At 40.4% G+C, this 973,920-nt stretch overlaps 5 protein-coding genes and 2 pseudogenes across 8 annotated transcripts; 2 read left to right on the top strand and 5 right to left on the bottom strand.

Annotated features, from left to right (window-relative positions):
• Positions 1 to 26,446: 26,446 nt before the first annotated feature.
• On the bottom strand, positions 26,447 to 48,941 carry rsl1d1 (ribosomal L1 domain containing 1). Its single transcript, XM_072560133.1, has 8 exons — positions 48,893 to 48,941; positions 44,118 to 44,257; positions 42,240 to 42,378; positions 41,303 to 41,451; positions 35,396 to 35,497; positions 32,328 to 32,421; positions 31,356 to 31,490; positions 26,447 to 27,873 (listed from the first exon to the last, which is right to left on the bottom strand). Exons 1-8 carry the CDS (start codon positions 48,914 to 48,916, stop codon positions 27,676 to 27,678), a joined length of 981 nt encoding a protein of 326 aa, XP_072416234.1. The 5' UTR covers positions 48,917 to 48,941; the 3' UTR covers positions 26,447 to 27,675.
• A 9,637-nt stretch (positions 48,942 to 58,578) lies between these two features.
• On the bottom strand, positions 58,579 to 109,084 carry gspt1 (G1 to S phase transition 1). The gene is made up of 14 exons (XM_072560132.1): positions 108,545 to 109,084; positions 87,530 to 87,574; positions 86,844 to 87,077; positions 86,612 to 86,645; positions 86,084 to 86,161; positions 84,474 to 84,654; positions 83,591 to 83,745; positions 77,776 to 77,916; positions 74,555 to 74,648; positions 71,035 to 71,115; positions 69,377 to 69,550; positions 64,619 to 64,708; positions 63,102 to 63,270; positions 58,579 to 61,777 (listed from the first exon to the last, which is right to left on the bottom strand). Exons 1-14 carry the CDS (start codon positions 108,738 to 108,740, stop codon positions 61,725 to 61,727), a joined length of 1,725 nt encoding a protein of 574 aa, XP_072416233.1. The 5' UTR covers positions 108,741 to 109,084; the 3' UTR covers positions 58,579 to 61,724.
• A 20,396-nt stretch (positions 109,085 to 129,480) lies between these two features.
• Positions 129,481 to 207,587, top strand: LOC140464700 (tumor necrosis factor receptor superfamily member 17). The gene is made up of 6 exons (XM_072560131.1): positions 129,481 to 129,570; positions 141,688 to 141,827; positions 145,728 to 145,840; positions 153,111 to 153,349; positions 193,943 to 194,104; positions 202,513 to 207,587. The coding sequence occupies exons 3-6, from the start codon at positions 145,809 to 145,811 to the stop codon at positions 202,791 to 202,793; spliced, it is 714 nt and encodes a 237-aa protein (XP_072416232.1). The 5' UTR covers positions 129,481 to 129,570; positions 141,688 to 141,827; positions 145,728 to 145,808; the 3' UTR covers positions 202,794 to 207,587.
• Positions 207,588 to 212,183: 4,596 nt separating this feature from the next.
• On the top strand, positions 212,184 to 703,663 carry snx29 (sorting nexin 29). Of its 4 annotated transcripts, XM_072560127.1 has the most exons (21): positions 212,188 to 212,309; positions 226,344 to 226,408; positions 230,337 to 230,389; positions 233,574 to 233,698; positions 261,127 to 261,307; positions 263,349 to 263,419; positions 271,339 to 271,587; positions 275,767 to 276,202; positions 281,449 to 281,573; positions 283,390 to 283,483; positions 284,093 to 284,175; positions 331,274 to 331,337; positions 347,042 to 347,170; positions 375,358 to 375,443; positions 446,961 to 447,067; positions 523,271 to 523,387; positions 551,269 to 551,324; positions 557,706 to 557,787; positions 638,587 to 638,727; positions 663,619 to 663,758; positions 701,058 to 703,663. In XM_072560127.1, exons 1-21 carry the CDS (start codon positions 212,291 to 212,293, stop codon positions 701,182 to 701,184), a joined length of 2,550 nt encoding a protein of 849 aa, XP_072416228.1. In that variant the 5' UTR covers positions 212,188 to 212,290; the 3' UTR covers positions 701,185 to 703,663. The 4 variants fall into 4 exon arrangements, with proteins under 4 accessions (XP_072416229.1, XP_072416228.1, XP_072416230.1 ...); XM_072560128.1 differs by lacking the exon at positions 230,337 to 230,389 and having other exon boundaries at positions 212,184 to 212,309; XM_072560129.1 differs by lacking the exons at positions 551,269 to 551,324; positions 557,706 to 557,787.
• Positions 231,132 to 231,876, bottom strand: LOC140464782 (mRNA cap guanine-N(7) methyltransferase pseudogene; annotated as a pseudogene).
• Positions 703,664 to 739,621: 35,958 nt separating the features above from the next.
• Positions 739,622 to 930,486, bottom strand: cpped1 (calcineurin-like phosphoesterase domain containing 1). The gene is made up of 4 exons (XM_072560124.1): positions 930,312 to 930,486; positions 887,025 to 887,237; positions 812,368 to 812,790; positions 739,622 to 740,258 (listed from the first exon to the last, which is right to left on the bottom strand). The coding sequence occupies exons 1-4, from the start codon at positions 930,379 to 930,381 to the stop codon at positions 740,005 to 740,007; spliced, it is 960 nt and encodes a 319-aa protein (XP_072416225.1). The 5' UTR covers positions 930,382 to 930,486; the 3' UTR covers positions 739,622 to 740,004.
• A 14,260-nt stretch (positions 930,487 to 944,746) lies between these two features.
• LOC140464746 (cytochrome c oxidase subunit 6B1 pseudogene) lies at positions 944,747 to 947,034 on the bottom strand (annotated as a pseudogene).
• Between the last annotated feature and the right edge of the window lie 26,886 nt (positions 947,035 to 973,920).

The following is a 973,920-nucleotide window of genomic DNA, read 5'->3' as shown; positions in this document are numbered from 1 at the left end:
TAATGTTTAATGACATCAGAAGTGAAGGAGTAAGGTTTCTGAAGTGATCCCTTTGAATTTATAGAGTGACAATGCACACTGAATTACAAAGAAATAACACTAGACTTAATGATGGTAATATCTTGTTACAGTAAAGCACATTTGAAAAGGCACGGAAGAACCTTATAGGCATATGCTTTGTTTCCATGTGTGTAACTGGAAAACCCAAGATAATCTGGATGTATCATGGAGCAGGCTGCCTGGCCTGCAGTATCCTAATTAATCCTTGATGTTTGATCTTCTCCTTAATGACCTGAAGCCACACAAGTCCAGTGACCATGAACATTAGACCAATGGACAGACAAATTGGTCCAAGGACATAAGGCACCTCAACCATTCGAGTGAAGTAGAGGATGGTGAGGACGACGCCAACCAATAAACCCAGAACTCCGATCACGGTGATGGTTATGGGTTTGTGATAATAAGCCCAATTATTGCATTCTCCGCCTTCTGCTACGAAGCCGGTCTCATCTCGAAGCGCTGAGCTGGTCACAGAGCCTCTTAAAGAGTAACTCCTCTGGTTTGCATGAGATGAGATCTGGTCAGAGCTGAACTGCTCTGAAGAGCTGAGAGCTACAAGCTGCATCTCACCAGTAACCTGCAAAAGTAGAAACAGATGTAATGTAATGCAATTGGGTTGCTAGTGAGTGAATGCAGATACTTACCAGTATCCATCCTTCATACTAACACAGAACACCTGAATACAAAGGCCTTTATCTATTCCAGTAGGACAGGGAGGAAAGTGAAGTTGAGACCACAGCCATGACCTTATTCTGTGATGGAGCAGGATCGAAGGCCAAAATGCTTGAAGGCTTCAACTGCTCCTAAGGTCATTATTTTTTTTTCCCTGACATCACATAACATTAAATTTAAGGATTACTTTTTAAAAGCAAAAAGACAGCAAATTCTGAGTCAGCCCAGAGTTGAGACAAGGTTTAGGCTAACACTGCTGGGGGAGTGCTGCACTGTCAAACAGAAAGATGCAACTTAAACACAGGCCCCCCCACCTCCCTTGGAAGTGAATTGAAAAAGATCCAATGGTGCTGTTCCTTCAAGAGCAGGGATTCTCCCTGGAGTCCTGGGTCACAGGTAAACCTTAATCAATATCACAACAAAAAAGCAAGTTGTTTCTTTTGCTACTGGTAATGGTAACGATTCCTGAATAGTTTGTTATTTTTGAGGAATTGCAAAGTCTAATAATCTCAAAAATAGCCCATAATCATTATTTTGTGACCAAAACAAAAAAATAGGGAGAGACAAAAGTGGCTGGTCATTTATAATTTAAATATAGTCCTGGTCAGTTTTTAATTGTTGCTACATTTATTTGTACACCGTATCTGTACACCCGTATTTAAAAAGGAGGAAGGCAAACGGCAGATAACTATAGGCTGATTAGCTCAACAAATATTGTTGGAAAGGTATTGGAATCAATTATTAAGGAAATAATAGCAGAACATTGGAAAATCATAACTGAATCAATTAGAGAGAACATCACTCCATGAAAGTGAAATCACATTTAAGTTGTTAGAGTTTCTCAAGGTAGTCTCAACCAGAGAGGATAGAGGGGAACCAGTCGATGTGTTGTATTTGGATTTCTAGAAGTTGTTCAACAAGATACCTCACAAAAGGTTAAGTCATAAGATTAAGAGCCCACTCGGAGGTAGTATATTGGCATGAATAGAGAAGTAGCTAATGGACAGGGAACAGTAAGGTGGGGTTAAGGAGTTATTTTTCAGGTTGGCAAAGTGTAACCACTAGACTGCCACAGGGATCAGCACTAGGACTGCAACTGTTTACAATATACATTAATGACTTGGAGGAAGGAAGTGAATGTACTATATTTGCAGACAACACAAAAATCAGGTGGAAAGGCAGGTTGCGAGAGAGAGATTGATAATTTAGGTGAACAATAAGTTGACAAATAGAGTACAATGGGAAAATGTGAAGTTGCTCATTTTAGAAAGAGAACAAAAGAATTGGGTATTAATTAAATGCAGAAAAATTGCAAAAAGCTGCAACATGAGGGCACTTGGTAACTTGTAAATGAAACACAGAAAGCTAACACAGAGGCAGCAGGGTAACCAGGAAGAAGTGAGGACTGCAGATGCTGGAAACCAGAATTTAGACTAAAGTGGTGCTGGAAAAGCACAGCAGGTCAGGCAGCATCCGAGGAGCAGGAAAATTGACGTTTGGACAAAAGCCCTTCATCCAGGGTAACCAGGAAGGCTAATGGATTGTTGATCCTTATTTCAATGGGGTGGAGTTTAAGAGTAGGGAAGTCTTACTTCAACTGTATAAGCGACTGGTGAGATCACATCTAGAGTATTGTGAGCAGTTTTGGTCCCTTACTTAATGCAAAGTATCATTTTGTTGGAGGCAGTTCATTGGAGCTTGGAAGAACGAGAGGTGATCTCACTGAAACATTTGGATTTTTAAGGGGCTTGATCGGGTCAGTGCCAAAAGGGTGCATCCCACCCAGGAAATTCTAGGGTCAGAGGACCAGTCTCAGAATAAAGGGCTGCTGATTTAAGACTGAAATAAGGAGGAATATATTCTCTCAGAGGGCTGTGAGTCTTTGGAACTCCTTGCCATTCGGAGCGGTGGGGCAACCTTTGTGTTGGGTTGAGATAGATTCTTGAACATTCATGGAATTAGGGATTGTGGGGAAAAATACAGAAAAGTGGACATGAGAAATGTCAGATCAGCCACGATCGTATCAAATGGCAGAGCAGGCTTGATGGGTTGAATGGCCTACTCCTGTTCCTCTTTCTTATGGTTTTATTAATCCACAAGGTTTGTCTGTCCTTACTGCTTCTGACTGCTCGCTCAGAAAACCAGTCAGTATGCTCATTGTCAATAAAACAAAGAACTGTGAATGCTAGAGATCGAAGCAAGAACAAAAATTGCTGGATAAACTCTGGAGGACTGGTAAAATCCGTGGAGAAAAAAAACAGAGTTCATATTTTGAGTCAAGTGGCTCATCTTCAGAACTGTCTTCTCCACTATCAAACCTGCCATAAACAGAGATCAAATTTTTGAAAACAAAATCTTCGGGTTGTGGACATCACTGGCAAGGCTAACATTGATGGGGAGGAACTGGTGTTGGACTGGGGTGGACAAATCACACAACATCAGATTATAGTCCAACAGGTTTAATTGGAAGTACAAGCTTTAGGAGCACTGCTCCTTCGTCAGGTAGCTGCTGAGGTAGGATCATAGGACACAAAAGATCATAGTGTCATACAACTGATGCGATATATTGAACAAACCTAGCGAACATTGGCTGCTCAATGTTAATCATCTTTCAACTGAGGTATCAATCTGTGGGTTTGGAGTTACATGTAGATCAGACCAGATCGCCTTCCCTAAAAAGGATCTCAGTGTACCACATGGGCTTTCAACTGTAGATTTGGTTAGTGGAAATTTATATTCTATCAGCTGCTGGGGTGGAATTTTAATCCCTGTCCCCAGAGCATTAGCCTGAGCCTCTGGATTACATTTTCACTACATCACCATCTCCCAGTTCCTGTTATGTGTGATCTCAGCTCACAGATGTAGAAAAATAAAGTCCATCCCACGTGTAAAATGCACACTGTAATCTGCCTGACTCTGATCCCTTGGGTTCTGAAGCAGTGTCACTGGATCCAAAATGCTGTTCTCTCCATAGATACTGCCAGACTTGCTGAGTTTCTCCAGCAGTTTCTGTTTCCTTGTATTAGTTGCAGTCCTTGGAGTCAATTTGTTAAAGTGGCACTATTCATAACACATTGGGATAAGCAGAAGGAAGGACTATTGTGGTGCAGCAGTGTTGTCCCAAGACACAGAAGCCCAAATGCAAGTTCCACCAATTACAGAGGGAGGACATAACATCTCAGGTGTCAGGATTATCAGAAAATGAAGAAGTGACGTGTACTAAACAAAGTCTGAACTTACAATAAGCACAGTTCCAAAGTTCAACAAGCGATGCCTGAACAGATAAAAGTTACATTTGGAATATAGGTTTTTTTTGCATGTATCATTATTAACGGAGCACATATTGTAATGGACTATTACCATCTTAGTTGCTTTTCCAACAACATTTTTCTGATATGGAGTCATGTTAAATTTCAGGAGTAAACTCAGTGTTGGAAGCACATTCCAGTGTCTGTCCTGCTTGGTGACCCAGGGAGCAAAATGGAGAGTATTTGGAAACAATGAAATAGGTGAATAAATATAGTCAGGTGTTTAGTAACATTTTTGGAAATAGGAACTCTACTGTAAAGTAGTTTTGATTCTGTCTCCTCTATAACTCCAGTTTAATGAGGACAATTTTGAAGCAATTAATTCTTATTCCAATGCCAAGGAATGCATATTTTTAAATATAAATATATATATATCAGATAGAAAAGGTAATTAAATCCTGCTTTCCGAACAATGTTGCACCTCAGTCACCACTTCATGTGAACGTCTCAACTATCGAATGTGTCTCAAATGTAGACTGACATATTTTAGATGAATCTTAGGAAATATTAGCTTTTGTTAGTTTGCAAACTGATTGTTCATTTCAAACTGCAGATCAGATATAAACAGTGTTGGAACCTGCATCATTATGGTTCTCTTACCAGTGTCTTTACAGACACAATATCCCAATCCAGAAATCAGCCCTTTCCTTTTGGATTCCCTGCAGTAACCAGTGAGGGGGTTATGAGAAAATTCACAATTTCTGGCCTTATCCTGCAGTCTGCATTTTGGGAAAATGTTCCAACTTTAAATTTTCCGCAACATTTCTTAAAATAAATCTCTCAGTTTTCTATTGTTCGTTTTTGAATAAAATGTGTTTCATCCTGGGTTTTTGGCAAAGAGGAGATTAAACCTGTTTACAAGGGATCAGTTGCTAAATGTCTGGCTAACACCTCTCCCTGGCTGTAAAACCTGCACCAACGACCAAATAATCAAAACACTGGAAACAAATGAAAGGAAGTGCTGGAGAAACTCAGCAGGTCTGGCAGCATCTTTGAAGAGAGAAAGTGGAGTTATAACGTTTCAAATTCTGAAGAAGAGTCATAACTGACAAAAAACACTGCAGATGCAGGAAATCAGAAACAAAATCACATCATAGTGATATCTCATCAGACTATTTCCACAGATGATGCCAGGCCTCCTGAAATTCTCCAGCAATTTCTATATTTGACTCAGAATCTAACACTGACCATTCTAATTTCTGATCATTCTCCATGTTACGGCAATTACTGTATGACAGCGAGCAACTGACTCCATGGAAGCTCCTTCTATCATTTGACCTCAATAACATGTAAGGTCTGATGTGGTGACATGCATCCTCCCTCTCTCTCACTCACACACAGTCCAGCTCCATTTCCCAAACTCTGGCTTTGAGTCCAATGACTTCAGCGTGAATGTCTTTGTTTACAATCCAAACTTCTGCTGCTGAGAGTGTGAGAGAGTGTGACCCAATGTCCAGAGGTCTCTGCAACACTGAGGCAGCAACAGCAGGAGCTGTGGGGCAGGGGCAAATGTACCATAATCACAGGCTAAACCCAGCATATTAGTTTTGGCATCAAGGTTATATAAAGTTATTATTGATTCAACATGGAAAAGAGGCTCCCTCACTTCTCCTGAGCACAGGGCTACATCCCAGTCCCTCTCTGCACTGTCCCCTTTTATTCATCCCCCTCCTTACAAACCTTGACTGAGCTTTCATTTAGAAGTGTCAGAAATACTGAATTGGTCAGGCAGCATCAGAGACAATACACAATAGACAATAGGTGCAGGAGTAGGCCATTCTGCCCTTCGAGCCAGCACCACCATTCATTATGATCATGGGTGATCATCCTCAATCAGTATCCTGTTCCTGTCTTATCCCCATTACCCTTGATTCCACTATCCTCGAGAGCTCTATCCAACTCTTTCTTGAAAGTATCCAGAGACTTGGCCTCCACTGCCCTCTGGGTCAGAGCATTCCACACACCCACCACTCTCTGGGTGAAGAAGTTTCCCCTCATCTCTGTCCTAAATGGCCTACCCCATATTTTTAAGCTGTGTCCTCTGGTTCGGCACTCACCCATCAGCGGAAACATGTTTCCTGCCTCCAGAGTGTCCAATCCTTTAATAATCTTATACATCTCAATCAGATCCCCTCTCAGTCTTCTAAACTCAAGGGTATACAAGCCCAGTCGCTCCAGTCTTTCAGCGTAAGATAGCCCCGCCAGACCAGGAATTGACCTCATGAACCTATGCTGCACTCCCTCAATAGCCAGAATGTCTTTCCTCAAATTTGGAGACCAAAACTGTGCACAATATTCCAGGTGCGGTTTCACCAGGGCCCTGTACAGCTGCAGAAGGACCTCTTTGCTTCTGTACTCAATTCCTCTTGTTATGAAGGCCAACATGCTGTTAGCTTTCTTCACTACCTGCTGTACCTGCATGCTTGCTTTCATTGACTGATGTACAAGAACACCCAGATCTCTCTGTACTTAGATAAAGGGGCAGTACAGCCTTCCTGTTCTTGCCACCAAAGTGGATAACCACACATTTATCCTCATTAAACTGCATCTGCCATGCATCCGTCCACTCACCTAGCCTGTCCAGGTCACCCTGTATTCTCCTATCCTCCTCATATTTCACCCTGCCACCCAGCTGAGAGGAGATCTGATTGAGACATATAAGATTATTAAAGGATTGGACACTCTGGAGGCAGGAAGCATGTTTCCGCTGATGGGTGAGTCCCGAACCAGAGGACAGTTTGAAAATAAGGAGTAGGCCACTTAGAACAGAGTTGAGGAGAAACTCTGGTGGGAGAGGAATAGATGTAGAGTTTCAAATTGACAATAGGAGAGGCAGAAAGATATGGAAGGATCAATGACCAGGGGTACAGCTTGAAGGGAAGGGGGAAGAAGGTTTCGAGAGACGTAAGGAAAACCTTTTCCACCCAGAGGGTGGTGGGAATCTGGAACTCAGTGCCTGTGAGTGTGGGAGAGGCAGAACCCCTCATTTAAGAAGTATTTGGATGGGCACTTGCATTGGCAAGACATACAAAGCTATAGGCCAAGTGCTGGGAATTGGGATTAGAATAGTTAAGTGCTTGGTTTTGACTATTGCAGACTGGATGAACCTCATGGCCCTTTGCTGGTTCTGTATATCTCTATGATTGTATGACGACAGATTTTTATTTATTTTGCTGCTGTCCAGCTTCACCACTTTTTAGGTCCTCCACTCTCTCCCCCCACCTCTCCCACCCCCACCCCAGAAGTCACTTTGTCCATTCCTTCCTGCATCAGAAGTTATCCCAACTGCCCCCCCCCCCCCCCAAACTAATCAGATCCTTGGTGTTATTAATATCATTCCCTGTCCCTAGATTCTCTGGTCCTATGCTCCAGCCCCTGGCTTCAGTTGACAGCTTGTTTTAGGTGCTGGGGAAAGGGGAGAGTTTATGCCAGGTATACATAATGGGAAACACACACTGAGGCACACCCATAGAGCACACAGGCAGAGTGAACAAAAGTGACAGAGATAATTGACAGTCAAAACATAGATGGGGACTGCCATAGGTGTTAAGAGCTTGGAAAGGGAGGAACTTGTTAAATGTGTTCAAGAAACCTTTCATATTCGATATGTGGAGCAAAACCTGACCTTCTCTTAGAAAATAAGGCAGGGCAAGTAACTGAGTGGCAGAGCACTTTGGGACAAGTGACCATAATTCTATTAATCTTAAAGTAGTTATGGAAAAGGATCAAAACAATCAAAAATTAAAATTCTAAATAGAAATGAGACCAATTTTGATGGAATTGGGCAGAAACTGTTAAAAGTTAATTGGGTGAGGCTATTTGCAGATAAAGGGTCAGTTGGGAAGTGGAAGGACTTTAAAAATGCAATGATGAGAGTTCAGAGACAGTATGTTCCCATTAGTATGAAGGGCAAGGCTGGTAGATGTAGGGAATGCTGGATGACCAAAGAAATTGAGATTCTAGTGAAGAAAAAGGAGCAGACATATATTAAGTTCAGACATTTGGGATCGAGTGAATTCCTAGAGGAGTATAAGGGGAGTAGGAGTATACTTAAGATGGAAGTCAGGAGCACACAAAGGAAACAAGAGATAGTTTTGGCAAATTAGATTAAGAAGAATCCAAGGAGATTCTGTAAGTTAATTAAGGGTAAAGGAGTAACTAGAGAGAAAACAGGACCCCTTAAAGATCGATGTGGTGATCTATGTGTGGAACTACAGGAAATGGGTGAGATTGAAACAAATATTTTGCCTCAGTATTTACCGTGGAGAAGGACATGGAATCTACAGAACCTGGGGAAATAAACAGATGTCTTGAAAAGTGTCCATATTACAGAAGAGGAAGTGCTGGAGGTCTTAAAATTCATAAAGGTAGTTAAATCCCCGAGACCAGATCAGCTGTTTCCTTGAACTTTGTGGGAATCTAGGGAAAGATTGCTGGGTCCCTTGCTGAGATATTTATATTATCAACAGCCACAGGTGAGCTACTGGAAGACTAAAGTTGGCGAATGTGGTGCTATAATTTAAGAAAGGCTGTAAGGAAAAGCCAGGGAACTATAGATCGGTGCGCCTTAAATCAGTGTTGGGTGAGTTGTTAGAGGGGATTCTGAATAAAGAGTTTACATTCATTTGGAAAGGCAAGGATGGATTAGGTATTGTCAACATGGCTTTGTGTGTAGGAAATTGTGTCTCACTAACTTGATTGAGCTTTTCTTGAAGAGTCGACAAAGAAGATTGAACACTATATGTTATCCATATGGACGACAGCAAAGCATTTGACAAGGTTCCTCATGGTAGACTGGTTAATAAGGTTAGATCCCATGGAATCCAGGGGAGCTAGCCAACTGGATACAAAATTGGCTTGAAGGTAGGTGACAGAGAGTGGTGTTTTTCAGACCGGAGGCTGTGACCAGTGTGTGTCACAAAGATTGGTGCTGGTCCACTGCTTTTCGCCAATTATATAAATGATTTGTATGTGAAAATAGGAGGTATGGTAGTTAAGTTTGCAGATGACACCAAACTAGGTGTAGTGGACAGTAAAGAAAGTTACCTCAGATTACAGATGGATCTTTATCAAATGGGTCGATGGGCCGAGAAGTGGAAGATGAAGTTTAATTTAGATAAATGTGAGTTGTTGCATTTTGAAAAGGCAAACCAGGGCAGGATTTATACACTTAATGGTCGGGCCCTGGGGAAGTGTTGCCGAACAAAGGGACCTAAGGGTGCATGTTCATAATTCCTTGAAAATGGAGTTGCAGATAGACAGGGTGATGAAGATGGCATTTGATATGCTTGCCTTCATCAGTCAGAACATTGAGTATAGAAATTGCATCATGTTGTGGCTGTACAGGACATTGATGAGGCTACTTTTAGAATACTACATACAATGTCATGATCATAATGAATGGTGGTGCTGGCTCGAAGGGCTGAATGGCCTACTCCTGCATCTATTGTCTATAATTCTGGTCACCGTTCTATAGAAAGGATATTGTGAAATCTAAAAGGGCGCAGGAAAGATTCACAAGGATGTTGCTGGAACTAGAGGGATTGATCTAAAGGGAGAGGCTGAATAGGCTAGGGCATTTCTAGCCTGGCGTGTCAGAGGCTGAGTGGTGACCTTAGAGAGGTTTATAAAATCATGAGGGGCATGGGTAAAATGAAAAGCCAAATTTTTTTTGTCTAGGCTGGGGGAGTCCAAAACAAGTGGGCAATAGGTTTAAGGTAAGGGGGCAAAGATTAAAAAAGGACCTGAGAAGTAACTATTTACACACAGTGGGTGGTGAGTGTATGGAACCAGCTGCCAGAGGAAATGGTGGGGGCTGGTACAATTACAAAATTTAAAAGGTATCTGGATGGGTACATGAATAGGAAGAGTTTTGAGTGAAGTGGGCCAAGTGCTGGAAAACGGGACTAGATCAGATTGGGATGTCTGATCGGTGCAGGCAAGTTGGACAGAAGAGTGTGTTTCTGTGCTGTATGACTCTAGGACTTCTTAATCAAACATGTCAGAGACAGATAGAAGGGACAGAGAGGTGGCTGCAGGTGAACTGGAGTATATAGAGCAAAACAAACAGCAGTAAGTTACAGCAGTGGAAGGGAGCTAGGGCCTATCAAACTGATGCAATTTTGTTTCAAATCTGCAGAACATTCAGTCACCGTTTTCCACTCTGATAGAAATTAAACTTCTCCACAATTTCAGACTGTGCTAAAGTTTAATATTAATAAATTAATAGGACTATAAAGCAGCAGTCAAGTCTACTCTGACATTCAATAAGATGGTGACTGACCTGATAAACCTCAACTTTCCTGCTTTTGATTCCCTTCCCGATTAAAAATCAATGTCAATTTTTTTTTACCTCAGAGGGCTGCCGAGGCTGGGTCGTTAAGTATATGCAAGGTAAAAAAAAATTCACAGATTCTCTGCCCTGAGAGAAGAAATCTCTTCTTATCTCTGTCCTCAATCTGTGACCCTTATTCTTGAGAGGATGGTCCAAGGCTCTCCCACAAAGGGAAACAATCTCTCTACGTCTCCCCTGTCAGATCCCCTCAGAATCCTGCAAGGTTCAATAATAGGCTAACTGCTAATGTTATTTTATTTCGTAATTGTCGACACGGTGTTCATTTAAGAGTTAAAATCCTACATTTGCAGCTGAGGAATTGTAAACAACTTTAGTTTAAAATGTTGGTGTTGTGTGATTTTTAACTTTATACACCCCAGTCCAACACCGGCATCTCCAAATCATGTATATTCCCAGTAATTTAGCTGCTGCATCTGGTCAGTATGTATCAGATTGTGCAGTGAACAGTCCAGGCGGAAATCTTCCCCCTAAACCCGTGGGGTTTCTTCCATTTGTAGAACGTCAAACAAATCAGGTTTCCTATTCACTGAGACGAAGCTGAAAGATGGGAAAACGCTCTCCAGCTGAAGCAAGTCTCAGGGAAACGTAACGTTTACAACAACGGAGCAGCAGTCTGCTTTAACACACACAGCTGTCGATTTAAATAAGACCAGGTCTATCAGTCCCAGTAAGAAGGAACCCGCGATGTTTAAATGCATCAGCGGGGGACCTTCAGCCGAAGTTTGGTTATAAACTCTTAAACTGGTTTTGCATTCGAGTAGAACCTACCTCAGTCTGAAGACTGGATCTTGAGAATTTTGTGTTTGCAACGCAGGTTCAACACCACCAAAAACGGAACGTCTTTTGTTTTGGAATATCCCTTTAAGTTTTTGATTGTACGATCGCCATCGATTCTGCACAGTGTCCCAGAGTAAAAGTGACCCAGGCTGCTGCCGGCTGCATTTGTTTTAAAGAGGAGGCGAGTCCACATTCAATCACTTACTGAGCAGTTTGCAACCCGAGAACTCGACGTGTGGTCGCTGCTTCAAGGCTGAGCCGGGAGGGAATCTGTTGCAGTTCAGACAAATTTAACCCCCCTGACTGATGATGATGGGTGGGGGTGGTCCACAACACCATTGGCTGGAGAGACAGAGCCTCAGGAGAAGGATCAGCCCCCGGGGGGGGGGGTGCTATCTCTGAACAAGACAATTTCACATGGACACAACTTCCCTCAAATTATGCCCAGCTGTGTTCAAACTTTCACAAGTTATTTCTCCCACCTCAAACTTTTATTGGGCTCACACTAAACCAACCAAACAAAAAACCCGAAAGAACTGCGGATGCAGGAAATCAGAAACAAAAGCAGGAATCGCCGGAGAAACTCAGCAGGTCTAGCAACATCATCTGTGGAGAGAGAGAGAAAAAAGTGTTAAGGTTTAGGAGAAGTTCAGAAGTAGGGTCGCTGTACACATCTCTCCACAGATGTTGCCAGACCTGCTGAGTTTCTCCAGTGATTCCTGTTTTTGCTCCTTCATTGGTTGTTTATGATAAGTTTGGGGTGTGACAACCAAACTTCATCAATGTTAATCCCCCGTGCACCCTGGAGATTTATTTTGACCTATATTTCCCAACAGACCTGTTCAGGGATGTTATTCCACTCCTCTGGAGCTAGTGGGACTTGAACCTGAGCCTCCCAGTCCAGGGGTAGGGTCACTACTGCACCACAAGAGGGCCCCATGCCCCATGACCTAATCAGAGCTATATGTTCCCCAAACTTTCGATTTCCCCAAACTGAGTCTGAAACCCTGCACAAGAAACTCAAGATAATTGTATTTCTATAAATGTATGGGATGTAGGTGTCTGTGGGGCCAGATTTACTTACCAGGAGAGCTGTGAGGCTGGAGTCACATAAAGACCAGACCGTAAAGGAATTCTGTGAATCAAATGGATATCTTTACCAATCCACAGGAATGCCATTAGACAAGCATCTAATCTAATTCCAGATTTTAATCTGAAATATGGAAATTGAAACCATAGAGTCATACAGCATAGAAACAAACTTTTGGTCTAACCTGTCTATGCCAATCATAATCTCAAACTAAACTAATCCCATCTGCCTGCTCCTGGTCCATATCTATCCAAACCTTTCTTGTTCATGTACTTGTCTAAGTGTCTGTTAAACAATGTAACTATGCTCACATCCATCACTTCCTCAGGGAATTCATTCCACATGCAAACCACCCTCTGTCCAGAACCAGCCTGCGGCTCTGGACTGCTAGTCCAGTCATGTTGGCAAATAATCAAGGAGGCTGATCAAGGAGGAGATAAAGGTTGACCTTTATCTCAAGGGGATTTGGAAGAGCAGACACAATGAGCCGAATGGCCTAATTCTGCTCCCATATCATATCTGATGGGGTTGGAGTATCATCAGCGTAAGAAGTCTTACTGCAACTGTACAAGGTGTTGGTGAGCCCACATCGGGAGCACTGTGAGCAGTTTGTGTTCCTCTTATTAAAGAAGAAGACACTAGGATAATCCCTGGTAGGAACGGATTGCTTTATGGGCCAAGGTTAAACAGGTTGGGACTCTACTTTGTGGAGTGTAGAAGAATGGGAGGTGATCTCATTGAAACATATCAGATTCTAAAGGGGCTTGACGGGGTCAATGCTGAGAGGATGTTTCCCCTCATGGGACAGTGTAGGGTCGGAGGGCACTGTCTCAGATTAAAGGGATGCCTATATAAGATTGAGATGAGGAGAAATCTCCTCTCTTAGTGGGTTGTGAGTCTTTGGAATACTTTGCCATAGAGAGCTGTGGGGGCAGAATCCTTGTGTATATTTAAGGCTGAGATAGATTCTTGATCAGTTGGGGAATCAAGGGTTATAGGGAGAGGCGGGAACGTGAGGAATGTTGGATCAGCCATGGTCCTATTGAATGGGGGTGCAGGCTCAAGGGGCCAAATGGTCTACTCCTGTTCCTAATTCTTATGATTGCCATCATCACCTCCAGGGCTATGAAGAGGGAAGGTATGGTCCCCTGTTAAAAATATAAGTCAATAGCATGGTCAGAGAAGTATTTTTGCAGGTTGGTTTTCGATACTTGGAGAAATCAGTGGTGAGAATCAGTTGGAGTGAGTTCACACACTAACGGAGCTGCAATTGTTTTATTACAGCAGTCACTGTAAAAATAATTTATTGTCAAAGTGGGAGACGGGCAGGTAGCTCACCATCTGGATACAGAGAACTTTATCCAGACCCATGGTGCTGACATATCCTATCCCCATTCAAATGATTTGTTATTAGTTTGATTCTGCAAACAGTCTTTTTATGAGTCAGAATAAAATCTGATGAAAGATCCTCTGTTATCTAAGTGGTGCTCCTGTACATTATAATTACATTACACATAGGATGTTACATTGCAGTTTTAAACAGGCTGATACAACAAGCTTATCAGATGTTGGTGTTATTTTGAGCTATTGTTACTTTATATGGTTACATAATTCTTGTTGCTGAACAGCATTACTGTATATACTGACCTACCTAATTACTTCACAGCTCACAGCAACTGTGCATCTACCAGGAGTAACTATTTAAATATTGCATTTCCAGCCATATTGCAATGCATCATTGATGATAGGCAGCATCAAAGACTATGTTTACTTTCCTAGTGCAGGGAACACTAGAGATGTTGTGATGACCCCACAGTGACATACATCTTTAACAATCAGCATCCGATACCATCACAACCGCCATTCACTCACCTTCATTCAGAGAGGATGCCTTTGCGACCATAAGACCATAAAATATAGGAGCAGAATGAGGTCATTCAGCGCATTGAGTCAACTCCATTTTCATTGGTGTTGCCTTGCATTGGAATGCATTATTGGATCATTAGTATCCCAAAGTCAATAAATATCAACAGAATTAACTGGAGAAATTTAGCAGGTCTGGCAGTCTAACCAAAAAAAGACCATGTGTGGAGTAAGGCTTTTACTTTTGTTTTTTTTTTCATTTATTCAATCACTCTTAGCAATAAGAGTAGAAGGGATGGAGGCTCGGGCAGCTGCATGTTCCTCTTGCAGTAGGTGGGAGGTAAGGGTCACTACTATTGTCCCTGCTGACTTTGCTTGCAAGAAATGCACCCAACTCCAGCTCCTCACAGACCGTGTTAGGGAACTAGAGCTGGAGCTGGATGAACTCCAGATCATTCGGGAAGCTGAGGGGCTGATAGAGGTGTGTTATAGGGAGGTTGTCATACCTAAGTTATAGGATAAAGATAGCTGGGTGACCATCAGGAGAGGGAAAAGGAATAGGCAGACACTACAGGGATTCCCCATGGCTGTTCCCCTCAATAATAAATATACCATTTTAAATACTGTTGGAGGGGACAACCTACCAGGAGGAAGCCATAGTGACCAGGTTTCTGGTATTGAGCCTGCCTCTGTGGCTCAGAAGGGAAGGGGAAAGAATAGGAGAGCGATAGTGACAGGAAGGAGAGCAATAGACAGGAGATTCTGTGGTTGCGAGCTAGACTCCTGGATGGTATGTTGCTTCCCGGGTGTCAGGGTGAGGGATGTCTCAGATCATGTTTACCAGATTCTTAAGGGGGACAGTGACCAGCCAGAAGTCATGGTACTCATCAGTACCAATTACATAGGTACGGAAACGGAGGAGGACCTGAAAAGAGAATACAAAGTTAGTTTGGAAGCTAGAAGGCAGGACGAGCAGAAGAGTAATCTCAGGATTGCTACCAGTGCCACGTGCTAGTGAGGCTAGGAACAGAGAGTGAGTGCAGCTGAACGCGTGGCTGCAGGGCTGATGTAGGAGAGAGGGCTTCAGAAATCTGGATCATTGGGATACCTTGTGGGGAAAGTGGGACCTGTACAATAAGGACAGGTTGCACCTGAAATGGAGGGGCACCAATATCCTGGGCAGGAGGTTTGCTAGAGCTCTTCGGGAGGGTTTAAATTAGTTGGGCAAGGAATGGCGACTGGAGCAATGTATCAATGATTGAGTAGGTAGTGAACAGCCAGATATAGCCTTCAGACAGTGAGGAGGGATAGGTACTTGATGTGATGGGCTGAAGTGTGTCTATTTCAATGCATGAAGTATCAGGAATAAGGGTGACAAACTCAGAGCGTGGATCAGTATTTGGAACAATGATGTTGTGGCCATAACGGAAACTTGGGTATCACAGGGGCAGGAATGGTTGCTGGATGTTCCAATGTTTAGATGTTTCAAAAGGAATGGGAAGGGAGATAAAAGACGTGAAGGAGTGGCATTCCTAATCAGGGATAGTATCATTGAGTGGATTTGTCTACAGAGTCAATATGGGTGGAAGTCAGAAACAGGAAAGGAGAAGTCACTTTATTGGGAGCTTTCTACACACTCCCAACAGCAATAGAGACACGGAGGAGCAGACTGGGAGGCAGATTTTGGAAAGGTGCAGAAATAAAATGGTTGTTGTCATGGGTGACTTTAACTTCCCTAATATTGATTGGAAACTCCTTAGTTCAAATAGTTTGGATGGAGCAGTTTTTGTCAGTTGCATCCAAAAAGGGTTCCTGACACAATATGTAGATAGGTCGATAGAAGGGAGGCCATATTCGATTTGGTGCTTGACAACTAACCAGGTCTGGTGTCAGATCTCTCGGTGGGAGAGCATTTTGGTGATAGTGATCACAATTCCCTGATCTTTACTATAGTCATGGAGAGGGATAGGAGCAGACAGTATGGGAAAGTATTTAACTGGGGGAGGGGTAGCCCTTAAATAACTTGTCTGAGTAACCATTATTTAAGTGTATGATATGAGACTGCAAAAAAGTTATTTTCCTCTATTTACTTGATAGCCACACACACCAATGCACTTGCTGCTGAGGCAAAGTTGGAGCAGAAATACTAAATATTTTTGCTTTTCCCCCAAAGCCTGCAGAAATGCCAATATCAACTAAGTTTCATCACCTGGGATACAAATAAAGGAGCTCTCTCAATCTAAATGGGGAGACTGTGATGCAGTGATTATATCACTGGGTTGGTCCTGAAGTAACCCAGGGCAATGCTGTGGGGACAGAGATTCAAATTAACACATTGTTTAAATTCAATTAACTAAATCTGCAATTTCAACTTAGTGATAATGAAACCACTATCCATTATAGTTGAACCCCATCAGGGAAGCAAGGATGTCTATTGTTCTTGTCTGGTCTACATGTGACTTCAGACTTACAGCAATGTGGTTGATTCTCACTTCAAAGGCAATTCAGGATGTGCAACAACTTCTGGCCTTGCACATGATGTTGTCATCATGTAAACGTAATAAATATCAGCCATGTGGGAAATGGATAATCTGTCATCGATTGCAAAACACCCTGGGGAATTTCCATTTGCAATGTTTGGCAAAATGTACATGACATTTGTTGAACTAACAGTCAGGAAATTCATTGATGTGACATTAAAATTTCTGATATCAAAATAGAGAAGTAGAAAAAGCATCTGGATGGGATTATGAATAGAGAGGGTTTAGAGGGATAAGTGTCTAGTGCTGGCAAATGGGATGAGAATAGATTAGGATATCTGGTTGGCATGGACGAGTTGGACTGAAGGGTTTGTTTCCATGCTATGACTCTGTGACTCTATGACCAGCAGATCAATGCAAAAGATAAGGCCGAAGCATTTGCATCCTTTTCAGCCAGAATTGCTGAGTGATGGTCTATCTCATCCTGAGATCCCAAGCATCACAGATGCCAGTCTTCAACCAATTCAGTTGACTCCATGTGATAGCATAGAATGGTTAAAGAGAATTGATACAGGAAATTATCCATCCTTAGAGAATGAGGCTGGGGAAGTAAGAATAGGGAACCAGTAAATGGCAGAGTTGAATAACTTCTTTGCATCAATTTTCACAGTAGAAGACACTAATAGCATTCCATCTTCACTAAATGATTAATCAACAAAAGGAAGAGAGGAAATAAATGCAATGACTGTCACAAAAGAAAAAGTGTCAGGGAAACTAACGGGACTAAAGACTGATAAATTGCCTGGAACTGATGGGATGTATCCTGGGATATTAAAGGAAGTAGCTACAGAGATAATGGATGCACTGATATTAATCTTACACCAAAAGTCCATAGATTCTGGAAGTCTAAGAGGATTGGAAAACTGACAATGCAACATCTTCAATTTAATAAAGGAAAAAGCTAAAAGAAAATCAGTTAATTATAGGCCAGTTTAGCATAATGTCTGGTACTGAAAAATGTTGATGTAATATCAGAACATTTCAAGCAGAGCAGTGATGGCTTCACAAAGGGGAAATAATACCTGACAAAATTCCTTAAAATTTTTAAAGTAGCTACCAAGCAGGATAGATAAGGATAGCAGAGGACTAATACCTTTGGGTTTTCAGAAAGTGCCACACATTAAGCATTTAAAAGCATTTAAATCTGGATGGTACTTGAACAGGAAAGATTTAGAGGGATATGGGCCAAATGCTGGCAAATGGGACTGGATAAGGATGAGAAATGGGTGGCACGGTGGCTCAGTGGTTAGCCCTGCTGCCTCAGAGCACCAGGGGACCCGGGTTCGATTCCAACCTTGCGCGATTGTCTGTGTGGACTTTGCACATTCTCCCCATGTCTGCGTGGGTTTTTTCCGGGTGCTCTGGTTTCCTCCCACAGTCTAAAGATGTGATGTTAGCTGGATTGGCCATGTTAAATTGACCATAGTGTCCAGAGATGTGTGGGTTAGGTGGATTAGTCATGGGTAAAGCAGGGTTACAGGGATGGGGTGTGGGGGGTCTGGGTGGAATACTCTTGGGTGTGTCATTGCGGACTTGATGGGTCAAATGGCCTGTTTCCACACTGTAGGGATTCTATCGTTAATTTGGTCAGCATGAATGATTTTCAGTGCTCTACAGCTCTCTGACTCTAAGAGCCCATGGTGTTCGAGACAGTAAATGAGCATGAATAGGGGATTGGTTAACAAATGGATGATAGACAGTAGGATATGGGGGGCATTTCAGGATGGCAACCTGTAACTAGTGGAGTGCGACAAGGATTAGTGCTGCAGCTTCAATTACTTACAACATACATTACTGACTTGGATGAGGAAAGTGGATGTACTATTACCAGGTTTGTGGATGACAAGGTGGGAAGCCAAGTTTTGAGGTTGACTCAAAAGAGTCTGCAGAGAAATCTTAAGCCAATGGACCAAATATTGGCAGATGAATTGCACGGAGGAATTTTGGAGTGCTTGTGCATAAATCACAAAAAGCTAGCATTGAAGTTCAGCAAGTAGTTGGGAAGGCAAATGGAGTGGAATGTTGACCTTTATTTCAAAGGGAATGGAGTATAAAAATAGGGAAGTCTTGCTAAACTAGACAATAGAATAGATAGCAATTTATTGGTCACTTATATTCTTTACAAAAAAAACAACGAAAAGTGTTTAAATCGCCACACTCCATGTTGTTGTATCCCGATAATCTTATCAGAACATAGGGGCTGCTTTCTCATTAGGGAGAGAAGCAACTAGTGCTGATTTAACCTGAGGTCCACCAGACCACAGGTGAGGGAGGAGGTTGAGAAGGAGAGTCCTTCATGGTAACCTCAAACCAGGGATGGGAATTGAACACATGCCGTCGACATCACATTGCTCTGTACACCACACTCCATATTAATAGTAGAAATCATATATATAAAAAAAATTAAGACAAAGTTCATCTTTGTTCAATTCATGGCTCATGGGTTCCCAAGGTCGAGGAAGAGACAGGAACCGCTTTCCCTCACAATGCAGAAAGCCAACATGGAAGCTGCTGAATCCTGCGTCGGGTCACCAGACTGTGGTGGTAGGAAGGAGAAAGTGAGGACTGCAGATGCTGGACATCAGAAAAGCACAACCGGTCAGGCAGCATCGGAGGAGCAGGAGAATCGATGTTTCAGGCATAAGCCCATCATCAGGCAGGTAGGAGAGTTATGGTTCCTGAGCCCATCTGTGTCTGATCACAAGTCTGTCATGTTCTTCTTTTTGTATTAAAAAATCATTTATGTTTAAAAATATCTCCTTTTAATGGCTTCGGTGGAGGGAGGATGTTTTGGGAGGCTGGTGCAGCAGCAATTGGGGTGTGGTCCATTCCTTCTGGTCACTGTGGCCACACCCTGGTGGGTCCTGCAGAGTGGGTGGTCTGCTTAGTTGGGGTGGTGGGTTCAACCCAGGATTTCAACAAGGCACTCGTCAGACCAGAACTGGAATACTGTGAAGTGTTTTGGGCCCTTTTATCCAAGGAAAGATGGACAGGCATTGGAGACAGTCCGGAAAATATTCATTTGACTGATCCTGGGTACAGAGGGACTGTTTTGTGGGGAGTGTTGAGTAGGTTGGGCTTGTACTCATTGGAGTTTAGAAGAATGAGAGGAGACTTTGTTGAAACATACAAGATTCTCAGAGGACTTCACAGGGTTGATATGAAAAAGTTGTTTACCCTTGGAGTCCAGAGGGTATACATGCAAATAAGGGGTCACCCATTAAGACAGAGATGAAGAGGAATTTATTCTCACTGAAGGTAGTGAATATGAATTTTAAAAAAATTTTTGGGTATAGAAGCAGGGTCAATAACTGTGTTTAAGGTTGAGCCACACGGAGTTTAAATCAGTATGAGAAACAAGGGATATGGGGCAAAACCAAGGAAGTGGAGTTGAGGATCATCAGATCAGCCATTGAATGGCAAAACAGACTCAATGGGCTGAAAGACTCCTACAACCTACAGCAGTTTGCAATCTTCTGGGCTCAATGTTGAATTCAACACCTTCAGATTGTGAACCCATTCCTTCCCTTTCTTTTAGCTTTACTTTTTACACTCTCTGTCAACAACCTACAGCCCCTCAACTCCAGTGGGATTGTCTGTTCTTTCCTGCCTGGCAGTTAGACCCACCATTGTTCTGCCATTTTCACATTCCGATCACTTAATCTGAACTATCAGCAACCTCCCCCCACCCCTGACTATTGCATAAACGCTGCCCCCTCTACACTTCACTTCAGCTTTAACGAAGATTCATCTAGACTTGAAACATTAGCTTGTGCTCACTCTGCCTGACCTGCTGTGATCTCCAGCATTGTTTGTTTTCAGTTATAGTCTTAATTATGTCCTGTCACACAAAAGCAAGACAAACAGAAATGATCAATTACTACCCCGTCAGTCTACTCTCAAACATCAGTAAAGTGATGGAAGGTGTCATTAACAGTGCAATCAAAAAGCACTTGCTTTGTAACGACCAACTCAAGAATGCTCAGTTTGGGTTCTTCCAGAATCATTCAATTCCTGATCTCTTTACAACGTTGGTTTAAAAATGGACAGAACAGCTGCAATCCATTGTTCCTCTCCAGGACATGAATACGTTGTCACAAAGACAGGTTGCTGGAAATGCTCAGCAGGTCTGGCAGCGCCTGTGAAGAGAAATCAATTAATGTTTCAGGTCTGGTGATCCTTCCGCTGAGCTTTTCCAGCAACTTCTGTTTTTGTTTCTGATTTACAGCATCCGTAGTTCTTTTGATTTTTATCATGAATACCTTGTGTCTTGGTGGCAAAACTATAGGATAAGAGCATGACTGTTTTGTATATAAATTGTATTTTATACTTGGTTTGTTAAAATTCAGCACTCCATTTATGATAAAGAATCGCTTCACCACACATATGGATACTAATAGACCAAGAAACCTTCCAAATTCAGTCATAGCTACTCCAACATCATTCATGTGTCAAATTTCCATTTACTTAACAATTCACATTTATTTCCACATCCATTGTTGCCTTTTCAGATTCAACTACACTGTACAGTTTGGTATCAATTGTGAATTTAACTCATTTACACTGAGCTTCAGAAATGTCCATATCAGATAGCATAATAAAAACAAACATAATCCAACATTAAGTCCATTTACAATCTGAAACCACTTTTGTTTGTTAATTGAGTCATTTTGTTGGTTATATTTAGATGACAGGTTTGATCCTCTGCAGGTAGGTGTGCTGTACTTGTTCATATGTTGTAAGTATATATAATTGCAAACAGGTTAATGTTAAAATTCAAGAGAGAAATGTTCGTCATTACCATGACAGCTTTTCAATTGCTGCATAAATCCCTTCGTGGGGTTTTGACTAAAGTTTGATTTGTTTGTCTCTCAGATGCAGGCTCAAAGCTCACTGTTGCACACAGGAAATTATTAATTGGTGACAGCTCTGCATGTTTTAATAATTGTTTATGCTATGTAAGAGATCATTAGTTATACCTCTATGTAGAACTAGCAGACTTATCTAACCTTACTTGGAATGCAGAGAAATGTGGGGCTAAATAACATTCTCGCCCTGTTCTGAACATCTGACATTAATAAAGAAAATGTCACAAAGGGTCACTTCTTCCAGTGCGTGTGCTGGACAGCAGGAACTGGAATGGAAACCAAATCAAATCAAATCAAACCCACTACAAACTCAGATCCCACTTGGCATTTTGCTTTAGTTCTACAGAGCAACCCTGTGAAGGAAATCTGAATTTCTAAAAACCAGAATCTCAATTATTTATTAAGATTGTCAGTACTAGGAAATAAATCCAGATGTTTGTACTAAATATTACAAAGTTTCCATTTCCACATGCCAGTGACGCCCACATGTTGTGAAAGAATGAAGTAACCCAGCTGCCAACTAATAGGTAGTTCCAGGGTTTTGATCCAACAATGATTGAGAAACAGACATATTTCCAAGTTAAAGTGGTGTTTGATTTGGAATGGAACTTGTAGGTGGTAAGGTTTCCATGCACCTGTTGTCTTTGCTATTCTTGGTGTGAGAATTTGCTAATTTGAAAGGAGCTTTTTGAAGGAATATTGGTGAGCTGCTATAGTGCACTTTCCACATGATATATACTGTAGACAGAGATTTAGTGGTGGAGTGACTGGATATTTTTAAGGTGGTGAACTGGGTACCATTCAAGTGAACCGGATTAGGTATTAGAGCAGGACTCATCCAGGTCTGCAGAGTATTCAATCATGCTCCTGACTTGTTAATTAGATGACTTTGGGGTGCCAGTGGAATTTTACCACAGAATACTGAGTCTCCAATTTGTTTGTGAAGGTACAATGTGTTCGTGGCTGGTCCAGTTACATCTCTGATCAAAGGTGACCCTCAGGATGTTGATGGTAGGGGAACCCCACAATTACAGTTTCAAGGGGAGACACTTTCACTGTCTCTTGTTGGAAAAGGTTATTTACTGGCACATTTGTAACATTTATGTTACCTTTCACTCAGTAGTCCAACACAGAATATTTTCCAGGTCTGCTACATGCAGGCACAAACTTTCTTCAGTTGAAGAGTGACAGGTGCAACTCAATGCTGCACAATTACCAAAGAAGATTCTCACTTCTTAACATTATGATTGAGAAACAGCATTGATGTAACAGCAGTTGGATCTAGGAAATCCTGTAATGATGCCCTGGTTCTAAGATGACTGACTTCCAAGAAGCACAACTACCTTCCTTTGGGCTTGATTCAACTCCAGCCAATCAAACTTCCTCCTCCTACCAATTGACTGCAGTATTACTAAAGCTTATTGATGCCAGACCCTATCAAATGCTGGCTCCACATCACATCTGAAATTCAGCTCTTTGCCATCATAGCTGAATACAAACTGTGTATGCATGGCTGGAAGTTTTCTTGGATCCGTTATCATTGAGAATAGAGATATTCATGGAGCCTTCTGCTGCTGTCAGCATTTAATCATCCACCACTATTCACAAATTCACCAGGACTGTAGAAATGTAATCTGATTTATCAAATGTAAGATTCCTTCGTTGTCAATAACATTCTGGTTCCATGTTTAAGATGAATGATGTAGCCCCATCTTTGTTTAGGGGTGCACTCTCCCCAATGACACTCATTGAACTAGAACTAGTTTGCCTGGCTTGAGTCTAATTGAAGTGTGAGAGGAATATCCTGCATCATTAAGTTGCAGATTATAGAATTCTGCTGCAGCCAGATGGTACATTGTATCTTAATGATGTCTAGTTTTGAGCTGCTAAGTTAGTTCCAAATTTATCCCATTCAGCACTGTGGTACTGCCAACTCAAGATGGATGTAGTTCTCAGAGTGAAGATGGGACTTTGCCTCAAAAAGGATTATGTGGTGAACACTTTAGAATTGGTGGACAGATTTTTTTCTACAGGTACAATGGCCAGGATAAAGAGATTTCCCTTATACACCTGTTGCAGATTGTCCCCACAGATACGCCCTTGAGACTCAGTCAACAATGGTGCAGTCAAAGCACTAGGTGACAATGAAATATTCCAGCCACAGTACATTGTGTCCTGGTGTTAAACATTCAGGCACAGTGATTCATGAGAGAGGGTGGCTTATAGTATTCAGCTCAAGGTCTCCTTGCTGGTGTTTCAGCTGATGCCATAAGGCTTCATGAGGTGAGGAATTCATGTTGAGAATTTCCTTCTCTAATGTATATCACAGCACCACCATCTCTGCTGGACACAGAAGAGTATCTGGGTAATTATTGGAAACGTTATGATTCTGAGAGCATGGCTATGTTAGGCCGTTCCTTCCTGAGTCTGTGGAATAGCTGTCCCAGTTTTAGTATGTCTTCAGCTATTAGTGAGAAGGCTGACCAGGCTTGATCGGCCTTTCTTCTTCAGTGGTTAGTCAATCTCCTTGGTCAAGTTATGACACCACCACAACCATAGTCCGAGGTAGGTCTTCAACCTGGACCTTCTGGCCTAGAGATAGGGACACTGCCAAAGCACCACAAAGATGAATCTAATGACTAGGTGAGTATTGGGTAGTTTGCTTTTCCAACATTTTTGATTATAGTTTGATATAACTGAGTACCTGGCTAGGCCAGTTTAAACCGGAGTTAAACATGTTGCACCTCCAGACCTGGTGAGGATTAGCATTTCTTTTCCTGATGAACAGTAATAAAGAAAACAGCTTCTACGATAATCCAGTTTTGAGGAAGGGTTGATCACTGTTAACTGATATATCTCCACAGGTTCTGCTAGACGTGCTGAGTTTTTCCAGCAATTTCTGTTTTTGTTTCTGATTTTTAGGATCTGCAGTTCTTTCAGTTTTTATCTATGACAATCCAATCACTTTATGGTCTGCATTAACGATATGTTATTTTATTTAGTTAATTGAATTTAGATTCCTCAACTGTAAACTTGTTTTAAACATACATTAGAAAGCTTAAATAATAAGTTGAGGTTTTAAATTAAACTATAATCAGCAATGTTAGGACAATACATCCTGTATCTACACCCTAGTTACTTCCAAAAATGAAAAATGACAAAACATATATCTGCAAATATAAAGCTACAATTGGATAAAAATGTTTTATTTGGTTTCTGGATGCCTGATATACTATTAAATAAACAAAGAGTTGACTACAGCTTACATTTCAAATGACAGTTCTCATGAGAAATGTTTACACAGGGTAAAGCACAAATGAGGATTAGCCAAGTTCAGCACATATATGGACACACAATTAATAGCACTGGAACAAATTCAGATGCACTGGAAACTTTCTTTAAACCCTGCAATGGATTTCCCTCAAGACACTAACACTTCATTAAAATTTAACCGTCTGCCTTGTCTTATTTGCTTCCGACACATGCATTAAAATAAATGTTTCTGCTTGGATGTTGTAATTGAAAGTTAATGGGGAATAATAGATGCAAAAATTAAAAGGGGAGAACCCTTGACAATCTTATCCTATAGTTAGTTTCCCACCAGTGTATAATTGTCTTTTCATCCATTTTGACTGCTACCTAAATGCATTCCCTGTAATGGGCATAGGTTCAAGACTCCTGAGCACCCGCCATTGTTTTGCCATCAGTAAGCCTCCCAAAGCTAATGTGCAACGCTCTTTAACAGGGGAATAAGGGAAAAGAAATAGAGGACAAATCAAGCCAATATAGAAATCAGGTAAAATACAATCTGGGAAGAGGAACAATTAATGTTTCAGTTCATAATGACTCTCATTAACTGCAACTTCACAGATACTGCCTGACCTGATTATTTTGAGCATATCGTTTTTTAATTTCACATTGCTAGCATCTGCAATATTTTTCTTTTGTGAACAGTTATCATCAGCTGTATGATCACAAGTCAATTCCCAGCAATTTAGCTGGAAACTGGTGGATAACTGAGGGAGAATATAAGACAATAAGGCAAATACCTAAACTATGACGTTAGAGATCATGATAACTGGTGACATAGTTTACAAAGAAATTAAGGTCTCAGCAACCTTTTTATTTTTACTTTACTTTTAGTTACAGTTAGTTATTCCTGTTCCTATTTATGCTCATAAAGCTGTTAAACTTGGCATCTTATTCCTCAGTTCTCATGATTGATGCACTGGTGACAATTTCCATTCTGCTGCAGATGAGACACTTTCTTTGGATTGTTACCACAGTGATCAACAAACAGGTCTCATTTAGATTATTACACAACGTCATGTATATTTAAACAAAAAGAATCAACACAATGTGTATTTGACAAACCACTTGGAATAGCAAAGAATTAATTACCAGTTTTGAAGAAAGGATCTACACCATACTCAAAGGTGAACTTTGTAACGGTTGCAGAAGGTTTATGTTTTTCTAATTGTTTTTAAATCATACACTGTATGAAAAATGCACTCAATCTCACTTGGCTTCTGCCACCAAGGCTCAAGCAGACCAGAGAATCTTTTGTTTTTGTTTAGGAGCTTTTGGTGGGGACTTCACAAATTTCTCTCCCACTGACTTCAGTGGTGTTTTTTTTTAAAAAGAGTTTCCTTCAGTGCAGTACTCTCATATAAGGGATTATTGATTTTCATTTCATGGTTTTATGTCTGAAGGCATTTCCGTCATGAACTTGGAGTTTGTAGTCCTTGGTTTCCTGTGTTCTGTTTCGCTGCTTTCTGCCTTTTTTTGTTTTTTAATTTCTGTTGTTTCTTACCAACTGGCTTCTCATTTCCATTAACTCGCTTCAGGGTGGTATGGTTTTCTCCATTTAATTTTTGCTCAGCAAAAGAGAAAAAAAAAATTAGTAAGGACATCTAATACATATAATCTTAAATAGACCAACATGTCCTCTCTGACCAGTTTTATAAGAGAACTCAATTTTCATTACCATAAATGGCAAATAGTTCACTTTAAATTAACTACACAGTTAAGTGTCTCTGTTGCACACAAAATCACATGCTCATATAAGGGAGAACAATTAAAATTCTTATAATTTTCTACTCTTCATTGTATCATCTCAGCTAAGAATTCTCTTGACTGTTTATAAGGTTGGCAGAAGCCAAGTGAGACTGAGTGCATTTTTCATACAACTGTGATTTAAAAGCAACAAGAAAAGCATAAATCTTCCGCAACCTTTACAAAGTTCAGCTCTGAGAATTATCCAGCATCTTCAACAGGATCCAACAGTACATCATATTTAAAGTTAATTAGGTAGAAACCTAAGACAACACAATAATGGCTACGATTAATTGCGTCCATATGTGAAAACACCCACAGACACAGAAATGTGCGTTTAGCAGGGGGAAAAAAAAGGTCCAAAAATGGCGTATTAAACAAACCAGAGTAAAATCTGTGTCATCCAGCACACATCAGGAACAGATGATGCCAAAAATAAAACAAATATGTGGAGAGTTACTACAACAGCAACAGTAATGAGGTGGTGTTGAAATGAAATGCATTGACTTATGCTGTGATGCATTTCAGTGTCTCAGGAAGGATGAGCTGATAGTTAAAGACAACAAAGACACCGTGTATAAAGCATAGTAGAGAAAACAGCCCCTTAAAACAGAGAAAGGAATTGCTGACATGAAAACAAATACTGCACAGCGCTCATCATGCTGCCTTGTTCCTCTTGTACCACTTTCTGGCTGGTTAGAGAGAGATTTATATTGCATTCTGTGTTTGCTAAAGATGGAGAAATAAGCACAAATTCAATCAGAATAAACAAATCAATCTCAAAGAGAAAATAGTTTGCGATCAGAGGGGATACCAGTGATTGTGGCTCGTGGAGCATTGTGGTTGCTATGGTACTGGATGACACGAATTTTACTGTACTTATTGAGGTGGTAATCCAAAATACTTAATAAAAATAATTATGACATCAGAAAACCAAACAACCTTGGAAGGAGAGGAGAGAGATATGAGCGAGGGAATCCTTCATCTGGCGAAGTTCCAGAATTGATGCATCCATGTCGCTGTAGCAGATCTCAAAAGGAGCCTTGGCTCACTTCATTGTGGGGACAGACTGGAGATAGGGGATGACTTACTGCAATTTTGCCTTCTTTGTGACCGGTTGTTCTTCAATGGGAACTAGCTGTGGTATTTCTTCCTCCGTGGAGAGTTTCTTGGCAATAGAAGGTTTTGATTTTTTTGACTTCTTCTCCACTGTCTTAACAAGAACACGTTTAACAGCAGTAGACAGAATTTTTGATTTCACAACTTTTGTCTTCTTCTGCTTCTTCTGAAAAATGTTCATAGTGAAAATAGTTTGAGATATTACTCGCTTTTCAGGCTGAAGTTGTTAGAAAGCAAAGACTAAATTTCAGAAATGAACAAGAATTACTATGTATTACAATTAAGGTAAATAGTCATAAACTGTCATATACATTATAAAATAATACTCTAATTCCCTTATAAACCCCTTTACATCACACAAACACAGAGAATGCAAAGACAGTGGGGAAGACCTGCAAAGATAGCTCAGTAATCTTTGTCGACAAATTCTGTTGAGTTGGTTCTTGCTATTCCAAATATTTCTTCCTGGCTTTTCTTTTCCAAATGCTTCCACTGGCTTGCAAACACCAGAGGGTGGCTGGATCATTTGTAAGATGTCTCTGATTTATCAATTAAAAGTTGTGGCTTATTGTGACTGCTAAAGGAAAGATTAACTGATTTTCTTCTAGTATAAAATGAGTTTTGACTGCAGAGAAGAGAGAGACCACTTCTAAGCTTGTGGAAATCAAATCCTTTCTCTGTAACTTGTTTCTGAATCCATGTTGTTCCATTACCTGACAACAGGTCACATATCAATTGGATTGCCTTTGTCATTGGTAACGAGTCACTTGTATATAATAGCATCTCCTTGAAGCTGTCTGACAGCTCCACATCCACACATGGTAACTGACACACCAACACTATTTCCAGCATTAATTTCTGGAAGTCACGTTTGCACATGAACTTCAGTGACACATGCAGAAGAAATAAAATTCAGCAGGATCATTGTTCCATAGACCAATCAACTACTCACTGCCACCCAGCTGCATCCGTATACAGAATCACATCTCTAATTTGGCTCCAACCACTTCAATTAACATTTGTTCAAACAGTTTTTATGATACTTGCAATGGGAGTCATGCAGCCATCCTTTCAAAACACTAGTTTTAAGATATTCCTTTCTCATTTCAGTTCACAATTTTGGCAAGCCCAAAAATAAAAAGACATATTCCTTAATGCCTTAAGGAAATGAAACATCATTTCAAAAAAGTGTTTCATTACAAAGCAAGCTATAGACTAACAATAAAACAAAAGACTTACCATGCCCCCTTACCCCAATACAGTCTTAGTATTTCTTAAACTTTTAACTGATTTCAATATTTGGGACAATGCACCTGCAACTACATTATATCTTTTCCAGTGAGATGAATAATCTTTATATTAAATGGTTGTAACAAGACTCCATCTGAATAGGCTGGCGTTCTAAATATTAAACTTTTCAATGAGGGCCGATGGATTTTGATCAGTGTAAATTAGCACTCTCTCTTATTCCCACGTCTGATACAGATCTCAAAGCGCTGAAGAGCCAACAATAACCTCAGAGTCTCTTTTTCCATGGTTAAGTGCGTCTTCTGATATACGCTTAGTTTCTTGGAAAAGTACCTCATTGGTGTCTCTATTCCCAATTTAGTATCCCATAACAAGACAGCACCAATGTGCCAATCACCTGCATCAATTGCCATTTGGAAAGGCCTGGAAAAGTCAGGGGCGACAGACACTGGTTCATTTATTAAGATTGCTGTCAGCTTCTCAAATGTTGCTTAGCATCTGCTGACCATACAACTTTCGATTGTTAAGGTGTACAGCTATTGTGCTGAAATTACGTACAAATTTCCAATAAAATCCACGTTCTTAAAACCTTGATTTCTCACTCAGTTTTATTATTAGGGAATTCTATTAGAATCTTAACATTCACTGACCTTGACGACACTTCTCTCCTTGATCAACAATATGTCCCAAACAAGTTACTCTTGTTGTCACAAATTTACTTTTGGCTAAATTTATTATTAAACCATCCAATGGTAATTACTAACAAATCACAATATCTTCAGATCATGGTTGCATGTGGCTTATGTATGCAGCGCAAGCCATTAGAAACATACAGTTGAAAACAATAATCCAGACATTTTACAGCAGAAGCACAACCTTGTTTGCAGCTATTCTGTTTATTTCAAGAGAGTAACTGTTATGATGGAACAAGGAGCACACCAAGTCCAATTTGCCAGGCTCTGTCTGTTCACACATATTCTAAATCCATAATCCACACACGCTGTCTAGTCAAATGGATTTCCTGAGGAGTCAGAATTGCTGTGGCAATGTACATTCTTTCAAGCATGTTGTAGTGATGGTGGAAAGTCCAACTTTCATTCCATTGTTTGACAGACCAGGAATCTTTCTTTTACCTCGTGCCACTGATACATGTTGTAAGGATTTACACAAGTTGATACTCAATGTACTTAGCACATTAGAACTGGGTGCCCAAGGAAGCATCATTCATAGAGTGGCACTGGATCTAGAGCTTCTGGATCAGAGGCAGGGACACTACCCAATGGACACTTAAAATGGAATTAGTGAAGTAATTTCAAAGTACAAAGGTAACCGGCTATTCCTCACTGGAAAGATAAGGTCTACTCAGGGAAGTGAATTTTGCCGTGGGTCCTCGTATGACTCAGCAAGCTGATTGTCAATACACAAATCTTTGCACATATAGGGGAGCATATCAAGGTAGCAAGAGATCCCAGTTTCTTTTCTCCTCTGGTGGCACCCTGCCTTATTATTAAGAACTATGACTCAATGTGTAATACAGCTTGATGAACAAATTGGCATGATTTTGAACAGTTGATAGTAAACATTTCCCAGTCATTACTCATCTACGACTGCATTATTTCAGACAAGCAATCAGATATGTGGAGGAGCTGGGTATCATCAATGCCCAGCTGCACACCAGCACCACTGTAACCTTTTTATCTAGCATCACTATTCCGTGTTGTTAAATATTAGGAAAAGTATTACAAGCTCCATACCTTTGCCTTGAATTCTCTCTACTACGCTGGATGGTGTCTCAGGCTGACCAAGACAATTTTCATTTTGACATCCTATTCAACTTCATATCCACTCTAATACTTACCACTATCACAACCCTCCTACCATTAAAGCCCAATCACACATCATCGTGACTGACACTTTCATGAAATCACAAGGGAAATGCTGCAATGACAGAAATGTCATCTTATGGACGACATATTAGACCAAGACCCCAGTTGCCCTGTCTGATAGGCATTACCTGCCATTCAAAAAGGAAAACAGGAGTTGTTTTGATGCCTTAGCTGGTATTTATTCTTCAACAAGGCATGATAACAAATTCTCTGGTCATTTCTTTCATGTTTGCTTGTGGGACTGCGCTTTGTGCAAATTAGCTAAAATTTTTCACACAACCATTACTTCAGATCTACTGCATAGGCAGTTAAACTTATGTAAAGCAAGTCTTTTCAATGTCTGGTTTGGCATCCAGCTTCTCAAGCCTCAGCCCTCTCCATGCTTTTTATATTATTGATGTTGAAGATGCTGTATCAGTGCAAATGTTTGTAAAAGCAAAGTTGTCTTTACTGCATTTCAAATGAACATATATGGTAACTGTTCTTATAAAAAATATGAATGTTGTTTACTTACTGCTTTGTGCTGTTTGTTGAGAGACTCTGGAAAACTTTGCTGAAGATCCTGAAGGTTCTGCATCCCAGATGCATAAATGGGAAGAGCAACAGAAGCTGGTGTTTTCAAGTGAAGAACTTTCACATTTTTCCATTGCTGCCACCAGAAAAGAAAACATTATTGGGACAACTTCATCAGAAATAAATTAGGCTTAACTTTACAACATTTCAGCAGATCCTACTAATGAGAAGACAAATAAAAATCAATTATCTCCCCTTAACAAACACTGTAAAAATATATTTCCCATATTTTCATGATCAGTTTAGCAAATTCACAAAGCAACAATTTGTAACCATATTTGTGACTGTGTTAAACAAAAATAATAGGATAGGAAATTATGTCAAAAACAGGAGAACTATTGCTAAATTTTATGAGTTCTCTCAAAACAAGTGATACATGGTGAAAACTCTCTCAAAATGTCATGGCACCTGGGTTTGTAGTAAAGTTCAAAACAGAGGTTTAGAGTTAACAATAGGTAAAAGTTAATCACCATTAGTTGTTTTGTCTCTTAAGATATGCTTAATTTTACATTGTCTTTGGATTTGATTATTACAGTAATAGTTTTAAAATATAAATTCCTGATGCTCAATTCCTTTTCTGTGAGGCGTTTTGGAATTTCTTTTTTCTTGGCTTTATGGATCTCATTTACTTTAGTACTTTACAGATTTCACTACTGAACTGGAAACTTTTGTTTTAAACCCAGACTTTCCGTCACTTACAACAACCTACAAAGTCTATACGAAAAGAACAAAACAAAAATTGCTAATTACTGCAAGAGAGGGGAGTTGGAGGAAGGGCAAAACAAAGAAAAGATGACAGTTGAAGTAATAAGTCAAAATCATCCTAGGTGTGGTGTACATGCAGTTCAAAGGATAGTTACATGCGTACACGTGATCATTTATATTCCCAACAAGGGTACAATTTCCTACATACCATGGGCAACTTTTGTGCAATAACACGAACAGCTGCAGTAACATTTTCCACGGCTTCCTGTGGCTTCATTCCAGTATGAGCTACAATGGTGGTGCTGGAAAAAAAAGCAGAAAACACACCAGGAAATTACACATGCATCTTTCACACAAATAATAACAAACCATGAAATCTCTTACACTTAATTTTCCCTAAAGTTACTTAATGTAACCAACTCTGCTGTCAAGACCATATGGATTTTTTTCAGTTTTGCAAAGTCACATTGAGCCAATAATGAGCAATTAGTATTTCTGAAATTACCATCTGGTAATTCAAACAATACCTACAATCTGTTTAAATTTCCAGGGCACAATGTCTGATGTTGATCAGAAATGAAAAATAATCCAAAAGTTGTCCAAGGTTCAAGGCCATCATGTCAGCATAGAACAGTGAAGTCTTCAGCCAGGTTGTAGAGAAATAGACAGGCTGGCTAGAAGCTTGGAGTAAGTAATTTAGTTAGCACTGACTGATTGAAAGCACAATACAGCATTAATGTGGCTCCACAGCTAAATTGGATGTTCAGGAATTGACTGGTAACAGACATGTTTTTAAAAATATACAGGTTACTGAGATTGCTGAACCTTATTACGACCCCACTAGTCATTAGTTTCTGCTATTGTAGTCAGCAGCACTTCACTGAATTGAAAAACAAAATTACCAGGCAACTATCAAACCAACAATCAGACAATCAATTCAGGTGAAATAAAAATACAGAACTGGATCAGATTTTGTCGTGACAATGTCAAAACTATGATTAATTGTTATTACTTCTCTGAAACTGAATGTTTAGTCCTGTTAGTACCACCAATTTGCATTTACACAGTGCCTTTAATTCAGTAAAACATTAAACACTGGAATCTGCACACGCTTAGTTAAACAGAGAAATCCAAAAGTCATCCTTAGACATTCTATGCTTAAGTCGCTCAGTTTCCAGACAATCAGGAATCAGGGATCTAATGTGAACATATCCCTCTAAACTTTTAGTCTTACTGCAAAAGTTATCCTTAATGAAGGATTTCAAAGTTTGGGAGAAGATTTGTAGCTTGGGTGCTCGTTGTTGTGGTTCTGTTCGCCGAGCTGGGAATTTGTCTTGCAAGCGTTTCGTCGCCTGTCTAGGTGACATCCTCGGTGCTTGGGAGCCTCCTGTGAAGCGCTTCTGTGCTGTTTCTTCCGGCATTTATAGTGGCCTGTCTCTGCCGCTTCCGGTTGTCAGTTCGAGCTGTCCGCTGTAGTGGCCGGTATATTGGGTCCAGGTCGATGTGTTTGTTGATAGAGTCTGTGGATGAGTGCCATGCCTCTAGGAATTCCCTGGCTGTTCTCTGTTTGACTTGCCCTATAATGGTAGTGTTGTCCCAGTCGAATTCATGTTGCTTGTCGTCTGTGTGTGTGGCTACTAAGGATAGCTGGTCGTGTCATTTTGTGGCTAGTTGGTGTTCGTGTATACGGATCGTTAACTGTCTTCCTGTTTGTCCGATGTAGTGTTTTGTGCAGTCCTTGCATGGGATTTTGTACACTACATTAGTTTTGCTCATGTTGGGTATCGGGTCCTTTGTTCTGGTGAGTTGTTGTCTGAGCGTGGCTGTTGGTTTGTGTGCTGTTATGAGTCCTAGTGGTCGCAGTAGTCTGGCTGTCAGTTCAGAAATGCTCCTGATGTATGGTAGTGTGGCTAGTCCTTTGGGTTGCGGCATGTCCTCGTTCCGTTGTCTCTCCCTTAGGCATCTGTTGATGAAATTGCGAGGGTATCCGTTTTTGGCGAATACTTTGTATAGGTGTTCCTCTTCCTCCTTTTGTAGTTCTGGTGTGCTGCAGTGTGTTGTGGCCCTTCCCCTCCCGTTAATTGAAGGATCAACGGAACACAACTTTAAGTTGAAAGGCAGAAGGTTTGAGGACAAGTTTTTTTCTCCCAGAGGATACTGGAAATTTGGAATGCACTGTTTAGGAAGGTAGCTGAAGTCAGAAACCTCACAGCCTTTAAAAAGTAGTTAAATGAGCACTTGAAATGTTATAACATTCAAGGCTATGGGCCAAGTGCTGGAAAGATGGACTAGTGTAGAGTTTGTGTTTTTTATGATGTGGATGCAATGGGCCTAAAGGCCTCTTACGTATTGCACGATTCGAAGGAAGTGAAAAAATTACACCTTGCAGCATGATCATGGACTCAATGGTCCAATGAGTACATAATTAGAGATCATTAAACTTAAAAATTAAAATTATTAATGGAGAAATCAATTTCAGTTTCTACCGTAATCCTATATATATACCTCAAACTTTATTTTATGCTTTGAAGAATTAATTGCTTTAAAATGCCTAGTTTTCATTCTGTCAGAATACTTCAACATGACTAGCTGCTTATTCTGTTTAATTACATCACTTTTGCCAGAGAACTCACTGTTCCTATTCACAAGTGTTAGATCAGGCCTTTTTTTTTTTGAGTCCTGCTTTTTTTTAAAAACCACTTAATAGTTATTCCTGAAAAAACTGATCCTGAAAATGATAAGAATACTGCTCTGTTCGCTGACATTTCAAATCAAGAGTCTAATTTTAAATTGCTGACAAATAGAGGAAACCACGTGTCAGCTAAAAGAGCAGCTGATCACTTTGTTCACAGACGTGTGTAGAACTAAACAAAGCACTGGTATCAAAGCATGGTTGTGATTAAATAAGCTGTGCTGTGCAGCAAGTACACATACTTGCATGGTCATGGCAGCACGAGCACTCAGATATGAGCAATAGAAATACCCAGCAACTGCTGTCCTCAGAAATTTGGAAGGATAGAGTCTTTAAGTAAAATTAACAAAGAAGAAAAACAAGGCCTTTTTCAAAATTAGCAACATTAGATTTGCTGAGAGCAAAACCTGGAATTTACAAGTCCACATAATTTAGACTTCTGTAGGAACTTTCATTCTTTTACTTGTTAACTCCATTTGGATATGTTTTGCAAACGAAAAGGAAGTGTTTTCAGTAGGCAAAATACAGTCAGATCTTCTCAAACTTAAAGAACACATGATGCAATGATGTGCCTCAATACTCACTAACAGCTGCCTTTCTTGTTCACGGAAAGGATTGTACCCTGGATTAATTTGTTTAAATCTTTTGCAAGATTCCTTGAAGTTAGCTTTACCGACAGAGGTGCTCTGAAAACAAAAACCAAAATAAAATGAGCTGATAATACACAAGAAAATGCTCAAAAAATTGCATGGCTACACTGCTCACAAAGACTGCATTAAAAGTTTGACAGGATTAACAGACAAGACAGCTACAGGTTTTCCAAATGAGCTCATGCAACCACTATTAATATGTTTCTGTGATTTTCTAACTTGCATATTAACTTCAGAAAGAACACCTTCTGCAATGCAAGTACCAATCACCCTTGCACACTAACTAACTGAATTTAGAATGGGAGAGTCACAAGAATTTCACCACACATTTACTTATGCGGCTGCCTACATAATCAAGATGGCAACAACCATTATATACCTGCATCTAAGGAATGGAAATTATGCATGGCTCCAAATCAACAACAAGTAACTTGATAAGAGCAAATTACTGCAGATGCTGGAATCTGAACTGAAAAACAAAAAGTGCTGGAGATCATAGCAAATCAGGCAGCATCCATGGGGAGAAAACAAGCCAACGTTTCCAGCCTAGATGACTCTGGCCCTGTGACAAAGAGTCATCTAGACTCAAAACGTTAGCTTGCTTTCTCTCCATGGATGTTGCCTGACCAGCTATCAGCTCCAGCATTTTTTGTTTTCACTCAACAACTGACTTGGAGCCAGATGAGTCTCAGTGGTAATAACATCACCTCTGGGACAGGAGACTCAACTCTCAAGATTTTAGTGAATAACGTAGATTAACATTTTAATATGTTACTGAGCACAGGTGCAAAACAAAATATAATGTCAGTTGAAAAATTATTGCTTGCCCTTGTTTTAAAGATTTCATGACACTATTCAGAAAGAAACAGATTTATCAGTTTCCTGGTCAATTTCCATCTGTCAACAAACTTCATTAAAAGGTATTTATTAATCTTGCCATATGCAGATTTGCTGCTTCATTTTACCATAACATATCAGCAACTACTACTTATAGGAATGGAGCTCCACAATGAAGGAACAGCAAAACAGTTTCAAGTAAGGATGGAGAAGATCTGAAGATGGAGGTTTGCAAATGTCTGCTGTTCTTGTTCTTCAAAATGGTAGAGGTCATGTGTTTGAACAGTGCTGCCAAAGTTTGACGAGTTGCTGCAAGATGTATTGTGCATGGTAGACACTGTTATGAGAAGGTAGTGGAGGGAGCAAATTATGACACGATTAGGCAAGATTTAGGATGCATAGAATGGGCACAATTGAAATATGGAGCTTATTCAAGGAACAGCCACTGTGTGTACTCGATAAGTGTGTACCTGTTAGGCAGGAGGTTGTCAAGCAAGGGAGCCATGCTTTACTAAAGAAGTTGAAGTTCTTGTCAAGACAAAGGAGGAGACTTATGTTAGGATGAGATGTGAAGGCTCAGTTAGGATGCTTGAGAGTTACAAATTAGCCAGTAAAGACCTAAAGAGAGAGCCAAGATCCACGAGGGGACCTTAGAAGTCATTGGCGGATAGGATCAAGGAAAACCCTAAAGCTTTCTATAGATTCAAAGTTTGTGAGAAGATTTGTAGCTCGGGTGCTCGTTGTTGTGGTTCTGATCTCCGAGCTGGGAATTTGTGTTGCAGACATTTCATCCACTGTCTAGGTGACATCCTCAGTGCTTGGGAGCCTCCTGTGAAGCGCTTCACAGGAGACTCCCAAGCACTGAGGATGTCACCTAGACAGGGGACAAAACGTCTGCAACACAAATTACCAGCTCGGAGATCAGAACCACAACAGCTTTCTATAGATGTATCAGGAATAAAAGAATGACTAGAGTAAAATTACGGCCAATCAAGGATAGTAGTGGGAAGTTGTGCATGGAGTCAGAAGAGATGGGGAAGTGCTAAATGAATATTTTTCATCAGTATTCACACTGGAAAAAGACAATGTTGTCAAGGAGAATACCGAGATACAGGCTACTAGACTAGGTGGGATTGAGGTTCACAATTGTTAGCAATTCTGGAAAGTGTGAAAATAGTTAAGTCCACTGGGCCGGATGAGATTTATCCAAGGATTCTCTGGGAAATTCTCAGGGAGGAGATTGCAGAACCTTTGGCTTTGATCTTTATGTTGTGATTGTTTATAGGAATAGTGCCAGAAGACTGGAGGATAGCAAATTTTGTCCCCTTGTTCAGGATGGAGAGTAGAGACAACCCTGGTAATTATAGATCAGCGAGCCTTACTTCTGTTGTGGGTAAAGTATTGGAAAAGGTTATAAGAGATAGGATTTATAATAATCTCGAGAGGAATAAGTTGATTAAGGATAGTCAACACTGCTTTGTGAAGGGTAGGCCGTGCCTCACAAACCTTGAGTTCTTTGAGATAGTGTCCAAACAGGTGGAGGAGGGCAAAGCGGTTGATGTGGTGTATGTGGACTTCAATAAGACATTTGATGAGGTTCCCTACGGTAGGCTATTGCGCAAAATACGGAGGCATGAGATTGAGGGTAATTTAGCAGTTTGGATCAGAAATTGGCTAGCTGAAAAAAAAGAGTGCTGGTTGATGGAAAATGCTCATCCTGGAGTTCAGTTACTAGTGATGTACTGCAAGGATCTGTTTTGGGACCACTACTGTTTGTCACTTTTATGCCCTTCTATGAGGGCATAGAAGGATGGGTTAGTAAATTTGCAGATGACACTAAAGTCAGTAGTGTTGTGGATAGTGCTGAAGGATATTGCAGGTTACAGAGGGACATAGGTAAGTTGCAGAGCTAGGCTGAGAGGTGGCAAATGGAGTTTAATGTAGAAAAGTGAGAGGTGCTTCACTTTGGAAGGAGTAACAGGAATGCAGAGATCTGGGTAAATGGTAAGATTCTTGGTAGCGTAGATGAACAGAGAGATTTCGGTGTCCACGTACATTGATCCCTGAAAGTTGCCACCCAGGTCGATAGGGTTGTTAAGAAGGCATATGGTGTGTTAGCATTTATTGGTAGAGGAATTGAGTTTCGGAGCCATGAGGTCACGCTGCAGCTGTACAAAAGCCTGGTGCAGCCACACTTGGAGTATTGCATACAGCTCTGGTCACCAAATTATAGGAAGGATGTGGAAGCTTTGAAAAGGGTTCAGAGGAGATTTACTGGGATGTTGTCTGGTATGGACGGAAGGTCTTACAAGGAAAGGCTGAGGGACACGAGGCCGTTTTCGTTAGAGAGAAGGTGGTTGAGAGGTGACTTAATGGAGACAGATAAGATAATCAGAGGGTTAGATAGGGTGGACAGTGGGAGCCTCTTTCCTCGGATGGTGATGCTAGCATGCTGGGACATAGCTTTAAATTGAAGGCAGTATCTTTACTCAGAGAGTAGAAGGGGCATGGAACAGCCGGCTGCAACAGTGGTAGACTTGCCAACTTTAAGGGCATTTAAATGGTCACTGGATAGACATATGGATGAAAATGGAATAGTATAGGTTAGATCGCCTTCAGATAGGTTTCACAGGTCAGTACAACATTGAGGGCCGAAGGGCCTGTACTGCGTTGTAACGATCTATGTTCTATTTGTATGGTCAATTCAGTTTAGTTTCTAGTTCATGGTGACTCCCTAGGATATTGATAGCGAGAGATTCAACAACAGCAGTACTGCTGAATGTCACAGGGAATTGGATAGGTTCTCTCCTATTGTGAGACGGATTTTGCCTGGCACTTATGAGGTGTCAATGTTACTTGCCATTTATTGTCTAGGTGTTGTATTCAGCCATGCACTGGTTCAGTACCTGATGAGTTGCAAATAGCACTGAACACGGAGTAATTATTAACACTCAATCCTACTTTCAGCCTCATGAAAGGAGGTCATTGATGAAGCAGTTGAAGATTGTGCCTAGATCACTACCCTGAGAAAATTCTGGAGTGATGTGTTGGGACTAGGATGACTGGCCTCCAACCACAATCACCATCCTTTTTTAGAGGAATTAGATCTTATGCTTTGGGATAACTGAACACCAGTGAACAGCATTTTTGGTATAATTTACTTAAAAAAAACCTCAGTAAAAAGTGAGAGGAAATTACTGAGGTCCTGATCCAAATTTTTAAATTGCCCCTGGCCAGTGGGGAGGTACCAGACAGCAGGTAATGTGATTCTACTTTATAAGTTAGACTCATTGCACAGATAGGCAATGAGTCTAAATCAGTGGTAGGCAAAGTACTGGGTGCACTGTGGCTCAATGGTTAGCACTGCTGCCTCACAGCACCAGGGTCCCAGGTTCGATTCCAGCCTCTGGCGACTGTCTGTGTGGAGCTTACACATTCTTCCCAGTGTCTGTGTGGGTTTCCTCTGCATGCTCTGATTTCTTCCCACAGTCCAAAGATGTGCAGGTTAGGTGAATTGGCCATGCTAAATTGCCCATAGTATTCAGGGATGTGTAGGTTAGATGCATTAGTCAGGGGAAATATTGAGTAATAGAGTCGGGGAATGGGTCTGGGTGGGTTACTCTTTGGAGGGTTGCTGTGGACCTCTTGGGCCAAATGGCCTGTTTCCACACTGTAGGGATTCTATGAAGGAGAAAAATAATCATTTAAAGAGGTACAGTTTGATCAGGGATAGTCAGCATGGGTTTGTGGAATTTTGAGGTGGTGCTCAAGCATGTGAATGAGGGTACAGCATTGACAAGGTACCACATGGGAAACTATAAAGAAAAAAGGACATGGAAGTTACATCAAAAACTGGCTTGGTGACAGGTGACAGAGAATGATGGCAGAAAGCTATTTGTGTGACTTGAGCCTGGTGTGCATTGGTGTACTACAGAAATGGGTGCTGGGTCCCCTACTGTTTGTGATTTTCATAAACGATGTAGATGAGTATGATAAGTAAGTTTCCGGTTGATACAAATATTGCCTGGGTGGTTGACAGTGAAGAGGACGGTGTTAGGTTACAGGACAATATGAAGGGATTGGTCAGTAGCAGATGGAATTTAATCCTGACAAATGTGAGGTGGTGCACTTTGGAAGAAGGAACAAGACAAGAGAGTACTCAATGAATGGCAGGGCACTAGGAAGCTAAGCAGAACAGAGGAACAGTGGGGTGCCTTTCAACAGATCCCTGAAGGTGGCTGGACAGGGTAGTTAAGTTGGGTATAAGAAAGCATAGGGATGCTGCCTCTTCCAGTTATGGCATAGATTTTAAAAACAGGGAGGCCATATCAGAATTGCCAACAACTTTGGTTAGGCTGCAGCTGGAGTAGTCTGTGCAATTTTGGTCACATTATATGAAGGATGTGATTGCATTGGAGCAGGTGCGGAGGAGATTCACCAGGATGTTGCCTGGGATGGAGCAGTTTAGCAATGAAGATAGGCTGGAGAAGTCAGGTTGTTTACTTTGGAGTAGAGATGGTTAAGGTAACCTCTTGAGGGGCGTGGAGAGAAAGCAGCTCTTTCTTTTAACTGAAGGGTCATTAACAAGAGGCATAATTTTAAGTGAAAGGCAGGAGGTTTAGAGGATATTCAAGGAAAAATATTTTTCCTTGGTTGTAGTGGGGTGGTGATTGTATCCGAGAGGATAGTTGAGGCAGGAAACCACACAACTGTTAAAAAGCACTTGGATGAGTATTTGAAATATCATAACATTCAAGGCTATGGGGCTAGTGTGGTAAAGTGGTATATTATGGGCAGTGGAAATTTGTTGGGCTGAAGCACCTCTTCTGTACTGTAAGATTATAAATTAACTTTGCAATGAAATGGTTGTTTGTTTTACAGAACATCAGTCCTGCTGGAGGAAGTATTTTGTTGAAGTATTTGGTCTTGCACTCATCAGGACAGTTCTTAAGAAATACCACAGTAAGGAAAAAAAAATTATACCAATATATTTACATGACTTACTTTTTAGAGGTGTAAAAATGTTTGCCTAAATGAGAGGGTAAAAGTCGCCTTATTCGGTCATCAGCCAAGAACAGATTGAAACTGCTCAACAAACGACGTTTTGCTTCATATGGCTTGTATTCAGTCTTCAGCGTTTTATATGGAATGACCTAACAAAGGAAACAAAATCATTATATTTTCACTGGATTACTAATCTAGCAATGGGAGATGTGACTTTACTAATATATAAATTCATCAAATCCTCAGTAAGTGAGCTTCACTGGTTGAGCCCCTTTTATTTCAACGTATTTATTTGACAACATGTGCAGTTGTATTTGAACAAATCATTTTCAAGAACCATTACCATGAAAGATTGAAATAGAAGCACATCACTTAGAAATTGAACATTTTGAATGGCTTTTAAAAATTACACAGGTCTAAAATCAAAGAAAAAAGAAGAACTGAATAAATTCAAAGTAATTTTGAAATCACAATACAACATACAGGTGTAGTGTAAGAGAGAGAGAGAAAGAACATCTTTTTGTCTTTACGTGGGTGGTTTGGGGGAAGAGAGAACAGACTGTATTCCCCACCTAGAGTTAAAATCAAAACTAAAATGGGAGTCAAAATGGGTCTGTTTATTGGTAGTGATGCACAGTCAGAATTGAAATCTTTCCCATTTTTTGGACATGGAGCTCAAAAATCTGTAATATGGAAATGCATAATCTTCATGGGGACAGGAATGCACAACAGGTAATTAAGTAGACAATTGTTTAGATTTTTCCCTGTCCATGCTCTGATAATCACAAAGATAAGGTAGAATATAGCTAATGCTATGTCACAAATTCCAATCAGCTAATACTAGTGCACAGAATATGAACAATGGACAGTGCGAAAATAAAATGCACAAAAATAGTTTTAAAAGCAAGTTTATAACTTGCCCAAACTAGAAACCTACCTGTGTTATATTCTTAATGCCATGCTTGCTGAGAAGCTTTATATAGAATCTCTTTGTTTGATCTGCAGTCACGTTTGGTTCGTCTTTGGTGAAGAGACAAACTTCGTACGATTCTGATCGAATTCCATGAGGCAGATTTCTGCAAAAATAAAATTAATCTCCCTTCAGCATCAGAGTTCAAAGTTAAAAATTAGCCACATTAACCAATAACATTGGTTTCCTCTATTATTATTATTATTATTAAAATTCTAAATAACAAGTTGTAGAGTGACACAATAGTACACTAATCAAAGTGTAAGTGAATTGCTGGTTCTTGCTGCTCAAATAATTCTCCATTGTTGAGGAGGAACTTCTTCACCCAAAGGGTTGTAAATCTGTGGAATTCCCTGCCCACTAAATAAGTGGAGACCAACTCGTTGAGTGTTTTTAAGGCAAAGACAGATAGATTTTTGAACAGCAAAGGAATTAAGTGTTACGGTGAGCAAGCAGGTAATTGGAGCTGAGTGTATGACAAGATCAGCTATGATCTTGTTGAATGGCAGAGCAGGCTCGATCAGCCAGATGGCCTACTCCTGCTCCTACTTCTTATGTTCCACCCATGCTGCTACATTTCTTCTTGCACAATACACTGAAATTTTGAAACAAGCTTCCTGAGATATTACTAAACATCCATATATAGCATACTTTTCTTGCTTTACTACATTTATGAAATTTGTCAAACTCCACTTACTTTAAAAAGTCTGTTTTGGATGTTCCTGATGAACTTAAGCATTCTTCAAAGCACAATTTTATCTCAAAGTATGGACACTGAAGTTAAGAGCAGAAAAAGGCCATTTATCTTGAGACCTCCTAATACATTCTCAACATGTGTAATTTGTGATCAGAGGTTTCAAATAGGCTCCCACTCAATTCATGAGATAGCTTGCATGCCTTGAGTGAATTGAAAAAAAATTGTGACAAGAGTCTCTAGTGTCTCCTCTCTACTTTTCTTCAGCAGGGTGAAATCCAGCAGATTTCAGTAAGTGATCTACAGCCAATTCCACTAAATTCTAACTTCACATTCCTGTGAAACTCTCCTCCTCTCAAGACGAATTAAACTGTTCTTAGTTCAAACAAAGAAAATCCCCTTTGACCACAACTATTACCATTACAGAGCAGCTGGTGGGAATACAAGAATCACTTAAGGTTGTATAAAAACAAATAAATGATCTATCTAGATAGCCTAAATCAAACCAACTATGGATTTTGTTATCATGCATGAGACCTCAAATTTAAAAAAGTAAACAAGTTCCTTGCTTAGTTAATTAAAAAATTGCAGATGCTGGAAATCTGAAACAAAAACAGAAATTGCTGAAGAAACTCAACAGGTCTGGCAGCCTTTGTGGAGACAGCAACAGAGTTAATTTTTCAAGTCCAGAGAGCCTTCTGAAGGCTCTGAAAGGGGTGGGAGGTCACTGGACTTGAAGCATTAACTGATTTCTCTCCATAGATGGTGCCTGAGCTGCTCAGTTTGTCTCTGCTTCCCCCATCCACCCCCAAGAGCTCTTCATACATATTGTTTGTCCTTCAAGATGAAGATGACATTATCTGCAGTGTGGAGTCTGGTTCCGAAGATGGCCACTGGAAGGTTTTGCTCCAAGCAGGAATGCCATACTACAAGCAAACAAGTTTTGGATGAGCAACCAGCTTGGGATTCTCTCTCCTCATATATACTTTTCATTAAAGGTAAAGGAGTAAAGGGGCAAAAGAGCAAAGTTTCACCAGCTTGAAATAAAGCATAAACTGTTCCAACATTTTTACAAAATCTTGCAGGTGGTCACAGAAACTACAAGTAACTTGGCGCATTTTTTATGTCCTGTTTTATTTCTATTGGCTTACATTTTGATTGTTTGCTCCTTATTTGGAATCTTCCATACTGTAACGTTCAGCATTATGTTCTCATTTTCATTCACGAATAGCTCTGCATCATTCCTGTTTTTCTTCACATATGCCTGCAGCGCCTTCACAGCCTTAGCCACCTGATGAAATGAGAAGGGAAATTAATACAAATATTTTGGGATAAAATTCACCAGCAAATTTTCCATGAAAGAAACATTCGAGAACTGCTGAATTTAATGCAGTGGTCTCAAAACTGCAAACATACTCTTTGGTGTTTCAAATTCAAAAAACAGATAAACAAAGCCCTGGAGCTTTTACTTTCTGATAACGTACTGTGATCACTTCCATTCTTAGCAAATCACTTTACTGTATTTTTCTTCCATCTACTCCTCTGAGGACACTAACATTTCCCAGATACAAATAGGTCACCAGACAAGGTTTTGTGCAAGTACGGACAGTGAGACTGTTGCAAGCTGGTTGGTCACCGGTAGCATCATCAGCAACTCACATTCTGCCCTGAACTGAGATGCACCATTTGATTATTATACCAAGTTTAATATTTCAAGTGTACAGCCTTCATTGAGCCCTTTTTGGAGGGTACACATTTGTAGCAGTAACTTGCCATCTCTTTACAGATGTTGACTGACCCGTGCATTTCCTTTAATTTTCGGTTTTCATCATGTACCACTTTTTATTCACATTGTAAAAGGAAGTCAGGTGACAGCGTTAATGGTATAATGATAATGTCACTCATAATCTGAGATCTGGGTGACTGCACTGGGGACATGAGCTCAACTTCTGCCAATTAATAAAGCTAAAATTAAAAGCTAGTTGATGGTGACTCTGAAATCACTACTGTTGTAAAAATCCATCTGGTTCAACAATGTCTTTCAGAGAAGGAAACCTGCAATCAATGTTCCCCACTAAGCTGTGCAGCCACTCTCAGGTCATGCATGCCAATGCATTGATCTTTTTTCTGAAAACCGCAGCAGCATACAGGCTTCAGAGGTCTGCAGAGTGGAAACTTCTTTTAAACAGTAACACTTACATGTAAACAACAGTAATGTTTAAGCACAGATACCAAACTCTCCGCAAGTATATTAAAAGGAAGAGAATAGTGAAAGTAAATGCTAGCCGTTTAGATGATGAAAAAGGCGAGGTAATCATGGAAAACTCAGAAATGGCAGAAACACTGAGCCAATGCTTTGTCTCTGTTTTCAGTGGAAGATAATTTTTTCCCAAAAACAGCCTCTATTGAATCAGTCACCACCAAACTCTCAGGCAGCACATTCCAAATCTAGGTCCTAACCACTTACTGCATAAAGGAATTTTTCTCCCTTTTGTGTCACTAAACTGATGTTCTCAATTTCTCAGCCTTCAGCTTTTTCTCGATGTCATGTGGATTGAACTGAATTAGCTGAAGACAGGCATGAGAGATGTTGGGGTCACCTGGATGAGGCAAAGACAGATTACTGTAACCACTCAGCACTACTGGCTGAAGATTATTGTAAATGTCCCAGCCTTTTGCACTTATGTGTTGGCCTCCTCAATTATTGAGGACGGAGATATTTGTGGAGTTGCCTACTCCGGCAAGTTGTTTCACTGTCGCAATACCATTTATGATTAAACATAGCAGGGGCACTTGCTTAATTTTTAATTAGTTTTTATTCTCTTATCATTTTTCTTTGGAACTTAAACTGGGAACTGTGAATTAAAGATGACTTTTAGACTGTGGGTAATGGAAGGAAAATGAACCAAACAAGCTTTTGTTTGTTCATGAGGTCAGGCCTGAAAGTTAAATGCAGGTTTGTTCCTGATCAAAAGGTCCTGCAGATGTTTCATTACTGGGGAACAGCATTAGGTGAAAACACATAGCAGTAGTTGGCTATTAAGGAGGTTAATACCTGGAAATTTAGTTCCAACAAATCTGGAAACAAACCTAATGCTCAAGCAAATGTCAGATGTTGAAAAGTACCTGGGATCTTGTGAAGAAGATGGTGAGTTTGTCAGGGAATTGTCAGAGCTTGAATTGGGACAGTGCTTTCTGTGAGAAGTCATGCGGCTGTTGATGCAACAGCCTGAAGATTTGAAAGTTCCAATAAGCAGCTCCTGGAAGCTCAGAGAATAGAAAACTAAATAATATGTATTACTGCCTTTATCTGAGTGAATTGTAAAAGTGACCCTGATCAACACCTTCACAAAATCAACTGAAAAACCATCAGCTAAGTTTTTGGGACAACGCATTGTGAAAACCAGTTCAGTAATCTGGCCAGTTTGTTATTTTACTTTATTTATTCCTTAATCAATTATCTATCTTTTGTTTGAATGGAGCTAAAAACAAATACTTTTGGGTTTATAGCATAGTTTACTCAATTAGTTTATCCTGTTGTTTAATTCAGGTCGCTCCTTATGTTTTGGTAGTGCTCTTGGCATGCCCTCCTACTCTTTATTGAACCAAGGTTGGTCTTTGGCTAAATTCTATGTTAATAGTAGGGAGGGGTATATGTCAGGCCATGAGTCTGTACAGTGTGTTAGAATACAACTCTGCTGCTGATGGTAGCCCATAGGACCTCATGACGATGAGCCTCAAGTTTGAAGTGTCTTCCATTTATGGTAGTGCCACACAACATGATGAAAAGCCTCAACAGGAAGATGGGACTTGATCTCCACAAGGTCAGAGTGCTGGTCACTCTTACTGATACATTCAAAGACTGATGCATCTGCAGTAGGCATGTAATTAAAGATGAGATCAAGTACATTTTTCCCTCTCAAACAAAAGCAGAATGTGAAGAAACTCAGAAGGTCTGGCAGCAGCTAAGGAAAGGCATGGTGATTCAGTGGTTAGCACTGCTGCCTCGCAGTGCCAGGAACCTAGGTTCAATTCCAGCCTTGGGCAACAGTCTGTCTGGAGTTTGCATATTCTCCCCCGTGTTTGTGTGGATTTCCTCCAGGTGCTCCGGTTTCCTCCAACAGTCCAAAGATGTGCAAGTTAGGTGAATTGCCAATGGGAAATTGCCCATAGTGTCCAGGGATGTGCAGTTAGGTAGGTTAACTATGGGAAATTCAGGGTTAGAGGGTGGAATGTCCTTCGGAGGGCCGATGTGGACTTAAAAGGGCCAAATTACCTGCTTCCACATGATAGGGATTCTATGGAAAAAGAGTTAACATTTCGAGTTCACTGCTCTTGATTTGTTCTTCAGAACTGTTCTGAAAAATAATCATTGGACTTGAAAAGTTAACTCTCCTTTCTCTCCACAGATGCTGCCAGACTGCTGAGTTTCTCCAGCAATTTCTGTTTTTGTCTCATTACCAGAATCCACAGGTCTTTATTTTATTTTAATGTTTTCCCTATTGTTGGTTCTGTCACTCTCTGCCATCACCCAGAGTTTGTCTCTACCCTTGTCACCCTCAGTGCTCCCTCCTTGGGGTGTTCAACATGGGGGATAACTGATTCATTGTTTGAAGGAGGGAAAAGGGCATTGCTCAGCCACTTCAGAGGGCAGGTGTGAATCAACCACATTGCAGGAGGTCTGGAGTCAAACGTAGGACAGACCAGGCAAGGATGGCAGATTTCCTTCCCTAAAGGAACCAAATGTGTTTTTAAGATCATCATTAGACTTTGAATTCCAGATTATTTTTCCAATTTAAACTCAATAATCTGGAGTATTGTGATTTAGACCCAGGTTCCCAGAACACAGTCTCGGTCTCTGAACTAATAGTCCAGTGAGAATACTTCTCCACCATCAACTCGCACTTTTGTGATGTTTTCCCACAGAATCAGAAGTTGCATCGTACCAGGTCACAGTACAACACTGTTTATTTGAAATCACAAACTTTTGGAGCACTGCTCCTTTGTCAGGTGAAGTGGCCTCTTCGTCAGGTGACGCGACTTCTGAACTTGTGCACCCCAGTCCAACACCGGAGCATCACATCATTCCAATGAAATGTCAGAGGTGTTAAGGAGACCATTTGGCCCATCAGGTCTGCACTAACTCTCCAGTGTACGATTAGGAGGAGCTGGTGTTGGACTAGGATGGACAAAGTTAAAAATCACCCAACACCAGGTTATAGTCCAACAGGTTTATTTGGAAGCACTAGCTTTCAGAGCACTGCTCTTTCATCAGGTGGTTGTGAAGCAGGACCATAAGATACAGAATTTATAGCAAAAGTTCAGTCTCATTCAGCTGAAATGATGTATCGATCAAACCTAGATGACACTGTAATCCTTTGCTATAAATTGTGTATTATGGTTCTGCTTCACAACCACCTGATGAAGGAGCAGCGTTTGAAAGGTGGTGCTTCCAAACAAACCTGTTGGATTATAACCTGGTGTTGGGTGATTTTTAACTTTCTCCTGCGTACATTCGCTTGCCTTCCCGCCGAACCCTTTCTCTCTCTAAAGCCTTCGCCTTCCCCGGAGAGCGGTGCCCAGGGCCGGACACGAACAGCAGCTGAGGCAGAAACGGCATTTTATAAAGTTCCAACCCGGTATAGACAGATGCTGCCTCAAAAGGGTTTCTCAATCTGCCCGACCGCCACGATCTCATGGCCCGTCACCGCGGCCGACCCCAGGCTGGCCCCGGGCCCGAGGGACCACGCGAGACCCCGGGCCCGAGGGACCACGCGAGACCCCGGGCCCACACAGCACAGGCCCCGAGCCCGCGGGTACACACTCGATCTCCCCCAGACCAGGACTGAGGGAACCACCAGCCACGGAGGAGACTGCAGCGCTCACACCGAGGGTGCTGGGGGGGGACGCTCACGGCGGCCGTTACCTGCTCGCCATCCAACGCCGCCATCTTGCCCACGCTCGGCGAGGCCGCTCCCGACTGCGCAGCCGCACAAATTTCAACAACAAACTTTATCAACAGCCGCTGGAGGGGACAGAGTGAGCTCGCGGGCGACACCAACTGGAGACAGGCGGTTCTGCAGCTGGAGATAGGCCTATGCAGCTTTGATTTGATTTATTTATTGCCAGATCAATTTTGTTACAAAATACAGTGAAAAGTATTGTATAGTGTCGTCATTCTCTGGCTCTGGGTGCCATCTTAAAACACAGGAAAATAAACCAAAATTTAGAATTTAAAGGCAGAAAATTTTTTTTAAAAAGTTCAACTTTACAGTCCCTCTTGGTTAACTGCTCAGAATGCGGCTGAAAATGTGTTGCTGGAAAAGCGCAGCAGGTCAGGCAGCATCCAAGGAGCAGGTGAATCAACAGTTTGGGCATGAGCCCATCTTCAGGAATGAGGAAAGTGTGCCAAAATGAGGAAACTGCTCAGAATGGGCCTGGAGTGGCCCACCACGTTTCCCCTTGCCATGTTGTTGGAACAGGAGTCTCTATTCTCAGGCACTATCTCACCTCCACCGCTGCTACTGCTGCCATCAGTCCTCAGTGGACTTCACCAATGCAGCCACCACTGCTGTCGCCGGGTCCCAGACCTGGTTGGAATGGTGCTGGAAAAGCACAGCAGGTCAGGCAGCATCGGAGGAGCAGAGAGAGAAAAAAAAAAATCGACATTTCAGGCAAAAGTTATTCATCAGGAATAAAGCAATTCATTCCTGATGAAGGGCTTTTGCCCAAAACGTCGATTTTCCTGCTCCTTGGATGCTGCCTGCCCTGCTGTGCCTTTCCAGCACCACTCTAAATCTAGACTCTGATTTCTAGTATCTACAGTCCTCACTTTTGCATGGGTCTCAGACCAGTCAAATCCAAATCCACTGCTGCCAAGAGTCTGCTGTAGACCCACTTCACTGATGCGGGGACAATTTCAAGGTTTGCAAATGATACAAAACCTGAAAGAATTTTAAACCGTGAGGTGGGCAGTGTGGAACTCTAACAGGACATTGACGAGTTGGTGGAGTGGGCTGGTAGGTAGCAGGTAATGGTCAACAAAGAGAAGTGGGTGGGGAGACACCCTCACACAGCTGAAGAAACCCCACTGCTAGATAGGCCCTCACCAGTGAAAATTGACTTCTCCACAGCTGGAGATACACCCTCATAACCAGAGGCAGATAGCTCTACAGCTGGAGAGATTCCCCACAGCTGGATTGAGACTCCCTGTGTTGTTAGGTTGAAAGTGCCAAATAGGTTCGTTAAGGTCTGATCAAAATAAATACAAGACAACACATGCAGTTTAATGTAAAGCAAATTTATTAGCTTAATCTAATTTGGATATATACATACTAATGAGTCTATTAGCTTGAAGTACTTTAGCCAGTCTCACTGCCTGTTGCCCATCAGGGACTCCTGGGTGATGACTAGCACTTAGACAGAGCTCCAAGTTTCCACTGGTCCTCAAACCTCAGGTGGAATGTGAAAGTCCCCAGCCTAAACCTCATGAACCCCAAGCCTCTGGTGAGAAAGGCCCCCAGTATTCAGACTATGCTGAACCTGAGATTACATGCTGAGTTTCCATTCTGAGTACATGCTTAGTGGTCACAAACAAATCCAGGTGTTGCTACAAAACAAATCTGTTCCCAAGCCCAAGACAAGGTCATTACCAACCAAAACAGGCTGCTTTCTACTCAGCTGGTTTTTCATGTATTTTTCTTCAATTGCTTATTGCCATGCCCAATTCACCCTTAACTAACCCTTCACAAACTGGGTTGGATATACCATTTTTTGAGCCAAATACTATAGCTCCCAAAGCAGAGACAGATACCCCCAACCAAGCTGGGCAGGTTCCCATGGAACAGTTGGTTCAGGTGGACATTCAGCACAGGAAACGATGTTCCTCAAAACTGGAGTGCTGGAGAAAATCAGCAACATTTGTATAGAGAGAACAGAGTTAACATTGAGTTCAACATGGCTCTTCTTTGGAACATCCTCTTATCTTGCTTTTATTTCACCAGTATGGTTTCAGAGATGAGGAATTTTAGCAGCATGGACAGATCGAAGGAAATGGCAATATAAACAGAAACTCAGCAGGCCTTGCAGCACCCATGGATGGAGGAACAAAGTCAACGCTTCAGTCTAATGTAACTTTGTTACTGAAAGGGGTTCATAAAGTGATGGGTTCCATTCTGCAGAAAGAGGTGGAGGAGGAGCAGGAGGAATAAATAAGAGGTAACCTAAAAGCAAAAGGCAAAGTGAGTGAAAATGGTCGTAGAGAAGAGATACAGAGGAATGATGTGTTAAAAGCAGAAGAATGGTCAACTCTAACAGAACAAAACACTGGGAAGAGGGGGAGGTATAATCAATGTTAAGAACAGATTTCAAGTTTTGAAGTTGTTGAATTTAATGTTGATTTCTGAAGGCAACAACATGAACAATTGGAAAATGATGTTGCTGTTCCTCCAGTTTGCATTGGGTTTTGCTAGGACACTGCAATATACCTGGGACAAAAATGCTATTTCAGATCTTCAGTATCAACATTACTAGAAACTTGAAATAAAAACAAAGTACTGTTGAAACTCAACAGGTCCTGAAATATCTTTAGTTGTACAGAGATAAATTTTGGACCAAATCATAGAATGTTCCGGTCTCCACAGATGCCACACAAGACAAAAAGCTTCACATGATTATTGCTCAAACAAAAGACAAGACTTTTATAATCATAACAAATGTGGGGGAATAAGATCAACCAGTATTAAACCTGTTGGTATAGTCAAGTTTATGCCTTCAAATAGTACAAATGGGGGTAGACCTTCCAAATCCTAAATGCATGCTGAACTGTGAGAAATGGAGGGGTACTGCTGGAGTGATGAGCATCAAAAATAACACCAATTCATTAAATCAACTTGACAAGATGTACCTGGCAATATATTTATAGTGTGCCTTAATGCACTCGAATGTGGCACCCAACTTGAGTGAATGTCAGCTGTAGATACCATTTTGGAACTTTAAGGGCACTCTATGTTCAAATGATTGTAACATCAGCATGTTTAAATTGTGTTAATATTATGGTTTTTAGAGGTATATTTTGTTTGGGTTTTTTTGAAGAGAGGTTTTGCACCATAAATGTTGATCTATCTCAAGCCAACAAAGTAATCAGCTTGAGGGGGCCTGGGTATTTTTCTTTTACTTGAAGTTGGAACAATAGAAGCAGCACAAATGGCTCCCACAGAACCAGGGTTTTCATTTAGCTTTCAATAGTTGTTCGGGGTTTGGACATTGTTACAGCTAAAGCTTGGGTTCTCTTTCTTCTGCCAGAATCCCATGTGAAACAACCTGTTTTACTGAATTTGCCTTTGCCAAGGGTGTATTTATGGTGTGTTACTATATTGGAACAGTTGCTGTTTAGTAGTTAGGTAATCTATTATTGTTAAGTTTTCCAATAAAGTTGTACTGATTATTCTTTCTTTTGTTTGCATTTTAACGGGGGGGAGAAAGGAGGAGAAGAGGTAAGAACAAAATGTATTTTGCTTAAAACCAAGAAGTATGACCAATCAAATTACATCTGGAACACACCCTACACTAACTTATGTATTTAAAGACAAGAGTCTAGGCTGTGTGTGTGTGTGTGTGTGTGTGTGTGTGTGTGTGTGTGTGTGTGTGTGTGTGTGTGTGTGTGGGGGGGGGGGGGGGGGGGGGGGGGCGGGCGGTTAGGCTGGTCCATAACAAAAACAAAATAGGAGAAAGTGAGGACTGCAGATGCTGGAGATTAGAGCTGAAAAGGTGTTGCTGGAAAAGCACAGCAGGTCAGGCAGCATCCAAGGAACAGGAGAATCTACGTTTCGGGCATCCTGAAGGGCTGATGCCAGAAATGTCGATTCTCCTGTTCCTTGGATGCAGTGTGACCTGCTGCGCTTTTCCAGCAACACATTTTCAGCTCCATAACAAAATATACTTTCTATATTCTACATGGACAACCCATGTTCCCATAGTATGGTTTTGCACAATAAAGGTCTGCCTTGAAAGCCTCTGAATTTCTATATTTGTTATCTAACAGCAAAATACCGTGCATCATAACTCACTGGAGGAAGTATGTGTTTTGCAGAACACAAAATACATCAGATGACTCTCAGCCCAGCTGCTGAGCCATCCACATAGATCCAATTAGCTTATCTGATAGCTTGAACACTTTTCCCCTGAAGGGACACAGATCTTTCAGAGCTTAAATAACTTAGGAGTTTGTTGGTTTGTGAATGCAGGGATATTGCTCAAAATTACTGTGGTTCCATGCAGTTTTAACAGTTTCACGGCTTTAGCATTTGGGATAAGAATTGGTTTGGTCAACATAAATGAGCAAATTCCTGCCTCAGGCAGGGTCTGCGTGGGTTTCCTCCGGGTGCTCCGGTTTCCTCCCACAGTCCAAAGATGTGCAGGTTAGGTGAACTGGCCATGCTAAATTGCCTGTGGTGTTAGGTGAAGGGGTAAATGTAGGGGAATGTCTGCGTGGGTTGCGCTTCGGCAGGTCGGTGTGGACTTGTTGGGCCGAATGACCTGTTTCCACACTAAGTAATCTAATCTAATCAAATGAAATTAACTGAAGAGTTAGTCCAAATACAGTCAAGGGAAAGGGAGGTAAAATACAGCTAGAACACACCGGATTACAGGACGGGGTGAGCTTTTCTGGGTGTTTAGTTTAATTAACAGAGGGGTTTCACCGCCATGTCGTAACACTGGCTAATTGCAAACGCGACACCCTCAGATCAAAAAGGGTGTAAAGATGAGCCCAAAAGTTATATAGGAGAAAGTGAGGACTACAGATGCTGGAAGTCAGAGTCGAGTGTAGTGCTGGAAAAGCACAGGAAGTCAGGCAGCATCTGAGGATGTTGCCTGACCCACAGTCCTTTTCCAGTGCCACACACTCAACCCAGTAATTATATGCCAGTTAGTTTAATCTCAGTGAAGGGAACATTTTAGAAACAAGAATTCAGGATAAAATAATAGTCACTTGGATAAAGGCAGGTGAATGAAGGAAAACCATGTTCAAAAAACTGCAGCGTTTACTTTGTTGAGGTCAAAGAGGATGATGAGAAATGTCCAAATGACGACATTTGATAAAGTACCACACAAACTTATGAGCAAAGTTAGAGCTCATTAAATAAAATGTACAGTAGCAACAGACATGAAATTGGATGAGGACAGTAAAGAAAGAGCAGAAGATTTCTTGGACTGATGGGAGGTTTATAATAGTTACCCAGGGTTTGGTGTTGGTACCCCAGCTGTTTCTGATACATACCTACAGGAAGTAACTTCAGAATGAGGACAATACATACATACATACAACACATAGAAGTGTTGTGAGCCATGATGGGGGTAGGGTTGGGGGGTGTGTAGAATTTCCCCAGTACATAAACAAGCTAATAAAGTGAGTGGACAATTGGCAGATGAAAGTTAATGCAGAGAATTGTGAAGTGATTCATTTTGGTAAGAATAATACAGATTAGAGTATAATGGTTGCAAGAGCAAAAGGATTTCTCTTTATAGGAAAATATGTAAAACTGAAACTTGTATATATATTTAAGACCAGAAGAAATCAACTATTTGGCCCCTTGAGCTCACACTGCCATTAATAGGACCATGGATAATCTGATGTTCCTGAATTTGCTCCATAGCACTCTATTCACCAACGGATCAAAAATCTACCTCAGCCTTAAATAGACACATGGAGTCTGTCCCACAGCTCTCTGGGGCAATAAGTTCCAAAGACACCCTACCCTTTGGAGACAAGAAATTCCTTCATATCTGTTTTAAATTAATGCCTTTGTCCTAGACTCTTCCCATGAGGGGAAACATCCACTCAGCATTTACCCTGTCAAGCTCCTTAAGAATCCAATGTTTCAATGAGATCATCTTTCATTCTTCTAAACTCCATTCTGCAGAGTCTCACCCTATTTACCCTTTGCTCACAGTACTCCTGTGGTCTCACCAGCACCTTGTACCTTATGCAGTTAAACTTCCTGATTCTCATACTCCAACCCCTTTGAAATAAGACTCAATATCCCATTAGACGTCCTGATTATCTGCTGCACCTACGTGTTAGCTTTATGTAGAAGTACCTCCAAGTCTCCTTTTGTTGCAGCTGTTTGCAGTTTTTTCTCCATTTAAATAATATTGCTCTTTCCAAAATGAACTTCATTTTCCCACATTACACCTCATTTGCCAATTTTTTGCCCACTTACTTAACCTATCAATATCTCTTGAAAACCACCTTCCCATTTATTTTTGTGGTCTACAAATTTGGCTAAAATAGATTTGCTTTTTTCCAAGTCATTAATACATATTGCAAACAATTATAGTCTCAGACTGATCCTGTGGAACCCCACTGGGCACTGGTTGCTAACCTATAAATGAACCTCAACTCCACTTGGTGTTTCCTACCCATGTCAGTATACTACCTCCAACATCATGGGCTCTCACCGAACCTTTTGTGAGGTACCTTGTCAAACAACTTTGAGAAGTCCAAATACACTACATCTACTAGTTCTCTAGTTTTCTTCAAAAGAACTCTAATAACTTAATCAGACATGATTTCCCTTTCATGAAGCCACACCAACTTTGCTTATGATTTCCAACTGTTATGCTATTACTTTCTTAATAATTAATTCCGATACTTTTCTAACAGATTTTAGGCTAATCAGCCTACAGTTACTCACTTTTTGCCTCCCTCCTCCCTTTTTTTCCATAGGGTGTCACTTTGACAGTTTTACAATCCTTTGGAACTTCTTCAGAATCCAAGAATTTTTGGAAAATTAAAACTACGCATGGACCAACTCTGTAGCTACCTCTTTTAGGATTCTAGGATGCAAGCTATCAAGGTCAAGGGACCGCTCTACCTTTAGCTCCATTCGTTTGTCTAACATTACTTCTAGTGTTGGCAATAGTGCTTAATTCCTCTCCCACAATGTAGACTTGGCTTAATGACATAGGTTTTCTGTATGGTTCAAGTTAATTATGAACATGTAAGTGTTTCTGTAGCCATGGCGATTTGTGTTGAAACAGTGCTACGTTGGTAGGACTAACAGGTTTTTATTTACCTTTGATGTTTTGACTTAGCAAGGTAAACCATTATGCTTTAAAAATCTTACAAATTTCTAAATTTTTTAAAAAACCCAATAGTTCAGAAAAGGCTTTACTACGTTTTGCTTGGTTTTGGGCATTTCTGTGAAGACCTTGAATGGAGATGGTTATATATTGTGCTTCTCGTGAAAAGAATTGTACAAGGCACCTATTCGATTGTATCTCATTTCTACCTTCTTTGTACTATTCTCATTCTTCCTCCTTTTGTCACTGAAGTTAATCACTCCAGAATTCCTAGCTCCTGACTCAGCTGTTGTACGCAGAGTGCTTTCAGGCTGGTCCACTTCAATTTCTGGTCACTGGGAACCCTCAAAATTGATAACAAGGGATTCTGACTGTAAAGGGGTTACAATTCTCTTACTGAATGTCTTTGCTTTAATGCCTAATTAGCCTTGCTGATTGCCTGGCATAAACTATTTGCCAATTCAACCAAATAATTTGGCTTCAATTTTTAAAACCAGACACCACAATGGAAGAACCTGAACACCAATGATAGTATGTATTCAGTGACCATAGAAAATACCCTAAATGTGAAATGTTTTTTCATGTCTTTGATTAAATGAGGCTCATGATAAACACTTTTCTGCACCAGCTGTTTGTAAAGAACCACTTAGGGTCTCTGCTATTGCAGCAAAAATGTTCTTTTTGAAGTTCTGGAATTTCTTTTTAAGAGTAGGATTGCCTTTCATCTCAGTCATATTGCCTGACTTTGCTGCCTCACCTCATCAGCTAAAACTTTCACTTATTTTGTTGCCCTTTCATTATTCCAATACACTTCTGGCTGGTCTCCAACATTCTTCCTTCTAAAAATTTAAAGGTCAAGCTGCTTCCCATACCCTTACTTACACTATGTTCTGTTTAGCAATCACCTCTGTGCTTGTTGACTTTGTATACAGACTCTGGTTAAGCAGCCTCTTCATTTTTCAGACATCCTTTTTGAAATCCTGCATGTCCCGACTTTTGCTTTCTTAGCCTATCATAGCCTTCTGCACTTACCGAGTTATGGCCTCTTGTGCATTTGAGTAGTTCCATCTGGTGACTATGCTTTCAACTGCATTGGTTTTAAGCACTGAAGTTTGAACCAATCCTTCCTAACACCACACACCTCAAAACCTGCCTCTGGAACTGAGTTTTGCTTAATATTGCCATATGATCCATTGTCAAAATTTGCTTTATAACACTTGTGAAGCACATTAGTACCTATAGCATAAAATTAAAAATAGGGTATTCCTACAAGCAACAACTTAGTGGTTTTGGGCAAAACAGCAACTTGGAAAATGAAAGAATAGCATGTAGTGATCACACATTTGAGCACTGTTTGTGCTCAGTTACACAAACACTTTTTTGCCAATATTGTAATGTGTCTGTCTTTTGCATGGGTGGAGTACAGAGTACTCAAAATAACCTTCAAAAATAGACTTTTTTTCAAACCTCTTCAGCAAAACATTAATTGCTTCCATTTTTACACAGCAAATCTTCAAAAATGATCAATCATACACAAACCTATTTAGGCTCTTCAGACTCTTGTAAACAGAGCATTCATTTCCCTCAATTTCTATCAAGGTGACCTTAATTTCTATTTAAAATATTCCTAACCAAAATTACCACTTGGGTCCGATAAACTAAGAAAAATAGCACAGCGCCATGCAGCACTTTTTTTTTTGTAAACCCAACCAGCCACTAATAATTCAACTAACAATGAAAAAGTTACTAGTTGACTGATCATTAGTATAAATTAGAAACATTAATATCAAGTCAGCTAAGCTCTTCATCTTGATATTGTATTGGAGGAGAAAATGCATGTCTCCAGTAGTTAGATCACATATGGATTTACCCAAAGCTGATCTAGTACAACACAACGGATGTGCAAGGTTATTTGGATTAAACCAAGCATCCTTGTTAATCCTTCTTAGCCTCAATTTCTCTTCAGTCCTGTGGGTTAAATTTTTAGATCATACAAATAAGACGAGTGCTGGCAGCTTCACGCAAGCTTTGGTGTAGTCTGCTAGTTAAACCATAGAGCGAAGTAATTGCTGTTTGATTTTCCCTTCAGCCAGGAAATTGCAAGCAATGTTTCCATTTCCATCAAGGCTGAGATCAACAAGCTCAGTAGAGAGCTGAATAAGCCATGATTTTCCTGGTCTAATAACATGGCTAGTCATTTCCTAGGTACATTTGAAGCAGAGAACAACGTATTTTATTTATTTGTCTCTTTGGTCTTACTGAATACAAATACAGTAAATTATTTCATGTAAATACCTTCAATAAAACTTTATTATAATTTAAATACTATCCCACATACAATTTCACAACACACAACTTCATCTTGGCAATCAAGATTAGCTCAGCCAATTTAGGTTTGATAAAGGCGCTTACATACGTGAAGAGCCAGCACTTAAAAAACAAATGAATGACTTTTCTATACAGTCAATTCTGGTTAAATAACCCATTTGCCACAAGACTATTCCCTAGGAATTCACAGAGATAATAATGTTCCATTGCACACAATTTATTTGTAATGAAATTGTCCATAATACAACCATCTTATGATCACTTTTACCCTTCTGTAGTTTGGTTAATGAAATGAGTCATAACATACAATGGATAAGTGCAATTTGCACTTTAAGCAAAGTACAGTGTGGACAAAGAAAATCATTTACAGCAACTTACAGCTGAAGTTCAGTTAAACAGAAAAATTCAGCAAGTTGATACAACTTTCTGTTCTCAGCTTTCAACAGATATTGAATCCCATGCATTTTAGCAAACAATATCCTGCACTGCACTTGAAAAGGTAATGTTTTAAATCACCTGGTTATTTGTATAGCCTGGTCACCGTAAGATCATAAGCACCTTTTAAGAAAGGAGCGTGTTGTAAGTACATGTATATAAAGGTAATCATTAATTTTAGGTATTTGGATGCGATGGTGCTAACCCTCCATATACTTAGCTAAAACAAACTCATTACTGCACATACCTTAAACAATGCATTGATCAATATACACTTCAATACCCAATTAGGATATAAAATTGTACTTTAAAGCAGAATTATTGCAAACACACCAAATCAGATTACCAAAGGTATTTGCCACTAATACTCTATAAATCTTTTGCAATGTATGCTTTACAAATGGATGACCTTTCATAACCTGGAGAAAGTATCCAGTATGAAACCTTTTCAGCATACCAATGTATTTTTTTAGGCAAGGATAATAATACAGCAAGCCTCTTCAGTGGAAATCTCACACCATCCTCTCTGCTCATCATAGTCAATAACGTAATTACATGAATGCATTTACATGATGAAAAGACAATACCAAATGTGTACTCGATCTCCAGTTAGAAACAATATGCCAATGGAAAGGAAATTAAATTTTATTTTGAGAGATTAAGAATGCATACAAGAAACTTGTATACTATACAATACTGTGGTCATATTTAACAGTTGTGCTGTCTTACACCAGGCTTGTGCAGTGCTAATGATACTTCATATAAAACAGACAACTTCAAGTGGGATTACCAAGACAAAGCCAACATCTGCCCATTTAAAAAGGGCATTCATACAGCAGCAATTAGCATTTTCTTTAGACGCTGACTTAACCAATTTAAAAAAAGCACTGCAAGAGCAGAAACCATGGGAAATATTGCCATTAATATACTGAAGCACCAACTTTTCCTCAAAAGCAGCAAATTCCTGGATTTTGTTTCAAAAATAAGATAAAATAATGGTACTCTCATTTCCTTGCACTATTGGAACTAAACTTAATAGAAGCAAAACAAAACTAAGGGAAAAACAGTTGGCTGCCCAGTTGACTCACTAAAATATGCGACTAGATTTTGCGGCATTGGATCAATCAATTTCACAGGCAGTACACAGGTGCACTAGTAGCAGCCCAATTTATCAATGGGATTTGCTCCAATTTCGTGTTCAGGCATATCTTTCATCGAAAGTCTGAATGTAATTGCTTGACAACAAAATAAGGCGTAATTGCAATTTTTCAGAATTGACCCATTCACCCCATTGTCTATTCTCTCATCTTTAGGGCAAGTCCCATCATTCTTTAATAGAGTCTTTTAATAACTGGAATAGTAACTTAGCGAGGGAGATTTTTATTTTTAAAAGTCCTCATCATGACTCTTTAGCAGTAACAAATTTACCATCATATTAAATAACTGCTGTCTCAAATACAAGAATTTCAAATATGTACAAGAACTATATTTTCTCATTTTGTATACCAACCACACCGGTTCTATTTCAGCTGATTTTTTAAATCTTCATTACTCATCTAAGAAATATCCATTCCCCTATAAAATAAATTTACTGAAAAATTAATAGTTTGATATGAAACTTGTAGCAAGTGTTAAAATCCCCCATCCAAAGTGACAAAATTGTGACATGTGTACCCACATATTAACTGGTCTAAGTAATGTGTCCATAAGCAAGAAAATAAAAATTCTGCCACAGATATTCCCATCTATTACATTAATTAGCATTTCACATCAAAAGAATCAAACCGAGATACCCATGTTAATAACAAAAACAAATTGCTGAAAATTCTCAGCAGATCTGGTACCATCTGTGGAGAGAAATCAGTTCTGAAGGTCACAGGACTTGAAATGTTAACTGACTTCTCTCCACATACAGTACCAGACCTACTGAGATCTTCCAGCAGTTTCAGTTTTTGTTTCTGACTTCCAGCATCTGCAGTCCTTTTGGTTTTGTTACCCATGTAAATGTACGGCTTGTTCACTGTGGAATACAACACCAAAGCTCTCAGCATTCACTCGTTTCTTTTCTTCAGAGATCTGTCCCAAACAATTCACATTTATTTAGTTGTGGTTGCGTATCTCTTTTAAAAAAAAAAGAGATTTGATTCTTTTGGAGGTGCCCCTAATGGAAGGGAAGCCGTAGCTTCAAAATTAACAAATCTGCATTGTATCTTTTTCAGTACTGAAATAATGATAGTAGTTTTCCAGCACACACAGTTACATTAAAATGTTTTTGTGCAAGTTGGAAAAAACCCACAAATACCACATCGTATGGGTACACGGTGGATATTTATAAAACACACTTAGGACTAGAAGTGAAAATTAAAAATCTAAATAATAATTCGCTGGGACACCAGTTACCAAGCACACACAAGGCTCACTTCAAATAAATCCTTCCCAAAGTAACCCAAATGTCAGAAACATTTCAAATCAATTTTATTATCTCTACAGATGCCTTTTAAACACATGTACACATGCTGATCTGTTGAATAACCTGATCTAACTGGAAAAAGCAGATGAGCGAGAATGCACATAAAAGAGAATGATGCCAGAATAAAATAAACTTTTTTGGTTTAATTTTATTTTTGCAGGCAATTCTGTCCACATCAGTTAGGTAGCTACTGCTGTATTTCTAAAGAAGCAGATTTCAGAAGAAAAGGATTTAAAATAGTAGCTTAAACAATGGCATAGCAGAGCTCTCAATATGAGAAAGCTGACGTAAAATGTGGACATGTTTACAGCATTTTGCAGTTTATGGGAAGATAAAGATATCGATGGGCAGAGAACAATGAAACCAAGAAAGGAAGGTGTGAAGTAGGCTGTTGCTGAGTCCTTTTTCATCACAGTATTGTGCAGCATTAGATAGCAGATGTTCAATCCTTTTCTGGGATCAGCTTAAGGACCTTCCCAATTGCAATAGTTTTACCTTTTGGGGAGAAAAAAGGATAAATTTATTGTTTTGGTCAAATTAACTTTCATTAGACAAAACAACTTGCAATAAACTTGCCAAAATGTCATTTAATCTCAGCTTCTCAACTGGTGTTCAGAGTAAGGTTTCACACAGTCTATTTATTATCAATCTGACCAAGTTACAGCATTCCAGTCATACTTTCTTTGTTTCCAGCCTCAATCACCAGCACCATTTGGCATCTCCAACTTTGCAGAGAATGAGAAATGAGTAATCGCTGCTTGAAACCTGTGATTCTCTCTCTATGATCCATGGTCACAGAATCACAAAAGTATTACAGTTCAGAAGTTTGTCATTAAGTTCATTATGCCTGCAATGGCATTGTTAAGACTCAGCAGCTACACCACTTCTCAACTCATTAGTAACGGACAAGAGGAGAAATTAGTGGTTGGTGAAGCCATCAACACCAATAACCTCCAAATTAAATACAAATCTGCCAACCTTAGTGACAATGACTTACACATAACTGAATCACAATGAACATTGGACATGATAGCTCAATGTCTTAGTAGAGTTGCTGCTTAGTACCAGGAACAAAGTTTCAAATGAAGCAAAACAAAAATAGTGTAAACAGCTAAATTTCATTAACAAAAAACTGTGGTGTGCGACACGGAGTGTGGATTTTTAATAACATAGTAAAGGAAGCTTCATCCATTAAAAACACCTGTCAACTCAATGAATTGTGATGGATATAATGTCGAGGTCCTCAATTCAATAAACCAATTCCTCAATTCTTGACAGGAATTTCAAAAAATGCCAAGGGAACTGTGCACACACACCTAACTACTTCAGGTAAACAATCAGATTGATTCACACCTCTGCACAAATGGAAAGTCAACTCAATTCATAACAATCAAATACACAGACAGATATCAGGTTTCCTTTAAGCTTCCTTGAGCAGAAGTAATTTTAAAATGCAAGACTTCAGGAAGAGAGAAAAATCCCATTTATGCCAATCTAAACCTGGCAAATCAATTTAGGTGATTCAAAACTTTTTTCTACAAAACATGCAGTGCACAAATCATGCAAGATTGTATACAGTATATTTCAAGGATGACTTACATTGTCCCCCCCCCCACACTTGTTCAATTTCTAAACATGAATCAAGTTTTTCTGTCACCTTTGTGGTCAAGTTACAGTAATAGCAAATATTGGAACTGATCAGAATTTATTAAGCATAAAAAAGTTGCAAAGAGAATTTGAAAATTCAACTCAAAGCATCCGTGGAACAGATCTTTTATGGGCATTAAAGCGCGGACTTGTGCAAAAATCTGTTTCTCACCTTCGTCTCTCAAGGTAAAGCGCCCCATTTGAGGGAAATCTTTGAAGGTCTCAAGGCAGATAGTTCCAGCTGTTCTTAGACGAGCAATGCAAACCTGATCCTGTTTAACAAAACGAGGCCGTGTCTTGCTCTTTTCTCCAGACTTCTTATCTACCAGGCAGATTAAGGCCTAAAAACAAAATTGTTACCCAGAATCCGTTAACTACAAGTTTACATTGAAAATTGCATGAGTACTGCCAAAAGTCAAATCAGATTATGTCATACTTTCAGACTGGAGAAGGTAAAATGCCTTATTGATTTTTTAGGCACATTATTCCAAGCATGTTGACTTAAACATTATCCTCTCTGTACAATGCAAGTCAAAATTCAAGGGCAAGCACAAGAAATATCTCAATACTTCAACCAAGCATATTATGACATCCACCTTTCTGCAACTTATACAAGAAACAACTCTCCAACGCTACCTCCTCCTCCCCTCGCTCACACCCAACAAAATCATTTAAATCACAAAGTGGAAAACTAACAGAATCCAGATGGCAAGGCAGTTATAACCATTTATTTTAAGAAGGGTACTAATAACATTGAACACCTCAGCATTTGTAGAAATCTGCAAACCTTTCCATATTAGTTTCCTTCATGTTAACAAACTGACAAAGAGACATTTTGGCCAAAATACTATTGATAGGAGCAGCAAGACAGGGTCATGCCCCAAGCTTTTGTTTGAATGCATCCCTATCTCAAATCAGCAAGTTGAAACAGCACATGACTGGCTGACGTCTGAGTTGCATGCATTCTTAAGGGTGACATTAAATAGCTTACTGAGTGTTTTAAAGGCATATGCCCAGATTAGGACTCAGCACTATCTTTCAGTATCCATCTACAAAATAAACACTTCACTTGTGATTTTCCACAATAAAATGGTAATAAGAATGTCAGATCCTCAATTTCACAAGTTTATCATCTTTGTGAATGGAAATATTCAGCTGTACTGAAGTGCTTAGTCTGACCTGATCATTAATGGGCGTAGCATCAAAAGGTACAGACAGCAAATAGGAGACAAAGAAAATCAGATACCAAACTGGAAAGAACATAAGGATTTGACATCCCTTGGTCTTTTCAGACATTCTCACAGTAAACCTCATCTATTTTCATAGACAATGCAAGTAACAAGGGTATTAAAACATCATTATGTGAAATTTGTTCGTTTGAATGGTTCTACAATCTGGCTATTAGATCGACATATCTTAACCCATGTAGTTAATATTTCATACAATTAAATAATCAGAATTGTTAAAGGTTAGTTCACTTTTAAACCAAATAATCCAAGAATTAATTTCTGTGGAAGAGAGATACCCAGAAGTTTCAGGCACTGTCCTACTTATGTCGATGACCAATATTCAGTTCATCAAATCACCAAATCAGTTTTAACTTAAACCTTTACGAAAGTCAACTATGCAGATATTTTTTAAAATAAACTCTGACAAAACAGATAATTGCTTTAACTTCTCTAGACTTACCGCAATCTGCACCTCTTCAATGCAAGTATGAATGTGCAGCACTGCATTGTAACCTGGGCAGATAATGGATTTATGTTCAATTATAACTATCTGCAATAAAAAGTGGAAAATTATTTCAACATTAATTCTCAGTTTTTCAAGAAAAATGTATGCCAACAGCTGAAAATGTAACTCCTAAGTCAATTTTCAGTAACTTACTAAAGGTAATCAAATTTTACCCAGTGAGCTAGATGTAGCAAGACTATTTTTCAAATTCATTCACAGACTGTGGGTGACATTTGAAAAGATGACATTTGCAGCCATTCCCTAGGTTGGCCTGTAACAAGCCTTTTCTGCAGCAGTCAGGGTGGAGAAGGAACAAGTTTCAGTGGATTGTAACCACAGTATACCAGTTGGAGAAGGAATAGATTATTCTTGATCAGGGACCAAGTAAAATTGTTTGACCTGGATGCTAACCATCCAAACAAAAATTTTTAAATCACATTTCTGACTTGGAGAGTGTGTGCCTTTATCATGTAAAGTTGTTCAAATAGAAACAATCCAATGCCCTCACGAATGCCTCAATTGAACCTGCATCCACCATACCTCCAAGTAGTGCATTGATACTAATACTCACTCAGGAAGTTTTTCAAACCTTGAAAAACACTATAAACCTGTGTCCCCAGATTCTCCATCACTTAATGAATAGGAACGGTTTCTGCTCATTTGTACTGTTCAGAACCCCCTTCAATTTTGAAAACTAGCAAATTTCCTCAGTGTTCTCCTCTCTAAGGAAAACAGTCCCAACTTCTTCAGTTTTTCCTCATAGCTAAAGTGTTTCACCCCAGAACCATTCTTGTAAATTTCTCCAACACATTTTTCCAATGGTGTGGCAGCAAATACTGCACAAAACACTTCAAGATCCAACTAGTGTCTAATGTGAATTTAGTATAACCTCTTGCTCTTGTACTATATGGCCTATTAATAAAGTATGGAATAATCTCAGCTTTGTTAATAGCTCTTTACCAGTCTTGCCATATTTAATTAAGTGGTTTTGCATATAGAATTGTACCTTTTCTTTATACAGTCTTTCCATGTTCTTTGTACTAAAGTACATCACTCCTCTGCATGGAACTTCATCTGCTACCTCCCTGATCACTCCTCCCAATATGTCAATATCCTTTTAAAGTTCTAGCCTGCTGTACTCAAAGTTGACAATTCTCACAAACTTTATATCATTCATAAGCTTTGAAATTGTTCCTTGCACATCAAGGTTTGGATCAGTAGCACAGAGCAGGAAAAGCAAAGATTGCAGTTCTAAGGAGAAGGAAACTCTACTCAGAACTTTATTGTGGCCTGAAAATTAGTCATGGTTTCCTATCCAACAGCCAATTTTGCATCCATGTTGCTACCGTGCTTTTATTCCCTGATTGACAACTTTCCACAAGTCTTTTGTGTGGCACTGCATACAGCATCCTTTGGCAGTCAAGTACAAATCAGCAGCCTCTCTCTCATCAACTCGAGTCACCTCTTCAAAAATTCCTGCAAGTTATTTAGAAGTGGCTTCTCCTCAACAAATCCAGTTGGAATATTTCCAATCAACCACATTTTGCCATGTGACTATTCATTTTATTCTGAGTTATTGCAGAAATCTGTGGAAACAAAGTTAAACTGACTGGTCTGTAATTGCTAGGCTGATCTTAAACTTTTTTGAACAAGGGTATAATGCTTGCAATTTTCCACAACCACCCCTAAATCAAGTGAAGACTGAAAAGTTATTGCTGGTGCCTCCAGAATTTCTATACTCAAATTTTTTTGAATATCCAAGGATGTATCTCATCCACCAATACTTAATTGACTAAATACAAAGTATTCAATAAATACCAAGCCATATGCAAATCCTCTTTTGTTCTAATCAGGCCTACTACTCCTTTCATCACCTTTTTACTACTGACAAACTAAAAGACGACTTAGGGATTTTTATGTTTGCTACAAGTTTGCTTAATCACTCGGTTCTCACGTATGCTTGGTTTTCAATTTGATTACCTGATACCTGTTCACGTGCATTTTTCTTCAGGTTAATTTCAATTGCCTTTGTCAATGAGGAAGATCTGGATCAGTTTGTTCTATCTTACCTTTTTGAAAGAATATATTTTGACTTTGCCCATATCACCCACTCTTGGAGGTATTTCATTGCTCAGCTCCTGTTTCTTCCATCAAATTTTCGATCCAGCCCCCAGTTTTGTTCTAACTGCACTCAAGTCTCAGACTGTCAATGGATTTTCTTACATCGACCAATGTAGCAAATTTTGAGAAGATCTATAGCTCAGGTTGAGGTTTTCGATGTAGGTTTGCTCGCTGAGCTGCACGATTCATTTCCAGACATTTCGTTACCCTACTAGGTAATATCTTCAGTGGGCCTCAGACGAAGCAATGCTGAAAATTCCCGCTTTCTATTTATATGTTTGGGTTGATGTCATTTCCTGTGGTGATGTTATTTCCTGTGGTGAAGTCCCTTCCTGTTCTTTTTCTCAGGGTGTGGTAGATGGGGTCTAACTCGAAGTGTTTGTTGATAGAGTTCAGGTTGGAATGTCATGCTTCTAGGAATTCTCATGCGTGCATTTGTTTGGCTTGTCCTAGGATGGATGTGTTATCCCAATCGAAGTGCTGTCCTTCCTCCTCCGTATGTAAGGATACTAGTGAGAGAGGGTCATGTCTTTTTGTGGCTAGTTGTTGTTCATGTAGCCTGGTGGCTAGTCCGCCAATTTCTCAGCAACAAACCCAAACAAGCAGACAAACCATGCCCAGAAACTCTAGCCACTCTCCTACATCAAAGACATCTCAGAAATGACTGCCAGACTACTCAGACCCCTTGGCATCATTATAGCCCACAAACCCACCACCACACTAAAACAGCAGCTAATGAACTTGAAAGACCCTATACAGACAATGAGCAAAACTAATGTCATTTACAAAATACCATGCAAGGACTGTAATAAATACCACATTGAACAAACAGGCAGAAAACTAGCCACCAGGATACATGAGTAAAGGAACAGGAAGAGACTTCACCACAGGAAATAACATTACCAAGCCAAAGAAACCCAAACATATAAATAGAAAGTAGGGATTTTCAGCATTACTTCGCCTGAGGCCCACTAAAGATGTTACCCAGTAGGGTCACGAAGCGCCTGGAAATGAACCTTACAGCTCAGCGAGCAAACCTACATCCATTGACCAATGTAATTTTCCACCGTCACCCTTAATCATTACAGTATAGTGATCACTGCCCCCACATGGGCTGCCACTTAAGATCAATTTGGTCCAACTCGTCCCACGAACCAGGGCTAAAAATTCCTTTGTAGGCCTAAATACATACTGCTGCAGGAAATTCTCCTGAACACACCAAGATCACCCTTCCTGCCCCCTTAAAAGTCAGAGCCATAGAGTTGTACAGCACAAAAACAGACCCTTTGGTCCAACTTTGCCATACCAACCAGATATCCTAAATTGATCGAGCCCTATTTGCCAGCATTTGCCCCATATATCTCTAGACCATTCCTATTCAAATAATCATCCAGATGCCTTTTAAATGTTGTAATTGTACCAGCCTCCAATTCCTCTGGCAGCTCATTCCATAAATGCAACACCCTCTGCATGAAAAAGTTGCCCTTTAGGTCCTTTTTAAATCTTTCCCCTCTCACCTTAAACCTATGCCCTCTAGTTTTGGACTCCTCTACTCATGCAAAAATACCTTGGCTATTCACCCTATGTCCCTCATGATTTTATAAACCTCTCAGGTCACCCCTCAACCTCCAACGTTCCAGGAAAAGTTAGTCCCAGCCTATTCAGCCTTTCCCTGTAGCTTAAGTACTCCAATCCCTGCAACATCCTTGTAAATCTTTTCGGCTCCCATGCTCATTAACCAGTCTATGCACAAATGATTATTAACGAGGTTGACAACTTTTGTTTCCGTACAGATTAGTTTCTCTATCCTGAGTGTCAGTGGTCTTTGGATGTAATTGTGCCTATTGCATCCCTTAAAAACAGTCAAACAGATTCTGATCTTGAAGGGATGGTGGTACTGTAGTGGTAATTACTAGACTAGTAACCAAGAGGTAAAAACAAGGACTGCAGATGCTGGAAACTAAAATGCTAATGTATGTCAGAAAACACGGGTTGTTCAGAAAAGACAGGAAAGGGGGGGCACTTTAGGGAAATGAATTGGTAAGGCTATTAGGTAACATGTCTGACTGGATAGCTCCAAAGAATTGGCAAGGAATAAATGGTCATGTCCTGTGCTGCAACATCTATTAACTCAAATGAGGTCAAAGATTTGCATTCAAGCCTGATAGTGTTACTCAATAAAAACCAATGAAGTTACTGCTCAAGATAACATGTGTAAAACAGATGATAGCGAGAACACATTCAAACTGAGGAAGCCATATACTTGGCAGAGTAACCTCTATGCACTTCAGTAATGAAAGAATAAATAGTACTGATTTTGGTGAAGCAATTAACCAAATTGTACGTTTTGCAGGGCTTGGAATTTATCCAAAATATTTGGATGTGGGAGATAGATATATTACGTAATTAATATTTTCAGGAAATTGCCACTAGATTATGAAATTGGATTTTAACTTATCAGCTGAACTGAATAGCCACTTCTTCCAACATTCAGGTCATTTTCAGAATTAACTTGACAAATTATCCACTCTGAAGGTGAGTGATAGCAAAAAATATTTGTAGTGTCTTTTAATCAAAAAAGCAGAAATTTACCTGAGCATCAAAAGTACGTCCTGAGTGGCAAAGGCTGCCATGATCACACAGGATGAATCCTGGCAGTATCTCCTCCTCTTCAATACCTTTCAGTCGTATCTTTAGATTTTCACCTGGGTCTGCAGTTTCAGTTTCTACATCATCAGACAGGAGACCCAGAACTTCAACATTGTGCTGAAAATAGAGTATTAACATTATCTTTTTTCTATTTAATATTCATGTTGTCTCCTCTGAATAACTGTTCAGATTTAATCCAAAAGTAACACTGCATACTGTATTAGTTTGAGTCAATTTACCAACTTTTCCACGAAAAATCAACTGAAAGGAAATCACAGTGACCAGCCAAATATACAAACATTAAACTATAATCATCACAAGAACTTGGCAACTAATTGTAAAAGAAATTATATTTCATGTGGGTTTCACTGGTGACTTTTGGAAAAAAAAATCACTCAAGGGATGTGGACATCACTAGCAAAGCCCACCCTTAATTGCTCAGAGGGCTAAGAGTCAACCACAATGCGGTGGTTCTGGAGTCACATGTAGACCAGACCAGGTAAGGATGACAGATTTCCTTCCCTAAAAGATATTACTAAACTAGATGAATCAACAATTAACAAATGGATTTGTGATCATTAGACCCTTAATTCCAGATTCTTTATTGAACTCAATTTCCATCATCTGCATGGCAGAATTTGAACCTGGTCCCCAGAATAGGAGTGCAGTTTCTGGTTTAATAGACTAGTTATAATACCATTAGGCCATTGCTGGCAAAACTAGTATTTATACCTATTCATAATTATATTGTAAGTGAATAACTTGCTGGCCAATTTCAGAGGGCAGTTGAGAGTCAACTAAGTTGCAGGGGGTCAGGAGTCACTTGTCGGCTAGACCAGATAAGGATGGGAAATTTCCTCCCCAAGAGGACATCGGCGAAGCCAAATATCTTTTCACATCAGTTGACTGTGTATCATGGTCACTATTACTGAGACTAGCTTTCAATATCTTATATTGTTTTATTCATTAAAATTTGAATTTCACCAGTTGCAGAGGTGAAATGAGATTCAAACCTGTGCTCCCAAAGGTTAGCACAGTCCAATGACATTACCGTTATGCTTCCACCTTTCTGCAAACTCAACATCTGGGAGGACTGACTACCTTTTCTGTTATTAAAGATATAAATATACTAAGATGCAACATTGAGTAGACCAACAAGTTTTCTCACTTAATTCTTCAGTTTGGTGTTTGATTAACCGTCACTGAGGTGCACAGAATCACAATTTACTTTTCTTTTCGATAATGAAGAAAAACAAGCTACAAACTAGAACTTGGATTAAGATTTTAAAATCTCAAATTACTGCCTATTGTCCATAACTAAACAACAAATGTACAAGGACTACAGCAAACCTAAGCAGATCACTATCTTCTCAGACAAACTAGGGCCAAAGTTTGAGAGAAACACCCAGCTTGAACAAAGATTCTCTGGCTTTAAAAAACATTTTGGTTCTCTGAAAATAATTTCCCTGCAATATGTATCATGGATATGGGAGCCCAACAGACACTTACAGCTAATATTGAATGAAATATCCAACTGCAAACTGAATTATTAAACAATTCATCATATTAAATGCATATGTAATAACTGCAAATAAACTTACTTTATTTGGCATCATGACAAGTTGGTGTCCTTTTCCAATTAATCCAGATTCTAGTTTACCAAGAACCACAGTACCCATATCCTATATAAAAAATAAAATAAATTGTTCAGCCAGTCTGAACCATTTAAAACCAGTTTATCATATTCCTGTTGCCCATGCCATCCACAACTTAAACTACCCCTCATTCAACAATCCACACTTAAAGAATTACTTTGTGATCAATCTTCTTTTGGAAAGTTGACTTTCTCCCATTTACAATTGAAACAGTTGGAATATTTCAGAAATGAAAATTGAGCTAAATAGTAAATTGTGTCTATATTTTAATGAACTTTCTACTGCAACTACAAACCTCTGAATCAAGATAGCCTGAGTTAGCTTCAATTTCTTGTAAATCACAATACTATTTCCTGGCCAAAAAAAAAATCAGATACTGCCAGGATGCAGGTCATCAGGTTTCATTGCTGAATATATAATTGCAGTGTTAGAACTCCAAGTCCACACTAAATCCCAACAATAACTGCTCATGCTTTTTATAATAGTGTGACATCGCAAGGCACTTAAAAAAAACTTTAAAAGTGTAACACGGAGCCACTCAGGAGATACTAGGTCAAATTGTCAATAGCCCGGCCAGAAGTTTGAAGCAGTTGGCCTGGTCAAGTTTGTGCAGCATTAGATTGCTTCCAGTGCAAAAAGTGAGTGATAGATGTACTCACCATTTAAAAAATTATTCATCTTAATTAACAGATTTTAATACTGGTTTGAACTGTTCTATGAATTGCAACTCTGATGATCAAGCAGGTTATTAAAGTCATTGTAATTATTACACTGAAGTGGTCAACTGAAAGCCTTCAAGGACAGAAATAGATCATCATTTCAGTGGAAGGAGGCAATGTGTGCAGTTTCATGCACAAATATTTGCAGATTATACAACTCATGGAAATTATGACATCTCAAAGAATGCTAACTTCAGCCAGGTTTCAAAAGGGTGAGATTTTCTGGAACTAACTTCAGTGAAATAAAAGCTTTTTGAAGGGAACAAACTGCTTGGAATTTAGCATGGTGCAGCTTCAAACCCAACTGATTAGTTGGGTATCTTGGCAAATAATAAAAACACACTGAAAAGGTGTGCAAAGTACTTAAATGTAATAAAGAAGTCAAGAACAAAGAAAATTACAGCACAAGAACTGGCCCTTTGGCCCTCCAAGCCTGCACCAATCCAGATCCTCTCCCTAAACCTGCCACCTATTTTCTCAGGATTTGTATCCCTCTGCTCTGTGCCCATTCATGTATGTTTAGATACAGCTTAAATGATGTTATTGTTCCTGCCCCTACCACCTCTGCTGGCAACATGTTCCAGACACCCACCAGTCTCTGCGCAGAGAACTTTGCACATATATCTGCCCGAAAAACATCCCCCCCCCACCTCCACCCCTCACTTTGAATTCGTGACCCCTCGTAATTGAGCCTCCCACTCTGGGGAAAATGCTTCTTGCTATCCACCTTGTCTACACCTCTAATGATTTTGTAAAGCTTAATCATGTCCCCCTCAACCTCCATCTTCCTAATGAAAATAGTTCTAATCTACTCAACCTCTCTTCATAGCTAACAACCTCAATACCAGGCAACATCCTGGTGAACATCCTCTGTACCCTTCCCAAAGCATCCACATCCTTTTGGTAATGTGGCGACCAGAACTGTATGCAGTGTTGCAAATGTAGCAGAGCCAAAGTCTTATACAACTGTAAGATGACCTGTCCATTCTTGTACTCAATACCGCACACGATGAAGAAAAACATGCCATATACCTTCTTGACCACTTTACTGACCTGCGTTGCCACCTTCAGGGTACAATGGACCTGAGCACCCAGATCTCTCTGTACATCAACTTCCCCCAGGGCTTTGCCATTTACTGTATATTTTGCTCTTGAATTGGATCTTCCAAAATGCATCAGCTCACATTTGCCTGGATTAAAATCCATCTGCCACTTCTCTACCCAACTCACCAATCTATATTCTCCTGCATTGTCTGACAGCCCCCTTCACTGTCTGCTACTCTGCCAATCTTAGTGTCATCTGCAAACTTGCTAATCAGGCAACCCACACCCTCCTCCAAATCATTTACGTATATCACAAACAAGTATGGTCTCAGCAAAAATCCCTGTGGACCACTGGTCAGAGGTGTCCATTTTGAGAAACTCCTGCTACAACTGTCTCCTGTTCTCTATCCATCCAGCAAGAACACCCTGGACCCCATGCAACTTTACCTTCTCCATCAGCCTACCATGGGAACCTTATCAAACACCTTACTAAAATCCACGTATATCACATTTACATCCCTTCCCTCAATCAACTTTGTCACCTCTTCAAAGAATTCTACTAGGTTTGTAAGACATGACCTTCCGTGCACAAAACCATTTTGCCAATCACTGATAAGCCCATTTTCTTCCAAATGGGAATCTCTTACCCCTCAGTATCTTCTCCAGCAGCTTCCCTACCACTGAATAAGGCTCACCAGTCTATAATTACCGGTATTATCCCTGCTACCCTTCTTAAACAAGAGGACAACATTAGCAATTCTCCAGCCCACTGGATCTCACCCATGTTCAAGGATGCTGCAAAGATAACCATTTCCTCTCTCACTTCCCTCAGTAACCTGGGGTAGATCCCATCTGGACCTGGGGACTTGTCCACCTTAATGCCTTTTACAAAGCCTTATAGAATACCCAACACTTCCTCCCTCCTTAAGCCAACTTGACAGAGTAATCAACAATATATCCCTAACCTCATTCACCATGTCCCTCTCTTCGGTGAATACCGATACAAAGTACTCATTAAGAATCTCACCCATTTTCTGACTCCACACACAACTTTCCTCCTTTGTCCTTGAATGGGCCAACCCTTTCTCTAGTTACCCTCTTGCTCCTTATATACAAATAAAAGGCTTTGGGATTTTCCTTAACCCTGTTTGCTAAGGGTATGTCATGGCCAATTTTCACCCTCAATTCCCCGTTTCAGATTGTTCTTACATTCCCGATATTCTTCCAAAGCTTTGTCTGTCTTCCGTTGGCGCGACCTTATGTTGTACATCCTTTTTACTCTTAAGCTAGTCTCTGTCACCCATGATTCCCTAATCTTGCCATTTCTATCCTTCATCCTTTACAGGAACATATCTCTTTAAAATCCTTTCATATCAAATGTGGATTTACCTTCAAACAGCTGCTCCCAATCTACATTCCACAGCTCCGACCTAATTTTGGTACAGTTGGCCTTCCCCCAATTTAGCCACTCTTCCTTTAGAACCACTCTTGTCTTTGTCCATGAATATTCTAAAACTTATGGAATTGTGATCACTATTCCCAAAGTAATCCCCTACTGAAACTTCAACCACCTGGCCAGGCTCATTTCCCAACACTAGGTCCAGTATGGCCCCTGCCTGAACGGGACTATTTAGACATTGCTCTAGAAAACACTCCTGGATGCTCCTTACAAATATAAGTCAATGACAAATACACAAGCTTACCTTATATTTATCTACAATGGGTACTCGCACAGGTCCAGTAGATGCCCTATAGAAGTGTGGTAAATTGTCCAGATAGGGAATAAATGGTAATCCACTGGAAGAAAAATCACAATAGAGCAGCAAAATTTTAAGATGGAATTCTTTGCTATAAAAGATCAAGTTCTGTTTCTAGATTTCAAAAGGAATCAGTTACCGATCAAGCAGTGACAAAATAAGCACGTCAATAAATTCTTCAGAACAAATACACTGATTACTTGACAACAATTTGTCTGTGAATATAAACAAATCAAAGCAAATTCAACTTCAGTCTTGAAAGTTTGTTTCCAAGAATTTTATTCACTTCTATATAAAAGGTGACTTCCAAAGATTTTATTGCACACTTCTACATATATACACTAAAGGTAATGAATTAGAGCTGAAAATGTGTTGCTGGAAAAGCACGGGTCAGGCAGCATCCAAGGAGCAGGAGAATAGACGCTTCAGACATGAGCCCTTCTTCAGGAATGAGGAGATTGTGTCAAGCAGGCTAAGATAAAAGGGAGAGACTTGGGGAAGGGACATTGGAAATGCGATAGGTGGAAGGAGGTTAAGGTGAGGGTGATAGGCCGGAGTGGGGGTGGGGGCGGAGAGGTAAGGAAGAAGATTATAGGTTAGGACGGTGGTGCTGAGTTCGAGGATTGGGACTGAGACAAGGTGGGGGGAGGGGAAATTAGGAAACTGGAGAAATCTAAGTTCATGCCTTGTAGTTGGAGGGTTCTTAGGCGGAAGATGGGGTACTCTTCCTCCAGCCGGCGTGTTGCTATGGTCTGGCGATGGGGGAGTCCAAGGAACTACATGTCCTTGGTGGATTGGGAAGGGGAGTTGAAGTGTTGAGCCACGGGTGGTGGGGTTGGTCGGTCCGGGTGTCCCAAAGGTGTTCTCTGAAACGTTCTGCAAGTAGGCGGCCTGTCTCCCCAATATAGAGGAGGCCACATCGGGTACAGCGGATGCAGTAAATGATGTGTGTGGAGGTGCAAATGAACTTGTGGCGAATATTGAAGGATCCCTTGGGGCCTTGGAGGGAGGTGAGGGCGCAAGTTTTGCATTTCTTGCGGTTGCAGGGGAAGATGCCGGGAGTGGAGGGGTGGGTGGGGGGTGTGGACCTGACAAGGGAGTCACAGAGGGAGTGGTCTTTTCGGAACGCTGATAGGGGAGGGGAGGGAAATATATCCCTGGTGGTGGGGTCAGTTTGGAGGTGGCAGAAATGATGACGGATGATATGATGTATATGGAGGTTGGTGGGGTGGTAGGCGAGGAGGTAGGTGAGGTAGGTGGGTAGGTAGGTAACGAATTAGAGCCTAGTTCAGTAACTGCACCTCTGAAATAAAAAAAATCCAAAAAATTGTAAAGATTTGACTATTTAAAATGACCTTTTATGTATTTAAGCAAATTTAGCACAGATTTTATATTCAAGGAATCTGGACTTCTCTGGATGGGTCAACTTCTATTGTTCATCATAAATGCCCTTGAGGTGGTGGTGGCGGCGGCGGCTCTTGTATCCCGGTAGACCACAGGCTATCAGTAAAACGTTCAGTAGAAATTTCCAGGATTTGATTAGGCGACAGTGAAAAGGAACGTTGATACATTTTCAAGTCAGAATGGTGATTGGGAACCTGCAGTTGGTGTTCCCAGATATCTGCTACTCTTGTCTTTCTAGGTTCTTGTGGGTTGGACGGTGGTAAAGGCCTTGGTGAACTTCTGCAGTGCATCTAATGCATTGTACAAACTACTACTGCTGAATCAGTAAGGAAGGAAGTGAATGTTTATGGATGTGGTGCCAATTTAGCTGGTTGTATTGCCTAGGACAATGTCAAGCTTTGTGTTGTTGTTAGAGTTGAATAACCTATGTAGTTAATGTAAGGGGTGGGGTGGGGAAGGTGCAATGGCTTAGTGGCATTAATCGCTACACTATTAATCCAGAAACTCAACTAATGTTCTGGGGACCTGGGTTCAAATCATGCCACGACAAATGGTAGAATTCTAGAATTAGAGGTCTAATGACATTCACGAGGCCATTGTCGATAAAACCTATTTGGTTCACTAATGTCCTGTATTGAAGGAAATCTACCATCCTTACCTGGTCTCACCCACACATGACTCCAGAACCACAGCTGTGTCATTGACTCAACTGCCCTCTGGGCAATTAGGGATAAATAGGGAATACTAGCCTAGAGAGAGCTATCCAATGCCGCAGTGAATCAGACCATAAATTGGGCGGCATGGTGTCTCAGTGGTTAGCATTGCTGCCTCATAGCACCAGGGACCTGGGTTTGATTCCAGCCTCGGGCAATTGTGTGGAATTTACACATTCCCCCTGTATCTGCGTGGGTTTCCTCCCACAATCCAAAGATTGCAGGTTAGGTGGATCGGCCGTGCTAAATTGCCCACAGCGTTCAGGGGTGTGCACATTAGATGAATTAGTCAGGAATAAGTGTACAGTAATAGGGATGGGGAATTAGTCTGGGTGGGTTACTCTTCAGTGGGTTGGGGTGGACTTATTAGGCCAAATGACCTGTTTCCAGACTTAAGGGATTCTATGATGATTTTAGAAATATCTCATCTTCCACCTGGGCAGCTTACAGCCCAGAGGACATTCAATTCTCAAATTTCAAATAATCTTCTGATCCATCTTCCTTTCCAACTTTGCCTTCTCCCTTCCAGCAACCAACCAGATTCATTCCTCCCATTGACCAACCAGGTCGCACTCACTACCTCACCATTCTGCCACTCCCCTCCCCACTATCCCCCCCGTCACTCACTGTATCCCCACATCCAGTCCTGAACAAGGGTTATAGCCAAAATGTTGACTTCTCTACCTCCTGATGCTGCCTGGCTTTGTGTTCTTCCAGCCTCCTCTTTGTCTACTTTGGATTCCAGCATCTGCAGCATCTTTTGCCTTTAACTTTAATAGCAGGTTAGCCAGTTTATACAAAGACATTTTTGTAGCACAATACTGTTTAATCTTACTTGGAATGCCAGCTCACAGGCAGCCCTATAGTTGTAATTAGGACTGTAATGTTTGAAAATCAATTTGACAATGTTAAATTCAAGATTTTATAAAAGAAACCTTAATAATCAAATTGCACTACACACTTTGGTAGTGCCAGCATCAGGTTATGTCTTTTATCAAATTGACTCTATATTAACCTACTTGATTGTTAACGGTTTTTGATAATACTTACGTGTACCAAGAGCAGTTCTCAGCTCGTTCTTTTAAGTTTGCACCAGTTAGTCCAGAACAAGGCATAAAGTGAATATCCTTTTTAGGATTGAAACCAACTTTCTTCAAAAATGGCACAAGTTTTTCCTTGCATTCCTCATATCTGAGAAAAATATAAAACAATCAGTACTATTAGACCTACTACAGGACAATGCCACTATGCAATGAAGCAAAATGATTTGCCCAAATTGAACTACATACATGTTTTCAGGCAAGTGTTCATTTTCACTTCTATTATGATTACATACTGACTGGGCCAAAAGCGCTCAAAATGGCTGCCTTGGTTCTATGGTAACATATCCAAGGTTATGGCAACACAATCTGCGATCTTTGAAAAAAGCTTACAACAAACATTTGATGGCAACACAAGTAATTCTAACTCAAACTGCTTAAAACAACAATGACTACATTGCAGCGCTAATCGGAAAAGATATTTTTAAAACTAAAGCTTTTTGATGTTTTCTTACCCCCCATACAAATTTATCAAGTTAAATTCAATTTTTATTGAGGGGTTCTAGGGTATGTACTGGTGGAGAGATTATATTCTGAACACTTTTATACACTGTGACAAAAATCCATGAACTAACAACCATACGAATGATTGTTTACTTTCACTAATTCAGGAGTATCACGTGTACTTTGAGGATTATCCATGCTTCTTTAACTAGTACATAAAGACTTTATAGGAGTATTCAATAGAACTGTGACTTTCATTTTTTTTAATTCTTTCATGGCATGTGGCGGTACGGTCCATGTCTAATTGCCCTCCTAAAAGTACTTAAATAGCCACACCATTTAAGAAGGGTGGTAAGGAAAAGCCAGGGAACTATAGACCAATCGATTGTGGGCAAGCTGTTGGAGGGAATCCTAAGACAGGTTTTACATGTATTTGGAAAGGTAAGGATTGATTAGGGATAATCAGCATGGCTTTGTGCATGGGAAATCATGATTCATGAATTTCATTGATTTTTTTTTGAAGTAACAAAGAGGATTGATAAGGGCAGAGCAGTAGACGTGATCTATATGGATAAAAGCAAATTACTGCAGATGCTGGAATCTGAAACCAAAAGAGAAAATGCTGTAAAACCTCAGCAGGTCTGGCAGTATCTGTAAGGAGATAAAAGAGCTGACATTTTGAGTCGAACTGACCCTTTGTCAAAGCTAAAAAAGGGGAGAATAGGGAGGTATTTATACTAGGCTGAGAGAAGCAAAGGTAGCAATCAAGAGATGATAATGACAGTGCATGCAGAGATTAGGAACTGTGAATGATCAAGGCTAAAGCCAGTGCTATGTGACAAAACATGTGGGGGATGGGTGAAACACAGGCAAAATGGAAAACAGGGGAGAAGGGTAGCAAAGGGGAAAGAGGAGAGGAAAAGGTGATGACAGAGTGGAGAGCGAGAGAAAGAGAATCAGGAAATAAAGGTACAGAACAGTAATAAAAAACAAAGATAAATAAAATAAATGAAATAAAATTATGGAGCAGAATGAAAACAGAGGGGTCAAGATGGGATAATCATCTGAAGTTGTTGAATTCAATGTTGAGACCAGCAGGCTTGTAACGTGCCTAGGTCAGATGATGAGATGCTGTTCCAGTGACGCTCAATGCAAACTGGAGGAACACTGCAGCAGGCCAAGGACAGATATGTGGGCATGGGAGCAGGATTGTGTGTTGAAGTGGCAAGCCACGGGAAGGTCCAGGACCTGATTGCGTACAGACAGAAGGTGCTCAGCAAAGCGATCACCCAGTTGGCGTTTTGTCTCTCCGATATAGAGCAATGAATGCAATAGACCAAACTGAAAGAGGTACAAGTGAAATGCTGCTTAATCTGAAATGAGTGTTTGGGGCCTTGGATGGTGAGCATGGAAGAGGTAAAGGGGCAGGTGTTGCACCTTCCACGATTGCATGGGAAGGTGCCATTTGTGATGGGAGAGGTGTTAGGTGTGATGGAGGAATGGACTAAGTTGTCCCGGAGGGAACGATCTCTGCGGAATGCAGACGGGGGAGGGAAGGGAAGATGTGTTTAGTGGTGGCATTGTGTTGGAGTTGGTGAAAATGGCGGAGGATTATTTTTTGCATGTGAAGGCTGGTGGGGTGAAAGGTGAGAACAAGAGGGGCCCTATCCTTGTTTGGGAGGGGAGGGAGGGGGTGAGGATCATGGCGTGGGAGATGGACCGCACGCTGTCGAGAGCCCTGTCAACTGTATGTGGGAAGCCACAGCTGGAGAAAGAGGAGCACATATAAGAGCACCATTTTGGAAAGAGGCATCATCGGAACAAATGTGGCAGAAGTGAAGGAGCGAGAGTAAGGGATAGAGTCCTTACAGGACATAGGGTGAGAAAAGCTGTAGTCCAGATAGCTGTGGGAGTCAGTGGGCTTGTAATAGATATTACTGGATAGACTATGGCTGGAAATTGAGACAGAAAGGTCAAGGAAAGGAAGGCAAGTGTCAGAGATGGACCAGGTGAAGGTGACAGACGGATGGAAACTGGAAGCGAAGTTTATGAATTTTTCCAGGTCAGGACGAGACTTCGCTTCCAGTTTCCATCCCTCCATCACCTTCACCTGGTCCATCTCCGACACTTGCCTTCGTTTCCTTGACCTTTCTGCGAGATACTGCAATTTGGAAAAGCAAATCAGAGCAGGACTTATAGACTTAATGATAAGGTCCTGGGGAGTGTTGCTGAACAGACACATTGGAGTGCAGGTGAATAGCTCCCTGAAAATGGAGTCACAGGTAGATAGGATAGTGAAGGGGGCGTTTGGTATGCTTTCCTTTATTGGTGAGAGTATTGAGTACAGGAGTTGGGAGGTCATGTTGCGGCTGTATAGGACATTGGTTAGGCCACTGTTGGAATATTGCGTGCAATTCTGGTCTCCTACCTGAAGGATGTTGTGAAACTTGAAAGGGCTCAGAAAGATTTACAAGAATGTTGTCATGTTTGGAGGATTTGAGCCAGAGGGAGAGGCTAAATAGGCTGGGGCTGTTTTCCCTGTAGTATCAGAGTCTGAGGGGTGACCTTATAGAGGTTTATAAAATCATGAGGGGCATGGATAGGATAAATAGACAAGGTCCTTTCCCTGGCCGGGGGAACCCAGAACTAGAGGGCATAAGATTTAGGGTGAGAAGGGAAAGATATAAAAGGGACCTAAGGGACAACTTCTTCCACATAGAGGGCGGTGTGTGTATGGAATGAGCTGCCAGAGGAAGTGGTAGAGCTTGGTACAAATACAGCATTTAAAAAGGCATCTGGACGAGTACAAGAGGAGAAAAGGTTGAGAGAGATATGGGCCAAATCCTGGTTAATGGGACTAGATTAGTTTAAGATAGCTGGTTGACCGATCATGAACTGTTTTCCATGCTGTACATCTCCACGACTTTCTATGACTTCAATCAACAAGATTAATAGGGTCCTTTAGAAAACAGCTTCAGTGGCAGTACATACCTTTCCAATCAATTTAATTTTACATAGGAATGTGATCAGCAAAATTAAGGATTCATTCACCAGATTTACAAATAAAAATCCATATCCTCTTCACTGTAAAGTTACAATGTAGCACAAAATATTTTCAACTATACAATATAGCCTCATCACATGACTTGAACCTTATACAGCAGCTTTAACAAGATGCAACATGCCAAAGCACTTCACATCAATATTACCAATCTGAATTTGGCATAGCCACAAATATATTTGGGTGGATGACCAAAACCTTGGTCAGCAGCAAAATTCTGAAGTGTCAAAAAGCAAAAGCTGGACAAAGGGGCTTGGGGTAAAACCAGCCTGCTCAATGAGTCAAAATTCACTGAGTACAAATTGAGTGATTAGAGAACAGAAGTTATGGAGAGATTCAAAAACAAGAATGAGAACTTAAAATTGAGATGTTCTTAACCTGAAGCAAATGTCAGCTAGTTATGGATGAACGGGTGTTGATGCAAGCAAGGATGATGGACATAGGTCTGGTTTCGTGATGAAGGGCCTTTGCCCGAAATGTCAATTCTCCTGCTCCTCGGATGCTGTCTGACCTGCTGCGCTTTTCCAGCACCATACTCTTGACTCTATTCTCCAGCACCTGCAGTCCTCACTTTCGCATAGGTCTGGATGACTTCAACTTCACAGACATCAGAAAATAGGAATCTGTCAATTTCTGAACTAAGCTTCGATGAGTTTCCGCAGGAAAAAGGGCTGAAACTGGGCTAAGGTCAACTAATTTCCCGAAAGATAAGAATAGATGAGTTTAGGTGATGACAGTTATATGGTCAGAAGTTCATCTCAGGACCAAATATAACACCCAAAAATGCAAATAGCCTCAGTTCACCCAGACAATTGCGAAATCCCCAAATGAGAAGTAGGAGAGGGTACCAGAAATTACATGAAACAAAATGTCAAAGATCATCCTTTGTCTACTCTGGATAAAAAGATGAGAGCAGTTTGAATCAGTCAGATTTAAACTGGTGGAGGGTTGAATTGACAACCTCAAAGGCTTGCAGGTCAAAAGAAGAAAAAAACTAATATTTCATACCCATCATGGTAATCATATTTTTTCCAATAATTTTTAAACATGGTGGTGAAGGGTTTCTTGGGGAGTAGGGAGATGGCAACATATGCAGTAAGGGTAGCTTTGGTGGACTGACTGACAAAAGACATGGGAGGCCAGAGGATAGTGAATATCAGCTAACATCTGGCCCAGGAAAACATGCTGGTGGCCAACAGTTCAGTCCTTATAGATTCTGTGGATCTCAATTATAGCATAAAGTCATAGGACATGGAACAGAAGCTACTTCAAGACAAGGAGGAAGCAGCTCATGACTTCATCATCAACACTTGGGACATTTTAAGGACATCAGAAGGGATAGCAAGACCAGAATCAAGTGCTCTGTTTTAGGCAGTGGAACTCATTTCAAGCATTCATTGCTCAATTAAAAGGTGAGGGACAGCAAATTACATCTGCGGTTAAATTCAAAAAGTTAGAAGGAAATGTAAATGTTTGCATTCCTTCACTTAGATTAGTCATTTATTACTTTCTGGCAACAAAAATCATGCTTCCAAATATCTCATTCAATTACTGAGAAACACTCAGTAATTTGTTCAATTATTTTTCCCCATAGAGAGTCAGTCATGTCATTACTCAGAACAAGAACAGTCCAGAACTGGAACATGGATTTATGAAACAAATGCACTCTACATTGTGCTGTTAAGTTAACATGCTGTCACTTGAATAGAAATGTTCTGGTGTTAAAAGGTGAAGACTGTTGAAGAAAACAATGTTACTCATATCTGGCACACAGAGCCAACAATCACTTCAAGGCTAGAAACAGCACAGTGATAAAGAATTCCATGAAGGTTTCCACTGTCCTCAAGCAAAGCCATGCCTTAGTTTCAACTAAAATGCACGCTCATTTTGATGTGTAAAACTTTTTTTTGTTCATTTGCCGTCATGTAGATTGAGTGAAATAAATTTACAACTGTTTTTTCACTATGGCAACCAATGCAGGAGGAAATGAAAACGTTGCATAAACTCATTTTATCAAGGACCATTTTATCAAGGAATGAAATAACTCTTTCATTCCATCAATGAAAGATTAAGTAGGTAACAAAACTGAATAGAACAGATCTCAAATTGTTCCTGTAGTATGATTACACCAGAAACAATTATAGAGTTTTCATTATTCAGCGTAAATCGTGTTTCGGTTTCACCAAAATAAATTAAATTCCATAATGTGAAATTTTGCTAACAAGCTTTCAAAGCATGTACAGTCTAACAGAAATCTTACCGATCTTGGCTCCAGGCTACTGTTGGATCATCCATTTTGTTGATAAGAACTATCAGATGTTTCACTCCTGCTGTTTTTGCTAACATAGCATGTTCTCGTGTCTGACCTCCCTTCTCAAAGCCTGTTTCAAATTCACCTTTCCTGGCTGATATAACCTAAACAAGAAACATGTCAGAAAGTGGGAGATCATGGGGACTTTTCTGCAGATAAAAATGGCTGCATAATTACTGCATAGAGACCATAAACAGCAGGGTACATTTGAATAACAGAAAGAAATCTCCAAAGATTGGTCTCATATTTCCCATACCACAATCGCCAAGAAAGCACATGAATTATAAGATAGAACAAAATACCAACTCAAGTCTTGAATTTACATTGAAAAATTGCTAACATAACCTGACCTGCACTTTAAAGTTTACTTCACAAGATACGTAATTTACACTAAACTGAAAACAGACTTTAGACATGTATTTGATTACCTAAACAAAACTTTTGCCACTGTTTAAACTCCTACATTTTCCCGGTGCAAAATTCTACACTGTAATAAACATGAATTAATTGCCCGTGTGTTACATTACATAGAAAATTACCATTCTTCTTTCTCAAAGGCAAATAGCATGGATGCTGAAATAAGAACTGAAAATGTTGAAGATACTCTGGTGGCCTGGCAGCATTTTAATGCTGACAACTTCGAAGACAGATAGTCAGTCTGAAACATTTGAACTGTTTCTCCTTTTAGAAATTGACAGGCCTGCTGAATATGACCAACTTTTTCTGGATTTATAACACTGAAGTCTCTTTTCTGATGATTCCACTAACAAATTAGTTCCTGAATCTGAAGATTAACCTTAGTCCCTGATAACCAGGAAGGTTGATTTCTTACCAAGACAGCGAGGTCAGCTTGAGATGCCCCACCAATCATATTCGGTACAAAACTTTTGTGACCTGGAGCATCTAAAATGGTGAAGTGCTTCTTCTGTGTTTCAAAATATGCACGGCCCACTTCTACTGTTTTACCCTTGTCTCTCTCCTCCTGGTTAGTGTCCAAAGCCCAGGAAAGATACCTAAAATTATAAAGACTCTTGTAACATGCTGCAAACAGAAAAAAATTAAGTCATTCATATTAACCTGTTGGATGATAAACATTTTTAAAATCCCATATACGTTAAAGAAGGCCATTTCAAAATAGTTCATCAATTCTAATCAGCAAGTTCTCAACAGCTAACCAAAAGCAAGCAATTAAACAAGGGATGGGGAATTACCCAAACTACAATGTGCATCTCCATCAGGTCAATAACTCAACTAAAGCCAAAAACGACTATTTACTCTTCCCAATTTCTTTTCCTTAGCTTTTCTCTCCCTGAAAGTGGCCACACAAATACTTAGGGTGGTAAAGAAGGCATGTTTGCCTTTATTGGTTGGGGAACTGAGTACAAGAGTCAGGATGTCATCTCAGTTTTAGCAACCTTTAGTTAGGCTGCACATGGGTGTATTGCATTCATTTCCAGTCACAACATTACAGAAAGGATGTTGAGGCTTTGCAGAGTGCACAGAAAAGGTTTACTAGGATGCTGCCTGGATCAGAGTATGAGCTATAAGGAAAGTCTAGAAAAACTTGGTTGTTTCTCTGGCCTAGCAGAGGCTGAGGGGAGACTTGAAAGAAATCTATAAAATTATGAATGCATAGATAGTGTTGTTGGTCAGAATATTTTTCCCAGAGTTGAAATGTCTACTACTAGAGAGCATGCATTTGAAGTGAGAGGGAGAAAGTTCAAAAGGTGTTGAGAGGGGCATTTTTCTTTTAAAAAACACATTGGTCGGAATCTGGAACGTGCTGCCAAGGGTGGCAGAGGCAGAAACGATAGAGGCGTTTAAGGGACTTTTAGATAGGCACATGAATATGCAAGAAATGGAGGGATATGGACCAAGGACTAGCAGAATGGATTAGTTTAATCTGGTATGTTCAACACAACATCATTGGCTGAAGGGCCCATACCTGTGCTGTACTGTTCTATGTTCTCTAACCTTAGTCTTCTGTCCCTTCGCTAGAGGGGGGGGGGGGGGATGTTGATTCCTCAATGCCAGCTAACTCTGCAAACTCAGCCACGTTGCCATAACTATGCAGGTCTCAATGAAATAAAACAGCCAACTTGATAAAGAAAGAGACACAGGAGAGCCTACTCAATCACACGTCCAGTACACTTCAAACAGGGATCTCAGGTGCATAACTTTAACCAATTTCCTTGCTGGTTGGAGGCACTTGAAATTATCCTGGCTTGAGCATCAAGTTGAAATCCGCTAACTTAACACATTTCACTGCTCCAATGCAAGCAGCTCCTGGTTTTTAAGACAGCCAATAGACAAACAACTATTGGGGAGTCCAGACAATTTCTAACCTTTTTATAATTATTTAAAATTAAGAAAAGGATTCCAAAACTAACAGCTTGTTTTAGAAATTCTGATGTCAATTTCCAAATACAAATGTAAGCTTACCATGTTTCTCTGTTTTTTTCCTTGGCCTCCCTCTCATACTTCTCCAGTGTTCGTTTGTCAACCATACCTGTGAGGTACCTTGAAGAAATTACCAGCAAATGATGAACAAATTACCACACGTGTATTGATTAGAATATTCTAATTTCAACTTGTGTAGAACATAAAGGCTGAGCTAAACTCTTCCCTCAAGCTATTAGAGAGTATTTGAAAAAGTATAGAGCATGTACAATATGGAGCATTACAACAGCAATATGAATTTTATCACATTTCCTTTAAAACAGTATCAAATAAAAGGGCAACAAGAATCAGAGCCTTAACACAAATTACCAACTTATACCCTGGTGTGGATCTCAACATTGCTGATACGTGTGACAGGGTCTGGGCTTAAATGAAGCACACACACAAATGACAAAGAATGGCTCAATATTGCATACTATTTAGTTACCATCAAACAAATTGGGAACTTGGATTACAAGAGTATTTTCCTCCCACTTTAGCTCTATGTTTAAGAATAGAAGGATAACTTACATTATCTGGCCACCAATAGTGGATTTTCCAGCATCTAAGGAGAAGAAAAAGTGTTACTGCACAAAGACAACGTAAACAAGTATTAGCTTTTGTAAATTATTAAATGAAGTCTCGAGTTTAACCAAAGTTCTACTACTGAAAATAAATGTGACATTTTAAGTGGGATCGACAGTTCACGAAATTGGAGTTTTAAATGAGGCATACAGCCGTACCATTTTATCTAGTAACCTACCTACATGACCAATGAATACAACATTTACATGTTCCTTCCTTGGAGCACCTGGTTCTACCACCACTGCAACCGTGGGCATAGACACATCTTCCTCCTCTTCCATTCCTACTGGAGTCACCAAAGATGGCCCACCATCGCCAGCAGGACCACCTCCTGGTTCTGCTTCACTTGGCTCTGCTTTTTGTTCCCATGACTCTTCAGATCCTGCTTCTGTATCGCCATTTTCTACCGGCGCTGTAAGATATGTAGGGTTGGACTCTCAGCAGTTGGCCATTTAACAAATCATTTAAAGTTTAATGTCTGAGCAACAACTAAATTATCAGTTGAAAATAAGCCAAGTTCAAAAGTCATTGGACTAAATGAAATCTACTCAAATTTAAAATCTAGCATGGAATCAAGATCATGCGCTGCATGAATCAATACTGAAAGTGTGTTGAATCAACTTTGTCCAGAAGAATCATATCATACTTTAAACTGAAAGTGTGTATGTCAATGCATGCCATACAGACAAATTTGAAAAGTGTTAAGTGGGAAAATATCCCAGCTTATTTAATCATTAAAACAGCTAAGTGCTGAAAATGTATCTTAAGTTCAAAATAAAGGCAAATTCTCAGTAATCAATATAATGTGCCAACATGCATCACCATTATATTCAAGATCAAAATGTCATTCAAAAAGGTCCTTACCAGCTGACTCAGAGACTTCCATGCTGGCATCTGTTGCATCTGACCCTAAAGGAGAAAACTAGAATTATTTGTCTGGAACAGTACCTAGAACCATGTTTATTTGAAGGATTTTCATTCCCTTTCCCAAGAGTCAAAAGTTACTTTATATGGGAAAGTAAATACATCTGACCGGCAACATTTTACATGGATGAGCAGAAAGGGCACTTTAAGACACAATGGTCATGAGGATGCAGCATAAAAGCCTGAATCATCGGTCTTGTACCTAGAAGCAAAGAAACCAAGGCAAAGGGATAAGGACAAACTCATACAAAGCCTTGGGACTACATTTGAAGAACTGTCTGCAGCTACAGACAACCCCTTGCAGGGCCAAAATAAAAACCATGGAAAACATACAGGAGAAAGTGAGGATGCAGATGCTACAGATCAGAGTCAAAAAGTGTGGAGCTTGAAAAGCACAGCCGGTCACACAACATCCAAGGAGGAGAGCAAAAGTTTCGATCATAATTTCTTTATCAGGAATATCCTAATGAAGATCCAATGTTTGAAAATGTCGACTCTCCTACTCCTTGGATGCTGCTTGACCGACTATGCTTTTCTACTGACGTGGAATACATACAGCCTGGATTCAGTGCAAATAACCGAAAAACTTCAATGAAGACAAAAAATATTTCTAATAAAAGAAGTCTCAAGTTTCCAAAAGGTTAAGGATCACAAAAAGGATGGTGTGACTGTATGAAATAACACTGGGAAAATGACATGAAGTTGAAAAAAGAAAATTATTTGCAATCTAATAATAAAGAGTTCATGATTTTAGAGAGATTATAGATAATGAAGTGAGCAGAACTGGATTTGGAGAAATTTGCTGAAAAGGATAGCTAATCCCACCTATAATATCAGCCAGAATGTTGAAATTGAAGCAATTACATCTTTTGAGAGAACAAGTTGCTTAATATTTGAAGTTGATGACCATGTCAGGATATGAGAACTCCCTTTGTTAACTGATCCCAAGGCAGCTGGTCAAGTACAAAACTTGATATGAATCCTTGCCTTGACTGGAACTTCATTAACAGAAAGCAGTTGCTGAATAAAGAGACCTTGGAGTACAGGCTCATAGCTCCTTGGAAGTACAGTCATAGGCAGACAGGATAGTAAAGGTGGTGTTTGGTATGCTTTCCTTTATTGGTCAGTGCATTGAGCAGAAGAGTTGAGGGGTCATGTTGCGGCTGTACAAGACATTGGTGACGCCACTTTTGGAATATTGTGTACAATATTGTATTGTTTGGAATATGGTCTTTCTGCTACAGAAAGGATGTTGTGAAACTTGAAAGGGTTCAGAAAAGATTTACAAGGATGTCACCAGAATTAGAGGATTTGAGCTATAGGGAGAGGCAGACTAGGCTGGGGCTATTTTCCCTAGAGCATCGGAGGCAAGTATGACTTTGTGGAGGTTTATAAAATCATGTGGGGCATGAATAGGGTAAATAGACAAGGTTTTTTCCCTAGGGTGGGGGGAGTCCAGAAATAGAGGGAATAAGTTTAAGGTGAGATGAAAAGACTTAAAAGGGACCTAGGGGACAATCTTTTCATGCAGAGGGTGATGTGTATGCAACGAGCTGCCAGAGAAAGTGGTGGAGGCTGGTATAATTACAATATTTAAAAAGCATCTGGATGGGTAAATGAACAGGAAGGGTTTAGAGGGATATGTGCCAAGTGCTGGCGGATGGGATTAGTTTGGGTTAGGATAGCTGGCCAGCACGAGTTGGACTTAAGTGTCTGTTTCCATGCTATACATCTCTATGACTATGACCCTAAATCAAGCAAATAGCATTGAATCAATTTGTGCTCTACAGTATTCTTACTCAAGTTGAGGTTTGAAGATTGCCAAATGAGCACAACAACTGGAAATAAAAGAAGAGGTATAAACAAAGCCATGGTTTCTACATCTGGTCCATTGTTCAAACGTTCTTCGAAACACACCGGGTGACAATAGGATTGCTTTCAGAGAGATGTTGAAAGAAATCAAGAACACACATTGCCTTAGTTGTGTGATTAATGGTGAACCAGACAAGGATTTAATTTATGGTAACTAACAGTGAAATTCTAAGAGCTTTCAGGAGAGACAATGGAAGGTACTTAGTCCCTTGGTACCACTATTTAATTCAGACAATAAAGAATATTTTTAAGTAAACAGTCACTTAAAATGTCACTTTTCTGACAAATACAATTTCTATACTGTAATCAAATACTTATAGGTTATACGCACCCCAAACAACACAGTTACCTTTATGATGTCGGCATAAGAATTAATAAGTATTCTGGATACCAGAATCATTCTGCTTCTGTGCAGGCAATGAAGTACTACAAGTAGATGAGCGTAATTACATTGTAAGGCAGCACGGTGGCGCAGTGGTTAGTACTGCTGTCTCACAGCGACAGGGTTCGATTCCAGCCTCAGATGACTGTGTGTGGAGTTTGCACATTCTCCCAGTGGGCGCATGGGTTTCCTCCGGGTGCTCCAGTTTCCTTCCATAGCCCAAAAAATATGCAGGTCAGGTGAATTGGCTATGCTAAATTGCCCATAGTATTAGGTGCTTTAGTCAGAGGGAAATGGGTCTGGGTGGGTTACTCTTTGAAGGGTCAGTATGGACATGTTGGGCCAAATGGCCTGTTTCCACACTGTAGGGGATCTAATCTGAATCATAAGGAAAAAATGACCACACAGGATTTCAAAACAGGAATTTATTATGTTTGCACCCTACAGTCAATGTAGTCTGATCATACTTTAATTGAAGACTATTTTGGTTTGACTGCATGCAAAGACTGGCAAGATAATTTTCACAAGCAGTGATTATTTCTTCTTTTGCCTATTACCTTTGATTGGTGTTAGTGCAAAGCACTGGGCTTCTGCATGGTAAAAGAAGTGAAGCACAAGATTTAGAGGTATTTGAGGGAAACTAGGAAATGTCAGAATTAAAAACACATTCTTCTTTTCCATAAAAGTTTTTGGAACTGCAAGTTTAGCACTACAAGTTCGAACTCTTATTTCAAAGCACATGTTAGACCAACACATTGGAGTGAATTCCATGAGTTATATCAAATTCATTCACCTTGACACTTCATAGTCTAAATTATTTGAAGCTGACATTTGCTAACTAAATTTAAAAAATAATGCTAAGCTTCACTTTAAAGTTAAAATCATATTAATCATCAGCCAAAGAATCCAAATGCTTAATTTTGGATTTCATTAGCAAGCTTTGAGATGATTTGGAGCTCAGGTTGAGGTTCCTGAGCTGGAAAGTCCGTTTTCAGACGTTTCATTTTCTGATTTCTTCCCCTTTGATTTTTAGATTTGACTTCCTAATGATCCAGTGTCTGTTATTTTTGTCGAGAGGAAAGACTTGGAAAATCAGTCCAGTTCTACAGACAACTCACAATACATTTAAAATTATTTGCTGAATGGTACCAAAATAAACGTTCAGGTTCAAATTTGAAACCGAACAGTAAAGCAACAACTAGTGCTCGGACACTTCAAATACCTCAGGAATGGCTTTATTTAGGAAAATTGCATGGCTTGCTGAGCAGATGGATGTGGCAGGAAAATCAATGCTCATTTAAATACTGAAGATGCAGGTGCTTGAACCAAGATCAAACATTTACAAGAAAATTACAGAAGAAACAAAAAATACGTATTATAAAGCACATCAGATCAGCCATATTTCCTTTAAGTTAATAAGGTCAGTGGGCCATTACATTCCAATGGTGGGGACAGGTTTGCTCGGGGGCAATGAATTCCATTGACTGGAACCAACTGGCAGCTATACATTAAAACTGGCAGTCTAGGATAAAGGTAAATTTTGCATTGGTTGAAAAATGCTCATAAGAGCATTTTCAGAAATGAACACGAGGCTGCTAAAATATGAAAATCAAGCAGAACATTTAAAGTTGTTGTGGTTCTGTTCGCCAAGCTGGGAATTTGTGTTGCAGATGTTTCGTCCCCTGTCTAGGTGACATCCTCAGTGCTTGGGAGCCTCCTGTGAAGCGTTTCTGTGATGTTTCCTCCGGCATTTATAGTGGTTTGAATCTGCCGCTTCCGGTTGTCAGTTCCAGTGGTCAGTGTATATTGGGTCCAGGTCGATGTGCTTATTGATTGAATCTGTGGATGAGTGCCATGCCTCTAGGAATTCCCTGGCTGTTCTCTATTTGGCTTGTCCTATAATAGTAGTGTTGTCCCAGTCGAATTCATGTTGCTTGTCATCTGTGTGTGGGGCTACTAAGGATAGCTGGTTGTGTCGTTTTGTGGCCAGTTGGTGTTCATGGATGCAGATCATTAGCTGTCTTCCTGTTTGTCCTATGTAGTGTTTTGTGTAGTCCTTGCGTGGGATTTTGTAGACTACATTACCCAGCATGAGCAAAACCAATGTAGTCTACAAAATCCCACGCAAGGACTACACAAAACACTACATAGGACAAACAGGAAGACAGCTAATGATCTGCATCCATGAACACCAACTGGCCACAAAACGACACGACCAGCTATCCTTAGTAGCCCCACAAGCAGATGACAAGCAACATGAATTCGACTGGGACAACACTACTATTCTAGGACAAGCCGAACAGAGAACAGCCAGGGAATTCATAGAGGCATGGCACTCATCCACAGATTCAATCAATAAGCACATCAACCTGGACCCAAGATACCAGCCACTGCAACGGACAGCTGAAACTGACAACCGGAAGCGGCAGATTCAAACCACTATAAATGCCGGAGGAAACATCACAGAAGCGCTTCACAGGAGGCTCCCAAGCACTGAGGATGTCACCTAGGTAGGGGACGAAACGCCTGCAACACAAATTCCCAGCTAGGCGAACAGAACCACAACAACGAGCACCTGAGCTACAAATCTTCTCACAAACTTTGAGAACATTTAAAGGTTTGAATGTCTTTCCTTGATCAGTAAAGTTTACAAAGAAATCAGGAGCATGATACATGGCTTCTTATCAGCCAATTTACCCAATAATTTTGCCACCCTTGGTGGATAATGTGATGTCTTCTTTGAGCAACTGATACAATTAAACAACCAATAGCAACAGTTGACGGAGGAGGATAGGCAGTTCGAACCATAAGACATTGGAGCAGAAATTAGGCCATTTGGCCCATTGAATGGTAGAGCAGACTCAATCATGGATGATGGGTTTCTCAACCCCATTTCCTTGTATTCTCCCCGTAATCCTTGATCTCCTTAGCAATCAAGAACTTATCTGTGTCTTAAATATACTCAGTGACCTGGCCTCCACAGCCTTCTGTGGCAATGAATTCCATAGATTCACCACTCTCTGGCTCAACCTTTCCCCTCATTCTTCCAAACTCGGTAGTCCCAGAGTCCTCAAACATTCTTCATATATATTAAGCCTTTAATTCTTGGGACCATTCTCATGAATCTCCTCTGGACCCAATCCAGGGCCAATACATCCTTCCTGTCTTATGAGGCCCAAAACTGCTCACAATACTCTAAATGTGGTCTGACCAGAGCCTTAAAACCTCAGAAGTACATCTCTTGCTTTTATTTTTTAGTCCTTTTGACTTAAATGACAGGGTGGCATTTGCCACCCTAACTACTGAATCAACCTGCAAGTTTACCGTAAGAGAATCCTGGATTAGGACTCCCAAGTCTCTTTGTAATTCAAACTTCTGAATTTTCTCCCCATTTAAAAAAATACTTATTACCTCTATTCCTCCTACCAAAGTGCATGGCCTCACACTTCCCCACGTATTTCATCTGACACTTGATTGCCCACTCTCCTAACCTGTACAAATCCTTCTGCAGCCTCCCCACCTCAATACTACCAGTCCCTTCACCTATCTTTGTATCATCTGCAAGCTTAACCAGAATGTCTTCACTTCTTTCAACCAGATCATTAATGTAGAAAATACAAAGTTGTGGTCCCAACACGGACCCTTGTGGAACATGTCACCAGCCTCCATCCTGAGAAGGACCCTTTTATCCCCATCCTCTGCTTTCTGCCAGATAGCCAATCTACTATCCATGCTAGCACCTTGCCTCTAACACCATGGGTCCTTATCTTACTCAACAGCCTCCTGTGCGACATCTTATCAAAGGCCTTCTGGAATCCCAGATAGATAATAAAAAAATCAGCTCTGTTGGTCTAACCTGTTCATTACTTCCTCAAAGAATTCTAACAGATTTGCCAGGGATGACCGCCCCTTACTGAAACCATGCTGACTTTGTCCTATTTTACCATGGACTTCTAAGTATTCAGAAATTTCATCCTATACAATGGACTCCAAAATCGTACTAACGACTGAGGTCAGGCTAATCGCCCTATAATTTCCCATCTTTTGGTTTGCTCCCACTTTAAACATAGGAGTTACATTAGCCATTTTCCAGTCCTCTGGGACCTTCCCTGACTCCAGTGATTTCTGAAAGATCACTACTAAAGTCTCCACTACCTCTTCAGCTATCTCCTTCTGAACTGAGGTTTAACCCATTTGGTCCTGGTGATTTATCAACTTTCAGACCTTTCAGTTTTTGTAGCACCTTCTCCTTGGTGATCGCCACTATACTCATCTGTCCCCTGACTCTCGAAGTTTTGAGATATTACTCGTGTCTTCCACTGTGAAGACTGACACAAAGTACCTAAGAGTCATAGGGATATGCAGCACAGAAATTGACCCTTCAGTCCAACTCATCCATGCTGACAAGATATCCTAGGCTAACCTAGTCCTATTTGCCAGCACTTGGCCCTTATCCCTCTAAATTCTTCCTATTCATATACTCATCCAGATGCCTTTTAAATGCTGTAATTTTACCAGCGTCTGCCACTTCTCCAGGCAGTTCATTGCAGTTATTCAGTTCCTCAGCCATTTCTTCATTTCCCATTACTGCTTCTCCAGCCCACTTTTGCCCTTTATACATGGAAAACTCTTACAACCCTGTCTACTAATATTAATGGCTAGCTTCTCTTATTTCTTTCATTATCCTCTGTTGTCCTTTATAGGCTTCCCAATGCTTTCCATGATCTTATATGCTTTCTCTTTGGCTTTTATCCTGTCCCTGACCGTTGCCTCACACTCCCTTTAGTATGTTTCAGTTAACAATTCTTGGCCAAACAACTCAGTTTGGTAACTCATCATTTTCTCAAGGGCAACTGGGAAGGGGCAATCAATGCCAACCCAGCAAGCAACACATCCCATGGAAAAAAAATTTAATTAGTTGTATCAAAGGCTAGCACAAAAATCAAGTGAGCACTCAAATGAAAAGCTCAAGTTGGAAACAACACTTTGAAAATAATTTCTACAAAAATCAGATGAACTTACACATAGCAGTCTCCTCGTGGCACCACACTACATAGTGTGCCACAGTGTAATGCACCTGCCCTTGTACAAAATTCGTGCCCTCCAACTTACAGTACACAAAACAATGGTCTGGGAATATACCCTTTTAAAAGAGGAATGTGACAACTGATTTTTCTGAACTATAAAAATTTTTGCATCTACTACATAAAACGGATTGCTAACACTGTTGATGGGTCTCCCCTGCCGTGACGAGTTAAATGGTGGAGTGTTCGAGAGTACACGATGTTATAATCACAGCTGAGGCTACTAATGGACAAGTCAGATGCCAGAATTAAATCTGGCCTGATACAACAGTTAGTAGAAAGTGAGGACTGCAGATGCTGGAGATCAGAGTAGAGAGTATGGTGCTGGAAAAGCACAGCAGGTCAGGTAGCATCTGAGGAGCAGGAGAATCGATGTTTCGGGAACAAACCCTTCAATAGGAATGAGTCTTGTACTTGAAACATCAATTGTCCTGATATAACAGTTGCCATGCACTAAACATAGATACAGATGGCTGCATATTAAAATTTTTAACAGAACCAAACAAAAGAAAAAGCAAACCAAGCTATTTAAAGATAGAACATGTGTTTTAAGATCTTTCAAGCCATCAAAATACCTCATGTATTCCCCAACACTACCAATTTAGACCAAGTCAAATCCAGGGGCATTATTCTTTCACACCAAATCTTTATAACTGACATAGCTGCTTCTCCCCGACTCTGGTCTATGAACTACAACTGCTTTGAACCCTCGACATAAAACTTATACTTTTTTTCAGTATTTCATTAATCTGATTTTTTAAAAAAACCAAACAAACACACTTTGTCTACAGTTTTTACAAAACTATACTTTTACACCTAAGTAACTGAGCTATCCTTTATTCGTCCCATCTACCTAAGAGAGGTACACTATTCACTTTTGGCCCCTAGACAGGGCTCCTTCAACCCAAATCTTTTAGGCTCTGTTTATTTCTTAGCTAAATTTATCCTTAATTATTCAAAATCAAAAACAAGCTAACACCCTGTCAGAATCCCACAGTATAAACAAACATTCTTTTATTAAGCACTCAAGAAGAGCTAGTCAGTTTTCTTTTAAACCTCTTCACACAAAAGTTATCTTGGTTGATTACCCAACTCAGGAGTCTGATCCCACATTGGTCCATTACCGTTTGAAGAGGCCAATATTAGTAGACAACGCTAAACATGTAATCAAAGAAGCAAACAAAACCAGTAGGATATTGAATTAAGTGTCTTCAATTTTCAAGGTGTTTTCATTAACAGTGAGAGTGCAGTACCCAAACTCTAGGTGTGGCCAATGCAGTCAAATCAGCTGCCTCATCCACTAGCCCAGTCTCCCAGCTTTGCGTTTGTCTTACTGTTATTCATATATGCCAAGTACGTATAGACCTGAGTAACCTGATCAAGTCATATTATGAAATGCAGTAGAAAATCAAAACACAGTGGATAATACTGAATCACGTGATCCTGTGAAATACAACTATAGAAACAGGGTTCTTATGCAAAATAACCAACCCAAAATATTAACACACTATCCACAGATGCTGCCCGACATAAGTTTTTGACTTTTTTCATTCTGGAAATGTAAGAGCGTTAATTAAAAAATGACACCATGAAAATACGAAGGCAATACAGGTAGTCGATCCTTTATCCAAAAGTTCCAAAGTCCAAGAAGCTCTGAAATCCGAACTTTTTCTTCTCATTAACGTGGTTGTTTGGCATGGAAACAGTTAACCCAAGTCAACACCCACTCGATGCGCATTACTCAGATGCGACGTGGTGTGTGTGTGGGGTTGGGGTGGGGTGGAGGGGGAGGTGGGCGCAGTCATGGCCCAGCACCGGCAAGCATGGATTCTCTCTCAAGGCCTGTTTTAGTTAGTAAGTCTGCTCCTCCAGTAAGACTTTTTTTTAAGAAGTCTATCTATAAACACTCTTACCTGCCTACAATCACACAAAACACCAAAAACAAATCCTCATCTTAAGTATCATTCTGGCCAGAAGGAAATCCAGAAGAAATATTCATGGGGAACATTCTTCTTTGGCTTAAAGATCAAGAACACAAGTACCCAATCTACACAAGTCAGGGTTAGGTGTAAGGGCAAGTAGAAATACTCTAAGAGATTTAAGAGTTCAATTTTATAAAAAATCAGTCCTTAATCGATACTGAGCCAAAACACATTTCAACAATATCTAACAAGTGTAACACAACAGAATGTTGAATGGAGTTTCCATACTCCCCCATCTAAATTGGAAGCTGTTTCTTGCAGAGTTTTTGGAATGAATTCACTCTGCTGCTCACAAATCATAAACCTCTCAAAGTCTGAGATTAGCTTCCTTTCCTTTTTAATACAGCCCTCAATGATCAAATGTATGTTTTGCTCTGAAGCACGCGTAATAATTCTGCAAACAAAACGACAGTTATTTTGATTCTATGAGCATGGTTCTCAACATGTCTGTTGGCCAAAAGATTGGACATATTGTATTTCTCTTGGGGAAAAAAAAATTCCTAACAAACAGGCTATTTATCTTGCTTATTTTTGTCTCAAACTACTTTTAAAAGATTTTTATACCAAAATGAATTAATTAGGGCACACAAACCAAATTATTTGCCAAAAGGGATAACATTATTGAATGTGAAGTTAATTCTGGCTGGATTTAGATTTTCCAGCTTTCAATTACATGGCAAGATTCACATCAAATTGCTATTTGCCACCCCCGGGATTAAGTGAAAAGCACCACATTCATCATGCTGATAGCAACAGAAGGTACCAGGCACAATGTGTCATATGCAGAATATGACAAATTAGAAGCAAAAATCAGTTATTTGGAGTCAAAATATATCAAATGTAATCTCTTCTGACAACTTCAACAGTCAGCAGCTGTGGATAAAGACAGCATTTCAGTAACATGCTCCTTTATATATGTCCTCTTGGCTAGCTGGTAGCACTTTGCCACAAGCTCCACTTGGATTTTAGCAGATAATGTAGTTCAATAGACACTACTGTCCATTAGAGGTACCTATTTTGTGATATTGTACATTGAGCACTGGTGTCTGCTCAAGTACACTTGAGATAGCATTGTATTACTCCCTTGCTAAAGAGATCAAGAAAACCAACACCAATTCTGTATCTGTGATAACTGAAACACAAACTATGGGCCATACAGATGGCATCCAAAGAATTCAGAAGAAATTTCTTTATCAAATGGACTGAATGTAGTCCTCACACCCAAACTGGGCAATTATTGGAACAGCACAGCTACGAGTAAAGTTGGATAGCAATGAAGACGGAGGAAAAGAAGAACACTTAGAGAGTTTATGTACACAATTGGAGAAGGCACATGCCAGTATAAACAAATCATATACTGCTCACTTCTGTTACAAATTGAATGCATTTCATAAAAAGAGCAGAGCTCCAAGTCTCCTGGTCAACAGGCATCACAATCAGAAAGATCACAACACATGGCGTCTATTTGTCCAGCTGAGTCCAAGCTGGCTCAGCACAATTATCTTCCTTACTTCGAAATCTTACTAGTCTTTTCATTTACTCAACTTATTCTACCTTGTTCCACACAACTGGAACAGCAACACTACTTGCAGTTTACCTTCAATATGAAATGTCAAGGCATTTGTTTCTTCAGTTCACATTGAAACTAATTTTTGAATGAAGACACAATTGACTGATATAAATCACAACAATTTGAGTGCATCTCCATGACATTCTTTCAAACGTCAAGACTTCAATCAGAAGTGTCTCATGCATCTGGTAACATGTTGTGATCCCCTAGAAATATTTATAGATTAAAAAGATACAAACACTGCACAGTGCAAGTATAAAATGAATTCATGTAGCTATAGCTCCAACAATATGTAGGTTAGGTGGACTGGCCAAGCTAAATTGCCCATTGTATCCAGGGACACGCAACTAGCTGGTTAGCCAGCAGAAATGCAGGGTTATGGGGATAGGGCTGGGTGGGATGCTCTTCAGAGGCTCGGGGAGGACTTTATGGACAAACGGCCTACTTCTACATTGTAGAGATTCTATGATCCTTAGGCACATCTAGCCCTGCGGACTTTTGTTCCGTACACTCAGCAGATTTGGGAGGAAAAAAAGTGACAGCTCCAGATTTGTACACTAAGTTTGCTCACTGAGCTGGAAAGTTCATTTTCAGATGCTTTGTGTTAGTGACCTGCTTTCCATTTATGTATTTAGGTTTCCTTGGGTGATGTCCTTTCCAGTGGTGATGCCATTTCCTGTTGTTCTTCTCTCAGGGGTGTGGGGGTGACAAATAGAGTGTGTTTATTGAGAGAATTCTGGTTGGAATGCCATGCTTCAGGAATTCTTGTGCATGTCTCAATTCTTGTGCTTGGTTTGCCCTAAAGATGGATATGTTGTCCCAGTCGAAGTGGTGTCCTTCCTCAACCGCATGTAAGGATGCTCATGAGTGTGGGTCATGTCATTTTGTGGCGAGTTGATGGTCCTGTATCCTGATTGCTAGTTTTCGGCCTGTTTGTCACAGTTCTTGCAAGGTATTTTGTAAATGACATTAGTTTTGCTTGTTGTCTGTATCGGGTCTTTCAAGTTCATTAGCTGCTGTTTTACTGTGTTGATGAGTTTGTGGGCTACCTTGATGCCAAGAGGTCTAAGCAGTCTGGCAGTCCTTTCTGAGTTGCCTTTGATGTAGGGGACTGGGGCTACGGTAACAAACACTACATTGGTCAAAAAGGCAGAAAGCTAGCCAACAGGATACATGAACATCTACTAGCCACAAAAAGATTGAAAACCACTAATTCAGGAAGGACATGGTGATCAGTGAAAATTATTTGGTCTAAAATATAACACAGGCTATACGGCTTTGCAAGAGCAGATGAAGTCAAATGAGGGAGGAGGCCAGCCAAATAAGTACTGGATGAGGCTGCAAACAAAGTGAAATAGCATGGAATTGACAAGTGCGTTGAACTCATGGGTGAGAAAAGAAAATTATGCTTTGATCAAGGATGTTTCCAGGGTTGGAAGATTTGAGGTATAGGGAGAGGCTAAACAGGCTGGGGCTGTTTTCCCTGGAGCATCAGAGGTTGAGGGGTGACCTTATAGAGGCTTACAAAATTATGAGGGGCATGGATAGGATAAATAGACAAAGTCTTTTCCTTGCAGTCAGGGAGCCCAAAACTACAGGGCATAGGTTTAGGATGAGAGGGAAAAGATATAAAAAGAGACCTAAGAGGCAACTTTATCACAGAGGGTGGCACGTATGGAATGAGCTGCCAGAGGAAGTGGTGGAGGCTGGTACAATTGCAACATTTAAAAGGCATTTGGATGGGTGTATGAATGTGAAAGATTTGGAGGGATATGGGTCGGGTGCTGGGACATCTGGTCGGCATGGACAGGTTGGACCGAAGGGTCTGCTTCCATGCTGTACATCTCCATGACTCCATTTCAATGATCAATGTGAGGAAATTGCAACTTACACAAGATTATGTGTGACAGTCTGGGAACAGAGGAGCAGCGATTGAGATAGAGACAGATAGCGTGTTGGAGGTTGGGATCATCAGTTTACAAATGGAAGCCAACCCCAAGTACTCAGTATTTTACATCTGAAGTTGCCTATTTAAACAATGTGCAAACCATCATGTAATTTGCATTCATAGCCACCAAGTAAAAGCTTACACATTATACTGCCTAAGCAGTGGCCTTGAATGGGGAACATAAGTTGGCATGAAGGTGCAATGGGAACAGAACTTTTACCTCCTGTCTATCCACGAGTCACCCCAACATGCTGTTCAAATTCTAAAAAGGCATACACAGAAAAAGGAAAAAAAGAAAGACAGTCGCTTTAGTGGTGATTAATATGCCAAACATGGCACTCTCTCTGGTAACTAAAATGGGTTTGTTTCAATCATCTAAGCCTGCAGTTGTTGAAAATAACCACCATATCCATACATATGGCTGGTACACTTACTGACCATCTATGTTAGGACCATTATCAGGACTGTCACTTAAATACTGGAATTATGCATCATTAAACATATTAAATTGATAATAATATCAACATTAGAGTCGGGAGTGTAGTGCTGGAAAAGCACACCAGGACAGGCAGCACCAGAGGAGCAGGAGAATCGACGTTTCAGGCATAAACCCTTCATCATATGTCTGAAACGTCGAATCCCCTGCTCCTTGGATACTGCCTGACCTGCTGCGCTTTTCCAGTACTTCATTCTAGACTCTGAACTCCAGCATCTGCAGTCCTCACTTTTCGCCTCCATAATATCAACATTAGTCATTTAAAAGCAGATATTTCTATTAAAATGTTTTCTTGTTTAGTCCATATTCATGTCAGACTATTAAAACTAGTTTAATAGTGAATGCTTAAAATTTCAATAAATATTTCTTGGTTTTGCAGCTTTAGTAACAATGGGGCTAACTAGTGATCTTGGCTGCGCATTCAAAGAAAACACAGGTGCTCCATGAAACAACTCATTGCAGATTAGAGATTAGAACTGAATACTGACCAAATCAGCAGCACCCACACCCCATGAATGAACTGTTTAAAAAAGACTCCTGGTGGTCGGGTTGAGTTCCAACTGTTTTTGGGGATTATCACGCATGAGGTCTGGAATAATTGGGACATGATATCAAAATTACTTAAATGTTGTGGATGAGTTTCTGGATACCTTAGCCAAGCACAATGTTTAGGATAATCATCTGGCAGATGATGGATTCAAGGGACATGAGCCAGAGTTTTAGTTTGGGGAATACTGTTAATGCAGACTGGTGCTACACAAACCAAGTAAGTTGGATAAGGGGACATCTGTGAGAAATGTGAATACAAAAGACTTTTGTAATGGATTGAAGAAACAATGTTCGAGCTTATGGAGATCTACTACAGGTGCCAGCAGGATATAGAAGCACTGTCATCAATTCGTATGGTAGCATGGCAACCTTTTGGGAAACAGGCGCACTTCTTTCCAAAAAGCATTGGGAAAATATTGAGTTCAGAAATATTATTAGAAGTCCCGTCTTTTGATTGGAAGTCAGAATCAGCTGTACAGGATGGAAACAGACCAGTTGGTCCAAATTGTTCATGCCAACCAGATAGCCTAAATTAATCTAGTCCAACCTGCCAGCATTTGGCCCATATCCTTCCAAACCCTTCCTATTCATGTACCCATTCAGATACCCTTTAAAAATGCTGTAATTTACCAGCCTCCACCATATCCTCTGGCTGCTCATTTCACAGATGCACCACCCTCTGCATGAAAACATTACCCTTTAGGTCTCTTTTATAGCTTTCCTTTCACCCTAAACCTCTACTTCTGGACTGTGTGGTAGTACTTCCTTCTCACTCCAGGGGCTGGAGATGCGCATATTGCACAGTGGGATGTTGGATAACTAAATTGATAGACTACAAAGACTCTTAACAAGACTCATACTCAATAGGAAGAGAACTTGTAATTAAGCTGCATGGAATATGCACGTAAAAGAACATTCCTGATACATTTTCATGTATACCATACTTGAGCAGGTGTGAATTTATGAAACTCAGCTCTTCTAGAAGGTGAATGTCTCATTAGCCTTACAAGCTAGGAGCACACAAAGGCTGAAACTGACACCGCAAGGATGTTGGAAGATGTTCATGTGTGAGTAAGAGAGAAAAAACAAACATTCTTCTGTAAATTACATTCACTGACCCAAGAGGTTAAGGGGCACAGACAGAGTGAGGACAGAGCTGGTGGAAAGATCAACTCTGTGGTCTGATTAGAGTGCACATTTGCTTGTCATGGATCGATTGTTTGTGCATTTTTCCTGAAGCCTGAGATCCGGGAATATTATGAACATATTTACATTCTGGGTATCTAAGATGATTTTAAAAAAGGCATTTTGTAGGACAATGATATTGGGCATGTTAGCTGAGCAAGATTAGACTCAGCTCTCAAGATGTACTGTTAAAAAGGAAGGTTATCTAGCCAAAGAAATTGGCCATTTGGCCTGGCTTCATAAAAGTTCCCACTTTGATGCGCATGTAGCTTAGTCAAGTGTACTCAGACCTGTCAATGAGTTTCTCATTCTCCACAAACTATTGCCATTTTATTGCTGTTTATTGACTAAGGGCATGTGGTGTTTTTGTAATTTTAATACCAATTTCTGTATAAAGACAGCTGGCTTTACAGCAATAAGAGTAGCCTGAGAGCAGTCTTACGGATAAAAGCTGGCGCCGCTACGCTCTAATGGTTTAAAACCTTAGTTCAAGCCTGGCTTATAGGTATCTATGTTACACAGTGTAACATTGATGCTACTGCTAAATAAAGGTAATAATTTAAACTAAACAGTCTGTAAGAATTTTATATTCCAGACTACCACAGAGTACAAACTCCGGGAAGAACCAAGAGAGGCTTGCAAGTAGAGTCCACCAGGGATTCCCTGAGCCGTCTCGAATAGGTGCTTAACACCTACTATAGGTCAGATACTAACATTATAGCAGAACACTTAGAAAAGTGCAAGACAGCATCAATAATCAATGCAGCTTTATAAAAAAGAAATTTTATTAAAAATTAGTAATTAAATTGGTGCGGTTTGACAAAATAACATTCTATGGATAAACAGGAACCAGTGGATGACAGTTCTCCAATTTCCAGAATACATTTGACAAGTTTCAACAAAGCTTATTGCAGAATAGCTATGTATGGGGCATCGTATTGATATGTTTAAAAGATTGGCTACTCAACAGGAAACAGTAGGCATAAATTGGCACTTTTGGTTGGGAAGATGTTACGTGCAGTGTGCCACAGGGCTAGTGCTGGATTCTCAACTTTTCTTAAAACTTCATAGAAATAATTTTTAAAAAGATTGACAGTAGAGTTGCTCAACTTGCTGAGGACGGTTCCTGAGATAGGAAAGCAAGCTGTGAAGATGCAAGGAAGGCAAGAGAATGGAGTTGAGAAATATATTAGACATCAAAAAGCGGAGCAGACTCAATGGGCTGAATGGTGTAATCTTATCGTCTTAAAGATAAAAATCGACTAAGTGAATGGGCAAAGGTCTGGCAAATCAAGCACAATGTTGAAGCATGTGAAGTTTGCCCATTCCAGCAGAAAGAATCAAAAAGCAGCATATCTTCCAAGTGATGTCGGATTGCAGAGATCTAGATGGATCAGAGTATCCTCAAGCACAAACTGCAGACTACATGAAGGTTCAGCAATTAGCTAAAAAAGCTAACAGAACATTATATATATAAGGGAACCAAATAGAAAAGCACACTTATAGTGAAATTGTACAAGGCAATGATGGGACCACATCTGGAATAGAGAGCACTGTGCTTTAGTCTACTTATTTAAGGATGGATATTGGTTGGCTCCAATGGTAGGTAGTAGTTGCCTGATCACTGGGCCAGAAGATCCTGGTTCAAGACACACCTATCCTAGAGGTGCAACACAACATCTCAAATACATAGAAGACAGCTCTCACATAAGATTTACTAGACTATTACCTCGAATGAGGGGGTTAGTTTATGAGGAAAAGGTTGAACAGGCTATGCCTGTATCTATTGGAGGTCAGAAGGGCAAGAGGTAACTTGGTTGAGCCAGTAAGATTGAGGGGACTTAACAGATGGTGGGAAAACCTAGAACTAGTGGGGGTTACTGTTTTAAAAATAAAAGAGACCATCCATTTAAGACAGAAGTGTTCTCACAGAGGGTTCAGTCTCTTTGGAGCTTTCTTGCTCACAGTGGTGAAAACAAAACATGTTTTTTTTTAAGGGCATAAGCAGACACATTGTCGCTTAGGAGGTGAAAGGTTATTAAAGGGAGGTAGGAATGTGGGATAATAAGATTAGCTATGATCTTACTGAATCTTAATTTGCCCATTCATGTCATGAATCAGACGTGCCTGAGAGAAAAAAAGGTTATTGCACAGACTATTCACTACTAACAACATTTACACAAAGATTCTGGTAATAATCTGTACTGGGGAATGAAGATCTGAACCCTTTTGGGAGGGGGGTGGGGGGGAAGAGGGGGGAGGGGATAATGCCTGAAATGTTGATTCTCCTTGGGTGCTGTCTGATCTGTTGTGCTTTTCCAGCACCACACTCAACTCTGGGTATATAAAGTCACCCTGTTCTGACATATCTTTCTAGCAAGTATCTACTCAAAATTTCTTATTTTATTTGCAACAACTGAAATTTGGAATGTAAATGCATGTTTTCCACACAAGGAATTTTTTTAAAAACACACAAGCATAAAATCATTGTCAAAGGTCAATTTCAATTTAGAAGCTGGACCTGAACAGTAGTTATGCTGCCATCTGTAGCTGATATCATGGAGGTAAATCTTTATAATATTAGAAAGTCACTCCTGGTATTGATTGCCAGAAATGAACATTCAAATTCCATTGATATTCCAGCTGTTAGACATGAAGTTAAAAGTGCTGATCCCAGATCCAGTCCACAACGAGGATCATTTTTTCTGAAATATAATTTTTCATGGTCACCATTTCTACATCCTTCATAGACTTAAAAACATTCCCATGTTTTAGCCTTCTAGATTTGTATTTTTGACAATAAAATTGTTCACCATCAATAAGGCTCCATGCTGCACACAGCATTATCTGCAACACTATCGCAGAAACAAACTTGACCTTGGCTACAAACTTTGCTTTCAACAGTCTTCACCAGCTGTCCTTCAGGAATTTTCAAAAAGTATAATCAAGCTGGTGTGCAAATACACAGCAGAAATTAATATACAAAATACTACAGAAAGAGTTGCACCTGCAGCTGGGGATGATGCATAAATATTGTCTGACAGATTCCTGTTGCAAATATTTGGATATAACAATAAAGCTGTTACTCAGGAATAAACCCTCACTTACAAATTGCTCGTCAGTGTTATGCCCTTACATTCCAAACTATCCTGAATTCAAGTTCATTTTAGCCAAAACACCAGATTCCTCACTGTTTTCTCCCTACTTCATATATAGCACTTGCGGTCAAACCTAAATTGCACTGAAACTGTTAACAGCTTGCTGTAGGACTTTCCTCACTAAATGGGTCATTCATTCCCATCCTGAAATTCTGTTAGGCTGAATCTGTCTTAAGAAAAGGGATACTTCATGTTAAAGTGCTTAAAAAATTTAAGTCTTAAAATGATCAATAATTATTTACCAATGGTTTGAAGAATAAAAGGTAATCATACCCAAATGATGGGTTACATTGCCCTGGCGTCTGCACACTCCAAGGACATCTTTGTTACTTTAAGGAGTATCAACACCAGTGATGATCAAGTATGCATGTATTCTCTTTCTCAGAGCTATATTCCCTTTAATATTAGAGCAGGAATGCGCTGGTATTTTGGGATGAAATGACTATTTCACTCAAGTTGCAATTCAGGGGCCCAGGCACAGGTTTAAATTCCACAGAAGCTGGCAGAATTTGAATTCTAAAATACTTGAAGTGAAAGTCAGTCTCATGTTGGCAAGCACAAAACAATATTCATCTTTGTAAAGCCTATTTTGTTCACTAATGTCCTTGAGGGAGGGAAATCTGCCATCCTAACTTAGGGTTGAGATCCACTGAATGTCAGATTCTAAAGTGGCCTCCAATATTGTCAGGTAAGCCACTCAGCTCAAGCACTATTAGGGAAGGGTAACAAATGTCAGCCACCTCAGTTTTTGCACTTCAAAACGATCATTTTCTTTCTTTCTTTAGATTAACACAAAGGTCCGGAAAAATGTCTGAACTTTATAGCTGGTGACCAGGAGTTGCAACTTGAACTCAGGTCAAGAAGTATTGCCAAAAGTTTACTTTACGTAGCGACCTATGGATCACACCGTTCATCATTGCCACACCACCATACCAAAATATTAACACCTTGCTTACTTATGTTGTAACCAATATAAGTTTAAAACCCCCTATAGTTGGTAAATGGGGAGGAATGGTTTGTAAAAATAAAAAACTTATTTAAAAATCAGAATAGAAATTGCAGTACATGGAAAACTGGAACTGCTACTTCAATACAAAATATACATAACGTAGTTATCAAAATCCATTTGCTTAGTTTTCTCTTAAAAGGTTGAAGGTAGTATTCCATAAGTAACTTCTCCCATAAGTTATTCCAGTGTCCAAGAGAGAGACATGGAAACACAAACTGCAATTCCAGATCTGGTTATATTCAGAGTGTGGAGGAGAAATTGAACAAGAACAAACCATAGACCAGAAAACAAATGCCTTCCAACTGTCACAGTTCACAGGGTCTACTTAAAACGAATACAAGGAGCTTTCAGCTGTACAAACAGGCAGTTATCCCTGTCATTCTCAGGACACAGCTGCATAACAACTATCTTGCAATCAAGACCTGAATCTAACTTGTAACTCCACCCTATTCAACTAGATGAAAAAGTCCAAATGTTTAGAGGAAAGTGTGTTTGTGTGTTGTATTCAACATAAAACTCGAGGCCTTAATATTTCTCTGCTATTGCACTGTAGTTTACTTTCTATAAATTAGACTGACCACTAGAAATGTCACAACTACAACACAAATACATACCGTCTCATAAATCCATGAGCATTAATTGTTGTTTGTAGGATGGATGTCTTCAAACAAAGTGCTGAAAGTAGCCAACACGACAATTACCGTACAGTACTTGTAAATGCTGGCATGCCAGCATGCAATTTAGCGACGCGATTGCGTTATATACAGTAGGCTCAGGCTCCTAACAATTTCCCCCATGCCAATTTAAGTTGAACAGTTTCGAAGGTTTCTGCAAATTAGCTACAATTGCATCTCCAAAGTTAAACCATCGATTCATAAATACCGGTGACCGATTTTTTTTGCCTGTAAACCTAACTAGGACCTTCATTGACTATAAATAAATGAAGTCATAGGCGAAAATAACTACGCGGCTCAAAGTTTTCTTGTAATTCAACACTCCCAGCATCGTCCGAAAAGCCGGAATACACGGCGCAGACATTAATGCCCGTTTAAAATGATCCTTCAGTGTTTTTTGCCTCTCGATATGCCGAAGCGGAACAGGAATTGTATGAACCACAAGATTGAGACGGAGGTCGGTTTTCACGTCCAGGCCTCAGGCCACGAGTAGTGCAGCATAGTCCTCCCCCCGCCAGTCTAACATATGGAATATTTCGCAAGGAGGAGTAAAAGTAGAGGGACATACAGACAGGCGAATGGAATATAGCTCTAAAGAAAGTTGTGAGAAACCCTATTCGCCTCCGAAAAACTTCAAGTCGACGTGGGGGGGGACAAGGCAGAGGGCTTTTATTTCCAAGTTAAGGTAGAAACCTTCCCCCCCCCCCCTCCCAACCACGCCTGTCATCCAGGCACAAAACAGGCGAACAGCTCGCCCCATTCTGGCTGCAATTTGGGCAAGAAAAAAATACACCAGAGTGAATCGTGGAGGTGGGGGAGGAAGAGGAGTATAGACACTATGAGCCCCCGTCCTGTGGAAGGCGGTCAATCCAACCCCTCCCAAGCTCCCCCAGTCCCACCTCCCATGCTTCAACGGAACAAAGGCCTCAACTCGGAGGCCTGCCGCCAGCCGGGCTCACGCCGACTCCGCAGCCTCGGCGATTTGTGCGTTTTAAATGTTAAACGATATAAAAATTGTAGGCGGGTGGGGGACTGTGTCTCATTACCTTCTAGCGTCTCCCCGGCCTCGTCTGAGCTCCTCAGGAAGGAGGGTACAAACTCCGCTGCGTGCACATTGGGGACGAACGGTTTGGCGTTCACATTGAGCCGGGAGAAGGAGGAATTCATCTGGGCCTCAACATCCGTGTCGGCCGCCAGCTCCCAGGAATCCGGGGCGTAATCCGCCACGTCTTTCGAATCCATGGCCGCGCTCAGAATGTCACCGGATTCAAAAAATAACGTCGCACCCCCTTTTTTTCCCGAAAAGGCTCTTTCCTTTTTTTTCCCCCTCTCTCTTCCCCCCCCCCTCCAGCACCACCACCACCACCACCACCACAACCGTTCCTTTTGTGGTGATGTTTCTCCCCGTCCGGTAGGTGGGTGTCCGAATGGAGGCTGAAGAGGGTGGTGTGGGAAGGGAGGAGAGCACCGAGACTCCACCGCCGGTGCTGGTGGTAGAAGAAACCGACAGCCTCCCGCGAGCTCCGACTCCTCGCGTGTGTCTCTCCCGACAGCACTGACGCGTTCCACTGCCAGGTCCACGGAGGCCTCTGCGCAGGCGCCCGCACTCACCCACCACCCCACTTCCCAATTACCCGCTGGGAGTTGTAGTCCTGCTTCCCGCCGCTACCATCGCTCCCAACAATAGGCCCCCGTAGACTACATATCCCACAATCCCTTCCGTCCCGGCTTCCCCGCCCCCCCATCCACCCTATCAAATGCCCGGATGGGTGACCCCTCTCCTCCCCGCCAGGCGCTCGAGCGGCTGCCCGTTAGCCGGAGTTTGAAGAATCAGCGCTTTCGTGTCGCTGGGCGGGGCGGGGAGGAGAGGAGGGAATACATCAGAAATAATGCAACCTAAGCCTTTAAATACCACCCTCGCCCCTCCGCATTTCCCATGCGTGTTCAGACCTTCAACTAAAACACCGAGTGGCCGTACCGTGGAAGACAAAGCTCGCACGACTGGAAATGCTCGGCCTGGTGATCCGCTGATTCAAGCCTGGAACTTCGCTGAGCTCGACAATTAATTAATGATGTCGCTTCTTTTAAAACACGCTCTGCAACCATTCGACAAAATTGCAGCGGTGTCTTATAACTACGAATATTCTGCGACACAGCCTTATGTAACTGAAACGTTCTCTTTAAAGGGACCTGAAAATGACACTCCAGGCGAATAAAATAAAGACAGAAAATGCTGGAGGAGCTCGTCGGGTTTGGCAGTCTCTATGAAAAGGAAAAACGGTTATCTTTCGAATCCAGTGACTCTTCTCCGGAACAAATACATGGACTGGTTTAAACATCCAGTGGAATCAGTTATATGAACGTCGATAGGAATTTTTGGTTTTACGCTTTCTAAAAATGAGTCTAAAATCTTGCAATTAGAACATATTGTTTGGGGTGGGAAACCACGTTGCAGCAATTGAAATGGTGAAGTCACTATCATCAAAGGATCTCAATGTTTGACAAAAAATAATACAAGGTCTCAGCAGGATAGACGAGCACCCAACAAAGACAGTTACCTTCACCACCTGTTCAGGAATAACTTCTTAAGAAATGTTTCCAAATCAAGAGATGGCTGAATATCACAGAGTTAGGATAAACGGAACATGGTTCTGGATTAGTGGTGCTGGAAGGGCACAGCAGTTCAGGCAGCATCCAAGGAGCTTCGAATTCGACGTTTCGGGCAAAAGCCCTTCATCAGGAATTCCTTTATTCCTGATGAAGGGCTTTTGCCCGAGACGTCGATTTCGAAACTACTTGGATGCTGCCTGAACTGCTGTGCTCTTCCAGCACCACTAATCCAGAATCTGGTTTCCAGCATCTGCAGTCATTGTTTTTACCTAAACAGAACATGGGTCCATTGTGGGAGAATTTGTAATGGGACACAGAGAAATGGTGGACAAGCTAAATGACTACTTTGTATTTGTTTCCATTCAGAATAATACCATAAATCTCCCAGAGATCCAAGCGGCTATGGAGAATAAGTTATTGAAAGAAAATTAGCATTAGTCAGAATATAGTACTGGAGAAATTAATGGGTTGAATGTTGAAAAGTCCCAAGGACCTCATGGTTTACCTCCCAATGTGTTGAAGGAGGTGGTTACGAAGATACTAGATACATTGATGATTATCTTGCAAGCTTTGATAGATTCTGGTATGATTCCTATGGATTGGAAGCCAGCAAATGTCACTCACAAGGGAAAGATTTAAAAGGGACCTGATGAGCAAAGTTTTCATACAGAGGGTGGTGCGTGTATGGATCGGATCTATGAATCTGGATGGAAATATGAATAGGAAGGGTTTTGAGAGATATGGGCCAAATGCTGGCAAATGGGACTTGATGCTGTACATCTGAGTCAATGATTTAGAAATGGAGCAAGAAAGAGAAAACACACAACTACAGAGCTGTCAGTCATACAATATTTATTGGGGAAATGTAGGAATCCAGCGACACCTGGATGATAATAATTCACTTGAACATAGTCAACAGGAATTTGTGAATGAGAGTTTGACAAAATTGTTGGAGTTTTTGAAGATGTTAGTCACAAAATGAATAAACATAGAAAAGTACAGCACAGAATAGGCCATTTGGCCCACAATGCTGTGCCGAGCAATAATCCTAATCTAACATAACATAACCTAACCCATGCACCCCTCAATTCACTGCTGTCCATATGCAGTCCAGCAGTTGCTTGAATGTCTCTGTTGATTCTGCTTCCACCACCACCGCTGGCAATGCATTCCATGCGTTCACAACTCTCTGGGTAAAGAAGCTACCTCTGATGTTTCCTCTATATCTTCCTCCTAACACCTTAAAACTATGACCCCTTGTAGCAATCAATCCTGTGCTGGGGAAAAATCTCTGGCTATCGACTCTATTGATGCCTCTCATTACTTTGTACACCTTGATCAGGTCACCTCTCTTCCTCCTTCTCTCCAGGGAGAAAAGTCCAAGCTTAGTCAACCTCTCTTTGTAAGACAAGCCCTCCAGTCCCAGGGAGCATCCTGGTAAACCTTCTTTGCAACCTCTCCACATCTTTCCACTAATAGGGCAACCAGAACCGGACATAATATTCCAAGTGTAGTCTCACCAGCATTTTGTAAAGTCGTAGCAAAACCTCGTGGCTCTTAAACTCGATCCCTCTGTTAATGAAAGCCAAAACACCGTTTGCTTTCTCAACAACCCTATCCACTTGGGTGGCAACTTTGAGGTATCTATGCACTTGAATACCAAGATCCCGCTGTTGCTCAACACTGCCAAGAATCCTGTCTTTAATCCTATATTCAGCATTCGATTTCGACCTTCCAAAATGCATCACTTCGCATTTATCCAGGTTGAATTCCATTTGCCATTTCTTAACCCAGCTCTGCATCCTGTCAATATCGCGCTGCAGCCTGCAGTAGCCCTTGATATATCAATGGCACCTCCAACCTTTGTGTCATCTCAAATTTACTAACCCACCTCTCAACCTCCTCATCCAAGTTATTTATAATCTTACCCCTTCTTGCCTGTCTCAGGAGAATCAATGGGTCGTAGAATACTTAGATTTTCAGAAGGCTTTTGTTAAGTTCCTCACAGCAGAGACCATGGAAGCTCAGTCTTTGATTATGTTTAAGGTAAAGATTGATAGATATCTGATTACCAGCAGTGTACAGGGTTAGGGGGATATGATAGATAAAACTACTGAAGTGTTCAAACAACCATGATCATATTGAATGATGGTGTGTGTTTGACAAGCTGATTGGCCTATTCCTGTTCCTATGTGTAAATCCTATTATATGTGTTAAGTGTTGGACATACTGTGTGTTCAATGTTCCCTTTAAGTTGTGATCCAAAGTTCCGTGCATGGTGATTGATTGTAGCACTGACATCTGGTTCTGAAGTCGCTCCTGTGCACAGACCTCAGAGGAGTCTCCATGCAACTGGAACTGAAAATCGAAAAGATTGCTGCATGAGTCTCAGACAGACACATCTGAAGGAAGTGTCATTAGATATACAAGCTTTAACTCTGCGTTTCAGAACTTGAGCAATGGCTGGAGTTCTGAATCTATTTAAAGTAGAGGTTGATAATTTTTTGTTTATCAATAGTGTCATGGGATAGTGTGGCTAAAAGATATTGAAATGTTCAATCAGCCGTATATATATTAAATGATGGAGCAGGTTCGACAGGCTGAATGGCCTACTCCTCTTCTTACAATCTCATGAAGATAACACTAGCATAGGTTGCATACAATTGGTCTTCTTAATGAACACCCCTCAAATAATTTTAAGATTAGACTTGCATATTGAACATTCCTCTAGTTGCTATCTGGAACAACATCATGCAAGCATCTATTGAGATGTCCATGTTCAATAATTGTACAATGTATCGATGATTTCAAACATAAGAAATCTTCAAAGTTCATTTGAAGTGTTATCATATATAATGGAAGAGGAGGAGGAAGTATTATGGCACAGTGCATGGCATCCATGCCTCTTAACCAAAGACGTTCCAGATTCCAGTCTCACTCCAGGACTGGAGGGCCAAGGAAGGTAAGTTTACAGTATGACCAAACAAGTTGAGTGTGAACTTGTAAATCATTCCAACATACAGTAATGGTAGGCGATAAAATCAGGAGAGTTTCTTGTTCAGCCATGGCACAGAAAGAAATTGCAACTTTTACTATTACTAGTTATTGCTTTGGGCCAAAATATGCATGCAACAGTGTTGCCATAGCAATTCAGACCTGGCTGGGGGTGGGGGCTACATTAATTGGCCTAATGGCCAATGTGGATTACATTGGTGCCAGGAGCACAGAGTTTGATTTCTGTTCTGGTTGGTGTTCAGGCCGTGTCTGCTTTCCTTGCCCTGGCACTGTGCTTTGGGTCAGTCTACCTTTGGGAAAAGACTGAAGAAGAAGCATGCAGAGGAAATTGTTTGGAATAAAAGTTAAAAAGATCCTAAGGGTTTTTATTGTTGAACTTAGAGTCATTCAGCACGGAAGCACACCCTTTGGTCGAGCGAGTTCAAGCCGAACATAACCCCAAACCAAATTAGTTAGTCTTTTCTGTTCCTGACCCATATCCCTCCAAACTTTTCCTATTCATGTATTTACCTAAGTATCTTTTAAATGTTATAACGATGCCTGCGTCCACCACTTCCTCAGGAAGTTTATACCACACGTGAACCACCCTCAGGTAAAACATTTGCTCCTCATGTCTTTTTTAAACCTCTCACTCCTCTCACTTAAAAATATGCTCCCTTGTTTTGAAATCCACCATTGTAGGGAATAGGCACCTACCATTAAACCTATTTATACCCCTCATGATTTTATAAACTTCTATATGGTTACCTCACAACCTTCTACACACCAATCAAAAAGATCCCAACCTATCCATTTCTTTATGTCCTTTAGGACCCAACAAGCTCAATCATTAATACTGCTGCTAAGCCACTTTTGCTGGTGGAAATTGAAATTCCCCACCCAGAATACATTTTGGGTCCTTGCCATCGTCAATGCTTTCTCCAAGTGTTGTTAAACAAGGAGGAGTGCCAATTCATCAGCCGAGAGAGGACAGTGGTTTCCTTGCCCATTTTTAACCTGAAGGCATGGGGTCCAGAATCAATGTTGAGGACTCCCAGGGCAACTCCCCCCTTAATGTATACCACTGTGCCATTGCCTCTGTGGGGTTCAAAATATGCTATTGATGTTTAATAAGTTTTGTAGTGCAGTAAGTGTTTGTGCAATGTGGAAACTGTGTGATTTTTATAAAGTATTTAAAATATAATTTATTGTAATTTTATATTTTTGGCTTTTGCGATAGTTGTGTTTTTTTCCTCTGTGTCTGAAGTTAATAATTCTCAATATTTCTGTAGCCATGGATATTTACTTTAAATCAGTTTTTGAGGCCAAGCGATAGAATTAATGGGTTTCATGTATGTTGGTAGGGTTTTATGACAAAACAAGATAAACAAGCTGCATCTTGAAAGATTTTTTAACATTAGTACCCATAGTTTAGAGAGAGCTGCCCTCTGAAGTCCTTTATTGAAGATGCTTATACCAGTGCTGCAGAGAAGGGAGGGATAAAATAAAATTAGATTACCTTAGATTAAAGAGTTAGTGTTAGTCTCAGACCAAAAATGTTGGGATAAAAGCTTGAGGAGGTGACAGATCTTTCGAGGTGTTATAGTCAGGGACTCTGGTATGAGTACTATCTGTGTATGTTTTTGGGTACTATATAAGATGTCCATTGGGCACTGTATTAGAAATGGACTTTGAGTGTTGCATAAAAGCCAGTGTTTTTCTTTCCAATTTAAAATTCATGTGATTACACTTTTAGTGTGCGCTTAAAAATCTTTGCTGGTATCATATCAACAGATAGAGTTAGACACCTACAAGATTGTATGAAAGTTACTTATTGATCATGTGTACAGTTTGTTATAATCTCAACTGATGATATGACTGGACATGTCAGATCCTAGAACGAAATTTGGCTTGATAGGTCATGTGTTTAATTTTCTTCAGTTAGTTTACATGATGGTAAGTCACTGAACATATTCCCATGAGACTGCTAATATTCTTTAAACAACAGAACACAAGTTTATCACTTAAAAGAGAAAATGGAAACACATGATATTGATATATAGGACTGTTTAGAAAGATCTTAACACAAATAGCAAAGCAAATTTAAAAACTGCTTCTGAGCATTAGCCATCACAGAGACTCAAGTTGTAGAAAATATGATCCTATCTCTGCTCTTTAAGTCTCTGCTTACTTCTGTTCCATAAACTGCAGAGACAATTTTACAATTCCTCCCCATATTTGTGGGTCTTTTTATTCACTCATCGGATGTGAATATTGCTGGTCAGCCAGCATTTATTGCTCGTCCCTCATTGGCCTTGAGAAGGTGGTGGTGACTTGCCTTCTTGAACCGCAGCAGTACATGTGCTGTCAGTAGACCCATAATGCCAGTGAGGAGGCAATTTCAAGATTTTGACCCAGCAACAGTGAAGGACTGGTGATATATTTCCAAGTCAGGATGGAGAGTGGCTTGGAGGGGAACTTGCAGGTTGCGGTATTTTCATGTAGGTGCTGCCCTTATCTTTCCAAATGGGAGAAGTTGTGGGTTTGGAAAGTGCAGTCTAAAGATCTTTGACGAACTTCTGCAGTGCATCTTGTAGATAGTAGACACTACTGCTACTGAGTGTTGATGATGGAAGGAGTGGATACTTGTAATGTGATGTCAATCAAACAGGTTGCTTTGTCTTGGATGGTGTCATGCTTCTTGAGAGTATGCATCCATCAAGACAATTGGGAAGTATTCCATCACACTCCTCACTTGTGCTTTGTAGATGGTGGACAGGCTTTGGGAAGTCAGGAGGTGTTACTCACAGCAGTATTCCTAGCATCTGATCTGCTCTTGTAGCCACTGCATTTATATGGTGAGTTCAGTTGAGTTTCAGGTCAATGGTAACCCCCAGGATGTTAATAGTGCGGTATTCAGTGATAGTGAAACTATTGAATGTCAAGGGGTGGTGGTTAGATTGTTTCTTATTTGTGATGGTCATTGCCTGGCATTTGTGTGGTATGAATACTACTTGCCACTTGTGAGCCCAAGCATGGATATTTTCCAGATCTTGTTGCATTTGAACATGGACTTCTTCAAACCTGAGGAGTTGGGAAAGCTGCTAGACATTGTGTACTCATCAGTGAACTTCCCCACATCTGACTTTATGATAGAGGGAGAGTCATTGATGAAGCAGCTGAAAATGATTGGACAAGGACACTTCTTTAAGCAATTACTGCAGAATGTCCTGGAGCTGAGAAAACTGACCTCCAACAATGACAACCATCTTCCTGTGTGCCATGCATGACTCCAACCAATAGAGAGTTTGCATCCTGATACCCATTGATTTCAGTTTTGCTAGCTCTCCTTGATGCCACAAATGTGGCTTTGATAGCAAGGAGCTGTCACTGTCACTCATCCCTGAAATTCAGCTCTTTTGCCCATGTTTGAACCAAGACTGTAAAGAGGTCAGGAGCTGAGTGGTCCTGGCAGAACCTAAACTGGGTGACACTGTGCAGGTTATTGCTAAACAGGTGCTGCTTATACACTGATGATGACACCTTCCATCCCTTTACTGATGATTGATAGTATACTGATGTGGCAGTAATTGAATTTGTCCTGCTTTTTATATACAGGACATAACTAGGCTATCTTTTCACACTGTTAGATAGATTTCGGTGTTGAAGTTGTACAGGCACAGCTTGGCTAGGGGAGCAGCAAGTTCTGGATCACAAGTCTTCAGTACTATTGCGGAATGTTGTCGGGGCCCCTGGCCTTTACAGTATCCAGTATTTCCAACCATTTCTTGATACCACATGGAGTGAATTGAATTGGCTGAAGACTGGCAACTGTGATGCTATGGACTGCTGAAAGAGACTGAGATGGAGCATCCACTTGGCACTTTTGGATTATTGCGATTTCTTCACCCTCATCTTTTGCATTGATGTGTGAGCTTCTTCCATCATTGAGGATGGGGATATTTGTGGAAACTCCTCCTGTAGTGAATTGTTTAATTGTCCACCATCTGACTGGATGTGACAGGACTGCAGGGCTTAAATCTAATCCATTGGTTAAGGGATCACTTATCTCTGTCTATCACTTACTGCTTATGCTGTTTGGCATCCATTAGTCCTGTTTGGTGGCTTCACCAGGTTGATATCTCATTTTTAGGTATGCCTGTTGTTGCTCCTGGCATGCCCTCCTGCACTCTGATATGAACCAGAATTGATCCCTGGGATGGCAGTGGTTGAATGTGGGATATGCTGGGCCATGAGGTTGCAGATTGTGCTGGAGTACAATTCTGCTGCTGTTGATGGCCCACAGCACGTCAGGGATACTTTTAATTGCTAGATCTGTTTGAAGTCTGTCCTATTCAGCATAGTGATAGTGCCACACAACGCAATGAAGTGTATTCTCAGTGTGAAGGTCAGACTTCATCTCCACAAGGACTTAGCAGTGGTTACTTTTAATGTTATTGTCATGTGCACGTGCATCTGCATTCGGCAGACTAGTAAGGATGAGGTCAAGTATCTTTTTCTCTCTTGTTTGGTTCCTCACCACCTGCTACAGACCCAGAATAGCTTTTGTGACCTTTTAGACTTGACCAGGGTATTAATCATTTTCAATTGAGGACATAAATTTTCTTGGTTCTCACAAATTGAAGACTTCTGCACAAGCTCTCACAGCTTGAATTCAACTAAAAGTACTTGTGCTGAGCTGAGTGGTTCCCCTGCATTCAACTCAACTCAACTGAAAAAACTTGGTTCCCCTGCCTGCAGAAACTATTCAATCTTCTGAATTGAAGTCTGGATTTTTATGAACTGAACTGAAGAAACAGAGTGATGCTTCTGCACTGAAATCAAAATTGTTGTTCTGTTTGCTGTGTTAAGCTCACTAGTATAAACATTCTATCTGTTCACATCATCGGACATCTCCCAGACACTTAACTGCTGTGTTACGATCCAGTTGATGTTCATACAGGACAATGCAGATCCCAGATCGAGCCTGGCTTGATATATCATGGTTTGATTTGTTTTTGTGTTAATCAAGTGGTCTCTCAATGAAATGTAAGGAAGCAATATTATACATTTTATTAGATTACCATTAGATTCCCTACAGTGTGGAAACAGGCCCAACATGTCCACACCGACCCTCCAAAGAGCAACCCACCCAGACCCATTCCCCTACATTTACCCCTTCACCTAACACTACGGGCAATTTAGCATGGCTAATTTACCTAATCTGCACATCTTTGGACTGTGGGAGGAAACCAGAGCACCCGGAGGAAACCCACGCAGACATGGGGAGAATGTGCAAACTCCACACATTTTGCTTTGACAGTAAAACCAGTTTATTAACAAAAGAAATAAAGATAAAATTGAATAAACTAAATCATCTACTTATAACACATATTCAAAGATTTTAACTCAGTTAAAATATAAAACCAAACGTACTTTTGTACATTGTAAATAAGCAAAACAGCTTTCGAATAGTACCTAAACATTCTTGATACCCACATTGGAGGCCCTGTGTGAAAAATCTTGGGAAGGTTTCAGTCACTTGTGACTTCAGCTTTTAGATTGGAACTGCCAATAACATCTTCCAAGAGCTATCATATACCTCAGTTTTAAGTACCCGCTTCAAAGTTTGATCTCAACACTTTTGTTCTGCTGACTAACTTTAAATATTTACTCTCAGGTAGCCTCCTCCACTATTTCTGGGGGACAGGTCTACGTAGCCATCCTATTCCAAGGACTTCATAGAATTTCTCAACTCTCAAGAAAAACTAAAACCAAAGTACCTCTAAGCATTGGATATTTCCCTTGAGCTTTAAGAGAAAAACAAGTTCCACAAGTCTCTCACAAACCTTGCTAGGTCACAAAACAATGTAAGAGAAACAAAATAAACTTCATTAGTAATGCATAAAAAACCCTTCATTCTGAAATGAGGTCTTTAAAAAAGTCTTAAAAATCAACATGGGAACAGAAATGCTTTCAAGTCGATTATTAATTTCAGACACAGAGAAATCCATCAGCTACTCTCTTAAAGCCAGAAACCTAAACTTACAATAAATGATATTAAATATGTCAATCACACAGTTTACATTACAGCACTCATGTGTCTTCTTGGAACTGAATGTTCAACTGATTTTCTGATTTGTTAAAAGAAATAAAATCGTCATAGAAGTGACCAAAATCCATCTGCCTTTTTAAAAAAAAAGTCAACATTCCAAAACCAATTGTTATACATATTACGCATATTTCACCACAAAGTCCAACGAAATAAAGTTTAGAACAGATTTTCATCCCCCTAATTTTTTTCTGCAATGATAAATATATTATTTGGATTAAACAATGTATTTTTGTAAAGACAAATTAAGATAAATTAGTTTTGCAGTGTCTCAGAGATCAGCCACATTTTGTCTTCTTTCCCTAGAAGTAATTCAGGGGCATTAATTACAAAGCAGAACTACATATATCTAAGAGTTGCTCTTTTCACTTCAGTCCTGCACTCTGCAAAATACAATCCAGAACTAACTGGAAAACTGGTTGTGCAGCAGAATGGTGCCTATTATGTTTTATTCTAGAGAGAAAATTACTCCAGATCTTTGCAGCCAGCATTCTTAGGCATCTCGTATATCTGATCATCAGAGAAATGTTATTTTTTTCTCTAACAAACAGTATTTCTTACTTATGAATTTTGTTTTGATAAAATTTTTGAACTCACAATTTGGTGAGACTGTGATATAATAGTATATATGCATTACTTTATGTATAAAAGAGTAATAAACATTGATTTTTTTCTGCAAGTTACTCATGAATTGTCTGTAGCAAAATGCCAAAAGAAACCATTTCTGGAATAATTAGAAAGTTGGAATTGAAATGTGTTTATGCTTTGATACCTGATGGATCACCTGTCAAATTGGGTACAAAAGGCCTCTCATTTGTCTTTGGGTCATCCAAAAATTGGTCATTAGTCTAAGCTAACAGCTAAAATTCAAAACAAAAACGTGATTTGACAACAAAAATACACACAAAGCGACTAAGTATTGGTGTAAAAGTGTGAAACTGCAGTAGTCATTTATTTTGTAGTATCCAATCAGCTTCAGAGGTTCCATTTTTTAAGTGAACAGAATAGCTTTTCAGTAATAGTTGAAACTTAGGATAAGTACATAATAGCATGACAAACGTTGACATCCCGAAGAGCTGATTTCATACAGTTATACACAGTTAATATCAATGGTAAAAAGCAAAACAGTATAAAGTCAGGGAAGATATTGCACAACTTGAAACATGCCTGTTGTGCAACCCCAATTTTAGTTCTTCTAGCTTTGGCAGCTGTGCCTTCAGCTGCTTAGGCTCTAAGCTCTGGATTTCCTTCATGACACTTCTCTGCCTAATGGACTGGATTAAAACACAATTTGAAAGGTGAATAGATAATATATTAATCCATTATGTGACCTAGTTGCTTCAAAAGAACAATATATATGTAGAGCATGCTTTACATATCTAGGTCTTCTTGCAGTACAGGGTATGTGGAATTATTTACAGCAGTGCTTCCAATAATCAAATAACTTGAAGTATGTTAACATTCCATTTACAAAGGGAGACTTCAGCAGTACAGCCTATTTTAAAGATGCAATTTTAAAATTAGGTGGCAGTGTTAAGCCTATTTTCTGTTAGTTACTGAAGATGGAACTGATGTGGATAAGTTGGTTTTCTACCATAATATTTAGCTCAAGTTGAATTCATTGTACTTGACATTGATCAACCAGCTGACACATTTATGTTTTATTTAATATACCATCTTTGAAACAAGTTAGCTAAATTCTACATAATGCTCCAGTGATTTCAATTCTCTGTTTATTGTACAATTTCTTGGATTCTCTATCATCACAACATCTAAAACTGATATAGAGTGTAGATGTGAAGTGACCAAATGATAAAATTCAAGCAAAACAACTTGATCTAACACCATACTTCAAATCACGGCCATAGTTCTTGCAAACTCTATTTTATTATGTGTTTTATTTCTTAGTTTGGCTGCTTTTCTTTCCATAATTGGTAGGATTTATGAATTAACTTTAAATAAATACATAGAAAATTTTAAAAGATAATGGTTGGAATCTTTCCTCAAAACCTCAATGACTTGGGCTATGGTGAGAAATTTGAGAGAATCACGTGAGAAGTTGAGTGAGGCATTTCTGAATATCAAAACCAACAATTTGCATTTTCCAACTAAGTTCCAGACATCAAGACAAGATTTTTACTAGTGAGCAGTGAGAAGCCTATTAAATCATAGAATCGTTACAGTGTGGAGGAGGCCATTTGGCCCATTGAATCCACACTGACTCTCTAAAAAGCATCCCACCCAAAGCCACCATCCTACTCCACCTCTGTTGAAATAATTCCATGAAGGTCAGTACTCTGTCACAAAATCACTTTTATTTACACATTGTGCATGACATTGACCCAGCTAGCCTAGAGCTGGCTCCTAAAGTGAGCAGAACCCCTGAGACTTCTGTTTATATCTGTCAGCCAGGACTCCCTGATTAGACCAGGTTAACAGTCCCAATCAAGGAACTCATATTCAATGAGTCCACCTGTCTTCCTTGTTCCAGTCACTATACACCTTGTAATCCTGCGTTCCCATGGCTTATTGATGTAGCCCGCACATCCCTGGATACTATGGACAATTTAGTATGGCCAATCCACCCAGCCTACAGATCTTTGGACTGTGAAAGGAAACCAGAACACCCGGAGGAAACCCACGCCAGTGAGGGGAGAATGTGCAAACTCCACACAGCCAATCACCTGAGGGTGGAATCGAACCCAGATCCCTGGGGCTGTGAGAAAGTAGTGCTAATCACTGAGCCACCATGCCACTGATGGGAATAATAATTCATTATCACCTTCATTATTACATCATCTCACCTCATTATTATGCACCCTCCTATTCTACTACCCGTCAGATATAAACTAGACCTGAAAGACAAAATGAAATATGAAATCAGCCTGCGGACCACCATTGAGGATGTCCAGCACCAATGGCTCAGGTCATGGGCAACGGATGCATGTTTTCCACATACATAAACAGTGACATCCAACACATCATCTGCACCCTCAGACACATCGCCAATCCATTGTCATTACACTTATGCACTTAAATGCTGCACTTTGGGGCACATTGGCACCTTTTAATGCAATATTGCTGGAAGAAGGCTTTCCACACAGGAATAGGCATCCAGTTCATCAAATGGACCAGTCTGCTTCTTGAGGCTCTTCACTTGCCATCTTAGTATCCACTCAGCTTGAGTCCACCTGGGTGCTGACAGCATTCTTGCCTTGCCGTCTGCACTCTGCCACTTCAGCCAAACCAACAGGCTCACAACACTTCAGTCTTGCCATACATTTGAGGGCAGATATAAAACCTTGCAGCTTATCAGCATTCAGCAGTTAAGAGGTTTGACATGTTGCTGTAAGGCACCATGCTATTGCAATCTCACTCCCTGCATCATGTTCCAGCAGCTTACATGACAAACACACTGTACATGCTTCAAGTAAATGGCCATATCTCAAAGTAGAAGTGTAGCAATCCTTAGTGAAGTCAAGGGCGACACACTTCAGTCAGGTGATCTCAGCACAGTAAACCAAAGAGAGCCTCCAGCATAAGTCCAGGGGCTTAGACATGGCAGTCAGGATCAGGATCCTCTCCTTGTAACGGGTAAGGAGCTAAATGTCGTGCACATTGCCACCTTTTATGGCTGTTTCTGCATCATTATAAGGTGTTTCCTTCTGCAATGAAACAAAGAGAGCCAGTGAGTAAGATGAAAGTGGATGTTATTTATGATGTATGTGGAGGAAATCTGGTGAGGTGTTCCAAGTCAGTGAGTAGGAGGTGCAGAGGGGCAGGAAGGGACATTGAATGGAGGGGAATGAGTGAGGTTTGTTGCTACATGTGAGGGTCAAAGTGCTAGAGAATCCTGTTGGGAAGTGGGTGTGGTAGATAGAGTGAGTTGAGGTAGAAGAGAAAAGATGATGGCACTTAACCTGGCAGAGTGAAAAACATAATCAACCTTCTTGCAGCATTATTGCACATTTCTCCAGACCATGGAGATTGCACTGACCCAGGTGGCAGTGTAAGACCAGGCTGACAGGGTCTCAGATAGTGAACTCCTCTGCTGTCTCTGATGCCCTCTGCATCACCCCATCTACCAGCACCTCCAGGTCCCTATTTGCAAATTAAGGCCCCAATTTTCTCTTGTCTGCCATATCTGGAACAAATAAAACTAACTGTGGAGGGCAGATCCATTCCTACAGTATTTGACCAGGTGCATGATTGCCTTTTAAATATGGCACCAGTGCAATAAGCCCAAGATGTCCCAGTAGTGATGAGTACTTCTGCTTACAGTGAGTGGGAGAATATGATCAGCAAGATGTTATAGAGGCTTGAAGAAAGCCAGTTTATTTTCCCTTATAATTTGGAGTCTTCCTCTTGCAAACCATTGAATGTACCAGGAGAAGGAAGATCAAGGAGCAGTGGGTACTGACAAGTCAAAGGGATCATCTCAATGAATAGAGTGGACAAAGACCAATGAACTGCCTTCCCACTCTTTCGTGTGTGTGTGTGTGTAAAATTAGTATAATGATATATCTAAAGTTCATGAGTGTTATCTGTAGATAAAACCCATTTGTTTGTTATATATAGTAATTAATTTTGAGTACAGAAGCCTGGCCACACTTTCTACCTTGGCCTAAAAGACAAGTAAACTTGGGAATTTTGTGAACTTTTACAAAATCTTTAAATTTTGTGATAACTCCAGGAATAGTGGGGCTTGATTTCTAGTATACTACCCCAGTGAGGCTTAACACCACCAGAATTTATGAAGCCTTATCCTGGAGCTTCCTGCCGGATTAAAAACTGAGCTGTTTGTTTTAAAAATGTGCAACTGATTCAACTCTATGTTGTTCAAAATTTACCACTGGATCTCAGTTAAAACACTAATTTTCAAATGTCAGTAAAAAAGAGTATGTGTATTGAGCTGATGTGGAACATGTAGCCAGATACGCTCAGTTTTGCCTCATCAGCTTTCAGCATTGGGAGTCACTCTAACTAGGTCAATTTTCAAAGGTCTTTGGCAGAACAGTATTTGGGAAATCCACATTGTATTTGAATGTGACAGCATTCTAATCTAATGTCAGGAATGCTGGCAAAATGTAAGGTAATTATTTCCCAATAATGCCTCATTGGCATTTAATTTTGTAATGTGAAGGAATAGTAAATTAAAAAAACAGATTTTCAGCTGTGAAAAACTGCATGAGATGATTTGCAGTGATACTGGTACAATTGTGGGAATAAGGTTTTGCTGTTGTGTCTATTTCATTTGTTTGCTCAGTGGCAGTAGACTGCAGGAGAAAATTATAAAAAGAATAGTTGCCTCATGACATTTTTGAAGCACGGTGATTGTTTCAAGTAATATGTCTAATGGCTGCCACAAGTTAAAATGAAATCAGATTCTTGCAGAGTTAGAGGTCATAGTGTATACACTGGCTTTCTGGCCTCCCTTTTTTCATAAAAACAAATAAACAAAAAGAAATGAGCATGCATACCATTTGCAGCTACAAGTTTGCCTAACGTACCAAATCAACAAAAAAAGGATAATTCATTGACATACCTGTGATGATTCTAGTCTGTCCAATTTCCACCAGTTTCTGCATGTGCATTTCATTCATTATCTCTGAAGCGTTCAGGTCTTTGAACGACATGAATGCAAGTTGTTGCTATCAGTTTGTCTACTATCTCATTTACGATGTGATGTTGCTTCCTTGAAGAGTGTCATTTCTGTGGTGAGTGCTGAATCTAAATAAGGCATTTCCCCTTCATGTTCAACAACTGTTCTGGGTTCATGAAATCCAGAACATGTCAAGCTGTTTCTTGTTGCATTTTCCAGATTCAACAATCTGTCTGAGCATCATTAACTTTCCTCTTGAGCAGTGCTGCTCTTGACAGCAAGTTAGCAGTGTGCATGTGTTTCCCTTGCTTGCATGTCATGTTCAGATGATATATTTGCAAACACAGCAACATTCTTTACAGATGTCTGGGAGCAGATCAAAGTATTTTGATAAAGATGGTTTGAAGTGGCTTGTAGTGGGAGTCCACTGTAATTCTGTACCTCCCAGCCAGGTATTGATTAAAATGCTTACAAGCAACAGCCATGAATTCTTTATCAATCTGAGCACAGCATCTTTCAGTTTGTGTTAATGTCCTGGGTGAAAATATAACTGGTTATCAGTGAGCTTGCATAAATGTTCGAACACTGATGACAAATTAGGTGAGAACTTTGGTTGCTTTCAAACCATCTTGCAATCATTTGACATCTCATGACCACTGCATCCCTGTTGACTTCAGGCATCTTCAACTACATCATCATCTTCATCATTTTTTTCTTATCACGCATTTGCTTCTACTGTTCAGTGATGACCGCCTATTCTGTTTTCACTTGCATATCAGCAGTCACCAGCTCTTCTAGAAATGATTCCTTGGCACTATTATCTTGCTTTCCAGTTTCAGAACCTTTTCTGCATCTGTGAGGCCTCAATTTCCTCTCTCTTGTCTTTCAGCTTGGACTTGAGGACAGCTGGAGCTCTCCTCAGCAGATACTGACCTGATCTCCTACTCTCATCTACTTTAACATGATATTCACCAGAAAGACTTTTAAGGCCTGTAAAAGCATCTTTATAATCCTCTGGGATCTGATCAGAAGGAATGACTTAATGGCTCAAATATCCTCTGGCATGTTTAAGGTTATCAGTCCAAACTTTAGACTTACTTAAGGTTAGATGAGTAGATTTTGCTTAATGTCTGCAATCCAGAGCTCCAGATCTTCATACTTCCCGTTGAGAGAATTGGGCTTTCAACTTCACTTGTCCTCCTAAGATGAGTTTCATTCCATCATCTGGCCACAACCTCACTTTCAAGCTACAGTTTTGGATCACCATCTTGAGCAACTTCACACAATTCTTCAAAAACTGACAACGTTGCATGAATCACCGGTATCTAACTGGCACTTCACATTTGCTTGATGCTCTCTTTCTGCATTAATCATTCTAATAGCCACAAACCATTTATCACCTTTAGGTCTAACAATGTCAACCTTGTACTGTATGTGGTTCAGTGATTCATTGCCTGACTTCTGTCAAGCAGCCATCTTTATAGATTTGCTTTGCTTCTTTCCAGCTGAACTCTTGTGTGCAAAGTGATTCAACGTCTGCAGTTAGAGCACTACTCTTCCTATGGTGGACATGCTTCTTTTTCTTAAGGGTGTAGCCCTATGTAATTTTTGTGTCCAGCTATCTGGCTTTGACTTTCTCCTGGTGCTTTTTAGACATTTCTTCCTTTTCTAATATATTATTAGATTCCCTATAGTGTGGAAACAGACCCTTCGGCCCAACAAGCCCACACCGACCCTCCGAAGAGTAACCCACCCAGACCCATTTCCGCCTGACTAACACACCTAACCTATGGGCAATTTATCATGGCCAATCCACCCTAACTTGCACATCTTTAGACTGTGGGAGGAAACCGGAGCACCCAGACGAAACCCATGCAGACAGGAGAATGTGCAAGCTCCACACAGACAGTTGCCCGAGGCTGGAATCGAACCTGGGACCCTAGTGCTGTGAGGCAGCAGTGCTAACCACTGAGCCACTGTGCCGCTTGTCCTTGTTCAGTCTGTAATATTTGCATATCCCACCTGTTCTGTCATTAATATTGGAAACCATTGGAAACCTCTTCATACCAAACTTCCATTTGGATATAAATTCAGTTAGATCCAGGCCTTTGAATTGAGGTCACATCTTAGTTTTGTTTTATGATTGTTACAAATAGTCCAAATATTGAGGTACTGGACTTGGAAGAAACAGCCAGAGAGAGAGAGAGAGAGATGCACCTTTTCTCTTGCTTACTCCTACTATTCCTTTTTCTAACAATTTGCTTTTACATGTTCCTTTCTAAATACTTTTGACAATTTAATGGCCAATGACCATCTAAGGAATTCCACATCACCACTAGCCCATGCCAAGAATCCACGGCTAGGCGAGGGCTGTGCTTCCTAATGAGGTATCCTGGACACATTGGAGGTATTGTCTTCACCTGGGTCTTCCTGCCCTTATATTTCCTCATTTGCCCCCACCCCGCCCCATCAAAACAATTCTTTCACCAGGGCCTGCCAGACAGCTCCCATTGGCTCCCAGAATTGCTTCCACCAAAGCCTTCTCTTCAAGACCACATGCAGTCCCAACAGTAGCCATTATTCCAAGGGGCTCTGTTGATGCAAGAGACCCTCCAGTTACTTGGTTGGCCACTAGCTCTCTGATAGGGTGGAAGTCTGGCCTCGAGCCAAGTAAAGGCCCAACAGTTTTAACTGTGTTCATTCAGGGCCAGCAGGAACACACCAAACTTTTATTATGTTATGCGGTGGGCAGTGACTCTTTCCTTTATAAGGTTCAGCCCGAAGTGAAACTCCTAGATCTTTATGCAAAGGGCTAGCATAGTACTAATTTGGCAACTAGCTTTTCACATTTTTTCCTTAACAAAACGTTTGGTAAGGATACACTTGACATTGAATAGTTTGAGAGTGGGGTGCTGGAAAAGCAGAGCAGGACAGGCAACATCCGAGGAGCAGGAGAATCGACGTTTTGGGCAAGATCCCTTCATCAGGAATGAGGCTTGTGAGCTGAGAGATTGAAGAGATAAATGGGAGGGGGGGAGTTGGGGATGGGAGGAAGTTAGCTGAGAGTGCGATAGGTAGACAGAGATGGGGGTAATGGTGATAGGTCAGAGAGGAGGGTGGAGCGGATAGGTGGGAAGGAAGATGGACAGGTAGGTCAGGTCATGAGGGCAGTGCCGAGTTGGAAGGTTAGAACTGGGATAAGGTGGGGGGAGGGGAAATGTGGAAGTGAATTCCATATGGTTGGAGGATCCCAAGGTGGAAGATGAGGTGTTCTTCCTCCAGGCGTCAGTGGTTAGGGTGTGGTGACGGAGGAGGCCCAGGACCTGCATGTACTTGGCGGAGTGGGAGGGGGAGCTGTAGTATTCGGCCACGGGGTGGTGGGGTTGGTTGGTGCTGGTGTCCCAGAGATGTTCTCTGAAGGACTCTGCAAGTAGGTGTCCTATCTCCCCAGCATAGAGGAGACCACATCAGGAGCAATGGATACAGTAAATGACGTGTGGAAGTGCAGATAAAACTCTGATGGATGTGTAAGGTTCCTTTGGGGCCTTGGATGGAAGTGAGGGGGGAGATGTGGGCGTAGGTTTTGTAATTCCTTCGGTGGAAGGGGAAGGTACTGGGAGGGGAGAGTGGGTTGATGGGGTCGTTGACCTGACAAAAGAGTTGCATAGGGAATGGTCTTTACGGAAAGCGGATGGGGAGGGGAGGGAAATATATATCTGGTGGTGGAGTCCATTTGTAGTGGCTGAAATGGCGGAGAATATATGATGTATATGGAGGTTGGTAGGGTGGAAGGTGAGGACTGGGGTGAGGGTTCTGTCCTTGTTGCAGTTGAAGGGGTGTAGTTCGAGGGCGGGGGTGTGGGAAGTGGATGAGATGTGCTGGAGGGCATCGACGACCACTTGGGAGGAGATATTGTGGTCTTTGAAGAAGGCGGCCATCTGGTGTGTTCTGTGGTGGAATTGGTCCTCCTGGGAACAAATAAGGCAGAGCTGGAGGATTTGGGCGTAAGGGATAGTGTTTTTACAGGAGACAGGTTGGCAGGAGATGTGGTGTAAACAGCTGTGGGAATCAGTGGGTTTGGAGAAGATGACCGCATTGTGTCGGTCACCATTGATGGAGATGGAGAGGTCCAGGAAGGGAAGGCAGGTGTCTGAAATAGTCCAGGTGAACTTAAGGTTGGGGTGGAATGTGTAGGTGATGTTGATGAACTATTCAACCTTCTCATAGGAGCACGAGGTGGCGCTGATACAGTCATCAGTATAGTGGAGGAAAATGTGGGGAATGGTGCCGGTGTAACTGCGGAAGATGGACTGTTCTACACAACCGACAAAGAGACAGGAATTGCTGGGGCTCATGTGGGTGCCCATGGCTACTCCTTTCGTTTGAGGGAAGTGGGAGGATTCAAAGGAGGAATCATTGAACAGTTTTATAACAGTTCTTGCAGATGAAGAAGAAATGTCACGTTCCTTTTCATGCAGACTAAGAGAAATAGCTGCACTTACCAAAGGCACAAGAGAAACATTGTACTTCAGCCTGAGTCATATCAGAAAGATATGTTTTTTTTGTGTTCATTTTCACATACCATTTAACATCTCCAGACTCCAATATATGGTAATCACAGACAGCTGCAAAATAGCAAATGCTGGAGAAATCTCAACAGGTCTGGCAGCCTCAGAAGAGAAGAACAGCATATTGGATGCAAAATGATAACCGTCTTCACAGATTCTGCCTGACCTGAATTTTCCTGTTTTATGGTAGTCATAGAGTTAATTTAAATTAAATGATTCCATTCAACTGTATGTAAGACAATGGACACAATGAAACTGGCTCTAAAGATGCAAGTTTTAATCTCAACATTTTGAGAAACTTGTGGGCCATTGTTATATTTGCATTCAAGTCCGGGCACCCTATTGGAGCCATGGGATATTGGAAGAATATTGGAAGGTTATTGGAAGAATAATTTGAATCAAAATTAAATTTGGGTTTTTTTTCTTGGGATAGATAATCAGTGATTTTAAAGAATTAGAGTCATAGAGACGTACAGCATGAAAACAGACCGTTCAGTCCACCTCATCCATGCTGACCAGATTTCCTAAATTAATCTAGTCCCATTTGCCAGCATTTGACCCACATTCTTCTAAACCCTTCCAATTCATATACCCATCTAGATGCCATTTAAATGTTATAATTGTACCAGCCTCCACCACATCCTCTGACAGTTCTTTAATTTTGCTGTTCTTAGAACAAACTCCGATGTCCAGGGATACTTGAAAACAGCCATTTGCAAAGGCAACAGTTGTGCAGGATACTACTGGGTTTCTTTCTCCGTTTGAATCACTTCCCATGTGGTCACTGCCTTTCTGTCAACCTCCTTTTTAAAGGGCCGTTGTTTTGATTGTTTCCCCTAAAGTTCCAAAACAATACAACAAATCACTTTAAATTGTTGGTGATGCAATCGCGATAAAGTCAACACACGTTTAAAGGTTCACACTTTAGAAACAGCATCCCCTAAAGGAAAGGCTGGTTAGTGTAGGGAATGACATCTCCAGGACACCCGCACCAATCAGGCCCACCGCCCTGTGGCTGAACATTTCAACTCCCCCTCCTACTCTGCCGAGGACATGCAAGTCCTGGGACTCCTCCACCGCCACTGCCTCACCACATGCCGCCTCATCTTCCGCCTTGGAACCTTTCAACCCCAGGGCATCAATGTTTCCTCACCAGTTTCCTCATTTCCCCTCCCCTCACCTTAGCCCAGTTCCAACCTTCCAGCTCAGCACCATCCTCATGATCTGTCCCACCTGTCAATCTTCCTTCCCACCTATCCACTCCACCCTCCTCTCTGACCTATCACCTTTACCCCTGCCTCCATCCTCCTATTGCACTCCCAACTACCTTCTCCCCAGCCCCATCCTCTCCCATTTATCTCTCCACCCCCGAGGCTTCCAGCCTCATTCCTGATGAAGGGCTCCTGCCCAAAACGTCAATTTCACTGCTCCTCAGGTGCTGCCTAACCTGCTGTGCTTTTCCAGCACCACTGTAATCTTGTCTCTAATCTCCAGCATCTGCAGTCCTCACTTTTGCCTAAAGAAATTGAGGGTTTGGTTAAGAAAAAGAAGGAAGCATATGCCAGGTATAGACAAGATAAATCATGTGAATCCTTAGAAGAGTTTAAAGGCAATATGAATTTACTTAAGAGAGAAATCAAGAGTGCAAAAAGAGGACATGAGATAGCTTTGGCAAATATAATTAAGGAGAATCCAAAGGGTTTTTACAAATACATTAAGGACAAAAGAGTAACTAGGAAGAGAATAGGGCCCCTCAAAGATCAGCATGTCAGCCTTTGTTTGGAATCACAGGAGATGGGGCAGATGCTAAACAAGCATTATTGCAACAGTGTTTACTTTGGAAAAGGACATGGAAGATATACAGTATAATGTAGGGAAATAGATGATGACATCTTGAAAAATGTCCAATTTACAGAAGAGGAAGTGCTGGATTTCTTGAAGTGGATAAATCACCAGGACCTGATCAGGTTTACCCTGGAACTCTGTGGGAAGCTAGGGAAGTGATTGCTGGGCCCCTTGCTGAGATATTTGTATCATCAATAGTCACAGGTAAGGTGCCGGAAGACTAGAGGCTGGCGAATGTGGTGCCACTGTTTAAGAAGGGTGGTAAAGATAAGCCAGGGAACTATAGTCCAGTGAGCCTGACATCGGTGGTGAGCTAGTTTTTGGAGGGAATCCTGAGGGACAGGATGTACATGTATTTGGAAAGGCAAGGACTGATTAGAGATAGTCAAGATAGTTTTGTGCATAGGAAATCATCTCTCACAAACTTGATTGAATTTTTTGAAGAAGTAGCAAAGAGGATTGACGAGGGCAGCTCGGTGGAAGTGAGCTAGATGGACTTCAATAAGGCATTCGACAAGGTTCCACATGGAGACTGGTTAGTAAGGTTAGATCTCATGGAATACAGGGAGGACTAGCCATTTGGATACAAAACTGGCTCAAAGGTAGAAGATAGAGGGTGGTGGTGGAGGGTCGTTTTTCAGACTGGAGGCCTGTGACCAGTGGAGTGCCACAAGGATTGGTGCTGGGTCCACTACTTTTTGTCATTTATATAAATGATTTGGATGTGAGCATAAGAGGTATAGTTAGTAAGTTTGCAGATGATACCAACATTGGAGGTGTAGTGTATTTCAGGTTACAACAGGATCTTGATCAGATGGGCCAATGGGCTGAGAAGCGGCAGATGGAGTTTAATTTAGATAAATGTGAGGTGCTGCATTTTGGGAAAGTAAATCTTGGCAGGACTTATACACTTAATGGTAAGGTCCTGGGGAGTGTTGCTGAACAAAGAGACCTTGGAGTGCAGGTTCATAGCTCCTTGAAAGTAGAGTAGTGATGAAGGTGTTTGGTATGCTTTCTTTTATTAGTCAGAGTATTGAATACAGGAGTTGGGATGTCATTTTGCAGCTGTACAGGTAATTGGTTAGGCCACTTTTGGAATATCGCGTGCAATTCTGGTCTCCTTCCTATCAGAAGGATGTTGTGAAACTTGAAAGGGTTCAAGAAAGATTTACAAAGATGTTGCCAGGGTTGGAGAATTTTGAGCTATATGGAGAGATTGAATAGGCTGGGGCTGCTTTCCCTGGACCTTCGGAGGCTGAGGGGTGACCTTGTAGAGGTTTATATAATCATGAGGGGCGTAATAAGATAAATAGACAAAGTCTCTTCCCTGGGGTGGGGGAGTCGAGAACGAGAGGGCATAGGTTTAGGGTGAGGGGAAAAATATAAAAGAGACCTAAGGGGCAACGTTTTCACACACAGGGTGGTGCGTGAATGGAACGAGCTGCCAGAGGAAGTGGTGGAGGCTAATGCAATTGCAACATTTAAAAGGCATCTGGATAGATACATGAATAGGAAGGTGTGAGAGGGATATGGGCTGTGTGCTGGCAGGTGGGACTAGATTGAGTTGGGTTATCTGGTTGGCATGGATGATTTGGACTGAAGGGTTTGTTTCCATGCTGTATATCTCTATGACTCTATGACTCTATAACAGCTTAGACAGTAACTACAGATCCTAGAATTCGAAGAAATCAGCTCCAACACTGAAAATACCTCAAAAAACGAGCAGCCCTTACAGACACAATTTTTTCCCATCCCCCATCTTGGATTACCCAGATTCCATTTTCATAGTTTAAAACAGAGGGATTTAGATGAATCTAATCTTATTTATAAAGGATTTTCAGGGATGTTAGTAAAGAGGCATGTATGAAACCTCATATAGTATTTGAGGAACATCATATGGAAGGTAACCACATGGATGTAAAAAGAAGCAATGGGGACAAATCAAACAGCAAGTCTAAGTGTGTATGTTCATGATCAGATGTTAAGGAGAGCAATGGTATTCTTGGGAACGAGCACAAGGGAACAAAAGCACAGGATTAGCATGAGAAAAACACAGGGAAGTCGAATGATGTTGAAAGATGTGTCTTCACATGCAGTTATGCAGTTATTAGAACAGAGAAGCTTTTTTACAGTTGGTATTGAGCCTGAGGCCATACAGTCCAGTTCAAAGTAAATCGTGTAAGTATTTGAAGATTAAAAACGTGAAGTATTAGCGTTGGAGTTTAAATTGAAGAGCTAGGATTAACATTATGGTCTAATTTCTATGATTGTATACTTTATGATCCAGTTTGTGTCTACAGCAGTTAGTCTAACAAAAAAATCTTTAAAAAAGACAATGAGTACACAATTATTTGGTCATGCAAATCAGTTGATGTTGTGAATACAAACCCCGAGCAATGATATTCATGGAGATACAAAGAACAACCAGGTGACCTGCATTATACTATTGTCTTGTACAAGCTATTGTAAATGGAATTTCATCTTTGCCCCAGAATAACTGGATAGTGCTGTATTATTTTCTGACAGTTTTATGCAATTATCTTCTTGGTTTTGTGCCTGAAGGAAAGTCTGATCCATAAGACCATAAGATACAAGAGCAGAATCGAGCTATTTGGCCAATCAGACCTGCTCCACCTTTCAATCATGGCTTATATGTTTCTCAAACCCCATTCTCTTGCCTTCTCCCCATAACCTTTAATCCTTTTACCAATCAAGAAATTATTGATCTCTCTCTTAAATGCACCGAATGACTTGGCCTCCATAGCCTTCTACAGCAATGAGTTCCACAGATTTTTCACCCTTTGGCTGGAGGAATTCCTCCTCATCTCGTTCTAAGGGGTCATCCTTTAGAGGATGTGTCCTCGAGTCCTTGCTTCTCCCATTCATGGAAAATTCTTCGTCGAAACACACTCTATCCAGGCCTCTTAGTACTTTGTATGTTTCAATCAGATACCCTCCTTATCCTTCTGAACTCCATTGAGTACGGACCCAGAATTTTCAATAATTTATCATTTGACAAAACTTTCATCCCTGGGATCATTTTTGTCAACCACCACATCCAGACATCCTTCCTTAGATACGGGGGGCCAAAACTGCTCACAATATTCCAAATGCCATCTGACCAGAGCCTTATACAGCCTCAGCAGTACATCCCTGCTCTTGACTTTTAGCCCTTTTGAAATGAATACTAACATTGCATTTGCCTTGCTAACTACCAATTGAATTAGCATATTAACTTTATAAAAATCTTGAACGAGGACTCAAGTCCTTTTGTGCTTCAGTTACCCAAAGCCCTTCCCCATTTAGAAAATAGTCTAGGCCCCTATTCTTCCGACCAAAGTGCATAACCGCACACTTTCCCACATTGTATTGCATCTGCCACTACTTTGCTAACTCTTTTAACATAGTCCTTCTGCAGTCACCCTGCTTTCTCAACACTACCTGCCCCTCCATCTACTTTTGTCTCATCTGCAAACTTAACAACAATGCCCTCAGTGCCTTTATCCATATCATTAATGTTTAAAGTGAATAGTTGTGGTCCCAACATGAACCCCTGCAGAACTCCATTATTCACCAGCTGCTATCTAGAAAAAGACCCCTTTATCATCACTCTCAGTTTTCTACTAGTCAGTCAATCCTCTATCCATGCAGGTACCTTGCCCCTAACACCATGGGCTCTGATCTTATTTAGCAGGCTCCTGTGTGGTACCTTGTCAAAGGCCTTCTGGAAATTCAAATCGATCACATCCACTGGCTCCCCTTTGTCTAACTTGCTCATTACCTTGTCGAAGAAATCTAATAGATTTGTTAGGCATAGCCTCCTCTTGACACAGCTGTGCTGATCCAGCACATTTTACCATGCACATCCAAGTACTCTGCAATCTCATCTTTAATAATGGACTTTATAATTTTACAAACTGTCAAGACCAGACTAACTGGCCAGTTTCCTGTCTTCTGCCTCCCTCCCTTCTTAAACAGGGGTTACATTAGCCATTTCCCAGTCCTCTGGGAACCCTCCCCAATACAGTAATTTCTGAAAGATTGCCACCAATGTCTCTACAATCTCCTCAGCTATCTCCTTCAGAACTCTGGAGTGTAGTCCATCTGGTCTGGGTGATTTATCCACCTTCAGGTCTTTCAGCTTCCCCAGCACCTTCTTGTTAGTGATGGCCACTCCACTCACCAATACCTCTGACTCTCTTGAAGTTCTGGTATGCTGCTGGTGTCTTCTACTGTGAAGACTGATGCAAAGTTTCTCCCATTCAGTTCCTCCACCATTTCTTTGTTCCCATTACTACTTCTCCTGTCTCATCTTCCAGCAGTAAAATGTCCACTCTTGCCTCTCTCTTACTTCTATATATCTGAAGAAACACTTGCAATCTTCTCTTTTATTACTAGCCAGCTTGCCCTCTTATTTCATTTCTCCCTTATCAAATCAGCCTCATTGCACATAATCAAATCCAGAATTTCCTGTTCCCTAGTGGATTCTACCAGAATCTGCTCCAAATAAAAAATCATCTTGCAGAGATTCTATGAATCCCTTTTCTTGAGATCCACGGTCAAACTGATTTTCTCAGTCTACCTGCATATTGAGGTCCCCCATAATAATTCTAATTGTGCCTTCCTTACATACCATTTCTACCACCAAATTTATTTTCTTCCCTAAATCCTGACTCCTGCTAGACAACTCCCATCGAAGTTTTATTCCCTTTATGGTTCCTCAACTATACTCACACAGATTTGGCACTTTCCGAGTCTATACTACGTCTTGCTTTCTTAATTTCATTTCTTACTGTCAAAGCAAGCTACCCCTGATTATCTGCCTGTCCTTTTGATTGACTGTGTATCCTTGGATAGTTAGTTCCCAGCCCTGATCCCTTTGCAGCCACACCTTTGTGATAACCACAACATCGCATGTGGCAATTTCAATTTATGCTACAAGCTTATTTACCTAGTTTCGTATATTGTATGCATTTAAGCACAATTCACTCAGTCCTGTGTTGTATGAACCCCTTCTCATAGTGTCCCCTTATCCGCTGTGCCTGACGTTAGATTCCTGACCCTTTCCATAATCTCTGTCCTATTACATGTTCTGGAAACTTCAATAACGTCTGCTGAGTCCTCCCTGTTTTCCTTAATTTTCCATGCAACTGAAACCACCCCACAAACATTTAGTTTAAAGTCCTATCCACAGCCCTACTTATGCAATTTGCAAGGTCTCTGATCCCAGCATGATTCAGGCGGAGCCCATCCCAGTGGAATCTCTCCCGCCTTTCCAGCCAGTAGCTCAGTGGTTAGCACTGATGCCTCACAGCGCTAGGGACCCACGTTTGATTCTAGCTTCAGGCGACTGTCTGTGTGGAGATTGCACATTCTCCCTGTGTCTGTGTGGCTTTCCTCCGGGTGTTCTGGTTTCCTCCCACAGTCCAAAGATGTGCAGGTTAGGTTGATTAGCCATGTTAAATTGTCCACAGTGTTCAAGGATGTGTAGGTTAGGTGCATTCGTCAGGGGAAATGTAGAGTAATAGGGTAGGGGAGTGGGTCATTGTGGATTTGTTGGGCCAAATATCCTGTTTTCACACTGTTGGGTTTCTATAATTCTAAGGAACTGGTGCCAATATCCCATAAATTTGAATCACTTCATCCCATACCAACCTCTGAGACACATATTTAAATATTTAATCTTGTTAATTTGCTCATGGCTCAGATAGTAATTCAGAGATTTGGTTCTGCTTTTTAATTTAGTCCCCCGCTGCTCATATTCCCTCAGCAGAACCTGTTTTGTCCTTCTAGCAAAATTATTGGTGCCGACATGAACCATGACAACTGGATCTTTCACCTCCCGTACCAAAGCCCTCTGCAGCTCAGATGAAATATCCTGAACCTAGGGACCAGACAGACACGGTGCGGCACGGTGGCACAGTGGTTAGCACTGCTGCCTCACAGCGCCAGAGACCCGGGTTCAATTCCTGCCTCAGGCGACTGACTGTGTGGAGTTTGCACGTTCTCCCCCGTGTCTGCGTGGGTTTCCTCCGGGTGCTCCGGTTTCCTCCCACAGTCCAAAGATGTGCGGGTCAGGTGAATTGGCCATGCTAAATTGCCCGTAGTGTTAGGTAAGGGGTAGATGTAGATGTAGGGGTATGGGTGGGTTACGCTTCGGCGGGGCTGTGTGGACTTGTTGGGCCGAAGGGCCTGTTTCCACACTGTAAGTAATCTAAATCTAAATCTAAACAACATGATCCTGGCCACTGAGAAGAGTGTCTATTTCATGACTTTGCTATTCACAATTACACTACATTTCTCTTTTCTCCCCTCTTGAATGGCTCTGTGTACTATGGTGCCGTGGTCAGTTTGCTCATTACCCCTACAACCCCTGCTCTCATCCAACAGGGAGCAAGAATCTTAAACCTGTTAGACGAACTCCAGGACTGAGGCTCCTTCACCACTACCTCCTGGATCCCTCTAGCTGCCTCCCTCACAGTCACCCCCTATCATCTCCAACCACTGACCAAATTTCAGATAGTTGATCTAAGGGGTGTGCCTGTCTCCTGAAACATGGTGTCCAGGTAACATTCCCCCTTCCTTAAGTGAGGCAGGGTTTGAAGCTCAGATTCCAGCTCATCAACTCTGAGCCTGAGTTCCTGAAGCAACCAACACTTGCCTCAGATGTGATCGCTATGAATGAGGTCCACCAGCTCCCACATCATGTGGTTACAACACACTGCTTGACCCTACATCTTTATTTTATTTACTTGGTTTCTAATTGGATTTTTAAAAAAAATATACTGGTCTTTTAGTTTGTAGCCTGAAAATATTTCCCTTTTTTATCTTCAATCTGAAAGTAACTGATATTAGAAAGACAAATTATTGGTTATCACCAATCAATGAACTTATGGTCTTCCTGTGAAAAGCACTCTTTTGTGTTGGACCCTGATCCTGGCCTTCAATTTACCCTTTTTAACAAAAAAAAGATTATGAGCCAAAACAAAGCAAGCAAAAAGCACCTCTTGCCCTCTACACTGATTTCCCAAGGTACCTCCAAATTCCCCAAACAATATACTCACTCTGCTGTGTCTCACTCTGGATGGGATCTCTCCTTCCTGACTATTCAAAGCTTACAGTGTAACAGCTTTCACTATGGGTGAGCAAGAAGGCAAAAACTTAGCAGGCCCAGCAACATGTGTGGAGAGAAAGCAGAGTTAACATTTTAGGTCCAGTGACTCTTCTTCAGAACACACTCTTCATTCTTTTGCCAGTTTGATTCACACTAGTTGTTTGGACATCCCAGGTTCAAAACCTGCCTCAGCAGATGGTGAAATTTGAATTCAATAAATTTTATAATCGACAGTCGAATGATGACTGAGAAAGCACTAGAGATTTTCAGAAAAACCCACCTGGCTCACGAATGTTTTTTAGGGAAGGCAACTGCCATCCTTATGTGGTCTGGCCTACATGTGACTACAGACCACAGCCATGGGGTAGACTCTCAACAGTGGTCTGGGCAATTAGGGATGGGCAATAAATGCTAGCCTAGCCAGTAACACCCTCATTGCATGAATGAATAAATAAAAGTGGACAGCTATCATCCTCCCCACAGTCCCAAAAATAGAGTCCGAATTGCTGTGGCAACAAATCCTTTCTATTTCATGGTTAACCAGGAATCTCTCCCACCCTGTGCCAGAACCGCATTTAGTCATTAAAACTATTAGAGTGCCAAATCTAGTTGGATCAATAAACCAACATTGTCCCATAGGCTACATTAACATCAGCAAGGCGGCCTTTGTGTGGAGCCACAGAAAATGGGGGAGATACTAAATGAATATTTTGCATCAGTATTTACTGTGGAAAAGGATATGGAAGATATAGACTGTAGGGAAATAGATGGTGACATCTTGCAAAATGTCCAGATTACAGAAGAGTAAGTGCTGGATGTCTTGAAACGGTTAAAAGTGGATAAATCCTCAGGACCTGGTCAGGTGTACCCGAGAACTCTGTGGGAAGCTAGAGAAGTGATTGCTGGGCCTCTTGCTGAGATATTTGTATCATCGATAGTCACAGGTGAGGTGCCAGAAGACTGGAGGTTTGCAAACGTGGTGCCACTGTTTAAGAAGGGCGGTAAAGACAAGCCAGGGAACTATAGACCGGTGAGCCTGACCTCAGCGGTGGGCAAGTTGTTGGAGGGAATCCTGAGGGACAGGATGCACATGTATTTGGAAAGGTAAGGACTGATTCGGGATAGTCAACATGGCTTTGTGCGTGGGAAATCATGTCTCACAAACTTGATTAAGTTTTTTGAAGAAGTAACAAAGAAGATTGATGAGGGCAGAGCAGTAGATGTGATCTGTATGGACTTCAGTAAGGTGTTCGACAAGGTTCCCCATGGGAAACTGATTAGCAAGGTTAGATCTCACAGAATACAGGGAGAACTAGCCATTTGGATGCAGAACTGGCTCAAAGGTAGAAGACAGAGGGTGGTGGTGGAGGGTTGTTTTTCAGACTGGAGGCCTGTGACCAGTGGAGTGCCACAAGGATCAGTGATGGGACCTCTACTTTTTGTCATTTACATAAATGATTTGGATACGAGCATAAGAGGTATAGTTAGTAAGTTTGCAGATGACAACAAAATTGTCGGTATAGTGGACAGCGAAGAGGGTTACCTCAGATTATAGCAGATCTGGACCAGATTGGTCAATGGGCTGAGAAGTGACAGATGAAGTTTAATTCAGATAATGCGAGGTGCTGCATTTTGGGAAAGCAAATCTTAGCAGGACTTATACACTTAATGGTAAGGTCCTAGACAGTGTTGCTGAACAAAACTACGTTGGAGTGCAGGTCCATAGCTCCTTGAAAGTGGAGTCGCAGGTAGATAGGATAGTGAAGAAGGCGTTTGGTATGCTTTCCTTTATTGGTCAGAGTATTGAGTACAGGAGTTGGGAGGTCATGTTGCGGCTGTACAGGACATTGGTTAGGCCACTGTTGGAATATTGCATGCAATTCTGGTCTCCTTCCTATCAGAAAGATGTTATGAAACTTGAAAGGGTTCAGTAAAGATCTACAAGGATGTTGCCAGGGTTGGAGGGTCTGAGCTACAGGGAAAGGCTGAACAGGCTGGGGCTGTTTTCCCTGGAGCGTCGAGGCTGAGGGGTGACCTTATAGAAGTTTACAAAATTATGAGGGGCATGGATAAGATAAATAGACAAAGTCTTTTCCCTGGGGTCAGGGAGTCCAGAACGAGAGGGCATAGGTTTAGGGTGAGAGGGGAAAGATATAAAAGAGACCTAAGGGGCAACTTTTTCACGCAGAGGGTAGTACGTGTATGGAATGAGCTGCCAGAGGATGTGATGGAGGCTGGTACAATTGCAACATTTAAGAGGTATTTGGATGGGTATATGAATAGGAAGGGTTTGGAGGGATATGGGCCGGGTGCTGGCAGGTGGGACTAGATTGGGTTGGGATATCTGATCGGCATGGACGGGTTGAACTGAAGGGTCTGTTTCCATGCTGTACATCTCTATGACTCTATGACATGGTAAAAATATAACCAGTGCCATGTGATACTGTCCTAATGTTGCCTGTGTGAGGAAATATTTTTTAAAGTGCTCTGCTTATTCCAGCAGCAAAGATCCACTTAGAAGCTCTCTTCCAGGTTCATCAGTGAGGATTAATGATGGGGAGGTGCTATGACACTGCTCTCTAAAAATTAGAATGACTTATAAAAAGCTGCTTCACATTGTCACAGTTTTGGAACATTGGCTTTTTAAACTTTTCTAACAGTTTTCAGAGAAAACCCATCTTTATTCCCTGGATGCAATGTTGTCCATCCAACAGGATATAATCTGGATGTACTACTGCATGATCATATCCATTTCCAAAACAATCACAGCTGTCTGCCTGTGTTCTCAGTTGTCTTCAAGTTGATCGCAGATTCATCGGAAACGTTACAAGCATCAGTTACACCTGTATTCCAGAAGCCCAGCTAATCCACCTGCCTTTAATGCTGGTTAAATATCCAAAGAAGGTTGGAAAGAGTACCTGTAGAGAAGCTTCACACACTTTTAGCCACCTGGAATCCTGCTCTTTGCATGAAAATGTTTACCTATTGTTAATCAACTCTTGTGAAAGAAAGGTTGTGAATGCTGTGGCATTGTAAGCTTTGCACGATCATGAAGGAGAGATCCCATACAGAGTGAAACATAGCAAAGTGAGTATGTAGTTTGGGGAATTTGGAGGTACCATGGGAATTCAGTGTCAAGGGGAAGAGGCACTTTTTATTTACTTTTTTTGTTGGACCTTCCTTTAGATTGAGTGAGAACTGCAGTTCACCCATTGGTCCCATAGTTATATTTTTGTGGATGATTATGATTTGGAGAAATGCATTTGCACATCATGTATTAGCTGACTTGCCACAGTCATGTGACCTATACATCTGCTATAACTTGTTTTCATTTTACTTTGCAGCAACCATTCAATACATTATTTGAAACATGGGTTCTGAAGTGTCCAGCTGACAATGTGTGGATTTCAAAGCTGTGAAACAGCCAGCTGCAAGTACAAAAGCAGCAAAGAAAAATTAAAACTGCAGTCTGCAGCTTTGCTGGGTAAGTCAGAATGGTTGTAAATTTTCCACTCCCTGCTGCTGTGGAAATGAAAATGAAAGGAGATAGGAGACTGGATTGGATTTGTTTTCCCCTAAACTCCAAGGCAAAATTATGGAATAGCCAGCAAATCAAATAAAAAAGTATGAGTAGCAACCCTGTTTCTCCTTAGGATAGTGGAGATGGCAGGTGAGGTAGTATTCAGGTACCTGGCTGCCCACTCGCTTTTGGCTGACCCGGCGGCATCCTTCTTTAAAGTTATTTCTTTTTCTTATCACTGTTATTTCTTAATTTCATGTTTTGTATCAAATTAATCGTTTCTTCTTTCTGAGGCTGAGGTGCGGCAGTTTCAGTTGGACAGCCCTGGGTCCTCAGCAGTTTCAACAGGTCCCTAGTCCTCTGTGGTTTCGGCATGCCCCCCTCCCCGATCCTTGGCAGTTTCAACAGGCCTCCAATTCTTGGCAGTTTTGACAGGTGCCTAATCCTCTGTGGTTTTGACAGGCCCCGGTCCTTTGCAGTTTTGACAGGGCCCAGTCCCCAGTGAGTTTGACAGGCTCCCAGTCCTCGACAGTTTCTACAGGCCCCCGATTCTTGACAATTGGGCAGGACTCAGTCCACGGCAATTGTGGCAGCCCTCTGTCCTTGGCAGTTGGGTAGGCCCCGGTCTTTGGAAGTTGGAGTAGGCCTCGGCCCTCAGCAGTTGGGCAGGCCCTGACCTTTGGAAGTTGTGGCAAACCCTCTCCTGCCATCAGCATTGTGTAAGCCCCGGTCTTCAGCAGTTACCAGTTCATGAAACCAAGATACCTTAGAATGAACAAAAAATGATATTTGTCTTAATGTTGTTTCAAGTTTGTAATGTATAATTTATGTAATTAAATGCCACTGTTTTTGTGGTGACTTGTACACATTTTTCTGTATTTTTACAAATACAAGTAACAATAAAAATCCATCTATCTATCTGTTATCAGTACTAGGAATGAATGTCAGCTATTTAAGAGACTACATTTCTGGCAGATGCATGTGATATTTCTCACTGACAACTGAGTGTTTAGAAACCTCTCATATAGAAATCAACAGTGTAGCTGGAAGAATAGACAAGGATCTGGTTTTGGGAAGAGGCAGAAGCTGCTGTAGGTAGTAACAAGGATAATGTAGAGAACAAGAAGAATCCTAGGAAAGCAGTATGTTTTCATTGCCATAAAACAGGACTTGGGAAAAGTAATCACCTTCCAGGCAGGCTTCTTTGTACCTGCAGCTGACAGTTGGTAAAACTTCTCTTATCAACAAATTTCCAACATATCTATTTACAGCAGGCAGTGATATTTTGTGGGCTAAAAGATCACGCAAGATTAAATTCAAATGCATCTTAGCACTAAATATTCGATCATGCCTGACACAGAATAATACTTCTGTTACAAAACAGACAATTATTGATCTTAACATGAGTAACTCCAGGAGAAAATGAGTTGTTTACATTAATGAAAGCTTTATTATTTTATTGGAATTTAATTTTGCTAATAAAGCAGCAAATATAATGGAAAATCCAAAGGTCCATGCTAGTATTCTGGGATAGTCAACAAGACTTTGTTAGAGGGAAGTCATGCCTAACAAATTTAATTGAATTTTCCAAGGAGGTGACCAGGTAGATAGTTGATGGTAGTGCAGTTGATGTGGTTTATATGGATTTCAGCAGAGCTATTGAGAAGGCCCCATGCGGGGATTGATAAACAAGGTAAAAACACATAAAATCCAGGGTAAATTGTCAAATTGGATCCAAATTGGTTTAGTGGTAGGAGGCAGAGGGCAGTGGTGGAATGCTGCTTGGACTGGAGGCTGGTGTACCACAAAAATTGGTGCTGGGTCCCTTATTATTCATGATATTTATAAATGATACAGAAGAAAATGTGGGTCAATGATAAGTAAACTTGTGGATGACGCAAAAATTGACCAGGTGGTTGACAATGAGGAAGGTCTTGGGTTATAGGAGGATATAGATGGATTGATCACAAAGGTAGATCACTCGCAGATGAAATTCAACCCTGTTAAATGTAGGCTGATGCACTTTGGAAGAACTAACAAGATAAGGGAGGATCAACAAATGGCAAGACACAAAGAAGTTCAAAGGAACAGAGGGATCTTGGAGTGCTTGACAACAGATCCCAGAAGAGAATGGGTTAATGGGTTGGTTAATACAGCATACAGAACACTTGCCTTTATTAGTTTTGGCATAGATTAAGAACAAGGACATTATGTTGTGGTGGTACAGGTTAAGCCACAGCTGGAGTACTGTATGAAGTTCTGGTCATCAGGATGTTGCCTGGGAGGGGGAAGCTTAGTGACAAACAGAGGCTAGATAAGCTTGAGTTGTTTTTTTTGGAGCAGAGAAGGCTGAGAGGGTACCTGATAAAGATGTATAAGATTATGAGGGGCTTGGACAGACAGGATAGAAAGCAGCAGTTCCCTTAGATGAAGTTTCAATAACAATGGGTATAAATTTAAGGTGAAAGTCAGGAGGTTTACAAGGAATTTAAGTGAAACAATTTTCACCCAGAGGGTGATGGAAATCTGGAATACATTGCCTGGGAGGGTAGTTGAGGCAGCTAATCTCACGTCCTTGAAAAAGTACTTAGATAAGTGTTTGAAATGTCATAACATTCAAGGTTATGACCTAAACGTGGGAAGTGGGACTAGTGTAGATTTAGAGTATCTTTTTGTCAGTGTAGACTCGATGGGCTGTAGGTCCTCTTCCGTACTGCATGATTCGATGAATATATGGTGTATTCTTTTCAGTCCCACTCAGACTCTATCAATCATTGTCTTTTCCACTAACTTAATGACTGTATTGGTGCTTTCCTGAGCACCTCTGTTCAGTGTAAGCACAACCCAGAGCATAAGATAGTAAGCTATTTTACTTTTCCATCTCAGTCTAAGTCAAATTTGTCCTGCTGCACTTGTTTAAGGAAGTTGAAAGTATAATAAGTTTCAACTAGACACTATACATTACAGGTCGTTCTCCTGTAATGCATGTTTTGTCAATGTGATTTGGCTGTGAAGTGATTGGTGAATTGGGAACAATTTTTTTTTAAAACGCGAACTCCTGTTGGCTATTACGCGATTCCATCTCTGGATACCTTAAGTCCACTCTCGGTGTTTACTTCTGTAGCCTCCTGAGGCTCTATATTCTCCCTCATCATGAAACCAACTCCCGTCCCTATAACTGCTGCAGATGAGACTACTGCTCTCACTGTAACCCTCTCCAACCCCAACAACCCTTCCTATTTGTGTCACTTCCTTCAGATCCCCTCCTCTCCAGCTTCCTGAAACCTCTTCCTGCTATTGTAAAACTTCCTATTTCTGCACCATCCTCCTATGCTTAAAACCTCCACCCCCCATCTTGGTAACCTCCTCCAGTCCTTAAAATACTCTCAAACTGTGAAAACTCTTCAAGTCCCTATAATCCTCTGTAATCTCCGTCATCACCATGAATCTTCATAATTACTGAAGCCTTAGTTTGGAATTTTTTTCTCTCATTATTTTTAAGCGATACTCACATCCTTGTCAAAGTTAAAGGAAAGAAACGTGTTTTATTCCAATTTAAATTCCATGATGTTTGTGAGATACAGGAATTGATTTCCAAATAACGAGAATGAAACCTTTATCATTAACCCTGACCTATGAAGTGGAGTTTCATGGATTCTGTTGTTCTCTAGAGACTGTCACTCAGAGGATTGTTAACCAGGAAAACTGAGTGCAGACTGGTACAAGCTATACTGTATGTAACTCAGCAAACTCAGAAAGTGTCAAATTTATTGTATTATTTAATTAAAACATATAATTTTAATTTACTTAGACTGTGCTATCATTCATGTTGGGCTAACTTTTTTTCTGTTTATTCTTTAACAGGATGAGGGCCTTGCTGGCCAGGCAGCATTCATTGCTCATCCCAAATTGCCCAGAGGGCAGTTGAGAGTCAACCACTTTGTCATGGTTCTGGAATCACATGGAGAACAGACCAGGTAATGATGGCAGTTTCCTTCCCTAACGGATATTAGTGAACCAGATAGGATATTTCCAACAATTGGCAATGGATTTATAGTCATAATTAGACTCTCAATTCCAAATATTTATTGAATTCAAATTCCTTTTGCCATGGTGGGATTTGAACCTGCGTCCCTGGAATATTACCCAGGTCTCTGGATTAACAGTCCAGTGATAATACCACGAGGCCATTGCCTCCCCTACTACTATTTTTGTTTTGATTTTTCCTGATATTTCTGGTGGTTTGCCCCAACCCTGTTTTTCCACTAGGCACCATTATTTCTATTGCACAATTTTCTATAACATGAGGTCACACAAAAACACAACTACTGCGTTGTAGCAGAACAGACTGTAATTTGGCCTCAATATTGAGTTCAACAATTTCAGATCGTAACTATTTCTTCCATTGGATGGAGGTTTGCACATTGAGCTGGAAGGTTTGTTTTCAGATGTTTTGTCCCCATACTAGGTAACATCATCAGTGACCCTCCAGTGAAGCATTGGTGATATGGCCCACTTTTTATTTATGTGTTCAGGTTTCCTTGGGTTGGTGATGTCATTTCCTGTGGTGATGTACTTTCCTGTGTCAATTCATTTCCTGTTCTTTTTCTTAGGGGGTGGTAAAAGGTAAACAAGGAAAACTAATGTCATTCAAGAAATACCTTGCAAGAACTGTAACAAACACTACATTGGACAAACAGGTAGAAAACTAGCCATCAGGATACATGAACATCAAGTATTCACAAAAAGACATGACCCACTCTCACTAGTATCTTTACATGCAGATGAGGAAGGACACCACTTCACCTGGGACAACACATCCATCCTAGGACAAGCCAAACAGAGACATGCATTGGAATTCCCAGAAGCTTGGCATTCCAACTGGAACTCTATCAACAAACACATTGGCTTGGATCCCATAAGCAAAAGTGAAGACTGCAGTTGCTAAAAACCAGAGTTTAGATCAGAATGGTGCTGGAAAAGCACAGCAGGTCAGGCTGCATCTGAAGAGCAGGAAAATCAAGGTTTCGGGAAAAAGCCCATCATCAGAAATAGAGGCAGGAAAGCTCCAGGGTGGAGAGATAAATGAGGAGGGGGGCTGGGGAGAAAGTAGCAAAGAGTACAATAGGTAAATGGGGGAGGGGGATGGAGGTGATAGGTCAGAGAGGAGGGAGGGGGAAGGTAGCAAGGAGTACAATAGGTGAATGGGGGTGGGGAATGGAAATGATAGGTCAGAGGGGAGGGTGGGGGAAGGTGGATCCCATTCACCACCCCCTAAGAAAAAGAACAGGAAATGACACTGTCACAGGAAATGACATCACAACAGGAAATGATGTCACCAAGCCAAGGAAACCTAAACACATTAATAAGCAGGCCATACCACCAGTACTTCACCTCGGACTCACTGTGATGTTACCTAATATGGTGACGAAACATCTGAACACAAACCTTCCAGCTCAGCAAGCAAACTTACAATGTGATCACTGACCTGAGCTACAAATCTTCTCAAAACTCACTAACTTCTTTCATTAATTTTGGGCAGCAGTTGTTGTTCTGTTGCTGTTATATCCAGCTCTTCTGGCTGAGAAGTGGCAGATGGAGTTTAATTTAGATGAATGTGAGGTGCTGCATTTTGGGAAAGCAAATCTTAGCAGGACTCATACAGTTAATGATAAGGTCCTAGGGGTTTGGTACGCTTTCTTTTATTGGTCAGAGTATTGTCTACTGCTGTTGGGAGGTCATGTTTTGGCTGTACATGCCATTGGTTAGGCCACTTTGGAATATTGCGTGCAATTTTGGACTCCTTCCTATCAGAAGATGTTATGATACTTGGAAGGGTTCAGAAAAGATTTGCAAGGATATTGCCAGGGTTGGAGGATTTTGAGTTATACGGAGAGGTTGAATAGGCTAGGGCTGTTTTCCCTGGAGCGTCAGAGGCTGAGGGTGACCTTATAGAGGTTTATAAAATCATGAGGGGCATGGATAGGATAAATAGACAAAGTCTCTTCCCTGGGGTGGGGGAGTCCAGGAACTGGAGAGCAAAGGTTTAGGGTGAGAGGGGAAAGATATAAAAGAGACCTAAGGGGCAACCTTTTCATACAGAGGGTGGTACGTGTATGGAATGAGCTGCCAGAGGAAGTGGTGGAGGCTAGTACGATTGCAACATTTAAAAGTCATCTGGATGGTATATGGATAAGAAGGATTTGAAGGGATATGGCCCGGGTGCTGGCAGGTGGGACTAGATTGGGTTGGGATATCTGGTTGGACCAAAGGGTCTGTTTCCATGTTGTACATTTCTATGAATCTATGACTCTATGACTCATCTTTTTTTTATTAAGTTCCGTCATTACCGCCCTCTCTTGCCTTATACAATCATCTCTATTGACATTTCCAGTCCGCAATCACCTCTGCACTTACGTAAAACCCATGGCATTTGTACCACTTTTACAGTTCCAACAAACAGTCAACGCCTGTCACATTAACTGTTCTTTTGCTGCTTAGCATTTCCAACTTTTTCTACTTCCATGTTTCTTGAAGGAAAAATCTTTCCTCTTACAAGGATAGGCCCATATGTGACTCCAAAGCCACTGCAATACTACTGTTCCAGAATTAGTCACAGCCCTAACCAAGCTGTTCCAGTACAGCTACAATACTGCCTGGCAGTGTGAAAAATGGTCCGGGTCTGTCCTGTTCACAAAGACCTGGACAAATTGAACCCAGCCAATCATCAGTGTACACTCAATCATTAGTAAAATGATGGAAAGGGTCATCAACAGAGTTGGTAGTGGAGGAAAAGATAACTCCATTTAAACAGAATTCAAGTCCACACTTCTGGTAAAAGCTTTATTTCAATCAACCACACTCCATAAAAGTCACATGCAACTGATAATGAGCTCCTGATAATTATAAAACCAATTCACACCCAATTAATATGTAATTAATACAGCTATGATCTATTCCCTCATTCAATTTGGTCTCAGGCATCCCTGCAGCTCATATTTAAAACAGTGCTGTCAAGCAGCACTTACTTGGCAATACCCTGCTCACTGACACTCAGTTTGTTGACCACCGAAGTCTCTCAATCCTGGATCTCATTCTAGCTTTGGTTCAAACATGGACAGAAGAGCTGAATTCAGGGATGAGTAAGAGTGGCTGCCCTTGACATTAAACAGCCCTAGCAAAACTCATGTCAATCGAAAACACCTCTCACTGGAGTTGATTAGCCATGAGATTCCTTTGTCCTGAGTGGCATCAAGCTTCTTAGCTATTATTAGAGCTGCACACATCCAGGCAAGAGGGGAGCATTTCATCATTCCTAATTCCTGATGAAGGACTTTTGCCCAGAATGTCAATTTTCCTGCTCCTCGGATGCTGCCTGACCTGCTGTGCTTTTCCAGCACTACACTGATCTTGATTCTGATCTCCAGCATCTGCAGTACCCACATTTGCATAAAAAGGAAGATGGTTGTGGTTGTTGGTCAATCATCTTTACGTCAGTCCATCTCTGCAGAAACTCCTCAGGATAAAGTCCTAGGCCCTACCATCATCACCAATTCATTAAAGCACTATGTTCAGCATCATTTGTGGGTCCTCAGAATCTGAAGAAAAAAGATCTCAACAATATCCAGGCTTGGGCTTACAAGTGGCAAGTAATATTTGTGCCACACAATTGCCAGGCAATAACCACCTCTAATAAGAGAGCACCTAACCATTGCTGCTTGATGCTAATTCCATTACTATCACTGAATCTTCTACAATTGATGCTGTGGGGGTTACTATTGACCAGAAACTGAACTGAACCAGCTACTTAAATACTGTGCTACAAATTCAGGTCAGAGTTTGGGAATCCTGCAGCAAATAATCCACCTCCTGGCTCCCTAAAGCCTGTGCACCATCTGCATTTTACTTGTAGATCAGGAGTATGATAAAATGCTCCCCAGTTGCCTGGATGTGTGCAGTTCTAACAACTCCCAAGAAGCTTGATGCCACCCTCTGGACAAAGCAGCCCTCTGGATCGGCACTACATCCAAAACAGGTCACAGTTTTAGACTAAGGGACGGCAGATTTAAAACAGACATGAGGAGGAATTGCTTTTCTCAAAGGCTCATGAGTCTGCAGAATTGACTGGCCCAGAATGTGGTGGACACTGAATCAACATCAGGAGGAGATAGACTGATTTTTAATTAGTACTGAGTTAAAGGGTTATGGACCATTGGCATGAAAGTAGAATTGAGGCTGAGATGAGATCAGTGTAAATCATATCAAATGGCAGAGAGGCTGAATTGTTTACTCCTGCTCCTAGTTCTTATATTCATCCACTCCCTCCACCACTACTACTCATTCTAGCAATGTAGGTAAATACAATGACTGCAGATGCTGGAAACCAGATTCTGGAGTAGAGTGGTGCTGGAAGAGCACAGCAGTTCAGGCAGCATCCAAGGACCAGTAAAATCGACGTTTCGGGCAAAAGCCCTTCATCAGGAATACAGGCAGAGTGCCTGAAGGGTGGAGAGATAAATGAGAGGAGGGTGGGGGTGGGGAGAAAGTAGCAAAGAGTACAATAGGTGAGTGGGGATGGGGATGAAGGTGATAAGTCAGGGAGGAGGGTGGGATGAAGGTGATAGGTCAGAGAGGAAGGTGGAGTGGATAGGTGGAAAAGAAGATAAGCAGGTAGGATAGGTCATGGGACGGTGCTGAGCTGGAAGTTTGGAACTGGGGTGAGGTGGGGAAAGGGGAAATGAGGAAACTGGTGAAGTCCACATTGATGCCCTGGGGTTGAAGTGTTCCGAGGTGGAAGATGAGGCGTTCTTCCTCCAGATGTCGCATAGCTCACCTTCCACCCTACTAACCTTCGCATAAGCCAAATCATCCGCCGACATTTCCGCAACCTCCAAACAGACCCCACCACCAGGGGTATATTTCCCTCCCCACCCCTTTCCACCTTCCACAAAGAGCGTTCCCTCCCTGACTACCTGGTCAGGTCCACACCCCCTAACAACCCACCCTCCCGTCCTGGCACCTTCCCCTGCCACCGTAGGAATTGCAAAACCTGCACCCACACCTCCTCCCTCACCTCCATCCAAAGCCCCAAAGGAGCCTTCCACATCCATCAAAGTTTTACCTGCACATCCACCAATATCATTTATTGTACCCGTTGCTCCCGATGCAGTCTCCTCTACATTGGGGACACTGCATGCCTCCTAGCAGAGCGCTTTAGGGAACATCTCTGGGACACCCGCACCAATCAACCACACCGCCCCGTGGCCCAACATTTCAACTCCCCCTCCCACTCAGCCGAGGACATGGAGGTCCTGAGCCTCCTTCACTGCCGCTCCCTCACCACCCGATGCCTGGAGGAAGAACGCCTATCTTCTTTTCCACCTATCCATTCCACCCTCCTCTCTGACATTCATCCCACCCCCATCCACCCATTGTACTCTTTGCTACTTCCTCCCCACCCCCACCCTCCTCTCATTTATCTCTGCACCCTTCAGGCACTCTGCCTATATTCCTGATGAAGGGCTTTTGCCCGAAACGTCGATCTTACTGCTCCTCGGATGCTGCCTGAACTGCTGTGCTTTTCCAGCACTCTACTCCAGAATCAGTCTAGCAATGTGTATTATCTATAAAATACACTGCAGAAATCCACAAATGGTCCTTCAATTGCACCATACAAACCCTTGACCATTACCATTTGGAAACACAAGCCCACTTTTGGTGTACAGTTCTGGTTGCCCTGTTATAGGAAGGATATTATTAAATTGGAGAGGGTGCAGATAAGATTTACGAGGGTGTTACCAGGACTGGAGGGGTTGAATTATAAGGAGAGGCTGAATAAGCTGGGTCTTTTTTCACTGGAGCTTATACGGTTGAGCGGTGACCTTAAAGAGGTTTATAAAATCATGAGGGGCATAGATAAGGTGAATAGCATAGGTCTTTTCCCTAGCATTGGCAGAGTTCAAAACTAGAGGGCATAATTTTAAGGTGAGAGGAGAAAGATTTAAAAGGGACCCAAAGGGTAACTTTTTCATATAGAAGATGGTTCATGTATGGAACAAATGGCCCGAGGAAATGGTAGATGCAGGTACAGTTACAACATTTAAAAGATATTTGGACAGGCACTTGAATAGGAAAGGTTTAGTGGGATATGGCCAGGCAAATGGGATTAGTTTTGTTTGGGAAACTTGGTTGGCATGGACAAGTTGGACTGAAGGGTCAGTTTCAATGTTGTATCATGTGACTCTATGGCAAATTCCTGTCACAGTCAGTCACTATCCTCATTTAGAATCGTATCACAGTTCATTCACTGTCGCTATGTCCAAATCCTGGAAATTCATCCTTGATGGCACTGTGGGTGTATTTACACAAAATGGACTGCAGCATTTCAAGAAGGCAGTTCACCACCACTTTCTCTGGGGGAATTAGGGATGGGTAATAAATGTCCAACCTGTGACGCTCACATCCTTGTCAAACTTAAAGGAAAGAAATGCGTTTTATTCCAATTTAAATTCCATGATGAACCAAACTAGTGTTCACTGTTCAGTTATGATCAAAAGAAGAAACTAACAGATGTTTGAAGAATTGTTAGTCTTCACAGAACCATCAGAATCTTTGTGTCTCGGGTGTATTCAGCAGAGGGCGCTGTCTGTTTGATACAGATTTCTGCATTCTCAGCTCCAGGGAGACCAATGGTCATTGTCTGGAGTTTGCAAACATGGTCTTCTTCATTCATTCAGGGGACGTGGGCGACACTGGCTAGAGATCAGCGTTTATTGCCTGTCCCTAATTGTCCTGGAGAAGATGACGGTGAGCTGCCTTCTTGAACTACAGTGCTGTTGGGGAGGGAGATCCGGGAAGTTTAAGGGAAAAAAAAAATGTGCAAAAGCAAATTTGGAAGGGAACCCAACATTTAATTTCTGACACCTTTTCACTATTGGATTTGAGGTAAGCACCTCTTCTAAAAAACTTGCAACAGCTAAAGAAACAAAATAAAAACCAATTTCTTGCTCAAGCTTGTTGCTGACTGTCTCTTAAATTTACAGAGATCACTCTGGGTAGAAATCCCCAGCACCTCTGCCCGATTTCAAATGATTTTATTCATACATGCAGGCATACCTCAAAGTGATGATGATTTTACATTTTATAATATATTTTAAACGGAACGAAAGTTCCCCAGGGAGCGCAAGGGGAAAATCCCTCTTGTTCTTTCGAATAGAACTGAGTGCAGTTAATCTTGGCTTGTTTCAGTGTCAGCGGTTCAGAGCCTTGTCTGGAGTGTGTTCCATCACTCGGGCTCCCTGCATGGACAGGAGAACACCGCTGCGTGTGGAAAGAACAGCCAATTCCTCTGAGCACCTGCACCATGGCTCCAACCTGCTCCAAGTCATCTTACTACGATGAGTTGATGGGTGGATGCGCACCCTGTCAGCTGCGGTGCAACAATCTGCAAACGCGACCCAGCGTGTGCCAGGATGACATCTGTCTCGGTGAGTGTGGCTGAATCAATCTGAACCATAGAGCTCTCTCTGCAATTCTTGCAATTCACTGCCTCCCATTACTGTCAGGTCCCGAGTGGGAAACAGGTCACAGACACGTCCCGAGACTTTTCAAAACTCTGGCTAAGTGGAAAGATGTGGGGGACAGGCTGCTTTTCACTGGCACTTATGGATATCGTTATGAGCACGGATTTGGAGCCAGGTGGGACCTGAACCCGAGCATTTCCAATGCGCCACAACAGCGCCCTGAAACTGCATTTATAGTTTGTAAAGGTTTATGTTTGGTTACAACTCATTGTTTGTGTTCCTTTTTCAAATTAAGGGGCACTCGTGGCTGTAGTATTTCCAGTTGGCGGTTTGATCATCTGATTGATTTAACCAGATGAATACAATATACTGCGGCTACTGGAAATCTGAAACATAGCACAGAGGTTGCTGGAGAAACTCAGCAGGTCCGGCAGCATCTGTGGAGAGAAAGAGTTAATGTTTCAAATCCGGTGTGCTGATTCTTAAGAATAGAAAACCACAAGGTGCAAATTGAATTTTAACTCTGTGGTGGATGATTAGATTTACTGACTAATTTATTTAGTTTTATAACATTACAATGCATTATCAAATTGTCATCATTCAGATACTGGGTACAGTCGGCCCCCTTCATTGCTTTTGTAGCTTTAAAATGATCCTGTACTTGTGCAATGAGGTATCTTCATTTCCTAACTCTCTGCATTAACCCGTTTCACTGAAATGCTTGTCTTCTATTCATGATTTGGAGATGCCGGTGTTGTACTGGGGTGTACAAAGTTAAAAATCACACAACACCAGGTTATAGTCCAACAGGTTTAATTGGAAGCACACTAGCTTTCGGAGCGACGCTCACAATCACCTGATGAAGGAGCTACGCTCTGAAAGCTCGTGTGCTTCCAATTAAACCTGTTGGACTATAACCTGGTGTTGTGTGATTTTTAACTTTGTCTGCTATTGATTTTCATAACCAATAGTTTGAATTGTTGGAACACTGTGTTTACATTGATTACTTCAGAAATGTCACAATAAAAATGGATATTTTAAATCATTTTTATGACACACCTCTGGAAGCAGCTGGTGTTGAACCCAGACACTACCACTGTGCCGCGAGAGCCATAGTGTTCTTGGTTCTTGACAGAGACACTAAGATAAATCATATTATCCAATAGTCTTCTGACGCAGTGATATTGTCTTTGCGTCTGGGACTTAAAAGTCTGGATTCAAATTCCACTAGGCATACCATAATCTGTTTGAACAGCTTGATTAAAATCACCCCAATAGCAGAAGTGTCGGTCTACCTGCACTGCAGGAACTGTGCTTGAACTCAGTGGCAGGTCTTTTCAAGTAAGACGACAACTGTAACTTCGGTCCTGCAATATTCACTCGGAGTATAATTGCAATTCTGGTAGCCTGTCAATTTGTTTAAATGCAAGTTGGTTCTCAGTAGATCTGATGGCTATTGGATCACTGTGGAATGTAAGACACATTTTATTGCACGGTGTAATGCAGGGAGGAATTGTAAACTCTCCAGGAATAAGAAGTCTCAGAATAAGCAGTTACCTATTTAAGACCTAGATGAGGAATTTTTCTCTCACAGGGTGGCGAATCTGAGGAATTATTTATCGCTGAGATAATATTAGGGTGAGCCATTAAATACATTCATGTCAGAGATAGATTTTAAATCAGTAAAGGAATCAAGTGCAATGGAGAAAAGGCATAAAAGGGGAGTTGAGAAAGATTGGATCAGCCATGATCACATTTTAAGAGGGGAGCAGACTCCACGTGAGACTAACAAGGGGAGGTTCTTGTCAAATTCACAAGCTGCAGTTTCTGGAGAGGGTTTCGTTCAACAGCACTCCCTCTGGAGAAGTGTAGAATTACACCTGCCAACTTCTGATTTTCCCCAATTTTCCAGGCAGTATCAGGAGGTGGAGAATGTCGACGTTTACTTTGGATTCCATCATCTGCAGTTTGTTTGTCTCTTTCCCCAGTATTCTGCACGTATGCAGATTCCAGCAGTTGCTGTCAGTTTCAGTGAACTGAGGATGGTCAAATTTGACAGTTCCATCAATGTTGGCTATTGTTCTTAGTTATTAAAACACTGGAAGTGGGGAGTGAAAAGACTTTTTGACTGAGTGGGAGGTGACATGATGAAACCTTCAGAGATATGTTTGATTTGTTGGCAATGTTATACCTCAGGAATTTGTCCATTAATCATTTTTAGTTTTGAATAACATGCTCATTTGACATGGAATTCTCTTAAATCATCCATGCACTGTCACCTAAGAATAGATACACACAACTTTTATCAGTTTTTAATGTATATCTCTAATTTTTGATTCTTCATTTACCCATTTTGAAATTTAAAGTGAACACAGATTTTTAAAAGTTATAATTCTCATCATGTGAGCAATGCAAATTAGCAAAGTCAAATCACCATTACAGCAGAAAACACAACATGTTTTATAGGTTTGAGAAAACAAGAATTGTTATTATGCTTTATCTCCTGCCTAGCTCAACTTTTTCCCAACTTAAAGCATCTGCGATTCACTTATAGAGTTGGTGGCTCAGAGGTTAGCACTGCTGCCTCACAGCACCAGGGATCTGGGCTTGATTCCAGCCTTTGGTGAGTGTTTGTGTGGAGTTTGCACATTCTCCCCGTGTCTGTGTGGGTTTCCTCTTGGTGCTCTGGTTTCCTTCCACAATCCAAAGATGTGTAGGTTAGGTGAATTGGCCATGCTAAATTGCCCATAGTTTTCAGGGATGTGTAGTTAGGTGCATTAATCAGGGTAAATGTAGAGTAATAGGGTAAGGTAATATCTCTGGGTGGGATACTCTTTGGAGGGTTGGTGTGGACCTGTTGGGCCTAAGGGCCTGTTTCCACACTGCAGGGAGTCTATGAGTCATAGGGTTACAGCATGGAAACAGACCTTTCAGTTCAAGTCATTGACCAGATAGCCTACATTAATCTTATCCTATTTGGCCCATATCCCCCTAAACCCCCTTCTAATCATGTACCCATCCAGATGCTTTTGAAATGTTGTAATTGTACCAGCCTCTACCACCTCCTCTGGCAGCTCATTCCAAGTTTATTTCCCCATTCCCACTCATTCACTGTAAGATAGCAAGAGGCCAGAGGCCTTCTAACTCACTGCTAGTTTTCCTCTTATTCTACCTTACTGTCTATTTCCCTTCATTCAAAATAGCAACAATCTGTCCATCAAGCTGCATCATGCTTTGAGTCACAGCATCACAATGATGAGGCAGAGTGGTAGCAGCGAAGAAAAGGAAGTAATTCCTGCCTTCGGGATTTCACTGCTCTCATGGGATGCCATACCCATGTGCCCAAAGATCTGTGTGTCAAGAATTGGTCTGTTCAGTAACATAAAGACCCATAGTAGAAATTTATAATCCTGAGTGAATGGCAAGCTTGAATTGAGGAAAAACAAAGATCAGTATCCATCAAAGAGGCTTTATTCACTAACAGTGTGAAAATGTAAAGAAAAATACACTTTCTATGAGTTGCCTTATCAGCCTTCTTCTCTCTCTCCCAGACCTACCTTTCTTTTGTCTTTTTCCTTTTACTTTACAAATTTTACAGAACACAACATAAACAGGACAGTCGGTATGCAAACAGTACACTCACTCATGGTAATGTTTCCATCTCATTCACTCTCTCTCCCCTTTACTATAAACATTAATGGAAGTATCAAAAGTCAAGATATTGGGTGTGTTTAAGTGTAATTTCCAGTTTTTATAATGTTGTTATTGCAATATATTGGATAATTCAGAAAGTGGATTGAAAACAAAGGAGTATCGAATAATATTAGAATCTAATGACCAGAATGTACAAACTAGTCATTAGAAATTATGACAAAAATGTGGCAATAGGAGTTTAGTGTGAATGTAATATTTTTGTTGTGAATGTAACATTTTTGTTTAAGTGCCATAGACAGAATTAAGAAAGGAAAAGTTCAGCATGGACTGGCTGAGCTGAACAATCTGCTTTTGCGGTTGGCCTTTGCTCGGTGGTAGTTTTGTCCCATTGTAGTGATTAGAGAACACAGTCCTGATGGATATGTCAGTGCAGTATTGTTGGAGTGCTGATTTGTTGAAGATGTTGTTTTGGAAGGGGAGATGATGGTGTAGAAGTATTGAAGTAACCTAGTGGGCCAGGCTAATGCTTTAGGGATATGGGTTGTAAATCTTCCAGTAAAGCTAATTTCAGTGATTGTTGTAAAAACTTATTTGTCTTTTTGTGGAAGGAAATCTGCTGTCCTTACCTAGTCTGCCCAACATATGACTCCAGACTCACACAATGTGGTTGATATTTAAATGCCCTCTGAAGTGGCCCAGCACACCACTCAGTTCCACGAGAATTATAGGTGGTTAATAAATTGACAAAACATCAACATCTCATGAAAAAAATGAAGGAAAAAAATATCAAGCTAAGACTTCCTTTTAGACTACAGCAGTTGAAAAAGGGGACTCACCATTATCTTCTCAGGGATGGGTAACAAAACATGGCCTAATCAGTGATGCCCACATCCCATGAACAATACAAAGAGACATGTTAACTGCTTACATGACAATAAAGGCTATTCTGATTCTCCTTATTTGTCAATGCACGGTGTAGGATCAATTGTGTACATTGGCTACCATGTACGAGTGACCGTACTTCAAGCAATCTTCATTGGCTTTCAACAAATTTGTGACCCAGACTCCCTGAGTTATGCAAATTATTTCCTTCTATGCTTGGAACATCCTTTTCATACACATTTTGACACATGTCTGTGATATATGCAAATTTCATGTTCTTCTGATGAGAATGAAAGCCAGATATCTTCTGTAGTTTTACTGTTAAACAACTCATGCAAACCAAAAGAAAACTTCTGCAGTAACAGAAAATATCCTTTAATTGTACTCTAATTGTACATGGGCCATAAATAGACCTGTGATCTTAATGAGACATGACAACTGTGAAATAACTCCACAGAGGATGGTATCTCATTACCCAATCATCCTTTATTTATTACATGCAAAGTCCTTGACCTTGGTCCAGCTCCCTCAGAGCCAGCTCTCAGTGTCAGGATGTCAGACAGTCCATTTTTTCCTCTTTTTTTCTTAATTTTAACAGTGGAGGGGAGGGCAGGAATTAAATCAAGATAAAATTGGAAGGGGAAATAATACACTCCACTCCCTGCAGTGCCCATCTCTCTCTGAACAGCTCAACGGTGTTGTTGGACACCGCGTGCTCCTTCTCCAGAGACACCCAGGCTCTAATATAACAGCGGAAAAGGGACGGCAATCGGTCCTAACGACCACCTCCATGGCCCACACAGTCCTTTTTGTTTCCTTTTTATGTTTTACTTTTTTTCCCCCAGCACCCATGGTGTGTGTGTGTGTGCAGGTGTGAGACACAGTGAAAGACACAAGGTGTACGAATCTTTATTCAAATTTCCACCACCAGGAAGAAAGGAAACACCCGAGTGGCCAGTGACAAGCAGTGCCCTTCACATCAAAGGGCAATGCTGTGTGATCAAACAGTGAAGGGGAGGGCAGGGATTAAATCAAAATAGAGTTGGAGGGGGAAATAATACACTCCACTCCCTGCAGCGCCCACCTCTCCCTGAACAACTCCAGGGTGTTGGTGGACACTGCGTGCTCCTTCTCCAGAGACATCTGGACTCTAACATAACCACGGAAGAGGGACAGGCAATTGGACCTAACGACCCCCTCCACGGCCCACACAGTCCTTTCTTTATCTGTCAGCCAAAGCTCCCTGATTGGACCAGGTTAACAGCCCCAATTAGGGAACTCATTCTATGAGGTTCACCTGACTCACCTTGTTACAATCAATATATCTCTCCCCCTCTAAGTCTGAGGAAATAGGCCAGTTGTTTTTACTGGAGAACCTCCTGGGATGTTTTAGCACTGGGTCAGGTTCCTCTGACTCTGCTTTTGATATGGGTGGCGTGTAACACTTGCTTGAAGCATATTGGAAGAAATTCACTTCTTCTGGCAGCAAAGGCATTAATGCGGTGACATCCACTGTGTCCATCTTAGGTTCAGAGTTCTCCTCAACACTTGACAGAGAGTTCTGGCAGGCTTTGCGCCTGGTTGGAGGAGTCGAGAATGTTTTGTTCCTGCACTGTTTGTGCATTCACAGCTTTTGTATGGTCTACGTGCTTGTTGCACCTACCCAAACCTTATACATCACTGGAATTGACCTCGCATCAGTCATGCCTCTTACTCATGCAGGGCCATTTCTGTGGTTTCTACACCAAACTTTGTTCCCTGTAGCAAACTGTCATGGAGTCATAGAGATGTACACCATGGAAACAGTCCCTTCAGTCCAACTCATCTATGCTGACCAGATATCCCAACTCATCTAGTCCCACCTGCCAGCACCCGACCCATATCCCTCCAAAGCCTTCCTATTCATATACCCATCCAGATATCCTTTAAATGTTTTAATTAACCAGCCTCCACCACTTCCTCTGGTAGCTCATTTCATACATACACTACCCTTTGCGTGATAAAGTTCCCTCTTTAGATCCCTTTTAAATCTTTCCCCACTCACCCTAAACCTATGGTCTCTAGTTCTGGACTCCCCCACCCCAGGGGGAAAATACCTTGTCTATTTACCTTATCCAAGCCTCTTATGATTTTGTAAACCTCGATAAGGTCACCCCTCAGCCTTTGACATTCCTGCTTATACAACCCCTCCTTATAGCTCAAACCTTCCAACCCTGGCAACATCCTCGTAAATCTTTTCTGAACCCTTTCAAATTTCACAACCTCCTTCTGATAGGAAGGAGACCAGAATTGCACACAATATTCCAAAGGTGGCCTAACCAATGTCCTGTACAGCCGCAACATGACCTCCCAACTCCTGTACTCAATACTCTGACCAATAAAGGAAAGCATACCAAATGCTGCCTTCACTATCTTATCGATCTGAGACTCCATTTTCAAGCAACTCTGACGTCTTTTTGTTCAGCAGCACTTCCCAGGACCTTGACATTAAGTGTATAAGTCCTGCCCTGATTTGCCTTTCCAAAGTGCAGTACTTCACATTTATCTAAATTAAACTCCATCTGCTGCTCCTCGGGCCATTGCCCCATCTGATCAAGATCCTGTTGTAATCTGAGGTAACCTTCTTCGCTGTCCACTACACCTCCAATTTTGGTGTCATCTGCAAACTTATTAACTATATCTCCTGTGTTCACATCCAAATCATTTATACAAGTGACAAAAAGCAGTGGACGCAGCACCGATCCTTGTGGCACACCACTGGTCACTGGCTTGCTTAGCAGGGTCTTGTGTCTGGCACTGTATTCTTGATGCAGTTTCATGCAGTTTCACCTTGCCCCCCCCAAGGTTGTGGCAGATCAGATTTAACCTGGTGTAGAGTCTTCTCCTTATTAGCAACTCTACTGAAGCGATCCGCATCGTTGTGCAAAGGGTGATCCTATAATCAAATAGGAACCCGGACAGTTGGTAACTAGTGAAGATGTAGGCTGTTTCTTTAAGCCTGCCTTCAAAGTTTGGTCTGGTCTTTCCACCCATGACCATTGGATGATGGATGGTACAGAGCTGTCATTATATGTCAAATTCCATTTGATATTTGCAAATTACAAATTCCTTGCTGGTAAATGATGGCCCATTTTTTGTGAGGCACGACCTGCCCTTCACAAAACCATGCTGACTATCCTTGATCACATTATTCCTTTCCAGATGTTCATAAATCCTATCCCTTACAATTCTCTCTAAGACTTTGCCCACAACAGGAGTGAGACTCACCGGCCTATTGTTACTAGGGTTATCCCTACTCCCCTTCTTGAACAAGGGAACCACATTTGCTATCTTCCAGTCTTCTGGCACTATTCCTGTAGACAACAAGGACATAAAAATCAAGGCCAATGGCTCTGCAATCTCATCCCTTGCTTCCCAGAGAATCCTAGGATAAATGCCATCAGGCCCAGGGGACTTATCTATTTTCACCCTTTCCAGAATTTCCAACACCTCTTCCCTACATACCTCAAAGCCATCCATTCTAATTAATTGTGACTCAATATTCACAACGGCAACAATGTCCTGTTCCTGAGTGAATACTGATGAAAAGTATTCATTCAGTGTCTCCCCAATCTCTTCAGCCTCCACACGCAACTTCCCACTACTATCTTTGACTGGACCTATTCCTACCCTAGTCATTCTTTTATTCCTGACATACCTATAGAAAGCCTTTGGGTTTTCCCTAATCCTACCAACTAAGGACTTTTCATGTCCCCTCCTTGCTGCTCTTAGTTCGCTCTTCAGGTCCTTCTGGGCTACCTTATAACTCTCAATCGCCCCAATTTAACCTTCACGCCTCAACTTTACATAGGCCACCCTCTTCCCTTTAACAAGGGATTCCAATTCCTTACTAAACCACGGCTCCCTCACACGACCCTTTCCTCCCTGCCTGACAGGTACATACTTATCAAGGACACTCAATAGTTGCTCCTTGAACAAGCTCCACATATCAATTGCGCCCTTCCCTTGAAGCCTACTTTTCCAAGCCACGCGTCCTAAGTCATGCCTCACAGCATCATAATTTCCCTGCCCCAGCTATAACTCTTGCCCTGCAGTGCACACTTATCCCTCTCCATCACTAGAGTAAAAGTCACCGAATTGTGGTCACTGTCCCCAAAGTGCTCACCTACCTCCAATTCTAACACCTGGCCTGGTTCGTTACCCAAAATCAAATCCAGTATGGCCTCACCTCTTGTTGGCCTGTCTACGTATTGTGTCAGGAAACCCTCCTGCACACATTGGACAAACACCGACCCATCTAACGAACTCGAGCTATAGCTTTCCCACTCAATATCTGGAAAGTTAAAGTCCCCCATAACAACCACCCTATTACTTTCACTCTTCTCCTGAATCATCCTCGCAATCCTTTCTTCTATGTTTCTAGGACTATTAGGAGGCCTGTAGAAAACTCCTAACAGGGTGACCTCACCTTTCCTATTCCTAACCTCAACCCAAACTACCTCAGATGGCGAGTCTTAATCCATCGTCCTTTCCACCGCTGTAATACTATCTTTGACAAGCACCTCCCTCTCTTTTACCCCCACCTCTGACCCTACTAAAACATTTAAACCCTGGAACCTGCAACAGCCAATCCTGTCCCTGTTCTACCCATGTATCCGTAATAGCCACAACATCAAAATCCCAGGCACCCTCCTTTGAGATTGATACCATGTTCCTAACCTCCCTACACTCCAGGTCCTGCACCCTAAAGCTACAGTCTAGGTTCCCATGCCCCTGCAGAGTTAGTTTAACCCCCCCCCCCCCCCCCCCAATAGCACTTGCAAACCTCCCCCCAAGGATACTGGTGCCCCTCAGGTTCTGGTGTAGACCAGCCTGTTTATAGAGGTCCCACCTTCCCCAGAAAGAACCCCAGTTATTCAGATACCAGAATCCCTCCCTCCTGAGTTTGATTTTTTTGATATCTTTATACTGCTGCAACAAACCTTTAACTATGTTCTTTGCTCCTGAGGCAGATAGTTTACCAACCTATCCCACTCCTCAAGGACTTATTCATTGTTTAATGTATTTTGAGGCACATCAAACTCTACAACATTGGGGTTTGATTCCTCACTCTGTTGGGCAGTAACTAACACCTGTTTCTCTCGTTTCTTCTCTCTATCCTAATAAGGTTTCAACATGTTCACATGATATACCCGATACAGTCTTTTTCTATCCGGCATCTTTACCAGATTGTTTGCCTGACTCAACTTTTTCTTAATTTGATAGGGCCATGAAACCTGTCTTTGAAAATATCTCCTACCACTGGTAACCATACTAATACATCATCCCCACAGGAAAACATCCGACTTTCAGAGTTTTTATCTGCCACCTGCTTCATTCTATGCTGTGCCTTCTTCAGGTGCTGATTAGCTAACTCACCTATCTGACTTAACCTCTCTCTCACCTCCGATACATAATCGAAGTGTGAGATCTCTGACTTCAGTCCTATCAATTTCTCTTGAATTAAATTCAAAGGGGCTCTCACTTCATGTCCAAATATTAACTCAAAGGGAGTAAACTGAGTAGATTCATTTGGGCATCTCTAATGGCAAACAATATGAATGGGATAACTTTATCCCAATCGTTCAGGCAATCATAACAGTATGCTTTTAACATGGTCTTCAGGATCTAATGCCACCTTTCCAAAGCTCCCTGAAATTCAGGACTTGACTTAAAGTGCTGTATACCTAAGCTATCCATGACTTCTTTAAACAGATTTTCAGTAAATTAGACCCTTGGTCTTATTGAATCTCTCTGGGTAGCCCATACCGCGTGAAGAAAGCTACTAACTCCTCTACCACTCTTTTTGCCTTAATACTCCGTAATGTAGACACATCCAGTATGGTTCCCTTTTTAGTTCTCGGGAGGGGACCTACACAATCAATCATAACCCGTGCGAAAGGTTCTTCGATTGCTGGAAATGGCAACAAAGGTATGGTTTTATTTCTGCCTGTGGCTTACCTACCATTTGGCATGTATGACATATACAGCAAAAGTTAACCACATCCTTATACATTCTAGGCCAATAGAAATGCTTTTGTACCTTAGCCTGAGTCTTCTGTATACCTAGGTGATCTCCTACTTTGCCATTAGTTCATGTGCTACCCGTACCACTTCCTGTCTGTATGCTATTGGCAACACAATCTGGTGCACTTCTGCCCATTTTTCCAATGCACTAAACTGCCGTGGTCTCCATTTTCGTCTTAGGCTTCTATCTTTAAGTTAATAACCCTCAGGAATATTCTCTGCCTCCTTTTCTGAGTATGCATCCACATATATATCTTTTATTGTCTTGTCTTTCTGTTGTAAGTCCTTTAACCTTTCAGGATTATCTCCTCAGTTCCTTGGTCTTCCTTTGGCTTCTCTACAACAAGGGATGTCACTCCCATCTTGGATCCTGCTAAATCATTCTCAAGAACAAACTGTATTCCTGGAACTGACACTCTGTCAATGACTCCCTCTGTTACTTCCCCAGTCTTGAGTTGGCACTCCAACCTGATCTTACATAGGGGATCACTAAATTTCTGTCCATCTATCCCACAAATTACCACTCCCTCAGGTAACAAGTCAGAATGAGTGCAAATATGTTCATCTCTTACTCTTAGAGACTGGCCAGATCCTGTATCTCTTAAAATTATAACTTCTTTCCCTTCTCCCCCTGTTCTTTCTGAATAAACTTTAGCTACAGAGGTGAATTCTTTATAGAGATCAGGCACTAACCCCATATCCAGCCCTCCTTGAGTTTTCTTGAGGATTCCTTTACTACTTTCACTAATGCCACTGTCTTAGCTTCTTTTACCACATCTTTTCCCACAGTACCTTTCTTTAGCAATCAGCACTGTAACTTTATGTTTCCCACTTTACCACAATGGAAATACCTGAGGCCTTTCACCTCCTTTCCACCCTCTTGGGCTTCTTTTTTTAACCTGTGGTAAACTATTACCAGTGTTCTCTACTCTTTGTTTTATAGTGTAGGATCTCCCCTTCTCCCAATTTCTATCCCTCACAGGATGAAATTCTTGCTGTAAGCTAAACTTTGCCTTATGCACCAATGTATACTCATCTGCCATCTCTGCTGCTCTTCTCACTTCTTGAACTTTCTGGTCATTCACATGAATTCTTACCATCTCTGAAAAGTGAGTTTTTAAACTCCTCCTGCAGAATAATCTTTCTTCAAGCCTCATAAGGCCCGCACCCATCTATCAAAATTACTATGTTAACTCTTTCAAACTCAACGTAAGTGTGACCTGGTTCCTTCTTTATGTTTCTGAACCACTGTCTATACGCTTCTGATACCGATTCATAAGCCCTCAAAGTAGCCTGTTTGACTTCTCCATAATCTCTTGATCACTCATCTGACAGCGTTGCAAATACCTCACTCACTCTGCCTACCAGCTTAGTCTGAACTAGCATTACTCACAAGTCCTCTGACCACTTTATCTGCCTAGCCAATTTTTCAAATGAAATGTGGCAGTATTTTAACACATTTGTATATGTCATTATCTTCTCTCTTCACCTCCATCCTGTTAACTTGACTTTCCTGACTAATTCGCAACTTATGAAATTCAAATTATCTGTCCCTTTCTCTTTCCTCTTTCTCTCTCTTGTCTCTCTCTCTCTTTCCATCTCTTTCTTCTCTCTCTCTCTTTGCTTAGCTAAGAACCTCCTCTCCCTTTCGCTTTCTTCTCTCTCTCTTTGTCTTTCTTCTCTCTCTTTCTCTTTCTCTCTCCCTTTTTTCCCTCTCTCTCTTTATTTATTTTCCAACTCCATTTTCCTCAATTGTAATTAAGTTTTTCTAACTCTACTGCATTTGTCTGTTTCAGTGACACCCCTAAATGCTTGACTAACTCCCTTACAATTTCAGCTTTACTTTTGTCCTTGGTTAAACCCAAATCTAACCTAGTTGCTAATTCTAAAAGTATGGTATTTTTCTCTCCCCCTAAACTTTCTTGGCAAATATTGGAATCATTGTCAACCCCAGTACCTCTTTAGCAATCTTAAGAGCCATTTCTCTCACTTTTAATTTAACCAACCGTAAATAACCGAAATTCAACAAATTGTCTCATCTACGTTTTATTTAAAGATCTAGGACACTAATCAGCAAGTGTTTATATTTACTGGGATCTTTCGTATCCGAAATCTGTTCAAATCTGTCAAAATCTCAGACTGGATCTGTCTAAACCTGCTCAAATCATGGAGCCGAGCCCCCAAACTGTTTCAACATGGCGGTAAACCCTTCTGCTATTTAAACCAAACACTCAGAAAAGTTCACCTCGCTTCATAATCTGTTGAAATATGAGTGACAGAGAACTCCCAAATTTCACTATTTAAAGAAAAAATATCAATTTATTCCTTAACTCCAAAAGTCAACATTAAGCAACAACTATGTACAGCTCTAAGCCTCCTTTCTTTTAAAGGTTTGTTATCTACCTCCAACTCTATAACAATAAACTGATCCAATAAAAGTCCCTATTGAAATTACATCAACTTAATTTTCAAAATCCGACAGCGGCTGTCATCATCTGTCTTCCTCTGCTTGTAGATCTCCTTGGGTCGTCTTCAGTCTTTTGCTGCGAAGATGTTTCATATGAGAAAGGTACCTTTGATAGAAAGTGTTTTGAATGGCAGTCTCTCTCTCTCCCTCTCTCTAAATGGCAGTTTGGCCTCTCTCTGGCTAACTCTCAAAATGCCGGCTTACTTATACCTCAAACATTGTATTGTCTCTTTGGTTCGATGTTATCAAAACAGTATAATACAAATCCCATTGGCTTTTAGTATCCTGGGGCAAAGTTTAAACTGATTGGTTAATTTTAAACTGTTGTGAATATAACAGCAAAATGTTACATGTTTTCACATTTCTAGTACACTCTGAGAATGCTAGTCAGTCATATGACAGGTGCCTGCATACACTCTCTCTTAAAGGTGCAGTACACACTTTCAACTTCATGACAGGACTCTTTTGCTGCATTGAGTCCACATACTGGCAGTAACAACAATGGCCTGCCAGTCCGGATCCTGAAGAAAATTTTAACTATTTATTTGAGACTAGGCTTTGGGATTTTGCTTTGGGCTGACCTAGACTCCCAACACCAGGATATGTCTTGACTATGCCTATGGCCATTGCCTTCACTCAATTGGTGTGCCCCAAGCTCAGTCGACCTGGCGAGGATGTTCAGTTCCATCAGAATACCCTGCAACTTATATGCTCCACTTGCCGTATTTTCTAATGATGAAGCCAGTTGTGCTGCCTGTTTGAAGTCCTTTTGGGCTTCAGCTAGTAGGTGTTTTCCATGACTACATCATTAATCCCACATTCCAAATAATCTTTCAGCATTTCATTAAAGTCACATGTCTCTGCCAGTCATCTTAACCTAGTCGAAAATCCCAAAACGAGTTCCTCTGGTTCTCGAATTGCCGATAGGATTAGAGAAGTTTTGGAGTCGTAAAATTCCTCAACTAACTCAGTCAACTCTTGAAAGGCTTTAGCTTCTGGTACCTCAGGGAAAGTTAGGCTCCTAATAACTGAAAATGTTGTGGGTCACAAACTGTCAGGAGACTTAGTTGTTGCTTTTTGTCTGCCCCAATGTCATTTATCTAGAAAAATTAACACAATTTTACCACATACAGGGGCCTGTCTTTGACAGCAGGATTGAATGAGTCAAGCTTCCCAAATAATGGCATGATGCCAGGGATGCTCACCCCAACTCAAAGATGACTGCTGTGAGCGAATTTCTTCAGGAACATGCTTTACACACATCACCACTAAAATAATTCCACAGATGCTGGTATCCCATCACCAAGTCACCTTTTATGCAGAATACTTAACACTGACCTAGCTTCCTCAGAGCCAACTCTTAGAGAGTGAACTGAACCTCTAACATTCCTGTTTATATCTGTCAACCATGGCTCCTTGATTAACCAGATTAACAGCCCAAATCAGGAAATTATTTATGGGGTCCAGAGCTTTATACAGCCTCAGCACAGCGTCCCTGCTCTTGTTTCATAGCCGTCTCAAAATTAGTGTTACATTGCATTTGCCTTCCCATTGCCAACCAAACTTTCAAGTTTACTTAAAAGAATTGTGAAGTCAGATTCTAAAGTCCAGATATCTGAAGCTTTTTCCCATATAGAACATAGTCTATTCCTTTATTTTTCCTATCAAAGTGCATAACCTCACACTTTCCCACATTATATTCCACTTCTTTTCCTCCTCTCCTAGCCTGTCCAAGTTCTTCTGCAGCTTCCCTGCTCCTCAACACAACTGTCCCTCAACCTATCTTTCTGTTACCTGCACACTTAGCAACAATGCCCTCAGTGCCTGTGTCCAGATCGTTAATGTATAACACAAATAGTTGTGGTCCCAACAGTGACCACTGTGGAACTCCACTAGTCACTGGCTGCCGTCCTGAAAATACCCCATTATCCCCAGTCTCTGCCTTCTGCCAGTCAGCCAATTCTTTATCCATGCCAGTACCTTTTCTTATTTAGCAGACTCCTATATGGCACTTTGGCAAAGACCTTCTGGAAATCTAACTAGATCACATCAACTGGTTCTCCTTTGTCTAACTTGCTTGTTACTTCCTCAAAGAATTCTAACAGATTTCTCAGTCATGACCTCCCCTTGACAAATTTGTGGTTACTCAGCACTATTTTACCCTGTACTTCCATATTCTCCACAATCTTATCCTTCATAATGGACTCTAAAATCGTATCAATGACCATGGTCATGCTAACTGGCCTACAATTTCCTGTTTTCTGCCTCCCTCCCTTCTTAAACAGCATGTTATATTTGCCAGTTCCCAGGCCTCTGGGACCTTCCCTGATTCCAGAAAGACCACCACCACTGCATCCGCAATTTCCTCAGCTGTCTCCTTCAGAACTCTGGGACAGCGTCCATGATTGCTGATCATTCCCACCTTTTCAATACCCTTTTCACCCCTTGCTTATTCAAAAATATTTTGAGACTCTGCTTTTACCACCTTTTGAAGAAAGGAATTCCAAATATTCATGTGCAGAAAATAAATTATCTTCTCTGCCTTGAATTAGCAACCCCTGACTTTTTAACAAAGTGCTCTAATTCTAAATGTTCCCTTAAGAGGAAATCCACCTCTTCACATGTACCTCAGGATTTAATAAGTGTCAATCAATCTCCTGTTTACTTTTAGACTCCAGTAGATACAAGCCTAGCCTGTCTGACCTTTCCTCATAAGTCAACCTGCCCATTCCAGGTATTAGTCTGGTGATCTTCTGGTAACCTTCTCTGAATAGCTTTCAATTACATCCTTCCTTAAAAATGGAAACCAATGCTGTTCACAGTACTCCAGGTGTGGTTACCAATGCCTTGTATAACTGAAGCGTATCCTTCATACTTTTGTATTTAAATCCCTTTGCAATAAGTAATGACATTCCTGTAGCTTTTCTAATTACTTGTTATACTTGCATCCTAACCATGCTTGGCATTGATTACATCTCACTCTCTGGTTGCCTAACTGATCTTTGGATTTTGTTCAAATAGAAGCTGATATTCAAATGCCATAGACAATTCATTACAAAATCCATTCCATCACAACATGTGCTTCTGTCTTTATCTTCATTCCACTTTGATCTTGCCCTCACCTGCCAAGAAGTGCTTTTCTAAAGAGGATTTGTCACCTCTTCTAATGTTTGCTTCTTTGTCTTCTGGAAAACTACTATGCAGTGGGAAGTATTTTGTATCAACCTGTTTGGATATTTGTGATACAGCACAGTGGGATTTGAACCCGGATTTTCTGGCCTGGAAGCAGGGACACTTATCACTGTGCCACAAGAGTCCTCTAGCTGTAGGCTGCCGTTGCTGTATCTCTCATTTAGTATCCTCCTCAACAACTGCTATTGATCCTTAAATTAGGAATGATATTGGAGATATGTTCTGTCAATCCATAATTCACAGCAGGTGTCTTGTTCGCTGCTAAACTCCTGGTAATGAAGAGATGTCAATTCCTCCTCTCTCTGAGGAGCAGTCAATACTAAATGAAAACACATGGTGAAATAACTCGACAGAGGCAGGTATCCTGTTGCCAATTCACACTTTATTTACACATGCATAATACTTGACACTGGCTCCTTAGAGCCAGCTCTGAGAGTGAACAGAACCTCTGACATTCCTGTCTATATCTGTCAGCAAGGGCTCCCTGATTGGATCCGGTTAAGAGCCCCATTCAGAGAACTCATATTTTATGAGGTCTATCTGGCTGACCTTGTTACAATCACTATACATGGGTGAGAAGAACATCATTTAGACATTGAGTGAAAGTCATAATATTTTGCTATCCACACACATTCATTTCAGTTTTAATGCTAATTTAAGGTTGAATATATTTCCTGCATGAAAACCGCATTTATTATCTGATACTTAAAAATTAAAGGTCAAAATGTTCTTCAATTTCAGAAGAAAATGAATGCCCTTCAAGTTATATCAGAATATCTTGATCACAGATGCTGATAAAGAGACTTCAGCTAAGGTCAACATCACAATGTGTAAAAGTCAGTTCTTCTTCTCTTGGTGTTTCGCAGTTTGTTTGAGGCTTTGGCTGACACTTATATTCTGATTGGATAAAAGCTTAAAATGTAACCAAAATAGAACTTGCTGGAGAAACTCAACATGTCTGGCAGCAGTGGAGAATAAGTAAAGTTAATGTTTCAAGCCCATTGCCATTTCAAGAAGTGTCACTGGACTCAAAATGTAAACTCTGTTTTCTCTCTATGGATGCTGCCAGACATGTTGAATTTCTCCAACAATTTCTGTTTTTGTTTCAGTTCTTTAGAATTAGGGAAACCTTCCCATGTTTATCAAACTGCTGTTATGCAGGAGTATGCGAAATCTGTACTTCCTGAACTCTTAGTCAAGTTATTGTGTATTGCTGAAAATGACATATTTTGTTTAAGTCTTTTGTCCTGCAGAAATCAGGACCATTCACAGGAAATACAGAAGTATAGAGAAAGTAAGGCTTGTAGTCGGATCCACAGTATGGAGCATTTGTGCTTACTGGAAGCCAGAAAGATGAATACAAAAGCCCTGCCTTTGCAGTCAGAAAGAACATGTACACCTGTTTTAGTGCAACAAAATAGGTGACAGCCATTTTCTGGTTCAGAGTCAATCAACCAAGTTTATAATTTAAACAAACATTGGCAGGTAACTGTCAGTTATCATTAACTGGTGCATTCCTCCATGGCAATGCCTTTTATGAATCAGGTTACACACTTTGCTCATACAGTAGAAATGTTGTTTTCTCTTTACATTGGTATTTCTTGTGAGTTGTCCTGATGAGCCCAAGATGAAAAGCTTCAACAAATTATGTCTTTTTTCAGCAATATGCAAGTTCTGTAAATTACTAATTTTTCTTCCTGCAATAACCTTGTGACTGGTGTGGAAAGAATGGTTTACTGACCAAAAAGTGATTGACCTTGTTCTTTTGGCTTCAGCAGGAAAACTTCTTTGACTCAAAATTATCATGAAGGGAATGATCATGTTTGGGTAGGAGGGGCATGTTCTCAATTGTAGATGTGTATTCTGATCTTGGAAGTAGTTATGGTTCATTCAAAGCTTTCAATGTCTAATGACATCCAGTTTACAATGAGAAAACTGAAATAATGCTCTGTTCATTTTGTTATTAAATAGCAGTATACACAGAAACTGCCATGGCAGCAAGAGCTGATTGATGCAAATATTGCACAACCGAAAAATGGCTCAGAAAGCAAGGCTCCAGAGAGAGTCTTTTATATTAAGTGGTTGTCCTAGATAGTTACATCAGGAGCTGTTACATTATTAACCTGTTACTTATTTCTTGCATCTCAATTTAAACTTATCTTGCAACTATCCCTTTAGATATACACCATGCATGACCATCCTGCAGTATTGCAAAAATTTAAGCTAGAGTTTAGATCTGAGATTGTTGCACTCTGTAGAATCTTTAAAGGACTTTCACACAGCAAATTCCTCTGGCCAGCTAATTGATGCTCATTAGTTTACCAGCACGCAGGACGGATTGCTGGTTAGACATGTTAGGCATAAGATCTTATGAAATAGGAACAGGAGTAGGCTATTTGGACCCTCAAGTCTGCTCCACCATTCAATAGGATCATGGACAATCTGACATTCTGCACCTTCACTTTCCTGCCTTTTCTCGCAACCCTTCATTCCCCAAGTGATCAAATATAAGTCTATCTTTCTTAGCCTTAAGTGTATACAAGAACTCTGCTCCCACAACTCTCTGTGGCAAGGAGTTCCAAAGACTCCTAATCCTCTGAGAGGAGAAATTCTTCCTCATTTCAGTCTGAAATTGATGCCCCTTTATTTTGAGATGATGCCCACTGGTCCTAGACTCTACCATGAGGGGAAACATCCTCTCAGCATTGACCCTATTAAAAATCCTGTATGTTTCAATGAAAATCTCTTCTCATTCGTCTAAACTCCAGTGAGCAGCATCCCAACCTGTTTAACCTTTGTTCGTAAGACAATCCCTCCATCCAGGGGTCATCTTAGGGAACCTTCTCTGTTCTACCTCCAATGAAACAATATCTTTCCTTAAATAAAGGGACCAAAACTGCTCTGAGTATTCCCAGTGTGCTCTCACCAGCACCTTGTAAGACTTGTACTCAAAACCACTGTTGAAATAAGGCCCAACATTCCATCAGAAGTCCAGATTTCCTGATGCAATCTGTGTTAGCTTTCTGTGTTTCATGTATAAGTGTCCCAAATCCCTTTGTATTGCAGCTTTCTGCAATTTTCCTCCATTTAAATTATATTCTCCCTTCCAAAGTGAACAACTTCACATTTTCCCACATTCTTCTCCCTTTGCCAACTTTTTGCTCATTTAATCTGTCAATATTTCTCTGTTAACTGTTTGTATTCCACTCACAATGCGTCTTTCCATGTATTTTTGTGTCATCTGCGAACTTGACTCTAGTATATTCACTTCCTTTCTCCAAGTCATTAATATTTATTGATTTATTAATTTATTTATTGTCATTTTTATTTACAAAATACAGTGAGAAGTGTTGTACAGTGCCTCCACTCTTTGGCGCCATCTTTAAAGCACAATAAAATAAACCAAACATAGAACACAAACGCAGAAAATTAAAGAAATAGTGTTTAACTTTACAGTGATAGAGTTGTTCTAGTTAAGTGCTCCACCGTGGGCCTGGTGGCCAGCCTTGAGTCCTCTGCACTGTGCCACTGCTGAAACAAGAGCTGCCACTCTTTGACATCATCTTGCCTTTACCGGTGCCCTTGCTACCATGAGTCCTCACTGGGCCTCACCAATGTAGCTGCCGTGGATGCAATGTACATTGCAATCTGTTGCGGTCCCAGTAGTGATCCGTGTGGAAGCCCACTGGTCATGTGTCACTAACCTGAAAAAGAACCCCCTATCTCCATTTGCTGTTTCCTGCGCATTAGCCAATTCTCTATGCACAGCAGTATACCACCTCCAAAAATGGGATCTTCTCTTATAAATTAGCCTTTTGTGAGATACCTTGGCAAACGGCTTCTGGAAGTCCAAGTATAACACATCAACTGAATTAGAGTGACATTTGGCCCAACAAGTCCACACCGGACTTCCAAAGAGTAACCCATCCAGACCCATTCCCCAACTAATGCACCTAACCTAGGCATCCCTGAACACTACGGGTAATTTAACCTTTGGGTTGTGGGAGGAAACCCCCACAGACATGGGGCGAATGTGCAAACTCCATGCAGCAGTTGCCCGAGGCTGAAATTGAACTCGAGTCCCTGGAGCTGTGAGGCAGCAGTGCTAACCACTGAGTCACCGTGCCACCCTATCCCCTCTGTCCACACTAGCTGAGACTTCCTTGAAAACTCCAATAAATTATTCAGACAAGATTTCTCTTTCATGAAGTCATGCTGACTTTGCTTGATTGGATTATGATTTTCAAAATGTTCTGCTGTTGCTTCTTTAATAATTGATTCCAATACTTTCCACAATAGGTCTTGGACTAATCGGACTATAGTTACCTGATTTTTGCCTTCCTTTTTGAATAGAGGTGTCACATTAGCCACAGTATATTACCCATAAACCCACAAAATCTCAAAGCTTGTTTTTGCTTGCTATCAGGACAAGATGGCACTCGTAAAATGAACTGAAACTTGGCTCATTTTCAGAAGTTTGTTCCAGATGTTCTGTCTTCTACTACAATAACATAATATTTTGATCAGGTGAGAAGTGACAGAATGGACTCCCCTCTTGCCCCACTCCTCATTTGATTGCAACAGAATGTTTTTGATATGAAGAGTACATTTTCTGATTCAGTCTGTGTTTAAATGTTCTTAAACTGCTGTGACTGTAAAAGACACAAACATACAGGTATCCTTATAATTCTTTTTAAAATTCTTTTTATAATTCTTTCTAAAAGAAAAAGAGAATAATATTTGTTGTATTTAATGCCCGATCTAAATCGAAAGAATAAAAATTCTCCATCTCTTTCACACAAGTGTTCAAGGGTTCATACATATGCAGAGTAGTAAATTGTAAAGTTTGGATGGAACTTAAATAGTCAATTATCAATAGGTTTGTTCCGCAGTTTGATGCTTTGGATGGTTTCAACACTGGACTGAAAACGGAAGAACTGCTTATTGATTTCGGGAAGAAAGGAAGAGGGCACACCCCTAATGGAGTTGAAGTGGAGACAGTCAAGAGCTTCAAGTTCCTCGGAGTGACAATAATAACAATCTGTCCTGGACCTCACACCTAGGTGTGACAGTCAGAAGGCACAATGATGTTTCTTCTTCCCCAGGAGGCTAATGAAATTTGGCATGATTTTAAAGACTCTCATCAACTTTTACAGATGTACCATAGAAACCATTCCATCTGGGTGCATAATGGCTTGGTCCTGCAACTGCTCTGTCCAGGACCATAAGAAACTACAGAAAGTTTGTACACAGCCCAGACCATCATGAAAGCCAACCTCCCAACCATGTACTCCATCTACACTTCTCACTGCTGCAGAAAAGCTGCCAACATCATCAAAAATCCCTCCCGCCCTCGTAATACTCTCTTCCAACCTCTTCCATCAGGCAGAAGATTCAGAAGCTTAAATACGTACCAACAAGTTCAAGAACAGCTTCTTCCCTATTTTTATTAGACTGCTGAATGGACCACTCTAATTTCAAATCTAATGTTGATCTTGCTTTTGTACATCTCCTGTGCAGCCGTAAACTTGTATGCCTTGCTCTATGCCCCTGTGATCTGTATGTCCTTGTACGTTATGATCTGCCTTACTGCTTAAAAAATAAAACTTTTCACTGTACTTAGACACGTGACAACAATAAATCAAATCAATCAAATCAATGAATTTTACAATAGGAGAATTTAATGAAGTTGTTGAATGATTTCTGTTTGGTTTTCTGGACTCAGCAACAACTAGGTTGGTTTTTAGACATTGCTTACAGCATATTGCTAGTCAAACAATAGCCAGACATCAATTCTTTAGGATGGATAGTGATAGAACCCATTCAGGATCTCCTCCTCTGCACATTGTGTTTTATGGTCTGGAGGAAAACTGTTATTAAATGTGGGATTATGTGGCACACAACATGATCACCTTCACCAACTGACCAATTACACAAATGCGGTCATAGCAAGTTGTTTCCAGACCCATGGCTTCGACATGATTAGGTTATGGCTGGGAGAGTTGCTTTCCAATCCACAGTTCATTGTCCAAAGTGATTATATCTAATGTTTATTTAACACCCGGTTGAATACACTGGTGCTGTCAGGATGTTTTGTGAATCGGGCCATTCACATTTCTCAAAAGTGATTATCTTTTCTAAACAGTCTGGTTTTGGAATTTGTAGACTACAGTTCTGCAAATATTCATCTATCTTAGAAACTTCTGCTTTAGATGCCTGAAATGCTATTGCTAATTTTATTTTAAAAACATGACCAATGATTTTAGCCTAATAAGTACATAGTTAATTTTGAATGCTTTATAACTGTATTTATATAATGTGAACGTTAAAATGGAAACTCACCTCAAGTCTTCTCAAGTCTTCTCTTGGGGAAAATAGAATCCAAATCAAAGATGGAGAGATTAGGAAAGATATGTAAGATCTGGCGTTTAATTTAACTTTAATTGTAAAACCAAAATCAATTTTAGTTATAGATTGGGTTGGAATAGCCAATCTAAAAGATATGTTCAGGTCTTGTTAATTACAAGACAACTCTGAATGCAATTAAGTCTTCACAGGTTTCACAGAATTTATTAAAATAATCACATTAGATGCAAAAGAGTGATACTTGGGATACCAGTTCCTGATATAGAGCCACCTGGACATTTGACTCATGTTCATTCTGGATTAGTGGTGCTGGAAGAGCACAGCAGTTCAGGCAGCATCCGAGCAGTAAAATCGACGTTTCGGGCAAAAGCCCATCATCAGGAATAAAGGCAGAGAGCCTGAAGCGTGGAGACATAAGCTAGAAGAGGGTGGGGGTGGAGAGAAAGTAACATAGAGTACAATAGGTGAGTGGGGGAGGGGATGAAGGTGATAGGTTAGGGGCGGGGTTGGAGTGGATAGGTAGAAAAGAAGATAGGCAGGTAGGACAAGTCATGGGGACAATGCTGAGCTGGAAGTTTGGAACTAGGGTGAGGTGGGGGAAGGGGAAATGAGGAAACTGTTGAAGTCCACATTGATGCCCTGGGGTTGAAGTGTTCCGAGGCGGAAGATGAGGCGTTCTTTCTCCAGGCGTCTGGTGGTGAGGGAGCGGCAGTGAAGGAGGCCCAGGACCTCCATGTCCTCGGCAGAGTTGGAGGGGGAGTTGAAATGTTGGGCCATAGGGTGGTGGGGTTGATTGATGCGGGTGTCCTGGAGATGTTCCCTAAAGTGCTCTGCTAGGATGCGTCCAGTCTCCTGTCTTCTCTTTTCTTTATTTCTGCCTAGCTGTTAAAAGTTTTTTTTAACACTTACTAGTTACTACCTCTATGAATGGTCAGTGGTTTCCCTGAAATCTGATTTTCTTACCAATGAGTGAACAACCAATGATGTTTTGAATGGCTAGGTGGTATGTAACAAATTTCTGAATGGTCTCTTAAGTGTGGTGGCTATCTTATTCACATTACTTCCAGTTATCTCCCATTGAGTTCCCTAAGAAGGCAGTCACTTCAAAAAGGTAGAGCAATCTTGCACAGTTTTTCATTTTTCCACAGAAGAGAGAGAGGTAGAAGCATTGAGAGTTACAAGACTCCTCAATTGACCATACCAGCTATCGAACCTTATCACTGTGATGAATTTGGGCAGCGGTGTTGTCTTATCAGAAATCATTGTACACTTTATTAAAGGTGAATCATAGAAGGTAACAATGTCAGTTGCACTTATAATTCCATCAAATCACAAGAACTACATACAAATTTAATTACAAGAATTAATTGCAAAATGGAGTATATGTGCATGTGTTACATATAGGTAAAACCAATGACTGCAGATGCTGGAAACCAGATTCTGGAGTGGAGTGGTGCTGGAAAAGCACAGCAGTTCATGCATGAATCCGAGTAGCAGGAGAATCGACATTTTGGGCATAAGCCCATTTTTTACAAACCCACCGTCTCCCACAGCTACCTGGATTACACATCTTCCCACCCTACCTCCTGCAAAAATGCTATCCTGTATTCCCAATTCCTCCACCTCCGCCTCCGCCATAACTGCTCCCAGGAGGACCAGTTCCACCACAGCACACACCAGATGACCTCCTTCTTTAGAGACTGCAATTTTCCTTCCCACGTGGTTAAAGATGCTCTCCAATGCATCTCATCCACATTCCCCACCTCATCCCAGTTCCAAACTTCCAGCTCAGCACCGTCCCCATGACCTGTCCTACCGGCCTATCTTCCCACTAAGGTCAGAGTGCATATTTGCCAATGATTGCAAAGTTTTCAGCAACATTCATAACTCCTCAGATACTGAAGCAGTCTATGTTCAAATGCTTCAATATCCAGGCTTGGGCTGACAAGTGGCAAGTAACATTTGTGCCACATAAATGCCAGGCAATGACTACCACCCTTGACCATCAACAGTATTACTATCCTAGAAAATATCATTGACCTGAAACTCAACTGGACTCACCACATAAACACAATGGCTGTAAGAGCAGGTCAGAGGCTAGGAATACTACAATGAATAACTCAGCTCCTGACACCCCAAAGCCTGACTATCATCTACAAGGCAAAAGTCAGAAAATGTGATAGAATACTCCCCACTTGCCTGGATGGATGCAGCTCTAACAGCACTGAAGAAGGTTGATACTATCGAGGACAGAGCAGTCCACTTGATTGGTATCACATCTACAAATATCCATACCCTAACCGTAACCCCAGAGGAGTATTCTATAAGGTCATCTCTCAACCAGTGGAGGTTTTGTTGGTCTCCAAGGAGCTAGCTTGCTCTCTTTTGTTCCAGTTTGAATCAAGCTGTGCACAAATCATTGTCTTAAGATGAAAATATCTGCTTGAGAAGCATGTACTGTCTAACTGTTATATGGTTGTTTGCTCAGTGAACAGGTGTGTACTGATGGAATAAAATTGTCCTTTGTTACTGTCGTTGATTGCATTATACCCATGAGGCCTAGATGATCAATGACTGTCCTAATTTCAGGAATGCAACATCACATTGAAATTATGCAGTCATGTCATGCTGCTGTTTCTACTTGTTGGAAAAGGTGGTGAAGATATTAGCACTGCTGAATCAAATATTTGACTTTATATTACAGCCACACACAGGAGACTGGTGGATATTGATAATGGCCTGTCTGTCCTCCTGCAGGAAGCTGGTGTCTTAAAAGATGAGTACTGCATCAGCCTTGATTCAGTGGCAGTGCTGTCCCTGTGATAAAGGTACACACGAATGTCACTGCTGGGAGCTGTGCTTGGATTTGTAGATGGGGTGAGGCAGGAGAGACTGCAGTTCTGGTGTCTTCTGTTATCCCTCCCTTGTTTGTTTATTTCCATGGAATCAAATAAGATGGAAGCACTTGTGAATAATACAGCTTTTGAGAATCAATTTTTAAACTTTAGGACTAAATTAGCATTTTTGACAGTCATGTAAACTGATAGCGATTCCTATTCCTTTAATGGTGTGCACGGAAGCTTTACATTGGTCATACAATCAGTGTGCTTTCTTTTTAAAAAGATATTTAATAGCTAATAGGTGTCACTGTTGATGTCAGCATTTATTGCCCATCCATCTTTGCCTGGGGAAGGCGGTGATGAGCTGCCTTCCGATGAAGAGTAATATCAGACTTGAAATGTTAACTCTGCTTCTCTCTCCATAGATGCTACCAGACCTGCTGAGATTCTCCAGCACTTTCTGTTTAAATATAAGAATGTAAACTGGTCAGTTGAAAAAATTGAGGAAAGTAAAAGATTCTCAACTCTTTTGTCCTTGGATGTATAATTTCAATTTATACTGGCTGGAATTTCCAGACTACTTAGCAAGATGACAATTTCTTGTGCAGCATTGGAAATATTCAACCCTATCGTAGAATACAAAATCTTGAAAACAGTATACATCTGTACGTTGTCACATACTAATTTTTGTAGGCATAAAAATCAACTGCCAAAGGTAAGACATCTCAAAGTTGGTTATCTTGCTTAAGAATAACACTTTGTTTCCTTTATGAAACCATATTTCTTTCCTTTTATGTATTTCCTCCAATACACAATGTGATATTTGATTTTTTTTTGCAACAGTCATCTTTCTGGCAGTTTGCCAATGTTGGCACCAACTGCTTAACATTTCAAATTCTAGTTTCTAAGAAATACACTTCTGTTAGTTTTCAGCAGCGAATCATTTTGGTTGATCGTGGGGGTCAATGACTCAGTATAGAAATTACATGTAATTTTTGCAAAATTTAATTCAACTGTATGGTTTGTTAACAAGTGAGAAAGCTGTGGCTTCAGTTTTTAATTATTTCACAGGATGTGGGTATTGGTGGAGAGGCATGCATTCACTGCATAGCCTCCTCAGCTGTCACCTTGACAGAAGCTGACTGGACTGGTCAGGCCAGTGCAGGGGATAATAAAGAGCAGACCATGTAGCAAGTTTGGGTCACATGTAGGTGAGAGTTGCTGCAAGTTTGGGTCACATATAGGTTAGAGTCAAAAAGTGTAGTGCTAGAAAAGCACAGGAGAGTTGACGTTTTGAGCATAAGCTCTTCATCAGGAATGAGGGGGGACCTAAGGGGGCTGAGAGATAAATGGGAGGGGGGAGGGGGGAGGGGGGTGGGGCCGGGGCGAAGGTAGCTGGGAATGTGATAGGTGGGTGAAGGTGAGGGGTGATGGTGATAGGTTGGAGTGGAGGGTGGAACAGATAGGTAGGAAAGAAGATGGAAAAGTTGGATAGTTCAAGAAGAGTTGGATCTGGGATAAGGTGGAGGGGGGGAAGGGAAATGAGGAAACCGGTGAAAGTAGGTGGCAATACAATAAGTGGATTAAGGTGGGGAGTGATGGTGATAGGCTGGAATGTAGGATAGAGTTGTAGCAAGTTTGGGTCACATGTAGGCGAGACTGAGTAGGCATAGTAGACTTCCTTCCCTAAAGTAGAGTAGGATTCTATTTTTATGTTGCTTCATATGAATGCTTTTTTTTAGTTCGACATGAATGAATTTAAATTTCCCAGATGCTTTAGAGGGCTTTGAAAAAATGTTGAATAAATTATTTAATTAATCTAGACCTCAAGGTTAGTGTCCAGTAACATTATCACTGTGGTGCTAGACATTCAATGCTTATTTAAAGAGGAAAGGCCATGGTTTTGGCAGAAAAGAATATTTTTAAAGATCAGATTTGTGAAAATATTCCTACATTCTGCATAATAATGATTTTCCTTGCCCTTCATTGAGTTGCCAAACTAAACTTCGATCAAAAGAACTGACCTTTTACTCACAGCCTCTTTCCAATGCTGGAATTAAAACACTGGGGCACAGGAGATTGGGCAAGAATCTGTTCTTTAACAGATCAAAGCACTTCAGAGTTTGAGATTGGATCCAAGTAGGAAATCAGGAGATGAGATTGTGGGCCAGTGTAATGTCCATTAATCATGAATGGAGAGATCACACATTTGATTTAAAAGCTATACTTTCTTGTTGAAAGCCTAAAATGAACTTTGCTGGATGATTCTGATCGGTAGTTACCAGAAACAACCTTGTGAATGCACTGGATCCTGTTTTCCAATTTTGTTGGCTGTCCCTCTTGTTGGACAAGACCATACTTTGCCAGGTCTCTGTGGTAGTTGATATACAAGGCCACAGCACACTATAAGATCCCCCTCACACCAAATGTCTTCCACACTACAAGAAGGGGGTGATTGCATTAGAGGATGTGCACAGGTGATATTGCCTGCAACGGTGAAGCTTAGCTACAAAGAGAGACTGAATAAGCTCAGGTTGTTTTCTTTGAAACAGAGAAGGCTGATCCAGGACCTGATTGATGTAAGATTGAGGGGCATGGACAGAGTGTATAGGAATCAGCTGTTCTCCTTGATTGAAGGATCAAGAAAGAGGGCATATAATTTTAGGATGAAGGACGGGAGATTTAGAAGAAGTTTGAGGAAGAAGGATTTCACCCAGAGGGTGGTGGGAATCTGAATTGCATTGCCTGGAAGGGGAGTAGAAGTGGGAAAGCTCACAATCTTTTAAAAATACTTGGAAGAACACTGGAAATGTCATAGCATATAAAACAATGGGACAAATGTTGGAAAATAGCCTTCATGTAGACTGGTTGAAACAGATGCAATGGGCCAAAGAGCCTCTTCTGCTGTATAACTCTATGACTCTGTGTGACTCTCTCAATATAAAATTGGGGACCTGGATAATGAGGGTACTCATGATCAACCCCAATTGTAACAGTCCTCAATCTTGCTCCGCTATCCTGTCCCAGAAACTCCAGAGTTTGACATCAATGTACCTGTCCCCTGAGAGAGACACAGTGGGCAGGAGATGATCAACTCAAAGAAAAAAATGGTGGTTGCATATTTTTCTGGAAGATGAACTCTAAAGAAGAACACTGACTCCTTTGGGTTGGTTACATCATTAAATATGAACAAATTTATCATCTCCTCAAGTCTCCATCTGGGTTAAGTGAACACCCGATGACCTTTCGGCACACCCTAATTCAGAAGCATAATGCCATGGTCAGTGTGCGTGCCTCAATCCTTAAAGTTAACAGTTGAGACCAAGAAGGAACTCTACCTCAGTTGTTGTCCAGTGTGCCAATGGGAAACAAACTGGTTCTGCTTGATGATTTCAATATTCATGTTGGGAGACTCAGAAACCTCTGGAAGGGTGTTTTGGCAAGGAAGGTACAGGGCAGGTAATGATGAAGCTAATCCTCCTCCTGACAAAATGTCTACAGCATGATCTGCTCATAACAAACCCTTTATTTTGCCAGAAAAAGACAAATACAAGGTCTCATAGTAACATCCTTGCTCTGGACATTGGCACTGGTTTGAACACATCATCACAGTAAGAAATATGAGGATGTTGGCATCAGCCACGCCATGACATGAGCTGACAACTTCTAAATCAACTGTCACCCAACCCTCTTTACCTTTCCTTCAGCTTGACCCAAAGAAAAAACTGCAGCAGAAGAAGCACTGGCACAAGAAATTCAATGTTGATGGACTTGAGGATGCTGTGAAGAAAGACCTACTCAGTCCATGCTCCACAGTGAACTTGGAGATGAGCAGTGAACAGGAACCCCAGTGCCTGGTTTACCTTTCGATCTATCATGACCAATATTTCTTAGGAGACTCTACGTTTATTTATCAAGAAACATCAAGACTAGTTGTCTCGAACAGCCAGGAGCTACTGAGTTACAAGGGCAAGATGTTCCAAAACTGGAAGCACTAGAATAAAGCGGGTCTCCAGTAACCATGCCCTAAAAATAGTGAATGAAAGGAGCACAGGAATCTAGAAACTCAGCTGTGATGTGTGGTGTTTCTTTAGTGCAGTCATGACCTAAGCACTCCGGAACTTCTGCTATGAGAGCTAAAAATGAAGTGGCACTCATCAAGAACACAGACACAGTGAATGCTCCATGGAGGGAGCACATGGAGGGATCTCCCCACTGAAAGTCTCTGAAGTGAATGCTTCCAACCACACCTGAATTGAAAATCCCCACAAGCCATTCGGCCCAACAACCCACTGAAGAACATTCCACCCAGACCCATCCCCCTAACCTATCCATGTAGCCCTGCATTTCCCATGGCTAATACACCTAGGAGCAGCATTCTGAAAACTAGTATTTCCAAATAAACCTGTTGGACTATAACCTGGTGTTGTGTGGATTTTGACTTTGTTCACCCCAGTCCAATACCGGCACATCCATATCACACCTAACCTATGAATCCCTGGACACTATTGGTAATTTAGATTAGATTAGATTCCCTACAGTATGGAAACAAGCCCTTTGGCCCAACAAGTCCACACTGACCCTCCAAAGAGTAACTCACCCAGACCCGTTCCCCTACCCTATATTTACCCCTGACTAATGCATCAATGAGCAATTTAGCATGGCCAATCCACCTAGCTCGCACATCTTTGGGCTGTGGCTGGAAACTGGAGCAGCCGGTGGAAACCCATACAAACGTGGGGAGAATGTGCAAACTCTACACAAACACTCACCCGATGGTGGAATCGAACCCAGTTCCCTGGTGCTATGAGGCAGCAGTGTTAATCACTGAGCCACTATGCCGTCCCATAACCTCAAACACGAGTTAGAAATGCCATTCGAAGCTGAGAACCAACTTTGTAGTCAAAGCAGTCAGAATCCCTGCTGAAATACTGAGGTACGGCTGGGAAATACCACTAGCACAAATACACAATTTCACCTTCCACACCTGGGAAGAGGAGAACATGCCAACAGACCTCTGACATGTCATAAATATTCAAAAAAGGAGATAACATCAATTGTGAAAACCATGGAGAGGTCTTCCACTGTATATCACAGCAAAGGTCATGACAAAATTTCCTCCCAGAATCACAGTGAGGATTCCATCCATCCAAAGTCAGTAAATATTGTCTTCACAGCAAGGTAAGTCCAAGAAAAGAGAGAAAGCAGCAGCAACCTCTATATGTTCTTTAACCTCAAAAAAGATTTTGACTCTGTCAACCTGGAGGAATTATGGACCCTCCTCCTGAAATTTGGATACCCACAGGAATTTGTCACTGTCCTCCACATGCTGCACATAAGCATCCAAACCAAATGCTCATCTGTGGTCCACCACCGACCCAATATGTGTGCCAACTGGGGTTAAGCAACACTGTCATTGCACCAGTGCTGTTCTCCATCTCCTTCATTACAATACTTTACCCCATCTCTATGAAACTTTCTGCTGAATTGGAGTTTCTCTTCCAGACGAACACAGAGCTGTTTGACCTGCGTCACCTCCAATCCAGAATCAAGATCATCCTACCCTTTGTCGTTGAGCTGCTGTACGTAAATGACTTGTGTGCACACTCAGACGTTGAGCTATAATCAACAATAACCAAACTACAATCAACACATTCATAAAGGGGTAACATCCAGAAAACAAAGGTTTTCTATCAGACTGTTCCCACCACACAACACTGCCCACTCACTGTCTACAGTGAGATCACCGGTCATTGTGGATCAATTTTTGGGAGCCTCCTTTCAACTACAGCAGAAATTTGACACTGCCATCAGTGTGCCAGTGCTAGGGAGCACAGTATTTGATAAAGAGGTCTCAAACCTCTCATGGCCTACAGGGCAGTAGCTGCCCTTCTGTACATTTCTGAGATGGGTCATTTCACATTCCAAATCCCTTCATAAATATTACCAGTGATGCCCCTGGAAAATTGTACAAATATGCTGACAGGATAGGGGCTCCAAAACAGTGTCTACTCCCAGGTTAATGTACGCAGCATCAACACACTGACTGCAGACAATCAACTGTGTTGGGCCACATTATCCATGTGCTTGACTGAAGACTGCTGAAATAGCCGTCTACTCTTAAGTAAGTAAACATTAACCAGATAAGACACTGCAACAAAAAGTCAAAAGGTTAACGGAAACTAAGAAAGGAAATGTTTCAGAATTAAATCAAAATGTCATTACAAGGTATATAACAGGCTTTCTACTCTGAACTTCATCCCATTAAACAGTTACCAGGAAAGCAGAGAAAATGTTTTTAGGATGTCTTCAAAGCTTCAGTGAAATAATTCGATAGCTCCACTCAACTATGGGGTGCTTTTGCCCTATACACTCTCAAATTGGAGAGAATATTATTAAATTGGAGAGAGTTCAATAAAAATTTACCAGTATGTTACAACATTTAAAAGATATTTGGACAGGTACATGAATATTTAGAGGGATATGGGCCAAATGCAGGCAAGTGGGACCAGTTTAGTTTGCAAAACTTGGTCAGCATACATGAGTTGAACCGAACGATCTGTTTCATGCTGTATGATTCTATGACTCTATTAGCATCCATGAAGGTGCAAACCATTTCAAGCATGTTTGATTGGCCTAGGTGAAAATGAAGTGCAAACAGTGGAAGGAGTGTGTGAAATCCTGAGTATCCCACCACCCATTACCTACTCCACCCACAGGGAGTGTGGATCTCGTATTGGAGTGTTTTGTAACCGTATGACCCCGAATTCCAGGCGAAGGAAGTCATCCCTGCTCTCAAAGGATTGCGTGTAGGATAGAGACATCAACCTCCTGGAATGTCACACCCATTCATTGTGTGGATCTCCACAAAAGACCAAGAGATGAGATGTCTCCTCCAGCCAGTTCTGAACGAAAGGGGGCTATTTAAATTGATTATGCCTGAACTGGTGCTCACAATTCCTGAGGAAGAGTTATACCCGCAATGTTGACTTCTCCATCTCCTGATGCTACCTGGCTTGCTGTGTTCTTCCAGCATCTGGAATGTTTTTGTTTCTAAGAGTTTATACAAGCAAACAATAACCTAATGGGAATAAGGTGATTGCAGTTCTGCTGATGAAATTTTTAGATGTAGATTTTATTGTCACATGCACTCAAGTGCAGAAATACAGAAGTACAGTGAAAAGTGTATAATGTAGCCCCACAAGGCACCATCCTAGGTACAAAGGTTTCTAGGTATAAAAGAAACTTAGGTACAAAGTAGTAAGAGAAACAGAGTTAATAAATTAAGCATTACCTTTACAATAAGTAGAAACATAAATAAACACTAAGTAACATTAAAGAGCTTCTTAAACTGGAAAAATAAAGGAATTAAGTTAAAAGTCTGCTTATCACACTGTCTGGGGGAACCTCAGCTGTCTGCTCTCGACGCTGCTGCCACAGATACTGGGGAACTGCCACAAGAGTGACCGGGCCAAGACACAGGCCTTGGGCTGCTAAGAGACTGGGTCATGTCACTACCACGGGCTGCTGAGAAACTGCTGTATGCCACTGAGAGACCGGGCTAAGACACCACCATGGACTGCTGAGAGACTGGGCCGTGACACCACCACGGGCCACTGAGAGACTGCTGTATGCCACTGAGAGACACTGCCATGGCACTTTGTCGGGTTCACGCTGAGGCCAGGAGTGAAGAAAATAAACACCAAGAAACACCATTATGGAATGAGCTGCCAGTGGAAGTGGTTGAGATGCGTACATTAGCAATATTTAAAAGGCATTTGGACAAATAAGTGGATCGGAAAGGTTTAGAAGGATTGGGCAAAGTGTAGGGAAATGGGGTTAGTGTGGGCAGACATTTTGGTTGGCATGGACCAGTTTGGGCTGAAGGGCTTGATACTGTGCTGTAGGACTCTATGTCTCTGTGACTCTCTAAGATAAGACATAAAGAAAAAAAGAGGATGGGAAATGAGTCCGAATAGGAGGTAGTTTTTGGAGGTTGAGACTGTTGGTCTTGGTGGTAGAATGAATGGACTGAGATTAGGCTAATGAAGTTGTACTGGGACATTGAATCCCCGTCGACATCCAACACAGACAATCGAATTATAAGAACATAAGAATAGGAGCAGGAATAGGCCCTTCGAGCCTGCTCCACCGTTCAATAAAATAATGGGTGATCATTTTGTGGCCTCAGCTCCATTTACACACCACCACCCCCCCACCTCAGCATAACCCTTAGTTCCTTTATTGTTCAAAAAATTATCTATCTTAGCTTTAAAAACATTCAATGAGGAAGCCTCAACTATTTCACTGGGCATAGAATTACACAGATTCACAACCTTCTGGGTTAAGAATTTCCTTCTCAATTCACTCCTAAATCTGCTCCCTCTAATTTTGAGTCTATGCCCTCTTGTTAAGCATCCTGTCTACTTCTATCTTATCTATTCCCTTCATAATTTTATAGGTTTCTATAAGGTCCCTCCTCATTCTTCTAAATTCCAATGAATATAACCCCTGTCTAGTCAGTCTCTATCAATAGAATCTATCAGGAGAATCAGGGTTCAGGGACAGAGTTTCTGGATCAGCCAAATAGAATAGCTTTAACCTCACCAATTACTGAGCTGCCAGACGCTGAATTATGTAAATGGGCAATGTGGATTTATTTCACCATCTGGCAGGTGTTGAAATTTTCATTCGCCATCAGAAGGAAGCCATATCATCTGCATCTAACTTATCACATTCTATAGCAAGCAAATCATTCCAATCTTATATTCTACAACTAAAATTTTAGCTCTTAGAGTAGAAAGCCTCAGTGGAGTGAAACTAGTTCAGTCTGACATTCAAATGTTGTGAGCTAGCTTTCTGCAGGTTCTTCAGATAATGGTGAAAATTGTGCTGACAAAGGAAGTTCCACCTTGCTTATAAAGTCATATAATTAAAATCTATATTTATTCAGGTAGCACCCCTTAACAGATTAAAATGTCCCAAGGTGCTTCAAAGGAGCAATTATTAAAAGAATTACACCAAGCCACATAAAGAGATATCAAGTCATAATCAGAAGCTTTTTCAAAGTTTGGTTCAATGGAGCATCTTCATGGAAATGTGCAGAGTAGAGAAGTAATGAAATATAAATCTTTTTTCTACATGTAACAGCTTCTATAAAACCAACACTTCCACTGAGTCTACATACATAAAATTTCTCCTGATTCCCGCAGTTCTGCTTCTTTTTGAAGATTGTTATAATTTCACAAGATGATACAATTTTATCTTCCCACGAAAAAGCTTTTCTGAGGTCTGTCAATCTCCCTCTCTCAGTGCATTGTGAACTTTTGATTATCAACACTGCAAAAACATTCAGACCACGAAACTGCATTGATCACTGCTGTTAAATACAGATCGGAATACGGGCAATGAATATTTGCCACAAACCACACAACCATGTCACTGGATCCTGCTCTTTCATAACCAAATCATACTTCAATAAATATGCTTTCCTAAGAAGCTTTTTGCTTCTCTACTTATTGGCCAGATACATATTTTTAACACTAGTTGTTTTCATAGTCAGAGAAACTGCAGGGTCACTGGTGTATGCACCAAGTATGCACAACTCTTTTTTAAAGTAAGTACTTTGTATACTTTAACATTACATATAAATGCTGGATCTGTCCTGTTGCAATATTACATCAAAGCACTTTAATTTTCTTTCCTCCCAAGAGATGTGGGGTATACAGTCTGGGACAGCATTTGTTGTCCATCTCTAGTCGCCATTAAGAGGATAGCGCCGAGATGTCTTCTTGAACCACTGCAGCCCATCTGGTGTAGGGACACTCCCACAGTGCTTGACCCAGAGACAGTAAAGAAATGGTGATATATTTCCAAATCGGGATGAGGCTTGGAGGGGAATTTTCAGGTGGTGGTGTTCCTGTGTGTCAGCCACCCTTGTTCTTAAGGCAGTAGAGTTCGTGGGTTTGGAGAATTCTACCCAATCAATTATCTGCAAGCTTTTGCTCTCTCGTGGTTTCTTTAATGCAAGTAGAAGTCCGTGACAATAAGACTTATGTTCAAGTGGGTTCAATATTGTTAACTTGGTACCACACTCTTAATCCTGCTAGCAAATTAACATAGAAGTAGCTGAAGTGAATTGTCTAAACCTAAAACAGTGATTTATCTATTTTATTCATAGCTTCTCCCTAACCATCTGACATTCATTTGTTTTTTTAATTTTCCAGTTATACAAGATAATGAGAGGAATGGATGGAGTCAATAGCCCCAGGCAGGATTGACTGGCACGAGGGTCATAGTTTTAAGATATTAGGAGAAAGGTATAGAGGGAATGTCAGAGGTAGGTTCTTTATGCAGAGAGTTGTGAATGCATGGAATGCGTTGCCAGCAGTGGTGGTGGAAGCAGAGTCATTAGGGACATTTAAGGAACTACTGGACATGCAAATGAATAGCAGTGAGTTGAGGTGTGTGTAGGTTAAGTTATTTTATTTTACCTCAGGATTAATCCTTGGCACAACATTGTGGACCAAATGGCCTGTTCTGTGCTGTACTTTTCAATGTTCTATGTTCTATGTATATGCAACCCTTTGGAAAAGAAAAAGGTTAATTTATCAGATTGTACTAATAAAAAAGAAATATTGTTGAAATGTATAAATGTCTTTAACAATGGTGTTAATTTTTTCTAGCAAACCAGGGTAACCCCCACTGACAAGCCCTCATTAACACATAAAACTATGATTTTCACTCTAAACTAACCCCCACCCTGAACAGAAGATAACCTCAAATCCTAAACTTTGTCCACAAATTTGGAGCTTACAAGCTAAAATTTTGTTGTGACCTTCAATTCATTCATCACTTAATATCAAAGATGTTGATGATTTAGACAAGAAAACACTTCTCACTAACCTGGAATGTACAATTAAATGATGTATGAAATGATAGCTTGTCGTATGGTTTTAGTTTCTCACAAATGAGTTAAATTCAAATTACCACCTAGAGTTGGATTAAAATGCTTTGAATGACAGCTGTGCACTTCAGTGAATTTTTAAGATAGGCCCACCTTCAGTGGTATAATTTTTATTTCCAATTCCTATTCAGAGAGATTGTAAGGGCTTTCATTAGGATTGTCAAATGAGTGCAGCGTTTGTGATTCATTGAGGGCATTACAAGCCTGTGCTGCTAAGAGAACTCAGAACTTCTGTCAGAAAATGAAAATTATTTCTATGCTGGGATGAGTTCACACGTGTCAATTCCACTGTGCAACTCAGTTTTTTCAACATTTTCTTTAGTGACTCAATTCACTTAGATTCAAGAGGCACTGTGTAAAAACACCTTGCATTTGCAAGAACCTGGAAAAATGGTTTGGCAACCAGACTGCCAGATTGAAATAGAAGGATGGTTTCTGAATGCAGTGGAACTGGTATCATGGCAAAAATCCAATCAACTCTGCAATTTAGTTATTAGATTCTTTTTTTAACCACATTGAGCAAGACATTGACTTTTGCATTCAGTACTTCTAAAAACAAATTATTAACTGAAACGAGTAACTACTTGTTCGTGGCAAATCTGAGTTACTAAATGGTTCTGTGTCATCAGTAGATTATTGTATCCTCTGGCATCCTTCAGTGCATCTTAATACACTCTTGACGAACTGCTCTTTCCTCCCCATTTTGCTGCATTCAACTGTTACACAAATGATTCCAGAATCATTACTTGATTGTTCTCCCTGAGACTACATTCCAGATGTTGCTCACTCTCTGCGTAAAAAAAAAGTCCTGATATTAATCCTAAAATTACCTTTTTTGCTCCCTTTGCTCAATACATACTGCTCAATTGAAAGTAATATTCTGGATTTATCTTTTTTCCATATATTTCTTGACTTATAGTCACAGACTCATAGAAATGTACAGCACGGAACCAGACCCTTCCATCCATGCTGACCAGATATCCCAACCTAATCTAGTCCCCTGCACTTGGCCCATATCACTGTAAAGCCCTTCCTATTCATCTACCCATCCAGATGCCTTTTAAATGCTGTAATTGTACCTGCCTCCTCCATTTCCTCTGGCAGCTCATACCGTACATTTTCAGCATGAAAAGGTTGCCCCGTAGGTCCCTTTTATATCTTTCCCCTCTCACTCTAAATCTATGCCCGCTAGTTCTGGATTCCCCAACCCCAGGGAAAAGACTTTGTCGATTTATCCTATCCATGCCCCTCATGATTTTGTAACCCTCTATAATGTCACCCCTCAACCTCTGATGCTTCAGGGAAAGTACCCTAGCCTATTCAGCATCTCCCTATTGCTCATATCCTCCAACCAACCCTGAACCCTTTCAAGTTTCACAACATCCTCCTGATAGGAAGGAGACTAGAATTGCATGCAATATTCCAAAAGTGGCTAACCAACATCCTGTACAGCTGCAACATGACCTCCCAACTCCTATAGTCAATGCTCTGACCAAAAAAGGAAAGCATACCAAATGTCTTCTTCACTATGCTATCTATGTGTGACTCTACTTTCAAGGAACTATGAACCTGCACTCCAAGGTCTATTTGTCTAAATAGAGTCAATAACCTGAGACTTTTCCCCAGGGCAGGATTGACTGGTACCAGGAGTCATAGTTTGAAGATATTACGTGGAAGGAAAAAGGAGATGTCAGAGGTGGGTTCTCTATGCAGAAGTGAATGCATGGATGCGTTGCCAGTTGTGGCGGTGGAAGCAGAGTCACTGGGGACATTTAAGCGACTACTAGACATGCACATGGATAGCAGTGAGTTGAGGGGTGCGTAGGTTAAGTTACTATATTTTACATTAGGATTAAACCTCAGCACAACATCGGGGGCCAAAGGGCCTGTTCTGTGCTGTACTTTTCTATGTTCTATGTTCTTGTTCAGCAACCCTCCCTAGGACCTTACCATTAAATGTACAAGTCGTGTATAATATTGTTATTTATTTCTTGTTTTCCTTTTCTGAGATCCCTGCCATTTGAGGTCACATTAGTTTGACTGACTCTCATGACCAAGATAGAAATCAATACATTTCTGGATGCTAAGATATCATGGATAGGAAGACAGTATGGGAAAGTGGCACTAAGCTTGATCATCAGCTATGATCGTATTGCAATGTGAAGCAGGATCAATGAGCTGAATGACCTCGTCTGTTCATAAGTTCCTCATTTCCCAAGGCTGGAAATAAGAGTATTCAAGGAGCAGTCTGACCAGTCTGTACGACTGTGTCACAAATGGGAGCAGACACATGTATTGGTCTACAGGACCTGGCCAAATCTGGACACCTTAGAATACCTTTCATGTCTTCAAAGTGTCACAGTGCACTGTACAGTTAAATAATTAGTTCTAAATTTTGTTAGTCTATTTGAGATCATACTTTGCTAGTCTAATCTTGATGAAATTCTTTGAGTATTTGTCCAGTATGTTAAAAAGTGTATAATTTCTCTTCTTCTGAAATAGTGATAAACATTCTTCTTCAATTCATCGGTTTAAATTCCTCCTAAATTTCTCTGCTTTTTTGAGAATCCTTGCTATAATGTAGCAAAAATAAATATATTTGCCATTATTCAAACAGTAACATTTTTAAAGAAGAAATCTCTTCATCTAGTAAAAGTAGAACTGTTGGTCAAAAGGAGCATTAACAATTTATTTTTGTCTATCTCTGGTATTTTCCTAACTGAATGATCTGTGTGTTGTGAATCTTGATCATTTTGGAGATGTGGTTGGAAGGAATGATTTAACCCATTCTTGTGAGGAGTTGAATAAGCTTCAGTGGACATTGTTGATCTTGTAAAACATTGAAAAATCTTGTCACAGGTTTGACAGGATTGTTGTTGGGGAGGGTGGTTTTCTCCTGGGGGGGTCGAGAGTTAGAATCATTGTTTAGTGTTTCACAATAATGAGTTGACCAGTTATGACTGAGATGAGGAAACCTTTCTTCATTCAAAGGATTATGAATCTTTGGAATGTTCTTTCTCAGAAGACTGTGGGCTCGCAATCCTATTTCTTTTGTTTTCTCTAATAAATTATATTCCTGTCAGTCAATTTGCCTTAGATGCTTATGTACTTCCAGTTCAAAGTTTGAATAGGTTCATTTGGTTCTAACATTGTCACAGTGGAGAAAATGTTAACCTTCAATGTCATCACTGTTCTCACACTGACAGCAACTTCTGGAAGCTGCACATGCTCAGTCAAGAATAGAAATCCAGAAGTTGCTGTCAGGGATACAGTGCATCTCCATTAGCATCAAATACCACATAGTTGCTCACTATACATAGTAGGTGAACAAGCCATTTCACTGATGTCACCTGAAATTTCCATTTTCTGGCTAGCTTCTGTTGCAAACAATCGGTTGAAGCTGACCAAAGACCTAACTTTATCAAAATACTTTGGAATTTTTAAATGGGTAAGTACCAACCTGCATGAAAATAGCTGGTGTGTTGCATGCATTTTAAATTGCATCTTTGCTCAACACCAGTCATCAGTTACATTGGTTTAGTGGCATTTGAACAATACTGGTAGCTGTCTGTGATGATTTGAAAGAAAGGGTTTACCCCTAGTGAGGGTTAGGGGTCTTGTGACACAGTGGTAGTGTCCCTAGCTTTGGATCAGAAGGCTTAAGTTGAAGTCCCAACCTATCCAGAAGTGTGTCATAACATCTCTGAACAGAGTCGACGAGAAAATACCTATTTTGTGGGGACTGGCTTAAGCACTAGATCTTGGCCATATCAACAGAATGTGAGAATCAGCAGAACGATTCTCTTCTATTTTGGGGAATTTGAAGTCAGGCAACTCTAATTGTTGAGCATCTCCAAGCAGTGAATGTTGTTTTAGAGACCTGATGGAAGGTGAATAACAGAATTCAATATGATTTCAGTGACAAATGTTGGAAGCTGTTGTAACAGAATATTATTTATTACAAATTATTTTCATGAGTGGAATTTAAACAACTTTCCATTTGAAGAGTTTGGTTCAATTGACTGTAATATGAAATTATTATTGCCTTATAAATGGATAATTGAGGAGCAATGGGCATCTGTATTCAACTATAACAGATATAAATCTGTTCTTTTTTCACACAGAAATTCCAGAATCTTCCACGTCTACCTGGAGCAATGAGACAGTTCGAAACTCCTGGGTTATTATTGGATTGCTTCCACTTTTAATTATAGTGTTGTTTGTCTTCGCATTTGTTCTTCGAAAATTACATCAAAGGAAATCAAGAACATTGTTTAAATCTACAGGTGATGATAAAATATTCAGATTTTTACTCATGAATCATATGAAAACTTTTTTTATATAGGTAACCAATCATCTGATTAGAAAAATATTTTAAATGCTTTTGACCTCAGAATTTAAGTTTTAAGAGCGATCAAGTTAAAATATTCAAAGTTTAGGTTAAAATATTCAAATTCAAAGGTTAGATGAAAGATTAGATCTACTTAAGCTGTTCCTTTGTTTGGAAACAAAATTTGAAATAATACGTGGTTGAAATCACCTCTTAAAAAAAGCCAAAGAACTGCTGGCGTTGGAAATCAGAAACAAAAACAAAGGTTGCTGGGAAAACTGTTCTGAAGAAAGGTCACTGGATCCGAAATGTTAATTCTGTTTTCTCTCCACAATGCTGCCAACTCTGCCAAGTTTTTCCAGCAATTTCTGTTTTTGTTTCTGAAATTACATCTTGTTGAGTAAATATGATGCGCAAGCAATGTTGCAAGAAAAGTGAAATATACGCGGAGAAAGTTTATCTTAGTTGGACAAGGTTATTGTCACCTTAAACATATTGGATATTGGTAATGTGATTTTAGAAATTGTTAAATTTTTACAGAATGTCAAACCTGAACTTTGAAACAGGTGTAGGTCATTCAGCGCATGGAGGAGTAGCCCATTCAGCCTTCCCTGCAATTCAGCTCAATCATGGCTGACCTTCTACTTCAGTGCCCCTTGCCCATGCCATCTCTATGTCCTTTTAATGTCATTTGTCTCTGGAAACATATCACTTTCTCCCTTGAACATGCTCAATGATTTTCATTCCACAGCTCTCTGAAGTAGCGAATTCCAAAGATTCACCACCCTCTGAATGAAGAAAGTCCTCCTCATCTGTCTTAAATGGTCTACCCTTCATTCTGAGATTAAGTCCCCTAGTTCTATACTCATTATGAATTATGGATTTTTCTTGTCTAATTTTGTCAAATGGTAAAAATGTAACTGCCCTCGTCAACAGACCTAATTCCCGTTCACTGATACAGAGAAGGGTCCAGTAAATTTTAAGTGATTGGGAAAAGAACTACAGCCAATATAAATAAGCATTTTTAAAATACAATAACTGGATTAGAATGCAGTGCCAGATAGCATCGTGGTGAAATAGCCACAAAGGCCAACTTCCTGTCATCAAATCAGCCTTTACTTACACGTACATAATACATGACATGGACCCAGCTAGCTGAGAGCTGGCTCCCAGACTGACCAAAGCCCCTGACACTCCTGTTTATGTCTGTCAGCCATAACTCGCTGATTGGATCAGATTAACAGCTCCAATCAGGGAACTCATATTTCACTGACGACCACCTGGCTGACCTTGTTCCAATTGCTACAGAGGATATATGTTCAATAGTAATCTTCTCAAGTAATTTGATAAATACTTGAAAGAGTAAAGAAAAACAGGGGTTTGGTGAAAGGATAGGAAAGTGACACGACTTCAAAATGGCTGCCACAGACCTAATGGGCCAAATGGCTTCCACCTATGTGATGCAATTCAGTATACTCTGCACATTTTAGTGCTGCCTCCATGCACCAGAATAATCACCCGTGTTAAGATTCAAATGTCAACCTGTACGTCCAGAATAATTAAAATATCAGTGACCTGACAGATTTATAGTGTTGCACAATTATAACATTTTTCCACATTACTGACATTGTGTGAAATTTTCTCAGGAATGTAAAAAGAGGATAAATAAAAGAGAAGCCAATGCAATAGGCTTGAATTTGCAACAAGCTATCGTGGCACTCAGTGCTCTGCCACATGCTAGTGAACATATGTTTAGAGGAAAGAAAATCAATTTAGACAATAGACAATAGACAATAGACAATAGGTGCAGGAGTAGGCCATTCAGCCCTTCGAGCCTGCACCACCATTCAATATGATCATGGCTGATCATTCCTAATCAGTATCCTCTTCCTGCCTTATCTCCATAACCCTTGATTCCACTATCTTTGAGAGCTCTATCAACTCTTTTTTAAATGAATCCAGAGACTGGGCCTCCACTGCCCTCTGGGGCAGAGCATTCCACACAGCCACCACTCTTTGGGTGAAGAAGTTCCTCCTCATCTCTGTCCTAAATGGTCTACCCCGTATTTTTAAGCTGTGTCCTCTGGTTCGGCACTCACCCATCAGCGGAAACATGTTTCCTGCTGCCAGAGTGTCCAATCCTTTAAAAATCTTATAAGACTCAATCAGATCCCCTCTCAGTCTTCTAAACTCAAGGGTATACAAGCCCAGTCGCTCCAGTCTTTCAGTGTAAGGTAATCCCGCCATTCCAGGAATTGACCTCGTGAATCTACGCTGCACTCCCTCAAGAGCCAGAATGTCTTTCCTCAAATTTGGAGACCAGAACTGCACACAGTACTCCAGGTGTGGTCTCACCAGGGCCCTGTACAGCTGCTGAAGCACCTCTTTGCTTCTATACTCAATTCCTCTTGTTATGAAGGCCAGCATGCTATTAGCCTTCTTCACTACCTGCTGTACCTGCATGTTTGCCTTCATTGACTGGTGTACAAGAACACCCAGATCTCTCTGTACTGCCCCTTTACCTAAATGAATTTCATTGAGGTAGTAATCTGCCTTCCTGTTCTTGCCACCAAAGTGGATAACCATACATTTATCCACATTAAACTGCATCTGCCATGCATCTGCCCATTCACCTAACTTGTCCAGGTCACCCTGTAATCTCCGAACATCCTCATCACATTTCACCCTGCCACCCAGCTTTGTATCATCAGCAAATTTGCTAATGTTATTGCTGATACCATCTTCTACATCATTAACATATATTGTAAAAAGCTGCGGTCCCAGCAAGGATCCCTGCGGTACCCCACTGGTCACTGCCTGCCATTCCGAAATGGAGCCGTTTATCACTACCCTTTGTTTCCTATCAGCCAACCAATTTTCAATCCAATCTAGTACTTTGCCCCCAATACCATGCGCCCTAATTTTACTCACTAACCTCCTGTGTGGGACTTTATCAAAAGCTTTCTGAAAGTCCAGGTACACTACATCTACTGGATCTCCCTCATCTATCTTCAGAGTTACATCCTCAAAAAATTGAAGAAGATTAGTCAAGCATGATTTCCCCTTTATAAATCCATGCTGACTCTGTCCTGTCCTGTTACTACTATCCAGATGTGTCGTAATTTCATCCTTTATAATAGACTCCAGCATCTTTCCCACCACTGAGGTCAGACTAACTGGTCTATAATTTCCTGCTTTCTCTCTCTCCCACCTTTCTTAAAAAGTGTTATAACATTAGCCACCCTCCAATCCTCAGGAACTGACCTCGAATCTATCGAACTCTGGAACATAATCACCAAAGCATCCACGATTTCCCAAGCCACCTCCTTCAGTACCCTGGGATGTAGACCATCAGGCCCCGGAGACTTATCAGCCTTCAGACTTAACAGTGTCTCCAACACCAAATCCTGGCAAATATAAATTCCCGTAAGTTCAGGTCCTTCAGCCACTGTTACCTCAGGGAGATTGCTTGTGTCTTCCCCAGTGAACACAGATCTGAAGTACCCATTTAATTCTTCTGCCATTTCTTTGTTCCCCGTAATATATTCCCCTGTTTCTGTCTTCAAGGGCCCAATTTTAGTCTTAACCATTTTTTTGCCTTGCACATACCTAAAAAAGCTTTTACTATCCTCCTTTATATTATTGGCCAGTTTACCTTCGTACCTCATTTTTCCTCTACTAAGAAGATTTCCTTCTTAGTAATCCTCTGTTGTTCTTTAAAAGCTTCCCAGTCCTCAGTTTTCCCACTTATCTTTGCTATGTTATACTTTTTCTCTTTTAATTTTATATGTTTCTTAACTTCCCTCGTCAGCCACGGCCGCCCATGCCTCCTCCTGGGATCTTTCTTCCTTTTAGGAATGAACTGATCCTGCAACTTCTGCATTATACAAAGAAGTATCCGCCATTGTTCCTCCATGGTCATCCCTGCTAAGGTATTGCACCATTGAACTTTGGCCAGCTCCTCCCTCGTAGCTCCATAGTTCCCTTTATTCAACAGAAGTACTGTCACTTCCGACTGTACCCTCTCCCTCTCAAATTTATATATTTTAAAAGTCCTGGGTCAGTGTGGAGCAAGTAGAATTGCAGAACATAATAACTTTGATACGAGGCATAAAATAAAATGCATAAGTGCTGCAGAAACAGCAGGTCTGGGCGCATCTGTAGAATGAGAAACAAATTTAATGTTTCAAGTCAGATATGACTATTCTTTGGAACTGAAGGGGACTGGACAATTTATGGTTTTTATGCCGTTGAAGGAGATTATTAAATTGGAGAGGGTTCAGAAAAGATTTATTTGATGTTTTTAGAACTGGAGGGGTTGAGCTATAAGAAGAGGCTGGATAGGCTGAGACTTTTTTCACTGAAGGTTGAGGGGTAACATAGTGGCAGATGTTATAACATTTAAAGGACATTTGGATAGGCGCATAAAGAGGAAGGTTTAGCAGGATATGGGCCAGGCGCAGACAAGTGGAACGAGGTTAGTTTGGGGAACTTGACATGGCACGAACCAGTTAGACTGAAAGGCTTGTCTCCATGCAGTATAATCCTGTGATTCTATGACAGAGGAGGAGGAGCAGCAAGTGAAACAGATGGTGAGTGTATTCAAGGCAAAAGACAAAGGGAGATGAATGCATGGCTGAGGATCTGGTGCATGGGAGAAGGATTCACATTTTTGGATCATTGGAATCTCTTCTGGGGTAGAAGTGATTTGTACAAGAAGGATGGATTGCACCTGAATTGGAAGGGGACTAATACACTGGCAGGGAGATTTGCTGGAGCTGCTCAGGAGAATTTAAACCAGTGAGGTGGGGGTGGCGGCTGGGAGATAGTGAGGAAGAAGTGAGTCAAACAGTCAGGGCAGGCAGGGACAAAGCAGAGAACAAGGTAGAACTAATAAATTAAACTGCATTTATTTCAATACAAGAGGCCTAACAGAGAATACAAATGAACTCAGGGCATGGTTAGGAACATGGGACTGGGATATCATAGCAATTACAGAAATGTGGCTCAGGGATGGACAGGACATTCCAGGATACAAATGCTATGTGTAGAGAATGGTGTTTTTGATAAAGGATAGCGTTACAGCTGTATTGAGGGAGGATATTCCTGGAAATACATCCAGGGAAGTTATTTGGGTGGATCTCAGAAACAGGAAAGGGAAGATCACCTGATTGGGATTGTATTTTAGACCCCCAATAGTCAGCGGGAAATTGAGAAATAAATTTGTAAGGAGAATTCAGTTATCTGCAAGAATAGGGTGGTATTGGTAGGGGATTTTAACTTTCCAAACATAGACTGGGGCTGCCATGGTGTTAAGGATTTAGATGCAGAGGAATTTGTTAAAGGTGCACAAAAAAATTTCTGATTCAATATGTCATAGAGTCATAGAGATGTACAGCATGGTAACAGACCCTGCAGTCCAACCCGTCCATGCTGACCAGGTATCCCAACCCAATCTAGTCCCACCTGCAAGCACCCGGCCCATATCCCTCCAAACCCTTCCTATTCATATACCCATCCAAATGCCTCTTAAATGTTGCAATTGTACCAGTCTCCACCACTTCCTCTGGCAGCTCATTCCATACACACACCACCCTCTGCGTGAAAAAGTTGTCCCTTAGGTCTCTTTTACATCTTTCCCCTCTCACCCTAAACCTATGCCCTCTAGTTCTAGACTCTCCATCCCCAGGGAAAAGACTTTGCCTATTTACGTTATCCATGCCCTCATAATTTTGTAAACCTCTATAAGGTCACCCCTCAACCTCCGACACTGCAGCAGCTCAAATCCTCCAACCCTGGCAAATATGGATGTACTTACTAGAGAAGGTGCAAAACTTGACCAACTCTTGGGAAATAAGGCAGGGCAGGTGACTGAGGTGTCAATGGGGGAGCACTTTCGGGCCAGCGACCATAATTCTATTAGTTTTAAAAATAGTGATGGGAAAGGATAGACAGTTGAAGTTCTAAATTTGACGAAGGCCAATTTTTACGGTATTAGGCAAGAACTTTCAAAAGCTGATTGGGGGCAGATGTTTGCAGGTAAAGGGATAGCTGGAAAATGGGAAGCCTTCAGAGATGAGATAACAAGAGTCCAGAGACAGTATCTTCCTGTTAGGGTGAAAGGAAAGGCTGGTAGGTGCAGGGAATGCTGGATGATTAGAGAAATTGAGGGTTTGGTTAAGTAAATGAAGAGAGCATATGTCAGGTAAAGACAGAATAGATCAAGTGAATCCTAAGGAGAGTATAAAGACAATAGGAGTAAACTTAAGAGGTAATTCAGGAGGGCAAAAAGGCTACATGAGATAGCTTTGGAAAATAGGGTTAAGGAGAATTCAAAGGGTTTTTACAAATACATTAAGGACAAAAGGATAACAAGGGAGCGAATAGGATCCCTCAAAGATCAGTAAGGGGGCGACCTTTGCGTGGAGACACAGGAGGTGGGGCAGATACTAAATGAGTATCTTGCATCAGTGTTTACTGTGGAGAAGGAGATGGAAGATATAGATTGGAGGGAAATAGATGGTGACATCCTGAAAAATGTCCATATTACAGAGGAGGCAGTGTTGGATGTCTTGAAATGCATAAAGGTGAATAATTCTCCAGGACCTGATCAGGTGTACCCGAGAACTCTGTGGGAAGCTAGGGAAGTGATTGCTGGGCGTCTTACTGAGATATTTGTATCATCAATAGTTACACGTGAGGTGCCGGAAGACTGGGGGTTGGCTAATGTGGTACCACTATTTAACAAAGCTGGTAATGATAAGCCAGGGAACTATAGACCATTGAGCCTGACATCAGTGGTAGGCAAGTTATTGGAGGGATCCCTGAGGGAAAGGATTTACACATATTTGGAAAAGCAAAGACTGATTATGGATAGTCAACATGGCTTTGTGCATGGAAAATCATGTCTCATGAACTTGTTTGAGTTTTTTGAAGAAGTAACAAAGAGGATTGATGAGGGCAGAGCAGTAGACATGATCTATATGGACTTCAATAAGGCGTTCGACAAGGTTCCCCATGGGAGACTGGTTAGCAAGGTTAGATCTCATGGAATACAGGGAGAACTAACCATTTGGATGCAGAACTGGCTCAAAGATGGAAGACAGAGGGTGCTGGTAGATGGTTGGTTTTCAGACTGGAGGCCTATGACCAGTGGAGTGCCACAAGGATTGGTGCTTTGTCCACTTCTTTTCATCATTTATATAAATGATTTGGATGTGAGAATAAGAGGTAGAGTTAGTAAGTTTGCAGATGACACCAAAATTGGAGGTGTAGTGGACAGTGAAGAAGGTTACCTCAGATTACAACAGGATCTTGATCGGATGGGCCAATGGGCTGAGGAGTGGCAGCTGGAATTTAATTTAGATAAATGCGTGGTGCTGCACTTTGGAAAAGTAAACCTTAGCAGGACTTAAACACTTAATGGCAAGGTCCTAGGAAGTGTTGCTGAACAAAGAGACCTTGGAGTGCAGGTTCATAGCTCCTTGAAAGTAGAATCGCAGGTAGATAGGATAGTGAAGAAGTTTTTTGCAAGGTTTGTGAAAGTTTGTAGCTCAGGTTGAGGTTTAGGGTGTAGGTTTGCTCGCTGAGCTATAGGTTTGATATCCAGACGTTTCATTACCTGGCTAGGTAACATCATCAGTGGCGACCTCCAAGTGAAGCAAAGCTGTTTTCTCCTGCTTTCTATTTATATGTTTGTCCTGGATGGGGTTCCTGGGGTTTGTGGTGATGTCATTTCCTTTTTTTTCTGAGAGGTTGATAGATGGTATCTAGATTTATGTGTTTGTTTATGGCGTTGTGGTTGGAGTGCCAGGCCTCTAGGAATTCTCTGGCATGTCTTTGCTTAGCCTGTCCCAGGCTAGATGTGTTGTCCCAGTTGAAATGGTTTTTTTCATCCGTGTGTAGGGCTACAAGGGAGAGCATCAGAGGCTGAGGGATGATCTTATAGAGGCTTATAAAATCATGAGAGGCATGGATAGGATAAACAAAGTCTTTTCACTGGGGTGGGTGAATCCAGAACCAGAGGGCATAGGTTTAGGGTGAGATGGGAAAGGTATAATAGGGACCTAAGGGGCAACTTTTTTATGCAGAGGGTGGTGCGTGTATGCAATGAGCTGCCAGAGGAAGTGATGGGAGCTGGTACAATTGCAATATTTAAAAGGCATCTGCTTGGGCATATGAATGGGAAGGGTTTAGAGGGATATGGGCCAAGTGGTGGGAAATGGGACTAGATTAATGTAGATTATTTGGTTGGCATGGATGAGTTGGACCAAAGGGTTGTTTCTATGCTGTACATCTCTACGATTATGACTCTATAACTTACATGACAAGGTCATTGCCTATTTATTTATATTCTAATTTCAGAGGTTACATACGATAGCAGTGCCATTGTTTCAGGTTCCAAGGAACACACTTTGGCTAAAGATGAACAGAGATTCTCTCCTGTGAGGAATCAACAATATGAACTGTGTGTGGAAAGTGAAGTTACCAATTGCACATCTCGAGGAAATGGAATGAAGAAGTTGGTAGCAGATACTCAGGAAAACTGTGACTGTGATGCTTCACTTCCTTTACCAGCCACTGAAGAAGGAGCAACAATTCTTGTCACAACCAAAACTGTGGAATGGTGTAGCAAAAAGGTCTGATTTTCTAAACTGCAAATAAACTGACAAGGTCCCTGTAAAATTGTTGCTGAAAGAGACCTCAGCGAATCTGAATCCACACTTTAAATAACAAGAGATAGGAAATTATGTGAAATGTAAGATGATCATTTGGTACTAATTTGTTGACAAATGTAGTTGATTTAAGCTAAAATACATATATTTGATGTTTTACAAGCTGTAATTCCTGCAATCCTTAAGTTGACACACAAAGCATATGCAATCCATTTTTCTGGTACAGCAATTCTTTTTCTAAATGAAGATATACTGTGTCTAATAGATGCTTTTGTTATGGTTCCAGCTGATAGCTATCCTAAACAATCAGATTCCAGAGAGCAACCTGGCTTAATAGACTATAGTTTAATTTTGTAGTTTGGTTACCGTGTTGATCATTTACTGAACATATTCACAAGAGGCTGCCATGTACTTTTAACAAAAGATTATCAAAGTTCATTATACACAAACGGGAAAAAAAACCTCAATTTTACACTGTACAAGAATTGTTTGAGATAGTCACATTACAAATTTAAGGAATACAGATTCAATACTTTTTTTGATTTCAATTACAACCTTACAAATACTCAAACGTCAGTGAAGGGTCACCCTGAAACTACTTTAAAATTCCTTGTTCATTTGGCATAACTGTACTATTTTTTTCTTTCCAGCAAACGTCTGCATTAAATTAGTGCTATTTCTTCAGTTAATATTTTTTCATGAGGTCGTTAAACTATTAATTTTAACACAATTCCCTTATTTCTTAACATGGATTCCTTCATCTCCCCTTCTTGAGCCTGTTTCTGGAGCTTTGTCTTACTTTCCTAAATGATTCAGGACTTTTTTCTCCTGCCTGGACTTTTCTAGAAACTGCTAACCTGCACTTCTGCTTTTACAGACTAGACTGACCTGCTTCTGTCCGAAGGAAACCTGCACACACATTATCCTCTGGATGGCTCTGTCCTTCTATAAGAACTGGTTTCTGGCTCTATCTCCCTGTTTTATAAGGCATCTTGTTCATTTTCTAAAGCACTGAAACCATTCACCTCAAGACTTTTTAAAAGCCTCATTTAAACACGTAGAAACTCATTTCTGACACCCTTAAACAACTTAAAGTAGTAATATCACTGACTAGTAATATAGAACCTCACAGTTCCAGTCCCATCACAGCTGATGTTAAAATTTGAATTTAACAAAAAAAAACTGGAATAAAAAGCTAGCCTGATGGCAACCACTTAACTACTATTAATTGTTGTTAAAATTCATCTGGTCTATTAGTGTCCTTCAGGAAAGGAAATCTGCCACCATCCTTACCTGATCTATCCTATATGTGACTTCAGACCCAGAGTAATGCAGTTGACTCTCAACTACTGTATGGGAAATTAGGGATAGACAATAAATGCTGGCCTAGACAGTGACACCCACATCCCGTGAATGAATATATTGAAAAAAAGATCTGCGGTGGGACCATTGCTGATACTATAAATATAAGTGATCTGGACTCTCAAAGTCACAATATACAATTTGGAATGATACTAAATCAGAGAACTGCAACAAAATATGGGAAAATGTCAAATGGCTTGTAGAGTCTGTGAATAATTGCAATTAATTGAAATATAACAAATGTGAGCTGGAATTGCAAGTAGGAATGCAAATGATAAAGCTTAATCAGCGGGGGAAGTTTATTGGGGTTATTACGAATACAAATTTACAAAGGATAAGGTTACAGGATTCCACAATTTTGAATGAGCAAATTAAAATTTATTTTAATAGCCCAAGTTTATATAGTAATGTACTGGGTATGTACAAATTAAAGTCAAACATTCAGAATTAATATGAAGGGGCTGTGGGTTAACAGTTGAACTCCTGTGGTTGGTTACCCCACTTTGCATATCAAATAGCAGATACGATTAAGACAGGTTACACAGATCCCTCAATGACATCCTCAGACATAGAGATACTACAAATCACCAAAATCTCATTAAAGCTTTTGAAGAGCTAGCTTTGGAGTGCCCTCAAAGCCTGTTTCATTGTGGACCATCTCAACAACTACCCTTGCTTTGGTTGCTCACCATTTTCTAAACATCCTTGGACGTTTCTTGAGACCTGACTACCCAGCGACTGCTGACACCAGCTCCTCTGCTGCCTGATTGACCAGCACACAAAGCCTTCTGCTTAAACTGCCACCAACTAACATGGAGTCACCTTCTTTAATTCTCACTGCTGTACAGTAATCCTTGAACTGTTATGATTGACCTATTAAAAACCATCACAACAAGCTCTGCCCCTGTTCCTAGGCAAGGTTGATTAGAGCAACCTTTGGAACAACTCGTGCCGATGTTATAATTTCCAGCTAATGAACTCTCCACAAGCCAGCAGCTTCAAACACACAGAACAAAAACTGATTTTGGCATAGGGCTAATTCATGGAGGAGTAGGTTACTATTTAAGGAAGGTACTGCTAAATTTATGTAAATGTTAGGCTGGATCACTTATTTACTGGTATTTTACAAAGAAAGAGTTGACCCAATCCCCTGGTCAAGGGGATGTACCGATCGTGAAAGATTGCACAGCCTGGGGTGCTTTGTCTGGAACAAAGAGGACCAAGAGTGGACTTCTCAGAGTCTTTTCACATTTTCAAATGCCTTCATTGAAATTGATTACCTGTGTGGGCATGTCCGGAACACGACCATAAATTCAAAAGTGAGTTGACAGATCAAATAAAGGTACAAGGAATCACTTTGGCAGTAAGGATGTTTATCACACTGTCATGCAGAGTGGTTGAATCAGGTAGCACTAATTTATTTATTTGGAGACTTGATGTGTACAAGGCCTGTGACCAGTGGAGTGCCACAAGGATTGGTGCTAGGTCCATTACTCTTTGTCATTTATATAAATGATTTAGATGTTAACATAGAAGGTATAGTTAGTAAGTTTGCAGATGACAGCAAAATTGGAGGTGTATTGGAGAGCGAAGAAGGTTACCTCAGATTACAATGGAATCTTGATCAATTGGGCCAATGGGCTGAGGAGTGGCAGATGGAGTTTAATTTAGATAAATGCGAGGTGCTGCATTTTGGAAAAGCAAATCCTAGCAGGACTAATATACTTAATGGTAATGTCCTGGGGAGTGTTGCTAACAAAGAGACCTTGGAGTGCAGGTTCATAGCTCCTTGAAAGTAGAGTCACAGGTAGACAGGATAGTGAAGAAGGCATTGGTATGCTTTCCTTTGTTGTTCAGAGTATTGAATATAGGAGTTGGGAGGTCTTGTTGCGGCTGTACAGGACATTGGTTAAGCCAGTTTTGGAATACTGCATGCAATTCTGGTTTCCTTCCTATCGGAAAGATGTTTTGAAACTTGAAAGGGTTCAGAAAAGACTTAAAAAGATGTTGCCAGGTTGGAGGATTTGAGCTATAGGGAGAGGTTGAATAGGCTGTGGCTGGTTTCCCTGGAGCGTTGGAGGCTGAGGGGTGATCTTATAGAAGTATATACAATCATGAGGCATGGATAGGATAAATAGACAAAAATCTTTTCCTGGGGTGAGGGTGTCCAGAAGTAGAGGGCATAGGTTCAAGGTAAGAGGGGCAAGTTACAAAAGAGACCTACGGGCCAACTTTTTCACGCAGTGGGTGGTATTTGTATGGAATGAGCTGCCAGAGGAAGTGGTGGAGGCTGGTACAATTGCAACATTTAAAAGGCATCTGGATGGGTATATGAATCGGAAGGGTTTGGAAGGATGTGGGCCAAGTGCTCGCAAATGGGACTAGATTAGGTTAGGATATTTGGTCGACATGGAAAAGTTGGACTGAAGGGTCTGTTTCCGTGCTGTCCACCTCTCTGACTCTAAGTATATTAAGGGAACTTGAGTACGGAGTTACGGTGGGAAAAGGACATTACAGGGTCAGGAGGCTGGTGTGGATTACAGACATTCAGATTGACCAGTTAGAACTGATAGCTTTCATCTGGATTATACATTTTTAAAGTTTATTTTTTACATGGAATATGGGTATCACTGGCATGGTATCACTGTTACTCATCCCTTAATATAAAGTTAAAGGCCAATCGAAATTCTGTGGAAAGAGAAAGGAAATGTTGGAGAAACTCAGCAGGGCTGACAGCATTGGTAGGGAAACAAACAGAGTCCAGTGATACTTTGTCAGAATTGCTGTGTGGTCCAGAGTGACATGTAGGCCAGACTGGGTAAAGATGGCAGTCACAAAGTCTGAGTAGTTATAGACAAATGATGCAGAAGTCTCACTTGTTTCTTGCCATTTATCTAATTAAATCCTGGATCCAAGAGACCAACATTCTAAGTTTGGTGGAGACAAGGCCAGGTATTTGGACAGCTTACTTTGTCAATCCCAGAGCAGAGCTGTGCATTGGCCTTTTTACCAGGAATATTACTTGTACAGCTTGGCAACTATCTGTTTCTCTTACTCTGGCAGATCTGTATCTCCTTCCCCATGCAACTGCTTGGGTGGAGGCCTGGAAGTGAATTTTCAATGGATAAACTGTACGAGGCTGAAAATATAACTCAGGCCAATGCAGGAATTACCACTGTTTTTTGAAGTGTTAATCTGCTGGGGATGTCATACAGATGACAAGCGAAGTGAAAATATTGACAGATTTTGCTTAATATTAAATAATTACATGGCTTCTCCAGTTTATGTCATATTGCCACATCTTCCATTCCTGATTTTGAACAAAATTAAAATCTTGTTGATCCAACACATTAGTTTAACCGTTTTCTACCTTAACATTCTCTTTGCTTATTGAAACTGTATTCCAAGATATCTATTATTTAAATATACAAAATCAAAGTTATGTATGTCTTTGTATCTGATTAATGATCTTTGAACTAAATAATATTAAAATAAAATGATGTGTCATAACACTTTGGATCTCAATTGTCTTGACCATACAATTACTCACTTGGCCTTTCTACTGTGTAAACCTACTGTGTATGATTTGTAATTAGATTATTAAAATGGAATATCTCATTCTTAGTTTAATCTTATATCTTTAGTTTCTCCTCCTTTATTTTAAGTTCATCAATGTCTCTTTCCTTTTCTCTAAGAATATACAAATTAAGAAGAGAAGGCACTTAACCCTTTAACCCTGTTCCACCATTCAATAAGATCATGGCTGATCTGCTTGTGACCTCAAATCCACGTACCTACTTATTTCGATATCCTTCCACCCTCTTGCTTATCCAGACTATATCTACCTCTGCCTTAAAATTATTTAAAGAGTTTCTTTTGAGAAAGAGACTTCCAAAAACTCTCAACTCTCTGACAGAAACTTGTTGTTCGTTCTCTTATTTTTAAACAGTGATTCCTATTCTATAATGTCCCACAAGAGGAAATATCCTCTCCATAACCTTCATGTCAAGAATCCTCAACATCAATCAAGTTAGCAATTACTTTTCTACATTCCAGCAGATTTAATCCTCACAAGACTACCACTGAGTGCCCCCCATTCCAGTCATCAATCTAATAAATCATCTGTGAACTGCTTCCAAGTATTTACATCCTTCCTTAGGTGAGGAGACCAATACTGTTTGCAGAAAAAAACAGAGATCGCCTTACAAATAACCTGTATAACCAAAGCAGAACATCTCTACTTTTAGATTCAATTTCCCTCAGATTAAACAATAAAATTCTGTTAGCTTTCCTAGTTACTTGTTTTACATGCATACTAGCCTGCATACATTGATTCATGCAGTAGGACATGCAGATCCCTCTGCAACCTCTCACTATTAAGGGAAAATAATTCTTTTATTTTCTACCATAACAGAAAATGTCACATTTTGCCATGTATACTCCATTTGCTAGATCTTTTCCCACTCATTTAACCTAATTACATCAGTTTGTAACCACATGCCTCCCCTTCACAAGTTGTCTCCCCTTACTCATTGAAACTTACAGAATATTGAGAGGTCTGGATAGGGTGGACGTGGAGATGTTTCCACTAGAATGAGAAACTTGGACCCAAGTGGACAGCCTCAGAGTGAAAAAACAACTCTTTAGAACTGAGATGAGGAGGAATTTCTTCAGCCAGAGGTTGGTTGATGCTTGGAATTCATTGCTGCAGAAGCAATTGAGGTTGGGTCATTGAGTGTATTTAAGGCAGAAATAAGTTCTTGATTATTAATGGTATTAAGGGTTACAGAGGGAAGGCAGAAGAATGGGGTTGTGAATCATATGAGTCATGATTGAATTGTGGAGAAGAGTTGATGGACCAAATGGCCTAATTCTGCTGCAATATCTTGTGGCCTACCTTTGTGTCATCAGTAGTTTTAGCAACCATGCCTTTACTCCCTCTATCAAAGTCACTTATAAAAACTATAATGTTGAGGTCCCAGCATTGATCCATGTGATGCACCATTCATTTTTCCAGTGAAAAACAACCATTCGTGCCTACTTTATCTTTCCTGTTAAATAGTTTATACGTTTTCCACAATAACTTTATTTGGCACCTTATCAAATACCTCATGGAAATCCAAGTGCAATACATGCATAAGTTCCTCTTTACTAACAGCATATTTACTTAGTGAGTTTTGAGAAGATTTGTAGCTCAGGTTGAGGTTTTGGATGTAGGTTTGCTCGCTGAACTGCAAGGTTCATTTCCAGATGTTTCGTTACTCTACTAGGTAACATCTTCAGTGGGCCTCAGGCGAAGCAATGCTGAAAATTCCTGCTTTCTATTTATATGTTTGGGTTTCATGGGTTGGTGATGTCATTTTCTGTGGTGATGTTATTTTCTGTGGTGAAGTCACTTCCAGTTCATTTTCTCAGGGGGTGGTAGATGGGGTCTAATTCGTTGTGTTTGTTGGTAGAGTTCCGGTTGGAATGCCATGCTTCTAGGAATTCTCATGCATGTCTTTGTTTGGCTTGTCCTAGGATGGAAGTGTTGTCCCTGTCGAAGTGGTGTCCTTCCTTATCCATATGTAAGGATACTAGTGAGAGAGGGTCATGTCTTTTTGTGGCTAGTTAGTGTTCATGTATCCTGGTGGCTAGTTTTCTGCCTGTTTGTCCAACAGACAATGAACAAAACTAATGTTATTTACAAATACCATGCAAGGACTGTAACAAACACTACATTGGACAAACATGCAGAAAACTAGCCACCAGGATACATGAACACCAACTAACTTCGCCTGAGGCCCATTGGAGATGTTACCTAGTAGGGTAACGAAACGTCTGGAAATAAACCTTGCAGCTCAGCGAGCAAACTCCATCCAAAAGCATATTTACTTCTTCAAAGATGCCTAGTATATTGCTTGAATATGGTTCACCTTCCACAAAACAGCATTGATTCTGTCTAATTACTTTAAATTTTGCCAAGTACTCATACAATCTATATATATCTATAATCGATTGATGTCCTCTTCTCAACATGCTTTCCTACCTATCTCTGTCAGCTGCAAATTTAGCTGTCCTCACTGAAGCCTTTGATATAAATTGTAAAATGTTGAAGCTCCAGCACAGACCTGTGCCAGTTCTCACTCACATCCTGCCAACAAATAATAAAATTCCTCTCTCTCTTAGACCTCCTAGTTTACAGGTATTACTGGATCCTTTTTGTATCCCTACAGCGATGACAGAAGCAAAACATTTACATTCATTCAAAGTAATATTAAAAAATATTTATACAACAAAAATAAACATGCAGCAAATTCAATAAATTAGATAACTATTGCGATTAAAATGCAGAATCTACTCTCAATGGTTAAAGATAACTTTTTCTAAGAATACATTATTTTGAAAAGCCCATTGTGTAAGCTTTTGTAGGAAACTGTCTTCAGGAAGTTGGGATTACTTTTCTTGGAACATCAACTAACCATATCATTGTTTTGAAATTTTCACTCCATCAGGGCAATTCATAAATATGGTAATTTACATGATTCACAGGTTTAGCATTAATTCTGTTCTTTTTTGAGTAAGACAATCAGGCATTTAATAAAATAAAGAGTTGCGGGTGTTGGACATCTGAAACAAACAATAACATAACTTATGGGAAAACCTCAGTTGATTTGGCATTATCTGTATAGAGAAATCAGAATTATGGTTTCAAGTCCAGCAACCCTTCTTCAGAACTAAAGATCTGAAGGTGGATCAGTGGACTCAAAATGTTGAGTCTGTTTTCTCTGCATAGGTGCTGGCAGACCTGCTGAATTGCCCAGTAATTTCTGTTTTGTTTCAATAATTTAATAAAAATGACACACCTAAGTTCTTATCAAACTGCTCTGAAAACACCAAATCCTGGAGATCACAGTGGGTCAGGCAGCATTCATGGAGAATGAGCAAGCTAACACTTCGAGTCTAGATGACTCTTCATCAGAGCTGAAGTGTGGATAGTTGGTGGGAGGTGGGAACGGGGCTGGTGGTAGTGGGTGTAGGGTGCTGGTGAGGATGTTAAGGTGTTGTGAAACTTGAAAGGGTTCAAAAAAGATTTGTGAGGATGTTGCCAAGTTTGGAGGGGAGATACTGAATAGGCAGGAGCAGTTTCCCTTGGAGTGTCAGAGGCTGAGGGGTGACCTTATAGAAGTTTATAAAACCATAAGGGGCATGGACAAGGTCTTTTCCTTGGAGTGGGGGAGCCCAGAACTAGAGGGCATAGGTTTTGGGTGAGAGGGGAAAGCGTTAAAAGGGACCTAAAGGGCAACCTTTTCATGCAGAGGGTGGTGCTTTTCTGGAATGAGCTGCCAGATGCTGTGGTTGAGGCTGGTACAATTATAGCGTTTAAAATGCATGTGGATGGGTACATTAATAGGAAGGATTTAGTGGAATTTGGGCCAACTGCTGGCAAATGGGACTAGATTGATTTGTGATAGCTTGTCAGCACGGACAAGTTGGAATGAAGGTTCTGTTTCCCTGCTGTACATCTCCATGACTCCAAAGAGCTATATGACCATGCTGTAGGACTCTCAGTAGATTCCATCATCTGCAGTGATTTGTCTCAACATCCTATCAATCTGCATTTCATTTTTGAACCAAACAAGAACACACAAAAGTGTAATGAGGGGGAAAAGAAACTCGAGTCTTTGTGGACTTTCCAAGTACTGCACCTTCTTCTCAACTTTAAAAATCACACAACACCAAATTATAGTCCAACAGGTTTATTTGGAAGCATTAGCTTTTGGAGTCCTGCTCCTTTATCAGGTGGCTGTGGAGTATAAGATAGTAAGACACAGAATATTAAGTCTATTTTTTTATTTTGTAAACCCCAGTATAACATTGCCACTTCCACATCATCCTTCCCAACTGTGACTTTGCGCACTTCCCTTGCTGTTGCTCCTCTGGGTCAGAGCATGCGCGGTAGCAGGTTGGCGACCCGCTTCCGAGGCGCGCAGGCGCGGCGCGGCGGCCGAGGGCACGCATGCGCGCCGGGCGGCTGCCAGGAAATGGCGGAGGTTTGGCGTCGCCGCCGCGATGTTGTTGACGTGCCACAGCCCGTCGCCTGATGCGAGCCGTTCGGGGCTGAAATGGCAGGAAACATGAGCGGTAATTATGTGCAGCTCGCCGATCGCGGGGTGCATTTTTTCGTGTGTGTGTGTGTGTTATTGCCGTGTGGGTTCAGCTCGTGGTCAGGGTGAGGGCTGTCTCCCTGGGGGGAGCCTGACAGACAGACAGACAGACAGACAGGGGGATTCCTGCCTCTCTCAGCTTTCTGTTTATTGTTATTACTAACCTCATCACTCCAAAGGCAGACCCATTTACTTCTTTTTCCTGCACCCGATCTTTCCTCTGGACCATCTCCACACCCTTCCTTCCAGTAAAACTCTTATTAAAACCAAAACTTGCTTGTGATTTTGTTTCTTGCACTCGCCTCCCAAAGCTTGAACCCTTCAGACCACTCATTTGATGTTGTGGTGGAAGCAGCCAAGTATGACGCGTGACATGACATGAAAAAGCTTTGTGAGCCCGACTGGTTAGCTAAGATCACTCACTGCATGGAAACGGAACGATTTAACCTGGCAACTCGAAATGCCAGAGTAGCCCACGCTGGTTACATAACCAGGGCAAAGCACTTCAGTGCTGTTTACTGTATCTACTTGGAAATGTCTTGCAAAGTCTGACGTTTTGACAGGCTGGAAGGAAGGCAAGTTGACGGCTTCGTTGGTTGGAAAGTTTGAAAGTACTGTACCACGAAACAGTCTACGAGTTGGATAAACACCTCTTTGCAGTTTCATGTGTTTGAGGAAAGGATTCGTTACAGCTGTATATAACTGCTTTCACGGTGACTTATTTTGCTAGTTTTCAATGGAATTTTCGCTTACCTTAGTTAAAAGCAATGCCAAATAAATCAAGGAGCTTTTTTTCCGTGAGATGTCTCGGGATATACGTTTTCTTCCTCTTGATTTATCTGTGTTGAGTAAAATAGTTGTGTGAAACTTCTGCTTTTTATAGGACCTTATTGTTTAGTGCTGCAGTACTGAGTTTGCCATAATCCATACCAGTGGTAGTAAGTATTTTGACAGTTAAGGACAATCTGAAACAAATGCAAGATGTTGAAGAACTACTGGAGAAACGGCTCTACCTGTCATTAAAGTCTTGTTTCAGAAATTGACAGGAGAACTGAACTCCACAGGTGAAGTGAAAGTGATTGCTGTTTTTGGCTTTTTAAGACTGCTTTTGACTGTGGCATCAAGGATTCTTGGCAAAAATAGAGTTGAAATCCTCTACACTGGCTGGAGTCATACTGGGCACAAAAGCATATGTTTATTGGATGTGAGTCCTCTCAGCTCCAGGCTATCATTGGAGGTGTTCCTCAGGGTAGTGTCCTAGACCTAACCAACTTCAGCTGCTTGATCAATGACTAACCTTTCATCATAAGGCTAGAAGTGTGGATGTTCACTAATGACTGCACAATATTCAGAAACTCTCACAACTCCTCAGAAACGGAAGAATCCATGGCCAAATGCAACAAGACCAGGTCCCTGTTGAATGTTGAGCTGACATAGGGCAAGGAAAATATGTGCCACATGCCAGGAGATGGTCATTTTCTACAAGAAAGAATCTAATCACTGCCCCTTGACATTCAATGCATCACTGTCACTGAATGTACACATCTTAGGGACCAGTATTGAGAAGAAACTGAATTGGACAAGCAATATAAATCCTGTGTCTACAAGAACAGGACAATCTTTATAAGGCACAAGTCAGGATTGCAGTGCAATACTCCCAACTTGCAATGCAGCTGCAAAAGCACTCAAGAAGCTTGACATCTTTCAGGACAAAGCTTGATTGGCACCATACCCACAAACATTCACTCCTTCTGCCTCTGACACTCAGTAGCACCAGTGTGTATTTCCTATCAACATTGCAGGTGTGCATACACCATGTGAACTGCATCACTTCAAAAAGATAACTTGCCATCATCTCTCGGGCAAATAGTGATCAAAATATATTCATACAGCAAACAAAGGCAACATCCCATGAGTTAATTCAAACAAAAAGCATATGGCGGGAGAAACAACTGCTCACGATATAGTCTGCTTTACAAAATGTAGACTGGATGATGGCTTTGCAGAATATCTCTTCTCAGTCTACACGCAGGATTTTGACTTTCTCATCATTTGCTATTTCCATACACCATCTTACTTGCACGTTCATTTTTCTGCCCTCGTCTCCTGCAGTGTTCTGTTGAAACTGAACTGAAACTGGAGCAACAGCACCTCATTTTCAATTTGGGCACTTGACAGGCTCCTGGATTCTTCAGAATATTCAGTGATTCAGACCTTCATTTTGATATGTAAATTGATGCTTCTCTACAACCATTACATCTCCTTTTTGCTTGATAGCATCTTTGAAGTATAATCTCCCTTACCCGTTAACTTTTCTCTGATCCTTCTTCTGATCCACTTCTCTCCACTTTTTTTAACAGCATGAACCTCATCGCATTTTTGCCATCTTCAGTTGCAACAAAGTCACAATAAACTTGGAACGTTAACTAAGTTTCTCTTTGCCTTGATGCTGCTGGATCTATTGAGTTCCCAACACTTTTATTTCAATTTCAAGAGGAAGCTACCTAACAAGATGTTCGCTTGTTCTGATATTATTTAAAAAAAAGTCTGGTGCCACATCTTCCCTTACTTAAAAAATATCATCAATCTTTGGAATTGCTAAGATTAATCATCGTAACTAGCAAACCAAGAACTCGAATAGTGTTTAAGAGATGAAATTGCGATTGTTTATCTGTTAATAAAATCTTCATGAGCTGAGCATTGCTCTCAGTTGTGTTTTGTGTGGGTGACAATTCATTCAGGATGAAACCTGTGCTTTTCTTTTACACATCACTGTAGATAACCCACTGTCATATTGAGTGTGGTTTTCTGAAAACTGGCATAGAAGTAACATAATTGAGTAGAAATTATATGATTTCTAACAAGCAAGAAGTTTGCTTATTAGTTTTTGTTGTACCTGACATCTGATAGCGTGGAAAAGCGGATGTAATTTATTTTGTTTTTCGACAGCCCCTGAATGATGCAGGAAATTAGAACATTCCATATACACTTCAACTTTAAAATTTTTATTGATGTGCTTGCTGTCATCTAATCACAATTAATATTTTAGAATTGTTATACAAATTGCTTGGGTATTTTATCTCTAATTTAGTATAATATTACAAATCCTACATTTTTCTTTTACTAGACAAAGTATGGTAACCATTCATAGCCTTTATCAGGACCAATGTTAGGCTGTTGAATCTGAGTTTTGTTACTTTTAAAAGTTAACGTTAACAAATTGATAAATTGTTAACATTAATAAAATGTGTTTGTGATCTGAAGCAAGCCAGTTTTGAATATAGAATGATGTTTGATTCATGCACCACAGAATACTGATAAGTAGTTTTATGCCTGAGATTTCCGACACGATCCTCTGCCAGGATGTATTTTGATGTTGAATGGAGGCCAAGATCTTGAGTTAGCAATTTTGGAGAAAATGAGAACTGCCTTTCAGAGGAATAAGCAAGATCGGATGCTATCCAGTTGGAACATGGTGAATGTAAATCTTCTGTTCAAGAAAGCACTTAGCTTCACATCTGTCATGGCAAAAATGCTAAAATCTTTTCAAGGAGGTTCTTGCAGAGCAGCTCAAATCTTAGTACAGTCAGGCAGAATCAACATGGATTTGTTAAAGAGAAACTATGTTTGACTAATTCGACAAAAAAACTTTAAAAATTAACCAAGTGTATATAGCCGAACCAGCTAATGATACATATTTAGATTTCCATAAGACATTAAACAAGGTGCCACATCATGGACTATTAGACAGAATAAAAACCTTTATTTGTAGAGGGTAACATATTAATATGGTGAAAGGATTGGTTAGCTAACAGGAAAGAATAAGTATAAGTGAGCCATTTTTGTGTTGGTAAGATGTAACAAGTGGAGTATCCCAGGAATCGGTGCTGGGGCCTCAACTCTTTACAATTGATATTAATGACTTGGATCTGAATGTATAATTGTGAAATTTGCTGATGATGCAAGGATAGGTAGGAGAATAAATTAAGAAGAAGACATGGTGCCTACCAAATAATAGGCTATATGAGTGAGTAAAGTATTGACAGATGGAGTATAATGTAGCATTATAGGAAAATGTTCCCTTTGTCAGGGAGTACTAAAAAAAATTACTTAAATGAAGAGAAATTGCAGATTACAGAAGTACCTGGATATTCTAATATACGAATCATAAAATGTTAGTATCCAGGTTTTGATGAACAGGAATTGAGTTGTCAGTCTAATTATTAATATTGAGAGTGACTATGAGGAAGTGTTTGTAAGTCACATTGTCAGCATTATGAGTTTAATGTTAAAATTAAAATAATTTTGCAGTGCTGTTGTATTGGCTTCTCTTTTGTTCTGGTGCTTGAGGTCCATAGCATTATACTGGAATACTATGAATGGCTTAACACGTAAAATACCAATGGAGAATAATGGTTTTATTAAATGTGTTCATTTTCGGAGATTTTCAAAGGAATTTTCATAATTTAGAATGCATCGTTTGCTGTCTCACAGTTAATTGTCAGGCTGAGGCTACATCAATAACTTGACATGTCAAGTAATATTGGTGTCAGTAAGAGTGACCACTGCACACTCCTTGTAGAGATCAAGTCCCACCTTCGCATTGTGAATAACTGCCATCATGTTGTGTGGCACACTATCACCATACTAAAGAGCGCAGACTTGAAACAGCAATTCAAGACTGGGTATCCATGAGGCGCTACAGGCCATCAGCAGGAGTAGAACTGTACTCCATCACAATCTGCAATTTCATGACTCAGCACATCTCCTCCTCAACCATTTCTATCAAGCCAGGCATCAACCCTGATTCAATGGAGAGTGCAAAAGGGCATGTCAGGTATAGTACCTGGCATATCTGAAAATGAGGTGTCAATCTGGTGAAGTTACCAAGCAGGACTATGTGCATGCCAAATGTCATAAGCAGCAAGTGATACAACAGAGGTAAGTGATCTCACAACCAATGGATCAGATTTAAGCTCTGCAGTCCTGCCACATTCATTTGTGAATGATGGTGGATAATTAAACAACTCTTTGGAGGAGGCAGCTCTACAAATATCCCAATCCTCAATGCTGGAAGAGCGCATTACATCAGTGCAAAAGATAAAGCTGAAGCTTTCACAGCAGTCTTCAGCTAAAAGTGCCAAGTAGATGATTCATCTCCGCCTCCTCCAGTAATCCCCAGCATTTCAGATACTCGTCTTCAGCCAATTTGATTCACTCCACATCATATCAAGAAGCGGTTGGAGATACTGCATACAACGAAGGCTATGGGCCCTGACAACATTCTAGCAATAGTAGTGAAGGCTGTGCTCCAGAACTTGCTGCTTTCCTAGCAAGCTCTTTCCGTATAGTTACAATACTGGCATCTACCCAACAATGTAGAAAAAATGCCCAGGCAGATTCTTGTCCATAAAAAGCAGGACTAACCCGTCCAAATACTGGTCCATCAATTTACTCTAGATTATCAGTAAAGTGATGGAAGTTGTCATTAGTGGTGCTATTGAGCAGCACCTGCTCAGCAATAATCTGCTCAGTGATGATGCCCAGATTGTGTTCCATCAGGACTACTCAGCTCCCGATCTCATTACAACCTTCCTTCAAACATGGACAAAAGAGCTGAATTCGCGAGGTGAGATGAGAGTGACAGCTCTTAACAGCAAGACTACATTCAACTGAACGTGGCATCGAGGAGCCCTAGCAAAACTAGAAATAATGGGGTAGCAGAGGACACACTCTACACTGGTAGGAGTCATACCTGGCACATAGGAAGATGGTTGTGGTTGTTGGCAGTCAGTCATCTCACTCCAGGATGTCTCTGCAGGGGTTTCTCATGGTAGTGTCCAAGGCTCAACCATCTTCAGCTGCTTCATCAATGACTTTCCCTCCATCACGAGATTGGAAGTGCAGATGTTCACTGATAATTGCACAATGCTTGGCACCGGTCACTCCTCAGATACTGAAGTGGTCCATGTTCAATGCACCAAAATCTGAACGATGTCCAGGCTTGAGCTGACAAGTAGCAAATTTCATATGTGCCACACAAATGTCAGGCTATGACCTCAATAGTAAGAGATGATCTAACCACCACTGCTTGACATTCAATGGTGGATTACCGTTGGCCAGAAACTCAACTGAACTTGTCACATAAATACAGTGTTAAGAATGTGATGCTGCAAAAGCACAGCAGGCCAGGCAGCATTTAAGGAGCAAGAGAATCAATGTTTCGGGCATAAGCCCTTTATCATTCCTGATGAAGGGCTTCTGCCTTAAACGTCGATTCTCCTGCTCCTCTGATGCTGCCTGACCTGCTGTGCTTTTGCAGCACCACACTGTCAACTCTGATCTCCAGCATCTGCAGTCCTCACTTTCTCCACCTAAAAACAGTGGCTAGAACACAGCTCAGAGGCTAGGAATGTTGTGGCGAGTAACTCACTTCCTGACTGTCCACCATCTACATGGCACAAGTCAGGAGTGTGATGGAATACGTTTCACTTGCCTGGATGGGTGAAGCTCCAACAATTTGGGGCGGCACGGTGGCTCAGTGGTTAGCACTGCTGCCTCACAGCACCAGGGTCCCAGGTTTGATTCCAGCCCTGGGCGACTGTCTGTGTGGAGTTTGTACGTTCTCCCCGTGTCTGCGTGGGTTTCCTCCAGGTGCTTCAGTTTCCTCTCTCAGTCCACAGTTGTGCAGGTCAGGTGAATTGGCCATGCTAAATTGCCCATAGTGTTAGGTGCATTAGTCAGAGGGAAATGGGTCTGGGTGGGTTACTCTTTGGAGTGTTGGTGTGAACTGGTTGAGCCGAAAGGCGTGTTTCCACACTGTAGGGAATCTAATCTAATCTAATCTAAACTCTCAAGCAGCTTGACACCTTCCAGGACAAAGCAGCCCACTTGATTGGCACCACATCTACTCCCTCCGTCAAGTTGTAGCAGCATGTACCATCTACAAGATGCACTGGAGAATTTTACCGAAGATACTTAGACAGCATCTTCCAAATACATGACCACTTCCATCTCGAAGGACAAGGGCAAAATGTACATGGGAACACCACCACCTTCAAGTTCCTCTGCAAGCCAATCACCATCCTGACTTGGAAATATATCACTGTTCCTTCACTGTTGCTGGGTTAAAATCCTGGAAATCCCTCCCTAGTAGTATGTGGGTCACCCCACAGCATTTGGACTGCAGCGGTTTGAGAAGCCAGCTCACTACCACCTTCTCAAGGGCAGCTAGGGATTGGCAGTAAATGCTGGCCCAGCTAGCAACGCCCCACATCCCACAGATGAAAGAAAGGTGGGAAATTGTGATTCAAGAATCAATGTTACATTGGGAACATAGTAGAATAATTGCTGTTTGGACATTTGAAGATAAAATAGTAAGGGTTATACATGTGTAAGTATGATTTGGAGTGAATATTGTTTATGTAGAACACAAAATAGAATATTACAGCACAGGAACAGGCCCTTCAGCCCACCATATCTGTTCAGACCATGATGCTATCCTAAACTAATCCCATCTGCCTACACATGGTCCGTAACCACCTATTCTCTGCTTTTTGTGTGTCTGTCTAAATAGTTCTTAAACTTTGCTGACGGTTCTTCTCTTAATATTATTTAGAATTTATTTAAATGTTTATGTTTTCTAATGCGATTTTATGTTCCTTTCCCCACTGAAGATGGGTTATCTATAACACACCTTTAGGCTGAACTTCAGTGGCAAAGCTGCTTATTCTGATCCTTGAGCCAAACAGCATTTATCTAGATACAGGGTTGGTGAGAATAATTAATTTTTAAGGAACGGGATGACAGCTGATGGAAGAGGCAGGTTTTGCTGTTGTTGACAAGAATCTATGGTGTAAATACCAAAAAACAGAACAGCAGTTTATGCCTTAATTTTTTTCCATGTGTTAGTTTTTAATGGCAATCGATTTTTGCCAGAACAGAACCAAAGCCTGAATCTTAACTTCACTTTCTCTCCTTGTACATATGTAAATATATTATGAATATGTTCTGTCTTCAAAAATGCTGCCAATGAACAGTTTGCTTGCTTTCATGCTTGTATCAAGTGTATTTGGAGATAAATGCTTTTCGGAATGTTGCACTAAAGTGCAAGGTTTTGCTTTTAGAGTTCCTGACTTTATGGAACTTCAGTTTCTTGATTTTATAGCAGTATATCACCCTAATAAATTGTCATTATTGGCAGCACGATGGTGTTTGGAGTGTTGAAGAAAATCTAGTGTTTTTTACACACTACCTTGTATTTTGAATGTACAGATTTGAAGTAACATATATTAAAAAGGAACAGATGACATTAATATTAAATATAATTTCAATGGCTTGGTTCAGTGTCTAGAATAGGAGTCCAACTGGTATTTGTACTTCAAGAGAACCTTCCTCCAATCCTTTAACCCTTTCAGTGCAGTCTTCAATTTGTTTCTAATTACCTCTTAAATACATCGACATTCTTCCCCTCAACTCCTTCCTATTAGAGAGATTGGCATTAATCTCTAGGTGTAAAACTTCTCTTCTGAATTTCCTGTTGAATTTAGATTAGATTACATTACAGTGTGAATACAGGCCCTTCGGCCCAACAAGTCCACACCGACCCGTCGAAGCATAACCCATCCATACCCCTACATTTACCCCCTACTCAACACTACGGGCAATTTAGCATGGCCATTTCACCTGACCTGCACATCTTTTGGACTGTGGGAGGAAACCGGAGCACCCGGAGGAATCCCACGTAGAACAAACTCCACGCAGTCAGTCGCCTGAGGTGGGAATTGAACCCGGGTCTCTGGCGCTGTGAGGCAGCAGTGCTTGAGAACACAATCTTAACAAATGCAATCAGGCTTTGTAACAATAGAAACATTTGAATTTGGAGCAGGAGTAGGCTGTTTGACCCTTTGAGTCAGCTCTGCCATTCGAAAAGATTGTGCTTACTTTGATTGTAGATTCAGCTGTATTTTTCTGTCTACCTCCTCTAACCTTTGACTCCCTTCTCACTTCAGAGTCTGTCCTACTGACCATTAAAGATATTCAATGAATTCCATGCGCTGACAACCCTCTGATGGAAAATCTTTCACCTCCACTCTGTCTTAAATAGAAGACCCTTATTTTTAAAGTGTCTTCTGCTTCTAGTCTCTCCCTTCTGTCAGCATGTGTCCTTTCAGGTCCTCTTGATTATGTTTTAAAAAGATTGCCTCTGATTCTTCTGAATTCCAAAGAATACAGACCAAATTTGTCCAAACTTTCTTCATAAGATGCCTTCTTCATCCCAGGAATCAGTCTTTAAAGCTTTCTCTCAACATCTTCTCATTTCAGTTATATCAACACCCTTTACAAAAGTAGAAAAACTTGCCCATATTTATATTCCATTCCCATCGAAATATTCTATAACCTTGTATTCATTTTTCTAATCTTTTGCTTTACCTGCATACTATTTTTTCATGATTCATTTACCAGAACACCTAGATTTATTTATGCTACAGAGCTCTGCAATCCCTCGACTTAAAGTGCTTTTCTATTTTTACCTGCCACAGTGGACAAGTTTGCATTTTCCAATGTTATGCCTCATCTGCCAATTTTTCTGGTGACTCGCCTAACCTGTCTAGATCTCTAATGTCATTTAGTTCAGTTGGCTGGTTTGTGATAGAGTGATGCCAACATTGCTGGTTCAATTCCTGCTTCGGTTGAAGTTACCGTGAAGGTACTAACTTCTTATCTTCATCCCTGGCCTGAGGCATGATGACCCTCAGATTTTATCACCACAAGTTGGATCTCTGTTATGAGAGAGCAGTTCAATGGGACAATGGCAAATTTACATATTACCCATATATTTGCAGTCTGTATGTCCTCAATGCAATTTCTTGTCTTATCTATTTTAATACCATCAACAAATTTTGAAACTGTATATTCAGTCCCTTCATCCAACCCATTATATATTGCAAATAGTTGAGGCACTAGCACTGACCGTGTGGCATCAAGTCACATCTTGTCAACCTGAAAAACACTCATTATACTTGCCCTCTCTTTCTGGTAAGCTGAACAAAGTTCTAATCATGATAAAATGTTGCCTCCTACACTATGAGCTCAGATTTTATCCAGTGACCTTTGCTGTGGCACGTTGTTAAATGTTTTCTGAAAATTCAAGGATATTACATTCACAAGTTCCCAAATATCCATGTTGCTTGTTACTTCCTCAAAGACCTCTAATAAATTAGTTAAATCTGGTTTCCCCTTTGGCAAAACCACATACAAGTTGTTGTTCTATTACGCATTGGTTGCATTTTTGTGCAACCCCATGCCGCATAAAAATAGCACTTAAAGTGTTGGCGATGCAATCACATTATAATCAGCACACATTTTAAAAGTTTGTTCTTTAGAAACAGTGCTCCTATTAGTCAATTGCATTACAGCCAATTCGTGTTGATAAAACATGCAATATAGCAGAAATGACCTGTAACCTGATTTCTGAAGATTTTCAAACTGACCTGCTGCAATTAACTGGCTTGTAATCTCCTGCTTTCTGCCTCTCTTCATTTTGAACAGAGGAGTGAGATTTGCTATTTTCCAATCTGTTGGGACTTTTCCAGAACATAAGGAATTTTGGAAAATTACAATCTATGTATCTACTGTCTTAGCAGTCATTCTTGTAAGATCCTTGGATGCAGGCCATCAGACCATTGGAGATTGTCATCTTTTAGTTTTAATAGTTTTTTCAGAACCCTTCTTCTGATAATTGCACTTTTTCCAGTTCCTTCTTTACACTTTGCTGTGTTCACAGCTCATGGTGATACTCGACCGGTCAGATCTCAGAGTGAAACCTGGCTTGATAGAACGTAGAACATTCCAGCGCAGTACAGGCCCTTCAGCCATTGATGTTGCACTGACCTGTGGAATCAATCTGAAGCCTATCTATCCTAGACTGTTCCATTTTCATTCATATGTTTATCCAGCGGCCGTTTAAATGCCCTTAAAGTTGGCGAGTCTACTACTGTTGCAGGCATTGGATTCCATGCCCCCTATAACACATTGAGTAAAGAAACTACCTCTGACATCTGTCCTGTATCTATCACTCCTCAATTTAAAGCTATGTCACCTTGTGCTAGCCATCGCCATCTGAAGAAAAAGGCTCTCACTGTCCATCTTATCTAACTTTCTGGTTGTCTTATGTCTCTGAATTAAGTCACCTCTCAACTTTCTTCTCTCTAACGAAAACAGTCTCAAGTCCCTCAGCCTTTCCTTGTAAGACCTTCTTTCCATACCGGGCAACATCCTAGAAAGGGTTACCTCAGATTACAACAAGATGTTGACCAGATGGGTCAATGGGCTGAGAAATGGCAGATGGTGTTTAATTCAGATAAACGCGAGGTGCTGCATTTTGGGAAAGCAAAGCTTAGCAGAACTTATACACTTAATGGTAAGGTCCTAGGGAGTGTTGCTGAACAAAGAGACCTTGGAGTGCAGGTTCATAGCTCCTTGAAAGTGGAGTCGCAGGTAGATAGGATAGTGAAGAAGGCATTTGGTATGCTTTCCTTTATTGGTCAGAGTATTGAGTACAGGAGTTGGGAGGTCATGTTGCGGCTGTGCAGGACACTGGTTAGGCCACTGTTGGAATATTGTGTGCAATTCTGGTCTCTCTGGTATAGGAAGGATGTTGTGAAACTTGAAAGGGTTCAGAAAAGATTTACAAGGATGTTGCCAGGGTTGGAGGATCTGAGCCACAGGGAGAGGCTGAACAGGCTGGGGCTGTTCCCCCTGGAGCATCAGAGGCTGAGGGGGTGACCTCATAGAGGTTTAGAAAATTATGAGGGGCATGGATAGGGTAAATAGGCAAAGTCTTTTCCCTGGGGTGGGGGAGTCCAGAACTAGCGGGCATTGGGTTAGGGTGAGAGGGGAAAGATATAAAAGAGACCTAAGGGACAACTTTATCACACAGAGGGTGGTACGGGTATGGAATGAGCTGCCAGAGGAAGTGGTGGAGGCTGGTACAATTGCAATATTTAAGAGGCATTTGAATGGGTATATGAATAGGAAGGGTTTGGAGGGATATGGGCCGGGTGCTTGCAGGTGGGACTAGATTGGGTTGGGATATCTGGTTGGCATGGACGAGTTGGACCGAAGGGTCTGTTTCCATGCTGTACATCTCTATGACTCTATAAATCTCCTCTGAACACTTCCCAAAACTTCCATATCCTTCCTATAATGTGGTGACCAGAAGTGTATGCAATACTCCACTTTTAGTCTTGGAGTGATGAATAACATTACTCTAATATTTACTTGTTCTATGTTACTGAACGTTTGCTGAAATATTTTGCATGTGACATGCAGAGTTTCTAAGGTATTGCTTGCTGTGAGCCAAAGAATACACCAAAAATACTGTTTAACTTTCATAACATGTAAAAAAGAAAGGTCTGTATTTATTTTGTGGTTTACTTAGCAGCAGTGAAAAAGTATGTGCTGCATCTAATATTATTTAGTGCAGTTATTATCATGCAAGCAAAAATGGCATTCATCTGATCCCTTAAAGAACAAAGGAGAACAAGGAATTAGCTTGTTTTTCAGGATGCTTTATTGTATATTTATAGACATCTTGATATATATTAATGTTCTACATTTGGGAGCGGAGGGACTGATTTAAAAAAATGTAGATGATGCAAAACTTACAAGTTGTAATCTGTATTGTACATGGGGTTAAACTTGGAAGACAGGCTTGGGAGACTAGGATCTCAAACCCAAGACCAAGGTTATGGATTACTGTGCAGCAGTGATCCTTGCAGGCTTCTGTGTTTTAGGAACTTGGACAACTTCCAGCAGGCATCTCAAACATTGGAGATGTACCAAAAGTGGTGCCTTTGCAAGATACTTCAAATCTGGTGGCAAGAATGACGGTCCAACAGCAGTGTCCACTACCAAAATAATATGCCCAGCCATGAGATGGTAATCATGCAAAACTAGATCCGCCTTTCAAATGCCTGCCAGCAGACTCAAAAGAACTGTTTTCCTCGGTCATGGCTGGAGGCTCCGCGGGAAACAGTGAAGGCGCTTCAGGAATATTTTCAAAGTGTGCCTGAAGTGATCAAGTATCCTCAATGATGCGTGGGAGATCCTGACTTGAGGTGAACCAAAATAAAGAAGCTTTGTTCAGAAAGGTACAGAGCACGCTGAGGTGCTTTGTCAGGAGCACAAGGAGATGAGATTGAGATATTGGAGAAAGTGATAAAACGTCCAGACACATCTTCTGCGCCTCTTGTGACAGAAACACAAATCATGCAGGCCATCCTCAATCCTGAAGAGCCAAGAAAAGGAGGCTTAAACTTCAAAAGGATGCAGACAGATTTGTGAAATAAACGGACAAATGGGAGATGAAATGTAATTCAGAGAAACATGAAGCTGGTTATTTTGGAAAGAAGGATAAGAAGTAATATGAAATGTAAAGTACAAATCTAAACAGAGTATAGGGGCAAAGGGGTCTGGGGTATATGTGTATAAATTTTAGATGGCAAGATTGGATGGGAAAACGGTACTGGATCCTGAACTTGATAAATATGAGCATATATTATAAAAACAAGGAAGTTTTGATAAACCTGCATAAAACACTGGTTCAACCTCCAGTGGAGTATTGTGTCCATGCACCGGACTTCTGGAAGGATGTGAAAGCAGTAGCAAAAATGTAGAAAAGATTCACAAGAATGGCTCAAAAAATGAGAAATTTCAGTTACATGCATTGATTTGGAGGAGCTGGGTCTGATTTTCTTGGGGAATTCAAGGATGTGAGGAAATTTAATTGAGGTCTTCACAACCATGAGGGTTGTGGTCAGAGTAGACTAAAACGTTGGGAAACAAAGGACACCAATTCAAAGAGATTGGCAAGTAAAGATTGGTGAAATGAAATTCTTTCTTAGGTTTGCTTCGATGCTGTAGTCATTCTATGATTCTATACACGTAATATGATTCAATGCACGTAAAATGGTTTACATCTAATTTTGAGCATTGATTTTAATTTCAGTGTCCCAACAAAATGACTGTAGGAGGCAGTCTCTGCTTGAAAGACTTCTCGATGCTGTTAAGCAGGTAAATAAATCTTGTGTATTGTTACAAAATTGTGCATTCATAAGCCAGAAATTACTTTACAGGTTAATTTGATCAACAAACCCTCAGTCAGTATCTCTAATGGAAATACCTGAGTTAATATTTCACAAGAGGAATAAAAGTAGATCAGCTCTCAGTGATGCAGACTGTCTCAAGTTCTAAAATGCTGATTCATTGAAGATTTTATTGATGGCAATATGCAAATGATATTGAGTTGAAACCTAAACCAAAATTAAATTAATTGAATTAATACAATTTATGTCTAGATTGCTAACCTGGAAATTCTTGACTAGGCTCCTTAACAAGTCTGCGAATCAATTTCAACACCACCTTTCATATATGGGAATAAAATAGTAAACTGTCAGATTATTCCATCAGTGTCATGCAGTTCATTACATTAAAGTTTCCAAATTTGCAACCATGTAGACTCTGTTAGAACGCATGTTTTTTTTAAATAAAGGTCCAGATTTCACCTTAGTTTCTCACAGGTGTCTTGATTGTTTTTGTTAAAAGAAGCTGATTTAAGAATGTTGGATGTAGGCTTTTGAATTTTAATTTTCGGTGAAGTTCTTTTAAAATCTGCTTCAAACGTAATTCAGATGAGTCCTTTTCAGTGGTGGCTTAGCTTATGATTACAATGCAACACTTAATTCTAGTATTGCAGGAAAATTCGAGTATTTTCACTTCCTCATAGAAAATTTCTTTTTGAAGTATTTTTGAAATATCACTTTAAAATAGTGGAAATAATTTTTTTAAAAAAGCCCAAGATTACTTTTGTTTTGTGAACTCTGTATTTTTCACGCAATACCACTTACCTTACAGTAACTAAAAGTGTCTCACAGTTTCCATCTTGAAGAATAGCAATTTATTGCTAAATCAACATGAATGCATATAAAAACCACTTTGATTCAGTACTATGTATACACATATAAAGATAATTTTCCAGTTAAATTGTTGGGTCACCTGCTTTTGTGAGAGCATAAATAGCATTTTTATGCATATTAACAGTGTGCTGCTCATAGAATGCTAGACTTTAAAAATTATTTTCATGTTTTTAAAAGAATTGGATTTCTGATCACATTTAAATTCTAATATGAGCCTTGATTTGATTCGTTTTGTGTGCTCAAAACTTTGAATCACTGTCATATTGTATCAAATTGATCTTTATTATGCATTACAATAGCAGAACAATTTTGACCTTTATGAGATGTGGTTCATATAATCATAGGAGGTTTTGTGACTTAGAGGGTAGCATCTCTGTCTCTGAGCTAGGAGAATGTTTAAATTGCTGGATGGTTGCTTATCAAGGGGACTCTTTTGTCCTGAATAGTGTTTATCTTGAATGTTGTTGGAGTCAAACTCCTCCAGGCAAGTGAAGCGTATACTTTCACATTGCTGATTTGTGCCTTACAGATGATGAGTGGGTTTGGAGTTGGGAGATGAGTTACTCAGTTCAGAATTTCCAGTGGCTGATCTGTGTTTGTAATTGTTGTATCTATATGGCTTATTCAGTTCAGTTTCTGTTCAGTGGTAACTACCAGACTGTTTTTAGTGGGAAATTTAGCAGTTGTAATGCCTGTGAATGTCATTGGGCTTTGGTTAGATTTTATTTTGTTGAAGATGATGGTATGGCAACAAATCTTATTTGCCACTTATCAGCCGAAGCTTGAATGTCACCCAGGTCTTCCTGCATGTTGGCACACTATCTGAAGAGTCGCAAATAGGACTGAACATTATGCAATCTTCTGTGAGCATACTTATTTTTAATCTAATGAAGGGAGGAATATCAGTGATGCAATAGTTGAAGCTGATTGGGCTTTGGGCACGACCTTGAAGAACCCCTACAGCAATGTCCTGGAACTGACATGATTGGCTTCCACAAACCACATCTGCCTTTGTGTCACGTATGATTCCAACCATTGGTGAGTTTCCCCCCGGTTCCCACTGCTTCCAATTTTGCCAGGGTTCCTTGATGCCACAATGACTCAGTGAAAGGGAAAGCTGGTCTACTGCTACCTTAATTTCAAGGGCAGTACTCCCATGTCCCCTCTTAAATTGAACTCTTCGTTCTTATTCAGACCAAAGTTTTAATGAGCTCCAGAGCCATATTCCTGATGGAATCCTAAACTGTGTATCATTGATTTGCTGTGTAATTGTTGCTTTTTTAAATGTATTCTTTCACACCAGCATTTACTGTCCATCACCAGTTGTCCTTGGAAAAGATGATGGTGAGCTGCCTTTTTGAACTGCTGCAGTCTGTTTGGTGTACGTACCCTTCTAATGCTTCATTGCCACAATGAACCAAACTGCAAATTGGAGGAACAACACCTCATCTTCCCCATGGGCAGCATACAGCTTGGAGGACTCAACGTTCAGTTCTCCAATTTCAAATATCCTCCCTTCCTAGCCCTTCCCCCTCCCTTCCACTCCTCCCAGCCACCTACTGGATTCATTCCTCCCATTGACCGATTAGGCCGTAACCTCTGTCTGTCTTTATCTATCCCCACCTCACCATCCTGCCTCCCCCACCCACTTTATCTGCAGCTTCCCTTACACCCACCTCCAGTCCTGAAGAAGGGTTACACTCGAAATGCCGACTTTTCCACCTCCTGATGCAGCCTGGCTTGCTATGTTCTTCCAGCCTCCTGCCTATCTACGCATCCTTCTTGGCAGCAGATGTCACAGTTTTGGAAGGTGCTGTCAAAGGAACCTTGATGTGTTGTTGCGCTCAGTTCATAGATGGTACGTACTGCTGCCACTGTGAATTGGGTGGAGTGAGTGAATATTCAGTGCATCAATGGAAGGCCATGCAAGAGGGCCTCTTAATTTGAGTGTTGCTGGAGCAGGTCTCATCCAGGCAAGTGGTGACCATACTGTCACATTTCTGAGGTTCAGAGTTGTCCTTTGTAGATGGTTGGTAGGTTTTGGGAAGTCATAAACTGAGATAAATTCCTTGCTTTTTACCTGCGCCTGTAAATGCGATTACAGTGACTACTGCTTTGCCCATTATGGTACTGTGCTCAATTACTGTAAACTTTGTACTTGTGCTGAATTTTATGATTGCTAATGTTGTATTTTGCATAGTTTCAGTTAGCCTTCCAGCAAATTCTTCAATTTGTGCAGGATTATTTGGAAAAGTGCTTGAATGATAAGTCATTTGAGGAGACCCTCATATTTCTGCTGAATTAACTTTGGTATTGTTCCTAAACCACCTGACCTGCTAACATTGTTTATTAGTGTGTTGCTTCAACTTCAGCACAATTTATTTCTGCCACATCAGTGCCTCACTGTTGTTTCCAGTGTGACTACAGAAAATCTCAGTTTCAAACCCTGTATTGTAATACAGTATAAGACTGCTAAGTCTTCCAGCTATTGTCACAGACAGAGACAACAGCTTGATCACACTTTTCCATTTTTGTTACTCAAAATAGAAATCAGTATTGGGAGTTTTTTTCTCTTTTCTCCTTGCTGTTGTTCTCTTGCCTCTGTTTCCATTCTTTGGTGTTGGATCTTCAAATATGCAGTCTCCAATAATGGGGAGGTTCAGATGATTGGTCACATTGATGTAGATGAAACAAGTCTGTTGCTTTTTCTAGGGGCATTAACTGGATAACTCCTGTCGCTGTGTATTCGCTGCAGTGGTAGTGTTTGATGCTTGAGTCAGTTGAAGAATATGATTTGGATGAATGCTATGGTACCAAAACAAACTTTGCAGATATTGAAACAATTGAATAATAATTAATTTGTGCTATTGAAATATAGCCTTTTTAGATTAGATTAGATTAGATTACTTAGATTAGATTACTTACAGTGTGGAAACCTTCTTAGGACTAAAAACATTTCTCTTTTCATTACATGAAACTCTTCTCTGCTTTCTCATTGGACATTCACTTCCCTTTTTCAAATATAGTGCCAAATTCGCTTTGGAGGAAGAAAAGAAATTGCATCAGATACTGACAGTCGGTAAGCGAAACACCAATTTCTTCTTGACGTGGTGGTTATTTATCACTTGGTGTGTACAATATATTGCCAACATTTTTGTCTTCATTGTAGATTTGCAGAATTTATTTCTTCCATTTATCAGTATTGAAGAAATAGATTTTCGGTTGTGAAGAATACTTTTAAATTTGTTTCTAATTTGTTATATTGACTTCAAACCACTTTTCCAGCTGAGTCTTGGCTGTAAGCCCAAAGATCATGAGTTCAAGCCACATTTCAGGAGTAGAGCATGTGATCTAGGTTTAGTTCATTACTTGTTGCAATTTTGGAGATGGTTTTTAGATAAGGAATTGGACTGAGGGCTGAACTGTCCAATCAATGGGCATACTATGGCAGTATTTGAAGAGAAGCATGGGCAACCTCCCAGCGTCCTGTGTTCATACTTCAACTCAATATCTGGTAATTAGATTAGATTAGATTACTTATAGTGTGGAAACAGGCCCTTCGGCCCAACGAGTCCACTCCGCCCCGCCGAAGTGCAACCCACCCATACCCCTACATCTACCCCTTACCTAACACTACGGGCAATTTAGCATGGCCAATTCACCTGACCTGCACATCTTTGGACTGTGGTTTGGACTGTGGGAGGAAACCGGAGCACCCGGAGGAAACCCAAGCAGACACGGGGAGAATGTGCAAACTCCACACAGTCAGTCGCCTGAGGCAGGAATAAAACCCAGATCTCTGGCGCTGTGAGGCAGCAGTGCTAACCACTGTGCCACCGTGCCACCCTAAAAGCATTTGGCGTAGTTCCAATGAAGTATCCTCCAGCACGCAAGCGTTCACAGGCATTCTTCAGCATGGTGTCTGCCTGTTGTAATGTCTCAAAAGAATAATGGTAGACAAACTGACAACTGCAGTTGTCAAAGACTATATCAGGATCGTGATATTTCTCAGTCAGTAACTCCTTGATGCAGTCGGCTCTTAAAGTCTGCAGCAAAAAGATGTTCGTTCGAATAACATCTGTTTTTCATGTCAATGTACCGCTTAGTGCATTGCTCAACAGAAATGTCAGCCATATCAACACAAACTAGCTTGAATAAATCTCCACCTTTTCCACAGCCAAGGTCCAAGACAGTGATGTTGTGCCTATTCCTCTGCTTTACATTATCAAGATACTCCCCAATAAGGACACTCTTGATCCAATTGTTGAAGTTGCTCAAGTAAAAGATACGACTCTGATTACGTGCTGCCAAGCCACATTCTTGAAGCTCGTTGTAGTGTGCGGCCACTTTACTGCAGTAACCGTCATCTATTTTCTGGACTTTCGGCCCGTCCACCCGATCCTCATCCCCATTGCCGCTGTCGTCCTCCCGCTGCAGTCTCCGTTTCTTCGCGATTCCGACGCTGCTGCTGCTGCCGCCGGGCTGGCTGCCCGACAAGGACCCACGATCCTCCTCGGCTGAGTGACTCATCCTTCCTCGGGAGAGCTGGGCAAATCAATCGCTCGCTGGCTCCCAGTCACCCCCGTGTGGAACCATGTGTGGAAGCCTTGGTACACACAATTATGTGCTAAGTTTCCCTTTGTTATGAGAGCAATGCCCCTGAAAAGCACAGTGCATAGTGCTTTGGAGTATCCTAAGATTGTGAAAGGATAATCACAATCTTATTTCAATGTTTCTTTTCTTTCCTGGTTGTATTAATTTTAGCTTTGACCTTTTTCTGTTTGAGATAATGCAGTTCATTTATTGTGGACTGATTTTTTTGCAGGTCAATGTATCTCAATTTCACATGTCCATATGAATTTAACAAATCACTCAGCATTTGAACCAGCCTGAAATAAATCCATCTTGCAATCCTCCTTGACATGGAACTTGCTAAAATACAACCCCAAATCCTGATGTTGTGGCCTTCTGTCAGCTTCTTTTCACTGGGTGATTATTAAATTTGAATATGTTTCACAATTTTGAATTTCTTAGAGGAGACCCCATCTTAAAAGTTGCACACCATAGCCCATTTAGTGCTTCTGATAAGTATGATTCTTAAAAACCAGAACAAAATAAACTATTTTGCAAAATTGTAACAAAACAAAGGTTTGATCATTGCTGTTGAATTGGGAGCTTATGTGTAAGGCTTGACCAGAAAAATCTCAACAAATTGACGTGTGTGTGTGAGCACACTTGTAGATAGAGTTAACACAGTCTATCGGATTGTCGAGACAATTTGTGTTCACTATAAAAAGGGGCATTCAAGAGTTTATTGTAACTGTTGTGTGGCTATTTTCAGGAAAATAATTTTTTTAGTTGCATTCTCAAGAAAGTACAGTGACAAACTTTATGAAATCAGTACATTTTGATTACAGTGACTGAAAAACTAAAGTGTTGGATCATGAAGGTTTCTCAGTATGTACTTACACTGAAAGTATGTTGTTGCAGATTGAATAACTTTATTACTTAGGCCTGTGTATGGAGGCTGAGGATAAGGCAAAGGAATCACTGGTTATTATGCTATGCCAGAAGCTAAGACCCAACAAACAGCATTTTCATCACAAAGTGTTATTATTTTGTAAGGCGCAAACACAAAATTTAAAGTTTTAATAAGTGAAACAATTTTTACTTGATTGAAATGTTTAAAGTGATGCAGGCTACACTACTATATTTTCAAAATTCAACTTATAGATACACTTAATGAGAAAATAATTTCCTGGCATATTTACTGAATGAACATTTCTTCAATGTAAAGCATTAAAATGTCTGTGGTGCTAAAACAGTTAAATTAATTGTAAACCTGACTGTAAATGCTGTTTCATACATCTTAGACTAAAGTCAGGATAGGTTGTTTGAAGCTCCAGAAAATAAAACAATATAAATTAACATTTTCTTTCTTTTTACGTGAATACTCCTTTTTATGATGAACACAGATTGTCCAAAGAATCCGATAAACTTATGTGTCAACTCTATCTACAAATGTGGTAACACAAACGCAAGTTATTTTGTTGAGCCTTTTCTGATCAAACCGTATCTCATCTCAACAGCACTGATAAAAGTTTTATTTTGCTACAATTCTGCAAAGTATTTGTCTTGGTTTTTAAGAATCATACTTATCAGAGTATGACACAACAGAACCACAACAATGAACACCTGAGCTACAAATCTTCTCACAAACTTTGAAATTACATTATCATATATTTCACTTGCTTTGTTAACAGGGTTATCTGCCTGTGTGCTCAGTTTGAGACTGTGTTACAACACGGTTTACGGAGAAGCAGAGGATTAGCACTTACAGCAGCTGCTATCAAACAGGCAGCAGGATTTGCCAATAAAACTGAAACAGGTAATAATCGAATGCAATCTTTCAACAGGCTTTTATTTTTAAATTAAATGTTTTCACAATTGAATTGCTGCAGTTTCTGGACTATTTAATTTTTTTAATGCTTAAATATGCTTTTATTAGAAATTTTGAACAAATATCTCCACTAATATTTGTCAAATTATTTTGTGTCTAAGTAAGAATTTGGTTTGCTAAAATTAGATTTCTTCATACAGGTACAAATATGGTAAAGTCCACATTGTTCTTGTTTACAGATTTGCAGGGAGCTAATAAGTTAGTTCTCAACAGATGGCTGTGAGCCCCATCTGGCTCTTCAAGAACTTGTTTGTGGCTCTTTGACTTTTGGGTGGGGTTTCATTTGAGACACATCTCTGAGCAGGTAGTCATGTATGTTGAACACAAGTATCCTCTGATTTGCAAGTGACATGCACCCTTTAAAGTATCAGGATACAGGAGTGGGGACAAGGATTGTCTGAAGAGATCTGCTGACAGCTTGATGAATTCTTCTAAAAGAAATTAAAGTAGTAAGTGAAGCCAACAAGCTGATTTTCATTTCACCCTGTTGCTCATAATGAATTTTGATGTTTCTGACTTAATATCACAGGTACTCTTAAAATGCTGTTGGAGCTTAAGCTTGTCCTGCGCTGGATTTAGACCTAGGTTTTGCCACATCATTAAAATAACCAGGTTTACTTGTCTTTTTGGTTATTATCTTAGTTCATAACAATGAGAGAGTGGCAATAAGAAAATGTTTCTGCTTTTGATTTGTGAACTCGTTTAGTTTTGTAAATACTTCTGTCTGATCACCCCTTACTTCACTCTGATGAATACAAGCCAATTTACTCAATTTTCCAACATACTTCAGTCCCTGTGTCTCAATCATTCGTACCTGGAGTTTTAAAGCCGAACACATGGGATTGATATCGTCTATATGGATTTCAGTAAGGTATTTGATAAGGTTCCCCACAATAGGCTATTGCACAAAATACGGAGGCATGGGATTGAGCATGATTTAGTGGTTTGGATCGAAAATTAAAGAAAGAAGATAGAGGGTAGTGGGTGATGGGAAATGTTTATCCTGGAGTTCAGTTACTAGTGGTGTACCGCAATGATCTGTTTGGGGCCACTGATATTTGTCATTTTTATGAATGACTTAGATGAGTGTGTAGAAGGATGGGTTAGTAAATTTGCAGATGACACTCAGGTTGGTGGAGTTGTGAAGTGTTGAAGGATGTTGCAGGTTAGAGGGGGACGTAGGTAAGCTACAGAGCTGGGCTGAGAGGTGGCAAATGAAGTTTAAAGCGGAAAAGTATGAGGTGATTCACTTTGGCAGAAGCAACAAGAATAAAGGGTACTTGACTAATGGAAAGATTCTTTGTAGTGTAGATGAGCAGAGAGATCTGTGTCCATTTTCATAGATCCCTGAAAGTTACCACCCGCGGTGGTAGGGTTGTTAAGATGGCATACAGTGTCTTAGCTTTTATTGGTAGAGGGATTGAGTTTCAGAGCCACGAGGTCATGTTGCAGCTGTACAAAACTCTGATGCGGTCCCACTTGGAATATTGCGTACAGTTCTGGTCACTACATTATAGGAAGGATGTGGAAGCTTTGGAAAGGGTTCAGAGGAGATTAAATAGGATGTTGCCTGGCATGGCAGGAATGTCTTATGAGGAAAGGCTGAGGGACTTAAGGCTGTTTTCTTTCGAGTGAAGAAGGTTGAGAGGTGACTTAATTGAGACATATTAGATGATCAGAGGGTTAGATAGGGTGGACAGTGACAGCCTTTTTCCTCAGATGGCTTTGGATAGCACGAGGGGACATAGCTTCAAATTGAGGAGTGATAGATGTAGGACAGATGTTGGAAGTAGTTTCTTTGCTCAGAGCCTGCAACGGTAGTAGACTTGCCAACTTTAAGGGCATTTAAATGGCATTGGATAAACATATGAATGAAAATGGAATAGTATAGGATAGATAGCCTTCAGATTGGTTTCACAGGTCGCGCAAAATCGAGGGCCGAAGGGCCTGTACTATGCTGTAATATTCTATGTTCTACATCCTTCCTTGGTTGGGGTGCATTAAGGTGAACCTGATATTTCAAGTCAAGTCTGGCAAGCATTGAAGTGCTCATACTTCCTCCCAGTTGTCTTGTAGAAGGTAGTATAATTCTTGTAATAAAGCCCAAAGTACACAATACTGATTTGATATTGTTATAGTTTTGTGCTTCTGCTTATCATGCAAACATATTACACTGTATTAGAGTCGTAGATTCATAGTGATGTACATCACGGAAACAGACCCTTGGGTCCAACTCATCCATGTCGACCAGATATCCCAAACGAATCTAGTCCCATCTGCCAGCACCCGGCCCATATCCCTCCTATTCATATACCCCTCCAGATGCCTTTTAACTGTTGCAATCGTACTAACCCCCACCATTTCTGGCACCTCAGTCCATACGTGTATCACCCTCTGTGTGAAAAAGTTGCCCCTTAGGTCCCTTTTATATCTTCCTCCTCTCACCCTAAACCTATGCCCTGTAATTCTGGAATTCCTCCACCCCCAGGGAAAAGACCTTGTCTATTTATCCTGTCCATGCCCCTCATGATTTTATAAACCTCTATAAGGTCACCCTCAGCCTCCGATGCTCCAGGGAAAACAGCCCCAGCTTATTCAACCTCTCACTATAGCTCAAATCCTCCAACCCTGGCAATATCCTTTTAAATCTGTTCTGAATCTTTTCAAGTTTCACAACATCCTTCAGATAGGAAGGAGACCAGAATTGCACGCAATATTCCAAAAGTGGCCTAACCAATGTCCTGTACAACTGCAACATGACCTCCCAACTCCGGTACTTCCATAGACCAGTCTGAGTTGGGATGGCAGATTTTCTTTCCCAAGCCGCATAAGCAAAGTAAAAACCTCTCTGGATTGCTAATGTTGCCTGCTCAAATTGGGCAATTATAAGCTTCTCTTTGGTAAAAGGAGCACAATGCACAGATGGCAAGGGAGCCCTGCTAGAAAAGAGAAGCAATCTCCAGGAGGAAGTGATATCAACATTAGGATGTAATGACTGCTGCTGTCCACTTGTTTTGTTCATTTTTGCTCAGTTCACTTCTTCTCATGCCAACATAGGGCAATCGGTTCTTAAATCTAGGTTTTAATAAAGCCTAATTTATGAGCAGGAGTAGGCCATTTGGTCCCCTGAGCCTGTTACCATTCAATAAAATCATGGCTGATCTAATTGCTCCACATTCCTGCCTATCCCTGATAACTTTTCATTCTCCTTGCTCATAAAAGATATTACATACCTCTGCCTTAAGCATATTTAAAGAATCTGCTTCTACCACCTTATGTAGAAGAGCGTTCGAAAGACTTCAGACCCTCTGGTAGAAAGAATTTCTCCTTATTTCTGTCTCAAATGGGCAACCCCTTATTTTTAAACAGTGACTTCTAGTTCTAGAAATATTCTTTCCTTTATCTAGGCTGTCAGTACGTTTCAAGATTATGGTTCAGTCAAGTCACCCCTCAGTCTTCGAGACTGCATTGATTACAAGCCCAGCTTGTCTAACCTTTCCTCTTAAAAACAATATCACAGTTCCAGATATTAGTCTTATAAACTTTCTTTGAACTGCTTCCAGTGCATTTGTTTCCTTAAATAAGGAGGCCAATACTGTTCACACTACTCCAGATGGAGTTTTATCATACCCTGTGTAACTGAAGTATAATCTTCTCATTTTGTGATGCTTGTTGTACCTGCATACTAACTGTTCACGAAATAGGACATTGACTCATTGAGATCTCTCTGCATCTCAGACGCTCTGCAGTCTCTCATGATTTCGATAATGTGCTTTTTTATTCTTCCTGCAAAAATAGTAAATTACATAGTTGCCACATGGTACTTCATTTCCTGACCTTAGCCCACATATTTAACTAATATATTCTTTTGTCGCCTTTTTATTTCCTTTTCACAAGTTACTTTCGTACCTATTTTTGTCATCAGCAAATGTAGCAACAGTATCTTCAGTCCTACATTCAAGTCATTTAAATGAATTGTGAAATGTTGAGGTCCCAGCACTGATTCCCGTGCCATACTGCTAATTACATCCTCCCATCAGAAATGGCCCATTTATGCCTAGTTTCCGTTTCTTGTTAGCTAGCCAATTTTCTATCCATGCCACAATGTTACCCCCAACATGTCAGCTTTTATCTTACTCAGTAACCTTTGAAAGGACATCTTATCAAACACCATTTGGAAATCTAAGTCCAGTCCATCCAAGGGGATTCGTAACATGTTACTTGTTCAGAAAACACAAAAATTGTTCAGTGATATCCCTTGCAGAAAAGCACACAAAAGCATGTAGACTCCCCGATAGTCTTTAATAATAACTTATAACACTTTCCATATAACAGATGATAAGCTTACAATTCACTGGTTTCCTGTTTTCTGTCTTGCTCTGTTTTTGAACAAAGCAGTGACATTAGATTGAAAATATCAGCCTTTCCTGAATCTGGGAACTGTTGGAAAATTAAAACAAACACAGCTACTATCTCCTTAGCTCGAGGGTGAAGTCCATCAGGACTGGAGAACTTGTCAACCATCGAAACATATCCGTTTTTTCCCCCAATTAATTCCCAGCCAGTTTTCTATCACGATGGGGAACGATTTTCACTAACAAGTGACTCAACTTAAAACAGCAATAGTTTGTAAATATGGTTTATAAAAAAAGTGGCACTTTTGCCAAAGATAATAGAACTTACAAGTATTACACAAGAATTTTCCTGCGTTCTCAAAACAGTTTTCTTCACTTTAAAGATTTCAGAATGAAAAGGCCTTGTGTTAGACTCTGTTCATCTTACTTAGGCTTAAAGCCCCCATTGACAACTGCTGAAGAAACTTTTTATTATTGACCTGCATAAAGATAACAGATTGATGCAAGTCCTAAAAAGGAAGGTAGTGCTTATTTTTTGGAGAAATGTGCTACATAAGCAGCACCAAAATAGTAGGGCCATTGTCTCTAGTCTGATTTTGATATTCACTTCTTTGTATATGGGAATTTTTTCAGTCTTATTTGCAATTTCAAATATGTTTTGACTGATGCACATGTTTAAGAGTCTTTAATGCACAATTGGATAAAGTGGAATTCCAGAAATTAATGAGAAATAAAGTTTACTGAAAGCTTCATTGATTCATGTGGTTTATTGCACAAGGCGCATTTTAGTTTCAGTAAAAATGAGGAGAGGTATTGATATTACCACCTCAAACCTGATCTGCTATTCAGTAACCTTGTGTATTTGCCTTTGCTCATAGCCGTAAGTGCCTTTGAATAATAATCTATCAATCTTAATTTTAAAATTAAAAAAAGATCTACCTTATGCAGGAGTCAATGCCACATTTCTATCACCTTTTGTGAAATGTCTGGCTCCAAATTATACACACTTTCTCTTAATAATAACTTGCCAATCATTGGGAATAATTTCTTTCTATCCCAGTCATAAAGTCATAGAAAACCATACAGTACAGAAGAGTCCATTTAGCCCATTGATCTGCACTGCCAAAAATATACCGCTATCTATGCTGGTCCCACTCTCATGCAGTAGGCCCATTGCCATGTACCCTCCCAGGCAGTGCATTATGGACACCCACTATCCGTTAGGTGAAAAAACTTTTCCTTAAGGCACCTGCCACCTGCCTATCACTTGAAAATTATTCCCCCCTTGTTGATGACCCTTCAATTAAGGGGAAACAACTCCTTCCACCCTGTCCCATGCCCCTCATAATCTTATGCACCTAGGCAGCTCCTCGGCTCCTCTTCATTGCTGAAATGTTCCATCCCAGGCAACATCCTGGTGAATCTCCTCTGCACCCCCTCCAGTGCAATCACATCCTTCCTGTAGTGTGAAGACCAGAACTGCACACAGTGATCCAGCTGTGGCCCAATCAAAGTCCTGTACAACTCCAAAGCAACCTCCCTGCTCTTATAATCTGTGCCAAAACTGATAAAGGCAAATGTTCCATATGCCTTTATCAGTTTTGGCACAGATTATAAGAGCAGGGAGGTCACGTTGGAGTTGTACAGGACTTTGATTGGGCCACAGCTGGATCACTGTGTGCAGTTCTGGTCTTCACACTATAGGAAGGATATGATTGCACTGGAGGGGGCTGTTAACCTGTTAACCTGTCAAGTTACCTTGGATCTGTAGACAAGTTCACCAAGATCCCTCTGTTCCTTCTGTCCTGCCATTCATTGAGTATTCTGTTATCTTGTTCTTCCTACCAAAGTACATTACCTCACACTTATTGGGGTTAAATTTCATCTGTCACTGATCTGCCCATCTGACCAATTTATTCTTCTTTCACCTAACATCTTCCTCATCACTGTCAATAACCCAGCCAGTCTTCGTCATCCACAAACTTAGTTATCATTCACCATCTCCCCTCTCCAAACCACCAGCACCACATTCTCATCTACATCATTTATGAAAAGCACAAACAGTAAGTGACCTGGGTAACCCGCTGATCCCTGTGGTGCACCACCAAATGGGGCTCCCGTAACACAACCACTTTCTACCACCACCATCTGTCTCTTGTCACAAAGCCAGTTTTGGATCCACCTTGCCAAGTTATCCTAGATGCCATGAGCTTAACCTTTATCAGTTTCCCATGAGGGACTTTGTCAGAGGCTTTGCTGAAATTCAAAAAAACTACATCAGCTGCCTATCCTCATCCATGCACTTGGGCACCACCTTGAAAAATTCTACCAAACTTGTCAGGCATGACCTACTGACTTTCCATGATCAAACTTTGCCTTTCTGATAAGATTAATTTTCTTCTTCGTGATTCTCTCCATTAATTTCTGTACCACTGATATTAATCTTACTGGTCTGTTGTTAGCTGACCTATCTTTTAACCCTCCTTGTCCTTCAGTCCTCTGGTTCCTCCCCTGTGGCTAGCGATGGTTTAAATATTTAGGTCAGGGCCTCTGTAATTTCTTTCCTTATTTCTGAGCAGCCTGGAATATATTTCATCTAGACCTGCCAATCTACTACTACCTACTGAAGAACTTCACAGTCCATCTTCTCAAATTCTGTGCTTGCATCCTCTTTCTCCTGAGTAAAGACAGATGTGAAGTTCTCATTTAACACTCCACCAGTGTTCTCCAGATTCATGCACAGTCTTTCCCTGGTTTTTCTCTCCCCCATGATATAGTTGTAGAGTTTTTTTGGGATTCTTCCTAATCTTGCCTGCCAGTGTTTTCTCATGCTCCTTTCTTGGGCTCCTACTTGCTTTCTTGAGCTCCCCCTGCACTTTCTGTACTCCGATTGGGCCTTTGTTGTTTTGCTCTCTTTGTACTTGTAATACATTTCTTTTTATTTCAATCCTGAATATTCCTAGACCTCTAGGATTGTCTGTGCTTGTTACTACTACATATCACACTGTAGGGAACATATTGGGCTTAGTTTTCCCAGTACCTTTGTGAATGGTTCTCTCTGTTCCCATTCAAGTAGCTATTCTCTGTCTGCTTTGGCCAGATCCTGACTGACTTTAATTAAAAAAAACCTGAAAGAACTGCGGATGCTGTAAATCAGAAACAACAGTAGGAATTGCTGGAAAAGCTCAGCAGGTCTGGCAGTATCTGTGGAGAGAAATCAGAGTTAATGTTTCAGGTCAAATGACCCTTGTTCCCCTCTGATTTACAAAATTGTGAGGGGTAAAAATAGAGTAGACAAGAGTAACCTGTTTCCCTTGACAGAGAATCCAAAAACCAGGGGTTATAGATTCAAGCTAATGGCAGAAGGATTAGAGGGAATGCGAGGAAAGTCTTTTTTTTACACAGAGGGTGGTGGATGTCTGGAATAAGCTAACTGAATGGTGGTTGAGGCAGAGACCTTAAGCTTATTCAAAAGTTCCCTGGATCTGCACCTTAAGTGCTGTTAACTACAGGACTGTGGATTGTGTGTGGGAAGATGAGATTAGAAAGAGCATCTGAGTGTCTTTGGGTAGGCATGGACAAGATGGGTCAAATAGCCTCCTTCTATGCTGTATAATTTTTATGGTTCTAAATGTAAAATGTATTGTGATAGCTATCACTGAAATGCTTCAGTAGTGTCACCTTTACACACCTATCTGGCTTCAGTCCCCAGATTTAGATCCAATATTGCACCATCCCTTGTCAGACTATTTACATGATTGTATAAAAAATTCTCTTGTATACATTTGAAGAAACCCGCACCCTTTAAGCCCATTATACTATTATTATCCAAATTAATATTAGGATAGTTGAAACTTCTTCTATTATTACCCTATTATGGGGTAGTTGAAGCCCTTAATATAATTATCTTATTATTTTTAGACTCCTTAGTGAATTGATTGAGATCAAGTCAGTTTAGGAGAATGTGAGGATTGCAGATGCTGGAGACCAGAGTTGAATAATATGGTGCTGGAAAAACACAGCAGGCCAGGCAGCATCCGAGGAGCAGGAGAATCATTCCTGAAGAAGGGCTTATGCCCGAAACGTCGATTCTCCTGCTCCCCGGATGCTGCCGGGCCTGCTGTGTTTTTTCAGCACCACATTTTTCAAATCAAGTCAGTTTAGCATACTTATGTCTTTCTGAAAAAAGAGAGACTTTTTTTGAAACTTTTCATCTTGCAGTGGAAGCCAAAGACTGGCAGATTGTGTCAAACACCATTAGCCTTTAGCCACTTGCAACAAGCAAGGTAGTGACCATACTCAACTGACCCACATTAGATGTGATTCTGCAAATAGAAAGACAAGCTTTAAGGCTTTGTGTCTTAAAGCATGGGGCAATTGCAATAATGTAGATGAATTAATTGTCCAAATAGATATAAATGTGTATGATGCAGCTGGGATTACAGAGATGTAGCTACAGGGTGACCAGGGATAGGAACTGAATATGAGAAAGTATTCAGTTTTTAAAAGTACAGACAAGCAGGAAAAGGAGGTGGGGTAGCATTGCTGGTTAAGAAAGGCATTAACACACTAGTAAGGATGGGTAGTGCTTTGGTGAGGTGGAATCCGTATGGATAGAGTTTAGAATCACTACAGGATAGAAAATGATAGTGAGGGTTGCATGTTGATCCCCTAACTGGTGATGTTGGGGAAGGTATTACTAGTAAATTAGAGACATAAGCAGTAGAAATATAGGTGGAATTATGGGCAACTTTAATCTGCATATAGATTGGGTAAATCAAACGCAGCAGTGAAGAAGTTTCTGCAGTTTGTATGAGATTTTCTGTACAAAAATGCTGAGGAACTAACTACAGAGCAGGTAGAGAGTATAGTATCACGGATGTCTTGCTGTACAGGTCTCAGTGAGACCACACCTGGAGTATTATGTGCAGTTTTAGGCACTTTATCTGAGGAATGTTGTTCTTGCTATGGAAAGAGTGCTTCCAATGAAGATATTCCATACTGATTCCAAGGATGGCAGCACTGAAGTATGAATACAGACTGGATCAGTTAGGATTACAGGTCGTTCTGCTGTAATGCGTGTTTTGTTAGTAGATCGACGTGGTTGTGTGATTGGAAGTGTGCTGTCTGAGGATCTTTGGTGAACTTCTGCAGTGCATCTTGTAGATTGGAATGGCGCTATTTGGTACCACCGTTTTGGTGCCGAGCATTTGGCCCCGCCGTTTTGGCGTTCATTACTTTGGCGCTGAGCTTTTTTGGCGCCAATACATATAGATAACCATCGTGTGTGAAAATTTTGGTTTGTCTCTCTTGCTTAGAATGTTTTCAGCTATTTCTGGTATGGGCTGAACAACAAAATAGAAAGAAAATTGTATTACAGCTTTCCAATGTGAAGACAGAAGGGCTTCAGTATCATCAAGGCAGTAGATAACTATTAACAATTGTTAAATGAGAAAATGATTACTAAACGAGATTTGAATCTACGGCGGGTCATTACAGTTTTGACTATCAACTCTTGCTAGTTGAGAAAATTACATCGGGTCGTTAGTCATCCTCTCTTCTCTAACCAAAGACTTTTTTATTCTGAATTGGCGCCAAAACAGCTCAGTGCCAAAGTAATGAGCGCCAAAACAGTTTAGGGCCAAATGATTGGTGGCAAAATGTACCCGACCCTTGTAGATAGTACACACTGCTGTTACTGATTGTCGGTGGTAGGTGTGGTGCCAGTCAAGTGGGCTGCTTTGTCCTGGATGGTGTCAAGCTTCTTGAGTGTCGTTAGGCTGCACTCATCCAGGTAAGTGGGTAGTGTTCCATCACCTTCCTGAATTGTATCTTGTAGATGGTGAACAGGCTTTGAGGAGTCAGGAGGTGGGTTACTCGCTGCAGTATTCCTAACTTCAGACCTGCTCTTGCAGCCACTGTGTTTATGTGGTGAGTCCAGTTCAGTTTCTGGGCAATGTTAACCCTGAGGATGTTGATAGTAGGGGAATCACTGATGGTAACATGGTTGAATGCCAAGGAGTGGTGGTTAGACTGTCTTTTATCTATCCAAGGCCCTAAAGGAGCCTTCCACATCCATCAAAGTTTCACCTGCACATCCACCAATATCATTTATTGTATCCGTTGCTCCCGATGTGGTCTCCTCTACATTGGGGAGACTGGGCGCCTCCTAGCAGAGCGCTTTAGGGAACATCTCCAAGACACCCGCACCAATCAACCAAACCGCCCCGTGGCCCAACATTTCAACTCCCCCTCCCACTCTGCCGAGGACATGGAGATCCCGGGCCTCCTTCACCGCCGCTCCCTCACCACCAGACGCCTGGAGGAAGAACGCCTCATCTTCCGCCTCGGAACACTTCAACCCCAGGGCATCAATGTGGACTTCAACAGCTTCCTCATTTCCCCTTCCCCCACCTCATCCTAGTTTCAAACTTGCAGCTCAGTTACTGTCTCCTTGACTTGTCCGACCTGCCTATCTTCTTTTCCACCTATCCACTCCACCCTCTCCTCCTTGACCTATCACCTTCATCCCCTCCCCCACTCACCCATTGTACTCTATGCTACTCTCTCCCCACCCCCACCCTCCTCTAGCTTATCTCTCCATGCTTCAGGCTCACTGCCTTTATTCCTGATGAAGGGCTTTTGCCCGAAACGTTGATTTCGCTGTTCGTTGGATGCTGCCTGAACTGCTGTGCTCTTCCAGCACCACTAATCCAGTATTTGATTTTCAGCATCTGCAGTCATTGTTTTTACCTTGTCTTTTATTGGTGATGGTCATAGCCTGGCATTTGTGTGGCATGAATATTACTTGCCACTTATCAGCCCAAGCCTTGATATTGTCCAGATCTTGTTATATTTGAACATGGACTGCTTCAATATCTGAGGAATCAGGAATGGTGCTGAACATTGTGCAGTTGTCGGCAAACATCCCCAATTCTGACCTTATGATGGAAGGAAGGTCATTGCTAAAGCAGCTGAAGGTAGTTGGGCCTTGGACACTACCTTGAGGAACTTGTGCGGAGGTGTTCTGGAGCTGAGATGACTGATCTCCAACAACCACGATCACCTTCCGTCACAGGCAATGTGAATTTGTGAATGGTTATTTGTGTTTCACAAATCTATTGAAATTCTTCAAGAATGTAACTCAGAGTTGGTAAGGTGGAGCCAGTGGATGTAGTTTACTTGGACTTTTAGAAGACCTTCAATAAGAGATTAGCATGTAAAATTAAAGCTCATGGAATTTCAGGGTAGTGTATTGACATGGATAGAGAACTAGTTGGCAGACAAAAAAAGTAGGAATAAATGGGTCATTTTTCATTTTGCAGCCCAGTGACGAGTGGGGTACTGTAGGGATCAGGGACCCCAGCTGCTTTCAATATATATGTTATTGATTTAGTTGAGAAAATAAATGTAATATCTCCAAGTTTAGAGATGATACATAGTTGGATGGGAGGATTAACTATGAGGAAGATGCCGAGATGCACCAATGTGATTTGGACAAGTTGAGTGAGTGGGAAAACGCATGGCAGATGAAATATAATGTAGGTTATCCATTTAGGTAGCAAAAACAGAAAGGTAAGTTATTATCTGAATGGCAATATGTTAGAAATAGGGAAGATGCAACAAAACCTGGGTGTCACTGTACACTATTTCTAAAAGCAAGTTTGCAAGTGCAGCAGGCGATGAAGAAGACAGTTTGTATGTTAGCTTTCCTACCAAAAGGATTTGAGTATGGAATTATGGATGTCTTGATATAATTGTACAGGTCTTAGTGAGACCACACTTGGAGTATTGTGTGCCGTTTTAGGCACTTTATCTGAGCAAAGATGTTCTGGCTATGGAAAGAGTGCTTCCAGTTAAGATCTTCCATACTGGTTCCTAGGATGGCAGGACTGAAGTATGAATACAGACTGATCAGTTAGGACTACAGGTTGTTTTGATTTAATGCGTGTTTTGTTAATGCGAATTTACTATAAAGTGATTGACGAATTGGGGACACTGTTTTTATAGCGCAAACTTTTAAAGTTTGTACTGGTTATAATGCGATTCTGGCCCTATTAGTTTAAATGGTGCTGATATTATGCAATTTTCTTAGAATGCGGGATTGCACGAGAACGGAACTACTGCATTATAGCAGAACTGGCTATATATATTCACTGGAGTATAGAAGAATGAGCGGCAATTTCATAGAAATCTATAAAATTCTAAGAACATTCCTGATGACTGGGGAGTCCAGAACCAGGAATCAGAGTCTAAGGGTAGGGAGTAGAACTGAGCTGACTTAAAGATTTCTTCACTTGGAGAGTGATGATCCAGTGGAAATCTGAACCACAGAAAACAGTTGAGCCCAAAATATTTTTCAAGAAGGCTAAGTAGGCCAAAGGGGAAGAAAGCAGGAACTGGGGACAGAGTTGGATGATCAGCCATGATCATGTTGAATGGTGGAGCAGGCTCAAAGGGCTGAAGACCTACTCCTGCTCCTATTTTCTAATTGGACAATATTTCCTGAATTATTCTCACTCTGCAAAAGATCATGCTAACCAATTTAGGATTGGTATTTGAGTCGGCAGTGTTGTACCATTGCATAAACAATGTACAGGCCCCTGTTCTTTGCAGGCAGAGAGAATAGGTAAATACAATGCAACTGTTTCCGGCCATGATCCATCAGAATTTCTATAAAATTTGGTAGTTAATGGTCAGTCATTGTTAACTGGTGCATTTTCTATGGTAATGCCTCTACCAGTGAGATACCACTTGCCAACCAATCTGTATTTTACCCTCATGCAGTATAAATATTGAAGAAGCAAATGTAATGTCTTGGTGGCAGTTGGAAATGAAGAGGTCGAGGGCAGGAAATAGGCCAGTGCGGGGTGTCCAGGTGGATGGAATGTGTTGGAGGCGAGTGAAGGGGTCCTCAAAAGGTGGGCGGGAGTCCTGATTGTAAAAATAAGCTCCGAGGCGGAGTTGGCGGAAGAAGTGTTTGATGTCACGATGTGTATTAAATTCATTGATGCGTGGACTACCTTTACATTAGTATCTTTGCAAATTGTCCAGATGAGCGCAAGAGGAAAATCTTCAAGAAAGTGCACTTGTTAAAAATTGTAATGTTCAAATTCTGTAATGCATAAGTATGCTATAACAGTACTCAAATTATGAATTGCTTCAGCTTGTAAGTAGGATCTCAGAATTGTAAGACAAAAGGAGGCCATTTGACCCGTTGTGCCTAAATGGGTTGTATTACCTCATGCCAATATTCTGCCTTTTCTCCATTTCCCTGCGAATGATTTCTATTCAAATAAACATCCAGTTCCCTATTGAATACCTCAATTGAACCTGCATCCTCCATATTTCCAGGCAATGCATTCCATACCCTAACTGTTTGGTGTGTGAAAATAAGTTTTCTCACATCATCCTTGTTTTGTTTGCACATAACTTTAAACAATCCTGTGAAATTCTTCAGTCAGCAGTTGGATAAATGTGGTTTTTCAATTAAGCATTGAGGTTGCAAGAAAGAAACAGAACTATAAGACCACAAGAACATAGGGAGTAGGAGTGGAAGTAAGGCCATTTGGCCCACCGAGTCCACTCCACCATTCAATAATGGCTAATGGGCATTTCAATGCCACTTACCCGCACTATCCTTGTATCCCTTAATTCCTTATGAGATTAAGAATTTATCAATCTCTGCCTTGAAGATATTTAACATCCTGGCCTCCACTGTGCTCCGTGGCAATGAATTCCACAGGCCCACCACTCTCTGGCTGAAGAAATGTCTCCTCATTTCCATTCTAAATTGCCCCCCTCTAATTCTAAGGCTGTCCCCACAGGTCCTAGTATCTCTGCCTTTTGGAAACAATTTCCCAGCGTCCACCCATTCTAAGCCATGAATTATCTTGTAAGTTTCTATTAGATCTCCCCTCAATCTTCTAAACTCTAATGAATCCAGCCCCAGCTGTTCAGCTGTTTGTCGTATGTTAGGCCTACCATTCCAGGGATCATCTGTGTGAATCTCTGCTGGACACGCTCCGGTGCCAGTGTATCCTTCCAGAGGTGTGGGGCCTAAAACTGGACAGTATTGTAAATGGGGCCTAACCAGAGCTTTATAAAGTCTCAGTAGCACATCACTGCTTTTACATTTCAACCTTCTTGAGATAAAGACAACATTACATTTGCTTTCTTAATCACGGACTCAACCTGTAAGTCAACCTTTAGAGAATCCTGGACTAGCACTCCGAGATCCTTTGTACTTTGGCTTTATGAATTTTCTCATCGTTTGTAAAATAGTCCATGTCTGTGTTCTTTTTTCCAAAGTGCAGGTCCTCGCCTTTGCTCACATTGAATTTCATCAGCCATTTCTTGGACCACTTTCCTAAATTGTCTTAATCTTTCTGCAGCCTCCCCACCTCCTCAGTACTACCTGCCTGTCAACCTAACTTCTTATCATTGGCAAACTTCATCCAGATCATTAATATATAAAGTGAACTGATGTAATGTTATTCATAACGTCAGAACATCTATGTTTTTCAGCCAATTAAGTTTTTTGAAGTTTGCAGTTTAGCCACTATTGGAGTGTAGTGAAATATGTAACCCAATTGAAGCTCAGCATGGTCTCACATGGAGCAGTGTAATCGTGACTTGGATGAAATGTTTTAGTCATGTGGGCAAGCCATTGTTTGACATTTCGCTCTAGTGAAAGGAAGTTACTCTTGGCATAGGTGAAGACAGTGCTCACTAATTCTTAGTTAAGCATTATGTCACAATTTCTCCATTTCGTTGTTCATATGAGCCAGCATTTCTTGGAAGTTAAGTTGTGGGTTGCTGTGGGTTGTGCATTCATGTGTGTGTATGATTACTGTTTGCATGACTACGTCAATGAAGATCTGATTCAGGTTTTATGCACAGAGGTTGGAATATGTGAGAGTGCACATGAATGTCCCTGCACTTAAAATGTGCATGTGTGTGAACACTATATATTGCATAAGTGTAAAAAAAATGAAATGAACATCATATTAATTACATCATTACGTTAACATAAATCTTTTAGATCTGAAAATGATATGTTAAATTTGCCTGTGCAAATCAATTAGACCATGCTTCCTTCTGTGCCTCACTTGTTCTTTGGCTTGAGAATGTACATTTCCAGAAAGGGCTATTTCTATTTTGGATTTCCAGCACCCTCAGTACTTTGATTTTATAAGGATTGTATATCTATTGGTGCCACAGTTGCATATATTCAACCAGTGCTGAGCACTTTGAAGAATGAGCTTGTTTGTTAGCAGTGATATTGTCTATCTTTTCATATTAATTCATGAAACTTTGGGTGGATTATTGACTTCCACAGAATCCTGTCATCCACTGTTCTGACCAGCTTCTTCTAATGGATAAAAACCTAAAGAACTGCAGAAGCTGGAAATCAGGAAAAAAAAGCAGAAATTGCTGGAAAAGTTTGGCAGGTATGGCAGCATCTGTGGAGAGAAATCAGGGTCCAGTGACCCTTCCTCTGAACTCTAGCTTTCTCAGCATCGTCAGTCTGTTTGATTCCTTGAATTACGCAGGGCCATCAGATTGAAGCTTTGTGAGTTCTTCTCCACTTCAAAATTGCACTGAAGTTTTCCAAAGTCTTTGACTTCGTACCCTCCATCGTGGACAGATTCTTGAAAGTGCTTTACGGTCTGAGAAAGATACACTTTATTTTGAAATACCCATTAAAACATTAAGTTTTGATTAAACCAGTATGTATAAAATGCTTTAATGTTATTCATCTGTCATTAATTTCTGGTGCATTGGTAGATACCTGTATCCTTGACCAGTTAGGTCCTTGCATCATTTTTCTTATTGCACATTAAGCTGAACCTTATGACAGATTTTATAATACTTTTCCATCTCATCCCTCAATAAATTTCAATATGGTCGTATTGATATGTTGTAATTTATTTGTTGTTTTCCTGTGGCTTCTTAATGATCTGTTCATAATGACAATCCAGTCTAAGTGGTCTATTTTCTTACTGGACTATTGTGTCAGAGAGTCGTACATTAAAATAATATTTTCTGTTCCATGCATCAATTAACTTTTTAATTTTAGCAAATCTCAGAAATGGGCAAAGTTAACTGAAGATCCTAACACAGCTTTGTAGTTTTTCCTTAAATATCTATCCAGATTTGTAGGGAACTCATAGAATCCCAACAGTGTGGAAACATTCAGCCCAACAAGTCCATACCGACCCTCCGAAGAGCATTCCACCCAGACCCATTTCCTTATATTTCCCCGACTAAGGCATCTAAACTAAATATCCTTGAATACTATGGGCAATTTAGCATGGCCAGTTCTCCTAATCTGCAAATCTTTGGACGGTGGAAGGACCCAGAGGAAAACCCACTCAGACACAGGGAGAATGTACAAATCCACACAGTTGCCCGAGGCTGGAATCTAATCTGGGTCTGTGATGCTATGAGGCAGCAGTATTAACCACTGAGCCACCGTGCTGCCCCATGAAAGAATCATAGAACCCCTACAGTGTGGAAACAGGCCATTTGGCCCAACAATCCACACCAATCCTCCAAAGAGTAACCCAGACCCATTCCTCTACCCTATTACACTATAATTACCCCTGACGAATGCAGGTAATCCGCACATCCTGAACACTATGGGCAATTTAGCATGACCAATTCAGCTAACCTACACATCTTTGGATTGTGAAGTGAAACTGGAGCACCTGGAGGAAACCCACGCAGACATGGGGAGAACGTGCAAACTCCACACAGACAGTTGCCTGAGGCTGGAATTGAATCTGGGTCCCTGGTGCTGTGAGGCAGCAGTGCTAACCATTGAGCCACTGTGCTGAGGAACTCTTGATGAAAAGCTCCTTTTTTGGAGGGGCTGTACAAAGTTACCATAACTATAGAATTATCATTCGACTGATTAATTGCAAGAGAAATATAACCTTAAGAAGTTTCCAGTGAAATTAAACTTACAGCACAGATCAGTTATTGTATCTCTTTTTCATATTGGTAATTTCTGAGAGTTGCTACATACACACTAATGGTATGGTATTCTAGCGAAAGCATGTTCAAAAGGGACTAATTTCCTTTACTGCTGTCCTAAGTGTTTCCTGCATTCCTTCTCTTTGGGACCAGTAGAATATATATTGAAGAGCAATTTGCATACAAAGATTTACTTTTTAATTCATTCGTGTGATTTTCGGTCAGCATTTACTGCCCATCTCTAATTGTCCGGACAGCAGTTAAGAATCAACCACATTGCTGTGGGTCTGAAATTATCAGTAAGCCAGACCAGGTAAGGACAACGGTTTACTTCCCTAAAGGACAGTGAATCAGATAGGTTGTTTTGACAATCCACAACGGTTTCATGGTCATCGGTAAGACTGTTTGTTCTAGAACAAAAAACAGTACAGCACAGGAGTAGGCCCTTCGGCCCTCCAAGGCTGCACTGACACATTTTGCCCTTCCATGTTAAAACTGTCTTCCCTGACAGGATTAGTATCTCTCTGTTCCTTTCTTATTCATTAATTTATCAAGGTGCTTCTTGAATGCTGTTATCATGCTTGCTTCCACCATCTTCTCTGGTAGCGGGTTCTGGGCACTCACCACCCTTTGTGTGAAAAATGTGCCTTGCACATCTCTTTTACACTTCCACCCCCCGTACCTTAAATCTGTCACCCTAGTAATTGACCCCTCCATCCTGGGAAAAGCTGCATACTTTCCACTCTATCTGTGCCATTTGCAATTTCATGAAGATCTATTAGATCCTCCCTCAACTACCTGCATTCCAGTGCAAATAGCTTAGTCGATCTCACTTTTCTTCATTGCTAAATTCCCTGTAACAGGTAACATCCTGGTAAACCTTTTCTGTACTGTCTCCAAAACATCCACGTCCTTCTGGTAGCAGGATGACCAGACTGTACATAAAATTCGAACTGTGGCCTAACTAAAATTCTGTAAAGCTGCAGGATGATGTTTCTATTTTTATACTCAGTTTCCCCTTCCAATGAAGGCAAACATGGCATTGGCCTTTTTTTTTTAACTACCTTACTTACCTGCACTGTCACCTTCAGTGATCTGTGGACCTCCATACTCCGATCTCTCTGCTGTTACGACACAGGGTAAACCTCTCTGCTAACTTAAACCAGCATCACAGAAGAGATTCACTCTGTGCTGTAATCTGTTAAAATTTGAGAGGTAAAGAACTATCCCAGAAGTCACTATTTAAAGTAAAAACTAACAACTTATTTGTTAAGTCTAACAGAGAATATTAAAACCAACAACTATTTACAATGACATTCTCTTAAACCTATCTTTTAACTCCCACTCTACAATATTAGTCTGATAAAAAAAATCCCGATTTAGATTTTAAAAAAATTTAGCTTTCAAAACCAGTCACCTGTCGATTCTTTTCTTTGTATCTTCCTCTGCAGATTTTCCTGTTATTGTTTTGATGTTCTGCTGTGCAAACTTTGTATAGACAGGTCCCTTTCAGAGACCTGTTCTGTTGGCAATCTGTACTTGGTGGCTTAGCAGTTCTCTGCCTAACTGTTCAAAATGTCCAGTTTTATACCCCATAAGTTGGATCATTTCATTGGTTATCAAAATACTAAATTTCAATTTGATTGGATTCTGGTATCTTGGGGCATAATTCAAACTGATTGGCCAAATTTGAATTAATGTTTTTTTTCTTTCATGGCAACCCAGATGCTGCTAGCTGTTTCTACCAAGAGTTGTATTGTTGCCTTGATCTGGACTCTCTGTGCTTGTCCTTGCTAGCTTTTCAACTCTCTTAAAGGTACAGTACCTCTACACCTTCATAACACTGCATATCAATATTCGAAAGGAATTCTGCCATTCACTGTATAATTTCCACCTGTACTTGACCTTTCAAAATGCATCACTGCACATTTGTCTGGATTAAACTCCAACTGCCATTTTTCTGCCCATGCCTCCAACTAATCAATATCCTGCAGTATCTTCTGACAATCCTCCTCATTATCCACAACTCCTCCAAATTTTGTATTATCTGCAAACTTTCTGATTAGACCAGCTATGTTTTCCTCCAAATCATTTATGTAGATCATGAATAGCAGAGGTCCTAGCATGATCCCTGTGCAATACCACTAGTTTCTTATGGACTAGACCAGATCCCCTCAAAATATTTTAAGAAGGTAGCCTCGGCCCTCACTTCTCCTTATTTTAAAAGCAGATGTGAAGTGGATATTCCTGGTGTGATGCAGCTGGTCAAACCACTCTGAGCAAAACAGCATTTATTTAAACACTGCAGTTGAAACATGAAAAAAAGAAAATGGAATTTAGAAGAGATTAACTGTTAGCAAACTCAACTGACCTGACATGGTACTTAACTAAGTAGCTGTTATAATTCCTGTACATCCCATAAACACACTCCTTGGAAAAAGGTAAATTCAAAAACGGGTTCTTAAAGGCAGGGAGCGATTTCAGAGAGAAAAGTCAGCTAGGGATCATCTGCTGAAGCATGGAACCTTTTTGCATTGTAGCAGCTTCTGTGACTGCTACAACTTAACCAAATTAGAAAAGTCCTCAACTGGAAGAACTGGCCATTCCCCTGTCATCCTTAAAGTAGATATTTCCAGACATTTCGATACGTCTGCCTTTATGACCTCACTTGAAAAAAGTCCAAGGACAAAATAACCTTGTTAAAGTGACAGTATCGTCACAAGTTACAGCCTTTCATTCTGAAAAGCATCCTTGCACCGCTACCATCTGTCTGCTTTGACTTGAGCTATTTCTGTATCCAGCTTGCCAGCTCACCTCTGATACCATGTGACTTCACGTTTTGTACCAGTCTGCCTTGAGGGACCTTGTCAAAGGCTTTACTGAAGTTCATGTGGACAATATTAACTGTGTTTCCCTCATCAATCATCTTTGTTACTTCCTTAAAAAACTTGATCAAATTAGTGAGGCATAGCCTTCCCTGCACAAAACCATGCTGCTTATCGCTAATCAGTCCATTTGCTTACAGATCTTGTCCCTGAGAATATTTTCCAATAATTTCACTACCACTGACATGATGCTCACAGGTCTGTAATTTCCTGGATTATCCCTGTGATCCTTCTTAAACAATGGGACAACATTAGCTGTTCTCAGTCTTCTGGGACCTCACCTGTAGCCAAAGAGGATACAAAGGTGTCTGTCAGTGCTCCAGCGGTGTCTGTCAATGCTCCAGCAATTTGTTTTCTTGCATTCCTCGATATTCTGGGATAGATCCCATCAGGACCCAGGGATTTATCTAAATAATTTTTAAGACACACAGCACTTCTTCTTTTTTAATAGCAACTTGGTTTAGCAATTCGACACTCCCCTTCCCTAAGATCATTCTCTGCCAATTTCTTCTCTTTGATGAATACAAAGTACTTGTTTAAGACCTCACCTACCTCTTTTGGTTCCATATATACATTCCCTCTTTTGTTCTTGAGTAGGCCAACCCTTTCCCTGGTTAGATTTTTATTGAATGCAAACTTCTTAATCTGCCATGGTGGGATTCAAACCCTACATAGAACATAGAACATAGATAAATACAGCGCAGTACAGGCCCTTCGGCCCTCGATGTTGCGCCGACTGAAGCCTACCTAACCTACACTAGCCCAAGAACCTCCATATGCTTATCCAATGCCCGCTTGAATGACCATAAAGAGGGAGAGTCCACCACTGATACTGGCAGGGCATTCCATGAACTCACAACCCGCTGAGTAAAGAATCTACCCCTAACATCTGTCCTATACCAACCTCCCCTTAATTTAAAGCTGTGTCCCCTAGTAACAGCTGACTCCATACGCGGAAAAAGGTTCTCACTGTCAACCCTATCTGAACCCCTAATCATCACGTACACCTCTATCAAATCTCCCCTAAACCTTCTTTTCTCCAATGAGAACAGCCCCAAGTGCCTCAGCCTTTCCTCATACGATCTTCATACCATGCCAGGCAACATCCTGACAAGTACCCAGAACATTATTTGAGTTTCGGGATTAATAGTCTAGAGATAATACCACTACCCTACGAGATTAGTAATGTTTAGCTTCACTAAATAAACTCTCACTATAACTTGTTTTGTGCTATTAAGTAGTTACTTACGTTATTTTAATTAGTAAAGTGCACACAAATGCCTTGTACCAGGTATAAGGAAAAATTAAAATTTCAGTTTACCGTTGACTGGAGAGTAAGAGCAAAATTAAAATTCGCCAATATGCCCAAATGCTAAATTAACAACTTTTTGGGTATGAGATTTATGTTGCAAAGGGGTGAATGGCTCATTTCTTAAAACTACATTTTAGACAGAATTACGTTTCATTTTTTTCTTCTGAAGTTCTGTGATTAGAACTCAGTATGTATTTTTTGGTAGTGTACATCTCTAATATCATTACTCTCTGCATCCTGACTGCTCTCAGTGAAATGATTCATTTTACCTAAGAACTACTTTCACTTCTGGCCAAGTAACCAGTTTCTATGGCAGTGGTTGAAGAAGGAATTTCCATTATTTCTATAGTTTATTTAACTTTATGTGAAAAGTTATGACATAAAGCCCATAATGTCACGTCAATTAAAATTTTATGAGAATTTTTTTGTATTTAAAATAACTTTCCGATGATAAGTGTGGAAAAGAAAAATCTGCAAGAATATTAAAATTTCTGGATTATACATCACATTTCTGCTTTCAATATATGCACAGTCTTATGATCCTTGTAGAGACCAGTAACACTTAAAAAAGATTTGAAATTTCATTTATGCGAAGGAATAATCAGTAAAGATTTTGTGTTTTAAACATTTACTTTAACACATAATTAAAACAAAACGCTCAAAATAAGTACAGTTTGTTTTTAGACAGTTTGTGCTTTACCTATGGAAAGTGACGTTCCTGTTGTATAGTTCTCACCCAAAACATGGTTTGATAGTCCTTTAACAAAGTTAAATAATTGCTCCCAGTTTCCAATGAGTTTCCATATGTCTGTTTTGCCCAGTAGTAGCAGAGTGACTGAGGAAAACACCTGTAGACAGTTTGCTGTGTCTCCCTTAAATCCACCATCGGCCCAAAAGCCTGTTTGGATGACTTTTCTTCCCTCTGGTACAGCTGAAAATGATTGGGCCTAGGACACCTCCCAGAGGTACTCCTGCAACACCATGCTGCTGCTGAGATAATTGGCCTTCAACAGCCACTACCATCTCCCTTTGAACACATTTTCTGGAATCTTTAAATGGCTGAAAAATGTCTCCCTCCTGTGTTTGGCTGTTGTAGCTTGTGAAGATAAGCAGCCTTTCTCTCTGATCATGTAGAATATCTGCTATGATATTATTGATGTACTGGATGTAGGTTTGCTCGCTGAGCTGACAGGTTCATTTCCAGACGTTTCATCACCCTACTAGGTAACATCTTCAGTGGGCCTTAGGTGAGGCGGTGTCCATGATTCCTGCTTTCTATTTATATGTTTGGGTTTCTTATTGATATGTCAGGAAGTATGTAACCTGTGGTCAAAAATAGCTTCTTCTGCCCTCTTTTCACATGACACATCAACCATGCAGTTAATCTAGGTACAAATGCTGATTAGCAATTTTTGATCACAATTTGTTTAGAAGTGACTGGATAGCTTGCAGTGTCATTGTTCACAACTTGCCAACAACGTCTTTCTGGGCTGCTGGATGTCACAAGTTTTAGTTGTAGTAAACTTAGAGACTGTCTCCTTGCATCATCATCGAATTAAAATAATATGAAACCTCCAATAATACCTAACAATTAAGCTATGTATGCTTTTGTCAGGTAGACTGTAGAATAGTTCATATGACTGTCTTCATTCACTCAAAATTTAAAGCCATGACCCCAAATTATTATAATCTCATAAACGTCATGATTGTTCAAAAGTTGGCTTATATTTCTGCTAGATATTTCTGTTCTATAATTGGCACATGAAAGTTGCAGTTCTTTGTGCAGTGTAGTTTTCAAATGAGCAAGAACTTCTTTTTGATTAGGTGTGCCTGGATTCTTAAAGTCTTTAAATGTTACTGATTCAAGGAGAATTACATTGCAGTGACACTATTTCCTCCTTTTTCTGCCTCCAGTTAGTTAGTGCCTCCAGTTTACAGCATAGAAATTCTTTAGTTTTTTGAGATTCTCTGAAAATATTGATTGACTATCCTGTGCTCAAAAGAATGTCCATTTACAGTGGTGGAAGTGAAGTGGACTATTTAGAGCAATTTGGGGTAGGCAATGAATGATTGCCTTGTCGGTTTTTAAGAAAGGTTTTGAGGGTGCTGCAAATTGATTCAGTTTGCATCTTTACGTATTTAGTTTTAAAGACATTGCATCATTGGCAATAAATTCTCAGCTTACATAGTACAGGTTCGAAGTAAGGAAGTTTAAACCAAAAAAAAAGGACTGAAATTAGTTAGGATGCATGTTTTGGGTTGAAATGAGGGTAAACTTTTACGCCCAATTTTATATTTATACATGCAATGAATGCAGGAATGAAAATTGGTGAGTCGCTGGGTGAGCGTTTGGTCAGCCATGAGTAACCTGCCTTTAACAAATGAAAAGAAATGGTGGTAACTACGGTATGATGTGACTGGAATCAGTGCTAGCATTTAACTCATTTCTTGAATTGGCAATTGTGCATCTGGCATATATTTGTCATTTTGGATCTGAAACTGTCAGACTGCAGGGTTTGTCTTGACATGTCAGGCAAAAAAAAAGTGGCAGTTCGCTGAAATGAAGTCTTACCTACTAAATTAGAAATGAGGAACTTGCATTCAGAGAGTGTACATCATCACGAGGGAATATTGAAAGTTTCACAACCAGTGGTGACTCTGTGGTTAGCACTGCTGCCCCACAGTGCCAGGGACCAGGGTTCAATTCCATCCTTGGTCAACTGTCTGTGTGGAGCTTGCACAGTCTCCCCAGATCTGTATGTGTTTCTTCCGGGTGTTCCAGTTTCCCCCCCGCAGTCCAAAGATGTGTGGATTAGGATGGATTGCCCATGCTAAATTGCCCATAGTGTCCAGGGATTGGCCCTCAGGAAGTGCAGGGTTAGAGGATTAGGGTGAGGGATGGGATGCTCTTTGGAGGGTTACTTTGGACTTGATGGGCCGAATGGCCTGCTTCCACACTGTAGAAATTCTATGAACAAGTAGCTGGTGTTCTGTTATTGCATTACTGAAAAAATAAAGTAAATGTTCACAAATATAAAGCAAATTTATTTAGGAGATAACCATCAATGAAAAAAAAATTAGGATAATGCAGAGTACTAATTGTTCTGTTTATTCTGAAAGCTAATATTGGTGAAGAAACAGTTAGTATCAAACCAAAGAATGATTCCAAAGGTTCTTCAGCCAGTGCTTATGTATTACTTTTCTTTATCATTACATATTGCTAGAAATAATGCAATATGACAGCACAAATTTGAGAAGAACTACCAAATGAAGCAATAAAATTGGCTAATTTCGATGAGGCTTGCATGATTATTCCACCAAATAGGCCCTCCTTTCACTCTGGAACCTCATCATGCATTGCGGATCTCACCCGTGTACTGAAACTTCCATGCATGAGAACAGGAGAAAGTGAGGACTGCAGATGCTGGAGATCAGAGCTGAAAAATGTGTTGCTGGAAAAGCGCAGCAGTCAGGCAGCATCCAAGGAGCAGGAGAATCGACGTTTCGGGCATAAGCCCTTCTTCAGGAATGAGGAAGGTGTGTCAAGCAGGCTAAGATAAAAGGCAGGGCGGAGGGACTTGGGGGAGGGGCGCTGGGAATGCAATAGGTGGAAGGAGGTTAAGGTGAGGGTGATAGGCCGGAGAGGGGGTGGGGGCGGAGAGGTCGGGAAGAAGATTGCAGGTCAAGATTGCTATTTACTGAGATTGAACATTACTGATGTTGTGAATGGAGATGTTTTTGATGTTGCTAAGAGGACTAATGTTTACTTTGAACTTGGGTTAACAGCAGAGGTGATTGGAAGCAGTCAGCCAGGTCTGGACCATGGCAAATTACCATCTGATTAGCCATTGATCATTGAAGACATGACAAGAAAAGACGTCTCTCTGGAAGTGGGTGGGAGATTTGTTTTTTTAATTTTAACTAACTCTCAACAGAAGTTTCTAGGAACAATAAACAAGTGAATAAAGTATCTCTGTTTTAAGATACCATAAACCGAACGTAGTCAGATAGTTAAGCACTATCTTTTTTGAAGTGGGTGACTAGGAATGAAGATAAGAAAAGAGAACAATATTACCTGCAGTTAATGAAAATTGTGCGAAGTATTAAAAAAAATGCTCTTACACGTATTACATTTAAAAACTGAGAGGCTGTTACTTTGAGCATTAGTGTACATTAAGAATGCCTTTACCTTCAGGCAGAGACTTTGTTACCTTGTGGTCAAGACATATTAGATTTACGCTGAATCCAAACCATTCTAAGCATCAACATTCATACTTTGAGTCTAGATTATCATTCAAATTGTCATGAGCGATCTAATTTTCTGAATATTGTGTTTGAAAGATATTAAAATTTTGAATGTAGAATGTTACACTTTGACAAATGTGCAAAAGTGCTTTGGAGTATCCTATGAGTGTAAAAAACAATGCTTGTATAAAAGCAATTTGTCTTCTTTTAACAAAAGTAAGAATTGCTGGAAAATCCCAGCCAGTCTAGTAGCATCTGTGGAAAGAAATCAGAGTTAATGTTTTGGATCCAGTGACCCTTCCTCAGAACTGTTCTGAAGAACATAGAACATAGAACATAGAACAATACAGCACAGAACAGGCCCTTCGGCCCACGATGTTGTGCCGAACTTCTATCCTAGATTAAGCACCCATCCATGTACCTATCCAAATGCCGCTTAAAGGTCGCCAATGAATCTGACTCTACCACTCCCACGGGCAGCGCATTCCATGCCCCCACCACTCTCTGGGTGAAGAACCCACCCCTGACATCTCCCCTATACCTTCCACCCTTCACCTTAAATTTATGTCCCCTTGTAACACTCTGTTGTACCCGGGGAAAAAGTTTCTGACTGTCTACTCTATCTATTCCTCTGATCATCTTATAAACCTCTATCAAGTCACCCCTCATCCTTCGCCGTTCCAACGAGAAAAGGCCGAGAACTCTCAACCTATCCTCGTACGACCTACTCTCCATTCCAGGCAACATCCTGGTAAATCTTCTCTGCACTCTCTCCAAAGCTTCCACATCTTTCCTAAAGTGAGGCGACCAGAACTGCACACAGTACTCCAAATGTGGCCTAACCAAAGTCCTGTACAGCTGCAACATCACCTCACGACTCTTGAATTCAATCCCTCTGCTAGGGTCACTGGACCCAAAACGTTAACTCTGATTTCTCTTCACTGATGCTGCTGGACTGGCTAAGATTTTTGAGCAATTTCAGTTTTTGTTTCAGATTTCCAGAATCTGTAGTTGTTTCAGTCTTTTGTCTTTTTCTTTTAATACATTTTACATTTTATCGTATAATGTTCTTGCCAACAATAGCATTGTTCTTTCTATAAAACAATAAGAATGTGAAGTAATGTACCTTACTGTATGTTTTGTGGCTTCAGATTCACTACTTGGTTGAAACAAGGAAAGTTGAGCCATATTTTCAAAGTTTGAATAGGGCAGAGAAATTGAAATCTCAAATTCCAGTGGAAAATCACATAAGCTTACATCAGGACAAAGTCTACAGAAGTCTGGGAACCTGCCTGCTCTCTCTGATGCTGCTGTAGATATAACATTCTAGGCTTTGAGGTAGTAAATGTGGTCAGTGTGCATTCAGGGCATCAGCATCCATCTTGGAACTAGTTTGTGCTGGAGGTGGCTATTATGGATCAAGACAAGGTGCATCATTTGTTCTTAGTGAAACTCTTTTAATCTTGCATGGTATACTGAAAGAAAAAAGTCAATCACCATACATCATAGTAAGCAGAAAATATTTTATGTTTTATTTATCTTAGAGTATTTTAAAAATAAACCTGCTTTTCTTTTTAGACCCTGTGTTTTGGTATTATGTGAAAGAACATCTGAATAAACATGAATTGCAACGATACTACTCTTTAAAGAATATTACTACAGATATTGGACGTGGCAGAGCCTGGCTTCGATCTGCACTCAATGAGCATTCACTTGAACGTTATATGCATATGCTTCTTGGTGATGCAAATCTTTTAAGGTAACAAATGGTTGAAAAATTGTTGCTTTTAACTTGTGTATCCTCTGAAATTTGATATCCTTTCTAGTGTCTGTTGGCTGTTATGGTATTGTCGTCCCATTTCCCCCCTCAGTCAAAGCAAAATGTTCAGCGTCACAGTGTAGTTTTACCTCCTTCATCTTTATTCCGGACCTTGGAGGGAGAGGGAACAATCGCCAGTGTGTGCAGGGACATGAATTCTCAGTCTTCTCTCTTGAATAGCAGTTTCTTAATGTATTAACTAGTCATTTTACAGGGAAGAGCATCCAGATAAGACCACATACATATTGATTGGGTGACCGTTACAATCAGTGAGTGGCAATAGTAAAGATTAAGCCATCTGCTGTTACACAATGAATGTTTTTAACCTTAATTGGTTTCAAATAATGGATACTTTTCACCTTGTTAAACTGACCTTACATACTGAATGCTTCCAATATTGCTAAATGGTTCAACATAATTTTTCATTTTTTTAACTTATTACCCTTGCCTCCTGCACCCCATTGTTAACTGCAAGTTCTTATCTGTTCTGAGTCATGCTCAACTGAACCTCTTATTTCACAAAACTCAAAACTTAATTGGTTCCCTACCTGCTCCTACCCGAAACACATTCTCAATCGGTTGTTACATTATTCTGGCAATAGTGCTGAAAAACTGTGCTCCAGAAATAGCTGCGCCCTTAGTCAAGATGTTCCAGTGCAGCTAGACCACCTGACAACTACCCACCAATGTGGAAAATTGCCCAGGTATGTCCTCTGCATAAAAAGCCAGACATATCCAAACCAGTCTGTTTATTTTGCTTCATCAACATGGATTGGAGGAGGCTGCATCTTAGGGTTGATGACTTGGCGCTCGCTCATTTCACGCTCACTTGGATGCTCACAGCATTCATGCCTTGCTTTACAATTCCAGTTACCACAATAAGACAACCAGGCAACTTGCCTTGCTGGCAGCAGTCCTCTGTCAAGGTAGCATATTGTTCTGGGAATGGTGCATGGTAAGATGAGAACAGAATTAGATGACGGTGTCCAATTGGAATGAAGGACTTATGCCCGAAACATCGATTGTCCTGCTCCTCAGGTGCTGCCTGACTTGCTGTGCTTTTCCAGCACCACACTTTTGACTCTGATCTTCAGCATCTGCGGTCCTCACTTTCTCCAAATGGGATGGGGTGGCAGTTGATCAAGGAAGTTTGGTAAAATACAGCAAGAAATTTCACAAGGCCTTGTGACGAAAAGGTTTCTAGAAAAAGTTGATGCAACTGACATTTAACTAATAAAGTACAACATTCAGTCCATTCTATCTGTGTTCCAATTTGAAGTTGCATGAGGTCTTTTAAAAGAATTTTGTGCTTGTTTGATTGTATAGATAGACTGTTTCCAGTCTTTGTAAATTGACCTTTTAAAGAAAGTCAGTTTACAAAGTGGGTTCAGCATTTGGCTTTGTGCTACCTGTCTTCAGCCATCCTCATTGCTCCTCACTTGTTGGAAAATGTAACTCCAGTTGTGCTTAGCCAGACAGACAAGTATTGAAACTTGTATTTGGGAAACTATGGATATTTGAATTAAAGTTTGTTCATAAAAATACTACCAGGGATTGTTGCAATTCTGTTAATATGTATTTTTGTTAAGTTGCTTGAAATCACTGACTCTGCTATTGAGAATTATTTTTGAAGATATGTTTTTGTCTCTTAACTATTTGTTTCCATGTCATTAATTATCTTATACATGTATAATGTGTAGCTATATCAAAGCTGTTTCTTGTAAAATGTTGCAAAGTTATTATTTTACCATCAGTAATCAGGTGTTTGAAGTGTCATGTTGGCTCTCGTGGGTGATGTGTTTTGGTTTGTTTATCAGAAGAATACCTGATTCTGATTGAACGGCTGTGGAACTTAAAAACCTATTTCATATAAGTACTGCATGGCACTGAAAGCAGATTATGATTTAAAATTCAACTTTATTGCGATGTGCTGTATCTTGTGAACATAGGAATAATTTTTTGTGAATCATGTAATTTTTAGTATCTTCTATGAAGACTGGTCCTTTATGAGAGAGGAAGAGCGTGCTAGCATGCTACCTACGATGGCAGCAGGTAAGATATGCTATCTGTACATGTTTTCTAGTGGCTGTGCCTATAATATTTTTGTGCCTATGATATTCACAGACAAAAGTAAATTTGTTTTGCAAGTTGTATACTTGGAGTTTCAACATGTTATGCAAGTATTGGGAGCTGCAGAATGGTGTATGAAGACCTTATTTTCAGTGCAGTGGGCTTTGAGTACTCCCCAGAATTCACCAGAAAAGTGTATTCACACATGCATTTGTTTCTTGATGTTCAGATTGCATGCAGGACTTCTTTTTAATTACTTGTCTTAGCAATTTTGGTAGCATGGCAGTCTGAAGGCCTATTGTGACAGATTGAGGAATACTTCATAGGTTTGAGTTTGGGCTATGAAATAATGTTGTATTTATAATGTTTAACTTGTAAAATTTAGGCTATAAAAATAATTGTTAATTTACATCCCCTGTAATTTATAAGAATAAATGTAAAACACTGATGGACCATCACATTAAAGATTTAGCTTGGTGAATTGAGGTCTATATGTTGCCTATTTTACCCTTCCTTCTGACTCTCCTTAGTGGGTATTTCTCAAGTTGTAGCCATGTTTTACTTGGTACTAGTTCAGATATCTTTCTGATTTGATTTAGATCTAACCTCTTTTACAAATCAGTGAAGAAGTTGTTGGTTACCGACAGTACCTTCCATGCTTTTGAGAGCATAACATCAATCCTTGTAACATCTCTCCAAAGTAATATCTTGTCATATCACTGCTGGAACATTGGACTCTTGTAGAATGAGCAAAACTTTTATTAAATGCTTTGTTAAAGTTGGATTTCCTAATATCGCTATGTTCTGGGATGTGTGATCACTTGACTAGTATGATTAGAGAAAGTTAAATTAACCTAATCTTATCAGCTGTATTGTTGTAATGATACAGTTGATATCAATATCTTTGTTCTAGGGTGGAAGAATAAATAAGCCAATGCTGTCATATCTATTTTGTTTACCAATGATCTCTAATGTGTTTCCATCTGAAGCCATCTAGAATCACAGGGAGCGCGAGAGAGATGGCATCAAACACTAAAGACCATGTTGAGGGCTTATGGTCAGGATTATCCAGATGATTGGGACAAGGGAGTTCCATTTGTACTTGTTGCGATTAGAGATGCACTGATTAGAGATGCACATGACCAAATTCAGTCCATTTGAGTTGATGTTTGGGCATGAAGTAGAAGGACCATTAAAATTGAATAAGGAGAAATTAACAAGTCAGAATTCAGAGACCACACATTTGGACTATGTGTCAAATTTTAGAGAACGATGAAATAGACCTTGAGAGCTGGCTAGACAGCATTTAAAAGTATCACAGCATACAGTGAAATAGGAAATGGATACGAAAACACAAATTTGCAATTTTGCAATTGTGGATAAGGTATTAGTGATACTTCCAAAACAGATAGGCCTTTAAAAGCAAGGTTTAGTCACCCTTATCAAATCGAGAGGAAATTGAGTGAGTTGAACCACTTGATAAGGACTCCAGAAAGGAAGAAATCTCAGAGTGTGTCATGTGAATATGCTAAAAGGTATTTTTATAGGGAACAAAAGCAAGAAGAGAAGGTGTTAATGATTACAGCACAAAATGAAGAACCAAGTTCAGAGGATTCTGAATTGGACATTCCTCAAATCAAATTGGACAATGAGGAAGTTGTCAAAAATTGGGATAAATTATTGAGTTACCTTCCACAAGAAAATCAAAATGACCTGAAGGAGTTACTACTATCACATGGGGAGATATGCTGAAATAAACTGGGAAGTACTAACCTAATTGTGCATGATGTTGAGATAGGAGATGTAGTTCTGATTAAGCAACATCCTTATAGGCATAACACTCTAAATTTGGCACAGGTTCAGAAGGAGATAGAGCGCATGCCCCAAGTTGGCATAGTCAAAGTGAGCTACATTGTCTGGAGCTCATCCATAGTCATGGTGCCAAAATCAGATGGTACCCAACCGTTATGTGTGGACTATCGCAAAGTTAACACTGTTACAAAGACTGATCCATATCCAATTCCACGGTTGGAGGACTGTGTCAAAAAAGTGGGACAAGTAATTATACATTTCTAATTTGGACTTGCTCAGAGGCCTTACTGGCAAGTACCTCTGTCAGAGAGAGCAAAGGCAATTTTAGCTTTCATAATGCCAAATAGACTATATCAGTTCAAAGTCATGCCATTTGGTATGAAAAATGCTCTAGCCACATTTCAGAGACTGACTAATAAGGTCATTGCCGGATTACCCAACTGTGTTGTTTACATTGATGACCTGGTGGTTTTTAGTCACTCATTGAAGGAATGTTTGCAGCATTTATTGGACTTGTTTGATTGACTTCAGAAAGCAGGCTTGGTGGTAAACCTAGCTAAAAGTGAATTTGCAAAAGCTCGAGTCACCTTCCTGGGCCTTGTTATTGGACATGAACAAATGGCCCCACAGGATGTGAAAACGAAAGTAATTGGGGAATTTCCCACACCAACAAAATAAGCATCACTACGGGTCCTGGGATTGAGTGGATTTTACTGAAAGTTTGTGCCAAACATTAGCAGCTAGACTGCTGCACTCACTGAATTGTTAAAAAAGGGCAAGAGGTTTCAGTGTACAGCCGATTGTCAAAAGGCAGTGTTAACCACTGCCCCAGTATTAGCCACACTGGATGACACAAAGCTTTTCTAGGTGGCTATCGATGCCAGTGATGTGAGTGTCGGTGCAGTGCTCCTGCAGGAAGATGACGAAGGGATGGAAAGACCCATGAGGTATTTTTCCAGGAAGTTGAATGTTCATCAACAGAAATATTCAACGTTGGAGAAAGACACTTAAGCTTGGTGTTGACATTACGACATTTCAGTGTTTATATTACCAAAAAAGTATCTGAGACAATCGTAACCCATTGGCATTTGTGGAAATATTTAAGGACAAAAATGCCTGTCTGTTTAGCTGGAACTTGTTGTTGTAGTCACTCAGTTTGACAATTGTGCCTGTGGCAGGTCGCGGAAACGTGATTGCTGATGCGTTAGCGAGGCTCGAATGAGAAACGGAGGTGTTTGGTGGCGGGTGTGCCATAGCTTGAATTTCCATATGGTTATGCCTGTTGGCATGTGTATATGATTTGGAGATGCCGGTGTTGGACTGGGTTGTACAAAGTTAAAAATCACACAACACCAGGTTATAGTCCAACAGGTTTAATCGGAAGCACGCTAGCTTTCGGAGTGACGCTCCTTCATCAGGTGATTGTGGAGGGCTCGATCGTAACACAGAATTTATAGCAAAAATTTGTAGTGTGATGTAACTCAAATTATACATTGAAAAATTGATTGTCTGTTAAGCCTTTCATCTGTTAGAATACAGTGATAGTTTCACTTCTTTCATGTGTAAATCACAAAACCCTTTTCTTAAAAGTTGCATTCTCAGGTTAGCTGTTAACAATGGCATGTGTATAGTTAGTGTAGTGTACACTTGTGTTTAGACTATGAACCAGGCTTTTGAAGGGTTTTAAAAATGAAGCCATCTTTTGATTTTGATGGTTCTTTTTTAAGGGGCGGGAGGGGTCACAAAGCTCGTCCCTTTTTTCTAAAAACTGTTCCTTTTCTCAAGGAGACTGTGTCCTTGGTTTTTCTCAGAGGGATTGTATACAGCCCCTGGCTCCAAGGTGACTAGTTTGGCACAGAGATAAGAAAGGGTATTGAGAGGCCTTTTGTTTATATGTTAACAGGTGAGACTTCAGGCTAAAGTCGTCATGTTTCAAAAGTGACCTATATAATGAAGGGGGAGTGGTCAGCTCTCTAGCTGAGCAGTTCAGTCCAGAATTAGTTAGGGGTTCAGCTGTTTGGAAACAGGCGCTCTCTCTCTCTCTTTCTCTTTCTGTCTCCTTCTGGCTTTCTACTTTCAACCTGTAAGCATTTGTTCCATTTTTACTTTTTTTTAAGGAGGTTTGCTTTTTAGGACTGTTGTGTATATTCAGAACAGCATATTTAAGTCTGGTTTGGATAGACTCAGTTCTGTAAAGGGTTCTTTATTCTGTTCTTTGTGTTCAATTGCGCAGTTTTGTGAATAAATTTCTGTCTGTTTTAAAACCTGGTAATCAACCTAGCTAACGTGTTTCACTGTCCACTTACTGAAACAAATTGCAAAGTTATGGTCTGGGTTGCCTGCTTAAGAATGTTTTGAGTGGTCAGGTCTAGTCCATAACACAATGCACTGTGACCAAACGATCTCTGTGTCCTTAGGAAGAATCAAATGAAAGTCTTTCAAAATTGTTTCTGCAACATCGTGTTCCTTTATTGATCATCTTCTCGGCTTCTCAATGAACAATTAATTCATGTTTGAGGTTGAACCAAAGCAGTTGGTTGTGCTTTGAGTCCAAGTGGTCATTGTTCCAGTAGGCAAAGTCTGGCAAAAGAATATATCCTCCTGTATTGAATTTTTAAAAATGTACACCAAAAGTTGGGCTTAGCCTACTATATTATGACTGCAGAACCAATTTGGTTGCTATTGATATGTCACAGCAAGTGAGTCAAGCTATCATTGCTGTTAATTCGACATGACACTGCTGTTTGATACTGGCATGAATGTTTGTGCCTTCTTCCCATGACATAGCTGCAGGTAGAATAAGTTCCTCTGCTATAGTGTAAGGTTTTCCACCCTATTATTGTTATTTGTGCCTGGGTTCTGCTGACAAAACCAGCATTGATTTATCATTCTTAATTATTCTTGGTTTGAGTGGCTTTCTGGGCCCTTTCACAAGGCAGTTAAGAGTCACCTGTATTGTGTGTCTGGAACCACATGTACGAACAACAGACTTCCTTCCCTGATAGACTTTATTGAACTCGATGGGTTTCTACGACATTTGTAATATGGTCTCTATTAGACAAGCATTTTAACTCCAAATTTTTATTGAATTCAAATTTTGCCATCTGTTTTAGTGAGATTCAAAACTCTCTCCAGATCATTGGCCAAGGTTGCCAGCCATGCCAACACCTTAACAACTCTAATTCACTAAGAATGCACTTTCAAAGACCTGAATATTGTCAATTGACAGCAGCACAGGGTAAAATTATTATGTTCATTTGTACAGTCAGTTCTTGATTAACGATTGTTGTGTTCTTGTGCAACCCTCTATTAGAGAAGAATTATATTTTAGAAACAGCATTTAAAGTGCCAGCGATGTAATCACATTACAGCCAATACACGTTTTATAAAATTCTCATTTTAGAAAAGTTATCCTCAATTTGTTAACTGTGTAACAGTGAATTCGTGTCAACAAACGTGTGTTATAGATGAATGACCTGTATACTTGAAATGCATAAATTCTTGTGGAATTTCAAGGCTTCATCCAAAAGAACCTATTATGATAATTGCTTAAAATAAAAATAATTAGCTAGTTTTTTTCCTATGTGCTTCCTCGTAATGTAATCATACAACAGTTGGGAGCCCTGGTTTCAGGAAAAACCACCAGTATACCTTGATTTGTGTTACAACCTGCTTTTTGTTGTGACTTTTTTTTAAGTCAAAAATTACACGCCACCGGCTTATAATCCAACAGGTTTATTTGAAACCGCAAGCTTTCAGAGTCTCGCTCCTTCCTCCAAAAGCTTGTGGCTTTAAATATAAACCTGTTGGACTATAACCCAGTGTTGTGTGATTTTTGATTTTGTCCATTCCAGTCTAACACTGACTCCTCCACATCATGACTTTTTCTTAATGACAGGTGCTTGTGCATTATTTTAAGAAGGATAAGTTTTTAAAAAGATCTTTTATGGCATGTGGGCATTTATTGTCTGTTCTTAATTATCCTTCAGAAGGTGGTTGTGAGCTGCTTTCTTCAAAGGCTTGGTGTCTTGTCTGTTTCAAGTACACCCACAGTTCAATAGGAAGAGAATTACATGATTTTGGCCAGTGACAGTGAAGGAACAATGATACAGTTCCAAGACAGGACGCTGTATGGTTTTCAGTGAAATTTGTGGATGGTGGTGAATCTATGCGAGTGCTGCCTTTGTCCTTCTGGGTTTTAGAAATTAAGGGCTTTGAAGGTTCTGTGAAGGATTCCAGTTGAATAGTTGCAGAATGCCCTGTATATGGTTCACATTGTTGCCACTGTTTGATATTGGTGGTTGGACTGTGATGAAGCAGCCTGCTTTGTCCTGGATAATGTAAAATTTCTTGCGTTCCACACTCATCTGGGCAAATCACATGTATGTCAGCCTTTGTTACAAGATGTTTTGGAACAGAAGAGTGAGGATGTCTTGTTGGAATTGTATTGGATGTTTAGTAAGGCACATTTTGAATATTGTATGTAGTTTTGATCCCCAAACCTAAGGTAGGATTTACTTTCCTCCAGTGAAGTTTCATAAGATTGTTTCTTTGGATGAAAGGTTGCCCCTATTAGGAGGGTTAGAGGGAATGGACCTGTACTGTCTGGAGTATAGGACAGATCTCATTGAAAAATGCTAAATTCTGAGAGGGTAGATGCCGAGAGGCTGTATTCCCTGTTTGAAGAGGATAGAATTGGGGTATGGTCTCAGGATAAAGGAGTGGTTATTTTGAAATAAGATGAGGGAATTTATTTTCCCTCTGAGCTTATGAATCTTTGGAATTATCCATTCCAGAGAGCTGTGAATGTTCAGCTTTTGCATATGTTCAAAGCTGAGATCAATAGCTTTTTGCACAAGGGAATTGAGATTTGGGAGGTGGTGGTAGAGGGGGTATTGTCATGAGCTAATTATCCAACATGAGTTTAAACATCACTGTGCCAGGTAGTGAAATTTGAATCAATGAAAATCTGGAAATAAAACTTGGGCTACTGGTGACCATGTAACCATTGTTGATTGTTGTAAAAACCCATCTAGTTCATTAATGCCCTTTATGAAAGGAAATCTGTCATCCTTACTGGGTCTGCCCTGCATGTGATACCAAATCCATACTGATGTGAATAACTCTTAACTGACCTCTGAAATAGCCCTAGTAATCCCATCAATTCAAGTAGCAAGTAGGAATGGGTAATAAATGTGGCCTAGCCAGCGATGCCCACATTCCAAGAATGACCATGTAAAAAAGGAATCAGTTGGGAAGGGGTATTGAATATGTAGATTAGCCATGATTTCATTAAATGGTGGATCAGGTTTGAAGATGCATATGGACAACTCCTATTTATTCTGCTCTTATTTTAATTTGTTCTTTAAATTATACATGCATTTAGCTTTTAGTTTGAAATTATCATTAACATTTAATGTGTCTATTTCCTTTTGCAAGAACTTTACGATAAGTTGTTTCCTTTTTATTTAGCTTTAGCATGTTATTTATAAAGCACATTATGCCAGAAAGTAGGAAATGTTCCAAACAATTGTACTTGGATATATGTGCTTCTGTTTTCTTGGCTCCAGCAAATGCAGAAAAAGATCCTTAGTTTTCCACCTATTGGTTGTTCAGAAATATATTTCAGTTCTCTTTTATCTTTTTGGCATTGATTTGTTACTATGTGAAAGCTGGTAACAGTGTCAAGATTCACTTCTTTGATAGTCAATAATTGAAGGTATTGCATTTTGGGGGATGTACATCAATGTGGTTGTTAGCACCTTAAATTTAATGTTATTTGCATTTCCAGGAGTTATTTGGGATTAGGGAGCATTTTTGAGCATTGACTTATAGAACAAACTATTTGTTCCCAAAGGTTGGTGATGCTAAGCACTTGCCTCTTTTCAAGAGGATGGAAATGTTGGTCGCTATGCTAACAAATATTTTATATTACTAAACATCAACTCTGATTTGTAAGTCACATCCTTAGACCTTAACGTGGAACTTATTGTGTCAATTTACACCAAAAGTATAGCTTTGTTTAAAAGGAATTAAGTGAATCCAGTCAAAAACTATTTGTCATTTTAGTCTGTTAATTTTGTTTAAAGGATTAAACTCTATCCTCTTTGCAATCAACATTGACAATGAGGATTTGAATGGACCTAACAAGCCTGTATCTGCGGTTGCAAACTTGTTAAAGGAATCAACTCAAAATGTCACATCCCTGTTAAAGGAATCCACACAGGGGGTCAGCACACTCCTGAAAGAAATCACAACGGCTTCTGCAGTGCCCAGTTTCATGCGACCTGAGCCTGAATCTGACCGACTGCCAGTTCTGTCTAAAACTGTAACACAAGGTATGCTACTTTCTGAAACACAACAAGGACACAATAGTGTCCTTAAAAATTATAATTGTAAAGTTAAAAATAATTGATCACTCTGGTGTTTGTCTCTATGATGTATAAAAATTGGTTCATGCCTTTTCTTTGTCCTTTTGATCAATTCAAGTAATGTGGATACAAATTCTGATGATGTTACATTAAGTTTAACTGATAGTACAGATTTACGTTGTTCATGATCCAGGAATATGTGGAACAGGACAGATGGATTTGTTTGCTAAGTTTTCATGAGTTTGTTACACTATCTGTGTAATTATTTCTTTAAAATCTTTCTGTTGGAAGATATACTTGATATTTGAGAGTACAGCTGTTCAGTTAGACTGCTACTGTAGATTGAGCTTTATTGTCTTCATTAAAAAGCTATCTCCAGCTGTAATCCAGTCTGTAATATCACTTTGGCTTGAGGCTATTTGGATTTGTTTACCTCTGTATATGTTTGTGTGTGCCATATTTTTGGTATTTTTGATATAACCAAGAGAGTGGCTAAGGTGAGGCCTCAGATTTGAAAAAGTGAATAGGGATATCTGATTTTAAAATGATTGCATAATATACAAAGCTGTAAAGGTGGCCCCATGTGTTGTTGATTATCTCCTCCTAGTGGAATGAAGAATAATAATATTTCTACAACTTAAGTCCTCCCAGATCATACAGCTGCTCTGTCATTAGGGATACAGAGGACTCATGATGATTTAACTGGAGGGTTATCATGTCTTAGACAAGGGGAGAGAGTGAGAAGGAGAGTCCTTCATGGTGACTTCAGCTGGAGCAGGAATTGAACCCATGCTGTTGGCATCACTCTGCATCACAAACGAGCCATTTAGCCAACTGAGCTAACCAGTCCCTTTTAGTAGCACAGTAACAGTGCTTAGGTTTCAAATATTTTGAGAGCATTTTTATAAAACAAGTTAATATTTACATGAGAATGATAACTAATTGGAATGATAGCAGAGTGCATATGTTGCTAAACTAGCAGTCCAGTAATCTGGACCACTGATCAAAAGATAAATTCAAACCTCACCATGGTTCGAATAAAAAGCTAAGATCATTAATGGTGACTGTGAAACCTCTGGATTGTTAAATGATTCATTAGTGTACTTTTATGGAAAGATGTTTGCTGTTCTTAACTGATATGGTGTAATTGTGAAACAAGATCCACAGCAATGCTGTTAATTTTAATCACAGTCTGAAATTGTCCATGAATCACTCGAGTAAAGAAAATTTGGGATGAGTAATAAATACTAGCCTTGCCAGTAATCTCCACCTCCTGGGAATAAATAAAAAAAAGTCAGTGTACTGTTGAATAATTCTTGAAAGTAAAGTAATACTCCATTCATATTATGCTGCCTGCAAGTTAAGCAGTGAAAGGTTTGCATCATCATAGCAGTTTTCATATCCTTATGATAAAAATATTTCACACTGTTGAACTAAGGACATATCTGCAGCATTTGGTGAAAAAAATTTACGAATGACTCTTCTTTGGACGACTTCAATGGCGAGTGATAAATGAAACGGCTAATAATTCTCTGCTTTTCGAGTGAACTCCTGGATCTTCACTTCCAGCTGTAAAGATTGACAGGCTGCATACATGAAGTACCTTGTCCCTCAAAAAATTCTTGTAAATCTTGTCTGCACCCTCTCTAAACCTTCACATCCATTGTACCTTCTGTCAAATTTTCTTGTCCTTAAATTGACTTCACAATATCAAACTGCCTTGATAGGATTTAATTTGACCTTCAGACTTCTAGTCCAGCAACACAAGCACTGCACCCTACTGAGCAGTTACATATAAGTTAATGTGTGCGATATACATTGCTGTTTTAATCATGTTTCTGCAAGTTGACACTAATCAGGCAGAACTTTCTCAAATAATTGAGGTTGAAGTGTTGGATGGAAGAATGCAAAAATACACATTTTTCCACATTTTCCAGACACTATAGATGGATAAGGATTTATTTTAAGGTTGATGAGAGGTACTGATGATTATGTTGAGCTTAGAGAGAAAGTAACAGATGCTTTGCTGCACCTCAATATTGTAGTTGGAAGCTGTGATGCAAGCTTGGACAATAGAAAGTGATCACTCAGTCAGGTGCTAACCACTGGAATGTGGCAAGGGGAAGAATTCTCTGTGTATGTTGCAACAAAGCTAACCCGAGCACAAAGTAAAAGGGCTGCATGGCAAATATAGGAAGGATAAAGTAGGAAAAAAAAATTTGCTAACTTACAAAAACGCTTAAGGAATGTTGAAGGTTTCAGAGAAGCAGAACTGGAAGTTAAAGGTTTTGGAATTGAAACGACAGTCACTTGTACGCCAGGCAAGTTTGTAATCTGATAGTTTAACAAAAAAGAATAATAACAGTTTGACAGCACAAATGTGGAGGTTACTTGGTTTCGTATTTCTCTGCTGACCAAAAAGGATTTATCCAGATTAATCCTGCCTTCCAGATCTTGTTTGAAAATCTATAGATTATGGCGTATCAAACGCATTTTAAAGGATGTTTTAAATGCAGTGAGGGTTTCTGCCTCTAATACTTTTTCAGGCATTTAGCACCACCTTCTGGATGGGAAAAAAAGCACTTCTGTTAATTCTGGCAGTTAGTTAAATTTTTATGCCATTTGATTATTTACCTTTCTTCCTATTAATGAAAATAGGCCCTTTCTCTCAATGTGTCTAGGCTCCTCATAGTTTTGTACAAGTTGAGTAATTCTCCTATTAGCTGCCTTTGTTCCAAAGAAAACAAACTGAGCCTATTCATTTTTGCCCCATTGCTATTATCATCTATCTCAGGCAACAGCCTCATGAAAATCCTCTGTATCCACATAATTCCTTTATTGTGAAGTACGAAGTACTCCTGCTGTGGTATAACTAGTGATTAATGCAGTTCTGGCATAACTTACTTGCTCTTATACAGGTTACTTTTATATTGTATGCTTTAGTCAGTCATGGAAAGTATTCCATTTCCCGCCTTAAACACCTTATCTGTCTGTCCTCTTATCGTCAAGGAGCTGTGATCATGCAGACCAATGCTTCACTGTTTCTTCTACGATTTATTACCCATCTCCAAATCTCATTCTAGATTGAATGCTATTTGCCACGATTCTTCTCATATGCAGACCATTGAACCAAATGTCCTAATTTTAAATAATCTGCGAACTACTTAAATATGTCTCTTATGTTACTTAAAAAAATTTGACCTACTACAGCAGTCCATAGAAAGTTTGTTTTATTTAGATGTACAGCATAGAAACAGACTCTTCAGTACAACTCGTTCATGCTGACCAGATATCCCAACCAATCTAATTCCATCTGCTAGCACCTGGCTCATATTGCTCTTAACCCTTCCTTTTCATATACCCATCCAGATGCATTTTAAATGTTGCAATTGTACCAGCCTCTAACACTTGCTCTGGCAACCCATTCCATACACACACCACCCTCTGCATGAAATGGTTGTCCCTTAAGTCTCTTTTCTCTCTTTCCCCTCTCACCCTAAACCTATGTCCTCTAGTTTTGGACTCCCCCACCCCAGGGAAAAGACCTTGTCTATTTATCCTATCCATGCCCCTCATGATTTTATAAACCTCTATAAGGTCACCCCTCAGCCTCTGATGGTCCAGGGAAAACAGCCCCAGCCTATTCAACCTCTCTCTGTAGCTCAAATTCTCCAACCCTGGCAACATGGTTGTAAATTTTTTCTGAACCCGTTCAAGTTTCACAACATCATTTCGATAGGAAGGAGACCAGAATTGCAAGCAATATTCCAAAAGTGGCCTAACCAATGTCCTGTACAGCCGCAACTGAGTACAGCCTAATTCCTGTACTCCATACTGACCATCAAAGGAAAGTATACTAAACGCCTTCTTCATTATCCTAACTTTTGTTTGGAAAATTTTATTTGAAATTATCTGGAAGAAGTGAGTACATTTCAAAGCATTTCATGTGGATATATGTGTTGCAGTAAAATATTTGCACTTTCAGAAAATTCCTTGAGGTATTTAGTGGCATAAAACGTAATCAAAATGAGTATAACAGATTAACTAAAACACAATACCTTTGATTGGTAAACTTCAGTTGTAGTATTTCTTTCTTGGCGTGGGAAAGCATCCCAATTAACTCTGGATTTTGTTGTTCTTTAATAGATGGAAAAAGTAAAAGAGAAAAGAAGAAAAAGAAAATGGTGCCAAATATCATCTCGTTTGATGGGGACAATGAGGAGGAGGAGCAAAGCTCTGCCGAACAAGTGAAAACTTCAGATTTAACCAGAGAAAGTTCTGAGGAAAATTCAGAAAGATCATCTTCAGCTGTTTCTTCAGCTATGGATTCTTCCATGACTTTAGCTTCTTTTAGTCCTGATTTGAGTAGAAAACCTGATTTTAATGGAAAACAACTCAACTGCAGTATCTTGAAAACTGTGGATGTATGCCTTAATGGTGATTCCAATCACAAGAAGCTAGATATGAAAAGTATTGATGATGACGATGACGATGATGAAGATGAAGATGTAGATAGAGAGCACATATATCAACAGATCTCTCAAAGGAAAGAGAATGAGGAGGGCAGACCTGATTCTGAACAGTGAGTATTTAAAATTATAATTCTTCTTCTGTCAGTTCTTTTTCTTTTTATTTTCTTTTTCTCAAAGCGCAATTGATGAGAATCACGTTTGGTTGCAGCTAGTATTTCTCCCATGCTATTTTGCACCGTCCTGTTGAGGCCTCCAATCATTTTCTCAACTATTAGTGAATGTAATTGATAAAACTCAATTACTTGAGAGAAAAAGATCCACGTCTTCAAAAAAAAATGAACACAAGGTGGCTTTCTTTTTAACTTATGATCAGTTTGTGAAGAACAAAATAATAGGTGGAGCTGGGTGCACTAGATCCTGGGAGACTCTAACTCCTCCCTTAAATTCCACTAAGATGTCATACTGTTCATTAGCAGGACCATAGTAGACAGCTAAACAAAGTATTCTGATTATCTTTTATCCATGTTTGTCAGCTAATACGTATGTATTTTCTTTTCATGTATTTTTGCCTCCTCAGGCACATAGAAACATAGAAGATAGGAGCAGAAGTGTGTTATTTGACCCCTCAAGTCTGCTCCATATTCAGTGTGATCACAGCTGATCATCAAGCTCAATACCCTAATCCTCCCCAAAACCCTTTAGCCACAGGAGCTATATCTACCTCCTTCTTGAAAACATAATGTTTTGGCCTTAACCACTTTCTGTAGTAGTGAATTCCACAGGTTCACCACTCTCTGAGTGAAGAAATTTCTCCTTATCTCAGTCCTAAAACCCTTTATCCTTCAACTGTAACCCCCCCCCCCCCCTGTTGACATGATCTGTTTTATTTTTCCCATTTGTTTAATTGGGCCAAATAGTGGATGAATGTGGGAATGGAACAACTAAATTTGGAATTTGAGGCGAGAGGTATTTTTATTAAGATATATGTAAATAGTTGTTTGGTTACAGGTAGATAGGATAGTGAAGAATGCGTTTGGTATGCTTTCCTTTATTGTTCAGAGTATTGAGTACAGGAGTTGGGAGGTCATGTTGTAGCTGTACAGGACATTGGTTAGGCCACTTTTGGAATATTGCGTGCAATTCTGGTCTCTTTCCTATCGGAAAGGTGTTGTCAATCTTGAAAGGGTTCAGAAAAGATTTACAAGGATGTTGCCAGAGTTGGAGGATTTGAGCTACAGGGAGAGGCTGAACAGGCTGGGGCTGTTTTTCCTGGAGCGTCAGAGGCTGAGGGGTGACCTAGTAGAGGTTTATAAAATCATGAGGGGCATGATTAGGATAAATAGACAGTCTTTTCGCTGGGTTTGAGGAGTCCAGAATGAGAGGGCATAGGTTTAGGGTGATAGGGAAAAATGCAAAAGAGACCTAAGGGGCAACTTTTTCACGCAGAGGGTGGTGTGTGTATCGAATGAGCTGCCAGAGGAAATGTTGGAGGCTGGTACAATTGCAACATTTAAAAGGCATCTGGGTGGTTATATGAAGAGGAAGGGTTGAGAGGGATATGGGATAAGTGATGGCAAATGGGACTAGATTAGGTTAAGATATTTGGTCGGCATAGACGAGTTGGACCTAAGGGTCTGTTTCTGTGCTGCACTTCTCTCTGACCCTGACTTCGCTTCTCGGCCTTTTGGCTAAGATCATGTGTAGTTCTGTATTACAGAACTTAAGAACTACTGAAATAAAGACACGCTGTATCAAACTTTTCACCTTTTACTGATCAGGTCAATTCATGAGAACAGGAATATAAAAGGGGTAAGCGAATGATTATTATGAATGAGAAAATTCTGAATTGTTGTTAAGTGGATACTGATTGATAGAGGTATTAGCATAGAGAATGCACCAATTAGTAAATTAAAGTTTTGAGGATGCAACTATTATGGGAGGTACACACATGTCTTTATGTGTCAGTTATTTGGAATTCCAGAAGGCAATCAGTGAGGTTCCACACAAGTGGCTGTTTGCAATAGTGAAAATATATGAAATTTTTTTTCGTTAGATTAGATTCCCTACAGTGCGGAAACAGGCCCTTCAGCCCAACAAGCCCGCTCTGACCCTCTGAAGAGCAACCCACACAGACTCTTCTCCCTCTGACTAATGTAACTAACACTATGGGCAACTTAGCACGACCAATTCTTTGGGGAGGTGTCAAGACAGATCGACGAAGGTCAAGCAGGGGATGTGGTGTATATGGACTTCAGCAAGGCATTTGATAAGGTTCCCCATGGTAGGCTCATTCAGAAAGTCCGGAAGTCTGGGATACAGGGAGATTTGGCTATCTGGATTCAGAATTGGCTGGCTGACAGAAGGCAGAGAGCGGTTGTAGATGGAAAGGATTCTGCCTGGAGGTCAGTGTTGAGTGGGGTCCCGCAGGGCACTGTTCTTGGGCCTCTGCTCTTTGTAGCTTTTATAGATGACTAGAATGAAGAGGTTGAGGGGTGGGTTAGTAAATTTGCAGATAACACAAAGGTTGGAGTGTCGTCGATAATATAGAGGACTACTGCAGGCTGCAGTGTGACACAGACAGGATGCAGAGCTGGGCTGAGAAATGGCAGATGGAGTTCACCTGGATAAATGCGAAGTGATGCATTTTGGAAGGTCGAACTCGAATGCTGAATTTGGATTAAAGACAGGATTTTTGGCAGTATGGAGGAACAGAGGGATGTGGGTGTGCAAGTACATAGATCCCTCAAAGTTGCCACCCAAGTGGTTAGGGTTGTTAAGAATGCACATGGTTTTTTTGGCTTTCGTTAACAGGGTGATCGAGTTTAAGAGCCACGAGGTTTTGCTGCATCTCTACAAGTTCCTGGTGAGGCCATACTTGGAATATTGTGTTCAGTTCTGGTTCCCTACTATAGGAAAGATAAAGAGGCTTTAGAGAGGGTGCAAGGAAGGTTTACCAGGATGCTGCCTGGACTGGAGGGCTTGCCTTATGAAGAAAGGTTGAATAAGCTCAGACTTTTTCTCTCTGGAGAGAAGGAGGAAGAAAGGAGACCTGATCAAGGTATACAAGACAATGAGTGGAATAGACAGAGTCAATAGCCAGAGACTTTTCCCCAGGGCAGGATTGACTGGTATGAGGTGTCATAGTTTGAAGATATTAGGAGGAAGGTATAAAGGAGACCTCAGAGGTAGGTTCTTTACGCAGAGAGTTGTGAATGCTTGGAATGCTTTGCCAGCTGTGGTGGTGGAAGCAGAGTCATTGGGGACATTTAAGTGACTGCTGGACATGCACATGGATAGCAGTGAATTGAAGGGTGCGTAGATTAAGTTATTATATTTTACATAGGATCAAACCTCGGTACAACATCATGGGCCAAAGGAACTGTTCTGTGCTGTACTTGCCTATGTTCTATGTTCAATTCACTTAACCTGCACACCTTTGGATTGGATTGTGGGAGGAAACCTGAGTACCCAGAGGAAACCCACACAGACATGGGGAGAATGTGCAAACTCCACACAGTCGCCCGAGACTGGAATCAAAGCCAACTCCCTGGTGCTGTGAGTACTAACCACTGAGCCACCGTGCCGCCAGTTGTGGGAACCTTACTGTCTTGGCTAATGAGCAGTTAGGAAGTGGGTGGCAGGAAGTTGAAATCATCAACAGGTTCAGGTGTGTGATTGATCTCCACTTGCTTTCAAGTTCCTGTGTTTTTTGGTTTTGGGCACAAAAATGTGTGCTAAGCTATACAATACAGCATACAAAAACCTTGTGTGTTAGTTGTACTGTCAGTATTTACTGTCATAATTTTAACTGTCTGAAATAGTAGTCATGAAATTTTGTTCACCTTTTTCTTGCAGAGGACATTTGAAATGTCAGATTGATGGTAATAAATTCTGCTGAAAAAGAGTTAAGGTTGTTGCAATTTGTGATATGCCATTCATAAATTATGTAGGTTTTGTTAGAATTTTAAAGTATATCAGTGTATTTTCTGATTTTTAAATAATCATTGTGAATTTTAATAGAAATATTTTTCATTACTTTATTCACTGCAGCATCATTCTGCTGCAGAATATATGGAAAGTAGATGCAATGCACGTATGGTGTGTGCAACTACATGCCAGTCTTTGGAGTTTCTATTAACTTAGCTGTTATTAGCATTGTTATTAAGTGTATCTTAATTCTTCACGTAATCTTAATTTGTGCAATTAGCCAAATCCTGTTTCTCCTTCTGAATTAAAATCTAATAAATTAGACCATAAAATGTAGAAGCAGAAATAGGCCATCCTAATTATTAATAAGGACAACAATTGGTGGAAAGTTGAGAAGATTGCCTATTTCTCTTCTCACCCAGCATTTATTATCTCTCCAGGGAACCTCACCCAATTAGTATCCCTTCTCACCACCTCGGGAGGAGAAAATCATGCCCTACTTGTCTCTGTGTACTCAGGGAAAAATCAAAAGAACAAAATTCAATTCGAAAGTAGTTATAAGCCTTAAAGGAAATGAAGTATCTTTTTATTTTAAAAAAAAGAGTACTTTCTAATCAACTAATTGAGACATGTTACAACGTACCTCTGAGACAGGTGGGATATGAACCCAGATTGTCTGACCAAGGTAAGGATACTTTGCTCTAAGATTCTCAAAGTTTCTCTTTATATGTGCTGATGTCATTTTTCAGTGAGAACGCTCTGAAAAGTTATCATCCTCAAATCAAGGGACAGTTAATGAAGGAGATTCTTTGATGACGTTAGGCTTCTTGTGAATTCCCTATCTAATTTATTAGTGACTACCTTATGTTGGTAACCCCTAGATTTGCTCTTCCCAGAAGCGGGAACACTCTTCATTGTCTATTTCACTGAAATATTCCATAATTTTGAGGAAACAGTTAAATTTTAAAGTAGACAACAGACTGTGATCATATTTGCTTAATAAGCATACTTGCACATCTAATATCAGAGTAAAATGCAAAATAAATGCTGATTATCTAAAGTGAATCCTCTGAGATGCTGAAAAGCCTATGTGAAAGAATTAAAGAGAAAAATTAATCCTGAGAAAATTATGGTTTTGTTTGGGAACAATAGAAAAAGAACAAACAATTGATAAAACAAGTCTCTTATTTTGTACAGAAATGTGGAATTTCTAAGTTTCTAGCATGCATTTAAATGGAAAATAGATACATGTGAAGAACAAGATGGTTATGATGGTAGGTTGAGATAAAAAAGGGAGGAGATGGCTTGATTTGAGCATAAGCACTGACATGGACAGGTTGGGCCGAATGGCTTCTTCCTGCAAAGTGTGTTCTATGTAACCCTATATAATATTCTATAGTGATCACATTGCCTATTTTTAATTCTACAGATCTCTTGTGCAAAATGTATCTATTTCTCAAATGTCCAGCTGGAATACTCTTCAAGTCCTGAATGACAATGACAGCTCTGACATTCTTTTTCCAGTCATGGCAGTTGGTTCCTATTCTCAGTCTGGTAGGTAATGTACGTGAAAGCTTCATGCTTGTTCCGTATTTAATCTGTAGCACCCCCTGGTGTCTCACTAAAGTATGAAGTTAAAAATCACAACACCAGGTTCTAGTCCAAAAGGTTACTAGACCTGTTGTGTTATTTTTAACTTTGTCCACCCCTGTCCAACACCAACACCTCCAAATCATCACTAAAGTATGACACACAATTCAAAGGCAAATTTCCTTTATATTGTTTGCTGTTTTGCAGAGCAGAGTTACTTGCCTCTTGAGAATTATTTTCCCATTACTTTTCTTTCAAGCTTGTTATGTTATCGATTTTGATGACTTGTCAAGTGTTGCCTTTATCGGCTAGCCTGAATTACTGCCATGCATGTAGTTTACACGTGCATACTTGGTCAGGGGAAGTTGCAGTATTCTTTTGTCCCTGTTGTACAGGGGTGATGCCTAGTAAACATGAAACACCCTCAAATATTTTCATGTGTCTTCATTTAAAAATGAAAATTGTCCTTCGAATAAAGGATATAATCCTTAGATACATTAGGAGAAAGTGAGGACTGCAGATGTGGAGATCAGAATCGAAAAGTGTGCTGCTGGAAAAGCGCAGCAGTTCAAGCAGATCTGAGGAGCAGAAGAATCAATGTTTCAAGCATAACGTCTTCATCAGGAAAGTTGAGGGGCAGTGGAGAGAAGGGGGCTGAGAGATAAATAGGAGTGTGGGAGTGAGGTAGCTGGGAAGGCGATAGGTAGATGAAGGTGGGAATAATGGTGATACGTCAGAAGGAGAGTGGAGGAAATGGGTGGGAAGGAAGATGGGCAGTTAGGGCAGTTCAAGAGGGTGGTACCGACTATGGGATGTGTTGGTGGGGGGAGGGGAGATGAGGAAACTCCTTGTGGAGGGGGGAGAAGAACTTCCTCATTTCCCCCCCCCAAAATTCACCCCAGATCCAATGCTCCAACTCGGCACCACCCTCTTGAACTGTCTTACCTACCCATCTTCCTTCCCACCCATTTCCTCCACTCTCCCCTCTGACTATAACCATCACCTCCCACTGCATCTACCTATCGCCTTCCCAGCTACCTCACCCCCACCTTCCTATCTATCTCTCAGCCCTGTTCTCTGCACCTCCCCCCAACTTTCCTGATGAAGGCCTTTTGCCTGAAAAGTTAATTCTCCTGCTCCTTGGATGCTGCTTGACCTGCTGTGCTTTTCCACCACCACACTTTTCGACTTCTTAGATATACTGTCAAGGTAGATAAATTCAGAAGGTATCAGGGAAAACCTTTTTTTGATAGGTTTTCATTTTAGACCTGTGTGTATAATTTAAAAAGTAACAATTTGTTTATTCTTCATTCCATTGGCTTTCATCGCGTTATTACATTTTCCCTCAGCTTCGTCATGAGCAAAGTGAGGAACAACAAGGAATGATTAATTAATATCTCCTTCGTTTCTGTTTATTGTGCTTGAATTAATATGTTTGCCACAATGGTGAGACAGTAGGATAAACTAATTGGTAACTGTAGTTGGTGTTTCAGAACTATAGTTGGGAATTAAATCTATATCCAAAGAAAATAAACTGGGAAAATGTACAGTTATATTTCCAGTTATAACTCCACTGGAAAATTCCAGAATCCTAAGTAATTATCAGAAGGCTAATCACAGGTAATTATCTACTTGTTTTATAACTTTGGAATAAGGGTCAGGTTGAAAGTGTCATTGCACATAACATTAAGCTTTGTTTTAAGAACAGGACCCTTTTAAAACTTTTAGGTGTGCAAATTTAGCTTATTGAGACAAATAATGTATGTTACATATGTTGCAGATGCCACTTCTGATAATCTGGTGTACTGTGATGAACATGAAAATGTTATTCTGGCTGTTGAACTTGCCCAGAAAGGATCCCAGCATCAGTATAGGTGAGGATTAAATGACATTTGTCATTGATTATATTGTTGATGTGTGCTTTGTTTTTCCAGAAATATTCTATTCATTGTATTAGCATCAAACTCCTAGTTTCTGAAGAGTATGTTGTGGTTCTGTTCGCCACACACACACACGCAGATGACAAGCAACATGAATTCGACTGGGACAACACTACTATTATAGGGCAAGCCAAACAGAGAACAGCCAGGGAATTCCTAGAGGCATGGCACTCATCCACAGATTCTATCAACAAACACATCGACCTGGACCCAATGTACCGGCCACTGCAGCGGACAGCTGGAACTGACAACCGGAAGCGGCAGAGACAAACCACTATAAATGCCGGAGGAAACATCACCGAAGCGTTTCACAGGAGGCTCCCAAGCACTGAGGATGTCACCTAGACAGGGGACGAAACGTTTGTAACACAAATTCCCAGCTCAGTGAACAGAACCACAACAACGAGCACCCGAGCTACAAATCTTTTCCCAAACTTTGAACACCTTCTGAAGAGTATTGATGCTGTCGAAATGATTAATTTATTTCAGTCATATTTTATAAAAAAAGTATTTTCCTGAGGTTTGTTTTATGTCTCTGCACAGTGCTGAAGCAGCTCCTTCACTTCAGGCTGATATTGGTAGTGGCCTTTTGCCAGCTTCTACTGTCCCAGAAACTATGACTGTTGGTGAGTGTCTTTACAAAATATTTATCATTTCTGTTTGAATTGAATTAAAAGCAATGTCTGTCAGTTTTTTTCTTTTAACCAACTAAGTACAGTGTATTTGAATTCAATAGTCATATTTTTGAGTTCTTAATCTGAACATTTTGTCTGGGGGACAGTGGAATATAATGAAGAAAATCCTAGTGAACATTTTAATTGTTATAATATACAGTTGATTGAACTTTGACCAAAGGTCTGAGAGTTGTTCAGTTTTTCAGGAGTTCCTCATGGCACAATTTCAGAGTTCTTGAAGCAAAGCAATTCATTCTGCACTTGCACACTTAGATGTCTGCCGCTTAGATTTTGCTGCTGTTGTAGTTTGTGTTGTAGGGTGACCACTGAATTGGATTTTAAAATTGTACAGTTTGTAGGACTGAATGCCATTCTGATCGGCTTATTGCATCTCCCACTTGTCTCAGTTGGTGCTACGTACCTTAAGTTGTTTTCAAAATGCATCCCCCCTGCCTAGCTTGTTAAGTTTGTCATCATCCACTTTGATTGTCAGTCCAGATACATTGTACGTTAATTAACATTGAGTTAACAATCTTACTTTCTTCATCTTCCAATTCATAACACAGTTCCTCCATTGTGATTGAGGTAATGCATGTTATTCTGTTAAAAATTATTCTTAAAGAACATAGAACTCTACAGCACAGGAGTGGGCCCTTTGGCCCATGATGTTGTGTCGAACATTTTGCCAAATTAAACTAATCCCTTCTGTCTGCCCTTGGTCCATTTCCATCCATTTTTTCTGTGTTCATATGCTTATCTAAAATCCCCTACTGTATCTGCCTGCACTGCTACCCCGGCAGTGTGTTCCACACTCCTACCACTCTTGCCCCTCAAATCTCCTTTGAACTTTACCCTCATGTTAAATGCATGCCTCTTAGTTTTAGACACTTCACTCTGGGGAAAAGATTCTAACCGTCAACCCTATCTATGTATCTCATAATTTTATCGACTTCTGTCAAGTTCTCCCTCAGCCTCTGCTGCTCCAGAGTAAACAGTCTGAGATTTCTAGCCCCTCCTTATAGTTCATACCTCCACTTAGGGCTGATATTGTTAATGGCCTTTTGCCAACTTCCTCTGTCTCAGAAGCCATGACTGTTGGTGAGTCATACACAAGATTTATTATTTTCATCCAGGCAGCATCCTGGTAAACCACTTCTGCACCCTCTCCAAACCCTCCAAATCTTTCCTGTAATGTGTATTTTAAGTAAATTTATAGTGCAGGAGAATTGAGATCATAACTGTGTCTTAGACTATTTAGTATGTAAGTTGATACTGTGCTGATCTTAGACTTGCTCTTTGTGTTTGCAAATGGTTTTATGAATTGAGCAAGAGTCTTTTGCTGAATAAAAGCAATGGTGAGCAGTATACTTTTGGCAGGTGGTCTGTAATGTCATTTAATTCAGCATTTGATAATGGATAATATGTAGCAGAGTTCGCTGGATGTATTGACACTCCTCCCTTTACCATCGAGTTATTGGGAAGGTTTAATGCTGAGAAAAGATTCACTTCACATGTTGTGGATATATTCATGATCAAGTTTAGATAGAATCCCAACAGTGTGGAAGCAGACAATTCAGCCCATCAAGTCCAGGAAAGGCTAAACAGTCTGGGGCTGTTTTCCCTGGAGCATTGGAGGCTGAGGAGTGACCTTATAGAGGTTTACAAAATTATGAGGGGCATGGATAGGATAAATAGGCAAAGTCTTTTCCCTGGGGTCAGGGAATCCAGACTTAGAGGGCTTAGGTGTGGGGTGAGAGGGGAAAGATATAAAAGAGACCTAAGGGGCAACTTTTTCACGCAGAGGGTGGTATGGATATGGAATGAGCTGCCAGAGGAAGTGTTGGAGGGCTGGTACAATTGCAACATTTAAGAGGCATTTGGATGTGTATATGAATAGGAAGGGTTTGGAGGGATGTGGGCCGGATGCTGGCAAGTGGGATTAGATTGGATTGGGATATCTGGTCGGTAAGGACAGGTTGGACCGAAGGGTCTGTTTCCATGCTATACATCTCTATGACTCTATGACTTCAAAAAGCAACCCACCCAGACCTAAACCCTTACCCCATCCCTGTAACCCTGCATTTTCTGTGGCTAAACCACCTAGCTTTCAAATCCCTGGACATCATGGGCAATTTCTCATGGCCAATCCACCTATGCCACACACGTTTGGACTGTCGGAGGAAACTGGAGAACCTGGAGGATGCCCACGCAGACGCAGGAATAATGTGCAAACTCTACACGGTCAGTGTGAGGTTGGAATTGAACCTGGACCCTTGTCGCTGTGAGGCAACAATGCTAAATACTGAGCCATCGTGTGAGCATTGTTGCTGTGTCATCCAGAAAACAAATGAGATTACAAATGTAGATTGAGGGCTATCCCACCCAATCTATAAAATGACAGAAACATAGAACATAGAAAAGTACAGCACAGAACAGGCCCTTAGGCCCACAAAGTTGTGCCGAGACTTAATCCTAATGTAAAATATAGTAACTTAACCTACGCACCCCTCAACTCACTGCTATCCATGTGCACGTCCAGCAGTCGCTTAAATGACCCCAATGACTCTGCTTCCACCACCTCAGCTGGCAGTGCATTCCAGGCATTCACAACTCTCTGTGTAAAGAGCCTACTCTGATGTCTCCTTTATACCTTCCTCCTAATATCTTCAAACTCTGACTCCTCGTACCAGTCAATCCTGCCCTGGGGAAAAGTCTCTGGCTATTGACTCTGTCTATTCCACTCATTGTCTTGTATACCTCGATCAGGTCTCCTCTCTTCCTCCTTCTCTCCAAAAGGAAACGTCTGAGCTTATTCAACCTTTCTTCATAAGACAAGCCTTCCAGTCCAGGGAGCATCCTGGTAAACCTTCTTTGCACCCTCTCCAAAGCCTCTGTATATTTCCTATAGTAGGGTGACCAGAACTGGACACAATATTCCAAGTGTGGTCTCACTAGGGACTTGTAGAGCTGTAGCAAAACCTCGCGGCTCTTAAACTCGATCGCCCTGTTAATGAAAGCCAAAAAAACCATGTGCATCCTAACCACTTGGGTGGCAACTTTGAGGGATCAATGTACTTGCACACCCACATCTCTCTGTTCCTCCATACTGCCAAGAATCCTGTCTTTAATCCAAATTCAGCATTCGAGTTCGACCTTCCAAAATGCATCACTTCGCATTTATCCAGGTGAACTCCATCTGCCATTTCTCAGCCCAGCTCTGCATCCTGTCTGTGTCACGCTGCAGCCTGCAGTAGTCCTCTATATTATCGACGACACCTCCAACCTTTGTGTTATCTGCAAATTTACTAACCTACCCCTCAACCTCTTCATTCTAGTCATCTATAAAAGCTACAAAGAGCAGAGGCCCAAGAACAGTGCCCTGTGGGACCCCTCTCAACACTGACCTCCAGGCAGAATCCTTTCCATCTACAACCACTCTCTGCCTTCTGTCAGCCAGCCAATTCTGAATCCAGATAGCCAAATCTCCCTGTATCCCATACTTCCTGACTTTATGGGGAATCTTATCAAATGCCTTGCTGAAGTCCATATACACCACATCCCCTGCTTGACCTTCGTTGATCTGTCTTGACACCTCCTCAAAGAACTGGTCATGCTAAATTGCCCATAGTGTTAGGTACATTAGTCAGAGGGAGAGGACTCTGTGTGGGTTGCTCTTCGGAGGGTCGGAGTGGACTTGTTGGGCTGAAGGGCCTGTTTCCGCACTGTAGGGAATCTAATCTAACCAAAAAACAATTCCACATACTTTCACTATTGCAAACAGCCACTTGTGTGGAACCTCACTGATTGCCGTCTGGAAATCCAAATAACTGACACATAAAGACATGTGTGTACCTCCCATAATAGTTGCACCCTCGAAACTTTAATTTACTAATTGGTGCATTCTCTATGCTAACACCTCTATCAATCAGTATCCACTTAACAACAATTCAGAATTTTCTCATACATAATAATTATTCGCTTACCCCTTTTATATGTGTTCTCATGAATTGACCTGATCAGTAAAAGGTGAAAAGTTTGATACAGCGTGTCTTTATTTCAGTAGTTCTCAAGTTCTGTAATACAGAGTCAGGGTCAGAGAGATGTAAAGTGTGGAAACAGACCCTTCGGTCCAACTTGTCCATGCTGACCAAATATCCTAACCTAATCTAGTCCCATTTGCCATCACTTATCCCATATCCCTCTCAACCCTTCCTCTTCATATAACCACGCAGATGCCTTTTAAATGTTGCAATTGTACCAGCCTCCAACATTTCCTCTGGCAGCTCATTCTATGCACACACCACCCTCTGTGTGAAAAGGTTGCCCCCTTCGGTCTCTTTTGCATCTTTCCCCTCTCACCATAAACCTATGCCCTCTCGTTCTGAACTCCCCAAACCCAGCGAAAAGACTGTCTATTTATCCTAATCATGCCCCTCATGATTTTATAAACCTCTACTAGGTCATCCCTCAACCTCTGACGCTCCAGGAAAAACAGCCCCAGCCTGTTCAGCCTCTCCCTGTAGCTCAAATCCTCCAACTCTGGCAACATCCTTGTAAATCTTTTCTGAACCCTTTCAAGATTGACAGCATCTTTCTGATAGAAGGGAGATCAGAATTGCACACAATATTCCAACAGTGGCCTAACCAATGTCCTGTACAGCTACAACATGACCTCCCAACTCCTGTACTCAATCCTCTGAACAATGAAGGAAAGCATACCAAACGCATTCTTCACTATCCTATCTACCTGTAACCAAACAACTATTTGCATATATCTTAATAAAAATACCTCTCGCCTCAAATTCCAAATTTAGTTGTTCCATTCTTACATTCATCCACTATTTGGCCCAATTATGTTTTTTGAGGATGTGGATCTTTTTCTCTCAAGTAATTGAGTTTTATCAATTACATTCACTAGTAGTTGAGAAAATGATTGGAGGCCTCAACAGGACGGTGCAAAATAGCATGGGAGAAATACTAGCTGCAACCAAATGTGATTCTCATCAATTGCGCTTTGAGAAAAAGAAAATAAACGTGCTATATTTAGCTTTGGAAAGAACTGACAAAAGAAAAATTATAATTTTAAACACTCACTGTTCAGAATCAGGTCTGCCCTCCTCATTCTCTTTCCTTTGAGAGATCTGTTGATATATGTGTTCTCTATCTACATCTTCATCTTCATCATCGTCATCGTCATCATTAATACTTTTCATATTTAGCTTCTTGTGATTGGAATCACCATTAAGGCATACATACACAGTTTTCAAGATACTGCAGTTGAGTTGTTTTCCATTAAAATCAGGTTTTCTACTCAAATCAGGACTAAAAGAAGCTAAAGTCATGGAAGAATCCATGGCTGAAGAAACAGCTGAAGATGATCTTTCTGAATTTTCCTCAGAACTTTCTCTGGTTAAATCTGAAGTTTTCACTTGTTCGGCAGAGCTTTGCTCCTCCTCCTCCTCATTGTCCCCATCAAATGAGATGATATTTGGCACCATTTTCTTTTTCTTCTTTGCTCTTTTACTGCCAAGAATCCTATCTTTAATACAAATTCAGCATTCGATTTCGACCTTCCAAAATGCATCACTTCACACTTATCCAGGTTGAACTCCATCTGCCATTTCTCAGCCCAGCTCTGCATCCTGTCTATGTCACGCTGCAGCCTGCGGTAGCCCTCTATTCTATTGACAACACCTCCAACCTTTGTGTCATCTGCAAATTTACTAACCCATTGCTCAGCCTCCTCATCCAAGTCATTTATAAATACTAAAAAAGAGCAGAGGCCCAAGAACAGAGCCCTGCGGCACCCCACTCAACACTGTCCTCCAGGCAGAATCCTTTCCATCCACAACCATTCTCTGCCTTCTGTTAGCTAACCAATTCTGAATCCAGATAGCCAAATCTCCCTGTATCCCATATTTTCTGACTTTACGAATGAACGTTTGAAGTGAGAGAAATATTTGAAAAGAACATACTTTGTAGTTCTGCAGTTAGTACATTAGAGTTCAATTGCTTGTTGGCATGAATAGTCCTAATGTTTGATGCAGGCTGGTGCCAGTGGCATCTCTGTTGGTGATGTCCCTGCTACTGCACCTACCAGATGAGAATTGTCTGCTTTGGAGTTAAGGGCAGCAAACACTTGCTTAAATTTTATATGAATTATGATGTTTGCAATTTAGCTTGGCTCGTTCATTGCACTTTCCCCTGTAAAAATGCAGGAAGAAAGAAGAAAGCTTAGCAACTGCAATACCATTACAATCCTAATAGTAAAAGCTGCAGTGATGACTTAAAGTCCAGGTTTCAGGTCTGCAGCCAGTTGAAAGCACTAATATTATCTCTCAATTTTCTAACCTGTTAACAGATGAGGATAGTGTTTGTTTGAAGGTAAATAATATTCGCTAGATTGCCCACATTGTGTGCTGACACTCATTACTGAGGACAAAAACTGGATATCTCACAGTCGTATGCCATACTCTTAAATATCGATGTTGCACTTCTGTGCTTTGTGCTGTGTGTTTCTTGGTTGTGCAGATTTCATCTTCAATATGTATTTCTTTAATCTCTTAAATATTATTAAAAGTAATGTTCCAGACACATCAGAGACATTTTAAAACAGAAAATGAGAGCAGATAACCAAAAGCTATAACAAAGAAGCAAGTCTTAAGGAGCTACTTCAAGGAGGAAAAGGATGACGGGTTAATGAGGGGAATTCCAGACTCTAGTGGCTAGGCAGCTGAACGGAGGGATTTTATTTGTAGCAGCTCAAATGGCCTGAATTAAAGGAGGATAGATATCCTGGAGCATTGTAGGAATTTAGAGTGGTGGAGCCAAGCTACAGATGGATTTGATGAGTGGGAGAACACTCAATATGAAGTTAAATCTGACATTGAGGTTGCAAACATTTTGACTCGACTTGAGACACTTGCCATGTAGGACAATAGAATTGGTGATGAGAGAGCAGAATTTATAGTGGAGACTGAAAGCAATGGCTTTGGTCCTCCTAATATTTATCTAGATGAAATTTCTGCTTACCTGATACTGGATGTTGAAAAATTGTCTGGCAATTTGAAGGCAGTGGAAGAATTGAGAGAAGCGGTGAAAAAAATCAGCTTGTTATAGATCAGACCAAACCTCCTCCTTAAGAAGAATGCCTAGACCCTAAATCTTTGTAATTTTAAAGGTAACTATAAGGCATTGCATTCCAAAGGCAATTTGATTGATCAAACTACTCGAAATCAAGCAAAACACACTTTATAATTATACTTCAGTTAAAATACAGAATGAAAATAAAAGAATTGGCTTAACTGTAACTCTATCGAAATCCTTAACAAAATAATACATATATTAACTATTACTAATTAATTGTTCCAATACAGTAACATTCTATAAAAACACACTTGGCAAAGGCAAATTTTGTAAAATAGATTGTCTCACATACAATTCTAACCATGGTGTGGAAGTGCCATTGTTGGATTGAGGTGGATAAAGTCAGAAGTCACACAACACCAGGCTATAATCCAACAGCTTTGAAATCACAGGCTTTTGGAGGACAGCCCCTTTGTCAGGTACAGCATCAGGAAGAGCATCCCAGCTTTTAGCTGTGACAGAGAGAGGAATGAGATCTTCCAAATCCAGCTTCCAAACCCCAGCAATGGCTGAAAGCTAAAACTAAAAATGCTGATTCTGTGGGAGCTTGACCCAACCCGTTCAAGCTGTTTCTATTGTTCCAACTTTAAAAAAACCCAACACCTCTGAGATTATTTATTGTCTTTGAGCACGTTACCTCTGTAAAACCAAGGCTAAAAAACACCTCTTTAGCCAGAGTATTGTCAAAAGCTGCAAAAGTCTATGTTGTGGCAACTGAGATTGTGTTTTTGGATGCTGTCTCTGATGGGCAACATGAATTTAAATAATATGAATGTAGAATATTGCAGTATAGAAGGCAGCCATTCGGCTCTTCTATTTTTGTACTGGCTCCTGAAAGAGCTACCCAGCTAGTCCCATTCTCCAGCCCCATCTCCATAGTCCTCTAAATTAATCATTTTTAGATGTATATATGGCTCTCTTTTTGAAACTTCCCATGAAATCAGCACGCACCACTCTCTCAGGCGGCGTATTCCAAATCCTAACAACTCTGACTAATGCACGTTCTCCTTATCATATTCCTACTTCTCCTGCTGACAGTCTTGAATTGTGACCTGTAGTTACTGACATAGCAACGAGTGGATATCCTTTTTTACCTTTTCAAAATTGTTCAAGATCAATCTTCTCTGCTCCAAGAAGAATAAGCCCAACTTCTCTAATCTTACCTTGTATTTAAAAACCCTTATTTCTGGTAGCATTCAGTAAATCTCTTTTGCACTCTCTCCAGGTCTCTAACATCTTTCCTTAAATAAGGTGCCTAGACTGAACACAAGATTCCAGTGTAGACTGACAAATGATTTATAGAGGTGGCGCATCACTTCCTTGCTTTAGTTCTCTCTGTCTCAATTTATAAACCCAAGGAACACGCAAGTCTTCTGAACAACTGTTTCACCTTGCTTAGCCACCTTTAGAGAATTATGTACTTGAACCCCAAGGTCCTTCTGCTCCAGTATCCTCTCAATGTTGTGTAATTGAGCCTGTATTGTCTCTCCATGTTTCTTGTACAAAAATGCATTACCTCACATTTCTCTGCATTGAAATTCATCTGCCAGGTGTCAACCCATTTTGGCCAACTTGTCAAGGTACTTCTGAGTCAGTCAGCGTCATCCTCATAATTCACTCTTCTCCCTCGCTTAATACCTGCAAATTTAGAGATTTTGCCCTCAACACCCATCTACAAATCTTTAAAAAAATCAGAAAAAGCAGTGGTCCCAACACCAATTCCTCATCCTCTGCCTGTGACACCTTGTTGAAGAATTGAATCAAATTTGTCAGACATGCCATCCCTTTGACAAAGCCATGTTGACTGTCAAGTATCAACTTATTTTTCTTTTGGTGTATAATTACCTTATCCTGTTTCATGGCCTCCATCAGTTTTCCTACTGTTGACATCAAGCTGACAGTTCTGTAGTTTCCTGCATTAACCTTTGCCCCTTTCTTAAGTAGTAGCATCAGATTTGCAAACTTCCATTTCCCTGAGTTCAGGAGAGGCCTGGAAAACTTCTGTCAAATACAAAATGCCTCTCTCTCAGCAATCTAGGATGCATCCCATCTGGGCCTCATGACTTCTTTGCCTGGAGTGCTGCCTGCCCTTTTTGCATTTCTTCTTTACCTAATTCTGTCCTGCTCAGTTGCTCAACATCAACATTTTCTCCAGGCAGTTGTCACTATTTTCTAATTTGTTAAAGACAGAAGCAAACTACTCATTTAATACCTCTGCCATACCCCTTACTTCAAAGAGCAGCTTATTCTGCAAATTCCTCATGGGCCCCACTCTATCCTTAATTAATCTTTTACTACTATTATATTTGAGAAACATTTTGCTTTCTGTTTTAGTGCAGCCTGCCATTTTTTCCTAATGCTTCTTGTTAACCTTAGTCTCTCTGTTGCACTTGAGATACTCTTGTTGATTTCAATTACTATTTTAGTATGCATCATATGCCTCCTTTTGCTTCCTTATTTTCTCATCAATATCCTGAGTCATTTGGATACCTTGTATTTATTTCACACGGTATTGTAACTAGCTTGAACCCTATTGATCACTCTTTTGAAATTCTTCCGTCAGATCATTCTGTCAACAGGTTTGTCTTCAGCTGTCATCAAATCATTTCAAAAGTGTGGAATATCAATTCAATTAACGGAGAGGAAGTGCCACAAGTGCCATTTCTGATCCATTGCGGGATCCTCACAATGTTCCCATAACAAAGTGACTCAGAATGCACTTGAACATTTTGTGTTGGATGCTTAGGACAATGAATTTTGATAGGCTTTAAAATGCTTTCATTTAAGTTTCTTTATACAATTAACATCGACTGCCTGACTGAAAAATCTTATTTACTTAATGTAGGAAAAGATTTGCTAACCCATGATAGGCCCAGAAAAGCAAAATTGGCCAAACTGTACTAGAACACTCAGAATTCCCAAACAACTCACAAGCTGAATCAGACAGCATGCAGACAAGGGAATACACTTTAAGCTCCCATGGACATGACAGGGCACCACAGATATCTCAAAGCCCTCAGGACAGTTTCACAACCCAGCAATACGAAAGCCACACAAAGAGCAGGACAGACAGATGGCACCAGCAAGGACATGCTCCAGGAACAGGACAATGGAAGCACCTCACCACTTCAGAAGAGACTTTAACACCTACCTGAGAAGAGGAATGGAACCATGATACTGTCAGGATGTCGCATTGTGTGAAGGAACAGGACATTCATCCGATACTTGTTTTCCAATTAGCATCCTTGTAACTAAATCACTCCATTTCCAGATACATTGTCGTTTCCCATTTCTTAATCAATGTCATTGTGCAGCATTACTATAAAAATGGTCTCATCCTCAGCTCTGAGAGGAGAAATTCTGACCTACCTGTACAGACTGTCAGTTCTGTGTCAGCCTAGTCAATTTCTCTTCCCGTGATTTCGCTTGCAATAAACTGTTTTGTCAATTTCACTTCGAACGGTGTTTTGTGATCTCTAACCTATTGGGCAAATTTCTCCGACACTTAATCTGCATAAACCATTTTAAGATGACTTTTCAGCTTTGAAAACCTGGTCAGCTATGAACTGCCTGTTGAAACTGTTGTTTTCAACTATTCTCAACTTTCGATGGTCCTGGTCCAACTTTCTGATGTCACATAAGATCTACTTGCTAAATAACTTAATAATTCATTAGCTCCCCAAGCAGTTTGCTTGTCATTTAAACTTAGATTTAGATTACTTACAGTATGGAAACAGGCCCTTCGGCCCAACAAGTCCACACCCGACCCTCCGAAGAGCAACCCATCCAGACCCATTCTCCCACGCCTAACACTACAGGCAATTTAGCATGGCTAATTCACCTAACCTGCACATCTTTGGACTGTGGGAGGAAACTGGAGCACCCGGAGGAAACCTACGCAGACGCAGGGGGAATGTGCAAACTCCACGCGGACAGTTCTGAGGTCGGTATTGAACCCGGGTCTCTGGCTTTGTGAGGCAGCAGTGCTAACCACTGTGCCACCCACAAAACTTCTCGAAGCAAGTCTCGACCTAAGTAATTTCCTTGACACTGACCTATTCAGACAACGTGGACAATGTAGCGTATAAATCTGCACCATGTTTGGATTGTGGGAGGAAACTGGAGCAAACTCACGCAGACATGGAGGAAGACAGTCCAAGCTCCACACAGACAGAGGCTGGAATCAAACCCAGGTCCCTGGCGTCGTAAGGCAGAGGTGCTAACCACTGACCCACCGTGCAGCCTAACCGGAGCACCCAGAGGAAACCCACACACACACATGGAGAATGTGCAAACTCCACGCAGACAATCACCTGAGGCTGGAATCGAACCCAGGACACTGGCGCTGCGAGGCAGCAGTGCAACCACTGTTTCTTGGAAATTATATTTCAACACTGGTTAAAAAATGACTTCCTGATCTCCTTTTTAAAAACAAATCCCCTTAACAGAACAAAAACCAAAAACATATTTACTTATACTTTTGAATCCAAATTCACAAATGATGAGAATAAATTATGAGCCTTTATCACACAAGACATTTTGATCATTACATTGAAGCTTCTGTTGGAAACACACGATACACTTGTTACAAAATCAGAAGATATGAAGAGCAGATGGCAGAGCACTTTGTATTAAATTTTGAACAAAACTGTTTCAAATGGTAGATTGAAAGCTATGTTGGAAAAGTGGCTGAACTTGATGTCAAATGTGAAACCTCCGTACAGGAGCTATTTTCCACCAGAGCTAATTTAAGGATCAAACGACAATCCATAATTTGTGAGGGGTTGGTCAAAGTTAATGGAGATGAGAATTTGGCTACTGCTTTGTGTCTCTTTCTTGAGTTTGGGGAGAAAGAATTACCATGAAAATTTGGACAAAAGGAATGATTGTCAGACTTCCTAAACAGAGGGATGGATTTGATTGTGACATCTGCTGTGGTATAACATTACTGTTGTCTGTGGCAAATGTTTCTGCACAATTAGCCTCAATAAAATTAGAACAGCTATTGATAACTGACTCTGAGAGGTGCGAGCTGGTTTTTGTTATTTTAATCTTTAGTCTTTTTTTATTCTTTGCTTTGCTGAAAAAGGTATTCATAGAACATAGAACAATACAGCGCAGAACAGGCCCTGCGGCCCTCGATATTGCGCCGACCTGTTAACTGTTCTCAGCTCGTCTTCCTACACTATCCCAAAATCATCCATGTGCTTATTTAAGGATAGTTTAAATCTCCCTAATGTGGCTGAGTTGACTACATTAGCAGGTAGGGCATTCCACTCCCTTACCACTCTCTGCGTAAAGAACCTGCCTCTGACATCTGTCTTAAATCTATCACCCCTCAATTTGTAGTTATGCCCCCTCGAACAAGCTGACATCTTCATCCTAGGAAAAAGTCTTTCACTGTCTACCCTATCTAATCCTCTGATCATCTTGTATGTCTCTATCAAATCCTCTCTTAGACTTCTTCTTTCCAATGAGAACAGACCCGAGTCTCTCAGCCTTTACTCATATGACCTTCCCTCCAGGCAACATCCTGGTAAAGTTCCTCTGCACCTTTTCCAATGCTTCCACATCCTTCCCGAAATATGGGGACCAGAACTGTACACAATATTCCAAGTGTGGCCGCACCAGCGTTTTGTATAGTTGCAGCATGATATTGTGGTTCCGGAACTCAATCCCTCGACGAATGAAACCTAACAAACCGTATGCCGCCTTAACAGCACTATCAATCTGGGTGGCAACTTTCAGGGATCTATGTACATGGACCCCAAGATCCTTCTGCACATCCACACAATCAAGAATCATTCCATTGACCCAGTACTCTGCCTACCTGTTATTCTTCCCAAAGAGCATCACCTCACATTTAGTTACATTGAACTCCATTTGCCACCTCTCAGCCCAATTCTGCAGTTTATCCAAGTCGCCCTGCAACCTGTAACATTCTACCAAACTGTCTACTACTCCATCGACTTTAGTGCATCTGCAAATTTACTAATCCATACACCTATGCCTGCGTCTAAGTCATTTTAAAAATGACAAACAGCAGTGGTCCCAAAACAGATCCTTGTGGCACACCATTGTTAACCGGACTCCAGGCTGAATATTTTCCATCAAGCACCACTCGCTGCCTTCTTTCAGAAAGCCAGTTTCTAATCCAAACTACTCAATCACCCTCAATCCCATGCCTCTGCACTTTCTCCAACAGCCTACCATGTGAAACCTTATCGAAGGCTTTACTGAAGTCCATGTATACCATGTCAACTGCCCTACCCTCATTTAAATGCTTGATCACCTTCTCAAAAAACTCAAATGAGGTTTGTGAGACACGACGTGCCCTTGACAAAACCATGTTGACTATCTGAAGTTAAATTGTTGCTTGCTAGATGATTCTAAATCTTACCTCTTATAATCCTTTCCAAAGCCTTTCCTACAACAGAAGTAAGGCTCACTGGTCTGTAATTACCTGGGTCATCTCTACTGCCCTTCTTGAACAAGGGCACAACATTTGCAATCCTCCAGTCCTCTGGTACTAAATCGGTAGATAATGACAACTCAAATATCAAAGCCAAGGGCTCTGCTATCTCCTCCCTAGCTTCCCAGAAAATCCTCGGATAAATCCCATTCGACCCAGGGGACCTCTCTACCTTCACTCCTTCTAGAATTGTTAACACCTATTCATAACTAACCTCAATCCTTTCTAGTCTAATATTTTGTATCTCATTTTTCTCCTCTACAATGTTCTCCTTTTCCTGAGTGAAAACCAATCAGAAATGTTTGATTAGCACCTCTCTGATTTTCACAGGGTCCACACTCTACTTCCCACTTCTGTCTTTGACTGGCCCCATTCCTACCCTAATCATCCTTTTATTCCTCACATACCTATAGAAAGCTTTAGGGTCTCCTTTATTCTATTTGCTAAAGACTGCTCGTGTTCTCTCTTTGCTCTTCTTAACTCTCTCTTTAAATCCTTCCTGGCTGATCTGGAACGCTTCGTCGCCTCATCTGAACCATCTTGTCTCATCAACACATAAGCCTCCTTCTTCTTCTTAACAAGAGATGCAATTTCTGTAGTAAACCACGGTTCCCTTACCTTATCACTTCCTCCCTGCCTGACAGGGACCGAATTTAATTGACTTTCAGAAGGTGGGCAATAGTATTTGCAAAGATTTGCTCTGGTCAATTTTCAAAATACATTGGTTATTTAGGAAAATTATTAGCATAATTGGGATTGTACATGAAGAAGTACAATGTATGTTGAGAATTAGCTATGAGTTAACTTTTGGTTCAATATAACAGTTGGTGGCAGATGTTGCACAGTGTTCTCTATATTTTTTAGGACTGTGATTAGTCTTGCAATGAGACAATCTCATCAAATCAGGCATTGCGTAGACCTTGGAGAAACTGGGGATCTGAACTTTGTCTGAACATTGGTCTCATGAATTATTAAAAATAGAAGCCATGCAAACGAAAGATAAACAATCTTGCCAATACAGCCAATAGAATTATATGTCAACAGTGGAAAATTCTGACAAGCAAATGCACATAGAAGTTGATTATTTGATAATAGCATATTTTAACTTCGTCAGATAGTCTTGTGTTAGACAATGGAGCAAAATGTATATCAGATGTCAATACTTGCATTGGTCCAGCTTCTACTGCTTCTCTAAATACAGAAATCAGCTATGATTGGAAAATGATTCAAATATAGAGGCCCAGCATTAAAGCTTGCATGATGAAAATGCATTTTTCCAATAATCTAAATAAAAATTGACATGGGCTGGAATCTTCCCAGGGCCTGACCGCCATAGGTGATGGCAAGAGAATTGCAAGAGAAGTCAAGCAAGGCCTTTATTGAAGTTGAGACCATTTTTCAACTAAGTTCTGCATGTCAAGACAGAGATCTTGTGAGTCAGCTGCGAGAGGCCTATTAGCAGGAATTTTATCATTAATTATAATTCTGATTATTTTCTCATCTGACCTCATTCCATTATGATAATATCTGCCAGGCAGAAACTAGACACCGAGAACTAGCCACAAGGATCGGTGCTGGGTGCATTACTTTTCATCATTTATATATATGGTTTGGATATGAATATAGGAGGTATAGTTACTAAGTTTGCAGATGACACTAAGATTGGAGATGTAGTGGACAGCAAAGAAGGTTTCCTCAGATTACAACAGGATCTTGATCAGATGGGCCAGTGGGCTGAAGAATGGCAAATGGAGTTTAATTTCAATAAATGTGAGGTGCTGTATTTTGGGAAAGCAAATCTTACAGGAGTTATACACTTAATGGTAATGTCCTGGGGAGTGTTGCTGAACAAAGAGACCTTGGAGAGCAGGTTCATAGCTCCCTGAAAGTGGAGTCGAAAGTATGCTTTCCTTTATTGGTCAGAGTATTGAGTACAGGAATTGGGAGGTCATGTTGTGACTGTACAGGATATTGGTTAAGCCAGTTTTGGAATGTTGTGTGCAATTCTGGGTCTCCTTCCCATCGGAAGGATGTTGTGAAACTTGAAAGGGTTCGGAAAAGATTTATAAGGATGTTGCCAGGGTTGGAGGATTTGTGCTAGAGGGAGAGGTTGAATAGGCTGGGACTTGTTTAGCGTCGGAGGCTGAGAGATGACCTTATAGAGGTTTATAAAATCATGAGGGCCATGGAAAGGATAAATGGACAAAGTCTTTTCACTGGGGTGGGGGAGTCCAGAACTAGAGGGCATAGGTTTAGGATGAGAGGGGAAAGATAAAGTTGCACCTAAGGTGCAACATTTTCACACAGATGGTGGTACGTGTATGGAATGACCTGCCAGAAGTGGTGGAGGCTGGTATAATTGCAACATTTAAAAGGTATCTGGATGGGTATATGAATAGGGAGTGTTTAAAGGGATATGGGCCAGGTGCTGGCAAATGGGACTAGATTGGTTTGGAATATCTAGTCGGCATGGACCAGTTAGACCGAAAGGTCTGTTTCCATGCTTTATATCTCTGTGACTCTATGATTCTAATTCCTGATATGAGCAAGTACCTAGCAACTCCAGCTCATCATTTGCTTCCTTTGAATCTCCGATTTGGACACATGGCACCAACATCTCAACACACCCTCTGTGGGCAGTGAGCCTACTTCCACGGATGTTGCTATGTGATGTGGAACAGCATTATTGTACCCTCATTGTCCATCACCAATCCGCTTATACTATGCTTTTGCACTTGAATATTTCACTTTTTCCCAACTCTCATCTTCGCAGTGCTGCAGTAAGGGCAGTGTGTGTGCTTGGATAGGCAAGCGGTTCATGCATTGGACCAGGCTTCATTGTGCTCACTCACCTTCAGCTGATTTTGCCCACAGCATTTTGCCTTGCCTTGCCTAGCCACCTTGCACTTTGTCCACTGAGCCAGAGTCAATAGGCTCACAATACTTCTGTTGTGCCTCCCCTGTTAGGGTGACACAAAGCCTGTCAATAGTGATCAGTCAGTGGTTGGACATGTTGCTGTGTTGTAGTGCGCTGCATTGATCTCACAGCTGTGCACTGTGTCAGTGGCCTATGTATCTAACATCCTGCATGTGCCTCAGTCAAATGGTCATGTCTTAATGTGGAAAGGGAATAGTCCTCTGTCAAATCAAGGGAGACACTCTTTGGTCAGAAGACCCTAGCACAGTAAATCAAGTATAGTTTCCAATGTCAGTCCAGCAGCATGGGCACTGTCTGCTGCTTGAGGTGGTCAGGGTCAAGATATTCTTATAGGAGATTAGGAAGCTGAATGTTTTTCACCTCATGTGGATCTTTCTGCCAAGAGTGGGATATTTTCTCCTGGAATGAGAGAAAAGGAGAAATTAAGTTAGATGAAAATGGTACAGCTGACAGTGCTGGTGAAGGTGTGTGAAAGGTGGTGAGGTGTTCAGAGTAAGTGAGCAGTAGGTGCAGTCGGTGTGCAAGGTTACTAATGTGGGGGATTGAGGTAGGTGAGAATGAGCGAGGGAAGATTTAGATGTAATAGCAAGTGATAGAGAGCAAACCTTGGTGTAATGTGTGTGTGGTAGCAGAGAGAAGATGGTGGCACTTATCTTGGTGGAACTTAGAGAAGCCATTAACTTTCTTCCTATTTTGCTGGGCATGCTCCAAACAGCTGAGACCACACTGACCTGAATCAGGCTGATACAATCTGGTGTCATTGGCTTCCATACTGACATTGGGGAGAAAAGGACAGTCCTCCTTTTTCCCATCCTACACATCAGGACCTCCAGGTCCTTGTCTGCAAAGTAGATGCCAAATTCTCCTTATTTGCAATGTTTGAGCCAAATGTCATGAAGAATGCAGGACAGCTCTGAACTGACAGTGCTTGATTGGATGCACAGTGACCTAAAGATTCTGCAGCCAGAGTTCCTGGATATCCCGCCACTGAGTTATTCCAGGTCCGGTGATTGGAGAATTGGGCTTGTGTTGAACGGGAGGGGTATTCTTAGGGTGTGGTACCAGTTAATGAGGCAAGTTTGCAGTCTGCCTGGTGGAGAGAAACTTGGAGAAAATGACATTTGACACTTTTAAAAAACCATGGTAGGATTCAGCCCATGGAATTTGGAACTCTGAGGCCATATGCCACTCTCAAGACTTGTTTTTTTGGCGTTGGCAACTAGTTCATAAATTGTGCAGCTGCTTTGTTTGTCATTTTCTGTCCATTGATATTGAGAGTGAAAATTCTATCAATTGCGAGTGATGCCTTGTCAGTTGTATGCGGGGTCTCCAGATTTCGCAAGACAGTTTCAATTTTAAACATTGAGTTTTGCTTTAAAGCATCAGGCATGGGCCCAAATAGTGATTCAGAAAATAAGCTTTTCAGATAGGAAGAACATGTGGATACAGGTTTGAAAAAGAATCTGAAAGTTGGAGCTAGACTTATAGCTAGATGTGATCATATAATTAGAAAGTAATTGTTTTGTAACCGCTCATTTTATAAGACCATAAGACCATAAGACATAGGAGTGGAAGTAAGGCCATTCGGCCCATTGAGTCCACTCCGCCATTCAATCATGGCTGATGGGCATTTCAACTCCACTTACCAGCATTCTCCCCGTAGCCCTTAAATTCCTCTAGACAACAAGAATCTATCAATCTCTGCCTTGAAGACATTTAGCGTCCCGGCTTCCACTGCACTCTGCGGCAACGAATTCCACAGGCCCACCACACTCTGGCTGAAGAAATGTCTCCACATTTCTGTTCTGAATTGACCCCCTCTAATTTTAAGGCTGTGTCCACGGGTCCTAGTCTCCTCACCTAACGGAAACAATTTCCTAGCATCTACCCTTTCCAAGCCATGTATTATCTTGTACGTCTCTATTAAGTCTCCCCTTAATCTTCTAAATTCCAATGAATACAATCCCAGGATCCTCAGCCGTTCCTCATATGTTAGACCAACCATTCCAGGGATCATCCGTGTGAATCTCCGCTGGACTCGTTCCAGTGCCAGTATGTCCTTCCTGAGGTGTGGGGACCAAAACTGGACACAGTACTCCAAAAGGGGCCTAACCAGAGCTTTATAAAGTCAAAAGGTACAAATAAATAATTTTTGTCCTGATTTTTGACAAGCAGGAAATTCATATTTTCATTTCTGATGATTGCATATCTATCATCTAGTTAACTACATATTAATGAAAACAAAACATACAAGAAATGTGTGATATGTATATAACACATATTATTATCATTTTGGGAGTTTGAAATTTTATCGGAGAGGGTGACTAATTTTGAGTTTTATTTCTGTGAAGTTTTTTTTAAAAAGAGGTCTGAAAGTTATTTGGAAATATGTTTAATCAACTTATTCAGACACAGTATAAAACATATGTGAGCTAGATGGGACTTCAACTTCTCTTCCAAAGGGTTCACTGTGTCACAAGAACCCTAAAATAGCGAAAGATGGCTTTGATCCTTGACTTTTGGGTTATGGGATGAGCATACTTCCATTGTACCATTCAGCTGGTAAAAGTCTGTTGTTCAATTGACTGAGCTGTTTGGGCAAGAAAGTTATTTGGAACATTAAATTAAGTACATAATTTTCAAGATAAAACCTGCTACCGATTAGTGCTTACCAGAATACTTGTGGCATTCATTGATGGAATGTCCATACTGTTGAGTTTCCAAGAGAGTTAATGTATTGGGGCACTAGTTTTCACTTTTGATTTCAGTTCAGAAGAATCCGGATTCAGTTCAGGAGAAGAGTTTCCTCCTAGCAGAAGAATCTAAGTTTTACTTGAAAGTAACCATTCTAGTAGAAGATTTTTAGTTTGAAGTCTCCAAGCTGTGAGAGTTTGTATGGATATTTTCTAGTTGTCAGATCAGAAAGGAGATTCACAGTAGCAAAACTAGAAAGTAGTCATAAATCTCTCAGCTGTCCAATAAAAGGAGCTGGAAAGAATAATTTCTGAGAAAGAAAAAGAGTTGAGACAGGAGTGCTATTTCTCTGCGATACTGTATCTGTGATGGATAATGCGAGGAAACAGGTTGAAACATTGTTTTAAAATCACAAAATGCTGAAGATCTCAGTTGGTCAGGCAGCAGCCATGGATAGAAAGCAAGCTAATGTTTCGAGTCTAGATGACTCTCCATCAGAACTGATAGGAAGTGTGGAGGGAGGCAGCATTTATGCAATAGTGTTACAGAGAGGGAGGCAAGGTTGGAATGCTGGGGGAGAAAGGATGTTGATAGTTCAGATTAAGTGATCGGAATGTGAGGATGGCAGAACAATGGTGCGTCTAACTGCAAGATTGGAGAGAACAGACCAGTCCCACTGCAGTAAGAGGAGGGGAGAGAGGATATTGTGACAGAATGTAACAAGCAAAGCTCAAAGAAAGGGAAGGAATGGGTTCTCAATCTGAAAGTGTTGAACTCAGTATAGTGGAAACTCGATTATCCGAATGTGATGGAAGGGCACTATTTTGTTCGGATTATCGATTATTCGGAAAATCGATCAAATGCCTTTCCTCTGGGGCTCGGAGTTGTAAAGTCTGCTGCCTATTCAGGCGACTGCAGCAGCCCACAGTGCGTGAGACCCCGCCCACAAGACTGCCCCCTCTCGTTTCCCCGTCCAACCCTGCCCCCCCAACCCCGTCCAAATCCACCCCCACACCTCAACCTCGCCCCCAACCCTGCCCAACACTGTCCCCAACTCTGTCTAACACCGTCCCCCACCCCCAACCCCATCCAACCCCGCTCCCCACACCCCCGACCCTGTCCAACCTGCCCTCCAACCCCGTCCAACCCTGCTCCCCACCCAACACTGCCCCCCAACCCCGTTCAACCCCATCCAAAACCAGCCCCCGCACCCCAACCCCGCTCCACCTCCCCCAACCCCGTCCAAACCCACCCAAACCCATCCAACACTGACGTCCAACCACGCTCCCCACCCCCCAATCTCGTCCAAACCCACCCCCGCCCTTAACCCTGTCCAACCCCGCCCCTCAACTCCATCCAACCCTGCCCCCCAAATCCGCCCCCTGCCATCCAACTCCGGCACCCAGGACAAAGCGTCCGAGCTCCCGCCCCCAACACAGCACTCTCCCACTGCCACCTGTCCACCCCTCAGATCCTCTCTGGGTCATCCAGACTGCACACCAACAAGTCTGTTGGTGCTGCCGCTGCCTTTGTGGGGTGAGTCTCCAAATAGCACGCACGCACGCACGCACACAATCTTTAACTGCAAATTTCCATGTTTGCCCTGTACAGGACAATGTTGGAGAGATTATTCCTGGGAAGGTGGGGGGTGGGGTTAGGGTACACTCCTCTGTAGAATAAAGTGTGGGGAAAGAGAGAGGACAGAAAGTCAGTCATTTGGAGACAGTGCCTGTTTAATCACTGTAAACAAAAGACGTGATCTCTGCTGGAAACACGTCTTTGATGTAATGTTTCTATCGGCACCTTGAGATCTCCTTTGGATAATCTGATTTTCGGATAATTGGTATTCGGATAATCGAGTTTCCTCTGTATTGAGTCCTAATGGTTGTAAAGTGCCTAGCCTGAAGATGAGATGTTTGTCCTCCAGTTTTCTGCTGTGATTTGCTGGAGCATTGCAGCATTCTGAGGACAGACAACTGGGCCTTTTGTTTTGCTGTTTATGTTAAAATCTTTCTAAGCTATCCTCTGCAATATTTTGTTTTTCTTTTCTTTGTGCAATAAACTTGTCTTATTGTGCTGAATCTGTATCTGTTCAGTATCTGGGATTTGACTAGAACAGTGTTAACATCAGCTGGAATGATAACAAATGTACTTTTGACTATTTTGAGAGAAAATGGAACAGCAACGAAAAGCCCTCTTGTGTTCAAATGGTTGATTTGCAACACTTAGATTTTCTTTCACAAATGACAGATGATGTGATGTACCTTATGAACAAAGTTAGAACTGCTTTGCAGTTCAGTAGGTACATTGTGCTATGAGTTTTTCTGATTTGACAGCTGAATAACAGGATGTTTTCCAATATGAACAGGTAGATGAGTAACTAATGCTTTCTCAGAAGCTTTGTGACTCAGCAGGCAGGTGGTGTACTTTCACAGAGTGAATCATGCAGTTTTATTTACCAGGTGGGCTGCTGTGCATAATGATCAAACTGGCGCTGAGTGAAAATTATTGTTGGTGAATTCAACTGTTGCCTGGTGATGAAATCCTAAATCATATGATGTGAAAGAAGCTTTTAGCTTGTATGCAGCTTTTGCAAAAGGACTGCAGTCTGGGAAATGTGAAGTGGCAATTTAAAAAATACTTTTGTAGGGGACTGTCCAATTACATATGTAATAAGCTGCAGATCTATTGATAAGGCTTATGTTTTCTGTGAATGGTGCAACTAAGTCAATCTATTTTATATTTGTGAAAGGACTCATCTCTAAGAATAACGTAAACCTTGATTTGAAGAATATTCTTAGCGACAATATGATTGGTTATCAAACAGCTGAGTCCTCCTGCATTTTCCTTTAAAAGATTGACTTTTGTTTTAGAAGTAATATTCTTGTGCAGAAAATATTGCTAACTACTAATGAATTTATTTGCTTTTTTAATGACAGCCTGTTTAGAAATTCTTTAGCCTGGGATTTCTAAGTTTTACTCTTTATCCTAATGCTCAAGTCAATTCATAGTGAAGTGATTATGGCTATTTATCAAACCTCATTTGCAAGCACATCTTCTTCAAATTGCCCAATCAACTAGCCAGAATTGCTGGTCATTTTGTTCAGTATTTACACATTAAAACAGAAAGAAAAATGATAAACCATTATAACTGATAATAATGCAGCCACTGTCGATTCTCATCAACTTCTGGTGAAATAGGTGAAAACGTCATTATTTCTGCAGTCTAGCTGTCAGCATACATGAATGTGAGAAGTGTTGGTTGAGGTACCTAAATTGATTCAGAGAGCTGATTTAATTAAAAAAAAATTTTTTTAAGAAGTGCTGAAGCTGAATAAAAGCTCAATGATCACAATATCTTTTCTGTTTCATTGGCTAACGTTGATTTCCTGTCTATTAATTATTTTCCATGTGAGAGTCATAGAGTCAAACAGCACAGAAACAGACCATTCGGTCCAACCATGCCAGACATAATCACAAACTAAACTAGTCCTACCTGTCTACTCCTGGCCCATATCCCTTCAAACCTTTCCTATTCATGTACTTATCCAAATTTCTTTTAAACATTGAATTTGTACCTACATCCACCACTTCCTCAGGAAGTTCATTCCACTCATGAATCACGCTTTGTGTAAAAAAATTGCCCCATATGTCTTTTTGAAATGTCTCTCCTCTCACCTTAAAAATGCACCATAGTCTTGAAATTCCCCATCCCAGGGAAAGACAACTACCATTAATTCTATCCATACTCCTCATTATTTTATAAACTTCTATCAGGTTGCCTCTCAACCTGCTATGCTCTAGTGTGGTATTCATTTATCACATGAAGAAAAACCTATCTGCCCAACTTCAGCTTTTTCTCTAGTTGCATATGCTAAAGAAAAATTCTGCCTATCAAGGTTTAGAAAGTAAAATATTTTGACTTGTAGTCAGCATGATATTTTATTCTGTACTCCTCAAGTAATATGTTGTTTATTATTCACTCATGGCATGTGGACGAAATTGACTTGCGTTTATTGACTGTCCCTAATTGCCATTGAGGAAATTTTGTTGTGATGTCTTCTTGAACCACTACAATCCTTGGGTGTAGGGACTCCCACAAGGTTGATGGGAAGGGTGTTCCAGGACTTTGACCTAGCGAGACTGAAGGAATGGTGATATATCTTCAAATCTGGACAGAAATTTGTGTGACTGGGACAGAAATTTGCAGAAGTAGTGCTCCAATGCATCTGCTGCCTTTGTCCTTGGATGGTAGAGGTTGCTAGTTTGGAAGGTGTTGTTGAAGGAAACATAGTGATTTACTGCAGTGTATCTTCTGAATGGTGTACATTGGTGCCACTGTGCTTCAGTGGTGAAGGAAGTAAATGCTGAAGGTGGTGGATGGATTTCCAATCAAGCAGGCTGCTTTATCCTGAATGGTGTTAAGCTTCTTCAATAATGACCTTGATACTCAGCACTATTCGTGACAACTCAAATATTGAAGCAGTCCATGTCCATATGCAGCAAGTCCCAGACAATATCTAGATTTAGGCTGACAAGTAATCACACCATAGAACTGAACATCTCCACTTATAATCTTATGATGGACGGAAGTTGAAGGAGCTAAAGATGGCTGAGCCTAGGATATTGAGAAATTCATACAACTTAGTTTTGGGCTAAGTTGACTCACCTCCAACAATCACAACTTTTATATTAAGAATGACTTTATCTGATTCCCAGTTGAGTTCGGTTTTGCTCAGGCTCCTTGATACCTCACTTGATCGAATGCTGTCTTGATGTCTAGGACAATTGCTGGCATGACACCTTTGGAGTTAAGCACTTTTGTCGATGTTTGGACCAAGACTCAATGTTCCTGGCAGAATCCAAACAGTGTCAGCAAGCATGTTATTCCTTTGATAATGCTATCAAGCAGTGCTTGCAATGACACTTCTCATCACTTTGCTGATGTCTGAGAACAGCTTGATAGAATGGTAATTGACTGCTTGAATTTGTCCTGTGTTTTATAGATAGGATATACCTGGCAATTTGCCACAACGTTAGATAGGTGCTTGTGTTGTACTTGTGTTGGAACAGTTTAGTTCAGGGTGCAGCTACTTCCAAAGCGCAAGTCTTCAACACAACTATCAGAATATTACCATGGCTTATATCCTTATCAGTACCTAGTGTCTTCAGCTGTTTTTTGATATCATGTGGAGTGGATTATAATTGGTAACATATTTTGAAACAGATTTGAATATGTTGAAGTTAAAATAAAAGTCTGTTCCCATAAAAAGAATGCAGATAGTTAAAATGTAGGTATAGCACATAATTTAGAAAGGGAATGGTATGTTAGCCTTTATTACAAGGGGATTGGAACATAGGAAAAGAGGCTTTGTTAAAATTTTAGCGAGACCACCTATTGATATGTAAGTTTAGTCTCCACATTTATGAAAAGATGTACTTGCATTAGAGGTGGTATAGTAAAACTACACTGAATGAGTCCGTACGATTAAAGGACTGGCATACGATGAGCAAATTGGGTCTTTTTACTTGGAGTTTAGAAGAATATGAGGTGATCTCAATGAAATGTACGTAACCATAAAGGGGCTTGATAAGGTAGACACTGAGATATTGTTTCTGCGGTCAGGGAGTGTAAAACACGGGCGCAGTCTCAAGACAAGCAGCCAGTCAATTAGGACTAAGATGAGTGAGAACAGTTTTAAATTCTTTACTCCAGAATGTTATCAGTACTCCATCTTGAAACATAGAAACTGAGAAGACAGGAGCAGGAGTAAGCCTTTTGTCCTTGAGCCTGTTTGGCCATTCAGTATGATGTCTGATCATCCAATTAGGTACCCTGTTCCTGTGTTCTCCTCATGTCTTTTGATCCCTTTAGTCTAAACATATCCAACTCCTCTTGAAAGTATTCAGTATTTAGGCTTTAACAGCTTTCGTTGGCAGTAAATTCTACAGGCTTGGTGTCACAGTGGTTAGCACTGCTGCCTCACAGCGCCAGAGACCAGGGTTCAAATCCTGCCTCAGGTCACTGACTGTGTGGAGTTTGCACATTCTCCCTGTGTCTGCGTGGGTTTCCTCCAGGTGCTCCGGTTTCCTCCCACAGTACAAAAATGTGCAGGTTAGGTGAATTAGGTAAAAATTGCCCGTAGTGTTAGGTGAAGGGGTAAATGTAGGGGAATGGGTCTGGGTGAGTTGCGCTTCGTCGGGTCGGTGTGGACTTGTTGGGCTGAAGGGCCTGTTTCCACACTGTAAGTAATCTAATCTAAACTCTCTGGGTGAAGAAATTGCTCCTCATTTCTGTCCCAAATGGCCTACCCTGTATCCTTACACTGTGACCCTTCATTCTGTACTCTCCAGGAATCGGGAACATCCTTCCTGCCTTTACCCTTCTAGTCCTGCGAGAATTTTATATGTTTCTATGAAGTCCCCCGGTCTTCTAAATTTCAGGAAATATTATTCTCACTAGTCCAGTCTTTATTCATACATTGCTTCTGTCATTCCAGGAATTAACCTGGTAAACATTCGTTGCACTCCCTCCATAGAAAGAACATCCATCCTCAGCTGAGGAGACCAGCACTGCACACAGTATTCCTGGGTGTAGTGTCACCAAGCCCAATTGAAGCAAGACATTCCTGCTCCTGTACTCAAATCTTCATGTTATGCTGTATTTGCCTGTTTACTTCCTGTGACTCGTGTACAGGGGCACGCACCCAGATCTCATTGTACACCCCCCCCCCACTTTCCCAGTCTATCACCATTCAGATAATAATCTGTCTTCCTATTTTTGTTACCAAAGTAGATGACCTCACACTTATCCACATTATACTTCACCTGTCATACATTTATGTATTCACTCAGTATGTCCAAATCACCTATTTCTGCATAGTCCTCACAGATTATCCGACCAGCCAGCCTTGAATACATTGAAGGTTGGTATAGATGGATTTTTAGTGTCTCAGCATCAAAGGATATGAGGTATGGACAGGAGAGTGAACTCAAGACCATGAGCATCCTGAATGATGGAATAGGCACAGTGGACCAATGGATCTACTCCTGCTTTTATTTCTGTGTTGAAATAAATTTGTCAAGTGAAATAATAAATGTACCCAATAGGCTTAGTTTTAACAACTTTTATCTGTCTTCACTGAACAGAATAACACTACTGACAGGCTTTTGATCATGTTGGACAATGATACACACTATCCGTATTTAATTACTCCAACCAGTTCAGACTTTCCCTGAAAACATCTATTGTCATGGCACAAAATACAAGTGAAAGAGTCTGTCTTTTATGAAAAGTCAGAAGTTACACAAGAACAGGTTATAGTCCAACAAGTTTATTTGAAGTCACAAGCTTTCAGAGTGCTGCTCCTTCGTCAGGTGAAATATAAAAAGCACAGTAATCTAATGGCATCTATTTGTGTTTGGAATTCCAAAGCACATGGTTGTAAAACTGAAACTGATAGGATTAGACTTAAAGGTGCCACCATGAATGGTTTCATTTGACTCCATACAAGAAAGCTCATCTGGGCTAGAGATGACCTAATTTGGAAAATTGATAGCATGTCTGATATTTCAGAGTAGTTTTGATTTGTCTATGAATGATTGGTAATTACTAAAATTTTGTTGCTGTCATTCAGAAAATTATCTGAACAACTTGGTTTATATTTTAATGTTGTAGTGTTCCCAAGTATTCATTGTTGCTGATTTTTGTCAGAACACAGCAGCAAAGAGTTGGTGATTTTCAGTGACATCAAAGAAAGCTGCCCACAAAGATTTAGCAAGATCCAGACTATAGTTTTCCACATCCTTAAAAGTACTTTTCATGAAATGAAAGATTTACTGTCAAGGCCAGTAGGTTTTTAATTCCAGATACATTGATTGAACTAGGGTTCCACCAAATACTATGGTGGAATTTGAATTCCTGTTTCCGAGCATTAGCTTGGGGTCTTTGGAACACTGTCCCAGTAACATTATCAGTATACTGCCTGAGTTTAATCTGGTGCCATTCATAGGGAATTCATCATATTCAGAATTAGGGAAGATACCAAGCAAGGTGAGCAGCCAGACTGATTGAAGACTTTTCGCAGCATACAAAGAAGTGCGAAGTATGGAATACAATTCACTTTTCAGTGATTTTACAGAAATCAAGCGAAGGATTAGGTTGTATATATGTAATCAAGGTTAAACCTATAATAATCATAAAAGCATTAATGATGTTTAATTCCAGTAATCCTGGCATCTTTATTGTGCAGTGGAGTTAACTGAATGATATTCCACACTTAGTTTTTCAGGACCAGATAGGGTGTTCAGTCATATTTCTTTAACACCTGCTCAAAAACTCAATCAAAGCTCATTCATCAAGGCTTCATTTTTTTCCATGATTTTTGCATTATGAATATTATGTAAACTGACGATATGTTAAATCACTGATTCTGGATTGATTGTATCTATGAAAATGCAGCAGTTTACTCTCTGGAGGAGCATAGTTCCACATTGCCCATATGCAGAAGATATTGTAAAGTATGGATCATAGTACTGGTGAGCACGGACAGTCCCTCCACCTTGACATTCGCACATTCCAGACTGTTACCTTCTACGTATTTCAGTTTGGCAAATTATTCCAATTAAAGATAATCTGCTATACTAATAAATGAAAGAGTGGCAAATGATGATTAAACTGGATAATTACATAGATACTGTGCTGATTGCATTAATAATGCCAAAGTTTATCCTATTTTTAATTTCTGTGGGGATGCGGGAGACAAAGAATTAGTTTAATATTCTCTTATATTGTAAGGAATCTTGTGCATTACAGTGAAACATTTCTTATGGTTATCAGGATCCAATGTAGCTTATTTTGTTTAAAACAATAAATGTTGCCTCCCCTCTAATTGGCTTCTTGTGTCCATAGCTGCTTTTGCCTAACTACATAAGAGACCCAGTGTGCAGAATTGAAATATACTGATGCAACATGGGTGTCCTGAGGTATGTTGTTGGGAAGTACTGTATAGGAAGTTTTGTGCGAAGTAATGACTCCATGATGCTGACATTGATGCAGAGTTTGGGAGAATACTCCATATCACTGAAATCTATATCCTTGCAATACTGTTAAAGAAATAAAGACATTATAAAGGAAACAAAAAGAAGCGTTACATCAACTAAACTCTGCTTCTGTGCTTTGGAAAAATACTGGATTTCAAATGTCCAGGTATAATTGACTAATTAATTTATACTTGTCACTGCAGTACTTGAAAATTTTAACTGAGAGTTTATTCGACATCCAGATTAAATTAGAGTTGTCAGTTTATTGCAGCAATATTAGCTTGTGGAATATCCATGTTCAGCTAACTGTACAGAAATTGCTGTCAAATTGTCTGGGCAAGGTGGCAATCTTAAAATGAAATTCTAGTTAACAGCCAGTATGTGCTGAAGATTGTAATCAAAGAAAAATCCAGTAGGAGGTGCAATTGTATTTTGTTTGTATTTGTAGCAGTGCAACCAAGTTTATGCCAGATTTTTGTAGCTTTCATTAAAACTGAGATCAGATACCTTGTGCCTTCATGTTATATCATTATGACCACATTACAGTTACGTAAATGATAAAAGAATATATGTTACAGGACATATTTGTGTGTGATCAGGTGTCAGTTTACATTTTGGTGTGAATTCAAGATTTTATTCCCTTTTATACCTTTAAGTCATTTTGATTTAATGAGCCTCATAGTATGGCTGCATCATTCTCTACAGCTGGTATAAACATTAACACCTGGTGCTTGTCTTTTTTTAAACACTTAATTCTTAATTGAATTTAAGGATAGTTAGAAGAAAGGTGAAGAACTGACTGTTGATTGAAGTTAGAATTCAGGCCAGTAAAATGGGAGTCATACTACTCCTACACCTAACGTCATAGATGAAACCAGTCATCACTTGCTGAATTGTTGAAATCACTCATGTTTTTATTCATTGTTTTGAGTTTTATCATTTGTATCAAAAATACACAACCTGAACACAAGTAGTTTCCAGGCCTGTAGACACTGTGCTCATTCTGACTGCTACAATATCCACTAGAATAATCCAAGGTGGCTGGGCCATTCCAGACATCCATGGGAAACTTAGTCTGGAATATCAATAATTTGAAATGTGGCTTGATTGGGTACATAGTTAAGAATTTAATATCCATGATATCTCTGCAGAATTGTCTTTTAAGTATATCTGCGGAGGGAGGTGATGGCTTGGAGATATTATCGCTGGACTGTTAATCCAGAGACCCAGCTAATGTTCTGAGAATTTATGTTTGAATCCCATCACGGCAGATGTTGGAATTTGAATTCAATGGAAATCTGGAAATAAGAGTCTTATAATGACCAAGAAACCATTGCTGATTGTCAGAAAAAAAAATCTAAGTGGTTCATTAATGTCCTTTAGGGAAACTTCTATCCTTACCTGGTCTGGCCTTCATGTAACTGCAGACCTACAACAATGTGGTTAACTGCCATCTGGGCAATTAGTGATGGCCAACAAATACTGGCGTAGTCAGCGATGCCCTCATCTCATGAATAAACAAAAACAAAACTGGTCACATCTACCCTGTAGAAGGTCTCTTGTTTTTCTTTCCTTTTCTCTCTCTCTTCATTTTTATCTTCATATTATTCAGATTTTATATTTTTATTTGCTTCCCTTCTCTAGTGCTCATTGGTTGCAAGTGGTACTTCAGCGAAAGTTAGTTGGACCACTTCTGAAACAACATCTGCATCTGGTTCTGTTAACCAGCCAATTCAAAATGCAGAAGAGCATCTTCGAAGCACTCCAAATCTGATTTAATTTTTCTTTTGTCTCACCCATGGCGAAGCATTTAGTAATAATTAAACACCTCCCTGTGACTGCTTGCCTGAGACTGGTAGCTCACTATCCAGGGAATCTGGCGAGCAACTGTGTTTCATCTCAGTCAATTATGCATTTTGTTGGATAAACCGATTTACATGGAGTACCAGTTTCTGTGGTTTTTAAGTTCTGCATTTTGAGTAGACTATTTATATGATTTTCTTAACTCAGAGAAAATAAATACTTTGTGAAATATGGAATTTGGAACAATTTCTTTACCAAGAGAAAATAAAATGTGGAACTGGCACTACAAGGAGAATAGTTCAGGTCAATAGCAAAATGATTGAATTGAATAAATAAGTGAGGAAGTAGGAAATTGAAGGTTGTTTTGATAGAATTGAATGAGTGAGAATGGGAGGGTGCTATAGTGCAACGTCCACACCAGCATGGATGGTTGGACTGAATGGTCAGTTTCTGTGGTAAATATTCTGTGTAATGTAGTTATACGAAATCCTGCTTGTGGTATTGAAGGAAGCAATTTTGTGTTCATGAGTCTCTAGCATTCAAATTCCATTATACGCACAATAAAGATTAACTGTGTCAAACTCATAACTTGGTTGAGTAAAGGGGCACTGTTTACTTAATTTTGAAAAACTTTGTGGATATTTTCTTTTACATTTATTTTGCTATCTGCTCTTATTTGACTGAGAATTGAGAGATGACAAATCATTTGGAGTAGTATGTTCAAAATATGTCTAGCTTTATGTTAGAAAACTGCATTATTCCAGATTAATTTGATACATAATTTTGACAGATTTAACATAGAGACAGTTCAACAGTGGAGCAAGCACATTCATCATCCATGTTCTTGATCATTTCAGTTCATTTCAGATTTAACATGCTGAAGGGGAGTTGATTGAGGATGATACTAAATTGGGTGTAATGTTGTGCAGCAGCACATTTCTACCCACAGTGCAAATGAGAAATTAAATGCAAGGTTCTTGTGAAAATTATGAAAAATATGTCATATTACTTATTTTAAAAAGCAAATAATGACTAGTGAGAGATGGCCACCTGATGGCCGCATGAGCTGCAGAGCTCTTCTAGGATTGGAGAAGCATTGAAAACATTTAAAAGTATGTTGCCAAAATTAAATGAATGCAACTTTTGAAGTGATTGATCAGATTGGGAGTGTTACCTCTGGCAGACAAAGAGGAAACCTGTTTGAGATTTTCAAAGTTATGAATGGTTCAGTATGATGAAGAAACTGTTTTCACTTTTCAGTCCAAAACATGAAGGAATAAATGTAAGATAGCCATTAAATGTAAGATAAATAACTTAAGTATTTCCTTACACTGAACACAGTGAGAAAAGGGAACAATTAAAGCACATTGCTTGGTGCATTTATGAGATAGCTAAATGCATGCATAAGGTTCAAGGGAATAGAGGGATATCAGGACAAGTAGGGAGAGATTGCTAGATTGGAGGAGGAGTTGCGTGCTTCATAAACATGGGCGTAGGCCACACAAGTTGGACCATCTGTTACTATACTTTAGTTCTATCTATGATTCTTTGAATGCTGTATTCAACTTGTGTGTAACTGCATTGTCTTTTTGCTGTTCCTTCATGAGATGAGAGAATTACTGATAAGGCCAACATTTGTTGCCCACCCCTAACTTTGCTTAAGAAGATGCTGGTGCGCTGCAGTCTACCTTGTTTATGTACATCTACAATGCTGTTGGGAAGGGAGTTCCAGGATTTAATCCAGTGACCTATAAGAGACACCGAACAAAAAATGATCCAATTGAGCATATTCCTTCCATATCAATAGTGAACTGCCATCCTTTTGAATAATGTTTGTATTTATGTGTGAGAACTAGGATCTTTTTTCTGCTCTGCTAAATAAAACTATTGAAAATGGGGATCTTTAAGCTAGGTATGACTGTCCTGAAAAGTGAAAAGCGCTCTTTTATTTGAGGAAATGCAGTTACTTATTTAATCTCCCCAGTTTGTACTTTATGTTAATGTTGTACAAAGTATTTTCCAAAAGTAGAGGTCACCATCTTTCACTTTCAACCAGCATGTCAGATATCTAAATTGTAAATACTTTAAATTTCATTGTTTTCAGATGCTTTTCTGACAAACAAATATAGGATTTACATAATCAGTGCATTTATTTAGTAATTATTTAACTTCAAGCTTTGGTAATGGTAAGATAGTCAGTTCGTTCCAGATTATGATTCAGAACATTCAGAGACCTTTTCAGTTGACTGCCACAAACATGAATTGTCATGTTTTTTCTCTCCAGTTGTTGCCTCTGCGTTGACACTAGCATTTTTGCAGTTACACTTTATTTAAGAAGGTGTGAGGGAAGGAAAAGACAAATGTTGAGGATAGTTTCCACTGTCCCAAAATTCTCATGTTGTAGAGAATGTCCCATAGAACATAGAACAATATAGTGCAGTACAGGCCATTCAGCCCTTGACGTTGTGTCTACCTGTGAAACCGATCTGAAGCCCATCTAATCTACACTATTCCACCAGATGAATTTATTTTGATAGATGTCAAGGCGTCCAGTATTCACTTGAAGAACTTTGTGATTTCTTCAAGGTGTTGGAATATCACTGTTCATAAATCCCTCTTTTTGTAGCACGGGAAGGGAAAATGGAAAGCATTGAAGTTCTGGAATGGAACTTAAGGGAGCAAGAGTTTGAGAATTTTTGAGCCAGGAATTTTGATCCATTTCAATTCTCATAACTAATGTCAGGAACTGTGCTCACATATTTGACAGCTATTTTAATGTGAAGGGCAAGAAGCCATTCTGAGATAAAAGTTTGCTTGAGGTTTGTTATATTTTATTCAATTCCTTCCAGTTGTGACTTAAAGTTGAATTACACCAGCTGCTTGTATTTTCAGTACATTATCCATTACTGCTTGTATCTTACATGACCCGGTGTAAGCTAGAACTGATGTGCACAGGGTGCATGACTATGCCATCACGAAAGGTGATTTCATTCTTGTGTGATTTATGATACACAATGAAAATCAAAACTTCTGTTCCTGAATGCATCATCAAACCTATGCCAATGGTTAACTGAATCCTAAGCTTTTTTGAAGATTTATACAATGTTATGTCCACAGTCCTTTTTTGTAGCAGTTGTCAAGTTTGGTATGGATAAAGTTAAAAATCACACAACGCCAGGTATGGATACCTTTCGTTCTTCCTGTCGTATCTTTTAGTACTCAATAACATGTCCTTGATCCTAGAATTATCCCAGTAATTAGGAAGTCAGCAAATAAACAACTACTATTCAAGAAGTAAGGGAGCGATCAAACTGGGAAAATGCTAGAATCTACTTTTAAGGAAGTCTTTTTGCGAATTCACTTAGGAAATTATAGTAAAGGTAAAGTTTTCATAGCTGCAGAGGTCATAAGTGTAGATCTACCTGTAAATGGGCACTGGTAGGCATGCAATACAGGGAACTAGTCTTTTCAACTGGATAGCAGGTTGTGTTATTCTGATGGTACGTTGTTATGGGTTAGAGAACAGTGCTTTGTCCCTGCATTTGTACTTGGAGAGTATTTAGTATGGCTCTGGGGGTTAAAAAATATTTTTCCTGACATAACCAGCTACTGATGTTAATAAATGTTCAAGAAATGCATTCCAGTATCTTGTGCAAGTAATTAAAGGTTCAAATAAGAACTTCACTAGAATTTTCTCCCTCTTGATCTATTGATCTGAATGATTTGGAGGTGCCGATGTTGGACTGGGGTGGACAGAATTAAAAATTACACAACCCCAGGTTAATAGTCCAACAGGTTTATTTGGAAGCACTAGCTCCTTCATCAGGTGGTTGTCATTGATATGAAGTTATATGTACTTTTACCTAGCATAACTAAGTCTTGTATGCTGAAATTTCTTTTGTATTGGGCCCATGCAATCTTATACCCCGACATATTCTTCAATATCAATCCATTAATTTTTCTATCTAATATGCTGAATAAACCTAAGAGTGTAGATCAACACTGTGTCACTGCTAAGTGTATGTACAAACCTGGTGATCGGGCATTTGCTGTATTTCACGTTTGGCTAAAGGAATATATTCAGTGAGTTTTGAATTGAAACAGTGCATAATATGTTTGGTTTTCTGAGAACTTGTGTACAGTTGGTACTGTCTGAATCACTGGTCAATATTCAGACCTGCATTTGGCTTGGCGTCAGGTGAAAGCAGATTTTGAGGCTTGTCTTGATGCATTTATATTGAAAATGACTTTAATATTATTAAATAATGGCTACATACTTAAATAATGGGGGACAGTGAAACTTATATAAACATAAAATGACCAGAAGCCAGTAGCACTTTGCATTCCAAACTAGCCACAAAGCCAACTGAACTCATTGTCATTGGACAGGAAGCAGAGAGCCTTATATACTTTAGTTGACCATTAAACCTGTTACTTTTTTAAAAAAAACAATGAAGACAACACAGAAGTTTCTTATTCTCAATGCGTTGTCATTATAGGTGATGCCTTTCTTTGATCTCTGAATTGATGTAAGCAATAATTGTTCCACTCAAGCTGTGGTAAAGCTACGCCAAAAAAAACCCTTGAGTTTCCAATTGTTATTCAGGGGGTGTATTATTCCTTATTAAGAAATGATTCACATTAACGCTTTTCATTGGCTTAAGATGAGGGTCATCAGGTGTCACCAAACCTGTGCAACTAGAGTCATGATAGACTAAACAAATACCCATCTCCTATTCCCTAGGCCCAGGAACTAATATTTAATTGTGTTAACTTTTGACACATCCTTTCAGATGAAAGTGCTATACAAGTGTCAGGGGTGAATATAGGGTAGGGAAATGGGTCTGGGCGGGTTACTCTTCAGAAGGTCGGTGTGCACTTGTTGGGCTGAAGGGCCTGTTTCCATACTCGAGGGAATCTAATCTAAATATAATCTTATCTATCATGTCAAGTATTGTCAAGCCATTTTTCTGACATTCCCAGGAATACTAAAGCAATCAAGAACAGTTGTTTCTTGAAAAATATCAGGATGTCCTTTTTAAATTATTGGTATTTTGTTCCACAGTTGAAGGATTAAGACAATTAATAATGTAAAACCTATTCATAATACAAACCTTTTTGGTTAAAGGTAGGAATCGTACCCAATTCAAACTGTTAACTTACTGGTTAATGTTTAAATCCAATGTGACCCTTCAACAGACCTATTCTAATAAATGGTCCTTGGACTTGAAATGTTAACTTTGTTTCTCTGCTGACTTTCTCCAGCACTTCCTGTTTTTATTTCATTTCCAGCATCTGTAGTTCTTTGTTCTGTTAAATTATACATTGTATAAATACACATCGCACCTTAAGGCAAGTAAGGCCAGTTCCTCATAAGCAAGCTACCTTGTTAATTATCTCAATAACAGAAATTAAAATTAAAGTGTTCAAACCAGTAGCTAACGCAAGATCATAAAATATTATTTCAAAGTATGCTAAGCAGTGTATAAGTGCTGCTAAGATTTGCTTTCCCAAAATGCAGTACCTCGCATTTATCTGGATTAAACTCCATCTGCCACTTCTCAGCCCATTGGCCCATCTGGTCCAGATCCTGTTGTAATCTGAGGTAACCCTCTTCGCTGTCCCCTACACCTCCAATTTTGGTGTAATCTATAAACTTACTAACTGTACTGTACAGGGAACACAGGAAATTAGCATGTAGGTATAGCAAGCAATCAGCAAGGAGCATTGCAAACAAAGGGATTGAAGTCCAAGTTTAAAGAAGTCCTTCTACAATTGTACAAGGCTGTAGTGAGATTACTAGGAGAAAGTGAGGACTGTAGATGCTGGAGATCAGAGCTGAAAAATGTGTTGCTGGAAAAGCGCAGCAGGTCAGGCAGCATCAAAGGAGCAGGAGAATCTACGTTTCGGGCATAAGCCCTTCTTCAGTGAGATTACACCTGGCAAGCTTTGTGCAGTTTAGTCTCCATATTTATAGAAAGATTCATTTGCATTCTAAGTGTCTGGAAATCAGGTTCTTCTTTTTGTCAGTAATTATGAAAAGAACCATTGAAAGAGATCCACATAGATACAATTATATGTTACTGTCTATCATATTGCTGCGGTCAGGGTCAAACATTTAAATGGTTTGTAGGTAGGGGGTAGGTTGTCTAGTGTGATAATAATAGGTTTATTTGTTATTTTTGGCTCAGTAAAATGAAAGACTGACTCAGACAATGGTAGGGTCATTTCAGATTGGGCTTTAGATATGTTAGCACAGCTTCATATATTGCAGTATTTCAATGGGATCAAATTTCAAGGTGCCTGAATTAACAGGAGATTTTATTAATTTGATGGCCAGTCACTGAGAGAGACAAAGTAAGAGGCAGATTTCACAAAAGTGTCTTCCATTTCAGCCTGTTCTTAAAGTGACCGTGACATTGTATTCAACCCATGTGGCCCAAGGATTGTGTAACGGCCCAAGATATCTCAGCAGACAGTAGAGTCTGCTTTGTTACTAACTTTTCGATATCACTATCTTTTTGTTGGTCAGATTGGTCTTTTTGGAAATGTTAAAGTCTGTTTCCTTTATATATTGTTGTGACTCGGAGTCTCACTTTTATAGATTACTATAAATAGGCATTGAGTTTAATTTTTCTTTCTTTAAAATAATTTTAGCTTGGTGAAATTACACATCAAAGTGGGGAATTTATGTCAAGGATGTAAACTGTACTCTTAATTTGTTTATCTCATCTTTTGCCAAAAGTATATATATTTCATGAATGATGGTAAGAACATCAGAGCACAACACGGGAAATACGCTTTTATATTCAACAAACTCATTCCAGTGCTAGTGCTCCACAGGAGCCGCTTCCCACTTGTCAAGTATATCCTCCTTTCTTCGTGTGTTTAGCTACCTATTACATCAATGCTACTTACCTCAAATAATCCTCATGACAATGAGTTCCACATTCTAATCACTTTCTGGATAAAGATGTTTACTATTGCCTGTCCTATATTCCTAGTCCCTTTTTTTTGTCGTCCTCACAAATGAAAACATCTTTGTTGTCTGCACTATCAGGTCCTTTCATACTTTTGAAAAAACATCTTATCAGTCATTCCTCAGTATTTTCCTTTCCAGAGAAAGTAACCCCAGCATTTTCCATCTTCCCTGATGGTTTTTTTTTCTGTTCTGGTAACAATTCTAATAGTTACTCGTTTGGAAGAATAGTTTCTGGTGGATGGTAGAAGGCAACACAGTTTTGAGCAGCTGCTTCCTGGGTATTCTGTAAATAAAAATCCATTACAAAGGGAAAGGATGAATAGAAGAAGATGACAGTGTAGCCCTCCTTCAGTCTAATGAGATGCAGAGTCTTTCTGAAATTATAATTCATGGGGTAGCACCATGAAAATTACTGTAAACATGCAACTGAATTTATTGATCTCTGCTTTCTAATGAAAACAGCAATTTAGTAGATAGTTTCACTAATGGCATCATTGAGCTCGACTCTTGAGTTCCAGAGTATCTTCTCCATTGTAATTGATTTTCCTACTAGCAAAAATACTAGACTTTAAATAAGCTGAAGATGCAGCAGGGCACAAATACTTGAATCCATCTTAATATTGTTTAAATATGTGGCAAGTTCTGTGGCAGCCGTAATGGATTAAATATGTAATATGTAATTCTTACTCTGTCGAGTTTAACAGTCTGCCTTTTGCCAGTAGAAGGCAACTCAGCTTTACAAATTAAACACTATCAAGAAAAAATTCTGCCAAGTAGTCTGTGCTTGCAATTGTTTTCTTCTTTCTACAGATAAATAATCCACCTAAGTTTTTCTTTACTTTTCTTGATTGAACATTTTCTTCAATCTTGGCTTCAAAACTCAGTAAAATATTTGCAAGTTAACTTAGCAACGAAAAGCATTATCTTTGTAATCTGCCTGCGTACTTCATTCTTATTGTGATGTTTGATATTGAGGATTATGTCTGGGTCCTTGTTAATGAGATTAGAATATATCATTTTTAACTATGCAATAATGTCTCCGCTTATCTGCCAAATCCTATTTGCAGTGGAGTGAACATAGTTCAATAAACTGCCAGTTGTCAGAGTTTCACTCCAGAAGCTTAGTTTGTTTCAGGAAACATTTAGGATATTCTTTTCACAGTACAATTACAAAATAAGGCTGTCACATTCTGGAGTGATGGCTGTTGCAATTTTGCAGAAACCTTGATTATATTGCCCATTTGGAAGAAGCTGCAAACATTTCCATCTGTCTTGTGCAACAAGAGCAGAGTGATGGAATGTAGATGTGGATAGAAATTGCATGTAGGTTGACAGTTGAAATTTACAAAAAGTGACTATTAGATAAAAAAATTAATAAGTATGCACTAAAATGAATTGCTTTGGAAAAATGATGTCAGGAAACTTGAAAACTTGTGAGTGGAATTCATTGTACGTGTTTTCTTGTACTCATTCATTTGTCATTGTCACAAATCTGTGAATTTGCTTTTGACAGTTTAAAATATTGTTCAGATAGTCACTAATTTAAATTGCTAACAGTTGCATGATGGGAATAGCAGACTATCCTTCTCCAAGTAATGAATTCATTGTGTGTGTTTATAAACCTGAAAATGGTTGAAATTCTGTTGATGAAATTGTGTTTGAGCTTCCTTGAAGTACTGTTCTGAATTTTATGTTTAGCTGTATTTTGGATATACAAAATGGATTAACTTTGTTTTCCTGGAGACCAATCTGTACATACACACAAAAGCAATCTTGGATGTAAAACTGATCACATAATTCATTGTATACATGTGTTGGAAATGGCACATGTGATTTCTATGACATGAGCTGTGATCCTGTAATAAATAAAATGTTTCCTATTCAGCAGGTTTTAACTTTTGCTAGGGCAGGAACTTGTTTGCTAATCCTTGCACAACACGCATTGTACTTCAATTCCATTTGACACTGATAGAGTTGGATGATAGATCAGAGGGAGAGAGATGGAATTTGTCAAACCAGGGAGCATTAAGGAATATTTCTCAAAAAGGAAATTTTTTTTTGACAGATTATATTGTATTACAATGGTTACAGTCAGAATTCCATCTTGTAAGATGACAGTTCACACTACATTGGTCACCTGTTTGTGTTAAACTTTACCTAATATGTGTTAGGAGTCCCAGTCTGGCAAACGCTGTCATGTTTGATGCAGGTGAATACAGTGGGCTGAGAAAGCACAGGATTCATGGACCTCTTTCTCTGGCCCCTCTTGTTGGCCAGCTGAGCTTTTTGTCTTTGCTCACCTCTTTCAATACCTTTCCAAACAGTTAGTTTCCACAGTTCTGGCAGCATCTGTGGAGAGAAAGCAGAGATAATGTTTTTAGTCCAGTCACTGCTGAGTTTTTTCAGCAATTTCTATTTTTGATTCTGATTTTAAGCATCTAAAGTTTTTTGTTTATTTTTAAAGCTCCCAATATGCTATTGTCTCAGATGTTGTGTAAATGTACAACATTTTCATATCCCATTTGCAGATGCCAAGGAGGTTGTAATGCAGTAGCTAAGTCATTGTGCCAAAATTTTTTGGTCTTACAGTTGTCATCCATCTGATGAATATGGAAATATGTACATGCTGATGGAATTAGCAGATTTCAGGTGGTGCAAGATGTTGACCTTGCCTGCCAAGAGATGTTGAATACATCCAAGATAGCTAAGCTAGAAACTGTTCAGCCTTTTCTCCTAGCTGGGATAGGTTGTGAAAATCTTACCATGACACTGAGGATGCTGGTTTGACAGATTTGCACTGTGTTGTTCTCCATCAGGTTGCTGTTGTTCCATATAGTGTCACTAAACATGAATATAACAATTACAAATTTTTCATTGCATCAACTGACAGATTGCTGATGGTTGTTCAACCTAGAAATACGAAGCTCTCAATAATCTTCAGTATCACATTGTCAGTCGTGTTTTCCAGATGCTGATGGTTAAACCAAACTCTTGAGAGTCTGTCTGTTTGCTGTTGGAAATGTTCCTCTCTATGGAATGTACTATTGTGGTATCTTCATTATCATGCAAATCTCTGCAAGGACTTGATGCACTTTGATTTGAATCTCAGGCAAGCAAGGCTGAGAACAGCTTTCTGTTAGTTCTGGTATATAGTAGACACCCTCTGCCAATGACCTGAACGAATATGATGCAGCGAAGAAAGGAAACTGGCAAGGTTGTTGGCGTCAGATCACCACTTCATGTTTGATGTCATTCAGATATCAAATAACCCTGTCGCAGCTGACCTTATCCATCATAATATCACAGAAAGAGGGTATCATGTTGAGCAGTTTCACTGGGCAGCCAATTTCTTTCAGCAGCTTAAAGAGACTGCCTTTGATCGCATACTTGAATGCTTCGATGAGATTGACAAAGGCATTATATAGAGTCGTCTTCGTTCATGGCATTTCTTTTGTAGGTACTGGACTGAGAAGATAATATGAATTGTGGATCTTCCAGTTCTCAAAACACACTGCATTTTGGGGTAGATGCATTCAGCTAGCTTTTGCAGCCTGACAAGAGGAATGGTGCTTATTAGGGAAGTGCAATCACTGCAGTCACCTTTGTTCTGCCACAGACTCTCAATCTTTGCTTTATCTAAACACTGGTGGACTGTCTCCATCACAAAATGAGACTGAGATGTTTGTGCTGGTGGTGAAGGAATGCAATGCCTATTTCCTGTGGTTAATGAGTTCAGACAGTATAGCATCATGGGGCTTTTCTAATGGCAACTGAGTTAAGCTCTTATGCACTTGGTTTGGTATCCAGCTTTGCCAAGACGTGGACTTTCTGTGGTATCTAGAGTTTTGTCAGAGACAGTGTCCCTAGACGACAACTCGCGCTAGTTTTCCATCCATTCCTCGAACTGTTCATTGAATCAATGTGGCCTCCCTATCTTTGCAGTGGAGTTGCATTCATTGCAGATGAACTGTAAAGACTTAAGGATTTTGCTGATACCAGCAGTGTCAAGCTGCTTGTAGAACTGATTGTTAACTTTGTTATTGGAGTACAGCATTGAAAAGTAGGTATTTGAGTTTGACTGGCCCTTTTTGAGTTAACAGACAGATGGAAAGAATATGTTCTAAGCCATTTATGGAGAGTGTCATGAGACTATACCTCTTAAATTTTGATGGTAGGGTTTTTAAAGCTTTCAAATGGTTGAAACTGTTGCAAGTTTGACTGAACCAAGGCAAATTGCTTAAAAATGCAAAACCACCTCAAGCTCGAAGTGCGAGAACAAGCTAATTGCTGAGAGCTTTGAGGTGGGAGGTGTGTTTGCTTAGGGGAGGGTGGGAGAGTTCCATGTGTCACTGACTCATTGTTAACATAGGCACATCCAGCCCAAAGAACTTCCACAAATACATTGGAAGAAGTATTTCATGGGAGGTTCTAAGGGCTTTTGCGAGATTACAGAAAAGTAAACTGTTTTCTGCACTTCTCTCTTGGGGAAAAAGTATTGGCCCTAACCAGCAAAAGCACACAGACAATATGAAACCGGCCAATAAAGTACCAGGGAGTTAAGAACATTTGTAGGAACTGCAATTTTTTTATTGGTAACTGCATCTAAGAAGGAAATGAACCAACCTTTGTCTCAGGTTCTATGACTAATAAACTGGAAAAATATCTTAATTTATGGATCATCAATGAATTATTTGGAGCAATTTTGTGCCAAGTTAAACATCTGTACAGCACGAAAACAGACCCTTTGGTCCAACTCGCCCATGCCGGGCAGGTATCCTAAACTAATCTACCCATTTGCCAGCCCTTGGTCCATATCCCTTTAAATCTTTTTTATTCATATACCCATCCAGATGCCTTTTAAATGCTGTAATTGTACTAGCCTCTATCAGTTCCTCTGGCAACTCATTCCATACGCGCACCACCCTTTGCGTGAAAAAATTGCCCCTTTGTGGCCCCTTTTAAATCTTTTCCCTCACCCTCAACCTATGATTTCGTTATAGATTCCCCACCCCAAATAAAATACCTTATCTGTTTACTCCATCCATGCCCTTCATGATTTTATAAATCTCTATAAGGTCACTCCTCAACCTCTGACGCTCCATGGAAAACAGCCCTAGCCGATTCAGCCTTTCCCTCTAGCTCAAAACTTCAGCCCTGGCAACATCCTTTTAAATCTTCTCTGAACCCTTTCAAGTTTCACAACATTCTTCCTATAGCAGGGGCACCAGAATTGCACACAATATTCTTAACCAATGTCCTGTACATTTGCAATATGACCTCCCAACTACTATACTCAGTGCTCTGACCAATAAAGGAAAACATACCAAATGCCTCCTTGACTGTATAAAAGCAAATTACTACAAATGCTGGAATCTGAAACCAAAAGAGAAAATGCTGGAAAATCTCAGCAGGTCTGGCAGCATCTGTAAGGAGAGAAAAGAACTGACGTTTCGAGTCTAACTGACCCTTTGTCAAAGCTTTGACAAAGGGTCAGTTAGACTTGAAACGTCGGCTCTTTTCTCCCCTTACAGATGCTGCCAGACCTGCAGAGATTTTCCAGCATTTTCTCTTTTGGCCTCCTTGACTACCCTATCTACCTGTGACTCCACTTTCAAGGAACTATGAACCGGCACTCTAAGGTCTCTTTGTTTAGCAGCATTTCCAGGACCTTAGCATTCAGTGTATAGGTCCTGCCTTGAGTTGCCATTCCAAAATGTAGCAGCTCATATATATTTATCTAAATTTTAAACTCCATTTGCCACTCCTTTGTCCATTGGCCCATTGATTAAGATCCTGTTGAACTCTGAGGTAACCTTCGCTGTCCACTACATCTCCAATTTTGGTATCACCAGCAAAGTTACTAACTATACCTCCTTTGTTCACATAAATGACAAAAGGCAGTAGACCCAGCACCGATCCTTGTGACATACCAGTGGTCACAGGCCTCCAGTCTGAAAAGCAGTCCTCCTCTACCACCCTCTGTCATCTACCTTTGAGCCAGTTCTGTATCCAAATGGCTAGTGCTCCCTGTATTCCAAGTGATCTAACCTTGCTAACCAATCTACCATGAGAAACCTTGTCGAATGCCTTACGGGAGTCCATATAAATCACGTGCACTACTCTGCTCTCATCAATCCTCTTAATTCCGATTGATCAGAAACTGAACTGAACTTGCCATATAAATACTATAGCTACAAGAGCTGTTCACAGTCTGGGAATGTTACAGTGAGTAATTCACCTGCTGACTCTCCAAAGCCTGTCCATCATCTACAGTGCTCATGCCAGGGGTGTGGTGGAACTCTCCCCACTTGTCTGCATATGTGCAGCTCAAGAAACTCATGAAACTTGACCCCATTCAGGGCAAGTAAGCCTGCTTGATTGGCACAATGTACACATACATTCACTTCCTCCGCCACCAACACAGCCGTACTACTTAAAATCTAAAGGAAAGCAAGAAACAAAACTAATAGTGCAGGAATGATTTTTAAATCAATTTTAAAAATGCAGATTCACAATAATTCCTAGGAGCTATGTCTGCCACCGAAAGTTGAAGCCCAAGTTTCCAAATCAGCCGCAAAGATGACTGGGTAATTCATCATCATTCGGTATCAGTCAAGAGGAAATGTGTCTGTTCCCCAAGACATCCTTCAATCTTATAGAAGGATGAACATTCCTTACAGTGCAATTGGAATTAGTATCAGTTGTTGTAGTTTTCTTTGGGGAAGCACTGTTCAAGCTTCCTGAGTCCTTGAATACTTATTGGGGAAAATCAATGATCGTTGGCTTGGTTCTATGCAAGTTCAACCCAAGATAATTGAAGAACAAGATGTGTCAGAAGGGCAGATGTCTCTGCCGGCTTGTTACAAACAAAAGCAGAAAATATTAGACTTTTCGATTTTGACATTACATTTGATTACCTCTACAGGACCTTGTTAATGCAGATTAATACTCTTGGAATAATGTTTTCTCATGCTGTTATTTTGTCTCGAAAGCAATACTGTGTGTCTTCTGAGATCCTTTAAATTCTGTTCAAAACTTCTGACCTAGTTAGCATTTTGAAAAGCCACAGAGGCTTTTGTTGATAAAGCAGTATGAAGTTCAAGTCCTATTCAGTATTCCTTAGAATTTTTATATTTTTCATCGTGGATCTGTGAGCATGTACATGTCACAATCCCTTTTGTGTTACTTTGTGTCTTTAATGTTGCCTTTTCTCTTGTGTTAATATAATTTCTTTCAAGCTTCAGTACTGCATAGCCCTATGAGACTGGAAATTATTCTGAAATTACATTGGATGAGATTTGAAAAAATGGGCATTAAATTGTATTCTCCAATGGGTAATAAATTGCAAATAGAAATGTCACTAATTAGAGAAGGTAGACAGGCTAAGATTTTATTCCTGATGTAAAAGAAAACAGATTTCTTTTTATAATATTTTTCTGATTAAAGTCACAGTACATCAAAAAGACACTGGTCACCACGCCGTTGTCTATGCCCATGTAAAAGGTGGTCATAATTCATAATCCCCACTGTTTCACTGCGCTGCCTTCCCCTTTCCTTCAACCACTTATTTAACCTGTTGGGCAGAATGAGTAAATGAATCACTCAACACCTGGAGTCCACTTCCAGTATCAAAGAGTTTATTATATTACATTGATGGAAAGAAAACCTCTGGGGATCCAGAAGCTTCTTCACTGAACAAAGAAATTACGTAAACCTTTAGGCGTTTGCTTTCAGTCCTTTAGCATTTACAAATCAATTGCAAACCAATCATGTTATTGATTGGCCTGACTGGATGTGTATGTAATCAGTCATGTGACTGTGTGATCAGTTGATGGACAGCTATAGACCTCGCCATGATGTTTACCAGACACCCTTATCAGCTATTATTGGGTTTTCACAATGCACCTTATTCAACCACATTCCAGTACTGCTGACTTCTGCACCTGTTATTTAATCCTTCCTGCTAACAGGCTATGGGCTTCTTCCAACTATCTAAGACTGTCTGTCTTCAGGATAATTAAATCCCTTAAAGACTCGAACATTTAAAACTCCAATTTTATATATGTAAGTCTCTGTATTACAATGTGTGATTACAATCACTTAAAAGACCTTAACTAATGTGAATCACGCTTTTCCTTTTCTATCCCATATTAAACAGCAAACTTTAATTTAGTTTGCAAAAGGGGCTTCTATAAGTTCCTCTGAAGGATGTCTCCCTGTAAGCAGTGGCTGCATCTTTGCTTCTTCTTATTAAGATCCCATTGTGTGATTTTTACGAGATGCTTTATGTTTTATCCCTAGTTGCTGTAAGTACGAAGGCCACAATCCTGTTTAAATTACTGTTTCAGCTAACCACCTTCTTTGACCATTTTTACATCAACTAAAAACTATGGAAAGCCATTTTATGTTAACTAAATACAATGGTCCATCCTAACACTTCAAAAGTTGGGGAGGGGGGGTAAGAATTAGAGTGTTAGTAATGTTTATGTCTGGGGAAAAATGTAAAGTGGCCGTTGTAAACTTTGATAATGACAGTAGTCTTCTTTTCTAAATTTATTCCTCACAGTTTTATTTCATCTTTGCCCTAACATAACCTATTCTTAAAAGCTTACATGATGTCTGCTATGGTCACCAGGTTAGGCCCGAGTAAAGAAAGGTTCCTACTATTCTCTATTGTTATTCTACTTTTACTGCCCATCCCTAATAGCCCAGAGGGCACTTATGAATCAACCACATTGCCTTGGGTCTGGAGTCACATGTAGGTCAGACTAGGTAAGGATGACAGATTTCCCTCCCTAAAGGACATTAGTGAATCAGATGGGTTTTTCTGACAAACAACAAGGGTTCATGGTTATCATTAGATTTTTAATTCCAGGATTTTAAAAAATTGAAATCACATTTGCTGTGGTGAGACTTGAACCTGGGTCCTCAGAAAGTTAGCTAAATTTCTGGATGAGCAATTGAGCGATAATACCACGAGATCATTGCTTCCCCCTTCCTCACCATTGCTTGAACAAAAGCAGTCCTAAATTTTCAAGTCTTCATATTTGTATTTGCTCATACCAAATGGCATTCTGGTGAATCTGCGCTGTACCCTCTTTGCTGCCTCAACATGATTTCTGTACTTAATAATGTGTGAAATATTTTAGCTGGAGTGTTCTAAGTATTACCGTAAAACTGAATATTCCATTTGTTATAGATCTCAAGCACTACAGATATTGCTGTTATTGCTTTGTTAATCTGAATTCTGAAATCTTACTGATCTTGTTCCATTCAAAGCTGTTTTGTTTTTAAACCATAGTTTGTAGTCTTAATGAACTCACATGAAATTCTGTTTACCTTTTGTTTTGCCAAATCCATATTCTTGTGTCATCATAGTTCCTTTTGCCCTTAAGACTATTTATGTTGTCTTCTATTTTAATGATTTCTGCAAATTTGGATAGCACTCTTTCTAACCAAGGTCTCTGTCTTTGGTGTGTGCAGAGAGCAGAAATGGCCACTGAACAAAACCATGGTGGAATACTGCTACCTGCTTCCAGTCACACACAGGATCTGCCCTTCTAATCTCTGTCGCTTACCTCTAACTGGTTTTAATGTAATTTTCTACTCTGCTCCACAATCTGTGCTTCAGTGTTCACCACTCTTCAAACCCCAGTGAGAAAACCTTTCAAAGGCTTTCGAAAGTTCATGAACTCAAATTATTCTGCATCCCCCTCCACCCAGAATAAGATGTTTTGAGCATTTGGCTTTTATTTTCCCAAGTTAGTTTTCTTTATCTTTTGAAAATGTGCATTATCTCAGCCTCTTTGCAGTCCTCCAGTGCACAATCATTCTCAGTTAGACTTCTGGAAAATAATTGGCGAAGTGAAATACCAGTGTTTCTGGCTGAATAACTTGTGACAACTGAAAAGGAGTTATTTTTGTATTGGTTGTGTTCTCAGTATACCTGTTAACATAAGGTTTGCTTCCTCAGATGAACTACGTCAAGCCATTGTAGCCATGATGAACAGAAAAGATGAATTGGAAGAGCAAAACAGGTATTGTTTGATCTTCATGCAGTGAGTTAAGAACATATTGATGGATCAAAGCGTAGCTTTTCAGTAATTTCTGACTTTTGCAAATGAACTGAAACACTAGAGTCTTTGGTAAGATATTAAAACTTATTTCTCTTTGTGTATTCATAAAATTATATTTCCTGCTTTGACTGAAATTACAGAATATTGATATTGTACTCTCTGTTTAAATTGTATTTGCTAAGGACTTGTAGATATATGTTACAAAATGTAATCATTTTGCTTAATACATTAAGCAAGAGTAGACCACATGGCCCATTGAGCTTTGCCCATTAAGTACAATCAAACTGATCATGATTTACAACTTTACTTCTTTCCTCACTCCTCTTGTCCGTTGATTTCCTGAGAAACCAAATATCTGTCTGTACCAGCCTGAAATGTACTCAACAGTAGAGTATCTACAACCCTCTGAGGTGGGATATTCCAAATTCTCAACCCTTTAAGTGAAATTATTTCTCAATTCAGTCCCAAATGATTGGCCCCATATTCTGAGGCTGCACTCTGGTTTTAGTTTCCTCAATTGTTAGAAACAATTCCTCAGAGTCTGCCCTATCGAAACACTTTAGAATCTTTAATATTCACATCTGATTCTTCCAAACTCTATAGAAAATAGACTCAATTTGCTCAGCCTATCATCATAGGACATTACCCTCATGCCAGACATCAATTTAGTGAACTTTGCTATAACATCATTAATGCAAGTATTTCCATCCCAAAGAAGTTATAAATCTGTACGCAGCTTAGTACATCACAAAATCTAGCTTTCCTTCTATTGACTCCATCTACACTTCCTGCTGCCTTGGGAAAGCAGCCAACATAATCAAAGACCTCTCCCACCTCAGTTATATTCTCTTCCATCAGACAGAAAATATAAACGTTTGAAAACATTGACCAACAGATTCAAGAACAGCTTCTTCCCCACTGATATCGGACTTATGAATGGACCTCTCATATATTAGAGTTGATCTCTCTCTGCATTTTCTCTGTAGCTGTAACACTATATTCTGTATTCTGTTCTATCACTCTAATGTATTTATGTAAGGCATGATTTGTCTGGTTAGCACACAAAACAATACTTTTCACTGTATCTTGGTACATGTGACAATAATAAATAAAATCTGGAGATCAAAACTGCCCAATGTTAAGCAGATGTGATCTCACAAAAGCCCTGTGCAATAAAGAGTACAGTTTAAACTTTGTGCTTCACTGATGAAGTTATTTTGTCATTATACAATGACATAATTTATTTTCATGATCCTTGGATTGTTGATTCTTTTGGAAGAATTTGTTTTTACATGATATATTATCAACTTTAATGTATCCATAGCTGCTGCTAAAATGCATAAATGTTTAAAGTTTGTGAAATGTTGAGTACGATTTTCCACTTGTGTCTTGGGTTCAGGAAGTAAAATTGTTTTCGCAAATGTAATGTAAACCAAGTGTAGAAGGTTGGGGTTATTGGAGATGACTACAGAGGTATGGACTATGGTGCCCAGCTCCTTTCGTCCCCCCACTATTAAGCGAGTGGGCAAATCTTGATCAATGAATTTCAACATAGTTATGTGTGAGCTTAGTCATTTCTGACTGATAAACAGATTTGTACTAAAAACTAGGAATAGTGGAAATGCACAGTGATTTAGGGGTTCGTAGACAAGTAAATTGTAGTACCCTGGTATGAAAAGGAATCAAAACAGTTCATGAAATGTTGGCATTTACAACTAGAGCACTAGACTATAAAGGGGAGGATGTTTTACAACAGCTGAACAAAGCTGTGATTAATCCATATATTAATGCACCTCAAAAACTACATTGATTTTCTGAGAAGCATTGTGCAGATTTATTACAGCGTTACCAGGAATTCCAAAGGTAGTATTATGAAGAGAGGTTACATAAAGTATGACTGTATTCCCTGGAATATAGTAGGTTAAGAGATAATTAGATTGAGGATATTATGATTTTAGAAGGAAATAAATAGAATTTATTTTTGATGGTTTATGAGTCAAGTACAAAGCTGTTGTCCATGAGTATGAAAGGTTTATTACTGATTGAGTGTGACAAGTACCACCTATTGTAATAATGAGGATCGGTGGGCAGAATAACTAAGCATTTTTAAAGAGTCAGATCTAATAGCAGGTCGTTTTAATATCTCTAATGTTGTCATAAGGGTATGGGATCCGTGTAAAAGTTGCAGAGATGCAATAAACTATATCTTGTTTACTACAATGGACTCTTCTAGTTAGGTTGGAAGGTGGCTATCCTTATCCACACCAGATCATGCAGGCCTTGGAAAAAGTATACCTAAAAGGTACTAGTGGCAGCAAGGGGACTTTTATGGACCAACCCAGACATCCCTCAAATTATATTAAGAAGGTAGCGTAGACACTTTTTGTTATTTTAAAGATAAATGCCAGGTGCTGTGTTCCAGGTGCAATTTGATTTGTCAAATTACTTGATGTTAAGCGAAACACAATTACTCAAATGCGATTGTTAAAACGTAGCAAGAGAAAAAGGAATTTGGAATAACTTAACTCTATTGAAACACTTAGCAGAATAATAGATTACTTTACTACTAAACAATGACTGTTACTGATTAAATGTTCCAACTTGGTTGCATCCCGTAAACACATCCTTGGCAAAAAATAGGTTGTCTCACATACAGTTCTTCAATCTCGGTGAAAAGAACATCAAAAGACAATTCTGAAAGAGAGTGTGTAGCAGCTGGGAGAGTTTCATGGTCTTCCAATCCTGCTGAGACCCCAGCAACAACTGCTGAAAGTTAGCTAAAAATCCTGGATCTGTGAGAACTTGACCACACCCACTCAGGCTGCTTCTATTGTTCCAACTTGAAAGTAAAAACCCCAAGGCCTCACCAATTGTTTATCTTCTCAAGACTGCTTGACACCTGTCCCCCATTCTCTCTCGAAAAGAAACCAGGACAAAACACACCTTTTTATAAAACCACAGGGACCAAAGGCATATAAAATCCAAGACCAGCCATTCTGCACAGAAGTTAGTAAACATTTGAAATTTGAAATTGTGGTGGAAGAGTGGAGTTAATTTTCAAGAAAAGCAACTCCATTATTAATGAGCAGATAGTGGGATACTTGCAATTCCCCTGGATTAGTAATCCAGAATGCGCTGAGCAACAGGGATTGAAATCCCATCACGGCAAATGGTGAAATTTAACTTATGAGAAAAGCTATCCTAATGACAGTGATGTAACTGTATTCTCCCTTTGTGAGCTCACTCTTCCAGTTTGCAGCATCTCACTCCCATTCTGCTTCTCTCTCTCTCTCTCTCTCTCTCTCTCTCTCTCTCTCTCTCTCTCTCTCTCTCTCTCTCTCTCTCTCACTCTCTCCCCTCCCCCTGCCTCCCTTGTTGTCCCTCTCCCAGTCTGTCTGTCTCGCCCCTCGGCAGGATCAAAAATTGTGCGACCCAAAATAATATTTCTTTTCGCAAGGTTTACTGGACAGAAACTGAGTTGGAACACTTGCTGGCTTTTCTTCTAAACTCATGATCTTGGAGTCAGTGAGGACAATTGAATTGCCCACTGCCATTTCAGATGAAATTATCTGACTTCGAGCAGATAAAGGTTCAAACCTGCAACTTCTGTAGTTTATGTGGACATTTGCTACATTTTGTCAACGATGTAGAGGGCATAGGTTTCGGGTGAGAGGGGCAAGATATAAAAGAGACCTAAGGGGCAACTTTTTCACACAGAGGGTGGTACGGGTTTGGAATGAGCTGCCAGAGGAAGTGGTGGAGGCTGGTACAATTGCAACATGTAAGAGGCATTTGGATGGGTATATGAATCGGAAGGGTTGGAGGGATATGGGCTGGGTGCTGGCAGGTGGGACTAGATTGGGTTGGGATATCTGGTCGGTGTGGACAGGTTGGACTGAAGGGTCTGTTTCCATGCTGTACACCTCTATGACTCTATGTGTTTACCACTGAAAATCAAAGGCATGCTACACGACGGTTGGAGGAAGAGCGCCTCATCTTCCGCCTAGGAACCCTCCAACCACAAGGGATGAACTCAGATTTCTCCACTTTCCTCATTTCCCCTCCCCCCCACCTTGTCTCAGTCAAATCCCTCAAACTCAGCACCGCCTTCCTAACCTGCAATCTTCTTCCTGACCTCTCCGCCCCCACCCCACTCCGGCCTATCACCCTCACCTTGACCTCCTTCCACCTATCGCATTTCCAACGCTCCTCCCCCAAGTTCCTCCTTCCTGCCTTTTATCTTAGCCTGCTGGACACACTTTCCTCATTCCTGAAGAAGGGCTGATGCCCGAAACGTCGATTCTCCTGTTCCTTGGATGCTGCCTGACCTGCTGCGCTTTTCCAGCAACACATTTTCAGCTCTGATCTCCAACATCTGCAGTCCTCACTTTCTCCTCGTAAATTTTTGTCTAGTCCTACTTAATGTGGAAATTACCTTTTTGACAGCTCCTGAGTGTTCAGAGCATCTGCAATATGATAAGATCATGCAATTATTTGTGTAATTTACAAATGTCAGGAAAATGGTAAATGTCTTTTCTTTGCTGGATTGTATACAACTTTTGTTATGGCTTTGGCACTGCTTCCTAGCTTGACATACATGATTCTTCTTTGTAAAATCTTATTTATTACACTTGTACTGTTTAAAAAGAACATTTGCAGCTAATTGCTATTATTCAGTTTCAATTATGTACGTTGACAGTAACTGGAAGAAGGAATCTTCGTTTATGTTGTTGCCCATTCACTGCTTTTGTGTAGAGAGTCATAGAGATGTACGACACGGAAACAGACCCTTTGGTCCAACTTGTCAAGATATCCCAATCTAATCTAATCCCACCTGCCAGCACCCGGCCCATATCCCTTCAACCCTTCCTATTCAGATGCCTTTAAATGTTGCAATTGTACCAGCCTCCACCACTTCCTCTGGCAGTTCATTCCATACCCGTACCACCCTCTGCATGAAAACGTTGCCCTTAAGGTCTCTCTTATAACTTTCCTCTCACCCTAAATCTGTGCCCTCTAGTTATGGACTCCCCTCACCCCATGAAAGAGATTTTGTCTATTTATCCCATCCATGCCCCTCATAATTTCATAAACCTCTATAAAGTCACCCCTCAGCCTGCAATGCTCCAGGGAAAATAGCCCGAGCCTGTTCAACCTCTCCCTATAGCTCAAATCCTCCAAGTCTGGTAACATTCTTGTCGATCTTTTCTGAGCCCTTTCAAGTTTCACAACATCCTTCCAATGGGAAGGAGACCAGAATTGCATGCAATATTCCAACAGTGGCCTAAACAATGTCTTGTACAACCGCAACATGACCTCCCAACTCCTGTACTCAATACTCTGACCAATAAAGGAAAGCATACCAAACGCCTTCTTCACTATCCTATCTATCTGCGACTCCACTTTCAAAGAGCTATGAACCTGTACTCCAAGGTCTCTTTGTTCAGCAACACACTCTAGGACCTTAGCATTAAGTGTATGTTCTGTAAGATTTGCTTTCCCAAAATGCAGCATCTCACATTTATTTAAATTAACTCCATCTGCCACTTTTCAGCCCATTGGCCCATCTGATCAATGTCCTGTTGTAACCTGAAGTAACCTTCTTCGCTGTCCACTGCACCTCCAATTTTGGTGCCATCTGCAAACTTACTAACTGTACCTCTTATGCTCGCATCCAAATCATTTCTATAAATGACGAAAAGTAGAGGACCCAGCACTGATCCTTGTGGCATTCCACTGGTCACAGGCCTCCAGACTGGAAAACAACCCTTCACCACCTCTGTTTTCCAACTTTGAGCCAGTTTTGTATGCAAATGGCTAGTTCTCCCTGTATTTCATGAGTTCTAACCTTGCTAACCAGTTTCCCATGGGGAACCTTGTCAAATGCCTTACTGAAGTCTATATAGATCATGCCCACCACTCTGCCCTCATCAATCATCTTTGTTACTTCAAATTTGTGATACATGATTTCCCACGCACACAGCCATGTTGACTATCCCTGATCAGTCCTTGCCTTTCTAAATACATGTACATCCTGTCCCTCAGGATTCCCTCCAACAACTTGCCCACCACTAAGCCAGGCTCACTGATCTATAGTTCCCTGACTTGTCCTTACCACCCTTCTTAAACAGTGGCACCACGTTAGCTAACCTCCAGTCTTTCGGCACCTCACCTGTGACTATCAATGATACAAATATCACAGCAAGGGGCCCAGCAATCACTTCCCAGAGTTCAAGGCTACTTCTGATCAGGTCCTGGGCTTTTAACCATGTTTGTGCGCTTCAGGATATCCAGCAATTCCTCCTCTGTAATATGGACATTTTTGAAGATGTGCCCATGTATTTCCCTACATTCTATAACTTCCATGTCCTTTTCCACAGTAAACACTGATGCAGCATATTCATTTAGTATCTCGCCCATCTCCTGCGGCTCCACACAAAAGCCACCTTGCTGATCTTTGAGGGGCCCTATTCTCGGGTCGGGTATGTTTTAGCGCCGATCATTTGGCCCTGCCGTTTTGGCTCTAAACTGTTTTGGCACTCATTACTTGGGCGCTGAGCTGTTTTGGTGCCAATTCAGAATTTTAAAAAAAAGTCTAGTTTGGTTAAAGAAGAGAGGATGACTAATGACCCAATGTAATTTTCTCAACTAGCAAGGGTTGATAGTCAAAGCTGTAATGACCCGCTGTAGATTCAAATCTCATTTTGTAATCATTTTCTCATTTAACAATTGTTAATAGTCATCTCCTGCTTTGATGATACTTAAGCCCTTTTGTCTTCACATTGGAAAGCTGTAATACAATTTTCTTTCTATTTTCTTGTAAAGCCCATACCAGAAATGGCTGAAAACATTCTAAGCAAGAAAGACAAACCAGAATTTTCACATGATGGTTATCTATATGTGTTTGATAAATGTAGCAAAATGTAGAAATTTGTTTTTATGATGGATAGGTTAAAAATAATGAATTAAAAAAGTTAGATTTATTTCTTAAAATGCAATAAAAACAAATGTCTTACGGGCTCTACAAGACTTTTTAAAAATCTGAATTGGCGCTAAAACAGTTTAGAGCCAAAACGGCGGGGCCAAATGATCAGCACCAAAAGGAAGGTGTCAAATAGTCCCATTTCACCTATTCTCTCCCTAGTTACCCTTTCGTCCTTAATGTTTTTGTAAAACTTCTTTGGATTCTCCTTAACCCGATTTTCCAAACCTATCGCATATCCCCCTTTTGCCCTCCTGATCTCCCTCTTAAATATACTCCTACTTCCTTTATACTCTTCTAAGGATTCTCTCAATCTATCCTGTCTATACCTGACATATGCTCCCTTCTCTTTCTTAACCAAATCCTCAATTTCTTGAGTCATCCAGCATTGCCTATACCTACCAGCCTTTCCTTTCATCCTAACAGGAATATACTGTCTCTGGACTTTTGTTATCTCATGTCTGAAGGCCTCCATTTTCCAGCCTTCCCTTTACCTGCGAACGTCTGCCCCCAATCAACTTTCAAAAGTTCTTGCCTACTGCTGTCAAAATTGGCCTTCCTCCAGTTTAGAACTTCAACTTTTAGATCTGGTCTGTCCTTTTCCTTCACTATTTTGAAACTAATAGAATTATGGTCACTGGCCTTAAAGTGCTCCCCCACTGACACCTCAGTCACCTGCCCTGCTGTATTTCCCAAGAGTAGGGCAAGTTTTGCACCTTCTCTAATAGGTACATCCACACATTGAATCAGAATTTTTTTTTGTGCACACTTAACAAATTCCTTTGCATCTAAATTCTTAACACTATGGCAGTCCCAGTTGATGTTTGGAAAGTTAAAATCCCCTACCATTACCACCCTATTCTTGCAGATAACTGAAATCGCCTTACAAATTTATTTCTCAATTTCCATCTGACTGTTGGGGGAGGGGGGGGAGGTGGAGCTATAATACAATCCCAATAAGGTGATCATCTCTTTCTTATTTCTCAGTTCAACCCAAATAATTTCCCTGGATGTATTTTCGGGAATATCCTCTCTGAGTACAGCTATAATGCTATCCCTTATCAAAGACGCCCCTTCCCCCACCTCTCTTGCCTCCCTTTCTGTCCTTCCTGTAGCGTTTGTATTCTAAAACATTGAGCTACCAGTCCTGTTCATCCCTGAGCCATGTTTCAGTAATTGCTATGATATCCCAGTCCCATCTTCCTAACCATGCCCTGAGTTAATCTGCCTTCCCTCTTCGGCCTCTTGCATTAAAATAAATGTAGTTTAATTTATCAGTTCTATCTTGTTCTCTGCCTTTTCCCTGCCTGCCCTGACTGTTTGACTGGCTTCTGATATCAACTGTACCCATCTCAGATTGATCTCTTTCCTCACTATCTCTCTGGATCCCACCCCCCACCTTAATAATTTAAATCCTCCTGAGCAGCTGTAGCAAATCTCCCTGCAAGTATATTAGTCAAATATATGGTTGGTCAATCTTGAAGCAAAATACATTTTATTCGTACATTATAGTTATGGAGTTATAGAATCATAGAGATGTACAGCACGGAAACAGACCCTTTGGTCCAACCTGTCCATGCCAACCATATATCCCAACCCAATCTAATCCCACCTGCCAGCACCTGGCCCTTATCCCTCCAAACCCTTCTAATTCAGGTGCAATCCGTCCTTCTTGTACAGGTCACTTCTACCCCGGAAGAGATTCCAGTGATCCAAAAATGTGAATCCTTCTCCCATGCACCAGCTCCTCAGCCAAGCATTCATCTGCTCTGTCCTCCTATTCCTACCCTCACTAGCTCGCAGCACCGGAAATACTCCAGATATTATTACTCTTGAGGATCTGCTTTTTAAATTCCTGCCTAACTCTCCATATTCTCTCTTCAGAACCTCATCCTTTTCCCTTCCTATGTCATAGGTCCCAATGTGTACAATGACTTCCTGCTTGTCCCTCTCTCCCTTGAGAACATTCTGCACCCTCGCTGAGACATCTTTGATCCTGGCACCAGGGAAGCAACACACTTTTCTGATTTTTCAAGTCTGGCCACAGGAACTTCTGTCTGTGCCTTGGATTAGTTAGTCCTCTAACACAATTATTCTCTAGTATTTGTGCTGGGAGAGAGCTTTTTCTCTGCTATGTAATTAATTTAAATTCAATGGCCTAGTGGTATTATTGCTAAACTACTAATCCAGAAACTGAGCTAACTTCTGGGGTCCCAGGAATAGTAGAATTTAAATCCAATTTTTAAAAAAATCTGGAAATAAGAATCTACTGATGCTGTGAAACCATTGCTGATTATCAGAAGAATTCATCTGGCTCACTTGTCCTTCAGGGAAGGAAATCTGCCATCCTCACCTGGTCTGGCCTACATGTGAGACCAGACTCTCAGCAGTGTAGTTGACTCGCAGTTGCCCTCTGAAATGGCCGAGTAAGCCACTCAGTTCAAGCGCAATCAGAGCAATAAATGCTGGCCAACCAGTGTGCCATGATTAAATTTTTAAAAATCAAGCCCTGCACAACTATGTATCAGAACATAAAATGTAAAAGTCAGTGTTATGGACCAGACCAAACCCCCTTAAAATATATTATGAAGACAGCCTAGACCCTAACGTTTTTCTTCTTTTGAAGGCAAGTGCCAGGGGTTTCTTTCTGGTTGCAATTCAATTGGTCAATCTTGAAGCAAAATGCATTTTATTTGTACATTATAGTTGTGGAGTCATAGAGATGTTCAGCACGGAAACAGACCCTTTGGTCCAACTCATTCATGCTGATCAGATATCCTAACCAAATCTAATTCCACCTGCCAGCACCCGGCCCATATTCCTCCAAATCCTTCCTATTCATATACCCGTCCCGATGCCTTTTAAATGTTGCAATTGCACTAACCTCCACCACTTCCTCTGGCAGCTCATTCCACACACACACCACCCTCTGCATGAAAAGGGTTGCCCCTTGGGTTTCTTTTGTTTCTTTTCCCTCTCACCCTAAACCAATGCCCTCTAGTTCTGGACTTCCCCACCCCAGGGAAAGGATCTTGTCCATTTACCCTATCCATGCCCCTCATGATTTTATAAACCTCTATCAGGTCACCCCTCAACCTCCGACTCTCCTGAGAAAACAGCCCCAGCCGATTCAAACGCTCCATATAGCTCAAATCCTCCATCCCTGGCAACATCGTTGTAATTTTTTTCTGAACCCTTTCAAGTTTCACAACATCCTTTTGATAGGAAGGAGACCAGCATTGCACACTCCAAGAGTGGCCTAATCAATGTCCTGTACAGCCGCAACATGACCTCCCAACTCCTGTACTCAGTGCTGTGACCAATAAAGGAAAGCATACCAAATGCTTTCTTTGCTATCCTGTGGAGCCATGAGCTTGCACTCCAAGGTCTCTTTGTTGAGCAACACTCCCTTGGATTACCAAGTTAAAATATAACATAAGAAAGAAGAAATTGGAATAACTTAATTCTGTTGGAAAGCATAATATAAAAATAGATTATTTAACTACTAAAGAGTAACTGTTCCAATATCGTAATATCTGATAAATGCATCCTTGACAAAAGGTGAATTCCGTAAAATAGGTTGTCTCATATGCAATTCTTGTGTGTATGTGAGAGGGAGAGAGAGCTGTGTTGCAATATCCACACCAGGCGTCAACACCCCTGCTACTGAAAAACTAAAATTATGAACCCTGGTCCTATGGGAGTTTGCTCCATCCATTCATGCTGCTTCTATTGTTCCAACCTCAATAAACCCAGGGTCTTGCAACCTGTTTACGTTCGTGGCTTTGGAGCAGGCTGCCTGGGGATCTCTGTTGCAACCTTTCTTCATTAAGGAAACACCAGGACAAAATATATTCCTCAAAGCCATAGTATTATCACATTCAGGTAAAACCCAACGGCCTATTAAAACAGATTTAAGTTTAAATTACGCAATTACACATGCAGCATATTATTTAGACTGTTATTGAAAATTGTGTCAGGCATACCGATGGAATGTAAAGTTTAGATTGAAATGCATTACAGTATTGCACAGTGCAATTTGAGACAGATTTGCAGTTAATAGGTTGAATCTAAATGAATAGTTTTTGCCGACATTGTTCCTTTAACTCTTTAAGTAATATTATTTTCATTTCTCCTATTTTTAATTACTTTGCGACATTTCATGTCCTTAGAGAAATGTGAATGTCATTTCTAATGCTTAGTACAGGGTTAAGAAATAGCTACTACCTAGAACTACAGGAATAGTTTATACTTCACAGCATCTTTTGTCACTCTAGGCTGTGATAGATCAGTGCTCGCATGCCTCACCTCCCATTTTGCATCCTTCAGAAGCTTATACTCATGCAAAACTCTTGCTTAGGTCCTAACTCTCACCAGTTCTTTTTTGCAAGTAGACTCTATGATTGCTGACCTCTTTCACATTTGCTGTCCATCCATAAATGTTATTGAAGTGAGTGGTTTAGCACATAGGTAAGAACAGCAGCACTCCTCCCCTAAAGTACGTGAGTGAACCTGATGGGTTTTATGATTATCAATGATCACCAACCTGAGAATAGTTTTATTGTTCAAATTTATTAATTGAATGTAAATTCAGCAAGCTGCTAAGGTGGGATGTGGGATTTGAATATGGGCCCCTAGATTACTAGCCGAGTGACATTATCTCTATGCTTTCACCTCCCATGATGGTTTTTGCCTTCCCCAGCTGGGTTATATAATGGGCGTTGAGAAAAAGGCTTGTGTGGTGCATTAATGCTGGCAGTGATTAGTTGGACTGAATGGCCTGTTTCAAACCTGAAAGACTCTGTGTAAACCTGTGTAATCCAATAGGAGTTCTGTTTTAGCAAGGTTTACTGGACAGGAAATGAGAATTGGAACACTGATTTTTTTTTCTCTGCTTTTACCTTGTAGTCTTTGAGCCAATGAAAGTATCTGTGTTGCCTACTGCCATTTCAGATGCGATGACCTAATGCAGTTCAGATTAGTGTTCAAACCTGGGATTTCCCTAGTCTATATTCACCATTACCATACCAGGTCAGCAATGTGTTTACCCACTGAAACTTTTAGGGCATTCTAATTTTTAGTTTGGTTTTATTTAAAGTGGAAATTAGTTTCAAATTATCCCTTTCTGCAATTATCCCTTTCTGCGTCTACCCCAACTATTTGGCTCACAGTTGGTGGTCATGCATTCACTTAGGCCCTAATTCTAGAATGCCCTTCCTGAGCTTCTTTGTCATTCTAACTCTCTTCATTGCTTTAAAATGTTTTTTAAAACCTGCTAACCTAGCATTTCATCCACTGTTCTGATTTCTCCTTCATTAGTGTTGTCAGTTTTTGTTTCAATAGCCTGCTCCTTTTCAGGACCCTAATTAAACTTGGAATAGTTTGCTATGTTTTAGGTGCTGTGAAGGTGCATTTTGTGGTTGTTTGCTGGAGTGAATTTATTATATTACTACATGTTTAGGAATGGAACTTGGCTAGCCAGCAGTTTTGTGGGAATAGTTGGAGGAGCAGAAAATACAATGTGGTGATATCAAGGGGCAGATGGGGACAAATGAGAAATGAGAATTAAGGTCAGAAGCGAGTGTACACTGAGCAAGATTTGGTTTCAGTTGGAGAAATTTAAGGTAATCCATATTATCCACTTTGCTTTGTGTCTCGGGAGCTTGGACAATAAGATCTGTGGAAGAAATATAGAGGCCTGTATAAGGTGAACCAAGATAAAATGTTAAAAGTTTTATATACAGTACAGACCTCAAGACAAAAGAGGAGCTACTTAAAATTGCAAGAGAAGAATGTCAAGAAGTGACATCCAGAAAAGAAAACGTCATTATTTTATTCAGAGCTAAAAAGCTACAGCTATCTCTTCTAGGAAGTGTAAAGTGTAGGACAGCAGAAGGATGGGCATTGATATCAGTGTCGTTGAATGACAGATGTGATAGAGTTGTCACAGATCAGCTACAGTGGATGTGTCAGAATGACCTAAGCAGTTGAGTATGTTGTCCTGTGACAGCAGATCTCCTGTATGGAGTAACTACAAACAGCAGGTTGGGAGAAGTGGTGGATTCAGCTGAGTGGGTGATCTCTATGTTGATGGTTAAAAAAAAAATCTATCACACTTGCTGGAGGTGAGGGTGAAAGTGACATTGGAAGGTATTCAGGGGTCATTCTTCTGTAGTTTATACGATTTAACATGCTCTTTTTCTCTTGGATGACCTCAGAATGTGTGCCATTTTGGTTGGAGAGAGTTTGATCATTGAGCTACATCTGGCAATGGATGGTTAGGCCAAATGTGTCATGAATGCTTAAGTTACAGACTTAGAAAGTCATGATCGGAGTATAGTAGGGGTCAATAGGTATTAAAGGCCATGATTAATATACTGAACATAGGAATTAGCAGCGGGAGTAGACAATTCAACCCTTCGAGCCTGCTCTGCCATTTAACATTAAAATGGCTAATCTTCTCCTGGTCTCAACTCCACTTTCCTGTCTGCTCCCTATAGCCCTTTATCTGGCTTTTCATCAGAACCTATTCATTTCTTTCTTGAGTTTGTAGGTTGATTCTACCTCCACTACATTCTGGCACCGTGAGTTCCAGAGATTCACTACCCTCTGGGTAGTTCTTCTATAATGCAATGGTTGTGTTCTTGTGCAACCCTGCATGATAGAAAAATTGTGCTTTAGAAACAGCGCTTAAACTGTTGGCGATATAATAGCATTACAGTCAACACACATTTTAAAACTTTGTGTTTTAGAAACAGTGTTCCCAATTCATCAATTGCATGACAGTGAATTTCCGTTAATGAACCACATGTTACAGAAGAATGACCTGCAGTATTTTCTCCTTATTTCAGTTTGAACCTACCTCCTCTCACTCAATACCTATAACCTCTTGTTTGAGACTGTCCTAGAAGGGGGAACATCTGTTCATCATTCATCTTATCAGACCCCTTTGGTATTTTAGCTACCTAACTTAGATGTTCCCTTCATTCTTCTCAACTCCAGTGAGTATAAGCCCAAGTTATTCAACCGCTGTTCGTTTGATAGCCCTTTCATCTCTGGAATCAACCTGGTGAATTTCCTCTGAACTGCTTCCAGTGCCACTACATCTTTCCTCAAGTAAGGAGACCAAAACTGGTCCCAATATTCCAGGTGTGGTCTCACCAATGCCTTATATACTTATAAGAACACTTCTTTACTTTTTAAATCCAGTCCTTTTGCAATAAATGACAGAATTCTTTTGCCTGTCTTATTACATGCTGCACCTGTTTCTACACTGTCTGCAATTCATGCACAAAGATGTCCAGATGCACTGACACATTTTGAACTGTTTCCCTTTTAAATAATAATTTACCCTTTTGCTTTGGGAAAAAGTTGAGACAAGGATGTTTTTCAGCAAATTAAGAATTTCAAAAGTACTGTGGTCAATATCTCTGTTGTCAGTAATTTGAAAATTCAACCAAAAGTGAATGAAGCGGTTGGGGAGAACCTTTTATCAGAGCTGAACACTAAAAGGAGAACCTTTTATCAGAGCTGAACACTAAAAGGAGTGATCTTGAAAGAAGGCAGGAGATGTGAGTGACGGGGACTGCAAAGAGGAAGTTGGAGAAAATCTCGCTGTTAATCAAGAGCACAGGATAAGAGAGAGCGCCAGAGATGGCGTTATTCAAGTGTAGGAAGGTTTAGAGGGGATTGGAGGGTGGTGAATGCAGACTGAAAAGGTTAGACAGTGGTGATGGAGTTATTTTGCCAAGAGTGAATAGTTCTCAGTTTACAGGCTGATAGATGGAAGATTATCCAGGGAGAAATTCAGATGGAGTTTATATTTCGCATTCTCTTAATAGATGAAAATTGTAATTCTCAGCTTTCTGGAAGAAATGCTGCAGACCTCCAGATAAATAATTTTGAGTTTAGATTAGATTAGATTACATTACAGTGTGGAAACAGGCCCTTCGGCCCAACAAGTCCACACCGACCCGCCGAAGTGCAACCCACCCATACCCCTACATTTACCCCTTACCTAACACTACAGACAATTTAGCATGGCCAATTCACCTGACCTGCACATCTTTGGACTGTGGGGGGAAACTGGAGCACCTAGAGCTGTGGAACGACATCCACTGTTTGTTGTTTGGAGCTGAGGCCTACAAGATTAACTGACTGGAGCAGAACAGTTTTGTAGATTATGTCTCCTATTTCAGAAATGATGAAGGATACCCAGGCATGAGTAACAAGGCTTGTTTCCTCCTCATTATCCTTTTCCCCATCATCATGACCCATGGAGGAAACCCACGCAGACACGGGGAGAACGTGCAAACTCCACACAGTCAGTCGCCTGAGGCGGGAATTGAACCCGGGTCTCTGGCGCTGTGAGGCAGCAGTGCTAACCACTGTGCCACCGTGCCGCCCACATCTGTTGTATTTCCTCACCGCCAAGAAAGCCTGGTGAGGGGATCATAGCAATTTAGTGTGGTTAATTCAGCCTGTGGAGAATATTTCCTTAGGGTGTGTAGAATATCTTAAATAGCACTATTATTGTAATAATATAATGTGTAAATGGCATAATGCTGAGGACCTCCAACATTTAGATAAATTGTATGGTATTTTAGAACTTCTGTAGCTTGCACTTGGAGCACTAGGTTTCTTCATTGGTCTAGTGTAACAGATGGTACACCTTTTTTTCCAGATCACTGCGAAACTTACTTGATGGTGAGATGGAACATTCTGCAGCACTCAGGCAAGAAATTGACAACCAGAAAAAAAAACTGCAAGAGCAAGATGAACGACATGCTGCCAAAGTTCAGGCATTGGCAAGGTAGGAGGGGTGAACTAGCCTGGGGACAGTACTTGTGGAAAGGGAAGATGGACTTTGGGCATCATTCTATGAAGGGTAAAGTGTCAGATGCCAAAGTTTCTTCTGAGATTGTGGTTACTTTTTCGGTTTTTGGCACACATGTGTAATCTTATTAAATGTAGAAGGTGGGAAAGAACAAGTGTTGCCTCATAGCAAATTTACTAATGAATTAAAATACTTGAGTTAAAAGAATTCGACAATCTACAAAATGTAGACAAGCCCCCTTGTGTGCTTCTGTTCATCGTATTCGTTGTTGTCATGTTCTTGAGAGAGAAAACACATGTCAACTTCACATGTGATAAACTGCACTGGTTACGCATTTACTGTTGTCATTCATAATTGAGCTAAAAACATTTGGTAACGTTCAGAAATTAAATCAAGATATTCTTGCAAACTTGGATACAGTGAGGCCTGGCCATTAATAAGCACAGGTTGTCAAGATTCAAATGAGAAAGTTTCTAGAAATTTTTGCTCCAATGTATGCATATTTTCTATTAGTTAGCTTCCCAACTTCATCTTGATTGACAAGTTTGCAGTTGGGCAGGGATGTCTTTGGAGCAGAGCACAGTAGGTTCTGACCTATGACCCTGTGGATGGTGGAGGATTGGTGGAGGTTTGGGAATGGTTTTGGTTCTCAGGGGAAGTAACTTCTCCTCCTGGCTCACAAGCAATTCTGTAAAGACCCTGAGCTCTCCCCTGACTTTATCAATATCAGATTCACAATTTCTTAGCCTAGGGTTAACATTGAATATCAGAGCTTCTATCTCCAGGTGTAAGCTTTGACTATTTTTCCTGAACTGACGACATTAGGTGATTAGTTCATCTTTAATTACATTTTTGAAATTCAAACAATATTGCATCAAGATAAAATAAATTCTACATCCCACTCCCTGCTCTTGAAATTTATAGAACACAAAACAAAACACTCAACGTGTATGATAGTGAAGTGTTTGAAATTTGGCTTTCAAGTACTTTTCAAAAAGCATAACTAAAAACTACTAGAAGCTGGGTAAAATATATTATCATTTTTTCTGGGCTTGTACTGATGCATCCTGGAAAATTAGATGTACTGCACGTCTCGAATATATAATTCAAATTTATCTTAGTGTCAGAGTTGGGAAATGATAACTTTAAATTCAGGCGTTTGGCAGAAGCTGAGGTCTTTACATAAAATCTGTAAATCAGGATATGAAAGGTACAGAAGATTGTTTAATTAAAATAGAAATTTGTTTTGATTCAGTTTGTTCTAGTTGTTAGTTTGAGTTCAGTTCAGTTTTTTCAACCATTTCAGTTTCTGAGAACAAAGTGATTTTTACAATCCATTTAGAGGCTAATAACTTAAAAAAGAAATGTGCACGTTCAGCTGAATGCTGAGTGAATGACGCAAGATTTCATCTTTGAACACATTTACTGGAACAAACAATGAGAAGGCATTATATAGGCACTATTTTTGTAGGTAACTTACACTTTAAACTATGGAACTAAGCTCCCATCATAACTCAGAAAACCTAGCCACAGGCATACATGATATGGTCCTTTAATTAAAGTTTCATTCTTCCCATACCAGGCCAAACTGACTCTTAGTTCCCAAGGGTTTCCTTCAAGTCTTTTCCTTCCTGAGTCTGGTAACTATTAGCAATGACTTTCATTCAGAATTTTTTGGTAGTTCTCTCTACAACTGAAGCTAGGCAAATCTTCTAGCCTGGTTTTAACTCCGTATGAATTTGGGCTTGTCAATCAAAGTATACGTTTCCACCCACATTACTGCACGATGGACATCAGAAATCTTTGTCTTCTAGTTGCTTTCTCTCTTCTGAACCATGACAGGCTAACTTATTACTCGCACCATTATTCTGGTAACATGAAATCACAGTGCCTTCCTCTGTATCCTGTCCATCTCAAAGTCTTTCATAGGGTCCATGTGATTTGCACTGTATCTAGGTAAAGATGCTGATTAGCAATCCTTGAGAGCCCAACTCTCTTGTCACCTTGGAACTTAATGGACAATTTAAGGCAGAAATATTTAGAACCGAACATTCTAGGTATTTTCCTGTGACTTTGGAGACTCAGAATCTGTGCACTGTTAGCATACAAGCTGCAACATTATCTTTAAGCATAAACACCTTACGCCTTCTTTCCAGGAACACAGTTTGAGTCCCTGTTAATGTCTAACAATCTAACTATGCTGGTTTGCGGTCAGGCAGAGATCACAACAGGTCATATGACCCCTGCATTTTACCTAAAGGACACAATATTATAAGATCATCTCATGTTTGTAACAGGTCATTGAAAAACCTTTCAGTAAGTATTTTGAAAATATTGTGGACACGAGCTGGCCAGATTCTGAACCTAGAATTTAATTTCATATAAACATTCCTCATTATTGGAAAGTTTTGTCACACAGTTTGTGAACACAGAAAGCCATAGTACAGACAGGACACATACTAATGAAAGATTTGACTGCACATAAAAATTCTTTTATTTAACAGTTGAACAACATGGTTTTTTTTGTCTCGATTGCAAAATAACCACAATCTGTGAATCTTTCAGCTGCTTAACTAATGCAATTAGTAGTTTTAAAATGTAGGATTTTCAAATTTGGGGGAAAGTGTTATTCTGCAGAGCTGTTAATTAGTGCTACTAATTTTGTCATGATTTCTATTAACACCAGAGGAAAGTGTCCTTAAAAAAAACATTAGTCAAAATAAAAAAAACTAGTAGATATTGCACAGTTGGTGAAACTGCTGCTGTGATCTTTGTAAAATAACAGTTTCTCAGTAATGTAATGCTGTCAACGATTGACAGGATTTTTAAATGCACAGTTATACGCACTGTTTAAATAATTTTATGCATATATGTGTGTCTATAAAATACATATCATTGAAATTTGTATTAGGGAAAGCATTGATGCAATCATCTTACAAAATGTAATTATTACCCTGATGTATCTCTCATGGAAAAAGATCTATTCCATTAGTTGCAGTTTGCGTATAAGATATGTGCTGGTGTTTTACATAGATGTATTTGTTAGCGATATGTCTGCAATGTTATCGATGATGAATAATGTGTGGTGAACCACTCAGGTTTTTTGAGAGATAGAGACTGCATGAGTCCTATGTTAATGTAATCTTGTTTAAAGAACTTTGTAAGAAGCAAAAATACTTTGTGCTGTAAAACATTTCTGTTTCTTTGTTTCTGCCTAATGTCTTTAAAACCTTGTAAACGTTTTACTTAACTACAGCCTCAAAATGGTTGTAGCTGATTTGGAAAAATTGTTTTAGTATTGACAACACCTGGGAGACTTCAGCTTTATTTCATACAGTTATTTCTGCTACTTTCACTTCCAAAGGTGCTAGCACCATTAAAGTAACGAAAACAATGAAATGTTACAAATGCCATGTTATTTGGTAAACTTTTGAAATGCATGAGATACCTAGAATCAGTTGAATTGTTTGGAAATGTAAACTAATGTTATTTTACTTATTGTAATACTTGCTGCCAATGGTTCAGGAAGTTAGTTGAGCAACTATGTCAGTCATACAAATTAAATATTTGGATCTTTTGTCTCTGTTTAGTTACTTAAGTCACAGCTGTGACTGTGGTAAGCTACACTTAGTCGTGTTCCTTACAAGTAGAAAGGCAAAAAGGCCACATTTTCCATTCCTGATAGGTAAGCAATGGTACTCTAATGGAAGTATGAGAGTGTGTGAATATCAGATGAGAATAGTCTGGATTTGACTCTGTTCCCATCTTGTGGCCAAATAGCTTGCTGGTGTATAATGTTCTGGCTTATATATAAGAAAGGGCTGGACTGAAACTGCATCATCAGCAGGGAATCAATGCTTTGGAAAATTGAAAACAAATTACTAAACTAAAACCAAAATTTTGCTAACTTTGCACAGCTGAATCTACAAAGTCAGTCATGGTGAATAATATTTTATGCAAAATTTTACAATTTACCAAGTTCACACTCTCATACTTCCATTAGAGTACCATTGGTTACCTATCAGGAATGGAAAATGTGGCCTTTTTGCCTTTCTACCTGTCAGGAACACGGCTAGGTGTAGCTTACCACAGTCACAGCTGTGACTTAAGTCAGTTTACCTTTTTCATCCATTTCTTCTTGCAAAGTTAGCAGTTGCTTGCTTCAGGTCCACCCTTCTTTGGTTACTGGCATGATCTTTTGGGTGGACATCTGCTTCATGTAGAAATATTTCATTTTCTCTGGCTATTAGTATTTTTTTCATCATCAGTTGTGTTGGAGTGCATGACTGTCTCTGTTGATATCTGTCTTTTCTTTGCTGTCATCTGTGAATGTGTAAAATTTCAAATACTGGATGTAAGTTTGCTCGCTGAGCTGGAAGGTTGATTTTCAGAAGTTTCATCATACTAGGTGATATCATCAGTGAGCCTCTGGTGAAACACTGGTGGTATGGCCTGCTTTCTATTTATATATTTTGGTTTAGGTTTCCTTGAAGGACATTGGTAATGTGATTCCCTGTGGTGATGTCAGTTCCTGTTCTTTTTCTCAGAGGGTGGTAACTGAGATCCAAGTCAATGTGTTTGTTGATAGAGTTCTGGTTAGAGTGCCATGCTTCTAGGAATTCTTGTGCATGTCTCTGTTTGGCTTGTCCAAGGATGGATGCATTGTCCCAGTTGAAGTGATTTCCTTCCTCACCTGTATGTAAAGGTACTAGTGAGAGTGGGTTATGTCTTTTTGTGGCTCGTTGATGTTCATGTATCCTGGTGGCTAGTTTTCTGCCTGTTTGACCTATTTTGTTGTCCAGTGCACCTAGTATGGTGACGAAATGTCTGAAAATGAACCTTCCAGCTCAGCGAGCAAACTTATATCCAGAACTTCAACCTGAGCAACAAATCTTCTCAAAACTCACTAATTTCAAATACTCTTGTTTAGATGCAGAAATTATAATAATGAAATTTTTATGAAACAGCTTTCAATAACTATAAGTCTACATTGATGTATTGACTGTTATTTGTCCTATATTAGAATTTTAATGTTGGATAGATCACCCATATAAATAGATTATGTCTGATAAAATCTTAACAAGATGAGTGACTATCAAATTTATTTCTCAGATTTGGTCTTGAAATTGTTAAATATGAATACCATCGTATACCATTAACATAGCATGACTGATAAAATCTGTATACACAGTGTTCAAGACTGTCATTCAAAAACTGACAAACATGACATTCTGATGAACTATTGCATTTATTTGACATTATGAAATGGTTCAGAAATGAAGATCAAATTGATTTTCTACTTCACTGTCACCTTTTCCAACATATCTGACCTCATTGTTATACTAACTGATAATTGGAGTAAGCTGTTTTTAAGGAAAATGAGAGACCTGGTTATTGTTGGTTTGTTTTAATTTTAATGTTGGGAAGGAGAGGGTGAGGCTTGCAGATGCTGGAGATCAGAGTCGAGAGTGTGTTGATGGAATGACACAGCAGGTCAGGCAATATCCAAGGAGCAGGAGAATTGATGTTTCGGGCATATGCCCATCATCAGGAATGAGGCTAGTGGGTTTGGGCTGAGAGATAAATGGGAGGGGATGGGGTTGGGGGTAAGGTAGCTGAGAAAGCGATAGGTGGATGACGGTGGGGGAGAAGGTGATAGGTCAGAGCTCAGAGTGATGGACAGGTCCAGAGGGCGGAGCCTATTTGGAGGCTTGGCACTGGGATAATGTCAGGGGTGAGGAAATGAGGAAGCTGTTGAAATCCACATTTATCCTGTGTGGTTGCAGGGTCCCAAGGTGGAATATGAGGCGTTCTTCCTCCTGTTGTCAGGTGGTAACGGTTTGGTGGTGAAGGACACCTAGGACCTGCATGTCCTTGACGGAGTGGGAGGGGGAGTTGAAGTGTTCAACCATGTGACGATGGGATTGGTGGGTGTGGGTGACCCAGAGGTGTTCTCTGAAACAGTCGTGAGGAGGGAAGGGGTTGGGGTACAAAAAGACATTTGGTATTATTTTGGACTGCCTGGCTTATCAGAATACAATGGATGGTGGAAGTTGTTTTAATGGTACTATTTAAGCTAAGATTTTTCTAAGCACCAGAAAATGTAGTCTTAGCATGCATTTGTTTCTTAGACTGTGTAGGTCATGAGACACTGTGATGGTTATGCATGCCTGCTCAATTTATCATGAGTGAGGAAGCAGAGAGTGTGCTGTCATGCTTTGAAAGGTGTAATGGTTTGCTTGATTGGATTGCTTACTTTGCTCATGTTAATTGGATGATAATATGACACACAATGAAGAATACTTAGTTTAATAGCTGACATGAATTCACTTTAAAAATGTTTCATATGATCATTAAAGAAATAAGTAGATCTAGAGAAGGTGAGAAAGTTGGAGGCAAAGCAATTTAGAGGACTTAAGGGAACAAGGAAGATCAGAGTTTTAAATCAGGTTTTAGGAGATTGAGATATGGAAAGTCTGCGGAAGGATTTGGTAATGGATGTGTGTAACTTGGTATGGGAAGCAAACGTAAGAAATAAGAGCAGGAATCAGCCATTCAGACTGTCTGTCCGTTCAGTAAAAACACAGATGATCGCTGTAATACTCAACACCTTTTTCATACCAGCTTAGCATTAACATCAACTCTTTAAATACCTTTGATGTTCTAACCTCCATAACTTTCCAAGGATTGAGAATTTCAATTATTTTCTGCCCTCTGAGAGAAGAAAATCCTTTGCATTGTACTTTTAAGTTAGTGTCCCCTTATTCTATAATTCTGTTGTCTAGTTCAACATTCTCCCACTGGTAAGAACATTTTATTCACTAGAGAAAATTTCTGCTCAACATCTATCCTGCCAACCACCACACAGAATCTTGTATGTTTCAATGAGATCAGTCCTCATTCTTGTAAACTACAATGACTAAAAGCCTAACTTGTTTAGCTGTTTTTGATATATCAATCCCTGGAATTAGTTTAGTGAATCTTTTTGAACTGCCTCTAATGCTAGTATATGATTTTTAAAAGTATGGGTACCAAAATTGTCCACTATGGTCCTCAAAACACCTTGCAGTTGTAACAAGCTTCCTGTTTTTGAACTTGAATTCCCTAACGATCAAGGCCAAAATTCCAATTACCTTCTTAATTACTTGCTGCATCTACATGCTAACTCTTGTATTTCATGCACAAGAACCTGCTGCACCTTTTTCATGTCTCCCTCCATACAAATAATCATCTGCCCTTTGTTTCTTCATAGCAAAGTGCATGATTGTACACTTTCCTACATTAAACTCCATCCTCCAGATGTTTGCTAACTCACTGAATTTAGCTATATCTCCTGACAGATTCTTTATGTCCTCAGCAGGACATGTCCTCCCACTTATTTTCCTATCATCAGCATCCTCCTCCAAATCATTAATATACACAGTCAATAATTGGGACTCTGAGACTGATGGTTGTGACACTCCACTGCAGTCGTAGTCATAGAGTCCTATAGCATGGAAACAGGCCCTTTGGCTCAAACTGATTCATGCTAACCGAAATGTCCATCAACACTCACCCCATTTCCCCGCACTTGGCCCATATCCTTCTAAATGTTTCCTATCCATGTATTGTCCAAATAAATATTGTTAATGTACCCATCTCAACTACTTCCGCTGGCAGTTCATTCCAAATGTGTACCAACTTCTATGTAAAAAAAAAGTTGCCCCTCAGGTTCCCAGTTATTCTTTCCCCTCTTAACTTAAACTGATGCCCTTCAGTCCTCGATTTCCCAACCATGGGAAAAAGGCTGAGTGCATTCACCCTATCCATGCCTCTCATGATCTTATGCACTTCTAAGAGATCCCACCTCACTTTCCTACGCTCTGAAGAAAAAAGACCTAGCTTGTTCAACCTCTCCCTGTAACCCCATCTCTTGAATCCTGGCAACCTCCTTGTAAATTGTTTCTGTACTCCTTCCAGTTTAATAATATCCTTCCTATAGCAAGGTGACCAAACCTGAACACAATACTACAATACTCCAAGCATAGCCTCGCCAATGTCCTGTACAACTGCAACATAACTTGCTGACTTCCTTATTCCATGCCCTGACTGATGAAGGCCAGTGTGTCAAAAGTCGCTGTTGCTACCCTGTCTACCTGTTTCTCCATTTTCAGAGAACATGCATCTGAACTGCAAGGTCCCTCTGTTCTACTACATTCCTTAAGGCCCTACCATGCACCACAAAACTCTTATCTTGATCTGACTTTCCAAAATGCAAGACTTCGCACTTATCTATATTAAACTCCATTTGACATTTCTTCCTCTTGATCAAGGTCCAGTTGCAATTTCTGATAAGCTTCCTCGCTGTCTCAATACCACCTATGTCATCTGCAAACTTACTAATCATGGCTTGTACATTCTCATCCAAATCTTTGATATAGATAACAAACAGCAATGGGTCTATCACTGACCCCTGAGGCACGCCATTAGTCACAGGCTTCCAGTCCTACAAGCATCCTTTTACCATTACCCTCTGTTTCCTACCATCAAGCCAATTGTGTGTCCAATTTGTCAGCACCCCCCTGGATTCCATGTGATCTAACCTTCCAGAGCAGCCATGTGGAACCTTACTAAATGATTCACATTACTGAGACTTAGTGAACCCACCTTGTTCAAATACATTCTAGGTTGCTGAAAAGAACAAACTTCGAAATAGCAGTGATATTCAATCTTTCAACCCAAATTGAATACAAAAGTAGTCCTAGAGAACAGTGGCTTGCTCATAATCTACCACCAGTTGAGAGTTGGAAACCAGGGAATTACGGATGATCAGCCTAATTTCAGTAGTCAATAAATGAGTAGAAACCATTATCGGGAGCAAATCAACTTTTATTTGGACAGACATGGGTTAATCAAGAACATGGATTTTTAAAGGAACAATGTGTCTGACTAATTTAATGGAATTCTTTGATGTGGTAATGGAGAAGATAGTGCAGTCGATTTTATATGCATGAACTTTTGGAAGGCATTCGCCAAAGTGCCACTTGAGACTAGTTAAGAAGATGAAAACCTATGTAACTAAGGGCAAATGGTGGTTTGGATACACAATTAGCATAATGCCAGGCAACAGATTAGAGATTATAGATTTGAAGTCATTTATGAAAAGGTCTGAAAAGAGAGACGAGGATGAAATATTCCACCCAGAGTTGTGAAGATATGGAAAGTTCTGAAAAGGTGGTGGAAGATAATTCTGTTAATCATTTTAAAGAGAAGTCGGAAAAGAACTTTGGAATGAGAAACTTTCAGGATTATGGATAAGAAATGAGAGCGAAATGGGCTAAATGTCATCCTCCAGTTCTGCCAGTATCATTGATTCCATTAACAATCCTAGCTAGTTCCACCTATTAGCAAGGATATGTTGTGAACAGAAGCAATTCTGAAACAATATCATTAAATTGTCAGTTGCTTTTAGAAACTATTCTTAACCCTTCAATCCCTTTCCTCTTTCTAGATAGTTTTTATTTCAATTTGTTACCTTCTTTTCATATGATCCCTCTCAATTTTTTAATAATCTTTTGTATGGTACCTTTTTAAAGACTTTCTTAAAGCTTACTTATTTAACATCTGTTGTATTTCCTCCATAAGAATTTCATTTCTAACTAAAGCACGTTGGCTCAGTGGGGGCAGCACGTTGGCTCAGTGGTTAACACTGTTGCCTCACAGTGCCAGAGACCCAGGTTCAATTCCAGCCTCGGGCGATTGACTGTGTGGAGTTTGCACATTCTCCCAGTATCTGTGTGGGTTTCCTCCGGGTGCTCCGGTTTCCTCCCACAATCCAAAAGATGTGCAGGTTAGGTGAATTGGTCACGCTAAAATTGCCCATAGAGTTAGTCAGGGGGAATGGATCTTGGTGTGTTACTCTTCGGAGGGTTGGTGTGGACTTGTTGGGCCGAAGGGCCTGTTTCCACACTGCAGGGAATCTAATCTAAAGATTAAATTGTTTTTCCTGCTCAAAGTGTTATGCTAACTGGCCCATAAAAATTCATCCTGTATCTTTATTTGAAAGTGAATGAATTCACTGGGTCTTGCCTTGTGACACACCCAACCTACAGAACCATAAGAAATAATTTCTTAACGGCTTCAGCAATTTCTCCATAATTTTTTTGTGATTGTTTTTAATGTTTTATTTTGAACCTTAGAAATTTTGCTAAAGACTAAAATTTCATTAAGAATGCATTGAAAAAGAGAAGCTTACACAGGACATTCTGTGTTGTCTGTTACTTAACTGCACTTTCTATCAGCAAAGTTTATAATTTTTACAGTATATCTTTTTATTGGTGCATTTCTTTGTGTTGCCATGCTATCCAGTCATCACAGTGATCAGAGATTTATTTTTGGATAATGCTAATCTGACTTGTGACTAGCTTTTTTCCAATAAAAATTGTTAGTAAACTGAATTATCAGGAAATGTTTCTGTTTGGCATATTACTGGCTGATCCTATTGGATATAATGTCCTTTTGCTTGCAGGATCATACTTTGAATTCAATATATGCTGAAAAGCTAAGTTTTTTCTAATCCTCTGACTAGAAGGACCCTCTGTGAAATTCATTTGGACGATGCATACAATTAGTGGCTGATGTAAATGAACAGCATTGAATATTGCAATGTTACTCAGGAGGCGTACAGAGTGAGGTGTCTATATTTCATGAAAAATCAAACTGATGCCATCAGGATTGAGATTGACACATATCAGGCTGGAGTGGAAAGATTTACTGAGCACCTAGAACATAGTAGATGTGACCTGGCAGTGCTTGGATGGAGATGCTCTGTTCTGGAATGGAAAATCCTATTTTATTCTTTAATACTGACTGCTATTTTCATTTTTTTTCATTTCGAGGACTAGGTTTTAGTGTAGGGCATCTTAAACGTTTATTCCAACAGCATAAAGCTAGCTGTCTGTTCTCTTGAAAATGCCAGTGAAGAATAATTAAGTTTTAACTACTCATTATAACAGCAGACATTATCATATGATTTTATTTACATATTACTAACAAATGGACACGCTACACTATGCATCATCTGTGTACCTGACAAACTAAGTGTTTGATAGCTAGATAAGTGGCAAAATTGAACAGCTTTCTATTGCAGCATTCTACAACAATCAATACGGTCTTTGGATTCTTCAAATGACTGTCAGAACAAAAATACAGCACAGCTGTGCTTAAATGGTTTTTGAACTGCTTGAGTTGGAAGACAGAAGTTTGATGAAATAATGTGCCCTGAATAATTATGACTGTAATAGCAGAAAAGCTGTTCTGGCCTTAGAATGAATTGACTTAGTTTCAAAGCCTAGCCTTCAATGGTTAATGTACTTTTTCCTCATAAATGTAATGCATAATGTATTTGGGTTATTGTTGCTGTTTCTCAGGAAGACCGAATCCTGACCTTCATATCATGCAGTTAACAACTGTTATCTTTCTGGACAGAAGAACACTCAAGGGCTGAAGCTTTGCACATTGTTCTGTTGCAAACCCAATTGAATTCAATTATCTTTGACCTTATTTTGTGCTGTCACTATAATTTGTATTCGTATTTTTCATATAAAGCAGATCTACAACAGGATGCCAAGAGATTAGTGAGATCACAGGCCAGTGGAATATGGAATGACAAATCAGACTAATAATCCAAATTTTTTAAAACTCGCATGTAATAGAAGGTTCTGTAAATAACATTTAGCCTGACAGGAATTGAGCAAGAGTCTAATTGCGCTGCTCAATGTTTAAACGTCAGCTGGCTGTTTGACCATTAGGCAACCTCAAAGCAGAGCAGGATGATTACCACCAGAAGCTTTCAGATATGCACTTGCAGATGGCATTACCACTTAACAATTAAGGGCAGATGCCCCTATTCAGGGATGATTAGAGTTGTAGGGTTTGTTACCACTTGGGCTGGAGTAGAATGTTCTTTCTTCCAACTCCTTGTCATCAGCAACCACTTGCTAATGGGTGTGATTGTCCACCTCAGAAAGTCCTATTATTCCATGGGTCACAGCACAACTTGGAAAAATGTTTTTATCTTTATCAAGATGCCCAGTTAAGTATCTTTACTATTATCAGGTTTTAAACATCAAATCAATCGATCAGGTTTCTTAATAACACTATTGTGTATACATTATCAAAACAAAAATTAATCAAATATTGCATCTTGACTGAATAACAGACACAGTAAGTAATAATAAGTATAAACACTGATTGCATTAAGTATTCCCAAAATATAGATGCAAAAACATGCATGCACTGTTTAGGAGGGAAAGAGTAAGAAGCTCACAATTGCTGGCTGAGAAAACAGCAGATGCTGGAATCCAAGGTAGACAAGCAGGAGGCTGGGAGAACACAGCAAGCCAGGCAGCATCAGGAGGTGGAGAAGTTGATGTTTCATGTGTAACCTTTTTCAACACTGGGGTTGGGTGTAATGGGAGCTGCAGATAAAAGGGTAGGGAGTTTGCAGGCTGGCAAGGTGGGGATAGATGAAGACAGGTAGAAGGTAGGACCTGGTTGATAGATGGGAGGGATGAATCCAATAGGTGGCTGGGAGGAAAGGAATGGAAGGGAGGGGGAGGGGCTGGGGGAAGGAAGTCAGGGATGGGTAGGGAGGTTAGTTGAAATTGGAGAACTCAATGTTGAGTCCTCCGTTTGTTGGGTGCTCAGACAGAAGACGAGGTGTCATTCCTCCAGTTTGCGGTTTGGTTCAGTGTGGCAATGGAGGAGGCCAAGGAAATTAAAATGGGCAGTGACTGGGAGGTCCGGTCAGGTCCTGTGGGCCCAGCTGAGATGCTTAATGAAATGTTCCTTTAGTTTATGTTTGGTCTCCCCGATGTAGAGAAGACCACATCGGGAGCACCAGATACAATAAACTAAGTTGGAACCTTTGTCTCACCTGGAACGACTGTTCGGGGCCCTGGATGGAGGTGAGAGAGGTAGTGTGCTGGCAGGTTTTGCACCTTTTCCGGTTGCAGGGAAAGGTAACTAGGAGTTCGGGGCGGTTGGTGGGGAGAGTGGTGCTAACCAAGGACTGTCGAATGGAATGGTCCTTGCGGAAGACAGAGAGGGGAGGGGAGGGTAAAATGTTCTTGGTGGTGAAGTCTATTAGGAGTTGACAGGAGTGTTAAATGATGCTTTGGAGACTCTGTCTTTATTGCATTGGGGGAGTTTAGAGCAGTGGAGCCAGGAATGGAGGTGTTGCAGCAGAGGGCTGTGTAGATGACGGGGTGGGGGGGGGAGAGAATGTTGTTCGAAATAAGTGGACATCTAGGATGCTTGGGAATGGAATGTCTCCTTGTTCAAGGAGAAGCAGCAGGGGCAGAGAAATTGGGAGATCGGGTTGAAGTTCTTACAGGATACTGCCCCACCACCTCCATTCCCCATTCTGCTGCCCTAAATCGCCCACCCAATGCAGTAAAGACAGAACTCCTCCACCTTGTCCTCACCTACCACCCACCAGTCTCTGCATCCAATGTGTCATCCTTAAACACTTCAGCCAACTCTAACTAGATCCCATCACCAAGAACATCTTCCCCTCCCCACCTCTCTCTGCCTTCTGCAAGGACTGTTCCCTTCACCAGTCCTTGGTTAGTGCCACTCTCCCCACCAACCCCGCTGAACCCACAGGAACCCTCCCCTGCAATCAGAAAAGAAAACCTCCTGGCACACTACTCCCTCACCCCCATCCAGGGCGCCGATCAGTTCTTCCAGAGGAGACCAAGGTTTACCTACTTCTTTTCCAACCTAGTTTATTGTATCCGGTGCTCCCGAAGTGGTTTTCTCTACATTGGGGCGACCAAATGTCAACTTAGTGAACATTTCGCCAAGCATCTCAGTGGGCCCGCAGGGGCTGATTGGACCTCCCAGTCACCGCCCATTTTAATTCCCCTTCCCACTCACTTTCTGAAGTGACCATCCTTGGCCGCCTCCATTGCCACAACAAATTAAACCGCAAATTGGAGGAATGACCCCATATCTTCCGCCTGGGCAGCCGACAGCCTGGAGGACTCAATGTTGAGTTCTCCAATTTCAAATCACCTCCCTTCCCATCCTCTGACTCTTTTCCCCAGCACCCCCTCCCATTCCTCTCAGCCACCTATTGGATTCATCCCTCCCATTGACCAACCAGGTCATACCATCTACCTGTCTTCACCTATCCCCACCTCACCATCCTGTCCCACCCACTCCCAGCCCTGAAGAAGGGTTACACCTGAAAGATCGAATTCTCAACCTCCTGATTGCTGTGTTCACCCAGCCTCCTGCTTGTCTGCGCTGAAAAAAGCAAACACTTTAGCTAATGGGTTATTCTTGAAAGCAAAAGAATAAAGTATAGAACTTTCCAGACTTTATTGCTCTGAGGTTCTGTCTCGTGTGGTCAAGTCACCTGTCAGGAAGGTATGCTGATGGCATTCAGCTCTTTCTAACCTTTCCTGATTTGGACCCCTGAATTTTCTAGTTTGTCATTCCACTTTTCTAACATTCACTGGTGGGTGAGCACACATTTTGAGGGAGATGGAACCATTATATGTTGTCCCATATGTTCACTGTCCACTGCTATCATTCACAGTAATGGTCTTAAACTGAGTAAGAGGCTGTTGTGTTTGCCCAGAGATGAGTTTCCAGTCGGGTATCTGCACCTTTGTCAAAATAACTCCAACTTCCATTTCTGTAATAGCACTCACATTTGACCATGTCACAGTTATGTGTTGTTGAAACCCATGTGTGTCCCTTGTTATCTCAAGACTGGACTACCATGCAGTAATCCAAACCAGCATCTTCCAATCAGTCACCCTGTGTAATTTTATGCTCATCCAAAACTCTGCTGACCAAACATTAGCATGTTCTAATTCCATTCACTCATTATCCCTTCTCTGGTTTCTCCTCTGAAATACTTTAGTCTTAAATCTTCATCCTTTTTTTTAACCCCTCCCTATTTGTGCAGTCTCCTCTAGCTCTACAAGCCCTGAAAATCTTTACCTGCCTCCTGCTCATTCCTATTTTAATTGCTGTACCAGTGGCATTTCAGCTGTCTTGTCCATAAACTCTGGAATTGCGTCCAGAATCTCTCCCCCTCTGTACCTCTCTCTGCTGGAAGATCCAGCTTAAAATCTATTCTTCTGATGAAATATTTTGTCATTTTTCCTGATTTTTCTTTTCCTTCTGTGGCTCAATGTCAAAAATAATTTTATTGATACCTTGTTAAGCACCTTGGGATGATTTATTGTGTTAAATGCAGTGTGTAATATAATGTTATCATTATTGCATATTGCTGTTTTTGATGGCAGTCCCATTGAAGTCACATTCTAGATTTGTGACATTTGGAGTGCTAAAATGCCCTGGAGGCTGGTATCTGAAAGCAATACGTTGAGTTCTTTATTGTAAATGGGTTGTTAAATGCATGAGGTTCCCATGGTTTCCATATCTAGGGCACTTCAAAATTCATCAAGAATCGACTTTTGCTGTTCTGTGATTTCTGTACAGCCAATGAACAACATCACACTCTTGCTTTGGTTATGGTCAATTTATGGAAACTTCCTTCTTATGAAATAAATTATTAGCAGAAATAAGAGGAAAGCAAGTTGCATTTTCTGGCTATTATTTTCTGGCCCATATCACCATGAAACTGCCAAAGATAATACAGGCTGTAGTATTCTAGCCACTCATAATGTTGCAGGAAATTATGCCTTTGATCAGTAACAGTGCCTTTCTTGCAATGCCATAATTTCCTGGGGCTTTTGTACAAACCCTGAATCACTGAAAATTTGACTGGGTTCCAACCTCTTGTTCAAAAACACTGACAGTTGTGAGTTTCCTGGGTTCTTGCTTGAGTGGGAGCAGCAACGGAGGTAAGGCGAACCAGGAAGGCTACAGCTAAGGTAAGGGAGATTTTTAAAAATTACTTACCGGAAGGAAAGTAAGTGACCGTATATATTAGCAAGACGGCTAAACCCGAGGCACTACAAGTGTAGTGTCTCCCACCCGCCCTCCTCCTTTAACCAAGTTAATAAGGTATGGCTCATTTCTAAACTTCTTTTATTGAATATAAGTTTATTGCTTGATTTTATAGCAATTAAGCTTTCTTGTTTACTATTGTGTGGGCGTTCAGATAAGTCGGGTATGGATGCTAGGGCAATTGCTTGCTCCTCCTGCAGAATGTGGCAGGTGGGAGACATGACACACGTCTCCGCTGGCTACATCTGTGGGAAGTTCACCCAACTCCAGCTCCTTGAAAACTGTGTTAGGGAATTGGAGCTGGAGCTGGATGAACTACGGATCATTCGGGAGGCTGAGGGGGTAATTGAGAGGAGTTACCAGGAGTTGGTCACTCCTGAGGCTCAGGATAAGGATAGATGGTTACAGTTAGGGGGAGGAAAGGGCACAGACAGACAGTGCAGAGATCCCCTGTGGACATTCCCCTCAGCAATAAGTATATCGTTTTGGATATTGCTGGGGGGATGACCTACCAGAGGAAAGCCATAGTGGTCAGTTGTCTGGCACTGAGCCTGACACTGTGGCCCAGAAGGGAGGGGGGCAGAATAGAAAAGCGCTAGTGATAGGAGACTCGATTGTTAGGAAAATTGACAGGAGATTTTGTGGTCAGGATCGGGATTCCCGGAAGATTTGTTGCCTCCCTGGTGTCAGGGTCCGGGACGTCTCCAATTGGGTGTATAAGGTTCTGAAAGGGGAGGGCGAACAGCCAGAAATCGTGTTACATATTGGCACCAATGATATAGCCAGGAAAAGGATCGAGGATATAAAAAGTGATTTCAGGGAGTTAGGGTGGAAGCTGCAGAGCAGGACGAACAGAGTAGTGTTCTAGGATTTACTACCGGTGCCACGAGATAGCGAGGCAAGGAACAGAGACCGGGCACAGCTTAACACGTGGCTGCGCAGCTGGTGTAGGAGGGAGGGCTTCAGATATGTAGATAATTGGGATGCCTTCTGGGAAGGTGGGACCTGTACATGAAGGACGGGTTGCACCTGAACTGGAAAGGGACCAATGTCCTGGGTGGAAGGTTTGCTCGAGTTGTTCAGGAGGGTTTAAACTAGTATGGCGGGGGGTGAGAGGGTGGGAACCTGAGCTATATACCGGTGGTGAGAGTTGATGGAGATGAGGCAATAGCAAGAGGTAGCACAGCCAGTGGGAAGGAATTTCCTGGGAAAGAACCAAGGGAGCAGTTAAAGTGTGTTTGCTTTAATGCAAGGAGTATCAGGAATAAAAGTGATGAGCTTAGAGCATGGATCAGTACCTGGTGCTATGATGTTGTGGCCATAACAGAGACGTGGGTTTCTCAGGGTCAGGAATGGTTGCTGGATATTCCAAGGTTTAGAACATTTAAAAAGAATAGGGAGGGGGGAAAAAGAGGAGGGGGTGTAGCACTGCTAATCATAGAGAGTATCACAGCTACAGAAGCAACCATTGTCGAGGAAGGTCTGCCTACTGAGTCAGTATGGGTGGAAATTAGGAACAGTAAGGGAGCAGTCACCTCATTAGGGGTTTACTACAGGCCCCCAAATAGCAGCAGGGAGATTGAAGAAATCATAGGTCGGCAGATTTTGAAAAAGTGTGAATGTAGTAGGGTAGTTGTAATGGGTGACTTAACTTTCCCAATGTTGATTGGAGCCTCCTTTGAGCAGATGGTTTGGAAGGAGCTGTTTTTGTAAGGTGTGATCAGGAGGGTTTCCTAACTCAGTACATTGACAGGCCGACAAGAGGAGAGGCCATTTTGGATTTGGTGCTCGGCAATGAGCCGGGGCAGGTGTCAGATCTTGTGGTGGGAGAGCATTTTGGTGATAGTGACCACAACTGCCTCACATTCTACATAGCTATGGAGAAGGAGAGAAGCAGGCATAATGGGAGGATATTTAATTGGGGAAAAGGAAACTATGATACTATCAGACGTGAGTTGGGAAGCATGGACTGGGAGCAATTGTTCCATGGAATATTCCTGATGAAGGGTTTTTGCCCGAAACGTCGATTTTGAAGCTACTTGGATGCTGCCTGAACTGCTGTGCCCTTCCAGCACCACTAATCCAGAACTTGTGTATAGAGTCTGAGGAGGTAGGGGAAGCCCTAAATGAGTTTTTTCCTTCTGTCTTTACTAAAGAAAAGGACCTTGTAGTGAATGAAACCATTGAGGAGCAGGTAAGCATGTTGGAACAGATAGAGATTGAGGAAGCTGATGTGTTGAAAATTTTGACAAACATTAAGATTGACAAGTTGCCAGGTCCAGACCAGATTTGTCCTCGGCTGCTTTGGGAAGCAAGAAATGTGATTGCTTCGCTGCTTGCGAAGATCTTTGCATCATCGCTCTCCACCGGAGTCGTACCTGAGGACTGGAGGGAGGCAAATGTAATTCCTCTCTTCAAGAAATGAAATCGGGAAATCCCTGGCAATTACAGATCAGTCAGTCTCATGTCTGTCGTCCGCAAGGTGTTAAAAAGGATTCTGAGGGATAGGATTTATGACCATCTGGAAGAGCATGGCTTGATTAAAGGCAGTCAGCACGGCTTTGTGAGGGGCAGGTCATGCCTCACAAATCTTATTGAGTTCTTTGAGGATGTTACTAGACAAGTTGATGAGGGTCGAGTGGTGGATGTGGTGTATCTGGACTTCAGTAAGGCATTTGATAAGGTTCCCCATGGTAGGCTCGTTCAGAAGGTCAGGAGGAATGGGATACAGGGAAATTTAGCTGTCTGAATACAGAATTGGCTGGTCGACAAAAGACAGCGAGTAGTAGTGGAAGGAAAATATTCTACCTGGAAGTCAGTGGTGAGTGGTGTCCCACAGGGCTCTGTTCTTGGGCCTCTACTCTTTGTAACTTTTATTAATGACTTTGATGAGATTGAAGGAGGGGTTAGCAAGCTTGCAGACGACACAAAGGTTGGAGGTGTCATTGACAGTATAGAGGACTGTTGTAGGCTGCAGCGTGACATTGACAGGATGCAGAGATGGGCTGAGAGGCGGCAAATGCAGTTCAACCTGGATAAATGCGAATTGATGCATTTTGGAAGGTCGAACTTGAAAGTTGAGTACAGGATTAAAGACAGGGTTCTTGGTAGTGTGTAGGAACAGCAGGATCTCGGTGTGCAGGTACATAGATCCCTTAAAATTGCCACCCAAGTGGACAGGGTTGTTAAGAAAGCATATGGTGTTTTGGCTTTCATTAACAGGGGGATTGAGTTTAAGAGCCGTGAGATCTTGTTGCAGCTCTATGAAACTTTCGTTAGACCGCACTTGGAATACTGTGTCCAGTTCTGGTTGCCCTATTATAGGAAAGATGTGGATGCTTTGGAGAGGGTTCAGAGGAGGTTTACCAGGACGCCGCCTGGAATGGAGGACTTATCTTATGAAGAGAGGTTGACTGAGCTCGGACTTTTTTCATTGGAGAAAAGGAGGAGGAGAGGGGACATAATTGAGGTATACAAGATAATGAGGGGCATAGATAGAGTCGATAGCCAGAAACCTTTTCCCAAGGTAGAAATTGTTAACACGAGGGGTCATAGTTTTAAGCTGTTTGGCGGAATGTATAGAGGGGATGTCAGAGGTGGGTTCTTTACGCAGAGAGTTGAGAGAGCATGGAATGCGTTGCCAGCAGCAGTTGTGGAAGCGAGGTCATTGGGGATATTTAAGAGACTGCTGGACATGCATATGGTCATAGAAATTTGAGGGTTCGTACATTAGCTTTAACTCACATGAGGATCAGTGGTCGGCACAACATTGTGGGCTGAAGGGCCTGTTCTGTGCTGTACGTTCTATGTTCTAAACTCTGGTGGGTTCCTATGATTGCAAATGTTACATTAGGACATAGGAAGGACTGTCAACCTATTTGGCCTCTTCTTGCCTGTTTTAATGATTAAAAGAGATCAGTGAGACCTGTAGCTGATGTTAGTGAAAGGTAAGCATGCACAGCTTGTTGTTGATATTTTAGATTTTTAATCCAAAAAATGCAGAAACTGCATATTCATTGATAATGAGACTTTTTTTTGTAAGTATAAATCTCCACAGATTAAGCATAAATGAACTACGTATGACACATTGGTTACCTCAAAGTTTGATTAAATGGCAAGGTCATCTAATATGATCAAAACAGGGATGTTGTAATGTATGGATAAATCAAAAATATGTGAGTGAAATGCTATCAGAGTGAGAAATGATTAGATTCCCTACAGTGTGGAAACAGGCCCTTCGGCCCAACAAGTCCACACTGACTCTCCGAAGAGTAACCCACCCAGACCCATTTCCCTCTGACTAATGCACCTAACACTATGGGCAATTTAACATGGCCAATTCACCTGACCTGCACATCTTTGGACTATGGGAGGAAACTGGAGCACCTGGAGGAAATCCACGCAGACATGGGGAGAATGTGCAAGCTCCACACAGACAGTCGCCCAAAGCTGGAATCGAACCTGGTGCTGTGAGGCAGCAGTGCTAACCACTGAGCCACTGTGCCGCCCCATAATGGTAACCAAATAAAAGTTTTGCACACAATAAAAGTTAAAATACTTTGAAAACAAAATCATTTTAAAAACTCATTCATGCAGTGTGGGTGTTGCTGATTATTGAAACAAGTAACAAGACCCAATAAACGGCAGAACATGAGAAACCTTAGAGAAACAGGAATTTTGGAGTGTTTGTCCACAGATCCCTGAAGCTGAAAATATGTTGCTGGAAAAGCGCAGCAGGTCAGGCAGCATCCAAGGAGCAGGAGAATCGACGTTTCGGGCATGAACCCTTCTTCAGCCCTTTCTGAAGAAGGGCTCATGCCCGAAACGTCGATTCTCCTGCTCCTTGGATGCTGCCTGACCTGCTGCGCTTTTCCAGCAACACATTTTCAGCTCTGATCTCCAGCATCTGCAGTCCTCACTTTCTCCTAGAAGATCCCTGAAGCTGGCAGGTTAGATTGATGGGGAGTCAAGGCAGCATACAGGACACTTCCCTTTATTAGTTGAAGCACATTATAGGAGCAGTAAGTTTATTTTGAAGCTATTAGGGCACAGTTGGATACTGTGTGCAGTTCTGGTCACTGCACTATAGGAAGGATGTGATTGCATTGGAGGGGTTGCAGAGGAGATTCTTCAGGATGTTGCCCTGGATGGAGAAATTATGAGCCAGGGCTGGATAAGATTGTGTTATGCAGAACGCACGCGCCACATTCCACAAATTCATGAACAGAGTTGTTACTGGGTTAACAAACTGTGCAGTCTATTTGGGTGACGTAGTGATCTTTAGTAAGTCCTGGAAAGATTACATAGTACTGTTGAACAACTTTGAGAAGCAAAACTGGTGATACCCTTAAATATAACTGTATTCGCAAAAGCAAAGGTGCTGTTCTTGGGACATAACATCGGTCGTGGAAGGTTGACCCCATGGAACACAAAGATGAAGCCCATCGGGGAATTTCCACGACTAAGCTCGAAGAAAAAGTTGCTTCTATTCTTAGGATTTAGCGGATTATATTGGAAGTTTGTTCCAAACTTTAGCAGTGCAGTGCTATTAACTGATTTGCTGAAGAAGAACACAAAGTTTTGGTGGACAGGACAATGCCAGGAGGCAGTCAACCATTTGAAACCAATATTAACGACAAAACCAGTTTTAGCTACACCACATTTTCAAAACCTTTTAAAGTTGCCATCAATGCTGGTGACCTAGGAGTTGGAACTGTATTCCTACAGGAAGATGAGGGTGGGATGAACTGCAAGTTGGTGAATTTTCAATGAAGATCAACATCCACCAGAGGAAATACTCTACAATTGAAAAAGGACTATTGAGTTTGGTATTGGCCTTAAAGCATTTTAATATGCATGTCATGACCAGTATGTCGGAGATGGTGGTGTACATGGATCACAATCTGCTTATGTTCTTAGAATGCCTCAAAGTGAAGAAATTGCAACTATTTCATTGGAGTCTTACAGACAAAACAGGGATGTTGTAATGCATGGATAAATCAAAAATGTGAGAGTGAAATCGTACATGTTGCAGGTCATAAGAATTTAATCGCAGATGCATTATCGCGGATTTACCTGATAAAGTTTAGATGAGATTTGTATTTATTTAATGTTATATGGGAAGAAGTTAAGGTGAATTTTGATTAAAGTTATCGGTAAGTCAGGATAATGTGTTTCAAGAATAGAAAAATTTAATCTTTTTCTTAAGGGGGAGGTGTTATGAAGGTGTAGAAGTGCACTGTACCTTTAAGAGAGTGAAGAACTTAGAGAGGCACACAGAGTGCTGGAGAATTTACAATGTAACGTGGTCCAGCAGCTAGAGTAGCTGGTTACCTGGATACAAAAACAAATTCAAATTCAGCAATCAGTTTAAATTATACTCCTCTTAAAAAAAAACAAACTCCAATCAAGTTTGAATTGAGTATATTGAGGATATTAAAAACCAATGACACAATCCGATGCTTTGGGGTAGAAGACCGGAAAAACTTGAACAGTTGAGGGAGAACTGCCCAGCCATCAGCATGTACATACTGTCCGAAAGCTCTCTTAAAGGTACATTATCTATCCATGACCTGTGAAACAGAAATCCCTAAAAAGAAAATTTACAGCAGAAGATACAAAGGGAAGATTTGACAGCTGTCTGGTTTTGAAATTTGTTTTATTGGTAAATCTTACTCAGGGATTGGGGGTGTGGGGTTTATCAGACCAGTATTGTAGAAGGGAAAGTAAAAGATAAGTTAGAGGAAGGAGTTCGTTATATGACTCTAATTATTCTCTGTTATACTTTAAGAAATAAAGTTGGTAATTTTTTTACTTTAAATAGTTCTTGGCCTCTTGAATTTTCACAGATTACTGCACAGGGTAAATTTTTTCTGTGTTGCTGGTTTAAAATGGGGGAGGGGGGGCCTGCTGGTTTACCCCATGTCGTAAGAATTGGGTTGTTTCCTCTGGAGCAGGGAAGGTTGAGGGGACACCTGATAAGATTGAGGGGCATGGATAGAGTGGATAGAAAGTAGCTGTTCCTCTAGTTGAAAGATCAATAACAAAGGGCTACACTTTTAGAGTGACTGGCAGGAGGTTTAGCAGGAACTTGAGAAAAAACGTTTCACCCAGAGTATGGTCAGGGTCTGGAATACACTGCTTGGCAGGGTAGTTGGAGTCAGTAATCTCACAATCTTTACAGAGTATTGTCACAAGCACTTGAACTGTCATAGCATTCAAGGCTGTGAGACAAGTGCTGGAAAGTGGGAATGATGTAGATTTAGTTTTTTTTGGTGTACAGAGTTGATGGGCTGAAGGGCCTCTTCTGTACTTTATGATTCTATGATGTTGCCTATTATGATTGCCCCTTCATGATATTATAAATCTCTCTAAGATCACCCCTCAACCTCCTATGCTGCAACGAAAATGATCGTCATCTATCCAGCCTGTTTTCGAAACTCAAACTCACCATTCCCATCAACATCCTGGTAATTCTTTTCTGAATCTCACTAATTTAATAATATCATTCCGATAGCAGGGTGACCAGGACTGGACACAGTACTCCAGAAGAGGCCTTGCCAACATCCTGTACAATCTCAACATGATGTCCCAACTCCTATACTCAAAGGTGTGAGCAATGAAGGCAAGCGTGCTAAATACCTCCTTAGCCACCCTGTCTACCTGTGATGCAAATTTCAAAGAATGATGTACTTGAACCCCTAAGTTGTACAAGACTACCCAGGGCTCTACCAATAATTGAATAAGTTCTGCCCTTGTTTATTTTACCAAAATGCAACACCTCACATTTATCCAAATTAAGCACCATCTGCCATTTCTCAGCCAGCTGATTGAATTGATCAAAATCTTTTGTAATCTGAGATAACCTTTTTCACTGTCCTCTATGCCACCAATTTTGGTGTCATCTGCAATCTTACTAACCATGTCTCCTATATTTTCATCCAAATTTTTTATATAAAGAATAAACAAAAGTGGACCCAGTACCGATCCCTATGGAATACTGCTGTTCACAGGCCTCCCGTCCGAAAAACAACCCTCTCCTGCCATCCTCTGTCTTCTAAAACCAAGCCAATTTTGTATCCAGTTGGCATGCTCACCCTGCATCCCACATGATCTAACTTTACTAGTTAGTCTACCATGCAGAACCTTGTCAAAGGCTTTATTAACATCCATGTGGACAATGTCTACCAGTCTGCCCTTAACCAAAAAGATTGATATGTCCTCAAAAAACTCAGTCAAGTCACAAGATCTACTCCCTTTTCTTTCCTTCTCTCCCTCATCACTAAGGTTTTGGAGATAAATGTGATATAGCTCGATTGATAGCAGATGTTTCCTAGTCATTCGGGTCAATGCCTCTGTGCTTCAAGGAGAGGTTCACAATGTCTTTGAAGTGATTTTTGTTTGGTCATGCCCTGGAATGTTGGCCATTTGAGAGTTGAGTACATGGGGTAATTTTCCAACATTATTATTCTGTATAAATATTAATTATTATTCTTCTGGAAATGACTGTTGAGATGTGATGTAATTGTTGTTTAAACATTCAAAGCCCTGAAATTAATGCTGAGTAAATTAGTTGTGTTTGATAAATAATTTTAACAGTGAAATCGATCATATGTCATGGGAGGCATAAACATATTTAATCTTCAAGTGACACAGTTCTGATAATTCACTCAGGACTGTGTCTTGCAGTAGTCATGCTATAGGAATATATGTGAATTTCACATCTGACTCAGTACCATGTTGTGCTCAGTCAACTTGATTTTTCCCATTTGTAATTGTTTTGGATGATTTTGCACATGGGCAAGTGTTACTTGGTGGAGAACAGCAAGTATAAGAGTGAAGGAAGTTTCACTTGTTATAAATCCTTTCATTAACTCTGGATATTTCAAAGCAATTCACAGCTGAAGAAGTGGAATCACTGTTATAACAAAAGAAAACATGCTGGCAGATGCCACAACCAGCAATCTGATAATGTCCAAGAATCCATTTGAATGTTTTTGTTTTAAGGAATAAATGTTGACCAAAACACAGGGGAAATCCCCTGTTTTCCCTCATAAACTGCCCTGGGGTCCGAAAGAGATGTAATCCTAGTATATCTTCTCATTTGCAAGACTGTATTTGTAACTGTGTAACTATCCCTGAGTACAGACACGTAATTGTAGTGACTTTGTGACAGATAGTACGTGGCTGCCTTTATTGGTGAATGTGACAAAAAGGAATGCACCTTAATGATGAGAACTTGAACGTGCCTGATATGTTCACCCTGTTTAAATTTCAAAAAATAATTATGATGCAAAGATGTGGTCGCAAGTTTATTTCCTTATTTGACAAACTGAATTTAATGTGGTAGACATATTTTTGGTGATATGTCATCCATGTTAAGGGCCCTGTATAATTTTTATTTGATTGTGTTTAGGAAACAAAGATCAGTTGAATTCAGACAAGATCACACAATGAAATTTTCATCGCTTTACTGCTCTTAAAAATGTACAAGCATTGTAGATACTTAGAATTTCAAATGAAAGCAGAAAATGCTCGAAATACTTAACATCTGTGCAAAGAGAAACACTGATGTTCTTCCTTGGTGTAGAATAATTCAAGAAGCCCAGAAATCAATAGCGGCTCTTAAGAGCCACTTAAACAGTGGCGGGACAGGGCATCACCATGCTGTGTTATCATCTCAGTTGATCGTACTACTGGACAAATCAGAACTCAGGTTGGAAACTGGCCTGATAGATCCTGTTTTTTAATTAGCAAAGTGGTTGAAACATAGTTGGGGAAGACTGCAGATCCTTTAATAACACAGCGCTCAATGCCGGCAAAACCAAGGAACTCGTTATTGACTTTTGGTGGGATGTTACTCATGCCCCCCTACACATTAACAGCACAGAGGTGGAAAGAGTGGAGAGTGTCAAGTTCCTGGGCGTGGTCATCCACAACAAGCTTTCTTGGACTCTTCATGTGGACGCGCTGGTTACAAAGCCCCAGTAACCTCTTCCTCAGGCAGCTGAGGAAATTTGGCATGATGGCAAATACCCTTGCCAACTTTTATAGGTGCGCCATTGAGAGCATTCTGTCGAGATGTATCACTACCTGGTATGGCAACTGTACCATTCAAGATCGGAGATGGTTACAGAGAGTGGTGAACTTGACCCGGACAATCACAAAGGCCAACCTCCCATCTATAGAATCCATCTACCAGACCTGCTGTCAAGGAAAGGCCGCCAGCATTCTCAAGGATCCATCCCACCCTGGCAATATTTTTCTACAACCTCTACCATCGAGGAGAAGGTACAGCAGCCTGAACACACACACCAGCCGGTTTCAAAACAGTTTCTATTCTACTGTTGTTAGAATACTGAATGAACTCACAAACTCTTAACATTTGCCTGTACCTGTATTTTTGTTTTTGCCGCTGTTTACCTATTATTTACTTATCAATGCTACTTAACTCTGTGATCTGCCTGTATTGCTCGCAAGACAAAGCTTTTCACTGTGCCTCGGTACACGTGACAATAAATTCAATTTAACTCATTTATCATACATAAGAATACACAAATGAAATCAAGCTATCATAATATAGAAAAGTATTTTTTGAAAAGTCTTAAGAGTAAGAACAAAGTAATATTTTCAAACTATTTCCCAACACCATTCATTTATGAAAATTGAAGTCCGGAGAATTTAGCCTTTTATATCAGAACTTCAGGGTTTACTTAACTGACTCACACTAGTTTCTTTCCTATGAATTGTGGAGTCTTCTTACATGAAACTACTTAAAATTTGAGTTTGAACTTTCTCAGCTTCTAAAAACCTATAGATTTCTTAAAAACTCTGCTAATCTGGAAATTACACAAACTAAACTTGTCCTGGGATAAATTATTTCTTGAATTGCTTTTAAAAGTTCCTTTCTTGGAAGGAAAATATACTTGCTCCTAACCTCAGTGAAGTCTCCTCTGGATTCTTGGACATTATCAGATTGCTGGTTATGGCATCTTATTGTATACCAACTGCCCTAAACATTTTCAGCCTCTGAATTTTCTAACCTAAAGTCAATCCTTGATTATTCTGAACTAAAACAAAGAACAAATGGCCTTTACTGACCAGTCGTAAATTACCTCAGTAGAAACAATTTTTTATGAACACCACAGGGTTCGACTGCCACTTGAATTCTGAGCACTGCTGGATAAGGTAAATTATGTTCTCAAAAGGTTCTCTGACTTTTTCTGTTTTTAAAGAAAATCCTTCACAAAAGTAACTAATATTCATTTGCCATTGTTTTTAAATCCTAGGTCCTAAAATATAATTTATATTATTCAGTTTTCAACACACCAGACCAGGTGGCTTAAAAGCTGTGGTGGACATCTCTTGGACCTGGTAGGGGGATATGATCTGTTCTTAACGTAGGCATCCACTGGCTGGAATGAGAGACTTCATTCCTCCTCTAAATTAATAACTCACCCATTGTCTGCGCCTTCCTGATGGGCACTTCACTCACTTTTTCCATGGGGCTTCAGTATTGATCCTTGGTGGAAGCTACACAACAGTATTTGTAGTGGCCGTTGCTCTTGGTGGTTCACTTATTGGGCAGCTGACAGCTCTAGAAGGTGTTGCCTCACAATAGGATTTCTATTCGTAGGTGTTCTAAATCTCCATGAAAGGGATTAAATCCCATCAGGTCTCTTGGAAATGGGTGTGGCAGAATTACTAGCCAGTGGATTGGCTCCTCACATGACCAGTAACTTCTGCCCAATGATCTTGACAGCTGAAAGCACAAAGGTAGAGCTTTTAAAAGAATAATAATACATATTTTCAGAAAAAGAGAAAGAGGAAGAATTCAAGGGTTGTGCAGCACGAGAAGATTACAAGAATGGTGCGGTGAGACCATGGAGAAATTTGAAAACAAGAATGAGAATTTTAAAGAAAATGTTTAACTAAAAGCCAACATAAGTCAGGGAGCACAGAAGTGATGGATGAAGAGGAGTTGGCATGAGCTAGTAATGAACAGTGGAATTTTGAATGATCTCAAATATATTAAAACTATTTTTGTCAAATTTGCATTCAAAATATTAGGCTTTGCAGTACATAACTGCTGAATATATTAACTTAATGAATAAAATAGTACTTTTTGTATGCTAATGTACACTTGTATTTCATTTAAGTTCACCTTAATTTGTTTTGTTTGGTGTCTGCAGAGAAAACGAAGTGTTGAAGGTGCAGTTGAAGAAATACGTAGGAGCTGTCCAAATGTTAAAGCGAGAAGGAGGCCAAGTGAACGATGGTAAGGGTTTGTAGCAGCAGCCTTTAGAGAAGTGGACCATTAATTATGACATTAAATAGCAGGTACAGTTGGCCCAGATTTAGCAGCAATGATGGTAAACTTGTCAGCATTTGTTGTCATTATCCGTCTGAACTGAGCAGAAACCCCTGGTATTGGAACATGCAGCTAAATGCAGAAATCTGAAAAATGCTGTCAGTGATTCCCTCCACCTTTTTTGTTGAAGACCCCATGGACTGCACTCAATTAGCCATGACTGGAGTGACAGGAAGTACCCCTTTCATGCCTTAACATCACTGTTAGTACTCCAAGAAAAAGATGCACCTTGTTAATAAGGTATAATTTCTAAGCCAAAACTACTCCTGAGGACCATCTTGGACCTTGAAAACTATTTTTGTATATTGTGCAATATCAAATTCTTTTGTAATAAAAGCAAAGAAATCTGGAGACACACAGCAGGTTAGACAGCATCTGTGCGGAGAAATAATTAATATTTCATTACGAGACAATTTTTTGTCAGAACTGATTCCAAATCTGATCTTGCTTTGGGATCAGATTCAAACTAATGTCGGGAAAAGTTGAAAACCATGTCACAAAGATACTTGAAATTCTAGACTTGACTCTTTGAGATCAGTAGTGAGCAGCATTGTTTTGCTGCTGGTCATCAAGTTCTGGGTAGTATATTGTTTCAGGATATGCCCTAAGAGTAAATGTTCAATTTCTGTTGTGCAAAATCTTGATCAGTAATTCAATTAACGTCTCACTGCCTCTCTCCTGTTTCCTCCTTTAAAATGCTTTTTAAAACTTACCTTTTTGACCAAACGTTTGGTCCTCAGACCTAGTGGCATGGTGTTAGATTGTTCTCTAATACTACTGTAATGTGTTTTATTAAGTTAAAAGTTTATTTTTCTACAGTTACCTCTAAAATTGAAAATTTCCTCCGTCTATTGTATGTAGGTCACCAAACACATGTATAACAAATTCAGAATATTTTCAATATAGCATAGGGAGGGAATCGTTATTCAAGATGGGCTTTTCTATCAGGATGATTAATAAAAGCCCAACAGTTCTGAAATTTGAAGTACTTTTCATGTGGTGGGCTAATCATATGGTTGAACAGCATTGTAACGTAACATTTGAAGTAAAATGTTTTGCTTTGATAAGTATTGCTTGGTATATTTATGGGCAGTAATGTAGTAAGTCTTGATTGATACAGCTAAAATGAATTTATCACATGATAAACATTTGAAATTGCACTATCAATTCACCAACTCAACCCATTTTACTCAACAGCAAGTGGCTTTAAAAATACACAAAACTATTCTTTAATTAGATTAAGGTTCTTTGACAAAGTTGAATAAAATTCATTCAAGACTTTTCAAAACATGAATAATGTCATGTGCCCAAAAGCTCCCACTTAACTTTTGAAGTCTCATTGAAGGTGTGAAAACATCTGTAATTTACAGAAACACTCAGTGGTAATCAATGTACCCAGAGGCACAGCCACTTTCATAGGTGGGCATAATCTTTTCAGTCTGGCACAGAAGAATGAGCAATGTTGATTTATGTTGTTTCTTGCATAAGTTGCAATGATTTTGGGGGAATCATGCCAAATAAGGCAGTGAAATTGAGTGGAAATGTTTGACTATGATGTAGCATTAATCACACTGGGGTAAAAATCTATTCATTTTATTTACATGCTTTTATATTTTAGATTTTGCTTCTGTACTTTTGTGCAGTAAAGATAGAAACTATCAGGATTCTTAAAAAATTACTTGCTCAGCCTCAAAAAAGGTTTGGCACAACCGTGTACCAGGAGTTTGAATGTTCCTGAATGTTAAGTAAATAGTACCAGGGAGGATTAAAACATTTATGACAAAGCACCATAAGGCTTACTGAGATCAAAGATGAGAAAGATCCAGATAGTGTTAGGAAGAAATAGTGTTGGACAGTGACAGTTAATCAGATTGTTAGACAGTTGAGAGACATCCACTGTAACTGTTGCACCAATTTTCCTGCCTTTGATACTTCAAATGCTTTAATTATTCATTCCTATTTTCAATGAATTTTAATGAAGTTACTTGTGATGCTGAGCTGGCCAAAATATTAATTAAGATTTTAATTTTCTGGTTCCTTTTCATTTTTGAAATAAGTAGTCTGTAATGGCACACATGAAATTCTTTATAAGGAAATAAACATCATTATTTCCCAGTAAGAGAATAATGTCTAATATAACACATTAATATTACACATCCTTTATGAAACAGTATTTATTGCTTCATTGGCAAAAATTATACCTCCAGAACATTCTTTAATACAACACAAGAAGGAACATTTTTCTGTAAAAGAGGACACTTCAATTCCTCACTTATTTGTAATGCTTATCCAGTTCTGAGTTTTAGTAAGAATGTAATTGTGTGAAATCATTCAGCTTCAGCTGTAATTATGATGTTATATCTAGTGTTTGATCTTTTAGAATACTCTTTTGTGAAGTTTGACCTTTAAACAGGAATCTTGAGCAATTTTTTTTCTTTCTTGTTAAGTTTGTGGCTGCAACAGATCATATTGATGAGTTAATTTCCAATATTAGAGGTTTGCATGTTTTAGTAATGTGATGTAAACTTAATTAAGTTCTGTTGCCTTAAGAGCATTGCCACTTGTGGCTTTAAACTGTTTGTTGTCTTTATTGTGTGATATCAAACTCAGCCAGCTGTCCTGTTCTCTGAAGCAATTTTGGTCGAAAGTGAAGTAATTTTAGTGGAATTACGAGTAAGATTTTTCATGTGAAAGAATGCAACGATATTGGTTCATTCATCTTAAATACTTAAATATTGATTATAAAATTATACTGTTGGTGTATTTATTTAAAGCAACATTTATTGTCATTTGTTGCAAGTGAAAGCTCAGCACATACAATACCTTAATGGTGCCTCTTCAGCATTTTGAACCTACATAAATCTTAAGCATTTAGCAAACACAGATAGCAATAATGAATCACAACTGGAAACGTTTTGCTAAGATTGTGTGATTTGAGAATGTTTTCATGCTCATGAATTCAGAAACATACAACTTGTCGAAGAATTGCTGGATGTATGTTTTATTGGATCTTGACATAATCATTGGTTGATATGGGCTTTGTGGATTATTGTCAAATGTCATTAAGTCAACACTTTTCATTTCAGGTTTGTAGGTTAGGAGTATCAGGATGATGACTTCATCAATGTAAATATTAATGTTTGAAATTCTGTGATTAATAATACATCATTTTGTTTTGCAGTAATATTGCAGAAATACTTTTTAATTGTCAGCTTATTATTTACCAGATGTTGTTAAGTGGAGTTGAATAGCAGTGTGATCACACCAATGATATCAGGTAATTTGCTGTATGGATAGGATTGTAGTTTCACCACCCCAAGACAGACTGATGCAGTGTGAAAATCAAGAATGCTCTTTCAGATGTGTGAAACATTGGCTGATGTTTGACAGCAGTATGTGGTGTGAAAGAATTTATGCTGAGACCTGGCTGAGCCCAGTCCATTGGAATGAGTGATGAATTCACATACTGTCATTTTGTACCATAGGCCATTTTAACTTAGCAGTTATGAAATGAATGCTCACCAGTTGTATAAAGGGGCTGTCAGGACTAATAGTTCTCCAGGAGACCATTTCTATGTTTTGTTTGTGGAAATTGTTAATTGAGTGGTCAGAGGGATTTTAAATCTCAACCAACAGCAAAAAAAATTAAACATTTAATGCAGTGGGAAATGGTGTACATGGTATAATGTTAGTTTCACTTCTGAGGAAGCTCTTCATTGATCACTTGGAAAAGAATAAAAGCAGCACAACAGATACTGGTAAACCTTCTTTGCATTAATGTCATATTTGGCAAAGTTTATATGTCTTGAAGATGTTTAACCATTATGTTGTTAGAGCTATACATTTGAATATAAAGTATGCTAAATTATTGTAATACTTTGTAAAATGGAAGCAGTACACTTTCAATTCCAGTGATGAAGTACATTAATACTTTATTCATATCAAATTATGCTTTTCAGTCAGGTTGGCTGTCAACTATAACTGATGGGCAGCACTGGAAAAAAATTAACAAACTAATCAAAATTTTTTTGCATAAACTCTCCCTATTTCTGCTACTTAAGAAAATGAATGTGAAATCTGCTGAATAACAATTATATTTTGGATATTTACATTGTATGTTTTGATTTTGCCGTGCCATTATGTTACTATTAAAACACAGCAATATATAAACATGTTTTTATTCCCGTTGTACCCATAGGTGACATGGTTAATAAGTTTGCAGATGGCATCAAAATAGGTGGTGTGGTTGACAGTGAAGAAGATTTTCTCAAATTAAAATGGGACCTTGCTCACATAGGCCACTGGGCCCAGTGTGGCAGATGGAGTTTAATTTAGGTAGATGTGAGGTGTTGAATTTTGGTAAAACAAACCAGGGCAGACTTACACAGTTAATGGTGGGGCCTTGAAGAGTGTTGCGAACAAAGAGACCTTGGGGTGCGGGTGTATAGTTCCTTGAAAGTGAAGTCTCAGGTAGACAGGGTGCTGAAGAAGGTGTTTGGCACACTTGCCTTAATTGGCAGAACATTGAGTATATGAGTTAGGCTATCACGTTGCAGCTGTACAAGATATTGTTGAGAAGTTTGGAGTACTGTGTACAATTCTGGTTGCCCTCCTATAGGAAGGATGTTGTTAAACATGAGAGGGTGCAGAAAAGATTTGCAAGGGTGTTGCCAGGACTGGAGGTTTTGAGTTATGAGAGAGGCTGGGACTTTTTTCCTCTTGGATCATAGGAGGCTGAGGAGTCACTTTATAGCGCTTTATAAAATCATGAGGGACACAGATAGGGTGAATAGCCAAGGCTTTTTTTTTCCTGTGGTGGGTAAGTACAAACCTAGAGGGCTTAGGTTTAAGGTGAGAGGGGAACGATTTAAAAAGGACCTAAGGTGTAGCTTTTTCACACAGAGGGTGGTGCATGTGTAGAATGAGCTGCCAGAGGAAGTGGTGGAGGCTGGTACAATTTAAAAAGCACCTGGATAGGTATATGAATAGGAAGAGTTTCGAGAAATTTGAGCTAAATGCTGGCAAATGGGACTAGGTTGGATTGGGATGTCTGATTGGTGCGGACGAGTTGGACCAGAGCATCTGTGAGCATGACTCTAGTTCCCACCGTTTCTCTGATCAAGCTTTTGATTATCTCTCCGAAGATCTCTTTTTTGGCTTAGTTCCTATTTTTCTTTCTGTTTGTGACTTTGAAGGGGCTTGGGCCATTTTTCTACACTTACATTGTATTCAGTTTAAATAACTTTTGTTTTTGATTCCAGCAGATGTTATTACTAGACAAGTCAGATTCCAATAAGAAGCCTTATTTAATAGATCATATATTTTATTTGTTTTGTTTGTAAAAAAAGTGGTCTCTTGCTAAACCATAAGCATGCAATGCTGCTGATTTTGCTTTAACAAGAAAACACAAACTTATGACAAAAGGAATGAAGGTAAAATAGTGTAATCCAAACTATCTGACTGTATTACAAATTCAAAGATTGTGAACACTCCTTTATGAATTGAAGAAAAGGTGGCTTTTACACAGTGCCCAAAACATCCCTGAAACAGTTCTCAAAACACCCCTTCTGGTATAGCAACCAAAGGAACACTTCTGTAATACACCAGTGCCATATATCTGATGCCTCAGAAGGAAGTCACTTGGGGCTTCAGTTTTTGAATTAGAACAGTGGCAAGATCTTCTTGGAGATATACACTTGAGCTTCACTGCACTTAACTTCTGAAACCAATACTAACTCTTCACTCTAACGACCTAACTCAGTGTATCCTTCTCTTAGGAGGACTGCTGTCTCCAGCCATCTCTGCCAATGTCATTCACAAGATAAAACATGAATCAAAATTAAAAGTGAAACTAAAAGATTTTGTCACTCAGCGAAAGGTATCTCCTGCTAGCTTTAAAAAAAAGGTTCCAGAGCGCACTAATAAACCTTTAGGCTCAATCATTTACCACAAGGGATGGCAAACAATATGAAATTTAAAAAGTCCATTAATGTAACAAACCATTCACTCTCTAGCCAGATCTCAAAAACCTTTTTGAAAATAAATTACCAGGGTTCCAGAAATACTTAAAAATTAATCATAAACTTCAGATGCACAAAAAGATCCACCAGTTACAAACTCAAGCCCAGAAATCCAAGTCTATAGTAACTCATGCAAAAAAATCACGTAGATAAAACCCATAGTTTCATCACATTAAAAAAAAATTCACTCATGGGATGTGGGCATCACTGGCTCGGCCAGCCTTTATTCCCCAAACCTAATTGCCGAGAGGGTAGTTAAGAGTCAACCACATTAGAGTCACGTGTAGGCCAGAAAAGGTAAGGATGGCAGGTTCCTTCCCTGAAGGACTTTAGTGAATGAGATGGGTTTTTCCGACAATCAACAAAAATGTCATGGTCATCATTCGACTCTTAATTCCAGATTTTTTATTAACGTCAAATTCTACCATTCTGCTGTGGTGTGAACATAGAACATAAAACAATACAGCACAAAACAGGCCCTTCGGCCCACGATGTTGTGCCGAACATTTGTCCTAGCTTAAGCACCTATCCATGTACCTATCCAATTGCTGCTTAAGGCCACCAATGATTCTGACTCTGCCACTCCCACAGGCAGCGCATTCCATGCCCCCACCACTCTCTGGGTAAAGAACCTACTCCTGACATCCCCCCTATACCTTCCACCCTTCACCTTAAATTTATGTCCCCTTGTAACACTTTGTTGTACCCAGGAAAAAAGTCTCTGACTGTCTGCTCTATCTATTCCCCTGATCATCTTATAAACCTCTATCAAGTTACCCCTCATCCTTCGCCGTTCCAATGAGAAAAGACCTAGCACTCCCAACCTATCCTCATACAATCTATTCTCCATTCCTGGCAACATCCTGGTAAATCTTCTCTGCACCCTCTCCAAAGCTTCCACATCTTTCCTAAAGTGAGGCGACCAGAACTACACTCCACATGTGGCCTTACCAAGGTCCTGTACAGCTGCAACATCACCTCACGACTCTTGAATTCAATCCCTCTGCTAATGAATGCTAATACACCATAGGCCTTCTTACAAGCTCTATCCACCTGAGTGGCAACTTTCAAAGAGCTATGAACATAGATCCCAAGATCCCTCTGCTCCTCCACCTTACTAAGAACCCTACTGTTAACCCTGTATTCTGCATTCTTATTTGTCCTTCCAAAATGGACAACCTCACACTCGACAGGGTTGAACTCCATCTGCCACTCCTCAGCCCAGCTCTGCATCATATCTAAGTCCCTTTGCAGCCGACAACAGCCCTCCTCACTATCCACAACTCCACCAATCTTAGTATCGTCTGCAAATTTACTGACCCACCCTTCGACTCCCTCTTCCAAGTCATTAATAAAAATTACAAACAGCAGAGGACCCAGAACTGATCCCTGCGGAACTCCACTTGTAACTGGGCTCCAGGCTGAATATTTACCATCTACCACCACTCTCTGACTTCGACCGGTTAGCCAGTTCTCTATCCAACTGGCCAAATTTCCCACTATCCAATGCCTCCTGACTTTCCGCATAAGCCTACCATGGGGCACCTTATCAAATGCCTTACTAAAATCCATGTACATTATATCCACTGCTCTACCCTCATCCACATGCTTGGTCACCTCAAAGAATTCAAATAAGACTTGTAAGGCAAGACCTACCCTTCACAAAACTGTGCTGGCTGTCCCTAATCAAGCAGTGTCTTTCCAGATACTCATAAATCTTATCCCTCAGTACCCTTTCCATTACTTTGCCTACCACGAAGTAAGACTAACTGACCTGTAATTTCCGGGGTTATCCCTATTCCCTTTTTTGAACAGGGACACAACATTCGCCACTCTCCAGTCCCCTGGTACCACCCCCGTTGACAGTGAAGACGAAAAAATCATTGCCAACGGTTCTGCAATTTCCTCTCTTGCTTCCCACATAATCCTAGGATATATCCCGTCAGGCCCGGGGGACTTTTCTATCCTCAAGTTTTTCAAAATGCCCAACGCATCTTCCTTCCTAACAAGTATCTCCTCTAGCTTACCAATCCGTTTCATACCCTCCTCTTCAACAATACGGTCCCTGCCATTTGTAAATACTGAAGAAAAGTACTCATTCAAGACTTCTCCTATCTCTTCCTACTCAATACACAGTCTCCCACTACTGTCCTTATTCGGACCTACCCTTGTTCTCATCATTCTCATGTTTCTCACATACGCATAAAAGGCCTACCTGCCAAAGGTTTTTCATGCCCTCTCTTAGCTTTCCTAATCCCTTTCTTCAGCTCCCTCCTGGCTATCCTGTATCCCTCCAACGCTGTGTCTGAACCTTGTTTCCTCAACATTATGTAAGCCTCCTTCTTCCTCTTTACTAGACATTCAACCTTCCTCGTCAACCAAGGTTCCCTCACACGACCATCTCTTTCCTGCCTGACAGGTACATACATATCAAGGACACATCGTATCTGTTCCTTGAAAAAGTTCCACATTTCAATGACATCCTTCCCTGACAGACTATGCTCCCAACTTATGCTCCTCAGATGTTGTCTTGCAGCATCGTATTTACCCTTCCCCCAATTGTAAAACCTACCCTGTTGCACGCACCTATCTCTCTCCATAACCAAGGTGAAAGTCACAGAATTGTGGTCACCATCACCAAAATGCTCACCCACTAAAAAGCCCATCACTTGTCCCAATTCGTTACCGAGTACCAAATCCAATATGGCCTCCCCTCTGGTTGGACAATCTACATACTGAGTTAGAAAAGCTTCCTGGACACACTGCACAAACACTGCCCCGTCCAAACTACTTGATCTAAAGAGCTTCCAATCAATATTTGGGAAGTTGAAATCGCCCATGACTAGTACCCTGTGGCTTCTGCACCTTTCCAAAATCTGTTTCTCCACATCTCTGCTGCTATTGGGGGGCCTATAGTAAACACCCAACAAGGTGACTGCTCCTTTCCTATTTCTGACTTCAGCCCATACTACCTCCAAAGGCAGATCCCCTTCGAACTGCCTTTCTGCAGCCATTATACCATTTCTAATTAGCAACGCCACACCCCCTCCTTTTTTACTACCCTTCCTAATCTTACTGAAACATCTGTAACCAGGAACCTCCAACAACCATTCCTGTCCCTCTTCTGTCCACGTTTTCGTGATGGCCACAACATCGTAGTCCCAAGTACCAATCCATGCCTTAAGTTCACCCACCTTATTTCTAATACTCCTTGCGTTGAAGTATACACACTTGAACCCATCTCTGTGTCTGCAAGTATTCCCTGTCAGTGCTACCTTCTCCACAGCCTCCCTACATTCTTGGACATCCTGAAAAACAGCTAACCTACTTGCTGGACTACAAGTCCGGATCCCATCCCCCTGCCAAATTAGTTTAACCCCCCCCACCCCACCCCCCCCCCCCCCCTCCCCCTCCCCGAAGAGTGCTAGCAAACCTACCTCCCAGGATATTGATGCCCTTCTGGTTCAGGTGCAACCCGTCCTGCTTGTACAGGTCCCACCTTCCCCAGAATGCAGTCCAATTGTCCAAATACCTGAAGCCCTCCCTGCTACACCATTCTTGCAGCCACGTGTTCAATTGCACTCACTCCCTATTTCTTGCCTCACTGTCACGTGGGTACCGGCAACAGCCCAGAGATGACGACTCTGTCCGTCCTAGCTTTTTGCTTCCAGCCTAACTCGCTGAGCTCCTGAATGACCTCCCCACTCCTCTTCCTACCTATGTCGTTGGTGCTAATGTGCACCACGATTTCTGGCTGCACACCCTCCCCCTTAAGGATTCTGAAGACACGGTCTGACACGTCTCGGACCCTGGCACCCGGTAGGCAATAAACCAACAGAGAGTCTTGCCCATGTCCACAGAACCGCCTGTCTGTCCCTCTAACTATAGAGTCTCCTTTAACTAGCGCTCTCCTCCTCTCCCCCTTTCCCTTCTGAGCCTTAGAGCCAGACCTCGTGCCAGAGATCCGGTCACTGCAGCTTACTCCTGCTAGGCCATCCCCCCCAACAGTATCCAAAGCGGTATACTTATTGTTGAGGGGGACGACCACAGGGGGTCCCTGCACTGCCTGCTACCTCCCCTTCCCACCTCTAACTGTTACCCAGCTACCTCTGTTTTCTGGTGTAACTATGTCCCTGTAGCTTCTATCTATCACCCTCTCAGCTCTCGAATAATTCTCAGTTCATCCAACTCCAGCTCCAGTTCCCTAACGCTGTCTGTGAGGAGCTTGAGCTGGCTGCATTTCCTGCAGATGAAGTTGGCAGGAGCATCGGTGGTCACCCCTACCTCAAACATCCTGCAGGAGGAACATTCCATTGCCTGCGCTGCCATAACTCTACACTTAGTCTCCGAAACAAGAACACTAAGTAGCTTACCTTTTTTTTTAGGTTAGAGGAGGAGGAAGTGTGGGAGACACTACACGTGTAGTGTCTCGGGTTCCTTCTCCACTCAAATAACAATTACTTACCTTCCCGACTGGCTTTGCGCTCCGACTTCACTTCCGCCCAGCTCCTGCCGCTCTCTGCTGCAAAATTGTCCAATTTGTGATTTGAACACAGGTCCTTAGAACATTACTTGGGTCTTCAGGCTAATAACCTATCAATAACACCACTGGGCCATTGTCTCCCCTAAAACGCAGTGGTTCGGAAATTCATCTGGGTTCATTTTTAGGCTTTAGGCTGACCGGAAGTTGGGTCCAGGGTCTCATAAAATACATTATCATAATTTACCAGTGCCTGTCACAATTGCTAAAATAATATCAATTGTTTGCTTAGCCAGCAATAGACTGAAGATAGAGAAGATTGCAGTGAAGATTGGGTGGCACAGTGACTCAGTGGTTAGCACTGCTACCTCACAGCGCCAAAGACCCGGGTTCAATGCCCGTCTCAGGGGACTAACTGTGTGGAGTTTGCACATTCTCCCCGTGTCTGCGTGGGTTTCCTCCGAGTGCTCCGGTTTCCTCCCACAGTCCAAAAATATGCAGGTTAGGTGAGTTGGCGATGCTAAATTGCCCGTAGTGTGGGTGGGTTGCGCTTCGGTGGGTCGGTGTGGACTTGCTGGGCCGAAGGGCCTGTTTCCACACTGTAAGTAATCTAATCTAATAGTGGAATAGAGGTAATGTTTATTATTTTCAAAAGACTTCTTTTAAGCTGCTGAAGAACTTTTATAGAGTTTTAGCATAACTTCTCTATTTTTATGTTCAGCACCTGTATGTATAAAGATAGATGTAGGATATAGGTTTACAAAAAGAGTATCCTGTTTGCTTTGCTAATTGCTTTCTCGATCTCTCTGTTCCCGTTAAAGGATTTGTACACCTGAAGCCTAAAGTCTCTCTGTACACTCTTTGAAAGTGTGCCAACACCATTAAGTCTGTGTTGCCTCTCCCTATCCCTTCTACCAATATGCATTACCTCTCACTTATCAGTATTAATTTCTCAATGTATCACTTCAGCAAGGCCAGATAGGGATGAACTATAAGTGCTGCCCAAATCTTGAGAATGAATTTTTTAAAAATCACCATCACTTGTCTGCGCCTGCTGCCAGTTTATCTGTGTCCTGTTTCAGCTGATTTGTATCGTGCTCATTGTTTGCCTAATCCCCAGATTTGGTCTCACATGCAAATATTGAAGTTTTACTTTGTTTTCCAAATTGCATGTTAGAAGCAGTAGTCCTACACTGATATGCAAAGAACTCTACTGGCTGCTATCCTCCATGTAAAAAAAAAACTGCATTTGCCATGACCTACCATTCTGAGTCCTTGAGCCAGCTGACATAGACCTTTCTATTCAGTGAGCCTCCGTGTTGTTAACCAGCGTTTTATATTTCAAATGTTTTCTTATAATCCATATAGACAGTAACCATTCTTTCTCCTCTTCAGCCTTCTCAGGCTGAACATTTACCAGAACATTTAATAGATTAGTTAAGCAAGACCTATTATAATTTAACAGTTCCATTAGTTCGGCAGAAGTCATACCAGACTCCAAACTAAATGTTTTTGTCAATCAACTAAGGGTGTCTTTCACTAGCTTTTTAAAAAAAAATTAGATTTCAGAACACACTAATAAACCTTTTTAGACTCAGTCATTTACCACGTAGGGTGGCAAACAGTATGAAATAAACAAAAACCCGTTTATGTACCAAAACCATTCACTCTATAACCAGACCTCCAATTCTTTTTGAAAAGAAATTACAACCCTATTTTTCTCTCTGAAGATGCTGTTAGACTTGCACAGTTTCTCCAGCATTTTCTGTTTTTATTACAAATCCGTGCTGGATGTCTTTAATTATTTCAAGCCCTTTCTTGTTTACTTTGTTTCTAAAACCATATATATCACTGATGTTAAATGGACTACATTTGAGAAATGTACTATTCTAATATTACCTCAAACAATATCTGGATAATTAAAATGACCAAATATTATTATTTAAATATTGCTAAAAGGGGATCATACATTGAAACCTTTTGTTGTGCTCATATCACAACTAGGATGCAATAAAAACAGATTTGAAAAAGAATCATCATTTTATACAGCATAAGAAGAGGGTGCTAGCAATGTTTAATATCACTAATCAATAGTTTTTGCATTTCTCTGTAATCTCCTGGCATAGTTACTCAGTTATCTGAGGTATTCAAAGACTCTTGTGCACATCAAGATTCAAGGCTATGGTACTACATGGAGTGTTAGCCTTTATTACCAGAGGATTTGGGGTTCAGGACTAGGGATATCTTGCTTCAATTGTCCAGGAACGTAGAGAACTTTATGCAGTTTTGGCCTCCTTGTCTCAGACACGGTATTATTGTCATAGGGGGAGCGTAACAAAAATTCACCAGACCTTTCCCAGATTGTAAGACTGTCCTGTAAATAGCGATTAAGCATACTGAGTCGATATTCTTTAGACTTCCAAAGAATGAGAGGTGACCTCTTTGAAACTTACAAAATGCTTGAAGGGATAGACAGGGTAAGATGGCAGGTAAGATGGTTCAAATTTCAAATAAGGACGTGAGGTGAAATTATTTTATTCAGGTGTTTGTGAACCTTTGAAACGCTTTCCCAGAGAGGCATTGGGAAACTAAGTCTTTTAATATGTTTAAGATAAAGATTGATAGATTTATGATTTTCAGTGGTATACTGGATTATAGGGATAGGTTAGTGTCTCCTCATTACTCTAGTTGTGCTTAATGAGTACTTTTTCTAAGCTGTGCTAATTTTGGATTGTAAAAAGCAAAATGCACTGAACAACAGCAAAATGACTGGCATATTATTGGCTACATCTGTGTCTCAAAAAATAAACATCCAGGGTCCTTTGGACGTTTAAAATATGTGTATGCTGGAATAAAGGTTGCACCACTCTCATTCTATGATAGAAATCTGCCTTTTGCTGAGGATGAGCAGTTGCAAAGCTTGGCAGTGAAGAACTTGATATCTGTGAATGAGTTTGAAAAGCCATTCACCTCCCTGTAATCAAGAAAGTTGTGGCAGTAGATGGAATTCCAGAAGTAATATGGTAAAGTGGAGGCCAGGATCATCTTGCACTTCTTCAAGGAGGAAGGGGTACCTTAAAAAAAAGGATTACTGTATTGTGAAAAAAACACGTTTCCCATGTCTATAGGTAATTTATTTTTTGGGTGTTTCAGGCGAGGAATTGGAACAGTTCCTTCTTAAAATATTGCAAGTACCTGCTGAATATATTTGTGAGAGAGTCAACGTGGCTTCTGTACTGATGGATCAACACACATGATCTTTGTATTCATGTAACTATGTGCTCAGAATGCAGTGAATAAATTCTCTGTTTTGGCTGCATTGCACTAGAGAACCCATATGCTACAACATTGATGCTGTGACTTTATTTTTCCCGGATGGAATATATCAAATTGAGGTAGTTACATAAAAAAAGAGTAAAACCTATTCGTCTAAAAAAAATCTGAAGTTGCACTTTTGCACCATCTTGCTTTACAACTTATCATGTGAAATCATTTCAAATCAGAGCAGTTGAACAGATTTCCTTGTCGGAATTTAAGAGGTAATATCTCATCCTAGTGCTATACCAGATTCTATTTCAGTTCAAGATATTATCTGTAAATTTAATGCTTTATCCAGTTATCCTTTGAGTGAGTGAATGGCATCTCGTCTGATTTACTCAGGAATAGAAAATCACTCAATATGCTTGTTTGGTACATTAATAGGGTGTTGAGATAAATTTATATGCTCACTAAAAGATTGCATACATGATTCAGATTTGATTTACCATTGGTACGTTGTCATTTTTTCTTATGTTGTATGCTTCATGTTCTTAAGATGCTTCTGTGTCTCCAAAACAGAACTGCTTGAAGTTAAAAGCTTTTTATGTTTTGATTTTTCACTTGTTCCTTCAGTATTGCTGATCATGGATTTATCACTGAATACTTAGAGAACAATCATTAAGCCTGTTTTCTTATTTTAAAGTAGAGGTCTACTTCTAGGGTGTAGGTTTGCTCACTGAGCTGTAGGTTTGATATCCAGACGTTTCATTACCTGGCTAGGTAACATCATCAGTGGCGACCTGCAAGTGAAGCGAAGCTGTTGTCTCCTGCTTTCTATTTATATCTTTCTCCTGGATGGGGTTCCTGGGGTTTGTGGTGATGTCATTTCCTGTTCGTTTTCTGAGGAGTTGATAGGTGGCATCTAGATCTATGTGTTTGTTTATGGCGTTGTGATTGGAGTGCCAGGCCTCTAGGAATTCTCCGGCATGTCTTTGCTTAGCCTGTCCCAGGATAGATGTGTTGACCCAGTCGAAATGGTGGGTTTTTTTCATCCGTGTGTAGGGCTATGAGAGAGAGAGGGTCATGTCTTTTTGTGGCTGGCTGGTGTTCGTCTATCCTGGTGGCTAACTTTCTTCCTGTTTGTCCTACGTAGTGTTTGTGGCAGTCCTTGTATGGAATTTTGTAGATAACGTTGGTTTTGTCCATGGGTTGTACTGGGTCTTTTAAGTTTGTTAGTTTTTGTTTGGGTGTGTTGGTGGGTTTGTTTGCTACTAGGATTCGGAGGGGTCTTAGTAGTCTGGCTGTCATTTCTGAAACTTCTTTGATGTATGGTAAGGTGGTTAGGGTTTCTGGCTGTGTTTGGTCTGCTTGTTCTGGTTTGTTCTTGAGGAATCTCCGCATTGTATTTTTTGAGTATCCGTTCTTCTTGAATACGTTGTATAGGTAGTTCTCCTCGGTTTTCCGAAGTTCATCTGTGCTGCAGTGTGTGGTGGCTCGTTGGAATAGTGTTCTGCTATGGCTTTGTTTGTGTGTGTTGGGATGGTTGCTGGTGTAGTTAAGTATTTGGTCAGCGTTTGTCGGTTTTCTGTATACTGGATTAGTGGTGCTGGAAGAGCACAGCAGTTCAGGCAGCATCCAACGAGCAGCGAAATCGACGTTTCGGGCAAAAGCCCTTCATCAGGAATAAAGGCAGTGAGCCTGAAGCATGGAGAGATAAGCTAGAGGAGGGTGGGGGTGGGGAGAGAGTAGCATAGAGTACAATGGGTGAGTGGGGGAGGAGATGAAGGTGATAGGTCAAGGAGGAGAGGGTGGAGTGGATAGGTGGAAAAGAAGATAGGCAGGTCGGACAAGTCAAGGAGACAGTAACTGAGCTGCAAGTTTGAAACTAGGATGAGGTGGGGAAAGGGGAAATGAGGAAGCTGTTGAAGTCCACATTGATGCCCTGGGGTTGAAGTGTTCCGAGGCAGAAAATGAGGCGTTCTTCCTCCAGGCGTCTGGTGGTGAGGGAGTGGCGGTGAAGGAGGCCCAGGACCTCCATGTCCTCGGCAGAGTGAGAGGGGGAGTTGAAATGTTGGGCCACGGGGCGGTTTGGTTGATTGGTGGGGGTGTCTCAGAGATGTTCCCTAAAGCGCTCTGCTAGGAGGCGCCCAGTCTCCCCAATGTAGAGGAGACCACATCGGGAGCAACGGATACAATAAATGATATTGGTGGATGTGCAGGTGAAACTTTGATGGATGTGGAAGGCTCCTTTAGGGCCTTGGATAGAGGTGAGGGAGGAGGTATGGGCACAGGTTTTACAGTTCCTGCGGTGGCAGGGGAAAGTGCCAGAAATGGAGGGTGGGTCGTAGGGGGGTGTGGACCTGACCAGGTAGTCACGGAGGGAACGGTCTTTGCAGAAGGCGGAAAGGGGTGGGGAGGGAAATATATCCCTGGTGGTGGGGTCTTTTTGGAGGTGGCAGAAATGTCGGTGGATGATTTGGTTTATGCGAAGATTGGTAGGGTGGAAGGTGAGCACCAGGGGCGTTCTGTCCTTGTTACGGTTGGAGGGGTGGGGTCTGAGGGCGGAGGTGCGGAATGTGGACGAGATGCGTTGGAGGGCATCTTTAACCACGTGGGAAGGGAAATTGCGGTCTCTAAAGAAGGAGGCCATCTGGTGTGTCCTATGGTGGAACTGGTCCTCCTGGGAGCAGATACGGCGGAGGCGGAGAAATTGGGAATACGGGATGGCATTTTTGCAAGAGATAGGGTGGGAAGAGGTATAATCCAGGTAGCTGTGGGAGTCAGTGGGTTTGTAAAAAATGTCAGTGTCAAGTCGGTCGTCACTAATGGAGATGGAGAGGTCCAGGAAGAGGAGCGAGGTGTCAGAGATAGTCCAGGTAAATTTAAGGTCAGGGTGGAATGTGTTGGTGAAGTTGATGAATTGCTCAACCTCCTCGCGGGAGCACAAGGTGGCACCAATGCAGTCATCAATGTAGCGGAGGAAGAGGTGGGGAGTGGTGCCGGTGTAATTACGGAAGATCAACTGTTCTACATAGCCAACAAAGAGACAGGCATAGCTGGGGCCCATACGTGTGCCCATGGCTACGCCTTTGGTCTGGAGGAAGTGGGAGGATTCAAAGGAGAAATTGTTAAGGGTGAGGACCAGTTCGGCCAAACGAATGAGAGTGTCAGTGGAAGGGTACTGTTGGGGACGTCTGGAGAGGAAAAAACGGAGGGCTTGGAGGCCCTGGTCATGGCGAATGGAGGTGTAGAGGGATTGGATATCCATGGTGAAGATAAGGCGTTGGGGGCTGGGGAAACGGAAGTCTTGGAGGAGGTGGAGGGCGTGGGTGGTGTCTCGAACGTATGTGGGGAGTTCCTGGACTAGGGGGGATAGGACAGTGTCAAGGTAGGTAGAGATGAGTTCAGTGGGGCAGGAGCATGCTGAGACAATGGGTCGGCCAGGGTGGTCAGGCTTGTGGATCTTGGGAAGGAGGTAGAACCGGGCAGTGCGGGGTTCCCGGACTATGAGGTTGGAAGCTGTGGGTGGGAGATCTCCTGAGGTGATGAGGTTCTGTATGGTCTGGGAGATGATGGTTTGGTGATGGGGGTGGGGTCATGGTCGAGGGAACAGTAGGAAGAGGTGTCCTCGAGACATGGCTTCATTGGGACAGGGCCTGGGAAATGAATATTCAAGGCTACACGTGCTATCGTAAGGACAGACTGACGGGCAGAGGGGGTGGGGTGGCCTTGTTGGTAAGGGAGGATATTCAGTCCCTTGCGCGGGGGGACCTAGAGTCAGGGGATGTAGAGTCAGTGTGGATAGAGCTTCGAAACACTAAGGGTAAAAAGACCCTCATGGGAGTCATCTACAGGCCCCCAAACAGTAGTCTGGATGTTGGAGGTAAGTTGAATCAGGAGCTGAAATTGGCTTGTCGCAAAGATGTTACTACAGTTGTTATGGGGGATTTTAACATGCAGGTAGACTGGGAGAATCAGGATGGTATCGGGCCTCAAGAAAGAGACTTTGTGGAGTGCCTCAGAGATGGATTTTTAGAGCAGCTGGTGCTGGAGCCGACCAGGGATAAGGCGATTCTGGATCTGGTATTGTGTAACGAACCAGAATTGGTCAGTGACCTCGAAGTGAAGGAGCCATTGGGAAGTAATGACCATAATACAATAAGCTTCAATCTGCAATTTGAGAGGGAGTGGGTACAATCTGAAGTGACAATATTTCAGTTGAATAAAGGGAAATATGGAGCTATGAGGGAGCAACTGGCCAAAGTTCAATGTTTCAATACCTTAACAGGGAAGACCGTGGAGGAACAATGGCGGATATTTCTGTGTATAATGCAGAAGTTGCAGGATCAGTTCATTCCTAAAAGGAAGAAAGATCCCAGGAGGAGACATGGGCGGCCGTGGCTGACGAGGGAAGTAAAGAAACATATAAGGTTAAAAGAGAAAAAGTATAACTTAGCGAAGATAAGTGGGAAAACGGAGGACTGGGAAGCTTTTAAAGAACAACAGAGGATTAGTTAGAAGGAAATACGCAGAGAAAAAATGAGGTACGAAGGTAAACTGGCCAAGAATAGAAAGGAGGATAGTAAAAGCTTTTTTAGGTATGTCCAAGGCAAAAAAATGGTTAGGACAAAAATTGGGCCCTTGAAGAAAGAAGCAGGGGAATATATTACGGGGAACAAAGAAATGGCAGAAGAATTGAATTGGTACTTCAGATCTGTGTTCACTGGGGAAGACACAAGCAAGCTCCCTGAGGTAACAGTGGCTGAAGGACCTGAACTTAAGGGAATTTCTATTTGCCAGGATTTGGTGTTGGAGAGACTGTTAGGTCTGAAGGTTGATAAGTCTCCGGGACCTGATGGCCTGCATCCTAGGGTACTGAAGGAGGTGGCTCGGGAAATCGTGGATGCGCTGGTGATTATTTTCCAGAGTTCAATAGAATCGGGGTTGGTTCCTGAGGATTGGAGGGCGGCTAATGTTGTGCCATTTTTTAAGAAGGGTGGGCGGGAGAAAGCAGGAAATTATAGACCAGTTAGTCTGACCTCAGTGGTGGGAAAGATGCTGGAGTCTATTATAAAGGATGAAATTACGACACATCTGGATAATAGTAACAGGATAGGACAGAGTCAGCATGGATTTATGAAGGGGAAATCATGCTTGACTAATCTTCTTGAATTTTTTGAGGATGTAACTCGGAAGATGGACGAGGGAGATCCAGTGGATGTAGTGTACTTGGACTTTCAGAAAGCTTTTGATAAAGTCCCACACAAGAGGTTAGTGAGTAAAATTAGGGCGCACGGGATTGGGGGCAAAGTACTAGATTGGATAGAGAATTGGTTGGCTAATAGGAAACAAAGGGTAGTGATTAACGGCTCCATTTCGGAATGGCAGGCAGTGACCAGTGGGGTACCGCAGGGATCCGTGCTGGGACCGCAGCTTTTTACAATATATGTAAATGATATAGAAGATGGTATCAGCAATAACATTAGCAAATTTGCTGATGACACAAAGCTAGGTGGTAGGGTGAAATGTGATGAGGATGTTAGGAGATTACAGGGTGACCTAGACAAGTTAGGTGAGTGGGCAGATGCATGGCAGATGCAGTTTAATGTGGATAAATGTCTGGTTATCCACTTTGGTGGCAAGAACAGGAAGGCAGATTACTACCTCAATGGTATCAAATTAGGTAAAGGGGCTGTTCAGAGAGATCTGGGTGTTCTTGTCCACCAGTCAATGAAGGCAAGCATGCAGGTACAGCAGGTCGTGAAGAAGGCTAATAGCATGCTGGCCTTCATAACAAGAGGGATTGAGTATAGAAGCAAAGAGGTGCTTCTGCAGCTGTACAGGGCCCTGGTGAGACCACACCTGGAGTACTGTGTACAGTTCTGGTCTCCAAATTTGAGGAAAGACATTCTGGCTATTGAGGGAGTGCAGCGTAGGTTCACGAGGTCAATTCCTGGAATGGCAGGATTGCCTTACACGGAAAGACTGAAGCGACTGGGCTTGTATACCCTTGAGTTTAGAAGATTGAGAGGGGATCTGATTGAAACGTATAGGATTATGAAAGGACTGGACACTCTGGCAGGAGGGAACACATTTCCGTTGATGGGGGAGTGCCGAACCAGAGGACACAACTTAAAAATACGGGGTAGACCATTTAGGACAGAGATGAGGAGAAACTACTACACCCAGAGAGCTGTGTGGAATGCTCTGCCCCAGAGGGCAGTGGAGGCCCAGTCTCTGGATTCATTTAAGAAAGAATTGGATAGAGCTCTTAAAGATAGTGGAGTCAAGGGGTATGGAGATAAGGCTGGAACAGGATACTGATTAGGAATGATCAGCCATGATCATATTGAATGGCGGTGCAGGCTCGAAGGGCAGAATGGCCTACTCCTGCATCTATTGTCTATTGTCTATTGAGTTGGCGTTTGGCTTCAGCGGTGTAGAGGTCAGTGCGCCAGACTACCACTGCGCCCCCTTTATCCGCTGGCTTGATGGTGAGGTTGGGATTGGAGCAGAGGAATTGGAGGGCTGCGCGTTGTGAGGGTGAGAGGTTGGAGTCGGGGAGGGGGGACGACAGGTTGAGGCGGTTAATGTCCCGGCGGCAGTTGGAAATGAAGAGGTCGAGGGCAGGTAATAGGCCAGTGCGGGGTGTCCAGGTGGATGCAGTGTGTTGGAGGTGGGCGAAGGGGTCCTCGGAAGGTGGGCGGGAGTCCTGATTGTGAAAGTAAGCTCGGAGGCGGAGGCGACGGAAGAATTGTTCGATGTCACGTCGTGTATTAAATTCATTGATGCGTGGACGGAGGGGGATGAAGGTGAGTCCTTTGCTGAGGACTGATCGTTCGTCCTCAGTGAGTGGGAGGTCTGGAGGGATGGTGAAAACTCGTCAGGGCCGGGAGCTGGGATCTGGTGCGGGTGTGGAGCTGGGAGTGGGTTCGGAGCCAGTACCTGGAGTGGGTGTGATGGTGGGGGGAATGGGGGTGGAGGCATGAGCTGGGGTAATGTTGCCCTCGGGGTTCTGGGGTGTGGGGATAGTGACAGTGGGGTCTGTGGGAAGTGTGTCAGCAGAATGCAGGTGAGTGGCGCTGGTGGAGGCGGAGGTGGTGGTGATCATGGCAGAAGGGGTGGCGGAAGTCACTGAGCGTGTGGCATCAGCGATGATGTGTGGGCCGGAAGTGGTTGTGGGAGTGGCCATGATGTGGGCGGAAGTGACATCATCACTCAGCGTGGGGGTGGTAGCTGCGTCAGCTGCATGGCTAATGGTGTTTCCGAGGCCAGGGGAATCTTCTGGAATGTTTGAGGAGCGCTGGTTATGGAGGTGGGTGGATAAAAGTTTGTTGTACTTACAGTTTTTGATGTTTGAGATGGAATTGAAATACTGTTTGTTGAGAGTATGAATTCTCCTGAGGATGTAGTACAGAGTGGGTCCTTTGCAATTCTGAGAGAGTGTGGCCCTCAGCTGAGGCAGGGATGACTGGAGAGAGGTTAGGTGACGGCGCATTGCTGCAAGCGTGGAGCGGAGGATCCTGAAGGAGAACTGTTGCTGGTGTTTTTGAATCTGTAGTCTGTACTGTTTGTCCTGTTCGGGTCCGAACTCTGCTGGTTTAAAGGTGGTCTGGAGTCCGTGTGGGATGAGTTGGTTACAGAGGCATGCACTGAGGAAGCAAATGTGGCTGTGGTACCAAGTTTGTTTCACAACATGGTTGAAGAGCTTCAGAGCAGAGGAAATGACCTGGGAGTTGCAGTGGGAGAGGGACTCCCTGAGATTCTTGTAGAGAGAGGAGGAAAACTTCTTCGGTTTTCTGTATACGCAGGTTTGTAGTTCTCTGTTGTCTTTCTTTCGACTGTGACGTCCAGGAATGCGAGTTTGTTGTTGGTTTCTTCCTCCTTGGTGAACCTAATGCCTGTGAGGGTGTTGTTGATGATGTTAAATGTCTCTTCTATCTTGTTTCATTTTGTGATGACAAAGGTGTCATCTACGTAGCGGACCCAGATTACCATACATCAAAAAAGTTTCAGAAATGACAGCCAGACTACTAAGACCCCTCCGAATCCTAGTAGCACACAAACCCACCAACACTCTCAAACAAAAACGAACAAACTTAAAAGACCCAGTACAACCCATGGACAAAACCAACGTCATCTACAAAATTCCATGCAAGGACTGCCACAAACACTACGTAGGACAAACAGGAAGAAAGTTAGCCACCAGGATACACGAACACTAGCCAGCCACAAAAAGACACGACTCTCTCTCCCTTGTAATCCTACACACGGATGAAAAAAACCACCATTTCGACTGGGACAACACATCTATCCTGGGACAGGCTAAGCAAAGACATGCCAGAGAATTCCTAGAGGCCTGGCACTCCAACCACAACGCCAGAAACAAACACATAGATCTAGATACCATCTATCAACCCCTCAGAAAACGAACAGGAAATGACATCACGCAAACCCCAGGAACCGCATCCAGGAGAAAGATATAAATAGAAAGCAGGAGACAACAGCTTCGCTTCACTTGCAGGTCGCCACTGATGATGTTACCTAGCCAGGTAATGAAACATCTGGATATCAAACCTACAGCTCAGCGAGCAAACCTACACCCAACCTCAACCTGAGCTCCAAACCTTCACAAACCTTGCAGGTCTACTTCTTTTTGCATCCTTTATAAATACAGTAAACCTTTTATTGTCTGGCATCTACAGGACCAGGAGTGTGCCAGTTGTTCTGGATAATCAATGTAAAAATGCACTAAATAATAGAAACATGATGCAGAGGATATGCACATTTCTGTTATATGTGATTTACAGCATAAATCACTAAATGCAATTTCACCTTAAATAAAAAATTATCAGCAGAGAGCCTTCTCACTCGCACCCTTAACTGACTGTTCAGACATTGTAGTTGATCCTGATGTTTGAGGAGAAATTGACTCTATTTCATTGGATTGAACAAAAAGTATTTTTACTTTGAGGTAAATACATTTAAAAAACTGTAATAACTGGACAGCATAATACAGTAAATGTCTAGGTATTTGAGGTATATAATTTTTGAGGTATATAAGTTTATCAAGAGTGCCAGTTCATAAGGTACCTGTTGAAATCAAGTTTGCTGTAATTGCTTTGTAGTACACACTTAAACATTGGTATGAAAAGACACAAAATCAAAGCCTTTTGCCTTGCACTTGTCAAGACTTAGATACGAAAACCCAACTTGTAAAGGGGAACACCAATTTATACAGCATATGATTGTTTGTACTAATGTTGGCATCAGGATGTAGCTGCTGATTTTAACTAACTGATTAACTTCAGTTCAGGCAGGTAGTCTCTTGTCAGGGTGCAGCCAAAGAGAATGCAGGAAGGATCGGCCTTTTCCGTACACTTTCTCAGCAAAAAGAAAATATGCAATGTATATGCAAACTCCTTTTGTTTTTACATAGGGCTCTGTGTTTATGTGCAAAGAATCACGCAGTGAGCTGATTTCTGGTATAATTTTTAACTGTCTTTATTATTTAGTAAATATTTTCCAAAAGTAGAATGTTCTGAGTTTTACAACATGGACTGATTAAGCATGTTAAGATCATTGCCTGTCCACTGTAGATAGTGAAAAAGGGGGGAGGGGGTTGGTTGTTGACATAGTCTGCCTGTACTAGAGATGTTGAAAAATGTGATGCTGGAAAAGCACAGCAGGCCAGGCAGCATCTGAGGAGCAGGAGAATCGACGTTTCGGGCATAAGCCCTTCTTCACGGTGCATTCCTGAAGAAGGGCTTATGCCCAAGACGTCGATTCTCCTGCTTCTCGGATGCTGCCTGGCCTGCTGCGTTTTTCCAGCATCACATTTTTCAACGCTGGTCTCCAGTATCTGCAGTCCTCACTTTCTCCTGTACTAGAGATGTATAGCCTACATATCAGGCATCACAACAGCACTGAAATTGCATTTACCTTACTACACATTTGTGTGGTCGGCAGAATACTCTTTTGGTTTGCCATCAGCATCCTGTCAGTGGAGAATACCATAGAGTCATAGAATCATTGGAATGCACAGCATGGAAATAGACCCATCCGCCCAACTCATGCATGCTGATCAGATATCTTAAATTAATCTAGCCCCATTCACCAGCACTTGGCCCATATCCCTCTAAACTCTTCCTATTCAAATACCCATCCAGATGCCTTTTAAATGTTGTAAATTTATAAAAGCATGAGGGTATGGATAGGGTAAATAGGCAAGATTTTTTTTCCCTGGGGTGGGGGAGTCCAGAACTACAGGGCATACATTTAAAGTGAGAGGGGAAAGATATAAAAGGGGAGACTTTTTCATGTGGATGGTGGTGTGTGTATGGAATGAGCTGCCAGAGGAATGGTGGAGGTGAGTACACTTGTAACATTTAAAAGGCATCTGGATGGCTATATGAATAGGAAGGGTTTTGAGGGATATGTGCCAAGTGCCGGCAAATGGGACTATGTTAGTTTAGGATATGTGGTCAGCATGGATGAGTTGGACCTCTGTGTGAAAATGTTGCCCCTTAGGTCCCTTCTAAATCTTTCCCCTCTCACCCTAAACCTATGCCGTCTAGTTCTGGACACTTGTTGCTACATTATATTAAGAGCACATGAGATGACTAGCTTTGCCTGTTCCCCAAATCTTTGAGATTTCTTCTCAAATATGTTTGTTTTATAAAATTTTTGAAAAACTGAAGCAAGTCATCTGATTATAAACCTTATGGTTGTTTCTAATTGAGTTCTGCTAGTTACTTCAGTGGAGTCCAAAATAATTGATTTAAAAAAAAGCATTAATGAGATCTGCTTTATAATGTTCAGGTCTTATGATCACGGGATCAGGCAGTTGGCTTACTATTTTCACCTACTAGCTGTTTGATAGCTAAAATTTCCCCTTGTATAGGACCATAACTACTGCTGTATTCTCAGCTTGGTCTTAGTTATAAGTTAAGGGTGAGGAACGCTAAGTCTGAATAAAAGTAAAAGAAGAATGATTTGGTCAAATAACTTATGGAACTTTGGGATGTTGTTCATGTATCACGAAAGAAATGAGAAACTCAACTACACTTGTGCAACAGTTGAAATGTGTTTTGAATGAGTACTCAAATGAAATTGTAAGATGGTAATCTTTGATGATGAAATGTATTGATACAAAAACTAAAGGTGCAGTGGTTTGTTATTGAAGAGAAAATACTCAAAAATCCAATAAAATTAATATTGGTGTCCTTTCATGTTGTATGTTAAGGTTGGCATCCTATTGCAGGGATATATTGGTCTTGGAGACAATTCAAAAGCGATTCACTTGGCTGGTTCTAGGATGAAGGAGTTGACTTCTCAAAATGGCTAAAGAGGTTAGAACTTCAGAAGTATTAGAATTAGAATTTCGAAGAATGAAGGGTGAATATATTGACATGATAGTTCCTGAGGGAGGTTGATGGGATAGATGTTGGAGAAGGTGACTGCATTAATGGGGAAGTAGTTACAGAGTGAGGGAATACTCATCTAAAAATAAGAATTTCTTCTCAGTGGGGGGTGAATGTCTGGAATTCTCAAACACAGACAGTTGTGGAGGTTAGATTACAGAAGGTGTTTATGGAAGAGGTTGATAGATTTTTGAAATATTGGTAAGCCTAGGGCAAATCAGCTGTGATTTTTGTGAATGACAGGTGAAGCTTGAGAGGTTGAATGGTCTATGCCGCCTCCTCCCCTTGCTTGTGTCCTTACTGTAACATAGTATATTCTTAATAAAATAATTGCTGCAAAATGCAAAGTGGTATCTTATACAGAGACTAAACAATATTTCTTATGAAATGCCTATACAATGGGTAACTGGAAGTATTTCACAAAATTTTGGATAAACTTGAAATTTTATACTTAGTAGGATTACTTTATGTATTAATTATGTTTGTTGTTATCTCGCCATGAAATTCTGACTACAGTAATAACATATAAGCTGCCATGGCTCATCAATTTTGGTTTGATTTTTACATTGATTTCAGTATGCTAAAGAATGTAGCTAGTATCATTCAAATATTCTTTAAATTGACTAGTGTTTCATTTGAAATTTCTTGGATATGACTTTGCAGAATTTTAACCTTAGACTTGCACAGTTATTGAATGGTCTTATTAAATCTATTCTCTTCGGTTGTTCCATTGATCTGACCCTGCTTTCATCATGTGGTATTGCAGGGATTGCCATTATACATTTTAATACACATCATCGAGGTTTTAACAATGATCTACAACCCGTTAACTATTGAATTTTTTACAATAATGGGATAATCTAATATCGTAAACTGATTTTCCTCAAAATGTTGTTAGGTCTATGTGATGTTCATTTGAAAATACATTTTTAGTCCTTTTATTGATTGCTCATGACTGAGGCAAATGTCTTTGATTAATCACAATCAGCCTTTTTCCTCTCGTTTGATTTCTGCTATTAGTGTTCACAACTTGAACAGCAAGTAAGAGGGAAGTCAGATTGAAGAATTTTAAAAGAATACACTTTCATAAATTGACAGGAAGCCTTTTGTTCCTTGCTGAATGGCTACACTGATGTAAAACTATTCACAAACCCATGACAAAATATTGTTAAATTAAGTTGAAAGTTAAAACTTTATAAATATAGAAATCAAACCTTTTATCTTTAGCTAACCTATCATCGATACCAGTGTTTTCTATTCACAGAATTTGGTGGTCAGCTTTTGCTCACAAGAATCAGTAGCAACTGGGATCCTTTTCTGCTGCCTTTTCCTGATCTGATTTTTCCTACTATTGTGGCAAAGAAGAATGGATCCTTTACTTTGTCTTCTACTTTCGATGTGGTTGGGAATATCAATGAAAACAGAAATCTGTCGCAGTTTGAAATGAATAGAGTGAAAAGGGAGAGAGGTCTGGTCTGAATTAATGGCATACATAGGTTAATTGAAATTAATGTGAAAAGTGGAGAAACAGATAGCTTTGTCATAGTGAGGGAAGGATACTTTAATGGTTGATCTAGTTTTGCAATGAACAACTCTCAAAGTCAACAACATACTTACCCTCCGTGTATGTGGCTGCTGTTATTTTTGGGGCAGCAAGTTGGGTGACATGTCACTGACCTGCTCTTGAGAGGTGGGCTTCTTCACTTCATACTTTAATCATGCTTCGACAGGGCACTTTGGGCTCTTGAGTTAAATTTCACAGCTGTGAGCTTTGTTTCCCAGGCTTGAAACCAGTAGCTAAACAGAGACAGGAGCAATTAGCTGCAGACATCTTGTGCTTCTTTTTAGAACTTGATTTAGCCCAATAGTGACAGGAGTTCCTTGTCCAAGTCCTCCTCCAAATCTTTTGGTAATTTACTTATTGCCATGATTGGCTTACCTACCTCCCACAGAACCTGCAATCCCAAGACTTCCTCTCTGTAACCAAATGACTGTCGGGTGGTCCCAAGCCAAGGCGGGGAAATGTGGGAGATGTGAATGCGGGTATGATGCTATAATCAGGTCAGCCATGATCTTATTGAGTGGCAGAACAGGCTTGAAGGAGTGAATGGTCTCGTCCTACTCCTTGTTCATATGTCCCAGCCCAAGTCTGCAATCCAGAGCCTTCTGTCCCAGGGTAATGAGGAAGGGTCACTGGACCCTAATCTTAACTTTGATTTCTCTCCACAGATGCTGCCAGACCTGCTGAGCTGTTGTAGCAATTTCTGTTTTTGTTTTTCCCTCTGTCCCAGGGTTGTTGGAAACTCCCTCAAATCCACCAGCAGAAGTTTTTGCACCATGGTCATTCTCTCCTTCTTGACTACCCTGTAGATTCTGTAAGATCTTTCTCTTCCTCATGATCATCAGTATTTTTCCTCAGTTCATTCACTTTCCCTTCCTGCCCTTCTGAATCCACCCTCCTGTTGAAAAGCCTCTCTGTTTGGGACTGTTTTCAGGGAACAACTCTAAATGATAGCTTGTCTGCACCCTCCCATTAAATATTGGGGAACTCAACTGATAATAAATTGCAGTAATTTGCTCACAGTTGATGTTAATATGCTATTCTATAGTTAACTGTATTCTCACTTTGCCCCTCCCCCTCAAATCATGAAGTGAAATTTGTCTTTCTTTAGAAAGCTTTAGAATTTTAATACCCTGGGATGGAAATATAACTCAGCATGATTTAAAAAATAGATTGTTTTCAGTTTTCTTTCTTTAAACTGGTATTAAATTTACCACATTTCTCCTCTTAGTTTAGACCCCAAGTATTGTTAATATTTTGTTGTTTTTTTTAGTTCCAAAGAAAGGTAATCACAAATTAATCTGACTTGTATTACCTTACAAGTTTGACTTGGTTAAATTCAAAGCCTTGGTCTGTGATCCCCTCTTCCTCTCTTTCAGATCTTCTTTTGGATTTCAAAACTGCATGTAATGCCTCTCCAGTCAGCTGGCAAACTGAAGTTTCAGATGCATAGTAGCAACACTATTGAGATTGTATTAGATTAACAAATGACCACTTTTTAACTGATATATATGGTTAACCTGCTTATGCACTGTTAATGTAGTAAATTTGGATTTTCCTTATGGTTTTGATAAGGTCCCCCACAGGGGATTTTGATTCTCAAAATTAAGGCACATGATGTAGTAGGTAATGCACTGGCATAAATTAAGCATTTGCTTACAGACAGAGAGTTAGAATAAAGGGTAGAATGTGGGGTACAACAAGGGTCAAAACTTGGGCCCCAATAGTTCAAGGTATATATCAGTTATTTGGACATGGGGACCAAGTGTAATACTTTCAAAACTAAGCTGGAATGAGAAATATGAGGAAGGTATTTTCAGGAGGATTTGGGACAGGTTTGGAGATTGGGCATGAGTGTGGCAGGTGAAATGTAATGTGAAAAATATGGGGAGAGTATTTCTTAAGTGATGAGAGTTTGGAAAGTGTCGATATGCAAAGTTACTTAAGTGCCCTTGTCAACATGAAGGTTAACATGCAGTGCATCAGGTTATTAGGAAAGCTGATGGAATGTTCGACTTTATCGCGAGTGGATTTGAGTACAAGAGTAATGAAGTCTTGCTACAATTGTATAGGAGCTTGGTTAGACCGCACATGGAGTATTGTATCAGTTTTGGTTTCCTTATCTCAGGAAAGATATTATTGTCACAAAGGGGGTGCAAAAAGCTTCACCAGATTTATTCCTGGGATGGTGAATGGTCCTGCAAACAGATAGAGAATGGGTAAACTGGGCCTGTGTTCTCTAAAGTTTCAAAGAATGAGAGATGATCTCATTGAAATTCAAAATGCTTCAAAGGATAAACAGGGTAGATGCAGGTAAGATGCTTCCCTGTGGTAGTGGAGTCTAGAACAAGTGGCACAATTTTAAAATAAAGCAGATGCCATTTAAAGTTGAGATGAGGCTAAAATTTTCTTTTTACTCAGCGGGTCATGAATGTTTGGAATTCCGTATTCCAGAGGGCTGTGGAAGCTCAGTCATGATTGTTTTAAATGGGGGAGTAGGCTCAACAGACAAAATAGCCCTACTCCTTTTCTTGTGTTCCTGTTTAAAGGACAGACCTGCGCTGAGCTATTAATATTTAAGAATTTTTTTTTGTTTAAGGAATAGTTGTTTGTGGAATAAACAATCTTCAATGTTATCTTTTCTTGTTGGGGATGGTATTGGGAGTCTCAAAAGACTTAAAATATTGACTGCTGTTTTCCACAGATGCAGCCTGGTCTTCTACATACTTACAGCTTTTCTTTTGTTCTTATGTTCCTATTTACAGTATCAATAGTGTTTTTTCTAGAGCATGTTTATGAGTACCTGAACATAAGACATGCTATTAAATTGTTTGTAATTACATTATATGATTGAAAAGAATGACCCACTAAATTAGAAAGAAATCTATTAATCAGAATGAAGGAGTGATTTCACCTGATGAAATTTTGTAAATGTATCAACAAAGAGCAATACAATTAATGGATAGGTCAGCCCTATGTGTCGAACAAGTGTTTGCTTTTAATTAGATGATCTTTTGTATATAATCAGTGACATTGACACTATAAGACGTTAAAGAATGTTTTTGAAGTGTGGTTAAACATTGTTAAAAAGGGATGAAAAGAGCATGCAATTTAAACTGTAATTTATGAATACTTTAATGCCATTTAGTTTAGAGTTTGGATTTTGAACTTGTGCTATCCAGCTTTTGGTCCTTGTGTGTGAGTGGACTTAATGATTACCTTGACAGTATTTCTGGAGCCATGGTATTATGAAACCAGTACGAGAGAGAAAGTTCCTGGAGTGCTCATGCAAATTTGTTTGCATTGAGAGAGTTTTACAAGTGGACACATCAAACATTGAAGACATTTGGCTGCTTCTAGCTAGAAGAAGCGGTTTTTTCTTTTTTGCTTAGGCGGAACACCCACAGCTTGGAATCTTTTTGGTTTCAATTCACGGATGTCCTGATTGAAGTTGGATGTGTGAACCTTGGAGCAGCAAGTTAGTTCAAAAAGTAAGAAAGAGATTGCCTCAGTGCAAGGATTTGAATGTTTCAAACCAGCAGTGTTTGGTTCGAACCCTGAACTAGTTATTTGAAGTTTAGAAATTCTAAGGTCAGTTTTTGAATACTGAAGAAAGAGAAAACTGGGAATTGAAAAAAAGGTAAGTTAAACCTGTGGAGGTGATGGTGGAGAGAATTTTCTCTGGTATTTGAGTGCTGTGAAGGTTACTTATTGGGATATTTGAAATATTGATTTTGCTGAGTTGTGTTTTGAAACTTTAAAGAGTGTTATATAGCTTAGCTTTTTCTATTATATCTCTTTTGTGTTGTAAGTATCTGCTTTATTGTTAAAACTAACTCTGCAGCACTGCATGTTTATGTTTCAGTGAAAGACCACCATGCTAAATTAAAAAAAAATGTGATCTGTTAATCCAGATTTTAGATTTTAGACTGCTCCGGTGATGACATCAACTGGGATTATCGAAATTAGGAGCTCATCTGGGATTTGTATTCATGGGATTTAAGAGGGATCTTATTTTTTTTTAAGATAGCCTTGAATATTAAGAGTTTACTAGAGTGCAAGATATAAAGTAGCTGATTAGTTGAAATATTTGACTAAAGCTTAACCTAGAGAGCTAGCAGGTAAATTGAAGGTAGAAGTGAAAGCAGGACCTCATAAAGAGGACACGGTTCAAGTGAGTATTTAGGGTTGGAAGGTAGGAAATCTAAAATTGGGTATTACAACTGGAATGCAGGAGAAAAAAGAGTGAACTTAGAAAGTGAAATGAAAAGACTTTTTAAAGGAAATTGAGGAAACAGAAAAACAGAGGGAGGTGAAATAAAAAAAAACTTAAAAGAATGTTGAACTTAAAAAACATCAATGTCACTCATGTTGCTTGCCAAAATGCTGTCTATAATGAAACAGTGCTTATGAAAGTAAGAGATTGGATACTGTTGTTTTAAATTGCAAACTTACATTGAGTTACCTCATTTGCATTTAAAAAGGATGGATGTTAGAATGTACCTATTTGTATAACTGCTATAGGTTTTAATATTAAGTTTGTGACAGTAGATACTATCTTAAATGATCAGAATGCTTCAAAATTATTAATTGGACGTAGAAGCATAATCACAGTCACCAAATCTTTCATTAAATTGAATTTAATTTAGCACCTAAACTTGAGGAATTTTGACTCAATGCCTGATTAATAATTTTAGGGGAAGAAGACTTATCTGTCACAGTGGTCACAGTTGTAGGTACAGTATAAATTAACTATAAATATCAGTGTAATTTTCCAAAAGACTTTTGTAGCTTACTGGACTTGCATGTCGTTGGTTCAGATGAACCACTGAGAAACAAATACCTCTGCTCAATCCTTGAATTGCTTAATCTCCACCATGGCAGCATCTGTAAGTGCTGCAGATATCTTCACTTCAACTTAAGAAGCAAGTTCAAATGTCAGCCATGATTCCTGCCCTTAATTGACAGACTGTAATTCTAACTTGGAAGTCTGCATGTGAGAGCATCAGGTGAGGAGGGACGTACATTTACAATGCACTTGCCATTATTCACCTTCAAAGTTGTACATAAATGGGTATATGAATAGGAAAATGGGTATAACAGATCACATTTGAGAGATATGAGCCAAGTGCTGGAAAATGGGACTAGATTAGGTTAGGATATCTGGTCGGCATGGATGAGTTGGACTGGATAGTCTTGTTTCCATGCTATGACTTTATATAGAACTGTTGCCCACTGTGAATTGATCGCTTTAGGAGCGAAGAAAGGTGGGGATAAATTATCCATTAATAAGATTTCCTAATGTAATTTAATTATTATATATTCACCATCTCCATAAAAGTTTGAAAACCACTATTCAGCTCACCACCACGTTCTCAAGGGCAACTATGAACTGACAATAAATGCCGGCCAGCCAGCAACACCATCGTCCCATGAGTGAATATAAAATTTACATATGTATACTTCAATACCAGTGTAAAGAGAAGGAGTCATTATTTTTGCTTGAAAATGTGATAAGTAACAACCCTATGTAACATGGCTCAGGGATGGACAAGACTGGCAGCTTAATGTTCCAGGATACAAATGTTATAGAAACGATAGAAAGGGGGGCAAGAGAGGAGGGGAAGTGGTATTTTTGATAAGGGATAGCATTACAGCTGTACTTAGGGAGGATATTCCTGGGAATACATCCAGGGAAGTTATTTGGGTGGATTGGAGAAATAAGTAAGGGATGATCACCTTATTGGGATTGTATTATAGAGCCCCTAATAGTCAGAGGGAAATTGAGAAACAAACTTGTCAGGAGATCTCAGTTATCTGTAAGAATAATAGGGTGACTATGGTAGGGGATTTTAATTTTCCAAACATAGACTGGGACTACCACAGTGTGAAGGGTTTAGATGGAGAGGAATTTGTTAAGTTTGTACGAAAAAATTTTCTGATTCAGTATGTGGATGTTCCTACGAGAGTAGGTGTAAAACTTGACCTACTCTTGGGAAATAAGGCAGGGCAGATGACTGAGGTGCCAGTGGGGGAGCACTTTGGGGCCAGCCACCATAACTATTAGTTTTAAAATAGTGATAGAAAAGGAGAGACCGGATCTAAAAGTTGAAGCTCTAAATTGGAGGAAGGCCAATTTTGACAGTATTAGGCAAGAACTTTCAAAAGCTGATTGGGGTAGATGTTCGCAGGTAAAGGGACAGCTGGAAAGTGGGAAACCTTCAAAAATGAGATAATGAGAGTCCAGAGACACTGTATTCCTGTTAGGGTGAAAGGAAAGGCTGGTAGATGTAGGCAATGCTGGATGATGAGAGAAATTGAGGGATTGCTTAAGAAAAAGAAGGAAGCATATGTCAGGTACAGACAGGAGAGATTAAGAGAATCCTGAGAAGAGTATAAAGGCAGTAGGGGTACACTTAAGAGAGAAATTAGGAGGGCAAAAATGGGTCATGAGTTAACTTTGGCAAATTGGGTTAAGGAGAATCCAGACTTTTTAAAAATACATTAAGGACAAAAGGGTAACTAGGGAGAGAATAGGACCCCTCAATGATCAGCAAGGTGGCTTTTGTGTGGAGCTGCAGTATTTTGCATCAGTGTTTACTGTGGAGAAGGACATTGAAAGTATAGAATGTGGGAAAATAGATGGTGACTTCTTGAAAAATGTCCATATTACAGAAGAGGAGGTGCTGGATGTCTTGAAACGCATAAACATGGATAAATCCCCAGGATCTGATCAGGTGTACCCTAGAACTTTGTGGGAAGCTAGGGAAGTGATTGCTTGGGCCTCTTGCTGAGATACTTGTATCATCGATAGTCACAGGTGAGGCGCTGGAATATTGGAGGTTGACTAACCTGGTGCCACTGTTTAAGACGGGTGGTCAGGACAAGCCAGGAAACAATAGAGCAGAGATCCTGACATTGGTGGTGGGCAAGTTGTTGGAGGGAATCCTGAGGGACAGGATGTACATGTATTTAGAAAGGCAAGGACTGATTAGGGATCGTCAGCATGGCTTTGTGCATGGGAAATTATGTCTCACAAACTTGATTGAGTTTTTTTTTAAGAAGATTGATGAGGACAAAGTGATGGACGTGATCTATATAGACTTCAGTAAGGCATTCGACAAGGTTCCCCATGGCGACTGATTAGCAAGGTTAGATCTCATGGAATACTGGGAGAACTTGCCATTTGCATACAGAACTGGCTCAAAGGTAGAAGACAGAGGGTGGTGGTGGAGGGTTGTTTTTCAGACTGGAGACCTGTGACCAATGGAGTGTAACAAGGATCAGTGCTGGGTCCTCTACTTTTTGTCATTTATTTAAATGTTTTAGATGTGAACATGGGAAGTATACTTCGTAAATTTGCAGATGACAAATGAAGGTGTAGTGGACAGCGAAGCAGGTTACCTTAGAGTGCAACGGGATCTTAATCAGATGGGCCAATGGACTGAGGAGTGGCAGATGACATTGAATTTAGATAACTGCGAGGTGCTGCATTTTGGGAAAGCAAATCTTAGCAGGACTTTTACACTTAATGGTAAACTCCTAGGCAGTGTTGCTAAACAAAGAGACCTTGGAATGCAGGTTCATAGCTCCCTGAAAGTGGAATTCACAAGTAGATAGAATAGTGCAGAAGGTGTTTGGTATGCTTTCCTTTATTGTTCAGAGTATTGATTACAGGAGTTGGGAGGTCATGTTTCGGCTGTACAGGACATTGATTAGGCCACTGTTGGAATATTGCATGCAATTCTGATCTCCCTTCTATGAGAAGGATGTTGTGAAACTTGAAAGGGCTCAAAAAAGATTTACAAGAATGTTGCCTGGGTTGGACGATTTGAGCTATAGGGAGAGGTTGAATAGGCTAAGGCTGTTTTTCCTGGAGTGTCAGAGGCTGAGGAGTGACCTTAGAAAAGTTTATAAAATGATCAGGGACATAGAGTCATAGAGATGTACAGCATGGAAACAGACCCTTCGGTCCAACCTGTCCATGCCGACCAGATATCCCAACCCAATCTAGTCCCACCTGCCAGCACCCGGCCCCTATCCCTCCAAACCCTTCCTATTCATATACCCATCCAAATGCCTTTTAAATGTTGCAATTGTACCAGCCTCCACCACTTCCTCTGGCAGCTCATTCCATGCACGTTACCACCCTCTGCGTGAAAAAGTTGCCCCTTAAGTCTCTTTCCCCTCTCACCCTAAACCAATGCCCTCTAGTTCCCTGGCATGGATAGAATAAATAGATAGTCTTTTCCCTGGGTGAGGGAGTCCAGAACTAGAGGGCATAGGTTTGGGGAGAGAGGGGAACGATATGAAAGAGACCTAAGTGGCAACTTTTTCACAGAGGGTGGTGTGTGTATGGAATGAGCTGCCAGAGCAAGTTGTGGAGGTTGGTACAATAGCAGTATTTAAAAGGCATCTGGGTGGTTATATGAATAGGAAGTATTTAGAGGAATATGGGCCAAGTGCTGGCAAATGGGACTAGGTTAGGATATTTAGTCATCTTGGACGAGTTAGACCGAAGGGTCTTTTTCCATGCTGTACTTCTCTCTGACTCTCTATGACTCTATTAAGCCCCGAGGCTCATAATAGAACTGTTCACATTGTTTATTTACCAGAAATATAAGAACACTATGCTGATGTATGAACAACTCGCCTCCAGTATCATTAATATTTCTGCTTTGATTAAAACTGCGAGATGATAACCACAGTACTAGTAGATATTTTAGTCACGGAATGAGGTTTAAGGGACAGGATGGTGAAGAAGGTATTTGATATGCTTGTCGTTATTTGTCAGTCAATTGAGTATTGGAGTTGGGAGGTCACATAGATTAGGCCACTTTTGGAGTACTGTGTTCCGTTCTGGTCTCGCTGGCATAGGAGGGATGTTGTGAAACTTGAAAACAACAAAGATGTTGCCAAGTTTGGAGGGTTTTAGCTGTCGGGACAGGCTAATAGGCTGGAGCTGTTTTCCCTGGAGCTTCGGAGGTTGAGGGGTGACATCATAAAGTTTCATGAGATCTTGAGTGGCATGGATCGGATGAATAGCCAAGGTCTTTTCCCCAGGGTAAGGGACTCCAAAACTAAAGGGCTTAGGCGAGAGAGGGGAAAAGATTTAAAAGGAACCAAAGGGGCAACTTTTTCACAGAGAGTGTGCTACATGTGTAGAATGACCTGCCAAAGGAAGTAGTGGAGGCTGGTACAATTAAAACATTTAAAAGGCAGCTGGATGAGCACATGAATACAATGGGTTTAGCAGAATATGGGCTAAATACTGGCAAATGGGACTAGGTTAATTTAGGACATCTGATTGATGAGTTGAACCAAAGGGTCTGTTTGCATGCTGTACATCTCTATGCCTCTAAGGGAAAAAAGTTGTCAAACAGGAATGGTGCACTTAGTTCAAGGGAGTTGGTGGAGGAAAGAAACATGGCAGGAATGAAAAGAGGTTATTTTCTTGTTATTAAGCAACAAAGATTAGCAAAATCCAGAACTTGGATTTTTGGCTACATTTTGAAAACAAATCTCACTGACATCAGGGTGGGGGCTTGTGAGAGTCCCTTACGTTGCCTGTGGTCAGCATAGTTTTAATCACAATGTTCTGAACAATAACTTCTCAAACAGCTTTCAAGTCTTTTATTGTATATTTATTTGTGGAGCAGTTAGTCAATCAAAGAATCTGTTCTGCTTCAGTGAAGATCAGCTGCATTGAGGAACTGCATCTGTGCACCTGTATGTTGCTGCAATGCACCATTAATAATACAGATCATTTGTCTTAGTTGTGGAGTATTGTCATGTAAACAGTACCGGATTATGGATTATAGTGATCAAATCAAGATTCTGTAAAATATAGGGTTATGACAAATTTTGATAGGAAAGAGTTTTTAAAATCTAAAATAGGTGTAGCATTGAGTAAGTACATAAACAAAGGGAAACCATTGCAGAATCACAGAAGTTTTACAACATATGAGACTACTCAGCCTGTTGGGTCTGCATCTGCTCCCAAATGAACAATGCTTCTCAGGCCATTTAGATAATCCAATTCCTTTTTGAATGAAGGTAATTTATCGATAATAGTTTACTATCCAGTAATCTTGACCTCAGAGTCATCATTTCAGGACTTGCACAGTGCACCCTTTTCATTTTAAATTAATTTTTTATAATTCCATATGAGTTGCATGGCTTGATTGGAGAATCTGTTCTATTTTCCTTAATGAAGTATGAAGTTGTGAGAAGATTTGAAGTAATCAGGAGTCTGGGCAAAATATACAAAGAGAACCTTTTCACATTGTTGGCAGGGTTAAGAACCAGAAGATACAGATTTAAGGTGATTGTCAAGAGAATGAATTCAACTTGAGCAAAGATTTGTTTGTACAGTGGGTGGTTAGGATGTGGCTTGCCCTCCATGAGTGTGTGATGGTTTTGGATTCAATTGTGTCTTTCAAAAGTAACCTGGAGATACACCTGAATAGAGGAAATTAGAAGGGTTACAGAGAATGGGCTGGGAAATGGAACTAACTCATTAATTCTTATAGGGACCTGGCTTGGATGCCACAAGATGAATTGGCTCCTTTTGTTCTGCATGTCCTATGGTTCTAAATAAGACCTCTAAGCAAATATTTCCTTTTGTATTACTAAATATGTAATGCAAATGAGAACCATTAATGATACATTTCTTTGTTGTACAATTTTGGCCATTATAATCTCTGACTGGTCTCTTACATAAAACTTGACAATAAATGGGTTCCCTTTCTTGCAACTTCAACCATTAGTCATACATCGTTGGTCTTTTGTAGTTATAAAACCCATTTACACAGCAACTACTAATTTGATTTTGTACTGAATTTGCAGCTGTTCTTCATTAAATTGTGCTTTGTAATCACTGTAGGATTCTTTTTAAACTCCACCTTTAATAATAATATAAATCACTTAGACTGTTGGATTTAATGTTGCTACGAAATGCCAATTTCAGTCAACCCCTTGTAAGCAGCCTATTCACATCCCCATTAGCCACCTCTCTGCTTATGTTGGGCAACATATTACTCAAGGGCACACTTTGATTTTTTTTTGGCTAAAGGCACATTGTAAACAGACTGTAAGAAAGATCAAACATGGTTCAGGCTGCCTGCTGATTTTTTTCCAGCACCACACTTTTCAGCCGTGGTTCAGATCAGCCCAAACGGAACCAAATTTCTGTGAACGGTATTGGTGTTTGTAAGGATTTACAAAGTAAATTATCCAATATCTTTATGAATAAGTAGCTCTTGATTTCATGTACAAGTTCTTACATCATCCTCACTTTAACAAACTGTATCAGCAGTACGAATTTATTTTCTTGTGATAGTTAGGTTAGCCTAATACACATGCACACTCATTCTTTCTTCTCCGACTACAGCACTATGGGGAAGTGCGTATGAACCCTACGCTTCAGGCTTGTTTTCTCTGTGACCGTTGCTATTTCTCTCCAATCCCCCTCTACCATCTTCTCTGCCCCCTCCCCCCATTCTTTCTTACTTTGTCTTTCTCTTTCCCTCGCTTTTTCACTTACTTTTGCACTCTCCCTGTCTCTTGCACTTATTTTTGTCATTTTGAACTTTACTACATTCAGATGGCTTTGGAAGGTGAGCTATGCATTCCTAAAATACTGGAATTAATGTTGGTAAATGTTAAGCTAGTGCTGATTACTTGAAAATGCAAATCCCATTACTTAACTTGAGTAAAGCATGTCAAAACTTCACTGCAAGTTGCATTGATTGTAGGCACAGAGAGTTCAAAGGGTACCACAATCTGAAATAATGATTGCATATAAATTATTGTTCTTTTTGCACAGTAAACAATCAAACAATTTATAAGACTGCAATTGTTTGATGCTGACTGTTCATAAGTCTGATAACAGTGGGGAAGAAGCTTTTATTGAATCATTTTGGGCATGTTTTCAAGCTTTTGTAACTTCTGCCCAATGGGAGAGGGTGGAGGACAGTATAATCAGGTTGGGAGGAGTCTTTGATAATGTTGGCTACTTTCCAGAGGCAGCGAGAAATGTAGATGGAGTCAATGGAAGGAAGGCTGGTTTTCATGCTGGACAGGCTGCGGTCACAACTCTCTGTAATTTTGTGCGGTCTTAGGCAGAGCAGTTGCTATAGTAAGCTGCAATGCATCCAGATGGGATGCTCTCTATGGTATATCTTTAAAAATTGGTAACAGTCATCGTAGACATGCTGAATTTTCTTAGCCTTCTGAGGAAATAGAGGTGTTTGCTTGCTTTCTTGATTATAGTGTCGATGTGGATGGACCAGGAAAGACTGTTGGTGATATTTACTCCTAGGAACGGGACTCTCTTGATCATCTCCACTTCACCATTGATAGAGTTGGAGGCGTGTTCTCCATTCAGCTCCCTGAATTTGATGACCAGCTCCATTGTTTTGCTGTCACTTAGCTCTCTATCTCTTTTCTGTAATGTCTTGTTGTTTGAGAGCCAACCCACAATGGTGGTGTCATCAGCAAATTTGTAAATGGAGTTAGAACTGAATTTGACTACACACTCATGAATGAATAAGGAATATAATTAGGGGCTGAGTATGCAGTCATGCGGGGCACTAATGTTGAGGATTATCATGGAGGATAATCTTCTTTCTTGCGTATTTTGCTCATCCTTTCTTTTGCTGTCCCTCTCTTGTTTCCTGTCCAATGCTACATTGTTCCCATTTGATAGATTGGGAAAGAACAGAAGGTCTGTGTATTACTACATCATGTACAGGGTAGTTTATGGCTTAGATGTTTTGATTCTTCTTTCACAGAGGATTTGAAGCAAGTTCATACTGTGCATGCTAGTACTCTGTGAAGCTTTGAAAGAAAGCTAGACTTGTAGGTGGGGATATGGGGAAGATATTCACTGTTACGACATACCATTGTGGATATGACACCGTGAAATGGGATTTGAAACCAAAGCTTTCAGGCCCAGGGTTCGGGGACTACCAATGTGCCATATGACTGGAGGGTGTATCTTCATATAGCAAGTACTTCAGTGTGTGACTCAAATTAGTTGATTAATTGATTGACTTTGTAGGTATTGTTATGAAGTTGAAGGCGTAACTGTGCCTTTAAGAGAGGGTGAAAGCTGAAAAACTGACAAGCACTTGTCATGTGACTAACTGCAGGCACGAAGTGTACTGGACAATTTGAAGATATAACATTTGAGCTATAACTCAGACACTGAATTGTTTTCACAACAATTTGAATTGAGCCAATCAGTTTAAATTATGCCCCAAGATACTAAAACCCAAATGATTTTGATTTTACTGTTTTGATAACATTGAACCAATGAGACAATCCGATATTTTGCGGTATAAGAAGCTGGCATTTTGTATGGTTAGCTAGTGAGAGAGCACCATCTGCCATTTGAAACACTGCCTGCAACCCTTCTCTTTGAAAGGTACCTTTGTCGTATGAAACGGCAGAAGACCAAAGATGACCCAGGGAAATCTACAAACAGAGGAAGTTCAACACCCAAAGATGACAGTTTTGAAAATTGTTTTATTGTAAATTTAATAGGGGCTTTATCGGATCTGTATACTGTTGTAGAGTGGGAGGGAGATAACAAAGTTATAAGAGAAAGGAGACTTAGAGTTGTAAATAGTTGTTTAATATTCTGTTTGGAATTAAAGAATAAAATTGTTAGTTTTTTTTCTTTAAATAGTGGAATTTAGGTAGTTCTCTCACTTATACTTTAACAAATTACGAGGTGAGGTGAATTTTTCTGTGTGTTTGGTTTAATTAGCAGAAGGGTTTACCCCGTGCTGTAACAATATAAGGGAGGAATAGAGGATATTCATGCAGTGGTATTGACTCTACCTCTGAGACAGGAGGCCTGGGTTCAAATCACATCTGCTCCATAACTTCCCTGGGCAGATTGATTGAAAAAAGAGATCCAGGGAGAACAGCTAAGATTGATACGTGAAAGCAGTTATAAGACATTGATTAGCTTACAGACTCTATTGACAAAAGAAATGGCTTTGGCTTCTGTCTCATAGACTACTTGGGTCAGAGCTGACAATAGGAGCAGAGGGTGATTGCTCAAAGGTGAAAATTGGAAGTCACTGTCAAGGGAACTTTGCAGTTTGAATTGTTTTTAGGAGTATGGCTGAAACTAAGTGTCAGGGAATCTGATTTCCACCTGAGGTTTTGTGAAGCTGAACTTTATGACCAATGGAAAAATAGATAAAGCTTCCACCCAATTGCAGTTGGTTTTTAAATGGACTGCCCATGCCAGGTCAGACGTTAATTTATCATTCAATTAATCTACTAAGCTTTATTATTGTGTGACTTCTTTCACACAATACATTACTAAAAGTACCTCCTATATTTATTACTGATATATATGTAGTATTGGAAGTAGTTACAGAGAAAAGGGAGATAACAATGAAGGGGTATATATTTGATGGAAACTTTTAAGATCATGATTTTGAAGACTCCTGTGGGGGGTGTGGGGGTGCGGTGGAGCGGTGGAGAGGGGGTGGAGAGAGCAGAAAGAAGTCAAGGCTGGATTATTTGGAAACTGGAGTTAACTGTGGAAATAGGAGAGGAATGCGTACCTAGACATTCTTTCGACAGTTGAATAAATGACCAAAGTCCAACCAAGTTGGATTTAAAAGCAGGACTTGGATGATATGGTTATCAGTGTACTTTCCTTTCCATCTACTACTTCTGTGCCTTAACATTATAGTGCTTTACTGTTGGATGTGCTGTCTTTGGAATGAGATGTTGAAGTGCAGACTCATCTGCCTGATGCGTTAGATGTATAAGATCACATGACATAATTTTTAAGAGGGGAGCCCTAGTCAATATTAATCCCTCAATCAATGTCACAAAAGCCAATTTTCTAGTTTAATGATCAGTTAGCTGCTTGTGGGAGCTTGCATTAATTTTATCAGCTGTGTTTAATGGAAGAACTGCATGTATTTTTTTATGTCTTTGCCTTATGTCAATTACTCTCCACCTCTCGCTTTTGCTGCTGATTTTTTTTTCACACTACAAAACAAATATATATTTTATACTAAAGTTCTGAGGAAGGGTCACCGGACCCGAAACATTAACTCTGATTTCTGTTCACAAATGCTGCCAGACCTGCTGAGCTTTTCCAGCAAATTCTGTCTTTGTTTCTGATTTACAGCAACTGCAGTTCTTTCAGGTTTTTATCAAATAACTTGACTATTCATTTGAATTGATAATACTGATGTTTGTCTCTCAAAACTGCATTGTTACGTTTTGATAGAAATACTTTCTTTTACTATTCCAAGCCAGTTTGTTCTTTAAATATTGCGGAAACAATGCAGTTTCTTGCACATGATATAAAATCCAGACAAAATAATTTACCTAATAACTGGGCCATTTTGTTTTATTTTAGGAGCAAGATTTACAGATGCTTAAAGAAATATTACTTAAAAGATAAACTTCCATTTTATCAGATGTGCCTATTTTAACATAGCAAAGATAAGTGGGAAAACGGAGGACTGGGAAGCTTTTAAAGAACTACAGAGGATTACTAAGAAGGAAATACGCAAAGAAAAAATGAGGTACGAAGGTAAACTGGCCAATAATATAAAGGAGGATAGTAAAAGTTTTTTTAGGTATGTGAAAGGCAAAAAATGGTTAAGACTAAAATTGGGCCCTTGAAGACAGAAACAGGGGAATATATTACGGGGAACAAAGAAATGGCAGAAGAATTGAATTGGTACTTCAGATCTGTGTTCACTGGGGAAGACACAAGCAAGCTCCCTGAGGTAACAGTGGCTGGAAGACCTGAACTGAAGGGAATTTATATTTGCCAGGAATTGGCATTGGAGAAACTGTTAGGTCTGAAGGTTAATAAGTCCCCGAGGGAGGTCTGCATCCCAGGGTACTAAAGGAGGTGGCTCGAGAAATTGTGGATGCGTTGGTGATTATTTTCCAGAGTTCGATAGATTCGGGATCAGTTCCTGCGGATTAGAGGGTGGCTAATGTTGTACCACTTTTTAAGAAAGGTGGGAGAGAGAAAGCAGGAAATTGTAGACCAGTTAGTCTGACCTCAGTGGTGGGAAAGATGCTGGAGTCTATTATAAAGGATGAAATTACGACACATCTGGATAGTAGTAACAGGATAGGTCAGAGTCAGCATGGATTTATGAAGGGGAAATCATGCTTGACTAATCTTCTGGAATTTTTTGAGGATGTAACTCTGAAGATGGACGAGGGAGATCCAGTGGATGTAGTGTACCTGGACTTTCAGAAAGCTTTTGATAAAGTCCCACATAGGAGGTTAGTGAGCAAAATTAGGGCGCATGGTATTGGGGACAAAGTACTAACTTGGATTGAAAGTTGGTTGGCTGATAGGAAACAAAGGGTAGTGATAAACGGCTCCATTTCGGAATGGCAGGCAGTGACCAGTGGGGTATCGCAGGGATCAATACTGGGACCGCAGCTTTTTACAATATATGTTAATGATATAGAAGATGGTATTAGTAATAACATTAGCAAATTTGCTGATGATACTAAGCTGGGTGGCAGGGTGAAATGTGATGAGGATGTTAGGAGATTACAGGGTGACCTGGACAAGTTAGGTGAGTGGTCAGATGCATGGCAGATGCAGTTTAATGTGGATAAATGTATGGTTATCCACTTTGGCGACAAGAAGAGGAAGGCAGATTACTACCTAAATGGAATCAATTTAGGTAAAGGGGCTGTACAGAGAGATCTGGGTGTTCTTGTACACCAGTCAATGAAGGTAAGCATGCAGGTACAGCAGGTAGTGAAGAAGGCTAATAGCATGCTGGCTTTCATAACAAGAGGGATTGAGTATAGAAGCAAAGAGGATCTTCTGCAGCTGTACAGGGCCCTGGTGAGACCACACCTGGAGTACTGTGCGCAGTTCTGGTCTCCAAATTTGAGGAAAGACATTCTGGCTCTTGAGGGAGTGCAGCGTAGATTCACGAGGTCAATTCCTGGAATGGCGGGATTACCTTACAATGAAAGACTGAAACGACTGGGCTTGTATACCCTTGAGTTTAGAAGACTGAGAGGGGATATGATTGAGACATATAAGATTATTAAAGATTGGACACTCTGGAGGCAGGAAACATGTTTCCGCTGATGGGTGAGTGCCGAACCAGAGGACACAGCTTAAAAATATGGGGTAGACCATTTAGGACAGAGATGAGGAGAAACTCCTTCACCCAGAGAGTGGTGGCTGTGTGGAATGCTCTGCCCCAGAGGGCAATGGAGGCCCAGTGTCTGGATTCATTTAAGAAAGAGTTGGATAGGGCTCTCAAGGATTGTGGAATCAAGGGTTATGGAGATAAGGCAGGAACAGGATACTGATTAAGGATGATCAGCCATGATCAAATTGAATGGTGGTGCAGGCTCGAAGGGCAGAATGGCCTACTCCTGCACCTATTGTCTATTTTGTTCTACATATATTGATGCATTCATTCTTAGTAGGCTGTGCTGTTTTCTGTCTGAGAGGGTTTGTTTATGTACTTGTCTCCTATGCATTGTTTACCACTGTACATAAGAAGTCTGTTTATATTATGTGCAAATACTTTTAAGTGCAGTTTTCTTTCTGAATTCAATCATAGAAGGTAACCATCACTGGCTAGGCCATCACTAATTGTTCAGAGTCAACTGTGCTGTGTGTCTGGAGGCATATATAGGTTACTTGTAGTATGGCAGTTTCCTTCCCTGAAAGTCAACCACATGGGTTTTCCCAGCCATGGTCTCATGGTCACCATTAGACTTTTCTTGCATTGAATTCAAATTCCGCCATCTGCCATGGCAGGATTTGAAGCCAAGACCCCAAAACATTACCTGAGACTCTGGGTTAATAGTCTTGTTACAGTAACATTACCCAACTGCCTCAGTGGACTATTGTGAGCTTTCTGTTTAGATAAACTGAACCGTGAGGTATCTTTAAAGAATTTATGATGAATATTTAAAATATTACATGTTATATTATGTTATATGTGTTACTAGGGAAGTTGCAGCCTAGTTGTATTAACGCTGGAATGCTAAGCCAGAGTCTCAGGCAATGATCTGGGTATCTGAGTTCAAATCCCACACTGCAGATGGTGAATTTGAATTCAATAAAAATCTGGAATTAAGAGTCAAATGATGACTATAAATCCATTGTTTTTTTGTTTGAAAACCCATCTGGTTCTCACGTGTCCTTTAGGGAAGAAAGCTGCCATCCTTACCTGGACTGGCCGACATGTGACTCCAGACCCATGGCAATGTGGTTGACTCCTAACTGCCCTCTGCGCAATTAGGGATGGGCAATAAATGCTGGCCTAGCCAATGACACCCTTATTCAGTGAATTAATTTTTTTTAAAAACTGCATTTTTAGAAAAAAATGTTGGCATCATGACTGAGGAATTGTGTGCAGCAGTACACCCAAATGGTTCAGAACATGCTTCTGAAGCAGAGTTTGTTTTTGAGCTATTTTGCTGTGTTTACGGTGAGGAATGAAGGAGTAGGAAAGGATAAAAACAACAAAAAAATGTTGAAGCAACAATATTGGAAAATGAGAAAATATTCAATCTAAACACAAATTATGTATGAAATATGTATAAACAGAAATACTATTCCACTACAATATAGTGTTTATAGATCATTAGTCTTTTCTCATGGACTGCTAAATACTATGCCTAATGTAGCAGTTCTGTAGATATCTCTTCCAAAGAATGAGCAATTGATACTTATTCTGTCTGTTTAACTATATTTTGCATTCACCTTTTGTAATCTCTGACTCAATATTAACCTTTTAAGATACTGAAATCCTTACAATTAGCACAGTTGCATATATAATGATCATTAAATGCCAAAGGAAGTATTTAATTGTGTGAAGCACTTTACAATGTTTCAATGATGGTGATGAAGGCACATTTAAATACAAGAATTTCTTTTCAGACTTTTAGATTAGATTTTATGCACTTAATTTATGACGCCTTCTCTGAATAGGCAAATTACTTGCAAGTCAAACTTGAATTCACAGGCAATAACTTCTTCATTACTCAGTAGGGACTTAATATGCCATCTGTTCTATTTTGCAACATTCAGTAGTGAGTTTTCAACAGAACCTTTTGCATGTTGTATAAAATGTTGTATTTGTAAGTCACAATTTTTCTACTTTGACTTTTGGCAGCCCTTTACCATTGATGCTGTACGCTAATATTGATTTTAATGTGTATTCTCGTATTTAAAATACCTTTAAAATTGTAACTTTGCTAAATTCTGTTGTTATGTGTCCAGAAAATGAACAGGATTAGCAGACTTACTGTCCACAAGCTGACAACTTCTATATTGATTTACTCAGGCATTTGGCAGGCGTGCATTTTAACTTGGGATCACTTCCTGCCAGCTAAAGTAATCATTGCTTCGGCAAGTTTTTTTTTGGGTAGGCAAACGCCTTAAATGTTTATCAGTTTATTTAAGCAAGTAAGTTCTTCCATACAAATGGTGGTATTTGAAATAAGTTGATGCCAGTGATGGATTTTGTGTATTACCAGCTTTTGCAGCTTCCTTTGGTTCTCAAGCTTATTTGTTACGCTTCTTATTTTAGTATTGTCTGCAAGTTTGGACACTGTTTAGAATCCGTTAATATTGTAGATGTACAAAGAAAGCAGAAATTGTTCAAAACACATACAGCAGAACAGAATCATTTGGTACAAGAGCTGTCGTGAATAGCTGCCCTTTGCTGTTACTATGTTTTCTTCTTTATATCTACTTTTCAATCTAATTTTCAATTTTGTCCCAAATTCTGAGCCTTTAATTTCTGTTAGTTTCTGTGTGGTTGCTTATCAACGCTTTTCCTGAAAGTCAATCTTCACTCCGTCATACATATTTTCCTCATGGACCATTTTGGTTGCATCCTCAAAGACACCTGCTAAGTTTGCCAATCAGGGCCTTCCTTTCATAGCCACATTGGCGGCATCTGTTTATGCTGTAATTTTAGTTTTTAAACTAAATAAAAGTTTTCTCCATCACAGACTAAAACCACAAATTCAAAAATGGTCATCAACCAATCTCTAGCATGCCAGCGCACAATCAATCTCAAAACAAATGTAACTTATAGAGCCATTGATTTTTCCCCAGGTCTATCACATAAAGAATATTACCCTCATATAGCAACATTTTGCCCGCGTTTAGATGAATGAAATTCTCTAATTCTTGACTTTTATTGTAATATTCTAGCTCTCATTTCACTTCCTGAATTTACTTTCACAGCAAAAGTATGCCTTCTGTATGTACTGAAGGAGAATACTCAATGTCCTCCCCTAATTAAAATTTTCCTTTCAGAAGTATCCGCTCACGTTTTAAAAAAAAATCTGCTTTCATTGAATAGTCTCATGAATGGTTGTACTGTACTGTTGAATGAGGCCATTCAGTGTGTTTTATGTGCACTAGTTTCCTGCAAGGGCAATTCATCTCTTGCCGTTCTGCACCTTTTCACCATTCCTCTGCCAATTTTTCGTCTTCAGATCAGGATCTAATTCTCTTGTAAGCCACAACTGAATCTACCTATATAACACACTCAGTGCATGCTAGTTCCAAACCATTCATTGTATCAACGATTTTCTGCATGGTGCCATTGCTTATTTTGCTGTTCACCCTAAGTCAGTGTCCTCTGGTTCTTGATCTTTCCACCAATGGAAACAGTTTCTTCCTTTCTCCTCAGCCCAGATCCCTCATGATTTTAATACCTCTATCAAATCTTGTTTTGACTTTCTACCTTTCAAGGTGAATAGCCCCACTTTTACTGACATGTTTCTCATTGTCACTTTCTCTTCCTTGTTAATAATATAAAGCAATCTTTTAACTTGGAATGTGTAGTCATCACTACTAATAACTTGTTATTTTTCCACTTCATTCTTTTACCATTTTCCATTGAAAATTTAGATATTTTGAAAACGTCATTGCATTAATTAATTACATGTTGTAGAATTACAGATATACTAAATACAAATACAATGAGTTCAAGCCTGTTGCATACATCTTCTCAACCTTACCGTTTTGATGGCATTGGGCACTTCTTGAAGTGGTTGAGTGTTGCCCTCTCCTTACAACTTGTATTCTGCCTGGCAGTTTGAATTGCCATTTAGCAAGTCAAGACTAGATACAAATTACTGAGCTTCTTTATTTCACAGTAAGAAACCATTAGGCTCAGATTCACTAGTTCATTTATCTTCATGTAATGCTGTTAAATAAGGAATGCATTGTATTACCCCGCAACAGTGGGTTGTTTTATTAACTTGAATCAAGTTAACTCCTCTCCCTTCTGTCTAGCATATCAGAGCAGCACCTTCTCTTTCTGTAATCTCCTGTCTTTTCAACCTTCTCAAAGCAATTTGCTGTCTGACCGTATCAGCCTTTTACATCTCTCTTTGTTTATTGAAAGCCTAAATCCAAGTGACAATTTTTGTGAAAGCTCACTACACCTTCCCATTATGAGCAGAATCTATCAGCATTACTTGGCAATGACTTCTGCTAGGTTTAAATTAAAAGAATTTTGCAGCAGCAATGATTATGAACAATCACTGGAATGTCAAATTATCATTCATTTTCTCCAGCCTGCTGCTTTGGACATGTCATCTGGAGTTTGATCTGTAGCAGGTCGCTCTGTTGGTGAAAGATAATCTGTTTAGGAAATACTAATCTGTATTTTTAACTTAAAAAGCATAATTGCAACTCAGTAATGCAAGCTGTTGATAGCACTATGTAAATATTTAACTATTCTTTTTGTTTCATGTTGTCAACCAAACCTGCAGAGTATGTTAGAATCCTGTAAAGCATTCCTATTCATCCTTTATTATTTAATGTAGAAGTCAGATTGTTTCTGCAGTATATCCATGGTGAAATGATTAAAAATTAAAGTAAATGTAATGATGTAGTTATTGTTTTTAGAAAGCTGTAGACTTCCTGATGCCAGTTTCACTATTTCAGTGAGAATGAGGTAACCATAGCATAAATTACTAATAATTCTTCATCAGGAATAAAATTTATGTCAACCAAGGAGACCTAACTAAATTATCATTGAGTGCTCTGACCAGAGCAATGAGACACAGCTGAGAAAAGGTCACAGTATTTAAATGATTAATGCAGAAATGTAATTTCACTGCTGTGATTTGATTCCTGTGCAATTTATTGACACACAGTGTATGTCAGACCAATTTCCAAGAAAAAGTTGTTGAATTTGAATTTCCTGTGATCTGATTTAAAATATTACAAAATGCTTATGAGTCATGTAATTCAAAGTGAGTTATTTTTAAATGTATCCATTTTAAAAATGTCAATGATGTTGCTACATGGGATTATGACGTCGTTGCATTCACAGAGACATGGTTCAAACGAGACACAGAATGAGTTTTTTAACAATCCTAATGATCAAGTATTCAGATTTGACAGTGAAGGGCAAGTGAAGGCAGCTTGGCAGCATTGATGGAGGATGATATTACAATTCTATATAGGACATAATAGATTAGGACTTCAATTGAAGAACCAGAGTCGAGACTTGCATTTCCTCTAATTTCTGTTCTGGGCAAACCTTCAAAGGTCTATATGGGGCAACAAATTCTGAAACTGGAACCTTGGTTTGGCTGTGTGGTTTAGAGGTTGAAGCTGTTATATTGTTAGGAGTTCATTTGTAAAATTCTAAGTTTTCATCAACATGAAAGTTAAGGGTTATGGGATATGGGCAGGAAAGTGGAAATGAGACCACAACCAGATCAGCTATGAACTTAGTTATGAATTATGGAGAAGGCAACAAGGACCAAATGGCCTACTTCTGTTCCGACAAAAAAAGGAATTGGACAAGCCTATTTGTCTCTCATCTTCGAGTCACGAGTGGATTAAAGTCCACCTGCAGAACTTCAGGACAGAACCCAAGGCTGGAATTCCAGTACAATAGTGAGGAAATGTTGCCCTGTTGAAAATGCCATCTTTTGAGATGTGAGATTAATTGAGGCATTGTCTTCTTGGGATGTTATCAATGGGATTTTGCTACATGAAGTGTTGATGTAATGAATTGCTGCGAATTGCATGAACAGCACCTTTGTTATGAAGACCTGAAATAAAGAAATAACTCATCTCAGTTCTCCCTGGATACAAGAGTAATTCTGCATTGCTAAAAGGAATGAGAAGTTAAAGATTTTTATCTTGCACTCTTCAGAACTTGGATGCAGGAAACAGACTTGGAAAAAATAGAGTCAAGAGTGTGGTGCTGGAAAACCACAGCAGGTCAGGCAGCATTTGAGGAGCAGAAAAATCGACATTTCCTTCCTGATGAAGGGCTGTTGCTCGAAATGTCAATATTCCTGCTCCTCAGATGCTGCCGACCTGCTGTGCTTTTCCAGCACCATACTCTTGACTCTAATCTCCAGCATCTGCAGTCCTCAGTTTTGCCTTGGAAAAAATAGGTACCATTTTATCCAGAATGAGAAGAGGATGCTGATTTGTTGGGCCATAATTGGCATGGAGATACTGCAAGACATGTTAACTGTCATCTTTAATTCTCAGACCAAGCAGTTAGCTATTGATTGGGTCTCACTATTGACATGGAGATGCTGCAGGTTTTTGTTGTCTCCATTAAGCCATTTTTTTTGATAAAGCTACAATGAATATACATATTTGTTTTGTCTACATGTGGCAGGGTCCTGAGTGTCTATACAGCTTCCAGCACAGGAAAAACCTATCAAATTATATTCCTGGCCAAATGGTCAATGGGACTTGCTTGATGTGAATGCTATACTCGGAGCTCACATATTACATTGCATCTTTGTGATGTAGGCAAAATGTCTTTGTTGGCTCAATGGCAGCATCCTGTTATCGAGAAAAATACTCTTGGATTTCATGTAGTTGTACCATTACTGTATTAAACTTCACCAGTTGTTCCAGGGTAATCTAATGTAGATTGGGCCCCCCTTCAGAGCCACTAGTGATGGATGTGTCATAAGTTTTCATGACATGCAATGAATAATGATTTGATTGTGGTACTCATTAACATGCAAAATAGTTTTGATATGGCCTAAATCAGCATTAAGATCACATGATGAGCAGATGGTTAGGGCGCTATTCACAAGGTTGCCAATTAGATTCAACTTGTGTGTGTGGGTCTGAAAGAATTTCAATTTGTATATTGACTGGTGGATGTAGGCCTTCAGTATATAGTAGTTAACCCATTTTCTTAACAAATACATCGAGGAAGGGGAGTTTATTTGATTACCATTGAAACGGAGCACATTTGAATGTGGAATGATGTTTATTAAACTGTATAAGAAAATGCTTTGATGTGACTGGATACAAATGTTACAAATGTGTCCTCTACATATCAGAACTTTGCAAGAAGTAGGAGGTTCATGGTCTTTCCATCACAATGTACTTCTCATGATAACCAATAGAGCTGTTAGCAAAAGCTGGGCCTACCAGGGACCCCATTAGCCATGTCATCTAATTGGGTAATTAAGGTGTTGTTAAAACTGACATCAACTGCACAAGTTGCTGACTTCATGAATTCAGTTAACACAGATGGCACATCTAGATTGTTTGATATAGTGACATTGTGCAGATGTCAATAGCTTGATTGAGTGGTATGTTGGTAAATAACTGGAATCAATGGGAATTGGAGGTGGGAACTCTCCGATGGTTGGAGTCACCTTGCACAGAGAAGGTTAGTTGTTGTTGTTGGAGATCAATCATCTCAGCTCCAGGGCACATCTGCAGGACTTCCTCAGAATAGTGTCCTCTGCTCAACCATCTTCACTTGCTTCATCAATGACCTTCCCTCCATTATGGCATCAGAGGTGGGGATGTTCATCATCAGTTGCACAATATTCAGCACTATTTGAGACTCCTCAGGTATGGAAGCAGTCCATGTTGAAACAGAACAAGATCTGGACACTATCCAGGCTTGGGTTGACAAGTGGCAAATAACATTTGTCTCACACAAATGCCAGGCATCTCCAATAATTTACAATCTGACTACTGCCCCTTGATGTTCAGTAGCATTACCATCACTGAATTCTACCATTTCAACATTGTAGGGGTTACCATTGAACAGAACTCAACTGGCCTCGGCATGTAAATAAGTGGCTGAAACAGATGCCAGAGGTTGGGAATATTGTGACGAGTAACTTTCGTTCTGACTCCCCAAAGCCTGTTCACTGTTTACAAGGCACAGATCAGGAGTGTGATGGAATACTCCCCACTTGCCTAGATGGGTACAACTCCAAAACGTTCAAGATACTTATCCAGGACAAAGCAGCCCATTTGATTGGCACCACATCCACAAACGTTCACTCCTTCCACCACTGATACTCACTAGTAGCCATTTGTATTATCTAGAGAGGAATGCAGAAATTTGCCAACAATCTTTAGCCAGTACATTGCAAATTCCCGATTACTTCTATCTAGAAGGACAAGGGCAGCAGATACATGGGAATGCCACCACCTGCAAGTTCCCCTCCAATCCACTCAGCATCTGATTGGAAATGTACCTCTATTCCTTTACTGTTGCTAGGTCAAAATCCTGGAGTTCCCTCCCTAGTGACATTATGGGTCTACCTACAGTACATGGACTGTAGTAGTTCAAGAAGACAGCTCACCACCAACTTCTAAAGGGCAATAAATGCTGGCTTATTCAACGACACCCTCATCTCATGTGCGAAAGCAAGCAAAATAACCTGGCAATTTTGAAAGAGCACATGGACGTGCTGTTACACTTAATATGTAATTCTTATGTGGTCTTAGTCAACGTGAAGCAATCTTTCATTTTGTATGTAGACAAGTAATTTTGAAATGGTTGCAATTGCGTCCACAGGCATTTGGTCAATTCATATTGCGAACAAGGTGGCGGTGGGTACTGCGGATGTTGGAGATTAGAGTCAAGATTGGAGTCGTGCTATAAAAGCACAGAATGTCGGGCAGTGTCTGAGGAGCAGGAAAATCGACGTTTCAGGCAAAAGCCCTTCATCAGGAATGAGGCCTTGTTCCTGATGAAGGGCTTTTGCCCGTAACATTGATTTTCCTGCTCCTTGGATGCTGCCTGACCTGCTATGCTTTTCCAGCACCACCCTAATCTTGACTGATATTGTGAACAGTCCGTAATGGATAGGAGGTAAAGGAGCATTGATTTTTTTTTGTGTCTTGCTTAGTCTGTGCATGAACAGACATAATGAGCCATGAGAATGAGTCCATTCATATATATATTACCAGGTAGGTCCCCTCCTTAATTTTTTTCTAGTTAGTAAACAGAATATACACTGAAAGTAGATCGTTTATAAGACACTCAGTTGCTCTTATTCAGACAGTTTGAAAGAAACAGTGATTCAGTGCAAGTATTAACCATGTAGATATGGATTGTATAATGTGTTCTATTTGGCATCACTGATTCTGATCTCTAGCTATGTTGTGCTTGTGCGATTTTCGGAGATTTCAGTACAGGTATTTGAATGATGGCAGACATGATATGGTTGAATTCTAAAACAGACCTAAATACAGACAATGAAATGTAAACTTCTCTGTGATAAACATGAACTGAAAAAAATGGTCATACACTGTGAATAAGAAATGTCATTTTAATCTACATTGTAAAACTCCTGGATCTCTGTTTTGACGTCTTTCACATATATTGGATACTTCTGCAGAAGAATTTATTGTTGCATAAAATTATTCAGACTGAAAATCACAGCAACTTGCATCTGTTTAAGTGGGGCGGCATGGTGGCTCAGTGGTTAGCGTTGCTGCCTCACAGCACTAGGGACCCAGTTTCGATTCCAGCCTCGGGCAACTGTCTGTGTGGAGTTTGCACATTCTCCCTGTCTGCGTGGGTTTCCTCCGGGTACTCCGGTTTCCTTCCACAGTCCAAAGATGTGCAGGCCAGGTGAATTGGCAAAGCTAAATTGCCCATAGTGTAGGTGCATTAGTCAGAGGGAAATGGGTCTGGGTGGGTTACTCTTCGAAGGGTCGGTGTGGACTTGTTGGACCAAAGGGCCTGTTTCCACACTGTAGGGAATTTAATCTAATCTAGTTAACTCAATCGTGAGAGCAGATAGGATATGTGTCAGAGTGTAGTGGTGGAAAGGCATAAGCCCTTCATCAAGATTCCTGATTTTCCTGCTCCTCAGATGCTGCCTGACCTGCTGTGCTTTTCTAGCACCACACTCTCGATTCTGATCTTCAGCATCTGCAGTCCTCACTTTCTCCTCCACAGGTAGGATGTGTGCCAAGGGACATCTAGAGTTGTCAAGTTGAGAGAGGTTAACTAATAAGAAGCAAAGAGTTGGGATAAATGAGTGTTATTCTTGTTGGCAATCAGTAACTAGTGGTGTGCCTCAGGGATCGGTGTTGGGGCTGCAATTATTTACAGTTTGTGTAACGATTTGGTTTTGGGGACCATGTGTAGTATGTCTAAGTTTGCAATGACATGAAGATGAATGGCAGAGCAAGTATGCAGAGGCCTGTGAAACTTTGCAGTTGAACCTAAATGCTTTAATCGAGTGGGCAAAGGTCTGGCAGATGAAGTATAATGTTAATAAATTTATTAATAAATGTGAAGTCATCCATTTTGGTAGGAATAACAGTAAAAATTACTTGAATGGTAAAAAGTTGTAGCACGCTACTGTGCAGAGAGATTTGGGTGTCCTTGTGCATGAATCACAGAAGGTTGTTCTGCAGGTACGTCAGGTAAATAGAATTTTGTCCTTCATTACTAAAGTGATTGAATTTAAAAGCAGGGAGGTTATGTTGCAGCTGTACAGGGTGCTGGTGAGGCCACAGCTCGAGTACTGCGTGCAGTTTTGGTCTCCTTACTTGAGAAAGGATGTACTGGCACTAGAGGGGGTGCAGAGAAGGTTCACTGGGTTGATTCCGGAGTTGATGGGGTTGGCTTATGAGGAGAAACTGAGTAGACTGGGATGATATTCATTGGAATTTAGAAGAATGAGGGACGAATCTCATAGAAGCATATAAAATTATAAAGAGAATAGATAAGGTAGACGTAGAGAACATGTTCTACTGGTAAGTGAAACTAGGACAAGAGGGCGTAGCCTCAAAATTAGGGGGAGCAGATTTAGGACTGAATTGAAAAGGAACTCCTTCATCCAGAGGGCTGTGAATATATGGGATTCCCTGCCCAGTGAAGTAGTTGATGCATCTCCAGTAAATGTTTTTAAAGCTAAGAAAGTTTTTTTTGAACAGTAAAGGAATTAAGGGTTATGGTGAGAGGGCGGGTAAGTGGAGCTGAGGCCATGATAAGGTCAGCCAAGATCTTATTGAATGGTGAAGCAGGCTGAAAGAGCCACATGGCCTACGCCTGTTCCTAGTTCATGTGTTCTTATGTTCTTATTAACTTACTTTTCTTTCCCTTCCCTTTTCTCACTCCACTTGTCTCTAATTGGCCTGCTGTATCTTTAACTGGTAGCTTACATTAACTCAATGTTCGCTGTTCCATTTCAGTTATGTAGCAGTAAGATATAAGGTAGTAATTATGTTTTAGATGTAGACTTTCAATCATAAAGTCTTGAGTTGATTAGTTACCATTCAGAATATTGAGACACAGTAAGTATGGTATATGGTTGCATCTATTATTCTTTGGTTAATTTTGTTTAGAAGGTTAGCTCCCAAATCGATTTGAAGTACTTGCAGCATTTCTGTTTTGTCTGAAGGTGATGTGAGTTACAGAAAGCAAAGATGTTAATTATATTATCATATGATAATTTTATTCAGCTTTGTGTGATACTGGGGAATGTATTTTACCAAATATATAGGCATCTTATTGTGAAGTGTGAATGCATTTTGAAACAAAATTGTCATTTTACAGCAGGACATTTTATATCGAGGAAAGTATGGTAGTATTCTAATTTGATGTAGATGGCACGGTGCTCTCTTATCTGACTTACCACCTTTGGCTCTTGGGACAAAACTTTAGAAGGTAATGACTGGCATAGCATTAGCTGATCCAGAACTTGAACATGTGATGTGAAGCTATAGCAGGAAGGACGATCAGGCTTCTGGCAGATGGTGCAGTTGGCTGTGTTGAAGTTTTTTAAAGGAAGCTAATGAGGGAGAAAACCTTTTCACAGAAAGCACATCAGTGGGTAGCAGAACAGAATTTCCTGGTTAGCGTTTGTTGATTTCTTAAAATAAAAACCTTTATGTAGAAATGAAGAAACTTTATTTTTCAAATTAAGATGCATAAGCGATGCCATACTTTGCTCATTATGCTTGAGCAGTCTCATCTCAAGTACAGTTTGGCTACATAGCTCATGCAAGACAAAAAATAGCTTCAGTCTGTAAGAGTGATCAAACATTTGGAACATGGCAACAGTTCCGGAGAAGTTTCATCAGTTGTTCCTCAACTCCTCATTCTGCAAAGCTACATGGGAAGTATGCAACAAAAAAAGTAGTTCATAGATGAATGTGAACTGAGCATAGCTTATTTTCAGTACGTGGACTTTCACCCTAAATAGACATATCAGTTAGATATGGCGAGAGAGGGCCGGTTGTATATGTACTATTGCTAATGGCCTCAGACCAGCTGTCTGGAGGTCCAGAGTTATATTGCTAGCAGTGCATTACCTGCAGGTCAATTGAGATGTGTCAAGGAAAGATGCAGAGGCTTTGGACAGGGTGCAAAGAGGGTTTACCAGGATGCTGCCTGGACTGGAGTCATAGAGTCATAGAGATGTACATCATGGAAACAGACCCTTCGGTCCAACCCGTCCATGCTGACCAGATATCCCAACCCAATCTAGTCCACCTGCCAGCACCCGGCCCATATCCCTCCAAACCTTTCCTATTCATATACCCATCCAAATGCCTCTTAAATGTTGCAATTGTACCAGCCTCCACCACATCCTATGGCAGCTTATTCCACACACTTACCACCCTCTGCGTGAAAAAGTTGCCCCTTAAGTCTCTTTTATATCTTTCCCTTCTCATCCTAAACCTATGCCCTCTGGTTCTGGGCTCCCCGACCCCAGGGAAAAGACTTTGTTTATTTATCCTATCCATGCCCCTCATAATTTTGTAAACCTCTATAAGGTCACCCCTCAGTCTCCGATGCTCCAGGAAAAACAGCCCCAGCCTGTTCAGCCTCTCCCTGTAGCTCAGATCCTCCAACCCTGGCAACATTCTTGTGAATCTTTTCTGAACCCTTCCAAGTTTCACAACATCTTTCCGATAGGAAGGAAACCAGAATTGCACGCAATATTCCAAAAGTGGCCTAACCAATGTCCTGTACAGCCGCAACATGACCTCCCAACCCCTGTACTCAATACTCTGACCAATAAAGGAAAGCATACCAAACGCCTTCTTCACTATCCTATCTACCTGCGACTCCACTTTCAAGGAGCTATGAACCTGCACTCCAAGGTCTCTTTGTTTAACAACACTCCCTAGGACCTTACCATTAAGTGTATAAGTCCTGGAGGGCTTGCCTTATAAAGAAAGGTTGAATAAGTTCGGACTTTTCTCTCTGGAGAGAAGGAGGAAGAGAGGAGACTTGTGTACAAAATAATGAGAGGAATAGATTGAATCAATAGCCAGAGACTTTTCCCCAGGGCAGGATTGACTGGTACGAGAAGTCATAGTTTGAAGATATTAGGAGGAAGGTATAAAGGAGATGTCAGAGGTAGGTCTTTTACACAGAGAGTCGTGAATGTATGGAATGCATTGCCAGCTGTGGTGGTGGAAGCAGAGTCATTGGGGACATTTAAGCGACTGCTGGACATGCACATGGATAGCAGTGAGTTGAGGGGTGTGTAGGTTAAGTTACTATATTTGACATTAGGATTAAATCTCAGCACAACATCGTAGGCCAAAGGGCCTGTTCTGTGCTGTACTTTTCTATATTCTAAGGGATGTAGGTACAAGGCTCTTTTTTATGTTTGAGTTTCTAATGTGAGGACTATGAGAGGGTACCTTAGCCTTCTGCTAATGTTGTTAACTTGTTTCAAAGCAAAATGAAACTGGTACGTCAATGTACTATATTATTGGAGGTGATATTGCCACTAGTTGACATGAAGTCCATTCAGAAATCATATCACCACACCCTATAGTTATTCCAGTTTAAGCTGATGCAAACCTGAAATAATCTTTTCGATTTATTTGTGCACAACATGTGGACGTTGCTAGGCCAGCATCTATTGTGTGTTGAATAGGTCTGGAGTCGCATATAGACAGCAGTTGACGATAATTGCATAGTTGTCTTTAGGTTAGCTTTTTACTGCTGATCTTTATTGAATTCCATGAACTCCAGAATGTCCAATGACATTACCACTACACACCACCTTCCCATTGCAATCATGTGAAATTGGCAACCTCAATTAAGGAAAGAATGTACCATCTGTGATATAGTCCATTTCTTATTGTTTTATTTTCAGATTCTGCTTTTTCAGGATGGTTTCGCATCTCGGTAGAGAAGTGAGAAAATTGGTAGAAAATACACGGAGTGAATAGAAGGCACTGTTAAATGCAAAGAACAATTTTAATTTAAAAAAAATCATTCACTGGATGAGGGCATTGCTGGCTAGGTCAGCATTTATTGCCCATCTCAAATTGTTATGAGGCAACCCCATTGCTGTGGGTCTGGAGTCACACCTGCCAGACCAGGTAAGGATGGAAGTTTCCTCTCCTAAAGGACATTAGTGAACCAGATGGGCTTTTCCTGACAATCAACAATAGATTCATTGTCATCATTAGACACTTAATTCCAGATTCTGAATTTAAATTCCACTGTCTGCCAAGGTGGGTCTCAGGATTAACAGTACAATGATAATATCACTAGGCCATCACCTCCCCCGAAACTGAAACATTTTGATTTCCATTATTGTTGACATTGCCTGAACCTTGTATTACCAACCTGTTCAGAAATGCTATGCCATACCTCTGGAGCAGGTGGGACTTGAACCCAGCCCTCCAGGTAGGAACACAGCTGCTGCATCACAAGGAACCCTAATTTTATACCTTGCTGCATATTGGAAGAGAAGAATATATTGTATTCATGAACTACAGGTTCAAATAAATGTCATCTTGTTAAGACTGAATTTATGACTGAATTTTATTAAAAATGTTCTCACAGCTATAATGCTTATACTATATGGTACAAAAACACTCTGCTTTTTTGAGAAGTGACATTTTGGTTTTGATAATGGTCAGGTGAATAAATAAGCTCAGATGGTTATAATTTAAAATCATTGTTTGTAATAATATCTTATTGTATACTTAAATATTCTGAATGAATGGTGACAACTCCTAATCATGGAACATTAACAGTCTTAGCATTTTTCATATATGCAGATCTTAATTTTGTTGCTTTCATGCAGAGCAGAAGCCATTTTAAAACAGTTTGCTGTCTCAATGTTTTTGAATGCCACGTTACAAAAACATGTAAATTTCATGATTTAATACTGCAGTGTTTTCAACAGTGAAACATTTGGATATTCTCATAATGTCAACTCAGGAAAATAAACAAATTACGATGGATTTTAAAATTAAAATCAGTTAACACATTTTGTGGATTGATACTCTTTATATCTCATAATGAAATCAACATTGAGCATTTTGTTCGACAGTAACTATTTCAGAGCCCCATTAAGGAGGATGTTAACTTATGTAGTGTCTTAAATACATGAATATATCAGCCAATTTATACTGTATTTTAAAAATGTTGACATCAATATTCTGACTGCTGAGTCCTAATCATTTCAGGTATTTAACATTGCATGTAAAATTCAAATTTTGAACTAACTTGTTTTGATTAATGACAGAGGCCACATGATGCATTTCAATACTACTTCAGCTTTGTTTTTAACAATGTCATCTCTTTGCCCTGGGGTCTGTCTTTATTCCTTTATCCACAGATGCTTGCAAAGTTTTATGCTACTGTGATTTGTTTAAGTAAGTTTGCCACTTGTGTAAAGTGCACAAATTAAGCAAGTTGAGAGCTAAGCGGGAGTCCTGAGCCTACATTTGCCAGAAACAAGAGCACAACCTTGCACCAAAGTTCATCACAACAGATGACTTCCTAATGCTTCAGATTCAGGCAGGAACCAGAAACTCGAGTTTCATTCATCAAAATTATCAGGACACAGAGGTATGGTTCAGAATCAAAACTCACGAGGACCTCAGCTTTTGTATCACTTGGAGTGCAGGGCAGGATTTCCCTGCTTGGCAGTGTCTTGGGGAATGTAGTCTCTGTCTCTGATACTTCCTTTCCAATGTTGTGGTGCTGTTCCATTGAACTCGTGGTCTCCACATGTCACAAATGGCTAATCTGCTAGACAGACTGCTGAGGAGGCTGCAAATTCATCATTAATTCAGGCTTGAACAGCCTAGTTGACTGCCCTCCTTTGTATGGCAGACAGCCAGTCTTGTTGCCAACCTGTCTCCATGAAAATTCCCTTTTCCCCAGCAGTGTGAAGGCATTGGAGTTCTCTCAATTCAGGTTCCCATATTTTCCAACACACTCTGCTTCCAGGTCTGTGCTGTAGGGCTGGATTAATTCCCAGCATAAGTTTAGAGTTTCCTCTTTTTTGTAAGCGTGCTGTATTGTGTCTCAAATTACTCGTGCTGCTTTAAAAAAACATCTTCTGGAAGAAATCCACCTTATTTGCACTTCAGTGAAACAACACTGTCTGCTTCAAATGCCTGATGAGCTTGTTCTGTAGGTTTAACTACTTGCTCACTGAGATAATGTCTCCCAAGGTTCGTTTAGAATTTACCTCCCTACTGTTCAGGGAGAAATGAAACAGCTTGCTACTTCTGTATAATCTAGTCACTTTTAAATCCTAAAAACTGTATTCATATTATCCCTGTCAACCTTACCTTTGCCAGTGAGAATATGAATAATTTATGTCGTTAGTTGTTATAATCCAATCCCTCCATCTCTTCAAATATTCTGGTTATTCCCTTAGTATCCCCTCAAGTGCTTCAGTATCCGTTTTTGTGTTGGAAAAAAAAATCTGTCTTTACTTGGTTTGGCCTACATGTGACTCCAGACCCACAGCAATGTGGTTGACTCTGAACTGCCCTCTGGGCAGTTAGGGATAGGCAGTAAATACTGGCCTAGCCGATGACGCCCATATCCCGTGAGTGAATAAAAAAGAGGCCTGAAATCCCATGATGTCTGCTCCAGCTTTCTAAACAAACATTGTGTGTAGTGCCATTCTTCTGCTTTCTCCCTGTAACTCTGTAGATTCCTGTTCAAGTGACCAACTAATTTTCCGTTGAATGCCTTGATTGAACCTGCCTCCACCCTACTGTCAAGCAATACATTTCAGACCCTAATCACATATGCATTATCACTTTTAATTTTGTCTCTGATAAACTTAAATTTGTAACACCTCTCTCTCCATCTATTCATGAGTGGAAACCCTATTTACTCTGTCCAGACTTCTCATGTTTTTGAATATTTAAGTTAGATCAGCCATTTCTTCTCCGAGGAGAACAATCCTAGCCTCTTCAGTCTTTATTCATAACTTTCTTCACTCCTGGAACCGTTCTCCCAATCCTCTTCTGCATTCGCTCCAATGCCTTCATAACTTACTCATAATGTTATGTTCAGAGCTGAGGCTGAACCAGAGTCTTATTTGAAATCAACATGAACTCCTTGCCTTTGTACTCTATACCCTTATTAATAAAGCCTAGGTGATTGTGCACTTCATTATTGCCTTCTAAACCTGTCCTGTCACTATAATGACATTTTGGTGGAGATGATGGTATAGTTATAATGTCACTGGACCACTAGTCAAGATGTCCAGTCTAATGTTCTGGCGACATGGGTTCAAATCCCACCATTCCAGATAGTGGAATTTAAATTCAATTAATAAATTCTGGAATTGAAAGTCTCAGTAATACGAATCATGAATCTGTTAGCAATTGTCATAAAAATCTCTGTGGTTCACTGAAGTCTTTTCGGGAAGGAAATCTGCCATCTTACTGACATGCGATGACAGGTCCATGGAAATATGGTGGATTGAATTGGCTGAGTTAGCCACTGAGTTCAGGGATTTGAGATAGACGACAACTGTTGGCCTTGCTGGTGATGCCTGTATCCTATAAAAGAAGTCAAAAGAAAATGCACAGATACACCTAGGTCCCTCTGCTCCTGCACTCCTTTTATGAGGTTATACCTTTTATTTTATATTGTCTCTCTGTATCTTTCCTACCAAAATGTGTCACCTCAGTTCTCTGTTTTGAACTTCATCTACCACTCATCTGCCCACTCCACCATTATATTTTATGCCCTTTTGAATTTTTACACTAACTTCCTCACAATTTGCAATGCTTTCAAGTTTCATATCATCCAAAAAAAAATGAAAGAGCACCTTTTGCAACATGGTCTATTCATTGGTATATGTCAGGAACAGTGAGGATCCCAACGGTCATTTGAGTGGGAGCAGCGGCCGAGGAAAAACGAACCCGGGAGACTACAGCTAAGGTAAGACAGTTTGTTTCAAAATTACTTACCTGTAGCGGGCAGCGGAAGTGAGGTTGGAGCGCATAGCTGGGCGGGAAGGTAAGTGATTAGTATTTGAGTGGGTGTGTTCTAGACCCCAGGTCCTACTTTCGTAGGGCCTCCCTCCCACCCTCCTCCTCTAACCAAACTTTAAAGTCCACAGGTTATTGACTCAGTGTTCTTGTTTTTGGAGACAGTGTACAGTCATGGCAGCACAGGCGGTGGAATGTTCCTCCTGCAGGATGTTTGAGGTAGGGGTGACCACCGATACTCCTGCCGACTTCGTGTGCAGGAAATGCAGTCAGATCCTGATCCTCACCGAACGAGTTAGGGAACTGGAACTGGAACTGGATGAGCTGAGGATTATTAGAGAGGCTGAGAGGGTGATCGATAGAAGCTACAGGGACATAGTTACGCCAGAGAACAGAGGTAGCTGGGTAACAGTTAGAGGTGGGAAGGGGAAGAAACAGGCAGTGCAGGGTTCCCCTGTAGTCGTTCCCCTAAAAAATAAGTATGCAGCTTTGGAAACTGTTGGGGGGGACAGCCTTGCAGGTGTAAGCTGCAGTGAAGGGGTCTGTGGCTCTGAGATTCAGAAGGGAAAGGGGGAGAAGAAGAGAGCGCTAGTTATAGGGGACTCTCTAGTTAGAGGGACGGACAGGCGGTTCTGTGGACATGGGCGAGACTCTCGGATGGTTTGTTGCCTCCCGGGTGCTAGGGTCCGAGACGTCTCGGACCGTGTCTTCAGAATCCTTAAGGGGGAGGGTGTGCAGCCAGAAGTCGTGGTACACATTGGCACCAACGACATAGGTAGGAAGAGGGGCGGGGAGGTCATTCAAGAGCTCAAGGAGTTAGGCTGGAAGCTAAAAGCTAGGACAGACAGAGTCGTCATCTCTGGGTTGTTGCCGGTGCCACGTGACAGAGAGGCAAAGAATAGGGAGAGAGTGCAGTTGAACACGTGGCTGCAAGGATGGTGTAGGAGGGAGGGCTTCAGATATTTGGACAATTGGACTGCATTCTGGGGAAGGTGGGACCTGTATAAACAGGACGGGTTGCACCTGAACCAGAAGGGCACCAATATCCTGGGGGGTAGGTTTGCTAGCACTCTTCGGGGGGGTTTAAACTAATTTGGCAGGGGGATGGGATCCGGACTTGTAGTCCAGCAAGTAAGCTAGCTGTGTGTCAGGATGTCCAAGACTGTAGGGAGGCTGTGGAGAAGGTAGCACTGACAGGGACTACTTACGGACACAGAGATGGGCTCAAGTGCGTATACTTCAATGCAAGGAGTATCAGAAATAAGGTGGGTGAACTTAAGGCGTGGATCGGTACCTGGGACTACGATGTTGTAGCCATCACGGAAACATGGATAGATGAGGGACAGGAATGGCTGTTGGAGGTTCCTGGTTACAGATGTTTCAGTAAGATTAGGGAGGGTGGTAAAAAAGGAGGGGGGGTGGCATTGCTAATTAGAAATGGTATAACGGCTGCAGAAAGGAAGTTTGAGGGAGATCTGCCTCTGGAGGTAGTATGGGCTGAAGTCAGAAATAGGAAAGGTGCAGTCACCTTGTTGGGTGTTTATTATAGGCCCCCCAATAGCAGCAAAGATGTGGAGAAACAGATTGGGAAACAGATTTTGGAAAGGTGCAGAAGCCACAGGGTCGTAGTCATGGGCGACTTCAACTTCCCAAATATTGATTGGAAGCTCTTTAGATCAAGTAGATTGGATGGGGCGGTGTTTGTGCAGTGTGTCCAGGAAGCTTTTCTAACGCAGTATGTAGATTGTCCAACCAGAGGGGAGGCCATATTGGATTTGGTACTCGGTAACGAACCGGGACAAGTGGTGGGCTTGTTAGTGGGTGAACATTTTGGTGATGGCGACCACAATTCTGTCACTTTCACCTTGGTTATGGAGAGGGATAGGTGCACACAACAAGGAAGTTTTTACAATTGGGGGAAGGGAAATTACGATGCTGTAAGACAGGATTTGAGGAGCATACGTTGGGAGCATAGGCTGCCAGGGAAGGATGTGGTGGAAATGTGGGACTTTTTCAAGGAGCAGATACGACGTGTCCTTGATATGTATGTACCGATCAGGCAGGAAAGAAATGGTCGTGTGAGGGAGCCTTGGTTGACGAGGGAGGTTGAATGTCTAGTAAAGAGGAAGAAGGAGGCTTACATAAGGTTGAGGAAACAAGGTTCAGACAGAGCAGTGGAGGGATACAGGATAGCCAGAAGGGACCTGAAGAATGGGATTAGGAGAGCTAAGAGAGGGCATGAAAAATCCCTGGCGGATAGGATCAAGGATAACCCCAAGGCATTCTATGCGTATGTGAGAAACCTGAGAATGACGAGAACGAGGGTAGGTCCGATCAAGGACAGTGGTGGGAGACTGTGTATTGAGTCGGAAGAGATAGGAGAGGTCTTGAACAAGTACTTCTCTTCAGTATTTACGAACGAGAGGGACTGTATTGTTGAAGAGGAGAGTGTGAAACGGACTGATAAGCTAGAAGAGATATCTGTTAGGAAGGAAGATGTGTTGGACATTTTGAACAACTTGAGGATAGACAAGTCCCCCGGGCCTGACGGGATATATCCTAGGATTATGTGGGAAGCAAGAGAGGAAATTGCAGTACCGTTGGCAATGATCTTCTCGTCTTCACTGGCAACGGGGGTGGTACCAGGGGACTGGAGAGTAGCGAATGTTGTGCCCCTGTTCAAAAAAGGGAATAGGGATAACCCCGGGAATTACAGGCCAGTTAGTCTTACTTCTGTGGTAGGCAAAGTAATGGAAAGGGTACTGAGGGATAGGATTTACGAGTATCTGGAACGGCACTGCTTGATTAGGGACAGCCAGCACGGATTTGTGAAGGGTAGGTCTTGCCTTACAAGTCTTATTGAATTCTTCGAGGAGGTGACCAAGCATGTGGATGAGGGTAGAGCAGTGGATGTAGTGTACATGGATTTTAGTAAGGCATTTGATAAGGTTCCCCATGGTAGGCTTATGCGGAAAGTCAGGAGGCATGGGATAGAGGGAAATTTGGCCAATTGGATAGAAAACTGGCTAACCGGTCGAAGTCAGAGAGTGGTGGTAGATGGTAAATATTCAGCATGGAGTCCAGTTACAAGTGGAGTTCCGCAGGGATCAGTTCTGGGCCCTCTGCTGTTTGTAATTTTTATTAATGACTTAGATGAGGGAGTCGAAGGGTGGGTCAGTAAATTTGCAGATGATACAAAGATAGGTGGAGTTGTGGACAGTGAGGAGGGCTGTTGTCGGCTGCAGAGGGACTTAGATATGATGCAGAGCTGGGCTGAGGAGTGGCAGATGGAGTTCAACCCTGCCAAGTGTGAAGTTGTCCATTTTGGAAGAACAAATAAGAATGCGGAATACAGGGTTAATGGTAGGGTTCTTGGTCAGGTGGAGGAACAGAGGGATCTTGGGGTCTATGTACATAGATCTTTGAAGGTTGCCACTCAGGTGGATAGAGTTTGTAAGAAGGCCTATGGAGTATTATCGTTCATTAGCAGAGGGATTGAATTCAAGAGTCGTGAGGTGATGTTGCAGCTGTACAGGACTTTGGTTAGGCCACATTTGGAGTACTGTGTGCAGTTCTGGTCGCCTCACTTTAGGAAAGATGTGGAAGCTTTGGAGAGGGTGCAGAGAAGATTTACCAGGATGTTGCCTGGAATGGAGAGTAGGTCATACGAGGATAGGTTGAGAGTTCTCGGCCTTTTCTCGTTGGAACGGCGAAGGATGAGGGGTGACTTGATAGAGGTTTATAAGATGATCAGAGGAATAGATAGAGTAGACAGTCAGAAACTTTTTCCCCGGGTACAACAGAGTGTTACAAGGGGACATAAATTTAAGGTGAAGGGTGGAAGGTATAGGGGAGATGTCAGGGGTGGGTTCTTCACCCAGAGAGTGGTGGGGGCATGGAATGCGCTGCCCGTGGGAGTGGTAGAGTCAGATTCATTGGCGACCTTTAAGCGGCATTTGGATAGGTACATGGATGGGTGCTTAATCTAGGATAGAAGTTCGGCACAACATCGTGGGCCGAAGGGCCTGTTCTGTGCTGTATTGTTCTATGTTCTATGTTCTATGTTCTATCCCAACACTGAATCCTTTGGGAATCTCACTCCAAACCTTATTTAATTCTTTTTATTTTTGATTTAAATGAAAACCAACTTGAGGGGCGGTCTCAAGTATTTTTAACTGGATTAGTCAGAATCTTGCAGATTTTACCTTGTGAAATCACTGACTCTCTTCACTAAAATTTCAGTTTAATTAGCTTGTGACCCAAAGTGGGAAACCTGGAGATATTGTCGCAGTCACCGAAACTAAGCATTGCTATAACTTGAGTTTGAAGTTATTCATCAGGCTTGTATTGATTTCTTTTTAATGAGTGACCACTCTTAATTGCACTATTCTTTCACTTTGTGTATTTGTAATTAGATCAACAGGAACAAGAGCAATCAGTTGACATCACAAAGCTGATTCGACATAGTATCATCAAATTTTAGTTGGTTTTAAATGGTGTAAAACGTAAGCAATGTAGTGGACATCTAGAGTTTAAAGTGAAATGGCCAATTAGCCTGTAAAATTATGCATTTTGATGCTTATTCTCATCAAATAGTTCATGTATTTCCTTGAATTGATTGTTAATGTGTTATTTGTGAGTGTTTGTTTCCTTTGGACAAGAATGAGAAATGTTTTGTTACGAATGGTTCTATCCCCTGGCATTGTGACTCTGTTCCCATATAGGTATATTTGCATGACTTGAGATCTGTACTCAAATTGCCAGATTCCGTAAGAACGTAAGATATGGGGTAGAAGTAGGCCATTCAGCCCATTGAGTATGCATTACAAGCCAGCTATCCAGCTAATTCCCATTTTACACAGTGAGATACATTTCAAACGTACTGGTGCTAAGGGGATGATACTATTTACTGCTAAAGAGCTATCATGAAGACCTGTCTTAACACAAGCATTAAAATTCATAGCCTGGAGGATAAGTAAGGGGCTAATGATTTTGCTGAGGATATCAAGTACTACTTAAGGCCACACTCAGTTTTCAGAGCTCCCTTAATAACTACAATTGACTGTCCAGTGGCACGGTGGCTCAGTGGTTAGCATTGTTGCCTCACAGCGCAAGGGACCTGGGTTCAATTCCAGCCTCGGGCAACTGTCTGTGTGGAGTTTGCACATTCTCCTTGTGTCTGTGTGCATTCCTCTGAGTGTAGGGGTTTCCTCCCACAATCCAAAGATGTGCAGGTTAGATGAATTGGCCATGTTGAAATGCCTATAGTGTTCAGGGATGTGTAGGTTAATTGGGGGTAAATGTAGGGGAATGGGTCTGAGTGGGTTACTCGTCGGAGGATCAGTGTGGACTTGTTGGGCTGAAGGACCTGTTTCCACACTATAGGGATTTTATGATATGGTACATTGGTGTGAAAATCGCTTTGGAGTTAAGGGATCAAGACTGACTGTTCACCGGTACGGAAGCTGGAGCGGCCACATATTGTTATGTGAAAAGATTCTCTCTTCTGTTCCTCTGATCATAGAGGCACAGTTGACCATCCAACGTCAGATTCTGTTGCTTTTTGTTATGTGCTGTTTGATGTGGAAGAGATGAAAGTGATTTTGAATATGGTTTGCAAATGTGGTTGTCCGTGTATGGTGCCTCATTTGGTTGAAGAGCTGCATGTTGTATTTAAGGTGTGAGTAGTGTCTGTGAAGGATGCAATATTGTGGGAAGTATAGCTAGTTGATCAATCTTTTGAAGTTGTAATGCTGGTGCGTGTGCTTATTTTTAAAATCATTCATGGGATGTGGGTGTCACTGGCTGGGCCAGCATTTATTGCCCATTCCTAGTTGCCCTTGAGAAGGTGGTGGTGAGCTGCCTTTTTGAATGCTGCAGTTCATAGCTGTAGGTTATCTTACAACACCGTTAGGAGAGCTTTCCATGATTTTGACCCAGCAACATTGAAGGAACGGAGATATATTTCCAAGTCAGAATGGTGAGTGGCTTGGAGGGAAACTTGCAGTTGGTGGTGGTGTTCCAATGTATCTGCTGTCCTTAGCCTGCTAGATGCAAATGGTTGTGAATTTGAAAGGGGCTATCTGAGGATCTTCGGTGATTTCTGCAGTGCATCATGTAGATGGTACATAGAGTCATAGAGATGTACAGCATGGAAACAGACCCTTCGGTCCAACCTGTCTATGTCGACCAGATAACCCAACCCAATCTACTCCCACCTGCCAGCACACGGCCCATATCCCTCCAAGCCCTTCATATTCATATGGCCATCCAAATGCCTCTTAAGTGTTGCAATTGTACTGGCCACCACTTCTTCTGGCAGCTCATTCCATATACGTACCATCCTCTGTGTGAAAAAGTTGACCCTTAGGTCTCTTTTATATCTTTCCCTCTCACCCTGAACCTATGCCCTCTAGTTCTGGACTCCCCGACCCCAGGGAAAAGACTTTGCCTATTTACGCTATCCATGCCCCTCATAATTTTGTAAACCTCTATAAGGTCACCCCTCAGCCTCTGAAGCTCCAGGGAAAACAGCCCCAGCCTGTTCAGCCTCTCCCTGTAGCTCAAATCCTCCAACCCTGGCAACACCCTTGTGAATCTTTTCTGAACCTTTTCAAGTTTCACAACATCTTTCTGATAGGAAGGAGACCAGAATTGCACACAATATTCCAACAGTGGCCTAACCAATGTCCTGCACAGCCGCAACATGACCTCCCAACTCCTGTACTCAATACTCTGACCAATAAAGGAAAGCATACCAAACGTCTTCTTCACTATCCTATCTACCTGCGACTCCACTTTCAAGGAGCTATGAACCTGCACTCCAAGGTCTCTTTGTTCAGCAACATTCCCTAGGACCTTACCATTAAGTGTATAAGTCCTGCTAAGATTTGTTTTCCCAAAATGCAGCACCTCTCATTTATCTGAATTAAACTCCATCTGCCACTTCTTAGCCCATTGGCCCATCTGGTCAAGATCCTGTTGTAATCTGAGGTAACCCTCTTCTCTATCGACTACACCTCCAATTTTGGTGTCATCTAAACTTACTAACTGTACCTCTTATGCTCGCATCCAAATCATTATGTAAATGACAAAAAGTAGAGGACCCAGTACCGATCCTTGTGGCACTCCACTGCTCACATACTACTGTTACTGAGCATTAATAGTGGATGGAGTGGACGCTTGTGGATGCAGTGTCAATCAAATGGGACTGCTTTGCCCTGGATAGTCTCAAGTCTGAGAGAAAACAGAGCCAGCATTTCAGGTCCAGTGACCCTTCCTTCAAACATGGTAACTTCATAATTTTAACGGAGATTGGCTGCTCTAGCTATTTGGAAACCTGGCGATATGACTGAAATATTTTTTAAAAACTGCCTGGGTGAGCTGTGTCATATGAGGTATATAGTAATAGCTTAATGAATTCATCCTTTAAAAGATTTCCCCTGCAATCTTGTTTAATTAATCCCAAATGGGAGGTGTTATTTCCTGATTACTTTGTTATTTTAGATATGAAGGAAATCAAAGAATAAGGCAGCAGGGCAGAAATTAAGATAGAAGACAGTTCACAATTTTATTGAATGGCAGAAAAGGCTCAAGGAAATGTAGGCTACCCCGTTCTCATTTCTGATCTTTATATGGGGTTAATTGTTGCGTGAATCTCAAGCGACTGCAAAGCATGGAACACACTGGAAAATGGACAGTGAATGGTTAAAATCAGAATGCATTCCTACTTAAGATTATTAATGCTACCAATATAGGTATTGATTTGTACGAACTATTTCTTCCACAAGTGAATTTGTGAAAACAAATTAAATATTTGCAATCTTAGCAATTCATTTGATTGACACCTTCAGACATGATTGAACCTTTTAATGATAAAAGGTGTTTTGAGCAAAAAAGTGGAATTTTGGGATAATTTAGCGATGAATTTATTTTGGAGATTTTATTAGTTTTATGTGCCAGTTTTCAAGATTTCAATCTTTAAGTCACATTGTGCTTGCTTCTTATGTGAATGAGTTGATATGTTAAATATTCCTTTGAAATTAATATCATAGTATAAACTCAAAGCTAATTCAATAGTTGAGAGTTATTTTACAAATTATGTAGGTATGGCCAAATGACAATACTTGAAAAATACAGAATGGAATCTCATTGAGACATCAGTGTTCTTCCTTCCAAGCTGGAAAGCTAGTGAGAGCCCCGTAATGCCTTTTTTAGGGAAGGCCGACATTATTGTTATGAATTATGATAACCTGGAATCAGCGCCACTTGGAAGCCCATGGCTATTGCTGAAATGATCAAACATCGGAATTTCAGGATTATGAGGTGATCCAGACCACAGCTAAGTCTTGGAGGATCAGCAGGAATGGCAGGTAGGATGGTTCTCAGTATGTGTTCCCCTGCCTTGCTTTTCCTGATGTCCACTTCACTTAAGCATTGAATGCTTCTGTTTCTTCTCCCATAAGGAGTAAGCTGATTTGGCTGCCATGCATGCCATATATGACAAGCCCATCTGCAACTGAATTAATTCCTGCAGGCAACAGGCTGAAGCTCTTAAAAAGGCATGAGTTGGTGGCAGAGTGAGGTGGTCGATATGGGTCTTAACACTCACAATTAAGTGAAGCTGAGAAGCGGGGGATGCTGGCACACCACTTAATTAATTTACTTAATTAAATGCCCTTCTTACTTGCAAGCTCACTAGAAAGAACAGAAAATTCTGCCAAAGTAATAAACTTTGTAGTTGGAATAATATTTAGTGTGCAATAATGCTTCAGTACCAGAAGGAATAAGTTTATTTAGTGTTGCAGGAAAAAAGACATATTTTATTGAAGCTTTTTATTTTGCATTCATTTGGACAATTTGTGAGAAATACCAAACAAAATGCTTGATATTCATCATCAGTCAACATTTAACTGCTACATTTTCTATGGGCTGTGTCTCTCTACCAATCGGAACCTATTTGCCAATTAATCAGCATGATGTTTTCCCTTTTACGGTGGTATTTCTTGTGAATTGTCCTGATGAATGCAAGACAAAAAGCTTCAACAAAATAGACTTTTTTTACAGCAATACTCAAGTTCTTTATGACCAGTTGACTGTTTATAAATTTCTTTGTGTGATATGGCATAACCAGTCGCAATTTTAAACTTTTCTCACTATTTCATCTTGTTTAGTTCTTCCAAACTTACGGAGTGGTGATTCTGACATTATGATCCCAGAACCTAAACCTGTGGTTGATAATGATGAGCTGGCTAACACCTATGAGCGAAAGCTAATAGAGGTAAGGAAACCTTGTAGTTATGTACCCTTCCACTTATTTAGGTATTTAAATGTTAAGGTAAGCTGTTTTTTAATTTTCCTTTGTTGGTTTTCCTGACAGCTCGGCAGCTGTAAATAAGGGAGTAAATGGCTAATACTTTTGATGTGCATTAATGGAGATAGGAAGTTAAGTACTACTGGATAAGATATATTTTCTGTTGAAGCTGTTTGTTTTGACTCATTGGGGCAATTCAAAAGAATGTCAGTATAGAGGAGGACAGTATCTCATACTGCATGAGAATAGCATGTTTGTTGGTTGACAAGTGGACTCTGATTGGTAAGAACATTGCCATGGAAATGTAGTGAATTAGTAACTGGGAATGGTTGTGTGAATAACCGTGGAATGAGATTCATTCTTATTGTTCACCTTTCCTTGAGTCAAATTCCATGCTTTCTCAGAATGTATTACAAAACAATAACCACTCAAAGTTCAGTGTGACTGACGCATTGCAAGGAGTTCAAAAGTAAGAAAGGACAATAATATGGGCATAAAAGCAGAGCTAGCTGAAGTGGACTCAGATATAGGTGAGCATAAAGGCCAGTTGAGAAGCAGTGACAGATGTTTAAAAGGGTGTTTCAGAGTATTCAGAAGAAGTACATTCCTACTATATGGAAATATTACAAAGGGAGGACCATCATCCATGGTTAACAAAAGAAGTTAAGGAGAACATCAAACTTAAAGAGCATATGTGAATGTATGCGCAAAGGTAAATTGCATTACAGATGACTGGTCAGATTACAGCAGACAATAGCTAAAAGATTAATCAGAATTAATATGTTAAAACCTAAAATGAAGTTAGCTAGAAATATAAAAATAGATACTATATCTATTTTTATCTAAAAAGGTAAAGTGACTGTTCATCCTTCCGAGAGTATGAATGGAGAGTCAATAGTGTGTGGTAAAGAAATAGTGGAATAAATTAATATTTTTGTTCTATCTTCACTATAGAGGATAGAAAGAATATTCATTAATACCTGCAATTGTAAAGATATAAGGAAGAAATGGCCTTAGTGAATTTCCAGTCACTTGTGAAGTTGTACTGAGCAAGCTCATGGAGTTGCAGGCTGACAAGTCTCAAATTCTAATGGACATCATCTTAGAGTCTTGAAAGCTATAGCTAATGAGCTCATAGATGCATTGGTGTTAATTTTTCAAAATTTGTCAGATTCAGGAAATGAAACCTTGATTCTTGAAGAAAACTATTCCAAAGTGCAAAGTCATTGAGGTGTTCCTAATATGAGTTACAAGAGATATGCACATCTTAGGAAGGCTGATGGGATGCTATCCTTTATTACAGAGGAATTGAACAAAAAAACGCTTGAGTTATAGAATTATAGAGCCATAGAAATGTACAGCACGGAAACAGACCCTTTGGTCCAACTTGTCCATGCCTACCAGATATCCCAATCCAATCTAGTCCCACCTGCCAGCATCCGGCCCATATCCCTCCAAACCCTTCCTATTCATATACCCATCTAGATGCCTTTTAAATGTTACAATCATACTGGCTTCCAACACTTCCTCTGGCAGCTTATTCCATACCCGTACCACCCTCTGCATGAAAAAATTGCTCCATAGGTCTCTTTTATATCTTTGCCCTCTCACCCTAAACTATGCCCTCTAGTTCTGGACTTCCGCTCACCAGGGAAGAGACTTTGTCTATGTATCCTATCCATGCCTTTCATGATTTTATAAACCACTATAAGGTCACCCCTCAGCCTCCGACGCCCCTGCCTATTCAACCTCTCCCTACAGCTCAAATCCTCAAACCCTGGCAACATCCTTGTAAATCTTTTCTGAACCCTTTCAAGTTTCACAATGTCCTTCCGCACATTGGTCGTCTTGTTTAAGGAAGGATGTAAATGCCTTGGAATCAGTTCAGAGGATAATGTTGAATGATGATGGAGTAGTTAGATTAGATGGACTTCAGATTGGTTTCACAGGTCGGCGTAACATCGAGGGCTGAAGGACCTGCAGTGCACTGTAATGTTGTATGTTCTAGAGGAGGTTCACTGGATTGATACATAGAATGGGTAGATTGTCTTAGGAAAGAGTGAAAAGACTGGTCTTGTTTTCACTGGAATTAGAAGTGCAAGGGTGACTGTGTTGAAGTGTATAACATTCTGAATGACTGACAAGATATTTGTGAATATAATGTTTACTCTTCTGAGTAATTTCAGAACTAGTGTTACAGGTAATTCTCCTATAAAGTGTGTTTATTAAACACGATTTGGCTGTAATGCGATTAGTGAATAGCGAACCTTTTTTGTAAAGTGAACTCCCATTCACTATTACGTGGTTCCATCCCTGACACTAGCTGAACAACAAAACCCAACTATGTGAAAGGTACAGTGCTGTAGTCAGTGATTGTGGTGTTAAAGTTTTAAACGTACTGTATTATTTCATTAAAGTACATGATTTAAAGATTTACTTAGACTGTGCTACCATTTGTGTTAGGCTAACTATTATTTTTGGCGGTTTGCTTCAACCTTATTTTTCCCATAGGCCCCATTATTTATATTGTGTGATTCTCTATAACATGATGTCACACAGGAACGCACTATTACATTATAGGAGAACTACCTGTAAATGCTATTCAAATTGGGGGTCTCCCTTTTAGTATAGAAATGAAGGGAATTTTTTTTCCCTTGGAGAGATGTGAGATTTTGGAACTCTGTAATGCAGTAACATTATATTAGGTAGCAGTGGAGGCTGAGTCATTGAATATTTTTATGGCGAAGGTAAGATTGATTCCCTTGACTAACAAGAATCGTTAGTTAACTGGGGAAAATGAGAATGTGGAATTTGGAACACAAACAAATCTACATGATCTTATTGTATGGAGGAGGAGATTTAAGGGACCTAATGCCCAACATCTGCTGCTGGTTTATATTTTCATATATTGGGCAAATGCACTTTTTCCTTTGCTACAATTAAGCTATGAGAAAGAGGCTTAAAAGTTAACTTAGTTTAATTAGTGAGAAAGTGAAAGCCAAATTGGTGATGAGTTCCAGCTCAGCTGTTGTTAGGTTGAGAGCTTGTTATTTCCAGTGGATTCCAAAATTGGTTGTGGATATATTGGTCTATAGTAACTAGAGTGCACCAAAAGGTAACTTCCCATTTAATACATTGAGCAATTGAACTTTTGCACATTTTTTTTGGTCTTAAAATAATTGAAAATATTACCTGTGTGATCATCCAAAGAAACGCACTTAATTTGCTGTGAGAGAGTGGGTCATGTTCTCTTGTTGCTTGTAGATTTTTTAAAAATTAAAGCTAGGTTAGATTGGAAATAAAATGTGAAGATCCATTCAAGGATTCAAATGATTTATTTCTGTGCAGCTGAGTTGCCTGGATTACAAATACAGTGTCTTGTGTGTCTGAGTATGATTTTACAAAATGTTCATATGTTAGTTTGCTTAGGGGAATTTACATGTAGTTCTGGGATAATATGAGTTTAGGCGGTGTGATTTGGCTATAACATCGCTAAAAATTAGGGAATGGTATTTGGAGAACACTTACCTCTGTTGGCAATAACAAGATTCCAGTGGGGATCAGTTTGCATGCTTCATTATGTGCACGTACTGATGTTTGTATCATTCTGCACATGCGCTGATGTCACCTGCCCACAGAGCAACTTCCTGTGTGAGGTACTGTACAGCGAGCAGCTTTCTTACATTTTTTAAAACGTTGTGGATTTAATTTACCTTTGCTTCGTTAGTAAATATGATTTCAACCTTAATTTGGCTGTGCTATATTTTGCATTAGATTTCTGAGTGATTTTTGAGTGATTTATGAATGTTCATTTTTGCTGGTCTGCCCCAACCGCACTTTTCCCATAGACCCCATTATTTCTATTAAGCGAGGTTTCAATGGGATGCAACACTTCATTATAGGAGAATTACCGATATTTGTTTTGTTTTTAACCCATTATGTGTTTGAAGCAGGATAAACAGATTGCTTCTAGCTGGTTGTGTTTTATGTTCAAGCCTGATCCTCACAGGAACAGATACAGCAAAGAAATGATTCGGTTCACTGCACTGATGCAGTAATTCAATAGTGGCCTAACCAATGTCCTGTACAACTGCAACATGACCTCCCAAACTCTGCTCACTGCACTGATCAATAAAGGCAAGCATACCAAACACCACCTTCACTATCTTATCTATCTGTGACTCCACTTTCAAGGAACTATGAACCTGCACTTCAAGGTCTCCTTGTTCAGCAACACTCCCCAGGAACTTACCATTAAGTGTATAAGTCCTGCCCTGATATGCCTTTCCAAAATGCAGCACTTCACATTTATCTAAATTAAATTCCAGCTACCACTCTTTGGCTCATTGACCCATCTGAATACCTCCAATTTTGGTTTCATCTGCAAACTTAGTCACCAGACCTCCTATGTTCACATCCAAATAATTTATGTAAATGAAGACCTGGCATCGATCCTAAATTAATCTACATCTTTTGTCAATGTAAAGTCTACAAGAGGTTTATTACAAATGGCACAATCGAAGACTAATGAGATAAAGCCAGTATTAAGGGCTACAGAGGTAGATTATATCTTTCGCAACCTTCCATCCTAGACTTTTGAAAGTCTTTTTCAAGGCTTTGTAGTGTGACTTCACCAACCTTGAAACATTGTAAATGTTACGAGAATTATCAGTTGTTCTTTTCTTTGTGTGTCCAAACAAAGAATGGTTGGTTTGAAACTCAAGCTTTAATTAAAGTCCAGGTCCCTACTTGATTTTAAAAAATCTACATTAATGATTTTGGAATTGAAAGCTTAATTTGTAAATTTGTTGATGATACCAAATTGTGTGGGTGGGAGCGGTGAGAGGAGGTTCTGGTTGTAATCTATATGGAGAAAGTATTCAGTATACCTTAAAGAAGGTAGTAACGAGTTTGCATACTACATACCAATAATTGATAAATGTATATCAGTACAGTTAAGTGTGAGGTGCTACCCTTTGCCTGGACATGGTTGAGGTATAAATTACCAATATATTTAAGACTAGGTAAGCATATGAGGGAGAAGGGTTTGGAGGATTATGCTGACAGAGTTTTGAACAAAAATTAAAAATCAGAAATTATATTTTAACCATTAACCTCATTAAAATTATTGTTTAGTGTGTTCTAATACATTCGGCAAATTCTTAGTAGACCACTTCAGCTTCTCCTCCAAGACTGGGTACAGACTAGGTATTTTCACTTAGAGCAGTAAGTAAATAAATCTCCTCAAAATTTGCATAATGGTTCCTCACTCGAAATCCTAACCATGGTAGCCCACAAACCCACCAACACACAAAAACAGCAGCTCATGAACTTAAAAGATCCCATACATCAAACAAGCAAAATGAATGTCATTTACAAAATACCTTGCAAGAACTGTAACAAACACTACATTGGACAAACAGGCAGAAAACTAGCCATCAGGAAACTTGAACATCAACTAGCCACAGAAAAAAACCACTATCACTAGTACCTTTATATACAGATGAGGAGGGACACCACTTTGATTGGAACAACACATCCATCCTAGGACAAGTCAAAGACTTTCACTGTCCACCCTATCTAATCTTCTGATCATCTTGTATGTCTCTATCAAATCCCCTCTTAGCCTTCTGCTCTCCAATGAGAACAGTCGCAAGTCTCTCAGCCTTTACTCATAAGACCTTCCTTCCAGACCAGGCAATATCCTGGTAAATCTCCTCTGCACCTTTTCCAATGCATCCACATCATTCCTGAAATGGGGCGACCAGAACTGGACACAATATTCCAAGTGTGACCGCACTAGCATTTTGTATATTTGTACATTATGGCTCTGGAACTCAATCCCTCTACCAATAAAACCTAAGACATTGTAGTCATGATTCGGAGATGCCGGTGTTGGACTGGGGTGTACAAAGTTAAAAATCACACAACACCAGGTTATAGTCCAACAGGTTTAGTTGGAAGCACACTAGCTTTCGGAGAGCCACTCCTTCATCAGGTGACGCTCCTTCATCTGCACACCTACACTACCAAAATGCAGAGGCATGGGATTGAGGGTGATTGTCACAATCACCTGATGAAGGAGCGTCGCTCCAAAAGCTAGTGTGCTTCCAATTAAACCTGTTGGACTATAACCTGGTGTTGTGTGATTTTTAATTTTGTACACCCCAGTCCAACACCGGCATCTCCAAATCATTGCTTCAATTAAACAGTGATGATTGGTTCTTTTCTGCTGACTTTCAGCTGCAATATCTGACTTTATTCAGATTGATGGATTAATCTACTTTTTGAACTGCAAATCAGATTTGTGTAATCACATTAGTGACCTCTCTGTGAACATTCTATTATAGACATGTACTAAGTGTCTCTCGTACTATTGACAACTACATTTGTAATATCGGGTACACAGCTTTGTGTCTGAGATTCTATGTCAAATAAAAAAAGAGATTTGTGTTAAATTTCCCGATTTAAAGGAATGATTGTACTCTCTTAGTGGTCAATGTATGAGATGATGGTTCTGACCAGACAGGCGTCAGTGTGCCTGAAGCATCCTTCGACGACAAGAATCCATTTCTTCATAAATGTGAAGTGTTACAATTGCTGGCTGCCAGCCATGATTTTTCTCGTAACTGACAGTATAATAAATCTGGAGAACAAAGTGCCCAAAAATACTCTTGTAGAAAAGACTACTGCATTGTTAAAACATACTGGGTCAAAAGCTTGTATAATATGGCTGAGATCCTGTGTGTGCACTTGCCAGAACTTTAGATCTGCCATTGAGACCCATAAATAGCGTCCACGTATTGTGTAAATAATTGCAGGTTGTCATTCTGTTAAATGGTGCTTTTCTCCCCTAGTCTATTCTTTGTTTTCTTGACCTAGCAATGTTCCAAATAGAAACTGATCTTTTTAAATGTAGGATTTTTTGACCAATTTTGCCACCTGATTTCCTGCCAATTTTTAAAAAACTGAACAGTATGAATTGTAAAACTTCCAAAAGTTTTTTAAAGTAATAGTAAATTTAGGCTTTAATTATTATTAGATTTATGCTATATAATTTTGCATGAGATACCAGTAGTTATAATTGTATTTTTTTGGAACTTCTAGGCTTTCTGGCCATTTCTAGAGTTTTCAAAGTGCCAGGGAATAGTTAAATTTTCACTTTCATGCTGTCTTCTTGCAAATCAGATTTCTTTTGTTCTGCATCACAACCATTCCTAGGTCAAGAATCATAGTGTTCCTACAGGGTGGAAACAGGCTACTGGGCCAGCGTGTCCAATGCTCTGAAGAACTTTGTACCCAGACCCACTCCCTTACCCTATTCCTGTAACCATGCATTTTCCATGACCAATTCACCTAGCTTGCACATCTCTGGATGCTTTGGGCAATTTAGCATGGCACCTAACGTGCACCTAACTCCCCCTAACATGCACATCTTTGAACTGTGGAAGGAAACCAGAGAACCTGGAGGAAACCCATAGGGCAAATGTGCAAACCACAGACAGTTGCCTGATGGTGAAATTGAGCTAATATGCTGTCCTGGTGTAGAGTGAGCGAAGTTGCCAGTTTGGTGCTATTTTGTACATTCTTGTCTGCACACCTGCTTGGAAGTAAATTGGGCATATGACTAGTAGTTAAGACTTCTGGCACCCCATTGGATTGAGTGGAGTTGGAGTTTGAAAAGTTACTATAGCTGTCTGTTCTACATTGATCTAGTAAAGTTCCAAATAGAAACTGGTCATTTTAAATAATGGCCATCACTAAGGAGACAGTGCTGCAGAAGCTAAAAGGGCTGAAGATGGATAAATCACCTGGACTAGATGGACTACACCCAGAGCTCCAAAGTAGATAGCTGAGGAGATTGTAGAGGCATTGGTGGTGGTGTTTCAGGAATCACTAGAGTCAGGAATGATCCCAGAGGACTGGAAAATGGCAAATGTTAAAGCCCCTTTTTAAGAAATGAGAGAGGCAGAAGACAGGAAACTATAGGCTGGTTATCCTGATCCCCGTTGTTGGTAAGATTGTATTGTCAGTTATTAAGGATGAGATTGTAGACATCTTGGAAGTGCATGGTAAAATAGGTTTTATTGTCACATGTACTCAAGTACAGGGGTACAGGTGTACAGTGAAAAATGTACAATATCGCCATTCTCAGTGTTATAAAGGTACCTGGGTACGAAGCTTTGGTACAAAAATAGAAAAATAAAGAAACAGTAAAAAAATTCAACACTACCTTGTTCTTAGCACAAAATAGAAAAATAAAGAAATTAAGTTAAAAGTTAAACATTACAGTTCTTTCTTAAGCCATGTGCCTGTAGATGCTCCATGTTGGGCTTTCCCGATAAGGGCTCACTCTCCCCTATGCTGGGCAAAGTCCTACCCAGACCCACCAGTTGCTATGCCACTGACCACCACATTGCTGCTTTACGGAGAGCAGACAGGGGAATAGTGTTGAGAAACGTCCGTGATGATTGATAGATTGGCAGAGCAAATGTGAAGGACTGAATGACCTAGTTGTGCTCCTATATCTTATGGTTTTATGTACCCCTTCAGTGAGAATGGTTTATCTGTGGAGCTCGTTGAGTGTATTTAAAACAGAATGGATAGGTTCTTGATTGGTAAGGGGATCAAGGGTTATGATGCAAATAGAGTTGATAAACCTGTCATCATGATCGAATGGCAGAGCAGACTCAATGGTCTAAATGTTGCCTGACCTGCTGTGCTTTTCCAGCACCACTCTAATCTAGACTCTGGTTTCCAGCATCTGCAGTCCTTGTTTTTACCTCAATGGTCTGATTGGCCTAATTCTGCTCCTGTGTCATAGGATCCTATTGTACCATTTTATAAATGGATTTTCTATTAGTGCAACTGATAATAAAACATCATTTGAATCTAGGAAATGTGGTAATGGACTTGACCTTTAAATAAAAATTCTGACCTGTCAACAAGCAACCTTTAGCTGTATGGCTTTTTAAAAACAACTCCCCTTTGTGAGTATTATACAATGTAAGCACTCAATATACTGTGCACCAGTTTTATGTGTTGATCAGAAGATAACATTAGTAATTATGCATTACCTTCTCAAGTAACATTGTGCCACAATTATTTATATCTTTACCTTTTTAGATTGAAAGCTGAGATTTCCACTTCTTGATGTTTGCTAATGCTGTCTAGATATTTCAAGGACATCTCACTTACCGACTTAAATATTTCCAGTGTTTGAATCACATACATTTTCACATCTTAGAAAAATGCCATTTCTGTACATCTTGGAGCCTTGAGCTGGTTAACCAGTGACAGGCTGCGTTAAGACCTTTTTTTTCCCCTTTAGTTCATTAAAATACATATTGCTTTCCTCAATCTTAAACATTTGACTTTTCCTGTAAAATTTGAATCTAAAACAATCTTTTTGCATTTTAGTTATAGGATTTTCTTCTGCATGCTTTCACCTTACACAAGGCATCTCATTTTAAACAAAATTCACAATATATTAAAAACCTTTCATACAACACAGACTTCCTGCAAGAATCACATTTACTTTCTGTCACGCTTCAGCTGTCAACTTACTATTTAACTCAAAGTGAAGCAGCAGGAAAGCAGAATTTTACAAAAAGCTACACAAATCGAAAGTGAGGAAAGTTCCTTGAAAAAGTAACAGGGCAAAGCTGCTAAGAAATTTTGGGCCACATTTGGAGTTTTGACACAGGACTGCATTTCTGTTTCTTTCTTTCACAGTCTCTCATTTACCAGCATCAACACGGTTACTCATTTTGTGTCTCTCTTTCTCTCATGCACACACAAAAAATACTGATTCTCTTAAATATACTTTTATCAGTGGATAGTCAAACTGTGTTTTTGTGTATCAGTATTTCAGTCACTTTGTACATTATTAAGAACAATTTCATTCCAAACTGAATGATGATGAATTTGATTAAATGTTGATCTGTTTTTAAAATAAATCTATTAAGTTTCTAACTTGAAGTGTGTAAGGTTGACTGGGGTACAGGATGAATTAAAGTGGAATATTGGTTGTTCACAGTTGAGTGAAAAACCAGAAAAACTGTGCGAGCTATCTTTTTCTATACATTAACTTGAGGACAATATTATCTATTTTACTATCATTAAAAGGCCAAGTAAGCTATACAGCTAAAACTAAATGTGGCAAATTCAGTCATTGCAATTCATCTATCATGTTAATGCATTATCCATTATACAAAAATGTACCTCATAATGTTACAGTTTAACCTGTCACTCATCATAAACAATATCACAGAAAACTGCAAGTGAAGACTAAAAATTGAATGCTCAAACGAGACAGTTTGAGTAACACAAACTCAGCTGTTGCTAGAAATCTATTATTTCATGACAGTAGTGCTGCTGTGATCTATTTCAGACAACACAACCTCCACAGAGAAATTAAGATCAAAATGATACTTCTTGATAATTGTCTTGTTTGTGTAGAAAGCCTTAACGATTTGGGATGGAGAAGAATTTTCCACCATGCAGTGAGATCATGGTTGATTTGTAGCCTAACTCCATACACCAATACAGGGATGACTTGGGAGTAGTTCTATAACTGTGACCTTCACATGTTGCTATTACTTCATCGCAGGCTGCACACATGAGCATTTTCACTCCCATAAGCACACATCAGTGGAATTGAAAGTGGCTTTTTTATTCCCTGTTCTTGTGTATTCTTCAAAGGAAAAACACAAAATGAGGAGAAACTACTTCACCCAGAGAGTGGTGGCTGTGTGGAATGCTCTGCCCCAGAGGGCAGTGGAGGCCCAGTCTCTGGATTCATTTAAGAAAGAATTGGATAGAGCTCTCAAAGATAGTGGAATCAAGGGTTATGGAGATAAGGCTGGAACAGGATACTGATTAGGAATGATCAGCCATGATCATATTGAATGGCGGTGCAGGCTCGAAGGGCAGAATGGCCTACTCCTGCATCTATTGTCTATTGTCTATTGTCTAAAATGTGCCTGCAGTTCGGGACATAATCCACACAGGATGATTTACTGTTGAATAGAGAGTCGTCAGCCTCACATTATCTTTGTACGTCACAAGTCATATACATTACCTGTGGGAATGATCATCACTAACTGGTGATGTGTTAATCACTATAATGATGATTCCTACTAAGCATTTTAAGTGCCATTTCCAAATCCTTGATCTTCAAGCAAGAACAAAGATCATAGTTCCACAATAGACCATTAGTCCATTGTTGTATGGAAATCTGTTTCAAAATCTCAACATAAAATTGAATTAAAGCAGTCGGTATCCCAGTGACAGAAATCATTCACTGCACAGGATGTTATTGATCACAGTGTTTGCTTCACTTATTGTTAGGAAGCCAGCCCTGTATTTGAACTCATGGATTTATTATTGATAATTTGTGGTCATGGAACAAGTAGCGAGTCAGATTTTACTGCCCTGCTAGCGAGGCTGATAATTCTTGAGGTTATTTACGCATAAATGGTACAACAGGCATAGGTAAAGGGCAGATGCATGGATGAATCCTAATATTCAAATGTTGTCTGAGTTGTACCATTGTAGCATTAACTGCTTAAAAGTGACTTCCCGCTGTCTGCTTCACAAGTGAAATGCTTTGAATATCATGTAGTTACTGTATCTGTAGGGTAAATCTGAACTATACTCATCATTGAAGTTAACTCATCATTTCAACCATAAATACTCTTTTAATAATGTGCTCATTTCCAGAACTGACAATTCACATTTCTGGCACTGAAAGTTAACTGTTAACTAGCATGGAGTCTATTTTCTTCATGTTTTGATTGTTGCTTGAGATTTTAAAAACATAAAGATGAAAATAATACTTTTTCCTTTTCCTTTTTTTCTGCCGATATTTTTCATTCTCTCTTAATCTAATAATTTTTCCTCGCTGTTTCTGCAGCACATATTTAACATTTAATTCATCCATTTTAAATCGCAGAGTCAAAATACTGCTGGTGCTGGAAATCTAAGATAAAAACTGAAAATGGTAGAATTTGTCATCAGCTTTGGTTGCTTCAGTGGAGAAAGAAGCTATTTAAATTTGGGATTAGTGAGTTTTATGAACGTTTGTAGCTCAGGTTGAGGATATAGGTTTGCTCGTTGAGCTGGAATTCAGACGTTTCGTCACCATACTAGGTAACATCTTCAGTGAGTCTCTGGACGAAGCACTGCTGATGTTTCCTGCTTTCTATTTTTATCTTTGGGTTTCTTTGGGTTAGTGACGTCATTTCTTGTGGTGATGTCATTTCCTATGGTGATGTCATTTCCTGTTCTTTTTCTCGGGGGAAGTAAATCGGGTCCATGTCAATGTATTTGTTGATAGAGTTCCGGTTGGAATGCCATGCTTCTAGGAATTCGCGTGCATGTTTGGTTTGTTCTAGGATGGATGTGTTGTCCTAGTCGAAGTGGTGTCCTTTCTTCACTGTATGTATGGATACTAGTGAGAGAGGGTCATGACATTTTGTGGCTAGTTGATGTTCATGTATCCTGGAGGCGAGTTTTCTGCCTGTTTGTCCAATGTTATTGTTCTTGCACAGTATTTTGTAAATGACATTAGTTTTGCTTGTTGTCTATATAAAGGGTTTTTTTTAAGTTCATTTGCTGCTGTTTTAGTGTGTCGGTGGGTTTGTGGGCTACCATGATGCCAAGCATGGCATGGCATTCCAACCGGAACTCTATCAACAAACATATTGACTTGGGGCCCCATTTGCCACCCCCTGAGAAAAAGAACAGGAAATGACATCACCAACCCAAAGATATAAATAGAAAGCAGGAAGCATCAGCAGTGCTTCGTCAGGAGGCTCACTGAAGATGTTATGCAGTATGGTGATGAAACATCTAAAAATGAAACTTCAAGCTCAGCGAGCAAACCTACATCCAGAAATTTGGGATTGGTGACTTAGTAAAACCTTTGTCAAGTCTTTTAGCAACCCTTTATTCAGACTGAGATGTTTGGATTAGAATTTCCTATGGCTATTCGGATCCTGATATTGAGACTATAAAGTCACAGGAACCTCGCAGTGTAGAAAGAAGCTATTCAGCTCATTAATTGCTGTCTGTTAGGTTAATCCATTATGTTTGATTTTCATACTCCATATCTGTACTTCTGAGCTTCCATTACTCTCATAGTCAGTGCCACTCACTGTACGAGAAACATTCTTCCTCACGTAATCCCCGCATCTGTTCCCTAAAAATTTAAATCTGTGCCTCCCCTTTGCCTTGTGCCATCAGCTTTTCTTTGTCTACCGTATGTACCTCTCTGGACAAAGTGAGGACTGCAGATGCTGGAGATCAAAGACGAAGAGTGTGGTGCTGGAAAAGCACAGCTGGTCAAGCAGCATCTGAGGAGCAGGAGAATTAACATTTCGAGCATAAGCTCTTCAAGAGAAATGAAGGCTGTGGCTGCTTCGGGACGTGGCTGAAGAACTTCAGGGCAGAGAAGATGACCTGGGGGTGCATTGACAGAGAGTGAGACTCACTGAGGTCCTTGTAGAGGGAGGAGGAGAACTTCTTCATGATGGACATCCTTGGAAGAGGCTTCGCAGTAAGGTTATAATCAGCGTGGAGAAAGTAAGGACTGCAGATGCTGGAGACCAGAGTCAAAGAGTGTGGTGCTAGAAAAGCATAGCTGGTCAGGCAGCATCCAAGGAGCAGGAGAATTGATGTTTTGAGCATCAGGACATCAATTGAAATCTCTCATTCCAGGAATCATTCTGGTAAATCTGTGAAATAGCCGCTCCATACCTGCCTTTGTGGTCTTCTAATTGGCAGCCTCTGTTCTTGTTGTCCATTTAAGTTTGTTGATTGAAGAAGGCTGCTCAGAAATAGGACCTGCAGCAATGTTTAAATGGCAGACCCTTTGGGAATGATGTGGGTTGCAGGAGGAAGGTTCCTCAAGTTGGCGCACCTCACAAAGGCCTTCCTCTTTTGTGATGAAAAATGAGGGGCATCAGGACAGTGTGAGAAGGCCTGCAGTTGCTCTCAGCCCCTTTGACTACTTTGACTCCCCTCATGCAGCTAATGAATTCAGCCACTTGTGGATTACTGAGATCCTTACTTGACACTCCCTCTGCAGTGTTATTGGGCTCCCTACACAGGATAGGGGTTGAGAGCAGCCATGTGACAGACCAAACTTTGAAAAAAAAGTTAGGGCTTTAATTGGCTTAATTTCTAGCCCTGTTGCTCCACTTTCCCATTGGATCTAGCCACCGATTTCTTGGACATTATGACCTTCTGGGAAAAGCTGTCTGAAGATAGGACAGCTTCAGGGAACCTGACAGATTTCACATTGTGTTATTAGCCCTCCTGACTCTGCCACAATCTCATGGGGACTTGAAAATTTATCCCATTAAATCATTTTCTCTGTACAGCAACCAGACCTGTTGAGTATTTGCAGTATTTCTGATTTTAATTCTAAATTACATCTATGCTGAGGTTCTCTGATTATTTCTCAACCCTTCAATCTGATTAGTTCTGGAGAAATCAAGTTGTGCCTGTATTGGTTCGCACTTACACTTTTCTTAATTTTGAGTTAAGGATTTCAAGGCAAATCTGACTGTTGGGAGATGCTGTGAAATTACTTGTTATTGCAATATCTGGCCTGTGTTATGTTAGGATATGTGTTGACTATCCATTACTTATTCCATTCAAATGAAAAATGACCTTCAGAAGTTGAAGTTTAAATAAATAATTGGGATGAATTGTTAAAGCATCACATGTAGAGTGGCCAACTGTCCTTGAACTACATTTGAAAGCATTTAAGCATTACAAAGGAAGATAACCTGCTGGCAATGTGAACAAAATTGCAAAATATTTGGATCAGTGGGAAGATGTTATATTTCAGTGCAGTCGGCTGGAACATTGCTCGAGATGATATTGCAGCTGCAGGTCATGTGAAATTTCACTTATACCCCATGAGCTAGCAGAACTATTATAATTGTTACAGTTTGTTGGATTTAGTAGTAGTCCATTTAATTACTTAACAAGGCAGTATTCTCTAAAATTGTACCTACTGCACTTCACAAAAACTTCATTTTAAAAGATAAAACAAAATGGTCTTGGTTATGATGCAGTTGTGCTGCTGATAAGAATACACAGTGATTGGGAGTAGAATCAGGTTGCTTTGGCTTGCTACTTTCCTGAGAAATGCTGTGATCACAGATGTGTTTGAGGAAGGACAGAGGGTGGAGGAGCGAGAAAATAGCATAAGATGTTGAGTCAGCTCTGAATAATATTCCTCATTCATTTATCTCCTGCTAAGAAATTTGCATAGCAATTCCTATCTTTTCTTTATGTCATTTATAATCTCTCTATTCCAATTCTCAGTTACTCGTCCACCGATAGATAATAGGTGCAGGAGTAGGCCATTCTGCCCTTCGAGCCAGCACCACCATTCATTATGATCATGGCTGATCATCCTGTTCCTGCCTTATCCCCATAACCCTTGATTCCACTATCTTTAAGAGCTCTATCCAACTCTTTCTTGAAAGTATCCAGAGACTTGGCCTCCACAGCCTTTTGGGGCAGAGCATTCCAGGCACCCACCACTCTCTGGGTGAAGAAGTTTCTCCTCCACTCTGTTCTAAGTGGCCTACCCCTTATTTTTAAACTGTGTCCTCTGGTTCAGGACTCACCCATCAGCGGAAACCTGCTTTCTGCCTCCAGAGTGTCCAATCCTTTAATCCTTTAATAATCTTATACAGTTCTCATTGTTCCAACATAAAGTTCATGCATTTTTCAGAATTACTTAAAACATTCCAAGCTTTTTGTTTCACTGTCATCTTTTTCAGTTGGGTTTGTGGATTTTGGGCTGACGTTTTGCAGTGCATTTAAGCTGGGTTGGAAAGACCAGGCAATATGATTAGATTAGATTCCCAACAGTGTGGAAACAGACCCTTTGGCCCAACCAGTCCACAACCCCCCTCCATAGAGTAACCCACCCAGACCCATTACTCTCCGACAAATGCACCTAACACTATGGGCAATTTAGCACGGGCAATTCACCTGACCTGCACATCTTTGGACTGTGGGAGGAAACCGGAGCACCTGGAGGAAACCCACGCAGACATGGGGAGAATATGCAAACTCCACACAGACAGTCACCTGAGGCTGGAATCGAACCTGGGACCCTGGTGCAGTGCGGCAGCAGTGCTAACCACTGACTCACCATGCCACCCATATGTCAGGGAAGGGCATTGGGAGGTAAGCTTGATGTCTTGTCGCTAACATAAGATATTGCCAAAGCCAAGAAATTTAGTGGCCTGCATGCCTACTTCATGATTTGATTGAAGACCACTTCTGACAGCAGTGTACTTTATCTATATGAGAAAGGCACAGGAATCCTGCAACATGAACCCAAACGTTGTCTCTCAGTGAGTTCCCCAGAATCGGGGTCATCCTTAATGGATGCTTCATAGCCCATTGTCGTGATTCACTGGAAAACAAACCCCGCTATTCACAGAATCATCATAAATGTAACGATTTTAAAATAAGTGCACAATATTCTCCAATTTACCTGATTTTCAGACCCAGGTTGATAGCATGGATCAGATTTCAGTACTTAGGAAGAATTAATACTTAATGCAAGTGATTAGACTCTAACTATAGATAAGCAGTATAAACTGTTGGCATATAATTGACTAATGAAAATTTAAATCCTCTTGTAAACTCTCCCTTAGACACATACAGATGTACAGGCAGGGAAAAAAACATGGATAAAGGGAAAAAAACTGGAAAGATAGTTCAGTTGTCTTTGTCTTCAAATCCCTTGAGTTGGTTCTTGTGCTGACCCGAAAGTTTCTTCCAGGCTTCCCTTTTCCAAATGCTTTCAGTGGTTTGCAAGATACACACGATGGCTGGTTCACTTGTAAAATATCTGATATATCAATTTAAAACCACAACTTAGCATCTACTGAAGGAAAGATTAACTGGTGTTCTTCAGGTTTGAAGTGTGTTTTGACTGCGGAGAACCGAGATATAGCGCTTGAGTTGGTGGAGAACAAAACCCTTCTCTGTAACTTGTTCCCAGTCCAAGCTGTTGAGTTACCTGATACCAAATACACAGTTGAGGCAAAAGGCTCAAAAGGCAAAAAGGCCCTACTCATCACTAACTGGTCACCAGTTCATAGACCAGTCAACTTCTTGTTGCCATCTAGCTGCCAATCTATGCACATATGCAGGTTTGATTTGCTTTAATCAAAGTAGTCGAGCATGAGTTTTTCAAAACTCTCACTGAGATCTCAAGACTGCTTATTTTTCCAAGTTTAGAGGGTTGGTGATACTAAAGCATCTGATCATCTCACTTGATCAGACTTTACCTGCCCTGCAGGGTGTTTTTATGTAATTATAAATCCATGATTGCAAATTAAGTCCTTGTAGAGACCAAAATGGAGTTTGCTTGTAGTCAGCAGTAAGTTCAAATCACCTTGCTAAGTTTGAATTTCCCTGGGGAGATGTACGCCATTCCTTCCCTCACTAGCAAAGAAGCAATCTTGTAGAGTCATAGAGCTGTACAGCACAGACATAGACTCTTTGGCCCAACTCACCCACGCTGACCAGATTACCAAAATAAATCTAGTCCCATTTGCCAGGATTTGGCCCATATCCCTCTGAACACTTTCTATTCATATACCCATCCAGATGCCTTTTAAATGTTGTAATTGTACTGGCCTTCACCACTTCCTCTGGCAGCTCATTCCATACATGCACAACCCTCTGTGCAAAAAGTTTATCCCTTAGGTTCCTTTTAAATCTTGCCCCTCTCACCTTAAACATATGCCCTCTAGTTTTGAACTGTGCTACCCTGGAAAAAGACTTTGTGTATTCACCCTGTCCATGTCCCTCATGATTTGATAAACTTCTATAACGTCACCCTTCAGCCTCTGACGCTCCAGGGAAAACAGCCCCAGCTTATTCAACCTCCCCCTATAGCTCAAACCCTCCAACCCTGGCAACATCCTTGTAAACGTTTTATGAACCCTTTCAAGTTTCACAACAGTGGTTAGCACTGTTGCCTCACAGCGCCAGAGACCCGGGTTCAATTCCCGCCTCAGGTGACTGACTGTGTGGAGTTTGCACGTTCTCCCCGTGTCTGCGTGGGTTTCCTCCGGGTGCTCCGGTTTCCTCCCACAGTCCAAAAATGTGCAGGTCAGGTGAATTGGCTATGCTAAATTGCCCGTAGTGTTAGGTAAGGGGTAGATGTAGATGTAGGGGTATGGGTGGGTTACGCTTCGGCGGGGCGGTGTGGACTTGTTGGGCTGAAGGGCCTGTTTCCACACTGTAAGTAATCTAATCTAAAACATCCTTTCTATAGCAGGAAGATCAGAATTGCATACAGTATTCCAAAAGTGGCCTAACTAGTGTCCTGTATAGCTACAACAGACCTCCCAACTCCATTTCTTGATGCCCTGGCCAATAAAGACAAGCATAACAAACACTTTCTTCACTATCCTGTTTGCCTGTGACTCCACTTTCAAGGAACTACAAACCTGCACTCCAAGGTCTTTTTGTTTAGCAACACTCCTCAGATCTTACCATTAAGTGTATACAGCCTGCCTTGATTTGCCTTTCCAAAATGCAGTGCTTATTTAAACTAAACTCCATTTACCACTCCGCAAACCATTAGCTGATCTGATTAAGATCCCGCAGTACACTGAGATAACCTTCTTTGCTGTTCACCTGACTTCCAATTTTGGTGTCATTGGCAAACTTAGTAACCAGGAGAAAGTGAGGACTGCAGATGCTGGAGATCAGAGCTGAAAATGTGTTGCTGGAAAAGCGCAGCAGGTCAGGCAGCATCCAAGGAACAGGAGAATCGACGTTTCGGGCATCAGCCCTTCTTCAGAAATGAGGAAAGTGTGTCCAGCAGGCCTCAGGATTCCCTCCAACAACTTGCCCACCACCAATGTCAGGCTCACTGGTCTATAGTTCCATGACTTTTGAAACAATATCTCAGATAGGGACTTAGCAATCACTTCCCTAGTTACCCACAGAGTTCGAGAGTACACCTGATCAGGTCCCAGGGTTTATCCATCTTTGTGTGTTTATGACATCCAGCAGCACAACCTCTGTTAGATGGGCATTTTTCAATACGTCGCTATTTATTTCCCCACGGCCTCTTTCTTCCTTGTCCTTCTCCACAGTAAACACTGATGCAAAATATTCGTTTAGTATCTCCTCAATCTCCTGTCGTTCCACACATAGGCAACTTTGCTGATCTTTAATGGGACTGTTCTCTCCCTAGTTACCCTTTTGTCCTTAATGTATTTGTAAAATCCTTTTGGATTCTCCTTAACCCTGTTTACCAAAGTTATCTCATGTCCCCTTTTTGCTCTCCTGATTTCGCTCATAAATATACTCCCACTGCCTTTATGCTTTTCCAGAGATTTACTCATGTTAGTCTGTATGATTTATGGTTAAATGTTTTTAAATAATAGATTATTCTGTTCAATGAATTAAATAGATACAGAAATTATGCTATACAGTAAGTGAGATGGGATGAGGAAGATTGTTCCAAAAGCATTTTGTGGCTGGAGATTTGAAGGTGAAACATGTAAAGTCTCACTATGTTTTTGATTTATGACTTATACAGGGTACCTTTCGTTATCAACTCAAATATTCTTTACTTTCAGCTCTATCTTTTTCCCAAAGCACAGTGTTTGGAAAAGGGTGTTTTCAATCAACTCAAATTGATTTCTTTTAACTCAGTGGACCTGGAAATGAAAAATATGCTGTAATGCAGTTCTTGTTAAAAAAAATTCTTGCGATGTCCCAGCAGCTTAGAACCTCAGGCTGCTGTTGTCCTGTGTTGTAGTTATCTTTTCCCAATAACAATGATGACCTTTTGTAGTTTCAAAATCCAGTGTCACTTCTGTTTTGTCAATTATGTTGTTAAAAAACAATTAATGGGAATGATTTGGCTCTATTATGATTATGCTATTATTTCCATAATTAAATATGATCGGGGGAGTGTAAAAACACAAATACATTTTTTTTTAAATTACTAGGTTTTAAATCTGTCTTTGGACTCGAATTTGCAGCCTTAGTTTTGTGATTATTGTGTTAAATTCCCTACTGTGTCCTGTCCTAAATTCCAAAGAAGCTAAATTGCACTTCTAGAAAAATCTCTATAATCAGGCCTTACTGGAATAACTCATACGATCTGGCAGCATGTGTGAAGAGTTAACATTTCATGTCTTGTGATGTTTCTTCAGAATGCTGCCAGACTGATTGAGCTTTTCCAGCAATCTCTGTTTTTGTTTCTGAGAGAGTAGCTTTTTATTTGTCATTTCTACCATATGCAACTGATACAGTAAAAACGAGACAGCGTCCCTCCGGGACCGGGGATGCTGCATGGACAGCACAAACTACACAATCATACATGGCATAAAGTGCATAAGAAGTACAAAACACACAAGTTACAGTGTAATAGAAGAATGATGGATAATACACATTTTTCTAGCAGCAATTCAAAGTGGTGCAAAGAATTTCAGATGCAAAAAAGTCCGATAATACTATGTTAAGGAGCCAGATGGCTTGGGGGAAGAAGCTTTTGCACAGTCTGGCCGAGAGAGACTGAATGCTCGGGTATCTTCTGCCAGATGGCAGAGGGGAGAAGAGTTTGAGTGAGGGGTGTATGGGGTTTTCCACAATGTACTTAGCTTTTTGGATGCAGCAAGTTGTGTAAATTTCTGTAATGGAGGGAAGAGTGATCCCGATGATCTTCTCAGCTGTTCTCACTATCCGTTGTAGGGTGTGAGACGGTGCAATTCCTGAATCAGGCAGTGATGCAGCAGCTCATGGTACTCTCAATGAACCCTCTGGAGAATGTGATGAGGATTGGGGATGGGAGGTGGGCTTTCCTCAGCCTGTACAGAAAGTAGAGATGCTGCTGGGAATTCTTGGCCATGGAGTTGGTGTTGAGGGTCCAGGTATGATTTCCAGCATCAGCAGTTCTTTTGGTTTTGTTATTACACATCTCTGGAGCAGGTGTGACTTGAACCTGGGGCTCCTGGCTCAGAGATAGTGACACCACCAGTGCTCGACAAGAGCTTCCAAATTGCTCAGGGTAGGTATTTTTAATCAACCATCGGGTTTTGTTATACACCTCTCAAGTACTTGAGCCCAGGTTTCATAGCTCATAGGTAGGGACATTTCTACTGTACCATAAAAACCCTAAAGTGTAGCTGCTTTTAATTATCCTATTCAGGCATGTTATAACACATCTCTAGAGTCGGTCGGACTTAAAGTCATAGAGATATACAGCACAGAAACAAACCCTTCGGTCCAACTAGTCCAAGATGACCAGATATCCCAACCTAATCTAGTCCCATTTGTCAGCAGTTGGCCCATTATCCCTCTAAACCCTTCCTATTCATATACCCATCCAGATGCCTTTTAAATGTTGTAGTTGTACCAGCCTCCACCACTTCCTCTGGCAACTCATTCCATAAATGCACCACCCTCTGCATGAAAAAGTTGCCCCTTAGGTCCCTTTTATATCTTTTCCCCCCTCACCCTAAACCTATGCCCTCTAGTTCTGGACTCCCACCCCAGGGAAAAGATGTTCTCTTTTTACCCTATCCATGCCCCTCATGATTTTTATAAACCTCTGTGAGGTCACCCCTCAGCCTTTGATGCTCCAGAGAAAACAGCCCCAGCCTATTCAGCCTCTCCCTATAGCTCAAATCCTCCAACCCTGGCAACATCCTTGTAAATATTTTCTGAACTCTTTCAAGTTTCACAACGTCCTTCCGATAGAAAGGAGACCAGAATTGCATGCAATATTCCAAAACTTGAATCAAAATGTTAACTGGCCTAGAAGTAGCTAGCATTACCACTGTATAACAAGGTTCTGTCCTAGCCCCAGTCATCTTGAATGACATCATCAATGAGCTTTCCTCAATAATAAGATCAGAAATGAGAATCTTCCCTGATGGTTGCATAATGTTCAATACCATTTTCAACTTCTCTGATACCGAACCAGTCGTTTCTGTATGCAGCACTACCTGATCATGATGCAAGTTGCAAGTAACATTTGTGCTACTTGAATGCCAGATGATGTCCATTTGCAACAGTAGCGAATCTAACAGTTGCCCCTTGACATTCAGTGATATGATTGATGCTAGTCAACATCCAATGACATTTGGAACATTACACCATCCAGGACAAAGCAGCCTGCTTGGTTGACATGTGTCTCTGACTTTGAAGCTTAATTCTCTTAAGCACTGACACATATTGCACTTGTTTACCATCTATAAGGTGCACTGCTGTAACTCAACAAGGATCTCTAACAGTACTTTCCAAATTCCAGAAGGATAAGAGCAGGAGATGCATGGTTACACCACCATTCCGCTCCAGGCCACACACCACCCTAACAAAAGAAAAGAATTGTGGATACTGGAAATCAGAAACAAAATAAGAATTTGCTGGAAAAGTTCAGCAGGTCAGACAAAATCTGTGCAGAGAAAGCAGAGTTAATTCTTCAGGTCCAGTGACCCTTCTTCAGAACACACCATCCTGACTTGGAGGGAAGGTATATTGCCGTTCTTCACTGTTGCTGGGTCAGAAGTCTGGAATACGCTTCCTAACACTTAAGTGGGGGTATTTGCTCCTCCAGGACTATAGCGATGAATCAGGTTAGCTCATATTTTCCAGCACAATTAGGGATTGGCCTAGCTAGTGATTGCTTACATTTTGTGAACAAATATAAAAAAGCTACTTAAGTATTCTGCACACTGTTCTAGTTTACTATGTATTTTGATTTGTTATAAAGGTACATTTTGTTCCCAAAAGATCAATTGCCTGATGAATACAAGCCATGGGGGAGATTGCTTGGGCAGCCCATTTGGAATTACTGAAGAAACAGCTATCTAAGCTGAAAACCTGGCTCTTTTGCTTTCATTCCATGGTCATAGGAAGAACTAAACTAATCCCACAGCTGTGTGCATCTTTAAGACTAAAATGGTCTTTGTTAAGGTTTCTCTCATAGTTGAATCTCCAGTGCCTATATGGAATTGATAACCATTTATCATGGTTTGGGCTTGACTGCTTGGCTGACTTTGAGTCCATTAACTGAGGCTAACATTGAATGTGTCATAAAATCCATTCAACCTTGCTCAATAACATAAAAGGATCTGATTCAGAACATCATTTATTTAAAAGTTGTATTTAATCATTTAACCTGTGTGAAATTTTAAAACTGATAACTGTCAACTGTTGTCAGTAATTGCTATGGCTGGATTACAAAAGTTGCATTCCACAAAAGCAAGGTGGAAACAATTAATTACCTCTTTGCATCCCTCTACCCCATGCAGTTTTCTCTGAGCAGCACAGTTCCTTTGTCATTTTTCAGCTGGATCATGAAACATATAAAGTCTTGGTGAACTGTGGCCATTGCCATTTCATTGCTGGGTGAAAATGCTTAATTTCTTTCTCGCACTTTCATATGTATGATGGAGAAGTAAATTAACAAAAAAGGAGAAATAGAGACAAAAAATAGGAAAGAGATGGGTGAAAAGAATATGGCAAAGAAAAGTGGTGATTTGGAAGTGCCCATGTTGGACTGGGGTGGACAAAATTAAAAAATCACACAACACCAGGTTATAGTCCAACAGATTTATTTGGAAGCATTAGCTTTTGAGGCGCTGCTTCTTCATCAGGTGATTGTGAAACAGGCCCACAAAAGACAGAACTTATAACAAAAGAGTTCATTGTCATGGAGCTGTAATGATATATTAAACAAATTTAGATGATATCTTTAAGAAAAGTGATGTACAGAGTGAAAGTGGTAAAAACTAAACAATTGAATTTGAAATTAGCCGAGTTAAAGGAAAAATTGCAGAAGTGAGAAAGAGAGACAGTTTTATTTTCACCTGCTGATTTATCATGACTGGTATCGTCACAGAGGGTGAACATTTTTCAGTGGACCTCCAACTTGCAAAGTTTAAGAACAAGTGAATCAAAAAGTTTTTCAGGTTCCCTCTCAGCAATGATGATTAGCTTTCATGAGCCTTGAGATAAGGAATTTAGACCTGAAGTTTGACAAGTGATGGTGTCTTATGTCCTTGACATACTTTCATCGGTGATGCAGTAAGCTGCAGTCAATGTTTCATTTTAAATGAAGTTATGTAGGTTCTATTAAATTTGAATCCGCGGTATAAAGTTATTTACAACTGGTATTAATGATCCTTATTCGGGCCAAGAGAATGAATGATACTGGCAAAGGTGAAAGTGTACTTTTTGGTGCGAAAGTGAAGAAGATCAGCCATGATTTTGTTGAATTTCTGGATAGGCTCATGGGGCTGTATGTCTACTCTGTGGAACCCCTACAGTGTGGAAACAGGCCACCCAGCTCAACAATTCCACACTGATCCTCCGAAGAGTATCCCGCCCAGACACAAACTCCCCACCCCATCCCTGAATTTCTTTATGGCTAACGCAACTAACCTGCACATCACTGAACACTAAGGGTAATTTAGCATGGCCAATCCACCTAACTTGCATATCTCCTACTCATCCTCCTATTTCCTATGTTCTTATATTTGGAGAAAATACAAACTTGGCATCAAATTAGTGTTCTGCTAGATCTATGGGTGCTTAGTGTTAATGCTGCCAAAAATGGAAAGCACTGCATCCCTTTTCACTAACATTGACACCACAAGATCTTAAAATTCACCACAGAGTTTGTTTCAGTTTTACACTCCTTTTGAAACTTTTGTTTCCTGAAGTCTGATACAGCAGATGTCCTTGTTGTTTACTTGGGAAGATTAACAATAGACCACCAGCTACAGTGACAGTGTGCTCTTATTGATTGAACACATTCTACTTTTGCCAGTGACAGAATGATCCCTTTTCAATAGTGTTGACGCCAATTGCTGATGGCTGTAGCAGAGATGTCCAATTTGTCTCTCAGAGTCGCTGAAACACTGCAGTGCAATTAATGATGAAACATCCTTCAGTTGAAAAAAAGCTGAAAATCAGTGTTCTGATTGTTACTGTTCTAAATTTGGAACAGGCTTGTGACTCCTATTTTTGTCATCCAAAATATAATACTGCATTTGTTTCTATTCTATCTTTACTATACCAATTTTGTTTTTTAATATTTGTTAATTATGTTAGTTCTCTTGGTTTGCAGTAATTTAATTATTTACCCCTGAGGTGTTCTTCAAGAATTTACAAAATGAATTAGTGGTACTGCAAACTTTTTCGTTTTCTGGCACCGATGGGAGCAGGAGTGTGCTGGATAATCAGATATTCTGGACAATCAAGAGGTCCACATATTTAATGTAAAAGCACACACTAAGTAAGAGAAACGTAAAACAGGGTGTATATTTCACTGATATACTTTATACACAGCATAAATCACTTAAATAATAATGTACAATTGCCTTAAATAAAACTTAACAGAGAGTCTTTTCACTCATACCCTTATATGACCATGTGGATGTCACAGAAATCGTGATAATACAGTAAGCTTCCAGCATTTGAGGTATAAAACATTTTCTGGTTAAACGAAAGTGCTGGTTTATAAGGTGCCATTTAAAACAAAGTTTGCTATATTTGCATCTAATTTTGATGGAACAAACCCTGGAACTGTTGCAACACAATAATACTTTCACATTTTGAAAACTCATCCAAATGGGTAGCATCTCATGTGATGACATCATTCATGACCTAGACAACATCCATGACCTAGACGACCAAACACAGTCCCTGACTTAGAGTGTGGCTATGACAAATTTCAGTCATACCCAGAGAGTGGTTGGAAGATGAAACTAGAAACTGTTGAAATGATGTATTTAAGGGGATCCTTAGTAGATGCGGGAGAAAAGCATAGATGGATAATTCTGAGAGGGCTGGATAGAGGCACATTTGAAGTGATAGAGACTACTTGGGTTAAATGTTTCTGTGAGCTTTACAGCTCACCAATAACTTAACACTTAAAACATGATTTAAATCTGATATTTTTGTGGAACTTAAACAAGAAGAACCAATGGGACAAGTTAAAAGTTGCCCAGCAGTGTGGAAAGGAAAGTAAACTTGTATAATGAAGATCCTTTTGTTGTTTTGAGCCTGAAATCCTATCATATGTTTTCCTATCCTTAGTTCTTCCACAAAAATAATTTAAATAATGTTGGTCCAGTAGTCCTGATCCTAACAAATTTTAAGCTTTCCAATATTTTCATAACTGGGGTCATAACACATGGAGTTGCTGAAATAAAGGTATATATTTGGGAGGTGACATCAAGGTAGAAGGATTTAGAGAGTAATAAAACACTGTGAGCAATCATATTTTTCTTATCAAATCCTACCTGATAGGACAGTAGAGACCACAATGAGATTAGCTATGATCTTATCAAAAGCTAGACCAGGCTTGAGCATTGAATGGCCTACACCTGCTCCCATTTCATGTCTTCATCTGTAACGTAGGTGGAAACTCATGCAAGGACTACTGCTGACCTCATCTAAGTGACTTACCCTTTATATCTGAACTTGCAAGAATGGTTTGCCAATAAGTATTATTAGACAGTAGATGTCGCTTCCAAACCTTGGGTCTATCTTTGTCTGTTGTGCCCAGACTTGCAGCTTGCAGGATAAGTCTTTCCGCATTGCAAGGAAGATACATTGATCGTTATATAGTGCCTTTTTCCTTAAATAACACTGATCAACACATACTGCTGTCCTTATTGAAATCAGGCACACACATGATGAAAATTGTTGAAACTGTCCTCTCCAGTTTTCATGTTATATAAAGCACTTTTCATCTAAACAGTTAAACAAATGTCATTGCCTTTTTAAAATATTCTATCAATATGCTTAATGGTATTCTTTAATTCTTTGTTTCTGAGATGGCTCATATGTTACTAATTGAAATCCATTTTCTAAATTCAGTTTTCTGGTTTAACTTTGGTTTTGTCAAATTCTAGCCATCATTGCCCTGATAAAATCTTGACGTTGGATATTGATAATTTTGTTTTGCTTTCAGAAGTAGCATTGTTACAGTCACAGTACAAACAGTTAGCTTGGTCTGTGTTTAATAAAGCTGTCAATCTCTATCTATTTGTAAGTCTATCGTTTGATTTGATAGTGTTTCAATTCATAAATGATTGTCCAGTTTTGCAAACCTGTTGCTTGAAAGCTAATCTTTCACTTCAAAAGCAATTTCTATCTTTAAATTAAACTAACAGAGGCAATTATTGACACTAGATTCAAGCTCCTTTTTAATTGGGAAAAATATTAAGTATATTTTCCTTGAAATCTCTAGGTGTGTCACCTTTTCAATTGTTAACAGCCTCTTGCTGTTAAACTCTGGCTTCATTTTCACTAATAAATTGTCATCGTGAGTGTTGCATGATCAGGTCCTATTGTAAGCCCCTTTTTCAGTATTTCATCTAGAATCTCTTTTGTTTTTTTCTGTCCTATGTCTTCCTATCTTGCACTACGCAGGAGGCAATGGCTTAGTGGTATTACCAAATGACTATTAATCCAAGTAATGTTCTGGGAACTCAGCTTTGAATTCCGCCACAGCAGATGGTGTAATTTGAATTCAATGACACTTTGGAATTAAGAGTCTAATAATGAACATGAAACCGTTGTCGATTATCAGAAAAACCCATCTCGTTCACTAATTTCCTTTAGGGAGGAAAATTGCCATCCTTACCCAGTCTGGCCTACGTGTGACTATACATCTAGAATAATGTAGCTGATGCTCAACTGCCATCTGGGCAATTAAGTATGGCAATAAATACTACCCTAACCTCAACCCAAACCCTATTGCAGATGTCCTCATCCATGAATAAATTTTAAAAAAAACCACACTCTTGGCAGAGAAGCAAGACTGTTAGACAAATGTTGAACAAAGGGTATTTTCAATGCAAAATTCTTCCTGTCCATAAGACCTAGGAACAGAAGTAGGTCATACAGTTTATTGAGTTTATGTCTGCTCTGCCATTCATTAGATTATAGCTGATCTGATAATCCTCAACACCACTTTCCTCCCTTCTCCTCAGAACTCTTGATTTCCTTATCGATTAAACTGTCTTTGTATCAGCTGGATGTTTGAAATGAACTATCAATGGGGGTTTCTGCAGTGAAGTCACTCGCAGAGAAAGAAACCTGTAGGCCGTTCCACTGGGAGCAAGGCAGAACTGTAGAAAGATGATCTTAAAATGGGAATAGTGTTATACCTCCCACCATACCATATCGCAGCTGGAAACTTGATAGATTGAAGCTGAGCAACCAGTGCAAGTACTGCAGCTTGAAGCAGATTCCTCAGGGTTAAGCAGGCAGAAATTGAGAGCTTTCATCAAACTAGGTTTCTCCCTTAGAGACAGAGCTATCACCAAAAAGGCCTCTGCCACAGACATCCCCTAAGGGGAACTGTTCATCAACCAACCAACACAGAAGTAACTGATTATGCTTTGTGTGCATGAAATTGACACACACCAGAGTAAATTAGTCTAATGCAACCTAGGTATCTACCTGGTCTCTGATGACCTATCCCTCTCTCCAGTGCTGTAAAACATTTCTCAGTCATTTGAAAGTTCAGAGAAGCGCAGCTATTAATTGATTTTCTAGTACATTGCACACTGTAACGATTTATCAGCTTTGGAGTTGCCTGTTAAGAATTGATTGAAAGATAGTCAACTATTTCAGTTGTCAACTGAGTAGAATCTGAAGCTTTACTTTTTATATTTGTTTGTAAATTCACAGTCTTCAGGATGAGCTGTGTTGTGATGGGAATGTAACTTTTTCACTTCAGCATTCAATGACATTAGCCTGAATGAAACCATGTCGAGTTTGTTCCACCAAGCCCCAGCCACACACAATGCAATAGTGAAGAAACAGGCCTTTTTACCTATGTCAATGTTTATGCTCCATATGAATCTACTCCCCCCTCACTTCACCTCACTTTGTCAACAGGGCTGTTCTTTTTACCCCCTGTATTTACCTAATCTCCCCTCAAGTGATCAAACACTTACTAATTTCGAAGATCTCTATAGGATCATCTTTCGGTCTTCCATCTTAGTGCTGATATTATACTTATAAAGTTTGTTTGTGAAGGAGATCCAAGATGGCGACAGTCTGAGTGGTTTGTTGTGCTGAGCTCTGTGCCAGACCTTCGGGCAAGGTGACCCCCTCACCAATCACCCCCAGGAGAAACAAACTACTAATATAAACTTGCTGAACATCTGGAGCTGCTAAAATTGTGGTGTGATAGCTTTAAGGCCAGAATGAAAATAAATAAAGGAAAGGGGCCTAAAGGAGTACAGCAGACAGGGCACTCCCCTACTGCATCGGGGGTGCCTGCATCCAGTGCTCAAACTCCCGGGGCAGCCCCTTTGGATTTAATGGGCAGCAGCGGTTACTCTCAGTTTGTCAAACACCGAGAGAAGGTTGAAGCAGCAGTGGAACCACTATCTGCCACACTGCAAAAAGCATGAGCAGGAAATTCAACTGTTGGACCGAAGAGGAGAGGCATTGGAGGAGAGGACCGCAGCATCGGAGACCATGGCGGAGATCTCAGGAGGGAAGACCAGGTTTGGGTCCTTCAGGAGCAAGTGGACGACCTGTAAAATAAAAATAGAAGTAAAAATGTACAGCCCGTGGGTCTTCCGGAAGGCGAGGACCTCATTGTCTTCTTGGAGAAGTTGCTTCCGAAGTTCTTGAGGCTGGAGTTGGAGTTGGGCCTGTTGAGTGTGGAGCGGGCCCACCGGATCGCAATACGCAGGTCCGGGTCAAACCCACACCCCCCGCACGGTCCTAGTGCAGCTCCTGTATTATAAAGAAAAACAGTTAGTGATTGATATAGAAAGAAGACTGGGAAGAGATTCACAGGCTTTAATGTACAAAGCCTCAAGAATAATGTTTTTTCAGGACTTCTCAGGAGCTCTAATTAAGAAGAGAAGGGCAGAGGGGGGTCCAACAATGGATGCTGGAGACCCGGCTGCAGATAGCTGGGGAAGTATATTATAATAGGGAAAATGCTGGAAAATCTCAGCAGGTCTGGCAGCATCTGTAAAGAGAGAAAAGAGCTGACGTTTCGAGTCTATCTGACCCTTTGTCAAAGCTAAAAAAAGGGAGAAATAGGGAGGTATTTATACTAGGCTGAGAGAAGGTGAGTCCTGGGTCCAGAAGCGAAGGTAGCAATCAAGAGGTGATAATGACTGCATAGAGAGATAATAGGGAGATTAGGAGCTGTGAATGATCAAGGATGAAGCCAGTGCTATGTGACAAAATATGTGGGGGATGGGTGAAGCAGAGGCAAAATGGAAAACAAGTGAGAAGGGTGGCAAAGGGGGAAGAGGAGAGGAAAGAGGTGATGAGAGAGTGGGGAGCGAGAGAAAGAGAGACAATCTGTATCTCTTATTTCTTGATTGTCTTTCTTTCTCTCGCTCCCCACTCTCTCATCACCTTTTTCCTCTCCTCTTCCCCCTTGCTACCCTTCTCCCCTGTTTTCCATTTTGCCTCTGCTTCACCCATCCTCCCCCCCCATCCCCCACATGTTTTGTCACATAGCACTGGCTTCAGCCTTGGTCATTCACAGCTCCTAATCTCCCTATTATCTCTCTATGCACTGTCATTATCACCTTTTGATTGCTACCTTTGCTTCTGGAGCCATGACTCACCTTCTCTCAGCCTAGTATAAATACCTCCCTATTTTCCCCTTTTTTTAGCTTTGACAAAGGGTCAGTTAGACTCAAAACATCAGCTCTTTTCTCTCCTTACAGATGCTGCCAGACCTGCTGAGATTTTCTAGCATTTTCTCTTTTGGTTTCAGATTCCAGCATCTGCAGTAATTTGCTTTTATTTTTATATTATAATAGGCCCTCTTTAATCAAGCTGCAGCGGGTCACGGCCCTCCGGGTGGCTCTTGACTCATTGCACGCACAGATAGCAAAGAAAAGAGCTGTCCTTTGCTAAACAAAGACTGTTTGAATTTGGAGATAAACCAGGTAGATATCTGGCATATCTGGCTAGGAGGAAAAAAGCCTCCAAATCTATTACGTCTGTTAGGAACAGTTACCTGTGAGTTGAAGAAGATCAATGTTTGATTGAGGGAATACTTCGCAGAGCTATATCGGTCGGAGAGAGGTGAACATGGTGTAGCGAGAATGCAATCCTTTTTTGAGAACCTGGACCTCCACAGTATAAACACGGAACAGGCTTTCCTGTTGAATGTGCCTGTGACGGTCCAGAAAGTGCAGGAAGCAATAAAGCTTCCTAGGGTGGCAAAGCACCGGGGTCAGATGGATTCCCAACTGAATTTTTTAAGGAAATCATAACTGTGTTGGTGGAGCCTCTTCTGGGGATGTATAGCTACTCATTTACACAGGATTGTCTGCCGCCTTCTCTTAGGGAAGCTAATATCTCCCTCCTTTTAAAGAAGGGGAAAGAGCCCAAAGAAAATGCTTCATACAGACCAATTTCACTGTTGAATGAAGATTTTAAAATTCTATCCAAGATATTGGCCCTGAGGTTGGAAAAGGTGTTGCCCCATATTATAAAAGATGATCAGTTGGGTTTTGTTAAGGGCCATAGCTCCTCCAGCAATATTAGGAGGGTATTGAATATAGTGCAGGTATATCAGCAAAAATTCATCCTGGGTTTGGTGGTCTCCCTAGACGCAGAAAAGGTGTTTGACTGGATAGAATGGCCGTATCTGTTTGGGGTCCTAGAGCGCTTTGGTCTGGGGGATCCTTTGCCAGATGTGTGGCAGCTGAAAATGTGTTGCTGGAAAAGCGCAGCAGGTCAGGCAGCACCCAAGGAACAGGAGAATCGATGTTTCGAGCATCAGCCCTTCTTCAGGAATGATGTGTGGCAGTACTGTATAATGATCCTAAGGTGGCAGTCATCACAAACAGCACTAGTCAGATAACTTTAATATTGGGAGAGGTAGTCGACAGGGGTGTTCTCTTTCACCACTGTTATTTACCTTGGCAATTGAGCTGTTAGCTGAGGGAGGGATCCTGAAATAGTGGTGCCAAGGGTGGGAATGGGGGAGCATAAGATCACCCTATATGCTGATGACGTCCTTTTGGCCTTGGCCAATCTGGAGGAGTCTGTTCCTCGATTGATTCAAATAATTAATTAATTTGGCGGTTTTTCGGGCTACAGGATCAACTTTACAAAATCGGGAGCCTTGCCAGTGGGGGGATTAGCGGAGGTGCCTGATCTGAAGGTTGGATGGTCGTCAAAAGATTTTTTTGTATTTGGAAATTTTTATTACCCCTGCCTTCCACCAGCTGTATAAAGCTAACAATATGCAACTACTGGAGAGGATAAAACAGGATTTGCAGCGGTGGGAGGGGTTACCGTTATCATGGTTGGGCCGAAGACCCATGATTAAAATGAGTGTTCTTCCTCACCTGTTGTACCTCGTGAGAGTACTCCCGTTGTTGCTACCCAGACGAGTGTTACCGAGGCTCAGTGGTTGGCTAGGGTCCTTTATTTGGTGTCACAGGTGCCCTCTAATTAAATTTACCAAATTGCAGCTCTCGCAGGGTGAGGGAGGGGTGCATCTTCCAGACTTGAAGAGATATCAAATAAGTGCTCTGTTAGCATATGTTAGTGACTGGGTATGGGGGATTTCGGAGTCGATTTGGCTTAATGTTGAAGCCTCGCAGTCGAGATGTTCGCCCGTTAATCTGTTATTTATGGGTAAAATGAAATCTGTGACCGAGCAGTGCAAGATCCAATAATTTAAAATATGGTAAAAGCCTGGAGGATAATGAGGCAAGGCGAGGGCAATTGGTTTGCGACCTCGCCATTTACCCCGTTGGTGGGAGCCCAAGGATTTAAACCTGGGGCAATGGACTCCGGCTTAAAGTTATGGGATAATAAGGGAATCTCTTGTCTGGGAGATTTATTTGAGGGGTGGTCTTGATGTCATTTAGCCACTTAAGTCAGAAATATAGATTGTCTAATAGGGACCTTTTCTGGTACTTTCAGATAAGGAATTATATACAGAGAAAGACCACGCTCCTGGCTCAGTGTTACAAGTCAGATGTGGAGAAAAGAGTGCTCCGGTGTACCGGCGCTCTTTCAGTCAGTGATTTGCATCATTTACAGAAAGGACGTGCCTTAGGGGACGTGGAAGGACTCTGTAAGATGTGGAATCGAGAGCTAGGAGAGAATATCTCATGGAGGTATGGGAAGATATATGGAGAAATGTAAGGAAAATTTCAGTATGTAACAGAGTGCAGGCCATGCAATTGAAGATCTTACACAGGGCTCATATGGCGCAGAGAGGCTAGCTAAGCTCAAGAGAGGAGCGTCATTGGGGCGGCACAGTGGCTTAGTGGTTAGTACTGCTGCCTCACAGCACCAGAGTCCCAGGTTCGGTTCCAGCCTCGGGCAGACTGTCTGTGTGGAGTTTGCATGTTTTCCCCGTGTCTGCGTGGGTTTCCTCCGATTGCGCCAGTTTCCTCCCACAGTCCAAAGATGTGCAGGTCAGGTCGATTGGCCATGCTAAATTGCCCATTGTGCTAGATGCATTAGTCAGATGGAAATGGGTCTGGGTGGGTTACCTTTCGGAGGGTTGGTGTGGATTTGTTGCTGGGCCGAAGGGCCTGTTTCCACACTGTAGGGAATCTAATCTAAAAAGAAAGTCATTAGGGTGTCCCCAGTGTAACATTAGTAGAGGCACTCTCCCACACTGCTATTGGTCATGTTGTAAGATCCAGAGATACTGGAGTCCTATAGTAAGGGAACTTAAGGACATCTTGAGGATTGAAATTAATGTGGATCTGGGGTTGCCAAATTTGCCCTCTCTCGGGGAACAGGGGAAAAGACTGTGAAACATTCTTACCCACTGTGCGAGAAAGAACATTTTAATGAATTGGAAGTCAGAAAAACCACCAGGTCTTACGGGGTGGCATAGGCTGGTGATGGAGCATCTCCCCCAAGACTACCTCGTAAATATGGTGCACCACAAAGCGGAGCAATTTTACAAGATATGGCAGCCCTTTCTAAATTATATTGACGCAGACTTATCAGCAATATTAATTAGGGCCATGGTATAGCTGTGGGAATCAGTTTAAGTGCCCGTGGGGCCCTGGGAGGGGGAGGCTGGATAAAAGAATATGGGTACAATGACTGGTGCTCCCAGAGATGGCAGCTTCAGTGGTGGTGCGATGAGTGAAATAGAATAAAGTAGTGAGATATAATTTAATTTAAGTTAATTTGAATTCAGTTTAATTTAATTTTTATTTAATATGTTTGTAGTTTAGTTTAAGTTGATACGTTTGTTCTGGTGGAATAATAGATTGTTCATTACTAATAGTATCGCGATATGATGTTGTACTGCCTCTATTTTACTGTTTTTTGTTTGTTTTGTATATAGATGTTTTGTAAAAGCTTTAAAAAGGTCTCTAATAAAAGTATATCTAAAAAAAGTTTGTTTGCTATCACCAACATTTTTTTGTCATGTTCCTTAACTCCGATCTCAAAGAAAAACATGGACTTTCTATCTCTTCCAACAACAATTATATGGTTAATTGTCAGTGTTTACCTAATTACATGAAACGTTGTGGTATTAGCTCCTGCTCATAAGCTTCATTGAGTGACTAAACATGTTTTATGAAGCAAGCAGAAAGAGGAAGGTTTTATGCCGTTCTTGTTCATTATGGGATAAGAGTGGAACCCCAACCACAGTGATAAAGGAAAACTGTCCTAATGCTTTCTGTGTTAGAAATGTCACTTGAATTTTCACAAATTTTGTTGAATTTAGCAGCTAAAAAAGTCCTTGCCAGATACTAGATTATAGAACCATTCTCCTCTTCAAAAAGCAATACATTCCAATCTACATTTGTTCAGTGACTCAGATTATTCTGACATCAGTTAGGCTAGCGTTGCTATTGCACATGATGGAACCCAGAAATTAATTAATGTAACTCAGTTATAGTAGTAGTTTTTCTCGATGCAAAATAATTAACGTCGAGTATTATGCCAGCAAAATTATGTATTATTAGACAAATATCATAGAATCTCTACAGTGTAGAAGCAGGCCATTTGACCCATTGAGTCCACACTCACCCTCTGAGAAGCATCCCACCCAGAATCCCCATTCTTGATCCCTGTAACTCTGCGTTTCCCATATACTCTCCTTTCTGTCATTGTGCTCTATTCTCTTTAAGAAAATTTGTTAACGGGTTATAATATAGAAGTGCAGAATGCTTCTAAGGGAATCATCCAGACAGTATGACTGAAGCTTCTAATGTGCAAAACTGACAACTGACTTAAATAGTAAAACTGGTTAACGTTAAAGTAGAATCATAGAGCATGGAAACAAACCCTTTGATCCAAATCATCCACTTGACCAGACATCCCAGTCTGACCTGGTCCCGTTTGCCACCATTTGGCTCATGTCCCTCTAAGCCCTTCCTATTTACATACCCATCCAGATGCCTTTTAAATGTTGTAATTGTACCAGCCTCCACCAATTCCTCTGCCACCTTGTTTCATATATGCAGTGCACTCTGTGTGACAAAGTTACCCCTCAGATCCTTTATAAATCTTTCCTCTCTCACCTTAAACCTACATCCACTAGTTCTGGAGTCCCTTACTCTCAGAAAAAGACCTTGGCTATTCAGGTAAAAACAAGGACTGCAGATGCTGGAAACCAGAGTCTAGATTAGAGTGGTGCTGGAAAAGCACAGCAGATCAGGCAGCATCCAAGGAGCAGGAAAATTGACGTTTTGGGCAAAAGCCCTTCATCTGGATTAGACGCAGAGTGGAGAGATAAATGACAGGGGGGTGGGGTTGGGGAGAAAGTAGCATGGAATACAATAAATGAATGGGGGTGGGGATGGAGGTGATAGGTCAGAGAGGAGGGTGGGGGAAGGTAGCAAAGAGTACAATGGGTGAATGGGGGTGGGGATGAAGGTGATAGGTCAGAGAGGAGGGTGGAGTGAATAGATGGAAAGGAAGATAGGCAGGTAGGACAGGTCATGAGGGCGAGTCTGTTTCAGGACATGGTTGAAGAGCTTCAAGGCAGAGGAGATGACCTAGGGGTTGCAGTGAGAGTGAGAGAGACTCCCTGAGATTCTTGTAGAGAGAGGAGGAAAACTTCTTCAAGGCAGGCATCCTTGCAAGAGGATTTGCAGAAGGGTTAAAATCAACTAGGTAAAAACCTTGGCTATTCACCCTATCCATGCCCCTCATGATTTTATAAATCTCTATAAGGTCACTCCTCAGTCTCCGATGCTCCAAGGAAAAAGTCCCGGCCCATACAGGCTCTCCCTATAACTCAAACCCTCCAATCCTGCCAACATTCTTGTAAGTCTTTTCTGTACCCTCTCAAGTTTAACAAAATCCTTCCTACAGAAGGGTGATCAGAATTGTACCTTGTATTCCAAAAGTGGTCTCACCAATGTCCTGAACGGTCACAACATGACATCCCAACTCCTATACTCCTATGTTCTGACCAATGAAGGCAAGTATACGAAATGCTGCCTTCATCACCCTAGGTAAAAGCAATTACTGCAGATGCTGGAAACCAGATTCTGGATTAGAGTGGTGCTGAAAGAGCACAGCAGTTCAGGCAGCATCCGAGGAGCAGTAAAATCGATGTTTCGGGCAAAAGCCCTTCATCAGGAATACATCAGCTGCATACAAATGAATTGAAAGACTGATGTGTCTTTGTTCAGCAACACTTTCCAGGGCCCTACCACTAATTATATAAGTCCTACCTGGGTTTGCCTTACCAAAATTCAACACCTTGTATTTGTCTAAATTAAACTCCAGCTACCTCTCGTGGGCCCATTGCCCATTTGATCAAGGTCCTGTTGTATTCTTTTTAAATGCAGACTCTGTCCAAGATGCAAGTAATTTGCAAAGAGAACGCAAACAGGTATTTGGCCCATTGAGTCCAACCTCCCCCCACTCCAAACCCACCCTCTTCCTGTAATCCTGCATCTCCCAATCCACCCAACCTGTGCATCTGCGGGCTGAGGGAGAATGCACAAACTCCACACAGACAGAGGCTTGAATCCAACCCAGGTCCCTAGCACTGTGAGCTAGCAGTGCTAAACACTGAGCCACCATGTTGCCCCACAAGGTGCTGTTGTACTTTGAGATAACCTTTTTTTATTGTCCACTAAATCTTTGATTAAGGAAGACCTGCAGACAATGAGAGCAAATGTTTAATCTAACCAGCAATACATTGGTACTTAGTCTTGATTAATTTATTCTCAGATGTTTTAGCTTCATTTCTGGTTTCTGGAGATATTAATTTTATAAAAATGTGATGATTGTGGATCCATGCTAAATACTTTAATGCATTTTTCCATTGACATGATATAAAATTTGCTTACCTTAATATTCTTTGTTAAATGACTTCCTTGTCCCATAGTTTAAACTCATCCTTTTCCCTTCATTCCTTTGTATGCCCTTGCTTTTATCTGGCGCAAAATAAACTTTGCCTCTAGTTGTTATTGTAGCTGCACAAAATCATACATATCAGACTGCCTCACAACTTTGATGTTTGTTATGTACACAGAGACATGACAGATGTTTTGACATACAGGCTGCATTATTTTCTAGGTTGTAGTACATCCATATTGCATTAAGCCTGTATGCAAACACTGGTTAATGTGGGTCCAGTTTTGAATCCATTTTGGTTCATGTCTTGGTTATTATATTAATTAGATTAGATTACTTACAGTATGGAAACAGGCCCTTCGGCCCAACAAGTCCACACTGCCCCGCCGAAGCGTAACCCACCCATACCCCTACATCTATATCTATATCTACCCCTTACCTAACACTACGGGCAATTTATCATGGCCAATTCACCTTACCTGCACATCTTTGGAGTGTGGGAGGAAACCGGAGCACCCGGAGGAAACCCACGCAGACACGGGGAGAATGTGCAAACTCCACACAGTCAGTCGCCTGAGGCGGGAATTGAACCCGGGTCTCTGGCGCTGTGAGGCAGCAGTGCTAACCACTGTGCCACCGTGCCGCCCACGGTTATTGTTTAACTGCAGAATGCCTCAAAATTGCATTACAACTGAGCTCCATATTTTGTGAACTTGTTATATTTTAGATAATCTCAAGTGCTGTGCATTTTCAATGACAGTTCAAAATGGAAAGTGTTCAGCATACATATTTGTAATCTGTTTCCTGAAAAAAATCACTTCTCTATTATAAAATAATATGGTCTGTCACTGGGCAACATTTTGACAATTGTTTAGTTATTAAAGTCATATTTTCAGATTAATGAATAGAATAAAAATAGCAATTCTTTCATCCTGAAAAATATTGTCAACAGCAGCAAATCAGTGAGGGTGCCTATTAGTGGTATGAAACACATACTTTAACATTTGGACTCAACAAGTGAATATAATGAAATATCTTTTGCAGCCATGCAAATATTTTGGATCCATATAAATAACATATTTAGCTGGAAAGTAGAATTTGGATTCTATTCCATGAAAAAGGATGATTGGACAACTCATCAGTAATTTGTCACTTATGGTCTATTAGCAGAACTGTACTCTTTAGCTTTCATTTGTTGGTAGTAGGATCACTAATGTGTTAAACACTGCAGAATGTATTAAGCAATTTAAATGAGTTCTGCAGAAAAGTACAGATTCAAATTTATGATCCTTCCCTTCTGAATTGATTAGTTAAAAGTAACATTTAAAATACAGTTTGATTTACTTTCAATATTCTCATGATTGCCTTTTTATTAAAATGGATATGGCTCTTTCTATATTCCATTCTTGTACTCTCAAACAATGCAAGATGCTGGTGTCTAGTAATCCCTGAACCAAGCACTGACCTACAGTCATGTGTTGTTAAAGACCAGAATGAGCTTCAAGTTAGCAGTGCTTTTATATTATTCATCTTTTGTAAAGTTTCAAACACAATCAAATGTTATGACAACTCTTCATCCAGCATTTTAGCATTATCACATAACTTTTGAAATAATATAAGGTCAACTCACTAATAAAAAATGTAAAACTTGCCTGAAGAATGACACTAGATCTCAGTTGGATTCAAGGTCCTAAATAGAAGCTGTTTCTCAGATGAATTGTTAAACCTAGACTTTTCAGATGGACAGATACTGTGGAAATCAATCTGAGACACTTTTTTTTGTTGGAAGAGCATGGAATTCTTGTGGTTAACATTCACCGCTCAACTAATGAAACAGATAAATTTGTCACTTCAAGTCTGGAAGCTTGCTGTGCAGGAACTGGATATTGTGCTCACAAACATGACAACAGTGATGATTTCGAGGTGCCCTCCAAATACTTATGACAACAGTGATTACACCTAAACAATAGTTAATTGGTTGTGAAAAGCTTAGGCAAGCTCTGGGAATGTTACAAGCACTAAATAAATTGAGGTTAGCTTTTCTTCCACATTTTACACATTATTGGAAGCTGTGGGCAAAACTTCAACTTTTTCTCACTGAGTGAATGAACAGTTTTCCTCTTCTTAGATTCTATCATTGTCACTTTTGATCTAGTCATTGCTTTTGTCTTCCTTCCCAAGAGTGATGAGTCTTTGTTGCCGCTCCTCTGAGAGAGAGATGGAGAAATTGCACTGTAATTTACTGCACTACCATTATTTCAGAGCAGTTTTTCTGCAGGAGAAAAATATTAGAGCTTATTGAAGCTGGACAATAAATGTTTCATTTTTCCAACTATGAAACAAAGATGAGCAGAACATCAGTCTTTCAATTCATTTGGATAAATGAAGAAGCAGAACAGTTTTCAGAAATCATTTTATTGTTGAATTTAAATATATTTATCTTTGTTATCTGTTCACATTCGCATTGGGAGAAAATAAAACCTCCTGCACACTCTACATTTTCTATCATTGTCCAGCTTTGAATAAATTGCTATCAAGCTAGAAAAGGTGTGTATCGTAATGGTAAAGTATCTGTAGGAGTGTAGTTCTGGGCTGAATTGAATAGGAAGCAAGTTTCACCACTATTATCTACACCATTGTGTGCAGTTCATTAGAAGACATTGTGAATTCTAATGTTATGTCCTGAATTTATAATTTAGAAACTGATTTAAAGGCAGGAACCCATGGTGATCAAATAGTAATTTATTTAACTTCTTGGGTGGCTTCAGATGAAATGAACAAGGTTTCTGACATTAAACAATATTGATTCACTATAACGTTATACATTTGCGTATAGAATCCCTACAGTACAGAAAGAGGCGATTCGGCACTGACCCTCCAAAGAACACCCAGGTCCCCTAATATCCCTGTAACCCTGAATTTACCATGGCTAATCCACCCAACCTGCACACCCCTGGACCATGGGAGGAAACGGGACACCCGGCAGAAACCCACACAGACATGGGGAGAATGTGAAAACTCTACACAGTCACTCAAGGTTGGAATCGAACCCAGGTCCCTGGCACTGTGAGGCAGCAGTGCTAACCAATGTGCTACATGCTGCCCAACTATTAATGCCCAACATGATGCTCGAATCCACAACCCCAAGATTAAGAGTCTTATGCTGTACCGCTTGAGCTCACCAGGCCACAAAATGATCAAATAAAAAAGCAATCATACAAAGGTGCAAAGAGATTGTTCATTTTTAATTTCCTTTTAGCTCATGATTACCAGTTATGTTTAATTTGGCTAACATTAAATTTCAATGGGAAGTGAAAGCAAACTTAAAAGGAAGATAGTTTTTTCCCTCTTTGATCCTGGGATGTGCATCTGACCACATATCTGCATGATTAGTATGAATACTTGCTTCTACCTCTGTAACATTGCTATGTACCACTCTTGCCTCAGATCGTGTGTTACTGAAACTTTCATGAATGTTGCATTAGGCTGGATTAATCCACTGCATTCCTGATCATTCTCAAAAAAAAACTTATTTAAACTTATGCCCATGCAAAACTCTGTTGTCCATATTCTTTAGCTCGCACCAAGTCCCATTCACTCATCATCACCGCATTTGCTGACCCTTGATTTTATAATTCTTATCCTTGTTTTAAAATCTCTATGTGACTTTGCGCTTCTTTATTTCTGTAATCCTCTACAGCTCCACAACTCTGAAATTTCTGCTCCACCCTTTTAATTTTAGTGACTTACTCACATTCCCAATTTTAATTTCTCTACCTTTAATGACCATGCCTTTAGCTGTCTTAGTTGTGCAATGTCTTCCTCAAAATACTCTGCTTCTCTATCCTCTTTTCCTATTTGAAAATGCTCCTTAAAACCTACGTTTTACATGCCTTGTTAATGCCTTGTGTGGCCAATGTCCCCTTTTTGATGATGCTCCTGCTTAACACTTTGAGAAATTTTACCGCATTACAGAAGCTAACTTGCTTTATCCATAGCGATCATTTAATCTGAACGATCAACATCCATTCTCCCCCTGCACTCCAACAGGCTCTCCCCATTGCATAAATGCTGCCTCCTCCTCACTTCACTTCAGGTCTGATGAAGCATGATCTCCATAGATGCTGCCTGACCTGCCCTGATCTACAGCATTTTTTAGTTTTCAATCCAAAGCGTATAAATCTTGTTCGCAAGGTTTCTGAAGGTTTGTAGCTCAGGTTGAGGTTTAGGGTGTAGGTTTGCTCGCTGAGCTGTAGGTTTGATATCCAGACGTTTCATTACCTGGTTAGGTAACATCATCAGTGACAGCCTCCAAGTGAAGCGAAGCTGTTGTCTCCTACTTTCTATTTATATCTTTCTCCTGGATGGGGTTCCTGGGGTTTGTGGTGATGTCATTTCCTGTTCATTTTCTGAGGGATTGATAGATAGTATCTAGATCTATGTGCTTGTTTCTGGCGTTGTGGTTGGAGTGCCAGGCCTCTAGGAATTCTCTGGCATGTCTTTGCTTAGCCTGTCCCAGGATAGATGTGTTGTCCCAGTCGAAATGGTGGTTTTCTTTCATCCGTGTGTAGGGCTATGAGGGAGAGAGGGTCTTGTCTTTTTGTGGCAAGCTGGGGTTCATGTATCTTGGTGGTTAACTTCCTTCCTGTTTGTCCTACGTAGTGTTTGTGGCAGTCCTTGCATGGAATTTTGTAGATGACGTTGGTTTTGTCCATGGGTTGTACTGGGTCTTTTAAGTTTGATAGTTTTTGTTTGACAGTGTTGGTGGGCTTATGTGCTACTAGGATTCCAAGGGGTCTCAGTTAGTCTGGCTGTCATTTCTGAAACTTCTTTGAAATATGGTAAGGTGGTTAGGGTTTCTGGCTGTGTTTTGTCTGCTTGTCGTGGTTTGTTCTTGAGGAAACTGCGCACTGTGTTTTTTGAGTATCCGTTCTTCTTCAATATGTCGTATAGGTGGTTCTCCTCAGTTTTCCGAAGTTCGCCTGTGCTGCAGTGTGTGGTAGCTCGTTGGAATAGTGTTCTGCTACGGCTTCGTTTGTGTGTGTTGGGATGGTTGCTGGTGTAGTTGAGTATTTGGTCAGTGTTTGTCGGTTTTCTGTATACGCAGGTTTGTAATTCTCCCTTCTTCTTTCTTTCTACTGTGACGTCCAGAAATGTGAGTTTCTAACAAAAACTAACAAACTTAAAAGACCCAGTACAACCCATGGACAAAACCAATGTCATCTATAAAATTCCATGCAACGACTGCCACAAACACTACGTAGGACAAACAGGAAGAAAGTTAACCACCAGGATACATGAACACCAGCTAGCCACAAAAAGACATGGCCCCCTCTCCCTCATAGCCCTACACACGGATGAAAAAAAACCACCATTTCGACTGGGACAACACATCTATCCTGGGACAGGCTAAGCAAAGACATGCCAGAGAATTCCTAGAGGCCTGGCACTCCAACCACAACGCCAAAAACAAGTACATAGATCTAGATACCATATATCAACCCCTCAGAAAACGAACAGGAAATGACATCACCACAAACCCCAGGAACCCCATCCAGGAGAAAGATATAAATAGAAAGCAGGAGACAACAGCTTCACTTCACTTGGACGTTGTCACTGATGATGTTACCTAACCAGGTAATGAAACGTCTCGATATCAAACCTACAGCTCAGCAAGCAAACCTACACCATAAATCTTGTTTGTTTGTATTGCCTATCCTGTCTATGCAATTACAGGAATAAAAGGTAGATGTTCCCTGGTGTTGATTTGTTGATTGAAATCAGAAATGTCTCTGATGTTCCTGTGAAAATCAAAATTATTGTATTTTGAAGTTTGATTTTTTTTCCCGAAATGCTTGTTAACTAAGGCACTGTTTACTCACGTTAAGCGCTGAGGCTAAAATTTGTTGGCATTATTGCCTTGTTAGTGTTCGCACACTGGCTGAGTGATGCAATCATCCAGTCACGAAAGCCCCAAATTACAGTATTTGCTGCCGTCCATGAACAGAGAACCATTCTTGGAAGACCACAAATTGATGAATGTGAAAGTTGATAATGATGGGATAATGTTAATGGGCATCTGGATCCTTAGAGAATAATGGAATCAATAGTCAATCTCCTTAACAATTTAAGCATCATAGAATCATAGAATCCTTATAGTGGGGAAACAGGCCAGTTGGCCCAACAAGTCTACACTGACCCTCCAAAGAGTAACCCACCCAGACCAATTCCCCTACCCTGTTATTCTACATTTACCCTAACTAATGCACCTAACCTACACATCCCTGAACACTATGGCCAATTGAGATGGCCAGTTCACCTAATCAGCGCATTTTTGGATTGTGGGAGGAAACCGGAGCACCTGGAGGAAACCCATGCAGACACGGGGTGGATTTACAAACTCTACTAAGACAGTCACCTGAGGCAGGAATCAAACCTGAATCCCTGGCTCTGTGATGGAGCAGTGCTAATCACTGAGCCACTGTGCCACCCAAATGTGAGGATAGAGAAGGAAACAGTGAAAAACTGAATTGGAAATAGTATGATATAGAGTCAATTTGGATATAGTAAGAGAAATGAAGAGAGGGATGCAAAGCAAAAGAAGAGGAAAATATAGTTAAAATTTCAAAACCTTTAGAATAATTTGTTACCTGCCAGAATACATCTCCACAATTACAGCACCTCCCTCTCTGGTCCTCCAGAGTTGAGCTTCATGTCAGAATCATTTATCATGAATTAGCTGCACTAACGTTTGGTGGCAGGTTTAATTCATATTTAGGACACAACTCCAGTAATTGCTTGATGCTTACGGTGAGACTGATGAGGTTCTATTTTTGTGGGATTAGCAATAGAGCAGTGCAAGTTGTTTAGCAATTTGCAGCAATTCTAACTCTTAACATAATACTTGCTGCAAATTGTTGCTTTGTAAGGCACCAGTGATGTGCACCATAAACTCACTGTTACTAAATTAGCAAATTCTGAGCCAGTATGGTTTGATTTAATGAAAATTCCAAATGTAAGTGAAACACAGTACTTCTCAATCTTAGACTTCATTAATCTGAAAAATGAAAACACCCGAGCATAAATTATGTGATACCATACTCTGAATCTTTGGTCAGATAGATGAAAATGGTACCGGAGACCTAAATCTGGGTATAGAGGTTTGAGGGCCAGTACCTTTAGACATCCACGATAACTGCCTTCAAGCAAATCTGGATTTCACAAGAGGAGTGTCCAAAATATGACTTGTGCATCTTTGACCCAGTAGGAGATCTAAATCAGACTTGGAATAGAATAGAATTGATGTAGTGTGGACACAGGCCATTTGGCCCAACAGGTCCATACCCACCCTCTGAAAATCATCCCACCCAGACCCATCTCCTTACCCTATTCCTGAAACCCTGCATTTCCCATGGCTAACCTACACATCTCTGCACACGATGAGACAATCTAGCACAGCCAATCCCCCTAACTTGCACTTTTTTGGACTGCGGGAGGAAACCGGAGCACCTGGCAGAAACCCACGCAGACGTGAAGAGAATGTGCAAACTCCACGCAGACAATCGCCGGAGGGTGGAATTGAACCTGGGTGCCTTGCGCTGTGCTAACCTCTGAGCCATTGTGCCACCACTTGTAAACCTGCCAAATCAAGTCGGCATTCAAAATGCAGATAAGTGTAACTGGAAGATATTTCAGCACAAACTGATACTGTGAGACAAACAGGAGGAAATGCATGTTAGTCAGCAACATTAAACTTTCTTAATATGTGATAGTGAATGTGTGCTAGTGAATGAATGGGGTACATGGGACTGTATATAGATGTGAGTAAATGGGTGTATGTGTGCAGGTTGTTTTGACCTCTACTTCCATTCACTTCCTGCTCACTATTATACTGCAGAGTTGTTCATACATCATTGTTATATATTGAGATTTTTGTTTTCAAAAGATGCTTCAAAGCTTTTCAAAGGAATAGATATTTTTTATTAATGTAATTTGATGTCCTCTTAATCCTTCAGTGTATCAGGGTGTCGTGCATTATTCCCCTCAGTTCAGTTTTGTTACATTCAACAGAAACTGTTTATGGCTTTGTTAAGTGATCTAAGCACATTGCTCACTTGATCAAAGTAATTGCTGGAAAACTTGCATTCTAAAAAGGAATTAGTTAAAAAAAATCACACAACACCAGGTTGTAGTCCAACAAGTTTATTTGTAAGTACTAGCTTTTGGAGCACGGCTATTTATCTGATGAAGGAGCAGCACTCTGAAAGCTAGTGCTTCCAAATAAATTTATTGGACTATAACCTGTTGTGTGATTTTTAACTTTGTCCACCCCACTCCAACACTGGCTCCTCGACGAAAAGGAATTAGGAATTATGCAGAGGAAAATACCATTGGGATGAAAGCTTAACTTTTGAACCAGTTTCAGATTTCAAGATCACAGATGTCTGGAACACTTGTACATCAGGCGATATTTAACAACCACATTTATTGAGAGTTCTTGTTGCATGGTGATTTACTGAGGTGACTATACATAGTATCAGAATTTAACATTGGTAATTGTCCATGTGCACTTGGTCACAGTGGGAGTATTTTTATCATGTTAATATGCAATATGTAATGTTCACAGAAATATAATGTTCTTCAAAAAAGTGCGGTAGCTGCACAGAATTCAGCGTAAAAGCAATAAGTGCTGGAATTACACAGCAGACAGCCAGAATCTGAAAGAAGCCGCTGAATGGTTGGTTTTGCAAATCATGAGAATTTCAGTTGTCTTGATAATCTGCTAACCTATCTTTTTCTTTCAGATAATGACAGCCCTTCCAACATTAAAGTTTTTGTTCCTTTCCTAGGATGTGGGCATCACTGGCCAGACCCAACCCTAATTGCCCTGGGAATGAGTAGTTAGCTAGGCATTTCAGAGGGCAGTTCAAAGTCAACACCATTGCTGTGGGTCTGGAACTATGTGGGCCAGTATAGGTAAGGGTAACAGATTTTCTTCCCAAAGGATAATAATGAACCAGATTGATTTTTAGGCTGCTTTCATGACTACCATACAACTAGCTTTTAACTCCAGGTCGTATTAACTGAATTCAAATTTCACCAACTGCTAGGTAGGCATGATGTGGAGATGCTGGTGTTGAACTTGGGTGGACAAAGTCAAAAGTCATACAGCACCAGGTTATAGATCCAACAGATTTATTTAAAATCATAAACTTTTGGAGCTCTGACTTCTGACCATCTGCTTGGTGGGATTGTTACGAAAGATTCCTGGGCAATTTCAGGCCCTAATTTGTTTGAATGTGACACTCCAAAAATGTCCCCTGAACATTAGCCTCAGCCTCTGGGTTATTAGTCCAGTGACAATATTACTGCACCACACTGTAACTATAATTGCTTTGACCTATTTGTAATTAGAATGGCAACAGACAAATTGTGTTCTCTGGCTGCATATAACAGTATTGGAAAAGCATTGAAAAAAATACACTTTTTTATCATTTATATTGATTATGTTCTTGAACAAAAGCAAATTACCTTTGTATCATTTGTCTTATTAAAACTGACTGCAATAAAAAACTCATTAGAACTTATCCAGATCACTGTCTCCTTCCAAATCAATGGAGATGTGCATTGGCCATTAAATTTCTATGATGCCCCAGGCAGTACATTAAGCAACTCTTATGGGGATAGAATTTCTAAGTGTCATTCATATCAAACACACAATAAGTACTGGATTTATTTAATGATATCAATGCCACAACTAAGTTTGCTTATTTGTACTCCCCTGATCCTAACCTCTTTGGTGTAAAGAAAATTGCAGTCTTAAACCCACTAACAAAATATTATTTTACATTAAATAAAACTACTTCAAGATAGAATGATGCATTGTAATACTTAAAAACTAGTTATGATAGATGATCAAAACATTTATAGCCCAAACTGTACAGCAGCATGGTTATTTTCTATTTGCTGTCAGACTCTGATTTTCAAAGTTGAACTTGAAAGTATAACACCTAAACTGCAGAACCTTTGTAGCAGATGGTCCAAAATCATCATCTTTTAGACTTCTGACTGATTCTCCGGGACATTTGTACAAAAGAATCCTGGGTGATTTCTACCCCTAATTTGTTTGAATGTGGGTGGGACACTCCAAAAAACATCTTAATCTTGAGTGAGGAGAGAGAAGCTGGCTCCCCTTCTGTATTCAATAAGACCCTTGCTCAAGAGTAATTTAACATAAGGCATCCCTTCTCTCATAGATACTTTCTCAGTTCCAGCGTATTTATGGAGAAGTGACACAGTGATGAGCACTGCTGCCTCACAGCACCAGGGACTCTGGTTTGATTCCACCCTAGTGACTGTCTGTGTGGCCTTTGCACATTCTCCCCGTGTCTGCGTAGGTTTCTCTGGTGGTCTGGTTTCCTCCCACAGTCCAAAGATGCGCAGTCTAGGGGGATTAACCATGGGAAATGCAAGATTACAGGGATAGGGTGGGGAGGGTCAGTATGGGCTGAACGGCCTGCTTCTACATTGTCGGGATTCTATGATTCTGTGTTTTAAAATAATCCAATCTAGCTAGGCTTTCTTGAGTTAAGAAAGAGAGAGCTTATTAATTACAAAAACACAAGTAAAAATCATGAAATGCAACAGAGACACAAATTAGAAATAAGTCAGAAAACATGGAGCAGTAAGACAAGAATATAGGCATCAGCCTTTGGCTTGGTCATGAGAAGTAGTTGGTGAAATGTCATGCCCATTTAGTTGAATGATTCAGGTAGTGCTGAGTTTGACTGTAGGTGGTCTGGAAATTCTTAGTGCTACAAGTTAGCCAAAGAGAGTTGTCTTTTTTTTTCTCAGTGTCAGTTTTGCTGACTTGTATGTGTGTGAGAGGCAAAGACATTTTGCCAATGAGTTCTTCAGCACGTATCAGCACCTTAGAACAAGAACATCAGATTAGCATACCAACCCGGATTAAATACCTGTCCTTATGTATCCCTGCAAGGGCAAAGCACAGAAGTGCATTCTTTTGCTTCACATCATGCTGATAACCAGAGATATACCTCAAAGGAGGTTATTTCTATAACCTGCAACCACCATTAATTACAGGTCAGTTTTTGCATTGCATTTGTTCTTTTCACGTATCTTTGTCTGAAGTTATTGACACTCTCTAGGTGTGACATTTGATCGTCTATCTGGCTCGCTCGCGCTCTCTCTCGCTCTCTCTATCCCCAGACAGTCACTATTATATTCTTATTTACATTCCCAGCCAATTTTGGTTTGTATGTCCTTTTTAGACAATAGACAATAGATGCAGGAGTAGGCCATTCTGCCCTTCGAGCCTGCACCGCCATTCAATATGATCATGGCTGATCATTCCTAATCAGTATCCTGTTCCAGCCTTATCTCCATACCCCTTGACTCCACTATCTTTAAGAGCTCTATCCAATTCTTTCTTAAAAGAATCCAGAGACTGGGCCTCCACTGCCCTCTGGGGCAGAGCATTCCACACAGCCACCACTCTCTGGGTGAAGTAGTTTCTCCTCATCTCTGTCCTAAATGGTCTACCCCGTATTTTTAAGTTGTGTCCTCTGGTTCGGCACTCCCCCATCAACGGAAATATGTTCCCTCCTGCCAGAGTGTCCAGTCCTTTCATAAGCCTATACGTTTCAATCAGATCCCCTCTCAGTCTTCTAAACTCAAGGGTATACAAGCCCAGTCGCTTCAGTCTTTCCGTGTAAGGCAATCCTGCCATTCCAGGAATTGACCTCGTGAACCTACGCTGCACTCCCTCAATAGCCAGAATGTCTTTCCTCAAATTTGGAGACCAGAACTGTACACAGTACTCCAGGTGTGGTCTCACCAGGGCCCTGTACAGCTGCAGAAGCACCTCTTTGCTTCTATACTCAATCCCTCTTGTTATGAAGGCCAGCATGCTATTAGCCTTCTTCACGACCTGCTGTACCTGCATGCTTGCCTTCATTGACTGGTGGACAAGAACACCCAGATCTCTCTGAACAGCCCCTTTACCTAATTTGATACAATTGAGGTAGTAATCTGCCTTCCTGTTCTTGCCACCAAAGTGGATAACTTTGTTATTCTTAAACAAAAATTCATGGCTTATTTAAAGTACAAAATAAATATGGCTATAATATGTTTTTATGACAAGAGTTTTGCAACTAACTAACCCTTGGTCTAAGACTTTGGCTCCTTGTTCAGTCCCTAAGCACTTAATTGCAGACTTTTGATAGTGTATAACACCCTACTGATTTCAGCTTTTCCTACTTTAATTGTCTCCTCTCCATCTTCACCCCTCACAGGAATCTCCAGACCTATGAGTTCTTACTTGACCAACAAGCCCATCTGACCCCCAGCAATGCCTACCTTACAGAATATGCAAATTATTCATTGTATCCCAATAATAGTATTATTTTTCTGTATTTTTGGCATGAGCAGAATATTTTTAGAACTTCTTTCATAGAGGTGGACTAGGCTAGCACTTATTGCCCATCCTTAATTGACATTGAGAATGCAGTGGCCATTTGCTTACTTGAACCACTATGGTTAACATGCTGTTCAGAAGGGAGTTCCAGGACTGTAACCTATCAAAATTTAAGAAACAGTGATATATTTTCAAGGCAGAATGGTATGTGACTTAGAGGAACATGCAGATGATGTTCCAATGTATCTGCAACTCTTGTCTTTCTAGATTAAAGAGGTCATGTGTTTGGAACTATAAACAATTATCTATTAACATCAGATTTCATGTTAGTTTGTGTGATATTCAGTTTTTGTATCTTCAGTGCATTTTATCTTACTTACGTTCAATCAGATGTTATGCTGACAACCTGTTTGAATACCTCAATGATACAAGATCTTCAGGTCACCTGCAGTATTAGAGTCATTCAGAACACATTATGAGGTTTAAAGCCATTTCCTTCTTCTGAAATTTACCCCTTTTAATCAGCGTTTAATATTTAAATAACTGTATCAGCCCAACTGTTAAAATAGGTACGAGTTGCACACCCCAGTATACTAAACATTCAGGTGCTGTTTTCTGAAAAGTACTTTTTCAAATCCAATGGGCTTGAAAAGCTATTTTTAACTTGTAAAGTGCATGCTGCATTTATATGGTTTGCAGTACAACTGGGTCAATAGCCAAACTGTTATCCTATTTCTGGTAGGAAACTTGTACTATTTCAAGATGCAAACATCATTTGGGACAAAACAAAATTAATTCCTCCTCTGTTATCTACAATACTTAGGGTGAAAATTATTGTCACTAATAATAATGGACAAAAGGTGAATGTGTTGACATGAAGGTCCTGTGCAGTTTCATTGCATGAGTAAACCATACTTTAATTGGGTTTACACCATCACTAGAATAACGGGCAGACAAAGATCAAATAAATGTATTATATATGTATTTATGACTGTTTTCAGCAGTACATAGCTCTTTTAATGAGCTCAGAATGGCCATATGCCTAATACAGCTTCTGTTCTTTCTCATTCCTCCTGTTCCTATAGTTTGGTTTATTCACTGTCTCCTCCTTTATTTATATATCTGCAGTCCTATCCTTATCCTTTCTCTTTTTTGTTCCTATCTTGCTTTTTTTCTAATCCTCTATTTCTGTCTTTTGTGTTCCTCCAACTTCATTTCATACTTCTCCCACTTTCGTTTGTACCCCTTTTGCTAGTTTCTTTGTAATTTTGTTTTGGTTTCCCAACATTTTGAGAGTCATACAGGCTCAAAAAGGCCCTTAGGCCCATCAAGTCTGCACTGGCCTAACTACACTAATCCCATTTTCCAGCACTAGGTCCATAACCTTGAATGTCATGACACCTCAAGTGGTCATCCAAGTACTTTTTAAAGGTTGTGAGGTTGCTTGTTTAAACTTCCCTCCCAAGCAGTGCATTCATGACCTCTGCCACCCTTTGGATGAAATATCTTTTCCTCAGATCCCCTCTCAACCTCTTGCCCTTCACCTTAATTTTTTTCCTCTTTCTACTTCCATTCTTTTCTTTCATATTTCTCTTTTAACTTCCTTTTTTAATTTTTATTCTATAATTTGCGTCTGGTTGGCTAACAGCTTCAGCAGGCAGCTCTTCTGCTCCTCGAGTCCTTGTTCCTGGGGCAGAGCCTGCATTTGGCCTGTCAAGTGCCTGAATGGCACATGATGGTAGCTGGTCTTCCTGAAAAGAGGCAACATGGTTTCTCACTAGCTTTAAACCAGCATTGAGACTCCTGTTACCTCTGAGATTTCATCCCCTGAATTCGAAGCACTGCAGTTTTAACAATAGAAAAGGCATAACACCAGGAACTGTGACTGAATAAGTTAAATTCTCCTTTTACCAAATCTATGCTAAGACTTTTAATACAACGTTTTGGATAAAAGCTATTCTGTATGTCTGCAGTGCAATAAAACAAGTAAGAAGTGATGGCCCGAGGTGTGATGAATCTTTTATTTTCTGTTCCAGTTGCACTTTTAGTTGCTAAGTGTTGGTAAGAGCTGAACAAAGTTGCGTATCTAGATTGAAAATCTAGATAATTGGTGAAGGTTATTGTGCAATAGTATAGTTAGTGTAAGTCTTTTGTGCACAAACTGTCTTTCTGCATGATGCTGTTTCTTCTGGCAGTATGGTTTCTGTTGCATGTCAGCTCCATGGATGTGCCCTGTTCTTGACATGAGTCATGAATACTGTCAGTGGATATTCCCTGTCGGCCAGCAGCCAGCTTGTGAGTAACAGTTTGAAATAATGGTACTGCAGAGGACTGGCTCAAGATAAATAAAATAACTGTTCCCAGAAAACCTAGCATCAACTGACTGCCAAGAGTGTGGTGCTGGAAAAACACAGCCAGTCAGGCAGCATCCACGGAGCAGGAAAATCGACATTTTGGGCAAAAGCTGGGAATGAGGCTGGGACTCTCAGGGGTGGAGAGATAAATGGGAGGAGGGTGGGGCTGGGGGGGAGGTAACTGAGAATGCAATAGGTGGATGGAGGTGGCGGTAAAGGTGATAGGTTGGAGGGGAGAGTGGAGTGGATTGGTGGGAAGGAAGATTGACAGATGGGACAGGTCATGAGGTTGGTGCGGAGCTGGAAGGTTGGAACTAGGGTCAGGGGGGGAGGGGAAATGAGGAAACTGGTGAAATCCACATCGATGCCATGGGGTTGGAGGGTCCTGAGGTGGAAGATGAAGCATTCTTCCTCCAGGTGGTCGGGTGGTAAGGAAGTGACGATGGAGGTGGCACAGGACCTGCATGTCCTTGGTAGAGTGGGAGGGAGAGTTAAAGCGTTCGGCCACAGGCAGTGGGGTTGATTGGTGCGGGTGTCCCAGAGATGTTCTTTGAAGTGCTCTACGAGTAGGCATCCTGTCTCCCCAGTGTAGCGGAGACCGCATTGGGAGCAAAAGATACAGTAAATGACATGTGTGGAAGTGCAGGTGAAACTTTGATGGATGTGGAAGGCTCCTTTGGGGCCTTGGACAGAGGTGAGGGAGGAGGTGTGGGCGCAGGTTTTGCAATTGTACGAAAAGTGATCTGAGGCAGGAAAAGGTAACTGTGCGTCTGAAATTACTAAAAACACAAAATATTCAAACAAAAATACCTGACATCAACCAAGTAGCCTGAAATGGAGAAAATACTGATAGGAGAAATGCACTGATGATCAAGCTCTGCTACTCCACCAGTTATACCATCAGTAAAAATGTGTTGATTCAGTCACCAAAATAGCCACTTGTTTCCTTTTTGTATTGAAATGAAAAAGTAAACTAGATATGCGCCATTTTAAAAAAAACAACTAATTCAAAATAATTCTTTTATTATAAATAAACTTACTCTTTAAAAAGTGGCAAACACTGGATAATACGGAATCCAAAATTGCAGCCATATACCCTTAATCCAAAACATTCACACAAAACAGACTACTGCGGAGATTGTTTTTATTTTTAAAGAAAAGTTCAAAAGAGAAAAAAACTATCCATGAGGGCCAGTAGTCTGAAAACGAGAGATGAAACATTATGACTTCTCACTGTCTATGGAGTTTCCTGTTGACAAAGTTGAAATTGCTCTCAGTCACAGACCAATGAAAAAACTTCAGTTCTTATTGCAATCGACCAAGGTCTGAGCTTTTGGATCACGGTTACAGTCCACCTTCTTGGGTTTTACAAAGTAATCTGTAATACTGGTATTTGGAAAGTTTATCAGTTCCCAAGAGCTTCTACTGAGAAAAGAAGAGAGTTTAGCTGTTTCTGGGGTGTCTTTCTTACTGACACTTTGGTCTGTGAAACAAAAAGAAAACCAGATTCAGAAAAGATTGTTTGGCAAATGTTCATATGGAGACCCCATAGTCTTTGAAAACCAAGTTTTTGCAAAAATTAAGGGGCATGAATCCCATCTCTTGTGCCTTAAACATTTCTGTAAAGTCAGTTGAATTTCAGCAAACAATAGCTGGCTTACAGCGCACATTAAATCGTGTGACTTAATTCCTCAATAAAACTACATAGTAAACCTTTTTCAATTTAGAAAATGCCCAAACCATTCCATCTCTTCCAATTTTTCATATAGTCAATCTGTGTAAACGATAGTAGTAAATTAATCAATTTAATTGTCCTGTTAAAAGATCCTTTCTACCTATTAGTGATGCAAAGTGCAAGCTGAATTTTATCATGCTGTGCACTAGATCAGGCCAGTTTCACAAATGGATCTCGTAACAAGTGTAGCACTTACTTAAAATGGTAACAAGACTTTTAAATGTTTGTACCGTGCATTCTGAATTCATACAGAAGAGTCTCATTCTGTTTGGAAGCTGGTGCAGTACTGCCATGGAATACATACCTGCCACATTGCCCTTTTTATGCCTGTTGTACAGACATGGCAAAATTGAATTTCCAGGCCCTTGTGTCTGTGTGTCTCTCTCTCAGCAGCAAGGTCGGGATCTTATATAAGTAAGTGGGTGGGGGATCTGGCAGCTTTGCTTCTGCAAACAGCAAATTTTGTGTTCAAGCTTCTCCTCCTTGTAAAGAGATTTACTGCTCCATCCTTTAGAAATTGGTGGGATTGTATGACAATGATTGATGAAGGTTGCCAGCCTTTATTCCTGGACTTGGCCTCAGCAGCAATAGATTTCAATCAAAGATCTCATCTTTATGACAAGTCAGCCAAACAGGCCTCCTTAATCTCACATCTCTGATAAACTATTAACTTCTAACATTAAGCACTCCGTATTACAGATCACAATTCATGCTATTGGGAGCATTTGCTTTCAGCAATAGGCTTCAACATGTGTACAGTTTTTGACTTAAGAAAAAGGGTGTCAGCCATCAGTACAAACCAATGTACATATTCAGTTCCCCAAAGGAAGTATCTGTTAAATACCTGTATATCTGAGTGCATTCTCACTTTCTTCTCAGCATGATATCCCAGACCTTTGAAATAATGAAAATTGTTTCATATCATACACCCCATACTTTCAATCTGAAAGTCATTTAATCTTCCTTTACACCAAGAGTTTTTCTTTTTTTGGCAGTGCAAAATATTAAAAACAAATTAATAGTTTTGTAGCTTTTTAAAATTATTAAAGCTAAATATTCTCAGGTTTTGGCAGTTAAAAATTTCAGCTATGACAAAATTTATATTAATTTGCTTTATACCTAGATGGGTAGTGTCATGTATCATTTTATTAACCATACTATTAATTTCCTCATTCATGGAACTGCTGTTGTATGCTAAAACACATATCCGTATTTGATAGTTGATAATAAGAGACATTGAAATAGACAGCCTTGTGCTTTCTTTTACATCGAGTTTAAAAATATATTATTTTCTTGTTCTTAGATCAGCAATCTGCCTAAATCTCATTTACAAATTATCAGCAATGACTAAATTCAGCCAGAGATTATGAAAATTAATAGAAAACTTATTCTGTGTATTTTTGTGCACATGATGAACTTTTTCTTAAGTACTAAATTGACCAATTGTTATCTTGTCAGAATGCTTGCAGCAAATTGAAGGATAGCAGAGCGCTTTAGGGAACATCTCCGAGACACCCGCACCAATCAACCACACCTCCCTGTGGCCCAACATTTCAACTCCCCCTCCCACTCTGCCGAGGACATGGAGGTCCTGGGCCTCCTTCACCGCCGCTCCCTCACCACCAGATGCCTGGAGGAAGAACACCTCACCTTCCGCCTCGGAACACTTCAACCCCAGGGCATCAATGTGGACTTCACCAGTTTCCTCATTTCCCCTTCCCCCATCTCACCCTAGTCCCAAACTTCCAGCTCAGCACTGTCCCCATGACTTGTCCTACCTGCCTATCTTCTTTTCCACCTATCCACTCCACCCTCCTCCCTGACCTATCACCTTCATCCCCTCCCCCACTCACCTATTGTACTCTATGCTACTTTCTCCCCACCCCTACCCTCCTCTGGCTTATCTCTCCACCCTTCAGGCTCTCCGCCTTTATCCCTGATGAAGGGCTTTTGCCCGAAATGTCAATTTTACTGCTCCTTGGATGCTGCCTGAACTGCTGTGCTCTTCCAGCACCACTAATCTAGAAGCTGGTTTCCAGCATCTGCAGTCATTGTTTCTACCTAGATCTTGAATCCAGATAGAGTCATAGAGATATACAGCATAGAAACAGACCCTTCGGTACAACCCGTCCATGCCGACCGGATATCCCAACCCAATCTAGTCCCACCTGCCAGCACCCGGCTGATATTCCTCCAAACCCTTCCTATTCATATACTCATCCAAATGCCTTTTAAATGTTGCAATTGTACCAGCCTCCACTACTTCCTTTGGCAGCTCATTCCATACATGTAGCACCCTCTGCGTGAAAAAGTTGCCCCTTATATCCCTTTTGTATCTTTCCCCTCTCACCCTAAACCTATGCCCTCTAGTTCTGGACTCCCCGACCAGGGAAAAGACTTTGTCTATTTACCCTATCCATGCCCCTCATTATTTTATAAACCTTTATAAGGTCACCCCTCAGCCTCCGATGCTCCATGGAAAATAGCCCCAGCCTGTTCAGCCTCTCTCTATAGCTCAGATCCTCCACCCCTGGCAACATCTTTTCTGAACCGTTTCAAGTTTCACAATATCTTTCCGATAGGAGGAAGACCAGAATTGCATGCAATATTCCAATAGTGGCCTAACCAACGTCCTGTACAGCCGCAACATGACGTCCCAACTCCTGTACACAATACTCTGACCAATAAAAGAAAACATACTAAATGCCATCTTCACGATCTTCTAGTGCAGAGCTACAAACACTACCTCTACATCATAGGAGCCCTTAGTTCTCAATCATTTGATTCATACATGTACGACACACCTCTAAAGCAAACAGGACCTGAATTATAGGGCGTTGACCTCGTGGGACTTATCGCTGGACTATTAATCCAGAGACCCAGATAATGTTCTGGGTGCTTAGGTTCAAATCCCACCATAGCTGATGGTGGAATTTGAATCAACAAAGTTCTGGAATTAGGAGTCTAATGATGATCATGAATCCATTGCCAATTATTAGAAAAAAAATCAAGTTCACTTGTGCCATTTAGGGAGGGAAACTGTCCCCCTCCCCCAGTCAGGCCTTCATGTGAACCCAGACCCACAACAATGTGGTTGACTCCAAACTGCCCTCTGGGCCATTAGGAATGGGAAATAAATGCTGGCCTAGCAAGTGATGCCCTCATCCCATGAATGAATTTAAAAAACAGGGCCTTCTAGCCCAGAGATGGAGAAAAACTGTGGGAGAGGATTCACAAGAGTCAACAAAGTTTAAGCAGATCTCACATACTGTGCTTTCTTACTGCAACAAAATCCTATGCGTTCTCACTAGGGAAAAGATTGCATAGGAATCTTTTCCCTAGTTTCTTATTCAGTGGCTACTCACTAGATGTGTGCAAACTGGCAACACAGTGCCGAAAATGTAGTGCTGGAAAAGCACAACAAGTCGGGAAGCATCCGAGGAGCAGGAGAATTGACATTTCGGGCATAAGCCTTTCATCAGGATCCAGTGCAACTAGATCAGACATGATCCTGTAATTACTCTGCAGTTCAGCATTATGCAATCAAAGATTGCACATTTAGGATTCACATACAAACTGATTAATAGAGGGCAACCAACAGTAGTGAATCCCTTCCTCGTCCTATGTATTACAGCATAAATCTTTGAGGTAGAAAGGAGTTAGTAGGATGGGCACAATCCAAAAAAATTCACACTTAATAACAGATAATCTCACTTTGTTATTTTACATTATTTGTCATCTTTTGAGCTACAGCATTGCCAAAAATGGTAAAAGCATTGATGAGAACATTCCATGTATTCTTTAGTGCAACCTATATCTCAATGTGAACTCTAGTTTGGAATAATAGAATCCCCAAATTGCGAAAAGAGGCTATTCAACCCATTGAGTCTGCACTGACCTTCTAAAGAGCATCCCACCCAGACCTAGGCTCCTAGTCCCACCTTATCCCTGTAACCCTGCATTTACAATGGCTAATCCATCTCTTCTGCACATCCCTGATCACTGTGGGCGATTTAGCATGACCAATCCACCTAACCTGCACATCTTTGGACAGTGGGAGGAAACCAGAGCACCCAGTGGAAACCCATGCAAATATGGGGAGAACATTCAAACTCCATACAGTTACTCAAAGCTGGAATTGAATTGAGGTCCTTGGTACTGTGAGGCAGCACTGTTAACCACTGAGCCACCGTGATGCCCCAGTATTCCGGTTATGATCATATTTTCTTTTTGTTTGCATAAGATCGCATTGTTTTGCCCGATCAAAAAATATCACAACTGTGACAATTCCTAGAAACATGTACACTGAATATAGATGCAGTTCAATGGAAATTTTAAGGTGATCTTAAAATATTTAAATTTTTAACAATGATCAACTGAACAATCCACATTTAAAGTATTGTTTTGAAATGTTTCTATAGAATTAAAAATTATTATTTGAAAATAATATGTTAAAGTTTGTACTTTCCTTGTTATTTAAATACACATATAATTGATCAGTCTGGTTCTGTAATACCATGGTGTGAGGGAGGGGGGTGAGTATCCTGTAGCATGAAATTCTTACCTAAATATATAAATGTGGATTTAATGTTACATCTCTGGCTTGAGGAGTGCATAGCTCTCTCTAATCCCACTGCTGCACTGGTCACAATATTAATCTAAATGTTTTATCCAGATGCCAAAATGAATTAATATCTAAAATAAAACAAAGAACAGCAGGTGCTGGAAGACTAAAACAAAAACAGAAATTGCTGGAGGAACTTGGAGAGAAAGCAAGAATTAACATTTTGAGTCCAGTTTCCAGTTTTGAAGAAGGGTCACTGGATTTGAAACATTAACTGTTTTCTCTCCACAGATGTTGCCAGACATGCTGAGTTCCTGCAGCAATTTTTGGATTATTATCTATTCTGTGTGTATTACGTTTAGAGTAAAATGACCATCAACCGGGTTTCTTTGATAAATAACAGTTTTCTTTGTGAAAACAGGATTTTTATGGTAAAGAGGTGAACAGTGTTTCCACCATTACCATTGCTGCTTGGTTCATTTTTTATAGGTGCTAATGTCTTGCACCTTCTTCCCAGTAAAACAATCTTTCCCCTCTTTCTTCTCCAACAACCTTTGACAACCAAACCACACGCAGGCTTCTTATGTGTTCAATTCAGAATAGGTCCATTACCCTCCATCTTACCGTAAATTAAGAGCAGTCCCAAACATCATCATCTCTTAAACTTCATATTTGTAATAGCAGCATATGTTGTAATCACTGTCTAACTCTGTGAAATTAATTCCCACAGTCCAAAACTTGCAATTCAATTTGTTTTTTTTATAGGATGTGGCCATAATTGATTAGCCAGCATTTTATTATCTTATAAACAAATGCATTTTAAAAAGTACGCACTTTATTATTATAAGACTGAAGGGAAGCTGGGATCTGATGGAAGGAGGGATAGGACACAGGTAATTGTAACCTGGGTTTTCCCCAGAACCCCTACTGCATGCCCATCAATAGTTGGTAGATTGCAAGCATCCGAGTGACTATCATTCTTGACACACGAAACCACTTTCTGCAGTGAAGGATCAGAGCAGCCCAGAAGGAAAAGAGTGCAAACATAGAAATTCAGAACGCTGTTGTGAATATTCATAACTTTCCATGTTCATGAAAAATAGGAGAATCATTTTGAACGTAAGACATACCTTTTAAGTTCACATCACAGTTTCTTAACAGCAGCGTGATCTTCTCTTGGTTGCTGGATAAATAAATGTAGGGTGATTATACCATGTTTCCACTCATATGGAAATCCAAAACCAAGGGCTTGATTCTGCTGTTTAAAAATAAATTGTACATTAAGATGTATTTGGGGGAAGCTAGTGCATGTTAATGAAATTCCGGAGAAATTTCTTTACTGAGAGATGTTGCATTGACATGGGCCAACTAAAGTGAAAAAAGCATCTAAGGAAAAGCTAGAAGATTTATGAAGGAAAAATATACAGAAGGACATACCAATAAGGCTGGATAAAATCAAATGCTGTGATAAGGGGACAGCTCATTTGAAATATATACACTACCATGGACCAGTTGGTCTCTAATATGCAGCTACATACAAAAATCCTCCACTTTTTGTTTTTCATCTCGATCATCAACGTATCACATTGTGAAAGAACATCGAAGTATTGTAAGTGAGATAGAGAAGGTCTTTGATGTGCGAACGAATCATAGTTCACAAAAGCAGCAGATGTGAACAAATTATCATCTTTTCATGACTGAAAAAAATCATCTGCAACTTGCTATCATATTCAAGGCACTGTTTATATTGTGAAAGTGTATCTCTCAGTGCACTAAGGTTTTAGCAGCCCTTTTCAATAGCTTCTCCAAAACCATTACTGATTCTGAAAGATTTCGATATACTTTTTACTTTTTTTATTTTCTCAAGTGGGAAGTAACCATGTGACAAACAGTGAAATGACTGAACATACCCCAAAGAATGATCATGCATCTGAAATGCCTGATGCCAGGTATGTACTCCACAGGCAACTTGATCTCAGAATTAATCTGAATTCCTCACAGCTAGGATTGTGTCAAAATAATGACTTGAGAACACTGAAGATGGATTCTGATTTCAATTATTTGAAATGGCAAGGTGCAAGACATTTGAAAAGTGACAACCAGAAAATGTCTGGTCAGAATCTGCTTTCATATGAGCAATTCATGAAATTTCATTTCTAAAATTACTCAACTTCACAATGACCTTTCTCCCATTTGCAGCAACTGATTATTTATTTTTCCATACAACATATGGGCTTGAAATCTGTGATATCTCAAGCACTGAAGTGTTCGCCACTTTGAGGGCTGCAAAAGTGAAGACTTGAAGTTGCTGGTGAGCCTCAGTGGGGGAGGTAGTGTGTGGTGATGACTCTCAAGTCGGTCTGTAAATATGCAGAGATTCACCAACATGGGCTAATTGCCCACAAGTTACAATGATTTGTGCAACTATTTTTGCAGCTGAATTTAGCAGGTACAGAAACTTTTTAGGAGATTCCACAGTGTAAATTAACGAACTGTTTAATTGAAAACAACTCTCCCTGGTATATCTAAATGTGTAAAGTCATTGTGAACAGTGAGATCATTTACAGTGTAAACCTCACTATTTGTCAGGCTTTTTAAAAGTTTCATATTCAATTTTTTTAAAATTGCGTCGAAAGGAGCTTCTGCAATACAACAACGTGCATGCTGTCAAACACAGACATATTACCAGATGATAGATTGGGGAGTCTGGTCATGTTCCAACTGATGACACTCTAGCTTTAAAACAAATTTAATATTCTGGATACAATCATAGAATTTTGTACGTCTGCCTCCTGAGCATTTGTATACAAATAATCATGTTACCAGCTCTCTTATTACACTCGGGGACCGAGGTAAAAACAATGACTGCAGATGCTGGAAACCAGATTCTGGATTAGTGGTGCTGGAAGAGCACAGCAGTTCAGGCAGCATCCAAGGAGCTTCGAAATCGACGTTTCGGGCAAAAGCCCTTCACCCGGGGACCGCCTGAATCAGACAGGCTGTGTTCAATGTTTAAGTCTCTCTTCCTGTCACGCTGTGTCCAACTCCTTCTGTCTGTCCTCAATCCACTGTTCCTTCACGCTGTTTCCAGGCCTCATGTCTGTTTGTTAATTTCTTTTTGTTACTTTCCTTTGTTTAGCAGGGCTTCAACCCCAGCTTCTCTTCCTTGCAATATCTATCTCAGTATCTCACTTTGGTTTCTATGCCTCCTTTTCTGCTTGAATTTTCACCAAAACAGGGAGTCTATCCATCATTATGAAAACAGAGGCAGAGACCTGCATCCAGATGTTCCACTCTTGAACACAACACCTTCTATTATCTTGTGGGTGCCAGGAAAGGGGTGGAGTTGAGAGATAAGGGCATATTTAAATTTGCATATCCATTGTTCACAGAGGCTGATCAGATGTTTGCTAGAGGGATGCACAGGCAGGACGGATGAACTTGAAAATTTGTTGGAGAATGTCTAAAGCTGCCAGAGTTCTTTGAATTGATAAGATACCCTTTGGTGAAGTATGGTACTCTTTTGGATAAGGTAATGTGATCTTTGAAAGTAGACATGAACGTGTGCAAAAGTCATTGGAACTGAGGGAGCTGTCAACATTGTCAAAATTGGCTGTTATGACATTTAAAACACCCGGCCTTTAACTGTTCATAAGTAACTCTACATAGTGTTTAACTAAAACCAATGCTTGTAATTTCACAATGACTGTTGACACAAACCTGTCAGTTATAATGATAGGACTAGTGCAGCTTGCCTGATTCACATCTTTCACAGTGGGGTGCCTGTCAGTTCACAATTTGATTGAACATTCTTTAATCCAAGATTTACAATGTAGTGAATGGGTTTTTATCAATTGAGTTTCTTTTGAAATAATGAATTTAAGAATAAAAACTTAAGAATTTCATTTAATTAGCATTGGTCCTGAGGTCTGCACATAATAGATGCTAAATAAGCTGTACTGGTATGTGTAGGGGCAAAGAGTGATGTAGAGAGAGCATTGGTTGGTAAGTTAACATGGGTGCTATAAAAGGACAAAAAGGGCATAAATTGACACAAAGGACACGAGGCATTATGGAGCATGTGTAAAGGTAGATAAGTTGATGTGATTGTAAAGGACATGGGGCATGGATTAAGAGGCACAGTTTGACATGGATGGCATGAGGTGCCACAGAGGTGGGTAGAGGGCCTTTGATTGACATAGGGACTATAAAGTGGTTTGGGACGTGTGTAGGGGGGTATAGGTCAGCATGGAGGATTTGAGTGTTTGTGGGTGGGTGGAGAGCATGAGGCAGAATGGGTTGGCATGAGTGGGGCATGGGGTGTGATGTGTGTTGGGGTAGGGGCTAACTTTTGTGTTTTTCTAATTCCTTCGACAGAATGATGGTGTGCCAATGTATACATGCCCAGCTTGGCAGCCATCACATTGTTTTCAAGGTTGCTGCCACAATTTCCAGGAACCTGGCTCCGCAGCAATGAAAATCTGAAGCTCTGCAGCACATTGTCCCTCGTCAAGCAGAACACACTATGCTCCCAATCAGGCGCTAAAATACAAGCTTCAGTCTCTCTTCCTTTTAGCCCTCTGTCTGGGTACTTTAATAAACAGTTTTTAACAATATTTGAAGTAATTAGAAGTAGTCAGAATCAGAACAAAACATTCACTTGCTTTTGAGCTGAAAATTGATGTTCAGGTTGTAATGTCATTAAGGTTTTGTGAGGAATGTGCCTTGCTGCTAAGATCCAGTTTGTTTTGTTGTTGGACCATACTGTTGCAAAAATTCTTGCTGCACTTAACAAACTACGTTCACATTTGTCAGTGCAGTCAGTGATTAATGGCAACATTTGATAGCTGACCACAAAACCTAGACAATGTGTAAAAGTACAGAATGTCACAGCACAAAAAGAAACAGTATTCAAGTTAGCAATCAGAGTCCTAATACAGATGAAATTTTCAAACCAGCTTGACAGCATGCAAATAACACTTTATGCGTGTATCAAAAGCATCCATTCCTCATCATTGTTTAAACTCATTAATATCCTTGTGAACTAGTAACAGCATCATTTTATTATCCTGTAACCAAAAATAACCAACACATTAAACTGTATCATATCTGGTGCCCTCCAATGTTTTCCAGTGACCAGCATAGCAGACTATGAGACTGAACTATTCAATGCAGCAATTTGATGAACTGAAATCTCCCAGTTGGTCATTCTGCTCTTTTCGAGAATAACTGCATTATGAACTTGAGCAAAAAAAAACACAAATTATTCTCGCTCATTTGTTAGAATGCAACAGCAGTTAAGTTTCTATTGTTTGTATTCAAGAGGTTTCTTTACGAAGAACTACTAAAAAGAAAAATGTCAAGTCTTGAGTTCTTACAGATGCAGGCAACAGTTCGCCTTTAAAATGTAGAGAACTGTGCAAACACTTGCACAATTGCAGTTTTAAATAACTCTTGACATTCCAGGTGTCAGTCATGGCTCAGCGGGGACAGTCTCAGTTCTGAGTCAGAGAGTTGTGGGTTCAAGTCCCCATGCAAACAATTGACGCTTCAGAACTAAAGGAAGACTTGCATTTATACTGTGCCTCTCATGCTTAAGACTAGTTAAAACATATTACAGTCAGTGAACTGTAATCCCTACAGTCCATTCAGTCCATTGAGTTTGCACCGACCCTCTGAAGAGCATTCCTACCCAGACCCCCACCTGCATTTACCATGGCTAATCCACCTTACCTGCACATCACAGATGAGTTAGCATAGCCAGTCCACCTAATCTGCACATTTTTGGATTGTGGGTGGAAATTGGAGCACCCAGTGGAAACCCATACAGACACTGGGAGAATATGCAAACTCCACACAGACAACCATCCAAAGTTTGAATTTAGCCCAGGTCCCTGGCAATGAGAGGCTGCAGTGCTAACCACTGAGGCATTGTGTCTTTCTGTGAGTTCGTAACTTGATTTTTTTAAGACTGTGTCTGGAGGCCAGCCAGTTCAGGGACTGGTTGGTTTCCTCATGGGCTTACTTTATACACAGTCATTGCATAATTTTGCATGGGTAAAGTGCAAGCTTTATGAGCTGGAGCCGGGGGTGTGTATTTGGATAACACTTCACTCTCTGCAACACAGTAACGTCACTCAACCCCCGTTCATGTTGTGCACCCACCTTAGAGATGTCAGAGATTATGCAAAATGTGGTGCTTTCCAAGAGGTTCTCCTGAATCCTGACTGCCACAAACACTCTGGACAAAGGAGGCTGCAGAGATCAGCACCTAGGACAGTTGAAAAGAACCTGACTCCAGTTTATAACTGGATGAATAATCTCTGCTCTGCCAGGATATGAGTCACTACCCACTCAATGTTTCATGCCCCTATGAATGAGTTATCATTGTACGGTAGAAAGTGCAGAGGACTGCCATGCGCAAGATTTGGTGCCAGGCAACTCCATCAAATGATTCGTCTGCATTCGATGTCTGTCACATCATTACAGCCATCAGTACAGTATTACTTGCCAGAACTCACACTTAAAATATAAAATGAGTTACAACACTTGGTTGCTCACATATCATCAGCTTATTGATCTTTCTTCACAAATTGGGCAATATAGACATCTGATAGCTTTTCACTAAAAGTGAGCGTGGGATAAGGAGAAAAGATTACTTTAGGATGAATATTTCACCGGTACCTCAGATGTACATATCATACATTACTTCATAGGTTTACATTAGCTGCAGATCTTTGATGATACTGAACCACTGTTCGTTCAGAATCCTTTAATGTTCAGCTTCCCCAGACCAAATTCTTCTTACTAGTAATGCACTCAGACAATTACGGCACTGGGAATTGAAATGTCTAACTTTATCTATCAATGGAGGGCTAGTGCTTATGTATGCTGAATGTTTCTCTTCTGCAGGAGAAGAACATGCACAATAAGTATGAAAGTCACCAGGCAGAGGGGAATGTTTGACACAAGGCTTTGACTGATTTTAAGGAGCAGGTACTAAGCTGGCCAGAGAGCAAGGGGTACTTGGCTTTGCCACAAAGGACATTGGATAACTCCAGCCATTTAGTGAGAGAGCCTCCAGTTGCACATCAAGCACCAATGACTAAACAAAACCTTGGATAAGGTTAGCAGCTCATGACTTTGGCACATTTTTGTTTTTTTCCTATTGTCTCTGGATCCCAATCTAAGCCAGGACAAAAGGAAGAAGAATCCTAGCCCCCCAGATTCATCCCTATTAACTCCTTGAACCAAATCTCTGAGGAAGAACAGTCATGAACCTCCAAGGATGCCACATTTAGGCATTGCTCCCACCTTCCTCAACTCAGAGGCAATCACTTTGGTGGGTAGCCTTGACTGGAGTGGGTTTGGGCTCGCATTCTAGTGAGCACAACACAGGCATGGGTTCATACCTAGAGGCTAAAGAAGCAGTCAAAGCATTGAACATCCTGAAGACTGCTGGGGAATAGGCCATTGCTTAGCCGAGTTTAGATGATGAGCCTCTGGTTATTGAGCAGATGGAGATGCATAATTAAGGAGGGGAGCATCTGGAAGAGGTGCCAAAGATCATTTGTAGATTGGAGTGAAGAGCAGAGGAGAGTACCCAGGTTGTGTGGTTCTGGCATACAAGTGTATTACATCTTTCGTGCACCAAGTGGCAGCTGGACATGGACAGTCAAGTGCAGCAGGACATGCAGTATCTGTTGGATATACACAGGAACCATTCACTCCATTCCTTCATCATTTGGGTGAGAGTGGAGTTCGAGGGATCTCAACCTGCCTCCAATTGCTTTGTCTCCTCAAGGGATGAGATTAAATGCTGACAGGAATGAGGTAGAGGTGCTGGTCTTGGACTGGGGTATACAAAGTTAAAAATCACACAGCACCAGGTTATACCTGATGAAGGAGCAAGACTCTGAAAACTTGTACTCCTAAGTAAACCTGTTGGACTATAACCTAGTGTTGTGTGATTTTTAGCTTTGAGATGAGTGAGGAGTAACAGACAAGAATCCAGGGATTGTTATCTCAGGATACTCCAGAAATGCTATGCTGCACCACCACCTCCCCTCCACCAGGGACATTAACATCTCCATTGGATCATACCAAACTGGTTGCAACTATACCTTTGCTGGAGACCCCCTGCAGGCTTGACCACTCTAGGCCATGGACCACTAAAGCATATCCAACGCAGTCAACTGAGGCAAGCCAGCAAAGGAGACCGCAGGTTACCTCAAATTAGCTGCTATTGCTGAAGTGACCTCAAGTAGAGACAACACAAACATTAAAAGTCATTTTGAAAGAGTGGAGCCACTCGATTGGTGGAATAGCAGGTAGTGAAGAGGACTGTTGGAGAATGCAGCAGAATATAGGTAGATTTGAGAGTTGGACAGAGAAATGGCAGATGGAGTTCAATCTGTACAAATGCAAAGTGCTGCATTTTGGAAGAGCCAATTCAAGAGCGAACTATATAGTAAATGGAAAAGCCCTGCGAAAATTGATGTACAGAGAGATCTGGGTGTTTGGGTCCATTGTACCCTGAAGGTGGCTACGCAGGTTGATAGAGTGGTCAAGAAGGCATACAACATGTCTTCCTTCATTGGACCGGGTATTAAATACAAGAGTTGGCAGGCCATATTACAGTTCTATAGGACTTTGGTTTGGCCACATTTGGAATAAATATTGAAGTACAGTTCTGGTCAGTGACATTACCAAAAGGGTGTAGATGCTTGGAGAGGGTGCAGAGGAGGTTCACCAGGATGTTGCCTGGTATGGAGGGCGCTAGCTATGAAGAGAGGTTGAGTAGATTAGGATTATTTTCATTAGAAAAACAGAGGTTGAGTGGGGACCTGATTGAGGTCTACAAAATCATGAGAGGTATAGACAGGGTGGATAGCAAGAAGCTTTTTCCCAGAGTGGGGGACTCAATTACTCAATTACTAGGGATCACAAGTTCAAGGTGAGAGGGAAAATGCCTAAGGGCATTTGTGTGGAAAGTTCTTTATGCAGAGGACAGTGGGAGACAATAGCGTCATTTAAGATGTGTCTAGACAGATTCATGAATGGGCGGAGAGCAGAGGGGTACAGATTCTTAGAAGACAGGCGATAAATTTAAATAGAGGATCTGGATCGGTGCAGACCTGGACGGCTGAAGGGCCTGTTCCTGTGCTGTAATTTTCTTTGTTCTTTGCACTTGCGTCAAGCCTCTCTACTACCTGACTCTTGACACAAATGTAGCACTTTGCACGACATTTCTGTGGTCTCTTTAGGTCTCGTAAGGCATTTAACTATTTGTCTTTTCCTTGTAGATGACTTTGAGGTGTGTTGCACTCTCACTGGTGTATTATGCGTGTTTGTGTAAACAAAAATGGTGGAAGGTTGTCAGGGATAGGTTGGAATGGGAAGTAATGGTGTCACGGTGGCTCAGTGGTTAGCACTGATGCTATACAGTGCCAGGGACCTGGGTTCAATTCTCGCCTTGGTCTGTGTGGTTTGCACAATCTCGCCGTGTCTGTGTGGGTTTCTGCCAGGTGCTCCGGTTTCCTCCCACAGTCCAAAATGTGCAAGTTAGATGGATTGGCCATGCCAAATTACCCATAGTATGCAGGTTAAGTGCGTTAGCTAGGGAATATGCAGGGTTGTTGGAGGGGTTGGGTCTGTTGGTGGGATGCTGTTCAGATCATCAGTGTAGACTTGTTGGCTGAATGGCCTGTTTCCACCTTATACGGATTCTGTGGATTTCTATGGAAATGCAATTGTAATTTTATTAAATGGCAGAGTAACTTGTATGCTTGTATATGGAGCATTGGAAACCGCTGTTATTCTCTCTATGGTCTTGCAGATACATAGCCTCTAGAAAGTGGGGACTTGAGCAAAATACATGGGGTTAGGGACATAGTCAGTGTTGTGTACCCTCTCTACATCACTTTAATAGATGAATGCCCATGAAAATTGAGATTTTAGTCAGAGAATTGCAACCCCATGTAATCCCACATAACTCCATACTGATGCTATGGCCAGGAAACTGAACAGGAGACTTTTCATATGAGTTGAATTCTGATTGACCAGAACTGAGCATGATGATCAGAGTGCAGCCTGACATGCCCACTGCACTATTTAAGTAACAACACCCTTGATTTGCTCTCAATTGTTTGGCTATATAGAATCACAGAATGGTTATAGCATTGGTGGAGGCCATTCAGCCTGTAAGGTCTTTGCTGGCTGAACTATAACCTGGTGTTGTGTGATTTTTAACTTTATCCACTCCAGTCCAACACTGGCACCCCCACTTCTCAGATAATGATAACGTTTAATATAACCTCATTGCTTTTGCACTCTACCCCTCTGTTGATAAGCCTGGCATTCCATTTTCTTTATTAACCATGCTCATAATCTGTCCTGCTACTCTCTATGTTTCATTTGCATATGTCCCCAGTTCTTCCTGCTCTAGAACTTCCTTTGGAACTGTACCCTTTATTTTATATCGTTGCTCTGCATACTTCTGAGCTGTATTTCCATAAGTCATAAGAGCAGAAATTAGGCCATCCTGTCCATCCATTCTGCTCTGTCGTTCAATCTTAGCTGATAAGTTTCTCAATCCCATTCTTCTGCTTTCTCCCTGTAACCTTTGATCTCCTTGACAAACAAGAGCCTATCTATATGTCTTAAATATACTGAATGACTTGGCCTCCATAACCTTCTGTGCTAATGAATTCCACAGATTCACCACTCTCTGACTGAAGAGGTTTCTCCATATCTCCATTCTAAAATGTCTTCCCTTTATTCTGAGGCTGTGCCCTTGGGTCCTAGTCTCTTCTACCAATGGAAACATCTTCCCAATGTCCACTCGGTCTAGGCCATTCAGCATTCTGTAAGTTTCAACCAAATCCTCCCTCATCCTTCTAAACTCCATCGAGTATAGTCCCAGAGTCCTCAAACTTTTCATGTATGTTGCATCTTTCATTCCTGGGATCATTCTGTGAACCTCCTCTGGACCTGTTCCAGGGCCAGTGCATCCTTCCTGAAGTGTGGGCCCAAAATTGCTCACAGTATTCTAAATGTGGTCTGATTAGAGCCTTATAAAGCCTCAGAAGTGCATTTGTGCTTTTATATTCTAGTCTTCTTGAGATGAATGCCAACATTGTATTTGTCTTCTTAACCACTGACTCAACCTGCAAGTTTACCTAAAGAGAAACCTGAGCTAGAATTCCCAAGTCCCTTTGCACTTCAGATTTCTAAATTTCTGAATCAACATGGTTGCAATAGTATTTCTGAGTTATGGAGATGTGACATTAATATGAAGCAGGTAGTATTTAATTACACTTGGAAAATGGCACATTTTTCAAACATAAACCATGTAATTAGTTGAAATGAGAGGACGGCAACAATGTTATTTTTGTTTTCTCCTCAGGAATGGTTAGGGTAATTGTTTTCCCCAACTCAATTTCCTCGATTGCCTGGAATGATATTTAAGACCCAATGGATTACAGTGGTTTATGAGCACAATAATGTCACCATGTTCTATCACAACTGTCTGCGAGTTTGAATAAACTGTTGATATATTTGGCTGCTCAGCCATTCGACTCAGACAACTGGTGACAGCAATCTAAGTATCTTCCACTATATGACTACAGAGCAGCAGACGAATTTGAAAGTAGACCACTTGTTATTTCTAACCTTGAGGCAAACTGAGTAGAAATACCATCAAAAATAATTGATCTGAACATACAGTTACAAATGTAACATTTTATAAGAATGTGGAATGGAAAGGGTTTTGGAATCATTTTTTAAACTATGCAGTTGTACATGTACGTTTTGGGACTATGTCTTTAATTTAGGCTAAAATGGAGGCATAGAGGTGGGATGGAGAATGGGTGCTCTTCTGACCTGCTTTGAACTCTGCTGACATCAGTCCATGCTGGGCTTGGTTGCTCAAAGTGTGGGGAAAGTTGTTTTACAGGGAAGAAGCATGGTCACACATGTAAACAACCTTTTGAGCAGCTGCACTGATGGTAGTTAGATTATTTGGCCATGGTTTTGCTTCCAAGGCAGACAGCGTGAGTTGGGAATATTCCCAACTTGCCACATCTGCTTCAGGAGAAACTCCTCTGAATGAGTGTCTGTGGTGCAATTGATCAGGGTGTTCGCTGTTAATCAAAAGGTTGGTGGTTTGAGACCATCCAGGGATGGAACGATTGCTGTGCTCACTCCAGCAGTTTAGAGGTGTACAAGATAATGAGAGGCAAGGATAGAGTCAATAGCCAGAGACTTTTCCCCAGGGCAGGATTGACTGGCACGAGGGGTCATAGTTTTAAGATATTAGGAGAAAGGTATAGAGGGGATGTCAGAGGAAGGTTCTTTATGCAGAGAGTTGTGAATGCATGGAATGCGTTGCCAGCAGTGGTGGTGGAAGCAGAGACATTAGGGACATGTAAGCTACTGCTGGACATTCACATTGATAGCAGGGAATTGAGAGGTGCGAAGGTTAAATTATTTTATTTTACATTAGGATTAATCCTCCGCACAACATCGTGGACCAAAGGGCCTGTTCTGTGCTGTACTTTTCTATGTTCTGTGTTCTGTGAATGGTGGGATTTCCATTCTGAGGGAGCTGTTGCAGGATAGAGTTAAGCTTCCCACCCCTGAATGCAGATTGGAGTAGGGCTCGGCGTTTGTTTTAGTTGTTTTGTTCAATTTTAGGCCCTCACTCCATATATGCCCTCACCCCACCACCCATGTCCCATGTCACTTCAATGCCCTAATGCCAACTTAATGTCAACCCACGATACTCATCTACACCTGTCTACGGCTTCTTGTAACTTGCATGACCCCTTATAGCCCCTGTGCCTACACTGGCATGCTGACATATTCATAACCTCATGTAATCTAATCCTTTAGTGACCTCTTTGAGCTGTCAGTAAACTGTGAATTTAAGATTCCCTCTTGAAATAATAAGTTGATGAGGCAACTCAATGACACAGGCAAGTTTAAAAGGACTGGAAATTTATATAGCATCATTACTTGTCAGTTTTACAGATCTTATCCATTCTTCAAGTGCATGTAGCTCTGCTTAAATAATTCATGACTTGCAAACAGTTTTAAGGTTCTTGCTACAGAAGAAATGGGGTATGTTTGAGCTCAGGACTGAACCTCACCCCTTTCCTTTACCAGCAAAGGTGGGATCTGTCAATGTGGGGTGAGTGTTCTGAATCCAGTTCCCTCTGCCATTTTTAAAAGTCCTCTGAATCTCAGTGAAAATCTAGGACTTAGATTTCAACTCACTGGAGATGTTAGGAGTGTTAATTTCTGCCATCAATTTGTCTATTTAATTTCAAGATCGAATAAAGTTGAGCTAGTTTGCCTTTCTACCTGGAGATAAGGTTCATGTGATTCACTTTGTCAAGGAAATTAGCTTTGAGAAGGGAAGAGTCCACAGGAAGCTAGTGTTGTATCAACTTACATACTTGCCTAAAAATGTCACCAAACTTTGCAGAAAGGGTCAGCCTGCAACAATCAGCGTTAATTGGCCAGTTAAGAGCTCAGTAGACAGCAATATGTTAAGGTCACCCACGGTCCTTCTCATGATAAATTTCCAGTCCTTTTAAGCTTGTCTGTGTCATTGAGATGTCTCATCAACTTCATATTTCATGAGTGAATCCTAAATTCACAGTTTGATTGACAAGTTCAAAGAGGTCATTAAAGGATTAGATTGAGGTTATGAATATGTCAGCGTGGCAATGTAGGCAGAGGGGCTGTAAGGAGACATGCAAGTTATAGGGAGCCATAGATGAGTGTGGATGGGTATCATGGGTTGATCTAATCAAGTTGCAAGTAGGTGGATCATGAAAATTCTGCCACTCTCTGCCCTGACTGAATGCTGCAGCTACTAGAAAATCTGTCACTGGAGAGGCACAAGGTTCTGCCAAGGTTTGAAAATACCATGTCTACTCCAAAATAGTCTGGAGATGTATGACCCATACTTCTCAAAGAAAATAAATTCTTTCACGGATCGGACCGAAGGGTCTGTTTCCATGCTGTACATCTCTATGACTCTAATATACAAACGTGTTCTACAGGACCTTACGGTGGGAGATTCGATCAATTAAAATTATGACAGTCAAAGTGGATTTTACTGAACAGCAGTCCCTTCATTAGCACATACACATGGGCCTCAATACTGGTCTGGACAGCATCAGCTGTGATATTGCAGGCTGTTGGCTCTGGAATTCATCTCCAATATAACTAGCAGTTTTTACAGCTGGTAAACTCAAAGATTTTGGATTCTAAAGTGAAACTGATGTGTCATTTAAAAGTAAATGAGACCCTAGAGTTTTCCTTATTCAAACACTTCTTTGCCAATTGCTTTTATGTGGTTTGTGTGCCATTGACTGCTGACATGATTTGTTGGAGGCAGTCAAGATTTAAGAGTGGCTGACTGGAAGATCTTTTTGTCGGCTCTTCTGGGTGTTGCTGGTAAATGACAATAATTGTTCTGTCCCAAAGACAATAGCATGTTGTGGTTTTTAATGAATCTATCCACCAATTCCACATGTTCAGTCTGCCGAAACCCCTTATATAGCACATTCAGAAACAATGAACTACTACAAATGCAGTGACCCACTATGTTAAATCAATTTATACTGTATATTGATTGTGACGTGATAAAACGCTTAGCCAGAATAATGGGTATATGAATAGGAAGGGTTGAAAGGGCTATGGGCCAAGTGCCGGCAAACAGGACTTGACTAATTTAGGATATCTGGTTGAGTTGGATCGAAGGATCTGTTTCCATGCTGTATATCTCTGTGACTCTAAACCTGCATTATGGTCTTTCGGTATCTGATTTTTTTCCTGAAGAGAGAGTTTTAAGATTGCACCCTCAATGTAATGCTCTCTTAATATCTCAATAGTGGAGCTCCTCTTCAAGATGTTGCAATACTTTGTGCATATTTTCTGCATCAGTTTGGTCCATGTACATTTTCAAAGTACTGGTGACATGCTATTGCAACAATAATTTGTTTTACTTTTCATTAATGAGATTAATATAATGAAATAATCATTGGCTGGGCTAGCATTTATGATCTATCCCTAACTGGAATTAAAATGTTAGCTTAATGGTGACCATGTAACCATTGTTAATTGTCATAAAAATGTATCTCTCCATTGAAGCCCTTTTAGGAAAAAAAAATATTGACCCTTATCTGCCCTTGGATAGGCAATAAATGCCCAACCAACATGTCCACATCCCATGAATATGTATGAATATAAAATCATATTGTAATATTATATTTAAATATATGCAACAAGTTTATTTTGTATCTATTGTGCAATATAGTAAATTCATAATGTTCAGTGCAAGACTGAGGCAGATTGCAAAATGCCACTTTTGCAAATCTAAGTTGGACAGTACTTTGGATATTCATATTTAACAGCACATTTGTTCCGTGCCTGAAGTTGGTGCACTATTTATCTATTAATCCTAGGGAGCACCATTAGCCTTATCATTACTTCAGTAAATTCTGACCGATTAGTATTGCACTATGTTTTCTCAGAAAATTGGGAGAGAATGAATCGTCTTTATTTAGAAGATTAGTGTTTTACTTATTGATCCAGTTATAAAGGATAGAATCTCAAAAATCCATCAAAATGAAGAGGAGCTTTCACATGGAAGAAAGTAAAGACTGGTAGATAATCGAAATTCCACTGGAAAGCACTGACCAACTATTTGGGACTGTGGCTTGGATTTTTGCAAACAAGCCTCCATTTTTTTTGTAAATTGCATATTATTCTTAAATAGTTGGAACATTTGAAAAATGATACTGAATTAGAACTGTACTTAAAATGTATTCATCATAGTTGTGATAGTTGGACAAAGTTATTGGAGGAGAGCCAGCAGAGAGATGATGGGTCAAATGTAATCATTCCTGTGATTCTGTGAGTAGCCAATAGTATCAATGTCAGTGAGAAATGTGAAATGCTTTACTGTTTAGAGGAATGAGGAGACTCTTCACATAAGGTTCTTTTAACCTTAGACTCTTAAAACAATATATTGCTTTGTCTTTGATCTGTTGTGGCTGTACAAGACATTGTTGGTGAGGCCACTTTTAGAATGCGTGTGTCATTCTACTTGCCCTTCAATAGGAGTGATGTTGTTAAATTTGAGGGGGTGCAGAAAAGATTTATAATGGTGTTTTCAGGACTGGAGAGTTTAACGTAAAGGAGAGGCTGAATAGGCTCGGGCTTTTTAACTGGATCATCAAAGCCTGAGGGGTGACTTTATAGAGGTTTATAAAATCATGAGGGGCATGGATAAGATGTGTGGTCAAGGTCTTTTTCTTAGAGTGAAAACTAGAGGGAATATAGGTTTAAGGTGGGAAGGGAAAGATTTAAAGTCTTTCCTGAGGGGTAACTTTTTCACATAGAGGGTAGTGCATGTATGGAACAAGCTGCCAGAGGAAGTGGTGGAGGTGGGTTCAGTTCCAACATTTAAAAGTCATCGGGGTGGGTATATAAATATGCAAGGTTTAGAGGAATATAGGCCAAAAGCTGGCAAATGGGACTAGGTCAGATTGGGATGTCTGAGTGGCAGGGATGAGTTGGACCAAAGGGTTTGTGTCCATGCTGTATAACTTTGTCTCTAGCAATCATGTGAATATGAGTAATATGAAGAACAGAGTCAGATATGACATCATGGTTGTGAGCAGTCTGGCTCAACATCTGACAGTTATGTGGGGGAGATATTACGTTAGTAATGAGGGAACATAGTTTGTGATGGAGATCAGTGGATTCTGTCTTTCTAGCAGTGGGTGTAAGACCTTGGCGTCAATGAACAGTAGAAGATTTAGTGGTGTAGCTGGAAACCATGCTATAAAATATTAAAACACTATTCATGTACTTTAAGGTAATATCATAGTCAAATTGATGTGAGGGCCATGATGAGGAATGTTTGTTAATACGTTACAATATGCATAACACAAGAATGCAAAATATAATGAGTTTCTAAAAGATACCCATCTGCCAATTGAGTCAGCTATTGAACTGATTGCATTGCTCAAAGTACTGGCTTTTTTGTGGAATGCATCATGAGTATCATGAAGCACTTTACTTTATGGTGAATGGCATGGATTTTAACTGAAATGATGTTCCCCTGCATCTTCACATGTACTTCATAGAATGGTTGCAACACAGAAGGAGGCTATTCAGATCATTGTTTCCATGCTAGCCCTCTGCAGGAGAAATTCAGCCAGTGTCACTTTCTTGGTAGCCCTGCACAGTTTTTTCTCAGATAATGATCCAATTCTCTGTTGAATTCTTCAATCGAACCTGCCCTGGCTCCAAGACAAACTCAGACTTTACAGACCTTAATAACTGGCTGCGTAAAATAAGCTTTTCTTGTTTCCAATTACCTTTCAACTGCGCCCTGTGATTCCCAATCCTCGTACCAAAGGGAACCGTTTCTTCCTGTACACTCTGTCGTAAAACCCTCTCAGTTTTGAATACTTCTATCAAGTCTTCTTTCAACTTACTGTTCCCCAAGGAGAACAACTTCTCCAGTTTTTAACTGAAGTACTTGGTAGACATTTCAGTCATTTTTTTTGTAGAACTTTAAATTGGCAATTGTAGTTGCTTGAAAATCCTTATTTTGGTGACTTCTTTATTAGGCACAGCGTGTTTGAAATCTAAATAATTGAGTTTGAACCCTGTGGGCTGCATTTTATTTCTAATTTTCTGCATCCTTTGTTTGTAGGTGGCAGAGATGCATGGTGAACTCATAGAATTCAATGAAAGACTACACAGATTACTGATGGCTAAGGAGGCCCTTATCTCACAGATGAGGCAGGAACTCATTGATTTACGAGGGCCGGTAAGTAGTTTTATATACTCAGTTTGGAGATGGTGGATAATTGTGAACTGTACATTTCAAGTGGATGATTATCGTATGTGAACAAAGTACATGAACGTAGCAACAGAAAAAAATGTATTTGGATAAAGTTATGAAGCTAATAAAGTAGGGACAGAATGCCAGAACATTTCAGAAGTTCTATTTGAAAACTGGTAAAAAAAAATCTATTGTTTTCTGTTAACAACATTTGGAAAGAAATAGATTAAAAATGTAACCGTTTCGAATCTTGGGAGCACTTGGAGAAGAGGTTTTTGAGGAGTGAGAATGAAGAGCTTTCCTATGGAGTGTGCAATGATTTTATAATCAAATCGAGTTTGTTGTTCTGCGAAGGCATAATTAGATAAAGGCAAGTTACAAGATATGCTTTAAAACAAACAAAATAAAATAATTTACATTCCAATGCATTCATGTAAAATTTAATTCAAGAAGCTTGGTGCTGGGTCCACTAATTTTCATAATTTATATAAATGATTTAGATGTGAGCATAAGAGGTATAGTTAGTAAGCTTGCAGGTGACACCAAAATTGGAGGTGCAGTGGACAGCGAAGAAGGTTACCTCAGAATACAACATGATCTTGATCAGATGGGCCAATGGGCTGAGAAGTGGCAGATGGAATTTAATTTAGATAAATGTGAGGTGCTGCATTTTGGAAAGGCAAATCTTAGCAGGACTTATACTTAATGGCAAGAGCCTGGGGAGTGTTGCTGAACAAAGAGACCTTGGAGTGCAGGTTCATAGCTCCTTGAAAGTGGAGTCGCAGGTAGATACGATAGTGAAAAAGGTGTTTGGTATGCTTTCCTTTGAGCATTGAGTACAGGAGTTGGGAGGTCATGTTGTAGCTTTACAGGATGTTGGTTAGGAATGATGATGGGTACAGGAATAGGAAGGGTTTAGAGGGATATGGGCTGGGTGCTGGCAGGTGGGACTAGATTGGGTTGGGATATCTGGTCAGCAAGGACGAGTTGGACTGAAGGGTAGAGGCAGGCATGGTAGATTCATTTAAGGTGCATCTGGACAGATGCGTGAGTAGGTGGGGAGCAGAGGGATACAAATGCTTAGGAATTGGGCGATAGGTTTAGACAGTGGATTTGGATCGGCTCAGGCTTGGAGGGCCAAAGGACCTGTTCTGTGCTGTAAATTTTCTTTGTTCCTTGTCTCTTTCCATACTGTACATCTCTATGACTCTGATTAAAACTATTTTCAACATAATTGAATCCATTACCAGCTACGTGGAAGTTGTATACAAATTTACAAACAAGGGACAGGGGGAGACCATCCAGTTTCATAAGTCTGCTCTATCATTTAATAAGATTGTAGCTGATTTGAGTGTAACCTCAAATACACATTCCCATGGTCTCTGGTAATCTTCACCTTCTTGCTTATCCAACTCTGCTTTAAAATTTTCAAAGGGTTTGCCTACACTGCCTTTTCAGGAATGGAGTTCCAAAGACTCTTGACATTGTCCTATAAAAGAAAATTGCTTCATGCCTGTGCTAAAAAGGCAACCCCTTGTTGTCAAAGAGTAACCTTTAGATATAGATTCTCCCATAATCATAGACATCCTCTCTCATTTACCCTTTATACATTTACCCTGTGAGGATTCCTCAGGGTCTTGTGTGTTTCATTGAGTCACTGCTTACTTCTCAAACTCCAGCAGAAACAAGCAGAGCCTGTTCAGCCCTTTCCTCCAAGAACAACTCACCCATTCCATTTATTAGTCTGGTAAGCCTTCTCTGAGTTGCCTCCGATGCATGTGTATCCATCCTTAAATAAGGTGACCAATTCTGAAAAGAATACTCTGGATCTATTCTCACCAGAATACTGTATAACTGAAGAAAAACCTCTCCACTTGTATATTTAATTCTCCTTCCAATAAATCATAAAATGCTATTAGCTTTCTTAGTTGCTTGCTGTACCTCCATACTAACCTTTTGTGTTTCAAGCACTAGGACACATGCCAAGGATGTGTCCGTGAATGGCAGGACACTGGGAAGCTCAGAGGAATTGAGGGATCTTGGGATACTGTCCACAGATCCCTGAAGGCCTTGGAAAGTTAATAGAGTAAGGAAGCTGCCTGACCTGCTGTGCTTTTCCACCACGACATTCTCAACTTCTCATAGAGGACACTTGCCTTTATAAATCATGGCGTGGACTTTCAGAGTAGGGAGGTTATGTTGGAGTAGTGCAAAACTTTGATTGTTTTTTTGGAGCAGATAAGGCTGAGATGGGGCATGATAGAGGTGTATAAAGTTATGAGGGGCATGGACAGGATGGATAGAAAGCAGCTGTTCCCTTAGTTGAAGGATCATTAATGTTTTATTTCATTTATGGGATTGGGGCACAGCTGGCTGGCTAGCATTTATTGCCATCCTTGAGAAAGTGGTGATGAGTTGCCTTCTCGAACTGTTGCAGTCCATCTGCTGTGGGTTGACTCACAATGCCATTAGAGAGGGAATTCCTGGATTTTGATCCAGTGACACTGAAGGAACAGAGACACATTTCCAAGTCAGGATGATGAGTGGTTTGGAGGTGAACTTGAAGGTGGTGGTGTTCCCATGTATCTGCTGCCCTTGTCCTTCTAGATGGAACTGGTCTTGGGTTTGGAAGGTGTTTTCTGAGGATCTTTGGTGAATTTCTGCAGTGCGTTTGTAGATAGTACACACTGTTGCTACTGATTGGTGGTGGTGGAAGGAGTGGATGCTTGTGGATGTGGTGCCAATGAGGCATGCTGCTTTTTCCTGGATGGTGTCAAGCTTTTTGAATGTTGTTGGGGCTGCACTCATCCAGGCAACTGCACTCATTTCATCACACTCCTGACTTGTACCTTGTCGATGATGGACAGGTTTTGGGGAGTCAGAGGTGAGTTATTTGCTGCAGCATTCCTAGCCTCTGACCTGCTCTTTGTAGCTATTGTGTTTATGTGGTGAGTCCAGTTGAGTTTCTGGTCAATGATAACCCCAAGGATGTTGATAGTGGGGAAATTCAGTGATGGTGACACCATTGAATATCAAGCGCAATGTTTAGATCGTTTGTTATTGGTGATGGTCATCGCCTGGCATTTGTGTGGCGCGCATGTTACTTAGCACTTGTCAGCTCAAGCCTAGATATTGTCCAGATCTTGTTGCATTTCACAGCTTCAGTATCTGAGGAGTTGATGGCTCTGGAGGTATTACAAGGGTAACATTGAATAGTCTCTTCAGTTTTCAGCAAAATTGCCCCACATGGCGCTGCTCTATCCTGCATGTTATTCACCTTACATGTATGGCAAGATGCTGATGGTGTTAAATCATATATCACTGGAGTTACATCCACCACGGCGTTAGAGTTGGAACATAATTACTCGCTTCACTGAGTTGGGGAGTCACTTTGGGAACTGACTCCTGTTTTTTATAGCTTCACAGTTACAAAAAGTTGCAATATATTTATGTTTCAGATAAACGAATGTGATAAATAATTTATTGGCAATGGTTCTGAGAAGATACTGTTGTTATATTGGTTTTCAGAGTTGCAGCAACATCATGGGATTTCAGTGAATCTGTTTGCATTATGAAGTGTCTGTCAGGTATTAAACGTTTGGAATTATGTAAAATTGCCAGTTATTTATGTTATGTTGGTGACATCTAACTGCTTCAACTTTGTTTATTGTGCGTTATGCCATCCTTTCTTCTTTGGCTAAGGTTATGACTCTATGTCTTCATCTGTGACATCGATCTATCTGATTTCATTTTAACAGTATTATAGTCTAATGTGATCTTTTTTCAAAGCCTAACAGCATGTTTTTATCGCTTGTAAATTTATTCTACTTTGGATATGGAAGGTTACCTGAATATTGGAATTAAATCAGCAAGAAGATGTGTCCCAAAGCACTGGCAAAGAAATGATTAAAGATGATTTTGTTCAGGATTTGCAAAATAAAGATTAGAAAATCTGAAAGGAGTTGTCACACTGCTAACATTTATATTTTGCAACTGATGCAAATGATGCAGAATGACAGCCATCCAATTTTGCAGTAAAACAAAATGTATGTTTTAAAAACACATAACATGATTTTATCTGTTTTGGCACTCCTGCAGTCAAGTCCTTGGGATTTCTTGAGATGTGATATCCCTCTCTTTTAAGTTTTATCACTTCAGCAGACCCTTTCTTGAACCCTGAGCCACACTGCAAATTGGTTGGAAGGAGTAGCAGAATTAATCTTTTTTTAAATTATTATTGGACAGTTGAACTATAATACTTTAAACATGTTGTAAACATGGTTGTCTGAAATTTACCTTACTTCTCTTTGTGTTCTGAACCATGACAAGCTGTTTGCCTCTGCTTCTGTGGTAAACATCAATGCAAGGCATGGTGGCTGATAACCTCCAAACCCAGTTTGCCGTAACGTACTACAGGAATCAGTGATAAGTCCCTTATTAGTTGTAATATTCATAAACAATGAAGGTGAGAATGTGAGAGCGATGATAAATAAATTTACAGATGATATAAAGATTGGTTAGATGGTTGACAGTGAAGTGGAAAGTGTTTGGCTACAGACAAATATATAGATTGGTTAGGTGGACAGATCAGTTGCAGATGAAATGTAGCCCTGATAAATGTGAGGTGATGCACTTAAGAAGAAGTACAAAACAAAGGAGTACTCAACGAATGGCAAGACTCCGGGAAGCTCAGACAAATAGAAAGATCTTAGGATGCTTGTCCAGAGACCCTTGAAAGCACAGGACAGGTTAATACGGTAGTTAAGAAGACATAAGGGACACTTACTTTTATCAGTCTTAGTATAGATTACAAGAGCAGGGAGGTTATGTTGAGGCTGTGCAGAACATTGGTTAGGCTGCAGGTGGAGTACTGAGTGCAGTACTGTTCTTCACACTATAGGAAGGATGTGATTACACTGCAGGGGGTGCAAAGTGGATTTTGTCTGGGGTGAAGCATTTTAGCTACGAAGAGTGCTCGATAAACTCTGGTTGATTTTCAGCAGTACAGACTCGTTGGATTCAAGGGCCTGTTCTGTACTGTATAATTCAATGATTACATTGCATGTGGAGTTAATATCTGGTTTTAGCAGACTATCTGAGGAAAGATTCCATGGAATTCTCTCCCTAAGGGCATTGTGGATGAACTGATAGCATGTGGACTGCAGTGTTTCTGGAAGGCAGCTCACCACTTCCACTTCAAGGATGACTAGGGCTGGACAATAAACATTGGCTAGCCAATGATGAACATGTCCCATGAATGAATTAAAAACCACACATCTGAATGCTCTCATGTATACCTTTGACCATAAGGAAGACTTGATTTGTGACCAAATGCGGAGAGCACAGGCATTTGGAGTGTTTAAAGGCAGATAACATTGACATCCTGAAGGGGAGGCTGGGTATGTTAATGAAGGAAAAAAAGAACAGAGTGATATGGAAGCAGAATGGAAGGAGACTCGTATGGCATATAGACACCAACATAAACCAGTTAAACCAAGCAGCTTGTTACTGTGTGGTAGATCCGGCATAATTAAAATGGGTATGGCAACAATAGGTAAAAACCTTAGTTGAAGTAAACTAAGCAGTACAGAAATGGAATTTATATGCAAACTACAAAAGTACAAATGTAAAACATTTCATTAAGTATTATCAATGTGTAACTGTGGATATATTTTAATCCAGAAATTGCAGAACTTTTGAGAAACAGAGTTGAGAAGATTTTTATTGTGAATTGTTCAAAAATGGTATTCCACTGTTACAGATATTTTTAACTTAAACGTATATTTAATGTTTGGACTGTTGGAAGAACAGTAGACTGTTTCAATGGATCATTCACTTTGGAAGGTCGAATTTGAATGCAGGATTAAAGACAGGACACTTGGCAGTGTGGTGGAACAGAAGGATCTTGGGGTCCATGTCCATAGATCCCTCAAAGTTGCCACCCAAGTTGATAGCGTTGTTAAGAAGGCTTATGCTGTGTTGGCTTTCATTAGCAGAGGGATTGAGTTTAAGAGTTGCGAGGTTATGCTGCTCTAACCACATTTGGAATATTGTGTTCAGTTTTGATTGCCTCATTATAGGAAAGATGTGAAAGCTTTAGAGAGGGTGCAGAGAAGATTTACCAGGATGCTGCATGGACTTTACTGTGTGTCTTATGAAGAAAGATTGAGGGAGTAGGGCGTTTCTTTTTGAGCAAAGAAGGGTGAGAGGTGACTTGATAGAGGTGTACAAGATGTTGAGAAGCAAAGACAGAGTGAATAGCCAGAGACTTTTTCCCAGGGTGGAAATGTCTATCACGAGGGGGCATAATTTTTAGGTGAAAGGCTTTGGGGAGATGTCAGATGCAGGTTCTTTACAGAGAGAGTGGTGGGTGTATGGAATGCACTGCTGGCGATGATAGTAAAGTCAGATACATTAGGGACATTTCAGCAACTCTTGGATTGGCACATGGAAGTTAGTACAATGAAGGGTATTTAGGTTAGTTTGACCTGTACAGTGCTGTACTGTTCGATGTTCTATGATATATTTGAGGAAAGTAAGACCCAGGTCAACTGTTAAGTGACGTAGTGATGAAGTTTGGGTTCAGTTAGCTCAGATGGCTGAGTAGCAGGCTTGTGATGAAGAGTGATGGCAGCAATAAAGATTTGGATGACACAGTGACCCAGTGGTTAGCACTGCTACCTTACAGTGTCAGGGACCTGGGTTTGATTCCAGCCTTGGGTGACTGTCTGTGTGGAGTTTGCACAATCTCTGCATTGGTTTCCTCGGGTGCTTCAGTTTCCCCCCACAGTCCAAAGATGTGCAGGTCAGGTGAACTGGCCATGCTAAATTGCCTGTAGTGGTCAGGGATGTGTCAGTTAGTCGGGGTAAATGTAGTGTAATAGGGTAAGGGAATGGGTCTGGGTGGGTTACATTTCAGAAGGTCGGTGTGGACTTGGGCGAAATCCCTGTTTCCACACTGTAGGGATTCTCTGAAAAGATTGAATTCCCATATTGGCTGAGGTCTCCAGGTAGGATTCAACTTCATAACTGGTCTTCTTGTGTGGGATGGTGATCCTCCAGTTAAACTGACAAGTCTATATTTAATGAAAGATTAGCCTATTGTCCTCCAGACCATGGCAACTTTCCCTTTTCAACATAATTTGCATTATCACCTTGTGTCCATGCAAACAAATGGAAAATGACTGTGAAACATTGTTTAAATTTAAGATTGTTCTGATATTGTCTTACCGGTCAATGTGAAAAGAGTTCCTTCGCTTTCTTCAGCAATATTTAGCTCCTTTAGAGTTTAGAAAAGTAGAGTCTGTGACACTTCCAATTATGAGTCATAGATCAGCTGAAAACATTCATGTCGTTCAGTAATGGTTCCCATGTCGTGGTGGTGCATTATTCACGGGCAGCTGTGGCAACATTCACCGATATTAAAGTCTGAAAGTGATTGACTCAAAGTTTCTTCCATCATGTGTCTAACCAGGAATCTCTCCTACAATCGGCACCTCACTCCTTCAGTGCATTATCTGGGCCAACATGACACCTATTGTTAAAGTTCACTTGAGAATGTAACTTTTAAAAAAAAGTTCTGGGATTTACATGTGAAAGAACTGAAACCAACATGGTCATTCTAAAAGATGAGAGACTTAACAAACAATCCAAGTCTTTTTCAATATATAATTTCAGTTGTATCAGTTGTATCACACTGTAAACTTTTGCTATAAATTCTGTGTCTTATGATCTTATACTGTACAACTACCTGCTGAAGGAGCAGTGCTCCGAAAGCTAGTGCTTCCAGATAAATCTATTGGACTATAACCTGGTGTTGTGTGATTTTTAACTTTATATAACCCAGTCCAATACCGGCACCTCCAAATCATGGCTTGCTTTATTGTTATGCTCACAATTGAGATGGTAATTTTTTGTTTTTCAAAAAGAAACCCAAAATCCCAGTCATTTACTGAAGGAATGAAGCCACGGGATTTAACACCCTAAACAAAAGAACTTTGCAATGTACACGCATCAAACCGAAGAGTCATCTAGACTCGAAATGTTAGCTTGCTCTTTCTCCAAGGATGCTGTTTGACCTGCTGTGATCCCCAGCATTCGTTGTTTTCAGTACAAATTAATCAAATATAGCTAATCCCATATAGTCTAAAACTCATAATCAACATTAGTTAATTACAAATTAAAAGGCTAATTGTGATCAATTGTAAATCTCAAATTACTCATTAAATTGCAGAAACAGCTCTGATAGAATTGGCACAGAAATCTGTCACAAGATCCTTCAGAACCCAGTTTTCTTCGGTCATTCTTCTTGAAGGAACAAACTTGATCTCCAGCCAACAAAAGTGCAAAACCAACCCTGGTTTCTTACACACTGTTTTCATCATAAATGGCAATGGTCTTTAACACTCAACTTGTGATGGTCTGATGGCATAGATTCACCAAATACTATCTTGATGTGAGAGCTGCAGCAATGTCCTAGACTCCACCATCACATCCAAAGCAGTCCCACCAGAGGTGTCGGCACAGTGGTGTGCACCAAAAATGAGTTACTCTGGGAGTCCTCAACATTGACTTCGAACCCCATGAAGTTTCATGGTATCTGATCATGGGCAAGGAAACCTCCTGCAGATTACCACCTAGTATTCTCTTCACCTGATGAATCTATATTTCCCCAAGTTGAACACAACTTGGAGGAAGCATTGATGTTGGCAAGGATGCAAAATGCTTTCTGGATAGAGGACTTCAATATCTATCACTACGAGTGGCTTGTTGGCACTACTATGACCAGTGCTCGTTGTGTGCTCAAGGCCATAGCTGCTAGATTGGGTTTGTTGCAGCTGTTGAGGGAACCAACGAGAGGGAAAAACATACTTGACCTCATCCCCGTGAATCTACCTGTTGTAGATGCACTTATCCATGATAGTGGCCATTGCACAGTAACTGTGGAGGCAAAGTCCCATCTTGAAGATGCAGCCATTGTATTCTGGGTAAATAGGACAGATATCAAACAGGTCTCCCAATTAAACTGGGCATTCATCTGGCGCTGCGAGCAGTTGATCAATTGTCTTCAACCATAGCTGTAACTTCGTGCCCTGGCATATCACCCACTCTACTACTTACATCAAGTGGGAAGAAAATAGTGGTTCAGGGAAGAGTCCAGGAGAGCATGCCAGGAACAGCAGAAGAACATAGAACATAGAAAAATACAGCGCAGTACAGTCCCTTTGGCCCTCGATGTTGCGCCGATCCAAGCCCACCTAACCTACACTAGCCCACTATCCTCCATATGCCTATCCAATGCCCGTTTAAATGCCCATAAAGAGGGAGAGTCCACCACTGCTACTGGCAGGGCATTCCATGAACTCACGACTCGCTGAGTAAAGAATCTACCCCTAACATCTGTCCTATACCTACCACCCCTTAATTTAAAGCTATGCCCCCTCATAATAGCTGACTCCATATGTGGAAAAAATGAATGAAGTGTCCAGTTGATAAAGCTACATTGCAGGGCTACTGACATATCAAGTAAATCTTTTAAGCAATTCCACAACTGAATGATCAGATCCAAGTTCTGCTCACCTGTCAAATCCAGTTCTGAATGGTGGTGGATAATTAAATAATCACTGGAAGCACTGCACGTATCCCTGTCCTCAGTGATGGGTGAGTTTGTCACAACAGTGCAAAAGGTAAGGCTGAAGTAGTTGTGTACATCTTCAACTAGAAATGAAGAGTGGATAATCCACTTTGTCTCAGCTTTTGGATCAGGGCTGTCATCTTCAGTCTGCCTGTACTGCATTGGAACAATTGTTCATTGGGTTTGGATGACTGTACTTTTTTTGTTCCAACCTGTTTCAGTCTTCTCAGAAGTTTTAGTTTCCACTCTGTTTCAGCCTCAGTTTTCACAGAAAGCCAGAGAGAGTTTCCTTTCTCAGTTTCTATTTTTGGTTCCCCTTCACAATTAGGATCTATCTCAAAAAATATGAGCATTGAAACTATGGATTCCACTACAGGGTTATGTTCACATAATTCTAGGTCCTGGGGTTGGGGGTGGAATTTTAACTGTAGGATTACTGTAAAAATCTCCTGAAAGTCCATGAGTGAGTCAAACTGCGATAAATGACAAGCATTTCTTATTCATCAATGACAAAAGAAAACTGGCCTATTAAGTTCATTTTAACTGGGTTAACATCTGTGTTAGTATATTCAGACAGGAACTGAAAATCAGCTTTAACATAGAAAATACAAATGCATAATTAATTTGACAGGCTTACAGACAAGGACTGAGTGTGCATCCCCCTGAATGATTTATGATACAAGTGTTTGTATAGTGCAGAACCCATAGTATGATTGTTTTATTACTCTATTAATGTTTGGTTTTGATGGAGTTTATTTTTTCAACCATCTTTTGATCTGTGTTTTGGTTTTTCATTGTATTTCAGTCCTCTTCTAATCATTGGTCATATTTCAGATGCGCCTTGAATGATCAATACCAAAATTAAATTACAACTAATTATTATTTGTACATGCACTGATGTACTCTTTGCATCTTGATGCAATTTGTCTGTAATAGGAAAGGGCCTATGGTTTTCTCTACTCATTTAAGTAGGCTCATATATAGAGTTATAACAACATTTTGATGTGTCCCATTTAATGCTTTGCTTTGCAAAGTGTGCACTCTTTGAACTGTAAAAATAACTCACAACACCACAAAAGCTTAAAAGGTTATTTAAATTGATGTAAAACTCTGCTGTGCATATTCAAGGTGAGGTTTGGATTTGTGCATTTGCTAATATGCACTGTGAAATCTAATTGGATCTTAAATCCTTTTCAATACCAACTCACTAGACAGTTTTGGATTATGATCAAGGTTTTTTATGCATTCAGATTAGCTTGATTTATTCTTTTTTACTCAAAGCTGTGCATCATTTTTCATATCCTATGATATGGTATACTTAATAGCTGTGATTGATGAAGAAAATTGGCTCAGAGTACAATTGTATTTTTTCCCCATAGTATATTAAGACAAATACGTATGATGGCAACAGAGTTAACTTATGAACAAATTGTTAATTTATGGGACATGTTATTTCTCAGTGCTCCTACTGCCAATAGTTTCTGTCCTAAATTTGATGGCTTGGACTTCAAAAGCATTTTGTCTCATTTTTAAAAAAATACTACTTTGCAGAACTACTCTGCTAATTCACAAGCATGACTCCGACCTTCTGATGCTAGCAATTTCAGTTTTTCATTTTTTCTGAACCTTTTTAAGTTTAACAATATGCTTCCGATAGCAGGGCGACCAGAACTGCACACAATACTCCAAAAGTAGCCTCACCAATTTCCTGTACAACCTCAGCATGGCATCCCAACTCTTATACTCAATAGATTGAAAACTGGAGGCATGTGTGCTAAATGCCTTCCTAATTACCCTATCTACCTGTGACACAACTTTCAAAGAACTATGTACCTGTACCCCCAGATCTGTCTGTTTGACAGCACTATTAACTGTATAAGTCCTGCCCTTGTTTGTTTTACCAAACTACAATACCTCATATTTATCCAAAATTAAACTCCACTTGCCACTTGTCAGCCCATTAGCCAATTGATCAAGATCTGTTGGTAATCTTAGATAATCTTCTTTACTGTCGATTATACCAAAAATTTTGGTGTCATCCGCAAACTCGTTAACCATGCCTCCTGATCATTATATAAATGACAAACAAAGGTGGACATGGCGCCAAACCCTCCAGAACATCACTGGTTACAGGCCTCCAGTCCAAAAAGCACCCCCCTACTAATACCCTCTGCCTCCTACTGTCAAGCCAATTTTGTATCCAACTGGTAAGCTCTCCCTGAATCCCATGTGAGCTAACTGTCCTAATCAGCCTACCATGTGGAACCCTGTCAAAGGCTTTACTGAAGTCCAAGTAGACAACGTCAACTGCACTGTCCTCATCAATCTGTCCTCGTCATCCTCAAAAAACTCAATCAAATTTGTGAGACATGATTTTGTTGTTCCCATGCTCAAAACCAAGCTAATTATTCCTAATCAGTCCTTGCCTCTCCAAATGCATGTAAATCCTATCTCTCAGAATCCTCTCCAAAACATTTACCCACCACTGATGTCAGATTGATAGGTCTGTAGTTTCCAGTCTTCTCCTTACAACTTTTCTTGAACAAAGACACGACATTAGCCACCCTCCAGTCCTCCCAACACCTCAACCGTAGCTGTAGATAATACAGATATTTTTGCTAGGGGTTTTGCAATTTCATTCTTAATTTACCGCAACAACCTGTAATACACTTGATCAGGTCCCGGAGATTTATCTACCTTTATGTTTTTTAAGACCTCCAGCACTTCCTCTTCTGCAACATGGGCTGTTTTCAAGACATCAATATTTATTTCCCCTAGTTTCATCGTCTCCTTGGTAAAAATTGATGCAAAACATTTGTTTAGTACCTCTCCCATCTCCTTTGATCTTTAAGGGGGCGGGCTATTCTCTCCCTAGTTGCTCTTTTGCTCTTAATGTACTTGTAGAATCTGTTTGGAATATCCTTAACCTTGTGTGCCAAGGCCATTGCATGTTTTCTTTTTGCTCTCCAGATTTACCTCTTAAGAATGCCCGTATATCCCTATACTCTTTATGCGATTTACTGGATCCATGCTGTCTATACCTAATATATGTCTCCTTATTCTTGACCAGAGCCTGAATAAAGATTAGATTCCATCCAGTGTGGAAACAGACCCTTCTGCCCAACAAGTCCACACCAACCCTCCGAAGAGTAACCCACCCTCTGACTAATGCGCCTAACACTATTGGTAGTTGAGCATGGCCAATTCACCTGGCCTACATATCTTTGGACTGTGGGAGCAAACCACAGCACCTGGAGGAAACCCATGCAGACACTGGGAAAATGTGTAAACTCCACAAAGACAGTCACTCGTGGCTGGAATCGAACCTGGGTCCCAGGCAATGTGAGGCAGCAGTGCTAACCACTGAGCCACTATGCCACCCAAAGCTCAATATCTTTACTCGTTGGATAGACATATGGATAAAAATGGAATTGTGTAGAATAGATGGGCTTCGGATTGGTTCCACAGGTCGGTGCAACATTGAGGGCTGAAGTGCCTGTACTGCGCTGGAGTGTTCTATGTTCTATACATTGTTTTCTACTCTTACAAGCCTTACCTTTCACTCTAACAGGAACATAATACCTCTGAGCTTGCCAGTCGTACAGAGGAAAGAAAGGAAAGCAGGCAAGAGAGGAGGGGGAGTGGCATTTTTGATTAAGGGAAGCACTTCTGCTGTACTTAGAGAGGATATTTTTAAGGGATCATTCAGTGAAGCTATATTAGTGGAACTCAGAAATAAGAAGGGATGATCACCATGATGGGATTGTACTATAGCCCCCCTTGATCCTCAGAGGGATATTGAGAACTGACTATATGGAGAGAGCTTAGAATACATGTAAGAATAATAGGGTTGTAATAGGAGGCAATTGTAACTTTCCAAACATTGACTGGGAGTGCCATAATTTTAAGGGCTTGGATGGTGAGGAATTTGTTAAATATATTCAAGAAAATTTGCTTTATCAAATGATAATAATGACATAATAAGGGAAAAAAGTTGAGCCTGTGTGGAGAGAATATAGGAAGTTGGGCAGGAGGCTAAAAAGCAGAACCTCAAAGGTAGTAATGTCTGGATTACTCCCTGTGTCACATGCTAGTGAGAGTAGGAATAAGGAGATAGGGCAGATTAATCAATGGCTGAGGAGATGGTGCAGCAGACAAGAATTCAGATTTTTAAATCTTGGGATCTCTGCTGGGGCAGAAAAGAGCTGTATAAAAGGGATGGGTTTCACCTGAACTGGAAGGGGACCAATATTCTGGTGAGGAGATTTACTCGTGCTATTCAGGAGCCTTTAAATTGGTAGGGGGAGGGTGTATGGGGGGAGCCTAAGTCATAATGAGAATAGAAAAACAAATGAGGATGGTTCTGAATTTAAAAAAAGAACAAGTTATTTGAAAAAGGCAAGCAAGTGCAAGACAGCGAATAAGGTAGCTCTGAAGAATTAAACTGCATTTATTTCAATGCAAAGAATCTTACAGGTAAGGCAGATGAACTCAGGGCATGTACAGGAACATGGGACAAGGACTTCATAGCTATTACACAAACATGGCAAGGGAGGGACAGGATTGGCAGCTCAGTGTTCTGGGGCTTACAGGCTATAGAAAGAGAGGCAAGAAAGGAGGGGGAGTAGCTTTGTTGATTATGAGAAAAACACTTTTACACAGTGAGTAGTTTGGGTTTGAAATGCATATCCTGGAAATGCAGATTCAATTGCAGCTTTCAAAATGGTTTTGAATGATTTTTAAATAGAAATAGCTTCCAGAGAAAAAGCAGGAGTTTGGCACTAAGTCCCAAAATGCTGAAGGTCTCCCACTCTTGTTGTAATTCTGTGATCCTGTTAGTTCTCTTGCTGCCACTACAGATGCTGCTAGACCTGGTGAGTTTCCCTAGCACTTTATTTTTACATCGATTTTCATAGCTATGCAGGATATTAACAGGATATCTATCTTAGTGGACATTTATCTGGGCATAATAGCTGTCCTCAACAGATACTCATGCACATTTTTCCCATGTATATGTCACCCTAAGCTATAGAATATCTCTAGATGAAATGGCGATGAACAGGAAGCTTCAATTCAACCTCCACCCTTTCCATTAGAAAACTAACTGGAAGATTGGCAAAAATACTCAGGCATTATTTTAAACTTTACCTCTGGTCGGGATAAAGATTTTCTGACAAATGTCCTATTGTGATTGAGATGTCTCATGTTATGCCAATGTTGGTACATGTTATGGGTTCATAAGACAATCTAATGAGAGTCAACATCAATAGAAAACTCCTGCTTTGCATGTTTTATGAATTTTAAACATTTTGAAAGATTATGCCAAATAATTCATGAAAAATATACCTGCTCCAGATTGAATATGTGATCACATTCCATTTGGTTACAATTTAGGAGGCAAGAAACTATATATCTAGTTGAGATATCTTTTGGCCTATTTAAATATTTTAGGCTAAACAATTTTCTTGCCAGCAAGTTTAGTTAATTTTCACATTTGTTGGAAAATACTCTCATGGGTTTCTTAATTTATGTATTATTTTGATAAAATATTAGTTAAATTGTTTTGTTGTTGTATGGGATTCAGATAGTTTCACAATGGACAGAAGCATGATAACATATAATACTTTGAAAGGTTATAAATTAGTACTTTATGTGCAATTATATTGCTTTTTAAGTTGGAAAAATTGCTGATGATGATCAGGCAGGCTGGTGAAAGGAACAGAGATCATAGAGTAATTCCCAAATCGTATATCATACTTTATATCACTATTTTAGTGATCTATTGTATAAGTTGTTGAAGCAGCATATTGAAATTACTATTAATTCTTTAATTCTATTTTATTTTTCTTAAATGGTTTAAAACTTGCTTTATTTTTGTATCTTATCCAGTCCACTTTTAGGCTGTACGAAAATGAAGATTGCATTTTTGTACAGATGTTAGATGTCCCAAACCTCAGTTAATATTACTGGAGTATGGACTGTTATTATCATGAACAATGTATTATGAACTGATTAGTATGTTAAGTGTCTTTACTCAGAGAGTAGGAGGGGCGTGGAATGCACTGTCTGCAACAGTAGTAAACTCGCCAACTTTAAGGTTGTTTAAATGGGCATTGGATAGACATATGGACGAGAATGGAATAGTGGCTTCAGATTGGTTTCACAGGTCAGCGCAACATTGAGGGCCGAAGGGCCTGTACTGCGCTGTAATGTTCCATGTTCTATGTAATGCTCAAATCACATATGATTAATCCTGGAAATCAGATTTCTATAGGGAGATTATGAATATTTGTGTCTTAAACCATGATATTTGATTAAAATTTATAGTACAGTTGTTCCTAATGTCATTGCAAAATGGAGTGGAAGGCCATTTGCTTTGAACTCTGAATGACAGACCTTTTATTTCCAAAGCAGTGTTGTAATTTAAAAGTGAAAATGTTGATTGTAGGCATTTCTCAATAAGTCTGTGCTTGACAGAAATGAATGATCTAATTTTTCGTGGATTTAGAATTTAGACTACAAGTCCCTAACTTCTTGGAATTAGCAGAATATTTAGGCACAATATGTAACAATGTAATAAACTATGATTATGTTAAGTTTTTACTTATCAAAGCCTGCACTTTACAAGATTAGTGTTAGAATGGCAGGTCTACAAATGATGCTGTGATAGCTTCACTAGATTTGTGTTGCGTGGCTTCTTAGTGTTTAGTTCTCTTGATCTTTAGTTTATCTCTCTCAGCATTACAGAACAGATTTGAAAATTTTATGTTACTTCTTTGAGTTACATAAAAGTGGAATGAATGCAGATTTAAATTGTCCTTCATACTGGAAAGAGGGGCTAAAATACCTGAATAACTATAACTAGATTTAACTCCAAGGAAATTCGACAAAGAAAGGAAAAATGTCAGACAACATTTAAGCAAAGAAATAAATGAAATCCACTAGTTGTCAGTATTACAGCCATGATAGTAATATGGAGAGCATATTATAGTTTGGGACGGAGAAAGAGTATTGTTAGATTTCGCATAATGTTGGGTTAAATCCTAATATAAGTGAGATAAAACACTATTGGAGTTAAAGCTTTAATTTTAAGAATAATACAAGAGTAATAATCTAATTCAAAAATGTTAGAGAGACAAGAAATAAGGAAAGCATTTGGAGGAATGTGATTATTGCCATGAAATCAGAAGTTGTTAAATAAAAGTGAATAACTGAATTGGTCAAATAGGTAGTTGCAACAAATCTTAAAGAAAGACTAAACACTATGAGGGTAGATGTGGAGGTGCCAGTGTTGGACTGCGATGGACAAAGTCAGAAATCACATGACCCCAGGTTATAGTCCAACAGGTTTATTTGAAATTACAAGCTTTGGAGTCCTGCTCCTTCAGTCAGGTGATGAAGGAGCAGTGCTTTGAAAACTTGTGATTTCAAATAAACCTGTTGGACTATAACCTTGTTGTGTGATTTCTGAATATGAGGATTGGAAAGAAGATATGAATCTCACTAAAATTATCTGCTTGGACTTATGTTTGCTAGTTACTGTAAACTGCAATTAGGAATCATAGATCACTTGTTGAATTCATTAAATGGAAGGAGACAATGTTATTCAACAAGTACAGGGTGATATTTTTAAACAGATGCCATATATTAGAAAAGTATGGCTAAGTAGTTTTGGATAGTTTTAAAAATCAACATGGATGAGATTTAAATTCTGCACAGAAAAAAATGAAGCTCAAATTTGTCCTTAATAGTAGGATAGAATAAAGCGGAGATAATTGCCAGCCTGTTTTACACTGATTGATGTTCGTTCCAGTTGAAATCAACTTTTTCAAATGATGTAGCTGTTCGGTAGGAATGTGTGAAGGCACTCATTACTTTCTATTGTTCATTGCCTCACCAAATTGAGGCAAAAACAATATTTTTACTCTTGTATTATAATTAAGGTTTAGCTCCACTTGGGCTTTACATTTCTTAATAATGAACAGATCCACATCATGTTTTATAGTTGTCTTGTCTACGTCAAGTCTTTTTTTTTTATGTATGTCTAAATGTCACTTGAATGATGCAGAAGTATAATATTGGGAAACTGCATACCTCGATAGAAAGGTCTCCATCCAGATTCATTTAATAAAATTACAAATTTTTTAACCAAATCTGGATGAGCAAAGGATTATGAACTTTAATTGGAATGTTATTAATCAGCATTTATAAAAATAAAGTTTCCAGAGTCCCAGTGGACCATTACGCTGCTTACTCATTAGAAAGGGATGACTGATGGTGAGTTTAACCTGAGGCTCACCACCCCTCAGGCAAGGGGTGAGGTTGAAAATGTAGGACATTCATGGTGACCTGAGGTGCAGGAATTAAACCAATTACTAACAAGAAACACAAACTTGAAACTTTTTGTCTTGCACTTGTCAGGCCTAGAACATAAGAATAAACTTGAGAAAGAAGCACATGTTAGACATCATTAGCAAAGGACCTTGATTAGTTAGGCCAACATTTGCATTAAGATGCAGTAGGAACACTTAGCTGTTGATCTCAGTTCTCAGACCAGGTAGGTTGTTAGATTGGTCAGGGTATTGCAATGCAGCAGAAATTGGCAGTCTGCATTACATCTTTTTCCAAGTGAAAAGAATGCATTGTATTTATGAATTTTGCTTACAAAAAATCATGTGTTTTAATATATGTAGATTCTAACCTATGTAAATACATCATAATAAGAGTGTGATTGATGATCTTAAATTTGTTTCTGTTGTAATTCTTTGCACAGTCTAGATTAGCTAATGCATGTTGTCCAAAAGCAGAATTACATCTAATGTTAGACATGGTTTTCTGAAGTTTGTAAGCATGGGCTGGTTCAGCTCAATCATCCCACTGCCTGCTGCAAATAGTCACTGGAATGTGCTGTTTGATGCAGTTCACCAATCAATAGGATGTATGGTCAACATGCTGGGCATCACACTGGCACTGCAATTTGTATATAATTAAAATTTAGCTGGAATGACCAATAACCTCTTAGTGGATTAGTGGTGCTGGAAGAGCACAGCAGTTCAGGCAGCATCCAACGAGCAGCGAAATCGACGTTTCGGGCAAAAGCCCTTCATCAGGAATAAAGGCAGTGAGCCTGAAGCGTGGAGAGATAAGCTAGAGGAGGGTGGGGGTGGGGAGAGAGTAGCATAGAGTACAATGGGTGAGTGGGGGAGGAGATGAAGGTGATAGGTCAAGGAGGAGAGGGTGGAGTGGATAGGTGGAAAAGAAGATAGGCAGGTCGGACAAGTCCGGACAAGTCAAGGAGACAGTGCTGAGCTGGAAGTTTCAAACTAGGATGAGGTGGGGAAGGGGAAATGAGGAAGCTGTTGAAGTCCATATTGATGCCCTGGGGTTGAAGTGTTCCGAGGTGGAAGATGAGGCGTTCTTCCTCCAGGCGTCTGATGGTGAGGGAGTGGCGGTGAAGGAGGCCCAGGACCTCCATGTCCTTGGCAGAGTGGGAGTGGGAGTTGAAATGTTGGGCCACGGGGCGGTTTGGTTGATTGGTGGGGGTGTCTCAGAGATGTTCCCTAAAGCGCTCTGCTAGGAGGCGCCCAGTCTCCCCAATGTAGAGGAGACTACATCGAGAGCAACGGATACAATAAATGATATTAGTGGATGTGCAGGTAAAACTTTGATGGATGTGGAAGGCTCCTTTAGGGCCTTGGATAGAGGTGAGGGAGGAGGTGTGGGCACAGGTTTTACAGTTCCTGCAGTGGCAGGGGAAGGTGCCAGGTTGGGAGGGTGGGTCGTAGGGGGGTGTGGACCTGACCAGGTAGTCACGGAGGGAACGGTCTTTGCGGAAGGCGGAAAGGGGTGGGGAGGGAAATATATCCCTGATGGTGGGGTCTTTTTGGAGGAGTTGTTTATGATATTTTAGTTTACTGGGAGAAAGTGAGGACTGCAGATGCTAGAGACCAGAGTTGAATTCACATGGACCTCCACACACATCATTTACTATATCCGCTGCACCCGATGTGGTCTCCTTACATTGGGGAGACAGGCCGCCTACTTGCGGAACGTTTCCGGGAACACCTCTGGGATACCCGCTCCAAACAACCCAACCGCCCCGTGGCTGAACACTTTAACTCCCCCTCCCACTCCGCCAAGGGCATGCAGGTCCTTGGCCTCCTCCATCGCCAGACCCTGACCTTACGACGTCTGGAGGAAGAGCGCCTCATCTTCCACCTAGGAACCCTCCAACCACACGGAATGAATGTAGATTTCTCCAGCTTCCTCATTTCCCCTCCTCCCTCCCTATCTCAGTCCCAACCCCCGGATTCAGCACCGCCCTCTTGACCTGCAATCTTCTTCCTGACCTCTCCGCCCCCACCCCCTCTCTGGCCTATTACCCTCACCTCCTTCCACCTATCGTATTCTCAGCACACCCCCCACCACCACTTTTTATCTCAGTCGGCTTGGCACACCAGCCTCGTTCCTGAAGAAGGGCTTATGCCCGAAACATTGATTCTCCTGCTCCTCGGATGCTGCCTGGCCTGCTGCGCTTTTCCTGCACCATACTTTTCAACCCATGTTTTAGACTACAGCAGTTTCAAATAATTTCTGTACACAACTAAATAAAATTCATCCTGTGCTCAAATTTGTCATTGAAATGGAGTGATCAAATGATTTCCTTCTCCTCTGTCCATGGGTTCTCCCAAAAACCTGTATTCATTGGTTAATATATACATTGGGATTCCTACAATATCACAGGGTAGAAGACCAATCTTACTGTTAATAGGGCTGTAGTCATTTGCTCACCTTATATTTAGCAGGTCAGGCAGCATTCAAGGAGTAGGAGAATTGACGTTTCGGGCATAAGCCCTTCTTCAGGAAACGTTGGGCTTATGCCTGAAACGTCGATTCTCCTGTTCCTTGGATGCTGCCTGACCTGCTGCGCTTTTCCAACAACGCATTTTTAAGCTCTGATCTCCAGCATCTGCAGTCCTTGCTTTTACCTTATATTTAGCTTGATACTGAGATGGGATGTATCAGAATTGTCCTGCATGATGAAAGCTACCCCAATGAAATCATCACACTCTGTATATTGTGCAAGTTATGAAAAGGAATATGGCCATCACTTCGATTTAAGTTCTCAGCTTAATTCAGTAACCCTGGAAGGAAAAGGTGCATCAAAATTTGAACTGTAGGTGAAGCTACCTGTATCCACTGCTACTTTGCAGTAAACTCTTGAATTGCTTTCTATACTAACTGGGTGCTGCCATCAAGCTAAAAAGATATTTTGGTGACCACACAAGTGGTCAGTGTGATATCGGTTCAGTACTGGTCTAATTAGAAGTGTGTGTGCTGTACCACCTGCTAACAACTCTAAGACGGCAGGATTGAATTTATTTTTGCTGTTCTGTTCACCTAAAGGAAAAAAATATATTTCAGTTTAAAAGTGATGAATAGAATATTTAATTTTAAGTAAAAAGTAAATGTAAAAACAGTTCAGGTGGTTTACAAGTTTGAGTATCAAGGAAGATACCTTTTATTTGAAGAGAAATAAATTAAACATATTGTTACGCAACCACATTATTGTGTGAAGTTGAGATTATTTATATTGAAACAATTTTAGTATGATTTGGTGAGTTACCAAGTAAAATACTATTTAAGGTAAGAAGCAAGCAAATGTGACTAACTTGTTGTTTTTATGTCCTGGTATGCAAATAACTTTGGAATTTACTGTGCTCCTCTAATAGGTAAGAGATGTTCTTGAGTGTGATGATTTGCAATAAAGGTGTCATGAATAATATTACGTTGTAGTATTAGTGGTTATCTGGTGTTATGCAAAGAAGATCAAGACTTTAAAAGAAATGCTGAGTTTATGTAGCTCATGTCAGTTGGGCACTCAGGAACTTGGGAGTTAGCGAAAAATCACAGGGGTTAACAAAAATGCTGAGGTAAAGGAGGAGTAAGATCTTGAACTATGGGAAATTAGAGATTATAATAAGTTTTTTTGGAAAGGTTTGAATAATCCTCAGGAGAGTTAAACATTATTTTAAGTATGAATGTGCAAAGGTGGGTATGAATTAATTGAGCAAAAAGATAATCCAGCTTCTGTTTTGAACCAGTTAGGTATCAAGCGTCTGTGATAAAGGCAGAAGAAACTGTGATTCCCTCAGGAAGAATGATTATCTAAGAATGATAGAACTCCTACAGTGTGGAAGCATGCCTTTCAGCCCATGAAGTCTACACTGACCTCCCAAGAGCATCTCATCCAGACCCACCCCCCTACCTTATCCCTGTAACTCTACCTTTACCATGGCTAATCCACCTAGTTTGCACATCCCTGGACACTATGGGCAATTTAGCATGGCCGGTTCACCTAACCTGTAAATCTTTGGACTGTGGGAGGAAGCCAGAGCACTGACAGGAAACCCACACAGACACTGGGAGAATGAATAACATATGTTCAGATTTGGAATCAGATGGAATGTGTAATTCCTGAAAAAAGGAATCATCGCAAGTGTTGCAAGTGTTTTTTACATGCTTCTGAATCAGATAGGATAATAACTCGTGGAATGTGTAGTTTTTACAAGGAATAAGTGAGCGAGGGTAGGAGATAGAGTAAAGGAAAACATAAGAATAAATTGATTTTGAACATTATGGATGTCGTCTGTTTTAGTGCATTAGTAAGAATCAGAAAGGTATAGATTATATCAGTAATTTGCTAAATTTCTCTTGGTAATGTTTGTATCCTTGTCTGAATGTTTTCTTTAAAGAGACTTAAACTTAATTTGATATACTGATCATCATTCCAAGGTATTGGGATCAGAAAGGGAGAAATAAGCCCTCCCCACACACACATATCGATACCCTTAAGCTTTGAATATGATTAAGGAGAAACCAATAAGTGCAACATAATATCGGGATTCCATTGTAATAGTGCAGTTATAGTGAGTCGACATCTGTCACAAACATATGGAGTGACTAATATTGAAACTGCATGGCACTGTAGAAGAGTCCAGAACATGTTCAGTTAAGATGGTCAGTTTAAGAAGACATTTTAGATAATCAAGGCATTAAAACATACTTCTGAGAGAAAATGATTTCATAATAATCGGAAAGTAAGGATGGAGTTGGACATATGAGAAAAGAGCTTGGGGCTCTGGAAAATGCTAAAGAGGGATTGTAAAGAATTGTTGAAAAGATATTAATTTAAGTACATCTTTGCACATACATTTAATCGAATACACACGGTGAATTAATGAAGTGCTACTAAACTATGCAAAGTATCAAATGCTAAAGCATTTTCATTCACAAAATTGGGCCCATAAGATTGTTATTTTCCAATACTTATGACATGTTCAAGCAAGTGAGAAGCTAAATTATGTCCTGTCTAATTATGGTTTTCTATAAGAAAGAATATCTAAATGGTTGAGGTCAAAAATGAAAAGGTAAAGTCATCTTTGTCCTGCTGGACCTTAAGGCTGTTCTCTCATTAGAGAGAACCGAGTGGTGGTATTTTCGCCTGAGAGTCACCGTGCCTCAGGCAAGGGGAGAGGTTGAGAAGAGTGCTTCATGGTAACCTCAGCTGGTGTGGGAATTGAACTGACACTGTTAGCAACACACTGCATTGCAAACCAGCTGTTCAGTTAACTGAGCATACCAACTCCCGACAGGTCAAAAATAAAGTCGTGTGTTTACGGTTTTATAGCTGTTTATGTGGCCCAAGCTAATATAAACTCTGATAAATAAATCTGAATATGCTTCAAGGCAAAAGATATTTTACTTAAGGATATAGCTGTTATAAGTGGTTTAGTTTTCTAACTTAAGATGTGAAACAACCTTTGTATATTAGTTTTGCATAGTTATTTAGAGTTCTATGCATTTTACTGTAACATTTGATGTTACTTTGTAATCTTAGTTTTAACACACTTTAGTACAATATTAAGGTATACCTTAAATGCTGTTTATTTCTTTTGGAGAACACAAGCCAGCATGGTCTTTTGAAAGTAATTTTAGTTAATTTGATTCAGGCATCAGCAGTTTTTATGGAATCACATAAGGTTCATTTAGTTAAAAGATAAGGATAGACCAGAAGACTGTAGGAAATAGGAACAGGAGGAGGCCGTTCAGCCCTCGAATGTGCTGTACCATTCATGACTGATCTGATATTCCACGTGTCTACTTTCTCTGTAACCCTTGATTCCTCGACTGATTGAGAATCAATTTATCTCAGCCTTAAATGTACACAAGAACACTGTCCCCACAGCTCTGAGGCAAGGAGTTCCAAAGACACTCAACCTTCTACGAGAGGAAATTCCTCTTCATTTCAGTATTAAATTGACTCCATTTTTCTGAGACTATGTCCTCTGATCCTAGACTTTCCCATGTGGAGAAACAGCCTCTCAGTATTAACCCTGCTAAGTCCTTTAAGAAATCTGTATAATACAATGAGATCACCTCTCATTCTTTTATGCTCATTTAAAAATTACACAAAGCCAGGTTATAGTCCAACCTGGTGTTGCGTGATTTTTCACTTCGTCCAACCCATCCAACATTGGGAACTCCACATAATCTTCTAAACTCCATTAAGTAGAGTCCCAACCTGTTTGGCCTTTGCTCACAAGGCAATCATTCCATAGCAGGGATCATCCTAGTGAACCTTCTATGAACTGCCTCCAATGAAATGACACCTTTCCTCAAATAATGGGACCAAATTGCTCACAATATTCCAGACGTGGTCTCAGCAGCACCGTGTGCAGTTGCAGTAAGACTCTCCCCCCCCCCACCTTATTCTCCAAACCCCCTCGAAATAAGGGACACCATTCCATGAGTCCTCCAGATTACCTGCTGCACCTGTGTGCTACCTAGCTTTATTTCACTAACAGATGCACAAATTATTCTGCTGCTACTTTATTGTTCTGGTAGAGATCTATGAAATTAATAGCTCAGAGGGACAAGCTGTCTTACAAGGGATCTGATTAACATTTCAAGAAACAAATCAGGGCCAGTAGACCTTTCAGTTTGGCTCTCTCCCAAAGCAAACATAGACTATAATTGTCATTGAACCACAAAACCTTAGAGTTTCAGTCAATATGTCCTGTTGACCATTGGCAGCAGGCAGCATACCAGTTCTGCTCAACCAGTCCATGCTTACAAGCCTCAGAGATGATGTCCAACGTTAAATGTAATTTTGCTATTTGACAGTGCTTAGAAATAAACTGGAGTGTGCTAAGAATTAGGCAAAAGTGAGGACTGCGGATGCTGGAGATTAGAGTCGAGAGTGTGGTGCTGGAAAAGCACAGCAGCATCTGAGGAGCAGGAAAATCGACGTTTTGGGCAAAAGCCCTTCATCAGGAATGTGCTAAGAATCACACCAGCAACCAATTTAAGGTCATCAGGCAGGCTCATATTGGACTTACGCAAGCCAGGAACTGTATATATTAGCCACAGGTCTAGATAAACTGCACTGTGAATAGTTCTGATTTTTAGCAAAACAGAAAAGTACTCTCTGGAAAAGCAATGCATACATTAATTACAATTTAGTTCCCATTGAAATGTGAAATATCCCAGTCAAATTCCATTGCAAAGTCTAAAATAAATTCAAAAACATAGTAGGGTTATGGGAATCAATATTTATGTTCAAAAATATGTTTTCTTAAAAAGGAAATACAAAACATAATGCTTCTTATGGTTTAATATTCTGGTAGAATCAATTTATATCAGGTGGTATGTTTTGAAGCAATTATCCACTTTTACCATTGTAGTTTTGAAGGAGTAACTATTATAAGTACAAGGAGCATCTAATTCTATTTTAAATGTTCTAACTTTAGAGGGCAGTGACTTTTATTACATCTACTGAAACCTATGTACACACCTGTTTCAGATAATGAAGCATAGAAACATTCTGTATGATAGATTTGTCTTTGTAAAAGTACTTATATTATTTCCGGTTAAATTCTTACATTTTGTGGTAAACTTAATAGTCCACTGTCAGAATTTTACCAGTAATGTTAATAATTTTGCAAGGAGAAAACTATTGGCTTAATATAAATCGAGTGAATAATTGCATGACAGAAAGAAAAGAATCAAATCTAGCTTTAACCTCATGAATTGTCAGATGTTCATCGTTTTTTTAAAAAAAAACTAACTGTAAGCTTGGTCAACAAATGTATTGGATTAGTGAAATGTCACTTAATGTGACTGTTCTGAAATCCTTTTCAGGCTGTTCATCTAATTTGAAATAACTGTGACCACCTCTCAATGAGTTTAATGAAATGCCAAACTTGTGTAACTGGGCTACAATTTAGCATATTTAAGTGTAACAGCAGCATATTTAGATAGATTTGCATTTGAGCATTTTTAGGCATATTTGAATATGTTTGATGTGCATTAGTCCATGTGTTTAATTAAGGAATACTTAATAGATAAAGTTGTTAAACAAATTTCAGCTGTTTCATATGATGCAACATGCTATAGGAACAATTTATCTTGCTGGCAGGAATTCTTCATTTTTACTGCTGGAATCTGTGCGTTCTGATGTGTATTTCTGTTTATTGTTGTTCAGAACTTGTTATTCATGTGCATCTGTTTGCTTTAATTTAGAATTCTAAATATCAGATTAAAAGTTGTTCTTGTTTCAAACTAAATGCTTGAAAGGTTCTGCAAAATCATTCATCTCAAAAGAACATATCTTGTTTCAATGAAAATAATTTTGGCCACGGACGAGATAGACTGAATAATGTCAAGAACTATAGCCAACTAGGCGTGTTTCCTCAAAACAGTGCATGCAAGCTTTAAGCAATGCTAGCATATAACGATACAACTCCGTACAGCAATCATGTTAATGAGCAGGTGAAATACAATTGATATTATATTGAATGTGTATGAATTGCACATTGAGGTTCCCTTGCCCATTTTATGAATCCTCCCTTCTTAAGTTCTCTTAAATGACCACTATTTTGTCTTGCTTGGCATAGAGTCCAAACAATCAAATCAAAAGCTGTTTGTCTCTGCCACATATCAAAATTTTCATCTACACAGATATTAAGCTATTTTCACATTATGGGCCAAATGTCCTGTTGGTCACATCTATTTATTGTTTTCATTTTTAACCTTCCTTCAAAACTGTCACCTTCAACGCTAACCACACTTGCTGTGCAAGCTATGTTCTATACCTGGCTAAGATGGTTGACTATTATACTCTACACAATATTACATTTGTATCTCGATAAACCCACAAGCCAAGGTCCTGATAATATTATGACTTTAGCAGGATCAATGGTGTGTAGTTTATTGCTTGTAAGCTTGTAAAACTTCACATTAAACAGGGCATTCCCTGCATAATAAATGAAGTGTCTTCCTCTAGGGAAAGAATGTAATCTGTATGGGACCTACTGATAGTTTAGTTCTGATAGTTTAGTTCTGATAGTTTCATTAGTTTAGTTCAGAGACTTTTATGGCGATGAGTTACTGAGTGCACCAGGCACCTATTTTTATGCTCTTCTTTTATTCACTTGATGGACGAGGGCTTCACTGGCTGGACCATCATTTATTGCATGTCCTTAGTTGTCCTTGAGTAGTTGATAGTGAGCTGCTCCCTTGACCACTGCAATCCAGGTGCTACTAAATAACATAGATGGGTCCAGAAAAAGAGCCATCCTGGACTTAAAATGTTAATTCTTTCTCCCTCTCCGCAGATGGTGGTAGACCTGCTGAGTTTCTCCAGTGTTCTCTGTTTCAGATTTCCAGTATCCGCTGTACTTGGCCTTATATAGTTGGGTCAAGGCTTGGACGCTTTTGTTTTTGCCATTTTGGTATGTCTGTGACAAATATTTTGTGCAATATAGCTCCATTTATTAATTTAAAGTGCTCTGTTAGGGATTCTGTTTCAAATTTTTCATTATCTACTCAGACAGTGATTAGAACCCAAGATTTCCTGAATGAAACTCTGATATTCTTTGACAAGCATAATTGGGGCTGCAACTAAATGTTGCTGTGAAAGCTTCCTTTAGTGTTTGGTGACAGATAAAGAATCTTCCTAGCAAAGTTCATATTTGCTATTCTGCACTTAAAATTTAGTTTCTATATATTGCCATTTGCCTTTTACACTGTTTAAAAGTTAATTACGTTCAGGACTGTTATCTATCTTCTTGCATTAGAGTGCAAACATTATAGTCTATAGATTATACCACTTTCAATTTGTGAAGTATCAAATTGCTCAAGTTGAAGATCATTTTCTTTCCTTTAATAGGTTCCTGGTGATTTAAGTCAAACCTCTGAGGATCAAAGTTTATCAGATTTTGAAATGTAAGTTGCCTTTTGCTTGACATAATTCTTACAACTCTTTCTCATTGAAATACTTGAATTTTATTTTGTCACCTCAGCCATCAATACTAGCTTTGTTTCAGGATCTATTTGAGTGTTCCTGTGGCGAAGAAAGATCGCATGTTGATAGATGGATTATCTTTTATTAACAGATAATTTCATTAAAGCATAGTATCCCTACAGTGTGGAAACAGGCCATTTGGCCCAACACATCACACTGATATTCTGAAGAGTAATCCACCTAGATCCATTCCCCTACCTATTACTCTGCGTTTCCCCTGAACAATGCACCTAAACTACACATCCTACTATGGGCAATTTACATGGCCAGTTCACCTAATCTGCATATATTTGGACTGTGGGAGGAAACCAGAGCACCTGGAGGAAATCCATGCAGACCTGGAGAGAATGTGGAAACTCTACACAGTCACCTGAGGCTGGAATTGAACCTGGGTTTCTGGTGCTGTGAGGCAGCAATGCTAACCACTGTGCCACCCCAAAGTCTCAGGTCTGTAAAACAAAATGTATCCCACTGACATTTTGGGCCTCACTGTGTCAAAGATCGGCCACTATTTAGAATGAGAAAGGTTTCAAATCAATAAACTGATCGCTCCGGATTTCTGAAGAACAGTAGTTTGCTAGGACAGCAAAGTTTTAGTCCTAAAATGAAAGTAGTGGTAGTCTGAGAAAGGAAGTTATTTTGAGGAAGAACAATAGTGTGATTTGTGATGAGTCAAATAAGTCAGGGAAACATGGAGCTGAGGCAGTCCTTACTGTGATTCAATAAGATGTGAAATTGGAACTGACAGTTTGGAGACGCAAGAAGTGGATCAAAGATTTACCTTTTGTTCTTAAAGATATCATTACAGACTTAGTTGCACCCTACTGATTTGATTGTGTTAGGTTCTGTGGACCAGAAAGACCAAAAGGTATGACATTAATGCTAACGTTTTATGTGGAGCTGGTGGTTTTGTCTCACTCCCCCTACTCTTCAACCTCAACCCCAGTCTGAAAAGTCAAGGGTAAGCATGCATGACTAAGTCTTCCTGCAGCTATACTACTTCATCAGGATCTCCACCCCATCTGTGAAGAGCTGGGCTTTTAAATGACCAGGCACTCTCTTGATCTAGAGGTGCCACTGGGAGCGATAGCCAATGCTGAAAAAGCAGCAACTCCCTAAAAAAGGATGCTGCAGAGCTGGACTTTACAGCAAGTCTGTAGTCTCCTCAGGCTAGTATAGCATTTATTGCCCAGAGGGCAGTTAAGAGTCAACCACATTGCTTTGGGTTTGGAGTCGCATATAGGCCAGACAATGTAAAGATATAAGATATACTTCCCTAAAGGACATTAGTGAACCATTTGGGTTTTTTCTGACAATTGACAATGGTTTCATGGTCATCATTAGACTCTTAATTCCAGACTCTTTATTGAATTCAGACTCCACCATCTGCCATAGTGGGGTTTGAACCTGGGTCTCCAGAATATTAGCTGCCTTTCTGAATGAATAATCTAGTGATAATACCACTAGGCCAATACCTTCCCATACTTGGCTATTTAAGAGCCTTAATTGGGCTTCACTGCCCCTCCCCAGCTGCAAGTTAAATCATTAGGTAGTGAGTAGGTGTTAGTTGCAGATTCTGGATTAGTGGTGCTGGAAGAGCACAGCAGGTCAGGCACCATCCAAGGAGCTTCAAAATCGACGTTTCGGGCAAAAGCCCTTCATCAGGAATGAACCGCTTTTGTCCGAAACATCAATTTCGAAGCTCCTTGGATGCTGCCTGAACTGCTGTGCTCTTCCAGCACCACTAATCCAGAATCTGGTTTCCAGCATCTGCAGTCATTGTTTTTACCTTGTTAGTTGCAGGTTGCCGTAACGGTGCCCAATTTTATGTCCCCTGCCAAATAGCCCCCAAGAACACCATAGGAATACATCCAATATCTTTAGTGTCTTGCTTTTATTAAGTAATATTATTAAATAATGCTAACCAAAAAAAAGGACTGCAGGTGCCTGAAATCCAAAACAAAATACCGGAATTGCTAGAGAAACTAAGCATGTCTGGCGGTATCTATGGAGAGAGAGCAGAGTTAACGTTTTGGGTCGGCTCTGAAGAAAGGTTGCTGGACCCGAAACTTTAACTCTGTTTCCTCTCCACAGATGCTGCCTGACCTACTGAGATCTCCAGAAATTCCTATTTTTGTTTATGAAATAATGCACCTGATGCAGTCAAGAGGAGGTCCAGAAATAATCACTGGGTTTCCAGAGTTTTGTTTTGCCATTTACATCCCTGCATAACCATTTTAAAGAGATTTATGGCAATCTGATAATGTAGCTACTGTTCCTTTGAATAGTGTGAATCGGTATTCTTGTTACATTACAAACTGATTTTGGATGTGCATTTATGAGAGCATTTTGTAATTTGGCAATATTGTCTGACTCAGCACACGGACACCAAACCCTCTAATATCTACCCATAAAACCATAGTTCATAAATGTACCGTTACTTAATTTGTATATGATGCAGAAAATGATGATGGTGGTGTTTTGGTGCATCTTTATTTCACAGGGGAATGAAGACCTTATTTCAAGCATGGCAGGATGGATACTGTTACTACTTATTCCTCAATAATTTTTTAAGTTAACGGTATAATCCAGATCTGGCAAATGTGCATCATATGATAATAAATAGCATTCTAAGTGATATTTTATGATCTGTATCAGTGACACTATAATTTCTTATGAGTACGACAGTGACATTGTGTTATGTAATGTGTTTAATTTTGATTTCCACATTGGTGATCAATTACTCAAGCTTAGTATTGTTTTTGCCTTCTGGATTTCAGTTATTTTAGGTAATTGCTGCCAATTTACTAGATTGTCAAATTAAATAACTCAAGGTTTCATATTTTAATTTTGAAATCTGCTGGAAATCTTTTGATCGGCTGTAGTATTTGTCACATTTTGATTGAATTCATTTTGGTGGAAGATAATCTTGGCCAACCCTCCAGTTTGTTGATCTCTATTCTCTGCATTTACTTATTGTTGTTGGTAATTTCCTATCTTTAACACTTATGCATTTTGTACTATTCATTTTGTATTTCCATTTGCACAAATAGGTGTTTCGATTTGCCACTGCTTTTATTATTTGATTGACTGCTTGTCTGAATCTTATTCCTTAATCTATTTTTCATCTTTGAGCTCAAATTCATGCGGGCTATAGCAGTTTACAGTAGACAGCAACACACCTAAGCATCAATCATAACCTTTTAGCCTACATTACTATTTCTAACTTCTTCGCGTAGCATGTTAAAAATAAAATTGAGTTTTCACTTCCTCGGCAGCAAGTATCTTGGTTTTGATAGCATTCTTTTTCTTAGCAGAAGTTAAATTCTATTATTAATATTCAAAAAACTTTTGTATCTTTGAGAAGTAATAAATTAATTCACAAATCCAGTAGCAGAATACTTTTGACTAATTAAACAGTAGTACTTAACCTGCAAATCTTTTCTCTCCCCCCCATTGGATTGTCTATAAATTAGTTTGCAACAAATGCACATTTGCCACCTTATAAAATGTTGTATTATTCTAATTTGTTATCAGTTCTTGTTACTGGCCAAACTCATTAGTCTGTCTGTAATGATCACGTGAGTGTGTGTTCCATTTGCATTCCAGCTCTCTTTGTATCTCATCTGTTATAAAGCTTTGATTTGAACCCCATTGTACTGATTCTCAGTTGCAGCTCTTTCTGATTCAGCTCAGCACTTCAAATCCTGTCAGAAGTCCATTTTGCATCTTGTATTCGCATCCTTTCATATTGAAAATCTTTATTCATGGCACTTGTCATATATCTCTTCATTTGCATTGCAATTGCTTCGGTGGCTTGTGACTCATGAAATTTCATTACAAGAGCTTGATTATATTGTGTTGAGTTACATTAGTGTGTGCAATTTTCACTAATTTTCATTTTATTGGTCCTTTGGTCCAATATATTTCCCTTACAATTTAGCGTTCTTGCAAAATCACTGCACTGCATCATTTCTCACGATACTAGACGCTAGCTCAAGTACATTGCATAATTTTTCAGCATATTGAATTGTATTCAATTCATCCAATTACATTGCTTTTCTCATTATATTTAGTTTTGTCTCCAGTTCAATTGCACCACATCATTTTCATCCTAATAGGTTACTGCAATTCAATTGGGTTGTATTCATCACATTGTATTGGATTGCATTGTAGCACTATTTATGGAGTTGCATTAACATTAATGCATTATCTCAATGTCCATATTCCAATCCACATGCAGTATATCTACTTCTCAGAATATCTAGCTGCTTCAGTGCTCATTGTTTCTTACTTATTGCATTGTTTCAAATTCTTTTAAATTTGAGGAAAAATTCCTTCAATTTTACTTTGGTGCTACTTTGATTGCTCCTCGAACCATTGATTGGAGTGGAGAGGAAAGGCAAAATATTACAAGACTGCTGGTACCTGAATTGTCACTGCAGATCTGGAGTTTGCACTTGTAATGATGACATAACTATCAGCATTTTCTACCCTGTGGAACAACAGCAACTTCTGGTCCTACATGTCTGTTAAAAGTGAACATCTAGTCAGTTGCCGTCATTGATTATCTACACCTCCATAGAAGTCTCTGCTGAATGGCAATCTTTAAATATCAGTGAACTGACAGCAGCTTGCTTCCTTTTTAGGCTGCAATACGGCTGCTATAATTCCCCCAAAATATAACTATTTAATGAGGTAAAACATGGTTTTACTGGGATGCTAAGTGCTAACTGTAGCCAAGCAATCCACCCAGCTCTGGAATAATAATTGTATACTATCAACGGTAACAGATACACGCAACATCACCACCTGCAATTTCCCTCCAGGCCACAGACCCAAATGGATTTGGAAATACATTGCCATTCTTTCCCTTACCCTGGGTCAAATTCCTGGAGTTCGCATTCTGCCACTTCTGTGTGTATACCAACCACCCCAAGGACTGCATGAATGCAGCTCACCACCACCTTTTCAAGAGTAACCATGGATGGGCAACAAGCAGTCCCTGGTGTTGAAATGGTTGGGACTGGCCTCAGTGCTGTGGAACGTTCCAAGTAGTTGGACCATTACGTACGACCTGTCCTTCGTGGAGAAATTTGCAAAGGAAAACACCTTTGACCACTAGTCTATCAGGAAGTGGTCAGTATGTAGCATCCTTGAGACCCTGTGGGGAAAAAGGATGAACCTTGTTGGGCCGTACCCTGCGCAGACTGGCAAAGTCACTTAGCAGAATGCTTAATTCCTCGAAGCAGCAATTACACATTGCCTGGAATTGAAACCATTTTGACAAAACCATAATGAGCTGTGGTTGAAAATATTACAACAATGTGTTTGAGTTTACAACTGTAAAGCTGTACAACAATTTTTATTTATATAATACTTAAGCTTTAGCTGAATTAAATGAATGTTAACTGAAGCATTATCACAGAGTTGTTTTCCATTAACAGTGGGAAGATGTCTATTATTCAGCATGACGGTTAATATCCATACTAAAGGATGTAGCTGCTTTTCAAATCCATTTCCATTCCTGCTGTGACAGAAGGACAACCCATCACATTCTCGAATTTGATTACAATGCTGACTTCATCTACCTCGGCTATCTTTCTCAGCAGGGTTAGGTTTTCTGTCAATTGCAGAAATCCTCCTTGCAATGAGTACTGTGCTGAACATATTTGGAAACAATGGATGCACTTAAGACAACCAAAAAATTGCATAGTTGGCATGTCATCAGGCAGTGTTTCTCTTCAGAAATCATGAATATGTCATGCCTGCAAGCTGCTTTAAATGAAATGTTATGAGAAACAAACAGCAATTTCTACTACAAGCGCACTTATTTTGTTTCAAATGAATGTGTGAACTATTAAAATTGTCCCACCTTTGTGAACTGTAAGATCTCCTGATGTTTGTATTCATTCATTGATTCCTTACAAATCTTTAAATTCAAGTGATGTGGATTCCTTATGCTTTAGCAGTATTAGCACTCTTTAGGCCTCTGACTTTTTTGCATTTTCACAGAATGTTTTATTGTCAACTGTGCAATGTGCAGCATTTGTATTACTTGCTGAAAATGGTAAGTTAGAAATTTTGTAAGCAGATTAGTTTGGAAATGAAGTGAGAAAAGCTTTATTGAGGCTGATCCAGCTTGCCAGCTGTCATGTTACATATCCTGGACATATTATTTAGAGGCTGTCTTCAATTGCTCTAAATGAAATTACATCCCTTGATTATTTTGTATGTAATTTTGTTTTGTAAACTTTGCACTTTCCTTTGAAATTTACTATGGATCACTTTGTTTGTGTTAGGGCTCACTGTGCATTGATAAATGTTTGGATTCCAACGGTATTTCTACGTGGACGAGCTGCTAATGCATTTCATGTTTACCAGGTATGAGTCAAAGTTTCACGCAATGAAATGTTGTATCTTTACTGTGTGTTGGTCAAACTGACAACATCTGCAAAATGCACCTGACTTTCATAATGCCATATTAACACACTGCCCGTCTTCTAATCCCACAGACCACCCACCTTAAAAAAATTGTCTGAATTAGCAGAAATAGTTGCATGCATTTTAATGGCTGTAAGATAAACAGTTTGTTTCATTCGGGTTCTGCTTCCACAGACCATATGTAATTTCCTTTGCATATGTTCTGGTGGGAAAGCTTTTTTGAAAGGACTTTCTGCAATCAGGAAAAAGATAGCAAGTATTTATTGATATTGACATCTCCTCCACCACCCTTGATTTGCTGCTGTCCACTTGCCATTCTAGCTTCAGGAATACAGGAAACAATGTGACATCTGGAGTTTGTTTATCTTTTTCTAGCTAATGCCTCCAATTTTATAGAAACAATTCTGTTTCTTTTCCATAGCTCTTAATTGTAAACACATTGGAACATTTTAAACTGTTGTGCTTTGGTGCTGAGTGAAGGTTTTGCTATTATCTATATAATTTTGCTCATAGCATTTTTTAGACCTTGACTCATGTTCACCTGCCATATCTTCAGTTTCTGGGAAGCAATTTCACCACTGTGAAGTTGTTCAGTAACTTAGAGCTCAGAGACATGAGTGACACTTTCTGGGCTTTGTCCAATATGTTGGTGCTGGAAATTATAAAATTATATAAACTTTGATACAGAAACATGCTATTCAGCCCATCTTATCATTGATGGTGCTGGCTATTGGACCTATGTGTATGAATCTAATTTCTCAATACCTTTATCAAATTATTCCTCTAACATTTATCTAATCTGTTTGCTGCTTTTCAGCATTGTTGTTCCCTGGATGTTTGTGAGTGAATTATATATTTTTGTTAAAATGTGAACTTAGCATAAATCCTCATTGATAATATTTTAATGAGCCAACAATCCTCACTGTCCGCTACAATAACTAGGACAGTAGGTGATTTCTTATCTCACTTCAGACTAGCAGAAACTGTACACATAAGACTGTTTCTTGGGTGAACAGCACTGAACTGGTCTGTTCCAAATATAATTGGCTAATATTCTCATGTGGTCTCACCTGTGGTATACAGAAAACTGAAATTTGTTGGTAACCAGTTCACGTAATTGGACTGAATGATCAATAAATGCGTATATATCTTCAGACAATTCTATCTCTGTAAACAGGTATTTCTGCTAATTTTACTTTTAGATTTGGTTTTGTTAGTTTAGTTACTTTTTTAGGAGATAGTGAGGACTGCAGATGCTGGAGAGTCAGAGTAGATAGAGTGTGGTGCTGGAAAAAGCACAGTAGGTCAGGCAGCATCTGACGAGCAGGAGAATCAACATTTCAGACAGGATCCTTCATCTGAATGAAGGTCCTGCCCAAAACCTCGATTCTCCTGCTCCTCAGATGCTGCCTGACCTGCTGCGCTTTTTCCAGCACCACACTTTATCTTGTCCAGTTCCTTTTTTAAAAGTTATATGTCTGTTAGCAGTCCTTAATCATTGGTTACTGATTCTCATCTTTCTTGAGGGGAGATGCCTTCTGTGTTCTGACAGGGTGCACACAATCCCATTGGCCATCTTTTAAAATGGATTTTTTTTGTGTGCATGTTTGCTTTTTCATAGAATAGAGATTTTGGTGTTTACAGTATTGTTGGTTGTCCACATGGATTGTCATATGTGACTTCAGATCTGACGAATATTTTACTGACGTAACTGAGTGACTGTACCATGGATTTTGATTCACAAGACTGCGGTCACGACCGAAGCTTTGACTCTCTACCTGTTCATATACTCTGCTTCTTCAGATGAGAGAATGAAAAATTCATCAAGGGACACTGATCAATATCAACAGAAAACTTTATTCCCTGAGTATCTCAGAAGTGGGATTTTAGCAAAACCTATCAATAATGGAAGTAATTGCAAAAATAGTGGTAAACTTGACATAATAGTGACACTTTTTCTCACAAAGTTTGGAAATTCTTGGGTCCATGCTTTGCAGACCACATCAATGAAGCCTTGCAGATGTGTTGATGCAATTTTCTGATCATCAATGTTAATGGACAAAAAAAACTCATGAGAAGAAAATTCAAAATCTGCTGGTAAGTTGACAGCTCAGCAAAACATGCAATGTTCTTTCATAATACGCCAATGGGCAAGCCCAACTGTAGTCTTACATGAAGGTTAACTTTGTTTAAGTTGGGTTACATCCACATTTTTTTATGAATAAAGAGGCTGCCTCATCGAGTGAATTCTTGAATTGATGCAATAGGAATATAGGAGTAGGGGTAGGCCAATCAGGCCTAGAGTTATTCTAGATCATGGCTGCTCATCCATCTCAAAGTCATTTTTCCACACTCTTCCCAAATTTCTTCCCAAATTTCTTCATGTAATTTTTATCTAGAAATCTATCAATCTCTACCTTGACTAGTCTCAAAAACGGAGCCTCCACAACCTCATGAGGCAGAGAATACCAAAGGTTCTTTATCCTCTCCTCTCAGTCCCAAATGGCCTTCTCCATTATTCTGAGGCTGTGTCCCCTGGTTCTACACTCTCTAACCAAGAGAAACATTCTTTCTACATCTGCTCTTTAATAATGTTATATCATGTTTTATTCTACTGAACTCTGAAGGATGCAGACCAACAAATAAAGTTTCCTCAACCTCCCCTCATGTGACAGTCTCACCATTCCATGAATTATTCTGGTGAACCTCTGTGACATCCCCTCTGGAAAAAACATGGTTGAATGCTTTTACTTAGTTTTTAAACTATCTCAAAGCCCTCAGTATTAAGTCTTATCAGAATCACTGATTTTACAGTTTTACCCTTCCAAATTTTCCTTTGTTGTGAATATTTGTAATGCTTGGTGTGTTGTCTACTTTCACAGTTAAATGTTATTCAGGATTCATGTGATCTTACTACCTAATTCAAGTATAGTTTAAGCACCAACTAAGCAATTGATGTGACACATGACATTGGCCAATGAGTCAAGTCCTGTGTCATCTTTGCAATATGTATTTGAAAGGTCAGCCTGCATTCACTTTGGTTCAGGATTTGAAAGGGTACTTATATCAACACTTTAGTTATGCTCAGTATTTGTTTACAATTGTTATACTCCCCTAGGATTTGCAGTCAACAGCAAAGTAAAGGTCCTTGCTGCTGACTTTGAACAAAGTCTTGTTGAGAAAACAGCAATCTCCTTGGTGAGAATCTGACCTGCACCCAACATACAGTGAATTACAGTAATCTTTAATGGAAACTTACTATCTGGAGAAGTTTTGTTGTCATTAAGCTTTCCAAGCAGCCTTAACGAATTCACTCAGCTATTCAAATCATGTGTTAAGCATTTTGCAAATAGCAAAATAAAAAAAAGTAGGCCATACAATAGGGTGACTGTAGAAGCTGAAATGTTAAAAATCTTTAATAATTGTTTTTGAAAATAACTTAGTTTAAAAAAAAGCTAACTACTTAATCTTAATGGGATCTTTAATGATAATCCAAAAATAAAATATTATTTTTCATATCCGATACATTATTTAACAGTGGTTGTCACTAAGAATGCCATTAAGAATGCTCATTAAACAATCTGTGATATTTAATGAGTTTTCCAACATAGTTGTGCAAGAAGAAAGATTAAGTTTTTGCCATATGGAGTGAGGAAGCATGGTGTCTGGAGTGCAGCCTGGAGGAGCAGTGAGTAGCAGAATCCAACTTAAGAATTCTTGCACTAATTTGTGCTAGATCCTAAAGTCATGGTCAGTTTTAGAGAGTAACTATTAACAGTTTGCCATCAAAATCCCCTCCAAACAAGCTTTGCCATTGTATTTGGATTATGATTACACTCTTTCATCATTTAGCTAAATGTATGAAACATCGAGTTTGTGATGTGCACTTTTACTTCATTTTTGATGATTTACCCTTGATTAGCAAATGATTCTGTTTTGCAGAACTTTGTGGCATAAACTGTTGACTGAGGGTAATATACTGTCATGAGTTGGAACACAATAAATCAACAAAAATACACCATGCTGTGAGAAAAATTATTTATTTGAGGTCTGTGATTTCTTATGCAAGAGTTCTTTGAATAAAGATAATTGTCCTAAACCTACCTTTTCTTTCAAACAACACAATATTTCACTACATGACTCATGTATACTCTCTATTTCTGTCTCTTCACCTCCATCCAAACTAATTTACATGGTTACGTCGCTCATAGCCACTTTCCAATGCAACAAAACTCTATGAAACACCCTCTGGACATGAATTGAACAACTGCAACACTATAACAATGATGAAACCTGGATGACAGCTTGGGTCAAAAACACCTTCCCACATAAACATGTTGTTTCTGACCTAACTTCTTAATTATCAATTTGCCCCTGGAGCATGTTGACAATCCTCAATAAAATATGGACTGTACATGACCGGAATAGCCACCTGATGTACAAAAGACACCTCAAATCTTACCTGCCTGTTAACTACAATAACCTTGACCAAACTGAGGAGCTTATAATAACATCTTGTCCGTACTCACATTTACAGGCAACATCTTGGAATTACACTTGGTCATCAGCAGAACATTGGACGTAGGGGAATTGACATTATAACTGTGATGACATCTTCTGTTCTTAAAGTCATACACAAAGAAAAAAAGTGCAACAACGTTATGAACCATTTTAAGTGTTGACTAGAACGTGCGGCAACCATATGTAAGCAGCATCTGCTGAAAGAAACTCACTTTAGTGATTGGAAAAGACAACATATTTGTTTTTTCAGAATCTAGCTTCTGAGGAAATGTGTTGTACTAAATTTGGATTCAGTGATTGCAGATTAGTGTTGGAAGTCTGTGGTCTTCAGTTAATGTCTCTGCGGTAGGGTTGCAGTCAAAGTTTCTTTTCCTTGTATATATTAACTACTGTTTGAAGGTGCAGATCTGACTTTATAAAGTGCTATGCTTAGATGATTCTGAGCAAAATTCAAAGAGCTTCGTTACTTGGACGGGGCTGCTCAAAATTAAAGTAACTTATGTGGCCGCTAATTGTTATTGTGTGAGTAATTAGTTGCTGTCTGTGTGTGGAGAGGTTCAACTTTTGGTGTATTCTGCCTTGGTTGTCTGAAAATTATCAGCATTTGTGCAAAACCTCAAGCATAACTGAATTTAAGATACAATCATATGGATTGTGCTATGTGGCACCTCTGAAATTTGTGATATTGATTTTTTTTTCCCATTATACTGTTTCTTTTGTGGAGGTGAGTTTTTACTTCAGCTAAGCATTTTTCAAAACATTAATTCTTTTGTAAGTTACCGAAGAACAGTTTCCACTTGCAGACCAAATCTCCAGTGAACTGATTCTTAGCTTTTTGGGATTTGTTTTGCTGTTTTTACTTGGGACAGCCAAAATTGAACAATTAAGATATGTTGTGATATGATATTCACTGGAGAATGTATAGTATACTCAGTTCAACTCCTGTTGTCTCAGAATATAGAAAAAAAACATTAGTGATTTAAGCTGACATGTTTTAAAAGTAAGGCTATAGAAATGAGTAAAAGACATACCAAGAAATTGTGCAGAAAAGTATTTAATCAGAGTACTGGGAGCAGTTCATGTTTGTTTGCTTGTTTTCTTCATAGCTTTTGTGGGGCCATTAGTATCTTCTTAATCTGTTTCTGGCTTTCCTCAAGATCCCCATAGTCCATGTCTCAATGTTATCTAGCGATCTGCTCTTTCTTCTGCCTCTGCTGCTTTTGCCCTCAATTTCTCTTTGAATTATTGTCAGGTGAAGGGCGTTGGGTCTTCATTTCTAATGACCGTGTTTTCTATCTCTCTTTCTCCAACTATAGTCAGGAAGATTTTTTGATTTTTGAACTTCTGCTCTCAATCTTCCTGTATATCCAGCTGATACTGAGTATTGTCCACCACACCCACATTTCAAAAGATGTTATCTTCCTGTCACCTTCTTTCTTCAGAGTCTAACTCTCACTTCATGGCAGTGCAACTGTCTACACTAGTGACTGTACAAGACATTTTTTCATCTGAATATGGACTTACAGATGCTACTTCAGTCAATAATGATGCATCTTGCTGAAGCATTCCAAAGGGGTGAGAGTATTTGGGGGTAGGTAGGATTGCAATCTATTAAATAAAACATTTAACTGTGCCCAACGCATTTCCCATTGTTTGATATAGGAAGCAGGAGCACACCAATTTGATATATAATGTTTCAATAGCAATAAACTAGAATTTTCATTATCTTTTATTTCTCCGTTATGAGCCCAGCTTATGGTACTGCTGGATAAGTAAGACCGCAGAATGAAATCAGTGTGATAGATCATATTTTTACCATATTTGTTGTGAACAAGTTGATCAGTCACTGCAACATAGTCAGATGAGGTTGCTGAGTTTCTTTAACAATAGACATTTATTTCACAAAAGATAGAAACAATCTACTTAGATATAAAGACACTTCACAAATCTTCAAACACACAGCAAAGCAAGTTTTTCAAACTATTTCCTTTTACCATCAATTCATAGAAATTCAATCCAGAAAAATTGCACTACATCTTGCAACTTGCCTTTATTGGTCAGTGGATTGAGTATAGGAGTTGGGAGATCATGTTGCAGCTGTACAGGACATTATTGAGGTCACTTTTAATTAATTTGCCAAAGCTATGTTGTTAAACTTGAAAGGGCTCAGAAAAGATTTACAAGGATGTTGCCAAGATTGGAGGGTGGCAGCTGTCGGGAGAAGCTGAACAGGATGGGGGCTATTTTCCCTGGTGTGTTGGAGGCTGAGGGGTGACCTTACCGTGGTTTATAGAATCATGAGGGAAATGGATAGCCAAGGTCTTTTTTCCCCAGGGTGGGGGAGTCCAAAGCAAGAGAGCATAGGTTTAAGGTGAGAGAAGAAAGATCTAAAAGTCACCCAAGGGACAATTTTTGCATGCAGAGGTTGGTCTGTGTATAGAATGAGCTGCCAGAGGAGGTGCTGGAGGCTGGTACAACTGCAACATTTAAAAGGCATCTGGATGGGTATGTAAGTAGGAAGGGTATAGAGGGATATGGGCCAAATGCTGGTGAAACAGACTGAATTGATATCTGGTTGGCGCAGACGAGTTGGACTGAAGATTCTGTTTACGTGCTCAATGACTCTGTTACTTCTGCAGATTCAATTTGATTGACTTCTAGCATTTTCTTCGCTGTGGATTGTGGAGATGATTTGATGAGCTTTTTCTAAAACTGCCAATGTGGACTTTTCTGCAACTCTGAGAGCGTAGCTTTCTCAGTGCTAAAAACCTTCAGATTTCTAACCAAACCTACCTGGTTTAGAAGTTGCACAAACTAAGCTTTTCTAGTGAGCTGACTGTGTTTTTCCTGAACTGTCTTATAGTCCTATAAGAAAAGAAATTGTGGTTACTTCTGATACCAGTCAATTCTCCTCTGAACTGCCCTAAAAATCTTCATGCTCTGTGTTTTCTAATCTAAAATCAATCTTTAATGATTCTGAACTGAGAACAAGCTAATGGCCTTCAATGTTTGGCCATTTGTTGTTAATCTCTAAAGTGCTATCAATTTTCCATTGTGTATCACAAAGGCCTCAGCAACATGCTTTCTGAGCAGTGTTGGATTAGTCACTATGTAGTGGAAGAACTCTTTGACTACCCTTCTCCAAAGTAACCAAAACCCACATTCCACTTTGTTGGAATCCAAACTCCAAAATTCATCCCCTCTTTCCAAATGTGAAAAAGGTACAGAATTCCAAAACAGAAAGGATGGACAAAGCTAGAGGGCATAGGTCAAAAATCACACAACACTGGGTTATAGCCCAACAGATTTGTTTGAAGACACAAGGTTTCGGAGCGCTGCTCCTTTTTCAGTGCTAGTGAGGGACGATATATTGGACACTGAATTTATAAGTAAAAGATCAAAGGGTCATTAAGATGGAGAAAGAGGTGGCAAGTTTTAGCAAAGCGGGGTAGGGCTAAAGTTTCTTATGGCAGTTGAGAAGAGCTTTGAAATGGAGGGGCTTGCAGTCATTGAGAGGGAAAAGGCTCTGGAGGATCATGGAGAATTTTTAAATTTGATGAGTTTGGATCTAGTAAACTTATGTAGATGGAGATAGTGGATGTGGAAATTAATGAAAGAGAGAAGCAGAGAAGTTTTAGATGTTTCATGATCATGGAGGAGGGAGGATGAGAGGATGTCTCAGGGAGCTGGTACAGTTGAGTCTGAAAGTCCAAATGTTTGTAAAAGGATTTCACAGCAGAGGATATTAGATAAACCCTCTACTTATATTGTATCCTGTAACAAGAACAAGAATTGAAGCGTAAGGGATCAATAGAGAAGGATGTAGATCTCATAGACAAGATTAATTTTAAAGGGTGAGGGAGAGCTGTAAGGAAATTATCCAGAGGTGTCGTTAGAATCGATAGGTAGCAGAATACGTCAGAGCTTATAGCAAGAGGAAAATAAAGGGCAGGCGGGTAACAGGGTGATTTTGATTTTAGAATTTGGAATATGAGAGGAAGAGGATGGGACTGTGAGGTAAATTAAAAAAATCATGGAAGAAAAGGCATAAGATTGCTTTTATCCTTCAGGTGATCTGAAATAGTTTGTGTCTTTGGACTGGAAATCAAAGCAATGCAGAATTGGAAATGAATGAGCCAGAATTGCCTGTTGGTGAGTCAGTCAGTTGTGTGCCGAGGATACTTGAGTTTGAAGCCCCTTGTTGATGTGAAGTTTTACCAGTGTTGGAAACACTGTGATGAGAGTTGCATTGATGGGAAAGCAATCTAGTAAAATTACTTTCGGAATGGTGTCAAGAAAAGGTGCTACTTGTAGAATGAATTAGCTCCAGCTAATTCTGTTTTACACAGCTTCATCCCTTTAAATCCTGTGCCACCATCCATGATCAAAGGTACTGTGCTATAATGAAATGCCATTAAAAGGTTAAACACATATGGTAATCCAAGACGGAGGATGGGAAAAATTTCTGGCTGTAAGAGCTGCTCCTTTTTTTTGAGGTATTTTAGGTGTTGCAGGTGATTTCCTCGAATTCCAGGAGCAGCAATTACTGTTTTGTATGCTGTTGCATTGTTTTGGAACCTTGGAAAAAAAAAGTCAAAACAACAGCAGTTTAAAAGGAAGAAGAGCAGACAAAGGAAGCACATGGTGAGAACAGTGCAGGAGAGAGAGAGAGAGAGAGAGAGAGAGAGAGCCTGCACAGTTACTGCCTTTGCTGTTTGAATTTGTGTATCGCTGGACATCAGAGTCCATCTGGGAAAATTAACAAACAGTGAAATTCACAACTAATCTTGGAGGAACTGTTGGGCGAAGTTCACAGCACAGAATCAGATAAATTAATTGTTGTTTTAAGTCTGTCCAAGAGAAAGGCTGCAGTAGTGAGTATAGTGGATTCTTTCTTGATTATATGTTTTTGGAGATAAGTCTCTTGATTAAACTTAAAATATAGGCCATAGCTATTAATTTGACCTGCGGTAGTGTTTGTAGAGGAATAAGACAGTGTTATTTTCTGGGTCTGTAGATTGTGAAGGAGCAAAAATGGCCTTTGCAGTGATATGTACTTCTTGTCAGATGTGGGAGTTTAAAGAGAGTTTCAGGGTTACTGCAGATTATATCTGCCATAAATGCTGTTGGATGCGAATCTTATCAGAACGAGTGGATTGGTTGGAGAGAGAGATAGAAGCGATGCGGAATTTGCAACAGTAACAGTATGTGATGGATGGCAGTTATAGGAAGGGGGGGAAGTCTCAGATACAGTCACATAGATGGGTTAATTCCAGGAAGGGTGAGAGAGGTCAGCACCTAGGGCAGGAGTCTTTTATGGATATACCCATTTCAAACAGATATGCTGTTTTGGAAAATGTTGGGGGGGGGGCGGGGTAATGGATTCTCTGGGGAATGTAGCACGAACAGCCAAGTTTCTGGTATTGAGACGGGCTCTAATGCATCGAGGGGTACGTCGGCTTCCAAGAGGTCAATTGTGTTAGGGGATTCTGTAGTCAGAGGTACAGACAGACATTTCTGTGGCCGGCAGAGAAAAAGCAGAATGGTGTGTTGTTTCCCTGGTGCCAGGATCAAGGATGTCTCAGAGAGGGTGCAGAATGTTCTCACGGGGGAGAGGGGCCAGCAGGAGGTCATTGTCCACATTGGAACCAACGACATTGGAAAGGAAAAGGTTGAGACTCCGAAGGGAGATTACAGAGAGTTAGGCAGAAATTTAAAAAGGAGGTCCTCAAGGGTAGTAATATCTGGATTACTCCCAGTGCTACGAGCTAGTGAGGGCAGGAATAGGAGGATAGAGCAGATGAATGCATGGCTGAGGAGCTGGTGTATTTCTTAAGTGTGTACAAGACAATTTTCTGATTCAATATGTGGATGTACCTACTAGAGAAGGTGCAAAACTTTACCTACTCTTGGGAAATAAGGCAGGGCAGGTGACTGAGGTGTCAGTGGGGGAGCACTTTGGGGCCAGCGACCATAATTCTATTAATTTTAAAATAGTGATGGAAAAGGATAGACCAGATCTAAAAGTTGAAGTTCTAAATTGGAAAAAGGCCAATTTTGACAGTATTAGGCAAGAACTTTCGAAAGCTGATTGGAGGCAGATGTTCGCAGGTAAAGAGACAGCTGGAAAATGGGAAGCCTTCAGAAATGAGATAACAAAAATCCAGAGAAAGTATATTCCTGTCAGGGTGAAAGGAAAGGCTGGTAGGTATAGGGAATGCTGGATAACTAAAGAAGTTAAGGGTTTGGTTAAGAAAAAGAAGGAAGCATATGTCAGGTATAGACAGGATAGATCAAGTGAATCCTTAGAAGAATATAAAGAAAATAGGAGTATACTTAAGAGGGAAATCAGGAGGGCAAAATGGGGACATGAGATAGCTTTGGCAAATAGAATTAAGGAGAATCCAAAGGGTTTTTACCTTTGGATATTAAGGACAAAAGGGTAACTAGGGAGAGAATAAGGCCCCTCAAAGATCAACAAGGCGGCCTTTGTGTGGAGCCACAGAAAATGAGGGAGATACTAAATGAATATTTTGCATCAGTATTTACTGTGGAAAAGGATATGGAAGACATAGACTGTAGGGAAATAGATGGTGACATCTTGCAAAATGTCCAGATTATAGAGGAGGAAGTGCTAGATGTCTTGAAACAGGTAAAGGTGGATAAATCTCCAGGACCTGATCAGGTGTACCCTAGTACTCTGTGGGAAGCTAGAGAAGTGATTGCTGGGCCTCTTGCTGAGATATTTGTATCATCGATAGTCACAGGTGAGGTGCCGGAAGACTGGAGGTTGGCAAACGTGGTGCCACTGATTATGAAGGGCGGTAAAGACAAGCCAGGGAACTATAGACCAGTGAGCCTGACCTCAGTGGTGGGCAAATTGTTGGAGGGAATCCTGAGAGACAGGATGTACATGTATTTGGAAAGGCAAGAACTGATTGGGGATAGTCAGCATGGCTTTGTGCGTGGGAAATCATGTCTTACAAACTTGATTGAGTTTTTTGAAGAAGTAACAAAGAGGATTGATGAGGGCAGAGTGGTAGATGTGATCTATATGGACGTCAGTAAGGGGTTGAACAGGCTGGGGCTGTTTTCCCTGGAGCGTCGGAGGCTAAGGGGTGACCTTATAGAGGTTTACAAAATTATGAGGGGCATGGATAGGGTAAATAGGCAAAGTCTTTTCCCTGGGATGGGGGAGTCCAGAACTAGAGGGCATAGGTTTAGGGTGAAGGGGGAAAGATATAAAAGAGACCTAAGGGGCACCTTTTTCACACAGAGGGTGGTACATGTATGTAATGAGTTGCCAGAGGAAGTGGTGGAGGCTGGTACAATTGCAACATTTAAGAGGCATTTGGATGGGTATATGTATAGGAAGGTAAAAACATTGACTGCAGATGCTGGAAACCAGATTTCGAAGCTCCTTGGATGCTGCCTGAACTGCTGTGCTCTTCCAGCACCACTAATCCAGAATATGAATAGGAACGGTTTGGAAGGATATGGGCTGGGTGCTGGCAGCTGGGACTAGATTGTGTTGGGATATCTGGTCGGCATGGACGAGTTGGACCGAAGGGTCTGTTTCCATGCTGTATGTGTCTATGACTGTCTGATACATTGCTTACTGCAGTGCCAGGTTTTGTACCAATTTCAAGAGGACACACAGACAGACTGGTAAAATGGCTTGACAGTAGCAAATGAATTTTAATAAAGTGAAGAGTGGAGTGATACATTTTGACAGACATTTCCACCACCTCCAAAAAGACCCCACCACCAGGGATATATTTCCGCAAAGACCGTTCTCTCCGTGACTACCTGGTCAGGTCCATGCCCCCCTACAACCCACCCTCCCATCCTGGCATCTTCCCCTGCCACCGCAGGAACTGCAAAACCTGCGCCCAAACCTCCTCCCTCACCTCCATCCAAGGCCCTAAAAGAGCCTTCCACATCCATCAAAGTTTTACCTGCACATCCACTAATATCATTTATTGCATCCGTTGCTCCCGATGCGGTCTCCTTTACATTGGGGAGACTGGACGCCTCCTAGCAGAGCGCTTTAGGGAACATCTCCGGGACACTTGCACCAATCAACCACACCACCCTGTTGCCCAACATTTCAACTCCCCCTTCCATTCTGCCGAGGACATGGAGGTCCTGAGCCTCCTTCACCGCCGCTCCCTCACCACCAGACGCCTGGAGGAAGAACGCCTCATCTTCGGCCTTGGAACACTTCAACCCCAGGGCATCAATGTGGACTTCAATAGTTTTCTCATTTTCCCTTCCCCCACCTCACCCTAGTTCCAAATATCCAGCTCAGCACTGTCCCCATGACTTGTCCTACCTGCCTATCTTTTTTTCCACCTATCCACTCCACCCTCCTCCCTAACCTATCACCTTCATCCCCTCCCCAACTCACCTATTGTGCTTCATGCTACTTTCTCCCCACCCCTACCTTCCTCTAGCTTATCTCTCCACGCTTCAGGCTCTCTGCCTTTATTCCTGATGAAGGACTTTTGCCCAAAACGTCGATTTTGCTGTTTCTTGGATGCTGCCTGAACTGCTGTGCTCTTCCAGCACCACTAATCCAAAGTCTGGCCCATTATGTCTGCTCCAGCTTTCCAAATTAGCGCCATTATCCAATGTGTACTCTCCAATGCATACAAATGTTTCCTATTCTGTGGAGCCCAGAACTGTGCATAATACTCCAGCTGAGGTCCAGCAAGTGCCTTGTGCAAGTTCAGTATCACTTCTTGCTATTGTATATTATGGCCTCAATTGATAAAGCCCAGGATGCTTTTTGTTTCACTAAATGCTCTTTTTGTTTTTAATGATCTGTGCACATATACACCAGATGCCTCTGTTCCCGTGCACCCTGAAGATTTGTACGCTTTATTTTATATCATCTGTGTTCTTCTTACCAAAATGTATCACAGAGCACTCCGCACTGAACTTCACCTGCCACTTATCTGCCCAGTCCATCAACTTGTTTCTGTCCTTTTGAAGTTCTGTATTGTTCTCCTCACTGTTTACAATGATTCTGAGTTTTGTGTCATCTCCAAATTGTCCCCTGTGCATCTTGGGGTCCCTAACTTTATTGATAGAATGCAAAAGAATGGAAAGCTACATTGTGCCTTTGTGAAACATTTCTTTGGCCTGAGCTGCAGTTCAGTTTTGGCAGAACGAAGGGCATCAAGACCCTGGAGAAAGTACAAAGAGATTTATTCTAATGGTATCAGAGATAAGAGTTCTTCGTTATGTGGAGAGGCTGGAGAAGCTGGATTTGTACTTGCTAAAGCTTAGAAAATTAAATTTGATGAGGTGTTCAAAATCACAAATGGTTTTGATGGATTAAATATGAAAAAACTGTTTCCTTTGGTGGTAACCTCACTGACTGATGCACTTAAGATTTAAGGTGATTGACGAAAAGATGAAAGTTGACATGAGGAACTTTATTTATGCAGTGTGCTGCTGTGACCTTGAATGCATTACCTGATAAGATTATGGAAACAAATATAATCATTTAAAAATTTGGAGAAATACTTGAAAGGAATAAAGATTCAGGATTATGGAAAAAGTGCAATGGAGTTGCATAATGCTCAGATAGCTGTAGCAAAGACAACCACAATGAGCTATTAGCCTCCTTCATTATTGTGTGGTTCTAAGAAAAATAATGAAAAGTGATAGTCATGAATCTAGTACCAGAAAAGGACTGGTGCGAGGACAAAATGTCATGAACTTAGAGTGGCATTAAAAATTGGTAGCTTCAAGCAGTTAACTTCTTTCTCCTATGAGAATTAACAGCTCTGAAGAAGAGAGGAATGAAGACAGTATAATTTCAAGAAGTGCATGAAAGGAGTTGCATTGTTGAGATGCCCCATCCTTATTGTATTCCATTTCTTGAGATCAGTCAACTTCTTCCAGATGTGCTCTGCATCTGTATTAGACAGTACATTACAAAGATACACATTCCTCTGTTACTTTCGACTTCATGTTGTATCCAGTTATTTGGAAAACTTCTCTGCCCGAGGCAATGATATGATGTCTTATCAAAATGCAGAGCCTTATGTTTTTCTTTGTGTTGATGCCCTGTTCTTTCCGTGAAGCAGAAAAAAGTTCATAAAGAGAATTTTAAAAGCAACGAACAGAGCTTTGTATTCCAGGGTAGACCAGTGAATAATACTTTTGGATTATGTAGTCCAAAACCTCTTAAACCTAAACTATCAGAGTGCTGCCAAAGCTGGCAATCCACTAGTTACAGGTTGCCATCTTGAGAAAGCCCCATTTGTCCCAACTGTGTCTTCTATGAGTTAGCTAATCCTCTGTCCATGCTAATATACTACCTCCAGCACTATTGGTTCTCATCTTATTAGGTAACCTTATGTGTAGTACCTTATCAAACACTTCTTGGAAATCCAAATATATTACATCTATTGGTCCTCTTTATCAATCCTGCTTGTTACCTCCTCAAACAAATTTATTAATATAAGTGTGTCAGTTTTGCTCTGTGGACAGCCCATATCTTGTGCACTTTTCATGCATTTCCACAAGCTGCAGTAGCCTGGAAAATCCTATGTAAGATGTCTGAGTTTAAGAAAGCAGTCAACAAAGCAACCTTGAAAAAATATATATATCTTTTCAAGAATATGAGAAATGGACAACAAATGCTGACCTAGTCACAAACACCCACATCAAAAGGTAATAACGTGCAACTCAGCCACACTGTTGTTTATGAAGCATTTTTGTTCTGTAAAAATGTTCTCACAAAACTCACTGGATAGTTTTCAGTTGGACATTTGTGGCTTATTTCAGTGAAGTCAGAGGATGACAGCCCTCTCTAACATCAGGATATTCCTCTTTTTCCCTTCCAAATATAATAACTTTATGAGCTATTTCCATCTATTAAAATAAGTAAAGTTTTGATCTACTTCCAATTAATCTGTTATGGAATATGTGAACTGGAATTACACTGTCATATGCACATAAGTGAACAGCAAATGACAAATATCTGCTGTTTAGAATTTGGGCCTGGCTTTGTTTTAAAGCATGTAAATGATAATCATAATCAAGGTTGAGTTTCAGTTATCACGAGATAGTTCTTTGTTTTCTAGTTACATTGCAAGTTGAGTTAAGTTACATTGCATATATTTGACTAGGAAAATCATTAGTCCTGTGGTGTGTAATAATTGCTCACCCTGCTGTGATTTTGACATAGGTAAGTGAGATAGTTTCTATCCAGTTTAATAATAATGCAGGAGAAATTGATATTAAATACTTGTACTTTAATTGTGATTTTATCATTAGATCATCAGTTTATTGAAACAGTGGCAATTTTGAGGCATAGTTACTGCTAACCTATTAAATGCCATGGTTAAGCTATCGCAATTGGAAGTATTTTAACAGGGGATGTGAACGTGCTAGAATGTATAGTACAATGATAACCATGAGATGCCAGACTAGTACTTTTTCAAGTTGGGCATAAGAATAAGGTTGAACTCTGGTTGTTAGCATCTGTACTGAGGTCTTGGCATTTCAGCATATAGAGTTATAGAGTTGTAAGCATAGAAGTAGAGCCTTCCATCCAACTCATCCATGCTAACCACATATCCTAAATTGCTCTAGTCCCATTTCCCAGCATTTTGCCCATATCCCTCTAAACCCTTTTTATTCATATACCCCTCCAGGTGACCTTTAAATGTTGTAATTGTACCAGCCTCCACCACTTCCTCTGGCAGCTCATTCCTCTGCGTGCAAAGGTTGGCCTTTAGGTCCCCCCTCACCCTAATCCTCTAGTTTTGGACTCCCCTACTCCGGGAAAAAGACCTTGTCTGTTTACCCGATCCATGTCCCTCGTGATTTTGTGAACCTCTATAAGATTGCCTCTCAGCTTCCAACGCTCCAAGGAAAACAACCCTAGCCAATTCAGCCTCTCCCCATAGCTCAAACCCTCAAACTCTGGCAACATGTTTGCAAATTTTTTCTGAACTCTTTTAGAGTATGTAAATGTATATATAAAATACAAAAAAAGGAACAGAGTGTTTTATTTCAGTATTTGTGGATAACACCATGTTAGAAGACAGTAAATTACACAAATAGGAACAGGTAGTAACAAAGGACAAGAAACTGATTGATCCAGTGGAAAGTTGTGGTAGGGAAGTACTGTAGGGAGGTGTGAGATTATCCACTTTGGATCCAAGAAAGTCAAATTGTAGTATTTGCTGTTCTGAAGATGGGTCAATGGACCCTAAATATTAACTCTGCTTTCCCTCCACAGATGCTGCCAAACCTGCTAAGCTTCTCCAGCAATTTCTGATTTTTCTTTTTGATTACCAGCATATGCAGTTCTTCGGAGATTTTTTTTGTTATTTTCTTAATGGTGAGAGACTAGGAACAATGGTTGTGGTATAGAATTTTTGTCCTCAGAGCTCATGCAGAGATACAAAAATAACCAAAAAAAATTGACTATTTGCTTTAGTCTCAAGGGATCTGGAAATAAAGGAGAGAATCAGTGATGTTACAGTTCTTCCAGCCTTAGCCATCCCATCTGGAAAGATGTATTAAGTTTGGAAAGGTTTTTAGGAATAAATTGTGTGTGAGGCTGCATAAACTCAACTTCTGTTCCCTTGCATTTCAAAGGCGAAGGTAATCTGTATGAGCTAATTCAAACATAGATTCAGAGCAGCTGTTTCTTCTGCTGGAGGAATCTAAATGAAAAGGTATAATCTTAACATGAAAACTTGACCTGGAATGTAGTGGAGAGGCACTTCTTCATACAAGAGAATGGAAATGGCTCATTTTGGCCCCAAAAGACTTGGATGCTGACCAATTAAAATTCTCAAAACTGACAGCAACAAATTTTTATTGATAAAAGTATGAAAAGATATTGACCAAAAGGTGGTGAAAGAAGTTGAGATGCAGATTAGCAATGATCTGATATTTGGCAGAACAGGCTTGTAAGGGCTGATTAGTCCGCTGTTGTTACTATTAATTTCCTCACACTGCTTTCTGATAAGTCATTTATTCTACACATCTGAAGGTTTTAGTATTGTTGTACCTCAAAGAAACAATATTGATAGGGGGGGTGGGCGTAGTTTCTCAAATGAGGCTTACTTCGTTACTGATTCAGAGAGCTAACATTATTTTTACATTTAGTTAATCAGTATTAGAAAGCCCATTTGGAGTTACCAGTGACTGCAGTCATGGACTCTAGCTCCTAATTGCTACTTTATTTCCATTTGGTAGGTTCCACTAATTAAAAGCTTATGGCAGAGCTGTGATTGTATGCCATAAAGAAGCCAAATGGTTATCTATTCGTAATCTAACTGGAGGTAAATGCCATGGTTATCTTATATTGAGTCTCAACTGTTAGGATATCTTACTGAGTCTGTGTTTCATCATTCAATAGAAAGTATTTATTGTTGAAATTTGCCAACGAATCTAATGCAGGATTTGCAAACTGACTGTTATCCACATTGAAATAATAAGATCAGAAATATTTAATGCATGTAACTTGAACAAACAATTATGCTAAGATGAATATTTCCACTAGGCAGTTGACTAAACTCAACCTTTTTTGTTGATAGCTATTCGTTTCATTAATTCAATAAATTATTTGTCATCATATATAATTTATGTTTTTATTGTATAAATGTACCTTTTTTGACCAAAAAAATCCAAAATCTATTTAGATAATAATGAAAAATCCTACATTGATTTGATGTGGCTTTTTTGCATCTGTTGACCATGAAAGGATGCAGTAACAATACAGTGTAAATTTAATATCTGGTCTGCTCTTAAAGGGAGAATTGCAGCAATTCAGAACAGGTAACAAGCCATTGCCATCAGTGGCTTGTTTGCAGTTTTCATAAAGTATTAAAATGCTGGTGTGATAATGTAAACTTGGACACTTTAATAACAGTTCAAGGATTGAAAGAATCAGCAATAACTCTGCAGTGATTGTAATGCGGTCAGCAAGCTGGACCTCATAAAATATGAGTTCACTCATTGGGGCTGTTAATCTGGTACAATCAGGGAGCTCTGGCTGACATAAAAAGGATGCATGTCAGAGATACTGACATTCAAGTGCATGAACTATACAAGATAGTATTATAGTTGAGCACTGTTCATGTGTAAATAAAAGGTGACTTGATGATGAGACACCAGGCCTGGTGGGGTTATTTCATACACTTTGTGAATGAACTGCTGCCTGAGATGAAAGGGACAAGGAGAAATTGTTCTAAAGGAGTTAAAAGCAACGTGCTAATTAACTATCCCCATTAACCATAAACATGTTGATTTCTGGGAGAGAGAGGAGGTAAAACTGCTCGATAAACTGCTGCCTTATGACAAATGGGAAATTAAGATTGCCTGGAGAGGGTATGTCCTGAGCTAAAAGGGTTAATTCTAGAAAAGGCTGAATGTAACAAGGAACGGGGAACCTGCCTCTGATAAGAAGGCAAGCAAAAGACTTGATTACTCCAGAAGTGTAATCAATGCTTAGAAAGGATGGATCTAAATAATCATCAATAATGTCACGTCAGAAACTTCCCAAAACAGAAAATTCTATACAAATTCAGCTTAAGGATTTTTCAGTTACAGAACTCTGGAGAACAACACAGTATAAGAAACGAACATTGGACACATCTTGAGACGAGAGTGTGGTGCTGGAAAAGCACAGCAGGTCAGGTAGCATCCAAGAAGCAGGAGAAGCCCTTCATCAGCAATGAGGCTTGTGGGCCAAGGGGACAGACAGATAAATGGAAGGGGGTTGGGGCTGGGGTGAAGGTAGCTGGGAATGTGATTGGCAGATGAAGGTGGAGGTGAAATTGATAGACCGGAGAGGAAGGTAAAGGAGAGAGAGAATAGGTGGAAAGGAAGATGGACAGGTCAAGAGGACAGTGCCGTGTTGGAGGCCTGGGACTAGGATAAGGTGGGGGGAGGGGCAGTGAGGAAACTGGTAAAATCCACATTGATCCGTGTTGCGGGGTCCCAAGGCGGAAGATGAGGCTTTCTTCTTCCAGGCCAGGCAGCATCCGAGGAGAAGGAAAATCAATGTTTCAGGCAAAAGCCTTTCACCAGGAAACAGGGACCTGCTGTGCTTTTTCATCACAACTCTAATCTTGACTCTGCACTCCAGCATCTGCAGTTTTCACTTTTGCCTTTCTTCCTTCAGGTGTCAGGTGGTTAGGGTTTGACGTTGGAGGAGGCCCAGGACCTGCATTTCCTTGGTGGAGTGGGAGGGGGAGTTAAAGTGTTCAGCCACTGGGCAGTGGGGTTGGTTGGTGCGGGTGTCCCAAAGAAGTTCTCTGAAACGATCCGCAAGTTGGCCTCCTGTCTCCTTAATGTAGAGGAGACTACGTCAGGTGCAAAGGATACAGTATATGATGTGTGTGGAAGTACTGGTAAATTTCTGTCAGATGTGAAAGGATCCTTTGGGGCTGAGGACTGAGATGAGAGAGGACTTGTGGACGCTGGTTTTGCACTTGTTGCGGTGTAAGAGACAGCAGCAGATGCTTTTGGTTGCAACCATTAATCAGGTAGGTTGTGAGGCTTAATTTGCTTACTTGATATTACAACATGATGTAAACCCTCCTACTTAATTCAAACCAGCAACACAGAGAAGATTTATCCCATGCAGTAATATGCGAACGTTCGAGAGGTCAACCACTACTCCAAAGGTCACTATTTAAAGTAAAAATTAACAACTTTATTTCTTAAAGCATAACAGAGAAAAATTAACTAACAACTATTTACAACTCCTTTCTCTAACCTATCTTTTACCTTCCCCTTCTACAATACTAGTCCGATAAATGAAATATAGCATGGGAGAGTGTGAAATTGTGCACATTGGCAAGAAGAGTAAAAAAAAACTGCGTATTGTCTAAATATTGAAAGACTGCTGAGCTCTGAACTGCAGAAATCTGGGTGTCCCTGTGAGATCCTATGGGATCTTGACTGTTGTTGTCTAATAATGTCTGAAGTGATGCCTGAAACCTAATGAAACAGGGGACCAGTTGATGGATATTAATTGGGTTAATTGGGTATGAATTGGTTGTATAAATATGGAGAAGCAGTAATCAGTGGTGTATGGGTTTTATGGAGTGTGGTTAATTGAAATAAAGCTTTTGCTAAAAATGAGGACTTGGTTTAAAACAGTCATCTTCTAGCATTTTAACATCGGAAGGGTGCAGGTAAAAATAATGTTTCATCTTCTGGGAGAATATTGAGTGAGGAGCCGCTGTTCAAACTTGTGGTTACCCATTTAAGAAAGATTTTCCCCCCCACTAAGTTGGTGAGCCTTTGGAATTCTGCTCCTGAAAAGTCAGTTGAAACGGAATTTTGAATATTTTTGAGGTAAAAGTAAATAGATTTTCGATAAGCAAGGCTTTGAAAGCTTATCCGTGGTTGACATGAATGTGAAATAATCAGATCATGCATGATCTTATTGAATGATAGAACAAGATCAAGGGGCAGAATTATGTATTTGCTTCTGATTTTTATGTTTGTATGTATGTCAGTTACATATTCAACTTCCACCATCTGATTTTAATACTAAAGGCCTTTCTGGAGCATAAATAATTTTACAATAAAGGACTGAAATGGCAGCAGTCATCACCTTACTGCAAATTGAGGGAAGTCCAGGAAACCCATTTCGAGTTAAGGTAACTCATCTACACCTGAAATTTCCCCATTTTCTAAAGACTAAAGCCAGCCAACTTCATCAGCATCAAGAAACAATGGATCTCATATGATAAGTTGCCCATATTGGACATCAAAGGGCTGTCTGCAGCTGTAAAATTGGAAGGGTAGTGAAGCAATCTCAGGAATACACCAATTGATCTTTATCAGCAGTTGCTTTGAGCAGGAAAGATATGTGAACTGGTAACAGTAAGGAGAAAATGAGGACTACAGATACTGGAGATCAGAATCAAAAGTGTGGTGCTGGAAAAGCACAGCAGGTCAGGCAGCATCCGAGAAGCAGGAGTATCGACGTTTTGGGCCAGAACCCTGCATCAGGAATGAGACTTGTGAGCTGACTGGTTGGAGAGATGAATGGGAGGGGATGGGCTGGGGGCAAGATAGCTGAGAGGTAGATGGAGGTGGGGGTAATGCTGATAGGTTGGAGAGGGGGTGGAGTGGATAGGTGGGAAGGAAGATGGAGAGGTAGGACAGGTCATGAGGGCAGTGGTGATTTGGTTGGAACTGGGATAAGGTGTGGGGAGGGGAAATGAGGGAACTGGTGAAGTCCACATTGATGCCATGTAGTTGGAGGGTCCCAAGATCTTCCACCCCACCAACCTCCGTTTACATCTCATCATCCTCTGCCATTTCTGCTGCCTACAAACAGACCCCTCTACCAGAGATATATTTCCCTCCCCACCCCTATCTGCTTTCCATAAAGACCATTCCCTCTGCGATTCCCTTGTCAGGTGCACATCCCCCACCAACCCACCCTCCCTTCCCAGCACCTTCCCCTGCCACCGCAGGAATTGCAAAGCCTGTGCCCACACCTCCTCCAAGGCCCCAGAGGAGCCTTCCACATCCATCATAGTTTTACCTGCACTTCCACACATGTCATTTACTGTATCCATTGCTCCCGATGCGGTCTCCCCTACATTGGGGAGACAGTACGCCTAATTGCAGAGCACTTCAGAGAACATCTCTGGGACACCCACACTAACCAACCCCACCGCCCCATGGCCGAACACTTTAACTCCCCCTTGCACTTCGCCAAGAACATGCAGGTCTTGGGCCTCCTCCATTGCCATATCGTAACCACCAGATGCCAGTAGGAAGAATGCCTCATCTTCTGCCTTGGGACCCTCCAATGACATGGCATCAATGTAGATTTCACCAGTTTCCTCATTTTCCCTCGCCCCACCTTACCCCAGTTCCAACCTTCCAACCCGGTACCGGCCTCATGACCTATCCTACCTGGCAACAACAAACAGACTGCAAGTCTCTATTTCACGTTTCTGTTTCAACTTCAAAGTCTATGTCCAGTGCAAAAGAAATTTGGGGTAACAACCATTCACTCAAGACCTGTAAACTTTGCAAGTTTTGCAGAATGCAATTCAGCAGATGAGAAGCTAACCTCAGGTTTAAAATCTAACACTTAAATTGGCAAATGACTTTTTTTTAGAATTGAATAATGTATCCTTCCCGACTATACCAGATAATTTCTGCCTTTTAAATTTATTACCTGTGTTTGTCCATGTGTATTGATGGCACTTTTTTCAGCATTAGTTTTGTATGCTGTTTTACACTCAAGAAAACATTGTAACCTGACTTCTTTAGTTTGATCTAATTAATTATGTAGTTATATAATTTACAAACAACAGAGGTGCCAGCCCTAATCCTTGCAGATTACACTGATAACTGACCTCCAGACAGAAAAACACCTTTCATAACTACCCTCTGTCTCCTATAACCAAGCCAATTTGGTATCCAATTTGCCAAGTTACCATGGATCCCTTGTGACTCAGTCTTCTGGGCTAGCCTACCATGAGGGACCTTGCCAAATACTTCAGTCAAGTCGATGTAGACAACATTCACTGCTTTCCTTCATCAATCATCTTTGTTACTTCCTCAAAAAAAGCAGACAAAACTCAGACAAGGATCTCCCCTGCATAAAGCCATGCTGACTATTCCTAATGAATCCATTATTTTCCAACTGTGAGTAAATCCTGTTTCTAAGAACCTTCTCCAGTAATTTCCCTACCACTGACGTAATATTCACCATCTTATAATTTCCTGGATTAACTCTGTTGACCTTGTTAAACAAAGGAACAAGTTTGGTTATTCCCTAGTCTTCTGGGACCTAGCCTGTGGCCAAAGAGGAAATAAAGATCTTTGTCAAAGTCCAAACAACCTTTTCCCTAACCTCTTTCAGTATTCTGGGATAGATGTCATCAGGCCCTGGGGCTTATCTACATTAATGTTTTTTAAGACATCCAGCACCACCTCCTCCTTAATATTGACATGCCCTGGAATATTAACATACCCTCCCAAATTTTGCCATCATCCATGACCTCCACCTTAGTGAATACTGATGTGAAGTACTCATTTAGGACCTCACCCATTTCCTCTGAGTCCATGCATAAATGTCCTTGAGTGGACCTACCCTTTTCCCAGTTATCCTCTTGCTCTAATTTATGTATATAAAATGTCTTGGGATTCTCTTTATCCTAGGACAATGATAATCTTGTGGCCCCTTCTAGACCTCTTAATTTCTTATTTAAGTTCTTTTGTGCTTCCTTTATATTCTTCAAGTGCCTTGTTTGATTTCTGGTTCCCGAACATTACTTATGTTACCTTTATATTTTTAACTAAACTTTAAAAATCTCTGACCATCTTATCTTTCATCCTAACAGAAACATGCTCAACTTGATCTCTGATCAACTGGCCTTTAAGTGAACTTGAGAATGTAACTTCTAAAAAAGTTTTGCGATTTACATATGAAAGAACTGAAACCAACATGGTCATTCTAAAAGAGACTTAACAAACAATCCAGGTCTTTTTCAATATATAATTTCAGTTGCATCACACTGTAAACTTTTGCTGTAAATTCTGTGTCTTACGATCTTATTCTCCACAACCACCTGATGAAGGAGCAGTGCTCCGAAAGCTAGTGCTTCCAAATAAACCTGTTGGACTATAACCTGGTGTTGTGTGATTTTTAACCTTGTTGAAAAATGTGTTGCTGGAAAAGCGCAGCCGGTCAGGCAGCATCCAAGGAGCAGGAGAATCGACGTTTCGGACATAAGCCCTTATGCCCGAAACGTCGATTCTCCTGCTCCTTGGATGCTGCCTGACCTGCTGCGCTTTTCCAGCAACACATTTTTCAGCTCTGATCTCCAGCATCTGCAGTCCTCACTTTCTCCTTGTTGATTTTTAACCTTACCTATATAGTCAGCATGGACACTGGACATGTCCCTGATTTGCCTCATATTGCAAGACAGGCATTCCAAGGGGTAGGGTTCTCCTGCCATTGTGAATTTTAGCAATGACAAACAATAAACTAGGAACCAGTAACACAACCTTACCTACTACTCACCGAGATCACATTTCTCATTCTTGCTCTCTATTCCTAACAAACCGCAAACCACAGGAGTAACCACTCTATGCTCTATCTCCCTACAGATGCTTTTCACTAATTTACGTTAAAATGTACACATTTTAATTCTAACTCGTAAATTTAGGTTTATTGTTATTGCATAGTTTTCAATTCAGATATATTCAGATTTTTTTTCATTTATTTTGTCTTGCTGTGACTGAAACATAAATCTAATTGCAATCTTTTTTAGTGTAGTTGCTGATGACCTCAACGCTAATTTTGTGTGATTGGATTCGATGAAGGTGCGTGAACTTCTCATGTTATAGTCAGTGATACATTCTTAGGAACATTTACTGGTTTTCATTCCAGACCATCTGCTTGTGGCAAGAACAGTACCATTTTTGCCTCAGGGAGCTGTTAGCTCAAAAAAATGAATAAGTCTAGCCGTAATCGAAGGAAATAAAGTTCGACACTTGCAATAAATTTGCTTTTATTTTTAGTTGGATCGCAGCCAATTTTCAGACAGTAGGGTGATGTAAGGAAACAAAAAGAATGAATTGTACCTAACTTTCAAGGTCTTTGCCTGAAATACAGCTTTATTAGCCACATTTGCTGCTCCTTTCTTTAATTTAAAATGTTAATACAGTTTGCAAAATAATTAATAATTGCTACAGTTTAGAAGATTAGATTAGATTACTTACAGTGTGGAAACAGGTCCTTCGGCCCAACAAGTCCACACCGACCCGCCAAAGCGCAACCCACCCAGACCCATTCCCCTACATTTACCCCTGCACCTAACACTACGGGCAATTTAGCATGGCCAATTCACCTGACCTGCACATTTTTGGACTGTGGGAGGAAACCGGAGCACCCGGAGGGCAATGTGCAAACTCCACACAGTCAGTCGCCTAAGGCGGGAATTGAACCCGGGTCTCTGGCGCTGTGAGGCAACAGTGCTAACCACTGTCCCACCGTGCCGCCCACAAATTGATGTTGCTGTGATATGAGGGAATAAATGTAATACTCGTTGAAGAAATATTGTCTTATTGTTGATGTCAGATACTTTATTTTTATCAAATTGTGTGAGCTGAACTGAATCTTACAATTGAACAGCTTCATTGGCTCTTCTAAACCCGAGACTCTAACTAGAGCTAGGGCTAAGGGAATGATTGGTAATGGGTTCCTAAACGATAAGCACTTGCTTTGAAGCTGAAGCTCCTCAGTTACTTAATGCAGTAAAAACAGGGCTAACCTTTATAGTAGAAAACTGAGCTAGTTTGTAGATTCAGTGTGTTTACAAGACTTGGTAAGGGTCAAAAATACTTGATATGAATGAAGCTGCTAAGGGAATGTAAAGGAACCTTTTTTTCACATCCAGTCTCTCTATTAACACAACTATTCATTTTATGTTCTTAAGGATAGTGGAATCAAGGGTTATGGGGATAAGGCAGGAACAGGATACTGATTGAGAATGATCAGCCATGATCATAATGAATTGTGGTGCTGGCTCGAAGGGCAGAATGGCCTACTCCTGCACCTATTCTCTGTTGTCTATTTATCTGAATATGTGCAGAAGTTTGACTTATACAAGCTGCCAAGAGAGAAATTGCTTGCTGAATGCTGACCAAGCAAAGTGCACAACTGTCAAGTAGATTTTGGGATCTATTACTGGACTAGGATCTAACAGGGTTTACTGCATTAAATTAAACACATGTTCATTTAGTCTCCAATCTTATGATGTCATATCAAGGATCTGCGACTGAGAAAGGAACTGTAAGATTGCAAAAATACACTTTTGTCTCAGCAGTTGACAGGAAATAATGAAAAAACTGAAAAAGAAAGTAAAGAACACTCAAATGCAAACTAAAGCACTGCATTCACCCAGCATTTTTATTCTTTCAGTGGAAAACCTTTAAGAACAAGTCAAATGTTAGGCATATCAACTCTCGAGGCAGCATTTCGTGAATGTTTAATCTCTACCTTTTAGGATAAAAAATGCATAGAATCACAGCATTTTTATGGTGCAGAAGAAAGCCATTCAGCCCATCATGGCTGCACTGCTCTTCAATGAGCATTTTGGCTTATGGCCAGTCAACTGTCTTACTTTAATTTCCATCTTTCCAAATGTGCAACGTTTGATCTATATTAAGAAACATTGGACCAGATTTTTGCTGAGTCAGGAAGATTCCTTGGACCTTCAAAAAATGATGGCTGGCCTGTTCCTGACAGAACCAGTGTTTGCAGTTAAGGGAAAGGGAGTGAGGTGTGATTCATGTGAGGGAAACTGTGCAGAGCCATTTTGAATCAGTGCTGAGTTCAAACAGACCCTATTTTGGCTGTTGCATCAGAAATTCTTGGGAGTAGAGATTACTGTTTTTGAAGGATGAATAATGTCTGTTTAACTGCCACAGTCTAAAGGTTTTGAAGTCCACATTTTTCGAGAATGAATAATCAACTTGATACAAATGTCAATGAGCAGCAATTACTGCTTCATGTGCTGTTGCAGTTGTTTTGGAACTTTGCAAAATAAAGTCAAAACAGCAACACTTAAAAAGGAGAAAGACAGATAAAGGCAGAAACCCACATTGCTAACTAACACACAGCAGTGAATCTCTGCAGTTACTGCCTTTGCTGCTTGAATTCATGTATCACTGGACATCGGTTTGTATCTCAGAAAACTTAACAAACAGCGAAATTCACAACTGATCTTGGAGGAACCTGTTTGGGACAGGTCACAGCACAGAAACAGATAAGAAAACAGTTTTAAGTATAGCCTTGCTGTAAATCTACAATCGTGAGTAGAATGGGTTCTCTCTTGATTTTATGTTTTTATTGGGATCTGCCTCTTGATTAAATTTGAAAAATATAAGCTATAAGTATTAAGTTAGCCAGGAGCAGTGTTTTGTAGAGCAATAATACTGTGCTGTTTTCTGGGTATGTAGATCGGAAGGAGCAAAATAGCCTTTAGTAGAGTGATATGCTCATCTTGTCAGATGTGGGAGTTTTGGGAGAGTTTAAGGGTTGCTGAGGATTATATCTGATTAAATTCCCTGCGTTCTCCCTTCAGAATCTCATTGTCATAAATGTCATTGGTTGTGAATCCTGTCATATCAAATGGATCGGTTGGAGCGACAGTTCGAGGCAATGAGGAATTTACAAGACCAAGGGGATGTGATGGATGGCGGTGATAGGAAGGGAGAAAAGCTGCAGATGCAGATATAGTTAGGTAGATGGGTTAACTCCAAGAAAAGTAGGAGAGGTAGGACAGGGGCCTTTTGTGGCTATCCCCATTTCAAACAAGTATGTTGTTTTGGAAAATGTAGGGGTGATGGACTTTCAGGGGAATTTTTTTTAGATTAGATTAGATTACTTACAGTGTGGAAACAGGCCCTTCGGCCCAACAAATCCACACCGACCCGCCGAAGCGCAACCCACCCATACCCCTACATCTACCCCTAACCTAACACTACGGACAATTTAGCATGGCCAATTCACCTGGCCTGCACATCTTTGGACTGTGGGAGGAAACCGGAGCACCCGGAGGAAACCCACGCAGACACGGGGAGAATGTGCAAACTCCACACAGTCAGTCGCCTGAGGCGGGAATTGAACCCGGGTCTCTGGCGCTGTGAGGCAGCAGTGCTAACCACTGTGCCACCGCGCCGCCCACCAATGTAGCACAAGCAGCCAAGTTTCTGATATCAAGGCTGGTTCTAATGTAATGAGGTGTACATCGGGTTTCAAGCGATCAATTGTGTTGGGGAACTCTTTAGTCAGGGGCATAGACAGACGTTTCTATGGCCAATAGCGAAAACTTAAGATGGTGTATTGCCAAAGCCAGCAGGCGGTCATTGTGCACATTGGTACCAATGGCATAGGAAGGGAAAAGGATGAGATTCTGAAGGGAGAACGCAGGGAATTTAAAAAGGAGGTCATGGAGGGTAGTAATATCCTGGATTAATGTCTGTTTAACTGCCACAGTCTGTTTAACTGCCACAGTCTAAAGGTTTTGAAGTCCACATTTTTCGAGAATGAATAATCAACTTGATACAAATGTCAATGAGCCTGGATTACTCCTGGTGCTACGAGCTAGTGAGGGCAGGAATAGGAGGGTAGAGCAGATGACTGCGTGCTGAAGAGCTGCAGTATATGAGGAGGATTCTCATTTTTGGATCATTGGAATCTCTTCTGGGGTAGAGGTGACCAGTACAAGAGGGATGGATTGCACGTGAATTGGAAGGGGACTAATATACTGGCAGGGAGATTTGCTAGAGCTGCTAGAGGGAAGATTTAAACTAGTAAGGAGGGGGAGTGGGACCCAGAGAGATAGTGAGGAAAAGAGATTAATCTGAGACTGGTAAAGTTGAGTTAATCGATCAAGGCAGGCAAGAACAAAGCAGAGAACAAGGTAGGGCTGATAAGTTAAACTGCATTTATTTCAATTCAAGAAGGTTAACAGATAATGCGGATTAACTCAGGGCATGGTTAGGAACATGGGGCTGGGATATGATAGCAATTACAGAAACATGGCTCAGGGATGGACAGGACTGGCAGCTTAATGTTCCAGGAAACAAATGCAATAGGAAGGATAGAAAGGGAGGCAAGAGAGGAGGTGGAATGGCATTTTCTGATAAGGGATAGCATTACAACTGTACTGAGGGAGGATATTCCTGGAAATATATCTAGGGAAGTTATTTGGGTGGATCTGAGAAATAAGAAAGGGATGATTACCTTATTGGGATTGTATTATAGACCCCCTAATAGTCAGAGGGAAATTGAGAACAGATTTGGAAGCAGATTTCAGTTATCTGTAAGAATAATAGGGTGGTTATGGTAGGGCATTTTTACTTTCCAAACATCGACTGGGACTGCCATAGTGTTAAGGGTTTAGATGGAGAGGAATTTGTTAAGAGTGTACAAGAAAAATTTCTGAGTCAGTATGTGGATGTACCTACTAGAGAAAGTGCAAAACGTGACCTACTCTTGGGAAATAAGGCAGGGCAGGTGACTGAATTGTCAGTGGGGGAGCACTTTGGAGCCAGTGACCATAATTCTATTAATTTTAAAATAGTCATGGAAAAGAACAGACCAGATCGAACAGTTGAAGTTCTAAATTGGAGAAAGGCTAATTTTGATGGTATTAGCCAAGGTCTTTCAAAAGCTGATTGGGTGTAGATGTTTGCAGGTAAAGGGACGGCTGGAAAATGGGAAGCCTTCAGAAATGAGCTAACAGGAGTCCAGAGAAAGTGTATTCCTGTTAGGGTGAAAGGAAAAACTGGTAGGTATAGGGAATGCTGGATGACTAGAGAAATTGAGGGTTTGGTTAAGAAAAAGAAGGAAGTATATTTCACGTATAGACAGGAGAGACAGAGTGAATCCTAAGATGAGTATCAAGGCAGTGGGAGTATACTTAAGAGGGAAATCAGGAGGGCAAAAAAGGGACATGAGATAGCTTTGGCAAATAGGATTAAGGAGAATCCAAAGGGTTTTTACAAATACTTTGAGAACAAAAGGGTAACTAGGGAGAGAATAGGCCCTCATAGATCAACAGGTAGCCTTTGTGTGGAACCGCAGGAGATGGGGGAGATAGAACATAGAACATAGAACATTACAGCGCAGTACAGGCCCTTCAGCCCTCGATGTTGTGCCGACCTGTCATACCAATCTGAAGCCCATCTAACCTACACTATTCCATGTATGTCCATATGCTTGTCTAGTGACGACTTAAATGTACATAAAGTTGGTGAATCTACTACCGTTGCAAGCAAAGCATTCCATACCCTTACTACTCTCTGAGTAAGGAAACTACCTCTGACATCTGTCCTATATCTATCACCCCTCAATTTAAAGCTATGCCCCCTTGTGCTCGCTGTCACCATTCTTGGAAAAAGGCTCTCCCTGTCCACCCTATCTAACCCTCTGATTATCTTATATGTCTCTAATACTAAACGAGTATTTTGATACTAATGATACTAAACGAGTGTTTTGCATTAGTGTTTACTGTGGAGAAGGGCATAGAAGATATAGAATGTAGAGGAAATAGATGTTGACATCTTGAAATATATCCATATTGCAGAGGAGGAACTGTTGGATGTCTTGAAACGCATGAAAGTTAATAAATCCCCAGGACCTGATCAGGTGTACCCTGGAACTCTGTGGGAAGCTAGGGAAGTATTGCTGAGCCCCTTGCTGAGATATTTATAGCATCAATAGTCACAGGTGAGGTGCCAGAAGTCTGGTGGTTGGCAAACATGGTACCATTATTTACGAAAGGTGGTAAGGACACGGCAGGGAATTATAGACCAGTGAGCCCGATGTCGGTGGTGGGCAAGTTGTTGGAAGGAATCCTGAGGGAGGATTTAGGCGTATTTGGAAAGGCAAGGACTGATCAAGCATCGTCAACATGGCTTTTTGTGAGGGAAGCTGAAAATGTGTTGCTGGAAAAGCGCAGCAGGTCAGGCAGCATCCAAGGAGCAGGAGAATTGACTTTTCGGTTATGAGCCCTTCTTCAGGAATGAGGGAAGTGTGTCCAGCAGGCTAAGATAAAAGGTGGGGAGGGGTGTTGGAAATGCGATAGGTGGAAGGAGGTTAAGGTGAGGGTGATAGGCTGGAGTGGGGGTGGGGGCAGAGAGGTCAGGAAGAAGATTGCAGGTTAGGAAGGTGGTGCTGAGTTCGAGGGTTGGGACTGAGACAAGGTGGGGGGAGGGGAAATGAGGAAACTGGAGAAATCTGAGTTCATCCCTTGTGGTTGGAGGGTTCCTAGGCGGAAGATGAGGCACTGTTCCTCCAACCGTTGTGCTGCTATGGTCTGGCGATGGAGGACATGGGCCAAGGTCCTGCATCTCCTTGGTGGAGTGGGAGGGGGAATTGAAGTGTTGAGCCATGGGGTGGTTGGATTGGTTGGTCTGGGTGTCCCAGAGGTGTTCTCTGAAACGTTCCGCCTGTCTCCCCAATATAGAGGAGGCCACATCGGGTGCAGCGGATGCAGTAAATGATGTGTGTGGAGGTGTAAGTGAATTTGTGGTGGATATGGAAGGATCCCTTGGGGCCTTGGAGGGAAGTAAGGGAGGAGGTGTGGGCGCAAGTTTTGCATTTCTTGCTGATAGGGGAGGGGAGGGAAATATATCCATGGTGGTGGGGTCCGTTTGGAGGTGGCGGAAATGACGACGGATGATACGATGTGTGTGGAGGTTGGTGGGGTGGTAGGTGAGGACCAGTGGGGTTCTGTCCTGGTGGCGATTGGAGGGGCGGGGCTCAAGGGCGGAGGAGCGGGAAGTGGAGGAGATGCAGTGGAGAGCATCGTCGATCACGTCTGGGGGGAAATTGCAGACTTTGAATAAGGAGGCCATCTGGGTTGTACGGTATTGGAACTGGTCCTCCTGGGAGCAGATGCGGTGGAGATGAAGGAATTGGGAATATGGGATGGCGTTTTTACAGGGGGCAGGGTGGGAGGAGGTGTAGTCTAGGTAGCTGTGGGAGTCGGTCGGTTTATAGTAAATGTCCGTGTTAATTCGGTCGCCCATGATAGAAATGGAGAGGTCTAGGAATGGGAAAGGGAGAAGTCTGAGACGGTCCAGGTAAATTTGAGGTCGGGGTGGAAGGTGTTGGTAAAATGGATGAACTGTTCAACCTCCTCGTGGGAGCATGAGGCAGTGCCGATACATCAGTGTAGCGGAGGAAACGGTGGGGGGTGGTGCCAGTGTAGCTGCAGAAGATGGACTGTTCCACATATCCTACAAAGAGGCAGGCATAGCTGGGGCCCATGTGGGTGCCCATGTCTACTCCTTTGGTTTGGAGGAAGTGGGAGGATTGGAAAGAGAAGTTTTTCTGAGTGAGGACCAGTTCAGTCAGTCGAAGGAGGGTGTCGGTGGAAGGGTACTGGTTGGTACGGCGGGAAAGGAAGAAGCGGAGGGATTTGAGTCCTTCGTGATGGGGGATGGAGGTGTATAGGGACTGGTGAAGATAAAGAGTTGGGGACCGGTGAAGCGAAAATCATGGAGGAGGTGGAGGGCGTGGGTGGTGTCCCGAATGTAGGTGGGGAGTTCTTGGACTAAGGGGAAACAGGACCGTGTCGAGGTACGCAGAGATGAGTTCGGTGGGGCAGGAGCAGGCTGAGACAATGAGTCAGCCGGAGCAGTCAGGTTTGTGGATTTTGGGCAGGAGGTAAAAACGGGCGATGCGGGGTTGTGGGACTATGAGGTTGGAGGCGGTGGATAGGAGATCCCCTGAGGTGATGAGGTTATGGATGGTCTGGGAGATAATGGTTTGGTGGTGGGAGGTGGGGTCATGGTCAAGGGGGCAGTAGGAGGAGGTGTCTGCGAGCTGGCGTTTAGCCTCAGCGGTGTAAAGGTCGGTGCACCAAACTACTACTGCGCCTCCCTTGTCTGCTGGTTTGATAGTGAGGTTGGGGTTGGAACGGAGGGAGTGGAGGGCTGCACGTTCTGAGGGTGAGAGGTTGGTGTGGGTGAGAGAGATGGAGAGGTTGAGGTGGTTAATGTCGCGGCGGCAGTTGGCTATGAAGAGATCAAAGGCAGGTAAGAGGCCAGCACGGGGTGTCCAGGCAGATGATGTGAGGGAAATCATGTCTGACAAACTTGATTGAGTTTTTTGAAAAAGTGACAAAGAGGATTGATGAGGGCACAGTGGTGGACGTGCTCTATATGGACTTCAGTAAGGCGTTCGACAAGGTTCCCCATGAGAGACTGGTTAACAAGGTTCAATCTCATGGGATACAGGGAGAACTAGTCATTTGGATGCAGAACTGGCTCGAAGGTAGAAGACAGAGGGTGGTGGTGGAGGGTTGTTTTTCACTGGAGGCCTGTGACCAGTGAAGTGCTTCATGGATCGGTGCTGGGTCCACTACTTTTCGTCATTTGTATAAGTGATTTGGATATGAACATAGGAGGAATAGTTACTAAGTTTGCAGATGACACCAAAATTGGAGGTGTAGTGGACAGCGAAGAAGGTTACCTCAGATAACATTGGGATCTTGATCAGATGGGCCAATGGGCTGAGGAGTGGCAGATGGAGTTTAGTTTAGATAAATGCGAGGTGCTGCATTTTGGGAAAGCAAATCTTAGCAGGATTTATACACTTTATGTCGAGGTCCTCAGGGTGTTGCTGAGCAAGGAGATCTTGGAGGTACAGGTTCATAGTTCCTTGAAAGTTGAGTCGCAGGTAGATAGGATAGTGAAGAAGGTATTTGGTATGCTTTCCTTTGTTGGTCAGAGCATTGAGTATGTTGGGAGGTCATGTTGTGGCTGTACAGAACACTGGTTAGGCCGCTTTTGGTCTCCCAGCTATAGGAAGGATGTCGTGAAACTTGAAAGGGTTTAGAAAAGATTTACAAGGATGTTGCCAGGTTTGGAGGGTTTGAGCTAAAGGGAGAAGCTGAATAGACTGGGGCTGTTTTCCCTGGAGCATCGGAGGCTGAAGGGTGACCTCATAGAGGCTTATAAAATAATGAGGGGCATGGATAGGATAAATAGAGAAAGTGTTTTCCTTGGGGTGAGGGAGTCAAGAATTTGAGGGCATAGGTTTAGGGTGAGAGGGGAAAGTTATAAAAGAGACCTAAGGGGCAACGTATTCATGCAAAGGGTGGTATGTGTACAGAATGAGCTACCAGAGGAAGTGGTGGAGGCTGGTACAATTGCAACATTTAAAAGGCATCTGTATGGTTATATGAATAGGAAAGGTTTGGAGGGATATGGGCCAAGTGCTGGCAGGTGGGACCAGATTGGGTTGGGACATCTGGTCGGCATGGACAACTTGGATCAAAAGGTCTGTGCTGTACATCTCTATGAATCTATGACTCTACGACTATTAGTTGTCATTGTCTTAAACTAGAGATGGGTCTTAGTTATCAGGCATAATGCTCTATTCTTTCCTGCATCTGGTGGAAAGCCTGGAATGAATCTAATCACGTCCCATGTTAGTTATTTTCATTTACAGGAGTGCTACTACAAGAATTAAACAGAAACTGCTAGAAACGCTGAAGAGGCTGAATTATACCTGCTTTGAGAGAAACAGACCCCTGATTTTTCATGTCTTTTTCAAAACCACTGTTATGAAGACCATGGACTTGAAACATGAACTCTGTTTCCCTCTGTCTACATGTACTGCCTGATCACCTATTTCTAGCATTTTCTACATTTATTTCGCATTCCTAGCCTTCACAGTATTTTCCTTTGGAATTTATGTTCCAATTGATTAACACAGATTAATTCATTAAAAATATCTACCTCCACAATTTTTGATCATCGTCTTGACAAAACTTTTGAAGTTAGCTTTTAATATTCCTTTACCTTAAATTGGTATTCAAAGGTGTGATAATACTGCATTTTGTTCTGGGTTTTTTTGTGAAGAGAAGTTGAGACAGAAATATGAGCAGTCTGCTTCAAGCCAATAAACAGCTTGTGAAGCCTTGGGTTTTTTAAAAATTGGAACAATAGAAGCAGCCTGAAGGGGTCGGGTCCAGCTCCCACAGATGCAGGATTTTACTTTAGTTTTCAGTAGCTGTTCGGGTTTGGAAGCTTCAATATATCTCTCCACGCTACAGCAAAACACTTGATGTCTCTCTGATGTTCTCTTGATGTTCTTTCCTCCTGGTCTGGAGAACTGCATGTGAGACTATTTAGCTAAATTTGCCTTTGCTAAGGGTGTATTTATGGGATGTTACTATATTGAACAGTCACTGTTTAGTAGTTAAATAATCTATCATTCTGTTAGGTTTTCCAATCCTTCCTCCTTTTGATTGTATTTTAACTATAGTATATAAATAAAGTGTGTTTTGCTTTAAGCCTGGTGGTTTTATGAATCAAATTGCACCAGGAATGCAGTGCCTGGCACTTGCCTTTAAAATAAGCAAAATTTAGAGTCTAGGCTATCTTCTTGACATGTTTTGAGGGGATTTGATCTGGTCTATAACAAAGGGTTGAATATAACTCTTGTGTAATATGGAGGCTGTTAATGAACCTTAAACTGGTGATTACTTGGAAATATTTAATTTCATATGTAAGCTTTTTCTCATTTAAAAAAAAAGATTCACAGGATGTGGGTGCTGCTGGCTAGGCGGGCATTTATTGCCCTTCTAGTTTTCCGAGAGAAGGTGGTGGTGAGCTGCCTCTTGAATGGCTGTAGTGCATTGTGTAGGTAGACCCACAATGCTGTAGTATGCCTTCCAAGTTACACCTATCAAAGTACAAAATTGTTTAAAATTTTGAAAAAATATTTAAGTACTGGTGAGAAATCGGAGATTTTTTAAATGAAAGCTAGTGCTTGCTTTGTTGTTCCTGGTTATGTTTTATTTTACTTCTTAGTGTATCTGGAACCTGAATCTGAGGTTTGTGACAGGGGATATAAGATCTACTAGAATCTAATAAAAAGAGACAATAAAAATACTAGAATTCTGCAAAGAAGGCAAGAGTAATCTGTAAATATATTGGCAGCTCAGTTGGCGTTTCTGAAGAGGAAAGGCATTTGATGATAATTTAGGTCTGTAGTCATCATCAGCATTGCAGGTTGAGAGATGAACAGGCATTTTAGTAATTTAAGAAAAATACAGGGGGATGGGAGAGAATTACAAGATATGTCGGCCAATGAGTAATGGTGTTAAATGATCTGCAAACTGCTTAATAGAAAACAGTTTGTCGATATGAAAGATCATCAAGGAGATCATGCAGGCATATGAAAAAAAAGCAGCAAATGTGAGTGAAAATAACGCGGTGGGCTAAAAAGACATAAAATATTCATGCACTGAAAAACTCCAAATACGTTAGACATGGCACTAAAACACAACGTTCAAGCAACACAGAATGATTGTGCCAATCATGAGAAGGGAAAAAGATCTTCGTCATGAGCTCAGAGTGCAGCCTGGACTATGCACGACTCTAGTCTAGATTAGAGTGGTGCTGGAAACGCACGGCAGATCAGGCAGCATCCAAGGAGCAGGAAAATCGACGTTTCGGGCAAATGCTCAACTGTACCCTTGCCTTCTCCTCTGATTGTACACTGGCAGATTCTCCTTCAATCTGTGAAGGAAATGAATGGTATAAGTCTAGAGTGGTTAATGCCAGAGACCTGCAAAAAACCAAAGAAAAGAGTTTCTTTTCTGAAACTGGATTTGAAGCTCTGGACAATATAGAAGAGGTCTGAATTAAAATAGTGTGCAAGGGTATTATTTTTCTAATAATTGATGAAATACCGATAACTTGATTTTCTTTAATACAAACCAAAGAGTTTTTTTTAGATTAGATTACTTACAGTGTGGAAACAGGCCCTTCGGCCCAACAAGTCCATACTGACCCACCAAAGCGCAACCCACCCAGAACCATTCCCCTACACTTACCCCTTCACCTAACACTACGGGCAATTTAGCATTGCCAATTTACCTAATCTGCACGTTTTTGGATTGTGGGAGGAAACCGGAGCACCCGGAGTTGTGCATGCTAGAGATCTGAAACAAAAACCAGAAAGTACTGGAGAAAATCAGCAGCTGTGGAGAGAGAAACTTCATTTTCTGTAGTCACCTGGGACATTCCACTTTGCAGCTTATTTTATGCATTAGGTCATGGTTTGGCTCATGTAAAACATAGGTTTGCCTATAGAAGCATCTTCTGCTTTGGACATATGGAAAAGCACTTAGACTATAATGGGCATTTTGACTTATTTTATTAGTGGATGGGATTGTTCTAATAAAGTGAAATAAAAGGAAGATACTATGGATGCTGGAAATCTGAAATAAAAACAAATTGCTGAGAAACTTAATTGTTCTGACAGAATTCGTGGAGCAAGAAACAGAATTAATGTTTCAAGTCCAATATGACTCTTTTTCTGAAGAAACATTAAGTCTGCTTCTCTTCCTGATGCTGCCAGACCTGCTGAATTTCTCAGCACTTTGTTTTTCATTTCTCTAAATGGGACCGGAACGATGCCCTGTAGCACCAGTCCACTTGACTGTTACAGCTTCTTGAACAGTATTTTTATGGCTGTATGATTGTCTAGCTTTCTTTCTCATGATGCTTTTCCTTCATATTTCATCCTTTTTTTGTGTAGTGAAGTGTCCTGTACTGGACTTTGATGTGGTATGGGGAATGCTATCTCTTCAGACGTGCCATTGTTAGATACAATGTTCAGTCCATATGTTCCGTATTGATCCTAGTGGTTAATTGGGCCTGAGTAAGGTAGTATTATGAATCTAGCTGTCAGGAGCTGCCACAAGGCTGGCTGAAGAGGATAGCTGTGGCTGCTGAACAATTTACCCCTCTGGTCTTCCTTCACCTGGTTTACTAATACAACAGGGCAGCTGTACATAAAGGATACAGAACCTTTTTTGTACTTCTTTTGCTTTCATTGTCCTCATAACCTTCTGTGAAGTTTCTCCTATCTGAAATTTATTGTTTAACTTCTGAAACTCTTGCACCCTACAAACAGACATTTATCTGCCTAGATGTGGTACTGCTCATCACTATATTAAGCATGGATGTTTCTGTCCAATATGACATTGGCAGTTGGGTGGCTTCCTGAGCAGTTGCTGTATTCTTAGAATTTCACTTTCAAAAATGGGCAACACTATCATGCTGAAAATGTGTTGCTGGAAAAGCACAGCAGGTCAGGCAGCATCCCAGGAGCAGGAGAATCGACATTTCGGGCATGAGCCCTTCTTCAGGAACACTATCATGCTGTTGTTGCAGGTTAATTGGAAGGGACTTGAAAGTGCTAGATCGCTGAGTAGTGTTATTGGTTACCAGTTTGATATGCTGATCATCAAAATGAATGACAGCATTTATCCAGGCATCAGTCTGGAAGGATCCTGTAGTATACAAGGTGAAGGCCACTGGCATTGCCATCTCTATATACAAGGCTATATGCAGGTTTACTTCTAACAGATAGCAAAGTGTTGAAGCTAGCTGAGAGGATAGCCGTATCTGCTGAGTAGATAATCCTTCTGGTCTCCCTTCACCAGGATTAGTTGATTGATACAACGTGACAGCTACTGATAAAGAAATTGAGGCTTTTTATATTTCTTAACTTTACGGACTTCACTGCTAAGTTTCTATGCCTGAGCTCAATGGATGACATAAAGGTAAGTGCAAAGTGCACTTAGCCAGTACAACTTGACATTTCTGTCAGCCTTTGCTAAATCAAATGGAAAAGTCGACACCAAGCGCAAACCAGCAAATTCCTAACTGCAAAAGAAAATTTACATTGCTTCACCTTATTAAACCCAAGGAGGGAAATGGAAAGCAATGAAGGTAAACAAAGTAAAATTGACAAGTGGAAGTCCTGTTGAAGAGAAAAGCAGAACTTCTTCAAGGTAGGCATTCCTGCAAATAAGCATTGAAATAAAAGCAAAATATTTTGAATGCTGAAAATCTGAAATAAGAACCAAATGATGGAAAAGCTCAGTAGGTCTGGCAGCATTCATGGAGAAAGTAACAGAGTTAAAATTTTCTAGTTGAGTATGATTCTTGTTTATTCTGAAGAAGAGCTATATTTGACTTGATAATTTGTTTTTATTGACATTGCTGTAGTTCATACGGGCTCTGGAAATGTGAACCAATGCAAATTTTATACTCTTTGGTGAAATCTCTGGCATTAACAAGTAGCAATCCTGCTTGCAGGAACCTGGTTAGTTCAGTTGCTTTAATGCTTAGCATCAGGTTCAAATTAACATCAACAGCACAGCTCAAACCCCATACCAGCTAAATAAAGTTAAAAAGGTAAAGTTACCATAGTGCTGTTCTTTTATGAGACAGAGATGACTGGTGGTTGTTTAACCTGATGGTCAGCACACGTTTAGTGAGAGTAGAGATTGAGAAGCTAACGTTAGCTAGTGTGGAAATTGAACCCACACTATTGGTTTCCTTCTGGATTGCAAACCACCTGCCCAGCTAACTGATTTCTGCATTCTAACTTGGCAAAGTGTTGAATATTTGATCGAGAGTGTAATATTGCAGTTACATGCATAGGTTGCTTTTAAAGGGCACAATCTTCACAAAAAGTGCTTGGCAAACCCATGTGATAAGAGTCAGAATAGTAATATGCCATATAATGTCATGCATTGTGATAACGCAATGTTTCTGTGAAATCTGTGCTCCTTTAAACAGATTTTCAATGTATGTTAAACAACTAATCCTCCATTCCTGAAGAAGGGCTCATGCCTGAAACATCGATTCTCCTGCTCCTTGGATGCTGCCTGACCTGCTGCGCTTTTCCAGCAACACATTTTCAGCTCTGATCTCCAGCATCTGCAGTCCTCACTTTCTCCTAGAAAATTTTACATGATGCTTCACCTAATCTAATGGCTTGAAGTGAAAGCTAAATTAAGCTCTTTATATATTATCCCATTATTCTCTTCCCTGTATTCCCCATGACCTCTTACCAAACATTAAAGACCTTTTATGGGATATCTTGCTGACTTGTTCTGAATCACTATATGATTCTTAATGGTACAGCCACTCACACAATTTTCATGATAGTCTCTCTATGATCTCCATCAATAGCATGAATTAGCCCCGTTTTCTAATGTTTTCTGACAAATTTATAACCAAAAACATGGAACCATGCTGTCTCTTGCCAGTGAACCCAAGGCATAAAATACTGCAACAAAGAAAGGTTGAGATACATTAATGTTTCCAGGTGGTGTATCCTTTCTACAAACGAAGTATTATGTGGTGATTCACATTAATAATGTATAACATATTAATATCACTGTATAATTTGCAACAACTATGACTTTTTATTTTGGATTGTGGACCAAATTTGGGAAATGAGTGCTTTAAATCAAGGGTAGTGGAAGGAGTTACTGTCCTTAAAAGAACAAGTCACTGGCACTCGTTTTGGGTCATGGTTACATAACTCTTGAAGAGCTAGGACTTTTTTCTTTAGAGTGTAGGAGACTGAGGGGTGTCCTTATAGAGGTGTATAAGATCATGAGAGGCATGGATATAGTGAATGCACTCAGTCTTTTTCCCAGGGTTGGGGAATCGAAGACAAGAGGGCATCACTTTAAGGTTAAAAGGGAAAAAAATAAAAGGGAACCTGAGGGGGGAACTTTTTTACATAGAGGATGGTACACATGTGGAATGAGCCAGCAGAAGTGGTTGAGGCAGGTACACTAACAAGGAATTTGGATAAATAAGAACATAAGAACATACATGGATAGGAAAGGAATAGAAGGATATGGGCCAACTGCAGGGAAATGGGGTTAGCGTGAATGGACATTTAGGTTGGCATGGACCAGTTTGGGCTGATGGGCCTGTTTATGTGCTCTAAGACTCTATGACTCCATGGCAGAAGCTTCTAGATTGCAAGAGGAAAAGTCCCCCCAACCACCCACCCACTTTTACTCACTCTCACTCACTGTCTCCAGTGAAATAACTAAGACCTGGAAAATAGCAAACTATTTTCTCTCACTGTTTGCTATTAATGGTTGCCTCAAGCCAATGACTGAAAGACTGAACAATTAGTGTGCCAGTTGCTCTGTGTCTGCAGTAAAGAATTGAAAAATACTTGTAAAGAATAAGAAGCTCAGATATCAGATGGACTTGTCAAGCAAACAGGAGGCCTCATCGAATTCTATGGACTAGTGCTATTGAACATTTTTTTCCCCAGTAGTTTTACTTCACCCATAACATCCATGTTTGTTTGTTTATCTGTATGTGCATTCAAACATTTAAGAAACGGAGTAAAGTTTCAGCTAGTATATGTTTATACTTCATGGTTTTGTTTGCCCTTGGTTAAAATTGATGCCTTTGTAATAAATAATAGTTTCTTAGATACAGAAAGCTGGTCAGTGTTTTCTATTAATCTAAGTTCATTAGATAGGAAAATTTGGGACTTTGAGTATGATTAAATCTTTAACTTTTGTGATGACCCTGGGAATAAGTGAGGCTCAAGCATCAATGGATTTTCCTAAGTGGGTCACATGTTTAAATGTTGTGTTGAAATTTCACATTATATTGCTGCTTTGCAACAACTAGCCTTTCAAAAATTAGTGTAATTAATCTTAATGCTCTTTTAACAGCATTAATTATGGCAGTACTTTGCAAAGCTATTAATCTGTGTTCAAAATAAAATTAAACTAAAAGGTCTCCAATTTTATAAATGTAGCAATCTGACAATTTCTAAGGCAATAATATGAAAAATACTATTTCTAAGGCAGTTTACTGATACCATCACAGGTTTAATTTCATAGCCTTGTGCAGAGTCACACTTTATTTTGGGAAAAATATAAGATCTCCAGCCAAGTAGTACCCAGAGCTGAAATTCTAGTACCTTCAGGCCTGGTTGTCTTTCAGGCAAGAAAATCATAATCAGACTGTCAAATTCCAAATGATTTTCTTGACATTGTCTGAAATGCAATTCCTCAAAAGCAGCATCCAGAAGAAGCTGTTCAGTCCCATGACAACCCTTCCAGCTGCCCTTACCAACAGTCATAATTCTGCCTATCTTGCCCTAAATGACCTTCCTAACAGCATCAAGATACGTGCTTTGTTTTCCACATTAAACACTGCAGCTCAACACATCGCAATGAAGCTAAAATATAACATTTTGTAGGTCAAATTAGAAGCTTCAGTGGAAATGCTACTCCTGAGAAAAGCCGATAGAGAACAATTTCCTTTTGAGCCTATTCAATATAGTGGTTTAAAGAAAATATGTTCAATTTAAATCAAAATATTGAAGCAGTGAGCCATTTTATAAATCATCATACTGCACCTAAAATACCTGTGTACACTTCCAAGAATACTGCGTAAGGTTCTCGAAATTTAAGGACAAGTTGCTTAAATTCCACTCCATGTGGGAAGATAGCCCACCACCTTATCAGACTGGATTCTTCTATCAGTGTTCACGTAGGCACCAGGAGTATTTAAAATGCTCATTCTGATGCTACAGGTAGCAAATCATAACACTAACCTGCAGCAAGGGAATGTGTAAAGTTGCTATTTAAGTGGATTGTCCACTCCATATAGTTTAATTCCTGATAGACCTTTTAGGCTGCTGGACTCCACATTCAACAACTTCAGTTTATTTCTAATAACCTTTTGTTTGTACTGTATTGCTGAAAAGAGTTTTATTTCCAATGATGGATAATTTAGTAAGTCTGTTTTTAGGAACTGAAGAATGTTGAGAATAACAAAGGAGCTGGAGAGAGCAAGAGTATTTCTTGTGCCTTCACATCGGAGCAATGTGAGAGAGGTCTGCGCCTCACCAAGGAGGCTGTCACCACCCTGTGTAATTTACTGCAGTCACACTACAGCTTCAAACAAACGGTTGTCAAAGTCACTTTAATAACTAACAAAACAGAAATTGCTGGAGAGGCTTAGCACGTCTGACAGCATCTGTAGAGAGAAATCAGAGTTATTGTTTCGGGTTGGGGTTCACTTGCTAACCTTGCACAATGGGCTTCCATCAGGCTCCGGCAGCATCTCTCAGTTTGTGATGCACCGTTTGAGAAGTCTCAAAGCACCCAGCACCTCGAGAATATCGACTTCCCTTTCCCAATAGAGAGAGCAAATCGAGATGTGAGATTAGGCTATCCTGTATTCCATTGCTCCCTAAGGTTCAAGGTGCTCCAGATTTTACCTAAATTGCCTTGTATGCTCTCACCTGCATAAGGAACACTTCCAGTGCCTAGGTTTTTCAGAAGACCCAATGAGTGTCATTTCTAGGCAACGTAATAAGTAATTCTATCCCTTTTATCAGTTTTATTCTGGCTATTGACGGAGTGCAGCGTAGGTTCACGAGGTCAATTCCTGGAATGGCGGGACTACCTTACACTGAAAGACTGGAGCGACTGGACTTGTATATCCTTGAGTTTAGAAGACTGAGAGGGGATCTGATTGAGATGTATAAGATTATTAAAGGATTGAACTTTCTGGAGGCAGGAAACATGTTTCCGCTGATGGGTGAGTGCCGGACCAGAGGACGCAGCTTAAAAATACGGGATAGACCATTTAGGACAGAGATGAGGAGAAACTTCTTCACCCAGAGAGTGGTGGCTGTGTGGAATGCTCTGTTCGAGAGAGCAGTGGAGGCCCAGTCTCTGGATTCATTTAAGAAAGAGTTGGATAGAGCTCTCAAGGATTGTGAAATCAAGGGTTTTGGAGATAAGGGCAGGAACAGGATACTGATTAAGGATGAACAGCCATGATCATATTGAATGGTGCAGGCTCGAAGGGCAGAATGGCCTACTCCTGCACCTATTGTCTATTGTCTTAACAGGGACTTAATCAGTGCATCCTTATACTGTTCAACAGAAAGACAAAATTTAAAAATAATGGTAAATGCTTGAAATTGGAATGCCTTTTATTAAACCAAGTATTGTGAGATTGGTGCTTAGCCTTGTAACCTGATGACTTAAAAACGACAGCTCCTTCTGTCTGATATCCTGTGAAATTCTGGAACATGTTCCAGCTCTGTAACACACTCAGACCCAGTTATTGCACATTTGAAGTAATTAAAGTTTAAATAAGTAACAATTAATTTGAGCCCTGAGAAACAGCTAAACAAAAAAAAAAAGAAACAAAACTAAAAACAGGCTGTTGAGTGTAAGTCAGGGTGTAAAATACAACGTTGCAACAGCAATGCTTTTGTAGAGAAGGCAGAGGTTTCTCGGGGTATTGAACAAATTCTGTACTCTTAAAGAAGAAATTGTGATATTGCTAAATACACTGCAGAATAATTGAAGATAGCAAGTACCTAACTCTTTCGCAATAACTTTTCTTTTATTTTACCTACTTACATTTGAACACATCTATATTTAGATTAGCAATGCTATCTGCATTTTTGAATCACTAATGGTGCCTTTTAAGAAACCTGTTTGAACCTTTGCTCTCAATATCTTCGTAATGTATTAATGTCCTCTTTGTGCCACATCCATTTAATTTAGTTATTTATGTAGCAACATCTGAGAAAATTCTCCACGCATCACCCCTGCCCCTCACCCTCCTCAACTGTCACCAGGTCACACAATGAGGTTATCATCATAGAATCCCAACAGTATGGAAACAGGCCATTCAGCCCAACAGGGCCACACCGACCCCCCCGCCCCCCAATGCCTGTAATCCTGCATTTCCCATGGCTAATACACCTAATCTATATATCCCTGAACACTATAGGCAATTTAGCATGGACAATGCACCTAACTTGCATATCTTTGAAGCTGTTTTAAATTTCTCAGTACTTTTGCGAAGGTTTACAATGAAGTAGCACATGCACTGATGTAGATGTTATGTTCCAGTACAAAAAGACTGCTTCCATGGTTCATTGATTGTCACTTTGGAAATCAAATGTGGTATTATCATTATATTGAAAATTTAGATAATGAATTGGTGACTGAAAAATTATTTTGAAAAATGTTTTGTAGGATGAAAGGTATATATGATTCTTATTGCCAAATGTTAACTTATCTGTTTAGCATAAACCTCTTTGCAGTCTTCTATAGAAGCACTTTCAAAAAAAAAAATCCCATTCCACAAATGAATGGTCAAAGGGAAAATATAGACTAAGTGACATTACTGAGAATGTTATCAGTTTAAAACAGATGGGAGCTCCAGCCTAAAGGGATAATGTATTTAGAAGTTGTATCACACTTTTTAACACAAATGAAATGTTTGCCAGCACCCTTTAATAAAGTAGCTAAAACGAACATGACTGTCTTGATTGAGCTGTTTTCTAGATTAATGTTTATAAATTCAAGCCAATTTTTTTTAAAAAAACACAGTAAAACAAAATGTATGAATTCTGTTAAACCATATTGACATTTCTTGGTTACATGCAATAATTTTTCCATTTCAGAAAAGATTGAATATGTTAATGGCATTTTTAAAAGCAATATGTTAAAAAAGTTTAAAATTTTCAAGCTATTATTGCATACATTTCCAGTAAATATGTCTGTTATTTTAGAAGTCATGGTGTAAAATTAAACAAATTAACCAGTACAAACCATAATTTTTCTGTTGTCCTTTCAAATTGACAATGTTCTTTCATATATTTTTCCTAGGTCTTGACTGAGTTAATAGTGTGTTAGAAAATTATTTCCCCTTCCCCCCGCCCCACGCGAATACATTTTGGATGTGATCCCAAATTCACAGCAAAGTAATGATCTTCCTATGAAATTCTAAACCGTAACTTGCAAGTTGCAGAGCTTGGTGGCAAAAGTTAGAATTATCCATTTCCTGCAGATGTTTGGGTTCTTATCTGTGTCCTGCAGCTCACACTGACCTTGTCTCAAGTGATTTAGAGTTATAGCAGCTCACTGTGGTGGCATTTTGAGGTTGAAAAGGACTTCATAGATCACGCAGACTCAGAACAGTGCACAATCTAAATTTAAGACCATCTGTAGAAGTATGTCTTTAGGAAAAATTGAAGAATGCTAAACAGGGGCTTTGCAGTTAGAAAACTCAAACAAAACGGCATGAATTCAGCATTAGACTGAACAAAGGCTGCGGAAACAAAATACAAAAATAAATAATTACATTTTCAGATGTTTGATTCCAGAGCCCGAAAAGCTCCTGCTAGTAATAGATGAAACCCTGATGGGTTTGGTGGATCTGATTGCTACAATGTTCAATATTATAAAAATCTGCAATAATCTGGAGCAGAGGAAAAACAAACTTCTCTTATCCAGCTCCCAGTTGCTAATTATGTAAGACGTTTTTTCAGATGCCTGACTTCTGTGACCTGTTCATTTATCTTAACTTCACTCTTGCTGATATTTTCCAAGCAATTATAGAAGATTTACTATTTGTTGTTTCTATCCCTATTACCATATTGACCAAAACAAACAAGGACACTTGTTTTAGGCCTTTTCTAAACCTGTTCTGCATCCAGAAGCTTAGAGGCGACAAACAGGTGGCTATGTCAATTTCTTACCCTTTTCTTTTTTATGGAGGTGCCCTTTATTGATTCAAGTGTTCTTCCATACACTTTGGTTGAGTTTGGAAGCTTGTAGATGAGGAAATACAAGAGTCAATACACAGTTTTCCAGCTGATTGAATAACTGCCAGAATGCCTCGTAAAATTCCTGTAATTCTGCTCAGCTTTCTCACTGTCACAGATGATGTTTATTATGGTTCTATCCCCTAGCTGTGGCTAACAGTTCATTATCCCTCTCAAATGGTTCTTCATATGTGCTTTTAGATAGGAGCTCTTGGGAGGTGACTTGTCTGGGAAGATACTCTCAGAACAATTGCATTGTACCCAGTTATTGATGATTAAGATAAGGATATTACAGATTTTAAGTTTCAGACAACAGTTATTAATAAATAACTTACTGGAATTTTAGGAACTCGATTTTGTGATAAGTAGCAAATGGAAGTGGTTTTGTTCGATGGGTACTTTCTTCAGAAATTAATTCTAATATGGTTTGATGAAATTGAAAGTAATTTTCAGTACAAATATTATAATTCTAAAATGCAAACTGACTACTTCCGCTACCTGATATAAAGCAAACGGAATGAGTATAGCATAATAAATGAACTGACGCAGCTGGCCTGAAGTATAATGCTGTGAAGTGGAAAAATAATGGAATTTCAGAAAAGAGTAAAAATGACCCAAAATACCGATGTATATTGCAGTGCAGAGGAAAAACCAATAACATATAATGACAAACTGAACAATCTGCAAAAGGCAATATGTATCCAACTATTCAAATGTCAAATTTCATTAACATTGACAATTAAATTATGCTGTCTTTGTTGGGAAACCACAAAGTTTTGCTTTTAACAGCATGGCATGACAAATATTTCTTTTGGGAAATGGATAATAACAATTTTTCAGAGTTGGCTTTATGATAATGTGCAGCAACACATAAATTATAAAAATGGATGAGCAGTATTTAACAAATAATAAAGATAAATCATTTTGTGTCAAATAGCTAATGGGTTTCTGTTTAATGAGGTGTACCACACATGCCAAAAACATAAGAAACAGGAAACCTGCAGATGGATTACCATTCATTGTTGCTGTTATTTTACTTTCCCCATAGCAATAAATGAGCATACAGTGTTTCAATCTTGGACAGAAATCTTAATGCATTGTATTGACAACCTATAGATTTTTAAAGTTATATTTTATTCATTCTTTGTGCTCTTTGCTGCAGCCCACTGCATTGTAACTCAAATATAATGCTTGTAAAACTAATTTTCAGTTTTAAGAAAAGCTCTTTCTTGTTCCATGCTTCATTATTTTAACCAACTTGCCTAAAACTACAGCTATATTGTATACTGTGTTTTAGTGTACAATGCCTAATTGATTTCTCTGAAAGTTCTTCCTCTGTTGACATCAGTATTTATTTTGAATGGGATAACGCTCTACTAAAATTAATGAAGAGAAGTCTCAGGTGAATACGTTAAGATTAAAATATGCTTTGGTGTAATTTCAAAGGTCATGTACCTGAGGCAAAATATATCAGAAGCAAAGAGATTTTCCATTATTTTAACAGCCTGTAACTTTCTTGTCGCAATGACCAATTGATTAAGACTGTCCTAAAACAAATTGTATGTGCAGAGTAAGAGAGAAATCTCTTACTGGGATGAAATTAGAAACCTTTGTGTTAAAATACTCAATCCCAAATATCAAGTATCATGTTTGCATAGCAGTAAAACTTACATTTTAGAGTTGGATAGAGCTCTCAAGGATAGTGGAATCAAGGGTTATGGAGATAAGGCAGGAACAGGATACTGATTAAGGATGATCAGCCATGATCATATTGAATGGTGGTGCAGGCCCAAAGAGCAGAATGGCCTACTCCTGCACCTATTGTCTATTGTCTATTTTATTTTGCATTGTTTTACCATATGAATGCTACAAGCGTGGGGACACCACTACCTGTAAGTATATCATCGTTCCTCCAATGTCACTGAGTCAAAATCCTGGAATTCCTCCCCTCAGCATTGTGAGCCTACCTATAACATATAGACTGCAACAGTTCAGGAAGACAGCTCACCACTACCTTCTCAAGGGTAACTAGGAATGGGGAAATGAATGTTCGCCTAGCCAGGTATGTCCTGTGAAATTTATACATTTTCTCTCATATCTAACATGGTATTCCACATAACAAGATTTGAATAATCTAATTGGCAGGAAAACATATTGACACAGCTATAACGTATTTTAAACATTTTATCTGACAGCCAGGTGTAAGATGGAGGGATCAAGCAATTCAATTTGAATGTAGACATCTTATATTTACTCAAGTAGATGTTTCATTTGTTAAAAATATAAGATTCTAACTTAAATGTTGTTGGCACCTGTTCAATTGTTGGAAACTACTTCTGAATGTGTGTTTGAGATTTTCAGAGATTGTCTGAAAATTCTAAGTAAGACAGAAATAAATTGTTAATAGTGATACAGAATTTGGCTAATTCTGAAAAAAACACATTTTATTGAAACTTTTCATCTTGCGCTCATCAGGATAATTTGCAAGCAACGCCACAAAGGGGAAATGATGTTTATATTGCATGGGAGGACAATGCTGATCAGTTAGCTGGTGGACTCTGATTTGTGGAGGCGTTGCCATGGATAATGCACTAGTTAATGATGACTGACAGCAGTGAAACTTTATTTAACTTTTAAATCAGATAGTTGACTCTGGTTAGAAATAAGCCAGAGAATGGCTGTCACTTATTTTGTTGAGGGAAAGCTGGTACATGTTCTTCTTGTCTGCAAAAAAATTGGGACATGTATATAAATGTATGTTGCTTACAGTACTGCTGAAGTGTGCCATACTGTGAGGCCAAAAGATGATGTTGTTATTGTCAGCTGAAATCTTTGCACCACTCAGAATTATTAAGCAAATGGCCAATCAGGGAATACTATCTAATGTTGAACATTGTGTTGTGAGTTTTGAACCATGGGTTGGTTACTATGTACGACCAGTAGCTTGCTTGTTGCAAATAGCCAGAGGGCTATGCTATTTCAGGCAGTCTGCTCGTACTTATTACATAAAGGTTGCATGCATACCTACAATGAGTTATGTGTAATATCAATGTCAGAGCCGTTGTGACTTTAATTATGTAGACTTGTTTTAAATTTAAACAAAGCTTGACAGCTAACTGTCAGTTATCATTAACTGGTACACTTTCCTTGGCCTCAGACTAATTATTTGCCAACCAATTAACGCTCTTCTCTCATACAGTATAAGTGTTGTTTTCCCATTATTTCAGTACCGATTACAAATTGTCCTAATAATTGCAAGATGTAAATCATCAACAAAATTTGTCTTTTTTTCAACAGTACTACAGAGTGGAATGGTACATTGGAATGTTAACTTACTTTACTTGCTGGAAGGTTGTTAAAAAAAATTCTATGAAACCTAATGCTTGCTACTGGTGACTTAGTCTTTACTTTTAAGAGATTTGCTACCTATAAATCAGAGTCTAGTTAACTCTGCTGTCTCAGATAAGAAAAAGTCCTGAGATGCACGATAAAACAAATAATGGAAAAATGTGTACAGAGTTCTCTGATGATCCCTATGGGTGCCACGGATTTATCCCACGTTCTGTCTAAGTGAGAAGAAAAGTAACTCTTTTGGAAAATTGAGACTTTTTACAACCCAACCCTACCCTTCCACAAAGCAATCTCAAAAAGTAGTGATCATCACTATGCTTTATATATAAATTAGAGCTTGCTTTTATGTTCTATGTTTTTCATTATGATTCCCTTAAATAACAAAAGTCTTTTCCAATGTGTTCAAGAGTCAAGAAATGTATTGATCTTTTGGAGAAAGAATCAATGGTTTCACTTTGGCTATTATTTGCTGTCATGTAGGTACAATAAGACTAGATTCAACTCCTCTAGACATAACCTGATCCCGCTGCATCTGGGAGATTCATTCTTTCCACATCAGCAAACACAAAGTAGAAGTACAGCATGTTTCTGTTTGTTACAAAATGGTTTTTATATTGATCGATCTTTGGGTAAAATGTCCTTTTTATCCTTGTTGAGTGCCAGCTCACCAGCATCAGATGTTTATGATGCATGTACACCTACAAAGCAATGATACAGACACATTTACAAAAGGTTCATATTCCAACCAGGAATTAAGAAGTGTATATTTAAGACTTCATCCTGATTTCCTCTCCAAGGCTCTGTTCTGTTAATATTTTCTATGATGTAATTTATAGCTGCAAATCTTACAGCTATTACAGTGTTGATTATGTGACACTGTTGTTGGATCGATGCTGCTTAAAGAGATGTCAGTTCAAGCAGAAAATTTTAGAGACGTCAATATAAATTATGAATTTTTGCACAACATTTCTTACAAGCCACACACTTTTCATCACAATGTCAATGATGAGGGAAACAAAAGAATGGTAGCCAAATCGGATGCAATAGGTAGGAGTGTATCCTGTCCAAGAAACAGAAGGAGTTTGCAGACGGCTATAGGTAGGTTAAATGAGTGGGCACATCTGGCAGCTGAAGAATTCTGTGTGAAAATGTAGAGGCGTTCACTTTGGCAGGAAGCATTAAAATACAGATGGCTAACAACTGCAGAATTCCAAGGCACAGAGCAAACTAAGTGTTTGGGTCCACATGTCACAAAAGTTAATATTCAGATACAGCGTGTAATTAGGAAGGCTAAAGGAGTGCTGTCCTTTGTTACAAGAGGAATTGAACATTGAAGTAAGCATTTTGCAAAATCTGCAAAAGATTGCCTGGGCTGACCCATTGTTTCAGCCTCTCCCTGACACATGGAACTTATTTATTCCTACCTTGACTTGACTTTTTTAACCACTTATCCATTCTCTTCCCACTTGACCCATGATTCTTCTGACGATTTTTTTTGTTAATCTGAAAATTTCCAGTTTGCAGGCATCAGCTGTGTCCTCTACACATCCATTTTCCATTGAAATGGTCTAAGGGTTCTTTGCTTCTTCCTTGAAAGAAAGCCTGAACTCCTTCTAACTCTTATGCTACAGCAGCTCTTTTCTCCTTAATCCAATTATTCCTATTAGTATATTTTCTTCCTTTTCCCCCTTTATGTATCTATATAGTTTCTCCTTAAATGTCTCTGTGCTGGTTACATGTTGTTCATAATTCTGCCGTGTGTTTATTTATTCACTAAAAGTTTTAAAAAGGTTATCACCTACAAATAATGATTTTTCAATTAAGTGCATCACTGTGCATCTTTTATACCAACTTTATTGCATGAGCATTGGAATAATTTCAGGTATCTGTGAGAGCTGCTTTGGTTTTCTGTTCCAACAGATTCTTAACATTCATGCAGTATAACTGAAGCAGCATGGCTTCAGATTAAAATGACCATCAGCTGAGAACCAATCTATCAGTTTGACATGTTATCCAAAGACCTATCTGCATGCACATTTAACTTTGGTGGAATGAATCACATGCTGATGTTGCTAAGCTCCAAAATGTAAAATATTTGAATAACTGTTGAATGGTAGAGAATGGCTAGTTACTCTAAATAGATAATAGATAGCATTTGTTTAAATGTAGAATTGAATGTAATCTAGCAGGTCAGGCAATAATAGAATCCCTGGGTTGTGATTAATAACAGTGCAGTACATAAATGAGAATAAAGAACTTTTGTATTCATTGGCCCCAACAAATTACAGAGCGTAGATTGCAAACTGCTTTTTATCTTTCTGTTGGCAGTGTTTTCATAGCATTCAATTTCTAGTCCTTTTTGAATACACATTTTCAATAAAAATCAGAACACTGCATACCATTTCAGTGCCTGTAATTATTGTATGATATGAAATAATCTTAAATTATAGCAGAAAATTGAAGTGGAGAAAACAAACGGTTCTGCAATGGAGCAAACAAAAGGAAACCATTATATTTCTGCTGTAATGGGATTTAAATCTTGTTGCACTGCGTGAAAGCAGTCAGTGTGAATGAGACTTCACGTTACTATCTATCCTTACTGGACAGTAGAGTGCAGCTAATGTTTATAACATTTTGTTTTATAACCCTGATGTATTTTTAATGCTAACATCTTTTGACATGAGTTCTGGAATAATTTCTAAACTTTGTATTTAAAAATGAGGACATAATTTGTCGGGCAAGGTAAATCCACTGAACTAGTAATTGACATTAATGTTCCAGGAACATGAGTTTGGTTTCCAGTGTGGCAGATGTTGAAATTTGAATTCAGTAAAAAGCTGAAATAAAGTGTGGCCTAACGGAAACCATGTAATTACTGCCGATTATTATAAAAACCTGCCTGGTTCATTCATCATTTCAGGGAAGGAAATCTGCCATCCCTATGTGGTCTGGCCTACATGTGACTCCATACCCACAGCAATGTGGTTCACTTTTAACTGTATTCTGGGCAATTATGGATGGGGAATGGATGCTGACCTCGTCAGTGCGACACACATTGTGTGAAAGAATAAAGAGAACGCAGTTGGAGCATAGAAATTGTTTTGGATGTTGAAATGAGTATGATCACTTAATTTTTGAAAGTAATAAATATATTCATAAGAAGACATAAGAATATTGGTTAACTGAGTTCAATTCTGAAGAGGAGCCATTGGACTCAAAACAAATTAATTCTCTCTCTCTCCACAAATGCTGAAGATCTGAGTTTCTTCAGCATTTTTTATTTCAGATTTCATGCATCTGCAGTATTTTGCTTTATTAAGAAAATATTGGTTCTAATAAATTTTTCTTGTTTATTTTTACTTTAACCAGAAAAAAACTTCAAATTACTTTGTATTGAATATATCGAACTATTTAAATGTATACAGCACTTTTGATGAAGCAAAACATTCCAAGGCACTTCACAAGACTGTTATTACTGAGTACTTTGACTAAGTGTTTGGTCAAAGAGAATGTTTTTGAGGTGTGGTTGGTAAGGAGCCAGAGATATTCAAAGAAGGAATGATAAATCTATGGGCTGAGGCAGCCCTGGTCAGTCGTGGAGTGATTGAAGATTAAGGATGTGCAGGAGGACAGTATTTGAAGAGTGCAAACATTTCAGAGGATTGTAAAACAGTTGGCGTTTACGTGGAGAGTCACAGGTGAAGCCATGGAGGGATTTGAAAATAAGGATGAGAATTTTGTTTTATAACCCTGATGTATTTTTAATGCTAACATCTTTTGACATGAGTTCCAAACCAGGAACAAACAGTGTTTGGCCAGCATAAGATAGAAAAATGTTTGACATTGGGGGATGAAGATGCTTCTCAGCCGAGAAGAGTAACCTAACCATCGTGGGATTTTGTGGGATCTTTTTATACAATGTCAAAGCTTTGCTATAATTATGACTAGCTTTCTTTCTCAAGTCAACAGAAAATGATGATGAATGGGGTGGCTCAGTCAAGTAACAAAGTAATTAATTTGTGCACTCCACTGACACAAATCAGAAACTGTCTAGTTCACACAGAGGGAAAGGAAGCCAACCTAATATTAATATTAATAATATTAATTATTCTTCTACCTTCTGCCATTACATTGTCTCAGAAGTGATTACATTTTAAAGAACAAATCACATCCTCTTGTAAGCAATTATTTTAATTTGTTTTCCTCTTCAAATATTTTCCATGAGATAACTGATCCTTCTGAATAACTGCATATTCACATTCACAAGAGACTATGGTCACTTTACTTTTTTACTTCGTGAATCCACCCACACAAATGCATTACCTTTCATGCTGCCAATCATGAGATTGGCCAGAATAACCACTACTTTAGGATGTGGTGGTCTGGTGGCAATTACATCAGGCTGGTAATCTAGAACAGCAGGCTAGTGTTCGGAGGAAGTAGGTTCAAATCCTATCATTGCAAATAGTGAAAGTTGAATTCAGTAAACTGAATCTGGAATAACAAGCTAACCTAATGTAAACGCATATCCACTGTCAATTGTTGTAAACCCCGCCTGGTTCGCTCTTGCCCTTTAGGGAAGGAAATCTGCCAGACATACTTGATCTGGCCTACAATAGACTCCCAACTCAAAGCAATGTGATTGACCCTGAACTGCTCTCTGGGAAGTTAGGGATGGGCAATAAATGCTAACCTAGACAGTGACACCCACATGCTGTGACTGAAAAATAAAGATAACTTTGATGTCATCAAAATTATTGAATTGTGTACTAAATTTATTTCAAAAATGGACACACTATAATATATGATTTTTATATAGAAATATTAAAAAGATATATGCCAAGGAAACCTGTAGATTAAGATAGATGTCCTGGGATTATCCATAGCAATGATCTCAGCCTGGAAGGGAAATGAAGATTGGGAAGTGGATACTTAGTTTGAAAGTGCTTTGAGCATTTCTGCCATTTGAGGTAAACTGAGAACATCTCATTACTTCCAGAAATCCCATCGTTGGCTATCCACTGCTGGATCTTCACCAGAATTATTTTTTACTTTTTCTTTTATTTACTTGTGAGGTGCATGCAATTTTGGCTGCGACAGTATTTATTGCCCATCCCTTGCTGTCCTTGAGAGCGGCTTTTTGCACCGCTGCAGTCCATGTGCTGTGGGTTGACTCACAATGCCAATAGGAAGGGAACTCCAGGATTTTAACCCAGCGATACTGAAGTAACAACGATATATTTCCAAGTTGGGGTGGTGAGTATCTCAAAGGGAAACTTGCAGGGGGTGGTGTTCCCATGAATCTGCTGCCCCTGCCCTTCTAGATAGAAGTGGTTGTGGATTTAGAAAATGTTGTCTAAGGATCTTTAGTGAATTTCTGCAGTGCATCTTCTAGGTAGTGCACACTGCTGCTACTGATCATCGGTGTGGAGAGAGTGGATCTGCACCCATCCAGGCAAGTGGGGAGTATTCCATCACACTTCTAATTTGTGCCTTGTAGATGATGGACAGGCTTTGGGGGGGTATCAGGAGGTGAGTTACTCGCAGAAGTATTCTTAGTATCTGACCTGCTCTTGCAACAGCTATGTTTGTGTGGCAAGTCTAGTTGAGTTTCTGGTCAGTGGTAACCCCCAGGATGTTTATAGTGTGCGATTCAGTGTAGTAAAATCAGTGAATGTCAATGACTTGGATTGTTTCTTATTGGAGACAGTCGTTGCTTGGCATTTGTATGATGCAAACGTTACTTGTTACTTGTTAACCCAAGCCTGGATATTGTCCAATCTTGTTGCATTTGAATATGGACTGCTTCAATGCCTGAATATTGAACGCCACAAATGGTGCTGAATATTGTTCAGTCATCCCCACTTCTGACCTTATGATGGAGGACAGGTCATTGATAAAGCAGCCAAAGACAGTTGGGCTGAGGACACTACTCTGAGGAACTCCTGCAGAGATATCCTGTAGCTGAGATGACTCACCTTCAACAACCACAGTCATCTTCCTATGTGTCAGATATGACACCAATCAGCAGAAACTTTGCCCTTTCAAACCCATTATTTCCAGTTTTGCTAGGACTCTTTGATGCTATACTCGGTCCAATGTGACCTTGATGTCAGTCTCACCTCACCTTTGGATTTCAACTCCTTTATCTGTGTTTGAACCAAGATTGTAATGAGATCAGGAGATGAGTGGCCCTGGCGGAAACCAACCTGGGTGTCACTTAGCAAGAAGCTGCTTGATAGCAGTGTTGGTGACACCTTAATAATTTCAGTGATGATTGAGAATAGACTGACGGGGCAGTAATTGGCCCAGTTGGATTTGACCTGTTGCCTGTGTACAGAACATACCTGGGCAGTTTTCCACACTGTCAGGTAGATGCCAGTGTTGTAACTGTACTGGAACAGCTTGGCTAGGGGAACGGCAAGTTCTGGAGCACAAGTCTTCAGTACTATTGCCAGAATGTTGTCAGGTCCATAGCTTTTGGAGTATCTAGTGCCTACAACCATTTATTGATATTGCATGAAGACTTAAGACTGGTAACTGTGATGCTGGGGAGCACTGGAGGAGGCTGTGATGGAACATCCCCTTCTGGCTGAAGGTTGCTACTTGTTGCCTTAAAAGATGGCAATACTTAAAGAATGTTTCCTTTTTTCCTTCCTGCTCCCCCATATTAGCAGCCAGTCCTTAACTGACCCATTTTTTGGCTGGGTTGGTGGGAACTGGAGGTCTCGTCCTTGTCTGCTGTTTCAGTGATCTCCTTTGGTGCTGGTGGTTACTCCACTCAGGGAACCAGTGAGCAAAGTTAAAATCCCACGTCTAAGTCCAAGTTGACTTTATTGACCCATGTAATGTCCTTTCACTAGCATTGTCATGGGTATTTGCTGAAAGATGGAAGATTTTGGTCCAGTTGATTTTTCATCTTTTCGTCTTCCTCATTTGTGGGGTTTGGGTGTTACTGGTTCGGCCAGCATTTGTTGCTGATCCCTAATTGACCAGGAGGTAGGTAAATGTCAACCATATTGCTGTGGATCTGGAGTCATTTGTATTCCAGATCCATTAAGGTTGACCAGAATGCACTTCTGTGATGATGGTGACAAGGAGTGATTCCTTCATGCCACATAGCAGAGCAGTATCACACTGAACGCATGCTGGTGGGTGCCTTGGCTGTGCATGAGATTAATTTATTTGATGATCGATTTCATAATATTCACATCCTCCTAACAAAACAAGTCTTTAATTATATGTGCAGAATTTGTATTTATAATTATACACAATATTCATGCTTAAAATTAATTGTGGGGATTGGGACGTGCTCCAAGGCTGAAGGTTCACCAATTGGTCCAACTCTTTTGCATTGGCCTTGGAATGGAATTTGGTAGAATGTTGGCTTAAGGATTGTATGATTCTACTCTTCCACAGAGAATTTAGCAAAATAGAGCGGGAGAAAAACAATTAAATCAAAAGATAATTAGTCTGGAAATTAGATGTTGCCCACATGCTGTTCACCATGTCTGAGTAAAATGGTAATTGAACTAATTAATTTGCATTTGCTTTTGCTTTTCTTTTCACTTGTTCAGATCTTTCTTGTGCATTTCCCAAGCTCTATTTAGGTTAAGTTTACAAAGCTAAAAGGTAGCAAAGATTTTAGAAAAGACAATATATTTATTTTATTTGTTATATCACTCTGAATTACAGACTGGTAAAAGAACATGTTTTGCTTTTATTGTTTCAGTGCTCTGGATGTAGATTTGCTCGTTGAGCTGGAAGGTTCATTTTCAGCCGTTTCATCACCATACCAAGTAACATCTTCAGTGAGCCTGTGGACGAAGCATTGTTGATAATTCCTGCTTTCTATTTATATGTTTGGGTTCTTTGGGTTAGTGATGTCATTTCCTGTGGTGATGTCATTTCCTATGGTGATGTTATTTCCTGTTCTTTTTTCTTGGAGTAGTAAGTCTGGTCCAAGTCAGTGTGTTTGTTGATAGAGTTCTGGTTGGAATGCTAGCTTCTAGGAATACTCGCGCTTGTCTCTGTTTGGCTTGTCCTAGGATGGATGTGTTGTCCCAGTTGAATTGGTGTACTTCCTCATCTGTATGTAAGGCTATTAGTGAGAGAGGGTCATGTCGTTTTGTGACTAGGTGATGTTCATGTATCTTGTTGGCTAGCTTTCTTCCTGTTTATCCAATGTAGTGTTTGTTACAGTCCTTGCATGGTATTTTGTTTTGGATTGGCTTGGACCCTATGACATCACCATAGGACATGACATCACCAACCCAAAGAAACCCAAACATAGAAATAGAAAGCAGGAATCATCAGCAATGCTTTGTCTGGAGGATCACTGAAGATGTTACCTAGTAAAGTGATGAAACGTCTGAAAATGAACTTTCCAGCTCAGTGAGCAAACCTACATCCAGAACCTCAACCTGAGCTACAAATCTTTTCAAAACTCGTTTCAGTGCTACGTGAACATTCGTTCTAAAGGAACCCTTGAATCTTTTCACTTGGGCTTCAAACCACTTTCATTCAAAGGCTATTGTCCAATACACTTTCACTGTTATTGTTAGACACCAGGCTATTGAATACATTTAAGGAGGAGGTAGACAGATTTTTAATAAGAAATGAGTCAGAGAATTACGGAGAGTTGGCAGGAAAGTGGTATTGAAGTTGAGATGACATCAACCGTAATTGCATTGAATGGTGGAGCAGGTTCGAGGTGCTGGTGCTGCTCCTGCTCCTAATTCTTATATGGTTGATCACATAATCTTCTCCACTTCCCTGCTTTTTGCCCTAACCCTTGATTGTTGTACTGATTAAAAATCTATTTCATCCATGAATGTATTTAATAATCCAGCCTTAATAGCGTTCTGCAGTAAATGATTCCACAAATTCACTACCCTCTGAGAGAGGAAATTCCGACTCATCTCTGTCTCAAACAGGTGACTCCTTAATTCTGGAATTGTGTCCTCTAGTCCACGACTTTCCCACAAGGAGACATAACCAATCCACATCTACCCTGTCAAGTCTCCTAAGAATCGGGACAATAGGATCTCCTCATTCTTACAAGCTTCAATAAGTACTGGTCCAACTTAACCAATTCTCCTCATAAGATGGTCACCTCATATCAGGAATCAATCATACGAACTTTCTCTGGGCAGCCTCCAATGCCGGTCTGCCTTTCCTTAAATAAAAGGATAAGACCTCTCTATGCTCTGTTCCATTTGAAATAAAGGCCAATATTCCTTCCTTGCTAGCATTTTATGATGTATGCATAAGGAATTTCAGGAATTCACAAGGAAGCTGTAGCATTCTATAGTCTTTCTCCATTTAAATAATATTCTACTGTATTCTTCCCTTCAAAGAGGATAACTTGGTAGGGGAAAGTCTGGTTACAATGTTAAACTATCGTTTGCATAAACCACAGAGCATAGGGAGTGTTGATGACATGCAAACTATAACTGCATACACGAAGTCTATTGAAGGAAGAATGTGTGTTTCGGTTTTTTTTGTCACTGTAGCTGGAGATACTGAAGTCCAAATGCAACAAGATCTGGACAATGTCCAGGTTGGGGCTAACAACTGGTAAGTAACATTACCAATAAGAGACCATCTAATCATCACCCCTTAGTATTTAATGGTGTTACCATCACCAAATCCCCAACTGTCAACATCCTGGGGCTTTCATTGACCAGAAACCCAACTGGACGCACCATATAAACACAGTGGCTACAAGAGCAGGTCAGAGGCTAGGAATACTGTAGCAACTAATACACCTCCTGACTCCCTAAAGCCTGTCCACCATCTACAAGGCATAGGTCAGGAATGTGATGGAATGCTCCCCACTTACTTGGATGGAGACAGTCCCAACAATACTCAAGAAGCTTGACACCATCCAGGACAAAGCATCCTCAAACATCCACTCCCTCCACCACCGACGCTCAGTAGCAGCAGTGTGTACTATCTACAAAATGCACTGCAGAAATTTACCAAAGACAGCACCTTCCAAACCACTTCCATCTAGAAGGACAAGTTCAGCGGATATATGGGAATAACACCACCTCCAATTTCCCCTCCAGGATACTCACCATCCTGACTTGGAAATATATCACTGTTCCTTCAGTGTCATTGGGTCAAAATCCTGGAATTCCCTCCCTTCGGGCATTTTGGGACAACTCACAGCAGATGGATCGCAACGGTTCAAGAAGGCAGCTCACCTCCACATTCTCAAGGGCAGCTCGGGGCGGGTAATAACTACTGGCCCAGCCAGTGCCGCCCACATCTCTTAAAATGAATAAATTAAAAAACATTTCCCTATGTGGACTTTATTAAGAAGTTCTTGATAGAACAGTTTGTCAAAACATTCCTAAGAAGGGGTTTCTTTGTGACTATCTTCTACACATATGCTGGGATTTGATATGAGCATCAAGGATCTTGTTCACTGCTTGGGGAATTTGATGCCTCCATTCCCAGTTTGACGAAAATTCTACCCTATAATCTTCTAAAAATATGAGACTGGAATGCTGACTACTCCTGGCACTACTGTGGGTGTAGCTTGAAATTATCATTAATCTCTATAAATGTTCAAGAGGCTGTCTTAACAATATGTAATGATTGCACACTTCATTTCTCAGCACCACCTCATTTCTTCATTTATGGTTATGGCTTATAACGTAAATTCTTCTAAAATGGACAAGGAGAATGGTTGCATTAGTTTTGAATTTTGATTCAGACATAATGACTTCTGTGTTATTGTCATTGCGCTCCTACACATTGTCAGAACTCACATGACACCAGGTTATTGTCCAACAGGTTTATTTGAAATCACAAGCTTTCAGAGTGCTACTTCTTGGTCAGAGGGGTCACTCTGAAAGCTTGTGATTTGAAATAAACCTGTTGGACTATAACTTGGCGTCGTGTGACTTCTGACTTTATCCACCCCAGTCCAACAACTGGCACCTCCCAATCACTTCTTCACATTGGACATTAAATAGGTTGCATTTTTGAGAGTAACGCTAAATACACATGATTGTCGAGAATATTTGTGATGCTTTAGTGGAACAATACATGGGCTTTTTTGGCTAGCAGAGCTTTGACAATAATCTTTCTTTGAAAGTTATCATTTTTACATTGCACATGGGACTTTCAATCAAATGGAACTGCTGAAATAGAAAAGAATTGCATTTGCTCATTCCATCCAGATTTATCATCATTCGTTACATATGTTTTGATGTTTATAATTTGGTATTTGTAGGGAAAAGTCAAATCACAATCTTATAGAGATTTTGCTTTCAACCTAGAACTCTGATCAATTTTTTTCTATATACTGATACACATTTTTTCCAGCGAATACAATGTCAATGGGAGGTAATTCTGATGCTTGTGTGAATTTCAGCCCAGTTGTGAGACTCAAAAAGTGCACTCCCTTCCAAATTTTGCATTGTTTTACCCTCTACATTTACCGAAACTGTATACTTCCATGCTGAGGGGACAGAAATACCTGTTTTCCTATCTGTCCTAGGGAAACAAAAACATGCCTAGACAAGTTGTCACTTACTGTTTGTCCCTGGACAAATATATTACGTTTGAGTCTCTTCAACTTCAAATCATAGAATACAAATCGAAATCAACCCATTCTTGAGGGAGTTGAACAAGATATACCACTGTCTAGTCTGCTTCAATGATTTCATGTATTTATATATCTTACATTATCTCACCTGTATATGGAAATTGTTGGATTCTTTTGAGATAATGGTATATTTTCTGGGATCTGTCATAATTAAGTGCATCTTTTCAAAATGTTGTTTCTTCAACTGACATGTGAAGCTGCTTTCGTACCTGGTATGATCTGTGGCTGTTATGGAAACATAGCTGCAGGGTGGCCAACACTATATTGGAGGATATTTGATACCTAGGAAGGATAGACAAAAGGGAAAAGCAAGTGGCATTCTGCTAATAATAAGCAATATGCTCTACACATTAGTAAGAGAGAATTTGGGATCGAAAGAACTAAATGTAAACTCTGTTTTGGTTGAGCTAAGAAAAAGCTTGAGGCAATAGGCTTTTTTAATTAATTCATGGGATGTGGGCATTACTGGCTGAGCCAGTATTTATTCTCTATCCCTCGTTCCCTTGTGAAGCTGGTAATGAGCTGTTTTCTTGAACCGCTGATGTCTATTTGTGATTTGGAGATGCCTGTAGGACTGGGGTGTACAAAGTTAAAAATCCAGGTTATAGTCCAACAGGCTTAATTGGAAGCACTAGCTTTCGGAGCGCCTCTCCTTCATCAGGTAGTGAAGGAGCAGCGCTCTGAAAAATAAGGCTTCCATTTAAACCTGTTGGACTGTAACCTGGTGCATGATTTTTAGCTGTCTATTTGATGTAGGTAGACACATAATGCCAATAGAGGGGGAGTTCCAGCAATTTAACCCAGCAACATGGAAATGGTAAAATATTTCCGAGTCAGGATGGTGAGGAGCTTGACTGGAAGTTTGGTGATGGTGGCATTCCCATGTGCCTGTTGCCCTGGTTCTACTGGATTGTTGTGATTGTTGGTTTAGGAAATGCTGCTAAAGGAGTTTTGGTGAATTTCTGCATGGCATCTTGAAGGATGTACACAGTACTGCTGCTGAGTATTAGAGGTGGATGGAGTGAATGCTTGTGGATGTGGTGCCACATTGTCTTGGGTGGTGTCAAATTTCATGAGTGTTGTTCAAGCTACACTAATCCAGTTGAGTGTAGTTTTGGGGCCATCAAACAGAAGTGATAATGTCACTATAGAATTAACCATGTGAAGAGAGAAGCATGCAGCACTCATAAGTGACCTCATTTTGTTTATAAACTGGGTAACCTAATGATGCTGAAGTTGTGGAGAATGAGTTTATAAAGTGTGCTGGAGATGATTTTTCTAAGCAGAATGTTGAGAAAATGATTACAGGACAGGCTATTTTGTTTTTAGTACAGTATTAGGTAATGACAGTTTCTAATATTCTTGTTGTAACATAACCTTAAGGGATGAGTGACCATAATATGGTAGAATTTTACATTATATCTAAAAGTGAAGCCAGGGTGTTAAATCTGTACAAAGAAAATTATGGAAGTGGAAGGAAAAATTGGCTGAGGTTGAGTGGATAATCATTAAACAGTATGACGATATGCTGGGCAATAGATAGTCGTTATTGCATTGTTTACATCAATTATACATTGCTTCAAGACACAAGATAAAGTCAGATAACAGTGACTATCAAAGGAAGTTGAAGATTGTAAAAGAAAAAGTCTCTGTGTTGCTAGAAACAGTATTAAGCCTGAGATTTGGGGGGGGTTATAAAATATAGTAAAGGGGGACCAAGAAACTGATAAAGAAAGAGAGAATACAATATGCATACAAGCTGGCAATAGCATAAAAACGAATGGTAAAAAATTTCTACACGTACTTAAAAAAGAAACATTTAGCTAAGACAAATGTTGAGTCTATTACAGGGAATGGGAAATGGGGAAATGGCAGAGAATAGTCCTTTGATTCAACTGTCACTGAGGACCATACTGGAAATCTCCCAGAATTAAAACTCCAAAGGAATAGGGAGAATGTGGAACTAAAGAAAATCAACAATGATATTGTGCTGAAGAAGTTAACAGGACTGAAGATTAATACCTCTCAGGGACCTGATATTCTGTGTCCTAGAGACTTTAAAGAGATGGCTTTGGAGATAATGGATGCATTAGTGATCATCTTCTGTAGGTTCTGGAATGCTTCCTGTAATTGAAAGTTAACAAATGTCACCCCAATATTTAAGAAGGGAGGGCAAGACTGAACTGGGAAATGCAGTCCTGTCAGTCTTTAATCAGTCATAGGGCAAATGCTAGAATCTATTATAAAGGTTATGGTAAATGGACAGTTAGATAATAATCTGGTTGGGAATAATGAATGTGAGTTTGTGAGTTGGCAATCATGTTTGATAACCCTGTGGAATTTTTGAAGAGGTTAATAACAAAATTAACAAAGGGGTGTCTGAGCATTTGGATTACTTGCATTTTCAGAAGGCTTTTGATAAAGTCCTTCTTGGAGTTTGGATAGCAAAACTAAAACACATGAAATAGGAAGTATGGCATTGGCAACAATTAACAATTGGCTAACAGGCAGAAAGTAGAGAGTAGAAATAAATGGGTCACTTTCAGTTTGGTAGGCTGTGATTAATGTGGTACTGTAAGACTCAATACTTGGGCCAGCTGTTCACAATATTGATCAATGATTTTCTTGTGAAGATCAAGTATAATGTTTCCAAGTTCACAGATGATATATAGCTAGGTAGGAACGTGCACTAGGATGAACATACAAAGTGACTTCAAGAGGATTTCAACAGATTTAGTGAGCGAGCAAGAACATGGTAGATAGAATATATTGTGGAAAAAAAGTCAGGTTTACACTTAATGGAAAAACAGGTATGTGAAGTATGTCATAACAGTTAAGGAGTTGGAAAGTGTACATGTACAAATAGGACCTGAGTATCTTAGATAAGTTTCTGAAGACTAATGTAAAGGTGCAACAAACTATTAGATAGGCTAATGGTATGTCAGCCTTTATTGCAAAAGAGTTTGGGTTCGGAGGTAGCAAAGGCAATAGCACCTTGGTTACATTGCATCTGAAATATTGTGTGCAGTTTTGGTCTACTTATATTAGGATGAATATAATTGGTAGACAGCATGCAAGGCAAGTTCACTCGACTTGTTCCTGGGATGGCTGGACTGTTCTATGCTAAGAGATTGGGTAAACTGGATGTGTATTCACTCGCATTTCAAGGAATGCAATGTGATCTTATTGAAACCTAAAAAATACTTAAAACCAAGGTGTTTTCTTGGTTGAGGAAATCTAAAAACAGTTACACAATTTCAAGATGGGGGAATCTCTTGGAATTCTCAATCAAGGATAACTTTAGAAGCTTAACCATTGAGTATTTTTAAAGTAGAGATTGCCAAATTTGTAAATTGACACAAAGGATGAAAGGGAATTGTATGGGGGAGAAATGGCATTCATGTGAGTAATCAGCCATGATCAATCGGCTGAATAGCCTGTTCCTGCTCCTATATTCCTGAGAGAGGCAAACTTTGGTGACATCTCAACATTTGGGAACTTTGAAGGATCAAGAATGATGATCCCCTATCCAGATGGAGTTTGCACATGAACCCTTCGGGGCAGCAGCAGTGGCTTATGATTTGCGATGTGGGAACTTTGGTATTTTGGTCAGAGACAACTGTGTTGGATTTTTAAGTGCATCCACTTTTGGCAAAAATTCAAAACAAGAATAAACTGTTGGCATGTATTGGCATGAAATAATGTTTGCTCTAAAGAAAAGCACACTGTGCAAAATGAAAAGTCTACAAAAAATTTAAATTTTAAATCTAAGCAGGAAGATTTTGGTGTTGTTGAGAGTTCTCACATATTAGCTGATTGATAATTGTATCTGATGTTTTTTGGAGTTTTCTTTCAGATTCTGACAGCACTATTTCAATCTCTTAAAACTTTGCTGCTGATGTTCAGAAAGTCATTTATTTAGAACTTTTGCTGTCTTCAAGAATTGACTTTAGGACAATGTGATGTTGAAAAATATTGATTTGTCTTTAATTGTTGAATTATCTTTTTATCTGTTTAGAAAAATACAAGATTTTATCATACTTTGTACTGTCTACATAATATCATGATTTTCCTCAAGTGATCCATTATTTATTTATAAAATGTGTTATTTAGTGATAACTACACCAAAACCAAAATGCAAAATTATTTTAGATCAGTTACCAGAATGGTATAACTCATCAGAAATATTTGATTCTGGGCATGCAGTAGTTTAATTGCACCATATGTTTGATGTTAGTCTAGATCCTAATCCTTCAGGAAGCATGTGGTCATTTTTAATTTGTTTTCACCTTGCAGCCCAGGGACAACGTCCTCTTGCAGCTTGGCTTTATGCATTAGAATATCCTGCAACTATAAACAGTACAGTTTATATTGCTTAGATAGGTGGAAAAATCGAATCAGTTATAAATTGTTCTAGAGCACTGTTTGATAGCTGGATTCACTTTGAAGGTCAGTTGAGGAATGTGAAAGTGTAAAACTCTTACCATGTTCTATGGTCACTAGGTGAGAGAAATAAAGCATTTGTTTTGGTTCTGAAAGCTCCTCTTTACTATCAGAGAGCAAGAAGAATTAAGTAATAGAGCACACGGATTATAAAACTTCTCTCACACTCTTCATTCCTCTCTTGCTTGCATCATCAACCACCAGGAGAGTAAGGATTTTGTTATAAGGTTTAGGATTATACAATAACTACCATTTGTCACAAATGTAAAATGTGCTAAACAACAGCTGTGCTGATGTAGATGCCAAGACCACAGACTGAGGTGTTTAATAAAAGCCTAGGTAGTGCTCATTACTTTGACCTCCTGGTAAACTTGTATGATTATTTCAAAATGAAATGATCAAGGAAAATGTGTTGATATTTATAGATGTTATTTTCCTTTTACTTGTATTCATTCACAGCCTAAAAAGATGGTATATTTGAAGGTGAATATAAAGGGAGATATGAGTGAAATTAAATTTCAGTCGGACATATTTTGATGGTATTGTGCAATCAATGACTAATTAGTCTGTTTATTTTCATTTGTTATTGGGATGTGGATGTCACAGGTAAGGCCAGCATTTTTTGTCCGCCCCTCTTTGCCCTTGAATTGAGTTGCTTAGTTTCAGAGGCAGCTAACAGTCAACTGCATTGCTGTGTGTCTGAATGTAGGTCAAACCTGGTAGGGATTTTTGAATGAAAATAAGTAGACAGAAGCATAACCAGAAGGAAGCCAATAAGTCAGCTTCCTCTTCCACTTAGATTTAAATCACTTTTGATAAAGAAAGTCTGTTGCATTCTTTCTGCTGAGAAAGAAAGTCATTCATAATAAACAAACTTTATTTTGATTCTTTAAATGTCAGTGTGAGAAATCACAGGTGTGATGACACATAGTTTTATCTAACAGCATGTGGGGTAATAATTACCATTCAAAATGGATGAGAAAGAGTTATTAAAATTTTATTGCGAAACTGTATTGAGAACCCAAACTCCCAACTTGTTTCAGAGCAATTTTGAAAAGAGAAAAAAAATCCAGATTCTTATTAGATATGAGAAATTCTCTGCACATCAGCTGTTTAAGAAAGCTGTTGACTGTTGAGAAATTAATGGATGTGTGTAGTAACTCTTCTCAACAGTTTTGGGATAAGAATTTTGAGGTAGAGCCTTGATTTTTAATGCATGCTGAGATCTTGAACTAAAAGCCTTAATGCAGAGTATTAAAAGTTAAAGAAGAAAATAGGATAGGCAGACGCAATTCAGCCCCTTGATACTGTTCCACCATTCATCAAAATCATCGCTGTTCTCAATCTTTACTCAGTCCTCAGCTCCTTATCTTCCTTCACCTAGTATCTAACAAAAATCCAGCCCTCTGGTTTAAAATGATCAATGGTCAAACATAATTATGTTATTGTAAGATATGTTCTTTTAATATTTCTATTTTGTTTAAATATTTTGGTCATTAGAATTTTCAGTTACTGAGAACAAAACTGTCTTCGAAAATTTCTTCTAAAACTTCACTCAAGTGATTCAATTGGATAATATTTTACAGTTTATTATTGGTGCTTTTCTTTACTATTTTTCAGGATTGGTTATTTTCATATATTTTGTGCAGCCACCCATTGGTAGTTTCCCAGCTGCTGATCTTGCTATGATGTTATATATTCCAAGTTCCCTTGTCTGCCTGCTGATGTTTTACTTTGAACCAACTAACAAGATGTGAAGGATTAAATGTGGCACTAAACGTTTGAAACTATTGGAGCCACACACTGGTGGAAAGCTTAAATATATATATGCACCCATGTATACAGTGAAACCAATTCCGATGTGGAATTATTTGTGATGTTTTATTACTCCACATGCAGTCAGTTAACACCTGCGAGTGATCACACCTGTGATTTCTCAAACCATGTAACGTATCATATATTATCGAGCCTTTGATTTATATGAAGTTAATATTCAGTTTTATTTATAATGTTGTGAGTGTTCTAGAGATGTTTTTAACAATTATGTTGATATTTTCATGGATCTTCTAAAGGATAAAAAAGGGCAGTGTGTTGTAGGAGTCTTTTATTCACAAAAGGGAGAGAGAGAGATACACAAAGCTAGGTAAGAGACACACAACGAGATACACGAAACCATAGGCCAGTTAGTTTAACATCAAACATTTGGAAAATGTCTATTATAAAGGCTTTAATTGCAGACCATTCAGAAATGCATAACACATTCAAGCAAGAGTCTGCATGGCTTCATTGAAGGGGAAATGGTACCCAAACAAATTTATCAGAATCAGGTAACAACAAGGTAGACAAAGGGATTTGCAAAAGGTGTTTGAAAAAGCACTGCATATAAGGCTACTTAATGAGATAACAGTCCACCGTGTTGGGATTAGTACGTTAGCATGGATAGAGAATTGACTAACTAATAAGAAGATGAAAAGTTGAGATAAAGGAAGCATTTTCAGGATGGCACTTTTTTATCCAGTGGAGTGTCACAGGGATCAATGTTGGGCTCACAATTATGTACAATATATATTAATGATTAGGATGAGGAAAGTGAATGTGTTACAACCAAGTTTAGAGATGACAACAAAAAAGGTGAAAAGCCAGTAAAGGTAACAGAAAGAATCTACAGAGGGATTATAATTTGGGAGATGGAATATAATGTGGGAAAATGTGCGGTAATGCTTTTTTGTGGGGAAAATAAAAGAACTGAATACTATCTAAATGGGGAAAGACTGCAGTAAGCTCCAGAATTGAGGGATTTGGCCATTCTTGTTGAATTACGAAACATCCAGGTTTGGCAGATAATAGCAGTGGCTCACAGCGCCAGGGACCTGGGTTTGATTGCAGCCTCGGGCAACTGTGTGGATTTTGTACACTCTCCGTGTGTGTGTGTGTGTTTTTTTCCTCTGGATGCTCTGGTTTCCTTCTACAGTCCACAGATGTGCAGGTCAAGTGAATTGGCCATGCTAAATTGCCCATAGTGTCCAGGGATGTGCAGGCTATGTGGGTTAGTCATGGGAAATGTAGGGACACAGGGATGTGGTTGGGATCTGGGTCTATACAAGACATGAATGAAGTGGAGTACTGTGAAGAGTCTTGGATCACTCATCCACAAAAAGATATACTGACATTGGAGATGGTCCAGAGGAAGTTCACTTGATTGATTCCAGGTGTGGAGGGATTTCTTATGAGGTTGAGTAGGTTGTGTTTGTACTCATTGGAGGTTAGAAGAATGAGACAAGACCTTACTGAAACATGTAAGATGCCTCGGGCCTTGGCAGGGTAGATGTGGAAAGGTTGTTTCTCCTTGGGGGGAGTGTGGAATCAGAGGGTATAATCTCTGTAAAAGTAAATGGTTTTCCTTTTAATATAAAGATGAAGTCTTTCTTCTCTCAGAAGGTAGTGGAATTCTTTACTGCAGAGGGCTGTTGATGCTGTGTTACTAAGTACATTCAGGGCCGAGGTATATTTTTAATCAGTAAGAATATCTGGAGTTATGGGGATAAGGCAGGAAAGTGAAGCTGAGGATTATCAGATCAGCCATAATCTCATTGAATGGTGAAGTGGACTTAATGAGCTGAATTACCTATTTCAGCTCCAACATCTTGTGGTATAGATCTTGGTCAGCTGGGTTATTCCTTTGGATATGGGAATTACTAGGAAGCAAACCTTGCAGGCCTGAATATGGTTGGGCTAGCTGAGTTAGTGAAACTAGGACATATACCATTCAGTTAGATTCAGGAATAAATGAAGTGAATGTGAGAGGAGAGATTTTTCAGCCAGAGGATTAATGCTCTGAGCTATTAGCTGAAGGAACTAATATTATTGTGGGATCTCAACTCTGACAGTGCTTTTCTTCTGATAGTTTGCATAATAACAGAGATAATAAGAATATATTTATCCATTTTTCACTTGCAAAGTTGTAAAACAGTTAGAAAAGCTGATTCCCCATATTAGTGCTATGCAAGAGCACTAAGCACATTAAACGATTAAGAAATAACTCCTGATTCAATGGCAGGAAAGCCATTAACCCATTCCCTCAGTTCTTGGTAGAAAGTCTGGTTTGCTTTGTTATACTGATGCTTGTAGTCTCGATTTAAGTTCTTGAAAGTGCTTGGCTCCAGTCACTGATCCTTGAAGCAGAGATGGCAGGGCAAAGCAGGAACATGCAAAGGCAGTGGGAATATGGACAGGGTGAGAAAGCTGGCCTGAGGTTACACCTAGGTGGCAATATTGAGGACAGAGCCACATCTGGAAGATACAAATTGACAGCTGGGACAATCAGAACTGAAATTATCATTTGAGGCAAATAAGCCAATTAGCCAAAAGCATATGTAACCAGAAAGTTGGAAACAGGAAGTTTAGAGGAATCACAGAGTAATAGGATAATTTAATACAGAAGATGACCTTCATCAGTCTTCACTGACAAAAAAGTACTACACTACATTAGTCCAATTAATGCTCGCAGGTGGTCTGTAGCCTTGAATGTTATGACATCTGAAGTGCTCATCCAAGTACTTTTTAAAGGTTGTGAGGTTTCCCAACTCAACTATCCGCCCAGACAGTACATTCTAGATTCCCACCACTCTGTTCTTTTTATGCCCCTTGTTATTAGCCCTTCGACTAAGGGAAACAGCTGCTTTCTATTCACCCTGTCCACGTCCCTCATCAATCAGCACCCCCCCCACCACCACCACCCCCAGCCTTCTCTGCTCTGAAGAAAACAACTCAAGCTCACCGAACCTCAGAGCTATCCCAGGCAACTTTCTCATATATCACATCTATCCTTTAAAAAGTGCAGTGACCAAAACTGCATGCTATGCTTGAGCTGTGGCCTAACCAAAGGTCCAACATACCTCTCTGTTCTTATCATCTATGCCATGACTGAGAAAGACAAGTGCCTCCTTAACAACTCTATTAGCCTTCCCTGCCACCTTCAGAGATCTGTTGAAAAGGACCCCAAGATCTTTCTGTTCCTCTGAGCTTCCTAGTATCCTGCCATTCATTGAGTACTCCCTTGTCTTATTATTTCTTCCAAAGTGCATCACTTCTCACTTTTCAGGGTTAAATTCCATCTGCCTATTTAACCAGTCCATCTATATCTTCCTATAACTCAAGACCCTTCTTCCTCACTATCATCCACCCAGCCAATCTTCATGTCATCCGTAAACTTACTTCTCCATCCTACCCCCACATTTTCTTCTTTATCATTATATATATATAAACAATAAGAGATGCAGCACTGATCCCTGTGGTACTCAAATGGACACTGTCCTCCAGTCACACAAGCAGAATTCTATCACCATCCTCTGTCCCCTACCACTAAGTAAATTTTGGATCCAACTTGCCAGGTTACCCTGGATCTCATGTGCTTTTACTTTGTTTTTCAGTCTCCCATGTGGCACCCTGTCAAAGGCTTTTCTGAAATCCATATAAACTACATCAGCTGCACTACCATCATTCATATACCTGGTCACCATCTTGAAAATGCCAATCAAATTTGCATCTCCAAGTGGAGACCAGTTCTTCCTTCAGAATTTTCTGCAATAGTTTCCTTTTCACTGAAGTGAGACTCACTAGTCTCCAATTTTACTTTACAGTGGACCCACATTAATTATTCTCCAGTCCTCTGACATCTCCCCTGTGGCCTGAAAGGATTTAGAAATGTGGATCAGAGGCCCTATACTTTCCTCCCTCATCTCTCACAGCAGTCTGTCAAACTGCTCAAGAATTTCATAGTCCTGTTTCCCAAATTTTATACTTACATTCTCCATCTCCCAAGTGAAGACAAGTATGAAGTAATCATTTAACTCTTTATCAGTGTCTTTTGGCTCCATGCCTGGATTATCCCAGTCTCTATTGGGCTGTACTCTTCCCCTGGTTTTTCTCTTTTCCTTGATATACTTATAGAATATCTTACTCATCAGTGATTTTTCACGCCCCCCCCCCCCCCCTTTGCTCTCCTAATTGTTTTCTTAAGTTCCTCCCTACACTTTCTATATTCCATGACGATCTCCTTTGATTTGCTCCTATTGTACCTTTTAAAAACCCTCTTTTCTTCATATCCAATCCTGACTATTCTGAGGCATTCAGAGTTCTTTGGATTTGTTGCTCCTATATCTCACCCTAAACAGGAAAGCATTATGGACACATAATGTTATAAGAGGCAGAAAAGTTTTATGTGAAGTTACTTACCTTAAAAGGAAGGATCTGCTTTATGCAAGTTGACTATGTCACCATAGGAGGTACTAGATTGGAGTGGTGCTGGAAAAGTACAGCAGTTCAGGCAGCATCCGAGGAGCAGGAAAATCAACGTTTCGGGCAAAAGCCCTTCATCAGGAATAGAGGCAGAGTGCCTCCAGGGTGGAGAGATAAGTGAGAGGAGGGTGGGGGTGGGGAGAAAGTAGCATAGAGTACAATAGGTAAATGGGTGTGGGAATGGAGGTGATAGATCAGAGAGGAGGGTGGGGGAAGGTAGCAAAGAGTACAATGGGTGAATGGGGGTGGGGATGAAGGTATAGGTCAGAGAGAAGGGTGGAGTGGATAGGTGGAAAGGAAGATAGGCAGGTAGGAAAAGTCATGGGAACAGTGCTGAGCTGGAAGTTTGGAACTGGGGTGAGGTGGGGGAAGGGGAAATGAGGAAACTGGTGAAGTCCACATTGATGCCCTGGGGTTGAAGTGTTCCGAGGCGGAAGATGAGGCGTTCTTCCTCCAGGCATCGGGTGGTGAGGGAGAGGTGGTGAAGGAGGCCCAGGACTTCCATGTCCTCAGCTGAGGGGGAGTTGAAATGTTGGGCCACAGGGCGGTGTGGTTGATTGGTGTCCCAGAGATGTTCCCTCAAGCGCTTTGCTAGGAGGCATCCTGTCTCCCCAATGTGGAGCAGACCGCATTGGGAGCAACGGATACAATAAATGATATTGGTGGATGTGCAGTAAAACTTTGATGGATGTGGAAGGCTCCTTTGGTCCTTTCGCACCTCTGCCCTCAGACTCCACCCCTCCAACCGTAACAAGGACAGAGCCCCCCTGGTGCTCACCTTCCACCCTACCAACCTTTGCATAAACTAAATCATCCAACGACATTTCCGCCACCTCCAAACGGACCCCACCACCAGGGATATATTTCCCTCCCCACCCCTTTGCACCTTCCGCAAAGACCATTCCCTCCATGACTACCTGGTCAGGTCCACACCCCCCCCAACAACCCACCCTCCCGTCCTGGCACCTTCCCCTACCACCGCAGGAATTGCAAAACCTGCGCCCACACCTCCTCTCTCACCTCCATCCAAGGCCCAAAGGAGCCTTCCACATCCATCAAGGTTTTACCTGCATATCCACCAATATCATTTATTGTATCCGTTGTTCCCGATGCGGTCTCCTCTACATTGGGGAGACTGGACACCTCCTAGCAGAGCGCTTTAGGGAACATCTCTGGGACACCTGCACCAATCAACCACACTGCCCTGTGGACCAACATTTCAACTCCTCCTCCCACTCTGCCGAGGACATGGAGGTCCTGGGCCTCCTTCACCACCTCTCCCTCACCACCCGACGCCTGGAGGAAGAACGCCTCATCTTCCGCCTCAGAAGCTGCTGCTTCTAGTCTCTGTGCAAACAATCTGAGTTCCTGCCACATTAGTGACAGCCCAAGAGTAACTCCTGGGTGGAAGAATGGACAGTCAAGAGCACAGTAGGACAGGAGGGTGCAATGTCCACAGTATTGTCATGGAAGAAGGTATGAAAAAAAGCATTGCACTGTGATGGACCCCTGCTAGATATTTAATCACTGCTAGCTTGACTACATGTGGAATTGGTCATCCTGAGCCCAACATGGAAGTGAAATTTAGGCACAGGCCTCTCTTCCTTTACTTTCAGCCAAGTGCACCGATAACAAATTTCTGTCCCACTTCATACTGTGCTGATAAGTTGCTACTGTGAAGACCATTTTTTTTTATTTTTCTGTATTTTTGATTGAGAACTGAAAACTGAAAAATAATTGGGTTTCAAAGGATTGTTGGAAGATTGCTGCACTTCTTAAAAGCAAGTAACCTGACAGTCAGTGTAAGTGCAGATTACACAGTTGTTGGTACAGGCAGTGGGGAAGACAAGTTACAGACCAGCTGGAGCCAAGGGCCTGTGCACAAATGGGGATTTGGCAGGTAACAAGTAGCTGACTGGTCTTACTCCACCAGCCACTTATTAATGATAGAGACCTCCCACCTGTCAACAGCTATGTGATTCGTTCTGAAGTAACTGAACAGCTTATGGATATTTAGCCAGACAAAATTGGACCTCTGGAAGATGAGAAGTTTTCTTCTAAGCAGTAAAGCATTTTTTCTTTATTCATTCCTGGGATATGGGCATCACTGGCTAAGCCAGCATTGATTATCCATTTTGAATTGTCCAATTGCATCAGGAAGTGGCGAAGTTGATGTTTTGGGTGTAACCTTTCTTGAAGTCTTGAAGAAGGGTTATACCTGAAACGTTGACTTCTCCACCTCCTAATGCTGCCAGGCTTGCTGTGTTCTTCCAGCCTCCTGCTTGCCGACCTTGGATTCTAGCATCTGCAGTTTCTTTGTCTCTAGATCAGGTAAGCCAGCAGATTTCCTTCCTCAAAGGACACTAGTGATTCAGATTTGTTTTGCTATATTTAACAAAGGTTACATAGTTGCCATTAGGCTAGATATTTTTACTAAACTTAAATTTCACTATCTGTTATAGTGAGATTTTGAACCCATGTTTCTAGAACATTAGCCTGGGGTTCTCAGTTACTAGTCTAGCGACATTATCACTACACCACCACCTTCCTGTCAAGTCTGAATATAGCCAGTGTATTTCCCCTTGGCAGTTGCTATAATAATTAATAAGTATTTCACACAAAGTGGTTTGTATGTGGATTGAACTGCCAGGGAAAGTGCTAGATGCAGGTACAGTAACAACATTTAGAAGACCTTTGGGCAAGTACATCAATAAGAAAGGTTTAAGACCATAAGACATAGGAGTGGAAGTAAGGCCATTCGGCCCATCGAGTCCACTCTGCCATTCAATCATGGCTGATGGGCATTTCAACTCCACTTACTCGCATTCTCCCCGTAGCCCTTAATTCCTTGTGACATCAAGAATTTATCAATCTCTGCCTTAAAGACATTTAGCGTCCCGGCCTCCACTGCACTCCGCGGCAATGAATTCCACAGGCCCACCACTCTCTGGCTGAAGAAATGTCTCCGCATTTCTGTTCTGAATTTACCCCTTCTAATTCTAAGGCTGTGTCCATGGGTCCTGTTTAGAGGTATATGGGCCAAATGCAGGCAAATAGGACTAGTTTAGCTTGGGAAACTTGGTCAGCATGGACAAATTGGACCGAATTATCTGTTTCCATGATGTAAGTCAGAGACTTCTATAAGTGTGAACCAATTACTTAAAGCCTTATGTAAACAAGTGAAAGTACCTGGTGAAGGAAGATTGAAAAAGAGTGTTTTCTGAACATCTCAGCAATCCTTACACTGCTGAACTGCCTTCCCAGTCTTTGCCTTTGTCCTGAACACCCATTAATTTGTGTGTGTGTGTGTGTGTGTGTGTGTGTGGAGAGAGGGAGTTTCATAAGTTGATTAGTAGATTCACATGCCTGTAGTTCATAATCGCTCATCTGCAGTTAGAATCCATTTATTTGCAATAAATAGCATTCTTATTAAGTACTAAAACCTGACACAAACCTTCCGGCAATTTGGGTGTAAATGACAGGTAACTTTAGGAATTCTGCATAACATACTTAATAAAATTTGAACTTTTGTGACAATTACAGGAATAACAGGGCTTGATTTCAAGCCCAGTGAAACATAGCACTATGTTTAACAAAACAGTTATACAAAAAACAAACATCTTCACTGGACTAAAATATTGAGCTAACCTTTGAAATCCCAACAACTTCAATTTGCTGTCTTTAGCCTTCTTTAGCCTTATGAACACAAACTGAGCTGAACAACATTTTGCCGCAAATGGCTGATGAGAAATGAAGCTGCCAGATTGGTTCAAAATTTATTTTATAGTCAAATGAAACCAGCAAGGACCAGCAGTAAGCAGCATTAAGATCAAAATGTGATATAATTATGAATGAGAGAGATCTGGAAAGTGGTTGTTATTTTGGCAATAGCTTGTTCTTGGTTTTGGAGATTGGAGCAGTAATGAAAAAGCTGTTTAACAAATTTCACAACAGTCACTCTGTGTCTGCCTTAGGATTCATTTTCAATCGTTAGAAGTTGAAGAGTTAATGAGGGTGCCTTTAACCTGCTAAAAAGCAGGTGAGAGTGGTTTGAATTCGGTGTTAAATGTTGGAAATGTGAAATGGGAACTCAAACCAGCTTGAAACCACCCACTTCCATTTGTGACAGAACCATGAAAGCACATACAGTTCTTCCTCAGAGAGCAGGTCAGTCATGAAACCTTTTAAAAGGAGCCTTTTAACAAAGCTTCTATTTTTAAACATTGTGGAGAGACTCCCTGGCTTGACAAACTTAGGCAGCTAAAGGGATGAGATTATCCATTCAATAAGTGCCTTCACAGCACTGTTTGTGGGTTACAAATGACCAATGTCACAATGTCCCCCAATTATCAGCTCCCCAATCTGGGCGATCTTTCCTGAACTACAGTATTTGAAGCTTTAAAAGCTTCAACTTTATGTTTTTAAATTTATGATGAAATCCATTACTTTTGCATGCATTAATACTGTGTAAGCCAACAATCAGTAAATTTGTAATATTCAGGAAACAGAGTTCCAAGAAGTTGCTATATCCAACTGTTCCAAAATATGACTTGCATTCAGTATTGCCTAGGAACAAGCCTTACTATGAGACCTCCAATCAGTCTCTGAAATAATTCAAGGGCCACTGAAGCATAGTTCAGAGGTTACAGTCAGTTGGAGCTGCAGGACGAAAGAGTGCCAGGAGTACTCCATGCAGAATAGTGCTGCTATATAGGCTATTGGTTCAATATAGTTGGGCTCAGGGAGAATTCTCAAGAACATCTCTGTACAGTTAGACCTCAGAGCAAGTCTTGGAAGCCAGCAGATGCAGTGACAATTGGGGCCTGGTCTTTGGAAAGTTTTGGAGCTGTGAAAGGTTCAGTTGTAGCCTACACACAGTTAATATACTAGTGAAGCAGAGAATGAGGGCTGGAAAGTCCATGTGCGTTCTTTTGTTGGATCAGCTGAATAACATAAATAAATAATCCAGAGCAGTGCTAACTTGGTGCAGCTAGGTATCTGTGAAAAGTGGGAGCTGTGCCTATGACTATGTGCTGAAGTACAATTTTCAGAGTTCTGGAGAGCATAGATCGAGGAAAGGAAGATGAATTACCAGAATGTGAGCAGACATTGAGGCAATCTGTAACAGAGTGGCTTTTGTGGGTGTTCTAAAGCTAGAAATTCATGGTTTCTCTCTTGACCAGATTGATTATTTAATATGTTATTTGGGCTGTTCAATCAAAGTTTGTCTGTCTATCTCAGGTTAGTTTCTCAGTTATGTGTATTTGTGTGTGTGTAGATTGTATTAATATTCTAACTTTGTGTAGTACACTTTATTGCTCTTTGTTCAAAACCTTGAAATCTTTTTGCTTCATTCTCACAGTGAGTACCTGGATTTCACTTACTTTTAAAAAGAAAAAGCGACTGGTGTCTAGCCAGACAATAACAATATTTGATGGCCTGGTTTGGTAAATGAACAGTTAAATGGCGTTAATTTTTTTTAGAGAATATTGAGACCAACACAAGTCAATTTTTCTTTTGTGCTAGACATATTGAATGTCTTGTTGACAGTGAAGCTCAAAGAAGTTAAAAAATCACACAACACCAGGTTACAATCCAATAGGTTTATTTGGAAGCGCTAACTTTCAGAGTGCTGTTCCTTTATCAGGTGACAACCTGGTGTTGTGTGATTTTTAACTTTGTCCACCCCAGTCCAACGCCAGCACCTCCAAGTCATGAAGCTCAAAGAAAACCCACACACTTATCTGAAATCCAGTTCTCTCCCCAACCCTCTCACTGGAACCCACATTGTACTGTACAAACTGATCAAGCTCTGCCTGCTGAGTTTTTTCTTATATTCATTCATGGGATGTGGGTGACATCCCTAATTGCCCAGAGGGCAGTTAAGAACCAACCAACTGCTGTGGGTATGGAGTCACATGTAGGCCAGACCAGGTAAGTTTTGCAGTTTCCTTTCCTAAAGGACATTTGCGAACCAGGTAGGTTTTTTTGACAATTGGCAATGGACTTTTAATTCCAGCTTTTTTTTATTGAATTCAGATTCCACCATCTGCCATGGCAGCATTTGAACCATGGTCCCAAGAACATTGTCTGGCTCTCTGGATTAACAGTCTAGTGATAATGCCATTAGACCACTGCCTCCTGATTGACAGCAAACATCACCATTCTGGACATCCCTCTATCACTCAATTCCCCAAACAATAAAGTCAAGCTTGCCAAATTGCCTTCTTTACCACCCTATCTACTTGCATGGCCACTTTCAGGGAGCTGTGGACTTGAACCCCAAGATTCCTGCAGACATCAATACTGTTCAGGGTCCTGCCATTAACTATACTTTTTCTTAACATTTGGTCTCCCAAAATGCACCTCCTCACACTTATCCTGATTAACATCCATCTGCCAGTTCTCTGCCCATGTCTGCAACTGTTCTATACCCCTCTATATCCTTTGACAACCTTCTATACTATTCATAACTCCACCAATGTTTATATCCTCTACAAATTTACTAACCCACCCATCTACATTTTCATCCAGGTCATTTATATATATATCACAAATGGGTGGCACGGTGGTTCAGTGGTTAGCACTGCCTCACAGTGCAGGGGACCCGGCTTCATTTCCTGTCTCGGGCAACTATCTGTGTGGAGTTTGCACATTCTCCCTGTGTCGGCGTGGGTTTCCTCCGGGTGCTCCAGTTTCCTCCCACAGTCCAAAGATGTGCAGATTAGGTGAATTGGCCGTGCTAAATTGCCTGTAGTGTTAGGTGCATTAGTCAGGGGTAAATGTAGGGGGGATGGGTCTGGGTGGTTTGCTGTTGACTTGCTGGGCCGAAGGGCCTGTTTCCACACTGTAGGAATTCTAATCTAATCATACAAACAGCAAAGGTCCCAGTACAGATCTCTGAATAATACCCTCTACCACTGCCCTCTGCCTTCTACAGGCAAGCCAATTCTGAATCGACGCAGCCCAGTCACTCTTAATCCCATGCATCTTAATCTTCTGGATGAGCCTACCAAGACGGACCTGCCAAAAGTCTTACTAAAATCCACGTAGACAGCATCCACTCTCAAACCTCATTGATCACCTTTTTCACCTCTTCGAAAAATTCAGTCAAGTTAGTAAGCCATGACCTGCCGTGCAAAAAGCCATGCTGACTGTTCCTAATTAGGCCATACTTTTCCAAATGTGCATAAATTCTATCCCGAAGAATTCTTTCCAACATCTGCCCAATTACTGATGTGAGACTCACCAGTCTGTAGTTTCCCAGATTGTCCCTATTTCCCTTCTCGAACAGAGGAACAACATTAGCTACACTTCAGTCCTCTGGGAGTTCTGCAGTGGCTATTGAGCATACAAAGATCCTGGTCAAGGCCCCAGCAATCTCCTCTCTTATTTCTCTCAAGAACCTTGGATAGATATGGCACGGGGCTCAGTAGTTAGCACTGCTGCCTCACAGTGCCAGGGCCCCAAGTTCGATTCCTGCCTCGGGCGACTCTCTGTGGAGTTTGCACATTCTCCCCATGTCTGCGTGGGTTTCCTCCAGGTGCTCCGGTTTCCTCCCACAATCCAAAGATGTGCAGGTTAGGTGAATTGACCATGCTAACTTGTCCATAGTGTTAGGTCCATTATTCAGGGGTAAGTGTAGGGTAATGGGTCTGGGTGGGTTACTCTTTAGAGGGTCGGTGTGGACTTGTTGGGCCGAAGGGCCTGTTTCCATACTGTAGGTAATCTAATCTAATCTAATCATACCAAGAGGCCTTGGACACTTATCTACCTTAACGCTTCTTCAAGAAACCCAATGTCACTTCTTTCTTGATCTCAAAATGCTGTAGCATATCAGCATACTGTGCACAAATTTCACTATCTTCCATATCCTTCTCTTGGGTGAATACTGATGCAAAGTACTCATTTAGGATCTGACCCACATCCTCTGCTACAAGCAGAAGTTCCCTCTTTTATCCTTGAGTGGCCCTACCTTCTCCCTAGTTATCCTCTTGCTTTTAGTGTATGTATAGAATGCCTTGGGGTTCTCTTTAATCCTGCTTGCTGAGATCATTAAATGGCTCCTTTCTTGCTCTCCTAATTCCCTCCTAGAGTTCTTTCCTCCTTTCTTTATATTCCTCGCAGGCCCTGTCCAGTTCCCATTGGTAATTCCATGAAATTGAAAAATACATAATTGAAAGATAAAACGTGTAACAATTCCTGCTTTTTATGTATTAATAACTTTCTATGTAGAGTCTAAGCCTTTAAATCTGTCTTCTGCACTGGATGTTGATTTTCGGTATCTTCTGTGAGGTAGCCTGGGCATTATGGAGATTGTAGACTGTTCTTAAGAACAACTTGGTGATGCATGCTGTGTAAATGATAAATTATCTATGATCCATTTGTGCTCCAGTTCTTTAAATGAAAATTGGAACTTCATGCATTTACAAACATCAGTTGGGTAGCACCACATTATCTCTGTGAGCATCAAGATGAGTGCCTGTATTGATTGTTTTGATTGTTTTTCTGGCAGGTTTACATCCGGATCAAAGATGATGAATGGAATGTCTACAGGAGGTACACTGAATTCAGAGCACTGCACATCAGACTACGGACCAAGTTCCCTTTGGTGAACACCTTTAATTTCCCACCTAAAAAAGCTATTGGAAACAAGGTACTTTTGTATTGTTTTGCAAAATGCACACATTTCAATAATTATAGAAACAAATGTTGCTGATCATTCATGTTTGAAATATGCACACTGATATTTTCAATGTAACTTTCCCATTGTAGGTAAAGCTTATATTTTGGACACACAGCACACTTACATTAAAGTGAAAATTATAATACCTTTTAAACAGAAATAGCATGCAAATGTTTGTAATTGCTTTGAATTTGTTTGCTGAAATGTTTTGGGATTGTATTGCCCTCTCTCTCCTGTGATTAACCAAAATTAATAGGCAATCAAGTTACATCCAAACCAACTTTCTTTTAATGGGTTGTTTTTGATCCAATATTTTGCAATCAGCCACTGGTATTGCAGAGAGAAGAGAATTATTGCTGTTTAGAAAGATAGAAGAAAACACCAGATCTTTAAAGAAATTGGTATCAATTTTATTCCAGTAATGCCACAAATGATGCTCTTTGATTTTATCATGATATTGATAAAGGAGCTATGTAGTTGAATGAGACTACTGGAATTTCTGTGGTGATGATTTGTTTGCAATATTACTTTTTATAATGCCAAGATAAAATTGATGAAAAGCTATTGGTGTAAACATTAAGCAAGTTAAATAATGACTCACTGTTGACTGAATGAAACATTAAAGTAGAGCCTGGTGTTTTGTCCTGCAACACAGCAAAGGATGATTTCTGTGGTAAGTGATACAGATGGACGGTAACAAATTGGATAATTTGTTATCACACTGTGACACCTTTGATAATCCACTTCTGAAACTGCATAAGAGCAAATAGCATTGTGCTAATTAACTCCCACAACTCTACTTTCAACATGTTTGCTTCATTATCGCAAATTGCTAAAACTTCAGATGCTGTGGAAATAGATATTCTGCATGAGTAGCAATGTGTATTTGAAAGAGCAACTCCATGGAGTGACTGAAAAAAAATATGAGCAAATGAAGGAATAAGACCAATTGGAATAGCCTTTTTGCAGAGCAATCAAAGGTCAAATAAGCTGTAAGATTTTGTGATACTAGATTGGACCCTACTTGTCTCAAACTTAAGATGCAATAGTGGGACTTTGATAGGCTGAGGAATCTTAATACAGCAATTTATAACAGTATGGTGACTCCCAGTCAAAATTCTTAACAGTGCTAGAACATCTACTGATCAGTAACCTTTGGGGGACTGTCATGGAGCTGATGGGGACCTCATTCAAGGGCTGAAGAACCAACCAGAGCATTGTTCCATCTCTCTGAGTAAAGTCCTGCAGCAACTTAATCCACACAGGCATTTTACAGGCCAACATTGGGACGACCTGGGATCAAGGACCCCAGGGATTGAAGTGACCAAACTGGGTGAGGTACCAGCCAATCAAAGGACATTCCAATTGACTAGGCACGCCACCAGGGAAGTGACGGCTGTTGCCAGTAAGACCTGAAGCCTAGTATTATCACCAGATCGTGGGCAGGAGAGGTTGGTGCAAGGGAGAGGTGACTTCATCTCAGTATCACTGCTGCCACCCCCTTCCCATTGCCAGGTGCAGCAAGCATGTACCCGAGTGCTTGTTTTAATAAGGGAATCACCTACGAGAAAGCGACATCACATGGGTTTGTTTGTTTTGATCATGAGGCCCCACACTGTGCTGGGTGCAGACCAGCAGTGGCAGGATAAGACCTTTAGGTAGGCATTAACTTCCCACTTAAGGACTTTAATTGGTGATGGGGCTGAATGGCTGTCTGTGGACCTTCGCTGTAAAGAAATAATTGTCCAAATTTGTCACCCTTCTGTCTGATTAAGTGACTTTGCAACACCAAACTCACCTGAGGGCAGGGAATGAGATTCTGTCATTAGTCTTCTGGAACTCGTACTTTTTGCCATTTATCAAGAATACTCTTAAGTAGACAATAGACAATAGACAATAGACAATAGACAATAGATGCAGGAGTAGGCCATTCTGCCCTTCGAGCCTGCACCGCCATTCAATATGATCATGGCTGATCATTCCTAATTAGTATCCTGTTCCAGCCTTATCTCCATACCCCTTGACTCCACTATCTTTAAGAGCTCTATCCAATTCTTTCTTAAAAGAATCCAGAGACTGGGCCTCCACTGCCCTCTGGGGCAGAGCATTCCACACAGCCACCACTCTCTGTGTGAAGTAGTTTCTCCTCATCTCTGTCCTAAATGGTCTACCCCGTATTTTTAAGTTGTGTCCTCTGGTTCGGCACTCCCCCATCAACGGAAATATGTTCCCTCCTGCCAGAGTGTCCAGTCCTTTCATAAGCCTATACGTTTCAATCAGATCCCCTCTCAGTCTTCTAAACTCAAGGGTATACAAGCCCAGTCGCTTCAGTCTTTCCGTGTAAGGCAATCCTGCCATTCCAGGAATTGACCTCGTGAACCTACGCTGCACTCCCTCAATAGCCAGAATGTCTTTCCTCAAATTTGGAGACCAGAACTGTACACAGTACTCCAGGTGTGGTCTCACCAGGGCCCTGTACAGCTGCAGAAGCACCTCTTTGCTTCTATACTCAATCCCTCTTGTTATGAAGGCCAGCATGCTATTAGCCTTCTTCACGACCTGCTGTACCTGCATGCTTGCCTTCATTGACTGGTGGACAAGAACACCCAGATCTCTCTGAACAGCCCCTTTACCTAATTTGATACCATTGAGGTAGTAATCTGCCTTCCTGTTCTTGCCACCAAAGTGGATAACCAGACATTTATCCACATTAAACTGCATCTACCATGCATCTGCCCACTCACCTAACTTGTCCAGGTCACCCTGTAATCCCCTAACATCCTCATCACATTTCACCCTACCACCTAGCTTTGTGTCATCAGCAAATTTGCTAATGTTATTGCTGATACCATCTTCTATATCATTTACATATATTGTAAAAAGCTGCGGTCCCAGCACGGATCCCTGCGGTACCCCACTGGTCACTGCCTGCCATTTCGAAATGGAGCCGTTAATCACTACCCTTTGTTTCCTGTTAGCCAACCAATTCTCTATCCAATCTAGTACTTTGCCCCCAATCCCGTGCGCCCTAATTTTACTCACTAACCTCTTGTGTGGGACTTTATCAAAAGCTTTCTGAAAGTCCAGGTACACTACATCCACTGGATCTCCCTCGTCCATCTTCCGAGTTACATCCTCAAAAAATTCAAGAAGATTAGTCAAGCATGATTTCCCCTTCATAAATCCATGCTGACTCTGTCCTATCCTGTTACTATTATCCAGATGTGCCGTAATTTCATCCTTTATAATAGACTCCAGCATCTTTCCCACCACTGAGGTCAGACTAACTGGTCTATAATTTCCTGCTTTCTCCCGCCCACCCTTCTTAAAAAGTGGCACAACATTAGCCGCCCTCCAATCCTCAGGAACCAACCCCGATTCTATTGAACTCTGGAAAATAATCACCAGCGCATCCACGATTTCCCGAGCCACCTCCTTCAGTACCCTGGGATGCAGGCCATCAGGTCCCGGAGACTTATCAACCTTCAGACCTAACAGTCTCTCCAACACCAAATCCTGGCAAATAGAAATTCCCTTAAGTTCAGGTCCTTCAGCCACTGTTACCTCAGGGAGATTGCTTGTGTCTTCCCCAGTGAACACAGATCTGAAGTACCCATTTAATTCCTCTGCCATTTCTTCGTTCCCAGTAATATATTCCCCTGCTTCTGTCTTCAAGGGCCCAATTTTTGTCCTAACCATTTTTTTGCCTTGGACATACCTAAAAAAGCTTTTACTATCCTCCTTTATATTCTTGGCCAGTTTACCTTCGTACCTCATTTTTTCTCTGCGTATTTCCTTCTTACTAATCCTCTGTTGTTCTTTAAAAGCTTCCCAGTCCTCCGTTTTCCCGCTTATCTTCGCTAAGTTATACTTTTTCTCTTTTAACCTTATATGTTTCTTTACTTCCCTTGTCAGCCACGGCCGCCCATGTCTCCTCCTGGGATCTTTCTTCCTTTTAGGAATGAACTGATCCTGCATCTTCTGCATTATACACAGAAATATCTGCCATTGTTCCTCCACGGTCTTCCCTGTTAAGGTATTAAACCATTGAACTTTGGCCAGTTGCTCCCTCATAGCTCCATATTTCCCTTTATTCAACTGAAATATTGTCACTTCAGATTGTACCCACTCCCTCTCAAATTGCAGATTGAAGCTTATTGTATTATGGTCACTACTTCCCAATGGCTCCTTCACTTCGAGGTCACTGACCAATTCTGGTTCGTTACACAATACCAGATCCAGAATCGCCTTATCCCTGGTCGGCTCCAGCACCAGCTGCACTAAAAATCCATCTCTGAGGCACTCCACAAAGTCTCTTTCTTGAGGCCCGATACCATCCTGATTCTCCCAGTCTACCTGCATGTTAAAATCCCCCATAACAACTGTAGTAACATCTTTGCGACAAGCCAATTTCAGCTCCTGATTCAACTTACCTCCAACATCCAGACTACTGTTTGGGGGCCTGTAGATGACTCCCATGAGGGTCTTTTTACCCTTAGTGTTTCGAAGCTCTATCCACACTGACTCTACATCCCCTGACTCTAGGTCCGCCCGCGCAAGGGACTGAATATCCTCCCTTACCAACAAGGCCACCCCACCCCCTCTGCCCGTCAGTCTATCCTTACTGTCAATACTAAGCACCAAAGTAACACTCATGTGAAGGCTTTTAACCGGCCACTGAATATAATATTGACTGCATTCCAGACAAAAATTGAGGACAGATTCTGCCAATCAGACAAGGCGCTGGAAAAGACTGTCAATACTAAGCACCAAATGAACACATTTGAAAATGATACATTTAGAATTGTTGATTTATTATTTGAATAAATCTAGATTATCCTTGTTATCATCACTAAGAATTTGCATTGGAGAAAACCTTTCTTTAAATATGTTCCTGAAAAGTAAATTCTGTTTGCGTTTACTTAAGATGCCGCATAATATCTAATACCCATTTCCATGTTAGTTAGTTTCTCTTTCAGTTTTTCCCAATGTATCCTGGTTGCCAGGATGCTGGTTGATCAGCTTCATGTCAACCATCATTTTTGGATTTGTTGGGTGGTTTTGCTTCTAGATGCTCTCCCTGTTTATCCAGGATAATACACACTGGTTCATCTGCACCAATGGCTGAGTCCTTTTGTAGTCAACAAATCCTGGAATGGGACTTGAATCTAGGGTGGTTCCTGCTTCAAGACAGGAGACTTAGTGACTTTAGATCATAGTGTATGTTACATGGCTTTTTTCAAAATAATAAGTCATTTGTAACCCAGTTATTGTACGGAACACAATATTTACTATAAAATTAGGCTTTGTATTAATTGTTCATTCAGTTCGACTTCATAACATGAGAAAGGCTCACATCTAAACTTCAGAAGCATAATATTATAATGATCCTATTCTTGTGAAACAACACACCCCCTGACCTAGTTTCTATTGTTGTAAAAGCTTCACATACATGTGTACATACTATCTGTCATGTTTCTGATTTCAGATAAATGAAAGATAGGAATTGGGATATTTAGTTTTTAAAAACTGTCCCAAATCAGAGTGTGTATGAGACACAAGGGGTGCAAACTCTTAATTAATGTCCTACATATAAAAGCCAATGTATCATCTGTGATTCAGTGGCAGCAATCTAAGTTCCTTGTCAGAAGGCTGTAACTGAGTCCACTCCATGACAACTTGAGCACAGAAATCCAAACCTTACAGCACTGAGAAAATGCTGTATTCTCTGAGGTTATTTAGCATTAAGCTGAGTCCCCATCTCTGTCTCAGGTGAATGTAAGTGATCCCAAGGAATTCCTATTAAAGAAGAGTAGGGGAGTTATTGCCCAGTGTCCTGGCCAACATTTGTCGCTCAGTCGGCATCACAGGAGAAAGATTATCTGATGATTCCCACATTGTTATATGTGAGAGGTCGCTCTGCGAAAATTAGTTGCTACATTTCCTACAATGTAACGATAACCACACAACTAAAGTACTTCAGTAGCTGTAAAGTACTTTGGGATGGCCTGTGATTGAGAAGGACACTACATAAATGCAAGTCATCATTAAACTTGAAGTCAAACCTGAAAAAAAATTAATCTTTAGTTGCATCTCCCATGTAGGAGAAAGTGAGGACTGTAGATGCTGGAGATCAGAGTCGAGGGTGTGGTGCTGGAAAAGCACAGTGGGTCAGACAGCATCCGAGGAGCAGGAGAATCGGCGTTTCGGGCACAAGCCCTTCATCAGGAATAAGGCTTGTGGGCTGGGGGCTAAGAAATAAATGGGAGGGGGTTGGGGTTGGAGGGAAGGTAGCTGAGAAAGTGATAGGAAGATGAAGGTGAGAGAGAAGGTGATAGGTTTTGGGGGGGGGGGGGGGGTAGAGCGGATAGATGGGAAAGGTGATGGACAGGTCAGGAGGGTGGTGCTGAGTTGGAGGCCTGGGACTGGGATAATGTGGGGGGAGGGGAAATGCGGAAACTGTTGACATATGGGAGAGGGAATTGAAGTGTTCAGCCACGGGTCGGTGTGGTTGGTGGGTGCGGGTGTCCCAGAGATGTTCTCTGAAATGATCTGCAAGAAGACAGCCTGTCTCTCCAATGTAGAGGAGACCACATCGGGTGCAACAGATACAGTAGATGACGTTGGTAGAGGTACAGGTAAATTTCTGTCGGATGTAGAAGGATCCTTTGGGGCCTTGGAAGGAGGTGAGGGGAATGGTGTGGGCACAGATTTTGTACTTCCTACGTTGGCAGGGAGAGGTGCCAGGATTGGGGTGTGGGCTGTTGGGCGCATGGACCTGACGAGGAAGTAGCGGAGGGAATGGTCTTTCCGGAACGCTGATAGGGGTGGGAGGGAAATATATCTCTGGTGGTGAGGTCTGTTTGGAGGTATCCAGCAAGGACATGCAGGTCCTGGGCCGCCTCCACCGCCAAACCATTACCACCCAACGCCTGGAGGAGGAACGCCTCATATTCTGCCTTAGGACCCTGCAACCACACAGGATAAATGTGGATTTCAACAGTTTCTGCATGTACCCTCCCCCCACATTATCTCAGTCCCAAGCCTCCAACTTGGCACCACCCTCCAGATCTGTCCATCACCTTTCCCATCTATCTGCTCTACCACCGCCCCCCCCCCCCAAACCTATCACCTTCTCCCTCACCTTCATCTACCTATCGCTTTCTCAGCTACCTTCCCCCCCAACCCCACCCCCCTTCCATTTATCTCTTAGCCCCCCCAGCCCACAAGCCTCATTTCTGATGAAGGGCTTATGCCCGAAAAGATGATTCTCCTGCTCCTCGGATGCTGCCTGACCTGCTGCGCTTTTCCAGCACCACACTCTCGATTCTGCATCTCTAGTGTTCTTATTGATCGAACTTTGTGGATGTGGAGGTGCAGATTCCACTTAGCAGCCAAATAATACATTCTATATTACAGTGTTATGAGGTGCTCGTTACACTGCTCCTCGGGTCAACACATAACTCGAATTGTTTCACTTGTGGGGTATATGGCCACTCATATACTTTCTCCATCTAAGACTTAATATCAAAAGATCATTAATGGATCTTCTCTAGTAAAGATAAAACTGTTGATTTATAATGCAACAAAGCTAATTTATTAAATATAAAACTGGTAAGCACATTCAGTTTGTAACATGAAAACACAAGTGTTTACCTCTGTAAATAACTCAATTCAGCTCACGCATGCAGACACATGTACTCATGTAGGTGAATGAAATGGACTTCTCTCAATAGACATTCACTTTGTGGAAAAGTAATATTTTGGTCAATAAATCTCAGTTCTTAAAAGCACAAAGGATATGATTTGAGATATTCAGATGGCTGTCAGTCTGATATTCTAGCATGCGTAGCTAGGTATCCACAAAAATAGAAGTTATCTTTGGGATCTTGGCAGATACAGCTTGCTCAGGAAATATGGTACTAAGAAGTCTTCCAGTCACTGTTCAAGAAGAAAGTCCGGTTTTAAACTGGATTCATCAGAAAGGTGCTTCAGAAACAGAAAATGTTTGAACATACGAGTAAGGTGCAGATGTTGGCCAGTAGGCCTCCAGAGCCTGACATGCCAGTGAATAAGTTGTGGTTGATCTGACTGCTCCACATTTGCACTTACCCCATTGCAACAAGAATTACTGTTAGTTCATGAGCGTAAGGAAAGGAAGAAAGATGGGTAGAATAATGGCATGAGCAGAGTGGCTTGTGGAAAAATAGATAGGGAGGCAGGATGGGTGGTTGTGGGTTAGGCCTAATAGATTTGCTTCATAGTGTTTGGAGAGTCAGATCTGAAGCAAAGAGGGGTTTGCTGAGGAGTGTGGTTCAGGAAAGTATAGGGAGCTGGTTTTGATGAGGTGGTGTCAGGTTAGGTCAGTCAGCTGTGGAGTTGGGTCAGGTATCACGTCGAATCTGAACCATAAGATATAGGGGTAGACGTAGGCCGTACAACCAATCAAGTCTGCCTGGAGCAAGTGGTATGTGTCTGTGATGAGGCTCATCTGCCCACAATATGTGTGTCAGTGTGAGGGATTGTGAACTAACTGTATGGAGTGGGACTGGATTTGAGCCAGACTTATTGTTAGCCAGGAGTCACAGCTGGTTTTTATTCCACTCCTACATATTCTGGCTGACTATTCAATTAAGTAAACAAGAACCATCCAGAGTCTTCAACTCTAACCCATAGTTGGGTAATTTTCTGGAGGGTGTGTTCCAGATGCCAGATAATTGTCCATTGCAAGTTTATAAAACTTGGGCAATTGCCTTGTCGTCATTGCAGCAAGCTTTCAGAAGGGTCTCACCACACACTGTTCAGAATACATCTGGTTGATGACTATCCAGAGACTCGGCGATGCGAGCCATAATAATATCCTCACGAGCAGTGCCACAGAGATCCATTACTATGCTGCTTTTGGTCTGTAAGTATACGTGACTAGTATACATTAGATTGAAAATCATGAAGGTCTAATATCACAAATTTGCATTGTAAAATAATTTTAATTAAAAGGGCTCATTATTGTTTCTAAATAAATCCTGTAAAGTGCTTTACGCACCATGCTCAGTCAGTGCTCAAAGGGAACATAGCATTGCTATTCCTTATTTATTCTTTCTTCCGGTACATTAACATTCCAGTGGCATATTCTTCTTCATTCTGAGCTCTAGATAATGTTAGCAATCTCCCACTTACCCCTTTGCCTTGTGTGTTTTAAGTCTGTGGTTAAGAGCAAATTAAAGGCTTTTCTCTACGAATGATCACAAGCATCAATGTGCTTCATCAATTGCTCTTAAAACAAAGCCAATTAAAGTAATTATTCCAGGTTTTCAGAAGCTAGCTGAAATATTGTATTTTCAGACATCTTTAAGTGGAATATTGAAGAGAAAAGCTGTTTCAAAATTATCATAGTTTAAGCATCTTGATTACAGGTATGTAAGAAATTAAACATCCCCTAGTTTACTATTTTACATTGGGCATTGTAATCTAAATAGTTACGGACTTGAACAGTGTAAATTTAAATTTTGTCACATCAGGTGGTGAAATTTAATTCAGTAAAGTTAGTGATTAGTGGGTGAGCCCCAGGTAAACGATCATGAAAGCTTTTGGATTGTTGTAAAGAATTAACTGTTCTCTTGTCTTCCTTAGGGAAGGAAAAACAATCTCTCCTGTTAAGCACATTGAAGATGCCTGGCATTTTTTCTGATGGGTACACAGTTATTTGGAAGTCAGTTGGCTGCTGCCTTAGCAGCAGACTTACTGGACAGGGAATCGAACAGGGGGAGCATTGCGCCCATAAATTGGCCAGCTAACTCAATGTTTATGGCCAAGAATCAGGACTAGTTTTGTCCCCTGAAGTTTTTAGAGATTGTGATTTTTCATCATGACTTCATTTGATGAAAGTAATGTGTAGTTAATGTACCAGGAACCGTGTATTTAATCTGTTTTTCACTTTGCTGAAGGAAAGGAACAAGAGAGGACAGTTGAGTCAACAAGATTTCATTGAGCAGTAACATGACATTGTAATTTTGATTTAAAGAAACACTGATGGCAAAACAATTGCAATCAAGTTGGTGCTGGAGGTTCTTAAGTAAATCTGTTCACATGCTGAACCTCAAACTCCAAATTATTTGGTCAGAGAGACAAAATACTGCACTTTTAAACATTGCCAAATTTCCTCTTGCCAAAGGCTAAGATTTGCCAGGAAAGGAATAAAAAATAAGATATTTCTAATGAAAGAGACTGGATATTGGTGTGTGATATTCCTTACTTCTGAGCTGATAGTTCTGTCCTACTGTATCATGCTCTTGCAGCGCTAATCGTAAATGGAGGATAATGTTAATCTTGAATCTCGTTTACAGGTTGGATAAACGGTAAATAAATGGGAATTATTCCTTGCTGTTATGAGCTACTAGTTGTGCAGCATGTTAAGAACGTGGCAAAATTGCTGACATCTATCATAGATGAATGGCCATGACAAACCTCCAGGTCCCTTTCTTACTTAGAATCGTTGACTGTTGTGTCCTCAGTAGCGATAAAGACAAATTAGATTTGGTTTTGGTTTTGTTCAAGCATTCCCTTTTACCCAGGAGTAAAGTTACTATGAACAAATGTGACTTCAAAAATTGATAAAACGCCAAACATTTATATCAGCAACAAAATTGATGAAACGGCATTGAGATCATTTTTTCTTAAAGCTGTCTCAGTGTATATGATAGGATAAGTTAATTTGAAAAAAGCAGCATATTCAGATAGCGGGTCTTGAAGGTATATTGGATTCTGAGAAATTGCCTTGTTCATAGCTGCAGAGGACAGAGAAGTACAATCCAGTCAAGAGGCACACTGTAAATCTTGAGTTACTAAATGGATCCATAGATAAGAAAGGTTTGAGTGAGAACTACACTACCGAAAAAAAACTCATACTGAGACTTGAAAAAGGGCAAAGACCCAGAATAAAGACCCCTTTCAAATCTGGGGGTTTCTAATGCTGTAATTAAGGCAAAAGGCGTAGTAACTTGGTGATTTATTTTACCCTCCTCTGGCTTCAGAATGCTGGCTTTTGCATTCCAGCCTCTAATTCTTCTGGGTGTTTTATGCAATCATATTTTATACAATATATATACTGTTAGCAGTACTGAATGCTCAAGTTTAGTGCTACAATTCCTAGCTGTTTTTTGATACTGTCAATTTGCCAGAAACAGTTGGAAGCAGTCACATCCATCAAGGTATGGCACAGAATTTAATCAGTGTGATAATGGTAACCCTGAAGGATAATCATGGCTATTAGCCAAGTAATGCAGTGTAATTCTTCCATTTTATGCAGGAGTTTATGGCTTGATATTCTCCACTGAATGTATAATACAGATTGATCCAAAAAAAGGAGAATGGTTTTAAAAGATTTAATTGAGTGATTGGCTTCCCTAAGGAAAAATATGTATGGGAGAAAAAAAGTAATTCTGATATCAAAATTTAGATAGCTGTGAGGCATGTAACAGGGACAAGGAATGGGGATTTGCCTGACAAGTAGCTGGATCGCAAATGATTAATAATAGAGATAGAACAGAGAAATAATTTCTGAATACAGTATATGTTTGCCAAGTCTTCTGCATTTTTTATTTATGTATGGATAAGGTATAAAATACTTATTCCACATAGAAAGACCTGTATTGTGTCAGTGCTTCAGACCTGGTGATGTATTCTTGTGCATGAGTTATGGAAATGGGTAGTTAAGTGTGTTTACACTTTGGTTACTTGTACCAAGTTTCCTGGTTTTGGCATAACTTAGCAGCTGCATGGTCAATATCCTCACTTAGAGTAAAATGGCAGGGGAGTAGAGCTTCTGAGCCAGGGGCATGTCCACTTTGTCCACTTTTCTTTTCTTTCCTTGTTTTGCTCTTTTTTTTCTCTTCTGTTTTACTTTACTTAGCTCTTCCCATGGTCCAAAGTTATGCAGGTTAGGTGAGTTGGCTACACTAAATTACCACACAATGTCTGAGGATGTGCAGGTTAGGTGTGGTAACTATGGTAAATATGAGGTTATGGGAATAGTGTGAGATACTCTTCAGAGGGTCATTGCAGACTTGATATGCAACGTAGGGATTCTATGACAATGTACCATCGCCTCCCCTATGGGACTCTAACTACACTTGATACCAAGATGGTCTTAAGCCCCAAGAAGCCCCAGCAAGATGGCAATCAATAATGGATAAGGTGAAAACAAAATAGCTACTACAGTCATTTTAAAAACAAAATGTGGGATATGAGAGTCATTGGTAAGGCCAACATTTGTTTCCCACCCCTAACTGCCCTTGAGAAGACAGTAGTGAGCAACTCCTGACAGAAGAGAAACTGGTCCAAGTTGCTGGAGGTCTCTCACTTCTATTCCAGATCCTAACTGCAGAAGTTCCTCCGGGCAGTGACAATTAACAATTCCGAACACAAATGGCTCGTACAACAAATAGAAAATGTTATACTGGCAGGCATGGAATGGGCTTCTGTTAATTTCAGTACACATTTTTGGAGCAGAATAATAAGAATTTTAATTTTATTTATTTATTGTCATGTGTATCTTGTTGTAATGTGTTGTATCGTGTCACCATTCTCTGACACCATCTCAAAACACAGAAAAATACACCAAAACATAGAATATAAAGGCAGAAAAATGAAGTGTTCACCTCTGCAGTCCTTCTTGTTAAGTGCTCCATCATGGGCCACGGGCCTGGTGGTCAGGCACACATCTGCTTCATCGCGCTGCTGCTCCCGCTGGAACAAAAGTTGCCCACCTCTGACACCATCTCGCCTCCACCAATACCCTCATCCCTATATCCTCAAGGGACCTTGCCAATGCAGACGCTTTCAATGTTGCTGGGTATCGCACCGGCCCAGACTCGACTCGCCCACCATGAGTCTGCTCCGGGCACACCTCGCTGATGCAGCCACTGCTGATGACAGCAGATCTTATAATGGGTCCAAACTCACCCCCATCAATCTGTGCGAGAAACAGGCGCCACCTGGAACGCAAACTCGCTTCCACAGCAGCAGCCATGACTCAGTGCTAGGACCGCATCTATGATGCAGAAAACACTGGGAACCCAAACTCGCCTCTGATGCCACTGCCAAGAGTCCTGCACCTACTCACACAGACATGGGAGAATGTGGATCCTCCACACAAACAGCCACCAAAGGCTGGGATTGAACCCGGGTCTCTGGCAGCTGTGCTCACTACTATGTCACCGTGCCATGACTAGTAATCCAGAGACCCAGGTAATGCTTTGGGTCCAAGTTTGCATTTCACCTTGGCAGATGGTGGAATTTGCATTTTTAAAAATCCTGAATTAAAAGTCTAATGATGATAGACTGTAGTTGATTGTTGTAAAAACCTATCTGGTTGCCCAGTATACTTTAGGGAAGGAATTTGCTGTCTTTAGCTGGTCTGGCCAACATGTAACTCCAGACCCATGCGGTTGCCTCTATAAATGCCTTCTGAAATGGCCTAAAAAGCCATTCAGTTATATCAAATTTCTCCAAAGTCAAAACAAATGACAGATCACCTATCACTGACATAGGAAGTGGAATCGATAAAGCAAACCAGCCCCCTCCTCCTTATTAACATCCAGGAGCTAGTGGAAAAATTGAGACCAGTCCAGTAATCAAACTGCAGCCTGATCTGGTCATATTTACAGAATGGGACCCTGCAGAAAATATCCCAGACAACACCATCATCATCCTTGAGTATATCCCTTCCCACAGATTGAGCAGAGATGGCAGCTTGTTCCAGAGGGAGTTGTCTTAAAGTGTCATGGCATCAGGTTATAGATGGTCAGTGACACCTCTTGCTGATTACCATGTACTTTATTGGAGTTTAGAAGAGTAAGAAGTGACTTAATTAAATGTATAAGATTTCGAGTGGTCCTGACAGATCAGCCACTAATCACAAGCTCAATAAATTATGGAGCCACTTTCACAACACAATTTGCAAACAGAAAAACGAACAAATTCTGATTTTCTAATGGACTATACTGGCATGTGAATATATCCAATTGTATTTCATGAACCACTTCTACCTGTGTTCATGAAGTGATTTAACACTCTACCTGTCTTCCCTCACGATAGTCTCAGAATCCTCCAGTAATTAGAAAGCAAATCGAAGTAACCCAGCTAACCTTGGTGGTGATTAGTGTTGCTCTCTTCTAGTCCTTTGCTCAAGTCAGCACAACTGCCGCAGCATGTTAAAATAACAAACTTGCTATTTAAAAAAACCTCGCACCCTGTACAATGAACCATACACTTAGATTGTTACTTAGGATAGCTAAACTTTTGAAGATTATTATTTAGCTTAATGTTTTTCATGTATACTTGCTGTGTTTTGATTGAAAACAAGCTTATGACATACGAACATAAGACCACATGATATTGGAGCAGACATAGGCTATTCAGCCTGTCAGGTTTGCTCTGTCTTTCGATCATGGCTGATACCTTTCTCCACCCCGTTCTTTTGTTTTCTCCCCATAACCCTTGATTCCCTTACTAATCATGAACCTATCTGTCTCTGTTTTAACTTCACTGAATGACTTGGCCTCCACAGTCCTCTGCAGTAATAAGTTCCACGCATCAACCACTCTCTGGCTGAAGAAATTCCTCCTCATCTCAGTTCTAAAGGGTTGTCCCTTCTCTCTGACATTGTGCCCTCTGGTTCTGGTTTCTCCGACTAGTGAAACATTATCTTCACGTCCACTCTATTCCAGGCTTCTCAGTGTTCTGTAGGTTTCAATCAGATTCCCACCATCCTTCTAAACACCACTGACTACAGCCCTAGAGTCATCAACTGTTCCTTATATGACATCCTTTGGATCATTCTTGTAAACCTCTTCTGGACCCCCTCCAAAGCCAGCACATCCTTCCTTAGATACAGGGATCAAACCTGTTCACAATATTCCAATGGCAATCTGACCAGAGTCTAATACAGTCTCAGCAGAACATCTCTGCTGTTGTATTCTAGCCCTCTCGAAATGAATGCTAACATTGCGTTTGCCTTCCTAACTGCCAGCTGGACCTCCATGTTAACCTTAAGGGAATTTTGATCTAGGACCGCCAAGTACTTCTGATTTCTGAAGCCTTTCCCTGTTAAGAAAATAGTCTACACCTCGATTCTTCCTACCATGGGGGAGGGGGTGGTGGTGGTAGGAAGGGGACTGAGAGATAAATAGGAGGTTGCTGGTGGGAAGGTGATAGGTGGATACAAGTAGAAGGCAACTGTGAGAAAATGCCAAAGTGATTTTTTTTATTTCAAAAATATACTTTATTCATAAAATAATTTGATGGTCTATACAGTTGGTCATGCCATACATACGTAAACATTTGCATACAGAGATCAGAATTTATCATGTGTATATACAGGTCTGTATGTTTATCAATCCTATGTCCATATATTTAGCTGAGGCGTCAGCAGAGCCCAAAAGACTGCTTGAACCCCCTGTTCTTCTTAGGCAGGCTCTTCTTAGGTGGGTCTTTCCCCACCGTGCCTTGGCGGCAGCTGCCCCAAGCTCCAGTGCGTCCCTCAACACGTACTCCTGGACCTTGGAATGTGCCAGTCTGCAACACTCAGTCAGAGAAAATGCCAAAGTGATGCCTCTCCCTCTCGGTCACCCTCTACTGGATGTTGTTCCTGCTGCTGATCATGGGGGCTGTTGCCGGATTATCCACTCTTCAGTGCAGGTAACTGCTTCCAGGCTGTAATGTATGTGCTGAAGTGATGCCTCTCTCTCTCAGTCACCCTCGCTAGTGGTAAGACATCGGTCTTGTAAACCAAAGGTTACTGGACCCACCAATCTATCACAATTACCGTCCACTTGCATCCAGCCCTCCTTCCCACCTACCTCACCCCCCCAACCCCACTGCCAACCCCCTATTTATCTCTCAGCCCCTTTGCCCCTCCACATTCCTGATGAAGGGCTTATGCCCGAACCGTGGATGCCCCTGCTCCTCGGATCCTGCCTGACCTGCTCTGCTATTTCAGCACCACGCTCTCGACCATGATTGTTTGAAGTCTGCCATTCAATAGCTTTATCATGAGGAACTTGTTAGTGACTTCTCATCATTCCCATTCCTTGAGCCAAAGGATAGATTGTACTCCAGATGTACTTCAGCAATATTGCACTAAAGCAATAATTCCTCCGTATTTTCACTCTGAATTCTAACAATGGTTTAGCGTGATGATGTAGTGATCCCAAATTTGAAGGGATGGCAGCCAATGCCAATTCATGTATGTTACTGATGAAATTGACCATTCTATTTGCCTCATCTAGATTCAGATGAGGTGTTTGTTTTTCTCAGTGCTTTGAACCTTCCTGCTGCCGTAGTGTTTTAAGATATTGCTAAGCAGTACAATACTGTACATATTACTAGTGAACAATTTCTGTTCACAAGTGTTTCATCTTAATTATTGACTGTTGTTTTGTAACCTGCTCCATAAAAGTCAGACTTACGCAAAAGAAATAGAAGCAAATTTATTGGAAGTATTCAGCAATCAAGCAGAACCTGCGGGGACACAAACAGAGTTAATGTTTCAGAACACAGGCCTCTAATCAGAGCTGCACAAGAAGATTGTTTATGAAATGCAGTTACATTATAAATTGAAGGTCCTCACTAAATCTGCATATGTGGCCTGGATGATAATACTAGAACTCTCGGTACAAAGGGACTTTGAAGCATGTAGACTATAACTATATATATGGGTGTTTTTTTTACCACAGGCAAGCTTTGGTCTATTTAATTTGAATTAAATTCTATTCCCCAATGTTTTAAATTTCTATTAATGTGTACATTTCAAAGTAAAACTGTGAGTACAAGGGTAGTATACTTTCAAAATTCTTAAGAATTCTTACACTTTAATTGGGGAATTCTCTTAGTTAAATCAGAAATTTGAATGCACGCCCAGCCAGGAATCCATGGCACACAGTTCAGTGAACTATTTTAGCCGATCAAGTGGATTATATTCTACTTCTCCACTTCCAAGATCCATCCCAAATTCAGTGTATTTCTGTTTAGAATTATTAATTTAAATTAATCACTTTAACATTATATAGAGCTGTAGCATAACACTGTTTTTTAATATTGAAATAAATGTAAACAGACATAATTAGGTGTTAACTAATTCAGAAAACTTTAAAAAAATTCAAGGTATCTTTGTTTTTACTATAAGTTTTTTTCTAATGCAACAATAGGGTAGGAGCAAATTATTGTAGATGCTGGAATCTGTCCTGGAAACAAAAAATGCTGGAGATTACTGCAGGTCAAGCAACATCCACGGAGAGAGAACAAGCTAACGTTTCGAATCTAGATGACCGTTCATCAGAGCTACGTGGAATGTGGAGGGGACAGCATTTATGAAATAGTCGGGGTAGCAGGGTAGGGTGCTGGGGGAGAAATGATGTTGATAGTTCAGATTAAGTGATCGGAATGTGAGAATGGCAGAACGATGTTGTGTCCAATGTTCAACAACCTTATGGATTTAATATTTAGTTCAACACCTTCAAATTGTGAACCCACTCCCATTCCTTCCCTTTCTTTTAGCTTTAGTTGTTACGTTCTCTGTCACCACGTCCTCCTCCTCATTGTGCCCCCGCACTCCAGTGGGACTGTCTGTTATTTCCTGTCTGGCAGTTAGACATACCATTGTTCTCCCACAAGCAAGCACTCCAAAAGCTTGTGATTTCAAATAAACCTGTTAGACCATAACCTGGTGTCGTGTGGCTTCTGACTTCATTAAGATAATCCGAGGCCTCCCAGGTCTTAGCTGGGTATTGGGTCTGTAGTGTCCTTCTAGTGCTGCATGCTTGTGGTGAAGCAAAGGTCTAACATGAAGCTTCAGAAAAAGGAATTTCAGTTCCAAATGTTGTACCTATTGTCATAGTGCTTGCCAGTAAAATTCAGATAATATGGCCATGGTAGAGAGCTTACTCTCAAACGTTGCTCTCCCTAAAATGCGTACGTTTATTTTAAGCAACCTGTTCTTTGATATTATTACTCACTTCTGGTGGAGGTGGGACTTGAACCAGCCCTCCTGGGTCAGAGGTAGGGCCCTTACTAAAACTCATATATATTTATATTGGAATTTCTGCCTATTAACTGTTGTTTCTGAAATAGCATTTCAATTCAATAACTTTCCGGTATTCGGTACAGATGTCTCTGTGTTCTAATAGTGTCTGCAAATGTGAATGCATTGTTTGTTGGTTGGAAACATGTAGAGTATCATCATTCTCAGAACATAATAATTAGAGGTGGTTATACCTAATTACAAAATATTTCTGTAGGAATTGGAGTAGCTTGTTCAAATATGACAACTGAAAGATATGTATATAAAATCAAATTGTTAATTAGTCAAAGAATATGGAGTCATGGCTAACTTGGTAGGTCTTTTACATAGTATGAATAAAGACCTCCTTGCTTATAGTTTGCCAGCTGTCAAGATGTCTTGTCTTTGTTGGTAATAATGAAAATGTTAACCTTCTAATTTGTTTTAGGAGATCTCATCTTAAGTTAGCTTAATTAACTTTTTTTTTGATGGAATGCCTAGAAGCCTCCAATAATACCTTAATGATTTTCAATTTCTAGATGGATCTATGGCATTGGTGTGATAATTAACATGTCATTTCCAAACCATTTACAATTTTAAGCTGCACTTATGATTTCTTTCATCAAAGGCACAGGATATAATACCAGAAAAGTATAATTTTTTTCTGTATATTGCAAATTAAGAAAAGATTATGATCTGAAATTTTATAAATGATGTGTAGCACGTGTAAAACATGTACTGAACTCAGCGATGCTAATTATGAATTTTGTGCTATTTTGTATTTGTGGATTTATACTTAGATGTGAAGTGAGAGAGAAACCTGCTGTGTACTCAGTCATGATGACATTATGTCTATACAACATTTATAATTTGTTCCAAAAACGTGTGGGTTATATCTGCATGTTATGTTAAATATTCACCATGAAAACATCAATTACTACAATATTTATAAGAAAAACCATTTCTCAGGCAATGGCTAATCTATGAATTGTAATTTATTTTTGGTTATATAAATATTAAAAATTGTTACATTTCATATGCAAGAGCCAGGGAACAATTGGACAAAGTGGGTTCAAATCTATTTCAGGGCAGCATGGTGGCACAGTGGTTAGCACTGCTGCCTCACAGCGCCAGAGACCTGGGTTCAATTCCCGACTCAGGCGACTGACTGTGTGGAGTTTGCACGTTCTCCCCGTGTCTGCGTGGGTTTCCTCCGGGTGCTCCGGTTTCCTCCCACAGTCCAAAGATGTGCAGGGTCAGGTGAATTGACCATGCTAAATTGCCCGTAGTGTTAGGTAAGGGGTAAATGTAGGGGTATGGTTGGGTTGCGCTTCGGCGGGGCGGTGTGGACTTGTTGGGCCGAAGGGCCTGTTTCCACACTGTAAGTAATCTAATCTAATCTAATCTAATTAATGAAATGGAAGTTTTTCTTTATATCTGTTGTTTATAAGAGCTATGTGTGAAATAATTTCAGGCAGTCACAAGCAAGTGCCTAATAGGTTTAATTCCACAGAAATGAATAGCCCTAATTTGTCACCTAAATCATCCGCGCAAATGAAATACTTCATAGTAAGACTACTTTTATAAAGCTAGGTTTAAGGTATGTTGCTGGAAGAAAGCTGAGAAAACTTCACATTTTGTTTTTCCTACACTTATGTTATGACCTTGGGCTTTTAGTTGGATATTTTTGTTATGCTCAACATCAAAGATCACTTCCATAAATAAGATGCCTCAGAAAAAAAGTGTTTGACTTTAAATGCACAAAAACCGGTGATGTAGCATTTCTGTAATTGAATGAAATGTGACAATGTGCTGAATATATCAAAAGCCCTCATGATCTGTTAGACTTTGAAAAGCAGTCTAGCAAATATTTCTTCAGACCTTAGCTTAAGATATAAATGCATAGATGGGAAACATTGACTATTGCAGTGTATCAGATGGATATGGATAACTTAATGGAATTGGAAAACAGCAGACGCAATTTATTGTATGATTCAGTATCTCACAGAGGGTGGTACGTGTATAGAATGAACTGCTAGAGGAAGTGGTGGAGGCTGGTACAATTGCAACATTTAAGAGGCATTTGGATGGGTATATGAATAGGAAGGATTTGGAGGGATATGGGCTGGGTGCTGGCAGGTGGGACTAGATTGGGTTGGGATATCTGGTCGGCATGGACGGGTTGGACCGAAGAGGACCTGCAGTACACATTCAATGGAAAGATACTGCAGGAGGTGGATGAACTGTAAGATGATGGTATAATAATGTATTATTCTTTAAGAGTTTAAAGAATGGAGGTATATCAAGCCATAATGTCCAATACTATTTAGTGTTTTGTGATGGGGCACTGTAGTTGATGGGGTTTAGTCCTCCAGTGACAAATCTGTGTCATCTCGCCAAGGGACATGCCTCCCGAAGAGGCAGTGCAATGAAAGCCTCACCCCTGAGACCTGCTGGGCAGTCAGTGCCACTGGGAGTCATGACTGTTGCCAGTAATACTCTACGAGAACTTCACCAGGGATCCTCACTAGATCCCAGGAAAACCTAGATGGCTTAAGGTTATCAGAGCTATGAGGTGGGGTTTCCAAGTTGAGGACACAAGTAGCTATTGGTGGATATCTCCCTGTCTGCTGCCAGGTTCTTGATCAGATGCTCAGTACCTTTGAAAGAACAAACCCCCATCACCCTGCCTTCAGAACGCACGAGAGATGCACATGAGTTTCGAAGAATCTCTCAGCTACTGTTAAATCCCTGTAGGGTCAGCTATATTTACCTTCAGGTGACTCAGCAATGAAGGCAATTAACCTCTATGTGCAGTTTTGGTTTCTTTATCTAAGGAAGGACGTTCTGGCTATTGAAGGAGTGCAATGAAAATTTACCAGACTGATTCCTGGGATGGCGGGACTGATGTATGAAGAGGGGCTGGATCGGTTAGGACTTTCTTCATTGGTATTTGGAAGACTTTGGTGGGGGGTGGGGAGTCCCTTAGAAACTTATAAAATTGTAACAGGGAAAATGTGGGCAAGATGTTCCCAATGACCAGGAAGTCTAGAACCATGTATCTTAGGATACATGGGTGGTTTATGTAGGACTGAGATGAGATGTTTCTTCACCCAAAGAGTGGGGAGTCTGTGGAATTCTCTGCCAAATAAAGTGGTTGAGGCCAAAACATTGAATGTTTGCAAGAAATGATATAGAGTTGCGGTGATGGACAAGGTCAAAAATCAAACAACACCAGGTTATAGACCAATGGGTTTGTTTGAAAACGTTAGCTTTCAGAGCGTTACTTCTTCATCAGGTGCTAGCAATGATGAATTGGGTGTTCAGCCATGATCACACAATGGTGGAGCAGACTTGAAGAGACAAATGGCCCACTCCAATTCCTTTTTCTATGTTTCGATATAACCAGTAAGTGGGTTCCCCCTCTCAGCCCATTCCCAGTTTCTGGATTAGTGGTGCTGGAAGAGCACAGCAGTTCAGGCAGCATCCAGGTAGCTTCGAAATCGACGTTTCGGGCAAAAGCCCTTCATCTGGAATAAAGGCAGTGAGCCTGAAACGTGGAGAGATAAGCTAGAGGAGGGTGGGGGTGGGGAGAAAGTAGCATAGAGTGGGTGAGTGGGGGAGGGGATGAAGGTGATAGGTCAAGGAAGAGAGGGTGGAGTGGATAGGTGGAAAAGGAGATAGGCAGGTAGGACAAGTCCAGACAAGTCATGGGGACAGTGCTGAGCTGGAAGCTTAGAACTAGGGTGAGGTGGGGGAAGGGGAAATGAGGAAACTGTTGAAGTCCACATTGATGCCCTGGGGTTGAAGTGTTCCGAGGTGGAAGATGAGGCGTTCTTCCTCCAGGCGCATTCCCAGTGCTGAATGTGGCTATGTTTTGCTGCCAGTGGGAATGGGTTGTATGGTCTCCTCTATTAATATCCATTTGCACCCTTCACCTTGCCCACTCTGGGAATCTGCATTCAATTTCATCCATAGTGTATGAATAAAAGTTAATACATTTATAAAAGGCAGCAGGTATAGTATTGTCAGCCCCACTAGAGAAAGCCACATAGAATGTGCAACTTGAATGATATTCGAGTGGAGAAACTTATGGCTACAAAAGGAGACTGAAACTACTTTTAGTAAAATAGTGAAGGCTAAGAGAGATTTAACAGAGGCTATTTAAAACAGTTATGGATTTGATGGTGTGTATGAGAGAAATCTTTCTGTTGGTGACAGTTGGTCGTCATTAAAAATATGGGGAGAAATTACTCAACAAAGTTAAAAATCACACAACACCAGGTTATAGTCCAATAGGTTTATTTGGAAGCACTAGCTTTCGGAACACCGTTCCTTCACCAGGTGGCATATTACTCAAAAAAAGTTATTTAAAATGAAAAGATTGTTCACAAAAAGTAATTAGAACTGAGATTGTTGCACCTTTTCGGAAGAAAATGGGTAAATAGAAGGCAATAGTCAAGGGGAAATTGTAGAGTGCAGACATGTTGAGCCAAGTGCCTTCCACCTTCTTACAAAGTAACATGGTTCTCAAGCAAGTAAGCAATAGCAACAAAACATTCCTCTATGATTGCACTAAAATTCAACATGAAATTGGACCTGGCCTAAGCATCCCTTACAAGAATTTTAAATGACGTTTTGTCAAACACATCAGTTCTCAACTGACTTATTGATGAGTTAAGTAGAAACCTGGTCAGCTGGGTTAATGATGTAAGACAAATCCTTTGAAGTTCAAACAGCAACAGAGGAAATCAAGCTTGAAAGAATAAATAAAGCTGCCAATTGTACTGACTCTGAAGATCACAGACTTCTGCAGTGTAAATAACCATTACTCCTAATCCATTTATCATCTTGCTACAAAACCCATTTGTCTTAACTGCTTATCTGAACGAAAACAAACAGACAAAAACAAAGATTAATGTAAGCAGACAAACCTTTGTGACTCCTCTAACATAATGGATGCTAAACTTGATGGTAACAGTTTTTCCCTTAAAAAAAGGTGCCTGCATTATATGCCACAAAGTCAAAAGTCACATGACACCAGGTTATAGTCCAACAGGTTTGTTTAAAATCACAAGCTTTCAGAGCACTACTCCTGTGTCACCTGAGAAAGGCCTGATGTGCAGGTGCGGTGTTGGACTGGGATGGCAAGGTAAACCTGATAAAGGAGGGGCACTCTGAAAGGTTGTGATATTAAATAGATCTGCTGGATTATAACCTGGTGTCATGTGACTTCTGACTTTGTCCACCCGCGTCTAATGCCGACATCTGTACATGATGGCTATTGTATAGCACATTTCATGCTGTCAAAGTGTTCCAACTGTCACAAAAATGGATGGCATCTATGATGCAGGCAAACATGCTAACAAGTGTTCATGCAGTCATATTCCTCAAACCCCAATGATTAAATTACCACCTAATTTGTTTTTGGTTTTAGCTGAGGGATTCATGTTGGCCAGAATGTCAGGAGAACTCCATTACTTCTCTTCCATTAATGTTTTTACAATGCTTTGATCAAGGAGCTGAGGGACACCTTTGGCAAGAACAAAAGAGTGTACACATATATGGACGTCAGCATGTGTGTGCACACACCTGCAAATGCACATGAATATGAACAGACAAACCCACACAGATACACATCCCTACACTTGGGCCGAGGGCTGGAAAATGGGAGGAGAACGGTTTGCTGGTTGTTTTTAACTGGCAAGAACAAAATGAGCTGACGGGCTTTTTTCTGTGCTGCAGATCACTATGATTTGCACTAATACACACAAGCTCATTGCATACACACACACACAAACAATCTATCAACTTTTTTTGTAATTCAAGGATGCAAACATAATCATTTTAGTATGCAATTTATTCATGTCAGATCAAAGTTGGTTACTTCACATGTTTAAATTATGACATTCATTAATTGCAAAAACAGCTATGAATTAACAGGTGTGCAGATGGTATATTACTGGAGAACACAATGTGTAAAATAGTGTTGAATATATTTGTGTAACTTCTAAAGTGGAATATTATACCAAATATTTATCGGTTCAATTTTAATCCACTCACATCTCTTTGATGTAGAATTAAAATCAGTCTTTGTCCAAATTTTTAAACAATTAGTAGAAACGTTGGAGCCTTGCACAGTAAAAATCCCATTTTTCAGGAGAGTTCAGTTTAAGCAGTTATTTTATTTCTGATATTGCACCTTTACATTTGCTACAGGGAGGCAGCATCTGCCTTTTCTCTTTGTGAATTTCTGTATTTCAATCTTAAATCAAATTATTTCTTAATTGATTTCACCAGCATTCAAAAATTACCAATAGAGCTTTTTGAGAACAAAGTATATATGGAAAAATAAATAATAAACAGAGGAAAATGTAAAAAATTATTGTCACTTTCGGTACTGTCGTGGACATGTAGTAGGTATTCCCAAGAACACTAGTTAATACAGTGGGGAAGAAAGTACACTTAATAGTTGCTGGTCTGTGCTGCTGAGATGTAGCATACTGAAAATGATCATTGGCTGTATAAGCCTAATTCTGGGCCCATTTTGTTGCTGTATTGAAATAAAGTCAGGCCTATATGCAATATTATTTATGGATTGCTGAAAAACATATTTTTTGTTGAAGATTTTCATATTCTCTTCAGGGCAATTTACAAGAAATACTGAAGTAAAGGGAAATGAACTTTATACTCTGAGAGGAGAGTGGTGATTGTTTTGCAAATGGGCTCCAAATGATAGAGATGTGATGCTCTAGTTGTGTATTTCCAAATGAGTAATATTATTTTTGTTTTCACATGTTTTTAAGGATGCAAAGTTTGTGGAGGAACGTCGAAAACAACTCCAGGAGTATCTACGGAGCATAATGAACAAAATTATACAAACACTTCCAGAGTTTGCATCCAATCCTAAAAAAGAGACCCTTATGCAGCTGCTGCCATTTTGTGTGTAAGTATGTATTTTTGTTTTAACAGAACACATACGTGTCTTATTTTCAAAATATGCAATGAATCTGTGTTTCTTTGGAATACATATTCCATTTTCACCAGTTCCCTCTATGTTTCAATTTCATTCATGGAATGGTGTGATTTTTATCCCTTTAATGTTTATTCACATGATTTGTAGCTTTCTGCCAGTTTTATGAAACCAATTAAAGGAGTTCAGCCACATTGCTAATTTGGATTTCACTGTAGTCCCAAAGGACCCTTGGGCTGCTCTGTCATTAGCGAGAGAATGGTGGTTTAACCTGACGGTCACTACATCTCAGGAGGAGGACCAGGTTGAGAAAGCAGGGGTTTCATGGTCACAATGAGCATTGAGCCCATGCTGTTGGCATAACTCTGCATCGCAAACCAGCCATCCAGCCAACTGAGCTCACCTGCTATACAAAGTACATGTCTTTTCCTATTTTTCTCACCTGCAAGGATACAAAGACTCTTCTCATTTAGATTAGATTAGATTACTTACAGTGTGGAAACAAGTCCACACCGCCCCGCCGAAGCGTAACCCACCCATACCCCTACATCTACCCCTTACCTAACACTACGGGCAATTTAGCATGGCCAATTCACCTGACCTGCACATCTTTGGACTGTGGGAGGAAACCGGAGCACCCGGAGGAAACCCACGCAGACACGGGGAGAATGTACAAACTCCACACAGTCAGTCGCCTGAGGCGGGAATTGAACCCAGGTCTCTGGCGCTGTGAGGCAGCAGTGCTAACCACTGTGCCACCGTGCCGCCCACCTATTTGGATGTCCATTTATTTGGATGTTTGTACATAAATCTCAAAAATGAAGTTTTTTTTGCCCTAGTAGTATCTGTTCCTGCGGTTGTCCCAGTTTGCTAAACGAATTGTACAAGTTATTTTAAAGTAATAAATAACATTTGAAATACTTGACAACTGTGCTAAACTGGTGATGGTAATGAATGCTTAAACATTTTCTTTAGAGAAATTCAAGGCTGAGGAGGTGACTAAAGCATAAGGTGGAAATAAATCTGCTGAAGCATTCCTTATCATCTTTAATAAATAATAACTGGGTTGAGGAATTATGTTTTAGCAATGAAGTCATGTCCACAGTCTCAACCTTTCAGGTTAAGTGCTGCACTCTTAGCCCTACTGAAGTTGCATTTCTGCTATAAAATCCAATATTTGACTGTTTCAATGGAAGCAGTTCATCCATAATTTTGTTTACATTGGCATGTCAACAAATAATAATTGTACAGGTAGCCCCCACTATCCATAAGTAGAGCGTTCCCAGGAAACCTTTTGTAAGCTGGAAATGGCATAAAGCGAAGGTGCATGATTTATATGGGAAAGAGCATTGCCGTTTTTGTAAAAGTGAAAATTCTCTTTGGATTTGCAAAAATAGGTACTAATGTGGGTTTCTTGTAAAAGCTAAATTACGTAAAGCAAATGTTCGAAAAGCAGGGGATATCTGTATGTGAATTGTCAATATTTAAAAATCTGCATGTATGCTTGGTTCATGTGTTGTATTTTACATTGCAATCATTTAAACTACCAAGCTCTTATGAAAATATTTTTCTCATTTTATTTTGTTCTTGTTACTGAAATACATTATTGGTTCACAAAACTAATTGACACTTTATATTGAGACCTAGTATTTTTTAGTAATATTGATTGATCATTCCGTAATTGTGCAGCATGATTTACTGGAGTTGAGTCCTTTGTTATTCAAATTATTTTATTTAACTTCTTTGAATGGTTTTAACTAAATTGGATGGTTATTTGGAGGGTTCGAATTTAATAGAATGCTGCTTATTGGTTTGATTTTGGCTTTGTATTGGTTGTTTAGTGTAAATCATACATATATCCTACCTTCATTGTGTAAAGATTATATTTACAATATGTCAAAAGTTCAACCAGTGCAATCATATAAACTATACTCCAGTACAGACAAGAATCTTTACCATAGTAACTTCAAAACAATTCACTGAAGTATGTAATGAGGAGCCCTGAAAAGTCTTATTATTTAAAAATTGTGCTGACTGCAGTTGAAAAAATGGGTTTGGTTTAGTGTTAGGAAGCAGTTATTAGTGAAAACCAAACTTACAGCTGTGATATTTATCATAACAAAGGCTACGGGCAAGATTTGCACTGCTAAAAAGAAATGTCTGGACTCATCAGTGTCAGGTTGGCTCAGTCCTAGTATTGTGTTTATCTTATGGTCAGAAGGTCATGGAATTGAGCCCCATTTGAGAAAGTGAATGCTTAATTCAGCAGGGAGCTGACAGATTGCTGTATTGTTGGAGTTACCTGTCTTTCGAATAAAACGTGATGTTCTGCCTGTGGGCAAGATAGATTCCATGGCAGTATTTGGAGAAGACAGGAAGAGTTCTTTTCTTGTGCTTGTCCAGCAGCCAAGATCACCAAAATAAATTAACCAGTCTTTACCTTGAGTGACTTTCCATAATAGTTGGTTGTCACATTTGACTTCATTGCAAAGCAAGTTCTTCTTTAAAAACATACTTGTGGACTTCAATGAGAATATAAAGGTATAATATATATTTGGTATCTTTCTTCTTCCTTTATTAGAGAGAGCTTTAGATTCTCGTATGATTCAGAAGTGTAAAATCACAGGACTGCACAATTTTCAGTCTTTTCAAAGGAGCCTTTTGTAATCCTCTTTGTTAGAGAAAGTGAATCCTGGTCCTTTAGTAATGCACATTGAAAGCTACTGATTACTTATGAAATTTTGTCTAACTTTCTTCAGTTCCTTCTGCAAAATAGACATTTATAACTTGCAGTGCAAATTCCATAAAATGAATGGGAGCTTAAATGTTCCCAGAGTTTGTTCCATCTCAAGGTTGTTGTGGATTCCCCATCACCATCCCCACTCTCATCCCTCCTCAATCTCATGACCTCTTGAAATTCTACTTTATTTGACATGAATTTCTTTCATCTAGCTCTCCGGTCTCTTTTCGTTCTTTCATGGCATGTGGATTATTATGATGAAATAATAATAACATAACATTCATCTTTCTGAATAAACAGAGTTCCTGCTTTTAAAAAATCAATTATGAGGATTATTTGGTCAGAATGTATTGCCCATTCCTAAATGTGTAGAGCACAACTAAGAGTCAACCCACATTTGTCCAGAGTTCCATATAGGTCAGGTGAGGCAAATGATGTACACTTTTGCTTCCAGGTTTTTGTATTAATTGAATTTAACATTACATTATTTGCCATAGTAGAACTTAAGCCCTTGTCGGAGAAAGTGAGGGCTGCAGATGCTGGAGATCAGAGCTGAAAAATGTGTTGCTGGAAAAGCGTAGCAGGTCAGGCAGCATCCAAGGAGCAGGAGAATCGACATTTCGGACATAAGCCTTTCTTCAGGAATGAAGAGGGTGTGCCAAGCAGGCTAAGTAGGGAGGAGGGACTTGGGGGAGGGGCATTGGGAATGCGATAAGTGGAAGGAGGTTAAGGTGAGGGTGATAGGCCAGAGACGGGGTGGGGGCGGAGAGGTCGGGAAGAAGATTGCAGATCAAGAAGGCGGTGCTGAGTCCGAGGGTTGGGACTGAGATAAGGTGGTGGGAGAGGAAATGAGAAAGCTGGAGAAATCTGCATTCATCCCTTGTGGTTGGAGGGTTCCTAGGCGGAAGATGAGGCGCTCTTCCTCCAGGCGTCATGTTGCCATGGCCTGGTGATGGAGGAGTCCAAGGACCTGCATGTCCTTGGCAGAGTGGGAGGGGGGGGGGTTAAAGTGTTCAGCCATGAGGCGGTTGGGTTGGTTGGTGCGGGTGTCCCAGAGGTGTTCTCTGAAATGCTCCACAAGTAGGCGGCCTGTCTCCCCAATGTAGAGGAGGCCACATCGGGTGCAGCGGTTGCAGTAAATGATGTGTGTGGAGGTGCAGGTGAATTTGTGATGGATATGGAAGGATCCCTTGGGCCCTTGGAGGGAAGTGAGGGGGGAGGTGTAGGCTCAAGTATTTGAAGAAGGAGGCCATGTGGGTTGTTCAGTATTGGAATTGGTCCTCCTGGGAGCAGATACGGTGGAGGCGAAGGAATTGGGAATATGGGATGGCGATTTACAGGGGGCAGGGTGGGAGGAGGTGTAATCTAGGTAGCTGTGGGAGTCGGTCGGGGGGTACCGCAAGAAATGCAAAACTTGCGCCCACACCTCCCCCCTCACTTCCCTCCAAGGCCCCAAGGGATCCTTCCATATCCATCACAAATTCACCTGCACCTCCACACACATCCTTGGATGCTGCCTGACCTGCTGCGCTTTTTCCAGCAACACATTTTTCAGCTTAAACCCATGTCCCCAGCTGGGGTTCTGGATAACTAGTTCAGTGACATTGTCACTATGTCACTGCCTCCCCTAATAATATCAGGTTGTTTTCTGAATACCCTTCTCAATGATATTCTGTAAGAGTGTTCCTCATTAATGATTTTATTTTGAAAGCAAGGACCCTGTTTATTCAGAAAGATTTCTGTTTATCTCAAGAGGGTTGGAATGTAAAAGCAGCAATGTGCTACTGAGACTTTATAAAGCTCTGGTTAGGCCCCATTTAGAATATTGTGTCCAATTTTGAGCCCCGCACCTCAGGAAGGACATACTGGCACCGGAGCGTCTCCAATGGAGGTTCACACAGATGATCCCTGGAATGGTAGGCCTAATATACAATGATCGGCTGAGGATCCTGGGATTGTATTCATTAGAGTTTAGAAGGTTGAGGGGAGATCTAATAGAAACTTACAAGATAATGCACGACTTAGAATGGGTGGATGCTGGGAAATTGTTTCCATCAGGCGGGCTACTAGAACTGGTGGGCACAGCCTTAGAATTATATTACTGGGAATATATTACAGGGAACAAAGAAATGACAGAAGAATTGAATTGGTACTTCAGATCTGTGTTCACTGGGGAAGACACAAGCAATCTCCCCTGAGGTAACAGTGGCTGAAGGACCTGAACTGAAGGGAATTTATATTTGCCAGGAATTGGTGTTGGAGAGACTGTTTGGTCTGAAGGTTGATAAGTCCCCGGGGCCTGAAGGTCTACATCCCAGGTTACTGAAGGAGGTGGCTCGAGAAATCGTGGATGCATTGGTGATTATTTTCCAGAGTTCGATAGATTCGGGTCAGTTCCTGCGGATTGGAGGGTGGCTAATGTTGTACCACTTTTTAAGAAAGGTGGGCGTGAGAAAGCAGGAAATTATAGACCAGTTAGTCTGACCTCAGTGGTGGGAAAGATGCTGGAGTCTATTATAAAGGATGAAATTATGACACATCTGAATAGCAGTAACAGGATAGGTCAGAGTCAGCATGGATTTATGAAGGGGAAATCATGCGTGACTAATCTTCTGGAATTTTTTGAGGATGTAACTCTGAAGATGGACAAGGGAGATCCAGTGGATGTAATGTACCAGGACTTTCAGAAAGCTTTTGATAAAGTCGCACACAGGAGGTTAGTGAGCAAAATTAGGGCGCATGGTAATGGGGGCAAAGTAATAACTTGGATTGAAAGTTGGTTGGCTGATAGGAAACAAAGAGTAGTGATAAACGGCTCCATTTCAGAATGGCAGGCAGTGACTAGTGGGGTACCGCAGGGATCAGTACTGAGACCGCAGCTTTTTACAATATGTGTTAATGATATAGAAGATGGTATTAGTAATAACATTAGCAAATTTGCTGATGATACTAAACTAGGTGGCAGGGTGAAATGTGATGAGGATGTTAGGATATTACAGGGTGACCTGGACAAGTTAGGTGAGTGGTCAAATGCATGGCAGATGCAGTTTAATGTGGATAAGTGTATCGTTATCCACTTTGGTGGCAAGAAGAGGAAGGCAGATTACTACCTAAATGGAATCAATTTAGGTAAAGGGGCAGTACAGAGAGATCTGGGTGTTCTTGTACACCAGTCAATGAAGGTAAGCATGCAGGTACAGCGGGTAGTGAAGAAGGCTAATAGCATGCTGGCCTTCATAATAAGAGGGATTGAGTATAGAAGCAAATAGGTTCTGTACAGGGCCCTGGTGAGACCACACCTGGAGTACTGTGTGCAGTTCTGGTCTCCAAATTTGAGGAAAGACATTCTGGCTAATTAGAGGGGGGCAATTTAGAACAGAAATGAGGAGACATTTCTTCATAGGTTCATGAGGTCAATTCCTGGAATGGCAGGATTACCTAACACTGAAAAACTGGGCTTGTATACCCTTGAGTTAAATGTCTTCAAGGCAGAGATTGATAAATTCTTAATCTCGCAAGGAATTAAGGGATACAGGGATAATGTGGGTAAGTGGCGTTGAAATGCCCATCAGCTATGATTGAATAGCGAAGTGGACTTGATGGGCTGAATGCCCTTACTTCCACTCTATTTCTTATGGTCTTATTTTCTTATTATTTCGACATAGTCATTATGATCCTGACACTCTGGTATGATATTTAGAAAGATGAGATAGGTTGATGGCAAATTAAATTTAATATAAATCATGATAAACTGAACTTCAGTATATTAATTTCACAGCATATAATTGATTTGTAATTTATTATAGTTTATCATTTTTCCTCCAGAATTATCTGTTTTCTGTCATAAAGAAATCTCCAGTGGATTTAGAACACATGTTATCACATGCATCATCTCATTAGAGATGTTTTAATACTCTGTACACTCTCTGGATCAATATTAATCACTAATCAATGTTAGGATTTACTATGCAATTATAATGAAATCTTTGCAAAGAATAGCAAATGCTCCAGAGATGTTGCTAGTTTAAGAATGTTGTATGTATTATTTAGGGACTGGGTTCCCTAGATTTAAAAACAAACCTATTAAGTTAAATAATTATGCTTAATTTTAAGGAAAACAGTTAGGAATCGGTTAGTTCTTTTGACTAATTGACCAGTACCTGATTCAGGATAATGGCCTCAGTGAGTGTTGGCTTCCTGTTCTGACTTAGACGAAAAACCTGCCTCCTTGACCAGGTAATGGCAAAGAACTGCTGATATTAGGCCAGTGACCTGTCTTCATGCAGAGCACATGTACCATAACATGGAAAATAAGCTATTGCATAATCGGCACAGCCAGGGCTCATACATCCTATCAGATGTGCCAGTGCTGTCAAAATACGAATATTTAACCGGTAAGAGTTGAGGAAGATCTTTGTTTGCACTGTGTTAATCAAATGTTATGACAGAGTTCATTTATAGGCCTGAGCAGGTTTGGTTTTCTTCACACACATAATAGAAAGTGGAAATAATCAAATCTTTGGATTATTTTACAACAAATTAGACCAGAGTTATGCAGGCAACTTTGATATGTATGTTAGTTGTGGCTCAGTGATTTGCAAACTTCCTTCTGAGTCAGAAGGCTGTGTGTTCCTGTCCAGTCAGAAGGCTGTGTTCCAGTCCAGTCAGGTAAATTAGGTGTTAACCTAGATTCTGCCAGGGCAGCACGGTGGAATGCAGCACTACGCTGTCAAGAGTGTTGTCTTTCGGATAAGAAATGTTTTGTCTGCCCTCTCAGGTGAACGTAAAGTAGCCAGCCCATGGCACTATTCAAATAAAAACAGTCTTGTTCTCCCTTGTGTCCTGCTCAATAATTTATCCTAAAACAGACTACTTGATCATTGACAATTTTATCATGTCAATCACAGTTGTCTACATTTTAGCTCTGGCAGCATCTGTGGAGAGAAAACAAGAGTGAATGTTTTTGAGTCCAGTTATCCTTCTTCTGAACTGAGTTTCTCCAGCACTTCCTGTTTTTGTTTGAGATATCCAGCATCCACAATTGTTTATCTTATATTCATACATGACAAGTCTACTATTTTACAGTAAATATATTTGCAACATTCTGAGGTTCCACATTCTAGGATTTACTGTGCAATTATAATGAAATCTTTGCAAAGAATAGTCAATACTACAGAGATATTGTCAGTCTAAGAACTAAAAATGTGGTATGTATTATTTAGGGACCGGATTCACTCGAGTTAAAAACAAATCCATTAAGTTAAATAATTTGGGGTAATTTTAAGGAAAGCAGTTAAGAATCAGTTAGCTCTTTTGACTAGTTGACCACTGCCTGATTCAGAATAATGCCCTCACTTTAATAATACCAGCAGTTTTCGGGGCTACTGCTTTATGGACCTGCACCTTGTCTATAAGGCTACAGCTACCAGGCACCAAAAAAGGCATCATCATTGAATTTACTGTCACATTCATTCCCCATTGAATATTTGTTTACTGCAATGAAGCAAGGTAACTTGTATTCGTACATATAATGCACATGGACTTTGCTCTCTGAATTCTGACTGCTAATTGGATGATGAACCAAACAGCTAATTGTTTCTTTTCAGTTACGAGCAACATTTAGACCATGCCATTAGCTATCTCAACGTTTTCTTTAAATTTTAAAGAAGAACTTGCCAACCATTAAAATTTGTATTTTTAGTGTAGACAGAATGTGGTCATCTCTGTTTTTGACATTTGGAATTTGTGAGGAGCTGCAGTGAGGCGATGGAGGAGGTGGTACCCTAGTGGTATTAGCACTGGATTGTTAATCCCGAGATCCAGGTAGTGCTCAGGGGATATGGAAGGATGATAAAATTTGAATTCAATCAAAATCAGCAATTAAGAGTCTTATGATGACTATGAAACCGTTGTCGGAAAAGCCTGTCTGGCTCACTAATGTCCTTTAGGAAAGAAAACTTCCAATCTTACCTGCTCTGGCCGACATGTAACTCTTGACCCACTGCAATGTGGTTGACTCTTAAACTGCCCTCTAGGATGGGCAGTAAATGCTGACCTAGCCAGCAACACCCTCATCTTGTGAATTTTGTTTTAAAAGGTACAAACCAGAGAACTGAGGTTTCAGGATGACAAACATATAAAAAAGAGACTGGGTGGGTTGAAGGTGGGAGGTGTTGCCTCTGGCGATTTAAATGCTTTTCATGACAGAATGCAGGGTTTGAACCTTAATTCTGAGTTGACTACTATACCAGGATCTCGCGTTCAGTCCAATTCAATGACCCAAATTAATGATAGAGTTGGTGCCAAATAAATAGAATTTCTAATGAGAGCCAAAATGGAAGTCCTTAACGTTCAACTGGAGGAAAGTTTGACTCATGCATTACTTGATTTTGGTCTAGAATTCTGACAGCATGGAGTGATTGTGGGATTGAGAGAAATAAAAACCCAATAGAGCTGTGTACCATCAACAGACTACCTGAGCTCCCAAGGAACAATATATAGAGAATGAGCCTTAGACTAGATCTTCTTTCTGTGCAGTTACAGCTGTGGGTATATTTTCCATTGCATGTCACAGATGTCCTAAGTCCCACACTGATTCTTCATCAATTGAGTTATTTTGCTGCTTCAGGTCAGGACAATGTGAAACACCATGTCAAATTAAATCTAAACTGTTTCAAATCTTCTTAAATCACATATGGCATTGGACATTTAAGTATTCTGACCTGACTAATGAACATTCAAATTTGTTACTGAGGTTGTATATGAGGTAGATTATGTTAACAATAATCCCATATGTGAATGGGGATTATTAAATTATCCATTTGTACTCAGAAGGAGTTATCACAGGCATGCTGCAGACATGATCAGCTGAATGACCTCCTACACTTAACAATTCTGTGGTTATGCTTTGATTCATATATAGGAAATATTTAAAGGAAAACAAAGCTAGCACAAGCAATGAGCACAGGGACAATTCAAATTTTGGATAGTGGTTAGGTCTGAAAAAGATTATAGATGAGCAACATTTTGAAATTAATGGTTTAAACAGGAGATGATTCAGTGATTGAAGTAATATTAACATGAAATGATAGAGCAATGCATAGCGACAGTAATTGAAAATGTCCAGAGGAGAATATGTGAATAGTTGAGGTGTTCCATTTAGTTGGGGTTGAGGTGGAAACATGGTCTCGCAACCAAAAAGAGCTAACAGAATTGAAGTGAATCGAACAACTTGTAAGAGTACCCAAGTAAGCTGAAAGCAAAAATGCAGACTGTTCCTCTACCATGGTGTTCCAACTGAATGCCTTTTCCCCACTGCACCATGCACTCCTCTCCCCATCTCCACTGACTAACATGCAAAGTGACCCATCAGACATCGCTGTGTCCTCTACCTTAAGGAAGGGGGGCGGATAAAGTAATGATCCAAAATTATTAAAGCTATACTTAAAACTAGATGCAGAATTCCAAAATGTTTAACAGAAAGATGACGTGCTATTCCTTCAGCTTTGTTGAGATTGACTGAAATAATATGGAAAGTCAAATAACAGAAATCCCAAGTGGAATGGTAATTGAATTTGTAAGTAAGAGAGTTCAATGTCACTGTGGCTTTGAAGCAAAAACATTCTGTGCCCTGCTGCTGACTGACCTGAGCATTTCTATCATTTCCTGTATTAGGATACAGGACGTAGGAATAAAAGTAGGCTATTTGACCCATCAAACCTGTTCTGCCATTCAACGATCATGGCTGATCTTCAACTTAAAAACTTCATTATCCCCGCGTCACTTGATATCTAGAAATCTATCAATTTGTACCTTGAATATGCTCAACAAAGATTCACCGCCCTCTGAGTTTAGACATTCTTCCTCAACCTTACATCAAAGGACAATCCTACTATCCCAAAGATCAGATTAGTTTCAGATTTCTGCAGGATCCTGTGTTTTGTTCATATCAAATATTTCATTGGGGCTTGCAGTCATGTAATGTGTTGTTTCTAGTCCAATACTGAAGGAAATCTGCACTATTAAATATTATATCAAGGCCTTAGGTACTGTTAAGTTGTGGGAAGGTGACTCCATGCAACCAATTGCCTGCATTCAGTTTTCCCACTGCTTTTACAGCATTGACAGTTTGCTCCTAGTCTCCTCTGTTTTATGTTGAGCTTCAATGGAAAACACGAGGAATAGTGATTTGTCTTTCGGCTGGACACCTTCCAACTTTCTGGATCTAAAATTGAGCACAAACCAGGTCCCTATTTATTTGGACAGCAGCTGTTGATTATCAACAAACAAAGAGAATGCTGGAGAAACCTAGCAGGGCTGGAAGCATCGGGGAGAGAGAAACAAAGTTAATATTTTGAGTCCAGACTCCTGTTCAGAACAGCTCTTCAGTTTGTTCAGAATGCTGAGCTTTTCCAGCGTTCTATTTGTTTCAAATTTACAGCATATGTAGTATTTTAGTTTAGCTGCTGATCATAATTCTGCTCTTCCCATTTACCCTCTCTCAACCAATCTTTAGTTTCTCCATTTCCCTTACCTTGTAACATGAACCCTTTTGTAATTTAATCTGCTGCCTTCTACTTTTGATTATAGACTTTGTAACCTCCCCTCAGGTCAATGACCTGAAACATTAACTCTTGCTCTCTGACCCAGATGCTGCCTGATTTGCTGAGTATTTCCAGCATTTCAGGTCTTGTACATTGAACAGCTCATCTTCCACAGTAGATAGATCAAAAATAATTTTGTGCCATGTCAGTAGAAGCATTGAACCTTTTTTGGTGCAATGAATATGGATGTGCTGTGATGATCATTGTGTTTAATGAGACTGCATTGTTTGAGCACAAAGTTAAAAATCACACAACACCAGGTTATAGTACAACAGGTTTAACTGGAAGCACTATCTTTCGGAGTACCACTCCTTCAACAGATGGCTTGAGCACAGTGCATTATGAATTTTGGTGCATTTACAGATTTTTCTCCTCCTTTTCTATATATTCGGTTGTTTTACGAAGAAATTTAAGTAATTATTAAAACTATAAGTTAGACACATTGGCAAATAACTTTAAAAGAATGTTGCAGGTGTTTAACATCTTAAAAAAACTTTTCTTGTCACATTTTCCCAAACTTGACAATATCTGTATTTTGTTCTAACTGGGGAGTTTGTACAATGGAGAGCTGAGATGCAGAGGCCCAGGTTAGGAATCAAGGAATGCTCCAGGAATAAAAATGAGCACATTACCTCTAGGAGCACATGTTGCACACAAATATTTTTGAAATAATTTTCCTATCACCTAATATTATACAGCAGCCAGGTGTGAGCCCTTCTGCTTTCCAAGCACTCTCTCACCTACTCCAGATCTTCACCAGTTGCTCCAGAATGTGGGGTGGAAGGTTGTTGAGGCTCAGTCAAAGGCTTTCACATTTCTGAATGTTGAGCTGAAGGAGCCCTGGCTGAAGAGAGCCCAGCTGTAGAATTGAGCAGCTTGGCAGCTGGTCATAGCACTCTAGACCAGCTGGCTTTCAAACACCAACTTGGCCTTGGCAGAGGAGGGAGTGGCAAGTGTCTGACCATAGAATGCTCAGAAGAGGTGGCAACATATTCCCTTTCAATTACGTAGCTGATTCAGTACTGCTATCATGTATATATCATTTAAAGGTAATATGACACATCTGACCAAGAGAGATAACAAAACACTATTAGGTACTGTGTAATGAACTGATTCTATTTATTGACAATGAGTCTGTCTTCTACTGAGGACTTTGTATGGGCATTCTTCTCCAACTGGTATCAGTAAATTAGACAAATACCAATTTTAAAAAATGGATGGCATTGAATTTACACAAGGCATTTTGGACTGAAAGAATTCCTTCACTGAAAGATGCACAGATGGTACATAGCTTTATACTGTCTGAAATTCCCTGAACCTAAAAAGTAAAATCTCATTGTTCATCCTTAGATGTGTCAAATTCAGGCAAAGCTAGTTAAAATATCACTTTGTACAATATTTAACTGCCCACAAAAACAGAAACTCAGCACATTTATCAGCACTTATTGGGAGAAAGCAGGGTTAATGTTTCCAGTGATTCTTCATCAGAACAGCCCACTATAACTGCAGTACAATGCACCAACCAGGACTTGAATTTAAGGTTTAATTGCATTTAAACATTGTGTACTAATTACCTTTAACTAGTAAAATAAATACATTTTCACTGATGCCAGTGTAATGAGAGCTTTCATTTTTATTTCTGAAAATAACAGATTGCTGAAACAGTATAGAACTTCATTCTCTGCATTTTCCTAAAGCACGGTGAACAGTTTTACTGTATGCCTTTTAAATTCTGTTACAAGAGCGTTGCTGCCCTCCATAAAGCTAATCATTAGTAATGCCATACTAAAACAATTCTGACAGAAATTGGCATATTCGCTTTCCTATCATGTCTTTTTTAAGGCACAACCTCTTGTTCCTTTTGGTCTGGCTGTTTCACTGACGCATCTGCACATCTCATCAATGCTGCTGGAAGCTTCCTGCCAGGTGGTACACAAAAGTAGCCCAGGAATTATTGTTCCCAACAGGCAAACAGAAAGTCAACTGAGTGCGTAATGAAATCTATTCCCTCAGCATTCCATTTCTTGGTGTTCTTTCCCACTGTGTCACTGCATCACCTGGCTAGCCTTTAATCTGCTGTGTGCCCTGTTGCTTGTGTGTTCATCAAAAATTCTTTTCATATCCTTTTAATAGGTGAAGCATGAAGTTGTTAATTAGTGATCTGGTTGCCCAGGGATTTTTGGCTCATGGATTATAGATGGTTCAGAGAGCAGGATACAAGAACAGAATGTTTTGGCCAACTAACCAGATTGACTGTGCGATATTTCATGTTGTTTGTTGAAACAAATTTCCAAAGTTCTTATTCAGAAAAATACATCTAAATGAAAAGATTAAATCAGTCTTACATGTAAGTTGACAGTTTACACACCAGAGGCAAAATAAGTAGATGTCTTTCTAACTATGCTGAAATTGGTAAAAAAGAGCACCTGTTTGATATTTTGGATTGTCATGAGCAACTAAAGAGAGGAGGAGTCTCCATTAATGTGGCCTCAATGTAGCTGTGGTTCAGCCCAAGTCAAGAAACAAGGCTGAAATGTTCATAAACATCTACAATCAAAACAGCCAAATGAAAAATTCCATTTGGTCCCTTCCAAATCCCCATCCATGTCTACCCATCCATGTTTCATTCAATATGGCTTTCATATAAATACTGGGTACACTGAAAGCTATTAACTATATCAGGATCTGTTCTAGTGTTTATAACTCCTAGTTCTGTATCAGAACAATGTTGAATTTACTCTCCAAGCAATTCCATTGGGATGATGGCAGTGCTATCTATTTGATAAGGTAGCACATTTTGCAGGTATGATTTACAGACTAAATAGAGGACAAATATAATCTTAAATTGCTGTCCTTTCATTTTAATCTCAATCATAAGCAAAATGATGAAAGGAGTCATCAACAGTATGACCAAGTAAAGCTAACTTATAATAAATTAAACATTTCTAAATAATTGCCTTTTTGTGCATCTTTGAAAGTATGATACAACATTTCTGATTTGGTTTGTGGGTCAGGAAGTTGAGGATCTGCTTGCAGAGGAGGGGAGCAGTGTCATAGGTCTGGAGTTTGGAGATGAGTTCTGTTGGAATTATGATGTTGAAGGTGGAGCTAAAGTCAATAAATAGGAGTCTGATGTAGGTCTCCTTGTTATCTCGATGTTCCAGAGATGAGTGTGGGGCAAGTCTTCTGTCATGGACCTGTTGTGACAGTAGGTGAATTTTGGGAGGTGTAATGATTTTGAGGTTACCTGCCTCAGTTACTTGGCAAGGCAATGTATTCCAGTCTCCACCACCCTCTGGGTCAAAAAAAAGGGTTTCCTTGAAACATCACTAAGCCTCCTGCCTTTCACTTTAAGTGTGCCCCTTGTTCCTGACCCTTTGACTTGGAGGAATAGCTGTTTTCTATCCACCCTGTCAATGCCCCTTATAATCTTATATATCTCTATCAGGTCCCCCTCAACCTTCTCTGCTCCAAATTTTGCTTTGTTGCATTTATATTTTAGATCATATACACAGTATACTCGAAATAGGAGTACAGAGCCCATTGAGTTTGCTTAACCATCCAACACAATCATGGCTCCAATTTTGCTTCAACTCCACTTCTCAACCACTGCCCATATCCCTTGAATCCATATCAAAAATCTGCCTACCCTAGTCTTAAATGTATTCAGTGATGGAACACATAAACCTTCTGGGGCAGAGAATTTCAATGATTCATAACCCTTTGAATGAATTATCTCAATCCTAATTGATAGACCCCTTGTCCTGAATCCGTGATCTTCTGTTTTACATTTCCCAGTGGAAACATTCTTTCAGTATCTACTTATCCAGCCCCTTCAGAATCCTTTATGTTTCACTGAAGTCACTTCAAATCATCTTTCACACTCGAGAAAATATAGACCCAGCTCACTCAGCCTCACACCTGAGAACGCTCTCACATCCCAGTGACTAATAAGTGAGACATCATTGTACCATCTACAAAGCCAGTAGAAATTCCCTTAAGTCTTGTGTATTTATATAAACATCACATAATATACTGATAGAATTCAGAATTTTGGGGAAGATTAAGTAAAGCCTGATGTTTTCATAAGCATTCAATTTTCTTCAACCTTGTGGGCCTCCAAAGGAGAACTTTCTGGAATTACATATTATAATATCATTAACTTTCACCCTGAGTTTTCTCTTCAACTCTTAAAATTCCTTTGTCGACCAAATATACTTTGTAAAGGTCTCACTTTTGAAACTTTTTCAGGAAAAAATAAGAAGTAATCTTGTACACAAGAAATAGTTTATCGGGGTTGAAATCCATGCCAGTTCTTGGGAACTGCTAATAATGAAACTCCAAGTTGCTGCTGACCATGGTCCTGAATTTAGCCAGGTTATCTACAGCATTTATGATGCTTTACATAAGAAAAACAATTGTGAAAAAGACTGGCTAGGCAGTTCTCACCAACCCTGCTCCAAAAATTAGATTGACATTTTCTTCCATCTTTATTGTATTTTTGACTGGGTCTCTTATATTTCTTTCTCTCATTAGCCTACGTTTTCCTGTTCCTTATCTCTCTGCATTCCTATTTCCTTTCATTTTTGACAAAGTAATTGATCCATCAAGGCTGCAAGATTACACTGAAAGTTGAAATTTGAATTAGAAAGGCAAGACTGTGAACACATTGAGCATTCATGCAGGTGTTTTACCTGAAATTCGACAGCAATTACACAAGTAAGGTTACTTTCTATATAATCAGAATTGTGAGGCAACTTCGAAAGGATTAAAAAGCCTAGCTTGTTATGCTTATGACGCTTAAACCCTCTTTTAGCAATTTTCTAAACATAGTCATAGACATGCACCTTTTAAACTTACTGTTTCAGCTGCTATTTCTTGTAGCAAAAGGAATGATATTTTACCATCAGATGGTAGACATTAGTCACAGTTATAAATTCCACATAAGTCACAGTGAATTGAAGGCAAAGGTTCTTAGAATTATAGGTGAGACTTCTTAAAAAAGAATCGTATGCACTAGCTACACAGCAGGATTTAGTCGTGTTTAAGCTGTTTATATACTTTTTTTATTAGCTATTAACCCTACTACTTCCTGGAAATTTTAAAACCTATTAAAATGTAACAACGTTTGAGTGCATGGAATTCTGATTCTTGACTTTGGCTTGTCAGTCCCCTGCTCTAAAGTATGCTACAGACTGAAAAAAAGGAATGCATGGAATTTGATGAAATAATACTTGCAGTTCATATAAATTAAAAGATTTTGACCAACGAGCTAAATAGATATGCCATGCTTTTTAAAAAAACTTTTATCACTGTGATGTAAGCAGTGAACATTCTCACCATTTGCTAGTTTAGTCTACCATTTCCTAGAAATTTCACATCACTGTGTCCAGAAGAAATATGATTTTTGGTTTCAATGCACTGAAGGAGCTTCTGTTTTGTTAAATTCTCTTCAACCTTTTAAATGCATAAATCTTCAATTTCTTATAATTTTGCAAGATTAGTTTTCATATTAGTAGAAATATTGCAAAATGCAACTGAAGAAATGACTAGACGAAAGATTGAGTTGCATTAATTTAAAAATGGGACTAAAGTATGTGGGATTTTGCTGTTGAAATGTGACTGCCCTAGTGTTAACTAAAACACCTGTTCTTTTATAGGATGCTTCTGAATATAGAGAAAGCTGACAACCGATTTAAACCGATTCCATGATTTATGTTTAAATATTAATCTTTGATTAATCGTACAACATTATTCAGCATCAAATTATTTAAAAGTATTTGAACATAGTGAGTGTAGCTCTGTAAGGGTCAAAATTCCATTTGATGGGAGTGAATTCTTGTAAAGTCATTGCTTCAATCTCTTTCATGAGTAAGATGGTATTCTCTTATACAAATTCTTCACCTGTGGCACAAAATTACTTTGCTTTTGTTTTGGAATCTCTAATGCCAATATTTTCCATCAGTAACTTGTTGCTGATCCTCCATTTTGATCCTTTCACAGAATGACCCCTGCATTTCTTGTTTTGTTTTCTCATAAACAGCACTTATGTTTATGATTTCCAATGTCCGTTGCTTCTTACCAATTGAGATCATTATCACAATGACTTTGTTTCTGAGTTCACACTTTCACTGTGTAATTAGTATTAACTGATTTGAATACTATAATAATATTCAATTTTATTTGTTCCTTATGTTTCTGAGCAGCACTCATGTGTTGTGTACACAATTAAAGCTGACACATTATTTCCCAAAATTTGACTCTCTTAAACCCACAACTGTTCAGTAAGTTTATCTAGTAAATGACTGAGACAAAATATCAAGGAGATTCCAGTGCACAATCCCTCACTGGGTTTGTGAGAGCCAGGGCTTCTCCAATGCCTTAACATTTGGGATAGGATAAACCAAAGTTTCAAGCATTGATTACTTGCTGGAAGTGACTATCTATGGAGATTTGCCTATTTGCGATTTTCCTCCTATCTATTAAAAGACTGCTGATACTTGAGACTCAGACATAATAATGGTCAGTTAGGTAAGATATGTGTGTGGTCGTGAATTGTGAAACAGTATTCCTTCAATAAATCAATAATTTCAAGAAAGAAGGAAGGAGAAAATCAGCAAGAGAAAGGAAAGAAGAATTTACATTTACATAGAGGCTTTCATAACCTTGGAATGTCCTCACAGCCAATGAGGTATGAGCTAATGGGGAAAATGTAGCAACTGATTTATGTCAAGTGAAGTTCAACAAACAACAATGAGATACTGACCAGATAATCTATATTTTGTCATGTTGGTTGAAGACTACAATATTGGTGAGGATGTCATGGAGAATTCCTCTTTTATATTTGCCATATGATCCTTTAATTATTTTAAAATTCTTTCACAGCATGTGGTTGGATATCATTGGCAAGGCCATGATTTGTTAGCTGTGCTTGATTACTCTTGAATGGATTGGCTGGCAAGGCTATTTCAGAGGACAGTTAGGTTTAGCCATATAGTTGTGGACCTATAGGCTAGGCCAGGTGAGATTGGGATGTTTTCTTCCCTAAAGGATATTAGTGCACCAGATAATGTTTTACAGCAATCAACAGTGGTTACATGGAACTAGTTTTAATTGTAATTAATTGAGGAATTTAAACCCATTATATGAATAGGTTCGTCCTGCATCCCATGCTTGTTTATGCATCCAGAGACTCAGCTGTGAATGTGCAATTGTGTCATGACATTCTCACACCTAAAGAATGCCTCAGCCATCCTCACTTTCTCCAGGTGCTAAGCCCAGCAAAGCTGTAACTTGTTATGCTTCTGCAAAATATATCACATGTGTCACCCTTCCTGCTCTCAGAATGTCTCATTGAAAAGCTGGGTCATTTTAGAAGCTACATTTTTTTAAAAAATTGTCCAGTGTTTATTTCACCAGCAGATAGATCAACGTGCACTTATTTGTTCACTTTATTGGCTATACCCTTCCCTTCCCCAAAAACTTATCCTCCACCCGAGGCATGAGGAACTTAAGTAATGTGGAGAGGCCAAGAAACCTGGAAGTAATGTCTTTTGAGCATTCTTGTTTCAGGTGAATTTAATAAAGATATTTAAAATTTTGAGGGAGTTTTGATAAGGGTCAATAGGGAGAGAATGTTTCAACCAGCACAAGAGGTCACCAATGCAAAATTGTTGGCAAAAGGGCCAAAAAGGAGATATGAGAAAAAGTTTTTTTTACATAGCAAGTTATGATCATCTGGAAACCATTGTCCGAATAGGTGATTGAAGGAGATTCAGTAACAAATTTCAAAGGGAAATTGTATTATACTTTAGAAGGAAAAAGCTCCATGGCGTGCTGTATGTTTAATTCGTTAGGTCTTTCATCAGGCAGGATGAACCCAAATAACTTTGTCAGTGTTCTGGGATTGTATGATTTTCTTGCAGTAAAGCTACTAAACAGGTCAACCTAGAGATACATGAGCCGAAGAATTCCTTCAGTCACCACACCTTCAATATGACTGGGTCAAAATCCTGGAACTCCCTTCATAACAGCACTGTGGGCAATCCTATACACCAGGGACTGGAGCAATTCAATAAGCTAACTTAACACAACCACCCCCTGGGCAATGAAGAACAGGCAAAAAATGCCAGCTGAGCTGCTAACACCCACACCCCATGAACAAGTTTAAAAAAACCTTTGAACCTCGGCTTTATGTGCCCCACATAACCGCATACTGACAGAAAAACTTGTTCATTCACCCACTAAAGTGAAAAAAAGGATAAGAAGATTGGCATCTTAATAGTATTTTTACAATAGTACTTTTGAAAAGTTTAGCACCATGCTTCACAAATGAATACTAGATGTAGAAGAACAGGGATTATGACTGAAATAATGGTAGGAGGAGGAGAAGTGTTAAGGTTTTGAAGGTAGAAAAACAGGTGCCAAGGAGGGAAGAGGTCATGAATAAGGACAAGTCTGAATAATCATGTAGGTCTTCGTCTATTACTGTTCATGTGAGAACTGCACCCCCCCCCCGCCTCTCCCCGCCGCCCCGGCCCCCTCCCCGCCGCCCCGGCACCCCCACAGTGTTCAAGAGGAGAACTGGCAAATACACAGGGGAACAGAATCCAAAAAAAAACAGATGACACAGACCAGAAAATAGGCCAGTTGCAGATCTAACTTTGGAAAAAGCTATAGAGAAATTTTTGACAGAGAACAAATATTTTTATTTCCACGCTGTGGAGAAGCTGATAGTCCTAAGATTCTTTTTGGCAATGTTTCCTTCTGTGACAACTGAGACATTTTCAATCTGAAAACCAGATCTTGAATGAGTTTTGGCTTGTGAGTAAAGACTTGTACTCCCAACTTTGTCCACAGAGGGAGCAGGAGTGGTTTAGATTTCATGAAAGGTCCAGATTGACTACCTATCTGCTTTGCTATTTTATTCATGCTGAGGAAGCAGATGAAAGGAATATAAACTTATTTTGTGTTTGGCAGAGGGAGAGAAAAATTTTTGAAAAAGAAATAAGACAGGCAGGAGTTGTTAATCTCAGTTTGGGGCTTATGTTGATTCAAAGTATTTTTAACATTTCAGAAATTCACTATAATTTCTTATGTTTAACTGATCTCATGTTTAATCCTAAAATGTTATTGGGAGTAGGTGGCCTAGTGATGTTATTGCTGACTATGGATGCTGAAATATGGGTTCAAGTCCAACAATGGTGGTTAATGGAATCTGAATTAGACATCAAAAAGCCCCTGAAGACAAGAAGTGGAAATGATAAAATAATTTGAAAGGAAAGTGTTGTGAATAATATCTTACTTTATTGTCTGCAAAGTGATTCATCAACCCACCTCAATTGATGTTATAATTAACAATAAATGTTGCTTATGCCAGCAACATCCACATCTTGTAAATGAATTTTAAAAATGATAAACCAATGTAGGAAAACTTGAAGCAAAAATGGGAGCACAGTAGCTCTGTGGTTAGCACTACTGACTTACAATGCCAGGACCTGGGTTTGATTCCAGCCTCGGGCGACTGTCTGTATGGAGTTTGCACCTTCTCCCCGTGTCTGCATGGGTTTCCGTTGGGTGCTCTGGTTTCCTCCCACAGTCCAAAGATGTGCAACTTGGGTGTTTTGCCCATGCAAAATTGTCTGTAGTATCTAGGAATGGGCAAGCTAGGTGGATTAGCCATGGTAAATGTGGGATTACCAGGATATGGTAGGAGGGTGGGATGCGCTTTGGATGGTTGGTGCAGACTCAATGAATCAAATGGCCTCTTTCCACATTGTAGGGCTTCTATGATTCTAAAAAACTGGACATAGTTATGGCCTCACGTTTCCAACTTTACACTAAACAATTCTAGCTACGCACTCTAACATATTTTCTTTTTCTATCACTTTATCATACGGGTTGCAGACCTTTAACTTATCAACTGTAACTTCCACAGGATTCCTATTCTGCAGCCTTTAACCTCAAACCCTGAAAGGTATATTTATAGTTAGATGCATTCGAGGTTCTGCATGGTAGACTGGTTTGGAAGGTTCAACAACTTGTCATTTAGGGAGAGTTAGACACTTGTATACAAAATTGGCTTGATTGTAGGAGACAGAGGATGGTGGTGAAGGGTTGTGGTTCACACTGGAGGCCTGTGACCAGTGGTATGCTGTAAGAATTAGTTCTAGGTCCACTATTGTTTGTCATTCATATCAACAATTTGGATGAGAATATAAGAGGCATGGTTGGTAGATGACACCAAAATTCATGGTATAGTCAACAGTGAAGAAGGTTATCGAAGAGTACAACGGGATTTGATCAACTGGGTCTGTGAGCCGAGGAATGGCAGATGGAGATTAATTTAGATAAATGTGAGATGTTGCATTTTGATAAGACAAACCAAGGCAGAACTTACACAATTAAAGATAGGGACCTGGGGAGTGTTGTTGAAGAGAAAAACCCAGGGGTGCAGGTACATAATTCCTTGAAAGTGGTGTCACAGGTAGGTGGGGTGGTGAAGAAGGCTTCTGGCGCACTTTCTCTCATTGGTTAGAGCATCGAGTACAGGAGTTGGGATATCATGTTACAACTATACAAGACATTGGTAAGGCCATGTTTGGAGTACTATGTACAATTCTGGTCGCCCTGCTACAGGAGGGATGCTATTAAACTGGAAAGGGGGATGTTACTGAGTCTGGAGGGTTTGAGTTATAAGGAGAGGCTGGATAGCCTGGAGTTTTTTTTTTCGCTGGAGGGTAGGAGGCTGGGGGTAACCTTATAAAGGTTTATAAAATCACAAGAGGCATTAATAAGGTGAATAACCAAGTTCTTTTCCCCAGGGTAGGGGAGTCCAAAACTATAGGTATAGATAAGAGGGGAAAGATTTAAAAGATACTTGAGGGGCAACTTTTTCACACAGAGGGTGGTCCTTTATGGAACAAGCTGCCTGAAGAAGTGGTAGAGGCATGTTGTAAAGTTACAACATTTAAACGACCTTTGGACAGGTACATAGATGGGAAAGGTTTAAAGGGATATGGACCAAATGCAGGCAAATGGGACTACTTCAGCTGAGAAAACTTAGTAGACATGGACGAGTTGGGCTGAAAGGTCTGTTTCTGTGCTCTATGACTCTAAATGCATTACTCAGGCATTCATTAAAGTTAATGAACATGTGTCATACTCTTGCAGCAAATTTTTATCAGCCCATACTATATTTTTTCTGTGTTCCTAATTCATGTCATCTGCAGCATAGAACTTTTCCTCCCGATTGAAATAATTGCTGAGCACAGTGAACACGACATCATGTTCCTTGTGAAATCCCATGCAGAGATGCTACCTTTAATTACTGCCTGTATTTATGAGGATGCAAGACATTGCAATTCAGCATAAAATCTCCTCACCATTTGCACATGTTCTATAAATCATAACATGCTTCAGAAAATTTAACCAAATAAGTGAGACAGGACCTGCGTTTCCACAAGTCATATTGGAATTCTGTAATAACTACTGCTCTTTCTAAGATCATGTAATATACCTCTGAAACTGTCTTCTAGAAGCTTCCCTAGAACTGAAATCAAACAACTGCCCTATAATTGCTAGGTTCTAAACTCTTTCCATTCTGAAATATTGGCAACACTTGGAAAATATCCCAGATTTCAAAGAGTTGATTTCTTTTTTAAGCTAATGGAAAATGTTTTACCACCTACCAGCACTGTGAGTATAACTGCCTCTCAAGCAATGCAGTGGTTCAAGAAGGCAGCTTCTCAAGGGTACTTAGGAATGGATACTAAATGCTGGCCCAGGTATTGATCCTCATATCCCATGAATGAATGATAAAAAAAAGTCTTTTAATTCACCAGTGCTAGAGATGTTTCCTATAGTGTGGAGTAAACACATTTGGAATTCAGCCACGGAATACTGTAGTAAAATGATTATGTTGTAAATGTGAGGTGAAATCCTGTATCATACAGCAATGTGACTTTATTGTTTAAGTTACATTGTACGGCTCAATGCATGGATTTCACATTATGGCTATGTGTGTATTATTGAGAATCTGAAGTTATGTTGCATCACCGAATTCTTAAGGCCTTTAATCTCTTCCTCTACTAAATATATGTCCCCTTCCTCCTTGGATTTTCTGATATTGATTTCTTCTATTGCCTATCCAAGTGGTGTGTTCTGTGGATTCTCCACTGCTGTGTAACGTAATTACATTTTTGTTGTTCTGTACTCACTTTCTCTGCCCATTTTATGTGCCTTTGTTTTAAAGTCGGTGACATTAAGCATATTATTAAACATTCGGTTTATCAGTATTGGCTAGAAGGGGAAAATTTCAGTAAGTTTCCTCAATTTAGTTTTCTCTAATATACTCCTGTCCAAAAACCAAGGTATCTTGTCATTGCTCAGATGCTCAATTCAAAATACCTGTCGTCTTGAACCACTAGAATCGCGCAGTGTAAGTGCATCCACAGTGCTGTGTTCAGAGTGTTCTAGACTCTGACCCAGTGAGGACGCAAGGTTTATGTTCCATCTCCCAGAATGCACAATCAAAGTGATCTTTGTTTTCTTTACTGTAACCATGCATCTGTGCCATTGATTTTGACCAGCTTCAAATTCCACAAGCTGTCTCTTTAAAATGAATATAAGTCTGTTATCTCTCCTTATTCACTTTGCTAGTTTCATTACATTGAACTTGTCCATGTTATAAAATTGTATGGTTCTGAAGAAAGGTCACTGGACTTGAATTGTTAACTCTATTTCTCTTGTACAGCTACTGTCAGACCTGTTGAGTTTTTCCAGCAATTCCTGTTATTGGTTCTGATCCTCCTCATTTCTTGTAATCTTACTTTTTAATTGATCCAATTTTGTTCCATTTGATTAACATGTTCCATGTTATTATCCGTAATCTTGGAGAGCTTTGTTTTTACCTGCTCTTCTAAATTGTTTCTGTACATATTACAGGCAATAATCTAGTTGCTGAGATACCATCATACCAGTTAAGAAGCACCTACAGTGTTCCTTTTGGTCCTCTGGTTCAAGATTTTTTTTCAAAAGTACTCCATTAAATTAATTAGGCAAAACTTCTCTTCCATCAGTTAATTATCTAAAGTTTTCAATTAGATCGATGCATATAATTTTGTATCTAAACACCATTCAACTTTTACATATTTTCAGTGTTCCATATAACGCTGTCCATTTTCAAAAATTGACTAAAATTCCAACATTCAATTAAATTCTAAGACAAAGTAATGGATATAAGAATCGCTTTTTAGGATTCGCTGTTTTGTTAATGAGTGCTTTATAAGTACAGTAGATTCCATAATGAGATCTGCATTCAAAAAGCCATGGCTCAATACTTTACATTTCCCTTCATAAATCCTGTTAACACCAGAATGTAGCAGAATGAGCATTTCCAATTTTTCTGATTAGGAGTCTGGCCTCCTGATTTGTGGTACTACCTATACTTGCACCCAATTCTTTTAGAGAATGCACTGCTGAATTTTGAATAATTTGTTAGAACATCTAATCAGGAAGGGCTAAAGCTATAGCTTGTGTAAATTCTATTTTAAATTGGGACATAAAATTCATTGTCAGTCTTTGAAGTACCCTTAGCCACTCTCTTTTGTATCCCATTATCAGTTCTCACCATCGAAGCTGAGTATATAAATCTTTACTTCAAATGTATCATGCTTCTTTCAAGTTTAGTGATTTTGTTTTCCTTTAATCTCTGCTCTCTTTAATTACAAGTCTACGACTCTGATGATTTCAATACATACATACACACAAACCAATTCTTAGATTTTTTTTGAGTGTTCAATTTTCTTTCTACAGTGCATATTTTTCTCATTACCTGCAGAAACATGGATTTGACAACATTGCAGTACAGGAAAGAGAAAATCTATTTCTTTGAAATGGTCAATGGTAGTGTTAGGTTCATTATACTGACATGATAAAATAATATGGTTTCCTCTCTGAAACATATTCTGTATTATTCTCAAAGTTATCACTAACTTTCCTCTTTCAAAAAGAAATTTCATTCATGTATAGACTCAGATAATTTTATCTGAGACAAAAGCTTAATGCTGAATTGTTTTCTTTGAGACAACATCACCACAACAGTTCCTAAAGTTCCACTTTCACCTTTCCAGTGCCACTAGAGATGGACAATAAATACAGATGTCAGGTTGCACTGGATGCAGCGAAAACTGGGGGCTCTGCCAATGAAGACTTGTATTTCAAAACAAGCAATTACCCCTAGCCAAGCTGTTCTCGTGCATCCACAATGCTAAAATCTAATGTGGAAAATTTCCCATGTATGTCCAAGCTACAAAAAGCAGCGTGTGCCTAACTTGGTGGATTGTCACCTTAACAGTCTGGTATTAATCATCAGCAAAGTGGTGGCATTTGTTGTCCACAGTGCCGTCAAATGGTACTTACTCAGTAACAACCTTTTCAGTTTGGATTGTCTTGAATTTCATTACAGGTTGCTGGACATGACAATTTGCTGAAAGTTAACATGGATTTGATAAGAGCAAAAAGTAGTCTTTTGAGTCTTTTGAGTTAGCAGAAGGGATGGATGGATGAATGTAATGCAATTGATGTGTTGTGCATGGTCTTCCAAAAATCATTGGATGAAGAGCCACATAATCAGCAAAATTGGAGCCAGGGAATAAATGAAGCAGCGTAGATACAAAATTGATTGAATGACAGGAAACAGAGCAGTGGGTGAACAATTGTTTTTCAGTCTGGAGGATGATTTACAGAGGAGTTGCCCAGGAGTTTGTCTTGCGCTTCCTGATATATATTAATGATCCAGACTTGTACATGCCAAGCTCAATTTGAAATTTTGCAAATGACATAAACTTGGAAACATTGTGAGCTGTGTGGAGGACAGTGTTAAATTTCAGAAGGGCATTGACAGGTTGTGGAATGGTCAGACAGGTCGCAGGTGATATTTAACACAGAGAAGTGAGACGTATTAGGTAGAATAAATAAGGAGAGGAAACATGAAGCAAAGGGTACAATTCTAAATGGGATGCAGGAATGGAGGGGATTAGGGCAATATGTATATAAACAATTGAAGATGACAGGACAGGTTGAACAAATGGTTGATAAAGTATATGGGATTTGGGGCTTTATAAATATGTGTAGTGTACAAAAGAACACAAGTTTTGATAAAGCTGTGTAAAACACTGGTTCGGCATTAACTGAAAGATTCCAATTCTGAGCACCACATTTTAGGAAGGATATGAAGGCATTAGCGAGAGTGCAGAAAGACTTCATGTACAAGGTTCCATAGATGAGGATAGATTTGAGAATTGTTCTCCTTGGAGGAGAGAAGATTAAGATTTGACAGAGGACTTCAAAATCACCAGCTGTATGCACCGCAGAAGCTGTTTCTGTTGGCACTAGGGTTGAGAACGCGAGAATATTGACTTATGATGACTATCAAAATAAGCAATTGAAACACATTGACACAGCGAGTGGCTAGAATCTGGAAGTGTGGTTAGATTTCAGTGGCGGGAGACAGATTCAGTTGAGGCTTTCAAAAGACATTTCATTAATTATCCAAAGAGAAAAAAATTCAAAGAAAAAGAAATCTGCAGGCTGCAGGGGTACTGCAGGAGGCGTTAGAGTAAGTGAATTGCTCTTGCAGAGAATCAATTTAGATGTGGTAGTGTGAATGGCCCTGAGTATTGTAAACATTAAATGATTCTTGACCCAAATATGTGCAGAAGAATTGAGATGATAGTGACTGTCCTTGACATCAAGGTAGCAATGACCAAGTGTGGCATCAAGAAGCTCTAGCAAAATCAGAAATCATGGGATACCTTCTAGTCATCCTGGATAAAGGAAGCCAAGTGGATGTTCAGCCCATTCACATCCTCCACCACCTGCAGACTGTGGAAGGAATGTATACCATCCACAATATGTATTACAGCAATTTACTAAAGCTCCTTTCACAGCATGTTTCAAACCTGTGACTTATTCTACTTGGAAGAACAAGGACATATGTGACATCTGCACATTTCCTCTAAACCATATAAGATCCTGACTTTCCACATTGCTGTTTCTTCACCATGGCTCAGACAAAATCTTGGATCTCCCTCCTGAACATCACTGAGAATGTACCTAGTTCCCATGAAGGAAAATAAAGAAAGATTGACTTGCATTCATATACAACTTTTTAAGGCCAGTCTCAAATCACTTTGCAATCAGTTCAGTATATTTTAAAGCAAAGTCGCTGACATAATGTGGGAAACTTGTAGACCACATTGTGCACAATAAGCGCTCACAAACTGCAGTGTGTGAAATAAAAAGTAGGTAATTGGTTTGTTTCTGGTGTTGATTGCAGAATGAATATTGGCAGAACATTTGGGATTATGACCCTGCTGTTCTTCCAAATAGTACCATGGGATCATTTACATCCACACAGGTGGACAGATAGAGTTGAATGTCTATCGACAATTCTGCACCTCTGAGAGTCCAGCACTCCCACAGGATAGCACTGTAGTGTCAGGGTAGATTTTTGTGCTCAGGTTCTGAAGTGGACTAATGGCTGACACATAGATTGCAACATTTCAAGAAGGAAGCTCACTACCACCTTCTCAAGGGCAATTAGGGTGGGCCGTAAATGTTAGCCTTCTCAGCAACATGTTCGTCCTGAGATTAAATAAAAGACTTGCTAACATTCATGCCATTTCTAAGAAGACTGAAGAATTTGGTAAGTTTGAGACCAACAAGTAAAGATGGACTGTTTCGACTTTGTAAAACCTGATCTCCTTCAATGAGTCAAGCTGATAATCTCAGAAATCATGAGATACTACAATGCTTCTCTCACCAGCACCATTGTTTCAGAATGTATTTTTCCTCATGTCCCATTTTTTTAATCTATCGTTTTAACAGAAACTGTCTATTCACACATCAGTAATAAAAATTGACAAGGCTGATGGTGAAGCTGAAAGCTTATAGGAAATCTCATTTTGAACACTCTCCAATTTACTGCCTAGACACTTTACAGTCATTCCTTTCCATTATTGACTTTCGGGTGGGATGTTACTCATGCCCTCCTGCACATTAACAGCACAGAGCTGGATTGAGTGGAGCTCCTGGGTGCGGTCATCCACAACAAGCTTTCTTGGACTCTTCATGTGGACACACTGATTACAAAGGCCCAACAGCGTCTCTTCTTCCTCAGGCAGCTGAGGAAATTTGGCGTGACAGCGAACACCCTTGCCAACTTTTATAGGTGTGCCATCGAAAGCATTCTGTCTGGATATATCACTACCTGGTATGGCAACTGTACCATTCATGATCAGAGGCGGTTACAGAGAGTGGTGAACACAGCCCAGAGAATCACAAAGGCCAACCTCCCATCTATAGAATCAATTACCAGGCCTGCTGTCAAGGAAAGGCCGCCAGCATTCTCAAAGATCCATCCCATCCTGGCAATGTTTTTCTACAACCTTTACCATCGGGAGAAGGTACAGAAGCCTGAACACACGCACCAGCCGGTTTCGAAACAGTTTCTACCCTACTTTTGTTAAAATACTGAATGAACTACAAACTCTTAACATTCGCCTGTATCTGTGTTTTTGTTTTTGCTGCTGTTTACCTATTATTTACTTATCTATGCTGCTTAACTCTGTGCAAGACAAAGCTTTTCACTGTGCCTCGGTACACGTGACAATCAATCCAATTAATTCAGTTAAAGAGAGTCCTGTACTTGAGGTGAAATCTATAGCATTGCCTTATTAATGTGAAAATGATTGAGTAATGATGGTAGGGATTTGGGATCTGAGCATATCAGTGGATTATAAAAATTCCTTTGGACACTGGAGTCTCTCAATTTTGAGATCAAATGCAGTTGGGTTGCTTTATTGAATATTTTGACAGTTTCTTCAAGCACACTCCATAACACTCCCTGGCTGGCCACATCGCCTTCCATTCCTTTTCTCTCCTTTCCACCTTTAACCTCCTGTGTTGAACATCATACACAGAGTAAATCACAAACATTAACTTCCACCTATACACTGTAGCCACTGGTCAGGAATTGTGATGACGTGCCATCCTTGTTTCTCCCATTAGCCTGGTAGCTTTTCCCATTCACATCCCATTTGACTTGCATTTGGTTGTACCTGATTTTCTCTATCTGTAATGTGTTTTGATTGCCTGATAATAATATCTTGTTTGGAAAGTGCTCTTATCTTCCAGTTTCTCTTTAATCTGTTTGTTTTTACAATTCTGACAAAGGACACATACCTAAATCATTTTCTTTCAAACTTCTCTTCTCTTTCCATTGCTGGCAGACTAGCTTATTCCTTCAAACATTTTCTATTTTATTTATTTAAGTCCAACCAGCTGGTGTCTGAAGCAGAGAGTTTCAGCAGGTTGCCTAGTGCCTACTCCTGTGTTCAGGGAATTGTATTGGAATGAAGGTACAGTAATATAAAATGGGGAAATTACAAAGGCATGAAATATTCTATTCAGGAGTAAAACATTTCATGATTTTAGGTAGGAGATGAGGAATGTGAGACTTTCAAAGAAAGATGGAGATCTGTCATTTATATATGGTATCTTTTATACATCCTCAGAGGAACTCAAGGCAATTAATTGGATTATTTTGAAGTGCAGTACTTGTTCTTATGGTTGGAGGAGAAAGTGAGGACTGCAGATGCTGGAGATCAGAGCTGAAAATGTGTTGCTGAAAAAGCGCAGCAGGTCAGGCAGCATCCGAGGAACAGGAGAATCGACGTTTCAGGCATGAGCCCTTCTTCAGGAATTCCTGAAGATGGGCTCATGCCCGAAACGTCGATTCTCCTGCTCCTTGGATGCTGCCTGACCTACTGCGTTTTTCCAGCAACACATTTTCAGCTTTGTTCTTATGGTTGCCAATTTGTACCATCTTAAGTTAATAAATGATCAATTAATTGTTTTTGGCAGCATTGATTGAGGGGTAAATGTTGTTTTAATAACCACAAGAACCACATGATAACTATGAATCCAATGTTGATTGTCAGGAAAACCCCATCTGGTTCACTAATGTCCTTTAGGGGAGGAAACTGCCATCCTTACATGGTCTGGCCTCCATGTGACTCCAGACCCACAGCAATGGGGTTGAGTCTTAACAATTAAGATGGGCAATAAATGCTGGCCTAGCCAGCGATGCCCTCTTCCCATGAATGAAGTAAAAAAACTGTTCATACTTCACTTAGTACATTCAGAAATGTAGGAAATTTGATTCTTGCTTAAAAACTATATAATGAATTGTTCTATTGTCTTTATAAAAGTTGCATTACCTTTTTCTCACTGAGCCAAAATAACCAAATAGCTCTGGAAAGTCCTGCAACCTTTTGCATTCTTCCTGTCATTTCATGTGACAGTTCTGTTTTAATACTCAGTGGATGAGCTATCTGTGGTTTGGAGGGAGGGACAGCCTGTCACATTGACTCTTCTGTATCCTTGCAGATGAAAACTAGGTGACTGAAACTCCAGGAATGATAGATACCACGTAAAGCCAGACACTGCTTCCTTTGAGTTTTATCTTAAAGTAGAGCCAGCAGAGTGAATTCAGTGATGGTGTTTAAAAGAACAGTGCCTCTTCTTTGAGGAGTATCACAGGCTGCACTTTTGAATCACTCAGCTCTGAAAACTATGATCAGACTTCTAGGAAAGCTCTTACTGTATTCAGTGTTCTGAGCTTCATAAAGCCAATACACTGCCAACTCCTTCATTGTCTGTTTCCACAAATTAATTGGCCCTCTCTTAACAGGACAGATTATGTTTGGGATGGGGTTGGGGGGGAGGTGGTGTATTCAGTTAAAGGCTTGGTATGAATTCTGACTCCCCCAGCTAATTATGTTTTGTTTTAAGAAGTTTTTCTTCTGGAAGTCAGCCTGGTCGACAGGCTGGGCCTCTGGGCGAGTCGCAGAGACTCACATGTAGGACCCAGCTACACCTTGTTGATGATATCAGCTTGAGGATCCAATTCCTGAGCCGATGGGAGTTTGGACACCTGATCCCAGGGAAGGCTGTCAGATTCCCGGCCCCCGTGCCATTCGGAATGTGAGGGAGAAGCACTAACTTCTCCTCACACTGGTCTGAACCTACCTTCAGCTGTCAGCTGCTCTGAGGCCTGAGAAATTCGCACCTGACCACAGTTAAAGTACAGAGCTGTTTTAATCAGAGGCTTCAGCCTTGTGAGTGGATTGGCTTCCTGTCCCTGATCCCTCCCCCATTGAGATTTTTCACATCCTAGCAATTCTCAGCCCCAGGCCACTTCTTTTCAGGATTAAAATTCAGCAAATTATCAAACATTCTTCAGCTATGGTTCTGACTTGAATAACTGATTTTTGTTTCTTTATTCATTCATGGAATGTAGGTATCACTGGCAAAGCCAGCATTTATTGCACATCCCTAATTAATGTTGAAAACTCGCCCGGGTCACTTCAGAGGGTGCTTCAGAGTCAATCACTCTTCAGTAGCTCTGGAGCCATATGTAGTCTGTGAAAGAATGGGAAATTTCCTACTGTAAAGGATGTTAGTAAACTAAGTTGGTTTTTAGCTGAAAAATGTGTTGCTGGAAAAGCGCAGCAGGTCAGGCAGCATCAAAGGAGCAGGAGAATCGATGTTTCGGGCATAAGCCCTTCTTCAGGCTTATGCCCGAAATGTTGATTCTCCTGCTCCTTGGATGCTGCCTGACCTGCTGCGCTTTTCCAGCAACACATTTTTCAGCTCTGATCTCCAGCATCTGCAGTCCTCACTTTCTCCTAGGTTGGTTTTTACAACAGTCGACAGTGGTTCCATTGTTACCATGAGACTGAGACTTGAAATGTACAGATTTTTTTATTCCTTTAAGGCAAAGATACTCAACAGAAAAAGTAAGAGAAGAGTGGCTTACAGGGGACATTAAAGATGGTGTTTAGTCAAAGGAAGGGATGTATGAAGTTGCCCAAAAAGCTGTAAGCTTGAGGATTGGGAGAGTTCAGAATTCAACAAAGTAGGATAAAGAAAGAGAAAATAGAATGTGAATGTAAAATAGGTAGAAACAACGGAAGGATTGTGAAAGGTTCTATATGTGTGTAAAAATGAAAAAGTATATCAAAGATAAATGTAGGTTACTTTGAAGCAAAAACTTATAATGGGAAAGAAAAAAATGGCAGAGAAGCTCAATTAGTACTGTGTATCCGTCTTCACAGAGAAAGACACAAGAAGTCTCTCGGAAATAATCAATATCCAAGAGTCTTGGAGAATATGGAACTGAAAGAAATTAGTACTGATATAAAAGTAGTACTGGAGAAAATAATGGAACTGAAAAATGCCACATCCCCAGAATTTATTACTTTCACCCTAGAACATGTAAAGAGTTGGCTACAGCAATTGTAGATCCGTTGGCAATCATCTTCTAAAATTCTCTTAGTCCTGTGATATTTCCTGCAGATTTGAAGATTGCAAATGTAACCCCACTGTTTAAAAAAAGATGGAGAGAAATAAGGGGGAACCACAGACCCGTTAGTCTGATGGCAGTAGTAGGGAATATACTAGAATCTGTTTTAAAGAATGTGATTCTGGATATTTAGAACATAATTGTCTGTTGAGCAGAATCAGTGTGAATGCATGAAGGGGAAATAATGTTTGACAAACTTGGTGGTGTATTTTCAGAATGTTTCAGAAGAGGTTAGTAAACAGAATTTAAGTGCATGGTTTTGGGTGAAATGTACCAGCATAGATTGAGGATTGCATGGCAGGCAGAAAGTAAAAATCAAGATTAAATGGGTCAATCTTAGGTTAGCCTACCTAGGAGTTTGGAACTGTCTATAAAAAGAGATTAAGGAGACAAACCCTTTATTCACTGGAGTTTAGAAGAATGATTGTGATCACATAGAAACTTTCACAAATCTTAAAGGGATAGAAGATGGAGAAAGAATGTCCCCTCAGCTGGGATCTATAAGACCAAAAGAAATAGGAACAACCCATTTGAGCCTGCTCTGACATTCAGTAGGATCCTCACTGAATTGAATTTAAGTTCTCTTGTTGACTCAGTCACATTTAATTTGATAGTTATTCCAGCAAAGTGCTTTGAGATCATTCGCTGCATCAAAAGTGCCATGCAAATGTGTCACAGTCTGAGGAATTTCCTGAGATTGTTCAAACAATAAAAGTATTGATGTCCTTTATTCCTCTAGTTGGTCTAAATTGGCTGTACCGTAAATTTACTTACTTTGATTTTGAAATGCGAGAAAAGATCTTTCTATCTGTACAACATACAGCTTGTCTATAAATCTGACAACACAATGGACCGCATGCAGTACAGAAACTGCTTGAAAGCAAATCCTGCTGCACAGCATTGCTAGTCATGGGCTGAAGTGATATCGAGAGAAAAATGATCATTGCAATTTAACATTTGCAATTGCAGGCATTTGGTGGCAATGTAAAATGTTCTATTCTTATATTTTCACCAATCTATTGCAGTTAGCTGCATTGAGTGGCTAGAAATGTCCTCATAATCTGATTTCAGTAGATAGTTGGTCATTCCATGCGGCCTGGATACATTACATTCAGCAACTTGATTTAGAGCTGGGAGTTTAGGTAACATACAGTTTGAAGGGCTTTTGTTTAAAATTGATGGTTACATAATTAAATCCATGTCCCAGGTGAGGGCAGGTAATACATCAAAGTCATTCATTTACTCTGCATATCAAAAACACAGATTGTATATGATTTAAAATTCATGTTTGCCTTTGTTATACTTACTGAGAAAGCATAATTGAGAAAATTATTGCAATTTATCATTGGAATAGACTGATATTAAAATTTATTCCTCTATTCTTTCTGGTCAATCTTTTTTTTTGCCTAGCAGTGACAAGTGAATCTGATTTAGACACATTATCAACTTATAAATATCACAAAACCAAATGCTATAGATAACTTTGTGATATGTTCACACTGAGCCGTGATAGATGTGACATGCAAAGGCACAAATGATGAAATACTTAAAGCTCCTCTCAACAGAAGAGAGATGGAGAAGCAGAGAGGTCTTGAAAAGGGGACACAGTGCTTATGGCCAACAACACAGCTTAACGCTCAATCACCTGGGGCTTTTAAAGAGAATGGAGAAGAAGCTGAGATTCAAGGGGCGCAGAGACCTCGCAGGGTGGTAGGCTGAAGGAGATTACCACGTTAATGTGGGCTGAGGCCACATAGTGACCTGAAATCAAGGACAAGCATTTCAAAATGGAAAGTTAGATCTGGAGCTAGTTGAAGGATGGCAGGGTAATAGGTGCACAGCCCCTTGTACGAGTAAGCATATGGGGTACAGAGTTTTGGATAAGCAGAGGGTAGTGAAGATGGGGGGAGATGGGAGGCCACCCAGGGCAGTGTCAGAATAGTCAAGTCTCAAGATAATAACAAAGACTGCTGCATGGTTTCCCAGCAGCTGGGGAGCACAGCAGTGCAACAGGCTGGTAAACTGCCAGCTCCCCAAAGGAAGTTGCTGCTTTTTAAGCCAGGAGGAGTCGAAATTCTCTTCACAGTCTTCTCATTCATAAGCCTATTTTCCCCAGTTTGAATTTTCAGGCTACAAATTCCTGAGGCTTCTTTTCCTCCCCTTGCACTGACCAAACTGTGAGTTGGCTGGTTACTGGGCAGGAAAACAGAACTGCACAACATTACATGTGTTCATGCTATTGAGATTGGCAGGATGCCCCCATTAAAAGTCTTAAAATTGATAAATCTCCTGGCCCCGATGGGATACACCCTAGAGTTCTGAGAGAGGTTGCTGAGGAAATAGCAGAGGCATTGGTTGAGATCTTTCAAGAGTCACTGGAGTCAGGAAAGGTCCCGGACGATTGGAAGATGGCTGTAGTAACCCCCTTGTTCAAGAAAGGATCAAGGCAAAAGATGGAAAATTATAGGCCAATCAGCTTAACGTCGGTTGTTGGTAAAATTCTAGAATCCATCATTAAGGATGAGGTTTCTAAATTCTTGGAAGAGCAGAGTCTGATTAGAACAAGTCAACATGGATTTAGTAAAGGGAGGTCATGCCTGACAAACCTGTTGGAATTTTTTGAAGAGGTAACAAGTAGGTTAGACCAGGGGAACCCAGTGGATGTGGTCTATCTGGACTTTCAAAAGGCCTTTGATAAGGTGCCACACGGGAGACTGCTGAGCAAGGTGAGGGCCCATGGTGTTCGAGGTGAGCTGCTGGGATGGATTGAGGATTGGCTATCTAACAGAAGGCAGAGAGTTGGGATAAAAGGTTCTTTTTCAGAATGGCAGCCGGTGACGAGCGGTGTCCCGCAGGGTTCGGTGCTGGGGCCACAGCTGTTCGCATTATATATTAATGATTTGGATGAGGGAACCGGGGGCATTCTAGCGAAGTTTGCCGATGATACAAAGTTAGGTAGACAGTTAGGTAGACAGGCAGGTAGTACTGAGGAAGTGGGGAGGCTACAGAAGGATCTAGACAGGTTGGGAGAGTGGTCCAGGAAATAGCTGATGGAATTTAACGTGAGCAAGTGCGAGGTCTTGCACTTTGGCAAAAAGAATATAGGAATGGACTACTTTCTAAATGGTGAGAAACTTAATAAAGCCAAAGCACAAAGGGATCTGGGAGTGCTAGTCGAGGATTCTCTAAAGGTAAACATGCAGGTTGAGTCTGTGATTAAGAAAGCGAATGCAATGTTGTCTCTTATCTCAAGAGGGTTGGAATATAAAAGCAGAGATGTACTACTAAGACTTTATAAAGCTCTGGTTAGGCCCCACTTGGAGTACTGTGTCCAGTTTTGGTCCCCACACCTCAGGAAGGACATACTGGCACTGGAACGTGTCCAGCGGAGATTCACACGGATGATCCCTGGAATGACAGGTCTAGCATATGAGGAACGGCTGAGGATACTGGGATTGTATTCGTTGGAGTTTAGAAGATTAAGGGGAGATCTAATAGAGACGTACAAAATAATACATGGCTTTGAAAAGGTGGATGCTAGAAAATTGTTTCTGTTAGGCGAGGAGACTAGGACCCGTGGACACAGCCTTAGAATTAGAGGGGGTCATTTCAGAACGGAAATGCGGAGACATTTCTTCAGCCAGAGAGTGGTGGGCCTGTGGAATTCATTGCCACGGAGTGCAGTGGAAGCCGGGACGCTAAATGTCTTCAAGGCCGAGATTGATAGGTTCTTGTTGTCTAGAGGAATTAAGGGCTACGGGGAGAACGCTGGCAAGTGGAGCTGAAATGCGCATCAGCCATGATTGAATGGCGGAGTGGACTCGATGGGCCGAATGGCCTTACTTCCACTCCTATGTCTTATGGTCTTATTCCCAGCCTTGTTGAGAATATTGGACATTTGTGAGCACATCTGCCTCTTCCATTGAGTTAGCACTCATTGTAATGGCATTGTGGTCAGAACATAAGTATGGTGGCAAGCTTCCTACTCTCAGTTAAAGTTCTTAAAGTTTGATAAAGCTGAGTTAAGCAGAGAAAAACAAAGTAACTTATTTCATAGGAAATATTCTGGAAAACTGGCAGGTTCTCATGCATGTTACATTGCTCATCAGTTGGAGTCATCCTACATCTGATTCAAAACAATGAAAGACTAGCTCTCCGAAGTAGGCTGACACCATTTCTCATAAACTGAATTCTACTGGGATCCACTGGCTTAAACAAGTTACATTTCAGATTTCAGAGCAACATGTAGATCACTAGAACTAGTCCGTCATGATGTACAAACGTGGTTTCAGAAAACTCTGAGTATTCTCAGTGAGTCACTTTTTTAACAGCAGTACCTGCAAAGTGTCAGTGGTCTGAATTGAAACAATTAAAAAAGCCAAGGATTTTGTTTTGTTGTTGCTACACATCCAGATGAAATTGTTGAGTCACCATGAGCTAGATTATTAAAATGTTGTTATTTTTCAACAGCCAATAATCCATTGTTTTTATCTCCACAGTGATGTACAGCCGACTGGGGAACCTGCAAGTAAGGCACGGTCAAAAGTCGCCTCTAAGTTTTCTAGATTGAGCAGGACTCACCCCAGGGAGACACGAAATCCTGAGCCTCAGAGTGGCGACCTTTGACCTGTGAACTGATGAAAGATTCCAGCATACTGTCCTTTATGTGAAACATCAGATAACCTTTCAATACACCACAGCTGGGTTAAGCCGAGGAAGATAGAGTGACAGTGTTAACGTCGTGGGAAATGATTTTGAAAGTGTCAGGTTCTCATGGGTCTTGTACATTGTTGGTAATTTGGAATGCATTATTCGCTTCATAGAAATATCAGTATAAGATAAGACTCTCTTTCACTTGCACAGTTTGAAATGTTTACAGTCTGTATTGATTATTTATTGTGGTGGCACAATTGGAGCATTTACTCGTTACATTTTTGCCTTAATTCCTAATGCCCTTTCTCAAGCATCAAAAGCATGTCAGTTTATTTGTGTTCACTTGTTGGACGTATTAATGACCACTCCTGTGTTTATATACAGCATCTAAGGGGATTAAAAATTCCTTTACCGACTTACAAAAGCACTGTTACTGCATTTCACACCGATTAGCTGGCAGATAAATATCAACCTGAAAAAGTTTTAAGCAAGATGTAATTTATTGACATAGAGAGTTGCTAAGTGCTGTTTCTTTCACCACCTTTTTAAAAACAAAAATGGATTGAGTATGAGTTTTATTTTGTTAATAGAATCTTCAATATCAACTGGAAATCCATTTATTCAGAACCCAATTTTATAATATAAAATGTGCACAGTTCCCAACTCTAAAATTCATTATAATCACCTGGTTAAAGTCTCACAATTTAATTCCCAAATTTGGTTCTTTAAACATTTCTCATCAGTCACTGTACATTTATACTGTTATACGCTATGAAATGATTGCAACTGCATTAATAAAAGTCTTGTCCACTCACACTAATTTTTCTGAGAATGTGGTAAGGTTCACAGTGATAAAATGCTTCTTATGCACAAATAATGACTAATCCAAAGATACAGATATTAACATAGCATCTTAACTTTGTTACAAGATTTTTACAAAATAATGTTGAACTGAAACTTCATTTCTCAGTAAGGAAGGGAAATCGAGATAGATTTTTCACTAATGCACAAAGCTACGACTGGTACTCTGTACTCGATGCGCCATTCCTAGTATGTGAAGACATGATTTAGGCACTACAGTTAGATACAGTTTACTATCTGCCAATGTAGAGAATGTTTCTTTTAATCTGAGACGATTAATAAACAGTATTGTTTTCCAATTGAGATGCAGCAGTCTTAAGATTAATGTAGAAACAAACAAATCCAAAATAACTTAAAAATTTAATTCTGCTAGTATCATTTTCTGAAAACAATATTATTTGTTTGGGATATTTTAGGTCCATGTTTATGCTTTCAGTTTTACATTTTTAATTAAATTATATAAAGTTCACTGTAATTCCTCCCTGAAATGAGCAAATACTAAAGTCTGAGGTGATTTTCCTCTATCAAAAATACATATCACCTACAATTACTTTCAAAGTTTACACTGTAAATGTAAGTAGTATGAATTGCAATGAAAGAAAATTATTTTCCTCTTGAATGTCATATTAGCTGTTACATTAACAGGTTAGTCCTTTTGCTTCAAAACGTTCTGACCAAACAAGACCCTGTTACAATTCACTTTGGATAACATCCTTGCCAGAAGTGGAACAAGAGACCACAATCATGTTTTGTGCCTCTATTCTTCTCTTCCATCAACTCTCAAATTCTTCAAGTTTCCCAAAACCAAACCAAGTGTAATAGCCTCTTTGTTGATACTGTAGCTGGCCTTTATCATCTCCATTCAACTCTGTTATCAGTCTTCAGCATTCTTACAACCTACTTCAGCCATAGTACTCCACTAATCCATTCAGCTGCCCAGATCCCTCTCATCTGTCTTTTTTCACCACAAGCTTTCAATCATCTTCCATCACATTTTATATTCATCATCCAACAGGTTGGTGAATATGCTTATCTGTTCACTTGTATACAGTTCTTGGTGAAAAATAAGCTTAAGTGTAGTGACAGAAAACTGGAGAGAGCTAACGCTGAGCAGTGCTGACATTTCCTATGCACTGTTTTGGTGATTAATTACCTAGGAAGAAGCTGAAGTCATCTGCTCCTGTGTTAGCATCTGTTCAGTTGTACATAAAGCAGATTAGACATGATATTAAATAGATTAATCTCTATCCTGTCAACCTGTGGGGAATGTAACATTCAAAGTTGTATTTAGCACTGCTGTTAGATTTTAATTTTTTATTAGAAATTCATTGAGAAAAGTATTTCATTACAACTGCTTCTGACTAGGCCATTTAGAAAACGCTACATGGACCAAAATGTGTGTGGGGACACAATGCAATGTAACTTTAATAATGGAAATGTATGTATACAGGACTCTCAGTTCAGAGATTAAACACGAGTTTTAGAAATTAATGAGATGTCCTGTTAAAAGTGCTTTCTCTTGCCTATGGGACCATGAAAACAAACCTAGGAATAATAATTAATAAATATGCATGATCATGATGAAATATAAGATGCTGACATTTTTGTTATATTTTCGCTAGGTTTACAATACTGGAACGGTCAGAGAATCTAATAGTTTGGCTTGTGAAATTTGATGTATAGATTTTGCCAAGTGAAAAGTTGACACTCACTCTAATATCATTAAAGGGCAAGGAAAATCTAAAGAGAGGATATTCTGTTCTAAATATTCCCTTCAGCCATGTCTTAATGAACTATAGAGTAATGAATACGTCACTTTTCACGCAATCATGCAGATACTTGATTTGCCATGTTTTCTCAACTCTTGTAACCGATTAATTTACAAGAAAGCAACCTGTGTATTTCCATATTTAAACTGTTCATTTCAATGGGAATGATTGTCACCCTGGGAACTGATCCCAAACACACAGATATAATAATAAATTCCATTGACTGAATAATGCTATGGACTGAAATGTTGCAAAGGTTTTCAGAACCAGGTTACTATCTAGATGGTTAGAGGGTCTGGCCCCTATTGATATATTTTTGTTGGATCAACTTATAATTATTTGAGCAGAAAAATTCCTCCCATACTGGAACTACATGAACAGGATCAGATCATTCCCCTTGTCTTTAAGATTATATTTTCGAATGCATAAATTCTTAAGTTATTCCATTTTGTCAGTCCTTCGGATTCTACTGATGATTTCATTTTCACAAAAACCTGTTACTACTGTTGTGCACTTTTCACTCTTTAAGATTATATTTTCGAATGCATAAATTCTTAAGTTATTCCATTTTGTCAGTCCTTCGGATTCTACTGATGATTTCATTTTCACAAAAACCTGTTACTACTGTTGTGCACTTTTCATACAATGAATGGAACTGACTGCATAACAATGACGGCATGAGTGGGTTTTATCCAAAGGTGTCTATAAATTGTAGGAGCAAATTATTGCAGATGCTGGAATCTGCACTGAAAATAACAAATGTTGGAGATATAGACTCTCAACTCAAAACATTAGCATGCTCTCCATGGATGTTATCTGACCCACTATGATCTGCAGCATTTGTTGTTTTCATGTCTATAAATTGCTTTAGTGTGGTATCCTGGGGGGGGACTGTCAGAGTTCCTATATGTAATATATATGAAATGGCAGTTTTAAGATATATCAAGTGACTCGTCACCATTTTAGCTTAAAGTACACATTTGCAATAATGTTGTCTGAAGTAGCTGTTCCTAATGCATACTTGCATCAGCAAAGCACAGGGACGACTCTAAAAAAATGGGCCTACTTTGAGTAAAGGTTATTTTTTGCAAAACAGAATTCTGTAAGCATTTAGTTAGATTTATCAAACCATTCACAGCTTCCAATTACTAATGCTAATGATTTATATCCATTGTCACAATGGGTATGGAAATAAATCAGATGTTCATGACTAATAGCACTTTCTGATCTCTGAGAGCAATCACTTTACATTCACTGATGCCACACATTTCTTGTTTATCTCTTGTAATTTGGAACACTTTCAAATTTGCATTTAACGCTTATATTTTAGTTTAATGTAATTTTTTAATGTTATCTTATCATTCAGTGCCTACATTTTCTGAATAAAACTGACCTTTTAACTTACTTGAGAAAGGATATAATAGCATTAGGAATAATTTAGAGAAGGTTCATACAACTAATCCCTGGGATGAAGGATATATCTTATAAAGAAAGAGTGCATAGGTTTTGCCTGTATCCATTGGAGTTTAGAGGAACAAGAGAGATGATCTTGTTGAAATGAAAGATCCAGAGGAAAATTGACAGGGTGGATGTTTCCCTTTATGGTTGAGACTAGAATTAAGAGATATGGTTTAAAAATAAATAGTATCTCACTCAAGAGAGAGATGAAGTGATTCTTTTGTCCCCCTCTCAGAAGATTGTACATCTGGGGAATTATTCTCCCGAGAAAGCAGTAGAGACAGGTTATTGAAGATTTTTAAGGCTGAATTCAATGGATCTTTACTTGACAGGGACTCGAGAGTAGGGAGGAAAGTGGAGTTGAGGCCATAATCAGATCAACCATGATCTTATGGAATGGTGAAGCAAACCCAAGGGGCCAAATCCTACTCTCGTTGATATGGATATGTGACAAAGCTGCTCTGAGAAAGCTGAAAATCAGACTGAAGTGGACAGCTTCATGCTCTAAGCTGGTTTTAGAGCATTTGATTGTTTTGTCAGTGATTTTAACAGAGTGTAAGATAAAGAGGTCTAGGAAGGCAAATTAAGTTGCAACAAATTTAGAGAATATTATGTGATTTTTGCTTCCTGAGTGCATCAAATATTCTTTAATGGATCATGTAGAAGCACTACTAGCTTAATGTAGTTTGTAACGTTAATTGTACTCACCTATGAATTGTTAAATTCTGCTGAGCACTTTGAGGATAATTTCACATGTATGGGAGCACAGAAGCAGGCCATTCAATTCAACCAATCCATGCTCCACTCATTCATGCTCCACTCGAGCTTCTTTGAATTATCTTCTCACAGAAACTTGCCACTTTCTCCCTCATGCTTTTCTACTTACCCCATCTCAATGGAAGTGGCTGCCAGTCTGCAACTGGTGTTTTCAGCTGAGACAGGGAGCCCCAGTTGAATGCTAGCATTGCCAAGGCAAACAGCAACTGGTAGAAAGGAATTGGTTTGGGATGGAATGTAAGGGACAAGCTCAGTAAGGATTAGGCAGTGCTTGGGCACTGAATTCCAGAGGCTGGCTGGGTATGGATGCTGTGAACATCTTGCAGTTGGTTAGTGCTTGAGTTAATGGCAGCAGGGTGCCAGATTTGCTTCATATATTCCTGCTCCTTCAAAACCCGTGAAGAAAAGATAAGAAGATTTCATGGTCTTCTAACTTGACAAGAGTGGCTACATTAAAAAACACAAGGTAAAAGAACTTATAGTTCTTAGGGCAAAGGGGTCAAAAGCTATGGGAGAAAGTGGGAACAGGGGCTGAGTTGGATGACCACATTGGATGGCAGAATAAGCTTGAAGGGCCAAATGGTCTACTTATAGTCCTTTTTAAAATGTTATTGGGATTCACATGTGGGTTGTTTGAACTTAAATCTGTGTTAATCACAAAGGCTTCTTCTAGAGTTCTGAGAATCCAAACTTACAGATTTACAAACCAGAAGTATCTAATGAAGAACCTGTAGAAAAGCACAGGAAATGAAAATGTCTTGTTTTAAATGAACCTTTACTGTCAAATTTAGAGATTTAAAATTCCTCTCCAGGAAATTATTGCAAATTATCATTCTTCATTATTGATGTTTATAATTACATTTTTCTTAAGCAGATAAAAAGGTTTTTAGTCAATTGTTTGCACTGAAATCTTGAGATTTGTCAATTTGGAGTTGGACCATTTTGTGCCACTTTGTCAAAATCAATGAATATTGCCCTTCAGCCCATCTGGTCTGTATTCCCAATGTTACACTAGATCCACACTAGTCCCACTTCCCAGCACTACAGCCATAGCCTTGAATGTTCCTGTTCAAATTTCATACTTCATTGACTGTGGTATTTAACATAGAGCAATGTAGCTTTTAGTAACTACTTAGTTGTTAAATTAATCAAATGCAGAATATATCTCTGGTGCAACTGTTAATATTTTGCAGTTGTTCTTTTTCTTAGAATTGGTTTTATTTTGAGAAATAAGCAGACGCCTGCTGTTTTTATCTGGTACAGAATTATTCTGCACCTGAGGCCAGGATGCTGAAAAGTTAACCTCACTGTACTATACCATAAGATTGAATTTAATTTGATTTATTAATTACAAATAAACTTGCTTCAGAAAACTTTGGTAGGAAGCAGTGTGTAGATTGATTCTAATTTGGTTACAGTAGCCACTGCTCTTTAGTCAATTTTCTGACTAGTCCAAAACCTGGGGGTAAAAGGGGGTGAAATCAATCTTTGACAGTAGCATGAAATTATGGGTGAGTTGGAAGCAGTTTTATACTGGTATCAAATGGTGCAAGAGTCTAAGGAAAAGATGTTTTTTGAAAGCTTGTAATGTCATCTTCCTCCATATTAAACTAATTTAAATTAAATAAGATTGTTTTTTATGAAAACATGTAAAAGAATGTGACTAGTTAGAAATTGACAGTAGGGCAGTTATGATCTGTACGAACAGGTGGGTTAACATGTCATTAATAATACTTTTTCACAGAAGTGTTCTTGAAACATTAACTTCCTTTTTTATGGATGCTGACTGATCAGCTGTGTATTTCTGGCACTTTCTGATTTGATTCCATCATTTTCTGATTTATTTTAAACTCCTATTTTAACATGCTTTCAGGAAATCTTATTTCATAGTGATGTATGGTTAAACTTCAATCAGGCCTTTTAAAATTTGATCCTTTTGTATATATTTAAACTGAATCCTTTTTCTACTAAATCAAAAACTACATAATAACTTCCAGCTAAAGATTTTAATTTTTAACTTCACAAGGAAAGCACAAGGCTGATTGAGAAATTATTCATTTGTTGTCTACGTTTTCATCTTTTTCAAAAGTTGATGAAGATGCTGCATATCGAGAAGTGCTGTTGATCACTGCGGGTACTTTGTTTTCCTTAAATTGACTACAGGAAGTATGGTATGATATGATGTGTTTCAAATTGGACAAATTAATTGTAATTTTTATTGTAATTGATTTGAGGAACTGAATGACTTTTTATTTCTCCAGATTTGGAGAGATGTCTAGTAAGTACAAAATGAATGTGTTGAGTGAGAGCACATCTAGGATTGAAATTCTTCACTTTCTTCTGTGCAATTTAAATATCTTTCAGTATAAATATTTCCTGAATCATTACGTGTATTTTAAAGAAACCTACATGTGATATTCAACAAATTATAAGAAACATGTTACTATTATCTTCAGTCCTGTGGGCATCTGCTTTGTTTTGCAGTTCTGTATATATTTGTTTGCATGATGCATACTACGCAATAAGAAGATGTAATTTCTCTAATTTGCTTTTAACAAGTCATTTTACATTCATATGATTTAATAGAAAGTAAACCATTTTCATTTGAATTGCATTTGTGTGAAGTATATATTTTCCTTTGGTTTACATTTTTTGGTGTATTGATGCTCATTATGGACAGAAGACATTTTTTTGTTTCATGATGTTGGTGCATGGGTTTCGATAAGTAACATGTCTGGAAAATACTGATCCCTCCTATGTTTTCCTGAACAGGCAAGATTATACGTAATCCCATTTTCCATAATGCACTTTTCTAGTAATGGGATAACACGAGGGTCATTCTTTCATATATTTTAACACATTTGGGTTGTTTATAAGGAGTCTGAAGTGATTATGCCAGATATACTGTGTTGTATTTAAGTACCTTAAGTCAACTGCTGATAATAGTGTTTTACAGGTGTGACCAAAGTAGCATCATCCATAGTTTAAGTAGAACTTACTGCATGTTGTGTAGCTATTTAACAAATATCAACCAACATTCAGTATGAAAGTTTGCGATTTCCTCTTCCACTTACTTAGAAAATTTTATTTATTTTAGTACAGCTTCTGGGTTTTGGTCCAGTTATTCTGAGACACACTTTGGTCTTCATCAGATTGGTGGCTAAGAATGTTGACTTGCGCGGCAAGATGTGAATGGCCTAGACAGATGTTTCCATTGATCGGAGTGACTAGGACACGTGGGCACAACCTTACAGCAAAGGGAACACCTTTCAGAATGGCAATAAAGAGAAACTTCTTCAGCCAGAGAGAGGTGAATTTATGGAATTCATTGCCACAGAAGGCTGTGGAGGCTGGGTCATTGAGTATATTTAAGACTGAGATAGATGGGTTCTTGATAATCAAGGGGATCAAGGGTTATGGGGAAAAAGTGGGAGAATGGGGTTGAGAAACTGATCAGCCATGATTGAATGGTGGAGCAGACTCAACGGACTGAATGGCTTAATTTCTGCTCCCATATCTTATGATCTAATGTGTTACAGCCTCTTCTTTTAATCCTCTAGTCGCAGGTTGTCAGGGTCCTTAGTCTTTGTCATAATGTGACACATTGGACCTGCTGTTTTTTCAGTGATCAAGTTTTGTCATGCTGCAATGGAGTCTTTATTCTGATTGGTTGAGCTGCGTGTAGAGACAGCGTGACAATGCCACCAATGCATAACATCTTGACCCATTTCACAGACCATTCAGTAATTATCCCATAAACATTAACCAACAAAGTAAAATGCACAGAACAGTTTATCTAACGAACTGCACAGAAGCAAGAGCGTACTGTATTGAGGTCACATGCCCAACAATGATAACTGTTACTTATAATTTACTAATTAAAATGCAATTAGCTATTTCTTGATTCCCAAGTAGTCTTGGAGTTTGTGGCAAATGTATTTCATAACAGCGTGATAGAGGCTGTTCACACTGTGCCTATTTTCACCATAAATTATTTTTAGAGCTCTGCACTGCGTTTTACCATCTTAAATGGAGCGTGGTCTGTGTAGCTTTTCCAGAGGGATGCCATGTGAATGATCAGGGTCACAGTTTTCATATGCAAGAAGGCTATGTAATATTTGAGAGATAAGTGTGAAGATGAAGTAGATGCTTTAACTGTTAACCTCATACAGTCACAGAGAGATTCACAGCACAGTCAAAGAGAATTTGATCAATTGTGTCTGTGCTGACCAAGAAAAAGTTGTTCAGGCTAAACTCATCTTCTGGCATTTGGACCCGTAGGTTACTAGTCTTCAAGGGTTTTAATCCAAGGATGTTTTCATGATGAGGGTTTCTGGCTGTATTTTTAGTCATGGGTGAAACTTACAAAATGACATATTGGAATCATAGAGATATACATCACGAAAACAGACCCTTCGGTCCACCCATCCTTGCTGACCAGATATCCCAACCCAATCTAGTCTCACCTGCCAGCACCCGGCCCATATCCCTCCAAACGCTTCCTATTAAATACCCATCCAAATGCCTTTTAAATGTTGCAATTGTACCAGCCTCCACCACTTCCTCTGGCAGCTGATTCCATAATCGCACCCGCACCACCCTCTGCGTGAAAAGGTGCCCCTTAGGTCTCTTTTATATTTTTCCCCTCTCAGCCTAAACCTATGCCCTCTAGTTCTGGACACCCCACCCCAGGGAAAATACTTTGTGCATTTATCCTATCCATGCCCCTCATAATTTTGTAAACCTCTATAAGGTCACCCCTCAGCCTCCGATGCTCCAGGGAAAACGGCCCCTGCCTGTTCAGCCTCTCCCTGTAGCTCATACCCTCCAACCCTAGCAACATCCTTGTAAATCTTTTCTGAACTCTTTCAAGTTTCACAACATTTTTCCAAAAGGAAGGAGACCAGAATAGCATGCAATATTCCAACTGTGGCCTACCAATGTCCTGTACAGCCGCAACATGGCCTCCCAACTCCTGTACTCAATACTTTGACCAATAAAGGAAAGCATACCAAATGCCTTCTTCACTATCCTATCTACCTGCGACTCCACTTTCAAGGAGCTATAAACCTGCACTCCAAGGTCTCTTTGTTCAGCAACACTGCCTAGGACTATACCATTAAGTGTATAAGTCATGCTAATATTTGCTTTCCCAAAATGTAGCACCTCGCATTTATCTGAATTAAACTCCATCTGCCACCTCTCAGCCCATTGGCCCATCTGATCAAGATCCCGTTGTAATCTGAGGTAACCTTCTTCAGTGTCCACTACACCTCCAATTTTGGTGTCAATTGCAAACTTACTAACTATACCTCTTATGCTCAGATCCAAATCATTTATATAAATGACGAAAAGTAATGGACCCAGCACTGATCTTCGTGGCACTCCACTGGTCACAGGCCTCCAGTCTGAAAAACAACCCTCCACCACCACCTTCTGTCTTCTACTTTTGAGCCAGTTCTATGTCCAAGCGGCTAGTTCTCTCTGTATTCCATGAGATCTAACCTAGCTAATCAGTCTCCCATGGGAACCTTGTCAAACGCCTTACTGAAGTCTATATAGATCATGTCCACCACTCTGCCCTCATCAATCCTCTTTGTTACTTCAAAAAACTCAATCAGGTTCACGAGACATGATTTCCCACACACAAAGCCATGTTGACTATTCCTAGTTAGTGCTTGCCTTTCCAAAATGTGTAAATCCTGTCCCTCAGGATTCCCTCCAACAACCTGCCCACAACCGGCGTCAGGCTCACTGGTCTATAGTTCCCTGGCTCGTCCTTACCACCCTTCTTAAACAGTGGCTCCACGTTAGCCAACCTCCAGTCTTCCAGCACCTCACCTATGACTATCAATGATACAGATATCTCAAGAAGAGGCCCAGCAATCACTTCCCTAGCTTCCCACAGAGTTCTAGGGTACACCTGATCAGGTCCTGGGGATTTATCCACTTTTATGCTTTTCAAGACACTTCCTCCTCTGTAATATGGCCATTTTCAAGATGTCACCATCTATTTCTCCACATTCCATATCTTCCATGTCCTTCTCCACAGTAAACACTGATGCAAAATACACGTTTAGTATCTCCCCAATCTCCTGCGGCTCCATACAAAGGCCGCTTTGCTGATCTTTGAGGGGCCCTATTCTCTCCCCAGTTACCCTTTTGCCCTTAATGTATTTGTAAAAACCCTTTGGATTCACCTTAACTCTATTGCCAAAGCTATCTCATGTCCCCTTTTTGCCCTCCTGATTTCCTTCTTAAGTACTGCCTACTACCTTTATACTCTTCTAAGGATGCATTTGGTCTATCTTGTCTATACCTGACATATGCTTCCTTTTTCTTAACCAAACCCTCAATTTCTCTTGTCATCCAGCATTCCTTATACCTACCAGCCTTCCCTTTCACCCTAACAGGAACATACTGTCTCTGGACTCTCGTTATCTCATTTCTGTAGGCTTCCCATTTTCCAGCCATCTCTTTATCTGCGAACATCTGTCCCCAATTAGCTTTTGAAAGTTCTTGCCTAATACCGTCAAAATTAGCCCAATTCCTATTTAGAGCTTCAACTTTTAGATCCTGTCTATCTTTTTCCATCACTATTTTAAAATTAATAGAATTATGGTCACTGGCCCCAAAGTGCTCCCCCACTGACACCTCAGCCATCTACCCTGCCTTATTTCCCAAGAGTAGGTCAAGTTTTGCACCTTCTGTAGTAGGTACATCCACATACTGAATCAGAAAATGTTCCTGCACGCACTTAACAAATTCCTCTCCATCTAATACCTTAGCATTATGGCAGTCCCAGTCTATGTTTGGAAAGTTAAAATCCCCTACCATAACTATTATTCTTACAGATAACTGAAATCTCCTTAAAAATTTGTTTCTCAATTTTCCGCTGACTATTAGGGAGTGTATAATACAATCCTACTAAGGTGATCATCCCTTTCTTATTTCTCAGTTCCACTCAAATAACTTTCCTGGATGTATTTTTGGGAATATCCTCCCTAAGCACAGCTGTAATGCTATCCCTTATCAAAAATGCCACTCCCCCGCCTCTCTTGCCTCTCTTTCTATCCTTCCTGTAGCACTTGTATCCTGGAACATTAAGCTGCCAGTCCTGCCCATCCCTGAGCCATATTTCATAATTGCTATGATATCCCAGTCTCATGTTCCTAACCGTGTCCTGAGTTCATCTGCCTTCCTCGTGTGGCCTCTTGCATTGAAATAAATGCAGTTTAAATTTTCAGTGCCACCTTGTTCTCTGCTTCGTCCCTGCCTGCCCTGACTGACTCAATTATTTTCTCAACTGTACCAGTCTCAGATTGATCTCTTTCCTCACTATCTCCCTGGGTACCAACCGCTCACCTAACTAATTTAAATCCTCCTGAGCAGCTCTAGCAAATCTCCCTGCCAGTATATTAGTACCCTTCCAATTTAAGTGCAATCCATCCTCTTGTACAGGTCCACTTCTACTCCTGAAGAAATTCCAATGATCCAAAAATGTGAATCCTTCTCCCATTCACCAACTCCTCAGCCACGCATTCATCTGCTCTATCCTCCTTTTCATACCCTCACTAGCTCATAGTACTGGGAGTAATCCAGATATTACCACCCTCAAGGATGTCCTTTTTAAATTCCTGCCTAAGTCTCTGATATCTCCCTTTAGAATCTCATCCTTTTCCCTTCCTATGTCATTGGTACCAACGTGTACAGTGACCTCCTGCTGGTCCCTCTCCCCTTTGAGAACATTCTGCACCATCGCTGAGATATAGTTGACCCTGGCACCAGGGAAGCAACACACCATTCTGATTTTTAGCTGCTGGCTACAGAAACATCTGTCTGTGGGTAGAGAGAGTCCCCTATCACAATTGATCTCTTGGAATTCGATGTACCCCTCATTATATTAAAGCCTGTCTTGATACTTGATAAGAGTTTTTTGAGGAAGTTACCAAAAAAGATTAATGATGGTACAGCAGTATACATTGTTTACTTGGACTTTAGTAAAGCCTTCGACAAGGTTCCACATTGTATACTAATTAGTAAGGTTTGGTCACATGGAATTCATGATGAGCTTGCCATTTGAGTAGATAACTGGCTTATTAGCTAGAGACAGAGATTGATGGTGGAGGGTTGTTTTTTGGACTGGAAGCCTGTGAACAGCGATGTTTCACAGGGATTGGTTTTACGTCCTCTTTTGTTTGTCATTTACATAAATAATTTGGATGAAATATAGAAGGCATGATTTGTAAGTTTGTAGACGACACTAAAATTGGTGCATTATAGACAGTGAAGAAGGTTTCCTAAAATTACAAAGGGACCTGATCAGTGGGTCAGTGGGCTGAAAAATGGCAGAAGGAGTTCAATCTGGATAATTGTAAGGTACACTTTGGTACAACAAACAGGGATAGGACTTATGCAGTTAAATAGGGCCTTGGGTAATGTTGTGGATCTTCTGGATTCAAGTACATAATTCTTTGAAGTATGTTCCACATATAGGCATGGTGGTTAAAAAGTTGTTTAGCAACCTTGCCTTCATTGCTCATTCCTTTGAGTATAGGAAGAAATGAATATTGTGTCCACTTTTAGTTGCCTAGTTATAGAAAGAATATTATTAAGCTGGAGAGGATTCAGAAGAGATTTGCCAGGATGTTGCTGGGTATAGAAGGATTGAGTTGTAAAGAAAGGCCAGATAAGCTGGGACTTTTTCACTGGAGCGTAGGAGGTTGAGAGTTGATCTTAAAGAAGATTTTCAAATCATGAGGGGTATAGACAGGGTTAATGGTAGGTGTATTTTTCCTAGGATGGGGGATTTCAAGACTAGGGGACACATTTTTGAGGTGAGAGGAGAGAGATTTAAAAAAGACATGGGGGCAATTTTTTTATGCAGAATGGAATGAATGGAATGTTCATGAAGTTCATAAATGGAATGAACTTCCTGAGGAAGTGGTGGAAGTGGGTACAATTACAATGTTTAAAAGATACTTGCATAACTCAATGAATAGAAAAGAGTTGAAGGGATATGAGCCAGGAGTAGCAGGTGGGACTAGTTTAGTTTGGGATAAATTTGGCATGGAGTGATTGGACCAAGGGTCTGTTTCCATGCTGTATGACTATGAATGTCCAATTCAAAAACCTCTGAACTTGGTTTTCACTCTGTGTTGTAACACATTCTCCTTTTGCTTTCCTTCCTTATCAAAATACTTTTTGAGCATATTCATATGATACATTCTGTGAGATGTCTTCCTATCTGGCATCCTTATTTAATACCAAAAGAGAAAATGCTGGAAATTCTCAGCAGGTCGGGCAGTATCTGTAAGGAGAGAAAGGAGCTGACGTTTCGAGTCTAGCTGACCCTTTGACAAAGGGTCAATTAGACTCGAAACATCAGCTCTATTCTCTCCTTACAGATGCTGCCAGACCTGCTGAGATTTTCCAGCATTTTCTCTTTTGGTTTCAGATTTCAGCATCCTTATTTAATAATTCAGTTCACTCAATTTCCTTTCAATTTGATAAGGTCCACTAAACCTTGCCTTTAAAGGATCACCTACCACCGCAAATACCACTAATGTGTTATGTCCACTAGCAAAACTGTGAATTTTTTATTTCTTCTCTGCTTCCTGTTTCATCACGTGTTGTGTTAGTTTTAAATGCTGCCTAGCCAACTCGCCCACTTGACTTAATCTTTTCCTAAAATTTGACACATAGTCCAAATATTGGTTTCTGAACACCAAAACCATGTCAGTAACACTGTTATAGGTGGAGTGGGTGGAAAATCTATGATCATTATTAATGGACTGAATGGAGCAGGTTTGATTGAAACATTTTGACACCATTATTCTCTGAGAAAAATTCAACTCAAAATGTAACTTCTTTCAGTGTGGCTTTATGATTAATATGTTATAAACCTTCCAAACAGCACTGCTGACATGGCTTCCTTATTCCATGACTGTGGTTGGCCAGCCACTGTGGTTGACAGGGCCCTGAACAACATCCAGCCTATCACCTGTGCTTCCACCCTTGCCCCTTCCCAACGCTCACAACAGCGTGATCAGATCCTCTCTGTCCTCACTTTTCATCCCACCAGCCTCAACATTCAAAGGATCATCATCTGCCATTCTGGACAACTACAACTCCAGCAGATGCCACCACAAAACACACCTTCCCCTCACTTTCCCATTTGCATTTTGTGGGATCATTCCCTCCAGGACATTCCATTCCATTCTTCAATAACAACCACGGTGTGCTGCAGTGCTCGAGTGAATCACAGCGCAAACTGAAGGAGCAACATCTCATCTTCAGACTAGGCACTTTACAGTCTTCTGGACTTAATATTGAGTTCAATGCCTTCAAATTGTGAGCCAACTCCCATTTCTTCCCTTGTGTTTGGTGTTACATGTTGCATTCTCTGTCACCCTATCCTCTCTCCCTTACCCCACTCTAGTGGGAATGTCTTCTCTCCATTCTGGCACGTAGACACACCATTGTTCTGCCATTCTCACACTCTCCACACTTCACGTCAGCTCTGATGACGTGTCATCAAGATTCATTTGCTCTCTCTCCACAGATGCTGCCAAACCCGCTGTGATCTCTAGCATTTTTTGTTTTCAACAAAGAAAAATCTTGCTGCTTTGTTGAGCCTTGATGGTTTACCAATTTATAATCAATAACTTACAGCAGTGTTTAACATCAATTTTAGGCAAACCCCTCATCAACTTGTATTTAGTAAAATGAGAGAACATTTTACTTTTCAGCAAATTTGTACTGCATAAAAAAATAGCTAAGGTCATTCAGACAATTCAGTACGGTACAAATGGACCAATGTAAGAAGAATTTCTCCGTGAAGTAGCAGTACACAATATACAGACTTCATTCTCCTAGTCACCTACTGTGCGGATGGAAGCCCTTGAGCATGGTTCAATTCAACTTCTAAAGTTTCCTCTATGCGTGTGTTCTCTTTTTGACTTGCAATTTTACTTTAGTTGCTTGTTAAGCATCTGAAATTAATTCAGATGCCTTCTGTTGCTAAAAGTGATGCAGCTGCAGGGTGACAACAAAAGTGGATGAAGGAGCGAAAAAACTGCACAACTAATAAAGGAACCACAGGTCTGTGCTGCTGAGATCAAACTGCATCAAGACTCTAGTCTTTTTGGCTAATGAGCTAGTCAGGAAGTAACTACTCTATAACTAATTTGATAAAGTAAAAAGTAAAGCAGGGCACTTCCTGTAGTGAGGCATCAGCAGTGACTTGGAAGCAAGAGACGACATATAGTTCAAACTGAACTATTGCCAACAATTTTATTAAGGAGTATCTGGGGTCATTAGACAGTTCACCATCGACTTGCAGGTTATTACAGTGCAAAGTGGTTTTTGGTGACTATGCTGAATGTATTTGATTGTTCTTGTTCATTTTTTAATAAGATTTTGGCTGCACAGTTTTAGAAATTGCTGCTTAATCATTTAAATGAAAAACATAATGAAGTGTAGAACCTAAAAAAAAATACCAACCGTTAATTACATTTTAATGTGCTTTCCTGCAAGCAAACAGCAGAATGTCACGCCTGTGTTCTCCACTTTGACAGCTATTAATTTCTTGTTTTAACTGTGTGAAGGGATATGCTCCAGACAGGTATTTTCTGTCAGCTCTCAAGGTTGTGTTTAAGTACAGTTCTGACCTTTTGCACAGGTAAAGCATCAATCTGTCCCTAATTTTACAAGAATGGTGATTGGATTGGCAATGCAAACATTTGCACAGCTCATTACTGTGGCTGTCTGACCTGGAGACTGGAGTCAGTCAGGAATATAAAATGTTGGTCCCCCTTGTTTTGATTTCTTTGGAAATTCACCCAAATTATTTTCAGGTTCCTAGTGATGTTAAAAACTCTGCTAGCAAGCTAATCAGGAGGCTGATCTGCACCTCATCATTGAACTCTTAGAATATAAAACATAGAACAATACAGTGCAGACCAGGACCTTCGGCCCTCGATGTTGTGCCGACCTGTGAACTAATCTAAGCCTATTTCCCCTACACTATCCCATCATCATCCATGTGCTTATCCAAGGATTGTTTAAATGGCCCTAATGTGGCTGAGTTAACTATACTGACAGGCAGGGCATTCCACGCCCTTACCACTCTCTGAGTAAAGAACCTGCCTCTGACATCTGTCTTAAATCTATCACCCCTCATTTTGCAGCTATGCCTCCTTGTACAAGCTGACGTCATCATCCAAGGAAAAAGATTCTCACTGTCTACCCTATCTAATCCTCTGATCATCTTGTATGTCTCTATCAATTTTCAGGGATCTATTTTATGGACTTCAAGATCCCTCTGCACATCCACACTACCAAGAATCTTTCCACAGACCCAATATTCTGCCTTCCTGTTATTTTTATCAAAGTGAATCTCTTCACATTTATCTGCATTGAACTCCATTTGCCACCTGTCAGCCCAGTTCTGTAGTTTATTCAAGTCTCTCTGCAACCTGCAACATTCTTCCACACTGTCCACTACTCCACCAACTTTAGTGTCATCTCCAAACTTACTGACCCATCCGCCTATGCCTGCATCCAAGTCATTTATAAAAATGACAAACAGCAGTGGTCCCAAAACAGATCCTTGTGCCACACCACTAGTAACCTGACTCCAGGCTGAATATTTTCCATTAACCACCTTCTTACAGAAAGCCAGTTCCTAATCCAAACTGCTAAATCACCCTCAATCCCATACTCTGCATTTTCTCCAACAGCCGACCATGTGGAACCTTATCAAAGGCTTTACTGAAATCTATGTACACCACATCAACTGCCCTACCTTCATCGACACACTCAATGAGGTTTATGTGACATGACCTGCCCTTGACGAAACTCTGTTGACTATCTCCAGTCAAATTGTTGCTTGCTAGATGATTAAATCCTATCTCTTATAATCCTGTCCAAAACCTTTCCTAAACAGACGTAAGGCCCGCTGGTCTATAATTACCTGGGTCATCTCTACTGCCCTTCTTGAACAAGGGCACAACATTTGCAATCCTCCAGTCCTCTGGTACTAAACCTGTAGACAATGAAGACTCAAATATCAAAGCCAAAAGCTCCAATACCTCCTCCCTAGCTTCCCAGAGAACCCTCGGATAAATCCCATCTGGCCTAGGGGATTTGTCTACTTTCACTCCTTCTAGAATTGATACCACCTCTTCCTTACTTACCTCGATCCTTTCTAGTCTAATATCCCATATCTCATTCTTCTCTGCAATATTCTTTTTCCGAGTGAGAACAGATGAGAAATATTCGTTCAGCACCTCTTCGATCTCCACAGGGTCCACTCACAACTTCCCACTTCTGTCTTTGGCCCTTTCCCTACCCTAGTCATCCTTTTATTCCTTACATACCTATAGAAAGCTTTAGGGTTCTCCTTTATTCTATTTGCAAAAGATTGCTCATGTCCTCTCTTTGCTCTTCTTAACCCTCTCTTTAAATCCTTCCTAGCTAATCTATAACTCTCCATCGCCTCATCTGAACCATCTTGTCTCAACTTCTCATAAGCCTCCTTCTTCCACTTAACAAGAGGTCCAATTTCTTTAGTAAACAATGGTTCCCTTACCTTATCACTTCTTCCCGCCTGACAGGAACATAACTATCAAGGACACGCAATATCTGTTCCTTAAACCAGCTCCACATTTCAATTGTCTCCATCTCCTATTCTATGCATCCTAAGTCTTGTCTAGTCACATTATAATTGCCTTTCCCCCATCTGTTACTCTTGCCCTGTGGCATGTACCTATCCCTTTCCATCGCTAAAGTAAATGTAACCAAATTATGGTCGCCTTCCCTGTTCTTAATGAAAGATCTAAATCCTGAAACCTGCAACAACCATTCCTGACCCTGCTCTATCCATGTCTCCAAAATGGCCACAACATCAAGGTCCCAGATACCTATTCATGTTGCAAGCTCACCTCCTTTATTTTGGATACTTCTGGCTTTGAAGTAGACACAATTCAAACCAGCTTGCTGTCTGCCATGAAATCCTGTCCATGCCCTCCCTACTCTCATCCTCTGCTTAAAATTTATTTTTCACAATTTTGTTGTGGTTGGACAAATAATCTGACACTGCTGGTTTACCCAATGTTGGGAGAATGAGAAAATGAAAAATAAGACTGCACCCTAGAAAATGCAGCCCTGTAGCCCTCCACCATCACTGAATCATGGACAATGGGGAGGTTAGGCAGGATTCCTAGTCTTTCTAGTCTCTGAATTATTCAAGTTACCCTGACGAGATGTTTTGGTAACTCAGGAACAGAGGGAGACAGGGGTTCTCATTTCTTAGTATTTCAGGCATGTTATTATATATGATATGAGCTTGTTTTCTTTCCTATAATCACGTGTTCAAGCCAAACAGCTCTTTAATTCTCACAGCAATGCATCAGCACATTGGAACTTGTGAGCAGCCACACAGATGAGAGGGAACATTGCTGTCAAATTTGTCCATCTCTTACCCAGGTCATCCTGCTTTGTCCTTCCTGGTCTGTTATGGTCTTCCCTTTTCCAATCTGAGTCCTCCTTTAATGACAAACTTGTTTATGCCTCAGTGAGTTCACATTTGCTGACATAAGCAGTACTTATAGGTGTTCCTTGGAACTTTTTTTGTCATTTGTTCAGGCAATGTGAGCATCGCTGGCTGGGCTAACATTTATCTACCAGCTATAATTCCCCTGGACAACGTGATGGTGACAGGCTTCCTTCTGAAACCACTGTGGTCCGCATGGTGTAGGGACACTAACTATGTTAGGGAGGGAGTTCCAGGATTTTAACAGTCAGCAAAGAAGGAATGGCAATATATCCTCAAGTCAGGACAGTGCAGGACTTGGATGGAAACTTGCAAGTAGTTGGGTTCTCATGCTATTTGCTGCATTTGACCTTCAAGATGACAGCAATAGTGGGTTTTTAGAAAGTGATGTTGAAGGAGTGTTGGTGCATTGTTGCAATGTTCTTTACAGATAATAGAAGTGTGTGATTGTGGTTGAAGGTGCTCTCTCTCTCTCTTTCTCTTCCCCATCCCAAGCCTCCATGTTCTCTCCTATCCATTGGACACTGAGCACGAACAGACTTAAAGAGTCTGTCTTTCACCGAAGCATAAACACACGATGTTGCAACCTGTTTGTATAATAAAATACAAGTTGATAATGAGAAAAAAAATAAAATGAAATAAACCAAGTTATTAAAATAAAGCACAATTTGGAAGATTTCAAAATACACAGTAAAATATTATGTTTTATATCTGTCAACAGCATCACCTCAAGATTAGGAAGTGTGAATGAATGTTGGCCCCTTACTTCCAAAGTGTTGGAATATAAGAGTAGGGAAGTCTAACTGCAACTGTACAAGGTGATGGTGAGACCATATGTGAGGTTCTGTGAGTAGTTTTGGTCCCCTTATTCAAGGGAAAACATTGTTTCATTGGAGGAAGTTCAGAGAAGGTCCAATACAATGATCCCCTCTACTCATTGGAGTTTAGAAAAATGAGAGATAATCTCATTGAAACATAGAGGATTCTTAAGGGAGTTGAGAGGGTAAATGCTGGGAGGATGTTTCCCCTCATTGCAGAGTCTGTAACCAGACGGCGTAGTCTCAGAGTAAAGAGACACCAATTTACAACTGAGATGAGGATGACTTTCTCCTCTCAAAGGGTTGAGAGTCTTTGGAACTTCTCAGTTGAAAAGGATGGCGCTGGAAAAGCACAGCAGGTCAGGCAGCATCCGAGGACCAGAAGAGTCAGTGTTTCAGGAATAAGCCCTTCATCAGGATTGTTTGTGGTGGTCGTGGTGGCTGTCGTGGCAGTGTGGAAAATGGCATCCCACTGGTTCCAGAGACCGAGAGATTGGTCCGGAGTGTTCGAGGAATCCAGGGTTTGAAGGTAAGTATGTGAGAATTTGATGTACTTACGTTCCTTGATGTCCGATAAGCTGGAGAGAAAAAAATGTTTGTTGAGTGTATGGATCCTTCTCAGGATGAAGAATAGCAAAGATCCTTTCCAGGTCTGAGAGAGTGTGGCCCTGAGCTGGGGCAGGGCTAACTGCAGTGAGACTGCATGGCTGCAAGCCTGGAGCGGAGAATCTGGAGAAAGAAACATTTCTGGAGACTTTGGATTTGTTGTAGGTAGTGGTTGTCCTGGTCAAGTCCAAATTGAGATGGTCTGAATGTTGTCTGGAGTCCATGGGGTAAAAGTTGGTTGCATAGGCAGGTACTGAGGGAGGAGATGTGGCTGTGGTAACAAGTCTGCTTCAGGACATGGCTGATGACCTGGGGGGTGCAGTGAGAGAGAGACTCACTGAGATCCTTGTGAAGGGAGAAGGAGAACTTCTTCAAGGTGGGCATCCTTGGAAGAGGCTTCACAGTAAGGTTATAATTAACTTGGACAGAGTGAAGATTGCACGTGCTGTCGAGTCAGAGTCGAAAAGTGTGGTGCTGGAAAAGCACAGTAGGTCAGGCAGCATCTGAACATCAGGAGAATCATTGTTACAGGTATAAACCCAAACTTCATACCGCAGCAAGCTGTGAGGGCAGAGTCCATGTGTATAAGGCTGAGATGGATTGACTCTCGATCAGTAGGTGAATTACGGGTTATGGGAAAGGACAGGAAAATGGACTTGAGCAATGTCAGATCAGCCATGATCCTGTTGAATGGTGGAGTAGTTGCGAGGGATAAACAGGCTGTTACCTGTTCTTATTTTCTATTGTTTTATAGTCCTTACAATACTCAAACACCAGCGATATTTCCCATCTCTATCGCATCTCTAGATTTGACTTAATTTGTGCTTTTATTGCTTACTTTTGACAATCTGATATCCCCCTCATACACAGTCCAAGACCCACTCGTTCAAAATCCAAACTGTAAAATAAATAATATTAAAATTAATACAAATCACACACCTTACATCAGAGTACAACAGCAACAATGATACCCCTCAAAGAGTAGGGAGCTTGGATGGAATTGTACAATCTGGAGGGCTTTCAGACAGAGGTCACATGGCCCAGGTTGCAAATGGAATGAGACTAATGCATGTTTGTACTCAGTCAGAGAGGGTTAGAATGGCAACAAGAGCAACATTGCTCCCTACTTCACTCTTTGCACTTCCTCTGTGCCAGTTGGAAATTATCTTTACTCATTATAGAGGATTCCTGGATAGGGGATTCATTGGAAACAACACCACCAATACAGCAAAGGGAATTCAGCCAACTCATCAGCAGCAGCAGAAGGCGGTCCCTCACAGATTACTCTTTTCCACTTTCAGAGTGCGTGCGTAGGTGAATTACAATTCAATTACAGTTACAATCAGCCAATTACAGGTACAACTGTTCTAGGCAGACACCCCAGGAACCTGTGTTTCAGAATAATGTTGGAATCAGAACACTATTTGGGACAAAGTGTGACATTGTTTTTTCATGATCTTAGCTCTGACATGACCAAAGTGAAAATTGTAAGTTTCTTTCGGATGTTTGACACCAATTCTATTTTTCTCCCAATTCTTTTGTCCACACAACACCACAGCATACTTACAGAGCCAAGTCTATTCATAGATTTTGGTTTTCACTGAAGAGTTTCACTTTTCTGTTTCTCCTCAGACATGTCTGTGTTATTGTTTTTAAAAGGGTACATGTATTATTTTACTAGTTCAAAACATTTGTCAATAATCTTTGCATGTTTGTTTAAGTAGTTTGCTATTGATATTAAACCAATTACTTGTTGTTGATGGAAGGAACTTGTCCCTAACATTAAATCTAAGAAATATACAAAGGCCATTAAATGTAGAAACTGTTCTGGCCTTTGCAGGAATGCAACCAGAAAAGGGAGCAGTGCCCCCCCCCCCCCCCCCCCCCCCCACCCCTGGCAACCCAGCCTCGAGCAGAACCTCTATTCCCATTTTCACAATGTGGCCATTATCTGACATTTCAGTAGATGCCAGGGTTTACTGTCAGAAAGAAGTCTATTTGAATGAGGAAGCTTGGTTATGCATTGCCACACAGTGACATGCTATGTTTTAATTTGGTTTGAGTATTAGGGAGCTCTTATTGCATCTACAGAAAAATCCAAAATACACGGCTGTTTATTTCTTCAGAGGCTAGTTTTAATGAGTAAATATTGATTAAGAGGAATTTTCACTTTGACCTTTCACTGAAGTTGAAAAGATATCTATCATAAACTGGATTAATTTCTGTTGACGGTCCATCTGTAATCTGGCTATGTAAATGAAGTACTTTCCTCCAATAGTCATTTTGAACAATATAATTCTAATGTGTTATAGTAATGAGCAATTAGAGCACACTGTAGCTCGTGATGTAGTTACACGTGCAGTTTTATAAGCACGTGGTAGCACCTTTAATATACAAAGCAATTCCCCGTGACCATTCAGGAAGATGAATAAATTAACTTCCATATTATTCTCCAGCTCCTGGATAAATCTCTGAATAATTGTATGGAAAAATAAAAGTGTAAAATTTATATAACAGAACAGCCAAAACCTATGAATAGACTCGGCCCTGGAGTATAGTGTTGTGTGAACAAAGAATTGGAAAAAATAGAATCAGCGTCAAAAATCTGAATGAGATAACTTACAATTTCCAACTGATTTGGCAAGAACATTTGATAACGACATAAGTTCTGTTTCATTTTTAGCCATCTGTGTTAGCTTCATTTTAGCTTTCCATAATATTATCTTTAGAATTTGACATTCCAAGTATGGTGGACATTATCTGTGTGTTTAAATCGTCCTCCTCACTGAATAATTTATTTTCATGTATCTTATGTATTTTCCAATTCTCCCAGGGGCTGTGAAACCTGTTGCCCAACCTCTTCATGTACTTGCCTGCTTCGTGCATGTTAATGAACTATGGTGTCCTTGGCTGAGCACAGCAGAGCCTAACCCTGGTTTTTAACTTCACAAAGAACAAGATCAAATGTTAGTCTTTTGTTTTACTCCTGCCTAACTTGAGATGTTAACATTGTAGAATTCCATTGTGTTGAGGTGAACCAGAGCATCAGAGAACACAAATTGAATGTTCAACCTCAGCAGCAGTGTTTACAACTGAGGCACTGGAGAATTTCTTCAATTCTTCTAATTATATTTTCATTTGACTGTTTTTAATTATGTCTAAGCTTGTGATCCATATATATAGATTTTAGTAGCGTTATCTTATGAATATAGAATATGTTTAAATAATAAGAGCATTAATGAGCAACTACAGAGATTTTAATTGCATTCCCTTCAGCTTCATTAATTATTAAGGGTGGTTGCTATCCTAACTGTTGTCTGAAGAACACACTTTCAAAACTGAATCCGCATACATTCATGTCCACAATGCATGACAATTTATTGTTCTGATATAAAGGTCAAAAACAGGAAAACTATAAGTGGTCACAAATCTTCATCAGGCCCAAAGACACATTTATTTGAATGACATGTACAATTAATAGACAATAGACAATAGGTGCAGGAGTAGGCCATTCTGCCCTTTGAGCCTACACCACCATTCAATATGATCATGGCTGATCATCCTTAATCAGTATCCTGTTCCTGCCTTATCTCCATAACCCTTGATTCCACAATCCTTGAGAGCTCTATCCAACTCTTTCTTAAATGAATCCAGAGACTGGGCTTCCACTGCCTTCTGGGGCAGAGCATTCCACACACCCACCACTCTCTGGGTGAAGACGTTTCTCCTCATCTCTGTCCTAAATGGTCTACCCCGGATTTTTAAGCTGTGTCCTCTGGTTCGGCACTCATCCATCAGCAGAAACATGTTTCCTGCCTCCAGAGTGTCCAATCCTTTAATAATCTTATATGTCTCAATCATATCCCCTCTCACTCTTCTAAACTCAAGGGTATACAAGCCCAGTCTTTCAGTGTAAGGTAATCCCGCCATTCCAGGAATTGACCTCGTGAACCTCCGCTGCACTCCCTCAATAGCCAGAATGTCTTTCCTCAAATTTGGAGACCAGAACTGCACACAGTACTCCAGGTGTGGTCTCACCAGGGCCCTGTACAGCTGCAGAAGAACCTCTTTGCTTCTATACTCAACCCCTCTTGTTATGAAGGCCAGCATGCTATTAGCTTTCTTCACTACCCGCTGTACCTGCATGCTTACCTTCATTGACTGGTGTACAAGAACACCCAGATCTCTTTGTACTGCCCCTTTACCTAAATTGATTCCATTTAGGTAGTAATCTGCCTTCCCGTTCTTGCCACCAAAGTGGATAACCAGACATTTATCCACATTAAACTGCATCTGCCATGCATCTGACCACTCACCTAACTTGTCCAGGTCACCCTGTAATCTCCTAACATCCTCATCACATTTCACCCTGCCACCCAGCTTAGTATCATCAGCAAATTTGCTAATGTTATTACTAATACCATCTTCTATATCATTAACAGATATTGTAAAAAGCTGCGGTCCCAGTACTGATCCCTGCGGTATCCCACTGGTCACCGCCTGCCATTCCGAAATGGAGCCGTTTATCACTACTCTTTGTTTCCTATCAGCCAACCAACTTTCAATCCAAGTTAGTACTTTGCCCCCAATACCATGCGCCCTAATTTTGCTCATGAATGTAATTCATGTGCTGAAATGGTCTGCATTTATGTAGAACATTGGCTCCTCAGTTCTGAGAGTCACACGGAATTGTAAACTAGTTAAACTTTCAGTGAAATAGAATACATCAAAATAGGGAGGGAAGGAAAGGCCAGGATCCAGTTATTATCCTTATGAAAAAATATATATCTATGTTGCAATTCGTCAGGCAAATGACAAATGAAATTTCATACCAGCAAACAGAAACAAATGTATATGAGTGAAAACTGTGGGTAAATATATACTCTATAAAAGACATAGAATTGGCAGTGAAGCCTCAGACAGTAAGTATTCAAATTTGCGGATGAAGCAAAGCATTTTGAAAACAAGTGTCGATTGGAATTTCAAAGCTAGAACAGTAGTGTAAATCAAATGTACCAAAGGTTTGGTCATTAATTAGAACTATTTCATGCACAATATACAAGCATCAACAAGGTTCATAAAGGTATCAAGAATGGTGTAGAGAGAGAAGCATAACTGATTTCATGAGTAAAAGGGTTGGTCCATAATTTGCTGTAGGATAAGACCATAAGATGTAGAAGCAAAACCTGTCAAGTTTGCTTTACCATTAATGAGATCATTGCTGATCTGATAATCCTCAACTCCACTTCCATAACCCTTGATTGATGAAACATCTGTCTATCTCAGCTTTGAATATTCTTAACAACCCAGTCTGACAGCCTTCTGTGGTGAAGAATGCCACAGAGTCACTACCCTCTGAGAAGAAATTCCTTTTCAACTCTGTCCAAAAAGAGCAACCCCTTATTCTGAGATTATGCCATCTGATCCTAGACTCTCCACAACCTTTCCACACCTACTTTGCCAAGTCCTCTAAGAATTTTGTATGTTTCAATTAGATTTTCTCTCATTCTTCTAAACTCCTTTGAGTACAAATCCATCCACTTATTCTTTCCTCATAAGATGGTCCCTTCATATCAGGATCAGCCTAATAAACCTTTTCTAAACTGGAATCCAGTGAAAACCTCCCACCTGATTTGCAAGTTCATGCTTTTCCACTTTTGTGCTTTGCATTGCTGAAAGTTTGAGCCATTAACAGGAAAGCATACACTTGGAACAAAAACAAGGTAGTGAATCAGATTGATATTAATAGTGGAGGGACTGGGTAAGGATTATAAATTGCTTTACTGTCACTAGGTTAAAATTCTGAAACTCTCTCCCTAACAGCCCCTACAACTTGAGGACTGTAGTGGTTCAAGAAGACAGCTCAGCACTAGCTTCTCGAGGGCGTTTAGGAATGGGCAATAAATGCTGGCCCAGCCAAAGACATCCATACCCATGAACAAAGTACAATAAATAATTCCAGACCTCCAATACTTGCCCACCATCTATGTGGCATAAGTGGGAAATGTAATAAAGAACAAAGAGATTTTACAGCACAAGAACAAACCTTTGGCCCTCCAAGTGTAACTAAACTAAAAAACGAACCTGCCCTTATTTGGTCTATATCTCTCTATTCATGTAACCATCCAGCTGCCTCTTAAGTGTCGCCAATGTGCCTGTTCCTGCCACTCTCTATGTGAAAAACTTCCCTCGCACATCTCTCCCTCTCACCTTGAACCTGTGTCCCCTTATAATTGAAGCTTTAACCCTGGGGAGAAGCCTGTGACTATCCACCCTATCTATGCCTCTCATAATGTTGTAGACCTCTATCAGGTCTCCGGTCAGCCACTGTCTTTCCAGCGAAAACAATCCTAACCTTTTTAACCTTTCCTCATTGCCAATGGAATACTCTGCCTGAGTGGATGAGTTCAGCTCCAACAACACTCAAGAAGCTTGACACCATCCAGGACAAAGCAGCCTGATTGATTGGCATCACATCCACAACCTTCAGCATTCACTCCATATACTTTACACTTCAGCACCTTACTGAGGATCCTTCCAATGCACAATCTCAACAAACAGCAACAATTTATATTTATTTACCAGCTACAGGAACAAGGGCAGCAGATGCATAGTTCTCCTCCAAGTCACTGACTTGGAAATATATCACTGTTCTTCACTGTCACTTAGAAGAGGAGCTGAAGAATTCTACCTAACTGCATTGTGCCTGTACCTGAACCACATGGACGTCAGTGTTCAAGCCATAGCTCAACATACCTTCCCAAAAACAAAATTCGAGATGTGCAATGTGGTACTGACATCCCATGAACAAATAAAAAAGGACAAGATTTAACTTTTTGTGGTGAATGTAATTCATTTCTTTCATTCAAGTATAGCTACACCGCACCAATAATTGAATTTCATACATAAGATAGAGAGTGAAAGGTTGCTTTTGTGGCTTCGAAGTCAGAATGGCATGACTCAAACAATAACATTTGGGTCACCTTGTTCAATCTTGGATCTGGTTTTGCTGAAATCTCTGCGCAATTTGTGTAGAAGTAATTTCAACTCCTTTGACCTTACCATTATGTTGACAGCAATTATGTGCAGGTAAGTTATAAAGAAAGATGATCTGAAATGCAATACTCTGAGATATAATGAGGGCATATTAGCAAAGTTCTATATTTAGTTTACCTTTTGAATATTTTTTATTTGTTCGCAGGTTGCAGGCATTGCTGGTTGGACCTGCATTTATTGCACATCCCTGGTTGAACTTTGACAACGTGGTAGTGAGCTGCCTTCTGAAACTGCTGAGGTCCATGGAATTTAGACAAATGCACATTGCTGTTGGGGAGGGTTTTCCAGGATTTTGACCCAGCGACAGTGAAGGAACTGTGTTGTATTTCTAAGTCAGGGTGATGTGGAGGTGCCAGTGTTGGACTGGAGTGGAAAAAGTTAAAAATCACACAACATCTGGCTATAGTTCAACAGGTTTATTTGAAAGTACAAGCTTTTGGAGCGCTGCTCTTTTGTCAGGTAGCCAGTGGGGCAGGATCATAGGACTCAAAATTTATAGTAAAAGATCAAAGTGTCATACAACTGATGTATTGAACAAACCTAGAATGGGGATGGTGAGTGGTTTGGAGTGAAACTTGCAGGTGGTGATATTCCCAGGCATCTATAGCTCTTGTTCTGGGAAGTATTAAGATAAATGCGAGGTGCTGCATTTTGGGAAAGCAAATCTTAGCAGGACTTATACACTTAGTGGTAAGGTCCTAGGCAGTGTTGCTGAACAAAGAGACCTTGGAGTGCAGGTTCATAGCTCCTTGAAAGTGAAGTCGCAGGTAGATAGGATAGTGAAGGTGGCGTTTGGTATGTTTTCCTTTATTGGTCAGAGTATTGAGTACAGGAGTTGGGAGGTCATGTGGCAGCTGTACAGGACATTGGTTAGGCTATTGTTGGAATATTGCATGCAATTCTGGTCTCCCTCCTATCTGAAAGGTGTTGTGAAACTTGAAAGGGTTCAGAAAAGATTTACAAGGATGTTGCCAGGGTTGGAGGATCTGAGCTACAGGGAGAGGCTGAACAGGCTGGGGCTGTTTTCCCTGGAGTGTCAGAGGCTGAGGGGTGACCTTATAGAGGTTTACAAAAATATGAGAGGCATGGTTAGGGTAAATAGACAAAGTCTTTTCCCTGGGGTGGGGGAGTCCAGAACTAGAGGGCATAGGTTTAGGGTGAGAGGGGAAAGATATAAAAGAGACCTACAGGGCAACGTTTTCACACAGAGGGTGGTACGTGTATAGAATGACTTGCCAGAGGAAGTGGTGGAGGCTGGTACAATTACAACATTTAAGAGACATTTGGATGGGTATATGACCAGGAAGGGTTTGGAGAGACATGGGTCGGGTGCTGGCAGGTGGGACTAGATTGGGTTGGGATAACTGGTTGGCATGGACCGAAGAGTCTGTTTCCATGCTGTACATCTCTATGACTATGACTCCATTAAAGGTCACAGGTTTGGAAGCTTTCATTTTGTCAAAGAATCAGTAAAATGAACAGTTGGATTATTTTAAAGGGATAAACACTGATACAATCCATTATCAATACTATCTGTGAAACATAGGGCACATTCTGAAACTCTTACCTGGAGTCAGGAGGTTGCAGGTTCATGTTCCACTCCAGAGAACTGAAGACAAGATCTTCGCTAACATTTTGATGTAATACTGAGGGAGTGTTACACTACCAAAAATGCCATTATTTAGGCTCCATCTGCCATCTCCAATGGCTGGGAAAAAAAATTCTATGGCATTAATTGAAGAAATCGTGAAAACTACAAATAAATGCAAATCATTTCTCTTATTGGCTTCTTTGCCACCATATATCATGTTAATTCCACGTCGGAACTCCCAATGACTATATAGTTTACTCAGTTGATACCCAGTAGGTAGATGCACTGAACCAAATTTCAGATTCAATTTACAACATAGAAAAAGGCTATTCTGACTGGTGTTTATGCTGGTGTTTTTGAGCCTCCTCCAAGCCGCTCTCTTTCCCTACAAGCATAGGAAAGGGGAGAGGAATAGATGGAAACACTTTGCAGCTTCCCCTTAAATATTTACCCAAAAAGCACTCAATCAAATGGTGAATTAGTTTAGGTTTCAGCCGATAATTCTGTATTAGGCATTTCATTCTCTATTTAAACTCGTCTCTCTCAAGCCCCTCGATTAGATTTCAGTCTAACACACTTCTAATTTATTTTGGAGCATTTTACGAGGTATTTTCTGTACAGCAGAGAATGGGCAATAAATGCAGGCCTTACCAGTGAATAGTACATTCTAAGCACAGTTCATGATCATGTGGTTTGGAATAATGGGAACTGCAAGGGTTTAATCCCTTTTCCAGCTGAGGTAGAATTTGGACCTTCCTCCTCATCCTACCCCAGCATGGAAGGCAACGGCAAGCCAACGCAGCTAAAAAAGAAATGCCAAATAAAGGGCTTGAAGAATCATCAGACAGAGCCATGGGCCTCTTTTCAAGCCAAGGGAAAATACCTGACATGACATGGCATGAGTACCAAAAAAGGTTCAATGTGAAATAATGGTCATATGAGTCATTTAGACCTGACTGGATACTTTTGAGAAATTGGTGACCATGATCTCAATAGGACACAATCACCACCAAATACTCAGCACAGGTACTTTAAGTAAAGCAGGCAGCTGAGGTTGAAATGCTTGTATTTAATAATCAGATATCAGGAGGGATGTGAATTTCTCTAAGAGTCATACAGCACAGAAACAGATGTTTTAGTCCAACCAGTCCATGCTGAACATAATCCCAAACTAAATTTGCCTGCTCCTGGCCCATATCCTTCCGAACCTTTCCTATTCATAAGTGTCTTTTAAATGTTGTAACTATGCCTGCATCCACCACTTCCTTGGAAATATGCCGCCTTGTCTTGAAATCCTAGACAAAAGACACCAACCTTTATCTATACCCTCATGATTTTTTAAACTCCTATAAAGTCACCTCTCAACCTCCTATGGTCCAGTGAATCAAGTACCAGCCTATCCAGCCTTTCTTTATAACTCAAACCTTCCATGCCCAGCAATATCCAGGTAATTCTCTTCTGAACCCTCTCTAGCTTAATAATATCCTTTCCAGAACTGGGTGACCAGAACTGGACACATGGTTCCAGAAGAGGCCTCACCAATGTTATGTACAACATCAACATGACTTCCCAACTCCTATACTGAAAGGACTGAAGGCAAGCGTGCTAAACACCTTTTTAATCGCCTGCTGTGAAATGTGCATAACATAATTAAGACTCTGGTTCATTGACAAAGAGCTACCATGAAAATGACTGGTATAAAAGCTATCTTGAATACCTGTTCCAACGGACAAAGCTGGAATGCTAGTTAGTTGGGAAATTTTAAACACCCCAACATGTGGGATGTTAAAATATTTAAAAATACTGAACCTGATGCCAACCCACCTCAGATTTTAATGAAAACGGGCAACTGATGTGCTGCCAGGAAAGTGTTTGGCAATTTATATTTGAATGCCTCGTATTTATTTACCTGTGTTAATTTAATCTTGTTTCCAGGCCATGGTAGATACAGCAGCGTAGGTAGCTGAGGTCTACTACATAAGGAGGGAAATCAAGGATGCCATTTCATATCATGAGGTTAGCAAACAACACATCCCCCTACACCATGACCAAATGCCTTTCTGATTTCTCACACACATCCCCATCACCTAAACGTGATAACATCCTAGAACCTCCTAAATATCGTTACAGAATCCCTACAGTTTGGCAGCAGGCCATTCAGCTCATCAAGTCCACACCCACACTCTGAAATGAATCCCACCCAGATCTATCTCATCCCCGTAACTCTGCACTTCCCATGACCAATCAATCTAACCTACATATCTTTGGACTATGGGAGGAAACTGGAACTCCTGGAGGAAACACACACACACACACACACACACACAGGGAGAATGTGTAAACTTCCCACAGACACCCAATGATGGAATCAAACTCAGGTCCCTGGCGCTGTGAGACAGCAGTGCGAAGCACTGAGCCATCATTGTATGTAAAGCTTTGGATCTCCCTGCGCTGTCACTTTCTCCCTAGAATTCCAGCCTTTTCTCTTCAAAGGCCTATCAGTCCAACAGCCAGTTGACTGCATCCATGACACCTTCATAAAAAGTGCAAGTCCTGTCAGAGTTTGCAGGGAACCCATTCTTTCTAGTTTCCCAAACTCCCCACCCCACTCTTCCCAACACCATCCACATATTCAGATCCAAAAATGGAGCTCTAAACAAGGTTTATATAACAGTCAAACTTAAAATCTAAATCTACTTCTATTGACAGTGAGTTTAACCAAACATGCAAGATTCAGTCTTGGGCAATTGCATTCTTTCAGCTTCACTTGAAGACTGATGGGATCATTTACAATATTACTTTTCAAACTTTATTAAACTATAGACAAAATAATCTAACATCCTATAATAATATAAAACCATGAACTGTCAATGCTGGAAATCTGAAGCAAAAATAAAAATTGCTGGAGCGGCACAGTGGCTCAGTGGTTAGCACTGCTGCCTCACAGCGCCAGAGACCCGGTTTCAATTCCCGCCTCAGGCGACTATCCGTGTGGAGTTTACACATTCTCCCAGTGTCTGCGTGGGTTTCGTCTGGGTGTTTTGGTTTCCTCCCACAGTCCAAAGCTGTGCAGGTCAGGTGAATTGGCCATGCTAAATTGCCTGTAGTGTTAGGTGCATTAGGCAGAGGGAAATGGGTCTGGGTGGGTTGCTCTTCGGAGAGTCGGTGTGGACTTGTTTGGCCGAATGGCCTGTTTCCACACAGTAAGTAATCTAATCAAAACTCAGCAGGTCTGGCAGCATCTATGGAGAGAAAGCAGAATTAATGTTTCAAGTCCAGTAACCCTTCTTTAGAACTCTACGTAACATCCTAAAATCAAAATTTCATCTTAACACATTACAATAATCTGGTTTCTCCATTTGATTGGTTTTTCCTCCATTCTGTCTGAATCAATGATCTGATGCAAGATAAGCTTGCATATGCAGTGTTGATTGTTTAGCTGTTGGTCAGTCAGTGCTGGACAATCAAGTGATTTTTAGTCATAATGAATAAGCAATAGCGAGATCACACCATGGTAATGCTAATTTAAGTCAATTTATTTTAATTCGTTTGTGGGATGTAGGCATTGCTGGCTGGGCCAGCATTTATTGCTCGTCCCTAGGTGCCCTTGGGAAGGTGGTGGTCAGCTGCCTTCTTGAACCACTACTGTCCAAATGGTGTCGGTTGGCCTACAATGCCATTAGGAAGGAATTTCCAGATTTTGAGTCACTGACAGTACACTTCCAAGTCAGGAGAGTGAGTGGCTTGGAGAGAAACTTGCAATTTATGGTGTTCTCATGGATCTGCCGTCCTTGTCCTTCGAAATGGAAGTGGCCGTGAGTTTGAAAGGTGCCATTGAAGGATCTTCAGTGAATTTCTTCAGTACATCTTGTAGATGGCACACTGCTAATACGGAGCATTGGTGACGGAGGGAGTGGGTGCTTGTGGATGTGGTGCCAATCAAGTGGGCTGCTTTGTCCTGGATGGTGTCAAGCTTCTTGAGTGTTGTTGGAGCTGCACCCATCCAGGCAAGTGGATAGTTTTGCATCACACTCCTCATTTGTGCCTTATATATAGTGGTCAGGCTTTGAGGGCTCAGTAGGTGAGTTACTTGCTACTGTGTTCCTAGACTTTGACCTGCTCTTGTATTTATATAGCAAGTCCAGTTGAGTTTCTGGTGAATGATAACTCCAGCAATGTTGATAATGGGAGATTCAGTGATGGTAACACTGCTGAATGTCAAGGAGCAACGGTTAGATTGTCTCTTATTGGAGATGGTCATTGCCTGGCATTTAGGAGAAAGTGAGGACTGCAGAGTCTGAGTCAAAAAGTGTGATTCCGGAAAAGCACAGCAGGTCAGGCAGCATCTGAGGTGCAGGAGAGTCGACATTTCGGGCATAAGCCCTTCATCAGGAATCTAGAGGGGCAAGAGGGATGATAGATAAATAGAGGCTAGGGGTGGGGCTAGGGTGGAAGGTAGGTGGGAAGGCAATAGGTGGATGCAGGTGGGGGGTAATTGTGAAAGCTAGATGGGAGGGTGGAGCAGACGGGTGGGAAGGAAGGTGGACAGGTAGTATAGGTCAAAAGAATGGTGCCAAGTTGGAGGATTGGATCTGGGATGTGGTGGGGAGAGGGGACAAATGTTACTTGTCACTTGTCAGCCCAACCCTGGATATTGGACTGTTGGAAGAGTCTATGATTATTATGACACTGTCATGACTATCTGAGGAGTCATGAATGATACTGAACATTGTGCACTCATTGACAAACATCCTCAATTCAGACCTTATAATGGAGATAAGGTGTTTGATGAAGTAGCTGAAGATGGTTGGGCCTGGGACACTACTCTGAGGAATTCCTGCAGATATGTCCTGGAGCTGAAGTGATTGATCTTCAACAACCATAGCCTTCTTTTTGTGTGGCAGGTTTGACTCCAAACAGTGGAGAGTTTGCCCTGATACCCAGTAATTTCAATTTGGCTAGGAGTCCTTGATGCCACACTCGGTCAAAAGCAGCCTTGATGTCAAGGGCTTTCACTCTCACCTCACCTCTCGAATTCAGCTCTCTTGTCCATGTTTGAACTAAGGTTGTAATGAGATCAGAATCAGAGAGGACTTGGCTGAAATCGGCATCACTAAGCAGGCCATTGCTGAGCAGGTGCTGCTTGATAGCACTGTTGATGACACCTTCCATCACTTTACTGATGATTGAGAGTAGACTGATAGAGCAGTAAATGGCTGGGTTAGATTTGTCCTGGTTTTGTATTTAAGATATACCTGAGCAGTTTTCCACATTTCTCGATAGATGCCAGTGTTGTAACTGTACTGGAACAGCTTGGCTGGGGAAGCGGCAAGTCTTCAATACTATTGCAGAATGTTGACAGGGGCCTACAGTCTTTGCAGTCTCCCGTGCCTCCAACTGTTTCTTAATATCAGGGGAGACTGATATCTGTGAAGTTGGGGGATGACTGGAGGAATCAAAGATGGATCATTCACTCAAACACTGTGAATGTTTCAGCCTTATCTTTTGTGTTGATGTGTTGGGCTCTTCCATCATTGAGGGATAGTTGTTTAATTGTCCCCCACCTTTGTCAACTGGATGTGGCAGGACTGCAGAGCTTAAATCTGTTTTGTTGGCTGTGGGATCACTTACCTCTCTGTAGCACTTGCTGCTTATGCTGTTTGGCATGCAAATAATCTTATTTAGTAGCTTCACCAGGTTTAACCCTCATTTAGGTATGCCTGGTGCTGTTCCTGATATGCACCCCCTCCCCCCCCTTCACTCTCCATTGAACCAAGGTTGATCCCTTGGCTTCATGGTAATGTTTGAGTGGGGGATATGCCAGGCCACAAGGTTGCAGATTGTACAGGAGTATAATGCTGCTGCTGTTAATGGCCAACTGCATCTCAGGGATGCCCAGTCTTGAGTTGCTAGATCTGTTCGAAGTCTGACCCATTTAGTATGGTGATAGTGTCACAAAACATGATGGAAGATATTCTCAACACGATCGATTCCACAAGGACTGTGCGGTGGTTGCTCTTACCTATCCTGCCATGGACAGATGCGTCTGTGGCCAGCAAATTGGTAGAGGTGAGGATATGTATTTTTCCCCCCTCTTGTTGGTTCCCTCATCACCTGTTGTGGACTCAGTCTAGCAGCGATGCCGTTTAGGACCTGACCAGCTTGATCAGTACTACTGCTGTTGAGCCACTCTTAGTCGTGGACATTGAAATTCTCCACCCAGAGTACGTTTTGCCCCTGTCCATCCTCAGTGCTTCCTCCAAGCGTTGTTCATCATGGAGGAGGAAAAGGGAGGGAGGTACATGGTAATCAGTAGGTGGTTTCTTTGCCCATGTTTAACCTGAAGCCATGAGACTTCATGGGGTCCACAGTCAACGTTGAAGACTCCTAAGGCAATGTCCTACTGACTGTATACCACTGTACAGCCACCTCTGCTGGGTCTGTCTTGCTGGTGGGACAGGACATATCCAGGGATAGGTGGAGTTTGGGACATAGTCATGCTCATGGAGTCATACCTTACAGGCAATGTCAGGCTTTTGCTTGACTTGTCTGTGAGACAGCTCTCACTATTGTAGCACTAGCTAGGAAGGAGGACAGGGCTGTTTCTGCTGTTGTCTTCTCTGGTGCCTAAGTCTATGCCAGGTGATCTGTTTAATTTAATTTCTTTTGAGACTTTGTAGTGATTGGTACAACTGAATTAGGCTCGGCCATTTCAGAGGGCAGTTAAGTTTCAACCACATTGCTGTGCATCTGGAATCACATGTAGGCCAGACCAGGTGAGGATAGTAGATTTGCTTCCCTTATTGACATGAGTGATCCAGATGGGATTTTGTGACAATTGACAATGTTTCATGATCATCATTCGGGTCTTAATTCCTGACTTTTTTTTAATTGAATTCAAATTCCACCATCTGCCATGGCATGATTCGAACCCAGTTCCCAGAACATTACCTGAGTTTCTGGATTAATATGCTAGCAATAATACTAATAGAACATAGAACATTACAGCGCAGTACAGGCCCTTCGGCCCTCGATGTTGCGCCGATCAAAGCCCACCTAACCTACACTAACCCACTATCCTCCATATACCTATCCAATGCCCGCTTAAATACCCATAAAGAGGGAGAGTCCACTACTGCTACTGGCAGGGCATTCCATGAACTTACGACTCGCTGAGTGAAGAACCTACCCCTAACATCAGTCCTATATCTACCCCCCCTTAATTTAAAGCTATGCCCCCTTGTAATAGCTGACTCCATACGTGGAAAAAGGTTCTCACTGTCAACCCTATCTAACCCCCTAATCATCTTGTACACCTCTATCAAGTCACCCCTAAACCTTCTTTTCTCCAATGAAAACAACCCCAAGTGCCTCAGCCTTTCCTCATAGGATCTTCCTACCATACCAGGCAACATCCTGGTAAACTTCCTCTGCACCCGTTCCAGTGCCTCCACATCCTTCCTATAGTATGGCGACCAAAACTGCACACAATATTCCAGATGCGGCCGCACCAGAGTCTTATACAACTGCAGCATGACCTCAGGACTCCGGAACTCAATTCCTCTACCAATAAAAGCCAGTACGCCATAGGCCTTCTTCACTGCACTATTTACCTGGGTGGCAACTTTCAGAGATCTGTGTACATGGACACCAAGATCCCTCTGCTCTTCCACACTACCAAGTATCCGACCATTAGCCCAGTACCCCATCTTTTTATTACTCTTACCAAAGTGAATCATCTCACACTTAGCTACATTGAACTCCATTTGCCACCTTTCTGCCCAGCTCTGCAGCTTCTCTATATCCCGCTGTAACCTGCCACATCCTTCCTCACTGTCTACAACTCCTCCGACTTTTGTATCATCTGCAAACTTGCTCACCCAACCTTCTAACCCTTCCTCCAGGTCATTTATAAAAATGACAAACAGCAATGGTCCCAAAACAGATCCTTGCGGAACACCGCTAGTGACGGCACTCCAAGATGAACCTTTGCCATCAACTACTACCCTCTGTCTTCTTCCAGCCAGCCAATTCCTAATCCAAACCTCCAACTCACCCTCAATGCCATATCTCTGTATTTTCTGCAGTAGCCTACCATGGGGGACCTTATCAAACGCCTTACTAAAATCCATATATACCACATCTACCGCTTTCCCCTCATCTACCTCCTTAGTCACCTTCTCAAAGAATTCAATAAGGTTTGTGAGGCACGACCTGCCCTTCACAAAACCATGCTGACTATCCTTGATCACATTATTCTTATCCAGATGTGCATAAATCCTATCCCTTACAATTCTCTCTAAGACTTTGCCCACAACAGAAGTGAGACTCACTGGCCTATAGTTACTAGGATTATCCCTATTCCCCTATAGTCATCATCTTCCCTTAAACATAAGTTCTTTTTGATAATACAATTAAATTGAACTGAGGACCACATCATCTTGTGATCAACCTGTTATGAAAAATTATCATTTTGCTTTCTTGTCAATTTTGTATTGTGCTTTGCAAAAATTCTGTTTTATTTAAAATAACTTTCATCAAAGCCATTTCAATTTTGAAAGTGGTGCTGATCTTAATCCTAGAAACCCATCAATTTCTAATTGGTGATTGTGAAGTTCTCTAGAATGCTTATTCTTTGACAAGAAGGAAAATTATTGATGGGGCCCAAGCTGTCTCGTTAACACAGTGACACCTAATTAACACCCTAGTCGGACACACACCTAAGTGGCTGCGTGAGGTCCTGCCTATCGGCAAGCTTCTGAAGTGATAATTAAAATTCACCATAGGTGAAATCCTGCAAACTGTGCCTTACATAGAAAAAACTGTTGCTATAATTGTTAATTATCTCAGCTATGAACATTTCAAAAACAAAATCCTTATTGCGATTTTTTGTTAATTAAGGAAAGTGCATTCGGTGTTCTTGTTTACATTGCCTTTATTATTTCATTTATTTCAACGTGTACAGATTGTGTACAGCTTGAATACAGATCATGGATTAAAGTGATGACAGCTGGTGGAACGTTGTCACAGATGGTAGCCAAAAGAATGTAATTAAAGTCTCAAGATTATGTGTGTAACTGCATTGGATATTTACCTAAGTATATGGAAAAATGTGCAGCTGATTTGGTCAAATTCACATGTATTGGTGCTTCCAGCTAAATGCAGCAGGAATAATCTTTCTGGACATTTCACTGTGTGGTTATAGAAGTGAGTTGAACAGATTCGCAAATTTACCCATTAATGCTGCTCATCTTGCGATGGTCCTTGTGTACACTGATTCAATAGCCTCTTCTGATCACTTTAATAAAAAAGACAAGGACTCTCATCATTTACTTCAAGATAGCTTGAAATCATTTCCTTGACTGTAAGGTCACTGAGTTCATCCAAACTGATATACTTGTGATGGATCTTGTCCTCTGTCACCACGACCACCCGCACACCATGCTTGTCCTCTCCCAATTGGCAACCTATAGCTGAAGTCACCACCATGTCCAGATCATTAAACTTGCCACCAGCGTTCCTATGGTAGTGGCCTGAAAAGATCGCCTTTACACCTGGAACAAATGAAAATGTTTAATCAGCATAACAACATCATTGTTGCATTTCAGACTTCTCAATTCAGTTTCCTTTGACGGTCATGCCTGTGCTAAAATTTGTGATGATGTTCAGTTTCTACACAAATAATTTAGCTTTTTGAAGCCCGAGAATGAATTTAAAATCTTTAAAATACATGTTTGTAATTCTATTTGTAGTGCTGCTATGCTCGATAGAATTTCACTGAGTGTAATCGATGTTGGAACTGTTGTGCAGATTTAAAGATTGAGAGGAACTGGTGGAAAATACTTTTCAATAGTTAATTTGGATTTAAAAAAATTTAACAGGGCATGGGTCACATTCTTTTCCATAATGGTTTTTCCTCTGATTTTAAAAACAGTGAACCAAGGCTCACTCACTGTCTGTGCTGGGACTTTTGGAAATCTCATTAAGTTGATGGAACATCCCAAATGCTACTCAGTTGTTGGGGGAGGGGAGATTCCAAATGTCTTCACCCCCAGCTCATCCCGGATCCAACCCTTCAACTCTGCACCACGTTCTTCACCTGTCTCACCTGTCCATCTTTCTTCCCACCTATCTGCTCCACCCTACCTACTGACCTGTCACAATCATCCCCCACCTACATCCATCTATCACCTTCCTAGCTACCTTTGCCCCAGCTCCACCCTCACCCTCCTAGGCATCAGGGAACTACTTTTCCTTATGCTTCTATTTATTTTAAAAAGGTACAATGCCTGAACATGTCCCTTCTGCATGTAGGGGAGAGATTTCTGTGCATGAATATACATAGCTTCCAGCCATTCTAAGTGAACCACTTTGCAAGTCTGACTGGTCATCTCAAACTCATTGCTAGAGTAATTCATAGCTTACTCAGGATAAGTCATAAATTGTGAAATCACATCCAACTTTAGGCATAATTGTTAGATCCCAGCTGATGATAATACTGGATAAGTCAGATCCCAGAGTGAAACTTGACTGACCATAAGTTTTACTTTTTGCTATTTGTTTGCTGAGGTTAACAATCACTGAACATATTCACAAGATTCTGATGTACTTCTAACAAAAGAACACCAAAGTTTATTAGACAGTATACAAAAACTAGTTGAAACAGTCTTATTTAAAATATCAGAAACAAAGATCCTATCCTTTTATCCTCAACAAAAACCTTACAGATACTCAAACCTCAGTGAAGGATCAGCCTGTCTCCACTTCAAAAGATTCTTGTTCATTTGACATGACTGTTATTTGTTTCATTTTATTAAAGTTCTGAATTCATGATTTTCTTTTACATATCTTTCTTTCTGATACCCTGAAACAAACTGCTAACACTGCTCACTTACATGTTAACATGAGATCCATGAAATCTGTCTCACAGTTTTCTGCTTCTGGAGCTTTTCTCGGACAGACTTTTTAGATACTGGGTCTTTTTCTGCAGAGTGTTTTGGAGACTATGATACTAACATCACCTCCTTACTTTTACTGAACTTGCACAGACTGTCTGATTTTCTGTCTTTCTGTGATACTGGACTCCTGTTGCTAGGCAAGAATATTTTCTTTTTTTATCCTCTTCTACCAATGAACTGTTTATCTTAGGAGTTTTAAAAACCTCAATTAAATGTAAACAATTCTCAGACAACCTGGTAACTACTCTCATTATCCAAAAATGGAATGAAATCTGTGCTTGCCTTCTTAACATAAGCAATATAGAAATACAAATCAAAATTAAAGCTTTAAATAATTTCTCCACTTTACAACCTATGTTCCCTAACAATAATAATATATTTTGAATCTTCACCACATACTGCTCTGGTTTTGCTTGCAGGGTTGTTTGAGTAGAGTCAGTAGTTTGCTTATTGCAGACAAAAGGACATGTTTTTTGATCAATCATTAGGCACTGGAATGTGCTTGGCATTAATCAGTGCTGAAATTCATAATCCATATTGTTTAGCTGTGCATTACACTGAATGACTATTTGGCTTGATAGTAGCATCATGCAAGTAGAGGATACCAATCATGTTGCCACTGCATTTTGGTAGTATGAGACAGTTATCTTCCCCTGTATAATTTGAAGTTGACTATTTACTTTTTTGATCCTTGGGCCTGTTCATGACTATATGCAAGTGAAAAATCACACAACACCAGGTTAATGTCCAACAGGTTTAATTGGAAGCACACTAGCTTTCGGAGCGATGCTCCTTCATCAGGTGATTGTGGAGGGCTCGCTGCAAAAGCTATTGTGCTTCCAATTAAACCTGTTGGACTATAACCTGGTGTTGTGTGATTTTTAAACTTTGTACACCCCAGTCCAACACCGGCATCTCCAAAATATGCAAGTGAGAAATGGTCCAACTGAGGTAGCCATTATCCTGTAGGATACTTCAGTGTGTCTATATCTTGTAGCACTGAAGCATACACCAAGTGTCTGGACCAGTGCAGGTACACAGTAGTAAAGATTCACTTAGTGGATTCTCAACTAACCTGTTGTGGAAAGGAACCACATTAAACAGTTGCATTTCAATGATGAATCTGAACACAGGATGAGTGTAGCATGATGTTTAGGGAAGTTGTTACACTAAATCGAAAATAAGGATGAGAGTTTTAAAGTATAGCTGGTGAGAGCCCATTTCGAGTACTGGGAGCAGATCTGGGCATCATACCTTAGGAAGGATATGTTGGCCTTGGAGAGAATATAACATTGATTTATAAGAATGATATGAGGACTTCAGGGTTAAGGTTTGGGGAGAAGCTAGATAAATTAGGCAAACTTTCTCTGGAATTTAGAATGTTAAGAGGTGAATCCATTGAAGTCTTCAAGATATTAATAGGAAAAGACAGTAGATAAAGCTAAACTATCTCCAATAGTTGAAGATTCTACAACTAGTAGGCATGATCTAAAAATTAGGGCTCGGCCTTTAAGTAAAGATGTTAGGAAGCATTTTTACACTTAGAGTGATAGATCTTTGGAATTCTCTTCCACAAATGGCAATTGATGCTAGGTCAGTTGGTAGTTTTATATGCGAGATAGATACATTTTTATCTAGCAAAGCTTCTAAGGGATATAGGTCAAAGGCAGGTCTATTGAGTTAGGCCGCAGATCAGTGCTCATCTCACTGAATGGCAAAACAGGCTTCAGGTACTGATGGCATATTCTTGTTTCTATAAAGGTAAAAGGTTGCTTATCAGAAGCCACTACAGGTCAGTGAACACAGGCAAGATTGAGGCGGGGGAATGGAACTTTGTACAATAAGAGCACACAGAGCAGAGCTCTGGATGGCATCATACAGAGGGTAGAATACGGCAGACCAGACAGATATGTATTAGAATGGTCAAGGCAAGAGGTAACAAAGGAACAAATTGGCATTCTATAGACTCATAGAGCTGTACAGTATGGAAACAGACCCTTTGGTCCAACTCATCCATGCCAACCAGATATTCTGTATTAATATAGTCCCATTTGCCAGCATTTGGCCCATATCCCTCTAAATCCTTCCTACTCATATACCCATCCAAATGCCTCTTAAATCTTGTAATTGTGCCAGACTCCCCCATTTCTTCTGGCAGCTCGTTCCATACACACATCATCGATGCTCTGTGTGAAAAAGTTGCCTCTTAGATCCCTGTTAAATCTTTCCTCTCTCACCTTAAACTTATTCCACCTAGTTTTGATTTCTGCTACTATTGGGAGCAGACCTTGGCTAGTCACCCTATCTATGCCTCTCATGATTTTATAAACGTCTAACAAGGTCACCCCACCCCCCCCCCCCACCTCAGCCTCCGACACTCTAGGAAAAACCTTTTAAGCCTCTCCCTGTAGCTCAAACCCTCCAACCCTGGCAATATTCTTGTAAATTGTTTGAGCCAATTCAAGTTTCATAACATCCTTCCTATAGCAGGAAGATCAGAATTGAATGCGATGTTCTAAATATCCTGTACAGCCGTACATGACCTTCCAACTCCTATACAGTGCACTGACCAATAAAGGCAAGCTTACCAAACTCCCTTCTTAACTATCCTGCCTACCTGGGATCTCTACTTTCAAGGAACTATGAACCTGCATTCTAAGGTCTCTTTGTTCAGCAACATTCTCCAGGACTTTACCATTAAATGTATAAGTCCTGCCCCGATTTGCCTTTCCAAAAAGTAGCACCTCACGTTCCAGCACCATTGAGCTGAGAAATGCATAGAATTGGGTAATATTAGAAGTGGAAATTGGCAGTATTGGTATGGATATGTGGTGGGAAATTCATCTCAAGGTTTTGATAAATTTAGTTTTGTCACGAAATCATTTCCAGGGAGAATGGAGTTGAGAAACATATCAGCAATGATCAAATGGTGGAAAAGACTTGATTTTTTTTTCCTTTATTCAAACATGGGATGAGGGTTTCAATGCTTAGGTAGCATCTATTGCCCATGCCTAATAGCCCAGGACCAGTGAAGAGTCAACCCCATTGCTGTGGGTCTGGAGTCACATCTAGGCCAGACCAGGTAAGGATGGCAGTTTCCTTCCCTAAAGGACATTAGTTAACCAGATGGCTTTTTCCAACAATTGACAATGAATTCACGGTTATTATTAGACTCCTTATTCCATTTTTTTTACTGAATTCAAATTTGGTGGAATGTTATCTGAGTTATTACCTGAGTCTCTGGATTAACAGTCCAGCAATAATACCATTAGACCATCACTTCCCTCCGTGGACTGAATGGTCTAACTCTGCTCCTATGTCTTACGGTCTTATGAACAGAATCAATCAGCAGGAGAAAGGAGAAAGAACAAAGAACAATACCTTTGGTTTAGCTGCTATTTAAGTGGACTGAGATCCTGCTCATCCAGTACTAACTGTTGAACAAACAGTCCGATTGTTTAGAGACAATGGAGAAGACAAGGAAGCTGGTGGTGAATGGAGCTAAGTGTCACCAGCTAACACTGCGTTCACATCATGTGATGTGGAAACATAGTTGAGAAAAAAATGGGACAAAGAATCTCCTCTATTACTGCTATTCAAGTGCAAGAAGAAGCTCACTTGATTTGGGAAAAACCCTTTCTGTAATTTATCCTGGGGCCAATTTCCTAACTCATTATCAACCTGGTTTATAATGTGGCAGAATAGAGTGCTCACCTTTTGCACGGCAGTTATTCTTTTCAGCAATTTACTTAGCTGCTCTGAGTTTTAAAACGTAAAATCCCCATTCACACATTTAACCTTATCGGTTACCACTGTTTTAACCGCTGCCATCTCATCCATCCTGTGGTGAAGTACTTAACTTTATTCAATTGGGAATTAGAATGTTGGCAGTTATGTTTCTGCACTGTATCCAGCCTTTCAATAAGAACAAGTGTAGAAGAATGGGGGAGTAGAGAGGGATTGTTCACCCTTTAAGTCAAAGTTTTATATTACCTTGAAAAGTTTTGACTGAGTGAATCAACATCTTCATGAAATGATACAGCGACATCAAGGAATGATACCAGAGAAAATACAGATAGATATAACAGACCAATCAGCAGTTGTTCTGAGGACATTCAGTTGACTTGTTAGTTGTGTAACATTTTTCAGAATGAAAAACAAGGAGTGAAATAACAAATAGAATTCAAAAGAGGGCAAGTTAACCACAGTGGAAAAATAATCTATCAAGCTGTCACATACAAATCATAGAACTATTAAGACATTAATGGAAAACAATGTGCCATTAGCAAAGAAAGTGAGATGGAAAATTCATGGGTGAGTGCAAAGATTGTTTGAAATTAACTTCCCTCCCACATCTGGTATTAGTCTCCTTATCAGTAATTCCAACCAAGGGAACAACAGATCATCTCCCTTAAATAAATATCCATTTTAAATATTTCACAACAAAAAACATTTTCCTAAGTTAAGTTTTTCTTTAAAGTCCAGCATTGATTATTAAACCTTGCAAATGATTTGAATTCTCCTTTTTATTCTGATGTACTGAGAAAAATAATTTGACCAAAATAGTTCAGATGGTTTTCAAAAAAAGTAGCTTATCTGTTTATTTTCAAGATCTGCCTAATGCGCATATTTATACATCCATCTTGAATGTAGTTTGCGAGGGTCGTTGAGCAAACAATTCATAATCACTTGAACTGAATAACAGAATCAAAACTTTGACAGCATTTTATTGAACAATTTGAATTTTGAAACTTTCTGCAACTCAATGTCATTCAAGTCTGTGGTAATGCCATTTGACATTTCAATTTATTCAGCTTAATGACATTTTACAGTATTTAGTCAGCTTATTCAGTCATTCCGCATGATAAGTAGCCATTCTCACAATTGTGCCAAGAAATGTAGACACACTAGTATTGATATGGCAATGATGAAAGCTATGTGCACCAATATAGTTTAGAACAAAATGACAAAGATCGAGTGAATCCTTATCAGAGTATAGAGGCAGTAGGAGTATATTTAAGAGGGAAATCAGGAGGCCAAAAAGGAGACATGAGCTAGCATTGGCAAATAGGATTAAGGAGAATCCAAAGGGATTTTACAAATACATTAAGGACAAAAGGGTAACTAGGGAGAGAATAGGGCCTCTAAAAGATCAGAAAGGCCTGTCAGAGGAAGTGGTGGAGGCCAGTAGAATTACAGCATTTAAAAGGCGTTTGGATGGGTGTATGAATAGGGGGATTTAGAGGGACGTGGGCCAAGTGCTGGCAAATGGGACTAGATTAGGTTAGGATATCTGGTCCCAGCTTATTCAGCCTCTCCATAAAGATCAAACCCTCCAACCCTGGCAACATCCTTGTAAATCTTTTCTGAACCCTTTCAGGATTCACAACGACCGTCCAATAGGAGGGAGACCAGAAATGCACACAATATTCCAAAAGTGGCCTAACCAATGTCCTGTACAGCTGCAACAAGACCTTCCAACTCCATTATTCGATGCTTTGACCAATAAAGGAAAGCATACCAAATGCCTTCTTCACTATCCTAACTACCTGAGACTCCACATTCAAGGAACTATGAACCTGCACTCCAAAGTCTCTTTGTTCACTCACACTCCCTAGGATCTTACCATTAAGTGTATAAGTCCTGCCCCGATTTGCTTTTACAGAATGCAGCACCTCACATTTATCTAAATTAAACTCAATCTGCCACTCCTCAGTCTATTGGCCCATCTGATCAAGATCTTGTTGTACTCTGAGGTAACCTTCTTCACTGTACACTACATCTCTAATTTTGGTATCATCTGCAAACTTACTAACTATATCTCTAATGTTCACATCCAAATCATTTATATAAATGATGAAAAGCAGTGGACCCAGCACCAATCCTTGTGACACACCGCTGGTCACAGGCCTCCAGTCTGAAAAGCAACCCTCCACCACCACTCTCTGTCTTCTACCTTTGAGTCACTTCTGTATCCAAATGGCTAGTTCTCCTTGTATTCCATGAGATCTAACCTTGCTAACCAGTCTCCCGTGGAGAATCTTGTCGAACGCCTTACTGAACTCCATCTAGATCACATTTACCACTCTGCCCTCACCAATCCTCTTGGCCTGTTTCCACGCTGTAGGGATTCTATGATTCTATGAACTAGTAACAATATTTTGAAGAGGGGTCTAAATAAAGGCTCTGATGATTTTAAAGAAAAATTCCTTCTCAGAGTTAATACTTTGAATTCCGAAGAAGGGTCATTGGACTTGGAACATTAATTCTACTTTCTCTCCACAAATGCTGCCAGTCCTGCTAAGTTTCCCCAACAATTTCTGCCCTAGTATTATATTTCCTGTTACATATATTATATAGCATGGCATGGCATAATTTGCATAAAATATTCCTTACGTTTCGTAGAGGTGACCTCAATTGTAATTACTGGGATTATTTTCCCTGTTAAACGAATATTTAAAACACAAACATTCTAATCTCATCTCCACAACAAGAAACTAATTAGTACTTGCACTGAGGGATGTAATCTATCGTTAAACACATCGCATTACCTCGTTAACTAATTTAATCCTTCACCAAATTAATTTTTAATGTATATCGCAAGTGAAATACATTCTGAAGGCCAATGGGATATAATTTATATCAATTGAACATTTTTGAGAGCTAATTATTGTAATGGTTTTATTACATATACATAGGTAGGTACGTTGTACTCATATTTTCCACTTAACCCACTTACAATGAATTGTATTAGGACATACTTTCCCACAAGGTTACAATGTCCTTTACTGCATGAATCTCTTCTACTTAACAATTACTTTCATAAAGTCTGGTGAACCTGGGATCATATGCATAAATTTACCATGGATGTAACCTTTCTCATTTGTATACAATTTCTTTGCTCATTCCTCCCCAAGCATCAAGCCCAAAACAGGTACCTAGGCAGTTCCTTTAAAAAAGAAATTCCATAAATTCACATCCTGATCTTTCTTTCAGAAGTTCATGACACTTAAGCCAAACATCTGATTTTGTAGGATGGGAGAATTCTCAACTCACTCATGACCAAAACAAATATAAACCCATGTTGCATTTATATGGAGAAATATGCTGAAGAGGGCTAGCTTATTTTTATATAAAATATCCTTTTACGTGCTTTCCCCACAGAAACCATAAAAAAAATCATTATGATTGTCATGCTACTTTGCTAAACAGTGTAAATATTTCATTAGTACTTATTTATTATTCAGCTACTTTGCATTAGATTCATAATTTCTTAAAACATAACCAATCTACCGTGCTATACAAAAAAATACATAATCTTCAATATCCAAAATTTTTACATGGAGCAAAGAGTAAGAATTAGTCAGCATACAGATTCTGAGCAGGAACTACCAGGAAGGACTAGTCGTCTTAACATTTCCTTTTGCTTGAGGTGTGGTGACCCTCAGTTTAAACCACCACCACTCAGCTCTCTCTAATGAGAACGAAGCCCTGTGGCCATCTGGAACTATGGTAAGTTTACTTTTCAGGGCTCTTTTGGTGCAGTGATAGGAGAAATGTGGCTCAGATTCTCAAGTCACACTTGCTCCAGAGGTGTGTAATAACATCTCTGAACAAGAGCTGCAGCTGACCCAACATTTTTAATATTCCATTTATATCATGGAGAAATTAATGGGGAGACAGGGTGGCTTCATGATATGTTGCTGCATTTTTCAATGGTACCTCTGCGCTGCACTGTCAGATAAAAAGCAAATGTTATATAATCTAACTTTTCCTTAGCTTTGAAATGTCACTGTCACTGACCATCATTCCACAGAAAGACCTTGGGTTACTGGCCCACAAAGCTTCAACCGGAGATTAAAATGTTTATTAAAACTGCTTCGTAGTCATGACTTTTAACAGCAACTGCAAAGGTTCAAACTAAAGACTTTACCTTTGTCACAATCCTGGAACAGACCTCTCAATTTCTGTTTTGACCTGGGAATGGACCAATAACTTTTATTTTTAAAAGTAGAAAATGTGAGAGATCCAGGAACTTCAGTAAGACAATAAAGCCACAAGATTGGACAGTTTTGATCAAACAAAGTTGAAACAATAATACAATTTACAATACACATACAACTGATTTCTAATTCTCAGAATTAACCTGGTAAATATGTGTAATAGATTATATGAACACCCCAAGTGTACATCAAATAGCAAATATGTTAAAGACTAACCTCTCAGATTTCTCAGCAATTTCCCCAGATGTTAATGCCACAGTGGGTCATTAAATTTCATATCAATTCACGAGGGATTACAAGTCTTCACTTCTGCTGATCCGAATTTGAAACTCCCTCTCAAGAGCCCTCTGTCACAAACTGCCTTAATGACTGTTTCCATCTTTGTTAATCACCTTTCTTTCCTGTGTGCTTATTTCAATGGACTCCAAACTTGCACTCCAGTATAGGTTGTTCTGCTAAGACGCATGTTTCATTAACACGAATTTGTTATAATGCAATTAACGAACTGGGGACACTGTTTCTAAAGCGCAAACTTTTAAAATGTGTTGGCTGCAATGTGATTACATCATCACTTTAAGCGCTGTTTCTAAAGCACGATTTTTCGACAATGCAGGATTGCGCAAGAACGCAACCATCGCATTATAAAAGAATATCCTGTACTTTTTCACAAGAATAACTCCAGCTCTTCACTAACAGTGTGCTCCATCAAGCCAATACTGCCACTGGATTTTTCTGAGCTCTAATCTTGCTCAGGTTTGTGTCATAAATATTAAATCATTGATAGCTGGCTTCCCTTGTACAAAAAAGGGATATTCATTGCAGATTTTATTCACACCTTTGTAAAGAACTGTGTTGATGTTACAGTTATACAAATCTTCTGTCAGGATCTGTCAGGTGCAAGTTCTTGTAGCAAGCAGTAGAATTTACTGATCTAGAGATTGCCAGAATATTTGAACTGTTGTTCTGAACCTGGCTGCAACTTCAAGAATTAGCACAAGCACAAATTAACTCAGGTATCCTGAAGTTGCAGTGTAAGACCATAAGACATTGGAGCATAAGTAGGCCAATCAGCCCATCAAGCCTGCTTCACCATTCAGTGAGATCATATTTGATCTCTTAATCCTTAATTTCACTTTCCCATCTTTTCTTCCTAACTCCTAATTCACTTAGTAACTAAAAATCTATGTATCTCAGCCTTGAATACACTCAAGGACCCAACCTTGACAGCCCTTTGGGGTAAAGAATATCACAGATGCACTATCTTCTGAGAGAAGAAATTCCTCTTAATCACTGACTTAAATACGTGACCCCTTATTCGGTTAGACAAAGGGTAGCCAATGGATGTGATCTATTTGAATTTCCAGAATGCCTTTGACAAGGTGCCACACAGGAGGCTGCTGAATAAGATCATAGTCCATGGTGTCAGGGGCATGGTAGTGGGATGCATAGAGGATTGACTTATTGGAAGAAGGCAGAGAGTGGGGATAAAGGGATCTTTCTCAGAATGACACTCGGTGACTAGTGGAGTTCCACAGGGGTCCGCATTCGGACAATAACTAACTATTCATTATACATTAATAATCTGGACAGAGGAATGGAGGTCATTGTTGCTAAGTTTGCAGATGACACAAAGATAGTTGGAGGCCAGGTCATCTTGGTGAGATTGGGAAGCTGCAATGGACTTGGCCAGACTAGGAGAGTGGGCAAGAATTTACAGATGGAGTACAATGTTCAAAAGTATAAGGTTATGCACTTTATAGGAAGAATAGAGGTGTAGACTATTTTATAAATGGGGAAAGGCTTTGGAAGTTTGAAGTACAAAGGAACTTAGGAGTCCTAATTCAGAATTCTCTTAATGTTAACAAGCAGGTTCAGCTAGCTTCTCATTTTGACACTTCGGCCTGCCACATTTACCAAACATACAGTCATTAAAACACACAATTCAAGAACATCTTATGAGGTTACTTATCTTTGTAAAATTTGTCGGTTCAAGCTAATAATTATCCATTTTTAGCCTTAGATACTGGATGAAAATGATGTTCATGTCAGCCGAAATTAAACTAAACGGACTCTACCAGCAGTTATGTAATCTTACCCAGGAGGCATTGCAACCACTTGCTTTTCATAGGAAATTCATGTCGAGCAGCCTTTGTATTTGTAATACAATGCCTAATCATACCACAGGAGTAAAGTGATGTCTGTTTAGCTCTGGATTATTCCTCTAACAAACATGTTCTTTTTAAAAATCCCTACGTACAATGAGTGTGGACTTAAGAGTTCCCTCAATATATCAAAAATTTAAATTAATAAATTAATAGAAAGCTGAAGGTCATTGCTTTCAGCTCAAACATAATTAGCTTTTCTTAAGCCCTGCTTTAGGGATGAAATGTAGTTGCAATTCAGTTGTAAATGGCATAGAATATTCTTGTGCCATACTTGGTTATATCAAAACAACTGAAATTAATAAAAGCAGATTATATTGTTATTAACCTTCTTCACACAAATAGCGCACATGGTTCAAGGTCATGAATATTAATATTCTTTTCAGAATGTGAAGTATTTCTCAATCTTTTATTCTAATTTGTGTCAATTGTTTCCTGTCCATCACTGGATTTATTCATACATAGAACATGCGTTATTGAACTGAGAAAGAAGATAACTAACGACTTATTTCCATTTGTCTGACACTGGCACCTAGACAAACCATTAGAGATACGCATTTGAGATTTAAATGGATTAAATATTTTGGCCTTTAGATTCCTTTTTCTGTGGAAGCATCTTTCCTTTAATATATCCCAAAGACACCAATGAGATATAGAAGGCATCATGTGGAGATTCACAGAGAGAGACTAGTACTTCTGCTCTTTGGTTAGTACAGACAAGCATAAACAGCACAAGTGCAAACAGCCTAGAACCTTCATCTCGCTGCTGAGATTCTTTCATGGTGCAGTACATCAAAACGTTTTCCCTTCCTTTATATGAAAGAGGCTTGAATCCACATATGAAGAAGTCTCATTAAATTTCAGGCATTCCAGCTTCCTCTTTCAGAATGGTTGCACCTTTTATGAATTTACATTTGCTCATTATTTGGATGCTAAAGGCTTGAACCTTAATGAGGGCCAGTCATATCACTGATTTGCTTAGAACCATGTCCTTTCTGGTACAATTGCCTCCATTTAACCTTCATAAAAATCTAATACATGGGGTAGATTTTCAGCTGTGTTATTTTAGCATGGGACATCTTCTAATCAGATAATCAGAGAGAAAACCTGAAGAGGACTTTTTTGAACCCTCCCAATTCACTCCAATTATGTCAGGGGAGGAGAAGAGGAAATGAAAAAGCAAAAAGCAGGAAAGCTAAAATAGCAAAGCTTTAGGGAAATATGGAAGTAATTCAGAAATGGTGGGGGATGGTTACAATAAATGGTTTTAAGGAGGAGAAGACAAAAATCAAAGAATGCAAGTTAAAAGGTTAATAAAAGCAAAATGAGTGAACACAAAGGAAGATTAAAGAAACACACAGAAAGTAGAAATCAAAGGTTAAAATATCCTCTGCTGAAAATAAAGAGTTAACCTATAATTTTTAAAAGTTCAGATTTTTTCACACTTAAACACAATTGTTGTCTATCAACCCAGACTCCAGTAGATTTGGTTAAAATTGCTGTAAATTCCCTTCACTTTCCTTTTTTTAATAGCAATTTTTATTTGCAAAGCAAACTTATTTTCTCATGACAGCAATAAATGGATCTCCCTCTTCTGAAAGTGCTCTGACTTACAATCACATTATTTTCCAAAAGATATCTGGAAACTGAAGGGGAGTTGTTATGAACTTCAGTCACTATTTTGACTGGTGAATGAAGCAATTTCTTTTCCAGAATTCACCACTGCATTTGGTATGCAAAAATCTATTAACGCAACCTACTCATCTCAGCTTTTAGGAAAGAATGTTATTGATGATAGCTCCCAGGCCTGTTGACGTGACAATTCTACCCGACCACCTTTCTTGTATGATGAAAGTAAAGACTTCAGTTGTCACAAAGATTTCAAAATTCCAACAGGCCTAATTATGCTGTTTATGTCCTCTGAGCTGGACTGTACCTCTTCCAATGCTCCCCAGTTCACCATGATTCAGAGAGTCAGCCAAATAAATGTCCGCAGGCAAATATACAGTCTAAATCCAGGCTAAAATGGCCACAGATTCTGGCTTTATTTGAACATGAAAGTGTAGCATTCAAGAGCTGTTACTACAGCAGCTGCTGATGGTGGGGGTTGGGGCGTTGGTTGAGGTTAGCAGTAAGAGGGCAAGGACGAGCTTGCCTCAGTGAGATGATGATCAGATAACTACACCAGATGGTATACATGAATGTGCCATGCACAAAGAGGAGTTACTGGCAAACATAGAAGCAGAAAATAGCAGCACACATTTGATGAATGAATGCCTCAGTTGTAGCCTGGCTGATATCAAAGATCACCTGTGGCTTCATGGAAGTTCAGTTACCTTCAAGGCACAACAGCATAGGTCGGACAGAAGATCATATTTGCTGGATATCATAAAATAATTGTCACAATCCCTTCATTTCCTCAAAGTTCCTCATGGAAGTCTTTATTGTACATTTGTAGTCTGCATCTTCTTTAAGGATGCTGGTAATATATTGAGCAGTGTCAGCACCTCCAACATTGCTTCACTCTTATTTGCTCCCAACTATGCTATTGTTCTTTCCCTTTCTTCAGAATAATGTTAAAAAATGGTATTCTCATTGGGAATGCTGTAGCTGGTTCCAAGATCTGCACAATGTGAATGAGGTCTGCTGAGTGTCCTCCAGGTCATCAATTTACAGCCAATCAGAACCATGCCCAATACAGTCAAGAAAAACCTGTTTCTAGCTTTAGCAGTTCACAGCTCAAATATTAAGAATCCTCAGGCTCAAATATTCTCATATATGCTTGTCACAGTTAACGCTTTTAATAGATATAGCCTTCGGATTGCAACCTATATTACCCCTTGTTCATAGCAAGACCTCTGGATTCCAAAGACCACTGTCCTTTTCCTATGATTTAAATGGATATGGGTGGACACGACACATGAATTGTATGAAGACAATCCCATTCTCAGATGTACTGATTTTGGGGCAGAAATGTCATTTACCTCAATTTCATTGGCATAAAAAATGGCTGTGCCAATTGTAAGCCTCAGAGTGTTTTGTAAATGTTTAGGTATTATAGATATACATGAATTGTTACAGTCCATGCAAGTCTTTCAACTACTGGGTTTTGTGCTAGAAGCAGCAAACAGCAAAGTTACATCAGGGATTTTGTGAAGAAGAAAAGGTTATAAGCTGTTAAATTTCAAGGTTGTCTGAACTTAAATTCTTGAGAGAAAATCTGGGCATGTACAATGTAAAAACCACAATCAGTACATCTAACAAAGTGTGGGGATTTTCCACTTTAGCTGTAAGCTGAACCAAAATGCAGCAAAGCTTTTAAACTGCTTTAACATTTCCATTTATTCTGACCAATTTCAACTGTTCTTTTGATGGTACAAAAGAATGTTGATCATATTTTAAAAGGAAGCAATGTTTTGTTTTATACTTTAAAACAAATGCACTTCACAGAGCTGTTACTAACATAGAAGGTAAATTCAGTTCTTTTTCATAAAGTTAGCTTATTTTTAAATTAGATCATTTCAAATTGATGTAACTTGCAAAACTGGACTTCTTAGATTTTGATATACAGTCATTCCTCCATATCAACGAGGGCTCTGTTCCTTAGAACCCCCATGTATGATGAAAAATCTGGTTAAAAATAGGTTAAAATGATTAAAAATTTCGCAGTTATGAGATTTGTGTACATGAATATTGATTTATGTTGTTAGTTATGTTTTGGCGCAGTAGACAAATTTGCGATTCATGATTTTACGGATACAAAGGATTTATTGTATAAATATTATGACACAGGAATAATAACTCAGACCAAATCAGACTCATTTACACTGGATTCATAACATGGCGAAATGAAAACATTTGACGACCCTCAAAATTGTCCAATTGTTCCTAACTCGACTTTAAGCATAATAGACATCAGACACAGAGTTTATTGCTTGAACAAAAATTAACAAGTTATTATAATGCTGTAACTTTAGCAAAGCAAAGCTAAACAAGAAGGTATCTAATTAATGTCCGTGACTTAAATCCAATCTTCTTTAATTTTAATCCCCATTCATACAGTATTGGCCTCCCCTTGACTGATCAGTGCAATATCCAATCAGCTGCCATTCGGAGCATAACAAATCCTGGTGCCAAAGTATCTGTAGTGCTCTTAGAACAATAATTCATCTTTCCAAGCCAGTTCCCATATGTAAACATCATTTTTTTTCGTTTGTTCCTTTTTTTGAAACAGGCTGCTGTTCAAAGTTCAATTCTCGACTTCAGCCCACAGTATTAAAACAAATATTAGAAAAATAAAGAAAAATAGAGGTGCTCTCAACACTACATTTCCTGTGAAAATAGTGCATTCATCTGTATTTTGTATGCTCCACGTATTGCAATTATGACGTTTATAAAATTGTTATTGAATCATAAAAGAGGATCTTCAGCCCAGATCTGCACCAGCAAAACTGGTTTAAATTGGAAATGCTATAGTGGGGTCACAAAAATGCTTATATGTATAGGGGTCTGCCGAGTCTCCTACATGTCTTGAATTTACAGGCAGTCAGAAACAAGCCTAGTATAGTCCCACGCTCCAGGACTTCATCCATAACCTTGAATGTTATGACATTTCAAGTGTTCATCCAAGTACTTTTTGAAGTTGTGAGGTTTCCCATCTCAATTACATCTCTTCAAAAAGTTGAATCAAATTTGTTAGGCATGACTTCTTGCTGACAAAACAATGCTGACTATCCTTGATCAAACCCTGCCTCTCTAATTCTGTCCTTTGGAATTTTCTCTAATAGCTTCCTCCCCACTGATGAGAGACTCACTAGTCTATAATTCCACGTTTTATTTAAATCATAGAATAGAATCTCTACAGCATGGAAACAGGCCATTTGGCCCAACAATTCCACACTGAACCTTCGAAAAGTAACCCCGGACCCATTTCCCTACCTTATTATCTATATTTCACCTGACTAATGCACCTAACCTACACATCCCTGAACACTGGGCAATTTAGCATGGCCAATTCACTTAACCTACACATATTTGGACTGTGGGAGGAAACCAGAGCACCCAGACGAAACCTACACCGACACAGGGAGAATATACAAACTCCACACAGACAGCCGCCCAAGGCTGGAATCGAACCCAGGTCTGTGGTGCTGTGAGGCAGCAGTGCTAACCACTGAGCTACCTTTCTTGACAAGTGGAATCACATTTAAAGTGATGTCCTCCAAACCTTTGGCATATTACCTGTGGCCAGAGATGATTTAAAAATTTGAGTCAGAGGGCTTTCCTCCCTCATTTCCTACAGCAGCCATACAACTCACCTGGACCTGGGTATTTGTCCACTGTTAAGCTAGCCAAAACTTCCAATACCTATGTCCCATATCAATCTGCTCAAAAACCTCACATTCATCTTCTTGAATTTTGTATGTACATCCTTCTCCCAAGTGAAGGTAGATGTGAAGGACTCCTTTAACAACCTACCAATGTCTTCCACTCCAAGCACATATTGTCCTCTTGGTCCGTAATGGGCTCTACTTTCCCTTGCTATACTTGCAGAATATCGTGATTCGCCCTAATCTTACCAGTGTTTTTTCATGCCTCCCTCTTTGTTGTCCTAATTGCTTTCTTACATTCCCCTCACACTTAACGTAGCCCCAGGGCTAATTTTGTACCTGTTAAAAACCTCTATTTTCCTTCTTATCCAGTCCTAAATATGCCTAGATATCTGGGACCCTCTCGGCTTGTTGCTTGAGGTAAAATGAAAGGGGTCATGTGACCTGTACTGAAGCCTGTCTGACAACAAATCTAGGTTAGTTGAACGTTGGAGTTTAAAGACTGGTGCAACGGTTTTAATAGGAAGAATGTGTAAAATGTTTACACTGACAGACAATGACAGCAGCCTATGTTATCAGAGGATAGAATGAGTCTACAAACTACCTTAAAAGTATTGAGATAGTTGAATTGCAAACCATTATGCTTTAAACTATCAAGATAGACTGATGGGGTCTCAAAGATATCTAATCATTATTTCTACAAACATTTAAGGCCTATGTGACTCATGCTGCCATTAGATGTGGGCTTTGAGATGGAAATGGTCTGGCAAGTGTAACCAGATTAATTTAGGATATCTGGTTGGCATGGACGCGTTGGACCAAAGGATCTGTTTCCATGTGGTACATCTCTATGACTAAATCTCCAAGAACTCACAAAGAAGATTAATCTGCCAGGATCAGAGAGACAGTGAGCAAATATTGGCAGCAAGACACTGTGCTTCAGGATGCAGAAATATGAGCAATAGACTGGGCTTGATTTCATAAGAAGTTAAACACATCTGGAAGGTTCACCCATGATTGAGCTAGATGGAGAATGTCTTGGGAGCAGGGTGAATTGACAAAGGCTATTTGAGTTGACCAGCGATAAGGGTTGATGAACTTAAGATTGTCAGTAAGAATGAGGAAACATTAAAAAAGTGATTTTTAAAAATAGAAAAATTAACAAGAGTGAGGAGATTTTAAAAAATGGAAAAATTAAGAAGAGTGACGAGGTTAACTTGTTCTTTTAATGGGTGAAATGAGTGACTTGTAATAGGTTATTCCAAAAACCAGGGGATTTGATTCTACACTGGATATTCAAAATAAAAGTATGTTATTGGCTTAGTAAAAGCTGGCTGTGTTATGAAGACATGTTTAACTGGTTTAGGTATTGTTACTAACATTTATTTCTCAGTAGACAATGACTCAAAGGAAAACAAGAGTGAGGAGATTCCAACTCTGTTTTGATTTAGTCTCCCGCTTGTTTTTCAACCTTTACTTTTGCTGTTGTTTTATGCCCATATGGACAATGTGTGTACTTTGTTCTTTGCTAAAGACTCAGATGGGTGATTTAGGAAAGGGAAAGGAAGAGAGCTATTCTGCTGGAGTGATAGAGTCCTCCTTCTCCTGGGCTAGGAGGCCAGGGTTCAAGCTTGCCTTCTCCAGAGTTGTGTTATGGCATGCCTGAGAAGATTGATTAAAATTATCTTTCTCTTTAATCTGATTTGGTTTGATTTGATTAATTTGTTGTCACGTGTACCGAAGTACAATGAAAAGTTTTGTTTATGAGCAGTACAGGCAGAACATAGTAAGTAAGGATGCACAGATCAAGAACACTGAGATGGAGGCATACAGGTTACATTGTACAGGGCGTGCACTAGGCAAGATCAACGTAAGCAAGATCAGCATTATTTGAGGCTACACAGTCCATTCACCTGTCTAATAATGGCTGGGAAGAAGCTGTTCCTGAACTGTGTGTGTGTGTGTACGCGCGGGATGGGTCTTTGATGATGTTGGCAGCGAGACACAAAAATGGACATTCCAGATGAAGGGCTTATGCCCGAAATGTCGACTCTCCTGCTCCTCGGATGCTGCCTGACCTGCTGTGCTTTTACAGCACTACACTTTTTGACTCTGATCTCCAGCATCTGCTGTCCTCATTTTCTCCTGGATGTGTAAATGGAGTCCTTGGATGGAAAGGTGGCTTCCGTGATGGTCTGGGCTGTGCACACCACCTTCTGTAGTTTCATATGGCCCTGGGCAGAGCTGTTGCCGTACCAGGCTGTTATCCATCCGGACTGCAAGCTTTCACATTTTTAAAATATAAGTGGGGAGATTATATTACCCCTGGTAGACAGTGTGTGTTGATTTGGAGGTGCGCACTTCAAACTGAAAAATGACTGAGAAGGTTTATTTGATGAATGGTTATCTGGGTGATATAGTAGTGGGACTTTAAAATGTGCCGAGATTGGGTGGAATCATAATTTCTGACAATCTACCTCCCTTCTGTGGCTACGTTCATGTCCAGGTGTCCTTGCAGAAAGAGCATGCGTATCCACTAGCACCCTTGAAGCCTTTAGACAGAAACTGACACCACAGGCTGGAGAGTATCATCTCATCGTCCCAAACATTTTTAATTTGGTCCCTTCCCTTGTTTATCCTACTAGTTCTTGCCTTTTAATTGTTATTATGACACTGTTCTTGGTAGGCAATACTTGAACTTTGTTATTTTTAAAATCGGTTTACTCAGTGATTTGGTGGTGGGTTTTTAAAAATATGAAAATAGGGAGTAAGGAGTTTAAAAGTGGTGTCCTTAGAGCTCTGTGGCACAGTGGTGGTGTCCCTGCCACAAAAACTAGAGTGTGGGGCAATCTCTTCATACAGAAGACTTTTAGAGTGTGGAAATCTTTGCCAGAAGGATTGGTTGAGGTAGAGGTAATTTAGCAGAAAATTGGATAAATGTTTAATGCAAAAAAAATTTATGATTATCAGATGAGAACATGGCACAGTGGGATTCATTTCAAGGTTCTCTAGCAAAACTTAACCAATTCTCTAAATGATGACTTTGCATGCTGGAAAGTTGTATAATTAGGATTGGAAAGATTTGCAACACAGTGAGTCATTTTCTTATCTCTCAGCCAGATGCTCTGCATTTGAATCCCACTTGATGGTTAATGCAACATAATGGGTTGAGTGACATCTTGCAAATCCTTCCAACACATGCCAATAGCAGATGAGATGAAATTGGAGCCTCTACCAACACTATCCATAGCACCGGGCAACAATATGAATGTAAAGGTTTATGTTATCACAATGACTTGGACTCCCTCTATGATCTGTAGCATCATCAGCAGTATGTTTAGATTGATAGTTGCCTGTTCCTTAGGCAGGCAGGAGGCTGTAAGAACACAGCAAGCCAGGCAGCATCAGGAGCTGGAGAAGTTGACCTTTTGGGTGTAACCCTTCTTCAAGACTGAGGATGGTGGAAGGGGAGCTGCAGATAAACTGGGTGGCGGGGGCAGGGTGGTGAGGACAGGTAGAGGGTGTGTTGGGAGTCAAAAAGTGTAGCACTGTAAAAGCACAGCAGGTCAGGCAGCATCGGAGGAGCAGGAGAATCAATATTTCGGGCGTAAGCCCTTCATCAGGAATGAGGCTTGTGGACCGGGGGCTTGGGGGAGGGGGATGGGGATGCAGGGAAGGTACCTAAGAAAGTGATAGGTGGATAAAAGTAAGGGAAATGGTGATGGGTCAGAGAAAAGACGGAACAGATAAATGGGAAAGGTGATGGACAGGTCAGGAGGGTGGTGCCAAGTTGGAGACTTGAGACTGGGAATGTGGGGAGAGGGGAAATGAGGAAGCTGTTGAAATCCACATTTATCCCGCAGAGTCCCAAGGTGGAATATGAGGCATTCTTCCTCCAGGCGTTGGGTGGTTAAGGTTTGATGGTGGAGGAGGCCCAGGACCTGCATGTCCTTGATGGAGTGGGAAGGAGTGTTGAAGTGTTCAGCCACCGGGTGATTGGGTTGGTGGGTGCAGGTGTCCCAGTGATATTCTCTGAAATGATATGAAGAAGACGTCCTGACTCTCCAATGTAGAGGAGACCACATCGGGTGGAACGGATACAATAGATGACATTGGTAGAGGTACAGGTAAATTTCTGTCGGATGTGGAAGGATCCTTTAGGGCCTTGGGAGGTGGTAAGGGGAGTGGTGTGGGCACAGATTTTGTACTTCCTACGTTGGCAGTGTGCGCTGTTGGGGGCGTGGACTTGACGAGGGAGTAGCGGAGGGAATAGTCTCTCCGGAACACTGATTGGGGTGTGGAAGGAAATATATGTCTGTGGTGGGGTCCGTCTAAAGGTATCCGTCAAGGACATGCAGAGCCTGTGTCTCCTCCACCACCAAACCGTTACCACCTGACACCTGGATGAAGAATGTCTCATATTCTGCCTTGGGACCTTGCAACCACACAGGATAAATGTGGATTTCAACAGTTACTTCATTTCCCCTCCCCCCCACATTATCCCAGTCCCATAGCCTCCAACTCGGCACCACCCTCCTGACCTGTCCATCACCGTTCCTATCTCCCCCCCCACAAACCTACCACCTTCTCTCTCACCTTCATCTTCCTATTGCTTTCTCAGCTACCTTCCCTCCCCAACCCCACCCCTCTCCCATTTATCTCAGCCACCCCCCAGCCCACAAGCCTCATTTCTGATGAAGGGCTTATTGATTCCCCTGCTCCTCGGATGCTGCTTGATCTGCTTGCTTTTCCAGCAACATACTCTAGACTCTGATCTCCAGCATCTGCAGTCCTCACATTCTCCTAGAATACAGGTAGAGGGTATGACCTGGTTGGTCAGTGGGAGGAATTAATCTGGATGGTGGCAGGGAGGAGTGCAAGGGAGGGGTGGGGGTGGAGAGGGGCGATGGAAAAGGAGTCAGGGAATGGGAAGGGAGGTTATTTAAAATGGCTATATGCTGCCCAGGCAGAAGATGAGGTGTTGTGCTGCCAATTTGTGGTTTGGTTCATTGTGGCAATGGAGGAGGCCACAGATGGTCATGTCAGAAAGGGAGTCAAAAGGGGAATTAAATTGAGCTGTGACTGGGAGGTCAGGCCTGCCCCAGTGGGCCCAGCTAAGATGCTCGGCGAACTGTTCCCTAAGTTTATGTTTGGTCTACCTGATGAAGAGAAGACGACATCAGGAGCATCTGATGTAGTAAACTAGGTTGGAGGAGAGGCAGGTGAACCTCTGTCTCACCTGAAATGACTGTTTGGGCCCCTGGATGGAGGGGAGGGGGTGGTGTACCAGCAGGTTTTGCAACATTTCCGGTTGCAGGGAAGGTACTTGGGGGCTCAGGAGGATTGGTGGGGAGAGTGGCGCTAACCAAAGACTATGGAAGGAAATGGTCCTTGCAGAAGGCAGAGAGGGATGGGGAAGGAAGATGTTCTTGGCGATGGAGTTGTTTAAGGATGAAGTTAGACACTACACCCTTTATCTGCAGTACCCCCTACACTCACCCCCAGTCCTGAAGAAGGGTTACACCTGAAATGTCAACTTCTCCACTTCCTGATGCTGCCTAGCTTGCTGTGTTCTTCCAGTCTCCTTCCTGTCTACTTTGGATTCCAGCATCTGCAGTTTTTTTTTGTCTCCATCCAAAGTTGTTCCTTAGGGCTGGCTTATGGTTTGGGAGAAATGCTCTGAACATAAGGGAATCATATCTGCTTCATTATAAAATTTGTTGAAGAAACAAAGGGGAAAAAGCTGAGCATAGTAGCTGACCAGATTGAGTCATCTTCATCCCAACACACTTCCTGTCTATGTCAATTCTCATAGGAATAACACACACAATGATGGAACTAGGCCTAAAACAGTCAAGATGAGTAATCACTGCCATTAAAATGTTTCAGAAATGTTATTCATCCTCCAGTCAAGAGTGAGAATGTTACAAGTTAGATTTCCCAATTAAGAGGAGTGGAGCAGCAGCTGGGTTTGTGTCTTGCCCCAGTTACTCATCTTGGATAAACCCCAATTTTCTGAACATTTTTTTGGGGCAGGTATCTAATTCTGCCCTCTTTGAGGGGTTTTTGTTATGTATTATGGACCAGACCAAACCCCTCAAAATATATTAAGAAGATAGCTGAGACCCTAACTTTGTCTTACTTTTAAGTAAGTGTAAGGTGTTGTGCTCCAATTCGATTGGTCAAATTACTTGTCTTTAAGCAAAACAACTTTATTTTTACACTAAGGTTAAAATACAAATTTTAAAAAACTAAAACGAAAAGAGTTGGCATAACTGTAACTATCAAAATGTTTAACAAATTAAAATATATATTTGCCATTAATTAACTGTTCTAATACAGTGACATCCCATAAACACATCCTTGGCAAAGACAAATTCAGTAAGAGAGTGTCTCACATGCAATCCTAGCAGCAGGAACAGCACCCAGCTTTTAGCTGTAACCGAGAGAGGAATAAGAGCTTCCACATCCAGCTTCATGAATCCAGAAACTGCAGAAAGCTACAACTAAAATTCTTGGGTCTAATGAATTTGACCACACCCATTCAAGCTGCTTGTATTATTCCAACTTTAATGAAGCACAAGGCTCACAAGCTGTTTACTTTATTGGCTTTGGGCATACCACTGGGCACCTCTGTCTCAGCCTTTCTTCATAAAAACACCCAAGACAAAGTACATCTGTTACAACCATAGTATCATCACAAGAATAAACCAATTACTAGGAGATTATTGATCAGCATGGACTAATGCTTTTTAATTCTATATTGATTAATATATTTATTGTGGAAGTCTCCTGTTATATATTTTGTTGTCCTCATTCAGCCCTCAAAGCAGCCAAGAAATGCAATTGGTTTCTTATATTTTTAGTGAATTTCTGTCCCCATGCAATAAATAAGCTAGTACTGATGGTGAAACTATAAATGCCTGATATCAAAAATACACTTTTCCAGGAGCATACTTCAAACTGAGTGAGCTATTCTATTGGATTAATCTACTTCTTAACTTTTCCATTTGCTAATTTTAAAGTAAACATTATTTGTTGTGTACAGCACAAAGGTTCATTGGTTACAGGTTAGAGAAGAGCTTGAGCTGCTTCATGGTGTCTATCCAGAGGGATTATCAGCAGATTAATGGGGATATTGCACACACTGAACATGTAATACTAACAGATATCATATACATAAGGTCACTCCTTGGGTAAAGGATGAGAAGCTTTGGTTATGGGAGTGTAGGAGAGATGTTTTACATTTAGTACATTAAAAAGATCTGAAATTTACTACCTAAAACGGTAATAAATAGCTTTCAAAAGGCAATTCAAAATATACTTGTAAAGAAAAAAAGCCTCCTTCTGTACAATGATTGTATGATTCTAGTGGAGATTTAAAACTGTTCTTTATGTGAAAATTATAAACGTAGCTGACAAATTAAACAGCTTTGCCAGAATTTGTTGCTGTTATGGATCATAATGCATTTCACACTGAATGATGAAATGAGCTGCTCAAATACAATGCGTGGGAGGTTCTAGGCCCATTTTGGAGATTGATTTACCACCTAAAACCAAAGAGATCTGAGAATGATACAGCATAGGTGGAAGCCATTCTGTTCATCATTCCTGAGCCAAACTTCTGGAAGAGATTTCCAATTAATCTCATTTGCCTGCTCCATATCAATAACTCAGCATTTGTTTTGGTGTCGTATATATCCACCTCCCTTTTGGGACATTGTAGTGAATCTATATCTACCACCATTTCAGGCAATGCATTCTTGACAATAACAACTCACTTCAGGTGACTCAGTCAGTTGTATGGGAGTGACAGGAAGATGACTAGAAGAGCAATTCAAATGTTCTTGCAGGGTAAACTGTGAGAAAGATGCGGAGATGCTTCACTGTAACTTGGACAAGTTGAGGGAGTAGGGAAATGCAGAGTAGCAGAGCAGATGAAGTATAATGTGGATAAATGTGATATTATCCACTTTGGTGGCAAAAACAGGAAAGCAGACTATTAATTTGAACGGCTATAGATTGGATAACGGAAAGTGAATGATACTTGGATGTCCTAGTAATAGACCAAAGGGCATGGAGAGAAAGCAGGAACAGGATACTGAGTTGGATGGTCAACTTTGATTATACTGAGTGTGAAGCAGGCTCAAAAGGTTGAACAGTCTATTGCTGCTCCTGTTTCCTTGATTATTTGCAGATGAACACAGGATGGTGTGTTGCCAGCCTGCTGCCAGGTCCAAGGATGTCAGAGCACAATCACAGGGGACAGAGAACAACAGCCCCTCAACATGTGGTGTCCAGAATAATGGACAGTGTGATGATTAATCAGGCGACAGCCTAAAATCAATTTCTTGCTGTTACAAAAAACTGTCACAAGTTCTGCCTCTTTAGATGGTGTGCTTGGCCTATCTGCATTTGCTTCTTGTTAATTATAGGACTCGCCATATTGGCTTCTTACTCAATTGAGAAATTTGATGCTTCAGAAACCTGACTGTAAGAACCAAATGAGTGTGTCAAACAAACAAAGGATGCTGGCGAAATTCAATAGGTCTGGTGGCATCTGTTGAGAGAGAAAGAGAGTAAACATTCTGTGTCTGTTTCTTCAGAACTGAAGAGGAGTCTGAAGAAAAGTCATACAGTATTTGAAATGTGAACTCCATTTCTCTCTCTACAGATGCTACCAGACCTGATGGTCTCTCCAGCATTCTTTGTGATTTTTTTCAGATTTTCAGCATCCACAGTATTTTCCTTTTCTATGTGTCAGTTTTGCTTGTCTGCCTATATTGTGGGTGAGTGCACAGCTGTTGCCCAGCACCTTCTTTCTCTTCACATAAGATGGAATGACTACAACTGAGCACCTGCCTCAATGGTCACTAGATACAATGTCTCCCTGGATGCCCCAACTACCTATCTAAGCAACAGCAACAGCAACAGCGTGAGATTCTAAGATTGTACAGTTGTGGACAAGCTCAAGCAGCAGCCTTTCACTAGAAGCAGGTTAGAGGGCTGGGTAGCTTGTGGTTGAAACTTTAATACAGAAGAAGTTGACAGGTTGTGGCTTACTAAACGATGTTCCCCACAGAAGGAAAGGCAAGTATATAGTAAACAGTAAAAGTAAAAGGCACAGGGAACTCCCTCCACTCCAATTTCAGTTTGAGCTGACTGAGCCTTCATCGGAAAAGACGTATTGAACACTTCCTTCAGATTATTCATATCGCTAAAGAAAGTTTCAGATAACAGAATATTTATGGTAGCACAGTGGACACAACATTCCTATATCAAATAAGTGAACACTTCCGAATCTACAGAAAATCAACTAATCCAGAACAAAGGAATTGTTTCATGCTGCGAGATCCTGTTAACCAGGTGTTCATTAATGGCAAGTAAGTTAATAAGGAAATTTAGGTTTCGGTAGGAACCAAGATTACAATTTAAAATAAGTCATTCGAGCAGGAAAATTAAATAATGTTTTGTAGATGTTGTTGATGCTTAAGAATTCAGAGAAGAATAACTTAATTTCCTACATAAAGTACAATTTGTTAACAACCTTGAAAAACTTCCTTATCATTTCTCTCTAAAATGTGCATCCTTAAAAGAGCACAAAAATTATTTATGAGGCTATAACATGGTTGAGTAAAATTCCAATCCTGCTGAATTGGACTTTTCCCCTCACTTTCATCTTCATTGCCTTAAGTGCATAAATGAAACAGAAGGCAGACACCACCAGCAAAGAGCTAGCAGTGCAGTCACAGGAAGATCTGTGGAAATTCTGCAACTGCCTTCAAATAATTGAGCAATTTAGTGGAAGAAATGTGCAGAATGGAAACCCACCATCTGCCAACTTTCACATTTTTGCAGATTGTTAAATTCTAATTGTTTAAACTCAACAGATGCCTAAAAAAAATCTAGGATTTTAAAAAACGTTTTTAAACAATAAAAAATAAACAAACTATAAATTATACTTCACCATCCCAAATATTTCAAGTAGACTATTTTACTTAAAGTGACTAACACATTCGTTTTTAATGCATTCATGGAATGTGGACGTTGCTGAGTATAAGACCATAAGATAAAGGAGCATTTATTAACATTCCTAATTCTCCATAGGAGTTGAAGTCCTAACACTATCGAAGAAACACTATCAAATAACATCTTGCACCTAATGCAAGTTCAAATCACAACATTTGGTGAAGTTAAATGATTTCCTCCATGTGGCTGCCCTGAAAAATCCCATGAGAAATATAGTTAAAATTCTTCCAGGCCAGACGCATGTCAATTGTATAGTAAGTGATATCAGTCTTTCTCTCCTACTAGCAGAATGATATACCTTCAACATCACACCTGTCTGCCAACAGTGGATAGTCCACTGGATTAGGCGGAAGAAAGATATGGAACTTCTCAACTTCCAATTTATTTTTCTGATAGATTAGCTGAATTACATTGAAAGAGGCAAAATATCTGGCCAAGATTGAAACACTGCTGGCTTCTGAATAGTCATATTTGACTTGAAATGTTAACTTTGTTTCTGTCTTTGAAAATGCTAACCGACTAGCTGAGTGTTTTCTGCACTATATTTATTACTGAAACACTGCATTTTAGTTAATGTTTAGAGAGACTGCGAAGCATTTAATTCCCTCAGACATTTCCTATGACTGTAATATATATTGAATTAAAAGTGATATTTACAATATTTAATAAAACCTACAGAGCACAGTTGAACTTCCTGAAACATGATTCAGAAGTTCAAAAGATATAGAAACAGAATTAGGCAATTTGGCCATTGAGTCTGTTCTACCATTTGATCATGGCTGATATGCTCCTCACCCCCATTTTCCTGCCTTCTCCACATAACCCTTCAACCCATTACCAATTAAAAATCTGTCTAGCTCCTCCTTAAATTTACTCTCTATCCCAGCGTCTACCACACTTTGGGATAGTGAATCCCACAGATTCACAACCCTTTGGGAGAAGTAGTTTCTCCTCAACTCTGTTATAAATTTGCTACCCCTTATTCTGACCTCTTATCCTAGAGTGTCCCACAGTAGGAAGCATCCACTCCAAATCTATTTTATCCATACCTTTTATCAGCCTGAATACTTAAATTTGATCTCCCCTCATTCTTTTAAATTCCAGATAGTATAGGCAATGACAAATCCCTCATCTCTGGGATCAATCTAGTGAACCTTCTACGAATACAAGAATCAACAGTAAGTGACTTGTACTTATGAAATATATCACTGAGGTGACCCAAATGGTTTACTGAATACGAGCCTGACACTACAATATTCAATGACAGTGGTGGAATAGCACAGCAGGTCAGGCAGGATAATTGGCATTTCAGGCACAATCCCTTCATCAGGAATGAGGCTTGTGGGCCGGGGGGAGCTGAGAAGTAATTGGGAGGGGGGTTGGGGTTAGGGGGGGGGGAAGGTCGCTGAAAATTCGATAGGTAGATGAAGGTTAGGGAGAAGACATATATTTCCCTCCCCAACCCTATCAGCATTCTGGAGAGACCATTCCCTCATCAGATCCATGCCCCCCACCAGCCCACACCCCACTCCCAGCAACTTTCCCTGCCACCGCAGGAAGTGCAAAACTTGCACCCACACCACTCCCCTCACCTCCATCCAAGGTCTGATACGATCCTTCCACATTCAACAGAAATCTACCTTACCTCCACCAATGTCATCTACTATATCCGATGCACTCTATGTGATCTCCTCAACATTGGGGAGACAGGATGCCGACTTGTGGATCATTTCAGAGAACATCTCTGGGACACCTGTAACAACCAACCAACCAACGCACCCCCGCCACTCCCCGGCTCCATGGCTGAACACTTCAACTCGCCAACTCCATCAAGGAAATGCAGGTCCTGGGCCTCCTCCGTCGCCAATCCTTTACCACCCGACGCCTCATATTCCACCTTGGGATCCTGCAACCACATGGGATCAATGTGGATTTCACCAATTTCCTTATTTCCCCTCCCCAACATTATTCCAGTCCCAAGGCTCCAACTCCGCACCGCCCTCCTGAACTGTCCATCACCTTTCTCATCTATTCACTCCACCCTCCTCTCCAACCTATCACCTTCTCCCTCACCTTCATCTATCTATCGCATTCTGAGCGACATTCCCCCCAAACCCCACCTCCCTTCCATTTATCTCTTAGCTCCCCCCGGCCCACAAGCCTCATTCCTGATGAAGGGCTTATGATTGAAATGTCAATTCTCCTGCTCCTTGGATGCTGCCTGACCTGCTGTGCTTTTCCAGCACCACACTCTCGTCTGATCTCACTTTCTCCTAATATTCAATGATAGAAAAGCCAGGCATTGCACAAGATAAAAATCCCCTGAATTGGTGACAAAATTGTCGACTTCACCTCATAAAATCCAAATCATCTTCCAGGTGTGATCAATTGCTTCCTAATCAATTATACTATATACTGACATAAATATATGTTTTGAAGTCACTGGGATTTATATGGGTGATAAGATATCACAGGAATAAGCAAACAGTTTTGGTGTTTGGCAGCTGTTTTAAAATTTGCTTTGGATGCCTTTATTCGTGGCTGTCCAGAAGTGCTAATAATTCATTAAAAATGTTAATTAGAAATGCATTATAATTGTCAACAACTAATTATTTTCCAAATTAAAATGTGTGCAGTGATTAACTGAAAATCATAGCATTTGAACTTTTAAGATTTTGCATTCCAAAATGTACAGTCTCTGCTGAAGAAATCTTTCTCAGTCATTTACAGACTGTGGGCCTTGTAGGTAAGACTGACAGCTATTGTTTATAACTGATTGCCCTGGGGAAGATGGTGGCAAGTCTTCTACTTGAACCACTGTAGTTCATATGATGCAAATACACCCATAATGCTGTTAGGTGGTGACTTACAGAATATTGACCCAACAAGAAGGGCTTTTGCCCGAAACGTCGATTTCGAAGCTACTTGGATGCTGCCTGAACTGCTGTGCTCTTCCAGCACCACTAATCCAGACTGTGATCAATGGCCAATATATCTCCTAGTCAGAGTGGTGTGATACTTGGAGGGAACTTGCAGAGATGGTGGTGCTTCCACACTCCTACCTCCTTGTTCTTCTGGTTTGTAGAGGTCACAGAATTAGAAGGTGCTATCAAAGACATCTTGCTGAATTCCTGCAGTTCCTCTGGAAGAAGTAACTGCTTTTGGCATCGTCAGTACTTGACAGAATGTATCGGGAAGGTGTCCTTGTAAAATTGAAGACAGCAGAAATCAGGAAGAAAACTCCCCAGTGGTTGGACTCATACCTTGCACAAAGAAAGATGATTATGATTGAAGGTCAATCATTTTAGCCCCAGGATGATGCTGAAGCAGAGGTGGGTCCTAGGCTCAACCATCTTCAGCTGCTTTTTCAATGACCTTCCTTCATTATAGAAGTCAAAAGTGGAGGTATCAATTGATGATTGACAACATTCCATTGTATTTGTGATTTCACAGATACTGAAGCATTAAGTGTACATAGATAGCAGGACTTGGAAAAAAATTCATGCTTAGGATGACAGGTGACAAGGAACTTTCACACTGCAAAAGTGCCAAGCAATAATTATCTCCAACAAAAGAACATCTTACCATGACCATTTTACATTAAATGACATTACCAATGCGGGATTTTCCACCATCAATATCTTGGAGGGTTACATTAACCAGAAACCTAAATGGACAAGCCACATTAAAACTGTGACTACAAGAGAGGGTAAGAGGTTGGGAAATCTGTGGTCACTCACATCATTACTCCCCAAAGCCTATCGCCACCTACAAGTGAGCAATGTGATCGAATGCTCTCCACTTAACTGGAGGAGTGCAGCTCCAATAAGAACAATCCAAAATAAACACTTGATCAGCCTCCTTTCTTCCACCTTAAACACTCATTCTCTTGACTACTGGTGCACTGCAGCAGTGGTCAACATCCTCAAGGTGCATTGCTGCAACTCACCAAGCCCGTTCACAGTCCTTTTCAAACAGTGCCTACCACCTAGAAGGACAACAGCAAAAGCAGACACATGGGAACACCACCAACTGCACGTTTCCTTCTATGGCACATTACATCCTGACCTGGAACATAACTGCCATCATTTCACTCTCACTGGATTAAAAACCCGAAACTCCTTTCTTAACAGCACTGTGGGTATGTTTAACCCCTACGACTACAGTATGTTGAGAAAGCAGATTTCACAGGCAATTTGGGATGGAATGCAGATGTTCCGATGCTCACACTTCATGAAGGAATAGCAGAAAAATGCCAGTGGATGGGGTGAGGGGTGGAAACCCCACTACTATCCAGTATTTTTCAGCCACCAGTATGTTATAGCAGTAGGATGGGCTTCTTTCCAGTTTGTCATCTATCATCTGACTTTCCTTCTGGGGAGTGGCAAGATGTCACATCCCCCACCCCTGTAAATTTCAATCTCATGCTTTCTTTAATAAGTCCTTTGGAGGATGAGAATCAGGTGTTACACATTTCTATCCAGAACTTATCCCATCATCCCTCTACACCAATCCCACACGTGTCATCATTTCAATCCATTCCTCCCAATAGCAACTCTCTTTCTTTCTCAGGCAAGATCACCTCTGGTGCTCTGGCTTCCAGATTATTTTCAGCTCTTTTGAATTCTCCTGCCCAAACCAAGTTTCAACAGTAACTTCACAAATTCCTCTGAATCCTGGTCGCTGTATGGTAGAAACACCTCATTTATATGATAGGAACAAGGCGAAGATAATCTTTCAGGGTTCTGAATAATCAGATACAATACATGGTCATAATTTATAGTAAATACAGATTTCAGCATCCATATACTGAATTTTAATAGGTGATTCATGTCTTATTTGTTGTCACAATATACAATTGATTTTTTTTAATGAGAACTATTGTCAAATAAATGATGCTATCCATCCCTGGTAATATAACAAAACAGGAAAGTTCTTTGCCACAACAGCAGGCTATGTTTCTTTCAAATCTAATTTCAGGAAGTGATCACCTCATTGCTTATTTTCCTCATACATTCTACGAATTGTAATTTTAAATGATGATGAGATGACAGATGGATTTGAATATAGCTCTAATTAAGCTGCTTATTTCTACATGTGTTTTGCTCCCAGGTTATGTTATGATATTAATCTGTATTTTTTTTAAGTATTACATTTTCTTCCTTTAATCATATAACAAGTCATAAAATAACTACTCTGGTTTAATTGGTCATTAAATTCAGATTTTCATCAAAATTGTTAAAAATTGCAGAATTGAATGGATGGAGGTCCCCAATTGTTTGTGATGAGCAGGAAAGCAGAGTTTGCTTGTCCAATTCCCATCCCCTTTTCTGGTTCAATATTAACCCCTTGGACCATTTAATCATTCCTATCTTCCACCCAGTCAATGACCTTCCAGTTTGTTCTTTCCTCCTAACCTCCTTTATTTCCGTAACTCAGTATTTACTTACAAACTGTTACATTACCAATTTCTTCCAAATCTAATGAAAAATCATTGAACTGACTTAACCCTGTGGCACAGATTTTCAGCAAGTCAGTTCGATTTTGGGCTTCCAACCAGCTCTATTCTTGATATCAATTATTTCACTGGGATGGGATAAAGAAACAGGGAGCAAGCCCATACCCTGTACTGATCTGAATTGCAGGAATAGGTGTGTCATAGTGACCTACAATTTTTATAGCGTTGGTTCAGCTTCTCCATAATGTTGGTTCATACTCCTGCATAAGAATGGTGAACCAGTCTGGAATTCGGAAAGCAATTTTTTCCATAGGAGATTTCTGAATGTTTTTTCTCTTGCCCTCAGCACTTCAACACTTGCCACTGTTATTTTATGGTTCATTTGTTCTGTCCATCATGTTTATTGGGTGAAACAGCATGAAAGGTATATGGAGGACCCAGAAGGGGCACGGAGAAGAGAGAGTGTGAGAGCCTTACATCTTCCAAAACAATTAAAACCAAGTCAGGCCTTCTAATCAGCCTACTTTGACACTTTCCCACCCCTGTGGTCACATACAATCTGCTTCAATCTCAGTGAAACCAACTCTAAACCATCCCTTGCCTTTCCAGAGTGAAGTTTTAGTGAGACAGGATCTTTAAAACTGAGGCAGATATGCTGACTTAAGCACTTTCCCAATCCAAGCTAGCTAGTTTTAAACCAAAAATTCATCCCTGTCATTTTCTCCACGGATGCTGCCAAACGTATTGAGTGCTTTCAGAATCTTCCATTATTTATGAAAGTAGTGTAGATGGCCTGAATTAATTTTCAAATTCATTTGCAGTTTAAAGTGAACAATTTACCTATGAAACATCTTCATAATTTTGCACCAATGCTAAAGCTACAATGTAAGTCCATGATTAGCTCCCAAACTCATTACGGAATCTGACTCAGATTGTAATATGTATTCCTTTGATTTGCCGCCACATGGGGTATAAACTCAAACTATTGACAAGCCTGATTTAAAAAGTGGCCAGATGGTCCAATGAAGCTCTTGATAATTTTTAAACTCACGAGACTCCATTTTTGAGACTGAAGATTCTTACCTGTCATCTAGCACTTATCAAATATTTAAATTTATAACTGTTGAAAGAAACTGTACGCACTGAAAAAAGGCCTGATCAAAGTATTCTCCCAAGGCTTGTTTTTATAGACTCCTCAAATTAGAGGCAGCTCGGACTCTATAACGACACTAAAAATATCATTATTCATAGGTTCAAGAGCACGTGAGAGTCAGTATTCATGGCAATTACTTCTTAAGTAATGACAAATTAAATTTTAAAGGGAGTACATGATTGCAACTTTAAACATTCCTATTACATCAGCTGAACCCCAAGATGAATTTTAGCAGCAAGTGCAAAATGAGGCCTTGGTAAGGAAATCAGGTGCCACAGACGAGCAAAAACATAATAGAAACCAAGGCCCCCACTGTACTAACTGCAATTATCTTCCTCCCACAACTTTAGGGGCACTTCCCCATCGTTTACTGATAGCAGCCTCCTGTTGTGTCAGTTTATTTCTAAATGGACGGTTCTGCAACATTCCCATCTGTTAGGGCAGTAAGTAGGTGTAAAATGGGCCAGACTTTGTCCTCTCTGGTTTTTCTTAAACCAGTCCCAAGGTGATCCCTCATTTTAAACTAAAATTGTAGAGTTTCAATCAGAACTTAATGAATGGAAACATGGTGCTGACTGACTGGAATACAGTGGTAACTACTTTCCTCAAGTTGAGGAGTTGGTTAGCTGAGTTGGATGGACAGCTAGTTTTGCAATGCAGAGTGATGCCAGCAGTGGAGGTTCAATTCCTGAAACAGCTGAGATTACCATGAAGAACTCTCCTTCTCAATTTCTTCCCTTACCTGAATGTGTTATGACCCTCAGATTAAACCACCACCAGTCATCCATCTCTCTCTCTCTCTCTCTCTCTCTCTCTCACTAATGAGAGAGCAGCCCTATGGTCTGTTAGGATTATGGCAACTTTACGTTTACTTGCCTCAGACTGTTTCCTAGTTCATTGTTGCTTTTGAGTCTTTAGACTGCTCGGCAGACTTAATGGAGGATAACTTAAATTGTGGTCAATAGTTTGAAGTATGCAATAACAAATTGGTCACCTGTTATACACCCTCACAGAATCATATGGTCCAGAACAGACCTTCCAGTCCATTGAATTTGTACTGCCAAAAATGTACTACTACCTACACTAGTCCCACCTTCCTGCACTAGGACCTAGCCTTGAATATTTTTCCACAAATTCCCCTCTAAAAACTCTTGCCTTTCACTTTAAAAGTATGGTCCCTTGCTATTGACCTTAAGACAGTTGAAATTAAAATAAAACATGGTATATCATCATGTACCAAAATTAAAATCACCTCAAAGAAGTAACATCGTTGGCTCAGTGGTTAGCAGCGGTGCTTTACAACGCCAGGGATATGGGTTCGATTCCAGCCTCCGGGCTATTGTGGGTTTTCACCAGTCTTGGTGAATTGGCCATGCACATGGATGGGATTGGGTGGAGGGATACTCTTTGGTGGGCGGCACGGTGGCATAGTGGTTAGCACTGCTGCCTCACAGCACCAGAGACCCGGGTTCAATTCCTGCCTCAGGCGACTGACTGTGTGGAGTTTGCACATTCTCCTGTGTCTGCGTGGGTTTCCTCCGGGTGCTCCGGTTTCCTCCCACAGTCCAAAGATGTGCAGGTTAGGTGATTTGGCCAAGCCAAATTGCCCGTAGTGTTAGGTAAGGGGTAGATGTAGGGGTATGGGTGGGTTGCGCTTCGGCGGGGCGGTGTGGACTTGTTGGGCCGAAGGGCCTGTTTCCACACTGTAAGTAATCTAATCTAATCAATCTATGACGTGTTGGTCAGTAGATGAATAGTATTCCAGGGAAATCTAAACTGAAGCTGGTTTGCTGTGTAACTGCAGTCGAAATATCAGAAAAAAGATAATGCAAGTGCAATAAATTACTTAATGTAGTCTTAAATAAAACCCGGCTGTGAATGTAAATTTGAACAATCTTAGCATTATTGGCCACTGTATTATATATAGCAGATAACAAAGTATTACAATAGTCGACAATACATCATTGAAGTAAAATAATATTTTTTTTTATATTTTATGATAGAGGAGGCAATTTGTAGGGAAATTATTACTTATTTCACATTCTCCCAAACAAAAATGTCACATGGTTTTCAATGTGCAATAATTTTGAAATTTCACTTTGAAAGGAGGCAAAACATATTGTGTTGGTGATCTACGTAATTGCCCTCCATGCACAGGGTTTCTTACTTTTCTATAAATAAGGCTCGTCTATATATAAAATATCCCTAATCATAACCATGGCAGCTTATTGTCCCCCAGCCATCAATCTGTGGCTAAATTAATTGGCATTACTGTGCAGCTGTTTTACCAAGATAATTCCCTCTTGATGTAATTTTGATAATGCAAGTACAGAAAGAACATGACCACAGGGATCATGTCTGAGTACTTAAGACTATGTTTCCAAGGAAAAGATCAACCATGATTTTTTTGATAGAATTTTCTCAACTTCCCAAAAGTTATGATCTTGGTAAAGTTGGCTACTGTAATCATACAAAGCAATTTCAATATTGGCATTAAGTCCTTGAAACTTTTACAGCAATACAATAATTTGAACGTCAGCACAAACTTCTGTATCAGTACGTCTCCCTCTAATGTAGATGGATGCTGCAGAGACATCCAAATTTATTCCAATTGCTTCAACTAATGATCACTAAATCAAAATGACATTTAATATTAATCTGAATGCTTTGAACACGAAGCATGGTGAATAGGAAATTTAATGGAATTTATTTGAATTAGGCATGTGCTATGAGTACATTTAACATGATCAGCATGGATTAGTTGGACCGAAGGGTCTGTTTCCATGCTGTATGACTCTATGACTCTAACTTCCAGCTAAAAGTAACAATGTGCATATGGTTTATATCCATAAACCAGAAACCAAAAGTTACTGGAAATGATGCTACATCTATATTTAAACATACAATCTGAGAAAAGTTTGGCTGAATTTCACATTTAATATTAATTTGAGGGTATGACAAATGGAAACCTACTGCTCACTCACTATTGAAATGTTGAAAAGGAGGTTACAGCATTGCATTTCTTAAAATATAGGAATACTCCAAAAGATAGAGACACTTTCTAATTTGTTGTTGACAAACAAGATGGGTGGATTTTTCACAGTCCCGAAACAACATGGGCTAAAAGGCAAGTTCAGACAGAAGCACCTCAACCCTTTTGACTCTCAGCCAGAGTTTAAGTGTAAAATAGGAAGACATGGCAGGCACAACATGAGGCAGCACTGACAGCAAGTAAGGAGCCTGGAGATGCACCCTAGTCCAATCTCTGAGATTGGTGGCTGTCCCTGGGAGCAAAGTGTCTTGGCAGCGACATTACCATGACAGGTGCTGGTATACTCCAAAGTGCAGCACTGAAGTGCAGAACAATATTGTAAATGGATGTGGAGATGCCAATATATCCATGGGCAGGATGGAGTGTGGTCATGGATGGAAGTGTTGGGGAGTCAGTTGGAAAATCAAGCAAGATTGGCAGAAATTAGATTCTCAACCTTAAGAGGAAACTGTCCGATTCTCCAGCCGTTTTGAAAAGTGAGACATGAGTTTTTGTAATGTATAGCAACAGCCCTATTAGCATTCTTTTGCATGCTATTATTACTTAATCTTGCCTCTTTGACGTGAAGTTTCCCACTCTCCTACCTGTCAAATATAAACTAGACAGCAACAATTCCTACATGAAAGTCTGAGAGGCTACCTGCTAACTCCAGCACGCCACTTGCTCCTCTGGGCTTCCATCTAGAACAGCAATCACCAACATTTCAGCCTACAACCATACCACACCTTGCCCATGGGCGTTGCCATTGGACACATATTGGCATCTCTACATCCATTTACAATATTGTTCTGAACTTCAGTGCTGCACTTTAGAGTATACCAGCACCTGTCATACTAATGCCACTGCCAAGATACTTTGTTCCCATGGGCAGCCACCAATCTCAGAGATTGGACCAGGGCGCATCTCCGGGCACTTCACTTGCTCTCAGTGCTGACTCATTTTGTGTCTACCTTGCTTCCCATTTTGCACTTTGACTCTCGGCCAGAGTTTAAAATGTCACAGTCCTTCTGTCTTAACTTGCCTTTTCGCGCACATACAGCCAGGCAATGTGCCTTGGTTGTCAGCAGTGATAAGCCAAAGTATGGACATATAACATAGAAATGTAAAAAATAGGTGTAGGAGTAGGCCATTCATCCCTTTGAGCCTGCACCATCATGCAATATGATCATGGCTGATCATGCAATTTCAGTGTACAGTTCCTGCTTTCTCTCCATATCCCTTGATCCCTTTAGCAGCCAGGGTCATATCTCCCTCCCTCTTGAATGAATCTAATAAACTAGCCCCAGCAGCTTTCTGTGGGAGAGAATTCCACAGGTTCACAACTCTGAGTGCAAAACGTTTTCCTCATCTAAGTTCTGAATGGCTTACACCTTATTCTTAGCATGCTACATCAATCTCACAACCACAACATGTGCCAGTAGCTTACTTAGCAAACATGTAAATATGCTTCTACCAAATGGCCACGTCTCAAAGTCTAAGCGAAATAGTCCTCAATCAGGCCCAGGCAGACAACCTGCAATCAAAGAGTCCTGGCACAGCGAATCAAGGGCAGCATCCACTATCAGTCAGGGACTTCGAAACATCCAGTCAGCTGGTCAGGGCACCCAGGAACACGGGGGAGTGATCATATCATTATGGTCTGATGAGTGGACTACTATCAGTCCTGCAGATTCAGTGCACAGTCCATGGATGCATGTTTAAGTCAGTTAGAGATCAGTCAGGGGTCCAGCCACACAATAGTTGGGCTGTCCATCTATGTAGGGGAAAGTGAGGGCTCCTGCCTGATTTCAAGCTTTTCAGATGTTGCCTGATCTGCTGTACATTTCCACCACCACTCTAATCCTGTCCATCTATGTTGGTGAGGTAACTGGGCCCCAGTCAATCCTGGAGGTCAGGTCAATGAATGTTGAAGGATTATCAGGGACTACTGCTGTGATAGGGAATGGGAAAGATAGTTCTGGGGATTGGAGGCAATGATGAAGAGGGGATGATAATTGTGAAAGAGAAAATTGTGAAAGAGAAAATCAACATATAGGATTGGAGACAATAATGCAACTGGGAGTACCAGGAAGTAAGGAACATGGGATTTTGGGGCAAGCCCCTTGCCTACCAGTTTGAATTTGTGAAGGACTATGCCAAGCATGATCTGCATTACCTTCCATAATCATGCAATTCACAAATGCCCAGTGGAAATGGAAAATGGCCATGACCACATCGGGAATGGGTGGAGTAAGTGTTATTTTTCTGTTAGAGTCTGGGGAATCTACTTGTGAGTAATGTGAGGCCCTTTGGGGAGCAATTCAATTAATCAGGTGCTTTCACAGAATAGATTTATATCACCTATATTCATAGTACATGAAATGAACACAGCATCCAACTGTGTGGGATGCAAATCCTGGTCACAAGTAATCTTAACTGTATCATGCCAGCTAGCAAATGTAATAAGAACATAGTAGTGTCACCTCAGCCTGGCATTTATGAAACATATTCCACAGCTAACAATGGAAGACATCGCTTCAGAGCTACCACATTTACATACTAAACTATAAGTATGCAAGTCTAGATTAATTCCACTCCCCTAATTTAGCAAGAATGCTTTGATTGCTAAATTTATGTTGTACAAAGATTACATATTTCAAAGTTTCTTACAAAGGCATGACATTGACCTACTTGCAAAGTTTCCATAGCACACACTGTCAGCACACAACACGACACTTAATTGTGAATGGTATAAGGAGTTAGAAGTACAGTTAGTTAAACCTGTTCTCTTTATGACATTCCTCACATACCACCTGCTCATTTCTTTTGAGAAGGAGATCACCTTGGCTGGAATCATTGTGATGTTGTTTCAATTATGAAGTTAAAAAATCACACAACACCAGGTTAAAGTCCAAAAGGTTTATTTGGAAGTACAGAGGAACCTCGATTATCCAAAGGACACGATTAATCGAATGCCAGATAACACAGTTTAGTCGAGCATCGGGACCTTGTGATCTTGCTGGATAATCAGATGTTCAGATAATCGAATGGAGAAAGATCATAAGACACAGAATTTACAGAAAAAGAGCACAGTGTTATGCATGCAACTGAAATGATATATTGAACGAACCTAGATTGCTGTTCAGTCTTTCATCTTTTAGAATGGGTTACAGGTTTTGGTTCATTAATATGTAAATACCAGGACTTCTTTCAAATCGCATTCTCGAGATAAAGGTTTTATACAAAAAGGTGGCATCTCAGCTCAGGCAATGCATTAAAGGTGTGAGGTTAGAGTCTGTCTGTATCCCAATCTTTAGTCAGACTGGTTCAACTTCCAAAGTAGGAATTTCTAAAAGGTAACATGGATTGACTACCTGCCGATTGTGTGCTTTAGGAGAGAGAATGTGTGTGTGTGTGTGTGTGTGTGTGTGAGAGAGAGAGAAAGAGTGTGCATTTGAGTGAGAGTGAGGGGGAGGGGGTGTAATTGTGCGTCTGAGAGAGGGTTTGCGTGAGTGTGTATACATGTGTATGTGTGTCAGCATGTATAGTGTAGTCGGGTCACCTGTAGTGTGACGTGAACCCAAGGTCCCTGTTGAGGCCTTCCGAATTTGGCTATCAGCCTCTACTCGGCCACTCTGCATTGTTGTGTTATCCGAAGTCTGTCTTAGAGATGGACACCCGAAGATCCAAAGCTGAATGTCCCTTACCACTGAAGTGCTCCCCGACTGGGAGGGAACATCCTTGGAGAAAGCGAGGACTGCAGATGCTGGAGATCAGAGTTGAGAGTGTGGTGCTGGAAAAGCACAGCAGGTCAGGTAGCATCCGAGGAGCAGGAGAGTCGACCTTTCAGGCAAAAGCCCTTCATCTGGGAACATCTCTGTCTGGTGATTGTTGTGCAGTGTCCTGCAAGCCATTCTAAAAGATCAAAGACTTAACAGCAATCTATTGTTTGTTCAATATATCAGTTGCATGCATGACACTGTGATCTTTTGCTATAAATTCTGTGTCTTATGATCCTGCTTCACAGCTACCTGATGAAGCAGCAACACTCCAAAAGCTAGTATTTCTAAATAAGCCTGTTGGACTATAATCTGGTCCTGTGTGTGATTCTTAACTTCAATCATGAGATGATGCTGAAGGAGGTAAAATAACTGTAATGTGATCAGAAAGCCCAGCAAAAGCGGTAACCTCCAGAAACTGCTGTACAACCTGCAGAAGAAAGTGGAGGGAGCAAAGATCCCCAAAACTGAGGGACTGGAGAATGGTATGTATCAATAGACATCACTGTCATTTATCATAACTCTCAGGAACACAGTACACGCATCTATTAAGGATGTCCTGGGTCATTAGCACAAAACTGTCATCTCCTAGAACATGAATTGTGACCATCCCATCCTGGAGGCTGTCAAGATTGCAGCTGCCCTGAATTGTTAAGTCAGTTGTTCATCTCAAGGTCTGGGAAGATTAGATTTAGCCTGCTGCAGAGTCTTCTCCCATTTAGCAACTCTGCTGGAGTTATGCTTGTAGTTGTATAAGAGGTGGTTCTATAATCAAATAGGAATCAGAACAGTTTGGTATGTAGTAAAGCAGTAGACTGTTTTTTTAAGCTTGCCTTCAAAGTTTGGACTGGTCTTTCTGCCAGACCATTGGATGATGGATGGCCTGGACCAGTCTTTATATGTCCAAAGCCATTCAGCTTTAGGAAATACTCAAATTCCCTACTGGTAAATAATGACCAAAACTTCCAGGAGTCTATGTATTGCAAAAGATGTTCACGGTTTTTCTATTGTCATCATGTCTATGCACGTCCAGCCACTTTGAGTGGGCATCCACAATACTAAGGACACTGAGCACATGAAAAGACCTGCATAGTCGATGTGTAACTGAGTCCTGGGTTTACTTGGCCATTCCCATTAATGTGGGGAGCTGCTGGTGGTAATTTTTGTCCTTCTTGGCACTCTGGGCACTGCATCACCAACAGCAGTTTGCCTGCGTCCAATCCTGACAACCAGACATAACATCTTCATTTTGGAAACCATGGATGGCCCTGGTGGAATTCAGCCAGTACCTGGCAGTGAACTTTGCTCTTGGTCTCCATTGTGATCTGGTCCCTTGGAGTCCAAAAAGGTTTCAATTGAGGCTGTGACAGCACTTTTCTTTCCCCCAACACCACCAGCTGTTTAGGTTTTGCTAGGACGAGATCTTTCTGCTTTTGGGTGTTCCTCTCCATTGGGCTACCTATGAGCTAATACAACCCTGATACCATAGTCGTTTCTTCACTTCCCTGAAAGCAATGGTTCGGCTACGCAACCATTTCTAAGGCAGAACCTTCTAAAACATTGCTGCAAAGGTGCCAGGATGGAGGCCAGGTTATGTACAAACCTTCCATAATAATTCACCAGCCCAAGGAAAGACATGGGAGCGGGTCCTTTTGATCACCCTCACTTTATCTTCCAACACTCTATCTACAAACCAGTCTTGTTGATCGTGCAGCCCAAATAGGGTGCTTGGCGTTCATGGAACACACATTTTTCCCTTCGAAGGCAGAAGCCCATCTGGGAGAAATGTTTTTGACCTAAATTTTCACTTCCTCAAAATGAGTTTTTTTTTCCCTATTCTATTTGTTTTCATCTTACTTATATCTTAGTCGATAATTATTTCATACTTTATATATAATTGCTATTACCTAGATATTCCCTGATGTTTAGTTCTCTTATCTGCTCTGATTCATTTCTCATTACTAGATCCAGGAGCATTAACGATTGGGAACTCGCTCATCAAATAAAGCACATTAGAAAAAAGTAAAAGGCAGCCTTTGTCATGTTCAGTAATATTGAATGACAAGCAATGTCAAAATCGTCACAAATTTCTCAAGACTGATTCAAATGCCCTCCCACACATTTTCTACAGCATATGACTTGAAATTCAATTACATCTGGACTACATTGCATATCCTCAACAGAATGAGACAATTAACTTTGAAGCAAAAACAAGTTTAGCCTATTCGTGATAAAAGAGCCTACGTGATATTGTGAAGATCCTATATCATGCTAAATCATGTATCTTTTATCTATCTACTTATAAATATCAGTAAAATGCTTGACAATTATTCACCTTGACTTGGCAGCACAGTAGCAAACTGGTTAGGCCTGCTGCATCACAGCACCAGATACGCAGATTTGATTCCAACCTTGGGCGACTGCGTGGAGTTTTTATCCTCTCCCAGTGTCTGCGTGGTTTCCACCAAGTGCCCCAGTTTGCTGCCAAGGGTGTGCAGGTTAGGTGGATTGACCATGATAAATTGCCCCTCAGAGTTGAGGGATGTGCAGGCTAAGTGGATTAGCCACGGCTACTCCCGGACTGAGGGGAAGGGTCTAGGTAGGATGCTCTTCTGAGTGTCAGTGCATACTCTATGGACTGAATGGCCTCCATCTGCATTGTAGGGATGCTATGAATTTGTGCTGAGAACTTCTTTAAGCACAGAATTAACCTGGTGTGTTGCTGGGCAAAGAGCAAAAGAATAACCTGGAATTTTCTCTTTATGATGCCTTAGAAAACAGTAGATAGACAGCAAAAGGGGAAAAAGTATAAAGTGATCTGCTGTTCTGGATGTAGGTTTGCTCACTGAGCAGAAAGGCTCGTTTTCAGACATTTCGTCACCATACTGGGTGACATCATCAGCAAGCCTCCGGTGAAGCACTAGTGGTATGGCCCGCTTTTTATTTGTGTCATTTCCTGTGATGATGTCATTTCCTGTTCTTTTTCTCAGGGGGTGGTAAATGGGATCCAAGTCAATGTGTTTGTTGATAGTGTTCCGGTTAGAGTGCCGTGCTTCTAGGAATTCTCGCATATGTCTCTATTTGGCTTGATGTAGGATGGATCTTTTGTCCCAGTCGTAGAGGTGTCCTTCCTCATCTGTATGTAAAGATACTAGTGAGAGTGGGTCATGTCTTTTTGTGGCTAGTTGATGTTCATGTATCCTGGTGGCTAGTTTTCTGCCTATTTGTCCAATATAGTGTTTGTTACAGTTCTGGCAAGGTATTTTGTAAATGACATTAGTTTTGCTTGTTGTCTGTATAGGGTCTTTCAAGTTCAAGTTGATTAGGGATAGTCAACATGGTTTTGTGAAGGGTAGGTTGTGCCTCACAAACCTTATTGAGTTCTTTGAATTGGTGACCAAACAGATGGATGAGGGTAAATCGGTTGATGTGGTGTATATGGATATCAGTAAGGTGTTTGATAACGTTCCCACAGTACGCTATCACACAAGATACAGAGGCAGGGGATTGAGGGTGATTTAGTAGTTTGGATCAGAAATTGGCTAGCTGAAAGAAGGTGGTGGTTGATGTGAGATGTTCATCCTGGAGTTCAGTTACTGGATCTGTTTTGGGTCCACTGCTGTTTATCATTTTCATAAATGACCTGGATGAAGGTATAGAAGGATGGGTTAGTAAATTTGCGGATGACACTAAGGTCGGTGGAGTTATGGACAGTGCTGAAGGATGTTGCAGGTTACAGGGGGATAAGTACAGAGTTGGGCTGAGAAGTGGCAAATGGAGTTTAATGTGGAAAAGTGTGAGGTGCTGAAAAATGTGTTGCTGGAAAAGCACAGCAGGTCAGGCAGCATCTAAGGAGCAGGAGAATCGACATTTCGGGCATAAGCCCTTCTTCAGGAATGAGGAAGTTGTGCCAAGCAGGCTAAGATAAAAGATAGGGAGGAGGGACTTGGGGGAGGGGCATTGGGAATGTGATAGGTGAAAGGAGGTTAAGGTAAGGGTGAGGTGATTTACTTTGGAAGGAGCAACAGGAATAAAGAGTATGGGCTAATGATAAGATTCTTGGCAGTGTAGATGAGCAGAGAGATCTCGGTGTTCATGTACATAGATCCCTGAAAGTTGACACCCAGGTTGATAGAAGGCATACAGTGGGTTAGCTTTTATTGGTAAAGGGATTGAGTTTTGGAGCCACAAGGTCATGTTGCAGCTGTACCAAAACTCTGGGGCAGCCGCATTTGGAGTACTGCATACAGTTCTGGTCACTGCATTATCGGAAGGATATGGAAGCTTTGGAAAGGGTTCAGAGACGATTTATCAAGACGCTACCTGGTATGGAGGGAAGGTCTTATGAGGAAAGTCTGAGGGACTTGAGGCTGTTTTCATTGGAGAAGAAGAGGTTGAGAGGTGACTTAATTGAGACATATAAGATAATCAAATCATAGATAATGTGCTCAGTGAGAGCCTTTGTCCTCAGATGGTGATGGCTAGCACAAGGGGACATACTTTTAAATTGAGGGGTGGTAGATAAAGGGCAGATGTCAGAGGTGGTTTCTTTACTCAGAGAGTAGTAGGGGCATGGAATTCTTGCCTGCAACAGTAGTAGACTCACCAAATTTAAGGGCATTTAAATGGTCATTGGATAAACATACGAATGAAAATGGAATAGTGTTGGACAGATAGGCTTTAGATTGGTTCCACAGATCGGTGCAACATCGACGGTTGAAGGGCCTGTACTGTACTGTAATGTTCTATCTTCCATTTTCTAAAACAGGATAACCTTGTCATTATTTTATTGCTGTTTGTGGGTCTTTGCTGTGTGCAAACTGGCTGTCACATTTGATGTCTCATAAGTGTAATAACACTTCACAAATATTTCTTCAAACTCGAAAGCACTTGAGGCCGTACTGAGGTTGTGAAAGGAACTGAATATATGAAGCTTTCCTTTCCTTCTATTATTTTGTCTTCCAGTTGCTTTTGAGCTATAGAAATATAATATAAATTACTGTATGTTCAGCATGGAAACTGAATAATCTCAAGCAACAACGAAACAAATATGAACATTGGGATGTAAATAGAGTGATCTCGTAATTTAAAAGCAATTTGAAAAATAAGCTTTGATGCAGAAGTGCAACAACTGCTGGAGAGTTATGGTAATCTATTATGTGAATCCTGGTAGAACTGAGGCAGACTCCAAGTACATGCAACAGTGCTTCCATCTGGCTTGGTTCACATCTACTGATCCAGGCAAACTGCTGAAATAGACAGAAACCTCCACTTATTATTTCAGCAGAATTGTTTCTGATGCAGTCTGCAAAACTTGAACATCAACTGAAGGGCTGTTAATTTAATGTTCAAGGTAAGGTGTCAACGCTGCTTCTTTTTACTCTTTTGTATTTTTGATTTTGGACTGAAATGGGAAAAGGACCATTTTAAAAACCTAGGATTATGGAAAGAATTATTGCACTTTTTAGAAGGAAGTTACCTGACACCCATTGTAAGTGCTATGTACAATGCTTTTGTTCAAGCAGTACTACAGATGAGCTGGAGCCAGAGGATGTGTATGAAAGAGATTTGGCCAACATTAAGTAGCTGATTGGTGTGGGGATTGGTGACCAATTGTCAATGGCAGAGGCCTTTGCATGCCAAAAACCATGTGACTGGCTCCCAGGCCAAGCAAGTGAATGCTTATGGGTGGAATGTTTGGTCAGAAGTCTTGGATCTCCAAAACAGAAAGGACTGTCTTTTGCTCTGCAGTACAAAAAACATCTCATTCCTGAAGAAAACTATTGTAACTTCCCCTCATCATTTGCCACAGCTATGGCATTTAATCAATAAGTCAAAGACTTCAAGCGTGAATCAATGATCATGTGTCTTCTGCAAGTAAGTGAAAACACCTGGAGAAGGAACAGCAACAAACCAAAAGTATTATCTTAGCAAATCCCATGGACAGGGCCTATTGAACTACCTCCCCAATTTTTCCCTCTGCCCATGTTAGAACGGCATGTTGGCTCAGTGGTTAGCACTGCTGCCTCACAATGCCAGGGACCTGCGTTCAATTCCAGCCTCGGGCAACTGTCTGTGTGGAGTTTGCACATTCTCCCTGTGGCCATACTAAATTGTCCATCGTGTTCAGGGATGTGCAGGTTAGGTGCATTAGGCAGGGGAAATGTAGGGGAATGGGTCTGGGTGGGTTATTCTTCGGAGGGTCAGTGTGGACTTTATGAGCCAAATGGCCTGTTTCAACACTGTAGGGATTCTATATCACCTATTTTTTGTTGTGTAAGGGCGTGTTATAAAGAGATTAGCATTTTAACGAGTGCAGTCATAAGTTGACAACTCATAAAATCATAGTTGCTTGTAGCTAGTATTGACTTATTTGTCATAAATAGCAATTTTTGTTAAGTACAGAACCTTGTCTGTGCTTTCTGTTCTCTGGATCTAAAAGACAGGTAAATTGGGAAATTTTGTGTACTTTTGTAAAACCGTTAACTTATGTGACAACTCCAGAAATAATGAGGCTTGATTTCCAAAGATAATTACAGAAGATAAAGATCAATCAGCTCATCTCAAGTCATTCATCCAAAGTGACTTGAAAATTGCCCCATCATTCAACTGGTCTTGAGGGAGTCCATGCATATTGCCCTCAGCCTCCTTCTCTGTCCTTGAATCTAGTCTATGTATTGGTAATCTTTTGTATGAAAAAATATTCTGATATAGATTCTAAATCTGCTCTTTACTAGTTTAAACTTAAATGGCTAGTGGAAAAGGGCAACAAATCCAAATTATTTTTCCAAATTAACATTTTTCAATGTCATTTAAAATCTTCTTTTCTAAAATATCATCGCTTGTTGGAAGCCTGTGAATCCCAAGAATCACACCCATTGCCTACCATATAGCTTACAGCAGAAGTATAATTGTCCACAATATTTGAAAAAGACTTTGGGTTTTAAATCTACAATTAGGAAGCCTAATCCCATTTCAGGTAACATGAAAGCAACTTATGATTAATAGAAGGATAGACAAGTCTACATGTGGCTTCATCAGTAGTCTTAAAAAGGAACTTAACCATGGTGAGAGTGCTCCATAGGTATTCCCAAGTTTCCCCTCTATCAACTTTTTCTCTAATTGCCTCCCACGCATCCTGAGAACATCTATCCAAGAATCATTGTCTGAAATCTACATCCATTCTTTAACCACAAGCAATTCGCCAGTCTTAATTTAAATGAGACCCAGGATTGAGTCTGTCTTGTGCCTTCAATCATTCTGGCACAGAAATCGTTCTTCATGTCCAGGTTGCATTAGTAGGATGATCTTATACAATTGCAACCCTTGAGCTTTTCCAGTCTTTTCTCATATTTAAAATCTAATACAGGTGACTAGCCTTGTGTTTCTGCTTGGTATTACCTCCAAAACTTGAATATGTGTTGTGTTTCAGTGACCAGCACTGAACCCAAAATACAGATGTAGAGATGTATGCAGTGTTTGTTCTAGGGCCGAGAGCATAAACAGTGACCAGGTTGGCGATTGGAAGTGGACGTTGCAGTCAAAGTACCACATAAATGGATGATATAAATTCAGAAATAAACTTCATCTAACTTGCAATTCTGAAAAAGTAGCTTAACATCCTGTTTATTGATTTGATGGCTGCACATATACAACATTAAGTCAAACAAACCCTGCAATCTTTTCACCTTCTACATTATACTCGTCTTGCAACATAAAAAAAACTGACTGAACGTGACCCAGTGATCTACAAAGACCTGATTAATGCAGTTTCACTATAAGGATAGTTGCAGACTATTCTGAATTCCACATATAAAAAAAAACGATACGAAGCAGGGTGTGCCGTGGCATCGGTGTTCTTTAGTATATTCTTTGCTGTCACACTTTCTGGAATATTTGATGGAACTTTCACTCAATTGAAAACAAATGGCAATCTCTTCAACCTGAGATGACTCAGGTTCAGAATTAACATAGTAAAGATGATGACTTGTGAATTGTTATTTAGTGATGACTGTATCCTTTTCACAATCCTTTTCAATGTTTCCTTACAAACATGAGGATAAGGGACAAGAGTGGACCACTTAGCTCTTTGAGACTATTCAGCTGTTTAATATGATCATGGCTGATCTGCTATTAAAGTCAGCTACACATTTCTGTATATCCCAAATAATCTTTCATTTCCTTGGTAATCAAGAATCTTTTGACTGCTGCCTTGAAAAATATTTAAAGATTCTGCACCCATTGCCTTTAAAGGAAAGGAATTCCAAAGACTCAGAACCATCTTAGAAAAAAAAATGTTTTCTCATCTCTGTCTTAAATGGGTGACCTTTTTTTTAAATGCAATGACCCCTAGTTCTAGATTCTCTCAGAAGGGGAAACATCCTTTCAACATCCACCCAGTCAAGTCCCCTAAGGAACTTTTATATTTCAATTAAGTCCCTTCTGACTCTTTCAAAATCCAGACGATACAGGCCTAGCCCGTCCAGCCTTTCCTCATAATGCAAACTCTAACTCAAGATGACTGAGATTCTGAACTAAAGTATCAGAGATTTGCGAATTGTTGTTTACTGATGACTATACCTTTTCATATTGTGAACGTGGCCTCACAAACATAAGAACAAGGGACAAGAGTAGCTCACTTGGCCCTTCGCTTGTCTGTTTATTCCAGATATTAGTAAACCCTCTCTCAACTGCTTCTAATGCATTAACATCCTCCTGTAAGTACAGTGACCAGCACTGTGCACAGTACTTTAGAAGTGATCTCACCAATATGCTGTATAACTGAGGTCAAAAGACTCACAGTACCAAGTTATAGTCCAACAGGTTTGTTTGAAATCACAAGCTTTTGGAACTCTGCCCCTTTGTCAGGTGGCATGTGAGGAAGAGGCAGTGCTCTGAAAGCTTGCAATTTCAAATAACACTAGCTTATCATCCAACAGGTTTATATGACTTTTGACCTTGTCCACCATAGTCCAACACTGGCACCTCCACATCCTGTGTAACTGAAGCATAACCCCCTATTCTTGCATTCAATTCCCTTCACAGTAAAACATAGCATTCTATTTATTGGCTTTCCTGATCATGTGCTGTATCTGCACTTCTTCAGTTCACACGCCTGGACACCCGTACCTCTCTGCATCTCAGAGCTCTGCAATCTCTCACCATGTGCATTATATGCTGTTTAAAAAAATCCTTTCTGCCAAATGGACAGTTTCACACTTTCCCACGTTGTACTCCACTTGCTAGATTTTTGCCCGCTTATTTAACCCATCTACATCCATTTGTAGGTTTCTTATGTCTTCTTCACAACTCACATTTTTATCTATTTTTGTGTCATCGGCAAATTTACCTAGATTACCTTTGCTCCCTATATCCAAATGATTTCTATAAATTGTAAACAGTTGTGGCCCAAGCACCAACTCCAGTGGCACACCATTTGTGAGATCCTGTTAGCCTGAAAATGAACCTTTTAATCCTATTTTCTGCTTCTTATTAATCAGCTAATTTTCTATCTATGCCAAATGCTACCCCCAAAAGGGTATATATAACTTCATCGAATACAGAAGCACATACTCCAGAAATGTCTGCATTGATGATGGCATGGCATACAGATGTTCAGAGCAAGCTCAGTACTTACACTTTCACGCAGGATAGAGGAAACAAGGTATAAAAACTTAGAAAAAAACTTGTGTACAAAGTTGCTCTACCATATGGCTGAGATATGGGCTATGTATTCAGACATTTTAAGCGGTTGGACAGGTTCCCTGAGATACATTTGGAACATCATAGGCATTAAATGTGAGAACAAAGTGTCTAACACTGATATACTTCAAAGTGCAGAAAATGTTTGGAATTGAAGAATTATTACAGCCTAACTCAGATACAGTGAACAGGTAGTACTTATGACAAGTTAAACTTGGTTGGCTGAAATCAAAGTTCAAGGACTTCTTGGAGGCAAACCTCAGGAAATGTTGCATGTCCACCACAGATTGAAAGAATAATGTACAAAATTGTTGGCATAGTGGACAATGGTTATCTAAGATTACAAAGAGATTTTGATCAATTGGGTCAATGGGCTGAAGAGTGGCAGATGGAGTTTAATTTGAATAAATAGGAGGTGCTGGATTTTGGTAAGACAAAAAAAAAGGGCAGGACTTAAACAGTTAATAGCAGGGTCTTGGATAGTATTGTCAAACAGAGGAGCCTAGGGGTTCAGGTACATCATGCTTTGAAAGTTGCATCACAAGTAGACAGGGTGATTAAGAAGGCATTTAGCATGCTTGCCTTCATTGCTCAGAACACTGAATATAGGATTTAGGATGTCACATCATGGTTGTGCAGAACATTCATGAGGCCACTTCTGGAGTACTGTGTACAGTTCTGGTTGCCCTCCTACAGGAAGGATATTATTAAATTGGAAACGATTCAGAAAAGATTGACAAGGATTTTGTCAGGACTGGAGGGTTCGAGTTATAAGGAGAGGCTAGATAGGCTGGGATGTTTTTCACTGGAGTGTAGGAGGTTGAAGGGTGGCCATTAGAGATTTACAAAATCATGAGGGGCATGAATAGCAAAGGTCTTTCCCCTAGGGTAGGGGAGTTCAAAACTGGAAGGCATATTTTTAAGGTGAGAGGGGCAAGATTTAAAAGGCACCAAGGGCCAACCTTTTCACCCATGGGTGGTGCATTTATGAAATGAATTGCCAGAGGAAGTGGTTGATGCAGGTACAGTTACGAGACATTTAAAATACATTTGGACAGGTACATGACTAGGAAGTTATGGATTAGTGGTGCTGGAAGAGCACAGCAGTTCAGGCAGCATCCAACGAGCAGCGAAATCGACGTTTTGGGCAAGAGCAGAGCTGCCTGAACTGCTGTGCTCTTCCAACACTACTAATCCAGAATTTGGTTTCCAGCATCTGCAGTTATTGTTTTTACCTCATGACTAGGAAAGGTACATCGAGGAGTAATGGACCAAACACAGGCAATTGGGACTAGTTTAGTTTGGGAAACTTGGTCAGCATGCTCAACTTGGAATGAAGGATCTGGTTCTATGATGATGACTATAATTGGGCAGTGATCTAAAGTGGTAATGTTTTTTTTTCAACAGCAAGAAATCCACGTAGCAAAGGGTAAAAAGGCAAGATAAACTGAGTAGTCCCCCATAATCAGACAATTGGTCCTTGCCCACACTGTCAAGAACAATGGTTCAATGAAGAAAATGCTGAAGGGTATGTTAGGAGCAGCACCAGGCATACCTAAAATGAAGTGTCAACCTGCTACATCTACAACATAGAACTAGTCATATGTCAAACAGTAGAGGCAACATTTGATAGACAGCGAAGTGATCCCACAACCAATGGATCAGACTTAAGTACTGTAGTCCTGCCACATTCAGTCATGAATGGTAGTGAACTACTGAAAAACTAACAGGAGGAGGGGGAGGCTCTATAAATATCCACAAATGATGATGGGCAGGCCCAGCACATCATTGGAAAAGACAAGGATGAAGCATTTGCAGCAATGTTCAGCCAGAAGTGCGACGTGATTCACCTTACCTCCACCTGAAGTGGGATTGTATTATTACCTCCTTGTGGGATTGTATTATTTTTCCAATAATTAATAATTTTGACTTGATTAAGCAAATTAAAGATTAAATTATTTTCTGATTAGTTATGCTTAGTTAAAAAAAAAGGATAGCCACAGGGTCCAGGGGAAAACACTGAGTTATTTCTTTCCAAAATGGCTGATGATGTCATCATTGCATCACTTACCACACTCTAAAAGTGACATTCCAATATGCATGAATACACAACATTGTTTCCCTTTATATCAAACGTTCCTGCAATGAAAACGTTTACAATCATAAATACAATAGATAGTAGGTAAGATATTGCAGAGGACTTGGACCACTGTGGCTGCCAGCACACCTCAGGCAACAGTTTATTTTCTCGTTGGCTTTTCTGGTCATTCCCTTTTCTCTAATGGCTGTTCCATTTCACATTCAAAAACAACAATTCCCTTCTCTTCTGTTTCTATTTTGTGTAATTCTTTGGTAAATTGGTTTACCACCTTATTTACAATGACAGTGGCTCTGGTTTTAGAATCCTCTATTTCACATGCATACTTCCCCAAGTCCTTTATAGACTTGATGCAACAATCAATTTGTTTCATCTTTAAACCAATTCACTAAAGAATCAGGCTTAGATGTTTCACAGCTCAGTAGAATCACTTTGCCTACTATCACCATCCACCTCTTACGTTACTTTCTGATTTCTACTGGTTTTTTTTCACCAATGATGTATTTGAGCTGAGATTTTACACACGGAAAATTACCACACCAGCACCTGAAAACAGTAGTCTCCTTAAGAATGTATTTTGAGCCAATATTAAATGTCTCAAATTGTTTATTGCCTTCCACAGCCAAGGAACATTGTCCAGTAGTGTTCATTAATGCTTTTATAAGAAAGTATGCATTCAAAAGATCGAATTTTGCCTTCTTTAATCTCCCTATTCTTTAGTTGTTTTGTGATTCCAATGTTGAGATCTTGGATAGCGACCTTAGGAATTGCTCTGTCGATGCCTATTTCACAAGTTTACTAAGCCACCAACTTGCTTTCACTTTTAAGGGATGCAGTGGTCTGTCGGTCTTCTGAATTACAATTCTCCCACATCCTCAACACCAGTTTTCTTGTGTTTTGTTTCAAGAAGGACTAGGAGCTGCCGTATTTAAAACTACAAAAGCATTTATTAAGAAGGTGTTCACTCTACGAGGCAGCAAACTCGAAAGAGCCGTTTCCTCCAAAATGGCTGATGATGTCATCTTCATATCATGTGACTGGACTCTGTCACTCACGTGACAGTCCAAAATACACAGCATTCACCAATATCGTATAACATGCTGCATTAGCTATATTGCCTGCAAATCCTGTCCACAGATGTTACCATTGGACATGTACCTGCCTCACAATGGCACATTTTCGACTCATTTACAATACAGTCCTTCACTTCAATACTGTACCACACTTTGATGCAAACTGACACCATTCATGTAATGTTGCAGCCAGGCCAATCCACTCACAGGGGTAGGCATATATCAGGAGTAGGCATGGATCAGAGCAGGGTGCATTTCTGGGCTTATCATCGTTTTCTTAAAGCTCACTTCGACATCTCTGCCTTTGCTTTTTGCATTTCACCACCTCGTTCAGAATTTACAGATTTACAGTATTTCTGTCTTGCCTTGCATCTCAGCACAAACACAAAATTAGACAACTTGTCATGTTTGACTCCAATAATCAGTCGAGGAGTGGACATGTTGCTGTATGGCACTGTGTTATATCAATGTCACACCAACAGCATGTGCCAGCAGCTTATGTTGTAAACATTCTGCATGCGCTTCAACCAAATGGCCATGTCAGTCAAGAGAAACTCTGGTCAGTGAGGACATCCCAGACCAGAGCTTAAAAATGTGTTGCTGGAAAAGCGCAGCAGGTCAGACAGCATCAAAGGAGCAGGAGAATCGACATTTCGGGCATAAGCCCTTCTTCAGATTCCTGAAGAAGGGCTTATGCCCGAAACGTTGATTCTTCTTCTCCTTTGATGATGCCTGACCTGCTGCGCTTTTCCAGCAACACAGTTTTAAGCTCTGATCCCCAGCATCTGCTGTCCTCACTTTCTCCATCCCAGACCAGAGGCTTGGACATGGTCAGTCAACTATTTGCAGGTTTCAGGGTTAGTGGTTCCACAGGATTACAGTCTAGGGAGTGAACCATGATCAGTCCTGCAAATCCAGTGCAACCAATCCAGGGATTAACAGTAAATCACTCAAGGAGCTACACAGAGATTAGTCAGGGATCTGGTTACTCATTAGTCACAGCTGTCCTTACAAATTGATTGCAGTGGGGGTGAGCTTTGATCAGTCCTGGGGGTCTGGTCACTGAATGTCAAGGCAGATTATCAGGGGCCACTGCTGTAGTGGGCAAGTCAATTTGTTGATGGGAGGCAGCATGCTAGGATATAGAATGGACAATAATTGCAACTCAAACACAAAAAGAGAATTGCTGAAAAAAAATCAGCAGGTTTGGCAGCATTGAGTCATAGAGTCCTAGAGCACGGAGACAAGACCTTCGGCCCAAACTGGTCTATGCTGACCAAACTTTCCATCCACACTAACCTCATTTCCCTGCACTTGGCCCATATCCATCTAAACCCTTCCTATCCTAGTGTTTGCCCAAATGCCTTTTAAATGTTGTTAATGTACCCACCTCAAACACTTTCGCTGGCAGCTCATTCCATATGCGTACCACACTGTGTAAAAATATTGTCCTTCAGGTTCCCTTTTATTCTTTCCCCTGTAACCTTAAAGTGATGCCCTCCAATCCTCGACTCCCCAATCCTGGGAAAAAGACTGAGTCCATTCACCTTATCCATGCCTCTCATGATCTTATACACTTTTATAAGATTGCCTCCTCAGTCTCCTATGCTCTAAAGAAAACAGTCCGAGCTTGTCCAACCTCTAGCGAGTTTTGAGAAGATTTGTAGCCCAGGTTGAGGCTCTGAGTGTAGGTTTGCTCGCTGAGCTGGAAGTTTAGTTTTCAGACGTCGCAGTAGAGTGAACAGCCAATGAGGAACTTCAAACCAGTGTCTATAGGAAAACAACAGATATGGACCAAATATTGAACTACAGAAGCAATCATCCCAACATCCACAAATGAAGCTGCATCAGAACATTATTCCAATGAGCCACCACACACTGCAACATAGAGGAAGAGCAGAGGAAAATCACCTATACAGTATATTCAAAAAGCATGGGAACAAACCCAAAAAAGCAGACAAAACACATCCAGAAACCCTAGTCACTCTCCCCTACATCAAAGACATCTCAGAAATGATTGCCAGACTACTCAGATCCCTTGGCTTCATAGTAGCCCACAAACCCACCAACACACTAAAACAGCAGCTATATAGACAACAAGCAAAACTGATGTCATTTACAAAAAAAACCTTGCAAGAACTGTAACAAATACTATATTGGACAAACAGGTAGAAAACTAGCCACCAGGATATATTAACAACAACTAGCCACAAAAAGACATGACCCACTCTCACTAGTATCCATACATACAGATGAGGAAGGACACCACTTCGACTGGGACAACACATCCATCTTAGGACAAGCCAAAGAGAAACACACATGAGAATTCCTAAAAGCATGGTATTCCAACCGGAACGCTGATCAACAAGCACATTGACTTGGATCCCATTTACCACCCCTGAAAGAAAGAACAGGAAATGACATCACCACAGGAAATGACACCACCACCCCAAGGAAACCCAAACACATAAACAGAAAGAGGACTACACCATCAGTGCTTCATCCGGAGGCTCACTCAAGATGTTACCTAGTATGGTGACAAAGTGTCTGAAAATGAGCCTTGTCAAACCTCTGCCTATAACTCAGTGTGGAGGAACAGCGGGATCTTGGTGTGCAGGTACATAGATCCCTTAAAATTGCCACCCAAGTGGACAGGGTTGTTAACAAAGCATATGGTGTTTTGGCTTTCATTAATGGGAGATTGACTTTAAGAGCCATGAGATCTTGTTGCAGCTCTATAAAACTTTGGTTAGACTGCACTTGGAATACCCTGTCCAGTTCTGGTTGCCCTATTATTGGAAAGAGAGAGTTCAGAGGAGGTTTACCAGGATGCTGCCTGGAATGGAGGGCTTATCTTATGAAGAGAGGTTGATTGAGCTCAGACTGTTTTCATTGGAAAAAAGAAAGAAGAGAAGGGACCTAATTGAGGTGCACAAGATAATGAGAGGCATAGATAGAGTTTATAGCCAGAGACTTTTTCCCAGGGCAGAAATTGTTAACAGGAGGGGTCATAGTTTTAAGCTGTTTGGCGGAAAGTATAGAGGGGATGTCAGAGGCGGGTTCTTTACACAGAGAGTTGAGAGAGCATGGAATGCATTGCTAGCAGCAGTTGTGGAAGCGAGGTCATTGGGGACATTTAAGAGACTACTGGACATGCATATGGTCACAGAAATTTGAGGGTTTGTACATTAGGATCAATGGTCGGCACAACATTGTGGGCTGAAGGGCCTGTTCTGTGCTGTACTGCTCTATGTTCTATAACTCTGACCCTTGAGTCCTGGCAACATCCTTGTAAATTTCTTCTGCACTCTTTCCAGTTTAATAACACCCTTCCTACAGCAAAAGTGGCCAAAACTACAGACAATGCTCCAAGTGCAGCCTCACCAACATCCTGTACAACTGCAACATAATTTCCCAACTTCTATATTCAATACTCTGACTGACTATGGCCAGTCTGCCAAAAGCATTCTTCACTGCCCTGTCTATCCATGACTCCATTTTCAGAAAACTGTGCACCTGGACTCCACAATCCCTCTGTTCCACTACACTACTTAAGGCCCTACCATTCATAACGAAACTCCTATCTTGATTTAACTTTTCAAAATGCAATACCTCACATTTATCTATATCAACCCCCATTTGCCATTTCTCAGCCCACTTCGCCAGCTGGTCAAGGTCCTGCTGCAATTTCTGATAACCTTCTTCACTGTCCATGATGCCACCTATGTTCGTGTCATCAGACTGACCTCTGAGGCACACAGCTTTAGTCAAAGGCCTCCAGTCTGACAAGCATCCTTCCACTATTACTCTCTGCTCCCCACCTTCAAGCCAATTGTGTACAGAGAAACCTCGATTATCAGAAGGACATGGGTGGGGAGTATTTCATTCAGTTAACTGAATTCTGGATAATCGAATGCCGGATATTTGGATAATTGAATGCCAGATAATCGAAGTTCCTTTGTATCCAATTTGCCAGCTCCCCCTGGATTCCATGTAATCTAACTTTCCAACATAGCCTATCACGTAGAACCTTATCAAAAGCCTTACTGAAATCCATGTAGACTACGTCTACCACCTTGCCCTCATTGACCTTCCTGGTCACTTCAACAAAGAACTCTAATGAATTTGTGAGAGCTGATCTCCCATGCACAAAAGCATGCTGATTACTCCTAATCAAACCCTGTCTTTCCAAATGCATGTATAGCTTACCTCTCAAAGCTTCTCAAATAACATACCTACTACAGATGTTAGGCTTATTGGTCTATAGTTCCCAAGTTTTTCTTTGCAGCCCTTCTTGAATAAGGGCACAATATTCACTACCTCCAATCTTCCAGGACCTCAACCTTGGCCAACAATTATGTAAATATATCAGCCAGGCCCCTTGCAATTTCTCCTCTAACCTCTTGCTGTGTTCTTGGATATATCTGGTCAGGACTAGGAGTTTTATCCATCTTCATACATTCTAATATGTCCAACACCTCTTCTGCTATGATATGGACTACTCCTAAGATATCACCATAAACCTCCACAAATTCCCATGTCTTCATGTCTTTCTCCACAGTAAACACAGAAGAAATATTCAGCACCATCAGTGAAGAGAAATCAGAGTTAATGTTTCACGTTCAGTGTCCCTTCTCTAGTTCTGAAGAACGGTCACCACATTCAAAACGTTAACTCTGATTTCTCTTCACAGATGCCGCCAAACCTGCTGAGCTTTTCTAGCAACTTTTGCTGTTCTTTCTAATTTACAGGATCCACAGTTCTTTTGTTTTTTTATTTAATAATTTCAACTCAACATTTGAGGGTGGCTGACGATAATACAAGCTGAAGGCTGAGAGTTCGAAGGTAATGCTGAGAGTTGATTTAAATGAATGAGTTGGGAGGGAATGTGTGGAAGCGGAGACTGATGGGGTCAACAAGGATCACAAGGAATGGGACTTACCTAGATTAACAGAGGGTTGTTTTGTCATGTGACTACTGTCTCCAATAGACCAGCAATTCATACATGATTACATAAGGTCCCCATTTTCAAGTGATTAGGTTTGATGGTTGGTCTTACTTAGAAGTTGTCACAATCGAACAGGATGTATGGTTCATTCCTGTCTCAGATAATTTTCTTTTCAAGTCACTTTAGTCTGTATTTTTATGAAATTCAATTCAGATTTCCAGCTTGTGAATTAAAAATAAATTATTTGTCATAAAACACACACATCCTGATGCACAAGGCATTTGAAATGGGTCGATTCAACAGTCCTCTGTACTGGACATTTTCTACCTCAATGGAGAATAGATATTTTCAGACTGGAGGGCTGTCCACAAGAGATCAGTCTTACAATATTGTTCTCTTTCTCAGTATGTATACTGTAGAGGGCACATTATCTAAATTTGCATTCAATACAAAAACAGATGAATGTGATGAAAAGTCATGATCTGAAACATTAATTCTGCTTCTCTCTTCACAGATGCTGCAAGGCATGTTAAGTATTCCAAGCATTTTCTTCCTTTAATTCAGATTTACAGTGTCTGCAGTATTTAGCTTTGTGCTTTTTTGTTAGGGCAATGATGGAATTAGAATTAATAATAACATCCAATAATGCATACCTTCGAAATGTTTCCACTTCAAATATATGTGGAAAAAGCAAAGGAAAAATTCTTTTGGGTTTGCTGGCAGGAGTCAAATGACTCCCTACATATGTGTTTTCAATGATCCTAAGTCGAGAGTGTGGTGCTGGAAAAGCACAGCAGGCCAGGCAGCATCCGAGGTGTAGGAAAATCGACATTATGGGCATACGACCTTCATCAGGAATGAGGCTTGTGGGCTGGCGGGCTGAGAGTTAAATGGGAGAGATTGAAGCTGAGGGAAGTGGTGGACAGAAGGTATCTGGGAATGTGATAGGTAGATGAAGGTGGGTGGGTGGGAACGTGATAGGTTGGAGGTGAGGGTAGAGCGGATAGATGGGAAGGAAGATGGACAAGTCAGGAGGGCAGTGGGACTGGGATAAGGTGAGGAGAGGGGAAATGAGAAAACCGGAGAGATCCACATTCATGTTGTATGGTTGCAGGGTCCCAAGGCAGAAGACGAGGCGTTCTTCCTCCAGGTGTCAGGTGGTTAGGGTTTGGCGATGGAGGAGGCCCAGGACCTGCATGTCCTTGATGGAGTGGGAGAAGGAGTTAAAGTGTTTGCCCACGGGGCAGTAGGGTTGGTTGGAGTCCCAGAGTTGTTCCCGGAGACGATCCCAAGTTGGCATCCTGCCCCCCCAATGTAGAGGTGGGGTGGGGAGAGGGTGGGGGGTTCAACGGCAGAGGTGCAGAAATGGAGGAGAATGCACTGGAGGGCATAGTCAACCTTGTGAAAGGGGAAATTGTGGAAGGAGGCCATCTGGAATATTCTATGGTGGAACTGGTCCTCTTGGGAGCAAATGTGGCAGAGGCGGAGAAATTGGGAATAAGGGATGCCATTTTTACAGGAGGTAGAATGGGAAGAGGTGTAGTCCAGGTCACTGTGAGAGTCGGTGGGTTTGTAGTAGATGTCCGTAGTTAGTTGGTCGCTGGAGATGGAGAGGGATAGGTCCAGGAAGGAGGTAAAAACAATGACTGCAGATGCTGAAAATCAAATACTGGATTAGTGGTGCTGGAAGAGCACAGCAGTTCAGGCAGCATCCAACGAACAGCGAAATCAACGTTTCAGGCAAAAGCCCTTCATCAGGAATAAAGGCAGTGAGCCTGAAGCATGGAGAGATAAGCGAGAGGAGGGTGGGGGTGGGGAGAGAGTAGCATAGAGTACAATGGGTGAGTGGGGGAGGAGATGAAGGTGATAGGTCAAGGAGGAGAGGGTGGAGTGGAAAGGTGGAAACGAAGATAGGCAGGTCGGACAAGTCAAGGAGACAGTAACTGAGCTGGAAGTTTGAAACTAGGATGAGGTGGGGGAAGGGGAAATGAGGAAACTGTTGAAGTCCACATTGATGCCCTGGGGTTGAAGTGTTCCGAGGCGGAAGATGAGGCGTTCTTCCTCCAGGCGTCTGGTGGTGAGGGAGCGGCGGTGAAGGAGGCCCAGGACCTCCATGTCCTCGGCAGAGTGGGAGGGGGAGTTGAAATGTTGGGCCACGGGGCGGTTTGGTTGATTGGTGCGGGTGTCTTGGAGATGTTCCCTAAAGCGCTCTGCTAGGAGGCGCCCAGTCTCCCCAATGTAGAGGAGACCACATCGGGAGCAACGGATACAATAAATGATATTGGTGGATGTGCAGGTGAAACTTTGATGGATGTGGAAGGCTCCTTTAAGGCCTTGGATAGAGGTGAGGGAGGAGGTGTGGGCACAGGTTTTACAGTTCCTGCGGTGGCAGGGGAAAGTGCCAGAATGGGAGGGTGGGTCGTAGGGGGGTGTGGACCTGACCAGGTAGTCACGGAGGGAACGGTCTTTGCGGAAGGCGGAAAGGGGTGGAGAGGGAAATATATCCCTGGTGGTGGGGTCTTTTTGGAGGTGGCGGAAATGTCGGTGGATGATTTGGTTGATGCGAAGGTATCTGCTCCCAGGAGGACCAGTTCCACCATAGGACACACCAGATGGCCTCCTTCTTTAGAGACCGCAATTTCCCTTCCCACGTGGTTAAAGATGCCCTCCAACGCATCTCGTCCACATCCCGCACCTCCGCCCTCAGACCCCACCCCTCCAACCGTAACAAGGACAGAACGCCCCTGGTGCTCACCTTCCACCCTACAAACCTTCGCATCAACCAAATCATCCACCTGCACATCCACCAATATCATTTATTGTATCCGTTGCTCCCGATGTGGTCTCCTCTACATTGGGGAGACTGGGCGCCTCCTAGCAGAGCGCTTTAGGGAACATCTCCAAGACACCCGCACCAATCAACCAAACCGCCCCGTGGCCCAACATTTCAACTCCCCCTCCCACTCTGCCGAGGACATGGAGGTCCTGGGCCTCCTTCACCGCCGCTCCCTCACCACCAGACGCCTGGAGGAAGAACGCCTCATCTTCCGCCTCGGAACACTTCAACCCCAGGGCATCAATGTGGACTTCAACAGCTTCCTCATTTCCCCTTCCCCCACCTCATCCTAGTTTCAAACTTCCAGCTCAGTAACTGTCCCCATGACTTGTCCGGACTTGTCCGACCTGCCTATCTTCTTTTCCACCTATCCACTCCACCCTCTCCTCCTTGACCTATCACCTTCATCTCCTCCCCCACTCACCCATTGTACTCTATGCTACTCTCTCCCCACCCCCACCCTCCTCTAGCTTATCTCTCCATGCTTCAGGCTCACTGCCTTTATTCCTGATGAAGGGCTTTTGCCCGAAACGTCGATTTCGCTGTTCCTTGGATGCTGCCTGAACTGCTGTGCTCTTCCAGCACCACTAATCCAGGAAGGAGGTGTCTGAGATGGTCCAGGCGAATTTGAGGTCAGGGTGGAAATTGTTGGTGAATTTGATGAACTTTTCAACCTCCTCATGGGAACTTCGATTCTCCTGCTCCTTGGATGCTGCCTGACCTGCTATGCTTTTCGAGCACCACACTCTTGACTCTGCTCTCCAGCATTTGCAGTCCTCACTTTCTCCTATTCAATGATTCTAAGAGTGGAGAGAAAAGATTATGAACTCTAAAATGAATTAAAATGGATACGCGGACACAGACTCTTGATTGCTAGTAGCTATAGTGCTAAGGCTTGAACTAGTTTCATTACTCATGTAGTAACGTTTATTTTAGGGTCACAGCATGAGCTAAATATTATGTCTGCACATGGAGACTGGACTGACCCTACACCAGCTGTCACTTCATGGATCTTGAACATCTGTATAGTACACTGTTCCCAAAGAAATACTTCTTGGATTAAAAATTGCTCCAAAAATATTCACTTTTTGGCCTTTTAGGGTGAAAATTGCAATTACTGTATTGTCTTCACTAACTACATAAATTAGGTCTGAATTGGCAATTATCCAAGTTTCAATATGACAATCTATTTATGGCACGCTGACATGTTTTCAACAAGTTATTATTAAAAACAAAAAAAATCACTAGTCATGAGATTAATGCTGGCATAATTTTCTAATCTAGTTAATAAGGTTTTATAATTGAATTTCTAATGAAGGTAACAATTAATTTATCCCTGGAAATGTAAAATCTTCATAAAGTCAGCACCATACACCATTTCCTACCACAAATGATTCTGCTCCAAACAACTTAAAAATCAGTTGCCAGCACTTCTGAAGATATGTTGGCAATTTAGTGCATGCTAAGCCACAAATGAGGTTATTAAAATCGATGTATTGCTACAATGAAAAGTGATACATGAGTGACATCTGTGCAAAATGTCAGGACAACTAGCGAATCGGGCTTGGCAATTCGATTCTCAATTGTTCTAAGCTCAGTACAGGAGATTCAGAAGGAAAGTGAAAAGCAACATGGGATTACGAAAGGAGGCTAGAAACTAACGTAAAAGTCTTCTATCAGCACTTCATGAGTGAAAGGGTGGTAAAAGGAGGACCAAATTGGGGGATTTATGCTTATAGGTAAGAGGCGTGAGAGGGTTGATGAGGGGAAGGTCGTTGATGTGGTATACACAGATTTCCTAAAGATGTTCAATACAATGCCACACAACAGACTGGTGAAGAAAATTGCAGGTTATGGAATAAATGCAACAGTAGCAACATGGATATAAAATTGACTGAGGGATAGGAAACAGAGGATAACGGTTCTGAAGAATAATGGTTAATGAGCATAATCCCTGGGATCAGTATCTTCCTCATATATAAACACACATTCAAGATCTTTGTGTGAAGAGAACATTTGCAAAACAAACCATGGTGAATTTAATACTTTGAGGACAGTGTAGAACTTCAAAATGTCAATGACACATTGGTGAAGTGGGTGGATAGGTGGTGGGTGAGGTTCAGCGCAGAGATGTATGTGTACTACATTTTGGTACAGAACATGGGAAGACAGTATAGAATAAACAGCACTATTCTAAAAGGTGTGCAGGAGCAGGGAAAATGGGTATGTTTTTGCATGAGTCATGAAAAGTGGTAGCAGAGGTAGTGAGGGCTGTTAATGAAGTATACAGTGTTCTAAGCTTCATAAATAGGGGATTAGAGTACAACAGGAGGGAGATTATGATAAACCTACACAAGACACTGATTAGACCTCAGGTGGAGAACTGTGAACAATTCTAGTTGTCACACTAAAGGAAAGATGTGAATGCATTAGAGAGTGTGCAGAAGAGGTTTATGAAAATGGTTCCAGGAATGAAACACATCAGCTATGAGGAAAGATTGGAAAAGTTGGCACTGTTTTCCTTGGAGAGGAGAAGGCTAAGAGAAGACAATAGGAGTTTTCAAAATCATGAGGAATATCTGGACAGAGTGAGTAGGGACAAACTGTTCTCGTTTGTGAATGGGCCAAGAACCAGACAGCACAGTTTTAAAGTGTTTTGCAACAGAAGCAAGTGTGAGATGAGAAAGAAAAATTATACAGCATATAGCGCTTGAAATACACTGCCTGAAGTGGTAGGTGGTAGGTTCAATTGAAACATTCAAGAAGGAATTAGATGATTATTTGAAACAAAGCTACATGCAGGATACTGGCACCAAACTAAGATGCTCAGTGACTAGAAGACAGCAAGGACTGCAGATGCTGTAAGCCAGAGTCAATAGATGTAGAGATCGAAAAGCACAGCAGGTCAGACAGCATCTGAAGAGCAGGAAAGTCAATATTTCCAGCCAAGGTCCACATCTATTGACTTAAGATGCTCAGTGAGTCCATAGAGATATGATGGGCCAATTACTTCCTCCGGCATTGTAACAATTCTGTGATTCTGTTTCTGGTTCAGATTGAGAAAAGCCAGGATGTAGATGACAGTATTGTTCTAAATCTCTTGAAGATGAGGATGGAGATTTTCAGTTTCTGACCCAGGTCTAATCCGCAACTAATCCTGACAGAATTAGCCAAGTGTTTTCCTGCTTTATATATTTTGTATGATGGTGACATGGATTAAAAAATACTATTTTACTAAACTATCAACTGCAACTGCTTAACTGTTAATTTCAAACAAACTCATTTTATTTGTGGCACAGTCTGATTGAATGGTTACAGTGACAATTTCCAAAGAGTTGGAAATCACAATGATTGATGCAACATCTACAAAACCAGCAGATTTAACATGTGGTCCATACTGGCCTTTCCTTCTGCCAGTCACTGAATCACTGCTTCGCTCCCACTCGTTGTCTCCCAACTACTAACTGACCCTCCTTTGTTTGCCACTTCTCTCCCACTGGAGTTCTCATCCGGTTGCATTCCTCCACTTACCTTCTCCCTTTTGCTACTCCTCTCTGAAGGGTGAGGATTTGGAAGAAGGAAGCGGTGAGGAAGAGGGCCAATCAGTGAGGAAAGCAACAAGTGGGAGGGGCAGTGAGCTGGCTTTAAGTAGAAAAAGTTAGCGAGTTATTAAGAATTAGAAAGTTATTAAACACATTAGAAACTGTACACACGGTATACTGTGTACAATTGTCACTGAATTTTCTCTTTTACAATTTTTTGTGTGTTTTCCATGTTAACACTCCACTTCACAAAAATAATTCATAATTTTTCTCATAAGTATTTTCTAAATTCTACTTGCAGCTTGATTAAAATTCAATATCATTGAACCAAGGTAATGACAAAGAAATATCATGTCAACCCAAGAATGTAACATTCATTATGTGTTAATTATCTTTCCATAAGAATAACATTGAACTGATAACTATCCCTACAGATTGGTTCAAATCTGTCAGCTATCTTCTTGTACAAAGAGCATCTTTGTTCATCTACTTCACAATTGTATACACAGTTTCAAATTCTTTTTCACATTGGGTGACAAAATCAACAATTCTACCAGCACTTTAAAGAACAAATTTCCAGGAATGCATAAAATTGTATTACACATGTAAGCACTTTTTAGTGACAGAATACATTCCAACTAGCGAGTATGCCATAGTATGAATGCTTTACATAATCTGCATTGAATAAAACTGGAATATATTCTTTTGTTTTCAGATCAAACAAAGGGCAAATGTTATCCATTTCAATTTTTGAACCAACAACATTTCAATTCAAATTCTGTTCCAGCAGTTAACAAAAGCTGTCAGGTGCACCTTGTCACTCGGTGGGTAGTGCATACTTTTACTCCATGCTTGAATTCATTAGGTTTTCTAACAATACACTTGCTTTTACCTGCCTTCCCTCTGAACTTCAAAAAGCATTGCAATTAATAAAATCCTGTTATAAATTACAACTAACAAGGTCAGTGTGAAAGAATGACTCCTGGCTGATGTAAAAGATTAGTCATCTTGTAACAGTAATCAAATACTAGCTCTTATAAATCCTTAGATTGTAAGTGAAATAGATTCTAGCAAAGACAACCTGATTCACAAAAATCAATGTATTGCACAGCTTGGGGAAATCTTTATTACCAGTGTGTTGTGGCCCCCACTGTTTATTTAACAGAAGGGACTGATACAATCTATAGATTGACTTTTACAGTTTGTGTTACATTGCATTGGCATCAACTTTATTAAAATTACACTAGCTTTAAAGTTATTCTCGTTTCTAACAGACACAAATACATTAAAGAATCTCCTCATAAGTAATGAGTCTTTATTCAGATTTACTGTCCCTTTCATTACATGTTAAATTAACTAGATCATCAAAAGCTTCCTGTATGTTTGTACAAACTTAGCAGCCTTTTCAGTGTATCTCTATGCATTTTAACCATTTACTATTAGTTAGTTCTTCACTACTGTCCTTTGTGGCACAGGTCAGAGACTATCTATTTTTTTTCTTTGATCGGTTTTCATGAAAAGCTGCAAAAATAAATCTCAAGTTTTATTTTTCAAATTAATATGCCAGAAGCACTGTGCTAGGTGACACGATGGCTCTACGGTTAGCACTGTTGCCTCAAAGCGCCAGGGGTCCGGGTTTGATTCCAGCCTCGGGCGACTGTCTGTGTGGAGTTTGCACATTCTCCTGTGTCTGATTGGGTTTTCTCCAGGTGCTCCGGTTTCCTTCCACAATCCAAAAGATGTACAGGTGAGGTGAATTGGCCATATTAAGTTGCCCTTAGTGTTTAGGGATGTGTAGGTTAGGTGCATTAGTCAGGGGTAAAACGTAGAGTAATGGGGAATGGGTCTGGGTGGGTTACTCCTTTAGAGGGATGGTGTGGAGTTGTTGGGCCAAATGGCCTGTTTCCACAATGTAGGGATTCTAAAAAAAAGCTGGATTCATCATTACATTATTAGCATTTGAAAATTTACTCATGGGACGCAGGTGTCTTTGGTTAGGTCAGCATTTATTGCTCTGCCCTAGCTACCCTTGAGAATATGATGGAGAGTTCTCTTCTTTAATTTTGATCTTGTAATCTAAAGATCGCAGCTTTGAACCTGTGCCTGGGCCTGAGGATAAAAATGTGATCCTTGTACTGCTGCCATTCATTTGGTCTCAGGAGATGCTGTTAGCGAGGGACTTTCAGGATTTTGATCCAGTTACACTAAAGGAACAGCATAAGTGTATCTATAGGCCTTGTCCTTCTAATTGGAAGTGTCTGTGGGTTTTGAATGTGCTGCTTAAGGAATTATAGGGAGTTTCTGCAGTGCATTTTGTAGATGACACACACTACTGCTACTGAACGATGATAGTGGAGGGAGTGAAATTTGTGTATGTGGTGCCAAACAAGTGGGCTGCTTTGACCTGAATGAGTGTTGTTGGAGCAGCACGCATCCAGGCAAATGGGAGTATTCCAACACAGTCCTGGCTTGTGCTTTGTTGACGGTGGTCAGGCTTTGTGGAGGAGGTAGTGAATTACTCACTGCAGGATTCCAAGCTTCTGACCTGCTCTTGTAGTCACAGTAGATGTATTGCTAGTCCAGTTCAGTTTCTGACTAATGGTAATCTGGGCTGCTGACAGTGAGAAATTTGGTGATGATAGTGCCATTGAATTTCAAGTAGCAATGCTTAGATTCTTTTTTGGAGATGGTCACCGCTTGACACAAATATTACTTACCAGCTGACAACTCAAACCTGGATATTATCCAGATCCGGCTATATTTGGTCCTATACTGCTTCATTATGAGCAAATATGAATTTTAAAAAATACCCCTTTACATAAAGTCCCCAAATCCAAAGTTTAAAATTTCCTCTGCTTTCCTGTTGTTTTGTAGCTTCACGCACACGTAACTTGAGTAGACAAAAGAGTAAGTCAAAAACATTGGTGAAACATGTGATAATTGATCCCAATTCTCTCACAAGTATTCAACTGCACAGTGAAAGCAGCAAACTTACTTTTGCCTTGATTCCCCACTCAGAAAATTCTAAATATTTTGCACTCTTTTTGAGTAAATGATTTTATACTGACGTTAATTGAAGTTGAGAATTTTCTCAGAGTAGTTGCTGTCATTCAATGCTAACTTCAGCAGAAGTGCTTTGGAAATCCTACTTACATGTGTAAAGCAGGAATAGCTTTAAGGAATTCTTAGCTTATATCTTTTGGCCTTAATTGGTTAGTTATATGCAATGTAACAATATGGCTTACTTTATCTACACCATTTTATTATTAAACATACTCTGAGCTTTCCCTTAATTCTCTTTTGTTAAGATCCAGTTACACTAGGCTACCCATTTTCAGCACCATACTATGTTAGAACCTAGTCTAAGGGAAGGCTGTTCTTTCCCTAACACCCAACACAGTATAACATCTTTACATCATTCAAGACTGACTGTGACCCACATTCCTTAGCAACTTGGAAATAAAACTCCAACCTATAAAAGTGACCAGGCTCCAATGATCTCTGTGAAGCTCCCCGACATTGATCACCTGCCTGATTGTATTGGACCTGCAGGACTGATCACAGTCCACTCTATGAAATAATACAGAACCCCTGATCCTGAATGCCCTAAGTGGCTGACCAACTGCGTCCAAGCATGTGGCCTGATATCAGACAATACCCCTACTTACTGCACGAGGACCTCTGATTTACAACATTCTGCCTTGACTTGACTGAGGAACAATCTGCTCAAACTTTGAGAAATGGTCATTTGGTTGAAACCCATGAAGTGTGTTTGCCATATAAGGTGATGAAACATGTTAGAGGTGTGACATTGATGTATCACTGTGCTGTACAGGAACATGTCCATCCCCTTTACTGATCATTGCTGACAACCATGACAAACCTGGTTTTGTGTCTGCCCTAAAAGGCAAGACATGATGTAATATCCCATGGATGTAGGAAATGTTTCAGTGATTTGGAGAAAATAATAATAAAATACCCTCATTCAAAAAGTGAGGGAGGCAGAAAGTAAGAAACTGCTGACCCTCTAGTTTAACATGTCATTGGGAAATTACTAGTTATTAAGAAAGTAATAATAGGATCTCTGGACCATCAAAATGCAATCCATCAGAGTTAACATAGTTTTATGAAAGGAAACCAGGTTTGACAAAATTGCTTGAGCTCTTCGAAGATGTAACAAACAATGTGGATAATCAGGATCCTATAGATATAGTATTTCTGGACTTTGAGAAAGCACTTGATAAGGTGCTGCAGTGCATAAGGTACGATCACATGGGGATAGGAGTAGTTTATTATCTTAAATAGAGGATTGGCTAACTAACAGAAAGCAGAATCAGGATAAGTGGGCCTTTTTCTGATTGGCAAGATATAACTAATGGGGTGCCACAGGTTTGAACCTCGGGTCACAGCTATTTACAATCTAAATTAATGATTTGGACATCAGAATAGAAAGGCAGCCAAATTTGCAGATGACACTAAAATAGCTAGGAAAGTAAGTTGTAGTGAAGAAATAAGAAGTTTTCAAATGGATATGGATAGATTAGTTAAATGAGCAAACCTTTGGCAGACGAAGCTTAATGTGGATGACAGTAAGGTTATCCATTTTAGTCAGAGGAATACAAAAGCAACTTATGATCTAAGTGGCGAGGAACTTCAGAGCGCTTCAATGCAGACGGATCTGGGTGCCCTCGTGCATAAATCGCAGAAAACTAGTATGTATTTACAGCAGGTAATATGGAAGGTAAATGGAATTTTGGCAAATATTACTAAAAGAGTTGAGTATAAAAGTAGGGAAGTGTTGTTGCAATCTTACAAGGTGTTAGTGAGACTGCACTTGGAGTATTGCATACAATTGTTATCCCCCTGAGGAGGTATGTAGTTGCACTGGTGGTAATTCAGAAGAGGTTCATTAGATTGATTCCAGAGATGAGAGTGATATCTTATGAAGAGAGAATGAGCAGTTTAAAGTTATATTTTCCAGAATTTAGAAGAATGAGAAGAGATATAATTGAGATATATAGGATGCTAAAGGTGATTGAAAAAGCAGATCTAGAAAGGATGATCCCTGTAAAAGGGCAATCTAGGATAAGGAGTAGCAGATATAAAACAGAGGTGAGGAGAAATTACTTCTCTCAAAAGGGTCATGTATCTGTGGAATTCACTAGCCCAAAGTGTGGTGGATTATGGGACATTGAATAAATTTAAGGAGGAGACAGATTTTTAATTAGTAATGGGTTGAAGGGTTATGGAGAGTGGGCAGGGAAGTGAAATTGAGGCTGAGATGAGATCAGCCATAACGGTCATAAATGATGGAGCAGGCTCAAGGAGCTGAATTGCCTGCTCCTACCCTTGTACTTATGTTCTATAAGTATTGTCAGCATCCATATAGGTGGAATGTGAGTGAATACGAGAACAAGCTAACAGTTCTAAGCTGCACTCTGCTCTAATCCATGAGATGGATGCCTGTCCCTGCAAGCAAGCAGTCTTGCAGCAGTGTTACAATGTAAGGTGTGAGCACATTCCAAAGTGCAGTGGGGAAGTGGAGAACAGAGTCAGAGATTCATCATGATGACACGGTGAGACTAGTGCACATCTGATGCCAACCTCTGCTACCTGTGGAGTGTGCCTTGAAGTATTGAGGACTAACCTAGATAACCTGCTAACTTAGATAAATAGTAATTGCACCCTACTGTCTGGCCTCCAATTTGGCAATGGTGATTGAGGTCCTGGAAGCTCATTAACTATCTCAAATTCAAGGACCAAACTCACTCCCCCTTATATTATTGGATATGTGTACTACTTGCTGTCATTTCCAACACTGTTCAAATTGCTGGCATTCACAGAAATTTACAGCTCAAGATCAGACATTCAGACCAAGATGTACAGGTATATGCTGCTCTTTGTTTGAACAATCCAAAAGTTACCTAACTGTCTACTCTCTTTCCATAGTCTTGCATCCTCCTCTGTTTCAAATATCTCTAGTTCTTTGTATAAGTTGAGTGATATTCAGTCTCAAACACTTCCTGCAACAAAACATTCCAAATTCCAATAACACTTTGCAGGAAGAGATTTTGCTTTATCCTTTCCTTAACTTTCATGAGAATTTCAAATAGATGATCTTTCATCAATGACTCCCCAAATGTCAGACACAGTATTTTTCCTCACTGGTTTGGCAGAAATAATCATACTATCTCTAATCCTTCCTCATAGTTACAGCATCTTATATCTGGTGTCATTCTGTCTGCCGCTGAAGTGACTTACCAAGCTATTCAGCTGTATCAAATACGGCAACTGAGGTGAGAGATAAATGCCAGACTTGACAGCAATTCCCACGTCTCAAGATTAATTCTTAAACAATGCTTTATGTTAGCATTTATGTCCTTTATATGTTGGAGTGTCCAAAGCTCCACATAGTATTTTAATTATGAACTATCCAGCACATTTTATTAATAATTTCCTTACACATATACTTCAGGACATTATTGAAAAAGCCAAATTCTAGTCATTTTTATTGTATCTAACTGCACTTGCCAGAACCCCCTGCGATGCACAATTTGCCCAAGTTCATCAGTGTTTTTCCATAAAATATGTACTCTATTCTTGCTCTTTTCTCATAAAAGCTATTGCCTCGTGTATTTGCATTAAATTGCATTTGTCACCTGTCTGCATATTCTACTAAGTGTTCTATGTTTGTTCAGCTTCTTTTTACATATTTAGGTGTTAAGTATAATCAGTTTGAAAGCAAAAGGAACTATCATCTGAAAGAAAATGGGGAGGATTGTTAGAAGGAAATGGATGATGATTTTCCAGTGGTCAAACTATTACTCTGATTTCCCCGAAGAAGATAACTGAATTTTAACATTGATTTTGCATGTTATGACATTTGAAATGAGTTTGACCAGATAATACGCCACTATTTAAATGAAAGAAAATCAAATAGCTTGCCTAAGATATTGCTTGTTACATCGCCCACTCATTAAGATATCAAAATCAAACAGGAAACTACTTCCTATAGCAAGTCAATATAAACAGAAATCAATCTCTTGGAAAAACAAAACAGTCCCTATTCAACAAATATTTTAAAGCTTGTCAAGAACAGAAAAATTGTTAAAATTTGGCTAAAAGGCTGTGAGCAGAAGTAATACAGTGCAAAAATATGATCCCACATGTTACAGATTGAAGTTATGAAATTTACCTCTTCGTTGGAGGCACTCCTTTGATTGTCAGGCAAGTACTGTTAATTTAGTGACAATAAATAGAAATTGGATTTTCTCTCTTCACCCTGCTGCACCAGGCTTGAGATATCCTTGAATCTGCCTCCAAACACTAGTGCAAGGTCTGCTGGGACTGAGCAAGGACCCATGTGTGCAGCTGGATGAAACAAAGGGCTCAAGGGGGAAATTTGAGTACTCCCCTCTCTAAGAGGCACAGTGCTCCTCTGGAACAGAATACCCAAAGAGGAAAATCTACATTCAGGTGCAATAGCTTTGGACTCTTTTCCGACTTCCTACTGACTGAATAGAATTATAGATGCTACGTGTAGGAAAATAGAAACAAATACCTCCTTTTTCAAATTTCTGCAGAAGATCCAGTCGTTTTGACTTCTCCAGGTTAAAATAGTCATTCTCTTCTTCAGCGCTTTGCAGAAATGCAGGAATGTGCTGGAACACAATCACATTTTTGATTTTTAACTGTTCAGCAGCAGCAAGTTGATTATCCAGCCAAAGATCGTGGGCTTCCTTTAGTTCAAGGCAATTGGAAGCATCTTGAAAAAACTGAGAGTTCAGCACAAGGAATAGCACTCCCCCAACCCAGAAACTGAAGTAATCATCTCCCCAGTTTTTACAATATTCGGCAATACTTTCTGGGGTTGGGGAGTTTCCTATATCATGGTTGCCACTGACAAACACCAATGGAATCTTAGGATCAATGTCCTCCAGAACATGCTTGAGATCAAATATTTGCTCCTCACACAAAGGGCTACCTGAAAATAAAAGAAAAAACTGTGATTTATGTGAGCTCAACTTTCCCTTATTTTATGCCTATAAATGAGAGAATATCTTGCAAGAATTCCTCTCTCAATGCAGTAGATTTCCCATTTTGTGTCAAAATTAATGTCTTCACATGTAATACCCATTGCATCACTTCTCCAGATGATGTGAGCTCATCCTAAATGCATAAATGGCATGTACAGAGAACAGTGCTGTGATGAATATTTCGATGAATTTTTCAACATAGTGTATAGTCTGACAGTAGACTGTATGAAGGGCTTTTGCCCGAAACGTTGATTTCGCTGCTCGTTGGATGCTGCCTGAACTGCTGTGCTCTTCCAGCACCACTAATCCAGTATTTGATTTTCAGCATCTGCAGTCATTGTTTTTACCTTGTATGGTATATTTCATATTATTGCACAAATTCAAGGGAATATTGGGTTTACTATTACCTGGGTGTCAGAACACCAATAAGGAGTGCCTCTGTGTTGCTTTATAAAATATTTTGTTTAACGTCATTTCTACTGTGTGCAGATTAATGAACTGCTCTAACATTGTTGAATTAGATGGTATACAAAAAATTTTTATAGGTTGAAAATATAATGCCATATACTTATCAAAGAGTTTTAAAATGCATATGAACCAGAATACTGCAATTAAAAAGAATAAACATGTCTAATCATGAACAATTACTTTAAAATTATTGAACTGTTTAAAAAAATTCAAGGAAGAAGCATATTTTATTCTTCCAGTACAGAATGTTGATACAATATAACAGTACAAATTAAATCTAACACAGTGATTATGATGCCTGCTTTGTCAGCAAACACAAATAAACACAAAATTTATTTGTGTTTGCTGACAAAATTGATCAATATCATTATTGGTATTCATATTGTTACAGATTTTGTTGCTTTAGCATCTTAACCAAGTTATTATTAAAAATTGCAAGCATTTCCACCCTGCAATTTCAGTTCAATAATAATATTTTTAAAGACATTTTTTAAAATCTTCACTTTCAGATCAGATACTGTTTCTTCTCACCAAATCTCCGGACCTTTCTCCCTTCAGCAGCTGCTGGCTTTTCAATTTTTGTATTGTTTCAGTTCATGTCACTCCCTTTGCTCCACCACTGGCAGCACAACTTTAAGTCTCCTGAGTCTTACTTTCTAGAGTTCTCTCCCAATGCTCTTCTTGTCTCCCACTATATTCTTCAATCACATCTTCAATCACAGGTTTTCTCACACTAGTTTCTCAATCCACTGTTTCATGCCCATTCCTGCATATATTTCTAATTCTTCTAGGCCACCATTTATACCTCACAATGAGAAGTACCTCAATATATATAGTGCTTCAGGTGATAGCTTTCCAGTCCCTAAACAACATGAGCAATGGTAAGTCAGTTGGGAAAATAAGGTGAGATCAGATAAATGAGACTTTCCGAACGAAAAGATACCTGATTTTCTACTGAAGATTTTAGCAGTGAGGTGAGAACCTCACTAGTGAGTGGCAAGGGGCCTATTTTCATCACCATCTCATTAATATCTAATCTTGCCTTATTTACATGTAGTTTGCTATTTTCCTAGGCATTGAGAGCACAAGGATGGCAATAATTCCTGACATCAATGCCTAAACAGATAACTGATGTTTAGAGCTTGTTGCTTGCTCCTACAGGTGCCCATTTGAATCACCAGTCCCCAACACCCCCAAGCACATTCCACAGGCAACAACCACCTGCAAATGCTATCTGTGAAAGGTTATGAGTGGCCACATTATCATGGCACATTTTGGACTCACTTATATACCACTCACCATTTCAGTACCACACTTTAGAGCTCACCGACAACAGCAAACTCCTTCAGACAGGGTTTTAACGTGGTGTGACACGAACAACAAGCAGCCTCTACATTCTTGTAGATGCCATTATAATGACAGTTGATCAGACAGCTGATGATGCAATCTTCCGTTTCCAATGAAGTGTCACTTGTGCCATGTAAGTGCCCTCAGAAACTTTCCTTATTCGTCCCTCTGACTATATCTGCTGTGAAGACATATTAAAGTCTGGCAACATTTCACCTGGTGCACAACATGGCTTTAAATATGGTGCTGACAGCTCAAATCCTAGGAAGTCCCCACAGCAGTGAGCACTCCCGCCGCTTGTAAAGGCAAGATCATGAAAATTACATGTGGTGCATACATAACACGGTGAGCAGTAGAGGATTGCACAATATAACTCATGAGAGCTCTCAGAAAGAACAGCCCTTCCATGAAACCTCCCTGAAATAGTCAACCTGTGGTAAAATTCTGCATTGGGAAATCTTAGGTTGTTCAGCCATAAAATGGGGTCATTGGAAGGTGACACAAGGTTCGAACAGATGAAGATATAATTTTGGATTGATTTTATGATAGGAAGACTGCAGAAGGAAGAATAGGAAGGAAGATATTTTGTAATGAAATAATGGTAACAATGCTGCGTTAAATGGTCAACGTATTCATCACCCACATGAAAGGAAATGTACATTTTGCTGCAACATAAAATTAATGATCTCAGATCAGTTGTGTATTATTTATCCAGCCTAGTTCTTCAAATTCTGGTACTGCCCACGTTCAACTCTCGCTGAAATCAAATTTCACAGAATCACAGAACTGGCTTAATGAGGGAGGTAGTAGAAAGTGAGGACTGCAGATGCTGGAGATCAGAGTCGAGACGGTGGTGCTGAAAAAGCACAGCTGGTCAGGCAGCATCACAGAAGCAGGAAAATCAACGTTTCAGGCAAGAGCCCTTCATTCCTGATGAAGGGTTTATACCCGAAACGTCGATTCTCCTGCTCCTTGGATGCTGCCTGACCTGCTGTCCATTTCAAGCACCACACTCTCGACTCTTCGTGGACTGGCATCTGAATGAGCAATCTACTTAGTGCTATTCTTTCACCCTCTCTGTGAAACATTAACTAACAGATGCCTTTTGAACCTGCCTCTACTTTAATCAGATGCTGAACAGAAAAATGCTTTCCTCACATCATTTTTGTTTCTTTTGCTAATTACTTTGAATCTGTGCCCTCTCACTCTTGATCATTTACACAAGTGCGAACAGTGCCCCTATTTTGTCTGGCCAGACCCTTCATGAATTGGAATAACTTTATAAAACTTCCTCTTAGACTTCTCCATAACTACCATATGCCTCTTCAACCAACTTCCTTTTACCTACAGAAGACCAAATTCACTCTCACTGTCCCCCGTAACAGATATTTGCTTGAAATGACAAAAAACTGGAAGATCACTATTTTCATGGTACATCAGATTCAAGGTTCTTTGATATAAATCTCTATTTCAGTACCACATACTTTTACTTTCATGTACATGTTCTATTTAGTCAATGTTCAAGGATATATGGATTAAGCTATTAATTATCAAGCGTAAGGAAGACCGTACCAGTGATTGGCAAGCCTGTGGCAGTTGGATTTCACTTAGGATAAATGTGAATTTTTGAATCAATAATGAATAGTACAGGATACTTTTATAAATAGTGAAAAGCTAGAGGTTCAAAAAAACTTGGCAGACAAATACAGACTGGGACTTGGTTACATAAATCATTCAAATGTCATGAACAAATACAGAAAATCATCCAAAAGATTAATATATCCTGCCCGTTAAATTTAGAGGACTAGAATACAAGAGGGTAAATGCCTGCTTTAACCACACAAATCCCTACCTTAGAATACATTCAGAATACAGTGTTCTGATCACTGTACCTTACAAATGATAGAGTTAGAGAGTTATTCAAATTCATGAAGGGTCTGGCCAGATAAATGGGAGTGTAGGTGTGCCAGTATGGTAATTGTTTGGAGGTGGGAGGCCAGGAACCATCCAGGAACACGTTAAACTACAGAAGGGGGGGGCAGGGGTTAAATGAAAAGCCAAAGGTATTTCTTTGAATATACGCCAGCTTCCTTAAATGTTATGCAGTGTGTAGAAAGTACACATCATCACTCTGACAGGCAGAAACATAAAGTTGGCAGCCGGTTTCATTTAGCCCTGTGCATTGCTATCACCTTTCCTTGATTGCGCTTAGCAATTACTTTTCATAATGATCATATTATGCATGCTTTAGTTAAATCCTCAAAAAGATGATGACAATATTTGTTTAGCCAAGATAAAAATATAAAACCTTTAAAGTTGTCTATTTCATTCTGAATACTCATAGTATCAGGACATTTTTCTCCAGTAAAGTAATTTTCTAGATGCTTTGGGAATTTGTATCAGGCAAAGCTGCCTCCTTCTCCTGTTCTTTCCTTCACTATAACAAGGCATTTAGCTTCCAGTCAACAATCCGTGGGGTGAGACATTTACCCATCCCATTCCCGATTACCACAAGTTGAATACATACTGTGCTGTCTATTTAACTCTATTGGCTTAAGTGAAATAAAATTACTTCATTTCTCCCATGGAACATCGCCCCCCCCCCCCCCCAAAAGAAAGTGATCGTAAAATATAATCAAATTTATTCATTTAAGACCTCCTTTTAAAAAGGGTACCAATGAGATTTTTTTTAAAATGTTTGTATTGTCTGCATGGAATAATGTAAAACATATTTTCCAGATGTTCCAATAAAACAGCTCATTTCATCCAATATGAGATATTATAGCAAAACTCAGATATGATGTCTTCTGACCACGCAGTAATGTGACTAATTGTTAAACAGAAACATGCCATGGTTCACGTGTCAGATGGTGCAAAGCCTGAATAAGTAATTCAATGACAACACAGCCTTCCAATTAAGAAAACATTGCAAGAAACTTTATTCTGCTTTGAAAGCAGAATGGTATAAAAAAAAACAAAGTTAAGGGCACTCTATCTGAATGTACGTAGCATTCACAAGGTAAGACAATCTAAAAGGAACAAAGTTACATGGGTATAATCTAATTACTATTACAGAAACATGGCTGCATAGGATGATGACTGGGAAGTGAATATTCAAGGATATTCAATGTTTAGGAGGAACAGACGAGAAGCATGAAGGAAGTAGAGTTGCATTGACAATAAAGGATGAGATGAACAAATTAGAAAGGGAGAAACCTAGATTGGAAGAATAGCATGTACAATCTGTTTGGGTAGAGCTAAAAACAAAGTAAGGGGAAAGCAGATATCAGCTTCTAAATAGTATTGTTAGTGTGGGACATGATATTAATCAGGAGATGAGAGAATCATATAGTGTGGGCAACACAGTTATCATAGGTAACTTTAATCTGAATACAGGCCGCATAATGTATCGGAGCTTGGTTAGACTGCACCTAAAATACTGTATTCTGTTTTGATCTTATTTCATGAAAGATATTATTGCAATAGAGGCAATGCAACGAAGGTTTGTTAGACTCACTCCCAGGATGGTGGGATCATCCTATAAAGACAGAGACTGTGTTGACCTGTATTCTCTAGAGTTTTAACTGAGAGACAATGTCATTGAAACTTAGAAAATAGTTAAAAGGACAGACAGGGTAGATGCAGGTAAGATGATTCCACTGGATGGGAGTCTAGAACTGGGGGGCTGCACAGTTTTTAAAAGAAGGGAGAAGTCAATTATGTCTGAGAATTTCTTTACTCAGAATTGTGAACCTTTGGAATTCTCAACTATAGAAGGCTGTGGAAGATCAGTCTTCCAGTATGTTTAAGGTCATGATTGACAGATTTCTGATTACCAGCTGTGTCCAGGGTTGTGGGGTTGGGGTGAATAAAAGGTATTAAAGTGTTCAATTCGTAATGACCAAATTGAATAGTGGGCAGTCTACTATTGTGCCTGTGTTCACAAGAGTGTAATCAGACAAAAACAGACACTAAGCCAAAGAAGAAAATACAGGGACAGGTGACCGAACACTTGGTCAAAAAAGTGGATTTGAAGCAGTATCTCAAAAGGCTGAGAAGTTTAGGCAGGGAGTTCCAGAACTTAGAGCATGGATAGCTGAAGGCTCAACCATCAATGGTGGAATGAATTAAATTGTGAAGCACAAGCATCCAGAGTTGGAGAAACATAGAGACATATGGCTGGAGATGTTTACAGAGATAGATTGGCAAGGCCAAGGAGGTACTTGAACACTAAAAATTTCTTCTAACAGTGACAAATTCCTACAAGGTGAAACTAGTTACATCAAAGTCCTAAATTCAGTTATTCATACCTATTCATAGCTTATATATTAAATTATATTGTGCACTGCTGAATGACTGAAGAAAAGTTGTGTGGTTTCTCAGTGCAACAGCACTTCACTCCAAATTATTTTCTTTTGGTTTTGCTGTTTCCAATAGTGCTACAAGACTTCTACTATATCATCTATCGCCACAGATGCAAAATGAATATTTCTCTGTCAATAACCTTAGATCAGAAAGTTTCATTATTAATCCATGGCATGTAGGCATTACTGTTAAGGTCAGCATCTATTGTCCTACTTGTCCTCGACTAGATGATAATGAACCACCATCTTGAACTTCTGCATCCCATCTGGATTAGTGCACCCACACTAGGAATACCCAAACACTTACAACTCAGGACTGTGTTTGGCTCTATGTGAATTTGTAAGTGCTCATATTCCTGTGCATCTGCTGGTATGTTCTTTCAGATGGCAGAGCCACTGTGTTGAAAGGTGCTTGCTGAAGGAGGTTTGGCAGGTTGCTATAGTGCACTTTGCAGATGGTAGACACTGCATTGGTGGTGGAAGAGCTAAATGGTTACAGTGGCTGTAATGTTGCTATAAGTTCATTTGCCCATTTTCCCTGACCAAACATGCACTAATTTTTTAAACAATAAAAGTGAACAATTTGTAATCAAGCTGTTTGGTACTGGGGTCAAACAGCTGAACATTAATAGCTGCACAATGGAAAACAGTAACATTTCTGTCAGATATTTGTGAGCACTTAATTCTTAGATTGCAACTAAATCCAGTATTGGTTAAGTGGTTGTTGCACGTGGACCATGAAAAAGACCTGCATTAAATGAACAGAATCTTCAGGAAAAAGTACTAGAGGAACTTGTTCATATTTGTTTTCAAACACATCATACCATGATTTAAATTGTTTTGGCATGATACTGCCATATCGAAAATAATACTTCACTCTTCATAGAACAAGATTTACTTAATGCCTGTAATGAAGATGGGACGGCAGTAATTAAAATACCATCCATCAGTGAGAATGTTTTCAGGTGCTTGTATTTGATTACACAATAAACCACTTCAGAAAACATAAATCAACTCATTCACATTCAAAGAATGTTGCTGAGGTATGGAATAGGTTTATTGCAATCTACAATAAAAATGCGTGTTTTCAAACTCCCACTCAAAATATTTTATCATAAAACAGTACGTATACTATGTATATGCATAATGGTGGACATTGTGTAAAAGTTAATCCCCAATGTTTAGCCAAAAATTAATACCTTTTTATGAATCCTGTAAGTTCATAAGGTATAGGAGCAAAATTAGGCCATTCGGCCATCGAGTCTACTCGCCATTCGATCGTGGCCAATATGCTCCTCCTCCCCATTTTCCTACCTTCTCCCCATAACCCTTCAACCCATTACTAATTAAAAATCTGTCCAACTCCTCATTAAATTTTCTCACTGTCCCAGCATCCACCACACTGTGGGATAGTGAATTCTACAGATTCACAACCCTTTGGGAGAAGTAGTTTGTTTTAAATTTACTACCCTTTACCTTAAGATTATGACCTCTTGTCCTAGAATGTAATAATAAAGTGTCATTTGCTTAAAGCCAAATAGTGTAACCAGTTGAACTATATCTGGAACACAGCACATTACGCTTGTCTTTGAATAATAAAAAGTTAGGGTCTTGGCTGTTTCTTTGAGATATTTAAAGGGGGGTTAGTCTGTCTATAACATAAACCTATTTGCTAGAATAGCATAACATTAGAAGTGGTTGCAGTGACAGCAGAAGCAGGCACGTGCAATAAACAAGCAAACATGTCTCAAAGTTGGAGGGTTGTCGTCTCCTCAGAAGTCAATGGAAGCACCCTTCAATCAGGGTGTCCCAGCATAGCAAGTCAAAGGCAGCCTCTAATACCAGGTCAGGGGATTAACCATGGGCAGGTGTCTAGTCAGGGTTATATTGGTAAAGGTGTCCATGCCTCAGCAGTCCAGGGAGTGGCCAATCCATACCTAGGGCTAATATGTTAGGGAGGTGTACAGGTATCAGGGAGGTGTACAGATGTACAGGGGGTGGGTGAAGAAAGGGTACTGATAATTTCAATGAGGGCCAATACAATCTGTAATGGAGGGAATATGGTAATACATGAGTGGGAAAGGCTGAGCACGATAGACAGGTGCAGGCTCATGTATACAAGTTGGGTGAGGACCTGGGGATGAGGGAAGTCTATAGGATTCTTGGGAAGGGCTTGTAGATGCTCAGGGCCTCAACAAGATGTAGAAACAAAGGGTGAAAACCACACACATCTTCCAACATGTTAGGAATTAACAGAATGGAACAGGAAAGAAAATAGCAACTACCTGAAGTCAGTGAGCTTAAGCATCTGGACCGTTCAAAAAACTCAAACTAATCCACATTTAGCCAAAAAAATTTAGGATTCAACCCATTGTTCATATGTTCAAACTGTGCCCGAAGTCCAAACCATCAGAAATCATTTCCATCATAGATGTTGATCTTTGAAAAATGATATCAAATTTGAAGTATTAACTCTGTTTCTCTCTCTACCTGCTGAGTTTCTCCAACACTTTGTTTTTATTTTCAGATTTCCTGCATCCATTTACCTCTGTGGATAAATTTCCTCTTGACGAGTGTCTGTCTGTGTGTGTGTATATGTATGTTCGAGGTATAAGCATTTATATTTCTATTGTACTGTATTAATTTTGTTCTGATAATAAACCAATATTTGTATTTATTAAGAGAACTGATTGATAGATCTCATTGTTTAAAACATAATACAAATCAGACACTTAATTGGTCATCTTGTATTTTTATTTTATGCTGTGAGCCATGGAGTAGTGAGACCAGAGCAAAACAGCTCCCTCAAGTCTCACTTGTAACAATCTGGATAAAGTCTAGTTGTGTTTTGCATTTTGTAAAGGACGCTAATTTGTCTTTAAAATGGTCAAAGAATCTTTCAAAACTGCTTCTAAAAGTTACATGACTACCCTGTGGCTTTCCTTTGGTATTGGGATTAAAGAGAAAATCACACGAGAATTTTCAAAATTATGTGAACATTCCCAAGGCTAACTAGAAACTCCTCTTCCTCTGGAGGAATGAACAGCTCTTTGTAGCTCACCACCATGTGAAAATGAGAACCACTCAAGTTAATGACAGCGACAGTTAAAAGTTAATTATTGCAACTATAAGACACTGAATGGAGTCTGTGCTTCAGCTTTGGCCAAACTGAAATCTAATAAGTATGATTTACCGGTTTTGGTAAATCACTACAAATAAGATTTTGATCTGCATAACAGGCTGTGAGTAACCATTTTGTGCAGATGAAGTCACGATGAATGCTGAGATACACCATCAGAGATGGGCTTCTCAGCCAAAGTGAGCACAAGCAGGAAGGCAGAAATCAACTGCTATTCTGCCAAAACAGTCCAGGCAATCTGCACAATCTTAACTGCTGAGCTAGTGAAGAAAGAGGAACAACAAAAAAAGAACTGGTGAAGGCTTGATGGGCCAAATAGCCTCCTCCTGTGCAGTAACAATTCTGTGATTCTGTGAAATTTCTCTCTGAAATCTTAGCGAGTCCACCTTTATTGGGAAACCTCCAATTTATTCAATTATAGAAGTCACTTCAGCTGCTGGATCTAACTAAGGTTTCAACATTATTCCTTCAGAGAAAGAAGCCAGGTCTGCAATGATTGTAGAGACAAATCTCATTTTCATTTTCATACATGACGTTCATCCTGCTTTTAATCTTTGTTTCAATGTTTTTAGCTAATAACTTCACCATTTCTACCTAAATAATTTTAACTAATAGTTATGCAATAAACTACTTTTTATCTTGTTCAAGAATTAAACTTGCTTTTTTTTAGTAAAAAATTGCTGCTCTTGAGAACTAAAAGGGAGCTAGAAATTAATACACAGCTCAAAAGCCACTGAGAAGTCTGTGGCCACAATAACCGAAACCCAAGATTTTAAAATGCATAATGCAGAAGAATGTTCGCTAATTCTAAAAAAGAACATTTTTTGTATTCTGGTCCTTTTGGGTTCTTGTGATTTCCATTCTGGGTAGTTCACTTAGTTCTAGAAAGATAGTTAATCAGTGATGAACAACAGCAATCTTACCTGTGACTTTTATTCCTCACTTTGGTAAGCTCCATGGCACTTATTTCCCAAGGCTGAGATTGTAAAACTCTATTTAGGAACTGTCGAGTGTAAATCTTCCAATTTGTTGCGCTAAACTTATGATCTGAATATTAAAAATGGATGATGTAGGTTTTAAAGAGGATTTAATTTAGAAAGCTGAACTAAATTTAGAAACTCTATCAAACTATCTGTTGAAGTTTGAACTAAAGGCACAAAGTATCCCCACATTATTTTTCAAGAAAATTAAAATAATCCATACACCATGAAGGCCAAATTTTAAGGCTCTTTTTAAAGACAAAATTGAAAAGGCGTTTGTATTCCCAAATGCACAAAAGAATTTCTGGAAAAGGGCAGCTCACTCTTGAAAACGACCATGCGCCCTCTCCACTCCTTCCCCATTGTGTATGGCAGCAAGTAATTTTTCACTTGTTTAGCACCACAGGGGAATATAAAATAAGTCTCACATCAACATCAAGCTATTCACTAGTACCAATTATATAAGTGCAATTGCGTATCTGTGTGACTTCTTCCCAGTTTCTCTGTGCAAACTACACAGGTGTCCATATTCCTATCTATCACAACACTTTCCCCCTCAGTCTTCAACAGCGTTAATAATAGCGATGCGTTGAAGCAGTTTTTGACTCAGCATCCACCCATCATCTCAGCAGTGTTCTAACTTAACTACCCCTGTAAAAGGATACATATTAGCTTTCACAAGACTTTAGCCACATTAATTATAGAGGAATAGTTTTGGCAGGAGGCAACTTTCATTTACAGATTAATTTTTGGACATTTAGTGCTCAAGTCACAATGAGCCCATTTCTTACAAAATAAAAGGTAGCAAATTAGTCATTAGTCCAGTAAACCTTTTCTGGAAAGAGTTATAATGGATTTACTTGCAATAAAATAATTTTGTTGGTGACCTCACATCATGTGATTCTGGTCAGTCCACATCATTGAAAGTGACAAACGCAAACAATTTCATATTCTGTATGAAAAACACTGCTTTTGGCAATAAATATTGGAATAGAATTCCAATTTTTCTGAATCATAGGGCAATTTGGCATTGATTAAAAGCACAAATTAAAACTATCCACTATAACTGATCGATTATATTGTTCAGAGGTTTCCGTTTAAAAGGTGTCTTTGCAAACTCAGGACATCCAAAGCTCTTCAAAGCCACTAAAGTAATTTGTGGAGCATAATCACTGTTGTAGTATTGAAAAAGGGGCTGCCAATTTGTACTTGGAAAAATCCCACAAATAGCAATGTGATCATGACCAAATAATCTCTGTTAAGGAAGTCAGTTCAGATTAAGTATTAGTAAGAACACTGGCATAAACTCATTCCTGTTTTCGCAATAGCACCCCAATGTCTTAAATATCCACATGAGAGTGAAAATGGGGCTTTAGTTTAACACCTCACTGAAGAACAGTACTGTAACCGAGCAGCACTATCTGAGTATTGCACTGAAGTGTCAGTCTAGATGCTGTCCTCTAGTCCCTGCTGTGTGGTTTGAACTCAAAGCCCGATGTGGCAGAAAGAATGCTATTACTCAGCCAAAGCTAATATAATTCATAGTATGCTTACAGAATATTTTTTTTGCTAAACCTTAGAAGTTTTATGAAGTACACTTTTAAAAACACAAACGGTGATGGTGGATCCGCTATGGATTAAGATCAATATTCAACCGGTTGGCACAAGGAAGTTATAAGACTTGCCCCTTTTTGTACATTGTGTTGCCCCATTTCTGTATTTAAATTTTGTTCCTAGTATTCAATTTGGCCTGGAGAATGGTGTTCCAAGTCAGACCATACTCACAACAATCTATGAAAAGTATTATTTGAATGTAGTCATTAAGAGGCACCTGTACCAGTTTTCAGTTTCACTTTTTGTCCAAAGTCTTTCTACAAAGACACAATACAAAAATAGATTTTCTTAACTCTCAACCCTGCCTCAGCATGTCAGATGGAGTGCCTTGTAATGTGCTCTTTCTTAATGGACCTGAACGCAAACATATGGTCTCAGCATCCTTTGGCATATGAACAACCCTGCGAGTATCCAACAAACAGTGAAAGGAAAAGTGCATCAAAAATCATAGAACTAAAAACAGAAACAACATTGCAGGCTAATAAATGTCAGCTTTTGATTCTTCTGGTATGCTATCCAAAAGCATCAGAACTGTTTTTTAGATTAGATTAGATTCCCTACAGTGCAGAAACAGGCCTTTCAACCCAACCAGTCCACACTGACCCTCCGAAGAGTAACTCACCTAGACCTATTTCTCTCTGACTAATGCACGTAGCATTATGGGCAATTTAGCATAGCCAGTTCACCTAACCTGCACATGTAGACACGAGGAGAATGTGCAAACTCCACACAGACAGTCGCCCAAGGCTGGAATCGAACCTGGGACCCTGGTGCTGTGAGGCAGCACTGCTAAGCACCGAGCCACCGTGCCGCCCCTCTACTAACTCTTCTTGCTGCTTCAAGAAAAAAAATCTGCTTGAAGATGCAAGGTTTCTATTAGCCCATGTTCAAATCAAAGGTTATACTAACATCAAGGTTCATTTTCATTAGGTGCAACAATATAGGACCTCCATCAGCTCAAAACGACCCAGAATAATGACATCAGATATGCTCACCTGGACATCAATCCCACAGCACTAAAGTTTGATGCAAATGCTTCTGTCCATTTCAAGTGGCTTAAGCTCAGGGAAATAGATGCATGCGAGAGTCTTAAAATGGGTGAAGATGAGTCAGACAAAAGCAAGCAGTTCTAAATCTGTCACTGAAAATTCACTGAAGCAGCACAGGAAGAGCAGATTAAGGTAATGTAGTAGACATAATATATTTTGATTTTCAAAAATCTTTCAGTAAAGTAGACACATGACTAAAGTCACTACACATGAAATCAGGGTACAATTACTGTTTGTAAAACAGTAATTGTGTGGGCACTTGAAGGAATTTAACTTGCAGGGCCATGGGGATAAGAGTGGAGAATTGATACTGACTGAATTGCTCCACAGTTCAGAGCTAAATGGTCTCCTATGTACAGTAATGATTTTATCAGCACATTAACAGTCAACTTGGTGTATAATTTTCAACTAAAACATATTGATCAACTGTAATTAGAACTGGTTTCTTTAAAAATCAGTGACAAACTACTATTTAAACTCTGGCATAGTTTCTGATGCATCTACTACTCAGAGTACTTAGAAATCCAATAGCAACAGTGACATTTACATATAAACCTGAAATCTAATGTAGTATTTAAAACAGGCTTTGCACAAATAATCACTCAGAAGTTTGCTTTATGGTATTGTTTTAAAATTCTTATTTTAAATATGAATACAAGACCCTTGAAGAGTACAGGCTCATCATAAGTTCTCTGAGCACTGATGGTTTTGTTTGAAATTAGCAGAACTTTTTGAATTTCTCCTTTACTACCTCATTTTTTCAATACTGAAATAATTTAGATGTCAGCTCTAGTGATCGGTGTCATTTCTACTCCTTTACACTAAAGATAAATAAGAAGTGGAAGATAACATTGCCACGAATTTCATATTTCTGCAAATCACGATTGTTTAAATATACAGTATTCTTTGTGATAATAGCTTTAAAAGAGTACTAAGATTCAAATGGACCTCCTGGAATTGACTTAAGAATATGGGAACTGAATGACTGGGTGATATTGTTGACCCAGCTAAGTGCAACTTGTATCAGATGGCTGAGGTAATTGAAAAAAAAATTGTTAAAATAGAAACTAGACTTCACAAAAGATTTTCTATACTGTCAGAAAATAAAGCTGGTGTTAAAAAGTAACAGCATTTATCAAGACATTAAATGCTTACTTAAAACTGAGACATTTGATTAATGGTGCTACAGACGTGCTGAAAATTAGTTGGACAAGAATAATAATTGGGTCCTTGAACTAGCACAAGAGTGGAGATGAGATGGATTATGGATGAGAAAATAATAAACTGTGGACGACTGTTTGACAGCCAGTTGACATTGTCATTACCTGGAAAGAATTGTTGAAAGAGACAAACATGAATGTGATTAGACAAGCGATGGAATATGTATAACATCAGTAGTTATGCAAAGAGATAGGAGAGCATGGAGTGCACTGGTCAGCAACTGATTCACAATAAGAGAAGGCAGAGAAACAGGGAGAGAAAGTGACAGCTTATTATAACATTCAAATCACAAAAAAAAGTAAACTAACTTGCTTTCTTTTGACAATGATTTGATATTATTTTAGTCAGTATTAAAGGAAAAGGAAACACTGCAAAATAGGAACACGAATAAGCAATCCCATTTATACCTTGCACTATTTTTTCATCAATTGATATCCAAAGCATTTTTTTGCCAGCGGTCGCAATCCAAATCAGATTACACATGAAAAGTCTCTCAACTATCATTTTGACTGACCACCAGGAATTCCCGTATCAGGTGAGGCATGATATCAAGTCAGGAATTTTCCAAGGGGCCCGATGATCTCTGAAGTTGGATTTCTGTTGCTTTATTTTACTTCTTGTACATCCATAAAAAAGGCTGACTGTAAGCCAACAGGTGAGCAACACTTCTTGCTTAACATAAAACCAAATAACTTTCTTCCACATGCGTCCTTCCTTAATACTTCAGTAAGTGAACTTAATAATAGTGAGGCGAGACTGGAATGAAACTTTAAAGCCATGTTCGGGAGGGGTTGGAGATTGTCACTTCTTCCTGCAGGCAGAACCTAATTTTAAGTAAATGATAAACATACCCTACGCTCTAAATGCAGCACAGAAAATGAGAAAAATAGGAATATGAGATTGTTTCAGTGCTTTGAGCATGCTCTATCATTTAATTATGGCTATTCTGATCACTGCCTCAATATCATTTTTTTGGCTACCAGCCCTTAACTCTCTACTCCCTTGTAGATCAAACATCTGCAACTCATTCTAGAATATTTCTGATGATTCAGCCACAACTATTGTCCAGGATAGAGAATTCCAAAAATCAACAATCCTCTGAGAAGAAATTCCTTTTCAGCAACATCTTAAATGGGCACACCTTGTTGCAGTTCCAAATTCAAGTTCACTTAAAAAAGTTTGTGATAAATATTTTTAGTAATTTAAAGCACAGGGGTTCATTCATCTCCTTGAGTCCATGTCAACAAGCCATGGAACAAATCCCATCACCTCAGTCTATCCCTGTAGTGCTGCTAGTTTATTTCTTTCAAATGTCTGTCCAGTTTTGTTTTTGAAGTCACTAATGATTTCTGCTTCTCCCACTTTCATGAACAGCGGGTCACAGGTTATTACCATTTGCTTTGTGTAAAACTTCCCCCTTGCATTTCCACTGCTTCTCTTGCTTAAAACATTATATCTGTGTTCACATGTCCTTGTGCCATCAGTCAATGGGAACATTTTTTCCTGGTTTATCTTATATGAGTCTGCTGTTGCCTTGTACATCTCTATCAAATCTCACATCAATTCACTTTGCTCCAAAGGGAAAAATCACCGCTTCTCTAGCCTAACCTACTGGCTTGAATCCCACACGCATGCACACACACATATAGGTCTATGGGGTGAATTTGCATTTGCAGAATTATATTTGTGGATACATTATATTTTGCTCAAAAAGTGCACAATCTGCAGGCAGTCTATCCATGTAATATTTTATAAATTCCACTTTTATAAATTCCAGTCTGACTCAAGATAAGGAAACAGACAGACTTTAACCTCACATCTTTAATGCATTGTCTGAGCTTTTTTTTATAAAACCTTAAGTTATCTCGAGAATGTGACTTCAAACAAGTTCTGGGATTACATATTAATGAATCGTAAACTGCAACCCATTCTAAAAGATGAAAGACCCAACAGAAATCTAGGTTTGTTCAATATAGAATTATTCAATATATCATTCAATATAGCATGACAGTGTAATCTTTTGCTATAAATTTTGTGTCTTATGGTCCTGCTGAAAACTAGTACTTCCAAATAAACCTGTTGGACTATAACCAGCTGTTGTGTGGTTTTTAACTTTGTTCACCCCAGTCCAATACTAGCTCCTTCACATCTTGTCTGTCATAGACATACAGCATAGAAACAGACCCGTTGATTCAAATAGTCAACATCAACCATGATCCAAAAGTAAACTACTCCCACTTGCTTGTATTTGGCCCATATCCCTCCAGGCCTTTCCTATTCATGTACTTATCCAAACTTCTTTTAAATGTTATAACTGTACCTGCATCCACCACTGCTTGCAACAGTTCATTCCACACATGAACTGCTCTCTGTGTAAAGACGTTGTCCCTCATGTCCTTTTTAAAACTTTCTCCTCTCACATTAAAAATATGCCCCTAGTTTTGAACTCCCCCAACTGAGGGAAAAGATCCTTGCTCTTCACCTTATTTATGTCCCTCATGATTTTTTTTTAGATTTTTAGATTCCCTACAGTATGGAAACAGGCCCTTTGGCCCAACCAGTCCACACCAACCCTCTGAAGAATAACCCACGCAGACACATTTCTCTCTGACTATTAGGTCTCCCCTTAGCCTCCTGCAGCCTATTATAATATTTCAAACCCTCCATTCCTGGCAAGATCCTGGTAATGAATATACTTTAATTTAATAATATCCTCCCTATTGAAGGGCGACCAGAATTGAACACAATACTCCAGAAGATGCCTCACCAATGTCCTGTACAATCTCAGCTCTTATATTCAAAGGTCTGAGCAATGAAGGCAGGTGTTCAACACTTTCTTAACCATCCTGTCTACCTGTGACGCAAATTTCAAAGAATTACAAACCTGAATCCTTAGATCTCTCTGTTCTACAATACTACCTTTGGCCCTAGCATCAATTGTACAAGTCCTGCCCTTGTTAGTTTTATCAAAATGCAATACCTTGCATTTATCCAAATCAAACTTCATCTGCCACTCCTTACCCCATTGACGCAATTGATCAAGATCTCTTTGTAATCTTAGATAACCTTCACTGTCCACTATACCACCAATTTTGGCATCATCTGCAAAATTAATAACCACACTATCTATATTCTCATCCAAACCATTTATATAAAATGTAAAGACAAAAATGGACCCAGTACCAATCTCTGTTGAACACCACTGGTCCACAGACCTCCAGTCCAAAAAGCAACCCTTCACCATGTCTGTCCATTCTGCAGACGTATTCAAATCACTGCAGTAAATTAATATCATCCCCACCAAGGCAGAAAACAGTTATTCTGAATGTTTGCTAAAGGAATTTTAAGTTGAAGCCAAGAAAAACTGAAGCAGGTTGAATCCTTTGAGGAAAATCACAGACCTGAAATGTTAACTTTGCACTACATCTTACTTTTTTTTAAGCTAAGTTAGAGTTATGACAAGATTTTTGGAGGGTTTACTGCTGCAAGACCAATTTTATCAAACTCGCTTCATTGGTTACTTACCACACTCCCATGGCATCTTATCACAAGCCATTCCCTGAACAGCTTGCCTTTCAATGAATATCCCAGAATTCACTCACATCCCTTGTGCAGGCACCATCTTTTTAAGGCCAATATGCATCTGGACAAGCACTGTCAATCCAGAGCTGCCCTACATGGTTGCTGACATTTGCCTTCAATGTGGCAAACAGTGTGAAATTGGCACCCTGCTTTAGGGGGAGGATCCTGGAGATCCTGCTGGGCGGTGTGGTGCAGATGTAGGACTTCCTCCTGCCCCAAGACGAGCAGTAAAAACCAGGGCACCAGACCATGCCAGGCTGGTCCAAGGTTGCCATCTAGGCTAAAGCAGTCAAGTGTCTGAAGAAAATAGCCAGCACTGTTAGATGGTGATGAATGTCCTTTCAAGGTAAGTCTCCCCGATACTTTACAGTCAGTATCTCTGCTACTGAACCCAGTCCCACTGAGGTTCATGCTCTCCCACTCTCACTATTGCCCACATCATCCGCATGGATTATCACCCAACCCAATCCCTGAAACCACTAACCCTGTATTCCCTTTGTGCTTTCTGCTCATTCGCTCTGTCATTTCCTCACCTGCATTAACAGTAATAGCTATGCCAACCACCTTGCCCTCCTGAAATACCTGCTTCTCTCTCATTTTCATGAGAGAATTACCTCACACAGAGCAGAAAGAGTGAAATAAGTGTTGTGCTGCCTCTCATACAGCTCCTCACCCCCCTAATGACAGTGACTGTCCTGACCAATGTCTGACTGATATCAAAGGTTGCCTTTGGCTTACTGTGCTGGGAAGCCCTGAACAAAGGCTTGACTGAGCTCTGCTGCCAACTGTGACAAGATCCTTGATGTGGAAGTGGATCAGAGAAGCAGCAAACTGAATCTGACATGTGCTCACTCTGGTTTCCTTCTCGAGTGATAATGACGATTAGCTTGCTAGTCAAGTTTGACAAGATGGGAGACTGAATATTAATGAGACGTGTTGGGCTATTACCAAGGTGTTTAACAATCAATAAGACTGTTAATTGGCACCTCTATGCTGCCTAGCAAGAAACTTGCTAAGCCATAGGGAAGGAGTAACAGATGGCGCAGGGTGCTCCTGACATTGTGATAGCTTCTAGACAGTCCGATTCTGCCATACATTGCACAATAGCCCACGTCGCTCAGACTCCTGCAACATGCTGCCCCTTGTCTCTCTCTTCACAGATGCTGACTATTTCCAGTAATTTCTATTTCCATTTCCAATTTTCAGCATCCACAGTATTTTGCCTTTGAATTAGTATGATCCATTCTGTTTAACACTATAACTTGGCAGAGAATGTTTAACAGTTTGAGGGTTAAACAAGTTCAAATGACTATGGATTCTAGAAGTGCTTTTACACTTGAAGAAGGAATTGGTCATAATTGCAGATCCAACCCTATGCTACGTTCTGATTAGAAGTGGCATGCAGAATTGCCATTTACTACAGTAAAATCTGTTCATTCTGCTCAGTAAAATTGCACTGCAGTGCACTTCTAAACCAGCAACTGTCTCACTGAACTTTTGGAATGAAATTTTTTTTTTCAAAAATAACATCGGTGTTGATGGTGGGATGATCAGTCTTACCATCACAAAACGATGACAGCTGTTACATCAAAAGTGATTATTTAGCATCAATAAGTTTTGCATGAACTCTTAATTACAGGTGTTACAAGGGACTGTGCATGAAGAGACCTTCGCTTGCTTGGTTCTTTATTGAGCTTTATTTCTTCACCATTTGACAATGTAAATTCCATAGATTTCTTGATTACTCAGATTATTTGACAACAATGATCTTTTTTGTAATGAGGGGAGGCGAAAGCTCAGAATTTTGGAACTAGTAATCCAAAGACTCAGGTATTGCTCCAGGGATTTGGCAGATAAAAATCTGGAATTACAAGTTTTATGACTTTGAAACATTAACATAAAAACCTATGTTTCAACTACTGCCCCTTAGGGAAGGAAAGTACCATTCATACGCGGTCTGGCTAACACTGAACTCTAAACCCCCAGAAATGTGGTAAAATGTGCCCTCTGAAATGGTCTAACAAGCTATTCAGTTGCTAAAAAGCCTTAAAAAAGGAATGAAACCACTTGGACCACTCAGGACACCGCACAGTCAGCCATGTTCAGTCTGCAAAGTTCACCGTACCAACATCTTGGGGCTCGTGCCAAAATTGGAAGACTCTGTCATACCATGTTCTGTATAACCTAATGCCATGGAACCTCAGGTCAAAAGTCTGACAGTCATAATTGTAGAACATAGAATGGTAGAGCACAGGAACAGCCTTTGGCTCACCATATCTCTTCTGACCATTCTGCCATTCTAAACTAATCATGGAATCATACTTCACAAGCAGTATCCCAGGCAGCACAGTAGTATATATTTGGGAGAGACTTGCTCTGGGAGTACTTAACATTGACTTTGGACTGCACGAGGTCTTGTGGCATCAAGTCAAACATGAGTAAGCAAATTCCTCCAGATCACCACTTAACATTCTCCTTATCCCATCAGCTGATGAATTAGTACTCCTCCATGTTATGCACCACTTGGAATGAAGTACTAAGGTGGTAAGGACAGAGAATGCAATGTCCACTACTGACTAAGCTACTCAAGTCCTAACAGACATAAGGAATTCAAGACTGGGTATCCATGAAGTGCTATGAATCATCAATAGCAGCAGAATTGTACTCCAACATAATCTGCAATTTCATGGCCTGGCATATTCCCCACTATACCATAACTATTAAGCCAGGGGATCAACTCTGGTTAAATGAACAGTGCAGGAGAAGTTGCCAGGAGCAGTACCAGGCCTAAAAAAAGTGAGATGTCAACCTGAAGTTATGAAACAGGACGATTTGCATGCCAAACAGCACTTGCAGCAAGTGATTGTACAACAACTGGATCAGATCTACAATTCTGCCACATCTTGTGAGTGATGGCAGACAATTAAATAACTCATTGAAGGAAGAGGCTTCACAATATCTGCATGCATTATCATAGGGAAGACAAACACATCAGTACAAAAGACAAACATTTGCAACAAACTTCAGCCAGAAATGTTGAATGGATGTGACCAATCAAAGCCTCTTCCAGAGATCCCCAACAACACAGATGCCAACTGTAAGCCAGTTTGATTCACGTCACATGATATCAAAAAGCTGTTGGAAGAACTGGATTCTGCAAAAGCTATGGGCCCTGTCAAAATTCCAGCAATAGTACTGAAGATGTGTGCTCCAAAACTGGCCATATCCCTAGCCAAGCTATTCCAGCACAGCTACAACTCTAGTATCTACCCAACAATGTGGAAAACTAGCCAGGGATATCCTGTACACAAAAGTCAGATAAATCCAACCCAATCAACAATAACCTCCCGCCCCTGTTTACATTCAATCATTATTAAAATGATGGAAGGTGTCATCAATAATACTATCCAGCAGCACCTGCTCAGGGATGCTTAGTTTGGGTTCCGCCAGGGCCACTCAGCTCCTGACCTTATTACAAACTTGGTACAAACATGGACTAAACAGCTGAACACCAGAAGTAGGTGAGAGTGACAGCCCTTGACATCAAGGCTGCATTTGATGGAATGCAGCATCAGGGAGTTCCAGCAGAAATTGGGAGAAAACTCGCTGCTGATAGGCATCATATCTGGCACAAAGGAAGATAGTTGTGGTTGCTGGAGGTCAGTTGTCTCAGTACTCAGTATTTTGGCAGGAGTAAAAACAATGACTGCAGATGCTGGAAACCAGATTCTGGATTAGTGGTGCTGGAAAAGCTTTTGCCCAAAACGTCGATTTCGAAGCTACTTGGATGCTGCCTGAACTGCTGTGCTCTTCCAGCACCACTAATCCAGAATTTTGGCAGGAGTGTCTCGTGGTGGTATCCTTAGCCCAACCTTCAGCTGCTTCATCATTGACCTTCAATCCATCATAAGGTTAGAAGTGGAGGTGTTCACTGATGATTACATTATATTCAGCAGCATTCATGACTCCTTAGGTACTGAAGCAGTCTATGTTCAAATGCAACAGACCTAGACAATATTCAGTTTTGGGCTGACAAGTGGCAAGGAACATTTACACCAAACAAGTGCCAGGTAATAACCTTCATCTAAAGAGTATCATATCATCACCCAATGACATTCAATGGCATTACTATCCCCCACTATCAATATCCTGGAGGATACCATTGACAAGAAATTGAACTAGATTTACCATCTAAATACTGTGACTACAATTACAGAAGAGAAGCTATATTGTGAGTCAGGGTTCAATAAGAAGCTAACACATATTGGAGGCTACATGAGTAAAACTTAAAGCTTAAAATATCAGGCCAAAAAATTAAAAATTTACTTGCAGCTCAGATCCACCATAGTGCCATTGCAAACAAGCACCACAGGACACAGCTATAGAAATAGAAGGAAAGGACTGCAAAGGAAACAGGAGTCTGAGGTCACAGGATTGGGCTCATTATGACGTCAGTAATTAAAGTGGTTGCATATTTGAATGATCATAGTAAGTTTTCGAGACCTTTATTCAGATTGTGGAAAAGTTGTGTGATCCTTTTTGAGACTGATAAAGGCAAGAACCATTTAGTTAAACTGTGGAAAATGGGAATCATTTAGTAAAGCAGCAACTGAAGAAGGAATAATTTATTAAAACTGCAAACAGCGGGATTCCTAAAGTGAAGATGCAAAATGGCAGGAATGCTCAATTTTACACATTAAGCATAGGAATCTTTCATATTCATCACAAAATCTGGGGAAACCGTTTAAGTATATCACTGCTGAAAGCAAACTTTTTTTTAAAACAAGGAAAATATACAGGCATTTCTTCTATAACACGATGGTTGCATTCTTGTGCAACTCCACAGTATAGAAAAATCTCACTTTAGAAATAGCGCTTGAAGTGTTGGCGATGTAATTGAGTTACTGTCAACATGTTCTGAAAGTTCACACTTTAGAAAGTGTCCCCAATTTGTCAAACATGTTACAGCAAATTCACATTAACAAAAAGTGCATTATAGCAGAATGACCCGTATAACCACATTGGGAAGGCATAGCATCAATATTGTCAGGAAGACTTAATTTCAGAGATGGGCCAAAAAGAACACAGAAATCAACATCTTGGAGAAAACAATTTCTGAGGTACGGATCTGCTAACAAATTAGATCCTAAGTCAAAAACAAAGCAGGTAGAAGCAGGAGTAGGCTATTTGGCCCCTCAAGCCTGCTCCTCCATTCAATATAATCATGGCTGATCATTCAGCTCAATACTCCAATCAAAGCTTCCCTCCACATTCTTTGATCCCTTTAGCCACAAGAGCTGTATTAACTTCCTTCTTGAAAACAAAACGTTTTGACCCCAACCTTTCTGTGGCAATGTCCTTACCACTCTCTGGGTGAAGAACTGTCTCATCTCATTCCTAAAAGGTTTATCCATTATTCTTAAACTATGACTCCTAATTCTGGACTCCCCAACCATCAGGAATAGCCTTCCTGCATTAACCTGCCTGGTCCAATTAGAATTTGAAACTATGAGATATCCCATCATTCTTCTAAACTCCAGTGAATGCAATTCTAACTGACTCCATCTCTCCTTATACATACAACTGAAAAAGTAAATACACAGAATACAGATGATGATGTTATAGCTGGTCAAAGGGTTAAAGAAGCAACAGATACTTTTGAAAATTACTAATAACCTTTTGACAATTACTTCATTCTTGCTAATAACATTCTTGAAGAAACAAGATTTAACTGAATTCAGCATCGGGGGGAACCCATGAATTATTTCATTAACAGTATCTACAGATTAGTGGAGAAATGAAATAGTGGTGACTTCAATCAGAATTCATAAGAGACAGAATTGTTGCAGAAAAATTGCTGATAGGTTTGTCAAATTTATTATGTTTCGAAGAAAATATGACTCCAGAGAAATTCAGATGGAAGGTGAAACAGAACTTCAAAATATCACAGATCAATCCCAAGAGAAGAACAACCTTGGCACGGGAACCAGCAGAGTCTAATCAATTCTTAAGGTACAGAACCACAAATGACACATGTGTGAAACCATTACACTGATTCTGGATTAGTGGTGCTGGAAGAGCACAGCAGTTCAGGCAGCATCCAAGGAGCTTCGAAATTGACGTTTCAGGCAAAAGCCCTTCATCAGGAATAAAGGCAGTGAGCCTGAAGCGTGGAGAGATAAGCTAGAGGAAGGTGGGGGTGGGGAGAAAGTAACATAGAGTACAATGTGTGAGTGGGGGAGGGGATGAAGGTGATAGGTCAAGGAGGAGAGGGTGGAGTGGATAGGTGGAAAAGGAGATAGGCAGGTAGGACAAGTCCGGACAAGTCAAGGGGACAGTTACTGAGCTGGAAGTTTAGAACTAGGGTGAGGTGGGGGAAGGGGAAATGAGGAAACTGTTGAAGTCCACATTGATGCCCTGGGGTTGAAGTGTTCCGAGGTGGAAGATGAGGCGTTCTTCCTCCAGGCGTCTGGTGGTGAGGGAGCGGCGGTGAAGGAGGCCCAGGACCTCCATGTCCTCGGCAGAGTGGGAGGGGGAGTTGAAATGTTGGGCCACGGGGCGGTTTGGTTGATTGGTGCGAGTGTCCCGGAGATGTTCCCTAAAGCGCTCTGCTAGGAGGCGCCCATTCTCCCCAATGTAGAGGAGACCGCATCGGGAGCAATGGATACAATAGCAGAATGACCTGCGCGTTGTGAGGGTGAGAGGTTGGAGTGGGGGAGGGAGGTAGACAGGTTGAGGCGGTTAATGTCCTGGCGGCAGTTGAAAATGAAGAGGTCGAGGGCAGGTAATAGGCCAGCGCGGGGTGTCCAGGTAGATGCCCTCCAACACATCTCGTCTACATCCCACACCTCCGCCCTCAGACCCCACCCCTCCAACCGTAACAAGGACAGAACGCCCCTGGTGCTCACATTCCACCCTACAAACCTTCGCATCAACCAAATCATCCGCCGACATTTCCGCCACCTCCAAACAGACCCCACCACCAGGGATATATTTCCCTCCCCACCCCTTTCCGCCTTCCACAAAGACCGTTCCCTCTGTGACTACCTGGTCAGGTCCACGCCCCCCTACAACCCACCCTCCCATCCTGGCACCTTCCCCTGCCACCGCAGAAACTGTAAAACCTGTGCCCACACCTCCTCCCTCACCTCCATCTAAGGCCCTAAAGGAGCCTTCCACATCCATCAAAGTTTTACTTGCACATCCACTAATATCATTTATTGTATCCGTTGCTCCCGATGCGGTCTCCTCTACATTGGGGAGACTGGGCGCCTCCTAGCAGAGCGCTTTAGGGAACATCTCCGGGACACCCGCACCAATCAACCACACCACCCTGTGGCCCAACACTTCAACTCCCCCTCCCACTCTGCCGAGGACATGGAGGTCCTGGGCCTCCTTCACTGCCGCGTGGTAAACTTTCGTTGCACTCCCCCAAGAGCAAGAGCACCCTTTCTCAGAAAAGGAGACCAAAACTGCACACAATATTCTAGGTGTGGTCTCATCAAGGCCCTGTATAACTGCAACAGCACATCCCTGCTCCTGAACTCAAAACTCCCGCAATGAAGGCCAACAAACCATTTGCCTTCTTTAACGCCTGCTGCACCCGCATGTCTACCTTCAGCGACTGATGCACAAGGACACCCAGGTCCCCCTGCACACTCCCCTCTCCCAGTTTACAGCCATTCAGGTAGTAGTCTGCCATCTTGTTTTTGCTTCCAAAGTGAATAACCTCACATTTATCCGAATTATACTGCATCTGCCATTGATTTGCCACTCACCCAACCTATCCAGACCATGCTGAAGGATCTCTGCATCCCCACAGCTCACCCTCCCACCCAACTTGGTATCATCTGCAAACCTTAAAATGTTACATTTTGCTCCCTCATCCAAATCATTAAGATAAATTGATGGGTGGCATGGTGGCTCAGTGGCTAGCACTGCTGCCTCACAGCGCCAGGGACCCAGGTTCAATTCCAGCCTCAGGCGACTGTCTATGTGGAGTTTGAACATTCTCCCTGTGTCTGCATAGGTTTCCACCGGGTCCTTCTGTTTCCTCGCACTGTCCAAAGAGGTGCAGGCTCGGTGAACTGGCCATTCTAAATAGTCCATAGTCTTCAGGGGTGTGTAGATTAGGTGCATTAGTCAGGGGTAAATGCAGAGTAATAGGGTAGGGGAATGGGTCTAGGAGGGTTGGTATGGACTTGTTGGGCCAAATGGCCTGTTTCCACACTGTTGGGATTCTGTGGTATATTGTGAATAGCTAAGGTCCTAGCACCAATCCCTGCGGCACCCCACTAGTTACTGCCTGCCAATTTGAAAAGGACTAAGTAATTCCTACTCTCTTTCTTCTCTACCAATTAGTTTTCTATTCATCTTAATACACTTGCCCCAATCCCATGCACTTTAATCTTGCACAATTATATGGGACTTTGTAAAATGCTTTCTGAAAGTCCAAATATACCACATCGGCTGGTTCCCCCTGGTCAAATCTACTAGTTAAATCTTCATAGAATTCCAACAGATTTGTCAAGCATGATTTCCCCTTCATAAATCCAGGTGAACCCCCCCCATCATTTAATTTCCATTTCCAACACAAATTTTGCTTTCTGTCTATCTATGGTGACATAATTTCAGCTGACTTTAAGCATAAGTCAGCATCGGAACATATCTAATTCTGTTCAATGTATTTGTTTTGAAAAATACACCGGCTAGTTGAAAAATTATCGTAGAAGCTGAATTTACTTCTGGGAATTGTATCTTGCTTTTGGTAAGAATTAAAATCATAATTCCCCAAACAATTTAGTTGCCAGCTTGCATCAGGAAATGCAAGATTATGTTTTAGAAAAAAAATCCAGTTGATAAAGGAAAATGCAATAAATTTATTTTAATTCAACAAGCTTTCCAGTGATTTATTTTCTATGCAGCTTGCAAATTACCACTGCAATTGCAATTTAAAACAAAAGGTAACTCTATAAAAAGCATATCCTTAACAGAACTAGCACACATTCCTTATAAGAGTACTTATTTTCTGCTTCACTCATTTCAATGCTACACCTCCTTCTTCCTCACAGTAGCTTTTCATTTTAAGCACATGCCAGCCTCCTGCTGGGAATCAGCTTCATTTTTCTTCCCTAGTCTGAGAGGGTAGCATGTAGTTAACAGCATATTTAGAGGCAAGGCAGGACCAGGTGCAGAACTGAAGGGGTAGGAGCAGCTACTTGGTATTTATGCGCTGCTGCATTATTCCACATCCTATTTGAGCGCTTGAAAAATCAGAGGAAGATGGTGGCACAGCTGTTCAAAAAATGTAAAAAAGACCGTAATTTACATGACAGGCAAACGGAAATGCATAGATTTTACTCAGAGTGCATGTAAATTATGTTTAGCATCACAATTATGTTTACAAATAACATTTCCTGCACTATTAATGGACCAAATTCTTCTTTTTGTAAGTGGGGCCAGCTACAGCTCATAAATGAAACTTTAGGAGGAAAGAATATTCTCGTGCAAATTATCTACGTAAACGTTTCCTGAACATCTTTTTTCATAGACACTGAAACAGATTCAAACTATAGTTATTTTTGATGAATAAGGCAAGAAAACAACTATGGAGTCAATAGGTCTGGCTTGGTTGGTAAGCACTCACCTGAAGCCAGAAGGTTGTAGGTTTAAATCCCACTCCAGAGACTTGCTTGTACAACCTAGGCTACCATTCCAGTGTTGTCTCTCAGGTGAGATGCTGTCATGAATCACTGGGGTAGCACACTGAAAATCAAGCCCACTATTCCCAGAGTTGTCACAAAAGTTAAATATGTTACAATAAGTACACATATTCCCCAATTTCTTGGATTTTTATTTCCAGATTGATGGAAAGCTCTGACCATGTTTCTGTACTTAAGAATGTCTATTTATTATAAGTAAATAGATTCTGGCAAAAGGCAGCCATCAGCCTATACATTGAATCTTTAATCCTCTCAAACTCCCCCTTACGTACACAAACAAAAACACACACACACACACACACACAATCAAACTAACAGACAAGAGAAATATAAGATATGGGTAGAGGAAAGATGGAAGGCAGATTAGAGTGGTGCTGGAAAAGCACAGCAGGTCAGGCAGCATCCAAGAAGCAGGAAAATCAATATTTCCGGCAAAAGCCCTTCATCAGGAAAGATGGCAGGCAGTTCAGTGGTTCCTATTCACAGTGGCTGAAATGATCCTTATGACTTTTATGCAGGTCAGAATATTGCTCTCAGTCATCACTCTTTGGACGTTTCCATTAGTTTGCAAGAGATATAGGTGGCTGTATCAAAAGTCTCAAACATATCAGATAGAAGTCACAGCTTACAGCAACTGCTGAAGGAAAGGTGAATTTGTTTTCTGCATGTTTCAAATGGCTTTAACTGCAGAGAACAAAGAGACAACTTCTGTGCTGGTGGAGATCAAAACTCTTTTTATCTTCACAGAATCCCTACAACATGGAAGCAGGTCGTTCTGCCATCGAGTCCACAACAACCATCTGAACAGCATCCCACCCACACCCATCCCTATTGCTGAAACATTACATTTCCCATGGCTAACCCACCTACCCTGCACAACCCTGGACACAATGGGCAATTTAGCATGGCCAACCTAACTAATCTGCACATCACCATGGGAGAATACCAGAGCACCTGGAGGAAACCTACATAGACATGGTGAAAATATGCAAACTCCACACAGACAGTCACCCAGGGGTGGAATTGAACTCAGGTCCCTGTTGCCATGAGGCAGCTGTGCTAACCAATGAACCACCTTGCTGTTTTATTCCTAGAAACAAGCTGTTCAGTTACTAGAGAACCAATCACAGTTGTTGGCAGACAGAAGTTTTTTTTATTCTTAATTGGTCACTAGTCCATAAACCAATCAATTTCTTGTTGCCATCCAGCTCCAACTGTACTCAGAACTCATCAGCTCCAATTTGTCTGCAACCATTTCAATTTACTACCTGCTCAAACAGCCATCCAATCAATACTTGCCAAAGGTGTCAGGTTGTTTGCTTTTCAAAATATGCAGCAATCCTTTATAACATTGGTTTTAAAACTGTTCTTCGCTATTTCAGTGCAAAATTTTAAAAATCACAGAAATTAAAGACACAGGCTCAATCTGTCCCCTCAAATAGGTACAAACAATTTCATGACACTACTTCAAAGAGCAGCAAGGAAGCTCTCACTGTGATCTCAGCCAATTTTTATCCCTCAATCATCATCAGTAAAACCAGATTATCTGGTCATTCCCTCATTTCAATTTGAATGTAAGACAGACAAGAACAATGATTTCAAATTTAAGGCACTGGGGATGTAAGATTCATCAAGAGACAGTGGTCATACTGAAAACTTTAATCATTGACAAATACATCTTTCTGCTTGCTTGAATTGTCAGCACTCTTATCCTTCAAATAAAATATTGTGGCTTAAAGTCCAGTTCAAGACTTGAGCACATAAACCAGGCTAACTTGTCAGGAAGAAGAAATCACATCCAGAGTGAGTATATAGTTCAGGAATTTGGAGGCAGAGGGGAAGAGGTGATTTTTGCTTGATTTTTTTTGGCTCATAGTTTGTAAGGCTTTTTTTTAAAAACACGATAAACTAGAGCCCAGGATCAGGGCCCAACACAAAAGATTGACATCACAGGTAGACCATAATTCATTGGTTGGTGATAACTTTCTATTAGAGGTTACTTTCAGATTGAAGGTAAATAGAGGAAATATTTACAGGCTACAAACTAAAAGACCAGTATGAAATTTTAAAAATCAAATTATGAATTAAGTAAACAAAAACAAAGTGGTGGGCCAGGTGATGTGTTGTAACTATGTGATGATGGACTCCATTGTGGTTCATAGTGACCACATCTGTAGCAGGTATTGGTTGCTTGTGGAACTCCAGCTCAAGTGGAGTCTGAGCTTTGAACACTGACACATCAGGGAGGGGGAGAGTTACATAGATGCATCACACCCCTTAGATTAACCATCTCAAATTCAGTAAGTGCTTTTAAAAACCAGCAAAGGATATCTAAAAAGGTAATATGGGTGGAGAAGATGAAATGAGAGTAAGCTAGCCAGTAATATGAAAGAGTGAGAGACAGGCAACAGTGAACTTTGGAGCCCTGGAAAATGAGGCTGGAAAATAGTAACAGGGAACTATAGGGTACTTTGCATCAGTTTTCACAACAAAAAATACTAGCATCATACCAGAACTTGAAAAGAGTCAGGGGGCAAAAAGTGAACATAGTGGCCATCAGTGAGCAGAAGGTGCTTGAGAAGCTGAAAGGTCTGACCCGGACCAAATGCACTGCATCCCAGAGTTATGAAGGAGACTGTAGAGGCATTGATGTGACCTCTCAAGAATCACTGGAGTCAAGGAGGATAGAGGGCTGGAAAATAGCTAATATAACACCCCTGTTTAAAAAAAGAAGGGAGGTAGGAGACTGGAAACTATAGGCCGGTTAGCCTGAACCTTGGTAATTGGTAAGACATTAGAGTCCATTAGATTGTGGAGAACTTGGAAGTGCATGGTAAAATACAGCTGAGTCAGCACGGCTTTGTCAAGGGGAGATCATGCCCAACAAACCTGTTAGAATTCTTTTGAGGAGGTAATGAACAGGTTAGACAAAGCAGAAACAGTAAGTCTGATCAATTTGGATTTCCAGAAGGTCTTTGACAGTTCCTCCGCCTCTGCCGTAACTGCTCCCAGGATGACCAGTTCGACCACAGAACACACCTGATGGCCTCCTTCTTTAGAGACCGCAATTTCCCTTTCCATGTGGTTAAAGATGCCCTCCAACGTATCTCGTCCACATCTCGCACTTCCGCCCTTAGACCCCACCCCTCCAACCATAACAAGGACAGAACGTCCCTTGTGCTCACCTTCCACCCTACCAACCTTCGCATAAACCAAATCATCTGCCGACATTTCTGCCACCTCCAAAAAGACCCCACCACCAGGGATATATTTCTCTCCCCACCCCTTTCCGCCTTTCGCGAAGACCATTCCCTCTGTGACTACCTGGTCAGGTCCACGCCCCCCCTACAACCCACCCTCCCATCCTGACACCTTCCCCTGCCACCGCAGGAACTGCAAAACCTGCGCCCACACCTCCTCCCTCACCTCCATCCCTAAAGGAGCCTTCCACATCAATAAAGGAGCCTGCACATCCACTAATATCATTTATTGCATCCGTTGCTCCCGATGCAGTCTCCTCTACATTGGGGAGACTGGACGCCTCCTAGCAGAGCGCTTTAGGGATCATCTCCGGGACACCCGCACCAATCAAGCACACTACCCTGTGGCCCAACATTTCAACTCCCTCTCCCACTCTGCTGAGGACATGGAGGTCCTGGGCCTCCTTCACCACCGCTCCCTCACCACCAGACGCCTGGAGGAAGAACACCTCATCTTCCGCCTTGGAACACTTCAACCCAGGGGTTCATTGTGGATTTCAACAGCTTCCTCATTTCCCATTCTCCCACCTCACCCTAGTTCCAAACTTCCAGCTCAGCACTGTCCCCATGACTTGTCCTACCTGCCTATCTTCTTTTCCACCTTTCCACCTATCCACTCCACCCTTCCCCCGCCCCCGACCTATCACCTTCATCCCCTCCCCCTCTCACCTATTGTACTCTATGCTACTTTCTCCCCACATCCACCCTCCTCTAGCTTATCTCTCCACGCTTCAGGCTCTCTGCCTTTATTCCTGTTGAAAGGCTTTTGCCGAAACATCGATTTTACTGCTCCTCGGATGCTGCCTGAACTGCTGTGCTCTTCCAGCACCACTAATCCAGAAATTGAGAAACATATCAGTCATGATCAAATGGCAGAGCACATTCAATGGGCCGAATGGTCTGATTCTGCTCTGATATCTTAAGGTCTTATGACACTTGACTGCCATTCTTGGGAAATGCTGCATTGTCAAGAGGTACTGCACTTCAGACAAAACACTGAACCAAAGATAAATCTGCCTTTTCTGGTGGAATTTAAACATTCTACGTTTCTAAGAAAAGAGAAGCAAGGAATTCATTCGTTGTCTTTTAGCCAACAATATTCTTCCAATCAGCACCAGGCAGAGACATGTGCCCAACTCACAGATTGGTTCAAGACTGCACCTGAAAGCTGCTTGCTTGTTTTATTGGTACTCACTTGCTTTGTGCCTACCTGAATACTCATAACGTCCCTGCCTTGGCTTGCCTATTGCTCCCTTAACCAGATTGTAGAGGCTCAAAGGACTGCTGCATTGCCTTACACTTTGTACTGACACAAAGCCAGGCAGCTTGTCATGATGGTCAGTACAGATCAGTTAAGGAAATGGATATTCCCGTTGGTGGCTGCAGGAATGAAGACAGAATTTTGTGATGAAAGAGAAGCTAGAATCATAGAATCCCTACAATGCAGATAGGAGCTATTTGGCCCATCGAGTCGCTGGTGTGTTAACACAAAATGCACAGTGGGGATGATGGGAGAGTAGCTAAACAATGAACAGTCCTTCTTTGTTGCCAGGACATGGAGATTTTTGTATTTCCACAGGAGTGGCCTCAGTCTTCACCTGAGGAAATGAATATCTGGCATCCTATCACTTGTCTTGCTCCTTTCAGTCCTGCTACGTCCGGATACAGAACTGGCTCAAAGGTAGAAGACAGAGGGTTGTGGTGGAGGGTTGTTTTTCAGACTGGAGGCCTGTGACCAGTGGAGTGCCACAAGGGTCAGTGCTGGGTCCACTACTTTTTGTCATTTATATAAATGATTTGGATGTGAGCATAACAGGTATAGTTAGTAAATTTGCAGATGATACCAAAATTGGAGGTGTAGTGGACAGCGAAGAAGGTTACCTCAGATTACAACAGGATCTTGATCAGATGGGCCAATGTGCTGAAAAGTGGCAGATGGAGTTTAATTTAGATAAATGCAAGGTGCTGCATTTTGGTAAAGCAAATCTTAGCAGGACTTATACACTTAATGGTAAGGTCCTCGGGAATTATGCTGAACAAAGAGACCTTGGAGTGCAGGTTCATAGTTCCTTGAAAGTAGAGTCGCAGGTTGATAGGATAGTGAAGAAGGCGTTTGGTATGCTTTTCTTTACAGGTCAGAGTATTGAGTACAGGAGTTGGGAGGTCATGTTGTGGCTGTACAGGACATTGGTTAGGCCACTTTTGGAATATTGCATGCAATTCTGGTCTCCCTGGTAAAGGAAGGATGTTGTGAAATTTGAATGGGTTCAGAAAATATTGACAAGGATGTTGCTAGAGTTGGAGGATTTGAGCTATAGGGAGAGGTTGAATAGACTGGGCTGCTTTTCCTGGAGTGTCAGAGGCTATGGGGTGACCTTATCGGGGTTTATAAAATCAGGAGGGGCATTGATAGGATAAATGGACAAAGTCTGTTCCCTGGGGTCGGGGAGTTCAAAACTAGAGGGCATAGGCTTAGGGTGAGAAGGGAAAGAAAGATATAAAAAAGAACTAAGGGGAAACCTTTTCATGCAGGGGGTGGTACGTGTATGGAATGAGCTGCCAGAGGAAGTGGTGGAGGCTGGTACAATTGCAACATTTAAAAGGCATCTGGATGGGTATATGAATAGGAAAGGTTTGGAGGGATCCGGGCTGGATGCTCGCAGATGAGACTAGATTGGATTGGGATATCTGTTTGGCATGGACGAGTTGGATCAAAGTGTCTGTTTCCGTGCTGTACATCTCTATGACTCTATGAGTCATTTTTCCCTCAAGAAAAAGGGAGGGATTGAATAAATAAGTTCAAAGTGGCTGGCACAGCAGAGCTTGTACTGTGAAGGGTTTGGGATGCGAATGAGTCAGGGAAATATTGCATATGATAGTGATGGCTGCACTGAATGAGCCTAAGTGGGAGATGCGTGCAGTAGTACAGACAGGGTGAATATGTGATAGCAGAGGGCATATGGTAGCATTTACCCAGGCAGAGCAGATGAGGTTTTCTGTACTTCTGGTCATTCCTCTGACATGTGGAGACCACACTGATCACGGTGCTGTTCTCCAAACAGGCTGGCCGGGTCTAGTGATACACCTCGTGTGGTAATCCTCTGGATAGATGACAGTCCTTGTCTACATTACCCTGCCCACCAAAACCTCTAAGTCTTTGGAAACAAAGCAGAATGTCAATTTCCCCAATCAGCCATGCCCAGAGAAACTGTTTGCAAATACGCAGGGCAGCCTCAGACAGCCAGCACTTGACCCTGTGCACAATGATGTTAATTATAGTGCTAGTAACAGGGGATGCCGGGGCATGCTGGGATATCCAGGCTTTTCAATTGGGATCAGTTTTTGTAGTCTAAGGAGAGCTCAGGATAGCAACAAGCGATTGATTGGATAGGCAGTGGTGAGGTCAGTGGACTAGTAACAGAAGTTTGAATCATAAACTCTGAATTTAATAAAGATCTGAAAATAAAAAAAAGTTAGCCTAATGGCAACTGCATAGCCCGTGTTGGTTGTTGTAAAATCTTATCTGGTTCATCAGTGCTCTTTAGGGAAGGAAATCTGTCATCTTTACCTGGTCTGGTCTATACGTGATTCAGGACCCATATAAATATGGTTGATTCTTAACAGCCCTCTGAGCAATTGGAGATGGGCAATAAATGCTCGCCAGCCTAGCAGGTCATGACCACAGCCAATGAATGAACAAAAAAAAACTTGATTAGTTCCTGAGCCGGTGGCTTAGGTGTGGTCTGTAGGCAGAAACATCCAGCTTGCAGAGAGAAAGTATCCATCTCTGTCTCCCTTCTGCAAGGAGAAGAGAAAAAAAAACACAAAACACTGCCTCACCTTTTTGACGTAAGTTATACTCTCTACAAATCCAAATTCAAAATGGCAAAACAAAACGGAATTCAGAGACAAAAGGGCAATTCTCAACCAGTGAATGAAAGACTGAGAATTGGTATATCCAAAATCTTGCATCATTAGCTAGAATCAGAGAATCACAAGAAAGCCAAAAGAAAACAATTCATTGACATTGTGATCCAGACTGGTGCCAGAATCGCGCTTCCCCAACTTTTTGTTTACTCATTCACAATATTTGAGTCTTGTACCCTTATGTGTCTGTTTGTATGTGTATATAAATTTTTAAGAAAGGCACAGAGTTTAATTTATAGAATTTATATATTAGCAATTCGATTAGTCTCTTTTTTTGCCATTGATTAAAAAATGGTTTGAATACAATGAATAATTATTTGCTTTTTTGGTGGTAGGGGAACCTGGTAAACTGAAATAGACAGGTAAAATTGCACAATTCAATACTTTAATCAAACGTTCACATTTGTGATGACTCCAGGAATAGCAGGGCTTGATTTTCAGTGCACTATTCAAGTGAGTCATGACAGCATTGCCCACCAAATCCCATCCACGTGAATCAGATACTGCATCTATTGACAGTGTTAGCTAACCTTCCAAACAATAAGAGAATTGCACATTAGGAAATGTATCCTAATAAAAATGTAGGTTACTATGCCAACTTACAAAAGTAGACTAGAATTTTATTTACATTCCAACAATTTTTAAAAATGGTATAAATATCATTAACAGTAACTATATCCTCAGGATTCCTGATGAAGACAATTTTGAATATGCAATTCCAATAGTAACTATTAGCTGTCTAAAGTCCTTTTTTAAAAAATCAATCATATGATTATTACAATCAGCAATAAATTAAATAATTGAAATATAGGCTGAGGAGTTCTCAACAACATTCCCCTGTATAATGGTAATTAATCTTCAAGGTTACTTCATTGTCTGTGAAGTGTTTTGTGGCTTCCTGATCATCTAGAAGTTCTGTATTTCCTTCTTTATTCTATTAATCTTATCACAAATTCTGCATTAAAAACATTACTGAAGACAGAGTCTTTGGACATTTCAGTATTTCAATCTTATTCTTTTTATCTGGTTTTCCCATTGAGGTATTTAAAAGTAGACATAAATGGAATGCTACAAACATGTTAAAATTGTACAGTAGACATTTAAATGTGGGACATGTTTAGAATTACATAGATGTTGCAATGCTTATGTCTACTCAGCTACCATTGGATCAGAATGTTGTGCATTTATAGTCCATGAATACTGTAGGCTGACTGCTGTGGAATGAAACATTATTGGAGGCTTGTGCCTCTGACAACACATAAAATGAAGGTCCTGCATTACTGTTGAAGTAAGTTTTGAAAATCACAAGGCAATATTAAAAGAAAAGGGCTTGCCTTGTACCCTAGTCAATGGTTTTTCCTTGAAATAATAACACCAAAATAAATCAGATAGACAACTAGGCATTCATCCCATTGGTCATTGTTAGTAATTGATACTACAGAATATCTGTTTACATTCACAAGTAATGTACTTTGTGAAGTGCTTGGAGGCAATTTGATGTCACTGGTAAAAGTAATGAAAGTGACGGCAAGGCAGTTGATGTTTGTTTGGACTTCAAAATATATTTCTTAAAGTAGAACATAATACACCAGCAAACAAATTTGAAACTCATGAAATTAAAGTAGCAGATAGACACAAAGCTGGATAAGGGAAATAAACACAGACTCATGGTGAGTGTTTTTCAAGACTGGAGGGATGTTTACAGTAGTTAGGAAGATTTCAAAACAACCTATAAAATACAATCTCCTTAATCCCAAAAGCCTCCTTTACATTTGTAATCCCTTCTATTTCACATCTACCATTCATTCATACAGACCAGAAAAGCCCATGGAGTCCGTACTGACATAACTACCACTGAAAGCGAATTAATCCCAATTTCCTGCACTTGTCCCATACCCTTGATTGTCGTGATATTTGAAGTACTCATCCAAATTTTATTTTGACAGGTTGTAATGTTTCTGGCAGTGCATTCCTTCAGAGGCAGTGCATTCCTTCAGAGGCAGTGCATTCCAGATTTCCATCACCCACTGAGTGAAAATGTTTTTTTTTCCCAAATTTTCTCTGAATCTCCTACCCCTTATCCAAAAACTATGTCCTCTTGTGATTGACTCCTCAACCAAGGGGAACAGTTACTCTCTATTCACCCTGTCCATACTCCTCAATCTTATACACTTGAATCATGCTCCCCCTTAGCCTTCTCTGCTCTAAAGAATACAATCTAAGCCTATACAATCTCCTCTTATTGCTCAATTTCTTCATCCCAGACAACATCCTGGTAAACCTCCTCTGTACACCCTTAAGTGCTATCACATCCTTCCTGTAGTGAGGTGACCAGAACTGCACACACTACTCCAGCTGTGGCCTCACCAATGCTCTGTACAACTTCAATATTACCTCCTTGCTCTTATTTTCTATGCCATGACTGATGAAAGCAAGTGTTCCATATGCTTTCTTAACTACCTTATTCATGTGCGCTGCCGATTTCAGGAATCTGAGAATAATTGCCCCAAGATCCCTTTGCTCCTCGAAGCTACCCAATGTCCTGCCATTCATTAAATATTCATTCGTCTTGTATCTTCCAAAGTGCATCACTTCGCATTTATCAGGGTTAAATACCATCTATCGTGCATTTGCCCATCTAACCAACCCATCTATATATTCTACCGTCACCGTTCTTCACTCTACCCACTTTGGTGTCATCTGCAAATTTGATTAACATTTCCCTCACATTTTCTTCTATCTCATTTATGTACATGACAAATAATAACAGACCCAGTGCTGATCCTTGTGGCATACCACTGGACCCTGGCCTCCAATCACCCAAACAGTCTTCTACAACTATCCTTTATGTTCTACGACTAAACCACTTCTGATCCACGTTTCCTTCAATTCCATATGCTTTAACCTTCTTGATTAGTCTCCCATGAGGGACCTTGTCAAAAGCTTTTCTAAAATCCATATATACTACATCCACTGAACTCCCCTCATCCACACGTGATCACGTTTTCAAAAACTTCTAACAAATTTGATGGCATAACCTCCCTCTGACAAAGCTATGCTGATGATCCCTAATTAACCCATGCCTTTCCAAGTAGGTACTAATTTGCTTGTTCAGAATTTTCTCCAATACTTTACCTACCACTGAATTGAGTTTCAGTGGTCTATAATTTCCTGGTCCATCTCTACCACCCATTTTAAAAAGTGGCACCACATTAGCTGTCATCCAATCCTTTGACACTTTTCCTGTGGCCAGAGATGAACTAAACATTTGTGTCAGAGATACAGTGTTAGGTTTACTTTTACTTCAATACCCAATCTTGAGTATCTGATAGCCTCTTCTTATTATGGGACGGTGATGGCCTAGTATTATTATCACTAGTCTATTAATCCAGAGACCCAAGTAATGTTCCCAGAACCCAGTTCGAATCTCACCTTGGCAGATGGTGGTTTTGAATCTAATAAATGTCTGGAATTAAGAGTCTAATGATGACCAAGAAACCACTGTCGATTGTCAGAATAAATGCATCTTGTTCACTAATGCCTTTTAGGGAAGGTAACTGCCATTCTTACCTGGTCTTGGCTTTTTTTTTATTCATTTGTGGGATGTGGACATTGCTAGCTGGCTAGCATTTATAGCCCATCACTAGTTTCCCTTGAGAAGGTGGTGATGTGCTGCCTTTTTCAACCCACAATGCCATTAGGGAGTAAATTCTACAATTCTGACCCAGCGACAGTGAAGGAATAGTGACATATTTCCAAGTCAGGATGGTGAGTGGCTTGATGGGGAATTTGAGGGTGGTGGAATTCCCATATATCTGCTATCCTTATCTTTCTAGATAGAAGTATTTGTGGGTGTGGAAGGTGCTGTCTAAGGACATTTGGTGACTTTTTGGAATGCATTTTGTAGATAGTACATACTGCTGCTACTGAGCATTGGTGGTGGAGGGAGTAGATGCTTGCGGATGTAATGCCAATCAAATGGGCTGCTTTGTCCTGGATGGTGTCAAGCTTCTTGAGTGTTGTTGGAGCTTACACGTCACTCCAGACGCATAGCAATGTAGCTTAACTGTAGGCAATTAGGGATGGACAGGAAATACTGGCCAAGCCAGCAATGTACACACCCAGTGAATGAATTTGAAAGAAAAAAGGCACCAGGAAGAGAGTATCAAATTCAAGATGTGGCACTAATGCCACAGTTAAAGTAAGATTAGATTAGATTTCCTACAGTGTGGCAACAGGTCATTTGGCCCACCAAGTCCACACCGGCCCTCCGATGAGTAACCCACTCAGACCTATTCCCCTACATTTACCCCTGATTAATGCATCGAACCCGGGTCCCTGGTGCTATGAGGCATCACTGCTAACCACTGAGCCACTGTGCTGCCCTAAGTCTTAGCAGTCTGTAATAGAAGGGAATTGTCTCTGCTGCGGGAGATCTTTGGGATTGTATTTTGTAAGGTGTTTTGAAATCTTTAAACATGCACAAATAGTTTTGTTTATTCTATTTTGTCTTAATTGCTTTTGCATAATTTACTTATGTTTTATTGTTAAATCTAAATCTGCAACACTGCAGTGAAAGATCACCTCATTAAAACCAGAAAAAACAAAATGATGTAATCAAGTCAGATTTCAGCCAAGGATCTGATTTTCCAGTAATAACATCAGCTAGGATCATAATAGTGGTGAGGTACATGACAGTTGCAATTTCATGCAGAGGAATTTCAAATGATACATTTTAGCTAGAAGAATGAGAATGAGGAAGATGAACTAGATCTTTGAAGGACAGGACATATTGAAACAATTGTTAAAAAAGTACACAAAATCCTATAAATGAATAGCACAGACAGGCAATGAGAGTCCAACAACTGAAGTATTATGTTAAATTCTGAAAATTATGTTCAGGAAGAATATGAAATCTAAGGTAGGGTGCAGAGGAGATTTATGAGAATGGCACCTGGAAGCAAGATTAAAGTTACATGGAGAGTCAAAAAAAATCTCTTTAAAGCAGAGAAGTTTAAAGGAAGATTTAATATGCACTCAAAATCTTGAACATTTTTGACAAAGTAAAAAATAAATTGGCAGAAGTGTCATAATTAGAGGACACAGATTTAAGGCAATTGTTAAAATGAAAAGAAATTTGTTGTATTTAATGATCTGGAATACACTGGCTGAAAGGGTGCAGGAATCAGATTAAATAACAATTTCCAAAATGAACCTGGCTAAACATTGAAGAGGAAATGTGCATGGCTCTGAGGGAAGGGCAGCAGAATGGAACTAATTGGATAGCTCTTTCACAGAGGGCCAAACGGGCTGAATGGCCTCCTCCTATTTTTACACTATTTTGTGATTCTCTAATCTCCTATTCATATCTTTCCTCATGACGTTTTGCTCCCAAATATATTAAGGTAATGATTTAACCAGGAGCACTTCCCCAAAGGTTACTCTGAATTCAAATTAAAAAGTGGTGCATTTGTTCTCACTGTCAGCAAAGGCCAGGTAACCATGGCAACTTTCTCAGTGTGACTGCCAGTATGCATTCTGGAACATCTGCAGCCCAAAAAAAAACAAGACCACACTAGAACAACAAGGATTTGCACCACAATGCTGTACTCAAACAATCTCAAACAAACTTTTACAGATGTCTCTAAATGTGGTGCAATGGTAGTATCCCTACTCCTAGACTGAGAGGTTCAAGTCCCATCTGCTCCAGAGGTGTGTAATAACATCTCTGAACAGGTTGGTTAGAAAAATACGTTAAATTACAAAAAAATGCAAACCTATAGCCAAATTCATATTCCAATAACTTGCATATATATCTTCTGCATCAGGATTATGATCAAAATTGTGAATTTCCTCATCAAAATGGCACAAATTCTTGTCTTAAGTAAATATAACATGAGGGAGGAATTTTGCTTGTATTTTGTTTTTACAATATAATGAATAGAAGTTACCCATCTGCATTCGATCAATGCTTTTGGCTTTATGTCTGGAAATGGACATAACTTACATTTGGTTATAGACCTGTTGTTTCACTCAACACAATAAATTATTACTTTTCATCATACGTAGGATAGGCTAAAGCTCACTAATGAGTTATGAAGTCAGTTTGCTTTCATAAGATTGGCAATATTGGATCTATCGACATTCTACACCCCAATTTTCCACTGCATTGGCTAGGTGGATATTCTGACATCATTAGTTTATGATCACACCAAAGTTCTAGTAGCGTTACAAGCGTCATCACCACTTTCTCAAGGGCATTTAGGTATACGCAATTAATACTGATCCAGCAATTCTCACATTCAGTGAATGAAAGACAATTGATTCTGAGAAGACTTGACTGGGTACATGCTGAAAAGATGTTTTCTCCTTATGGGAGAGGTTGGACATAAGATATACTGTTTAAAAATAATGGGGTCCCCCATTTAAAATCAAGATGGAGTGAATTTTTTCTTGGAGGGCCCAGAATCTATGAAATTTTCTACACGAGAGAGTGGTAGGGGTACAGTCATGGAAAATGTTTAAGTACAGTGAAGTCGCAATGAGTCAATCCATTAATCCAAAGCATGGATTATCAGCCATTCCCACCACCAGCAAAATAGGGGGAAAAAAAAGTTCTGGATGAGCCAAATTCACAGATCTGGCTCATGGTCTCATGACCATGCCAACCAACAAAAGAAACATTAGGTCACACTATAGCACAAGATCACAGGCAAGCCATCAGTCAGCACTGAGCTCCCTTTGTGAAATGCTGCAACTATGGCTAAACTGGTGAGAAAGCTAAAACCACACCATCCATTGGAGACAAGCTAAAGTTGATACACCAAGTAGAAACCTAGGGTATGAAGTCAAAAGCAGAAATTGCAAATGAGTGGGAGATTTCACCATCGAGTTTGTCAACTTTCTGAAGCACAAGATAAAAACACTGGAATGCTCTAACTAACAGATATTTTCTCCAGAAGAGAACTTTTCTCCCAAAGTATGTGGAATTCTTCACCCCAAACAATGGGGAAAGTTGGGTGAAGGATTGTTTCGATCTATCCCAATGAAGGACATTGTTTGCTAACATGATTTAAGGTAGCTCAAGCAGAGAATATCCCCACTTTCTGGAAGAGTAGCTCTAGCAAAGAAACTGTGCCACAAGGAGTTCATCTGCAGTGATGGATGGCTAAACCAATTCAAGACAAGACGCAGCATTGTCTTCCACATTGGGGGGCGGCTATAACAAGAACAAAGATGACTGACTGCAAAATTATCTTGACCACATCCTGAACAAGTATTCACCAAGGGACATTTCTGATGCAGATAAATCAGAATTGTTTTACCATCTTTTACCAGAATGGTTTTTCATGGTTAAAGTTGAAATGCGTAATGATGAAAAGCGAACCGTGGAACAGATCACTGTTCAGATTTGCGCCAACATGAATGGCAACAAAAATCTTCCTTTACTTAGGAAAGTTCAGGAAAGCACAATGCTTTGTGAGTGTCAAGAGTGTAATCTCAGACTGCATGGCTAACACAACCACCTCGAATACTTCCAGCATTTGAGGATCGGCAGGGTAGACAAAATGTACCAGGAAAAAAAGAAAAATTATCATTACAGACAACTGCCTTGTGCATTCTGTCAGTGCTGGCTTGAAGAGTATCAAGCGGGCACCCAATACAAACTTGAAAGCTTGAGCCAATGGATTGGGGTTGATGAGGAGTTTATAAAAAACCTACCAATAGCAGATGATTATTAATGTGAAAAAGATATCAATAAGAAGAGGAGTATAACCCAAAAATTCTATAGACAGTTTCATGATGATGAAAGATGACGATAGAAGTCACAGTTACTAACTGCTTTGAAGTCAAACTGGTTACAACTGTGAAAGAAGCCAAGAAAGAGGAGCAGCAGGGAGAAGCTAACCAATGTCAAGGCTCTTCTTACTCACCTGCAGGAGGCCAGCTTGGAAATTTCAGAAGAGATAACCATGGAAAAATACACCAAGGTGGATGACATTGTTCACTGCAGAACAGAATGGACAGTTGTAACAAATGTACACACTGTACATTTTTCAAACAAGGAGACTGAGGATCTGATAAATGCCCACACACCCACCTATTTCTCTAGCTGAAGTCACAAAGGCCACTGGGATGCTCTGAGATTTTTAAATGCATCGCAAAAACACAGAAAAGTTTAGCTTGAGTACATTGATGACAATGGCAGACTGTACACCCTCATCCAAAGCCAGCACAATAAGCAGACAATGATTACAGAGCTTTACCAGAGCCATCAGCCCATATTTCAATGCCTTTTCATGCACTCAATCAAGTCATTATAACTTGAACAAATAAAAAAATGACAAAAGACTTTTTCCACGTATTTACTGCGTCACCTTTTTCATTTGTTTTTATGACATAGGGAATGTTTGTAGGCAAAACAGGGCTGCTAAGCAGCCTCCTCTATTATTTCAAAGACACACTTAACAAGATATTGTGCATAAACTCTGCAATTTAACTGATTGCAATCTTACCCCATTAGCAATAAAGGGTTTTGAGATATCCAGTGGTGATGAAAAGCAAAATCCCAAGCAAGTTCTACTTTTATTTATATCAGCTAAGTTAAAACATGCATGGGTTCTAAGCATTTTGCACTGTGCCATTCATGCTGCATAATGGAAAGCAAATCTTAGCAGGATTTATACTCTTAATGCTAAGGTCCTAGGGAGTGTTGCTGAACACAGAGACCTTGGAGTGCAGGTTCATAGCTCTTTGAATGTGGAGTCGCAGGTAGATAGGATAGTGAAGAAGGCGTTTGGTATGCTTTCCTTTGTTGGTCAGAGTATTGAGTACAGGAGTTGGGAGGTCATGTTGTGGCTGTACAGGACATTGGTTAGGCCACTGTTGGAATATTGCATGCAATTCTGGTCTCCCTGGTATAGGGAGGATGTTGTGAAACTTGAATGGGTTCAAAAAATATTGACAAGGATGTTGCCAGGGTTGGAGGATTTGAGCTCTAGGGAGAGGCTGAACAGGCTGGGCTGTTTTCCCTGGAGTGTTAGAGGCTGAGGGGTGACCTTATGGAGGTTTACAAAATTATGAGGGGCATGGATAGGATAAATAGGCAAAGTCTTTTCCCTGGGGTCAGGGAGTCCAGAACTAGAGGGCATAAGTTTAGGGTGAGAGAGGAAAGATATTAAAAAAGACCTAAGGGGCAACTTTTTCACGCAGAGGGTGGTATGTGTATGGAATGAGCTGCCAGAGGAAGTGGTGGAGGCTGGTACAACTGCAACATTTAAGAGACATTTGGATGGGTATATGATTTGGAAGGGTTTAGAGGGAATTGGGCCGGGTGCTGGCAGATGGGACTAGATTGGGTTAGGATATCTAGTTGGCATGGACAGGTTGGACCGAAGGGTCTGTTTCCATGCTGTACATCTCTATTACTCTATGTACCTATTATTGGGTGTAACATGCCTCTGGTCATCTGATTATCAATTTATGTATAATTTCACGTTCTTCCGAACTCATTTTTGAGGACTAGCTGTGCTAATGGAAATGCACTGAGCCAGCAAGTGAAGAAAAATAATGGTCATTTCACAATGAAAAAAAATTATTAAAATTGCAAATGCACAAATTGCATTAAAATCTACAGGTTCATTTTTTTAACTTCAGTACTCATTCCAAGTTAATAAAGCAATATACCAAAATGATGTTGAACATTTGCCTTTGTATTATATTGTATTAAAAATTTTATGTTTGATTAGACTCCCTACAGTGTGGAAACAGGCCCTTCGGCCCAACCAGTCCACACCGACCCTCCGAGGAGTAACCCACCCATTTCCCTCTGACTAATGCACCTTACACTACGGGCAATTTAGCATGGCCAATCCACCTAACCTGCACATCTTTGGACTGTGGAAGGAAACTGGAGCATTGGAGGAAACCCATGCAGACATGGGGAGAATGTTCAAACTCCACACAGACAGTCACCCAAGGCTGGAATCAATCCTGGGACCCTGGTGCTGTGAGGCAGCAGTGCTATCCACTGAGCCACCACGCTGTCCCCATTTGCGCACACTTCCTGTCTATGCCACTTTACAACTTGTCACATTTTTGACAACTTTTTTCTAATAAATTGTGATGTTCACATTAATAAAGGGAATTGTCTGTCCAAAGCTGTTACAATTATTATGCAATCATGTTGCTGTGGGATTGGTTCTGGCTCCAGTACCAATTTGAGCTTTTCCAAATGAATTTCCTACTGTGGTATGTTTATGTCAAACATAAGCCTTGTTTTTTACTGGGTGGAAATCCAGGAAGTAGGAAGCAAGAGGAACATCAAATTCTCCCAGGCCTTAGTACTGACAAGCTGATTGATTTGAACTCCTTGGACTCATTTGCATAGACTCATCTGCTGCCCATCAAAAACCAATAAAAAGTGACTGGTTGGTAAGAGACTGGAATGTCAGATAGCACGACCAGTGAATGCCATCTTTACCAACACTATTTCAGGGGTTATACATCAAAAGCAAAAGGAATTAGGTTATTTGAAAGCTCTTTATAAAGTCTTGAGGACATAACATTTTCCAATTTCTACTTTCAAGTTCAAAAAATCATTGGGTTTAAGAGCATTTTGTGACAAAAACATAGCTCTTCTGCGCAGCACTGTATTCCTTATTTCAATCAAGTCATAACACAAGAAGTACCAAGTAAAGTTGTTACTTGTTTTACAAAGAAGTTACTGGTTTGCAATGTTTTAATATTTAGGTTTGTTTATAGACTTACTCACAACAACATTTAGAAATTGAACATATTGCTTAGAAGTCCCATCTAGTGTTTCCACCTTTAAATAAAGTAACTTTATGTAATTGAGATGGGAAGAATGAACTCTATATCTAACATTTTTTTTAAAAAACTCATTGCAACAGAAACTAGGAAGCATGGTGGGATTTTTTGGCAATAACAGGCAAAGAGAGTAATTGCACTGAGACAACCTGTGTCTGATTCAATTTAAATGTTAATAAAAGGCCACTGTCACCCCCCACCACTCCACAAATCTGTTCCAGTGATCAAAGGAGGCATTTTTGAAAAGGTATCCATTTGTGGGATGTGGGCATTGCTGGCTGGCCAGCATATATTGCCTGTCCCGAGTTGCCCTTGAGAAGGTTGTGGTGAGTTGCCTTCTTGAAGTGCACCTGCTGTGAGTTGATCTAAAATGCCATTAAGGGAAGGAATTCTAGGATTTTGACCCAGCAACAATGAAGGAATGGCGATACATTTCCAAGTCAAAGTAGTGAGTGGATTGGAGGGGAACTCGAAGGTGGTGGTGTTTTCAGATCTGCTGTTCGTGTCCTTCTAGATGGAAGTGGTCATGGATTTAGAAGGTGCTGTCTGAGGATCTTTGGTGAATTTCTGTAGTGCTTCTTTTGTAGGTAGTACACACTGCTGCTACTGAGCATTAGTAGTGGAGGGAGTGATGCTTGTGGATGTGGTGCCAATCAAGCGGGCTGCTTTGTCCCGGATGGTGTCAAGCTTCTTGAGTGTTGTTGGAGCTGCACCCATCCAGGCAAGTAGGGAATATTCCATCACACTCCTGACTTGTGCCTTGTTGATGGTGGACAGGATTTAGAGAGTCAGGAGGTGAGTCACTTGTTGCAATATTCCTAGCCTCTGACCTACTCCTGTAGCCACTGTGTTTATGTCATAAGTCCAGTGACTTTGTGGTCAATGACTCAGTTCTGATGAGGGGCTTATGCCTGAAACATCGTTTCAATTCCTAATGAAGGGCTTATGCCTGAAACGTCAATTCTCCTGCTCTTCGGATGCTACCTGACCGGCTATGCTTTTCCAGCACCACACTCTCAACTTTGTGGTCAAGGATAAATCCCAGAATGTTGATAGTGCGGGATTCAGTGATGGTAACAACATTGACTGTTAAGGGACAATGATTAGATTGTCTCTTATTGGTGATGTCCATTTGCATTTGTGTGACACAAATATTACTTGCCACTTGTCAGCCCAAACCTGGTTATTATCCAGATCTGATTGCATTTGAACATGGAGTACTTCAGTATCTGAGAAGTTGTGAATGATACTGAATATTGTGCAATCAGTGGCGAACATCCCCATTTCTGACTTTATGATGGACGGAAGGTCATTGGTGAAGCATTTGAAGATGGTTGGGCCTCAGACACTACCCTGAGGAACTCCATCAGCGATGTCCTAGAGCTGAAGCCACTGACCTCCAACAACCATCACCAACTTCCTATGAGTCAGGTATGTCTCCAATCACTGGAGAGTTTGCCACCTGATATCCAATGATTGCACTTTACTGATGATAGAAAGCAGACTGATGGGGCGAGAATTGGCCGGATTGGATTTGTCCTGCTTTTTATGTACTGGGTATACCTGGGCAACTTTCCAAATTGTCCAGTAGATGTCAGTGTTGTAACTGTACAGAACGACTCAGCTAGGAGAGCGACTAGTTCTGGAGCACAAATCTTCAGTACTATTGCTGGAAAGTTGTCAGGGCTCGTAGCCTTTGCAGTATTCAGAGTCTCCAACCGTTTCTTGATATCACAGAGTGAATCTAATTGGCTGATGGCAGGAATCTGTAATGCTGAGGACTACTGGAGGAGATTGAGATGGGCCCATTTCTTTGGGGATTCTTCAAAGAGTCCTGCCAAAAATAATGGTTGGAAAGTCAAAAGGTCACTGCTAACAAATCAGACAATTCAAATCGTCTCATGAGGTCTGCTGATCATACCGATGCAATTAGTGGCTCCAGTTCACCACATATTGGTAATCAAGATCTGAGCAGGTCTCTTCAAGAATGTGCTTCCTCCTCCTTCTACGAAAATCTATTGCATCATGTTTATTTTCAATATCATTACACTACAAGTTGCTAATTAAGTTTTTGCACCACCTTGGAGTACTTGTCAGCAACAAAAAATCTCACCACAGAGTGTAGCTGTTCCCCTGAAGTTCCAAGGTCTGCTTTCTGAAGCTAAGTACCAACAAGTATTTAATGGACCAGTTGCGAATGATGGGCAGCTGAAGGAAGATGATTAACAATCATATATTTCATCCCACTGCCCTTAATCTTGCAAGAATGAAAATTCTTATCGAAGGGTCAACCACTGGAGGTCATCATCCTGAGACTGTACTTTCATTGTTATTTTCTACATTAAACATCACTGCCAACTGAAATGCAAATATAATGCCATACTTATGCTAATTCAAATTTATTACAATGTTGATCCTCAATGATTTACATTATTCTCTGTTAAAGATCAATTGAGAAGGGCATAAATGGCGGCTGAAGTCTTAAAAGCTACCAGAAAGTATCCCAGCCTATTAAATTATAATTTGGCATCATGAAATGTTTAATCAAGTGCAAATGCTTTCTATGACAGTCAAGGAACGCAGGAACATTCACTTTAATACTCATGCTGCCCAGAATCATCTCAGGAGACCTCATTAAAACAGAATACTAAATGCAGATATGAACTAAAAGTGTGCAACTACATAAGATGGCACCTCAATGCAACTACATACATAATTGAAATTTAACTTCCAAAACAGTAACACAAATACAGTGAATCATGACTATATTACCAGACTGAGAAGAGCTTTTTATATAATTTTTAAAACTCTAAACATGAGTAATTCTCTATGTCCATTTGTTTTCTAGCTTATGAGCCACTTCTGCAGTAAATTTTATTACCTCCTATGGATTGAGAATCTGTCATTCACCCTGGATTCCTGCTGTCCACACAAGTCACAGATTTAGAGAATGCGACAAATCAATTTCCTAAACATAACCCTCTTGTGTGTATCTAAATAAATATACAGGCAAGCAGAGTGCTTAGCTCCACTTGCAATTTCTCACAAAACGAAGCAGTCCATACCTGCACTCAGCAAGATATGGAGAGCAGCCAGACTGAAAAGTGGCAAAAGGAATTTGCACCACATGACCACTAGACAATGTTCATTTCCAAAAATAAAACAGCTTAACTAGAGTTTCACCTCAATTTCAACATATCCTATGTTTTACATATGGGTGTGAAAAGCCAGCACTTCGTATTCAAGTGAAATAGGATTAATATTTCCTCTTTTTTTTGGAGGTCCGTGAATGGCATTGAAACCAGAAGTGGGAATGCTCGCTGATTGCACGGTGTTCAGAATCATTCGCAATTCCTCAGATACTAAAGCAGTCCGTGCTCAAATGCAACAAGACCTGGATGATATTCCGGCTTGGGCCAATAAGTGGCAGGTAACATTCGAGCCACACAAATGCCCGACAATGACCACACCAATAAGAGACACTCTAGCCACCGCACCTTCACATTCAATGGTATTAACATCTGTATCCCCCACTGTCAACATCCTTGGGGTTACCACTGACCAGAAACTCAACTGGACTCACCACATAAACACAGTGGCTACAAGAGCAGGTCAGAGACTAGGGATACTGCGGCGAGTAACTTACCTCCTGACACCCCAAAGTCTACCCACCATCTACAAGGCACAAGTCAAGAGTGTGATGGAATACTCTCCACTTGCCTGGATGGGTGCAGTTCCAACAACACTCAAGAAGCTTGACACCACCCTGGACAAAGCAATTCGCTTGATTGGCACCACATCTACAAACCTTCAATACTCCAGCACTGGCGCTGAGTAGCAGCAGTGTGTACTATCTACAAAAGAAGCTCTGCACAAATTCACCAAAGATTCTTAAAGAGCAACTTCCAAACCCAAGACAAGTTTCATCTAGAAGGACAAGAGTAGAAAGTACTTGGCAACACCACCACCTGCGTGTTCCTCTCCAAGTCACTCACCAACCTGACTTGAAAATATAACGCTGTCCCTTCACAGTCATTGGCTCAAAATCCTGGAATTCCCTCCATACCAGCATTGTGGGTCAACCCACAGTAAGTAGACTGTAGCGATTCAAGAAGGCAGCTCACTACCACGTTCTCAAGGGCAAATAAGGATGGGCTATCAATGCTGGCCAGCCAGCGACACCAGAGTCCCCCAAATGATTTTTTTTAAAAAGTTCATGTGTTAGCACGCTGATAGCCATATGTGAAATCTTAGAGCGGCTGTTCAGCTGCAGAGCAAGAAGAAATGTTGAGTGGGGCACAAGTTGGACAAGGACACAAAGATGCAATACAGGCCCTTTTTAAAGTCCTAGAATCTATCTTCAATTTTACATTAGCCTTGTATCAAAATTATATGTCAAATATACATAATTAGAGATCAGATTAAATGTGTGTTGGATCCAAAGTTGGCTTAGTAACAGGACACAATGGGTAATGTTCAATGGCTCCCCTTGTGAATGAAAAGCTGCTTCAAGTGGTGTTCCGCAGGGCTTGGTGTTAGGAACCGTGCAGTTTGTCTTATACATAACGATTTGAACTTGAACGTGGGGGGCACAATTGGGAAATGTGCAGACGAACCAAACATTGGCTGCGTAGCAGACATCTGTAAGCTCCAAAATGTTACAGATGGGTTGGTGGAGGGACAGGAAAGTGGCACATGGAGCTCAACTCTGTTAAGTCTGAGGAAATGCATTTAGAAGGTCAAATAGTAAAAGGGAATGCACAATAAACAGAAATATACTGACAGGAGTGGATGAAGTGAGAGTTCTTGGCATGCAAGTGCACAAGTCCCTGAAGGTAGCACTGCAGGTAGATAATGTTGTAGAGAAGGCAATATAGAATGCTCTTCTTCAGCAGACCTGTAGAAAGCAAAAGTAGGGAGTGCAGAGAAGATTTACCAGAATGTTGTGAGGTCTGGAGAATTGGAGCTACGAGGAGAGACTGGAGAAGTTGGGTAGGTTTTTTTGGAACAGAGAAGACTGAGAGGTAACATGAATGAGATATACAAAATTGTGAGGGATAGAGATAGAGTAGATAGGAGGAACCGGTTTCCTTTGCAGAGATTTAAGCTAAAAGGAAGAAGAATTAGAGGGGATGTGAGGAAAAATGTTTTTATCCAATAGGTGGTGGATGCCTGGAATTTGCTGTCTGAGTTGGTGGTAGAGGCAGAGATCCTAAACTCCTTTATAAATTATCTGGATTTAGATCTTAAGTGCTTTAAACTGCACGGACATAGGACAAGTTTAGGAAGAGGAGATTAGAAAGGGCACCCAGCAGTCTTTCACCAGCAGGGATTTCAGTTGAGATTGTTAGTAAGATAGCAGAACTGAAAAGTCATACTGGACTCTCCACAGATACCACCACACCCGAGTTCCTCCAGCATTGCATCTGTTTGTTAAAATAAATGTTTGATTGCATGGAATGTACAGCAGGAGTATATTAATACAATGAAGCAAGACATATGGTGCTCCTGTGAATTGATTTGGCTGCCCTAATCTTTATATTTGTTCAGTCACTATTTCTAATGTATGACCAATTGTGTACAAGGTGGTTTGGCTACTGGGGAGTTTCTGTTTAGTTGGTGTCTACGAACAGGCTCAAAGTATTTGATGTTTTCAAGTATCAGGCAGAAGAAGAATGTGACAGCTTTGAACTGGGCAACAGCTATACATATTTAAGCCACATCATTTTTTGGAGGATGGAGAGGCCTTCTTGCATTCCACAGTTAGTGCAGTTCTGGTTTGTGTGCTGCAGGGTACAGTGCTTGTTCAAAGCAAACTGACTGTAAAGCCAAGTACTTTCATGTGCTGGTCTCTCACATTTCTTGTGGGAGAGGGAGGATGTAGAAATTGTCCTTTTCTTTGCTGTCACTGCTAATTGGATCCTACAACTACTGTACTACTATCCATTCTTATTTCTACATTCTGCCTGCTGTGAATGCTAATTTTTTTCTCTAACTTGCCATTCTTCCTCTCCTTTCTTGTCCTTGTAATTATCTCGATCTTCTCACTCTTACACATGACTTCTTATAACAGATATAATTTTAAAGCAACATGTATTTTAGGATTGCTATCTCCTGGTACTTCACTGTATTGGATTTCAGCAAAGTCCAGACTTCTTGAGCAATTCCTATGGAGATCAGCAAGTCGAAACTTGATCATGGTCCCAGTGGATACCTTGGGTCATATGTCAGCCTTGGACAGAGTTGCTAATGATGCTAATGGAGCAATCACCCATTTGAGGGGGATGTGAGAACAATTAGGTAAATAAATACTGGCGAGGAAAAAAATGTTGTAAATTAATTGCAAATGTTATGGTTGGAGCTAGATTAGAATAGTGAAGGTGTGGTCTCAACTGTAATGAAAATTGTGTCCAGCAATCTTCTGATTTTAAAATGTTTATCCTGGTTTTCAATTCTCTCCTCAGCTTCCACCGTCCCTAGCTCTGTAATTGCTTCCAGTCTTACATTGCTCCAAGATATCTGCACTCTTCTGATTCTTGCCTCATGAGCATCTCATGAGCATCACTTCGCCATTATCAAGTTCCAGACCTCTGAAATTTCCTGCCTAAACCTCTGCCCCTCTTTCTTTCGACAGTGAAGAATTCAGAAATGGCAGTGCCATTACATGTTGAGAAATTATTAGGTTCACTCTTCTTGGAGAGAGTAATTGCCTGGTACTTCTATGACATGAATCCTACTTGCTACTTATCAGCCCATGCTTGAAAGTTGCGCAGGTCTTTTTGCATACAGGTACAAACTATGTCATTATCTAAAGAGTTATGAATGGAACTGAACAAACAGAGGGGAGATGGTAGGGTGGTTCCCCATTCTCTCACCACTTCACTGACCACAGATACATGCATTTTTAAAATTGAAGAAGTGTTTTAACCTCTTGAATACTGTGACTCAAATTAAATACAGACAAAGGAGGGTTTTCTCATTAGATTTTTAAAAAAATATTTATTTCTCAATATTTGAGCGCATTCACAGCAGTGCGAATACATGAACGCAACAGACACAAAAACAGACCAGAAGAGGTGATTTCACATTTGGTAGCATGAATGCAGCGTCAAACCTCACACCAGTGGCATGCTGGAAATCAGAAGGCATAGGCCAGGTTTCTGTACTTAACAAAAATTAATATTTATTACAAATAAATAAACTATTATATTACACTACTAGATAAAACTCTAACCCCTTTATAAAACCCATGCACTTAGAGACATAAAATGATGTGATAGCTGGAGGAAAAAAAAACTGATAATAGTTCAATAATGTGTCTCATTACGGTTTTGCTGAGATGATCCTTTTTGTTTGCCAGGGCTCGCTGATCTACAATCTCTTTTCTCCTGTTACTTTCACTTCCTTTTAGGAGGCACAGAGTAAGTGGGTCACAAATTCTAAAGCTGCTAATTTATTGGTTAGCAGCAGTGTAAACACCACTGACAACAAATATTGGTAACTTGCCTTTAAAAAGTAAAAGCAATCCCTTCTGCAATTTTTGTTTTATTTTTAAAAAAAGCTTTTTCCCATTTCGTTGCTCAATAAAATGTACAGAAAAATAAAAATATAATGGTCTTTACAACAGTTTTTTTTTAAATCATGCAAATCAACCATTTTGACTAAGAATTTTGAGTTGGAAATACAGGCCTGAACATTTCCTTTCAGTTTAGTTAAGAAAATAGAGATCAAAAGCTTCCGGTCAGGAAATCTAGTTGCTTCCTACCTGAAGCAACTAGTTTCTGGGTTTTGGCAAATCAAGAGTCAGTCATTGTAGCGACGACCTGACTTGGCTCTTCAAATTGGTAGGTAAATGGCTAGCCCCACTAGTCTGCTGATGGATCCTAGGCAGGGTCCTTTTTTTGCTTTGTGGGATCACTTCTCCGAATCACTAGGACTGACTCAAGTGTAATTAGGGATTGACAATAAATGCTGGACTAGACAGCAATGTGCATTCCCTGTGATTTTTTTTTCAAAAAATGCAATCAGCAGCAAACGTCCAAATTCCTGACATGATGGTGGAGGGGAAGGTCATTGATGAAATAACTGAAACTGATTGATCTTAAGACACTGATGAATTCCTGAATTGATGTCTGGGCTCTGATATGTTTAACACTGAACAATAACTCTCAATATCAAGATTTATGGATGTAGGTTTGCTCGCTGAGCTAGAAGGTTCATTTTCAGACATTTCGTCACCATACCAGGTAACATCTTCAATGGGCCTCTGGATGAAGCACTGGTGATGATTCCTGCTTTCTGTTTATATATTTGGTTTCTTGTAGGTATTTTGTGGGCTACCAAGGGGTCTCAGACAAACCCACAAAACCACTAACCAAATAACAGCTCATGAACTTATACAGACCCTGTACAGACAACAAGCAAAACTAATGTTATTTACAAAAAACTGTACTGCATTGGACAGACAGGCAGAAAACTAGCCACCAGGATACATTAACAAAACGACATGATCCTTTCTCACTAGCATCCTAACATACAGGAAAGGAAGGACACCATATCCATCCTAGGACAAGCCAAATAGAAACACGCACGAGAACTTCTAGAAGCATGGCATTCCAAACGGAATGCTTATCAATAAACACATTGATTTGGACCCCATTTACCACCCTGTGAGAAAAAGAACAGGAAATAACATCACCATAGGAAATGACATCACCAACCAAAAGAAACCCAAACATATAAACAGAAAGCAGGAATATAGCTATAGGGAGAGGCTGAATAAGCTGGGGTGTTTTCCCTGAAGCATTGGAGGTCTTTTCCCTGGGGTGGGGGAGTCCAGAAACAGAGGGCACAGGTTTAGGGTGAGAGGGGAAAGATATAAAAGGGACCTAAGGGGCAGTTTTTTCAAGCAGAAGGCGGTCCATGTATGGTATGAGCTGCCAGAGGAAATGGTGGAGGCAGGTATAATTGTAGCATTTAAAAGGCATCTGGAGAGTATAATGAATAAGAAGGGTTTAGAGGGATATGGGCCAAGTGCTGACAAATGGGACTAGATTAGGTTAGGCTATCTAGTTCGCAAGGATCTGTTTCTGTGCTGTACATCTATGATTCTATGACTCTAAAGCAAATCAAAGGAAGCCAACCTCCCATTCATGGACTCCATTTACACTTCCCATTGCTGCAAAAAGACTGCCAAGAAGACCCTCTGAACCCAATAATGCTCTCCTACAGCCTCTTCCGCCAGGCAGAAGATACAGAAGCTTGAACACGTACCAAAAGTTCAAGAAAACCTCTGTCCTGCTGTTATTAGACTGATGAATCGACTCTCTAACTTCAAATCATGTTGACTGTGTTAATATTAATCTTGCTTTGTGCACCTCCTGTACAGTGAAACCTGTATGCCTCACTCTGTCTAAGCACCCCATGATCTGAATGTTCTTGTTTGCTATGATCTGCTTGTACTGCTTGCAAAACAAAACTTTTCACTGTACTTAGGCACATGTGACTACAATAAATTAAGTCAAAAAATCAAATCATTCTATGGGTAAATAGTCTGAAGGCTTCATTAATCTATTAGTGACCAATATTTATTGACCTCAATTCTATTCTAACCTGTAACCAGAAATTCTTCTCAATGTCAACCCTATCAAACATTTGGAGTTCTTTCATTCTTAAGCCCAAGACAACATCTTCATCTAATACATTTCCCCTGTTTCTAGTGTCAACTTCTTAAAACCAAAATCTTGATAGAGAGAACTTTCTGAAGACGAAAACTATTTTACATAACTTGTTAAACTTTGCAGTAATTAAGCTAAATTTCCACTGCAACAAAACAGAACCCTCCAATTAAAATAAAGATGATATTGACACAAATGTAGCATGACACCAATTATTTCTAAATAGAGAATTTAAACTATCAGCTGCTTTGTTTTGGACTGCGAGACCTTCAGGACCATTGAAAATTAAAAGCTGTTGTTCCATTACTGCAAGTGACAAATTTTATAATGCTGAATAAGCAGGTAATTTTCTTACAGTCATGCCAAATAGAAAAAATACATAAACACCTCTCGCCTTGTATTTAATTGGTGTGGGGGTCATATTTTCCGCAAAGGCAGAAGCTTTTCTTAAAAAAAGTTAACAAATGCTTAATGTTTCTCAGTTTATAATGCACTTTCTATAAGATGAAGCAAATTTACAAAATAATTTGCAGATTTTTTATAGAATATATCATATTTAACATTGAAAAGGTTCAACACAAGAATGCAGATCTCAAAAAGCTGTTGTGATAGAGGGGAGTTAAAAAAAAAGACAGAAAATGCTAGAACTACCGACCAGGTCTGGCAGCATTTAGGTGAGAGAAAAAGAGTTAAGATTTCAGGTTAATGACTTGTTGAAAAGTCATCGAGTCAAAATTTTAAATGCTTTCTCTCTCCAAGTGATGCTGAATCCAATGAGTATTTTCCAACATTACACTAAACATAGAACAGTACAGCCCTTTGACACCATTATCTGTTCATATTTCAATTTCTGCCATACTTAGCATTTTGCTTTTTAAGTTCGGAGTGACTCCAGTGCAATTTATGCTGTATTTCAGAAATCAATGCAATGTGTGCTTTATCAATGCTACAAACACTACAATCCACCACTGATTTGCAGATGAATGCCCATGGGGGTGACAACAACTGAGCAAAATTGTCTTGCTCCATCCATGTTGCTAAGCAATATCAGGGCAGAAATTTCAAAATGACACTCCGATAAACTTTGCATTACATCTCTTCTGCAGTCTCGTTAGTGTGAAATGTAATTCTAGAGATGAACACCTTGCACAATCTAACAGGGTTTACAACATGTATTCTATTGGGAGTTAGATATGCTACTAGAGTAAATGATTGTTCAGCAGTAACATTGGTTCAGAAAGCAGATATTCCAGAGCCGGGGTCTTGCAGATATAGGTCACTGACCTGGCCAAGAATGTCTCTAAAGCCTTTTGAACTTCTGTAAATGGGGAAATTAAATGTGAACACAATACTGTTCATACAAAATTATGTAGCCTATCTAACAAAAATGAAATTGTGGGAACAAAATTCCACATGGGACAATCAAAGGGCAAAAAAAGGGCATCCACACCCAGAACACATTATTCAGTGTTTACATTCAAGGAAAAGGTAAACCTTGTATGCTATAAAAACTCACAGGTGAATCTTGAATGACTGTAGTTTGCAATCCAAAGTTACTATGCTTAACTATCCTAGTTAAATGCTCAATAAGCATTCACATCAGAATAATCAATAAAGCACAAGAAAAATAAAAACATTTTAAACTCCATTTCCCATCAATTTTTAGTGCTATATTTTTGTCCTGAAATTGCACTCTAAGTATAAAAATCATAGCTTAAATTAGTACCAGATGAAATATTTTTTAGAATAGTAAAGACATTTGTTTAAATTGGTGTTGAGAGCCAGCTGTTCATCCCAGATAACAATATCAATCCATAAATGTACATGATGGCAAGAACAGTGACAACTGCAGTATGCCTGACTGACAGTTACAACACTGATGAAACATATGGTTGTGCATCTTTGTGGGAAACTTTCAAATTCATTTTAATTTCTCAAGGGTAACTTAGTGCACAGGGAGTGTTCTCTACGGTGTTTCAACCTGACCCTCTTTTGACCCTTGTTTTGATGTCACATTATGTAATCTGACCATGAAAAATGCACTCTCAGATGTATTTGAAGAACAGGCTGTCCTCTGTTCAATGATTCAATTTCTTCCCAGTGACAGGAACTAACTGTGTAGAAAGAATCTTGGACAGAGTGTGCAAACATGTATTATACAATTGGAAATTTTTAAAATAACTTGGAGCATGGGTTTAAGCCTCAAATATTCACCCTTTTGCTTCATTTTTAATAGGATCTAATTTTTTGAAATTTATTACTTATCACAGGACATTGGATTCATTAGTCATATCTCATGCTTCCATTTGTCTCATTATATTTTTTTCTACGTTTGACTTTATTTCCTGAATGTATGTGGATGATTAAAAGAAGCCAGATCAACAGAAATCCCAGAGAAAGGAAAAGAATAAAAGGTTCATATCTGCAGAGTTTCAGCCACAATCCCAGGGAGCAAGAGAAACCCTGCAGAAATTCCAGACACTAGAGGGATTCCCTGTGTGCTTTTCTCCCAGAGACAGATCCTGGGGTATCTACTGATGCTTCATCCATTCCTGTTTCTCCTGGCATTTTTAAATCAGTGGTGTTTACCATTGCTTTTGATGCCTGGAGCAGGGTGAGGAGGTGGTTCCAAGTCTACCACAGTCTGAGGAAGTAATGAACTTGTCCGATTGATGTCACTCCAAACACTCACCAGCCATCCAACCAACTGAGCTAAATGGTTCTCAAACTAAATGGAAATGGGATCAAAATACTGCATATTTGATTAAATGTGGGGTTGTCAGAGTTTAGGCAACATGCACGTTTAAAACTAAGGTCATGTTCAACTAATCTTGCTTTGAAGAAATAACAAGGTAGTGCAATGGGTGTGCTTTATATGGACCTGCAAAAGGATTTTGATAAAGTACTGAGGCAAAAGTAAAATATCTCGCTACCGCTGAAGTATCACCAGACTCAAAACATTAACTCTGCTTTCTCATCACAGATGCTACTAGATCTGCTGAGCTTCACCAGCAATTTCCACTTTTATCTCTCTCCTTGCTGTTTTCATGGGCTTGAAAATTCCAAAAAAACCCCAAGAAAACTTCAAAGTAAAACTTCTAACAAGGAAAAGATAATTTGCCCATCAGATCAACTAGCGAAGTGAAGATCAATCATCCCTTTAAAGCATATCGTCATTGTTTTACAGTTTCCTTTGATTTTAGCAATCAAACACATCTCAGTGATTGGGACTTTTGATCCATAGAATTTTGTTCTTGGCCAATATTTTTTCCACCTATAACATATGTCAAACTATCTTTTGTCTTAATGGTGAATGAGTATGTGTATTGGATGTTTTTAAACAATTTTATTGAATAGCATTGTAGGTGCAATGGACCCTACTCCTGTAATTTTTTTTGTATTCTTAATGCAAAAGGTATCAAAGAATTGTTGTGGGTCTGAAGTCACATAAAGACTCAACTGGCAAGGAGAGAAAGTTTCCTTCTCAGAAAGGACAATAGTGAATTTAGATTTTTCAAAACACAGTTTGTGGCACAGATGGTTGTAATGTTGCTCTCCAAGTCAATCGCAAATCTGGATGAGCACCAGGCCCTTCCTACGTATAACATCAGCTGCAGTGTCTATCAAGCTTTAGGCAGGCGAATAACACAGCTGGCACCTGGTAGCTGACACAGAAATGGTTCATTTCAAAGGAACTGGCTACGTAGTTAACTAAAGTTTAAAAATTACAACCTGAGAAATGATGCATCTATTGCTCCCTATCAAAGCTGAAAAAGTGAAAACTGCATTTATCTTCAGTGTAGAATCATAGGTGGAATGAACAGTTTAATATTATCCAAATTCTTTTCAAAAAAAACATAGCCATATATAATACTTTATTCCAGTTCCACCCAGCCTAAATTAAAACAGATCTTTCCTCAGAGAATGGAATATCTAAGAATTAAAAAGATTTATTTTTAAGTAATGCACATATTATTTTCTGCAAAAATGACGCAGAGTAGTTCTGCGGAGGTTGCTGGGACAGAATAAGATTCTGGTTCCTTTTTAATATTTCCTCAATGAAGATGAAATGGAAGGAAATTTTCTTTTCTTCCTTTGACCATAGATAGAGTTATTCAAATCAAATTTGAAGGAAGGGAGGGGCTTTAAAATTGTTACTAATAGTTTTGGAAGTTCAAGTCCTCCTCAATGCCAAAACAAATTTTGTATTTCACTGATTCCTCCACATAAGAATCATATATTTGATGTTCAGTATGAGATAAATAATGGAAGCTCGGAAAGATGAGCTTCTCAACATCCAAAAGGAAAGTCTGATTTTCCACCCAAGGTGTTAACGGTAAGAGAGAATCTCATTAGCTAGTGGGAAGGGATCTGCTTGCATGTATTAACATCTCTTTATTACTGGAAATGCCCTCATTTATATGCAATTTGCTATTTTCCCAGACAGTGGAAGGAAATTAGATGACAAAAATTTCTGATGTGCAAGTCTGGGCTAATAGCTCCAGTTCACCATTTCCTTTTCCAGATATCCATAATAGTCAGCACTCCCAGGGAACCACCTGCAACTGCCCTACTATTGATGAAGATTATACAAAAGAAGGAACTTAAAACCTAAATTGCTATTACTAGGGAAACAACCACCATCACTGAGCAAACAGATTAGACGCAGCCATATCTCCACGGCCTGATAGCTTATAGGGTCTTAAAGGCTCGAGGGTCTTAAAAGGAAGTAGGAGTAGAGATCAAAATTCACTGGATTGGAAAGGATTATAAGAATGCTAATGTAGCACTCTTGTTCACAAAAAGAAAGACAGGAGGAAGAAAATAGGAAACTATAGGCCAGTTAGATCAACATCCATCGTTGGGGAAAAACGTCAATAATTGCAATCAGAATCAACTATTAAGTAGTAATGAGATATGTGGAAAATCAAAACTTAGTCCATCAGAGTCGGTGTGACTTTTTGAAGGGTAAATCATGCTTGACTAATTTGCTAGAGTTCTTCAAAGAGGCAGCACGGTGGCTCAGTGGTTAGCACTGATGCCTCACAGCATCAGGGACCCAGGTTCAATCCCACCCTCAGGCGAGTGCCTGTGTCTGTGTGGGTTTTCTCTCACAGTTCAAAAATATGCAGGGTAGGTGGATTGGCCATACTAAACTGCCCGTAGATTAGCAATGAGAAGAGAAGAGTTACAGGAATAGAGTAGAGGGGTGGGTCTGAACGGGAAGCTCTTTGGAGGGTCTCTGTGGACTCAACTGGCCAAATAGCCAGCATCCACACTGTAGGAATCAAATGATTCTATGTAACAAGTACAAGGGATAATGGGGATTTAGCTGTAATATGTTTAGTCTTTCAGAAGGCATTTGATAAATTGCTACACAAATGGTTAATACACAAAGTAAGATCACACAGGATTAAGGGTAATATTAGCTTAGATACAGCACTGACTAACCAACAGAAAGCACAGGGGAGGTTAAATGTGTCATTTTCAGGTTGGAAATCTGTAATTAGTTGGGTTCCACAAGGTTTGGTCCTTGGGCCCCAACTATTTACAATCTAGACTAATGATTTGGATGCAGGGCTAGAATATACTATAGACAAATTTGCAAAATGACACTAACATTGATGGGAAAGTAAGGTACAATGCAGAAATAAGGAATTTACAAATGGTTAGGTGAATGGGCCAAAATTTGAATAAAGTGAGTTATCCATTTTGCTCAAAAGAATAAAAAAGCAACTTATTATTTAAATGGAAAAAAATTTCAAAATGCTTTGAAACTGAGGAATCTAGGTGTTCTCATGCAAGAGTTCCAGAAAGCTCTCATGTAGGTACAGCAGGAAATAGGGAGGGAAAATGGAATCTTGATGTTTATTGCCAACTGAATGGAGTATAAAAGTAGGAAAGTGTTATTACAATTTTATTAGGCATTGGTGAGACTGCATCTAGACAGTTGTACAGTTCTGGTCCTGTTACTGGAGGAAAAATATAACTGCATTGCTAAGTTCAGAGAAGGTTCACTAGCTTAGTTTCAGAGACAAACAGCTCATTTTGTGAAGAGGGATTGAGCAATTTAGGCCTATACTTGTTAGAGTTTAAATAGATGAGTGGAGATTTAATTGAGCAACATAAGACGCTAAAGGGACTTGACAACAGAGGAAGAGTGGACAATCTGGAACAAGCGGTTATATTTTTAGGCTAAGGGATGGCAGACTTAAAACTGATATGAGGAAGAATTACTTCTTTCAAACGATTGTGAATTTGTGGAATTCACTACCTAAAATGTAGTGGACAAGGGGACCACTGAATAAATTTAAGGTGGAGATTGATTTTTAATTAGCAATAGGTTAAAGGGTCATGGGGAGAAGACAGGAAAGTAAAATTGAAGCAGAGATGTATTGTATTAAATAGCAGAGCAGGCACAAAGTGCTGAATTGCCTACTCCTAGTTCTTAAGCTCTTATGTACCAGACATGCACCAGCCTTATCATAGCATCATGACACATGGCTCATCTCTAACTCATTTATAATATGAATTACTTCAAAAGTGAACTTTTGAGCACACTAATATTTTTCATTGCAATTCAGCTGCCAGGCAGTTTTGCACATGGGCACAGGCACACATGCAGAGAAGAGCACATTCCGAGGTCTTCACTTGATTTCTTAGCAATTACTCTCTCTATGCCTACTTGGATGTTATCAACATTGCACAAAAAAGCAAGAGCATTCTCAACTCATTTAGAATTTACAGGCTCGTATCACTTTGATTTTACTTTGCCTTTTGCGCGATACAAAGCTAGGCAATTAGTCTCCAGAATCACACTCCCAGTGCCTTCCAACGTTGTCAGGTCCAGAACTGGATACATTACTGGACAAATCAGTGTTTCATAAAGGTCTATCATAATTTCATAGCATTTGTACTCAATACCTTTACTCAAAAGTCCGTGTTCCTGTATACATTCTTAACTTCTTAACTGCTTTCTCGATGTGTGCATTCTCACAGTTTGCATATATGTACCACCTGTGCTCACCACTCTCCCCTATCCACTATCCCCCTCACAGTTTAAAGGTTTTGTGATATTTATTAATAACTTGCAAATGTCAAGAAAACCAATCACTCTAACATTGTGTTGAACAGGAATTTGAATCTAACGGTGCGATTGGCTGATTATTGGGGTACAAACCAACAAGGAGAAAGTGAGGACTGCAGACGCTGGAGATCAGAGTTGATAGTGTGCTGCTGGAAAAGCACAGCAGGTCAGGCAGCATCCAATGAACAGGAGCATCAATATTTTGGGCATAAGTCCTTCATCAGGAATCATCAGGATGCTGCCTGACCTGCTGATCATTAGGGTGCTGTTAGTAAACATTTTCACAGTAAGCATTCTCTCAAAAGATGACTATGCTCACTATATATTGGAGAGGCAAAGAAAAATAACTAAATATTATAATTCTGTGGGTGAAGAGGAACAAGAGAAGCTCAATATTTATTGGTATAATTAAATTTGGCATGTACTGAATTTTTACATGAATCACATTGAATCATTCTCCCACACTGATGCATTCTGCTTGGTGACCTTAATCCAGGGCATACTCTTCAACCACATTACTGGATGACATCTTCATGAAACAAACAGTATTTAGTTTCTTTTTACTCATGATTTTACAAATGCAAGAAAGAGTGTGTTAATTTATCTTAATACTAGATACACAGGGTCCCATGTGCTTTCACCTTCTTTATCAGTCTCTCACATGGGGCTTTGTCAAAGGCTTTGCTGAAATCCATAGAAACTATATCAACCACACTACCCCCATCTACACACCTGGTCACCTCTCAAAATTCAACCAAATTTGTTCGGTATGACAAAGCCATGCTGCTCAAATCTTGCCTCTCTAAGTGGGGATTAAATTTCTTTTCCAGAATTGTTTCCAATGGTTTCCATTTCACTGATGTGAGACTTACTGGTCTCCAATTCCTTGTTTTATTTTCTACCACCCTTCTTGAAAAATGGAATTGCACTAGCATCCCTCCAGTCCTCTGGCATCTCCCATCTAACCAGGGAGAAAGTAAAAGTTTGGGTCTGAGCCACTATAATTTCCTCCCTTGTTTCCTGCAGCAACCTGGGATACAACTCACATAGACCTAGGGATTTGTCCACTTGTGAATGGTGGGATTCAGACTCAGGTCCCAGAATGTTACCTGGATCTTTGGATTAACAGTCCAGTGACAATACCACCAGGCCATCACCTTCCCTGCCATACCTGTGTGGTTTCAGCATTTTTTCTTGTTTTCATTTCAGATTTCTAGCATTTGTAGTTATTTTGTTTTTGTATTACTTCTTAATTATATTCTTCCAACATTTGTAACACCTGAAGTAATTCTCCAGCGAAGCCCATAGCTGACCCTGTTATTTAATTCCGTAATTGTATGTAACTATTTATTGAAAAAATGCCTAGACATCAAAATTCATTGTTTAGCAATCATCCAACCTCAACTCCTTTTACTGCTAATGCTGTCTTCTGGAACTCAATTTTCCCTTTCAAAGGTTAGCTGTGACTTAATGGATACAACCTCACCTTTGAGTCAGAAAGTCAATTTGATTGAGTGTGGTGTTAAGGAACCCTCACATGACTGCAGTTAATGAAAATCAGGAGGAAAACTCTCCATTGGGTTGAATTAAACGTAATACAAAAGGAAGGTGGTTGTAGATGCTGGAGGTCAATCATCTTAGTCTCAAGGAGTTCCTCAGGGCAGTATTCTTTGCCCAACCATCTTCTACTGCTTCATCAATGATCTTCCCTCCATTATAAAGGTCAGAGGTGGGGTTATTCACTGTTGATTGTGCATTGTTCAGCACTATTCACAACTCAAATACTGAAGTCCTCAGTGTCCAAATGCAGCAAGACTAGGACAATAGTCAGGTTTGGGCTGACAAGTGACAAGAAATATTTGTGCCACACAAGTGGCAGGAATAATCATCTTCAACAAGACAGAATCGAAACATCATACCTTCAAATTACCATCACTACCATTGCTGAAACTCCCATCAATACCCTACGGGTTACCCTTGACCATAAATTAAACTGGACCAACTATTTTGAATACTTGGCTATAAAAGCAGTTCAGAGGCTGGAAATTCTTTGGCAGGAGACTCACTTCTTGACTTCACACAGTCTAAAACCCATCTACAAGACTCAGGGCATGGGTTTGATGGAATACTCTACGCTCACCTGGATGTGCTCTCAGAGCTTGGCACCATCCAGGACAAAGCAGCCTGCTTGACATGCACAGTCACAGCAGTGCGTACCAAAATGCATTTCAACAACTCAAAAATGTTCCCGATACTATAATCCAAACCCATGACCTCTTTCACCTGTAACTACTGGAGTGCTGCAAGGTTCGGTTCTCAGACCTCAACTATTTACAAATCTATATAAATGAGCTGCAAGCAGGGACAGAGCGTAACATAACAGAGTTTCTGAATGTTACCAAAATAGGTGGGTATCCAAACTGTGAAGACGAGATAGAGAGTTTATAGATGCATATTGATAGACTAGGACTTTGAGCCAGAATCTAGAGATGAGGTTTAACTTGGCTTTAAGTGTGAAGTTGCCCATTTTAGCTGGAAAAATTAAAGTGCAAATTATTATTTAAATTGAAAGCAGATTGAAAGTGTGTCAATGCAGAGGGATTTGGGTGTCCTTGTGCATGAATCACAGAAAGTGGGTAAACAAGTGTATCATATAATAAGAAAGGCAAATGGAATCTTGGCATTTATTACAAAAGGACTAAATTATAAAATGTGTTGGTACAGTAATATAAAGCATTGGTGAGACCACACCTGGAGTATTATGCCCAGTCTTGGTCTATTTAGTTGAGGAAGAATGTGATGGCACTGGAGACAGACCAGAGGAGGTTTACCGGATTGATTCCAGGGATGAAAGGGCTGTCACACAAAGGAGCAGTTGAAAAGCTTGGGCCTGTACTTGCTGGAGTTCAGAAGCTGAGGGCGGATCTGATTGAGATATATAAAATGCTGATTTTATGTACAAGGTCTGATTAGGGGGATATTGGATAGATGTTGCCCTGTGGGACAGTCAAGAATAAGAGGTTATATATTTTGAGTGACAGGAGGTAGGTTCAAAACTGAGATGAGAAGAAATTACTTCTCTCAAAGGGTTGTATATCTGGAACTCATTCCCCCAGTGTGTAGTGTAGGACAGTGTCTACTGTCCTCTCAAGTAGAAAAGATAGATTTTGTACCACTACTTTGAAAAGGGGATTTGTCCACAATATCATTGCCAGTTCTCATTCCTCTAATCAACATTACTAATTAAAAAAAACTTCACATTGCTGTTGTGGTACCTTGCTGTGCATAATTTAGTAATTATAATACTGACTTACTCTTTAAAAGTAATCTTCTGTCACTCACTTTGGGACATTCCACAGTAGTGAAAAGCAAGTAGATTTTTTTTTCTCTCGAGGTATAGTTAGTAAGTTTGCAGATGACACCAAAATTGGAGTTGCCATAGACAGTGAAGGAGGTTACCTCAGATTACAACAAGATCTTGATCAAATGGGCCAATGGTGGAGTGGTAGATGGAGTTTAATTTAGATAAATGCGAGGTGCTGCATTTTGGGAAAGCAAATCTTAGCAGGACTTATACACTAATGATAAGGTCAGAGGGAGTGTTGCTGAACAAGAAGACCTTGGAGTACAGGTTCATAGCTCCTTGAAGGTAGAGTTGCAGGTAGATAGGATAGTGAAGTGGGCATTTGGTATGTTTTCCTTTATTGGTCAGAGTATTGAGTACAGGAGTTGGGAGGTCATATTACAGCTGTACAGGACATTGGTTAGGCCACTTTTGGAATATTGTGTGCAATTCTGATCTCCCTTCTATAGGAAGGGTGTTGTGAAACTTGGAAGGGTTCAGAAAAAAAACTTACAAGGATGTTGTCAGGGTTGGTGGATTTGATCTATAGGGAGAGGTTGAACAGGCTGGGGCTATTTTCTGGAGCGTCAGAGGCTGAGGGGTGACCCTTATTGAGGTTTATAAAATCATAAGGGGCTTGGATAGGATAAATAGACAGTCATTTCCCTGGGGTGGGGGAGTCCAGAACTAGAGGGCATAGGTTTAGGGTGATAGGGGAAAGATGTAAAAGAGATCTAAGGGGCAACATTTTCATGCAGAGGGTGGTACATGTATGGAATGAGCTGCCAGAGGAAGTGGTGGAGGCTAGTACAATTGCAACATTTACAAGGCATTTGGATGGGTATTTGAATAGGAAGGGTTTGGAGGGATATGGGCCGGGTGCTGGCAGGTGGGACTAGATTGGGTTGGGATATCTGGTTGGCATGGACGAGTTGGACTGAAGGGTTTGTTTATGTGCTGTATGACTCTATGACTCTGAGCAGTTCTTAACTCTGAAAAGCCCATGTTAACCAAAGAGTTAAATGCTGCTCCCTAGCTGGATTAAAAAAATAAATCTGCTACTTCTCTCCATGAAGGCAGGATACAAGTCTAGGCTTATTAGCCGGGGGCAGTCCCCCCCAACTATTACCGAACCACCTTTCTTGCTTTTTGCTGTTAGTTCTTTTTGCAGTTTCCACACGCTAAATATACCACCTTACAACGTTTTGATTTCTATGACTTTACAGAATCGATTATCGAGTCTCCTGATAATCTCCTCTCCTAATTCTTTCTTTCTCATCTCTAAAACCATGCTGGTATTCCCAATTATTAGTTTCTGAAATAGCTTTTCTTCCTGCTCTTATTGTTTTAAGTGATGTCCTGTACAATGGGTCAGAAAAAAGTACAAGAAGCTCAAGGACCTTTTGTCACGAACATCATGCCAAATCTTTCAACAGCCTCTGCTGCTTCCCTCCCTGTCCCTAGACCATCACTGGGTCATATGTCCTGAGGTGCTCTCCTAGCTCTGGACTCAATTCTATTTTACTTCTCGGCAAAAGTGAGGACTGCAGATGCTGGAAAGCAGAGTTTAGATCAGAGTGGTGCTGGGAAAGCACAGCAGGTCAGGCATCATCTGAGCAGCAGGAAAATCGATGTTTTGGGAAAAAGCCCTTCATCTTTTACTTCTGTCCTATCTCCAGCATGCCCTCGGCAGGGTGATCTTGTTCACTGGTCAGGCTACACTGCCATTCTTACTGAGTCAGCTCCTTAGGTACAGTCCAACTCTCCTACATATCTGCTATTAGTGCACTCCTAATCAATAAATTAGATATGTGTCCCACTATCAAGATAGCTATCATGAGATTACTAATAACATCGCATATGACTATGATAAAAGGTAAATGATCACTCTTTGCCTTTCCCAACCTGGTAAAGTGTTCTCCTTCAAAACTTCTCTACTTTAGCCCAGCTGATGGTATTGCACTCATCTGGTCTTATTATCAATCTAAACACAGGAGAATTACCTGAATTCACTCCATTTCCAAATCCTATATTGCTGTCTTTGGTGTCCCCCAAAAATCCATCCTGAGTTCTCTTATTTCCCATTTGCATACTTTTGCTTGGAGATATTATTTGAAAGCAGCATCAGGTCCTACATGGATACTGAGATCTCCCAACTTTACCCCACCTCTATCATCATTCTCAACCACTGTACTGACTCATGACTAACACATCTAGCATTGGATGTGCTGAAATTTAATTCAACCAAATATTTGGAACACATGAGACTATTTTATTTAGTCTTACTCCCAAAGTTCTTACCTTAATCATCGACTCCATTCCTTTCCATAGCACCTATTTGAGGTCAGTGGTACTTCTTTTTGCAAAGCAGTGTTTTAAAACCTAAATATGGTTCACAAGCAAAGCCAGTCTGAAAGGGTTAAATTTCTTCTTTCAGCCAACTGTAAAACCATTCCACATAGTTAATCCCAACCAAATATTCTAGTGGGTACCTACATCACCATTTGCAAATCATGCTGGAGAAACCAAATAATGGCTGTCATTACGTAAGTACAATTTCACAAAATACACTAAGAGATGTTGATGTTTTTTGGAGGTTGGACCTAGGACCAACTTTTAGGAAGGAATTTGGCATGGTACACCTGAGCTGAATGTCTCAAATATGGATAGTCATGCCCCAATAGAATAAAAAAGGGTTCTGTTCCTCATTAACTTTATCATGAGTAAACAATGTATAAATTTTAAATACCACTTTTTGCAAGGTCATTAGATGGAGAGGGAATCATCTTGAGTTACATATTGATTGCAAACTCATTCAAGAATGAGAGAGAACAGTAATCTACTGCTTCTGACCAGCATATTGTTTCTTTCTTAAACCTATCTGAAAGCTTCAGTGGAAAGCAATGCTGTGTAACTGAATTATATATTTCCTTCAGCTGCCTATTGTGTTCTGGGATAGTAATTACTTAGATGCTTATAATAACACTTAAGGCAAGGATAAGTAAATATTCAAGCTTGTTCCAGCCATAATGAAATAGAGTAGCTGCAGTAAGGACTGCTTATGCTCATCAAAAGGGGTTGAGTGTGATTGATTTGGCAAACAGGAGTTTCTAAGTTGTACAATTGATCATGCTTTCCTTTCTCACTCAAGCCTAACCAACCCACAGTCATTATTATTCATCCAGCAGCTGTGAAAGTATTTTTGTAGGGCATGTAACTGCAACAGTAACACAAATTAACAGATAAAAAATAACTATGCTCCGAGCACAAGTAATTGCCACCTGCACCATCTTTTACACACCATGTAGAATGTGACAGGATGGGTTGAGAGATAATGCTGCAATGATCTTTTCACTCTCCCTCACACACGCTCAAAACATAAAATGTTGAATGGTCGCTTGTATAACCAATCGAGGCACATGAAGAGCAGCAGAGCAATAGGATTTGTCACAGGTGGTGAGAGCACAGCTCCATTAAGTTGTGAAATGATAAAATTGTCTATTTACAATTAATTGTGGAAAGAGATACCATAATGGATCTAACAGAAAACAAAAATAATTTGAGTTATTCATATACAAAAGTAAAATGCGCACAGGTTGCTAATGCCCTCCATTTGGTGAAAAACAATTCAATACACATGAATATGGCTATCCCCAGGTATTCAAAAGATTAACATCTTCTGTCAGTTGCACCACAGTACTTCACTCACAACTACTATCAGTATAGCTAACGTACAAACTCAGACAGCTCTCTCCCGTCCAGCAGCTGTGAAAATATTTTTGTAGGGCACACAAGTGCAGCAGTAACACAGATTAACAGATAAAAAATAACAATGTCCTGAGCACAGGTAATAATAGTCACCTGCACCATCTTTTACAATTCTATGTTGAATGTGACAGCCTAGATTGGCAGATAAATGGGCTAGCTCTCTAAAGGAACAAGAGACTGGTAATTTAGTTTCTCTTCTGACAGTTGGGGTTGCAATACAGCTGGCAGCAAAATCAAATCAGGAGTAACCCTTTCCCAGTGAATCACATTGAAAGCAAAGTCAGCTCATATTGTGGGAGGTTTGGTATAAAGCCAAGTTTATTCTTCCAAACAAATAATTACTCAACAAGTTGCCAAATTGTTTTAAGGAACCACAATAGGAATTACACAGACAAATTAATAGAGACTTTAAAGTTGTTTTGATTTTACTAAAACAGAATATTTGAGGTATTATGTAAATGACCCCCAACAAATTCAGAATATAAAGTGTTAAATCCCAGTTAACTGTGACTGACTTGTGGAAGAGGTGAATAATTTTGATTTAAATAACTTTTCTCAGAGTTTGAGCTTTGTAGACAAGGTATCATATTGCCTAATATTGTTGCACTTTGTACCTTTGTGATCAGCTGTGTTATGGACAGTTGTCTCTTCATTCAAACAGTTGAACATCAGTTACTTATATCCTCACCATCACAAAGATGGCCTGCTTCCATTTCTGTATAATCATCAGCAAATCTTTATAGCATCACCCATGTTGCACTTGCCTCAAACCATCATTTACCAGCAAGTCAACCTTTAGTCACCCGAAGATTCAACTATTCTAATATGGTCCTAGCAAGGCCCCCCCATCTTCACCCTCAACCACCTTCAGATCTTTAGAACATTACTGTTGATGTCCCATCCCATATTAAATTTAAGCTTATCTATCACCATGCATTCACTAATCTATTCTGGCTTCCATTCCGCCACACCTCAAATTCAAATTTCTCATCATCATGATCAAGTTCTTTCTTCACCTATCCCAATCTCTGTAACCTTCCCCAAGCTTAAACCTCTGTGCTCCTCTGCACTGATTTCTTGCGCATTTGACTCCAACACTGGCAGCAGTGCCTTCTACCATCCAGGGCTGAAGATAGGAAATTTCCTTCCTAGCACACACTCTCTCAATTTCTTCTTTGTAGACCATCCTTGAAACCCAACTCAATTATTGTGATGATAAGAACGTAAGACATAGGAGCAGAAATTAAGCCATTCAGCCCATCGAGTCAGCTCTGCCATTACCCACTTTCTCCCTGTAACCCTCAATCCTCAAGAATCTATGTATCTCAGTGTTAAATATATTCAATGACCTGGTCTCCACAGGCTTCAGTACAAATTCCACTGATTCACCACTCTCTGCCTGAAGAAGTTTCTCCTTATCTCTGTTCTGAAAGGTCTTCCTTTTACTCTAAGGCTGTGCCCTCAGGTCCTAGTCTCTCCTACCCATGGAAACATCTTCCCAACATCTACTCTGTCCAGGCCATTAGTATGTCTCAAAAAGATCCCCCCTCATTCTTCTAAACTCCATCAAATATAGACCCAGCGTCCTCATTTGTTAAGCTTTTCATTCCTGGGACAAATCCATGAACCTTCACTGAGCATGTTCCAGGGCCAATACATCGTTCTGGAGATACAGGACGCGAAGCTGTGTGTAATATTCCAAATGTGGTCTGACCTGAGCTTTATGAAGCCTCAGAAGTACATCCCTGCTTTTATATTCAAGTCCTCTCAAAATAAATGCCATCATTGCATTTGCCTTCCTAACTACTGAGTCAACCTGTAAGTTTACCTTGAGAATATCCTGGAATAAAACTCCCAAGTCTCTTTGCACTTCCGACTTCTGCATTTTCTCCCCATTTAGAAATTAGTCCACGCCTCTATTCTTCCTACCAAAGTACATGCCCTCACACTTTCCCACATTGTACTCCATCTGCCACTTGTCTGCCCACTCTCCTAACCTGTCCAAACCCTTCTGCAGCCTCTCTGCATGCTCAGTGCCACCTGTCCCTCTATCTACTTTTGTCTCATTTGCAAACATAGCTAGAATGCCCTCAGTTCTTTCATCTAGATTGTTAATGTATAAAGTGAAAAGTTGTGGCCCCAACACGGAGCCTTGCAGAATACTTTCTGGAACACTTGTCACCATTTACCATCCTGAGAGGGACCCTTTTATCCCCACTCTCTGCTTTCTGCCAGACTGCCAAGCTTCTAGCCATGCCAGCACATGGCCTTGACAAGGTGCCGCACAGGAGTAAGATAAGGGCCCCATGTTGTCAGGGCATTCTTAAAGTCCAGATAGATAACATCCATTGGCTCTCTTTGGTCTACCCTACTTGTTACTTCCTCAAAGAAGTCCAGCAGATTTGTCAGGCATGATCTCCCTTTGATGAAACCATGCTGACTTTGCCCTATTTTATCATACACTCCCAAGTATTCAGAAATCTCATCTTTCACAATAGATTCCAGGAACTTACCCACGAACGAGGTTAGGCTGATTGGCCTGTAATTTTCCTTCTCTTGCCTTACTCCCTTTTTAAACGGGGTGTCACATTAGCAATTTTCTAGACCTCTGGGACCCTCCCTGATTCTAGCGATTCCTGAAAGATCACTACTAATGCCTCCACAATCGCTTAACCAATATCCCTTAGAACTCTGGGCGTAGTCCATCAGGTCCAGGTGATTTATCCACATTCAGGCCATTCAGTTTTTCTAGCACTCTACGATCATTCCTGCTGATTGCTTATTTGAATCAGCTATCAATTTTTTTTCTGATTACATATGCATTTCAGTTTCTATAACACAATTTGTTACTTCATTTATAAAACTGACGTAAGTTTGATGTGTTCTTCATAAGATCAAGTTCAAAATTACACATCTCCAATGAAATCTAAGTAGAAGTCAACCTATCAGTTGCTGATCTTTCCTATTACACGGGGAAAAGATTGGTGTTGAAAATACAAGCGTCATTTTAGTGGAGACAGCACAATAGAAAACGCTGTAATCTAATATTTCCTTTAGTAGGTGTGGTGAATATCTACTTTCTGATCAGTGTATTTCAACTAAACTTTAATTCCTAAGACTAAAAACTTTATTTTAACAGTACAAATGGGATAAATGCAAATAAAGCATGTTGAAATCTATATACTGAAAAGGTTAGGTCATGGTTCTTTAACAGGTTACCCATGTTTGAGTAGAAGACATGGGGTCCTAAAGATGGGCTTGTAGAGCTAAAGTGGTGGATCTACAACACTCGTAATGATGACAGTTCACGGATTGTTTTGGGAGTTGAAGCCAAAATTAGTTGAAAGCATTCAATGAACTCAGGCTGTAAAAACCATTACAACAGAAAGACGTTTGCTGAAAGAAGTTAGGTGCAGTTACAATTTTAGCTGGGATGGTACTGAAGCAAAGATGCAGCTTCAATAATGTTGCTGCTAGCAGACTCCAGGCAGTTAAGGCAGGTGAGGTCTCTGGAAACCATTGACAGTTCAGTGCTGTTGAGTGTGGGGATGAATTAAATCCACAATCAGCTTGTGCAGAGAAACACTTGAACTCAGAAATCCTAGGGACAGTGTCTGCTCAGTGAAATTAGTAGTCAATGAAAAGAACTGAATTTATGAACATGAATAGATGCTGACTGCAGTTGGGGAATCCAGTGGAAACACAATGCCAGAGAAAGAGAGTGAACTACCTGAAAGTGAGCAGTAATTGAGACACAATCCGTTACAGAGCAGCAGTTGAGAATGTTTAAAGGCTAGATTTTCATGCATGAAGAATTGAAACTCCTTGTACAGGAGACAAAGTTTTAATGAGATTTGATGACTCTCAGTGTCACTAACATCTGGGGATTTGCCAAGAAATCTGTGAAACCTGTCTTGACTGCATTTACTCTTTAACGTGCCCTTTGGAGTGTTCAAACACAACATGGCTTTTATTTACAGACTTACATAAATTTGGTGGTCATGTCAGGGATCGTAAAAACAGTCATTTGCAATGTTAAAATTAATAACAGCAGCATTTAGTCAAAAAATGTTACCTGGCATTTAAACTAGCTATTCAATCTTTTCAGGACTAAACAGTCTCTTTTGTTATCTGACTTTTATACGAAATCATACATTTAGTTCTTCCTTAACAGAAACTGATTTCCATACATGAACAAAGCCTCACCAATGATAAGGCCATAGCAGGTATGTGCAAGGAGCTTCAGTTGATTAACTTTATGTATTCTGTCTGATGACAGTCCAGCTAAAAAATATTTCCCTCTAATGGGATGCCAAGGATTAACTCGGCAGAAGAGAGAAGTAAAGAATGACCCATATTCTATCGCCCTGGTAAACTGCAGCATTAATACCCAGTATCACAGCAGCATGCTAATAGTTTCAGGTGGGGAGGGGGTTGCTTGCAGGGTGGATTTCTGCTTGCTCACCACAGCTTTGGTGCAAGAGCTGCAGAGAGCAGAAAACAATGACTTTCCATATTGTTCTGAAGGTATTCATAGCTCTTTGGTTGTAATTACGGTAGGCATTTCACTCTTTATCTAGAGGTTTGTTAAGCATTGCATTCTACAAACACAATAACAGATATTTGAAGATTTACAAACACAATAACAGATATTTGAAGATTCAATAGGGAATTTCTGTATCTCTGCACAGTGTATTTTGGAAACAGACTGGAAAACATTTAATGCATTTTTCAAAGTGGTGTAAATATACTGCTGTTGTCAGATATCATGGCATTTTCAGCAAGTTCTGTTGACAGTGATTACCTGGCATTGCATGAATAAGATCTCCACATAGTACAAAGAACTTGGGTTTCAAGGTTAACTTGTTGATAGCCTGCACTGCTTGCTCCGTGAGCTTGATTTCTTCCTGCCATTCATCACCGCTATTATCGTGATCTCCAACCTTCCACGCTTTCATAAGGCCAAATTGTGGATCAGCTCCTTGTATGAAGTAGAAAGGTCCTTTCCAATCTTTCTCTAGGGAACAGTTAAAAAAAATTGTATTCAGACTTGACACCTGCTTACAGATACAATATATATAATAAGTTGTTCCCTTCCATATGGCTACACCAGCTGCTATATTCCAACTGAAACATAGAGGGAAAGGTGTAGAGGTGAGCACAGTTCAGAAGGAAGACAGATAGAGCATAGAGATTTACAGCATGGAAACAGACTCTTCGGTCAAACCCAGATGGAGCAATTGAGAGGAAAACATAGACTACTGCCGATTATTTTGTCCAATGAATGAAGCAGTCATTTTAATGCAGCTCCCTGGTATCGCCATTTTCTCTTCATGAAGTAGCCTTCTCTTCAAAGAACTCAAAGTCTTAATTGAAAATACAAAAAAAAAGTTCATCACTGGATTGATTTCTATGCTCATCAAGGTAGAGATATCAGTGTGAGGAAATGGAATACTACATTACGTTGTTCAGGTATCAGAATGAAGCATTCCAAAAATTCACGCAGTAATAGTGTGAGGAGCTCACTGATTTTTTTTCTCTGACAAGGTTAACAAACAGCTCTGTTGCTTTAGCCCTTTTTCGTCCCTTCTTTGGCCAATTTTCCCATAAAGTACGTGGACCTGAACTTGAGGTAAGCTCTGTAATATGTAAAACAACAGGCGGATAAACAACATTTGCAATGCAAGATTGGAGGTCATTCCTCATGGAGGCCCAAGCAATGAACAATTCATAAGAGAAGTCAAGATTTTTAGACCTTGGTACTGGCCATCTTTTTTTGGTATCTGTTGAGGCTGCAAGAAAGACTTGCCACACAAGAACATCTCAACATAAGTATAAGCACAATGGGGGAAATCGGTCAGACAGAGCAGATGGTTGAGGAAAGATTGCCTTTGCCTCAGCCATCAGGTATCAAAAGGTTGAGAATGACTTTTTTTCCATTCAGTAAAGACCCAATGGAGTAGTCTAGTGATTAAGCATTCTTATATTTATTCACTGGCATCCAAATATAAGCTGTATTAATTACATCAGATGTTTCTGATCCTTCACAGTGTTCTGTATTGTTTTGTCAAATGTGGTAAAAACTGTTCACAAATCTAACCAAATGACGCCTCGCATAGTGTCAATAGAATAACACAGTAAGAAAGCTACATTTTACACCCTAAGTTCTAACACAATGCTCTATTTGTAAATTAACGGGTGTCATTTGCCGTTTAAAAAAAATAAAGCGTTTAATGGAGCAATTATCATCACTGAACTCAAAGGCATCTGTAGCAAATTTGAATTGTTATACGTCTACCAACTGCATGCATGTCTCTACAAGCTAACACCACCCTGCTATCTTCCCTCCGCATCACCCCATTCACTTCTGTCTAGTTTATGGCCTGTGCACTTGTCAAAAGTCAATGATATCCTTTCTGACGACAATCATTATACGAGTACAAGTGTGGTCAGCTTCCATTGTTAACGTCAATTTGTTCAAAGCTTCATTGTCTGCATCATATACCATAATTTAGCTCTGCTCATCATTACTCCTTGTTCATTTCCATTTGCTTCCCATCAATCAACACAATTAATTCAAAATCTTCATGCTTGTTTACAACTCCCTCCAAAATGTCCCAGTTTGTTCCTAGTTCTTTCAACATTAATCAAATATTCAGTTTTCTCACTCCATGTGACAGAGCTGTGAGACACAGAAAATTCTGTTGATAGGCCACTGACCTGAAACATTAACCTTGTTTCTCTGTCACAGGTACTGCCCAAATTGCTGAGCATATTTTGCTTTCATATCACAATTCTAGCATCTGCAGTATTCATATCCATTAATCTCTTAGATATTTCAAGTTCTCCCTACCTGGAGTTCTATGAAGAAATGAAAGATAATTGAGATTGACAGTATCAGTTCCATGGCACATGATGCAAGATGGAAAATTAATAACCAACGGTCTGACCAATAATCTGAGGGCTGAGAACAAGAGAAATGGGCTTGTGGAATCCCACTGCATAATGTACAATGATGACAAATTTTGTTTGCAAGATCTCAACATTAGCAATTGTATACACGTGAGTGTTGAGCAAAACAGTAACAGCAGGAGAGAATAGTTTGAGAAAGTATATTAGTGCAAATTAATGACCGAAACACAAAATGTAGGAGATTTGATCAGCAGGTTTATAAAAGGTCACAAAAATTTCTGGAATGGTAAATATCTGAGAAAAGCTGTAGAATACAGGGAGATAGATGATGGTCTGGTCAGATGGCCAGAACAGTGACAATTGGAGTTTAATCCTGTTAAACATGAAATAATGAATTTTGGGACAATGAATAAGGCAAGGGAGTATACAATGAGTGGTAGGGCCCTGGAAAGTACGGAGGATTAGAGGGACCTTGGTATGTATGCCCACGGATCCTTGAAGGCAACTGGGCAGGTCAATAGAGTCATTAAAAGACGTATGGGATAACTGCCTATATTAACTGAGGTACTGAAAGCATGAACAGTGAAGTTATAACAGGACTGCAGAAGATATTAGTTGGGCCACAGCTGGATACATTTCTGAGTGGCCACAAAATGTGAAATATAGGATTACACTAAGGTGGGTACAGATAAGAATCAACCAGGATGTTGTCCGGGCTGGATGATTTCAGCTATGAAGAAAGATAGGAAAACAACCCCAGCCTTCAGGCAGAGAAGGCCAAGGGAAGACCTAATTGAGGTTAACAAAATTATGATGGGTATGAATAGGATAGATAGGATGAACTATTCCTCTTAGTGGGGAGGTGAATAACCAAGAGACATAGAGTTAAGGCAAGGGGCAGCATGTTTAGAGGGGATTTACGGAAAAATGCTTTTACTCAAAAGGTAGTGCATATCTGAATGCATTGCCTTAAACAGTGGTAAAGAACCATCACAATATTTAAGTCGTTATCAAATTAATACTTGAAATGCCAAAGATAGAAGGCTATGGACCACGTACTGGGAAACACATAGATGCTTGACAACCAGTGCAGTCACAGTGGTCCAAAAGAACCACTTCCACGCTATATTATATGACTCTAGCACCGATGCTTGGTGTGCCATGAGTGGTAGCATGAATGTCAAGGGGCAAGAAGGCACAAGTGAGAACAGGACAATTGGAAAGAGGGAGCCTGGAGAGAAAAAAAAGACTCCTGCTTCCAGGGAAGACACGCTGGTGAGTCATGATAGTAAGAAACCGGCCATGTTGCCAGGTTGAGGTAATTATGGGAGCAGTAGGAGCATAAATGCAAATCCATCTCTTTCTTCTCTCACAGTAGATTTCAAAAGTGAAGAGAGTGTGTCAGGAAGTTCAAATGAAAAGATACAGAAGCCATAGGGAGTGGTTGGTATATCTCTGTTTGTGACAGAATTATTCCAAGGGTAAGTAGAGTTTGAGTTTGCCACAAATTAATAGAAGATGGCTGGTCAAGAGATGTATATTACTTAGTTTCGCAGAAGACATATTCAAGTTCAGCATTTTAAGCTTTTACAGATATATAGGTGAATGCGTTGATGAACACCTTTTAAAAAGCATGTGATGAATAAACAATAAAAATAATTTAAAATGTTAGAGAAAGAAATAAAGATGATGAAATATTCTATGAATTATGGATAAAGGTTTTTGCTGTTACTAATTTCCTGTGACATCTTAAAAAGTGTTTTTTTATTCATGCGTTTTATGATCTTGATATAAACAGTGAATCGTAGAAACCTTTCTTAATTATGGTTAGTGCACTACTGAGACCATAGAAATGTCATCGTTGAAATGACTAGAGTTTTTTTTTAAATAACTGATTATAAAATTAGATTCACATTCTGGTGTTTTTCCTGCTTAATATTATGGGTCACAGTGTTATCCATGGCTGACAACTCCCCCAAGAGTTTAAAAATCGATGGATTTGTTCATACAAATTGTACATGGTTTTTAAGTTGTCTCCTTTAATTATCCATATGCCCAATCAAAATTTTGTTCAATGCTCTTCAACTGAGCACAGCATTTTCCTTAAAACCCTTTAGTCAATTCACAATCTTAATCCTCGTTCCTTCAATGCATGTTCCTCAATCTGAAAGGCCAGCAATGTTTCTCAGAAATTAAGTTGAAGTGTAAATGCTAAATGCAACAATGTCCAGCCTTCCAATGGCAAACACTAAACCTTATATAATCCATTTCACAACGCAGTGATCCACATAATGAATTCAATAGTAAATTATTAAAAAAAACTCAAAAACCATTTCTTCAACAGCTTGCATTTATAGAGTACCTCCAGCATATAAAGAAAGTGGTCTAATTAGAGACTGAAGGGAAGAAATTCAACAAGGTGACCTATTTCTTTTTATTGTGTTGATTGCAAACATTAAGTGGTTGTTTTAGTGTCCAGTATGCTTTATTAAGTATGCATTTCAGATATAATGCTCATTAGAATGATAAAAAGGAGTTCCATGTGATTACTGAAAATTATTAACCACAATTCTTTTCCCAACAAGACACTGGTTAAGTGTTTGATAATCAATCAGAATAGTGAATTCTGAACATTTAAAGGATGGCATTACAATGGTCCAGGTGGTGGACTAACCATAGTGAGGGGAAGAACTTGGTGTTGATATACCTCCAGTATATCCAGAGAGAAAAAATATTGATGCAAACAGGATGTTGTGGTGGACTGTCAATAAAAAGCATCTAGTTGTACAGATGTTAAAAGTAAAAGGTTTAATGCAATATGGAACACTTCATGTGGGGCAAGAAGCAGCTTGCACTTAAATTTTTATGAACACTCTGTTAATCGCAGATAAACAGTGTGTGCCACTAAGGATACTTCACTTTTTTTTACAATAATTTTTCTTGAATGAAGTAAACTGATTCACATTCTTCCACATCCACATGGGAATCTGTTCCACATCCCCAAAATGTTGTTGGTGAAAAAGGTTCTGTTTTCAGTCTTTAAATGCCAGTGGTTGGATATCATTTACAGATCATTAAAAATTGCAATAGAAGTAAGCCATTCGGTTCATCGAGTCCACTCTATCATTCAATGAGATCAATTTGATAATCCTCAACTCCGCTTTTCTACCTAGTCTCTGAAACCATAGATTTCTAATCAATAAGGGAACCTATCAATCTCAGCCTTGAATATATTTAGCAATACAGCTACGACAGCTCTCGGAAATAATGAATTCTACAGACTGACTACCCTCAAAAGAAGAAATTCCTCCCCATCTGTCTCATATGGGTGACCCTTTACACGGAGATTATGCCGTCTGGTCCTAGGCTCTCCCACAAAGAGAAACAACCTTTCCACATCTATGTTGTCTACCCCTAAGAATCTTATTAGATTTTTTAGATTAGATTAGATTAGATTAGATTACTTACAGTGTGGAAACAGGCCCTTCGGCCCAACAGGTCCACACCGCCCCGCCAAAGCGCAACCCACCCATACCCCTACATTTACCCCTTACCTAACACTACGGGTAATTTAGCATGGCCAATTCACCTGACCTGCACATCTTTGGACTGTGGGAGGAAACCGGAGCACCCGGAGGAAACCCACGCAGACACGGGGAGAACATGCAAACTCCACACAGTCAGTCGCCTGAGGTGGGAATTGAACCCAGGTCTCTGGCGCTGTGAGGCAGCAGTGCTAACCACTGTGCCACCGTGCCGCCCTATATGTTTCAGTAAGGTTACTTCTCTTTCTTCTAAACTTCAATGACTACAGGCACACATTTTCTCAACCTGTACTGAGAAGAAAGTCTCTCCACAACCAGGATCAACCCATGAACCTTCTTTGAATTGCCACTAATGCCATACATCATCTTTTAGATGAGGGATCCAAAGCTATTCATAGTATTCAGTGACGGCCTGACTAGTCAGATGCTGGAGGTTAGAGGCAAGATTAGAGTGGTGCTGACCTGATCGGACTAGTGCCGTATAATTTTAGCAAGACTTTCTACTGTTATATTCCATTCCTTTAGAAATAAGGGCCAACTGTCCACTTATCTTCCATAATACCCACTGAATTTGGGTGATGGTTTCTTGTGATTCATGCCTGAATTAAGAGTCCAATGATGACCATTAAATCCAAATGTTGATTGTCAGAAAAAACTCAGCTCATTCACGAATGTCCTTAAGAGAAAGAAAGTGCCATCCTTACCTGGTCTGGCCTAGATGTGATTCCAGACCTACAGCAATGTGGTTGACTCTTAACTGCCCTCTGGGTAATTAGGGATGAGCAATAAATGCTGGTCTAGACAACAAAGCCAATTTTTAAAAACTTCCAAATTCCACTGTGCTACAGCTTTCTGCAGTCTTTTCCCATTCAAGTAAAACCTAGATCTTCTATTCTTCCTGCCAAAGTACATATCACAATTTCCCACACTATATTCCATCTGCTAAGTTTTTGCTTACTTAAACAGTCTATATCCCTCTGTAGATTGTGTCACCCTTATTGTGTGCCCTTCCATATATTTTAATGTGATTCATAATCCTAGCAATAATACCTTCTATATATATTGTAAATAAGTATAGCCCAACAGTAATCCCTGTTGTACTCCTCTATACAGTTTACTATCTTGAAAATGCCCCCTTTATGCCAACACGTGGTCTCCTATTTTATATTCTGGATTAGTGGTGCTGGAAGAGCACAGCAGTTCAGGCAGCATCCAAGTAGCTTCGAAATCGACGTTTCGGGCAAAAGCCCTTTATAGCCAATCCTCTACCTACCCCAGTATATCATTTCCAAAATTATGGGTTTTTACCTTCTGGAGTAGCTTTATGTGTAGTATCTTATCGAACACCTCTTAGAAATCCAAATATATTGCACCTACTGGTTCCTTTGTATCTATCCTAATTGCTACCTTCTCAAAAGAACTACAATAAATTTGTCAAGCATGATTTCCCCTACATGAAGTCATGTTGACTCTGCTTCGTTTTATTGTCTGTTTCTAAGTGTTCTGCTATTAATATTTTCTCAACATCAACTGGCTTATAGTTATCTATGTATTTGTCGTCTCTGTTTGAATTAAGGTGTTACACTGGCAGTCTACTAATTCTCTGGGACTTTCCTAGAATCTAAGGATTCTTGGATTCAGGCCTACATCAATTCTCAACTGATTTAGCAATAATACAGATCCTGTCCAATAAGTGAAGTACAAAATAACATTGAATTCTAATCCATTGCAGTTGGAGGTAAACCTCAGTTGGGTTCAATAAACAGGGATAGGGACATTATAAATTCCACATCAGTCGTTAAAAAAATTGTAAAAATCTGCGAAGAGCACCAAAATGAATCTCAAATCATCAGAATCTATGGTTAATAAAATCTATGGGCGGCACGGTGGCACAGTGGTTAGCACTGCTGCCTCACAGCGCCAGAGACCCGGGTTCAATTCCCGCCTCAGACTGTGTGGAGTTTGCACGTTCTCCCCGTGTCTGTGTGGGTTTCCTCCGGGTGCTCCGGTTTCCTCCCACAGTCCAAAGATGTGCAGGTCAGGTGAATTGGCCATGCTAAATTGCCCATAGTGTTAGGTAAGGGGTAAATGTAGATGTAGGGGTATGGGTGGGTTACGCTTCGGCAGGGCGGTGTGGACTTGTTGGGCCAAAGGGCCTGTTTCCACACTGTAAGTAATCTAATCTAATAAAACTGCAATCCCAAACGGAGGGGCTTCATAAATTAACAGGATACTTGATCCTGGAGAGTGAATGTTAAAGTTGAGGACCTAGGTCAAGGTTGTCCTGAATCTCTGGAACTCCAACCCCAAGAAGGCAGGTCCTATTATTGGGAAAATGTTAGACTCTATTATAAAAGGGTGCAATAGCACAGCATTTAGAAATACATAATATGCTCAAGCAGAGTCAGCATGGCTTCATGAAGGGGAAACCAAGCCTGACAAATTTACTAGACTTCTTTAACAAACAGGTAGACAAAGGGGAAGCAATAGCTGCAATAAGCATTTGATAAGGCCCCACACAATAGGCTAGTTAATAAGATGAGAACCCATAGTGTTGGAAGTAGTATACTAGTGTGGAAAGAAGATCAGATAACTAATAGAAGGCAGGGTTGGGCGAAGAACATTTTCAGGATGGTAACCGAGAACTAGTGTTGTGCCACAGGGACCAATGCTGGTGAAATAACCCCAGAGACCGGTATGATGTCACCAAGTCACCATTTATTTATACACGCATAGTATTTGACACTGGTCCGACTTTCTCAGAGCCAGGTCTCAGAGTGAACAGAAGCTCAGACATTCCAGTTTATATTTATCAGCCAGGGCTTCCTGATTGGGCCAGAGTCACAGCCTCATATTCTAGGAGGTCCACCCACCTGACCTCATTATAATCATTACAGCTGATGCCAGAACTATTTACAATGTATATTAAATGACCTGGGTGAGCTAAGTGTATATCCCATAGCCAAGTCTTTAGGTGACAAAAATAGGTGGGAAGGCAAATGGTGAGATTGCCAAAGAGTTTTCAGAAGGAGATACAGGTCAAGCGATAGCAAAAACCTGACAGATGGAACAGAAATGCGAGAAAATGTGAGCTTCTGCACTTTAGCAGAAAGAATAGAGGAAGTATAGTATTAGTTAAATTTGAGAAAAAATGCAGAAAACTATAAAAGAGCTTAAGGATTTGGGTGTTCTCAACAATGAATCACAAAAAGCTAGCTTACAAGATCAGTGGGAAATAGGGAATGCAAATGCACTGTTGGCCTTTATTTCAGCAGGAATGAAGACTAAAAGTAGGGAGATTTTGCTAAAACTATAGAAGACACTAGTCAGGCTACACCTGGAACACTAAACAGTTTTGGTTCCCCTATCTAAGGAAAGATATATTGTCATTGAAATCAGTCCAGAGAAGGTTCAGTAGGCTGATACTAGGTATGAAAGAACTGTCTTATGAGGAGACATTGATAGGTTGAACCTGTATTCACTGGAATTTAGAAGGATGAGAGGTGACCTTATTGAAATATGCAATTTTCTTTGAGAATTTGACAAAGTAGTTGCAGAATGGTTGTTTCCCCTTGTGGGAAAATCAAGGATCAGAGGGCATAATCTGAGAGTCAGGGGTCACTCAGTTAGGACAGAGAGGAGGAGGTCTTCTCTCAAAGACCTGAATGAATGGTTGGAGATATATTGGAAGATGAAGTAAACTTGTTATCATAGTGTTCTTGAAATTTATCCAAAGTAACTTTAATCCAGACAGGCTGTGTGATGGAATCTCAGAGAGGTGTGTACATTTACATTCCAGCTTCAGTAGGATTAAAAAGTAATCATCCTTTATATAGGGAGATACATCAAACTTAAAATCAATGGTAGGTGATAAAAAAAATGTAATCAGCATTTCTTCATACTGTGAGATTTTCCTTCGAAAAAATCAAACAAAGAGAATTCTTAAAACTTAAATGATGAATAGGCTATGTAGTGTCGGGAAGGGTAGTCATACACACATACAGTCTGGGCTTAGATAAAGCAAAAAGGTGAAAATAGAACATTTAAAGAATCTTATCCTATATAATCAAGGTCACCAATATTCAACTTTCACAAAACAGTTTGATTATAAAAATATGATGCAACTTTTAGAATGCCAAATTATAAAAATTAAATTTGATGGAAGGCACCCATAAGTCAATTGCCTGATATGATGTACATCAACTGTCATAACATTCAATTTTTTGCAAAACACATACCCTTGGACTCATGTTATAGGACATTCAACGTCATATTTACCTCATGTTTAGCATGGGCTTGTGACACACTTCATGACACTTTGTGCACCAATGCAATGTAATGAAGGAAACCAAGCATTTCATTATGGGTTCTGACTCCTAGTCAGATGTTACAAGCAATGTACGAACGCTAAATCATCTTAGAGATTAATAAGCTGATACAAACACCTAGATTTCTAGAGTAACTGGCCAGCTGCACCAAAATAAAAGCTAGTTTTAGCAAATGAACATCATTAGCATGCCTCAGAATCCAGATTAACTAAGCAATGTGACAGCAGATCAGGTAGTAGATTATTTTATTGCCCAAAACAGCTGGTTGCACTACACTATTTCATTGTTCAATACTAGCACCCTCAGGCTAATTTGTCACAATGTTCCCAAGGCTTTTAAGAGCATCACAATCAAATGAGAGACTTATTTTGCTTTGATCAATTACTTTTTTATATTTTATCACAGAAGCAAACCTGTTGTTAACTCTGAATCCCGTCACCTGGGATTCTTAAATACAAATGAACTTGTTCCATTTACAAAATCATCCCCAGTGAAAATAAAGCTGTCAAGACCTATTTGCATTTCTGCTGAATTATTGCAGCTTCAGAACTTTTATAAAAATCATCAAATCCCTTCAGAATTCATCTCTATTTATACAATGAAATATAAAAATCAATCAGCAATTACAGTGGAAAAAAATGAAAGTAATAAAACATCGAATCACTATGTGCAAGAAGATTGCTAACAAAACAAATTGATTAGAAACAGAATTGGGTGGGACAATACCTCCGCAAAGGACCAATCACCCTCAACAATGCACTGGGGCCTTTTATATAAAAGCTTATAGGTGTAACTTAAAATCTGCAATTCTCTGCAAACCAAATTCTACAGAGCATTAGGACATGAGGCAGAGTTAAGCATGGGCCTGTTTAGTTTTCATCCATCTGACAGATTGCAAAACAAACAATGGCTTTGCTGTCTAGGCAAAGAAGACAATGCAGAAAGCTAAAAAGGAAAGATCCTTTTTAAATTTAAAAAGGGAGAAAGAGATAGTCCAAGAAATTTCAGGTCAGTCTGTCTGATCTCTGTGGTGGGTAAGATATTAGAAAGATTTTGGAAGGACAGATTGTATTTTCACTTGGAGACACAGATTAATTAAAGATAGTCAACATGTATTTAAGGAAAAATAAAACTTGATCAAATTTGTCAAATTTCATGAGGAGGTATCAAGGAGTGCTGATGAGTGGAATGCACTTGATGTGGTCGACACAGACTTTAGCAAGTCTTTTGAGAAGGTCCCTTATACAGACTGATCAAGAAAGTAACAAGCCCATGGAAAACAAGTGGCACATTAGATCCTAAATTGGGGGACTGAGGTGCAGGAAGCAGATGAAGAAGGTAGAGAGGGGTTTCTGTGACAGGTCTATTTTCAGTGGGGTTTCACATGTTCCAGTGCTTGAATGGCTATCTGTTTGTGGTGTACATTAATGATCTGGACTTGAATATTAGGGGTATGATGTGATGCAAGTTTTGTAATTCATCTGGCATTTATTTTGGATTTTGAACAAGCAGTATATGGTTTGTAGTACTGGGATGCCAATTTCCCCATTTGCCATTTCTAAACAAACATCAGGAAATGTTCAAGGCCAGTTCCAACTGACACTGCTTTTCCAGATGCACAGCAGTCTTTTCAAGTTGGCACAGCTATAAAACCTAAAATACAGGAAGAGAAAGCATTAGGCCTCATGGCAACATCTGCCATTCTCACCTGGTCTGAACTACCTGTGACTTCAGACCCACAAATGTGGTTGACTCTCAATTGCCCTCTGAAATGGCCTAGCCAGCTATTCAGTTGTATCAATCGCTACAAAGTCTCAAAAAAAAAAGAAACCAGATATATCACCTGGCATCAACCTAGGCAAAGGAAAAGACAAATGGCAGAAACAGCAGTGTTTTTTTTTAGATTAGATTAGATTACTTACAGTGTGGAAACAGGCCCTTCGGCCCAACAAGTCCACACTGACCCTCTGCAGACCCCACAAACTAGCCCCCCTTACTAACATCTGGGGGCTAGTGCCAAAATTGGGAGCACTGTCTCAGCCATGTCATGCAAATCCTCAGACAGCACCTTCCAAACACACAACCACTTCCATCTTTGTGAAGCCACTTTGTCTCTTAATCTCATACTCCTTTGAGATGTTGTTTAAAATCTTGCACCAAGCTTTGTTTCTTACGATACTCCAACCAAATAAATTTTTAACATGGTTATGCATCTAAAATAAAAGTTGCTAGTATTCATATTTCTAAGGTTAAGCTGTTTGCAATATATCATTTATTCCTGTTGATATCTACATTGGTAATTTATGATGGTGGTGGAGGAATAGGCTCATCCACTCTGTCCACTTTTCTTTTAGATTTTTTTCTACTTACCTACCTCCTGGAGAGAGCTCAGTCGTGGAGGCAATGGCAGCAGTATCACGGCTCGTTGTGGTCCGGAGTGTGGCAGTGACTGGGGGCCTTAATCAGAACTTTGACGGTCAGAGATCAAGTCCAAAGCAGGAGGAGCGAACCCAATGCGGCAGTGAGAGAGGACCACTGACATCTGTGGTGGCAGTGATAACAGGCAGCCCAAGGTCTTCCAGAGAGTGGGCCAAAGTGGAGGAAATTGAGCCCTTGTGGGGAATGCAAACCCAGCATGGCTAAGCACTTAAGAAAGATTGTCAAAGTTTTAACTTTTTTTCTTTTCTACTTAATACTAAGAAGGACTGTAATGATTAATTTTTAACTTTGTACTAAAGACTTTTTGTTCTTAAGTACCTTTATACCTAAGATGGTGCCATTGTTCACTTTTCACTGTAGTCATGTGTACCCAAGTACAGATGTACAAGACAATAAAATCCAATATTAATTCTAATCTAGAAGCACATGGGCAGCAGATACATGGGAACACTCCCACCTTCAGGTACCCCTCCTAACCACTCCCATTCCAATTTGAAAATATATTGCTGTTCCTTCACTGATGCTGGGTCAAAATCCTGTCATTCTTTCCCGAACGGCATTGTGGGTCAACCCACAACGGGTGGACAGCAGTGTTCAAGAGGTAAAAACAATGACTGCAGATGCTGGAAACCAGATTCTGAATTAGTGCTGCTGGAAGAGCACAGCAGTTCAGGCAGCATCCAAGGAGCTTCGAAACCGATGTTTTGGGCAAAAGCCCTGCATCAGGAATAAAGGCAGTGAGCCTGAAGCATGGAGAGATAAGCTAGAGGAGGGTGGGGGTGGGGAGAAAGTAGCATAGAGTACAATGGGTGAGTGGGGGTGGGGATGAAGGTGATAGGTCAGCGAGGAGAGGGTGGAGTGGATAGGTGGAAAAGGAGATAGGCAGGTCGGACAAGTCCAGACAAGTCATGGGGACAGTGCTGAGCTGGAAGTTTAGAACTAGGGTGAGGTGGGGGAAGGGGAAATGAGGAAACTGTTGAAGTCCACATTGATGCCCTGGGGTTGAAGTGTTCCGAGGCAGAAGATGAGGCGCTTCTCCACCAGGCGTCTGGTGGTGAGGGAGCGGTGGTGAAGGAGGTCCAGGACCTCCAGGTCCTCGGCAGAGTGGGAGGGGGAGTTGAAATGTTGGGCCACGGGGCAGTGTGTTTGATTGGTGCGGGTGTCCCGGAGATGTTCCCTAAAGCGCTCTGCTAGGAGGCGCCCAGTCTCCCCAATGTAGAGGAGACCGCATCGGGAGCAACGGATACAATAAATGATATTAGTGGATGTGCAAGTAAAACTTTGATGGATGTGGAAGGCTCCTTTAGGGCCTTGATTAGAGGTGAGGGAGGGGGTGTGGGCGCAGGTTTTACAGTTCCTGCGGTGGCAGGGGAAAGTGCCAGGATGGGAAGGTGGGTTGAAGGGGGGGCGTGGACCTGACCAGGTAGTCACGGAGGGAACGGTCTTTGCGGAAGGCGGAAAGGGGTGGGGAGGGAAATATATCCCTGGTGGTGGGGTCTGTTTGGAGGTGGCGGAAATGTCGGCGGATGATTTGGTTTATGCGAAGGTTGGTAGGGTGAAAGATGAGCACCAGGGGCATTCTGTCCTTGTTACGGTTGGAGGGGTAGGGTCTGAGGGCGGAGGTGCGGGATATAGACGAGATGCGTTGGAGGGCATCTTTAACCACGTGGGAAGGGAAATTGCGGTCTCTGAAGAAGGAGGCCATCTGCTGTGTTCTGTGGTGGAACTGGTCCTCCTGGGAGCAGATCCGGCAGAGGCGGAGGAATTGGGAATACGGGATGGCATTTTTGCAAGAGGTAGGGTGGGAAGAGGTGTAATCCAGGTAGCTGTGGGAGTCGGTGGGTTTGTAAAAAATGTCAGTGTCAAGTCAGGCGTCATTAATGGAGATGGAGAGGTCCAGGAAGGGGAGGGAGGTGTCAGAGATGGTCCAGGTAAATTTAAGGTCAGGGTGGAATGTGTTGGTGAAGTTGATGAATTGCTCAAGCTCCTCGCGGGAGCACGAGGTGGCGCCAATGCAGTCATCAATGTAGCGGAGGAAGAGGTGGGGAGTGGTGCCGGTGTAATTACGGAAGATCAACTGCTCTACGTAGCCAACAATGAGACAGGCATAGCTGGGGCCCATACGTGTGCCCATGGCTACCCCTTTGGTCTGGAAAAAGTGGGAGGATTTGAAGGAGAAATTGTTAAGGGTGAGGACCAGTTCGGCCAAACGAATGAGAGTGTCGGTGGAAGGGTACTGTTGGGGATGTCTGGAGAGGAAGAAACGGAGGGCTTGGAGGCCCTGGTCATGGCAGATGGAGGTGTAGAGGGATTGGATATCCATGGTGAAGATGAGGCGTTGGGGGCCAGGGAAACGGAAGTCTCGGAGGAGATGGAGGGCGTGGGTGGTGTCTCGAACTATGTGGGGAGTTCCTGGACTAGGGGGGATAGGACAGTGTCGAGGTAGGTAGAGATGAGTTCAGTGGGGCAGGAGCATGCTGAGACAATGGGTCGGCCAGGGTGGTCAGGCTTGTGGATCTTGGGAAGGAGGTAGAACTGGGCAGTGCGGGGTTCCCGGACTATGAGGTTGGAAGCTGTGGGTGGGAGATCCCCTGAGGTGATGAGGTTCTGTATGGTCTGGGAGATGATGGTTTGGTGATGGGGGTGGGGTCATGGTCGAGGGGGCAGTAGGAAGAGGTGTCCTCGAGTTGACGTTTGGCTTCAGCGGTGTAGAGGTCAGTGGACAATTTACCTGGACCATCTCTGACACCTCCCTCCCCTTCCTAGACCTCTCCATCTCCATTAATAACGACCGACTTGACACTGACATTTTTTACAAATCTACCGACTCCCACAGCTACCTGGATGACACCTCTTCCCACCCTACCTCTTGCAAAAATGCCATCCCGTATTCCCAAATCCTCCGCCTCCGCCGGATCTGCTCCCAGGAGGACCAGTTCCACCACAGAACACAGCAGATGGCCTCCTTCTTTAGAGACCGCAATTTCCCTTCCCACATGGTTAAAGATGCCCTCCAACGCATCTCGTCTACATCCCGCACCTCCACCCGCAGACCCCACCCCTCCAACCGTAACAAGGACAAAATGCCCCTGGTGCTCACCTTCTACCCTACCAACCTTCGCATAAACCAAATCATCCGCCAACATTTCCGCCACCTCCAAACAGACCCCACCACCAGGGATATATTTCCCTCCCCACCCCTTTTCGCCTTCCACAAAGACCGTTCCCTCTGTGACTACCTGGTCAGGTCCATGCCCGCCTATAACCCACCCTCCCATCCTGGCACTTTCCCCTGCCACCGCAGGAACTGTAAGACCTGCGCCCACACCTCCTCCCTCACCTCTATCCAAGGCCCTAAAGGAGCCTTCCACATCCATCAAAGTTTTACTTGCACATCCACTAATATCATTTAGAGTATCCGTTGCTCCCGATGCGGTCTCCTCTATACTGGGGAGACTGGGCGCCTCCTAGCAGAGCGCTTTAGGGAACATCTCCGGGACACCCGCACCAACCAACCACACTGCCCCGTGGCCCAACATTTCAACTCCCCCTCCCACTCTGCCGAGGACATGGAGGTCCTGGGCCTCCTTCACCGCCGCTCCCTCACCACCAGACGCCTCATCTTCCGCCTCGGAACACTTCAACCCCAGGGCATCAATGTGGACTTCAACAGTTTCCTCAATTCCCCTTCCCCACCTCACCCTAGTTCTAAACTTCCAGCTCAGCACTGTCCCCATGACTTGTCCTGACTTGTCCTACCTGCCTATCTTCTTTTCCACCTATCCACTCCACCCTCTCCTCCCTGACCTATCACCTTCATTCCCTCCCCCACTCACACATTGTACTCTATGCTACTTTCTCCCCACCCCCACCTTCCTCTAGCTTATCTCTCCATGCTTCAGGGTCACTGCCTTTATTCCTGATGAAGGGCTTTTGCCCGAAACGTCGATTTCGAAGCTCCTTGGATGCTGCCTGAACTGCTGTGCTCTTCCAGCACCACTAATCCAGAAAGCAGTGTTCAAGAGGCAGCTCACCACCACTTTCTCAATGACAACTGGAGACAGGCAATAAATGCTGGCCCAGCCAATGCCGCCCACATCCCACAAATGAATAAAACATCAGTTTTATGGTTAAAATCAAACCTGTATCAATGTGTGCTTGTGCTTAAATGAAAGATCACTTTTTTAAAAACAAAAAAACAAGCCAAATTTCAGTCACAGGTCAGATGTGACCAGTAACATCATCAGTTGATATCTTAACAATGATCAAGAAGTTCATTGGTGTTACAAAAATTAGATTAGCAAAAACTGCAGGATATGAACAGATTGGACATGTTTGCAGAGTAGTAGCAAATGGAATTCACTCCAGAAGAGAGGTTTATGCATTTGAGGAGGGCTAACAAGACAAAGGATAATTTTATGATTGGTAGGACCCTGAAAAGTACTGAAGATCAGAGGAATCTTGGTCATATATCCACAGATCCTTGGAGGCAGCAGGGTAGATAGACAAAATATTTAGACATATGTGAGAGTTGCCTGTATTAGTGAGGGCACAAAATATGAGAGCAGGCAGGTTATCGAGTCATAGAGACGTACAACATGGAAACAGGCTCTCCAGTCCAACTCGTTCACGGTGACCAGATATCCTAAATTAATCTAGTCCCATTTGCCAGCATTTGGTCCATATTCCTCTAAACCCTTCCTATTCATGTACCCATTCAAATGCTTTTCAAATGTTGTAATTGTACCAGCCTCCACCACTTCCTCTGGCAGCTCATTCCATACATGCACCACCTTCTGCATGAAACAGTTGCCCCTTCGATCCCTTTTAGATCCTTCCCCTCTCACACTAAAAACTATGCCCTCTGGTCTTGGACTCCCCAATCCTGAGAAAACAACCTTGGCTGTTATGATTTTATAAACCTCTATAAAGTTACTGCTTAGCCTCTGATGGTCCAGAGAAAATAGCCTCTATCTATAGCTCAAACCCTCCAACCCTGGCAACATCTTTGTAAATCTTTTCTGAACTCGGATTCATTCATGACCAGAATACTGTAGTTCTGGTCACCAAATTTCAGGAATGTTGCAATTGTACTAGAAAGGATGCAGAGGAGATTTAGCATCATGCTACATGGGCCAGAAGGTCTGAGCTATGGGGAAAGATTAAATAGCCTTGAGATGTGTTCCTTGCAGCACTGAAGGTTAAAAAGGGACCTGAGAGCTGTCTAAAAAAGTTAAGAGGGGCCCAGATAGGGTTGATAGAAAGTCACTTTCCTCATTAGTAGAGAAATCTATTTTTCTGGTAATTGGTCAAAGTTAAAAGATAGAATGTTAAAAGGAGAGTTGACGAGAATTTGTTTCATTCAGAGGATGGTTGGAGTCTGGAATTCACTGCCTGTTATGGGTCAAGATCAAGAAAAAAATAGGACTAATGTAGCCAGCCAACTGTTGATCAATGTGGGCACGAGGGGCCAAATGGCCATCTTCCTTGCTGTGAACCTCTATGGTGTCTACAAAGGCTAAGATATAATCAATTTGTTAGTACACAACATTGTGGATGTATTTTAAATCATCCACATTCAGATGTTATGACACATGCCTAGGACAGGTGGGACTTGAGCAAGGACCTTTTGATTCATTGGTAGGGACACTACCACTGTGCCAAAAGAACACACAGCACACATTGCACATTGATTGCTTCCAGATTCTTATCATCTAAAGCCATGAATGAGGCAGTCTACTGCAGCTCAGCCAGTAGGCCTAATTGGAAAACATGCTGGGTAAAGGAAGGGGATATTTCATGACTGGTTACAAACATATTATTCTGGTTCAACGTTCAGAGTCCCATTAAACATCAACCAATACAAGTAACACTATTTTTGAGATATGTCAGTGATGTTTAATTTTACGCAGCTTCAGTTTTCCTTGAGCACAAATGAAAAGGCATTTTTAAAGGATCTTATTACACAGGGATTGTGGCCCTATCTCTAAGCCAAGAGGCCCAGGTTCACATACCACTTGCCCCAGAGGAGTGTCATAACATGTCTGAACAGATTGATATAAATATATCTGAAATGGATGTTAATCGAATATCATCCGCTTTGCACCAGTGAAGGGGTAAATTGCCCTCACTATTTTTAATACTATAAGAATTACTACATTATAATATTTGACACAACAGCCCATTTTTAAATCCCTCATCCACTGCATCTGACAAGAGTAGTGGGCGCAGTAATTAAAATATCACAACTTAGGGCTTATAAAAACCAGGCTTCTCACATGCTCTGCCCCAAACAGTTAACATGCATGTTTCAAGCAGTATGAGGCCCTCACCACAAGCCGCTGTCCAATCTCAATCAGGTTCTGAATACATTTTAACCTGCAGCCAAGACATCTGTGCATGGTACCTGCCTTGTCAAGAAAACTCAGCAGCAGCAAAAGGCCCAAAAAACAAGGGAAACAGGCTCAAAGAGCCTGGAGGGCTACTCTTGTTCCTTGTTAGCCATGATGTGGAGGTGCCAGTGTTGGACTGGGATGGACAAGGTTAAAAATCAAACCACACCAGGTTATAGTCCAACAGGACAACCTGATGGACTATAACGTGGTGTTAGTGAGGACTGCAGATGCTGGAGATCAGACCTGAAAATGTGTTGCTGGAAAAGCGCAGCAGGTCAGGCAGCATCCAAGGAGCAGGAGAATCGACGTTTCGGGCATGAGCCCTTCTTCAGGAATGAGGAAAGTGTGTCCAGCAGGCTAAGATAAAAGGTAGGGAGGAGCGTTGGAAATGCGATAGGTGGAAGGAGGTCAAGGTGAGGGTGATAGGCCGGAGTGGGGGTGGGGGCAGAGAGGTCAGGAAGATGATTGCAGGTTAGGAAGACGGTGCTGAGTTTGAGGGATTTGACTGAGACAAAGTGGGGGGAGGGGAAATGAGGAAACTGGAGAAATCGGAGTTCATCCCTTGTGGTTGGAGGGTTCCTAGGCGGAAGATGAGGCGTTCTTCCTCCAACCGTCGTGTTGCTATGGTCTGGCGATGGAGGAGTCCAAGGACCTGCATGTCCTTGGTGGAGTGGGAGGGGGAGTTGAAGTGTTGAGCCACGGGGTGGTTGGGTTGGTTGGTCCGGGTGTCCCAGAGGTGTTCTCTGAAACGTTCCGCAAGTAGGCGGCCTGTCTCCCCAATATAGTATGTTGTGTGATTTTTAACTTCGTTCCTTGTTCATAGACACCCATGCACTGTGGGTGAAAAGAAAAGATAGCTACTCACTTGGAATGTTGAAATACCATCAAAAAGGGAACAGAACAAGAAGAATATCAGCCAATCTTTAAAGTCAAGAATCTCAAACTCCACTGCTCAAATACCAGCAGGGCTACAGATATCACTCAATGTAACTGCCACAACATTGTATTATCTACTCTTCACGAACAAACTAGAGACTGATCCATCCATCTTTTAACTTTTTTGGACTCACTTCTCTTTACTAATCTGTATCGGTGTTGAGTCATAACCTCCATGTGCTTAGTGACTAATAAACATGTTCCTTTAACTCATGGAAGACTGGTTAAATTGTTTCTTTTTAAAACAAATTTATCTGGTCTGGGTGAAAGGGATCCACAAGGAAAGGTACTTTTTAAAAATTAACCGTATTGCAACTAACTGGTGTATAAAGGGGAACCAATTCATTTCTCCTCACCAGAAATCATAGTTTGGGGTAACCTGGTTGGAATCAAACAGAGAGTCTCACCTAGGACTGTCATTACATACTTCCCTACTTTGCTGATTCACATGGTTTGCTAGAGACTCACCATTGATATTAAAAAAGATGGAGCAGGAAAAAATTCTCATCTAATGGGTTCAGCCAAACCAAAGACTTGTATAGATTTAGCATTAACACTTCGTACACATGAAGGATAAAACTAGGGCATGTGTTTTACAGAATCAATATGTCTTCTCAATAAAGTCTTCTTATAAAGACTGTGTATCTGCATTCCCAAGTCTGTCTGCTCCTCTACCTTTAAAGTTTACCATTAGTTACATTTTCTCTCTTTGTTCATTAACCAAAATACATCCCCTCACATCTCGGTGTTAGTTTTCACTAGGCATCCATCTTCTCAATTAACTAATTTGATTGTTGCCTTCAAGTCACTTAGTGTTGTCGCTATTAACAAGACTTCCTATTCTTGTGTTGTCTACACTAATTTATTATAATCCAGATCAATTGCACTCAGAAGAGGTGCAACCATTTCATAGGCCCACTGTTCATATCTCTGCAGTGAAAATCATTCAACAATTGCCCCTTTCAGTTTTCTGTTCTTTAACCAACCATCAACCTGTGATGCCACATTTTCTTCAATTTTAGTACTTTAATTTTAATCAAACCTTTAACAGTGCACATTTTGAAACGTGTAAAATTGCATACGCACACAATAATTTGCATTTATATAGATTCTCTAATGCTACAATAATACAAGTTGTTTCACAAGAGCATTGTTAAGAAAGATGTGACATCAAGGTAGACAGGGAAGTATGAGGACAGATGTCCAAAAGATCACTGAAGTAGGTTTTAAAGAACATCTTAAAAACAAAGGAAAGATAGGAATATGGAGAAATTTTGTAGGTGGGGGAGGGAATTCCACAGGTTAGGGCCTTGGCAGCTAAATTACAACAGTCAAAGATGAGAGTGATCGAAATCAGTAATGTAGAAAAAAAGAGGTCAGATTTGACAAAGCTCTTATAAGGCTTAGAGCGAGAGAGGGAATTACAAGGAAAGGAAGCAACTAATACAAACAGAAACAGGAGAATAGCCTGCTCCACCATTTAATGGGATCACGACTTTCCAACACTCCCCACATCTACCTTTCTGCCTTTTCCCTGTAATCCTTTGGCTCCCCCTTAACTGGTCAAGAATCTATTTCAGCATTAAGTACACACAAGGACACTGCCCACACTACCCTTGGTGACAAGCAGTTCCAAAGTCTCACAACCCTCAGATAATAAATTCTTCCTCATTTCAGTCTTAAACTGGCGTCCCATTACTCTGACACAATGCTCTCTAGTTCTAGACTTTCCCATGAGGGAAATATTCTCTCAGCATTTACCCTATCAAGCTTTTAAGAATGCAATGTGTTTCAATAAGATCACCTCTCATTCTTCCAAATTCCAATGCGCAGAGTTCCAACCTGCTTAACACTTGTTCATCAGACAGTCCCTCCATACTGGGGGATCATCCTCGTGAACCTTCTCTTAACTGCCTCCAAGGAAATATATTTCCTTCAATAAGAGAACCAAAACTGCTCACAGTTCCAAATGTGATCTTACTAACACCTTGTTGCAGCAAGGCTTTCCTACTCTTAACCTCCAACCCATTTGAAATAAGGGCTAACATTGGTGAGATTACAGAGGAAGTTGAAAACAAAAAGGTGAGATTTTATAAAAAAAACCTTCAGCATTATCAATACACTCAGTTCAGTTATTTCTTTAAAAGAATCTTTTTCACATATGACTTAGGGTGTATAAATCCATATTTGATGTCCTCAATTGACTTTCTTCTGTGTATAGGAACATTAATTTTATTCTACACAATCATGCCTTTTGGAAACAATACTGATGTTAGGTGGCTTGGTTTAAAGTTTCCTTGCATATCTCTTTCCTCACATTTGAGCAGAGGTTTTACATGAGCAATCCTTCGGTTGTCTGTTCCAAATTTAATATCCAAGGCTGTTTGAAAGATTTAGTCAGAACATTTGTTATTTCTTCCCTGGAAAGCAAATACATCAGACCCTTTCTCCACTTTGGGTTCTGCCATTTTTTTTCAAACACTACATCTGTATCTGCAATTAACATTTCTAATCCCTGTACCACTTTCTTTTACACTATTTAATTCCCACTTCCACAGGACTCTGATAATGAGTATTTCCTCTATTCTTCACTTATAATGGGAAGTGCATCAATTCTTGCAGGATTAGATTTAAGTATAAATATCCTTTCTTGTCACCATACACATAGGTTTGTTACATTATTAATAGTACATTATATGAATTATGTACAAAGAATAGTTAAGATTGACAGATGAGAAACATTTTAAATGCTTTTTAGAAAAAAATACATGTAAATGCTTGCATATTAGTAGCTATTGTTGTTTCTGGCACTTATCCAGAACTCTGACACATTGGTCTCTGTTGAAGGTAATCTGGACCAATGTAAGAAACCATCGATTTCTTACCATCAAAGTGCGTATACTTCAATGCAAGGAGTATCAGAAATAAGGTGGGTGAACTTAAGGCGTGGATCGGTACCTGGGACTACGATGTTGTGGCCATCACGGAAACATGGATAGATGAGGGACAGGAATGGCTGTTGGAGGTTCCTGGTTACAGATGTTTCAGTAAGATTAGGGAGGGTGGTAAAAAAAAAGGAGGGGGGGTGGCATTGCTAATTAGAAATGGTATAACGGCTGCAGAAAGGAAGTTTGAGGGGGATCTGCCTCTGGAGGTAGTATGGGCTGAAGTCAGAAATAGGAAAGGTGCAGTCACCTTGTTGGGTGTTTATTATAGGCCCCCCAATAGCAGCAGAGATGTGGAGAAACAGATTGGGAAACAGATTTTGGAAAGGTGCAGAAGCCACAGGGTCGTAGTCATGGGCGACTTCAACTTCCCAAGTATTGATTGGAAGCTCTTTAGATCAAGTAGATTGGATGGGGCGGTGTTTGTGCAGTGTGTCCAGGAAGCTTTTCTAACGCAGTATGTAGATTGTCCAACCAGAGGGGAGGCCATATTGGATTTGGTACTCGGTAATGAACCGGGACAAGTGGTGGGCTTGTTAGTGGGTGAACATTTTGGTGATGGTGACCACAATTCTGTGACTTTCACCTTGGTTATGGAGAGAGATAGGTGCGCACAACAAGGAAGTTTTTACAATTGGGGGAAGGGAAATTACGATGCTGTAAGACAGGATTTGAGGAGCATACGTTGGGAGCATAGGCTGTCAGGGAAGGATGTGGTGGAAATGTGGAACTTTTTCAAGGAGCAGATACGACGTGTCCTTGATATGTATGTACCGATCAGGCAGGAAAGAAATGGTCGTGTGAGGGAGCCTTGGTTGACGAGGGAGGTTGAATGTCTAGTAAAGAGGAAGAAGGAGGCTTACATAAGGTTGAGGAAACAAGGTTCAGACAGAGCAGTGGAGGGATACAGGATAGCCAGACGGGACCTGAAGAAAGGGATTAGGAGAGCTAAGAGAGGGCATGAAAAATCCCTGGCGGATAGGATCAAGGATAACCCCAAGGCATTCTATGCATATGTGAGAAACCTGAGAATGACGAGAACGAGGGTAGGTCCGATCAAGGACAGTGGTGGGAGACTGTGTATTGAGTCGGAAGAGATAGGAGAGGTCTTGAACAAGTACTTCTCTTCAGTATTTACGAACGAGAGGGACCGTATTGTTGAAGAGGAGAGTGTGAAACAGACTGATAAGCTAGAAGAGATACCTGTTAGGAAGGAAGATGTGTTGGACATTTTGAACAACTTGAGGATAGACAAGTCCCCCGGGCCTGACGGGATATATCCTAGGATTATGTGGGAAGCAAGAGAGGAAATTGCAGTACCGTTGGCAATGATCTTCTCGTCTTCACTGGCAACTGGGGTGGTACCAGGGGACTGGAGAGTAGCGAATGTTGTGCCCCTGTTCAAAAAAGGGAATAGGGATAACCCCGGGAATTACAGGCCAGTTAGTCTTACTTCTGTGGTAGGCAAAGTAATGGAAAGGGTACTGAGGGATAGGATTTACGAGTATCTGGAAAGACACTGCTTGATTAGGGACAGCCAGCACGGATTTGTGAAGGGTAGGTCTTGCCTTACAAGTCTTATTGAATTCTTCGAGGAGGTGACCAAGCATGTGGATGAGGGTAGAGCAGTGGATGTAGTGTACATGGATTTTAGTAAGGCATTTGATAAGGTTCCCCATTGTAGGCTTATGCGGAAAGTCAGGAGGCATGGGATAGAGGGAAATTTGGCCAATTGGATAGAAAACTGGCTAACCGGTCGAAGTCAGAGAGTGGTGGTAGATGGTAAATATTCAGCATGGAGTCCAGTTACAAGTGGAGTTCCGCAGGGATCAGTTCTGGGTCCTCTGCTGTTTGTAATTTTTATTAATGACTTAGATGAGGGAGTCGAAGGGTGGGTCAGTAAATTTGCAGATGATACAAAGATAGGTGGAGTTGTGGACAGTGAGGAGGGCTGTTGTCGGCTGCAGAGGGACTTAGATATGATGCAGAGCTGGGCTGAGGAGTGGCAGATGGAGTTCAACCCTGCCAAGTGTGAGGTTGTCCATTTTGGAAGAACAAATAAGAATGCGGAATACAGGGTTAATGGTAGGGTTCTTGGTCAGGTGGAGGAACAGAGGGATCTTGGGGTCTATGTTCATAGATCTTTGAAAGTTGCCACTCAGGTGGATAGAGTTTGTAAGAAGGCCTATGGAGTGTTATCGTTCATTAGCAGAGGGATTGAATTCAAGAGTCGTGAAGTGATGTTGCAGCTGTACAGGACTTTGGTTAGGCCACAGTTGGAGTACTGTGTGCAGTTCTGGTCGCCTCACTTTAGGAAAGATGTGGAAGCTTTGGAGAGGGTGCAGAGAAGATTTACCAGGATGTTGCCTGGAATGGAGAGTAGGTCGTACGAGGATAGGTTGAGAGTTCTCGGCCTTTTCTCGTTGGAACGGCGAAGGATGAGGGGTGACTTGATAGAGGTTTATAAGATGATCAGAGGAATAGATAGAGTAGACAGTCAGAAACTTTTTCCCCGGGTACAACAGAGTGTTACAAGGGGACATAAATTTAAGGTGAAGGGTGGAAGGTATAGGGGAGATGTCAGGGGTGGGTTCTTTACCCAGAGAGTGGTGGGGGCATGGAATGCGCTGCCCGTGGGAGTGGTAGAGTCAGATTCATTGGCGACCTTTAAGCGGCATTTGGATAGGTACATGGATGGGTGCTTAATCTAGGATAGAAGTTCGGCACAACATCGTGGGCCGAAGGGCCTGTTCTGTGCTGTATTGTTCTATGTTCTATGTTCTATGATTTGTGGCATGGATATAACATTTCTAGAGAACTGATCAGAGAAATCTTTTGATCCTGACTATAATGAAATTAACAAATGTTAATACATTTTTCCTATCCCTGGTTTCCTCCCTCTCACAGATGTTTATCTTTTCTAATTAGCACTACATCAGGCTAATGAGTAATAACAAGTTGGAGAAAACTGGAGTTCAATATGAAACATCTCTCTTACATCACAATAGTTATGAATCACAATCTACTACTGAAGTTGTTCAATTTTGATAGAAGAGCAGGCAGAACCTTTGCTAAGGCCATCAGGAAATTAACTTATTTAGTAAATATAGCCAAAGAGGGCCTTGGAACAATGTCTCATTCAAAGCATTGCCCCAGTCCAGCACTTAAATGGCTTTTTAAACATTCACATTGTGGAGCATATCTGACTCAAAGGTGAAAGCTTTAGCAGCTCTACCAAGCTGACAACATCGTAACAACAATAATAAAGGGAATGCTTCATCAACTTGCAAAAAATGTACTAAAGACAAAACATTAGCTGAACCTTTGGCTAACAACATAAAATAAACATACAGATCCCAATGTGATGAGAGCAATGAGAGTGATACATCACTATTCTAAGCATGATTCAACTAAATTCCCAGAAAGATCCACCTTTTACTTGACTAATAAGTACTTGCTTTTATTTTCTTCTTTTATTTTGTGATACAAGTTAACTGCATTGTTTATTTTCATTGATCTGACAACAAATCAGCATGAAGTTCACAGATATGAAAATGTCTCAACAGGTATGAAAACAGTTAACTGAAGTAACAAAATAAAATTATTATACACTGAAAAGATCACAACACTCTGAGAAGACAACAGATCACCATTCAGTGATTTTCCCATAATCTATTCATGATTTCAATATTTTAGTCTCACTTATGGAAATGCTTAGAGCTCATCATGACTATGATATTCCAATTGCACTTTTACAGATGGATGAACCATCCCTCAAAAAGGACTGCTTGTGAATTTAAGATGACAAAACCATAGAACTACCATAACCAAGCAGTGGCCACACAGTTCCTCATACCTACATCAGTACTTTATGTTACACCCACTTCCCTGTCTTTTCCCAAAATCTTTTGTTCCATAAATATCAAGCAATTGTATCATTAATAAAATATCAAACAATATTCTCCTTTGTATGGTACTGCTGCAGTAGAGAATGAAATTGTTCTCACATCCCAAAACTACAAAAACTTAATACTTGTGAGACTCACTCACTGTAAGGTAGTTAATAGACTAGCTTTGCAAGCATTTTGTAGGGACATTTTATACATCTGGATGGGTTGCTCTTTAGAGGGTCGATGCAAAAATCGATGGGCTGAGCAGCCTCTATCTGCACTCTAGAGACTCTATGATTTATAAATGTGCAGAGATTTTCAGTAATTAAATATTAAGATGAATGAATCCATTATCTTTTTAGCCTCTCTGCAAAGTCTGTTCCCTAGATACCAATTCCACCTCTCTTCCTGGCAACACACTTGTCTGGTCACAAGTTCAAGATGCACTTCTAACCTCATTTGTCTAATCACTAAGACTGCCTATTTTCACCCCTGTGGCATCACACAACTTCACCTGTTTCGGCTTAATCACTGCTGAAGCCCTAATTTATGTATTTTCATTAATTTAAGCTCCATGTCTCTGGACTTCCTATTCCAACTTGCATCTGACTGATATCCCTCATTCTACCTTCTGTAAAACAGAGCTCATCCTAAACTCTGCTGCCCATGTTTTAACTTGCAGCATCTCCTATTCTTTCATTACTCCTGGTTAAGTTATTTGTTTTTACATCATGTGGTGTGTGTGTGTGTGTGTGTGTGTGTGTGTGTGAAGTTGCAGCCCTCTCTATTATCTGAAGGTATTGCTCCTCAATTTCTGGTTGTATTTCAGTCCCATGCTCTTGATCAATGACCGCACAGTGCCATTGGGTAGATCTGAAGCCTTACTTGTGCAGCTGCTTCTGGGCCTGATTAAGGTAGCCATTAACAAGTCATCAAGAGGGTTACTCAGCCAGATTGTCTCTCTTCCACTACAAAGATCTGTGCCCTAGAAATTGGAAGCATGGTATCTGCTGGTATGGACAGCATATGGGCTACAGCAGCTCAAGAAGGCAGCTCACCAGCACCTTCTCAAGGACAGGCGAAAAATGCTGGTCCAGCCAGGGATGTCCCTGTCCCACCAGTAAATTTTAAAAATTACTGAAGACTTTCCATAGTTGGTGGACGCTTGGAAACTGAAATGTCAGGAATGTTATAGTAAGCTGATTTAAGCTTTTTTTTTATAGTTTAGGATCTTTGTCACATCACTTGAAATGCGACGCTTAATTGTTTAAATTTAGTATTTGTCTCATTCTTGGACAGCTGCATCACCATCAAGGATGGACACCTCAGCACCTCACTCTACCACAAACCCCTGGATAACCTCATGATGCTACACTTCTCTAGCTCCCGCTAGAAACATATTAAAACAGCCATCCTGTACAGACAAGCCCTATGCATACACAGGATCTGTTCAAATGAGGACACTCACGCAGACCCTCTCTCATACACAAGGTTTCATATACACATGCTCCACACTCAAACCCATGCATGCTCCCTCTCACAGGTTTACACCCCATCACACTCGCACATACTTGACACACTTACGCACACGCACTCTCTCTTTCATGATTTGGAAATGCCGGTGTAACCACCTGATGAAGGAGCAGTGCTCAATGTTACTCATTAAACACCACCCCCCTCCCTTCCAGATATTAGTCTTGAAAACCTACTCTGTCCTCCTTCATCCGCATTCTTCCTTAAACAGGGACTTAAGACTGTGAACAATCCGTGTCGCTCAATAATGAGAAGTAATAGATTTCAAACCACTTTCTAGGTAAGAGATGAGAAGAAATATTTTCAGAGAGTTACTGTGATTTGGAATGTTTAACCTGTTAAGATACTGGAAGTTAATTTTATAAATTATTTTTTAAAAATTAGGCAGACATATGGAAAAAGGAATTAAAACCTAGATATGGACGTGTCAATGTTTTGTGAAGCATAACATCTCTAAGGTTACATACTAAACATAATAAACAATAATCAATACACGGAACATATTCTAGGGCAAAGCTGGTGCGGAGGCACTGGGAGGAACAAGGTCCAGTCCCGACTTAATCTGTGGAAATCACTATTCAATTTTGGGAAGTTTCAAATAAATTTCAACATCTAATTTCCAGGCTTTTTAATAATGCAATATTAAAATTGCAATAATATGAATTGTGTCCACCCAATGCTCCAGTAATTTCTTTCTCCCATGTCATGTAACTGATGTGGCTGTGACTTTGATGTTTGATCATTGTGAAGGAGCACAAAATTATGAATTTACATAAGGTACAAATAGAAGCAGACAAATGAATAAAATGAAGCATGATCCTTAATTATTTGACCGGGATTCACATTTACTGCCTCTAATAATGATTCTCACCTTTAATGAGTTGTTTAAGCTGGAGTTCTTGCTCTGGTTAGTGAGAGATTGAGAAAACAAACAACAAACAAACACGAAACATCCTACACTCAATGATAAAATCATGCAATATTTTTCCAATGAAAGTTTCTCAATCTCAATTTAAAGATTAGATTAAAGTAATTGCCAAAGCAGAAAGATTGTCTTCTGAAAAAGTTCAGTAAACTTTTTCAGACTCAGATGTATTAATTTGGAAATACCACTTTGTAATTGTCTCAATGTTTGGGTTTTAGTGAGCTATTTGGTTGACATATTCATCAGGAAAGAGTGAAGAGGCTACAGTTCTTTTCTCTGAAAAGAAAATATTGAGAAGTGACCTGACTGAGGTCTAAGATAAAAATGTAAACATAGAGGTGTATATATTTGCAAATGAAACCAGATCTAGAAGCATAAATATAAGGTTGTTACCTATAAATTCAGTAGGAAATTCAGAAGCAACAGCTTGATCCAGAGAGTGATGAGAAGATGGAATTTCATTCTGCAAAGAACTGAGGCAAATATCTTAGCCACATTGATAAATATGATGGAGTTAGATGAAGAAAGTGGGAAGAGAGGCACTTGGCACATAAATATCTTCATGGACCAAATCACATGTCTGTATTTTCCATTCTCTGTAGCAAAACAGAATTATACAGTTTCCTGAGCACCACCTTCAGGAAAGATACAAAAGGTTTGGGAGAAGATTTGGAGCTCGGGTGCTCGCTGTTGTGGTTCTGTTCGCCGAGCTGGGAATTTGTGTTGCAAACGTTTCGTCCCCGGTCTAGGTGACATCCTCAGTGCTTAGGAGCCTCCTGTGAAGCGCTTCTGTGATGTTTCCTCCGGTGATAACCGGAAGCGGCAGAGACAAGCCACTATAAATGCCAGAGGAAACATCACAGAAGCTCTTCACAGGAGGGTCCCAAGCACTGAGGATGTCACCTAGACAGGGGACGAAACGTTTGCAACACAAATTCCCAGCTCGGCGAACAGAACCACAACAGATACAAAAAGGAATTAGAAAGTGTTTAAGGAGGTTTACCAGTAAAGAAGGAATACCAGTTATGAATAGGATTTGCAAAAAATTAGGATGGCCTTCATTTGAACAGGCAACACAACAGGAGGTTTCCAAAGTGCTAAGCAAATAGAGAAAAAGAAACTTGTCATGTGGCTCAATAATCAAAGTAATAGATTTAAAAACACTTCCTAGGTAAGTAATGAGAATAAATATTTTCACTCAGGGATTTGCTGTGATTTGGAATGTTTTACCAGATAAGATACTGGGAGTTAATTATATAAATTTTTAAAAAGAATTAAACAGGGACTTGGAAAAAGAAGAAATTATAGGAACTTACACAAATGTCAGCCAAATTCTTTCTAAAAGCCAGCAAAACAGCTAGGCTGTGCTTAAAATCTTTTGAATTCATTCCATTTACAGAACTTCACAAAGACTTTTGCTATGGAGTAGCTACACAATTCAATACAATGCCGAATTTCTAATAGGGTCTTCTGTTATATTATGACCAAAGTTCAGTAAATGAGCTGTAATTGTTGAAGCAGGGCATCTCATGCCCAATTAGTTATGTTCCCTGCACCTTTGACCTGACAAAATGTTTTCCTAAAAGTTGTTGAAGTCATAAGCTAACAAATTTCAGGAACAAGAGAGCATCTTGGTGAACAACAGAACTTAGCTAACAAATTAAAGGATTGGAAAATAAATAGGAAAGTTTGAATTCATCCTCCTTCTCAATGTTAAATCGGATACAGAAACAAATAAAATTGTATTGCTGAAAAAAGACATTTTGTCTTTGCAAAACTACATTAATTTTGAAAACAGTTGCGAGTTTTGCAAATGCAGGCTAGCTGGCTACAGTCAATACCTCTGTTGTTGAGAACAGCCTAAGAAATATGCTGCTTGATACAATCCACCAAAATATGCTACAGCATCCAACGTTAGATGAAATTCTGTAATGCAACAGTATTTGCAGGATAACCTTCAGTGTGCTGACAACCAAGTTAAGATCATCAGTCAAGTTGCAATGTGACACACTTCTATGTACAGGTAGAGACATATACGAATATGCAAAGTTGGGTTCTTTGCAGATGGAAACATGTTATACGCACTGTACTGATTGCACCTCAACAAAATAGGTGATGTTGTTCACTTGCCTGTTTAAAATTTAAACAAAGTCTGGCAGCTACTAATCAATTATTATTAATTCTTTTCTGTAATGGACATGAACAGGTGTAGGCCATTCAGCCCCATAAGCCTGTTTCACCATTCAACAAGATAATGGCTAATCTGTAGCCTAACTCCATATACCTGACTTTGAACCATAAAACTTAATACGTTTGCTTAACAAAAATTGGTCTATCCCAGATTTAAAATTAACAATTGATCCTGCATCCACTGTCATTTGTGGAAGAGTCCTAAATATCTACGACCCTTTGTGTAAAGAAATACTTAAAACATCTCTCCTGAAGAGTCTGGTCCAAATTCTCAGACTCTTAGCCTTTATTCTTGAATCCCAACTAGTTGGAATAGTTTACCTTTATCTGTGCTGTATTCTCCTGTTATTATCTTGTACATTTTGACTGGCTCACCCTTTAACCTTCTAAATTCTAAAGAAAACGGGCTTAATTTCTATGAACTCCCCTCATAATTTAAACCTCTGAAATCCAGGTATCAAAGGATACCTGAAATCCAAAGATAGCAAAGATGATTCTCTATAGGAGTGAGTGTAACAGGGTAGTTGTCATGGGGGACTTTAACTTCCCCAATATTGACTGGAAATACTACAGTTCAAGTAGTTTAGATGGGTCAGTTTTTGTTCAATGTGTGCAGGAGAGTTTTCTGACACAAAATGTAGGAGAAAGTGAGGACTGCAGATGCTGGAGTACCAGAGTTGAAAAATGTGGTGCTGGAAAAACACAGCAGGCCAGGCAGCATCCGAGGAGCAGGAGAATCGACGTTTCGGGCACAAGCCCTTCTTCAGGAATGAGGCTGGTGTGCCAAGCGTGCTGTGGGATTCGGTCAGTTTGTAGTAAATGTCTGTGTTGCCCGAGATAGAAATGGAGAGGTCTAGGAAGGGGAGGAAGGAGTCTGAGACGGTCCAGGTAAATTTGAGGTCGGGGTGGAAAGTGTTAGTAAAGTGGATGAACTGTTCAACCTCCTCGTGGGAGCACGAGGTAGCGCCAATACAATACAATGTAGCAGAGGAAAAGGTGGGGGGTGGTGCCAGTGTAGCTGCGGAAGATGGAATGTTCCACATATCCGACGAAGAGGCAGGCATAGCTGGGGTCCAGGCGGGTGCCCATGGCTACTCCTTTGGTTTGGAGGAAGTGGGAGGATTGGAAAGAAAAATTGTTAAGAGTGAGGACCAGTTCAGTCAGTCAGAGGAGGGGGGTCAGTGGAAGGGTACTGGTTGGGTCGGCGGGAGAGGAAGAAGCAGAGGGCTTGGAGGCCACACGGGATGAATGTAGATTTCTCCAGCTTCCTCATTTCCCCTCCCCCCACGTTATCTCAGTCCCAACTCCTGGATTTAGCACCACCCTCTTGACCTGCAATCTTCTTCCCGACCTCTCCACCCCCACCCCCTCTCCAGTCTATCACCCTCACCTCCTTCCACCTATCGTATTCCCAGCGCCCCTCCCCCAAATTCCCTCCCCCCTACCCTTTATCTCAGCCTGCTTGGCACACCTTCCTCATTCCTGAAGAAGGGCTTGTGCCCGAAACGTCGATTCTCCTGCTCCCCGGATACTGCCCGGCCTGCTGTGTTTTTCCAGCACCACATTTTTCAACTCTGACACAAAATGTAGACAGGCCAACAAGGAGCAATGCCATGTTGGATTTGGTACTGGAGAATGAACTCAGCCAGGTGTTAGATTTGAAGGTAGGTGAGCACTTTGGCGATAGTGACCATAATTTCATTATGTTTACAATAGCTACAGGTATATACCGCAGGGAAAGAGGTATAACTGGGGGAAAGGCAATTATGATGGGTTTAGGCAAGATTTAGGATGCATAGGATGGGGAAGGAAACTGCAGGGGATGGAAAAGGGATTGCAATATGGAGCTTATTCAAGGAACAGCTACTGCAGATCTTTGATAAGTATATAGCTATCAGGCAGCGAGGTAGTTGTCACGAGAAGATGCCATGATTTACTGAAGAAGTTGAATCTCTTGTCAAGAGGAAGAGGAAGACTTATGTCAGGATGAGGCGTGAAGGCTCAGTTAGGGGGCTTGAGAGTTATAAGTTAGCCAGAAAAGATCTAAAAAGAGAGCTAATAAGAGCCAGGAGGGGACACAAGAAGTTGTTGGCGGATAGGATAAAGGAAACCCCTAAGGCTTTCTATCGGTAAATCAGGAATAAAAGAATGACTAAGATTAAGGCCAATCAAAGATAGTTGTGGAAAGTTGTGTGTGGAATCTGAGGAGATAGGAGAAGCACTTAATGAATACCTTTCGTCAGAATTCACATTGGAAAAGGGCAATGTTAGTGACAATACAAAGATACAGGCTACAAGATTAGTTGGGTTTGAGGTTGACAAAAAGGAGGTTTTAACAATTTTGGAAGATCTGAAAATAGATAAGACCCCTGGGTCGGATGGGATTTATCCTCTTGATTCTCTGGGAAGCCAGGGAGGAGGTTGCAGAGCATTTGGCTTTGATCTTTATGACATCATTGTCAACAGAAGTAGTGCCAGAAGACTGGAGAACAGCAAATGTTGTTCCCTTATTGAAGGAGAAAGTGAGGACTGCAGATGCTGGAGATCAGAGCTGAAAATGTGTTGCTGGAAAAGTGCAGCAGGTCAGGCAGCATCCAAGAAGCAGGATAATCGACGTTTCAGGCATAAACCCTTCTTCAGGAATGAGGAAAGTGTGTCCAGCAGGCTAAGATAAAAGATAGGGAGGAGGGACTTGGGGGAGGGGCGTTGGAAATGCGATAGGTGGAAGGAGGTCAAGGTGAGGGTGATAGGCCAGAGTGGGGTGGGGGCAGAGAGGTCAGGAAGATGATTGCAGGTTAGGAAGGCGGTGCGGAGTTCGAGGGATTTGACTGAGACAAGGTGGGAGGAGGGGAAATGAGGAAACTGGAGAAATCTGAATTCATCCCTTGTGGTTGGAGGGTTCCTAGGCGGAAGATGAGGCGTTCTTCCTCCAACCGTCATGTTGCTATGGTCTGGCGATGGAGGAGTCCAAGGACCTGCATGTCCTTGGTGGAGTGGGAGGGGGAGTTGAAGTGTTGAGCTACGGGGTGGTTGGGTTGGTTGGTCCGGGTGTCCCAGAGGTGTTCTCTGAAACGTTCCGCAAGTAGGCGGCCTGTGTCCGGGTGTCCCAGAGGTCCGCCTTCCACAAAGACCATTCCCTCCGTGACTACCTGGTCAGGTCCACGCCCCTCTACAACCCACCCTCCCATCCTGGCACTTCCTCCTGCCACCGCAGGAACTGTAAAACCTGCACCCACATCTCCTCCCTCATCTCTATCCAAAGCCCTAAAGGAGCCTTCCACATCCATCAAAGTTTTACTTGCACATCCACTAATATCATTCATTGTATCCGTTGCTCCCGATGTGGTCTCCTCTACATTGAGGAGACTGGGCGCCTCCTAGCAGAGCACTTTACGGAACATCTCCAGGACACCCGCACCAATCAAACACAGTGCCCCGTGACCCAACATTTCAACTCCCCCTTGCACTCTGCCGAGGACCTGGAGGCTCTGGGCTTCCTTCTCCGCTGCTCCCTCACCACCAGACGCCTGGAGGAAGAATGCCTCATCTTCCACCTCGGAACACTTCAACCCCAGGGCATCAATGTGGACTTCAACAGTTTCCTCATTTCCCCTTCCCCCACCTCACCCTAGTTCTAAACTTCCAGCTCAGCACTGTCCCCATGACTTGTCCGGACTTGTCCTACCTGCATATCTCCTTTTCCACCTCTTCACTCCACCCTCTCCTCCCTGACCTATCACCTTTATCCCCTCCCCCACTTACCCATTGTACTCCAAGCTACTTTCTCCCCACCCCCACCCTCCTCTAGCTTATCTCTCCACGCTGCAGGCTCACTGTCTTTATTCCTGATGAATGTCGATTTCGAAGCTCCTTGGATGCTGCCTGAACTGCTGTGCTCTTCCAGCCCCATTAATCCAGAATCTGGTTTCCAGCATCTGCAGTCATTGTTTTTACCTCATAAGGTATAAAAGTTAGCTTTCCCTTTCATTGAGTCATAAAGCATGGAAACAGACCAATCTGTCCAACTAGTCAATGCCGAACATAATCCCAATCTAAACTAGTATGCTCCTGGCCCATACCCCCCCAAACCTTCCTATTCATGTAATTATCCAAATGTTTTTTTAAATGTTGTAACTGTACCCACATCTACCACTTCCTCAGAAACTTCATTTCCTCATGCAAACCATCCTCTGTGCAAAAAAGTGCCTCCATATCATTTTTAAATCTCTCTCCTCTCGTCTTAAAATTGTGCCCCCTAGTCTTGAAATCCCCTATCCCAGAGAAAAGATAACTACCATTAAATCTCTGTACCTCTCATTACTTTATAAACTTCCATAAGGTCAGCTCCAGTGAAAGAAGTCCCAGCTTATCCAGCCTTTCTTTATAACTCAAACTTTCTATACCCAGCAACATCCTGCTAAATCTCTTCTGAACCCTCTCCAGCTTAATAATAATCTTCCTGTAACAGAACGGTGAACACAGTATTCCAGAAAAAGGCCTCACCAATGTCCAGTCCAACCTCAACATGACTTCCCACCCCCTAAACTCAAAGGTCTGAGCAATGAATGCAAGCTGGCTAAAAGCTTTTTTAACCACCTTGTCTCTCCTTGAAGCCAACTTCAGAGAATTATGTACCTGCACTCCTAGGTCCCTCTATTCTACAACACTACCCAAGGCCCGACATTAATTGTATAAGCCCTATCCTTGTTTGTTATACCAAAATGCAATACCTCGCATTTATCCAGATTGAACTCCATCTGCCATCTTTCAGCCTATTGACACTTTGATCACGATCCCTTTGTAATCTTAGGAAACCATCTTCACTGCCTACTCTGCCACCAATTCTGGTTTTGTCCACACTTATTAACCATGCCTTCTATGTTCTCCTCCAAATCTTTCATACAAATTGCAAACAAAAGAGGACCCAGAACTGATCCCTATGGAACACCACTGTTGACAGGCCTAGAGTCTGAAAAGCACTGCTCCACCATCACACTGTCTCTTGCTGTTTCTGATTGGAAAGCTCACTTTTGAATCCCATGTGACCTAACTTTACTAATTAGTCTACCATGCGGAACCTTGTCAAAGGCTTTAATAAAGTCCAAGTAAACAATGTATACTGTTCTCCCCTCATCAATTCTTTTGGTAACTTCCTCAAAAAACAGTATCAAGTTTGTGAGACATGATTTTCCTCACACAAAACTATGCTGACTATCTCTGATCAATTTCTACCTCTCTCAATATCCATAAATGCTATATTTTAAAATCACCTCCAACAATGTATCCACAATCAAAATCAAACTCACAGGTCTATAGTTAGCTAGTTTCTCCTTACCATTTTTCTTAAACAAAGATACAACATCAGCCACCTCCAGTCATCAGGAACGTCACCTATAGATAGATATGCAAATATTTCTGCAAGGGTTGTATCAATTACCTCCCTTAATTCTCGCAACATTCCAGGATACATTAGATCGGGTCCTGGAGATTTATCCACCTTTATATTCTCTCAGAGAGCAAGAGCAAGAGTGATTCCATTAGTTTCTCCCCATCTCTTTCACACACATCTGCAAATTTTGTTTCAGAACATATATCTTCCTTCTTCTTTGGCAGTCCCCCGGAGTTCAGAGTTACTTGTTGCACTCCAGGGTGGTGGGATTCAGAGAAGGCTGAATAGTCCAGTCCTGCCACAGGTGGGGCAGGCAGTGTTTGAGGAGCCAGATTGATGGGATGCTCTGGATTCCGTACGCTCTTTCTATTGCTCACACTCGGCTTCCACTTCAGGTTGTGGAGATGAAGAGAATTTTTCTCAAGAAGACTTATTTTCTGGAACTGTCTTTGCTGACACCTCTTCTCCCTTCTCACTATCCAAGACTCTGGACACACCTTCCAGGTGAAGCAATGATTTACCTGCAGTTCACTTAATGTAACCTACTGTATTCACTCCTCACAATGCTTTCTCCACTTCACTGGGGAGACAAATTGCAGGTGACTATTTCACAGAACGTCTGCATTCTGTCATTAAGAATAGCCTGAGTGTCCGGTTGCCTGCCACTTCAACAGAACACTGTTCCCATGCCAATATTTCTGTCTCAGGCCTGCTTCAGAGCTCCAGCGAGGTTCAATGCAAGATGGAGGAACAGCACCTCATCTTCCACTTCAGCACCTTAGTCTTCAGGACTCAAAATCAAGTTTAACAATTTTAGAGCATGACCACTTCCTTCTCTAGAGATACTGCCAGACCTTCTGAGCTTCTCCAGCAATTTCCCTTGTTTGTTTCAGATCTCCAGTATCCACTGTTCTTAGTTTTATTTTAGTGCTTCTTCTTAGCTTGTGCGTTCTAAAGCAAGCAATTCCCATGTGTTGGTGGGGATGTTGTATTTGTTTGGGAAAGCTTTCAGGGTATCCTTACATTCTTTTTATTTGATTTATTGTAGTCACGTACTTAAGTACAGTGAGAAGTTTTGTTTTGCGAGCAATACAGGCAGATCATAGCAAACAAAGACATACAGATCATAGGTTATAGTCCAATAGGATTTATTTGCAAGTACAAGCTTTGGGAATGCTGCTCCCTCGTTAGGTTGCAGTGCTCCGAAAGCTTGTACTTTCAAAAAGACCTTGTTGGATTAGAACCTGGTACCGTGTGATTTTTAACTTTGTCCACATCAGTCCGGTCCAGTCCAACACCAGTACCTCCACATCATAGACAGAACAAGGCATACACGGTTACGCCCAACAGGAGGCGCATAAAATAAGATCAATACTAGCAAGATCAACATCATTTGAAGTTAGAGTGGTCCATTCAGCAGTTACTAACAGCAGGGAAGAAGCTGACCTTGAACCTATACACAGAAGTATACATTCAATGCCCTTTTTAAAATGACAACTATATCTGTTCTCTTAGTCTTTTCAGGTAGTGAAAATGCAACATCTTGGAGCTGATGAGAATTTTCCTCAAGAGAGTTGTTATTCTGTGGAATTGTCATTTCTGGTAAAGTGGAAGCTGGGCCACAGAAGGTACTCAAGGCTGAGTTACATAGATCCTTGATCAACAACGGAGTCAAGGGTTATAGGGAGCACAGGAAAGCGGGGCAGAGACTACAACCAAATCAGCCGTGATCTTACTGAGATGTGGAGCAGGTTCAAAGGGCCAAATAGTTTACTACTGCTCAGAATCAAAAAATGTGGTGCTGGAAAAGCACAACAGGTCAGGCAGCATTCACGGAGTAGGAGAATTGACGTTTTGGGCATAAGCCCTTCATCAGGAATGTCTCTTTCTCTTGCTCCAAAGTTCTATGATAACTCACAAGGAATTTAAAGTCCTATAGAAAGGATGTTGTGAAACATGAAAGGATACAGAAAAGATTTACAAGGATGTTGCCAGGGTTGGAGGGTTTGAGTTGTAGGGAGAGGCTGAATAGGCTGGGCTGTTTTCCCTGGAGGGTCGGTGGCTGAGGGGTGACCTTACGGAGGTTTATAAAATCATGAGGGGCATGAATAGGATAATTGGCAAGGTCTTTTCCCCAGGGTTGTGGGGAGTCCAAAACTAGAGGGCATAGGTTTAAGGTGAGAGGGGAAAGATTTAAAAGGGACCTAAGGGGCAACCTTTTCAAGCAGAGGGTGGAGCGAGTATGGAATGAGCTGTCAGAGGAAGTTGTGGAGGCTGGTATAATTACAAGACATCTGGATGGGGATATAAATATGAAAGGTTTAGAGGGATATGAGCCAAATGCTGGTAAATGCGACTAGATTTATATAGGATATCTGGTCGGTAAGAATGAGTTGGACCAAAGGGTCTGTTTCTGTGCTGTATATCTCTATGATTGTGTCTGGCTTTTTTGGCTGTGGCTATTAGTCATTGGTGCAACCTCGGTGAGTTTACTGGTGGAATCTAAATTCCTCCCACCTTCAGTTTTGAACTCTTGATTCTAACTTATGACACAATTGCAGGCAGACCACCAGCCAAGTCAGACCATGGGCTGTCCTCTCCTGAGGGGAAGAGAAAAGAGGGAGAGTGGAGGTTGGGGAGAGGAAGGAGAGAGAGTGGGGGGTGGGAAGGGGAAGAGAAAAGAGAGAGAGTTGGGGCAGAGAAAAGAAAGCAAGTTGGGGGGGTGGAGAGGAAAGAAAGCGAGTTGAGGGGGGAAGAGGAAAGAGAGCGAGTTGGGAGGGGAGAGGAAAGAGAGCGAGTTGAGGGGTGGAAGAGGAAAGCGAGAGTGTGGTGCTGGGGTAGGGTGAGGGAGAGAAAAGAGAGGGGAAGGGGAAAGAAAAGAGAGGGGGCTGGTTTGACCTGAGGATGACTACACTTCGAAGGGGTTGGGTGAACAGTAATCTCAGCCAATACTGGAATCGAACCCACACGATTGGTGTTAGCTCTGCAGCGTAAACCAGTCGTCTGGCCAACTGAGTTAACCGACCCCATTTTAGATAAGCATGCCAGAATCCTACCAGACCATAAGGCTGTTCCTCTCATTAGAAAAGGATGGCTGTAGGTGGTTTAACTCAAGGATCACCACAGGGGAGGGGAGAGGTTCAGAAGGAAGGGAAACCACCAGCAAGGAAAATGTTGAACCAAAGGTGTACCAACCTTTATTAATAGAGGGGAGGAAAAGCTGAAGGTATCAGGTGATCAGAAATCATGATCAATCCTCTGATTAAAAACCTGCACAATGTGCTATTAAGAGCAGGAATGTGAAAATAGGGCTGATAAATCAAAGGCTGAAGAGCTGTTGTAGGGAGCAGGGATTCAGATTTTTCAATCATTGGAATCGCATCTGGGGCAGAAGAGACTTTTTCAAAGGGATGGTTTTCACTGGAGGATGCTGATATCCTGGCAGGGAGATTTTCTAGTTCTATTCTGGAGCCTTTTAAACCAGTCGGGAATGGGGTGGGGGTAATCCTTAGTAGTAGTGAGAATAAAGAGACAGATACTCATAGTTATACAGATTTTGAGGCTCTGGTCAAAAATTTAAAAAAAAGCATATGTTAGACATACACCACCGAGATCATATGAATCTCTTGAAGAGTATAAAGGATGTACAGGTATTTTTAAGAGGGTGAAAAGGGGACATGAAATAGCCTAGCAGATAAGGTGAAGGATAGTCCAAACAGATTCTTTATGTACATTAAGAGCAAAAGAGCAACTAGGAAGAGAATAGGGCCCCTTAAAGATCAACAAGGTTATCAATGTGTGGAACCAGAAGAGATGGGAGATAATAAATAAATACCTTGTGTCAGTTTTTACTGTGGAGAAAGACATGAAGATTAGGAAACTTCAGTTAATAAATATTGATGTTTTTGAAAACAATCCACATTACGGAAGATGAAGGAGATCTTAAAAAAACATAAAAGTGGATAAATCTCTGGGACCTGATCTTGTGTATCTCAGAAATTTGTGGGAAATTAGGAAAGAAACTGCAGGGTCCCTAGCAGAGATATTGCCTGGATGAGATGCTGAAGAATTGGAGGGCGATAAATGTTGTGCCATTACTTCTGAAAGGGTGTAAAGAGAAGCCTGGGACTACAGACCGCGTGCCTGACACCAGTGGTGGGTAAGTTTTTGGAGGGGATTCTGAGAAATTGGATTTACTTGCGTTTGGAGAGGCAAGGACCAGTTATGGATAGTCAGCGTGGCTTTGTGCATGGGAAATTATGTGTTACAAACTTGATTGTTTTGAGGATGTAACCAAACAGATTGAGGGCAGAGCAGTAATGTTGTCCACATGGATTTTAGTAAAGATTTTGCAAGGTTCTGCATGGTAAACTGATAAGTAAAGTTAGATCACATGAGATTCAGGAAGAGCTTGACAAGTGGTCACAAAATTTGTTTGACGGTAAGAGACAGAGGATAGTGGTGGAGGGTTTTTTTTGGCCTGGAGGCCTGACCAATGGCTTTCCACATTTTTATAAATAATTTGAATAAGATTTTAAGAGGAACGGTTACTAAGTTTGCAGATGACACCAAAATTGGAGATATAGTCAACAGTGAGGAAGGTTATCTAAGATTACAAAGGATCTTGATAACTGGGCCAAAGGGCTGAGGAGTGACAATGGAGTTTAACTTGGATAAATGTGAGGCATTACATTTTGGTAAAACAAACAAGGGCAGAACTTGTATAGTTAATGGTAGAGCCCTGGATAGTGTTGTCAAACTGAGATAAAGGGGTTGATGTTCACAGTTGATTGAAAGCTGTGTCACAGGTAGACAGGGTGATTAAGAAGGCATTTAGCACACTTGCCTTCAATGCTCAGAACATTGAGCACCAGAGTTGGGGCATCATGTTGAGGTTGTACAAAACATTGGTGAGGTCACTTTTGGAATACTGTGTACAGTTCTGGTCACCCTACTTTAAGTAAGATATTATTAAACCGGAGATGGTTCAGACAAGATTTATCAGGACTCAAGGGTTTGAATGATAAGGCAAGGCTGGCTAGGATGGGATGTTTTTCACAAAAGTGTAGAAGGTTGAGGTTTGTAAAATCATGAGGGGCATCAATAAGGTGGGGAGGTCCAAAACTAGGGGGCAAACATTTAAGGTGAGTGGGAAAAAAATTAAAAGGGGCAACATTATCACGCAGAGGGTGGTGTGGATGAACTGCCAGAGAAAGTGGCAGACACAGTTAGAACATTGAAATGCATTTGAACATGGACATGAGTAGGAAAGGTTTAGAGGAACAATGGGCCAAATTCATACAAGTGGGACTAGTTTAATTTGGGATTACATTTGTTAGGGACCAAAGGGTCTGTTTCTGTGCTGTAGGACTCTACCGAAATAAATAGATGAGGATTCTGGCTAATCCAAGATGGAAGATGGGAAAAATTTCTGGCTGTAACAGCTCCTCCTTTATTGAGATTTTTTTAGGTGTTGGGAGATAATTTCCCCGAAATCCAGGAGCCAGCACTTACTGTTTCATTTGCTGTTGCACTGTTTTGGAACTTTGGAAAAAAAAAGTCAAAAAGCAGCAGTTTTTAAAAGGGAGGGCTACAGACAAAAGGAAGCACATGGTGAGGTCAGTGTAGGAGACAGAGAGACTAACACCACAGTTACTGCCTTTACTGTTTGAATTCGTGTGTTGCTGGTCTTTGGAGTGTGTCTGGGAAAATTAACAAACAGTAAAAAGATATAAAAGAGACCTAAGGGGCAACTTTTCACACAGAGGGTGGTACGTGTATGGAATGAGCTGCCAGAGGAAGTGGTGGAGGCTGGTATAATTGCAACATTTAAGAGGCATCTGGATGGGTATATGAATAGGAAGGGTTTGGAGGGATATGGGCCGGGTGCTGGCAGGTGGGACTAGATTGGGTTGGGATATCTGGTCGGCATGGACGGGTTGGACTGAAGGGTCTGTTTCCATGTTGTACATCTCTCTGACTCTATAGTTTGTGGTGAACCCTAATCCATGAGTCCTACCATATTAATCCTGTTGCACTGAGAAATACCAATTTGATGGACGCTGACAGCCGTCTCCCGGCCCTCACTCCGGGAAAAGTTTCTGGGTCGGCGACAACTTGCCGACACATTAGTGCGGCTAGCTCCCTCACATCTAAATAAATATTTATTTCCCTATGTATCTGTGAGGGGTGCACGCCGGCAGTAACCCGACACCGATCGATACAGAGATAGACATCACGCTCTCGCCCCCAACGGACAACCCGGAGAGGGCGGGAAAACACACCGGCGGGCACGCGCCCCCACACCTTCCGCCCGACCGCGACACTCCCGCTCAGGCGCGCACTTGCGACGGCCCCCCCCAATCCGTCTCGAGGCGCGCACCCGTACGAAGCGCTCCGTCCGTCCCGCACCGAGGCGCGCACCCGCAAGAAGCGCCCATGTCCCACTCCGAGGCGCGTCCCCGGGAGAATAGCCCCCGTCTCCCCTCGAAGGCGCGCTCTCTCTCTCTCTCTCCCCCCCCTCTCCTCTCCCCCCCTCTCCTCTCCTCTCCCCCCCTCTCCTCTCCTCTCCCCCCCTCTCCTCTCCTCTCCTCTCCTCTCCCCTCCCTCCCCCTCCCTCTCTTTCCCCTCACCCCCTACCCTCTCTCTCCCTCTCTCCTCTCACCTTTGGTCAGGCCCTTGAAGCGCCTGCACTGGGCTCTGTGGAAAATGGCCTCCTCCGGTCGCGCCGCCATCGCTCGCTTGATCTGAACCGGAGTGACACCGGCTCGACTCGGCTCAGCTCGGAGTTGATGGACTGTGCTCCCGAACCCGGTCCGACTAAAGGGGGGGGGGGGGGGAGAGGGTACTGCCCGGCCGGCTTCTCCCTTCCTTCCCTGGGTCAATGTCCGCGGGCACTGCTCTCCTTCCCCCCTTCACTAACTTAGGGCGGCCCAGCAGGCAGCCTCTCCTGTCTTAGTGGGTGCGATTGGCCTTTTCGTTTTGATTGCCTGTAGATTTATGGTGGTTTGACGGATTGCTTTGACTAGTTGTTCCTGGTTCTAATATCATTCTTGATGTTTCCGTGATTCCTCCCCAGTGACAATGTTTTGTACGTTTGGGAAAGTACCTTCATTTGAAATTCATGAAGCAGATCGGATGCCCCACTTTTTCTATTAATATGCGTTGATCCACAGAGCGAAGCTGGAGACAGTCCCAGACCTACTTATCGTCTAGTCTTTATATATTTTTTTAAAATCTAGTTAGATACAGGAAACAACCGGTTGTTGAATTACGTCAGAATGAGTGGGTTATCTCAGGCGTTATTGTTACTGATACTCATGACCTTCATTCAAAAACTTACTGCATTTAAGAGCAGTTGGCTAAGTACTTCAGAGAGGAATATAAAAATTATGCTTTGGGGATTTTATAAAGAACATGTCATTTCATGGGATGAAGGCATGACTGGAGAATTTGCCACCCAGCCATCATCACCCTGAACTGCAGGCTTGCTAGGTCATTTCAGAGGGATGGTTGAATAGACTTGAAGGGCTAAATGGCCTTTCTCGTGTTTCCACCTTCCTATAAATAGAAGGGACAATGGAATTGGAGGAGGCAGTTCAGAAATCATGGAATGAGCAATGCAAAATGCAGAAGGGCTGTGCTATAGCAAATTAATGGAAAAGGTTGTGAAGTGCCACACTTGGGATGGAAATATAATTGATATTTGCACTTCATGAATGCAGTTGGAATAGTAAACCATGAAGCTGAATGAAAGATTTGAAATGTTAGTAGATTTGATACTAAGTATAGCCAACCAATGCATTGCAGGAAGGCAACAAAGCCAAATGAATGTGCAATGATATAACTATATAACCAAACATTGGAACATGTCAGAGAAGGTAATGATGAAATGTTACAGTACTCGAGTTGGCATTTGTTGAATAATTTATGCAGTTCTAGTCACTGTGAAATATAAGAAAGAACAGTTGGAGGCCATGTGGTAAAGAAATAACAGGCTGCTTCCCAGTATGGGAGTTTGCATTTTGTGAAAAGCATAGAGAATTAGGGTTTTTCAGCCGAAAACAGCAGTGTCTGGAAGTTGACCTATCTCTCTGTCTCCTTTAGACTAGTATTTCAATATTTCTCTGAACAGGTACCTCCCATCTCCATGACAGCAAACTTGAGCTTGTTGCCCAAAACTGTCCAGCATGAATTCTCACTTACCTATCCGTGCTGTACTCACTGAAGTACATTGACTCTGCTGCTGATGAACCCCAATGCACACGCATTTTAAATGATTCTACATGTCAAAAAAAATTGCATGGTCTTGGCCATCCCCATTTCAAGAATCTTCTTCCATCCTGTTGAACTCCCCAATTCTTTGACTTCAGCCTTTTCTCCTATCTCTTGTTGTCTCTAGTCACCTGGTTCTAGATTCTGGAATTCCCTCACCAAATCTTTCATAATCTATAATATATCCTTTCTGATTCTCCTTAAGACCAAAGTTTTTGCTAAACTTACATAAAGTATTCATGCATTTTTTTACTGGTTATAACTCTAAAGCACTTTGAGAATTAAGCATAGTATTGGTTATTGGTTTATTTACCATAATGCAATTTTGTTTAAAATGTAGACAAATCTAACTTACATTGTTACTTTAATATAAAATGTGGAGATTGGAGTGATTGAATATATGTTCAAACTAGCAAAATCTAACTTTTGTGCTGGCATCAGGAATTTATTTTTTGCTCAAAAGATAATCAATGTGTGGAGTTAATCTGATAAAATAGTGAGGACAAGATCCTAGAAATGATATCGGAAGGAGTTGGCAAGACAATAGATGGGCTGAATGGCTTTCCTTATCTGTAGCAGTTCTTCTATTCAGACAAGAAATGCAGTTATGATGTCTACCACTGCAACTTAAGTTAGGGTCATAGTCTCCTTCAATCACCTTTATTTTTTTCCTGTTCAGGGATGTTGTTATACACCTCTGGAGCACATGGGACCAGACATTACCACTGCACTACAAGATGCTATTCAACCATTATTACACATTTTAGATTAAACAGAAATCATCTATTACCCATGGGGTTCAGCAATCTTCTAATCATAGTCCACTACTTTGGGTGAGAAAGTACCTGAAACGTGATGTCACCATCTTCTGATGCTGCCTGGCTTGCTGTGTTCTTCCGTCTGTCAACTTTGGATTCCAACATCTGCAGTTTTTTTTTGTCTCTAATTTTGGGTGAGAAAGGCAAGAACTAGGAAATGTATTAGAAATAGCCAGCAGTTGTGCCATTACTGATAAAGAGCAAAGTCAGGTTGTGACTTTTTGGATGTGCATATATACTCTTTGACCAGTATAAAGGTTAAGAGAAACTGACCTTGGCGTGATAGCAGATTGAAGATGTTTTAACTTAATTCACAGAACTGTGTCAATTATTCCACTGCCATCTATGGCTAGAGAGGAAAATTGCTGCTTTTTGTTAATTCAAAATTTTTCTTTACATAGCAGTGTAGCTTTCAAAATCTCTTTTTTTTGAAACACAAGAATTATTGTAAGTTAAAGTGAAAGGAAATATCCTGGAAGATAAAACTTCCATTTCTGGAAATCTTGTTTTGAAATAGATATGTACAGAAAATGATCATTGAAAATATTTGTGGAGTCTTCTTTGAGGGATATAACGTAATTTGAAAAATAGCTTTTTTTGAAAAGGTGTGACATAGCAGCCCTATTCACATCAATTAGCATCAGCCTGGCCAAAGAAACACTGACTGCACTACTAGACGAACCAAGGACACAAACACCAGACAGCACCAACTTCATCAGGAAGAACAACATCCTCAAGCTAGTGGACCTGTGCCTCACTACCCACTGCACCTTCAATGACAAGACCTACAAACTAATCAACAGTGAGAGGGGAAAGATATAAAAGAGACCTAAGGGGCAACTTTTTCATGCAGAAGGTGTTACGTATATGGAATGAGCTGCCAGAGGAAGTGGTGGAGGCTACTACAATTGCAACATTTAAAAGGCATCTGGATGGTACATGAATAGAAAGGGTTTGGAGGGATATGGGTCGGGTGCTGGCAGGTGGGATTAGGGGTTGGGATATCTGGTCAGCATGGACAAGTTGGACCGAAACGTATCTTTCCATGCTGTGCATGTCTATGATCTCTAGCATGTGCACTCCTCACTTTCTCCTAGCCCTCCCCACGATCCAACCCAAACTTTGGGTCTGCTATGTGGATGACACCTTTGTCATCACAAAACAGAACAAATCTCCTGAACCTCTTATCATTGCCCCAATGCCATCCATGATTAATTTTACATTCCTTCCACTAACATGTTTTAGGAGCACAAGTTGAATTTAATTATAAATTTTGTAATATTCAAATCAAAACATGTTGTAAAGTGTCTCTAAAAGATTTGGTGAATCATGTCTAGTTCTAGAAAAAAAAGAAATTAAATCCAATTTTAACAAAGTTCCTTTCTTCAAATTGAATTTTTATTGTTTTTATAAATGCCTCCTAGTGACTTTTTAAAAGTCCTGCAAAATGTTTCTCACGAACTGTCACCAGTCCTCCCTCACCCTCCAGCACTATTCTCACCAAGTCATGGTGTTCCTATTCTTCCATATTTCAACGAAAAGCTTGCCAATGTCAGGACAGAACAATGCTATGGTATTTAACCAGGGTTGCTGCTATACAGCAGACCAAAATGGGAATTTTTATTATAATTCTGATATTCATTAAAGCACCAAATGAACATGCAACATTCCAGAGTCATAGGATTTTTGTTATTGAAGAATAACTGTCAATATAATTGTGATAGACATGTGAGGCCTAATTTGCTGAAATGACATATCCTTTGAGTGCCTAACAAATACACCAAACAGTAACCACACAATTACCTTTACTTAGATGGTGTGCTAAACATGAAAATAAATTCCAGGATATTTCACAGATAAGGTGGCTTGTTAGCTCAGAAGGTAGAGATTGAGACTTTTAATCTTAGGCGTGTGGGTTTGAGCTTCATAACAGGTACTATTGTGTTTAAATGCTGCTGCTTTGGGGATCTGGTTGTGTAGTGATAGTATTCCTATGTCTAAGCCAGAATCCCTAGAGCATGGAAACAGGCCATTTGGCCCATTGAGTCTGCTCTGATTCTCCAAAGAGCTGTCCAGCCAGACTCTCACTCATGCTCTTTCCCTGTAACCCTGCATTTCCCATGGCAAATCCACTCAACCTGCACATAGTCAGACTGTGGGAGCAAACCAAAGCACCCAGAGGAAATTCATGCAGGTGCGGGGACAATGTGCAAACTCCACAAATAGAGTTGCCCGAGGATGGAGCTGTGAGGCAGCAGTGCTAACCACAGAGTCACTGTGAAGATTGGGCGAACAACCCACCTGCCCCGGAGGTGTGACATAGCCTGTCCAAGCATCGTAATTAAAATAACTACTACAAGGACAAGTTAAATAAAATCAAGCAAGTATGGTTGGAATTTGAAAGGGTAAAAGAAATAAGTTTTGAGTAAAGGTTAAGGGGTTGAAGAAAAGGCCTGGCTCCACCACCTGTGCCAAAGTCTAGAAGCGCCGAGGGTGAGGAGGTGGTCTAATGGATGTGATACTGCATGGCAGATATACATGATTCCGGAGTCAGAGGAATCAAATGTTTGGCACAACTCAAAGATAAAGGAGGTTGCAAAGATTGAGTGAGACGCTGCCATGAAGGAAATAGTAATGAGATTTTAAACTTAATTTTGACTGACAATGACCAGTTGATTCAAATATTCTGGCCCAAGTTTGTTAAAAGTGGAGTTCGTGGAGATGGAGAGGGGTATGTGAGAAGGCTTTTGGAGTACTCAAGCCTGATAGTGATGAAGATGTTAATCAATGCTTTAACAAACTAATGGCTAAAATAGACAATATGACAGATGGGGAAATCAGCAGCTGTACTGATGAGTGTGTTGGAATTCACTTATCCAGACGTGTGGACCACACTGAAATTGTGTTTTGTAGATTGAGGACAAGCTTTGGCAATGATGTGATGGGCTACACCTAAATTTCCTATCCCCTGGTGTGCTCTTAAACCTGCAGTCATTATACAGCTGGTCCAGTTCAGTTTCTGACCAAGGGTGTTCCCTCATCAATAACATCCTGGCACTTAGCATTGAGGGAGAAGGGAATGAATGGCTTTGAAGGTATATTTAGATGAGAAAAAATGCAAAAATACTTGTGTAGAGCATAAACACCAGCACAGTCTGTTGAGACGCCTGTCTCTATGCGGTATACCCACGGTAAAAGCCAGTCAACTTGGAGGGATGGCAGGCAAGGAATTTGGATAAGGATCAGCAAAACTAAAGTTGTCTGAAACAGCTTTGGAATTAACAATGCACCTTATGCCAAATGTTGCTGAGAATGGATCACAAGTTTTCCTCAGCATTAGACTCTTTGACTGACTTCTTTCTGGACTATTTTGAAGGTCAAAGAAAAATAATTAATTTCCCAAAGTGCAGCCCAGAAACCATTTGAGATTCTTGAGAAGATTTGAGCTCAAGTAGAAGTTCAGGTTGTAAGTTTGCACGCTGAGCTGGTAGGTGTTTTCTCGGATGTTTTGTCACCAGGCTAGGTAACGAAGGAGGAGAAAGTGAGGACTGCAGATGCTGGAGATCAGAGTCAAGAGTGTGTTGCTGGGAAAGCACAGCAGGTCAGGCCGCATCTTAGGAGCAGGAGAATCGATGTTCCAGGCATAAGCCCTTCATCAGGAATGCCATCATCAGTGAGCCTCTGGTGAAGTGCTGTCCCATTTTATATTTGTGTGTCTAGGTCTCTTAAGGTGGGTAATATCATTTCCAGTTCTTTTTCTCAGAGATTTGTAAATGTGGTCCAAATCGATGTGTTTATATCAATGGAGTTCAACTTTGAATGCCAGGCCTCTCTCTAGATATTCCCGTATATGTCTGTTTATCCTGTCCTAGGATGAATGTGTTGTCTCACTCGAGGTGGTGTCTTATTCGTCTGTATGTAAGGATACTAGTGACAGTGGCTCATGTTTTTTGGTGGCGAGTTGGTATTTGTGTATCCTAGTGGCTAGTTTTCTGCCTGTCTGTCCTATGCAGTGTTACAGTCTTTGTATGGTATTTTGTAAATGACATTCATTTTGCTGGCCGTTGGTATAGGGTCCTTTAGGTTCATCAGTAGCTGTTTCAGTGTGTTGGTAGGTTTATAGGCTACCATGATGCCAAGGGGTCGGAGTGGTCTGGTAGTCATCTCCAAGATGTCACGGTTTCTGGGCACGTTGTGCTTGCTTGTTTGGGTTTGTTGTTTAAGAATTGGCGGACTGTGTTTATCAGGTACCTGATCTTCTTGAATACACTGTAGATATTTTTCTTCTGCATGCAATTTCTTGGTGCTGCAGTCTGTTGTGGGCTGTTTAAATAGTGTCCTGATACAGCTTCCGTTTATGCCAGTTGAGATTATTGCTCCTGTAGTTAAGTATCCAGTCTGCGTGTATTTTGGTCTGCATTTCTCCATTAACTGTACGTTCCTGTGTGACACTTAAGAAGGGGAGTCTGTTGCTGTCGTCTTTTGTGAAATTTATGCCAGTAAGGATGTTGTTGATGATGATGTTGTAGGTTTCCTCTAATTTGTTCTGTTTTGTGATGACAAAGGTGTCATCCACGTAGCAGATCTAAAGTTTGGGTTGGATCGTGGGGAGGGCTAGGAGAAAGTGAGGAGTGCACATGCTGGAGATCATAGAGATGCACAGCATGGAAAGATACGTTTCGGTCCAACTTGTCCATGCTGACCAGATATCCCAACCCCTAATCCCACCTGCCAGCACCCGACCCATATCCCTCCAAACCCTTTCTATTCATGTACCATCCAGATGCCTTTTAAATGTTGCAATTGTAGTAGCCTCCACCACTTCCTCTGGCAGCTCATTCCATATACGTAACACCTTCTGCATGAAAACGTTGCCCCTTAGGTCTCTTTTATATCTTTCCCCTCTCACTGTTGATTAGTTTGTAGGTCTTGTCATTGAAGGTGCAGTGGGTAGTGAGGCACAGGTCCACTAGCTTGAGGATGTTGTCCTTCCTGATGAAGTTGGTGCTGTCTGGTGTTTGTGTCCTTGGTTCGTCTAGTAGTGCAGTCAGTGTTTCTTTGGCCAGGCTGATGCTAATTGATGTGAATAGGGCTGCTATGTCACACCTTTTCAAAAAAAGCTATTTTTCAAATTACGTTATATCCCTCAAAGACTCCACAAATATTTTCAATGATCATTTTCTATTTCAAAACAAGATTTCCGGAAATGGACGTTTATCTTTGGTTCAGGAGATGCCTTTTACAAAATGTCATTTACAAAATACCATACAAAGACTGTAGAATCAGTTTGGGTGAAGATGAGGAATAGTAGGGAAAAGAAATTGCTAGTAGGTGTAGTCAGCATGTTCCCTGATCAGTAACTACAATGTAGGATAAAGTATGCAAGAAGAAATATTTGGTGCATGGGATAAAGGGATCACAGTCGGGAGTGACTTTAATCTTCATGGAAAAATCAACTGAGCAATGGTAGCCTGAGAAAGGAGTTCGTAGAACTCTTTCGAGTAGTCCCTGAAAGTAGCACAATCTGGAATCAACCATAAAGCAGATTATTATTAGACTTGGTAAAGTATAATGAAATAGGATTAATTAATGATGTCAGGGTAAAGGCACCTATGAGCAGCAGTGACCACAATATGATTGAGTTTTACATACAGTTTAAACAGAAGACAAATGGGTCTAACACCAGTAATTTTAAACTTAAATAAGGACAGCTAAGATGAGTTAGCTGAAATTAACTGGGATGCTAAGCAAGGGGTTATCTCAATAGAGAAGCAGTGGTAGGTATTCAAGGAGATGTTTTGTAATATTCAGAATAAGCATATTCCTTCTATAAAGCAAAATTATAATGGGAGAACACACCATCTATGGTTATCTAAAGAAATAAGGTCACAGGGTAGATTTTGAGGCTTTGTTATATATGGAGTTCATGGAGATGCAGAACAGGAAGTCAGTAAGAAGACATGCAGAGTATTCAAGTCTGACAGTGATGAGACACTGCACATAGTTTAAGCTGAAAGATTTTGCATAGCAACCTTTCTTTATTGTGCTTCTTTAGCGGCTGCCTCAAACTCTAGCACAATGGTTAGCACCAAGTCCTGGACTTTGGTTTGTGTAAATCTACATACCCGGTCAAGGGCAATTCTCTGTACTGGAAGTCCACAAGCTTTGGGCAGACCAAAATGTGGCATTCACTGAGTTGATTGTCTTCAAGGTGCATCCATGGGTAAAGTTCGAAGAGCACGGAGTCCTGTGTAAGGGAGCCACTCAATGAACTTCAACATGCAATCCTGGTCTCCTTCCTATCGGAAAGATGTTGTGAAACTTGAAAGGGTTCAGAAAAAATATAAAAGGATGTTGCCAGGGTTAGAGGATTTGAGCTACAGGGAGAGGCTGAATAAGCTGGGGCTGTTTTCCTTGGAGCATCAGAGGCTGAGGTTTAGAGGCTCTCTAAACCTTAGAGAGGTTTATAAAATTATGAGGGGTATGGATAGGGTAAATAGACAAAGTCTTTTCCCTGGGGTTGGAGAGTTCAGAACTCGAGGGCATAGGTTTAGGGTGAGAGGGGAAAGCTATAAAAAAGACCTACGGGGCAACTTTTTCACACAGAGGGTGGTGTGTGTATGGAATGAGCTGCCAGAGGAAGTGGTGGAGGCTGGTACAATTGCAACATTTCAGAGGCATTTGGATGGGTATATGAATAGGAAGGGTTTGGAGGGATAAGGGCCGGGTGCTGGCAGGTGGGACTGGATTGGGTTAGGATATCTGGTCGGCATGGACAGGTTGGACTGAAGGGTCTGTTTCCATGCTGTACATCTCCATGACTCTTAAAGCTACTGTATCTTTCCAGAACTTTCTAAAGGCACATTCCATGGGGAGGTAGACAACACCTGTTGCACAACTACCTCAAGGGCATCATACAGAGGGGGTGAGTCTCTGAACTTGTAAGAAGAATCTGATGCAAAGGGCCTTTCTCACCACCAGCCAATCTATGTGTTGGTACTAGCTTGTATGTTCTGGCAGAAAGGCATTCTGCCAAATGGCTGAGGAAACCATCCGATAGGATCTGTCACCTTGTTCTGCAGGGTCCTGATGATGTTATGTGCTGACTACATTCTGATGAATGTGTTCAAAGGTATTTTCTTCATGAGGAACAGGTAATATGAAACAGTCCAACTACTTGGAATGCTCCACAGCAATACTGCCAGACTCTCCTTTGTAACACCAGGGATAGGTAGAACCTCAGCACGTAGTGCAACCTGGTATTTGTGTGCTGACATAGCTGCACAAAAAAAGTGGCTATCAGGATGAGGGTAGTGTTGGATAAGCTTTTTCCCCCTTTATCTTGAGGTTTGTAAGTTGTATCACTGATCTGATTTCATAATTCTAACATTGTCTGTTTTGTCAGTTCTGTAAGACTTATTTTGATTGAGGAAATGGAAGGGATGATCTCTTGGATATACCTTTCATGAACAGGCTGAAAGTTACAAGGAGATTGTTTTTCTGTGTATTTGGAGTTAAAGACTTGCACTTAAAAAATGAATGCTTTTATTTCATTGCAGCACACTGATTATGCCTTTTGTCCTAATTTTACTACCTCCTCTTCTGAAGACAATGACTCATGCTGGGATATGGTTACATAAGTGTCAGCAGTTATCCAGCAACTCGCTCAGGTAATTGTTTATATACAAGTTTAACAATGATATTGAACTGTTAGTTGGCTGTGGTGATCACAACTGAACATTATTTTGTCCTGGTCGGATATACACATACTTCCAAATAGGGTTCACTAGATAATGATCAGGTAGAAGATACCCTGACAACTTTGACCTTCTCTTTCCCTAATAGTCAATGGCAGCACCTATAGGTATTGAACTTTTCACCTCATTGGTCAATGTAAAGGATAGTAAATATTTGTAATTCACCCTCAAAAGCAGTGCATATCAGGTCAGTTGCAGCTTTTGAAATTGATAGTGACAGATGTTTTGTATCACAGATCATAGGAAATTGAGCTAAGGCTGGTAAATTGAGTTAAGGTACAAAATTTGCAAACAAAGAGGAAATTAACAAAAGAAGTTTCATTTACACAGAGCCTTTTTACTATCTCAGGAGAGCACAAAATTGCTTTAACAGCCAAGATGATTATACTCGCGATGTATAAAGTCAATGGTCCAGATCCTCCAGTCAGTAACAATGTCGTTTGTGATCATCTCTGCACCCAAACATTTTACATTCTTTTAGCTGGGACTTTCTGTCTGGATTGCAGTAATGCCTCAGCGCATCAGCAAAGCAGAGCAGCACAGAGAAAACACCCTCTATTACAACTTCAGCAGTATTTAAAGGTTTAGAGGAATAAACATGTTGGATTTTGACCTGGTGTTTTGTGATTTTTATCTTTGTCCACCCCAGTCCAACACCTGCACCTCCACATCAAAGAAGAATAATAGAATCCCTACAGAGTGAAAGCAAGCCATTCAGCACATCGAGTTCATAGTGACCCCCCAAACTGCATCCCATCCTATACATGTAACCCTACATTTCCCATGTCTTAACACCACCCCCACCCCCACCTCGCTTGCACATCCATGGACATTATGGGCAGTTTAGCATGGGCAATCCACCTAACCAACCCACCTTTGAACTGTGGGAAGAAGCAGAAACACCCTGATGAAACCCATGTAGAGACAGGGAGGATGTGCAAACCCCACACAGACAGTCACCTGAGGGTGGAATCAAACCTTGTGCCCCTGGTGCTGTGAGTCAAGTGCTAACCATTGAACTACTGCACCGCCCAGTCTCTCAAGGTTTTTAACAGCTGAGAAAGTTGTGGGTGGGTGAGTGAGTAACTGGATGAATGAGTGGGTGAGAAAGGAAGTGGATAGATGGGTTAGTGATAATTTAAATGATAATTGCCAATTTTTTATTGACAACAACCAGATTTTCCTTCGGATATTTTATTCCTTTCTCTTCCTTCACTTGAGGGGATGTTCTATCTGATGCTATTGTGTTTCCAAGGATCTACCTTAATACAAAGGTTATTGATCAGTCTCTTGTACTCCAGTTTCATAGAATAAATTGGTATGAGTGCTCTAACTAAAATGTCTGGCTATATTAGAAGGTGCAAGTATTTTACTTGTTTTACAATGATCTCCAAATGCAAAGATTAACCATTTTTTAATTATGAACATTCCAGTAGGCATCTGGTCTCCGTGCCCATAGTTCTGAATTTTTGTCTGTTTCATAGTTTTAATTCTGATAATATTGTAGAAGTGGCTGAATAACAGATTCATTATTTCAGCTGTTTCCAAAGGTGATGTTTTAAATCCTTTTATTTTGAAAGCCCTGCATTGCATAGAAATCTGATACAAAAACAACAAATCCTATAACCAGAGCTCAAATCAGTAGTCACCCAAAAAGTGGAATGTTTCAGTTGTGATATTTGCTGGAAAGTTATTGTCATTTCTATTTCTGGATGCAGATTGAACTTCTGTGTATTACTCAGGTTCACTCTTTGTATGTTTCAGTGTCAGTCATGGCTGTTTGTAGTGTCCTTGCCTCCATGTTGGAGTGTTGTGGGTTCAAATCTCACCTGAGCACAAGGAGCCAAAGAGGGAAAAAAAAGCAAATGAAGAAATGCTGCACTAACAGAGGTGCTATCTTTCAGGTGATATGCTAAACCAAAGTCGTCATCTGCACTCTTAGATAGTTATGGAAAACTCCATAGCACCGTTTCACAAAGCAGCAGAATAATCCCTGGTGTCTTGCTATCTCTCAATGAAAATATTACAAAATATCTGGTCATTACCTCATTATTGCTTGTTGTTTGTGTGTTTATATTGGCTGGTGTGTTTCCTGCATTACAAGTTATATTGTGTACTTCATTGGAAAGTTTTTTTTTGTTTTCAATTCCCAACAATTTCATTTTATTTACTTAACATTATATTTTGTCTTCCGCTTTTCTATTGCTCCAGGTTGTTACATTTGTCTCAGGCCATTTGCACTCTCTCGGTCTTCAAAATGCTAGTGATGGAATTAAAAGTATCCACACTGAAATCTATAAAATGCCAGGAAGTGGCCTTTGAAACATATTGTCCAGTTCACATGTGTCTTTTTATCAATATAGCAGTTGTATTTTCTAAGGGCCTGTGAGGGATTTGGAAACTAGGTAAGTGGTGTTTTTGTGGACCAGTCACATACCATAATAGTGATGTGCTTTTCTTTCTAAAACCTCTTAAATGCTCTGCAGTAAGAGAGCTCTTGATTATTTTGTGACTGTCACTTCAAAGTTATTTTGTGTTCAAAACCTATTAGCAGGGAGATGCTAAAAGCATCTTAACATGGCTTTTATCCCCAGACTCTAGAATGCTTTCTTGTATTGGCAATGAATCCATATCTGTGATTTTCTGGTCTCTATAGCAATTTTTGAACATTATCATTTTAATGCTTTTGTTCTTTGTGAAAATAGGAGTGGGGGAGAGGAGGAAATAATTTTGTTTGCATCAAAAATTGATGTAATAGATAATGTCTTCTTTGCAGAAAATTTCCTTTGGTAAATATTAAGTTCTCAGTGGATGAGTAGATTTGTTTGCAACAACCAGGAAGCCATCAGTTCAGAGCTAGTCTTCAGTTTAGCAGTGGCCACCCATATTTCTTTGTACCTTTACATTGTGCATCACCATGGCCCATAACAACAAAATGGTAGGCTGAGGTGGGAGACGCTATATTTGGGCATACTTGTATTGTGTCACAGAGCAGGAAAGATTGTTATAAGGTGTATGTCCTGTTATAATATGTACTTTGCCCAAAGGTCAGTCTGCTGATGTTTCACCCTGAGCCAACTCCATGGCAGTTTTTTTAAAATGATCATTGGTGGTTTCTAATTGTTCCCCACTTTCAGGAGCAGAGGAAAAGGCAAGTCCTAGGTCTCCTGCACTCAGAACAAGAACCAGACCTGTTTTGTTGGTGTACTGAGAGACAAGTCAGCCATCTAACCAACTGAGCTAACCAGCTCATAGATCTATGCAAACTTCAAATGCAGATAGGCCTCCTTCTGTGGTATGACCATACATTATACCTTGCATGAATTTACTTACATGTCTACGACTCAGATAAGCTTTGATTTTACTAGCTGGAGTTCCCTCCCATTGTTCAGGTAAGAAACAAACAGGTTGCCCTTCCCAGATTTCCAAATCACACAATCCTCCAAATGTTCATTAAATTTTCAGATCATTTATGCAAATATTTCCTGAGCAAACCATTAATCCATTCTTGATGGCAAACATTTCTGTATATTAAGTAATCAGGTAGCTTTATCCCTTGACTTTTTTTTCATTTTAGGAATTGTTATCTTTACCAACTATGGCAATAGCACCAGGGGACTCTGAATTCTATTTGAATCATAAAACAGGTATCTGTTTTATGATTCAAACATGGCTTCATCCAGGGAATGAAGTGAGTGAAATATTTGTAGCAATATAACCTTTTTAGCAATATTATATGTAGCAGACCCAAAGTCAATTAATTGTGAATTCAGAATTGCCTCCACCCAGATTGAAACAGCATGGTGTCTAAATGATGCTTTCCTCATTTATCTTAAACGAGAATTCTCAAACCTCCAGTTTTGATTGCTGCTTCTATGTCAGTTATTAGGATTACTAAGAGGTGCCAAACAGCCTACTTACTCATTGGCTATTTTTATGTTAGCAGGAGTGAACAGAGGAATAATTTATGCAGCAATATTTATCGCAGTCACACTAACTCCCACTAATCTCTTCCAGTATTAATGGTGTGGCTCATTACCAAAAGCAGGGACCTTGATCCCTGGCCTAGTCCAGATGGCAGTCTTCAGGATTTCCAGCATTAACAAGCCAGCATTATTGTTGTATCCTTGCAGAAGAGCAGATTAAAATGAGAATGATTCCACATGGATGCAAGTTGAATTTAAAGATAGTAACCTTACTTCGTCTTATCCAAGGAGTGGCAGAAAAAATTACCTCAAGCAGGTCTCGAGCTATCGAACATCCAATAGGCCACTCTGTATCTTTCCAGGGTAGGTCCCAGCTCCAAACTGATTATCCCACTCATTCACCCAGGACATTGGGCAGAGGGACTTGTAAACCCTCTGGTACTATTTGCATTGTGAGACATCTTTGCCACTTGCCAAGAGCACCTTCTAACAGCAATGATAATCCAGATATTTCTGGAAACAGTTGTAGGACTGGTTACAGCTAGGAAATTGAGTGGCAAAAGGAGCTGTCTTGTAGTTTTTGATGCGCTCCTGGATAGTGGTTTTAGCTGGTGAGCATTTGCCCTATGCAAGAGATACGTGGAACTCCTTACAGGCTGCTCATCTCCTGGGGTTATCATCTGTTTATCCAGGTCTCTGTGTAGCCACAAATATCAGGTAGTGAAGCCACCATCCTCCTGAAATGAGGAGCTGCTGCACTATGAGCTTGCAGTGGGTGAATCACAGGTGTCTGCGACCTTGCTCCATCTTTCTAGATGCGCAGATATTGCTATTGCATCACAGGTCAGTGGGGTTCAGCTGTAAATGTGCATGAAATAGTCAAGAGTGCTTAACTCAAAGAGTTGGATTGCACTTCAGTTAAGGGTGACAGGAATCCTAATCTCATGAGTTTGTTTCACTTAGATTATCTGGGTACATTTTAACTGGTGTTGCCCTTTGAAAGGCCTCACATAGCTATAAACTGTGCACTTGTGATTTCCAGGATGATGGAAGACAACAGCAACTGCCCCTCAGACCATCAGTTTCACTTCTATGTAGACAAATCCCCAAACATAGTCCTCCCAGTGAATCCCATAGGTGTTGCATCTCATCAAATCCACAACCCCAACATGTTTATCTAAGTCTGTATCTGCTCATATTTCCCCTCATAGTCCCATGCATATGAGTTGAACATGCCAGATCTTGTACTTCACTGTTTCCCTTAGAAGCCAGAGTGCTGCTTACTGTTGATCGTTTAGTGGATGGATGCCCCACCCCCAGAATGATTGTGGCCAACCCTCTTGAACAAATTAGCTGAATGATGAGTGACCAAACTCATGATTGATATCTGTACTGCTGCTTGATTGTGTTGTTGTGATGCCCTGGATGGGCTGCACTGGATCCACAGGGCTAACTATGACCCCCTCTCCAGACTGTGCAGCTGGGGACCCCTGACTGATGAGTGCCTCCCTCGACATCAGTTAGGATTATTCTTTTGAGACATGGCCAATTGCTTGTAGTATAAGCAGTGTGATTGCTGCATTCACTACTGGTACGTGGTGCAGGTTAGAGATTGATGTAGCAATGTGCCATAGAGCAACATTTCCATTCCCATGACTACTGACCCGTGTTCCTTTTAATTTATTTTTTATTCAGCACAGACTCTGAGGTCCATGTGCGGCCAACAAATTCTGGAATAGGAAGTCAATGCTGTCACAAACAAAAACAGAAATTGCTAGAAAAGCTTAGCATGTCTGGCAGCATCTATGGAAAGAAATCAGAATTAATGTTTCTAGTTGAGTGACTCTTCCTCAGGAGTTCTGAGGAAGGGTCACTCGACCCGAAACATTAACTCTGATGCTGCCAGACCTGCTGAGCTTTACTAGCAATTTCCGTTTTTGTTTCTGATTTACAGCGCCAGCAGTTCTTTTGGATTTTATTTTAGTCAAGACTGTTATAAGTGTCGTGACAGACCAGTTGCCATGTGTGGAACATCAGAATGGCCATGTGTGCATGCAGTTTAGAGGGGAAACTGCCTGACTTAATGTCAGCACTAAAAAAGAAGTCAACGCAATTGGACAACGAACCTTTAAACTCTGGTTGAGGGGGAAAGCACAAAAAGGCAACGCAAGGATGGTATGAACACAAAGAACAATGCAGCATAGGAACAGGCCCTTCAGCCCTCCAAGCCTGTGACGACATATTTTGTCCTTCCATATGAAAACTGTCTTCACTTCCATGATCTGTATCCCTCTATTCCCTTCCTATTCATGTGTTTGTAAAGAGCAATACAGCAAAGGAACAGGTGCTGTCTGTATCCAGATAAGAGCAAAGAGGTTCAGCATTAAGAGAGAAAACGAGGAGCCATAAGTTGCTGCATAGTTGCTATGCGTAGTAGATTAGCCATAAGTTGCTGATGCCTATGCAGCAGCATTTCAGTGAAATTTGCCAGTGCACTGCTGTTGCAGCATTATAGAGCAAAGAGGGCTACAAGTGGATTGGAGATATGCTATGATAGCACTGAGAGGCTGGCACCTGTTGGATGCCCATACCTGTGGACGTGGTGTGTGCATGGCTGCTGCCCAGAGATGTTGATGCTGGGTGTCCAAGATGAATGTTCAGAGGAGCAAGTGGTGAGCCGGTATCACCAAATAACTGCTCTGACTTCCGTGTCAAGTATTCTTGGTGTCTAATTTCTTTGTGGCAGTTGGTATGAAAGAATGTTGCATATTAATTAGGCAAGATTTTCAGTTAATATGGGTAACCATCAATAATCCCCATTAATTCACCTCTTGCCACTGCCTAGAGAGAATTACGTCTTGAAGCCTGCAACTCTGTTAGCACATTCAGGTAATTGGTCCTGACATCAGTGTAGGCCTCTCTCGACTTCTCGCATGATTCTCCCAGATTTCTCACCATAGCCTTCATCATTCAAGGTATGATAAGGTTCTGCACTGGTTATAATTTCTAATCCCTAGAATTGGAGCTCTGATCTTGCAGCAGCATGGCAACCTGTTATTGGACATCATTGCTTCTATGATCCTACGTAAAGAGAAATAGACAATAGATGCAGGAGTAGGCCATTCAGCCCTTCGAGCCTGCACCGCCATTCAATATGATCATGGCTGATCATTCCCAATCAGTATCCTGTTCCAGCCTTATCTCCATAACCCTTGACTCCACTATCTTTAAGAGCTCTATCCAATTCTTTCTTAAATGAATCCAGAGACTGGGCCTCCACTGCCTTCTGGGGCAGAGCATTCCACACAGCCACCACTCTCTGGGTGAAGAAGTTTCTCCTCATCTCTGTCCTAAATGGTCTACCCCGTATTTTTAAGCTGTGTCCTCTGGTTCGGCACTCCCCCATCAGCGGAAATATGTTTCCTCCTGCCAGAGTGTCCAATCCTTTCATAATCCTATACGTTTCAATCAGATCCCCTCTCAGTCTTCTAAACTCAAGGGTATACAAGCCCAGTCGCTTCAGTCTTTCCGTGTAAGGCAATCCTGCCATTCCAGGAATTGACCTCGTGAACCTACGCTGCACTCCTCAATAGCCAGAATGTCTTTCCTCAAATTTGGAGACCAGAACTGTACACAGTACTCCAGGTGTGGTCTCACCAGGGCCCTGTACAGCTGCAGAAGCACCTCTTTGCTTCTATACTCAATTCCTCTTGTTATGAAGGCCAGCATGCTATTAGCCTTCTTCACGACCTGCTGTACCTGCATGCTTGCCTTCATTGACTGGTGGACAAGAACACCCAGATCTCTCTGAACAGCCCCTTTACCTAATTTGATACCATTGAGGTAGTAATCTGCCTTCCTGTTCTTGCCACCAAAGTGGATAACCAGACATTTATCCACATTAAACTGCATCTGCCATGCATCTGCCCACTCACCTAACTTGTCCAGGTCACCCTGTAATCTCCTAACATCCTCATCACATTTCACCCTACCACCCAGCTTTGTATCATCAGCAAATTTGCTAATGTTATTGCTGATACCATCTTCTATATCATTTACATATATTGTAAAAAGCTGCGATCCCAGCACGGATCCCTGCGGTACCCCACTGGTCACTGCCTGCCATTCCGAAATGGAGCCGTTAATCACTACCCTTTGTTTCCTATTAGCCAACCAATTCTCGATCCAATCTAGTACTTTGCCCCCAATACCGTGCGCCCTAATTTTACTCACTAACCTCTTGTGTGGGACTTTATCAAAAGCTTTCTGAAAGTCCAGGTACACTACATCCACTGGATCTCCCTCGTCCATCTTCCGAGTTACATCCTCAAAAAATTCCAGAAGATTAGTCAAGCATGATTTCCCCTTCATAAATCCATGCTGACTCTGTCCTATCCTGTTACTATTATCCAGATGTGCCGTAATTTCATCCTTTATAATAGACTCCAGCATCTTTCCCACCACTGAGGTCAGACTAACTGGTCTATAATTTCCTGCTTTCTCCCGCCCACCCTTCTTAAGAAGTGGCACAACATTAGCCGCCCTCCAATCCTCAGGAACCGACCCCGATTCTATTGAACTCTGGAAAATAATCACCAGCGCATCCACGATTTCCCGAGCCACCTCCTTCAGTACCCTGGGATGCAGGCCATCAGGTCCCGGAGACTTATCAACCTTCAGACCTAACAGTCTCTCCAACACCAAATCCTGGCAAATAGAAATTCCCTTAAGTTCAGGTCCTTCAGCCACTGTTACCTCAGGGAGATTGTTTGTGTCTTCCCCAGTGAACACAGATCTGAAGTACCCATTCAATTCCTCTGCCATTTCTTTGTTCCCAGTAATATATTCCCCTGTTTCTGTCTTCAAGGGCCCAATTTTTGTCCTAACCATTTTTTTGCCTTGGACATACCTAAAAAAGCTTTTACTATCCTCCTTTATAAGAGGTGTTTGGTTCTATGACTGGCTCATTCTGCAACTTGCCACAAACAGCTAAGAACTCTGGAAGTTTATAAAATAATGACGGGTATAGATAAGAGTTAATGATAGTTGTCTTTTCCCTAGGAGATGTGTCAACTCCCTGACATAGTCACATCACCAGGGCATTTTCCCAGTGGCAGCTTCCACTCCAAGAAGCAGATAGTCAATTGGTGTAATTAAAATAGTAATTCATAATTAGAGGGGTTGTTTTACAGCATTTAGCTGATAGTGGGGCTGAGGAGCTAAAAGGTGGTGGGAGGCCAGAGACTTATTAGCCATAAGTGGGAGCACACACAGTGAGGATAGCCCTTGGCTCTACTGATTTTTCCCCTCTTCCCCCTTGACCCCCTGAATGTTTGATTTTAATAATCTTACCTTACCCCCAGTTCCTGAAGTCTTTCTCCTGCCTTGATCAGCAGTGACCACCTTCTTTTGATTGGACCTACTGTGAAATCACTGAGACAACTCCATTGGTAACAAATGACCGCTAAGGACCTGCTTTTCTTTGTATTTTTTGGTGCAATATTGGATTTATTGGCAACGTCAGATGTTGTTAGATGTTCTTAACTGCCTCGAATAGAATTGCATATTAGGTCATTTCAGAGTCGATATCGTTGCTTTGGGTATGGAGTCACATGTAAACCAGATAAGGATGGAAAATGTTTCCTTCCCTAAAGAAGAGAAAGAACATTAGTGAACTGGGCATGTTTTTTTAATAACAATATGACTGAGCAGGTCCAGAAAAGAAATAACTCTAAAGGTGAAGGTTGGTAAAGCATTTAAAAGTTTACATTCCTGATCAAACAATGGAATTGTAAGTAATTCTAGGTTTGTAAATGGTAAGGCATAATGTTCGTGAAGAGACAGATCTCTTCATGCTGTCGTTATGCTTCCCAAGAGTAATATCTGAATCATATAATAAGAATTCAATTCCTCAAATATTTCTGCCTTAATGTTCCAAACCTGTCAGCAATACTTGTTAAACTATGATTTGCTCCAGAATGATGACTTTCCAAAGACAACTTGCTGCTATGTAGGTTTTGGATTATCACTAGCAAATCAGAATGTTTGTCTTTGTTTGACCGGAAAGAGCTCATGGGTCACAATTGATGAGATTAGTTTCCTTTATCTTTTTTTTTAAAAATTATTGAAGTTAAACACCACCACTTGCCATGGTGGGATCTGCGCCACTGTGAGTGTAACATTAGTCTGGTCTTCTGGGTTACTAGTTCAGTGACATTACCACTATGCCACGGCTTTTCTCCTTTTCATTTTGACATTGAGTTCCAAATTCCAAAGTCAGCCCAAAATATTCTTATAATTATTAATGAATTTAAGGGTTCTGGAGAGCAGATAGGAAATTGGAGTTGAGACTGGCATGAAGTCAGCAGTGGCTGTGTCAAATGGCAAAGCAGGCTCAAGGGACTGATATATCTACTCCTTCTCCTAGTTCTTATGTTCTTAATAAAGCTACAAATTCTGAACTACTTACAAATTGATCAATACGCATTGAGTTCAGAACCAGCGTATTGAATGCCAGTTAACAGTGATTTGTTCCTTAATGTTCATCTTGGAAATATTTTTTGAAAGGTTTATGAATAATGCTTTCTCTTGAAAGAAAATGTCCTTTTCAAAATTTATTTCTCAAAGTTTTGACGTCATGTGTATTTTTCCAACAGTGCTCAATTTGTGTACTACCAAGTGACAGTTTGAATTAAATGACTGTTTGAAATCTGAAATGTTAAACTCATTGGTAATCAAATTGGCTTGAAATGGTGGCTGAGTCTGCTAACACGAGGGAGTAGAATTTACTTAGACTCATTAACCCAGAGAGTCGTGTCAATTATGGATGTGTGCTGTACATTAATTCAGCCTGGTCAACTGTTAATTATATTTGTTATTTTAATAATTGCAGCATCTCCTGCTAATTCAAAAAAATCAACATTGTGAGTGACATTATTGCTGTGGAATATTGATGACATTTTGAAAATGTTCCACTGGAGTGAAGGAAAGGCTGTAACTGCTCCACATCAGCATCGTTGTTATTTGGCTGTTTTACACTGTGAGGTGACTTCTGTTTTGTATTATAAATTACAGCTATTTAATGATTTGTGAAATAAGTACCTTTTGTTTTAGGTTTTACTAGTCTTATTGGCCTCTGTGTAATAGGTATCTATGTGGTTATCCTGAAGCAAGTGCAATCATTGAATCTCACAGCATAGAAGGTGGAAATGGCTTATTGAACCTGAGTCGGTTCTTTGAAAGAGCTGTCCAATTAATTCAATTCTCTTTCTCTGGCTCCACAGACGCGCAAATATTTCCTTTCTAAGTATATATCCATAGTTCCAAGGAAAAGTACTATCAATTTGCTTTGTAACAGCTCTTGATGAAGATAAAATGTCCAATATAGTTACCACTGAAACTTTAATCTCTTTGCTACTTTACTATGAAGTGAAAATTTCTATTTAATAAGGATACACATTTGCTTAATTATTAAAAATAATTAAACCCATGTATCCTTTCTGGTCAAATAAAGACAAGCATCGTGATTTGCAAATGATAATCTAATTCCTACATAGAAATAGTCATTGGGAAGTCATCATTCTGGGAGTAAATCCTAATCTAACAACTAATACAGACAGGTTGGATTTGTTACAAGGTTTGTAAATAATTCGAAATATGCAAGTAGAAAGGCATAATGGTTTTGAAGAGACTGAATTCTACATGCTGCTAATTTCAGTGAAGATTGGAGAAGTGCTGAAAAAGCGCAGCATTCGAGGAGCAGGAAAATTGACGTTTCGGACAAAAGTCCTTCACCAGGAATGATTTTTTTCATGAAAGGCTTTTGCCCAAAGCATCGATTTTTCTGCTGCTTGGATGCTGCCTGACCTGCTGTGCTTTTCCAGCACTACTCCAATCTTGACTCTAACCTCCAGCATCTGCAGTACCCACTTTCACCTGTGCTATTAATTTGCCTCCCAGAATGTGGGCGTGGGGTGATTTGGCCCATCTACCTATAATCTATGGATACTGATATTCACCAATCAACAATGGATTCATAATCATCTTCGACTTTTTTTAAAATTCCAGATTTTGTTCTTGAATTCAAATTCCTCCATCTGCTGTGACGGGATTCAAAACTGGGTCCCAGAACATTACCCAGGTCACTGGATTAACAGTCTAGCGATAATATCACTAGGCCATCGCCACCTCCTTGTGCTCTCTTTCCAATGCCTTCACATATTTCCGAAAATGTTATGCATAGAACTGGACATAATACTCTAGCTGAGGTCAAATCAGTGTCATAGGTTCGACCAAAACTGAATACATATTTAAAGGGCTAGATATCATGACATGTAAACAGATTGTTTCTGCCCTTCAAGAGTTTTTACATCTAGTCCATAAGTTTGTGACTGTTATGCTGCAAGTTAAGGCTTTTGGAACAGCAAAAATGGGATCTTTCAAGCTCAGCTTGAATTTGAAATGATCCTGGTGTGTTTGAATTCCCTGTCTGATTCATGCCCCTCCCCTTCCTTCTGTTGCCAAAGTCTGATGATGGAGACTTTTGCACCTGGGTAATTCCTTCTATTCTCCAGAGTCATGCAGTGAATGGCAGGGTCATGTAGATTCCACAAAAAAAACCCTTTGTTTTGAGGATGAGCATCATGGAAATTCAATTTGTTGTCAACCTACAAAAAGAAAAATGAATGTCAGTGGCCATAATTACAGGTAGATGTCCAAAGCACCCCTTTCCCCCTCATTATTGATGGGAGGCAAATTAACAGCATGTAGAGTTTAGTCTCTTCAAGAACATTTTGCCTTTCTATTTGCATATTTAGAATTACTTACAGTTTCATTGTTGGATGCATACTCCAGAATGAATCTGGGTCAATGTCCTGTAATCAGTGCACTATTAGAATTAATCTTGCCTTGAATTATGCATATTAAAACTAATTTACATTATCAGATTGCATTAATTAGAAAATAGACTTTAATGCAGAAAGTGCAAGCAAATTTTCATGAAACTCAAAGGGAATTAAGGATAAAGCCTTGAATAAAGCCTGCTAATTAGATACCTTTCATGTCCCTGAATTTGAGTTTACTTTAACTCAACTTTTGCAAGCTGTGCTGAGTTTTACAGCAGAATAATTCTGAAGTTAAAACTTTGCCGAGAGGTACTTAGGGTTCTGTATTACCAACTTGATTAAAATATTTAATTTAAGATTAAATCTTAGGATCAAATTTTCTAAATTATCCTGGGTTTTTCTTTTCTTGAATATTGAACAGTCGTGAATATTCTGAATACCCTGCAATTAATGTAACTTTTATGTGTCAGTATTGTGATGGCATGATATCATCATGCAAACTCTATATGTGACTTTAAGTCTGAATGAACTCAAAGCAGGTTTGCAAGTGTCCTTCTGGCTGAATTTTGGATTAATTTGTTCTGACTTCAGTAATGACCCTTTAAACACCTTACACCCAAATGTTGCCATCATTTCCACATTTAGCACTAATTGTGTGACTGTTAGCAATTTTGGGAAGGTCATGAAGAGTCTATTGTAAGCACAAATTTAATGAGGACAGTGTTTTTGTTAGACTGCCTTCAGAAATCATTATTTTTGCGAGGAACTAGCACTGTTTTATGCTGTGGAAGCATTTTTTTGGATTATTGTATCCCTTTGGCTAATATTTCTATATTGATTAGAAGGTTACGCTTTTTGTCTTTTGGTAGTTTCAGAAACATACCAGCACAGTAACTTTACATTTATTACCTGACAGCAGTCTTTAAAACCTGTGAATTCTCATCTCTTTGGCTCTGCTCGAAAGAGATGTTGAATCATAGTCACCTAGACCTACTGAGAACCATCTCACAGAAACTGAGATCTGTATTAAGAGTCACGGTTTAGGCCCCCATCACACTCAGTGCCAAAATTCAAAATGAATAAATGAATTTGACAACCTGGTACCATTACACTCAGTGGTTAGCACTGTAGTCTCACAGCACCAAGGTCCCAGGTTCGATTCCAGCTTTGGGCAACTGTCTGTGTGGAGGTTGCACATTCTCCCTGTGTCTGCGTGGGTTTCCTCCGGGTGCTCTGGTTTCCCCCCACAGTCCAAAGATGTGCAGGTCAGGTGAATTGGCCATGCTAAATTGTCCTTGGTGTTAGGTGCATTAGTCAGAGGGAAATGGGTCTGGGTGGGTTACTCTTCGGAGGGTCGGTGTGGACTGGTTGGGCCGAAGGGCCTGTTTCCACACTGTAGGGAGTCTTAAAAAAAAGTCTTTAAAAAATAGCATTTGACCCTTCTGATCCCCTACTGTTAGACTTGCAGACCTGTCAGTACATCTGAGGAAGACTTTGGGGACTATTTGGAGAGAACAACTAAAGTGGCTGCCTAGAATTTCAGGGCAACATCTTTTGGATTCTGCAAGATCTACCTGGGGCAGCACTAACCCACTTCCTACTTTCAGGATACAGGCAAAGAGCTGCAATTCAGACTGGCAGAAGATGAAATGTGGGGTGGCCTGGTGGCTCAGTGGTTAGCACTGCTGCCTCACAGTGCCAAGGACCTGGGTTCAGTTCCAGCCTCAGGCGACTCTCTGTGTGGAGTTTGCACATTTCTCCCTATGTCTGCGTGGGTTTCCTCCCACAATCCAATGATTGCACCCAGTCTGTTGGGCTGAAGGGTCTGTTTCCACACTGCAGGGATTCTATAAAAATTCTATCCTGATGCCATCAGGTCTTCCACCCTTCCAATTAGTGGAAAGCTACTCAGGTGTAGTACTGTCATAGTGATAGTGTCCATTTTTATTATGCCCTTCCTGCCTTCGGCTGACTGCTCCTGTTACTTTTCCAGCCACCTGGTGTGGATCCTGGTTGTGTAGGTACTGAAAAACCAGGTTGCATATGAACCTTCAGTGATAATGCAGAGGTTAATGAAAATGAAAGTTGTGTAGAATTTTGAAGGGCCGCTGGCGATCTATTGGTCATTTTGCTCTGCCGTCATAGACTATTTTCACTACGCACATTTAACCGTCGTAACTTTATACCACCAATAAGCTGCTGCACGCTGTAGAAGTGACCTAACAGATTGAATGGCCTCCTGTACTGTAGCTACTTATTGAATACAATTCTTAATTCTTAAATTTATAGAATAATTTATTGGATAACAATAATCTTTGTGTGACTTGATGGTGTAATACGTTACAGCACTTACTGATCAACTTGAAAGTATTCTATTTCCAATCACTTTTATGTACGTACAGATCAAATTGGTAACGAAAAGGAATGACTATCAACCATGCTCATAGGCAGACACAGTTTATTTTAATTACTATTATAACGTGTGAAGAAATAGCTGGGAATTTTTTATCGTGTAAGTATGAGGTGACTAATGTATTTTAAGCAATTATTAAAGGACAATTATGTGGCACATTTACAAAATAATTATCCATGTTCATTTTTGTTTTGGATTACACATTTAGTGCTGATGGTCTCATTGAGGGCTGACTTAGCTTAGTAATTGAATCCAACAGTACAAAAGCTGAATTAGAGTTATTGGAGATGTGGTTGCAAATATAAGGTTTTTCAGTGTTAAGATAAAGGTAAATTCACTGGGTCTGTCTCAAGGCCAAGAAGAATGCTGTTTGGATTTAGGACTGCAACATGTTTGCCATTTCTCTATCCAGAATTCCCCAAGTGTGGTATCATGCTGGGAGTTAGGATCAGTGAATTTTATCCTTTAATTCCAGCTTTGTTATTTAATGCCTCCATGCTGTCAGGCTCAGAATCTCCTCTGATATATTTCTCCTCAAGTGATCAGTAATTGTTATTAAAGAAAGGATATAAAAGCTAGTCCTAATTTCTAAAGTTTCTCATCTTGACAGAAATATTGATGGTGGAACCTATATGTAGGTTTAAAATATCCCAGTATTCTCAGAACAAACCATTGATGTTCTATATATTTTTAGTTATACAGTACCATGAATTTTACATTCAGCTTAGACAGGTAAACAAACCATACAGGATGAAGCAATGATTTTGGAAAGAAATGCTTTTTGTTTAAGAGAAACATATTCTAATCGACAAGCACCTAAATTGAGGCCATTTTTGAAAAATTCACGTGGTGATAGACCAAAATAATAAAAACTGAGAAAAGCAGTTACATATTGCCTGCATCATTGAAAAATGCAACTAAATTCCCAGGCTTCCAGCTCAAAGATATACCTTTCTGAGGCATTTCCGGTTTAGTTATCCATGTGTATAGTTCTTTCCTTTTTAAAAGTTCTGACAGGTGTAGGGCTTCAAATTGCTTTACACTCAGCTCATTAAGAAGAAAAATAGAAAGCAAAACTATTTTAAGAAATTATATGAAGCATTTTATCATTTTGACTACTGTTACTAATTTCAACTTTAGGGAAACAATAATCAATTTAAGAGTTGAATATTATCCTGCTTACTTATTTCTAATTTTTAATTATCAGCTCATTGAGCCACGCTAGCAATGCACTTTTCATGGCTAACAACTCCTGGCTTTGGACTAGAACAAAGCTCAGAACAAAGCACTCAACCATTATGCCATATCACTTTTTTTTAATTGATATTCTGAATTGGTTGCTTTTCATGTGTGTGTTTGATTAATTAAATATTAGATTGAACATTAATAGCGAAATTCTCATTTCAGCCTGTCACTAATTTTTGCTCCATGAAGATGCAACCTCCTAAAGAGTGACATTGATGATAAAATATGATGCGATCTAAACATTTAAGACCAATGCTTGTTGAACAACTAATCTATCCTTTGAGAGGATCTGAGGAAGAGTAACACGACCCGAAACATTAACTCTGATTTCTCTCCACAGATGCTGCCAGACTTGCTGAGCTTTTCCAACCATTTCTGTTTTTATTGGTGTAGACTATCCTTTAACCTTATGTTCTTAAAGGAATACAAGCCTACTCTATGCAACATATTACTATAACCTAACCCTTTAAAATTTTTATTCAGTTTGTTACTATACATTTTGTGTAACACAAGTATCCATAATCATATTATGATTCAAATGCACCCATATCTGAATAATACATGAGCAATCAATTGTGACTATCAGAATAATGAAAGCAATAAAGACTGATCACTTGAACTAAGCTTATAAGATTCAATTTATTTACAATCTTTCACGTGGAGCAGAACAGAAAATCCATAGAGTACAGTTAAAAATATAATTGACCCCCTCAATTTTATATTACCTTATTTGAGAGAAGTTTATATAAAACTCAAAGTATTAGATTGAAAGTTAAATTCCAAGCAGCAAGGTAAATAGAAACCTATCAATCTCAGTCATCGAGAACAGATGTTTTCTGGTGTGACTGCAGAAGGTTTTCCCATTTGATTGCTGTAGAAAGCACATTTAACAGAAGGCCCTGTACAACTTTGGAAGCCTGAAGTCTTCATGTGGACTGCTGTAAGGACTGGTATCCAAAGAATATTTGTTCATCATATATGTCAAATTGAATTCTTAAAAGGTCATGAGCATTTGGTTTGGATTAGGTTTTTCAAAACATTAAATGTTAAATCTCCTGAAGTGAACTTCGGACTTATTCTCAAGATGGGTAATTGGCAATTGTAATGAAGGAGTTTGTACTTTTAGAAAAAATAGTCAGTGGCTAATCTGTTTTGATTTTGTTAATTTTGTCTTTTGCTCTGCTGGATTGCCACATTTTCATTGCTCAGGGAATGGCAAGTAATGTGTTCAAAGGCTTCTGTCCATGTTGCCCTTGAGCACCCCTACTTACGGCAAAATGCCTAGCCTCTGTTTTTGGATTTCCCTGCTGGCTTGGATAGAATCGAAGTCTCACAGCTGGACAAATACAGGTATGAATCAATGTCCAATAATTTTAATGAGCAGTGGATTATACTGCTCTTATATAGTACTACTGTAGAAATTGGGGGATATATTGTGCTTAAACAAAGCATCTCTCCATTGGTATTTGTTAAAATAAGTGTTCACGTTCTTTCTTGTTTCTTTTGCAGTGAATAAGTATTTTTAATTTATTAAAAACTGAGTCAAGGAATTAATTGACCAGGAGTAGTTTGGAAAAATAAAATAGTAAAGGTTGGAATAAAAATCATTAACTGAAAACATGGTGTGCTGTAATTATTTTTTACTTCATAACAGACAAGCATTAAATTATGCAATTACAATCTGTACAGTTAGCACCAATAATAGTGTGAGGTCAATGGCAGCATTTTTCTTGATCTGCACACTGCTACCATTCTAAATATGAAAGACCAGTCATTAAATGAGCAACAAAAAATATCAGAAGTCATTTGCCTAATAATCCACATAGTTACAATTCAGTGAAACATGCCCATAAGGTCCAAAGTTTTAAACGGTAAGTTAAAATGGTATAAGGATTTAATTTGTTCAACAGAGCTAATGTTTGTCTGAACATTTTTTGAACAAAAAGGTTAACCAGGCTATACACTGTAAACAAACACAAACAGAAATCAATGGAGAAACTCAGCAGGTGTGGCAGCATCTATGAAGAGAAAACAGCATTAATGTTTCACATCCAGTAACCCTCCTTCAGGTTCCACAGTTCTTTGTTTTATTATACACTTTAAGCTCCTTTATTCCCAAGTACAGAGACCCGGGTTCAATTCCCGCCTCGGGCGACTGTCTGTGTGGAGTTTGCACATTCTCCCCGTGTCTGCGTGGGTTTCCTCCGGGTACTCCGGTTTCCTCCCACAGTCCAAAGATGTGCAGGTCAGGTGAATTGGCCATGCTAAATTGCCCGTAGTGTTAGGGAAGGGGTAAGTGTAGGGGTATGGGTGGGTTGCGCTTCGGCGGGGCAGTGTGGACTTGTTGGGCCAAAGGGCCTGTTTCCACACTGTAAGTAATCTAATCTAAAAAAAAATATAGAAAAAGGCTGTTCAGCCTCTCTTTGATAGAACAGTCTAATATCAAAAGCTAAATATTATGGATACTAGAAATCTGAAAGTAAACAGAAAATTCTAGAGAAGCTCAGTTGGTCTGATGACATCTGTGGAAAGAGAAAAATTGAATTAACATTTTGAGTTCATTAGTTGTCTTTCGATCTAAACACCTGCTAAGTAATATCAGCACCTTCTGTAAAGTTTATTATTAGTCCCATTGTTCTGCTCTTCCCCGCAGCCTCGAATCTTGCTTTGCTTCAAATATGTATCCATATATCATTTAAAATATGCAACGATCTCTGCCTCATCTATTCCGTATGGAAAAGCAATTGCTGATCCAGTAGCTCTGCATTAAAAAAACAGTCCTAAGCTTGTTCCTCAGATTTAATGACAATTTCAAATTGATGATCTCTTGTTAATCCACTGTCCAACCACAAAATATCATCTTTCTCTATTCCCATTATCAAAGCCTTTCCTAATTAAAATGCCTTCAGTTAAATTTTCTTTTTTCCAATGTAAGTAGTCCCTGTATCCCTGGTATGAATGAGCACTGAAACAGTGCAATAAAAATCTCTTATTTATTAATGAAATAAAATGCTTTCAGAAAACAGTTACTATAATTCAAATACTATAAGTTCAGAAGCTAATACATTTTATGATATCATTTATCAAATAGTTACAAGCTCACACAGGAAGTAACATCTTGGATAAAGAAACCAACACATACACAAGACGCAAAAGAGAGAGAAATCCAAATTACTGAACGACGTTAGGGATATATTTTGACTGACTTCTCAGAAATTGAATGACTATTTGACATAATCAGTTATGGGGCATGAGTGGAGATGTGAGTATGATTAATAATATGAGAATGTGGTCCCACTGCAAAATGTAACACTTATAAACCACCAAGTAGATAAACACAGTAGTGATTGCTAACTGTTATAGCCATGCCATTCGAAGCGAGGTCCTTTTCATCCATTTTGTTTTTATTGATCAAGTTAATTTATTTTATTCATTCATGAGATGTGAGCATTTCTGCAAGATAATCATTTAATGCCCATACTGACAAAGGGTCTTGGTGAGTTTCTCCAGTGCATCTTAAAATGGTAAATGCCACTACCACAATCCAATCTATCGGGTGTGGACCATCATTGTAAATCTTAGAAGCATTGGTGAAGGTGCATAAATGACATGGAGACCAAAACTGTGCACTTTGCTGTCGTGCAGCCTGATCAGAGTTCTGTCATAACTCCATTATTTTTGAAATCTTTACCCGTAGGGATATATCTCAGTGCCTCTTTTAGTATTTTTAATTGCCTTACAGACCTTTGATGCTGCTTTGAAGAATTTGTTCACCTATATCCCTTTGCTCTTCCATATTATTCAATTTATTTAGAATAAATTTCTTGACCAGATAGTGTGGAAGTTGCTACCAGAGGGAGTGGTTCAAGTGAATAGTGCAGAAGTATTTAACAGGAAGTGAACAAGTATTTGAGGGAGAAGGAAATAGAAAGCTATTACATTGATTTAGATCAGAAAAGATGGGAGGGGGCTCAAGTGTGGCACAAACACTGACATGGACTGGTTGGACTGAATAATATGTTTCTGTTAGTATGTTTTAAGGTATCTATAGTGCTTTTTATTTTTCCTAATGAGGTATATCACCTCACATTTATCTACGTAAAGACCCATTTACCACTCTTCTGCCCAATGTGCATGTTTACTAATTTATACTTGTATCATGTTATACTTTTTCTCACTGTTAACTTTTTATCCTCGCACTTTGTTATCCATAAATTGTGATACTGAGTACTTCTTTCTCAGCCTAAGTAATTAATGTGCATTATGCGTAGCAGTAGTTTCGTACAATCCAAGTAAATTTCTCCCTACACTTTGCAGTTTTATTTTCATTTAGCCAGTTTGTTCTCTATCTATTTTTTCCCCCAGACTCCACAGACTAAAATCTTTATCATGAGTCAACTATGCAGTACCTTAGTGAAGGTTCTTTGAACACCCGACTATATGACCTCTCCTACATTACCTTGTTTACTATGAGACCGTAGGACATAGTTTGTTTAGTCTGTACGTTTGGATGGTTGTTGGAGAACAGATCTTGACAGATATTGTAGGTTGTTTGTCCTGTCCACCAAGTTTACTATTTGTTGTAAATAGCCCTTGCTCTCTTGATTAAGAGTTATAACATTAAATCCAGGCTTTTCAGCAGTAAAAAACAGCTACAGCAGGTTCACAGCTGACTTTGCACATGAGTATGAGGAGGCATTATCAATTGTGGTGTTTTGCTGATTTTTAATCTTTGTTTTAGTAGACCAGGTGTTCGCTTTCTGAACTTTCGGTTGAATACTTTAGTGATTTATGTGTGTGGTTACATGCTTCCCTATACTGTGGTGTCTTTAATGCAATGCCTTGTTTAATTATCTCACCTAGTCAATCATTACCAATTTCTTCGAATTTGAAGCTGGGCTATTGTGGAAGTAAGTTCTGTAAATGTGCTCCCAGATGATTAGAAAAACCTGGGGCCCAAAGGAAGATTATGTGACATAGAGTTATTGGACTTTGACAGTTTTAAGACACTTTCTATTCTCTCGTGAAAAAAAAGCTACAGAATATTTCATTAGGTTTGCGCAATATATTTCCTTTGAGGTTGTTTGGAATATATGTGTTTCAGATTTCCTTGGTATTTCTTCTACTTGTTTGCATGAAAATTCTGTTTGGTTCTGAGTTCAAGATATCAGAACTTTTCAGTTCCACAAGCAACTGTAAGTATTTTGAATGACTGTCTTAGCAGGTTTTTTTTAAGAACCTCTTTTAGGGCTTTCTGTTTTTGTTGTTCCTATTAATTCTCATATCACTTTCCTGAATTATTTCATACGGAAATTAATTTTTATATCAATTTACATTCCATGCTGCACTTCAATTTCTTTGGTGGATCTTTTATTGGCAGAACAATTAATGTCGAGGTGTTAGATGCATCTATTTATAGCATGCTGCCATGAAAACTTGATCTAATGTTGAAGCCTATTAGTGTAACTGACATGCTGGAGGCAACCTTGTGCTAATGTGCCCATCATTGTCAGATCTTGTGGAAGAATGACATTCAAAAATGTGGCTGGAAATAGTGTCTTTCTATAAATGTGGTTTGCTTGACTTACTGGTTCAAATAACTTGCCTAATTCATGCAACTCAGTTGTGAACATGCAGTTTAAGGAATTTTGTCTTGAGTGTAGATTAGTTATATAATGAGTCGATAACTTAGGGAAACAGTTTACATGCATGACCCTTCGATAGCACCGTAACTCATTCAGATTCTGGGTGACCAGATATACATTCTTCAAGCAAAAGCAGTAGTTGAGAATTTAGCTTTCCACATTCAATAATCTAGTGTTGAGAAGTCTGGCTTTAACAAATATTTATATCCTGAAAGTACTTGATTTTTTTCTTAATAGCTTTGCTGTGATCAATGAAGAATCCAAGCTTGTTTTACTACATTAAAGGTGTTACATAAAATAATTGATTTGGGATGGTTCAGGCACCAGCTTTGTTTTGAAAAATTTTTGTAGCTTCTTATTTTCATCATTGTGGCTTATGCATGCACAATTCAAGATTTTAGCATAGAATAGAAATTCATTTTCAAGTGTACTTTTACATGAAAAACACAGTGAAAAGTTTTATAAGTCTCCCCACCATGGTCCCTCCATTCAAATTTATTCATTGTCCTTTTTTCCGGTTGTCATCTCTTTATTGAAAATGGATTTTATTTACATAGAGCTTCTGAAAGTTTAGTAATTGTTGTACTGGACAGAATGTTAGCCTATTTGCACATTGCAAGCTCTCAAATGACAATGTGATAATGACCAGTTAATGTCTATATTAAGATGTATTCAGTGACTAGGAGAAAGTGAGGACTGCAGATGCTGGAGAGTCAGAGTCGAAAAGTGTGGCGCTGGAAAAACATAGCAGGTCAGACAGCCACCCGACGACTGAAGGAAGAACACCTCATCTTCTGCCTTGGGACCCTCCAACATTGACTTCACTCATTTCCAAATCTCCCCTCCCCCCACCTCATCCTAGATCCAACACTCCAACTCAGCACTGCCCTCTTGAACTGTCCGACCTGTCCATCTTCCTTCTCACCTATCCGCTCCACCTCCTCACCGACCTATCACCATCACCCATCAACTGCATTTATCTATCGCCTTCCCAGCTACCTTCCCCACAGCCCCACACCCTTATTTATATCTCAGCCCACCCATCCACCCCTCCACATTCCCATGCCTAAAACGTTGATTCTCCTGCTCCTCGGATGCTGCCTGACCTGCTGTGCTTTTCCAGCACTGCAACTTTCCGATTTTGTGATGTTTGTTGAAAGATCAGTATGAACCAGAACTCTAGGGAGAGCTCCTTTGCTCCTTCTCTTAATAGTGTAATAGGCTCTGTTTGGCCAATCTGAGAGGATGGAGAGACCCTTGAATTAAGGTTTCATCCAAAGACAGCACTTGGAATAGTACAGTACTCCCTTAGGACTGCACTGGAGTGTTTGCCTTGATTGGGACTGAAACCGATAACTTTCTACTTGAGAGGCAACCATACTACCAGATGAGCCACGACAGGCACTACAAGCTACTGAATTTAACACTATGTTTTGAATGTATTTCCATTCTAAAGGTTTATACAGTTCCCACAAACAGTTCATGGAAAATCTAGTAGTGAATACAATCAGTGATGAGACAATACACCATTGTCATGATGTCTTTGTTTTTATTTGCTCATTGGAAATGGGTTGGCTGGCTAATGTTAATTGCTAATCCCTAGTTGCCCTTGAGAAGGTGGTGGTGAGCTGCCTTCTTAAACTGCTGCAATCCACATGCTGTTGGTTGACCCACAATTCCTGAGGGAGGGATTTCCAGGATTTTGACTCGCCGACAGTGAAGGAGCAGCAATATATTTCCAAGTCAGAATGGTAAGTGGCTTGGAGGGGAACTTGCAGGGGGTGGTGTTCACATGTATCTGCTGCCCTTGTCCTTCTGGATGGAAGTGGTTGTGAGTTTGGAAGGAGTTTTCTAAGCATCTTTGGTGAATTTCTGCATGTGTCTTATCGATAGTATACACTACTGCTACTGCTGTCGGTAGTGGAGGCTGTGGATGTAGTCCCAATCAAGCGGGCTGCTGGATGGTGTCAAGCTTCTTGAGTGACGTTGGAGCTGCACATATCCAGGCAAGTGGGAAGTATTCTATCACACTCCTAACTTGTTCCTTGTGGATGGTGGACAGGATCTGGGGAGTCAAGAGGTGAGTTACTTGCCACAGTATTCCTAGCCTCTGACTTGCTCTTGTAGCCACTATATTTATATGGTGAGATCAATTACGTTTCTGGTCAGTGGTGAACCTCAAGATGTTGTTAGTGGGGAAGTCTGTGTTGTTAACATCATGGAATGTCAAGGAGTTTTGTTGCTGGATTGTTACTTATTGGAAATAGTCATTACCTGTCATTTGTGTGGCATGAATGTTACTTGCCACTTTTCAGACCAAGCCTGAATATTGTCCAGATCTTGTAGTAGTTTAACATAGATTGCTTCAATATCTGAGGAGTCACGAATGGTGCTAAAAATTGTGCACTCATTGGTGATCATTCCCAATTCTGACATAATGATGGAGGAAAAGTTATTGATGAAACAGCTGAAGATGGTTTGGCCAAGGACACCTGAGGAACACCTACAGAGATAACCTGGAGGTGAGGTGATTCATGTACAATAATCATGACCATCTTTTTGTGTGCCAGGTCTGACTCCAACTAGCGGAGAGTTTGCTGTAATGATGTAAGGACCTGAGTAGCCCTGGTGGAACCCAAACATCGCTGAGCAGGTGCTGCTTGATAGCACTATTGGTGACACCTTCCATCACTTCACTGATGATCGAGAATAGACTGATGGAACAGTAATTGGCTGCATTGGATTTGTCCTGCTTTTTGTGTACAGGATATAGCTGGGCAATTTTACATATTGTTGGGTAGATGCCAGTGTTGTAACTGTCCTGGAACAGTTCTGGTACAGAAGTCTTCAGTATTATTGCTGGCGACAGAGATAATTAAGGGAATAGGACAGCAGCTGGGTGGGTGAGAGATAGAATGGCAGGTCAAGAATGACGAGGTAGGGTGGTATCTGGGTGGGTGAGGGTTACAGTGGATCAGGTGTCAGTAGGGGGTATGATGGGGAGGTAGTAATGTGGCACTCATTAGGTGGTCATATGAGTGACTGTGGTGAGCGATGAAATGAGTGTGAATGACAGGTGGGGAAGTTTAGTGTAGTGATGTCTGTTCAGTTTTATAGCGAGCAAGGAGTTAGCTCAGGTTTTAATTCGAGTCATAGAGATGTACAGCATGGAAACATGGAAATCCGTCCATGCCGACCAGATATCCCAACCCAATCTAGTCCCATCTGCTAGCAGCTGGCCCATATTCCTCCAAACCTTTCCTATTCATATACCCATCCAAATGCCTCTTAAATGTTGCTATTGTACCAGCCTCCATCACATCCTCTGGCAGCTCATTCTATACATGTACCACCCTCTGCGTGAAAAAGTTGCCCCTTAGGTCTCTTTTATATCTTTCCCCTCTCACCCTAAACTTATGCCCTCCAGTTCTGGACTCCCAGACCCCAGGGAAAAGACTTTGTCTATTTATCCTATCCATGCCCCTCATAATTTTGCAAACCTCTATGAGGTCACCCCTCAGTCTCCAACTCTCCAGGGAAAACTGCCCCAGCCTGTTCAGCCTCTCCCTGTAGCTCAGATCCTCCAACCCTGGCAACATGCTTGTAAATCTTTTCTGAACTCTTTCAAGTTTCACACTATCTCCTAGGAAGGAGACCAGAATTGCACGCAATATTCCAACAGTGGCCTAACCAATGTCCTGTACAGCCGCAACATGAACTCCCAACTCCTGTACTCAATACTCTGACCAATAAAAGAAAGCATACCAAACGCCTTCTTCACTATCCTATCTACCTGCGACTCCATGTTCAAGGAGCTATGAACCTGCACTTCAAGCAACACTCCCTCGGACCTTACCATTAAGTGTATAAGTCCTGCTACGATTAGCTTTCCCAAAATGCAGCACCTCGCATTTATCTGAATTAAACTCCATCTGCCACTTCTCAGCCCATTGGCCCATCTGGTCCAGATCCTGTTGTAATCTGAGTTAACCCTCTGAGGGAGGAGGAGACTGAGATAAAGGGTAGGGGGGAGGGAATTGGGGGAGGGGCACTGGGAATACGATAGGTAGAAGGAGGTGAGGGTAAGGTTGATAGGCCGGAGAGGGGGTGGGGGCGGAGAGGTCGAGAAGATGTTTGCAGGTCAAGAGGACAGTGCTGAATCCGGGGGTTGGGACTGAGATAAGGTGGGGGGAGGGGAAATGAGGAAGCTGGAGAAATCTACATTCATCCCGTGTGGTTGGAGGGTTCCTAGGCGGAAGATGAGGCGCTCTTCCTCCAGACGTCGTGTGGTCAGGGTCTGGCGATGGAGGAGGCTAAGGACCTGCATGTCCTTCGTGGAGTGGGAGGGGGAGTTAAAGTGTTCAGCCATGGGGCGGTTGGGTTGGTTGGTGCGGGTGTCCCAGAGGTGATATCTGAAACGTTCTGCAAGTAGGCTGCCTGTCTCCACAATGTAGAGGAGACCACATTGGGTGCATCGGACACAGTAAATGATGTGTGTGGAGGTGCAGATGAATTTGTGACAGATATGGAAGGATCCATTGGGGCCTTGGAGGGAGGTGAGGGGGGAGGTGTGGGCGCAAGTTTTGCACTTTTTGCGGTTGCAGGGGAAGGTGCCGGGAGTGGAGGTTGGGTTGGTGGGGACTGTGAACCTGACGAGGGAGTCATGGAGGGAGGGATTGGTCTCTCCGGAATGCTGATAGGGGTGGGGAGGGAAATATATCCCTGGTGGTGGGTCTGTTTGGAGGTGGTGGAAATGACGGAGGATGATACGATGTATCCAGAGGTTGGTGGGGTGGAAGGTGAGGACCAGTGGGCTTCTGTCCTAGTGGCGATTGGAGGGGCGGGGTTCAAGGGCAGGGGTGCGGGAAGTGGAGGAGATGCGATGGAGAGCATCGTCGACCACGTTGGAGGGGAAATTGCTGTCTTTGAAGAAGGAGGCTATTTGGGTTGTTCGGTAGTGAATTAATGTTTCAAGCTCACTGTGACCCTTTGTTTAGAACTATTTCAGAACTTGAAGCGTTAACTCTGTTTTTCTCTCTCTACAGTTGTTGCTCGACCTACTGAGTCTTTCCAGCATTTTTTTTTGTTAATATATAGCAAGTCAGTCATAATAATACCAACATGCTTCCTACATATGGTGGGGGATGGTTAACAATCTAAAGTCATGCAATTTGTTCAATCTGGCAAGTTTCCTATTGAGTATTTCCAGTATTTTCCATTTTTACTTCAGATCTCTTGCATTTGCGGTATTCTACATTTCTGGTAGGTTTTCAATGGTTCTCTAACGTGGTTCGCTCTATCCAATAATGCATCATCCTGAGGGACTAACTATAAACAGGAAAAATCCCATTCCAATTGAAAAATCTACCCTCCTGGATACCAATAATGATTTAGGTGAGTAGGCCAATTATCCAGGATTCTGGAATGCTAATGGCTCATCTGGTTCAGGAATGGAATTATTCAGTCTAGTACCTGGGGCTGACTCATCTCTGAACTTCCAAAAACTATGAATATCACTGGAACCCTCAGAAGAGCAATTAATGATGCGCAAAAATTGCTGGCCCAGCAACGCTCACATCCCATGATTGAATTTTTTTTAAAAAACACTCCAAAGAAGAACAATCGCAAGGGAGTCAGTATACAAATGCCAGTCACAGACTCCACTAGGTGGCCAACAAGTAGCAAAGCTCCTCATGTGGCAACAGACTTTGATGTTTAGAACATGAAACTGGTTGGCACAATGATAGCTGTACTCTACAGGTTCTTCCTTCATGCTAAAGGTGGATACCCATTTTACAGTTGACGATGCAACTTCTAAAACTTGGCACAATTGCCTTACTGTGGCTTAGGTGTGAGAATATACAGTTACAAATGCAGAGTGTGTTACCGGTCATGATTGAGCACATGCGGGAAGTGGAGGAGATGCGATGGAGAGCATCGTCGACCACGTTGGAGGGGAAATTGCTGTCTTTGAAGAAGGAGGCTATTTGGGTTGTTCGGTAGTGAATTAATGTTTCAAGCTCACTGTGACCCTTTGTTTAGAACTATTTCAGAACTTGAAACGTTAACTCTGTTTTTCTCTCTCTACAGTTGTTGCTCGACCTACTGAGTCTTTCCAGCATTTTTTTTTTGTTAATATATAGCAAGTCAGCCATAATAATACCAACATGCTTCCTACATATGGTGGAAGCTCTGTATCATCAGTGTGATCATGCCGGGGACCGTATGATGGCAACTCCAAGTAAATATCGTGTTGAGTTGTAAATTTGCAGTGTAATATACATCAGAGGTTATTTCATGACATTCATCTCAAGACCTTTTCAGTGCAAAATCTGCTGTCATTGAATTAAGAGCTGGTAAAACAAAGTACAATACTTTTAAAAAGGGATTTTTCAAGGACTTTTTGACTAAAATAATAGGAAAAAGATTGTCAGCCTTTGCCTCTTCATGCTGCTTTAGTGTAACACAGGAAAAATAAATACATTATTTTTGTTTCCCAGCAGAAGAATTGCAACTATTTTTTAATCCATTGCCAAAATAAACTTGTCTGCAACTTCCTAACCGGAGGCAGTGGTATGATTTGCTTACTCATTTCCTTAGGGATTTGGAAGTGACTGCTGATTATTCTGTGAAAGCACCCAGTCAGTAGGAGATAGTTATTGAGGATAATCAGGTGCTGAGTGTCATCTGGAACATATTGGACTACAAGTCAAAGCCAATTATATTGCTGCTGCACTGATCTCTGCGAGATCAATTCTAGAATATTGTGTGCATTGACACTCACCATACTTTGGAATACAATAGTAATTTGTTGTCACTTGTATTTATGAAAATACAGTAAAAGGTGTATAAGTCGCCATAATCTGGCACCATACTCACTCCATTTTAAAGAAAGGTTCAGAGGAAAGCGATCAGAATGATTTGACGCCTCGTTGATGAATGTGTGAAGAAAACCTTAAATAATAAGCAACAAATGTTGGGGTAATGTTTGAAGGGCAACACAAAACAGATCTTACAAAGAATATGTTTGTAATAAATATTGGATAAGAAGACACAGATATGATGTTCAGAAGCCCTCAGCATGATGCATACATACAAGATTTTCATCAGGACACAGGACATGAGTCAAACTCCCAGAGAATATAATTAAATCAGAGCCATTTTGATAATTTTGTAAAGGAAATATTTGAATAGATATTTTAATAAGAATTATGATTGAGAGTTGTCAAAGTACTTTTGTGTGGGAGGACTGGGAGCAGGCTTTTAGTTGGTTAAGAGGATGAATAGGTGAATTTTTATATGGTTCTTCTTTTCCCGAGGGGTAACCTTTCTTGGATATTATTGGCACTAAGTTAGGTTCTTTGTGGTTGCAATGCTGTATAACTCAGGTTTAACATAAAACAATATTTTGCTCAAAGATTTGAAAGCTGTTCAGAGGAATATTAAGGGGCTGTTTGACAATTAGATGGTTTGCTAGCATGCCTTAAAAAAAGCTGTTCACCATGTTTAATTTAATAGTTTTGCCTAAAAGGAATCAACTGAACAGAATCTTGACTAAGGATTTTGAGCAATGCATATTTGGATAGAGGTGAGCACTGCAGGGGTACAAACCTTGCAACTGTTTCCAACACCAGTTTAATTTAGCCTACTCCCCCTCTCCCTGATCATTGATGGTCTGCATTGCCGTTAACAGGTTTTGCACGTAAACTAATCAGTTGAAAAACGGGTGATTCACTGGTGGTGGTTAATAGATGAAAAAGTACCTTGGGTGATTTGGTGATGCGGCAAAAAAAAATTCAGTTGTGCCTAAGAGCACTCTGGCCATTGAAAACAAAAATGGACAATACAAAAGACCATATTCACCTCTCAATGTTCACATGCTGATGATAATTGACTGATTCCATTGTATATGAAGAGGAGTTTTGAAACACATTTGTGATGATTTATTGCATTCTTTACAGTCTGTGATTTTGTTTGAAGGATTGTAATGCTGGACTTTTTATTTCTTTATTTTTGTTGTTTTCTTAAGAATTTGTACACAAGAATCTGTACCTAGGTACCTTTGTACCTGAGATGGCACCATAAGTGGCACCCTGTAAACTTTTCACTGTACTCCTGTGAGTACATGTGACAATAAAGCTGGTTGATTAATTCAATCTGGCAATCATAGAGGTCAATTGGGAATACAATGTTTTAGGACAATGAGAAACTAGACTATGTAACCTTTTAAACACCTCAATTAAAAACACTCTGAAGGCACATGTGAGCTCTGAGGACGGTGTTCAGTAGTAAATACTGAAGTCAAAAGTTTACTGTAAACCATTAGCCATCTGCTGTTTGGGTAGAAGTGAAATTACTTTGTAGAAAGTAGATAGGCAAATATTTTAAGGGACTCCAAATGGACTTTATGGCTTTAACTGCTTGAGAAACTTGGCTTGGAAAAGATGGGTCCTATATGTTGAAGTTTGCCTCTGAACTGAAGTTGCCGTTTACAGGAAATTGACTGGACTATTAGAAGTTTTCCCATTTTTACCCCTTGGCCCATTGCCATTTTTAAAAGTTATTTTAATCTCTGCAAAGTTGTATCATCTTGCCTGTTGTGTGACTGTATGTGTTGATTTAAGGGGGTATAGTTTAATTCAGTCTTTCCACTTATTGTTACAATAACTGTTCACAATAAATGAGATTTTTGAGTTTATTGAAGAAACCTGGTAAAGCTCTCATAGAAACATAGAAATAGGTGCAGGAGTTGACCATTCGGCCCTTCGAGCCTGCACCATCGTGCAACATAATCATGGCTAATCATACAATTTCAGTATCCTACTTCCACTTTCTCTCCATTCCCTTTGATTCCCTCAGCCATAAGGGTCACATCCAGCTCTCTCTTGAATATATCTAATGAACTGGCCCCCACAGCTTTCTGTGGGGTAGAGAATCCACAGGTTCAGAACTCTCTAAGCGAAGTAATTCTTCCTCATCTCAGTCCTGCATGGCTTACCTTTTATTCTTAGACTGTGACCCCTAGTTCTGGACTTCCCCAACATCAGGAACTTCTTCCCCCAGCTAGCCTGTCCAACCTCTCTCGTCCTTACAGTTATAAAGAAAAAACAAATGACCATTTTATCACTTAAATAAAAATTACATGTACACTGTTGGTATGCTTCATGGAGTAGTTGGGTTCAATGATCTGAATGCTTCTCCCTTTAGAGTTATGTTACATTACCAGAAGCATTTGGGGAAGAAGGTCAAACTCAATAACCACAAAGGAGGAGATGGAACCAGTGTGTTTGGGTGGAGGAAGTACTGGAATGTTCCAGGTATCTGCCTCACTGCTGGAAGGCATGCTCATCTAAGGAAACAACACTTTTGAGAGTTTAGCTCCACCATCAGACTCTGTATCACTGTTGTCACTTGATATATCTTCCACGTCATAGTGTATAAAAGGCAGTTCAGCTTGTGCAGATAATTCTTTCTACTGAAAGACCACCAGATCCAGCCCTGCACAGTTACCATTTTCACTTTTCATTCATAAGGCCAGAAGATATAGGAGCAGTAGTAGGACATTCAGCCCATCAAGCCTGGTCTGCCATTTTATAGAATGTCAATCCTAACAAGATTCTTGTGTGTTTCAATAAGGTTGCCTCTCATTCTCCTTAGCTCCAATGAGTACAGACCCAACCTATTCAACTTCTCATATGAAAATCCATCCATATTCAGGATCAGACAAAGACCATAAACCATTGGAGAGGAAGTAGGCCATTCAGCCCATCAATTTTGCTCTGCAATTCCATGATGTCATGACTGATCTAATAATCCTCAATTCCACTTTCCAATCTTTCCCCACAAACTTGATTCCATTACTGATTAAAAATCTGTCTATCCCTTCTTTGGATTGCCTTCAGTGCCAGTATATCTTTCTTTAGATAAGGAGATCAGTACTGTTCGCAGTATTCCAGCTTTGATCTGACCAGTGCTGTATGTCATTTTAGCATGACCTCCTGACCTTTATACTCCATTCCCTTTGAAATAAAAGCCAAAATTCCAGTTGCTTGTCCTTATAACTGCTGACCTTGTAATCTAGGATCCCAAAATCTCTCTATGCTGCAGCTTTCTGCAGTTTTTTTCCCCATTTCAAGACCACTTCATGGAAACACAATACAATCAACACATCTACAAATATTAAACTATTCATTCTTGTGCTATCCACACATAATCTTGTCTATGCTATAAAATGTATTCTCAATGGCAACAATCGTGAACATAGAAATATAGGAGCAGGAGTATGCCATTCAGCCCTTTGAGCCTGCTCTGCTATTGTAGATCATGACTGATTATCTACCTCAACTCCATTTTTTATAAGCTATCCCCATATCTCTGATCTGAATCAGAGTTTCTCAATCTATTGATGTAGGTGACTGTTGAGAATCTGAAAAGAGCATTTCAGATGTCCTCATGGACCATCCTGTAGAGATTGGGAGCGGTGATGGTTCTAATTCGGTCTGCAGCATCTCGGTTCATCCTTCAGCGTTTTGCCCTGTTTGCCTAAAATATAACAGCAAGGATAATGGAGGAATGATGGGGAGAAGGAGTGTCAGTACTCTGGAGAGAGACAAATAAGTTCCTGCCCCACACTTTCTGTCTTGAGCTATCTCTACAGCCTGACCAGTGCTCTGGTGATGGGTAGCTGTCTGACTACCTGAGACAGTCTGTCAGTCAGACCTCCTAATGTAGCTTCTGTTACAGCAGTTATCCCCATTCCACGCAAAGTGCAATAACAGCTGGAAATTACAACCTCAATCATCAGAAGCTGCATGATGTTTGGGTCCTCAGGGCTGGATTTCACCAGCCTCTCCATGCTGGGGAAAATTGGTTCCAGACTTTCACTTTGAGCCACATGATGGACTAGCCATGACTCATAAACTTCCAGGCAGGATCTCCAATGCACCTATTTGTCAGATCCATCAGCTTTCTTCTGAAATTTGGTCCTGCAAATCTCCTCAATTGACACCTCTACAAATACTCTGAATGCTGCCTTCTGGTAAAGTGGTACCTCTGGCAGTCTGACTGCAAACACCACTTCAGTGGGTCCTTAGCTTTTGTACCCTTCTCAGTCTTGAATATACTCAATAACTGAGAATCCACAGTCCTAGTGAGTAGGGAATGCCAAAAATTTACGTTATTTTTATTCAAGGACATCATTGGCTAGGCCAGCATTTATTGCCCATCTCTAATTACCCAGAGGGCAGTTAAGGGTCAATCACATTGCTGTGGGACTGGAGTCACATGGAGACAAGGATGGCAAATTTCCTTCCCTAAAGGACATTAGTGACCCAGATGGGATTTTATGACAAT

The sequence above is a fragment of the Chiloscyllium punctatum genome, chromosome 40 (assembly GCF_047496795.1).
Source record: "Chiloscyllium punctatum isolate Juve2018m chromosome 40, sChiPun1.3, whole genome shotgun sequence".
In the NCBI taxonomy this organism is placed as follows: Eukaryota; Metazoa; Chordata; class Chondrichthyes; order Orectolobiformes; family Hemiscylliidae; genus Chiloscyllium; species Chiloscyllium punctatum.
Note: the sequence above shows the minus strand (reverse complement) of the source record. Positions and strands in the feature narration are given on the sequence as shown.

Coding starts and splice junctions, on each gene's coding strand:
- rsl1d1 (XM_072560133.1), bottom strand. CDS start 48,916: ATGGCGGCGTTGGATGGCGAGCAG. Junction 31,491..32,327: donor TTGCACAAAAGTTGCCCATG/GTATGTAGGAAA, acceptor TTCTGGTGGCAG/CAATGGAAAAATGTGAAAGT. Junction 27,874..31,355: donor TCAACAAACAGCACAAAGCA/GTAAGTAAACAA, acceptor AACATTTTTCAG/AAGAAGCAGAAGAAGACAAA.
- gspt1 (XM_072560132.1), bottom strand. CDS start 108,740: ATGGATTCGAAAGACGTGGCGGATTACGCCCCGGATTCCTGGGAGCTG. Junction 87,575..108,544: donor GGCCGGGGAGACGCTAGAAG/GTAATGAGACAC, acceptor TTTCTCCTTTAG/GGTCAGATGCAACAGATGCC. Junction 63,271..64,618: donor TTGAAGAGGTGCAGATTGCG/GTAAGTCTAGAG, acceptor TTTTGTTTTTAG/GCCTTAATCTGCCTGGTAGA.
- LOC140464700 (XM_072560131.1), top strand. CDS start 145,809: ATGGTTCTGGAATCACATGGAGAACAGACCAG. Junction 145,841..153,110: donor TCACATGGAGAACAGACCAG/GTAATGATGGCA, acceptor GGCTTGTTTCAG/TGTCAGCGGTTCAGAGCCTT. Junction 153,350..193,942: donor CCAGGATGACATCTGTCTCG/GTGAGTGTGGCT, acceptor TTTTTCACACAG/AAATTCCAGAATCTTCCACG.
- snx29 (XM_072560127.1), top strand. Junction 261,308..263,348: donor GGTGATGCAAATCTTTTAAG/GTAACAAATGGT, acceptor TGTAATTTTTAG/TATCTTCTATGAAGACTGGT. Junction 271,588..275,766: donor GTCTAAAACTGTAACACAAG/GTATGCTACTTT, acceptor GTTCTTTAATAG/ATGGAAAAAGTAAAAGAGAA.
- cpped1 (XM_072560124.1), bottom strand. CDS start 930,381: ATGGCGGCGCGACCGGAGGAGGCCATTTTCCACAGAGCCCAGTGCAGG. Junction 812,791..887,024: donor TCTTATTCATGCAATGCCAG/GTAATCACTGTC, acceptor TTTTATTTTCAG/GTAGCCCTTTGTGTGAGGAG. Junction 740,259..812,367: donor GCAGAAATTTGAAAAAGGAG/GTATTTGTTTCT, acceptor CATTTGTTCCAG/GTGTAAAGGCGATCTTTTCA.